We start from the raw sequence: 1,153,433 nt of genomic DNA on the forward strand, positions 1-1,153,433 counted from the left end.
AGGCAGGCTCTCCCGTCCTAAGGTAAGAATCTCACTGATGCCCAACTACATCATGTGACCCTCCTTTGGACCAGTGACTGCTGTCAGAGGATGGGATGACCTGATTGGCCAAGCCTTGATCATGTGCTCCTCCAGGAGCCAGGAAGGCGGGGTCAGCCCCACGGGAACTACAGATGATGAGAGAAAAGAAGAAAGCTGTTTTCCTCAACGAGATCCGGGGCGCCATTACCAGGAGGAACAGATGCTGAGTTGGTAAAAGCAACAGCTGTCCCCAACAGAAGCAAACTCCTATTTCCCAGGCCCCTTGGCTAAGTCTCACCACCACCCATTTTACAGCTGAGTAAACTGAGGTCTTGGAGGTGAAGTCAGTCTCCTTCTTTAGTGATGCAGTCTGCACCACAGCCCCAGTCTAGGTCTGATTCATGCTCAGGCTGTTCACATTGACCAGCGTGCATCTCTAATCCTGCCCTCCAAGAAGCCTGCACACAGTTGGTGTGCAATAAATGCACAGCACATCAAATTATTGTTAAGAGTCTGCACCTGCCCACCGGACCATAAGATGCCTGAGGGCAGAGACCATGTCTGTCCTGTTCACTGTGGCACCCCAACACCCAGAGTGTAGTAGGTGCCCCCCCAACGCTTGGTAAATGAATGAATGACTCCCTGGCGTATAGTATGCGCTCCACAAATGCTGGACAAACGTGTATCTCTGTGGATGCTCCACAAATACCTGCTAAGTGAATGCAAGTCTGTCTAGGGCCTCACGCACAGTAGGTACTCCACAAACAGTGGTAAATGAACAGATTCTTAGTGCCTGCACATAGTGGGTGCTTAGTAAATATTTAGTGAATCAATGAGTGGATCTCGATGGGAACCAAGCTGCCTGGATGCTCAAATATTTCCAGATCATTAACAAGATGGAGAGAGGAGAGAGATTAGGGGGCTGGTGGGGGAGGAATGAATGAGTGAAAGAATGAATGAAGGAAGGAAGGAATGACAGAAACCTTTGCTGGACTTTAGTGCTCAGACAAGGATCCACAGTCCTTGCGGCTCCACAGCAAGAGTCAAGGCTGCCTGGAAGGAAGACCCAGTTTTGGAAAGGGCGCTGGGTCTTTGTGAGCTAGGAGAGGGGGCGGCGGGGCTGGCAGCAGAGTCAGGAGGAAGGGAGGTCAGCCAGGGCGGGCGAGCAACGGGGCCGTGCCAGGGACACCGCGCCCCTGGCAGGGCCTGCTCCCCCTGCCCCGACCTTGCCTCCCGTTCCACAATAGAGCATCCATTGTAAGTGGGTAATTGGGTTCCGGCACATCCCCTCCCCCGGCTGGGGGTGGAAGCAAAGGGAAACACAATCTGTTTTCTATTTGTCACGGCTGCCAAGACGCCACTCCCTCCCCCAGCCTCCGCTCTGGCTGGGCCGCTGAGCCACAGCCGCTGTGACATTCCTTGGCCTGGGCTGAGCCTGCATTCAGAGCTGCCCACCCCTGCTGGCTGACCCAAGAGAAACCACGTGACAGAGACCCAGAATCAGCCTCAGGGGCCTCCTGGCCTCGTTCCCCAGCCTCCCCCATGGGAAGCCAAAACCACAGCCCTCGCTGGAGTCTTTCCACCCCAAGGAGGACTCACATCCTGGCTCCCTCTCTTTTTAGCTGTGTGACCTTGAGCCAGTCACTCAGCCACTCTGTGCCTGTTTCCTTCTCTAAAATGGGGAGGATAGTAATGATAGAGAGGCCCTCTTGCGTGTTAAACATACTCCTCCAGGCAGAGTGCAGAGCACATAGAAAGGGTTTGGTCGCCGTTAGCAGTCATTTGATTTATTCTTTTAGGGAGTGAGTGGGACCTTCCTGGTTTCAGTGTAATTCGCAGAGTTGGGTGTCTCTGTTCCCGAACAATTTGAAGTGGGGGAGACAAGGGTAAATGCTCAGCAGGCCCCATGCCTGAGCCGCAGGCTGCCTCACTGCACTGCCCACTCACACGCAAAGGGCCTGTTGGATGCCTCATGTGCGCCCAGCTCACACTGACCTGACAGGAGAGGATCAGAGAGGTGAGAGGAGGAACATACAAAGAAGTCAAAGGTCTGAGCTCTGCCTATGAGGGGCTGGCAACCCATAGTGTTGGGTTAGAAAGCAAACAGGCTCTGCTGACATGTCCCTAAGCCCCTGAGTTCTGTGGGAGTTGGGGAAATGCAGCAGGCTTGGAGGACTTCCTGGAGGAGGGGAGCCCGGTTTGAATCCTGCCTCTGCTGTGGGTCTTGGGCAATGTCTTCACCGCTCTGGACTTTGTGATTTCATCTTTTGGGGACTTCTTCAAGAAAAAGAACAGCACAAGTCAGCCAGGCCTTTAACAGGTAAGGTTAGGGCAATTTCAGAAGAAATCAAGACACCTTGAACTTGGCTTTCATTGTTGGATGAAATCCCAGGGTGGCCTTGACTTGGATGTTCAGAGTAATCCTGCTTCAGCCCCTCAAAGGGCCTGTGTGGACAGATGTGCACCTGGGGCTCCAACCCCAACCCCTCCACACCTTGGGCAATCACTGAACCTCCCAGACTCAGTCTCCACATCTATAAAAGGGGACTTCAGAGGCACCAGCATGAGGGCTTAAGCTAACAGACTTGGCACACAGCAACTGTTCAATAGATCTTAGCAACTACCCCTAATTCCCAGAGGCAGAGGCGTCTGAGAAAAGCGGAGGCAACAGACAGCAGAGGCCACAGCTTATCTGTGGACAGCAGCGGGGCCCTCACTCCCCTCTTGATGAATAAACCTGCACATGGTAGTAATGGTCCACATGAGTTCTTTCATGACCTCAGGTGCATAAAATCGGATTAATCATTGTCTTGTGACTCACTCCCATGGTTGGTGAAGCCTGACCTGTTTTTGTTTTATGGGTTTACTTCTTCATTTCTTTTTGTGGTTTTGAATTTGTTTCACAATATAAGGGACACTCATGAAGCTACCCCCAATGCAAGAACAGGACATAGGCAGGGACACATCTTTCCCCAGACTCTCCCCAGAAGTAAGCCCCACTCCTCGATTTAATAAACACGTATTTTGTCCTCACTGTGGGCTTTGGGCATGAGCATGTTTGTGCCTAAACCGGTGCTTCTCACACGACAGTGTGCTCAGTCACTTGGGAGACTGTGGCCCAGCCCAGAGCATGCAACTCAACAAGTCTGGAGTAGAGCCCGAGAATGTGCATTGCCAACACGTTTCCAGGAGCTGTTGCTGCTGCAGCTCTGGGACCACACACTTTGAGAAGCTCACCCTAAAGAATGTGTTATCAGGCCGGGCGAGGTGGCTCACACCTGTAATCCCAACTCTGTGGGAGGCCAAGGCGGGAGGATCACTTGAGGTCAGGAGTTTGAGACCAGCCTGACCAACATGGTGAAATCCCGTCTCTACTAAAAACACAAAAATTAGCTAGGTGTGGTGATGCACGCCTGTAATCACAGCTACTCAGGAGGCTGAGGCAGGAGAATTGCTTGAACCCGGGAGGCAGAGATTGCAGTGAGCCAGGATGACGCCACTGCACTCCAGCCTGGGTGACAGAGCGAGACTTTCAAAAAAAAAAAAAAAAAAGAATTGATTATCGAGTCGTAGTTGTTTTTAAACTTCCTAACACAAGGGTCATGGTGTATGTGGTCCTCTGTGACTAGGTTTTAGGTTTTGTTTTTTAACTCTCCACAGATGAGTCTCGATTTTACCTGAAGTGAGATTGACTCCGGGCACTTTGGTAGTGTCTGGAGACATTTTTGGCTGTCACAACTGGTGGAGAGGGTGCTGTGGCTCCAGGTATGCTGCGAAACGTCCCACAACGCACAGGACGGGCCCCATCACGAGGAGTTCACTGGCCTCCAATGTCCGTCGTCCCAAGAGACACGAAGACGCACGTCCGCGCAAGAACTTGTACACAAATGTGCATAGCAGCGTTATTCACAGGAGCCAAGAAGTGAAAACGGCCCGAATGTCCACCCGCTGACGACTCCATAAACCACACACGATCTGTCCATGCAATGGAATATGACCAGCCACAAAACAGATTCAGCACTGACACGCTACGAAGTGGACAAACCTCGAAACATGATGCAGAGTGAAAGACGCCAGACACAGAAGGCCACACAGCGTCCGGTCCCATTTCTATGGAAAGCCCAAACCAGGCGGACCTGTACAGCTGTACAGTAGATTGGTGTTTGCCAGGGGCCGGGGGGGCCGGGGGAGAAAGGAACAGGGGGTGACTGCGCATGGAACAGGGTTTCGTTTGTGCTTTTTTTTTTTTTTGAGATGGTGTTTCACTCTTGTTGCCCAGGTTGGGGTGCAATGGTGTGATCTCGGCTCACTGCAACCTCGGCCTCCCAGATTCAAGCGATTCTCCTGCCTCAGCCCCCAAGTAGCTGGGATTACAGGCATGCACCACCACGCTTAACTAAATTTTTTTTTTTTTTTTTTTTAGTAGAGATGGGGGTTTCACCATGTTAGTCAGGCTGGTCTCAAACTCCTGACCTCAGGTGATCCACCCACCTCAGCCTCTTCAAAGTGCTGGGATTACAGGTGTGCACCACTGCTCCCGGCCCTTTTTTTTTTTTTTTTTTTTTTTGGACAGGATTTCACTCCCATCACCCAGACTGGAGTGCAGTGGTGTGATCTCAGCTCACTGCAGCCTCTGCCTCCTGGGCTCAGGTGATCCTGTTGCCTCAGCCTCCTGAGTAGCTGAGACCACAGGCACACACCACCATGCCCAGCTAACTTGTGTAATTTTTGTATAGATGGGGTCTCCACATGTTGCCCAGGGTGGTGGTATACTCCTAAGCTCAAGTGATCCTCCCACCTAAGCCTCCTGAAATGCTGGGATTACAGGCGTGAGCCACCGCGCCTGCCTGGGTTTCCTTTGAGGCTTGAAGATGCTGCTGCTGCACACATTCTTAGTCATGTCGCCTGGGACACACGTTCAAGAGTTCTGCCTTGGCGCATACTAAAGAGAAAAATTACTGAGTCTTCAAGAACAGGAAAGCTCCACTTTACCGGAAAATGTTGGCATTATGTTGAGTACTTGCTACTTGCACCAGGCACTGGGCTAGATAGCTACCTATTTTCTCATGTAATTGTCCCTGCACTAGTATTCTTGGGTCCATTTTAGAGATGAGGAAACTGAGACTCAGAGAGGGGGATTAACTGGCCTGGCCCAAAAGTGGCAGAACAGCCTTAAGCTCTTGGCCACTCATCCTACAGCTCACTCCCATCACTCCCTTTGGAGCCTGAGAGACGGTTCCCCAAACAGGCACACTGCAGGCAGCGGGGCGGGGAGGGGGCTTGGCAGAAGCCACGGACATCCCCCCGGCAATGGCCTTTGAATAATTCACCAGCCGCTTCCAGCCCAGCCCAGTGGTAAACACTTGTTTAGAAAGTAACCAAGAGCCTCCAACAGGTTTCCCAGAATGTGGCCTGCTGAAATTTCTGGAACCCCTGGCAAGCCTACATAACAAATCCCAGCCACCTATGCCCTCAGGTACACAGAACCGTCCACCACCCCAATGCCTCCTGCCTGCCCTGTGTCCAAACTTCAAAAAGTGCCTGCACACCCACACAGAGAGGAAAAGCACAGCCACAGCGCATGCAGGTCTGCAAGCCGCCAACCTGGTTCCCAGCAGAGAGGAATAGCACAGCCACCGTGTATGTGGGGTCTGCAAACCGCCAACCTGGTTCCCAGCAGAGAGGAATAGCACAGCCACAGTGTATGCGGGTCTACAAACCGCCAACCTGGTTCCCGACGCCAGTTTTACTGTGAACTTGCTGTGTGACCACAGGGCAGTGACCTGACCTCTCTGAGCTCCAGTCTCCTCACTTAATATAAGAGGGATATCAAGGCAACATGCATACATGTCAGGCCGCAAACCCCGATCTGCAAGATATAACTGATTTTTATTTCTTTCCAATTGACTGGGGGCTGATTCCAAACCCCATCCTCCCAGGATGAAGGAAGATTCAGTCTCAGGATTGGGGCTCCTCCATGCTGGGTCGGATCAAAGACCAAATGTCCACGAGGTCCCTCCAGTCACTGGTTCCCCTGGGCACCCTGGGAGAAACCTGGGATGGGGAATGGGGACTGTGAAGTGGTCCTTTCTGGGGTGAAGGGGGCGGGCCTTGTCTGTCCTGGAACTCTTGGCTTAGGGCGCCCTCTTTCTGGTGCAGGACACAAATTCTAGACCCCTCACCTCCAGAGCACTGCGGCAGAACCAGGTCACCAGGCCTGCCTCGCTACCTGCTCCCAGCACACGAAAACCTCGCTCCCTCTCTCCCTCTCCCTCCAGAACCAGCAACAGCTTTCCTCGCAAGCTCAGTTGTGACCAATGTGTAGTTCTCCTGTTCTGTGGGAGTAAAACTGGCTGGGCACACGGCCACAAAGCCTGAGACCCGGACACCTCGCTCCCTCCTCCCTTGCTTCTGCCGTAATGTGAGTGGAAGTGTCCACACCTGCTTCACGGGCTTCTCCCTCTCCCCCTTTCTGAGAGCTGGAATGTGGGTCTGGTTTTAACACTGCTTCAACCACACCATGAGGACGATATCCAGGGGGGATGGACAACAGGATGGAAGGGGCTGGGCCCCAATTACTATAAGGCAAACCTCCTGGCCGTCCTGACAGCCCGCCTCCGTCAGCCCTCTTACAGTAGAGAGAAACAAGCTTCTCTCTTGCTTTAGCCAATGTTGCATTGGAGTTTCTCTTCTCTCTCTCTCTTTTTGTTTTGTTTTGTTTGTTTTTGAGACAAGGTCTTGCTCTGTCGCCCAGGCTGGAGTTCAGTGGCTCTATCATAGCTCACTGCCACCTTGACCTCCTGCCTCAGCCTCCCAAGTAGCTGGGACTGCTGGTGTGTGCCACCATGCCCATGTCTAGCTAAATTTTTTTTGTATTTTTTGTAGAGACAGGGTCTCACTATGTTGCCCAGGCTGGTTTCAAACTCCTGGCCTCTAGTGATCCTCCTACCTCAACCTCCCAAAGCACTGAGATTACAGACATGAGCCACCGTGCCCAGCCTGGAGTTTCTTTGTTACAGCAGCTGAATCTATACCCTGACTAATACATCGAGTTTTCACAAAAGGCCAGTATAGATGGACTATCTTCCAGAGGCTTCTCATCTCTGCCCAGAAAAACAAATATCAAGGAAAGGGCTGGATGTTGCCTTGGAATTGGGGGAGGGAAATCACAGGGTGAATAAACACAGATGAATATCTCAGTAAAGAACCTGCTCACCACAGTGCCTTCCTTGGGGGGGGGGTGGTTTGAAGGACCCCCAGGGACTGATGCACACAAGACAGCCGGCTCCTGAGGCCTGGGGCACAGCGAGTGCTGAGTGCCAGAAAACACCGTGGCCATGGGGCGGCTGCACTGAGCCTTGTCAATAGTGAGCACTTTGCCGTGAGCCCTGTCTGGCTTACAATCTGGCATGTGGGCTTGGGCAAGTCATTTCATAGTTGCAACAAATAATTACCGAGCACCTACTGTATGCCAGGCACCAAATAATTACTGAGCACCTACTGTATGCCAGGCACCAAATAATTACTGAGCACCTACTGTATGCCAGTTCTGGAAGCTGGAGACGAAGTGGGGAGTGAGAAATACCTAGTCTCTGCCCTCTCTGACTCAGCTTTGACTATCTTGAGAGGTGCCAGCCCAGGGGTTCTTTGAGTGCCAGGCTGACCAGCTTCAACGCCCTGCAGCAGGCACTCAAGTTCACAGCAGATGGAGTGATGTGGCAGAGGCACAAGGAGAATGATTAATCTGGCAGCGAAAAACAGAATGGATTCGGCTCAGATGATTAGCAGCCCCAGGAGGGACAAGAAAAAAAAAACAAACCCTGACTCTACGATGGCTCAGCAGAACTGCTCTCTCTAATAAATAATAATTCTCCAGCTTTCCTGCTAACAGTCACAGGCAGGATTTCTCATCTCTATGCCCGTCCCCCACCAGAAGTCAGGCATGGCCGTGTGGCTTGCCTGGGCCAATGAGATGTCAGCAGAAGTGATGTAAGTTGCATCTAAGAAGAAGCTCTAAGAAGCAGTGCACAGCCTGCCTCAAGCCCGATGATGCTCCACATTGCAGAGGCCCCCTCTGCATCCCAGAGTGAGAAGACATGGCACAGAGCCCATCGCCAACACACAGCAGACACATAGCACGGGTGAGAGACAAACGTTGGTTGTTAGAAAACCATGAGATTTTGGAGTTGTTTGTTACTGCAACACAACTGAGCTGATACTGACTGATACATCTCCATTTCACAGGTGAGGAAACAAAGTCTGGAAGAGATCACCGAGGTTACCCAAAGTCAAACACAGAGTAGAGGCACACACAAGACTCAAAGACAGGTCTGCCCTTTGCTGCAACCCTCCGTTCTGAACAAACCCAGCCAAGCCCCTTGCTGCTAACCACTTCAATTAAAGCCAACGTCAAGGCCTCCTGGTTTCTAAATGAACAGCCCTGATCATGTTCGTTAAAGTCCCTGTCTGCACAGACTGCTCATTTTATCCGAAGCCGCCAACAAGATAAATGGCCCTGTAACTTATTGTTCTGCTGCAAAGCACCTCACGGCAAGTGGCGGCACAGATGCCAGGAATAAATCACATCTGATCTTCCGAGAGCCAGGCAGAGCGCCCACGAGGAGTGTCGGAGGCAGGGGAGGTTGGCGCAGCCCTGGACCTTGGGGGTTGGAGCAGCCCTGGACCTTGGGGGGCTTCACTAAGGATCAGAGAGCTGCAGGGGTCTTCATTAGGGCCCCGGAGCTCTGGAGTATACGTTGTTCTTTTTTATCGGCCCAGCACCTATTTCCCCTTCTTGGGGTTTAATAGCACCCCTTTTTCTTTGGGAAAAACATCTCTCCTCCACTCTCAGTCCGTCTGGTTCCGATGGGGTCATCCCTTCTCCCAGTTACAGGGAGGAGCATGAACACGTGACCTACCCTGGTCAATCAGAGCTTCACATTCTTTTGCAGCCATGACTAGCTCAGAGCAGGCAGGTGACCCACACCAGGCTGATGGGACCCAAACCTCAGACTTCTGCTGAAACTCTAGGAAAAGAGGAGTTCTCTCTTCTAACAGGTTGCTCACAGAAGGAACTTTTCCATTGAATTACCTCAGTTTCTAGCACAATTACAGGCACATGGTAGGTGCTTGGTAAAAATGGGCTGGATGAATGAACAATCCACCTGGAGTTAGCACAGCTGGCTTCTTGTCTGGGCGCAGCCATCTCTAACTTCAAGACAGCTTCTTCACCTCTGCAGGTCTCAGTTTTCTTGCCTATAAAAAGGCATTAATAACAGCACTTAGCAGTAGCTGATTGTATCAGTTAGCTATTGCTGCCGACATGCTGCGTAACAAAAGATTCCCACGTGCAATCATTCATTGTCATTTCCATGTCTGCCAGTTGGCTGGGGGTCACCTGATCCAGGCTGGGCTGGGCTGCCCCACCTGTCTCTCTTCCTCTTTGGATCAGCGAGTTAACCCAGGGCCTGTTTGTCTCACCCAGTGACAGAGGCACAGCATAATACAAGGTCCCTGAAGGGATAGGGCCAATACTAGCACAGCCTCATTTCCATTGCCTTCTTATGGCCAAAGCAAGTCACATGGCCAGACCTAAAGTCAAGAGGTGGGGAAATGCACTCTACTTCTTTGCCACCCAGTAAAGGGCACAGATGTGGGGGGTGGTGAGGAATTGAGGCTGGCTGTGTACCCCCACAATGCCATTGTCTGTGCCTTGATGTTGACTTGATCCGTGTGCACCTCCTTCTCCACTAGAATAAACCTCGGAGCACCTGGATCTCTGTCTGCTTTGTTCACGGCTGTATCCCAGCATCTAGAACGGGGCCCAGGACAGAGTCAATGCACAGCAAATCCTTGTGGAAAGCCTGGCTAGCTGCCCCTGGCCTCCCTCTGCTGTGAGGATTGAGCCAGGTCAGAGACCCAGACATGGCATTGGAAGTTATGGAAGCCCCCCAAAGACTCACGGTGCAGACCCCTGCTCTGGCTTTTAAATATCCAGTGGGAATGAATGTCCCATCTCTGACCCTGATGATCAGCAGTGCCAGGGGTCCGGTTCGGGTAAGCATTGTCACATCTGGGGAGAGACCTTCTGGCACTGGCCGTGTTTGCACACCCATCTCTCTCTCCTCTGGCTCAGTGGTCCTGGAGAGGCCCCCTCACAGCTCAAAACCATCCCCTTGGATCAGGAAGGCACAGGTTTAACTCCATGCTGAGGCCACGGACCTCTCTGGGGTGTGCAGGAAGTGGCCCAAAAGGCCCTGGGCAGAGGAACAGTCTGCTGGGGCCGTGTGCATGGCCCAGGGCGCCCGAGGCCCAGCCCTGCCCGGGCCTCCCATCCCTGCCCTATGCGGTTTTCCTCTTGCCCTGCTTCCCATCTCTGAGAAGCAGCAAAGTCACCCTCCCCATCTGCCCTTCCCTGGGGGAGCGGTCCCCACCCCCACGTCCATCTGGACCTCAGTGCGGCCATCCCTCCCATGCACAAAGCTCCTCCCAGCCCCAGCACACAGGAAACCTCTCGAGTCTGCCCCCGTGGTGCACACTTCAGCACAAAAGCCTTCCCCCTCTCCAGGCCCAGCCTGAAAGAACCAAATGTTCCTCTATTATGCAAGCTCATTCCTCTCTTCCTGCCGCGGCCGAAATTGCAATCTGTGCGGAGGGGTGGAGGGGGAAGAGCAGGCCTAGGAAAGAGAGAGCTGAACAGCGGCAGAAGGAGCATCCCTCCCACCCTGCTAAACGCCAACTTAGCACCAGCCCAAACCCCTCGAAGGCCCCAGCCGGACACCCCAGCAGAGGGGATGTGGTGTTCAGCACCTGTAACCAAATATGAACCCAGTCGTCCCTGTGGTTTGCCCCGAGGAGATAAACTCTGGGGGTATTCCCACAGTGAAGAAGAACACTGCTGCCAGCCGGCCATCAACTACAGTGCTTTCATTCCAGGGGGGCTAAGGCGGTGTCAAAGGCACTGATCACCGGAAAACAACACGTGGGTATTGTGTGTTGAGAGCTGCCTATGCATCAGGCACTGTTGTAAGCACCTTACCCGTCTAGTCCTCACACTCTACAGATAGGTCTTAGTATCATGCCCATTGCACAGAGGAGGAAACCGAGGCTCAGAGTGGGTGGCTTCACCGAGGAAGCATAATCAGGAAGCAGAGGATCTGGGGTCCAAACCAGGCAACCCAACCTCAGATCTGCCCCGTAAACAGCTGCTCTGTTAACCCACGGATCGGCATTTGTGTTCCACAGGCCTTTCTTGCAAGCCGAAAAGCCACACCATCTAAGATCCAGCAAACCCACTTCTGGGTTTTATTTATTTATTTATTTATTTATTTGAGACAGGATCACACTCTGTCGCCCAGGCTGGAGTGCAACAGTGTGATCATGGCTCACTGCAGCCTCGACCTCCTGGGTTCAAGTGATTCTCCCACTTCTGCCTCCCAAGTAGCTGGGACCACAGGCATGTGCCACCACGCCCAGCTAATTTTTAAATTTTTATTGGAGACAAGGTCTCGAGATGTTGCCCAGACTGGTCTCAAACTGCTGGGCTCAAGCAGTCCTTCTACGTCTGTCTCCCAAAGTGCTGGGGTTACAGGCTGAGTCACCATGCTCAGCTTCCACTTCTGGGTTTATATCCAAAAGAACAGAAAAGAGAATCTCAAAGAAATATATGCACACTGAAGTTTATAGCAGCCTGATGTGTTGATTCACAAGAGCTCAAAGGTGGAGGCAACCTAAGGGTTTGTGGATGGATGGATGGATGGATGGACGGACGGACAGACGGATGGACAGATGGATGGATAAACAAACTGTGGTCCATCCATACAATGGAATATTATCCAGCCAGGAAAAGGAAGAAAACCCTGTCATGTGCTAACCCAATGGATGAACCTTGAGGACATTATGCTAAGTGAAATAAGCCAGTCACAAAAGGACAAATACTGTTTGATTCCACTTAGAGGAGGTAGCTAGAGTCATCAAATTCATAGAGACAGAAAGTAGAATGGCAATTGCCAGGGGCTAGGGAGAGAGAAATGGGAGTTCTTGTTTAATGGGGACAGAGTTTCAGTTCTGCAAGATGAAAAAGTTCTGGAGATCTGTTGCACAACAATGTGAATGTACTCAATGCCCCTGAATGGTACACTCGAAAATGGTTAAGATGGTAAATGTTATGTTAGATGTATTTTGCCACAATTTTAAAAAGCAGAACACCATCATTGTTGTCACCATCAGAAGAGTTGCCATGCTTGGACGGCACCTTTTGGACACCCACTGCACTGTTGTAAGGACTTGACTTAACCTCCCTGATAGATTGTGTTGATGGCCCCAAGTTTATACCTCACCCTGTATGCATGCCCTTTGCTGTGTGGCTTTGCAATTCCTCTCACCAAAGAGGTAAAGTTACTCCCCAACCCCTTGAATCTGAAATGGCCTTGTGACTGGTGTCAGCTGATAAAAGTAACAATGTGCTAGTGCCAAGGTGGGCCCTGAAAAGCCTGGAGCAACTGCTTGTACTCTTCCACCTCTGCCATCATCTCAGATCCTACCCAGGCTAGCCAGCTGGAGGAGAGATGTGCAGAGCAAAGCAGAGCTCTCCCAGCAATCCCAGCTAAGGCCACCCTGGAGCAACCAATAGCCAGCCACCCCCAGACATGCAAGTGAGCCCAGGTGAGACAGAAGAACCACCCAGCCGAGACAGAAGAACCGCCCAGCTGAGACAGAAGAACCGCCCAGCCAAGCCCAGCCTCAATCACTGACCTGCAGATGCATGAGCCTAATAAAGGATTATTGTTTGAGGTCACTGATATTTGAGGTGATTTGCTATGCAGCATTATTTTGTCAATAGATAACTGATACAAACTCATATAAAAGGCCCCATCTGTTTACTCGCATATTCAGGTGTTCCAACACAACCTTGTGAAACACCCACTCTGTATCCAGGGATAGAGCTTCAGGCAAAGCCTTCGTGAAGCCCACAGCTCAGAAGAGAGAGAAAGATTAAGACCCAAGTGCTCACTACAGCGTGATTAAGTGAAGAGCTCAGGCATAGCCTATGGCAAGAGCACACAGCCAAGGCTTGAGAGATCAAGGAAGTCTTCCTGGAGGAGGAGTGATCAAAATAGAGGCCCGAAGAAGAAGGGGGAGAAGACAGATTGGGGGTTGCATCCAGGCAGGAACAGAAGAAGTTCTGGGTGGAAAAAACAAGGATAAATGCCATGGCTGGGTGGTGGGGAGCGCGTGGATGTCACAGCCTGGCTGCTTGGAAGAATTGCAAGGCCTTTGGGAAATTTGTGCTGCAGCCGGATCATGCAGGGCCCTGTGCCCCCCATTTCAGAGCTGGGACTTTATTCTGAGGGCCTGGGGGATTTTAGCCGGGAGCTACATGAGCAGATTTGCACTTGAGAAAGATCACTGAGGCAGCAGTGCAGAAGAGATGTCAGCCGAGCATGCAATTAAGCAGGGCGGTGAGAGGCGAGGTCCCTCCTCCACGCTGCAGTGCAGATGCCCCCATCACCAGGAGTCGCCAGCAGGCGACCGGCTGTCTCCGCTGCCCTTTCCAAAGCTGGCTCCCTCTTGGGCAGCGATGCAGAAACGGAGGTTGACCAAGGGTACGCCGCTCCATCATTAGCCCGGCTCCCCAGGGACCCACGCGGTGGCAGGAAGGAGGACTTCTGCCAACTGTCAGCCCACTCCCTACCCAATCAGCGGGGCCGCCAGCTGCAGAAGATGCCCTGCCCAACCGGAGCCATGACGCCCCTGGGGCCACCTTCAACGCATCAGTGGAAAACAAATTTGCTGATCCCAGCCCTGGCCAAAGGCGGCCAAAATCCTCCTGCCAACCCCATCAGCATGTCGCACCTGGTCAGGCAGCCGGCGCCCCTGCCCCAGCTGGCCTCCCCGCTCCGGTGAGACCCCTCATCCATCAAGCAGGATCATCCCTTGGCATCCATCACTCCGGAGAAGAGAAATAAAGACATTGCCATATCGTTGAACCAGGATTGATGTCCCTGCTGTGAAAACAAACGTCGCGTCTTCCCGCCAACATTTATTTTTGATAAATGCTGTGACTTTGCCTTGACATTTCAGAAGCAGCAGGAGACCATTACCCGGTGACAATGTTCTATTCCACTGACATTATCTCTTAATTATAATATGCAAGTAATGCTGAAAAAAATGGCCCATAAATAGCTCATTTGGAGTTGCTGCATTCTGCCCTGTCGGGGGACGCTGAACAATTTCATTCAGCACTTGCAAATGAGGGGAGACAAATGGATATCTGGGGACCTTGTGTGTCCTGCCTCCTCAATGACAAAGCTTGCAGGGTGGCAGAGAGGTGGCAAGGAGGTGAGGATTTCAGGGCATCTGCTGGGCTTCCACCAGTCTCCAGGGTGCCCTTCCCCATCCCCCAAATCAGAGGGCACTTCACTCCCACCACCAATCAACAGCCTGCCAACTCCAGTCCTGCGAAAACAGTTTAATATTTAGTGCAGAGGGACAGGCATTGATTTTTTTTTAATCAGGAAATTAATTGCGTTAAGAGGCACGGAGGTTGAGGGAAGGGCCACCTGGAGGAAATCCCATTTGGCAACTCATTTGGGTTTTTGAGGGCGAACGAAACAGTCCCCAAAGTTCAGAGAGAACGGGCTTCTAGGAGAGGGTCTGCAGGGACGAGGCAAACGGAGGCTTTGGGATGGCTCAGGAAAGGAACAAGGACATCCCGTGTGGAACAGCAGACGTGGCTTTTAGAGACTCAGCAGAGAGAGGACAGGCGCGGTGGCTCACGTCTATAATCCCAACACTTTGAAAGGCCAAGGTGGGAGGATCTCTTGAGGCCAGGAGTTCGAGACCAGCCTGGGCAACATAGCAAGACTGTATCATCTCTATTTAAAGAAAGAGAGAAAGAGAGAAAGCAAGAGAGAGACCCACAGTACAACCAAAAGTCAGCACTAACATTTATGGGAACCTGACACTTCTGGGGACAAGAAGGGGCAAGTGAATTTATGCTTTAAAAATCATCATGGCTCCAAACACAGACCAGTATAAACAAAAGCTCCAGGCCAGGGCTTCTCAACCCTGGGCAATTCTGCCCCCCATGGCACAGCTGGCAGTATCTGTAGACACTTTGAGTTGTCATAACTGGGAGTTGGGGTGGCCCTGGCACCTCGCGGGCCAGGGATGCTGGTAAACACCCTAGAGCACACAGGGCGGCCCCACAGCCCCAGCGCCAGCAGAGCAGAGGCTGAGTGGCCCTGGTCCAAACAGCCACACAGGGAAGTGGTTGATGGGTATTTGGAGAATGTTAGGTGCCTTGACGTGGTTGAGAAAAGTCTAGAAATACCAGATAGCTGTCAGCTTTGGAAGAAGATGTGTAAATATTAAATATGAGGCTTTAACATCTGAGGATCGCTGCTAAAGGGATGGAAGACAATCTATGCTTTCCAGACTGGCAGGGGAGGGGAGGAAGTGAGGGGGCCGGCCCCGGCTCCGTTAAATGCCAAGAAGGGGAAACATCTTCCCATCAGCGCTTTGAGGAGGTTCTCCTTCTTCTTCATTTCACAGATGAGGAAACCAAGGCTCCGGGAAGACCACGTGCCCAGGCGCCATGGTGGTGAGGGCAACGAGGGGTTCAGCCTTGGAGTCAGACGGCAGCCTGGGCTCACAGGCTGGTCATCTTGGGTGAACGACCTGACTTCTCTGGGCCTTTGCTTCCTCACCTGTAATTGAGGCTGATATGCCCACCGTGGAGGCTGCTGCAGGGATGGGCTGGGCTCACACAGCTCCTCCAGCAGGGAGACAACGCAAGTCTGATGGTTCGAGGCTATCATGAGGGGAACTACCGACCACACAGGCAGGAAGGTCAGGGAGGTGCTGGGGCTCAGAGGCCAGAATGGTAGGGAGCTGCTGCCCCCACAGCCAGGAAGAGGTGGGGAAAGGAATTTCACCTGCAGGCAGGGGAGAGAGGGAGCCATGGAAGGGCCTCCCAGCAGGGGCTGAGATGTGGGAAGGGGACAGAGCTGGCCCCACGGTCATGGTCACTGGGCACCAGCTACAGCCAGACCCCCGGAAGCAGGGAGGGCTCTAGGGTCTGAATACTCCAGCCTCTCTGCTTCCTACCCAGCCTGACGCCAGAGGCGTATGGAGTCCACAGGGTCCCCTTCCCCATAGAGAGTGTGGAGCAGGCACCCAGGGGCCTCTGGGAGAATAACCAGCAGCAGGACAAGCACCGCACAGGCGCCAGGAAGGGGAAGGGCACCAGCCTATGGTTGCAAGAAGCAGCAGGAGCAATGCAGCACAGACTGAAGCCCAGCTCCCCAGGTTCAAGTCCACATCGAGCCCTCCTGGCTGTGTGACCCATGCAAGTGGCTGACCCTCTCTGTGCATCAGCTGCCTGATCCATATAATGGGGTAAGGCTGGCAATCACCTCTGTGGGCCACTGCGAGCGTGATGCGAGGGAAGGCAGGTAGAATGTATAGTAGGGCCCAGCACACAGTAGGTTCTCAACTAGGCAAAAATCATCCAAGCCTTCACTTGAGATCAGGAGTTCCAGACCATCCTGGCCAACATGGTGAAACTCTGTGTCTATTAAAAATACAAAAATTAACTGGGCGTGGTGGCGCGTGCCTATAATACCAGCTTCTTGGGAGGCTGAGGCAGGAGAATCACTTGAACCTGGGAGGCTGTGGTTGCAGTGAGCCAAGATCGCACCACTGCACTCCAGCCTGGGTGACAGAGCAAGACTCCATCTCAAAAAAAAAAAAAAATCATTCAAACCAGAAAGAAGAATAAAAGATGGCCCCAGAGGGGGTTGGGGGATGGTCTCTGGAAGGGAAGGGGGCTCAGGACGCCTCCAGTATTTTGTGTGTATTTTCCCCGTGTTCTCAAGAATGCCATGAGAGCTCAGCCAAGGGGACACTCACAAGCTCTGGGGGAGACCTGGGTTGGGATCCCAGCGGCCTCATGACATCACTGTGCAGCTTTCAACAGCTCATTCAGACTCTCTGAGCCTTGGTGTCCTCATCTGTAACAAGGGGAGAACTTCTCCTTGAAGAATTTGTGTATGGAGGGAAAGACGCAACAGAAGGCAAGCACTAAGCACATAAAAGGCACTTGGAAAATGTGAGCGCCCTTTTAGAAATTCCCAATGTCTATTTTAACCACAGCCCTGGCTGTTGCATCAAAGAGTGGAGAGCTTGGCTGGAAAATGTTACACCTTTAGGTGTTCAGAGATGTGTGGTGACTTCCTCCCCCAGCTTCGTGCATGTGTGTCTTGTACCAACTCTTTTCAACCCACTCCCCAGGCAGTCCGTGCTGGCCCAGTGCCATCACTGACATCACTGTGGGCAGCCTGGGTTGACCTGGCCTGAAACCCCGTAGTCCTCACAGTCTGTCTGCTGCCTTCTCCAAAGGGAGGGGCTCCCCACACCCTGGTTTGTCTGCCACCAGTGGGATCTGCAGATCTGACTTTCAAGGCACTGTGGCCCCAGAGCAAAAGGAACGGCTCCTTTTTCCTTGGGCATGCAGCTGAGGGCAGAGAATAGCTACTCTGTCACTGGAAGGGATTTCTATGACAGCAGAGATTTGGGTCTGTTTTGTTCAATCCTCTATCCCCAGTGCCTAGAACCGAGCCTGGCCAGGAACATGTGTTCCATAACCATCTGCTGAATGAATGAAGAGGAAGCTGCCATTTACCGAGTACTTGCTATGAGCCAGGCACTGTGCTAAGCCCGTTCAATGCATCGTTTCATCAAATCCTCCCTGCCCATGCAGAAGGTGTGTCAGTCAGGGAGGTCTAGGTCATGCTGCAGTAACAAATAATCCCCTAGATCTCCATAGCTTGAAATAACAAAAGTCTGCCTCTTGCTCATGCTGCAGAAGCCAGCTTGGGCTCTGCTCCATGTAGTCCTCATTCTGGGACTCAAGGCAATACATCCACCAATGTCTCAGACATTGCCTGTCACCATGGTGGAAGGAAAGAACTCTGAACCAGCAACTAAATGCTGCAGCCCAAGAAGTGAGCTGAGTGATTCTTCGCTGTCAGCTCATCAGCCAAAACGAGTCACAAACCCAACCCCCCATCCACAGGCAGGCCAGGAAGTGCTATCCCCCTGTGTGCCCAGAAGGTAAAAGTTAGAACTCATGGCCACCACAGTGGTGTTTTTATTATCCTCATCTTTACTGATGAGGAAGTTGAGGCTCAGAGAGGTTAAGTGACTTTCTCAAAGTCACACAGCTAGTGAATCATAAACCCAGGATTCCAACCCAGTTCTCTATGACTCTAGAAGCTAGCGTCTTAGCTGTTATCATTTGAAGCCCTTCAGTAGGATCTGTTTAGCCCTGCTCATGCAAAAAACACCACATTCAGTGAGTCAGGCTGATGAGGTATAGCCACCCACACACCTCCAGAAAGAGGTGGATAGCCACAGACGTTTAGACTCAAGTTACACACCTAAAAGGCAGAGGCAAATACCACCTCAAAACTGACAGACTGAGTCCTGGCCAAGACATGTTTCATTTGGCCCATATGGTATTTTTTTTTTTCTTGAGACATAGTCTTGCTTTGTTGCTCAGGCTGGAGTGTACTGGCGCAATCTCAGCTCACTGCAGCCTCGACCTCCTGGACTCAAGCCAACCTCCCGCCTCAGCCTCCCAAGTAGCTGGGACCACACGTGTGTACCACCACGCCCTGCTAATTTTTGTATTTTTTATAGAGACAGGGTTTTGCCATGTTGCCCAGGCTGGTCTCGAACTCCTGGGCTCAAGCAATTCACCTGCCTCAGCCTCCCAAAGTGTTGGGATTACAAGCATGAGCCACTGCACTTGGCTGGCCCATATAGTATTATAATTGGAATTTGTTGCCAATAATTAAAACTCAGGAGATTTCACATTTTAAAAAACCACATTCTCTTCTTAAAAAAAAAAAAATAGACGATCTGGCAACATTGGTCTGCATTCCCTTGAGGCAGTAATCAGTTCTGCAATCACAGGAAGGCAGCCTGGGCCGGAGTGCAGAGGGAGGGGGTGTCATTACCCCAGAACCCAACACACAGAATGCCACTCTCTTTAACCACAGGTCTAACGCCTCACTTTCACACTTTAACATGTTTTCATCATGGTCTTAACAATAATGGTGTTGGCCGGGCACCGTGTCTCACATCTGTAATCCCAACACTTTGGGAGGCCAAGGTCGGTGGATTAATTGAGGCCAGGAGTTCGAGACCAGCCTGGCCAACATGGTGAAACCCCATCTCTACTAAAAATACAAAAAATTAGCCAGGTGTGGTGGTGCACACCAGTAATCCTAGCTACTCGGGAGGCTGAGACACAAGAAGAATAGCTTGAACCTGGGAGGCAGAGGTTGCAGTGAGCCGAGATCACGACACTGCACTCCAGCCTGGGTGACAGAATGAGACTCTTTCTCAAAATAATAATAATAATAATGGTGCCAACAGTGTAACTTTAAAAGTGATGAACAGGTGCCACTTTGGGGAGGTAAGGCATCAGCTGTTCCCACACCCACCCCCTTGATCTCTAGCCATGCTTGTGGGTAGGGCATGCCTTTACCCTCTAGCCAGTCACACAAACTACCCTACCACTCAATGAACAAGCACCTGGCCTGTTGGGCCTATTTACACTGCCTGCCCAGTTCTGTAAGCATTTGAACTTGCCTCCACTGATCCACATGCATCCCTCCATTTAAAAAAACTAGTTTTACACAATGTACGATAACCACACTACTCCCATGTGCAAGAACGCTCATGATGTGTTTGACAGTGGCACCTGCTGGTGATGTGTGGTATTACAGCTCAGCTCCACTAGACCTTGTAAATACTTAGCTAAACTGGGTCATGGATGTTAGGGTTTGTTCCAAGAGTACTTTACGACACATTTGAAAATCTTCCCAAACTATTTTCAACTGAAAGTGCATAAAATGTTTTTCTTAATGATCCTCATGAGAATCTGAAATTGATGGGGCAGGAATTAGAATTCCTGTTGGACAGAAGTGGACACAGGCAGAGGGGTCAAAGTGACTTGCCTGAGGGACACAGTGAATCCAATCTTCTTCAGCACACAGCTCTAGCTTCCAAACCCTGCCATCTGCCTAATCTCCAAGGCTGACATCATGAAGGAAACTATGTCCTTCCCTCGAACAGCTGTTACTGCCACAGACAGAGAGACCACAGGGCCAAGCACACCACAGTGCATGACCAGAGATGCCAGTGTTTAATCTCAGAGTCCCTGTTCCCTGAAATGGAAGAAATTCCTGTGGCCCAGAAAAGAACAGATGAGGCTGGTCATAGAAGCAGAGGGAAAATCCCAGAGACCAGAAGGGTGTTGCACAGTTCTGAGAAACCACTGCAGGCCCGACCACAAGCCTCAGGCTTAATACCTTCCACGCCAAGCTGTTCCAATCCATCTGCAGAGATGTTTTCCCAGGGGAGTGGAAGTCCCATTTTGCAATGGAAGCTGAGGAGGTAAGTGAGATCTGGTTTGCAGAAACATGTGCATCATGGCCAATGTTGCTCAAACATCTGTTCCTGAAAGGGGGAAGAAAAAAAAAAGCTCCCTCTTAAAAGCCTCCCTCTGCCTCAGCCGAGGACTTCTAAATGCTATGAAGTTTGCTAGGGCTAAGGCTTCATGGCAAACGTGTTGTGAAATCTGGAAACGCTCATGACTCCAGAGATATTTGGCCTTCACCCTCAGACCCTCCATCCAGCCTAGCTCCCAAGACTTCAGAGAGGAAAGTCAGAGAAACAGCCCCCACCAGGGCAGTGCACCTTATTCTTCCCTCAGCCAAACCTCCAGGCTTCTCCCTCCCAGTTCTCCTGCCCTCTCTTTCCTGTTTTGTTGTGGGTTTCGGAGATCCAAGCACTATTTTTAGACATGTTTATTCTTACTCCTCTTCTTCCCCTCCCATTCTTGACCTCTCTGGAATGAGCCTGGATGCTCCCCTGCCAGGGGCTTTTCTGGAGTGATTGGACACATGCTTGGTATGCGGGGGCCTCTTTCTAGATGGAGCTGGGACTGGATTTGGGGGAAATGAGCCTTGCAACCTCCTTTCCTCTCCCAGACTCCTCAGAAGCTCTAGAGCCAGGACCTGTGTGCATTCATTGCCTTTGCCTGGAAATTATGTTTCTTGAAGCTGGGTTCCCAAGTTCAGTTTCACTTGGGATAAGGGATAAGATAAAGTGGGATGCCTCAGCCAGCACCCACAGCAAGCTCTGGTTCCCAGTCAATGAGGAGGTATGCAGAGTAGCTGATAAGCACGTATGCCCCCCAACCAGTGGCCAATATTCATATCCAGACTCTGACCCTTTCCAGCCATAAGACCTTGGACAATGACCTCGCCTCTCTGTGCCTCAGTTTCCTCATCTGTAAAATGAAGATGATGATGATAACAGCACTCACCTGGGTTATGATGAAAACTAAGTGAGCATATGCCAAGGGTTTAAAATAGTGCATGGCACTCAGAAAGATTCAATGAATGCTAGCAACAGTCTGTTCCAGGAGAGCAAGCCAGGATGCCAGAGCTGAGCTTGCCTGACTGGGCTGGGAGTGGCCGGCATTGAGATTTTCTTTTTTTTTTCTTTTCTTTTTTTTTTTTGACAGAGTCTCACTCTGTCGCACAGGCTGGAGTGCAGTGGCACAATCTCAGCTCACTGCAACCTCCACCTCCCGGGTTCCAGTGATTCTCCTGCCTCAGCCTACCCAGTATCTGGGATTACAGGTGCTCACCACCATGCCCCGCTAATTTTTGTATTTTTAGTAGAGACAAGGTTTCACCATGTTGGCCAGGCTGGTCTTGAACCCCTGGCCTCAGGTGATCTGCCCACCCTGGCCTCCCAAAGTGCCGGGATTAGGGGTGTGAGCCACCGCGCCTGGCCCAGTGTTGAGATTTTATATCTTCTGGGCATCTGAGGTTTGGATCAGGATTGCCCATCCCTGGGAGACCACAGCCAGCCATTTGGCCTGGACTCTGAGTTCACAAAAACACCACAAATCAGATTTTGGAGAAGATCTTGAATGTACTGTCCTAAAGCCCCACACCACCAAGATTAAAAGAACTGTGATAATTTCCCCTTTCTAAATCCTGCCCTCTCTGGACATGGTTCATTAAGAATTTTGCAAGCCCTGTAACTTCACAAAAATATATTGCATGACTATTTCATGTATGGAAGCTGTTAAATTTTTACATGTAAACATACAAGAGAACATAGTTCTTGCAGCCCTAGTTCATCAGTTTTTCATTTTTTATCTTCGCTATGTCCAGAGCCTCAAAGAACAGACGTTTCCCAGCCCCTGGGACCGCCAGAGAGACCCGGGCTGCTGGGGCCTCTGCACCTGAATCAGGGGCCGCCCTGAAGGCTGGACCCACAGCGCCCCCTGGCGGCCACAATCCGCACGTGCAGCCTCTGGCAGGCCCTGGGCAGGTCTGCAGAACTCCCCTCCCGAAACCACATCCCCAGCCTCGCTACACCCCAGATCATTTATTCATTAACTCAGCAAAGACTGATTTGCATGCATGCCCATGGACCACGAACCCCACAGAACTCGGTGCCTGCCTTCAGCAGCGTAAAGTCTAAAGAGGGAGACAGCGCGACCAATTGCTCACACACACAAAAAGATCCACCTTGCAAATATAGCCTCACCCCTCAGCCTCCGTCTTCCTATCTGTGAAATGGTCCCCTCAAGACTCCCTGCTGTACAGGTCACTGGATAGCTCCATGAAACATGTGCTCCCCCGAGCATCAAAAGGGGCTGCTGTTATTTGTGCTGTTGCTACGTTGGGATTCCTGGTGGTGCTTTCTCTCTCTGGCCTCTCACATTCCAGACGCTCTGGGGGTGGGTGGACTGGGATAGGGGATGAATCCGGTGTGGGTGACACAAGAACCTCAGTGTCCTGACTCCTCCCTCTGCAGCCCCCACAGGGAGTTCACAGCCATTCAATCCATGCTGAGCTAAGCCCAGGTCTGCACTGGGGGATCGGGGCCCTACTTGCTCCCAGCCCCACCTTCCTGCCTCCCTCCTCAGTTAGTGGCACCTCCCTCTGGCTCACACTTGTAATCTCAGCACTTTGGGAGGCAGAGGTGGGCCGATTGCTTGAGGCCAGGAGTTCGAGACCACCCTGGGCAACATAGTGTGACTCTCTTTCTAAAAATACAAAATACAAAATAATTTAAAAATTAGCCAGGTGTCCTGGCATGTGCCTATAGACCCAGCTACTCGGGAGGCTGAGTCAGGAGGATCACTTGAGTCCAGGAGGTCGAGGCTGCAGTGAGCTATGATCGCATCACTGCACTCCAGCCTGGGTGACAGAGACCCTGTCTCAAAAACAAATGAAAATGGCCTGTCACGGTGGCTCATGCCTGTAATCCCAACACTTTGAGAGGCCGAGGCAGGCAGATCACAAGGTCAGGAGTTCGAGACCAGCCTGGCCAACATGGTGAAATCACGTCTCTACTAAAAATACAAAAATTAGCCATGCATGATGGCGGGCGCCTGTAATCCCAGCTACTTGTGAGGCTGAGACAGGAGAATCGCTTGAACCCAGGAGGTGGAGGTTGCAGTGAGTAGAGATTGCACCGCTGCACTCCAGCCTGGGCGACAGAGCGAGACTCTGTCTCAAAAAAGAAAACAAACAACAAACAAACAAACAAAAACAAATGAAAACTAACAAACAAAAAGCAGCCCCTCCCTCCCTCTGGCCGTCAGGCTCAGACACTTGAGAGTCTCACTGGACGTGTCCTCACCCCTCACTTCCCACATCCAGTTTAGCACCATGTTCTATGAGCTCCAGCCCCTAAAAATACACCCCGCATCTGTCCCCTCTTCATCCACTGCTCCGCCCTGGCCCAGGCCACCACCACCACCACCACCATCTGTCACCAGGAGGAGGGCCACTGCCTCCAGCCGGACCTCCAGCATCCACGCCTGCCCCCGCAGCCTCTCCCACAGCAGAAACAGCAAACGCAGCCCTCCCCGATGGAAAAATCTCCAGTGGTTTCCCACTGTACTTAAAATCCTAACTGCGAGGCCCCCCGGCTCTCCACCTCCATCTCCCTCCAACCCCCTCCCACTGTGATCGTGTAAAATATTTATTTGGTCTTCTGCCTTAAAATCCTTGGAATCTCCAAAGTGTTTACTTTGCCAATGACTCACTGGTGGCCAGCAGCCCCTAGGCAGCTTCAGGATGGGGACTGGTCTCAGGAAAAACCAAGTCAGCGCTACAGGACTGGGACTTTCAGCCCAGTCCCCAACCTCCAGCAGTGAGGGGAGAGAGGCTGAAGGTCAAACTGATCACCAATGGCCTGTGGTTTAATCAATCATGCCCATGTATACCAAAACCATATATATAGAGAAAGAACGAATAAGACCTAATATCTGATCACACAACAGGGTGACTATAGTCAAGAATAACTTGATTGTATATTTTTAAATAACTGAAGGAGTGTAACTGGATTGTTTGTAACACAAAGGCTAAATGCTTGAAGGGGTGGACACGCCCTTCCCATGATGTGATTACGTCACATTGCATGCCTGTGTCAACACATCTCATGCACCCCACAAATGTATACACTTACTATGAACCTACAAAAATTAAACATTTAAAAATTTAAAATGATATAATTTTAAAAATTATGCCCACCTAATGAAGCCTCCATAAAAACTCAAGAGGACAGAGTTTTTGAGCATGGGAAGGCTCCTGGAGGGCGGTGTCCTGGAGAGCATGGCAGCTCCATGCCCCTTCCCCATGCCCCTTCCCCGTGCCCCTCCCCCATGCCTCTCCCTAGCATCTCTTCATCTGTATCCTTCTAACATCCTTTATAATAAATAAGCTCAGTGCTTCCCTGAGCCCTGTGAGCCGTTCTAACAAATTAATTGAACCCAAAGACAGGGTCGTGGGAACCCCAATTTACAGCTGGTCTCTGAGAAGCACAGGTGACACAACCCAGGGCTTGAGAGGGGCATCGGGAGTGAGGGGCCGCCCTGGGGTCTGAACCCTCGGCCTGTGGGGTCTGACACTGCCTCCAGGTAGACAGTGGCAGAATTGAGTTGAATCAGAGGGCCCCCAGCTGGCATCTGCTGTAGAATTAGGTGTTCATTTGATCTGCTGTGGGGGGAGTCCCCCATATTTGGTCACAGAAGTCTTCTGTGTTGATTGTTGTGGGGTGAACAGAGGAGGAAAAGCAGTTTGCATTTCTCCCACTCAGTCCCACCATCTGGGCTCCAGCCACAGCGCACCGTTTCTGTTCTGCGTGTTGCTACCCCAGGCCCTTTGCACATGCACTTCCCGGTTCCTGGAGTGCTCTTCTCCAGATTCCCATGAAGCCTTCAGGAGTTGGCACTTCTCAGAGGAAACTTCGGAAATGTGCTCTCATCTAAGCAGCCCCCCTGCCCAGCACCTCTTCTCCGGCGCACCCCCTGCTCTTCTTTCTATCCTGGCATCGTTGCTTCCCAGAGTGACCTTACTCATGTGTGACCTTACTCATACGTGACCTTACTCATGCATTTACTCGCCAGCTGTCTCTCCCACTAGAAGGCAAGTTTGTGAGGGCAGGGAGCTTTCTAGCTTCGTCCAGCTTTGTTGTTGTTGTTTTTCTTTTCTTTTCTCTTTTTTTTTTTTTTTGAGATGGAGTCTCACTCTGTCACCCAGGCTAGAGTGCAGTGGTGAGATCTCGGCTCACTGCAACCTCTGCTTCCAGGTTCAACCGATTCTTGTGGCTCAGCCTCCCACAGCTGGGATTACAGGCGTGTGCCACCACACCTGGCTAATTTTTGTATTTTTAGTAGAGATGGGGTTTCACTATGTTGCCCAGGCTGGTCTCAAACTCCTGACCTCAAGCAATCCGCCCACCTCGGCCTCCCAAGGGTGAGCCACTGCACCCGGTCACCTCTGTATTTCCGAAGCGGATACCCTTGGTGTTCCAAGCAGATCCAAATGAATCCTCTTTTTACTGTATTTGCACACCCCTGACTTTGGAGCCTTTTTGTATCCAAAACCCAAGACCTGTTGGTCTGCCTTTGAGAGCTGTCTGTGACCCTGGGCTGCTAGAGTCCCCTTTGCCCTCCTGGGACACTCCCTGGCCAGGAATCTTGGTCTCAGCGTCTGCTTCTGGGGAACCTAACCCAAGCTGATTCGCAATAAATATGAGGGTGACACACAGTGAGCACCCAAACAGCATTTGCTGAATGAAGGAATGAACGAATCGACACAGACTTCTCAGAGCTTGACTCCCTCTCAGAGCCCAGCAAGTGCTCTGCACACAGTAGGTGTCTGATAAATGTTTGCTGGAGGCTCAGCATTTGAGAGATTTCATAATCGTCCCAGGCTGTGTACAGAATGCTCACACATCCATTTCTTTTCTTTTCTTTTCTTTTCTTTTTTTGAGATGGAGTCTCACTCTGTCACCCAGGCTGGAGTGCAGTGGGATGATCTCGGCTCACTGCAACCTCCACCTCCTGGGTTCAAACGATTCTCGTGCCTCACCCTCCCGTGTAGCTGGGATTACAGGTGCCCGCCACTACACCCAGCTAATTTTTGTATTTTCAGTAGAGACGGTGTTTCACCATACTGCCCAGGCTGGTCTCGAACCCCTGGCCTCCCACAGTGCTGGGATTATAGGCGTGAACCACCGCGCCCAGCCCTCACACGTCCATTTCGATTCCACCCTTACAGGGGTTCTCAAAGATTCGTACACAGCAATCTTCACTCCTACCTCATGGGAGTCTCAGAGAGGTTATGAATTGCTCCAAGGCCACCCAGCAACTTGAGCAGAGCAGGGAGTAGCACGCAGGTACTGGGAGTAGCACGCTAAGGAGGAGCAGACATCGTGTGACCCTGGTCACCCTGTTATAGGGTTGTCACTCTTGTTCCCAAGGCCCCAGAGAGAAAGGGTTAAGACCCCTTTGAAAATCTGAAGACTTGAGGAAATGCTTCCCAGAATAAAACGCCCAGACACACACGTAAAATACAATTTCTAGGGGTCACGGGTTTCCGAAGCCAGGCTGTGGACCACAGCTTCCCCAGTTTAAAATCAATCCACTCCGTTCCAGGAACCGGGTGATCCGCAGCCCCTCCCAGGCAGCAGCCTCTGGACCACCTGTGTGCACAGCTCGCCCCCCAGTGGCCGAGCTCGGAATCGTCCTGAAGTCTCGCGTGCTGCAGCCAGATTGCAGGGGATCGCGGATGGAGAGCCAAGTCGGGGGGACTTTACCCCCAGGATGGGGAAAAGTCACCCACCATTCAAGCAAAGATGACCTTTGTGACAGATTAACATTTCAGGGCCGCTACCTGGAGAATGGACGGCTCGGGACACGCGTGGGAGCCGGGAGGCCAGTGGACCAGACTGGCAGAGCCTTCAGGTGAGACAGGATGGCTCCAGGGCAGTGGCTCGGACACAGGGTCCCTGGCCCTGGATCCACCCACGGGGCCGCCACCTCTTGAGCCCCACGCTGACCCCGAGAGGCACTGTTTTCAGCCGAGGACCACCGCCCTGGCCCACTCCATTCACTATCCACCTCACCCATCTCTCCTGGGTGACATCGCTGCAAAGCAGGAGACATCCCTGCAAAGCAGATCTGAGTCACCTGCTTTAAAGGAGAGAACATTAGGTCTCCAGAGAGGCTGTGTGACTTGTCCCCACAGCTAGTAAGTAGCAGAATTGTAAAGTTGTTTGAGAGGAAGGGCCGCCTCTGTCTGGTCCACAATTGCACCCCCTGTGCCTAGCGCGTAGTGGGCACTGGATAAATATGTGTTGAAAGAATGGGTGTCTGCGTGAGCCAAGGAGTGCTAAGGAATGTGAGTAACCACCCTGGCTAAAAATATTCGTTTCCAGCACAAGGGCATGTACTGGGGTTTATGTTGCAGGTCCTTGGAGTTTGGGGTTACAGCAACTGGTATTAGGACTTCTGGTATTCTAGAACATTCTAGTATCAACTGAGATACAAAGTGCCCCAGGAGTCCTGAGACAGGGAAAAACAGCAAGCAGGAGTGATGGGGGAGGGGTGCTTCCTGGAGGAGAGGGCATGGCTGGAATTGCGCCTTTGATGATGGCGAAGACTGAGAGAGGCAGAGAGGGGGGAAAAGGCCATGCAGGGGCGACACAGGCCGAGCAGGAAGAAGGGTGCATGGGACACAATCATGGGATGGTGCAGAGACCGCAGGTAGCAGGCTGCTTCGAGGTACTGGGAGGAACATCCTTAATAGTTAGGTATTTATTTTAATGGAGACTGGAAAAATATTACTTGCCCAAAGGACCCATAATTTCACAGATACAACTGCCTTCCTTTTAAAATAAAATTCTTTAAGAAAAAAAGTAAGCCAAATTAAATCAACATGGTAAGTAGTGGAGTCCCATCGTTGGCAGGGGCTGGCGCCTAAAGTGAAGGCATGAGAAGAAAGTCTCGCAGAGTCAAAGATGCTCAGAATCAGAGACACTGAAGCTCGACTGGGTGTCCCGAACCCCAGCCCTCCGGCTGTGGGGCAGGCGGTGCTTCCCTCCCTGAGCCCGAGCTAAGGTCGTTGGCTGGGCTTAAGACCAAGGATGTGTCCAAATGCACACCCTACAAAAAAATCAAACCTCACTCAGAAGCAAGATGTTCACCCAATGAGACACGCGGGAGGCTAAGTCCCTCGGGAACACACACACACACACACACACACACACACACACACACACCCCACACACAAACACAAGAATGACTTAAGGGCCAGGGCAGTGGCTCATGCCTGTTAGCCCAGCACTTTGGGAGGCCGAGGCAGGCGGATCGCTTGAGCCTGGGAGTTGGAGATCAGCCTGGGCGACATGGCGAAACCCCATCTCTACAAAAATATACAAAAAATTAGCCGGGTGTAGTGGCACAGGCCTGTAATCCCACCTACTTGGGAGGCTGGCTGAGGTGAGAGGATCGCCTGAGCCTGGGAGGTTGAGGCTGCAGTGAGCAGTGATTGTGCCAGCCTAGGTGACAAAGTGAGACCCTGTCTCCAAAAAAAAAAAAACCCGAATGCCTTCTGGGGCCTGTCTTTTTTTCTGTTTTATGAGCAGGTAGACTTGAATGCAAGAGTTAAAACTGTCTGTGATGTGTTGCGTACACAAATTAAGTCAAAATCCTCACCGTGGCTATCAAATAACCAAAGCTGGGCTCAGCTTCCCAGAGGATCAGACATGGGGAGTTTGAAGGGAACCATCCTCGGGGCCTGGACTCTCTCCTGAGCTTGTCACTCGCCTGCCATTTCCCCGGGCAGGTCACAAGACCCCCCCACCCCTCCACTCTACAGCCAACGGGCAAAGCCTCCCTGACCTCCAGCCCCAGTCAGAGGGAACTTCCCGGACACGGGTTTCGAGAACCCATCTAAAGATTTGGTAAGAAATGCTTTTGCAAGCCGGTGGTTTCCACTTTGCTGCTTTCTACAAATTTGAAGAAAGGTCAAACGGACCTGTCTGCTGGGAGATCACTGAAAATCGCTTCCAATGACAGATCGCCGTGTGACATTCGCATACTACCCAGAAGGAGTATAAGAATTCCACTCCCAGCGACTTCCTTATGAAAACAAGGCTTCTCTGCACTTGCAGGGACAAAGAATTGATGGTAAAAATTGGTTTCATTCTAGCAATACGTGACAGTCATTCACGGATACCTGAATTAATTGGGGGTGGAGAGGAAGTCCCACTCATCTCAGGACAAGAAGTATTTCTAAGCAAATAAAAGCCACAATGAGAAACCACTACGAAGGGCTGAAGTTTTTTAAAACTGAAAACACCAAGATGCTGGTGAGGTCGCAGAGCTGATGGGAATGCAGCCTGGTACAGCGACTGTGAAACTGGCAGTCCCCCAAAAGTGAAACGCAGAGCTCCAGTTTGACTCAGCAGCTCCACTCCGAGGTATACACCCCAGGGAAATGAACGTACGCCTTCACACACGAATCTGTACATGAACGTTCACAGCAGCTTTGTTCATAGTTGCTGATATGGTTTGGCTGCGTCCCTGCCCAAATCTCATCTCGAATTGTAGTTCCCATAATTCCCATGTTGTGGGAGGGATCCAGTGGGAGACGATTGAATCATACGGGCGGTTTCCCCCATACTGTTCTCCTGGTGGTGAGTAAGTCTCACAAGATCTGATGGTTTGATCGGGGGTTTCCCCTTTCACTTGGCTCTCATTCTCTCTTCTCTGGTCCCATGTAAGACATGACTTTGCTTCTCCTTTGCCTTCCACCATGATTGTGAGGCCTCCCCAGCCATGTGAACTGTGAGTTCATGAAAACGTTTTTCTTTAAAAGTTACCCAGTCTTGGGTATGTCTTTATCAGTGGCGTGAAAACCAACTAATGCAGTTGCCAAAGGCTGGAACCACTCTACGTGTCCCTCAATAAGTGAACGGCTGAAAAGCACTGGTGTGTGCACCCCATGGAGTTCTGCTCAGCAGCGAAAAGGAACTATTGCCACACGCAACAACAGGCATGCATCTAGAGACAGTGCTGAGTGAAGGAAGCCAGGTTCAGAGGGTTACAGGCTGTAGATCCCATTTAGAACATTCTGGAAAAGGTAAAAATAGCTAGTGGCCAAGGGCTAAGCATGGGGATGAGGGACTTCCCTACAAAGTGGGAGGAAGGCAGCACAGGTCGCAGGCTGGGTGCAGTGGCTCACGCCTCTAATCCCAGCACTTTGGTAGGTTGAGGTGGGACTAATGCTTGAAGCCAAAAGTTTGAGACCAGCCTGGGCAACAGAGCCAGACCCCCATCTCTACAAAAAAAAATTAGCCAGGTGTAGTGGCACACATCTGTGGTCCCAGCTACTCGGAAGGCTAAGTCAGGAGGCTCTCTTGAGCCTGGGAGGTGAAGGCTGCAGTGAGTCAAGATTGAACCACTGCACTCTAGCCTGGGCAACAGAGGGAGACTCTGTCTCAAAAAAAAAAAAAAAAAATTATAGGAGCCCACTGTAAAACAAACAAAAACAAAGGGAAGACATGAGGAAATCTTGGGGGTTGATGAAATTGAGTCTTGATTGTAGGGGTAATGACTCAACTCTATAAACATGTCAAAATTCATGGAATTGTACACACAGTCACACACAACTCTAATCTGTAAATGAAAAAGATATATAAAATGCATATCAAAAGGACATGCATTCCAATAAAATTTTGCTTTGATATGTCACATAAAACATAGTGATATAGTTTTGACCAATTGTGTCCTGAGAGTTGAAAGGCAATCCAGATGGTATAGGCTAAATGTTTGTGTTGACCCAAAATTCCTGTTGAAGCCCTAACCTCCAGTGTGGCTGTGTCTGGAGATGCAGCCTCTAAGAAAATAATTAAATGAGGCCCTGATCTGATAGCATCAGTGTCCTTATAAGAGACACCACAGAGCTCTCACTCTCCCTCTCTCTTCCCCCTTTCACACCGAGGAAAGGCCGTGTGAGGACACAGAGAAGGCGGCCGTCTGAAGCCCGGAAGAGACGCCTCACCAGAACCCAACCCTGCTGGAACCCTGGTCTCAGACTTCCAGCCTCCAGAGCTGTGAGAAATAAATGGTTTAAGCCACCTATTGATGGTATTTTTTCTTTTTGAGACAGCGTCTCGCTCTGTCTCGCAGGCTGGAGTGCAGTGGCATGATCACAGCTCACTGCAGCCTCAACCTCTTGGCTTCCAGCAATCCTACCTCAGCCTCCTGAGTAGTTGGGACCACAGGCGCCCACCACCATGCCTGGCTAATTTTTTTTTTTTTTTTTTTTTGTAGAGATGAGGGTCTCACCATATTACCCAGACTAGTCTTGAACTCCTGGCGTCAAGCAATCCTCCGGTCTTGGCCTCCCACAGGGCTGGGATTACAGGCGTGTGCCACCACGCCCGGCCTTGATGGTATTTTGTTATGGCAGCCCCAGACCTAAAAAAATTTACCCTTGATGGTCACAAGAAATAAAAAAAAAAAGTTTGCTTCAACTTATATATTTATGTTGCAGGCAAGTATAAGAGTGATTAATAAAAGGCTTAAAAGCATCAAATATATCATTTAGATAAAACTTTAGGAGGGAAGAAGAAAGGAAATACAAGTTTAAGGGGGAAAAGGGCATAACATTTCTGACCATAAAAGAGCTTGTTTGTATATTCTTTGAAATGTTCGGCAGTGAATACCCTCTCCTGTCCTAGTTAGATCCCAGCGGGCACACTTAAATACTGATGAAATGGTCTCATATTCAAACATCAACGATGATGACAATCAGAGAAAATTCCATCCTTTGCAATGATCTACACTTAAGATGAGAACTTTTAGATGGCTCCAATCTGTTCTCTTACCCGCTTCTCTTCTTCACCATTTATGTAACAAGCAGAAAGCAAAGGCCTAGAACAACACGGGGCATGTCCTACGGGCACCAGGATTTGTAGATAAATGCACAGAAACACATCCAGGGGGCCCCATGCAAAAGTGGCAAAAGCGTCTGCACTGGGGGCTGTGGGATGGGACTCAGACTCTGCTGCTTCTAAACAAGGGCGTACTCATGCAGTATTTCTATGAAACTCAACATTGCACAAGGTTGAAATTTGAAAACAACAGGAAGGTAAGCCAGCAGCCCGGCCCTGGGAGAGATGCTCTTGGCAGCCACCAGAAAGGAGCTATTGACCAAGAGAAGAAGAGCCCGGAACTTCCCAGAGGCCCCCACCCCCACGACCTCAGCAAACAAGGCTGTCACAGAAGCAGGCATCCCATTTTTTTTAAAGGTTTATTACTTCAAGAGTGAATTATTTTTCAAAGATGATAAAACTCATTTCTATTCCAGTAGAAAAGGGTCACAGGTTTGCCCCAGGGTCCAGGAGCGCCTGGAAGGCAGGGCCCCCAGGCCTCTTCACCTCAGCCTGGGCACCTATAATCTGAGGGACCCTGTGAGGGGGTGGGGGCAGCTCGGGGGCACAACCTGCGGCCACTTCGGCCAGAGAGTGGCCGGCTCAGTCCATAGGATGATGTCAGTTTAGGCTGGAGGAAAAGGGCGCCAGACAACCCGATGCAGTGCCTGTGAAGACTTCGGGGGGATCAAAGTCCGGCCGGGGTGGGCGGAGACCCTCAGGCAGCTGCACAGGGCATCTTGTGCTCACCCCATTGTTTTCCGAGGCCTGTGTAAAGGCGCTTTGCCTGGCCTGGCAGGTAGACCAAGGCCAAAGCTCGTGGCCAGGGCCTGGGCACTGAGTCCCCACTGAATTTGGCACAGGAAGCTGGCACTCCCAGCCTGGCCCGTCCTGCATGGGGAGCCACCACACTGGGACTGCAGTGTTTCACCTTGGAGGGGAGGAAGCCTGGGCCCAACAGCTGAACGGGACAGGCCAGGCTCACCCGAGGAAGGGGACGCAAGACCCACAGCCCCTGTGGTCAGGCCTGTGGGCCACGTGGAGAGAAGGTTCCAGAACAGTGCTTGTCGATGAGCCTCTCCCTACAAGTCCCTTCAGCAGCAGCTCCATCCCTGAGTGTCTGCACAAGCCTGTACGCATGTGTGTACGTGTGCCAGGGCGTGTGTGCCGGTGTGCAACAGGCACATGGCAGCTGGGAGGCTCAGGCTGTGGGGCTGGGGGGCTGTCCGCTGGGAGAGTCCGGGAGAAGCGGGGTGTACGGGCTGGGGGGCCGGTCAGGCCCAGCGGCCAGGCCTGGCTGGCTCACGGTGTCCTCAGGACCCTGTGGAGAAAGGCAAAGCTGGGTGACCACCCACGCCCTGTCACCAAATCCCACCCTCATCCCCGCCCACCCCGGCCCTGTACCCACATCCCCAGCACAGACTCCACCCCCGCCACCAGGCTGTCAGAAGTGAGAAGAGACTGGAGTCACCTATAGACTCCTGGAATGTCTCCAAGGGCCTCTTCATCTCACTCAACACCCACCTGGCCTCCCCGACCTCCTTTAGAGATGGAGAAACTGAGGCCCAAAGAGACTTAATACAGTGAGGGGCAGAGCAAAGCGGGGGGCCTGGGTGCAGCACAGTCAACATGGAACAACCGGGGCAAGCTCTGTCCCTCAGGAGGAGAACATATGTTTATGTGTTGATTTATTTTTTATTTTTTAGAGACGGTCTCTCTCTGTCGCCCAGGCTGGAGTACGGTGGTGCCATCATGGCTCACCACAGCTTTGAACTCCTGGGCTCAAGTGATCCTCCCACCTCGGCCTCCCAAGTGGCCGGGACAATGACACGTGCCACCACCACGCCTGGCTCATTTTTTCATTTTTGGAGAGATCAGGTCTATGTTGCCCAGGCTGGTCTCGAACTCCTGGGCTCAGGCGACCCTCTCACCTCAGCCTCCCAAAGCGCTGGGATTCCAGGCGTGAGCCACCACGCCTGGCCTGTGTTTTTAAACCCATGTCACAGGACGGTATTCAGCCTGAACAGCATTCGTGAACAGAAGACAGGGAGGAAAGCCAGCCACACAGCAATACACGCAGCAGGATGCAGCTTCGGTCACATTCAAAAAGTGACCTCATGCTCATGGCTGCGCACATGAAGATTCAGAAAAAACAAACCCACATGCCAAGTTCCTGGCCATGGCTGCTCAGGGTATGCGGGGCGCGGGACGTGGGGAGAGGGACGAGGGCCACCCAGGGAACGAGTGAAACCAAGGGCACGAGATGCTGACCATCTTCAACACTGACAGCTGTCAGCAATGGCTGCGTCTGGGTGAGGGGAACTGGATACTGTCATTTGTCTAGTTTGACAGTTGAAGAAAATTTCTCAACTTAAAAATTAAAAATACAGATAATGCTAATGATAAGAGTGTGGGGTGAGCCTTCATCCCACTAAGCCCCCCGCCTCCCTTGCCCTGAGCAACAGAGGCCTCCCTGCCCCGGTGGCTGGGGCTGGAAACCGCTGCCCACCTCCGCCCACCTGTGCTTGCTTCACCACGGGGTAGGAAAATCAAACTCCTGCTCAGGGCAGAGAGCGGGCACAAGGGCCAGGGTCTGCTGCACTGAGCCAGGCACGGGGGAGGTCAGCCCCGCCCCCTATACCACCCACTGAGGCAGCACAGGACACCCACAGGTGGCTAGACCTTAGCCATGTGGGCCCAAAGAGCCGTGACTTGAGAAAGTCTCACTCAGAAGTAGAAAGGGGAAACCACCCCCAGGCTGTAAAAGAACCCCTGGTCTTTCCCAAGGAAGACACGTGGAGCAAAACCCGCAGGTGCCAGAGGGTGAAGCAGGTTCCTCCTCCTTCCCCTCCTCCTCCTCCTCTTTGCCACTTGTTTGACTGAGGAACGTGGACTTGGCGTGAGAGAAAGATCGGTGAGAAGCTAAGAAAGGTCCAGGAACATATCCCTGAAGGGCCACCTGGACAGTTGTCCAGGCTGTTCACTGCACAAAAGGACCCAGCTGAAGGGTTACAGACCAGTGGACACACAGTTTACCAAGCCCCCTGCCCTACAGCAGGCCTCATCTGCCCAGAGGGGCTGCCTTTTTCTTATTTATATAAAAATATCCGTTTTCCCCCCTTCTCCCAAGCAAGGCAGCCCCTCAGGGCCATCCCCATACCCAGGTACAGGGCAAATGTGTGGGGCCTTCCCCAGGGACTCAGGCCTGAGACTCAGAACAGGACCCAAGAGGGGGCAGCAGTGGCCTGCAGGGGGACCACCAGCCACCACCCAGGTGCCCACCCCAAGCTGAAGCCAGCCACTGGAGGACACTGCATTCCCCGTTTCACATGCCTAGGGGATCCGGGGCGCTGGGCTGGGCTCCAGACCTTCCAGGAGGCAGGGCAGGAGGGTCTTTTTAAGTCAAACACTTGTCTCATCACCTAAAAATTGGATTCTGTTGGCAAAATAAAGGGGAGACCCCAGTTTTGTTTGGGGGGCAGATGACAGGACATCCTGGTTATGTCCAGGGAGGTGCAGCCATGGGGCCCTGGCCACTCTATCTATGCTAAAAGTGAAAATCTCCCTGCTCTACACTGACCAGGCCCTGACCAGCCCCTGACCAGCCCCCACCCCTGCACCCTGGGAATCCCAGGCAAGTTTCTGCAGAAGGGAGCAGTGGCTGGAAGGAGCAGGGACACCGATGGGGCCAAACTGTGCACAGCACTACGGTGTCCTGGAGGAATCCTGGGAGAGAGGAAAGGAAGGGGGTCCGGCCAGAAGGCCTTGCCCCCAAGCCTGGGGACCCTGTCCCAGGGAGGATCCTCTCCTAATATTAACACTCCGCCCCAACATGGTCAGACTCCGCCCCCTACTCCCAGATGGACAGGAAGGGCGCCCCAGAGCTTGACTGGGACACAGGGCTGGCAGCGCCTGCCAATGCCAACAGGCTCCTGCCTGCCCACCCCTTGGCATTTTCTTTTTCATCTCCTTGTCCAGCCCTGGCAAGTGAGATGAGTTAGAGACAACCAAGTGGCCCCAAAGAGGGGGGCTGCTGCCTCACATCCCCACAATGTGGCTCCCTGGAAAGCTAGTTTCACCCAAGTAGGCCTAGCCTCAGAAGCTCTTGAGGGCAGCACATTTTTCAGAAACTAAAATAACAGCTATTATCAGAGGCACCACCGTAGAGCGACTCACCCCTGCCCAACCCCAAGTTGTAGGGCCTGCGGCTCTGCCCGTCACCTCCCCTGGCAAGGACACCATCCCTGGCCACGGCTCCCCCACGACCTCAGCCCTACAGGAACCTGGCCAAGGAAACACAGAACCCCCAGGGGCATCAGCCTATGTCCCCAGCAGATAGGGCGGCCACATAAAATCAGAACGCCTAGTTAAATGTGAATTTCAGGTGAACTACAGACAGGTTTTCAGGATACGTGCGTCCTATCATTGCACAGGAACACAATAAAAATTACTTATTGCTTACCAGAAATTCATATTTAACAGGCACCCTTCTGTTGTTTCTTGTGTTTTGTTTGTTTGTTTGTGCTCAATCTGGCAATCCTACCCTCAGATCCAGTCCCAGGTATACAGTTGGTGTTCAGTTGATGCCTACATTCTTTGTTCTTGGTCAGTCATCCCAGATGTATTTATTTATTTATTTATTTTAGTTTTTTTTTTTTTTTGAGACGGAGTCTCACTCTGTCACCCAGGCTGGAGTGCAGTGGCACGATCTTGGCTCACTGCAACCTCCATCTCCCGGGTTCAAGTGATTCTCCTGTCTCAGCCTCCCGAGTAGCTGGGATTACAAGCGTGCGCCACCACACCCAGCTAATTTTTTTTTGTATTTTTAGTAGAGACAGGGTTTCACCATGTTGGCCAGGCTGGTCTTGAACTCCTGACCTCAAATGATCCACCTGCTTCAGCCTCCCAAAGTGCTGGATTACAGGTGTGAGCCATAGCACCTGGCCAGTCATCCCAGATTTAGATCAATGCTTCTCAAACATGTTTCTACATCAGAATCTCATTAGGGTCCATTAAAATACAGATTCCAGGGTCCCACCATGATCCTATTCCAGAAGGCTAGAAGGCTGCCCAGGGATCTGCATTTCTAGCAGACTTCCCCAGGGGAGTCTATTGCACAAGAGATTCCAGAAGCAGCAGGCCTAAGCCTTGCTCCTGTCTTTCTAATGTGACCTTGCAAATAGGCACCAGCCCACAGAATACAAGTTGCCCTCTGGGATCAAAAAAAACTGCTATTCACTCAGAACATAGGAAGGGCAGTTTCTCCAAAAGTAAAATACACAAATATGTATCTTCAGTCTGTAGACACTCCAGGTGAAGTTGAGGCTGAAGGAATGAGCAGGACCCCAAATGTTTTAAGCCGCCAGCATTCTACTTGATATGGGAGGGGGCAGGGAGGCGCACGGCATTACCTGGTACCCACCTACAGTTTTGCTTCCTGCAGCACAGAGCCCTTGGGAGCTGATGTCATCAGGGATTCAGAATAGGCCTGAATGGCCTCCTTATCCTTTGAGCCCTTTTTACTACTACTCCAAAATAAATAGCATTTCTCCTAGAAGATAACCAAGCTAATTTATAGTTGACGTTGAAGCCACATAAAAATGGTTTTACACGGTTCTTCGATTTGCAAAAGGCAAAGAGGAAACAGGAAAGGCACATAAGTTTAGAGTCCAACAACCCTCAACGATTGCAGGTGGCTGAGATGTGGGGAGCTGCCGCTCTTAGACATAAGTACAAGCATCTTCAGGAAACACACCTGGGAGGTGGACAAGCCAAGCTGAAAAGGGCTCGTCCACTTGAAAATTTAAGCCAGCGAGGAAGCAAGGTGGGGAGATGGGCCATGGAGACCAACAACCAGTGGACTTAGCTGGGGGGCTGTTTAAAATCAACGAGGAACAGATTGTTCTGTTAAAATACTTTTGATTTATTTTAAAAGAATGACTTCAGAAGAAAAAATTACTGCTTTTTTTAATTTTTGAGACAGGATCTCACTCTGTTGTCCAGGCTGGAGTGCAATGGTGCGATCATGGCTCACTGCAGCCTCCAACTCCTGGGCTCAAGTGATCCTCCCACTTCAACCTCCCGAGTAGCTCAGATTATAGGCAAGAGCCACCATACCTGGCTCAAGTGGAAAATTTCTCTAAAGAGAAATTAAAATATGTTGAGTTTACCCACATGTGATTTTTTTTTTTAAATCAGGACAAATTACATAAAAACTGATAAGGCCGGCCAGGCACAGTGGCTCACACCTGTAATCCCAGAACTTTGGGAGGCCAAGGCGGCAGATCACGAGGTCAGGAGTTCAAGACCAGCCTGGCCAACATGGTGAAACCCCTCCTCTACTAAATATACAAAAATTAGCCAGGCATGGTGGCAGGTGCCTATAATCCCAGCTGCTCGGGAGGCTGAGGCTGAGGCTGAGGCTGAGGCTCCCGCTTGAACCCGGGAGGTGGAGGTTGCAGTGAGCCAAGATTGTGCCACTGCACTCCAGCCTGGGCAACACAGCAAGACTCCATCTCAAAAAAGAAACCAAAAAAAAAATAAAAAATAAAAAAACAAAAAAACTGGTAAGGCCCTGCTACATCAAAACACACATAATGGGATAAATTTCACTTACGTGGCCTCCAATGAAACCTGCAGGGAGGGAGCCACACTGCCGATCGTAGCATTCTTACTGGATTTGAGGGTGGGATGCTGATTTGGGAGCTGCAGCAGGGAAGGGGACCCTAGCCACAGCCTAGACCTTCTGTGCTTCCTGACCCTCCTTCCCTGTCCCCATTCTGGTGGACAATTTGGAGACAGACAGGAGACAGAGGGATGAGGCTGTCGTGGCCTCCTCTGGCCCAGCCCCTCAGCCAGTCCCCAGGGACCCCCTCATGTGGCTGTGCGTCCTCGCCTGTGGACACTATGGTGATGCTCTGCCACGGGAAGGTATTCATGGTCTGGGAGTGTGGGTTCTGAGTCCTTCTGTCCTCCCTACATAATTCAGTCTAGAAACTGGAGGGAGTTCCCTTTTGCTCGCTGGAGTCACAGCCCTGCTGGGTCCTGGCTCCCCCTGGGGCAGTAACAGAGAAGGGGACTCCCAAAAGGGCTGGTTGGACCCATTGGTAATTGTTCATCAGGAGCTCAAACGCTAGAGCAGCAACATGACAGCTGGTATCCAGGCTACCACCTCACATTATGGAAACCTTTTCCCCCTGAGGACAGGAATTTTGAAAGGAAGTTGGGTTTCAGGTCTGAAAGCCAAGGTGAAGAACCAAGAATGCTTTATTCTAACCCAGCATGCAAGCATGGAAGCAGGCAAGCCTTCCCTGAGACAGGGGAAGAGGAAGAATCATTCACCAGTGCTAAAGGAAGCAGGTGCTGCAGAGGAGCCAAGACCAGCAGAGCAGCGGGGCGGCCCCAAGGCCCCTCAGAAGGCCTCGGCCTGTGGCCCTAGGATGATGCAGGTGGGGGCCACCTCAGAGAGTGGCTTTCTGGTCCATGCATCCAAAAACAGCCTTTCCTGATGCCCTGCCAGTGGGCAGCATGCCTTCCCCTACCATGGCAGCCACTCGCCCATCTCCACTGCCCCTTGAGCTCTGTGATCACAGCTCTCCTGTCCTTCGTGTGACTGTGTAGTAACTTGCCTAAAGGCCTGCCTTGCCCATCTTTGCTGCAGATCTCATGTTCTGGTCATTTCTGCATCCCCTGACCTGTGCAAAGGGCCTTGCAGTGAATGCATGAATGAATAAATAAATGACCCCCAAGCAAGGAGGGACACTGTTATCACCCCTCTTCCTGCTGCTTCTGGAGGTCTGAAGCCCAGGGCTGGAGCTCTTCCCCACTTCCGTTCCCTCCTGATAGCAGCTGCCCCATCCTGTTCGAGCCACCGACTTCCTCACCCACTGGGGCCTCCCCGCTGGGCCCAGGCTTCCACCCCTCCCAGCCCAGGGCCCATTCCCCAGCCAGCAGCTGACCTAGTGATTCCCCTCTTTAAAAGCCTCCAATGGCTCTGTCACTCCCAGAATCAGTTCCAAACTGCTCACTGTGCACCATGAGGCCCTGGGTGGCCCGCCCTGTCCACTCTCAGACACCACCTCCTACCTCTGTCCCTGCCCTCACTCCCCTCCAGCCACCCTGGCCCTACCTAACTGTCTGATGTGCCTTGCCTGTCCCTGCCACAAGGCCTTTGCAGTGGCCGCTCCAGGCAGCATTCCTCATGTGGCTGTGTGCTGAGTGCCTCCCTGGCCTCCACGTCAAAGCTCACTATCTACCTCTTCAGAGAGGCCTTCCTGAAGCTCCATCTGTCCTTGTCCCCACTTGCCCCAGACATGCACTCTCCAGTCTGGAAGCTGCATTCAGTTGGTGAGCCCTTGAAACGGGGCCAGTCCAAAATGAGACCTGCTGCACATGTATCGTACACACAGGATTTCAAAGACTTCATGCAAAAACACTGCAAAAATATTGATGCCATTTATACTGATTACATGTTGAAGTGATAATACTTCGCATATATTTGGGTTAAATAAGATTAAAATTAATTCCACCTGTTTCCTTTGACTGTTAAGTGGCTATTAGAAAATTTAAACTGAAAACCTCACACGTGGCTCACGCTGTATTTCTGTTTGGCTCTAACCCCTCACAGCTCCTATCATGAGTGAAATGATCTTTTCTGCTGATTTACTTGGTTTTCATCTGTCTCCCCGGCTGGAATGCCAGCCCCCCTCAATCCCCCTGAGCAGGGACCTCAGCTGTCTCCTCCACTGCTGTACGTCCCCTCGCCCCTAACAGAACCTGGCATCCCCGGGTGCTGACTTGATGAATGGATGATGCAAGTACCAGGTCTCATTACTCAAAGCCCACCTGCGCCCCCTCCAAGGGAGGGTCCCAGGCCTTCCAGAACAGGCAGAGTAGTGGCAACGCGGCATGCAAAAGACGCAAGCGTGCTGCGCAGCCCCCAGCAGTGACCGCTCCCACTCCGGCAGAGACGCAGGACTGCTGCTGGAGGTGGGCTCCAGGCTGCGGTTGGCCAGAGGGTCCGATCTGAGGCCCCTTTCCCCCAGCAGGCAAGCGAATGGCTGTCAGCCCGGGCCGCCCTCTGGCCAGCACCTACTTGGCTCCGGATTTGGCAGATGACAGGGACCAGCAGCAGGACGCAGCCCAGCGCCAGGAGGACGTACTGGGCATAGTGCATCACCTTGGGCATCAACACCAGCTGGGTGTAGAATGTGTGAAGAGTCTCCCCCTCCATGGCCCCGCTCTGAGGAGATAGAATGACAAACACATGAGCTGGAGCCGCAGGCTGCGGGCTACAGCGCAGATGCCACCCAACACCTTCCTCTGTGCCCGCCTCAGCTTTTCCCCACCTCAAGCTTCCCGGCTAAAGCATGTGTTGGAGCCTGCCAGGGACCTCCTCCCTCCAGGACACAAGGTGAGACTACAATTCCCAGACTCCCTTGCAGTTGGGCAGGGCCATATGATCGTGTCCTGACCAATAGGAGGCGGACCTGGCCTCACGTGACTCTCCATCTCGTTCCCTGCCACTGAATGGAGGCTCTCCAGGAGGGCGGGGCCACCGGGGCCCTGGAACCCTAAATGACTGCAGGGAGCAGAGCTCTGCCTCCCCATCAACCCACTTCAGATTCGGCTGAGTAGGAAGTAAACTTGACATTCAGAGGCTTGTTTGTCCTGGCCATTAGCTAGCCCTGATTTAAAACGAGGTGGGCAAGAAACAATAAATACAGTAAATAAAATAAAATAATAAAATAAAACAAGCTAGGCCAGAAGGAATTCTGAAAAGCTGCGAGAGAAGTAAGTTTAAGTGAAAAGCTGACACCTTGGAAACCAACTTCCCCACTTTCAGGAGAAGAGGTCATATGCCTCAACAAAATTATTTTACACCCAGGGCCAGGGACTTTACCTCTTCATGCAGCTTCTGTCTTCCCCATCTCTAGGGATCCCTTTCACCTTGGTGGGATAACTGACATAGGGTGCTTGGACAGTGTGAAGTTTCTGATACGCTGGTCCATGTCACAGTCCGGTTACCCTGGCTCAGCCCTCTCCCTTTCTACAAGCTGCTCCCCGCCTCCTGCCTCAAATGCCCACACTGGCTTTTAACAAAAGCCCCTGATGCTGTGCCCAACGCACCCTTACCTCTGCAAACCAGAGCAGCGGCAGGACCACAGGCTCAATCTTCCCAGTTTGTCTGGAAATAAGCAAGACATAGCTGTGTGAAACAAAGTCCTACACCCAAACTTGATCTAATTCTGCTTGAATACAACATCTAAACAGGTTTAGTATAATTTTGCACACACTAAACCCTCACCACCAAATATAAACAATGAGCTGAAACACTTTAGGAGCCATATGACAAAACTGTCCCCAGGCTGAAGGTCTCAGTCTACAGCCCTCAATAATACTTGTAAATAAGACTAACTTTAAATCTTTAAAAGGCGTTTTGTTTTGTTTTTCTTTAGTTGACAAGGTGAGATGTTTTCCCACAGGGCTGTTTGACATCACACAGCTTTGAACCTGTGATCATAAGCTCTGAGGCCAGGAGGGATTTGATTCTGCAATCTCAGTCATCCCTCCTTATCCATGGTTTTGATTTCTGCCATTTCTTACCCTCAGTACAGTACAATAAGATATTTTGAGGGAGAGACCATGTTCACATAACTTTTATTATAGTATTTGTTATAATTACCCTATTCTTAGTTATTAATTGTGGCTATGCCTAATTTATAAATTAACTTTATCGTAGATGTGTGTGTATAGGAAGAAGCATAGTATATACTATACAGGGTTCAGCACTATCCCCAGCTTCAGGCATCCACTGGGGGTCTTGGAATATACCCCCAGGGATAAGGGGTCCACGGTACTTGATTGGTGTGGGCTTAGGGAACCAGTGTTTCGACGTGCTGCCAGAAGGAATCTCCCCTGGCAAAGAGCTTGACAACTTGATAATAATCTTTCTTAACTAAAAACTCACATCTCCTACAGGGCAGAGACCACCAGTGACCCAGCCAAAATCCATTGGTCCCTTTTAGAAACAGGACCCAAATTTTACTCAGGATGGCAATGCACCCAGTTAAAGACTCCACTTCAGCCTCTCTTGTGGCAAGTGAGGCTCTGTGACCAAGTTCTGGTTAATGAGATGTTCGCAGAAGCGTTACGTGGAATGGCCGGGAGGGCTGCTTAAAAAGAAGCTTTCACAGCTGGGAGATGAACCTTTTTTCCCTCCTCCCTTTCAGATGCCTGAAATGCAGATGCAAGGGCTGGAGCTCTGCAGACACTGGGACCAGAGGTGACCTTGAGGATGGAAGCCATGTGTTGGGAAAATGGAACGGAAAGATGAGTGGAACTTGGACTATGAATGTCTCTTGCCATACTTGGACTGTCTGCCTCCAGACATCCTCTAAAAGAAGATTTTTAAAATAACAATATACCTTTGTCCCATTTGAGCCACAACTGTTGAGTTTACTGATCTATACTGCCAAACCTAATTCCACCAATATACCTCACGACCCAGCAATTACGCTCTTCAGAAACTGCCCTAGAGATGCTCACACATGCACACAGAGGCACAAAGATGTTCAGTGTTGCTTGGACTAGCAAAGACAAACAAACGACAATATGTATCTTCTCTATGGCCACATATATATGAATGTAAATAAGTAGGAAAAGGCCTGGAAGGAAGCACAGCAAATTGATGATGGTGGGTACGGCTGGGGATGGCGGGGAGTCACAGGAAACCATATTCTTCCCCTCAAGAAGATATGTTCTTATTACCTGTGAAATTAAAACTTACACGTCAAGTTAAAAAGATAATAAAATCCGAAGGGAGAATAAAAGTTAACTTGACACTGCAGAAACGTCACAGGCATGACCTCATCCAGGCTATCAAGGTCTACATCAACAGTGATACAGTATGTTGACGGAATGTACCCAAGATGCTCTGAATTGGAACTTTCTCTCTGTGGTCCTCCTCCCAAAACCCATCACCCCAGTCTAATCATGAAAAAAGCACCAGACCAATCCCAGTAGAGGGGCATGCTACAAAATACCAGACCAGTGCTTCTCAAAAGTGTCACTGTCATCAAAATGAAGGAGAGATGAGAGAGTGTCACAGCCAAAAGGTGCCTAAGGAGACCGGAAGACTAATGTGACACCTGGGAAACTGTGACCTGCCATGACGAAGGGGACCGTTCAGACGTGACTGCATCAAGGCTCTCAGATGGGGAGAGCGTCCTGGAATATCTAGGTGGCTCCATGCAGATGTGGTTACATCAAGGTTCTGAGATGGGAAGAGTATCCTGGAATACCTAGGTAGGCCCCAGAGAATCACAAAAGTCCTTAAAGAGAGAAGCGGGAAGTCCTAGCCAGAGCAATCAGGCAAGAGAAAGAAAAACGAAAAAACAAAAACAAATTTTAAAACCCTAAAAAAAAGAAAAATTAATTTTTAAAAAGAGGGGCTGGGGCGTGGTGGCTCACGCCTGTAATCCCAGCACTTTGGGAGGCCGAGGCAGGTGGATCACAAGGTCAGGAGATTGAGACCATCCTGGGCAACATGGTGAAACCCCATCTCTACTAAAAATATAAAAATTGGCCGGACTTGGTGGCACATGCCTGTAATCCCAGCTACGCGGGAGGCTGAGGCAGGAGAATCACTTGAACCAGGGAGTCAGAGGTTGCAGTGAGCGGAGATCATGCCATTGTACTCCAACCTGGCAACAGAGTGAGACTCCGTCTCAAAAAAAAAAAAAACAAAAAAGAGGGAAGCAGGAGGTTAGAGGCAGAGAGAAATTGGACAGTGCTACACTGCTGGCTTTAAAGAGGGAGAGGCCAAGTGCAGTGGTTCACGCCTGTAATCCCAGCACTTTGGGAGGCTGAGGTGGGAGGATCACTTGCACCCTGGAGTTCAAGACCAGCCTGGGCAACATAGTGAGACCCCCGTCTCTATAAAAAAACACAAAAATTAGCAGGGTATGGTGGCACATGCCTGTAGTCCCAGCTACTCAGGAGGCTCAGGTGGGAGGATCGCCTAAGCCCAGGAGGCCAAGGCTGCAGTGAACTATAGATCATGCCACTGTACTCCAGTCTAGATAGCAGAGCGAGACTGTGTCTCAACAACAACAACAACAACAAAACAGGGAGGGCTAGGATTAAGGTCATGAGCTAAGGAAAGTAGGCAGCTTCTAGAAACTGTAAACGGCAAGGCACAGATTCTCCCCTGGAGCCTCCGGAAGGAACAAGGCCTGCAGATACCTCGATCTTAGCCTTGTTGTGTTCCTTTCAGACTTCAGACTCCCAACACTGCAAGATAGTTTTTAAAAGTGAGCCATGACATTTGTGGCAAAATTGTGACAGCAGCAAAAGGAAATCAATACAGCAACTCACACTCAATATGGAGCAGCAGGGTGGGCTGGCTCACCATTTGCCCCACACAGACCCCCTCACAACAGGTGTCTAGCAGAAAAGGCAGTGTGGCGAGGTGGTTAATGGTGCACACTCAAGCGTCGCTGCCTGGGTTTGAATCCCACCTGGGCCACTGTGCAGGCACGTGCTCACGTGGCAGGCCCTAGCCCTTCCACCCCACACAGGCTGCTGGCAAGGCTGGCCTGGAGCTGGCGTCTGGGAGCCTGGATTCAGGAGGCCTCCCATTGCTCCCTAACTGACAAGGATGGCTCACTGTGCCTGAGCAATCTGTACAAGTAATGTGGTTTATACTGACCACCAGCTTGCCTTCGAAGGGTCTGGAATTTCAGTACCTGCCAGGCAGAGGGTGGCCACATGACCAGCCCCTAGTAAAAACCCTGGGCACTCAGTCTCTCTAGCGGGCTTCCCTGGCAGATGACATGTCACGTGGGTTGTCACAACTCCTTGCAGCAAGAATTGGGTGACTCCCCTGGGAGAGGGCTCTGGAAACTGGCACCTGCTTTCCTCTGGACTTGGCCCTGTGTGGCTTTTCCCTTTGCTGATTTGCTTTGACTCCTTTTACCGTAATAAATCATAGCCACGTGTACAACCATATGCTTCGTCCTGAGGCTTCCCAGCAAATCGTCGAGCCTGCGGTGGCCTTGGGACGCCTGACACAGCCACTTACAAGCTCTGTGACCTTGGGCGTGCTACTGAGCCTGTGTCCCTTCTGTATAAGCGAGATATTATAATGTAACTCTTCCTAGGACTCCAGGGAGGATTAAATGCAGTAATACATGTAAAGTGCTTAGAAAATTACCTGGCATATAAAAGTGCTTGGCACATTTATTATTGTTGTTGTTATAATTGTTAAATCCCAGCAAAGAAATGGACACACAAATATTCTGTCACTTTGCCATGCACAGCAGTAGGGAGGGGAGATGGAAGTCACTGAGGGGCGGTGACGAAAGTCAGCACAAAAGGCTCAAATACCACAATCAGAGACCGGGCACAGTGGCTCATGCCTGTAATCCCAGCACTTTGGGAGGCTGAGGCAGATGATCACCTGAGGTCAGGGGTTTGAGACCAGCCTGGCCAACACAGTGAAACCCCGTCTCTACTAAAAATACAAAAATCTGCTGGGCGTGGTGGCAGGCACCTGTAATCCCAGCTACGCGGGAGGCTGAGGCAGGAGAATCGCTTGAACCCGAGGCGGAGGTTGCAGTGAGCCGAAATCGCGCCATTGTACTCCAGCCTGGGCGACAAGAGCAAGATCCATCTTAAAAAAAAAAAAAAGGCTCAAATCCCCCAATCACAATTATTGGAGGTCTCTCGGGCCACTTGCTAAGTAGGGTATTGCACAGTGAAATGGGCTCACACTATCACCCTACAGAAGACGAAACACGATGGGAAGACAACAGACAGTACCATTTACTTTGGCTGCTTTTCTCTGAAAGACTTTGTAAGAACCAATGGGAATTGTATTCAAGTAACATGCAACCCCACTGCCTTTACCTAGCGAGCAAGGAGTACAGAAGCTTCCCCGACAGGTCACGAGACAGCTCTGCTTCCCGGCAGCTGTGTCTCTAGACTTTTCCCACGGCCATCCCTCGTGGCCCTCCACATCTGCTGTTGAGACCACTTTCCTGGAGTGCCTTGTTCCCAGTCCACAGGGAGGTCAGCAGCTGTGCGGCCCAGAGAGGTTGGGTGACCGGTCCACAGGTCACTGGCAGGCACAATCCAGCTGCCCGCGTGAACTGTTTGTTAAGAATGTGAATTAGGCCCAGTGCAGGGCTCATGCCTATAATCCCAGCACTCTGGGAGGTGGATCACCTGAGGTCACAAGTTCGAGAACAGCCTGGCCAACATGGTGAAATCCTGTCTCCACTAAAAATACAAAAATTAGCTGGGTGTACTGGTGAGCACCTGTAATCCCAGCTACTTGAGAGGCTGAGGCAGGAGAATCGCTGGAACCCGGGAGGCAGAGGTTGCAGTGAGCTGAGATCATGCCACTGCACTCTGGCCTGGGTGACACGGCAAGACTTCGTCTCAAAAAAAAAAAAAAAAAAAAAAAAGAATGTGAATTACCTCCCAATAAGTAAAAATTGACAGCGCTCCTGTTAAAATTCAGATTTGGAAGTCCTTTTGAAAAATGCAGAGGATGTGGCCACACTGAGCCCGCATTTCCATGGGGCTACAGTCAGCTGGTGCTGGGAAGGGGCTGTATCCTCGGCCCCAGGTCGCCTCTTCTATCTGGGTCACCCACTTGGCCCCAGTTGCATCCCAGTTAGCAGCCCAGGTGCCACGCGGTGGAACCAGAGGGAGGACTTGGGCTGCAAACGCCTCTTCCATGCCTGGGGCTGTTTCCCCACCCACAAATCCATCAAGAACAAATTCCCTAAGTGGCCTCAAAATATAAAAATAAAATGCAAGGGCGGGATGAAGGAAGCGAGCTCACAGTTATTACTCTCTGCCGTGCTCTGACAAAGTGTTATTCTTTCCAGCCGAGAGGCATTTGACAAAGCTGAATAGATGCTCACATTCCTGCAACCCAGGGATTTTTCTAAGAGAATTTTTTTTTAACGAAACTATTTCAGATATGCTAAGAAGTACAGACACTGACATAGCAACAAATCAGTATAATCCCTCACCAAGTTCTAGCAATGTGTAATGTTATAGCAAGTACTGGTGCGCGTGGGGAGGAACTGGAACCCTGCTGCACTGCTGCTAAGAATGGGGATGGGGCCGGGCGCGGTGGCTCACGCCTGTAATCCCAGCACTTTGGGAGCCCGAGGCGGGCAGATCACGAAGTCAGGAGATCAAGACCATCCTGGCTAACATGGTGAAACCCCGTCTCTACTAAAAATACAAAAAATTAGCCGGGCGCGGTGGCGGGCACCTGTAGTCCCAGCTACTTGGGAGGCTGAGGCAGGAGAATGGCATGAACCCAGGAGGTGGAGCTTGCAGTGAGCCGAGATTGCGCCACTGCACTCCAGCCTGGGTGACACAGCAAGACTCCGTCTCAAAAAAAAAAAAAAAGAATGGGGATGGGGCAGAGGCTGTGCAAGTCTGACCGTTCCTCAAACGGTTAAACAAAGAGTTAACATAGGAGCCAGCGATTCCACCCCTCGGTACATACCTAAGGAAAACAAGAACAGATGTCCACACTGGGACTGACACAGGAACATTTACAGCTGCATTATGCATAACGGCCAAGGCGTGGAAACTACTCAAACGTCCATCAACCGATAAATAAATGTGGTCTATCCAGACAATGGAATATTATCCAGCCATAAAATATACTGATTCATGCTACGACATGGATGAACCTTGAAAACGTGATCCTAAATGAAAGAAGGCAGTCGCAAAAGACCACATAGTGTATGATTCCATTTATATGAAATGCCCAGAATAGGTAAGTCCACAGAGACAGGAAGTGGATGAGCGGTTGCCTGGGGCTGAGGGGACAGGGAAGTGAGTGTTAATGAGTGTGGGGTTTCTTTTGGGGGTGATGAAAATGTTCCAAAATTGATTGTGGTGATAGATACACAATTCTGTGAATATACTACAAATCACTAAATTGTGCATTTTATTGGGGGGGGGGTTATTTACTTTGAATTGTGCGTTTTAAAGGGGTGAGTTTTATGGTACCTGCATTATATTTCCATAAAGCTGTTTTATTTTAAAAATCAAAAAGAGGAAATCAGTGCTTGAAAAATTCTTGTAAAATGAGTAGTGAAACGTAAGAATGCTGTTTGGTAAGTTTCCATTTTCAAACATTTGGTTTTGCCAGGCTTTCATTTCTGCCACTCTGTCGTGTAGGAAACAGCTTGGATTGAAGCTCTGGCTAATTGGCGGGGAGAGGGTGAATGTTAAAAAAGAAAAGTGGAGGCCGGGCACGGTGGCTCACGCCTGCAATCCCAGCATGCTGGGAGGCCCATGTGGGTGGATCACTTGAGGCCAGGAGTTTGAGACCAGCCTGACCAACATGGTGAAACCCCATCTCTACTAAAAATACAAAATTAGCCGGGCATGGTGGCACATGCCTGTAATCCCAGCTACTCAGGAGGCTGAGTCAGGAGAATCGCTTGAACCTGGGAGGCGGAGGTTGCAGTGAGCTAATATCCCGCCCTTGCACTCCAGCCTGGGCAACAAGAGTGAGACTCCATCTCAAAAACAAAACAAAACAAAAAAGAGAAAGAAAAGTGGTGTTCTGGGGAAGGAATATCAGGATGCAGGTCAGGACCTGGCTCAAAACCAAGACCCCTTCGGGAGAAGATCAGCAGGGACTGGATTCCACCCCCAGTAGGACCCTCTCCCCTCCCCATGCTCTGGTTCCTGGGGTATGTCACTGGAGTCTGGGACCACTGGAGCACTGAGCACCTAATCTCTCAATGAGCAATGCAGCCCCAGCTCCCAGTCCCCACTCACCCAATGCCTGCGACAGATTTCATGTAGAGGCTCAGCTGCAGTTTCACAGAGCAGTTCATGGGGATTCCCGTGACCTGCGGCAACAAACACAGTGAGGAGACTGGCCACCCCCAAGCTCCAGGGACACTGTCAACCCTCCTCTCCCTGGTCCCAGTCAAGAGGGTGGGCGTCCCAGCTAACTGCCCAGTGGAGCTTGCTTGTATCTTACCTAAAACAAGCCACAGGCTGGGGGGGTCAACAGTTCTAGAAATGCTGGGCAGGTGCACTGGGATCTCCTCTCCTGATTCTAACCCCTTATAGGGAAACAAGTGCTTCCCACATAGTTATGTTCACAGCCTCAAAGAGGTTCCTTCTATAAAGCAAGGCTGTCTCAGGGTGGAAAATACCTAATCACTTTCACCTGTCCTCCTAAGACAGCGTTTCCCAAAGTGCAGAATGGCAATTTGTCCATGCTCCCTCTCAACCCCCACATTCAATAAAACAGACAAAACTCCCTTCTCAATTCACTCCCAACTCCTCCTGATCATTTTGAAGAGTAGGTCTCAGCCAGGTGTTTGCATGGTCTTTAATACCCCTCTAATACACCTACACAAAATCTCCACTTCTAACAATGGTGCTGACAGCTGGCCCCAGGTTCACTCCTGCTGACAGACAACAATATTTTACATAGAGCCTAATATTTTTTTCCTTGTTCATTTTTATGGTTGTCTTCTTTTTTTGGAGAATTTTGTAATTTCCTATTTGAGGTAGTAAGAAAAAGCTTCCCTTGTGCAGAAATTTATTTTTTTTTCTTTTTGAGACAGAGTCTTACTCAGTCATCTAGGCTGGAGTGCAGGCAACCTCTGCCTCCTGAGTTCAAGCGATTGTCCTGCCTCAGCCTCCCCAGTAGCTGGGACTACAGGTGTGCGCCACCACACTCAGCTAATTTTTGTATTTTTAGTAAAGACAGGGTTTCACCATGTTGACCAGGCTGGTCTCAAACTCCTGGCAGCAAGTGAACTGCCCACCTTGGCCTCCCAAAGTGGGATTACAGGTGTGAGCCACCACACCCAGCCTATTTATCATTATTATTTTTGTAGAGACAGAGTTTCACTATGTTGCCCAGGCTGGCGTCAAACTCCTAGCCTCAAGTGATCTTCCTGCCTCAGCCTCCCAAAGCACTGGAATTACAGCCATGATCCACTATACCCAGCTCTTTTTAATGAGACTTTTTAAGTAAATAACAGAAGTGACACACATGTGTCATCAAAAACAACAGGAAGGTGGTTCCAGAATGAAGTCAGGAAATGATAGTGGAAATAAAACTAGATTTGAGGTCAGAGAACTGCAGTTGGTTCTTCTTAACTGAGAGTCGCTTCCTCATCTGTAAAACAGAGAGAACTCTCCCGACCTGACAGAATTTTTGCAAGAGCAAAAGTAAGGTATGCAAGATAGCCACACTCAGGGCCATAAATGCCTGGGTTATTATCACATACACTATAGGGAAAGGATGTTTTCTTCATTATGGCCCAGCATGCTGAGGCCCTTCCAGGCCCCTGTGGCAAAGAAGAGCTCATCAAAGGCCTCACTTACGCCCACGACTGGGGAGTGCTTGCCCTCGAGAGCCTGGTGGGATGGGCATGAGATCACCCGTGAGTAGAACAGAGTTCACGCCACAGGCCTGAAGCTGCTCTCCTTAGGAATTCTGCTGGCATCTGGGAACCCAGATTTCAGGAGGGTCCCCACCATCCCCTAACTGATGAGAGTAGTTCACTGGGCCGAAATTATTTGTACAAACAATATGGTTCTTGCTCAGCACCTGCTTTCCTTCCCAGAGCCTAGAATTTTGGTACCTGCCAGGCAGAGGTGCCCACATGACTGGCCCCTAGCAAAACACCATGGGCACTAAATTTCTAATGAGCTTCCCTGCTAGACAACATCTCCTACATGTTGTCACAACTCATTGCTAAAGACATTAAGTGCATCCTGTAGGAACCCCCTGGAAGAGGACTCTGGAAGCTCCAGCCTGGCCTCCCCCGACTTCACCCAAGGTGCTTTTCCCTTTGCTAATTTTGCTTTGAATTCTGTCATTATAATAAGTCTTAGCTGTGATACCACCATAAGCAGCGTCCTGTTGAGTCCCCCGTCCCCATGCCCTCCCCCAGTTTCAGGAGCAGAAAAGTGGCCACACGGAAGCAGCTTCCAACACACGTTCGTTTTTCAAGGCTAAAGGCCAACAGGCAGCAAGCTGATCTCATGATCCCCCTCCCCAACGTGCCCAGCTCAAAAAACAAAGAAATAAAGTCCACTTCCTCTCCCTGTCGGCCTCAAGCTCATCTGGAGGTAGAATTGGATGCAGCAGCTAAAGTGGCTGCAGCAAAACAGCTGTTTGCCTCTCTCTGGGCTCCCAAACTTAACCCCTTCTTTCTTGATGTGAGGGGAAGAAAGAAAATCCGTGCCCTGAAAGGAAAGTGATCACTGAGAGCACACAGGAGACTGTGTTCATGGTGGAATTCTCCGGAAGCCAGCAGAGCAAGAGAGGCTGGAGGAGGAATTAACTAAAAGAGGGAAGGCAGAGACCAGGGCTGGGGCCAGGGCCAAGAGGGTCTAGTCAGCGGCTAAGGAGGCCTGGGAGGACAAAGAAAAATGGTGCAGAACAGCATCCGCCATGGAGCTTCGGGAAGGGCCTAAGGTGCACAGCATTGTGGCAAATGTATGGAGCTTCCTCAGACAACGAAAACCAGAACTACCATCGGATCAGTGATCCCACTGCCGGGCATCCCCCCAGAGGAAATGAAATTAGTGTGTCAAAGAGACAGGGGCACTCCCATGTACGCTGTGGCCAAGATACGGAATCAAGCGAAGTGTCCGTCAGTGAATGAATGGGCACCACAAACGTGGTGCACACACAGTGGGATACTGTTCAGGGTTTAAAAAGAGGGAAATCCAGCTGGGCACGGCGGCTCACACCTGGAATCCCAGCACTTTGGGAGGCCGAGGTGGGCGGATCACTTGAGGCCAGGAGTTCCAGACCAGCTTGGTCAAGATGGTGAAATCCCGTCTCCACTAAAAATACAAAAATTAGCCAGGTGTGGTGGTGTGTGCCTTTAATCCCAGCTACTCTGGAGGCCGAGGCAGAATTGCTTGAACCCAGGAGGCGGAGGTTGCAGGGAGCCACGATCATGCCACTGCACTCCAGCCTGGGTGACACAGCAAGACTCTGTCTCAAAAAATAAATAAATAAAAACAGGGAAATCCTGTTATTTGTGACAACATGACGGACCTGGGGACACTATACGAAGTAAAATAGGCCAGGCACAGGAAAGCAAACCCTGCATGACCTCACCTGTATGTGGAATCTAAAAGAGTTGAATTCAGGCCAGGCGCAGTGGCTCACGCCTATAATCCCAGCAACCTGGGAGTCCGAGGCGGATGGATCACCTGAGGTCACGAGTTCGAGACCAACGTGGCCAACGTGGCAAAACCCTGTGTCTACTAAAAATACAAAAATTAGCCGGGTGTGGTGGTGTGTGCCTGTAATCCCAGCTACTTGAGAGGCTGAGGCAGGGAGAATTGCTTGAACCCAGGAGGTGGAGGTTGCAGTGAGCCGAGATCGTGCCACTGCACTCCAGCCTGGGTAACCAGAGTGAAACTCCATCTCAGAAAAAAAAAAAAAAAAAGTTGAATTCATGGAAGCAGAGGGTAGAATACTGGCTACCAGGGGCAGGGAGGGGGAAGTCCGTCAAAGGATACAAAATTTCAGTTAGACAGGAGGAGTAAGTTTAGGAGATCTACTGGGAAATAGAGCAACAGTCACTGTATTGTACTATACAATACAACACAGTGACTAGAGTGAATAGCAATGTATTGTAAGCTTGAAAGTTGCTGACAGTAGATTTTAAATGTTCTCACCACCAATACATCATCAGTATGTGAGGTAATACATATGTTAATTGGCTTGATTTAGGTATTCCACAAGTTATATACATACATCATAACATCATGTTGTACACCTCAAAAATAGACAGCTTTTCTTTTTCAATTTAGAAAATTAATTTTGGCTGGGCACGGTGGTTCATGCCTGTAATCCCAGTACTTTGGGAGGCCAAGACAGAAGGATCGCTTGAGCCCAAGAGTTCGAGACCAGACTGGGCAACATGGCAGAACCGCGTCTCTACAAAAAATATAAAAATTAGCCAGGCATGGTGGTACATGTCTATAGTCCTGGCTACTAGGGAGGCAGAGGTGGGAGGATCACCTGAACCCAGGGAGGTCGAAGCTGCAGTGAGCCATGATCATGCCACTGCACCCCAGCCTGGGCAACCGAGTGAGACCCTGTCTCAAAAATAATAATAATTTTGTTAAAGGCCCATGGGAGAGACCACAAGTGCCCACCCAGGAAACAGAAAACCACAGATTTCTGAATCAATGGTAGCAGCCACCAAGACCAACTGGGCATATTTTACAGAGAACGGAGGTGCCGAGAGTAGAGGCCACAAGCTGAAGGAGTGTCCTTGGGAGGGCCACATGTCCAGCTCCCTGCTTGTAGACAGAACTTCACACGGGACAAATTCCCTGTGTGATTTATCTGCAAGATACTCCAGGCTCTTCTTGGTACCTGAAGATCTTTATGGTATCTTGACACATCCAGAGGGCTGCCTCCAGCTCACATGTAGGAGACATCCCAGCTGATAAGTTCTAATTAATTTACTGTCTTAGGGCCCATTTATAGAAACCAGTACAGGGATCATAAAACCCTTGAATTACCTTGAACTATGGAGTCGGGGTGAAGTAAGGAACTTTGGTGGCTCGAGATTCTAGAAGCCAGGCTTCCCACCACCCCAGCCCACAGCAGCTCTGTGCTTGGGGAGAGAGGAGGCAGCCAGGTGTGCTCCAACCAGGAATCACCCACCCCCCACAGAGGATGGCAGGGGCTCACCGGGTGGATGTCCAGGAACAAGGAGTGTGCCTCCTGGTTAGGGTGCAGGCCAGTCACCGCTTCTGCCAGAACCGGGTCGGCGTTGAGGAAGTGAGGATGGGAGAGAAACAAGGGGGCACCTAGAAGAGGGGCAGGGAGGGGACATCAGACAAGGACAGTATATTGGCAGGTCCTGCCAGGCCGGAGGTCTGCACAGAGCTGTGGTCTGCAGAGCACCCCCGTGATGATGACAAGATAACCAGACAGAGAGGATCCCTTCCTCCATTCTGTAAAAAGCCCCAGGCCCTACGATGAGGGACAAGCTCTGCACCAGAGAAGGGGTGAGGCAGGAGCCGCTGATTCTGACAGGAGAGACCAAAAGAAGGAAGAGGCCTCTTCACAGGAGCCAGGTGAAGGATGCCCGGGAAGCGCATTCCAGGTGGAAGGGAAGGCAGAAGCAAGCGTGGGGAGGGGGAAATGCATGGTGCACAAGGGTGCTAGGGAGGCAGGGATGGAAAAGGCGACGCCAGATTTGAACTTGGGTGTGGGGAGGGGAGTCTCAAGCGCAAGCCAAGCAGCCCACACTGTCCCCTGCAGGACACGCAGCAATGATCGGAGCTCAGGTGTGTGCACCTGTGGCTAGATCTCCCTGCATCCACAGGAGTGTGTCCCTGTAGACACACCTGCTACAAATGTGAGCTCAACCTCGCCACTGACCAACCAAACCAGGCAAACACCAGCTCACCCTCAGGACAATGGACAACAGGCCTGAAGGACAAGTTAACAAGGAACAGCGAGCGGGCCTCTCTCAAAAGCTCACAAGGGCCAGGCGCCATGGCTTACACCTGTAATCCCAACACTTTGGGAGGCCTCAGCAGGCAGATGACTTGCACCCAGGAATTGGAGACCAGGCTGGACAATATGGCAAGATCCCATCTCTACAAAAATTAGCCGGGCATGGTGGCACGTGCATGTAGTCCCAGCTACTCAGGAGGCTGAGGCAGGAAAATCGCTTGAGCCTCAGAGGTTGAGGCTACAGTGAGCCGTGACCGTGCCACTGCACTCCAGCCTGGGTAACAGAGCAAGATCCTGTCTCAAAAGAAAAACAATTTTTTTAAAAAAAGCTCACAAGGATCCAGACAGTGCTAATCCACAGACAGAGCCAACGGGTGGTGACCAGGGGCTGGGGGAGGGGGCAGGGAGTGACTTCTGATGAGTCTGGGTCTCCTTTTGGGGTGACAGAAATGTTCTGGCACGAGATACAAGTGATGGCTGCACTACCTTGTGACCCTGCTAAATGCCACCGAATTGTTCACTTTAAAATGGTTCATTTTATGTTACAAGAATTTTGCCTCAGTAAGAAAGGAAAACAAAACAAAACAAAACCTGAATCAGAGGCCAGGCACGGTGGCTCATGCCTGTAATCCCAACTCTTTGGGAGGCCAAGGTGGGTGGATCACCTGAGGTCAGAAGTTCAAGACCAGCCTGGTCAACATGGTGAAACCCCGTCTCTACTAAATATACAAACATTAGCTGGGCGTGGTGGTGGGCGCCTGTAATCCCAGCTACTCAGGAGGCTGAGGCAGGAGAATCGCTTGAACCCGGGAGGCAGAGGTTGCAGTGAACCGAGATTGTGCCATTGTGCACCAGCCTGGGCAACGAGAGCAAAACTTCGTTCCAAAAAAAAAACGCCGGGCACAGTGGCTCACGTCTGTAATCTCAACACTTGGGGAGGCTGAGGCGGGCAGATCATGAGGTCAGGAATTTGAGACCAGCCTGGCCAACATGGTGAAACCCCGTCTCTACTAAAAATAAAAAATTAGATGGGCGCGGTGGCGGGCGCCTGTAATCCCAGCTATTCAGGAGGCTGAGGCAGGAGAATCGCTTGAAACCATAAGGCAGAGGATGCGGTGAGCCGAAATCACGCCACTGCACTCCAGCCTGGATGAAAGAGCAAAACTCCATCTCAAAAAAAAAAAAAAGAAAGAAAACAAAACCCTCATCAAACTCACACGGTCCCTTCCCACAAAGCATCAGCCGTCCCTCACTGCCGGCCAGGTGACTGACGATCACGCTCACATGCATCTCACAACCTCACACTTCTAAAGTATCTCTGCTTTTCTTAGCAAAGGCAAGCACTGCTTTGAAATAAAAGCTGGGATTATCGATGTTGGGCTTCCTCTTTCTCAGTCCTTGTGCATCCTTAAGGTTTCTCAAGCATCACTCGTCCCAGTAGCTTTTCAATTTCGTCACATCTGAATGCCCCCTGCACTGTTATATAATGTGCTGCTCTGAACCAACTGCCAGTGCCTTCCTTAAGTCTCTGTATTTTAAAGGGAAGCTTTACAGCTATGCAAACACTTGCCGCAATTAGAAAGTACATATTTGGGCCAGGCACTGTGGCTCACACCTGTAATCCCAGCACTTTGGGAGGCTGAGGCAGGCGGATCACTTGAGGTCAGAAGTTCAAGACCAGCCTGGGCAACACGGTGAGACCCCGTCTCTACTAAAAATACAAAAATTAGCTGAGCATGGTATGTGCCTGTAATCCCAGCTACTCGGGAGGCTGAGGCAGGAGAATTGCTTGAACCTGGGAGGCAGAGGTTGCGGAGGCTGCAGGGAGCTGCAATCGCATCACTGCACTCCAGCCTGGACAATAGTTTCCGGAGGTTGCAGTAAGCCAAGATTGCACCAATGCACTCCAGCCTCGGCAACAGAGCAAGACTGTGTCTCCAAAAAAAAAAAAAAAAAAAAAAAAAGGGCCAGGCGCGGTGGCTCACGCCTGTAATCCCAGCACTTTAGGAGGCCGAGGCGGGTGGATCAATTGAGGTTGGGAGTTCACGACCAGCCTAACCGATACGGAGAAACCCCGTCTCTACTAAAAATACAAAATTAGCTGGGCCTGGTGGTGTACACCTGTAATCCCAGCTACTCGGGAGGCTGAGGCAGGAGAATCGCTTGAACCCAGGAGGCAGAAGTTGTGGTGAGCCAAGATTGTGCCATTGCACTCCAGCCTCAGAAACAGAGCAAGACTGTGTCTCAAAAAAAAAAAAAAAAAGGACATAGTTAAAAAATACCGTGGAAAATAATGATGTTGTAAGTTCTAACTAGAACCTGTTACTGCATGAGGCTTTAACTGGGAGCCCTGCTCTCTTTCTGTTAAAAGAAAAAACAAAACAAAAAAGGCTGATGAGTGTGGAAGGCTCTTTCCTCTCAACACCAAGAGACCTTCTCCTGCACGTGATGGCAAGGAGGAAAAGAGCATGGACCCAGAAGCTCACTCTCACCTCCTTGGACCTTCTGAAGCCATCCCAAGCACCCGCAGGGACAGTGTCCTCCACAATCTGGAAAACGCTGCCTCTCATGCCTCCTCCGTGGAGGAGGCAGCCACGGAGCCAGACTGGAGGAATCTCAAACGAGCCCTGGCCTGCCCACAGCCCCAGGTGGAGACCGAGGTGGGATGGAACAACTTGCCAGCCCCCACCCTTGCTTCAGAGGCCGAGCCTGCATGGACCCACGCACGTGTTTCTTCCAATGTTATTACCAAACACGCCGAGCGAGATCTTCCCAGCTGTAAGTGGTAATTAATTTATAGCTTTATGGCATATCTAGCCAGACATAATTGCCCAGGATTGCCACCGATGATAATTAGTTGGCTCTGTGAGGCAAGTCGGATGCCCTCACGCAACAGGGAGGTTTGAGATGAGGGAGTTGTCTGAGTCCAACAGATTTCAAGGCCCAGAAAGGCAAAGGCATGGTACCTTTACTCTTTAGATAACATGCCACAGAAACACAGACATAGGTGCACCAAACGACACGTGTGCACCACGGTCATGGTCGAAAAACAGGAACTTGGATGCCTAGGAGCAATGGAAGGAGAAGATGGAGGTGGCGCCCACGATGGAACACCACACAGCAACGGAGAGGAGGAGCTGCTACCACCCACAACGTCACGGACGAATTGCACCAGGGTGCTAAGGGGTGCACAGGCCAGAAAAGGAGGAAAAGGAGTCTAGCATTATGGGTCCATTCACATGAAGATGCAAACCAGCTGAGCTCCGGGGCTGGACGTCAGGGCGGTGGGAGGACCGCGAGTGGCATCCAGGGCCTGTCCTGTCTGTTTCTCAGTCAGGGTGCTGGCCACGGGGTGCGTTGACTTTGTGAAGTTTCAAACTGCAGGTGTCAGCCAGGCGCAGCGGTTCATGCCTGTAATCCCAGCACTTTGGGCGGGAGGATCACTTGAGCCCAGGACTTCAAGACTAGCCTGGGCAATATGGTGAGACCCCATCTCTAAAAAAAATTTAAAAATTAGCTGGGCATGGTAGCAACCGCTTGTAGTCCCAGCTACTCAGGAGGCTGGGGTAAGAGGATCAATTGAGTGATGGAGGTCAGACTGCTGTGAGCCATGACGGCACCACTGCACTCCAGCCTGGGCGACAGTGATACCCTGTCTCAAAAAACAAAGCCAAAAACCCCAAAAACTGCATGAGTCGTCTGGGAACTTCTTTATATCTATGTATATTTTATTTAGAAGCAAAAACTAAGCCCGGGCAAGACGGCACAACCCCACCTCTACAAAAAAAAAAAAAAATTGAAATAAGATAAAATAAATTAGCCAGGTATGGTGGTGTGTACCTGTGCTCCCAGCTACCTGGGAGGCTGAGGTGGGAGAATCATTTGTGCCCAGGAGGTCAAGGCTGCTGTGAGCTGTGATTGCACCACTGCACTTAAGCCTGGGCAACAGAGAAACCCTGTCTCAAAAATATAAATAAATAAAAAACTTTATTTAAATAAGGATTTTAAAATTCCCTTGCGCTTTTGAAATTCTTTTGGCAGATGTGCTAAGAGAAGGTGGGGCACACCTTGTCCCACGCCCTTGGAGGGGATGGGCATGTCGTTTCTCCCCCTTCTCCTGGTACCTACACCCCTACTTAAGCCTTCCCTACTTTCAGCCTTGTGCTTGGAGTGGGACCGGCCCACCCAGGAACCAGCTGAGCATGTGACACAAGCCTGGCCAATCAGCATAGTCCACCTCGGCTACTGTGATTGGTTTACAGCTGGGCATGGGAGCCAGGCAGACCAATTAGAGCAAACCCTGGAACTTCTGCTGGAGTGAAGGAAACACAGGTGGCCCCCTTTCTGCAGGACTCGGAGCTGGGCGGAGGTGAGCCTGGAGCCTCCACAGGCAGCCAGGAGGGAGAGCCTGCTTGGCAGCAAAGCCAGTCCAGCAGAAAACTGAGCTGGGACTTGGCAGAGGCAGCTTCCAGACAACATCTAAGTTCTGGATTTGTGCCTAATGCAGAGATCTGCCCTGGAATTTTTCATTACGCAAACCAAGAAGTGCCCTTTTGGCCTAAATCAAGTGGAGTCCAGCATCTGCCACTTGCGACAGTTGCTGTAGCACACCTATTGGGTGTGTAATATCCTCAACCTTACGAGCAGAAATCCCCGCTGATACCAGCAAAGAATGAAGCAAGCAGAGGCCAATGCCCAGACAGGACCAGGAGACAGCAGCGGGCGTCCCAGGCCCCAGCTCCAAACCATTCGTTCACAGGTTGTTCCATTCTGCCTGAAATGGGGGAAAGCATCCAATCTGTTGACAGCCCCTCCTCCTGACCCCTGTTGCAGACCAGTCCTTTAGAGTCGCCATTGCCAGCTGGAGGACGGGGCTTCAACCAAAAAGGCTCCCAGAAGGCAAGACACAGTCAAATAGAGGGCCGCTTCCGGTCCTACCAACCCTGTGACCTTGGTCGCATCCAGCATCAGGCCTCAATTTCCTAAGTACAGAACGCACTCACCATCCCTATATTCAAATACTGTATGAGTACCCATTACATGCGGGGCACAGTTCTAGAAGCTAAGAATAAAACCAACAAGAGGAGCTTGGGGCCCTGCCTACAGGGATGACAGTGAATGGAAGGGGCAATGAATAAAATCCACAGTCCATGAGTTCAGGGAGCAATGAGCACCAAGACAAGAAGAGGAAGCCATAGGGAGCAGCAGGTGGGAGAGGGGGCAACTTTAGAACAGGAAATCAGAGGAGGCCTCCCGGAGGAGGTGGCATTTGCATGCAGGCCAAAAGAAGGTGAGGGATGATCCACTCAGAAGTCCAGACAAAGAGCTCTCCAAGCAGGGGAAGCAACCCATGCAAACCACAGTGCAAGGCACTGACCTTGGTATACTTTAGAAAAAGGGCGAAGGCATCAGGGCTGGAGAATAATGAACAGGGGATGTGTAGGGAGAAATGGAGTCAGAGAGGCTGGCGGGGCTGGATCCTTCAGAGAGGCCGGTAGGGGCTGGATCCTGCAGGGCCCAGGGCCATGGTGGGAGTTTGGACTTCACTATGAATGCAGACAGAGCTGCCAGACATTTTAAGAGGACGGCGGCCATCTGCATATTTTTCTAGATGGGTCTTCCTCTGTTGCCCAGGCTGGAGTGCAGTGGGGTGATCACAGCTCACTGCAGCCTTGACCTCTGGGCTTAGGCCATCCTTCCACCCTAGCTTTCCACGTAGCTAGGACTACAGGCATGCACCACCATGCCTAGCTAATTTTTTTTTTTTTTTTTTTTTTGCCAGAGAGAGGTCTTGCTATATTGCCCAGGCTGGTCTCGAACTCTTGGCCTGAAGTGATCCTCCCACCTCGGCCTCCTACAGGGTTGTGATTACAGGCGTGAACCACCACACTCGGCCTGCATTGTTAAAATATCCCTCGGCTGCTGTCGGGAGTGCTACAGAACTTCCTATGATGATGGAAATGTTCTCTATCTGTGCTATCCAAGACAGTAGCTGCTAGACACACATGGCTTATGAGCATTTAACTTCCGGCCGGTGCAACCAAGGAACTGCCTTTTAATTTGATTTCGTTTAAATCAATTTCAATTTAAACAGCCGCAAGAGGCCAGCAGTGACCGCACTGGATGGTCTAGGGGATGGATGGTAAGGCGGCAACACTGCATTGAGGGATGGGCTACTGAAAGGGCTGGATCACCAGGAAGGACGTGTCCGTGGCCTGGACAATGAGGCGGGGGTTGGGGTGGGGAGCAAGAGAGAGGAAGGAGTGAGGACTCAACCTGGAGGTAAAGCCATCTGGGCTTGTTGACGCACTGGAAGAGCCGGGTGAGGACAGGGAATCAAACTGACGCCCGAGGGTCCAAATTGAGCAACTTGAGGTGGGGGTGTCTCAGGGACTGGCACACAATTGAACACACCAACAATGTCAGGGGACCGACGCCAACAGCAGTCATCACATCTGCCTAGCCACCCACACTGCGGAACGAGAGGATGTTACGTAACACACAGACCCTCGCCAGCCTCATTTCACGTCATTTAGGACACGTACATGCCCTAAGCCCCAGAACCCATGGCTATGTCAGGTCACAGGGTAAACGGGCGCTGGGCCTGCTCAGCAGCTGCCTTGAAGGTCCAGAAATTGGGCCGGGCACAGTGACTCACACCTGTAATCCCATTGCTTTAACAGGCAGAGGCAGGTGGATCACTTGAGGCCAGGTGTTTGAGACCAGCCTGGGCAACATGGTGAAACAACATCTCTACAAAAACTTTACAAAAATAAAATTAGCTAGGTATCGTGGCCCACACCTGCAGTCCCAGCTATTCAGGAGGCTGAGGCAGGAAGATCACTTGAGCCCATGAGGTCGAGGCTGCAGTGAGCTATAATCGCACCACTATACTCCAGCTCCAGGCTACAGAGTGACACCTTGTCTCAAAAAATAAAAATAGGCTGGGCGCGGTGGCTCACACCTATAATCCCAGCACTTTGGGAGGCCAAGGCAGGCAGATCACTTGAGGTCAGGAGTTCAAGACCAGCCTGGGCAACATGGTGAAACCCCCATCTCTACCAAAAATACAAAAAATTAGCCAGGTGTGGTGGTGCACGCCTGTGGTCCCAACTACTCGGGAGGCTGAGATGGGAGGATCACTTGAACCTGGGAGGCAGAGGTTGCAGTGAGCTGAAATGGCGCCACTGCACTCCAACCTGGGTAACAGATTGAGAGTCTGTCTCAAAAAAAATAACAATAAACAAGATGGGGAGATTGTCCTGGGGTATCCAGGAGAGCACGATGTGGTCTTAAGGGTCCTTAGAACTGGAAGAGGGGGCAGAAGAGGGAGGAGAGGAAGAGATATGAGGACAGAGTGGATCAGAAGGATGCCATGTTGCTGGCCTCAAAGGTGGAGGAAGGGCCCGGGAGCCAAGAAACACAGAGGGGCCTCTAGAAGCCAGAAAAGGCAGACGCAGCTTCTCCTAGAGCCTCCAGAAGGAACACAGCCGCCTCGATCTGAGCGCGGTGAGACCCACGCAGACTTCTGAACTACAGAACTGCAAGATAACCAGTGTGTGTTGTTCTAAGCCATGAAGTTCATGGCAATTTATTGTGACAGCAACTAATAGACCTGGCATTTCTTCCTTTTCAGATTATCTTCCTGCGGCCTCGTTATCTTCAGCCTAATGGGATTATCAAGAGTACAGAGGCCAGAGATTAAGCAGACAGCACGGGGTAGATAAACCCTCAGCTGGCCCCACCCTCACACCCTCCCGCCATCCCAGCACAGGGGACGGCACGTACTGAACCTGCAGGTGCTGACGTTCTGAATTCCAGACTCCAGGCACGGGCAGAAGCCTTCGTTGGGTGGGTAGATGGACCCGTTGGCAAACAGGGTTTTGGGAGCCACGAAGCGATAGGTGGGGATGCCTTCAAACACCCCTGACTCCTTGTACATTAGCTTCATGGATCTGCAGGGGACAGACAGGGTGAGAAGGGACACCCAGACCCGGCGGCCAGAGCCGGGCCCTGCCGAAGGCTGCCCAGATCCAGCCACTTCTCCCCACGGGCGCTACCACCTCCCGGGTCCCGACCGCCCCCATCTCTCACCCGCGTAGCTGCAGCGACCTCCTAACAGGCCTCTCTGCTCCGACTCTGCCTCCCCACCCACACCAATGTATTAGCCACGGCCAGATGGAGTTTTACAAAAGAACAGAGGCCAGCCATTATGGCTCACACCTGTAATCCCAGCACTTTGGGAGGCCGAGGTGGGAGGATCACTTGAGCCCAGGAGTTTGAGACCAGCCTGGGGAACATGGTGAGACCCAGTCTCTAAAAATAAAATTGTTTTGAAAGTTATGAAATTAAAAAAAGAACAGAATATATCATGCCCCTGCTGAAAATCTGTGACCCTTTCTAGTCTAACCTACCATTAGGATTCATTGACCTTATCTAGCCCCTGCATAAGCTCTGCTCAGCCCTGCCCCAACTTCCTGTGCCCAGGGCCTCCCTGCAGTTCCTAAGCACACTCACTCCTGCCCCAGGCCCTTTGCATCACTGCTCCCTCTGCCTAAGAACAGTCTCCTCTGGCATCTTCATCCACCAGACTTCAGCCCTTCAGTCAGATCTCAGTTCAGCTGTCACTTCCTCGGGTGGCAGCACCATCCCCCACACCCACCCCATCCACCCTCCATCCGTTCATGCTCCTGTACTTTCTCAAAAGCACTTCTGAACTTGAACATGCACTGTGCTACCCACTCTGTCCACGGCAGCCACTCAGCACGCATGGCTGTCCATCCCGCCCTTGACATGGGGTGAGTCCAAATTGGGATGCAAGTATAAAATACATTCCAGATTTCTAATACTTGCTAGCAAAAAAAACAAAGAAAAAACCTCATCAATAACACTTGAAATGATCCCATTTTTGATATATGAGGTCAAATAAAATACATTATTAAAAATAATTTCACCAATTTCTTGTTACTTGTATTAATGCAGCCACTAAAAAATTTTAAATTGCATGTGTGCCTTGCATATTTTGATTTATAGGAAAGTGCCAGCTTAGATAATAGTATTATGTCAATGCCACATTTCCTCATTTTGATAACAGCATTATGGTTATGTAAGAAAATGTCCTCGTTTCTGAAAAACACCCACTGAGTATTTGGAGGTAAGGGGGCATACAGCCTCCAACCTACTCTCAGATGGTTCCGGAAAAAGACACTCGGCGAGAAGAGGAGGTGAGGGGCTTAACACGGCTAGTGAACCTGGGTGAAGGGGAGACGGGGGCCACTTGTATTTCTCATGCAACTTTTCTTTAAGTTTAAAATTCAGCTTTTAAAGTCAGCTGGGTACAGTAGCTCACACCTGCAATCCCAGCACTTTGGGAGGCTGAAGCAGGAAGATCCCTTGAGGCTAGGAGTTCAAGACTAGCCTGGGCAACATAGCGAGATCCCCATCTCTAAAAAATTAAATAAATAAATAAGTAAAAACTTAAAACAGTAAAAAGTGGCCACACAGAGCAAAAGCACTGTCACTCTCTGACACTCTAGTGTTTGTGCATTTGCCTGAGTTGCCCTGATAGGACACAGCCTCCTGGGGAACAGAGACTTGGCCCACCCTCTCACTACCGGGCACCTGGCACACAGTAGGGCTTCACAGGGTTTGCTGGGAGGGCAGATAAGTCAAGGTCCACATGAGTGAATTCCTAAGTAAAGGACTTTTCCAGAGTGACCAGAATGGAACACGACACAGCAAGGCCTCCAGAAAAGGGCTGTAGGAGCCACCCACTGTCTACTCTTACCCCACAACTGGGACCATGGGACACAGAGCTGAGCCTGAAGGGGCAAAGCAGAGCCAGCTGATGTCTCAGCACCCAGATGGTCACGGGGGCCACCAGCCAGACACCAGAGGGAGCCCACCTCTCGCCTCCATTTCATGGCCCCCTGTGACTTGACATGTCCTGCCTCCTCCTCCCAGCCCAGCACCACCTGGCTGCAAACCACCACCAGCAGCCTCTCTTTGGGCTGTGTAGAGGCATTGGCGGCTGGAGTTTGGCTTTTGGTGGTGTGACCAAAGAGAATTCAAGCTGGTGCCAAGGGCTACTGAGTCAAATCCACGATGAGTCAAAATGCTTTCCAAGTGCACAGCCAACACCACAGAATTTGGCCATGAGCTACCCAGGAAACCCAGGAGGCCCCGAGTCCCAGTGATTACCGGCAGGCCTCAGGGCTGTAGAACTCCAGCGAGGACTCAGGAGTCATGAAGGGCGGCCACATTTGCCCAGAAGTTCCATTGATCATGTTGCACTGATCGGAATGCCAGAAGTCAACCTGGGGGGAAGCATCCAGACTAGACCCCTCAGTAGGGCCAAGGCCCCTTAATAAGCCCTCTCAGGTGCTGCACACCTAACTCGCCCTGGTGCACGCATGGCCACTCAATTCCCAATACTGGCACGGTGGGAAGAGGGCAGGCTGTGTAGACACACAGAGAGAATGCCTACCACAGCTTCCCTCTCCCAGACCCCCGAATGTGTAACTTTGCTAGGGACTCAGTTCTTTCATCTGCAAAATGGGCCTATCACCCACATTTCCAGCCTGAATCTGGAAAAGAAGTGTGGTGAGCAGGTGAGGTGAGAGGTGGGGCGCGGCTGTGCTCAGCCCTCAGAGCGGAAGTCAACAGGCACCTCCCGAAAACAATCGGCACACAGGCAAACTACTTAAAATCATAATGGTGGCCACCACCGGGCAACCCCAAAACAGAACCTATCAGGTTAACTGACTCTGGGGAGCGAGACCCAGACTCGACAAAACCAACTGCTCACTTTCCAATCTTCTGTATGATGAGGATGTTTAAAATCACATGCACATGTAGAGTATATTGGAATATACAAGCCACAATGAATGTGAACTCCATCTATCGTGAATGGCTACTGCCAGTTGCAGATGGTGATTTTTGCCACTCTGGGCACTGGTTGGGGTACGATTTGTCCCTAGCCCTCAGGGTCTTTGCAGTAACTACCACGGGGAGTGGGGAGTGGGAAGTCACACAGTCATTTTCACACATATTGAGAAAAGGTCACGAAGGTGAAAAAAGCAAGTTGCAAAACAATGCACGTAGTATGATTTCATGATGTTCAAAGAAGAAACAATTCCGTATTTCTCTGTGTACATACAGGTGTGCACATGGGTAAAAATGGATGGGAAGAATATATCCCAAACTGATAACTGTGGATTTCCTCTGGGGCAAGGGGTAGGGGTGGGAGGTGATACTAAGGGCACTTATCTCCCTCTCTTGTTTTATTTTGTAATGTGAATCTCTTCTCTTTTTTTTTGGAGACCGAGTTTCACTCTTCTCACCCAGGCTGAAGTGAAATTGCGTGATCTCAGCTCACTGCAACCTTCACCTCCTGGGTTCAAGCTATTCTCCTGCCTCAGCTCATGAGTAGCTGGGATTACAGGCATGCAACACCACACCCAGCTAATTTTTTGTATTTTAGTAGAGACAGGGTTTTGCCATGTTGGCCTGGCTGGTCTCGAACTCCTGACCTCAGGTGATCCCCCCTGCCTCGGCCTCCCAAAGTGCTGGGATTACAGGCATGAACCACCACGCCCGGCCTTCAAAACATTTTTGTAAGTAAAGAATCGAAAGGAAGAAAGCACTCAGTTCCCGGCAGATGCCAGGTGCTCAGTAAGCTCAGTAAGCAATCACTAACCCCACCTGCCCCTCTGGGTGGTCAAGCTTTAACCAGAGGTAAAATCCCTCCTCCAACTTCAAGAGTGTTCATCCTCCCAGCACCCTCTTCACGACAAAGGAAGAAGGAGCTCTGTGGTCCCTGCCATTCCCGAGCAGCCACGGCCCAGCCCACCCTCCCCTCTCCCTGGCGACAGGGGCCCTCGCCTCTCACCCCTCACCTTGCTCAGCCCATTCCACTTGTCCACGAGGTGGATCCTGCTGATGTTCTGGACCCCCGTGAACACCGTGAAGAGCCCAGAGTCGGAGTTGTTGAGCTACAGACACAGCAGGGAACAGCATCGTAAGGCTTGGGCCTGCCATTGAGCCGGCCTGGTCTGAACATTCTGGGCTGAGCCCTCCTCCCCCTCCACCAGAAGGACAGGGCCCCCGGCATCTGGTTCACTGCCACATGCCCAGTGTCTGGGGACCGAGAGCAGGCTTGGGAGCTTTCTAGGAGGAATGGTCCGGGGTTCTGTGGCTGCAGTGTTCCACCCTCCCTTCCTAACTCCAGGGGAGTCTGGCTTTCCTCCCAGGTAAATGGCAGATCACCCCCACCACACCCTACTCCAGCATAAAATAAAGCATGGCCAGGTCAGCTCCCTGAGCAATGAAAAAGGAGAAGTGGCATGTCACTTGGGGGGATGCTTTAAGGACTGTGCACACGCCTTTCACTAGGCTCTGTGCCGCTGCTATAGCAGCCAAGGAGGTATGTGTCAAGACAGAGCCTCCCTCAGCCTGGATCCCCAAGTGACCACCACAAGTGCGGGTGCCCCAGTCACCCACACTGGACGTGGAGTGCAAGCAAAGGAATAAGTCTTGGTTGTTCTAAGCCATGGAGATTCCGGGGCTGCTTGTCACAGCAGCAAAACCTGGCCTGTCCTAACCCATCGAGGTTCTTGATAGTGGGGCCCAGGCTTTGGTGCTCCGAGAGCATTTCCCAGAAGCTGGTTTCTAATCCCAAAGACATGCAAAGCACAAAGTGGTATGAGTGACTGAAGGAAATATCTAGAAGTGCTTTGCAGGGTGGAGTGCACTGAGGAGCTCCAAGGTTGCCCGGCTGAGTGACTGCACCCATCACAGACCTCCAGAGCAGGACCCAGCACAAGGCCCCCGCCCAGCCTCCCGGGTGTGTCTGTCACGTGCCCATGTGGAGCCAAGAATAACCAAAGCCACTACAAAGGGGAGCATTAAAGGGACTCATGTGCAAAAACGGCCAGGTACAGTGCACCAGACACAGTAAGAGCTCAAAATGATAGTCTTTATTTTCATTATTATTGTTATTATTAATAAATGCTCACCCAATAGGATCCTTAAATGATCATTATAATGGATGGAGAGCATCAGAAACTGCCAGTTACTACCCAAAGCCCAATCTCTCCTTACTCTTTCATACAAAACCCAAACCATACTCAGAGCATCAGCACACCCAGCTAAAAGGCTACCTTTCCAGCTTCCCCTGGAGCTAGGTGTGGCCACGTGACTCAGTTCTGGCCAATAGAAAGGAAGTGGACATTGGTTTTCTTCCTCCCTAAGAGGGAGGAAACTGGGACACGCTGTTTTACCCCCAGTTCCTCCGTCTGCTCCCCAAAGCCCCACCATTTTTTCCTTCTTGCTGTGCTGCCTGGAATGTGATGTGATTGCTGACACTCTAGCAGCCAACTTGGACAATGAGGTTATCTTGAGGATGAAAACCACATGCCAAGGATGGCAGAGCACAGTAGTAGAAGGCTTCCAGATCACTTAAGACCATGAAGCCACCACACCAACACTGAACAGCCTACCGTTAGATTTTTCTTGTGAGGTTTTCATTATATGCAGTCAAACGTAGATTATACTGAACTAGGGACTTTGTAATAACTTTCATTTGCAAAGCACTTCAGGATTTACAAGATGCCTTTACAGCATCATGCCACTTAGCCCAAACTTGCTAATTTACCCACACGACAGGAGCCCGTCACCCTTGACAAAAATGTACTGAGTATCTATCACATGCAGCACCACGATATCCCCCCCAGCACTCTACCCTGATCAGCAGAGACCAAAGAGATGGCTGAGGCTGGAGCAGTCCCAAGGACTCATTGAAACCTGCGGTGAGGGAGCCAAGGTCAGGGTCAGACCCTCCATGGACGAGATGTTGGCTCCGAAGCCCAGTCAGTGACCCTACCAGGTTGCCAGGAGTCAGGATTAAGAGTCAGCTTGTGATCTTACTCCCCAGCAGCCATGCCCCCTTCCTCCAGAAAAGCCTCCAATTTGCTAAGCTAAGGCCCAGTCACATCATTTGAGCCTGGATCAAGCTGTACCTGAATCCAACCCTAGCATTTTCAGTTCTATGAGCCCCAACATTCCCCATTTCGCTCAAGCCGGTTTGAGTCAGGTTCTCAGTCACTTACAACCCACAGCCACTAGATCCCCAGCCAGCTACAAAGCAAGCTGGTGACCAGTGTCCAGGCTGTGTGAGGGGAAGACAGGACACAGGCCTGAATCTTTGGCTTCTCACCAGGCCACACGTACCTCAGCAAATAATCCGAACTTGTCCTTGAAGGGGAACATGCCTGGAAAGTACTTGTTGATGAGGTTCACAAGGGGGTCCTTGTAGCCCCACATGATCTCACCCACAGTGCGGTTCATGAAGGCACGTTCGCCGAGGGTGGTGAATGCCAAGGTCATGATGAGCTTCAGGGTCATGGGCTTATTCTCCATCATCACCGCCGCACCCTGCAAGGCGAAGGGACACTAGTGTCAGAGGCTGGACGTGGCTGGCCCATCCTCCCTTGGCCCCAGCTGGGCCTCACAGCAAAGAGCCCATGAAGGGAAATGCTGGGGTGCAGGAGGCCCCTGGAGTGGCCACGTGGGGCGTCTGGGACACCAGAACCACCCTCTGCTCCTCCAGTGCCAAGGCCACATGTGCTCCCGAGAACCCCTTCTCCCCCTTGCACCCCACTGGACTCAGGCTAAGTGAACTCCAGCCCCAGTCCCAGAGGCGGGCCTGTGGCTCAGCCCTCAACAAGACAGCCCCTTTTGGAGATCTCAGAAATGTAAATTGAAAAGGGAAAAAAAAGTACTTTGGCCAGGACTTCCAAACCAAGACAGGTGGACCCACCTGGGAAACTCAGAACCCACTGGGGGTGGTGGAGACAGCACAGGGCCGAAAGCCACCCACCAGGCGTGAGTCCCCACGCTCCGACCACCTCAGGGACTGCTCTCTGCACAAGGGGCAGGCGGGAGGAGAGACAGGGGACGAGGTCAGGGTGCGAGGCGGCGTGGGCCACAGGGCAGCCTCACCAAGACCAGGATGTTGGGCATGACGATGTAGTCGCTCTCCGAGCCGTGGGACTTGGAGGGCTGGAACTGGAAGGTGCGGTACTCGAGGAAGGACACGGTGTCATTGTTGTTGAAGGTGATGTTGCTTTTGTGCCTGAACTCCCTGTGGGGGAAGCCAGTGGGTCAGACGCCCCGCCCCACTGCATGGGACGTTTCCCTTCTACTCGCCTGCAGTGCCTGCCTGGGAACCAGGGGCCCTGGACGTCTGTGCGCACCTCCGGCCCCACAGCCAAAGCTGAGCTCGGCCCCTCCGCCAAGTCTGCCCCTCCGCCAAGTCTGTCCCTCCCGCCGCCTGCCCACTGCAGGACATGGTGTCGCCGCCCACCCGGCCTCGTTCTGCTCTCCCTCACCCAACACGGCCATCGCCTCTCCATCTACAAAAGGAAGTAATCACAAGCCCTACTTCACAGGGCAGCTGTGGGGATTAAGCAATCAGATACCCGGAAAGCAATCAACACAGCCGCCGGGTGCAGAGAAAGCACGAGGTAAACATCAGCTGCGGTGACTGTTGCTGCTTCTGTCCTTATGATCTCTCATCTCTCCAAGCCACTCTCCACCACCCAGAAGAATCTTTGAAAAGTGGAAATCAGGTCGGGAGCAGTGGCTCATGCCTGTAATCCCAGCACTTTGGGAGGCCGAGGTGGGCAGATAACCTGATGTCAGGAGTTCAAGACCATCCTGCCCAACATGGTGAAACCCCGTCTCTACTAAAAATACAAAAATTAGCTGGGCATGGTGGCAGATGCCTGTAATCCCAGCTACTCGGGAGGCTGAGGCAGGAGAATCGCTTGAACCTGGGGGGCGGAGGTTGCAGTGAGCCAAGATCGCGCCACTGCACTCCAACCTGGGTGAAAGAGAGACTCCGTCTCAAAAAAAAAAAAAAGTAGAAATCAGATCGTGCCATGCTCTGGACCACAACCCCACTTTGCATGCAGGTTAAAATCAGGCTCCTAACGCAACCTCTGAGGCCCTCAGCAAGGCTCAGGCCTCGTCTCTCTACTGTCTCCCTCCCTCGTAACCCCAGCTGCACAGGCCTCTGTTCCCAGCCTTCAGACCTTTGCACATGCTCTGCCCGGGACTCTCTCTCCCCAGGGCCTCTTCCCACCATGCGGGTCCAGTGAGTGTCCCTTTGCAGAGGTGCTCCCGACCCTCCAGTCAGACCGAGCCCCAAGGCCACCCTCCCTCCTGCACTCCGGCTTCACACTGTTTTGTCTGCACAATACTGATGGCTGCCTGATTTCCCCTTATTTGTCCACTTCTTTACTCTCTCCCCATCAGAACATCAGCTTGGTGAGGCAGGGCCTTGGTCTGCCTGCGCCCCCAGCACACAGGAGGTGCTCAGTCAGTGCTCACAGAATGAAGGAGTATAGAGAGCTTTGGCATTTTTGCCCATTCTGTCCACTGCTGGGTCCCCAGTGCTTAGAACGGCAGCCAACACCTAGCAGGTGCTCAATAAACATTTGTTAAATGAACGAGCGAATGAGTGAACGAGTGAACGGAATGCAGCAGCTGATTCATGTTTCCCGCTCCCAAACCTCAGGCACATTTGCTGGGTTTTCATCTTGGCTTTCCCAGAACCGGACTGTGGGTCTCCAACAGCGGGAACACCCTCTGCCCGCCCCATCCCTGGAACACCGTGTGCCGGGGGCAAGTCAGCTCCCCTGTCTGTGAACTGGGAAGTGGGGGTGTGGAGGAGGGGAGGTGCTGTGAAGACGCCAGGAGGTAAGGGAGTTGTAACAGGCACATCCGCCAGCCGTCTCAGAGCTCCGAGTGCATCCTGAGTGTCCCGGTGACCCCATGAAGGGGCTCCTGTGTCTCTCCAGTCTGCAGACGGGCAAACTGAGGCTCAGAGGGATGAAGTCACTTCCCCTAGGCCACAGCCAGGTACACGACAAGCAGAAAGCAAAGGCACAACTCTGTGGTCCTTGGGCCAGCATGTTCCACAAACAGCTGACCCCTTCCCGTGCTGACCCACCCGGTCCTCTGGCCCGGATAGGGTTTGGGGGGTAGGTCCCTGCTCCTGGTCATGCATGTGTGTGTGTGTGTGTGTGTATGCATGTGTATGTACGTGTGTATGTATGTGTGTGTGTATATGTACGTGTGTATGTATGTGTGTAACTCACACATGCACCCTCCACCCAGACCCACACCATTGGTCCCTCCCTGCTCCATAAAGAACCTCTCTAGGCAATGTCTGGTGATTCACACCTGTAATCCCAGCACTTTGAGAGGCTGAGGCGGAGGATCACTTGAGCTCAGGACTTCAAAACCAGCCTGGGCAACATAGCAAGATCCCATCTCTAAAAAAAAAAAAAAACCCTAAAACAAAAACTTCTCTGGGACTAGCACTTACCCCGACTATGACTTGCCTGCTTCCGGAACAATCTCTGGGGCTCAGTCAGCAGCCTCCCCATCCCGTCCACTCTGAGACCCCTCCCCTGCCCAGCCTCAGCTGGCCCCTCCACCCTCACCTGGACACAGCCTCACCTGTACACGTAGGGCCCGCGCTCCCGCACCTGCGGCTTCTCGCCCTTCAGGATCTCGCTGGGGTTCATGACGTCAAAGAAGTAGACGGAGAGATAGAAGGGGATGGGGATCTCCTTCCACATGTTGAAGGACAGGCTACTGGGGTCGATGCGCACGTTCTGCAAGGGAAGGGACAAGTACGTTTGTGAGGAGAGTGATGAGGGCCCCACGCCCCACCACACGGTGGAACAGCTGCCCGAGCCCGGCCAGGGAAGGGGCTCCTCGGTGGGGACTCGGGATAGGAGGTGGTGGGAAAGCCCTTCGCACATGAGGCTGTCACACCTGGAGCTTATGGAATTAAACAGGCAACCTATCCATGCTGTCATAATGCTTCTTAAAATATGTCCTAACAGCAACAGGTGACACCAGTCAAGGGACTGTGGTAAACAGGGGCCCATGCACCATCTAAAGGGAGCGCCTGAGCTCAGGGTAGTGGATGGGCTCAGGGCAGGGATAGCCTCATGCAGGAACATGGGCTCCGTGTGGCCAGGTGGATCATTCATTCATTCCACAAGCATGCACTGAGCACTACCACCTGCCAGGCAGGTTCTAACAGCTGGGGATTGGAGAATGACCAGGACAGACCAAAAGCCCAGCTATGTGGGGCTTTACCATAGCGGAGGAAAGGCAGGCACCAAACAACTCAGGTAAAACGCATGCCACGTGACAGAGCACAGAGAAAACACAGCAGGGATTGGGGAGAGACTGGGATTTGAGACAGTCATCACGTAAGTGAAATACAGGCCAGGCGCCGTGGCTCATGCCTGTAATCCCAGAACTTTGGGAGGCCGAGGTAGGAGGATCACCAGAGCCCAAGAGTTTGAGACCAGCCTGGGCAACATAGCAAGACCCTGTCTCTATAAAGAATAATTTTATTTATTTATTTATTTATTTTTGAGATGGAGTCTCACTCTGTTGCCCAGGCTGGAGTGCAGTGGCATGATCTTGGCTCACTGCAACCTCTGCTTCTGTGTTCAAGCGATTCTCCTGCCTTAGCCTCCTGAGTAGCTGGGACTACAGGCCCCCACCATCACGCCTGGCTAATTTTTGTATTTTTATTTATTTTTATTTTATTTTATTTTTTTGAGAGGGAGTCTCGCTCTGTGGCCCAGGTTGGACTGCAGTGGCGCGATCTCGGCTCACCGAAACCTCCATATCCCAGGTTCAAGCAGTTCTCCTCCCTCAGCCTCCCGAGTAGCTGGGACTACAGGCACCCACCACCATACCTGGTTAATTTTTGTTTTTGTTTTTTTTTTTTAGTAGAAGTGGGGTTTCACCACGTTGGCCAGGCTGGTCTCCTGACCTCAAGCGATCCGTCTGCCTTGGCCTCCCAAAGTGCCAGGATTACAGGCATGAGCCACTGTGCCTGGCCTATAAAAAATAATTTTTAAAAAAGTAGCTGGGCATGGTGCTGCACACCTGTAGTCCCAGCTACTTGGGAGGCTGAGATGGGAGGGTCACTTGAGCCAAGGAGGTCGAGGCTGCAGTGAGCTGTAATGGCGCCATTGTACTCCAGCCTGGGTGTCCAAGCAATACCCTGTCTCATAAAAAAAAAAAGAAAAGAAAAGAAAAGAAAAGAAAGAAAAAGAACACACACAAACACAACCTAGACCCAAAATCAAAACAGAAGGCAGTGAGGAAGGGAGCTCACAAATCTAGAAGGTGGGGTGCAGGGGACATTCCACAGCAACCACAGCCTGTGCAAAGGCCGTGTGGTAGGGAGACGCTGGGAGAGAGCCTCCCTGTGTGGCTGAGTGAGCCAGTCGGAAGATGAGAACACAGAAGTTTTCCATGAAAACCAGAAATAAAGAAATGTATATGAAATCTCCTGATTTAAAAATGTTGCAAAAACATGGTTTTCTTAAAGGGACTATAGGAAACACGCCTGGGGTCCACTTGGACTCCTCTGCCAGCTTTCCTCCTCTAGATCTATAATTCGCTGCCCCAGTATCACAGGGAGGTCCCCCCCAGTCCACCTGACCCCCACCCTCAACCCAGCCGGGACATATCTCGGGCCCCTCAGTGCCCACACCACGTCAGAGCCCGGCAGGAGTGACCCAGCCCATCAGACTAGAGCTGTTGTCGCAAAGCCAGGCGGCTGCGTCACCTTCCACCCTCTTTTGAACATGGCCTTCTAAGACAAGGACAGCCGCCCCCATTGTCCCCAGACAGCCAGAACCAACAGGCAGAGGCTCTACAGGAGGCAGACAGCTGAGCTGGCCAGTCAGGGCCAGCCCCATGTCCCCCGGAAGGAGCAGATTTGGAGGCAGCCAGACCCTGGGTCACACTCCACGGGGCCACTTGGGCAAGTCAGCCCCTGTGAACCTCAAGTTTCTCATCTGTACGAAGGAGCTAGTGACACTGTAGCTACAGCTGTGTCTAGTTTGACCTACGTGGCGTGTCAATGAAGAAGCTGAATTCTTTGTCAAGAAACTGGAAGATGTAATGTAAAATCTGGATTTCAGAGTTCTCTTGGAAAAATCAGGAGATCAGCGACTTGCCTTCAAGTGCCATAATTGTTTATTGATAAACGTGTCTTCCTACCCAGCTGCCAGCACCAGAAGGAGCATCTTATGGTCTGAGCAGCCCATAGGTACAAACGAAGGCGCATAAACTCAATATTAATGAGGTAACAGAAGCGAGCATTTCCGGGGTGCGCCATGAGCCTGGTGATGCTGTTCACTGTGTTCTCATCCTCTGAACAGCACCGTGACTCTTTGAGGCAGCCACCTCCATTATTATTACCCCCATGTTACAGATTAGCAAACTGAGGCACAACTAAGGCTGGAGAGAGATTCAACCAATAGTTGGAGGGCACTGAGGAGTCCGGGAGGTCTTCCTGGGGGAGGTGGTATGTGAGCTGGATCAAAGAGCAGTCCTGCCCCCTCAGTAACGCCCTCCCCACCCCATGGCGGCTCCCGCCACCCCATGCGACCACAGCCCACAGGCACCAGCTCCAGCCCCTCCCAGCTCTCAGGCCCCGATCGCCCAGCCCTTCCTTCAGTCCTGGCCTTCACCCAGCCTCAAAGCCCATGCACTGCAGGTCCCTCTGTCTGAGACAGACCCTGCAGCCCTGGGGACCCTGCTCACCACAGGCCAGACCCCTTCTCCAGCCTGGGGGACACATCCAGCTGCTGGTGCTCCCCCAATAGAAAACACAGCATCAAAACCCAGAACCCTGGAAAATGTGTTTGGGGAGTAGAGCACGAACTATATGTTCTCACCACAGAAAACAGTGGGGGGCAGGAGGGAACCGTAGAGGTGACAGGTATGTTCAGCACCTGGATCTCAGAGGCGGGTTTCTCGGTGTGCACACACCAGCCCATCAAACTGCATATATTAAATATGTGCCATTGTTTTATATCAATCACACCTTAATAAAGCTGCTTTTTTAAAAAAGCAAAACAAGGCCCAGTGCGGTGGCTCACACCTGTAATCCCAGCACTTTGAGGGGCCGAGGCAGGCAGATCACTTGAGCACAGGAGTTCAAGACCAGCCTGAGCATGGAGACTCCATCTCTACAAAAAATACAAAAATCAGCCATCCATGGTGGCAGGTGCCTATAGTCCCAGCCACTTGGGAGGCTGAGGTGGGAGGATGACTTGAGCCCAGGAAGCAGAGGTTGCAGCGATCTGTGATCACACCACTGCACTCCAGCCTGGGCAACAGAGCGAGACTCCATCTCACACACACACACACACACACACACGCACACACACGCAGCCTCAATTTCCCTTTGCAGCCTCCCTCTCCCACCTGGTTTCTCAGCAGAGGCTGCTGGGCTGGAGATACCTTTCTCCTTTGGAATCTCACCATGCTTTCCTCCTCCCCTGGCCGCTTGGCCTGGTTCTGAAGATGAATCAGGGCTAAACCAAGAAGTCATGGGATCCGGCCGCGTGTCCATGTCTCAATCTCTCTCTCTCTCTCTCTCTCTCCCCAAAGAAGAGGCTTTCGGGCCCTGGGTTTCAGCCCATTCATTCAGCACTGCCCAAAGGGAATCTTCAGAGACCCAGCGCAGCCCTGTCCAACTGGGTGATCAGGGATGGGTCACTGACCTTCTCCGAGTCTCAGTTTCCTCAACCATACAATGGGCGTAAGGAGAGTGTCGCCTCATGGGCTGCTGTGAGGTTTGAATGAGTCCATGGAGGTAAAGTGCTTAGAACAAGGTCTGAAGACCCCGGGCACCAGAGGGTCAGCCCTGCAGTCATTAAGTGACCCTTCCTCCTCTGCCCCACCTCCACCCTGGTTAAGGGATGGACTTTGCCCTGCTTTTGATCAGCAGGATGACTTTTTTCCACCACACTAGACCAAGCAGCTGATTAGATAACAGTGGTGGGGACACTGTGGCCTTTTGCCTAACATGGCTGATTCTGTGATTCTGTCCCCACCACCCCCAAGGTCAAAGACCATGGCCCTGGAACACAGAGTTGGGATAGAATGCCAAGGTGAGCCCTTGTTGGACGCCACTCCCTCCCATCCGGCGAAATAGACCCTTTGAGCCCAGGAAGGCTGCCTGGAGGAGGGGACATCTGAGCTGGGAATTTTAAAATAAGCTGGGCTTTGCTAGGAAAAGAAGATGGTGGAGGAGTGCCTGGCAGAAGACACAGCCTGTGCAAAGGCTGGGAAGCCTTTAAGAGCGTGACTTGCCTGAATGTTCACCAAAAACAAATATGGAATGATATATCCATATTTGACAGTTGGAAACAACTCAAATATCCATCAACAGATAAATGAATTGCCACATATCCACGCAATGGAATGCTACCTGGCAATCAAAAAGAACCAACCATGGATAAACACCACAACACAGGTGAGCCTCAGAAGCACTACCCCAAGTAAAAAAAAGAAAAGAAGAATCATACTACGCAACACCATTTCCGCGACATCGGGGAAAGGGAATACTCTAGAGAGAGAAGCCAGACCAGTGGCTGCCGGGGACCGGGATGGAGGGAGGGGACTGACGTGAACTGGCCCAGCTATCTTGATTTTGGTTGCCATATAGGTGAAGTGTATACACTGATGCAACTCATCAAATTAGGCCAGGCATGGTGGCTCATGCCTGTAATCCAAGGACTTTGGGAGGCCAAGCCAGGAGAATTTCTTGAAGCCAGGAGTTCAAGACCAGCCTGGGCAACATGGTGAAACCGTGTCTCTACTAAAAATACAAAAAATATTAGCCGGGCATGGTGGCGCACACCTGTGGTCCCAGCTACTCAGGAGACTGAGCTGGGAGGATCACTTGAGCCCAGGAGTTCAAGGCTGCAGTGAGCCGTGATCATGTGCCTGCACTCCAGTCTGGGCCACAAAGCAAGACCCTGTCTGAAAAAAACAACAGCAACACCACCACCCATGACATGCTATATTTACCGCTATGGAACAATCTCCAGAATATTTTAAGTAAAAAAAAATTTAAAAATGAATACTATTACTACCTTTAAAATATAATGCAATCATGTTGATCAAAAGGCAGATATGTGCATACACATATAATCCCATTTATGTGACGTTCTAGAACAGGCAAGACTAACATATCAATAGAAACCAGAACAGGGGTCACCTGGGAGGTTGGGGGATAAGGGGGTGAAAATTCTGTTTCCTGATCTGGTTGCTGGTTACCCGGGACTATGTTCACTGAAAAATGTATGGTGTTATTCCCTTTATATGTGGGCTTTTCTATACGTGTGCTACACTTCACTAAAACCCTTTTGAAACTATAATGTGAAATTTTAAAAATAAAAGATTAACTGCAAATGGGCAAAGGACTTGAAAAGACCTTTCTCCAAAGAAAATACACAAATAGCCAACAAGCTCATGAAAAGGTGCTTGACATCATCAGGGAAATGCAAATCAAAGTCACAATGGGCCACCACTTCTCACCCACCGGGATGGCTAGAATTTTTTTTCATGGAAAATAGCAAGTGTTGGCAAGGTTGTGGGAACTGGAACCTTTATGCATTGCCGGCAGAAGTGTAACGTGGAACAGCCACTGTGGAAACCAGTCTGACCGTTCCTCAAACGATCAAACACAAAGTTACCGTATGACCCTGCAACTCCACTCCCCAGAACAGACCCAAGAAGAACTGAAAATGGGTGTAAAAAACACCACGTACGAGAATGTGCACAGCAGCGCTGTTCGCAATGGGCAAAAACAATCCAAGTGTCCGTCAACAGATGAACGGCTGAGCGCAGTGTGGTCTGTCCAGACAGCGGCATCTGACTCATTCAGAAAAAGGAATGCATGGGTTGCCTGTTTACTGCGTAAAAAAGAAATGTATTTAAAGAGCCAAAAAAAATAATTTTAAAGAAAGGAATGCGGCCGGGTGTGGTGGCTCACATCTGTAATCCCAGCACTTTGGGAGGCTGAGGCAAGTGGATCACCTGAGGTCAGGAGTTCAAGACCAGCCTGGCCAACATGGTGAAACCCCGCCTCTGCTAAAAAAAAAAAAAAAAAAAAATACAAAAATTAGCTGGGCATGGTGGCAGCCAACTGTATTCCCAGCTACTCGGGAGGCTGAGGCAGGAGAATCGCTTGAACCCGGGAGGCGGAGGTTGCAGTGAGAGCCAAGATCGCGCCACTGCACTCCAGCCTGGGTAACAGACCGAGATTTCATCTCAAAAAAAAAAAAAAAAGAGAGAAAGAAAGAAAGAAAAAGAAAGGAATGCAACACTGACACATGCCACCACATGGACAAACCTCAAAAACCTGACACGGAGTGAAAGAAGCCAGTCAAAAGGCCACACTTAGTGTCTGACCACACTTATGAAATGCCCAGAATAGGCAAATCCAGAGACAGCAGATGATTGGTGGTTGCCAGGGGCTGGGGGAGGAAGGAATGGTGGGTGACTGCTTGCTTAATGGGTACACGGTAACGAGAATGCTTTGGAACTAGATCGTGGTAACGGTTGCACAACCTTGTGAACGCACTAAATGCCACTAAACTGTACATTTGTAAATGGTTTTGGTGAATTTTGTGTTAACTGGATCTTAATCACAATTTCAAAAAGAAAGATTAACTCCAAATTAAAATGAGATATCATTTCCCAGTAGATGAGCAAAAATTAGGACATCCAAGAAAACAACTACAGGCAAAGATGTTTGGAAACAGGACCGCTGTGCACAGCGGGGCTCAGGCCACTGGGGAGTCGGGACAGTTTCTAATCGGGTCAGGTGTGAGCAAAGCCCCATGGTCTGTGGGTTCCCTGTTCAGACATGGTGCAGAGCACCAGCTTCCCAGCTCCTGCCAGGCTAGGGCCACGACCTGCACACCCACCAGAAGCCTCATGAGGGAACACGCACCTTCCCAGCATGATGCAACTTACGTTATGACTTCATTATTCGCCCCTCTGGTATTCTATCCTATTCCATTCTGTTTTTAAAATGCTGATCCCAGGCCAGGTGCGGTGGCTCACGCCTGAAATCCCAGCACTTTGGGAGGCTGGGGCGGGCGAATCATGAGGTCAGGAGATTGAGATCATCCTGGCCAACACAGTGAAACCCTGTCTCTACTAACAATACAAAAAAATTAGCCAGGCGTGGTGGCAGATGCCTGTAGTCCCAGCTACTCGGGTGGCTGAGGCAGGAGAATCGCTTGAATCCAGGAGGCGGAGGTTGCAGCGAGCCAAAATTGCGCCACTGCACTCCAGCCTGGGCGACAGAGCGAGACTCCATCTCAAAAAAAAAAAAAAAAAAAAAAAGCTGATCCCCACCCACCCCACTTATTTCACGACCCACAATCTGATCACATCTGACAGTTTGAAAACTCTGCCCTAGAAAGATTCTCCTAAGTGTGCAAGAAAGCGCCAGAAGAATTGTCAGACCTCAAAAAAAGAACAGAGGGCCAGGCACGGGGGCTCACGCCTGTGATCCCAACACTTTGGGAGGCCGAGGCGGGTGGATCACTTGAGGTCAGGAGTTCCAGACCAGCCGGGCCAACATGGTGCAACCCCGTCTTTACTAAAACTACAAAAATTACCCAAGCACGGTGACATGCACCTGTAGTCCCAGCCACTCGGGAGGCTGAGGTGGGAGAATCGCTTGAGCCCGGGAGGCGGAGGTTGCAGTGAGCCGAGATCACACCATTGCACTCCAGCCCGGGTGACAGAGCGAGACCCTGCCTTGAAAAACAACAGAGAGCCCAGCCAGGTTCTCAGTCAAAGATAAGCTGGGCTTCTGCACACGGTGGCTGCACAGTGAGTAAACGCCATCGACTTGGAGATATCTCAACGGCAGAATCTTGACAGAAAGACAAATACTGCAGGACAAATACTTCCAGATTTGTCTTTTAGAGGTGAGGAATCTGAAGACATTGAATACACAGAGAGTTGAATGGTGCTTACGGGGCGGAGGCTGGGGAGGTGGGGAGATGCAGGTCACAGGGCGCAAAGCTGCAGTCATGTGGGGTGGGTGGTCGGTCTGGAGGTTGCATGCACAACACGAGGACTGTGATTAAAACTGTACTGTATACTGGAAGCAGATTTCAGGTGCTCTCACCACTAAAAACAAAGAGGTGGCCGGGCCTCATGCCTGTAATCCCAGCACTTTGGGAGGCCGAGGTGGGAGGATCTCTTGAGGTCAGGAGTTTGAGAACAACCTGGGCAACATAGGGAGCCTGTCTCTATAAAAAATACAAAAATTAGCCAGGCACATTGGCGCGCACCTGTGGTCCCAGCTACTCAGGAGGCTTAAGTGGGAGGATCACTTGAGCCTGAGTTCAAGGCTGCAGTGAACCATGATCACCCCACTGCACTCTAGCCTGGGTGACAGAGCGAGACCCTGTCTCAAAAAAAAAAAAAAAAAAAAGAGGTGACTATATGAGGAGATACATATGTTAATCTGCTTAACTGTAGTAATCATTTCACTATGTGTGTGTATATAGCAAAACAGCATTTGGATGCCTTAAATATACATAATTTTTATTATTTATTTATTTTGAAACAGAGTCTCACTCAGTTGCCCAGGCTGGAGAGCCTTGACTTCCCCATCTCCCCGGATCAAGCAATCCTCTCACCTCAGCCTCCTGAGTAGCTGGGACTACAAAGCACATACTACCACGCCCGGCTATTTTTTTATTTTTTTGCTTTTAGTAGAGACAAGGTCTCACTATGTTGCCCAGGCTGGTCTTGAATTCCTGAGCTCAAGCGATCCACTCGCTTCAGCCTCCCAAAGTGCTGGGATTATAGGTGTCAGCCACTGCACCTGGCCTCAATTTTTATTTTTAAAGAAAAAAAAATCTTGAGTGAAGAAAAGGCTAAAGAAAGAAACAATTGACATGGGCCTCTTGACGTGAATTTTCCAAACACACGAAATAATACTCTATATTCTTTCTGAAGACAAACCCATGTGGAAATGTAGAAAAACATTCAGGGAAATGATACCTGCAAACAATCTCAGGAGAGGGCTGGGGGCTGGGGATGTGGGGAAAGCTTTAACTGTCATTATGAACATGTTATTTCTTGAAAATAAATAACATACGAGCCACCGTCCGAACATTGGCCTACAAGCCCCTCTGCCTGGTCTGGCCCCTGTGTTCTCTCTGGCCCCACATCCAACTGTAGCAGGACAAGTCACAGACAAAACTCCTCAGACACCGGATTAAAGAAGGAAGAGGTTTCCATTCGGCCGAGAGCATCGGCAGACTCGCGTCTTAAGAGCCGAGCTCCCCGAAAAAGAAATTCCTAGCCCTTTTAAGGGCTTACAACTCTAAGGGGTCCATGTGAAAGGGTCATAATAGATCAAGTAAGTGTGAGGAACGTGACTGGGGGCTACATACATCAGCTAACAGAACAAAAAGTTTTACAGTGCTTTCTCATACAACGTCTGGAATTTACAGATAACACCAGTAGTTTTGGTCAGGGGTTAATATTATTATTATTATTATTTTAACCACCAGGGCCAGGTGGTGGCGCCAAGGTCGTCTAGCTATTTATCTTACTTCTGTTTCTTTCCAACTTTTTGCTTTCTCCCTTTTCTCCTGTCTTATAAACTAGGGAAAAGGGGAGGCTGGGGAGAAGCTGGGAAGGACAACAGGAGAAGCGGTGGTCTCATTCCACAACCGCTGTCTGTTACTCAGCCCAGCCCCACAGCCTCCTTGCTATCCTGTCTAAGCGGCCACGCTCCTGCCCCAGGGCCTTTGCACCCACTGCTTCCTCCTAAACACGTGGTCAAATCCCTCACCCCTTCGAATCTCTGCTTACATGCCCCCTTCTCAGAAGGCTCATCCAACCTGCCCCTAAAACTCCTGACCTCCCGACCTGCCGTGTTGTCTCCATGCTGCTTGTGGCCTTCGAGCACACAGTATAATTAGCTTATCAGGTTTATTGCTCTCCATCTGTATCACCTGCCTGGCCATAAACCCACAGGGGCAAGATCCTCAGCTGCTTTGTTTGGCGATGTGTCTGTCCTCAGGGCCTGGGACAGCTCTTGGCACCTTGCAGGAGCTCTGTAAATATTTTCTGGGTGAATGAGCAAAAGTGAGACCTGAAACCATATAATCAACGTGGAAATGTCTACCGGGTGGTAACGCTAGTCCTCCTTTGTGTGTTTTAAACAGCTCATACTTAAGAAGGGATTTTTTTTTTTTTTTAAATACACAGAGAGTACCGCCTGTTTAGGCCGGGGCAACAACTTGGTAAATGTGTGATGGATGAGATGAAGATTTCATAGACATTAATTTTTAGCATTCTCTTCCTACCACCCACAGCACTCTCCCCTGCACCTGGAGAGGCCCCTGACCTCCAAACCTAACACCCCGCTCGCCCAGGTGCCGCCTCCTCCATGAAGCCCACTGGAACGACCTCGGCCTACAGTGAGGCTGCTCTGACCTCACTGGGATTGCAGTTCATGCCCTGTACAATCACCCGCCCCACGCTAGATGCTATGCTAGGAATTTAAAGACACAGGGATGAACACGATGGGGCCCCTGCCCTGAGACGCCCCTGCCCTCAGACACCAGGGGAGCAGAATCGTCTGGACAATCTGCCCGGCCCTGTTCAGGTAGCGAAACACTTCCACCTACTTTACCTCTTAAATTCTCAATGGCTCGTCTCATCGAAGCAGACACTGAGGCTCCAAAGCCAAATGCCTGACCAAGGTCACAGGAGCAGGGAGAGACAGAGCCCCAGGCTCGGTGTCCACGTCTAGGCCTGTGCCCTCATGCTTCTCTCCTAGGCCATCCCCGCTGGGCTCCTTGCACGGGAGCTTCACAAATGAATCATTAACTTGACCTGGCCACCTAATTACAAGGTCTAATTCCTCCTCCTATGAGAAGAGAAAACAGGCTTCCAAGAAACACACCTCTGACCAAATGAGCCAAGAAGCCAATTTGCCCAGACGAAGCCTAGTTCTGGGACAAGGCCAGGCCCTGCCCACTCTGGACCAGCAGTCAGTGGCTGACTACACTCTCAATCCCAGGGCTCCAGGCATCCCCAGCTCCATGGGGCCTTAAGATGCAGGAACAACTACGACACAGGCTAATCCAATCTGGGACTTGGGAACACCACACCCTTGGCTCATGTTCCAACTTCTTTTGATTTTTAAAGGACTAAAGTAAGAAGACTAAAATAAAAGGTTTTTACAAGAAACCCACGCTTGTAAGTTGCTTAAGCGAAGAGGTTGAGTCATTCCTGAGTCCTCCATTTTCCTCCCACCTAGCACCCTCCATCAGCAAGGCTGGGCTGCTCTCGCTTTAAAGCATGCCTCAAATCCATCCACTTCTCTCCAACACCATCCTGGCCCCCATCCTGGCTTGTATGGATGGGTGCCGTAGTTTCCCCGCTGTTTTCCTGCCTCTGCTCTTGCCCCCCGCCCCGTTCTCCCCACAGAATCCAAGTTATCCTTTTAAGATTAAAGTCAAAGCATGTCATTCTGCTCAAACCTCCCCCATGCCTCCCTATTTATCTCAGAATAGAATCTAAATTCCTGACAGTGACCTATAAGGTCTTGCACAACCCAGCTCCCTGTAGTCACTCCAGTCTCCTCCCCCATTCCTATCTGCCTCGCTCACTCTGCTCCAGCCACACTGGCCTTGCTGTGCTCCTGAGCCACCAGGCAAGTTTCTGCCACAGGGCCTTTGCACTGACTCTTTGCTCCTCCAGGGGCAATCTTTCCCCTGATGCCCACAAAAGTGAGCCCCTCACTTCTCAAGTCTAAAGTCACTTTCTCCGTGAGACCTTCCCTGAGCACTTTTCAATCCCTTAACCATCTCTATTGAGCCCCACTGTATGGCAGGCTCTGCTCTAGGCCTGGGCACTTCAATAGTGAACAAAATGGATGAAAATACCATTCTTCCTAAAGCAGCCCTTCCCCCATCACATTGTATTCATCACCCTGTTTTATCTCCCTGACATTATCAATATCTGAAATTTCTATGTAGTTGTTGATAAGTCCCCCTTCCTGCTGCCCGGAATTCAGTCACAATGGATGGAGCTAGAGCAGCCATCTTGAATCATGAGGCACCCTTAAGAATGAAAGCCACACATGAAGAAGGGCGGAGCAGAATAGGAGATAGGAGAAAGGATTCCTGTGACTTCCTGGAGCCACCCACCAGCCCTGGGTGGCTTAGTCATCAGAGAAATGTCCACTGGACTCACAGTGAGATCCCATGCCATACACCAGAATGGCTACAATGAAAAAGACTGACAATAACAAGTGCTGGTGAGGATGTGGAGCAGCCAGAGTGCTCACACATTGCTGGTGGAAGTGCATTAGTGCAGTCACTGTGGAATATACTTTTTCTACCAAAGCTGGACGTTCACCCTACAATATAGCAATCCCACCCCCAGTATTTGTCCCAGAAAAATGAAAGCATGCACCCACACAAAGATTATCCACAAATGCTCATAGCAGCCGTACCCATAACAGCCCAAAACTGGAAACAACACAAATGTCTACAAGCAAGTGAATGCATGACGAATGGGGACACACTCATACCATGGAATGCTACCCAGCGACAAAAGGGAATGACCAATTGAGACACACAATGACAGGGTAAATCACACACAGGGACCACGTGCATGAGTCCATGTAAGTGACGTCCCAGGGAATGGCAAAACCAATCCATGGGGATAGAGGTGGGGGCAGCAGGACCTCAGGGGTGGATACTGACAGGGAGGGGTGCGGGGGAGCCGTTTACACTTGGTATAGGGGGTCATTACAAGCGTGCATACCTAGGTGAAAATCCATCAACCTCTAACCGAAATTGTGCACTTTTCTTAATGTATTTGATACTTCAATTTTTAAAAAGAAAAAAATTAAAGCAAAAAAAATTTTTTCTTTTTTCAGACAGAGTCTCACTCTGTCGCCCAGGCTGGAGTGCAGTGGTGTGATCTCAGTTCACTGCAACCTCCACCTCCCAGGTTCAAGCAATTCTCCTGCCTCAGCCTCCAGAATAGCTGGGACTACAGGCATACACCACCATGCCCAGCTGATTTTTTTTTTTTTTTTAGACGGAGTTTTGCTCTGTCACCCAGGCTGGAGTGCAGTGGCGCGATCTCGGCTCACTGCAACCTCTGCCTCCCGGGTTCAAGCAATTCTCCTGCCTCAGCCCCCCGAGTAGCTGGGATTACAGGTGCCCGCCACCACACCTGGCTAATTTTTGTATTTTTTTAAGTAGAGACGGGGTTTTGCCAAATTGGCCAGGCTGGTCTCAAACTCCTGACCTCAGGTGATCTGCCTGCCTCGGCCTCCCAAAGTGCTAGGATTACAGGCATGAGCCACCGCGCCTGGCCTGATTTTTGTATTTTTGACAGAAATGGGGTTTTACCATGTCGGCCAGGCTGAGGTCTCCAACTCCTGACCTCAGGTGATCGGCCCACCTTGGCCTCCCAAAGTGCTGGGATTACAGACGTGAGCCACTGCGCCTGGCCTAAAGCAAAAAATTATTGATCCAGGGGTGGGTACTCTTCAGATGTTCAATACACCCTCAAGTGGTGTCTCTAATAAGAGAGCACCTACAGCCACCAAGGCCCAATCAGGGTCCCAGTGCCCCGTCAAATCTGATTTCTGAAGCGGAGCAGCGAGGCCAGCCAGGAGACCGCCAGGGGTCCTGGAGAGACCTGAGAGGTCTGGGGTCCCCTCTTTACCAGCAAAGGGGCTCTGTCCACTCCCTGTCCCCTCAACCCCCTGCCCATCCTCCACCTACCAGCAGGCGCCTGATACAACTTCCTGTGCCTGTTTCTTTACCTGTAACAAGGAATAAAGAATAGGACCCATGCAGCAGGGACAGGTCATGTTGACATAATGTGCTGGGAACAGCCCTTCGTCACTGCGATCTTCCTTCCAAAACCCGGAAGGAACTAGGGCCTAATCAATAGAAGAACAACAGACAAATCCCAGCAGAGGGACGTCCTGCAAAATTCCTAGCCGGTGCTCAGGAACGCAATCCAGGTCATCCAAAGCCAGGAAAGTCTGAGAACCCACAGAGACCAGAGGATCCTAAGGCAACGTGAGGGACAAACGCAATGTGGGGCCCTGGATTGGGTCCTGGGACAGAAAATGATACGAAGGAGAAACGAAGGAAACGTGCATCCTGTCTGGATGTTAGTTATTACTGATGTATCAACACTGGTTCATTCATAGCAACAAATGTATCCCATTCCTTTAAGATGTTAATAGCAGGGGACACTGGCTGTGGGATATGTGGGAACTCAGCACTATCTTCCCAATTTTTCTGAAAGTTGAACTGTTCTAGGCCGGGCGCGGTGGCTCACACCTGTGGAATCCTAGCACTTTGGGAGGCCAAGGCAGGTGGATCACTTGAGGTCAGGAGTTGGAGACTAGCCTGGCCAACATAGTGAAATCCCGACTCTACTAAAAATACAAAAATTAGCCAGGTGTGGTGTCAGGCACCTGTGGTCCCAGCTACTTGGGAGGCTGAGGAAGGAGAATCACTTGAACCTGGAAGGCGGAGGTTCTAGTGAGCCGAGATTGTGCCACTGCACTCCAGCCTGGGCGACAGAGTGAGACTTGGTCTCAAAAAAAAAAAAAAAAAAAAAAAAAAACTGTTCTAAAACAGAAAGTTATTTTAAAACAAGCAGGCTCTGTCGCGGCAATACAGGGAGGGCCAAATCAGTGCCTCACCGAATCATATTACAGCTTCAAGCAAAAGGAAAAAATGTGCACCCCATATTTATACTTTTTCCAGAACATTAAAGTCTTTTTGTAAAAACACTGACAATTTCAAAAGTTCACATATTAACACAACATTATTTTAAGTTTAAATATTTTATTTAAGCCCACCCAAACCAGATTATACTATCATGTTAATGACCTGGCTTTAATGGAAGCATTTTCATTGTATTAGCTTCCCACTGCTGCTGTAAGAATTAACAATTAACACTGGCTCAGATCAATACAAAGTTATTATCTTACAGTTCTCGGGGGAGAAGTCCAAACTGGGACTGCCCCTGAGATGGGATGAAAGTCACGGTGCAGGCAGGGTGCTTCCTTCCGGAGCTCGGGGGAATCCATTGCCTTCCGTTTCCCAGCTTCTAAGAGGCCTCCGCATTCCTTGGCTCCTGTCCCCTCATCACTCCAACCCCTGCTTCTGCGGTCACATCTCCTACTCTGACCCTCCTGCCTCCCTCTGTCAAAGATCCTTGTGAAAGCATTGTGGCCCCTGGGACAATCCAAGTTCATCTTCCATCTCAAGATCCTTAACTTTTTTTTTTTTTGAGACAGGGTCTCACTCTGTTGCCAGGCTGGAATGCAGTGGTGTGATCACGGCTTACTGCAGCCTCGAACTCCCGGGCTGAAGCAATTCTCCTTCCTCAGCCTCCCACATAACTGGGACCACAAGCACACACCACCACGCCTGGCTAATTTTTAAATTTTTTATAGAGATGGGGTCTCACTATGTTGCCCAAGCTGGTCTTAAACTCCTGGGCTCAAAAATCTCCCACCTTGGCCTCCCAAAGTGCTGGGATTACAGGTGTGAGCCGTCATGCCTGGTGTAAGATCCTTAACTTAATCACGCCTACAAAGCCACTTTTGCTGAGGAAGGTCACATATTCACAGGTCCTGGGGATCAGGATGCCAGCACCTTTTGGGGACATTGTTCAGCCTGCCACACCCACCCAGAGACCCCAGAGCATCCTCCCACACAGCCCCCTCCACCCCAGGGAACACCCCTGCACCAGGGAGTGTGACATTTGCCCCGTGCACCCCTTCCTCTCCCCACAGCCCTATCTTGGCCAGAAGTCAGCCTTCGCTAGAGACAAGGTGGACCCGGCAGGAAGCCCAGTGTCCTCTTTAATGGGAAGCTCCACGCCCAGGATGCTCACACGTCCCCCGCTTTTGAACCCTGCTGTGTTTCGTCCTGAGCTGTCCTAAGAGAAACCCGGGCCGGGGAATGATCTGCAGAGCAGGACACTCTCCCGTGGCTGCTTTCAAGCAGCTCAGCGGGGGCACTTTGTTCTTGCAGCTGGGATCTGAAAAGCAAGCCCTCTGGGCTGCGGACGTGCCCGTGCTGCCCGCACTGCCTCCTCGTGACTCCCGAGACCTCCTGCCAGTGACACGAGGGTGTCCAGAAACACAAACCGAGGCCCGCCCTGAAAAGGGCTAAGCCAGCTTCATCCTCAGCCACACGGGAGGAAGAATGCAGGCAACAGCCAGCAGGGGCCTGAGGCGCCCTGCAAGGCCAGAGCCAGGGGTCTTGTCAAAAGCAGGCCTCCAGAGCCAGTGAGCTCCCACGGGACACACGGGGGGGGACAGGGAGGCAGCCAGAGGTCAGGACCACTCCAGGGTCCTCAGGTTCCCAGAAACTTCCAGGCTGGGCCGCGACCAGAAACAGACGTCACCGGTGCCAGTCCCTTGTGCTGGTCCCTGAGCCACAGCCCCTGAGGCCCCAAAAAGGGGCCCAACCAACAAGGGGCTGAGGGTCCAGGCAGAGCCTCCCACTCCAGGCATGAGGTCTCGGGCAATTTCTGAACATTGGAGCAGGTCCACCTTTCAAACTTCATTACTGCCCTACAGAATGACTTTTGGTGTGAGCATAGTACTGTGGTCATGCTTGGGGATTTTCTTTTGCTTTATCATAGTGGTGGTGTTTACTAGGTACCTGTTCGGGCAGTGGTTCTTGAAGCGTGGTCCCTGGCTGAGCGTGGTGGCTCACGCCTGTAATCCCAGCACTTTGGAAGGCAAAGATGGGAGGATCACTTGAGCCCAGGAGTTCAACAGTCTGGGCAACATACCAAGATCTCATCTCTAGAACAAAATTTTTTTACAATAGCCAGGCATGGTGGCATGTACTTGTAGTCCCAGCTACTTGGGAGGCTGAGGCAGGAGGATTGCTTGGGCCCAGGAGGTCGACGCTGCAGTGAGCTGTGATTGCACCACTACATTCCAAGCTGCACAACACAGCAAGACCCTGTCCATCCCCCCAAAAAAAAGGCGGTCTCCAAACCAGCAACATCAGCATCACTTGGGAACTCGATAAAAAAGCAGATTCCCAGGCTCCATGCCAGGTCTGCCGACTCAGACACTCAGGGGCTGGGGCCTGGTGATCCGTGTTTTAGTGAGCCCTCCAGCGTCCAGACTCCAATGCACCATGAAGTGCCGTGGCTATATTAGAGACACTGACGGATAAGGCAATGTCTGACATGAGCCCCAGAACAATGTGGAAAAGGGGAAAGTGTATGGAGGCACGTGCAGAAGGCAAGACTTGATATCTCCTCAGCAAGTTACAGGGCCCACGACCATCACGCCGGTCTATTTTTATGTAGGTTTGAATTTTTTTTTTTTTTAAGAGACAGGGTCTTGCTCTGTCACCCTGGCTGGAGTGCACTGGTGCAATCCGAGCTCACTGTAGCCTTGAACTCCTGGGCTCAAACCATCTTCCTGCCTCAGCCTCCTTGTAGCTGGGACCACAGCAGCTTCTGTCACCATACTCAGCTAATTTTTTCATTTTTTGTAGATTTTATTTTTTGTAGGGGTCTCGCTATGTTGCCCAGGCTGGTCTGAAACTCCTGGCCTAAACCAATTCTCCTGCTTCAACCTCCCCAAGAGCTGGATTACGAACGTGAGACACTGCACCCAGCCCTTGAAATTTTTCATAAATTTTTTTTAATTCACTCAAAATTTCTTATACACCGCATCCTCCCCGCCCCCACTAAAAAAAACACAAACTAGGTCTTGTCTCTTCCTGAACCAGATGCCACAAACTGGGCCCATGGGCCAGATTTGGCCAGTAGATGGGTTTTGAATCACATGATATTTCAAAATATTTGAATCTGTTGACAGTATCTTAAACCAGCAGGTAAATTCCTGCCTTCTGGCTTCTTTTGGGAACCTGGGTGATGTCCAGCTCTAGGCCTGCATGCCACGTGGCCCAGCCTGCTGGAGCAAAGCAGGAGCCGCTTCACAGTTGGGGTGTGCCCTCCAGCTTGCAACAGGCCCCACCACTCCCTATCACCTCATGCCAGGGCCCTTCCCCCATGTATGTTCCTGCACAGTTTGCAATCCCTGTCCTATAGTAACACACGATGAGAACGTGGCATTCATTCATTCATTCATTCACTCAGTCATTCATTCATTTCAACCCTGCCTGAGCATCCAAAGCGGGCGATCAGTGCTACAGGGGTAAAGTTAATCCAACAGGATTCCTGCCCTCGTGGACTGAGCAGGAAGTGGGGAAGAGGACATGCAATTCACAAGTGACTCAGGTACCCAGTAGGAAGAGCTCAGGGACATCACACGTATTCACTGGCACGCACTGGCAAGCGCCAGAGGTCTCGTGCATGTGTCACTGGCCAGAGTGTCCATCAGTACAACCACCTCGGAGAGCCACTGGGCCAAATCTACTGAGGCAGAGCACGATGTTCTGAACTGCTGAACACATCTGGAAACCACCACCTCCCATCTCTCAGGAAGCACAACAGTAAACATCTGCATTACAGAAGCCACTGGAGGCAAGTTTTATGTTGTTTCCAGCTCAAAGCATCCCATTTAAAGCAATGCTTTCATTTATTTAAACCTAACAATTAGGCTGGGTGTGGTGGCTCACACCTGTAATCCCAGCACTTTGGGACGCCGGGGCAGGAGGATCACTGGAGCCCAGGAGTTCGAGACCAGCCTGCGCAACACAGTGAGCCCCATCTCTACAAAAAATGTTTAAAAATTTGCCAAGTATGGTAGTGTATGCCTGTAGACCCAGGTACATGGAAGGCTGAGGCAGGAGGATCCCTTGAGCCCAGGAGATAGAGGCTGCAGTGAGCCATGATCGTGCCACTGTACTCCAGCCTGGGTGACAGAGCAAGACCCTGTCTCAAAATAAAGTGAAATAAAATAAAATAGAATAAAGCTAACAATTCGTCTCCATTTTACTGATGAAGAAAGTGAAGTACAGGGAGATTAAACCACTCGCTTGCCCAAGAGCACAAACCCAATGGTGGCACAGAGTCTTGACCTTGGGTCCGACACCAAAGGCTGGGCACTGCCTTGGTAAAGGCCCAGCACAGGCGTGGCAAGTAAGGAGCTCAGACCAGCGAAGAGAATGCTGGAAGGTGCACAGAGTCCTGGTCCCCGGGCACAGAGATGAATCAAGCACAACCTCTCCTTCCCCGCCAAATCAGGGCCTCATCCTGCTCCCCAGTTGCACCTGCATGACAGGAACTCCAGGCAGCCCACCTCTACTTGCTTTTTTGGACAAGAACAATTTCTACCAGGGCTGATCCCAGCCCCACTGTTTCCACACAAGTCAGACAGTGAATATGCCTTCTTTCAAACACCCCAACCTCAATAAAGCTGGCTGTTTTCAAGCAAAAACATTATTCTTCTCTGTTCTTAGAAAGGTTTCAACAAGCTACAGCCTGTGGACCAAATCCAGCCTGATGCCTATTTCTACTCACCCCACAAGCTAACGAGCATTTTGCATTTTCAAATGGAAAGAAGGGAAAGAGGGGAAGAAAGGGAAGAAAGAAAAGAAAGAAAGGAAGGAAGGAAGGAAGGGAGAAGAAAGAAAGAAAAGAAAGAAAGGAAAGAAAAAAGAAAGAAAAGAAAGAAAGAAAGAAAGGAAGAAAGGAAGGAAGAAAGAAAAGAAAAGAAAAGAAAAAAGAAAGTCAGCCAGCCGGGTGCAGTGCTGCACGCCTGTAATCCCAACACTTTGGGAGACCAAGGTGGGAGGGTCACTTGAGGCCAGTTCAAGACAAGCCTGGGCAACATAGTGAGGACCCCCCCTACACACCCACCCACCAACCTATAAAAAAAAAAAAAAATGAGCCAGGCGTGGTGGCACATGCCTGTTGTCCCAGCTACTCAGGAGAGTAAGGTGGGAGGATAACGAGCCCAGGAGGTCTAGGCTGCAGTGAGCCATGATGGTGCCCCTGCCCCCCAGCCTGGGTGACACAGTGAGACCATGTCTCCAAAAAATATGTTAAAAATAAATAAACAAACAATTGAAAGAAAAATGCCATTTCATGACATGTGAAAGTTATATGAAATTCACATTTCGGTGTTCATAAATGCAGTGGCACTGGCCCACAGCGGCCACCTCGACTTATTTCTGTGTCGTCAATGGCAGCCTCAGCATCATAGCAGCAGGGCTGAGTAGCTGAGACACAACCTGTGCAGCCTGCAGAGCTGAGCATATTGACTATCGGTCTCTGTACAGAAAAGCATGCCAACCCTAGCCTAGACCACACAGAAATTCAGGAAGGGCCGTCCCCTGCCAGCCAGCTTCACGGGTGAGGCCGGATCTGGCCATTAGGGAGAGGGCCAGGGCTGCAGATCTAGTTCTGGCCTCAGCTCAGTCAGCCCCTCCCACCCCGGTCCCCTGATATGCCACATGGAGACGTGACTGCCTCCCCATCCTCCCCGTGGCAGTGCAGAGAGAATGAGATGACCCAGGACATGTGTCTGTTGTGAAGAGGGCACCCGGCTATAAACATGCCTCAGGGAACTATTGTTACAGGAGCCTCCCTGAGCTCACCACTGGCTCCAGTTCAAGAACACGTCATGAAGCCAGCCAAGGTCTTGTAAAATAGGGCAACGGTGGTTTGGGCCTGGAGGAATCAGAAGCTCAGGGCTGCCTGCTTCAAAGGCTCAGTCTTCTGCAACAGGCTCAGCATGTTGGAATTTGACCCTGGCCAACAGGCTGGGCCGTCTGGTCTACCATCTACAAACCAACAGCCCAACCCATTCAAGCAGGAGGGGCCGGTACCATTTCTCCCTTCAGGTTAAACCCTGCCACAGTTTTTAATTTTAATTGGGGTAAACATAAAATTTACCAACTTAGCCTTTTTTTTTTTTTTTTTTTGAGATGGAGTCTCGCTCTGTCGCCCAGGCTGGAGTGCAGTGGTGTGATCTCGGCTCACTGCAACCTCTGCCTCCCAGGTTCAAGAAATTCTCTGCCTCAGCCTCCTAAGTAGCTGGGATTACAGGCGCCTGCCACCATGCCAGGCTCATTTTTGTATTTTTAGTAGAGACGGGGTTTCACCATCTTGGCCAGGCTGGTCTTGAACTCCTGACCTCGTGATCCACCCACCTTGGGCTCCAAAAGTACTGGGATTACAGGCATGAGCCACTACGCGCCCAGCCCAACTTAGCCATTTTTAAGTGTACAGTTCAGTGGCATTAAGGACATTTGCAATGTTGTGCAATTATCAACAACATCCATCTAAAGAACTCTTTCATCCTGCAAAAGTGAAACCCTGTACCCCCTGAAAAAGAGCTCCGCACCCCCTCTCCCCCAGCCCCTGGCACCCACCATTCTCTTTTCTGTCTCTGTGGATCTGGCTACTCTAGGGAGCTCATGCGAATGGAATCATACAGTATTTGTCCTGTTGCGGCTTATTTCTCTCGCATAACTTCCTCAAGGCCCATGCATGTCGCAGCGTGCGTCCGAATGTCCTTCCTTTTCCAGGCTGAATCCTATTCCAACGTGTGGATGGGCCCCAGCTTCTTACCCACCACCCATCAGCGGACACTCGGGTTGCTCCCACCGTTGGGCCATCGTGAACAGCGCTGCAATGAACGAGGTGGCCAGATTCCTCTTCAAGTTCCCACTTCCATTTCTTTGATACCCAGAAGTGGGGTTGCCCCACCATACGGTAATTCTATGTTAAATTTTGGGGGGGCCTCCACACAGCAGCTGCACCATCCTACATTCCCACCAACAGCACACATGGCCCCCGATTTCTCTGCACCCTCACCCCAACAGCACACATGGGCCCCGATTTCTCCGCATCCTCACCAATATTTGAGATTTTCTGTTTTCTCAAGTGGCCATCCTAATGGGTATGAGTGTGTCTCACTGATTCTCATTTCCTTAACGATAAGCGAGTGTCGCTGAGCACACTTCCATGTCCCCGTTGGCTATCTGCATTTTTTTTTTTTAAGACAGAGTCTTGCTCTGTTGCCCAGGCTGGAGTACAGTCTTGGCTCACTGCAACCTCCACCTCCCGGGTTCAAACAATTCTCCTGCCTCAGCCTCCTGAGTAGCTGGGATTACATACAGGCGCCTGCCACCACACCCGGCTAATTTTTGTATTTTTAGTAGAGACGGGGTTTCACCATCTTGGCCAGGCTGGCCTCGAACTCCTGACCTTGTGATCCGCCCACCTTGGCCTCCCAAAGTGCTGGGATTACAGGCGTGAGCCACCGCGCCTGGCTGCCTGCATGTCTTCTTTGCAGGTGCTTGGTCCGTGTTTTAATGGGGTTGTCTGACTCTTGTTGTTGAGTTGTCCTCGCTTGATTTTAGGACCAGAGTTAAGGCCCACACTCCCTCTGCTCTCAACCTCCCTCCCCCGATCTTCTCGTCTCGGAAAATGGCTCCACCATCTACCAAACTCCTCAAACCTTGAGGAACCACCCTTGATTCCTCTCTTTCCCTCACACCCCAGTCCACTGACCTATCTTGTTGACTCTCCCTGAAAAAAAACTCGAACATGTTCCCTTCTTTCCATTTAGAAAACTACCCCTACCCTGGCTCAAATCACCATCTTCGCTGCCTCCCCGCTTCCAGCCTGGCCCCCAACACTCCCTTCTCCAGACAGCAGCCAGAGAGCTCTTCAAGACTGAGTCAGGCCGGGCGTGGTGGCTCACACATGTAATCCCAGCCCTTTGGGAGGCCAAGGCAGGTGGATCACCTGAAGTCAGGGGTTCAAGACCAGCCTGCCCAACATGGTGAAACACCATCTTTACTAAAAATACAAAAATTAGCCGAGTGTAGTGGCACGCACGTGTAATCCCTGCTACTCAGAAGGCTGAGGCAAGAAAATTGCTTGAGGCTGGGCGCGGTGGCTCACGCCTGTAATCCCAGCACTTTGGGAGGCCGAGGCGGGCGGATCACGAGGTCAGGAGATTGAGACCATGCTGGCTAACATGGTGAAACCCCGTATCTACTAAAAATACAAAAAAATTAGCCGGGCATGGTGGCGGGCGCCTGTAGTCCCAGCTACGCGGGAGGTTGAGGCAGGAGAATGGCGTGAACCAGGGAGGCGGAGCTTGCAGTGAGCGGAGATTGCGCCACTGCACTCCCCCGCCTGGGCAACAGAGCGAGACTCCGTCTCAAAAAAAAAAAAAAAAAAAAAGAGAATTGCTTGAACTCGGGAGGCGGAGGTTGCAGTGAGCTGATACCATGCCACTGCACTCCAGCCCGGGCGACAGAGAAAGACTCTGTCTCAAAAAAAAAAAAAAAAAAAAAAAAATACGGAGTCAGATCATGGCTCTTCCCTGCTCAGAACCCTCCACGGAATTGAAAACCAAATCTGAACTCCTCCAGGTGTCCTGCAAGGCCCCCACATGCCTGTCCCCTCTCACCCCCTCCAGTCACTTCTCCCAACCCCACTGGCCTGCTCCCTCTTCCTCCAACACAGCAGGCTCCTTAGCACCTCCCGCCTTTGCACCTGCTGTGCTCTTTGCTGGCTGCTCCCCAGCTCATAGAGCCCCTCCTCTGAGAGGCCCTCCTGACTCCCACATGAGAAGGAGTCCCCTTCCCAGCAGTGGCTCCATGTCAGCTCACCTGCCTTGTCCCCTTCCTAGCTCTTCTCGCCACCCCACCTCTTCCATGTGCTTCTCCATGGCCCATCCCTCCTGCTAAAGCGTAGCTGCCGTGAGCAGGACCAGGTCTCTTTTGTCCACGGCTGTAGCTCCAACACTTGGCACGAGGCCTGGCCCACAATTTGTGAGCAGTAAACATGGGCCGAAAGGATGAGTAACCTTCCCTGCCACTTCAGCCCTGGGGGTCCCTCCTCCTCCTCCCACAGTCCTGCGTGCCCCACTCGGGTGGTTCATAAACAGCTGCCCGGAGCAGATTCTCCACTGGGGTTTGTCCCATCTGTAAAATGAGGGTTGTAAATGTGCCCAAACAGCTGGGGATGAATGCAAAGCGCCCCACGCCCCGTGTCACTCCCAGCCAGGAGCAAGAGGGCACCATGCCAGTGCTGCCTCTGGCCCAGGCAGTCACCTGTCCAGGGGAAACAGGCCTCTAAGGCTCCAATGGCCTCACACACTGGAGTTCATCAATAACACAAGCCGAGAAAGCCCCAGGAAAGCTGGAGACGCTGCCGGAAATGCAAAGCTGCTCATTCTTCCATCCGTCCCAGCTAAAGGGGTTCGAGGAAGCTCCTCCCCACACACCTCCCAGGGTGGAAGGGGACCTCATATCTCAGCGGGGCTCTGGCCCTGGCCCCAGCATCCCAGTCCCTGTCTCTTCTCCCTGCCCCCACCAAGGACACAGATGCCCAGGCCTGCTGGCAGCTTCATCACACTTATCTGCACTCCCAAGCCACAGATTACAGCTGTCAGGCCCAGAGGAAACGTGGCGGTCACATCAACCCTGACTCTGAAAAAAGCCCTGAAAGACACAGGGGTGTTTCCAGCACAGCAAGGTCTTACTGGAAAGGACCCCCGGACCCCAATGTACTAGAGGTGTGCCCCACGACCCCACATGCCCCTCTTCACTGCTCTGGCCTTTGGGAAACACAGCCCTGTCCTTTACAAGGTCCTATTTGCAAAGCCCGCTGGGAGACAGAGGCCCAGGGCTGGGATGAGGATGGGTTCTGTGCGGGAACAAGAGATGCCAAGATCCACCTAGGTGCCCCAGCCAAGAGGCAGAAAAGCATGGGAACCGTGTGCCCTTGTGGGACGTGTGCCACGGACGGGAAGGATACGGGTGTGGGTCCCCCTCTGTGGACGCAAACATGTTTATTGCAGGAAGGAAAAACAAGGAACTATTAACCCAAGTCACCTCTGGAGCAAAGACCAGCTGGGGCCAGGGGAGCAGTGTCGTGCTGTGATCTTTCCAGAAGGCTGACTCTTTTTCCGTACACTTTTAATTTGTTTGATCATATCCCTATTTTACCTTCTTTATTTTTAATGCCAGCCAGGGCTTTCTAGGTAAGAGCTGGGCACACCCAGGGAGAGGCACGTGACCATCCGCAGCTGCTCTCCTTTGCCTCCAGTTTGTTTTGTTTTTGTTTCTTACTTTCTGTGGAGATGGGTGGGGGGTCTTACTATGTTACCCAGGCTGGTCTTGAACTCCTGGCCTCAGGCGATCCTCCCACCTCTGCCTCGCTAAGTGCTGGGATTACAGGCATGAGCCACTGCGCCTGGCCTTGACTTCTGGTTTGTGAGATGGAAGAACATTGGCCCCACGTGCAGAGCTGGAAATCGGCCTTTAGGAAAAAAGTGAGTTTCCACAGGACCCGAGTAGTGGGACCTGGATTTGAACCCAGAGCTCTGCAGATGTGAGGATTGGGCACCTGCACACACAGTGCTGGTCTGAAGCATGTCCCCTGCCAAATTCATGCCCACCTAGAACCTCAGAATGTGGCCTTATTTAAAAATAGGGTCTCTACAGATGTTACCAAGTTAAGGATCCCAAGATGAGATCATCCTGGATTTATGAAGGGGCCTACATCCAAGCTGGAGGCCCTCCAAGCCCAAGCTGGTGGGGTCTAGCCCCAGTTTGCTCTGTGACCCTCCAACATGGCCCTCAAAACCTCTGAGCCTCAGACCCCCACCTGAGGACTTACGAAAGGAAGAAGACTCAAATTCACACCTCAGAAAAGCACATGAGAACAATGCTGCACCACGTACACTCACTGAGACCCCAGACATTCTCGAAGGCTAAATCGTCTCAGGTGCTGGAGAGGATGTGAGAGCTGGGAGGGTGAACAGCAGTGGCCCTTCTGGAAGGCATGTTGGGTGAAAATGGCTCCCCCTCTGCCCTACAGCAATTCCACTCCTGCGCATCCCCAGGAAATTCTGGAGAAGTACAAGGCAGCAGGGTCCAGTATATTTGCTGTTTGTGGAGGCAGGAGTCAGACATAACCAAGGTACCCCCGTCGCTAAGGGAATAATTACAACAGGATGAACATGAATTAGGGGGTCCAGGCAGCAGAAGGAAGCAATAAGCCTGATACACACATAGGAACACGGATAGATTTTAAACAGGGCAGCACGAGGAATGTTGACACGAGTTACCGTGCACGGCACGGAGAAGCCGCCCTCTCCTCAGACGTGACCGGCCACATGAAGGGGGCCTCCCTGTGCCACCCCCAGCTCAAAGCACTTCCACCTCTAGCTCCCTCAGTCCTCACTGAATCCTATAGGAAGGCATGGTTTTAGCCCATTTTATAGGTACCCTACTATTATGAGCTAAACAGTGTCCCCCCAAAATTCCCATGTTGCAGCCCTAACCCTCGGTGCATCAGAATGTGACTGTATTGGGGGGGACAGGGCCTTTAAATCGGTGATTACGTTAAAATGAGGCCAGTGGGGTGAGCCCTAATCCAATCTGACTGACGCCCTTAGAAGAGGAGATTAGGACCCGCAGAGAGTCACCGGGGATGTGCGCACACAGGGAGAAGGTGGCGTCTATGAGGCCGGGAGAGGGGTCTCCGGAGAAGCCAGCCCTGCCGACAGCCTGATCTTAGACTTCCGGCCTCCAGAACTGTACGGTAATACATGGTCTTTGGCCCATGCACCTGTTATGGACATTTTTTTTTTCTTTCTTTCTTTTTTTTTTTTGAGACAGAGTCCTGCTCTGTTGCCGAGACTGGAGTGCAGTGGCACGATCTCGGCTCACTGCAACCTCTGCCTCCCATGCAGACTCAGACACCCACCAGAGACCAGAGACTCGAAGAGCCTGTCCATGGTCACACAGCAGCAGGAGGCAGGGCCGGGATCTGGACCCACCCCTGCAGGCTCCGGAATCTGTGCTATCGCCCAGGACTGCACAAGGTCCAAGGACACACTCAGGTTTACAGACGCAGCCACACAGAGGATGGGCGCAGGGGCAGGGCGGGCTGAAGAGCGAGAGGGGTGAGTGGAGGGAGGGCATAAAAGGAGACCACTGAAAGCAGAAGCCAAGCGAGTTCCCGAACATGCGCGCTCCCAGCAGCACCGCTCCCGGCAGCCACCAGCCCAGACGCCCATCCACAGAGGCGCGGAAAAACAGCATGCAGTCCACCCGCACCGTGGAGGCCTGCTCAGCCACGAAAAGGAACGCAGCACTCCACATGCCACACCACGGATGAACCCCAAAACATGACGCTAAGCGGAAGCAGCCAGGCACTTAAGGCCACACATTGCATGATTTCATTTATAAGAAATGCGCAGAGCCGGGCACGGTGGCTCAGGCCTGTAATCCCAACACTTTGGGACCGAGGCAGGTGTTTGACCTGAGGTCAGGAGTTTGAGACCAGCCTGGCCAACATGGTGAAACCCCGTCTATATTAAAAATACAAAAAAAAAAAAAAATTAGCCGGGCGTGGTGGCGGGCGCCTATAGTCCCAGCTACTGGGGAGGCTGAGGCAGGAGAATCGCTTGAACCCAGGAGGCGGAGGTTGCAGTGAGCCGAGATCGCGCCACTGCATTCCAGCCTGGGTGACAGCGAGACTCCGTCTCAAAAAAAAAAAAAAGAAATGTCCAGGGCCGGGCACGGTGGCTCAGGCCTGTAATCCCAACACTTTGGGACCGAGGCAGGTGGATGACCTGAGGTCAGGAGTTTGAGACCAGCCTGGCCAACATGGTGAAACCCGTCTCTACTAAAATACAAAAAAAAATTAGCCGGGTGTGGTGACGGGCGCCTGTAGTCCCAGCTACTCGGGAGGCTGAGGCAGAAGAATCGCTTGAACCCGGGAGGCGGAGGTTGCAGTGAGCCAAGATTGCACCACTGCACTCCAGCCTGGGCGACAGAGCAAGTCTCTGTCTCAAAAAAAAAAAAAGAAAGAAAGAAATGTCCGTAACAGGTGCATCTGTAGAGGCAGAAAGAAAATGAGTGGTTGCCAGGGGCTGGGGAGCTGCAAAGAGTGGAGAATGGGCAATTCTACTTGGGAGGGATGGAAATGTTTTGAAACTAGGTATAAGTGGTGGTATCACTGAATTATTCGATTTACAAGGATTAATTATATGTTATGTGAATTTGACCTCAATAAATTATTAAATGAAAAACAAATGATAGGATTGTTGCAACCTTTTGGACAACACTTTGGACAACAGCTTGGCCCTTCTCCATGCAGGTGAAGACACGCACGCCATGACCAGCCCCCCTGCTCCGACTGTCGGGCCCTAGAGGGATTCAGGCACATGTCCCTTGCAGGCAGGGACACAAGTATGTCATAACCCAGAAGTGAACACAGTCACTGGCATCAGGGTTAAAACAGATGAACTGGCCGGGCGCGGTGGCTCACGCCTGTAATCCCAGCACTTTGGGAGGCCGAGGCAGGCGGATCATGAGGTCAAGAGGTCGAGACCATCCTGGCCAACATGGTGAAACCCCATCTCTACTAAAAATACAAAAATTAGCTGGGCACGGTGGTGCACTTGGGAGGCTGAGGCAGGAGAATTGCTTGAACCCGGGGGGCAGAAGTTGCAGTGAGCTGAGATCGCGCCACTGCACTCTAGCCTGGCCACAGAGCAAGACTCCATCCCAAAAAAAAAAAAAAAAAAAAAAAAGACAGATGAACTGTGACACTCGGCTTCTTCCGATTAGCATCACGAACTGTGATCTGACATGGCCGTGAAAATAGAGTGCAGCTTATCACAGCAATGTGGATGGATCCCACAAATATGATATGAAGTAACACCAGCAAGACCAAACCAAACAAAAATACTGAGAATATGCCTGCATCCAAGTTAAGTCCAAAACCGGACCAAACTAATCCCGGTGTTTAGGGATGGCTATGAGGGAGTGATACTATAAAAAGCAAAGCAAGCTGGGACCAAACACAGTGTCTTCTGCAGGGGCTTCGGGGCAGATGAGCTTTCACTCTTCTTCATGTGGGGTGATCGCATGCATGTTCATCTTAGTTACATATTTGATTGCATGTGTCTTACATTTTCCTCAAAGTGAGCAAATTTCACAAAAAACAGAAATCCAAGACTCTGGGTGGAAAGTGCAAAGCGAGGGGTTGCAGCAGATGGAGTCCAGGAGCCTGGGAACAGACAGTAGAAGGAAATCCCAAGGACAGGGGAGACTTGGCTGTTCCCAGAGCTGCCAAGGGATCCTGGCTGCAATGGGCTCTCGGCCAAGTAAGCCCAGTTTGACCTCCACCTGCCTGCCAGGAGGCCAGACAGGGCCAAGATGATCTGGCACAAGAATTTCCACAAGGCTCTGAGGCCTGGGCATCTGGGCTAGTGGCTGCCGGGAGGCCCAGGTAGGGAGAGGCAAAACAGGAAAAGCCCCCACCTGCCACTCCATCCAGCCTCCCGTTTCCACTCGACCAGCCCTGAGACCCCAGGGTTTCCACAATCTTTCTGGCCCAGGGGATGAGGCAGGGATCAGATCCGCCATTTCTTCCCATGTGATGGCACCAGGGTGGGCAGAGGCTGGCCGAGGGCCGCTGAAGGAGGGACACATCACTGCTCAAAGGCAAGGAATGAGAGCCAGGAATTTTAGAAAGCAGGTGGAGGAAGGGGCCAGGAGGAATCGCAGGCTTCTTCAACCCAAGAGGTTCAAACTTGCACTGTGACTGCCAGGCTGGGAGCTAGAGGAGGATCCAGGCACCCAACCCCGGCTCATCAGAAACACTCTGCTCCAATCTGATTCACACAATGAGGCTTTTGTGTGGGAGTCTGTGGGAAGACCACGTGCACTCCTGAGAAAGCAATCAGACAAATCCAAATCAAGGGCCGTCCTGCCAAAAGCACCCGCCTGGCCCCTTTACAGATGCCAGTGTCCTGAAAGACCCAGCAAAGAGAAAAGGGCTGGAGAACAGGTCTGGATTAAAGAGGAAAAACACATGAGGCAACCAGACACAGGATGCAATCTTGGATTCCAAAAAAAAATTTTTTTTTTGAGACGGAGACTCACTCTGTCACCCACGCTGGAGTGCAGTGGCGCGATCTCGGCTCGCTGCAACCTCCACCTCCTGGGTTCAAGCGATTCTCCTGCCTCAGCCTCCCGAGTAGCTGGGACTACAGGTGTGCGCCACCATGCCTGGCTAATTTTTTTACTTTTAGTAGACACAGGGTTTCACCATGCTGGCCAGGATGGTCTCAATCTCTTGACCTTGTGATCCACCCGCCTCGGCCTCCCAAAGTGCTGGGATTACAAGCGTGAGCCACCACGCCCGGCCAATTCAAAATTTTTTAATGAACAACTACGACAAAAAGTGTTATTGGGACCATAAGGGAATCTGAACACAGACTGTCAGATTAAAGGTGTGGATCCTCGTGGCCTTCTTGAGTGGGGCCATGGTCCACGGCCATGGAGAAGGACGTCCTTGTCCTTAGGATGCACCCAAAAGGCTCAGCAACGAGAGAGAGAGAGAGAACGCACATGCAGCAACTTGTACTTTTCTTGCCATTTTTACAAAATAAAATTTTTGAAAATAGAACCTTGGGTGATGTGGTGGTGGAAGAACACACTGGGCTGCTTTATTTTACAAGCTGGATGCCTCCCTCGTGAGAACGGCAGAATGAGCTGTGGTACATCTGCACCGTGGAGCGTTTCCAGCCATCTAGAGAATCAGAGCGTGATCATCACCAGAAAAGCCCGGCTGACTGAGGACGACATGGACAAGCGATGACAGCATGAGAAACCCACGGTGCAGCAAAGCGTGCATAGTATGGTCCCATTTCAGCAAACTGCTGACAGATGGATCCCTCTCTATGTCTGTGTCTATCAGGTTAAGATGTTGGAAACAGCCAGCCCTTACTTGACACTTGCCGAGCTGCTATTCGAAGTGTGACATGTGCCAATTCTGCCACCTTAAAAGCCCTATGTAGGAGACACTTTTATTAACTTCATTTTACAGAAAAGTAAAAAAGGCACAGAGAGGGTAAGTCACTTGCCTGAAGGCACCCAACTGGGAAGTGGCCAAGCCAGGATTTGAACCTGGGCTGCCTGCCTTCAAAGTCCATATGCTGGGGTCCACCTGAGCTGCTGGAAGCTAAAGCCCTGCCAAAGGCTGGAGAGAAGCCTGGGATGCTACTGGGACACACTGCAGGGTAAACCCAGTGGCTAGGATTCCAGATCAACTCCTCTGCGGCTGCATCTGGGCAGCTCATCCCTCCCACCCCTACCTCATCCTCTCTCTGCCCACGGCACACCCCTGCAGCCTCTCACCTTGGGTGGACAAAGCCTGAACGTTGGCACACCAGCCCTGACATCTCCCCCACTTTTTAAAAAACGCCTCATCCCAGTCCTGCCGCCAGGATGTGAACAGGCAGGGGTATCAATGGGACCCTGGGAACTTTCTGCCTGAAGGACATTCGTTAATGACTTCCTCCTGCACCCACCCAGGCCCCTTCCACCCTTGCTGCCCGGGCCCTCCTGGCCTCTATCTAGCTAGCCTGGGACAGTTGGCCCCACCCAGCACTCGCTGCTAACTATCTCCGTGGCCTTGAGTAAACCTCTGCTACCTACAGAATTTGGTTTCCAAAGGAAAAAGAAAAGATAGAACTGAGCTTCGGAACCCAAGTCAGTCCAGATCTAACAATCTGACAGCTGATGAAACTTTCCCCGTTAAAGCAATTAGGCCAGGTACAGTGATTCATGAATGTAATCCCAGCACTTTGGAAGACCGAGGTGGGAGGATTGCTTGAGGCCAGGAGTTCAAGACCAGCCTGGGCAACATAGCAAGACCCCTGCCTCTACAAAAAATCTAAAAATTAGCTGGGCATGGTGGTGCACATCTGTAGTCCCAGTTATTCAGGAGGCCAAGGTAGGAGGATCGATTGAGCCTGAGTGGTTGAAGCTGCAGTGAGCCATAATAATGCCACTGCACTCCAGCTTGGGTGACAGAGTGAGACCCTGTCTCAAAAAATCTAAATAAATAAATAATAAAGGGTGGGCACTGTGGCATATGCTTATAATCCCAGCACTTTGGGAGGCCGAGGTGGGTGGATCATTTGAGGTCAGGAGTTCCAGACCAGCCTGGCCAACCTGGTGAAACCTCGCCTCTACTAAAAATACAAAAATTAGCCGGGTGTGGTGGCAGGCACCTGTAATCCCAACTACTCAGGAGGCTGAGGCAGGAGAATCACTTGAACCTGGGAGGCGGAGGTTGCAGTGAGCCAAGATCATGCCACTGCACTCCAGCCCGGGCGACAGACTGAGACCATGTCTCAAAAAAATAAATAAATAGGCCGGGCTTGGTGGCTCACACCTGTAATCCCAGCACTTTGGGAGGTCGAGGTGGGCAGATCACCTGAGGTCAGGAGTTCGAGACCAGCCTGGCCAACATGGAGAAACCCTGTCTCTACTAAAAATACAAAATTAGCTGGGCATAGTGGCGCAGCCTGTAATCCCAGCTACTTGGGAGGCTGAGGTGAGAGAATCGCTTGAACCTGGGAGGCAAATGTTGCGGTGAGCCAAGATCACACCATTGCACTCCAGCCTGGGCAACAAGAGAGAAACTCCGTCTCAAAATAAATAGGTAAGTAAATATAAGTAAATAATAAACAGCTGGTAAGCTACTACCTCCTCAAGAGGCCTTGGTAAACAGAATAGTCAGCCAAACAAAATAATCTCTAATACTGTAACAGCCAGAGACAGTGAAAGGCAATGCGGGGATGAAGTGGGAAGCTACCTGGGGGCAAAGGGGCTTAGCCCCATTTTTGCTGCCTATGGCCGTCTCGTCCCCCTGACAACAGCCCCTCCTTTTTGCCTTTTGGGAACCACTCCACTCCTACCTGAGTCTCTGTGGGCAAGAACTATTTCCCTCCCTGGCTCCAAATGGGCAGGCGACCCAAGGCTGACCAATCACAGCAGTCCATGACTCGAGCCACAGCAATTGGTCCAAGGATGCACATGTGATCCCAGCTCAGCCAATCACAGCCAATGAGCATTGACTCCATAAGTTGTACCAGCCACTGAGAAAATTCTTTAATTCTCCTTCAATATCCCTCAGGAAGGTTCCCTTCCAAGAGCTTCTGGGAATTCCAAAGCAGTCAGTTTCTCCCTGACGTGGTGCAGATGCCATTTATTTTCTAAGCGTCAGAGGAAGCCACTGGCAAGTGAGACTGGGGCGTACATATAAAAACATAGGAATCGAATTCTAGAATCACATTCAGCCTGTCCAGATGCCCTGTCACGGGACCCAGGAAGAGCAGCAGGGTCACAAGAAACTCACTCCCTACACTGACACTAACCAAGTCTACTTACGAGGGTCACTGCTGTTTTCCTTTTTTTTCTAATTGAATGCATGTAGATGATTTTGCATAAATGACATGCTTATGGGCCACACCTCCACATTCCTGCACGGAGCAAAATCACAAGCAGAATGGACCTCGGTCTCCTGACTCAGCCTCGCACAGTCCTGCTAATGCGAACAAAGTGAAACATAAAGGATTCCATTCTTTTTTTTTTTTTTTTTTTGAGACGGAGTCTCACTGTCACCCCGGCTGAAGTGCAGTGGCGCGATCTCAGCTCACTGCAACCTCCACCTCCCGAGTTCAAGCAGTCCTCCGCCTCAGCCTCCCAAGTAGCTGGGACTACAGGTGTGTGCCACCATGCCCAGCTAATTTTTGTGTTTTTAGTAGAGATGGGGTTTCACCATGTTGGCCAGGCTGGTCTCGAACTCCTGACTTCAAGTGATCCACCCACCTCAGCCTCCTAAAGTGCTGGGATTACAGGCATGACACCTGTAATCCCAGCACTTTAGGAATAATGTAATAATGGCGCCCGGCCTATAAATGGTTCCATTCTAAATAACGAACCTTGGCTTAAATGCTCAGGGAGAGAAACACTCCCAGCCCCAGCCCCATCCAAGACACCTGATGGGACCAAGATGCCAATAGGAGGATCCCTGCTTCCTCCTGGAGGCAGGAGGTGGCCCCAGAAACAGCCTCCATGCTTCCTGTGGCCCCTCCACCATGACAGGTGCTGTCTCTTTACCCATCATCCACAGACAGCACCGATGACATCTTTATATACCCGTATCCCTTCCTTCTGGCTACTCCACCTTCATGCTGGGGCAGGAAAGGGGTCAATCAGAAGCCACCAAAGCTAAGACAGGCAAACAGCCCAGCACTGGAACCAGGCAGAAGTCATAGAAATCCAGATGGAGTGTGTTAAGACTCAGGCCTACAATCTGTGCATGCATCCCAGGGACCCAGGCTTTGGGGTACTCCCCAGGGCGTATGACCTCCCTTACCCCTCGCTACAGCCTGAGGAGGGAGGCCCGCAGAAACACCCCCGGCAGGGTTATGCAACTCACCACAGCCACAGAGACAGGAAGTGCAAGAGCCACTGCTGAACTCAGGGAGTCTGGTTCCAAAGTCCACGCTGTGGAGGACCCCCACTGGGGCCTCTCTGCCTTAGCCCAAGGTCCTACGCTAGGCGGTTCTCTGCCCTGGACAAGGGTCTCCAACTATGGAATGCAGCCACGAACGAGACAGATAAAGTCTCTGTCCTCATGGAACTCACACAAGTGGACGAGATAATTTCAGAGACTATTAAGGGCTCAGAAAGGAATAGCATGGTGTGGTTATAACACAGATGGCGCAAGCCAGGCGCGGTGGCTCATGCCTGTAATCCAAGCACTTTGGGAAGCTGAGACAGGTGGATCACCTGAGGTCAGGAGTTCGAGACCAGCCTGGCTAACATGGTGAGACCCCATCTCTACTAAAAATACCAAATTAGCTGGGCATAGTGGTGCATGCCTGTAATCCCAGCTACTCAAGAGGCAAGGCTAGAGAGTCGTTTGAACCGGGGAGGAGGAGGTTGCAGTGAGCCGAGATGGGGCCATTGCCCTCCAGCTGAAAAACCACACAGATGGCACAGACAGTGGACGTGGGGGGCAACTGTCCATTGGGTGGGGTGGGCAATCACGGGGTGTCTTCTTCAAAAGGTTACATTTAAGCTTCAAAAGATTACATTTAAACATAAAAGAGGAACCAAGCATAAGAGCCAGGGAGACAAAAAGACGGTCCAGGCAGAAAGAAAAGCACTTCCAAAGGCCCTGAGGCAGGACAGCATGTGACATGTTGGAGGAAAAGGAAGGCCTGTGAGGTTGCAGTGGGGTGAGAATGCTGAGTTGAGATGGGCGGGGCCCATGAAAATGAGGCTCACAGCTTTGATACCAAATGCAGGAAGATTTTATTCAGCTTCTTGAAATGATCCAATTTGCATAGTTTTTTTTTTTTTTTTTGGGAGATGGAGTCTCGCTCTGTCACCCAGGCTGGAGTGCAATGGTGCAATCTCGGCTCACTGCAACCTCCACCTCCCGGGTTCAAACAATTCTCCTGCCTCAACCTCCCGAGTAGCTGGAATTACAGGCACATGCCACCACGCCTGGCTAATTTTTGTATTTTTAGTAGAGACGAGGTTTCACCATGTTGGCCAGGCTGGTCTTGAACTCCTGACCTCAGGTGACCCACCCACTTCGGCCTCCCAAAGTGCTGGGATTACAGGCATGAGCCACTGTGCCCGGCCCAATTTGCATGTTTTAAAGAGCATCCTGGCTTTGATGGGGAGAAGTGACAACAGTGTGGTATAAATCAGCAGAGCAAACAGCCCCATGATGACACTCCAGCACCCACTGGGAAACAACGGTGGCGCTCGGTCTGGGGTGACGGCCACGGCAGATGGAGGAGTAGGCCCCATTGCCCTGCACAGGACCACAACCTGCCACTGGTCACGAACCATCCTGTGAAACAACCCTTGTCTTTTAAACATCCTTTCAATAAATATTTGAGAACCTGCGATTATGTGCTAGGCATTGTTCCAGGGGCTTGGGTCACGGCAACAAATAACACACAGGTCCCTGCCCTCACAGTGCGACATTCTCATGGGGAGAAATAGACAATAAACAATCAACATGATACACGGGGAAGTTCCAGGGTTTCTACAGTGGCTGACAGGGCTAAGCAGAGCGGGTAAGGAGGGCTGGGAGCACAGGGGGACAAGGGGGAACCTGCATGATGCACAAACGGAATCGGGGAGGGTCTCCGTGAGCAAGTGAGAGCTGAACAGAGACCTATGGGAGATCAGAGGGCTTGTGTCAGGAGAGCTAAGGCGATTGGGCCCATGGGGCTGAGGAATGGCAAGGAGGCCATTGTGCAAGGGAAAAGGGAATGGGGACGTCGCCAGAAAAGTGGCAGGGGTGGATGGCACAGGCCCTGGGCCAGGTTAGGACCTGGCTGTGACTCCTAGGGGATGGGTCTGGCCATGTCAGGGCTTTGAGGGGAGGAGGTGCTAAGTGCAATCTTGATGGGCTCCCGTGGCTGCTTATTGAGAAACCCCACTGGGGAACAAGGGTGAGCACAGGGAGGCCAGTGAGGAGGCGGATGCAGGAATCCGGGGGAGAGGTGATGGCGCCTTGGACCAGAGGTGATGGCGCCTCGGGCGTGGTGAGAAGTAGTTGGAATCTGGGTATATTTAGATGATGAAGCCATAAAACTTTCTGACGGGTTCTCTGCGGGAAGTGGAGAGAACAGAGTCAAGGCTGAGTGCAAGATGTTGGCCCGGGCAACTGGAAGATGGGGGGGCTACGATGGAGTGGGAAGCTGGTGGGAGCCACAGGTGTGGCCGAGGCTGATGAGGAGCCAGCCGGGGCGAGCGTGAGCTGCCTTTGACCCCGAGTTGAGATATGGACTCTGCTGTTGGACACTCGGGGGTGGGGTTCAGGGGAAAGGTCTGGGCCCAGGGTTACCAATTTGGGAGTGGTCAGGACAGAGATGCCATTCAGGCGCGAGGCTGGAGGAGCCCACCCCAGGGATGAGGGATGAGGACACACAGAAAGGATGCCTGGAGCTCCACCAGCAGGAGGCGGGAGGCCAGGGAGATGAGGAGGCATCAGCAGGCAAGAAGACAGAGCAGCCAGGAAGGTGGGAGGAAAACCCAGAGAATGGAGGTTTAAAGAGCCTCAAGGGTCCTTCTAGAAGCTTCCAGAGAAGGTGTAAGGAACTTCACCCAAAATGCCAGGAAGTGAACAAGGTCAGTCCCCTCCCATTCCTTCCCCATCCCCAGCACAGGCAATCAGTGAACAGGAAGAAACAGTGGAGTGGAGGGAAAGAAAACAAGAAAATTAAGACGGCCAGGCCTTGGGCCACGAGGCTTCCTGGAACCCGGGACCTCGGGAGCTTCTGAGCAGGCAGAGTGTCTCCATATCTCACATAGGCTTTGGGAGGAAACTCGCCCCCGACACCCACAGGGAGCCAGCCCCTGGGCCCTTTAAGGCTTCAAAGTCAAGAACGCAGCTTTTTGTGTTATTTTTGTTTCTCTTTGCAAGACAGCTCCAGCCTGGCCACTTGTGGGCCAGCAGAGCCCAAGGTCATGTCCAAACAGGGGGAGGGAGACGAGGTAAATAAAAGGGATTCTCTTTTGGTTTTGCGTTTTTGATTTTTGACCGAGCCCTAGCGTTGAATTCTCCGCACAATTAATGTGTCTGTGGTGTCGGAGCTGCCAGCGCCTCCTGGAGCAGAAGGCCTAGACCGAACTCTCCTCCACAGAATCCTCCAGGCCCAAGATTTAAACCACAAACTCTCTGGGCTCAGCCTTGGGGGGTGGGGCTTATGGCCCCAGGGGTCTCTCTTTTGCTGACCACAGACATGGAATCACCCTCTGGACACTAAGGAACCTCCATGCAGGACCCACGAATGACAGTGCCAACAAGCCTGCAGCAAATCGCCACTGGGACCAAGACTCAACCAGGAAAAACACCTTCATGGAGCAAGCCCTCCATGGGGACTCACTTCCATCGCATTTGCTAGAAACCAAAGGCCAGGGTAAGGCGATTCCAGGTGGCTGAGCTTCGCCACGTTCTAGTTAATCAGGGTGCATCTCCCGGTGGAGGCACAGCAAGTACCGGCCATTCCGGGAAGGGACAGGGAATGTTTCCTGGAAACCCCAGGTGCTGGGCCTGGCCCCAGAAAGGCCAACCACAGCGGGACACATCAACATGTATGTGCAGACACATCAACACACAATGACATGCATAAACACGTGTGTTCATGTGTGTCCATTTGCATGTACAGACACACCATGTGTGCCTGTGTCAACATATGTGGGCACACATCAACACAGGTGTCTGCATACACCTCATCATGTCGTCACACATCAAGGCAGGTGTGTGCATGCCTACCCAGGTGTGTGTGTCACTGTTTTCACCATCAGCACGTGTGTACACACACCAACACACGTGTGTGCAAACACACACACACTCACGAAGACAGGGAGAGGCAAATCTACCAGGAGCAAATAAACTAGACTCAGGCAAACTAAAAATAGCCCATGTTTTTCAGCCGTCGCCAGGGAGTAAGTTGAAGCTGTCTCTCACATGCCAGAAGGAGTAGGAAGTTCAATGGCAGGAAAGAGGAAGAAAAACAAAACAGAATTGGCACACACCTGTGATCCAAGCTGTCCTCGAGGAGCCCCCTCCCCACCTGTGACCAGTGATCAGTTCTAGGGCTTTGCCCCACATGTCCAAACAAGGGGGTCCTACAGGAAACGCCCGGTAGGTGGAGACACTGGGCCTCCCTCCCAGGTTCCGCAGGGGGGCTGATAAAGGCGCAGCGTGGGGCTGATAAAGGCGCAGAGCGGGCAGCCCCTGCAGGATGGGTGGGAGTCCAGCCCCCGGGGTCACTGGGAGCCCTGGGCTAGGAACAGGTGGCCTCCCCGGGAGCCTCACTTGGTGCCTTTGATTGAAGAACATGTCCCTGGTCTCAGACTACCCCCGGAAGGGAGAGGCCAGGGTGCACTCTGCACCAGCAAAGTTTGGCGGGGTGATGATTAGGGCAAAGCCTCGAAGGGACCCTGCTGTTCCCTGGTGATGCACAGAAAAGGAAGGGGCAGCCCAGGAAGAGAATATAAGAAGGGCACCCCCCGCCGCCCGCCTTAAGCATGCAGTCGACCTGCTCAGACACACGGAGAACCGGGAGGACGTAGTGCGCAGAGGCCACCGGGACCAGCTGTGGAGTCGGCCCCCAGACTTGAAATCCTGATTCAACCGCTTGGAGCTATGTGACATGGGGCAAGTTACTTTCCGCCTCTGTGCATCCATTTCCCTCAATAAAACAAGACACAATAGTACCTATTTTAGATACTAAAATGAATAATGCACATAAACACTTGGAACAGTATCCGGCCACAACGAGTGCCCATTGATTGTTATCTCCCATCAACCCCCATCTTTTAACTGATTGACAAAGATTTCCCAAAAGGCACAAACTCAGGGATAGCCGGTGACATCCCTGGCTGGCCGTGGTGCCTGGGCTCCCCAAGGCTCACTGTGTGGCTCTGGCTGAGGGAGGCAGGGGTGAGCTAAAGAGCCTGAGGCCAGGGCTGGGGGTCGTGCCCGCCTCATTCATTCTGTAACCTGACTGGTGTTGAAGGGGTGGCAAGGAGCTCAGGCGCTGCTATGGCCCTCGGGGACGCTGCAGTGACAGTGATGGGAAAGCCCCTGCCTCAGCAGATACAGGGGTATCAGTAAAAAAGCATGCAGGCAAAGATGACCGAAGGTTTTTGCCTCTACCCCTGGGGAAACAAATGGAGGTGCCGTTTATTGAGACAGGGATCATAGGTGGGGGAAGCCCAGCAGCAGGACAAGGCAACCGAGGTTGAGTCCATCTAGAAAACCAACTTAAAGACAGCAGAGGGGACCCAGGTTCTCTCCTGGACATGGAAGAAGGCCATGAGGCCTATCATTGAAGACAGTGGTCTTGAAGATGACCCCTTCCCTGCAGCCCAGCAGTAGTGAGGGGCCTCTCCCCACGTCCACCAGCTGGGCCTTCCTTGGAGGACCAGAGACATACGGGAACTTGGATGTGTGCCCCCCAGGACCTGAACCAGGCCTTCGTTACTCACCCACATACCTGAGCACAGCTGCATGCCAGGCTCAGATCCAGGGAATGGGAGCAAGAGTCCCCATTCTCATGGCATCTGCCTCTGGGACAGACAGACACCTTCACGCACACACACACACGTGCACGCATGCACGCACACACATACACTAGCGAGGTCACTTGGGGCAAATTACTCTCTTCAGCTTGTCTCCTTAACGGACACTGAAGACAATAAGTCATACGTCACGGCCCTCTGCAGGGACTAAACGAGACAATTTTCACAAAGGTGCTTTGAACCCTGCCTGGTGCACAGTAAGCTGCCCATGAATGGATGCCACGAAGTTCACAATCGCGGCCCTTGGTGTGCCTGTCCAAACACCTCTCTCCAATCCTACCCACTGGCAGAAGGGAAAAGAAATGAGTTGCGCTTCCCCAAAGCCTCTCCAAGCAACCTCGACCACAGGGCCCCTTTGCAGTGTGCCTCCTCGGTCTGTGTGGCGCATTCATCTGGCCAGTCTTTGAGGAAAGCTATGTATCTGTTCATTTGTAATTTTTTTTTTAAGAGATGGGATTTTGGCCGGGCGCGGTGGCTCACGCCTGTAATCCCAGCACTTTGGGAGGCCGAGACGGGCGGATCACGAGGTCAGGAGATCGAGACCATCCTGGCTAAAGCAGTGAAACCCCGTCTCCACTAAAAATACAAAGAATTAGGTGGGTGTGGTGGCGGGCGCCTGTAGTCCCAGCTACTCAGGAGGCTGAGGCAGGAGAATGGCGCGAACCCGGAAGGTGGAGCTTGCAGTGAGCCGAGATCGCACCACTGCACTCCAGCCTGGGTGACAGAGCCAGACTCCGTCTCAAAAAAAAAAAAAAAAAAGAGATGGGATTTCACTTTGTTGCCCAGGTTGGAGTACAGTGGCACAAACACAGCTCACTGCAGCCTCGAGCTCCTGGGCTCAAGATATCCCCCCACCTCAGCCTCTCAAGTAGCTAGGACTACAGGTGCATGCCACCATGCGCCAGCTTAGTTTTTTTTTGTTGTTGTTGTTTTGTTTTGTAGAGATGGGGGTCTCACTATGTTGCCTAGGCTAGTCTTAAACTCAGGGCTTCAAGTGACCCTCCCACCTCAGCCCCATACAATGCTGGGATCGCAAGTTTGAGCCACCATGCTTGGCCTTGTAATTTTTAATCAAACACGTAGCATGTGGATACATTTTCTTTGTTAAAACAAAAATAATGGCTGGGCATGGTGGCTCACGCCTGTAATTCAAGCACTTTGGGAGGCCGAGAGGGGAAGATCACAAGGTCAGGAGATCAAGACCATCCCGGCTAACACGGTGAAACCCCATCTCTACTAAAAATACAAAAAAAAAATTAGCTGGGTGTGGTGTCAGGCACCTGCAGTCCCAGCTCCTCAGGAGGCTGAGGCAGGAGAATGGTGTGAACCCAGGAGGCAGAGGCTGCAGTGAGCCCAGATCATGCCACTGCACTCCAGCCTGGGCGACAGAGCGAGACTCCATCTCAAAAAAAAAAAAAAATAGCATTACAGATAAAGTATTAGGTTTCCTTTGACCACGCCCCCAGTGTCCTGCCTTCTCTCATTAGAGTAGCCACTTCTGTTAGTCTCACCTTTTCCCAAACTTTAACATATTCTAATATTAAGCCATTGAAAATAATGGCAGGGCGCGGTGGTTCACACTTATCATCCCAGTGTTTTGGAAGGCCAAGGCAGAAGGATCACTTAAGGCCAGGAGTTCGAGACCAGCCTGGGTAACATAGTGAGACCTTGTCTCTACGAAAATAAAAATAAAAATGGAAAGAAAATATAGAATATTGTTTGGTGGGTTTTTTTTAAACATAAATAGCACCAGAGCTTTTTTCAATTAGTAATGTGTTTTTATGGCCTACCCATGCTGAGACATATTTCTAAGTTCCTTCTTTTCTTTTTTTTTTTGAGATGGAGTCTCACTCTATTACACAGGCTGGAGGGCAGTGGTGTGATCTCAGTTCACTGCAACCTCAGCCTCCCAGGTTCAAGCTATTCTCCTGCTTCAGCGTCCCGAGTAGCTGGGATTACAGGCACGCACCACCATGTCCAGCTAGTTTTTGTATTTTTTAGTAGAGACAGGGTTTAGCCATGTTGGCCAGGCTGGTGTCAAACTCCTGACCTCAGGTGATCCGGTGAATAATGAAGACATGGTTCAGATCCCTGGGGGCACACATCCAAGTTCTGTGAAGAGGACATAGACATGAAATGTGGACAAGAAGCCATTCTTAAGAAATTCAGTCTAAAGAAGCAGGCCAAGGGGAAAAAGATGTCAACTAGTGTGACAATATCCACATCTTCACCCCAACTCATCATTGAAGACGGCAGCCTCGGAAGATGAGCATCCCTTTTTTGCAGCCCAGCTGCAGTGAGGGGCCTCTCCCCCATGTCCACCAGCTGGGCCTTCCTTGGAGGACCAGAGACACACGGGAACTTGGCTACCAAAAAATGGTAATGATAAATCAGTAATTACCAGTGATGGCAGAGATAGGGGAAGTAGCACAGTCCCATACCTTGTGGGTGGATGTAGCAACAGAGCTGTGCAGAAGGGCAATTTGGCCGTAATCATCAAAACTCAAACTGAGCACACCTGCTCCCAAGGCCCCACTTCTAGAAATCCACCCTATGGAAATGTTCATGAACCACACGAAGAGGGATGTGTCGGGATATCGCTGTCATTTGTGACAGAGAAAATGATCAGTCAATGGAGAAACAGGTAAACAAGTCTATAACCATTCAAAGGAATACCAGCAGTGATGAAGGAAAACGCGGGGTAGATTTGTTGCTGAGACATGGAAAATTTTTCAGATGGTATCTTTGAATTGAAAAACAAATTGCAAGATAATTATATGGTTCAAGTTCACTTACACTTAGTTCAAGTTATGTAAAATATATATTAATATGTATACATACAGGCTCCTGGTACACAGAAAAGGGTCTAGAAAGATCCACACCAATGATGGTGATAATAGCTCAGGAGGGGAATAAAATGGGGGAAACTTTCTCTCTTTTCCTCCATTTGAACTTTTTTTTACGAGCAAGTATTCATATATTTTATATAAAGTCGTCCCTCAATGTCAGAGGGGAATTGGTTTCAGGACCCCCATAGATACCAAGATCTGCAGATGCTCAAGTCCCCGACATAAAATGCTGTGGTATTTGCATAAAATGCTGTGGTATTTGCATAAAATGCTGTGGTATTTGCATATCACCTTCGCGCATCCTCCCGTATTCTTTAAATCATCTCTAGGTTACTTATAATACCTAATACGATGTAAATGCTATGTCAATAGTTGTTATACAGTATTGTTTTTATGTCTTTTTTTAGTTGTATTGTTATTTTGGGGGGATTTTTTCTAAAAACTTTTCATCTGCAGTTGACTGAATCCACAGATGCAGAACCTGCAGACACAGAGGGCCAACTGTAGGGACTTCTGTTGTTAACCAAAAAGCATACTAAAAAAAAATAATAATAAAAGCACAAGGCCTCCCATTCAAGTTGCACACAGACTCATGTAGCCAAAGAAAACACCAGCGGGCAGTCCCTGCTTATGCGCGTGTCTCACCCGCCTGGTCCCCTGAACACAGGCTCTCTTCTTCCATGCTAAGGCACTTGGCCACTGCTCCAGCCTGGGCAGTTCCAGAAGTGGCCATCTTGGGCTGGGCGTGTCTTCCTGCCTTCACACCACTCGGCCCCAAACCAATCGCCTTTGGGATATCCACAGAAGGATGCTGGGAGGCTCCTGTTCAACTTTAAGCCAGATGCTCCTAGCTCCAGGACAATTGAGGACAATGTGGTTTTCCTCTTTAGAAGCCCAGGAGAGGAGTGGGGAAATTTGGTGGTGCATGCACGTGTGGTGCACACACACACACACACACCCCCTACTGACATACGTAACCTGATGACATCCTGAGAAAGAAAACACCTTGAAATAAGCCCCCGAATAACTGAGTTGGCAAGACTCTTTACCTGGCATAAGTCCCCACACTCCCATAGCAAGAGACCAGGTACTCACTCACAGCACAGGGTCACATGCTTGAACTGCCTGAGTGACAGCTCCTCTAGGGACCCTGCATACACACAGTGGGGTCCTGGCACTGCAGCAGCCACAAGGCTGTCTGTCACTGACACACACGTTTCAGTATGAGTAGGCCACAGAAAAATAAAGCTCCCGCAGTGTAACAGAGAAAGCCTCTGAGCTGTCATGGGGGAGAAGAGGCCATTCTGCTGATTTTCCTGCCATCCCCAGAGACAGTGTCACCATCCACCGGGACCTCTTTGCAGTCAGATTACAGGCTTTGGCGGGACAAGATTTGAAAAATCAAAAATAGACATAACGCGGCTAAGATGCCCTAGACAACTGCTCACCCAGAGACCTTGAGAGAGACCACATGTTGCTCCATCTTTAAGGCCAGCTAGCTGGGTCCCAAGAAGTGTGGCAGCCAGATCTAAGCAGATCCTTCATTCATTCACTCATTCATTCGCTCTGTGAATGAGGGAACAGACATGAAATGTGGACAAGGAACCATTCTTAAGAAACCCAGTCCAAAGAGGCAGGCCAAGGGGAAAAGACGTCCATTAGAGTGACAATGTCCACATCTTCACCCCAGCTCTGCATCTGGCTAGAACTTTGATAAGAGTGAGCCCCAGTTTCCCCTCCCCACCACTGCATGTGTGGGTTCCAGGGCTTCAAAACTCTAAATGGCTTTTAGTTCAAATGTGATACTCTGCAATCTCCCAGCCCTTCCCTAACTCCAGGCTCATTCAAACAGGCCACCCAGGCACCCAGGGCAGAGTCTGTCCGTCTGCAGACCAGCTGACCGCCTAATCTGTCTCCCTGGTTGAAAGGGCAATGGTATGCAAGGTTAGGATCAGAGGAAAGACCTAAGGCTGCGTGCACTCAGAGGACCTTGGGCTTGTGCCTGCCTCTGCATGAGTCTGGGGAGAAAAGCGGCTTATAGCTTCCAGACTGAATCATGGAGGCAGTGAGCAGGGAGAACAGAGTCGCGCATTCTGCCTCCGGGAAAGGGTTCCTATGGGGAGATTCTGGGCAGTGGAGGATGCTCAGCTGAGCACCTACCATGTGAGCTGGGCACCCACGTGGGCCTCACAGAAGGTTCCTGTCCTCCTGGGCTCACAGGATACAAGCAAAGTGCAGCTCTAATTTTACCGGACCCTGCTACCGGCTGCTGTGAAAGCAGACGTTCACACACTCCTGGGCTCCTTCGGGCGGCACCACGGAAGCAACCTGTCCACACTCCTGATCCGTCGTGGGCGCCCAGACCCTTTAGGGCGGGTCAGGCGCCCGGGTGGTCTCCCGTCCAGGCCTCCCCAACCCTGGCCTGCGCCTCCAGCAAAGCCCCTGGGTTCCCCCCTAGCCTCAGTCTGGGGCGGTAAGGGTGGTGGGGAGGCGGGCAGCAGCCCCTCCCGAAGCGCCTGGCCTCCCTCGTGCTCTGCGGCGCCAGGCCCGGGCGCCGATTCCGCTGCGGTCGCCTACCCACCGCAACGCGCGGGTCCTCCCGGCGCCCAGCGCTCAACAGTCCGGGTCCGTGCGCGGACCCCCTGGGGTCTCCCTCACCCACCTTAAGGACCTGCTGCTTGATGAGCGACGGCACCATCATGATCATGACAGCGCCCAGCACAGCGCACAGTAGCCCCGCGACGCCCAGCGCCCCGGCAGCCCAGCGCGCTTTGGCGGAGCAGCCCATGTCTGCGCGCCTGGGGCCCACCCGCGGCTCGCAGGGCTCCGCGCCTGGCAGGAGACGGGGACGGCGACAGAGACGACACAGGCGGGGACTCCGGGCACGCAGGCCGCAGAGGCACGGTGGATCCGGGACGGCAGCGCACGCAGGAGCAGCCCGGCAGGTGGCCAGTGGTTTTATGCCCCATCGCCGGCGCCGCCGGACCGCCCCCGGGCAGCCTTGGGCTTCAGGATTCCGGCGGCAGGGGCGGGGCCTGAGCGGGCCCGGGGCGGGGACGGGGCGGGGACGGGGCGGGCCCGGGGCGGGGACGGGGCGGGGCGCTGATCGGACGGGCAGGGGGCGGGGCCATGGCCTCCAAGACAAGCCCCGCCATGCTGCCGCTGCCCCCACGGCCTCGCTTCCGTTTTGGGGCGGGAGCTGAGGAGGCCTCGTGGCCGCTGAGCAAAACGTCTATGGGGTCTGGTGCCCCTCACCCTCTTGCTCCCTTCCCCTTTCTCCTACCCCTTCCCCCACCTATGTCTCCCCTCTTCCCAGCTCTCCCCTCTGAGCCCCTCACCCTTCCTTTTCCCTGCTCCTCCCTCTCCTCCTCTATCGGGACCATCATCATGGTTGGTCACTGTGAGTAGGACTTCGCCAGCCCACCTAGGAACCCCAGAGCCCTTACAACGGTCCACATGCCCCGCCACCACCTTCTAGACCCTCATCTCCGCAGTCCATCTCCAGCCTCACTGTCCCTGGAAGAAGCCCCGCAGGCTCCAGCCCCAGGGCCTCCATACACCCTGCACAGGCAATTCTGTTCTCCCAGGTATCCGCCTGGCCCTATCCTTCGTAACGCTGGTGCCACCATCACCCTATGACTGAGCACCGCCTGGCAGGTTCACGTTCATTTGCGTCCTTGCATTCTGACCATGTGCTCCAACTGGGATGCCAGCCCGTGAGGCGGAGGCCCCCCCACGCGTCCTGAGCTCTAGAACGTGGCCTGGCAGGGAATGCCTGCTCACAGTAAATATTCTAGAATGAATGACTGAGGAGCCTTCTAGGTGCTGGCCCCTGTCCTGAGTGCTTTGCACACAATGGCTCCATTTTACAGTAAGAAAACTGGGAGGTGGCTCATGCCTGTAATCCCAGCACTTTGGGAGGCCAAGGCGGGTGGACTTCATGGATCACCTGAGGTCGGGAGTTGGAGACCAGCCTGACCAACATAGCGAAACCCCGTCTCTACTAACAATACAAAATTAGCCAGGCGTAGTGGCGCATGCCTGTAATCTCAGCTACTCAGGAGGCTGAGGCAGGAGAATCGCTTGAACCCGGGAGGCGGAGGTTGTGGCGAGCCAAGATAGCGCCATTGCACTCCAGCCTGGGCAACAAGAGCGAAACTCCATCCCAAAAAAAAAAAAAAGAAAAGAAAAAGAAAAAGAAAGAAAGAAATGAAAACTGATGCACAGGGAAGCTTAGTTAACCCAAACCAAGTCCCCACTTTCTAATGAAGAGGGAAACCAATGATGAACACGTGAGCAAATGAATGAAGGATAATTGCAGGCAAGTGCTCCAAGAAAACGGAACAGGCCCGCTGCATGGTGGCCCACAACTGTAATCCCAGCACTTTGGAAGGTCCAGGTGAGGGATCACTTGAGGCCACTAGTTGGAGACCAGCCTGGGCAACATAGTGAGACCAGTCTCTACAGAAAATGAAAAGATTAACCAGCCACAGTGGCATGCGCTTGTGGCCCCAGCTACTCAGGAGGCTGAGGCAGAAGGATCCCTTGAGTCCCGGAGTTCAAGGCTGCAGTGAGCCCTGATCTTACCACCGCACTCCAGTCTGGGTGACAGCAAGACCCTGGGGGAAAAAGAAAAAAGAAAAAAAGGAGAGAAGTGGGCTGGCACTAAGTGGCAGTTGCCCTTAGATGGGTGAGTGTATCCCTGAAGCCCTCCACGCCCCCCTTAAGTCCTCCACCACACCCCACCTGGCCTGCCTTCTGGTCCCTGAAGTGCTGGCCAGTCCCCTCATTTTCTGAATGAAGTTACTGAGAAGACAAGAGACTCCTGGGTTACACAGGGACAGGAGGGTGGTGTCCCCAGCACATGGGTAAGGTAGGCTCAGTCCTTGAGTGCTCCGAGGGAGGCTTTCTAAACCTCTTATTTAACTCCAGAAGAAAGCACCCTTCTCGCAGGGCCATCCTTAAGCAACATGTCTTCGCCTGAACCAATATTTACAGAGCACCTGCTATGTTCTGGTTAGACAGCTTTGCCTGGCACTGCCTTCCTCTAAGGAGGCCGAATATGGTCCAGTGCCCCAAGGGGCAGGGCCCAACTCCTGAGGGAGGTCAGAGTGGCTGAGGTGAGACTGTGGTAGCCCAGGGGGACAGGTTCAGAGAAATCCAGGCTCCGGGGTTTCCCACATTGGAGTCCTGGGGCAAGTGGTTTGGGCCTTTCTGTGCCTCAGTCTCCTCATCTACGAAACGGGGATTAGAAGAGCCCCTTTCCAAGGGCTACCATGAGGATTAAACAAGTCAAAAAACATGCCAGTGCTTAGAACAGTCCCTGGAATGTGTCAGTGCAACTGAGCTGGGGAGTGTCGTCGTTATTTTCCGGACCCACATGAACTGGCGCCTGCCCATCTCTCTGCCTCCATCTCCTGCCCTCTCCCCCATTGTTTCAGTTCATTGAGCATCCCCAGCTTTTTCTTGTGTCAGGAACTTTGCACTTCCTGTTCCTCTGTCTAGGATACGCTTCCCCTAGATCCTTCCATGGCTCCCCACTCTCCTCTTCTGGGCTCAGCTGAAACCCACTCCTCAGAGAAGCCTTTGCTGTTGCATCTGTCGAAAACAGGAGTCCCAGCCCACTCTGTCAGGCCACCTTGCTTTGTGTGAAATGGTCTCATCTGTTTCCTTGTTCATCTCCTCCAGCTCCCGAGAGACAGAAGCTGACCCTGTTTTGCTTATCGATGTATCTCCAGCACCTGGAAAAATGCCTGGCACATAGCAGGTACTCAATAAATACTTTACTCAATCAGCTAATTAACTCATTAATTAATCAATCAAGTAACTGATCGATTGATTAATTAATTAATATCACTTCATTGAATTCCTTAAGGCCTTCAACAGCCTTCAGCTATGCAATTGCCTTTTTTTTCATGACTTTTGTAGTTCTCGGAAATTAGCCAGTTAACTAAAATCTGCGGTCTGCCTGGCCCTGACACCCTCCTCCACTTCCTTGATACTGACCTGCCTTGACCATCTCACCCAATCTAACTCTGATTCATGACCAAGTCTTCAAGGTCCAAATGTACGTGATGCTTACCCAAGAGGGCTGCAAGGCCATGGCTGGAGAGCCCTCATGTCACGCCATGCTGTCACTCGAGAGAGAAGGGCAGAGATGAAAGGGTGCTGGGACACGTGAGCCACCTTGGCCTTGCTGAGGGGAGTCACTTCCGGTGGCAGGGAGGGCAGCTTAAGAAGGGAAAAAAAGACTTCGTCATGTTTGAGAGAGAGGTCTTGCCCTGGGGAAAGTCGAAGATACAGAAGAAAAGAAAGAGTGCTGATGACAAAATATGATCAACATGGTGTCACAGGGCTCCTGGAAAATCAAGTCAGATGCTTTTCCTCCTCTGCTCAGAGTGCTTTCGTGATCAAAGATGGAGAATGACTGCAGGCAAAGACCTGGAGGAGCTGGAAGCCTCTTGAGGTGCTTGTGGGATTGTAAAATGGTGCAGCCTCAAAAGGTAAACATAGGGGTCCCCTAAGACCCAGCAGTTCCACTCCTGGGTATATGCCCAGGAGAAAGGAAAGAGCATGTCCACACGGAAGCCTGGACGCAAATGTTCACAGCAGCCAAGCAGTGAAAATAACCCACACCCCCATCAGCTGGTGAATAGGTAAATAAAATGTGGCATAACCACACACTGGAGTATGACTCAGCATAAAAAGGAATGAAGGGCTGACGCATGCTACACCATGGATGAACCTTGAAAACATTGATAAGTGAAAGAAGCCAGACACAAAGGCCACGTGTATGATTCTGCTTATATAAAATGTCCATAGTAGGCACATCTATGGAGACAAAAAGTAGACCAGTGGTTGCCAGGGGCTGGGGAGAATGAGGAGTGACTGTTACAGGTTTGGGGTTTCATTTTGGAGTGGTGAAAATGTTCTAAAAGTGACGGTAAAAGTGATGGTGATGATGGTTGCACAACTCTGTGAATATACAAAAAACCATCAAATTGCACACTTTATTTACTTTTTCTTTTTTTCAAGAGACAGGGTCTCACTCTGTCACCCAGGCTGGAGTGCAGTCTTGAAGTCTTGGGTTCAAACCATCCTCCCGCCTCGGCCTCCTGACTAGCTTGGACAACAAGTATATGCCACTATGCACACCTGATGTTTTCATTTTTGTTGAGACAGGGTCTCACTTTGTTGCCCAGTCTGCTCTCAAAATTCTGGTCATCCTCCCACCCTGGCCTCCCAAAGTGCTGGGATTACAAGTGTGAGCCATCATGCCTGGCCAAATTATATACTTTAAATGGGTGAATGTATGATACGCAAATTATATCTCAATAAAAACTGTTATTTTAAAGAAATGGCCAGGCGTGGTGGCCCATGCCTATAATCCCAGTGCTTTTGGAGGCTGAGGCAGGAGGATCCCTTGAGGCCAGGAGTTCGAGATCAGCCTGGGCAACACAGCCAGACACCATCTCTACAAAAAATAAAAAGTTAGCCAGGTAAAGTGGCACACACCTCTAGTTTCAGCTACTGAGGAGGCTGAGGTGGGAGAATCACGTGAGCCCAGGAAGTCGAGGCTGCAGTGAGTGAGCTATGATTGTGTCACTGCACTCCAGCCTGGGCAACACAGTGAGACCGTGTCTCTCAAGAAAACAAAAAGAAAGAAACCTTTCCGTGGCTCCCACCTCATTCAGCATAAAAGCCAAAGCCCTCACCATGGCCCACAAGATCACCACATCTCATACTAGAGAGACAAAGTCAAAACACACCCAGATGGGCACATCTCCCTGACCTCATCCCCCTCCCTCCCCTTGCCCACTCTGCTCCAGCCACATCCTCCTCCCCGGAGCTCCTCCACCTGCTGCCCAGCTCGTGCCCCAGAACCTTTGCACTCCCTGGTCCCCTCCTGGAATGCTCCTCTCCCTAACACCCAGGAGGCTCACCCTCCCTTCCTTCAGGTCCTTGCTCCAATGTCATCTTCTCAGCAATGACTTCCTTCCTGCCCACCCTTTGAAAGTTACAAACCACCCACAGGGCCCTCCCTATCCCCCTTGGCCGCTTCATTTCTCTCTGTGCACCGACCGCCCTCCAGGGCGGGTGTTTGCTTGTTTGATTGGCTTCCTTCCTCTTCTAGGATAAAAAAAGCTCCACGGGGCAGGAATCTGCCTGTTTCATCCATTGCTGTGCCCCCGACTCCCGAACAGCACGTGGCCCACAGTAGGCCCTTGGTCAGTGTGTGGATGAACCACATCTACCAGAGTCCAAGGTAAAAGCTTGCCTCTGCCGCCGGGACACGCAGCTGCCTGGCATGGCAGCCTGGGGCAAGTTGCTCAGCCTCTCTGTGCCTCGGCTCCCTTATCGGTGCCTTGGGATTGGTCTGAGTCATGCCTGCACCCCGGGGTGGTCATGAGGATTACATGGGCTCATCTTGGTCATATGCTTAGCAAGGTGCCCGTGTGAGGCGGAACCAACACCTCCTGCAGGCAGCCGCATGCCCTGTGCCCCACCCCAGCCTGGGAAGAATCACGCTCATCCCCAGCGGCAATAGAACACAGTGAATGGAAGCTGAAGGGCTTCCTTAAAGGAGGCACAGCTGGCTCCTGGCGAGCAGAGAGCAGAGAAGTGAACCAGTGACTTGCCACACACATGACCGCTACGCTGTTTGCTGAGGGAAAGGAAAAAGAGGAAGAAAGTGAAGGAAAGCGAAGAGACGGGTGCGAGAAAGGACAAAATAAAAAGCAAAGGAAGAGGAAACCTTATTTTTTTTTCTTTTGAGGTGGAGACTCGCTCTGTGGCCCAGGCTGGAATACAGTGGTGTGATCTCAGCTCACTGCAACCTCCGCCTCCCGGATTTAAGCAGTTCTCCCTGTCTCAGCCTCCTGAGCAGCTGGGACTACAGGTGCATGCCACATGACTGGCTAATTTTTTTTTTTTTTTTTTCTTAAGAAGAAGTCTTACTCTGTCGCCCAGGCTAGAGTGCAATGGTGTGATCTCAGCTCACTGCAACCTTCTCCTGGGTTCAAGCGATTCTCCCGCCTCAGCCTCCTGAGTAGCTGGGATTACAGGCACCTGCCATCATGCCTGGCTAATTTTTGTATTTTTGTAGAGACGGGATTTCACCGTGTTGGCCAGGCTTGTCTTGAACTCCTGACCTCAGATGGTCCGCCCACCTTGGCCTCCCAAAGTTCTGGGATTACAGGTGTGAGCCACTGCACCCGGCCAATTTTTGTATTTTTAATGGAGATGCAGTTTTACTATGTTGGCCAGGCTGGTCTCGAACTCCTGGGCTCAAGTGATCCACTCGCCGCGGCCTTCCAAAGCGCTGGGATTACAGGCGTGAGCCACCGCGCCCAGCCAGGAAAGCATTGTAGCCACATCTGCCACCTGGATTGCTGCTGGTGAGGGAGGAAAGAGAGCTCACGTGTGCCTGCTGGATTCATTCAGTTCACATTGAGCTCCTACTCTGTGCTGGCACTATGTTGGGCGTTTGGGGACCCAGCAGGAACCATAAGCAAGCCCCTAGCCTTGCGGGTCCTGTATGTTAATAGACAAGCAATAACAATTAGTGATAAACATCATCATTGGTGGATTTTATAAAATGTTAGAGCTATGGGCACGGTGGCTCACACCTGTAATCCCAGCACTTTGGCCAAGGCAGGCACTTTGCTTGAGCTCAGGAGTTTGAGACCAGCCTGGCCAACATAGCAAAACCCTGTTGCTACAATAAATACAAAAAAAAAAAAAAAATTAGCTGGGCATGGTGGCACGCACCTGTGGTCCCAGACACTCAGGAGGCTGAGGTGGGAGGATCACTTAAGCTCAGGAGGCAGAGGTTGCAGTGATCCAAGATGGCATCACTGCACTCCAGCCTGGACGACAGAGCAAGACCCCATCTCAAAAAACAAAACAAAAAGATATTAGAGCTGTGCTATCCAATACGGTAGCCACTGGCCCTATGTGGCTATGGACACTTGACACGGGGCTAGTCTGAATGAGATATGCCATGTCATATACATCCCAGACTTCAAAGGCTTCATATGAGAAGAGCGTAAAACATCTCAATATTCTTATATTGATTACACATTGAAATGACACTATTTGAATATCACCGATAAGGGAGCCGGGGCACAGAGAGTCTGAGCAACTTGCCCCAGGCCACCATGCCAGGCAGCTGCGTGTTCCGGTGGCAGAGGCAAGCTTTTACCTTGGACTCTGGTAGATGTGGTTCATCCACACACTGACCAAGGGTTGAATAATATTACAAGTTAAATTAATTTCACCTGTTTCTTTTTACTTTTTAAAATATGACCCCTAAAATTCTTTTACCTTTTTTTCTTTTTTCAGAACAGGTTCCTCTGTCATAAAATTTTTAAAATTGTGTGTGTGGTTTGTGCATGCTGCATTTCCATGGGACAGGCAGTTAGAGGACGATGCGTGCTTTAGGGGAAAAACAGAACAGTGTAAATGCTACTGGGGGAGAGGGGTTGCCATTTAAATGGGGTGTTTGAAGACAGCCTCGGTGAGAAGGTGACATTTGGGCAAACACCTGCAGGAAGTGCAGGAATGTGTTGAGATCCAGGGAAGAACATTCCAGGCAGAGGGAATAGCCAGGGCAACGACTCTGAGGCAGGAGGTGCCTGCATAGATTTTAATCAGATTGCGAATCTCTCATGTTGCTGCAAGTGACTTTTTAGGAGCTGTTTCTCCTCAGTAGGTCAAAATGCCCCCTGCAATATTGTGAATATCAGAGAAGGTCTCCAGAGCCCCCAAACGGCCCCTCCAGAAACTTAGCCTCTGCCCCTGGACTTTAGCCCCTGTGCTAGAGTCTGAATGTGTCCCCTGAAATTTGTACGTTGAAACCTAATTACCATGTGATGGTATTAGGAGGTAGGGCTTTTGGGAAGTGACGAGGTCATGGGGGTAGAGGCCTCATCGATGGGATTAGGGCCCTGACACACGAGGCTCTAGAGAGCTGCATCTCCCCTTCCACCAGGCAAGGACACAGAGAGAAGCTGCCATCTGTGAACCAGGACGCAGGGCCTCACTGCCATCAAATCTGCTGGCGCCTTGATCTTGGACTTCCCACCCTCCAGAAATGTGAGAAATAGATGTCCGCTGTCTGTAAGCTCTCCCCGTCTATGGTACTCTGTTTTAGAAGCCTGAGCAGACTGAGATGCCCTGTAAATCCTGTCTTCCTTCAGAATCACGCCTTTCTGAGTCCCTGATCACTGACTTCCCTCCAGGAGTCTTTCCTCTCTGACTCAGGGCTGGCGATCAATCCTCACCTTTGTCCCTGGCCTTTGGGGACTCTGATATGTCCTCTCTGGCAAGGGCTAACCCTCCAACACAGACGTGCTTTCCAGGACAAAGGTGCAAGTGTGTGCGGAGGACCCAGCTGGCAGCCGCGAGCTAATACGCTGCTCCATGGGCCAGGTCACTGGAGGACAGAAGTTTCTATCAGCTGCCACTCTCAACAGCAGCTGGAGAAAGGAGGATGATTCCTATCCCAGGACCCAGAAGATTCCTCTGAGACCACCTGGTCCTGTCCTACCTACCAGAGAAGGGATGGACATGCTCATTCATTCATTTATGTGGCAAATACTTGCTGAGCACTCGCTATGTATCAGGCTTACTGTGTGCTAGGGCCTGGGGGTAGATGGGGAAGAAAGCAGGCAGGTCCTCTCTGCCCTGGCCTTACTTTTTTTTGAGACAGGGTATGGTTCTGTCACCCAAGCTGGAGTGCAAAGCTCACTGCAGCCTCCACCCCCTGGGCTCAAGCGATCCCCCCGCCTCAGCCTCCTACAGACATGTGCCACCACACCAGCTAATTTTTTGTTTTGTTTTGTTTTGAGACAAGAGTCTTGCTGTCGCCCAGGCTGGAGTGCAGTGGTGTGATGTCAGCTCACTGCAGCCTCTGCCTCCCGGGTTCAAGCGATTCTCCTGCCTCAGCCTCCCTCCCGAGTAGCTGGGACTACAGGCGCCTGCCACCACTCCCAGCTAATTTTTGTATTTTTTAGTAGAAATGGGGTTTCACCATGTTGGCCAGGCTGATCTCGAACTCCTTACCTCAAATGATCCACCCACCTCGGCCTCCCGAAGTGCTAGGATTACAGGTGTGAGCCCCTGCACCCAGCCAAGCTAATTTTTTTTAATTTTTATTTTTTTTAATAGAGATGGGCATCGCACTATGTTGCCCAGGCTGGTCTCGAACTCCTGGAGTCAGGCGATCCTCCCACCTCGACCTCCCAAAGTGCTGGGATTATAGGTGTGAACCACCACGTCTGGTCTTCCCTGGCCTTTTTAGTAAGGCAAAGAGAGAGAGATATTAAAATATATATATATTTTTTATTTATCTATAAATATATGTATAAGCAAATAAATAGATAAGGATTATAGATGGTGCTACGTGCTAATGAGAGAAATAAAAAGGTAATGCCACAGGGAGATGGGGGCTGGAGGGGGGAGACCGGAAGGGTGAGAGCTGGGGAGGACCTTTCTGGCAAATGAACCAGCAAGTGCAAAGGCCCTGTGTCAGGGAGGTGCTCAGTGTGCCCAAGGAACAGATAATCAGGGACCACTGTGCCTTAGACGGTGCAGTCACCCCGGTTTATACCTCTTGCCCCAATAGTATCATTAATAGCACCTCCAAGTCACTGCATGTGGGGTGGTCTGTGATACCCCAACTGCACTGAACTGAAACACACAGGCTGGCTGCAGCTCTTGAGCAGAGGTCACGGTCCCTGGAAGGCAGCCCTCTCTCGACTCCTCTCTCCTCCCGGGTTCCAGGTGACACTCCCTGCCCTCCTCCCCTCAGCCCCAGGGTGGGGAGCAGCTTCACTCTCCCTTTCGTTTTCCCTGCGCCTTTGTATATATCCTCGAAGTCCCCAATTTTGAGTGTTCTCTCCACTTCCTGCTCAGACTACTACAGGAGCTGATTCTGTGGGGGGAAAGGAATTAGAGGAGAGAAAGAGAGGCTCAGAGGCAGTGTCCAACAGCTGCGGTAGAAGCCTGGAGGTAATGGCCGGCGCAGTGGCTCACGCCTGTAATCCCAGCACTTTGGGAGGCTGAGGCGGGAGGATGGCTTGAGGCCAGCAAGTTCAAGACCAGCCTGAGCAACATGGTGAAACCCCATCTCTACTAAAAATACACAAAATTAGCCGGGCGTGGTGGCACGTGCCTGTAGTCCCAGCTACTCGGGAGGCTGAGGCGGGAGCATTGCTTGAGCCCAGGAAGTAGAGGCTGCAGTGAGACACGATCGTGCCACTGCACTCCAGCCTGGGCAACAAGAGTGAAACCCTGACTCAAAAATAAAGAAAAAAAGAAAGTAGGCTGTCTTTAGGAAGAAAAAAAAAAAAAAGAAGAAGAAGGCTACTAGTTTTAACTGACTAATAGTTTAAAACAGCAAGTCTGGAGCCAGACAGTCCAGGTTCAAAACCCTGCTCTCCTATGGACACGTTACTTAACTGTCTGGGCCTCGATTGCCCCATCTGTAAAATGGGGCTAATAAGACCCCCCTCAGAGGTGTGGAATAAGTGAATCGCTTGAACCTGGGAGGTGCAGGTTGCAGTGAGCTGAGATCATGGCACTGCACTCCAGCCTGGGCGACAGCAAGACTCTGTCTCAAAAAACAAAAAACAACAAAAAGAAATTAACATAGAATTACCATGTGATGCATCAATCTCATTTCTGGGTATCAAAGAAATGAAACTGGGAACTTGAAGAGGAATCTGGCCGCCTCGTTCATTGCAGCGCTGTTCACGATGGCCCAACGGTGGGAGCAACCCGAGTGTCCGCTGATGGGTGGTGGGTAAGAAGCTGGGGCCCATCCACACGGTGGAATAGGATTCAGCCTGGAAAAGGAAGGACGTTCTGACGCACGCTGCGACATGCATGGGCCTTGAGGAAGTTATGCAAGTGAAATAAGCCACAACAGGACAAATACCGTACGATTCCATTTGCATGAGCTCCCTAGAGTAGCCAGATCCACAGAGACAGAAAGGAGAATGGTGGATGCCAGGGGCTGGGGGGAGAGGGAAAGGGGAATTATTGATCAATGCATATGCAGTTTCTATTTTGCAAGATGAGAAAGTGCCAGGAGGGATGGTGGTGATGGTTACACAACAATGTGGATGTCCTTAATGCCACTGAAATGTATACTTAGAAATGGTTAAGATGGTAAAAACAAACAAACTACACAACAAAAGGCTGAGCCAGACAGAGGGTAGGAGCCTCCCACAAAGTGCAAGTTTGGGGTCAAGAAATCTGTTAGGAGACTTGAGCGGACCTGAGCAATGAGGAGCAGCTGTGATCTGTCTTTGATCGAGAACCAGGGAGGCAGAGGTAAGATGTGAGTGGGGCGGGCTCAGGGAGGACAGCAGGTCCACCGGGCCCTCTGGAGTGTTCTCTGCGCCTCCAGACAGGGAAATGAGGGGACTCGGGGCCCCCAAACTGTCCCCAAGCCCACTCCTGGGGACTTTCTAACTTTTCCACCCTGTCCTGAGCCACAGAGAAAAGTGCTGGCGAGTGTGACAGGAGTCCGTGTCAGCTTCCCTGAGCAACACAGACTCAGACCCAGGGTCTGTCCCAGAAAGGAGTCCCCACCACATGGGGAGGAGGGATCGGAGCCGCCCAAGAGGGTTTTCGTTATGTTCACACTCTGGGAGACACAGACTGGATTTCTAGGCAAGTTGCTCACCTTCTCAAGGCCCTGGCTGCCCCTCTGAGCCCCAGGTATTCCCTCTGAGCTCCAGCTGCCCTTCTCAGCCCACAGTATCCCCTCTGAGTCTTGGGTGCCCCTCTGAGCCCTGGGCCCCCTCTGCACAGTGGGAATGAGAGGTGTACCAAGGTTGGAACAGCGGATACAGCCCCCAGCCTATTCAAACTCGGGTTGCTATTTCTTATCACTGTGCACCGGTAACTCTAAAAAATGTCAGCGATAAAACGTTCCTCCTGAAACAATATTTTATTGGTCTAAGTCTGAACTGGGAGTCGGCAAACTACAGCCCGAAGGCCAAACCTGACCCCCAGCCTGTGTTTGTAAATAAAGTTTTATTGACCTGACCCCCAGCCTGTTTTTGTAAATAAAGTTTTATTGACCTGACCCCCAGCCTGTTTTTGTAAATAAAGTTTTACTGGAACCCAGACACACCTATTCATATAGTTTATGGCTGTGTCCAGGCTACAATGGCAGAGTTGAGGAATTTTAACAGAGGCCCTGTAGTGCAAAAAGTTAAAATAGTTATTATCTGTTGCTTTACAGAAAGAGTTTGTCAATCCTTGGACTAAACAATTGCTGTGGTTGAGTTTTAATAATACATATGTGAGTTTCAGATTAGTACAATCATATTACTTTCCTTTTAATAAATATTGTATTCCTCATGGAGTTTAGTTCAGAGAACTCCACATGCCCCTGCACACACACAGACACACACATTGACACACACAGACACACAAACACATGCAGAGACACAAACACACACAGACACCTTGACACACACAGACACACACATTAACACACTCAGACACAAACACATGCAGAGACACATACAACACACAGACACACACATTGACACACACACACGGAGACACACACATTGGCACACACAGACACACAAACACATGCAGAGACGCACACAACACACACAGCCGCACACACAATATTTTACTGAATTTGAATAAATATCTCTTTTTTTCTTTATTTCTACACAACAGGGATATAAAAATAAATATCAGGCTGGTCAGGGTGGCTCACGCCTGTAATCTCAGCACTTTGGGAGGCTGAAGCAGGAGGATAACTTGAGCTCAGGAGTTCAAGACCAACCCTGGCAACACAGTGAGACCCTATCTCGAAAATAATTTTTTCTAATTTAAAAGAAAGGAGAAGTGGGGGGTGGTTCACGGGTACAAAAAAAATCATTTAAAAGAATGACTAAGACCTACTGTTTGCACAACGGGGTGACTAGAGTCAATAATAACTTAATTGTACGTAGTAAAATAACTAAAAAAGTAGAATTGGAGGCTGGGTGCGGTGGCTCATGCCTGTAATCCCAGCACTTTGGGAGGCCGAGGCGGGCAGATCACAAGGTCAGGAGTTCGAGACCAGCCTGGCCAACGTGGTGAAATCCCGTCTCTACTAAAAATACAAAAATTAGCTAGGCATGGTGGTGGGCGCCTGTTTTCCCAGCTACTCAGGAGGCTGAGGCAGGAGAATCACTTGAATCTGAGCGGCGGAGGTTGCAGTGAGCCGAGATTGTACCATTGCACTCCAGCCTGGGCAACAAGAGCAAAACTCCATCTCAAAAAAAAAAAAGAGTAGAATTGGATTGTTTGTAACACAAAGGATGAATGCTTGAGGGGATGAACACCCCATTCTCCATGACATGATTATTACACTTTGCTTGCCCATATCAAAACATGTATCCCATAAATAGATACACCTACCGTGTACCCACAAAAATTTTAAAAATTAAAAAGATGATCCACTCAGAGGTCAAATACGAGATACATGCTGATGGGGACAAGTAATAGCTCAGAGGGTTTTTGTGAGGATGAAATTAAACAAGTGTGATGATAGATACCATTGGTGCCTTTCTGAAATTCATTCTTTCTCACCCCTTCTTTCTTGAAGGCAGAGGGTCTATCTGCTTCCCGGCAGTCACAGATGCTCAAAGAGGGGGACCTCATTTTCCCATCTGGAAGAAATCCTGATTATTCTCAGCCATCTTGGTAATACAGTTCCTCTCACTACGATTGGCTTAGGGGTGGATATGTGAGCACATGCTGGTGAAAAACACGAGAGGGGGTGAGCTGGGGGAATTCTTGCAAAGGTTTCATTGCTGATAAAAATGGACCAAGGAAGAGATGCTTCCTGCATGTGTCCTGTTGGATGAGATGCCCAGACAGAGGCAGCCACTGTGCCCTGCAGAAAATGCCAGAGCAGAGAGATGCAGAGAACCTGGCTCTTCGGGGATCCCCTTGACATTGAAATTGAGAGCCGGCTGGGCGCAGTGGCTCACGCAGGTAATCCCAGCGCTTTGGGAGGCCGAGGCGGAAGGATTGCTTGAGGCCAGTAGCTCAAGACCAACCTAGCCAACATAGTAAGACTCTGTCTGTATTTTTAAAATAAAAATATAAATAAATAAAATTTAAAAAGAAATTGAGAATGCCAGGCCCCGTGGCTCATGCATGTAATCCCAGCACTTTGGGAGGCCAAGGTGGAAATATTGCTTGAGGCCAGTAGTTCAAGTCCAGTCTGGCCAATATAGTGAGACCCTGTCTCTATTTTAAAAATAAAAAGCCTGGACACAGTGTCTCACACCTGTAATCTTAGCACTTTGGGAGGCCAAGGCAGGTGGATCACCCAAGGTCAGGAGTTCGAGACCAGTCTAGCCAACAAGGCTAAACCCCGTCTCTACTAAAAATACAAAAATTAGCCGGGCATGGTGGCACATACGTGTAATCCCAGTTACTCGGGAGGCTGAGACAGGAGAATCGCTTGAACCTGAGAGGTGGAGGTTGCCATGAGCCAAGATCACGCCATTGCACTGCAGCCTGGGTGACAGAGTGAGACCCCATCTCAAAAAAAAAAAAAAAATGAAATCGAGAACCCCAAAGCTGCCCTATCTCAGGACTTCCCCTTATATGGAAATAATAAATATCTTTATTGTTAAACCTCTTGGGTGCTTTCTAGGACTTTCAGCCAAAAGCAGTCTCGATGGCTACAGATATAAACTCGGCTGGCAAGTAGCCAGCAGCCACAATCAACAGTTTTATTGACTTTGTCCTTCAGTGAGTATTCACGGAGTGCCCTCAGTGCACCAGGACTGGGCACTGCAGCTCATGAAAAGGGGTTTCTTTCCTAGAGGCGCACTCCAGAGGCTGCAGACAGACACCAAAGCAAGTCCAGGAATAAGGCATCAAAACAGCTTCAGATAATGTTCAATACTGGCAAGAAACAAAACCCAGCGGTTTGAGAGAGAGCGAGGGAGGGTGTGGGCTCTCTGGAAAGGTGACATCTAACAGAGAACTGGATGAAGAGCCAACCATGGGAAGACCCAGAGAGGGCATTCCAGGCGGAGGGCACGGCACACACAAAGGCCCTGAGGTAGGAGTGAACATTGTGCGTCGGAGGAACTGAACCGTGGAATGTGAGAGCATCACAATCATGGCAGCAGCTTTCAAGAAAGTATGTAAAAGCGAACAAAAGGTCCACAGTCCGAATTTCTCGCCTCCCTTTTTTTTAATTTTTTTAATTTTTTTTTTTTTTTTTTTTTTTTTTTTTGAGACAGGGTCTCTCTGTCGCCCAGGCTGGAGTGCAGTGGTGCAAACTTGGCTCACTGCAGCCTCAAACTCCTGGGCTCAGGCAATCCTCCCACACCAGCCTCCAGAATAGCTGGGACTACAGGCACCTGCCACCATGCCTGGCTAGTTTTTGTATTTTTTTTGTAGAGATGAGGGTCTCACTGTGTTGCCCAGGCTGGTTTCAAATTCCTTGGCTGAAGGGATCCACCTGCCTTGTCCTCCCAAAGTGCTGGGATTACAGGCATGAGCCACTGCGCCCAGCCTGCTCCCCTTTTCTTTGGGCTTTTGCTCCCGGGCCCAGTGTTTAAGGGCTCTGCTATGTTGGAATCGGAGATGAGTTTTTGAGGTTCACTTTCTAACTCAAGAGAACCACCTGACCTCTCACCGTGCATGGGCCTGAAGAACACAGGCTCTTTTTTTTTTTTTTTTTTTTTTTTGAGACGGAGTCTCACTCTGTCACTAGGCTGGAGTGCAATGGCGCAATCTTGCTCACTGCAACCTCCACCCCCCGGGTTCAAGCAATTCTCCTGCCTCAGCCTCCCAAGTAGCTTGGATTACAGGCGCCCGCCACCATATCTGGCTAACTTTTGTATTATTAGTAGAGACGGGGTTTCACCATGTTGGCCAGGCTGGTCTCAAACTCCTGACCTCGTGATCTGCCTACCTCGGCCACCCAAAATGCTGGGATTACAAGCATGAGCCACCATGCCCGGCCGAACACAGGCTTTTAAAATGAAAGCCGAAGTTTCATGCTTCAGCCTAACCAAACAGCTCCATGTGCAGCTAGTCCCCATCTGTTTTGCCTGTTTTCCTACTGGACCAACATTTTCCTTCCTGCCCAGAAAACTGCAGCTCTTGCCACTGGCCCCTTGTCTCCAACACCCACCCGCTCTGCCCAGGGCCCACTGAGGCCCAGGGATACCGTCCACAGCATCAGAGAGGCCAGCTGCCATGGAGCCAGGCAGGAGATGCCTCCCTGAAACCAGCGTGGGTACCAAGAACACTGGAGCTTAGGAGATGCCCTTACCCTTCAACGCAGAACCGCAAAGCTGTCAGTTTCTTTCCTGAGGGGGAACTGTTCTTAGGCTGCAGGCCGAGGCGTCTGCCAGGGATGGCTGGAGCCCATGGAGAAGCTGGTTCCAAAAATATTCTTTGGGCTGGGCGCAGTAGCTCACGCCTGTAATCCCAACACTGGGAGGCCGAGGCGGGAGGATTGCTTGAGCTCAGGAGTTCAAGACCAGCTTGGGCCACTTGGCGAAACCCCATCTCTACAAAAAACAAAAATTAGCTAGGTGTGGTGGCAAACGCATCTGTAGTCCCAGCTACTCCAGAGGCTGACTCAGGAGGATCGCTTGAGCCCCAGAGGTTAAGGCTGCAATGAGTCATGATCACGCCACTGCCGCCCAGCCTGGGTAGCAGAGCAAAACTCCGTCTCAAAAAAAAAAAAAAAAAGGTGGAGGGGGCCAGGCGTGGTGGTTCCTGCCTGTAATCCTAGCACTTTGGGAGGCCGAGGCAGGTGGATCACTTGAGGTCAGGAGTTCGAGACCAGCCTGGACAACATGGTGAAACCCATCTCTAATTAAAATACAAAAATTAGCCAGGCATGGTGGTGGGCACCTGTAATCCCAGCTACTTCGGAGGCTGAGGCAGGAGAATCACTTGAACCCAGTGAGCCGAGATCACACCACTGCACTCCAGCCTGGGAGACAGAGCAAGACTCACCCTCAAAAAAAAAAAAAAAAAAAAAAAGACAAAAGAAAAACAAAACCAAAAATATCGTTTGGAAAACAATGGGCAGAAATACCTTTCTGGACACATCTGGTGGTAGCTGAGGCTCCTGTTTGGGCAGGGATGGGCAGTGCCAAGGAGGACCACTGGATACACACTCACAGGGTCATTTGTCAAACTTCTTTTCAGAGACAAGGTTTTGCTCTGTCCCCCAGGCTGGAGCGCAGTGGGGTGATCACAGCTCACTGCAGCCTCAAACTCCTGGGCTCAGGTGATCCTCCCTAGTAGCTGAGACAACAGGCACCCACCACCACACCCAGCTCTGTCAGACTGTGCCGACTGAGCACTTCCTATGGGCAAGGGGGCACGTTAATCACCTTCTCATAAAGATCACACACCAGTGGGACAAAGAGATTCTTCTCACACCAGTGAGTCTGCCGTGACACCTGAGAAAAACGCTCTCAGGGAGAGGAATCCACCTCGGTGAGGGCGCATTCCAGGGGCACAGAGTGGACCTTTTTCAAAGCGAGTGGGATTGTGTTACTTCCTGCTTGAACTCTGTTGGTTTCCTGCTGCATAAACTCCAGGTCCTCCCCGGGCCGCCCTCCTCTGCCTCCCTCTCCGCTCTCTGGGATGCAGCCACCCTGGCTTCCTTCAGGTTCTTCTTATGGGGTCAGCCCGTGCCCACCGCAGGACCTCAGCACAGGCTCTGAGCCCCGCTTCAAATGCTCCTCTTGTTTAAAAGGGCTCCACGGAGGCTTTTTCGAGGGGCAGCTCCAACATCACCTCCTCAAAGAGGCCTTCCTCAACCAGCCCATCTAAAGTGACCCTCTTCTCTGGCACAGTGGCTCACACCTGTAATCCCAGCACTTTGGGAGGCTGAGGTGGGCCGATCACTTAAGTTCAGGAGTTCGAGACCCTCCTGGCCAATATGGTGAAACCCCATCTCTCCTAAAAATACAAAAATTAGCCAGGTGCAGTGTGCACCTGTAATCCCAGCTACTCGGGAGGCTGAGGCAAGAGAATCACCTGAACACGGGAGGCAGAGGTTGCAGTGAGCCGAGGTTGCACCACTGCACTCCAGCCTGGGCGACAGAGTGGGACTCTGTCTCAAAAACAAAAAGAAAGAAAGAAAAAATTAACGGGGCGTGATAGGTGTGTCTGTAGTTCCAGCTGCTCCGGAGGCTGAGGCGGGAGGATTGCTTGAACCTGGGAGTTCAAGGCTGCAGTGAACCATGATTGTACCACTGCACTCCAGTCTGGCCAACAGAGTGATCCCTGTCTCTAATTAATTAATGCTCTTTATGTCGTTGTCCTGTTTTATTTTCATCACACCCTGACATCATCTGTCCTGATTTTTCACCACTTGTTTCCTCCATGTTTCTGTAGAGAAACACCACGAGGGCAAAAACCTTACCTGGCCTCACAGCTGAATCCCCAGCACCAGCACAGGGCCTGGTGCATACAAGGGGCATGATGGTTTGTGGAATGAATTAATGAATGCATGAATGAGGGACCTAACCCCATTGGAGGAAGTCAGGAAAGGCTTGCTGAAGAAGTGGTATCTGAAGTGGCATTGACGGGTGAGAAGGAGTTGGGCTGTGCACCCCGACTTTGGCCAATGATTAGAACTCCCTGGGGGCCAGCACTTGTACCCCGCCCTCAGCGGTTTCCCAGGGTCTGGGTCGGGCACAGGGGTTGGTGTGTGTTGAAACTCCCTGTGTGATTCTCATATGTACACTAGGCTGAGAACCATTCATCATGGGCCTTTGTTCTCCTCCAGGTGTTCTCCAGAGCAGCAGCACCAGGCCACCTGGAAATGTGATAGAAATGCAGGTTCTCAGGCTGGGTGTGGTGGCTCACGCCTGTAATCCCAGCACTTTGGGAGGCCAAGGCTGGAAGATAACTTGAGCCCAGGAGTTTGAGGCCAGCCTGGACAACATAGTGAGATCCCATCTCTGCAAAAAAAAATTTTTTTAATTAGCCAGGCATGGTGGCAAGTGCCTCTAGCCCCAGCTACTCAGGTAACTGGGTAGAATTGTGTCCCTCCAAAAAATGATATGTCCAAGTCCTAGGCCCCTGGTCCCTGTGATTGCAGCCTTATTTGGAAATAGGGTCTTTGCAGATGCAATTAAATCAAGAGGAGGGCCTGCGGGATTCGGGCGGGGCCTAATCCAATAGGACAGGGGTCCTTGTAAGAAGAGGGACATCGGGCCGGTGGGAGGATCTCTTGAGCCTGGGAGGTCGAGGCTGCAGTGAGCCATGTTCACCCCACTGCACTCCAGCCTGAGCAACAGAGCAAGAGCCTGTCTAAGAAAGAAAGAGGAAGGAAGGAAGGCAGATTCTGAGTCAAAGAAAGGAAGATTGATTCTGAGTGAAAGGAAGGGAGGGAGGGAGGAAGGAGGAAGGAAGGAAGGAAAGAAAGAAAGAAAGAAAGAAAGAAAGAAAGAAAAGAAAGAAAAAGAAAAGAAAGAAAGAAAAGAAAAGAAAAGAAAGAAAAGAAAAGAAAAGAAAGAAAAGAAAAGAAAGAAAGAGAGAGGCTGGGCGTGGTGGCTCACGCCTGTAATCCCAGCACTTTGGAGGCTGAGGTGGGTGGATCACAAGGTCGGGAGTTCAAGACCAGCCTGGCCAAGATGGTGAAACCCCGTCTCTACTAAAAATACAAAAATTAGCCAGGCGTGGTGGCACGCGCCTATAATCCCAGCTACTCCGGAGGCTGAGGCAGAGAATTGCTTAAACCTGGAGGGGCGGAGGTTGCAGTGAGCCGAGATCATGCCACTGCACTCCAGCCTGGGTGTCAGAGCAAGACTCTGTCTCAAAAAAAAAAAAAGAAAAGAAAGAAAGAAAAGAAGAAAGAAAGGAAGGAAGGAAAAGAAAAGCAGATTCTGACAGAAAGAAAGAAAAAGAAAGAAAGAAAGGAAGAAAGAAAGAAAGAAAGAAAGAAAGAAAGAGGGAAAGAAAAGGAAGGAAGGAAGGAAGGAAGGAAGGAAGGAAGGAAGGAAGGAAGGAAGGAAGGAAAGAAGGAAAGCAGATTGAGTTCTCACCCCAGACCTGTGACTCAGACACTGGGGAGTAAGGCCCAGGAATCTGAATTTTCACAAACCCTCCAGGGGCTTCTGACTCACTCTGGAGTGATGGGTGAAGCGGAATCTTCCAGAAGAACAAATGCTTCCAGCCATGTCTGGTGTCAGAGGCAGGAGCTCCCACACTTATGTGCTGCCTGGCTCCTCACCAAGACAGGTGCTAGACTATCTCTGAGACTATCTTTTCCCTTGAGGCAGCTGAGAGCTGGAGCAGCTTCAGATGCCTCCAGATCCTGGGCCCTTGAACTTCAACTCGAACTTGGCTCTAAAGTGTCGCCCTCAGCAAGAGTCAACACAATTGGACCCTGGCTCCGTGAGTGGGTGGACAGGGGCCTTGCTCGCTCCTTCTTCCCCAGCCCTGCCCCATGGGGGAGAGAGAGAGGTCGTCAGGTGAGACGGAGTTTGTTTCAGCAATGTGTTTATGAGTCCCAAGAACTTAGGATAAAGTTTCTGAAATACTAGCCTGAGGATGTCCCTCTTTGAGAAAAAGGGAAAAAGGACACCGCGGTTACCCCAGCTTTGTTATTCATGTAACAACAGCAGGGCATTTGAGTTCTTTCTCTTTTCACCCTACTTCCACTCCCACATCTAATCACTAACATTTCTCTTGTTTTGCTGTTTGTTGCTTCCTTTCATTCTCCCCATCTGAGGTGGGTAGAATTGTGTCCCTCCAAAAAATGATATGTCCAAGTCCTAGGTCCCTGGTCCCTGTGATTGCAGCCCTATTTGGAAATAGGGTCTTTGCAGATGCAAATGCAATTAAATCAAGAGGAGGGCCTGCGGGATTCGGGTGGGCCCTAATCCAATAGGACAGGGGTCCTTATAAGAAGAGGGACATCGGGCCGGGCGCGGTAGCTCACGCCTATAATCCCAGCACTTTGAGAGGCCGAGGTGGGCGGATCACCTGAGGTCAGGAGTTCGAGACCAGCCTGCCCAACGTGGTGAAACCCCGTCTCTACTAAAAATACAACAAATTAGCTGGGCGTGGTGGCGGGCGCCTGTAATCCCAGCTGCTCAGGAGGCTGAGGCAGGAGAATCATTAGAACCCGGGAGGCGGAGGTTGCAGTGAGCCAAGATCGTGCCACTGCACTCCAGCCTGGGCAACAAGAGCGAAACTGCACCTCAAAAAAAAAACAAAAAAGAAGAAGAAGAAGAAGGACATCTTGTCACAGAGGCACATACAAAATATCATGTGCCATTGAGGCAGAGATTGCAGTGCTGTATCTGCAAGCCAAGAAATGCCGAGGGCTGCTGGCAGCCACCACAGGTCGAAGGAGGCAAAGAAGGCTTCTCCCCGCCCCAGGCTTCAGAGGGCTCTGCTGATGCCTTCGTTTCTGATTTCTGCCCTCCAGAAAGGTAAGAAATGCATTTCTGTTGTTCTGAGCCACCCAGTTGGTGGCACGTTGTCCCGCAGGCCCAAGGGACTTACGTACCCTCTCCACCCTCTTCCTTTAGCCCAGCGAGCATTCTTGCGCTTGAGCAAACAGCAGAACCACCTGGAGGTTTAGTGAAACCCAGATGGCTGGCCCCACCCCTGGAGTGCCTGATTCAGTAGGTCTGGGTGGGCCTGATAACTGCATTTTCAGCAAGTTTCCTGAACACGCTGGTGCTGCTGGTCTGGGGACCACACTTTGAGAACTGCTGATCCAGATCACACCATCTCCTGCCTGGATGACAGCTCCAATCCCCTAACTGGCCGGAACCCTCTCCCCTCCTCCCTTCCCCCTCCACCGGCAGGCAGGCTGAGCTTCCTAAAACACCTAGGAAATTGTCATTCCCCAGTGTAGAATCTCCAGGGGCCTCGCACGGTCTGCAGGACAAAGTCCAAACACCTTCGTAGGCCACTGCAATTGCCTGGTCTCAGCTGAGGTGCTCAACACAGACTCCCCACCCACCCCCAGGCACAGGAAGGAAGGGAGAAAGAGATGCTTTCAAGAATTGTTTTTGTTTTATCAAATAATTGTGAATAAACATAGTGTTAGTTTGCTAGGGTTGCCATGCAAGGCACCACAAACCGGGCCGCTTAAAGAAACAGAAAGCTGGGCGCAGTGGCTCATACCTGCAATCCCAGGTCTTGGGGAGGCCAAGGCAGAAGGATCACTTGAGTCCAGGAGTTCGAGAGCAGCCTGGGCAACATGGCGAAACCTTGTCTCTACAAAAAAATACAAAAATTACCTGGGTGTGGTGGTGCCTGGCTGTACTCCCAGCTACTTGGGAGGCTGAGGTGGGAGGATTACCTGAACCCAGGGAAGTTGAGGCTGCAGTGAGCCGAGATTGTGCCAGTGCATTCCAGCCTGGGTGACAGAGTGAGACCCTATCTCAAAAAAATACAAATATATGAATAAACAGAAAGTTTACTCTCTGGAAGTTCTGGAGGCTGGAAGTCTGAGATGGGGATGTCTGCAGGGCCACACTCCCTCTGAAGGCTCCGAGGCTCCTTCCTCACCTCTTCCAGCTTCCAAGGGGCTGGCTGGCAATCCTTGGAGCTCCTTGGCTTGCAGATGCCTCTGCAGTCATGGGGCCATCATGACACCATCTTTCCCTGTACATCTGTGTTGACAAGATGGTTCTGCTCTTACAAGGACACCAGTCCTGTTGGATTAGGGGCCCAACCTACTCCAGCAGGATGTCACCTTAACTCATCTGCAATGACCCTACTTCCAAATGAAGTCACATTCTGAAGCATCAGAGGATGGGGCTTCAGCATATCTTTTTGGGGAACACAATTCAACCCATGACAGATTTTATTTTTCTTTTGAGACAGGGTCTGGCTCTGTCACCCAGGCTGGAGTGTGGTGGCACAATCGCAGCTGACTGCAGCCTTGACCTCCTGGGCTCCAGCAATCCTCCCGCCTCAGCCTCCTGAGTAGCTGGGACCACAGGGATGCACATCGTGCCCAGCATTTTTTCTTTTTTTTTTTTTTTTTTTTGAGATGGAGTCTTGCTCTGTCGCCCAGGCTGGAGTGCAATGGCACGATCTCAGCTCACTGCAACCTCTGCCTCCTGGGTTCAAGTGATTCTGCTGTCTCGGCCTCCTGAGTAGCTGGGATTACAGGTACACACCACTGCACCCAGCTGATTTTTGGTATTTTTAGTAGAGATGGGGTTTCACCATGTTGGCCAGGCTGGTCTCAAACTCCCCACCTCAGGTGATCCACCCGCCTCAGCCTCCCAAAGTGCTGGGATTATAGGCGTGAGCCACCGTGCCTGGCCTATTTTTTTATTATTACTTGTAGAGACAGGGTCTCCCTATGTTGCCCAGGCTGGTCTCCAACTCCTGGGCTCAAGTCATCCTCCCACCTCAGCCTCCCAAAGTGGAGGGATTATAGGTATGTGCCACTGCACCCGGCCCCATGGCAGATATTGATCATAATAATAGCTGATATTCATTAAGACTGAACTTCATGCACGGCAGTGTTCTAACTGTTTTACATTTTAGCTCATTGAAGCCCACATTCACCTCTGGAGTCAAAACCAATATTATGTCTACTTTTCAGATGAGGAAACTGAGGCATAGAGAAATAAAGTAACTTGTTCAAGGTCACACAGGGACACAGCGGGGGAGTAACCAGGCCCGAATTTGAACCTGAGTTGTCAGATGCTGGAGTCTGAGCTTCACAAAATCCAAGTGAAACAGAAAGAACAGAAAGGTCTATTAGATGAAAACAAGGCCCTCCCTCACCCCCGACACCTGTACTCCTCTTGCAAAGTTTGGAAAACATTTGGTAATTAATGTTCTGCAAAAGCAAAGAGCAGAGAGTACAAGATCATCAAAGCACTGTCAGACCGTCAGACTGGCTTTTACCCACCTCACTGCGCAGTGGGAGGGTTATTTTGAATTCCAGCAGAGCGGCGGGGGCCCTTCCTTATCTTCGGGGGATAAGCTCCAGGATCCCTAGCGGATGCCTGAGACCTGAGATAGCACTGAACCCGGTATAGACTGTTTTTCCCCATGATAAAATTTAATTTATAATTCAGGCACAGTAAGAGATTAACAACAATAACTAATAATAGAATAGGCCATGCGCAGTAGCTCACGCCTGTAATCCCAACACTTTGGGAGGCCAAGGCAGGCGGATCACTTGAGGCCAGGAGTTCAAGATCAGCCTGGCCAACATAGCAAAACCCTGTCTCTACTAAAAATACAAAAATTAGCTGGGTTTAGTGACACATGTACTCGGGAATAGCTTGAACCCAGGAGGCAGAGATTACAGTGAGCTGAGATCATGCCACTGCACTCCAGCCTGGGCAATAGAGCGAGACTCTGTCTCAAAATAAATAAATAAATAAAACCAAGTAAAAAATTGAAATAGATATATATATATAGTATGTGTGTGTGTGTGTATATATATATATATAATTTTTTTTAGAGATGGGGCCTCGCTCTGCCACCCAGGCTGGAGTGCAACGGTGCGATCATAGCTCACTGCAGCCTCTACATCCTGGGTTCAAGCGATCCTCTCACTTCAGCCTTCGGAGTAGCTAGGACGGGACTACAGGTGCATGCCACCATGCCTGGCTGATTTTTTTTTTTTTTTAAAGACAGAGTCTCGCTCTGTCACCCAGGCTGGAGTGCAGTGGAGCGATCTCTGTTCACTGAAACCTCCGCCTCCTGGGTTCAAGCAATCCTTGTGCTTCAATCTCCCAAGTAGCTGGGATTACAGGTGCCTGCTACCACACTGGCTAATATTTCTTTGTATTCTTAGAGACAGGGTTTCACCATGTTGGCCAGGCTGGTCTCAAACTCCTGGCCTCAAGTGATCTACCCACCTTGGCCTCCCAAAGCGCTGAGATTACAGGTGTGAGCTATCATGCCTGCTCTGAGTTTTAAAAAATTTTTGTTGAGATGGGATTTTGCTGTGTTTACCAGGCTGGCCTTGAATTCCTGGCCTGAAGCAATCCTCCCACCTCAGCCTGCCAAAGTGCTGGGATTACTGGCAGGAGCCACAGTGCCTGGCCCCCTCGTTATTTTTTATTTCTAGAATTTTCCTGGCAATTTTCCTTCATTCACATCCTTTGATGAACTTTGGCACCATTTTCTCAAATCTCCCAAAATTTTGTGTTAGTATTTTAATTGGGATTGTATGGATTTCTAGTTAAATTTAGCAAGCTCTTGGCATCTTTCCAAAGCTGATTCTTCCTCTCAAAGAACAAAGATTGTCTTCCCATGAATGCAAGTCTCTTTTTATATTACAACAATAGTAGAATTTTTTTAAAGCTTTTTATGTTTGTATCCTCCACCTTTCTTGGGAAGTTTGCTGTTAAATATTTCATCATACAGTTGCTATTGTAAACAAGACCTTTTCTTTCATTAGAAGTAAAGTGGCTGGGCGTGCTGGCTCACGCCTGTAATCCTAGCATTTTGGGAGGCCGAGGTGAGCAGATCACGAGGTCAAGAGATTGAGACCATCCTGGCCGACGTGGCGAAACCCCGTCTCTACTAAAAATACAAAAATTAGCCGGGTGTGGTGGTGCAAACCTGTAATCCCAGCTACTTGGAGGCTGAGACAGGAGAATCACTTGAACCCGGGAGGCAGAGGTTGCGGTGAGCCGAGATCGTGCCTCTGCACTGCAGCCTGGGCAACAGAGCAAGACTCAGTCTCAAAAAAAAAAAAAAAAAAGTAAAAATCAAAGTTGTATAAAAAGGGCCAGGCGCGGTGGCTCACACCTGTAATCCCAGCACTTTGGGAGGCCGAGGTGAGTGGATCATGAGGTCAAGAGATCAAGGTTGTAGTGAGTCGACATCGCACTCCACTCCAAGCACCACTGCACTCCAGCCTGGCGACACAGCGAGATTCCGTCTCAAATAAATAAATAAATAAAGTTACATTTATAAAGTCAGGTCCAAAGATTGATTCCACAGATTTGGGATGAGCCCCTGAGAAAGCTGCATTTTCAACTAATCCATGCCCCAGCCAATCCTAAGGCAAGCTAATGTCCAAGAACCATTCTCACTGCCTACTACTGTCTGGCAGGGGCTGGGATATCATGGGAGACAAAAAGGCACAGTTCCTATTCTCAAAGAACTTCTATTTCAGTGCAAACCACTGTTTAAAAAAGTAAAAATCGGCCGGGCATGGTGGCTCATGCCTGTAATCCCAGCACTTCAAGAGGCCAAGGCGGGCAAATCACCTGAGGTCAAGAGTTCGAGACGAGCCTGGCCAACATGGCGAAACCCTGTCTCTACTAAAAATACAAAAATTAGCTGGGCATGGTGGTGGGCACCTGTAGTCCCAGCTACTTGGGAGGCTGAGACAGGAGAATCACTTGAACCTGGGAGGTGGAGGTTGCAGTGAGCTGAGATCACACCACTACACTCCAGCCTGGGTGACAGAGCAAGACTCTGTCTCAAAAAAAAAAACAAAGTTGTATAAAAAGGTGAAAGCCACCTGTGTTAGGGTATACGTTAAGCTGCTAAGAGACCTCAAAATACAGTGACTCTAACAAATTAGAAACGTATTCCTCTCTCCCTTAACATCGCAGAGGTGGCTGCTAGTCCAAGAAGGCAGGAGATTCGGCTCCACATCATCACCCAGGGACCCAGGGACCCCACCTCCTGCTGCTCCACCATCCCCAGGGACAGAGCTGGCTTCTCGAACCCTGTCCACATTCCAGCTCAAAGGGAGTGGGAAATAGAGGTGGACAACCAGCTTCCCTTCTAACCATCTGGCCTGGAAGTGTTCCCGTCACATCATCCACCTGTATCTTATAGGCCAGAACATAGTCTCGAGGTCACACCTAGCTTCAGTGGAAGCTGGAAAACATCACCTCTGGCTGGGTGACATATGCCCATCTGGAATTTTAGGGACTCTAAAACTAAAAAGAAAAGAGGAATGTGGGCTGGGCATCACGCCTGTAATCCCAGCACTTTGGGAGGCCGAGGTGGGTGGATCACAAGGTCAGGAGTTCGAGACGAGCCTGGCCAAGATGGTGAAACCCCGTCTCTACTAAAAATACAAAAATTATCTGGGCATGGTGGCAGGTGCCTGTAATCCCAGCTACTCGGGAGGCTGAGGCAGAGAATTGCTTGAACCCGGGAGGCGGAGGTTGCAGTGAGCCGAGATCGCGCCGCTGCACTCTAGCCTGGTCTACAGAGCGAGACTCTGTCTCAAAAAGAAAAAAGAAAAGAAAAGAGGAATATGGTAATTGGGGAGCAATTAAAAAATCTCCCCCACACTGTCCCACCTTCAGCCTCACCCTCATCAATAACTGTCACACTGTAGACACAAATTGCAGATGGAAAAATTTTATGATGGGCAGCAGTTCTGGATTCTTCCTGTGGTCTCCTTTCCATGTTCTTTGGAATTTCTGAAAAATAAAGAACTGAAATTAGAGTTTTTCCCAGCATCGAGCTGACAAGAGGAACTGCGTTCTTATTAAGTGGAACAAAACAAGAACTCTTGTATTCCCACAGAACAGACGTTGATGCTGTTCAGAGAAAATGGCTTTCTCCTTTAAAAAATAACCTCTTTGGGGCCAGGTTATGGTGGTGCATGCCTGTAATCCCAGCATTTTGGGAGGTCGAGGCGGGAGGATCACTTGAGCCCAGGAGTTTGAGACCAGCCTGGGCAACACAGTGAGACCCCTTCTCTACAAAAAATACAAAATACAAAAATAAGCCGGGTGTGGTGATGCATGCCTGTAGTCCCAGCTACTCAGGAGGCTGAGGTGGGAGGATCACTTGAGCCCAGGAGGTAGAGGTTGCAGCGAGCTATGATCACACCACTGCAATCCAGCCTGGGCGACAGAGCAAGACCCTCTATCAAAAGAATAACAACAACAAAAAGAAACAACCTCTCAAATCAAGACAAAGCCGGCCGCAGTGGCTCACACCTGTAATCCCAGCACTTTGGGAGGCTGAGGCGGGCGGATCACCTGAGGTCAGGAGTTCAAGACCAGCCTGACCAATATGGAGAAACCCCACCTCCACTAAAAATACAAAATTAGCCAGGCGTGGTGGTGCATGCCTGTAATCCCAGCTACCTGGGAGGCTGAGGCAGGAGAATCACTTGAAGCCGGTAGGCAGAGGTTGCAGTGAGCCAAGATCACGCCATCGCACTCCAGCCTGGGCAACAAAGAGTGAAACTCCATCTCAAAAAAAAAAAAAAAAATTTCAAGACAGAGCCTTCATAAACCTTCATGAAAGGAGGGCCAAGAAGTATGGCTGGGCTCTTTCCTGGCATGCGGGCTGTGATCCTCCCAGCAGTCTTTAGGAATTATCCACTCCAACTCCCTTGTCTAACCAATGGGGATACTGAGGCTCCGAGAGACCACTCATAGCCAAGGTTCATTTTGCATAAAAACAAACTGCACAATTGTCTATGGAAATGTTACATTAGAAAACTCAAAGAAAATCTCCGGAAAGCTGTACAAGAAACTGATAATAGAGATTGCCTCTGGGGAGGGCAGTCAAGGCAGGGCAAGACTTACTTTTTGCCAAAACCCCTTTTATATACAGTGATGGCTTTCTTTTCTCTCTCTGTCTCTCTGTCTCTCTCTCTCTCCCTCTTTTTTTTTTTTTTTTTTTTGAGACGGAGTCTTGCTCTGTCACCCAGGCTGGAGTGCAGTGGCGCGATCTCAGCTCACTGCAAGCTCCGCCTCCCGGGTTCAAGCAATTCTCCTGCCTCAGCCTCCCAAGTAGCTGGAACTACAGGTGCCCGCCACCACGCCTGGCTAATTTTTTGTATTTTTAGTACAGACAGAGTTTCACCGTGTTAGCCAGGATGGTCTCAATCTCCTGACCTCGTGATCCGCTCTCTCCCTCTTTTTTTATTTTTATTTTTATTTTTATTTTTTGAAATGGAGTCTTGCTCTGTCGCCTGGGCTGGAGTGCAGTGGCACGACCTCAGCTCACTGCAACCTCTGCCTCCCAGGTTCAAGCAATTCTCCTGCCTCAGCCTCCTGAGTAGCTGAGACTACAGGCGTATGCCACCACGCCCGGCCAATTTTTTGTATTTTTAGTAGAGACGGGGGTTTCACTATGTTGGCCAGGCTGGTCTCCAACTCCTGACCTCATGATCCACCTGCCTTAGCCTCCCAAAATGCTGAGATTACAGGCGTAAGCCACCATGCCCGGCCCTCTCTCCCTCTCTTGAGATAGGGTCTGGCTCTGTCGCACAGGCTGGAGTGCAGTGGTGTGATCTTGGGTGTCAATGCAACTTCGGCCTCCCGGGTTCAAGAGATCCTCCCACCTCAGCCTCCCAGGTAGCTGGGACCACAGGTGTTCGCTACCACACCCAGCTTATTTTTTAAAAATTTTTTATAGAGACAGGGTCTTGCCATGTTGCCCAGGCTAGATTCAAACTCCTGGACTCAAGTGATCCTCCTGCTTCAGCCTCCCCAAGTATTGGGATTACAGGCATTAGCCACCACGCCTGGTCAGGGATGGTTTTAAAGCATTTATGAATTCTGTAATCCCAGCACTTTGGGAAACTGAGGTGGGTAGATCACTGAGGTCAGGAGTTCTAGACCAGCCTGGCCAACATGGCGAAACCCTGTCTCTACCAAAACTACAAAAAATCAGCCGGGAGTGGTGGCACACACCTGTAGTCTCAGCTACTTGGGAGGCTGAGGCAGGAGAATTGCTTGAACCTCGGAGGTGGAGGCTGCAGTGAACCAAGATCACACCACTGCCCTCCAGCCTGGGCAACAGAGCAAGACTCTGTTTCAAAAAAAAAAAAAAAAAACAGTTGTGAATTCTTTAACATTTCTCCATAAAAAGGCAGAGCCTACTATGCATCAAAGGACACAATCAACAGAGTTCCTTCCACACAATGGGAGAAATTATTTGCAAATCATGTATCTAACAAAGGATGAATATGCTAAAACTCATCAACAAATAACCCAATTTTTAAAATGGGCAAAAAGTTTATTGTGATGGCTCATGCCTACAATCCCAGCACTTTGGGAGGCCAAGGTAGACATAGCACTTGATATGAGTTCAAGACCAGACTGGGCAACATAGCAAGAATCCATCTTTCCAAAAAATGAAAAAATTAGCCAGATGTGGTGGTGAGTGCTATAGTCCCAGCTACAGGCTGAGGCAGGAAGATCGCTTGAGCCCGGGAGACTGAAGCTGCAATGAGCCGTGAGCACACCACTGCACCCCAGCCTAGATGACAAAGCAAGGCCCTGTCTCAAAAAAAAAAAAAAAAAAAAGTGTCGGGGGCAGGTTGGTGGCTCACGCCTCTAATCCCAGCACTTTAGGAGGCTGAGGTGGGAGGAGCGCTTGAGCTCAGGAGTTCGAGACCAGCCTGGCCAACATAGTGAAAGCCCCATCTCTATAAAAATACAAAGAAAATTAGCTGGGTGTGGTGGTGTGTGCCTGTGGTCCCAGCTACCCAGGAGGCTGAGGTGGAAGTTGCAGTGAGCCAATATCACACCACTGCACTCTAGCCTGGGCAACAGAGCGAGACCCTGACTCACAAAAAAAAAAAAAAAAAAAAAAGAAAAGAAAAAGCAAAAGCAGGAAGGGGCAAAAGACTTGAACAGTCATTTCTCCAAAGATGATACACAAATGGCCAATAAGCAAATGAAAAGATGAACGTCACTCATAACCAGAAAAATGCAAATTGAAACCACAGTGAGATATCACCTCACACCCATCCAGAGGGCTGCTTCCAAAAAAAAAAAAAAGTAGGCCAAGTGCAGTGGTTCATGCCTGTAATCCCAGCACTTTGGGAGGCTAAGGTGGGAGGATCACTTGAGGCCAAGAGTTTGAGACCAGCCTGGGCAACATGGCAAGATGCCCTCTGTACCAAAAAAATATAAAAATTAGCCAGGCATGGTGGTATGCACCTGTATTCCCAGCTACTCGTGAGGCTGAGGCAGGAGGTTCACTTGAACCCAGGAGGTTGAAGCTGCGGTGAACCGAGATGCCGTCACTGCACTCCAGCCTGTTCAACAGAGCAAGACCCTGTCTCAAGAAAATAAAAAAAATCATAAAATTAAATTACATTAAAAAGTGGCCGAGCGCAATGGCTCACACCTATAATCCTAGCACTTTGGGAAGCCAAGGTGGGAGAATCACTTGAGCCCAGGAGTTTGACACCAGCCTGGCCAACATGGTGAAACCCATCTCTACTAAAAATACAAAAGTTAGCTGGGCGTGGTGGTGGGCGCCTGTAATCCCAGCTACTCGGAGGGCTGAGGCAGGAGAATCACTTGAACCTGGGAGGCAGAGGCTGCAGTGAGCCCAGATCATGCCACTGCACTCCAGCCTGGCCAACAGAGCAAGACTCCATCTCAAAAACAAAAAAATTAATTAAAAAGTGGCATTTACTACATTCACAGTGTTGTATAACCACCACCTCTACCTAGTTCCAGACATTTTTATCACCCCAAAATAAAACCCTGTACCCATTAAACACTCCCTCCTCACTCCCCCTCCTCCAGCCTCTGGCAGCCACTCATCTGCTTTCTGTCTCTGTACATCTGCCTGTTATGGATATTTCCCATAAAAGGAGTCATACAATATGTGGCCTTTTTGTCTCTTGTATATAAAAAATCAACTGTTGTTGACATTTGAAAACTTGTTTATGTTCCTACCTAAATACCATTCCTATTACTCTATCTTGAGAACTAATTAAGAATTGTTTGAAGTTAGGAAGGATGCTTTGGGAAGATAAGACTCAAAACTGCAACAGAAACAGCTCACCAAGATAGAAAAAAAAATTAGTATCCATTCATTATTTAGTCAACAAGTATTTATTGAGCACCTACTATTGTCAAGCCCTGTTCTGGGCACCAGGATACAGCAGTGAGACAGACGAGGCCCCTGCTCGTGGAGAATGCTGGAGACTTAAGTAAATACCAGGTAGCCAAGAGTGCTAAGTAAAGAAGTAAAACAGATGGGATCAGGCAGGACCAGATGGCAACCTTAGGTTGGGAGGTCAGGGAAGGCCTCTCTGAGTTAAACTAACCTGGAAATGACAAATTAGGCCTGCCACTCAAAGCTGGGAAAAGATTTGCAGGCAGAGGGAACAGTATGTGAAAACGTCAACAGCCCAGGAGACTGAGGCTGCACATCCTTTAACTGGTGGTCAAGGGAAGGGGAGGGAGGGAATGGTGCCCTCAGGGAGGGCAGCAGTGTTTTCTGTAGCCACGACGCCAACAGCAGAGGGAAGCAACCTCTCACTTGCTGTGGGTAAGGCTGGGAATTGGCAACATGTTTCTGGAGGACAGATTGGCAACAGAGTCAGAAAGTTTTAAAATTTGCAAACTGCTGGGTGTGGTGGCTCACGCCTGTAATCCCAACACTTTGGGAGGCTGATGTGTGGGTGAATTGCTTGAGTCCAGGAGTTTGAAACCAGCCTGGGCAACATGGTGAGACCCTCATCTCTACAAAATATTTAAAAATTAGCCAGGTGTGATGGTGTGTGCTTGTGGTCCCAGCCACTGGGGAGGCTGAGGCTGGAGAGTCACTTGAGCCCAGGGAGGTTGAGGCCGCAGTGAGCTGTGATCGCACCACTGCACTCCAGCCTGGGTGACAGAGCAGGACCCCGTCTCAAAAAAAAAAAAAAAAAATCTGTACATGCTCTGAACTAGAGCTTCCATTTGTAGGATACTCAAGCGACAATAAAATCAGGACAATAAGGGAACGGCTTAGAAAGGAGAGGCTTAAGGGCCAGGCATGGTGGCTCACGCCTGTAATCCCAGCACTTTGGGAGGCCGAGGCAGGCGGATCACGAGGTCAGGAGATTGAGACCATCGTGGCTAACACAGTGAAACCCCGTCTCTACTAAAAATACAAAAAAATTAGCCGGGCTTGGTGGCGGGTGCCTGTAGTCCCAGCTACTCGGGAGGCTGAGGCAGGAGAATGGCGTGAACCCGGGAGGCGGAGCTTGCAGTGAGCCGAGATGACGCCACTGCACTCCAGCCTCGGCGACAGGGCGAGACTCCGTCTCAAAAAAAAAAAAAAAAGAAAGGAGCGGCTTAGACTCTGTCTGGGGTGGGGCCTGGGTTGGTCAAGGACCTTTCTGTTAGCTGCTGTAACAAATCATGAACATAGTGACTTAAAACAACACAAATTGATTATCTTCTCATTATCTTTCGTTTCTTGAGGTCAGAAGTCCAAAACGGTTTCACCTGGCTAAAGTCAAGGAGTCTGCAGGGCTGCATCCCTTCTGGAAGTTCTAGGGGACAATCTGTTTCCTCACCTTTTTCAGCTTCTAGAGGTCGCCTGCACTCCTTGGCTCATGGCCCCCTCCTCCACCTGCAAAGCGCATCACTCCAGCTGCTGCCTCTGTGTCCACGTCACCTTCTCCCCCAAGACTGACTCCTGTGTGCCTCTCATAAGGACCCTTGTGGTTACATCAACCCACCAGATAAGCCCCAGATCATCTCCCCATCTCGGCACTTTTAATTTAATCCCAAAGTAACACAGTCACAGGTCCCAGGAAATTAGGATGCAGACATCTTTGGAGGAGCCATTGTTCAGCCTACCACAGAGGGCCTCTTTGATGGTTAAAATCTGAATCAAAACCAAATGACTGAGAAAAAGTCACCCATGAGAGCAGAGCATTCTGGGTAGGGGTGGGCAGCAAGTGCAAAGGGCCTGTGGCAGAAGCTGGTTCGGCAGTTGGAGCACAGACCATGAGACAGAGAGTGGCACCAGGGACGGGCCCAGGGCAGCTAGACCTTGTGGTCTGCAGTGAGGTATCATCCTTCCTTCTGCTCAGGCTGTGACGAGTATGATGAAAAACAAACTCAGGTTCATGTAGAAGACAGAGACGGTGTGGGAGGAACAACAGATAGGACAATCTTGGAGTCTCTCCAAGGAACTAACTTTGACCTCAGACCTGAGTGGTCAGGGGGCAAGGATCGGGAGGTCCCTGGTCCTGTAGGGCCTTGTAGCCTTCACAGAGGAAGTTGCATTTTTTGTGTGTGCATTGGGAAGAAGCAGTTGATGGGGTTTAAGCAGGGATGGGGCAGGAGTCGTGTACAAGTTTTAAGGGAATCCCTGGCTGCTTTGCAGAGAGATTCAAGGATGAGCTGAAAGTCTCTATATTGAGAAGTTTTGCTCATCATAATCAGAAAGGAAGGGGAAGAAAACAGTTTGGCAGTTCACCAACAAGTTAAACATACAGGGAGTCTCTCTGAACCTATTCTGGTTCAGGGTCTGCTTGATTGAAACGAAAAAACAAAAAGAAAAAGAATCAAGTTATACATAGCATCACTATATGACCCAGCAATTCCACTCCTAGGCATACATCCAAGAGAACTGAAGACAGGCACTCAAACAAACACCTGTTTATGCATGTTCATAGCAGCAGTATTCATAACAGCAAAAAGCAAAAATACACATCACATAATACTCATTCACTTTTAACCATTTAAAAAACTATTTGGGAGACAACTCAAATACCCATCAATGGATGACAAAATGTGGCCTGTCCATACCATGGAATAGGATTCAGCCATAAAAAGAAATGAAATATTGGCTAGCCATGGTGGCTTATACCTCTAATCTCAGCACTTTGGGAGTCTGAGGCAGGAGGATCACTTGAGGTCAAGAGTTAGAGACCAGCCTGGCCAACATAGACCCCATCTCAAAAAAAAAAAATTTTTTTAACACTGATACATACTACACCATGGATGAACCTTGAAAACCTGATGCTAAGTGAGAGAAGTCAGGGCCAGGCACAATGGCTCACGCCTGTAATCCCAGCACTTTGGGAGGCTGAGGTGGGCAGATCACCTGAGGTCAGGAGTTCAAGGCCATCCTGGCCAACATGGCAAAACCCCGTCTCTACTAAAAGTACAAACAAATTAACTAGGCATAGTGGCAGGCGCCTGTAGTCCCAGCTACTCGGGAGGCTGAGGCAGGAGAATCACTGGAACCCGGGAGGCGGAGGCTGCAGTGAGCTGAGATCACACCACTGCACTCCAGCCTGGGTGACAGAGCGAGACTCCGTCTCAAAAAAAAAAAAAAGTGAGAGAAGCCAGATACAAAAGGCCACACAGTGCAAGATTCCATTTATAGGAAATCTCCAGAGTAAGTATATCCATAGACAGAATACAGAGGGGCTCACGCCTGTTATCTCAGCGCTTTGGGAGGCTGAGGCAGGAGGATTGTTTGAGGCCAGAAATTTGAGGCTGCAGTGAACTATGATTGCACCACTACACTCCAGCCCAGATGGCAGATCAAGACCCTGTCTGAAAAAAAAAGAAAAAGAGACAGAAAACAGATTGGTGTTCACCAGGGACTGGGGAGAGGGGGAAATAGGAGGTGACTACTAATGGGTACAGGGGTTTCCTTTGGGAATGAAGGAATGTTCTGGAACTAGATGGAGGAGGTGGTTGCATAACATTGTGAATGTCCTAAATGCCACTGAACTGTACACTCAAAATGGTTAAAATGGTGAATTTTTTTTTAATGGTGAGTTCTGTGTTATGGGTATTTTACCACAATTTTTAAAGGATGGAGGAGACGGAGGGGTGCAGGGAGGGTGTGGGGAACGGTGGCGCCACCTGCGGGTACCACGCTCCGTGCCCACTTCCTTTAGGTGATGCCAGCACCCGGCTAGGAGCGAGTCACCTCCCCACTCCCCCTTGTGGCTGCCTTATGTTTTTTGTGGTGGCCTTGGAGAGAACTGGGGTGCCAGGACAGCCTGCATACGCTTGAGAGATGCTCTGGCTTTTGGCCATGGACTCTCAATTTAGGTTCGGTAACATTTCACCAGGGCCCTTGCCAGCCCCTAACTCAGCGTGGTGCCCGTGAGCACGCACAGAAACCTCCCCATGCTGGGAGGGGGCAGTGCTCCACCATCTGCGAACATTTTAGAAGCCCCCCAAATGGAAGACTCAACAATTGTTTCCTGTTTCTGCCTGCTTTCTAAACATTTTTCCATGTCTTACTGCCATGCACATAGTTTTTAACCATTTTATCTATTTGTGTGTGTGACACTAAGGGCATTCACATTGCTGTGCAGCCGTTGCCACCATTCATCTCCAGAACAGTTTCGTCTTCCCAAACTGAAACTCGGTCCCCATTTTCATCCTGCAAAACTACAGCTCCATACCCATTAACCCATTTCCTGTTTAGAAAAAAAAAAAGTGCAGTTTGCTGCCAGCACTCATTTAATTTTACATAAACACGCTCTTTGAGGCTGAAGCAAATGTGACTGATTTTCAATGTGAAAATAAAATATAAAAACTGTTCTTGGCTGGGCACAGTGGCTCATGCTTGTAATCCCAGCACTTTGGGAGCCCGAGGCTGGTGGATTGCTTGAGGTCAGGAGTTCAAGACCAGCCTGACCAACATGGTGAAACCCCGTCTCTACTCAAAATACAAAAATTAGCCAGTTGTGGTGGCAGGAGCCTGTAATCCCCGCTACTCAGGAGGCTAAGGCAGGAGAATCGCTTGAACCCGAGAGGTGGAGGTTGCAGTGAGCCGAGATTGTGCCACTGAATTCCAGCCTGGGTGACAGAGCAAAGAGCTGGGATTACAGGCGTGAGCCACTGTGCCTGGTCTACACTGGTGGACTTTTAGGGTTGTTTTTTAGGGTTGTTTTCTGATTTCGGCTGTGAGCATGGGCACACCATACTTCTTTTTTTTCTTTTTTTTTTTTTTTTGGAGACAGAGTCTTGCTCTGTCGCTCAGACTGGAGTACAGTGGTGCGATCTCAGCTCACTGCAACCTCCGCCTCCCGGGTTCAAGCGATCCTCCTGCCCACCACCATGCATGCCACCATGCCCAGCTAATTTTTGTATTTTTAGTAGAGACGGGGTTTCACCATGTTGGGCAGACTGGTCTCAAACTCCTGACCTCGTGATCCACCCACCTCGGCCTCCCAAAGTGCTGGGATTACAGGTGTGAACCACTGCACCCGGCTATAATTATTTTCAATGTTACACGCTTCAGCTAAGTCACCAGGGTTGTCCCTCTGTGGCTGCATGAATCTTAGATTCCAGGAGCAAATCAGTCCATCAGCCACTGAGGTTGGGGCAAGTGAAAAAGGACAGCCCTGCTGGCCGGGTGCAGTAGCTCACACCTGTAATCCCAGCACTTTGGGAGGCCAAGGCAGCAGGATCACTTGAGCCCAGGAGTTCCAGACCAGCCCAGGCAACATAGCAAGACCCCATCTCTACAGTCCCTTATTTGTTAAATGAACAAATAAACAAACTGCACAGTTAAATGAACAAACTGCACAATTACTTTATAACAAAATTACCTTTGAGAAACATTATAATTTTTTAAACTGTGACAGCCAGGCACTCTTGCAGTTTGTCATAGCTTCTGCCATTCCATATCCAATTCCGTCTTTCTCTCTGCATCCACCATAGCTAATAATTAGCAACACAAGCTCAGTGCAAACGACAGATGAGGCAATCATCACAAACATTAGATGCCCTCCTGGAGGGCAAAGTCTCCGCATCCCCAGCTGAGATCCCAAGGGCTTCAAGAAGTGTTTTCCACATGGAAAGTGACTTTGTCAAGTGAAATAATCAATGAGGTCCTTATTGTGTGAGGGAACACAGAATAATTTTTAAGGTAAAACTATCACCGGGCACAGTGGCTCATACCTGTAATCCTAGCACTTTGGGAGGCTGAGTCGGGTGGATCACCTGAGGTTAGGAGTTCGAGACCAGCCTGACCAACATGGAGAAACCCCATCGCTACTAAAAATACAAAATTAGCTGGGTGTGGTGGCACATGCCTGTAATCCCAGCTACTCGGGAGGCTGAGGCAGGAGAATCACTTGAACCCGGGAGGCAGAGGTTGCAGTGAGCCAAGATCACGCCATTGCACTCCAGCCTGGGTAACAAGAGTGAAACTCCATCTCAAAAAAAAAAAGAAAACTATCATGAGATACTGTAATTCACCTAGCAGATAAATAAGCAAAGTGTGAGAAGCTCCTTGTGTTTTTAGGGTGTGAGGAAGCAGGCACTGCTGACTGCTGTTGGTAGAAGGGTAAATTTGTGTAACCTCTTTGGAGGGGAATTTGACAAAGCCTGTCTAAATTTAAAATGCATATGGCCTTTGACCCAGCAAGTTCACTTTGAGAAGTTATCTTTCAGATATATATGCACACAAGGGCAAAAACCTATGGATAAAAATAGCCAGCCGGATGCAGTGACTCACATCTGTAATCCTAGCACTTTGGGAGGCTCAGGTGTGCCAATCACTTGAGCTCCGGAGTTTGGGACCAGCCTGGGCAACATAGTGCTACTCCATCTCTATGAAAAATACAAAAATTAGCCAGGCATGGTGGTGCATGCCTGCAGTCCCATCTACTTGGAAGGCCAAGGTAGGAGAAGCACTTGAGCGTGGGAAGTCGAGGCTACGGTGAGCTGAGATCATGCCACAGCACTCCAGCCTGGGTGACAGGGCAAGACTCTGTCTCAAAAACTAATAATAACAATAATAAATAAAATACCTGTGCTCACTTCGGCAGCACATATGCTAAAATTGGAATGATACAGAGTAGTTTAGCATGGCACCTGTTTAAATTTTAAAAAAGGAAATAGCCTTGGCTGGGTGCTGTGGTTCATGCCTATTACCCCAGCACTGTGGGAGGCCAAGGCAGGCAGATACTTGAGCCCAGGAGTTTGAGATCAGTCTGAGCAACATGGTGAAACCCCGTCTCTACACAAAACACAAAAATTAGCTGGGCATGGTGGCGCATGTCTGTAGTCCCAGCTACTTGGGAGAAAGAAGTCAGAGGAGAATCACTTGAACCCAGGAGGTGGAGGTTGCAGTGAGCTGAGATTGCACCACTGCACTCCAGCCTGGGTGACAGAGCGAGACACCATGTCAAAAAAAAAAAAAAAAAAAAAAAAAGGATATGTACATTGAGTTTATCCAGAAGACAGATCAAAAGTAGGTGCCCTTAGGTTCCATCACCACTGCTTTCAGCTGCCTACCCTCAAACCCATATGGCATTCTGATTGTTTTTTCAGGGTAGCGACATATTCAGCTTCAACTAATGGATTATAATTGGTCTAAACCAGTGGTTTACAAGGAGGGAAAATTTTGCCTCCCAGGGAACTTAGAAAATGTCTGGAGACTTTCTGGGTTGTCACAACTAAGGATGACTGGGGTCCACGGGATAGAGGCCAGGGATGCTGATAAGCATCCCACAATGCACGGGACAGCCCCAAGCAAAGAATTATCCAGGCCAATACGTCAGTCAATAGTGCTGAGTTAGAGAAACCTTGGTCTCAACCAAACATAAAAACCCTATTCCCTGCTTCACAGCCTCCTTTGCAGCTATTGACAGCCACTGGACCCAGTTCTGACCAATGAGACCTGAAGGAAGTCAGTGAACGCTTTTCTTCATAAAAGAAACTCATGTGGCTGACCCCAATCTTCCCTGCTTCTTCCTTTGAATACAGATGTGTCTGGATTTGTGGCAATAATCTTGCAACTATGAAAGAAAGAACAACAGAATCACATCCTGACATCAGAGTCCCTTATATCCAAATCCAGATGTCATCTTCTTCCTTTTTTTTTTTTTTTTTTTGAGACAGCACCTTACTCTGTCTCCCAGGCTGGAGTGCAGTGGTGCAGTTATAGCTCACTGCAGCCTTGACCTACCGGGCAACCCTCCTGCCTCAGCCTCCCAAGTAGCTGGGACTACAGGCATGCACCTCTAGGCCTGGCTCTCATTCTTTTTATTGTTGTTGAAACTATAGAATCTATTTTTAAATCAGCCCAGCTAATTTTTTATTTTTTGTAGAGAAAGGGGTCTTGTTATGTTGCCAGGGATGGTCTTAAACTCCTGGCCTCAAGTGATCTTCCCACCTCGACCTCCCAAAGTGCTGAGATTACAGGCATGAGCCACCGTCCCCAGCTATATTTCTTATGTGAGAAAATGTACACCCCCTTGTTTAAACCTCTGTAGTTTGATTTTTCCTGTAGGGTGTTTAAATACCCTCTTGTTTAAACCTCTGTAGTTTGATTTTTCTGTTTCCTAATCCGTGTACTACCACTTAGTCTAATTCTAGTTGGTGGACCAATGAGATTTCAATTTCAGTTCTGCTTATAGGCCTGATGCTTCTCTTCTGCAGAGTAAAAAGTTAGGGGCCGGGCACAGTGGCTGACACTTGTAATCCCAGCAATTTTGGAGGCTGAGGCAGGTGGATCGCTTGAGCCCAGGACTTTGGGACCAGCCTGGGCAACATGGCGAAACCCTGCCTCTACAAAAAATACAAAAATTAGCTGGGCATGGTGGTGCACGCCTATTAGTCCCAGCTACCTGGGAGGCTGAGGTGGGAGGATCACTTGAGCCTGGGGAGGTCGAGGCTGTAGTGAGCCATGATCTCGCCATTGCACTCTGGCCTGGGCAACAGAGTGAGACCCTGTCTCAGAAAATAATAGTAATAATACCAGTCTGGCCAAGATGGTAAAACCTCATCTGTACTAAAAATACAAAAATTGGTTGGGTGTGGTGGTGCACACCTGTAACCCCAGCAACTTGGGAGGTTGAAGCATGAGAATCGCTGGAACCTGGGAGGTGGAGGTTGCAGTGAGCCGAGCCACTGCACTCCAGCCTAGGTGACAGAGCGAGATTCCGTGTCAAAAAAAAAAAAAAAATTAAAAAAAAATTTTAAATAATGTTTAATTAAAAATATAAATAAAAATTCTCTTCACATTCACTTGTTTCAGGGATGGCAATCCCACCCCCAGGAGAAGATCCTGGCTAACCTTGACCCATCACTGGCCATCCCATTCCCTTTGCCAGTAAATGGTTTAAGAACAAGCATCTGCTTGGTGTCTGGAAGCATGAGAGTGCTGTTACTTCAAACTTTCAATATTTTTCTAATTCATCATTTGAGGAAAGACAACTCTTGTTCTGAGAAAAAAAAATTTAATGATTGTTTTGGCCCAAAGGAAAAGCCAAAATTCTATTTTAATATGATATTAAAAGAAAAGAACCGGCTTGGCGTAGTGGCTCACACCTGTAATCCCAGCACTTTGGAAAGCCGAGGGGGGCGGATCACCTGAGGTCAGGAGTTCGAGACCAGCCTGACCAACATGGAGAAACCCCGTCTCTACTGAAAATACAAAATTTGCCAGGTGTGGTGGCACACGCCTGTAATCCCAGCTACTCGGGAGGCTGAGGTAGGAGAATAACTTGAACCCGGGAGGCAGAGGTTGTGGTGAGCAGAGATCATGCCACTGCACTCCAACCTGGGCAACAAGAGTGAAACTCTGTTTCATATATATATATACATACATACATACATACATATGCTAAAATTCCTGCAAAGTAACATTAACTTTGTGTTCATTGAGAGCAGAATGGCAATAACATCATCTGGAGGTTATGATGATGTCATCTGGGTGGGAGGTAAATTTTTTTTTCTCCTTACACTGGGCCCCACAGAAGGGGGTGAGGTTTGGCTCCACGTTTGGGGGATATAGCTAAGGAAGGATGTCAGCTCTGGGCCAAAGACAGGAATGACCTATCAGATCCCCCAGGGATCTGGAGCATTAATATCTGGAGCATTAATATCTGCGGCACACAATTGTGATTTCTCCGCGTTGCAATTTCCTTTCACTACCCCCATGTCTAGCTGTCCTAAGGAAAGAGCCAGATCCCTGAGGCAACCCAGAGAAGCCAAGTCTAAGATGTCAGAGGTCATGGGCAGAATCTCCCAAGGCAGCCAGCTGGCTGAGTGACAAATGACAACAAGCACAGATTTGTGGAGAGTGCAAGCATTCTTCAGAAACTCCCAAAAATACCAGTGAGGAGAAATTGGTAAGTGGACTTCCTCGAGGAGTCACACACAGTGCAGAACAGACCACTGTCCCACGCACTTGCAGGGACACGCTGGCCTCTAAACACTGGCCCAAACAGCGCTGAGTCACACTTGCCCCTCCCTCTTACCTACGGTCACTCCCCAGCCACAGTTGATGCTAACGAGCTTCGCCCTTCACTCCCGGGAGTTCGGCAGCTTTTGCACATTTTAAGATCACTTGAGAATTTATAAATATGCCCTGTTTTTCTATGACCATCACTATGGGAAGAGATGAATGTGTTCTAACCTGTTTCCCATCAAAACTTGTGTTCTAACCCCAAAAGGAAAAGCAGCAATAAAAACAACCAAAACATTTTTTAAAAATAGTTTCTATAGTTTCAAAAACAATAAAAAGAATAAGAGCCAAGCCTGGAGGTGCGCGCCTGTAGTCCCAGCTACTTAGGAGGCTGAGGCAAGAGGATGGCTTCAGTGGGGGAGGTTGAGGCTGCAGTGAGCTGTGATCACACCACTGCACTCCAGCCTGGGCGACAGAGGGAGACACCGTTTGTAAAAAAAAAAAAATTTTTTTTTTGAGATGGAGTCTCCCTCTGTCACCCAGGCTGGAGTGCAGTGGTGCAATCTCGGCTCACTGCAACCTCCGCCTCCTGAGTTCAAGCGTTTCTCCTGCCTCAACCTCCCGAGTAGCTGGGATTACAGGTGCATACCACCACGCCTGGCTAATTTTTGTTTTGTTTTGTTTTGTTTTGTTTGTTTTTTTGAGACGGAGTCTCTCTCTGTCTCCCAGGCTGGAGTGCAGTGGTGCAATCTCGGCTCACTGCAAGCTCCGCCTCCCAGGTTCACGCCATTCTCCTGCCTCAGCCTCCCAGGTAGCTGGGACTATAGGCGCCCGCCACCACACCCAGCTAATTTTTTTTTTTTTTTTTTTTTTTTTTTTTTTTGTATTTTTAGTAGAGACGGGGTTTCACCGTGTTAGCCAGGATGGTCTCAATCTCCTGAGCTCATGATCCGCCTGCCTTGGCCTCCCAAAGTGCTGGGATTACAGGCATGAGCCACCGCTCCCGGCCTCCTCCAGCCCCATCTCTTCACATGCTTTTCCCACCTCAGTTATGCTGGTCTCCTTTCTGTTCCTCAAATATGCCCAAGTCTTCCAGCCCCAGGGCCCCCGTGCTATTTCCTGCCTCTCCACCTTCTGCAAAGCTAAGGCCCATCTTCCAGGTCTCACATAAATACTGTCTTTCCCGAAAGCCTCATCCAACCACCCACAAGCAGGATCCCAAACTCCTCCCGTTCAACCTGACAGCCTCACATAGCTCCTGTCACCATGTGTAATTTTTGCTTACTAGCAAATCAAAGAACAGAAGCAAGCTGTTTGATTGTTTCTTTTTGTTTTGTTTTGTTTTTAGACAGAGTCTCACGAGCCTCCTTACAAAATAGAAAAGTCAATGGGATTTCAGGGAAAATGGATAATCTTCGTTGGGGGCAGTCAAGGAAGGCTTTGTGGAACCTTTGAATTAGATCTTGACATTATATCTTGACAGTACTTTGGATAAATACAAATAATGTTATTTTTTTCTTAAGACTCATGCAACCGCATCTGTGTAAATGAATCCGTACATAGTATTCATTCAAGTGTGAAATCAGACTTTGGGATGCTTTAAAATTTAACAATCAGGAACACTTACTCTATTTTATGGACTTAAATTTGTTGAGGTGGCAGGGAACAACTTGAGTGAAGGGTGGGACATGGCAGTGTGTATGTGGGGGAAAAAGGTGGCCAGCAGATAAGGGAAGCAGGGGACAGAGTATTTTGAGGGATTAGATCTGACCAGCTATAACAGGAAATAGAGGCTGTAGATTGAAGGATAGCTACAATGGATGTTATGGAGAAATTCCAACTGGGGTGGAAACATATAGCTGCAAAATTGGAAGAGCAGCTTATTCTAGGCAGAAAAGAAGAAAGTAAAAGGCATCTGAGGGGACAGTAAATTAATGCTTACTGATAAGTAAACAAGCCTCTGGAAGTAGAAAGGTAAAAGCATAAATTGCTTGGTCAACCACAACCGCTTGGGAGTGCTGTAGGCTTCATGACTAAACCAAAGTCTGTCCCTGAAGCTCCCTCTTCCGGCAGAAATAAACACTGCACACTAAGCTGGCTGACTCCTTTAATTAAAAGGTGCTTGCCAATCTCTAAACAGTATACCTGTATGGGAGTCATAATTGTAATATCTTGATGAGGATTTTGTTGTGCTTTCAGGCAAACCATAAAAGGAACACTAATTTAAATAAATACTAACAATGTTATTTTGTTCTTAAGATTCAGGCAACCACATCTATGTAAGTGAATCCTTACATGGTATTCATTCAAGTGTGAAACCAAACTTTGGGATGCTTTAAAATTTAACAATCAGGAACAAGACTCTGTTAAAAAAAAAAAAAAAAGAAATGTTAGAACTCTGTCAAACTATAAAAATATAAAGTGAAATAGCACAGTGCAGACAGACTGTACAGACCAGTGTGCTACCTTTCATGTAAAGGGGAATTACATATATTATATATATATTTTTTATTATTTGTGTATATACAGTACTCACTGTATATGCATAAAGTCTGCAAGTACATGCTGGGGTGAAGGGGTGGATGGGAGACAAGGATGGAAGTTTTTTTGTTGTTTTTTTTTTGGAGACCGAGTCTCGCTCTGTCACTCAGGCTGGAGGGCAGTGGCACCATCTCAGCTCACTGCAACCTCCACCTCCCAGGTTCAAGAGATTCTCCTGCCTCAGCCTCCCGAGTAGCTGGGACTACAGGCATGCATCACCACGCCCAGCTAATTTTTGTATTTTATTAGAGATGAGGTTTTGCCATATATATATCATTCATATATATATGAATATATATGAATTATATATATGAATATATATATGAATTATATATATGAATATATATATATGAATTATATATATGAATATATATGAATTATATATATGAATATATATGAATTATATATATGAATATATATATGAATTATATATATGAATATATATGAATTATACATATGAATATATATGAATTATATATATGAATATATATATGAATTATATATATGAATATATATATGAATTATATATATGAATATATATATGAATTATATATATGAATATATATATGAATATATATATATTGGCCAGGCTGGTCTCGAACTCCTGACCTCAGGTGATCTGCCCACCTCAGCCTCCCAAAGTGCTGGGATTACAGGTGTGAGTGGCCTGGAAGATTTTTTATTATATACTGTTTAAAAGTTTTTAAGTAGTTGAAACACATGAAGACATCACCTCAAAAAGTTATATTAACAATTCAAAAATATGCACATTAAGGATTAATTTTTTTGAAAAATTTAAAAATTGAGAAATATCATGGGACAGTAACACAGTAATCATGAAGAATTATAAAAATAAGTGCTGGCCGGGCGCAGTGGCTCAAGCCCATAATCCCAGCACTTTGGGAGGCCGAGGCGGGCAGATCACAAGGTCAGGAGATCAAGACCATCCTGGCTAACACAGCGAAACCCTGTCTCTACTAAAAATACAAAAAAAATTAGACGGGCTTTGTAGCGGGCGCCTGGAGTCCCAGCTACTCGGGAGACTGAGGCAGGAGAATGGTGTGAACCCGGGAGGTGGAGCTTGCAGTGAGCCGAGATCACGCCACTGCACTCCAGCATGGACAACAGAGCGAGACTCCGTCTCAAAAAAAATAAATAAATAAGTGCTAAGGCTGATTATTTTATTAGCCCTAAGAATCCAATTAAAATAGAAATCTTGTATTTATGCTATTCTTTCAAAATCTTTATGTAAAGCTTTTAATAGGATGTTATAAAAATAGATTTTGCTCCTTGTGTTCAAGTTTCTCCTCTTGAAATTGCACATTTTACATTTTTAAAAAAATTAAAATTAAAAAACAAAATGGTATGAGTGTTAATTTGGCAGTTCCGACTTTAGTAACCTATCTTACAGAAATATGAATAGACAAAATAAAGATGTGTGAGGATGTACTTTGCAGCAGCATTATAATAGCAAAAACCTGGAAACAAATATTGATGGACAGGTTAAGTAAATCATAGGGCATTCATACAATGGAATACCAGCAAAAATATTAAAAAGAATGAGGTAGATCTAGATATGCTAGTATGGAAAGATGTCCATAATTATCTAGTTCCCCACCTCAAAAAAAAAAAAAAAAACCTGAGAATCATTATACTGAGAATGGTCCAATTTGTGTCTGTATGTACATACATATGTACGTAACAAATATAGTATATTTTTACACAGGGGAAAAGTCCAAAAGAATATCAACCTGTAAAAAGTAGTTATCCCAGCTGGGCGCGGTTGCTCATGCCTGTAATCCCAGCACTTTGGGAGGCCGAGGCAGGCGGATCACAAGGTCAGGAGATCGAGACCATCCTGGCTAACACAGTGAAACCCCGTCTCTACTACAAATACAAAAAATTAGCCGGGTATGGCGACGTGCGCCTGTAGTCCCTGTTGTTGGGGAGGCTGAGGCAGGAGAATAGCGTGAACCGGGGAGGCGGAGCTTGCAGTGAGCCGAGATTGCGCCACTGCACTCCAGCCTGGGCGACACAGCGAGACTCCATCTCAAAAAGAAAAAGTAGTTAGTTATCCCTGGAAAGTAAAATTGAGTAGGAACTTAAATGGGTTACTATCACCTTTGACTTTATAAACCTGCACACAAACACACAAAATGTGTATGTATTTAATTACAAACAGTAAGAGACCTGGCATGGTGCCTCACACCTGTAATCTCAGCACTTTGGGAGGCAGAGGCAGGAGAATCACTTGAGGCCAGGAGTTTGAGACCAACCTATGCAACAAGCGAAATCCCCCCCCCCCACCCTTTTTTTTTTTCCTGAGACGGAGTCTTGCTCTTGTTGCCCAGGCTGAAATGCAGTGACACAATCTCGGCTCACTGCAACCTCCACATCCCGGGTTCCAGCGATTCTCCTGCCTCAGCCTTCCGAGTAGCTGGGATTACAGGCGACTGCCAACACACCCAGCTATTTTTTTGTATATTTTGTAGAGATGGGATTTTGCCATCCCTCCAACTCCTGACCTCAGGTGATCCGTCCACCTGGGCCTCCCAAAGTGCTGGGATTACAGGCGAGAGCCACCGCACCCGGCCTGAAATCCCCTATTTTTAAAAAAGGTGAATAAACGTATTTTTTTTTCTCTGGGAGTGACCATACGTGGAAATTTCACTTTCTACATCACTAATTTTATGAATGTGCTTATGTTGCTCTATACTGCTTTTCAAAACTTTTCTAGTACCTGTGCTTGTAATTCGGAATTTCTCACTGAACTTGATAGAAGCACTTTAGTTCAAGGGGCCAAGTGTTCTTCAGTGAGTTTTCAAGTGAGCATCCTCACCTCTACAACATTCACACAGCTTTATTAAATAGACTAATGTTCGCTCACACCAAGATCCTGCCGGCTCTGCACAACGCTGTTAACACCAATGTGACCCAGTTCCATCCCACATCTTCAACAGCTTTAGCAGCCATGGCCTTTCTTGTATTTGATGCAGCTTTGAAGTTTTCAAAAAGCAACTGACACAGATTTATCAACGTTACAATGCCTGACACCAAGTGTACATCTTTAAGACACTATTCAAGGTATTTTTACCTTACGCTAAGGTCATCCAGATTTTAATGGGAACTAAAATTACACAGAAAGTTGCATACTGACTGGAAGTGATCGCCTGTCTAGTAGTGGTTGAGTTTGTTGGGTTCTTGTAACGTTTCCTGATTCACATGCTCACTCGCATGGGAGGGTCATGGAAATTATACATTGGATGCACTCATAATGAAAACTCACAATGGATTTCCTTAAGATTTATGAATTTCTCAAATTTTAGTCCAGTAACCCTAACCCTAAAGCTAAAACTGGTTTAAGCCACCCTCAGTTGCTTTACAATTGCTAGGGACATGAAACTATTCCACAGCAGCTGTTCATGAATCCCCTAAAACTTTAGGCGAGAGAAGAGGGAGTGCTTCTCCTTGGGAAAAACATTCCAAGGCCTTTAATGGGCCTCTGGATGACTGCCTGGTGTCCACCCTTGTACTAAAGCAGTTTCCCTGCAACTTCCACCTTTGGCTCTAGTCGACATTAACACCTCACCAGGACCACTCGATTGGGCAAATGCTACTATACACTTGGACACATCCAGAGGTCAATTGTTTCCCCCACTGGTTAGGTTATGTGCCAATCCTCCACCTGTAGTCACATAAAATGTGACATTTTACCAGCAAGAATTGTTTCAAGAACGCAATTGTTTCAACGAATAGCTCACTCTCTAACCACTAATTCCTTTTCCACGCCTTGGTAGCTATGCCTTTTTTTACCTTCCACATCCTCTTAAAATTTGATCCCATGACTGTCTATGCAGCTCAATGTGCATTTATATAGACCTATGTACTTAAAGCATCCTTTCAGTTACCCCATCACTCCCACCTTTTAAAATTCCTCTTTCCTGGTGTTCCAGTAATTCTCCCATTCCGTTACCTTACGCATCACCCACAAACCAGTACTTTTAAAGTTAACTTATAAGCAAATCTACATATGCAAAATACTTCCATCTCCCAATAACTTTTTTTTTGAGTCTTGCTGTCACCCCAGCTGGAGTACAGTGGCAGTTATCTCAGATCACTGCAACCTCTGCTTCGTAGATTCAAGGGATTCTCCTGCCTCAGCCTCCCACGTAAGCTGGAATCACAGGCACTCACTGCCACACCTGCCTTTTTTGTATTTTCAGTAGACATAGGGTTTCACCACGTTGGCCAAGCTGATCTTGAAGCTGGCTTTTATTTGCACCCACCTTCTACAGTTCATACTGTATTAAGGCCACCCCTTTCACTGACATTTCACCGTTACCACAGGAACATTTGTAGACCGAAAACCTTGATCCCCTTCACCCAGTCTAATGCAAAATAAACTTTAAAAAAAAAAAAAAACACCAATTGGGAATGCAACAACTTTATTGAAAGGAAAGTGCAATGAAATTTGTTGAAACCTTGAAAGGGGAAACTTAGACACCCCCCCTCAAGCGCAGGACCAAGTGCAGAGTGGACTCTTTCTGGATGTTGTAGTCAGACAGGGTGCGTCCATCTTCCAGCTGTTTCCCAGCAAAGATTAACCTCTGCTGGTCAGGAGGGATGCCTTCCTTGTCTTGGATCTTTGCCTTGACATTCTCGATGGTGTCACTGGGCTCCACCTCGAGGGTGATGGTCTTGCCAGTCAGGGTCTTCACGAAGATCTGCATCCCACCTCTGAGACGGAGCACCAGGTGCAGGGTAGACTCTTTCTGGATGTTGTAGTCAGACAGGGTGCGTCCATCTTCCAGCTGCTTTCCGGCAAAGATCAACCTCTGCTGGTCAGGAGGGATGCCTTCCTTGTCTTGGATCTTTGCCTTGACGTTCTCGATGGTGTCACTGGGCTCCACCTCGAGGGTGATGGTCTTACCAGTCAGGGTCTTCACGAAGATCTGCATCCCACCTCTGAGACGGAGCACCAGGTGCAGGGTGGACTCTTTCTGGATGTTGTAGTCAGACAGGGTGCGCCCATCCTCCAGCTGCTTTCCGGCAAAGATCAACCTCTGCTGGTCAGGAGGGATGCCTTCCTTGTCTTGGATCTTTGCCTTGACATTCTCGATGGTGTCACTGGGCTCGACCTCAAGGGTGATGGTCTTACCAGTCAGGGTCTTCACGAAGATCTGCATCCCACCTCTGAGACGGAGCACCAGGTGCAGGGTGGACTCTTTCTGGATGTTGTAGTCAGACAGGGTGCGCCCATCTTCCAGCTGCTTTCCAGCAAAGATCAACCTCTGCTGGTCAGGAGGGATGCCTTCCTTGTCTTGGATCTTTGCTTTGACGTTCTCGATGGTGTCACTGGGCTCGACCTCGAGGGTGATGGTCTTACCAGTCAGGGTCTTCACGAAGATCTGCATCCCACCTCTGAGACGGAGCACCAGGTGCAGGGTGGACTCTTTCTGGATGTTGTAGTCAGACAGGGTGCGCCCATCTTCCAGCTGCTTTCCAGCAAAGATCAACCTCTGCTGGTCAGGAGGGATGCCTTCCTTGTCTTGGATCTTTGCCTTGACATTCTCGATGGTGTCACTGGGCTCGACCTCGAGGGTGATGGTCTTACCAGTCAGGGTCTTCACGAAGATCTGCATCCCACCTCTGAGACGGAGCACCAGGTGCAGGGTGGACTCTTTCTGGATGTTGTAGTCAGACAGGGTGCGCCCATCTTCCAGCTGCTTTCCGGCAAAGATCAACCTCTGCTGGTCAGGAGGGATGCCTTCCTTGTCTTGGATCTTTGCTTTAACGTTCTCGATGGTGTCACTGGGCTCGACCTCAAGGGTGATGGTCTTACCAGTCAGGGTCTTCACGAAGATCTGCATCCCACCTCTGAGACGGAGCACCAGGTGCAGGGTGGACTCTTTCTGGATGTTGTAGTCAGACAGGGTGCGCCCATCTTCCAGCTGCTTTCCAGCAAAGATCAACCTCTGCTGGTCAGGAGGGATGCCTTCCTTGTCTTGGATCTTTGCTTTGACGTTCTCGATGGTGTCACTGGGCTCGACCTCGAGGGTGATGGTCTTACCAGTCAGGGTCTTCACGAAGATCTGCATCCCACCTCTGAGACGGAGCACCAGGTGCAGGGTGGACTCTTTCTGGATGTTGTAGTCAGACAGGGTGCGCCCATCCTCCAGCTGCTTTCCGGCAAAGATCAACCTCTGCTGGTCAGGAGGGATGCCTTCCTTGTCTTGGATCTTTGCTTTGACGTTCTCGATGGTGTCACTGGGCTCGACCTCGAGGGTGATGGTCTTACCAGTCAGGGTCTTCACGAAGATCTGCATCCCACCTCTGAGACGGAGCACCAGGTGCAGGGTAGACTCTTTCTGGATGTTGTAATCAGACAGGGTGCGCCCATCTTCCAGCTGTTTTCCAGCAAAGATCAGCCTCTGCTGGTCAGGAGGGATGCCTTCCTTATCTTGGATCTTTGCCTTGACATTCTCGATGGTGTCACTGGGCTCGACCTCGAGGGTGATGGTCTTACCAGTCAGAGTCTTCACGAAGATCTGCATTGTCTAACAAAAAAGCCAAAAACGGCCAGAATTTAGCGGACAATTTACTAGTCTAACACTGAAAGTTACATATTGACCCAAATGATTACATTTTAAAAGGTGCCTAAAAAACTTCACAAAATACACTCGCCAACCCCGAGCGCATAGTTCAAAACCGAAGCTTCAGCTACTTCAGAAGATAGGTACATAAAACCGACCAAAGAAACTGACGCCTCACTTATCCCTCCCCTCACCAGAGGTCCGGCGCCTGTCGATTCAGGAGAGCCTACCCTAGGCCCCAACCCTGCGTCCTGCGACGGAGAAAAGCCTACCGCACACCTACCGGCAGGTGGCCCCACCCTGCATTATAAGCCAACAGAACGGGTGACGTCACGACACGACGACGGCGCGCGCTCCCAAAGGTACGGGTGCACTGCCCAACGGCACCGCCATAACTGCCGCCCCCGCAACAGACGACAAACCGAGTTCTCCAGTCAGTGACAAACTTCACGTCAGGGTCCCCAGATGGTGCCCCAGCCCATCTCACCCGAATAAGAGCTTTCCCGCATTAGCGAAGGCCTCAAGGCCTTGGGTTCTTGCCGCCCACCATGCCCCCCACCTTGTTTCAACGACCTCACAGCCCGCCTCACAAGCGTCTTCCATTCAAGACTCGGGAACAGCCGCCATTTTGCTGCCCTCCCCCCAACCCCCAGCTCAGGGCCACCTTGCTCGCGGACCCAGACTACAGCCCTTGGCGGTCTCTCCACACGCCTCCGTCCCACCGAGCGGCCCGGCGGCCACGAAAGCCCCGGCCAGCCCAGCAGCCCGCTACTCACCAAGTGGCGATCACAGCGATCCACAAACAACAACTACCGCCCAAATCCCGGCTGCGACGGAACTAGCTGCGCCACACCCGGCGCATCCTTATATAGTCATCGGCGTTCACCGCCCCACGGAGATCCCTCCGCAGAATCGCCGAGAAGGGACTACTTTTCCTCGCCTGTTCCGCTCTCTGGAAAGAAAACCAGTGCCCTAGAGTCACCCAAGTCCCGTCCTAAAATGTCCTTCTGCTGATACTGGGGTTCTAAGGCCGAGTCTTATGAGCAGCGGGCCGCCGTCCTGAGCGTCCGGGCGGAAGGATCAGGACGCTCGCTGCGCCCTTCGCAGTGACGCGGCCGCGCTCGGCGTGAGGAGGGGGGCGCCCGCGGGAGGCGCCAAAACCCGGCGCGGAGTCCGCTGCACCCGGAGCGGGTGGGCGGCCCGCGTTCCTTAGCCGCGGCCCCGCGGCCCCTCCCCTCAGCCCCCGCGGTCCCCTCGGGTCGCGAACCCCGCGTTCGGCGGACGTGGGGCACGGACCGAGCGCCTTCTGCAGAGTCGGGGTCTCCCTCCCCTCCCTCCTGACCCGCCCTGGCCCACCCTGCGAGATGGACGGGTCTTTATTTTTGGGTCACATTTGAGGTAATGACGGGGCTTCCTTTGCTCAGCCCGCTTCAACCTCCCTGAGCCTCCCAGGCCGGTCGCGGGGGGCTCCCGGGGCCGCGCCCATCCCCCGCTGCGGGCCGCGGGACAAGGACAATGACTCGGCAGATCTCAGGGCGGGCGTGGCCCTAAAGCTGGGGAACGCTCGAGAACTTTCCAGGGGAGACACTGCAGAGGAGCTGGGCGTCCAGGTTAAATTTGGAAAAAAGAGGCGGAAACCCCACACAGTTTTATTTTAGCTGGAACCCAAGGCTGAGCGAACGACATCCTTCTAGACTGTTCTTTCACCTTCCTGTACATTCTGAGGGCCAGGTATGGAAATGTCCTACTTGATGCCAACAGGGAGGCATGGAAATTTCTCTGGTTTCAATGGGTACGATTATTGTAAGCAGGATCCATTCAATAATCGGACCCATTTAAACCGGAGATTTTAAAAGACAGGAATAGAATCCCAGCCCTATTTCAGTGCAGGGTAGGGTGTCAAATATGAAATGTAATTCTACAGGGCAATTCTATTTTGATAAAAGTGGGGAGAAAAGCATCACCAGCCAGCTTTTTAAATTTTTACCACAACCTATTTTGTGATCCCTACGTGTCATTTCTTCAGTATATTTTAAAAATGTTTTAAAATATACGAACATGGTGAGATTTTTAAAATGTGTCTTTTTAAAGTGTACAGTGAAAAGTCTCCCTCATGCCCTCAATTTCCCAGCCACTGTTCCTTCTGGACTCTTCTACAAATAGTCCCTGTTTCTACAAATGTATTGGAGGTAGGGAGGCTATTTTGATTTCTACCCTTGAAAGCTTCAAAAAAAGAGAAAAAGAGGCCACCAACTGAAAAATATTTTGCCATTAGGAAAAGGCTGCATTCTTGTTTTAAGTTATGAACATTACATTATTTAAACGGCACACTTAAAATATGCATCAAAGCAAAATGAACCTGCTATATATTTTCCATGGTAACCCATGTTTGTGTGTATTTATGAAAATCCAAGATCTGTGCATTGTTCAAAACAGACTTTGACATCTCTAATTTTTAACATTTTAAAGAGAATGAATTCATGTGTTACCGGGAAATTAAAACGAATAATAAAAGTGTCATTTTCCAGGATTGGCAGGATACCCCAGTGATTTCCAATACACATTTCTGCAAAGTTTTTGTTTTTTGTTTTTCCCCTAGATTTCGGGAAGGAGTTTTGAAGGGATTAAAAAGCTGAGATTCTTTCTGAGGTGACCAGGCCTGGCTTTCAACCACGCCCTGGTTGCTTTTGGCTGTTACTCTGCTGCAAGCCTCGTGATTCATGTTGTTTAAAGGCTGAGTCACCAGCTTTGTGACATAGCTTTTTTCAGAGTCCAAAAGGTACAGAGAAAAAACAGCCCTGACTGCAGAGGCAGGGGAGGGAGAGGAGGACAGGAGGAGGAAAAAGGAAGAAGAGGGGATGAGGGTAGGGTGGGTAATGGGCCAAAGGTTAGCTGCAAAGAGAAACCAATGTTGTCTCTAGCAGAAAAAAATTATTGAAAACACCCCAGCATTCCCTGACTTAAATGGTTATTGAAGCAAACAGAAATAAACCTTTCTCCAAAGTCACTGAGGTGACAGGGAAGGGAAAAGAAAATGGCCTCCCAAAACGCAGGTGTCTGATGTTTCTCTACAACAATGGTTCTCAACAAGGAGTGATTTGCTCTTTCAGGGGACATTTGGCAATATCTGGAGATATTCTTGGTTATCCCAACTCAGGGGAGGTTAGGGGGTGCTACTACTAATACTAGCACTGTTGGTAGACACCAGGGACGCCATTGAACATTCTATGAGGGACAGTCCCCCACAACAAAGAATTATCAGACCCAACATATTAATAGTGCTGAAATTAAGAAACCCTGTCCTACAAAGGATTTTTGTTGTTGCAACAACTGCTTTTCTATTTTCCGAAAGGGTTCCCAAAGTCTGAATGTCCCACTTGGACTCAGGAGTCAGGTATCAAGTCACGCTCTTAAAACCTAAACCCTGCTGACCTAGAATGCGATGTGCTAGAATGTGCAAGAATCGGGATGAGTCACTGGATCCGTTTTCAGTTCGTTCCACCCACAGATCCGTCCTTTGCAGGCGCCCCAGAAAACATTGCTTCAGAGCTGGCACCAATGGAGAGGGGACAGAGGCCCAGCAACAGGGCGGGATTGGCAGGCGGAAGGGAGCATGTGATGAGCTGAGCTCACAAAGGGCCGGGGTGCTGGGCTGCAGCTGGGGAGGGCGGGGGTGGATCAGCGCCTGCTCCTTCGCCTTCGTTTTTCCCCTCCCCCTAAGGATTCAGTTCCCCCTTCTGAAATTCACCACCTTGTATGTGACTTAATCCAGCCCCATGAAACTGTCTGAGAGCATGAGTGAGGGTCAACAAACTTGTTTCCCCCAAGAAAAAGGGTGGAATCAGAGAGGTGGTGGGAAGGGTTTGCCTTGCTTTGTCATCGCTTATATAACCATAAAAGGTTGTCAAGGACGCCTGCAGGTTAGAGGCCTGGCAAACAGGAAATAAAAAAAAAAAACCTAGGGAATGTGTTCTTCTTCCTGTTTCTGCTTGTGCTGTATAACTGTGTGGTGGAACACAAACCGCTCCAGCTTAAAAATAACCCATTCATCTCAGCAGTCAAAACCGGACTTAGCTAGTCTCCAAATTTGCCTACTTTAGGAACATTAGGAAGTTATTTAACCTATTTGGGCTTTGTTTGTGTCGCTGTTTGGTTTTGTCTTAAAATTGTGGTAAAATACATATAAAATTTACCATTCTTAAGTGTACATTTCTGTAGCATGACATACATTCAGTATTGTGCATCAGCCATCACCACCAAGCCATTTCTGGAGCTCTTTTCGTCTTGCAAAACAAACTCTGTCCCCATGAAAAACTAACTCCCCATTTCTCCCTCCCACCAGCCCCTGGCATCCACCATTCTACATTCTGTCTCTATGAATTTGATAACTCGTGTGACCTCATATAATAAGCTTTGTTTAAGGGTAAAATAAAATTTAATAGTTGAAAAAGCACTTTTTTCAAAGAGTATTTCTAGGAAGCTCCAATTCCTAACACCAACCTTTAACAATAACAACTCCCTGCGGTATTTTTTTTCCCTTGTCATGCACTAGTAGAAATATTTGGCTTTGTTTCTTTGTTTTTTGAAACAGTATCTCGCTCTGTCATGCAGTGGTATGATCACGGCTCACTCTGCAGCCTGGATGTTCCGGCTCAGGTGATCCTCCCACCTCAGCCTTCTGTGTAGGTAGGACTACAGGTATGCGCCACCACACCTAATTTTTGCATTTTTTGTAGAGAGGAGGGTTTCGCACTTTGGGAGGCTGAGGCCGGTGGATCACCTGAGGTCAGGTGTTCGAGACCAACCTGTCCAACATGCTGAAACTCCATCTCTACTAAAAATACAAAAGTTATCAGGTGTGGTAGCTCACGCCTGTAATCCCAGCTACTCCAGAGGCTGAGGCAGGAGAATCACTTGAGCCCTGAAGGCAGAGGTTGCAGTGAGTCGAGATCGTGCCACTGCACTCCAACCTGGGTGACAATGAGACTCTCCAAAAAATAAAATAAGAGATGGGGGTTTCACCATGTTGCCCAGGCTGGTCTTGAACTCCTGGGCTCAAGTGATCCTCCTGCCCTGGCCTCCCACAGGGCTGGGAATACAGACGTGAGCTAATGTGCCTGGCTGAAATATTTAATTATAAGGTACAAAGTAATGTCATATAAGTGTGGGGTCATAGTAAGAAATAAAAAATAAAAATAAAAAATATTGAAAAAAATAGCCAGGCATGGTGGCCTACACGTGTAATCCCAGCATTTTGGGAGGCCAACGTGAGAGGGTCACTTCAGCCCAGGAGTTAAACACCAGCCTGAGCTACATGGTGAAACCCTGTCTCTACCAAAATAAACAAAAATTAGCCAGGCGGTGGTGCGTGCCTGTAGTTCCAGCTGCTCAGGAGGATGAGGTGGGAGGATCACTTGAGCCCAGGAGTTTGAGGCTGCAGTGAGCTGTGATTGCACTACAGCACTCCAGCCTGGGCAACAGAAACAGACCCTGTCTCAAGCAAAATAAATAAATAAATAAACAAACAAAAGAAGAAACAAAGTAAAACAGAAGTGAAACTGCCTTTGCAAAAGTCATAACAGAAAATTATTACAGTGAAAGAGATCTGACCTCACTGACTCCATCTTGCGTCTAACCTCCAAACTGTCTTTGTTCATTCCTAGGTGTAGGCTGCACTGACTTTGGAGGAGCTTAGTTTATAGTTTAATTTTGAAACAAAGGTGATAACAGCCTTTTCCTAAAACAAGCCACCTTCCTGCCTGCGCACTAGACTGCTTTGCAGGACTAACAAATTGGCCACAAGATTACAAATTATGGTTTAGGAGTCACGCAGCTGGAGACTGCAAGATTCTGTCCATGCTGAAATTGCTCCTGAGGATAACATCACTATTGTAAAACCTAAGACCAGTGCTTGAGATATTTTGCATACTCTGCACTCAGTGGGCCAACTGACACCACCCAGATTGATAAACTGGCTCATCTGGTCTTGTGGCCCCCACCTAGGAACTGACTCAGGGCAAAGGGACAGCTTCGACTCCTTGTGATTTCATCTCCGACCCAACCAATCAGTACTCCCGATTTCCCGACCTCCCTACACACCAAATTATCCTTCAAAACTCCAGTCCCTGAGTTTTCAGGGAGACTGATTTGAGTAATAGTAAAACTCCCGTCTCCCACACTGCCAGCTGTGTGTGAATTAAACGTTCTCTATTATGGCAGGGCGAGGTGGCTTGCGCCTGTAATCCCAGCACTTCGGGAGGCTGAGGTGGGCGGATCACAGTTTCCGTCTTAATAAATGGGCTCTGTCTAGGCAGCGGGCAAGGAGAAACTGTTGGGCAGTTACAGAAGCATGTAAGTTTTGTGTTAGGCCTGATGACTTCAGAAATTATCTCCAACGATTTTCCCCTAAAACCTTGTTGACATTTAGGGAGAAATAACCTTTCCTGAAGCTCATTAGAAACAAGCTGTCACCAATGCGTCACCACCTAACTGGTGAGTCAGTTCGCAAGTTTCAGTTTCCTCATCTCAAAAATGAAAGCTCTAGATCTAGGATTAGACGCTTTTACCATTTAAAACATGAAGTCAAGTCAAATGAAAGAAAGGGGCTGACAGGTGAGGAATTCATTATAATTGCAAAGAACTGTACCACAGAATGCAGCTGAATCCCTTCTTTCATTCTTATTATTATTTAGAGAGCTGGGAACTGGTTAAACTTTAAAAAATATAATTTATTTTTATGTATTTATTTTTGCCTAAAGATCATTCATGCAAGTAAATGAATCTCCCCTCCCCTCCCCTTCCCCTTTCCCTTCCCCTTCCCCTTCCCCTTCCTTTCCTTTCCTTTCCGAGCCAAGGTCTCCCTTTGTTGCCCAGGCTGCTTTCAAACTCCTGGCCTCAAGCAATTCTCCTGCCTCATGCCTCCCAAAGTGCTGGGATTACAGGCCTGAGCCACCATCTTTTGCTTTCAGTGATAAAATACAGAAACACAGTGGAGGTGAAAGCAACTCCATCTTGGTTGCTAATCCACCAAGATAACTTCTGATTAATGCCTCTTCCAGGAAGGTCTCTAAGATTTCTACTTTACTGTTACCATAAATTCTGCCCTTAGATCAGAACAACCTAGATCATAAATCCTTCCCTTATGCGGATTCACATAACATTCTTGCCTTGCTTGAGGGGTCAACTTTAATTGTCCTACATATTCCTTCCCTATGGTATAGAAGCCCTGGGTCGGGGGTTATGGCGCAGCAAACCTTATATCCTCTGATGACCACCCTGAGACTATGGCTTCTGTTGGTAAGTCCCTAATAAATGTTTTTTCCTGAGAAACTGGGTTTGTCAACCCCTTTCTTTGGCCTCTCAGCTCCCTTGCCCTTTGGGGTAGGTTTGCATAGGCCTGCTCACCCCGGAACACAGTGTATGAATATAAATGTAAATTGCACTTGCATTACAGCCGTGGAGACGTGTTGCTGAGGAAGCAGAGAGCAAAGCCCCGCTGGGATGCGAGTTTGCTTTTGGGTTCCTCCCATGCAAATGAGGTGGTTCGTGGCAGTGCAGAGGAGGAGTGAGATGGCAAACAGGGGGGCCCAGACCTTCCAGCAACTTACACACTTGCCCCCTGATGGCCAAGAATGCGTCAACAGCCCTCGAGGCCAGTGCAGTACAATCACAGTGGCACGAGATGTGGTGTACACTCCCCAAATGATCGTCCTGCTCACTTTTGCTGTGGTTTCAGTCATCGAGTCAGGTTTTGCCTTAACACTTTTCTGCTGATTACTCCCATCAGCCTCTTCTAACTCATGTGCATTTGAAACATTAGAGATTTCAGAATGGGAAGATCACACCTGGTGTGAAAATCTAAGCTCCAAGTAGTGCCTGGAATCACAATACTTATGATAATCACATCCATGGCACTTCAATGATAAAGAACCACGGACCAAAACGAATACAGAAATCAACAAAACTGCAATGGAGATGCCGGGGATCGAACCCGGGGCCTCATACATGCAAAGCATGCGCTCTACCACTGAGCTACATCCCCCTCCCTTTCTTGCGCTTGCTTTTGGAAGTCCTTGCTGTACTCTATTCTTAAAGGTGTTTTTCCTGTTTCCACGTGTTTCATTTTTATTTTTGGTTTTTATTATTGTTTGGACACATAACAATTGTGCACATTTATGAGGTGTGGTGTGATGTTGTGATCTATGTACACAATTTGTAATGTTCAAATCAGGGCAATGACCACATCCATCCCTTCAAACATGTATCATTTCTCTGTGCTGTGAGACATTAAAAATCCACGCTTCCAGCTATTTGAAAACGTACAATAAGTTGTTGTATTCACCCTATAGGGACACTGGAACTTATTCCTCCTATTCAGCTGTACTTTTGTATCCAGTAACCCCCCTTTGGCTATCCCACCTCCCCCCACCTTCACTACCTGCAGTAACCACTATTCTCTCTGTGAGACCAACTATTTCAGCTTCCGCATGTGAGTGAGATCATGCAGTATTTATCTTTCTGTGCCCGGTTTATTTCACTTTATGTAATGTCGCCCAAACTTAGCCATGTTTTTATTTTTGTTTCGTAGAGGAAAAATGACAGGATTTCATTTTGTTTTGCATTTTTTTAAGGTCGGATAGTATTCTATTGCGTATGTACACATTTTCTCTATCCATGTATCTGTTGACGGACATATCTAGGCACTTATGAATAAAGCTGCAATACACACGGGAGTGCGAGAGGCTTTTAGTTTTTGGTTGGTTGGTTTGTTTTGAGACAGAGTTTTGCTCTGTCGCCCAGGCTGGAGTGCAGTGGCATGATCTGGGCTCACTGCAACCTCTGCCTCCTGGGTTCAAGTGATTCTCCCGCCTCAGCTTCCCGAGTAGCTGGGACTACAGGCGTGCACCACCACACCTGCTAATTTCTGTATTTTCAGTAGAGATGGGGGGGTGGGGGGGGGTTTCAGCATGTTGGCCAGGCTGGTCTCGAACTCTTGACCTCAGGTGATCCACCTGCCTCGGCCTCCCAAAGTGCTGGGATTACAGGCGTGAGCCACTGCGCCCAGCCAAGGATATTTTCTAAATTAAACTTTTGTGTGTTTAAGTGAGTGTTAGAGTTTAGCAAAACCACCACAACAACAAAAAATTGTTTTATGTTTCCCAAGTAGGTTAGCTCTTCATAACCTTGCAACTAAAATTCTAGCGGATACCAGAACCAAGGAACAAATGTAAACTGACTCATTCTTAAATGTTCCTCTTCACAGACAGAAGAGAAGGAAAATCGAGTTTCTTTCCAATAAATAAGGGCATTGGCTTGATTGTACCTTCACCCAGAAACCTCTGATTTCTCATCCTTTAAAACCATACCAACCTTCAGTGACTTTGAGGTTTGCATATTAGCTGGAAGACCTTTTTTCCTCCCAAAAGAACTATTATGGCCCTGCGCCATGGCTCATGCCTGTAATCCCAGCACTTTGAGAGGTAGAGGTCGGCGGATCACTTGAAGCCAAGAGTTTGAGACCAGCCTGGCCAACATGGCGTGAACCCCGTCTCTACCAAAAATACAAAAAATTAGCCGGATGTGGTGGCGAGCGCTTGTAGTCCCAGCTACTCGGGAGGCTAAGGCCAGAGGATTTTTGGAGCCCAGGAGGTAGTGGTTGCAGTAAGCCAAGATCACCCCACAGCACTCCAGCCTGGGAGACAGAGGGAGACCACATCTAAAAAAAAAAAAAAAAAAAAAAAAATCCGTCTGAATATAAAAATCAGCAAACTGAAAAGAAACAGATCCACTTCCCAGAATGAGGGCTTTGGCTTGGAGGAAGGAGTCTCTTTACAATTGCCCACCGAAAAGAGCCATTCTTTTTGTTTGTTTGTTTGTTTGTTTTTTTGAGACCGAGTCTCGCTATGTCGCCCAGGCTAGAGTGCAGTGGCGGGATCTTGGCTCACTGCAGCCACCGCGTCCCGGGTTCAAATGATTCTCCTGCCTCAGGCTCCTGAGTAGCTGGGATTACAGGCGTGCACCACTACGCCCAGCTAATTTTTGTATTTTTAGTAGAGACGGGGTTTCACCATGTTGGTCAAGCTAGTCTCAAACTCCTGACCTCGTGATCCGCCCCCTGCCCCCCCCCGCCCGCCCCCACCCCAAGCCTCCCAAAGTGCTGGGATTACAGGCGTGAGTCACCGTGCCCGGCCCTAAGAGCCATTCTTTAACTGTGAATTTGCATCTCTCTTCCAGAGGGTTTCTTAAGCACACCAGGGGAGAGAAGTCACAATGTTTGGTGTCCTTCAGGTCATCAAAAAGCTGTTCCTTGGGGAAAGAATGGGTGAGAAGCTAGGAGAGGGCGGAAAACTGAAGGCTATACCTCTTTCCATCAGCCTTGAGATTTCTTGGCTGGAAATAGACACTTATTGTGATAAGGAAAGCTTGCATCAAAAATGTCCTGCCACCTCGTTCTCCACAGTTCCCTGACAGCTGTTGGCACTTGAAACTCTTCCTAGCCAAAGACCATGCAAAACTGTCAGAAAAGTTAGTAGCCTGGGGGCGAGAAGTGCTGGACACAGCAGCTGTGATTGCATCACCTAACCTCTGGGCCTCATCTGTGAAAGAGATTTCAGTGTACCTACCTCATCTGGTTGTTGTGACAATTTAATGAGTTACACATAAAATATGTATAATAGTGCCTGGTAGAAAGCACAGGCTCTGGGCTGGGTGCAGTGGCTCAGGTCCATAATCCCAGTGCTTTAGGAGGCCAAGGTGGGAGGATTGCTTGAGCCCAGGCGTTCAAGACCTGCCTGGGAAACACAGTGAGACACCCCACCCCACCCCCACTCAGGAGGCTGAGGCAGGAGGATCTCTTGAGTCTGGGAGGTCAAGACTGCAGTGAGCTGAGATTGTACCACTGCACTCCAGCCTGGGCGAAAGAGCAAGACCCTCTCTCAAAATTAAATAAATAAATAAGGGCAGGTGCACTGGCTCGCAGCTGTAATCCCTGCACTTTGGAAGGCCGAGATGGGTGGATCACCTGAAGTCAGGGGTTCAAGACCACCCTGGCCAACATGAGGAAACCCCGTCTCTATTAAAAATACAAAAAATTAGCTGGTCATGGTGGCACGGGTCTGTAATCCCAGCTACTCAGGAGACTGAGGCAGGAGAATCACTTGAACCCAGGAGGCGGAGGTTGCAGTTAGCCGAGATTGCACCACTGCACTCCAGCCTAGGCAACAAGAGCAAAACTCCGTCTCAAATAAATAAATAAATAAATAAATAGAAGGCAGGAACTGTGAAATGTGGGTCTGGCTTTTATAAATGTGTTATTATCATAGGACTCTGCTGGAGGGCAGTTGCCTCTTCTATTCAGCCTGGCGTGATGCTTTGCTGACCCGTTTTGGAGAGATGGGGGAGAGCAGGAGGGCAGTGGGGAGATGAGGAATAGGGACCACCGTGTAAACCATCCTCTGACCTCATTTCCCCAGCCTAAGTGGGAGCCACGGGAGAGAGACCCTGGCAGCAGAAGAGCAGGATGGCGCCATAGGTGGCATCATTTTGGATGTGGTTGAGGAGCAAGCCCACGGGTTGTTCTCAGTCCGCAAGTGCCCCTGCTTCCTCTTGTGCCCACCCACCTGGCTGCCAGAAGGCACTGCTCAAACAAACCTGAATGTTTCTCTCTGCATGAAACTCTCAGAATCAAACCCATACCTCCTGCCCTCCATATCCCTTCAAGGTACGATGTAATCCGGCCTCTGAGGGCTGCTCTGACTTCACCTCCTTCTGCCCCACTCCTCCGTCCTCCCTCTCCTCTTCCATGGGTGCTTCTGTCACACCAGCTTCCTCACTGTTTCTTCCCAGTTCAGGGCCTTTGCACTTGCTGTTCCCTCTGCCTAGAATGCTGTTCCCAGTTCTTTTTTTTTTTTTTTTTTTTTGAGACAGAGTTTTGCTCTTGTTGCCCAGGCTGGAGTGCAATGGCGCGATCTCGGCTCACTGCAACCTCTGCCTCCTGGGTTCAAGTGATTCTCCTGCCTCAGCCTCCTAAGTAGCTGGGATTACAGGCATGTGCCATCACATCCAACTAATTTTGTATTTTTTAGTAGAGACGGTGTTTCTCCATGTTGGTCAGGCTGGTCTCAAACTCTGCCTCTCAAAGTGCTGGGATTGCAGGCGTGAGCCACCGTGCCCGGCCTCCAGCTCTTCTTATGGTTGGCTCTTTCTCATTTTCCTGGTCCTGGTTCAAATGCCACCACTGCAGAAAGGCCTCCCTGACCACCTCTCTAAAGGGGCCTGTGAATCCCACTCACTCCCTATCCCATACCTCTGGTTTGCCTGGTTTTTCTTCATGGCATTTACCCATTTTATCCTATTTTTTCAATGCCAGGTCCTTCACTAGGTGGTAATCTCAACAGGGCAGCACCTTCTCTGTTTTGCTGCCTAGAACCGTGCCTGGCACATAATAGGTACTCAGTAAATATTTGTAAAATGAATATGGAAAGTTAACAAAAGATAAGCGTCTGGGAAAGGTGATAGCTGTATTCAGGAAGCTGAGTCTGCAACTGCCTAAAGACAAGAAAACGTCTCAAATCTATCAACATTTTCCAAGGGCCCTCCCTCGGGGCTGGAGCAAATCTTAAGACGGAAGCAGAAGGAGCAGTTCCTGGCCTCGGAAGCTGATAATCTTATTCTGAGAAACCATTACATAAACCAAACAGTTTGCAGGAGGGGTGCAAGAAATGGATGAACATGGCCAGACACGGTGGCTCAGGCCTGTAATCCCAGCACTTTGGGAGGCCGAGGCAGGAGGATCACCAGAGGTCAGGAGTTCGAGACCAGCCTGGCCAAAACGGTGAAACCCCATCTCTACCAAATATACAAAAATTAGCTGGGCCTGGTGGCGCGTGCCTGTAATCCCAGCTACTCGGGAGGCTGAGGAAGGAGAATCGCTTGAACCCAGGAGGTGGAGGTTGCAGTGAGCTGAGATCACACAACTGCACTCCAGCCTGGTGACAGAGCAAAACTCCGACTTAAAAAAAGAAAGAAAGAAATGGTCTCTAGGCCGGGCGAAATGGCTCACGCCTGTAATACCAGCACTTTGGGAGGCCGAGGCGGGCAGATCACAAGGTCAGGAGTTCGAGACCAGCCTGGCCAACATGGTGAAACCCCGTCTCTACTAAAAATATAAAAATTACTCGGCGGTGGTGGTGGACGCTTGTAGTCCCAGCTGCTTGGGAGGCTGAGGCGGGAGAATCGCTTGAACCCGGAAGGCGGAGGTTACAGTGAGCTGAGATCGGGCCACTGCACTCCAGCCTGGGAGACAGAGCGAGACTCTGTCTCAGAAAAAAAAAAAAAAAAAAAGAAATGGTCTCAAAAAAAAAAGAAGGAAATGGATGAACACTTCCACATGCGAGCACTGCCTTTTTCTTGCTGTCCTGTAGCTGTGTGACACGCAGCGAGGCCAGAGACAACCACAGAACCAGAGTCCCGTTTACCTGCCGGGTTTATTCTTCATAGGAAGAGTAAGGAAAAACACGGAAGAATGGTAAAAATACACTTGGTCTCCCCGTCGGGGAATCGAACCCCGGTCTCCCGCGTGACAGGCGGGGATACTCACCACTATACTAACGAGGACCGCCCATGATGTGAGTCCTTCAAATGACTGCCTTAAGGTAAATGTAGCTTTCCCTAAACACCTTCCAAAGAATTAAATATCTTGTATTTCCCACAAAACAACAGGTCCGACTTGACTTCATGCCATTTTAAGGCGATCGTTTCCTGCTCAGTCTTTGATTTTGCCACGAGAGTTCAGAAAGCAGACGTTAAAAAACAGAAAGCAAAAATGAACAAACAGGCATCAACAACTGTGCATTTGAGACATGAAGGAGGTGGAGACGGGAAAAACTTGACCCCCCAATCGCAGAGTGGCGGGGGAGTTTCCTTTCCCTCTGGCTCCTCGCGGACACTGCTCGGGGCTTTCTTAAATATAGAAAGTAAAAGCCTTTGATCAACTGGAAGGAATCGGCTTCGTCTATGCACCTCCTTTTTCCCCCCAGGGGGAAGGAAAAAGAAGAGCTGCCGAAACCCGGGATCGAACCAGGGACCTTTAGATCTTCAGTCTAACGCTCTCCCAACTGAGCTATTTCGGCAACCGTTGTAGGCTAGATGCTCTTTTATCCTCCTGGTGGTTTTGCCGCCCCGGGTCTTTGACACAGACGCTGGGAATGCAGGTTCAGCAGGGACTGCGTGCGGTGGCCTGTTCGTCTGTCAAGGCCACGACTTCTGAGAAGCCTTCTCTGATCACATCTCCCGCCATGGCCCAGCCCTTACTATTTATTGTTAACTTTATCATTTTCCTTGTCTGTCTCCCCAGCAAGCATGACAAACACAAGACGAGCAGGAACCTTGTCTACCTCGGGCACCGCTGTGTCCCTCAGTACCTAGAACAGTGCCTAGCACATTGTGGGGGCTTGACAAATATTTGTTGACTGATTGACTGACTGACTGACTACATGAATGAATGCATGCGTGAATGAATGAATCCCACCTGGTTCAGAGCTCGGGTTTCTCAAGCCCCCTTCTCCGCGCAAAGGAAAAAGGTCATCCCCTGGGCGCAGCTCCGCAAGCAGCGCGAGGCGTGGCAAGGATGTTGACCTCGCCAGGGCCTACGGGAGGACGCGTCGGCCGGAACGCAGCGTTCCTCGGGCAGGGAGTGACTCAGATCCGGCCTCCGAGTGTGGCCTCCATGCTTGTGAGCACCTGCTCAGCTTCCAAGCGGGAAGACGTCAACAGGTTGGCATCCAGACTGGGCTCTTCGCTTTGGGAAGTGGGCGGTTGGACGGTGCGGGTGTTGTCCGGGAGAGAATCAGGAAGTGCCTCATGACCTGAAGTCATTCAAGAAGCATTCGCCGAGCACCTAATAATCGTCTGACCCATCAACAAATACAATTAACAGGCCAGGTGCGGGGGCTCAAGCTAGTAATCCCAGAGCTTTGGGAGGCCCAGGTGAAAGCAGACTCGCTTGTGGGTAGGAATTCGAGACCAGTCTGGGCAAAATAGTGAGCTCCCTATCTTATTAAAAAAAAAAAAAGCCAAATACAACAACAAAATAAGTCCACATAATAGTAAATGCTAAGAAAAATAAAATACCTGCACTGTGGGGGCAGCAAGAGAAGGGAAGATCTGAGAAGACCAGAAGACTGAAGAGCCACGGGAAGACCTGGAGGAAGAGCATCACAGACGGAGGGAACAGCTAGTACAAAGGTCCTGAGGTTGAAACCAGGTTGGCTTGTCAGAGGGACAGAAAGAAGTCATGATGGAAGAGGTGGAGGGGAAGAGGAGTGAGGGGAGGGGGCAAAGTCTGAATGTGGGGCGGAGACCAGATCTCGCCATCTTTGGAGGCCTAGGAGATGAGCCTGGGTGCCCTGGATCTTGGAAAGCCATGGGGGAGTGAGATGATTTCCATCTGCAAAGTCACCCCGGCTGCTGGGTGGAGAATGGACTGGCCAGCCAGAGTGGAAGCAGGAAGTCCAGCGAGGAGGCAGTTGGAGGTGTTGATGAAGGGACGAATTTGAGACTGGCTTCAGAAGGAGGGTGGGAGGACTTGTTGATGGATTTCATATAGGAAAGGGGAAAGAAAGGGGGGTGAAGGATGACACCCAGCGGCTGTCTGGGCTACTGGATGGATGGTGATGCTCTTGCCCGAGGGCAGGTGCCTCAGAGTGAGTAAGGAAATCAAGACTTCGGTCACAGGTATGTTACGTTTTGAGATGCCCACTACACTTCCAAATGGATGCACTGGGTCAGCCAATTTCCTGAACTTCCTGGAGCAAACCGGAGTCCCCTTAAGAGTCCTCAAACCTGGTGTCATGGGCTGAATTCTATCCCTCCAAAGTCTGTATGTTGAAGCCCTAACACCCAGTTCCTCAGAATGTCACCGTATTTGGAGATAGGGCCTTTAAAGATGTGATTAAGTTAAAATTAGGTCATTAGGGGAAGCCCTAATCCAATATGACTGTTGTCCTCGAAAGACGAGGAGATTAGGATTAGGACACAGACACACATGCAGGGGGATGACCATGTGAGGACCCGGCAGGGAGGCAGCCATTCGCAAGCCCAGAAGAGAGGCTTCAGAAGAAACCAAGCCTGCCAGCACCTAGATCTTAGACTTCCAGCCTCCAGAAAAGTGAGAAAATACGTTTCTGTATCTCAAGCCCCTCCCCAGCCTGTGGTATTTTGTTATGGCAGCCTGAGGAGACTAATACACCTTCCACCCTACTCACTGTGGCTGGATTTTCCGAAAGAGTGGAAAGATTTCACATTGTCTCTCTTCTGAAATTCTTCACTCCCTCCCTGTCAAGAATAGAGCCCCTTCTAAAGATCCTCCCACAAGAGCATGGCAAATGGCCTTTGGGGGGGCCCAGCATTGTGTATTCATTTCTGACATGGATATCAGGTCTGGCTAGATCCAGCTCCAGACAGCTAGGCCAGCAATGCAGCACATCCAGCTCTGAGCCTGTGAGAGAAGGAGTGGGCTTTGGTGTCCATCCGGCTCTTCAGTCTGCAGCAATCCCAAACCAAGGTGTGTGTTCCGAAAATGTGTGTTGCTAAAGAAATTGAGAAGGGAAAACTGGAGTCTCCTGGCAATTTCTAATATTTTTAAAAATGACTTACTCATTTTGTTTTGTTCCCCATAGTTTTTTCTCAAATGATTCAGTTCTTACAACCAATGCCCTATTTTTCTCACTTGATAATGTATCAGCTCAGTGCTTTGCATATAGGAGGCTGTAAATGAATATTTGTTGGATAAACAAGTTGCCAGGTCTTAATTACTTAATCACTTAATGGCTTCTAATGCTGCAGTAACAGATCACCACAAACTGAGTGGCTTAAAACAACAGAAATTTATTCTGTCACAGTTCTGAAGACCTGAGTCCAAAATCAAGGGCTCAGCAGTGCTTGTTCCTTCTGGAGGCTCTGGGGAAGAAACTGTCCCATGCCACCTCCCACCCCCAGCTTCTAGTGGTGGCCTTGGTGTCCTTTGTCGTGTAGTTTCATCATTGCACTCTCTGCCCACTTTTTCACATAGCCTTCCTCTCCATGCCTCTGTGTACTTTCCCCTTTTCTTTCTTTATGTTTGTTGTTGTTGTTGTTGTTATATTTTTTGTAGAAATGGGGGTCTCAATATGCTGCCCAGGCTGGTCTCCAACTCCCAGGCTCAAGCCATCCTCCCACCTCAGCCTCCAAAAGTTCTGGGATTACAGGTGTCAGCTACCATAAATGGCCTGCTTTTTCGTTTGCTGTCTCCTATAAGGACACATGTCATGGGATTTAGGATCCACCCTAATCCAGAATCGACTCATTTGAGCTCTCTCCCTTAATTACCTCTTTAAAGACACTTGGATTCCAAGTAAGGTCACCTTTTGAGGTTCTGGGCAGATATATCTTGTAAGGGGTCACTATTCATCCCACTACAATTACCAATCACATATTTTTTTATTTTTTTTTATTTTTATTTTTTGAGATGGAGTCTCGCTCTGTCTTCTGGGCTGGAGTGCAGTAGCAGGATCTTGGCTCACTGAAACCTCTGCCTTCTGGAATTCAAGTGGTTCTCCTGCCTCATCCTCCTGAGTAGCTGGGACTACAGGCGCACATCACCACATCTGGCTAATTTTTGTATTTTTAGTAGAGACGGGGTTTCACTACGTTGGCCAGGCTGGTCTCAAACTCCTGACCTCAGGTGACCGACCCGCCTCAGCCTCCCAAAGTGCTGGGATTACAGGTGTGAGCCACCATGCCCAGCACACATATTTCATTTTCATGAGTTGATTTTTTTTTTTTAAGCAAAATATGAGGCTGGGTGTGGTGGCTCACACCTGTAATCCTAGCACTTTGAGAGGCCAAGGTGGGTGGATCACTTGAGCCCAGGAGTTCAAGACCAGCCTGGGCAACATAGTGAGACCCCATCTCTAATACAAAAATTAGCCAGGTGTGGTGGCACATGCCGGTAGTCCTAGCACTTTGGGAGGCTGAGGTGGGTGGATCACGAGGTCAGGAGATCGATAACATCGTGGCCAACATGGTGAAACCCTGTCTCTACTAAAAATACAAAAAAATTAGCTGGGCGTGGTGGCCGCGCCTGTAGTCCCAGCTACTCGAGAGGCTGAGGCAGGAGAATCACTTGAACCCGGGAGGTGGAGGTTGCAGTGAGCCGAGATCACACCACTGCGCTCCAGCCTGGTGACAGAGCAAGACTCCATTTCAAAAAAAAAAAAAAGCTCAGTATCAAGAATCATAGAAAAGTATGAAAATGTGAACTAATAAGCATCCATATCCTTCTTCTTAGAAATATCCCTCATGGATAGTAATTGAACACCATTCTAAGCCTCTCTGCAGTGGATATATACAGAGAGCATGAGAGATTGACAGATTTATTGTATTAAAATGGAATCAGATTATATATTTTATTTTTAATCTTTTTTTTGGGACGGAGTCTCATGCTGTCGGCTGGGCTGGAGTGCAATGGCGTGATCTTGGCTCACTGCAACCTCCACTTCCTGGGTTCAAGTGATTCTCTTGCCTCAGCCTCCTGAGTAGCTGGGATTACAGGTGCTCGCCATCGTGCTCGGCTAATTTTTTGTATTTTTAGTACAGACGGGGTTTCACTATGTTGGCCAGGCTGGTCTCGAACTCCTGGCCTCATGATCTGCCCACCTCAGCCTCCCAAAGTGCTGGGATTATAGGCATGAGCCACTGCACCCAGCTTTATTTTTAACAAAAGGCAGCAACATCAATTTTAGTTTCACAAGAGAATAAGAAATCAAATGAAATGGAAGGAATTACTGAACTTAAGATAACTGTTTTGGGGCTGGGCGCGGTGGCTCACGCCTGTAATCCCAGCACTTTGGGAGGCTGAGACGGGGTGGATTAACTGAGGTCCAGAGTTCGAGATCAGCCTGACCAATATGGAGAAACCCCGTCTCTACTAAAAATACAAAATTAGCCAGGCGTGGTGGCGCATGCCTGTAATCCCAGCTACCGGGAGGCTGAGGCAGGAGATCACGCCATTGCACTCCAGGCTGGGCGACAAGAGTGAAACTCCATCTCAAAAAAAAAAAAAGATAAATGTTTTTTCACCCCATGAGACAAATTAGTTTGTAATCAATTCCATGTGTTAAGAAAAAAATTAAACATTTAGAGGCTTTATTTTTATTTTTATTTTTGAGATGGAGTTTCCCTCTTGTCGCCCAGGCTAGAGTGCAGTGGCACGATCTCCGCTCACTGCAACCTCCGCCTTCTGGTTTCAAGCAATTCTCCTGCCTCAGCCACCCGAGTAGCTGGGATTACAGGTGCCCGTCAGCACGCCAGGCTAATTTTTGTATTTTTAGTAGAGACGGGGTTTCATCACGTTGACCAGGCTGGTCTTGAACACCTGACCTCAGGTGATTCCCGTCCGCCCGCTGCCTACGGCTCCCAAGCTGCTGGGATTACAGGCTTGAGCCACCATGCCCAACACCATTTAGAGGCATTTTAAAAGAATTCACATTAGTTTGGCCGGGTGCGGCGGCTCAGGCCTGTAATCCCAACACTTTGGGAGGCCAAGGCGGGCAGATCACGAGGTCAGGAGATCGAGACCATCCTGGCTAACACGGTGAAACCCGTCTCTACTAAAAAACACAAAAAAATTAGCTGGACGTGGTGGCGGGTGCCTGTAGTCCCAGCTACTCGGGAGGCTGAGGCAGGAGAATGGCGTGAACCTGGGAGGCGGAGCTTGCAGTGAGCCAAGATCATGCCACTGCACTCCAGCCTGGGCGACAGAGCGAGACTCTGTCTCAAAAAAACAAAAAACAAAACAAAACAAAAAAAATTCACATCAGTTTAAATTGGCACGTGCTATTCACCACCTGACATAGAGCAATTCATTTAACTATCTTCTGATCTGTGGCTATTTAGGTTGTTTCTGCATAGGTTTTTCCTTTTGTATTTAAGAGTTGTTCACTAAAGGCAAAATTCCATATATAGATTATGAAGTCCGAGTGTGGGATCTCGAAGCAGTTTCTGAAAAGGCTGAAGCCATTTATAGCTCCATCCTTCCCATTCCATTCTTGTCTTCTCCAAACATGGCTTAGGCTTAGGCTTTTTTTTTTTTGAGACGGAGTCTCGCTCTGTCACCAGGCTGGAGTGCAGTGGCGTGATCTCGGCTCACTGCAACCTCTGCCTCCCAGGTTCAAGCGATTCTCCTGCCTCAGCCTCCTAAGTAGCTGGGACTGCAGGCCACCCAGCTAATTTCCACCTAGCTAATTGTTTAATTTGTATTTTTAGTAGAGACAGGGTTTCACGTTGGCCAGGATGGTCTCAAACTCCTGACCTCAGGTGATCTGATTGCCTCCGCCTCCCAAAGTGCTGGGATTACGGGCGTGAGCCACTACGCCCGGCCGATCATTTTTGAAAGTAAATGTTTTTGTTTGTTTGTTTTGTATTGAGGTGAAACTCACATAACATAAAACTAGCTTTAGAGATCGGGTTCTCACTATATCTCAAACTCCTGGCCTCAAGCAATCCCCTCGCCTTGGCTTCCCAAAGTGCGGCAATTACAGGCATGAATCAATGCGCCTGGCCAAAACCAATTATTTTATTTATTTTCTTTTTTTGAGATGGAGTCTTTCTGTCCCCTAGACTGGAGTGCAGTGGCATAGTCTCAGCTCACTGCAGCCTCGGCCTCCCAGGTTCAAGCGATTCTCCTGCCTCAGACTTCCGAGTAGCTGAGATTACAGGCACACGCCACCATGTCTGGCCAATTTTTTAATTTTTAGTACAGACGAGCTTTTTAGTAGAGGCCAGGCTGGTCTCGAACTCTTTACCTCAAGTGATCTGCCTGCTTCAGCCTTACCAAGTGCTGGAATTATAGGCGTGAGCCACTGCACCCGGCCCAAACCAACCATTTTATTTTATTTTTATATATTTGTGTGTTTTTTTGTTTTGTTTTTTGTTTTGTTTTTTTGGTGTTTTTTTTTTTTTTTTTGAGACGGAGTTTCGCTCTTCTTGTCTAGGCGGGAGTGCAATGGCGCGATCTCGGCTCACAGCAATCTCTGTCTCCGGGTTCAAGCGATTCTCCTGCCTCAGCCTCACAAGTAGCTGGGATTACAGGGATGCGCAACCACGCCCGGCTAATTTTGTATTTTTATTTTTAGTAGAGACGGGGTTTCTCCATGTTGGTCAGGCTGGTCTCGAGCTACTGACCTCAGGTGATCCGCCCGCCTGGGCCTCCCAAAGTGCTGGGATTACAGGTGTGAGCCACTGCCCCTGGCCAAAGCTATCTCTTTTACAGTGAGCAATTCAGTGGCATTTGGTACATTCGCACTGTTGTGCAACCCCCATCTCTATCTCATTCCAAACATTTTCTTTCTTTTCTTTTTCCTTTTTTTTTTTTTTTTTTTTTTTTGATGGAGTCTCAACTTGTTACCCAAGCTGGAGTGCAATGGCGTGATCTCGGCTCAGTGGAACCTCCGCCTCCCAGGTTCAAGCAATTCTCCTGCTTCAGCCTCCCGAGTAGCTGGGATTACAAGCGCACGCCACTACACCCGGCTAATTTTTTGTATCTTTAGTAGAGACAGGGTTGTCACCATGTTGGCCAGACTGATCTCGAACTTCTGACCTCGTGATCCACCTGCTTCGGCCTCCCAAAGTGCTGAGATTACAGGCGTGAGCCACCGCGCCCGGCCGATAAATGAAATTTAATCCTCGTTTTCCTCCTCTTCGTCCTGGTTAATTTGGAAGTAACGTAATTTGTAACTCTGTTTGCTGTTAGCAACTACGCGCAACCAATCATGTAGATTATTCTTCTTCAGATATTTTTTGGTGAGATATTTCAAATACCTTTTGGAAAAGGGCAGCTTGGATGTCACGCTGGTCTTGCTCTTGCTCCTTTCGATGGTCACTACCCCTCCACCAAAGTTCCCAGCTTTTCCGTTAATTTTGATCCTTTCTTGGAAAAACTGCTCAAAGTTGGCAGCATCCATGATTCCATCTTCTACGGGGTGGGTGCGATCAAGAGTGAACTTTGGAACCTGCTTCCTTTTTTTGGCCCCCCTTTACCACAAGCTTTTTCATGGGCGCCATGGCGATAGCGGAGGCAGAAAGAAGACAACATTTGTTTGTTTGTTTGTTTTGAGATGGAGTCTCTCCCTGTCACCCAGGCTGGTAGTGCAGTGGTGCAATCTTGGCTCACTGTAACCTCCGCCTCCTGGGTTCAAGCAATTCTCCTGCCTCAGCCTCCCTAGTAGCTGGGACTACAGGCGCCCGCCACCATGCCCAGCTAATGTTTGTATGTTTAGTTGAGACGGGGCTTCACCATGTTGGCCAGGCTGGTCTCGAACTCCTGACCTCGTGATCCTCCCGCCTCGGCCTCCTATAGTGCTGGGATTACAGGCGTGAGCCACCGCGCCCGGCAGGAAGACAAATGTTTTTAAAGGAAAAAAAGGAGGAGGATTACATAATTGTTCTGACATAATTATGGTTGGCTACAAAGATCAATAACAGAGGTGACCGTAGTCTGAGGCTGGACAGGCAGCTGCTTGACGGATGTCCTTGCAGTAGTCTTTTTTGTGTAAGGTCGTGAAGGCGTTTGTGCAAGGTTGTGGTTTTTCTAGAGTCTTTTATCAGGCCTGCAAGCACGGGAACCCTCTCTTCATGGCCTTCCCTGGTTCTATTTGTCAGGGTTTATTTATTTATTTATTTATTTACTTACTTAACATCCATGACTTCATTTTGATTCTGACAACTTTCACAACATCATGGGTTGAAAGTAGTAACTTGTGTTTTACTTCCATTTATTTAAATACTTCTAAGAGCCAAGCTTTTCTGTAAGTTTTATTAATGAATCATTTTTCCTCTTCTGTAAATTCATTACCTGTTGATTGTGATCTATTGATATTTTTTGAATTTTTCTTAGTGATTTAAAAACTTATTTCTATAATAAAGATATTAGGCTGGGCGAGGTGGCTCACACCTGTAATCCTAACACTTTGGGAGGCTAAGGCGCGGGGATTGCTTGAGCTCAGGAGTTTGAGACCACCCTGGCTCCTCCTAGATGATTGAAAGGACACAACATAATGGATATGCTGTAATTGATAAAGAGACCTTAAAAAAAGTAAAATCAGGAAGATTACCAAATAGTTGGTCTGCTCAAGCTTGCAAGTTATTCGCACTTAGGCCCTAAAATATTTACAGAACCAGGTAGGAACTATCTATACTGACTCTAAATATGCCTTCAGGGTATCTCATACATTTGGAAAAAATTAGGCTGAGCGAGAACTATTTAACAGTAAAGGTAAGGAACTTGCTCATGAAACACTAGTTGTTCATGTTCTTAATAATCTTCAATTACTGGAAGAAATAGCCATTGTCCATGTTCCAGGACACCAACCTAATTTTTCTTTTAAAAGTCAAGGAAACGGCCGGGCGCGGTGGCTCACTCCTGTAATCCCAGCACTTTGGGAGGCCGAGGCAGGCGCATCACGAGGTCACGAGATCGAGACCACACTGGCTAACACGGTGAAACCCCGGCTCTACTAAAAATACAAAAAAATTAGCCGGGCGTGGTGGCGGGCACCTGTAGTCCCAGCTACTAGGGAGGCTGAGCCAGGAGAATGGCGTGAACCTGGGAGGTGGAGCTTGTAGTGAGCTGAGATCGCGCCACTGCACTCCAGACTGGGCGACAGTGCTAGACTCCCTCTCAAAAAGAGGAAAAAAAGAAAAGAAAGAAACTTAACAGAATGCAGTGAGGTCAGCCACTTCCAAGAGCTGACCCATCAGTCAGCCCTTATTCATCCCCGAGTGGGTGTATGGTGGTATTGTGGAGAACCTTTACTGGACACTTTGCCAAATAATTGGAGCGGTACTTGTGCTCTAGTTCAGTTAGCTATCCCTTTTACCCTGGCATTTCATCAACCAGAAAAACAAACAAACAAAAAAACATGACATCGTAAAACAAGAGAAGCCTCTCTTAGGTCCTTTGACCCCCATGTTTATTTAGATACAACTGACGTTCCACGAGGTATATCAGATAAATTCAAAGCTAGAAATCAGATAGCTGTGAGGTTCAAATCCCTTCTCCCACAAATAACAATTAAGAAGAATGTAAATTGGATAAACTATATTTATTACTATCAACAACAATTTATTAACTATACTTAAAGATGCTATTAAAGGAATAGCAGAACAGTTAGGATCCACTACTAAAATGGCTTAGGAAAATAAAATGGCTTTAAATGTAGTATTAGCCGAGAAAGGTGGTGTTTGTGTTATAATTAAAACCCAATGTTGTGTACAAACTTCATCCCAAATAACACAACTCCTAACAGAAGTATAACCAGAACCTTACAAGGTCTCACTGCTTTATCTAAAGAGCTTACTAGAAATTCTAGAATTAATAACCCTATTTCAAATTGGCTAGGACGATGGTTTGGTCAACGGAAGGAAACTATAACCTCAATTCTCACTTCTATTACTACCGTAATAGGTACACTTCTCCTTCTCGGATGTTATACCATGCCTCCGGAAGCTAATGACAAAATTAATAACGACAGTTCTTACCAAAACTACTAAAACCTATCTTAACTCTCCTCCACCTTATTCTAAGAGATTTCTCCTCTTAAAAGCTCAAGTAGAACAATTAAGCCAAAACATGCTAAAACAGTTTAAAAAGGAAAAATTATAAAAATTAAAAGGGAAGGAAATGTAGAAAGCAAAAGTTCCTCTTCAAAGCTTCCCCTTTAAATCATAAATGTTATTGATATCTTTTCTCAGAACTAACTTTCTTCAAGTTTCTTATTTTATAGTAATAACTCTCTGTTAAGCCTTAGGTAGCAAATGTAACAGAATAAGCACACTCTGACTTCGGTATCTGTGTTAAACATGCTCACAGGCACGTAGTACATTCTATGTCCTTGTACCTTTGTCAAAATATTCGTGCTGGACGTGCCCAGGCATGTCCCAGCTTGCAGCCTACACTCTTCCTTATTTAGGAATATTATTACTTTTCTAAGTCCTTTCGTAAGGAACATCCTTTTTTCCTGTGTTCCTCACTGCTTTTACCTATTTAAAAATTTTTTGAACTGTTAGCTAATCGGGTTTTAGTTTAAATTGTGAGGTCTGGCTGCAGCCAATGAAGTCAAAACACAGCAATAGGGACCTCATGCATAAGGAATAAATATTCTTCTGTCTTTTTTACTTTATGTATGCTCATGGCAGAATTGGACGGGCACCACCCTTTCCGAGAAAGTCAAAATCGCCTTGCTGAGGAAACTTTTTGTCTAATTGCTAATTCTTCTCTGCGTCATCGGGGAATAAGTATTTATTTTCAACAGCAGTTGTATCTGACTTTTAAAAATTAGACGTATCATTTTGATAAAAATCGAATAAGAGAGGAAAGAAAAGAAGGGAGAAAAAAATAGAATTCCAAAAGTCCAGAAAGGTACAGAAATGGAAAGTCAAAAAGTCACTCCTCCCACCCACCACCCGAGTCCTTCTCCCCAAAGGCCCCCTATGTCTACAGTTGATCGTGACTGATGTGACCGCGGGCGGGCCACGCAGCCTCTGTCTGTGCCTGTATTTCATCAGTTTGATGTGGAGAAAACGGCTCGTTGGTAGGATCCTTGAGGATGTAATGCGTGAACACTAAAGCGCTTACCAATACCGCCCCGCACATATTAAGAACTGTATATTGTTGGCTGCTGCTCCGGCTGCTGTTGTTACCGTGATGCCAAGCAGAAACATTAATATACTCACACATTTGTGTGCATATCTATAATTTTTTGACATAAAAATGAATCTATTGTGCACACTGCCGAGCACCCTATTTTTTCTTCCCTCCAGCTCTCCTTGGAGGAGAAGGAACCCCTCGTAAGGGCCCTAATTCAGTGTTGCAGGCACACCTGCGACGTGCACATCCTCGTATACCTACTCTGTATATTTTGGAACACTGAAAAGCATCGCCAGCAAGGTCTCTCCTCTGTATTTCAAAATATTAAGGTACTTGGCCTCCCCGTCGGGGAATCGAACCCCGGTCTCCCGCGTGACAGGCGGGGATACTCACCACTATACTAACGAGAACAAGCCATACTGGGTTTTCTGCAGCTCCCTTCTTATGTCCATACCATTCTCTCGCTGTCGTTCCTAACCTTTCTGGGCCATCCAGACTCCGCGCCGGGCGCCCTGGCTGCTGGGCTTATCCAAGGCGGGTAGAGGCCCCTTTGAGTGGCTGGAGGCACTGCACGTTCCGAAGCTAAGGCACCTGAACTAGCAGAGCAAAGGGTACTTCCTGTATCACCATCCCCAGAAAACACCAACACAAGGATAAGGGGATGTAGCTCAGCGGTAGAGCGCATGCTTTGCATGTATGAGGCCCCGGGTTCAATCCCCGGCATCTCCAGGGTTTTCCGCCTTTTTCGGGCAAATTACAGTCACATGGTTAGAAAAACTTGGAGAAGGACTCAGGCAACCCTCAACAACCTGCCTGCGAAGAAAACTCCCTTGGAAGGGGCTGCGCCAGCACGTTTCCCTGCCCCTGATCACAAATGCCCTGGGCCCCTCCACCGGAGATTCGCGTTCAGTAGGTCAGTGACGGGGCCGGGAATCTGCCACTTGAAACGAATACTCCCAGTTATTTGTTTCATCAAGCAGATAGAAAAACATGGATTCCTTAGAAAGGTTCTGCAACTGACCATTCATTAACTCCTGAGGGCCTCATGTCAGGTTCCGTGCATGCACTGAGCACCTACTGTGTGCCGGGTAAAGTGTACGTCCCCTGGTATCCCTGGATAAGACAGGCCAGGCAAGCTTTCTCAGCCTTTTTGGACTTTATAGTCTAGTCCTGGAGACTTAACAATAAGCAAGTAGCGATACGTTTTATGAAGACAATAATAGCGATGAGATGGAAACTCTGGGGTGCAGGAGTGGGGGTTGCTTTAGATTAGCTGCCAGGGGAGACCTCTGCAGAAACAGTGCTTCCAGCGAAGGAAACGGCGGGTGCCAAGGCCCTAAGGCTGGAGGAAGGGCGCTCAGTGTTGAAGGGGCAGGAAGAAAGCCATGCCGTGGAGCTTAGTGAATGAGGATGAACTTTTATCTTTGAAGACACTGGAAGGCCTGACGCAGGGGAACGCGACCAGATTCAGGTTTGAAAAGGCTCCCTCTGGCTGCCATGCGGAGAACACACCCTGGGCGTGGGTGGATGTGGGGAGATCGGGAAGGAGGTGCAGCCACCGCCCAGGAAGCTGCTGGAGACTTCCTCCAGGGGTGCCGCAGAGGAAGTGCGAGCCTGATGGAGTTCAGGACAAATGCTGGACGTCGTTGCATAGTATTTCCTAACGGAGGGGTAGCACGCTTTATTACCATTCCTCCTAGTGATTCGGGTAATTTTGTTTCCTCTCACTTGAAGTCTTATAGTCAGTGATCTGCTGCATGCGTTTTCCTTGCCTTCTGGCGCCGGTACCTCGATGGGGCAGATGTCCACAGGGAGCAATGCAGGGTCAAAGGGCATGGATACTTTTAAAAACGTACTTCTCTGTCGCCCAGGCTGGAATGCAGTGGTGCGATCATAGCTCACTGCAGCCTCGAAATCCTTGGCTTAAGAGACCTCCCAGCCTCCCCAAAAGCTGAGACTACAGATATACTTCACCACCTCCAGCAAATATTTTTCTTTTCTTTTCTTTTCTTTTTTGTAGAGACAGGGGTCTCGCTATGTTGTCCAGGCTGGTCTCGAACATCTGGCCTCAAGTGATCCTCTCACCTCAGCCTTCCAAAGTGCTGGGATTACACGCATAAACACCATGCCTGGTTTATTTTAAATATTGCTAGATTTTGGGCCAGGCATGGTGGCTCACACTTGTAATCCCAGCCCTTTGGAAGGGCGAGGTGGGCAGATCACCTGAGGCCAGGAGTTTGAGACCAGCCTGGCCAACATGGTGAAACTTCATCTCTAATAAAAATACAAAAAAATTAGCTGGGTGTGGTGGCACACACTTGTAGTCTCAGCTACTCAGGAGGCTGAGGCAGGAGAATCACTTGAACCCAGGAGGCAGAGGTTGCAGTGAGCAGAGATTGCACCACTACACTCCAGCCTGGGCAACAGAGCAAGACTCTGTCTCAGAAAAAAAAATAAATAAAAACAATAAATATTGCTAGATTTTTTCTAAAGGCTGTGGCAACTTACATATTCAATAACAATGTATGAAGGTGCTCTTTTCCTTATATTCTCAGCACTGGGTGTGGCCATGATTATTAATTTTTCCAATCTGTTGGGTAGGAAGTAGAACTGAATTATTTCTTTGCTTTTTTCCTGCCTACTTTCTAGGGTGTGCATGTTTTCAGGTATCTACCAGCCATGCAGATGCAGGTTTTTGTGTTTTTTTTTTCCAGATGGGAATCTCACTCTGTCATCCAGGCTGGAGTGCAGTTGTGTGATCTCAAATCTCCACAACCTCCACTTCCTGGGTTCAAATGATTCTCATCCCTCAGGCCCTCGAGTAGCTGGTATTACCGGTGCGCGCCACCACGCCTGGCTAATTTTTGTATTTTTTCATTCAAGACGGTGTTTGGCCATGTTGGCCAGGTTGGTCTCGAACTCCTGGCCTCAGGTGATTTATTTGCCTCGGCCTCCCAAAGTGCTGGGATTATAGGTGTGAGCCACCGCACTCGACCTTAGATGCAGTTTTTTTTTTTTTTGTTTGTTTTTTTGAGATACAGTTTTGCTCTTGTTGCCCAGGCTGGAGTGCAGTGGCACAATCTCGGCTCACTGCAACCTCTGCCTTCTGGTTTCAAGTGATTCTCCTGCCTCAGCCTCCCGAGTAGCTGGGATTACAGGCGCTTGCCACCACGCCTGGCTAATTTTTGCATTTTTAGTAGAGATGGGGTTTCACCATGTTGGCCAGGCTGGTCTCGAACTCCTGATCTTGTCTGACCTTGTGATCCGCCAGCCTCGGCCTCCCAAAGTGCTGGGATTACAGGCATGCATGAACCACCACGCCCGGCCTAGATGTAGCAACTAATTTTTTCATGGCCTTTGCCCGTTGTGTTTTTCTCACCAAATTGCAATAGCTCATCCAATAGTATGACGCTGTTTATCATGTTTTGCAGTATTTTTCATCTATTCTTTCATCTTCTAACTTTGTTTATACAATTTACCATGTCAATGTAAGATTTCGATAAGGTAAAATGTCTCCCCTTTCCTTTAGTTTCTGGGAAGTTTGTTTAACTTTGTTTTTGTTTGTTTTGCTTTGTTTTTTGAGAGAGATAGGGTCTCACTCTGTCGCCCAGGCTGGAGTGCAGTGGCACGATCTTGGCTCACTGCAACATCTGTCTTCCGGGTTCAAGTGATTCTTCTGCCTCAGCCTCCCAAGTAGCTGGGATTACAGGCGCCTGCCACCACACTGGCTAATTTTTGTATTTTTAGTAGAGACAGGGTTTCACCACGTTGGCCAGGCTGGTCCTGAACTCCTGGCTTCAAGCGATCTGCCTGCCTTGGCCTCCCAAAGTGCTGGGATTATAGGCATGAGCCACCATGCCTGGCCTTGTTTAATTTTGAAAGCTTTTTCCAGTGTTCTTACAAATATTCATTGCAATTTACTTTTTAACATTTGCCCTACCATGTTTTGGGGACCCAGGATGGTAAGCAAGACAGAAGATCTGCTGTCACTGGGCTTGCTGTCCAGAGTGGGTGACAGGCAGGCCACCCTCCCTGGGGAGGCGTCTAGAGGGGCTTGCCTCTGAAGATGAGAAACCAGAGGGAGCAGGAGTTAGGCTCAGAGCACCACAGGAGAGGGAACAGCACCTGCGGAGGCCAACAGGGCTGCTTCGGGGAAGGTGGAAGGAGAGCAGGTTGGCCCTTGGGTGTGGTGTGAGTGGAGTGTCTGTGCAGGTCCAGTCTCAGAGGCCACGTTTGAGTTGGCCTTGATCCCTTGGGTAATGGGGACTCTTCATAGGGCTTTAAAGCAGGGCAGTGGCCGGGCGTGGTAGTTCACGCTTGTAATCCCAGCACTTTAGGAGGCCCAGGCGGGCATATCACCTGAGGTCAGGAGTTCGAGACAAGCCTGGCTAACATGGTGAAACCCTGTTTCTACTAAAAATACAAAAAATTAGCTGGGTGTGGTGGCGCTCACCTATAATCCTAGATACTCGAGAGGCTGAGGCAGGAGAATCACTTGAACCTGGGAGGTGGAGGTTGCAGTGAGCTGAGCTCACATCATTGCACTCCTGCTTGGGCAACAAGAGCGAAACTCTGTCTCAAAGAAAAAAAAAAAAAGAAAACGAACAAAAAATAAAGCAGGCTGGTGACGTGATCTGATCTGGGACACGATTTCCATGAAGGACAACCTAACCATTTCTCTTTTATCTTTTTTTTGAGATGGAGTTTCACTCGTCATCCAGGAAAGCAAGAAAAAGGCAGTGCTTGCCTGCGGAAGTGTTCATCCATTTCTTTTTTTTTTTTTTTTTTGAGATGGAATCTCGCTCTGTCGCCAGGCTGGATCTGCCTCAGCCTCCTGAGTAGCTGGGATTACAGGCACCCACCACCACGCCTGGCTAATTTTTGTATTTTTAGTAGAGATGGGGTTTCACCATGTTGGTCAGGCTGGCCTCGAACTTGTGACCTAAAATGATCCACCCACCTTCGCCTCCCAAAATGCTGGGATTACAGGTGTAAGCCACCACGCTCGGCCACCTAACCATTTTTCAAAGGGAAGAATCCCCAAGTCTCTCGACCTGGCAATCCCACTTCTTGGCATTTGTCTTGTGGATATACACCCAGGTATGAAATGACTTGTCTATAAAGATGCTCAACACATCTTTGCTCATTATAGCAAGGTTAGGAAGTACCCATTGCTGGGACTGATTTTAAAAACAATGGTAGCGCTACCTAGTGTGAAATGTTCTGCAGCTGATAAAAAGGACGGGCCAGGCCAGGTGCAGTGGCTCACGCCTGCAATTCCCGCACTTTGGGAGGCCAATGCAGGAGGATTGCTTGAGCTACGGAGTTCAAGACCATCCAGGGACTGGACACAATGGCTCACACCTGTAATCCTAGCACTTTGGAAGGCTGAGGCAGGTGGATTGCCTGAGCTCAGGAGTTCGAGACCACCCTGGGCAACATGGTGAAACCCTGTCTCTACCAAAAATTAGCTGGGCATGGTGGTGGGCGCCAGTAGCCCCAGCTACTCAGGAGGCTGAGGCAGGAGAATCACTTGAACCCGGGAGCTGAGATAGTGCCACTGCACTCCAGCTGGGTGAGAGTTGAGACTTTATCTCCAAAAAAGACCAGCCTGGGCAATATAGTGAAACCCTTTCTACCACAAATTTTAAAATTAGCTCGGTGTGATGGCGTGCACCTGTAGTCCCAGCTCCTCAGGAGGTTGAGATGGGAGGATTGCTTGATCCTGTGTGGTCGAGGTTGCAGTGAGCTATGATTGTGCCACTGCACTCCAGCCTGGGTGACAGATAATGTCTCTTTTAGAGACAGTAGGGAGGGTCTTTTAGGGTCGCAAGACCATTCGGCGGGGGAAAGAACCGCCTCTTTGACAAATGGCGATGGGACTGAGAGCCACATGCAAAAAGAATGTTGACCACCTGACCATACCATATACGCAGAAATTAATCAAATTGGATGAAAGTTTTTTTTTTTTGAGACTTTGTCTCAAAAAAAAAAAAAAAAGAAAAGCTAAATGACATTGGCCAGGCAATGGTGCTCTTGGTTTTTTTTTTTTTTCACTCCTAGGTATATACCCAAGAGAATGGAAAATATACATCCACACAAACAAAAACCTGTACATAAATGTTCACAGCAGCTCTATTCACAATAGCCAAAAGATGGAAACAAATAAAAATATGGTCTATCCATACAATGGGGTATTATCCAGCCATAGGAAGGAATGAAGTACTTCAGGAGCTCAAGACCAGCCTGGGCAACATAGCAAGAGCTGTCGCTACTAAAAATTTTAGCCCAGTATGGTGGAGTGTGCCTGTAGTCCCAGCTATTTGGGAGGTAGGAGGATCACTTGAACCCAGGAGATGGAGGCTGCAGTGATCTAGGATCGCACCACTGCACTCCAGCCTGAATGACAGAATAAGATCCTCTTGAAAAAACAAGCAACGAGCCAGGCGCGGTGGCTCACACCTGTAATCCCGGCACTTTGGGAGGCGGAGGCAGGTGGATCACAAGGTCAAGAGCTCGAGACCATCCTGGCCAACATGGTGAAACCCCGTCTCTACTAAAAATACAAAAATTAGCTGGGTGTGGTGGCATGTGCCTATAGTCCCAGCTACTCGGGAGGCTGAAGCAGAAGAATCGCTTGAACCCGGGAGGCAGAGGTTGCAGTGAGCCGAGATTGCGCCACTGCAGTCCAGCCTGGTAACAGAGTGAGACTCCGTCTCAAACAAACAAACAAACAAACAAAAGCAACAAAAGAGATAAATGTCCAGAACAGGCAAATCCAGAGACAGAAAGTGGATTCGTGGGGCTTGGAGCTGGGGAACTGGGAGAAATAGGGGCAGACTGCTGATGGGTACAGGGTATCTTTTTAGAGCTATAAAAATGCTCTGGAATCAGGTCATGGTAACGGTTGCACAACTGTGATATACTAAAAGCAACTGTATACCTTAAAATGGGGAATTTTATGGTGTGTTAATTATATAACATTTTTTAAGAAGAATTGCCTAATTACAACTGTGGATGCTCCGCTGTGGTTGTGGAGTGCAATGGGGAGGCAGGGACGTCCCTGAGGAGGCTGCCCTGGCGCCTGAGACACTGGTGGGAATGACGGCTTCTGCTTTCATCTCAGAATTGCCAGCCCATGTGCGGTGGGATTTTAGAAAAGCTGGAGGTCAGTACTTTCGAGTGGGAAACAGCCCAATTCTACATGTTAGTGAGGAATTCAAGTCCTCCTCAATCACTGGGCGGGTCAAGCGAAACGTGTCTGCAGGCTGCCCTGGCTCATGGCCCTGCCTTGGGCTCCTGGGGAGGAACATAGAGTGAGAAGGGCCGGGCTGCCATCTCGGCTCTGGGGCAGGTGGGGAGAGGTTGCTGCTTGGGCTTTGAGAGCAGCCAGGGAGGTAAGTAAACCCAGTGAGGAGAGGCCTCCTTAAAGCAGACAGCAGTGCTGGGAAGGCAGGTCGGCCATCAGGCCACGTCCCGGGACAGCACACTGGCCACCTGGGTGTCCTTCCCCAAGTGCATTCCACAACACAATCTGGGTGCAAGGAACATTTTATTCCATAACTGTCTCCACCGAAGCCGCAGAAGCAAAGCCAGGAGCAGAATCCATTCTGCCAGCGCTGGGCTCTGGGGAGACATCTGTGCCCTCACCATGGAGGACAGAAGGGCAGGGGCCTCCCGACTCCTTGGTCCTGCCTGGGGTGCTCCTGTCCCTCTTTCTTGCTGGGGGACCTACCCCACCCTCCCCCTCCCACCTCAGCCACAGAGGAACAAGGGAGACAAACTGAGGGCTCTGCAGTCCCCGTTCAAGGCCGACATAATAGTCGTGTGGCCCCAGCCCAGTTAGGCACATCCTCTGCGGCATGGCAGCGGTGACCAAGCACAGCCAACGTCAGCTCCGCTCCCTGCCGTCTGAGAGCTGACCACAGGCAGATGAGATGCCCACTCCCTGCTGCCGTAACACAGGAAAGGTGTTGGCGGCCACCCTCCCAAGAAGGCATGGAGCCTGGGGGCCCCCAGCCAGGCCCCTCAAGGTCAACACAGAGCTCGGTGGCTCACCTAACATCTGGGACGGCTGTGAGGCCAGGGCTGGGCAGCCCTCCCTGACTCTGGAGAGGGAAGAATTGCAGGAAGGAGGCCCTCCACGTGCCTCCTCGGCCTTCTGGCAGGGCGGGCGGGGAAGGGACTGCAGAGATCTCCAGCCCTGCTGCTCCACAGGGGACTAACGTAGTCCAAAGAGCACACTGAACAGAACAGCGTCCAGCACGTGAGATGAAATCATCATCCACCATATAATAAACAGTTCAAAAATCACCCCCGGGCCAGATGGCACGGGCAGCAGCACCCTCCATATGGGATCGAGCTCTCATGGATGAGGGTTCCCAGGGCTTGACCCACTTCCTGAGAGCAGGCCACGAAGCCCATGCCAGGTGGTCACGGTCGCAGGGTGACAGGCTGCTGCCAGCCCTCCAGTCCCCAAACCAGTCCTCGGCCCTGCAGCCAGGTTTCCGGTCAGTGGACAGTGGTGGGGGGCCAGGCTTTCTCGATATCGGGGTGCATGGCCTGTGGAAGCCACTCACAGTACTCAGCCAGCAGGTCTGCAGGGGAGGGAAGGAGGACAGTGTCAGGGTGACCCTGGGCCCAGGGACTCTCCTCAGGTGGCAAAAAGCTGGCCAGCAGCCGTGGGGCCAGATCCTTCTGCCAAGCCAGGGCTGACGGTGCACAAAGCACAAAGCCCCTGCCTCAGTGACCCCATCCTGTCCACTCCCACCCCCTGGCCCTGGTCAAACTCACATTTGGGGTTTTTCTTCCAAGCAGCCAGCAAGGCTTCATGGCAGTCAGCCTTCTCTGCAACCAGGGCTCGCAGAAGGCTCTCCGTACGGGGCTGCAGCCTGTGGGGCAGGAATGCAGGTTGGTGGCAGGCAGCCAGGGCACAGACCGGCTGCTGCTGGGGGCCCGAAAACAGGGCAGGCATCACCACCCCACCAGCCCCACCCAGGAGGGTGAAGAGCTGGCTGGGCATGGTGACACGCACCTGTAGCCCCAGTTACTCAGGAGACTGAAGTAGGAGGATCCCTTGAGCCTGGGAGTTGGAGGCTGCAGTGAGCCATGACTGCACCACTGCACTCCAGCCTGGGCAACAGGGCAAGAACTTGTCTCAAAAACAAACAAACTGGCTGAGCGTGGTGGCTCACGCCTGTAATCCCAGCACTTTGGGAAGCTGAGGCAGGTGGATCACCTGAGGCCAGGAGTTTGAGACCAGCCTGGCTAACATGGTGAAACCCTAGCTCTACTAAAAATCCAAGAATATTTGCTGGGCATGGTGGCGGTCACCTGTAATCCCAGCTACTCAGGAGGCTGAGGCAGGAGAATCACTTGAACCCAAGAGGCAGAGGCTGCAGTGAGCCAAGATCACGCCATTGCACTACAGCCTGGGCAACAAGAACAAAACTCTGTCTCAAACAAGCAAACAAACAAAACTCAAAAGCAAAAAAACATAATTCTCTAGACAGGCCTTCTAAAAAATAAATAATAATAATAAAATAAAAGAGAAGGCAAAGGGTCCCCTTCCCCTAATCATCCCGGGACAGAAGGCTCTAGATCCCACCTCCTCCCATCCACCCTGGCTGCCTCTGGTCCACATTCCTTGCCCACCAAGGCTGCTCTGTGCATGCAACTTGTCTCATCTAGAACCTTCCTCCAGATTTGTGCCCAGCTGCAGCCCTGGCTCCTTTGAATCTGCCCAGTGAGGCTCTCCCCGACCAGCCCAGTCGCACTCCACCCCCTGCCCACCGAGGCCTCACTCATGTCCTGCTCTGTCCCTCTGGGGCCGAGCAACGCCGCTGTGGGACAGAGATCGTGTCTTTATCTCAGCCCTGAGAACATGCCTGGGACAGGGCCACACTGGAAAACGTGAGCTGAGTGACTGACACAGCTCCTGACAGCCCAGCAGCGGGTGCTGTGCCCCACGCCCCATCTCGAGTCCCTGGCACCTGCCTGCACCTTCAGGCCTGCCTCCAGTGCCCCAAGCCCCTGCACCATACGCCCCACCAGCCCCAGGAAGGGGGAGGTGTCTGTGGGTCTGGACCACAGGCAGGAAGAGAGCAGAAGCAGGAGGCAGAGGGCAAGGGTGAGCCCTGAAGCAGAGGTGGTGGGCAGGATGGGGCAGGGGTCTGCTCAGCTGGGAGGAAGTCCCCAGGGCCAGGAGGGCAGGATGCCTCCCACTGACACCTGGCGGCTCTGTGGGAGCTGCCCAGCGTCTCCCCTATCCCAGATTCATGTCCACCCAGAACATCAGCGTGTGACCTTATATGGAAAGAGGGTCACTGCAAATGTCATGAGTTATGGAGAGGTCATCCTGGAGTAGGGTGGGCCCTGAATACAATAACCGGTGTCCTTATAAGGAGAACACAGGGAGGGAGACTAAAGACACACAGAGAGATGGCCACGTGAAGATGGAGGCGGAGACTGGAGTGATGTGGCCACAAGCCCAGCAGGCCGACAGAGGCAAGACGGACCCTCCCCGAGAGCCGCTGCACAGACCGTGGCCCTGCAGAGCCTTCAGACCTGAGCACAGACTTCTGATGTTTTAAGCCTCCCTGTGTGTGGTGCTTTGTCCCGGCAGCCCCGGGGAGGTCATTCAGGCCTCGGACCCCTCCTGCCCACTGCGAGGCTCCCACCGAAGGCAGTACCTGGCCCACGTCTTCAGCATGGTGCCGGGGCTGGACAGCAGACAGCTCTGGTATGAGGCCAGCTTGCGGAAGACCTGATGAGAGACCACAGGAAGGGGTGAGGCCCGGGCTGCTGCTGCCCACGGTACCCGAGATGAGGGTCTGGAGCCGCTGTGCCACCTACCTGCCCTTCCAGCAGGAACCGGGCAAAGTGCTTGTAGCGGTCAATCCCCTCTGGAAAATCTACCTCGATGGCGGGGAGCGGCCAGCCCACGCGATCTAGAGGGTGGGAGCCAGTGAGACAGGGACCCTCCTGCAGCTGCCCTCCTGAGTCCCATCCCTGCCCCACCCGAGACACACACGTCCGGGGGCAGGGGACGGGACCGTGTGTCCGAGAAGCCCACGGCTGCAGGAGGCTCAGGTTGCCCAGGACACTGCCCCAACTCACAGAACACACTGGCCCGGTGACACAGCACCCGCCCCCGCTCGGGGCAGTAGGTAGGGGCTGGCTCCTCCAGGGGCTTGTCAAACTGGCAGTAAGAGGGCAGCAGGGCCGGGATCCACTGGACCTCCACGCTAGAGATGCCTGGGGGCCGGGGGAGGAAGCTGGGGTTACAGCGGCACCCTCCGTGGGAGGGGCTGCCATGCCTCTGCCCCAGGGTCCCAGCCACACCCCCATTAGCTCCACCATCGGGGGACAAGGGGCTGTCCGCAGGCCTCGGCACCTTTCATGTACATCTTAGTGGTCTCCACGATTTCCTGGTAGACCACAAACTCGGGGAGCTCTTTGAAAAGGACGGAGCTGGGGTGGATGAAGACAGGGTCGTCGAGGAGAGGGGTCTGCAGAGAATGGAGAGTGATGTGGTCAGGGAAGAACCCACGCCCAGGGGCTCTGCATACTTTCAACCCAGGAGAAGAATCTGACTATCCACTCCAGCCACAAAAGTGGGAGAGTGCTCCATCTGCCGGGAACTGCGGCCCATCCACACGCTGGAGTCTGATCCAGCCGTGAAAAGGAAGGAAGTGCCGGGTGCGGTGGCTCACACCTGTAATCCCAACACTTTGGGAGGCCGAGGCGGGTGGATCATCTGAGGTCAAGAGTTCGAGACCAGCCTGGCTGGTTTCACCATGTTGGTGAAACCCCATTTCTACTAAAAATACAAAAAATTAACTGGGCATGGTGGCACACACCTGTAATCCCAGCTACTCGGGAGGCTGAGGCAGGAGAATTGCTTGAACCCGGGAGGTGGAGGTTGCAGTGAGCTGAGATCACGCCATTGCACTCCGGCTTGGGCAACAAGAGCAAAACTCCTTCTCAAAAAAAAAAAAAAAGGAAGCACCGACACCTGCCATGGCGTGGATGGGGCTTGAAAGCATCACACCAAGTGAAAGAGGCCAGACATGAAAAGCCATGTATGTTAAGATTCCACTCATGCCAAATGTCCAGAACAGGCAGATCCACAGATGGAAAGCAGGATCATGAAAACGGGGGTGACGGGGAACTGGGGACTCACAGCTTACAGATGTGGGGTTTCTTTGTTGGGTAATAAAAATGTTCTAAAGTTAACTATGACAATGGTTGCAAAACTCTGTGAAAATACTAAAAACCCACTGAATTGAACACTTTAAATGGGTTTAAATGCAGGCCAGATGCAGTGGGTCGCACTTGTCATCCTAACACTTTGGGAGGCCAAGGTGGAAGGATTCCTAGAGGCCAGGAGTTCAAGACTAGCCTGGGTAACACTGCCTGTAAGCCCAGCGTTTTGGGAGGCCGAAGCGGGCAGATCACTTGAGGCCAGGAGTTCAAGACCAGCCTGGCCAAAATGGTGAAACCCCTTCTCTACTAAAAATACAAAAATTAGCTGGGCATGGTGGCACACACCTGTAATCCTAGCTATTTGGGAGGCTGAGGCAGGAAAATTGCTGGAACCCAGGAGGTGGAGGTTGCAGTGAGCTGAGTTCGCACCACTGCACTCTAATCTGGGCAACAGAGTGAGGCTCTGTCTCAAAAAAGAAAACAACAACAAAATTAGTCGGAGGTGGTGGTGTGCCCCCTGCAGTGCCAACTACTCAGGAGGATGCGGCGAGAAGGTTATTTGGGCCTGGGAATTCGAGGCTGCAGTGAGCTATGATTGTGCCACTGCACTCTATCCTGGGCAACAGAGCGAGACCTTGTTTCCAGAAAACACAAAAAACCCCAAAAGAATTTAAATGCTGTGTGAATTCTATCTCCACTAAACTGTTATTAAAAAAAAAAGTTGGGAGAAACTAACCAAGGAAGATGTGATTCTACTGCAAGCCCCACTTGTTCCTCGGTAGGGACCCACAGCTGAGAGGGAACAAGCCTCCCCAGACCCTGAGGGCCCAGCCCGCCTGCCCCTCGCCAGGTGCCCCAAGCTACCCCTGGGCAGGGAGGCGGTGGGGGCCGCACCTTGTAGGCGTTCCTCCACTTGTCCTCCAGCATCTCCTCGCTCTGGACCCTGCGGGCCAGGTGGTCCCCCAGGCCGGCCGTCACGATCTGTCGCAGGTAGGTCACCTGGCTCTCGGTGGGCGGCTGCATCTTGGGATCCACGAAGAGCTCAGCCTCGGGGCACACGGCATTGACTAAGAGGAGAACCAAGAGTGAGGTCGGTGGTGGCGAGGCCCGGAGCCAGCTCTGCCCTGACCTCCTAGAAAGTCCCAACCATGCTCAGTGCTCTAGCCTCAGCCACCTGCTTGTCTCAGCCCCTCCCCAGAGGCCACCAGCAGGACCCAAAGCCCCCAGCAGGCAGGATTGCAGCCGCCCCTCCATTCCCTCCTTCTCCCTTGGGGCAAAGCCCCACGTCCTGCCTGGGCAACAGAGCATTCTGCGAGGAGACAGCCCTCCCCTAACACTCAGGTGGCCTCAGACTCAGTTCCGGTCCATGATGTGAAGAAGGAAGTTGCGGCTGAATTCCTGGGAACGTTCAATATGGGAACAGGACAGCCGGCAGGTGCCCTGGCCTCGTCCTTCCCTTCTCCTGCCTGGAAGGCAGAGGCGACTAAGCCTCCAGCTACCTCCTCAGCCCACGAGGTGACCTTAGGATGGAAGGCACAGCAAATGGCAGGAGGATGGCAGCAGAGAAACGCCCTGGGCTGCTGACTCAGTGACTTCTCTTCCTTGCAACAATAAAGGTCGAATGTCATGAAGTCACTGTAACCAGCACTGTCTGGAGGCTGACTGCAATTCTAAGCTGCTGCACCTGGAATGGGGCTGCTCTGGAAAGCCACAGCCAGAAGGACACAGAGCATGGTGACAGGGCCACCACCATGCACCTGGCGCTGGGAGAAGGATTGGCCGGAAGAGAGCCATCAATTCTGGCATCAAACCCTGGGATCTGCTTAAATGGAAGGCAAATTCCCCACTAGCCTTGGGTGCAAGAACGTGGCCTGCCCAGAAGAGACCCAGTGTCCACGCTGCCCTCTCTACGCATGGTCCTCTTGCCATATGTTGGAGGACATTTCCTTCCTCCCAAGCTTGCCTGGGTGTTGGTGGCAGGAAGTATTTGCGCTGCTGAGCTGAGGTAGAGTCCAGGGCAAGACCTCATCCTTCTGCATGAGAAGGCTCTGGGGGACATGTGGGAGGGAAGAGGGGTCCAGGCCACAGCGGTGATGGAAAATGGCAGGAGGTATCGCTAGGGAAAAGGTGAAACCGAGCGACAACCTGGTGGGGGAGGGTGCAGGCTGGCAGCTCGAATCTGTTAGTGCCCTGCTCGTGTGCACACTCCCTCGTTCCTGGAAAAGCTCCCCAAGTATTGATTTAGGGTTATAAATACATTTTGGTGCGTAGCAAGTTTGCAAACATGGACTCTATGGATCACTTTTTTAAACATTTCAAGTGCCCAGGTCAGGTTGCCCGCCGGGTGCAGCGGCGTGCCGGCGCGGGGCCGTACCTGCGGTGGTCAGCTGGCCCCGCAGGCGCCGGATCTCCATCATGGCTTTGTACCGCAGCCCGTTGGCTTCGCAAAACTGGGGTGTGCAGCCGGCATACTCGCAGGATCCCACGGCGCCTGGGAGACGAAGAGGGGGCATGCTCTCTCTCTGACCCATCCCAGACCTGGGTGACCCTCCCGCCACCCTCCACCGGGCAGGGCACAAACCCAGCAGCACCATGAGGTCGCCGAGCTTCAGAGAAGCCCCCTGCCCTGCCCAGGTCCTCTTCATCTGGGCCACCCGGGCCCGCTTGCTCTTCAGCCTGGCGCGCTCCTCGTCACTGGCCGCTGGTCTGCAAACACACATACATACTGTCTGGGCTGGGGCCTCGGCTGCGCTCAGGGCCTCAGCGGGGGGAACTCCTTTATTCATCGGGACAGGCTCAGAGGCCTTGTGGGGTCACTGATGAATGTAATTAAGGTATTAAGGTCCAGCTCAAAATTCACCATTGGCAGCCACCGCTGCACTGTTGTTCTTTTTTTTTTCTGAGACAGAGTCTCGCTCTGTCGCCCAGTGCAGTGGCGTGGTGTGATCTTGGTTCACTGCAAGTTCCGCCTTCCGGGTTCACACCATTCTCCTGCCTCAGCCTCCCGAGTAGCTGGCACTACAGGTGCCCACCACCAGGCCTGGCTAATTTTTTGTATTTTTTGTTTAGTAGAGACGGGGTTTCACCGTGTTAGCCAGAATGGTCTCGATCTCCTGACCTCGTGATCCGCCCGTCTCGGCCTCCCAAAGTGCTGGGATTACAGGCATGAGCCACCGTGCCCGGCCACTGCACCATTTTTAGGTAATAAAAAACTCTGCAAACTGCTTAAATAGCCGCCAAGGGTGGACTGGATAAATGAATGATGCCAGTGGCTTCCAAACCTGAAAATAATACTAACACTTACATATGTGTCAGGCACGGCTCAAAGCGCTTTGCTTGTGTTAACTCATTTAATTCTACCAACAATCCAATTATTATCATCATCCCCATTTTCCAGATGGAGAAAATGAAGCTCAGAGTGGTACAGTCACTTGCCTAAGGTCACACAGCTCAGACTGGCAGAGAGAGATTTGAACCATACCTGAGCTCTCAGTCACCATGCTACAGAGCCTTGACACCAGCATTGCACGGGAGTCTTAGAGATGCTGGGACCAGGAGATGCTGATCAGGAGATCTGGGCAGAGGCCAAGACACCTGGTTTTCAAGAACTTACATGTGATGGTTAATTTTGTGTCCACTTGACTGGGCAAAGGGATGCCCAGATAGCTAATTAAGCCTTATTTCTGGGTGTTTCTTTGAATTGGTGACTGGCATAAAGCTACTGCCCTCCCCCAATGTGGGTGTGGGCCACATCCGATCCACTGAGGGCCCAAGTAGGCAGAGGAGGTGTGACTTCGGGCTCTGCTGACTGCGTGAGCTGGGTCTTCCCTGCCCTCGATGCTCCTGGTTCTTGGGCCTTCAGACCCCGACTGAAACTGACACCACTTTCTGTTTCTCCAGAGAACCCTATTATTCTCCCCCAAGGGATTCTGACGAATAGCTGGGATTACAGGTGTCCATCACCATGCCCGCTTTTTGATTTTTAGTAGAGACAGGGTTTCACCATGTTGGCCAGGTCTCAAATTCCTGACCTCTCAAGTGATCTGCCTGCCTCGGCCTCCCAAGTGCTGGGATTACAGGCGTGAGCCACCATGCCTGGCTAAAGCTGCTTTTGAAGTTCAGATGCACTGACCCTGAAAAGATACAGGACCATCTGATCTCATTTCCTCAAATTAAAACTCTGTCCGTGCAGAGCACAGGGAAAGGTCTGGAACTGCACTGGCCAATACAGTGGCCACTAGCCACATGCGACTGTTTAAATTTAAACTATTAAAAATAAGTAAGGTTTTAAGTCAGTTTGTTGCCGTAACTGCCACATTTCACAGGCTGAGGCCACGTGTGGTTAGTGGCTGCAGTATGGAATGGCCCATGCAGTGACGTGGCCTAAAGCAAAGTTCCTGGTTAGGGTGGGTGGGACTGGGGAGGGGAGGTGGTGGAGGATAAAAAAGAAAAACCATCCAGATCTCAACAGATTCCCCAGTGTCCACCTAACTGCCTTCCCAACTAGTGTCTGCTCTGTCATCTGACAAGATGGTCCAAACACAGGCAGATTGACCCTAAGGGAAGCAGCAGGCTTTGCACAAGATGCAGAGGCTCACAGAGTCGATGAAGTGACATTGTGGGCCTGCCTGTACCATTCACAGTGGACGAGAGATGGTGGCAGCAGAAGCCTGGCTCACAGCTGAGGGAGGGATGGTCAAAACTGATGGCGTGAAAGGCGGTTTCAGGAGGAATGATGTGAACGCTGAAGACTTACCAAGCCCTTGAGAAACTCAGGTTGCTTCCAGAAATCTCTGCAGAAATGACCCCTTTTATCATTAAGCTGCCAAAGGCAGATCTACGCAATAGGATGCCAGGAGATTATTAAATAATTGTTCATTCTAAGAATTAGCATGTAGTCATAATCTATAAGTAAATTTTGTTAAATACACAATGCACTAAACATACTTTCAACATACTTTCACAGTCTTAGTGTCACTTTTCTTTTTCTTTTTTTAGAGAAGGGTCTCACTCTGTTGCCCAGGCTAGAGTGCAGTGGCACAATCTCAGCTCACTGCAACCTCTACCTCCTGGGTTCAAATGATTCTTCTATCTCAGCCTCCCGAGTAGCTGGGACTACAGATATGCACCACCACGCCTGGCTAATTTTTGTATTTTTTTATACAAACGGGGGTTTTACCATGTCCAGGCTAGTCTCAAACTCCTGACCTCAAGTCTCAGCCTCCCAGAGTGCTGGGATTACAGGCATGAGCCACCGCACCTCGCCTTAGTGACACTTTTCAAGGGTACTGCTTTACCCTATTTTGGTCTATGTTTTAAATGGTTTCACTCAAACTGTCCTTTTTTTGGAATCTATGACCCACTGATGATCGGGGGGATCCCCCCACCTCCTAGTCTATTTGATGGGACGCATAAGGGGCAGCAGACAGGCACCAACACGGCCACTGCAGAGATCAGAATACAGAAGGGCTCAGAGAGAACGAGGGTCTTGCAGGAGGCCACCCAACATGCCGGTGATTCCCTAGGAAGCCGGGGTGCAAGTCGGCTCTCAGCCCGGAGCCCCCGTCGGGACTGAGCTTGGCCCTGAGTGCCCAACCGCTAACCTCGCACCTGTCCAGCTCCTCAAACAGCTCCCGCACCGTCATGCTGGCCACGATGGTGATGGCATAGGGCAGGCAGCCGTGTTGTCGGCTCAGCGCCAGCATCTTGGCGTAGCGGGGTGCCACGGGGAACGTGGCCATTGTCCGGCCCAGCGCAGTGATGGGGCAGCTCAGCCGGTTCTCCTGCAGTTGCTTCACCCTGGAGATGGAGGTGGTGGGGGCAGTGCTCTGAGAGGAGCTCTGGAGCCACAGCTGGGAGGCCCCACGCTTGAGGCAGCTCAGGCCCAGCAAAAGGGAGAGAGGGCCCTGAACAGGGCAGGAACTGGGCTCTGCATCTCTTGGCCCTACCTTTCTGCTTTTCGGGGCGGTTGCAGGGCACCCAGGGCGATCAACAGCTCCTCGGCGGCAAGAAGGGCTTCCACGGAGGGGGGCGTCGGGAAGGGGAAGTTGATGACCTGGGACACAAGGAGACGTGGCAGGGACAGGGTGAATGCCAAGAACAAGTCCAGTGCTCCTGCTCCGTCTGTGGCAGGCACTCCCTCCAACCCCTCTCTCCAGGCTCAGCTCATGCCAGTGGGGACACAGGGGCCTGGGGCACTCTCAAAGGCCAGGTCCCAATGGAACCCCAAAGCCTCCTTCACTCACTCACATCATCCATTCACTCAAAAACACGTCCCAAGCACTGGCTAGACACTGAGGGCTGTGCTTTGCCCCCGCTGGGTGCTTTTTTCGGTTTTTAACAGACTATTATACTCATGAGGACCGAGCGTCATTTGACCAGGAGGGGCCACAGGTAGTCAGTGAGGCATAATATGAATAAATTGGCCTGGTGCGGTGGCTCACGCCTGTAATCCCAGCACTTTGGGAGGCTGAGGCGGGCAGATCACCTGAGGTGAGGAGTTCGAGACCAGCCTGACCAATATGGTGAAACCCCCATCTCTACTAAAAATACAAAAATTAGCCGGGTGTGGTGGCGCTCACCTGTAGTCCCAGCTACTTGGGAGGCTGAGACAGGAGAATCACTTGAACCTGGGAGGTGGGGGTTTCAGTGAGCCGAGATCACACCACTGCACTCCAGCCTGGGGGACAGAGTGAGACCCCATCTCAAAATAGTAATAATAATGTGAATAAATTTATCACAATAGCCAAAAGATGGAAGCAACCCGTGCGTCTCTGAATGGAGGAGTGCATGAACAAAACGTGGGCCACCCATAAAATGGACAATGATTCAGCCGCGAAAAGGAGTGAAGCAGCGACACGCGCTACACCACGGATGGACCTTGAGAACATCATACTCAGGGAAAGACGCCGGGCACAAAGGCCACGCGTTGTAGGATTCCATCTGCATGAAATGTCCCAAACTGGCAAATCCATGGAGAGGAGTGGGCACAGGGGCCAGGGAGCTGGGAGGTGGTGACAGATGAAGGGTACATGCTTCCTTTCTGGGGTGATGAAAATGGCCATGGTGGTTGGTGATGTTTGCACAACTTTGTGAACACACTGGAAACTACTGACCCACACACTTTCAGTGGGTGACTGTGTGGTGCCTGAACTCTATCTCAATAAAGCTAGAGGCGGGGTGGTGAGCCTGCAGCAGGCACGCAGGTAGGGAGGCAATGCTAGGAACCCAGGTCTGGGGGAAGGCAGGAGGGGGCCTGCTCTGGAGCTGACTCAAGAGCTAGGGGAAGCCACTGCAGAGTTCCTACAGAGTGGACTTGATGTCACTTGTGGGAGGCACTCCCAACAGTGCTCCCAGCCACACTGAGCTCCCAGCCCAGCCCTGACACTTTTTATCCACGTGACCCACAGTCAGGCCTGTCTCAGTGTCTCAGGCTCCTCATCTGGAAAATGGGGTGATAACACTAGTAACTCCCTCCTAGAGTGGCTGGGAGGATAACCTGAGGTCACACATGCTGAACGCCCAGCACATACTTGGCATCCATGATTCTTTTTTTTTTTTTTTTGTGAGATGGAGTCTTGCTATGTCACCCAGGCTAGAGTGCAACGGCGTGATCTCAGCTCACTGCAACCTCTGCCTCTTGGGTTCAAGAATTCTCCTGCCTCAGCCTACCGAGTAGCTGGAACCACAGGTGCCCACCATCACGCCTGGCTAATTTTTATATTTTTAGTAGAGACGGAGTTTCACCATATTGGCCAGGCTAGTCTAGAGCTCCTGATGTTGTGATCCGCCCGCCTCGGCCTCCCAAAGTGCTGTGAGCCAATGCACCCAGCTTTTTTTTTCTTTTTTTGGGACGGAGTCTTGCTCTGTCTCCCAGTCTGGAGTGCAACGGCATGATCTTGGCTCACTGCAACCTCTGCCTCCCAGGTTCAAATGATTCTCCTGCCTCAGCCTCCCAAGTAGCTGGGATTATAGGCACCTGTCACCATACCTGGCTTTTTTTTTTTTTTTTTTTTTTTTTTTGGAGACGGAGTCTTGCCCTGTCACCCAGGCTGGAGTGCAATGGCACAATCTCTGCTCATTGCAACCTCCGCCTCCCGGGTTCAAGTGATTATCCTGCCTCAACCTCCTGAGTAGCTGGGATTACAGGCGTGTGCCACCACACCCAGCTAATTTTTTGTATCTTTACTAGAGACGGGGTTTCACCTTGTTGGCCAAGCTGGTCTTGAACTCCTGACTTTGTGATCCACCTGCCTCGGCCTTCCAAAGTGCTGAGATTACAGGCGTGAGCCACCACGCCCAGCCTCCCTGGCTAATTTTTTTTTTGTATTTTTAGTAGAGACGGGGTTTTGCCATGTTAGCCAGGCTGGTCTCAAATTCCTGACCTCAACTAATCCACATGCCTTACCCTCCCAAAGTGCAGGGATTACAGGTGTGAGCCACCATGCCCGGCCAGCACCCATGATTTTTATTAGGTGAAAAAATCAAGCCCAAAGCACCGTGTAAAATATCACACAATATTCAGAAAACCACAGGAATAAAGTACAGGATGTTATGTGTTTGGAAACATAACTGGGACACAGGTCACAAATGGTGGACAGTGGGACGGGCTTCACCTTCTCCCTGATGATCTCAAGTATCTGAAGTTTTTTTTTTTTTTTTTTTTTTTGAGACGGAGTCTTGCTCTGTCCCCCAGGCTGGAGTGCAGTGGCTCGATCTCAGCTCACTGCAAGCTCCGCCTCCCGGGTTCACGCCATTCTCCTGCCTCAGCCTCTCCGAGTAGCTGGGACTACAGGCGCCCGCCACCACGCCCGGCTAATTTTTTGTATTTTTTAGTAGCGACAGGGTTTCACTGTGGTCTCGAACTCCTGACCTCGTGATCCGCCCGCCTCGGCCTCCCAAAGTGCTGGGATTACAAGCGTGAGCCACCACGCCCGGCCAAGTATCTGAAGTTTTTATGATTTTGAACATATTAACATCCAGAAAAATCAGTGAGCACAGATGTTTAAAAGGCACTAGGAGACCATGTGGGTTCTGTCACTTACTAGATGTGTGTCCCTGGACAAAAACCTTCACTTCCCTGCCTCTGTTTCCTCATCAGTTAAATGGGGATCTGAATGCCCACAGGACAGCACGGAGTGTGGCACTGGGCACTGCCTGGCTCAGCCTGCCCTGGAGCAGGGGGAGGGAGGGTGACCCTAGAGGGATCCCCCCTCCACTGGAGGACTGGGTCGGAGAAGGCTGCAGCCAGGAAGAGCCGGCAGCACGTTCTGCACGCCCCACGGATGGATAGTACATGAATAGCGTGTAGGACCCTGCTGCCTCTATTCCAGGCAGCCATCCCCTGGGTGCCCACGGGGGATGCAGCATTGGGGAGGCAGCGGTCACAGGAGCCCAGAAGCCCTGGGAGCACCTGCTGATGCACTGTTGTGTAAGCAGCTGCCGCAGGCCAGGCACCAGCAGACCCCACTCTGGGCTCCCTGACTCAGGGAAAGGGAGGTGGTTCACTGGGGTGGCTGAGAGCGGGGCTGGGGGCAGCAACTGACCTTTTCAACGTTGAGAGCCTTCATTTGAAGGATTAAGTCTTCAACAGGCCTCCGGGTGATTTCTGGAGGAGGAAACTGCTCGAAGTCACCAAAAACCGCAGATGAATACAGCCTGGACGGAGAGAAACCAGGACAACAAACACAAAACTCACACCAAAAACCACAGATGAATACAGCCTGGGCAGAGAGAAACCGGGACAACAAACAAAACTCAGTCACGCCACTGGGACTGGATCTTGACCTGACAGCAGGCACGGTGCTTTACCTCTTCCTGCCTCATTCTCCTCACCTGTGAAATGCAGCTCAAATTGCAGCTGCCTCGTAAGGAATTGGTGAAAATTAATTAGCTATTATTCCACTGGCTGGGTGTGGCGGCACACACCTGTAATCTCAGCACTTTGGAAGGCTGGGGCGGGCGGATCACTTGAGGTCAGGAGTTCGAGACCAGCGTGGCCAACATGGGGAAACCCCATCTCTACTAAAAATACAAAAATTAGCCAGGCACGGTGGCGTGCATCTGTAGTCCCAGCTACTCAGGAGGCTGAGGCAGGAGAATCACTTGAACCCAGGAGGCAAAGGTTGCGGTGAGCCAGATGGCGCCACTGTACTCCAGCCTGGGCGACAGAGCAAGACTCCATCTCAAAACCAAAAGAAAAGGTATTATTCCATGTAGAGTACTTAAAACAGGGGATGGTGCATAGCACTCTACACTTTAACTACAGTTACTTCTTACTGGTTTTCTTTGCAAATTTTCTAAATTTTCTACTTTTGTAATTAACATGTAGCCCTGACAAAAGGAACAGCAATAAAGCTATTTATTACATACACGCGTGCGCGCACACACACACACACACATACACACAATTACAGCACATGGATTAGGAGAAAATATTTGTCAATGACACATTTGATTAGGATCTAATATCCAGATTATATTATATAAAGAACTTTTTTTTTTTTTTTGAGATGAAGTCTCGCTCTGTCGCCCAAGCTGGAGTGCAGGGGCATGATCTTGGCTCACTGCAACCTCTGCCTCCCAGGTTCAAGTGATTCTCCTGCCTCAGCCTCCCAAGTAGCTGGGATTACAAGTGCATGCCACCATGCCCAGCTAATTTTTATATTTTTAGTAGACACAGGGTTTCACTATGTTGGCCAGGCTGGTCTTGAACTCCTGACCTTGTGATCTGCCCGCCTCAGCCTCCCAAAGTGCCGGGATTACAGGCGTGAGCCATGGCGCCTGGCCTAAAGAACTCTTACAGATCAACAATAAAAGGACGAATAACCTAATTAAAAAATGAGCAAAAGATCTGAATAGGCAGTTCCCTAGGAAGATGCATAAAGGGCCAATAAGTACATGAAAAGAGGCCTTCATTAGTCATTAGGGAAACATAAACCGAAGCCACAATGTGATACCACTTCACATCCACTAGGAGAGCCAGGCTCAAAAATACTGAAGCTTTCATATTAAAAAAAAAAGTGGGGGTGGGGGAGGTAGGGGCACCTGTTCTCAGGACCAGGTCAGGGCTGTGTGTGACAGGAAATAGTCACACATTAAAACAAAACAAAACAAAAAAAACACCTGAAGCCAGGCACAGTGCCACGTGCCTCTACTCCCAGCTACTTGGGAGGCTGAGGCAGGAAGACTGCTTGAGCCCAGGAGGTGGAGGCTGCAGTGAGCTATACTTGGGCCACTGAACTCCAGCCGGAGCAACAGAGTGAGACTTTGTCTCTCAAAAAAAAACCCAGCAAAACAAAAATATTAAAAATAAGTGTTGGTGCTGGCCAGGCGTGGTGGTTCATGCCTATAATCCCAGCACTTTGGGAGGCCGAGGCAGGTGTTCAAGACTAGCCTGGCCAACATGGTGAAACCCCGTCTCTACTAAAAATCTAAAAATTGGCCGGGCGCCATGGCTAATGCCTGCAATCCCAGCACTTTGGGAGGCGGAGGCAGGTGGATCACCTGAGGTCAGGAGTTCGAGACCAGCCTGGGCAACATGGTGAACCCCCATCTCTACTAAAAATACAAAAATTAGCTGGGCGTGGTGGTGGGCACCTGTAATCTCAGCTACTTGGGAGGCTGAGGCAGAAGAATTGCTGGAATCCTGGAAGCGGAGGTTGCAGTGAGCTGAGATTGAGCCATTGCATTCTGGCCCAGGCCGACAACAGTGAGACTCAGTCTCAAAAACAAAACAAACCAACCAACAAACAAAAAAATTATATGCACATGGTGGCGCATGCCTATCATTCCAGCTACTTGGGAGGCTAAGGCAGGAGAACTGCTTGAACCCAGGAGGCGGAGGTTGCAGTGAGCTGAGATTGCACCACTGCACTCCAGCCTGGGTGACATAGAGAGACTCCATAGCAAAAAAAAAAAAAATTTTAAAAGTGCTGGTGAGGACGTGAAGAAACTGAAACCCTCATTCACTGTTGGTAGGCATGTCAAATGGGGCAGCTGCTGTGGAAAACAGTTTGGTGGTTCCTTGGTAAGTTAAACCCAGAGTTACCATACGGCCCAGCGGTTCTCTTAGGTTCCACTGCAAGAGCAATGAAACCGGAGCCAGACGAATCCTTGCACCTGAGTGTTCAGAGCAGCACTATCCACAATAGCCAAGAGGTGAAAACAACCAAACGTCCACCAGCTGATGAACAGACAAACAAAACTCGGCACATCCATATGGTGTGATATCATTCAGCCACGGCCAGGAACGGGGTGCTGACACCTGCCATCTGGGGTGAGCCTTGAAAACTCACCGTGCTGAGCGGCAGAGGCCAGACACGAGGGGCCACACCTTGTATGACTTTATCGCATTTATCTGAATTGCCCACAACAGGCACATCCCTACAGACAAAAACTAGTGGACTGATGTTTGCCACAGGCTGGGGCGGGGAAGAAGGGGGGTGACTGCAGTGGTCACGGGGTTTCTTTTTGGGTTGATGGGAAGTTCTGACATTGATTGTGGTGATGGTTGCACAACTCTGTGACTGTCCTAAAAACTCCTGGATTGTACGCTTTAAAATTATGTACTTTATGGTATGTGAATTATATCCTGATCAAGCTGTTAACAAACAGCACTCAAGAGCTGGCCCTGACCTCAGTAGCAGAATAAAGAAACAGTGGCTGGGCACGGTGGCTCACGCCTGTGATCCCAACACTTTGGGAGGCTGAGGCAGGCAGATCACGAGGTCAGGAGATCGAGACCATCCTGGCTAACACGGTGAAAACCCACCTCTACTAAAAATACAAAAAAAAAAAAAAAAAAAAAAAAAAAAAAAAATTAGCCGGGCGTGGTGACAGGTGCCTGTAGTCCCAGCTACTCGGGAGGCTGAGGCAGGAGAATGGCGTGAACCCGGGAGGCGGAGCTTGCAGTGAGCCAAGATCACGCCACTGCACTCCAGCCTGGGCGACAGAGCGAGACTCGTCTCAAAAAAAAAAGAAAAAAGAAACAGTGCGAGTAGGCCAGGCATGGTGGCTCACCTGAAGTCAGGAGTTCGAGACCAGTCTGGCCAACATGCTGAAACCCCGTCTCTACTAAAAATGCAAAAATTAAAATAAATAAATACATATAATAAAAATACAAAAATTAGCTGGGCGTGGTGGCACACACCTGTAATCCCAGCTATTTGGGAGGCTAAGGCAGGAGAATTGCTTGAACGTAGGAGGTGGAGGTTGCAGTGAGTCGAGATCACGCCATTGCATTCCAGCCTGGGTGACAAGAGTGAAACTCCATCTCAAAAAAAAAAAAAAAAAAAAAAAAGAAATAGTGTGAGTATCTGAAAGCCAGCAAAAGGGCTGGGGAGCACCCCAAAGTCACAGGGGCCCGGCAGGACACGGGACATACTACAGATGGAGGTGGGGTCAGCGTCCTTCCCTTGTTCCTCAGTGGCTATTGCAAGGCGGCACCAACGTCCCTGAGGAGGAGCCTGGGTGACCCACCTGTAGCAGTGGCCGGGCTCTGTCCGTCCTGCTCTGCCCGCTCGCTGGTCAGCTGATGCCTGGGAGACCCAGGTGACACGGAAGGAGGATACGCCGGTGACGCGGTCGTAGTAGCGCTTCTTGACCTTCCCACAGTCCACCACGTACTTGATGCCAGGGATGGTAAGAGATGTCTCGGCCACATTGGTGGCCACAACACACAACCGAGTCCCCTCCGGTGGAGGCTTAAAGACCTAGGATTCGGGGAAGGGATGGCAGGAAAACACCAGAATCAGAAATCGTGGAATGGAGGCTCAAGGACGAAGCCAGCCAGGCTGGTGTGCTGGAGACGTAGCAAGGACAAGCCATCCCATCTGGGACCCAGTGCCTTGGTGGAGGGTTCCCTATTCTCCAAAACTACCCCAATATTCCTCAAAACTCTGGGGATGCTGATCAAACAGCAGAGGACCACCAAGGGCTTGACCAACCCCACTGCAATGCCCTTAAAAGTGTCCCAAAAGCTGGGCACCGGCCCAGCACGATTACCTGTGCTTGCTTCTCTGGGGCCAGCAGAGAGTACAGCGGGAGCACGTGGAGCGGGAGGGAGGCATCCGGCTGCTCACCTGGAGGGAAAGCAGAGGTCACTAGCACCCAGGCCGGGACAGATGCCCACAGGCAGGAGCTGGCCACAGCAGCCCTGCACCCCCAGGCTTCTCCACCAGAGCTCCTTTCTTTGCCCTGCTGCAGAGGCTCCCCTTGGGACCAGCCAGGCCAAGCCTGGGGGAACTGCTGAGAGGTTCCCAGGGGCTCTCGTCTCTGCTGCCCTGAACCGGATCTGAACCCCTGTGCTGCACAATCTCCTCCTCCAAACCCCTGGCATGGATCCCGGGGGCCTGACTCCGCTCCTCGTGTCCTGGCAGCATTGTGGTGGGGTCAGGCTGAGCCCGTACTGGGGTACTCTCTGCTGCCCCACTCAGCCCCTGGCTGGGCACAGCAGGGCACTGGGTCCGCCTGCATTCAGGGGGCCCCTGCGAGCACACGGAGCTGGGCAACACCCCCGGGCCCTGGAGGCCTGCGTCCCTCAGCAAAGGGGTTGGCAGCCCCCGTTACATTCAACATGGCAAATGTTTGAGCCCTCCTTGTGCCAGGCAGTTTCAAGAACTCAGGAAGCATCGGGGACAAAGCTGCTAGAACCCCGGCCCCCGGGGGGCCCACAAGGGCTCTGGGCACATCCTCAGGGCAGAGCTAATGAAAATGAGCAGGAATCGGTGCTCGGGCCACACCTCCATCTTGCCCGCCATCCCCCAGGTCCAGATCGAGGTCGGAGTCCAGGGCCCCCTCTTCCTCATCCACTTCTGCCTCCCTGTCCTCATCGCCTTCGCCTGCTGGTAACACCGAGTAATGATCCAAGCTGATCTGGGGCAGCACCTACGGCAAACAAGACATAGACACCTGGGCTGCAGGGATCCTGGGTGTGAGGACGTGGCACGTGCAGGAAGAGAGGTGCCCTCGCGTGGAAGGCCCGGTCCACACCCATGGGCCGTGCAACCCGGGGCAGGCCACATAATTCTCTCTTTGTGCCTGAATTTCCCCACCTAAACATTGGGGACTATCATAGACCTTGTCTCCCAGGCTGGTGGGAGGGTTGTGTGAACACATGTGAGGAACCTGGATCGTTGCCTGACACATCGGTAGTGCAACAGGCAAGTCAGAGATGGCTGAGTGCTTATGCTACTGTCACGGACCACAAGACCCACGGTGCCTTCACGCAGAGGCTAGAGGAAAGCCCCTCCCAGCCCAGCCATCCCAGAGTAGCTGGGAGTACAGGTGCACACCACCATGCCTGGCTAATTTTGTATTTGTAGTAGAGACAGGGTTTCGCCATGTTGGTCAGGTTGGACTTGAACTCCTGACCTCAGGTGATCCACCTGCCTCAGTCTCCCAAAGTGCTGGGATTACAGGCGTAGCCACCACGCCTGGCCTTCTTTTCCTTTTCTGAGACAGAGTCTCGCTCTGTTGCCCAGGCTAGAGTGCAGTGGGACCATCACAGCTCACTGCAGCCTTGACCTCCTGGGCTCAGATGGTTCTCCCACCTCAGCCTCTGAGCAGCTGGGACCACAGGCATGCACCACTGCACTGGATTAATCTAAAAAATTTTTTGTAGAGACATGGTCTCACCATGTTGCCCAGGCTGGTCTCCAACTCTAGGCCTCAAGCGATCCTCCCACCTTGGCCTCCCAAAGTGCTGGAATTACAGGCATGAGCCACTGTGCCTGACCAGGAACTGGATTTTTAACTTCATTTTATTCCAATTACACTTAAACCTAAGCAGTCACATGGGGCTGGCAGCCGCCATCCTGGACAATGCAGCCTTACTCTCCAGGAGTCCCTGCCAGCCCCCCACATACCTCGGCCCGCGCCTTCTTGGCCCTGGCCCTTGACTTCTTAAACTTCCGCATTTCCTCCACCGAGTCTTTCTGATCGTCGTCCTTTTCTGGGAGAGGGGCAGGTTGGGGAGAAAGGCGTCTGTGGCCGGCATGGTCGCCAGCACACTGCTCTTTGTTGTTCAAGGCACGGCCACTCAGTGGTGGCCATTTATTCGGGGGTGAGGTGGGGGACGGCAAAGGTGCTGATGCTTCCAGAGAGAAGCTCAGAGGCGGGAGCTGCACCCCAGCCAGGGAGCGCGAGGCCAAGCCCAGCTGCTCAGGGCAGAGTGCTGGTCGGGGCGTCCTCTTTACCTTGTGGCCGGGCTCTGGAGGGTGGGAAAGCCTTCCTGAGCCTGCGGCACAGCGCATGCACCTCAGCCTGTCCCGTCAGGAACACCAGGATGCCACCTGTGGAAAGAATGGGCCCCTCTGTTACCCATCAGTCACTCACAAACATTTGCTTAGCAAAAGCACCTGCCAAGCCATGCTCTGAGAGGCAAGGTTCCGGGGATAATGGGGGAGGACAGGAGTACACAGACATAGATGAGCAGGGGGCAACACGCCCAGACTGAAGCAGCTGCCGCCAGGGAGTTCAACAAACACGGCAACTGCACAGCCCAGCAGCATCACTCCCAGGAACAGACCCAAAAGCCCTGAGAAGCGTGCTCACGCGGAACACTGCACACCACACTCACGACAGTGACAGCGCTGCGGCTGCTCTGAGACCCGAGGCTGCAGAAAGTCTCACTGCCCAAGCTCCCGCCTCACCTCCCGCCAGCCCCAGTCTCCCAGAGAATGGAGGGGAGCCCCGAAAGGCCGTAAGCAGAGCAAGGACAGAGCATCATGAAGCAGCAACCTCGGTTTCCTTGAAGGACAAGGTCAAGCTTGTTGGGAAGCACCCCCATGGCTCCTTGCCTCCCTAACATGAAGAAAGCCAGCCTTGGGCCCGAATTCGGCACACAAGAGTCTCTGGCTAGGCCAGGTGCGGTGGCTCACACTTGTAATTCCAGCACTTTGGGAGGCTGAGGCTGGCAGCTCACCTGAGGTCAGGAGTTCGAGACAAGCCTGGCCAACATGATGAAACCCCATCTCTACTAAAATACAAAAAATTAGCCGGGCGTGGCAGTGTGCGACCAGTGTGGGACCTGTAATCCCAGCTACTTGGGAGGCTGAGGCAGGAGAATCGCTTGAACCCGGGAGGTGGAGGTTGCAGTGAGCCAAGATCCGCCACTGCACTCCAGACTGGGCAACAAGAGTAAAACTCCGTCTCAAAAAAAAAAGTCTGGCTAGAAGCGATCACAATCTATTTACACAGAAAGGTCACATCCATTTCAGTAACATGAGGTGGGTAACGGAGCAGGTATGATGGGGACAAGGCAGAACTGTGAAGGGTATCCGTGACTCTCGGGGGGATGTGCCTGTTCCCCTACAGTGTCTATGGTCACCTGCCAGCACTGGCCTGGGCCCTGGGGGTTTTTCTGCTTATCAGATGGGGACAGATGGCAAGCTCCACCATCTGGTAGCTGCTGAAGCCTCATAGTATTTTGAGTGGAATAAGGCCGGACAGGTGTTGTGAACACTCTGGAATAAGTGAGGAAGCTGAGGCCTGGCAGGGTCAAGGGACTTTTCTGAGCCACTCGGAGATGGGCCCTCCCACACTCGTGCCTTCAGCGAGGGTTTAGGAAGGGAGGCTTCTTTCCCCTGACCTGGCCAGGGCCTCACCTGCGGGCAGCATCCGGTGGATCTTGCAGACCTTCCGGAAGCACTCGCCACTGTAGTCTTCCAGCGGTGTCCGCTTGTTGAAATGCACAGTCACTGGGAACTGCCTGGATTCCACCTGTGGGACGCCCAGGAAGGCATGGGGAGTGGGGGGGCACGAGCTTCGGCCCAGGGCTGCCTTCCCTTTCCCCATTATTCCGAATCAAGGTTTCTAACACCCCCTCCAAGCTGCTGTCAATCCCCCACGTGACCAAGTGAGGTCTCTCAGGGGGCTCCCGACACCAGGGCGTCCTTGTGCCAGCCAAGCTCACAGAGGACATGGGACCCTGTGTTACCTTGATGACCGGGGGCGGCTTGGCGAAGAGCCGCGGATTCTGGGTGAAGTCCTCCACCCGCAGCGTGGCCGACATGATGAGCAGCTTGAGTGGCAGGTTCCTCTGCAGAAGGACAGGCTCAGTGACCGCGGCCCCAGGACTGCAGGTGGGTCTGAAGCCTGGGAAATCGGCATGGGGGTGCCCTGCTGCCCACCCCGTTTCCAGCCCCCACCCTCTGCCCCTTTCTGGATGCCAAAGTCTCCTTGGAGAAAGTGAGTCAATAGTGGGACCTGCCGCTCCCAGGGCGGTGGCTTGTTCCAGGGGGTCTTTCAGAGTCAGGCTTTGATGGTAGAATATGAGGCTGGTGGGCTGAGACTGGGGCCCACCCAACCCAGCTCCCACCTGACACCAAGATTGACTGAGTGTCTGTGCCGGGGGCCCAGGGAAGAGCTGCCTGATTCTCTGGGGTCTGTGGGGGGTGGGAGGGAGCTCCCGGGAGCTCCCTGGTCCCCAGGCCGCTCAGCAATGCCTAATGGCCTCATGGTGAGCTCTGCTTCAAGCCCTTGCTGCCTTTGCTGCTACGAAATCCCAAACCCAGAAGCTAAGGAGTGGCCAAAGCACCTCTGTGGGAGGCATGACACCCAGCACAGGCCCCTCTCTTGCCCCACAGTGACCGTCCCTGTCTGCCTCACCCCCGTGCCTTCCTGACCCCACCTCACCCTCTCTGCTTGGCCACTCTAGACTCCCTGATGGCCCCCAAAGACATAAACCAAGGCCACAGTGAGGTGTCACTGTCCACCCACAGGGATGTCTAGAATAACAGAAATGGAAAACAACAAGTGCTGGCAGGATGTGGAGAAACTGGAAGCTCTGACACTGCTGGTGGGGAAGTACCATGGAATTCTGCAGCCGCTGTGGGAAATCATTTGCAAATGGTTACACACAGAGTGACCATGGTCCAGCTTCTTGGGAGGCTGAGGCAAAAGGATTCCTTAAGCCCAGAAGGTCGGGGTTGCAGTGAGCTGTGATTGCACCGCTACACTCCAGCCTCAGTGACAATGAGACCCTGCCTCGAAAAAAAAAACAAAAACCACCACCACAAAAAACCATAAAAGGCACAGCGTTTCTTTTTGTTTTTCAGATGAAGTCTCGCTTTCTCACCCAGGATGGAATGCAGTGGCGCGATCTCGGCTCACTGCAAGCTCCACCCGCTGGGTTCAAGTGATTCTCCTGCCTCAGCCTCCCGAGTAGTTGAGATTACAGGTGTGCGCCACCAGGCCTGGCTAATTTTTTGTTTTTTTAGTAGAGACAGGGTTTCACCATGTTGGCCAGGCTGGTCTTGAACTCCTGACCTCAAGTGATCCACGCGCCTCAGCATCCCACAGTGCTGGGATTACAGGCGTGAGCCACCGTGCCCGGCCTAGGGTTTCTTTTTGGATTGATGAGTGACAAAATATAAAACTGTGGTGACAGCTGCACGCTCTGTGAATGGACTAAAAACCACTGAATTGTACATTTGAACGGATGAATGATATGAAATGTGAATCACAGCCCGATAAAGCTTGTTACCAAAAGAAAAAAGGCACCAGGCAGACGCCCGCCTCAGGACCTTTGCATTGCTCTCCTCCAGTCAGACTTCTCCTCGCTCTGCAACGCACGCCGCTCACTCCCTCCCTCATTCACCCTTCCACTTGAGCTCAGAGGTCACTTTTCAGGTGAAGCCCTCACTAGCCCTGTGTCCTCCCTCCACTGCTCCCGGCTTTGTCTGTCACTGGCTCACATACTCTGAGTCTGCGTCCTGCCTGCCACCCTTGCTGAAGTGGAGGCCCCAGGAGGGCAGGAACTGTTAGAACAAGACAGCGTCTTGTTCACTGTCGATTTTCAGGGCCTTGAATGTGGCCAGGCTCGTGGCACATGTGGAGTGCAGGCCCCTCTCCCCACCGGGAGGGTGACACAGGCCTACTGCATGGAGCCCCGCCCCAGGGTGGCACCCACCAACTCAGCAGGCCCCTGTGTCAGGCTGGCGCAGGGAGATGGAGAAAGAGGCCCTGGGGAGCCCCTCTCAGAGCTCCGGGAGCCTGGCCCTTGGCTGGGCAGGCCCACCCGCTCTGCTGACCCCAGAGGCCCAGAGGCCTCATCAACCAGGCCCATTGCACCTGGCCAGGCATCAACACTTCTCCTGAGCCTCTTGCTTTGGATGGGGAGAAGGACACCAGTTTATGAGGCTGGCACCGGGGCGGTGGGGAGGGGATCACACAGGGGCTGTTCCAAGATTCACAGCCCTGGCACTAGGCCTAGACCTAGGCCCAGGGAGACCTTGTGCTTGGGGGACCTGCTCATGGCAGCAGCCCAGGGTACAACGGGGAACAGGTGAAGGGAGCCCAAGCCTCTGACAGAGCTGGGGGAGCCCAGGGCTCGGGGCTCCCCAGCACCCGCCTCCTGCGCTACCTTAGCCCGGAGAGTCACAATGCGGGACAGGAGGCCGATGAGGATGTCCGTGTACACGCTCCTCTCGTGGGCCTCGTCGATGATCACCACCTTGTACCGCAGCAGCAGGAAGTCCTGGGGGGAGGTCCAGGGGTGAGGCCCACCCTTCCAGCCTGAGCCCCAAGGGCCACTTCACGTCCCAGAACTCCCACTTGAGGAGACAGTGTTAGAGGAAGGGCAGCTGCTCTTCATCAGAGGTGAGCTGCTCAACTCGGATGCCCGCAGAGCGGGAGGGCAGGTGGGAAATGGACATGAGATGTGGGGTGGGGCCGTGGGCAGTCGGACAGCAGCTGCCACACAGACAGGAGCCACCCAGACCCAAACTGCATCCACCGCCACCCCCAGGAGTCCCAGTGGCCTCAAAGCCAGGAGGGCTGGAATCACCTTTGCCATCCCCCTGGGAGACTGGCCCTGCCCAAGGGGATGTCACAGCCAGCACGGAGCACAGCTTCTTCACCAGACAGCAGTCCCCTACCCGGGCCCTGCATGCTCTCCGGACACGCGTGCCACCCACTTGACCGAATGGCTGGCTCCCTAGGAAGCACGGGGTGCTTCCCCAAGTCCCAAGTGGGCTGACTAGGGAGGCAGCAGCTGGGGTTCCGATTTACAAACGGAAAGTCCTTGGGACGCAGCTTCTGAGGCCAGGGACTGTGAAGACGCTCAAGGGCAAGCCCCAGCGGCCTCGCCCCTTTCCCTCAGCCTGAGGCTGGTACCCCACTCCGAGTCTGGTGCTGCCCCTCACCAAACGCAACTGGACTTGAAGGTCCCAAGAGGGGGCTGTGTCTGGACCCGCCGCGGGGCAGAGCCTGCACACCACAGTACACCCCGGGCAAGGCGTGAACTCTGTGAGTCAGTCACAATAAAAATACAAGTTCACATTTCACGAGCACCTTCTAGGTATGGGCCACTGTGCTAAGCTGTTAGCATGCACTCTACAACTTCCGCTTCAAAATGATTCTCTAAGGAATGCACCAACATACTCATCAAGAAACTGAGCTTGGAGAGGTTAAGTAACTCGCCCAAAGTCACACAGCAGCACCGTGGGAGTGCTGGATCAACAGGTGGCTTGCCGGCTGCTCATATCCCAGGTGACATCCTAGCACCCCGCCCCCATGCCCACTGGCCTTGCTCTGTGAGCCACGATCCGCAACCAACCTTCTGGATTTCTTTCAGCAGCACACCATCCGTCATGAACTTGATTCTGGTGTCCTCTGTCACGTTTCCTTCATACCGGATCTGGTAGGAGATGACCCTGTATGGGCAGAGTTCGGGTTAGGGCAGAGCCGCGCCTGGCTGGGGCTGTCGCCACAGGGCCACTACAAGGCAGGCCGTGGAGCAGGCAGGCGGCTTGAGGGCAGGGCCCGCCGGCAACCTGAAACAAGTCCCAGACATCTCCCCAGTCCACTCCCCCCCTCCAAAATCCTGGTTTCTGAAGGGAAGGGAAGGAGCTGTTAAGGGTAACTGAGGAGCCAGGCCCTGAACACCTCGGCCAGAGCCCTCCTCGGATGGCGACTATGCCAGGAGACGCCGGGCAGACCTGCACATGGGCTGGAGTGTGTTCCAGAGACTTCACAGACTTGGCAACTATCATCAGGGTACTGCAGCTGTATGTGTTTCACAAAAAGTCCTTGTCTTAATTCAAAAATTAATCTGGTGTGGTGGTGCGCACCTGTAGTCCCAGCTACTCAGGAGGCTGAGGTGGGAGAATTACTTGTGCCCAAGAGGTTGAAGCTGCACTGAGCAAAGATGGCACCACTGCACTCCAGCCTGGGCAACAGAGCCATCTCAAAAAACAAAAAATAGCTCACGCCTGTAATCCCAGCACTTTGGAAGGCTGAGGTGGGTGGATCACCTGAGGTGAGGAGTTCAAGACCAGCCTGGCCAACATGGTGAAACCCCATCTCTACTAAATACAAAAATTAGCCGGGCACCTGCAATTCCAGCTGTTCGGGAGGCTGAGGCAGGAGAATCGTTTGAACCCAGGAGGCAAAGGTTGCAGTGAGCCAAGATCGCACCACTGAACTCCAGCCTGGGTGACAAAGTGAAACTCCGTCTCAAAAAAGAAAAAAAAAAAATAGTTCTTATCTCTCAGATCTGTACAGCAAAATGTTGAGGATAAAATAAGATACCTAAGATTTGCTTCTAAACAGTGGAGGGGAGGGGGGCCAGGAGGAGAGTACAGACCCAACAGGGTAGGGCAAGAGTTGACAATTATTACAACTGGGTCTTGGGTACCTGGGGCTCATTATACTATCCTTTCTATTTATGTATATGCGCCCCCCCCCCCCCCCTTTTTTTTTTTTTTTTGAGATGGAGTCTCACTCTTGTTGCCCAGGCTGAAGTGCAATGGCGTGATCTCGGCTCATGGCAACCTCCGCCTCAGGTTCAAGCGATTCTTCTGCCTCAGCCTCCTGAATAGCTGGATTACAGGCATGTGCCACCACACCCAGCTAATTTTTTTGTATTTTTAGTAGAGATGGGTTTTCTTCATGTTTGTCAGGCTAGTCACAAACTCCCAACCTCTGGTGATCTGCCTGCCTCGGCCTCCCAAAGTCCTGGGATTACAGGCGTGAGCCACCGTGCCCAGTCCCCAAAATTTTTTTTTTTTTTCTGAGACGGAGTCTCGCTCTTTCGCCCAGGCCAGACTGCAGTGGTGCTATCTCAATCTCGGCTCACTGCAAGCTCCGCCTCCTGGGTTCACGCCATTCTCCTGCCGCAGCCTCCCGAGTAGCTGGCATTACAGGCACCCGCCACTGCGCACAGCTAATTTTTTGTATTTTTTTCAAGAGAAGGGGTTTCACCGTGTTAGCCAGGATGGTCTCGATCTCCTGACCTCGTGATCCACCTGCCTCGGCCTCCCAAAGTGCTGGGATTACAGGCGTGAGCCACCGCACCCGGCCACCCCGTCCCCAAATTTTTATAATATTTAACAAGTGAAAAAGAGGATGAGGCAGCTTTTTCTAGACGCACGCTGACTATGCACAGAATTGTCCAGGAGGACGTGCAGGAGATGGTCAGTGGTGGCTGCTCCTGGAGAGGAGGCAGGGCATTGGGTGAGAAGGGGCCCCCAGTACTCCATCCCTGCCTTAGCGTCCTCCCAGCCTAATGTACAAAGACAACAAGTCCCCCAACTGGCATGCTGACCCGGGGGCCGGTGGCTCTGTCTGGTCCACCACCATGTCCTGAGAGCCCAGAACGGGCCTGGCACACTAGACGCTGCCTAGTAACATCTGCTGAGTGGGCAGATGAGGCAGGCTCTCACTCTGTGCTCTTTTCTGCCTTCTGGATTTTAGACCATGCTGGACATGTTAGACACAGGCCTCTGCATTATAAACATATGCTCCCAGCCATTGTAAAGCAAGTGCTATATCTGCCTGTTCAAGGCTGCTTTCCAAAGCAAGTCCTACAGACTTACCGCCTGAAGATTTTTTTTTTTTTGAGACAGAGTTTCACTCTTGTTGCCCATGCTGGAGTGCAATGGTGTGATCTTGGCTTACGGCAACCTCTGCCTCCCGGGTTCAAGTGATTCTCCTGCCTTAACCTCCCGAGTAGCTGGGATTACAGGCATGTGCCACCACACCTGGCTCATTTTGTATTTTTAGTAAAGACAGGGTTTCTCCATGTTGGTCAGGTTGGTCTCGAATTCCCGACCTCAGGTGATCTGCCCGCCTTGGCCTCCCAAAGCGCTGGAATTACAGGCGTGAGCCACCACACCTGGCCAAGATTTTGTACTTTAGAACCTTGAGTTTTAGATTAACCCGGCAATGCTAGGTACTAGCTCCGTGACTGCCTGCATCTGGCCCCCTGCTCTGTTCTCGAGCCCCTGGATGGGCCACTCTATCCCCTCGGCACACTGTGCAGGATGTAAGCTTGCTTGGGGGCCCCCTGCTTGGGCAGGTCGTGGAAAGTTCTCTCCCACAATGATTCCCAGTGCTACATGCAGAGGTGACACTCCACCCAGCACCCTCGGCACAGATGCTGCTCACCTTCTCCTGGGCTTCCCACATCTGGGCAAGGCCACAGGACCACCCCATAGTCCGCCCCTGGGAAGTAGAGCCCTCACCGCTGGGACAGATTCATCTCCTTGGCCACTCGCTGGGACATGGCCACGGCGGCCACTCGGCGGGGCTCCGTGACACCGATGATGCTGTCTTCACTGGGGGAGGAAGAATATGGCCATCAACAGTGTGCGGCCCCACCTGTTCATCCCAAAGCCTCATGCAGTTCCACAGCAAGATTTGCCATACTGACCTGGCGCTCACCCAGGGGCGGTGGGAAACAGTGCCAGGCTGCACTACTTTTAACAGCAAACGGAACAGCCCAAAGGCCAACAACACATAGAAAACGGTTCGACATTCACCATGCAGCGGACACCAGGCAGCCGCTAGAAGGAACGGGGCCTGGGGGAACCAGGCTGGGAGCTCTGTTTGCCCCAGCCAAGCACAAGCTCCTCCAGACACAGGAAACTGCCAAGCCGATGGGTGGCTGGTCCCAGCTCTGTGGGAACACTAACGCCACAGACCTGTGGCTGCTCTCCCTCAAAAGGCTGCTGACGGGGCTGGCCCTCGCTGGGTGCCTGAACCTGTACAACAGGAGAGCTCCTTCCATTCCCTGTAAGTGCGGGGCCCTCTGTGCCCAGCCTGTTTGTGCAAACAGGGTGGTTTATGCCGGACACCTGCTTTCCTTTTAGGCATCTAGGATTTCGTTCCTGCCAGGCAGGGCGGGCTTAGGCGACCCCAGTAACAGCCGTGGACCCTGAATCTCTAACAAGCTTCCCTGGTGGAGGATAGTTCCTGTGTGGCCACAGATGGCTACTGGAGAATCCAGTGCGTCCTGTGTGAGTCCACCAGGAGGGGACTCTGGAAGCTGGAGCTGGGCTTCCCCAGAACACCCCAGGTACCACTGCCCTCTGCTGATCGCGTCCTTTGCTGTAATATACCATAGCCATGTGCAGGATAACATGCTGAGTCCTGTGAGTCCCCGGTCAATCACCGAACCTGAGCATGGTCTTGGGGACCCCAACACACATGGGTCAAAAGTGCCAATAGCAGGCTACACAGTGAAAATAGTAAGCACAGGCTGGGCGGGGTGGCTCACGCCTGTAATCCCAACACTTTGGGAGGTCGAGGTGGGTGGATCACATGAGGTCAGGAGTTCAAGACCAGCCTGACCAACACGGTGAAACTCTGTCTCTTGGCCGGGCACAGTGGCTCACGCCTGTAATCCCAGCACTTTGGGAGGCCGAGGCAGGCGGATCACGAGGTCAGGAGATCGAGACCATCCTGGCTAACATGGTGAAACCCCGTCTCTACTAAAAATACAAAAAAATTAGCTGGGTGTGGTGGTGGGCACCTGTAGTCCCAGCTACTTGGGAGGCTGAGGCAGGAGAATGGCGTGAACCCGGGAGGCGGAGCTTGCAGTGAGCCGAGATCGCGCCACTACACTCCAGCCTGGGCAACAGAGTGAGACTCCGTCTCAAAAAAAATAATAATAAAAAGAAAAAAGAAAAAAAAAAGAAACCCTGTCTCTACTAAAAATACAAAAATTCGCTGGGTGTGGTGGCGGGCGCCTGTAATCCCAGCTATTCAGGAGGCTGAGGCAGGAGAATCGCTTGAACCCGGGAGGCGGAGTTGCAGTGAGCCAAGATCACACCACTGTACTCCAGCCGGGGTGACACAGCGAGACGCTGTCTCAAAAAAAAAAAAAAAGGAAAAAAGAAAATAGTAAGCACATAGCTCTATGTGCCAGGAATTAAGTGTGCTACGCAAGTTCACTCACTTAATCCACACGAAAACCTTGTGAAGCAGGCGCTATTATTCCCATCTCACAGCTGGGGCCCAGAGAGGTTAAGTAGCTTGTCTGAAGTCACACAGCATGCACAGGGCAGATCCAGGATTGGATCCTGGGGAGCCCAGGCTCTTATCAACCTTTCAGGGCATCTCCAGTATCACTAAGGGACCCAGAGAGAACCCTGTGTCCAGCCCCTACCTGCTGAAGCCTGCTTCATAGAGAAACTGAGGCACTTGTGTGGTCTTCCCGCTGCCGGTCTCACCACACACGATGACAATGGGGTGCTCGGCCACAGCCTCCATGATTACTTGTTCTTCGGAGAGAATTGGGAGCTTCAGCCGTTCTTCCTGGAAGGAGAGGAAGTCAGCACTTAGGGAGCAGCAAGACTATAGACAGTGATGGGACCTCCAGGAAGGTGGCAGCTGACACATGGGTGCTGAACAGATGTGCCTGCTGGGGAACAGAGGCCCTGACAGCTGGGGAGGGGACCAGGAGCTATGGTCCAGGAGAGACAGAGACAGGGATCACATCCTTCAGGACACCAGGCCTGACATCCCCAGGCACAGCTTGGTTGGGGCAGAGCAGTCTCTCAGAGATATGGGAACCCTCGGCTGTTGCTGGCAGGAGTCTCAATTAACGGCCCAGACACTTCGATAAATAATCTGGTGCAAATTTTCTCAAAGTTAAGATGTGTGGCCCTGCAGTTCCTCTCCTAGGTACACATTCCAGAGCAGGGGCTTTCTACATTTTTTCCTATGACTCATGGAAAGAAACACATTTTATATCATGACTCAGTACACACACAGGCACGTATATGTATCGTATATGGAAGGAACAGTTCTGTGAAACATGGCTCACCCTAAGGTGTATGCAATGGCGCGATCTCGGATCACTGCAACCTCTGCCTCCCGGGTTCAAGCGATTCTCCTGCCTCAGCCTCCCGAGTAGCTGGGATTACAGGCACATGCCACCACGCCCAGCTAATTTTTGTATTTTTAGTGGAAACGTGGTTTCACCAGGTTGGCCAGGCTGGTCTTGAACTCCTGACCTCAGGTGATCTGCCCACCTCGGCCTCCCAAAGTGCTGGGATTACAGGCATGAGCCACCATGCCTGGCCAGCAAGCTCATATTCTTAATTTTTGTTCTATTTCTATTCTATTTTATTCCACTTGTTGTATTTATTTACTTTTTGAGTCAGAGTTTCACTCTTGTTGTCCAGGCTGGAGTGCAATAGTGTGATCTTGGCTCACTGCAACCTCCATCTCCTGGGTTCCAGTGATTCTCCTGCCTCAGCCTCCTGAGTAGCTGGGATTACAGGCACCCACCACCATGCCCGGCTAATTTTTGTATTTTCAGTAGAGACGGGGTTTCACCACGTTGGCCAGGCTGGTGTCAAACTCCTGACCTCAGGTGATCCACCCGCCTCGGCCTCCCAAAGTGCTAGGATTACAGGCGTGAGCCATCGTGCCTGGCCTCCATTTGTTTTTTTTAAAAATATGAGGCCAGGCATGATGGCTCATGCCTGTAATCCCAGCGACTTGAGAGGCCAAGGCAGAGGATTGCTTGAGGTCAGGAATTCAAGACCAGCCTGGGCAACATAGCCAGACTCTGTCTCTACAAAAAAATAAAAATAAAAAAGTTAGCCAGGCATGGTGGCACATATCTGTAGTGCCAGCTACTCAGGAGGCTGAGGTGGGAGGACCGCTTGAGCCCAGGAGGTAGAGGCTGCAGTGAACTGTGATCACACCACTGCACTCCAGCCTGGGTAACAGAACAAGACACTGTCTCAAAAAAAAAAAAAAAAAAAAAAGAAAAGATTAAAAGCTACTCAATTCATGACCCAAAGATGGCTATCACGTCATTTGCAAACACTGCCCAAGAGAAACTTCTGCACATGTGCTCATAGGAGAGGGACAAGAACGTTTAAAACAGCAGTGAAGCCGGTCATGTGCTCATGCCTGTAATCCCAGCACTTTAGGAGGCCAAAGTGGGCAGATTGCCTGAGTTTGTGAGTTGCCTGAGCTTGGGAGTTCAAGACCAGCCTGGGCAACATGGCAAAACCCTGTCTCTACAAAAAAAATACAAAGTTAGCCAAGCGTAGTAGTGTGTGCCCACAGTCCCAGGCTCTTTGGGAGGGTGAGCCAGGAGGGTCACTTGAGCCTTGGAGGCGGAGGTTGCAGTCAGCTGAGATCAAACCTCTGCACTTTAGCCTGGGTGACAGAGTGAGACCCTGTTTCAAACGAACAAACAACAAAAACAGCAGTGAAGATAATAGCAAAAAGCTAAAACAACCAACTATCCAGCAACAGAATACTTATCCTGCGCTATATTCACACCGTGGAATACTCGATAGCAGTGGGGAAAAAATAAATGAGCCTCAGCTGCCTGCATCAACATGGATGTATCCCAAGATATAACGCTGAGTAACAAAAAAGCAAACTGGAATAACGTAAAGGACATGATGCCACTTTTAAATACAGGCAAACCTACGGTATGTATTGCTTAGGAATATGGACAGGATACGAATAGGGAAAAATTCACAAAGAAAAGCAGGAACTGAAGTCCCAAGGGATGGCAGGGACACGGGATGGAGGAGGCCAAGCCCCTGAGTGACCACGCGGAGTAGAACCCCACACCCTCCTTGCCACCAGATAGCACTGGGTGATGACATCACCTAGAAGCAAACGTTTGTGGTGTGAAGCCACTGGCACTTTGGGGTCATTTGCTAGAGCAGTCAGCTTACCCTGATGAAGACTTATAAAAGCAGAAAAATGTACTTAGAAGCAGGATCCCAATTCCATTCAACGGCCAACATTACTCCTCTAGGGATCCAGAGTTCCTACGTGGGCTGTGGGCTTTCCATGCCCCAAATCCTTTCATTGTCATCACAACCCAGTGAGACACTCATTGTACCAGGAAGGAAACAGGCACAGAGAGGGGGAGCTCCTTCAGTAGCCGGAATATTCTCATTTTACAGATGCGCGGGAAGTGAGCTGGAGAGCAGGGGAATCAGCACTTGATTTCGGGTCAACTGATTCACAGCCCAAACTCGTCTGGATCGGAGCAGCCCAGGCCAGGCCCGCTGGTCAGAGGGCAATGGCGATGAAGCTACTGCCGCCGACCTCCAGGGCCCCGAGCCTGCCAGGCGTGCTGCCAGACACCCGCCCTGCACTGTGATCCTCCTGGCACACCAATCCCTGCCACAGCCTCAAGGGAGGCACAGTCACTCTCCCCTTTCCCAGATGGGGACACGGAGGCACAGAGAAGGGATGCCCTTGCCCCGCTTCACCAGGATGCCCTCTGCGCGCCCCTCGCCCGCTAACCTAGATTCTTAATCACAAACACGGGGTGGCGAACCTGCATTTCCGGGGAGCGGTTCACGGGGATGAAGACGGCGGGCTTAGCCAGGGCCCTGGGCAGTGGTGGGGCTGCAGCTGGAGGAGGAGGAACAGTCATCCCAGCCGGCACGGGCTGACTGCTGGGTGCTGGAGCTGGCGGCAGAGGTGCCACGGTGGTCCCCACACCAGCCTCAGCCGGCTCTGCAGCCGGGTCCTCGTCCAGCTCCGACTCCTCCTCCAGCTCCGATTCCGACTCCTCCTCCTCCTCCTCAGCTGAGGGCCAGCGGCGACGCTTCCGGTGGGCACCGCTGAGGCTGCTGATCTTCTCCTGGCCCGGGGCTACCACCTCGTCAACCTTCCTGTTGAGATAGCAGAGACTTCAGGCACAGAGGCCCCACCTCAATCTCCACAGGTCAGGACTCCAAGGCCACCCCTTTCTGCCTCAGGGACTTTGCACCTGCTGTTCCACTCCCTGAAATGCCCTTCCTGCAGATACCTCCTCTCACTCCACTTAAGCCTCTGCTTAAGCACCAGCTGTCAGGGAGACTCCCCGACCACACACAGACCCCACATCTCTCCCTTCTCCCTCCACCTCGCTCTTCCCTGCTTCATTTTCTGCTCAGTGCTTCCCAGCGCGGGACACAGATGCACTCACCTGATGACTTCCCACGATTACATCTCCCCCCATGACACTGGGAAGCTCCTTAAGAGCAAGGACTTTATTTCTGTGCACTGATCTATCCCCAGGGCCTAGCAGAGAGCCTGGGACAGTCTCTGCACTCGATAAACAGTCACTAACTGACAGTGCTCACAGGCACACAGGCACCAGTCAGGCCTCATGTAAATGAGCAGCACAGGCTGAGGAGACCACAGAGCGGGGTGGGACTGGGTGGGAGGGGCACACAGGCCATTTAAGGGTCAGCAGCTTGGTGGGGACACTGCTGGTGTGGCCGGATCGTCCAACTAGTCGAGACTAGGTGGGAACATGAATTCACCTTGTCGCCCAGGACGGAGTGCAGTGGTGCAATCATGGCTCACTGTAGCTTCAACCTCCCAGGCTCAGGTGATCCTCCCACCTCAGCCGCCAGAGTAGCTGAGACCACAGGCATGAGCCACCACGCCCAGCTAATTTTTGTATTTTTAGTGGAGACAGGGTTTCACCATGTTGGCCATGCTAGTCTCAAACTCCTGACCTCAGGTGATCCACCCGCCTCGGCCTCCCAAAGTGCTAGGATTACAGGTATGAGCCACAGCACCCTTCGGGCTCGGTTGTTCTAAGCCACCGTTGTTTGCAGTAATTTGTTATGGCAGCGCCAGGAAGCTAACATATTGGCAAACAGCACTCATGCCTTAAAAAACGACACAAACCGGTCGGGCGCAGTGGCTCACGCCTGTAATCCCAGCACTTTGGGAGGCTGAGGCGGGCAGATCACCCAAGGTTGGGAGTTCGAGACCAGCCTGACCAACGTGGAGAAACCCCGTCTCTACTAAAAATACAAAATTAGCCAGGCTTGGTGGTGCATGCCTGTAATCCCAGCTACTTGGGAGGCTGAGGCAGGAGAATCGCTTGAACCTGGGAGGTGGAGGTTGCGGTGAGCTGAGATCACGCCATTGCACTCCAGCCTGGGTGACAAAGCAAGACTCTGTCTCAAAAAAAAAAAAAAAAAAAAAAAACATGACACAAACCAAACCAAACCCACTGATGGGCCAAATCCAGCCCTTGACCACCTAATGGCAATTTCTGGCCTAATCAGCTGCACAAAAGCTGGAAGAGCTGTAACAAGGGACTCTACACCACAGGAAAACACCGACATCACTGGAGCGAGAAATTTTGCTGTCCTGTGTGTCGCAGAAGGTTCAGCAGCATCTGTGGCCTTTACCCACTAGAGGCATTTAGGATGACAATGAATTTTCTGCCACTCAGGCCACCACAAAGGTATTTTCTCAAATGTTCCACCCCCAGAGGACCCCATAACCTGTGCGCCCTCCCTAGGGTGCCCTGGAGGGAGGGCAGGGTTAGGAAAGGACTGGCCAACTCACTCTTTGGTGTGGTACATGCGGTCCCCAGTGCCTAGCTTGGAAGTGGTATAAAAGAGTCTCATCTCAGCTTCGGAAGCCTGGACTTCACTCAGCTTCTGTAGCATCTCTGCTCGCTGGGAAAGGAAACGAGTGTGTTATGCATTTGCCATCACGACCCTCTCTTAAGAAGGGAAGTGAGACTCTAATAAAATTTCAGCATCATTAACACCTGGAGTCTTTAAAATCGGCGGTCAAATTGCAATTCTACTGTTGCATGGTGTTCTTCCATCAACAGACACAGCAAGCTGGCTTTTTAAACCCCTTTTACAGAATCTGGGGTTGTATAAATGAGGTTCTCTGCAGCAGGGTATCACAGTAGAAGATTATGGCCCACCAGATGTCCATCAACAGGAGATGAATAAAGCACAGCTCAGTCATGTACAGCAGTGCTCCCTAGCTGCTCTGAGGAAGGAGGCGGCTTTGTGTATCTGATGTGAATTGGTCCCCGAGCTACCCTGAGCAATGCTGTGTGCAGGGAGTGTACCCAGTTGGCTTCTTTTAGTTGGGTGAGGGTTTCGTGAGTTTTTACTTTATTGTTCTTGTAATTGTACATATAGGTTTTATACACACTTCTTTTGAGACAGTGTCGCTCTGTCACCCAGGCTGGAGTACAGTGGTGCGATCTCGGCTCACTGCAAGCTCTGCCTCCCGGGTTCACGCCATTCTCCTGCCTCAGCCTCTCCAAGTAGCTGGGACTACAGGCGCCCGCCACCATGCCTGGCTAATTTTTTGTATTTTTATTAGAGACGGGGTTTCACCGTGGTCTCGATCTCCTGACCTCATGATCCGCCCGCCTCGGCCTCCCAAAGTGCTGGGATTACAAGCGTGAGCCACCGCGCCCAGCCTACACACTTCTATGTGTGTATTACACACACACACACACACAGAACAAGGTATAGCACAGCGGGAAAGCACCCTAAATAGGATTTAAAAAGGACACGCTGACCAGGCACAGTGGCTCACGCCTGCAATCTCAGCACTTTAGGAGGCCGAGGTGGGTGGATCACCTGAGGTCAGTTCAAGACCAACCTAACCAACATGGTGAAACCATGTCTCTACTAAAAATACAAAAATTAGCAGGGCATGGTGGCGCATGCTTGTGGTACCAGCTACCCGGGAGGCTGAGGCAGGACAATGGCTTGAACCTGGGAGGCAGAGGTTGCAGTGAGCTGAGATCATACCACTGCACTCCAGCCTGGGCAACAGAGCAAGACCTTGTCTCCAAAAAAAAAAAAAAAAAAGAACACGCTCACAGGTGAGTAAGTCTTCCCCCTACTAAGGCTCTGGGGACTGCCCATCCACGGCTGCTGGAGAGAGACCCTCAAGCCTCCTGATGTGAAGACACAGCTCCCACGTGCAGTGGCCTCACCAAAAGTCAAACTTGATTCTCATGAAGGCTCCAGGTCAGGGTTCCTCAATCTCAGCACTATTGACATTTAGGGCCAAATAAGTTTTTGTTTTTCTGTGCATTATAGGCTGTTAACAGCATCCCATGGCTCCACCCGCCAGATGCCAGCAGCACTCCCAAGTTGTCACAGCCCAAAATGTCTCAAGACACTGCCAAATGTCCCTGGGGCAGCGGGGGGCGGCGCGCAAAACTGTCCCGGATGACAGTCACTGCTACAGATCCAAATACTAATGTACAAAAAACTCAGATGGCAGAGGAGCATGTTTAAAATAAAATCTTAAGGCTGGGCGCAGTGGCTCACGCCTATAATCCCTGCACTCTGGGAGGCCGAGGCAGGTGGGTCACTTCAGGTTGGGAGTTCAAGACCAGCCTGACCAACATGGAGAAACCCTGTCTCTATTAAAAATAACAAAGTTAGCCGGACGTGGTGGTGCATGCCTATAATCCCAGCTACTCGGGAGGCTGAGGCAGGAGAATCGCTTGAACCCGGGAGGTGGAGGTTGCGGTGCACCGAGATCATGCCACTGCACTACAGCCTGGGCAACAAGAGCAAAACTCCATCTCAAAAAATAATAAAATAAAATAAAAATTTAAAAATCCAGAAGGAAGGAAACTGTAAGACAAACAACAAATAAACTACAATGGGAAAAAAAAACAAGAAAAGGGTGAGGAGTATCCATGAAACAACAGGAAATTTAACCACTTGCTAGATGTTTGATATTAAAATAAAAGATTAGGTGTGCTAATGGTATTCTGGTCATTTTTAAAAGTCTCTACTTATAGAGATACAAATTGAAATATTTATGGATATAATGCTATGTATAGTGGGTTAAATGGCAGCCTCCCTCAAAGATGTGTTCGTATCCTGGAACTTGCGAATGTGACCTTATTTGGAAAAAAGGTTTGTAGATGTAATTACGTGAAGGATCTCAAGATGAGATGATCCTGAGTATCTGAGCGCGACCTAAATCCAATGAGAAGCGCCCTTCGAAGAGACACACGGAGGAAAGGCCGAGGGAAGCGGGAGGCAGAGATTGGAGTGACGCAGCCACAAGCCAAGGGAACGCCTGGAGCCGCCAGAAGCAGGAAGAGGCCAGGAATGACCCTCCCCTGAGCCCAGTGAGGAGCACCGCCCTGCCAACACCTTGATCTCGGACCTCTGGCCTCCTAAGCTGGGAAGGAACAAATTTCTATTGTCCTAAGCCCCTCAGTTTGTGGTCATTTGTATGACATCCCCAGGAAACTAGTACAGATTCACTGTATGTGGGATTTGCTTCAAAATGACCCAGGGGTGGGAAAGTGACCAGCAGTGGAGATAATCCAAGATTGACCAGGGGCTGATCAATGTTGGAGCTGGCGATGGGCACATGGGAGTTCATCATACTGTTCTCTTTACTCTTGCAAATGTTTGAATTTCCCTTGCAAATGTTTGAATTTCCCATGACAAACTTTTTTCCTCTATGAAAAAATTAAGGTTGGCCGGGCATGGTGGTTCACGCCTATAATCCCAGCACTTTGGGAGGCCGAGGTGGGCGGATCACGAGGTCAGGATATCAAGATCATCCTGGCTAACATGATGAAACCCCGTCTCTACTAAAAATACAAAAACAAAACAAAAAAATAGCCTGACGTGGTGGCACGCACCTGTAATCCCAGCTACACAGGAGGCTGAGGCAGGAGAATCACTTGATACCAGGAGAACCCAAGATCATTTCACTGCACTCCAGCCTGGGCAACAGAGCAAGACTCCATCTCAAAAAAAAAAAAAAAAAATTTTAAGGTTTGGTAGAGCCAGAAAAGATGTCGGGGGTGGGGGAACAAAACAAAAAAGAAAAAAAAATTAAATTTAAATTAAAAAAAAAAAAGAAGAAAAAACAAGGAAAAAAGTTTGACATTCTCCGGAATAGTTCAGTTCAGTTCCTCTGCCATAGTAGCTGCATTTCAAGTGCTCAACAGCAATATGTGGTTAGTGGCTACCGCACTGGACCATGCACTGGAATTTTCCTCATTCCAGAAAGTTCTATCAGTTGCACCACAGAGACACCCTCAGGAGGAGAGAGACCCCCCATCTCTCTCTATGCTGGAGAGCCACTTGCAGACCCTGCCCGAGTGGGGTGTACCTGGCTCTTTTTCTCCTTCTGTTCTAAGATTTTCTGCAGCACTTTCTTCTCCTTCTTGGTCAGAGGCTTCTTCTCCTTCTTCGACAGGGGAGGGGCTTTGGTCTTCTTTTTCTTCTTCCCCGGTAGAACGAGCGCGTTGCTTGCATCAACTCCCTTCAACGTGTCCTTGTCTGAGAGAGCACAGTTATTAAGTCCCCATTCTCCTTGAGGTAGCTCTGGTCCCACCTCCCACAAGCCCCCTGACTTGCATGGGGGCCTCCTGAGCCTGCACACAGGAACAGGGGGATCTGTGAGCTCAAATCTATTTTCATAACAATACTATGATGTTCTCAAGGCTGGGCGCAGGGGCTCATGCCTGTAATCCCAGCACTTTGGGAGGCTGAGGCAGGTGGCTCACTTGAGGTCAGGAGTTCGAGACCAGCCTGGCCTATGTGGCGAAACCCTGTCTCTACTAAAAATACAAAAATTAGCCAGGTGTGGTGGTGGGTGCCTGCAATCCCAGCTATTTGGGAGGCTGAGACAGGAGAATCTCTTGAAACTGGGAGGCGGAGCTTGCAGTGAGCCGAGATCGTGCCACTGCACTCCAGCCTGGGTGACAGAGTGAGACTCCATCTCAAAAAAAAAAAAAAAAAAACCCCAAAAAAACAATACTATGATTTTCTCTTTTTGTTTTTCTGAGACGGTGTCTCACTTTGTCCCCCAGACTAGAGTGCAGTGGCGCAATCTCGGCTCACTTCAACCTCTGCCTCCCAGGTTCCAGCAATTCTCCTGCCTCAGCCTCCCAAGTAGCTGGGATTACAGGCATGTACCACCACGCCCCAGCTAATTTTTGTATTTTTAGTAGAGACGGGGTTTTACCATCTTAGCCAGGCGGTCTCGAACTCCTGACCCCAAGTGAGCCACCCGCCTCAGCCTCCCAAAGTGTTGGGATTACAGGCGTGAGCCACTGCGCCCAGCCTGATGTTCTCTTAAGAGTGTACGGTGGGGCCGGGCGCGGTGGCGCACGCCTGCAATCCCAGCACTTTGGGAAAATCACCTGAGGCCAGGAGTTGGGGACCAGCCTGGCCAACATGGCAAAACCCCGTCTCTACAAAAAATACAAAAACTAGCCAGGTGTGATGGCATGCACCTATAATCCCAGCTACACGGGAGGCTGAGGCACGAGAACTGCTTGAACCCGGGAGGTGGAGGGTGCAGTGAGCAGAGATCATGCCACTGCACTCCAGCCTAGGCGACAGAGCAAGGCTCCATCTCAAATAAATAAATAAATAAAAGAAGGTAATCTGAGTCATGTTCTTATGAGATTCCTCTGGCCCCTGAGAAAGGCAGGGATACATGGAAATGTCCTGTTCTGATGTGAGAAACAACTTTCCCCAAATCTCTGGGTCTGAAAGACCTCAGCCCCTCTGCTCAGGTGGTCCAGTTCCAAGTGTCAGCCCAGTGTCTACGGCTGTCTTTGAGGTGCCATCCTGAATTGTCACTGCCATCATAACGGTTGTCACCTGTCCCGGGACACACCCCACCTCTGTAACCTTTCTTTACTTTTCAAAGCAACATATTTTCCCAAATTACCATCTCCAAAACTCTGATAGGAGGTAAGACGGCTACTACAGGTTAAATATCCCTTTCCAGAAATGCTAGGAACCAGACGTGTTTTAGATTTAGGAACATCTGTATTCTATTCACTGGTTGAGCATCCCCAATCTAAAAATTTGAAATCTGGAATGCTCCAATGAGCATTTCCTTAAGTGTCATGTTGACACTCAAAAACTTTTGAATTTTGGAGTATTTTGGATTAAGGCTGCTCAACGTGTGCTACTGGTCCCATTCTGCAGATGTGAAAACGAAGGCACAGAGATGTTAGGGGATCTGCCTCAACTCCCAGCCTGTCTGTGGAACTTTTTTTTTTTTTTTTTTTTTGAGATGGAGTCTCGCTCTCTCACCCAGGCTAGAGTACAGTGGTGCGATCTTGGCTCACTGCAACCTCCGTATCCTCGGTTCAAGCCATTCTCCTGCCTCAGCCTCCCGAGTAGCTGGGATTACAGGTGCCCACCACTACGCCTCCTCTGCTCTAAACGCTCCCATGGCTGCCCTCTCCCGTAGACAAAAAGCCCCAGTCCTCGCCAAGACTGCAGTCCAGGCCCGACCTGCCCTGGCCCCCTGCTTTTTCTCTCATCTCCAGGCAGCCACTCGGGTCTCCTTCAGATCTTGACTCTAACAGAGTGATGTCTTCTCCAGCAACTCTATGGGATGCTGCAACCCACCCAATGGCCTCTTCTGTTTTATCTGCTCACTATAGCCACAGAAATTTCTATGTTTATTCTTTGCCTGTCTCCTCCTATACAGCAGGTAAACTCAGGGATTTTCTAAAAATCTCCCTTTCTGCTATGTCTCCAGTGCCTAGAATAGTGCCTGGCATGTAATAAGGGCTACTCCTAAAAAGGGGTCTGAGAGAAATGTCAGCCAGCCTGGAGCTGAGCAGACAAGACTGGGCTGAAAATACACATTTGGGGGTCGCTGGAGATTATAAAGAGATTATAATCGAAGTCATGGGAAGGGATGGAACTACTCCTGTTTTTTTTGCCAAATTCTCCATGTTACTATTTGAGGGCGAGAGAAATCCCGGGTATTCCATATACACTGTTAAAACTAGGCTGTCACTAAGCCCCTCTCCTTTGGATCATCTGGAATGGGGGGACCCATTCCTCCATTCCAGATGATCCATCCCACCCCTCTGGGATCCCCACACGAGAGTCCTGGAGGCAGGGCACAGGCCGCCCTGGGAAATCCCCGAAATCCAGCCCCGGTCCGGGGATGTCTTACCCTCCAGTTCCAGCTGCACGGGGGGCGGCTCGGGGGAGCCCTTCGAGGGGCCGGGGCCCGCCTGCTGGCGCCCCTTGATGTTGTAGCGCCGGCGCAGCTTCCCCATGGCGACTAGGCCAGGGTGGCCGCTCCAGCGGGCCGGACCAGCAGAGCAATCCGAAACCCAGACCACGTGGGTTCCCAGACCACCAACTCCGGCAGCGAGACTTCCGGGTTGCGTTATCGCGAGAGCTGTAACTGACTTTGCCGCTGAGGGGCGGGGTTGCAAGAGAAACCCAGCGAAGAGGAGAGGCGGAGCCGGGCCGGGCAGGGGGCGGGACTATTTAGATAAGTAGGCGGGGCCTGAGGTCCCAGCGCAGGCCCGAGTTTAAGTCCTGGGCTGTTCTCGCTTGGGGTAGTCTGGGTTTAAATATGAATTATATCTACTGATACTAATTTGGCTGCTTGGGAGTGGAAGTGTTTTGCCACCTTTTAAAATATACCCCGCCCCCAGTACTCCAAACTTCCTCCCCCCAACCCTGGTTTGCGCATCTGTATTTTCTGATATTCCTACAAGAAACTTATTAGTCGTGTACTTTTAAAAAGACACCAGATATTTCCATCACAGGGATAGATGGAAGATCTAAAAGGAGGCCTCTACGGGCGCGGTGGCTCACGCCTGTAATCCCAGCACTTTTGGAGGCCGAGGCGGGGGGATCACGAGGTCAGGAGTTCAAGACCAGCCTGGCCAAGATGGTGAAACCGCCGTCTCTACCAAAAATACGAAAAAAAATTAGCTAGGCCTGGTGGCAGGTGTCTGTAATCCCAGCTACTCGGGAGGCTGAGGCAGAGAATTGATTGAACCCAGGAGGTGGACGTTGCAGTGAGCCGAGACTGCACCACTGCACTTCAGCCTGGGCAACAGAGCTAGACTCTGTCTCAAAAAAAAAACATACAGTTGTCTATTAGATAACTTTAAATTCCCATTACCGCATCACATTGTAACACACTGGGAAACAATGCATTATTATTATTATTGAGACAAGGTCTGGCTTTGTTGCCCAGGCTGGAGTGTAGTGGAGCAATCTTGGCTCACTGCAACCTCTGCCTCCCGGGTTTAAACGATTCTCCTGCCTCAGCCTTCCGAGTAGCTGGGACTACAGGTGCCTGCCACCCCCCCAGCTAGTTTTTGTATTTTAGTAGAGATGGAGTTTCACCATGTTGGCCAGGCTGGTCTCAAACTCCTGACCTCAGGTGATCTGCCTGCCTCAGCCTCCCAAAGTGCTGGGATTACAGGCATGAGCCACCGCGCCTGACTTTTTTTTTTTTTTTTTTTTTAAGAGATAAGATCTCGCCCTGTGGGCCAGGCCAGAGTGCAGTGGTGCAATCACCACTCGCTGCAGCCTTGACCTGTCCTCCCACCTCAGCCTCCTGAGTAGTTAGGACTACAGGCACACACCACCACGACCGGCTAATTTTTCTATTTTTTTGTAGAGATGGTGTCTCCCTATGTTGCTTAGACTGGTCTCAAAATTCTGAGCTCAAGGGATCCGCTTGTCTCGGCCTCCCAAAGTGCCGGAATTACAGGCATAAACCACTGTGAAGGCCTTAATGAATGACGTTTAAAAAAATCATAATTAGCGTATCAAATCTATGGGGTTTTTTGTTTGTTTGCTTGTTTTTGTTTTTTTGAGACAGAAATCTCCCTCTGACGCCCAGGCTGGAGTGTAGTGGAGCAATCTCGGCTCACTGCAACCTCCACCTCTCGGGTTCAAGCGATTCTCCTGTCTCAGCCTTCCAAGTAGCTGGGATTACAGGCACCCACCAAGATGCCCATCTAATTTTTGTATTTTTAGTAGAGATGGGGTCTCACCATGTTGGCCAGGATGGTCTCAAACTCCTGACATCAAGTGATCGGCCCACCTTGGCCTCTCAAAATGATGAGATTACGGGCCTGAGCCACTGCACCCAGGCTCAAATCTGTGTTTTTATGGATTTTGTTGCTTAGGATGATAGTGATCTAAAGTTTCTTCTTTAAATATGTTTATTTAAATAAATTAAAAGTTTAAGAGACGTTTAAAAAATGTTAAGTAGGTAGTACTACACTTGCCTATATTTCCTTCTAAAATGTAATATATCAGTGAATTACCTTCCAGAAGGTATAGACCATTCTAGACAGCAAGAAGAAGGCAGATACATAACAGCATGGATGGATCTCACAAATATAAAGTTGAACAAAAGCCGGGCGTGGTGGCTCACGCCTGTAATTCCAGCACTTTGGGAGGCCGAGGCAGGCGGATCACCTGAGGTCAGGAGTTTGAGACCAGCCTGGCCAACATGGCGAAACCTGTCTCCACTAAAAATACAAACATTAGCCGGGTGTGGTGGCGCGTGCCTATAGTCCCAGCTACACGGAAGGCTGAGGCAGGAGAATCGCTTGAACCCCGGAGGTGGAGGTTGCAGTGAGCCAAGATCATGCCACTGCACTCCAGCCTGGGCAACAGAGCAAGACTCCGTCTCAAAAAATAAAAAATAAATTAAAAAAAAAAGTTGAACAAAAGAAGCCAACCCCCAGAGTACTGTGTGGTTCCATTTACATAAACTTCAAACACAGGCAAATGAATCCCCTAAATTTTAAGAGGAACATAGTGAATGGGAGGGGACAAAGGGAGGCTTTGGGGGGGAACTGGTAATGTTTCGTTTCTTGATTTGGGTGCTGGTTACCTTGGGTATTCAGTTTGTGAAAATTCATAAAAATTTATATGACTGTGTATTTTTCTGTATGTTATACCTTAATTAAAAAGTTTATTATTATTATTATTATCATTCTTTATAGAGATAGGTTTCACTATGTTGGCCAGGCTGGCCTTGAACTCCTGTGTTCAAGCAATCCTCCTGCCTTGGCCTCCCAAAACAAGCTTGTGCCACTACACCTGGCGTAAAAAAAGGTTTTTGTTTTGTTTTGTTTTTGGGACGGAGTTTCACTCTTGTTGCCCAGGCTGGAGTGCAGTGGCTTAGTCTCAGCTCACTGCAACCTCCGCCTCCCAGGTTTAGGCGGTTCTCCTGCCTCAGCCTCCCGAGTAGCTGGGATTACAAGCAGGCACCACCATAACTGGCTCATTTTTGTTCTTTTTTTTTTGAGACGGAGTCTCGCTCTGTTGCCCAGGCTGGAGTGCAGTGGCACGATCTTGGCTCACTGCAACTTCCGCCTCCCGGGTTCACGCCATTCTTCTGACTCAGGCTCTGAGTAGCTGGGACTACAGGCGCCCGCCGCCACGCCCGGCTAATTTTTTGTATTTTTAGTAGAGACGGGGTTTCACTGTGTTAGCCAGGATGGTCTCGATCTCCTGACCTCGTGATCCGCCCGCCTCGGCCTCCCAAACTGCTGGGATTACAGGCGTGAGCCACGGCCCCTGGCCTCATTTGGTATTTTTAGTAGAGACGGAGGGATTTCTCCATGTTGGTCAAGCTGGTCTCGAACTCCCGACCTCAGGTCGCCCGCCTCAGCCTCCCAAAGTGCTGGAATCACAGGCGTTAACCACCGCACCCGACCTACAAAAAAGTTTTTAAAAAGATAAACAATACAGGAAAAAATGTGCAAAGGATATGAATAGGTAATTCACAGAGAAGTAATTCAAATGGCCAATAAATCTATGAAAATCTTACTAGGAATCCAGAAAATGTAAATTCAAAAATAAGAGCATTTTGTATTCTTTGGATTGGCAAAAATTGAGTTTTATTTTCTTGGTTGTCTAAAAAAAATGTTGGTTAGACTTGATTTGTTTGATTTAGGATGCAAACAGGGTCCTTGCATTGCATGGGTTATTATGGCTCTTAAGTCTTTAAAACCAATTATCCTCCTCTTCGCTCACCTTTTATGTCGCTTGTTTATTGAACAAACTGGGTCGTTTGTTTGGTAGAATGCCCCACATGCTGGAGTTGGTTGGTTGCTTCTGCTGCTTCTAAGTTTTCCTTATCTGCCATATTTCCTGTAAACTGTAGGTTTGATCTAGAGGCCCCATCAGGTTCCTGCTCAACTTGTCTTGGCAAGAATCCATCGCAGGTGGCGCTGGTACTTCCTGGCACTAAGATCGATTGGCGGGACCGGGACTTCGCGGCTTGGCCCCTCCATTTTCAAGTTCCCCGCCAAACCCTCGCCTCTTGGTTTTACCCATTTCTGATGATCATCGCGTGAATCCATCATTCTATTGAGGGGTGCCAAATAATTTTCGGATTCTCGCATTCATCCTCATGTATTAGCTGGACTTTGCTAAAAGAAAGTCCCTCCCCAACTATTTTGGGGCTCTGAAATACAGTTCATTCAGGAAGGGCAGGAGGATGCCTGATGCTTTCTTGTTATTTAAAATTTTCAGAATGAATGAGCTGATGCCCACGAGGGCCAATTTTGGGGTACCACTATAATACATTCAGGGAGATTACATATATGTCTATTTCATGTTTTTCAATCAGTTGCAGTCACTTTCCTGGTTGAAGCTGTTGCAAGTTTTACAGGCACGGGTTGCTTTTCCACAGATAAGTTAAAAAACAGAATTTTTTTTTAAATGATGAGAAGCCGCACCGGGTCGGGGCAGGCTTCCGGGAGGCGGGCGCGGGGCCCTGGGGCCGGGTCGCGTTGGTCCCGCGCCGCGTTGGTCCCGCGCCGGGGGCGGGGCGCGGCGTGGGCTGGGCCGTGCGCCTTTGCGCGCGGGGCGGGGCGGGTGGCGCAGCAGCGGCGGCGGCGGCGGCGGCGGCGGCTGTGGGTAAAGGCGAGGCGCGCGGCCCCCGAGCGCGCCAACCTTGCCCTAGCCGGAGCCCGTGGCGGCCCAGCGCCCGGCCCTCACCCCGCATCGCGACCCCGCACCCCGCCGGCCGAGCATGGGCGCGCGCCCCTCAGGCGGGCCCCTGGCCCGGGCCGGGATCCTGCTGCTGCTGCTGCTGCTGCTGCTTGGGCTGCTGGCCCCGGGCGCGCAGGGGGCGCGGGGCCGCGGCGGCGCGGAGAAGAACAGCTACCGCCGCACAGTCAACACCTTCTCCCAGAGCGTCAGCAGCCTGTTCGGCGAGGACAACGTACGCGCCGCTCAGAAGGTGGGCGCCGGGCCCGCGCCCGCGGTCACCTTGCCCCGGTCGCCGCGCACCTGGCTACCGGGGCCGACCTGGGAGGAGCGCGGCCTCCGGGGCTGCCCGCCCGGCCGGCGCGCGGGAAGAGGGGGTCCGGCCTGCGCCTCGGGGCCTGCTGCCTGCGGCCCCCGCCGGGCCTGACCAGTGCGGGTCTGGGCGGCCGGGCCTCGGGGCGTCCTCTCCTCTGCGCCGCGCTTCTCCTTGGACCTTGCCCCCGCGGTCGGCGCAGCCAGAGTCTCTCCCGGCTGCGCTGACGCCCGCCGCGCGTCTCATTCATTCATTCACCGCGTTTGAATGGCTCCTACTGTGAGCCAGGCAGCACGCTGGCGCCCTCGGTCCCCACGCGGCTGCGCCCTCCCCAGCTACCCCGGGTTTGTCCTAGCCTCGCATCCCGACCCACTTCCCCTGGGACCTTCTGCCCCACTCCTCCTCCTGCTTTGAAGATACTTGGAGTTGTTTTTACTTTACAGGAAAAGAAGGGAGCAATGCGATTTGCTCGGTGGCTTTGGGAAACCGAGCACCTACTGTGTGCGGGGCCTTTCGCGTGGAGCCTTTTGTTTAGTTCGGGGAGGTCCCGGATCCTGCAGCCTCCTGGGAAGGGTGTTGAGTCCCAGGAGGATCGCAGGGGGTTTTCCCCAATTCCTGCTCTCTCGAGCTAGGTGCGATAGGGGTGCCATTCCGGGCCGAAGTCCGCCGACCAGCTCCTGAGAAGGAGGAAGTTACTGGGGACAGTTGTGTGTGGTATTGCGGTTCCTTTGCTGTTCCCTGGGGAGGAGGGGGCTCTTGCTTGCTGCCAGCCTTCCTGGGGTTTTGGAGTCAGAGAAGTTTGGGTTCAAGTTGGAGCTCTACCAGTTGGATGGCTTTGGGGAAGTGACTTCACTTCTTTGAGCCTGTTTCTTTATTTGTTAAATGGGGATAGTAATCATACCCCTTCATTGCGAGGTTGTAATTATGACTAGTTGGTACCTTCCTGGCCCAGAATCATGGCTAAAAAGTTAAAGTTTTCTGCTCTTTGAGAGGGAGTGGGGAATAGAAGGGAATATGAAGGCCGAAATCAGATTGACCGCATGTTCTTACTGGATAACATGAAAGGTTAATTTGTTAGGAAAACGGTAAGTTTTGACCTCCCTCTCCTGTGGGCAGGGGCACCTCTTGCACAGGTGGGTCTGTGTCTTCATACATGTAGGAGAGAGAACGCTTTGTAGGTGGCCAAAGAGGGGCAAGGAAGCAGGGCTGAACGCCTGAATGTGAAAAGGTTGCCCTGGAGTCTGGCGGGGGAAAGGATCAGGGGTGTGAGTGCAGGGAGTCTCACTTACTTCCTCTTGATGCTGTTTCGGAGCCATTTGAAGGCAGAAATCATTTGTTTTAGAGCAAAAATAAGCCTGTCTTTTTCACGCAGGGTGACCACAGGATCCCCATGTCTCAACTGACGGTGGTTCCATGTGACAATCTAAGGCTAACAAACATGAAATATGAGTGGATATTTAAGACTTTTACTTAAATAAGACAATCTGTATTCTGGCAGAGCATCTCCGAATCTGGGGGTCAGAGCTCTTCCTGGGCTAAACCGGGGTTTGTGCCTTTAATAGAGATACCAATGATTACTAAGTGCTTTTGTAGATAGAATAACGTTATGTAATCCTTAGAATGACCCTGTGCGGTAGGTACTGTTACTGTTCCCATTTGACAGATGAGGAAACTGAGACACAGAGCAGTGAAGTGGCTGGTTTCAGGTCAGATGAGTGGCAGAGCCAGGATGTGAACCTAGGCAGAGTGGACATGGAACCCACATTAGTATCTCTCGCCTGTTTTCCTGCTTCATGAGCCCTTCCCTGTTCCCCGAGTCAGTACAGCATCCAGAGGCTGACCTGACTTCTTTCCTTTTTGTTTTTTTGAGACGGGGGTCTGACTCTGTTGCTCAGGCTGGAGTGCAGTGGCGTGATCTCGTCTCACTACAACCTCCACCTCCCAGGTTCAAGCGATCTTCCCCACTCACCCTCCCAAGTAGTTGGGATTACAGGTGTCCACCACCATGCCTGGCTAAGTTTTGTATTTTTAGTAGAAAAGAGGTTTCACCATGTTGACCAGTCTGGTCTCAAACTCCTGGCCTCAAGTGATCCTCCCACCTCGGCCTTCCAAAGTGCTGGAATTACAGGTGTGAGCCATTGCACCTGGCCTGACTTATTTTATTTCCTGCTGAGTGTAGCCCACACTGGCCAGGCTTGGGGATATTGTTTTGTTAATTTTATGGGTTTTTAAAAAAATTTAATTAATTAATTTATTTTTTGAGACGGACTCTTACTCTGTCACCCAGGATGGAGTGCGTTGGCACGATCTTGGCTCACGGCAACGTCTGCCTCCTGGGCAAGCAATTCTCCTGCCTCAGCCTCCTGAGTAGCCGGGATTACAAGTGAGCACCACCACATCCAGCTAATTTTTTATGTTTTTGATAGAGATGAGGTTTCATCATGTTGGCCAGGCTGGTCTCAAACTCCTGACCTCAAGTGATCTGCCCACCTCAGCCTTCCAAAAGTGCTGGGATTACAGGCGTAAGCCACCGTGCCCAGCCTGTTTTGTGAATTTTAAATAAAGGAAAACTGGGTCTGCTAGCAACTGTAGTTTTCAGCATGCCTGGGTTTACGAATTAGAGCCAAACCTGCTTTGTGAAGTTTAATGGTATTTAAAAAAACACTCCATAGTCTTTTTTTTTTTTTTTTTCCCCGAGATGGAGTATTGCTTTGTCGCCCAGGCTGGAATGCAGTGGTGCAGTCTTGGCTCATGGCAACCTCTGCCGCCCAGGTTCAAACAATTCTCCTGACTCAGCCCCCTGAGTAGCTGGGATTACAGGCGTGTGTGCCACCATGCCCAGCTAATTTTTGTATTTTTAGTAGAGATGGGGTTTCACCATGTTGGCCAGGCTGGTTTCGAACTCCTGACCTCGTAATCCGCCCTCCTCAGCCTCCCAAAGTGCTATGATTAGAGGCGTGAGCCACCGTGCCCGGCCTCCCATATTCTAATCTAGGACTTGTCTGAAATACACCTATGACCATCCTGTTTGGAGCATGGGAACAGACATGAGTTTGAATCCTAGCTGTTTCTCACTCGCTCTGTGACCCTGAGCCAGTTGCTTTACTTCTCTTTTTTTTTTGCTTTACTTCTCTCTTTTTTTTTTTTTTTTTTTTTTTTTTTGAGATGCAGTCTCGCTTCTTCTCCCAGGCTGGAGTGCAATGGCGAGCTCTCGGCTTACTGCAACCTCCGCCTCCCGGATTCATGAAATTCTCCTGCTTCAGCCTCCCTAGTAGCTGGGATTACAGGCAGATGCCACCACGACCAGCTAATTTTTGTATTTTTAGTAGAGACAGGGTTTCACTGTGTTGGCCAGGCTGGTCTTGATCTCATGACTTCAGGTGATCTGCCTGTCTCGGCCTCCCAAAGTGCCAGATTTACAGACGTGAACCACCGTGCACCACCCAGTTGCTTTACTTATCTGTGTCCCATTTGTGCAGAGGAGATAAATTGGGGAATTAAAGGAGATTGGTTGGGCTGCACAATGCCAGGCACTGAATAAGCATTTAGTAAATGGTAGAATATTTCTATATGAAGGGAATTTGTCTGGTAGGAGGTGATAGACTTGTTAATTCCTTTAAAAATTATTAAGTGATGCCCTGGCATGGTGGCTCACACCTGTAATCCCAGCACTTAGGGAGGCCAAGGTGGGCAGCTCATCTGAAGTCAGGAGCTCGAGACCAGCCTGGTCAACATGGCGAAACCCTGTCTCTACTAAAAATACAAAAATTAGGCCAGGTGTGGTGGCTCACGCCTGTAATCCTAGCACTTTGGGAGGCCAAGGCGGATGGATCACCTGAGGTCAGGAGTTCAAGACCAGCCTGACCAACATGGTAAAACCCCGTCTCTACCAAATACAAAAAATTAGCCAGGCGTGGTGGTGCATGCCTGTAATCCCAGCTACTTGAGAGCCTGAGGCAGGAGAATCACTTGAACCCGGGAGGTGGCCGTTGCAGTGAGCCAAGATTGCACCATTGCCCGCGCCAGCCTGGGCAACAAGAGTGAAACTCCGTCTCAAAAAAAAAAATAAAAAAATTAGCTGGGCGTGGTGGTGCACGACTGTAATCCCAGCTACTTGGGAGGCTGAGGCAGGAGAATAGATTGAACCCAGGAGGCTGATGTTGCAGTGAGGTTGAGTCGCTCCACTGCACTCAAGCCGGGGGGACAGAGACTCCGTCTCAAAAAAATTATTAAGCAACTTATACACATGTGTTCATAGCAACACTTTTTACAATAGCTAAAAAGTGGAAATATCCCAAATGTCTTATCAGCTGATGAAGGGATAAAATGTGATGTGTCTGTTTAATGAAATATGATTCAGCCATAAAAAGGAATGAGGTATTGCTATATGCTACAACTTGGATGAACCTTGAATAAAAAAATGAGAGAAGCCAGACACGAAAGGGCACACATTATATGATTCCATTTACAGCATATGAAATATCTGGAATAGGAAGATCCATAGAGACAGAAAGCAGATGGGTGGTTGCCAGGGGCTGGGGGAGGGAGCAATGGGGGAATTACTGCTTAATTGATCTAGGGTTTCCTTTTGGGGTGATGACAGATTGTGGAACTAGATAATAATGGTTGCATGACATTGTGAACGTACTCACTGCCACTGAATTGTACACTTTAAAATGGTTAAAATGGCCAACTTTATGGGTATAAGACTACAATTTTTTTTAAAAATTGGCCTGGTGCAGTGGCTCACATCTGTAATCCCACCACTTTGGGAGGCCTAGGTGGGAGGATCGCTTGAGCCCAGGAGTTTGAGACCAGCCTGGGCAACATAGTGAGACCCCATCTCTATGAAAAACCGAAACCTTTGGCTAGGCATGGTGGCGCACACCTGTGGTCCCAGCTACTTGGGAGGTTGCACTGGGAGGATCGCTTGATCCTGGGAGGTTGAGACTACAGTGAGCTGTGATCACACCACTGTACTCCAGCCTCAGGGACAGCACAAAACTGTCTCCAAAAAAAACAAACAAATGAAAAATTTCAAGCACCTGCTGTATGTGGAGAAAATGATTCCTCTCAGGCAGAATATAGCTGGACTGATGTGGTGGAAACATCCTGAATGCCAGGTTGAGAAACTAGTACTTTTTTCCCTTGCTCCTTGGTCGTAGTTGCATGGAATACAATTTCATGTAGTTCTGAAGGTTAAGAAACTAACTCCACTTCCCACTACTGACCCGTCTCTCACCCCCTTCCCCGAAGCAGCCAGATATTCTGAACATGTATAAGTATATGGATCTATAGATCTGCTCCCTATTGTTGGTTTTTGTTTATTTTGCACTATGCACACTGTTTTGTATTTTTATTTTATTTTTCCCTGAAACAGAGTCTCCCTCTGTCGCCCAGGCTGGAGTGCAGTAGCTCAATCTTGGCTCACTGCAGTCTCTATCTCCCGGGTTCAAATGATCCTCCTGCATCAGCCTCTCGAGTAGCTGGGGTTACAGGTCTGCACCACCATGCCCTGCTAAGTTTTTTATTTTTTATTTTTATTTATTTATTTATTTATTTTTCTTGAGACAGAGTCTCCCTCTGTCGCCCAGGCTGGAGTGCGGTGGCGCAATTTCGGCTCACTGCAAGCTCTGCCTCCTGGGTTCACGCCATTCTTCTGCCTCAGCCTCCCAAGTAGCTGGGACTACAGGTGCCTGCCACCATGCCCGGCTAATTTTTTTTTTGTATTTTTAGTAGAGACGGGGTTTCACTGTGTTCGCCAGGATGGTCTCGATTTCCTGACCTTGTGATCCGCCCGCCTCGGCCTCCCAAAGTGCTGGGATTACAGGTGTGAGCCACCGTGCCCGGCCTTAAGTTTTTTATTTTTTGTAGAGGTGCGGTTTCACTCTATTGTCCAGGCTGGTCTCTTAACTCCTGGCCTCCAGTGATCTACCTGCCTCAGCCTCCCAAAGTGCTGGCATTACGGGCGTGAGCCACTGCGCCGGCCCCTGTTTTTAAAAATGAATAAATTTTAGGCTGGGTGCGGTGCCTCACGCCAGTAATTCCAGCACTTTGGGAGGCCGAGGCGGGCAGAACACAAGGTCAGGAGATCGAGACCATCCTGGCGAACACGGTGAAACCTTGTCTCTACTAAAAATACAAAAAATTATCTGGGTGTGGCAGTGTGCACCTGTAGTCCCAGCTACTCAGGAGGCTGAGGCAGGAGGATGGCGTGAACCCGGGAGGCAAAGCTTGTAATGAGCCAAGATCGCGCCACTGCACTCCAGCCTGGACAACAGAGCAAGACTCTGTCTCAAAAAAAAAGAATAAATTTTGGAGGGCTGGGTACAGTGGCTCACGCCTATAATCCCAGCACTTTGGGAGGTTGAGGCAGGTAGATCACCTGAGGTCAAGAGTTCGAGACCAGCCTGGCCAACATGGTGAAACCCTGTCTCTACTAAAAATACAAAAATTAGCCAGGCCTGGTGGCATGTGCCTGTAGTCCCACCTACTCGGAAGGCTGACACAGGAGAATCGCTTGAACCCCAGAGGTGAAGGTTATAGTGAGTGGAGATCACGCCACTGCACTCCAGCCTGGGCAACAGAGTGAGACTGTCTCAAAAAAAGGAAGATCAGAACTTATCAGTACATTAACTTTGCTTCCTCCTTGTGAAGGGCTGCAAAGAGCTCATTGCTGTAAGGATGTGCCATCGTTGAACCTGCCCCTGGTAGCTAACATTTGATCCTGTCTCGGGCCACTCTAAACACGGCTGCAGTGTAGGTCTTTCTGTATGTATTGTTTTGTGTGCACCTAGACAAGTTCATCTGTAAATTGTTAGAAATGGAATTGCTGAGTCAAAGGGTCTGTGCATTTAAAAAGAAGTTTTTTTTTTTTTTTTTTTTGAGATGGAGTCTCGCTGTGTCACCAGGGCTGGAGTGCGGTGGCGCGATCTCGGCTCACTGCAAGCTCTGCCTCCCGGGTTCACTCCGTTCTCCTGCCTCAGCCTCCCAAGTAGCTGGGGCTACAAGGGCCTGCCACCACGCCCTGCTAATTTTTTGTATTTTTAGTAGAGACGGGGTTTCACCGTGTTAGCCAGGATGGTCTCGATCTCCTGATCGCGTGATCTGCCCGCCTTGGCCTCCCAAAGTGCTAGGATTACAGACGTGAGCCACCGCGCCCGGCCTTTTTTTTTTTTTTTTTTTTTTTAAGAGAGGTTCGTGCTCTGTGACCCAGGCTGGAATGCAGTGGTGAAATCATAGCTCACTGAAGCCTTGAACTCCTCGCTTCAAGTAGTCCTCCTAACCTCAGCCTCCCAAAGTGCTGGGATTACAGGGGTGAGCCAGCACTCCCTGCTCTTTTACCTTTTTTTTTTTTTTTTTTTTTTGAGACGGAGTTTCATTCTTCTTGCCCAGGCTGGAGTGCAATGGCATGATCTCGGCTCACTGCAACCTCTGACTCCTGGGTTCAAGTGATTCTCGTTCCTCAGCCTCCTGAGTAGCTGGGATTACAGGCGCATGCCTCCACACCCAGCTACTTTTGTATTTTTAGTAGAGACAGGGTTTCTCCATGTTGGTCAGGCTGGTGTCGAACTCCTGACCTCAGGTGATCCACCTGCCTTGGCCTCCCAAAGTGCCGGGATTACAGGCGTGAGACACCGCGCTTGGCCTCTTTTACATTTTTCATTGAAATGTAATTGGTGTACATTTTTTGCTTACATCAATCTATAGTATCATGAATTGTCACACACAGAACACACTCCTTGACCAGCAGACCTAAAAGTGGATTGTTCCAGCCTCCAGAAGTCCCTTTCTGCTCCCACATGGTTACTGACCCCCTAAGGTCGCTACTGTGTTGATGTCTACCCATGTGAATTAACTCTGTTTGCTTGAGCCCTTGCATAGTAAGGGCTCTATATACATTGTTCATATTGCAAAGATACTACTAAATGGTCCTTCAAAGGGTGATAGCAGTTTCCACTCTCACCAGACAGGTGTGAAGGCTAGTTCCCAAGCCCTTTCCAATGAAGTGGCTCATTAAATTTTTTTTTTTTTTTTGAGATGGAGTCTTGCTCTGTCACCCAGGCTGGAGTGCAGTGGCGTGATCTCGGCTCACTGCAACCTCCTCCTCCCGTGTTGAAGTGATTCTCCTGCCTCATCCTCCCAAGTAGCTGGGATTACAGACATGTGCCACCACGCCCGGCTAATTTTTGTATTTTTAGTAGAGTTTTTCACCATGTTGGCCAGGCTGGTCTGGAACTCGCGACCTCGTGATTCGCCCGACTCAGCCTCCCAAAGTGCTGGGATTACAGGTGTGAGACACCCCACCCGGCCTCATTAAACTTTTTGGCTTTATTATGTATGACACAGATGGTCTTTTCATTTATTCAGAATCCATCGATATGTTCTGGGAACTGCCTTTTGGTTTTTTTTTTTGTTTTTTTTTTTTTTTGCCGTTCTATTGAGCTGTTGGGTTCTTTTGTTTTTGCATTTTTTTTTTGTAAAGAGGTTTGCATTTTTTGCTGTTTGCAAGGAAGTATTTTGAGCAAAATAACTTTGACACTTTCCAGTCCTTTGTCCCCTACCAACATTTTAACAGCTTTTTTGAGGTGTAATTGCACTACACCTCAATACACTGTGCATATTTAAAGTGTACAAGTTGACACCTTTTGACATACACACTTGTGAAAAATTACCACAGTTAAGATAATGTTTCCTATAATTTTTTTTTTTTTTTTTTGAGAGGGAGTCTTGCTCTGCCGCCCAGGCTGGAGTGCAGTGGCGCAATCTCGGCTCACTGCAAGCTCCGCCTCCCAGGTTCACACCTTTCCCCTGCCTCAGCCTCCCGAGTAGCTGGGACTACAGGCGCCCACCACCACGCCCGGCTAATTTTTTGTATTTTTAGTAGAGATGGGCTTTCACCATGTTAGCCAGGATGGTCTTGATCTCCTGACCTCATGATCCGTCCGCCTCGGCCTCCCAAAGTGCTGGGATTACAGGCGTGAGCCACCACGCCCAGCCTGTTTCCTATAATTTTTTATGTTGAAAATTTTTCAAAGTACTAAAATGCTGAAAGAACAGAACAAGGAATAGCTGCAAACATCTCCCCTAAAGTCACCAGTTCTTACATTTCCCCTGAAACTTTTTTCTCTACAAACACATCCCATAGACACATACACACATGCACACACATTTATTTTTATTTTTTGGCAGGATCACTTGAAAGTTAGTTGCAGACGTCTTAATACTTTTTCCTACAGAACCACAATACCATTGTCTCAGCCAAGAAACTTAAATATAGTACAGTATTTTGTAACAGATAGTCCATATTCAAATTGTCTTTATAGCTCATAAAAAATCCAACACCCAGTCAAGGACTGCTCATGCATTTGGTGTTCATGTCTCTAGTCTGTCAGAGTTTCCTCACTTTTGGTGGAGGAAGGGACTTAATTATGAATTTTTTTTTTTTTTTTTTTTCTGAGACAGAGTCTTGCTCTGTCACCCAGGCTGGAGTGCAGTGGCATGATCTCGGCCCACTGCAAGCTCCACCTCCCGTGTTCACGCCATTCTCCTGCCTCAGCCTCCCAAATAGCTGGGACCATGGGCGCCCGCCACCACGCCTGGCTAATTTTTTTGTATTTTTAGTAGAGATGGGGTTTCACCGTGTTAGCCAGGATGGTCTCGATCTCCTGACCTCGTGATCTGCCCGGCTCGGCCTCCCAAAGTGCTGGGATTACAGGCGTGAGCCACCGCACCCGGCCCCAATTATGAATTTTTTTTTTTAGACAGGCTCTCACTCTGTAGCCCAGAATGGAGTGCAGTGGTGCAGTCTCGGCTCAGTGCAACCTCTGCCTCCTGGGTTCAAGCGATCCTCCCACCTTAACCTCCTGAGTAGCTGGGATTACAAGCGTGTGCCACCATGCCTACTTATTTATTTATTTATTTATTGTATTTTTCGTAGAGACACGATTTCTCCTCGAAATCCCTGTGTTGCCCAGGCTGGTCTCTTGACTCCTGGGCTCATGCGATCCTCCCGCCTTGGCCTCCCAAACTGCTGGGATTATAGGCGTGAGCCACTGCGCCTGGCCCAGTAAGGGACTTTTACAGCATTGACATTTTTGAAGAGTACAGACTAAATGTCTTTTTTTTTTTGAGCTATAATTCATATACCATACAGTTTATTCATTGAAAGCTCAGCGGTTTTTAGTATATTCACAGCGCTGTACAGCTGTCACTACAGTCAGTTTTAGAACATTTGCATTACCCCAAAAAGAAACTCTGTACCCATTAGCAGTCACTACTTTTTTCCTTTGCCCCAACTCCCAGCCTTAAGCAACTGCTAATCTGCTTTCTGTCTCTATTTCTGAGCCTACTGTGGGCTTTTCGTAGGAGTGGAGTCCTGTACAGTCTGGCCTTTTGTGTCTGGCTTCTTTCACTTAGCCTCATGTTTTCAAGGTTCATCCATACTGCAGGATCAATACTTTATTCCTCTTTATGGCTTTTTATTTACCTGATCATCAATTGATGCACATTTCGGTTTGTGTCACTTTTTGTGTATTGTGAATGGATGCTGCTATGAACATCCATGTGCAAATACTTGTGTGGGCATTGTTTCCAGTATTTTGCGGTGCATACCTAGGAGTCCAGTTGCTGGGTCATACAAGAACTTTTTGTTTAACACTTTGGGGAACCGTCACCCTTTTCCAAGGCAGATGTACCGTTTTACCTGCCTACCAGCAAGGTAGGAGGGGCCTGGTTTCCCCACATCCTCGTCAGGACTTGCTATGGTCTACTTTTTTAATTCTAGCCATCTTGGCAGACGTGAAGTAGTATTGCTGTGGTTTTGACAGTCCAGAACTGGTTTTTTTTTTTTTTTTTTCTGAGACAGAGTCTCGCTCTGTTGCCAGGCTGGAGTGCAGTGGCCCAATCTCTGCTCACTGCAACCTCCGCCTCCCGGGTTCACGCCATTCTCCTGCCTCAGCCTCCCGAGTAGCTGGGACTACAGGCACCTGCCACCACGCCCAGCTAATTTTTTGTATTTTTAGTAGAGACAGGGTTTCACTGTGTTAGCCAGGATGGTCTTGATCTCCTGACCTCGTGATCCGCTCACCTTGGCCTCCCAAAGTGCTGGGATTACAGGCGTGAGCCTGGCCCAGAACTGTCTTTTGAAGTGTCCCACAGTGTGTATTATCTGATTATTTCCTCCGGGTTAGGCTCAGGCTTAGCTTTCATGGCAAGAATTCTGCAGAAGGCATCATGTGTCCTTGCGGAGGCAGTACCATATCGGGGCTCGTGGTGTCTGTCTGTGCCGTCGCATTCTCGTTGGTTGACGCTGAATTTGATCTCTGGGTTGAGGCTGGGCAGGCCCACTGCGCTGGGGGTGCCCTTTCCCCTCTGTGGTTCATACGTGGTTTTGTATGTTATGTTCCAGCATTTTCCGTTCATCTGGCTTTTGCATTTCTGTGTGTTCTTCAGATGCTTGGGAAACCTCTGAATGGCAGAATCTCCCGTCCCCTCTCCCTGGCTTGCTTATCAAGATGCCTTTGCCCTCATGGCCTGATTTTCCATAGGACCTGTTTGCATGTGCCTGAGGGTGATGGAGGTAAAGCGAGATTAGGATGCAGGAAGGCCATTGTCACCCAACCCCGGTGTTGGATGTCCCCGGGTGTTGGATGTCCCCCGCCTGACTGCTGCAAGAAGAGGGCTGATGAAATCCCAGGCTTGAAGCAATCTTGTTCCCTCCCACGGAGGCGATGGCTGGGCCTTGTTTGTCTGAGTCCTCAGGCATCCACAGTTTGCTCACCTGGTCCCCTTATTTCAACTTTCCATTCTGAAAATTGTCCAACATAACCAAAGGTAGATAGAGTAGAGTGAACCCTTGTTCACCCAGGTCTTCCCATGTAGCAACTTTCTGCCATTCTGGTTACTTCTTTCCTTCCTAAATTTTTTTGGGGGTGCCTGGAATAATATTTTAAAGCTAATCCAATACATTAGTTCACCTTTGCATATTTCAGTTAGCATCTTTAACAATAAAAATTTTGTGAAAATCAAAACCACAATACCGGCCGGGCATGGTGGCTCATGCCTGTAATCCCAGCACTTTGGGAGGCCGAGGCGGGTGGGTCACTAGAGGTCAGGAGTTTGAGACTAGCCTGGCCAACATGGTGAAACCCCATCTCTACTAAAAATATAAAAATTAGCTGGGCGTGGTGGCGCTCACCTATAATCCCAGCTACTCAGGAGGCTGAGGCAGGAGAATTGCTTGAGCCCAGGAGGCGGAGGTTGCAGTGAACCAAGATGGCACCACTGCACTCCAGCTTGGGCGACAGAGCAAGACTCCATCTCAAAACACACACACACACACACACACACACACACAAAACACAATACCATCATCACAGCTTATAACAATTCCTTAACGTCTAATGCAGGTCCATTTTCTGATTTCCCTGGCCCAAAATGTCTTTACAAAACTTTTTGTTTGAATTTGTATCTAAACAAAGTCTACACATGAAGTGTCTTTTAAGTCTCTTTTTTAAATTTTGAAATTTTTTTAAAATTTTTTTGAGACAAGGTCTTGCTTTGTCACCCAGACTGGAGTGCAGTGGCACGAACACAGCTCACTTGCAGCCTCAACCTCCTGGGTTCGATGATCCCCCAGCCTTCTCCCAAGTAGCTGGAACCACAGGTACATGCCACCATGCCCAGTTAATTTTTTAATTTTTTGTAGAGACGGTGTCTTGCCATGTTGCCCAGGCCGGTCTCTAACTCCCAGACTCAAAAGATCCTCTGGCCTTGGCCTCCCGAAGTGTTGGGATTACAGGCGTTAGCCACCATGCCTGGCCCCAAGCCTTTTTTTAAAAAAATTAACTTTATTCTTTTTATAAGTTGAGTTTAAAAAATAGTCTGTTCTTTTAGAGTTATAGAAAAATTGTGAAGATAATACGGGGAGTTGCCATATACCCCTCACCCCGTTTCGCCCATTATTAACGTTGTATATTCATGTTCTATTAATGAACCAATATTGGTACATCAATTATTTGCTGAAGTCTGTACTTTATTCAGACTTCTGTAGTTTTTCCTGCCACCCTTTTCTGTCCCAGGATCCCATCTGGGATCCCACCCGATATTTGGTCCTCAGGTCTCCCGAGGTCCTCTCGGCTGGGAGTTTCTCAGGCTCTACTTGTTTTTGATGACCTTGACAGTTTTCAGGAGCATTGATCAGGCCTTTTTCTTTTCTTTTCTTTTCTTTTCAAATCTCCCTCTGTCACCCAGGCTGGAGTGAAGTGGTGTGATCTCTGCTCACTGCAACCTCTGCCTCCCAGATTCAAGCAATTCTCCTGCCTCAGCCTCCTGAGTAACTGGGACCACAGTTGCATGCCATCACACCCGGCTAAGTTTTGTGTTTTTAGTAGAGTCAAGAGGTTTCACCATGTTGGCCAGGCTGGTCTTGAACTCCTGAACTCAAGTGATCTGCCTGCCATGGCCTCCCAAAATGCTGGGATTACAGGTGTGAGCCACAGCGCCCAGCCGGTCAGGGATTTTGTAGGATGCTCCCAATTGGAATTTGTCTGATGTTTTTCTCATAATGAGACTGGGCGATGGGTTTTGGGGAGGAAGACACAGAGTTAAGGACCATTTTCATCCCATCACATCCAGGGTACAGCAAATCATCATGATTTAAGTCACTTTTAATTTTAATGCCCCCACCTCATGCTTTTTCTTGGATGCCATCTTATTCTGTGGAGAAACTGGGTCTCACCCCATAGCATCTCCACCATCTGCATCTGGCCAGGTGCATCCTCATGGTGGTGTTTCCCTGTGTCCCATTTCCCAGATCCCCAAGAACCAGTGGTTAGATCTAGAGGCCTGGCCAGGGATGGTGGCTCATGCCTGTAATCCCAGCACTTTGGGAGGCCGAGGCGGGCAGATCACTTGAGGTCAGGAATTCAAGACCAGTTTGGCCAACATGGTTGAAACCCCATCTCTACTAAAAATACAAAAAATTAGCCAGACATGGTGGCTTACGCCTGTAATCCCAGCTACTCGGGAGGCTGAAGCATGAGAATTGCTTGAACCCGTGGGGTGGGGAGCGGAGGTTGCAGTGAGCCGAGATCGCGCCACTGCACTTCAGCCTGGGTGACAGAGCAAGACTGTTTAAAAAAAAAAAAAAAGATCTAGAGGCCCGATACGATTCAGGCTTGCATTTTCACCGGATTTCTGCTGGAACTGCCTCCAGGCTTTGGGCTTCGCTGTAAGCTCCTGTGTTTGTGTGCACTGCAGCCCAGTCGCCTAAACAGCGGACGTACATTTTCTCCCATTCTGGAGGCTGGAAATCTGAGCTCGAGGTGCCAGGGTTGCTTTCTCCTGAGGCCCCTCGTCTTGGCTTGCAGATGGCCACCCTCTCCCTGTGTCTTCGAGTGGTCTTTCCTCTGTTCATCGGGGTCCTACTCTCCTACTTGCATAAGGACACCAGTCACATCCGATTAGGGCCCACCCTAAATATCTCATTTCAGCTTAATCACCTCTGTAAAGACCCTGTCTCCAAATACAGTCCCATTCTGAGGTCCTGGGGTTTAGGGCTTCCACATAAGCCTTTTGGGGGACACAGTTCAGCCCATATTATTCCCCTTAGGGCTCCTGTGTCTCCATCCACACAAAGTGGGTCAGGGTGTCACACACCAGAGCAGGCAGACCCAGCCCCACAGGGAACAGCAAATTCTCCAGCCAAATGGTTCAACGGCAAGAGATGGGATCCTCCCCGAATTCACCCTCTCCTGCCCGGGGCCAGTTTTCAGGAGGGGAAAGGTGCCGTTCTTTCCACCGTGAGAAAGAACCTCTGACCTACACCTTTCTTAGCACTGCTGGGAGCTCCTCAGGCACGCCAGCTTCTCAGGCATGGCAGTTTTCAGAGCACCTGCCTGTCAGCTTGTGTTACATGGGAGGTGACTGCTCAGCTTGCAGGGAGTTCCAGGTTGCCACCCTGCAACCCATGAATCTGACAAGAACCACCTCAGCCGCTCCGACACGCTGGGCACCTGCTGTGTGCTGGGCGCCGCGCCGAGGTCTTTACAGGTTCTGCTCTTGAATCCTCTCAGTCCCATTTCTCCCACAGCGGAGAAAACTGAGGCACAGAGAGGTTCAACAGTGTGAGCAGGAAAGTCTCTTCCTCCCAGAATAATTGCTTCCACGCACCCTTTCCTGGGCACTTGGTGGCATTTTAAAGGCCTGCTACTCTTTTCTCACAAAAACCTTTCTTTTTCCCTCCATTTGAACAAATTATAGAAATTGCTATATATTATCTGGGCGCGGTGGGTCACACCTGTAATCCCAGCACTTTGGGAGGTCAAGGTGGGTGGATCATCTGAGGTCAGGAGTTTGAGATCAGCTTGGCCAACATGACAAAACCCTGTCTCTACTAAAAATATAAAAATTAGCTGGGTATGGTGGCACATGCCTGTAATCCCAGCTACTTAGGAGGCTGAGGCAGGAGAATTGCTTGAATCCACAAGGCAGAGGTTGCAGTGAGCCGAGGTTGCACCACTGTACTCTAGCCTGGGTGACAGAGTGAGACTCTGTCTCCCCCCGTCTCCCCCCCAAAAATTGTTATATATTGACAAACATGTACAAGTCACACATACTTTAAATAATTGTAGGTTGAGCGTGGTGGATCACACCTGTAATCCCAGCGCTTTGGGAGGCTGAAGCAGGCGGATCACCTGAGGTTAGAAGTTCGAAACCAGCCTGGCCAACATGGGAAAACCCTGTCTCTACTATTTTACAAAAACTAGCCAGGCTTGGTGGCATGTGTCTGTAATTCCAGTTACTCAGGAGGCTAGGGCAAGAGAATTGCTTGAACCTGGGATGGGGAGGTTGCAGTGAGCCGAGATAGCGCTAATGCACTGTAGCCCAGGTGACAAAGCAAGACTCTGTCTCAGGAAAAAAAAATGTGACAAGAAGAGCTGGGCATGTAGCAGCTGCCTGTGGTCTCAGCTACATGGGAGGCTGAGGTGGGAGGATTGCTTGAACCCAGGAGTTTGAGACTGCAGTGAGCCGTAATCACCCCCACTGTACTCCAGGCTGGGCAACAGAGCAAGACCCTGTCTCCAAAAAAAAAAAAAAGAGCGTACATTCTGTAATCTATTTATTTACTCATTATTATTATTTTCTGTTATTTCTCGATGTTGCTGGATATGTCCATCGTTTGTTTTTGTTGCTGTGGAGTTGGACTCCATTCTATAAGCAGATCACTGTCTTACGCGTCTCTTCCATTGTCCACGTGTGTCTGGCCTGCCTGCAGCTTTTTAGTGCAGTGGCGCTCTGAAGGCACATGTGCAACTGCCTCCCGCAATCAAGGTCCTCAACCTGGAGTGTGCCTCAGCATCACCAGGAGGGCTGTGGAAACAGATTGCTGGGCTCCATCCCTGGAGAGTCTGAGGCAGTGGATCTGGGTGGGGCCCCGAGAGTCTGCATTTCTGGCAAGCTCCTGGGTGATGCTGCTGCTGCTAGTCCGGGCACCACCACACTCTGAGAACCACTGAGCTGGGATGTGTACCGTGACGTGGAATCTCTGGAAGACCTCTTCATGGGTGTGGTTCTGATTCATGCTGGTCTTCTGCAGGCCCTCCTCCCAGATCCCGCCGCCTACCCCCACCCAAGGGAGGGGCAGTCACCCTCCTCTTCTTTCTTTATTTTTTTTTTTTTTAATTTTTTTGAGACAGATTCTCGCTCTGTCACCCAGGCTGGAGTGCAGTGGCGCGATCTCAGCTCACTGCAAGCTCCGCCTCCCGGGTTCACACCATTCTCCTTCTTCAGCCTCCGGAGTAGCTGGGACTACAGGCGCCCACCACCACGCCTGGCTAATTTTTTGTATTTTTAGTAGAGACGGGGTTTCACCGTGTTAGCCAGGATGGTCTCGATCTCTTGACCTTGTGATCTGCCCGCCTCGGCCTCCCAAGTGCTGGGATTACAGGTGTGAGCCACCACGCCTGGCCACCCTCCTCTTCTTTCTAATGCAGCGGTCCTCAACCTTTTTGGCAGCAGGGACCGGTTTTGTGGAAGACAGTTTTTCCACGGACTGGGTCGGGGGATGGTTTCGGGATGATTCAGGCACATTACGTTTATTGTGTACTTTATTATTTCATTACATTGTAATATAGAATGAAATAATTATACAACTCACCATAATGTAGAATCAGTGGGAGCACTGAGCTTGTTTTCCTGCAACTAGACAGTTGCATCTGTTCCATCTGGGGGTGACACGGACAGTGACAGATCATCAGGCATTAGGATCTCACAAGGAACATGTAACCTAGATCCCTCACATGCAGTTCACAATAGGGTTCACACTCCTATGAAAATTTTTTTTTTTTTTTTTGAGACAGAGTCTCGCTCTGTTGCCCAGGTTGGAGTGCAATGGCGTGATCTTGACTCACTGTAACCTCCACCTCCCAGGTTCAAGCGATTCTCCTGCCTCAGTCTCCCAAGTAGTTGGAATTACAGGCACACAACACTACACTCGGCTAATTTTTTTTGTATTTTTAGTAGAGATGGGGTTTCAGCATGTTAGTCAGGCTGGTCTCAAACTCCTGACCTCAGGTGATCCACCTGCCTCGGCCTCCAAAGTGCTGGGATTACAGGTGTGGGCCACTGCACCCAGCCATCTTTTTTTTTTTTTTTTTTTTTTTTTTTGAGATGCTGTCTCCCTCTATCACCCAGGCTGGAGTGCAATGGCATGATCTTGGCTCATTGCAACCTCTGCCTCCCAGGTTCAAGCAATTCTCCTGCCTCAGCCTCCCAAGTAGCTGGGATTACAGGCATGCACCACCACGCCCAGCTAATTTTTGTGTTTTTAGTAGAGACAAGGTTTCGCCATGTTGGCCAGGCTGGTCTTGAACTCCTGGCCTCAGGTGATCTACTCGCCTCGGCTTCCCAAAGTGCTGAGATTACAGGCGTGAGCCACCACGCACAGCCTAAAATGTTTTCTTAAGGTAAATTAGAGATGGGGGGGGTCTCATTTTGTTGCCCAGGCTGGTCTCAAACTCCTGGGCTAAAGCAGTCCTCCCACCTCAGCCTCCCAAAGTGCTGGGATTATAGGTGTGAGCCACCATGCCCAGCCTCTATACTGTTTTTTAGGGCTGAAATGTTGGTGTACCTCACAGGACATCGTGGAGTCAATGCTTCTGTTAGAATATTGGACATCGGCCGGGCATGGTGGCTCATGATTATAGTCCCAGCACTTTGGGACGCCTAGGCAGGCGGATCACTTGAGGTCAGCAGTTCGAGACCAGCCTGGCCAGCATGGTGAAACCCCATCTCTACTAAAAATACAAAAATTAGCCGGGTATGGTGGCAGGCGCCTGTAATTCCAGCTACTCAGGAGGCTGAAGCGGGAGAATCTCTTGAACCCAGGAGGCGAAGGTTGCCTTGAGTCGAGATTGCACCAGTGCACTCCAGCCTGGGTGACAGAGTGAGACCCTGTCTCAAAAAAAAAAAAAAAAGAAGAAGAATATTGGATGTGGATGTCAACAGGAGTCTTGAACACTTACCATGTGCTCAAAGCATTTCACGTGAATATCCCATGTAAAGCTCGCAATAACCAGATGAAGTAGGTACTGTTATCTCCATTGTTAGTGGAAACCCTGCAGCCCCAGAGAGCTTATGAATATATATAATATGCTCATGGACACCCAGCTAGTAAGAGGCAGAGCTGGGGTTTGAACCCAGGCAGTCGACAGCCTGGCTTCTGCTTTCTCAGCCACAGTACTACCTGTGAGGTTACTGGCATTTTCTACTCTCCTGGTCCCTGATTCAGCCCTGCTCTTATCTCTTCTGTCCTGTAGGAACCATCCAGTCAGGATATCCAGTTTAAAATGCTGTAGCCGGCCGGGCATGGTGGCTCATGCCTGTAATCCCAGCACTTTGGGAAGCTGAGATGGGTGGATCACAAGGTCAAGAGATCGAGACCATCCTGGCCTTGGTCAGGATGACCAAGGAGAAACCCCATCTCTACTGAAAATACAAAATTAGCTGGGCATGGTGGTGCATGCCTGTAGTCGCAGCTACTCGAGAGGCTGAGGCAGGAGAATCACTTGAACCTGGGAGGAGGAGGTTGCAGTGAGCCGAGATGGTGCCACTTGCACTCCAGCCTGGCGACAAAGCGAGACTCCAAATAAAATAAAATAAAATTAAAACATAAAATACTGTAGCTGCCCGGGTGTGGTGACTCACGCCTATAATCCCAGCACTTTGGGAGGCCGAGGTGGGCAGATCACCTGAGGTCAGGAGTTCAAGACCAGCCTGGCCAACATGGTGAAACCCCGTCTCTACTAAAAATATGAAAATTACCTGAGTGTGGTGGTGCGTGCCTGTAGTACCAGCTACTCGGGAGGCTGAGGTGGGAGGATTGCTTGAACTTGGGAGGTGGAGGCTGCAGTGAGCCGAGATCATACCACTGCACTCCAGCCTGAGTGACAGAGCGAGACCCTGTCTTAAAAAAAAAAAAAAAAAAAAAAAAAGCAAGCTGTAGCCAGTTCACGGAGGCATTTACCCTTCAGACGTGAGCCGAGTGGCCCGTGTAGGTGGGTTCTATTATGGCAGCACTCTGCGTGATGCAGCCCTGCAGAGTCCCAGCCCCCATAGATACCTTGGTCAGCCCTTACAAGGGAAGGGGCGTGTTTTACTCAGTTTTGCTCAGTTGTTGGGCTGTCATCAATTAGTATCAAGTTCAAGTTAATCCCCTGGGCCAGTAGACCACTTGTGGCATTCATCATGGGCTTGCTGTTTTTTCCCCTGTAATAGCAAAGGCTGGAAACCGTGTAGGTATCCATGAGTATGGGCCTGGCTCCAGGTGTACCATGTTTAAAAAGGATGAGGCAGCTCTGTGTGGTCTGAGTGTGAGTATCTCCAAGATAGAGTGTTGCATGAACAAAGCAGCTCAGCTGTACACCTGTGCTGCCATTGCAGAAAGAATATGTCCGTGCCATTATTCACCTGGCACGTCTAAGGAAGGGTTCCTCCGGAGGGGGATTCGAGTTGCCAGGAAATGAGAGGGAAGGCTTAGTCTCCACTGAATACCTGTTGGTAGGCTTGAGTTTTAGGCTACATGTATACAATATCACTTATTTTTTAAAAAAAAAGTTAAAATGAGGCTGTACCTTGTATTCATGTTTCTTTAGCCATGTGTCACCTGGAGGGCAAATAAAGACCTCAGAGGCTCAGGGTCCTTAGAGTTGGATAGAGCATGGGGCTGTATCATTACCAGCTTCCTCGGAGCAGAAACTTCCACTCTTTAAAAATGAGAAACCCGCAGGGTGCGGTGCAGTGTTTCACACCTATAATCCCAGGACTTTGGGAGGGCCAGGCAGGAGGACTGCTTGAGGCTTAGAGTTTGAGACCAGCCTGGACAACATAGCAAGAGCCCATCTCTACAAAATAATAATAAAGCCTGGTGTGGTGGCTGCACCTGTAGCCCTAGCTACTTGGGAAGCTAAGGCAGGATTGCTTGAGCCCGGGAGTTTGAGGGTGCAGTGAGCTATCATTGCACCACTGCACCCCAGCCTGGTCAACAGTGAGACCCTGTCTCTTTAGAGAAATCAGGCAGAGGAAGGCAGAGACCCTGACCCAAGAGGAAGCATGAAAGACAGCAGGAGCGATGGCAAGCGGCGTAACGCGGCCCTGCAGAGTCCCAGCCTCCATAGGTGCCTTGTTCAGCCCTTACAAGGAAGGGGTCGTTTTCACCAGTTTTTCTCAGTTAGGCTGTGATCAGTACCCAGTTCAAGTCAATCCCCTGGGCCAGTAGTCCACGTGTGTGGTATTCATCATGGGCTCACTATTTTTCCCTTCCCAGGTATAAACTCCCAAGCTCCCCGGTTCACTGCTTGACTGATGGAGGAAAACAGTGATTGGGTGATGACCGTTTTCTTGTTTCTGCAGTTCTTGGCCAGGCTGACCGAGAGATTCGTGCTGGGAGTGGATATGTTTGTGGAGACACTGTGGAAGGTCTGGACCGAGCTCTTGGATGTTCTTGGACTTGACGGTAGGTGTGGGGGTGGCATTCACGTAAGGTGTCATTCTATTTTGGTGGTTCTCATAGTGTGGAACTGGTACTCACAGTGAGTAATGCATGAGAAGGTTGCGGAGGGCTGGTCAGTGAGGATATGAGTGAACATTTTTTATTTTAATAGTCTCATATATAGGCCAGGCATGGTGGCTCATGCCTGTAATCCCAGCACTTTGGGAGACCAAGGTGGGAGGGTTGCTTGAACCCAAGAATTCAAGACCAGCCTGGGCAACATGGTGAGATCCCATCTCTACAAAAAAAAGTACAAAAAAATTGCTGGGTGCGGTGGTGTGCACCTGTAGTCTCCATCCACTTGGGAGGCTGAGGCAGGAGGATTGCCTGAGATGAGGAATTCGAGGCTGCAGTGAGCTATGATCGTGCCACTGTACTCCAGACTGGACGACAGAGCAAGACTCCTCTCAAATAATCATAAAAATAAAAAACAAATGGCCCATCAAAGCTGAGATTTCCCAGATGCCACTTAGGATACGGTGCGACTGGGTAGTGCCAATTTGTGTGTCCCTAGGCAAAACACATGGACCAGAGGTATAGTGCTCTGGCTTACTGGCATCCGTGCAAGAAATGACTAGTTATTTAGGCAGAAGGGGATTTCATGAGACAGAGACACTCACAGAACCATCAGAAAGGCTGAGGAAGAGACGCATGGCCTCAGACACTGCCGAACTGGCTGTCCAGGGTTGCAGCTGTTGAAACCGTTGAGTTCGAAGTCACACAACTGTAGTATAATTTGAGGACCAGGAGGCCACTGCTGCCACCACAACAATAGACTTTGCATGTGGGTGCAGGGACCCTTGCCATTTCTGGAACCATGCATATCGGCTGCAACACTTCACTTAATTGCCAAAGTCGTGTGTGTATGGGGGAACTGCCAGGTGGAACTTACTTTCTGTCCAGTCCCTAGCTGCGAGGGAGGCAGGCTAATGCGGTTCTTAGCTCTCCAGCTTCTGCCATCCAGGAAGGCAGCCTGGGAGCAGGTGTCACCTGATGCTGCACCAGCCCGTCCACCATACCCACCGCACGGGGCAAGAATTGCCAGGGGAGCTGGCCCCTGGTTTTGTGGGCTAGGGGAGGAGGGTAGTGCAGTTTGATAGTGCAGTGCTAGTCACACGTTTATAACCAGGAAGAGAACATTGGTAGGGCATGGCCCCTCCCTTTCTACATGTGGGAGAGGGCACTGATACTGGTCTTGGCGGATGGCAAGGCAGCAACGGTCATGGTAACTGAGCTGGGCACTCCTAATCCAGTCCTGCAGCCTGTGCTACTCCCAGCCTTACACTCCCCTTCCCAGGTGGCTGTGCCCCACCTCCACCTGCATTCCATCAGGGGGTGACAGGAGCTAACCCGGGCAGAGTGCCCAGGGTGTACAGCTTTTATACCCAGAGGAGACCTTGTCCCTTACCGCCTTAAGAGCTTCAGAGGCATCCCATGCTCTCAGGATGAAGTAACCTTCCCGTTTTCTCTACCGTGCCCCATGGTGTGCCAGGTAAGCAGGGATCTCCTAGCTGCCCCTGCTCCACTGCTTTCCTTCCGTCCACAAGGTGGAGGCCACTCTTCCCCTGGGCCTTTCCAGAGGAAATTCCCCAGCTGGGCTCTTTCCAGCCCCACCGCCCTGGTCCCTGGTCCCAGCTGCCACCTGTCTCACGGGAAGGTCTGCAGTTGCTGCATGTGGCAGGGTTCCTAAGACCATCTACAGGCTCGCCGGTTCCCTAGGAGCACTGGCAGGACTCAGCATATAGTTGTCCTCACAGCCGTGATTTATTGTGACGGAAGGACGCAAACACCATCAGCAAAGGGAAAAGGTGCGCGAATTCCCGGGCAGGCCAGGCTCAAGCTTCAGAGTCCTCTCCCTGTGGAGTCACACGGGACACACTTAATTCCCCCAGCAGAGGGTGCCCACCAAGGACTCCCTGCCCAGGCTTTTTACTGGGGGCTGGTCATGTAGTCACCCTCTGCTTGACACGTGTCAAAATTCTAGACTCCCAGAGGGAACGCAGGTGTTGTCATAAACCACATCATTTGTGTCAACAGCCTAGGCCTGGTGTCTCCGGGCTGCACTCTGGCCCCAGCTCTGCACCTGGCACAAAGAGGCCCTTTTTGTTTGTTTTTGTTTAGGATCTCACTCTGTTGCCCAGGCTGGAGTGCAGTGGCTCAATCACGGCTCACTACAGCCTCCACTTCCTGGGCTCGTGATCCTCCCACCTCAGCCTCCCAAGTAGCTGGGACCACAGGCCCATGCTACCACGCCTGGCTAATTTTTGAATTTTCTGTAGAGACAGGGTCTTACCATGTTGCCCAGGCTGGTCTCAAACTCTTGGGCTCAAACCATTCTACTGTTTCAGCCTCCCAAAGTGCTGAGATTATAGGCATGAGCCACCACACCCAGCCCACCCTTGGTTAATAAGAGCAGGAGGGCTGTGGGTCCCACTGCTTAGCCAGTCATGTGGGCTGAAATGTGCTCCCCAAGAATATGTGTTCCAGTCCTAATCCTGGACGTGTGAGTGAGCCCTTGTTTGGGAGTGGGGTCTGCAGATGTGATAAAGTTAAATGAGATCGTCTTGGATTAGGGTGGACCCTCAGTGTAATGATTGCTGTCCTTATATGAAGTGGGGAATTTGGACACAGAAACACCAAGAAACATAGGGAGAAGACGGCCATGCGAAATGAGAAACAGGGACTGGAGGGACGGAGCCACAAGCCAAGGAACACTGGGACCACCAGAAGCTGGAAGAGGCGAGGAAGGATCCTCCCTTGAACTTTCAGAGGGAGTGTGGCCCCACCAAGACCTTGATTGCAGACTTCCAGCCTCCAGAACTGCAAGTGGATGAATTTCTGTTGTAAACCACCCAGTTTGTAGTGGTTTGTTGCGGCAGTCACGGGAAACCATTATACCATAGCCCTGTTACATGCGGAATCTCTCAGTACCGCCCATCGGTCCTTGACACCCAGAGATGGGGGAGTGGGGTCCACTGGCCATGATGGGCACACTGGTTCATACCTGTTGACACCCCAGGCCATTCAGAAACGTCTCCAGCCTTAATTCATTGAGTTCAACCTTTAAGAGGCCTTAGGCCAACTCAGTCACCTCACTGCTCAGACAAAGAATCAGAGGCGTCAGCATAGCCAGAGGACACTGTGCACCTGGCAGCCCCCCGGGGCCACTCATGGCCCCTCCAGGGACTTGGCAGAGTTAACGCACCCTCCCCCAGATGCAGCCACCACGTGCAATCCTCTTAGCTTCCGTATCCACCACCTGCCCAGATTGTCAAACTCTCTATGTTTTCGTCGCCACCCATTGAACCCTGGAGAAACAAACCTGATTGCAGAAAATCGCACGCAGCTTGGAATGAAAAACTACAGAGTAGGAACAGCCTCCTAATCATATGGAAGAAGCCCAGAATAGAGGCATCGGCAGCGGATCCACGAGCCCTGAATGCCTGCATTCATCAGGGGAGCAGCTGGCGCGTTCCGGAGGCGAAACGAGCTTGCTTCCGTGTCGAAGCTTTTCTAGTTCTGTTTGATGCGTAAGCTTCAAGGCATCCGAAGGCCTTTGGAATTCGTGTCTTATGCGTAGAAGTTTGAGTGCAAAATGCTTTACAGGAAGCCATACACCAACGTTGGATATTCTGGTAAAAAAGGTTTCTGTGAGCACAATTCTATAATTTCTTTCTTCAGTGTTTTTTTTTTTGGAGTCTGGTTAAAATGGGAACTCTGTAGCCCCGAATGGTCTAATAGCAAAAAAATATGAGCCCCCTAGGTGATGTGAAGTTTTCTAGTAACCATGTCAAAAGAGTAAAAACAAATGGTGAAATTAATTTTTCTTCCTTTTTTTTTGGGGGGGGGAGGGGGTGGGGAGTGGGGGGCGGGAGGGACGAAGTCTCACTCTATTGCCCAAGCTGAAGTGCAATGGCACTATCTCGGCTCACTGCAACCTCTGCCTCCTGGGTTCAAGTGATTCTCCTGCCCCAGCCTGCCAAGTAGCTGGGATTACAGGCATGCACCACCACACCCAGCTAATTTTTCTGTATTTTTAGTAGAGACAGGGTTTCACTATGTTGGCCAGGCTGGTCTTGAGCTCCTGACCTCGTGATCCGCCCGCCTCAGCCTCCCAAAGTGCTGGGATTATGGGCATGAGCCACTGCGCCCAGCATTTTTTTTTTTTTTTTTTTTTTGAGACAGAGTCTTGCTCTGTTGCCCAGGCTGGAGTGCAGTGGTGCAATCCCAGCTCACTGCAACCTCCACCAACCCAGGCTCACTCAGGTGATCCTCCCACCTCAGCTTCCCAACTAGCTGGGACCACAAGTGTGCACCACCACATCTGGCTAATGTTTGTATTATTATTATTTTTTTTTTTTTCTGAGACCGAGTATTGCTCTGTCGCCCAGGCTAGAATGCAGTGGCCGATCTCGTCTCACCACTGCAACCTCCACCTCCTGGGTTCAAGCAATTCTCGTGCCTCAGTCTCCCGAGTAGCTGGGATTACAGGCACCTGCCACCATGCCTGGCTAATTTTTGTATTTTTTTTTAGTAAAGATGGGGTTTCACCATCTTGGCCAGGGTATTCTCGAACTCCTGACCTCATGATCCACCTGCCTCGGCCTCCCAAAGTGCTAGGATTACAGGCGTGAGCCACCGTGCCCCGCCTAGTGTTTGTATTTTTTATAGAGATGGGGTTTTGCCATGTTGCCCAGGGTGGTCTCGAACTCCTGAGCTCCAGTGATCTGCCTGCCTTGGCCTCCCAGAGTGCTGGGATTACAGGCATGTGCCACCATGCCCAGGTGAAATTAATTTTAATAAGATATTTTAGTTAACCCAATATATTAAAAGCAACTTATAATTAATAGAAAATTATCAGGTGTCTCACATTTTTTTGGGTAACTACGGCCTTTGAGACAGTCTCTATTTGACACTTAGAGCGCACATCAGTTCTGACTTGTCACATTTCAAGGGCTCAGCACACGATAGATGGCACAGCCTTTGTCCCCATTCTAGATCTGCTGGCACAGAGCATGTGTCCAGGAGTTGGAAGGATGGCTTAGAAGGATGGATTTAAGGCTCATGTCTTCATCGTGTTGCTTACCCCTCTGAAGCTGCTGAGGCCACTTCAACAAAGTTTCCAGTAAACTGGGGAAAATAGGAATCGTGCTTCAGTGATACATCGGCACAGGGCAGGGGTTGTGTGGCTCTGGAAACTGGATCCCCTGGTTCCAAATCCCAGCTCTGCCCTGTCCTAGCTGTGGGACCCTGGGCAAGGAGTCCTTGTGTGGAAAGTGCTGTTTACCCTATCAGCGAGTCACGAGGACTGGATGACTGTGTGTGTAGGGTGGTGGGATGGCGCCCAGCACATGGTCAGTATTCAGTAAACACTCAGGGGCTTACAAAGGGGCCCTCCTTCAAAATGTACATCACTGTGCAGTTCTGGGACCTGCCAATCTCACTTCTCCACACTGAGGGGCGGCTGGCCAGCTGCACCCAGAGCCAGCTTCCCCTGCTGCAGCCATCAGGGCTTGACAGGTGTGCAGGTGTAAACCCGACACACGCTGAGGAACAAGTCGGCCACCAAAACATTCACTTTGCTTGAACAGTGCCTGTTAGGAGTTGAATTGTGTCCCCCCGTATTCATCTGTTTTATCTGTTGAAGTCCTAACCCCCAGAGCCTCAGAATGGGATGCTATTTGGAGATGGGGTCATTGTGGGTGTCATTTGTTAAGATGAGGTCATACTGGAGTAGGGTGAGTCCCAAATCCAATGTGACCGGTGTCCTTATACGAAGGGGAAATTTAGACACAGACACACGTAGGGAGAAGGCCACGTGAAGGCAGAGTAAGGGAGAGGAGTGTGTCTGGCAGTCACGGAGCGCCAAGGATCACCAGCAACCCGCAGACACTAGGAGAGGCCCGGGCAGATTCACCCTCGAGCCTCTGAAGCCAGCCCTGCTGACACGTTGTTCACAGACTTCCAGCCTCCAAACAAACTGAGAGAATAAACTTCTGTTCTTTTTTTTTTTTTTTTTCTTTTCTTGAGATGGAGTCTCGCCCTGTTGCCCAGGCTGAAGTGCAGTGGCGCTATCTCGGCTCACTGCAGCCTCCGCCTCCTGAGTTCAAGCAATTCTAGTACCTCAGCCTCCCGAGTGGCTGAGATTACAGGCACATGCCACCAAATCTGGCTAATTCTGTTTTTGTTTTTGTTTTTGTTTTTTTGAGACAGAGTGTTGCTCTGTTGCCCAGGTTGGAGAGCAATGCTGCAATCTTGGCTCACTGCAACCTCCGCCTCCTGGGTTCAAGCGATTCTCCTGCCTCAGCCTCCTGAGTAGCTGGAATTACAGGCACCCACCACCACGCCTGGCTAATTTTTATATTTTCAGTAGAGACGGGATTTCACCATGTTGGCCAGGCTGGTCTCGAACTCCTGATCTCAGGTGATCCACCTGCGTTGGCCTCCCAAAGTGTTGGGATTACAGACATGAGCCACTGCGCCCGGCCTTCTACTCCTTTTTAGCTACTTGGCCATGGCAGCGCTAGGGAAGTCAGACGGTGCCCCTTTGCTGTCAGAACGTGCAGGGCCACTCGCGTTTTCTTTAGGATTTTCAGGGCCTCAGGGAGTGACGTTGCTTTGGACCACCCTTCCTTGGATTAAAGGACAGCTTTCACTGAAGTCACCGAGGGGTGGAAGGCAGGGGTGGCGTTCTCGTCTCTGGGCATCTTTCCTGGCTGATCACTATCTTGGCCCCTTGATGACATGATGCTTCTCAAAGTATGCTCAGAGGAACCCCAGGAGGTCCCTGAGACCCTTTTGGTTAGGAGGGGTGACTGTGAGTTCCTCTCTTCTCCAGTAACATGTCTCTGAGGTCAGGGATTCAGTACGTACTTTAATACTTCCATATATATTGATGCCACGTTAAGATGATGACATTTTAGATAGATTGGATTAAACAAAATATCTTATTAACGTTAATTCCACCTTTTTTTTTTTTTTTTTTTTGCCTTTTTTGCTGTGAGTACTTGAAAATTTTCAGTGACAAACATGGCTCACATTTGTGGCTGGTGTTCTGTTCCTCTGAATTCAAAACCAGATTTGGGGGCCAGGTCTCCTCTAAATAGCTAGATAGGAAAGAGACTGACAAACATTCAAAGCACTGCCACTGTTTTCAGAGTGGTTTGTTCTGCTTTAGAAACAGTTGCTTTTTGTGGAAAATATTTTATGTTAACCTATTGTCTTGGTCAGTTCAGGCTGCTATAACAAAATTCCATAGACTGTGTGGCTTATCAACAACAGACTTTTTTTTTTTTTTTGAGATGGAGTCTCTCTCTGTTGCCCAGGCTGGAGTGCAGTGGCGCAACCTCAGCCTCCCGGGTTCCAGTGATTCTCCTGCCTCAGCCTCCTGAGTAGCTGGGATTACAGGCATGCACCACTATGCCCGGCTAATTTTGTATTTTTTTTAATAGAGACGAGGTTTCGCCATATTGGTCAGGCTGGTCTCGAACTCCTGACTTCAGATGATCTGCCCACCTTGGCCTCCCAGTGAGCTGGGATTACAGGCATGAGCCACCGTGCCTGGCCTAACAGACATTTTCATTTCACACAGTTTGGAGGCAGGCAGTCCAAAATGAAGGCACTGGCAGATGCAGGCTGTGGGGAGAGCCCTTTCTTGTAGACGATGCCTCACTGTGTCTCACGTGAAGGAACAAGGCAGTTCTCTGGGACCTCTTTATAAGGGCACTAAACCCATTCATGGGGGCTCCACCCCCACGACCTGATCACCTCCCCAGGACCCCACCTCCTAAGACCATCACTTTTGGGGTTAGGATTTCAACATAGGAATTTTGTGGGGGACACAAACACTCAAAGCCTAGCATCTGTAATGGGTTGTTATTTGAAAATGAGTTAATGATAGCAATGTTTTTAAATTATTAACAATGGCTGGACACAGTGGCTCATCTGGTAATCCCAGCACTTTTGGGAGGTTGAGGCAGATGGATTGCTTAAGCCCAGGAGTTTGAGACCATCCTTGGCAACACAGTGAGACCCTGTATCTACAAAAAATCAAAACATTAGCTTGGTGGTGCATGCTTGTCGTCTCAGCTACTTGGGAGGCTGAGGTGAGAGGATCGCTTGAGCCCAGGAGGTAGAGGTTGCAATGAGCTAAGATCATGCTACTGAAGCCTAGCCTGGGCTACAGAGCAAGACTCTGTCTCAAATAAATAAATAAATAATAAATAAAATTTAAAAGATAATTAACAACTAATTAAAAACTACCTAATTTTCTGCTATGGAAAATATATCAGTTAGGTAGAACCCACATAAACAAAAGCTCTGGGGATGCTTCAATAATACAGAAGAGTGCAAACGGTCTTGAGACTGAGAGATTTGGGAAACACTGGTTTAGCCTCCAGTCTGCAGGGGACAGGTGTGAAAGTCAGCTCCCAAGTCAACCACATTTAGTCAAAATGCTCACGATGCCTCAGGAAGGCACAGTGTAGCAAACACACTCTGGCTTCTGGGGAGTCCTGGTGACCCCAAGCCTTTAGTCCCAGAGATGGCTGCTGTTTACAGGTTGGACTCTAGACACTGGCCAGCTGTGCGGAGTTTGATCATTTTGGGGAACTATGAGACGTTCACGCCGTAGGTGTCGTTATTGACCGGAGGAGCTCCAGGGTTGAGGCTTCCCATCTCAGGCCTGCTCTGGATTTGCGCTTGCCCGCTCCAGATCGTTGTGTCACACTTTGGTCCTCTTTGGCTGGGTGTGGTGCCTCACACCTATAATCCCAGCACTTAGGGAAGCCAAGGCAGGCAGGCTGCTTGAGCTCAGGAGTTCGAGACCAGCCTGGGCAACATAGCGAGATCCTATCTGTATTCGCTGGTTTCCACACTGCTATAAGGAACTACCTGAGGCTGTGTAATTTATAAATAAAAGAGATTTAATTGACTCACAGTTCCACATGGCTGGGGAGGCCTCAGGAAACTTGTAATCATGGCGGAAGGCAAAGGGGAAGCAAGGCACGTCTTACATGGTGGCAGGAGAGAGGAAGCAAGAGTGAGGGGTAAACTGCCAAACACTTTTAAACCATCAGATCTCGTGAGACTCACTCACTTTCATGAGAATAGCATGGAGGAAACCACCCCCACGATCCAATCACCTCCTACCAGGTCCCTCCCCAGACACGTGGGGATTACAATTTGAAATTAGATTTGGGTGAGAACACAGAACCAAACCACTTCACTGTCTCTACAGAAAAATACAAAAATTAGCCAGCTGTGGTGGCGCGTGCCTATAGTCCTAGCTACTCGGGAGTCTGAGGTGGGAGGATCGCTTGAGCCCAAAAGGTCAAGGCTGCAGTGAGCCGAGATCACACCATCACACTCCAGCCTGGGTGACAGAAAAAGACCCTGTCTAAAAAAAAAAAAAAAAAAAAGCCACAGATTCTTGGGCCCACCCAGGACCTACTGAATCAGATGTCCTGGGGGTGGGGCCCAGCAACCTGTCCTAAGCCCTCCAGGGGATTCCCGGAGGAATCACACAAGTTTGAGAACTGCTTGTGTGAGAAGGCTTAGGATATAACTCTCCTTGAACTCATTAAACAACACTGTCAGGAAACAAACAATTGCAGCATGTGGGACCTCCTGCAAGAAAACCATCCTGGAAAAATTAGACTTCAGAATTTCAGTGTTTCTAAAATGTCATGGGTCTCTTTTCAATTAATGGAGACTAAAGTGATAGCAAATGCTGAACGTGAACTGTCGCTGGGTCCTGGTGAGGGTTGGGAGGAAACGGCTATTTCTGGATAACTGAGAAATTCAAGTGATGTTATATGGAATTGTTAATTTATTATTTATTTTATTTATTTATTTTTTTTGATACAGAGCCTCACTGTGTCTCAGGTTGGAGTGCAGTGGTGCCATCGGCACACTGCAACCTCTGCCTCCCTGGGTTCAAGCGATTCTCGTGCCTCAGCCTCCCAAGTAGCTTGGATTACAGGTGTGCGCCATCACACCCAGCTAATTTTTGTGTTTTTAGTAGAGATGGGGTTTCGCCATGTTGGCCAGGCTGGTCTCAAACTCCTGATCTCAGGTGATCCACCCACCTTGGCCTCCCAAATGCTAGCATGAGCCACTGCGCCCAGCCTGGAATTGTTAATATTCTTAGAATGATGATAGTATCATGGTTTTGAGGTGAATGACGTCTTTATTCTTAGATGTATGATGAAGTATGATGTGTACATCTTTCAAATGGGTTAATCTAAAAAGTATGTAAATGGAGAATGCAACATTCAGAATTTTTAATAATTGTTCAGTCTAGTTGGTTTCAAAAGGAATATTCTGTTCTTTTAACTTTTTTGTTTGAATTTCTTCAAGTCAGGCACACAGAAGATGCTACTCTTACATTCCACTGCATTCTTGAGATGGAACTTCGTGTGTGGGTACCAGTTAGGATCAGGTTTGGCTGAAACAGAAATCCAACATAACATTGGCTTAACCAAGATGGACACCTATTTCCCTCTTATATGAAAGTTCTCAGGGAGGTGGTGAGGCGGGTTTGATGGCTCTGATGCATATGGTGGTCTGGACCAAAGCACCTTCCATTTTATTGTTCCTCCATGAGTGCCTTCCCTGACCTCATGTTCCAAAATGGCTGCTCCAGTTCTAGCCATTGTATCCATGTTCTAGCAGGCAGAAGAGGTAAAGGACACATTCCTGCTACTTTTAGGGAAAACATGGCCAAAGCTTAGTTACGTAGCTGCAAGAGAGGCTAGAAAATGCTTTAATCCTAGGTAGTTGTGTGCCCAGCCTGAAGGTGGGCATTTGTTACTATGGAAATTGAAGGACAATTTGCAGGCTATGCCCCACTTCCAGAGGTGTTTTAGTAAAAGGTGAAAGTTGTTTTTTGAGACAAAGTCTTACTTTGTCACACAGGCTGGAGTGCAGTGGCACATTATGGCTCACTGCAGCCTCTACCTCCCAGCCTCAAGTGATCCTCCCACCTCAGCCTCCTGAGTAGCTGGGACTACAGGTGTGTGCTACCACACCTGTCTAATTTTTTTAAAATTTGTGTTCTCTAGAGATTGGGTCTGTATTAGTCTATTTTCACACTGCTATAAAAACATACCCGAGGCCAGGCACAGTGGCTCACACTTGTAATCCCAGCACTTTGGGAGGCTGAGGAGGTGGATCACTTGAGGACACTAGTTCAAGACCAGCCTGGCCAACATGGTGAAACCTCATCTCTACTAAAAATACAAAAATCAGCTGGGTGTGGTGGCATGTGCCTATAATCCCAGCTACTTGGGAGACTGAGGCAGGAGAATTACTTGAACCTGGTTTGCAGAGGTTGCAACGAGCCAAGATTGTGCCACTGCACTCCAACCTCAAAAACACAAACAACCCAAAAAACCTGAGACTGGGTAATGCATAAATAAAAGAGGTTTAATTGACTCCCAGTTCTGCATGGCTCAGGAAACTTATAATCATGGCAGAAGGCAAAGGAGAAGCAAGCACCTTCTTCACAAGGCAGCAGGAGAGAGAGAGCAAAGGGGGCAGCTGCCAAACACTTAAACCATCAGATCTCATGAGACCCCCCCCTCCACTGTCACAAGAACAGCATGGGGAAACCACCCCAATGATCCAGTCACCACCCCCCACGAGGTTCCTTCCTCCACACCTGAGGATTACAATTCAAGATGAGATTTGTGTGGGAGCACAGAGCCAGTCCATATCAGGGTCTCACTGTGTTGCCCAGGCTAAAGGTGAAAGATGTATATGATCTGAAGAGAAACCAGTGTATGGAGAGGTTTTTAAAACTCAACATGGCAGGTCGTCTTAAAGGGCTTCCCTGGCTGGGCATGGTGGCTCATGCCTGTAATCCCAGCACTTTGGGAGGCCGAGGCAGGTGGATCACCTGAGGTCAGGAGTTCGAGACCAGCCTGATTAACATGGAGAAACCCCGTCTCTACTAAAGATACAAAATTAGCCGGGTGTCGTGGCGCATGCCTGTAATCCCAGCTACTCCGGAGGCTGAGACAGGAGAATTGCTTGAACCCAGGAGGCGGAGGTTGTGGTGAGCCGAGATCACACCATTGCACTCCAGCCTGGTCAACAGAGCAAGACTCCATCTCAAAAAAAAGAGGCTTCCCTGTGTGTCCTCATGGAGCAAAGTGTGACTATTCACAGAGGAACTTCCTTAAGTTCCTTGGGTTGTTGCAAAGGCCTTTTAAGCCCGACAGGCCAGCTCAACTATCCAATTCTAGCTTGTTAAGAAACCCCTGGCCCCTGTGTAACGAGCCCTGTTCCTCTTTTCTGTCCCGCAGTCTCCAACCTGTCCCAGTATTTCAGCCCAGCCTCGGTGTCCAGCAGCCCGGCCCGCGCACTCCTGCTGGTCGGCGTCGTCCTCCTGGCCTACTGGTTCTTGTCCCTGACCCTGGGCTTCACTTTCAGCGTCCTGCACGTGGTGTTCGGCCGCTTCTTCTGGATCGTGCGGGTCGTCCTGTTTTCCATGTCCTGCGTCTACATCCTGCACAAGTACGAGGGCGAGCCGGAGAACGCGGTGCTGCCGCTGTGCTTCGTGGTGGCCGTCTACTTCATGACCGGGCCCATGGGCTTCTACTGGCGAAGCAGTCCCAGCGGCCCCAGCAACCCCAGCAACCCCAGCGTGGAGGAGAAGCTGGAGCACCTGGAGAAGCAGGTCAGACTGCTCAACATCCGTCTCAACCGGGTGCTCGAGAGCCTGGACCGCTCCAAGGACAAGTGAAGGTCAGCCGGCCGGGCGGGTCCACAGTTACCAGCACGCTGTCTCAGAAAACGAAAACGGAGGAAAAAAACCCCAAACCCCAAACAATCTTAATAAACACGACTGAGCAAGAAAGTGGCACTGTGTAAGGCTATTTCCACCCACCCGGCAGCTCTTAGGACACATTCCCAGAAGAGCGGAAAGATCATTGACGTGGAACTACACACGAAGTGTAATTAGTGGGGAAAAAATATTTTTTAAACAAAGGATATAACCATATTTAGTTGTACAGTAAGAGAAATTTATCTGTGCATAGAGCATAAAGTTAATTTTTTCAAGCATTTAAATACATCTTTTGTAAGGTTTTTTAATAAAGGCAGATTGAGTCAAGTTTATTAAAACTTTACATGGAGGGGAAGAATATGCTAATTTGACATTTGAGAAAAGTTTAAATGCGAGCGTTTGTTTTCGCAGCTTAGGGATTGGTGGGTGAGGTCTGTGTGCGTTATTTTCATGTTCCCAAACTGTGAGCTTTATTTCATGTTATTTTTGGTGGATGTTGACTTAGTTCATGAATGTTGTCACTTCTAAATGTGGACAGTTGGGCTGCAGGATGCAACTCAACCTCTTTTGGATCCTAGAGACCCCTGCCAAGCCCCCATCAGTCCTATTTTTAAATGAAGACATCGCCATTTCTAGAAGACGTGAGATTTTCTTCCCTCTGTGCTTCGATGTATTTTAACCTCAACATTTTGAAATGGAAAATGCAAGGAGGGGCCAAGAAATGTCCTGGGGATTTGATGCCAGGAAGTACCTGGTAAGGATTGGAGATTGCTCCAGAATCTACTGCATGTCCCAATTTGCAGTTGCTCACTAGAGCTATATACAAAATCTATACCCTTGAGGGGTATTTTGTTTCTTTTTGCTTTTGATTTCCTCAGGACCTTAGAGGGAAAACAAACAGTAGCAGCTAATAACATTCTCAAGTGTATTGCTGCTTAGAAAGATCCTCAGGAACAATTAGCAGCAATAAGCAAGCCTTTGAAAAGATCTGACTTCTTTTTCCTGAAATATTTACGATACACAGGTGCTTTTTATCTGAAATCTGTTGTGTCCTCCTTTTAGGCAGTCTCTGTGGGCAGAGAGTGGGACTTGCGAGGTGGACAGCTGTGGGGATCCTGGGCAAGGGAGTTTCAGAAGGTGTGGCTCAGGGGCTGGTAGAAACCCCCCTTTGCTAGGACTTGTTTTTTAAAAAAGGAAGCCCTAGGCCAGGCGCAGTGGCTGATGCCTGTAATCCCAGCACTTTGGGAGGCCGAGGAGTATGGATCACCTGAGGTCAGGAGTTCAAGACCAGCCTGGCCAACGTGGTGAAAACCCCCGTCTCTACTAAAAATACAAAAATTAGTCAGGCATGGTGGTGTGTACCTGTAGTCCAGCTACTCAGGAGGCTAAGGCAGGAGAATTGCTTGAACCTGGGAGGTGGAGGTTGCGGTGAGCCGAGATCACGCCACTGCACTCCAGCCCAGGCAACAGAGCAAGACTTCATCTTAAAAAAAAAAAAAAAAAGCCCAGCATTTTGCAGCTTTGAAGCTGCTGGGGATCACGACTGTCTCTGTGGCCCTTACCTGGCCACAGATGTACCCTGGCAACCTGCTCACAGCGCCCGGCATGCAGGTTTATAGATACCCCTGCCAGACCTGCTACAACCAAGACCTTATGGTCCAGATCTCAGTTTGGAGAAGATTTAGCTGTCTACCACTTCTTGTGTAGTGTTCCTGTGAAGTTTTATTTTTGGTTGCAAGTATCTGGAAAACAGATGCAGATGTTTTTGTGGATGTTGATGAGACTTCTGTTTCTAAGGTACACATGATGGGACCCAAACTCTCCTGGAGAGTTCCATTCACTTCCTGAAACGTGCACCTGTTTCAGGTGCATGTTTATTCAGTGTGCATGGATATTTAAGATTTGCTGGAGCAGGCTGGGCAGGGTGGCCCACTCCTGTAATCCCAGCACTTTGGGAGGCCAAGGCAGGCGGATCACCTGAGGTCAGGAGTTTGAGACCAGCCTGGCCAACAGAGTGAAACCCCGTCTCTACTAAAAATACAAAAATTAGCCAGGCCTGGTGGTAGGCGCCTGTGATCCCAGCTACTTGGGAGGCTGAGGCTGGAGAATCGCTTGAACATGGGAGGCGGAGGTTGCAGTCAGCTGAGATCATACCACCACACTCTAGCCTCAGCAAGAGAGTGAGACTCTGTCTCAAAAAAAATTATTTGCTGCATCGAATCTTTTTTTTCTTTTTTTGAGACGGAGTCTCACTCTGTCACCCAGGCTGGAGTGCAGTGGCGCCATCTCGGCTCACTGCAAGCTCCGCCTCCCGGGTTCACGCCATTCTCCTGCCTCAGCCTCCCAAGTAGCCGGGACTACAGGCGCCCACCACCATGCCCGGCTAGTTTTTTATATTTTTAGTAGAGACGGGGTTTCACCGTGTTAGCCGGGATGGTCTCGATCTGACCTCGTGATCCGCCCGCCTCGGCCTCCCAAAGTGCTGGGATTACAGGCGTGAGCCACCGTGCTGGGCCTGGATCAAATCTTTATCCATGCACATTGGAACACAGGATTACTGGGTTGAAATCATTCTAGTTTTGTCGTTTAGATACTTGTAGATGAATCTATTTTAGCACAAGGTATAAATAACTCGGGAGGTCATCTCCATCTTCTTTCCTTTTGTGCATTTGGCTATACCACGTTTAGGTACTAAAACAGCTTTGCTTATGTTGGCCAGGGGAAAACATGGCGTTCTGTGCGCAAAGCTAATGATCGCCAGCCCTGCCTTGGCCCCTCCCTTGTTTATTATGGTCATTGTAAGATGCCCGCATGTTAAGGCTTAAGCTGTCACTGGGCTGGGTGTAATACCCGTTTCATTCCTCCTCCCACCCTCTTACCCGAAACATGAAGGGCACTGTGCTCTATTGAGATCTCGATAAGATCATCATTTTAACTTGTATTCAACTGAGGGAGGTAACATGTTATCTGGGTGCTGGTGGATTGAGACCTCAAGCATCTATTCAGAATTGCTGTCGAAAATATGCACTATTTTTTTTTCCACTTTGGCTGTGAAGTGTAGGCTCTGAAGCCAATTTTATAGCTTGATACATTCTGGTGAAAGATGTCTTCATTTTTAATGAAAGAACCTACAGTTAGTAGGTGTCACCTCAGGGTAGAAATTCTGATAGAAATTCTGATTATTTGAAATTCTGATAGAAATCCTAGATGCTAGATTTGAAAAAAAAACTGGGTTTTATTGCATAGATTTCACCTTTTCTGGGGCACATCTTACCCCAAAATAATTGGGGATTTTTTGTTCCCTCTCCATTCCATGGAGGCTTGTAGGGTATTGGGATTGGGCCTCACCTCACCACCCACCACATCTCTTTGTTTTTTTCTCTCTTTTGTATGTGGAAAAATGTATTTTTGTACCATATCTCATACCTGGAGAGAAACCTTTTTTCTATCTTCAGGGCTGTAGAATATATTAGCGTAACACTTCACTGAATGTGATGTAAAAGCATTCTGATGAAAACTGGTTCTGTTATAATTAAGACTCAGTGTTTAAAATATCTTAATCAGTGTTAATTTCCCAGTGTTTCAATATCACAGTAAATACTTGTTTTACTGAGAACAGAAAATAATCCAGAAAAAGGAAAAGGACCAGCCCTCTCTAGATTGCTGGAATTGTATGGATGTGTTGGGGTTGGTTTAGTGAGCTCTTCCTTGACACCCTAGTAAAGATGCTTTTGTGGCGCGCAAACCTTTCATAAATATACTTTCCAGGCTGGGTGCAGTGGCTCAAGCTTGTAATCCCAGCACTTTGGGAGGCCAAGGCGGGTGGATCACTTGCGGTCGGGAGTTCGAGACCAGCCTGGCCAACATAGTGAAATCCCGTCTCTACCAAAAAATACAAAAAAAAAAAAAAAAAAAATAGCCAGGTGTGGTGGTGGGTTCCTGTAGTCCCAGCTACTCAGGAGGCTGAGGTGGGAGAATTGTATGAACCTGGGAGGCAGAGGTTGCAGTGAGCTGAGATCACACCGCTGTACTCCAGTTGAGGCGACAGAGTGAGACCCTGTCTCAAAAAAAAAGTGTGTGTGTGTGTGTGTGTGTATGTATATATATATGTACACACACTATACATACACACACACACACACACACTTTCCAATACCAGTCGGCATTACCCGCCCTTTGGTTTCTTTTGCTTTGGGTTTCAACCCCCATGTCATTTCTGGTAACAGAGCACAGCAATAGAATTTCTGGGAAGCAGACCTTGTGAATCGTGCCTGTGTCTTAATTCACAAAGGGGAAGTGAATGCCATTGAAAGGTGTTTCATACACTTACCCCAGAAATGAGAGCCTGTCTCATGCAGGAGTCAGGAGGCAGCGATGTCAGGGAACTGGGACTATGTCTTTATGACTGTGATGGTGGTAACCAAGTGGGGTGGTCCCCTCTGGGGAGCTGAGTAAGAACACAAAGGTTCAGGTCAGTGATTAGGAAGACTATAATATGACTTTTTGCATGCCCGGGAGGGCTGCCTTGTAGAGAGGATGTGAGCAGCTTAGTCGCTCATCTGGCCCTGTGATTCAGCAGGCTTATGGAGCGTTAAGAATAACAGCTGTCAAATGGCCTAGACATGGTTAATGCAATTTGTTGCTAGTGGAAATCCTGAATTGCTTCCTTTCTGTGATCACTGCTACTTCTTAAGATGCTTTTGATGAATGTCATCTGCCTTACAAGTTGACACCTGATAACTTCTCCCTGATGGGTTTCTGAACTGGCTGACTTAACCAAAAAGCCAGCTCTTGCCATCTATCTTGCATTAAAAGGAATTCCTGAGGCTCCTCAGGGGTCAGCTGCCCCACTCCTGACTTTTTTATTTTTAATGGTCTATACCTTCTGCAACATTTTTGTTTATGGCCATTTGAATAGTTGGACTTTGACTCCTCACTTGTGAATAATAGGAATATATTCTGCAGAATCTAACATAATACCCTTAAAATTCATACTGGACAACCATCAGTATGATGTATAGTATCTGGTGTAAACAAATTTTATTCAGCATATGAAATTATTCTGTGTTTTGCTTTTCCTTGATATGTAGGAGGTGCACCAGTACCAGTTTTTCTCTTGTGGTGGCTTAAAATGCTGATTGCCATTTGCATTGTCTGCTGAAAAGCTGTGGCAGCGAGTGGTATTATTGACCATGTGTTCTCATGTCTTTTTGCAGATTTAAAGGTTTTATTGTAGTGTCCATTTAATATCTGCATGTGTGTTTAATCTCTGAATACCATGTAATTAAACTGATTAACTTGTGATGGTGATGGTGATTAGCACACACTAAAAACCCAATGAAGCAATTGTCTCCCTCTTCTTAACTGGAAATCACACTTGTGAGGTATGGTATCCATTATCAACAGTGGATTCATGATTGACTTCGTATTTTGTGTATCTGGTTATAAATTTTGTATAGCATTTAATTTGGCACTTAATATAAATCCATTTGATTTGAATAGTGTGTGTGTGTACATGGTGTGTGTGTGTGTGTGCACTTTAGTTTCGTGAGCCTTGGGAAACTGATTCTACAAATATCTTATATAGAGATAAATGTATCAGGCATTTTTTTGCAAAGCGATATATACATTCCTCTTATTTATTAAATCACTGGCTTTGGTGTTATGTAGATATTTGTAGATCTCAGAACAGAATTAAAATATTGTGAAAATTACAGCTTAATAAATGTTTATTGTAATTTTGTTGTATGGACTTTTAAAATATATCTCATCACTTCTAACCAAACATTTGTGGAGTTTCCCCAGTTTTGATGTGTAACCAGGATTCTATGGTTCTATTCCTCGATCTGAGAAGAGTCATAAAACCTTGAATTTATGTATTCAGTTGGAGGTAAGGTTGCAAGATAAAATACAGGATGCCCAGTTAAATTTGAATTTCAGATAAACAACCAGTAGTGTTTTAGTATACTGTAGAAGTGTTGGTTGCTTATCTGAAATTCAAATGTAAGCAAGTTTCCTGTATTTTTAGTTGCCAAATCTGACAGTCCTAGCACAGTGATGCGTGCCTCTCCACCCCACCCCGCATACCCATGCTGCTTTCTCAGGTCCTAACAATCCTTTTCTTTCTATTTTTTTTTTTTTTTTTTTTGAGGTGGAGTCTCACCCAGGCTGGAGTGCAGTGGCGAGATCTCAGCTCACTGCTGCCTCCATCTCCTGGGCTCAAGCGAGCATGTCCGGCCAATTTTTGTATTTTTAGTAGAGATGGGGTTTCACCATGTTGGCCAGGCTGGTCTCCAACTCCTGACCTCAGTGATCCGCCCGTTTCGGCCTCCCAAAGTGCTGGGATAACAGGCGTGAGCCATCATGCCCAGCCCTAAAAATCCTATTCTTAGTAAACGTTTAGGAGCAAATGTAACGGGAGTACAATTTACCTTGACCAAGTATAATTACTCTTGACCCAAGAGTACTGCTCCTGCTTTTTACGCAAAGACAATCTCACATAGGTTGATAAGGGGACAATTTGAGGCTAGTTATTGTGAAGTTATCTGGGGGCAGCCCGGGTGGCCTGTCACTGGGAAAGCAGGCAGGTGAGCGGGGGCGGTGAGGCACTGGAGGACATGCAGTAGGTAGTAGTGACAGTAACAGCGTGGGGTGAGAAGGAAACCAGAATGAGGAGGGGCAGCTCATTTGAGTAAAGTCAATACCTGCTATTAAAATAATCATTTTGGCCGGGTGCGGTGGCTCATGCCTGTAATCCCAGCACTTTGGGAGGCCGAGGCGGGCGGATCACGAGGTCAGGAGATCTAGACCATCCTGGCTAACACGGTGAAACCCCATCTCTACTAAAAATACAATTAGTCGGGCGTGGTGGCAAGCGCTTGTAGTCTCAGCTACTCGGGAGGCTGAGGCAGGAGAACTGCTTGAACCCAGGAGGTGGAAGTTGCAGTGAGCTGAAATCGCGCCACTGCACTCCAGCCTGGGCGACAGAGTGAGACTCCGTCTCAAAAACAAACAAAAAAAATGATTATTTTGTGGCCGGGTGCAGTGGCTCACACCTGTCATCCCAGCACTTTGGGAGGCCCAGGCAGGTGAATCGCTCGAGTCCAGGAGTTCGAGACCAGCCTGGGCAACATAGTGAGACCTTGCCTCTACGAAAAGTAAATAAATTAGTTGGGTGCAGTGGCGCCTGCCTGTGCCTGCAGTCCCAGCTACTCGGGAGGCTGACGTGGGAGGATCGCTTGAGCCCAGGTGGTTGAGGCTGCAGTGAGCCATGATTGCACCACTGCATTCCAGCCTGGGGAACAGAGTGAGATCCTATCTCAAAAAATAATCATTTTGTAAGAATGCATTGAAAGCAACATTCGAATTAAACACCATAGGCCGAGGAGGAGGAGGGGAGTGGGTTATCGGATGGGGATTAAGAGGAATGCCAAGTACAAGAGGAATGAGACTTCACAGGTGAAGTCACCGAGGGCAGTGTTCCTCAGACCTAGAGGGTGCCGGGAACCCTGCCCCAGCCTGACCAGCTACAGCCTCACCATCTCCCACTGCCCCTTCTGCCCGCTGCCAATCCCGCTGCAGCCCCAGAGCAGCTGGCGGCATTGCTACCAGCCCCTTTGCACCTAGGAAGGAAAAATAGAATCTCGGGATCTCAAACTCATTATGCCAAGGGCAAAGTTAAGCTTGGGAACTGAGTCACAAAACAAACAAAAAAAAACAAACACAAACTTCCTTCCTTTGCTTCCCAAACAGATAGCTGCCTACTTTATCTTGTGTAAAATGTAGATTTGGGCTGGGTGTAGTGTCTCAAGCCTGTAATCTCAGCACTTTGGGAGGCTGAGGCAGAAGGATCACTTGAGCTCAGGAGGCAGAGGTTGCAGTGGGCCGAGATGGCGCCCCTGCACTCCAACCTGAGCGACGGAGTGAGACTCTGTCTCAGAAAAATAGATAAAAATGAATACATAAATATACATAAAATGTAGATTCATGAGTGCTCATCAAAGCCGAGTGAGACTCAGCCCTGCCTCACTGCCTACCATTCCCCACATTTTTCTTCCATCCTTCCCCTCCTGCTTGCGCATTCCCCCTTTAAATACTTAAGTCCTCAGAACCCTTTTTGGAAACAGCACAGGCCACAGATCCTACTGTGACTTATGTTTCTTTTCCTTGGGCCCGGCGTCAACCTTCACAAAATAAGCCACTAATCCATTGAGACCTGCCCCAGTCACTTTTTGGTTTACACTCCTATTTCTAACCAAGGCCCCCTGTACTGTTTTGTTTTTCTGGTTTTTTTTTTTTTTTTTGAAACAGAGTCTCATTCTGTGACCCAGGCTAGTGTGCAGTGGTGAGATCTCGCCTCACTGCAACCTCCATCTCCACGGTTCAAGCAATCCTCCCACCTCAGCCTCCCTAGTAGTTGAGATTACAGGCGCACGCCACCACACCCAGCTAATTTTTGTATTTTTTAGTAGAGATGGTGTTTCACAATGTTGGCCAGGCTGGTCTTGAACCTCTGACCTCAAATGATCTGCCTGCCTCGGCCTCCCAAAGTGTTGGGATTACAGGCGTGAGCCACCGCCCAGGCTGTTTTTGTTTGGTTTTGGTTTGAGGCGGAGTTTCACTCTTGTTGCCCAGGCTGGAGTGCAATGGCGCAATCTCAGCTCACCGCAACCTCCGCTTCCTGGGTTCAAGCAATTCTACCGCCTCAGCCTCCCAAGTAGCTGGGATTTCAGGCATGTGCCACCACACCCGACTAATTTTGTATTTTTAGTAGAGACGGGGTTTCTCCATGTTGGTCAGGCTGTTCTCGAACTACCGACCTCAGGTGATCTGCCCGCCTCGGCCTCCCGAAGTGTTGGGATTACAGATGTGAGCCACTGCACCCCGCCCCTTTTTTAAAAAAAAGAAAAACAAAAACAAAAAAACAGCTTTATCAATGTAAAATTGACATACAATAAACTGCACATGTTTGAATGTAACTTGGATAACGTTTGATATATGCGTACACCATGGACATCAAACTTGCCACAATCAAAATAGCAAACACGTCCATCACCTCAGGGCCCTTTGGGGTCCCTCTCACTGCTCTCCATCCCCAGGCAACCTTTGAGCTGCTCTCTGTCACTAGACATTAGTTTGTATTTTTTGGGGGGGGGCGGGGGATGGAGTCTCACTCTGTCACCCAGGCTGGACTGCAGTGGCACAATCTTGGCTCAGTGCAACCTCTGCCTCCCAGGTTCAAGCAATTCTCCTGCCTCAGCCTCCCAAGTAGCTGGGACTACAGGCGCCTGCCACCACGCCCAGCTAATTTTTGTATTTTTAGTAGAGACGGGGTTTCACCATATTGGCCAGACTAGTCTCGAACTCCTGACCTTGTGTTATGCCCACCTTGGCCTCCCAAAGTGTTGGGATTACAGGCGTGAGCCACTGCGCCTGGCCCTAGTTTGCATTTTCTAGCATTTTATGTAAATGGGATGAAACAGCATGTGTCTCCCCATGCCCACCCCCCAGCTTCTTTCACTTAATATAATTATTTTGAAATCCATCTCAGTTGTTGCCCTTATCAATAGTTCACTCTTTTTCATTGCTGCGTAGTATTCCATTGTATGGATGTACCACAATTTGCTTATCCATTCACCTGTTGATGGACTTTTTGGTTGTTTCCTATTTGGGGCTATTACAAATAAAGCAACTATGAACACTTATGTATGGGACTTTGTATGAACATACTTTTCACTTCTCCCAGGTAAATACTTAGGACCAGAATGGCTGGATTATATTGAGGGTATAGGTTTAACTTTTTAAGACGTTGCTTTCCAAAGTGGTTGTAGCATTTTACATTCCTACCCACTGTGCATGAGAATTCCAGTTCCTCCATAGCCTCACTGACAGTTGGTATGATCAGCTGTTTTCACCCAAAACATATATTCACTTACTAATAGGTATTGTCTTTTTTTTTTTTTTTTTTTTTTTTGAGGCAGGATCTTGCTTTGTTGCCCAGGCTGGAGTGCAGTGGTGCAATCACAGCTCACTTTAGCCTTGACCTCCCAGGCTCAGGCAGTTCTCATGCTTCAGTATCCCACCTAAGTGGGACTACAGGTGTGTGCTATCACACCAGGCTAATGCTTTATTTTTTGTAGAGATGGGGTCTCACTATGTTGCCTAGGCTGGTCTTCAACTCCTGGACTCAAGTGATCCTCCCATTTTGGCCTCCCAGGGATTACAGGTGTGAGCCGCCATGCCTGGCCTCTTTTTTTCTTTTTTACTTTTTTTCCATTTTTCATTTTGGGATTACAGATGTGAGCCAGTATGCCTGGCCTGTCAGGTGTGGTCTTAACTGAAGCTAGCCATCTTTCATTAAACAAGGAAATGCTTATTTCTGACAAGTGTAAACAGAATTTCAATAAACAGCTTGTGGAAATTTTATGAATTACATACAAAAGCCAACACTTGATCTTCACAGTAGCAAAATATCCACTGAAAAATGATAACATGCTTATATCCAAAGCACCTGTTCTGAAGCCCCAAAGAAAAGCAAACCAAGTCGATAGTCGATGGTCAAATCTTTGATGATGATTAACAAAAAATTAACAAAATGAGTAATCTATAGTTTTTTTTGTTTTGTTTTTGTTTTTTGTTTTTTTTTGAGATAGAGTTTTGCTCGTCGCCAAGGCTGGAGTGCAATGGCACGATCTCTGCTCACTGCAACCTCCGCCTCCCAGGTTCAAGCGATTCTCCTGCCTCAGCCTCCGGAGTAGCTGGGATTACAGGCACGTGCCACCATGCCCAGCTATTTTTTTTTTTTTTTTTTTTTTTAGACGGAGTCTTGCTCTTTCACCCAGGGTGGAGTGCAATGGCACTATCTCGGCTCACTGCAACCTCCGCCTCCTGGGTTCAAGCGATTCTCCTGCCTCAGCCTCCTGGGTAGCTGGGATTACAGACACACTCCACTACACCTGGCTAATTTTTGTATTTTTAGTAGAGACGGGGGTTTCACCATGTTGGTCAGACTGGTCTCAAACTCCTGGCCTTCTGATCCCCCGCCTTGGCCTCCCAAAATGCTGGGATTACAGGCATGAGCCACCGCACCCGGCCTAATTTTTTTTATTTTATTTATTTATTATTATTATTTTTTTTTAGTAGACAGGGTTTCACTATGTTGGCCAGGTGATCTATATTTTTTATTTAGTAACTGCTCATCATTGATTATATTGGTGGCTTCAATGTAGATAATGCTAGGTTTAGCTCCAAATATGATCTAAATATATCTTAACCATTGCTAACCATGAAACAACAGCTAGCACAATGTTAACACAGGGCACTATTGGGAGATTTAGTACTCAACATCATGCAAGTCCCTTGTAGAATAATGAAGTTTTGTGAGCTGGTCACGGTGCTACAGAATGAATGTGTGCAGCCCCTCAAAATGTATATGTTAAATCCCTAATTCCCAATGTGATGGTATTTGGAGACAGGGTCTTTGGGAGGTGATTAGTCTAGATGAGATCCTGAAGGTGGACCCCCATAATGGGACTAGTGGCCTTATAAGAAGAGGAAAAGACCAGATACCCCTCGACTCCACCATGTGAAGACACAACAAGAAGGTGGCTGTTTTTTAACCAGGGAGAAGGCTATCACCAAATACTGAGTATGCCAGTACCTTGCTCTTGAACTTCCCAGCCTCCAGAACTGTGTGAAATAAATATTTAGTCTATAGTATTGTATTACAGCATCCTGACCTTACCAAGACAGATGGTTGTCTTCATATGAAAAAATTAAAATGACAAAAGGCTTTGTTTTGTTTTTTGAGACAAAGTTTTGCTGTTATTGCCCAGGCTGGAGTGCAATGGCACAATCTTTGCTCACTGCAACCCCTGCCTCCTGGGTTCAAATGATTCTCCAGCCTCAGCCTCCTGAGTAGCTGGGATTACAGGCATGTGCCACACGTCTAGCTAATTGTTGGTATTTAGTAGAGACGGGGTTTCACCATGTTGGTTGGGCTGGTCTTGAACTCCTGATCTCAGGTGATCCACCTGCCTTGGCCTCCCAAAGTGCTGGGATTACAGGCGTGAGCCACCACACCCTGCCAAAAAGGCTTTATTTGATCTAGTCCCTAAATCACCCCCAGATAGCAGATTGGCAACCTGTGGACACACTAATTTAGGCATAGCTATAGTAGATGAAATGTTCCCTTAATGCCCTGGAGGAGGTCCCATCTGTCAGGAAATTATCTAATTAGTGGAAAGAAACTGGTGCGTGTGGCCAGGCACGGTGCCTCACGCCTGTAATCCCGGCACTTTGGGAGGCCAAGGCGGGCAGATCACGAGGCCAGGAGTTTGAGACCAGCCTGGCCAATATGGTGAAACCCCGTCTCTACTAAAAATACAAAAAATTAGCTGGGTGTGTTACTGTGCGCCTGTAGTCCCAACTACTTGGGAGGCTGAGGCAGAAGAATCGCTTGAACCCAGGAGGCAGAGATTGCAGTGAGCTGAGATCAAGCCACTGCACTCCAGCCTGGGCAACAGAGCAAGACTCTGTCTCAAAAAAAAAAAAAAAAGAAAAGAAAAAGAAACTGGTGCGTGTATACACGTGTGTTGAGCATGCATTTATGTGAGAAAGTGTAAGTACACGTGTGTATGTGCATTTGGAATTTCTAAAAGTGCTGGTTTCTAGGCTTCTAATCAGAAGTGTGGCATCACTTCTCCCTGATCTTAAGCAGTAGAAGTTCACAATTCTAGCCAGGCACGGTGGCTCATGCGTGTAATCCCAGCACTTTGGGAGGCCAAGGCGAGTGGATCACTTGAGCTCAGGAGTTCGAGACCAGTCTGGGCAACATACCAAAAATACAAAAAATTAGCCAGGCATGGTGGTGTGCGTCTGTGTTCCTAGCTCCTTGGGAGGCTGAGGTGGGAGGATCACTTGTGCCTTGGGGGCAGAGTTTGCAGTGAGCCAAGGTTGTGCCCCTGTGCTCCAGCCATCTCAAAAAAAGAAAAAAAAAAGTTCACCGTTCTGTTCCATCAAAAAACAAGGGAAGGGGATGTGGGATGCCTTTTCTTGGTTATCTTCAAATGGCAGTAATTCTAAGCTCAAAATAAAGCATCCGATGTTTGACACTATATTAAACCTATTCTAAAAGAAATGAGTTCTCAAACTTAAAACTAAGATGCCTGTGGCTTTCAAAATACTTAATTTTGAATTAAAAATAAAATCCGCCAGGCGCGGTGGCTCATGCCTGTAATCCCAGCACTTTGGGAGGCCAAGGCAGGTGGATCACCTGAGGTCAGGAGTTCAAGACCAGCCTGAGCAACATGGAGAAACCCCGTCTCTACTAAAAATACAAAATTATCCAGGCGTGGTGGTGCGTGCCTGTAATTCCAGCTACTCAGGAAGCTGAGGCAGGAGAATTGTTTGAACCTGGGAGGCGGAGGTTGCGGTGAGCCGAGATCGTGCCGTTACACTCCAGCCTGGGTGACAAGCGCGAAACTTCATCTCAAAAAAATAAAATAAAAATAAATAGAATAGAATAAAATCCAAGGTCAGGCCTTGGCTCACGCCTGTAATCCCAGCACTTTGGGAGGCCAAGCCAGGGAAATCACCTGAGATCAGGGGTTCGAGACCAGCCTGGCCAACATGGTGAAACCCCGTCTCTACTAAAAATAGAAAAATTAGCCGGGCATGGTGGCCGGCGCCTGTAATCCCAGCTACTTGGGAGGCTGAGGCAGAAGAATCGCTTGAACCTGGGAGGGGGAGGTTGCAGTGAGCTGAGATTGTGCCACTGCACTCCAGCCTGGGCGACAGAGCACAATTCCATCTCAAAAAATAAAAAAACCCCAAAACCAAATTTCTGTTGTATAAAGCTCAGAGAGGTCAAGTGACCTGCACAAAATGGAACAGCTAATAAGGAATCATGGAAGTCAGGACTGAAACCCAGCAGCTGTGATTCCAAATTCTGTTTTCTGCTGCACTGCACAGAGAGTGCAAGGCCCATGGGTTCCCTCTGTATTGTGAAAATTTACAGAGTTATCTTTTAATAGTTTTTTTTCAAATGCATGCCTTTGGTCATTCTCAGTCAGTTAAACCAATCTCAGGGATCCTTTGCTAGGATTCATCTTTTCTGGACACTTTTTGGCCTGCAGGGGTCTGAGTTGCCCTATGCAAAGAGGCTATGTTTGACTAGGCTTTAGGAGCCTAGTCAAGGCAAGTTAAACTACCAGGCAAGGTTAAACTATTCTTGCTACTCGCCTTGGGAGGAGATAAAACAAGTGGAGTAATTCTACTCTCATCAACTTCAATTTTGAAAGACTGAAAAATTGCTCCCCTGTTTTTAGATCCTTTCTTCATATTGCACACCCTGTGTGAGTTGTGGAAAATCATTGGAATGTTATTCCAATAGGGTTTTTTTTTTAAGTATAGAAAAATCATGGAGACATGGAGGCTTAAAAGGGTTTGTTCATTCATTCATCTTTTCACTCATTTATTTGCAAAGGTGTGTGGTTCTCGAAGTGTGGTCTGGGTTCCTCCAGTTACATAAAATACTATTAATAGCAGGTTATTTATATTTTTCACTTTCATTCTCTCACGAATGTACAATGGAATTTTCTAGAGGCCACGAGATGTGTGCTCTCCAAACAGAATGAATGGAAAAGCTGCAAAAGCGGAGATGAGGGTCCAGCTGTCTTCTCTTTAGCTACATATCAGAGATTCGCAAAAATGTAGGACAATGGCTGGGTACGGTGGCTCATGCCTATAATCCCAGCACTTTGGGAGGCCAAGGCAGGCGGATCACAAGGTCAAGAGATTGAGACCATCCTGGCCAACATGGTGAAACCCCATCTCTACTGAAAATACAAAAATTAGCTGGGTGTGGTGGCGCACGCCTGTAGTTCCAGCTACTCGGGAGGCTGAGGCAGGAGAATTGCTTAAACCCAGGAGGTGGAGGTTGCAGTGAGCTGAGATCACACCATTGCACTCCAGCCTGGTGACAGAGCAAGACTCCATCTCAGAAAAAAAAAAAAAAAAAAAAAAGTAGGACCATGCCGTTCTCATTAACACTATTTTTTTTGTTTTTGTTTTTTCAAAGTATAGGTTCTTTTTGTTTGTTTTTTTGTTTTGACACAGAGTTTTGCTCTTTTTGCCCAGGCTGGAGTGCAATGGCATGATCTCGGCTCACTGCAACCTCCAACTCCTGGGTTCAAGCAATTCTCCTGCCTCAGCCTCCTGAGCAGCTGGGATTACAGGCATGCGCCACCACACCCAGCTAATTTTGTATTTTTAGTAGAGACCGGTTTCTCCATGTTGGTCAGACTGGTCTCGCACCCCTGACTTCAGGTGATCCCCCAACCTCTGCCTCCCAAAGTGCTAGTATTACAGGCGTGAGCCACTGCGCCGCACCTCAAAGTATAGTTATTTTTCATAACAAGTACATTGTTTATGGTCACATGGAATGGGTTTATCTTTGTTATTTCATTTTAGTTATTTATTTATTCATTTTTTTTTGAGACAGAGTCTCGCCGTGTTGTCCAGGCTGGAGTGCAGTGGTGTGATCTTGGCTCACTGCAACTTCTGCCTCCCAGATTCGAGTGAGTCTCCTGCCTTAGCCTCCCAAGTAGCCGGGATTACAGGCACGTGCCACCACACCCAGCTAATTTTTGTATTTTTAGTAGAGATGGGGTTTCTTCATGTTGGCCAGGCTGATCTTGAACTCCTGACCTCAGGTGATCCACCTGCCTCAGCCTCCCAAAGTGCTGGGATTACAGGCATGAGCCACCGTGCCTGGCCTATCCTTGTTATTTTTTATTTTTATTTTTTTTTGAGACGGAGTCTCGCTCTGTCGCCCAGGCTGGAGTGCAGTGGCGTGATCTCGGCTCACTGCAAGCCCTGCCTCTCGGGTTCATGCCATTCTCCTGCCTCAGCCTGCCGAGTAGCTGGGACTACAGTCACCTGCCACCACGCCTGGCTAATTTGTGTGTGTGTGTGTGTATTTTTAGTAGACAGGGTTTCACCATGTTAGCCAGAGTGGTCTCCATCTCCTGATCTCATGATCCACCTGCCTCCGCCTCCCAAAGTGCTGGGATTACAGGTGTGAGCCACCACGCCCAGCATTATTTTAAAATGAATTAACACTTACATATTTTTTGGTTTCTTAGTTTTATTTATAATTCGGTAATTATTTCTGGTTGTGTTACTAATTTTAATGGATAGATATAACCCACAGAAACAAAAGCTCTTGGGGTCCTCAGTAAGTTTCAGGACACATGTCCTGAAACCCTGCTGGCAAAGGCAATTCACCACATAGTACACAATTCAAAGCTACATCAGGGTGTTGAATGAACACTGAGCTCCTGCCTGGTCCCCAGACGCTATGTTCTGCTGCCCTAAGGCAACTCCTGTTACCAGTATCTTGTGGCTCCTGTTAGGGATATTCGATGACTACATGAGCAAATAAGTATGTATCTTTTTGTTTTGAAACAGAGTCCTGCTATGTTTGACTAGTGTGCAGTGGCATGATCACGGCTCACTGTGGCTTCGACTTCTTGGGCTCCAACAATCCTTCCCCCTTAGTCTCCTAAGTGGGACTACAGGTGTGCACTGTCACACCTGGCTAATGTTTTAACTTTTTTGTAGAGATGGGGTCTCACTATGTCGCCTAGGCTGGTCTTGAACTCCTGGGCTAAAGCGATCCTCCTGCCTTGACCTCGCAAAGTGCTGGGATTGCAGGCGTGAGCCACCACATCCGGCCCTTTTGCGTATCACTTTAAAAACACAAATAGCATCTACACTTCTCTAGACCCTAGTTTATCTGAATGGCTACATAATATCCCATTTTACAGATATGCCAGAATTTAGTTAACCATTCCCTTATTGAGGGACATTAAAGATGTTGGTAAATTTGGTTTTTTAAAACTTTTATTTTAGGTTCAGGGATGCGTGTGCAGGTTTGTTATGTAGGTAAATTGTGTGTCTTGGGGGTTTTGTGTAGAGATTATTTCATCACCTGTGTGATAAGCACAGTACCCGATAGGTAGTTTTTCAATCTTTACCCTCTTCCCACTTGGTAAATTTGTTGTGATCAACAGCTGCTCTTCCCAGATTACCTTATTTACCCTTTAGTTCCCATTGTGTTTCTACGACTGTTATGCAAGTTGTTGGACTTAGTGCAAATTGTAAAACATTAAATGTTCATTTTTGCCTCTAATTCTTTAGGAACTAGGTTGTGAATTTCATCCTTTTTTTTTTTTTTTTCAAATGGGATTTTGCTGTGTTGCCCAGGCTTAAGTGCAATAGCACTTTTTTTTTTTGAGACGGAGTCTCACTCTGTTGCACAGACTGGAGTGCAGTGGCACGATCTCGGCTCACTGCAACCTCTGCCTCCTGGGTTCAAGCGATTCTCCTGCCTCAGCCTCCCGAGTAGCTGGGATTACAGGCACCCACCACCATGCCCAGCTAATTTTTTTGTATTTTTATTAGAGATAGGGTTTCACTGTGTTGGCCAGGCTGGTTTCAAACTCCTGACCTCAAGTGATCTGCCCATCTTGGCCTCCCAAAGTGCTAGGATTACAGGTGTGAGCCACCATGCACAGCCCAATAGCACGTGAATAGCTCACTGCAGCCTTGAACTCCTGGCCTCAAGCGATGCTCCTGCCTTGGTCTCCCAAAGTTCTGGAATTGCAGATGTGAGCCACTGTGCCCTGCCTGTTAAAGATGGATTCATTTTATCCATCTTCTATTAATGCAGAAAATTTGAAATCGATTGTGTGGTGACTGAATGAAGATGCGCATTTATATCATTGGTCTGGTAGATGAGCTTGATGGGTTAAAAAAAAAAACACTTCACTTGCTCTGTGTGTTTCAGCTATGAGGCAGTGAGGGGAAGCATTATTAGCCATGGTGAAATAAGAATGTGTGGTATTATTTAATCCTGCAATTGTTTTAGGTGGGCCTAAGTTCTTTCAGGCCCAGGGATTTGGGGCTCTTCATGATGTTCATGTCAGGAAGATCGTGTGTGTTCTCCTGAGGCTGAGCGTGCAGGCTCATGTAGTGATGCTGGCTGAACGTCTGCTGCTCAATGTCTACCCCAGAATCTTGAGGTGTGCTAACAAGCCAGGCTTTGTTTTCCATTCCCACAGAACCGCTGCACAGTTCCTGCTATGACTGAGGGGCTTTAAACACTTTTTAAAGATTATTTTCTGGCCAGGCGTCGTGGCTTATGCCTATAATCCCAGCACTTTGGAAGGCCAAGGCCCAGGAATTCGAGACCAGCCTGGGCAAGATAATGAGACCTCATCTCTGCCAATTTTTTTTTTTTTTTTTTTAATTAGCCAAGCATGGCCGGATGTGGTGGCTCACCCTGTAATCCCAGCACTTTGGGAGGCCGAGGTGGGCCAATCACCTGAGGTCAGGAGTTCGAGACCAGCCTGGCCAACATGGTGAAACCCCTTCTCTACTAAAAATACAAAAATTAGCCAGTCGTGGTTGTGCGTGTCTGTAATCCCAGCTACCCAGAGGCTGAGGCAGGAGAATTGCTGGAACCCAGGAGGTGGAGGTTGCAATGAGCCAAGATCGCAACACTGCACTGCAGCCTGGGTGAAAGAGCGAGACTCCGTCTCAAAAAATAAAAAGATAAAAATTAGCCAGGCGTGATGGTGCACACCTGTGGTCCCAGCTACTTGGGAGGCTGAGGTGGGAGGATCCCTTGATCCCAGAAGGCAGAGGCTGCAGTGAGCTGTGATCACACCATTGCACTCCAGCCTAGGTGACACAGCAAGACATTTAAAAAAAAAAAAAAGGAAAGAAAGATTATTTTCTCACAACAGGCAAGTTTACAAGTCTTCAACACAAATTGACGATGTTGGGATTAGAGCTCTTTTGAGATAGGGTCTTTTTTGTTTTTGTTTTGGTTGGTTTTTTGTGTGTTTTTTGAGATGGAGTCTCTGTCTGTTGCCCAGGCTAGAGTGCAGTGGCGCGATCTTGGCTCACTGCAACCGCCGGCTCCCGGGTTCAAGCGATTCTCCTGCCTCAGCCTCCCAAGTAGCTGGGACTACAGGAGACCGCCACCATGCCCGGCTAATTTTTTGTATTTTTAGTACAAAAATACTAACTGTATTTTTAGTACAAAAATACTAACTGTATTTTTAGTAATATGGGGTTTCACCATATTAGCCAGGATGGTCTCGATCTCCTAACTTTGTGATCCACCCGCCTCCGCCTCCCAAAGTGCTGGGATTACAGGCGTGAGCCACCGCACCCGGCCTTTTTTTTTTTTTTTTCGAGACAGGGTCTTGCTGTCACTCAGGCTGGAGTGCAGTGGTGCAGTGGTGCAGTCAGTATTTTTAGTAGAGACGGGGTTTTGCCATGTTGGCCAGGCTGGTCTGGAACTCCTGACCACAGGTGATCCGCCTGCCTCGGCCTCTTTAAGTGCTGGGATTACAGGCATAAGCCACCACGCCCAGCCCGTTTTATACAGCTTTGATTTTTATTTATTTATTTTTTTGAGACTGAGTCTCGCTTTGTTGCCCAGGCTGTGGTGCAGTGGCACAATCTGGGCTCACTGCAACCTCTGCTTTCCAGGTTCAAGTGATTCTCCTGCCTCAGCCTCCCGAGTAGCTGGGATTACAGGCGCATGCCACCACATCTGGCTAATTTTTGTAGTTTTAGTAGAGATGGAGTTTCACCATGTTGGCCAGGCTGGTCTTGAACCCCTGACCTCAGGTGAACTGCACACCTCGGCCTCCCAAAGTACTGGGATTACAAGCGTGAGCTACTGTGCCCGGCCTACTTTTTTTCTTATAGTTAAAAAAAAAAAAAAGATTTTAAGTGGTCTGGCCCTCTCTTTAAACTTCTGAGTTTGGGTGGATAGTTGAGTTGGGTTGGGTGGTTAGAGAAGAAATGCTCTGGACAGATTGAAAGACTAAATTCCTACAAGGAAAAGTGGTCATTTTTCTGTGGTTTTATCCCAGGGGAGTTGGGGCACACTATAGTGAAGGGATGTAAACTCCCCAAGATGCAATGCTGCCTCGAAATGCCTGCCTGGCTCATGGGTGTCATGAGATCTGACTAGTCACCATGTATGTTCCTAAGGTTCCTCAGCTCATCAGATCTCACCCCAAGGTGGCCCAACCTAAGTAAAAGGCAAATCACAACAGACATATCCAGGCCCTGCCCTAAAGAGGCAAGCTGATAGTTACTCATATCCATTTTGTGTTTAGGAGGGGTAATAAGAAATTCGGTTTGCAAACACCGCATGTTCTCACTCATAGATGGGAATTGAACAATGAGAACACATGGACACAGGAAGGGGAACATCACACTCTGGGGACTGTTGTGGGGTGGGGGGGAGGGGGGAGGGATAGCATTAGGAGATATACCTAATGCTAAATGACGAGTTAATGGGTGCAGCACAACAGCATGGCACACGTACACATATGTAACTAACCTGCACATTGTGTACATGTACCCTAAAACTTGAAGTATAATAATAATAAAAAATAATAATTAAAAAAAAATTCGGTTTGGACCCATTGGAATAGGGAGAGGGAGGAAGACATGGCATTTAGTCCTTGCCCTACAAAAATATCTCCGTTCTAGGAGCCTGCGTTTGTGGGGATTCAGCCTGGGGTTCCCTGCCTCTGCTCACCCCATAGCCAAGTAGAGGGGATGGTGGGGAAATGCCCCTGCCACCGGCCACAAGGTATATGCAAGAGAGCCCAAATTTATTTTTATTTACTTATTTATTTTTCGAGATGGAGTTTCGGCTTTTGTTGCCTAGGCTGGAGTGCAATGGCGCGATCTCGGCTCACTGCAACCTCCACCTCCCGGGTTCAAGCGATTCTCCTCCTGCCTCAGCCTCCCGAGTGGCTGGGATTACAGGTGCCCGCCACCACGCCTCGTTAATTTTTTGTATTTTCAGTAAAGACGGGATTTCACCGTGTTCGCCAGGCTGGTCTCGAACTCCTGACCTCAGGTGGGCCACCGCGCCGGGCCAAGAGAGCCCAGATTTAACTCAGACCATCCTATCTATCAAAAGCAGCACCAGCCACTATTCTGTGGTCCTTTTATTATCTCAGGGCACTAATCACTTACTCAGCTTGCGAACGTGTTCCACTTTCTCCCACTGGGCTTAGCTTGGTTCCCTCCTATTCCCCAGCGCACTCATCCTAGGGGCTCATCTGCGTATTTGAATACGCATACGGAAGAATAAACATCCCCCAGGCACTTCAGGCACAACCCTCCTTTGGCAGCGCAGAAGTCAAGCTAGAGGTCGTGACCCCCTGGAGTCTCGGTGGTTTCGGGTTGGGGAGCAGAGCGGGTGGGGCAGGACCGACTCGGCGTGGCCAGTCAGGATGTCAAGGTGACAGCCCCCGGCACTGGCCTTGGTCGAAGGGTGACTCCGCCCCATTGCTCAGCTCCGGTTGGGCACGCCCTTTTCTGATTCTTCCTCAGGATTGGCTGAGAGGTGCGGCCTATGAACCGGAACGCGTCACGATTGGTTGGCGCTCAGGCCGATCTTCCAGACGCGGAGGCCTGGGCCGATGTGGCCCAACTCTCTGCCAGCCAATCAGCGCTCGGGCTGAGTGTGGCGCGTGAGTGTGTCCGGGATCCCTCCGCCGCCCGGGCGTTGGGGTCGCGGGAAGGGAGGGGACTGGGAGGGGATGGGGTAGGGACGCGCAGGAGGCCCGTGGGGTTGACTTGGGCGAGGCGGAGAGGACGCGTGTGCTGGCAGATGGAGGAGAACCGAGCGGAGCCGAGCAGCTTTGCCAGGAGTCGTCCACTACTGCTAAGGACCCTTCTTGCAAATTCAGACTCTTGCGTGACACACTAAAGAATTAATTAATAGGCTGGGCGCGGTGGCTCACGCCTGTAATCCCAGCACTTTGGGAGGCTGAGCCGGGCGGATCACGAGGTCACGAGATCGAGACCATCCTGGCCAACATGGCGAAACCCCGTCTCTACTAAAATACAAAAATTAGCTGGGCATGGTGGCGGGCGCCTGTAGTCCCAGCTACTCCAGAGGCTGAGGCAGGAAAATCGCTTAAACCCGGGAGGCAGAGGTTGCAGTGAGCCGAGATCACGCCACTGCCCTCCAGGTTGGGCAACAGAGCGAGACTCCGTCTCAAAAAAAAAAAAAAAAAAAAGAATAAATTAATAATCAATAAATTTAAAAATTAAAAAGGAACACCACCAAAAGAATCATGAAAACAAATAAAGGCTAATAAAAATAAAAGAAAGGCTTAAAGTGCCCAAAATGTCCAAAAGAAATGCACAATATCGACTTACAGTATAGACAGAAGAGACCTGCAAATTCTGCAGCCTTAATACCTTCAGTCTTTTTGGAAATGTTTCAGGAGCTGCTGCTCTGTGCCCTGCCTCGTGCTAGGCGTCGGGGAACCCCCAAGGGAACCACGGGGACCAGAGCCCGGCGGTCATGGCGCTTGCTCTTGGAGGCACATAAAGGGCTTCATTTCAGATGATGAAAGTGCAATGGGGTGATGGAGTGGAGAATGTGGGCGCTCTGAATTTTAACCACGTGCTATGACATGGGGTGGGGTAAGGCTCCTAATCTAGGAGCAGCCTTCTCGAGGTCTTTAACCATCTGCATAAGAGATAGTATAAAAAAGGAAAGGGACATTTGTGTGTGTGCGCAAGTAAGATTTCTTTGCATCTTATTACAACATCTATCCCCTCCCTTCACCGTATGTGCCAGCTAATACACTAGGGACTTTGTATTTTTCAGGATCCTTTTCTCCAGAAGCCTGGCTACTGAAGAGAGAACTTCACACTTACATAAGAGGAAAAAGAAGCCAGAGGATGGAGTGTCACCTCATCTGGTCACCTTTTCTTGCCCTGTTAGAATCAACACAGCAGAGCATAGCAAGCTTCAGATGGCTTGTTTGGCTGGTCTGAGTCTCTTTAGGATTAAATGAGGCCTCTGTTAATGGAGATCCTTTGTTTCACTATTAGCATTAGGCTAATAAGTTTCAGTATTTTCTAAACCCCGTTTTAGGGTATGTCACCTGGTTGTTGGTGATGTTGAATTACAGGGTGTCCTACAGAGAGTAGCAGAAATGTAGCTGTGTCTTCCAAGTATTTGCTATGAGTCCTCAGTGGCAGATATCTGTGAGCTGTAGCATAAGATGCATTCATGTAACAAATATCTATTGCGTGCCTGCCGCATGTGAATACAAGGCGAAAGGTCCCTGCTTTCATGAAATTTCATTGTATTTCATTGTATTAATTTCATTGAAAGTAATAATCAATCTCAAATAAGGATGATTTGGCCTTGCACTTGAAAGAAGCAAAACAAGATCATGTTTACAGTGCCTGGGGGTGGAGAGGGGAGGAACATTCTATAGTTGTTGACTGGCTGAGTTGGGGTCAGGTGATCCCAGCAGAAGTGGGCTGATTCATCAAAGATCAATTCATTGAAAGTCATTTTGCCAAATAATCAATTCAGTGATTTAGCAGAATTTTCCAGATTTACCAACTTACCAAAAATGGCATTTTATGGCTTAATCTTCTTGATTTAGATTCAATGAATAAGAATACAGTCATCTGAATTTTTTCGGACATATAAGAAAATACACTTATTTTTTTTGAGATGGAGTCTCACTGTCACCCAGGCTGGAATGCAGTGATTTGATCTCAGCTCTCTGCAAACTCCGCCTCCTAGGTACAAGTGATTCTTCTGCCTCAGCCTCCCGAGTAGCTGGGAATACATGTGTGCACCACCACGCCTGGCTAATTTTTGTATTTTTAGTAGAGACGGAGTTTTGCCATGTTGACCAGGCTGGTCTTGAATTCCTGACCTCCCACCTTGGCGTCCCAAAGTGCTGGGATTACAGATGTGAGCCACCGTGCCCAGCCCCTTCCAGTTCTTTTTCTACACATATACATTAATGTATAGAAAAAAATATATATGTCAGGCTGGTCGTGGTGTCCCACACCTGTAATCCCAGCACTTTGGGAGGCCGAGGCGGGCGAATCACGAGGTCAGGAGATTGAGACCATCCTGGCTAACACAGTGAAACCATGTCTCCGCTAAAAATACAAAAACTAGCCGGGCGTGGTGGCAGGCACCTGTACTTCCAGCTACACGGGAGGCTGAGGCAGGAGAATGGCGTGAACCCAGGAGGCAGAAGTTGCAGTGAGCCGAGATCGTGCCACTGCACTCCAGCCTGGGCGACAGAGCGAGACTGCGTCTCTTAAAAAAAAAAAAAATATATATATATATATAATTTATATATATATTTATTTTTATATATGTCAACAGAGAAAATTTTAAACGCAAATGTTTTCTTGTATGTATTTTTCTACAACTGTATGTGTCATTCTACAATTTATTCTATCTTCTTCAACAGTCTCTTTGAGGCTGGGTGTGGTGGCTTATACCTGTAATCCCAGCACTTTGGGAGGTTGAGACGGGAGGATCACTTGAGCCCAGGAGTTTGAGACCATTCTGGATAACATAGGGAGACCCTGTCTCTATTTATGTATTTATTTATTTTTTGAGACAGGGTCTTGCTGTGTCACCCAGGCTGGAGTGCAGTGGCATAATCATAACTCGCTACAGCCTCCACCTCCTGGGCTCAAGTGATCCTCCCACCTCAGCCTCCTGAGTAGCTAGGACCACAGGCACATGTCACTACGCCTGGCTAATTTTTTATTTTTTATTGAGACAAGGTCCCACTATGTTGCCCAGGCTGGTCTTGAACTCCTGGGCTCAAGCAATCCTCCTGCCTCAGCCTCCCAAAGTGCTGGTATTACAGGGGTGAACCACTGCACCCAGCCCCCATCTCTATTAAAAAAAAATCTCTTTGAGAACTGTGATGTTTGTAGGTGAATATGATTGTTTTTAGTGGATGTGCATAGCATTGTACAGTATGGATTATACTATACTTTGCCATTCCCATGTTGAAGGACTTTACTTTGTTTCTAGTTTTTCACCCTAGGCTTAGTGAAGTAAGACTCACCCAGAGTCTTGGGGCCCTGCTTTTATTAATTGTTTTATTTATTTTTATTTTTTTATTTTTTCCAAGGCAGAAGAATTTTTCTTAGTACAGAACAAAATGAAGTCTCCCATGTCTACTTCTTTCTACACAGACACAGCAACAATCTGATTTCTCAATCTTTTCCCCACCTTTCCCCCTTTTCTATTCCACAAAACCGCCATCGTCATCATGGCCCGTTCTCAATGAGCTGTTGGGTACACCTCCCAGACGGGGTGGTGGCCGGGCAGAGGGGCTCCTCACTTCCCAGAAGGGGCAGCCGGGCAGAGGCGCCCCCCACCTCCCGGACGGGGCGGCGGCCGGGCGGAGGCGCCCCCCACCTGCCTCCCGGACGGGGCGGCTGGCCAGGCGGGGGCTGACCCCCCACCTCCCTCCCAGACGGGGCGGCTGGCCAGGCGGGGGCTGACCCCCCACCTCCCTCCCAGACCGAGATGGCAGCAGTACAGTCCAGCTTCGGCTCGGCATCAGTAGAGATGAGGTTGTGCCATGTTGCCCAGGCTGGTCTTGAACTCCTGGGCTCAAGTGATCTGCCCGCCTCTGCCACCCAAAGCACTGGGATTACAGGCATGAGCCACTGCGCCCAGCCGGTCCTATCGTTTTCTTGTCTTTATTCCTGATGAGGATTTGAAGTTGCGTGGTCATATTTTCTCCTCTGCTTTCCCCTGGGGGCTGGAGAGGAGGTGGGGAAGCTCAACCTTGAGACATCAACTCCGGCACATCTCGTACTTAGTAACTGGCACCGACTCAATATCCACAGCCCCCTGGGCATGCGGGGAGTGTTGATGCAACCACACCATGGAGGCCAGAAAAAGAAATCCTCAAGCAACCCTTTGGCCTGATGGACTCAGGGGACCTGCCTGAGTCTGCAGTTGGAATCACCCCTTTCCCTTTCTTCTGGCCTGACCTCGGGGAGCCACTGTGTCGGCAGCTGCTGTCTGTGCAGATGCTGCAGCTTCCTGTCCCTCTGCTCCTCCTGCCTTTCCTTCCGTCTCTGCACTGTTGCTTTGGTTATGACTTGGGTAAAATCAGAGGCTCGAACTTGTTCTCATCTAGTCCGGCTCCAAGTACTCATTGAATCCAGCAGCATATCCTGATGGTTCTCCCTTCCAAAATAGTTCTATGTATATAGAAGTATTCACAGATTTATATTTATATAAAAATAAATGTATATATTTACACTATGGGATGTAGAGCTATCTGAATATAACAGGTATGTACAATTTATGAAATAATAAATGCACACCAAGTAGTCACCACCCAGCTTAATAGGGGATGACCAGTATCGTGGAAATCCCTCCCTAAATTCAGCCCCTTTATTTGTCCTATGAGAAACCAGTGCTATATCTATAGCTCTATATACCACTATGTAAGTATATACATTTATTTATTTATTTTTTGAGATAGTTTCACTCTTGTTGCCCAATGTGGAGTGCAGTGGCGTGATCTCAGCTCACTGGATTACAGGCATGTGCCACTGCACCCGGCCATAATTTTTTTTTTTTTTTTGAGATGGAGTCTTCCTCTTATTGCTCAGGCTGGAGTGCAATGGCACGATCTCAGCTCACTGCAACCTCCGCCTCCCAGGTTCAAGTGATTCTCTTGCCTCAGCTTCCCAAGTAGCTGGGATTACAGGCACCCGCCACCACGCCTGGCTAATTTTTGTATTTTTAGTAGAGACGGGGTTTTGCCATGTTGGCCAGGCTGGTCTTGAGCTCCTGACCTCGTGATCCGCCCTCCTCGGCCTCCCAACATGCTGGGATTACAGGCATGAGCCACAGTGCCTGGCCCATAAATTTATTTTTTTATTTTTTATTTTATTATTATTATTTTTGAGATGGAGTCTCACTCTGTCACTGAGGCTGGAGTGCTGTGGTGTGATCTTGGCTCACTGCAACCTCTGCCCTCCAAGTTCAAGCGATTCTCCTGCCTCAGCTTACCGAGTAGCTGGGATTACAGGTGCCTGCCACCGCGCCTGGCTAATTTTTTGTATTTTTAGTAGAGACGGGGTTTCACCATCTTGGCCAGGCTGGTCTTGAACTCCTGACCTCGTGATCCACCCACCTCGGCCTCCCAAAGTGCTGGGATTACAGGCGTGAGCCACCGCGCCCAGCTAAATTTATTGTTTATACTGTTCCATCCACCCCTCAAACCCAACCACACTCTATGACCACACAACAGACGAATAATCCTTTCAAAATGTATATCATGTCACTTCCCCAGTCAAAAGCTGCCAGGTGGCTTCTCATCACACTTTGAATAAAACCCAAAGTACTTACCCCGCGGCCTCCCAAGGCCTCACATAGCCACTGCGTTAAGACAGTGCCAAGCAGGCCTCAGGGACTTTGCACATGCTATGCCCTCTGCAAGGCTTTTCCCGAAGATCAGCACTGGGCTGGATGTGTCACTTCATTTAGGTGTATGTGTCACTTCATTTAGGTGTCAGCTCATGTTACTTCATTAGGGAGGTCCTTCCTTGATCACTTTTTTTTCCTTTTTTTTTTTTTGGTGAGACTGAATTTTGCTCTTGTTGCGCAGACTGGAGTGCAATGGTGCAATCTTGGCTTGCCGCACCCTCTGCCTCCCGGGTTCAAGCGATTCTCCTGCCTCAGCCTCCTGAATAGCTAGGATTACAGGCGCCTGACACCACGCCCAGCTAATTTTCATATTTTTAGTAGAGACGGTGTTTCACTGTGTTGGCCAGGCTGACCTTTTTTTTCCCCCATGTTTGGGGCTTGTCTTTGTCTCTCAAGTGCGAAATATAAATCATGTTTTTACAAGTTTTGTGAATCTTGACTTTTCACACCTTGTTTTTGTAAGCAAAAGTTTCTTATTAAAATAATAAAATGACTGTCTTTGTGTGCAATATTTATCTCAAATGTTTGTTAAAATAGCATTGTTATTTCTCAGGACAACAGCGAGGATCAGCCCCTGCAGAAGCTTAGGAACTATGTACAGAACTTTACAGAACAGACGCAATACTGTAGCTTAAGCCTCTCTGCTGACCAGAGAATGGAATTCTCCGTGGACTTGAGGAACAAAAGGAAACTAGGGCAGGGAAAGGGAAAAGGAAAGTGGCCATCTGAATCAAACTTCAGCTGCTATCAGGGCACATCTTGTGGTGGCCACAGATTGCAGGCTGTTCTTGGAAGATTCGGGCTCAGCACAGGATTCCATTTGTCTACCTGGCTACACTCCTGGCTGATGTGCCATGAGGTCAATGTCACTGAAGTCCCTGGCCAGCCAAACTCCCGCAGCAAAGAGTCCCAAATCGAGGATCAAGTTCCTCCAGAAGTCACTCCTATCAGTGGCAAAGCGGTAGACGCCCCGAGGCTAATCTCCCACATTGTCCAGTATTTCGGGAGTTTCATTAGCCAAGCAGGCAGCGCTCATCCGGATCCCGCTGGAAGTCATAGTAGGAAGCTTCGCACAGGCCCTTTTTTTTTTTTTGAGACGGAGTTGCGCTCTTGTTGCCCAGGCTGGAGTGCAACGGCATGATCTTGTCTCACCGCAACCTTCGCCTCCGGGGTTCAAGCGATTCTCCTGTCTCTGCCTCCCAAGTAGCTGGGACTACAGAGACGAGCCACCATGCCTGGCTAATTTTTGTATTTTCAGTAGAGACGGGGTTTCATCATATTGGTCAGGCCGGTCTCGAACTCCTGACCTCAAGTGATCTGCCTGTCTCAAAAAAAAAAAAAAAAAAAAAAAGTGGCTTCTTTCTGATGTGGTGTGCATTCCTCAATACAGTACATCAAAATTTTATTTTATTAAATCACAACACGGCATATTTATTCCAATTACAGCCAATCCACCTCTTACTTTGATATAAAGTGCTCGTTTTTTTATGACCATTTAAGCCTGTGATGAAAATGTCTAGAATTCAACTGAAGTCAGGATACAGACCCTGAGGTTGCACACAGTCCTGTCAGGAGAGACTCCAAAGTGGGGATTCTTTGGCAAGAAGACAGGGGTTTCTCACTGAGCAGGCAGCCATCAGTGTCCGCCATGTTGATTTTCTTTACCGACTCTCTCCCTAAGACAGAAATTTTGTATTTTTCCAGCTTCTTCTTAGCACTTTGGCTTTTGTTTTTATGTGTGCAAAGAGATATCAAGCATTGCAAAGAGAGGAGAAAAGTGAGATTACAATTTCCCAGAGCATATGGACTATCCTCGGGTACTTCTGGTTTCTGTCTCAACTATGGGTGCCATTCCTCTTCCAGACCATCCGTTTGGGACTTTTTGGGAAATATCTTTGCTGTTTCCAAATACTCATGCGTTTTATATGAAACCCCTTTCAACATATTCCAGTATGCGGAGCTTGCAGTGAGCCGAGATTGCGCCACTGTACTCCAGCCTGGGAGACAAAGCCAGACTCTTGTCTCAAAAAAAAAAAAAAAAAAAAAAGAGGGACGTGGGAGAGGAAGCAAGATGGGTCTTGAAAAGACACCTCCGAAGGCCCATGAGTGTCTGGAAGTATGTCACAGGGGGTGAGGGCTAAGTCTCCAGTCATTCTGGCTATGGCTCACCTCTGCCTTGGGCTACCTCACAGGTGCTGTGTCTGGTTGGGTGGGCCAAGCTGGAGGAATTAGGAGTGAACCAAGTGGCTGTCAGATATATAAATCCAGGCTTTTCCCTGCCCCATGAAAACTGGTCAACCCACTGGTCAAAGTGGATTTCCACATGCATGAGGGCTGGGTCTGTGCTTTACACAGCTGGGTCCCCATTGCCCAACTCACAGCGGGCAACCGCTGGGCACGTGCTGAGGGAATGAATGTTTCTTGAACTCCTACTGTGGGTCAGGCATTGGGGACTGCGTGGTGCACTAGTGAGACAAGGATCCTGCCCCTGTGGAATCTGCATTCTGGTGTTAAAGGAATGAACACAAATACGTAGATCTCTCAAAGATGAATCTCCCTCTAGGTGGAAATGGACTCATGCCTGGCAAATGCAGTAACAGGGAGACAAAGAGCCAGAGGTGGCCCCAGAATTTGGAGGCCAGGGAGGGGGCAACCTAGAAGTCATGTTTATATAGCAAGCACCCTGTTTTAGGTTTGAATCTCTGTTTATATGTGGTGATTGGGAGATGGAAGCTGTTTAAAATTAGGTGCTGGAAGTGGGAGTTTACTTCATAAAATTCCAATACTGGTCAGGCATGGTGGCGCGATCCTGTAATCCCAGCCACTCGAAAGGCTGAGGCAGTAAGATCACTTCAGCCCAGGAGTTTGAGGTTGCAGTGAGCTATGATTGCGCCACTGCACTCCAGCCTGGGCAATACAGCGAAACCTCGTCTGTCTCTAAAAAATAAAAATAAAAACAAATTAAGCTCCACCACTACAAAAAACTATTTTGGGGGAAGTTGATTGGGTGGCTAAGATAGTAAATGAAGACAAACAACTTGGGATGGTCTTTAACACGGAGCCCACAGTAGGGGTATGATAAATAAACCTCCAAAATATACCTGAAGTCCATTTCTTCTCTCCAACTCCACCCTGGTCCAGCCACCATCATCTTTTGCATGATTTCTCCTGCCTTTGCCTGAAGACTATTCTCAACTCAGCATCAGGGAGATTCCTATCACAGCCACAGTCACAGCGGGTCCCTCTCCGCTCAAAACCTTCCAGTGGTCTCGCCTTAACCCAGGATAAAGGCCAAAGTCTCCACTGGGCTCCAGGACCTACCTAAGCCGCCACCCCTTCCTCTGCTGATTTTATCTTCTAGCCCAGGTCTCTCACATCAAAAATCTTGTCCTCCTTACAAAGTTCCCTAAGCATCCCCGGCACTCGCCTGCCTCAAGGTCTGAGCCCTGGGTGTTCCCCCTGCCTGGAGACTGAATTGCTCACTTCTGTTGCCTTCTTCGGGTCACTGGTAGAAGTTGCCTTTTCAAGGGGGCCTTCCCTGCCACCCTATTTAAAGAGAAACACCCCTCCTCCCACATTCTGTACTCTCCCTTGCTTTCTCTCCATAGCACTTAATACCTTTTTTTTTTTTTGAGACAGTCTTGCTCTGTTGCCCAGGCTGGAGTGCAGTGGCACGATCTTGGCCCACTGCAACCTCTGCCTCCTGGGTTCAAGCAATTCTCCTGCCTTAGCCTCCCAAGTAGCTGGGATTACGGGCATGTGCCACCACATGCAGCTAACTTTTTTTGTATTTTTAATAGAGATGAGGTTTCACAATGTTGGCCAGGCTGGTTTTGAACTCCTGACCTCAAGTGATTTGCCTGCCTTGGCCTTCCAAAGGGCTAGGATTACAAGTGTGAGTCACTGCGCCCAGCATAATACCTTTTATTATACAAATATTATATACAATATGTATTTCTCTGTAATGTGTGAACCCAGAGAATCTTAGGTCTCGATTGATTTAGAAAGTTAATTTTGCGAAGGTTAAGTACGTGTGCCCATGACACAGACTCAGGGGGTCCTGACGTGCTCAAGGTGGTCAGAGCAGAGTTTGGTTTTATACCTTCTAGAGAGACGTGAGACATCAGTCAGCATATGCAAGATGAACACTGGTTCTGTCTGGAAAGGCGGGACAACTTGAAGCAAAGGTGGGAAGACTTGAAGCGGGGAGGGGGCCTTCCAGGTCACAGGTAGATAAGTGACAAATGCTTGCATTCTTTTCAGTTTCTGATGAGCCTCTCCAAAGAAGACAATCAGATATGCATTTATCTCAGTGAGCAGCGGGGCGACTTTGAATAGCATGAGAGGCAGGTTGGCCCTAAGCAGTTCCCAGCTTGACTTTTCCCTTTAGCTTCACGATTTTGGGGCCCCAAGATTTATTTTTCTATCACACTTTCCCCCTTTTCTTTTTAAAAATCTTTTGGAGAAAGCATTTTTAGAAGAAAATGAGTCTCAGGCCGGGCGCGGTGGCTCACGCTTGTAATCCCAGCACTTTGGGAGGCCGAGGCGGGTGGATCACAAGGTCAGGAGATCGAGACCATCCTAACACGGTGAAACCCCATCTCTACTAAAAATACAAAAAATTAGCCGGGTGCAGTGGCGGGCGCCTGTAGTCCCAGCTACTCGGGAGGCTGAGGCAGGAGAATGGCGTGAACCCGGGAGGCGGAGCTTGCAGTGAGCCGAGATCAGGCCACTGCACTCCAGCCTGGGCGACAGAGCGAGACTCCGTCTCAAAAAAAAAAAAAAAAAAAAAGAAGAAAATGAGTCTCTGCTCTCAGGTTTCATCTGATCTTTCATGGCTAGAATGGTTTATTCCTAGACAGGTAGGTCCCAAGTTATTAGGAAGGCTCATTTTTAGCAGGTTGTGAAGTCTCATGTCCTATGAAGAGAAAACAGGGGTAGTAAGGGAGAAAAGCAATAACAAACAAAAGAACAATCCTGGGAAATTGATATAGGCCACATTACCCTGAAGTCCATACATCAGTAGGCAGGGATGAAAATGTCTTATGTATGTAAATAGGTTGCTATTATTTTCTTCTGAAGTTTAAGTTGTCTAGCTTCAGTTTGCACGGCTTTATGAAAGCATAGCTTAGTTTTTGGTGACTCCAAATTAGAAAAAATTGGAAAAAAGAAGAAAAAAATTGAAAACGTTATTTTGCAGGCTTGTAGTCAAGAAAAATTAGAATTTGGTCCAAACTGTAGACAATAATAAAAATTGAAAAACATTAAGCAAGACTAGAATCTAACAACAGGTGTACTATAGTTTTCGAAACATAATTTTTCTCTCTCCAGTTTCCCATTTTTACTAAGGACAAATAATGGTACGACTTATTTGCTTTATTATACTTGGCCTGATTATTTGTATACAATGCTGCAAGAATAATATATATTTTTTAACATAGGCTTTTAAATTGGCTTTGATGGAACTTTGTTCCATAGAAGGAATCTCAGATGAGACATTTTAAAGCTGAGTCCAGGCATGGATTTGTACCATCAAATACCTATGAGTTGGTTGAATCCCTTTCCTCTTGAGGTTCCAAGATAAACTTGGAGTTCTTGGACCTGTCAGAAAGTGACATTGTTTACTTACCACAGGTCAGGAATCCTGTACAGGGACTGTGTAGGCAGAGGTATGAGGCCAGTTTTTCCAAGGGGCTTTTATTTGCTCCATAAGTCAAGTTTGATCCCTTAAAGGAAAGCACACCATTCCAGTCAAAGCCTTGTTTCTCCAACTGTGTCCTGTTACAAATGAAAACAGGTTCTTACCGCACTTATGAAATTAACTGTATTGTTGTAAGTTAAGAATACTCACAAATAGTTTCCAAAATTTTGTAGAAATCAGGTAGAGAGAAACAAATATGCTCCAAATTTTGTTCATAGTCGTATCCTATACTCAATTGTTAAAAGCTATAAATAGCTTAAAAGTTTTCTTTACTCAGAAAAACAAAAAGATCAGCAATGTTTTAAGCAAAAAGTTAAAAAGATTACAGATTATTTCAGACTTCTTCTTCTTCTTCTTCTTTTTTTTTTAGACAGAGTTTCCCTCTTGTTGCCCAGGCTGGAGTGTAATGGTGTGATCTTGGCTCAGTGCAACCTCTGCCTCCTGTGTTCAAGTGATTCTTCTGCCTCGGCCTCCTGAGTAGCTGGGATTATAGGCATGTGCCACCACGCCCAGCTAATTTTGTATTTTTAATAGAGACGGGGTTTCTCACTGTTGGTCAGGCTGGTCTTGAACTCCCAACCTCAGGTGATCCGCCTGCCTCGGCCTCACAAAGTGCTGGGATTACAGGCATGAGCCACCACGCCCGGCCAGGACTACCTACCTCTTAACTGGATCTCTGAGCTCTGGGCAGAGCCCACATTGAATCCTGGGTCTCCAAAAAGGGAGAATTATTTTGAAGTTAGACCATGTGATGCTTTTACAGTACACTTAAATTTTTTTTTTTTAACAAAGATATTTCTTTTTTTTTTTTTTTTTTGAGACAGAGTCTCATTCTGTTGCCCAGGCTGGAGTGCAGTGGCGCGATCTTGGCTCACTGCACGCTCCACTTCCCGGGTTCATGCCATCCTCCTGCCTCAGCCTCCTGAGTAGCTGGGATTGCAGGCACCCGCCACCACGGCTGGCTAATTTTTTGTATTTTTAGTACAGATGGGGTTTCACCATGTTAGCCAGGATGGTCTCGATCTCCTGACCTTGTGATCCATCCGCCTTGGCCTCTGAAGTGCTGGGATTACAGGCGTGAGCCACCGTGCCTGGCCAACAGACATTTCTAAGTGTCTAAACTACACTCTTCCTTAAAAACCCCAGAGTAGCATCTGTTGCAATAGCTGTTAATGAAAAAAACAGAATTCAGTCAACTGAGAAAAACAAAAACAAAAACAAAAACAAAAAAACCTTTGCTCTAAAAAAAAAGCATCAGGTCCTAGGAGAGAAAAACAAAAACAAAAACATGGTAGCCTTTTAAATACAAACACGAGCACATGTGCACACACATCTTGGATGTTAGCTTTTAATGAAGCTGACTTTTAACCATTGAGCTCCTTTAAAAAAATCTTTTTAAAATCTCATTACTATATTTCTGTTAGGACAAATTGCTGCTATTTCAGAAGTACCAAGTAGCAAACCAGAAAGGGCTTGATTTAGGAACTAAATCTAGGCTGTCGTGGTTAGAAAAAGCAGGCAGAGAGCCTTAGCTATGGAACTGCAGCTTGGGGCAACGGCCATTGCTTTCATTTTGGCCTGGCTAGCAAAAAGGTGGCCTTATTATGTAAATAAAGCCCCTTTAGTAGTTAAAATCAAACATCTTTCCTCTTTTAATTTTTTTCTTTTGCTGGTTGTTTTCTTCCCCTACCAGGCCACATGTGTGTGTGTGTGTGTGTGTGTGTGTGTGTGTGTGAGAATTTAGCCACTTTAGAGTCCTTGTTCCCCACAATTTGGAATTTTCCTTTTGATTTGATCAAGTCAGATAGAGTTGATCAAACCCAATGGGAAAAAGACCAAAGCAACAACAAAAACAGACAAACAACCAACCAAAAAAGCTTTTAAGCCAAACAAAAAATGGCACAACTTATATGATCACTGAGCGCGCTCTAATGGTAAGGATAAATTAATGTTAGAGGAAAGGGGTCCCGATCCAGACCCCAAGAGAGGGTTTTTGGATCTCACGCAATAAAGAATTCAAGGCGAGTCTACAGACTAAAGCAAATGCAAGTTCATTAGGAAAGTAGAGGAATAAAAGGATGGCTACTCCATAGACAGAGCACCCTGAGGGATGCTGGTTGCCCATTTGCATGGTTATTTCTTGATGATATGCTAAACAACGGGTGGACTATTCATGCCTCCCCTTTTTAGACCATATAGAGTAACTTCCTGACATTGCCATGGCACTTGTAAACTGTCATGGTGCTGATGGGAGTGTAGTAGTGAAGTCAAGCAGAGGTCACTCTCATCACCACCTTGGTTTTGGTAGGATTTAGCCGGCTTTTTTACTGCAACCTGTTTTATCAGCAAGGTGTTTATGACTTGTATTTTGTGCCGACCTCCTGTCTCATCCTGTGACTTAGAATGCCTCCACTGTCTGGGAATGGAGCCTAGTAGATCTCAGCCTCATTTTACCCAGCCCCTACTCAAGATGGAGTTGCTCTGGTTCAAATGCCTCTGACATTAAGACCAGCTGGTTGTTAACCTTAACTTTAGCCAAGACAAACCCCAATTCAGTTACTTACCTAGGGATGGGTCTTAGGCTGTAGACTGCTCTCTACCTTTCTAGAAGCAGGAAAAAAGACCTCATCTTCCCTGTTGGAAGCGAGCTCAAACTCCATAAAGGAGTTACCTGCCTTCCATTGTCATGGAAACAGGAAACCTTGCCTTCCTTGTTGGAAGCAAGTAAAACTGCAAAGAAAAGAGTTGTACAGCAAAATAAACTTTAGATCTCCACCAAATTTTGGGAGATCAGGGAGGCTCTGGAGGGGGTGCTCTCAGACCTGGGCTCACTCCTGTAATCCCAGCACTTTGGGAGGCCGAGGCGGGTGGATCACCTGAGGTCAGGACTTCAAGACCAGCCTGGCCAACATGGTGAAATCCCGTCTCTATAAAAATGCAAAAATGAGCCGGGCTTGGTAGCTCACGCCTGTAATTCCAGCACTTTGGGAGGCTGAGGCGGGCGGATCACCTGAGGCCGGGAGTTGGAGATCAGCCTGACCAACATGAAAAACCCTGTCTCTACTAAAAATACAAAATTAGCCAGGCGTGGTGGCACATGCCTGTAATCCCAGGTACTCGAGAGGCTGAGGCAGGAGAATTGCTTTAACCTGGGAGACGGAGGTTGCCGTGTGCCGAGATCTCGCAATTGCACTCCAGCCTGGGTAACAAGAGCGAAACTCCGTCTCAAAAAAACAAAACAAACAACAACAACAACAACAAAAAACCACGAAAAATTAGCTAGGCATCATGGCGTGCGCCTGTAATCCCAGCTACTCAGGAGGCTGAGGCAGGAGAATCGCTTGAACCTGGGAAGCAGAGGTTACAGTGAGCTGAGATTGGGACATTGCACTCCAGCCTGGGCGACTGAGTGACACTCAAAAAAAAAAAAAAAAAAAAAAAAGCAAAGCCTGGGAGGGGGCCTTCCAGGTCATAGGTAGATAAGGGACAAATGGCTGCATTCTTTTGAGTTTTCAATTAGCCTCTGCAAAGGAGGCAATCAGGTGTGCATTTAACTCAGCAGAGGGGTGACTTTGAATAGAATGGGAGGCAGGTTAGCCCTAAGCAGTTCCCAGCTTTTCTTTTCCCTTTAGCTTAGTAGTGGGGCCCCAAGATTTATTTTCCTTTCACAAATGTGTATTTTGATACCCACTGGCAAACTATGTATATTATTGTATTATACTATGACATTATCTTGTGTATGTACACGATGTACTTATTTGTTAATCGTCTCCCGTCCTCCTCACACCTGTACCCCTCCTCTCCTGTTGACAGAGGGCAAGAATTTTGTTTTGTTCGCTGCTGTATCCGCAAAGCTCCCAAAGTCCCCCGAATGCCGCAGGCTCTCAGTAAAGACCTGCAGGAAGAAATAGCGAATGAATGATGTACGCGTGTAGGAAACAGCGGGCTCGGACGCCTGGCTTCTCCGGCTGCCCTAACGCCCTCCAGCTCCAGGTGAGGTCGGGGAGCTGGGGCCAAGGCACGTGGGCGCCCCTCACCCCCACGCCCCCCGGCCGCGGGTGCTGAAGCTGGCGGCGGCGAGCACTCCTTTGAGCAGCGCTGCACTCAGCGGAGGGTTACAGGCGGGGGGGCGGGGCCTGGAAGGGGGCGGGGATTCGAGGCGGGGCCTGCGGGGCGGGGCCTGCGGGGCGGGGCCTGCGGGGCGGGGCCTGGGCCAAGTGGCCCGCAGGAGGCGACGGCGGCCGTTCAGTCCCTTGTTCCCCGCCGCCGCCGTCGCTGACCCAGCCCGCCAGGCGCTCCTGACCGTCGCTTCCTCCGGTCCCAGGTTCCCGGCCCTCGCCTCAGCCCCGGCCCCTGGTCCCCAGCCCTCGTCGCAGCCCCAGCCGCCCGCCGCCGTCATGTCCAAGGAGGAGCGCCCCGGTCGGGAGGAGATCCTGGAGTGCCAGGTGATGTGGGAGCCTGACAGTAAGAAGAACACGCAGATGGACCGCTTCCGGGCGGCTGTGGGCGCCGCCTGCGGCCTGGCGCTGGGTGAGAGTCGGGCGCGCGGCCGGGCCTGCGGGGGATGGGCGGGAGCCGTGCAGGGTGGTTGGGTGGTCTCCCCATGGCTAGTTTCATGCTTCTGGGGCTGGAGGAGCCACTTGATGGCGGGGAGGCCTTCTGACTGCGGGGTTCCCCCCAGTCTTGGGGAACATCACCCCTCCACAGCACCTCCTGGCACTTCCTGACTCTGCAGGGTCTCCTCTGCATGTGGGGGTCACCCTCTCCCCGGGAGTGTCACCCCTCGGGAGGGCCAGCTGCCTGTTGACCGTGTGACCCCCTGCTAGGCTTTCCTACCTGTGAGGTGCTCCTTGGAGTCTTGACCTCCAGCCTGTGGGGGCTTCCCCCGGACATAGGGCCTTTTTGACTTGCAGCTCTTCCTCTGTTTGTGGGGGTCCCTTGCCAATCCCCAGTGCCGTGCACTCTGTCCCCCTGACCTCCCTCATCTCCAGCTGCCCCTGCTGGAGGCCAGCACCTAGCAAGATGGTCAGGCAGGAGGCCCTGTCCACGTGTCTACACTCCCAGCCCCCAAACAGAACCTAGTAAAAGACTCTCTTTCCACCTATCACCTTGAACCTCAGAAACCGCCTCTCTGGGTGCGGGTGGGGCAAAGGCTCCTTCTCCGTGGGGTAACCGCTCTGGGTGCTCTTCCTGAGCTCTAGCTGGCTTGCCCAACTACCAGCTCCACCCCTCTACCCTGCCTCCCCTAGGTATTCCTAGGGGATTTTTTTTTTTTTTTTTTTTTTGAGACAGAGTTTCTCTCTCGTTGCCCAGGCTGGAGTGCAATGGCGAGATCTCGGCACACTGCAACCTCCGCCTCCCGGGTTCAAGTGATTCTCCTGCCTCAGCCTCCCGAGTAGCTGGGATTACAGGCATACACCACCACGCCTGGCTAATTTTGTATTTTTAGTAGAGACGGAGTTTCTCCATGTTGGTCAGGCTGGTCTCGAACTCCTGACCTCAGGTGATCCGATCGCCTTGGCCTCCCAAAGTGCTGGGATTACAGGTGTGAGCCACGGCGCCCGGCCTCCTAGGGGATTTTTAACTCATGGTCTCCCCTCCTCACCCCCTCCGCTGGCGCAGGGACTCCCTTGTTTCTGTTGATGGCGTCACTGTTGTTGCTCAGGCTCACAGGGATGGACACCCCAGTCACCTGTGGCACCAGAAGTCTTCTGCCACAGCCCCATGTCGCTCACATCTCCTTTGCAGCCCCTTGACAGGGGTTCTGGGGCCTCCTTTCCTCCTCACCAAACAGTGGTTGGTTTTCCTGCTTCCTGCTTTTCCACCCATTTGCATCCTGCTTGCTTTGCCAGAGTAATCTTGAAGCATACAGGTCTTACTTTGTCACTCCTTGGCTCAGAAGTTCTCAGTGGTTCCTTGTTGACCACAAAATTGCAGACGGCTGCCTGGCAGCTTCCAGGCCCTCCACAGCAGTGGGGAGCTTCCACAGAGTTCTTTTCCTAGGCTAACCCAGAGCTGTTCCTCTCCTTCCCTTCTTCTCCCTTGGAGACAGGTGTAGTCTGTTGCCCCAGGGGCTTCTGGACAGCAGTTGGTAAATGAGTATGTGTTGGATTAGGGCAGCCTGGAGACTCCTGGAAGAAGCAGGAGGCTGCCATGTGGGATTATGTTCTTCCTTTGTGTCATCTTGCCTTGATTCCATCTGTTTCCTCTGCCAGCAATAACAGAATGCTGGTCTGGTGCCTGTCTAGCCCTGATGTTATGAAATAATTTCAGATCGGGCAGCCCTGTTAGATGGGTGAAACCACCTTCCTCCGTGGGAAGTGTTGAAGAGAAGGGATTTGTAATCTGACTATCTGGATTTCTTTTTTTTTTTTTTTTTTTTAAGCCTCGCTTTTTTCCCCCAGACTGGAGTGCGACGGCGCAATCTCGGCTCATTGCAACCTCTGCCTCCTGGGTTCATGCAGTTCTCCTGCCTCAGCCTCCCGAGAAGCTGGGATTACAGGTGCCTGCCACTATGCCCAGCTAATTTTTGTATTTTTAGTAGAGACGGGGTTTCACCATGTTGGCCAGGCTGGTCTAGAACTCCTGACGTCAGGTGATCCACCTGCCTCGGCCTCCGAAAGTGCTGGGATTACAGGTGTGAGCCACCGTGCTTGGCCGACTACCTGGATTTTGAACTAGCTCTACCACTTACCAGCTGTGTGATCAGGAGGAAGTCATTGGATCTCTTCATGCCTCGTTTCCTCATCTGTAAAATGGGCATAACAGGACCTGAGTCATTGAGTGGGTGTGCAGGTGACAGGAGATGGTCAAGTCCAGTGCTCAGCTCTGCCCTGGGTCCCTGGGGTTGTGGTGTAAACATGAGCAAGTGCTGGGAGGGCCCGAGCATGGCTGCGGAGCTCCTTTCCCTCCTTCAAGGCTCTCAGACTGGTGGCCCATGGGCCAGGTCTCATCTGCAGACACACTGTTGCATTTAAAAGTTAGGAGAGGGGGCTGGGCGTGGTGGCTCACACCTGTAGTCCTAGCACTTGGAGAAGCTGAGATGGGTGGATCTTTTGAGCCTAGGAGTTTGAGACCAGCCTGGGCAACATGGTGAAACCCCCATCTCTACAAAAAATACAAAAAATTATCTGGGCGTGGTGGCATACACCTGTAGTCCCAGCTACTCTGGAGACTAAGGGTTGCTGGAGCCCAGGAGGTGGAGGTCGCAGTGAGCTGAGATCTCGCCACTGCACTGCAGCCTGGGCGACAGCGTAAGACTCTGTCTCAAATAAATAAAAGTTGGGAGACCACATATGAAAAGCAAGCTTTGCAACCTCTGAGATCCCCAAGGCCTGTCATGCTGGGTCTGCATTCCCAACGTGGCAGCATTGTCCGGAGCTGAGTGAGGCCCCTCCCTTTAGTTTGGAGGAGGGCATTTAGCGCTGTTTTTGTCCTTTTCTCCTCTTACCACTCTTGAAGGTGATTTCCACCTGACTCTACCCTTTCATATTCCTGGCCCTGGAGGCTTTGGGCTTTGCTTGAAGATCCAGCTCAAATGCTATCTTCTTTTTGATTATTCTCTTTGAATATTTCTGCCTTCCCTCTTCTCTCCAAGCACATGTAATTTGGGCTTTCATTCTGCCCTGCCTTTTTGTGTATTTGTGAGCATTCTTTTTTTTTTTGAGATGGAGTCTCTCTCTGTCACCCAGGCTGGAGTGTAGTGGCGCGATCTTGGCTTACTGCAACCTCCGCCTCCCGGGTTCAAGCAATTCTCCTGCCTCAGCCTCCTGATTAGCTGGGATTACAGGCATGCAACACCAAGCCCGGCTAATTTTTTTGTATTTTTAGTAGACACGGGGGTTTCACCATATTGGCCAGGCTGGTCTCGAACTCCTGACCTTGTGATCCACCCACCTCGACCTCCCAAAGTGCTGGGGTTACAGGCGTGAGCCACCGTGCCCGGCTGTGAGCATTCTTACTGCTTAAAGACAGTGCCCGCGAACTCGTATCCTCTCCTCTGTGTCCCAGCAGAGGCTCACTTGTAGCCTGTATACAGTATGGGGCCATGCTTTGGACTGTATGTCAGTAGAGAGCAAGGCACACATCCTCAGCAGCCTTGCTCCAACCCTGCAGGCTTCAGGGAGGAAGGGAGGGGCATTCCCCACTCCGGCCGCCTCTCCGTGAGCCCGTATTCCCAGACCAAGGTTGGCAGGAAGTTTCTATCCCTGCATTTTGGGAGGCTCTGGTAGGGTTGCCCACCCTCTTTTCCACTGCCAGAGCCACAGGTTGGTTGGTTCGTTCCCGTCACTGCTTCCAGCCGAAGCCACCTGTGCACTCCCTGCACATCCACGTGGGGCTCTGGGGTCCTCTGATGCAGACTTCCTTGGGGTCGGCTGCAGCTCCAGCCTGCCATATGTGCCTGTGATTCCAGGCCTCTAGCAAGCTCTGGCAGACATGCTGCATGTACTAGCCCTCTCTAATTAGGAGGCAGGGAGGTGGCACCAGTTTCAAAGGCATGCTCTTTTGGAGGACTGTGCCAAGTGTCCTTCTGTGTACCACAAGCTGCACGTCGGCTCTCCGTGCAAGCAGCTGGGATGGAGTTTGCCAACAAATAGAAGGCTTGGGCCCTGTTCTCAAATAGCTCCGGGTGGCTAGGGGAGAGAGCTCATGTGAAGATAGTGCTACAAGTTAGTGGACGCTGGGCATTCCACGAATGGGGTATTGGTGTTGACATTCTGAGTACTGCACTGTTGTATGACAGATGCACCTGACGGCTGTAACTTCAGAAGAATGTGTGTTCAGAGTTCCAAGCTAAGGAATCCAGGAGTGGCCAACCCGGATTTATTCCTTGTCTATGAGGAACATCTGAACCCCCGGCCCATCCCATGGAATGCAAGCTCTACAGGGGGATTGAGGCCCTTTCTTTTGGATTAAGTAAAGGTTACCAGGTGGAAGTTGCTAGGGGAGGGTGCTAAGTGAAGGTGCTGTATAAACTGCATGCATTTTACAAGCAGTTGTGGTTCTCCTGTCCAGCCTGCTGCCCCCAGACCATCCCTGTAGGTAAGTTTCCAATAAACCCTGTGTCTGGCTCACTGCTTCCAGATCTCTGCAATCTGGTGCCATCTATTGGAGTTAATAGGGGTCCAGCACAACAGCAGTGTGCTGGGTTTAGCAGAGAATGCGGTTTAGAAGGGCGGATAGCCTGTAATCTCAGCTACTTGGGCAGCAGGGGCAAGAGGATTGCTTGAGTCCAGGACTTAGAGGCTGCAGTGAGCTATGATCATGCCACTGCACTCCAGCCTGGGCAGAAGAGTAAGATCCTGTCTCTAAGAAAATGAATAATAAAAAAGGGGCAGATAAAATCTTCAGCTAAGATTTGAAGGTGTAGGCTGGCCAAGATTCTCGCAGGTGGAGAGGAAGAAGGGCTGAAAATTCAGAAGCCTGTAGGGACCAGACAGGTGCCCAAGATAATAATAGTTGCTATTTAGTGAGCTCTCTCTATATGTCAGGCTCCATCTGGCACCTGATATGTATCAACTAATGTAATCCTCTCAGTAATCCTACCAAGTAGGTGGTAGTAGTAGCCCCATTTCACAGCTGAACAAACCAAGGCACGAAGTCTCAGTTAAGACTTTGTAGCTGTAGGCAGTGGAGCTGTAGTCTGCGGTCTGGTTAGTTGTTGCCTCTGGCATTTGCCTGAGGGCCCGATGAGGCAGCTGTTCCCAGTTCTAGCTAATCCTCACTATGTGGTGTGGACAATGCATTTGTTAACTATTGCTGGTGACAAATCAGCCCAAAAGTTAGTGACTTAAAACAAGAATAAACCTTTATCACCTCTGAGTTTCTGTGGGTCAGGACTGGGGAGTGGCTAGTTGGGTGGTTCTGGCTCAGGGTCCCTGAGGGGCTGCAGTGGGAACGCACCCGTCCCCAAGAGCTCACTCACATGGCGGTAAGTTAGTGCTGGTGGTGGCAGCAAGGTAGTGCGGGAGACATCTGCCATATGCCACCTAGGACTGCGTGAGCATCCTCACTGGCTTCTCCTGGAGCAGGTGACCCAAGAGAGCCATGTGGCTGCAGTGACCGTTACAACCTGGCCTTGGAACTCACGTTTGGCCACTTCCACAATACCCTGTTGGTGACACAGATCAGCCCTCTCAGGTTGGGAAGGGGATCATAGAGGGCCATGAATGCCTGGAGGTGACAATTATTGGCTGATGACCACAGTCAGGTACTCACTTTTCTCAGGAGAAGCCGGAGTTTCATTTAAAAATGGATTTATGTGCTTGCTTTGGCAGCACATATACTAGGTAGAAAAATTTGCATGATCCCTGCACAAGGTGGAGATGCAAATTCACGAAGTAGCCCATAAAAAAGCAAGAACAGGCTTTTAAGTGTGAGCAGCTTGCACAGGCTGAATCAGACCTGGGCTTGCGGTTGCAGCGTCCTCCCTGGTAGAGGCGGGGAGCGTGGGAGCAGAAGAGTGTCTGAAGAGTCGCATTTGATGAGAGGGCTGAGTTGCTGACAGTGGGAAAGTTTCCACCTGAAGTCGGCCACTTTTGCTGTCGTCTCTCAGGGTCCTTGTGGTGTCAGGAGGCCATTGTGGCTGCATCCTTCCAGATTCATGGGGCTGGCCGCGTCTGCCTTCCTTAGTGATGCTGTTGGCGAATGCACTTTTGTGATAGACTTTTTTTTTGTTGTTGTTGTTGACAGAGTTTCGCTCTTGTTGCCCAGGCTGGAGTGCAGTGGCACGATCTCGGCTCACTGCAACCTCCACCTCCTGTGTTCAAGAGATTCTCCTGCCTCAGCCTGCCAGGTAGCTGGGATTACAGGCATGCACCACCACACCTAGCTAATTTTTTGTATTTAGTAGAGATGGGATTTCACCATGTTGGTCAGGCTGGTCTCAAACTCCTGACCTCAAGCAATCCACCCACCTCGGCCTCCCAAAGGGTTGGGATTACAGGCGTGAGCCACCGCTCCTGGCCTTTTTTTTTTTTTTAATGGGGTCTCACTCTGTCACCCACCCAGGCTGGAGTGCAGTGGTGGGATCATAGCTCACTGCAGACTTGAGCTTCTGGGCTAAAGCGATCCTCTCAGCTGTCCCTGCCCCAGTTCTTGTGATCCCTCCTTGTCCAACATAACTGAGGACCATTCCTGGACACCACAGTCAGAGGGGACACCGCTGAAGGGCAGGGAGCATTGTGTCTCTTCCTCTCTTCCCCACCGGGGCTGGGAACAGTGAGGTTGGGCAAGCTTGACTTCACTGATGGCAGCGAGATAATTCAGCTCAGCAGTTGTATTATGCCTTTTTCCCCATTCCTGATACCTCATTGGCCATCTTCCTGTTATGTTATTATATCCTTGCCAGTCTCTGCCTTCCTGGAGCCCCAGCAAGGCTGTGCTTTGAAACAGAAGCACTGTATGGCTTGGTCCCCGATAGAATAAAATTCTCCTATCCCTAAGGACTGATTGGCTCACTGTGGCCAATCCACTTGGATCCTAGGCAGTTGAGAGGGTAAAGAGTCTTCAGCGAGGCTGGGGTTAGTTTTTCAGTGAAGTCACATTTCCTTTAGGAGTTAAATACATCTCTTTGTATCAAGTTTCCAGCTCATGTCTTGATGGTGGGGAAAAGTTATTTTGAGTATAACTGAGTGGAATCTGCAAGGGGGAACTCCCCTGGGCATAAAAAGTTTGACTGTTGTGGAATAAAAGGAGGGAGACGTTTTACCATGTAACTTTTGTTTTTTGTTTTTTTTTTTTGAGACGGAGTTTCGCTCTGTTGCCCAGGCTAGAGTGCAGTGGCGCGATCTCGGCTCACTTCATCCTCGGCCTCCCAGGTTTAAGCAGTTCTCTGCCTCAGCCTCCCACGTAGCTGGGATTACAGGCACCCGCCACCATGCTCGGCTAATTTTTTTTGTATTTTTAGTAGAGATGGGGTTTCACTATTTTGGCCAGGCTGATCTTGAGCTCCTGATCTCGTGATCCACCTGCCTTGGCCTCCCAAAGCACTGGGATTACAGGCGTGAGCCACCGCGTCCGGCCTCCATATAACTTTTTACACTTTCGTAATTTTGAGTCTTGTGAACATATTGCTTATTCAAAAATCGAAATAAGTAGTAACACCCCCCAACATTATACTGGCCTTGAGAAGTCATCAACAGACTACCAGTTTTGAACTTCTGGGTTTTCCAGTGTATCGACTATAAATTTCCTAAGGTTGTATGGTATAATAATGGTGAACTCCTAATGCCATGGTGGTAATTTCCAAGGCCCTGTTCTAAGCACTTTCTACATGTGCTCATTTAAATCCTCACAACAGCCCTGTGGCTGGAGGGGGATTATTGATTATCCCCATTTTGCACTTGCCTGAGGTCACAAAGCTAATAAGTGGCAGAACCAGGATTTGAACCCGGGCATTCGGGCTCTAGAGTCTATGTTCTTAGGCATGGTAGTTAAGATATAAAATCACTGAAGATGACTCAAAACATCACCGCCTCAGCTTTTGTTCTTTTTGGGGACTAGTGGTGTTGGGTTTGCGTCAATACAAATTAAGCTCCTTCCTCCCCCAGACCATTTCTCCTCAGATGAATTTGGCTCGCTTGGACATGCTCAAGGCTCCTGAGGTGTGTCCATCTTATTAATGGATTGCCAAGATTTCCCTTCTAAGGTTAATCTGAGCTATTTCATTTTTAGAGAGTTATGATGACTTGTACCATTGGTCCGTTGAGTCGTATTCAGACTTCTGGGCAGAGTTCTGGAAATTCAGTGGAATTGTCTTCTCACGTGTGTATGATGAGGTAAGTAGAGATTTTCCGTGGATATCATCTCTTTTTGTGGTCGTGCTTCAAAGTGAAATGCTAATTTTGGGGAATACTGAATCGTATCTCCTTTTTACAACCTCATGCAGGTGGGAAAAAGTCATTGCCCTAGAGAACTGGCATTAAATTGTCACAGACCTCATCGAGAACTTTGCAGCCTGTTAATCCTCTGTTGTATGGGGACCCCAGGCCCTGTCCTGGGAACTTGAGTGATCCTAAATAGCAGTTTTGTTTGTTTGTTTTTAATTTTTAAATATTTGGGGCTGGGTGCAGTGGCTCACACCTATAATCCCAGCACTCTGACAGACCAAGATGGGAGGATCCCTTGAGCTCAGGAGTTTGAGTGCAGGCTAGGCAACATAGCAAGACCCCGCCTTCAAAAAAATAAATTAGCTGGTCATGGTGGTGCATGCCTGTGGTCCCACCTACTCAGGAGGCTGAGGTGGGAGGATCGGTTGAGCCCAGGAGGTTGAGGCTGCAGTGAGCTGTGACTGTGCCACTGCACTCCAGCCTGGGCAATAGAGCCAGACCGTGTCTCAAAAAAAAAGGTTTAATTATGTTAAAATACATATATCATAAACTATTATGTAACCATCTTAACTATTTTAAACTGTACACTTCAGTGATGTTAAGTACATTTACATTGTTGTAGTTTTTTTTTTTTTTTTTTGAGATGGAGTCTTGCTCTATTGCCCAGGCTGGAGCGCAGTGGGGCCATCTTAGCATACTGCAACCTCCACCTCCCAGGTTCTAGCAGTTCTCCTGCCTCAGCCTCCTGAGTAACTGGGATTACAGTCATGCACCACCACGCCTGGCTAATTTTTGTATTTTTAGTAGAGACAGGGTTTTGCCATGTTGCCCAGGCTGGCCTCAAACTCCCAACCTTGGGTGATCCACCTGCCTCAGCCTCTCAAAGTGCTGGGATTACAGGCATTAGCCACCATGCCTGGCCACATTGTCATAGTTTTTTTTTTTTTGAGATGGATTCTCGCTCTTTTGCCAGGCTGGAGTGCAGTAGTGTGATCTCGGCTCACTGCAACCTCCACCTCCTGGGTTCAGGTGATTCTCTTGCCTCAGCCTCCTGAGTAGCTGGGATTACAGGCGCCTGCCACCACGCCCGGCTAATTTTTGTATTTTTAGTAGAGATGGGGTTTCACCATGTTGGCCAGGCTGGTCTTAAACTCCTGACCTCAGGTGATCCGCCTGCCTTGGCCTCCCAAAGTGCTGGGATTACAGGCGTGAGCCACTGTGCCCGGCTGGAGTTTTTTTTTTTTTTGAGACGGAGTCTCGTTCTGTCCCCCAGGCTAGAGTGCAGTGGCGTGATCTTGGCTCACTGCAAGCTCCGCCTCCCGGATTCACACCATTCTCTTGCCTCAGCCTCCCCAGCAGCTGGGACTACAGGTGCACGCTGGCATGCCTGGCTAATTTTTGTATTTTTAATAGAGATGGAGTTTCACCATGTTAGCCAGGATGGTCTCGAGCTCCTGACCTTGTGACCCGCCTGCCTCGGCCTCCCAAAGTGCTGGGATTACAGGCGTGAGCCACTGCGCCTGGCTGGAGTTTTGTTATTTTTTTAACCTGCAGCTTAGAAAAAACTTTTCAATTCCTTACACTGTAAATCAATAAATATCGGGAAAAAGGGAGTCCTGCCATTCAAAGTCGAATTTAGTGTCTCCTTGGGGCAAACCATTTTGAAATGTTGATCTTTTGGGACTTTGACAATAAAAATCAAGGTTCCAGCACTCCAAGGAAGGAAGCAAAGGCTGAAACCCCCAAAAGTTGTGGGCAAGGGGCAGGTGGTCCTGGAGCTTGCTCTCCTGGTTTCCATGCGTCTGGGCAGAGCCTGACGTGTTGGGTGTCGTCTTTGTCTCCAGGATCTCTCACTGAGTAGGTGTTTAATGAGTATTTGTGGAACACATATGTTACTGGGGATGGTTGTTTTCCGTTGGCATTAATCCCTACTTTCAGTTTCTAGCTTTTAGGCCAGTTCAGAGTTCAGTCCATAAAATGATTTAAAAATGCTCTGGGCCAATGAGTGAGCTGGCTTCCTGGGAAGCAGAACCGCTTTTGCTGATTTGTGACATAGTCTCATGTTTTGCTGATCTGTAGCGTAGTCTCATGTGTGTGCGTCTTGGTTTGTTGTCATTCTCTATAGGTTGTGGACACATCGAAAGGAATCGCAGATGTCCCCGAGTGGTTCAAAGGCAGTCGGCTCAACTATGCAGAAAACCTCCTGCGGCACAAAGAGAATGACACAGTTGCCCTTTACGTTGCAAGTAAGTCCTGATGGCGAGACCTGGGGTTTCCTCCGTGGAAGTTCTAGATGGTGCGTGCATGCGGTGCCACATATTTGGAGAGATAGGATTTCCAAACCATATGTTGGCACCTTTCTGACGTAATTAAGATTTCTGTTGACTTTATTTTTGCTGGGGAGGGGAAAGGGCCAGTGTGTGGTCATGCTTTATGGGCAAAATGGAGATACTCAGTATTAAGTAACTAGCTTGTGTCACACAGAAAGTTAATGATGGAACTATAACTAGAATCTCTTCCCATTGGCTTTTCCTTTTAAAATAAAGTTGAGGCTGGGTGCAGAGGCCAGGTGTGGTGGCCCAGGCTGGAGTGCACTGGCATGATCATGGATGGCTCACTGCAGCCTCAATCTCCCAGGGTCAAGCAATCCTCCCACCTCAGCTTCCTGAGTAGCTGGGACTATAGGCACACACCACTATGCATGGCTGATTTTTTTTTTTTTTTTTTTTTAGTAGAGACAGGGTCTTGCTATGTTGTCCAGGCAAGTCTTGAAATCTTGGGCTCAAGCAGTCCTCTCATCTTGGTTTCCCAGAGTGTTGGGATTTCAAACATGAGCCACTGCACCCGGCCCCTGTGCAGCATTTAAAAATTTATTATTATTTTTAAATTGTGTGTTCCACTTTGGGAAGCCAAGGCGGGCGGATCACGAGGTCAGGAGATCGAGACCGTCCTGGCTAACACGGTGAAACCCCATCTCTACTGAAAATACAAAAAATTAGCCAGGCGTGGTGGTGGGCGCCTGTAGTCTCAGCTACTCAGGAGGCTGAGGCAGGAGAATGGCGTGAACCCAGGAGGTAGAGCTTGCAGTGAGCTGAGATTGCACCACTGCACTCCAGCCTGGGCGACAGAATGTTACTCTGTCCCAAAAAAAAAAAAAAAGAAAATTGTTATGTTCAGCAAGAGTTTATTGGACACTCATTGTGTCTAAGACATCTTGTAATGTAAGACTCAGAAATAAACTGAAGTCGTGTTCTGCCTCCAGAATATTACATTCTAATCACAGAAATAAGGCCAACATACACAGAAACAGTTGACAATCTATATTAAATGCCAAAATGAGTCTCTGAGTTGGCAATTTTTTTTTTTTTTTTTTTTGAGATAGAATCTTCCTCCGTTGCCAAGGCTGGAATGCAGTGATCTCAGTTTGCTGCAACCTCTGCCTCCTGAGTTCAGGTGATTCTCCTGCCTCAGCCTCCCGAGTAGCTGGGATTACAGGCGAGCACCCCCATGGCTGGCTAATTTTTGTAGTTTTAGTAGAGATGGGGTTTCCCCGTGTTGGCCAGGCTGGTCTCGAACTCCTGACCTCAGGTGACTCCCCCCGCCTCGGCCTCCTAAAGTGCTGGGATTACAGGCGTGAGCCACCATGCCCGGCCCGAGTTGGCAATTTTTATTAGAAGCCAGAGAAAGATTAATTCACTGTGGTATAAAATACTCATCAGAAACTTCACTCACTCCCTAGATCAGCACAAGAAACCAAACCACTGGAAACAGGCAGTGAGTGGCCCTGCCCAGGCTACAGAGCAGGGCCTCCCTTCTGCCGTCGTGGGAAGGACCAGCAGCCCCTGTGCAGTTGTTAAAGATCATGGCAGTCCAATTCCCACCGAGACTTACTGGGACACATCTTCCAGGGCTGGGGCCCAGGCTTCCATGTATTTTCAAAGCCCATGGGCAATTCTGATGCACATTCCTGGTGAAGAGCCATGGAGCAAAGTCTCGACGTACCATTTGGGGCTGGTCGGTGTTCCATTGCTGTTTTCCTTGGTTCTCAGCCTTGACACGGTCAGGGCAGAGTAGATGGGTGGTCTGGGGTCAGGGCTCTGACTGGCTCTCCCATGCCCTTTGCATACCCACCTGTCTGTTCATCCATTCGTTCCTCAGATCTGTATTAAATGCCTCCTTAGGGCTGGGTGCAGTGGCTCACGCCTGTAATCCCAGCACTTCGGGAGGCTGAGGTGGGAAGATCACCTGAAGTCAGGAGTTCGAGACCAGCCTGGCCAGCACAGTGAAACCCATTTCTACTAAAAATACAAAAAATTAGCCAGGCGTGGTGGTGGGCGCCCATAATCCCAGCTACTCTGGAGGCTGAGGCAGGAGAATCGCCTGAACCCAGGAGGTGGAGGTTGCAGTGAGCCGAGATTATGCCATTGCCCTCTAGCCTGGGCGACAGAGCAAGACTCCGTCTCAAAAAAAAAAAAAAAAAAAAAAATGCCTCCTCTGCAAGGAGACAAGCTGCCTGCCCTGGGAGACGCTGATGTTCCGGGGGGCAAAGTGTGGTGGTTTAACAATAAGTAAGAAAACATATGCTTGGAAGAATAAGTAAAGCATTGTGATGGGAAAGGGATGATGGGGTGGGGTGCAGGGCTGTTTTAGACAGGGCTGCCAGGGAAAGCCTGTTTGGAGGAGTCTACGGAACTTGAAGAAGCCTTCCTCTGGCTGACCCCTGTACCTGGAATCTCCTCCCCGCACCTCTGCAGAAGTCATGTTCCCAGGCACAGGGAACAGCCAGAAGGCCCTGGGCTGGAGGAGGCTCTGTGGCTGTGGGGAACAGCCAGGAAGGCTGAGCTGGGGGGCCTCGGTGGTGGGTCCAGGAGTGTGGGGAGGTGTGAGAGGGAGTGGGCCATCCTCAGGGTTCTGAGCAAGGGCTGGGTGATCCCGTGGTGACCTGGCTGCTGGGTGGAGAACGGGAAGGGATTGCATCATGGGAAAGGAGACTTAGGGGACTGCTCCGTGCTCCAGCTCTGCGTCCCCAGGGTCACCCCTCTGACAGGGTCTCACTCTATTGCCTAGGCTGGAGTGCAGTGGCACGATCGTGGCTCACTGCAGCCTCGACTTCCCAGGCTCAAGCGATCCTCCCACCTTAGCCTCCTGAGTAGCTGGGATCACAGGCATGCACCACTGTGTCTGGCTAATTTTTTTTTAAGTTTTTTTGTAGAAATGAAGTTTTGCCATGTTACTCAGGCTGGTCTCAAACTCCTGGGCTCAAGCAATCCACCCGCTTTGGCCTCCCAAAGTGCTGGGATTACAGGCATGAGCCACCGCGTCCAGCCAGCTCTTTTCTTCCAATTGGCATATAATTCATATACCACAGAAATACCCTTTTAAAGCCCGCAGCTCAGTGGTTTTTAGCATTTTTCAAGAGGTTATGCAGCCACCACCCCTAGTTCCAGAACATTTCCATTTTCCGAAAGGAAACCCCATACCAATTAGCAGTCACTCTCTGTTCCTGCCTCCCCCAGCTCCTGGCACCCACCTCTCTGCTTTCTTTCCTGGGTTTCCCTGTTCTGGACATTTTGTATAATTGGATCATACGATATATGGCCTTTTGTGATTGGCTGCTTTCGCTCAGCACAGTGTTACCAAGGTTCATCCACATTGTAGCATGGATCAGTACTTCATTCCTTTTATGTCCTAGTAATCTGCCACAGTACAGGCAGACCACATTTCGTTGATCCCTAAGAGGCTCCTATGAGACTGGCCTGCCCCAGGCACTGCAGTGCATGTGGGAACCTCCCTAGGGTGCCAACCCAGTCGCCTCTTTCGTAATCCTGAGAAGGAGAACGAGAACGCTGCGTCTCTTTTCTTTTCCTCGTCCCTTTAAATGTGTGTGCTTTAACCCAATGTCTCAGACACTTCATGAGCTCCTGGTTTCTCCTGGAAAGTGGGAACGGTCAAATGTGAATCCTTAAAAAAAACCCAAAAACCCAAAACTAAAAATCTAAACCCAAAACTAAAAAACTAAAAATATACTTGATTCCTAGTGATGAAATAAGCCAGTCTTCCCAGAACTTGTAATACGGGTGTCTGGGTGGAGACTGAACTGGGTGGGGTGTCTCTCTCTCTCTCTCTCTCAGTTATAAACAGTATTGGCTGAACCCAGCCAGTTGCCTTTTATTTTTTTAAACCCAGCCCTGTCTCGACGGTGGGTTAAGGAGGTAGGGTTATAATTCTGTGTCTGTTTCACACCCCCTACCCCTTTACCTTAGCCTGTCTTCTCTTCACTCCCACCATCTCTTTTCTTTTAAGTATTTGAGCCCCCCCTTTTTAAAATTATTATGTATTTATTATTATTAATTTTTTATTTATTTTGAGACAGAGTCTAGCTCTGTCACCCAGGCTGGAGTGCAGTGGCTTGATCTCGGCTCACTGCACTCTACCTCCCAGGCTCAAGCGACTCCCCTGCCTCAGCCTCCCGAGTAGCTGGGACTACAGGCACCCGCCACTACGCCCGGCTAATTTTTTGTATTTTTAGTAGAGATGGGGTTTCACCGTGTTAGCCAGGATGGTCTCGATCTCCTGACCTCGTGATCCACCCACCTTGGCCTCCCAAAGTGCTGGGATTACAGGCGTGAGTCACTGTGCCTGGCCTTTTTATTTTATTTTATTTTGAGATGGAGTCTCGTTCTGTCACCCAGGCTGGAGTGCAGTGTCGTGATCACGGTTCACTGCAATCTCCACCTCACCAGTTCAAGCCATCCTTCCACCTCAGCCTCCCGAGCAGCTAGGGTTGCACGCGTGCGCCACCACACTGGCTAATTTTTGTATTTTTAATAGAGATGAGGTTTCTCACCATGTTGGCCAGGTTGGTCTTGAACTCCTGACCTCAAGTGATCCACCCGCCTCAGCCTCTGAAAGTGTTGGGATTACAGGCGTGAACCACCATGCCTGGCAGAGCCCCTTCTTTTAATGAGCTTTTCCCTTCCTTATAATTGCAGTGGGAATAAGGACCCTTATGCCAGTGATCACAGTTAGTTTACAAATCGCATCCCTTACTTAAGCAGGGGCCTAAGCAGCCGATTATTGGCTTGGGGGCTTTAAGATCATTGTGGTTCGTTTTCTGCGTATTTTTCCTGACTTGTTCCTTACCCAGCTGGGTGCAGGTGCTCACGGAGCTCTGCTCCATGCTCACTCAGGCGTTCTCAGCAGAACTCATCTCTCCTATGGGTAATCCCCGTCGAGGCCATGCGATGCCCTGCTTAAAAAAATACATACATGTGCACAATTGCCTTCATGCTCCAGCGAGTAGAGCAAACAACATGCATTAGCACATCCGTGTTGAGATTGTTAGAACAGCTGCCTGCGCAGCACATTTTGCTTTTGAAGAGTAGCTATCAGCTTACGGAGTATTTTCACATGATGGAAAGTTTTCTGGGCTGGGAATGTGGGAGAGGTAATGAAAAGGCTACCCCAGGGCAGCAAGGAAAGGTGAAGGGCAGACGCATACAACTCTAGGCAAATAGGAAAAAAAAAACTAGTTTTTTTTTTTTTTGAGGTGGAGTTTCACTCTTGTTGCCCAGGCTGGAGTGGAATGGCGTCATCTTGGCTCACTGCAGCCTCCGCCTCCTGGGTTCAAGATATTCTTCCGTCTTAGCCTCCCAAGTAGCTGGGATTACAGGCACGTGCCAGCATGCCCAGCTAATTTTTGTATTTTTAGTAGAGAGGGGTTCCACCATATTGGCCAGGCTTGTCTTGAACTCCTGACCTCAAGTGATCCGCCCGCCTCCCACAGTGCTGAGATTACAGGCATGAGCCACTGCGCCCAGCCTGATTTTTTTTTTTTTTGGAGACAGGGTCTTGATTTGTTGCCCAGATTGGAGTGCAGTGGTGCAGTCACAACTCACTGTAGCCTTGACCTGGGCTCAAGCAAGTCTACCACCTCAGCCTCCCAAGTAACTGGGACCACAGGTACGTGCCACTGTGCCTGGCTATTTCATTTTTTTTTTTTTTTTTTAAGAGATGGGGTCTCCCCATGTTGCCTAGGCTGGTCTCGAACTCCTGGGCTCAAGTGATCCTCCCATCTCAGCCTCCCAAAGTGCTGGGATTACAGGTGTGAGCTGTAACACCTGGCTGGAAAAAGTCAGATTTATGCCAAAGGGAAATTAGGATGTTTATTCACTTTCTAAAAGAGATAATTCGCCAGCACGGTGGCTCACACCTGTAATCCCAGCACTTTGGGAGCCCGAAGCGGGTGGATCACAAGGTCAGGAGTTCGAGACCAGCCTGGCCAACATGGTGAAAGCCTGTCGCTACTAAAAATACAAAAATTAGCTTGGTGTGGTGGCGGATGCCTGTAGTACCGGCTACTCGGGAGGCTGAGGCAGGAGAATTGCTTGAACCTGGGAGGCGGAGGTTGCAGTGAGCTGAGATGGTGCCATTGCACTCCAGTCTGGGCGACAGAGCGAGACTCTGTCTCAAACACACACAGACACACACACACACACACAAAGAGGTAATACATGTTATAGAACTGAAAAGCGATGATCAATCAGGAGCAAAATATTTGCATCAAGGGTAATGGTCAAAAGAGTAACTTCTATACTGTAGAAATTATCTTCAAATCATTTTCCTGTACCTTCACAACACTGAGTCTTACTTGTGTTAGTTATCTTTCCATGTCATAGATTACCTGAAAGCCATAGCTTAGAACAAACATTTCTTACCTCCCAGTTTCTGTGGGTTACAAATCCAGCAGTGGCTTAGCTGGGTGATCACTCATCAAGTTGCAGGGAGGATGTTGGCAGGGGTTGCAGGCATCTGAAGACTTGACTGAGGCTAGAGGAACCACATCCAAGATGGTATGCTTACATGGCTGTTGGTGGGAGGCCTCGTTCCTCCTCCTGTGGGCTGCCTCCTCCAGAGGCTTCCTCAGTGACCTCACAGCATGGCCACTGGCATCCCCTAGAGTGAGCCAGATGGGAACTGCAGTGTCTCTTATGACCACAGCTCAGAAGTCATTGTCATTTCCACAGTAACCCATCGATTCCCCAGGTCAGGTGTGAATACCAGCGGGCAGGGGTCACTGGGGGGCCATTGTGGAGGCCAGCTACACACTGTCCCTTCCCATTTGTACAGTCTGTTAGGTGAAAATTGGTATCTTCCTGTTTTAACATACATTTCTTTGATAACTGGGGTGGTTGACCGTTTTTTTTTTTTTTATTTTTTTCTGTACTATCAAAGTTTTTGACAGTGAGCTTGTGTCACTTTTAATCTTCTAAAAAATTATACTACTGAGCAATAAAAGAAGTGAATTTGTTTGTTTGTTTGTTTGTTTGAGACAGAGTCTCACTCGGTCGCCGAGGCTGGAGTGCAGTGGCACCATGTTGACTCACTGCAACCTCCGTCTCCTGGGTTCAAGCCTCAGCCTCCTGCCTCAGCCTCCTGAGTAGCTGGGATTACAGGCGTCCACCACCACGCCCGGCTAATTTTTATATTTTTAGTAGAGACGGGGTTTCACCATGTTGGCCAGGCTGGTCTTGAACTCCTGACCTCAGGTGATCCACCTGCCTCAGCCTCCCAAAGTGCTGGGATTACAGGCGTGAGCCACCGCGCCCGGCCTAGAAGTGAATTATTGATGCATGCAATAACTTAAGTGAATTTTAGTGGCATTGCACCAAATGAAAAATGCCAATCTTAAAAGGTCACCTTCTGGCTGGGTGCGGTGGTTTGCGCCTGTAATCTCAGCACATTGGGAGTTCGAGGTGGGTGGATCACCTGAGGTCAGGAGTTTGAGATCAGCCTGACCAACATGGTGAAACCCCGTCTCTACTAAAAATACAAAAATTAGATGCAGGCGCCTGTAATCCCAGCTAACTGGGAGGCTGAGGCAGGAGAATTGCTTGAACCTGGGAGGCGGAGGGTGCAGTGAGCTGAGATCGCACCACTGCACACCAGCCTGGGCAACAGAGCAAGACTCCATCTCAGAAAAAAAAAGGATCACTTTCTATATTTCATGTAACATTTCTCCCTCCCTCCCTCACTTCCTCCCCTCCTTTCCTTCTTTCCTTTCCTTTCTTTCCTTTCCTTTCTTTCCTTTCTTTTCTTTCTTTTTGACAGGGTCTCACTCTGTTGCTCAGGCTGGAGTGCAGTGGTACGAACATAGGTCACTGCAGCCTTAAACCTCTGGGCTCAAGTGATTGTCCCATCTCAGCCTCCCAAGCATCTAGGGCTACAGGTATACACCACCACGCCTGGCTAGTTTTTAAATTTTTTTTTTTTTTTTTTCCAAGACAGAGTCTCACTCTGTCGCCCAGGCTGGAGTGCGGTGGTGTGATCTCAGCTCATGGCAGCCTCAACCTCCTGAGCTCAGGTGATCCTCCCACTTCAGTATCCCGAGTAGATAGGACTATAGGTAAGCACCACCATGCTTGGCTAATTTTTTAAAAATTTTTTTGTAGAGACGAGGTTTTACCAGTTGTCCAGGCTGGTCTCAAACTCCTGAGCTCAAGCAACCTGCCCACCTTGGCCTCCCAAAGTGCTGCCATTACAGGCATGAGCCACCCTGCCTAGCCTTAGTTTTAACATTTTTTTGTAGAGTCTCACTGTCTTACCCAGGCTGGTCTTGAACTCCTAACCTCACGTGATCTTCCTGCCTTAACCTCTCAAAGAGCAGGGATGATAGACATGAACTACTTCTCTCAGCCTATATAACATTCTTGAAATGGCAGAATTACAGAGCTAGAGTATATGTAAGTGATTGCCCAGGGTGGGGGTGGTATAGGGGTCAGGGATGACTATAAAGGAGCAACAGGAGGGAAGGGTTTGGGGTGGTGGAAATGTCCTATATCTCAATTGTGGTGGTTTCAGGAAATTCTGTAAGGTGACAGAGAACCTCGCACGTGCGTGTTTCATCCATGTCTATTTCCTGGAACCACACATACGCACATTGCATCCACGTCTGTTTCCTGGAACCACACACGTGCACATTGCATCCATGTCTATTTCGTGGAACCACACACGTGCACATTGCATCCATGTCTATTTCGTGGAACCACGCATGTACACGTTGCATCCACGTCTGTTTCGTGGAACCACACACGTGCACGTTGCATCCATGTCTGTTTCGTGGAACCACACACATGCACGTTGCATCCACGTCTGTTTCGTGGAACCACACACATGCACGTTGCATCCACGTCTGTTTTGCGGAATCACGCACGTGCACATCGCATCCACGTCTGTTTTGTGGAACCACGCACGTGCACATTGCATCCACGTCTGTTTCGTGGAACCACACACGTGCATGTTGCATCCACGTCTGTTTCGTGGAACCACACACGTGCATGTTGCATCCACGTCTGTTTCGTGGAACCATGCACGTGCACATTGCATCCACGTCTGTTTCGTGGAATCACGCACATGCACATCGCATCCACGTCTGTTTCGTGGAACCACACAGATGCATGTTGCATCCATTTCTGTTTCCTGTCTTTGCTGGTGTACTCTGTTTATGGAGGATGTAGCCACTGGGGAAGCTGGGTGAGGGGGACATGGGACCTCTCTGTACTTTCTTTGAAACTTCTTGTGAATCTGTAATTAAAAAAAAAACCCCACAATTATAATTAAAGGATTCTTCAGTTAATAAAAGCATTCCCAGTAGAAAATCGTATTTATTTATTTATTTTGAGACAGGTTCTTGCACTGTTGCTCAGGCTGGAGGTCAGTGGTGTGATCATGGCTTACGTGATCCTTTGCCTCAGCCTCCCGAGTAGCTGGGACTACAGACGTGTGCCACTATGCCTGGCTAATTTTTACGTTTTGGTAGAGATGGAGGTCTCACTCTGTTGTCAGGGCTGGTCTTGAACTCCTGGGCTCAAGCAATCCTCCCACCTCAGCCTCCTAAAGTGCTGAGATCACAGGCATGAGCCCCTGCACCCGGCCTAATAGAGAATCTTTACGCAGCACATGTTGTTAGTGTATTTGTTCGGCTGACTCTCGCAGCCTTTCTTCTGTGTGAGGTTAAGTTGACCTGTATCTTGCTTGTGTTCCCTGCGTCTGTTTTCCCTCGGTGTAGATTAATAACCTGCATTGAAACAGGTGGGATTTTTCATTGAGTGTCCGGCTTGCAACTTTTCTTTTTGCGGTGGTCTGTGTACAATTTACCCTTTTTCTCTTCCCAGGGGAAGGCAAAGAGGAAATTGTGAAGGTGACTTTTGAAGAGCTGAGGCAAGAAGTGGCTTTGTTTGCAGCAGCAATGAGGAAAATGGGTGTGAAGAAAGGAGATCGGGTTGTTGGTAAGTATTTTGGGTGCTGGTGATGGTTTGAGGGAGGAGACCAAGGTAGAATGGGTGATGTGAAGGTCAAGACGACTTTCAAATAAGGGGGAGTCATGTCATATTACATGGAACCTTGTGGGACTTGGACTCTACATGCAAGGCGAAAAAAGAGACCAAGGAAAATTGCTGAAAGAATATGCTGCTCTGCGAAGGCAGGAATTTGCTTTGCTTTGTTCCCTGCTTTGTCCCAGAGCCTAAAACAGTTCCAGGAAAATCAAGGGAGTGCATTCAGTATGGCTTGCTAGAGGGATGAAGGCGCATTCAGTATGGGCTTGCTGGAGGGATGAAGGCACATTCAATACGGGCTTGCTGGAGGGAGGAAGGCGCATTTAGGAGTTAGCCCTGCAGTGGGGCAGGGCAGGAAAGGGCAGTCTGGGCAGCAGAAACGGCCTGTGAAACGCCTGGAGGCTGCTGAAGGCAGCAAGCAGGAGGCCACAGGCCTGGAGGCAGTGAGCAGGAGGCGTCTACACGGGCATTAGGAGCTCTGTGGGGTGGAACATGGAGGGCAGGAGGTGGGGCAGGTGCCCAGGTCTGATCCCAAAGGCCTCGTCCACTTTCTTCCACTCTGCCTAGAGTTTCCTGAGGTGCTGTTCCGTTCTGACGCCCTTCCTGCCTTGAGCCATAAAGCAAGGGAGGTAGGACCTAAGAGCAGGCCCCATTTGGGGATTGTTCTGGAAGGAGCAGGGGCTGGAATCTGTAGACGTTGAGGCATGGTTTGTCTTCCCACTCTGGGCCAGGGCTCTCCTTTGTTCCCTGGGATAGCAACTGAGGATTTCCCAAGAAGAACTGCTTAGGTATTTTTCTTACAATTTTCCTTTCACCTTGACTTGTGGAAAAAATGTAAAGGCCTGTGCGTGGACCTGTTCTTTACCCCAAACATACTTGTTAGTTAATTGAGATGCAGGTAGGTGTGTACATGGGGATGAGCAGGTGCAGACGAAGGAGATTTATCTTCCAGTGCAGCCCTGGTGGTTGGGGCTCCCGACCTCCCTCCCTTTCCCCTCCATGTCATCGGACAAGGACCACAGGGGGCGGGTGGCAGGAAAAGCCACTGGGGAGGGGCTTGGGCTTTGGAGCCTTGGTGTTTGGCACGGGTGTGCCTCTCCCGAGGGAACTTACTGCAAATTGCCGTTCAGCTTGTTTGCAAAGAGGCAGGAGGAGCTGGGCGGCCTTGTCATCTATAAATGCAGTAAGTGGCTGGACCAAGAATCCTGTGCACCGGGCCCCACTACCCTGCCCCGCCTCCCCCTTGAGTAACAGGACTGGACATGGAGTTAGTGCTCAGCGTTTGGTAGCTGACTAGGAAGGAATCCAGCGATGGGCATGCCGGCTGCCTCCTGTCTCAGCCCTTGGCGGCCTGTTCTCCTTCGGCCTATCCTCAGGGTTCACCCTGGCTTGTCGGGGTTGCCTCCTCAGAGGCCGTTCCTGGTTAGCCTTCGAAAAATGCATCCCACTCTTCCTGCACCTGCTTTCATCATAGTCCTCATGGCTCACCTGAACCTGCAGGGATCTTGGTGTGTTTGTGTGCGTGTGTTCTCCGTACTAGAGGGCAGGGGCTTTGTTTTCTCCTCACTGCTGTATCTTCATAGAGAGTGCCTGGCACCTAGCAGCATTTAAGAAGTGTTTATTGAATGAATGACTATGGGTGTTGGGCTGATCATCAGAGCAGACTTTTTTTTTTTTTTTTTCTTTTTGAGACAGGGTCTCACTCTGTTGCCCAGGCTGGACTGCAGTGGCGTGATCATGGCTCAACTGCAGCCTCGAACTCCTGGGCTCAAGGGATCCTCCTACCTCAGCCTCCTGAGTAGCTGGGACTACAGGCACGTGCCACCATGCCTGGCTAATTTTTGTATTTTTGGTAGAGACAGGGTCTTGCTATGTTGTCCAGGCTGGTCTCAAACTTCTGGGCTCAAGAGATCCTCCTGCCATGGCCTCCTAAAGTGTTGGGATTACAGGCATGAGCCACTGCGTCTAGTCACAAAGCCAACCTCACTTTTTGGGTTCTTCTTGGTCATCTGATTTAATCTGTACACTTTTAAGGTCTTGCAAAGGAATGCAAAATGTTCTATTTCCGGTTTTTTTCTTCCCTCCCAATTCTCATTTAAAAAAATCTTCTTTTGAAGCAAACATTTCTGAGTGAAGGAGAGACAAAACAGGTTATATTGGGGACAGCCAAGGTCCCTCTGAGCTATGCTTTCTTTGAGGAGACACCTGGCCGCGATGCCCTGGACCCTTCAGAGGTGAGCTGGTCCCTTGTGCCCCAGCCATTTTGTGGGTCTCAGTTGGATACGGATTTGACCTGATCATAGTTACTAGGATTTGGGACTTTGAGTTTTCCAGAAAACACTAGAAAATGATTAAAATGGGGTTGGATGCTTTAGAGTCTTCAAAAGATGGAGTTAAAGCTGCGCCTAGCTCCGTTTTCCTTTGTCTGTGAAGTGGTTCCCCGGGTTGGCGTCTGATATATACCATGGGAGAAGGGCCAGCTCCTCCTCACTTGTCAGCCACATGGAGTCAGATGGTTAAGCAGCCTCCCCTGGGCACCGAGTCCTGCCCTGACCCTGGGGGTGACAGTGTTGAGATGCTTCAGTTTACACTCATAGCCAAGTCTCATCTTCGCTGCAAACTCAGCAAATGCCAACCATCTGCCGGATGTGGGTGGAACCCCATGGTGGTGTGACCCCTGCCCCTTGGATGCTTATGGCCCAGCAGGGGAGTCGCGTGTGAATCCAGACAAACAGAAACACCCACTGCAGCGGGGAGAAGGAGGGAAAAAGGGAGCCAGCTGACTGGGGACCCCTGGGGGCACACCTGGGTAGCTGCACCTTGCTCTGATGAGGCCTTGGTCGTGGCCCTTCGTCTCGTGACTGCCTTCTGCCCTACTGTACAGGTCCTTTCCTCTGGAATGTGCAGAGTGATCTGGTTAATTGATCATAGTCTCTGTGGCCATGAGGATTCCCTGCCTCTGTTGTCATGAAAGCCAGCCTGCTAGGAGATGGAGGGCCTGAGGACCTCTGCCCCTTATAGGCTTGAATATGGCTCTTGACAGTACTGCTTGTGTTCTTCATTCCCTCTCCTCTCTATCCATCCAACCAACCATCCACCAGTCCACCTGTCTGTGCAGCCATCCATCAACCCATCCATCTGTCCATCCATCTGTCCATCCATCTATCCATCCTTCTCTCCACCTACCCATCCATCCGTCATCCATCTATCCATCCATTCATCTATCCTCCACCCATCATCTACCCATTCATCCATCCATCTTCCATTTATCATCCCTCATCCATCATTTATCCATCATCCATCCATCCTGTCTATACATTCTTCTCTCCATCTACCCATTTACCCATTATCCATCTATTCATCCATTTATCTATCCTCCACCCATCATCTACCCATTCATCCATGTATCCTCCATTCATCATCCCTCATAGATCATCCATCCAACTATCCATCCATCCATCTGTCTATACATTCTTCTCTCCACCTACCCATCCATCCACTCATCTATCCTCCACCCATTATCTACCCATTGATCCATCCATCTTCCATTTATCATCCATCATTCATCCATCCATCTATCCATCCATCCGTCTATACATTCTTCTCTCTACCTACCTATTTACCCATCATCCATACATTCATCTATCTTCCACCCATCATCTACCCTCCACCCATCATCTACCCATTCATCCATCCATCCTCCATTCATCATCCCTCATCCATCATTTATCCAACTATCCATCCATCCGTCTACACATTCTTCTCCCACCTACCCATCCATCCATCCATCCGTTCATCTATCTTCTACCCATCATCTACCCATTCATCCATCCATCTTCCATTTATCATCCCTCATCCATCATTTATCCTACCATCCATCCATCCAACTGTCTGTACATTCTTCTCTCCACCTACCCATTTATCTGTCATCCATCTATCCATCCATTCATCTATCCTCCACCCATCATCTACCCATTCATCCATCTTCCATTCATCATCCTCATCCACCATCCATCCAACTATCCATCCATCCAACTGTCTATACATTATTCTCTCTACCTACCCATTCACCCATCTTCCATCTCTCCATCCACTCATCTATCCTTCACTCATTATCCATTCATCCATCCATCTTCCATTCATCATCCCTCATACATCATCCATCCAACTGTCTATACATTCTTCTCTCTACCTACCCATTCACCCATCATCCATCTCTCCATCCATTTATCTGTCCTCCATCTGTCATCCGTCCATTCATTCATCCATCCATCCTCCATTCATCATTCCTCATCCATCATCCATCCATCCATCTGCCAGCCGTCTGTCCTTTATTCTTTCCTTCCATCTATCCATCCATCCATCTGCCAGCCGGCAAATATCTGAGGACCCTTGATGTGCAGGGCATGGTAAAAGGCATTTGGTAAAGCAAAGAACAAGACAGGCAAAGTCCCAGCCCTCATGTGAGAACCAGATACTAGACGGCCAGTTACACAGGTGATTATTCATTTGCAGTTATGCTAAGTTTGGTGAAGGAGAAATACAGTGTGCTTTGCAGGTAACTAGTTGGGGGACCTGAGTTCACTGGGTTGGGGGCAAGACAGCCTTGGAGAAGGCTGCTCTGAGGAAGTTTCATTTGAGTGAAGAGCTGCAGGATGAGTGCACACTGAGTGGAGACTGCTGGTGTGCGTGGAGGAGTGTTCAGCAGATCAGACAGCTGTGCAAAGGCAGGAGGTGATTAGGACAACTGAGGAGTCGGAAGAAGGCTGCTGTGACCAGATCCCAGGGAGGGATGGGGAGCAGAGGGAGGAGAGGCCACGGGGTCATTGTCATCAGGGCATGGAGAATGGATTGGTGGGGAGTGGACAGGCTGGCAGCAGGCGATTCATCTGGGCGGGGGCTGGTGGTCAGGATCCTCAGGCAGTTCAAGGCCAGCCCCCTTCCCACTCTGACCTTGGCTCTCAGAGGAACCTTTTGGACATCTGCTACCTCCCATACACCCTGAACCCAAGGCTTCTTCCTGTGTTTTCTCCACAGGTTATTTACCCAACAGTGAGCACGCTGTCAAGGCGATGCTGGCTGCAGCAAGCATTGGTGCCATCTGGAGCTCCACGTCCCCGGACTTCGGTGTGAATGTGAGTCAGGGTCTGTGACAGAGGGGGCACCCCTTGCCCTGTGAGCATCCTAGGCAGGGGCTGCATGGGCTGAATTCCCAGGGGAGCCGGACAGCAGCGTGAGCCCAGCTGGAGGAGGTGGCGTTGCAGCTGCCTCTATGGGGAAAGAAGCCAGAAGGACTTGCATCTGGTTCTTCCTTTCAAGCAGTCCTGACGTTCCCCCACTCCTCGCCATGTTCATCGAAGACGTGGGCAGGTGGCGTATGCAGCACCCAGTGTTGTTAAGGTCTAGTAAGGTCGAGCCCTGTCTTCCTCACCTGGGATTTAGTGACCACGTGAGGTTTGCTAAGTGTGTGTCCTCTGAAGACAGTTCTCTAGATTTTTGTTCTCAAAGTCCTGCCTGCAGAAGTTCCCCAGGACCTCCTTGTGTTGGTTTCTGCTGTTACCAGCCCCTTCCTCTGGACCCGTGCCTTGTGGGTGTGCACTCCGGGAGGGTGGCCTCTCTGTCCCCAAACCACCCCAGGGTGTGTCCAGCTGCCCAGAGTGGCCCAGGCAGGGCCGGAAGCATGTGCTGATCCCCACTGGGGCCCCCCAGCCTATAGGTCTTTCCACGGGGCAAATGAAGCAGCTGCAGAGCGGGTCTTCCTGGGGCCCCCACTCCCCAGCCAGGGCCCTCTCCTGGCTGCAGAGCCTTGGGCGTCAGGGACCTTCAGGAGCCATGAGACCCTGTTACAGGACATGCAGCATCCGTGTCCCTGACCGCTCCTCCTGGTGCCAGCTGCCTCTGTTCTGGGCCAGGCCCTGTGCCATCCGTCAGTCAGCAGCACCAGCTGCAGGTGCAGCCGCTGGCCCTTTAAAACCCAGTGCCCGGAGTTGGTGTCTGTGCTTGTCCACAGGTGAGGCTTTTGGGTGTGAGCTTAGAAATCATGTCTACTTAGAGGCTTGCTTTTTCAGTAAGGTTTTGGAGGAGGAGTGTCCTTTCTCCACACCATGGGAGGAGAGATCAGACACAGGCCCGGAGGCCTGCATCAGGCCGCAGCACCAGCTGGGCTGATGATGGAGCCCTGCTGGGTTCAGGGAGGGCGTGGCCACCTTGTAGATCTGTACTGTGTGGCTGGATGGCCGTGCCCTGCCTTCTGGAACTTTACTGTGTTCTTTCCCAGGCCATCTCACCCTAGGACCTCCCCAGGTCAGCAGGGACTGACCTGAGACAGAAACTCAACCTGTGGCCTCTCCTGTCCCTAGGGCCCTCTGTGGGGGCTGCCTGGGCTGCTGGGGCCAATGGTGTCCTTGTAGGAGGGTCTGGAGGGGTGGAATTCCTGGACTGGACACTCAGACCCCTCAGCTGACCTTGAGCCAGGCTGTCCAGGGCAGAGGGAAGGGCCCCAGGGTGAGATGGCAGGATGGCAGGGTGTGCTCAAGGCCGGGCAGGCTGGCTGCCTCTGCTCCATGTGGCTTCCTTGATCAGTGTCCTTGGGCAAGTGCCCTGGTGTCCCCAGAGGGAGAATGGCAGCAGTGTTAGTGCAACTGCACAGATGGCAGGAGCCACGTTTGTGTGGAGCCAGGGACAGGGTGTGACCCTCCAGGCCAGCCCAGTAAGTGTTAGCTACTGTTTTAACTAGTCGGGAGATGAGTGAGTTTTGAGTTAAATTATGACTAACCTTTTGTAAACGGGTTGTGAAAGGCTGGGAGAGCTGTGTGTGGCAGGGGAGTGATCATGGCCTCCCAGAGCTGGAGTGTAGCCTCCTCCCCCTGGAGAGGTGATGTCAGAGCAACTGGAATCGGCCTTTGGTGGTTTGTCTGAGGCCAGGGGGTGGAGAGAGGGAGAGCCTCTGACTCTGCATGGCTGCAGTGTCAGGGCTGGACCCCAGCCTGTCTCACAGCTGCATCCAGCCTCGCTGGGTCATTGTCCTGTGCACGTCACTCCCCGCTGACTCCAGTCCGGCAGGATCTGCCCATCCTGGAAGGACCCAGGAGGGATGCATGGCTCTGTAGCAAACATGGTCGCGGGGACACTGCTTCCTGGCCGGGGTTGGTCCAGGGTTTTCTGGAATCACCGCCTCCCCGAGCCACCTCTGGAGTGGGAAGTGCTGGCCGAGCTGCTGGGCGCACTAGATGGCAGCATGGCTCTGCTCACCCCATGGCTCCCGCAGCTTCTGGGAAGTGAACAGTCCCAGGCCCTGTGGCTACGTCTCAGGTCAGAAAACAGGGCCACCTGCCCTCCTGCTGAGACGCTTCTCTCTGTCGCTCATTTTGCTAGTGTCTGAGGTATAGACTCCATCCTGCCGGAGTTGGGGGTGTGTGTGACGCACGTTACTCGCACTCGAACCGAGATCCAGCCAGTTGGCAGGGAGTCTGTTGGCATTTGGTGGCTTCATGGCAGGCATTATTGGGCAGCACTCCTGGCCGCATGCACCCAGCGTGGGAGGCCCTGCGTGGATGCCATGTTCACAGCGCTTGGTCCCACAGACACCTGGACACCCGCTGTCGGAGTTGAGTAAGGACCTGGCACAGGTCGACTGCGCCAAAGCCTCTGCTCACCTCCATTTACCATCCTTGTTCAGGGGCTAAAACTAACAGGGATGAATTCCTGGAGTTGCTGATGAGGTGGGGCTGGAACTGAGCCAAGGCTGATGGGTTCTGGGCTCGTGGACAGTTCCTGCATCGGTTCGCAGATCTCTACTTAAAAAAGAGATCCCGTTTTTAATTTCCAGCATCACCATGTTAAACTTCAGACTGTGCCCCGTTTTCAGTAAGGGGCGCTCTTCAGAAACTGCAATGAAGCGTGAATGTCTTCCCTTTGGAATCATGTTTTCTCTTGCTTTGAAATTATATTTCTTTGAATCTCAGAGAATATCGTAAAGGGAAATTGCCACTCTCCTACAAATCCTGTGTTGACTTCTGGTCTCTGTTGATGGAGTCGCACCGTTGGACTCGTGGGTTCACACGCCTGTCCACTGAGAGCTCCTCGGCTGGCTGTGCTGGGTGCTGAAGGGACCCTCTCTGCTGCAGAGCCACAGACCGCAGTGGGCTGTCCAGGGAGTGCTGGGGCATCCGTCTTTACTCGATGACACTGGGGGAACGCGTTTCTGGCCTCCGTCACTCCCCTGTGCTTTACTTCTACCCATTGCGGGCTCTCTCCCACTGCTGCCCACCTCCTTCTGCCTGCTCTCTGCTGGCTGCCTGGGCATCTCAGCTTGCCTTACTAATGCTTTTGGGCTCGGAGGGCATCGCCAGGTTGGGGAAGTGCTCTGTTCTAAGGGTTCCCAACCTTTCCAGCCCCAGCAAGATCTCTAGGTCCTGAGTCTTTTGATGGCTTTGGGTTTTTTGTTTCACTGTTTACCTTTGAGCCTTTGCCATTTTCAGAGATGTCAGGGAAGGCCACCCTCTGATCCCTGCACACCAGAGAGCCCAGCCTGTAGCCTGCAGGCCTTGTCCTCCTGAAGTGCCATCAGGTGGCCGTGTGTGTGTGTGTGTGTGTGTGTGTGTGTAAATAGGACAGCCATTCTCGCTCGCTCTGGGTGGCTGTCAGCATGATTCAACACCGGCTGTTGGTTTCAATGCTTGATTGGTTGCTAAGCACCGTATTCAGGTCAGACACATGTTCATAGGTGTGTTTGTTTTGTTGCAACATGAAAGCCGTCCTCGAGCAGCTCTCCTGGGCCAGGACAGGCTGACAGCTGGTTTTGGATGCTCGAGATCTTGATCCCTGCTGGTCCAGCCAGGAAAACTTCAGCTGTGTCAGAGGACCCCTGAGTCTTTCATGGGGCTAGGGGCCAGACCTCTGATTCAGAAACACTCGTCTTTGTAGCCTGATCACTGTCACTGTGCCTGGGGTCCTGTGGTATTTGAGCCCCAGATCACTGGCAGGCTCAGTGCTTTCACCTTGAGATCCTGGTCACCCTGTACTGGGCTGGTTCTCTGAGATCCCAGTTTCCTTGTGGAAATTCTCTGCTGCCCTCCGGGGCTCTCCCAGGCTGGCTCTCTCTGTTTCTTCCCTGGCCTCAGGCTTCCTGGCAGGTCTTCCTCTGGGCCCCACTCCACCTGCCCCTGGGTGTTGATCTCTATGTCCTCTGTTCAGAACAGCCTCTTCTCCCTCCCGCCTACCCTGTGGGACCTGCTTATTCTTGACGCTGGGCTTTGGAGATGCTGACTCCAGCGGCTTTCTGGGTTTCCTCCTCTTCCTCCTGATTCAGTCTGCTGCAGTATCTCAGCACCCGAATCTGTTCTGCTGTTTTGATTTTCTGTTCCATGTACGGTATTAGTGTTTTCTGAGTGGAGCCAGCACAGTGGTGAGGAGCAGCAGCGCCCACATCAGACAAGCCAGGCTGCAGCCCAGCCATGCCTCTGGCCAGTTGTGAGGCTTTGGGCAAGTCACTCACCCCGTTCCTGCCTTATCAGGGATAGGGAGTGGATACTATTGCCCCCCCCCCCTTTTTTTTTTTTTTTGAGATGGAGTCTCACTCTGTCTCCCAAGCTGGAGTGCAGTGGCGCGATCTCGGCTCACTGCAAGCTCCACCTCCTGGGTTCACACCATTCTCCTGCCTTAGCCTCCCAAGTAGCTGGGACTACAGGCGCCTGCCACCATATCCGGCTAATTTTTTGTATTTTTAGTAGAGACGGGGTTTCACCATGTTAGCCAGGCTGGTCTCGATCTCCTGACCTCGTGATGCAAAGTGCTGGGATTACAGGCATGAGCCACTGTGCCCGGCCTTATTGCCCCTCTCTTAAGGCTGTGAAGGGCAGTAAGTGCCTCTAATGAGCTCAGACTGGGGCCTGGCACATAGTAAGCATTCAGTAAATGCTCAATATGTTTTACTGGCAATCATTTCTTCCCCACTAAACCAAGAACTCTCGGTCCATCTTAGAATCCTGGGCACAGAGAGAGCGCCAGTGTAGACATGCCATTTGTGGTTTGTGTGTTCGCCACAGCCAAGGTCTGGACAGGCCCCTTACCTGTGGGTGAGGGAGCTTGGGTGTCAGGAGTGTTGGGACTCACTTTGCATAAGGGGTGGCTGGGGCTGGAGGGAGCCAGGTGCAGGGATACCTTGTCCAGGGCCATGCGGCCAGGAAAGGGAGGAGTAAGGACCATGGCCTTAGAGTAGGTTGAATGTGTTACCTTGATATTTGCATAGAGACAGCGTCAGAAGTAAACAGAGGGACACCCAAGTCCCAGCAGGACATGAAAGAGTCTGAGAAATCGCTGTGCATGCACTTAGTTAAGTGGACGTGGTGTCTTTCCAGGAAGGGCAGGCACTTGCTCTCGGGGGGTGCATCTGGGCACTGAGAATGGGGAAGAGGGGCTTGCCTGGCTGGGGGTGAGCTTCTGTTTAGATGCCTTGTTCTAGTGCCAGTGCCCAGGCGCTGGTCTAGGGGGTGAAGACTTCTCTCCTGGATGCTTCTGTCCCAGTCTCCTGCCCATCAGAAGTGGCTGGGGAGGAGGAAGGGGTGGCATTCTCAGTCCAGGAGGGTTTGGTGCCAGGAAGGGCCATTTCTGGACATTATCTTCTTCTGATGGATTTGGGCAGGGTGTATGTTAGCATCAGACCCAAGGAGCGCCAGCCCTGGTGGCCTGTGGAGTAAATGCTGGTGGGACCGGGGTGCCACCTGCCTGCAGACTTGGCCTGTTGCTGCAGGACTCCTGGGGGGCACCATTTTGGAGCTTTCTGCAGCCACCTCTGTGTAGCAGTTTAGAGCAGAAGAAGAAGTAGTAGGAAATAGTCTTTGTCCACCAAGGGTGTCACTGAGGAAAGGGTACCGGGGGTACCCTTGAAATGGAGGAGGGAGGAGGTGGACGGTGACCAAAGGCCTGATGTCCTGAGGCCAGGGGCCAAGTCCCTGTTACCTGTATGTCCCATGCACTTTTTTTAAACTGATGCTGAAGTTGGCCAATGTTTTACTTAATGGTTTTCTTAAAAAAAAAAAAAGTGCATTGGGGCAGCTCCAAGGGCGTCTCTGTAATAATGTCACAGTCATTCCCTTGTCCCTCACCCGCCTGCCGTGAACTTTGCTGAGGGGCAGAGGAAGTGGCGGGACTAGAGAGAAGCTTGGCTCGGTCTGCACCTCCTCCCGTGCCTTCCGCAGTGGCCAAGGTGTTCAGCTGGAGGAAGACCCCTCCTTCCTGTCATGACTGTGCATCCTGAGAGCACTTCAGCCTTCCTTCCCCCTGTCCAGTCAGCACTGGCGGGGCTGCCAGAAGTTCTCAAGACTCAGGGAGCCCCAGAGGAGCTCACAAGTCCCCAGGGGGAGCCCCATCTCAGTAACCCCCGCCACTACAACCTTGCCAAACCAGGAGCTCGGGCTGTGCCCCACACCCTTTCACTCCCTTCCCTACCGTTGGCTGTTCTTGCCGCCTCTCCACTGTCCTCCTTCATACGTTTGATTGAACGGTTCCTTGGTTCCTCTGTGACCCCGCCTAGGCACTGCCATCTCTCACGTGTGCCGTCGTAGTAGCTTCCGACCAGTCTCGTTTCTGCTTCTCTCTACTGTACACCTTTTTATCTTTTTCTTTTCTTTCTTTTTTAACTTTCATCACCTTTCTACTATCCAGTACACACCCTTTAACAAGTGGATCCGAACCAGTGTTTGTTTCTGTCTCTCTCCCAGATTAAATATTCTTTAGAGGGCTGGGCTGGGTAGCTTACACCTGTAATCCCAGCACTTTGGGAGGCTGAGGCGGATGGATCACTTGAGTCCCGGAGTTTGAGAGCAGCCTGGGCAACATGGCAAAACTCCATCTCTACAAAAAAGAAATAAATTAGCTGGGTGTGGTGGCACACAGCCTGATCCTGAGCCCGGGAGGTTGAGTCTGAGTGAACTGTGATCTGTCTACTGTACTCTAGCCTGGGTGACAGGGCAGAACCCTGTCTAAAAAAAAAAAATCCTTTAGTGACTTTCTCATTTTCTTTTGTTCTGTTTTTCTCATTACCTTTTTTTTTTTTTTTCTGAGACAGAGACTCAGTCTGTCACCCAGGCTGGAGTGCAGTGGCATGATCTCAGCTCACTGCAACCTCTGCCTCCCAGGTTCAAGTCATTCTCCTGCCTCAGCCTTCCAAGTAGCTGAGACTACAGGCGTGCGCCACCACGCCCGGCCAATTTTTGTATTTTTAGTAGAGATGGGGTTTCACCATGTTGGCCAGGCTGGTCTTGAACTCCTGATCCTCAAGTGATCCACCCGCCTTGGCCTCCCAGTGTTGGGTGTACAGGCGTGAGCCACCGCTCCTGGCCCTCATTACCTTTTCAAACTGTATTGCTGGGGTTTAACACCACTATTTATTTTGCTGGATTGAGTTATATGTGGCCACCTTGCCTAACTGATTTGTTCTAGTGGTTTTTCTGGTGACTTTCACAGATTTTGTGTGCAGCTGTTCCCATTGTGTGCAGGGGGCAAACTGTTTCTAGTTCCCACCCCGGGACGTAGGTGGGGGTGTTCAGCACAGGTGCAGGTGGGCTGGGGGTGGGCATCTTGCATGTCCTTTTCTCACTGGACATCTTATCTTTTACCAAGTGCGAAATGTGCCGTCAGGTGTCTGCCAGATACCTTTTGTCAGTGAGGAAGTATCCTTCAGTTTCCAGTTGATTAAAGCGTGGGTTTGGAAAGCATGTTGCCTTTTATCAGAAGCTTCCAAGATAATCATGCGATTTCCCCCTCCGTTAGCCTGTTGCTGTAGTCAATAACGTTGGTCTGTAATCTCTCTCTCTTTTGGTTTGTGTGTTTCCTGTCTTTCTCTGACTTCTGTAATGGCTTACACAGAAGGGATGCTGTAGCTTACAGAGACTTGGTGGTGCTCGCCTGCAGAGCTGCCCACCCTGGTGTCCCTGGAGGAGGTAGACCTTTGTCACTTCAGCTGTGGTGCTGCTTTTTGAATAAATTTTGGTAATTTATATTTTCTTGAGAAGTCATCCATTCTATCTGGATTTCAAAATCTATTAAACATTGTTTTCTGGCTCATGAATCTTTTATTCTGTAGTCAAGTGTGATTTCTAATTTTGAGAGGCCACATGCTTCAGCTTAGTCACCTGCAATATGAGGGTGATAAGGGCACCCATGTCCAAGGTCATTCTGAGCAGTAAATGAGCAAATATCGGTCCAGTGCTTAGGGCAGCACCTGACACACAGTAAGTGTTCTACAAGGGGTAACTGGAAATGTTAGGTTTCCTTTTTTGTTTGTTTGTTTGTTTGTTTGAGATGGAGTCTCGCTTTATCACCTAGGCCGCATGATCTCAGCTCACTGCAACCTCTGCCTCCCGGGCTCAAGCGATTCTCCTGCCTCAGCCTCCCGAGTAGCAGGGATTATAGGCATGGGCCACCGTGTCTGGCTAATTTTTCTATTTTTAGTAGAGATGGGGTTTCTTAATTTTGGTTAGGCTGGTCTCAAACTCCTGACCTCAAGTGATCTGCCCGCCTCGGCCTCCCGAAGTGCTGGGATTACAGGCGTGAGCCACTGTGCCCGGCTGAAATGCTAGGTTTCTTCTTGATCAGATTTTTCAGGAAGCTTACTTTTATTTTATTTTAAGACAGGGTCTTTCTCTGTTGCCCAGGCTGGAGTACAGTGGTGCGAACATAGTTCACTGCAGCCTCGAGCTCCTGGGCTCAAGCAATCCTCCCCACTCAGCCTCCCACGTAGCTGGGATTACAGGTGCCCTGCTAATTTAATAAAATAATTTTTTTGTAGCTGTCCAAGCTCGTCTCCCAAAGTGTTGGGATTACAGGCACGAGCCACCATGCCTGCTAAGAAGCTTATGTTATTGGTTGTTTTGGAAAAACAATTTTGGTTTTGCTGGTCAAGTCCATCATTAGTTTTTCCTTATGGATTTAATTCCTTCTCTCTTTTTCTTTCCCTGGCTACCTAATTTTGAGTGTAGTTTACTGAAAACATTGGAAATGGAAAACAATAACATTTGCAATTGTTTTCCTGTTGTGTTTCTGATAGATCGTATGTTCTGGGGAGTGGGAACCCTGTCTGTCTGGTTCCCTGGCACGGTGCCTGGCACCTAGCACATGGAATAAACAAATGCTTTCTACTCCCTACTCTTCTCTGTTAATTCAGCTTCTAGTTGGGGAAATTGGACAGTGTTGAGTAAACTCTGAATCTTAGAACTCTTAGCACAGAGATTCTCAAATTTTATCACACCTCAGGATCATCTGGATGGCTGGTGAGAACAGATTGCTGGGTCTCCTGCAGAGTTTCCAATTCATTAGGTCTGGGGCCCCAGGTGAGGCTGACTGGCTGCCTGGGGGACCACACTTTGAGCTGCCCAGCCTCCCTCCCACAACACTCTGCCCCTTAGACTCCCGCAGAGTCAGCGTTTCTGCTTCCCTGCTAAGAGTCACCAGGGAGCTCTGAAAACAAATGCCCGCCGCTCCTGACCCGTTAATTAGTTATCCTAATGAGCTTAATTAACTTAATAGTCCCACTGCAGGCGGTGCTACCAGGCAGCCAGGGTGGAGATCCCTGTGCTGTGAAGTCCTTACTCAGAGGTTCTGGGGCCACTGTATGTGCCCTGGGGGTAGCCCTAGGTGTTGGTCTTGAACTGCTTGCATCAGGCTCATGTGCGAGGGAATAGCAGCCATCTGGGCGATGGCTACCCATGTTTGCAGATGGCAGTCTCTTAACACAGTGTAACCTTGAGGATGGCCAGGAGGGAAGTGAATAGAAGCCTTGTCTGAGAGTGCTTTAATCTGTTACTAACATTAATAATCTGTTAATAATTAATAATCTGGACTAACACTCAGGGAGTGTCAGTGAATGTTATGAGTTCCAAGAACAAGCCCATGCCTGCATGGGAGGAATCCCCTGTTTCAGGAAAGCAATGCCCTTGGCTGGACTGCAGACTCCACGTGCAGTACAGACCAGAGACATGGGTGTGGTGATCCTGCCTTTTAAGATGCAGCTCATTAACTAGTGTATGCACGTGTAGGCTTATGCCATTGGTTGGCATAAATGCACTGCTTGGAGGATTCAGGTTCCTCTTTAATTGAAGATTCCGAGAACCAAAATATGGGGCCACTTTGCTTTGCTGTTGTGGCCTCTTTGGAAGATGAATCTTCTTTTGTATACACTAGCAGAGCTGTGCTAACAGGCTCTTTCTGTAAAGTGGGGAATCTTTTTGGTAGTGCAAACACACACTCTATACTCTTCCTATTTCAGTATATGTCTGTAAATACTTCTGGTATTTCTTGATATTGATGCCTTCCTTGGCATAGTGGTTGTTCTCAGATATAAGTTGTGCTTTGATCAACTTTTTTTTTTTTTTTTTTTTTTGAGATGGAGTCTCACTCTGTCACCCAGGGTGGAGTGCAGTGGCACTACCTTGGTTCACTGCAACCTCCGCCTCCCAGGTTCAAGCGATTCTCCTGCCTTAGCCTCATGAGTAGATGGGACTACAGGCGCGTGCCACCATGCCTGGGTAATTTTTGTATTTTTAGTAGAGATGGGGTTTCACCATGTTGGTCAGGCTGGTCTTGAACTCCTGACCTCATGATCCGCCCACCTCAGCCTCCCAAAGTGCTGGGATTACAGGTGTAAGCCACCATGCCTGCCTTTTTTTTTTTTTTTTTAAAAAAAAAAACAAACAAACAGAATCTTGCTCTGTTGCCCAGGCTGGAGTGCAATGGCACGATCTCGGCTCACTGCAGCCTCCGCCTCCTAGGTTCAAGCGATTCTCCTGCGTCAGCCTCTGAAGTAGCTGGGGCCACAGGCATGTGTCACCATGCCTGGCTAATTTTTGTATTTTTAGTAGAGATGGGGTTTCACCATATTGGCCAGCTAGTCTTGAACTCCTGACCTCAAGTGATTCACCTGCCTCGGCCTCTCAAAGTGCTTGGATTACAGGTGTGAGCCAGCGCGCCCGGCCTCATCGACTTTCTTTATTGGCTACGGGTGCTGGGGACACAGGGACCTGGTCATGCACTGATGATGTTGCCCTTTCTCTCCCGTGAAATGCAGTGGTCCTATTGGCTACTGAAGGTTTTTGCCGTTTTTTTTTTTAGAGACAGGGTCTCACTCGTGCCCAGGCTGGAATGCAGTGGTGCAAGCATAGCTCACTCCAACCTTGAACTCCTGGGCTCAAGCAATCCTCCCACCTCAGCCTCCAGAGTAGGTGGGACTACAGGCACCCACCACCATGCCTGCTGGTTTTTGCCTTTTGGATGATCAATGATGACTTTTTCCTCCTGCTTTCAGGGTGTGCTGGACCGGTTTTCTCAAATTCAGCCAAAGCTCATCTTCTCTGTGGAGGCTGTTGTCTATAATGGCAAAGAACACAACCACATGGAAAAGCTGCAGCAGGTGGTTAAAGGTGTGTGGCCCTTCCGGCTCCCAGCCGGCATGGCTGGGTGTGTGTGTGGGTACATAAGAGTCTGCCAGGAGTCAACCTGGGTAGTCTCTGCCCCAGATTGTGTTATATTCTCTGCCCCAGATTGTGTTATATTTTGTGGGAAAAAACAAAACAAAACAAAAAAACAGCCAAGCATCTTTGTCCTGTAACCTTGTGTTTTCTCCTTTCGCTCCTTCCAGGCCTACCAGACTTGAAGAAAGTGGTGGTGATTCCTTATGTGTCCTCCAGAGAGAACATAGACCTTTCAAAGATTCCAAACAGGTAATGTACCGCATTCTGACCCACAGGTCCGTGTGGACCCACTGGAGCTCCTGCGGGGAAGTAGGCCTCTGGATCTTCCACTTGGGGTCACTCAGAGAATTTTAGAAGTGGAGGAGGTTTTAGTTAAAAGCATCATTTTGTAGATAAGGCACCTGAGGCCCCAGAGCGAATCCCCCAAGAACACATAGTGAATGAATGGCGGAAGAGAGACGGTCCCAGGCACCCTCACTCTTCCAATCTGGTGTCCCTTATGTAGGGGGCTCTGATGGGGCCAAGCCCACCTTCCTAGATTGGCCACAGAAATTCTGCATTGGAAATCATGTGTATATGTATGTGCACATGGTGCATGCACTGCACACACATGCACATGACAAGGCACACACATATCTACATGTGTACACACGCATATCTACATGTGTACACATGCATATCTACACGTGTACACATGCATATCTACATGTGTACACATGCATGTGCATTTACACATGTGCATACGTGCACAGGTGCACATGCATGTGTACATGTGTATGTATGGCTATGCATACATAAACACTCGTATATGTATTTTTCACCTTTTAGGACATGTGTGTGTTCCCCATTGCTGATGACATCTTCCTTGGCTTTTCTGACATTTATAAAAGAATAAACCACATGTTTTGTGTACCCAATAGGATTGTAAGAATCTTCATTTTTGGCCAGGCATGGTGGCTCACGCCTGTAATCCCAGCACTTTGGGAGGCCGAGGCGGGCGGATCACGAGGTCAGGAGATCGAGACCATCCTGGCTAACACGGTGAAACCCTGTCTCTACTAGAAATACAAAAAATTAGCCAGGTGTGGTGGCGGGCACCTGTAGTCCCAGCTACTCGGGAGGCTGAGGCAGGAGAATGGCGTGAATCTGGGAGGAAGAGCTTGCAGTGAGCCAAGATAGCGCCACTGCACTCCGGCCTGGGCAAAAGAGCGAAACTCCGTCTCAAAAAAAAAAAAAAAAAGAATCTTCATTTTGAATAGAGATTAAGGAAATGGATTATGGATTATGGTTTAGTCAAAGTTGAATTCTTCCCAAAGTTCTTGGAGTTACCTTCCTTTAATTTTTCTTGAAACAGTTGTGGGGAGAGGGTTCTGAGCTCAGGCGTTTACCCCCGCGGGGTAAGCTTTCCCTTGAGCCTTGGGTCTGGGCCACTGGAGGGCACCTTGTATGTGGCTCCTTGAGGCCTGGTGAGGAGGGGCTATGTAAACATGGCAGGGTGTCTTCATACCAGCCACGGGGACCAGAGGTGGAAGAGAGGAGGAGATGGCGGAGGCCTTTTTGTTCCAGCAAGTGGTAGTCGGTGCATGGCTTGTTACCGTCTGTCAGGGTGTTCTCAGGGGCACCACAAGGTACAAATCATGTGTCCTGTCCTCCGGGAGTTGCAGTCTAGTTGGAGAGGCGAGACCCACCTGCAGGGAGGATGAGCTGTGACCACTAGGAGTGGGAGGGACAGGATATGCCCAGGGGTTGACAGCAGGGCCTGGGTGCTTCCCTGTAGGATCTGGGGAGGTGGCATCTGGGGGTGGCTTTGAGGTATGAGCAGGGTCTGGGGACAGCTGTGTGTGCAGGGCATATTCTGGAGCCTGGAGGGTGCTGCAGGCAAAGTGGTGGCTTGGCGAGGGCCATGGTCTCCAGATCCGACTTGTCAGGTTCAGCTCTCAGCTGTGTGACTCTGTGCAAGTAACCTCTCTGAGCCTTGTGTCTCCATCTGTAAAATGGAGATGAGGTGGTACCTGTATTAGGTCGTTCTTGCCTTGCTATAAAGAAATACCTGAGACTGGGTAATTTATAAGAAAAGAGGTTTAATTGGCTTATGGTTCTGCAGGCTGTGCGAGAGGCATGGTGCCGGCATCTGCTTCTGGGGAGGCTGTATGGAGCTTGTGATCATGGCGGAAGGGAAGTGGAGCGGGCACTTTACATGGGAAAGCAGGAGTGGAGGGGGGCGGGGGGTGGGGTGCCACACACTTTTCAATGACCAGCTCTTGTGTGAACTCAGAGTGAGAACCCACTCATCACCAAGGGGATGGTCCCTGCCATTCACGAGGAATCCACCCTCGTGATGCAAACACCTCCCACCAGGCCCCACCTGCAGATTGGGGGTTACATTTCAACACGAGATGAGGGTGGGGACAAACATCCACACTCTTATCAGCACCGTCCTCTCAGGCTGGCTGGGAGGATTAAATAAGCTGCTGCTCTGCAAAGCGTGCACAGTCAGCTCTCAGTGATCCTGCCTGTCATTGTGCGGCTGCGGTGGGCTCTGTCGCCTGAAGCACCTGAGTCAGGATGGGCAGATTCTTCACAGGCAGGCCCAGGTGCCTGTCCCGTAGACTGTGGGACCCTGCCGACCTTAATAAATTACAACCAGGTGCCAGAGCGCTGGCTTTCTTTCATGCAACCTCGGATTTTGTGCCCCAGGTGTATGGATGGAGGCCATGAGGCATGGAGGCTAGGAGGAAAACCAGACAGGGTTTACCAGCCCCCTGGTTGGCCTGGCTATTTTTTCTGAATAATATTCATCAGCAGTTGATATAAAATGAGGGCATCCAGCAGAATCATGTTAGCCACTTCATTTAGCCTGACACCCCAGGGGCTGGACTCCCACTGCAGTCCATCCTTTGATTGTGGATGCCACAGATAAAGCAGAAACGGGTACGTGCCCATCTGTGGAGAATTGACGGGGCCGGGGGAGCCACCCTGTGGGCTTTTCATTCTTAGAAGAGCTTTAACAAAGGTAATCATTATGTACTGTGATTTATGGGCCATTTGACAGAAAAGGCTTTTCTCTGTGTGAAGTATCTGATTAGATCCAGCACTTTATAATGGGATTCTTACAGGAGGTAGAGGTGGGATGGGGTTTTCATTGGCTGTAAAGTTCCACAGTGAATAGTCTTCCTGACATGCTGGAGCAGACGGCTTTGTTTGTTTCTTGCTTAGAGCTGAATTATTTTGGATGCCCTTTTTAAACCACCATGTCTTCCCCAGGAGAAACCTTTATATTTAAGGATGCCTTCTCATGCAAGACAGCAAAATTCTTCATTTTAGTCTGTATGGCATTTGTATTTCAGAATAATTATCCCTAGCAAATGGCTGCAGGCTGCGTTTAACTGATTCCCACCTCCTTCCCTGAGAGAAAGTCCATTTGTCAGTTGAGTATAGGGCCAGTGTTTTGAGATGGATGTTGCTGCTGAATTCAAAATAGAAGACCACCTTTTCCCAAGATGGCTTGTGGCTTCTGTGGCTGTTTCTAGTGCAGAAAACAAATCTCCTGTTTGTGTCGCCCCTTTGGTGGTTCTTGGCCACCTACAACAATGCTGCCTGTCAGTTTTGGGGGTAAGCCTAGGCACACTTTCTGGGTGACAGTCAATAGCTGGGATTAATTTTATTTGTTCTTGCACAGATAGTTGTATCTTGCTATTGTAAACCTCAGGAGCTAGTAAGTTAGTGACAACACATGATATTTGCTGAGCGGTTCTATGTCATTGAGCTGTAGTTTAGGAAATTGACCCCACATCTGTAGGAAGGGCTCATTAATCTAGCATCTCCTCCTCTCCCTTCTCCCCACGGGGGAAGCATCTTACTTCAGACCCACTTGGTGAGTGCTTCCTTTTGGGCAATCATTGGAAACAAAGCGTTTGCTACTCAGGTGATCAATAGCAAACAAAGGACATGGGCTCAGAAGACTTCAAGGCCATTTCCAAAGCCTCCTGCAGCCGTGTTGGTACACACATGGCTTGTTCATTGTAAGTGATCCTTCTCCGTGGTGGTTATGAAAACACTTAAAAGGTTCTCTAGAAGACAGCCCTGGCCCTGTCAGCAGTGCTGATTAAGCAACCTGAAACCTTCACTCGTTCGATGAGTTTTCCTTCAGTTAGCTTGAATCTCTGAGATCTGACTGCCTCCCCTGGTCCCAGGAAGTTTCCAAATCAGGCCACCGTCCCCCTGGAATCCTGGCTTTTCTGGGGTAGAAGCAGAGGGAAGTGCACGGGTGGAATCAGTGGGTCCGGTCCAGCATTCTGGGACGTTCATGGCGTGTTTCCCTGCATTTCGGCCCACAGCGTGTTTCTGGATGACTTTCTTGCCACCGGCACCAGCGAGCAGGCCCCGCAGCTGGAGTTCGAGCAGCTGCCCTTCAGCCACCCACTGTTCATCATGTTCTCATCGGGCACCACGGGCGCACCCAAGTGCATGGTGCATTCCGCTGGGGTAGGTCTCTGGGGAAGGCTCTGCAGGGCCTCCTGTTGTCTGTTTGCTTCAACAGGGCCTCCCAGCTGATGATGGCAGTGTTGGAGTTGTCAAACTGCACCCCATCCCCGGAGAGTCCAACGTGCAGCTTCTCTCCAAGTGGGGTGCTGCACGGAGATCCGGCACTGGGCCCAGGGCAGTGGAGTGCTGCCACTTCAAAGGCTGGGATGGCACCTACCACCATGGCGATAGGCTTGGAGGTCACTGTGCAGCGCAGTGTGCCTTGGGGGTGGGGGGTGCGCTGGCTGAATCAGCTACATTCACCTTGCAGGTCTGGACCACCTGGGCGATTGTGAACTCAATAGGTGGGCCCTGCCAGCATTTTAAAAAGAATGAATCAGAATAGACAAGAATAGATAATATTAGCGCAGTGCCAGACGCAATGGCCCACACCTATAACCCCAGCACTTTGGGAACCTGAGGAGGGCAGATTGCTTTGAGCCCAGGAGTTTGAGACCAGCCTGGCCAATATAGCAAAACCCCATTTTTACTAAAAAATACAAAAATTAACTGGACGTGGTGGCACATGCCTGTAGTCTGAGCTACTCGGGAGGCTGAAGTGGGACAATTGCCTGAACCCAGGAGGCGGAGGCTGCAGTGAACTGAGATCATGCCACTGCACTCCACGTGGCAGCAGAGCCAGACCCTGTCTCAAAAAATAAAAATAAAATAAAATATTAGCACAGAATAGGCTCATAAGAGGTATGGGTGGCGTTCTGTGAAGCTGTCATTACACGGAGCGGAATGTGTGCATGTGCTGGGGGCATTGTAAAACTTATGTCTGACCGTGGGTTGTGGTAAAATATTTGAAAGCCACTGGTTAGGTTATTAGAAGGCTAGGTTACTAGGTTATTAGGTTATTATCAGAGTCTAATTAACTGAGAAAGAGCCTGCCCGTGCTGTGAGTCTGTTAGGGCTGCCGTAACAAAACACCACAGGCTGTGTGGAACACCAAGGTGCCGCACAGTTGCTCTTGTCTGAGGCTTCTCTCCTTGGCTTGTGGACGGCCACCTTCTTGCTGTGTCCTCGTGTGATCTTTCACATGACACCCCTGGTGTCTCTGTATGTGTCCAAGCTTCTTCTCCTGAGGACCCCAGTCAGATCGGATCTGGGCCTGCTCTGACAGCCTCATTTAAACTCCGTCACCTTTTAAAGGCCCATTTAGTCACATTCTGAGATACTGGGTATCGGGCTTCAACATACGAATTTTGGGGGTACACAGTTCAGCCCGTGATGCATGCTTTTAATTTTTCTTATTTCACCGAAAGTCTAACTTTATTAAAGCACCTGAAATAATATGTTACTACTATGCAATAGAATGTATATGTATAGGTTAGTGACTTTTAACCTTCTATTTTATTTTATTTTATTTTTTTTTGAGATGGAGTCTTGATCTGTCGCCCAGACTGGAGTGCAGTGGTGTAATCTTGGCTCACTGCTGCAACCTCCGCCTCCTGGGCTTAAGCAATCCTCCCCTCTCAGTCTCCCATGTAGCTGGGATTATAGGCGTGTGCCGCTATGCCCTACTCGTTTGTTTGTTTGTTTGTTTGTTTTGTATTTTTGTGGCTTTTTTTTTTTTTTTTTTTTTTTAGAGACCGGGTTTTGCCATGTTACCCAGGCTGGACTCAAACCCCTAGGCTCATATATTACACCTGCCTTGGCCTCCCAAAGTGCTGGGATTACAGATGTGAGCCACCATGCTCAACCAAACCTTTTATTTTTGAAAAAAATAAAATACCTAGAGAACCTCTAGAAAAGCTGCAAGAATAGTAAGCTCCATGGTACCCTTCAGCTGAATTCTTCCATTGTTGACATTCTGTCTTTAACATTTTCAACGTCCTTTTGTTTTGTTTTGTTTTGTTTTGAGATAGTTTCTCACTTTGTTGTCCAGGCTGGAGTGCAGTGGCATGATCATGGCTCACTGCAACCTCTACCTCCTGGGCCCAAGCGATCCTCCCACCTCAGTCTTCCAAGTACCTTGGACTACAGGCACGTGCTACTTTTTTGTTTTTGTAGAGATGGGGTCTTGCTATGTTCCCCAGGCTGGTCATGAACTCTTGGGCTCAAGTGATCCTCTCGCCTTGGCCTCCTGAGTGCTGGAATTACAGGCATGAGCCACTGTGCCTGATGTCAACATCCATTTTTAACACGTCCTAAAAGCCTCTTTCACCTTCTTTCTCTCTCCGCGTATATACACGTTGTTATTTTGCTTTTTGTTGAACCAGTTGAGAGTACGTTGGAGCCACAATGATCTTTCACTCTTTAATATTTCAGCACGTATCTCCCAAGAACAAGAGCGTTCTCTTACAGAAGAGTGTGTAGCACGCTCATCAAATTCAGGAAGGTTGGTGTTGGTGCAGTGCCGCCCCCTCATCTATGGTCCACACTCAGGTCGCCAGTTCCCAATAGTGTCCTAGCAGCTCAGGCGGTGGCACGTCAGTCGTCAGGTCTCCTGCATGTCTGGAGCAGCTCCTTGGGCTTCTTCGTCTTTCGTGACACTGACATTTTCGAAGAGCCCAGGCTCCTGGTTTGGCAGAATGGCTCTGTTTGGGTCTGTCTGGTGTCTCCTCGTGGTTAGGTCCAGGTGATGCAGCTTTGGTGGGAACACGCTGGAAATGATGTGGTGTTCTTCTCCGTGCATCTATCAGGGGGATACAACGTTAGTGTATTTCATTTCTGTGATTTTACTAGGCCACTCTTCAGAAATGAAATGCCTGGGTCAATGTGGTGCTTTGCTTTTTTTTTTTTTTTTTTTTTTTGAGATGGAGTCCCGGCACTGTCACTTGGGCTGGAGTGCAGTGGCTCAATGTTGGCTCACTGCAACCTCTGCCTCCTGGGTTCAAGCGATTCTTGTGCCTCAGCCTCCTGAGCAGCTGGGATTATAGGCACCCACCACCACGGCCGGCTAAGTTTTTGTGTGTGTGTGTGTGTGTGTTTTTAGTAGAGACGGGGTTTCACTATGTTGGCCAGGCTGGTCTCCAACTCCTGACCTCGTGATCCGCCTTCCTTGGCCTCCCAAAGTGCTGGGATTATAGGCGTGAGCCGTCAGCGCCCAGCTGAACGTAGTGCTTTTCTAATAACTGCTATCACATCTTACTTCCTCTGATCCTTCTCTGCCCCTGGGCTTGATAAGAGAGCTTCTTCCTGACTCGGTTGAATCCTTACCTTGCACTCAGACTTCTCCTGGGCCGGTCTGTGGGAGTCAGGATGCTTGCCACGCCGTGGCTCTCACCCTCACGCTGCTCTAGGCTCTCCTCTGGGCCAGCTCTTCAGCTCTCCCCATAGCTCATTTCCCCATTTCCCTATCAGTTGGCTCAGCCTATAGGGAGGAGAAAAATCCACTGTATCTTGGTCAAACCTTCTGATCACCACTTTTCCTCCCAAACTCAGAAGAAGAAAATTCTCCAAGTGGATAAACCTTTGCTTGATAAGGCAGTGGCATTTGAAAAGGAAATATACAAGTTCCCTTATTCTAGCTCATTTAGCTTTTATAGATGTTCCCTCTACCTAGAAGCAGTTTGAATCCCTTCCATAAAAAGGAAATATTTACATTGGAATCATTTGAAAGCCCTATTAGGCTTTTTACAGAGTATTTTCATCAGAATGTGGAAAGGAGTCAATGTGGTTTCATCATCATCTAGATCTAGATTCGCTGAAGGTCTTGTTGCAGGCTGTGAAATAGATCGAAGGTCCAAGAGCCCGTCCACGCACAGCAGGTTAATTCTCAAGAAACCCAGGGGTGGGAGCGAGGGGCTGAGGTCAGGGATGGGGGGCAAAGGCCTTATTTCTAGCAGTTACACTGGCTCAACGGAGTTGCCTCTTTGCAGGCAGCGAGCTGTCCTGTCGCTCAAATCATCTGATTTTATGAAAGCCAGTCGGGGTGTGTTCACAGACTAAGGTGTAGTTGGAATCGCATTTTCCCTGTGAAAGGGCAGCCCTGTTGCACCTGGGTGCAGGTCTGTGAATGAGCCACCGAGATGAGCATTTTTAGAAATCTTGCAGACAAGGGTCGGGGCGGGGGCGGGTGTATGTGGCCAAACAAGACATTTTAGGAAAAATGGAAATGTATAACTGTACTTTTATTTTTAGTGCTCTTTGCATAGTGCATGTCATTTTTTTAAGAGGAGCATAAAAATGTATGAGATGTAATATAGCTTGCTCATAAAATGATCATGCCTGGTATATTTAGAGTGTGGAAAAATCAGGAAAAATTATATGTACTCCATCTTCACTGGGATCTTGCATCTCTGGAGAAGTGACTAAGCATCTTGCTCGTTTTCTAGAGTTATCCTGACTACAAACTTGAAAACAGTGAGGCAACATAGGCTGGAGTCCTAGGGCTGCTCATAATCTTCCCGATTGCGTGGGGTGGGGTTCTGTTACTGGTTTGTTGGTTTGCGCTTCCTAAGTCCGTGAAAGGTGTCAGAAAGCGGCTCCCCTTTCTCTTCCTTTACATGAAATTACTCTCCTGCGCTGAGACCCAGGAAACTGTTTACGCTGCCTTACCCTCAGGGAAAGCATTCAGACTTGACCATAAATATTTAAGAATTAAGGGAAAAACGATGGATGTAACTTGTTAAGAGTCACACAGAGAAATTCTTGAGAGAGGAGGAGGGCCCATCATTTGTTTTGTGCCATCTGAGAGAATGAGGCTAATGAACCACTGAACGAAGGTGGGCTCATATCTCTGCTGTGCTCTCAGCAGACCACGTGAGCGAAGCTGTAGAGTTAAGTGCTGATTTTAAGTGAAAAAGAAAGTGGGAGAGGGATTTGCCACAGGCTCCTAGAATCCGAGTTCCCTGTCCTTTAAGTGGATTCGTGGAAAGATTTAGTTCATGGAGACAGTTCCTGAAAAGTTTGTCACCCCCAAATTATTGCCTATCCACTGTGCAGAACAGATTGTCATGTAACTTTCTAAGAAGCTTTTGAGTGCCTGGGGAAGGGAAGGGGAGGCTGTCTCTTGACCCTGACTGGGGATTCTTGTTAAACTCCACCCTGCAGCTCAGCTTCCAGAGCCCGGAGGCAGCCTTGGGGGACTGCAGAAAAGGGCAGTGTATTAGTCTGTTTTCGTGCTGCTGATAAAGACATACTGAGGGCTGGGTGTGGTGGCTCATGCTTGTAATCCCAGCATTTTGGGAGGCCAAGGTGGGCAGATAACAAGGTAAAGAGATCGAGACCAGCCTGGCCAACATGGTGAAACCCTGTGTCTCCTGAAACTAAAAAAAATTAGCTGGGTGTGGTGGTGTGTGCCTGTAGTCCCAGCTACTTGGGAGGCTGAGGCAGGAGAATCGCTTGAACCCAGGAGGTGGAGGTTGCAGTGAGCCGAGATCGCACCACTGCACTCCAGCCTGGTGACAGAGTGAGACTCTGTCTCAAAAAAAAAAAAAAAAAAAAAAAAAAAAGACATACTGAGACTAGGCAATTTATAAAAGAAAGGTTTAATGGACTTAACAGTTCTACGTGGCTGGGGAGGCCTCACAATCATGGCAGAAGGCAAGGAGGAGCAAGTCACATCTTACATGGATGGCAGCAGGCAAAGAGAGAGAATTAGAACCAAATGAAATGGGCTTCCCCTTATCAAACCATCAGATCGCATGAGACTTATTTGCTACCATGAGAATAGTATGGGAGAAACTGCCCCCGTGATTCAATTATCTCCCACCTTGTCCCTCCCACAACATGTGGGAATTATGGGAATACAATTCAAGATGAGATTTGGATGCGGACTTGGAGCCAAACCATATCAGGCAGCGTCTGCCTGTCAGCCTGGCAGTCTCTGGAAGCTTCAGTTGCTGCTGTTTGTGGGCTGGGTGGTGGCTGCCTGTTTGGGATGGACTCTGGAATAGGAGTTTTGGCTCCTGAGTGGGAGCCTGTGTTGGATAGGATTGTTCCTGGTGAGCTCTTAAAGGGATCATCTCCTGCAACTGGCTTTTGGAAGCTTTTCCCTTGGGTATAATGAGGGCCTTCATGGCTGGGTTTTAATATATAAGTCCTTGCTTCAGCCTTCTAGGCCCTCCACAACCAGGAGCACCTTTGTCATGAGCCGGAGGCTCACATCTGTGGACCAGACTGAAGGGCAGTGGTCACTGAAGGGGCAGCATCCCCGTCTGTCCTCAGGATCTTGTACAAGATCCGTTGGAAAGACAGGAAAACCGAGGCTGGGAGCGTGGAGTGACGGGTGCAGGGGCCGCTGGCTCTGCTCTCTGGGTTGTGCCTGGCGATGGGAAGCTTCCTCTCCTCCCTGCGCCTGCCAGACACACAGAGTTGCTTGGAACAAGTGTGTTCTGGGCAGTGGAAGATTATATAGTTGTAAACAGACATGAGGGAGCTCCCGGCATGCCAAGGAAGAGCTCCCAGGTGTGCTGTTAGGTGGAAAAGGCAAAGTGCGGGACACTGTGTCACAATGAACAAAATGGCATTAATAAATATGTGCCGGCATCAGCAAGAAAGACGTTCACAGGAAACTGCTAGGACTGGCTGCCTCTTGGGAGAACTGGGTACAGGACAGGGAGAGAGGATGGCTTTTCATAGTATCTGCTTCAGAGTTCTGGACCGTGCAAATATATTGCCTATTAAGCACCAAAATTAAAAGGTAATAGGGCATAGTGGGTGGGAGGGAGCGGGTCTGCTTGGGTGTTTTAGCAAGGAGCAGGGTCTTGTGCTGTCCCCTCAGCTGAGGCATTCCTGAAATCCGATCTTGAACGTGAGTCCCAGCTACAGTCTTGCTCTGTTGCCAGTGCCCCACTCCCACCACATCCCCCTCACCCCCCTGTTCCCTGTCCCCCATGAGGCTGGGCTAGCACCCGTCCTGGAAGGGTTAGGCCCTGGTCTTTTGCTCGTTGACTCTCTTCTCAGGAAGGGTCACTTCTCTTCTGCCTGAAGCTGGTGGGCCTCCGTGGTGCCCTTGATGTCCTGGGCACCGAGAGCTTGAGGGCAGACAGGAGTGTCAGGGTTTTCCTCTCCAGACTACAAGCCACGCTCAGCTCTCGGGGGAGAGGGACATGGGGGCATGGCTCATCACAGGGGAGAGGGGGGACCCTCCAAAGTCTGCTTCTCCCAGGAAAGAAAATGGGGATCTGCTGGGGCTTCTTCCTGGCAGCGTCTGAGCAGCGCGTGGGCCAGGTACCAGATTCCTGGTACTGTATGCCTAACAGAGAGCACCCGCTCCCCCGTGTGTCCCCTGCAGGGCACCCTCATCCAGCATCTGAAGGAGCACCTGCTGCACGGCAACATGACCAGCAGTGACATCCTCCTGTGCTACACCACGGTAAGGGCTTGCCCGGGCGCTGGCCTGTGCTTCACCATGGTAAGGGCTTCCCCAGGTGCTGGCCTGTGCTATACCACAGTAGGGGCTTCCCTGGGTGCCAGCCTGTGACACATGGCAAGGGCTTCCCCAGGCGCCGGCCTGTGGCACATGGTAAGGGCTTCCCCGGGCGCCGGCCCGTGGTACATGGTAAGGGCTTCCCCAGGCGCCGGCCCGTGGCACATGGTAAAGGCTTCCCCGGGCGCCGGCCCGTGACACATGGTAAGGGCTTCCCCGGGCGCCGGCCCGTGCTGCGCCGTGGTAGGGGCTTCTCTGGGGCGCTGCCTGTGCTGCACTGTGGTGAGGGCTTCCCCAGCGCACGGTGTCGAGTTGGGCCCGCTCTTCCGCCCACCCTGCCTCAGCAGCGTGGAATCCACGCCATGAAACCAGAACTCTACTCAAGGTGTTGGAGGCCTTCCTGCCCTTGTTGAGCCCTGAAAGACAGAAGGTTAGGACATGTTAAAGGAAGTGTATTTTACCTCAGAGGAGGAGAACTCAAAACATCAAGAGCTTCCACAGTGATCTAGCTACAGGTCCTAGGTGATGCTTCTGTGCTGAGTTTTTTGTTTGTTTTTTTTTTTTTTTGAGATGAAGTCTAGCTGCGTCACCCAGGCTGGAGTGCAGTGACTGGATCTTGGCTCACTGCAACCTCCACCTCATGGGTTCAAGCGATTCTTCTGCCTCAGCCTCCTGAGTAGCTGGGACTACAGGCGTGCGCCACCACGCCCAGCTAATTTTTTGTGTTTTTAGTAGAGATGGGGTTTCACCATGTTGAGCAGGCTGGTCTTGAACTCCTGACCTTGTGATCCACCCACCTCAGCCTCCCAAAGTGCTGGGATTACAGGCGTGAGCCACCGCCCCTGGCCTGCCGAGTCTTTATGCCAAGTGGAATGCAGCAGGCACATGCCTGACCTGTGAGGTCAATGCCCAGGGCCCTTCTGTGCCCCTTATGAGAGACTCCCCACAGATGCAGGAGGGAGGACAGCCCCCCCCACCGCCAGTGACCTCACACAGGTGCAGGAGAGTATCAGACCCCCCACCCATGACCTCACACAGGTGCAGGAGACTGTCAGACCTCGGGACTGCACACAGATGTAGGAGGGGGACAGACCCCTGGGACTGCACACAGATGTAGGAGGGGGGACAGACCCCTGGGACTGCACACAGATGGAGGAGGGGGGACAGACCTCTGGGATTAGACAGAGATGCGAAAGGGTCAGACCCCTGAGACCTCACACATACACCCGTGCAGGGGACAGACCCCTGGGATCTCAGACAGGCTCAAGAGTGGTGACCTTGGGTGTGTTTTTGATGTGTGACTGTGGAGAGGCCCCTCCCTGCTCTCTGTGACCAGCTGTGAATTAATAAGGGGCTTGAGACAAATGATTCAGGTTTTTTTTTTTCTGCAGGGATTTGCTCTACAACCCACCCCTGTCCCCAATCCCTAACGTAGAATACCAGTGCCAGCCCCACCCCCACCATGGACCCTTGTGTGCTGGGTCCTTTCTCAAACATTTCAGGGCGGGAAGCCTGGGCGGCAGCATCAGTGCAGTGTCCTTACGGAGGTGCAGAAAGCTCCCAGCAGCTACGATGATGCAGGATTCGGCTGCCTCCCTGGGACACGGCAGTTTAAAATGGGAGGGTCTTGTACTGAGAGGAAAGATACAATGGAAAGAACTCAAAAATTTGGAGCAGTTTTCTCAGAGGCATTTCATTTTTACTGGAAGGATCCTGCCCACTAAGAATCAGGCAGTTAGATTTTTCCTGGAGCAGCTTGACCCCACCTGTGTTCTTTTATTTTTATTTTATTTTATTTTTTTATTTTTTGAGATGGAGGCTCACTCTGTCACCCAGGCTGGAGTGCAGTGGCGCGATCTTGGCTCTCTGCAAGCTCCGCCTCCCGGGTTCACGCCATTCTCCTGCCTCAGCCTCCCGAGTAGCTGGGACTACAGGCGCCCGCCCCCAAGCCTGGCTAAATTTTTTTGTATTTTTAGTAGAGATGGGGTTTCACCGTGTTGGCCAGGATGGTCTCGATGTCCTGACCTCATGATCCGCCTGCCTCGGCCTCCCAAAGTGCTGGGATTACAGGCTTGAGCCACCGCACCCGGCCTCCCGACCTGGGTTCTAACAGCAGCCTTGGTGGCAGTTGTTTCATGTCCTGCAGCCCTGGGCCCAGCCTATACTGTGACCCACCCTCCCTCCCTTCCTTCCCCTGCCTTTCCCTCCCTTCCCCTCCCTACCTCTCCCTTCCTTTCCCGTTTTCCCTTTGCCTTTTGTCCCCCTTTTTCCCTTTGCCTTTCTTGTTTTCTTTTGACAGTCTCACTCTGTTGCTCAGGCTAGAGTGCAGTGGTGATCATGGCTCACTGCAGCCTCCAACTCCTGGGCTCAAGTAATCCTCCCACCTCAGCCTCCAAGTAGCTGAGACCACAGGTGCACTCCACCATGCCTGGCTAATTAAAATAATTTTTTTTCTGGAGGCCAGGCATGGTGGCTCATGCCTGTAATCCCAACACTTTGGGAGGATGAGGTAGGTGGATCACTTGAGGTCAGGAGTTTGGGACCAGCCTGGCCAACATGGAAAAACCCTGTCTCTACTAAAAATGCAAAAAAGTTAGCCGGGTGTGGTGGTGGGCACCTGTAATCCCAGCTACTTGGGAGGCTGGGGTGAGAGGATCACTTGAACCCAGGAGGCAGAGGTTGCAGTGAGCCGAGATTGTGCCACTGCACTCCAGCCTAGGTGACACAGTGAGACTCCGTCTCAAAAAAAAAAAAAAAAATGTTTTTCCATAGAGACCAGGTCTCACTGTGTTACCCAGGCTGGTCTCAACCTCTTGAGCTCAAGTGATCTTCCCACCTTGCCCTCCAAAATGCTGGGATTACAGGTGTGAGCCACCAGACCTTGATTCAGCTTTTAGCAGCTTTGTTGGACAATGAGGTGGCCAGGAATGCTATGCTGCTCGGGGCTTCCAGGCACTGGTTTCCTCTTTGGGGAACAGTTCCTCAATAAAAGAAATTGAACAAGTACATTAAGACCTGTTCAGAAAGCAGCTCAATGGCTAGGTGTGAAGGCTTATGCCTGTAATACCAGCACTTTGTGAGGCTGAGGCAGGAGGATCCCTTGAGGCCCGGAGTTCAAGATTAGCCTGGACAACAAAGTGAGACCTCATCTACAAAAAATAAAAAAATTATCTGGGCGTGGTGGCTCACATCTATGGTCCCAGCTACATGGGAGGCTGAGGCAGGAGGATTACTTGAGGTTAGGAGGTCGAGGCTGCAGTGAGCTCTGATTGTGCCACGGCACTCCAGCCTGCGTGACAGAGTGAGACCTTGTCTCGGGGAAAAAAAAAAAAAACAAGAAGAAAGCACCTCAACTAAATGGAGACCTTTGGCTGTGTCCTTGTGCCCTCTGCCTTTGTGCGTGGGGAGTAGGTGTGGGTGGGCCTTCCAGGGGACGCTGGTTTTGGGTCACTGTAGCCCGCATGATTTGGGGACGGCACTAGGCTGTGGCGGGCGGGAGGCAGGTTCCCGACACCATTCATCATGGATGAACAATGTCTTGGGGATGGTTCCATGTCAGTCCAGACCTCATTCTGTTTCATGACTGTGCAATGGCTGCTGTCATACTGCTGGGGGTCAGGTGCTGTTCAGAACGCCTCATGTGGGTTCAGTGACTGTGTAGGAGTGTCAGTAGCAAGTGTGCACCTCCTGTGGCCTTGCTTGTGTCGATAACACCTACATTGCTTTGTCTCTGTCACCAGCAAGGGTGCAACAGACATTCTGTGACGCATCTTCATGCACATGTGTGAATATGTCTGTGTGATCCATTCATAGATGTGGAGTTGCCGGGCCAGAGTGTCCTGCATTTGAAATGGGCAGTTAGCACCAACCTGTGGCTCCATCTTAGGTGGTTTCCCAGGGACACAGGAAGCTGAGGGGGCAGCGCTGGGGGGAGCTGCCTAGCACCCGCTGAAGCCGCACCCCTCCTGTCTTTGCAGGTCGGCTGGATGATGTGGAACTGGATGGTGTCCCTTCTGGCCACAGGAGCGGCCATGGTCTTGTATGATGGCTCCCCCCTGGTGCCCACGCCTAATGTGCTCTGGGACCTGGTTGACAGGATAGGGTAGGTACCAAGAAGCTGTGCTCAAAGCAAGGGACAGGCAGCACCAAGAAGGCTCCTTGGGATCAGATGCAGAGCCGTGCCTGCCTTCTACCGTGGTCGGGGCGTCTCCGGCATGCTCTGCCTTTGTGGACGCCCCCTCTCCAAGAGGAGGGCATGGGAGGTGCCAGAAGCAGAAGGTGAAACTGTTAGGAAGGGAGGGACACCAAGGGCCAGGGCTCTTCCCTCCAGAGTGAGGGCTGAGAAAAATCCCACGGGCAGTGTGCAATCTCATTTCTTTTAAGAATCTATTTTTATTTTTAAGATTATTTTTTAGTAAAAATTGTATGTATCGTAAGGCACGTGGCATGGTATTTTGCTGTGTATACATATAGTGAAATGAGTACTGCAGTCAGGCAGATTCGCATTTGCGTCTCCTCACACAGTTACCTGTTTGTTTTTAGCAAGGACAGCACCTGAAATGGACTCTCTTAGCAAAGTTCCAGCACTTATTACATAGTACGGCATTGTCAGCTGCAGTCATCGTACTGTGCATTCATCTTATTTCTCTAGTTGTGGCATTTCCCAGCAAAAGGAGGAAAACCGAGGGTCGCCTAGAGTCCTGTTTCACACAGGTTCTGCAGACTCAGGAGTGAGATTGTATTCATCCATTTTCCTACTGCTATGAAGAAATGTCTAACAGTGGGTAATTTATAAAGAAAAAGAGGTTGAATGGACTCAGAGTTTCACATGACTGGGGAGGCCTCACAATCATAATGGAAAGTGAATGAGGAGCAAAGGCACATCTTACATGGCAACAGGCAAGAGAGCATGTGCAGGAGAACTGTCCTTTATAAAACCATCAGATCTTGTGAGACTTATTCACTATCGAGAGAACCACTCGGGAAAAACCTGCCTCCATGATTCAATTACCTCCCACTGGGTCCCTCCTACGACACATGGGGATTATAGGAGCTACAGTTAAAGATGAGATTTGGGTGGGGACAGCTAAAACATATCAGAGATGAAGTGAGGTGAAGGCTGAACGCACAGGGGAGGTGTGTGGATAAGTTCATGAGGGGTGGGTGCAGAACCTGTGACTGGGGGGCTGCGTGGCGTTTGGATTTCCTGCCACCTTTCTCTTGAGCCCATTGGCAGGAGGAGAACCCTGTTTGTTCCTAGCCGTCCCTTGGGGCTGGCGGCCACCTGTCTTCTAGGGTCTTCCTCACCTCATCATAACTGTACTGAGTGCTTCCTGGGGCCCCTGGAGGTGGTCACTTATTTCCTGTGGCCCTGGCTGGATGGTAGACAGGAATCCCATGAGCACAGGCGGGAGCCAGTTGGGTACCCTCCTGGTGCCTGAGAATTATGCAAATGGGAATAGGTGTAGTGGTCCCTGCTCCCCCCGACCTCAACTCCTTCTCATCATCATCATTAGAAGGCATCATGAGATCCAGTCTCGTCAGCACTTTGCTGATGAATTAATCACAACTGGCTGGCGTGTTCTGGCCGCTGTGGTCTTGGTCACCCTTGGCCTAATGACAGTGTTTCCAGAGATAAGAATATAGAAGTTGCCAGAGCTCCAGGGGCCCAGAAACAACCATGCTCTGTCCTAATTACATCTGAATCTGTTCATGGGGGAAACAGGAGCCACTCATGTGTTTAAATCCTTGGCCATTAAACATTTTAAATATAACTTGGCCTGGGTAATATTTAAATCCTGACATTTGGCTCACAATCTTAGTGAGGAAGGCTATTTCCTAATGAGATTGTTTCCAGCAAAAGGTTAATCAAATCCCTGGGAACTTCAGATGGCTTTAGAATCTTTACCCTTTTACCCTTAAGCCAGGCTCCAGGTGGAGGAACTTTTATTGGTGTGTCGGGGAGGCAGGCACTGGGTCGGGGGTTACTGGAGGAGGGGTGGAGAGGGAAATGTACATCAGTGAGGCCCGGTGCTAATGAGATCCAGGGATGGAGCATCCCAGGGAGACCGTGCTCTGTGTGTGCATGGGTGTGAGTCTGCGTGTGTGCACAAAAGTGTATGTGAAAGTGTGTGTGCACGTGCATGGAGCGTGATCTTGTGAAAGGGAGCGTGGGAGTGCGTATGTACATGAGTGTATGCACATACATGTGTGAGTGCAAGTGAGTGCATGGATGTGTGTGCGTGTATAGGTGTCGGGTGTGTGTGCGTGTGCATGCAGCTGTGAATGCTGTACATGTGGATGCATGTGTGCCTTGTGTATGTGTGCATGTACCTGTGTACACGCGTACATGTGCGAGTGTTCACAGCATGGTGGCTGGTTCCGTGCCGTAATCACGGGCCCTGGGTTGGCCAGAGCGCTGAGGCTGACTGAGGTGTGGTCGTGCTGTCGCAGGGCTCCCTATGGATGTGGCCATCGCCCCGCCTGGGAGAGCCTCCTGCGCCGTTTGGCGAGGCAGGTGTGACTCGGCACCCTGGCAGGGGCTGCGGGTGAGGGGCTCTCGGAAGAATGCAGGCTTTAAACCACTACACTGGTCGCCACCAGCAGTGAGAGGGAGCGGGTGCTGGGCGGGGCAGGACACTTCAGCTCAGTTCTGTCCACCTCCTGGAAACTGAATGTTGTGTAACAGTTGAAAGCAGTCATGGCAAACCCTGTTTTGTGGCAAGAGGCATGCGGGGCAGGCACAGTCCTCGTGATGCTGTCTCAGTGCCTCTGATTAAAACCCACATCTGTTAATAAATGAGGGGTGAGATCTCTGTTGATTACCAGCATGTCAGCTCTCAGCTTTATTGACACATTCGATCAAAGAGCATTTATTTTGTAGGCACAGACAAGATAATTTGAAAAGATGAATTTTATTCTTCACAGGGGTGTGTTTCTGGGTTCTAGTGAGGGGACTATTCTGGATAGAATTAGGGCCAGGACCCTGGGGACTTTGTCCCGTTTGCTAGTAGTGGGGCAGGTGTGGACGTTGCCTGAGTTGCCTGGTTTTGCCTGTCTCTGAATGGGGCCATTGTCTAAGATGGTTCTAGAGGGCAGGGGCCTCGTGGGCGAGCAGGCTTGTCCTTCTAAGGAAGTGCGTGGGTTGGGTAGCACTTTGTCGGGATCTGCACCCCGTGTGTGCTGGACTACGTGCTCTGAGCCAAGCTCCCTGCTGGGTCCTGGGGGCCACACAGCAGCGACCAGGGGCCAGCACGCTCTGTCCTCATGGGGCTGGCACTGGGAGGGGGAAGGTAAGGAAAAGACAGAGGCCAACCTCTGGCTCTGAGGAGTGCTGTCAGAGACCTGGGGTCAGGGAGTCCTCGAGAGTCCTCGAGAGGTCTTGGCATTTGGGCTGAGGCCGAAAGGTTCAGGAACTACTTTTGCAGGACTGGGGACGTGTACTTCAGGCAGAGGGAACCACGAGGAGATGGGCCTAAGATCCATGTGTCGTGGAAGCTGGAAGGGGCCTCCTGTGGACCGAGTGTGAAGGGCTGATGCGGGGCTGGGGGCAGGAGCAGGGGTCAGAGGGGTGGGGACTTTTGGGGCTGCTTGGAGGGTGAGTTTTTCCCTGAGTGGAATGGAACAGCAGTGGACACTGAATCAGGAGAACACTGATCTGGTTCATGTTATTAAAAGGGTAGTGTAGGCCAGGCATGGTGGTTCACGCCTGTAATTCCAGCACTTTGGGAGGCTGAGGTGGGTGGATCACCATGTCAGGAGTTCGAGACCAGCCTGGCCAACATGGCGAAACCCCGTCTTTACTAAAAATACAAAAAATACAAAAATTAGCCAGGTGTGGTGGTGCAGGCCTGTAATCCCAGCTACTTGGGAGGCTGAGGCAGGAGGATCACTTGAACCCTGGAGGCAGATGTTGCAGTGAGCTGAGATCACCCCACTGTACTCCAGCCTGAGTGACACAGAGAGACTCCATCTCAAAAAAAAAAAAAAAAAAAAAAAAGGCAGTGTAGCGCCTGAGTGAAGAGAGCATTGCCAGGGCTGGGGTAGGGGCAGAAGCTGAGAGACTCAGGTTGCTGGAGCCCACAGGCACAGTGGCGACCCTGGAGGGGCTGCCTTTGGGCTGATCCACACTTCCCTCTGCACAGGGCTCCGGGCAGTCTCGGGCACTGGGTCCCAACGGTTTAGGGCCCTGAGACTGTCTCATGCTTTGGTGCAGCGACCCCTACAGTACTTGCTAGAAATAAGACGTGGCATGAGTGCCCGCAGGTGGGCTCCCGTGCTTCCAAGAGCTGAGTGGTGTTGCATTTCCTAACCGTCTTACCTGCACCCTGGAGATAGATGGGGGACTTTGCCGTTTCTTCAGACAAGCAGGACTGTGACTCACAGGCCGGAGAGCATCGCCTCTGAGTGCTGGCGGAGCCTCACCAAGATCAGGGTTTGCAGAGTCTTGCCTGCACTTAGACGCTTTAGACCCACAGAGAGCCTTCGAGTTTCTGGGGGTGGGCAGTGGGGGGATTGCACAAAACCCGTGTGTTGTTTGGGCATGGCTGTTGATTGGAGAGCTTTGTACCTGTAGCTGGAGGTGGTCACTGCTGCTCAGGGCCGGGTGATCACCATTAGAGTCATGAGGTCTCCATCCTCTGTTAGTGATACTTGCAAAGGAAGTGACACCTTAGTCCTTGGCTATGATGTTGAAGTAGTTAATCAAACTCTGAGTTTATGAAAGAAGCATGGGGGATGGTGGGAGGAGCTAGTCTCCCTCCCCCAAAACTCCAGCCATCTCTAGGGTACAGTGGTGGCTTTGTTGGTGGCAGGGTGGGTCTGGGGAAGTAAGAGAACGAAGGTGTGGGAGGTGGAAGGACCATGGTAACCCGCCTCCTTGCGTGGAGGGAGACCCACCCTGCCATTGCCTTAGCCACACCCAGCCCAGCCAGCCCTGAATTCCGGGATGTTCTGTGCCATGTTGCCTCGTGGCTTCAGACAGCGAATGCTATGACGGTCTTCCGTGGGATGAGTCTCTCCACCGAATGTGTAGGACTGAGGTTCTACTGCCAGAGTGACCCAGAAGAGTCTGACTCTCACAGCCTCCTCTAGGCCCCGAAGAGAATAATATTCTTTAGTTGGGCCGACTGAGTTTACATGTGAAGGGCCGTCTGGCTGGAGGAAAAGCTGAGGAAGGAAATAGCATATTAGACAGGGCTGCCCTTGAAAGCACAGTGAGGTATATTCAGCAGCGTGTGTTGTTCTGTGAGCACAAATGCATAGAACGGTGGATTCTGAACGTTCAAGAAGAGCTGGACTTTTCTGAGTTTCATAAAAATGTGATCTTGTTTAAGAAAAGGGGATGGGTGGAGAGTTTCAAGTATGGCACATGTTTTCACAAATAAAGAATTCTCCCAGCACTTTGGGAGGCCAAAGCAGGAGGAGCACTTGAGCCCAGGAGTTCAAGACCAGCCTGGCAACATAGCAAGACCCTGTCTCTCAGCTGGGCATGGTGGCATACACCGGTAGCTCTAGCTACTTGGGAGGCTGAGGTGGGAAAATCACTTGGGCCCAGGAGTTGGAGACTGCAGTGAGCTGTGATTGCACGACTGCATTCCAGCTTGGGGCAACAGAAGGAGACCCTGTCTAAAAAAAAAATAATAATAATTCTGTAGCCTTCTCTTCATTGGTGAATGAATGTGTGAGGATAGAATTTGAGGGGACTTGATTTTTATGGCCTCCTTTGGTCCCCCAAGATACAATACTCTGCAGTTGGGAAGATAATGGGTTCGGGTGAGCGACTGTTTTATGTGACGCCTCATGGTAAAGGGAGCTGGCCCTGCGTGCTGAAATCAGTGTAAAGAGCAGTCAGGTGCACCTGTGAGGAAGTCAGGTGCCGTGACTCAGACTGGAGTAAACACGAAGTATGACTTCAACCCAGAAAACTGCTCTCTCTTGGGTTTTGCAAACTTGTCAGAAATAAATCACTAACTTTAGAAAGCTTTGGTGCAAGACCCTTGAAGAGTTTCTGGTGTTTTCTTTCCCGCCTGCACCCTAGCATCACTGTCCTGGTAACTGGGGCCAAGTGGCTGTCGGTGCTGGAAGAGAAGGCCATGAAGCCGGGTGAGTGTGCCTCTTCAGTACTCATTCCCTGTACTGCCAATCAGGGAAATTAAATCCATCCTATTTCCTGCTTGCGAGTGAGGCTTCAGGCACTGGGTTTAGTTTTAATCTTTTGGTGACTCTGCACCCCAGTGGAAACCCACAGTCTCCAGATGCTCCACACGATCCTGTCCACTGGCTCCCCACTGAAAGCCCAGAGCTACGAGTATGTCTACAGGTGCATCAAGAGCAGCATCCTCCTGGGCTCCATCTCAGGTATGGCCCCGGTGGGGACAGTCCTTCCAGCCATCCCCGCCAGCCCCATAAGTATGCACACCTCTGCCCAGTGCTTGGATTCAACCCAAGGACACGGTCCGCTGGGCAGCCAATACGCACAGTCCCTTCTCATGATCTGAGGCAGTGATGTTCCACAAAGTCACTGTGAACACGGAACCCATACGGAACCCTTGCTCCTGGGGGAAATAGATTTATGTACACACACACACCTCTCACATCAATTATAGTCTTAAAATCCAAAACAATACATCTTGGTAGGTTCTACATTTTTTATCTTGCAAAAGAGAAAATGCAGTTCAGAAGCGTTCAGTGACTTGCCCAAGGCTGCCCCACCGTCAGGTGCCAGAGCTGGGATGCCACGCCCGGGAAGAGAGCACCCTGCCCCACCCTGCCCTGGGCTCCTGTGTGTGAGAGTGAGGCAGGGAGGTTGTGTCACCTTGTGTGACCTCAGTGGGAATGTGCCTGGGTGACTTAGGGTTTTGACTGCTCTGCAATGTCTGAGAGTGACTGCAAAAGCTCCAGAGTATAGATCTGGAGGTGTAACATACATTTTAGTGAGTAGGCAAATTCCCCAAAATAGAATCTGCAAATAGTGAGAATCCACTGTATGGACGGACAAATATTGCCACATTGTTTATATAAGTAAAAAATAGACACTACCTATATGCCCAGCAGAAGGAAATTGATTGAATAATTTAGGGTACAGTCTTAATTTATGCAGCCATTAGAAGTGCATGAAATACACTGATGGACATTGAAACATGGCCATGATGAGTGAAAAAATCAGATTGCAGAATTACAAGGTGCGGTCATTTTTGCAGGTGGAAAACAGGTATATATGGATGTGTGCATGCACACTCATGTATGTATATATATGGGTGTATTATATGTGGATTCCAAGTGAAAATTTTTTTTTTTTTTTGAGATAGAGTCTTGCTCTGTCACCCAGGCTGGAGTGCAGTGGGTGCGATCTCAGCTCACTGCAACCTCTACTTTCTGGGTTCAGGCAGTTCTTGTGCCTCAGCCTCCCAAGTAGCTGGGATCACAGGCGTGTGCCACCATGCCCAGCTAATTTTTCTATATTTTTAGTAGAGATGAGATTTCACCGTGTTGGTCAGGCTGGTCTCGAGCTCCTGACCTCAGGTGATCCACCCACCTTGGCCTCCCGAAGTGCTGGGATTACAGGCGTGAGCCACTGTGTCTGGCCCCCAAGTGCATTTTTTCTCATAACTTTTTTCTTAACATAAAGTTGTGCTTTAGAAAATGGTTCATGCACGTGGTAAAAAATTCAGAGTCCACAAAGGTGTCCTCATGGCTGCCGTCCCCCTTCCCCAAGGAAGCCGACGTCGTTCCCTTCAGAGATGTTCTGTGCATAGGTGAGCGTGTGTGCTTGAGTGTGTGTGGGTGTGTGTAAATGGGGCGAGAGCACCCCATTTTTACACAGATGTAGTTTAGGGTACACACCTCAATTCCGCTTCACGTGACTTAAGAGTTGATTCCATTGCTGCCCATAGAAATCTTTGGGTCACTTTTTTTTTTTTTTTTAAAGACAGGGTTTTGCTCTGTTGCCCAGGCGGGAGTGCACAGTGACACGATCATGGCTCACTGCAGCCTTCACCTCCTGGGCTCAAGTGATCCTCCCACCTCAGCCTCCTGAGTAGCTAGGACCACAGGTGCACGCCACCACGCTCAGTTATGTTTTTTTATTTTTTGTAGAGACGGGGTTCCACCATGTTGCCCAGGCTGTTCTTGAACTCCTAAGCTCAAGTGATTCTCCCACCTTGGCCTCCCAAAATGATGGGATTACAGGCGTGAGCCACCGTGCCTGGCCTGGGCCACTTTTATTTTATTTTTACATATTTGTAGTTCTGATTTTTCTCCTTGTGATTTAAAAACATACTCTCAAAGCACCTCTTTAAGAGGTGCCATTTATACAAAATTAGCTGGGCATGGTGGCACATGCCTGTAATCCCAGCTACTAGGGAGGCTGAGGCAGGAGAATCGCTTGAACCTGGGAGGTGGAAGTTGCAGTGAGCCGAGATCGTGCCATTGCACTCCAGCCTGGGCAACAAGAGTGAAACTCCGTCTAAAAAAAAAAAAGGTGCCATTTGCCCGAAGCCTGAGGCCGACCCCTCAGCCTTCCTCCCCACCGTTGGTTCCTCGGCCTGAGGTGGGGGGTGTGAGCCATTCCCACCAGCAGAGTGAGCAGCAGGAAGGAGGTCAGGAGCCCTGCTCAACCTTGATGGTGGCAGAAACGAACGTGACTCACTCATTTTCGTGGGACACATCAGTCAGTGACATGAAATGGCAGAGAAGACATCACATTTTATTCTCTGCCTGGAGGAAGAAATAAAATCACACTCCACGATCTTGCAGCTGGGAACTTTTTGTTTTGTTTGTTTGTTTGTTTTGACAGAATCTTGCTCTGTCGCCCAGGCTGGAGTGCAGTGGCACAATCTTGGCTCACTGCAACCTCCGCCTCCCGGGTTCAAGCGATTCTTGTGCCTCAGCCTCCTGAGTAGCTGGGATTACAGGCACATGCCACCACGCCTGGCTAATTTTTTTGTATTTTTAGTAGAGATGGGGTCTCACCATGTCACCTAGGCTTGTCTCGAACTCCTGAGCTCAGGCAATCTGCCCACCTTGGCCTCCCAAAGTGCTAGGATTATAGACGTCAGCCACCGCGCCCAGCCACATTTCTGTTTTTCCAACCATTAAGTCCACATAAACCATGGCACTCGAGCCTTCCCATGTGATGGGTCCGTCTAGGCAGTGCCTGCCAGGTAGGTATCACAGGCAAAGCTTCCATTTTCTGCGATCCTGAGCCTTGAATTTCAGCATGACCACAGGAGGTCATTTACTTAGCGAATCCTCTGGCAGGAAGGCTCGGCTAAAACGTCAATCACCACATGTGGCAGGTTCATTCTAATTTCCATATCACCTCTCCCACTGCTCCCTGAAGAGAAGCCCCACCTGTCTGGGATGTTGCAGTGTTTGTCTGGGAGAGTAGATATTTGTCCTCTTGGCACCTTCTCCTTTGTTGCTCACTAATTTAACACAATTTGTCTTGGGCTTCTGAATTTTGAGTCTCCCTTTGCCATTGCTTGCAGGAGGCACCGACATCATCTCCTGCTTCATGGGCCACAATTTTTCTCTTCCTGTGTATAAAGGGGAGATTCAGGCCCGGAACCTGGGCATGGCCGTGGAAGCGTGGAACGAGGAAGGTGATGGCTCCACCAACTGTTTCTTTCTGTGATTAGGCGTGAGTTGGGAGCTTGGGAGCATTCGGATGTGTAACTTTGCTTGGTCATAGTTCTCCAAAACAGCCCTCGGAGGGGAGGCCCCTGTCACTTGCAGTGTGATGTCCTTTCCCCCCAGCTTGGTTTAACACCCACCGGGCTTCTGGTCCCCAGCCTCTGAGAGGTCAGGGTCGAGCTGGAGGACAGGTGGAGAGATGTGTGCTCGGGAACAGTGGGCAGGTGGGTGGTCGTTGCCCTGCATCTGAACACTGGTGCTGGATACACAGGCAGCAGCCAGCTCTGAGCTTCTGAGAACCTGGTCATTGAAGGGATAGTCTCCCGCTATGCTGGGCCTGGCAGCTAGAAATCCAGCTGTGCTAGGAGGGGTGAGCAGGGCTCAGTGCACCTGCTCTGCAGAGCAATGTGGGAGGAGTCGGTGAAGCTGAAGATGCATACGTGCCCTGTGATCTGGGAATGCCACTCCCAGAAGACTTACTTGTGATCCATGCAAGAATGTTTGTAGCGCCCCATGATTTGTAATGGAAAACAAAATTGGGAACAATAGAAATGTCCATCTTTGAGAGGAAGAAACTCTGTGATCACATGTGGAGAATGACCAAGTGGTGAATACGAATGAACCAGAGCGAGACCTAGTAGCCCGAATGAGCCCAGATGTCATGCTGAGTGAGCACAGGAAGATGCGGGACACATAGAAGGACAGCGTGTATGTGTTCAAAGGCATGCAGAGTGACGACATATGCTATTCAAGGATGCGTGTGGATGGAGCAGAAATGTTAACACACATGGGAATAACAAATCACTACGTCCGAGACAGCGATTTTGGGGAGCACACAGGGAGGGGACTTCATCTGGGAGGAACGCATTATTAGGCTGCCGTGACAGGTGTGTGGGCGTGGACCATCTCTGTACCTTTGTATATGTCTGGAATATTGCATAATAAGTAATAGCTTAAGAAAGAGAGAGAGACAGCCAGGGTGTGTGGCTGTGGTGTGTGTTGGGCTTATTTTTAATTCTCCCATACCAGGAAAGGCGGTCTGGGGAGAGAGCGGCGAGCTGGTGTGTACTAAGCCGATCCCTTGCCAGCCCACACACTTCTGGAACGATGAGAACGGCAACAAGTACAGGAAGGCGTATTTCTCCAAATTCCCAGGTCGGTTGGAGAGATGCAGACAGAGCTGGCCAGCCTCTGCCTTGGCTGGGCCTTCTGTGTCTAATTCTGTACCATTGTGTCCCTCCCCTCTTCCTTCCTCCACCAGGGCTTGGAGAAGCTGCTTATAGTTCATTCCGCCAGTGGGGGGATAATGAATTTTTGATCAATATCTTGTTGTCTTCAGCTTGAAGCTATCGTGTGCAACTGTAATCTGGTTTAGTTGAATCTCAGCCACCTCTGCCCAGAGCCTCTCGGCCCCAGCCCCTGCTGCTGGGAGCAGGCACGAGCCTCTGGTTTGCATGTGGGAGGGTGGAGGGTGCAGGGCTGAAACAGGGTGATGCCTGCCTGTTCACGAGGAGTGGCATGTGGAAGTGGCGCCTGGCTCGGGTCTCTTCCTTCGTGTCTCTCACCATCATCCAGTCCTCATGGAGATGCTGGAGGAAGAACGCTTTTGCGGTGGAAGCATTTACAACCCGACACGTCACTCTCACATAGACTGACACCCTTGGGTGTCGTCTTTTGAGTGGTGCCTTGCCCCAAAGCAGCGAAGTCTTTTATTTAAAGCTCTGATTCCTGCCTCCCTCTAATCTTATTTCATAAGCAGTCTCGAGTTATTGCTGCTATATAATTCATCGTTTAGCAAGCCTTCTGTTCCAGAGTTATTTATACTCAGTACTTGCTTTCTGCAGTCTCTCAAAAGGTAATCTGGTTTAGCACAGACCACGTATGGAGAATCAGAAAGCGGTAAGTGGTAGGATTTGCCAGGTATCCTTCCTGCCTTGCGTGTTTGCGTTTCACCGTTAAAGCCATTGTGCCTGGAATAGGGCCTTCCTACAGCAGCGTGGGGCATCCCCCCAGGGGTGGCTCAGCCTCCACTGCATACCTGCTGCACCTATGCCCCACCTTGGCTCCTGCCGTGAGCAGCTGTGCAGACAGACGAATGCAGAAAAGCAAGAGTGGATGTAGAGAAACACTCATCAGATGACCCTGAAGAGGAGGGTAGGGCCTCCTGCCTTGGGAGGAGAGGCCAAAAGGATTAGAATCTCAGCTTGAGGATCCATCCAAGAAATGATGGCCCTTCATCTTCTGTAACATTGCTCTTTGAAAACTCTCTTTTCTGTCACTTTATTTGTCACGTGTGCAAGGGTTCATGTGATAGATGTCTCTCAGGATTAATTTCAGAATAATCTTTTTTTGAAACTGATATTCCTTCTTGGAGAAGACAAGTACTTTGTGATGAGTTATATTTCCATTTTTGCCTTGGCTGCCAGGAAACTCAGAGCTGAAATAATTGCTTTGTTTTTGTAGTCCTCTTACCTTTAGGGTAAGATTTTGCTTCTCTTTGAATAATCCTATCATGAAGTCAGTTTTAAAGGTAGCTTCCTCCAATACTTCCTGGGTGTAGGTGAGAGATATGAATAAATATGGAAAGACAAAGGCAGATCAGATAATGAGATCTGAAGCTGTTTATCATGGACAGAGTGAACATAGGCTGCACTTAGGCCCTTCCTCAAGCACCAGTGCTGAGAGATTCTTGGGCTGTATAGGAAATGGCGTGATGGCAAAACCAAGCAACAAGAGCAAGCCTTCCTTTCCACAACTCGGAGTGGGTTTTTGGACATCGTTACCTTAAAAAATGATGCCAGGTGAAAATGTAAACAGGCCATGTGCTGGTATGGAAAGATACCCAGGATGTTAGTAAGTGAAAATGAGAGTTTAAGAACAGAGGACATAGCATCCCTTTGGTGTAAATTTTAATTTTATTTTAGAGACAAGGTCTCCGTCTGGCCCCGGGCTGGAGTGCAGTGGTGTGATCTCCACCCACTGCAGCCTTGATCTCCAGGGCTCAAAGGATCCTCCCGCCTCAGCCTCCTAAGTAGCTGGGACTACAGGTGTGTGCTACCATGCCTGGTTAATTTTTGTATTTTTTGTAGAGATGAGGTCTCTCTATGTTGACCAGGCTGGTCTCGAACTCTTGAGCTCAAGCAATCCTCCTGCCTCAGCCTCCTCAAGTGCCGGGATTACTAGCATGAGCCACCACACCCGGCCTTGTGTAAATTTTAAAAAGGAAGTACATATGTGTGATTGTGTGAATAAATGAATAGTGAGTATGAATAAGGGGTTATATGAGTGGTGAGATTATGAGCCCATTTTGGTTTTCTTTATGGCTTTTTATTTTTATTTTTTGACACGGTATCTCACTCTGTTGCCCAGGCTGGGGTGCAGTGGCACGATCTCAGCTTCTCCTGCCTCAGCCTCCTGAGTAGCTGGGATTACAGGCACGTGCCACCACGCCCAGCTAATTTTTGTATTTTTAGCGGAGACGGTGTTTCACCATGTTAGCCAGGCTGGTCTCAAACTCCTGATCTTGTGATCCACCCACCTCGGCCTCCCAAAGTGCTGGGATTACAGGCGTGAGCCACCAGGCCTGACCACTTTTTATTATTTTTAAAAACTTAAAATTTTAAAAGAAAGTAAAAGCAGACTTAAGATTTAGGTCATTGCAGATGCCACATTCCAAACAGGCCTGGTCTGCTATCGGCAGTCACCTGTTCCCACTGTATTTCCACTTTCGCCTCAGCTCCCAGGAGACTCGAAGCTTAAGTCAGTGCCTTGAAGAATGAGAATGACCTAAATCTGTTCAGTCTGCTGTAGAAAGGAAGACATCGTTTCTGCGGCTTCGTTTTGCCATCAGGCCACTTCCTCTGTGGTGCCCTGGAGCCAGCCACTAGTGGATTGCTCCTCTCAGCGTGGCTTTGCAAGGGATCAAAGTGTGTTGGGGGAAGTTTTCACAAAAAACATTTCTTCAGAGTGGATTTACATCCTCCTTTTTCTCTGCATTTCCGGGGTCTCAGTAATTAGGGCACAGTACTACAGATGGCCCAGAAAACCCAGAAATTTCTCATCCGATTAAAGGGAGATCTGACTCTAGGCAAACAAGACTGTGTGTTGTTGCTGGCACCGAAGTTCCAGAATGAGGCAGGATTCCCAGGTGAGCGGCACAGGCTTGCAGCTCTCATCGTCCAGGGCTGCCATTCATAGACTCAGTTTGCTGAGTAGCCATACAGGCGTGCTCCTGCAGAAGCCAGGCACATCCATTGCAAGCCTAGGAGTGGATTTTTTTTTTTCCTTATTTGTGTATGTGAATCTTTTAAAAGTCCAATGAGAAAAGAATTGATTTCATTCTCTAGCTTGGGGAGGCAGGAGGAAAGACCTGAAGACCTGCAGTTCTCTTTTTTTGCATTGGAATAAGTAGCTTTGGGCTCATTTCATTCTCTTCAGCTGCCTCCCAGGGACCATGCACTCTTGTACACAGTCCCCTTGGCCTTCGTCCCCATAGAAGGCTTGGTGGTGGCTTGTGGCTTGTGTCTGCTTCATGATGTCACATAAACGCATGAGTAGACTAGGTAGCTGTTGAGTCATAAGCTGTTTGGGTTAGCTCTTGCCACAGAGTGGAGAAGTGCTGGAGAAGTGTCTCGAGATTTGGGAGGGAGGAGATGCCTTCTGAGGCTGCAGCGTCAGTGAAGACACAGAAGCTGGCTTCTTTACTGTTTTCCCTTCTCGGATCGCAGGAAATCTTCGGGGCGTTATTGCAGGAGGCCAGCCTGCTGCTGAGGCAGATGACTTCTGGCATTACAAAGCAGCAGAGATGTGCTTTTGATTACGGCCAGCCAGTTCCCCTCAGTGTGGCTGATCAAGGGCTGGGGGTGGTGTCAGCAGGAGGAGGCCCCCAGCTGGTTAACTGCTCCCTTGGTGACTCTCTCGGCTGTGTGGTTTCTCTTCACTGTTTGGCGCCTGGGTGGAGGATGTGGCCAAGGAACCTCTCTCCTTAGAGGCGGCATCCAAATCTGGGATTTGATCCCTTTGGTCCGTCAGCTTCATGGTGCCACCCCAGCGTGCAGGCCTTCTCTGAACAGCTGCACATGAGGCCACTCACGTGGCATACTGACACTCTGTTGCTGTCATCCCTGGCTCTTTCCTCTTCCCCGTCTCCTCATCCCCTGGGTTTTACCTGCTAATCGGCTCTCTGTCCATGTGGCTAATGCTTTGGTTCAAGCCTACATGACTGGGACTGGTGCAGTAGCCTCCTTCCTGGTCACGAGCATGTGTATTCCATTCCAAGATCTGGCCCCAACCTCTGCACACCCTGTGCCCTCCACTGCACCTGGCCACTCTTGCTTCCCAAGATATGGATTATTCTTTCCTGTGCTACACTCAGGGTTGTCTCCAGACACTCCTGTTGACCCCCAGTGGCCTGGCCGAGCTTGGTCCTGCCCTCTGTGAATTCCCGGGTCCTTGCTGGTGCCTGAGGAGCTGTGTTCCTCCTCGCCGGCGGTGTCAGAGCTGCCCGGGCAGCAGCCCCGCTAGAGGGCATGTTCCTTGGGGCAGGAACAGTCTGGCTCTCTCTGGCCTCCAGCCCCATGCCAGACCTGCCTCTGGGCCCCAGTGATGTCTGCGGACTTACACCTAGCGTCTGTCCAGGCAGCCTGTCATGGCCCCTTCTCCTCGGGATGACCAGGCGCCTCTGCTGTCTTTGCAGGTATCTGGGCTCATGGCGACTACTGCAGAATCAACCCCAAGACCGGGGGCATCATCATGCTTGGCCGGAGGTAAGGGCTGCAGAGTCGGCTTCTCTTCCCTGGAGCCCCACCTTCCAGAGGCATGGGGGTGGGAGAGGAGGTGCTTTCTGTAAAAGTCAGTGACCCCCTTCCTGGGCACCCCACTCCACTCCAGCACCAGGGTGTCCACACCACCCACACCTCTGCTGGTGTCTGGGACCCCCCCAGCCCCCACTGGCTGGTGTGCCATGTTTCCCCACCCCTGTGCCCATGCACACACCGTCCCTGGGCCTGAAGACCCCCTCCGAGGAAGCATTGTCTGCTCAGTCTGCAACATGGCTGACTGTCCCTCATCTTGGACCCTTCCTGTGTCATTCCTGGGGTGGGGCATCCCTGTGCCAGCTTCCTTCCCGAGGGCTGGGTCTGGGCGTGATCCAAGTCTCCCTGCCCTGTGATGGGGTTCTCGGGTAGGGATTGTCAGGATGGGGGTTCCACAGCAAAGGCACAGCAGTGTCCACACCTGCAATGGGGGACACGTGTGCAGGTGGGAAGGCAGTGAGGTGACAGATGTTCCTGCCTCCCTCGATGGAGAGCTTTAACCTGAGAGGGAGAAAGAGCCGGGTGGTAGGGCAAGGAGCTGGGGAGGGGAGTGTCCGTGACTAGTCCTGGGGGATGCCATGGGGAATTGGGGGGTGACTGCCCTCCCGTGGGACCCCTGGGACTTGCCTCACTCCAGAGCTGCGGTGTGGCCCTGACCTCTTCTCTTTTTCCAGTGATGGCACCCTCAACCCCAACGGGGTGCGGTTCGGCAGCTCGGAAATCTATAACATTGGTACGTGCTTCCCCTCCCTGAGCGTTCTCCAGTCTCCAGGAAGGAGGAGGGTCCTGGCGGGAGCCCCAGGGGCCCCACCTTTGGCACAACTCTGGCCCCTTGGTCTCTGGTGTGACAGTGGACATTTGTGAGCCTGACCTCCTTTCCAGAACATACCTTGCCCACACTGCCGTCCTCATAAAACCTCAAATGGGGTCTTTAAGGTCCCTTTGCCCATCCCCTTCCTCATTATAGCTCATCCTCCCGGTGAGCTCTGCTGGGTTGGTTACTTGTGCCTATCTACTCTTTTTTTTTTTTGGAGACAGAGTCTCGCTGTGTCACCCAGGCTGGAGCGTGATCTTGGCTCACTGCAACCTCTGCCTCCTCAGTAGCTGGGATTATAGACATGCACCACCATGCCCAGCTAGTTTTTGTATTTTTAGTAGAGATGGGGTTTCACTGTGTTGGCCAGGCTGGTCTCGAACTCCTGACCTCAAGTGATCCGCCTGCCTCGGCCTCCCAAAGTGCTGGGATTACAGGCATGAGCCACCACGCCCGGCCAACTTGTGTCTACTCTTTATGGTTGAAGAAACCAGAAGCACAGAGACGGTTCAGGATTGCTGAAGGTCACACAGCATCATGCAGGACACCAAGCACAGAGAGTGTAGGCCTGTGGATCTCACAACTGTACAGTGGAGTCACCTGTGGGCCTTCAAACTTCCCAGCCCAGGGACCCAGACCCAGCCCAGGCCGCAGAGTTGGTCAGACGGCCTCTTATGCTAGTGCTTAGGTCAGAGTCCTAAACTTACGTCAAGGTCGTTTGTGTGGCCAGGGTAGAGAAATCTCGATGTCTGATTCCAGCCTTTTTCCTTACTCCAGTGGAGTCCCCACCACAGGCACCTGCTTTCTTTTTAAAAAAAATTTTTTTTTGAGACAGGGTCTTACTCTCTTCACAGGCTGGAGTGCAATAGTGTGATCTCAGCTCACTGCAACCTCCGCCTCCTGGGCTCAAGCAATCCTCTCACCTCAGCCTCCTGAGTAGCTGGGTCTACAGGCGTGCACCACCATGCCCAGCTAATTTTTGTATTTTTTGTAGAGATGAGGTTTTGCCATGTTGGCCAGGCTGGTCTCAAACTCCTGAGCTCAAGTAATCAACCCACTTCGGCCTCCCAAAGTGCTGGAATTACAGGTGTGAGCCACTGTGCCCGGCCACCTGCCTCCTTTTTTGGGAGGCCGACAGGGTCTCACTCTGTTGGCCAGGCTGGGGGGCAGTGGCGCAGTCATAGCTCACTGTAGCCTCGACCTCCTGGGCTCAGGCGATCCTCCTGCCTCAGCTTCCTGAGTAGCTGTGTCTCCAGGTGTGTGTCACCATGCCTAACTTAGTTTTTGATTTTTTGTAGAGACAAAGTCTCCCTATGTTGTCCAGGCTGGTCTCAATCTCCTGGACTTAAGTGATCCTCCCACCTCAGCCTCCCAGAGTGCTGGGATTATAGGCGTGAGCCACCATGCCCGGCCCTCTTTTTTTATCTTGAATTAATTTCTCATTAAGTAAGGCCCACACCTGGCTTCCTGGTAGAACATCACCCATCCTGCCAAACCTGAAGCTCTCTCTGCCTCCCCAGTGATGGGTTTTCTTCCGCTTGTGAAACGGCCTCCTCAGCAAATGTCCCTCCAAGGCCCTTCTCCCGGGTGGACTGGGAGAACACAGGCACCGCTGGAAGGCGTGGGGGACCCAGCCTGCCCCTCCTGCTCTGCCAGGTTGCTGTGAGGCCCGACCCCACACTGAGGGGCCCCCTGCGTGAATGTGCACCCTCTCCTGTCTCCACAGTGGAATCCTTCGAGGAGGTGGAGGACAGCCTGTGTGTCCCCCAATATAACAAGTACAGGGAGGAGAGGGTGATCCTCTTCCTGAAGATGGCCTCCGGGCACGCCTTCCAGCCTGACTTGGTTAAGAGGATCCGTGACGCCATCCGCATGGGCTTGTCTGCGCGACACGTGCCCAGCCTCATCCTGGAAACCAAGGGCATCCCGGTATGGCCATCTCCCGCCAGCGAGGAGACTGCAGCCATCGCCCCACGAGCCCACACATTGAGGGGCGCTTACATCTGAGCAGCTTGCTGGTGCTTTATATATCGTTTGTCCACGTTGCCTAGCAACGCCATCCTCTCCCTGCCATCCTTTTTCCTACCCTTCCTAAGACTGCATTTAAAGCAACTTCTGCTAAATACCCATGTTCAGAGGGTTAGCAGGCCCAGCCCTGCAGGTCCAACTGGCTTCTCCCTGCTATCCCCTGGTTTTAGTGTATTCTCAGAATTTTTAATGAGAACATTAATTTTAACTTTTTATTTTTTATTTTATTTTTTTGAGACTGAGTCTGTCACCGAGGCTGGAATGCAATGGCTCAATCTCACTGCAACCTCCGCTTCCCAGGTTCAAGCAGTTCTCCTGCCTCAGCCTCCTGAGTTAACTGGTAGCTGGGATTACAGTCACATGCCAGCATGCCTGGCTAATTTTTGTATTCTTAGTAGAGACGGGGTTTTGCCATGTTGGCCAGGCTGGTTTCAAACTCCTGACCTCAAGTGATCCGCCCACCTCAGCCTCCCAAAGTGCTGGGATTACAGGCGTGAGCCACTCTACCCAGCCAATTTTAACTTTTTAAAGTGCTGCTGGGAGCTGTTGCTCTTGCCTTTTAGTTTTAAGTTCTGCCGCTACAGACAAGACTTGACTCTTTTTAGAGGCAGGTCTTCCTAAGGCTGTGTCGTCATCCCCCAGCCCCTGGCCCCAGTATGCTCTGCTTTGATTCTAAGTGGGGGAGGAGGAGGGTCACCCAAATTGGATCACAGCTTTCATTTGCATTGCTTACAAAACGGATGCCCCGCAAGCTGACAGAAGCTGCTGTGTGTGTGAGTGTGTGTGTGTGTGTGTGTACGTGTGTGTGTGTGTGTGTGAATGTACACAACAATTTAGACAGTGGCAGGCTGTATTTGAAGCCTATGGAATGGCTGTTCGTTAAGGAGAAGATGGGAGCAGACACTCACTGGGTTCCCAGGGGAAGCTGACTTTGATGTTGCCGGGGAGCAGGGCTGATTCTGTGAGGTGTAACTAGAGACAGGATTTACCAGGAGAGGCTGCTTCTTGGAGAATGTTGAAATATCTGATGCCGTTTACTTTGAAACCCGTAGATCATTCTCTTTGCCTTAAAAGTTATTTCAACATCTTCAAAACAACCTGTCCAGGAGTGGGGGCTGGGGAGAGCACTTGCAGCACGGCCACGGCGTGCAATCCCTGATCATCCCTGGAAGACTGACTCCTACTCGGGACCCTGTTCCTCCTCCTCCTGGTGCCTGTCCACATCTGCGCTGACTCCCACTCGGGACCCCTGTTCCTCCTCCTCCCGGCGCCTGCCCGCATCTGCGGTGTTGGTTGCTTTTTGTGGTGTCTACACGTTTCCTTTGTGTTCTGGTTCTGCATGGGAAGAGCCCTGCAGCTTGGGGCTTTCCATCCATCTCTTTCTTTTTCTCTTATTTTTGGTTGGTGACTCTTGGCGGCTCTCTGTGGGGACACTGATGCTCTCCAAGAAGGTACTTCTTGAATCAGTGACACTTATTGTCTTTTTCTGATGAGGGTCTAAGGTTTTCCTTCAGTGAATCAGTGCTGTCTTATCTGGAACATTTTAGGGAACTGGAATTTGCATTTGTCCCCTTGGTTTTATATTATTGAAAAAGAACTTAGGTCTTTTGCTGCCAAAACAGTTGTTACCAAACCATATTTGATCACGAGAGTAGTGGAACAATTTATTATGAAGGGGGAAAACTCAGCACCTTTCTTTCCCTGGTTGTCCTGGCTTTTGTGGGCTTGCAGCCAGGGCACCCAGCTGGGCTCTGGGCTCTTTCTCTCCCCAGATAAGGTCTTCTCCTGGGTCCATTCGGGAAGTTATTTGGAGGGTTCTTCCAGATTTTTGAATGCCCTTACATTTTCGAGCCCTCACGGCAGGCTTAGGAGAGGATTTACCTCTTTTATTGCTGAGCTAGGGAGGGGCCCAGCCTCCACAGGGAGATGACACGGCGTGGCCCCAGCCTGCCCATTCAGGAACTGGACCCACTTCAGGGTCAGAAGAGGACAACTGAGGTCTCATCTGCAAAGTCCCGGGGCCTTGCTGAGGCAGGAGAGCCTGTTGCAGGTCTGACCCTTCACATGTTGCTTGTAGGGAGTGGGCTACCCTCCCCTCACCACCCCGAGAACAGCCTGAGCCCGGGGCGCATCTCTGTCCCTGCGTGGAGAGACACTGCCGCTTCTGTTCCCTGGGAAGCCAGTGCCATTTTCAGCATTTGGGGGTTCCTGGTGAGGGCTCAGGAGAGATCTGGGCCCAGAGCCAGCCACACTCCTTGTGTTGAGTAAGACTCATCCCGTCTCTGATCTGTGACACGAGGAGAGGAGCCCCTCACTCGCCCGCCGCAGCTCAGGGTGGTGATGCGGCACCATTGGAGTGAGCGGCCCTGGGGGACTGGGGAGGCTCTGGCCCGCGCAGTCCTTGCCGCCAGCCTTCACAGCGGGTTCTCTGAGGGTCTTTATGCACAGGGGCTCTGTCACTTAGCCCTGGCCCCCCCTCTGCCCCTGAGGCATGACTTTGGGCAACGCAGCATCCAAGCCTCAGTTTCCCCATCTCTAAGATGAGTTGACAACAGAGCCTCTCTGGTGGGTGCCGTGGGCCACGGGGTGCCCAGAACGCAGTCCCCGTGCCTCTGTTTCTGTGCTGCCTCCACTCACCGTCAGCCTTCATTCGGAGTAGGTGTGCACGCTGTGCAAAGCCCTTCCACACACCTGATCTCAGTTGCTCTCTGTGCCTAAGTCAGAGAGGCTTTCCTTGCATTTCCTGTTTGAACAGTGTCCTGGCCTCCATCTTTAGCTTTGACAGTGTTTACCATGGGGGTGCTGAGGGTGAGTTCTTGTGTATGTTCACATCTTTCTGGTGGAGTGGAGGCCTCTTGAGGACAGGAACCTTGTGGGTCTACCTCCTTTTCTTCGGAGCTCAGCTGACTGCCTGGCAAACAGCAGATGCTTTTGGTGTCTGGTGAGTGAACGGGGGGTGGGGAGCTGGTCCTGTGACCCTGGTGAGGCGGGACAAGCTTGTCTTCCTCACACCCATCTTACTTCCTCTTATGAGGAAACCCAGAGAGATGAGGGGTCTTGCCCAAGGAAGGGGTGTTCATAGTCAGCTCCGCCTTCTGCTCACCCAGAATAAAGACCTGGGGACCCCGCGAGGGTCATGGCCAAGTGGAATGGACTCCTGGCATTTGAGGGCTTCCCGACTGCAGCCCTCAGGCAGCCATGGCTGTACTAAGTCCAGCGGGCCTTTGCTCGGGTCATGGCTGGGATGTCTGGCCCTTCCTGACAGGAGGCTGCTGGGCTCCTTTCTACTTGGGGAGGCCTCATGCAGGAGCTGGTGTGGGGGTGGGCAGGGGGGCGGTGGCTTCTTCCTTTCTCTTTCCCTTTCCTCTACCTTTCCCCTCTCTCCAGAGGAAATGGTAGCAGGATTTCTTTTAAGAGGATGCTGCTGTATTTTGCCAGCGGGTGGAAGGTGGCGGTATTAGCTCCCGTGAGCTGCACGTGGACCCCTGTGTGAAGCGTAGCAGGGCACAGAGCAGGCGAGACGTTTGCATCTCACAGCGGGAGGGCTGGCGACACCACATGAAGTGACAGGCAGGCCCTTGGAAGCCAGCGCTTAGATCTTTAATTAGTTCACACGTCGACTGAATTTTCAAGTGAATGAATTTTAATTACATCTCAGGTTAAAAAAAAAAAAGGTGCCAGTGATCGAGGACTCCTTACTGGGCTCTGTTGCTCCTGAAGTTTCCTAGCCCACAACACACCAACATTGCCCAGGGCTTTTTTGGATTCAAGGTGAAACACGTGCCATGAATCTTGGAGCTCTGAATGTTTGGAAAGGGCCCGACTGTGAGAAGAAGTAACACACCGTCCCGTGCAGATGGCTGGCTCTGAGGAGGAGTTCATGGGAGCTTGGGGACACTCTTGCCTCTAGTTCTAGGAAGCTGGGCCACTTCTGAAGTAATGGCAATATCAATAAAGTAATGGTCTTTATCATAGAATAACGTGATAAAATATATAGAGAAGTAAAAAAGTATAAATAAAAGTAAAATCATCATAAAACATAGTAGCTAGGCACTTCTGAAGCTGTGTGTGCGCTGATTCATTCACCCCGTGACTCACAGCCTTACAGCCTAGGTGCTGGCACCCCCACTTTCATTCGAGGAAGTGAACTCAGGTTCAGGAATTCACCCAGTATCCCCCAGATGGGGTGGCAGGAGCCACATCTTCCCTGAAAACTTTCTTGCCCAGGGTGTCTGCTGGGATTTAGGAATGGTCTATGCCTGCATTTTTATCCTGGTCAGGCTGACCCTGAACCCTGAGAGATATTCTTTTTTATATTCCCATCTGGAATATGCACTGCCGGGGTCAGTGGGGTGTCTGGAGGGCCCTCTCGAGGCCAGCTTGGATGTGACACATGTGGTGGGTCCCAACGGGGCCCAGTGGAGTGTGCAGCGTTAGAAAAATGAACATGCTCGGCTGGGCGCGGTGGCTCACGCCTGTGATCCTAGCACTTTGGGAGGCCAAGGTGGGTGGATCATGAGGTCAGGAGATCAAGACCATCCTGGCTAACATGAGACCATCCTGGTGAAACCCCATCTCTACTAAAAATACAAAAAATTAGCCGGGCGTGGTGGCGGGTGCCTGTGGTCCCAGCTACTCAGGAGGCTGAGGTAGGAGAATGGTGTGAACCTGGGAGGCGGAGCTTGCAGTAAGCGGACATTGCGCCACTGCACTCCAGCCTGGGTGACAGAGTGTGACTCTGTCTCAAAAAAAAAAAAAAAAAAGAAAAATGAACATGCTCATGGTGACCCCTCTGGGCAACTTTGAAATTGCCTCAGTTTCTCAACAGCCGTGCCAGGGGGCGGGGGCGGGGTGTGGAGAGTGTTAGAGTTGAGTTTCAGCACCAGTCCTTGAAATTGCCTTTCAGAAGAACAGGTTTTATCCCCCAAACAGAGAGACAGTGGTCAGTTCACCGTACTTCGGTGCATGTTTGCAGACCTGGTGGGAAGAGGGGCATCTTAGAGCTGAGACCCATTCACTCCTGGCGCTCCAGGTGGAGCTGGGCCTTTGGGGCCTGGATATATCCAGGGCTGCGGATTTTCCCCCCTTCAGGTTTAAATGTTCTTGTTTTTCTACCTTTCCCTCGCAGTATACGCTCAACGGCAAGAAAGTGGAAGTTGCCGTCAAACAGATCATCGCTGGAAAAGCCGTGGAGCAAGGAGGTGCTTTCTTGAATCCCGAGACCCTGGATCTGTACCGGGACATCCCTGAGCTGCAGGGCTTCTGAGTCAGACTGGCTGGCGTGTCACTCAGCCGCACCCGTGTGCACTGTAACTTTTGTGTGCTCAAGAAATTATACAGAAACGTACAGCTGTTGTAAAAGGATGCTCGCACCAAGTGTTCTGTAGGCTTGGGGAGGGATCGTTTCTCTGTTTTGTTAAATCTGGTGGGTACCTGGATCTTCCACACACTGGAGCGGGATTCTGGCCTTCAGAGACCAGGAGGGAGTGTCTGGGCCGCACGTGTGGCACTGTGGTGAGTGTGTGTGTCTTTGCACACACAGTGCAGTGGGAACGGTGGGGCTGGCTGGTGCTGAAGACAGACACACTCCTGAGCCAAGGTCTTGTCTTCGACCTCCCCGTCCCGTTGTCCCATTTTGCTCTGTGAAGGTGCAAATCCCTTTCTTCCCTTCCCATCTCAGGCTCTCCTGTTTTCCCTCAGGGTCCAGTATGCCTTTGAGCTTTAGCTGTTACAAAGGAACCCCCGTGACTTGACACAGCTTTCACAGCTGGCTGCTAGGACCGGCGGGCTGGGTGTTCAAGTGTGTCTGTGTCATGGATGGAATGCAGGCCCTGGAGGACCGTGCGTCACCCGTCAACCAGAGCGTGCCTCCGGGCCAGCTTCCCTCCAAGGAATGAGTGGATTTCATACAGGATCTCTTTATTGCACAGACTTTGAATGGCTTTACATGTTTCTAATGTGAATTAGGCATGTGAAGCAGTGGGTGTCCACCCGTGTCCCTCATGGGTGAGCCCTCCAGCTGTGAGCCCAGGCAGTGTGGTCACCGAGTGAGGACCCTCCTCACCAGGAACCGCATCCCTGTGCTGCCTCCACCTGAGAGTTGCTAGGGGGTTCTTGTCGAGATCATGTCTTCAGCACCCCTAAGTCAAGTCACGGGTTTCCATAGCCAGGCAGTTGGTATGTACCATTCAGTTCAGCGTATGAACTTGTATCTCTAATCTGATGTTCATTTTTATATTTTTTGAAACTGAGCACAATGAAATCCTTTCTTGAATCATTTTCCTTTTGGATTATAAAAATATGGGGGAAAGTGCTATGATGAATTTTATGCAATAAATGTATACATGTGTGCACATGCACCCATGCTGTGTGTGCAGTGTGCTGGTGTGTTTTCTCTGGAGGGGGGACCGCATCTGCGTGTGTGAGGCTGGTGGTGCTTGTGCGCCTGCCAACAGCTGTGCCCTGGAGTTGTGTGGTTCGAATTGTTGGGGGCACTTCCCAGGGCCCTGGTACTTACCCACATTCCCTTGTGACCGACGAGGAGTGCTGCTCAGTGTGAAGCCAGCACCCTGTCCCCCCTCCACCCTGAGATCCCCCAAAACCCAGTGCCAGCCAGGTTTCTGGCTCCTTTCTTGTCATCGCAAGAGCTGCATGTCACTTGGGTTGTGTGTGGCTGCATGCCACGGGATCCAGGCTTGGCCCAGCAGCGTTTATGGCTCTCACGTCACAGGAAGTTGGAGGCAGTCCATTCTCCCGGGGCCGGGCAGCAACTCCACAGTGCAGCAGTCCTGGCTCCTGTCTGCTGCACTCTGCTGTCCTCAGGATGTGGCAGTCATCATCTTGGCCCTGCGTGGCTGCCCCACCTCTAGTCTTTCATCCGTGCCGTAGGCAGGAAGAAGGTGGGAGTGAGAAGGGGGCTGGGTAAAGGCAAAAAGCTGCATCTCTGGAGTGTGTCCCTTTTTATCTGCAAAATGATGGCTTTTCTGGAAAGCCGGCAGCATCTGCTGGGCCTCACCAGCCAGCCTGGGGACACGCAGCCGCCTTCGCTGCAAGGGCATCCGGGGGTCTGAGTATTTCAAAGAGGACCTGTTCCCTTTTTTTGTGAGTTTCCAACAGCTGCTGTAATATTTCCACAAAGGCAGTGGCTTAACACAGCCCCAGTTTATTACAGTCCTGGAGGTTAGAAGTCTGCTGTGGGTCTCACTGGGCTGAAATCACGGTGACAGCAGGGCTGTGTTCCTTCAGGAATCTGCAGGGGAGAATCCATTTCCTTGCCTTCTCCCGCTTCTAGAGGCCACTGTGTTTCTTGTCTGGTGCCCTGTTGTCTTCAGCAGTGGCCGGTCACACCTTCCTTCCACTGCAGCTCTCTGACGCTGACACTCCCACCCACCGTGTCCACATGTAAGAACCCCCTGTGATTGCAGCAGGCCCACTTGAATAAGGATAATCTCCCTATTGTGATGTGTGCTGATTAACAACCTTAATTCCATCTGCAGCCCTCACTCCTCCTCACGACGTCTTAGTCCATTTTGTTTTGCTGTAACAGAATACCTGAAGCTGGGTGATTTATAAGTTAATAATTTATTAAGGCGTTCATCTGGTTCATGATTCTGGTGGCTGAAAAGTCCAAGACTGGGCAGCTGCATCTGGTGAGGGCCTCATGCTGCTTCCACTCAGGGCAGAACATGGAGGGGGAGCAGGTGCATGCAGAGATCACGCAGTGAGAGAAGAAACCAGACCCTTCAACAACCACGCCCTTGGGAACTAATCTGTTCTCACGAGGCACAAGTGACGGTGAGAACTCACTCCCTACAGAGGGCATTAATGTATTCAGGAGGGATCTGACCCCTCCCAACACTGCTACATTGGGTGTCAATGCCAACATGAGTTTTGGCATATAGACAAGCCACATCCAACCCACAGCACCATGTAACCTAACGCATTCACAGGTTCCAAGGATTAGGATGTGGATATCTTTGGGGGGCTGCTACTCTGCTGACCTCACTTTGCAAACACAGTCTGGGTCCTGCTGGCCGAGGGAGAAGTGGATGGTGGTTGTTGGGAGCAGCAGGGAGTCCTGGTTGATGACACTTGGGCTGGGATTGTCCTCCCCTGTGAGTGGCCCGTGGGCCTTAGGGTTCAGGTCGGGCCTGGGGCCTGCAAGGTCCTCTCTTCTCACTGGGTGCCTGGAGATTCCCTTCATGTTGACAGTGCCTGAGGAGTCATTACAGCTTAATCAGCGTGCCCTTTAGTTCCAGCAAGACGGCCCAGGCTGAATAAGCCCACGCATCCTTATTAATAAGCCCTGCCGGACAACTTCATTAATGAGGGACAGATGGTCTGGAACAACAGCCAGTTGAGTGCACATGGTGCTGAGCCTGCTTTTGACGTTCCTTGGCCCGAGCATCACTCTAAAAAACCCACCACCTGCCGGCCAGCTGCCTTTTCATCTCTGAGATGGCCGTGGGCTGCACCGTGCCTTCTCGTCTTCTTCCAGCTCCCCACCAGGCCTGGCCCATCAGGAGCTTCTGAAGGCATCAGGATCTGCCACACAGCCTGGCTAGGGCTGCCAGGATTCTGCTATCTCCCACGGCCAGCAGGCCTCTGAGCAGCTGGTCCTCCTCCAGGCCCTTCCTGCCCACCTCCAGGAACCTTCTCCAGGCTGGAGGCCTCCTTCTCATGCTTGGGCTGCCCAGCCCCACCTTCTCGCCTGGGAGGATTCTTCTCAACTGGAGCTGAACCGATCAACTCCAGCTGCAGTCAGCCACCGACCTGTCCCCACAGGGGCATCTGAGCCCTCTAGGATAGGGCCCAGGTTGGCTCACTCATCTGTTTCCCAAACAGAAGGCCTGAAACCCACACACCTTAGAAAAGGCATATTCCTGATGTCGTACCACCCCTGTCACCATGGCTGTAGGTGAACAGAAGAGCCCCTTCCCTCGAGTCTGCAAATGCCCAGGAGAAGGGCTCACGGGGAACAAAACTCCCTTTGAGGACCCAGCCACATCCTATCCTGTGATGGGCTCAAGACTTCAGAGGGAATGTCACATGCAGATTTATGGGGGATGATCTGTCACTGGGTTCAAGCTGGGCTGCTCTAACAGGTGCCCCCAAATCTGGCTCAATCAGGAATGTGTCTTCTCTCCTGTCACCGCTCTGAGGTGAATAGGTAGGCCAGGGCGGGTAGGTAGCTTTGTTTTGCAAGGTCACTCAAGGACCTGGGTTTCCAAATGGTTGCTGCCTCCCCTGGTGTGCAGGTCTTGTCCACTTGGAAGATGTTGGCTCACCACAGTCACGGAGGAGGTGACCTAACATTCACCCTCACCCCCTTGGCCACAGCCTTGTCACCTGACTGCACTCAGCTGTGTAGGAAGCGGGGAGATGTGCTGCCCAGCAGGGTGACAGGTGCCCTCCCAGAACTCTAGTGGTGGGTGCAGATGGCTCTGTGACAAGGAAGGGTGGGGAATGGTGATGGGGGACAGTCGCAGCCCCTCCCACAGGAATGAAGGAATCTGGCTGCTTCTGTGCCCGACTCCATCTCTCCTGGACGGCTGCTGCTTTGCTTGAGCTGGGATGTGGGTTACCCCGCTGGGTCCTGCCGCCCAGGAGAGATGAAGAATCGGCTGGGGTGGAACGTGCGTGTGCACGTGTGCGGAGGCGATGCTGCTTGTGTTCGCATCTCTGTATTTTGAAGGGTAGACTGTGAGGTTTGTGAGGCAAACGCATCAGTTTTTACAACACTTTGGCCTTATGTGTGTTTGTGAATGTATGTGTCTGTGTGTGTGAACATATGTGTGTGAACATGAGTGTGTGTGTGCCCTTAAAGCTAAGATTGCATGCCTATCAAAACCCGAAAGAGCCAGGCACAGTGGCTCATGCCTGTAATCCTAGCACTTTGGGAGGAGGCCAAGGCAGGAGGATTGCTTGAGTCTAGGAGTTTGAGACCTGGTTGGGCAACATGGTGAGGACCTGACTACAAAAAAACTTTTAAAAATTAGCTGGGTGTGGTGGCATGCACCTGTGTTTCTAGCTACTCAGGAGGCTAATACAGGAGGATCGCTTGAGCCTGGGAGGTTGAGGCTACAGTGAGCTGTGATTGCACCACTGCACTCCAGCCTGGGTGACAAGAGCAAGATCCTGTCTCAAAAAAAAAAAAAACAAAAAAAACCCCCAAATCCCCAAACTCCAAAGAACAGAGCTGTGAGGATGTCAGAATGTAGTTTCTATTCTAGTTCAAGTTGAATCCTGAAAGCCCAGTGCCCATTCAGACAGGCAGGCAAGCAGGGTGATTTCCCTGTTCTCATAGAACACTGACCAACTGCGGCTGCTCATGGCCACCAGACCTCAGCCTGTGCCCTCAGTGGTTCTCAGTTCATTGACAGCTCTATGTCCCAATCAAGTGGCTTTTCTTCAGTGTTCTGCAGAGCCAGGGGACCAGGTACTAACTCATGTGTCCAATGGATACATCTGTGCTTATCCTTGGGCCCAGTGATCACCAGGGTAGTTGAGCTCTTTGCACCATAGAGGGTATGCCTCGTGGAGGGGGACAGATGGCCAACAGGAAACAAGAGGAGGTCTGATGGGACAGGATGCTCTTTAGCCACATTGGTTGGGGGGACTCCCTTAGGTGACACTGAAGCTGTAGCCTGGGAGGCCTGACGCTGCCATGTGAAGATCGTAGGATGACCAGCCAGCCAGAAGTCCTGAGAAGGGAATGAACTGAACTACAGGAACAAGAAAGGCTATTTGGAGAATATGGGGGTGTGATGGTTACTAATGAGTGTCAACTTGATTGGATTGAAGGATGCAAAGTATTGATCCTGGGTGTGTCTGTGAGGGTGCTGTCAAAGGATATTAACATTTGAGTCAGTGGGCTGGGGAAGGCAGATCCACCCTTAATCTGGTGGGCACAATCTAATCAGCTGCCAGGCAGAAAAACGTGAAAAGGCGAGACTGGCCTAGCCTCCCAGCCTACATCTTTCTCCCATGCTGGATGCTCTCTGCCCTTGAACATCACGCCCAAGTTCTTCAGTTTTGAGACTCGGACTGGCTCTCCTTGCTCCTTAAGCTTGCAGACAGCCTATTGTAGGACCTTGAGATCATGTAAGTTAACACTTAATAAACTCCCCTTTATATCTATCTATATATCTATCTTTATCTATCCTCTTAGTTCTATTCCTCTAGGGAACCCTGACTAATACAGGGGGCAAGAGAGTGGGAGAGGAGGTGGGATTGTGGTGCTGGGCACGGAACACATTCTAAGGGCGCCCAGAGCAGTGACATCATTGGATGAGCATTTGGAGGATCGCGCCGAGGGCAGTTCCTTTTGCTGGGCTCAGTAGGGGCAGCAGGTGGGTCTGCATTGGGCGCTGGCTGGTGAAAGCCCAATGGCTCCATGACGTCGGCTCACCAGCTTCCTCCTTCCCTTCTTGCTCTTCTCCTGTCACTGTGCCTGAGCACCATGTGTGCACAAAACACGAGAAGCGTTCTGACCATCCAGCAGACAGACAGTGAACACATAGCAAAGATGATCAGGAGACTGTCTGATTAGGCCTCAGAAGCCTAAGCTGGCTTTGATGAGCTGAGATTCTTTTTCTCTGAGCCATGACTGCCTTTTAGATTAGTGCAAATGATTTCTAAAAGCTTCCTGCCAATTTGTGTCCAAAGAGAGTCATAAGCAAGTAAAGGCCTGTTAAGAAGGTGTTTAATGGCCAGGCATGGCAGCTCACACCTGTAATCCCAGCACTTTGGGAGGCCAAGGCAGGCAGATCACCTGAGGTCACGAGTTTGAGACCAGCCTGGCTAACATGGTGAAACCCCATCTCTACTAAAAATACAAAAACAAACAAACAAACAAACAAACAAACAAAAAAACCCACAAAAATTAGTCAGGCATGGTGGTGCACACCTGTGGTCCCAGCTACTCAGGAGTCTGAGGCAGGAGAATCGCTTGAACCCGGGAGGCGAAGGTTGCAGTGAGCTGAGATCGCTCCACTCTACTCCAGCCTAGGCAACAGAGTGAGACTCCATGTCAAAAAATAAAAATAAAAAATAAAAAAGGAAAAATTGTTTTAAAAAAAGGTGTGTAAGGCACATTACAATTGGAACTCTGGCTTTGTTGTCATGGTTTATCCCGTTGGAGAGCACTCTTGGCCATCACAGTGGTAAATTGATGGTCTAATAATTTCATTAGATGACTTCCAGGGGAGAAACAGGTGTTAGTCAATTCATTATGCTCTGGGACTATTTCCAAACGATTTCATCTTGGGACTCCCTCCTACTTCTTTCTTTCTTTCCCTGGCTCAAACAGTGAGATCACAAGTCATGTTGGGTTGTTGGGAGAGTAAAAGGGAGTGGTTGTCAAGTGGCACCACGAGGCTTGGACCAGTTTCCATTTTGCAGGCTCTGTGCTTATCAGTCTCACCGACCCTGCTCACTATTTACCTGTGGCACCTGGTCTGCTTGTTTTTGGCATCCACTTTTTTGTTTTTTTTTTCAGTCACGACTAAGTATTTTGTTGGGTACTAGTAACAGAAACCCCAACGCCAACTGGCTCAAGCAGAAAAGGGGTAATTGGCTCACCATTTTGAAAACTCCAATGCTAGGATTAGCTTCAGGTGTGGCTGGATCCAGACGCTCTGATGACATTATCAGTGTTCTCTCTCTCCATCTCATCTCTGCCTTCCTCTGTGTTGACATTCTTAGATGGACTCTCCTCTCATGATGGCAAGATGGATTCTTTCAGCTCCAGGCTTATGTCCTCACAGTGTTAAGAGGGGAAGAAAGATCCCCTCCCCCGCCTCCCCGTAGTTTCAACGTGAGTCCCCATCTTGAAGCTTATTGGCTATTTGGATCATATGACCAAACCTGAGCCAATCACTGGCCAGGAGGAGGAAATATGTTGATTGAGTAGGCCTGGGTCATACAACCCCTTCAGGTGCGGAACCGGCTGCACACAGTAATAGGACTGAGAGCTGGGGAGGTAGGCCCTGGACGGGCAGGTGGTTTCCTTTAAAAAGCTGGAGGCAGCAACCAGCCCTGTTTCGTTTCCTCTTTTCACAGGTGCTGGCCCCTTCTCTCCTTTCCTCCCATGCCCCTTCTTTCTCTCTGTAGCCTCCCTGTGCCTGTCTCCTGCTCCCACCCCAGCACAACAGAGTCTTGGTCTGTTTTCCGCTGCTAAGTGTGTGATAATTTATTATGCAGCAATAGAGCACTAACACACTCGGCCAGTGGCCCAGGCCTCAGTGTGCGGCACACTCTACTTAGCACCTCCAGATGTGTGAGTTCTGTCTTCTCAGCCCCACTCCGGTCCTTGAGGGTGGGAATCTTCCTCCTTTATCTCCTCTGTATCTCCCACCCCTTGGTCCCAACTACAGGGTAAGGGTTCAAAAAAGTGCTCATTTGAATTCGGCATAGCACTATGTCAGTCAGAACTCTTCAGAGGCAAGTGACAGAAAGCCATCTCTCATCACTGGCTTCAGGCACAGCAGGATACAGGGCTGCGTCAATGTAATCAGGATTCAACATCTCTCATGGCATCTGTATGGGCAGTAGGGCATAGTGGTTAAGACCATGGGCTCTGGAATTGGGTTGCTGGATAAAATACAGGACACCCAGTTAAATGTAAGTTTCAGAAAAACAATGAATAATAGCTAGTTTTTCAGTGTAAGAATGTCCCAAATATTTCATAGGATGTGTTTATACCAAAAAAGTATTTATTGTTAATCTGAAATTAAAACATAACCAGGTAACCTGAAGGTTTGTTACATCTGGAACACTATTCTGGAACCAAGTGCCTGGATGTGAGTGATGGCTCTGCCTCTTCCTTTGTGACCATAGACAAGTCACTTAACCTCTCTGAACCTCCTTTCTCCCATCTAGAAATGTGGGGATTAATAATACTATGCATCGTGGCTGGGTGTGGTGGCTCATGCCTGTAATCCCAGCACTTTGGGAGGCTGAGGCGGGCAGATCACCTGAGGTCAGAAGTTCGAGACCAGCCTGGCCAACATGGTGAAACCCCATCTCTACTAAAAATACAAAAATTAGCTGGGCGTGGTGGCAGGCGCCTGTAATCCCAGCTATTCAGGAGGCTGAGGCAGGAGAATCGCTTGAACTCAGGAGGCAGAGGTTGCAGTGAGCCAAGATTGTGCCATTGTACTCCAACCTGGGTGACACAGTGAGACTCCATCTCCAAAAAAAAAAAAAAAAAAAACGAAAAATAAAAAAAAGAATACTATGTATCTCACGGGGCTGTGATGCCAGTGAAATAACCATGTTGCCAGTAAAATAGTGCTGGGCACATAGCAGGTGCTCAATAAATGCTATCTCCTATTATTTTATAATCTCTCCTTCCTTCTTCCTTCTGCGTAGGCTTCAGTCTTTGTCTTTTTGCCGAAGTTCCAACAAAAGGCCCGAAGAGGAGTCCCATTGGCCTGGCCCAGGTCATGTGCCTCTCTCTGAACCAATCATGGAGACCAGGGGAAGGGGAGGTTCTGATTGGCGGCACCTGGATCATGTGACTGCCCTGCGGCAGGAGGAGAGGCCAGTCCAACCGGAGCCACGTGACCTGAGCTTGGGGCATGGAGGTGCGTCAGGGGAGGATAAGGGCTCTGAGGCTGGAGGGGAGAGGATGAATCTCAGGCATGACAAGCACCTCCACCTAATAGCAGTCATGGGGCTTTTGTGAAGAGGCAGAATTCCAGGTGAGGAAGAAGTGCCGCGGCTGAGTTGTGAGTTTAGGTCACTGCCTCATTCGCTGTCTGACTATGGATGGCTTACCAGGGCTCCCCAAGCCCCGGGCCGTGGACCAGTACCAGTCCAGTGGCCTGCTGGGAACTGCGCCACACAGTGGGAGGTGAGTAGCAGGCAAGGGAGCGTTACCGCCTGACCTCTGCCTCCTGTCAGATCAGCCGTGGCATTCGAGTCTTTTAGGAGCGCAAACCCTATTGTGAACTGCAGGCGTGTCAGGGATCTAGGTTGTGCGCTCCTTATGAGAAGCTAATGCCTTTCATCCTGAAACAATCAGTTCTCCCCATGGAAAAATTGTCTTCCACGAAACAGGTCCCTGGTGCCAAAAAGGTTGGGGACCTTTGCCTTAGGCAATGAGGTCCCCAGTGATGGTGGATGCATGCAAATCGGTAAGACAGGCCTTGTTTCGGGCGGTCGGAGAATTGAAGAATTGCCTGGCTCTGGCCTGAAAGAGTTCCCAATCAGAATTCCAAAAAAAAAAAAAAGTTCTTCTGGGTCTGCATGTTCACGGGTCATGAAGACAAATGAGGCTTATTTGCACAGAATGCAGATGAAAGAATTGGGTTTTGAGGATCAGTGAGATTTAAGTGGGAGGCCACCTTTTGAGGAGGAGCAACCCCTTCCAAGATAAATCCATCTTATACAATTGTTGTCCTCCTGAACTTTACAGTTACCTCAGGGGTTGTGGCAGTTAAAGAAAAACGGCTGCACAATTTTTGACACTTCTTTTGGTGAGGGGCATGTCTATATCCCCTCCCCACCAATCTAGGTGGGCTGGTGACTGGTTTGTTCTATAAAGTATAGCGGAGGTGACGCTCAGTGACTTGCGGGCTGGACCAGGAAAACCAGGTAGCTCTGCCTGGTTCTTTTGGGGATGCTCACTGGCAGGAGCCTGCTACCATTTAAGAAGTCTCATACCCGGGGCACCATGCTGGAAAAGCCACGTGGAGGTACTGTGGCCAGAAGTCCCAGCAGAGCCCAGTCTTCCAGCCATCCCCACCAAGATACCAGGCATATGAATGGAGCCATCTTTCAGCCTCCGGATCGGCCATCTGCCAGCTGAATATCATTGAGTAACCTCAGTTGACACCGCGTGGAACAAAAGAATCACCCAGTCAAGCCCTGACTGAATTCCTGACCCATAGAATCTGTGAAATATAATAAGATCACTTCTGTTGTATGCTACTAAATTTTTGGATAGTTGTACAGCAGTCGTAACTGGAACAAGGGATTTGGTGATGTAAATACAAGAAGAAGGTCGGGCACAGCCACAGGGAAGCTGAGGACAGCAGAAGACTGCTCTATCTAAAGGCCATGGATGTTAATGGAAGGCACAAGTGTGAGAGGACTGACCCTGGATCCAACAGTCTGGGTTCAAGTCCTGGCTCAGCCAGCTGGGTCATACTGCAAGTTTTTCGACCACTCAGGGCCTCACCTCTTCCATCTGTAAAATGGGACTAGCCATGAATGGCAAACTTAGCAACAGGGGACAGACGTCTCAACCCAATGGCCAAGGGTTCAAATCCAGCCCTCAGCTGTATCTTGCTTGCTTCTCACAATCACTGTTTATTTGGATCCAATGCCAATTTAGAAATTGGGAGATTTCACAGCTTCTCTTGGAATAAAAGGGAAGATCAGGCAAGGCTGGGCCCACATTCCTTGGGTCCCCGATTGCCAGGTCAAAGTGGCTAACATGGAATGACCACCAGCATGGGCTGGGCCCTGTTCTAAGGGCTACATGTGCATTGATTCATCAGCCCTCAGACAGCCCTGTGGGGTCTGCATCATCGTTATCCCCAGGCTTTGCCAGAAGGGCCTCGCTGGGTCAATGATTAGATCCAGAGAGCAATGAGGCCACCTCAGTGGGCACCACGGTGGGGAGGTGATAGTGAGAATAGGTCCCCTCCGTCCCCTGCTATGGCGAGACACACTCCTGCCCAAATTTAGGCACAACGCTGGGGAAAGAAGGGAAGTCTCACCCATGGCAGATTCACCTCGTATCCCTACGAGAGTGGGAGTTCATAACAAATTAACTTGGGTTACTAAAAAATAGTTATGTTTCTGCAAAGTCTACAGTGTGGGCGGAGCAGAGTGGAAACCACTCCTTGAGCAAACCCTCAGGTTCTCTTAGGCTGTCCTGAGCACGTAAAGCGTCAACTCGTTAACTCACACAAGTATACCGAAAGAAGATGCTTTTATGATCTCTGTTTTTACAGGATGGAAACTGAGGTGCAGAGAGTTTGACCCACCCAGCGTCAGCCAGCCAACAGTAGTGGATTGGGGACTGAAGCCCGGGCAGCCTGGCTGCAGACTCCTTGAGCAGTGTGCTGTGCCACCTGTCTACGTCAATGGCCCATTTCCTCGAAAAATATCTTGGGAGAGCAGAGACGGTGCCCTTCTATGGTCCATCAGAGGCTGCAGGTAGGATGGAAACCTTGAGTGGCCTGGGGCAGGAGTCCCTGGCCTGCAGGCAAGCAGTGCTGAAGGACTGCTGGTGGGAACTGGCACTTGAAAGAAGGCATTTGAAGAGGGAGGTTGTGGGCGCTCATGTCTCACCCAGGCTGGGGCGGAGGGAAATGCAGTTTTGGTAATGACTCCTGGGTCCCCTCTGTGCCTGTTGCTAAAGTTTTTTGTCAGCCTGGGCTGTCTGGTGGCTGAAGGATATGGCTCCTGTTGTGTCATCTGCCGATCTGTCCTTTTGCAACAAGGCCCGAGACCACTGGCTTCAGGGGCTGGAGTCACAATTGTGTGGGCTTTGGGCTGGGTTCTGCTGAGCCGTTAGGGCTTAGCCATTTGGTGCCAATAATAGCTAACATTGCTCAAGTACATACCATATGCTTGGCACTGTTCCGGGGCCACGATCCTGACTATAACCCTAGGAGGTAGGTGTCATCATTATCCCTATTTTGAAGATGGGGAATAAGACTCAAGTTAAAGGAACTTGCCCAAGATCCCATGGGCTAGGGCCAGCCCTTTTGGAAAGAGCTCCCAAGAAGGATAGAGAGACTCCCTCTTTTGATAACCCTGTTTCTCGTGGTCCTTTCTTTGGGTACTTCCTGAATATCTAGATTGATTAAAAGAAATCATACCCCAGTGAAGAAGATCAATTACATGTACGTTTTCCAAGCGCTTTGATGTTGTCACAAACTCTCATATGCTTGAGCCTCTAATTTAATTAGATTTGGAGTGAGAATCATTTCATGTGTCATGAAATTTTAAAAGACAACGTTCCATGAATGGTACTTCCCATTATTCCAGCTTGATTGAAATTGTGTGTTTCTAAAAAGATGCTATTTATACTCTTAAGACAATGGAGCTTTCAAAAGGATTCTGACTCTTAAGTCTTCTTATGTGATTTCTAGGGAAGTGGAAATTTTCAAATTTTCTTAATGAATGTGTCTTTGCGGCTTTCCTTCTTTTCGTTCTTTCTTTCTTTAAATAACCTGACTTGACAGTGTTTCTCTCTCCCTTGATGGGAACCTCAGGTTCTTGCCAAAGTATGTATCACATAATTGCTTTCATGTTCAGACGCGGCAAAAGTGCGTTGTAAATGACCGTGACACAGATGTGACAATTCTATTAGGCCTGGGTTCTTACATGATTGACCTTGCAAATTGAATTCAGGGAAGGCAGCACTTCTGTCTGGCTGCTAGATTTCTTGTTCCCAGTTTGGGGAGAGGCCTGGGGAGGTGTGGGCTGGGATTTCCGTGCCCAGGCAGCCACCCCGGCTTGTCCTGTGCTGCATCCCTCCTTTCCATCTTGGCGTCTTCCTCAGCTCTCCAAACAGAAGGCAGCGGCCCATGATTGATGGGCTCCTGCCCGCTGGGGCATTATTAGCCACTCTGTCAAGGTGACAATGTCATTTTTAATGTTCCATCTTCAGACTCGAGGTTTATTTTTAGGTAGAGAGTTAGCCAGCCTTCCCAGAGATAGAACCACTAAAAGTTTAGGGCATGGTTCTTGACCCTGGCTGCTGGGGAACTTGCAACAATACTGATTCTCATGAGGGTACCTTCTGGGGTGCAGGAAATGTTAGATGTCTTTATCCACGTGGTGGTTACTCGAGTTCATATATGTGTACCAAACAGCTGGGCTTTGGTGAGGGTGTGGAGAAACTGGAACCCTGGTGTCTTGCTGGTGGGAATGTAAATTGGGGCAGCTGCTGTGGAAACACGCTGGTGGTTCCTCAAAAAGTTAAACTTATAATTACCCAGTGAGCCAGGAATTGCACTCCTAGGTATATACCCAAAAGAACTGAAAGCCAGGACACAAACAGATGTTTGTATGCTAATGTTTGTAGCAGCGTTATTCACAATCACCAAAAGGCAGAGACAGCCCAAGCTTTTGTCACTGATGAATGATAAACAAAATGTGTTCTATCCCTGCAATAGAATATTGTAGAAGATAGAAGAACTTCATTCCTTTTTAAGGCTGAATAATATTCTATTGTAGGGATATAACACATTTTATTTCATAATATTATATGAAAAGGAATGAATATTATTTCATAATATTATATGAAAAGGAATGAAGTTCTGACACTATAGTGTACATGAACCTTGAACACGTTATCATAAATGACAGACACCGGTCACAAAATGACAAATACTGTATGATTCCATTTCTATGAAGTACCTAGAATAGTCAAATTCATAGGGACAGAAAGTAGACCAGAGCTTATTCAGGGACGGGGAGGGAGAAGGAATGGGGAGAGCATGTTTAATGGGTACATAGTTTTTGTTTAGGATGATGAAAAGGTTCTAGAAATGGATGGTGGTGACTTTCGCATAACACTGTGAATGTACTTAATGCCACTGAACCGTACACTTAAACATGGGTAAAGTGGCAAGTTTTATGTTATGTATATTTTACTGTAATAAAAATATTTGAGACGTACAGTTAAAATTTTTGCTATGGACTATAAATGTATGTTATACCTGAATTGTAAAATACCGATTTCCAGGCCCTACTCCCAGGGATTCTGATTTTTTTTTATTTTTTAGGCGGAGCCTCACTTTGTCGCTCAGGCTGGAGTGCAGTGCTGCGATATTGGCTCGCTGCAACCCTCTGCCTCCCAGGTTCAAGTGATTCTTATGCCTCAGTCTCCCGAGTAGCTGGGATTACAGGCGCGCACCAACATGCCTGGCTAATTTTTGTGTTTTTAGTCAAGACGGGGTCTCACCATGTTACCCAGGCTTGTCTCGGACTCCTGACTTCAGCTGATGATTTGAATAGTTTGGGGAAAAGTCTAGGCATTAGTATCTTTAAAAACTTACCATGAGGAATTTATAGTTGAGGAAAAGGGGCAAAACTTAGGCATGCAGACCCCTCAAGAATAAGAATTGTGGAATCAAGGCTAGGCCCTGTGTTCTATGAAGGCCAATGAGTTGTGAGTGGAAGGGACGTGTCATTTCTAGGCCACAGCATTTAATTGCTGATGTAAGAGTCTCCAAAGCTCTCTTTTCCCTTTGGTAATGTTTGACATGGGAACTGCCCTGTCCACCTGGTCCTGAGTGATACAGGTTCTGACATTGGGCCTGGAATGATGAATGGGATTGAAGGATTACAGGAATTGAATGATCCTATGTAACCTCATAAGTGGGGCAACAGTATCAAGGAAACTCTTACATGGGGAAAGCTTTGTGAGTTTCTTGGCCTTTTCCTCATGGTCACAAGATGGCTGCTGCAGCTCCAGCACCACATCCTCACATACTTAAAGCAATGAGGCGGCCAGTGCAGTGAGAATTCTCTTTGAAGCCCATTCTTATTTTACCAGAGGAAAATTTATCCCCAGAAAGATCCTCAGCAGCCTTCTCCTCCATTTCATTGGTTAGAACTGTGTCTCTTGGCCACCACTAGCTCTAGGGGAAACTGGGAAGCAGGTATCTGTATTCCTTTCCTTTCCTTTTTGTGTTTTGACATAATTTCAAATTAAAGAAAAGTTTCAATAATAACATAAACAGTTCTAGATATTCTTCACTCAAACTGCCAAAGTGTTGGCATCATGTGATGTTTGTTTAATCTTTTTCTCTCCCTACATACACACATGTGCATACATACACAAGTATGTGTTTTTTTTTTCTGAATGGTTTGAGTCAACTGCAGACACAATGTCCCTTTGTCCCTAAATACTCCATTGTGAATTCCTAAAAACGAGGATATTCTCTTACATAGCCATAGCACAATCATCAGGAAATTAACATGGAAACTACTATTATCTAATCTACTAACCTTTTTCAGATCCTGCCCATTGTCTTAATAATGTCCTTTGGCCGGGCACGGTGGCTCACGCCTGTAATCCCAGCACTTTGGGAGGCCGAGGCGGGCGGATCACGAGGTCAGGAGATTGAGACCATCCTGGCTAACATGGTGAAACTCTGTCTTTACTAAAAATACAAAAAATTAGCAGGCGTGGTGGCGGGCGCCTGTAGTCCCAGCTACTTGGGAGGCTGAGGCAGGAGAATGGCGTGAACCCAGGAGGCGGGGCTTGCAGTGAGGCGAGACAGCAGCACTGCACTCCAGCCTGGGCAACAGAGAGAGACTCTGTCTCAAAAAAAAAAAAAACAAAAAAAAGGTCCTTTATAGCAGAATAAAGGCCCAGATCACACAGTGCACTCTATTGAAACATCTCCTTATTCTCCGTGAATCAGAAGAACTTCCTGGGACTTTCTTTGCCTTCCATGACTTTGATGTTTTCGAGAGGACAGGCCAGTGACTTTGCAGCATGCTCTTCACATTGGGTGGTCTGATGGCTCCTGATGTTTGGATTCAGTTATGAACTTTTGGCAGGACTGTGTGGAGGTGGTGCTGAGGCCTTCTTGGTAGGTCATATCAGAGGCCACACATCAGGGTCCCAATAATGGGACTAATGCTCATTATTAATAATGGGACTAATGCTCATTAGTCCCATTATTGGGGATGTTAACTTTGGTTGCTTGGGTAAGGTGGGGCTTCCAGGCCTCGTCACTGTGAAGTTACTATTTAGGTATTGAATTTTTTACCTTGATTGTGGGAATGGCTGTTGGGTTGCCAACTGCAGAGTCCGCTATACTCTTGCTGATCTGAGTGTGGGACCTGTGGTTCCTCTATTATTGTTCATCTTGAGTGGCAGGGAAGAAGGTCTTCAGGAAGCAGCAGATTCAATATTCTCTTTTTAGCTACACTTTCTAAGAACCTCCGGGTGTCAGTCTCCCAGACAAGGCCCCACAGAATATAGACAGTAATGGATAGCACTGTCTACCCTCAGTGAACTTCCTGCCCAACAGGAGGGAAGGAACAAGTATTTCTTGTTCACCTACTGCCTGCCAAGCCTCGAGTTAGCCACTCACATCCACCATCTCCTTCAAGTTAGTATATCAGCTCTAGGAGTCCAGTGCTGTTACCTGGGTAATGATTTGCGGGGCTTTATTCCTTTCAAACCAGAGGAACCATTCATAGCTTTCTCCAATTCCTGGGTCTGCCTCACTTCACCTCACTTGAGTACAGCTTTTTTAAAAAAAGAATCTGAAATTTTTTTTTATATCAAGTGTTTCAAGGACCTAATTATGAACTTCATTATAAGTGTTCATTAGTTATATTTTGTTCAATTACTTTAACAAGTTGCCAAATGGAACACAAAGCTGGCAATTATCATTATGTAATTGTAATGAGACACTCAAATTGGGTTATAGAACGTTGTCTTTGCTGGCGTATTTTTCCTTCAGAGGAAGACAAACCAAAGGCAGCGGCTGGGCCTAGTTCTGCTCACTGGTTCCATCCAAGCTGTGCGGGGTGGAAAGAAGCCTCCTTTGATGTACAAAGGTCAAGTCTGGAAAAACGAAAACGTTTAAGTATGGTACTCAAAATGTTTTAGATGATGAGTATTATATCTCATAATAATATAAATATAAATATAAATATAAATATAAATATAAATATAAATTTACTGGACCTCGCTGTGGTAGCTGCCGTCAGATTCATGTCAGGGGCTGAAGGCTTTTCTTCCCAGTTCTGCTTCCTCCACCTTTTATCTTTCACAGGAATCACCCCCAATATCCCTTGTCCTCCTGGCCTCCTCTCAGGGCCTGCTTCTCAGCAACCCAAGAACACTCCAGGGGCATTTTTCAAGAAGCTGGCCTTCTTGGAACCAAGGGTTCCAGCAAAACTCCCAGGCCTGACTCTCATTGGTGGAAATTAGGGTACCCAGCTTGTCCCAAACCCTCCCTGTGAATCTGATTGGCTAGGCTTGGGTCATGTGACCACTCATGGTCGGGAGCATCCCTTTTCAACAACATCCCTTTGTAGTTCACCAAAGGAGAGCTGCCTCCTCCTCTCAGCAGGGAAGGAAACGGCTGCTGTGCAGGCAGAAACTGTGGCTCCGCCTTGGCCCCCTTGGCAGGCTGTGAGTGCAGAAGGCCTGGCCCTTAGCCAGCTTGTCACATCACCTTTTGGGACTCAGTGTCCGTGTCTAGAAAATGGGGGCACATGGCAAATGGATTCCTGCCCTGTTTCTTCGTGGGGCCTTTGTGAGCAGCCTGGGAATAGCCTGCTGAGGCATGGCTCTGGGAGGGGACTCTGTCACAGCACTCTTCCTGCTCTGGGTCTGACCAGGCTGGAGGAAGGACTTGCTAACTGTCCCAGCCATGGCCGTGTGTGTGTGTGTGTTGGGGGGTGGGTAGGGATGGGGATGGGGGGAGGTGAGAGGGAAAGGGGTTCACCTCCTTGCACTAGAACCTTCTGCCTTCCTCCAAAGGTCCCCGATTCAAGGCCAGCTTCCAATGAGGGAGACGGAAACATGTGCTTCACAGATGCTCCTCTGGAAACCATGGTGACAGCCCCAAATGTGATTTAGTGACACCCTTCTGTTGTCTTAGGTCACCCGCCAGAAATGCCAAGCTGAGGAAGGAGCAGGGGAAGCTGTTGAAACAAATTGTGCATAATTAGGACTGTTGTCTCCTGCTATGGTCTGAAGATTCATATGTGGAAACCTAATCCCTACCTTGGGGGTAGTAAGAGGTGGGGCCTTTGGGAGCTGACGAGGTCATGAGGGCCCCACTGTCATGATTGGGATTAGTGCCCTCATAAAGGAGGCCCAAGGGAGCTTGTTCACCCCTTCCACCAAGCGAAGATGATGCAAGAAGGGGCCACATGTGATGCAGAGGGTGGGCCCTCATGGAATCTGCTGGCACATTGACCTTGGACTGCCCAGCCTCCAGAACTGTGAGTGATAAATTTCTGTTGCTTATAAACGACCCACTAAGGCATTTTGTTGTGGCGTCCTGAATAGACTAACACATCTCCCAAGGGAGAGTTCTTCCTTTAAACTTTTGTTTTTTTGGTTTTTTAAAAACAATATTTTAAAATTCAGTTTCTGTATAGTATTCCATTGTATGAATCTTGTGTAATTTATACCCCTCCCTTATTAATGGACATTTGTGTTGTTCCTCATTCTTGTTCACCTTTGACACCTTAATAGGAGGGCCCCACCTTCCTTTGCAAGGCTGGGCATGGTGGCTGGGAGAGAGGGAAGCACAGCCGTGGCTTTATCTGTCCCAGGAACTTTGTCCCAGGGTGCCGTGACACATCCCGTCTCTCCTTGTCACGCGGTGTCCTCGACACTGTCTGTCTCTCTTACAGTCCCTGTTACTCAGTTTCTCTCCTTACAACTCTCTCTTGCTCACTCTCAATCTCTTTCGTTGTCTTTTTGTCTCTCTCTCCCCCTTTCCTCTGTTTCTCTTTCTCACTCTTCTCTGTCTCTCTCTATCTCTCTCTCCTCTTTGATTTCCCTTTTCTTTTTCTTTTCTTTTTTTTTTTTTTTTTTTGAGACAGAGTCTTGCTCTGTCGCCCAGGCATGATCTCGGCTCACTGCAAGCTCCGCCTCCCGGGTTCACGCCATTCTCCTGCCTCAGCCTCCTGATTTCCCTTTTCTATAAGTCTGTCTCTGTTTTTCTATCGCTGTCTCTATTTCTCACTATCTCTTTGTCTTTTTCTCCCTTCCCCTCTTTCTATGTCTCTCCCTTTCTTTCCCTGTTTCTCTTTGTTTTTCTATTTCTCTCTCTCTGTCTCTCTATTTCTGTCTGTCTCTATTTCTCTCTGTGTCTGCTCTTTCTCTGTCTCTCCCTCCCTCCCTCTCTGTTGATCTCTGCTCACAGCTCTCCTAACAGCATCCATCTGGGCTCCATGCTGTTCGTGTGAGCCTCTTCCAGATGGTAGGATGGATTTGAGTTGATAGCGTGGTGTGCTAATGACACAGAGCTAATTCTTAATAATGGTGAAATGTGATAAAAAAAAGAAAACCCTCATCTGGGTCAGCTCAATACCTGGCCATAATGGCACTATCTGCAGCAGTCCTGGCCACTGTCACCTGAACAGATGTGATTGTACTAGGGCTGGGTAGACCTGCAGCCTTGTTTCCCTCCTGGTGTGGCTTCAGAGTTTGGAAAGTCAGGGTTATTCGAATCCAGGGCTGGAGAGCTGCAAAGACCAGAATCCCTCCCACAGAAGCTCGAGTCACAAGGGAGCTTATTGTAAGTGCCGCAGCCACAGATCCGGGTTCACAGACACAGGTGTGCATCAAATGGGACCCATCAGTTGGGATACCTGGGTGTGAGCAACAAAGGCGGACTCCAGCTGACTCAAGTGGAAAAGGAATTGATTGAAACAACACCTGGAGAGCTCGCAGAGTTGTTGAGAAACTGCAAAAATAGACTCCAAAGAGGACGTGCAGACAAAGGGAAGCATGCCACGGAATTCGCCTGATGAGTCCGTGGCTACCACTGCTGCCGGGCAATGGGTGACAGAGCCGGAGAACATCAGAGCCGATCATCACCGCTGCCCTGCTGTCCCTGGATATTCGACATTGTTGCTGACACCGGAATAGCTTCTCCCTGTCTCTGCTTCTTCAGATCAATTGCTCCAGATTCCAAGTCTGGTTGGCCGAGCTCTGTCACAAGCTAATACCCTCATTGGAAGGGTGGCAAGGCATTAAGTGCGTGGATGCTGGAGCCAGACTGGATTTGAATCCAGGCTCTGCCACATATCTGTGTGAGCCTGGACGCCATGCATGCCTCGGCTTGCTCATCTACAAAACGGGGATAGTGTAGTCATGCCTACCTCTGTGGGGGGAGGGGGCTATGTGAACTAAATAACAGAATATATGTGAAGCGTGTAGAAGAGGTGACTGAGTAAGCATTTTAAGTTTTAGCTATTACCATTATTATTATTATTATTATTTTGAGATGGAGTCTCGCTCTGTCGCCAGGCTGGAGTGCAGTGGCATGCTCTCGGCTCACTGCAACCTCCGCCTCCTGGGTTCAAGCGATTCTCCTGCCTCAGCCTCTGGAGTAGCTGGGACTATAGGCGGCGCCACCACGCCCAGCTAATTTTTGTATTTTTAGTAGAGACAGGGTTTCGCCATGTTGGCTAGGATGGTCTCTATCTCTTGACCTCGTGATCCGCCCGCCTTGGCCTCCCAAAGTGCTGGGATTACAGGCGTGAGCCACCGTGCCCGGCCTACCATTATTATTTTAAAATTATTTGGCATTTATTGTGCGAGGCAGCTGCTGTGTCTCATGAAGACTCAGACAGTGGGGGATTCTCCAAACGTACGGAGGGGGACACAGAAGACAGGTGTCTACCGCAGCAATTCCCGTTCCTTTTTCTACCGCTCAGATTTATTTCTATTTTGAGCCCTGATTCCTCCGTGATTTCAAAAAATCCCAGTCAGTCTGGAGTCCTATACCTGTTCCCTAGTGTTGCTTTTAAAAGATTAAATTGGAACGTCTTGAAGCAGAGCGTTCACTCTCCAGTTTACTGCAGTCTAGTCCACTCCCTATTGCCCTGCACCGGCCCCATTTCACTCACATACAGTAGTTAGCCTGATTCCCATGGACATTTCACTTTATGATTCCGGAACCTAAGAGCTAGGGTCTTTGAAAAACAAAAAGAAGAAGGCCGGGCGCGGTGGCTCACGCCTGTAATCCCAGCACTTTGCAGGGCCGAGGCGGGCAGATCATGAGGTCAGGAGATCGAGACCATCCTGGCTAACACGGTCAAACCCCGTCTCTACTAAAAATATAAAAAAAGCCGCGCATGGTGGCGGGTGCCTGTAGTCCCAGCTACTCGGGAGGCTGAGGCAGGAGAATGGCGTGAACCTGGGAGGCGGAGGTTGCAGTGAGCTGAGATCGTGCCACTTCACTCCAGCCTGGGCAACAGAGTGAGACTCCATCTCAAAAAAAAAAAAAAAAAAAAAAAGAAAAACAAAAGGAAGCTGAGCGTGGTGGCTCACACCTGTAATCCCAGCACTTTGGGGTGCCGAGGCGGGTGGATCATTTGAGGTCAGGAGTTCGAGACCAGCCTGGCCAACATGGTGAAAACCTGTCTCTACTAAAAATACAAAAATTAGCTGGGCGTGGTGGTACATGCCTGTAATCCCAGCTACTCAGGAGGCTGAGGCAGGAGAATTGCTTGAACCAGGGAGGTGGAGGTTGCAGTGAGCCGAGATCGCACCACTGCACTCCAGCCTGGGCAACACAGCAAGACTCTATTTCAAAAAAAAAAAAAAAAAAAAAAGAAAAGAAAAGAAAGAAAGAGAAACAGAAGGATGAAACTTAAAGGCTTTTGTATCTGCTTTTGTGAAAGTCACATCCCTGCCCTGAGCCAATAATCACAGATCTATTATCTGCTAGACGGGGGAAAGAATACAAAGCCCGCATGATACCACCGAGCCTCATGAGGATATCAGGGTCTCACACGGGGCCCCAGGGCAGGACACACAGCTTGGCCTCCTGGGAACTGGACAGTCAAGAGCACCTGCTGTCTCTTTGCTGCTTTCTCTGGGGCTGCTGGTTTCTTGCCTCTCCTGTCGTCTGTGCCTCTGATTCTTTTCCTTCTCCTTGAGGTTAATTCTATGGGCCTGAACCCATTGCTCCACTCCCTTTGTTATGAAATGAGTCCCCAAGCAATACTCTGGCGGGCTTCTCATCTGTTTCAGTCGCAGGGATCTTGGGACAGTTAGTCTCTGCCAAACCTCCTACAGGCCAGGGCTTGCTGACCACAGGCATGTCGTGCGGTCCTTTATGGCGGGTATGCTTGCACTGCGTCTGGAGGTTGGGCACTGCCTCTTGGCTTCTGCTCTTGGGAGCTCATATCAATGGTGGGCACACCCCCGATCCATCATACCTAGCCTACAAAGGAGAAAGCCACAGACCTTCTAAGGATGCAGGTGTTCCCCCCATGAATGTATTTCTCAGCTCCTTCATAGAGAAAGCATTTTCTGGGGTCTCCTGGGGGATGTAGTTGGTGGGTGGGTGTGCGGGTTGCCATGGTAAATCCTTTCAACACTCCAATCTCCCTAAGCCTTTGGATTCCCTCCTCCATAGCATGCCAGGGTAGCTCTGGCATCTCTGCTCACCAAACTTAGGCCACCATGGAGTCCTAGTTCCAGCCACCAACTAAGTAAGCTTTGACAGCCACCTCCAGCTAAAGAAACTAACACGTGATATCCAAAATCTTAGTGCACCTCGGTCAGTGAGTTCACTCTGCTCCTGTTCTTCTGCCTGCCTTGGTCTGACACCCTCACATACTCCTTAGGTTTCTGCCAATATATATTGGCAAAATCTTGCAGTTCTCTTGGTGTAAAAGCTATCTCATTTGAGGCCATAGTGGGTACTAAAAATCTAAGATTCTACTTATGAGTCTGGTGCCAACAGGTAGTAGTTGTGGTGGGTCTGAAGGAGAATGGGCATCTCCTCATGTGAGATTGTCATACAGTTTTCAAGGAAAGGGCAACTAGTCTCCTTAGACACAACAGAGCAAGCTCCTTCCTTTGGCAACAGAGGCTCAGAGTGACTTGTGGGTTCAAGATTCTCAGTTTCATCTGAGTCCCACCAGATGTCCCCATTCAGCATCCCTTTTAATGTCCTACCTTTTTTTTTTTTTTTTTTTGAGGTGGAGTCTTGCTCTATGGCCTAGATTAGAGTGCAATGGCACGATCTCAGCTCACTGCAACCTCTGCCTCCCAGGTTCAAGCGATTCTCCTGCCTCAGCCTCCCAAGTAGCTGGGATTACAGGCACCCACCGCCACACCTGGCTAAATTTTGTATTTTTAGTAGAGATGGGGTTTCGCCATGTTGGCCAGGCTGGTCTCAAACTCCTGACCTCAGGTGATCCGCCTGCCTCGGCCTCCCAAAGTGCTGGGTTTACAGGCCTGAGCCACTGCGCCTGGCCTTAATGTCCTACCTTTCACATGAGCAATGTGGTGAGGCTGTGAATCCACCTAGTGTAATTCCATAACCCACACAGTTCAATTGTGTTTTTTATTTTCAGTAGCACTAGCCCTGGCTAATGTAAATAAGCCAGGCTATAATAAATAAGAATTTTCACTGAGGGCATCAGGGAAGCTCTTTGGCCCTAGGACTGTGCTTTGATATGAGTTAAGGGACCTGAGATTCCATTTTATTTTCCTGTAGATGCTCCAGTGCACACAGAAGCATCCATCCCACACTGCAGCCATTGAGGGCATCGTCACGGGCATCATGTCAAGTGCCTCAGCCACCTACCTTCCCAAGGCATGTGCTTCAGTCAGCACTTTGTCAGAACCAACCACCGGTGATGGTGTGGCTGATTCTCTGTGATGGCACCGCATGCTATGGGTCACTGGTGTCCCATTTCATATGGTCAAAATCCCAGCATGACACTCAACTCCAAAGGCATGACGAGTCTCCAACTCCCACTCCTGGAGGTCTGTATGTATCTAGAACCACTTTCTTAACTAGTTCTGTATCAGCCAGGGTCCAATCGGGAGACCCTGACTGATTCTACATTGGTAATTTGAACTGGGACAGTCCAATATATAGAATTATTGCTGGGCATGGTGGCTCACACATGTAATCCCAGCACTTTGGGAGGCCAAGGAGGGAGGATCACTTGAAGCCAGGAGTTTGAGACCAGCCTGGGTCTCTACAAAAAATAAAAAAACAGTTGGGCATGGTGATGCGTGCCTGTAGTCCCAGATACTTGGGAATCTGAGGTGGGAGAATCGCTTGAGCCTAGGAGACTGAGGATGCAGTTAGTTATGATAGCACCACTGCACTCCAGCCTGGGTGACAGAGCAAGACCCTGTCTCAAAAAAAAAAAAAAAAAAAAAAAAAAAAAAGACGACAGGGCTGGGTGTGGTGGCTCACACCTGTAATCCCAGCACTTTGGGAGGCCGAAGCAGGTGAATCACCTGAGGTCAGGAGTTTGAGACCAGCCTGGCCAGCATGGCAAAACCTCGTCTCTACTAAAAATACAAAAATTAGCTGGGCGTAGTGGCACCTGTCTGTAGTCCCAGCTACTGGGGAGGCTGAGGCAGGAGAATTGCTTGAACCTGGGAGGCGGAGATTGCAGCGAGCCGAGATAGCACCATTGCACTCCAGCCTGTGTGACAAAGAGAGACTGTCACACACACATACACACACACACACACACACACAAAAGACAAGACAACAAAAAAAGAATTATTAACTAGTAAGATGTGCTTAACTTACTAATGGAGTCAAAGAGGACTGTAAGGGGTCTAGAAGTATTAGGTATAAAAAGGTTACTACTGCCAGGTGTGGTGGCTCACACCTGCAATCCCAACACTTTGGGAGGCCGAGGCAGGTGGATCACAAGGTCAGGAGTTCGAGACCAGCCTGGCCAACATGGTGAAACCCCGTCTCTACTAAAAATATGAAAACTAGCTGAGTATGGTGGCACATGCCTGTAGTCCCAGCTACTCGGGAGGTTGAGGCAGGAGAATCTCTTGAACCTGGGAGGCAGAGGTTTCAGTGAGCTGAGATTGTACCACTGCACTCTAGCCTGGGCAACAGAGGGAGACTCTGTCTCAAAAAAAAAAAAAAAAAAAAAGTTATTACTCCCTCTAGACTGAGGGGAAATGGAAAGTGAAGAATATAGAACTATTCTAGTCCCTGAGACCAAGAACCAGCCCTCTCCGAAGAGAATGTAGCTACTACAAGAGCATGCAGTTTGCTGGATGAGGACACTGTCAGACGACGAAGCCTGCAGCTGGTCCATGTACACCATCTGCTATTGCCAGAGCATGTGAGTGGCCACAGCTGTTCTCTAAGAAATGCCCACCAGGTGGGGAGAGCATGGTTCAAGGGCAGAGTCAAAGGTGGTTGGTTGAAGCTGCTTGCTGGGTGGGGCGAGGATGGCCTGAGGGGATGGCTGGAGCTCCTGCAGAAGTGGCCACTGTGTGGGGACAGTGTAGCTGAGGGTCCCTCAAGGCTACTGTGGAAATGGCCACCAAGTGAGGAGAGCATGGCCTGAGAGGGTCACAGAAGCTGGCCTGAGAGCTGCTGGTAGAAGAGCTGCTTGCAGTAGGAGAGGAGGACAGGAACCCAGAGTGGATGGGCTCTCCTGCTGTATAGCTGCACAGTGTAACCCATGCCTTCTACGGACAAAGGTGAACATTCTACCAGCTGGCAAAGGAGAAATGTTTCCAGGGGTCAGCTCCAGGATCACCAAACATGGCAAAGAAGGATGGGTTTGGAGCCGAGTGACAATAAATTGACAAGTGGAACAGGAAGAAGGACCCAAGAGGCTGGGAGCAGAGGTTTGGGGGGAGTTTGGAGAAATTAGAGGAGGTATGGAGTGTGAAGGACATGGATCAGGAAGGGGAGGAGAATTTTAAGAAATATTTCTGTGGACCATGTGTTGCCTTTATAGCATTCAAGAAATGCAAATAAGGGGCCGGGCGTGGTGGCTCACACCTGTAATCCCAGCACTTTGGGAGGCCGAGGCGGGCGGATCACGAGGTCAGGAGATCGAGACCATCCTGGCTAACACGGGGAAACCCCGTCTCTACTAAAAATACAAAAAATTAGCCGGGCGTGGTGGCAGGCGCCTTTGGTCCCAGCTACTCGGGAGGCTGAGGCAGGAGAATGGCATGAACCCAGGAGGTGGAGGTTGCAGTGAGTCAAGATTGCACCACTGCACTCTAGCCTGGGCGACAGAGCAAGACCCCATCTCAAAAAAAAAAAAAATGCAAATAAGGACCGTAAGTTACATTGGAGCTCCCTTTTGGCTGAGGGACAGTGTTCATTGACCACAACACTACTTCGAGACTGGAATACTTGGGTCCTGGGTTTCTAAGTGGGTTTTGACAGTTTTCTCTTAGCCTAAAGCAGAAATTTACAATGAAAGTTTTTCTTTTTAGGTTTATTAGAGCTGCCCCAGGGATCTTGTTTTATATTATGGGTTCTTGTCTCTCCGTAAGTTGCACTGGAAATTTGGAAGTCCAGGTTTTAGTATTTATTTATTTATTGAGACGAAATCTTGCTCTGCCACCCAGGCTGGGGTGCAGTGGCATGATATAGCTCACAGCAGCCTTAACCTCTTGGGCTCAAGTGATCCTTCTGCCTCAGCCTCATAGGTAGCTGGGACCACAAGCATGCACCATCATGCCCAGCTAATTTTTATATATTTTTTGTAAAGATGGGGTCTCACTATATTGTCCAGACTGGTCTTGAATTCCTGGGCTCAAGTTATCCTCCCACCTTGGCCTCCCAAAGTGCCGGGATAACAGGCGTGAATGCCTGTGCCTGGCCCAGGTTTTAGTTCTGAGTTTCAAGTTTCATTGCATAGTGGTGTGATGCTGGGGCAGGTCACTTAATCTCTCTGAATCTCAGATTTTTTGCCTAACGTGGGGGATATAAAGTCTGCCCGTGCAAACTCTCAGGGGATATTGCCATGATGAGGTTGGATAATGGGTATGCAATTGCTTTGGGCAAAAGACAAAGTTTCATTCACTTAAGCGAAGCTATTTGTACCCATACAGTCAGCATATTAGCAAGAAATGTTTTTGCTTGCAAACACCAGGAAACCCCACCACTGTGGAGTAGTTACGATTTATTTTTCTCATATACCAAGAATTCTAGAGGTGGTTATTTATGGGTAATGATAAAGCTGCTTAGTGACATAAGGACCAAAAATCTCTGTGATTCTCTTGCCCTTCTCCTCATGGTCACAAAATGATTGCTGTGACTCCAGCCATCAAGGCTACATTTAAGCAGGAAAAAGGGATAGGGCCTGGTCAGGCACCGCTGTTCTTTTTTTTAGGTAGCCTTGCTGGCTGTCTGCCAGGGCTGCTTTTAGCTCCTAGAGGCCCCCTACGTGTCTTCTCATTGGGCTCCTCCATCTTCAGAGCCAGCAGCAGAGATCCCCAGATGATCTCCAGACTGTTTTATTTCATCTCACGGGACAGAAGTAGAACTGCAAGAGAGTCTGGGGCAGGGGGTATTTAGCTTTCCCACCCCTTCTAGAGCGAGGAGGCAAGGGAGAAAGAAAGAAGTTGGGAACGGGTGTTGGATTAGACAGCTGACAGTGTCGGGAATAGCTGGCAAGTTCTAGATGGCAGCAGCTGAGACTGTTGGGATGGAGGGGAAGCAGCCGCTGGAGGATTTTGACTCCCACCCTTGTAACTGCCGCTCCTGTGTATCCGAGCCCTTTCATGGGGCCTGGCTGCATCTGAATAGCGAACATTTCACTTCGGAGGTGCAATTATATTAAAAATCAGATGCTTGTCATTATGCAAATGGATGTCTCACTATTGCTTAGGATTTTCATTTTTCTATGAATTATTCCTTTTTTCAGTGCTTTTTTTATTCCCCATGGAAGAAATAAAAACAACCACTGGCTGATCAAAGGAATTTTCCAGTCATTCAGTCAACAGATATTTCCTGAGTGTCTGTGCTGGGCCAGGAACTGTTCTAGTCTCAGGGAAATAGTGATGAAAAGACAGTTTCTGCAGCAGTAGAGCTTGTATTCCAGGGGAGGAAATAAGCCATCGAGTGAATTAATAAATCAAATAACTTAGGAGAATGACACATGCTATAAAGACAGTAAAACATGGTAGATCACTAGCTTCATGGGTGGGAGGTCTTCTTTAAATGGGGTGGTCAGACAAGGTCTCAGAGGAGGCAGTATTTCAGGAGAAGCCTTAAAGGTGAGAGGAAGCTAGCCATGCAGCGATCTGGGGGAAGGGTGTTCTGGGCAGAGGGAACAGCAGGTGCAAAGGCCCTGATGTGGGAACAGCATGGTGTGTTTGGGGAAGAGAAGGATATCCAGGAGGCTCCAGCACAAAGAGAGAGGACAGAACAACAGGAGATGAGGTTGGAGATGGGTGGGGCAAATCACACAGGGCTTTGGAGAGGCGACTGGGCTAAAGATTCTGTCTGCTGGGGCTGGTTTGTTGGCTTGGGCCATTGAAACTTAACCCATTGGCCAGGCATGGTGGCTCATACCTGTAATTCCAGCACTTTGGGAGGCTGAGGTGGGCAGATCACTTGAACCCAGGAGTTCCAGACCAGCCCGGGCAAGATGGCAAAACCCTGTCTCTGCAAAAAATAAAAAAAATTAGTGGGGAGTGGTGACATACACCTATAGTCCCAGCTACTTGGGAGTTTGAGGTGGAAGGATCACGTGAGCCTGGAGTTCAAGGCTGCAGGGAGCTATGATCACACCACTGCACTCCAGCCTGGGTGACAGAGCAAGACCCTAAAAGGAAAAAGAAACAGCCTGTTAGGCCATTGTCCTGGCATTACCTCCCTCTCACATTATCTTGTGAATTATTGTGTCCATTGTGTATTTCTTGCCCATTGTCCATTTTCCTAATTTGAATGTAAGCTCCATGTAGAAGGAGTCTTGTCTGTCTTGCTCATGGCTATGTCTCCAGCACCTAACACGGCCTGGCATATAGTAGGTGCTCAAAGATATTTAATGAATATGTATTTGTTTTCTGTTGCTATGTAACAAGTTATTCCAAACTTAGCAGCTGAAAACAAAACCCACTTATGAGTTCCCGGTTCTGTAGATAGGGAGTCCAGGCATGGCATTGGCAGGGTGTTCTGCTCAGGGTCTCACGAGGCTGTAATTAAGGGGTTGGCTGGGCTGTGTCCTCATCTGGAGCTTGGGACCCTCTGCTAAGCTCGTGTAGTTGTGTCATATGGGGGTTGAGTTTCTGTGGTGGTCATACTGGGGTCCCCATTTCCTTGCTGGCTGTCTGCCAGGGCTGCTTTTAGCTCCTACAGGCCCCCACATGTCTTCTCATTGGCCTCCTCCATCTTCAAAGCCAGCAGCAGAGAATCTCCCTCAATTTGAATCTCTCACACCTCAAATTGCTGACTTCAGAAAGAGTCCAGTCTCTTTTAAGGGGTCACTCAGGCTAATCTCCCTTTCTCAGGGTCAACTGCACCCTATGACAACCTAATTACAGGTGTAAAATTCATCATATTCACAGCCCCCTGGGGATTAGACAGGGCAGGAATCTTAGGGGCTGCCCTAGAACTCTGCCTACGGAGGAAAGTAGGAATGAATCAGTGCTCATTCTTCTTCCCCATGAGAGCCATTTCCATACCCCAGCCAGCCCAACCACACCTGCTTGTTGGTGGCTACTTTTGTCTTACGGTTGCTGGGAGCACTCTTCTTCTGGCCATGGGTCTTCAGTTGTGCCTCTGTAATGGGTGCGTGGTCCCACCTTAGGGCTTTTGCACTTTCTGCTCCCACTGCCCGAGAGCCTCTCCCTGTAGACCCCTGAGTGGCTCCTTCTCTCACTCTGTATTTGCTCAAATGTCATCTTTTCAGACTCCCTTCCCTGCTTAAAATCATCCCCTTCCACTCTAAAAATACTCTTTGCCTGTTTGACTTTGCAGTTGTTTTCACCCACCCTGCTCTGTAGTTTACTTATTTATTTGGTTATGGTCTGTCTCCCTGCACTAGGCTGGCAGCTTCACAAGCACGGGGAATTTTGTGTGTGAGATCCGCTGTCACATCCCCAGTGCCTGTGATAGTGCCTGGCTCACAGTCAGGGCGTAATAAGTTTCTGTCCAGGGAATGAATGAATGAGGTTTAAGGAGCACAGTTTTAACTTTCTTTATCTGATTTTTCTTTTTTATTTTGGAAAAACCTGAGCAGGCGCAAGTCTCCCTTCCCCAGGCAGCCTCGTTATATAATCAGGGCCCTGTTCTGCAAGGAGCTGTCAGCGCTGCTTCAAGCAGTTATATTTAGTGTTTACAGCCTCTCCTTTTAGCTGCATGAGATCTCCCGAAGAGCTCTGGAAATTAGGCCTTGCTTCAATAGGGAGAGGGGGCTCCTGGCCCAGTCCAAGGGGGCCCCAGGGGCTGGTGGGCACTCGGTGGTGGCAGTAGCCAAGCAGCCCTGACCTCAGGGTCAGCCTGTGGCCAGTGTCAGGTTCAGAGCATCCACATCTAGGGATGGAAGGTGAGTTTGTCCTGTAAATCACAAAGATAGGAGAAAACAAGGATGGGAGTAGAAAGACTGCTTGGCGTTCAAATCTTGGTTCTGACACTTGTTAGCTGTGTAATCTTAGTCCAGTTACTTAACCTCTCTGGGCCTCACCTTCCTCATTTGCAGAATGGGGATAGATCCAGCATATCTTGATTTGGTGAAATCATTCATGGGCAGTGTCTTGCACAGGATAGGGGCTTCACCAATCAGTTATTTTTAGTTGTGTTCTGAGAGGCCCCTTGCTTGGTTCTGAAGAAGGAACAGGTACATCTGAGATGCCACTGGTGGTGACTGGATGGCAGACCCACGTCCCTGGGGATGACTGATGGCAGACCCACACCCCTGGGGGTGACCGGATGGTAGACTCATGCCCTTGGGGGTGACTGATGGCAGACCCATACCCCAGGGGGGTGACTGGATGGCAGACCCATGCCCCAGGGGGGTGACTGGATGGCAGACCCATGCCCCAGGGTGTGACTGATGGCAGACCCACGCCCCAGGGGGTGACTGACGGCAGACCCATACCCCAGAGGGTGACTGATGGCAGACCCATACCCCAGGGCGTGACTGATGGCAGACCCATACCCCAGGGCGTGACTGATGGCAGACCCCCTGGTTTTCTTTGTCCTCCATGCTGTGCTTGCTGCTCCGTAACATCCAGGGAGCTCTCACGGATTTGCTTGGAGGTGTTATTTTGGGATGAGCAGAGCCGTTTCTTAGGCAGGGGCCAGCAGATTCCAGTTCATGGGCCAAGTCCAGCCCATCCCCAGTTTCTGTAAAGGCCCTTGAGCTAAGAATGGTTTTTGCACTTTTAAATGGAAAAAAAGAGAAGAATCTACAACAGAGATGTTGTATGGTTTGCAAAGCCTAAACTATTTCCTATTGTCTGACCCTTTACGGAAAACTTTGCTGACCCATGCCTTAGAGGACGGAGTGCAGTGGGAGTGGGGGGGGTGGGCTGGTGGGGGAAGGGTAAGGCCCAAAGCAAATTCCTGTGTGGGTATCCCTTGCCCCCCACTGTAAAACCCAGTAAGTTAATAATGGCTGCTCCTTACCCAGTACCTAGTATGTGCCAAGCACTTTATCTGTGGACATATTCCAAGCCTCAGCCCAACTCAAGACATAACAGCCATCACCAACCCCATTGTATAAATGGTGAAACTGAGGCTCAGAGAGGCTGAGCTGCCTGCCTGAGATCACACAGCCAGTGAGTGGCAGAGCTGGGATTTGAACTGTGATAGTTTCTGACATGGGAGCCTGTGCTGTTTCCCCTTCACCCCAAGGCTTCCCAAGAGGCAGTATCAAAGGACATGGAGAGGGACATCTATGTGACATCCATTGACTTTTCTGCGCCCTCCTCCCCCATCCTGTGGTCACCGCAGAAACTGTTGGAGCAGCGACCCTGTCCCCAGCATACCTGGCCCAGGGAGGCTGGAGTAATCCATGCCAGACAGGATAATTTGGTTGCAAGTGACAGAAATCAAACTGTGGATAATGGTGGCAAGCTATGGGGAGGCTCACGGAGTCAGCAGGAGACCTGCTGTAAAACTCATCTGTAAAACGGAGAGCCAGGCTGGAAGTGGGTGGTACCAGGTGAGCTTACTCCTCCTGCCCTATTCCTGCATCCCTGCTTACAATGGATGTGTTTGAAAGGGAGAGTCTCATGGGTCTGACCTGGCTGCATGCCTACCACTGGCTAGGAGCGTGCAGGGAGCCCCGAGGGAGGTGATTCTCCAAAGGGATTTAGCTCTGATACAGAGATAAGGAGGATGCCACTGGCCAGTCAGGAATGAATGTCCCCTCCAGTGGCCTCCCCAGGACCAAGGGATGGCAGCCTCAGCCTTCTCTTGACCAGAGGGGTGGCTAACTCTGGCCTCTTGCTGGCCGTTTTCTTTGCCACGTGGGTGGAGACATAAAGAATGCCCATCTGCATCCAGCGGGAAGACTGGAGAAGCAGAATGGGGCTTTCTGTGCTTCTTACAAAGCCATTCCTGGCTTCCAGCTCACTCCAGAGACCCGGCTGTGCCCATGCCCTTGGGTTTGGTGAAGCAGCCCTGGACTCATGTAATAAATTCCTGTCTTCGCACAGCCTCCCTTCACGGGGCTTCTTTTACTTGCAAACCAAAGTGTTTTAATTGATGCAATGGCCAAGAGGCAGGTTTGGGAGGGGGCAGCCCTACTTACTGGCCTTTGTGACAAAGATTGTTTTCTCCCAATCTCCCTTCTTTTTGCATACGAACAGAAACCTAATTCTAACTGGCCACCCAGAATAAAGAAAGGTACATCTCTCAGCCTTCCTTGCTGTGTAATGTGACCGTGTTCTAAGTTCTGATCTATGGGATGGAAATGAAAGTGTGTGTGTTACCCTCCCAGGAAGTGTTTTTAAATGGAGAAACCATGCTCTTCTCTACTTGCTTTCCTGGTTGCTGGCATCTGAATGTGATGGCTGGAGCTCAGCAGCCACTTTGGACTATAAAGTGACTTGGGAACTGGAGGCAACAAAATAGAAGGAATCTGGGTTCCTGACACCATGCAGCATCATACCTGCTTTATACTGGCCACCTCTGGACTTTAAGAATTTGAAAGAAACAAAGTTACATCTTGTTTAAGCCTTTTTTTTTTTTTTGGTTACTGATAGCTAAACCAACTCCTAGCTGCTGCAGCCTTGGTGGTGATTTGCAAGGGATGGGATGGATATGTTTCTGGTAGACTGCTGTTGTTCCCAGTTCTTCATCTTGCTCTGTATTCACACTCTTTGCCATGTGATGTTGCCATTTTTCCTACTAAGGGCAGAATGTCCTTCTTCACCTTGGCTTTGCACTTGCCCATGTGACATGCTTTGGCCAATGGGATATTAGCAGACATGATGCAAGCACACCCTTGAAATCTGGTTGTGTGGTTGGGTTTGCCCTATTGTATTTCCATCATTGCCTTGAGATGACCCTGCCCTGGCTCATCTGCTGGCCCAAAGAGAAGGAGAAACACTTGGACACTGGAACCAACCCACAGCTCATAGAAAAGCCCAGCTGAGCCTGGCGTGGATCAGTGGATCCTCAGCCAAACTGCAGATGTGTGAGCAAGAATAAGTCATTGTGGAAGCCACTGAATTTCCTGGTGGTCTGTTACACAGCATCACTGTGGCCATAGCTGGCAGATACAGTGTTTTCTCATCCTTTAGTAGAACTAGATGGTAGTGTCTCTCCATTTTCCCCTCCCACTGCTCCTGAGCCTCTGCCCAGCAACTCTCCCTTCTTGTCATCCCTCCTGTCCACAAACTCAAGGTTGCATAGAACAACCCTGCCTACTTTCTAGACGCCAGGGCTCCTCGGCCTGGAGTTTCTGTCTGCTGCCTCAGTTACCTCGCTCTTGTCTGAATTCTCTCAGGACTTGTGACTAGAAAGGAAAGAAGTCACATGTGATGTGACTCTGATGTTCTTCCTTTGCAATGGCCATGAAAGGAAGACAGAGGGTAGAGGAAAGCTCTAGGTGCCTTTCCATCCAGCCCAGGAACCCGGTGATGGTGCATACTAGGGAGACCCTGAGACGATGCTGACGGTTAGCAGAGGCGGGAGCTGGCCTCTGAGAGATGTCACACACTGCTGCGTCCAGGGGCATTCATGTCCTTGAGTGTCCAGAGCATCTCAATGTACCTTGGGAATTCAGGCAATGCAAGCACGTCCAGCTCAGAGACTCACTTGTGTTTCTGAAATCTGCAGCAGAAATCAGCAAAAGGCGTCACACCTAACAGCATCCACAATCTTGGTGGGAGCCCTTGCACCTGCCTGCACAACCTCCTCGATGAGGGAAGCCACTGGCCTCTCCAAGAGCCATCTCAGCAACCAGCCCAGTCCTCAAATCCCAAGGAGTCACGTGGACAAAGGCTCTTTTCATGGCCAGTTTATTTGAGGTCTACAAACTCAATCTTGTTTGTTTTATTTATTCATCTTTAATATAGACTCTCTGTTTTATGCAATTAATAAGAGATTTCCATTTCAGGTTAGTTCATTATACATTATGAATTTACAAATGTCAAGGTGATGATCACAATGAAATATAGATGGTGTGGTTTCTAGGATGCTGTACCCAGGGGGACTTCAACAGTTGTGTTTAATAAATGCAGTGTTGTCCCTCGTTCCAGAACAGATGTGAGGTCTGCCTGGGGGCTGATGCAGACCTGAGCACCTTGGCATCTTTAATGCACATGAATTTTCATGGCAGGGATCCCAGTGTTTTCAGCAGGTCCTGGCTTTCCCAGCCAATCCGATTCTGTTCCTGAGGTTCCATCATCAGCTCTAATAGCCTGGTTGTTATTCCCTGTTTGCTTTCAACATGGATGGAGGAAGTTACATAATACTCAGTGGTGAACAACGGTGTGGGCCACACCATGGATACAGCTCCTGCAAGGGCAGCTCCTGAGGGGTGACTGTCACCCAGTGACAGTGCTGTGTCCCTCTGTAGTTGGCTCTGGGTCTTGGCATCTGGAATCCCCTTCTCAAGAGACAGAGGAAGAGCACTGTGGTGGCTCAGAGAGGGCCCTGGGGACAGCTAGGTCTCAGTTCAAATCCTGACTCTGCCATTTGGATGACCTGGGGCAAACTGATTAAACCCTAGAGCCTCAGTTTTCTCATCTGTAAAACGGGGATAAAATACTTCCCTCAGTGTTCCTGGGATGGTTAATGGGTTTGTCACCTTGGAAGATCTTAATAAACAGTAGGACAAAATGATCATAGTCATTTTGTTAGGTGTTAGAGAATATTCACAGTGGGACACCTGCACTGATAATAGTGAGGTTTCCTCCTCTAAGCCAGGGAAGCATCACGACGAGATCTGGACACGCTGGAAGAAAATTCATCAGCTGGGTGAGGTGGTTCATGCCCATCATCCCAGCTACTTGGGACACTGGGGTGGGAGGATCACTTGATTCCAGTAGGTTGAGGCTGCAGTGAACTATGATTGCATCGTTGCATTCCAGCCTGGGCAACTGAGTGAGACCTTGTTGTTGTTGTTGTTGTTGCTGTTGTTTTTTACAACACTTTGGGAGGCCAAGGCAAGTTAATCACTTGAGGTCAGGAGTTTGAGACCAGCCTGGCCAACATGGCGAAACCCCGTCTCTACTAAAAATACAAAAATTAGCTGGGCATGGTGGCAGGCGCCTGTAGTCCTAGCTACTCGGGAGGCTGAGGCAGGAGAATTGCTTGAACCCAGGAGCTGGAGGTTGCAGTGAGCTGAGATCGCATCACTACACTCCAGCCTGGGCAACAGAGTGAGATCCTGTCTCAAAACAAAACAAAACAAAAAAAGAAACCCAACAACAACAAAATTAGGGTTTACTGAGCTCTAGGACTTGCATTTTGGGAGGGCCACCCTTCCCCACTCTCAGGCTGTGTGGTTCAGATGGGGCTCATCTCCCTCCCAGTCCCAAGGTTGCACATGTAACTCAGGCCTGGGCAATTACCATAGTCCGTCCCCTTGGGCACAGTGATTAGTCCAGGCATAGGCATGTGACCTCACTGTGGCCAATAATATTCCTTTCCTGCCACTTTCCTGCCACTTTCCTGCTGAGATTAAATCCTGAGTTTGTTGAGCCCCTGGAACCAGCCAAGCCTGAAGCCACGGAGACTTTGAGTATGTGAGTCAATAAATCCCTTTTGACTTAGGTTTTGTTGTCATCATAAAAATAGAACACTATTCTGAGCCCTGTGGCTCCAGACAAGAAGAAAACTCTTGGCCCCTTGTAGGCTAAATGTAGTGACTTGGCGAGCCAGGCAACTCCAAGGCAGGTCCTCTGAGAGGACGTGCAGGACCACATCCATCAAGCAGCCATCTCACCTCCCCACGACATTTCTGTAATTCCACTCCATCCTGTCCGTGCCGAAGGGATCACTTCCTGTACCTCCATGGAGCTGCAGTGCTTTGCAACCCTAATTAACATGAATCCTGGTGTGGTTCTAAATGCGCTCCAATTTTCCCACAGGAAGCTCTCCTAAAGGACTAAAGAATAAATGTAATTTGCGAGAGAAATCAAAAATATTTATAAGCATACAAAGGCAAATGTGGTCAAGAGAAAGAGCTATGCAGATGTGACAACCCACCCATTTTCTCAACAATGGCATAATTATGGCCCTTCACATCTGGACAGATCTCCAGATTTTTAACAAGGGGTAGTGGACTTAAAAGTAGTGTAATAAGGCTGGGTGCGGTGGCTCACACCTGTAATCCCAGCACCTTGGGAGGCTGAGGCAGGCAGATCACCTGAGGTCAGGAGTTCGAGACCAGCCTGGCCAACATGACGAAACACCATCTCTACTAAAAATACAAAAATTAGCCAGGTGTGGTGGTGCATGCCTGTAGTCCCAGCTACTCGGGAGGCTGAGGCAAGAGAATTGCTTGAACTCAGGAGGTGGAGGTTGCAGTGAGCCAAGATCGCACCACTGTACTACAGTCTGGGTGACAGAGCAAGACTCCGTCTCAAAAAAAAAAAAATGTAATAAGTAATGGTAAAATTACAACTAGTGATGATTTCACTGGTTTTCTAAATTTTATTGAATTATCTTGATATTTACCAATTCTTGATATAGAATGAATACCTGAAGTTTTAATCTTTTAATAGCTGCATAACACAGAGAGTGTAGGTTTAAAATGAGTCAATTAACCAGGTTGAGTTTGTAGACCTTGAATAAAGATTTGAGCAAATGGCACTGCCGTAAATTCACAGGAATTTGAATCGGCATAAGTTTTCGGAGAGCCAGTTAATGTGAAATTTCTAAACTGCGTATCTTTTCATTTTACAATGCATTTTTAGGAATACATCCCAAAGAACTCATCTTGCACATGTATAATGGTGCAGGAATAAGACTGTTGCTTTTCAACAGTGAAAAATTGTAAATGACTTCAAATGTTTGGCATCACAAAAATTGGTTAAACAAATTACAGCATATCCAATGATAGGACTGTGCAACATCATTAAAATTATCATATGGAAAAACATTTAAATGACATGGAAAGATGTTCACAATATATAATTACATATGAAGAGCAATTTAAAACAGTACATATCATGTGAACCCATTTTTAATTAAAAAAACTATGTCGAGTATGCATAGGAAAGGGACTGGAGAAATACATTAAAATATTAGAAGTGTTTATCTTTTAAAGGTGGCAGTTTTGCTTTATGAATATTTGTATCTTTGAGTTTCTGTGAGGAACAAAGAATTTCAAAAATACTGAGTTATGCCACATCAGAGAACTAATAATAACAATATAACTCTCACAAAGTCAGTTTAAAAGAAATAGAATTTTCTACTTTTTTTTTTTTTAACCATTTGACTTAAGGTCTCAGGCTATTTTGTTGATGGGATAAATGCACATAACAGTCCACTTGGGGCTTTTCCTGAACCCACAGTGATGGTTGATTTGGCTGTCAACTTGCCTGGATTAAGGGGTGCCCAGATAGCTGGGAAAGCACTATTTATCCTCAATGCTCCTGCAGGGAGTGGGGCTGTCCCTCTTCTGCTGAAAGGGAAGCCCAGGTGGTTTGGTATTTGATTAGGATGATTGGGCTGTCCCAGGTGTGCTTGTGAGGGTGTTTTTGGAGGGGACTGGATGTGAGTCTGTGACCTGAGTACGGAAGCTCGTCTGCTGGCGGGGGCCCAGATGCAGTAAAAAGGTAGAGGGAGGGTGAATGCGTGCTCTCTTCTGCATCTTGGTTGCCCTCCTTCTCCTGACCTTGATATCGAACTCCTGGTTCTCTGGCTTTTGGACTCTGGAACTCACACCAGCCCCCAACCCTGCAGGCTCTCAGGCCTTCAGCTTGGATTGAGAGTTACACCACTGGCTTCCTTGGTTCTGAGGCTTTCGGATTGGGACTGAGCCCCATCACTGGCTTCCCTCAGTCTCCCACTTGTGGATGGCCTCTTATGAGACTTTTTCACCTCCACAATCAAGTGAGCTGATACCCCTAATAAATCCCTTTGCATAGCTTTTGTTCTGTGTATCTTTTTTTTAAAAAAATATTTTTTATTTTTGGTAGAGACAGGGTTTCACCATGTTGGCCAGGGTGGTCTCGAACTCTTGACCTCAGGTGATCTGCCCACCTTGGCCTCCCAAAGTGCTGGGACTTATAGGTTCTCTGTCTTTCTGGAGACTCTGACTAAAACACCACCTTTCTTAAGTAGGCTGCTTTTTGCTGAAAGTAACGGATGTCCAAATAGCAGTGTTTAAACAATGCAGTTTATGAGCTCAATGCAGAATATCAGCTCAGCGAATGCCCCTGGCCTTGGGACCACACTTCTGGGGTGACACATTGGCTCCAGGATGTTGCCAGGATCTGTCTTTCCACTCTCCCACCAGTAGCCATCAGTGGGCACCGTGGTGCCTCATGGGCACAAGAGGCTGCCAGGGCCCTTCCCATCACACTTGTACTCAACAAGCTGCCAAGAAGGAAGAGGGTAGAGGGCAAAAAGGAACTTTGTCTCTCTTGTTTGATCAAGGAAAGTGGTCCTCCTCCAGCTCCTCTTTACATCTCATTGGTCACTCTGATCCCCTTGCCTCTTCCAGAACCGTCCCTGGCTTGAGGGAATGTGGTAGGCTGAGACCTGTTAGGATTCTGACCCCGTCCCCAGGGCTGGGCATGTTGCCACTCATACAAATAGGGAGCCTCTTGGGAAGGGAGACAGGGCTGCTTCTAGTTCCTGGGGGTCTTGGGTTGTGCTGAGGCATGGTGGGTGGAGAAGGGATGGTTGGCTTAACTCATCCATCTTGGTTAACAGACCCTGGGGTTGGACTGCTTGGGGTTAAACATGATTCTGCCATTTGCTGGCTGACAGTGCAGCCATGGAAAAATTGCTTCATCTTTCTGTGCTCCAGTTTTCTCAGCCAATAAAATGGTTATGGGATTAAATGAATCAAAACACGCAAGCCCGAAAGAATTGAAAACAGGTGTTCTAACAGAAAATTATACATGAATGTTTACAGCAGCACTATTCATAATAGTGTTTCCAAGGTAGACAGCAACCCAAATGTTCATCAACAGATGATGGACAAACAAATATGTTCTACCCACGCAGTGGAATATTAGTCAGCCATAAAAAGGAGTGAAGCTTTGACAGGATACGATGTCGATGAACCTTGAAGACACGATGCTAAGTGAAAGAAGCCAGACGCAAAAGATCACACACTGTATGATCCCACTTAAATTAGTTAGTGGAGCAGTCAAATTCATAGAGACAGAAAGTAGTCTGGTGGGTGCTAAGGGTGGAAGGGAGGGGAGAATGGGGAGTGATTGGGTCCCAGGTTTCTGGTTGGGTGATGAAAAAGTTCTGGAACTGGAGAGTGGTGATGGTTGTATAGCACTGCGAATGTACTAAGTGCCACTGAATTGTACACTTTAAAGTGATTAAAATGGTAAATTTCATGTTACGTGCATTTTACCACCATTAAAAAACAACACACGTGCAAACTGCTTTGAGCAGTGTCTGGTATGTATTCAATGATGCATTATTATTTATTATTATCATTATTATTTGTTATTAGTCTTGTTCTGCTCTAGCACACTTTACCCTTGCTCCAAAATCCCATCCTGATGGTGCCTTCACCCCTGGCTGCCACCTCACACCCTTCCCAGCCCCTGTCGGTCCAGGAATCATTTTATCCTGGGAAGCCAGGGGTCAGAGCTGTTCAAGGTGCTTTCTGCTCAAACACGCCAGAAAGCCATTTCTCCCTTGTGGCCTCCTCCCAGTTGGGAGTGGACCTGGAAGGGAAGTCAAGTCCTTCCTGGTCTGAGTGTTCATGGGCTCACCTCCCAGGGCTCAGTGCTTACTGTACTGTCCAGCCCTGAGCTCCTTTCATTCATACATTAATATAACCAGGACTGATTGGGCCACTCTCTGTACGTATGATGCTGGGTGGTAGCCACTGTTACGAAGAAGAATAAAGCAGGGGAGGGGACAGAGAGTGATATGGATGACTGCAAGTTGCCATAAAGAGGCTCCTTCCTTCCATCATGGGTCCATATGTCCAGGTGTGCAAGTAACTGATTTCTTGAAATTCTTTATTCTTAGTAAATCCTTGATTACCTGTATGAGTGAGCTTGGCTTCTATTTTGAGAGGCCCCTTTCCCCTACCACTCACCTGTGGTGCAAATGCAATCTAAGTCAATTCTGTGTTCCCTGAACATGCCAGAAACATCGATGTGTGCAATGGACAACAAACAGTCCCAGGCTTTGCAAAGAATTTCAACGGGTGGTCACCACGGCAGCAGCTGCCTGCGTGTTGGCGTTCAAGGGCAAAGGGGTCTGTTATTGCCGCTGCCAGTTGGCTGAGGTGGGGAAACCTCTCTGCCTATTCGCCTTCATCTCACCCCTACCCGCACCCGCACCCTGACCTTCCTTCTGCAGCGCCCTCCAGACCTGCAGTTCCAGTTTCAGCCACGAGATGGCAATGTTGCTCTTCGCCGGTAGCCCGGCGGGCGCGTGGGCTGAGCTGCAGCAGAACTGGGGTGCGGGGACGGACCGAGAGCAATCCGTGCTGGAGGCAGTCTCTTGCTGTGCAGGGGGTGGTGCGGCCTGAGGAAGCCTTCCACGGCTATGCTGGGGCTCGAGGCTGGCTGTTAGTCGAGTCGGCCTCCCCACACTTACAGATCCAGGAGAAGGACAATTCCTGGACTCAGTATCCCATCTATACTTAGGGGGAGATTGTAGGCTGTGTAATTCTTACGGTCCTGCCCAGGCTATGAGGCCAGCAGGCTGGGGGCGAGAGTCTAGGTAAGAGTGAGAGGAGAATTCCGCTCAGCCCTGGGGTCTCCTCGTTACTGCCGCCAGCCTCTCAGATTCCCCCCCGCCCTTCAGAATCCAGGGAGGCTTTTTCCCCCTGCTTATTTCCTCCAGAAACACCCCCTTTAGAGATACAGGCTTAGGGCCTGGTTAATATGCAGAAATCCTCATCCAACCACAAGACAGGCTGAGCCAGGCTGGAATTCTCATCCCTACCCCACGTATGAGCTCAGAGAGGATTAGGGGCTTGTCCAGAGTCACACAGCTGGGGCATGGAAAAGCTACCCTCAAAAGGAGATTCCTCTCTTCAGCGTCTGGCTCAACCATCATCAGCATATTTTAATGGGGAAGTGCCCTTCCCCACTAAAAGGTGCTTTCTTGGAGTATGACCAGGTAGTCCTGAGTGTGGGGGTGGGGGGAAGGCAACTGCCATCTGCCATCACACCTGGGACTGTGTGACCACTGGCTTGGGGACTTGCTGGACTGATTCACTGCCCTCTCCAAGCACTGGCACTAAAGCCACAGAATGACCCCTTACCCTGCCAGAAAATGACTTTTATCTTTGGCCACAGTCTCCCAGCCTCACTGACCTGCTTCCTGGTCAAACACACGGTTCACCTTGGCACCAGCACCCTGCGGTCACTCCTGCTGTGGCTCTCCCCTGCCGTCGTCCATTCATTTCTGCTTCACCATCCCCTGCAGAGGCCAGCACACAGTAGGTGCTCAGCTCTGCAGATGCTTATGAACAAGTGAACAGGAAAGAGGTGTTGGGGGCAGCCGGGCACAGAGGACCCTAAGAGAGTCCTGACCACGTCTCCAGGATCATCCTCTTATCTGGGGAAAGGGTCACAGAAAGGGGACAGATGGGCCCCTCGCAAGGCCACCCTAAGCCCGAGGAGACCCCCAATCCCGTCGTCCAGCCTGTTGTATGGCTCTCCACACATTGCAGGCCTTGCCAGGGAGCCCAAAGGGGGCTTGGCCTGGGCATGGGCCCCTTGCAGAGGAAGCCGATTAACAGCCACGGGAAAATCCCTTTACGTCTCCTAATTAACCTGGGCTGGAGACTCACCACCTGCCCCTGGCTTTCTTCCTTCTTTTATCTAGGAAGAACTGAGTGCTGCCTCTGCTAATGAGCTTGTCTGTACTAATCAAGCAGGTGCCCTGTCCCCCATCCCCTCTTGGCAGCCGGGAGTGGGGAGGATTGTTCTTCTGATGTGAGCTCTGGGCCCGCAGAGAAAAATCAGATCTATCATAATAATGGCCATGATGATGAGAATGATAATGTTGACACTGACTCCTTTAAATGAGTTCCGACTTCCTAGGTCAGGGGCTTTGTATGTGTTATTGGGGACACCAGGTGATGTGCAATGCCTTCCATCTCTCAGATGAGAAAACTGAGGCTCAGGAAGGAATAAGGGACTCGCCCCAGCTTGCACAGCTAAGGAGCGGCAGAGCTGGGATTCTCAGCCAAGACTCCATGACTCCAGAGTCTTCCCCAAATCTGTCTTTTCATCACCCCACGCTGCCTTATTGACCATTTTCAAAGAGTTTGACCCACTTTTTCATGGAAAACTGAGATGGCAGAGCAAGTGGCTGGTGTGGTGGGGGCTGGGGCGGAGCCAGGACTCCAAGCCACCCTCCCAGGTGGGCAACCCCCCGTATCCCCTGTCCTCCCAGCGTGGTGGGGAAGCTTTCAAGGCATCTGAGCGCTGCTGGAGGCGCCCCCACATGCTCCCAGCATGACTCATTCATTCGGCTTAGCCCCCCGTGGCTTTGCCCTGGTTGGGGGTGGGGCGCCCAGGAGGATCAGTGGTTTCTGGGATAATAAGTACTGGGGCTCCGTGTGACCTGTGACCTCCCTCCGCACTCTGGCTGCGTCCCTGCCCCTGGATGGAAGAATTAGACCACCTAGTACCCGGCCCTGCGCAACACCTCCGCTCCGTCACTGCCTGACCCTGCGCTGGGAACTCATTCCCGGGACCGCCAGGGAATCTGCCCTTCCCAGGAGAACTGGCTGCCTCCGCGTGCTCCTAGGGCCTGCGCGAAATGGGAAGGCGCATCCTCTAGCCTGGGTAAATAAGGGACCCTGCCTCACCCGGGTGGCCATCCCCAGGCCGCCTTCGCTGTGTTTCAGGTGACCGCACCCAGCCCGCGCGCCCCTAGCCCCCATCCCGGTACCGTGCAGAGGCTCTGCACACAGCCTCGGCCTCCCGGAGGCCGTCCCCTCTCTCCTCTCCCCTCTCCCACAGGCACTCCCTAGCTGTGCCACATTTAACCCGGGACCTCCTGTCCGCGCTCAGTCTTGCAGTCTCTGGCCCCGGCAGACACCACCCCTCCAGAGGTCGCTGCCCCATCCCGGTGACCCTCCGCTGGCCTCCTCACCCCTCGACCTTGGCAACTCCTACCGCTGCGCCCCAAGACGCCGGATCTAGCTGGGCATCCCCTCTCTGCACTGCGCACCCCTCCCGCAGCCCCTGTACCCGCGAGCGCCCGCGACCCCCGGCGGGCTCCCGGAGCCTCCCGGCCGGGCGCCCTCCCCCGAACCGCCGAGCAGTGGCGCGTCCCGCCGCCTACTGGCCGGGCTGCCGCCTGTGCCCCGGCTCCCGGGCGGCCCCTCCCCCGGCCGCGGCCCCGCCCTCCGCTCCTCTCCTCTCCTCCTCCTCCTCCTCCTCCTACTCCTCCTCCTCCTCCTCCTCCCCCCGGAGCTCGCTCGCTCGCTCACTCTCTCGCTGGCTCGAGGGGCGGCCGGCAGCTGGCGCTGGCAGAGGCGGCGGCGGCGGCGGCGGCGCGACCGGGATGGGACGGGCGCTGGGGCGCAGGAGCCGCGGCGGCGGCGGCGGCGGGGGCCGCGCAACTCGGGCCAAGTGCGGGGCAGCCGGCCAGGGCGCGGGGCGCTGAGCCTCGGCCGCCCCAGCTCCCCAGCCACGCACGGCCGAGCCCAGGAGAGCGCGCAGAGGCGCAGCCGAGGAAGCGCCGCCAGCGCCGGCGCCTGCGTCTGGGGAGGAGCGGCGCGCTGGGAGCGAGCCATGCCCGGCGCCCGGGCGTAGCCGCCGGGGGCTGCTCCGGGAGCCGCGGGCCGGGCCGGGCGCGCGAGAGGAGCAGCCCCGCGCCGCGCCCACCGCGCGCCGAGGACCATGCCGCCCCCGGGCCGGGCGCCGCCGCTCGGGCTCCTGCTGGCGTTGACTGCGCTCCAGTGCCCAGGTAACGCGTCCCCGGACCCCATCCCCGACCCCGGCCGCGGCGCACAAAGTTGGCTGAACCGGCGGCTGCCTCCTTCTCAAGTCCCTGGCAGCGCGCATCTCCCGGACTTGGACAGACCTGGGGAGACCCTGGGAACCCAGGAGCCCCCGGCGCGTTCCCCTTTGCCTAGCGCCTGGGGAGAGCCCGCCTGCCTTCTCCCCCAAACCCTTAGCTTCCTTGCGGATGCTTTCGGGACGCACGGGGGCCGCAGACCGGGGCACTCAGCCTCTCGAGGCGGGTGGGGACGCGACTGCAGGAATCGAGCCCCCTCCCCGCCCTGCCTTGGGCCAAATCCCCCCCAGGTCCCAGTTCCTCCAGGGGTTTTGCAGGGCGGGGGCGTCGACGCAGCCCTTCTCCAGTGCCTTGCTGCCCGCGGTCGCACAGTGGTGCGTTCCCGGGACACCTGCGGGCCCCGGAGATGTCTCGGCCGGCGCTGTCTGGCTTGTCCGCAGCCCCTCCCCACGCCCCGCGGCCCTCCCCTGCTTTCACACTGCCCTCCCCAAGCTACCCACCCTCGCCAAATGGCCTCCTCTTGGCCAAAGAGCAGCCCGCTGCGCGCCTCCTGCAAACGCGGGCTACTCCAGCGCCCTGACCCCAAGGCGGGCGGGAGAGGGTAGCCGCGGCCAAGCAGTCCAGGACGCGCCGGGGAGCCTGGAACGCGGTGCTGTCCAGAGCCATTGCCTGGGCACCGGGGAGCTGGACTCCCTGCTGAACCAGCTCAGCTGTCGCCCAATCCTAGTGAGTGGGAAAAGCAAAATAGTCAGGTATTGTCTGTCTTCGCTGGAGTTTGGAAAGCTTTCTACCCACCTTGGTGTGGCTACATGTTGGTTCTATAGAAAGCGTATCCTAAAATGACAATTCCTCCCCTCCCCCCACCCCATGCAAGCAGTGGAGAAAATTCTAAAGGCTCAGATGAACCCCGGGAACAGTCACGAGCAGGCTTCATGTGCTTTTGAAATCTCAGTTCTCCAAACCTTTTAAAATCAAGACCCATGATTTGGGAACAGGTAGCTTTTGCTTTAGAAAATCTCTCCCCATTTTCTTAACAAACAAATCGCACAGACAGGCAGAATGCAGTAGAAAAATACAACTATAACTTTTCGGCTTTCACTGTCTTGGTAAGGTTGCAGTTAGGAGCAAACCTGGCATGTCAACTTGATGTTCGATGTATTTTATTTGCATGGAAAAAGTCACTGTCGGCTTCCTTTGAGATGCCCTTAAGTGACCCAAAATATTTACCAACACCTTCGACTTGAAGAAAACCTTCTATTGGAGATCTCCGTCAGCGTTCGGCTTTGGTTCAGCCTAGAGAATGGCATCGGGCTTAACGTGGATGAATCTTGCCTGCTTGGCTAAGGAGCAGCTATGATAGCTGTTTTGCTTTCGGCATTCGTCTGCGGTCCACGAGAGGGGCTGCTGCTGGGGCCGAGGCTGTTTTCTCTTAGCTGAAGCCCTGGGACTTGTTTGCAAAAGTGCACAGTCCCTCGGACTTGAAAATTGCAGTTTTGTCTGTATTTTGTTTCTCCACGGGGGTCAGCATTTGCCTGGATGTGCTTATAAGTGAATATCGGAAGTCTCTCAGAGAAGCTGCCTGCATAATGCTTTGTAAGAGAATAGGATGGTCCCCCTACCACCCCCCCACCCCCGTCCCCCGCCCTCTCCCCCAGCAACAGAAGAGCCTGTGCCTGGCTCTGGAAGGCCCCATGTTGGGAGGGAAGGTGAGCTCCCACTGAAACCTGCTGCTGGCGGGCTCTTCGCCTGCTCCCCTGCTGTTCTTTGGGAGAGTCTCAGCAGGGCAGCTCGTTCCGACAAGTGCCGTCCGGGCAGAGCCCCCAGTGCCATCGCCCCGTCCCTGGAAGCACATGCAAGTCTTTAACTGGTCCCCACCAGGGACATAAAGAGACGACAGTTTGATAACTCTATATTTAGCACTAGTTAGGAGGGATGGCAAAAAAAAAAAAAAAAAAAAGAAAAAAAAAAAAGGAAATTCCTGAAAGATACTTAGCTGCCTACACTTGGTTTTGAGAGGTTCAGAGGAATTAACCAGAGCTTCCTTCAGAGCTGGTTGGGTTTTCTGGGTGATTTCTGCCATGGTTTACCGACCCCCTTTGGCTGAGGCTCTGGAAGAGGGGCTAGAAGAGTTCAGAGGCAAAGATGCGCACACTGTCTCCCATCACACACACGCAGGGACTGGCTTCTTTGTCCCCCACCCCCCTTCCTGCGTGGGTAGCTGCCATGGTAAAGAGTAGGGTGGGTGTACTTCTTTCAGCCTTGCAAGTGCTTAAACATATGGAACGGTACTTGGTAAGAGTCAGCACAAATCCCCCAGCTTAGCGACTAGGGGGCCCCTATTATTCGAGCCACTTTTGTACATGCTGTGGCTTTGCAAATTAGCGGCGCAGTTACAGTCCCTGCTGAGGAAAATGAACGAACCTTGCTTCGTTGACTCATTATGCACGGGGGTCTAGGGTCTATGAAATCAGGGTGGGTGGAGCACCCCCCACCTGCCCCACGACAGAGGGGCCACGTTGAGTGGCAGGGGGGAGCTTTGGCTTTCAGGGCAGAGGCTCTCTTCCTCCTGCCTGGCACCTTGGTGTAGCATGTGGTATATTTCTTTCTCATTACAATAGTGATGGGGGGGGGGGTGCCTGTGTGTGGCGCTGCCCTTCAGAGAGGTGGCATTGGGAAGTGGTGGGGAGTGGTATGCAAATGTCGTCGCCTTCTCCAGTGATTTAATGGCTGCACAGTGGAGGTTCCCAGAGTAAATCATTTCATCCCCTCTCCTCCCACCGGATGCAGGGAGTTGGGGAGGCGTGGGGCTTCTGCATGAGCTACTGCACTCAGAGCCAACAATGAGCACGGTGGTTGCCTTGATCCAAGGGAGCAAAAGAAAACCCTCATTTGTTGGCTGGGAGTCTGGGGTGGGGGTGGTCTCTGGGCCAGCAAAGCCCTTTCAGGGGCCTTGTTCCCAGATGCGTCTCCCAGCTCTATGCGGCTGGGTGGCTCCTTTCTTCTCTCCTGTGTCTCAGTTTGAATGGGGATGGAGGGGGTCCATTTCCCCTGAAGCCATGGGCTTCAGCAATGCATCGCCGCCCATCACTGTGGCGAGATGGAGGCACCCTGGTACCGTGGGTGACGGGGGTGCTGCCAACTCTTCAGCAGAGTAGGTGGGTTGACTTCTAGATCAAGAGGGTGCCTCAGAGCCCCTCCTTCAGCAGCCCCCGGCAGATGGGAAGGAGACTTGGGCACAGGGACCGCCTGTTCAGGGTCACACAGTGAATTGGAGGCCTGGGCTCCCCTCTCATTAACTCCTCACCTACGACTTTCTAACCCTGTACCTGGGAGCTCTTCTGGTAGAGGAGTTCTACCATACAGTCCTTTAGGGAACTATGACTCCATACAAGGATCCCAAGGTCATGAGAATGACAGCTGCCTGGCCTGGCCAAGACAGCCAGTGTCAAATCCGAAAGTTAGAGAGCAAGTCTTAGTGGTGATGGTGATGGGAAAGGGGTGGTGATGGGGATGGGAAAGGGGTGGTGATGGGAAGGGGTGGTGATGGTGATGGGAAGGGGTGGTGATGGGGATGGGAAAGGGGTGGTGGTGGGAAGAGGTGGTGATGGTGATGGGAAGGGGTGGTGATGGTGATGGGGAAGGGGTGGTGATGGTGATAGTGATGGTGATAGGGAAGGGGTGATGACGGTGATGATGGGGAAAGGGTGGTGATGGTGATGATGGGGAAGGGGTGGTGATGGTGATAGTGATGGTGATGGGAAAGCGGTGGTGATGGTGACAGGGAAGGGGTGGTGGTGGTGATAGTGATGGTGATGGGAAAGCGGTGGTGATGGTGACAGGGAAGGGGTGGTGGTGGTGATGGGGAAGGGGTGGTGATGGTGATGGAGAAGGGGTGATGATGGTGATGGTGATGGGGAAGGGATGGTGATGGTGATGGGGAAGGGGTGGTGATGTGATGGGGAAGGGGTGGTGATGGTGATGGTGATGGGGAAGGGATGGTGATGGTGACGGGGAAGGGGTGGTGGTGGTGATGGGGAAGGGGTGGTGATGGTGATAGTGACGGTGATGGGAAAGGGGTGGTGATGGTGACGGGGAAGGGGTGGTGATGGTGACGGGGAAGGGGTGGTGGTGGTGATGGTGATGATGATGGGGAAGGGATGGTGATGGTGATAGTGACGGTGATGGGAAAGGGGTGGTGATGGTGACGGGGAAGGGGTGGTGATGGTGACGGGGAAGGGGTGGTGGTGGTGATGGTGATGGTGATGGGGAAGGGATGGTGATGGGAAAGGGGTGGTGATGGTGATGGGAAAGGGGTGGTGATGGTGACGGGGAAGGGGTGGTGGTGGTGATGGGGAAGGGGTGGTGGTGGTGATGGGGAAGGGGTGGTGGTGGTGATGGGGAAGGGGTGGTGTTGGTGATGGTGATGGTGATGGGGAAGGGGTGGTGATGGTGATGGGGAAGGGGTGGTGATGGTGACGGGGAAGGGGTGGTGGTGGTGATGGTGACAGTGACCGGGAAGGGGTGGTGATGGTGATGGGGAAGGGGTGGTGATGAAAGCAGGTGCTTCTTCCTGTGCTGCAGGCACCATCCAGGCCTTTCCCTGCATGAACTTGATGGAATGCTCACCACTCTGGCAAGTGGACACTCTCATTATTCCTAGTTTACAAGGGAGGATCTGGAGGTCCAGAGATGCTAAGTAACTTGGCTGAGGTCACACAGGATTAGGATCCCAGCCAAGGCGCTGGTCTGTGTCTTACCCAGCACCTCACGCAACCAAATTTCACTCTCTAGCCTTGTGCGGAATGGTGTGGCCCGGCCTCTGAACCAGACGGGCTTATACTCCCAGGTGGTGGGTAGTCGTTAAGCTCCTTTGATGTGCTAGCCTTTGCCGGGTCTTTCACTTCCTTTCTGTTCCCTCTCTCTTTGCAACAAATAAATGTATTAATGCAAACTAAGGCTTAGAGCCGTAGAAATCAAACACATCAGAGTCAACTCTGTAGGCAACTGGGAGTCCTTTCAAATTCTGTGCCCCTGAGTGATTAGATGGCTATGTTGAAGGGCAAGACTTTGGCAGGCCGAATTTTGGTCTCATGCACTGGAATACTGGTTTATCCCCTTGGCCACTGTAAGACTCAGTTTTCCCATCTGTAAAATGGGCCCCAGAATTCTCCCTGGCTGTTCTCATTACAAGGCTGGGGACTTCAGCAAGAAAGAGGTTCATAAATAACAATGGTGTGCTGATGCGTGAGGCTGTTAGCACAGGGCATGAGTCCCAGGACCGGAAAGGAGGCAAGAAAGGAAGGGCTGATTGGGGACATGTGCTGCAGCCATCACAGCTGCAAAGAGAAGAATCATGTACCTCAGAATTAGTAGTAACACAATAACTAACCCTGCTGTAGGGCACACTGTGTGTTCTTAGCCCTTCGTAGATTTTACTTCACGGATTCTTCAACAACCCTAATGGGGTAGGGACTTCTATTTGTCCCATTTTACAGATACGCAAACTGAGGCCCAGAGAGGCAATGTGAGGTTTGCAAAGTCACACAGCCAATAAGTGATGGGGTGCAAGTGTGAACCCTGGTGTGTCTGTCCCAGAGTTGGTTCTCTTAGCTACTACATTCAGTTCACGGGCACTGAAGTTTTGGTGCAATTTATTGGATTTTGAGGCTGATTTGCACCCAAGGGATTAGGGGATGTGTCTTGAGTCAAGGGGAGAGTTGGGTTTTTTGTGAGAAACAGAGTTTGGAGAATTTTGCCCTTCCCCCAACCCCCATTTATTTTAGAAATGAGGTCTTGCTCTGTTTCCAGGCTGGAGTGCATTGGTGCAGTCATAGCACACTGCAGCCTCAGACTCCCGGGCTCAAGACATTCTCTTGCCTTGGCCTCTCAAAGTGCTGGGATTATAGGTGTTGAGCCACCATGCCTGGCTGAAACCTGTCCCTTCTAAAGTCCACCTCCTCATTCGGGAGCCCTGGCCTGCTTCGGCAGGAGGGACTTGGCGTTTGTGGAAACAGCAGATGTGGAAGGCCCCTGGAAGGCGGATGGCTGCAAACTTCTCTTGTTAGTCACCAGCATTTACAAATTCAGAGATGTCAGTGTCACAATCCAGTTTCTGTCTTTGCTCAATAAATTGGGAGATCTTGGAATACTGGTTTAGTCTCTTGGCCTCTGTGAGACTCAGTTTTCCCATCTGTAAAATGGGCACCGAAATTCTCCCTGGCTGTTCTCATTACAAGGCTGGGTGGTTCAGCAAGAAAGAGGTTTGTAAACAACAACGGCGTGCTGATGCCATTGTTGTGCTAACAACAACAGCCTAACAGCCCTGAGGCTGTTAGCACAGGGCACGAGTCCCAGGACAGGAAAGGAGGCAAGAAAGGAAGGGCTGACTAGGGACACGTGCTGCAACCATCACAGCTGCAAAGAGAAGAATCATGAACCATCAGCCGTCTGCCAAGTGGTTTCTCACTTCAGGATTTCATAGGATTCTTGGGCAACTGTTGAGTGAGGGGTAGGATGTGTCCTCAGATGGGGACACTGAGGCTCAGAGGAACCTAGGGACTGACTCAAGTTAAGTCAATCCATGAATGGTAGAGTAGGGTCTCCTCCCCAGAGCTCATGACTTCTGCCCCGATGGTGCCTTCTTGTCCTGGAGTTTTGCCTCAATTTCCCTGCCGTCAGGCCTGGGTGCCTGTGATCTCCAGGGCTTGTGTTCTAGGGCAGGTTGGGTGATGATGAGGAGACAAATAAGAAGCTCATAAATACACCCACAGGAAAATCCCAGACATTAATTTGTGTTTTTCATGGTCAATGCAAGGCGATATGATGAAGAGTGACTGTGCGATCCAGGAAGACTTCTTAGAGGAGGTGGCAGTTTTCTAATTTGAGACCTTAATGACCAGAAAGAGCCAACTGAGAGAAGGGGGTTCCAGGCAGAAGGCATGTGAATCCTTGCACGGTTCTTTGCAGAGTGCCTGGCACACAGCAAGTGCTCAAGAAATGGCAACCAGCTCATTCATTCATTCATTGAACAGAGGTATAAATTGGGGCTAAGCACTTGGGACACAGCAGGGAACAAAAGAGACAAATCCCACACTCTGTCATTCTTGCAGAGCAAGACAACAGTAAAGCAGTGGACAAAGAAATCTGAACTTCAATGTCAAGTGCCATGGGGAGAGAAATGAAGCAGAGGAGCTCAGTGGAGCTGGTCATTGCTTTCCTGCTCTACCAGCTGCGTGGCTTTCCATCTTCCCATTCAGGGCAGAATGGACTCTCAATGCCCATTCTCTGCCGGCTGGGGGCAGGAGAGAAAGAAGCCTGGGTTCTTTGGAGTTGAATTCCAGTGCCTTCCCTTGGCTAAATCAGCTGGTTCTGCAGCCAGGGTGCTCCTGTCTCCCTTTCCTGACACCCTGACTCTTAACTGATCAATACCCTCTCCTTATGCTTCGGCCCCAAAATAGTTACATAAAAAATCAATAGAGTCCAATTTGATTTGCTGTATTTTATTACTGAGGGTGATAGAGTCGCTCGGTGCTCCGAGCCTGGTCTGAATTAACCCGTTGAGGGGGGGTCTTACTCATTGTGGCCACGCCTCCAAGTCCAGGATGCAGTGCCCGGGAGGGGTGACTCAGTAAATCATGCCTCAGATGTCTGCTTTGTGTCCTGAATGCCTCCTGCCGGGGCTCTCAACACATCACTGCAAATGGACACATGAAAATACTGCCGTGGCTGCAGCCAGCACTCCTGGGGTGACTCCCCCGGGCCTTCCAAGGGGTCTTGGCTTTGTTTTTGGAACTCTGGAAGTGGGGCTGGCAGCACCTCATCTCCTGGCTCCCGGAGTCTGCGGCTCTTTGTTTGCTGGGTCCTCTCCGTGTTGTGTACTCTGCCGACGTATTTATGTCTTTGGCTTGGTATTTTTCCTTTCTGTAGTTGTGCCATCTGCTGCTGCAGGCTGCTAGCATTCCTGGCGAGCAGAGGGGGCCAGGTCAGTGGGGTTGGGGGGCACCTGGGCAGAGAGATGGCAGAGGTGGGAGGGCCGGGTGGGAGGGGAACCTGTTTTTTGCGAGTCTGTAGGTTGGGCAAGGGAAGGGAAGGGGGAGGCATGGTGTAGATGGAAAATGTTATTTTGCTAGAAAACTTGTCTCTAAGTAGCAGCGAATCAGAACTTTTCCAGGCTGGTGGAGGGCTGCTGGCTGCCTCTGGGCCATATCTGGCCTGCAGACTTTTCTTATTAGTTGCCGACATTTAAAAATTGGGAGCTGTCAATATTACTATACAGGTTTCTGGTTTTTCTCAAGAAATTGGGAATTCTGGGCAGTGTTGGCCTCGCCTCTTGACCTGAGACTCAGTTTCCCTTTCTGTAAAATGGGCTCTGAACTTGCTGTGGCCGGCCTTGTTCCTGGAGACTCCCTCCAATTTGCATCCTCCCTGCCTTCCTGCCTTTGTCTGTTCCAAGACATTTTTATTGTGCACCTGCACTGTGCCAGCCCCTGTCCGTGGTGCTGGGGATATCAGCAGGAAAAAGACAGGCAAAAAACCCTGTCTTTGTGGTTAGCATTAAGGTGGAGAGAGACGGATACTGAACACAATAAATAACTAAACACACCGTTCATTACCTGGTGGTCTGTGCTGTGGAGAAATGGAGTGGGCGAGCAGAGATGGAGCGCTGGGGAGGAGGGTTTGCGGGGTTTTTTTTTTTTTTTTTTTTTTTGAGACGGAGTTTTACTCTTGTTGCCCAGGCGGGAGTGCAGTGGAGTGATCTTGGCTCACTGCAACCTCTGCCTCCCGGGTTCAAGTGATTCTCCTGCCTCAGCCTCCCAAGTAGCAGTGATTACAGGCGCTCACCACCATGGCTGGCTAATTTTTGTATTTTTAGTAGAGACGGGGTTTCACTGTGTTGCCCAGGCTGGTCTCGAACTCCTGACCTCAGGCAGTCCACCCACCTTGGCCTCCCAAATTGCTGTATTACAGACATGAGCCACCGTGCCTGGCCAGGTTTGCAGTTTTATACAGCAGAGTCAGGAAGGTGGCATCTGAACAAAGACCTAAAGCGGTAAGGGAGGAGGCCAGGTGGCTATCTTGGGAAGAGTGTTCCAGGCGAGGGAACAGCAGGTGTAAAGGCCCTGAGGTGGGAATGTGCTTGGCAGGGTCGAGGGACGGAAGGGAGGCCAGTGAGAGCTGTTCCCTCACTCTTTGGGCTGAACGAGTGAGAGAACAGCAGGAGGAAAGGAGGCCAGGGCAGTGAAAGTTCTAACCAAACTAGTCTTTGGTTAGAACTTTGAGTTTTACTCTGAGTGAGATGGGAGCTGTTGGCAGGTTAGAGCCGAGGAGAGATCTGCTTTGACTCACAGGAGCAGAAGCCCTGAGGGGCTACTGCAGTAGTCCAGGCAAGTGACAATGGCTGCTTGGACTGAGTGGTTGCTGCAGAGGAGGTGAGAAGTAGTGAGATGTGGGGTGTATTCTGAAATTTGAGCCACAAGATTTGCTGATGAATTGGGTTCATTTAGTAGATATTTATTGAGTGTCTACTATGTGCTCATTACTGTACTTGGAATTGGGACCAAATCAATATTTCTTAGTGATGAAATTAACAAACAGAACAACAGAACTTCATCCGTGAGTTGGGCCTTTGCCTTTTGTTTGATCTTCCCAAGAGTCCCAGTGGAGAACGGCCTGCATTTTTGCATCTGTAAGATGGAGATATTTTTACATCATTAATGGCTGGGCACGGTGCCTCATGCCTGTAATCCCAGCACTTTGGGAGGCCGAGGTGGGTGGATCACATTAGGCCAGGAATTCAAGACCAACCTGGCCAACATAGCGAAACCCCATCGCTACTGAAAATACAAAAAATTAGCTGGGCATGGTGGTACATGCCTGTGGCCCCAGCTACTCAGGAGGCTGAGGCAGGGGAATCGCTTGAGCCTGGGAGGCAGAGTTGCAGTGAGCCGAGATCACGCCACTGCACTCCAGCCTGGATGACAGAGCAAGACTCCGTCACAAAAAGAAACAAAACATCATTAAGGAGAATAAAGTTAAGAGGGGTCATGAGATGATAGTTGTGGAATGTTTACTGGCACATAGTAAGTGCTCAGTAAAGAGTGGCAATGATGAATATTGTTAGTATAATGCTGATGATCTTAATAATGATGCTTGACGCGACCAGGGCTCAGTTATGCTGCTTGCCCCAGGAGAAACACAGCTGGAAAGAGCAGAGTTAGGATTTGACTTGTGGTCTGTCAGACTCAGTTTGGTATTCATTTTTCCTGCTGAAATCACTAAGATTTTTATTTTTAATTAACTTTTATTTTAAGTTCAGGGGTACATGTGCAGGTTTGTTATGTAGGTAAACTTGTGTCGTCGGGGTTTGCTGTACAGATTATTTTATCACCTAAGTATTAAACCTAGTATCCATTAGTTATTTTTCCCTGATTCTCTCCCTCCTCCCACCCTCCACCCTCCTGTAGGCCCCAGTGTGTGTTGTTCCCCTCTGTGTGTCCATGGAAATCGCTAAGATTAAAAGAAAAAAATTCTTCCTCTGTTCATGATGTGATGATTCTGGCACAGTTTATTGTTCATTTTCTGGTACAGGTGTTTTTGTTTTTAGTAGAGGTGTATGTGAAAAGGTGTGTGTCAATCAAATTTTATTTCCTCTGTCAACTTCCAGGACATTTTAGAGATGTGTAAATTCTGTTTGACCCTTAGCTGGCCTCGGCTCCTGACTTGTTGCTTGTTATTTTCTGTACCCTTTAATCCAGGCATCAGCAAGCCATAGGCCATGGACCACATTTGGCCCTCTGCTTGTTTTTTAAATAAAGTTTTATTGGAACACAGCGGTGCCTATTTGTTTACATATTGTCTACAACTACTTCTGTACAACAGTGACAGAATTAAGTAGTTGTGACAGGTATCATATGGCCTGCAAAGCCTAAATAACCTGTCTGCTCTCTGGTCTGGTCCTTTTAAAGACAAAATTTGCCTTAAATGTTCAAGTAGGGAATGCTCTGTGAATGTATGTTTATAGGACACTGACAGTGTTCAAAAAGAAGCCATCATTTTTAATATCAGAAAAAATTATCCAGCTCCTCGGTATGAGAATTGTGGGTTTGGTAACTCTCAGTGGAAAAAGAAAAACAGATTGATCGAAAGTTGCCATCAACTTAGTAATGCTTTTGAATGAGTAGGTTTTGGTAATTACAGTAGATTTATGTAACATTTAAAAAATAGTAGCACATGTGTGTGTGAGATATTTTTTACTCTGTAGGCAAAGCTCAGTGGCTCACAGCACAGAAGACCCCTTGTAGGGAGGCTGTGGAGGGAACTGATCAGTGATTTTATACTCAGCGTGATTCCAGTCCATAGATCTCTTATAACCTTGTGTTTCTTCATATTGGGTTAAAAGATGGATATAGCCTTCTTTATGTTTAATCTGTGACACCCAGGCTTATGATATTTTAAGTTTCCAATGTGATGCTGCAATGGAGATGATGTGCCAATGCAAGGGTATGTCACTATTTTAGTCTAAATTCTCATAGTTGTAAGGGACAAAAATGGGAATGTAGGCATCCTTGGAGCTGGGAAATTTAAGAGGGAAATGGCTTCAGGTATGGCTGGGTCCAGGGGCTTAACACTCTCCTAATGGGGGCTTCTGCTCTGTCTGCCACTTGGTCTCTTAGTTCTTTTTCTCTCTGTGTTGACTTAATTCTCAGACAGCCTCCCCCCTTCTGATGGCAAAGCTGGCCACAGTTGGCTCCAGCCTGTCCTCCAACCAGCGGAAATAGAATGTTTCTTTCCTAGTCATCCTAGCAAGAACCCCAGGACTGACTTTTACTGGAGTAATTTGGGTCATGTGCTGACCCCTCAGCCAGGGACTGGGACTGTGGGGATGGAATCTGATCAACCACACTTAAGTCCGAAGCTCATTTCTGGAACTGGAATTAGAACAACGTTGCCAGAGAGGAGCAGAGGTTATTTCCCAAAGGAAAATATGGATGCTTGCATCAGAAGGAAGAAAAACTACTACTGCAGCCCACCAAGTAGGGTGGGGAGAACCGGCAGGTCTGGAGAGCACTCACATGTGATTGATGCCTCTGGGGTCCCTATGCCAGGAAAGGAGCTGATGCTGCCTCCCTCCTGCCCCTGGAGGCTGCCCTTTGAGCTGCTTCCAAAGCTCCTCCAGCTTCTTTGTTGTGTGTGTGACCTCTGAAACCCCAGCCCAGTGACTTCACACATATTTTGGTTGCTTTGATTGAGGACGAATACTTGGAAGATAATCTGCCAATATGGATTAGAGTAGCATCTGGTCTTTGACCCAGCAATCCCACTTCTGGGAATTCTATATTGTATAAATAAGAGGATTGCCATGAAACAGGTGTGTGTGCTGTTTCAGAGGCAGCACACAGTGGTAGTGATGGAGTTTGGCTCTTAATCACTGCTGTTTGCTGCCCCTGAAACTGGAACATACACGGCATCGTATGCACTTTTGCATAATTTTACAAGTGTGCAGGAAGGTGTGGGGACCCACGCCAGTGGTTAACCTTACTGACCTCAATGAGGGAATGAAGGGGTGATGCTTGCAGGGCTGATGGAAAAGGAGGGGAGAGAGAGAGGGGGAGGAAACCAAGAATGCGTTGGATATCTTAGCTACGGTAATGCTGATATTTAAGTTGTGAGTCCAGCTCTTAGGGTTTCTGGGTCCCTGTTGGAGCAGGTGGAAACTCTCTGAGTTTGCTGCCATGGTTTGTAGGTTCTGGGGGGCTGTGATACAGGGAGCTCAAGTGACACATTAAGGATGATGCTTGGGGCATCTCTGGGGGAACAAGGAAGCCTAGATTTGATGTACTGTGTATATCTGTTCAGATTGGGTTCATCAGTGAGTGAAGAGACTTAAAATAGTGGTGGCTTAAAAAGCAGAAGTTTCCAATAAGATTTTGAAGTTATGTAGCCCAGGACTGTTAAGTTGAATCTGTTCCATGAAGTACTTATGGACTCTCCCTCCTTTTTACCATTTCAAGGTTGTGATTTTTGTCCTCATGGCTCAAAATGACAGCTACAGGTGCAGCCATCTCATCTCCATCCCAGGCACCAGGATGAAGGTATAGATTAAAAAAAGGGCAGAGGATACACATCAACTGTCATTTAAGGAAGAGTCCTAGAAGCAGCCCCATGGTGCTGCCTCATGTATCTCATTGGTGAAGACTGAGTCACATGGCTACATCTTGCTGCAAGAGAACCTGAGAAAATCAGTCTTTATCTTAGGTTGCTAAAAATCCGGGTTTCTGTTACCATGGAAGAAGGAAAGAATGGATACCGGGCACAAAGTTGTTAGTTTGTGGCAAATCCCTCGGCAGGAAGTAGGATTGCATTTGGAGAAAGGACTTGAACCACCAGTGTTATAACCACACTTGTCTTAATAGAGTTTGTGTGTGTGTGATTTCATTCTGCCTTCTAAGGTGGGGGCTGGGGACATGTAGTTTTTCTGGGTGCCAGGAGGAAAATAAAAGCAATTTGCTGAATGCATAAATGTATCTCTTTCAAATATATAAAAATGGTTTTAGAAGTATTATAGATAAGCCTGAAGTCCTTTTTGACCAATTTCATATTCTCTCAAGAGGTAATCAATTGTTGGTTTGCCGTGTATTTTTTCCTGTAGGAAGTCTATAGTATCCCATTGTTTTAAGTTTGTTTTTATACATATACCCCTTGTCTCTTCAGTATTCATCTCCATCTTCCAGGTACATATAGAACTACCTCATTTTTTTTGAATTGCTGGCTAGTATTCCATGGCACGCACATAGCAAGGTGTAGCTAGGGAATTTCCTCTGCCTCATGAGATGGGGGATTCCTCAGGCATAGAAAGGGAGTTCAGAAACATTTGCAAATGTCTATCCCACCCACCAGGAATACTGGGTAGGGATCAGCACCCACTGAAGATCCCTAGACATTTAAGGAAAGTGAGGGTATGATTGCGTGATGGCAGAAGAAAGAACTGACATCTGAGGAGACTGAGTTAACAGAGAAATGTCGAGCCTAGGGGCAGTCAGGAGATGGTGGAAGAAGGGGACTTGTTCTTAGAATCCAGACCTCTTGCCCAAGAGTAGCTTCTTGAGGGCAGGACCCAGCCAGTGCTTCCCAGGTTTCTGTGCCTGGTGGTTCTGGCTGTGGACAGTTCTCAGAGGTCTTGGAATGCCAGCCCATCTACTCATCGCATTTCTCCAGATTCTAGGAGCTTTGATCTTAGAATAGGAGCACCGTCTAAGTTCTCTGGTCTATGCCTCTGTAGCACTTAGCACAAACACATTTGTTTCTAATGGAAAACTGTCTAAAAAGCACTATGAATTTATGATGGAAATTTTATTTCTTTGATTTTTTTTTCTCTCTCCACCCACCACCCCCCATGCCCAGCCCAGTTAAGTGTTTCTCTCTTAAATGTATGGGCTGAGCTGCTGAGAGGGCCTGCATATTTCAGGGGGAAAAGTATTGGGGGAGGAGGTGTCGGCCTTGCTGTTTGCACTGGCATCATTTACACAGGCTCCGAAGCAGCCTCATCTTCTATTTGATCAATTTGCCTGTCATCTCAGGTCATTTCACAAGGGTGACTAAATTCTGCTTCTCTCACACTGTAGCAGAGAGGACAGTATGAGGGAGAAAGGTGCTAGAATTTCTTTCTCAATATTTCTTGTCCTTCAAGTTTTCCTTACTCCTCTTACTCCCTTTCCTTCTTCATGAAAGATTTAAATAAGTGTTTGGGTGAGGGAATGAACTACTACAGCACTTCCTGTCAGCTTTATATCGCTCACTGCTTCGTTATATACTGTTTGCCCCTCTGCTAGCTGCTTATGCTTGCTAACTGAAGTACATCACTGAAATTAAGGGCATGAACTTAGGCAGCAGGCTGCCTGGGTTTGAATCCCAGCTCCACCACTGGCTAGCTCTGTGACCCTGGGTGAATTACTTAATGTCTCTGTGCCATAGCATTTTCATCTGTGAATGGGGAGAAGAGGAACTCCTACCCCTTGAGATGTTGTGAGGACTAAGGGAGATATTGTGTAAGAAAAACTTAACGTAGTTAAGCTTGACATCACATCAGTGTTTAACAAATGTCAGCAACTGCTTTGGTCTGCTTTGCCAGTCGGTGAGTTCAGTGAACACCTACTATGTGCCCTGGTGGTCGTCTCTGTGGTGTTGCTCATCTCTTCTCCCACATTATTTCATATTCAGATTCTGTCATATGATAGTGCTTGTCTGCTTCCTCACCCTGGTGTCACACCCTCATTTTCTTTTGGGGGACCATTTCTCCCTTGCTGTAAATCCCTGTGGCTTGGGTGTTGGTAAACTTTCTCCTCCCCCTCCCATGGGCCAGTTCATGACTTGCACACAACCAATCAGAACGTCCCATCTCTCAGGCCTCAGGGATTGGATCAGGGTTGGGCACATGGCCTAAGCTGGGCCAATGAGGGCCAGCCCTGGGATATTTGTTGAAAGTGCTGGGGAAGAAGTCTTCCTTTTCTGTTGCAGATGCCAATCTGTTAGGATGTGAGCCTAGAGGTAAGTCATTACTGCTGTGAAATAAATGACTGCAGACTAACAGCTTAAAGCAGCACACATGTGTTACCTCACAGTTCCTGTGGGTCAGGAATCCAGGGACAGCCCCAGGTCCTCTGCCAGAGGTCCGTCCTCTGCCCCAGAAGCTCTCACAAGGCTGCAGTCAAGGTGTTAGCTAAGGTTTGGGTCTCATCTGAAAGCTGGACTGGGGAATGATCTGCTGCTGTGCTCACATGGTGGTTGGTAGGATTCCGTTTTTGTGGGCTTTTGCCCTGAGGGCCACAGTCCCTTGCTGACTGTTGGCCAGAGGCTGCTCTCAGTTCCTGTCCCTGGGGCCCTCTCCATATGGCAGATTGCTTCATCAGAGACAGTGAGTAACAATCTCTGATCACAGAAGTGATGTCCCTTCAATGTTGAGGCATTCTATCAGTTAGAGGGAAGTTACACAAGGAGGGCTACACAAGACTGTGAACACCATGAGGCCAGATCTTTGGAGGCTGTCCTAGAAGCTATCTACCATTATGGAACTGCCTGAGAATGAAGCAGGATGGAGAAAAACCTGGAGTGCAGGGGGAGTGAGGGAGAGTTTCCTGGTGACCATATTTGAGTGCCCCAAAGTAGCTGTTTCTGATATGAACTTGATCATGAACTTCCCAAGTACATGATCCAACACATTTTTTTTTCTTAATTGGATTTCTTTCACTTGCAACCAGAGAGTCCTGGTGAAGTCCCATGAAGGCTTCTCAGATCCCGTTGCCTGGCACTGTCTTCTCCTTTGAAAGGCTTTGGCTTAACTGAAATCTAGGTTGGAGAATGTGCAGAAGCTTACGTCTGCCTCTATACTGAGCTCATCAGGGGCAAAGTTGCATGAATATTTTTTTATTTCCTTCCCCACTTTACTTCCAGTGCCTAGAATGCTGTGAGACACAGAGTGGAAGCCATCTGCCAGTAATTACTGGTACAAGAGGCCCTTCCTTGTCCCCATCCCTTCCCCTGCGATCAAAATGTTCAAAAATTATCTCTATCGACTGCACCTGGCTTATGGTTGGAAAGCTGAATGTCAAAGACAAAAATATTGTTGATGCTACCCCCTAGAGGCAGTGCACAGCTGCACACAGAAATCTCGGTGAAAGTGTGAATTTCACAGCTTTGAGAGGATCTTCTTCATAGAAATGACACATCACAAGCAACAAAGCTGATCAGAGGTAGAGCTTACCAATATCTTTAATATTTTATATGTTAATTGGTTACTTCTGTGACCATCTTGACATATACAAACATTTACCTGACACCAGCATATTCATTTTTACTGATAGGATTTTATAATTTTTTTTCTAGAGTTAGTAGAATTTTACTGCCTATCCAGAACTCATGATCTATTGGCTGCCAATATATAAAAAATGTTTTCTCCATAAAGCACTTTAAAATATTTTTCATTAATGCATGATGTAAAGTATAATTTTTTCCTCTTCCTTTGTAAAATTGGGATGTATCATATATACTAGAATTTCTCATAGGTTGGCAGACATGGATGGAGTATACACTATCTATAGGGCAAAACCCTGGTGCATGCTGTAGCCATATCTGCTGACCTGTGAGAAATTCCAGTATATATGCTGACCTCCACAGAGTACCTTGAACAGGGAAACTTTAATATAAAGAACTATCAACTCCTGTGTATAACAGGGGATTGGAATAAAAAGGGCTGAGAAGTATAGAGAACCTTAAAGGAATAACAGATGCCCAAAGCAGCCTACCTAGGGCTGAGATGGAGCGGTTAGGTCAGTGGAGTTGCTGGATTCACTAAATGGCAGTAATCATTATCACTGCAGCCATCTTTCAATGAGGGCTCCATGTGCCAGGCACTGTGCTCAGCCCCTTATGTAGAGTATCTCGTGAATCCTTTCAATGAGGGCTCCATGTGCCAGGCAGGGTGCTCAGCCCCTTATGTGGAGTATCTCGTGAATCCTTTCAATGAGGGCTCCGTGTGCCAGGCACTGTGCTCAGCCCCTTATGTAGAGTATCTCGTGAATCCTTTCAATGAGGGCTCCATGTGCCAGGCAGGGTGCTCAGCCCTTTGTGTGGAGTATCTCATGAATCCTTTCAATGAGGGCTCCGTGTACCAGGCACTGTGCTTAGCCCTTTGTGTGGAGTATCTCATGAATCCTTTCAATGAGGGCTCCGTGTGCCAGGCAGGGTGCTCAGCCCTTTGTGTGGAATACCTTGTGAATCCTTTTGGTGAGGGCTCCATGTACCCAGGCACTCTGCTTAGCCCTTTATGTGTAGCATCTCATGAATTCTTTCAATGAGGGCTCCGTGTGTCAGGCAGGGTGCTCAGCCCTTTCTTAATATGAAATATCTCATGAATCCTTTCAATGAGGGCTCCATGTGTCAGGGACTGTCCTTAGCCCTTTATGTAGAGTATCTTGTGAATCCTTTCAGTGAGGGCACCACGTGCCAGGCAGGGTGTTCATCCCTTTATGTGGAGTATCTCATGAATCCTTTCAGCAACCCTGTAGACAAGGAGCCTGAGGCTGAGGGAGGGTGTGACTTGGCCAGAGCAGCTGGGGCGGGCATGGCCGGGGCTGCTGGGCCTCTCTGTCTGTCTCCATGTGGTCTCTCCAGCCTGGCAGCTTCAGAGCAGCCCAACTTCTGTGGGCTTCAGTGTGTGTGTCTCAAGACAGAGCCAGCTGGCAGCTGTATGGCCTTTTATGACCCAGCCTTGGAAACCATGTCCATCGCATTTTACTCATTAGCAGCCAGCCCATAATCCAGGGGAGGGGAATTTGGCTCCACCCTTTGATCAGAGGAATGTCAAAGAATTTGTAGACACGCTTTCAAGCCATCACAAATTATTTGGAGAAAGATTGCAGCAGGCGGGACCCTCAGTAAGGGTTAATCATTAAGTCACCGAAAATGCCTCTAACCCACCTGAATCTGTTCTGGGGAGTGGTGGGGTGGGGAAGAAGGAGCTTCTTAGCTCCTGGATTCTTCAGAAAGGCTGTGAGTGGTGGGATAGAGGGTGGGACTGCCCGACCCCACAGCTAGGAGACAGTGGTCCCATGGCCTTGCTCCCTTAGCTTTTTTCCCTTAGTTTTTTCTGGTGGGATGGTATTCCTTTGGTCTTCCTCAGAGGCACCAGATGCCCCTTTCCTGGTGCTGTGGCTTGGGGGCCTATGATTTTTTGTTTGTTTGTTTGTTTGTTTTGAGACAGAGTCTCACTATGTAGCGCAGGCTGGAGTGCAGTGGTGCAATCTCTGCTCACTGCAACCTCCGCCTCCCGGGTTCACATGATTCTCCTGCCTCCGCCTCCTGGGTAGCTGGATTACAGGCACGTGCCTCCATGCCTGGCTAATTTTTGTAGTTTTACTAGAGACAGGGTTTCACCATGTTGGCCAGGCTGGTCTCGAACTCTTGGTCTCAAGTGATCCACCCACCTCGGCCTCCCAAAGTGTCGGGATTACAGGAGTGAGCTACCGCGCCTGGTCTGATTGATATAAACGAGGTCCTCACAGTCTCTGGTCTGGCTCCTGGACAGCGTGCTTGGTGTGGGTGTTTAGTCTTCCTCTGCTCAGCCGCTTGGGAAGAGCCACTAGCCCATTGCTCGGTTGCCTTGTGTCTTGTCCTTGCGGTGGCTTTGGGACCCAGACTTCCCTTCCTCAGAGCCACCTGCCTCCCACTTCCACTTCATTCATTCGCTCTGCTCCTCTACAAGGGATTCATTTCGAGTTGTTAGCATTCCGAGCTGGTGGCAGCCAGCTACCTTCATCAATGTGAGAAACTTGAATTAGAATATTAATTTCACCTGGGGCTTGGACGCATTGTTTCTGTGCTGAGCACATATTTAACAGCGGGGAAAATGCAATTGGCTCGTTCCTCCCATGCTTCTCCCAGAGGCTCCTGGGGGAGGTGATCGGGGTAAGAGCCCCGCCTGTTTCTCTGTGCAGGTCTGTGAGCCCTGGCTTCTGATGCATTCGGTGGAAGGAACGTTTACCAACTCCTGTACCACTGGTTATCAACCAGCATCTCGTGGCACATACAGCCCAGGGCATATCTGTTTGGCCAGCCCAGTGATTTAATAACTTTTGAGCCAATATTTAAGAGCTAGAAGATTTAATATGAAAATCTCGATTTTTGGCTTCTCGTTGAAACAGCAGTGGGGCCGGTAGCACTGGGTCCTCTTCCCAGGGAGTGACTATAGACTGCAGGGAGTGGAGGCTGCTCCCTTTAGACACAGCCCCAGTTCACTCCACTGGCATTTAGTTGAACACCTGCTATGTGCTGGGCATGCTTGTTGGTGCTGGCATTGTAGCCCCTGCTGTCAGGGAGCTTACATTCCATTAAGAATGGTCACTAATTTCTGTTGCCTGTTGGAAGCCTCCAGACCGGTGCTATTGGATACATTCTACAGTGATGGAGATCTTCTCTAGCTGCACTGTTCAATATGGTATCCGCCAGCCACATGTTGATGTGGAGCGCTGAAATGTGACCACTGTGTCTGAGGAACTGGGTTTTTTTATTGCATTAAACATACATAACAACATTTACCATCTTAACAATTTTTAAGTGTACAGTTCTGTGGCATTGAGCACATTCTCACTGTTGTCCGACCATCGCCACCATCCATCTCTGGAACTTTTCCATTTTGCAAAATGGAAACCCCATACCCATTAATCAGTAACTCCCCTTTCTCCTTTCTCCGTTTCCCCAGGCCTCCACCATCTTTCTGTCTCTATTCATTTGAATATAAGTAGAATCATACGGTATCTGTCCTTTTGTGACGAGCTTATTTCACTTAACATTGTATCTTCGAGGTTCACTCATGTGTAGCATGTGCTAGAATTTCCTCCCTTTTTAAGACTGAATAACATCCCACTAGGGAACTGAATTTTTCATTTCATTTCAATTTAATTAATATATATTTAAAGTTAAGTAAATTTAAATGGCTGCCCGTGGCTAGCTAATGGCCACTGTGTTGGACAGTGTGGGTCTAGGTATTTGAATTTGCATTCCCCATGCCTCAGTTCATCCAACTTCTTCATTGAACCGTTGGGGAAACTGAGGTACACAGATCACACAGAGCCAGAGCTTGAACCCACATCTCCCTGGTAGCTCACCTGGCATGTCTGGTGTAACTAGTATCAGTTAGGCAGTGAATGGAGGGATGGCAGTAGACAGAGTTGGGGAAGGTGGGCAGGGCCATGTGGACTAAGGGAAAGAGTTCAACTTTAAAGAGGACAATTTATTGAGCTTAGATTTACATAACAATCATTTCAAAGTGTACATTCAAGGGCATTTAGTTCATTCAGTGTTGTGCAATCATCACCTTTAGCTAGTTACAAAACGTTTTCATCACCCCAAAAAGAAACCCTGTACCTTGCAGGTAGCCACTCCCCACCCCTATTCCTCCAGGCCCTGGAAACTACCCATCTGCTTTCTGTCTCTCCAGATTTGCCTGCTGTGGACACTTCAGGTATGTGGTATCACATAGCATGTGGCCGTCTGTGTCTGGCTTCTTTCTCGTAGCATAACATTTTGAGGTTTATTTCTGCTATTGCATGTGTCCGGACCGCAAAGTGTTTTGTAGTGGAATCATCTTCCACTGTATGGATAAGGGATTGGGATTTGATCTAAGAGCAGTGGGGACCCCCCTGCAAGGCCTTTGGTGGGGTCTGTTTCTTGCTGAGATGGCCGCGTGGTGGAAAGGAAGGCCCCTTCCACAGCCCTGTGGTAAACAGGTTTCCTCTTCCTGGGTTCCATGAAGCCCATCTCAGCTCTGTGTCCGGGGTCCAAAGGGACAGGGTTCTTGGCTGCCATAGAAGTGGCTGCCCTCGTGTGCCCCTTCATGCCGTCACCACAGGCACCCTCCTAGGTGCAGAGGATGCTCAGGCCTCGGGCAGGGGCTCTGTAGCTGTGTCCCCTCTGAGTGCTGCATCCCCTCTGAGTGCTGCGGCCACTCGAGTGTCAACTGAGCCCGGGGTTATTGATTTACAGGAGGCAGATTATGTTTGGGAAATTGATTTGACTCAGAAGGGAGCTCCCGCATGGAGGGGAAGGGATTGTACTCTGATGTGGCTCTTGCCTGGGAAGCGGGAGCCAGCAGGTGGTGGTGAGAGGCTTGGGGATTAAAGGGAAGAAAAAGAAAAGGGGAAGCCTATGGCCAGCCTGAGCCTGGGTGCACACGAGGGCCGCTCTCTTTCTGTAAATGAATGTTGGGGAGCCTGGCCTGCTGGGTGAGGCTCACATCTCTAAGTGGGGCAGAGGCTCGCGGATGGACCGCCCCAGGGGATGGTGCAGTGGGCTTGCTGGGTGCCTTTGTCCCAGCCTGGGACAGCAGACGCTAGCAGTGGCAGCAGAGTGGCTGGTCACTGGGACAGTGCTCGACTGGGGGAAGGGGTCTGGCCCCCTTTCTGTCCTGGTCACCCCAGGGGAGAAGGGTGTTGGCTCAGTTAGCCCTGCTTTGCTTGAGGGACTGACGGCAGGGACCCTGCCACCCCGTTTCCTTTGTTCCTGGCTGCTGCGGTGCTGGTCACGCTTGGGAGCATGGAGACACTCATTCCTTGTCTCTCCAACCCACTGGCCATTGGCCCAGATCACAGGCACCTCTTTGGCAGATGTGGAGTCTGAGTGGCTCAGACAGGCTGCTTTTTTTGTGTGGTGGCCCTTCTTTGTTCCATGAGTTTCCTTTGTTATCCGATGGAATGCAAGGGTTACTAACTTTATTAAAGAACACAATGACACCAGTTGCACCGGTATAGTCTCTCCTTGTGGAACATGAAATTGTTCCCCAATCCTGATTTCTTTTCTCCTTCACCGGAGATAAATACTGTTAGGATGGCCAGGGTGTCTTCCTCACCTTGTCCTGTGAGTCTCGTAGGTGCCTGCTCATTCGCTTGGTCATTCATTCATTCATTCAACAGGTATTAATGTAATGGAGTCTCCTCTGTGTCAGGCAGCATCCAGACTCTGGGGATGTATAAATGAACAAGGCCAACAAAAATCTCAGCTCTTGCGGGGTGGACAGTCAGATCGGGGAGGCAGATGAGAAGCTAGATAAGTCAGTAAAATATTCAGCATGTTCAAAGCAGTAAATGCTGTGGAGAAAAATAAAGCAAGAAGTGAGGTTGGGTGTGGGGTAGGGAGATGCTGTCATAGATTGAGTGGTCTGAGGAGACCTGGGCAGGAAGGTAATATTTGAACAGAGATCCAGGGAACTTAAAGGGGCAAATTGCAGGGCTATCTGCGGGAAGGAGCGAGTGCAAAGGTCCTGGGGCAGAAGCCATCAGGTGTGTTAGAGGAGCAGCAGAGCTGCTGTGGGGGCCAGAGCAGAGGGAGGGGATGTGGACTGCCGATGAGGGTGATCACACAGGTGCTGTGGGCCATGGCAGGGCTTTCAACTTTTGCCCTGATTAAAATGGGGATGCTTTGGAGGGTTTCAGCAGTGAAGTGACTGGACCAATTTCCATTTTAAAAGGTTCTCCCTGTTGTGGTACAGCAGGCAGACTCATGTGGGTAGTGTGAGGTGGGGGGCGGGGCAGGAAGGAAGCTACTGCTGTTGTCTGGTGAGCAGTCATGGGAGCTTGGGGTGGCAGGGGAGGTGGAGGGGACAGGGAAGATACTAGCTATATTTTGAAAATAGAGGGCTGGTGTGGTGGCTCATGCCTGTAATTCCAGCACTTTGGGAGGCCGAGGTGGGCAGATCGCTTGAGTTCAGGAGTTTGAAGCCAGCCTGGGCAACATAGTGGATCCTGTCTTTACAAAAGATAAAACAATTAGCTGGGCATGGTGGCATGTGCCTGTAGTCCCAGCTACTTGGGAGGCTGAGGCAGGAGGACCACTTGACCCCAGGAAATCAAGGCTGCAGTGAGCTGTGATGGTGCCACTGCACTCTAGCCTGGGTGACAGAACGAAACCCTGTCTCAAAAGAGAAAGTACAGGAGAATCACTTGTGCCCAGGTGACAGAGGTTGCAGTGATCTGAGCTTGTGCCATTGCACTCCAGCCTGGGCAACAGTGAGACTCCATCTCAAAAAAAAAAAAATGTGGAAACAAGGGGATTATTTTTTCATGGTTTAGATGTGGAGTATGAAAGAAAGAGGGGAGTCCAGGGATATCCCTGAGGTTTTGGCTTAAGCCAAAACCTTAAAATGGAGTTGCCACCAGCTAAGCTGGGGTGTCTCTATGGAACAGGCTCGAGTGTGATTGGAAACTCCAGGTTGGGCAGGTTCAATTTGAGATATTTGTTTCCCATGGAGTTGTTGGGTATGCAGCTGGGTTTATGGGTCTGGAGTTAAGAATTTAAACTGTCTCCTGCCCCAAATATGTGTTCCCCAGTCATCTTTCTATCATGTTGTCTTCCTCTTCCTTGCTACCTCCCCAAAGTCAGCCTCCAACCCTGTGGGCTTCCTGGGGCACAGCCCACTGAGGGGGAGCGAGGCTGCTCCGAGCAGACCAGCTGTCTGCTGCCTGTTTTCTGCACCATCTTCAGGGCATAGAATGTTGGAACAATGGCCTGGAGGCTGAGTTCTGGTGGGAGGACTCAGTGAGGAGTAGGGTGGGAAACCAGGGGATCCAAAAAATAAAGACTAAAAATAGAAGGCAGCATGCACATTGCGACCGCCCTCATTCCTTCCACCCGCTGCGCACGGTTCACCTCCTTAGCACTCAGTCTGGCTTTCTCTGTCACCAAATATAATAAATGCCTTCTCTTCCTGGCTTCTCGCTGGCAGGGACGAGTGAAGGATGCCCTCTCTTTTTCCCATGCCAGCCACCTCTGACCCTGCCTTTAACCATCTTGTCTGGGGAATTGAGCAAGCTCAGCTCCCTGTGGGCAGAGCAGGTCTCAGGGCGTGTAAACACCCTTGTGAATTGCACCAGCTGGGCATTCACTGATGGGCACTAATGGCTTGGAAGGGAGACACAAATGAACCTACAAATCATTTGTTTGTTTGAACAGGATCCAGAATGTGTGGATTTGGTCACCTTTCTTCCCTCTTCAGGGACCATGGCAGCCTTCTGCCATAGGTAGTTTTTCAGTCTGACTCCAGACAGATGTGAGGCTGATCGCCGGCAGCTTGGGTCCTGACATTTGGTGGGCTTTGCTTTGTGTTCTGCTTTCGATGGCAGGGCTTCCTGTCCCAGTGCGGAATTTCTCTACTGTGGCTCCCTGGTAGAATCATTTTTGGGCACGGAGAACCTTTAAGATACTGGTGCCCAGGCAGGATCTAGACCTACTGAACCTCTGGGGATGTGACCTCGGTACTTTTCCTGTTTAGTCGCTCACATATTAATAAATTAACTAATTAATATATATATTTTTTGTAGAGACAGGGTCTTGCTATATTGCACAGTCTGGTCTCAAATTCCTGGGCTTGGCCGGGCGTGGTGGCTCACGCTTGTAATACCAGCACTTTGGGAGGCCGAGGCGGGTGGATCATCTGAGGTCAGGAGTTTGAGACCAGCCTGGCCAGCGTGGTGAAACCCTGTCTCTACTAAAAATACAAAAAATTAGCCAGGTGTGGTGGTGGGCACCCATAATCCCAGCTACTCGGAAGGCTGAGGCAGGAGAATCACTTGAATCCGGGAGGTGGAGGTTGCAGTGAGCCGAGATTGAGCCATTGCACCCCAATCTGGGCGACAAGAGCGAAACTCCGTCTAAAAAAAAAGAAATTCCTGGGCTTAAGTGATCCTCCCACCTCGATCTCCCAAAGTGTTGGGATTATAGGTGTGAGCCACCATGCCCAGCCCTCTTTCACATACTTAGAATCCTGTTTAATGCCTCAATATTGTTTTGTACAAGCCAAAATACAAAAACAAAGGGTTATATAACCTATCATCGACAGGGTCTAACTGGTTCACTTCATTATTTTTTTTTTAAGTTTTTCTAAAAACCAAGGATAAGTTCACACAACACACAACCATTTTAAAGTGTACAAGTCCATGGCATTTGGTACATTTATAGTGTTGCACAAACACCACCTCTGTTTGGTTCCAGAGCATTTTCATCCTCCCAAATGGAAGTCCCGTACCCACTAGCGGTCACTCCCTACTGCCTTCAACCCCTGGCAAATACACTTCTACTTTCTATTCTATGGATGTGCTAGTTCTGGCTATTTAATACAAATGCAGTCTTAAAATATGTACCCTTTTGGGTCTGGCTTCTTTCACTTGCACAGTGGTTTTAAGGTTCATCCACGTTGTAGCCTGTGTCAGTGCTATGCTCCTTTTTATGGTCGAATCATCTTCCATTGTCTATCGGATATGCCACCTTTTGTTTATCCGTTCATCTGTTAGTGGGTGTTTGGGTTGCTTCCACCTTTTGGATATTGTGAATAGCACTGCTGAGAACATTTGTGTACAAGTATTTGTTTGAGCACCTGTTTTCATTCTTTCTGGTATACCTGGGTAATTTTTAAAAGCTCCATATATGGTTCTAATGGGAAGCCAACTGGAAAGCTATCAGAATTTTGAGCCCGGAGTTCTGAGCCTGTAAAAGATTCTTTCATTTTTAGTCAAATGGCTTCTAACTGGTCACTCTCTGGCTTCTGATTCAGTGATGCCTTCTCCAGCCTAGACATTCTCTATAAATTACTGTGTGATTTTTCTGTCTAGCACTTATCACTATCTGAATGAATCTCCCTTGTTGCCTGGATAGAGGGTTTACTTGTACATGATCTAGCATCCCTTGCTCTAGATAGAGTGTGATCTCTGTAAGTATAGATCATGACTACCTTGCTTATTCATCCACCTGTACTCCTAGCATCAAGGGAGGTTCCTTGTGGCCAGTGCCAGGTTAGAATCTACTTTACAAAAATGGCAGATGCTAGGTTGCCACCAAATCTGTCTTTAGGATAACTCATTCATTTATCAATCTATCCAAATGGATGGATTTAGTCATTCGAATATTTATTGATGCTTTTTGTGTGCCAGGGCACATAAGTTTGGGGGATAGAGAGAACAATAGTACCCCTTCGTCAGTGAGCTCTCAGTCTACTGGGGGGATAGACAGATACATAATTCCAATACAGTGCAAGGAGTGCTTCTGTGGAGGTCTGAATTGGGAGCAGGAGCCATTAGGGTTAGCTTCAGGAGGAGGTGTTAGGACTCCTTCAGTTGCAAATGACAAAAACCCAAGTCAAACTGGCATAGCTGAAAGAAAACATCTTTTGATTTATGCATCTGGAAAGTCCTCCTAGGCTTCTGATGTGGCTGACCCAGGGCCTTAATTGCCATCATCAAGACCCAGCCTCCCTCTGTCTCTCAGCACTAGTTTCTTCTATAGTGGCTCCATTCTCAGGGCAGCTTCTTCTAAAGCACGGCTGTTGGGTAGACCTCATATCCCACCAGCTGAGCAGCCCAGCAGGAAGAGAACACCTCTTTCCTGATGGTTCTCACAGAAATGGCAGTTCTGACTCTCACTGGCTAGCAGTAGGTCACGTGACAATCCTTGGACCAATCATTGTGACTCGGGCCAAGCCTAGGTCATGTGCCTTCTCCTGGAGCAGGGAGGGAAGGGATCCCTCTGGCTGGACCACGTTATAGAGAGTGGACAGGAGGCCTCCAAAGGAGAAAGGCAGGGCATGGTTTCCAGGGGAAGGGAGAATGGCTGCTGTCAGGCCCAGACAACACGTGCCCACTCTAGCAGTCAGGCTGGTGCCAAAAAGAAGATGAGCTGGATATTTCCCAGTTGCCCTCTCCCAGATTCATTCTCCACCCTTCCTTGCCCTTTTCTGTTCCCCGGAAGCTGACCCAGAAGGGCTGCAACATCTGGACTTCCCTGCCCTTCATCTTCCAGATGGATTTGGACAATGAGAGACCCGGCTGGAAATGAGAGGGTTGGAAAAGAGACTGAGGGCATTGCTTCCCTGCTCCTCTGTGCTCGGTCACCACATTTCTGCCTGGGGCTTCGCCTCCCTCTGAGACTTCTGTTGTAATGAGGAAGCCTCTTCTCCCAGCTGCAGCCCTCACTGGCTCCATAACACCACTCTCTCCTTGTCCCTTGAGGCTCAAGAAGTAACAGCTTCCCCCTATTGCCAGCCTCTTGGTGCTACACCTACCCTGCCACTCCCTTGATGCTCTTCCACTTCTGTAAATAGACCCGTCATTGAAATCTCTTCCTTCGAACCATCATTGAGGGCAAATTCTTTTTCCTGCCAGGATTTCTATAGATATGAAGGAGACATTTGCCACTACCTTAATTTCCTGTGGCTGCTGCAACATAGGGGCTTCAAATGACACAAATTTATTATCTGAAACTTCTGGAGGTCAAAAGTCAGAAATGGGTGTCACCCAGCTAAAATCAAGGTTGTCAGCAGGCTGCATTCCTTCTGGAGTTTCTACGGGAGAATCTCTTTTTTCTTGCTTTTACTACCTTCTAGTGGGCACCTGCATTCCTTGGTTTGTGGCCCCTTCTTCATCTTCAAAGCCAGCAGCATAGTATGTTCTCTTTGTCTCTGACCTCTGCTTCCACCCTTGCATTTTCTCTGACTCCAGCTCTCCTGCCTCTTTTCTTTTTTTTCTTTTTTTGAGATGGAGTCTCGCTCTGTTGCCCAGGCTGGAGTGCAATGGCACAATCTCAGCTCACCACAACCTCCACCTCCCAGGCTCAAGTGATTCTCCTGCCGCAGCCTCCCGAGTAGCTGGGATTACAGGCATGCGCCACCACGCCCAGAGGATTTTTGTATTTTTAGTAGAGATGGGGTTTCACCATGTTGCCCAGGCTGGTCTTGAACTCCAGACCTCAGGTGATCCACCCGCCTTGGCCTCCCAAAGTGCTGGTATTACAGGCGTGAGCCACTGCGCTGGCCCTCTTTCTTATAAAGACCCTTACACTGGGTCCACCTGGACAACAGAAGGTAATCTCCCCAGCTCGAGAGCCTTAACTTGATCACAGTCTCTATTGCCAGGAGGGCAGTGTTCTAGGGATTAGGACATGCACATCTTTGGGCACCATTATTCTGCTTACCACAGCCATCTTTATCTGCCCCTTCTTAAGAACCTCTCTGCTCTTTGGCCTCTGAACTTGGGCATCCCTGGAGGCCTTGATTCCATCTGCCTCCTGTATTAGTTTGGGCTGCCATAAGAAAATACCACACAGAGTGGTTTAAACAACAGAAATTTCTTTTCTCACAGTTCTGGAGGCTGGAAGTTCAAGGTCAGGGTGCTAGCAAGGTCAGTTTTTGGTGAGGGCTCCCTTCCTGGCTTGCAGATGGCAGCCTCCTGTCTGTGTCCTAAATGGCAGGTAGAGGGTGGGTGGGGAGGCTTGAAGCAGGGGAGAAGCTCTCTCATGTCTCCTCTTAAAAGAACACTAGTCCTGTTGGATCAGGGTCCCACCCTTATGACCTCATGTGACCTTAATTACCTCCATTAAGGCCTGACCTTCAAACGTAGTCACCTTGGGCATTGGGGCTTTCACACGTGGCTTGGGGAGGTGAACACAAAACTTCATTTTGTAACACCTCTCTTCCTCTAAGCTTTATTCTCCAGCCCTCAGCCTTGGAGGCCTTCTTTGTGTCTTTGTTGAGAAAATCAGTGCTGAGATGTCTTTTCAGCCTGGCATTGCCCTTGGAATTACTCCGTTATCGTGGCCTGATTCTCTGTGCTCTGTGAGTGTGGGCAAATTGACAGGATGTTAAAGGATGTTCAAGAAAAGGTCACTGATAACAGGCCTTTGATTAGTTCCTGAGAAAAGGAGTCAGTGATTCCTTTTCTGAGGTGGAATGGTTGGGGAGTGCAGCCGTGGGGACTCGGAGATCCTTCTTCCTGCCAGAGACTCCACAGATGTCTGGACCCAGGGGCTCGGGTGGGTCCACGGAGGCAGCAAGCTGGCCGGAGGCATCGAGCAGCTCCTCCATTATCCGCATGCCTCCTGCGTGGCTGGGCAGGATGCTGTGGCCACTGGCTGCGATCTTGGCGCTTCACAAGCTGGAGCCGTCAGGCCCTGAGCCACTCGGCCGCGCAGATGCCTTCCCTGTATGCACTGGCTTGTAATTAAAATTCAACTTGCCAGTCTGATTGGACTAAGCAGTTAAATTCATCTGGAAGAGTTTTTCATCTGCATTGTGTAATTAGCAACATACGATGCTTGTGTTAGCTCAATTAAAAGTTATGGTGATTAATATGGGTATCAAAGCAGAACCGTAAATCAACAGATTCAGGGCACTTGGAGTTCATGGGCTGGGAGGCAGAGAGCCAGCTGCAGGCCATACCTCAGTGGCAGCTAGGCGGGAGGGTGGGGAAGAGAGGCCAGGCTGGGGGCCGGGTACATGGCTGGGTCACTCACTCTCCTCTCCGAGCCTCAGTTTCCCATCTTATATATTGGGGTACCAGTACTTTTAGGTCATTCTGAGTTTCAGGGCCTGGGATGGGGTATAGATGTAGAAAGTGTTCTCTTTTGCCTATATACTCCTTCCCTTAATTCTTTGTTTGTTTGTTTTGAGACAGGGTCTTGCTCTGCTGCCCAGGCTGGAGTGCAGTGGCACAATCTCAGCTCATTGCAGCCTTGACCTTCCAGGCTTAAGCGATCCTCCCACCTCAGCCTCCCAAGTAGCTGGGACTACAGGCAGGCACCACCATGCTTGGCTAATTAAAACAATGTTTTTTTATGTAGAGATGGGGGTCTCACCATGTTGCCCAGGCTGGTCTCAAACTCCTGGCCTCAAGTGATCTTCCCTCCTTGGCCTCCCAAAGTGCTGGAATTACAGGTGTGAGCTACCACGCCTGGCCTTCCTTCCTTTAATTCTAAATGCACTGACAGGCATTATGTATCAAAATTAAAATGTCCATGCCTTGAACCCAGCAATTGCACACTGAGATATTTATCACACAAATTTCCACATGTGCAAAATGTCTTAATAATGACTGCAGCAATTGTTCGTAAGAGGAGAGATTTGAGGATAGCCTAAACTGATTAAGCAAATTATGACATATCCATGCAAGGAAATATTTTGCAGCTGTTAAAAAATGAGGCGGGCCCATTTTAAGGGAGATGGAACTGTAAGATGTGCTTTTAATGCATAAAGCAAGATGTAGGGAGTTAGTACTGCCAAGTGTGGACAAGAGAACAATACACATGTATATGTTTGCAAATAGGTGGAGTAACACCCTAAGGAGTCCTATAAGACTGGGGGAGTTGGTTACCCTCTGGGAGGGTAATGGGTTGCCTGGGGGACAAGGGATGGGAGGTGATAATGTTGTATGGTGTGCTTTTGTATTCTTCGAATTTCATGCCATGTGCATTTTTTAACTTAAATTATATGATAAAAATATTTTAGAAGAAAAGAAGGCAAGCTCTCAATCGTCCTTTCCCCTTAAAATGAGAAAAAAGGGCCTATTTTAGTATTTTCCATAGATTTTGTCTCTTTGTCCTTGTGACCGAGAGCTTCCAGAGCTATTTTTCTTTGCTGTGAAATTGTAATGTTTTGTATCTGGCTTCTAGATTTCCAGTGCAGAAATGAAATCTAAAAATCTCAAACGCCCACAACATGGCATTCTGGGGTAGGAGGGAAGAAACCCCCACCCTGGCTGTATTCTGCATTGTCGGTTGTGACTCGGATTTGGTTGTGGATCAAGATTATGAGTACAAAAAGGTCAGTGTGAACTGTTCCCATCAGCTCCTTTGATTGGGCCACCCAGGATCCCACCATGAACTTGAGGCTGATAAATTCTCTAATCTGCAAGAGAAAAGTACTTGGCATGGGTAGGAGAGAGGGAGGGACATCTTTCTTGTTGAAGCTTTTTTTTTTTTTTTTTTAAATTGGAATTACCCAGCTATTCTATTCCTAGGTTTATATTCAAAAGAACTGGAAACAGGTGCCCAAACAAAAACCTGCCCACGAATGGGAGGGAAATAGGGAGCGAGCACTTAATGGATACAGGGTGTCCTTTTGGGGTGATGAAAATGTTTTGAAACTAGATAAAGGTGGTGTTTGCACAACAATGTGAAGATGCTAAATGCCACTGACTTGTACCCTTTAAAATAGTTAATATTATGCCATGTGAATTTCACCTCAATTTTAAAAAATGAGAGCCATCTGTGGTGAGAGGTCCTGAGCCTCTGGATTAGTCATCCATTGCTCAAGATATATTGCTGGAGTGTTGCAATAAGTTGCACTTTTTCCCCCTTAAATGTATAGCCATGATGGCGAGGTTTCTGGTGGCATCTCAGGGCCACGTGGCAGAGATGCAGAAATGGCATTCCCAGGGTTTGGTTGAAGATTCTGGATGACACCGACAGCTCGTGATGGTCTCTGCAGAATTCTGTTATCTTCCTTGAAGCCCAAGGAGAGCATTTGGGGGACCTAGTGCATTCTGACTAGGAAGTCGTATCTCAATTAGATTTCTTCCTATTACTCAGAAGGTTGCTTAACGATGTGAAAATCAACTGAAGTGTGCCTGGGGTGGGCAGCTGTTTGTGCTCACCTGGCGTCTTGGGGGAACTGTCCTTCCCCTAGGCACAATGAAGGTGTGATGAGGCTGCCTGGATCCCCAGAGCTGGATCAGGGGTCCTCTTCACACCTCTGTTGTGTGTGTGGGAAGGACCTGGTCTTTCTCAAGACCTGGTCCTCCAGCCCTCCCCGCCAGGCTCTGGGCTGCCCATCTCCTTCCATCAGGTCCACTTTGGTTTCGAACAATTCAAAGAGCCCTAGCTGAGACTGGTCTGTGACAGAAGACATTAGGGGCTTATGTCCTGATTTTCCCAGCCAGCCCTGGTTTACACCTGGCATAATCAATAACAATCCCTTTCACAGGTGCCTCAGTGGCACTGGATTCATTCAGTGGGCACCCTAGGATCTGTGTATCTGAAGGAGCCACTGTTTCCCCCAGGGGTCCCCCAGCAGCCTTCCCCTGCTGGTCCCCTTTGCTGAGGGACCCCCTTTTACATCTCATCAATAGTGACAGCTAACATTTTTGGAAGCCTGCTGTGTGTCAGTATTTGCCGTAAGTATTTACACACATGGACTCATTTGATTCTCATGACAGCCCTATGAAGTAGGCATTCAACCTTTTCTGTCCCGTCCCCTGAGCTTCACAAGGTGACCTTTTAAAGTTCAGCTCTTGTGGATTCTTCTAGAGTTTGTTTATATAATATACAAGCAACTACTAATCATGTTTTTATTTTCTCCACTTTTCTTATAGCAAGAGTAGCATATTGCATGCATTGTTTTGTAGCACACTGAAAACCACATCTTGGTCAATGGAGGTATTTCTCATCAGGGTTTGGGAAGGGGCCTCCTTCCTTCCTCAAGCCACCTCGTGTCTGGGCTGAGGTTGTTCTTGCCCCAAACCACATCTGTGAGAACCAGGGGTGACCCAGCCTCACCGCCTGGAGACACGTAACAAAGTCTACGGGATTTTGTTTGGCTGCAAACCTTTAACAAGCTTTCAAGATAATGCTGTTTCTTGGAGGCTCAGCCGCTGCTTAAACAAGTGCAGATTAAATGCTTGTGTATTCTGTATTGATTTGATCTGGGCATCCTGCCAGTCTCAGAGAAAGTGACGATAGCGATTCAGGCCCTTCTCTGTCGGCATTTCCAAGAGGTCTGGAATGAGAAGCTGACCAGGCTTGGGTTTTCTAACAGTGGGAGGCAGGCACCACGGAGCTCCTGGTGTTGACATTCTGTGGTCAGGCAGTCAATCAGCAGGTCCTGGGGCTGCGGTAGCCTCTTAGGTGATCTTCCTGCCTCTACCCTCGTCCTGCTGTGTCTGTTTCCCAGATCGTAGGAGAGTGTACCTCTTAAGCTGCTAAATCAGTTCACATCCCTCCTCTGCTCCAAACCCTTCCACGGCTCCCGGCTCACTCAGAGTAAAACCCACAGTCCTGAGCTTGGCCCACAAGGCCTCTCCTGCCTTACTCGCTCTTTGTCAGCCACTGGCCTCCTGTTGTCCCAGAGAGGCCCAGCACCCATCTGCCCCAGGGCCTTTGCACGTGCAATTCTGTTTGGAGCACTCTTGCCCAATGTGTGCGTGGCTCACACCCTCAGTTCATGACTTTAGCCACATGTCATCATTTTAGAGGGGCTGTCCCTGAGCACCCCACCTACAGTAGTGCTCAGCACTCATTTACTGCTTCATTTGTTTTCATAGCATTTCTGTCCAGCTGATGTGACATATTATCTGTTCATCTGTGTTTTACAGTAGGATGTCAGCTTTATGAGAGCAGTGACCTCATCTGTCTAGTTCATAGATATATACCCAGGACCTAGAATGCTGCCTGGCAGATAGTAGGTGCTCAGTAAATACTAATGGACTAATGTTCTGTGAGCACTTACTTTGTTCTCTACTCAGTGCATGAGGATTCAGAGTGGATAACACTTGCCCCTCGTCTTCAAAAGCTTCCCGTCTAGTTGGAGAAATGAGTGGTTATTTTCTCCACTGGGTTCTGTGGGCACAGTGCCTAGGGCTCATGACTATATCCAGGCCCCCGAAAAATGTTTGAGATCTGAAAAAGTTATTGGTTCTAAGATCTGAAAAGAAAATGGTAATATCAAAACAAATGTTCAAACAACCACAGTTTTTCCCAACTCATAATTTTATGTAAGGCAGGTTGTAGGAACATTTCAAAATGTTTAGTACAGTGGAAGCCTGTAAAAGAAAGAATGCTTGGGAGCTGGGAAGGTCTTGAAATGGCCTTGGAGATAACTGGCCTACCTAAAACAAAGTGATTAAACAGAGGGTGTAATTCATCCCTGTAGGAACAGGAGACATTCAGAGAAGGGACATTCATGTGGAATTCAGGGAAGGCTTCCTGGAGGAGGTGTGACTTGCGTGGGGCCTTGAAGGTCTGGTAGAACTTGGACAACTTGTGGGAAGGGAGATTGGAAGGAGGAGTAGCTTTCCTGTATTTGTGGGCTGGAGCCCAACTAGCGTGGTTGGGGCAATCCAGTGAGGCTGGTAAGATGACGCCTGCTCATGGAGCGGTTGTGGAGCCCCAGGACTGCAGTTCAGAAATAGAGGGCTGCTGCAGTCTCCCAAGGTGATGAAACTGGCTTGCTGTAGACCCTTGTAAAATCTTCCCTTTGAGCCTTTGCATAAGAAAAACTGGATTGCTGTCAAGGCCCAAGTATTTCAGGGAGAAGGTGAGCTAACAGCCCCACATCACCTTTATTAGAAAGGGGGAAAGGGAGCAGTGGGTGTTTGACTCCCAGGGGACAATAAGTTTCTCTGCCTTATTTGCTATATAGTTTAAGCTATGTGTTTGTTGCTTATTTTTATCTCTGTTTTCTTCCCTCAAGGACTCAAGGCAGCAAACAGAAATAAATCAGTATAATAAGATTAAAATGATTAAGACAAAAGGAAAATAAGGGAGAATTGCATAGTTACTATAATGCTGGGGTGGGTCAGCACCAGAAATGTATGCCAGGAGATTGTAAATTTGGCCTTGGGTATCCTGGCAGCCAAGGCGACTAAGGAAACAATTGCACAAACCAGGCTCTCCATAAATATAGGGACTCCATACAGCAACATGGGGGATTTTCACTATCTGAACATTTGTTCTTGGAACTGCTTCAGGTATTTGCCTGGGAATTAAATGTCCAAACATGAAAATACTTGCCAATGAACTGACAATTTCTATTCTAAATTTACTTCCCACTCAACATCCCTCTAGACCAAGGGTTCTTAGCCTTGGCATTATTTACATTTTGGGCTGGATAATCTTTGGTTGTGGGGCTGTCCTGGGAATTGTAGGATGTTCAGCACCATCCCTGGCCCTTCCATCTGCTAGATGCCAGTAGTACCACCCACCCTGCAGTGTGACAACCAAAAATGTCTCTAGACATTCACAAATGTCCCCTGGGGGGCAAGATTGCCCCCATTGGAGAACTCAGTGGTCTAGGGTAAAATACTGATTGTGTCTGTTCTCACTCATCCCATTTTTTTCACTATTCTTTCTTTGAAGGATCAGGCAGGAACTGTAGATTCAATACATTACATAATGAACTGTAAATTCAGTGCAGATCATAAAGTGAAATTGCAAATCTTGCAAGAAATGTAGGATTTCAGGAAGTCAATGAAAGTGATGTTGGCAAATTGCCAGAACCACAGCAAAACCACTGGCCAATGAGGAACTCTCTCAGCTAGGGCACTTAGTGCTGGAAGAAAAGGAAATCGACGAAACTAACGGATGCTTCAAAATAAAGTGATCTGAATATCAAAAGAGTAAGAGACGACCTTGAGGAAGTTGATGATGCCTTGAGATATTTTAGCAAAAATGCACTTTTTATGATCATGTTACAGAAGTCAAATGAGAAGGGAAGGAGATTGCATCCTGCTCTTAATGATCTTTTGGACGAATTAAATGACTACCTTCAACAGTTTATTCTTGCTTTAGTCTCAGGATTGACCTGTAGTTGCAACTATAATTTACATTTTGGGAAACATAAAACAACGGAGTTATTTGTAAAATTTTTACTTGATTTTTCAAGAAAAATTTCTAGTCATGCCTTAACTTTTTTGTGGTAAAATACACATAACATAAAATCCATCATATGAAACATTTGAAAGTATATAATTCATTGGCATTTAGAATATTTAAAATATTTTGCAACCGTCACCACTAATTCCAGAACATTTTCATCAGCCCAAAATAAAATCACACCGTTTAACAGTTACTCTCTGTCCCGCTACCCCCAGCCCTCATCAGCCATTAATCTACTTTCTGTACCTGCAAATTTGCCTATTCTGAACATTTACTAGAAATTGTGCAATATGTGGTCTTTTGTGTCTGGCATCTTTCACTTGGTATAATTTTTTTTTTTTTTTCAGAGACAGAGTCTTACTCTATTGCCTAGGGTGGCATGATCTTGGTTCACTGCAATCTCTGCCTCCTGGGTTCAAGTGATTCTCCTGCCTCAGCCTCCCGAATAGCTGGAATTACAGGCGCCTGCCACCACACATAGCTAATTTTTGTATTTTTAGTAGAGAGGGGTTTCGCCATGTTGGCCAGGCTAGTCTGGAACTCCTGATCTCAGTTGATCCGCCTGTCTCAGCCTCCCAAAGTGCTGGGATTACAGGCGTGAACCACCGTGCCCGGCCTAATGTTTTAAGGTTCAACCCCATTGGAGTATGTGTCAGCACTTCATTCCCTTTTATGGCTGGATAATATTTCATCGTATGGATATACCACATTTTTTAATCCATTCATTTGTTGATAGACATTTGGGTTCATGGACATTTGGGTTGTTTTTGCTTTTTGGCTATTGTGAATAGTGCTGCCATTAACATCCCTGTATGAATTTTTGTTTGTACTCCTGTTTCCATTTCTCTTTGGTGTATACCTAGAAGTGGAATTGCCGGGTCATAGGGTAATTCTAGGTTAAAGTCATGTCTTTTTTAATCATGAAAATTCAGTCTTTGTTTTAAGCGGGTCCACTTTAAGTGGACTTCCCAGGGTGCCGAGTGTTTTCTGATATTAAGGACTTCCAGGAGACAGACAGCTCTCCTTGACCACTGTGCAGTGCTGAAGCACTCATCCCATTGTCCTTAGGTGGGCAACTGTCTTGTATGAGGCAGGACTTCTTGTGCTTCCTGAGGGATTGGAGCTGCCCAGGCAGACCCTTCCCTGCCTGTCTTGGGGCAGCACTTCTGAGGGCAGCTGCTCCAAGGGATGCTTAGAGGTGCACTTAGATGTGTTTTAAGAGGAAGGGCAGAAGAAAAACCCCAACTGAGTATCTGATGCCATTTCTTTTAGAAAGGCTTCTTCCTCTCCCTTCCCTGGCCTTTTCTGGCCGCTTAAAAAATTGTTTTATTGAATTGAAGGCAGATACATGGTAAAACTATGCCAACAGTTTAAAAGGGATATCTGTTGAAAAGCAGGTTTTCTGTTCCATTTCTGATCCCAAGACCACAATACCTAAACATGCAAACACACACACACTTGTTTGCATTCTTTCTTTCCTAACAGAGATCTTCTAAAGAATCTTCTAAAGGGGATTGCTGTATCCTAGGAGATGTAGACCTTCCTCATCCTTTCTGGTGGAGGTGTGGGATACCACATGCAGTGGTTCAGGTGGAATATGGAGTGGGGGGAGGAGGGCACAGACCTGCACACACGCGCACATTCACACACCCAGTGTGGCGAGGTCCAGTTCCCAAATCAATCAGCTGAGGATGAACAAAGTTCTGGTCAAAAGTGAAGTGGCTGCCCAGGGCAGGGGCAGATGCAGTGATTCATGGTGTAATTTCCCTGGGTTCCCAGAGTATATAGCAGGGTGAGAGGTTACTGGCCATGTAGCAGGACCAGCCGCACCATTTGTAAGGCCCAGTGAGAAATGAAAATGCAGGTTAGAAAACTGTCAAGAATTTCAAGAGGGCGATAGCAGAGCATTAAGTCAAGGATAAGGGCTTTCTGAGATCAGGTCCCTGTGTGACAGCATAGGCCACTCACACATGAAGCCAGCCTTGCACATAGGCAAGTTTTGCTAGAGGTGGGAAGTTCATTTCTGGCTGTGCTATGCCTTTTTTATATTTTGGATTTCCATCATGTTTCTGGAAGAACTTACTCTATCGCAGTGGGCTGACTGCTCTAACAAACAACTCCCACATCTCAGTGGTTTAGTCCAGTAGAATTTTGTTTCTTTTCCATGGAACAGTTCAATCAGAGTGTGAGGCAAGCCTTCCACATGGGGACTCAGGGTTCTTTCATCGTGCGGCTCACTTACCTCCGCAGGGCTTGCAATTCTGTGCTGGGTCTCTGCATATAGGAAAACAAATTTGCACATTCCCATATATGGGCCAGGTCTGGAAATAGTGCACCTCCTTCTTACTTGTGTTCTGTTAATTCAGGCTCAGTCACATGACCACTCCTAGCTGCAAGGGAGGCTGGGAAATGTAGTCCACCTGTGGGCCCAGGACAAACAGTATGGTCAAATCACCATCCTAGGGGAGCAAGCAGACAGGATCTAGGTTTTCTAGTATAATAATTCTGCTCTTAGCTTCCTATCAACCTACAAATTCCATTTTACCCTCTGATGGACATTTGCACTATTTCTAGTCTTTGCCTTATGCAAAAAAGAATACCGATAGTGTCCTTGTGTGTACCTCTTTGTCGGCTAGTTTCAAGTACACCTGTTTGGTTTTCATTTAAATGCAGCAGCAGCGTCAACTCCCCATCCATGTAGTAGCTTGCTCTCAGCTAAGGGTGTCAAATTTGCATACGACAGAGTCACACAGAGTTGTGACAGAGCAAATAAAGGGGCCTGAGTGGGAGTTAGTACCCCAGCTTCCAGCCCCAGCTCCACCTTGGCCCTGCTACTTACCCTCTTTGTTAAGGGTTTGGAGCTGATAATATTAGTTGACATTTCTTGAGCACTGGCTGTGACACTTTCCTACTTGCTAACATCTCTTGAGCAGTGTCCTAAGCTCTATATACACATTCCCACATTTAATCTTCACACAGCAATCCTTCTGAGGAAGGCACTATTGTCTGTCCCATTTTGTAGATGAGGAAACTGAGGCATAAAAATGGTCAGCAAATGCCTAAGATTTTGTGGTTCTCATGTCTACTTCCTTCCAGGCAGGGGAATCGGGAGAGTCCATTAAGAAGGCCTCACAGGCGCAGTGGTAAGAGGCTAGCTTTAGAATCAGGGATAGGCATAGATTCAAATCTGAGCATTGCTGGTTCCCTTGGGAAAGTCCACTCTTCCTAGGTCCTCAGTTTTCTCATCTGTAAAGTGGGGTAAAATCTACGTGTCAGGGTTTATTGGATTGGTCATTCCTTCATGTATTCATTCAGCCGGTGCTATGCCGGCACTGGGGGGAAAATCAATCTCACCAGGTCCCAGATGTCACATTCTAGTGGGAGAGTTCTCTAGGATTAGAGGTGATGCATGTTTAACGCCTAGCTGTGCCTAGTACTTTCTAGGCCCTCGGGGACTGGTGGTTATTATAATAGTGGATAATTACATGTGTCATAAACTGTTAAGTGCTGTAACGGTGTTAGGTAGCAATAATATTGAAAATTCCATTTTCACTTAAGGATGTTCCCAGTATGTGAGGCAGTGATGAACAAAAGTGCCAGGAATGAATGACCTCCAGGAGACCAGCTCCTTGGAGTGGGATGACTCCAAAGTGATTTTCGGCACTGTCTCCCAGCATTGCCCAGTGGGACTGCGGCCCAGTTGCCTGCAGTGTTCTGTGCCACAGCACTGTCCTGGCTTGAAAGGGGACAGCGAGAGCCAGGTTCCATGGGGATTTAATACTGGCTGCATTTGTTGAGGTCTTGTGGCAGGAAGCACTTCACATGTATTAACTCATTTAATCCTCACAAAACCCCACGAGAAAGGCACTTCATTATCCCCATTTTATAGATGGGGAAAATGAGGCACAGAGAGGTTGAGGAGCTTAGTCAAGGACACACAGCTCCAGGGTGGCAGAGCTGGGATTCAGACCCAGGTGGTCTGGTTCCATAACCTGTCATTTTAATGACTGTGCTCTGTGGGCTCTTGTGACTGGATCTGGATACTGGTTAGGGTTGGAAATACCTGCCAGGCAGCAAAGGGCAGACTCCCTTGAGTCCAAGAGGGGTGGGGTTGCTGGTGCTCTGGAGATCTATTAGGATGGTTCCCTCTTGATCTCAGTGTCTCCCCTCTCTCAGGATCACATAGAATCAGCAGCTTAGAGACCAAGGCAGATTCAGCATGCTCTCCCTCCCTGCCCTCACCCCCTTGCCATTCTTGTGCAGGTCCAGCATTCCACGATTGACACCTGTGAGTTTCAATGTGGCCATCAGAGCTGCTCTGGTTGTGTGCAGGGCTGAACAAAAGTACCAGGAATGAATGAACTCCAGGAGACCAGCTCCATGGGGTGGGATAACTCCAAAGTGAATCTCCACACTGTGTCCCAGTGTTGCCCAGCGTTGCTCAGCAGGACTGGGCACTACTTGCCTGCAGTATTCTGTGCCACAGCACTGTCCTGGCTTGATAACGTACCCTTTGTTGACTTCTTTTTTCTCTCTTTGCATTTCTCTATTCCTCACACGATGCTTCCTGGAATCATCTCCAAATGAAACACCTGTACTCTAATTATTGTCTCAGATCTGCTTCTGGGGGATCCCAAATCGAGACATCAAGAGTAGCTGGAATCTGCCACCTCATTAGCAAAGTTCCTGGGAGCCAGTGACATGGAAGACCCCTTGTTTCTGCCTCTCGGTTTCTGAGCCTCAGAAAGATGGACTGTGAGGCCTCAATGAGCTCGGACTGGCCAGAATTCTCTTGGCCTCTGGCTCTTCACCCCGCTGCCCTTGTTAGCACCCCGGGGCTCCAGGACCACGTGTGTGTGAACAATTGCAGATGGTGGGCGAGTGAGGAGGGATTTGGCCCTGGGCTCTTGATTAATGGAGAGTTGTGGAGGTCAGCACCTCTGGGGTGGGAAGGCAGCAGCAACTCTCTTGGCCCAGAAAAGATCTGGGGGAAGAGTCGAACAATTTGGGTTTTGATGCTCTCCTGACCTCAGCATTTCTGCCGTGCTTCTGTTTTGACCAGATTGATTGGAAAACACAGGGAGGATAAAACTCAATTGCTTCTGCCACAGGGCTGGTGGGCGGAGCTGGACCTGTTCAGGCTTGTTAGGATCAATTCTGTGGTTGGAACGTGTGGGGACATGGTGCATGGAGGGTTGGATCGAATGCTCTCTGCAGCAGACGTCACTGGTGCCTACCCACAGCGGCGACCCCCTGTTGGCTGCTAGAATAACATTTTGTTTAGGAGGTGATGGACCCAGCTCCAGAGAGGGATCCTGATTGGTCCAAACCGATGTATCAATCACTTCCCTCTTTTCCAGTGATTGGTTTAGAAGTGGCCACGTGACCAGGTGCTAGCCCATGAGCTGGAAGAGCCTGTGTACTGGGGCTTCTTTGACTAATTCTCTCCCTAAGAAAGGAGTGTAGGAGGAGAAAATCTTCTTCTTTTCCCATCTTTCCTGCCTGGATGCAGACCCTGAGGACCTGACCAACTAGAGCTGCATAGCTATCGTGCCGCGGGCGAGGGAGACCTTGCCAGCACGCCGAGGAGGGCAGACAGGGAGCTGGAAGGAAGCCTGGGTCCCTCATGACGCAATTGAGTCTCTTAAGCAGCCTGGCCACCGCCCACCTCCGAGTTTCTCGTTAAGTAAATAACGCATGTCCTTATGGCTTGAGCTGCTTTTAGTGGGTTTTTCTGTTATTTCAGCCAAATGCGTGCTGATGGATAAGGTCACCATTTTCTAGAAGTCTTTCTGGGGAATTCTTTAATATTTTAACACTTGATCCAGGACTTGCTTTTGAACTCTCGGCACTTTACTACATTAGAGCATACTTATATTTTGTGCCTGTGATTGGGTCAGTGCGGTGAGTCCTGGCCTCGAAGGTCCTTACCGTCACTAGGTTCATTCCTCCTCCATTACCTGCCTCTTAGAACACAACGTTTTAATCTGTACTAGTTGAAAATCTTGTGGTTGCCATTAAGAGAAACCCACTGCAACTGGCTAAATAGATAAGTAAATTCTATCTACCTACCTGTGTATCAATGTATCTATCTATCTGTCATCTATCTATAGAAAAATAGTCAAATAACTTATTGACTCGGCAATGAAAAAATCAAGGCACAAATATTCTCGTGTTGCAGCTTCAGGCATAGCTGAATCCAGGGGCTCAAACAGTAACACTGGGAATGTCCTCTGTGACTCCTGGCTTTGCTGGCTTCTGTTGGCTGTGTTTCTGCACAGGTTTTCCTCATGAGATATCAGGATGGCTGCTGATGTTCCCGGCCTTGCATGCTCCCAGTCGCCTAGCTGTGCAATCCCAGTGGAAAGAGAACAGCTATTCTCGATAGATTAATCATTCTTCTCATAATTTCGTCTAAAGGGTCTCCCTAAGGGCATGTGCCCATTCCAGAACCACTTATTATCGTGCTCAGGAGGATAGAAAATGCCGGGGCAGGAGCAGCCTTAGGTCACATGCTGGGGTGGCACCAATCTCCCTGAAGGACAAGGGCCGGGAACAGGGCGGAGGATGGTTCCTCAAAGGAAAGCTGGGCAAGATGAACAGAAGAAGGAGGACTGGAGCCCGGGCAGGCAAAAACAACAGATGTCTCCTCACAGTCTAAGGTATTTTGGGAGGAGAGGAGACACTGCAGATTTCCTCTAGTTTCTTTTTTTAATTGCTGGTTGTAGAAACTTTTGTTAAAAAACCTTACACGTGAGGCTAACATGTTAAGGAGAAGGAGGTGGTGCTTCTCAGGTTGGCGCTGCGGGGAGGGGTGTGTTGGCTTCTCCTCTGTGTGAAGCGGTCGAGCAATGCTGCTTCAAGTGTGGCTCCTGGACTGCAGCAACAGCATCTGAAGACCCGTTAGAAATGCAGGTCCTCAGGCCTCACCCTGGACCCATGCAACTGGAAGCTCTGCAGGTGGGGCCCAGGCATCTGTGGTTTTTATTTTTTTATTTTTTTATTTTTTCTGAGACGGAGTCTCGCTCTGTTGCCCAGGCTGGAGTGCAGTGGCGTAATCTCAGCTCACTGCAAGCTCCGCCTCCTGGGTTCACGCCATTCTCCTGCCTCAGCCTCCTGAGTAGCTGGGACTGCAGGCGCCTGCCACCATGCCCGTCTAATTTTTGTGGTTTTTTTTTTCAGTAGAGACGGGGTTTCATCTTGTTAGCCAGGATGGTCTCGATCTCCTGACCTCATGATCCGCCCGCCTCGGCCTTGCAAAGTGCTGGGATTACAGGCGTGAGCCACACATCTGTGTTTTATCAAGTCCTCCAGGTGATGCTGAGCACGCTAGAGTTCAATAACCCCTGCAACAGTGAAGATAAAGGTGAACCTCTCTTGGTCTGGTTGTTGGTTCGTGGCCTGTCCATACTGTTGTTTACACCACCTGTCCCTTTGGTGAGTTATACTAATTTCCTATGTCTGCCATATCAAATTGCCACAAATCTGGTGGCTTAACAAAACAGAAATTTATTATTTTGCGATTCTGGAGGCCAGAATTCAGAAACCAAGTTTTTGGTAGGGTCGTGCTCCCTCCGGAGGCTCTAGGGGAGGCTCCTTCCTTGCCTCTTCCAGCTCCTGGTGGCTTCTGGCAATCCTTGGCGTACCTTGGTTGCAGTTGCCTCGCTCCTGTCTCTGCCTCTGTCATCACGTGGCTGTCTTCCGTGTGTGTGTGTGTGTGTGTGTATATGTCTGTGTCCTGCTCCTCTTCTCATAAGGACCCCAGTCATTGAATTTAAGGCCCACCCCAATGCAGTATGACCTCATCTTAACTAATGACATCTGCCAAGGTTGTGTTTTCTGGGCGGACATGAGTTTTGAGGGGAAGGGGCCACTGTTCAACCTACTGCATGAGTGACCTTCTGTGGTCCAAGAAATGCGGGGTTTTTGGACTACACTGAGCTCTAAGAACTGGAACTCCAGAGCTTACTTTGGTCCGCACAGGAGAATTTGAGCACGTTTGTCTTAATAGAAACGATGTGAATAATCTGGCACATTTATATTGCCCATGCCCCAGTGGATTTTGAAACATATTTTTTAGTGGTGGAACTCTTTTCTCCCCCTAAGAAATATTATGCAGGAACATAGGCTAGAAAACACAGCCGCTCTGATTGGAACCAGGGTAGAAGCTTGCTAAGGCATATTTTTTAAATTCTAGGATTTCACAGAACAGAGTTTGAAAGCAATTGCTTATACATCTTTTTCTTTAAATTAAAAAAAACCCCAAAGGCTTACAATCTTTGTACCGATCCCTATTAATACTTTAAAAAAATGCATGTACTTCGTAAAAACAGTTCAAATAGTAAAGTTACAAAATAAAACTTCTTTTGTGTCCCCCTCCACCAAAACTCAGTCTTTCACTCTAAAAATACCACCTCTCCATAATTCTAGAAAAATATATGCACAAACCAGTCCGTGTATGGGTGTGTGTGTTTTTTAAAAATCTATGTGAAGGAAGGCACAGTGTACATACTTTTTTGCACTTTGATATAAAATAGTTTATATTCTAGAACTTTACACACTTACACATATATAGATCTACCTTACCCTTTGTAATAGCTGTGTAGTAGTCATCGTCTTCATATATTATAATTTATTTAAAAAAATCTCTCCATTGATGGGAGTTTATGTTGTTTCTAGTTTTTTTCCTCATTATAAACAATGCTAATGTGAACATCTTTGCCTTTCCTTTGTGTTATCACCATCTCATGGTTCTTTGCTTAGATTCTTTTGTTTAATTCTTTTTGGAGCTCTCCAGTAGAGTGTGTCCATTTGAAGAAGATAGAAGTTTGAAAGTGAGGTGGCAGTCCCATATTACAGTCAGTTGATTTCTTAAATATTCTCTTCTAAGAATATCTTCTTGAAAAAAAATAATTTTTTGCTTTTATCACTTTTCACTTACCTTTTTTTTTTTGAGACAAATATCTGTAATAGAGAATTCCTGATCATGGAATTTTCCTGATGAATTCCCAGCCAATAAACATCTCCTGATTAGTTGAATTATAAATTGGCATTAGGAGAAAGTCCTGGGCACAAATATAGAATTGACACCTGCTTGCCAGACAGACGGGGATGTGCTATAAATATTGGGACAGGGTTAAATGTACAAAGTCACATTGTGCATTTTTTCTCTCTCATAAATGTGTAAGTAGCTCTCATGTTGTTCCTAAGGACCCAAGCTTCAAGCTTGACTTGTTTGGGCAATTAATTAATTGAGGTGTTCAGTGAAATGGCTATGTTGTTCTTTTCTGTTTTTAGATCTGGCAAAAGTATTATCATGGACTCTTCTAGCTAATAAGAAGATCTTTCTGATGAAAGTTACTTTGGTATAAAAAGCTCTAGCCTGGAGAAGTTGGGAAAATCATTTTTCTCCCAAGAGTCTCAACTTCTTAATCTGTGAAATGGGTTGGTTGGATCAGATGGTCTTCAAGACCTTTCCAGTTCAGTGATTCCATACCGCTGTGAGTGTCATTGTGGCCTGTATATGTGTCTCTGATGTCCCTGACTTGGGGTGTTTGTTTCCCTAGGTAGGTCAGTGTGTTAATCTTGGCAAAAGGGACTTATCCAGGCCAGGACTAGGATTTTTAACTCACCCCAGTGTCTGAAACAAAGTGGTTACTGGTCCCTCAGCAGTCATGTAGAAGTAGGTTTGGATGTGTGTAGCAGAGAAAACCAAAATAATAAGGGATTATACAGGATAGAAGTTAATTTCCATCTCTCACCTCTAATGTGGTGGCTCCATGATGTCAAAAAGACCCAAGATCCTTCTAGTTTCTGCTCTGCCATCTTTGGCTTGTGACTTCCATCCTCATGGTCACCTCATGGTTGAAGATGGCTCCCAGAGTTCTGGCCATCATCTCCACCTTCCAGGCAGGCCCTGGAGGAAGCAGATGTCCCAATAGCCATTTTGACTGTTTTTAAGCTGTCTTCTGAGAAGTCCCACCCCATGCTTTTACTTATATCTCACTGACCAGAAGTCAATGACTCATAGTCAATGGCCACACTTAGCTGCAGGGAAGGACAGAAAAAGAAATTTTCAGCTGCCTCAAATAAACTTGGGGTTCCCTTTTTAACAAGAAAGGGGTGGAAGGATGTTGGCATAGGCAATTGAAAATATCTTCTAGGACCAGGATTTGGCCATTTAGTCTGAATCAAAACAGACTTTTCCACTAGTAGGCTTGGGGCTTCTCCCTCTGATTGGGCTCGTGGATGCAGAGCTTCTCAGCCACTGCTGAATTGATAATGCTTTATGCTAAGGACCTTCTTCCTGGGGCCTGAACCTCCAGGTCAGCGGACTCTCTCTTATTCAACTGCCTCCCCGTAGAGCCTGGCATGGTGCTGGCCCCTAGCAGCCGTTTCATGAGCGCTTGTGGTCTGATCATGGAATTTTTTGCTGATTTTGTAGGGGATAGGAATTTCTCTTACTGGCTTCTTATTATGAAGATGTGTATAAGAGTTTGTCTTTCCCACTGGACACCAAAGGATTGCTGTAGTCAGGGATGTAGATATTTTTCCTGGGAATCTCATAGCACAGCTCCTGGCAGGCACTTGGTCTTTGTAAATATTTCCTGGATTATATTCTGTTTGTGGGCAAGTGGCTGTGGCCAGGGATAGTGCTGGGCTGTGTGTGATGTGATGAAGTTCATATTTTTTGCATCCTCCTCTTGTATCTTTGCCTTTCCCCACTTCCTGACTGTTTGCTTTTCCTGATCACACAATTCTTGTTGCTCTAGTTGAAAATGTCCCATCCTGTGACTCCACTGCAAAGGACCCAACCCCCTATTTTCCATGGCGCTTCCTCCCAACCTAATGACTCAGCCCTGTGAACTAGAGAAGGTGAGGTTTTCCCCATCACCTCCCGCTGAAACCAACTCATGATAGACTGCACAGTGGTTCTCCATGTGGAGTCCTGCACTGGCCACATCAGCACTCCCTGGAAGCCCGTTAGAAATGTACATTCTCGGGCCCCACCTGCCGAGTCAGGTGGGACCCAACGATCCGTGTTGTACCAACCCCCCTCGGTCCCTTCAGGTTCTGAGCCTCGCTCAGGAATCTGTATTTTCAGCAAGCAGTACAGGTGATTCTGATGAAGGGGGTTCAGGAGCCACAATCCAAGAGATGTCCTCCGTTCAAGATGGGATCAGATAGGTCCTTGGTGCTGTTCATGAGAAGGTTCTGTGTGTCACCAGACACCAGGATGCACCTAAAATGATGACACCTCCAGATGGACTTCTCTGCTCACTGGGAGACAAGGCTCTTCCTCTATCCCCTGTCTCTTTGTTTAATATTCCAGTTGCTTTATCTTAGGGTGCAGGCTGTTGTGGGGATAAATGGGGTGTGGGGAGAGCTGAGGGGGCATTGTGAACAATGTAGTTGTGAGGAAGGGGTTGAACTGACAGATCTCTTTCCAGCGTACTCTTTGCAGCTGAACCTGCTCCTAGAGCCTGTAGCATCATGGGGTTGGTGAATATTCCTAAGCCTCTGCATGCTAGTTTGGCTTCCTTCTTAACTGTGATCCCCCAATTCCAGGGAGCTGTGCTGCAGCTGCCACTCACTGGTGGTCATGGTGGACTCTGGATGGTGGTGCCCCTGGGAGAGGCTGCATTTGCATTTCTCACCTATACAATTAGGGGCTTGTGGGAAGTTCAACCCAGGTCAGGCAGCAAATAAAGACAGAGTCCACAAACTCTCACATGATGTCCTGCCAAAGCTGGGACTAGCCTGGGAGTGCCAAATTATGATTTGGAACCTCCAAACTATATCTCAAATGTTACACTTCTCTTCACCTCCATGGATCCCACCTTTGTCCCAGCTGCTGTCATCTCTCCCTCTTCCTTCCAGCTGGCCGATTATCCACCTGTGGGCCCATGGAGGCTCTTGCTGCTGGATTTTTTTTTTTTAAGCTGAGGTGAAATTTATATAACATAAAATTAACTGCTTTAAACCGAACCATTCAGTGTTACTTAATACATTCATAACGTTGTGCAACCACCATCTCTACCTACTTCCAAAACACTTTCATCCCCCAGAAGGAAACCCCATACTCACTGAGCAGCCACTCCCCAATCCTCTGCCCCAGCCCCAGCAATCACTGATCTGCTCTCTGTCTTTATGGATTGGCCAAGTTTGGGTATTTTATGTAAATTGACTCGTACAAATATGTGACCCTTTGTGTCTGGCTTCTTTCACATAACATAACAGTTTTGAGGTCTGTCTATGTTGTAATGTTTATCAGCACTTCATTCCTTTTTTTTTTTTTTTTTTTTGGAGAGAGTCTTGCTCTGTTGCCCAGGCTGGAGTGCAGTGGCACAATCTCGGCTCACTGCAACCTCTGTCTGCTGGGTTAAAGTGATCCTCCTGCCTCAGCCTCCCGAGTAGCTGGGGCCAGAGGTGTCCACCACCATGCCCGACTAATTTTGTATTTTTAGTAGAGACAGGATTTCACCATGTTGGCCAGGCTGGTCTCGAACTCCTGACCTCAAGTGATCCGCCCACCTTAGCCTTCCAAAGTGCTGGGATTACAGGCATGAGCCACTGTGCCGGGCCAGCACTTCATTCCTTTTGATAGTTGAATTTTTTGTTTGTTTGTTTTTTTTTTTGTTTTTTGAGATGGAATCTCTCTCTGTTGCCCAGGGTGGAGTGCAGTGGTGTGATCTTGGCTCACTGCAACCCCCTCCTCCCAGGTTCAAGTGATTCTTGTGCCTCAGCCTCCTGAGTAGCTGGGATTACAGGTGCATAACACCACACCCAGCTATTTTTTTTTTTTTTAATTTGAGATGGGATTTTGCTGTGTTAGCCAGGCTGTTCTCAAACTCATGACCTCAAGTGATCCACATACCTTGGCCTCCCAAATTCTTGGGATTACAGGTGTGAGCCACCGCTCCCGGTCAATTCCTTTTTAAAGTTTAACCCTATTCCATTGTTGGGGTAGACCACATTCTTCTTATCGGGTATAAGTTTATCTGCCATCCGTTAATGGACACATGAGACCCGTGGAGTCCTTTACAGAGGCAGTTGCATCATGTCTCTTGTCTGTATACGGTGCTACCTTAGAGCCTCCCCACTGCTGCCCCTGGGACAGAGTCCTGATTCCCCAGGCCAGCTGCAGAAGCCCATCCAGCCTGGCCCCACCTGATGTATCCTGCACCACTTCAAGCTGTCTCCTGCACCCTTCCTGGTCACTTACCCTGGCTTCTCTGTCTTTTGAAAAGCCAAGCTCTTTGCCCTTAGGGCCTTAGATAGGCTCTTTCCTTTTCCATATTTTCATGGTTGTCTGAACTTGGGTCTTTCCAAAAGCAGACCCCAAGACAAAGATTTGCGTACCTGTAGTGCATTGGAGAGGTGCTTGCGGGCAGGATGGTGCGGGAGCAGGAGTGGAGCAGGAGAGGGGGGAAAGACAAGCACAGGTGTGTGAGTGAGTGAGCAGGTCACTGCTGTGGGCAGCTGGGGCTCAAGCCCCACTGAGTGTCCTAAAGAGGCATGAAGGAGCTGGGATATTGATCCATTGGCCTTCCTGCCTTCTCTATTTGGGTTCTACCCAGAGGCATCGACTTGCTGACACTGCCAGCAGCAGGCTTAGAATGCTAATGTGGCCAGAGAGAGAGCCCAGGTAGAGAGAGGTAGGTGTTCCAGGTAGGAGGTTGTTAGCACCCTGGGGCCATCACCAGTGCCGCAGGTGACCTCCAGGGGGCACCAAGGGGCTGTGGCTTTGCTGCTGCCGCTGGCTCACCCTGGATCCTTTAGCTGTGACGTCAGTGTTCTCACTTCAGACAGGCTTTCCTGCACTGCCCCAGCCCAAGCAGGCCTCCCCTGTTCTCTCTCCTACCACCCTGTTCATTTCCTTCCTAGGTGTGATAGCTTGCCAGGATAAGTTGGCAAACTTTTTTATTTTTATTTTTTGAGAAGAGCCTCACTCTGTTGCCCAGGCTGGAGTGCAGTGGCGTGATCTCTGCTCATTGCAACCTCCGCCTCCTGGGTTCAAGCAATTCTCGTGCCTCAGCCTCCCAAGTAGCTGGGATTACCAGCACCCACCACCACGCCCAGCTAATTTTTGTATTTTTAGTAGAGATGGGGTTTTACCGTGTTGGCTAGGCTTGTCTCGAACTCCTGACCTCAGGTGATCTGCCTACCTCAGCCTCCTAAAGTGCTGGGATTGCAGGTGTGAGCCACCATGCCTGGCCACGTTGGCATACTTAAAGTTGCATTTGCCTCCTGGGTGGTGAACTTCACAGCACCAGCACTGATATTTGCAGGCAGTGGCATCGCTTGTGCTTGGTGCTGTTGTGGTACATGGTGGATGCTTGGTTGATGGTGTTGAATGAACAGACCAGGGTTCCTCTGCTGTCATGGCCTCCTCCGCTGGTTCCTCAGAGGGGCCATGACTTCAGGAGCAGACTCGATGTCCCAAGACCAAGTCTTTAGTGTATGTCACCAGAGAAGGTCACAAAAGCCCAAGATCCAGGGAGCATAGAGCAGCTGCACTTATTTATTTTTCTAAACCAGACTTGGTTGTATTTGGATTTTGTAGTTCTTCCTCTTCTTCTCCTCTCTTTTTTTTCTAAAGGGCCTGACTTCTGAGGACAAAGATGTTGAGGAAATTTCTGGGAGGTTATTGCGTATTTTCTCTCAAGTGGTCGCCTCTGTTTGTCAAAACAGTCTCAGATGGTCCCAGCTACTTGGGAGGCTGAGGCAGGAGAATGGCGTGAACCTGGCAGGCGGAGCTTGCAGTGAGCCGAGATCACACCACTGCACTCCGGCCTGGGTTACAAGAGCAAGACTCCGTCTCAAAAAAACAAAACAAAACAAAAAAAACACAGTCTCAGATGTGGGCTTTGCTTTCTCTGCTGCGTGTAATTTGGTTTTCTGTCCCTGTTCCCTTTTCTTCAAGCTTTGGGCTTTTCTGCTGAAGTTAATTCCCGGGAGCACTAGGTGTTGATTTTGTATTTGCTTGTTTATTGCAGTGCATTCAGATGGCTATTTTGATAAGTCTGGTGCTTCTGTTTTCTGGGCTCAATTTTTGAGAAACATTTTGTTCGGAAAGCTCCGAAGGCCAGAGAAATGCACGGAAGTAAAGGCTGAGAAAAGTTGATCCGTGACAGGTGGGGTGGTCAGCACCGACGTTTCAACCACATGGGACGTTTTACAGACCTGTATTGATTTATTTCCTCTCAAAACCCTGGGTGTTTGTATTTAAAAGTGTTGAGAATGCTGAGAAAGAAGGGAATCAGGGTATTGTTAAGAGACAGGGGAGGTGAAGCAGATGGTAGGCCTGAGGGAGATGCATTCATTCCTTTGTTAAGAAAAGATCAGCAGAACCCCACACCAACCCAGTCTCTGACGTGGCGCCTGGAATAGAAGATGAAAGATGTCCTCAAAAGATTTACATTCTCTAGAGGGAGACTGAGTTTCAGTCTAATGTGGTAACTATTATGGTAACAATGTGTTCAGGGAGAGCATGGTGGGGGGTGGGGTGGGGCAGAATTGAGATGCCTGGTATGGGAAGGTCAGGGAAAGCTTCCTGGAGGAGGTGATGGATGGACAATTCAGTTTTGGGGTGGGGAAAGGGAGAGAGAAAGAAAGATGAGATGAAGTCCCAGGCTTGGAAACTGTTAGGGAAGAGTGTAAGATTTTGTGGTGTGGATGAGTAGCCAGGCCAGGGGGTTCTGTGATGTTCTGATTTGTTCTGGCATATGTTCCCAAGGATAGGGCTAAGGCTCTCTGGCCTTGGGGATTGAATTATAGTCAGGATCTTTTGGTTGCAGGAAACAGAAACTTAAGTCAAATGGCTTTAAGAAAAAAAAATCCCATTTGGTTTCTATAAAGGAAAAGTTTAGGGTTTCTGGCTTCAGGAATGGTTGGATCCAGGAACTTAGGGAGTTCCACTGGATCCTCGTCTCTTTCTTTCCATCTCTTGGCTCTGCATTTGCCTGTGCTGCCTTTGTTCTCAGGTGGTCTTCCCATAGCGATTAGATGGCTGTCTTTTGTTTCAGCCGACATCCTTGCCTTTCCATAGGACCAACAGGATGGCATGCATCTTCCCTGATGGCACTAGAGTCCCAGAATTGAGTGTGGCAGCCTGGGGGCACTTATGTGAATGCGGAAGGGAGAGGTAAGCCAGGGCTACCCTCTGCTCATCCTCCTGGCGAGCACTGCTGTGGAGGTGCCCGGCTTTCGCGAGATGGTGTTACCGAGGCCCCACTGCCTGCTCATGGTTTGTTGGGGGGAAGTGGAGAGCAGGCCTTGTGGTACTGGCTTCAAGGGGTGGGATGCCGCAGGCATTGGTGCAGTAGGGGTGGCCTGTGGATTATGGCTTTTTCTTGATTGTAGTGGCTGCCTTATTGCAGTGGCTTCCAGATGGTGGTGGTGGTGGCGTGATTTTGGAGCTAGCAGCTGTGGTGACAACATCCCAATTCAGCTGGTGGCATCTTCATCTTACAAGAGAAAACAGCTCCCTTGGTGCCCTGGATCTGCCATGTGGCTTGCAGGGTCGTTTCCAGAACGTTGACCTGTAGAGCTCATTCCTTCCACCTTCTGGTGATTCTGTAAGGACTTTGCCCCTGGGAAAAACAACTCTGCTTCACCGAACTGGAGTGGATTCTGTTCTCTGCAACAAAACCCTGCCTAACACGTTGAGTGTCTCTGGGCTATGGCTGTCACCCTGGGGTGAGGGAGTGAACTGGGGCTGGTTTTGGCCCAAGTCCCTGTCATTTCCATGGCATCCGTGGTAGAACAGCCCTCACAGAAGTGCTATTTGGGTTAATGGCATGTTCCCAGCTACCTACTTCCTTTTGACAGGGCTGTTATTAGAGCTGACATCTTACTGGGACTCAGTAGTGCATTTTATGGGCCCTGCTAAGCTTCCTTGCAAGTAAGCCTCATCTATGGGCAGTTTGAAAAAGCAGAAACAAAAACAAACCCACATGAGCAAAACTTCTGGCCTTAGATGGCCTGGAGTCAGAGGGTAGGAATGAGTCCCAGATACCCCAGCATTGACCTCTTGGTTCAAGCAGAAGTTTTTAAAAAGGACATGCACCTTACTCTTAGACAGGCATGCTCCTAGGGAATGGAATGCAGAGCATGTCAGCTCCAACACTACTTCCTGGACTCCCATCTCTCTTCTGGACTGCATCCAGTTTCCAGGTGTGAGCTCCCTGTGCCCCCTAAGTTTTGTGTTCACGGAGCTCACTGCAGTGTGTGATTACGGACTGTGTGGTGGGATTAGTTGATAAATGTCTGCTGCTTTTATTAGGCTGCTAGGCTGGAAGCTCCAAAATGCCGGGCCCTCGTCCCATGCCTGACGGAGAGCATGTGCTCAATGCACATTTGTTGAATGAGTGATCGCGTGAGTGAATGGGTGGGTGGGCGTGAAAGTCTCCAGTGCCCCAGAAGTGAGTGAACGGTGGTGGGTGGGGGTAGGGCGAGTACCTCCTTTAAAACAACCATTCTTAACCCATTTCGTGCCACGGGTCCTTTTAGTAGTTAGATGAAGTTGTCTGAGAAAAATGTCTTTTAAATGCGTATCGTAAAATACAGAGGATGACAAAAGAAACCAATTTTATTGAACTCCGGATATAAAAATATAAGGAAAAAGAAATTTGAGATATGGTAATTTGCTTTTCCAACATGCTTAAATACCAAGATACAGTGGGGTATAAAATAGGCATCATTCTGAGGTCATGGTGAGCGTAAATGATATTTCGAGATCTGAAAAAATGGGAATGGGATATAAAAATACCTGTGTTTCTCTTGGAGGCAAGATCACAGGTCCTGCTGACACACATAGGTTTGCTGCTTCAGTTTGTGATGCTCTATTTCAGCTGGGGTTTCATGATGTGAGTTTTTTCCATGCACATTCATGGACCCCTGAATTATGTTCACTCACCCCAGGCCCTGGACCCCCTGTTTAAAGGAGTGTTGTCTGGACTCATCTGATGTGACTCGTGACTCGAGATTCCCTCTTTCCTCTCACTCTCCTTTCTGTACGACAGTGGGTTTCCAGCATCACCTTCTGTTGAGCCTTCAGGGGAAGCATGGTTCCGCTGGCACCTTGTTGAGCCTTCAGAGGAAGCGTGGTTCTGCTGGCACCTTGGTTTTGGACTTCTGGTCTCCAGGGCCATGAGAAAATACGTTTCTGCTGCTAGAAGCCATCCAGTCCATGGCGATTTGTCATGGCACCCCTAGGAAACTAACACAGTTTCTAAAGCTCTCCTTGCTATAGATGTGTATGAATAGAGTTTGATGACCAATGTGTATAAGTTTTCTTAGCATTGGCTGCACTTGGTGTATCTGTGGTCCACCTGTTCAAGGGAGGTCTCCTTCCTGCAAATGAAATCGGACTAGAAGGCAGACCCGTGGGGAGCATGGCAAGTCCACTCAGTTCTGGTTTGAAGTTCTGTCCCAGCATGTAGCAGGTCCTCCAAAGATTTGTTGTGAATGAATAGAATAACGACGAGTATTTTCTGAGATACTTAACTATATGCCAAGTCCTGTTCTAAAATACCATAGGAGAGCTCCTTTTTAATCCTCACATCAACTCCATGAACCCAGTCCTAGTATCACCCCCATTTTTAAAAATTTTGAGGCAGGGTCTCACTTTTTTGCCCAGGCTGGAGTTCAGTGGTGTGATCATAGCTCACTGTAACCTCAACCTCCTGGGTTCAAGCAATCCTCCTGCCTCAGCCTTCTGAGTAGCTGAGACTAGAGGTATGTACCACCCTGCCTGGCTAATTTGTTTTATTTGTGGTAGAGATAATGTCTTGCTATGTTTTCCAGGCTGGTCTTGAACTCCTGAACTCAAGCAATCCTCCCACCTCAGTCTCCCAATATCATTCCCATTTTATCCTCGAGGAAACTGAGGCCCAGAGAGGTTGAGTGATTTGTTCCAAATCACATAGCCTATCAGTGGCAGAACCTGGCCTTGAGCCTAGTTGGAACCACTCCAGAACTAAGCTGACTCTAGGTGGAGATGCAAAGCCTGAGGACATCCCAGTGCTAGGATCTCTCGTGTCCCTTTCCCTCTCCACATTGAGCTGGAGGAGGAACCCCGTGCACTTGAGGTGTTTGTCCTTCTAGGGTGTCTGAGGATCACACTGGACAGTTCGGAGCCTGAGCCTGCAGGCCTCCTTTGTCCTTCAAGATCTCCTGTTCTCTGGGGCCAGGGTGCTGCCAAGCAGCAGTTGTCCCCTGGTCCAGCCCCAGAGCCTCCCACTGCCCACCGCTCCATCCTGTTAGTCCGCTTTCTTTTTTTAAATTATGTTAAACACATAACATAACATTTACCATTAGTGCCGTCTGGTGCTCACTTTGCTGTGCAGCCACCACCTCTCTCTAGTCCTAGAACATTTTCTTTTTTTCAATTTTTATTTTAGAATCGGGGTACATGTGCAGGTTTGTGCTCTTCTCTCTCTCTCTCTCTGTCTTTCTTCATATATATATATATATATATATATATATACACACACACACACACATATACACACACATACATATATACACGTACATATAATACATATATACACACATACACACACACACACACACACACACACACACACATATATATATATATATATATAATTTTTTTTGATTGGAATCTCACTCTGTCACCCAGGCTGGAGTGCAGTGGCATGATCTTGGCTCACTGCAACCTCTGCCTCCTGAGTTTCAAGGATTCTCCTGCCTCAGCCTCCTGAGTAGCTGGGACTACAGGCACCCACCACCATGGCTGGCTAATTTTTTTTTTTTTTTTTGAGACAGAGTCTCACTCTGTTGTCTGGGCTGGAGTGCAGTGGCACAATCTTGGCTCACTGCAACCTCTGCCTCCCGGGTTCCAGCAGTTCTCCTGCCTCAGCCTCCTGGGTAGCTGGGACTACAGGCGCCCGCCAACATGCCTGGCTAATTTTGCATTTTTAGTAGAGATGGGGTTTGACCATGTTGGCCAGGCTGGTCTCGAACTCCTGACCTCAAGTGATCTGCCTGCTTCGGCCTCTCAAAGTGCTGGGACTACAGGTGTGAGCCACTGTGGCCAGCCACAAAAGTATATTGGGTGATGTTGAGGTTTTGAGTACAAATGAGTCTATCACCCAGGTAGGGGGTGTAGTACCCAATAGGTAGTTTTTCCAGCCCTTTCCCCCCATCCCTCTTCCGTCATAGTCCCCAGTGTCTGTTGTTCCCATTTTTGTGTCTGTGAGTACCCCTGTTCAGCTCCCACTTGTAAGTGTAACCATGAAGTATTTGGTTTTCTGTTTCTGCAGACCTGAACGAATGCAGACCTGCAAATGTAGCCACAACATTTGCCTCACCCTGAATGGAAGCCCCATACGTATTAGCAGTCACCGCCAACGCCCCCTCTCCCCCCAGCCCCTGCCCACCACTAACCTCCTTCCTGTCTCTCTGAGTTTGCCTATTCGGGACATTTCTTGTCAATGGAATCACACACAATGCAGCCTTTGTGTCTGGCTTCTTTCACTTAGCGTGATGTTTTTGAGGTTCACCCACGTTGTAGCCTGTGTCAGAATGTCATTCTTTTTATGGCTGAATCATATTCTATTGTATGAATATGCTGCGTTTTGTGTATTCATCGGTTGATAGACATGTGGGTTGTTTCCATCTTTTGGCTATTGTAAATAATGTTGCCACGAACATGAATGTGTACATTTTTGCCCGAACACCCATTTTCAGTTCCCTTGGGTCTATGCTCAGGAGTGGAATTGCTGGGTGACGGGGCAGCTCCATCTTCAACTTATTCAACTTATTGGGGAGCCTCAGTGCTTCTGGAGTGAGAGCAGAGGTGGGTGTGAGGCATGACCGCGCTATGGGGAGAGGATGGCACAGCCCTGTGCAGTGCTGGCCCCTCAGGGAGCTGCTTCTGCCAAACCAGCTTCCGGCCTGGGGACCAAGGGCCCAGACCCCACTGATGTGGGGCCTTGCTTTCCCAGGCTGCATCTTCCCCAGTGTTCTCTGTTCAACACCTCCTCTCGGCCACCGTCCCTGGTATACATCCAAGGGAACTGAAGGTGGGTGTCTGGACAAAAATTTTACCAGCCAAGTGCCAGCAAAGTGGTTCCGACTGTGCTGGCTTATGGTTAGGAGACTTTCCTCCCCTCCCCAGAGAAGGTCAGCTCATTCACATGACAGCGAGACCCCCTTGAACAAAACCTTCAAAGCCACGCAAACGGATGATGGCTTGTCGTCATCTAAGCAGCCGTTGCAGGATGGCTTTACTATGAAAATTCCCTCCTAGGTGAGAGTGCTGGTGGCAGCTCCTGAGCCACTGAAAGAAGCATGGTGGAGTGGAAATGTCTGGCCAGGGGCCTTTAGGCCACCCCTGCCCCCACCATCTGCATGAATTCACTTCCCTCTCTCGGCTTCTCCCTCAGTTTCCCCATTTGTGCAATTGGGGCGGATGGAGCTGGGCGACTGTTTCCCAGACATCAGTCAGCACTGACCACCTCTGCTAGTTTTTCCACTTAAAAGTATTTACTCAGGACGAGAGCAATTCTGAATTACTAGCACTAGTGGAAAGCCCGTATTCCTTGAAATAATTCTAAGGCAACAACAAAAGTACCTTTGTTGGTTTCCTCTCGTTTTATTGGTTGTTATTTTTCTTTTCACTTGGTTTCTTTTCAGAATCATTTTATAAAAAAAGGGCAATGTTGAAAATGAAGAACCTTTCCTTGTTCCCAGATGCCCCCCCAGGCAGCCCCCCACTGCAGTTCAGGAGGGAGGAAAATGACTTGCTACTCTGGCCCCCACCATGCCTGCCAGGAAAAGACCCGCCGCAACCAGGCAACTCTTGCCCCTCCCGCCCACCCCTCTGCAGGTTGATCCTGGTCACAGGTGGCCGAGGTAAGAACTGTTGGGATCAGGTTGGAATTCTGACCCTGGAAGGTCACAGCCAGGGCAGTCTGTGAAGAGCACATTGCCCTCTGACTCCTGGGACAGGCAGGACCCAGGATGGGGGGCTTCGATGGGGCCTGTGCAGTTCTGTGTAGCTGGACTTGGAGGGGCAGCAGCTGCTCCCCGGCAGGAAACAGTGTCAGACCTAGCTGGTCTCATCTGTGAAATGTTTGATGGTTCCAGCACCCCAGCCCCTTGCTCATACAGAATGTCGGGGGATGGGGGGGGGGACTTAGCCCTGGGAACAGGCCTGGCAGCCTTGGTACTTCTGCCAGGTGGGCAGATAGCCCAGGCAGTGCCGGGGGAGTGCTGGGCAGATGTCCCAGACCCTTCCAGCCTCTGGCTTGTCCCACATCACATCCTTGCAGGTGTCCCAGGCTTGTCGTACTACCCCACACCCCAGCAGTCCTCCAGGGTCCAGGCTCTGAAATGGGGTCCCGAGCTCCCAGGTCAGGCCTCCCTTGGGATACCTGAGTTGATTCACCCGACATCTCTGCAGCCAGATGCAGGCTGGGCTAGTGATAATAACAAGGACCATTTTAACACAAAACGGGACCCTCGTGTGCTTCTTCCACTGGCAGGATGGGCAGAGCCATTCCACTGACCAGTGGGGATTGATCTGGGCCCTGGCAGTGACTGGCGCTGCCTCTCCAGTGATCCAGTGATCCTGCTGGCTTTCCGCTTCATGACAGTGATAGCTCTCAGTATTGACTGGACTGGAGGTCGCTCTGTGCCGAGGAGAATGTCAAGCCTGTTAGATCATAAAAACCAGCATTGCTGTCAGTGTGAGCTTAGCTGGTGGCCCCTCCTTTCCCCGCCTTCCCTGCCACAGGGAACTCAAGCCGGTTTGGAGTTAGGGAGCAAGTTGATCCGTGTAAATAATGCAAAGGATTATGAATATGAATAGGGGACTCGTTCTGTTCTGAGGAAGTCAGCTTCCTGGGCTGCGTCTCTCATCTTGTTTATTAACATGCTGTCCCCACTCAGATGCCTTGTTTCGAAACAGCGTGCCGGTGTTATGATTGTGATTACTATTATTATTTGTGCAGTGGCATTTGGAAGCCCTTATTAAGTGATTCCCGTTTGCTTCGGCATGAATGCACAACATGCGAGACTTCAGGACAAGTTCAGCGTCTCCAGCACACACAGTGCCATTTAAAGAGGAAGCCCTGGTTCCAGTGTTGGCTTCAGAGAACAAACAAATACTGATTTTTCCATTTCGGGCTCTTTTGTGAAGTGCTTTGATTCTTAAATCGGAGCCGGCTTTCAGGCACCTATCTTCTCACCCTTTGTTACTGTGCACAGAAGTGATGGATTTTGCAGTCTGGAGGCATCTGTCATTTTGAATCCATCTGCTTGTTAGGCACTTCCAGTGTCTCTGATGTGACACCATTTGGGGTTTCAGCATTTCATCACATTTCCCACCGGGAGAGCCTGGGGTTTGTGGGGGAGGTGGTGGGGGTAGGGGCACAGTCAGGATTTTCCACTTAAGTTATTACTATTTCAGGCTTGGGATAGTATTTTTAGAAGACATTAAATCAAATAAAAGGAATCTGAGAGGGGACCCTCCCCTATGCAGGAATATTTCTTCTGTGTGCTGTTTGGTTGCTTCCAGTAATGACGCACTCACTACCTATAAGGTAACCCATTCCATCAAAGTTCACATCTGACTGTTACGCCTTATTTTCTCCTTTCTTTGTGTCCATAATCACCCACCCCTTTGAACTTCTGGAGTTGTTCAGAACAATCCTAAAAGGCTTCTTACTTGTATGAGACACAAATATCACATCCTATCTTCAGGCTGAAAAAGCTCCATTCTGTCTGTTTTTAGTTTGATGGCAACTTGCATGGGACAGTTTCGTATAACAGGCTCTATCTAGTTTAAAACCTCATAGGAGATAGGTTCTGGGGGATCTTTGGAGGTTCTCCCAAGATTCTGCCTATTCACAGATGATGCGACATGAACCCATCTTTGATGCCCCTGCCAGGCCACTCCTGTCTGTACCCTGTTGAAAGGCATTCCTCGATGATTCTTCAGGCTTGATGTCCATGTTTCCATCCCAGCGATCATATTTGATTTAGGGGTGGCTGACATATCTTGGCCCCAGGGAGACAAGTGACCAATCAGAGATAACATCCTGGCCAATCAGAGCACAGCCTTCCTATTGGCCAATCAGAACATGGCCCCCTGGCTAATCAGAGCACAGCAGCCCCCTGACCAATTAGAGAACAGCATCCCCCTGGCCAATCAGAGCATAGCATTTCCCCTAGCCGATGTCACCGGCCCTGGGATAGACCTGACCTATTAGACCTCATTTCAGAACTTTTACTGGGACAGTGTGGGAACGTGCCGCCCCCACCTCCAGATGGCACTAAGTAGGGACTACTCCTTGCTGTCTCTTTTTTTTACTTTCCAGCCAATTAACTCCTTGCTGTCTCTTTTTTTTACTTTCCAGACAATTAACTCACTTTTCACTTAAGCTAGTTTGAGTTGGTTTTCTGTGATTTGCAGCTAAAAAATACCTTGAGACACTTCCTGCTTTGGGGACGCATCCTTCAGTGTGGCTTTGGATTAGCGCATGTGTTCTATGCAGCCAGGCTGCATGGCAGAAGACTTTACATAAAATCCCAGCCACCATGATTTTTATTCCCAGAAGCAGATCTTGGAGGTGGTGACCAGGAAAGAGAGTCTGAAAAGAGGCTGTAACTGTCACCTGCAGGCATTCTGATACCCACAGCTTGTAGTTTAAAGCGACGGCTCTGCAATTCTGAGGTTCCCTGATCCTGTCTTTCTTCAGGAGGAAAAATTAGGAGCTAGCAGGAGATATAGTCAAGAAAAGAGAACCTCAGAAACACCGGAAAAAGCATCTTTATGAGTGTAAACCATATTAATTCAATCTATCCTTATTTAAATATCTTAAAGCTCACAACAGGCTTTTCTCAGAGGAGAAAAAGAAAATGAAATCTCCATATGGAGACTTGAGTTATTGTAATATTTTAGATAGGTTACCAGGGGGCATCAATGATTGCATTGCCATTGGTTTTTTACTACACTAACTTTATTACCTTTATCTGGATTTATATAGCGTTTGATAGAGTTTATATCGCTAGATGTGTAGAAAACCATCTGAATGTGCCTGTAGCGTTGTGTCTGAGTGTGCCCCATGGAAGGCTAATAAATTATAAAGTAATCTATCTATTCCACTTAAAGGCAGAAGTGTAGTTGATTCTGGCTGCTTTATTTATGTGTTGGCTTATGCTTTAGGCTAGCATTTTTTGTGGGAAGGAGACTGGGTCAGGGGAGTGGGGTATGGGGAGCATGTGAGGATGTCTGCCCAGTTGTAGTCGATTTTGGGCCTGCACCACAGTTCCCCTTCTCCCTCTGCCCACTGTGGCTGCTTTTTCCCCTTCTGCAGCTGCTGGTCTGAGGGTCCACACCAACATGTCCTGCTGTCATCTCCATCAGTCTTCTTCCTGGGGAACCCAACCTGTGACACCTTCCTCTTATTAACCACCTGCCAGTCACCCAGACTGGTAACCCCTGGTTTAGGGCAAAGGTCAGGTCTAGGTGCCACTGAGCCCCTTATGAGCATGTGACCTCCAGGTGGAGTGGGGGAGGGCTTCACATACCTCTCTGGACTTGTGTTTCTCATGGTGACTTGGGATCGGTAAGACTTGTCCTAATTTTTCTGATCCTTGGACCACAGGACCTGAAACAATCTTTCAGACAAGTGACAGCTCAGAGGCTTAAATTAGCTCAGTGATTCTCACCCTTGAGTGAGCATAAGATCACCTGGAGGATTTGTTAAATGGTGTCTGCTGGGCTCCATCGCAGAGTTTCTGATCAGTAGACCTGTGGTGGGGCCCGAGGGTTTGCATTTCTAGCAGGTTCCCAGACGCTGCAGGTGCTGCCGGGTCGAGAACCACGCTCTGAGAACCACCGAGTGAAACAAAAGGAAAATTCTCACAAGGGCAGGAGCTGTTAGGTCTTTCTTTGAACCACATTGCCGAGGAATTATCTAGAAAGTTGATCTATTAGTAGTGATTAGTTTGTGGTGGGACATAGAATCCTCTCCCACAAAACCATCAGCCAGATGCCACAGTGGGTTAACTTTACTATGAGATGGCGATGAAGATGGAGATGATGTAATCATCACGGTGTCATCCAGACTTGCTTTTACAAACGCAGCTGTCTCTGACAGGGGTTCTGCATCACTGAAATTCATACCAAGATGGTAATTACTGGCAATGTCAGGCAGGTCTTGAAGCAATTTGACAGTTGTCATCAAGCTATCATCAAGCACTGGGTGACTGCTTAGATGAAGGGATCTGTAAGACCCTTTCAGAGCTCGTGGTCTGACAATGGGAAGGGTGGGACAAGTATCCTTAATCTCATGTCACAGTTAGAAGAAACAGGTTCAGAGAGTCCCCCATCGGGCCACACAGCTCATAAGAAACTCAGTGGGACCTAGACATCACCTTTGCCCTGAATTAGTGGTTACCAGTCTGGGGGACAGGCCAGTGGTTACAAGGCTGAGTTCCCAGGAGGAAGACTCTGAGGCGGAGGCCAGAGTGCAGGGTGTTTTATTGGGAGAATCCCCCATTAAGCAGACATGCCTGTGTTTTTACACCCCTGACTGAGTCAGTTGGCTCTGCGTCACCCTGGGCACGGGCAGGTCAGCTGACAGCTAAGGCCACCCACAGCAGCGTCACAGCAGCTGGGCAAAAAGGCCCACATTGTGGGGGGATCTGGGCGGCACACCCCAGTGCCCAGCACAGCAGGTGGGAAAATGTGAGTGCTGCAGACAGGGTCCCTGGTGAGCTCCTTGTGGTATTTCAGAAGCCTGTGCAAAACTGGCTCATTTACCTGCAATAAGTCCCCATTGCATAAAGAAAATGTCAAGTCACTTTGCTCTTGGCAGAAAGAGTTACCTTGCTGTTCCGTCTTGCACATATCAGGCCTTCTCCAGATTCTTTGACGCCCTCGTGTCTGTGGTCCTCTTGCCTTTGGGACCCTCGTCCTAGCCCTGCTGACCTTTCACCCTCATCGTGTCCCCTTCCCCTCTTGCTCCCACTGCCCGCAGTCCAGGATCCTGCGCAGTCTCCAGCATGGAAACTTCGCTCAGGCTTATCACCAATTCCATCCAATCTTTTGTCTAAACACAGGAGCGCGTAGTGTGCTCCAAGAGGTGCAGGCTTTTGAAACTCAAAAATTGAGCATCCCCTTTGCTTTCCTTGGCTCTCTCTGGGTTCCCCCTTCCCTGAAGCAGTGAGCCCAGAAGACCCAGTGGACTGAGTAGGAGGGGGCTGCAAGTGAGAAAGAATCACAGAGCTCAGGAAGCACAGCGATTTATGTTTCAAAAATATCCCATCCACACTCAGGAGCCTGCAGGCCCCTGCCCACAGTCTGCTGGGTAAAAGGAAGTGGCTGTCCCCATCTTTACCTCCTGGAAATCTGAGTCTTCCTCTATTCCCTTAAAAAGCCTGGCACACTGTGCACACAACTGCCAAGGTGACCTTTCAGCATTTCCTCTGCTTCAGTGCCCTGTTCTCCTTATTTGATTTTGTTGTTACATTTAATGAGGTTTCTCTAAAAAGAAGAGATCATTTCCAACTATTGCTAATTTAACAATAAGTGGAAAAGCAGTGCTCAGGAGTGAGTGGCGTCCCCTTTGATTTCTTCAGTAGGACATCATCCTTCAATAGGGCAGAGGTGTCTTCCTGGGCTGGCCTGAGAGATTGAGGATTTAATGGCATGGAGAAGGGATTTGCTTCTCCATACATGGTGCATTTAGCTCAGAAAGTGAGATTATTTTTGAAAATATCAAAAACTATCATTAATTTGGGCTGAACCAGCCAGTTTTAAACATTCAATATTAAATACCATGAAATAGCATTTTAGAAAAAAGAACTGGATGGAAATGTATTTTGTGTCTTGAGATTTTTCTTCAAGGATGGGGCTTAAGATGGAGTCATACTTAGGTTCAGCTATATGAGCCTTTAAACCAGGGATTGCAAACTGAAATACCTGCAGGGCTCACACAGGAAATGTATGAGAGGGAAGAAGTCTGGGTTTAAGAAATTCACTGCTCTCTGCCTATCTTTGAACTCTTTTGATAGGCACTTGATTATAAAGAAATCTTTCTCTACCATAAGAAAAATAACATTATAAACTCAACAAGGCAACTGATACCCAGGCTCAGGGTTGCTGAGACAATAGGGAATGGTGTGGACTGTGGCAAACTGGAGACCATGTGCCCCAGATGAAGGGGACAGTGGTAACTCAGTTCTAGTTTATTGGTTCTGTTTGGGAGTAACGAGCCCAGTGTTGCCAGAGCTGATTTTCCTAGAAAGGCCATTCGTTTGGATTTTCATGTGAAATTTCCCAAGTTTATAACGTTAATAATCATAATTTAAAAAATATCGGGTGGTCAAAACAAAGCAAAAGAACAGTACAGCACTTTAGAACACAGTTAGGTGCCACATCTGGCCTGAAGGCCTTTATGCATGATCTGAAGTTATCTAGAATTTGGAGCTGGAAGGATTTCTAGGGTGCACCAATTTCAACCTCCTACCTAACTGGGGAGAGTTGTACGTGAAGCCTTCTTACAAAGAGGTGGTCTTCCTCTAGTATACACTGACACTGGTGCACCCACTACCTAACGTGGTGGGATTGCCACTGTTTCCCAGCAAGAGTTGTAAGAAATTCTCTTGGGTGATAAATAATGACAACCAAGACAAGCCAAAAAGAAGCTCAGGGCAGAATGCAGCTAGTGGGCCTCAGGAAGGGCCCAGAGGAGGCAATGGGAAGCCACCAGAATTCCCCTTTCCTGGGCTTTGCTTCCCTCTGCAACTTGCTTTCCCTCTCCCTTCTCTCTAGTGAGTGCCTTTCTCCAGGCCTCCGGTTCCCACGGTGGCATGTGGTGGCCTCACAGCTTCTTCCATTAGGCGTGTCTGTTCCAGCCTCCCACAGAGGCCTGCACTCGCTGTCTCTGGTTCTCATTTCCAAGGGTCCAGGAGAGAGAATCTGATTGGCTCACCTACAAGCAGGTGTCGTGCGCTGGTCCAGTCAGCTATGGCCAGGGGGTGAGATCACACAGAACAAAGATGGCTTCTCAACAAACCTGGCCAACTCCATGGGTGGGAAATGTCATGTGACTCCCACAGTTCACCTGGAACCCCTAGAAGGTGTCCCTGTGATTCTGTTGCATGGACTTTTGTCTCAGAGAAGTCTTCTGCTGTGGCTCCTAATCCTGCCTCCCACAGAACCACACAGACAAGCCCAGGGTCCCTGCCCCATGACCAAGGATGACCGTCTCCCCTGAGGGTGGATCTTCTGGCTCAGTACCCACAGTTCCTCCCCGTTTCCCAGCTGATTAGGTTCCAAAGTCACTCTCCGGTCTGTGCACTCACTGGGGAAAAGCTCAAATTGGTCAACATTTTCTTGAAACAGGGTACCTGACCTGATCCCAGCCGTCTGGGACAGTTGTGAAAGTAGTGGCATTTCTAAGAACTCAAAGGGGTTAACTGTAAGACGAAAACAACTTTAAAAAATCTGTTTGCTCTGTGTCTGGAGCCCCGTGGAGCCGGGAGGGAATAGCCTTCCTCCTCGAGAGATGCTGAGATGGGAATGTGAGCTGTCTTGTTGTAAGAAATTCATCTGTCACTGCAAAGGAGCTTGGCAGAGGAAATGACCCCCTCGTGGAGGCTGCCTCTGACCCCCTCTTCCCCACACAGAATTAAACGCTCTCATCTCTGCATTTTCTCAGCACTTTATCCACCTTGTCATGAGAGCTGGGTCCCTGAGTGTTGCCGTTGGTTCCTATTTATGGAAGCTTCACCATGTGCCAGGCACTGCGTTAAGTCCGTTAATGAGGACTAGCCAGTTACTTGTCTGTGCAAAATCTGCTAGTGAAACAGTAATAATAATAAAGCCTATTTATTGAGCACAGTGCTGAGAACATTTCATACATCTCTTCATTTTCTTTTTTCTTTCCCCCCCACTTTTTTTTTTTTTTTTGAGACAGGGTCTCACTCTGTCGCCCAGGCTAGAGTGCAGTGGTGTAATCATGGCTCCCTGCCACCTCAACCTCCCAGGCTCAAGCAGTCCTCCCATGTCACCCTTCTTAGTAGCTGAGACTACAGGTGTGTACCACCACGCCCAGCTAATCTTTGTATTTTGGGCAGAGATGGGTATTCACCATATTTCCCAGGCTGGTCTCGAACTCCTGAGCTCAAGTGGTTCTCCTGCCTCAGCCTTCCCAAATGCTGGGATTACAGGCGTGAACCACTGTGCCTGGCCCATCCCTTCATTTTTTATCCTCATAATAACCCCATGAGGCTGTATTGTTATTATCCCTATTCCAGAGCCCAAGAAAGTTACAATAATGTGCTCAAGGTCACCCGGCTAAGAAGCAGAGGGTCAGGTTCTGAACCTGGGTCTGACTTTGGCATTTGCAGGGGGCATCACTCTCTTGAACAATGTTGTGTTTGTCTTTGTTTCTGTGGAGCTTGGCTTTTGCAGAGAGCTTGAAATAAATGGGCGAAGGAGGGAAGGAGCAAGAAAAGCCAAACTAGACCGGGCGCGGTGGCTCATGCCTGTAATCCCAGCATTTTGGGAGGCCGAGGTGGGAGGATTACTTGAGCCCAGGAGTTAGAGACCATCCTGGACAACATAGTGAGACCCCATCTCTACAAAAAATGCAGAAATTAGCTGGGCCTATGATGCATGTCTGTGGTCCCAGCTATTCAGAAAGCTGAGGTGGGAGGATCACCGGAGGTTGAAGCTGCAGTGAGCCACGTTTGTGCCATTGCACTCCAGCCTGGGTCACAGAGTGAGATCTTGCCTCAAAAAAAGAAAAAAAAAAAGAGCAAAACTAACTTTGAGAAGAAGAGCAAAACCAAAAAATTGTAGACAAGACTTGGCGGCATCCTGATCAGGAGAACTTAAGAAAGGAGCTTGGGCGAGGTTCTGTTTGCCTTCGTCAGCCCCCTTAGACTGCGGACTTCAGGAAGCAGCAGCAGATGTTTCCTTGAGGTTTTGTTTGTAAGTTGGTTAGTTTTCTGTCCATCAACCAAGAGAGCCACAGCTTTGCCTGGGGAGCCTCCTTACCCATCACCTACACAAAGACCCTGCGAGATTGCTTGTATCCCCTCCAGAGACACTTGGATTAGAGATGGAATTGCGTTTTTGTTTAAGTGCAAGATCCTCTCTCCTGGGACTTAGGAATGGGCCTAGGAGCCTCTTCCTACTTTTTTTTTTTTTTTTTCAGATGGAGTTTCGCTCTTGTCACCCAGGCTGGAGTGCAGTGGCACAATCTCAGCTCACTGCAACCTCCGCCTCCCGAGTTCAAGTGATTCTCCTGCCTCAGCCTCCCAAGTAGCTGGGATTACAGGTGCCTGCCACCACACCCGGCTAATACTTTGTGTTTTTAGTAGAGATGGGGTTTTGCCATGTTGGGCAGGCTGATCTCAAACTCCTGATCTCAGGCAATCCACCCGCCTCAGCCTTCCAAATTGCTGGGATTACAGGTGTGAGCCACTGCGCCCGGCCGCCTCTTCCTACTTTAAACGATGGGGACTGTGACGAGGAGGTTGACAGGGAGCTCTCATCCTCTTTGATTTGATGATATGTGTGGAAATGCGGGGAGCAGCTGAGGGAGGGCGTTGCTTTGCATTTCAGTGGGGGTTGCCGAAATCCACGTGATGTGCCCTTGCCTTTGCCACCCTCCATCCCTAGCTCAGAACCAAGGTAGGGGCTTGCGGGGAGGAGAGGGTAGCAGCTTGCGGAGCAAATTCTCTCTCTTCTCTCTCCTCTCTCTCTCCTCCTCTCTCTTTCTCTTTCTTTCTTTCTCTCTCTCTCTCTCTCACTCCCTCTCCTCTCTTCTCTCTCTCTCTCTGTATGTGGGCGCGAGGGGGTGGGGGTTGTAGAGCCACAATTGCCCACGGGGGCGGCATGGCTGTGCTGTAGGCTTTAGGCAATTATCAGTTCTGTCTTTAATTCTGTTCAAGGTGACTGTCAAAAATCCACAGAAGACTTTCCTAATGAAATGGAAAAGTGTGCAAATGTATCCTGCTGCATACAGATGCCTTTTCTTTTTATCTCCTAAAAATTGCTCCCTTGGGTTCAGCTCCACCATATTAAAGGATCTTTTCTTGTTCAACAATTAGTCAGTACAGTCCACCTAGTGCACCTGCTTGAGCCTGGTCCTTGGAGAGTGCCGGGCAGGGACTGGGGATCTTGGAGTGAGGTCTCTGCCCTTTTCCTTCCTCTCTTAAAATTTTATTTGTTTATGTATTTTGATCTCACAGGGGCAGTTGGAATACAGGTGAAGTGAGATGTTCTCGAGAGTGGATGTGTCTGAGGGAAAACGACACCTTTCAACAAGTAGAGTTGAAAGATGGCTCTGGAAGGACATGTTCTGGTTGAAGTTGTCACAGCGACCGATTGTGGGTTTGATGAAACTGGTATCTGATGCTGAGAAACAATTAGTAAATTCACCTGGGCCCTGTTTTATGCTTCTGTTGTCAACCCTAATCAGTGAGTTTTAAGTCATCTGGTTTTGTGTGTCGCTTTTTTTTTATTTTAAAAAGAAAAACATTTGAATTTCTCATCTCTTGGATTTCACAGAAGCGATTCTGGGTCAGTCAGTGCGTTCATGTCCTGGCCCCTGTCATCAAACCCTGAAGATCTTGCTGCAGCTGAAAATGATTAGCTTCTGCTGGAAAGAGACAGAGGCCAGCTTCAGGAATCTGCTGCACTTTCTTCTCTGACAGCCGTGCTGGAAAACAGGGAGGTGTTTGGAAATTGCAATACAGTCTCTAAAAAAGGGAGTGGGCCACATCACAGGATTCATATATTTTTAATACAGCCTTGCTGAGGGCAACTTAAGAACATCGGCTGTGCTGCGAGGAAAGTCAGTCATGGAGGGGTGGTCAGGGGAGCCTGTAAACTTACTTTCAGGTCTGTTGGTGGTTGTGTTGGAAGGCAAAACTTTAACTTGGAGCTGAGATTTGCAAAGTAGGGTCTTTGGGGCAAATCCAGTCCCCAGCCTGTTTGTTGTAAATAAAGTTTTATTGGAACACAGCCACACCCATTCATTTACATATTATCTGCAGCTGTTTTTGGAGCTACAAAAGCAGAGATGAATAGACGTGACCTGCAAAGCCTGAAATATTTGCCATCTGGCCCTTTACAGAAAACATTTGCCCACACTTTCATTAGAGGGTTCCTCTGCCTTTTAAGCTTTGTATTAGGTTGGTGCAAAAAGTAATAGCAGCTTTTGCAATTACTTTCAGTTGCAAAAACCGTGATTACTTTTGCACCAACCTAATATTATAAAAGTGAGACGATGAGGGAACTAAACTGTGCAGTCAGTTCAGGGGTGTTGAGGACTGTCCATTGACCTGCACTTCACCTCTTCTGGGTAACTTTTCTGTTCATCTAAGGGTGAGCAGTTGAGAGAACAGGGGGCTCTTTACACAGGGATTTCTGCTTCTCAGGAGCAATTCCAACAAGAAGGCTTTTCAGAGAGGAGTTGGAGATCCTTGTCTTCATGAGGCCTGGGATTTATTAGAAATTGCAGTTTTTGTAGGTAAAAAAGATGGTCAAGGCCAGCATGGTGGCTTATGCCTGTAATCCCAACACTTTGGGAAGCTGAGGCAGGAGGATTACTTGAGGCCAGGAGCTTGAGACCCACTGGGAAACATAGCAAGACTCCAGCTCTCAGAAACAAAAAACTCTGGTGTGGGGATGTTCGCCTATAGTCCCAGCTACTTGGGAGGTGAAGGTGGGAGGATCACTTGAGCCCAGGAGTTCAAGGCTGCTGGGAGCTATGATCATGCCACTGCACTTCAGGCCGGGCAACAGAGAAAGACTGTGTCTGAAAAAAAAAGTCAAGTAGCAATTTCACCTGGAGGCTCCCTGTTTCTACCGTTGGTCAGTGCAGGGAGAGTGAATGACCAAGCAGGCTTTTCTGCGTGCTGTTGAATCTCTGCTGTTGCTCCTCCAAACAGATTCTACGTTTCTGGTTCTGGCTTCTGTCACCAGATGTGGCACTGGCTGAACCCTGTGCATGTGTAGGTGGTGCGTGGGAGCTGCTCTGTTGCCCAGGAGCTGGACCTCCTGTCTTGGATAGTGTGGTAGGCTGAATAAACCTCCTTTCCACCAGGATGACCCCCATTCCTGGAGCCTGTGAATGTCACTTTATATGCCAAAAACTTTATAGATGTGATTATGTTAAGGATTTTGAGATGGGGAGATTATCCTGGATTTTTCTGAGTGGGCCCTAAATGTAGTCAAAGTGTCAGAGGTGGGCAGATAGAGATTTGACACAGACAGAAGAGAAGGTGATGTGGCCACAGAGGCAGAGACTGGGATGATGTGGCCACAAGCCAAGGAATGTCTGCAACCATCAGCAGCTGGAGAGACAAGGAATGAATTCTTCCCTAGGGCCTCTGGAGGGAGTGAGGCCCTGGCTATACCTTGAATTCAGTCAGCCCGTTGTTGCCGATTTTGGACTTCTGGCTTCCAGAACAAAGAGAGTAAATGTGTATTGTCTTAAGCCACCAAGTTCATTCCAGCACAATTTATTACAGCAGCTTTAAGACACTGATGCTATGGTTTTTAAACTGTGCAAGTTTTTGCCATTATTTGCCTCTATATTTGTTCAGGAAATATTTACAGGGAGCCTCTTGTGTGTAGGCACTGTTTAAGGGCTGTGCACAAAGCAGGCATGGTTCCTGCCTTGGAGAAGGCAGACAAATTAGACGATTTCATGAAGCAGTAAGTGCCGTGTTCCAGGTACTATTGCTGCATAAGAAATTACCCCAAACCTAGTGTCTTACAACTACTATTTTATTATGTTCTCAGGTTCTATGAGTTGGGAATTTGGACAGAGTACAGTGGAGGTGACTTGTTTCTGCTCCACAATGTCTGGGCTTCAGCTGGGAAGGCTCTATGCTGGTGGTGACTCAATAGCTAGGGGCAGGAAGCACCAGTGACTTCCTCATTCATATGTCTGGCTCCTGGGCTGGGATGGCTTGAAGATTAGAGCTGCCAATCTGAGTATCTTCATGTGGTTCTGTGTGTGATTGGGTTTCCTTACAACATGTTGGCCTCCAGACTCCAAGTGCAAGGCAAGCTGCATGGCCTTTAAGGATCCTGTCTCCAGAGTCACACAGCATCACTTGTATGGCACCCTGCTGGTCGAAGTCCTCACAAGCCCACCCAGATTGAATGGGAAGGGACATAGACCCCACTTCTTGGTGGGAAGAATGACAAGATGACATTGTAGAAGAGCTTGTGGCATGGGATGTGGTATGCTGCTATATTTAAAAAATGCAATGTGCCACATGCAGAAAAATGATAAAACAGGATAATGGGATCAGGAGTGACTGGGATGTGGGGGCTGTTGTAGATTGGATGATCAGCAAAGGCCTCTCTGCAAGGTGTCATTTAATCTGAATACTGAATGCGGAGAAGGAGCCATCCTTGAGAAGATCCAGAGAAAGAGTGATCCAGGCAGGGGAGAGGCATTGTATCCTTAGTAGACATACGATATGGCATTGAGCAGTCAGCAACAACACCATAGCCAGTTGGGATGGACGTCAGCTGTGAACTGTGAGGATGACTGTGCCAGTGATGTTCCAAGAAGAGGGAAAAAAATGAGGGAAAAGTCTCTGGGTGGGAATGAGTTTAGCTTTCCCAGTCAACCTATCTTATCACCCCATCACCCTGTTTTATTGTCTCTTCTGCATGTAGTTGCTTTCTGAAATTATTTGTCTACTTCTTGATGCTTTGTCTCCCCCACTAGATTAAAATCCTATGAGAACAGGAACTTTGTCTTGAAAACCAGCATTCTCAGTGTGTAACAGGATGCCCGGCATCTATAGGCATCCGATAAAATTCGTTGAATGAATGACTCATGCTTGACTAGGTCTACCTCTTAGCCACAGGGCTGCCTGGCAGAGGGTTTCTCCTTGAGTTTGATGTCTGTACTTCAGTAATTGTCACAAGATTTAAATAATTAGAGAAAAGCCCAGCAATGTCGTCAGCCTTCTGGATGCTTGAAATTTGTTACCGGGTTGAGTTGGAACCCAATAGTGACGCTACTCATAAGGGCCGTTGGGTCTTTTAAATGAAATTCTCTTTCCTGGGTTTGAAAAATGCTCCAAGAATTGGGAGGGAACCCTTCTTAAATGGTTTCTGTAATTAATCCCCCGGGACTCGTCGGCAGTGCCATCCCACTCATTACTTACGCACAGAAATAAAGATAAATGTGTCTGGATAATAGCCCTGGGAAGGTATAAATCTTGCTTGTTTATGGGGGAAGGCAGCACACGAGGACTTAATGCTGCCGTGAAGGTTTTTTTAGATTTATGAGAACGCGCATACTGGTAAGAGCTGAGATTTAGAATCAAGGTTAAAAGAGAGGATGGGTGTGGCTGCCACCCTCGTGGCTTTGGGCTGAGCTCACTGCAGAGTCTTCCAGTCAGCTCTCGGTGACCTTGTTTGCCCAGAGGGGTCTCTTCACTCATTTGTGGATTTGGCAGCCATCGTCCTAGGGAAGGGTTTCTCCCAACTGTAGAAATTATGTTTTGCATGGAATGAGCCCATGGATGCAAGCTAACTTGGTAGAAACCACTGGTATCCACACTGAAGAGATTGTGCAAGCCAGGTTGGAGCTTTGAGAGAGAGATCGAAGTGTATGTTGGTACCCAGAGACGTATTTTGTTCTGTCATTTTGCCGCCATTCACTTACATGTTTGGTCAACGTTTATGGAGCTTTGGGGCTCCTGTCTTGTGCTCGAGCTTGCAGTTTTGGCAAAATGAGTCTTGGTCTCTGGAGTACATCACTACTTGAAATAGTTCCAGGGTTTGCCAAGCTGCCGCTATTACCTAACCACCATTTAACTGTGTACAAACTCTATTATGACTTATTCATGTATGTTTTTCTATTTTTTAGAGATAGAGTCTTGCTGTGTCAACCATGGTGCGATCATAGCTTACTTTAGCCCCTAATTCCTAGGCTCAAGTGATTCTCCTGCCTCAGCCTTACAAGTAGCTGGGACCATAGGTCTGGCTAAGGTTTACTTTTTTTTTTTTTTCGTAGAAACAAGGTCTTGTTATGTTGCCCAGGCTGGTCTCAAACTCCTGGCCTTCTGCCTCAGCTTCCCAAAGTTCTGGGATTACAGATGTGAGCCACTGTGCCTGGTCAATATTTATCTTTAAATTGCCCCACTTGTTTTCAAACTTAATGCCAAGTTTAGCCTTGTCCTAAGGTATAAATATTACTGGTTTGTTGTGCTGGTTATATTTCTTTCTAACTCATATTAAAATAAATAAAGGCTGGGCATAGTGGCTCACTCCTATAACCCCAAGCACTTTAGGAGGGTGACGTTGGAAGATCACTTAAGCCCGGGAGGTCCAGGATGCCATGAGCTATGATTTCACCACTGCACTGCAGCCTGGGCATCAGAGCGAGACCCTGTCTCTACAGATTGTGTGTGTGTGTGTGTGTGTGTGTGTGTGTGATTAATACAAAATAATTTCCCTTGTCTACCACCCCAAATAACCAAATAACGTGTGTGCCATCCAGTCATCTTCTGCCTCACTGATAGGTAGGCTGTGTGCACACTGGTTGTGCTTACATTGGCTGAATAGCGTACCTGCTTTTCCAGTGCAATGAAACTTGCAACTTCCACCCACTTGTCTTCCCGGTGAGAGGTTTCTGGTCTGGGTATTTTAGGGCAAAGATACATCCTGTCTTAAATTCTGTGACTGTTTTCAGTGCCCATTTTTTCTTTCTTTTCCTGCAAAATGATGTAAGGGCACATACAAGAAAGAATCTCTCAGATCACTGTTCATTGACTGCCACAAAATTCAGAGTGAGTCTCCTCAGAGGTCACTTTTCATGGACCTGAAATGTGCTATTATATTCTCTGGCTTCTATCCTAGGGCCTGGGATGGGGCTGTGTACCAGGTGGTCTTCGTTGCTCTAATACCGTTGTCTGATTTAAAGATCCAGTGGAATTGATTTTAATGCTTAGCTGAAAGAGAGAGGAATTCTGCACACTGGTGATATTTGGTGAGAGGTGAACTCATGTATACCATGACCATATTTCCTATACCCCAAATCAGAATGTATTATCTGAAACTTATTAATATTCCATGCTCCACAAGTGCAGAAAATTCAAATTGTCATTAGTAGCTATGTGATTAACCAACGGATTTTATTGAAAGAATAACATTACATGAAAATGTAATGGTTTCAGAATATCTGGAGTGTATGGAGGCTGAATGGAAGATTTATTTAACCAGAGGAAGGCCAGAAAAAGGGGTTATGTGTGTCCCTGGACACTGGCATTTGCTTCCATAATCAATGGCCCTTATTTCCCCTAAGCAGGAGATGAAAAATGATGCCCACTTGCTCTGACAGGGTCTTGCTCTGATGCCCAGGCTGCAGTGCAGTGGTGAAATCATAGCTCACTGCATCCTCGACCTCCTGGGCTCAAGTGATCCTCCAACGTCGGCCTCCCAAAGTGCTTGGGGTTACAGGAGTGAGCCACCATGCACAGCTTATATTTATTTTAATATGAGTCAGAAAGAAATATAACCAGCACAACAAACCAGTAATACTTACACCTCAGGACAAGGCTAAACTTGGCATTAAGTTTAAAAACAAGTGGGTCAATTTAAAGATAAATATTGACTGGGCACAGTGGCTCACATCTGTAATCCCAGAACTTTGGGAAGCTGAGGCAGAAGGATTGCTTAATGGCAGGAGTTTGAGACCAGCCTGGGCAACATAACAAGACCCTGTTTCTACAAAAAAAAAAAAAAAAGGAAACCTTAGCCAGACCTGGTGGTATGCACCTTTGGTCCCAGCTTGGATTCAGTCCAAAGACTGAATCTGACCAACAGATATGTTTTGTTTTGCTTAAGAAGTGTCTGAAAAAATAGGGGCCAACATAAAAAAAAATGGACTATTGCTCATAAATAGCTGTATTTTTGGTCTGTCTTGAAACAGAGAAAGCGCTGGCAACATTGGCTATGCATCCCCACTTAGAAACAGACTTTTGGAATGGTGCTGATGAGTGTGTGCCCCCTTTAGTTAAGGCGTGGGCTTGCCACTTTGCCACAGTCACCACCACCCCCTCTTGTCTACCCTACATTGAGGCTGTCAGTTACCATTTATAATCATTCTTGAACTATAGTTTTTCTTATGGGAGACAAATATCTCTCTGGTTCCCAGAAAGATGCTGTCAAAAATTAGAGGCTTCCAGAGGGCTGTGTGTTTAGAGAACAATAGGAGAGAACATCTTTGTGGAAGTGAAGATCATTCTCATGTATTTAATATTCAAGCAAAGTGTGTTGGCTGCCTCTGTTCATTCACCGTTGCTGTCTGATCCCTGCAGGCATTTGACTTTCTGACCCTTGAATTCAGCTAAGAGGCCAGGAAGGGCCTCTTCAAGGCAGACCGACTATTGGGGAGCACCTTGCAGAGCCTGGTGCCCCCAGATGCAATAAACCAGCCTCCCAGGCCCCTTGAGCATGGAGTGGATTGGAGTCTGTTTCATCCTTAATGAGTGAATTGAATAGCTCACAGCAGGGGAAGCTTTTACCCAGCAGTTTTCCACTTAGAACTGCTCGTTCCTTCTCAAGTAATCAACTGAGTTTGCTATTGTCTATTATCCCGTGGTATTGGCAGTGGTGGTTTTACATCTGTGGGGACAATGATCTCCTGACTTTGAGGTCAGATTTTTCTTATGTAATGTGTCTGTACCCTCCACTTCACCTAACACCGGATGCAGCTCAGAGTGGAATGAACATTTGATGGGAGCAGCTGTTTTTCTGGTGGACAGTATGGAGAGGTACGTGCCTCAAAGCATCATACTGGAAGCAAGACTGCATGTGGCATTGTGCAAGCTGTCTGACCTGGCTGTGCCTCAGTTTCCTCACTTGTCGACTAGGCAGAATAATAACACATTCTCATCAGGGTACTACGATTCTTGATAAGCTCTGACGTGTAAAGTCCTTGGTGCCTGGCACTTGGCGAGGACGTTGTGTTTTTGTTCCCTTCTCTATACCTCAGACTCGGAGTAGTGCCTAGCACATATGAGGTCTTCGCGCATATTTGTTGTTTCTGGCCGTATCTTCAGCACCCAGGACAGTTCCAGTCCCTTGGTGGTCAATAAATGTATCAAGAATGAATGAAGTGTTTCAAAAATTTTTTTGAGGTTGGTGTGTATCTGAGATATGGGTATAAAAACATCTTCTCCAAACCGGAAGTCAGATGTGCAGTATAACCAAGGGTTTTGGTGCAAGAGGTGGTCTGGGAGATGTGATTGGATGTGAACTGTTAGTGTCTGTGGCCGTGTTAATGGTTTATGGGTGAAATCCAACCAGATGTAGAAAGTCACAACCATCTGAGGGAATTGTGGAGTAGGTTTGCCCCAGACATAGTCCTGGGTACTGGCTGTTTGGGAAAACTTGTGGTGTTCCATGTATTAATTTTCTATTGCTCATGTAACACATTATTGGAAATTTAGTGGCTTACACAACACAAATCTATTATCTTACTGTCTAGAGGTTGGAAGTCTGAAATGACTCTTAAGGAATGGAATCAAGGCAGGGCTGTGTCCTTCTGGAAGCTCTAGAGGAAAATATGTTTTCTTGCTTTTTCCAGCTTCTAGAGGCCACTAGCATTCTGTGGCTTGTGGCCCCTTCCTCCATCTTGAAAGCATGCATTCAACCTGTCTCCGTCGTCACATCGCCTCCTCTGCCTCTGCCTCTCCTGCCTCCCTCTGATAAGTGCCTATGAGATGATGTTGCACCCACCATGGTAATCCAGGATATCCACCCCATCTCAAGATCCTTAACCTAATCACATGTGCAGAGTCCCATTTGTCTTATAAAGTAACATATTGACAGGCTCTGGGGTTTAGGATGTGAACATTTTGGAGGCAATCACTCTACTAAGCTTTTGAGGGTCCTGGGAAGTCAGAAAAGGTAGGGTGTTCTGGGTGGGCTTTGGCAGCCTGGAGGGGCCCAAGCGAAGCAAGGTGGACCATTCTGGGCAGATAGGGCCTGGGGCCCAGGTGCTGGAGTGTTGATGGGGGATGGACTGTTTTGGGTGGGAGGAACATTACCAGTTGTTCCCAGCTCAGGTCTTTAGGGGTCTCAGAAGCAGTTGGGTCTGGGAGAGTGGAGCAGCTCACAGCTGGTGCACAACTGTTGTGTGGCAAGCATGCAGTTCCCCGCAATAAAATGACACACCTTGTTCTCAAACACAATTTAAAGTGGCCTAATTTGTTTTCTGGTCTGCTTCTCCTTCACCCCCCTGATTATAAAGTCCATCTGCATTCTTTTCCCCTTGCATGAATGCAAACACCCAAACGCATGTGCATAGACACGCTCAGCCCCTCTTTCCTTATGAAATTCATTTATTTTTTGAAATTTTCATTGAATTATAATACATAGTTATGCGTTACTTAATGACAGGGATACCTTCTGAGAAATTTGCTGTTTGGTGATTTTGTCACTGTGCGAACATCACCAAGTATATTTATACAGACCCAGGTGGTAGAGCCTGCTACACACCTAGGCTATTAACCTGTACAGCTTGTTACTGTACTGAATACTGCAGGCAATTGCAGCCCAGGGATAAGCATTTGTGTATGTAAACACCTCTAAACATGTATAGTAAAAATATGGTATTTTAATTCACAGGACCACTATTATATGCATGGTCTGTTGTCGACAGAAATGTCATTTTGTGGTGCATGACTGTATATAGATATAGTATTCCCCGCTTGTCTGCAGGGGATACATTTCAAGATCCCCAGTGGACGCCTGAAATCACAGATGGTGCTAAATCTTATATAGGCTGTTTTTTCTGTACATACATACCTATGATAAAGCTCAATTTATAAATTAGACATAGTAAGAGATGAATGACAATAACAAAATAGCACAATTATAACAATATACTGTGATAAACATTACGTGAATGTGGCCTCTCTCTCTGCCTCTCAACATATCTCTTTGCCGTACTCATCGATTTTTGGACCCCAGTTGACCATGGGCAACTGAAACCACAGAAAGTGACAGCAAGGATAAAGGGAGACTACTGTATATACAGAAAAGGGCACAAATATCACAAGTGTACAGCCTGACAACTTTTGCGAACTGAACACACTCATGAAACCAGGGGCCTCTGCAATCTGCACCTAATCACACAGCACCCTCCTTGACCCCAGGTGACCACCATCCTTCCTTCTACCAGCATAGATGACCTTTACCCTTTACCTGTTTTTTTACTTTCTATAAATAAGTCATGAGACTGGAGCTCTTGCTTGACTCATGTCTGTGCGGTTTATCCACATTGTTACAAGTAGTGACTTCTCATTCATTCTCATTGCTGTGGAACAGAGAGGTTGGCAGAGTATAACCTATGGGCCAAATTGAGCTTGTGAGCTAAGAATAGTTTTTAAGCTTAAAGGATTATATATTTAAAAAAACCCCAGGCCAGGCGTGGTGGCTCACGCCTGTAATCCCAGCACTTTGGGTGGCTGAGGCAGGTGGATCACCTGAGGTCAGGAATTCAAGACTAGCCTGGACAACATGGTGAAACCCTGTCTCTACTAAAAATACAAAAATTAGCCAGGTGTGGTGGCGGGCACCTGTGATCCCAGCTACTAGGGAGACTGAGGCAGGAGAATTGCTTGAACCCTGGAGGCGGAGGTCTGGGTGAGCTGAGATCGCGCCACTGCACTCCAGCCTGGGTGGCAAAGAGAGACCCTAAAAAGAAAAACAAACCCAAAATTAAAAAATTAAACCCCAGACAAAGAATAATGTGCAGCAAAGACTAAATGGCAAGTACAACCTAAAATATTTACTCTCTGGCCCTTTATGGAAAACATTTGCCAAGGTCTGCTGTTGAGCATTGACTTATGTGTATCTATCACTGCTTTCCCATTCTGTCGCCAGTGGGCACTGGGTATTACCTTCCCTTTAAAATCAATTTATTATAACTGAGCATAATTATAATTAAAATCTTAAGAGTAATATATGCACATGGTCAAAATGGAAACACACAGAATGGCATGGAAGCAAGTCTAGCTGCTTAGGCCAGGCCTGCTCACAGAGATCAAGTAATTGCTCACAGCATTTTCTGCTTTGGAGATTTTTCTGTTTTGGCATGGTTGGGGCTGAGGGTCAGGTTTGGGTTGGGTTAGGCCTTCTCCACACCACACTTGTAAAAAATGTTACCCAAGTTTTCTTCTGATACTTCAATGATTTCTTTTGAAAGTATTAGATATTTGGAATTTATTTTAGCATCAGGGTGAATTTGGGCTTCTTATCCAAGTCCCAGTAGCTCATGAGATTGTCTGGCTGTGAGTTATCAGTCAAGTCCGTGTTTTCTGACTGCCTTGAAGTCATTTAATTTGAAAGTGAATGTGTCCCATGGCACTCTGGGCTGGGCTGTCCAGTGAGACCACAGTGGTGAGCAAGTCATTGTATTGGACCCAGGATAGTGAGCCTTGGTGAGTTCAGGATGGTGAGCCTTGCTGGTCAAGCAGGCCAGGCATTTGAATGTAAAACACTTGGGAATATGCTTCTTGTTCACAAAGAACCATGGTTTCTGCCATTTTTGGGGACGTGGCAAGCGCTGTATCATGGAGACCTCAACGTGCAGTGGCTCAGACAAGACCGTTTTTTCCCTTCTCGTTTAACCATCCCCATGTAGGAGTTGCTCTGATCTCTGAGGTCATCCTGAGACCCAGGGGTTTCCATCTCTTTGCTCTGTTACTCCCTAGGCTGGTGTCTGTGTGTCATGATTGGGGTTGCCTCATCCCTATAGGTGTATTCCAGGCTGGGTGGGGAAAGGAGTGAGGAAGTGCAGGGCCACGAATTTCCTTTTTAAAGGGTGTGGCTTGGAAATTGCATGCATCACTTTGGCTCATGTCCCAAAGTCTGGAAATGAGCCACGCAGGCACCGTCAGCTGCAAGAAGACTGGGAAAGATAATCTCCGACCTTGTGTGTTGGGGGGTTCCATGAATAAAAGGAAGAAGGGGAGAAAGGAAACTAGAATTAGCCATTTTCTGTCACATCCTCTCTCTTTTTGGTTTGTTCTTCTGATAGGCACATTGTCACACAGAAATGTTTCTCTACTATACAGAAAGTAACACTGCAGTTGGGATGATAAGAGGTAACTGAAACTCGCACTCATGGCTGGGGCATGCAATAGGGAGTGGTGGGGACTGTGGCTCATTACAGAGCTTGAGCATGGGTTAGGGGGGCAGTGGCTCCTAATCTGTGACTGTCACTTATTATTCTGTGAGAATATCAACTTAGAGTTAACAGATTTGATTTCTCGAGGGAAGCTAGAAATCTAGATTTTTTTTTTTAGATGAGAAGTGTCTTGATTTTTTCAATCTTGGTTCGGTGTAAGAAATGCAGTGTGGACCAATCAATATTCGTGTGCAAGTTGCATTTGGCCTGTGGACCTTTGGTTGGTGCTCTCTACTCTAAAGGCTGCTATGAGCCAGGTGAGGTAGTGCCTGCACTACCTGTAATCCCTGTACTTTAGGAGGCTGAGGCAGGAGGATGGCTTGAGCCCAGGAGGTCGAGACCAGCCTGAGCAACTTAGCAAGACTCCATCTCTACAAAAAGAAAAAGAAACAACAACGAAAAATAAAGGCTGCTATGCCAAAGGGAGATGGTGTTATCCTCTGACTGGCAGAGCTCAGGGATCTATCAACTTCATAAATGAGGAAATTGGGACTCGGCTTTTATACACTATGTTAGAAGTGTTGGCTCACCTTCTCTGGAGGGGAGTTTGGCATTATCAGTTAAAATTACAAATGCACACACTTTGACTCATCCAGTTTACTTCTGAGAATTTATCATTCAGAGAGATTGTACCTGTGCAGATTAACCCATGCGTGAGGTTATTCACTGCAACCCTGCAGTAGCATAAGGCTAGAGGCAACCTGAATGTCCATCAAGAGGGGCATGGGTAAATAAATGTTGGTGCATAGCCATACAGTGGAATGCTATACAGCGTGAGAAAAATGAAGACAGTGTATATATTGGCTGTAACCATCTCCATAAAAGATTGCTAAGTGAAAAATCAAACCACGTGCAGAACAGTGCGTATAGTATGTGACTATGTTAAAAAGAAAAAGTAATACAGTATGTGTGTATATGGGCACTTTTATATACACACAATATTTTTGCAAGGTTCATGAGAAACTAATAATGTTGCTTGCTTCTGGGGAGTTGAGTGTAAGACAGAAGGGAGACATTTTATTCTAGAATCATGTATCTTTTGAAGTTTGAGACATGAAAATGTTTTACCCATTCAAAACATAAATAAAATTAAGATAAAAGACAAGACAGACTAGCAAGGCTCTGAGAGGGCGTGGGTTTCCCAGGCATCACACAGCAGCTGGGGGCTAGAATCAGCATCCCTGTTTGTACCTCCCAGCACTGCATCTTGTTACCCCAGCAATGTTACCATGCTGCTAGTTTTTGATCTTAGAGGCTGTTCAGAAGAACCTCTACCTTGTTAACTAGCAAGCTGGAATTTATTTTACCAACTGATATAGTAAATTGGGTTTCTTGCAGGAGCTGCTGTTTTTCTTGGCCTCAATAATAACTGCCCCAAGGCAACACCCTCTTCTGAAGGATCTTGGGTTCCCAGATACACCTCTGATTATATTTGCAGTTACTTTGCAGTTCATCGAGCAGACCTGGGCTAGTTTCCCTTAGGTTTACTTCATCACCTGAGCATTGCCAATGACTCAGGGGCCAGGTGCTGCCCTGAGTGTTTTTGGAATTCCAGGGACTTGGAGGGTCTCCTTGCTACTTCACCTTCCTCCTGTGGCACCAGGAAAAATAATGATTCCTTGGCTGCAGAAAGCAGGGTGACAAATGCAGGCCCTTTGTGGAGCGAGGCAGGCAGCCTTTCTGGTTCTCTGGCAGAGGTGCTGTTTAAATGACATTTTTCTTGAAGATTAGAGAGCTGTTGAGAGCTGCCTTGGGACTCGAGCCTGGTAATTAGCTCTTTACCTGTGTCCTGAGGATTCTCAGCACAGTAGCTTGTCAAGGGAGCTTGGGAGAGGATGTACTGTGTTCTCACCCAGGATGAATAAAAACCTTCTCCTTGTTTAAACAAAACGAGAAATCCCGGTGTCCGGGGATCGTCCTGTCACCTTACATCTCCCTAGTTCAGTAGGATCCAGCACGGAGCATGATTGATCACTTAAATCCTATGTGTTAGGTTGGCTGCAGGGAACTGAGACCTTACATAACAATGGTTTAAGCAAGACGGAAGTGTATTTCCCTCTCATATACAAGCGCAGAAATAAGTATCCAGAACTGGTATAGCAGCTCCTCTCGGCAAAACCCTCTTTGTTTCCAGTTCCTTCCAGCTCACCATCATTCCTAAGGTGTGGGTCTCTCTTCATGGTCCAAGATAGAGTCCCAGATGTGCCTCCCACATTCCAGGTAGCAGGAAATGGAAAAGAGCAAGGGGATCACTTGAGCCCAGGAGTTCGAGGCTGCACCATTACACTCTAGTCTGGGCAGTAGAACATGACCCTGTCTCTTAAAAAAAAAAATGCTACACTTCCCAGGTTCCTTTGCAGCTAAGCATGGCCAGAAAGCTAATGCCACATCTCACATCTTTGTTGTGTGTGTGTGTGTGTGTGTGTGTTTTAAGAGACGAGGTGTTGCTCTGTAACCCAGACTGGAGTGCAGTGGTGCAATCACAGCTCACTGCAGCCTCGAACTCCTACGCTCAAGCCATCCTCCCACCTCAGCCTCCTGAGTAGCTGGAACTCCAGGTGCACCACCATGCATCCTACCCTGCTAATTTTTATTTTCCCTCTTGTTAGCGTATGATCCTTTGCTCCCTAAGGCCACTTTCCAAGAAGTTGCGTGTAGTACCCCACAATATCCCATTTCCTGAACTTATTATGTTAAGTTGGGTTCCCTCTAAAAGTGGAAGCTGATAATAAGGGCTTGAATGCAGGTAATTTATTTTGGAAATGTATTCAAAGGAAGTGGAATGGGGCAACTGGGAAGAGGAAACAGGAGAGGAGGGAAGAATGAATCCAAGGCTGCATGACCCGGGTGGTTACCACTGTAGGCCTTGGGATTCCCTCCTGCTGAGACTGCTTCCAGGAGCAGAGTGAAACACACCTCAGGACTGTTCACCAAAGACACGGATGAGGGGAGTATTTATTCCGTCTGCCAAACCCCATTGGTCAAGAGTTGCTCTCCAGGATGTTGAATCCCTTGCACTCATGGTTTTGAGCTGAACAGGCTCCTGCAGAGACTCTGTGGGGGGGGGGGGGGGGCAGGTAGGAGGTGCAGTAGAGGTACTTGGGGGCTCCACATGTGCCCAACTTCTTATAGCAAGAGCCAGGGCAAAAAGATGGACTGATAGAAAGTGAGATGGAGCATTAGCTTTATGGCCATGCTTACCTGCAAAGGAACTTGGGAAACATAGTTTTTTTTGTTTTTTGTTTTTTTCCGAAAGAGATAGGGCCTTGCTTTATCACCCAGGCTGGAGTGCAGGGGTGCAAGCCTAGCTTACTGCAGCTTCCAACTCCTGGGCTCAAGTGATCCTCCCACCTCAGCCTCCTGAGTTGCTGGGACTATAGGTGTGCACCACCATGTACCATACCCTGCTAATTTTTAATTTTTAATCTTTATTTTTGTAGAGAAGGAGTCTCACTATGTTGCCTACGCTGGTCTCAAACTCTTGGCCTCAAGGGATCCTCCTGCCTCAGCTTCCTAAAGTACTGGGATGGAAATGTGGTTTTTATTCACAGTGGCCACGAGTTTGGCAAAAGCCAGGGGATTGATTACTGTTGCAAGGATGTTGGAGAACAAATGGCAGACTCTAGCACACCGTGATCTTCATTCCACCCATTCATTATGATTGATTGTGGGAAGGAATTCCGCAATTGTCTGACAGTGTCTGCCATGGGTATGGTGGTGGAGAGGTGGAAGGTTTTGTGTTGAGAGTCTGCTATTCTTGACCCTTGGTATTTGTAGCACTCTCAATTCATGAGGGTTGAGTAAAAAAATTTTAAAAATTAGAGTGAAATGGGATAAGACCTGTCTGAAGGTGGTACTTGGCTTATCCTGAGCTATGCTCACCTCTGGTGCTCTCTCTGGTTGTCTTTTATATTTTCCACAGTCTTGAATTGCAAACCTACTATGTGCACAGCTGGCATGTGCATAGGTAGGAAGAAAGGCTACAATGAAGAGGCCATGTTTCCCAAACTTTGGTTTTTTTAATATATTACCTTCATTACCTTTAATATATTACCTTTTTAAATATATTACCTTCATATAATATATAATATATATTTGGCCATATCTACAGTATTCTCTGGCTATTTAAAAAAATTTAATACCTATTTTTAAAAATCAACTCAGTTTTTACTTAAATATGTTTATTTTAAAAGCAGACTCTATCACTACCACAAATAGAAAGCCAGTATCACTTGCCATAAATAGCCAGAAACCTTCAAAATAAAGACAGTGAAAACAAAGCAATGATCTTAAATTCCAGCTAGATACCGCGGCTTGCCAAAGGCTCTCAGACAGAGACCTGCTGTCTCCCGTCTAACAAGGGCCATTAGCCAAATGTTAGAGACTCATTAGCAGAGATGGAGGCTTCCTCTCTTTATGAGAAGGATTGCAGGAGAATTAAGAAAGGAATAGCCTTCTAATGGTGGGATTCCACGTTCCTGAAAACCTTTTTGTAAATGGTCTTCCACATTGCTGGGAGGACTTGGGAAAAGGCTGTGGAGGGCTTTGAATGCCGAGCTAAAGGGATTGTTGCATTTGTTGCATTTGCAGAAAAGCCCTTGGGATACCTTTTGGGGGGTTATTTAGGGGTACAGGAGTAGTTTCTGCAGCAGAATATATTGATGAATAGGGCGTCCCTGTCCCCCAGTGGGTGGGAAATTCCCATTTAGGCAAAAACTCCCTCTTTGGTCCAGCGATTGGCAAGAGGCAGGCATAAGCCTCTGATCCCCTGCGCCTAGGCCTGTCTTTGAACAGGCACTGAATAGCATCCATTCCTCAGGAGATGTCCTGCACTGCTCGAGCTCCTGAGAGCTCTCGGATAAAAAAAAAAAAAAAACTCGAATTGGCACCACATCCAAGTGGCATGTGGCGCGGGCGGGTGCAGTTGGATTATTTTTATTTATGATAGCTGATTCACAATCGTCTCCATGGCAATGGGGGAGCTAAAGGCGGAGGGAAGGAGGGAGTTGTCACATTATTAAATGACCCAATGAAAGAATAAAAACCCTCCAACACATCAGGGATTAATTTAACACTGTGGCCTTGCCTGGCAGGTCATTACCCATCCCTGCTACAGATGTTGGCACTTCCACTTCCAGAGTGTTCTGCGCAGAGCATGGCTCATCTGTTTGCATTTGAATGTCATTCTTCGCTCAAACAGTCAGATGCCGGGGGTCAGGAGGGCCACTGGTGACCTCATCTGGAGATGCTCTCCACATAGAATACTCAGGAACCTATTCATGGTGCCCTTTTGAACACACAAACATCTCTATTTATATTTGTCTCTATATATGTAATTCTGTTTTTTATACTAACTTGAATAGATACAAAATCATCTTTATAAATTACACTTAAGGAATAAAACCGTACAATGAATACCCATGTACCTACTACTTAGTTAAGAAAAATAGTGCCCTTTTGAACACATATATATCTCTATCGATATTTCTCTCTCTCTATATATGTAATTCTGTTCTTTAAATACTAACTTGAATAGATACAAAATCATCTTTATAAATTACACCTAAAGAATAAAACCATACAATGAATACCCATGTACCTACTACTTAGTTAAGAAAAATATGTACCCTAAAACTTAAAGTATAATTAAAAAAAAATTAAAAAAAATAAATAAATAAAAGAAAAATAGGCCGGGTGTGGTGGTTCATGCCTGTAATCCCAGCACTTTGGGTGGCCGAGGTGGAAGGATCTCTTGAGTCCAGGAGTTCAAGACCAACCCGGGCAACACAGTGAAACCTCATCTGTACAAAAAATACAAAAATTAGCTGGGCATGGTTGCTCATGCCTGTAGTCCCAGCTACTTGGGAGGCTGAGGTGAGAGGATCTCTTGAGCCTGGGAGGTTGAGGATGCAGTGATCCGTGATCAAAACCACTGCACACAGCCTTGGTGACAGAGTGAGACCCTGTCTCAAAAACAGAAAAGAAAAGAAAATATTATTTCTTTTACATAGGGTAAAAGGGTGATGTACATACAGTAACAGCATATCTTGATTTCCCCTGACATCCCAATTTTCTCTTGTTGTCACTAAGACAACTAAGGCTAGAGTGCAGTGGTGCGATCTTGGCTCACTGCAAGCTCTGTCTCCCGAGTTCAAGTGATTCTCCCGCCTCAGCTTCCCGAATAGCCTGGATTACAGGCACACACCACCACACGGGCTAATTTTTGTATTTTTGTAGAGATGGGGTTTCACCATGTTGGTCAGGCTGGTCTTGAACTTCTGACCTCAGGTGATCCACCCACCTTGGCCTCCCAAAGTGCTGGGATTAAAGGCTTGAGCCAGTGTGCCTGGACTCTCCTCTACTTTTAAGCCCCCTCTGTGCTCTTCCCCAATCTCATTCCCTCTGCCCTCAGAAAGAACCTCTCTCCTGAATTCTGTGTTCGTCATTCCTTTGCTGCTCTGTTTGCTCCCTAAATAATACATTATTTTTTTGGGTCTCTTCGTGAGTGGTGTGTAAGTGAAGTTGTACTCTGGGTGTCCTTTGGTGCCGCCCCTCTTTCACTAAACATTGCATTTGGGAGACTCTTTCGCATTGAAATGTGTAGCAGTGATTCACCCCTTTCTACAGCTGTATGCTCTTCCATTCTAGGAATGTTCCAGGATTTATCCGTTTTACAGCTGACATTTGGGTTGTTGCCTGTCCTTTGCTCCAATCAGCAAGGCTGCTGTGAACATTTTTGTATGTGTATCCCAACACAGACAGGCATGAATCCTCCAGGTTCAGTGTCTGCAATGGCTGGGTCATATGTTCACTGCATCTTCAACTTTGCCAGATGGTGACAAACTGTTTTCCAAAGTGGTTGTCCAGGTTGATCCCCCCTCTGGCGACACAGAGGTGTTCCGACCATGGTGCATTGTTGTCAGTGCTCGTTGCCAGACTATTCAGACATTGAGTGCTGCCTGCGACTATCATTCAGTGCCCAACTTAGGTTCATATGGGGAAGAACCCCAAAGAGGAGAACAGGTTGCATTCCCCAATATTAACTTCGTGGTAATACAGCTGACATTTTGATCTACATCTGCCTTACATCTTTGTCTATTTTAGTTGGTTGAGAACTTGGGTGCCTCCTAATGGCGACCTAAAGACCACTAGCTATGCCGTCTCTGATAACTTAAATGCCCACGGCCTCTCATTCACCTGAGATGGGAAGATTACTTGAGCCCAAGAGGTCAAGGTTGCAGTGAGCTATGATGATGCTACTGCATTCCAGCCTGGGTGATGGAGTGAGATCAGACCCTGTCTCCCAAAAAATAAAAAAAATAGCCTAAGGATTCCAAGGATGCAAAATAACAAAATTACAATAATCCCCAAAGCTAGGAAGGTGGGACATGGTTAACTTACTATCTGTTCGACTCCCACTCATCTTTCAAAACCCACTTCAGAATTATCTTTTGTCTGAGCAACTTTACCCAACTTCCTCATTCAAAGCCCCGTCCCAAACCCAGCTAACCCGGAACGTGGGCTGGACTTTTCTCTCCTTCCGCAGAGCTCAGTGATCACCCCAGCTCACAGCTCACTCCAGATTCTGAATTCCTAGGATTTGTTTGTAGACTCAGCTTTTTTTGTTATTTAATCATATTCTGTTAGGCCACTGTGGAGTGTAAGTCTGGCTTTCTTAATTTGAGGTCATCTTAGGTTTTCTTCTTCATAGGAGCAGCGCAGTGTCTTGCCCTAGCTCATTCTTTCAGGAAGTTATTGGTAGCACCCATTGTGTGTCACGCCTGATGATCATGGCTGAGGAATCAAAGAAACTGAGTCCCTTGCCCTTGATGGAGACATGCTTTTCAGGAGAAATGCAAGAAATAAATGAGAGTGATGTGATGTGGCTTTGATGGGAGGAATATCCAGATTATTAAGGAGAGTTTCTTTGAATGAAGAAGTTGGGTAAAGCTGCTCAAACAAAAGATAATTCTGAAGTGGGTTTTGAAAGGTGAGTGGGAGTTGAACAGATGGTAAGTTGACTATGTCCCACCTTCCTAGCTTTGGAGATTATTGTAATTTTGTTATCTTGCATCCTTGGAAACCTTTGGCTAATGTGTTTTTTTTTGGGAGACAGGGTCTCACTCTGTTGCCCAGGCTGGAGTGTGGTGGTGTGATCACAGTTCACTGCAGCCTTGACCTCCTGGGCTCAAGTAATCTCCCCATCTCAGCCTCCTGAATAGCTGGCACTACAGGTACATGCCACCATGCCTGGCTAATTTTTTAAGTTTTTGTAGAAATGGGGTCTCCCTATGTTGTGCAGTCTGGTCTTGAACTCCTGGGCTTAAGCAATCCTCCTGCCTCAGCCTCTCAAAGTGCTGGGATTAAAGGTGTGAGCCACTGTGCCCAGCCTAAAATTATTTTTAAAGGTAAATACTAATGAAAATTGACAAACATCTTCTCAGTATCCATGGGTGTTTGACTCTGGCCACTAAAGCATTAGAAATTAGTTGGGAAATCAGTGCCAGTGGTGCCTTTTATGCATTCCTTTGTTTATTTAAATATATAGTTTACATCTGTTGGATATTTGGATATTTGAATAAAGGATAAGGAAAAACAGACAAACCCTATTCTTAGAACTGTGACTGCCCTGGCTTCTGTTCTGACCTCGAAGCGGTCAGGCGACTCCAGCTGGTGACAGCAGCTGGTCTCTGCACCACAGAGGTGCGTCTCTGAGCATTTTTCAGCCATTCAGATCAGACCGTGGGTCTGATCACAGTGACCAGAATTGCAGAGAGTTGTTTTGGGCATTTGGCTAATTAGAACAAAGCCATCAGGTGAAAGGAACTATCCGTCCCAGACTTTGTTCTAATAATCATTAGATGAGATTTCTGACGAGTAGGCCATGGGCTATGCTTGATTTCAGGCATCTCAATGCTGTCTGGGGGTGTCCGTCAAGGCTGAATGGCTGGAGTGGAGCTGGGAATGAGAGGATGCTTTTTCTCCATGGGGTAACTTTGAGAGTGCGTTTGTGTGGGTGTGAGTCCCTCGTGCCTTTGGGGGCTGCCTGTCTGTTAAGCAGTGCTTGCCTATGCCCTTGGCCTTGACCTGACCCTTGTTGGTGTGGCTGTCAGTCAAATGGCGGAAGCGCTGGCGTCTCCCCTGACAGCTGGTGCAGTAACAACTGTCAGCGCCGGTGAAGTCAGCTTGCTTTCCAAGAGGCACGTGTAATGTTTAAGTCTGAAGAGAGGAATTGATTGAGGGTTTGGACTGTTGAAAGGTAGGCAGGGAGAGGTGCAGCCCTTCCCGGCAATCCAATTTGGGCATAACTTTGGATTCTAATCAAACGGTCTTTCATCACACTGTCTTACCACATGCGATTTTAACGTAGAGGTTGCGAGTCAGAAGGCTATGAGCTGGATTTGTGGGTACCGTGGGTTGAATTGTGTCCACCAAAACATATGTCCAAGTCCTAACCACTAATACTTGTGAACATGACCTAATTTGGAAAGAGTGTCTTTGCATATGTGGTCAAGTTAAGATGTGGTCATTAGGGTGGGCCCTAATCCCATATGACTGGTGTCCTTAGATGAAGAGGGAGAACAGGCCGGGCACGATGGCTCATGCCTGTAGTCCCAGCACTTTGGGAGGCTGAGGCAGGTGGATTACAAGGTCAGGAGTTCAAGACCAGCCTGGCCAACATGGTGAAACCCTGTCTCTACTAAAAATACAAAAACTAGCTGGGCGTGGTGGTGGGCTCCTGTAATCCCAGCTACTCAGGAGGCTGAGGCTGGAGAATCGCTTGAACCCGGGAGGCGGAGGTTGCAGTGAGCCAAGATCGTGCCATTGCACTCTATGTGGGCAACAAGAGCAAGACTCTGTCTCAAAAAAAAAGATGAAAAGGGAGAACACACACACACACACGGGAAGGCCATGTGAAGATGCAGCAGAGATTGGAGTGACGTGCCTACATGCCAGGGAACACCAAGGGTTTCCAGCGACCCCAGAGGCAAAGAGAAAGGCATAGAACCTCTCCAGAGCCTTTGGAGGGAGCAGGGTCCTACCCACACCTTGGTCTTGGACTTCTGGCCCCCAGGACTATGAGAGAATAAATTTCTGTTGTTATAAGCCATCCCATTTGTGGTAATTTGTTGTGGCAGCTCTGGGGAGCTAACAACGACGTTAAAAAAAGTTGGACAAATGGCTACTGTTTAAAAACAGAAATTTTACGTAAAAGCCTGGATTTTTGGCATCTCTAGAAAAATCAGATCTATTCACAGAGGGCCAACATTCTCCGATGGGAAAAGTCTGGAACTCTGCAGTGTGCCCAAGTCACCACCACTTCCAGTTGTCCTGAAACCAGCCTGCTTCTCCCAGTTGTGTTTTGTGTCAAGACTCTCTAGGTTTCTAAGTTTGCAGCTGCTTGTTTCGTGATAGATCTGGGATGGAAGCGTTGGAAAGAGCCTATCTCTGGCTTTCTGGTTTCTAGAGCAGAGGTTAGCAAACTATAGCCGGTGGGTCAAATGTGGCACTCTATGTGTTTTGATAGACAAAGTTTTATTGAAAAGCAGCCATGCCTATTCATATACGTATTGTCTACGGTTGCTTTTGCACCATAACCCCAGGGTTGAGAAGCTTCAATGGAAACCATTTGGCCTGTAAGGTGGAAAACATGTACTTTCTAGCCCTTTACAGAAAGACTGTGCTGACCCTTATTCTGGAGAATCAAGAAATCCAGATTTTTATGTGAATTCTCCTTGTTTTCAAGTGAGGGCAACAAACTCATATTGGTTTTTAATTTCAAAAATTTAACTGTCAATCAAGGTCATCTTTCGATGTCAAAAATGGGAATCTCCATCTTTTTTTTAAAAGATAAATGGAGTAATATGAGTCATTTAACCAATTTTTTATTAATGGGTATGCAGGCAGTTATAAGTTTATATAAACTAGTGAAGGCTGGCTAGGTATTGAGCATTGAGCTTCTTTTTGGGGATGGGGTGGGAATGAGTGAGTGGGATGTTTAACCCAGAGTTTAGAAAGCCAGCAGACTATGCCATTATTTTTATCAAATGTTCATGTTTGGTTTTTAAAGGCAAGATATGAAACACTGGCCTTCCCTGTCCATGGAAGGCTCTGCAAGAAAAAACAGAACTTAAAAATGCAGCAGAAAAGAATTGTTTTGGTTGTGAGGAGGTAGCTTTTGTTGCTCAAGGTGGTGAACCCTGGAAAGAGTGACTGAGAGAAACTCTTGAATTTCCCTCTCTGAAGACCCTCTAAGAGGCAATAACTCTGCCCAGGTTGGATGTGACCCAGTGAGGGAAGATCTGTTTGGCCACCTCTGCTCCAGCACAAATGGCTCCCTCTAGCCCGGCACTGAGAAAGCTTCTGTGTCTACCTTGCCTAACAGGAAGAAGTGCCATGCTGGGTACAGACAGGGGTCATTGGTAGTGGAGGTATTTGGGCATTTAACCATACCTTTGCCATCCCTGGATTAGAGACCAGGAGCTGGGTCAGCTGATCACATGTCCTTCTGAGCTCCAGGGTCCTCATCTGTGATTGGCTGACTCCATTAGTCTATACAAGGCCATTGCCAGGTAGGTCCATCCCAGGCTATAGGGCTGTTTGAAGGGTATGCATAGAAAAATAAATGCAGCAGGCCTGAGACTGTTATCCCTAGAAAGGCCTGCTTACAGGGTTGACCTTTGGCTGGTGTTTGGGAGCTTGGCACTTGGACTATTCCCTGAATAAGTGTGTGTCATGGTTCCTAGACTGTACAAACCATGTGACTTATGGTGAACACTTGCTTTCCTTCTGGGAATCTGGAATATGGGTACATGCTAGGCAGAGGGGTCTATGTGACTAGTCCCCAATACAAACCCTGGGCACTGAGTCTCTGATGGGCTCCCCTGGACAGAAACAGCAGGCATATGTTGCTGTGTTTTTCTTGCTGGAAGAAGAGTGTGCTTTGTGTGACCCTCATGGGAGGAAGAGAGAATATAAGGAAGCTGGTGCATGGATTTCTACAAAATCTGCCTGTGTCTTTTCCCTTGTTGATCCTGTTGTATATCTTTTTGCTGTAATAAGCCTTAGTCATAAGTCCAACCAAATGCTGAGCTCCGTGAGATCTTCTAGTGAATCACTAAACATATGAGAGTGGTCTTGAGAAACCCTCTAACAGGATGGTTCATTGTAAACTCAATTCCACCATTAAAACAATTCAGAGTCCCTGCCTTGATGAAGATGATAATGATACACGTATCAGTGATTATATTAATAACTAACACTTAAATTACACAATGTGCCAGGTGCTGTTTTAACACTCTACATAGATTGACTCATTTCATTCTCACAACCATCCTTAGAGGTAGGTATTACTTTTATCCCTCAGTTTACAGATGAGAAAACTGAGACACAGAGAGAGGAAGTGACCTGTCCTTCGTCACCCAGCTCATAGGTGGTGGAGCTGAGAATGAAACTCCCAGGCTGCGAATGGCAGACACTTGGGATCCTCCAAAAACGTAGGACTCTCCGTGGATTGGTAATTGGAGCCTGTGCCTTCTTGGAAACTAGCTTTAGTCGAAAGAAGTTAAATAAGGAGGATATTGAATGTTCCCAACACAAAGAAATAAATGTTTGAGATGATGGATATGCCAATTACCCTGATCTGATCACCATGCATTATTTGTATCAAAACTTCACTATGTACCCCATAAATATGTGCAATTATTATGTGACAATTAAAAAAATAAAAAGTATTTTTTAAAAAGAGGCTAACTCAATTGGTCTTTGCCTTTTAACAGAGGGTGTATCAGTGAGAATAAGCTGGGATAACGAAGCATGTCAAAATGCCAGCGGCTTAAAATAACAAGGTTTATTCCTTGCTCAGTCTGAGTGTCCATCGCATCTGGCCATGGGCTCTGCACCGTGCCTCCCTCCCCTGGACCTAGGCTGCCGGAGGAGCAGCCCGTCTTCACTTGCTGTGGGATGTCAGGGCGCTGGGAGCAGATGCTGCTGCTCCCCTACGCCGGGACAGCTCACGTCTCATTGGCCAGAGTAGTCACATGACCCCACCCAGGCACTGGGAAGCCAGGAAGTGAGTCCTACTGTGCGTCCTCAGGGCAGATAGTACAACTCTTCGGTCAGCAGCACGGGGAATGCTCCAGCGAGGATTAGGAAGGAAACCAGACTTTTGATTTCCCTGACTCCAGGCTTTGCGGGAAGAATGCTCATTGAAGGAAGATTGGGAGTTGAGAGGAGGGGGTAGGAGTGAGCTGATTATTATCAAAGGCAGAAGTGAGAAAACGGGGGGCTGATAGTTAAGTCCTTTCAGAGCAAATGAAAGTGATTTCCATGACAACAATTCAATTAGAAAGCGACATGAAGTTCTCTGTGAGGGAACGCTGGGGAATTACCACACAATGAACCCTAAGCATTTTGGCCTTGGGGTGGAGAGGGGTGAGAAAGGCCCCAGCAGGGGACCCCCAGCGGTTCCTGGATACTGGGCATGCCTCCCTAGTGGGAAGAGTCACCCCTTCCAGCACCCAGGGGAGGGAGGAGGGAAGAGGTTGGCAGAAATAAGCAAATGCGGAGTGGGTGTGAGCAGGAATGGGCCAGGGGAGGCAGGGAAGCCCGGGGACTGGGGCGGGCGATTGAGGAACCTGTGTTTTGCTTCTGAGGTGGGTTGGCTTGGGATGTGGGTTGCTTGGTAGGGTTGGAGAATAGATGTTGAAATGTTTCCCCACAGAATTAAAATTCAGACATGGGTGGTGGCAGGAGAAAGTGGGAAGGAGGCCACAGGATGTGGTGGAAAAAAACCAGGCTTCGAAAGCCCACCCCGGTGGCTTTGAATCAGTTTTCCCCTCTTGCTTTCTGTGTTTGAGCTTAAGTTCCCTTAGCCTCAATTTTCTTGACCATAAAACAGCTCAGTTTGCCAGTTAGCAGAGCGACGGTGAGCACTGCATCACGTAGCGTAATATTGGGCACACAGAAGGTGCTCTCTACAATGTCCCTCTACTCCCCTCCCTTGGATTAGGGATGAGGGTAAAGTGATTTCATCTCAGGTGCAAACTCTGAAGCTTCAGCAATGCCTCCCTGGGACCTGTGTTAAGAAGACTTTTGAGGTCGGTCGCGGTGGCTCACGCCTGTAATCCCAGCACTTTGGGAGGCCGAGGTCGGCGGATCACGAGGTCAGGAGATCGAGACCATCCTGGCTAACACGGTGAAACCCCATCTCTACTAAATATACAAAAAATTAGCCGGGCGATGTGGCAGACGCCTGTAGTCCCAGCTACTCGGGAGGCTGAGGCAGGAGAATGGCGTGAACCCGGGAGGCGGAGCTTGCAGTGAGCCGAGATCGCGCCATTGCACTCCAGCCTGGGCAACACAGGGAGACTCCGTCTCAAAAAAAAAAAAAAAAAAAGAGACTTTTGAAGCTTGGTGAGAGTGTGCTCCAATTGCTTATTGGTGCCTGTCACGGACATGGAAGTGGTGTTGTGTGCATCACATTTGCCATCCTTGGTTTGGCCTGTCTTTCCCATCTGAGCTTTCCTTCTTACTACACCCTTCTGTAAACCCTTTGCTGCACTCACACTGCCCACCTCCCTGCCCCCTGCGATGCTGGATGCCGTGTGCTGCCTGCCTGCCTCTGTGCCCTGGTGCCCCCGCCTTCCCCGGCGTGGGACACTCTCCCTCACTCCTCAGCTCATCCAGGCTTGTCCTCTTCTGCAAGGATCAGTTCAGACTGCCCTGCAGGGAAGCTCCTCCAACCCACCCCTGCCCTAACCATTCCACAACCAAAGGATGCCATCTGTTTCTGACTTCTCGTAACACTCTCCGCATCTTCCATGGCCTGCACACACATCTCATGGCACCTCATGTGGGCACTGGTGTCCTTTCCTCATGCCTATTGCTGGCCTCTTAGTGACTGTGAGGCCCAAGGGCAGCTATGTTGTCCCCTCCCCTTTGTTGGGGACAAAGGGAATATGATTTTGTGATTTAATTGGCAGAGCTTGGATGTGGCAATCAGAGATCCTAGCTAGGGCTCCCGGTGCTGCTGCTTGGGGATGTGTGACTGTCCCTAAATCTTTTGACCTCTCTGAGCCTCAGATTCCTCTTCTAATAACACAGAGTCACTGGGAGCACGCAGGGAGATGTGTGTGCCTGGTGCATTCTGAGCTCTGGGTGCATAGCAAGCACTTGGCTTAATACCTGGTAATGTTCTCTTTCTTTCCTTCCTGGCCCTGGTTCCTTGAACAACCATTCCAATGTGGTCCTTACATCTTTCTTTGGGACGGCCCTCCAAGTATTTGTTGGGAGTCCAAGTAGTACAGCCCGAGAGCTTGGTGCAGGAGAAAGAGGATATTCTGTTCACTCATGGAAAGACCCAAAGTTCGTGGGAACTGCAGCATCAAAGGCAGCCCCACTTTAGGCAGCAGCTGTGTTCGCACACAACTGTATGCAATTTCAATTTGGTTAGCTTTAACATGAGCCCCCTTTTACAAGTCCCAGGGGACTTGCCAATTAACGATCTGTTTGGCAAATCCTTTTGTAAAATGCAGAGTCACCAAATTGTTCTGCTTTGTGGTTCTGGATTCATATATATTAGGTTTTCTTCAAGTAGGTACTATCTTAGCAGTGAAACCTCCTTATATTCTAGCCAAGTTTTTGAGCTTCAGTAGTCAAAATTGCTATTTATTTAAATCCGTTGAATATGTATTATATTCCGGAAAGCTATTTTCAACTCTTGAAAATTAAGTGAGAAAACTAGAGTTACCAGGGTCCGTCTTCTGTTCCTGCTGTGTACCCGACTCTCGCTGGCGGTCCTGGCAGATGCTCAGCTGTCCTTCATAAAGGAACAGGAGTGCTAAAAACCAGGAAGATGCTGAGAACAAGTAATCTGGCCCGGGAAACATGTAATTACCATGAGTGCGAGTCTCTGTAATGAAGCGTTGATAGGGCCAAGTCCAGAGCATAAATTACCAGGGAAGGGGGCAAGGTAAGATGTCGCGTCCAACAACTTAGCCTCTGAGTAGCTTCCGGCAGCTGTCCTGTAATGCGTCTTGTCTGGTGCAGACCAAGGCAGATGCATTCCAGTGCATTCCACCTCAAAGGGAGATAAGCATGGAAGGAGTCAAGTGAGACTGTTGGTCTGTCTGCCACTCCCTCTGGAGAGATACTAGGGGTTTGAGTAGTGTTTGCTTGTTGTCGCAGAATCCTAGATTTCCAAGACAGACTTTGAGATCAACCCTCTCATTTTACAGATAAAGGAATCGAGGTCCAGGAAGGGGAGTAGAATTACCAAAGCCTCCAAGTGAGTCAGTAGCCATGGTTGGTACTTGAACTTCCATCCTTTGACTTGGTTTACCTTTGCTACCCCACTCAGTTCTACCCCAGGATGGCCAGAGGAGACCAGGCTTGACTGACAGCCCTGTTTCCTAGGGGATGTCACTGTCTAGGTAGAGGTAAGAGATTTTTCCTTCTATGGTAGGTGATTTTTTGTCTTATTATTTGTTTAGTGAATTTTTCTGCATAGATGTGCATGTACATGGCTCAAAATTCACAAGGGATACATTGATAATTCAGTCTCTCTTCCTCCTACACCTGTTCCCCAGCCTCCCTCACCTCCCTCCTAGATGCAGCCAGTGTTACATGAATCTTTGCAGAGATTTTTCTATGCATGTATGAGCAATCACCTATTTTTGATTCATTCACTCGTTCAGCAACTATTTGTTGAGCACTGTGCATGTGCTGGGCTCTGCTGTAGGCACGGAGCTGTAGCAGTGGACAGAACAAAGACCCCGCTGCCATGGAGCAGGGGTTAGACCGCAAAGATCTCTCTTCTTCCCCCTGCTCCCTTCTCATACCCCCAGTTCTGTGCTTTTGTAAAACCTGAACTTTATATCTTCAAGGGTCTTCCATGCCAGTTTGTGTAGCATTGTCTCTTTTTAATGATGGTGTTGCATTTCATCACGTGGATATACCATAGTTTCTTTTGCCAGTATCTGGTGGATAGACATTCAAATTGCTTCTGCGTTTTTTTTATTTGCTGTTATAAACGATGCTGCAGTGTTCTTGTATACATTTCCTTTTGCACTTGTGAGAGTAGATCTGACAATTTATTGGCCAATGTAACTAAAATGTCCAGAGAAGTGGACAGGCAGGGCCATATTCAGGTGCACAAACCATGTCATTTGGACCTGGTCTGTGAGTCCTGCTTTGCTCTGTGTTGGCTTTATTTTCAGAGATAAGAAGGCTTATTAAGTCCTTATTCTATTATATTAACTACACATCTACAATGTGCCACATGTCTTAGATGCTGGAGATATAGCAGGAAGAAAACACACCCAAATCCTGGCCCGCATGGAGCTGACATTGTAAGATACCCCACACCATCAGTCAAAGGTTTGTATTCTCCCAGGTTGGAGGGAAAAAGAAAACCTCCTTCCTCCCCATAGTAACAAGTCTCAGGATTGGATCTCATTGGACCAACTTGTGTCATGTGACAATCTCTGACCCAATCGTTTTGGCTGAGGGCAGGAGTACAATAAACTGATTGGTCAGGCCAGGGCCTCTGGAACCAGAGGGTGGAGTTAACCTTCCTAAGAACCGGGTGGACTGAGGTTGAGTGAGGATTTCCTGGCTGGCACTAATGTTAGCTACAATGGTAGATAGAGTCAGAGGCAAAGACATAGCTAAAGGAACGAGCCAGAAGGGAGAGAGGAAGCCAGAGCTGCGTGGTCGTGGCTCAGCGTCCAGGCCCCAGTGAGTAGTCCTGGGCACTCCCAGCTGAAGCCTCCCTTTATTCTGCTGAGCTCTGGGCATCCATCCAGCACTGGACTGAGCCAGTGAGAGAGGGGATTCACACCATTCAAGCATGATATGGAGATTTCAAAGCACATGGTGAAATTTCTTTCCCAAAGTGAGTCAGACCCAGTGTTCACCAGGTGAGGCCACCTGGGCACAGGTGGTTCCCACAGAAGGAGTCCTAGTTCCCTTGGGGCTGCTCCCAAGTCTCCTAGCCCCCACCCATACCCCAGATCCCTGGTAGCAACATGAGGGAGACCCCAGGTCTGGCCGCTGCCCCATCATACTCCAAGGCCTGGCCTGGGGCGTCACCAAGTGGCCAGGGAGCAAAGCCTTTCCCAGCAATTGAGCAGGGCCTAGGGAGGTAGAGGAGAACCTGGGGTGGTGGGGGGCATCATTTAACATTAGAGAAGGTAAACATCCTTGACAGGGAGTTTTAAGGTGCTTTCTGCGCCTAGACACCCTGTGCAAGGGTAAGAGAGGCAAGAGCATTTCACTCAGGGCCTATTTACTGAGGACCAGCCATGGGAAACAACCATGCTCAATTCCCCATTAACTCGAAATGAATCATCCTCATATGTTTATCGAGGTCACCCTAGCGCCAGGTACTTTACATGTATACCTTTCATCCTCACCACAGCCTTCTAAGGTAGGGATTATTTTATCTTTGTTTGGCAGATGAGAAGAGAGAAGCACAGAGAAGTTAATTCACTTGCCCAAGATCACACAGCCAGTAGCGGGAGAACCAGCATGTAATCCCAGGCATTCTACCTCTGGAACTCATGCTCTTGGGTACAGCCGTCTTCTGCCTCTGTGTGTCAGGGAGAGCACTGGCACAGAACTAAGCCCTGCTGCTTGCTCTGACACCAAGTAACTGAATGATCATGGGCAACTGTCATTGAATAGTGCTGTGCCTCAGTTTCTACATATAGAGAATGGGATACCAGCCTGACTCTGGGTTCTTCAAGGATCTGGTGAAGTATTTGGCAGGAACACCTTTTGGTGGGAAAATATAATAAAATAATAAATATTAGTATAATAAAATAATAAATATTAGTTTTATATCACTATAATAAGTTACCACCAATTTAGTGGATTAAAACAACAGAGATAAATTATTTTATATAATAGTTCTGGAGGTCAGAAGCCTGCAGTCAGTTTCACTGGGCTAAAATGAAAGCGTCAGCAGGGCTGTGTTCCTTCTGAGGCTCTAGGAGAGAATTCCTTTTTTTTTTTTGTTTTGAGATGAGGTCTCACTCTGTCGCCCAGGCTGGAGTGCAGTGGGACAGTCTTGGCTCACTGCAACCTCTGCCTCCCGGGTTCAAGTGCTTCTCCTGCCTCAGCCTACTGAGTAGCTGGGACTACAGGTGTGTGCCACCACACCCAGCTAATTTTTTACTTTTAGTAGAGACGAGGTTTCACCATGTTGGCCAGACTGGTCTCGCACTCCTGACCTCAGGTGATCCACGCGCCTCGGCCTCCCTAAGTGCTGGGATTACAGGCGTGAGCCACCAGGTCTGGCCAGAATTCCTCTTTTTTTTTTTTTCAGCTTTCTGGAGGCTGCTTGCATTCCTTGGCTCATGGTTCCTTCCTCCATTGTTGAGGCCAGCAGGGTAGCATCTTCAAATCAGCCTCCCTCTCCATCTCTCTCTGTCTCTGTCTATCTCCCCGGCCTTGCCCCGACCTTTTCCTCCCTGCCTCCTCTGCTTCTGCGGTCCCGTCTCCTCTGATTTGGACCTCCCACCACCCTCTTATAAGAACCCTTGTGATGACATCATGCCCACCTGGACAATACAGGATCATCTCCCATCTCAAGATCCTTAATTTAATCATATCTGCAAAGTCCCTTTTACCATGTAAGGTAACATCTTCACAGGTTCTGGGAATTGGGACGTGGGCATCTTTTGGGGGAGGCATTTAATTCTGTCTACTACAGTACACACAGTTTAAATTATTTCATTCTCTAGCACCTATGTAACTATTTTTAAAGGTACCAAGCTTTTAAAGCACATGTAGATCAATACTCAGATGAAAACAAAAAGGGCCTTAATCTCCCTGCCCAAATAACCTCAAGGGATGAATTTTTTCTGTTTTGACATTTAAACAGAAAATGCAAGTAATATTAGTAGAAGGACAAAAAACGCAAACCACAGAATGATGCAAAACAAAAATGAAACCTCCCTGCATAGTCTCTCCCCAAAGGTAACCACTTTACAGTTCTAGAGGATCGCTTCCAGAACAAACAAATGCACATGCCAGAATAAATGTATCTATTTACACCTTCCCTTCTAAAAAATACTAGGGAACACACTACTTACACTATTATGCATCTTGCTTTTTTCACATTATTCTATACCTCTTAGATCTGTGTCCCAGCACATCACATAGAGATCCCTTTCTGTCTTTTTTTTGAGACAGTGTCTCACTCTGTCGCCCAGGTTGGAGTGCAATGGCGCGATCTCGGCTCACTGCAACCTCTGCCTCCCGGGTTCAAGCGATTCTCCTGCTTCAGTCTCCTGAGTAGCTGGGACTATAGGTGCCTGCTACCACCATGTTCAGCTAATTTTTTTGGTATTTTTAGTAGAGACGGGGTTTCACCATGTTGGCCAGGCTGGTCTTAAACTCCTGACTTCAGGTGATCCGCCCGCCTCGGCCTCCCAAAGTGCTGGGATTACAGGCGTGAGCCACCGCACCCGGCCTCTTTCTGTTTTAAAGAGCTGCCAGCTACACCTGTAATCCCAGCACTTTAGGAGGCTGAGGTGGGTGGATCACGAACTCAGGAGTTCAAGACCAGCCTAACCAACATGGTGAAACCCCGTCTCTACTAAAAATACAAAAATTAGCCGGGTGTGGTGGTGCATGCCTGTAATCCCAGCTACTCAGGAGGCTGAGGCAGGAGAATAGCTTGAATCCCTGAGGCAGAGGTTGCAGTGAGCCGACATCACGCCACTGCACTCCAGCCTGGGCGACAGAGCAAGACTCCATCTCAAAAAAAAAAAAAAAAAAAAAAAGAACTGCCAGCTTTGCAGCAGGGATGGTGCATCACTTATTCACTTATTTTTGTAACTCATCCCATATTGCTGGTTACTTTGGTTGTTTCCAGCTTTTTTGTTACTATGGGCATGCTGTGTGGGTATTCTTGGAATCACATCTAGGACCATGTTACGCTTGTATTTTTAGGTTTTTTTCTTGGCATTTGGGGTAAAATAGTTTTTTGTTGTAGGGGGCTGTTCTGCGCATCGTGGGATGTTCAGCAGCATCCTGGACTCCTCCCACTAGATGCCGGTACCACTCACTCCCCAAATTCGTGACAACCAGATATTGCCAGATGTCCCCCTGGGGGCAAAATCATCCCTGGTTGAGAACTTTTGTTTTAGGGGTATTCCTCACAGTGGGGTGCTGGGTGGGAGTTTTCTTGTAAATTTACCCCAGGCTGCTGATGGTAGTTGGCTGGTGGGCTGTGGCCAAGCTCAAAGGGCAGGTGGGGCCATGCAGATGCAGCAGGGGACTGTGGCTTGGGGTTGGCTGGTAGGCAACACTGAGTTTTCTAAACCTTATTGCAAGGAGTTAAGCAGTTACCACACCTTGCCTATTCTTAAGAGAATTTGTCCAAGCTTTGATGGGCTTGACCTGGAGTGTTTTCAGCAATGTGTGTCTTGCACTTCTGGCTCAGGGGTTCTGACCGCTTCCTGGCTGAGGTGGGTTCTGAGTCCCATACTCTCTGCCAAAGGAATCTGAAGTATTTATATACTTATAATAAGCAAACTCACACAAACACTGAACAACCTGGCCTTTCAAGAAGGTTCTTCTCTTCTTCCTAAAATGAAGATAGAATTGTTATTTCAAAAGCAGTGGCACAAGGCACCCTTCTGGTGCTTTCCTTGTGTTAACTTCTTTAATCTGCACAAGATCCCACCTGCCATGATCATCATCCCCATTTTACAGGAGAGAAAACTGAGGCTCAGGGAGTACACATGATTTGCTCCAGGTTGCATCACTCTTAAGTGGTGAAGCTGGGATTTGAAACCAGGAAGTCTAGTTCTGGCATGGGTTCTACCCACCCCTGTATTTGGAGGTCCACGCTATTTCACAATGGAACCCAGACAGAGAATAACAATAATGGCATGGATCACACACCTGCCACATGCTGGGCTGTTTCTAGCTGCATTACACGTGTTAGCACATTTACTTCTCAGAGCAGATGCGTAAGTAGATACTTTCATCAGCCACACTTTGCAGACAGAGTCTGAGGCACAGAGACATCAAGTCACTTGACTGAGGTCACACAGCTAAGAAGTGGCCAAACATGGATCTGAGCCCAAGTGGCTCCAGGGTTCATGGGCTCAACCATCGGGCCACACTGTCTCTGGACAGAGGGAAGCAGTGTTTCTAATGCTACAGCAGTCTCAAAAGTCCTCACCTTGGGAAGGTTTCCAAGGCTTTTGGACAATTTATCCCCTAGTCATGCTGCTGACATATCTGGGCGCTCTTCAATCCCCCAATTATAATCCATCATGCTCTATGTCCCCCTTAAATCAAAGATATACCATGTCAGCAAGAGGAAGCCTGGATATGCCGTGTGTGTTTTTCTAGTGGTGATTGTTTCTTCATTAGAGCCTACAAAGTCGGTATGTTTTAAAATCCAAAACTGGAACAAAATGAAAGCCGTCCGTGAATCTTGGCTGAGTTTGGGCCGTAATTCATTCGAGTAGCTCATTACGCATCGGAATTACCCAACTGCCGAAGCTTCTGAACAGCGGGCAATTCTAGAGCTTCAGTTTCAACTTTCTGCTCTTATTGATTTATGAAACCTTACTACCTTCAAAATCGTGAAATATTCCAGGCATGCAAAGAGGCACAGAGAATATTTTAATGAATATCGTGCACCCACCACCCAACTGAGGAAATAAAGCCTGACAGTTACATTCGATGCTCCTGTAGTCTCCTCCCAGATTTCCTTCCTTCTCGCTCTCCCTAGAGATTACCACTGCCTGAATTTAGCAATTTTTCTTAAGTTTGCTATCTATATATGTAATCATAAACTACATGAGGCATTGTGCGTGTTTAAAAACTTTATATAAATGGCATCTTGCTAAACATATCCTTCCGCAATGTGTTCATCTTGCCACGTTGGTGGGACTCGTCTGTGCTGATCTATATTGCTGTAGTTTATTTCACTGCTGCATAGTATTCTGGTATATGAATATATCACGGAATATTCATCTGTCCTCCTGCTGATGGGCACATTTAGGCTGCTTGCTGTTTCTTGCCACGGTAAACAATACTACAGTGAGTGCCCTGGTACATCTCCTTGTGTACAAATGCAAAACTTCCTCCAGAGTGTATACTTATGATTGGAATCACTGGAGTTCAAGGCATGTATGGTAGACGGAATTGAAGGTGCACATGCCCTGTGTAATCTCCAGGACCGTGGATATGAGGAATATCGCTCCTGAGACTGGATTGTGTTTTATGGCACAGTTGAATTTAAGATAGAGAGGGTGTTAAAGACAGGATAATTGTGTCTCCATACCACTGTAATCCTTCCCTGCCCCCCAGCCAATTCATACGTTGAAACGCTAATCCCCAATGCGGTGGCACTGGAAGGTGGGGACCTTAGGAAGTGATTAGATCATAAGGGTGAACCTCTTATGATGGGACTGGTGCCTTTATGAGAAGAGGTTTGAAGGCTAGCTAACTCTCTCTCTGCCATGTGAGGACACAGTGAGAAGGTGGCCATCTGCAACCCAGAAGAAGGCCCTCACCAGAACCCGGCCAAGCTGACACCTAACCTTAGACTTTCAACCCTCCAGAATTGTGAGAAATAAGTCCCTGTTGTTTATGAGCCTTGAGTGTGTGGTACTTTGTTATAGCAACCTGAACTAACAAAGTGAGATTGTCCAGATGGGCATGATCTAATCACCGGAGCTCTTTAGATGAAAGTCTGTTGGCCAGAGACTGAGAAGTTAGAGGGGTTTGAAGTGCTAGAGGGAGATTCTCCATGCTGGCTCTGAAGATGGACGGGGCATGTCACCAGGAATGTGGCTGGTGTCTAAGAGCTGAGAGCAGCCCCTGGCTGACAGTCAGCAAGGGCATGAGGATGTCAGTCCTCCAAGTGCAAGGACCTGTACTCTGCCAGCAACCTGAGTGATCTTGGAAGAGGATCCTGAGCTCCAGATGAGACCACACCCCAGGGCATGCCTTGACTTCATCCTTGCAAGAATCTGAGCAGAGAACCCAGACATGATGTGTCTGGACTTCTGACCTATGGGAACCACGAGACATATTTACTTTTTTAAAAAAAAAATTGTGGTGAAATATCCATAACATAAATATGCCATTTGTAGAGGTACAGTTCAGTGGCCTTAAGTCTATCCACATGATTATGCAACCATCAGCACCGTCTATCTCTAGAACCTTTTCATCTTCCCAAATTGAAACTCTGTCTGTATTAAAATTCACAGTTTTAAGTTGCTAAGTTTGTGGTAATCCATAAATAGCAACAGATAACACAATATCCAAAGCCATATTTTTTTCTAACAAATTATTTTATCAGAGTAGTCTCACTCATTTGCCTGTGGTGAGTATCACTATTCAAGAATTTCTAGGATACATTTATTACCAACATATCAGAGAAGAATTAAAATAGCTCAACCTTTGTTTCATTCTTCTGTGGAGGTTTCATGCAGGTAGTGACTTCAGAAAGAAATGGGAATAGTTTCTACCTAGATTAAACCTTCTAATTCTCCTCCCCCTCCCCCATTACATATATAATTTGTTGCTTAGAAACACCTTTATTTCCCATTTTATTTTTAAAATTGCAGTGACAGAATGGAAGGGAGGTGTTAGCTTGAAAGGTTTTACACACTGGAACAAATGTGAAATGTTTCCATTTCTCTGGTTTTGGAGCTGGTGGCCTACAGCCAGGGAAGATTTGGTTTGATTAAAAAAACATTTTGTACTGCATTGGTTGAGTTTGGTCATGAAAGTAAGGACTAGAAAGTGACTATAATGAGACAGTGTAGCAGCTACAAATCTTCTGTTTGCGAGTGACAGAAACTCAACTCAAAACTGGCTTGCACAAAGAAAGAGATTGGCTCACAAAACTGCAGTATCTGGGAGGGACAGCTTCAGGTATGGCTAAATCCAAGGACTCAAATGAAGACATTAGGACTTGGTCTCTCTCCATTCCTTGCCTGTTTCCAGTTGGCCTCTTTCTCTGGCTACCCCTTCAGGAGTGACCTGTGACAATCCAAATTTATGTCATTCGTATAGCTGGTGATGAAAAGGAGGCTTCTCTTTCTCAGTCGGTTCAGCAGAAATGACAAGACTGAACCTCACTGGATTTCCTTGGATCATGTACCTGCCTCTGAACTCATTCTGTGGCTAGAAGTTTGCACAATGCTGATTGGCCAGGTCAGGGTCACATGACCACCCAAACCATGTGGGCTCAGAGTGGTTTCTCAAAGGAAAATTGAGGTGTTAGCAAATGTATGGGGAATGGTTGCTGGATGTGCAAGAACAATGGATATTTAATTGAGCGAGGAGTTCTTAAGCCCAGGTCATGTGTAGGATTCTTTTGGGAGCTGGGGAGCTCAGTGCTATGGGGCTGGCTCCTTTCAACACGTGCCATTGACATAATGGAGACATGGGGATAAATTGATGGCCAGGGATGTGGTACAGTCTCTCCCTGAGACATTGGCACAATTTGTCAGACTCCCTGTTCACCTGTGGTTGCTCACATGGACAAGAGGACCTGCTGCCCTTGTATTACTTTTTTGAGTCAATTCTTAGTAAAGCGTATTGCAGCAGTTTTATTTAACTTTATTTTTTATTTCAACATTTAGATTCAGGGGGTACCTGTGCAGGTTTGTTACATGGGTATGTTGTGTGATGCTGAGGTTTGGAGTACGATTGATCTTGTCACCCAGGTTCTAAGCATAGTACCCAGTAGGTAGTTTTTCAGCCATTGTTCCTCTCCTTCCTCCCTTGAATAGGCCCCAGCGTCTATTGTTTTCATCTTTGTGTCCATGTCTACCCAGTGTTTAGCTCCCACTTATAAGTGAAAACATGCAGTATTTGGTTTCTGTTTCTGCATTAATTTGCTTAGGATAATGGCCTCTAGCTGCATCCATGTTGCTGCAAAGGACATGATTTTGTTCTTTTTTATGGCTATGTAATATTCCATGGTGTATATGCATCATGTTTCCTTTATCCAGTCCACCACTAATGGGCACCTAGGTTGATCCCCTGTATTTGCTATTGTGAATAGTGCTTATTGCAGCAGTTTTAAAAACCTGTCACAAAGTTTTGACATTCCACCCCTTGAGAGGTGTGGGGGTCTATGTCTCCTCCCCCTGAATTGGGGCTGGCTTGTAACTGCTCTGAACTATGGAGTGGCACTGTGTGGCTTCCAAAGCTAGGTCCCTAAAGGCCATGCAGCTTGGTTCTCTTAGAATGTTCCATCTTGAGATACTTTCTCCTGGAGCCCAGCTGCCATGCTGTGAGGAAGCCCAAGCCACCCCATTTGACAGCTGAACCCAACCTTGCAGCCAGCAAGCCTAGAGGTGACCTGTGAGTGAGAAAGCCTCCAGATGAAAGAAGTCCCAAGCCTCAGAGTCAGCCTTGTCACTGAAGTCTCTTTTGTTGAGGCCTCCATCACTGTGAGCATAGACAGCCCATCCCCTCTGTGCCTGATCTGAATTCCCATTTCCAAGCTTCTGTGAGCTATAATAAACTGGCTTTTGTTCTGTATAACTGCCTATATACCACTACATTTGGGGTGGTGTGTTAGGCAGCAGACAACTGGAATAGGCATGCTTGCATTGCTGGCAATATTGGCTAGATGCAACAAGCCAGACCTGGTAGAGATTTAAGAGTTACTCATGTACTGTTGGACCTGGTAATTCCACTGCTGGAAATCTATCAAAAGGAAATAATCTCAAATGGGAAAAGTGGATTAAACATTATGCATGGAGATGCTCATCACAGAACTATTTATAATGGTAAAAAATTTAAAACAACCTAGTTTTCCAATGATGGGGACATGGTTCCTTGATAAAATAATTATGGCTGCCACTGAAGGTCTAAATAAGTGCCAGGCACTGCACTAAGAGCTGCCTATATATCAACTACGAATCTTCCCAACAAACTTTGAGGTTATTATGACCTCAATTCCCTACCATACAAACGTGGAAATTGAAGCTTAGAAAGCTTGTCACTTGCCCAAGGTGGTAAGCAGCCAGTCTGCTGACTCCGAAGTCCTGCTGGTCACAGTATACATGATATTGATTTAAGGCAGGAGAATGATTGAGAAAATCTGTGGAAGAGCCATGCCATGGCATATTAGGTAGTCTTTATAAATAATGTGTATAAAGAATTTTTAATAATAGGAGAAAGTGTTTATGCTAAGTGGCAGAAAAAATGCAGAATGAAAGTGGTGTATACAATAAAATATCAACTTACTGAAACTATGCATAAAGAAAAATGCAGGAAGCATGTACAACCTTAATGGCGGGTGGTAGGATTGTATATGTGTGAGCCACTCTAAGCTTTTCTGTATTTTCAGTTTTTCTACTAGAGGCAAAGGCTGCAGAAGAAAAAAAGCACAAAAAGGAAGTGAACAAAAGTTAACGAGAGTCAGGCATGATTAAACAGCAAAATGACCAAAGAGAACTGAAGTTGCCAGTTAGTTAAAAAGGAAAAAAAGCTCATTAGTGTGATAATTATCTTGTGCTTCTGTTCTGACAAGTCACCTGGGAGAGCACTCAGTGGCTGGGCTGGGAGTGGGAGAACCACAGAGCTCTGGGTGGGGCCCCTTCTTCCAGCCAGGGATCTATGAGATGTTCTAGGGAAGGTCTGTGAGCGTCTCCTATGGCCACTCACACAGGGATCCAGCCTGTTGGGGCAGGAGCTGGAAGGGAACGTGGACATGAAATGATGGAACAGAAACATAGTATGTGGTGGCTTGGAGGAGAGACTCTGGGAAGGTGTGGGTCACACAGGCCGGCTGTCTCTCCTCCATGAAACCTGTGTGTGTGTGTGTATGAGAGAGAGAGAGAGAGAGAGACAGAGACAGACAGACAGACCTCGGTGTCTGGGGCAGGCTGCTTTGTTGTGATGATGTCTTATATCTCCTTAGACATCTCCTTTGAGTTCATTCTCAATAGTGTGCAAAAATCACAGATGTTGCCCAAAGCGTAGGAGGCAGACCATGTTGTGCTTAAAGCCAGGACTTGAGTCAGAGACCTGACTCTACTGTGCATTGGTGGCTGGGCCTTGGGCAAGACAGAGCCTTAGTTTTGCCTTCTGTGGAATGGGAACAAGAATGATGCCTTATTCACAGGTTCATCTCCAGGATTAAATAAAACGATGCATAACACAATCAGGCGGCACTTAGCACTGTGGCGAAATAGCTCTTGCTGATAGTAGCACTTAGAGTAACAGGTTCTGATTTTAATTGAACACTTTATATGAGTATGCTTTTTCTCCTTTCTTCACATATCAATGACGTTTCTTTTTATACTTAAAAAAAGAAAAGGTTGCCCTTGAGTTTGCACTATACATTCACAGCCACTCGAAGTCAGAGGGAGCCTTCTGATACCTGAGTCTGATCCTCTCCTTCCTCTGCTCAGAATCCATAAGCACACCTTATCTCACTCCGATAAAAGCCGAAGTCCTTATGGTGGCCCCACGGCCCAGTACTGCCTGGTCCTGGGCTTCTCCTGATCCCATCTCCTTCTGCCTATGCCCTGCTCTGGCCACACTTGTCTCCTCGCTTTTCTTCACACCCACCGGGCACCTCCCACCTCCGGGCTTTTGTTCCCGTTGTTCCCTTGCCAGGAGTGCTCTTCGCAGGTATCTGTTTGGCCAACACCCTCACATCCTTTTAAGTCTCTGCCCAGATCCCGTCTTCCCAGGATGGCCTTCCTGGACCTCTCTGCTTCACACTGTGACCTGCCAATTGGGCACCACCTGCCCTGTTCCCCACTGCTTGTATCACCTTCTGACAAACTGGATAATCTACTTGCTCTGTTTATGATTTGCTGTTGGTCTCCCCCAACAAGAACATCCACCCCATGAGGGCAAGAATGGCTTCTGTGCCGTATCTCAAATGCTCGGCATAGAACCCAGCACCTGGCAGGGGCTCCTAACTGTCCCCTGGGTGAATGAATGCTCCAGTGAGCATTGGCTGCAAAGTGTCTTTCCATCCTACTCCTTTATCACTGTGTGAAGAATCACAGAACCGGGACCAGGCTGTCTGGGCAGGAGGAGGACTCAGGCTCCTTGTGCTAAGTTAGGGATTGCAGCAAAAGGAGCCGGGGAAAGCTGTTAAACTGACAGCCGGGGCCTGGTAATCTCTTAACCGTGCACAGGAGGCCTGCAGATTCCCAGCTGCTGTGGAAGATGCATGCTTGTCCCTAACAGGTCTGCACGAGCAGCTGTGAGTGAGCTCGTCCATCCATCCTTCTGAGAGAGCAGAGCAGTGGGAAGAATGGTCTTGGTCTTGCTGGCTCTCTGTTCTCTAGGCCAAGGGGAGGGTGATGGAGCTGGAGGTTGCTGTGCTGGCCACAGGTCCAGAGACTCTGGGTTTCCTTGGGGGGGGTCCTGCCTGGGTCAGCATTGGATGGCTTTTCCTACCCAGTGAGACAACAGGGTGGATGGGAGGAGGAGGGAGCCTTCTTCCCCTTGGAAGGGGATCGTCTCATGTCCCGAGGCAGGCACACGGTGGCACATGTTTCAACCTCCCTGCTGCATGGTGTAGACCTGACAGGTGATAGGGTGACAGGTGTGGATGGGCCTCTGAGCATTGTTATTGGCCCACTGTCACCAGAAGCCCTTCTCCTGGTGTGCCCTGTGTGGAGCGTCCTGGGGAAAATGGCCAGCCTTCTGGCTTAGTGCTGTTCCCAACACCATCCATCCTCCAAGTTTTAGAAAGCAGAGCAGGATCACCCTTCAGCGGCCACCTATTGCTGGTGATTCATTCCATTAGCATTTATTGAGCACCTATGATGCGTCATGCATTACGCTCAATACTGGGGCTAAAAGGTGGACCTCACTTCCCTGCAGCTAGGTAAGTGGAAGCAAGAATTGAGATGCTCAAGGGTGAGGTCCTAAATATTCACACCCAGTTCAGTGCAGGTGCTGGCCAAGCAGACTGCTGGTGCTCTAGACCTCCACCTGTGATTTGGAGGAACATGAGCCCTGGGAGGAACAGGGACAGGATCTTCTAGGAGTGAGTGGACCCATAAATGAAGGGGGAGCCCTGGGGTGGCTCATGGGTTACATCCCATTTCCTCCTGCCTACTCCTTCACTCTGCTGTGGTTCTTCCTCCTCTCTCTTTCTCCCACATTATCCACGCTCCCTTCTCCGCTGGACCATTCCCAACAGTAAACAAGCATGCTCCCCTCCTAAGAAATACCTTTAGGCTTGGCGTGATGGCTCATGCTTGTAATCCCAGTGTTTTTGGAGCCTGAGGCAAGAGGATCACTTGAGCCCAGGAGTTCGAGACCAGTCTGGGCAACATAGTGAGGCCACCCCATCTCTACAAAAAAGTTAAAAATCAGTTGGGCATGGTGGCGCGAGCCTGTGTTCCCAGCTACTCTGGAGGCTGAGGTGGATCACTTGAGCAAGGATTCTAGGCTGCAGTGAGGCATGATTGCGCCGCTGCACTCCAGCTTGGGAGACAGAGTGAGACCCTGTCTCCAAAACACAACAAAACAAAATGAAAACAAAAAAACCCCAATACCATTGACCAGTCCATCTCCCTCCCACCCACCCAGCAGCTACTGCCAGTTTCTCTACTCCATTTTGTAGGAAACGTTCCTCAAGAGTGTTACATCGGCAGGGCATGGTGGCTTACACCTGTAATCCCAGCACTTTGGGAGGCTGAGGTTGGCGGATCACCTGAGATCAGGAGTTCGAGAGCAGCCTGGCCAACGTGGTGAGACCCCGTCTCAAACAAAAATACAAAAATTAGGTTGGTGTGGTGGCGGGTGCCTGTAATCCCAGCTGCTCGGGAGGCTGAGGCAGGAGAATCACTTGAACCTGGGAGGCAGAGTTTGCAGTGAGCTGAGATCGCGCCACTGCACTCCAGCCTGGGCGACAGAGCGAGACTGTGTCTCAAAAAAAAAAAAAAAAAGAAAAAAGTGTTACATCTACTCCCTCCCATCACTTATTTTTCTTTTTTCTTTTTTTTCTTTTTTTTTTTTTTTTTGAGACGGGGTCTCTCTCTGTCACCCAGGCTGGAGTGCAGTGGCGCGATCTCAGCTCACTGCAAGCTCTGCCTCCTGGGTTCATGCTATTCTCCTGCTTCAGCCTCCCGAGTAGCTGGGACTACAGGCGCCCGCCACCACGCACGGCTAATTTTTTGTATTTTTAGTAGAGACGGGGTTTCACTGCGTTAGCCGGGATGGTCTCAATCTCCTGACCTCGTGATCTGCCCGCCTCGGCCTCCCAAAGTGCTGGGATTACAGGCGTGAGCCACCGCGCCCGGCCCATCTCTTGTTTTTTAGAGATGAGGTCTTGCTGTGTTGCCCAGGCTGGCCTCAAACTCCGGGCTCAAGCGATCCTCCTGCATAGCTGGGACTATACAGGTGTGCACCCTGGCGCTCTGCTGCCATCCATTCTTTTACCTTGTTCTCTCTTGAACCCGCTTTTATCAGGCTGTACCCCCCACTGTACTATGCAGCAGCTCTTGTCAAAGTCACCCCACTGTCTCTCCAACACTCGGGTCTGTTCCTTTCTCCCTCCCTCCTGGATCTGCTCTTCCCTGGGCCCTGGGACTCATCACTCACTGGCTTACTTCCTGCCTCCCTGGCGGCTCCTCCCAAGCCCCACTGTGGCTCCCCATCCATCTCCCTGACCTTCGGCATCTGGAATGATCCAGGACCTGGTCCTCCAGCCCTTCCCATGTCAATACCTTGGATGGCTGCCTCCAGTCTGCGGCCTTCCAGACCGACTCTGGGCTGATGGCGCCTGCTTCACCCTTCCCTGACCTGCTCAGGAGCTCCCTAGAGCCTTCAGGAGCCACCTCTAGCCCCGTGCAGCCTGTGCATCCTTTGGTCTCCCCATCCCAGAAGCAGCACCTCGTTGCTCCAAGTGTGTAGACCCAAAGCCCTGGGGCCACCCTTGTCACCGCTTTTCCAGACGCATGTCACCACGTCAGTGTCAGTGTTCACGTCCTGTCTGATCCACCAGCAGATCCTGCTGGCTCTTCCTCCAAAGGATGCCCAGAATCCGTACTCTTCTCACCCTGGTCTAAGTGACCCCTCCCACCCTGGTTCACTCTCCTGGACCCGCCTGCATCCCCCACTTGCCCTGCTGTCTGTCCACACAGAGCTTGTGGGGTTCTGTAAATTGTGTCAATCAGATTATGCCATTTCCCTGCTCTCAACTCCCTGCTGGCTTCCTTCCTCACTCAGAGCAAGAACCCAAGTCCTGCTCATGGCCTGAGGCCCTGCAGGGTCTGGCTCCCAGCTGTTCGTCCCATGCGCCCTGCATGGGCCGCCCCGGGGGCTTTGCAGTGGCTGTTCTTGCTGCCTGCAACACCTTCCCCCAGATGCCTCCAGGCCTGCTCTCTCCCTTTCTTCACGATCACCCCACCTAAAGGAACCCCTCTCCCTATCCCAGCCATGACCCTTCCTCTTAGCCTGCCCTTTTGTTCTTTTTTTTTTTGGTACATGTAGAGATAAGGTCTCGCTATGCTGCCCAGGGTGGTCTCCAACTCCTGGCCTGAAGCAGTCCTCCCACTTCAGCCTCCCAAAGCATTGGGATTACAGGCACGTGCCACTGCACCTGGTCTCTTTTGTTCTTTATATCCCTTGTTACAGCCCGACCACCTGACACCCTGACAGAGCCAGAGGCTGTAGGGAAGCTGAGCCAGCCCCCAAGTGACATCAGATGGCACCTTGGCCCCTGTGTGTGGCCCTAGAGGAGTGACACCTACCTATCTGCCTACATCCAGAGATCATGTCACTGCAACCCTGCGCCCAGCCCTAGATAACACTAAGGCCCTGTCTGAGCAAAGGGGAACATCTTTGTCATAATAACTACCATTTATAGAGTGCCTACTGTATACCAGGACCTGTTCTGAGCACATCAGGTGACTTGACTCATTTAATCCTCATAGCAACTCCATGAGGTAGGAGGAGCCATCATTAGCTCATTTTATAGATAAGGCAACTAAGACATAGAGAGGTGGTGTAACTTGCCCAAGGCCACACAGCTGGCAAAGGGCATGGCTGGGATCTGAACCCCGGCCACTGTGCCTCCAGAGTCCACACACTTAGGTGCTGCACTGGGCGAGCCTTGTTCCTTCAGCTGCCTGCAAACAGCCTTACCTGTACTATGCCTGCACTGGGGTGCTTTTGTGATGACAGCTTTCTCGGTGATTTCTGAGGATGGGTTCCCATGGCATATAACTTACAAATAATTCAAAAGGAGAATGTTATGAGGTTGCCTCCATTGCTACGTGACTCTGGGAGATATATATATATATATATATGTTGGTATACATGTTGGTATTTATTTAAAAAATTTCTTTAGTTGAAATTTCGAGCATTTGACCTAAGTGGCTGATAATATCTCATAAAAGCTGACATTTGTTAGTGGATTATAATGTGTCAGGCTCAGTGCTACCTGCTTTCTGTGGATTATCTCAGAATCCTCACACTGATCTGTATTTTTCATTTTATAGAGGGATCTATGTGGAGGTGCTGAGTTGTCAAAGGACACTGGCAGAGCTTGGTTGCATTCAGGGCTGAATTCCTCTGCTAAAGTGGCGGTGTCTATTTCTCTACCCCTTGAATCTGAGCAGGGCTCGTGCCTTGCTTTGGCCACTAGAATTCAGGGGGATGGCCCGTGCACCAGCCCTGCACCTAGCTCTGAAGACCCTCTGTGTTTCCTCTTTGCCTCATGCTCTCTGCAGCCATGAGGAGAACACACCCAAGCTACTGGAGGATGGAAGGCAAGTGGAGAAGATCCGAGTCGTGCCACCAAGGCCAGTCTAGATGAGCCAAGAGCTAGCAGACCCCCGGATATTTAAGTGAGTCTGGCTGGGCGCGGTGGCTCATGCCTGTAATTCCAGCACTTTGGGAGGCTGAGGCAGGTGGATCACGAGGTCAGGAGATCGAGACCATCCTGGCTAACATGGTGAAACCCCATCTCTACTAAAAAATACAAAAAAGTAGCCAGGCGTGGTGGCGGGCATCTGTAGTCCCAGCTACTCGGGAGGCTGAGGCAGGAGAATGGCGTGAACCCGGGAGGTGGAGCTTGCAGTGAGCTGAGATCATGCCACTGCACTCCAGCCTGGGCGACAGAGCGAGACTCCGTCTCAAAATAAAACAAAAAAAAAAAAAAGAAAAAATTGGCTGGGTGCGGTGGCTCATGCCTGTAATCCCAGCACTTTAGGAGACCGAGGTGGATGGATCATGAGGTCAAAGAGTTCGAGACCAGCCTGACCAACATGGTGAAACCCTGTCTCTACTAAAAATAAAAAGTTAGTCAGGTGCGGTGGCATGTGCCTGTAATCCCAGCTACTCAGGAGGCTGAGGCAGGAGAATTGCTTGAACCTGGGAGGCGGAGGTTGCAGTGAGCTGAGATTGTGCCGCTGCACTCCAGCCTGGCAACAGAGGGAGACTCTGTCTCAAAAATGAATTAAAAAAAAAAATTAGGCATGGTGGTGCTCTCCTGTGGCCCCAGCTACTAGGGAGGCTGAGGTGGGAGGATCACCTGATCCCAGGAGGTGGAGGCTAGCTATAGTGAGCTGAGATCATGCCACTGCACTCCAGCCTGGGTGAAAGAATCAGATCCTGTCTAAAAAAAAAAAAAAAGTGAGCCTGGCTGAGACTAAAAGAACTGTCTAGTGAGCCCAGGTGGAATCATCAACCTGCAGAGGGATGTGTTAGACAAATGCTTACTGCTCTAAGCCACTGAATTTTGGGGTTGTTTGTTATACAGCACTATTGTGGAAAGGGATAGCCAGTACAGACACACAATCTATAACTGGCAGAGCTGGATTTTGAACCCAGGCCTGCCCGAATCTAAAGTCTGGGATGGGACTCTGGATTTTCAGTGCTTGCAAAGAGGGCAAAAGGTGTTTTCCCCCTTCTTTAAAATTTATTTTTGTAATATACATAAAATTTGCCACTTTAACCATTTTTAAGTGTAATTCAGTAGCATTAATTGCATTCACCATGAAATGCAACAATCACCTCTGTCTAGTTCCAAAATTTTTAATCATCTGAAATAGAAACTATATCCATTAAGCAGGCTGGGTGCGGTGGCTCATGCCTGTAATCCCAGCACTTTGGAAGGCCGAGGTGGGCGGATCACTTGAGGTTAGGAGTTCGAGACCAGCCTGGCCAACATGGTGAAATCCCGTCTCTACTAAAAATACAAAAATTAGCCAGGCATGATGGCAGGCACCTGTAATCCCAGCTACTCAGGAGGCTGAGGCAGCAGAATCGCTTGAACCCAGGAGGCAGAGGTTGCAGTGAGCTGAGATTGCACCACTGAACTCCAGCCTGGGGACAGAGCGAGACTCTGTATATTAAAAAAAAAAAAACAGAAGGAAATTCTGTATCTATTAAGCAAAAACTCCTCATTTCTCCCCTCCTGCCAGCCTCTGATAACCTCAAATCTACTTTTTGTCTCTATAACTTTGCCTATTCTAGATATTTCATATGTAAGTGGAGTCACACAATATTTGTCCTTTTGTGTCTGGCTTCCTATATTTAACATAATGTTTTCCAGGCTCATGCATGTTACAGCATCTATCAGAACTTCATTCCTTTTTATAATATTCCATTGTGTGGATAGATCACATTTGTTTATTCTTTCATCTGTTGATGGACATTTGGGCTGTTTCCGCTTTTTGGATACTATGAGTGATGCTGCTGTGAGCATTCATGGCCAAGTATCTTTGAATATCTGTTTTCAGATCTTTAGGGTCTATAGTTGTGAGTGGAATTGCTGGATCATATGGTAATTCTATGCTTAACTTTTTGATCAACTGCCAAACTGTTTCCTACAGCAGCTGCACCATTTTATATTTTCACCAGCGATCTGTAAGGGTTCCAATTTCTCCACGTATTTTCCCAGACATTATTTTCCCTTTAAAAAATTGTAGCTATCCTAGTGAGTGTGAAGTGGTATCTCATTGTGGCTTTGATTTGCATTTCCTTAATGAATAATGACATTGAGAATTTTTTATGTGCTTATTTGCCATTTGTAAATCTTCTGTGGAGAAATGTCTATTCAAGTCTTTTGCTCATTTTTTAATTGGGTTGTTTGTCTTTTTGTTGCTAAGTTGTAGAAGTTTCTGTTCTCTGGATAGTAAACCCTTATCACATAGGAATTTGAAGATATTTTCTCCCATTCTGTGAGCTGTCTTTTCACTCTCTTGGTATAGTGTCCTTCAATGTAGCAGTCCCCAACATTTTTGGCACCAGGGACTGGTTTCATGGAAGATAATTTTTCCATGGACAGTGATGGGGGATTGTTTTGGGATAAAACTGTTCCACCTCAAATCAGGCATTAGTTAGATTCTTATAAGGAGCACACAACCTAGATCCCTCGCATGCGCAGTTTACAATAGGGTTTGTGCTCCTATGAGAATCTAATGCCACTGATGATCTGACAGGAGGCGGAGCTCAGGTGGTAACGTGAGCGATGGGGAGCGGCGGTAAACACAGATGAAGCTTCGCTTGCTCACCGGCCGGGCTTACCTCCTGCTTTGTGGCCGAACAGGTCACGGACTGGTACTGGTCCACAGCCCAGGGTTTGAGGACCCCTGCTTTAATGCACAAAAATTTTATTTTTAAGAAGTCCAATTTATTTATTTTGGTTGCTTGTATTTTTTTGGTTATATTTATGAAATGATTGCAAAATCCATGAAGATTTGTCCTTCATGGATTTTGCAATGATTTCATAAATATAACACCCTTGAAAGATCATGAAGATTTTGCCCTTAGGTTTTCTTCTAGGAATTTATAGTTTTAGCTCTTTTAGTTAAGTCTCTAATACATCTTGAGATAGTTTTGGTGTATGGTATAAGGTATAAAGGTCCAGCTTCATTATTTTGCATGTGGATATCCAGTTTTCCAAACACCAGGAACTAGTGTTTAAAAATTTTCTTCTTTAGCAAGGCATGGTGCTGCTTGCCTGTAGTCCCAACTACTTGGGGGGCTGAGGAGGGAGAATCTCTTGAGGCAGGGAGTTCAAGGCTGTAGTGCACCATATCTGCGCCTGTGAATAGCCACTGCACTCCAGCCTGGGCAACAAAGTGAGATCCCATTTCTAAAAAAAAAAATCTTTTCTTCTTTGCTGCTGCTTCACATTCGTAGTGCAGGTACTGACACATTCTTAGCATAGCACTGGTGAGCTTTTTCCTGAGTGTTGGGAGATCATTGTTCTCTCTGGTGATCATTGTTCTCTCTGGTAATCATTGTTGGAGCCATTGTCTTGTTGGAAGTAAGACATTTGCTTTGCTGTTTCAGGATATTAGACTTGTTACTTTTTAACTCCCCCGGGGAGGTTGGGCACTCCTTGTCATGGATTGGGGAACTCCCCAGCTACTCTGAATATGTTGGTACACTTCTGAAGCCTTACAAATATCAGTTGCCTTCTTTTCAACCCATTTCCTACAACTTCTTCAGGAGTGCCATCATGGAGATCAGACGTGGGTGACAGTTTAGATTCAGGGGTTCCCATTCAGCAATAAGAGACCTGTGCGAGTAAATACTGCTGAGACCTTTTAGCTGCAAACCTTGACATACGAGATTCATGCTGGGATTTGCTGTCATGAGGAGGCATCAGCTGGAGCTCGTAACTAAAGTTCTGATGGGAAGCGGGAGTCCAATTTTAATGGCTTATCAGTGTAGTGTGAGATGGCAGCCACATGTCCAAAGCCCGGGGTATTGGGGGGAAGCCTGTCTGTTAAAAGTTAATGATCTAAGAAGTCCTGGCATAAAGTAAAGCCTTGAGTGAAATTCCATGGTGTCGCAGACAGTTAATTCTTTATTAGGTTTTCCTAAGATGGAGATAAAAAGCATTTTATCTTTTCTAAGGTTTGTATTAACATGTCATTGCGTTTTATAGATACATTGGTCTTCATTTAGCCAATCTGGGACAGGTAATGGAAATACATGCTTTGTGGGATGGCAAAGAAAACCTCCTAACACTTTGCTGTGATTTATTGTTGTTTTGTTGGAGATCTCTAAGTTTAAAAGACAAGGAAATCTTGATTTAGGGAAATGAGAGCCAGATGGACTGTTCGTGTTGCTTCCCACCTGGCTGACATTGAGTTTCCATCTTTCTCTGTTGCTGGGTGTGTTTAACAACCCTGTACTCCAGTGAAGTTAGAGATCATGCTAGGTTATTTTGTCTGCGAGATCCTTGTAATGAGCTTTTTGGGTAGAGAAGGAGGAAACGTCAGAAGTTCCAGGCTTCACTAGCTTTGTGCTACAGCTGTTGTCTAAGTGGAGATTCATTTCTTAGAGTCTTGTGCCAGGAATGTCACTGATAGGCCCCAGGGGGCCAGGCAGGTAAGGTGATAAGCTTAGCTGGCCAACTGGAAGCTTTGGTTGGCTGCCTGGTCCAAGGAGGTGGACACTGCCCATCTCCAGCCAGGAAATGGAGTCTAAAGTTGGCAGATTGTCTAATTTTCCAACCATGACTGGAAATCTGGACTCTTACGAAAAATGTGGGAAATAAATCTAAATTAAAAAATATTATGCAGGCTTAAAACAACACACCTGCCGGCCACATTTAGCTCTTGGAGCCTCAGGTTTTAGCAGATGGCAGATGAAGCTTATTCACTCTATCTCCAGCCAGGACTTCTCCCCTGGGCTCCAGACGTCTCTCTCTGACTGTCCACATGACATCTCTACCTGGACGTCTCATTGGTATCTCATACTCACCTGGCCCAAAACCATACTTCCCACCTTTGCCCTGAATCTGTTCCTCCCACAGCCTTCCCTACTGCTGATGGCAATTCCATCCTTCTAGCTTCTCAGGCTAAAAAACCTAGAGCATCCCTGATTCTTCCCCTCTAATTCCTTCCAAGCCTCAGCAAATCTTGTGGCTCTGTCTTCCAAATATATTCAGAAATTAACTCCTTCTCCTTCCCTTCACTGCTCCCAGCCATTATTGTTGCTTGCCTGGACCATTGCAGTGGCCTCCTCCTTTGTCCCTTCTCAATCCTTTCTTCCCACAACAACCAAAGCAGCTTTGCTGCATGTCAATTGCACCATGTTCCTCCCCTGCTCAAAATGCCCCAGTGGTGTCCATCTCATTCCAAGTAAAAGCCAGTGTCCTTCAAGTTGATCAGAATGCTCTAAATAATTGGTCATTCCCATTACCTCTATGACTTCCTGTCTGTTTACTTGCTCCAGTCTGGCCACACTGGCCTCCTGCTAGCCTTGGAACACCCTGGGCATGCTCCTGCCGCAGGGACTTTGTACCTATTTCCTCTTCTTGGGACCTCCTCCTTTCCCCTTCTGTGCTCCTACCTCTTTAGACCTTTATGATGGTGGCCCTTGGCCTGAGGAGGTTCTTGGCTTCCTACTTAACACTGCAACCACTTGGAGTCCACTCCAGTGTTGCTTATCCTTCTTCATTTTTCTCCATGTCATTTGCAGCTGTCTAGAATCCTATGCATGTTATTATTTATTTCATTGGTGGTCTTTCTTTTTCCCACTAAACCCATCAGCTCCACAAGACCAGGGATTCTGTCCGGCACATAGAGAGGGCTCATTTTTGAATAAGTGAATGAATGGTGTAGACACTCAGGAAGGTTTCGTGCAGTATCATGACAAACCCATGGATTTAAATACGACTAATGTGTTTCAGTCTGTATGGTTGTGATTCTTTTTGATTTAAGTGATTTTCTTAACCTCTCTGTACTTTGGGATCCTTCCTGTAAAATAGGAATAATAATAGCACTCAACTTCTTAGGACTATTGTTGGATTGAATGAATGAATGCATGGAAAGCACTTAGAACAGTGCCTGGCAAATCAGAAAAGCGAGATAGGGTGTGCTATTATCATTATTACTGTTTATCTGTGTGAAAATGAAAACATTACAAATAGGGCTAACGTCTGTTGTGATCAGCATCCCAAGCCCCACGTCTCTCTCTACTTTCTCTCCAGAGGTAACCACAGTTATTACACCTTTATTTTCTTTATTTCAGATCATGTCTATGTCTATACTTGTAATATAAGTATGTATATGTTATATAAGTATATATGTACTTGCAATATAAGTATATATACTTGTAATAAAAGTATGTATATACTTGTATTATAAGTATATATACTTGTAATATAAGTATATGTATATATATGTATATACTTACATATACTTATATTACAAGTATATATACTTATAATACAAGTATATTACAAGTATATATACTTATATTACAAGTATATATACTTATCATACAAGTATATTACAAGTATATATACTTATCATACAAGTATATTACAAGTATATATACTTATCATACAAGTATATTACAAGTATATATACTTATCATACAAGTATATTACAAGTATATATACTTATCATACAAGTATATTACAAGTATATATACTTATCATACAAGTATATTACAAGTATATATACTTATCATACAAGTATATTACAAGTATATATACTTATCATACAAGTATATTACAAGTATATATACTTATCATACAAGTATATTACAAGTATATATACTTATCATACAAGTATATTACAAGTATATATACTTATCATACAAGTATATTACAAGTATATATACTTATCATACAAGTATATTACAAGTATATATACTTATCATACAAGTATATTACAAGTATATATACTTATCATACAAGTATATTACAAGTATATATACTTATCATACAAGTATATTACAAGTATATATACTTATCATACAAGTATATTACAAGTATATATACTTATCATACAAGTATATTACAAGTATATATACTTATCATGCAAGTATATTACAAGTATATATACTTATCATGCAAGTATATTACAAGTATATATACTTATCATGCAAGTATATTACAAGTATATATACTTATCATACAAGTATATTACAAGTATATATACTTATATTAATATATACTTATATATATTTATATATACTTATATTACTTATATACTTATATTACTAAATATATATATTAAGTATATATACTTATATTACTTAATATATACTTATATTACAAGTATATATATTAAGTAATATAAGTATATTAAGTAATATAAATATATATATAAGTAATATAAGTATATATAAGTAATACAAGTATATATACTTGTAATATACGTATATATGTATAATACAAGTATATTACAAGTATATATACTTATAATACAAGTATATTACATGTATATATATACACATAAGTATATACATATACTATATATAGTATAAGTATATATATAGTTATATATATGTGTGTACATATATATTCACCTGTAGAAAAATACAGTATTTTAAAAAAGATATACTTTACATAATATTTTTGCAACTTGCCTATTTTTCCTCAACAATGCATCCTGAAGATGGTTTCACACCAATTCATAGACATCATCCACTCTGTTCTTTGCTGCTGCTGTATATTGTTCTGGAATATGGAACTGCTCTGGACACCTTAGCTATTCCCCACTTGTGGACATCTAAGCTGTCTCCAAGTGTCTTCCATTACGAGCAATGCTTGGCTAATATCCTGTTATCTGACTGAGTGCTTAGCCTTTCTCCAGGGTGAATATTAAGACATGAGATTGCTGGGCTCAAGGGGTTATGCATTTGCCATTTTAATAAATTATTGCACATTGTGCTTTAAAATGTGGTTGCCAATTACAATTCTACTAGCAGGATGTGAAAAACCTTTCTTTTTTTTAATTGTAATTTTTATTTTGAGGAATAAAAAAAGTGAAAAGTACAAAGAGTAACATAACAAATATCAGTGTATTCCACACCTAGAAATGTCAGCTGTTCACATTTTGTCACTTTTGCAGCAGGTCTTTTATTATTTTGTAAAAAAAAGGACCCAAAGATTACAGAAAACATTGAAGTTCTCTTTTGAACCATCCTCAATTCCATCCCCTCTCCCAGAGGCAAATATGATCATGAATTTAATGTTTTTATATTTTTCCTTATATGTGGAACCATGAACAATATATTATTCTTGTGCATTTAATTTTTCATTTAAATGTTATATTGATATAGTATTCTGCAACTTGCTTTTTTTCAGCCAACAATATATTCTGTAGACCTAACCATGTTAGCACATTTACACTTACCTCAATCTTTTTACCTGCTGTGTAATATTCCATCATGTCATGATTTATTTAGCTCTTCTCCACCTGATGGGCTTGTAAACTGATTCTAGTTCTCTGCTATTATGACTAATCCTAAACTGAACATTGTGGTCAGGAGACATTCAGATTCTTTATTATGTATTTTTATAATGCTTCAATTTTATATGCTATTTGGAATAAGATGCTCTTTATCTTTTCATAGACTCAGAAGCAGCCTTGAAAAGAAAAATATCACTTTATCTGCCTTCCTCTACCTGCCAGATGTTTGTTCTTTTAGGGGTAGTAAGATTAGATCTTTGCAGCTTGCTTTTATTAGTTTGGTTATTGTGGTTACTACTAGTACACATCAGGTGAAAACATTCATTCCCACACTTTAGAATCTTAATTATTTGGTTCTTTTTGTATCTGATGTTCTCATTCATTTGACCGATATTTTCTGAGCACCTACTATGTGCCAGGCTCTGTGCTAGGCAGGGAAAACTCAGATGTGGTCTTTGTCCTCTTGGAATTTCCATTCTCGGGGGAAATGGACAATACAACAGGCAAAAATCAGCACTTCTGCTTCCCCTCCAGGTTCATCACTGAAGAGCTAACGGAGATGTGCTTCCTTGGCAAAGTCTGTCCTCTGGCTGAGCCCTCAAGGAATTTTATAGTGAGCTGTTTGAGTGAGGCTCAAAATTAAAATTTCTAAGAGTTGTGTTCTTATGATCAATTGCTGCATAACAAACTACCCCAAGACCTGGTGACTTAAAAGAACAATGGCATTTATTTTGCTCACTAGTTTAGAATTGGGACAGGGTGTGGCAGGAACAGCTGTCTTTGGTCCACTTGTTGTCATCATCCTAGGCAGCTCAAAGGAGTCATCTCAGGGCTCACTCGAATGTCTGGGGGTTGATGCTGCTGTCTGCTGGGATCACAGCTTGGCTGTGGCTGGAACACCTCCATGAGCCCCTTCCTGTGGCTGCCTGGCTTCCTTGCAATATGGCAGCTGGTTGCAAGGGTGAGCGTCCCAAGAGGACCAGGCAGGAGCTGCATTTCCTTTTATGACTGCCTCACAAGGCCCATGGAGTCCCTTTCACTGTAGTCCCAGGCCCACCCAGACTCAAAGGGAAGGGACATTGGCCCATCCCTGTAGGAAGGAATGTCATGTGAGATGGATCTACTCGTGTGACCCTCTAGAAGACACCATCCACCACAAGCTGTGCAAAGCAGTTCTTCCTGCACACGTGTCCAGCCAGATCTCCTGGAGGGCAGTGGCATGGCTTGTGGGAGACCCGGACAGAGGTGGTGGTGTGGATGGTGGCTGGGAATTATAGCAGGATTGTTGAGGGCTCCTGTTTGCTAGGCACACTGCCTGTCTCCTTAGATCCCCACTACACCCATGGTCCCTCCCATTTTACAGTTGAGGAAGCTGAGGTGCAGAGCTCTTGAGTAAGCTCCAGGGTTCACACAGTTAATCAGCAGGGAAACTTGGGTTTGAACCCAGGCCTATAAGTTAGACTGCCCTCTTCAAGTCTACCTAACCACTCCCTACCGCAGGGAGGTAAGACTTCTGTACTCAGAAAGCTCCCAGCCACGGGTCCCCCGTGGGGCTGTCTCTCAGTGGCTGCTTCCTCTGGTAGGCCTCTGGTTACCATGGCAACCGTAGCCAGCCACGCAGAGAAACACTTTGACCTCCCCCCCAACAACACCCCCACGGTGGTTCTGGGTCTTACTGAACAATGAGAGGCACAGTACATTTAGAGGCTTTGGGAGGGCACCTCCCTTTCATCTGCTAACGGGTGTGTTGATGTGAGAAACAGTTTTAGGATGTCTCCTTGACTCAAGGCACAGGCTGAGCAATTATAGAAATCAAATACGATGTCACATCAAGTGGCCCATCACTGAGTACTGGTGTCCGAGGCTGTTCAATTATATGCATCTGTTCCCAGAGCTTCCCAACTCTTCAGTGAAAGACCTTTTGGGGTGGAATATTTCCTGCTTGCTCTTCTGGGCTATTTTAGGAAGATGGGCTGATACACTGTTCACATCTTCTTAGACATAATTGAGCATGACAAAAGGTGGGTGTGTACTGGGGTTTGCAGAAGAATCCTGCAGCAGTGGCCCTTTAAAGGGAGATTCTTTCTTACGGAATCCTGGCTCGCTGGCACTCAACCCGTTTGGCATCCCTGTTTGTTAGTCATAGAGAAACCGGGTCACCGTTACAAGAGCGGTGCCATTTTGATTCTGGGTTATGAGGGGAGGCAGGCAACTGCTGCTTGGGAATGGTGATTTTAAATCAAAGTTAATTGGGATTTCAATTAATTTAAATAGACATGAAAGTCATACTTTCCCAGAACACACGTGGCAGCTGACGGCAATTCCATCCTTCCAGTTTGCTCAGGTTGAAAACCCTGGCGTCATCCCAGCTTCTCTCTTCCTTTTACATCCCACATCCTATCCATCAGTGAGTCGCCACCTCTAGCTTTGAACTCCCAGGGTTCTGGCCCATCTTCTCTCTTCCACCCTGATCCAAGCCCCATCATCTCATTCCTGGAATCTGCTGAAGCTGCTTCTAGCATCTTGCTTCTCTCATGCTTATCTCTTTCCAGTCTATTCTCATTGAGGAGCCAGAATGAGCCTTTGAAAATGCAAATCATAGCCCAGTATGCCTCTGCACAGAACCCCAACCAAACAGGGCAGACAGCGGGCAGGCCAGAGGATGTGTGGCAGGGGCAGGGAGGTTGGGTGGGGAATGTGGTCCATCTTTTTTCAGTAGCATGATATTTCCTTCTGATCATGGGCCTTTTGGAAGCAGCCTAGAGAAGCTAGGCCAGATCTGACCTCCAGGAACTGCTAGATGAGGGATGTTCCAGATCAGAAGGATATTTGAGACCGAAGTAGCAGGTACATGGCATAAAGGAGTGAAGCAGGTGCTCATATACAAACAATGAGCACGCTCTCTCCAGTCCAGTAATAGGGAGTGGTGGGGACTGTGGCAAAGTGGAAAGCCTGTGCCCTGCCTACAAGGGACAGCTGCTCCCAGCTCCAGCCAACTGTCATCATATGAGAGTATAGGTCTAATGCTGTCAGATCTTCCAGTTTTTCAAGAGAAGCCGGAAATTCAGCCCGATAGACTCTCCATATGCTCCATTGTTAGCATCACTGTGAGCCCATGAATTTTAGTATATTTGATGGGTTTCAACCCATTGAGTCATTAGTTGTTTGGATGCTCTAAATCATCCCCTCGTTGCCCAGCAGGCGCTCCTTCCAGCTGCCTCGCATGTCCTTTTGATGCATCCCCATCAGTAAAAGTATTTTCCTACTTCTTGGCACAAGATCCTCCAGATTCATCTGGTACATGTCTTGCTCTGGACATGGGCTCAGCCGTTTCTTCAAGATGCCTGCGCTTGAACTCCCCATTTTTAAAGGTTAGCAAGAAATTCACATTAAGAATGAAAAGATCTGTTCCTGGGGTGGCCCTCTGAGGACCCTTGGGTAGATGTCCCAGCATCCTCTGGAGAGACCCAGGCTGAGCGCCACCATCTCGGAGGAAGTTGGCCTCTGCTTCTGGAGCCTGCTGGGCTGATGGATGGCACAGCTAATGTATCTGGATGGTTGCATTCCACTCAGGGACAGTCACTGAGAAATGTCTAAAATGTACTCACCCTGAGAGCTGTTCCTACAGGTTTCACCTTGCAGAAATCTGTCAGGATTCAGGTGTGAATTCAGAGTTGGCACAGTGGGCTCTGTATACTGTGGCCATTTCCCCATCCTGCTGTCTTCTGTGCTATTGAGGAGTTATGAAAGGACACAGGATGGGGGTGAGGGTGTCTAGAATGGGCCATCCCTAATGAATATACCCTAAACCAATGGAGAGCTCTTCCTTTAACCCTTCTGCCTCCACCGACAACTGGTGCTGGATGTATCTACCAAAGCACCTGCTTTCCTGGAAGCCTGCACATGCTCAGGATGTGGACCGTGTGCATGATTTTTATTTGACACCTCCCGTGTGAGCTGGGAGTGCGAGTGCCTGGGTTTGAATCCTGGCTTGGCTGCGTACTGAATCTGGAATCTTGGGGCAAGCTGCCTAACCTTTCTGTGCCTCAGTTTCCTCATCTTAAAAATGGGGACATAGAAATACCTAGGTCAGGGGCTCGTGATGATCAGTAAGTGAGTCAATACATGTAAATCCCTTAGAACAGTGGCTGACACCTAGCAAGGGTCAGTAAACCTTGGTTTTGAGAATGATTTGAATCTGTGTCCAGTCAGATAGAAGCAATTCCTAGATGGTTAGTTATATGATCCATATATTTCTCTTTTCCTTTTCCTTTCCTTTCTCTTTCTTGATGCCTCCTTGCTCTTTAACTCTTTTATTCCTTCTTTCCATCCTCTCTCCTCTCTTCTTCCCTTCCTTCCTCCCTTCTTTCTCTCTTCCTTTTTTCCCTTCCTCCCTTCCTCCTTCCCTTTCTCTCTCCCTTCTCTTCCTCCCTTCCTTCATTTCCCACCCTCTCCCATTTCCCCCTCCCCTCCCGTTTCCCCCTCCCCTCTCCTTTCCCCTCCCCTCCCCTTTTGCCCTCCCCTCCCCTTTCCCTCTCCCCTCTTCTTTCCCCTCCCCTCTCCTCCCCCACCTTTCCTTTCACCCCTTACCCCTCTCCCCTCCCGTTCCCTCCCCTCCCCCCATCCCTCCATTGGTTTGGGTTAATTTTCTGCCACATGCAACCCAGGGTGTCTTCACGGACATGGGACTGGAGCAGTTGCAGGGGGTGCTATGCTCAGAAGGACCCCAAGCTTTGTGTCATGCTCTTGAAATTCTTAATACTTTTTGACCAAAGGCTCCCTGCCTTTTCATTTTGCACCGGGCCCCGCATATGACCTAGCCAGTCCTGTGTGTCGCCAAAGTGTCTGGCCAGACGTCCTCTCTGTCAGGACATCTCTTTGTGTCGCTGTCTTCTGGCACATGATGGGCTTTCAGCAAATACAGATTGAACTCAAATCATCATCCCCAGGATCAGTGCATCTTTTTTGGTCTCTGTTCTTGTCATCCAGCACCTTCCTGGGCGGCGTGCGAACTCATGTATACTTGTGTGCAGAGAGCTTAGCTGAGTGTGTGCAGGGGACTTGATTACGTTTTGTTTCTGTGAAAGTCTTGCTCCAATTCGAGGTGCAGGCTGCCACGTCCCAGCCTCCAGTCCTATGCAAACCAGCCTTGACTTCTGTGTGGGCGTCTGGAAACAGTAACGAGGGCTCACCTTCTTGGAATGTGGAGATTTTGACAAAGATCAGCAGCGATGGCTCCTCCAGAGTAATTGGAGGTTTTGCCGAGATTCAGTACCAACTCTAGGCAGCAGATGGGAGGCTCTTTCTTTCCTTCTTGCTCAGAAGCCTGGTTTGGAAGGTAAAGCTGTCTCTGCCCTGAAGGCGAGGAACAGGGGAAAAGTGGTCCTGTGAGCCCCAGAGGTGGTGCTGGGCTTCCTGGGTCTCTTGTGCTGCATTGAGGAGACGCTTCCTGCACCCGGGCTCAGAGGGGCTCAGCTACTACTTCCTGGGAGAGACTGAGCCAGCAGGGCTTGAACGGGGCAAATTCTCTAAGCTGGGAACCTCACAAGAGGTCGCGAACCCCCGCGAGGGAGGCACAAAGATCTTTTCTTCCAGCTCAAATGAGTGAAGTTGCCAGAGGCTGCTGTCATTTTTCAGCTAAGTCTGAGGGGTTAGGAGCTGGGATGAGATGTTTCTTTCTTCAGTGCTAATGACTATCTAGGTTGCCTGGCCTGTTCTTTCAGAAATTAGAATAAAAATTAGCTGAGAAATGTCTTCTTTGTGCAAAGTGCCTCTGGTGGGCACTGGCTGCCGCGTGGGAGGTCTGCAGATGCCACTAGAAATGGGAGACTTGGAGCTGGAGAGGGGAGTCTGGGGGCACTGGCCTGTCTACACTTGCAGGCAGAGTTGGGGCTGGTTAACTGTTCAGGTTTATTTAGTGCTCTGCTCTGGGTTTTTCTTTCCTATGTGCTCTAGACAGACTCAAGAAGCCACCCTCCTGGGCTTGCAAACTCAACCAATGCCAGGAACCAGGCAGCTTATGCACAGAAGGAAGTAGGTTAGGGATTAGGGAATCAGCACAGCTGCAAATCCAACAGATGATACTGTGCCTACATGAAGGTGCATAATAGTAGAAATTGTTTTTTTGTTTTGTTTTGTTTTGAGACAGAGTCTCGCTCTGTCACTCAGGCTGGAGTGCAGTGGTGCAATCTCAGCTCACAGCAACCTCCGCCTCCCAGGCTCAAGTGATTCTCCTGCCTCAGCCTCCCAAGTAGCTGGGATTACAGGCGCCCACCACCACGTCTGGCTAATTTTTGTATTTTTAGTAGAGACGGGGTTTCACCATGTTGGCCAAGCTGGTCTCAAACTCCTGACCTCAAGTGATCCGCCTGCCTCGGCCTCCCAAAGTGCTGAGATTAAAGGCGTGAACCACCACGCCTGGTCAATAATAGGAATTGTTAACACTATTATTATTTTCCAGCCACTGCTCTGAATGCTTGTATGTATCTTAACTCAAGCAATCCTCATGATAGCCCCGATGCCGTGGGTACCATGATCCTTGTTTCACAGATGAGGAAACTGAGGCACAGAACAATGGAGTCACTTGGCCAAGGTCACACAACTAGAAGGCAGTAGAGCTGGGATTGGAGCCTCAGATTCTGTGTCACTTGCCTGTTGGTGGTTAAGGGGTGATGGGACTTGGAGTGAACAGGAGACCCCATTCCCCATCTAAGGATAGCAGTTGCTACTTGGCCAATTGTTGTCATGCACACCAGCAGTTTGCAGCCCTTGACGTCTGCCCAGCAGTGGCTCCAGAGACTGAGGATGCTCTGGAGGTGGTTGTAATGGAGTTACTTAGGACAACAAACAGGGGACCCTGGGTCACCACCCCCTGGATGTTGCGGAAATGGAAGATCAGCATCCCCCCTCACCTGGCTGGCTTTTCTGGGGACACAGGTGGTCTTAGAGTAGCAGAGTTTGTCCTGGATACTGAGTTCCCTGAATGTTCTCTCCAACAAGCTCTCCCTTAGCTTCAAGTTGCCCAGCTCAATGGAAGAGGGCTCATTACCTCCTCTTCTGTCTTTAGGTGTTGGAACATTCTTTCTACACAGATCCATATCTGCCTCCCCATCAAGTCCATCCTGGATTCCAGGGATTACACAGGATAAATCTAATTCCTCCTCTACAGGACAGTCCTATGGGCAATTGCTGATGTGCTTCAGAGCTGCCTGGCTTGAGACCCCTTTGAGAATAAAATCCAAGCTCCTGGTGGGGGGCGGGAGCAGTGGCTGCATGGCCTGCCCCTGCCCTGATTCTAAGCAGCATCTCTTCCCACTCTTTCTCTTTCTCTATGTCAGGCATTCTAACCTTGCTTTTCCTCAATACATCAAGCTAAAGGGTTCTTTTCTTTCCTTTCTAAAATGCTTTATTTTGAACCAATTTTAAATGTAGAGAAAAGCTGCAGAAAGAGTACAGAGAGGTCCTATGTACCTTTAACCTGGCTTCCATGAAGCTATTTTCTAGAAGGTGGTCAAAGAAGGCAGCACTGAGGAGATGATTGTCAGCTGAGGTCTGAGTAGTGGGAAGGGACTTGACTATATGAAGACCTGGGGCAGCTCATTCCGGGAGAGGGGGCAGGAAGTGCAAATGTCCTGTGGCAGAACGGTGCCAGATGTCCACGAGACACAAAGTGGGGGGCTGCAGTGACATAAGCGAGGGGGACAGAGCAGTGAGAAGGACCATCCCACAAACTGCACTACAGGCCACAGTGAGAACTTGGACTTTTACTCTGAGTCAGATGGGAGCCATGGGAGGATTGGGAGCAGGGCAGGAGGCCTGATGTGACTCGCCTAAGGTCCCCGATAAATAAGTACATCTCTTTCTCAGCCAGAGCCTTTGGCCGGGCCTTCTCTCCTTGCCTGCCCACCACAACCCACCTACCTCTTGTTCCTGGCAGGGTGGTGAGAGGGCTGGAAGCAGAATGGGGGGCTCCCCATCAAAGGATAGTGCCGCCTTCCCAACTTGGGGACAGAACCCCTTGTTATCCCGATCCTTCTCCATCATCAGCCTGGCAGAGACTCCCACCTGTTGACCTTGGGCAAGTGACTTCCCCTCTCTGTGCCTCAGTTTCCTCCTCAGATGGAGCTGATTGTAGTACCTGGGTTGTTGAGAGGATTAGCACGGGTTGGTATACTCAAAGCGATTGGAAGCACCTGGCCCGGAGTGCGCACTCTGTGACTATTAGGCACGATTGTTTAAATTCACCTGCAGCTTCACATTGCTGCAGGTGCATCTGTGTAAAAGGCTGAGTCTCCCCTGCCCATCAGTCTCTGTTGTTAAAGATCACCATGCAACTGGAGCATGGATCCACTGCTCTCACCCGACGGGCAGAACTGGGAAGTGGGGGTGCTCCCCTTCAGTCTTTTGTCCTTGCCTTTTCCTGGGCTGGGGGCAGGACTTTGGGCTTTGGTTTTGGCCAGGGGTCCTGGCTTGAGTGAGGGGGACATTGTCAAAGGATAGTGCTGCCTTCCCACCATGGGGTCATATCCCCTCATCATCTCCATCCTCCTCCGTCATCAGCTTAGTGGAGTCTCCCACCTGTTGACCTTGGGCAAGTGACCTCCAGGGCTGGGCTTTCACCTGGAGCCTTCACATTCTGGGGCTGCCAGAAGGGGTGGCCAGTGTGACTTTGAGGGGCCCCAGACCTGCCCTCCTTGCTTCATCTGGGGAGCTCTCAGTGGTTCTCTTCATCATCTTTCTCTGTAAGGGTGTTTTTTCCCCTTAAACAACTCAGAAACTCCACTCCTAGGTAAGTGGAAATGCAAATATAAACACAAAGACGTGTGTGAGAATTGTTTCTTAAAACGTTGTATGTAATCACAGAAGCTTGGAACTAACCTAAACTTCCAGCAGGAGAATGGATCCATATGGTATTTCCATACAATGGGATACCAAATAGTAGCAAAGTGAGTGGGTTACGGCAATGTGTGTCAATAAATGTAACTTTCGTAGACATAATGTTGGGTGGAAAATGCAAGTTGTAGAATCATAGAGTACAATGCTATTTATATAAAATCTAGAAATGATACAACATATCTTACCATATGTAGGCACTATATACTACAATAAAAGTAAAAAAACTCACAACATGGTGAACCCCAAGTTGAGGAAAGGGGTTACCTCTGGGGTCAGGAGGGAACTGTGGTTGGGGAGGGACCACAGAGGACTTCAGCTGTGTTTGCAGTGACCTGTTTCTTTCTTTCTTTTTTTTTTTTTTCAAACAGAGCTTTTAATGAATTTACTTTTCTTCAACTTTTATTTTTAGTTCTGGGGTACATGTGCAGGGTGTGCAGATTTGTTATGTAGGTAAATGTGTGCGATGGTGGTTTGCTGCATCTGTCAGCCCATCACCTAGGTATTAAGCCCAGAATGCATTAGCTATTTTTCCCAATGCTCTCCCTTCCCACCCCCACCCTGACAGGCACCAGTGTATGTTGTCCCTGACCCACCATGTCCATGTGTTCTCACCATTCAGCTCCCACTTATAAGTGAGAACATGTAGTGTTTGGTTTTCTGTTCCTGTGTTAGTTTGCTGAGGATAATGGCTTCCAGCTCCATCCATATCCCTGCAAAGGACATTTCATTCCTTTTAATGGCTGCATAATATTCCATGGTGTGTATGTACCACATTTTCTTTATCCAGTCTACCATTGATGGGCATTTGGGTTGATTCCATGTGCAGTGACCTGTTTCTTAACTTGGATGGTTGGTCCAGGTATGTTCACTGTATTATAAAAATCCTCTTGTAAAAATATTACATAATCAATTAAAAATATGTTGTTTGAATAACAGTTTGTATAGCTAAGGAAAAAATTAGTCTGGAAGTTGCTGGACTGGATGTCCTTGGCCTCTCTTGCTGGTATTGACCCACTGGGGTCCCCTGGTTATCCCCAGAGGCCATGATATAATCCTGGGTTTCAGGGCAGGTGGCCCAGTGGTAAGAGCATCAGGTAGAGGTGGCTCAGGTCCTGGTTTTATCCTGGTGAACCTTGGATAAGAGTTGTGTCCTCTCTGAATGTCAGTTTCCTCAATTGTAAAATGGGAAGAATTTAGTCCCTGTGACTACAGCTCCCGGGGCTGGTGGGAGGATTTGCAGAGATGGTGGCACGTGTAGCGTGTTTAGCTCAGAGCCGGTGGCAGTGTACTGTGAACAACACACAGTAGATGCTGTTGATGATGATAGTGAACAGTCATTCCATCCATACAGTGAGAGGGACAGGCAGAGGAAGAGGGGAGAAATAACGAGAACTTGGCTCTCCAGTATGGGTCCCAACGCCTCCACATTAACGAGGCTGCCGCCTTGTGTTCAAGCCCCAGGAGGACTGGTTGGTTTTGAGCCACACTGACTGGAAGCGTCTCTTCTGCTGTGGCCACACACCCTGCTGCCCTTCATGTGGCTGCAGACTAACTCTGATCCATCACACATCCACAGCTGATGGTGACCTCAGACTACCCTCCCTATCCTGCTGAGATGGGCACTGACTCTCTGGTTCTCCTCAGGGCTGCGCTGGGCTTCCTTCCTTCTTGTTGACTCAAAACTGGGGTGCAGTTACCAGGAGGGGGATGGATACTGAAGGGTTCAATTATCACATAGGTCCAGTGATCAGAAGGGAGCCACTGGCCAGGTGTAGTGGCTCACACCTGTAATCCCAGCCCTGTGGGAGGCTGAGGTGGGAGGATCACTTGAGCCCAGGAGTTCAAGATCAGCCTGGGCAATATAGTGAGACCCTGTCTCTATAAAAAAAAATAAACAAAATTAGCCAGGTGTGATGGTTTGTGCCCATAGTTCCAGCCACTTGGGAGGCTGAGGTGGGAGGATTGCTTGCACCTGGGAGGTCGAGGGCTGCAGTGAGCCCTGATTGTGCCATTGCACGCCAGCCTGGGCAATAGAGCAAGACCCTGCCTAAAAAAAAAAAAAAAAGGGAGCCACCGGTCTAGGGCAGCACAATTCACCTTTTCTATAAGGACTGGCCTCCCTTGCCTGGACTCTCCTGTGATGTCTCTGGGTCCTGCACTGAGCTTTGGGCTTTTGGGGGCTGGCTTGGAGCCTCACCGTCCTGCTGGAGCCCCTCATGTAACTGTATCAACAATGGCCCAGCTGGTGATGAGGTCTGATCCAGCAGCCTCATTCATGCAGGCACCAGAGAGAAAATAGGAGCAAATAAATTGCTGGCCTACGTTAAATTTAGTCTTATTCTGTTGGAGCTAATTGTAATCTTTATTTGGTCCCAAGTGATTCATTCTTATCGCTCTTATTATAGCTGAGGAAATTAATTTTTATTCTACCATAAAGGTGGCTGTAATAATCTGGGTTCAGGGAGGGGGATTACTTTAATAAGATTTGCCAGCAGGCTTTGAAACAGTCAGCTTTTATTAGCATGTGGAAGCAGCCTGTTGCGCTGGAGAGGACATTAGGGGTTCCTGGTGGGATTGCTGGGGTGAGCTTGGCTAGGAGAAGGGACAGGTTTGTTTGCTCTATGAAGAACTCAGGCCTGTTTCCATTCTTGTGTTTAAGTACAGGAATGGCTCCACAAGGGGGGAGCTGAGTCAACCTCAGTCTTTGGCCGACTTAAATGGAAACAAATGCATTTAAATGAATCATGAGCCTGCTCCTGAAACACCACACACCATAGGGACAAGGGAAAATGCACTGGGGTCAGGCTGGTCTTAGACATTGGGACTGTGGGGAATATGGAAAGCAACACATCGTCTAGAAGGAGCAGATGTTATGCACCCATTATCTCTCTATTTGCAATTCCAGATTCCCAAACCTCTGAGAACCAAAATGTTTTTGGTAAATTTTCAGCAGACTCATTGGGTGGTAGAACCTCACCTGAGCTCGTTTATAACTTTATTTGTTCCACTTAAGAGGAAGGCTCTTGTCTTTGATTTGGAACCACTGGTGTGTGGATTCAAAGATCCTGCCCCAGGCTTCGCTGAAGGTGCTACTGATATTCAGCGTATGCATTGGTCTTGCCTGTCTAAATCAGAAAAATTAGGAACTGAGAGTTCTGGAAAAGAGGTGCTGGATCTGGATACATGCAATGTAGACCAAAGAAGTGGTAGATTTTTCTGATTTTGGGGAAGAGAAACTGGAGGTCCTAACTGTTATGTGACATCTCTCAATTTCGATTTGTTTACTGAGTCAAACTTTTACATTTTGTGTTTTGAAGACAGAAAATATCCCCAACATTGTTAGTCATTAGGAAAAGTCAAATTAATACCATAATGAGATACCACTGCACAACCAGTGGAATGAGTAAAATAAAAAACCTGGCGGTATCAAGTTTTTGCAAGGATGTGGAGAAACTGTAATCCTCTATGTGCTGATGGGAATGTAAAATGGTGTAGTCACTTTTGAAAATGATTCTTTTTTTTTTTTTTACGGAGTTTTGTTCCTGTTGCTCAGGCTGGAGTTCAGTGGAGCAATCTCGGCTCACTGCAACTTCCACCTCCCAGGTTCAAGTGATTCCTCTGCCTCAGCCTCCCAAGTAGCTGGGATTCCAGTGTGCACCACCATGCCCGGCTAATTTTTTGTATTTTTAGTAGAGCCAGTGTTTCACTATGTTGGTCAGGCTAGTCTCAAACTCCTGACCTCAGGTGATCCACCCACCTTGGCTTCTCAAAGTGTTGGGATTACAGGTGTGAGCCACCAAGCTCGCCTGGTTCATCAGTTTGCTTAAAAGTTAAGATACACCACCATATGACCCAGCAATTCCACTGCTAGATATCTACTTAAAAAAAAAAAAGACCTGTTTATAAATGTTTATTCGTCATTGCCCCAAACTGGAAACAACCTAAATGTCCATCAACTGGTGAATGCATGAACACCCTTTAGGACGCCCATACAATGGAATAAAAAGGCACAACCTACTGATAAATATAATAACATGGGTGACTTAATTATTATGCCAAATAAAAGAAGTCGGGCACTAAGGTCTTCATACTGTATGTTGATATGGTTTGTCTGTGTCCCCACCCAAATCTGATCTTGAATTATATCTCTCATAATCCCCACGTGTCATGGGAGGGACCTGGTGGGAGGTAATTGAATCATGGGGCTGGGTTTTTCCTGTACTGTTCTTGTGATAGTGAATAAGTCTCACAAGATCTGATGGTTTTATAAAGGGCAGTTCCCCTGCACACACTCTCTTGCCTGCCGCCATGTAAGATGTGCCTTTGTTCCTCCTTCACCTTCCGCCATGATTGTGAGGCCTCCCCAGCCATGTGGAACTGTGAGTCCATTAAACCTCTTTTTCTTTATTAATTACCCAGTCTCAGATATGTCTTTATTAGTAGCATGAGAACAGACTAATACATATGTCTACACATGTATATGAATATCTAGAACATTCAAGCCTGCAGAGACAAATGCGGATTAATAGTTGCCAGGGCTGTGAGTGGGAAGAGGGATTACCTGTCAGTGAACACAGGGAGCTTTTGGGGTGTAGGAAGTATTCTAAAACTAAATTGTGGCAATGGTTGCACAACTTTGTAGCTAAACTCATCAAACCCTACACTTTAAATGGGTACGTTTTATTGGATGCCAAGTATACCTGAACAAAACTGTTAAAATATTCAAAGACATAATACATTCATATGGTTCAAATTTCAAAAAGTGTAAAAGTGATTATAATTTAAAAAATTCCATCTTACCCCTCAGCAATCCAGTTTTCTTTTGCACAGGCAGTCAACATGATTAGCATTTCCCCCCAATGTGTTCAGAGATATTTCATGCATAGAAAAGCATAGAAATGTACTTTCCTATGCATATATATATATGCTGTATATGTTTCCCTATGTATAGTTTGCTTTGCCTTCATAGACAGTAGCAAACCATGAGTACTGTTCGGTACATTGTTTTTTTCCACTTAACACACAATTTGTCTGGAGAACCTTCTCTGACATAAAGAGCTGCAATTTTTCAAGCACTGTCCTTCCACATTCCATCGTGTACCTGGCCTATAGCTTATGTTGTCACTCCTTGATTGATGGACACTGGCTTGGTTCTAGTCTTTTGCCACTACGAAAATGACTGGCCAGTGTGCACTGCCTCACACCTGTAATCCCAGCACTTTGGGAGGCCAAGGCGGGCAAATCACCTGAGTTCAGGAGTTCGAGACCAGCCTGGCCAAAATGGTGAAACCCTGTCTCTACTGAAAATACAAATATTAGCCGGGCGTGGTCGCAGGCACCTGCAGTCTCAGCTATTTGGGAGGCTGAGGCAGAAGAATTGCTTGAACCCGGGAGGCGGAGGTTACACTGAACTGAGATTGCATCATTGCCCTCCAACCTGGGCAACAAAGCGAGACTCTGCCTCAAAAAACAAAAACAAAAACAAACAAAAAACAAAAAGACTGGCCAAAGTCTCTACCCTCTTTCTGCCTCTCAGCTTCTTTGTTTGTTTGTTTGTTTGTTTGTTTTTTTGAGACAGGGTCTTGCTCGGTCACCCAGGCTGGAGTGCAGTGGCACAATCTCAGCTCACTGCAACCTCTGCCTCTGGGGTTCAAGCGATTCTCCTGCCTCAGCCTCCTGAGTAGCTGGGATTACAGGTGCACACCATGATGCCTGGCTAATTTCTGTATTTTCAGTAGAGACAGGGTTTTGCCACGTTGGCCAGGCTGGTCTCCAACTCCTGACCTCAGGTGGTCCGCCTGCCTCGGCCTTCCAAAGTGCTAGGATTACAGGCATGAGCCACCGTACTGGGCTCCTTGTTTCTTAATGAAGCAAATGGTAGTGCCTACCTACCTCATAGAGTTATAAGGACGAAAGGAGCTTGTGTATATAAAGGCATCCACAGGGCCTGGCACCCAGAAAAATCATGTGAGCATTATAGAAAGAAGCCAGTAAGCCAGAGAGCTCCGACCAAAAAGTTGGAAACAAACCCCCCAACCGTGAAATTTCCTTAGAAACACACACATACACACGCACAACGGGGGCAGGGAAAGAATGCAAGAGGTGAACACCTTCTTAACATAAAAATGAGCCAACTTCAGATCAGAAAAATGGAGGCCTCATGTTTCCAGAATTCTCTGCAAAATGTCAAATCTCTGATCAATAACTTTCAAATGCCACAATCCGTGCGTTCAAATAATAATTCTTTGAAGGTCTAGTAAATAAATATATTGACAAACAGATTAATTGCTAATCACTTCTCCAATGTTGTCATTACTTCCAAAGAGTTAGATCCAAAACAAGGTGGTCTGCACCAGAAAGGTGCTAGTAGAATTACTGCCTCCACGAAGAACCTTGCAGGTGTGTCACGTCACGCGTGTGCAGGTAGATTCATAGGATAAGTTCTGAGAAGAAGAATTAATCAAAAGGTATGTGCAGACTAATTTTGGATAGATTTTGCCAAATTATCAACTTTACTCCCTAGAGCAGGGTTCCCCAACCCCTAGGCCACGGACTGGTACTGGTCTGTGGCCTGTTAGGAACCGGACCACACAGCAGCAGGCTAGTGAGCATTACTGCCTGAGCTCTGCCTCCTGTCGGATCAGCGGCAGCATTAGAGCCTCATAGGAGCCCAAATCCTATTGTGAACTGTGCATGCGAGGGACCTAGGTTGTGTTCCCCTTATGACGTGAAACAGTTTCATCCTGAAACCATCCCTGCCCTCCACCATCCATGGAAAACTTGCCTTTCATGAAACTGGTCTCTGGTGCCAAAAAGGTTGGGGACCACTGCCCTAGAGTGACAACTGAGATTGTGTTCCCTTAGCTATCTTAGCTAGACTCCAAAAGTCTGGTCTTTGGATCTTATCAGCTTGAAAGGTGAGATGTGGACGTGGCAATCTCTTATTTTGGGGGAAAACAGTCCAACTTCAACGGGGCTCAAACAAAACTCCTTTGGGCCAAGTTCCTGCCCTGGGCCCCTTGGTGTAGACAGTGGTTACCTGCCTGCAACATAAAACAGACAGCTCTTCTGGCATTGTTTCCACTGAAATAGCTGATAACAAGGGGTAGATGTAGCCTGAGGCACCAGTTCCATTGTGTTTACAATTTTTGCAAATTGAATAAGTCATGCCAGCGATTTCTCAGGACACATCTGCCAGTTGCTTACATTTTTCACAGGCCCAGAACATATGGGTAAGGTAAAGACACAAACACACAAAACCCAGAAAAAAGCACAGCATCCCAGCCGACAGGAAACCTTTTGAATTCTCATCAAAACAGGAGCGTTTGATGCCCCTAGAATGCATGGCCGTGGGAGCAGCAGCCTCAAACCAGGCAGGAGCAGAGGACCTTCAAAGCAGCGCCCAGGGGAAATGGGAAGGCTTTCTGGTGCAAACTGCCTTGTTTTGGATCTAACTGTTTGGAAGTAATGACAATATCGGAGAAGCGATTTGCAATTAATCTGTTTGTCAATATATTTATTTACTAAGACTTCAAAGAATTATTATTTGAACGCACGGATTGTGGCATTTGAAAGTTATTGATCAGAGATTTGACATTTTTGCGGAGAATTCTGGAAACATGGGGCCTCCATTTTTCTGATCTGAAGTTGGCTCATTTTTATGTTAAGAAGGTGTTCACCTCTTGCATTCTTTCCCTGCCTCCCACCCTGTGTGTGTGTGTGTGTGTGGGTGTGGGTGTGTCTGTTTCTAAGAACTTTGTTTTGTTGTCGTTGTTGTTGTTTCCAACTTTTCAGGTGGAGCTCTCCGGCTTACTAGCTTCTAGTGAGAGTTCTTCTTTCTCTGCAGGTCATAGGATCACATGGGATGCTGTGGATTCTCTCCTCATGGAATGAGTTGTGGCTATACAATCATATCAGATGTAGTAGCTTGACCCAAGAGCTCGGACTGTGTGAGGACCGAGTTTCTTTGACTTCCTGGTTTGCTTTTCATGGTGTTGACCCCACTCCAGGGCCCTGCAGCTCTGAGCTCCCCACGTAGCACAGTGACATTTGGGGGTTTCTGGCCTCCAGCCTCCTACCACACTGTTCACAGGGAGAGGGGGACACTCCAGGGAGCCTCTGCACAAACCCAGAGTCTCTCTCTCTCCCTTAGTGGCCGGCACTAGGTCACATGCCCAGTTATGACCAAATCAAGGTTCTCCACAAAGGGAGAGAAGACTGTAGACACTGGAGAGGCGACCAACAAATGCCTAATAAGAAAAGAACTCTGAGGAGCTCAGCACTTGGCCTGTCCCCGTGCCTTTGAGCTTCAGAAGAGTCATTGTGTGATCTATTGATTGCTTTTGGGGAGGAGAATTACTCTGCTCCGAAGTGACTGGTCTCAGGCTGGACAAGCCCCGTCAGTATTCCAGACTTGGTTGAAAAAGCCACTTGCCCTCCTTGCTGACCTGTTTCCAATGAAGATGATATGAGCTCAAAATGGAGCACATGAGCTCTGACATTCCGTTGTCCTGGCAACCTGTATGGTAAACATCGGCTTAATGCTGTTTGATGGGGGGAGGTGGGAATTAGGAACTAGGGGGTGTTGAATAAAGCTGGAGATTTGGTGCCCTCACCTCAGCTCCAGACTCTACGGGAAATGTTTGGTGCAGTATCCAGAATGGACACCACTGCTGTCTGCACCGGGGGAGGTCGGAAGGGAATGGCCTGGTGCAACCAGGACAGGGATGGGACCAGACCCAAGGGGAGGTTTTCCTATGTCCTATTCAGATTCTCCCTTTGCAGCAAACTTCTTGAAAGAGTTGCCTGTTCTCCGTGCACCCCTTCCTCTTGTCTTGCTCACTCATCGTGCTTCTTGCCACTCTGTTACTATTGAAACTGTCCACCGAGGCCGCCAAAGCTATTGCCACATGCAGGGGCCACTTCTCCAGGCTTGGCTTTTTTGCAGCTCAGAGGCACTGATGGGAGTGATGCCTCCCTCATTCTCATCTCCCCAGGGTCTCCCTGCCTTCTCTAACAACACAGGCACCTGCTCTCCCTTCCCTCTCTCTCCCTGGATGCCCCCTGAGCCTTCTCTGCAGGCTTGCCCCCTGCTAGACCTTTCCACCAAAGCCTCTCTCCACCAAGGCTCTCTCCACCAAGGCTCTCTTTCCCTCCTCTTTTTCCCACTCTACATGTTCCTCTTTGGGCCACTTTTCCCAATGGCTTCTGTCACCACCTCTCTTCTGCTGACACCCAAATCTCCCTCTAGCTCACAGGTCTCTCCTGAGCTCCAGCATCAGCATCTAACTCATTTCTACATGGGGGCCCACAAATATCAAAAACTAAATACGTCCCAAGCAGAGCTCAGCACCTTCTCCCAAATACCCACCTCCCTTGTCCCAGTGACGGGTCCACCCTTGTGCCCAAGACTAAGCTCAAAATGCCTCTTTGTCTTTTCTTCCCTCTCTCAGCACCCTCTCCCCCCTCCCATCATAGCTAATTGATGTCCAAGTCCTACCAGTATCTCTTCATTTCCTCTCCATCCTGGTGGCCCTTTCTGCAGTAGAGGCTGCGGTGAGTTTGACGCTTTCAGGCCCGATCAGGAAGAGTGAGCTTTTTTACTTGGGCAGTATGTTGACAGGTTGCATGCGGGGGACGTCTCCTATAGCAGGAGACCTTCCAGAGACTGTGGCCATCACCTGGGCCACCAGCCAACCAGGAAGGAAGAAGGAACTCCTGGGGAAAAGGAGAGCTAGAGAGGGGGCTTAAGTGTCCAGGTCACACAGCAGGACCACTGGGTGCCTCTGGGCCAGGGGGCTCCAAGGGTCAGCAGCTGCCTGGGGTCTTCTATAGTCCAAGGTTTTAAAAAAAATCTGTGGCTGGCAGATGCTGGGTGCAGTTTCTCAGGATATATAAAGCAGGCGGGCTCTACATAGCTAAGAGTCTGCTTCTTTGGGCTACATTTAAAACAATGGGTTGTGTAAAATTTTGATTTTGGCACCGGGGGTCTTGGAGAATGGATGGCCCTAGCCTACTCTGAAGAAGTAAACCTGGGGCCAGTCTACAAGGACCGTCTTTGGCCCGTTTGTAAAACAAAGTCGCCCTGCCCTTGGGGCTGGGCCATCGCATTCATTTCCCTGTCTTGGCCTTTCCTGCTTTTAGTGCATTCTCCGTAATAGCAGAGTGATGTCTTAACCGTGTTATATCAAGTGATGCCATGCACCTGGGACCTCAGTCACTCAGGTGGCTTCCCATTACCCTGGGATAAAGTCCAAACACAATGCAGTGGCCTCCGCCAGCCCTGAAGGATGTGCCCTTTCCTCCCTTTCCAGCCCAGCACGGTGCCCTCACTTCTGCCCAGCCACCAGACCCTTGCAGCTGCAGCAGGGTTCTGTGTTCTGCCCACGCTGTTTCCTCTGCTGGGAGCCTTCTTCCCCACCTGGGACCTGGCTATTCCATGTGTCCTTCGTCTACTGTGTTAGTCTCCTGGGGCATCCATCATACATTTATTCTCTTTTGAAGGGCAGATGTCCAAAATCAAGGTGTTGGCAGAGCCACACTTGCTCTGAAGGCTCTAGGGGAGGGAGGATCCTTCCTGCCTCTTCAGCTTCTGGTGGCTCCAGGCATTCCTTGGCTTGTGGCCCCATCACTCCAGTCTCTCACTTCATTTTCACATGACCTTCCCTGTCTCTATTCTCTCTTCTGCTTCTAAGGTCACCAGTCATTGGATTTAAAGTCTGCCTTTATCCAATATGACCTGCTTACATCATCAAAGACCCTATTTCCAAGTAAGGTTCCAGGTGGATGTGTTTTGGGGGCACCATTCAATGAACTACAGGTGCTGTTTTCTCTGGCTCCCTCAAGACCGCACTGGGGCCTCTCCTCGGTACATGTGCCCTCATGACTCTCGCTTTTCTTTACTGGAATGGCTTGTTCATTCTTCAGCTCCAAACTAGACTAAACTCTGTGAGGACAGGGCTGCTTTGCTCTGTCCTCCCTGCAACTTCAGTGCTGGGCACAGGACTGGCTCTTAATGGGTACTGAATGAACATTGTTATGGACTGAATGTTCGCATTCTCCCCCACCCCCAAATGTATTTGCTGAAGCCCTAATCTCCAGTGTGATGGTATCAGGAGGTGGAGCCCTCGAGGGTTGATTAGATTTAGGTGAGGTTGTGAGGGTGGGGCCCCCATGAGTGCTTTTATAAGTAGAGAAAGAAGTACCAGTGCTTCCTCCCGCATGCGAGGATACGGCAAGAATGCATGTCCATAAGGAAGAAGGCATGCACCAGACGTCAAATCTGCTGGCCCCTTGATCTTGGTCTTCCAGCCTCTAGACCTGTGAGAAATGAATATCTGTTGTTGAAGCCTCCCAGCCTGTGATGGATTTGTTATAGCTGGCCAAGCTGACTTAGACAAATGAGTGTGCCTGATCCATCCCATTGAATGTGACAGAACCCCAGGAGGCAGATGGTATTCTTGTCTTGCTAAGTAGGGCTGAGTCACTCACTAGGCAGCCCAGCCAGGCAAGAGGCAGGCTGACTTTCTAGCCCAAGCCTCCTTCTCTAGAACCCAAGCTCCCTGCACCCTTGGGTCTGGGGTCCTATGAGGCACTGACTTGAGGAGGATGATAAGGTCTGAGTGGCTTTTGGCTGGAACGAGATGGGACAATGGGCTGGTTACTTTCCTGGGACGATTCCCTAACAGATGTCTCAGAGCTGTCGTGGCTTTGTCCCCAAGCCACTCATTGTCACTGACACAGGCTGTATTCATCTCTCTTGAGATTGGCCTTTTAAAGTGTTCCCCCAGCCCCGGCCCCTTGACACTCAGGTGGCCAATGAAAGGGAACAACAGGAACAGCTTTCAAGCCAGGGACTAGAGAGATTTTCCCCGTGGAGTGAATACCTCTGAACACAAAGGGAAGAAAGCCCTTTCATAAAACTACCCGATCTTCACTGGAAGGAATGCGACAGATACAGGCAAAAATCAGTTCTCCACTTTGTGATTTCTCAGGGTGACGGAAGTGGACAAACGGAAGGGGAGAGAGGGTTTCAATGCAGTAGCCCTGCTGGCAGCCTGTGGCCATTGTTCGGCGGCCGTCGCTGTGGTCCGACGATCTGTGTCACGCTGGACTGATGGAAAACCCAGGTGTTTCTCCGGGTCACGGGATGCGTGTGGTGTGGGTGCGTCCCCGCTTCCAAATAGAATTTCATGTTCTTCCGGAGCACAGAGAACCCACGGGGTGCTGGCTGCCGCCTGTGGTCTCCTCTGTCCAGGCTGGTGGTTTGGGGACAGTGACTCCCTTTCTCCCCTAAGCCTATCCTGGTTTGGGTTTGTGTGATTTGCAAACAAAGAATCTGGTCCCATAGAGTAGTCGCGCTTTGTTTAAGGGGTTTCTGTTGGAAAGCAGCAGTGCGCCTTGGTGAAAGTCCCCAGATTGCCCTAAACCGCCCAAATCGGGGTTTCATCTCTGGAAGAGGGGAGGGATGCACCACCGGCTCCTCGTGCAGCGCTGGCGGCGGCGGCCACTGGGTGGCGGTGTTGCCCGCGAGGCCCGGGGTCTGCGGAGGAGGGAGCCGGACTGGGAGCGGGGCGGGGACAGCGCCGGGGAGGGCCTGGCTCGGGTGGGCTCAGTCCGGGCTCCCGGGTCGGTCCCCTCCTCCGCGTTGCTGCCCCAGGAGTCCTCTTCGTCCTCCGCTGACTCTGAGCGACACAGGATAAGCTCTGAATTGCATTCCAGGAAAAGGGGACTGAGGCTTTGTATTTTTCCTCCGCACCAAGATTCCCAAGGCTGCTGTTAAGGGTTTTTACCCAGGGTGGGGTCCACGGCATAGCCCTGGGGTCTGTGTGAAGGGGAAGTGCTGTTTCTTTCCCGAGTTCTCCGTGGCTTTTAGTCCACGGGTTTCGAGGTCGCACTGTGGTTAAAAGCAGTACATGAGCCCTTTACTCCGGGTGAAATCTGGAACCAGCTCACATGTGGCTCACCAGGAAGGAGCTGAGTCTCTTCCCCAAGCTGAGGAAGAGGAGCAGGAGCCGTACAGATGCCAGGACCCGGCAGAGCAGGGGTTAAGCCCACACTCTGGGGCCCACTCTTGGCTGCACCCCTTACTGGCTGTGTGACCTTAGGCAAGTTTTTTGACCTCTCTGTGCCTTCATTTTTGAATTTATAAAATGGCTATATTATTACAAGTTATTTATTTGATACATTTGGAGATGCGGTGTTGCTCTGTCGCCCAGGCTGGAGTGTAGTGGCGTAATCTCAGCTCACTGCAGCCTTGACCTCCCGGGCTCAAACGATCCTCCCACCTTAGCCTCCCAAGTAGCTAGGACTACAGACACTTGCTGTCTTGCCTGGTTATTTTTTATTTACATTTTTTTTTGTAGAGCTGAGGTCTCACTTGTTGCCCAGGCTTCTCTCTAACTCCTGACCTCAAGCCATCCCAAAGTGCTGGGATTACAGACGTGAGCCACTGAGCCCTGCCCAAATTTATTTCGGTAATAATTAGATAATAGTATTAATATACCATATGAAAATAATACTCTAGCTCATAGGATTGTGTAAAGAATAAATGTCTAAAGAGCTAATACATGTTAATACATTTAAAACTTGTTAATCCATGTATCAGAACATGTTACTTAGTATGTTTATACATGTTAATGTAGTTAGAACAGTGACTGGTACTCAGTAGATATGTGACAAATTCCTAGCAATGACTATTATTGTTATTATTATTTTATGTATTGGATGCTACTGATAAGCTTGTGATGACTGCCAGCCAATTATTCATCTCTTCTTCCTCTGAGATCTGGCACCTCTTGTAGCAGGCAAGTGAACAATACGTATTTTACTTTCTTTTATTCTTCATCAATTTTTTTTCCCACAGACTTTGGTCGTCTTCTCTCAATTAAGCGCAGCTCCTCAGAAGCAGGCTGTGCCCTCCACCCACTGCATTTCTTCATAGCTCTGCACTTCCTGCGTCACGGGGACCCTTATGTCATCTGAGAAATTAATTCAGAGAGTTGGCTTTTTTTTTTTTTTTTTTTTAAGACAGTAGAGTGCTTTGGTAGGTGAAAAGGGGTTTCCAAGCACTTGGAGATTCAACAGGATTGTAAAAGGGATGTTGAAGGCGTCTGAGGTCACGCTGTTTAAACACGTTAAAAACTCGTCTTACAGATTCACTAAAGTGGCTTCTCTTTGCAACAGCCACTAAGACTGGACAATATTAGTTTTTCCTTTCTGTAGTTACTTTGTGTGTTGGAAAATAATGAACTGCCTTAAAAAACAAAAAACAAAAAACAAGAAAGAGAACAAAGGATATTCTCTGAGCGATTTCAGATTGCCCAAACTAGCCAGGATGAATGATGTTTTGTTGTTTATAATGTGCATTAGTTTCCTGTGGGTGTTGTAATAAGTTACCACTAACTCGGTGGCTTAAAACAACAGACACCGATTCTCACACATTCTGGAGGCGAAATCAAGGTGTTGCCCTGTTGTTTCCTCTGAAGACTGCGGGAGGCGCTGTCCCAGGCCGGTTTTCCAGCTTTTGGTGTTGCCAGTGATCTTTGGCGTTCCTTGGCTTGTAGACACATCCCCCCAACTCTTCCCGTCTTCATGTGGCCTTCTCCTATGTCTTTGTGTGTCTCAAGTCCCTGTCCTTTCTCTTATAAGGACGTCTGTCATTGGTTTTAGGGTGGGTGTTATTGGACTTATGTCATCCAATGAGCTCATCTTGAAAACCTTAACTTAATTGCATTAGCAAAGGCTCTATTTCCAAGTAAGGTGACATTTACAGGTAACCGTGGGTTAGAACCTGGAAATATCTTTTTGGGGGGACATTACTCAACCCACTACATAAGGCAAATAGAATTAATTACATTCATGAAGAATAAATGTCTAAGTCTGAAGCTGTTTCAACCTGGAATTCTGTCTCCCTCTCCCAGCTCTGCCCTCCTCAGTGTTGGGCTCATTTTTAGAAAGTGGACTGGAGGGCAGGCAGGGATATATGTGAGTGTGAGAGCTGGAATAGGGCGACAGGGAATGGTGGGGACTGTGGTGAGCTTTAGGATGCAGATGCTAGCTAACGAGAGCAGCAGTGACCCTGCTGATCTAGCTGGTTACCGCTGGGTAAGAATGCATGCACAGCCTAGTCAAAGCTTATTGTATCTTTAAAGAAAAGCCAGAAATCTGGATTTTTGTGCGATTAATTCAATTTTTAGAAAATCACTGAGTAGGTAAAATAAAAATATGTCTGTGACCCAGATACTGTCCCTGGAGCCTGCTTTTTTAACCTCTGGCCTAAGTGTTGGGAGAAAGTTGGGGATTGTGGCATGGTTATATTTCTGCTGGGTTAACCCACATGTCCTCAGGGCTGGCTACATAATTTGCAGTGCTCAGGGAAAAATGAAAATTCAGCCCCTTGTTCCAAAATCAGGGAAAAAATGCCATGAAAAGTATGAAAATATAAAGCCCTTTTTCTTCCTTCTGGGGCCCCTCTTTCAACTTCTCATGGTGTTTTTACTTGCTATTTAAGGCCATTCTGAAAAAGAAAGATTAAAATCTTAAATCATTATGAATTTTACCATTTATCTTTTTATTATGTGATATCAGTTTTAAATGCAAATATAAGAGCAATTAACACATATGCAGAATCGTCCGTTACTCAATCCATATTTCATAGCTTGTGCAAGCATGGGTATATCATTGCTACCAGGACAGTGGAAACGCTGCCCAGAACTACCTCAGCACTTTCTCATCTCACCTCTTGATACTCCTTCTACCAGACCTCTCCCTTCGCCTCCTGGTGGGTGAGGAAGGACTGAAAGGAGAGGAGCTAGGGGTTTTCTGATCTTTGCTGTTCCTTCTGTGTCTTCCTTTTCAGCGGTTAAGTGGCTGGAAGGAATACAGGAAGTAACAGGAGTAATAAAGGACCTGACAGGGTTCCTTGGTTCGTTGTGTTTTGTAGAACGTCTTTGCCTTTTTTCTGCCTTTGAAGCAAGTTCTGGTTTGAATGGGCAGCCTGGTTCCTCAGAGCTGTCAGTGCCCCTGTTTAGTTGTCATGGATGCAGCACGCTTACCTATACTCACTTTGAGTCTTGCTGAGCTCCACGCACAATGGATTCACTGGGACCATGATGCTTATGGGGCACTGTGAATGCTATATGCAAATAGTGCAGCAAGGAGCAAACAGCAGACAAGCATATTGCACATTTCTCCTCTGCTTCTGTGCCATGCACGACCGTCTCATTAGACTTCACTTACAAAGCAAAAGTTCAAAGACGCAACTCTTAAGAATTTCAGAGGTGAAGAGGATGGCAGCATAGCATTAAGCAGAGCACAGTTCCTTCTGAGCGTGCGGCCCTGGAATGCACAGTTTGTGTGACATAAAGCCGGCCCTCAGTCTACTTCTGTTTTGTCCCTGCCCGCTGAGATCACTTCTGAAGACTTGGGATCCTTGAGTAAACAGATTAGCCGTTCAGCGAATGTTGGTTTATTTTAGGCCCTGGGTTCAGAATCTTCAACTTGTGTTTTGAACACAGTATGTCAAATTGCAAAGGTAACATGTTTCTGCAGGGTAATTGCTCAAATGTCTGGTTTCTGATGCCGGGCATGGTCCTGACTTTTCTTTTTCGACACCTACAGTGTTGAGAGTAGTGCTGGCAGGAAGAAATCAGTACTGACTTGGTGTAAATTGTTTTATTTGAAAAATAGAGATTTTTTGTTGTTTCCTACCTAAAATTCCCTTGTTCTTTTTGTTGAAATGACCCCATGATGATTCTTTGGGGAACCACCCCCACCTCTCCTATTCCAGCTAAAGCTGATTCTACCTCCAGGCTCCTTGGGAGGGGCACATGACCCTGGCTGAGCCAATGAGAACAGGCATCCCCCTGGCCACAGTGATTTGTTCAGGGATGGGCAAATGCCCTATCATAGACAGTGAGATGCACTGAGGGTTTCTCCTGTAATTTTGATAAATAGACTTCCACTAGTTCTCATTGGATTTTAGAAGGAGAGTGTGAAACTTGGAAATGCTGATCTCACCGTGACATGGAGAATAAAGTCAGCTTTGTAGAAGACAGCAGGGTGATGGGGGAAAATGCATCTTAAAAAATTACTTTAAAATTTATTTTTGGCCAGGCACGGTGGCTCATGCCTGTAATCCCAGCACTTTGGGCAGCTGAGGTGAGAGGATCACTTGAGATCAGGAGTTCAGGACCAGCCTGACTAACATGGCAAAACCCCGTCTCTACTAAAAATACAAACATTAGCCAGGTGTGGTGGCAGATGCCTGTAATCCCAGCTACTTGGGAGGCTGAGGAAGGAGAATCGCTTGAATCTGGGAGGGAGAGGTGGCAGTGAGCCAAGATCGCGCCACTGCACTCCAGCCTGGGCGACAGAGCAAGACTCCCCCTCAAAGGAAAAAAATTATTTTCAGTACATTTCACCCTTTTTGGTATGGAGCGCTGTTAAGTTTTTGGCAAATGCATAGAGTTGTGTAAGCATCAGCACGGTCAGGACACAGAAGAGCTCCATCACCTCTCTTCCAATTCCCTTGTTTAAAACTTTTGTAGTCAAACTCTTTCCAGCCCCTTCTGTCCGGCAGTCACCGATGTGTTCTTCATCCCTCTGGTTCGATTTTTCTAGAGTGTTATGTAAGTGCACTTGGACAGCATGTGGCTTTCTGAGGTTGCCTTCTTTCACTCAGCATGATGTATTTGGGACTTATCCATGATGCTGTGTGTCCATCATTTGCTCCTCTGTACTGCCGAGTAGTGTTCCACCCAACACAGGTACCGAGGCTTCTTTAACCATTCTCTCAAATGACATTTGTGAAGATGCACAGTGATGACACTCCTTCACTGCTGGATCCAGCCAGACCTGAAGCCAGCCTATGCTAGCTATGACTGACCTTAAATTCCAATTTTGTTTAGACTTGCATGGTTTGCATTCTTTCATTTCATTCTGGGGAATGAAAGAATCATTTTTGATTTCAGTAATGAACAGATGAAGGAGAAACAAGTCTGAATCAGTGAGAAGTCTGCAGAGACACCACCTGTGACATTCCTATACCCGCAGTTGCGCGATAACAAGTCACACCACTGGATTACCTCATGGTGTGTCCCTGATGCACCTGGCAGCAGGTGACACCCCATTTGACACAGAGGGAAATCGAATGGGAGGATGAAGTGACTTGCCTTGGTACATAAATCGAACTGATGGCAGACCCGGGGCTCCAGCCCAGGTGTCTGTCTGCCTCTTGTAAGCCTCAGCTGCTTCCCAATCACACAGTGGCAAAGCTGTCAAGATTACTCAGTGAATTTTCCTCTCTTATTTAAACAGTCTCCAAGGTGTCCAATTTAGAATAAATATAAATGGAAATTAGAACAAGGTCATCAAAATTTCCTACCGTTTAACAGCTGGTGGTGCCTATAGGAGGTAAAAATTACTGTCACTAAGGTATCTATATAATCCATTTAATAATGCTCCGCCTGCATCTGGCATGGCATGGAAATCTCTCATGTTGGCTGAACAGCTCTTCACTTTTGTTTGAGTGTCTTTATCTCCTCCTTGCTCACAAAAACACAGTTTACATAAGGAAATGCTATGCCATTTGTTTCCACTTTTTAGTAGGGATGGGACCACTGCTGTCCAAATCGTAAGCCTATACCATGTTGGTTTAGTTGGTTGTCACTAGCTGCTGTGACAAATAAACTCCTAGGAGTGGCTTAACACAATAAAAGATTGCTTCCTGCTCACATCTAGTGTGGGTGTTCACATTTGGCAGGCAGCTTTCCTCGCGTGGAGGTTCCAGGGCCGGGGCTCCTTCCAGCTGATGGCTTTGTCATGCCCTAGGGCTTCAGTGTTTCCTGCTTCTCACGGTGGAAGGTAAAAGCTACCTGTTTTGGCTTTAATGTGATATGTGACACTCCTGCTTCTCTTTCAAGAAGAAGTCTTGTGGCCATACGTGGATACAGGAGAGGCTGGGAAAGTCCCTGCCTGAGCAGCCATATGCAATACGGTCGACGAGGAAGTTTTTGATTTTCCTCTCCTTGACAGGTGGCCATCTCACCCACAGGCCCAATAATGTCTTGTAATCTAGATTAAGGGTGTTCTCCCCTCATCCATATACTCAAATTTCCGGTATTCTGTTCTATGCTATCTTCCCCTGTTTGGCTAGGTTTGGGCTCCTGCACACAAAGGCTTCTCATCCTCAAAGTCATGCATGCAGATGGTGAAATTAAAATGGTACAGAATAACTTTGAAAGAATGGCCATAGTCTTCCATTCCTCTATATCCTTGATCTCCTTCCCCAAAGTCCGCCACTTCTAGCCATTTCTGGTTTTAGTTCTTCTGGTGATGACTTCTATAATTATTCATCTACCTTGACTTCTTGAGTTAATAAATGTAGACAGCAGCGCTCTCTCTGTAAAAGATGAGGATTTAGCTAATGTACACACCTTCCCTTTTTCACATTTTAATTGTTTTTACTTATTTGCATTAAAAATATCAACTTTATTCCATTTATTCATTTATTCTTTCAACACACATTTATTTCCTGCTTACTTTGGGCCAGGCACTCTGCCATGTACTTCTCTGTTCTTATTGTTTAGGATTGTGTTTGGCTGCAAGTAACAGAAACCCTGGCCACAGTGGCTTAGGCGAGTAGGATTTGATCTTATTTTTTCTTTGATCTCATGCTGTGGCCAGCTCTCTTGTCTTCTCACATTGTGTCCTCAGCGTGTACCTTTGTTCCTCCTGGTTGCACAGTGGCTGCTCTATCACCGTCCCTCTCAGGACGCAGCACCAACACCCACACTTGGATGCCTGACATTTCTCTGGAGGGTTAACTCAATGTCGAGGAGTTGCCTTTTGAAGAGCTACTGGGGAGAAATATGAAGCATTCTCCTTTTTACTGAGGATGGGGGCACTGGAAGGAGGTCTGCCTGGAGTGGGTGTCTCATCTTCAGAATCTAGTTACTCTCCTTTTTAGCAGCTCTAATTTCACACCTGTCCTTACTGTACATGCCAGCAGGTAGCCAGGAGCCCCTCTGGGCTCCAGTGGGCAGAGTAGCCCCTTGATCCTTGGCAGCACATGTAGAATGTTCTAGTCTGAGGTTTCCTCTGCTGTCCTGCCCATCAACACACTTTTATCCGCTTATTCTCTTTCTTAAATTTGTTGAAGTATTTTATTTGCAGATATCCTTCCTCCATTTCTCTTGATAATAGGTTTTTTCCTTTTTGTACTTTCATGCTTTTATTTCATTTGGGTTTCTGTGGAGATGGAGGGAATAAGTGTGCTCAGTCTGCTACTTAAAATTAAATTCCATATCTTTCTTTTTGAGGGAAGAATGTCAATATTTCTCTTAGATTGAATAAGCAGCACATGTTCATTCTAGAAAACTTGAAAATACGTAGAAAAATATGGCAGGAAGTTGAAAGGCATCCACACTCTCAATGTGCAGATCCTCACCTCCAGCTAACAGTCCATTTGAGTTTTGACATGGGCAACTTGACCGTATGATTCTAAAGTTAACTTGGAAGATGGAAAGCAGGGAAGTCTAGCTAATAGGATTTTGATAAAGAACAATAATGCCTCTGTATGAATTTGCTAGGGCTGCCATAACAAAGTACCACATATTGGGCCACTTAAAGAGCAGATATGTATTTTCTCACAATTCTGGAGGCTGGAAGTCCAAGACCAAGGTGCCAGCAGGTTTGGTTTCTTCTGAGGCCTCTCTTGGCTTGTAGATGGCCGCCTGCCTCCTATGCCACCACATGGTCTTCCCTGTGTGTGTCCATTCTAATTTCCTCATCTTATGAGGATGCCAGTCCAATTGAACTGGGGGCTCTTGACCCCATGTTGGCAAATAGAGCAAGGACAGCATGAAAAGGTCTGCAAGCAAGAGGAGTAACTAAATTCTGAAGATGGGACACCCACTCCAGGCAGACCTCCTTCCAATGCCCCCATCCTCAGTAAAAGGCAGAATGCTTGGTACTTCTCCCCAGTAGCTGTTCAAAAAGGCAACTGCTCTCTAAGGACAGTTAACCTTCCAGAGAAATGTCAGGCATCCAAGTGTGGGTGTTGGTGGTGTGTCCTGAGAGGGATGGAGATAGAGCAGCCACTGTGTAACCAGGAGGAGCAAAGTTACATGCTGAGAACACGATGCAAGAAGACAGAGGAGCTAGCTACAGCATGGGATAAAAATATTTGCACCCCCCAATGGCCTTATTTTAGCTATATTGCCTCTTGAAAGACCCTGTCCCAAAATACAGTCACATTCTGAGGTGCCAAGGGTTAGGACTTGAACATATGAATTTGGGAGGAGGTACACTTCAGTCCATAACACTCCTACATAATAAACTGTATTGTAAATCCACATTAATTTCAGCTACAATGTATTCGTATGAGTGTGGTCACACAGCAAAGAAGTTAAATAAGTAAATCACAAGTAGACTTGAGCATGTATCAGGTCTTAACAACATAATCAGGAAGCATTAGAAATCATTGGCAGAGAGAGAAATTATACAAACGCAGTTTGGAGAAAGTGGCTAGCTATTTGGGAAAGCAATTTCTAAGATCAAGGCTGAGGCACATACCAGAAATGAATGAAAAGAGTAGGTGTAAGTGGGTGTTAGTGAATTGGAGAACAGTGAAAAATGTGTGTGCACCCTGACACAAAGCATTTGAATTCAATTAAAATAAACTCAAACTGCGAAGTCAAATAAAATATTTCTATTGTCTGAATTCAGTGCGTGCTAATTTTCAGCTTTATCAGATTCTCACTTCACATTATACACCAGCAGAGATTTCAGGTAGATTCAAGAATTAAGTGTAAAAATGAAGAGACACACCCGTCTATACATACCCATGCACAGAAAGCAAGCAGAAGTGTAGGTAGTGTCTATTTGATCCTGGGATATGGAGGAGGACTTTCTCAGTGTAATGCAGTGGTGGAAATTATGACAAAAGGTTGGTATTCTTTGTTATGTTTCAAATTGTGTGCATTTGCCTTCAATTGTCTCTGTAAAATATTTGTAGCCTCAGAATGTAATCTCAAGTGCTCTGCCACCTGATTCTTTCTAAAAGCCTTGCCTGGTTTGGGAAGAAAGCACATTCAGGAGGAGAGTGTACAACGTCGGGTTTTCTAGAATCACATTCTGGATTTTCTTTTTCTGTTAAGCTAGACAATCCAAAAGCTGTCAGCAGTCTTGGCACACACCGCTGGGCCCTCTGGAAAACTGCTTTTGCTTCGTTGTCCATAGTTGTTATAGGCCCATCTTACATGGAGCCCACCAGAGGAGGCATCCTCGTAAGCTCACAATGTATTGTGGGAATGATGTCATGCCCTGCAGGGGCCAGTTGGGAGCACTCACCAGAGGAACTTCTCTTAGAGCCAGGAAAAGCTTTGCTTCTTGCTTTCATTTTATGGACAGTGTCCAAATAGTGACCTCATCTTGTGCTTTGAGAGCTGGGCAATTCAGAGCCACATATGCAGTTCCCTTTAGTCACTGATTACGCTCTTACAATGTAGATTTTGCTTGCTCGAGCTTTCCTCTGGCAGCAGAACATAATGCCTAATAGTGAGAACTCTGCCTGGAGCTAAACTGCCTGGGTCAAATTCCACCTCTGTCACTTACTAGCTGTGTGATCTTAGGCAAGTCACATAACTGCTCTGTGCCTCAGTTTTCTCATTTATGAGTGGGGGTAAAAACTAAATCCTCATAGTCAAAAGATTATCAGAATTAAAAGTTAATACGTATAAAATGCTTAGAATAGTGTTTGATCTATTACAAGGATTAAGTAACTGATGACTTAATGATGATAACGATTTTAATACCTGCAAAATGCTTAGTATATATAAATGGTGATGATAATGATAATTCTATTCTTGTTTTCCCTTTGCCCTTATTTTTAAATATTTTATCTTTTTTGTTGTTTTAATTTATAAAGTTGCCTCTAACGTTTTATGGACTTGCTGGCACATGATCCAAGTCTTGCCCTCAAGGGTGGCTCTCCTTACCCTGACTATTCATTTTTATGAGTATACACAAGCACCTACTGTTTACTCAGTAGTGTCCGTGAACTTTTTTCTACTGCTGTTCATTGGAATCATCTGGCAAACATAGAAAAATACTGGGCCTCACTTGAGACCATCTGAAGGAACTCTGAGGGGGCAGGTCCTAAGCATAATGTATACATTCACCATGCAGTCAGGGTTGAGAATCCTTGTCTTAGAGAATACAGAGGTAGTTGATGATGTAGCGTGTTGTGTAAAAGGAGCTTACTTTTGTGGGGAGATAAATTAGGGGTCCACTTCCCCTGAATCCCATGATCCCATATTTTCAGCTATCTCTCTACCAATCTTCCCTTTACCTTCACTCAAATGTGTCCAAACTAAATTCCTTCTGTTCCTCCCTCAGACCTGATGTTATGCCTATATTCTCTATTTTGTTGGTAGTTCTGCAAACTATAATACCTAGGTGTTTTTCATGATACTTAAAGCCATTCTGTGGACTCTGATAGAGACAAGCCACTCTGGATTCTGACTTTTTATCTAAGATTCCCACCTTTTAGGTTTTTACCTTATACACCGCTCTAGGATCTTCATGTATCCTTCTGGACCAAGAAGGAATTATGGATCATCCTGAAGTTCTGGGAATAAGAATTCTCCCATCAACTTCTTTAATGTGAGGCTGTACGGGGATGGTTTGCAGTGCACATCATAGAGCCAGTTTTCCAGGATTCCTGTCCTGCCACCATCATTTACTAACTGTGTAATTTAACTCCCCTCACCCCGTGCCTCAGTTTCCTCCTCTGTTAAATGGGATGTGTCGGTTATTACATTATAGGCTCTAAGTTTTAAACTTGCTCTTCTATTATCTGGTGTGTGATGGTAGGGGTGGGTCTCTGCAAACCCACTCTTAGTCAGGTGTTCCTTCTTAGGTCCTGCCTATAAGGGAAGATAGAGGCAACTGCAAGGCTGGAGCTGGGAGCAGGAACTATCTGCTTCTTCCATTTTGTTCTGTGTCTGATTCCTTTCCACTTCCTGTCTCTCCCTGTCTGCTTCCCATTTGCTCCTGCTGACTTCCTATTTGCCCTTCATCTGCTTTCTGTCTGCCTCATATCTGCTTCCTGTTCCTGTGAGCCCCAGCTTGGCCAAGCAGGGCTGCCCAGCTTGAGGGGTGAAAAGAATCTTGGGACAAAAGGCAAGTGTCACTCCTGCCTGATGACCAGCTGCCACTGGTGGCCTCTTGCTTGCCTGTCTGTAGTGTCTCTTCTTCTTTCTCAGGCCATGATGTGTTTTATGTAGTTGAGAAAAGTGGAGACTCACCTGACTTCTTGCATCTTGCTTTTATACTGGTGGCCTTGGAATTCAGTAGTCAAGTATTTGCTACCTGTCTTTTTTGATTCTATAATGAATGAATTGTGTTTCAAATGCTGAGGTGTGGAAGGGTCTGTTCTCCAGGGTACAATAAAGGGATACAGCTGGAGGTAGGAGCAAACTGGGAATTTACAGTAGCACCCCACCACAGCTGTTATTAATGAATGACCGCCTTAATCCAAGAGCATTTGGCCCAAATTGTTGCATAGGATGTTTCTCCTGAGGCTCCAGGATATGTAAGGTGGTTTATAGGTAGTAATGTTTTCCCATCTTTATTAGTGTCTTAAAGGTAGGGATCACTGGCTGTTTTGCTAGCAGCTGGGTTGAGATGCTCTGGGTCAGCTGTACCTATTTTCCTGCTCTACCTGAGAATCCAGGCTGGTAACAGGTACCTGGGATGGGAGATACAGTCACCTGTGACCATGGAGCAATGAAAACCTCATTGGGTGTACAGGGATTGTGTCCATGAACCTGGCCTTGTGAGCATTAAGCTTCGGCTCCTTCAGATGACCTCCAAATGGTTAACTCCTTGGCCTCACTGTAGAACTGCCAGGCCAGGTAGGCCCTCAGGTAATATGAGAAAGTGGAAAGCCTTTGGAATTGGATAGAGCTGGTATGAATTCTAACGTTGACCATGTTCAAATTGCTTAATTTCTCTGTGCCTCAGTTTCATAATTTTTTGAAAACGGTCTAACAGAACTTATTTTACAACTGCTGTGATAATCAACTGGCATGACTGGTAAATATGCCTAGGTGTGTTGGCCTGTAAATGGTGTGCATCTCCCTTTAAGTGATATTTTCTCCTTCTACTTGAGAATTGCAGCTCTTTGGTTGGCAAACATAGCTGCCAGCTTAGTGACCACAGTGGTGTGATATTTTAGGACCAAATGAATGGAGCAATAGTGTGATGGGCAAATGCTGTGTTAATAAAAACAGTATCTATTAACAACCCTGGGAAGAAGCCAGAGAGAAACTCAGAAGGAACACAGAGAGATTTATTATCTCAAGCATTAAACCAAGGCAGTCTTAATTGATGGACCTTCATTCAGCAAATATCTATTTAATTTCTCCTGCTAGGTACTGGAGATTGTGCTGTAAACTGGACATCAAAGCCCCTTCTCTCATGGTATCTGAATTTTAGTAGAAAGAATGGATAGTAAACAAGCGAACAAGGAAAAACACAAAGGCTAATTTCAGATGGTGATAGTGGCTTTGAGGGAATGTAGCGGGATGGAGTGATGAGTGACTGGATATAGTAGTCATGCTTTAGTCAGGAAAACAAATCACTCTAGTTATTTCTACAGAGGGAATTTAATAAAGGGAATTAGTTACTCCGGTGCTGGAAAATCTGAGAAACCAAATTGGGGATGATAAAGTACCATCTGGGGATGGTAAAGTGATTTAGAAATTAAGAAAAGCAGGAGCAGGAAGCTGTTGTCACCTTTTGGGCTAGAGGGAAAAGGGGAAGAGGTTAGGTTATCAGAACCCAGAAGCTGCTGGGTTAAGCATTAGAACCTGCTACAGGAAACTGGGACCATGGTGGGGGTTTTATATGGGGTTAGAACCACAGAGGAGATGCAGTTTCTGCCAGTGAATGCTGCAGGGAAGAGACACAGGGTGAAATACCCTGGGTTCTCCCCTCTTCCTACCCGCCAGTCTTCTACCAGAGCTTCCAATTGGCTGAACACACGCGGAAGGAGAGAGCAAGGGAGCAGGGAACTACATTGGCGTGAGTGGAATGGCTGAAGTTGCTGGTCAGCTCAGAGAAGGTGTCTCTGAGCTAAGAAATCTAGACCAGAAGGAGTCTTCTCTGCTCACATGTGGGTGATGAGCTTCCCCAGGAAGTGCAAGTAAGGGCAAGGAGAACTATGTGAAAACAGCACCAAGTGGAGCTGTGGAAATAGATGGGAGAACTCTGGGTGGAAGACAGCATGGAAGATTTTCTAGTCCATTCCGCCGCCGCCAGAGATGACATTTACTGCACCAACCTGAACTAATATTAATGCTGACAAAGGCCTCCTTCTGGCTCCTGGCCTTCACGACCATGAAATCAGTAAGGGTTGTGATTATTCCCGCGGTACCCAGGTGGTAGTGAATTGTATCAGTTGTTAGGGCCACATTTTGACAGACCAGTAAGGAGTTTCTCTTCCTGGTGTTTTTCAAAGGCCTGGTGACCTGGTCACCTGGCCACCTGGCCCACTGGAAAGAGAGCTTTCCACACCTGGCTCTCTATGCCTGAGTTGTTTTGTGTGAATTAGAGGAGACTCAGCCTCAGAAATGTTGTGGGCCTGTACCCTAAGTGGGTCACCAATAGCCACAAGACTGGTAAGTTAGCTCCCAGACATGACTGGAGCTAACAGTGAAAGGGACTGATTTCTGAGTGTGTCCCATGTTGTAGCAGGTTCACATTGTACCATCTTGGGGTTCAGGGATTCATGTCCCACCAGTGCTGACTAAGGTCCATGTCCAGGAATGTTTTTTGTGTGCTAAGCACAGCAGTGACATCCACTCACTCAGTTTGGGTCACAGGTTCCCTGCCTGGATTCCCGGCACCCTGTGAGTTGCTTCATTCTAGGAGTAATATTATTAATCTCCTCCCCTCTCTTCCTGCCGAGGCTGTCTTTAGGGCTTCCTTGGAGCCATCTGCCATTGGTATTTTGAGTCAGAGCATCCTTTAGCCACAGAGCATCTGTCTGGTGCACCTTGTGTTCTCTCTGAACCTGAACTTGACTCTCTTCTTGGCTCATAAGGAGGGCAGTGATGAGAAGTTCTTTTCAGCTGGGCCTCATTGCTCCTTCCTCATTTCCTGCTCTCAGGGCCCACCTCGTTCTGTCCAGTGGTAAATACCTCTCTAGGAAATCGGCAGACTGAATAGGGCCTCATTTCACATTCAGAACTTGGGCCACACGGTCTACCTGCCAGTGGGAAAAAGAATGGTGTTACTATGTGAGATTTTGGGATTAAAGGGAAGAGTGTTAGCTTTTCAGTGTATTTCTCAGGACACAGTCCCGTGGCTTCATAAAATGCTCCTAAATTCAGATATTGTATTTTGTTGCAATCTGGTTTGAGGACAGAATAAGGCTCTGGTAGCTGATGTTTATGGCTTTCCATATACACTTTCAGACAAAATTTGTATTGCATTTTGCTTGAGTTATGGTGGGACAGGAGTGTAAACCTTACACTGCTATTTCAAATAAAATGGAGGCTTTGGCTACAATAAAGAAGAGAAGGTGCAGCTTTACATTTCTTGTAAATCAATTTTTGAGAGGTATAAAATACCTTCTTAAAAGATAAAGAAAACAATAAACCAATCTACAGTGAAAACAGAGCATATTAAAGTTTGCATTTATTTTAATTTCCTTTTCCTTATTTGTAAATAAATCAGAATTTAAGCCTTACGTTGGACTTCCCCTAAATTTTACGAGAAGTAAAATTCAAGCCACTCACTTCCAAGTCTGGTGTGCCTGCTTAGCCCAGCTGAAAGATATTGTCATGCTGCACAAGGCAGATGTTCCCTGCTGACGGTGTTCCTGTTGCCAAGTAATTCATGAGCAAATTCACCTGAATTTCACTTCCTGGTTTGGAGAGGGGAAGTAAACCAACGACAAAAAGCACTAATTTAAATTTCATCTGGAGAGGTGCTTCCGCATTGCTCGACATTGTCAAAATACAGATTGCCCCTTGGTGGCGGCAGCAGCTAAAACTTTAGATGAGGCTAATTCTTCAAAATCATTTCTCCCTCCTCTATCTTTTGATCCAAATCCTGCCAAGCCTGTATGGACATCATTCTGGAGGAAACCCAGGTCTATACTATGGAAGGGACTATATCGTGTGTTTAAATAGATTTGAGATAATTTAAAGGAAGTTATGAGGTCGTTTTCAATTAACATATTGTAAGTGTTTTCTCTTGACACTACAGATTTGTTGAAGTCATGGTTTTGATGGCAGTTTAATGTCGCACACATAGTGTGGCTTAAATCACTTAATCATTTCCCTAATGATGGGTTTTTGGGCTGCTTCCAGTGTGTTGCTGTTATAAATCATGCTTGCGATAAACATACTTGCACATTAATCTCCTTCCTGATCTCTTATTTCCTTAGAACAAATTCCTAGGTGAATTCCTGGGATGGGCATTTTTAAGGATCTTAATGCCCAATTTCTGAATTGCTTTCTGAATGTTAGCCGTGTCCTCCAGAGCTTCCGATTGGCTGAACATAGTCTCTAGTTCCTTGGGGGCAGAATTCATGACTGCATTGTCCCTGTAATATTTTTACATGCCACAATGCTGGAAAGATAATAAGTGAATAATAAGTATATTTAGATAAGTAATTGGAGGAATGAATAAGTAATTACCCTGCTGGAGTAATGAATCTAACAAGGGACTGGCCATGTTGATGACATTTGAGGAGACTTTGCTTTCTGAACGCCTTCTTAGAAAAACGATGCATCAGCCCCTACGTGGGCTGTATCTTTTTCACAATCTAGTTACAATTTTGTCACCCTCTAGAAAAGGAAAGCTCACCAAGGACAGCCCCAAACAGGCCAAAAAGTGTTTAAATCAATAGAAGCTATATTTTGCAGAATTTGTAATGGCTGCAGAAAAACACGCCACCAGGAGCCAGAGGGAATGGAGTGGGATTTCTCTGCTGTTTCCTCCTCTGGGATGCTGCATTTTAAGCACCACGGTCAGGTGCCATTTCTTCTTGCACTGGTTGGAAAACAGGACTCCAGTGGTGGAGGTTCATTTTAGGGCAAAAGAAAAAAAAATCTCTGTCTGCCCTTGGCCTGCTTTGCTGACCCGGGTTCCTGGTGGGCTGTCTTCACTTTGAAAAAGCTTGTTGGGTCTTTGCTGTCTGTGTTTTCCCATTTGAAAGAAACATGCTAAGAAACACACACACATGTATGTACTCATGTGTACATGTTTATGTATATGTGCTGTGTGTTTTAATTAACAAAATAATACATGGTTGTAACAAATTAAAAGAAAGTAGAAACATAAATGGTAAAAAGCAAAAACTTTCTCCTTTGGGTTCTATAGACACACAAACATAAATATATACATTTACATATACATATGTAGAATTTTAAAACTTTACCAAATAGGATCAAATATGACACATTTGATTTTTGTTTTTTTTACACTTTGTTTTTTTATCCTTAATGTCATATTGTGGCCATCTTTTCAAGTATGTTTATATAGCTCTACTGCATTTTAAGAAATAGTTTCATATTATTCCACTGTAAAATGTTTAGTTTCCTGTTGATCAACCTATTGAATATGGATTAAAATAATAATTGTGGGTGAATATTGACAGCACATTTCTGTGTGCCAGCATTGTTCTATGTGCTTTATTTTATTTTATTTTGTTTTTTCTTGAGACAGGGTTTTGTTCTGTCGCCCAGATTGGAGTGCAGTGGTGCAATCCCAGCTCACTGCAATCTCCGCCTCTTGGGTTCAAGATCCTCCTGCCTCAGCCTCCCAAGTAGTTGGGACTACGGCACATGCCACCATGCCTGGATAATTTTTGTGTGTTTTTTTTTGTAGAGACAGGATCTCACTGTTTTGCTCAGGCTGGTTTTGAACTCTTGGGGTCAAGCGACCCACCTGCCTTGGCTTCCCAACGTGCTGGGATTACAGGTGTGAGCCACCACACCTGGCGGTGCTTTGTACTTATTAATCCTTGCGGCAACCCAGTAAGGTAGAATTCATGTTTGTCCTCTTTATGTGAGGACATTTGTGGCACAGAGAGGCTAAGTAACTTGGTGAAGGTTGCTCAGTTAGGAAGTGGCAAAGCCAGGATTCAAATCCAGCCATCCGGCTCAGCACTTATGTTCTTAAGTTTGTTTGTTTGCAATTCTAAATGATGGTGTGGTGAACATCCTTGTAGATAGATAAGCCTGTGTGCATTCTCATTGGTATTTCGGAAGGAGAGATTTCTAGAAGTAGGAACACTGAGCGGTAGCTTCACTCTCTTTTCAATAACAATTATAGAGATGTCATCATGTCCACATAGATTGCACTTATAGAAGTGACACAGAGCAGCATGAGTATCAAAGTAATAAGGCACTAACATGTCACATACAATGGAGCAATGCCTGATTGGTAGACTTGGTAGGTACGCAGCCTTTTTTCTGTGGGGTAGATGAACGACGATGACCATGATCTTTTGAGTTTATGATTTCGCACAAGCAGCAGAAGCAATGTTTTCCCTTTAGAGAGATAACTGTTCACCCCCAAGACTATTGGATCAGTGGTAAATGGGGTTCCTCCCCGCTCTGTGCTGTCTTTTTGGGAAGATCCTGAAGACCATACTTTATATAATTACAGGGCTTTCACTGTGATGAGACCTGGGGGAGAAACAGTGGCCAGTGGGCGGTTTGTTGGGGAGGTGGGTGGAGACTGCACTGCATTTATTTCATTACATCTCAGAACACGGTTTTATTCTTTTGCTTTCCTTTCTCGTGCAGTGACAGAGAGTCGAGGGATTGTGGATAGCCTGCAGAAGTTTTCCTCGCTCCCTGCTTACCTCCCCACGAACTTGCACATCTCCAATGCAGAGGAGTCCTTTTTCCTTAAAGAAGCCAACCAAGACCTCACAAGGAACTCCAGTCTGCAGGCCCGGGTGGAGCCATTCTTCATCTACCGAGCCAGGACACCCCCTATTATCAATGCCAGCTATGGCCCATTTTCAGTGGAGAAGATAATCCCCCAGGAGCTCCTGTTGACATCTACAGCCTTTGGAAACATGGACAAATTTCCCTTCAACTGGAAATTGAAATCCCACATCCTTGACAGCTCCATCTACTCCAACAGACCCAAAGTGCAGACCTTGTTTTATGTCACTGGCATGGGCTGGGATGACAGCGACCTTACGGAAGATCTACCCTGTGTCAAGATGTTTGCTTTCCCTGAGGCCAGGGAAGTGGCAGCCAGCTGTCGGCTGCAAGGGGCCCCAGGGCTGTGTGTGGCTGAGCTGGAGCTGCTGCCCGAGTGGTTCAGCTCAGGCCTAGACCTGGAGCCAGAGGAGGAGATCCCAGCCCTGCTCGGGGGCACCGCGATGGAGCTCTTCTTCACACTCTACCCGGCTGACAAGGCTGGCCAGTGTCCTCTGGAGGAGGAAGGCAAGTGGGAGAACAATATCCACTCGGGCCTGGAGAGCCCCCAGCAAGCGTTTCCAGCCCGAGAGAGGATTGGGAGTGTGGTGGTCTACCCAACCCAAGATGATCTGAAGTGGTCCCTGGTGAGCTTGGACGAGAATGTGGTCATCTCAGTACCTCTGAATCTAGTCCGGGAAGGGGACACGGCCACCTTTTTGGTCTCTCTGACCAGTAGCTCTGTGGCAGACCAGTTCACTCTTAGGTAAGAGGCTTTGCCAGGTGGGATGGAACAGAAGCCAACTCTTAGTAATCAATGAATTGTCAATGAATAAAATGGGTGTTGATCATTTGCTGACTATTGTCAAAAATGAATACAGCTGGTCATTAAAGTGGTGAAAACAGATTTTATTCAGTAACTACGGACAGTAGGTAAAAGAGCTGAGCTTCATTACAATTTATGATTTGTGTGTTTTAAAGGGAGAATGAGGGATGGGGAAGAGTGGAGTCTCCACAGAGCCAGAGAAGCGACATAGTACAAAGGGTTGGGCAGTGTGAGTGCAATGAGGCCAGCTGCATCTGCTGGCTGGTGGTTATCAAAGTTAGGATTATATCTTCCCACAGAGGCTGTGAGACAGAGGCATTGTCTTTGCTGATGATTCTGTTTCAGAATAATGGCTCTCAGGTGCTTGGGAGGATGCTTCTTAGTTGCAAGAGACAGATGTTTACAATTGTAAGCCCTTTCTCATAAATGCTGTAGGAAAGGGAGGTCGGGGCGTATCATCAGGTGTGCATTGGCTGGAACAAACAGGAAATTTCCCTGGCCATGCTGAGCTTTCTTAAGCAGGTACTATAAGAGGTGCAAAAGTGATCCTAGGGAGCTAGCCTTATGCTGCTAGAAGCCGTATTAGAGTTTGGTGAAGTTTTTTAGTGCGGGGGTTTGGATGGAGTTGTCATGTGCTGAGAGTTCTGCAGTTCTCAGTATCCAGTGTAGTGAGAGATTCAAAACATGAAATAGAGACCCACACAAGACAATAGACCAGGGGTCAGAAAGCTTCTGGAAAGGGCCACATGGTGAAAAGACATCATGGGCCACGTAGACTCTCTGGTGATGTCTGAACTCTGCTGTTGCAGCATGCAAGCAGCCATAAATGAATGGGCGTGGCTGGGTTCCAATAAAACTTTAGTGACAAAAACAGAAGGTTGAATTTAGCCCAGGGGTCATGGCTTGCCAACCCCTGCAATATATGATCATGTTGAAGCTTGAGTAGTAGAGACCCTAAAGTCTACAGGAATTCACAGATGAGAGTTGTGTGTGTTGCAGTGGGCAGAGAATTTTTCATTTTGAGCTAGATCTTTAAGGATGAGTGGAATATGGGGGCAGAGAAAGAAACAGTTCAAAATTGGGGGAAACAAAGTCCAGCCAAGAGACTGAGACAACATAAGTATATTAAAGGCAAGAATTTAATATAAAGAACCATAAACTATATATAAAGAAATGTTAACTAGGTAATTAAAAAGTCAAGAAGGCAATACTGAGGTACTAGGGAAGAGGCAGCTGCAGAAAGCGGCTATCATCCCTCCAGCTGGGAGAATAAGGGAAGAAGTTAAAAGTTTCAAAAACGGAGCTTGGAGCAGGGACCCTTAGAGCAGCAACTAAAACCCCTGAGAAGAGAGCACAGCCTGTGCTGGTGTCACCAGGGCTAGGAGTCGTAAAACTGGTTTTTCAATAGTTGGAAATATTGCAAACTGGATTCATCTGCTATTATGGAAGTGAATTGCAGCTGCTGTCATGAAGCAGCAAGGCTGGGTGCCACTCATCAGAACAAGAAGCAAATAGGAAGCCAATGGAAAGAGGAGAAAATTCTTTCTCCCACCTTCCACCCGCCAGTCTCCCTCTAGCACCCCCTATTGACAGAACAAAACAAGGATCCTGCTGCCATCTATATTTTCTGAAGGCTCCCCCAAGTAAATCTGTTGTGAAACCAGGATTAAATACAACTGTTCTAGAACTCTGCATTCCAGACTGTGAGGTTCAAGTGCTTCTTCTTCAGGAAGGCTTTTAAGGCTCTCACGTGATAGTCTGGCCCTATCCCTGCCCTGTTTGATGTGTCAGGCAGAATCCTACAATGTTGCATATCAGTGGAAACCTTGTAAATGAATTCCAACTTCTAAATATACGAAAGAGCTTTCTAAGACAATTTCTTTCTCTGCAGTAAATAATTCTTTGTTAAAATGAGTCAGCAGCCTCTATCTGTATGATCAAGATTTGGTTTTAGGATCGCTAAAAGTAGGGGGCTTCTATGTGCTGGGGGGACAAGGCTGTCTTTTCCTAATTTTGCTCACAAAAATGGATATCAGTAGGAGACAGTGGTGGCTTTGCCATATACCAGCTGTGTGCCCTTCGGCGAGTCACTTAACGTCTCTGGACCTTAGTTTCCCCATTGGTATGATAGGGATAGTGATGAAATCTATCTCCTGGGGTGGTGGTAAAGATTAAATAATTTAATAAAGTTCTTAGAACAATGCCTGGCAAATTGTGAGTCCTCAGTGAATGTTAGCCTATTGTTGTTTCCCTGGCATTCAGGAACTGGGGATATAAATTCCAACATAAGTGAACCTTGCTTTACAGATGCAAAGAAGGAGAAATGGAGAATTCATTGTGAGTCTAGTGTGCTCCTTCCAATCCTGACTGAGGCTGATCATGCCTTTTTGGAGTTGTGCTTATTCAGATGCCCACCAACAGGATTCCAAGGCTCTGGCAGATCCCAAGTAGGTTTTGTAGCCTGGAAGAAGCCAAGATTCTATTTGGAGCCTCTTGATTTAGCCTTTGGCTGTTACTGATTCAAAACTTGGTGTGGACTGAGCCCTGTGCTAGTCACTCCACTGGAAGGGGTGGGGTGGTCTAAAACCAGTTCTTGGCTCTGATAGAAACTAGAGAAGCCTGAAATCCAACCCCACAGAGATTCTTTTAGTATAAGGCAGTGTCATATGCTTGCTGTAGACCAAGAATGGCCAAGGGATGGCTTCACTGCCTCTGTCTCTCAGCACTCCCTCTACCATGGCAGACATTACCAATCAACTGCAGCACTTCAGCACTCCCTCTGCCATGGCAGACATTACCAATCAACTGCAGCACTTCAGCACTCCCTCTGCCATGGAGGACATTGAGCCCACCCCTTCAGGCAGCCCCTATCACTGCTGTGGGGGGTTGGCACATAAGACTAAACTTATTTGCTACTCCTGATATAGAGATAATATTTTGGATAGGAAGTTAGAGGAAAAGGAGGGCAGATGGTCTGGTGGTCAGCGAAGCCTTGGAGTCTGTCTGGGAAAGGCATTTCAGGCCGGGCAGTGGCATACACAGCATTAGCTAACATTCATTGAGACTTAGAATGGTTCAGCCCATGTGTTAAGTCCATTACATGAATTAACTGATTAAACTCTGTCAACAGACAACTGAAAGAAGCAAGTGCTATTATTATTCCCATTTTTTTTGAGGCACAGAGAAGTCAAGTAGTGTGTCCAGGGTCACACAGGTAGGGAGTGGTTGGTGTGAACCCCTGTGATCTGACCCTAGAGCTTGTGCCCTTCATCCCCCACAGCTCACTGCCTCTAACAGACAAGGAAGGGCCCAGTCAGGCCAGAGCTAAGGGTTAATTTAGGGAAGAGGAGATTCATTTAGGAATGAGACTAGAAGAGGACTCAACATCCAGACTGTAGAAAGCCTTAGAGTATTATCTTCTTGGTAAGTAGAAACCCCTCAGGTATTTTTCTTTTTTCCCTAAGAAGTTAATTTTAGAGCTGAAATGGACTTTAATTCTGACTTGGCCTTGAAAAATCAAGCAATGAACTGTCAGCCTCCTGGAAATAGCATCCTTGGGGCCTTTGGAATTTGGACTGTGAGTCTGCAGCCCTCCAGCAGCCTCTTCCTTTAGGGAACCCACCAAGATTTTAGATTCTTGGCCTTTGGAGTTAAAGCGACAGGAGAGGGAGAGGACCAGAGGAGGCAGTTCAGCCAAAGGATGTTCTCAAATTCCCAAATCTTTGTTTAAACTTTAGTTGTGGGGACTTGATGCTTACTTAAAGGAAAAACATCTACTCAACAGTTTGTAAAACTGGTGGCGGTACCAAATTCAGCCCTTAGAGGTGTGCCTTATTTAGCCCACCTGGCATTCTTTAAAATATTTAAGAGAGTTCCCAATCTCTAACAACTGGGAGATTTTATATACCATTTTCTTTGAAAAATTTGAAGATTTAGCAAATTAGAACTAGCTGGTTGTAGTTCACCCCCTTTAGCTGCATCATAAACTGTCTAATTCACCCCCATCCCCACCACTCCCTTTTGTCTCACACCTGGCCCATTTCACTCAGATATGTCACCCATCTGGCTCCTGGGGGTATTTGAATTTTGAAACCCTGATTCAGTACTGGGATAAAAAAGGATGCAATGCTAAAAAGGGAGTTTAGATTTTCATCTATAAAGGCAGGCATTGCCAATTCATTACGCGTGTTTGTGGGAGTCAGAAGTGACCAGTGGGTGCATCACAGGGAGTGAAACCACCCTCCATTATCGCTGGCATTACGGAGTGAATTAGTTACTTCATGTAAAGCACTTACAAGAGTGCCTGGCACACTGTAGGCACACCAGTTCTCTTTTATGCTATAATTAATATGTGTTCATTGATACTGTTAATTCATACTTTTAAATTATCATGTGTACTGGTCCCAGGTTCTGCATTTACCCTTTCTATACATTCCCTCACTGTGTTATCACAGCCAGCATACAAGGTAAGTACTAGTCACGTCCATGTTATGGATATGGAAACTGCGACTCTGAGAGGTGAGCGGTTACCTGTCTGAGGTCATGTGTTGGGGAAATGGTGGAATTGGGGTGCAGGCCTGCGTGTGTGAGTTGAGAGCCCCCACTTTAAAACACTATTCTGGGCTCTTCTGCTTGTCTGGTTGGGGACTGATCTTTATTCACTACTAAAGCTCTCTGGGTCAGCATTTAGATTACTTATTAAGCTTTATTTGATGGCCAGAGAAAAATGCATTGAGATTGTGGAAATAAATGAAGACCACCCAAATGAGAACAAACAGAGGAATATTTACTCAGAGCTTACTGTGTCAGTGGGGGTTGGTCACCAGCACTTGCATTAGCAGAGACTCAAAGGCAGGCAGAGGAATGAGAAAGCTTCAGGTGTGCTTGGATTGGAGGGTTTTGGCCTGGAGGAGCTGAAGGCAGGATAGCTAGAAGCAGACATTTTATGTGATGGGCTTGGGAGCACATTTGGCTTTCTCTGGTTGGCCCGGAGTTGGAAGCAGAGGCAGAAAAGAGAAGAGCTGGGAGTCATTGACCAGGCTCTGACTATTCTAGGCTGATTGTTGCAGAGGTTGTGGTTTGACTTCCTGGCTGCTGCACGGTGGAAGAGCAGAGTTGTATTGTTATATGTTGTCTGGCCACTGTCCATTTGTATATTCAGTCTCTCGAAATAAGATACTTTTCTTAGGCCTAAGGAAATGTGTTATTTCCCAGCGTAACTGATTGTCTGTTTTAATCATGTCTCTTATGAATGAAATGTGACACATTTCATTCTGGCTTAGGTGAGGACCCAGATGAAAGCGTGAATGTGCACAAGATTTGCTGAGATCTAATTTCAGAGCTGGAGACACATGGAAAAGAAACAGATGTGTACCATTCCACGTGCCATGCTGCTATTTCAGACTGCACATTGTACAGGGGCCCGTTTGAACAAAAATTAAATCGGTGATTCTCTAATACCAAGATAGATTCTGTGCAGCATTAGCACGTACATCTCACCCATGCCTTGAAAAAACTCTTCAGCAAAGGGTCATCAAGTGGGGTTTGGAGGTGGCTGGGGGCTGGTGGCAGAGAAGTGCTAGGCTGGAGTTGGGGTAGGTCTTTGCTACACTTCCAGGAAAGTTTGAAATATTATGAAATTCTGCCCCCTCCAAATATCATATCTCTGGGGCTGAGAGAGGTCCTGGGAAGCTTTATCTCTGATTTATTAAAATAGGGTTTTCTCAGCTCACACAGAGAGCCTCCTGGGCTGACCTTTTCATCTGTTAGACAGTAGAGCCGAGTGGTTAAGAGTGTGAACTCTGAAGCCAGACTGTCTGGGTTTGAATCCTGACTCTGCCACATACCAGCTGTGTGACTTTGGGAAAGTTACTTAACTTCTCTGTGCCAGTTTCCCAATCTGTAAGTGGGGACAGTTTATGCTTTAAGTGACTATTTATGAAGTGTCAACTTTGTGGTCAGGTCAGACTCTTCCTCTAACTTGGAAGCCACCTTCCTCCTGGGTGTTCAGGCCAAACACCCAGTAACCACGATTGATTCTCCCTATTCTCTGACACTCCACAGCTGAGTCATCAGTAAATTCTAGAGTTCTTCCTCTGAAATATATAGACTCTATCTACCTCCACTGCTATGACCCAGGTCTAAGCCAGCATCCCCTCCTGGCTGGACATCTACAGGAGCCCCCTTGAGGTCTCCCTGCCTCCATTTTTGCCCCTGTAGTCTGTTCTGGAGTTAAGGCTCAGGCCGCCGTGTTGCCTACAAGGCCCTGCGTGGTCTGGACCTGTTATCTCCCATGACTTTTCCTCTCCCCACTCAGCAACAGCCATGCTGGCCCACCCCCTTTTTGGCCTTTAGGCATGCTCCCACCCAGGGCCTCTGCACCGGCTTCAATAACTCACCCTCAGCTTCCTACTTAATCCTGCACCCCCTGCCCCACTGGGCCTCTTGCCCTGTCCTAATTTTTTGACCTACTATATTTGTGTTAACGACATAAGATATCATTGTTTATTGTCTGCTTTTCCTGCTAGCAAGTCATCTCCATAAGGGCAGGGACCTTTGTCTCCTGTATTTTTGATGTATCTTGAGGATCTAGAACATTGTCTACCACATAGTAAGTGCTCAATAAATACTTGTTGAATGAATGAACGTATCCTAGGTATTGTGAGGCATTGTTCCCAGATAAAGGGAACAATGGCAATGAATGAATGAATCGTCAAGATTGTATGAATTCATGATATAAATAAGTAACAATTTGATAAATATTGAAAGTTAGGACGCATAGGGGATGCAATTCTGGCAAAAGTTTCCTCCTACCTGTAATGTGATTACTGATTCGTCACCTCTAATCAAACGATGGGCTATGCCAGTGTATCCTAAACTTGAGTAATTCATACACTGGCTTTGAGTTTTTTGGGTCATATCAGATACCATCATGTGCCACCTTCATAAGTTAAATCATGTACCCGTGCCTTCTGTGCAGTTTTTGTTTACTCTTTGTCTTTAAATCAAATCACTTTTTAAAACTCATATGAATGCATTTAAAAAGGAAACCTAACATCTGGTACCATAAATGGAAACCAATATTACTTGTTAACATGAAAGGGTATTATAAAAATAAATTAACATAAAATAGCAACAACAAAAAACAATGCCATTAAGTTCTAAGTAGGCACCATCACCTGCTGAAGGCCAGGGACCTGTGGCCTGGTCTCTGTAGAAGAAGAGGAGCATGTGCTATGGAGAGGCCAGGGCCACACTGAGTCACCACTGGAAGTCATCAGAGGCTTAAAGGAGACCTTGATGGGGTTGTTTGTCTCCCTCCAGGACTTGTTGTTATTAAGGCCACACCTGTGCATCAGAACCATCTGCAGACCCAGGACTCATGTCACGCCCTGGGAAACCTGGCTGATGTTGACTGTCTTATCCATGAGAAGACAATGCAGCCTTAGTTGCACCCCAGGCATTACCTGCTGGTTAGCCTCAGTCTCCCCCATCCCTGGGTTGGAGGCAGAAATCTGTTGGGTGCGTTCTCCCGGTGCCCTGGAGGCTGCCAGCTCTATGTAGTGGTCTTTGATTGTACAACTGTTTTGTGGTCGCCTATTATATGTGGCATATCTTTGGTTTGCCTTCTAATTTCCTTGTTTTTTTTTTTAAATCAAGCACCCATGCTCCCATCCCTAATCAAATTCACACTCTCTATGGGGGGAGACAGCAAACACACAAATAAGTAGAAATACACACAATTGAAAGCCATGCTAAGAGCCATGAAGGAAACCACAGTATGTAAGACATTTTCATTTTGTTTTACTTCTTTTAAAATTTTTTAGCTTTTTATTTTGGAATCCTTTTAGACTTATGGAAAAGTCTAAAACTTCTGTTTCCCTTAATGCTAATATCTTATGTAACCACAATACAAATATCAAAACTAGGACATTAATGTTGGTATATTGTCATTTAACAGACATTCTTAAAAATCGCCAGCTGTCCCACTGGTATCCTTTTTCTGCTCCAGGAACCCCACAGCACAGGGTTGTTATATCTTGCTTGTCTCCTTCATTCTGTTTTTTTACACTTCTTTTTATATTTTTTTCTATGACTTTAACACTTTTAAAGACTGCTGGCCAGTTATTTTTGAGAAAGTTCCTCAATTTGGGTCTGTCTGGTGTTTTCTCATGATTGGATTGAGGATGTACCTGTTTGGCCAGAATACCAGTGAAGTGCTCTGTCCTCCTCAGTGCACCATATCAGGAGGTAACTGATGTGTCTTCTCAGCAGTGATGGTTAAGTTGGTGTCTGCCCCATTTCTCCACTGTAAAGTTGCTGTTTCCCCCTTTGTAGTTAGTAATAATAACACCTGGGAAGATTGTTTGAGATTACACATTCATCTTGTTTTGCATCATCCTTTTGCTTATAACTTTTGGCATCCATTGACGATTCTTGTCTCAAATGCAGTAATTTCTAAGTGAATGACTTAGAAGTGAATATTGTAGAAGAATCTTGGCTCTTCCTGATCACTTCTTATTTGAATTTATTTTGTGAGGCAAAGGAGCAAACATAAAAGCCATGTTTGCTCATTTCTACTTGCCAGCATAATTTCACAAAACTCCTGACTCCCTAATGATGTGCAGCTCTCCGGAAGGGTGCTTTAAAGACAAAACAGGATCGAGCACGTGGCCCCCACATCTCTTGCTTGAATCACTGCATTTCTTAATAGATAAATGATCCTAGTTCTTGCCTTTTCCTGCACATAAGATAATACCTGACTGGGTGAATGTTTATGCTTCTACAATCTATAACCAGATGTGCTTAGTAATCTCTAACCAGATGTGTTCCTACACCCAATACAATTAATAAAAATTATGCAAATATATATTGCGATTTTATTAGTTATGTTTTTTCCAATCTATAGTATACTTTAGCACTGTTAAATATGTACCATTATATGTAATCTATAATATTCTTATAACAATCCTGTTAAGATGTTATATTGGCTACAAAAAAGACAATGTCAAAAAAAATCCCAGATCATATTAGTAAAAAAAAAGATATGATCCAAATAGTATTTTCTGATAAATAGACAAATATACACTCTGGGCTCAGTGCTCATTCCTTATGGTTACAACTAAAGACCATGAGCTTCCTAAAAAAGTAGCCTCCCTAACTACATGAGACAATCAACACTGATTTTATAAATACCAGCCAGTTGATTTATGAACAAAAGCGAAAACTTGTAAGAAAAATAACAAATGTAAAAAGCCGTGTTTGGTCATTTCTACTTGCCAGCAGAAGTTCACGAAACTCCCGACCCTGTGATGACTTACAACTTTTGGGAAAAATACTTTAAAAACAAAACAAGGCCAGGTGCAGTGGTTCACGCCTGTAATCCCAGCACTTTGGGAGGCCGAGGCAGGCGGATCCTGAGGTCAAGAGATTGAGACCATCCTGGCCAACATGGTGAAACCCCGTCTCTACTAAAGATACAAAAATTAGCTGGGCGTGGTGGCACGTGCCTGTAGTCCCAGCTACTTGGGAGGCTGAGGCAGGAGAATCACTTGAACCCAGGAGGTGGAGGTTGCAGTGAGCTGAGATCGTGCCACTGTACACCAGCCTGGCGACAGAGCAAGTCTCCATCTCAAAACAAAACAAAACAAAATAGAACACATGGCCCCCACATCTCTTGCCTGAGTCACTACATTTTTTAACAGATAAATAATCCTAGTTCTTGTCTTTTCCTACATGTAAGATAACGTCTGACAAAGGGATTTTACTTCTGCAATCTATAACCAGACAAACTTTAATAATCTATAACCCGATTTACTCTTACACCCCAAACCTTGATGTAATTTTACACACATTGAACCTCTACAATCTATATATAAGTTATAAAGTAAAACACTGTTTCAAAACAGTCTGAAACAACCTCTCTAAGAGACTGCTCCTAGACAATGGTCTACAATAAGACTGTACATGAAACTAATTTTAATTCCTTAAAAACTTAATTTTTTTCTTTAGTCAACAATATGAAGAGGTGAACTGGTAGCAATTAGACATCACATTAGACATCGTTAGACTTTTACTGCCTGGTGCTGAAATGAAGGAAGGTGGTCTGTGTGCTCAGGGGGTCTGGAAGGCTTTGAGGAAACAGACATTCTTGACCTGGAGCATTAACTAGCAATGCAAGGTATGGCGTAAGTACCTGAGGAAGTGCTGTGGGTAGGAAGTGACATCAGGTTAAGGTCATTAGTGCAGTCCACGGGGGTAAGTCAGGGCAGGCCTCCTGGAGGAGGAGGCTGTGGATGATGGGCAGGTTTTGGATCAATTAAGGGAAAATAGGAGACGGTGTGTGGGTAGGGCAGTATGATCAAAGAATCTGGTATGCCCAGGAAGCTCTCGAGAGGCAAGTTTTCTGAGTGATTAGAATCAGTGAGGCTTGGGGTCAAATCTCAACTCCCCTCCTTACTGTCTATGTGACTTTGCACATGTCACTCCACCTCTCTGAGCCTTGCCTTCCTCTCCTGTACAGTGAGAGTAGTAATAGCACCAGTCTTTTGGGCTGTGAAGAGTAAATGAGATAAGGAAGCTACCAAGCCTAGCGCCTGGGAGCAATTTGACTGTGATGCTTGGTGCCAGTCTTAGTGGTGTCTAAGTGGATTCTGGAAGCTGCCTCAAAGACACACTACAGGGACATGCCCGCTGCCCAGCCCACCCTCAGCAGTGGCTCCCACCCCCTATGCACCTGTCACATGCAGGGCTTCCTATGAGGTTCTTATGTACGTTGTCATCACTCATCCTCAGGACAGCTCTGGAAATGACTGGTTCCTCCATTTAGAGATGAAGAAACAGGCTCAGAAATGCTAAGTCACTTGCCCAAGGGTCACACAGCCAGAAAGTGACAGAACCAGGACCCTAACCCAGATCGGCCCACTTCAAAGCTCATGTCTCTCTCATGATCCCCCATTTCAAAGGTTAATAATCTTAATGCTTAGTTTTTACATTAAAAAAACCAGCCAGCTATTTGAGGAACAGTCCCCATGTGGCAACAAAAATTCGGGCTTTATTAGTCTCTTTTCCCAAATAAAACTCAGATTTCCCTTGAGGAAAGTGTGCAGAGACACAGATGCTCTGAAATCTGCAACCTTGGAGCCCAGATCAAGTCGAGAGCTAAGAGCTTAGATTTTGGTAGAGCTTGGAAATGAGGACAGGTGAGTGTTTCCCAAGCCAACTGTCACCTGCACATTGTGCTTAGCTGACACTAGTTCCAAATGTTATCTGCTGCATTTAGGGAGCCTGTTTCCGTTAATAAGAACATGGTGCTTACCCCCCAAATCTGCCTTGTTTTCTCTCCCAATTGCATTGGAGTCTGTGAGCTCTGATGGAGGCTGGTAAGAAGTGAGTGTAAATTTCAGATGCTTGAAGAGCCTGTGCACAAAAGTAGATTTTTACCTGAGCTGATTACTTTATCTCAGATCACAACTTTGGAAAATTGTAGTATACCTAGATTATGGTGGTGGCCAATATCTTAGTGAACACTTAGTTTGTACCAAGCCACACTTAGATATGCCATGGCCTTAGCCCCTGCAGTCATGCTAGGAGGCTGGAATGATTGTTTTTAAGCCTGTTTTACAGATGAAGAAACAGAACCTCTGCCTCTGCCTGCCTGCACCTGCTCCCAGGTGTGCAGTGTTTGTTGGTAGGGCTACTTGTCTGCAAGTGGCTGGGGCATGACCTTGGCTGACCTTGACACCCAGCATCAAGACCCTTCTTTCCTTCTCCTGCTCAGTGCTTCCCTGTACCTGGGTGCTGACTCCCCGACTGACATGCTTGCAGAACAAGGCTCTATCACACCCTGATACTGAGTTCTCATTCTTCAATTATGCTCTCCTTGTACTTACATTTTGTTTCTTTTAGAAAGTCTATCCCAGTAATTTTATTTCAAATGACCTGGAATATTGTTTTTTAAAAAAGAAACCCCAAGGAGTTTTATACATGCCCTGGATAAGGTATATTTCTTAACGTGGTAAAAAAACAGTTGACATGAAATCGACCCTATTAACACATCTTCAAGTGTACAGTAGAGTAGTGTTAACTACATGCGCACTATTGGATAGTAGATTTCTAGAACTTGTTCATCTTGCAGGACTGAAACTACACTCACCACATAGCAATGTCCCATTTCTCCCTGCCCCTTGGCTCCTGGTAGCCACCATTCTACTCTGTACGTCTGTGAGTTGAGTTTGAGTCCTTTAGGTACCTCGTAGAATGGAAACCATGCAGTATTTGTCCTTCTATAATTGGCTTATTCATCTATGACTTTTTAAAACTTAACTTTAAAATACACAAGTAATACTGTGAAACAATAATCTGCAACAATACAGACAAGGCCAGCGTCCATGTTGACAACCCCCTTCCAGTCCTGATTGCTTCCAAGGGGTAACCAACCCATTTACAGTTTAGTGTTGAACCCTAAAGAGCACTTTCTCATGCCCCATTCTTTGTATCTGCTCGAAGAGCTCTATGGTAAGTTAATTAGTCATTCTCCCATCAGTGGGCATTAGTTTGCCTCCAGTTTTTCACTGGCACCTCAAGCAGTGCTGCAGGGGACATCCTTGCCTGCCATGTTGAACACAAACAAGGATTTCTCTGGGGTCGAGGCAGCAGGGTAGAGTGGCTCAGAGCTTGGAGCCTGGAGCCAGTTTGCTGGCTCAAATCCTAACTTTACCATCTATAAAGTACCAGTTTTAAACTTAAGTGTAAATAAAGTTAAAAAATGAAGTCTCAATTGAACAAGGGTCCCCAGAGTTGCCAGCCCCAGGATGTTTCACCATCCCTTACTGATCCCCGCAACCCTGCCCATACCTCTGTGAATAGTCCCTTTGTGAGACCTTCTGAAGCCCTGATGGGTACAGTGGTGTGTTAGCACAGCGGTAAAGAAGGAAGCTGCCTGGATCCAGCCTAAACCACCTTTATGGCTTTGCATGATGTTTCCCAGGCTGAGAGTGAAGGTCTAGGGGCAAGCAGTGTGGGGTCTGCCTCTCCGTTGGAAATTTAACCCTATGAGATAGAGCTGGCAGTTTTCAGTGCCTAGTAGTGTTCTTTGGGCCTGAGTGAAATAGGGTTGGTGGCAACCCTAGGACTTTCTATTCCTTGTGTTTCAGACTCAGAATATTGAGTGTGTGTGTGGCAGGCACTTTGCTATGTGCTTTTTATCCATCCATCTTATGTACTTCTTTTCAATGATCTTCAGAGGTAGCAGAATGAGCATCCTTACCTGTTACATGAGGAAACTGAGGCTTAGAAAGATAAGTGACTTCCTCAAATCCACAAAACCAAGAAGCTAGGGTTTGGACTCAGGTCTTTCCATGCCCAGAATCTGAGCATCTCACTACTATGCTAGGCTCAGAGAGGCCACATCTTGAGATGGTTTAATAGAAATATTCATTAGAGGAAAGTGGATAAATGAATAGCTACATATTTATATGGATGAATGCTCTACAGATATGAAAATAAATTCATGTCTCCATTCTTGGATAAATCCCCAAGATTTGAGGCTAAGTGGAAGAACAAAGCAAATTATTAGCTTATACCTACAGTAGCATACAGTTTAAAACATGCAATATATTAATTATTCTATTTGTTGTATATAAACACATTCCTGTTTGGTCAATGTATATATGTGGACATCATAAACACCAATCAAGGGACTGGTTATCTCTGGGGAAGGACAAAGGTTGAAGGGTATCTAGGGAACTTCAACTGTATCTGCATGTTTTATCTGTTAATCTAGTTGGTGGGAGACATGGGTTTTCATTTTATTCCTCTCCATACTCTTTTACATATTGGAAATATTTTATATTTTCCCATATTTTATTTTGAAAAATTTTAAACATGACAAAGTTAAAAGAAATGTATTGTGAGAATCCATATACCCACCACTTAGATTCTACCATTAATATTTTACTGTTCTTACTTTACTACATGTCTATCAATCCATCTCTTCATCCATCAATCCATCTTATTTTCTGATGTGTTTAAAAGTAGTTTGCAGACATTTGTTCACTTCCTTATAAATAGCTCAGTATGTACATTATTAGCTAGGATTTGATATTCATGTGATTTTGACTGGAATTATATTGACTATAGAGATCAATTTATGGAGAATTACCATTGTAACAATGTTGGGTCTTCTGATATAAGAACATGGTATATTTCCTCATTTATTTACATCTCCTTTGATTATCTTCAGCTATGGTTTGTAGTTTTCATTGTACAGATCTTGCACATCCCTTGTTAACTTTATTTCTTAGTATTTTATTTTTTAATATTATAAATTGACTTGATTTTATTTTCATTTTAAGATGTTTTGTTGATAGGATATAGTAATACAGTTGATTTTTTTGTGTGTACTGAGGTTGTATCCTGTAACCTTGCCAAATTCACTTATCTGTATCTTTATACTTAAAATGTGCCTCTTGTAGATAGCATACACTTGTGTCTTGTATTTTTTATCTGTTTTGATAATCTGTATTTTAATTAGTATGCTTATTCCATTAATATTTAATATGTAATTTCATTAATGTGCTAGTCTATTAATATTTAATGTAATTACTAATGTTACTAGATTTGGGGTTACCACTTTATTATTTGGTTTCTCTTTTTCTTTTTGTTTGGTATTCCTCTGTTCTTCTTTTCCTGCTTGTTTTTTGGGCATTATTTGCATACTTTTAAGAATTCTAGTTTAACTTTTATATAGGCTTTTTAGCTGCACTTTCTTGCATTATATTTTTAGTAGTTGCTTCAGAAATTACCATATGCATGCTTAACTTTTCACAGTCTATTTTGAGATAGACTTTCCATAAAATGTAGATAGTAGGTCCACTTAACCATCCCATGTCCTTTATGTTAAAGTTACTTTGTATAATTACATAGATATATGTTAAAAACTCTCGAAGAGAATATTATAACTTTTACTTTAAATAGTTATATGTATTATAAAGACATTAGGAAGAAAAAGCAATAGTAGCCTTTTGCATTTATCCAGATTTTGCCATTTCTCATGTTCTTCATTCCTTTCTGGGGATCTAAGTTTTCATTTGTTGTTATTTCCCTTCAGCATGTATGACTTCTCTTGGCGATTTTTTGAAGTACATATTTACTGGCAATAAATTCCTTTAGTCTCTTTTATCTGAAAATCCTTTATTTCATTTTTATTCCAGAAGAATTTTTTTTGCTATTTGTAGAGTTCTGAGTTGGCAGTTTTTTTCTTTCAGCATTTTAAAGATATTGTTCTACTTGATTTAAAAATTATATTATTGTTGTACATATTTTTGGGCACATGTGATATTTTGATACATGTATAAAATGTGTAATTATCAAATCAGGGTAATTGGCATATCCATCACCTCAAACATTTTTCCTTGTGTTGGGAACATTAGAATTCTTCTCTTCTAGCTATTTGGAAATATATAATAAATTATTGTTAACTATAATTTCCCTACTGTACTATTGAATACTAAAACTACTTCCTTCCATCTACTGTATTTTTGTATCCGTTAATCAACTTCTCCTCCCTCTCCTTCCCACTTCCCTTCCCAGCCTCTGGGAACCTTCATTCTACTCTCTACCTCCAAGAGGCCCACTTTCTTTTTTTTTAAGCTGTCACATGTTAGTGAGAACATGTGATATTTGTCTTTCTGTGCCTGGCTTATTTAACACTTAACATAATGGCTTCCAGTTCCACCCACGTTGCTGCAAATGACAGGATTTGATTCTTTTTATGGCTGAATAATATTGCTCTGTGTGTGTGTGTGTGTGTGTGTGTGTGTACACAGCACATTTTCTTTATTTGTTCATCCATTGATGGACACTTAGGTTGATTCCATATTGTGGCTACTGTGAATAGTGCTGCAGTAAACGCGGGAGTGCAGATATCTCTTTGATGTGATGATTACCCACCAACAATGTACGAGTGTTCCTCTTTCTCAGCATCCTCACCAGCATTTGTTATTTTTTTATTGTCTTTTTGATAGTGCCATTTTAACTGGGATGAGATGGTGAGATGTTTTGATTCACTTGCTTTTGACCCCTGTAATTTCTGATAAGAAGTCAGCCATTAATGAATCAGTCACCTGTAGGTGATGTGTTGCCGTTCTTTTGCTGCTTTTAAGATTTGCTCATCATCTTTGCCTTTCAACGGTTTAGCTACAATGTGCAGAGGTATGGACTTTTAAATGTTTATCCTGCCTTGGGTTTGTTGTGTAGTTAAATTTGTACATTTATGTCTTTTATCAAATTTGGGAGAGTTTCAGTCATTATTTATTAAAATATTCATTTCTGCCTAATTTCCTTACTCGTCTGCATCTGGAATGTCAATTACACATATACTAGACTATCTATTATTATCTAACAGGCCTCTGAGTCTCTGTTCATTTTCTTCAGTCTTTTTTCTCACTCATTTTACATTGACTAATTCTATTGATTTATCTTCAAATTCATTGATTCTTTCTCCTGTCATCTTTATTTGGGTATTAAGTCCACCAGTGCAATTTTACTTTTAGCTATTGTAGTTTTCGGTCTAGACTTTCCATTTTGTTCTTTTATTGTCATTTTTATTTGTTTGCTGAGTTTTCATGGCTTCTTATTCATTAAGAGCGTATTTTCTTTTACATCACTGATGACAGTTGTAATTGGCAACTTTAAAATGCTCTTCTGATAATTCTAACATCTGGGTCATCCTCAGGTTGGTTTCAGTTGATAGTCTTTTCACTCTGGAATGGGTCTCATTTTTAAAAATCTTCATATTTTGGACAATTTTTTTATTGTATCTTGAATATTATGAATGCTAAGTTGTGAAGACTCTGGATTCTTATTTTTGATTTTCCAGTAAGTGTTGTTTCTTTTGTTTCAGCAGGCAATTAATTTTGTTGTAGTCAAACTGCAGATCTCTTTCTTGGATCATAAGTACAATCTCAATATGGATCTTTTATCTTTAGCTGACATGCTTTGAGACTGATCTGCATATACAAGATTCAATATTCAACCAGAGATATTGACAGGTAGAATTTGAGCATTCTCTCTTTCTCTTCCATGACTCTCTCATCTCTCTTTAGCTGCCATCTTGGACTCAGTCCTGTGGTTCCCTACCTCCCAATCCCAACTGCATTTTTTCCAGGTTGATGCTCTCTCTGCATCCTACAATAATAACTGCATTATTCTCCAGGCTAAATGTGACAAAAATGGGGGAAATTCTTCCTCAGAGTGGGTCTTCCTCTGAGTATGGACTCCCCTCCATGATCTTCCTGTTTCTGTTTACTCTCTAGTGCCTTTGGATAGCTACTTTAAAAATTATGTCTAGAGTTTACGTAGGACCAACTCTAGTATCTCACTCAACCATTACCAGAAATAGATTTAGTTCATTTATATTTAATGTAATTATTGATGTGGTTGGAATTAGGTCTGCTATTTTTTATTTTTCTCATCTTAGTTTTTTTCCTTTATTCCTTCTTTCTTGATTAATCTATTGTGTTATCAAATATTAGTATTTGATTTTAATTAATCTGTTGGCTTTTTAGCTATATCTCTTTGCATGTTTAAGTGATTGCTCTGGGGATCATAATATATATCTTTAAATTTATCATCATCTAATTAGAATTGACATGTTATTTCTCTAGGTAAGTATAGTTACTTTACCGCAGTATAGTCCATTCTCCACATCTTTGTGCTATTTTCATATATTTGATATCTATATATGTTTTGTTTTGGCACTTTTAAGATGACAGGTATTTTGTAGATGGTCTCTTAATTTGGGTTTGTCTGCTGTCTCCTCATGATTAGATTCAGGTTATGCATCTGTTGCATTAATGCCACAGAAATGATACTGTGTTCTCGTTGCATCCTATGAGGTTGTACATAATTTTAATTTGTCTCATTACTGTTGAGGTTCACTTTAATTACATAATTAAGGTGGTATCTGCCAGTATTTTCAACGTGAAGTTACTGCTTTTCTCTTTGCCGTTAATAAGAATTTTGTGGGGAGTCACTATGTGATATTATGTACACATTCCACCCCTCATCAAATTTTTATTTATTCATTGTTTAATTTACATTTGTATGGAGTCATGATTTCCTTTTTTGCATGGATTTGCCCAGTGGGAGGCAGCAGTGGAAGACTAGGATGGGAAAAGGTAGAGAAAGTAGAGAACTTGCCTCTTGCTCTGCTTCCTGATATGTCTCTGTCAGAGGTTGCGTGTCCTCCATAGCTTTGTTCCTGTAGGACACATGCTCCTCAGGAATAGACCCTGCCAGGAATTTAGCTCCCACTGGATGGTCCTAGTTCCTGGGCTTTTAGGTAACAACATCTCTTCCCTGTGTCTTGCTTGGAAATACAATTTTTTTTTTACGTTCAATTTGTTCCATGACAGGAATAAAACGTGTGAGGTGTTGTTCCTGTCATGATTTTTTAAAATTATACTTTAAGTTCTATGGTACATGTGCACAACGTGCAGGTTTGTTACATATGTAAACATGTGCCATGTTGGTGTGCTGCATTCATTAACTCGTCATTTACATTAGGTATATCTCCTAATGCTATCCCTCCCCCCTCCCCCGACCCCATGACAGGCCCTGGTGTGTGATGTTCCCCACCCTGTGTCCAAGTGTTCTCATTGTTCAGTTCCCACCTATGAGTGAGAACATGTGGTGTTTCATTTTCTGTACTTGCGATAGTTTGCTGAGAATGATGGTTTCCAGCTTCATCTGTGTCCCTACAAAGGACATGAACTCATCCTTTTTTATGGCTGCATAGTACTCCATGGTGTACATGTGCCACATTTTCTTAATCTAGTCTATCACTGATGAACATTTGGGTTGGTTCCAAGTTTTTCCTATTGTGAATAGTGCCGCAGTAAACATACATGTGCATTTGTCTTTATAGCAGCATGATTTATAATCCTTTGGGTATATACCCAGTAATGGGATGGCTGGGTCAAATGGTAGGAAATACAAATTTAGGTGTGTTTGGCAGTTTGATAATAATAACTGAAGCCTTGGAAAGGATGAGATTTTTTTCAGTAAAAATCATGAGAAGAAAAAAGAGCTTGTGAATGAATCCTGAAGGACTCCAACATTTGATAGGTTGATAAATGACAAAGATGAGACTTAAAAATGTCAGCCAGAGAAGTGGAGAAACCAAGAGAATATGATATCACACAAGCCAGTGGAAGAGACTGAAAACCACAGAAAGTCAGCAGAGTTGAATCCTGCTGAGAGCTCAAGCAGGGGAAATGAAAATTATTCTTTGCATTTTTACCTATGGAGGTCATTGGTAACTTTAATAAGATATTTAATGGGCCGGGCGTGGTGGCTTAAGCCAGTAATCCCAGCACTTTGGAAGGCCGAGGTGGCGGATCACCTGAGGTCAGGAGTTCGAGACCAGCCTGGCCAACATGGTGAAACCCTGTCTCTACTAAAAATACAAAAATCAGCTGGGTGTGGTGGTGGGCACCTGTAATCCCAGCTACTCGGGAGTCTGAGGTAGGAAAATCACTTGAACCAGTGAGGAGGAGGTTGCAGCGAGCCAAGATTGTGCCACTGCATTCCAACCTAGGCGACAGAGTGAGACTCCATCTCAAAAATAAAAAAGATATTTAATGAACTCCTGGAAATAAAAGCCAGACTGGAGGGGCTTGGGGATGAGTGATCTGTGAAGTTAATCCTTGTTGTGGCTTAAGATCGGCTGCATGTGGTAGGAACCCCAAAGAACACTGAGGTCACCAAGACAGGCATCTATTTAAGGAAAGGCAGGAATGTCCACAGGTAGGTATTGGTTTGGTGGATCAAGAATGTTAGAGTATCAAGGATTTTATGATTATCTTGTTCTTTCCCTCACTGTCACAAGATAGCTGCTGCAGTTGTAGTCATCACATCTATATTTCACTCAGGAGGGAGAAAGGAGAGAGAGGAGCAAAACATCACGTGCATCCAAGTCTGCCCTTCTTTAAGGAACATTCCTGGAATTGTCAACCAACATCTTCTGACTGTTGCTTAATAGCCAGAACTGTTCTCACAGTCAAGACCATCCTGTAGCGAGGTAGGGAATTGTAGGTATTTAACTGGGCATCTGGGCAGTCCCTTCTCCCCCCAGCAGGGTTTTCCTTCTTTCTTTTTTAAATAGACATGGGGGTCTTGCTCTGTCACCCAGGCTGGTCTCTAACTTCTGGACTCAAGCGATCCTCCCGCCTCAGCCTCCCAAAGTGCTGGGATTATAGGCATGAGCCACCGCATCTGGCCTATTTCAGGGTTTTCTTGATAGGGAAGAAATGGGTAATGGATATTGGGCGAGTAATTAGCATTGTCTGACACATGTGACTTGATGGAAACAGGAAAGGCAATATCATTCTACATTGTTCCAATGTTTGACTGGTGTATTAGGGTTCTCTAGAGGGACAGAACTAATAGGATATATGGATATATGACAGGGAGTTTATGAAGGAGGATTGACTTGCAGATAGGCCATCTGCAAGCTGAGGAGCAAGGAAGCCAGTAGTGGCTTATTCTGAGTCCCAAAGCCTCAAAAGTAGGGAAGCTGATGGTGCAGCCTTCAGTCTGTGGCCAGAGGCCTGAGAGCTCCTGGGAAGTCACTGGGGTAAGTCCAAGAGTCCAAAAGCCAAAAATCCTGGAGTCTGATGTTCGAGGGTAGGAAGCATCCAGCACAGGAGACAGATGAAGGCCAGAAGCCTCAGCAAGTCAGCTCCTTCTACCTTCTGCATGCTTTTTCTAGCCACACTGGCAGCTGATTGGATGGTGACCACCCACATTGAGGGTGGGTCTTTCTGAGTCCATTGACTCTGACTCAAATGTTAATCTCTTCTAGCAACACCCAGAAACACCCAGATAGATGCAGAGACAATCCTTCAATCAAGTTGACGCTTAATATTAATCATCACAGCTGGGAAGAGACAGGGAGGAAGGAGGGCATCCGAGGGACCCGGGGTGTCAGGGGCTTCTTTTCCCTAAAGCTGAGAGAAGCTTGTGCATGTTTAAGTTATAAAGTGATGCTCAGAGTCCTAGTGGTAATGTGGGGCTGCTTTCCAGGGGCTTGAAAACTCTCCTCTGTGTACCTTGTGGGTTTCCAGGACACAATAATGCAACCACCTTACTTTCTACCACCCACTTAAGAGTAACAGAGAATTTTATTTAAAAGAGAAGTATGTAATTGTGTTCACAGTAGATCTGCTGTGTGTAATTAGTTTGTGTGGAGCTAGTTCAGTTTGTCTGGTTGACATTTTGTCCACCAGTGACTTGTGCAGTAAATAATTACAGGGAAATTCAAGGGGAATTCAAAGGGACAGTATTAGCACTAGTCAGAGATGCAAGCTGCACTTTGTGATCTTTTCGTCTTCACTAGCAGGGTATTGTTTGGTTAAGAATTTTGTCAGATTTTATTTTAATACCATAGAAGCATAGCATACCATTTATCTCTCTGTTAGCTCTATTAAAAATATGGCCTCTATCTCCATTATGTTTAAATTGACTGTCACTCACTTCGGTTAGACAGAATATTTCAGAAAAAATCACTAAAAACCAGGAAAGAAGCAAATGCATTGTGCCAACTGTGATTTTAAGGTTAGATATAATTTTTAATTGCATTTCTTCCTGTCTGTGTGGTCTAAATCCACAACACTTTTTGCAAGAAATTCAACATGTGCTTCTCTTTGGTTTTCGAGAATTTTATTCAAACTTGGAATCTAGCATTTATCCCAGCATATTTTAGCTAACTGAATTTGTGTCAGTCTCTTTGATTATGAGCTTCTTGCAGACAGGGATTGCTGACTTGGCGGAGCCTGTGTCCCCGGCTAGAACTGGCACTTTGCTAGAGCTCATAAAGTATCCCTTGAGTGGAATTAAACTTGAAATCCAGAATTAGCAAACTTGCCACTTACCTCCAGGATCCCCAAGTAGTGATTTTTCTTCACTTACAGCAATGCAGTTACATCTGCTACTTTAATAAATATATTGGCGGTTTTCCTCTCAATGGGAAATCAAAACCTCTTCCAGTTCTTATGCCCTATTGGGTTTAGCCAAAGGAGCTTTTTGCCTGCCCCTGGGATTGCAATGTCAGATCAATGTTAAGAGATGTTTTTCCACTGGAAAGAGGTAGAAATAAGGACACCCATTTTGCACTAGTTAGGATTGACATTGGTGATACTTTACACAAAGTATTTGAAATTCTGATTGGGTTGGAAGTAGAAAGGCAGCTGGGAGGTAAAAAGTCCCCTTTCCTGCTACAAATGTGCAGTGGTCTTGACTGTGACCGAAGGCCACAGGGCCTGATGGGAATGAAGGGAGTAAAAGGCCAAGCTGCATGTTCATGACGGACCACCAACCCCACCGATGTCATCTCCCGCAGCGTTCTGGCCACACACACCGTCTTTTCTAGGCTCCTGGAACCCACCAAGCTTACTCCAGTCTCAGGGCATTTTCTTTGTTTCCTTTCCCTGGAATGCTCTTCCCTTACATGCCTGCAGCGCTGGTTCTTCTTGCCATTCATGGCTTACCTTGGATGTCCCCCTTTTCCCCGACCATCCCTATGTGGTCCTCTTTGGCAATCCTGGCCCCATTATCCAGCTGATTTTCTTCAAAGCACTCATTGCCACCTGAAATAAACAAAGTTATTTATTTGTTCACTTATTTGTCATCTGTTTCCCCCACATTACAAGGTCAGCTCCATGCGGGCAGGGACATGTATCCCCAGTGCCAAGAACTATATGTGACATGTAGCTGGGACGCAGCAAATGGGAACCACATGCCTTTACATCTCGGATACAGCCATTCAGTCATGTGGCTTGATGCCTGCCGTGGGCTGAATCGTGTCCCCCAAAGTTCCTGTGTTGAAGCTCTAACCTCCAGGACCTCAAAATGTGACTGTATTTGGATATAGGGCCTTTAAAGAAGTCAACAAGTTAAAATGAGGTCATTAGGGTGGGCTTTAATCCGATACCTTCTGAGAAAAGGGAGATCCATGTGAAGACACAGGAAGATGATCATCTGCAAGCCAAGGAGAGAAGTCTCGGAAGAAACCAGCCATGCAAACACCTTCATCTTGGACTTCTGGCCTCCAGAACTGTGAGAAAGTAAATTTCTGCTGTTTAAGGCGCCCCCAGTCTACGGTACTTCGTATGGCAGCCCCAGCTTCCTTTAGCTTCCGTTACAAAGTACCATTGTAGTGCCCTGCAATGGAAAGTAATAAAGAGCCTTTAAAGCCATCAGCTATTCAGAAGTTTCTTAATGTCCCTTACCCTTGTCCCCTCCCCTTTCTAACCTGTGTTTTCTGTTCTGTTTCATTATCAGTTTGAGTCTTTTAAGAGCACAGTTGTTTTTTGTTTTGTTTTTGTTTTGAAACGGAGTCTCACTCTGTCTCCCAGGCAGGAGTTCAGTGGGGCGATCTTGGCTCACTGCAACCTCTGCCTCCTGGGTTCAAGTGATTCTCATGCCTCAGCCTCCCAGGTAGCTGGGATTACAGGCACGCACCACCAAGCCTGGCTAATTTTTCTATTTTTAGTAGAGACGGGCTTTCGCCATGTTAGCCAGACTGGTCTCGAACTCCTGGCCTCAAGTGATCTGTCTGCCTCAGCCTCCCAAAGTTCTGGGATTACAGGTGTGAGCCACCACATCCAGCCAAGAGCATAGGATTTTACTTTTAGGATGGATGTGTTTGTCGGTGCCACTCCTTGGCAGATGTGTGACACACAAGAATCTTGCTCTGCACTTTAGGGATGTTCCTCTTTAGGGATGTTCCTTTGGGATTGAAGCTATGAAGAACACTGTTAGTGCAAAAGGAAGGGTTATTACCAAGACCTCTGACTCTCTGAAGTCCTCTTTCTGGAGGCTCATTCTTCTTAGAGTGGAGATGGCTTTTCCATTTAAATTCTCCGGGGGCACAGGGAATTCTAAAGTATCTGGATTCTCATGGGAGTCTGTATAGTGCAGACCTCAACTCAGCTCACCCAGAAACATGTTTTTTTTTGTTTTTCCTTTGTTTAGATGTAGAAAGTGGCTGATTTTAACTAGTAATTAGGCAGTCCCTTGAGTCCTGGATGTTTCCTGCCACAGTTGAAACGGTGAGGCTCACAGAGAGGGATTTCTTAAGGGTTTCTCTGGGGGGTTTCAGCCAAGTCTTCCTAATGCATGTTTCATTGCAGAGATCCCTCTGCCCTGCCCCCCTACCCCCCTGACCCCGCCCCACCCTGGCTTCTCTATCTCTCTTGACTAAACTTATTTCTGCTTGGCAACCTTGTATGTTGATCAACTTGTATCCCTTGGTGCTCACTAGCTAATTGCAATTATGTGCTGTTAGAGGAAATAGATAGAAAAAAGAGATCATTTGTGGCTCGAATGAGAAATGAGAAAGAGTGGATATTTCCAATGCTCCATACAGAAAAAAACCCTCAATTTTGGTGGCTTCATGTTGCAGAAAAATGTTGAGAGTTAAATTTCATTTTGTAGCAGGGCTAGATTGCACAGCTGAAATCCATAAGATCAGATACAACATTTCCATCACTGAGCAGCTTAATAAAGCCCCTAATAGGATTTGCTGACCATAAGAACTGCAGACCAAGATACAGAAAGGTTTTATTTATTTGCCATCTGTATGTAAATTTTGCTATTATGGAAATTGTGTCAGAAATTGTACTGCAACTGGATAGCACACAATGTACTATAATATTTGAGCTCAGACACAAAAAACAGCCAACCCTTTCTGTGTGTGTATGCATATGAATAATCCAGCTCATTGTTGCTGTCTATAAGAAACTCAATCTCAGACTCAGAATCTAACCTGTGATCAAGGTGGATGGACTCATTTGGATATGCAACAGTCTCTAAAGACTCAGGAGATGGAGGCTGAGTTTTCAAGGGAAAAGAAGTGTCCATGCATTGCCTTTTTATTAGCTGCTTTCAGGATCTAGTGCCAATCTGTCCTTCTTCGGTGATTCCCCAGGTGACCACAAAGAGATACATTTTGTCGCTAAAGGACAAATGTTTTTGGAGTTATGTATAGCTAGTCATGGAGTGGAGGAACACCCATCTTTGCTTTTCATCTTGAAAGAAAGGAAACCAACATGAAAAAGTTACATCAGGATTCAGATATGTGATGTCAGCTACGTTACGTAATTAGTGAGTGTCCTGGATGGGCGAGCAAGTGGCTTATTCTGTGGCTGGTGGCTGCCGGCTCTCTTTGAGGTGCACACATCACACTCTGTCACACCCAGGTAGAAAGTTTGACTTACCACAGCTGCGTGTTTCCATAGTAACATGATGAGGGTTCAGAGAACGTGGTAAACCCACGTTGGTGAGACCAGCACACAAACTAAATGACCTTCTATGTTCCTGTGAATTCTTAATTTTGTTACTTCCCTTTCTCTCCAAAAGTTATCAGGTTCTGGAATGACTTTTGTCTTCAAGTCATCTTAGAGGCCACCTAAAATCAGTCTGCACTCACACCTTGGGAACTGCCAGGGAAGGGGAAAAATGGTTTCAGGTGATAACTCAGATGACTGTAGGTATTCTGGTACCACATACTCTTGGTGCTGAGGTAGCACTGAATTACCTGTTGAGAGGTGGTTCCTGCTGCATCCTCTTTGTGTCCTGGTTAAGTCAAGGAGGTAGTGTCTGTCTGAGGCTCCAGTCTCTTGCACCCCCTAACCTCTCGCTAATCTCCTTGTCTGATGGCTTGTTTTTGTTTTAAATGAGAGCCCACATCCCAGGCTGGGAGGCTTTGGCAGGCAGCAGTGTCTGGCTACAATTCAATAACATTGTTTTTTTCCGTTGTACTTATTTTAGGGTTTTCTTCTCTTTATGGAAATTGATATTGCTTTTTTTTTCCACTTCAAGTGCTGATATATTGCTTCCTCCCCAGATAAATTTGTGTAAGCCCAGTGAACAGACTTAAATAAAAATATTAAGTAATAATACAGATGGTACCCATGCTAAAGCAAAACAGAGTGACAGGGCACGGGATGCCTGAGGACTGGGAACGTTGGTTGACAGCAGGTGCCGCCTTAAGTGAGGCAGGAGACCAGCCCCGGTGGATGCTCATTTACACTCCTCCCGCCCAGCAGCTCCTCCAGTGGCTAGCTGCCTGGGCTCGGGGCTATTTAAGGTCTTCCTGTCCTTGTTTCCTCATCTCGGAATGGGATAGCACCACTTCCCCACTTCCTGGAGGGATATGAGTCTAGAGGGAGTTTCCTGCAGGGGAGAAGCTCCCAGGTTGAGGGAGGGGTACAAAGAGAGCAAGTTCCCCCTTCCCCTTACAAGGGCTGAGGCCGCCCTATGAAGCCCACTGTCTAAGGGGGAGCTGAGTGTGCCAGGCAGGGACCCTAGGATTCTGTGGCCATGGCACAGACTTTGGCACCTGAGCCAGCGCCCCCAGGCACATCACAGTGATCTGAAAGCAGATCTATGTGAAATAAATGCCTGCTCCAGTGTGGGGAGCAGGGAAGAAAACTGTGACTGGCCTTCCAGGTCATCCAGAACCCTCCCGCGGTTTCTCCAAGCACGCTCTGGGATCACTGGCAGTGGGATCCCTTAGCGGGACAGGGCAGGCTGGTAAAATGCAGATCTCTTGGCCATATCCAGACCCACTCAGAGAGGCTCGCTGAGAGTGGGGCCAGCAGCCTGCGTTTCCCCAGAGCTGCTGCTATGCAGGTCTGCAAGCTGCTGTCTGTGCACTGCCTCTGAGACACAGAACACCTGTGCAGGTGGTAGTGGGGAACATGTGGTTACTGAGGGCTGATTTACTTCAGTTGATGGGGAGCTGCTCCTAGGGACATGAAATGGAGAGAGTTCCCAGAGCTGGGCTGAGACAGCTGGGACTTATCCTGAAGGTCAAGGAGCAGCTGAACCAAGGGGAGACCCAGAGAGGAAGCCCACGTCAGAGGGCAGGGAACTTTGGATTGTGGGCTGGACTGGGGAGAAGGTGGAGGTGAAGTAGAGGTTGGATAGCAAGACCTTGAGAACAAAGAGTGAGGTTGGGTGGTTAGGTTCAGAATTCCTAAATCCTGGACACTTCTCATGCATGTCGTGTGCCTCAGTACCCCTGCTATAAAATGAGGGTAATGATGTCCCCTACTTGAGAGTGCTGTTGTGAGGAATACACAGGTTAATATGTGTTAATATGTGTAAGTAGCTCAGAACAGGGCCTGGCTCAGGGATCTAATTATTATTATTTTCCATGTTGTTACAATTTTTATTCCACTATATAGTTCTGATCTCTCTCATGGGACGTCTGAATATTTTCAAAGGATTCTCTTTGAGTTGGACAGATCCCTTGGGGAAGTGGAATGAACTGTTTTCTTTAAAGAGAATCTCTTTCTAGAGCCTGCAACTCTGGCTGCTTGCTATGGGTTCATTTAACAGCTATTCATGGAGCACCCACCCAGCTGGTGAGATTTAGGAGGCACCAAGGTGACTTGCATGGGGACCTTACTCACAAAATCTTAAGTTCTTTTGGGGATACAGCGCACACATACAGTCAGATGAGTTCATGTGAAGGGGGTTTCAAGAATGTTTTGAAAGGTAGGTATTTAGGGAGGCTGGACAAGGGGAGGTGTCACTTGATCTTGGCTGTTAGAAGTTGGTTAAACGAGGATATGGGAATGGGAGGGGAGAAGACATTCTCACTCTGGTAGAGACGGTGACACTGAGTATGGAGTGATGGGCCGCCCAGCTGGGAGGGATGCTGGTGTTGGGGTCAGGAAGTAGGTGAGACCTGTACATTGAAATACCTGTGGATATAGGGTGGATCTCTTCCTTTGGCTTGTCACTAATTTCAGGAAACCGTGTGGTATCATGGAAAAAGCATGAACAATAAATCCAGGAAGACTGGTTCAGATCCCTATTCTGCCACGGGCCAGCTGTGAGCTGATATCAGTTGGAGTGCGTTTGACTGCATGTACCATCAAATCCAATGACAGTGCCTCAATCAAGCAGGGCCTTAGTTTTCTCCCATAAGAAGAATTTACAAGTAAATAGTCAAGGGTGGAGGTAGCTGTTCTCTGGGCCATCAAAGACTCAGGCTCCGCCTGGCTTCATCTTTAACCCACAGTTTTTATCTTCATGGCTGCTACACCTCTAGGAATCATGTCTGGATTCCAAGAAGCAAGATGGCAGCAGGGCAAGGGAAATAGACACGCACAGCTGGATGTGGCCTTTGCTTTAAGAAACACTTCGTTTTCCTAGAGCTCCCACCCAGAGCTACCTACTTGCATTTCATTGGCCAGAACTGTGCCATGGTCACTTCTTGCTGCAAGGGAGTCTTTGGAGGTGAATGTGTTTAAGTGGACATTTCTGTCCCCACCCCTGCAAACAAGTTTATAGGTCAATAAGGTGAAAGGGGCAAGTTGACAATGGCCAAAGGGCAGTGTGTGCTGCTGCTGGCTTTCACTGAATCTTTAATGTCTGTGAACCTCATTTGCTCATATGGGGAGAAGGACACTAGAACTGCCTGTTATTGTTGTTGGAGATTTGAGTGAGGTCTCATGTATATAGCCCCCACCCCGCTCAGTCCCCAGCATCTGGTGGACTCTCTACAAAGCACCTATCACTGCCTTGCCTGTCTTGGGAAGAATGCAGCAGGTTGAAATGTGGATCTGCCTACCAAGCCTTCATTTTCAGGTTAAGGAACTCCCTATCAAGAATTTAATTGGAGCTTCCCTGCCTTTGGTAGGCAGAATAATAATGCTCCAAAGATGTCCAAGTCTTAATCACCAGAACCTGTGAATATGTTATGTTACATGGCAAGGGGGAATTGAGGTTGAAGATGGAATTTAGGCTTAATCAGCTGAGTTAAGGAGGGTATCCTGGGTTATCCAGGTGGAACCAGTGTAACCACAGGATCTTCAATGGGATGAGGGAAGCAGAAGTTCACAATCAAAGAGAGAGCACTGAATTCTACAGTGCTGGCTTTCAAGATGCAGGAAGGGGCCACAAGCCAAGGATGCAGCCAGCTTCTAGAAGCTGGAAAAAGCAAAAACCAACCAACCAACAAACAACAGCAGATTCCAGGACAAACAAACAGAAAACCCCCCAAAATAAAGACAAAAAATGTATATTCTCCTTGGCCCTCCTGAAGGATCGCAGCCCTGCTAACCGCTTGATTTTAGCTCATCTTGGATTTTTGAACCGTAGAATGATAAGACAATATATTTATGCTACTAAGCTTGTGGTGGTTTGTTACAGTAGCATTGGAAAATAATAGAGTCCCCTGACCAGTTAATCCAGAAAGTAGACGGATGGCTTTGCCATTGAGCAGAGCCCATCATGAAAGGGAGGCAGATTGAAAATGCATTTGAGCACCAGAATATTACATGTCCTGTGGAGTAAATGCTCCCAGCTCCAGAGCTGAGATTTTCCATCATGAATGAAGCAAGGACATTTCCAAGTGCTGCCACTACAGGTAGAGGTGTGTGGAATTGAGAGCTTTGAGAGATGAGGGTTTTTCAGATCACAACATTACATTCAGGGTAGATCTGTGAACTTCTATTTTGCTCCTGTCTCTCTGATTCAGCATTTATCTTCAATTTGGAAAGGAGAGAATACTGTGGTGCAGGAAAGAAATGGAGCTGAGGATGGATGCGTTCATTTCCTAGGACTTTCATAACAAATTACCACAAACTTGATGGCTTAAAATCATAGGGCTTTGTTCTCTCACAGTTTTGGAGATCAGAAGTCTGAAATCAAGGTGTGGGCAGGGTAGGTTCCTTCTTCTGAGGTTCTGAGGGAGAATATGTCCTGTGGTTCTCTCCTAGCTTCTGGTGGTGGCTGGCAATTCTTGGAGATCCTTGGCTTGTGGTCACATTAGTCTAGTCTCTGCCTCTGTCTTCACATTGTCTTTCCTCCTGTGTGTCTCTTATAAGTACACTGGCCATTCGATTTGGGACTCACTGTAACCCAGAATGATTTCATCTTGAGATATTTACCTTGCTTACATGCACAAATAAGTTGATATTCACAGGTTCTGGATGGACATATCTTTTGGGGGCCATCATTCAACCCACTGCAATGAGCAAGATGAGTGCATCCTTCCAGCCTCAGATGAATCACTCCCACGGCACCGAGGAGTTTATGGATAGATTCCAAGCACGTCATTGGAGTGGGGCACGTGATCCCAAGCACGTGATTGGAGCATGGCATATGTTGGTGCTCGGTTCTCACCATCAGATCCACTAGTTTCTCTTCCTTTTCCAAGGAGGCTGTCCCTGCAGGCTATGGTTTCCAGTTACCCACAACTGGCTTCAGCTGATGGGAGGCACTGGTAGAAGATTGGAAGCAAGAGGAACGCAGCCCTCCCACCCATGGTGTCCATGGTAGCAGCCACATTTCTCCTGCTTAATGAGTCCTCTGTGGTTCCATTGTCCTTTGTGTGACCCTGGTCCCTGGTTCTGAAAACATTACTTCCTTCTGTCCTTCTGGCCTAGGGGTGCTATCAGCTTCCTGCTGCACTAATCTCAGTTGGGCCTTCCAGATGCACATGAATGCACACCCTCTTCCCTGGATTAATTTTCCTGTTTTAAATGCTCAGAGTTGCTTCTGTCCTGGTCAGATGCTTAATGGTACAAGAGATACAGAGAGAGAAAGGAAGACACCAAATTTGTGTTGGCCTTGCTACTAAGCACACTATATGCATAAAACCAGCCTTAGCCCCATTCCAGTTCTGTGGAGTTACAGGCACGGTGTGTTGAGCCCCTGTGGTTGAGACATTGGGGATTTGATATTCCACACACCTTTCAACCTGCTGGGGGTCCAAGGCCCCACTCTCCCATAGACATCTCTTGCTGTACAAGTGCACGCAAGCTGTGCATGTAGACACAAAGCAGACTCCTGACCAGGACCTGGGGCCCAGGTAGTTAATCTGGGAGGTGATACCAGAAAGCAGAAGTGAGAGGATGGGGAGAGTGAGACCAAGGAGGAAGATGAAGGGTCCCTGGGACGTCATACCACTGGGGTGCTCTCTTGGAACTGTGTACAAGGACCCTCAGAATTGTCCCTCAGGAAAATGGGGAGGCTAAAGAGTTTATCTATTGGCCTCCCTTCCCAGTTGGTTAAAGGTTGATCTGGGTCAGTAACTTGGAGAAAACAGTGGAGAAGTCAAGACTGCCTTGGTGATAGCGCCTAGCTATGGCACATGGAACTGTCCATTCCAGTGGTTCTGAAATCAGGTGGGCTGAGGGGCAGCAGAGCAGTGCTTCACATGTGTCTACTACTGTGTGTGTGTGTGTGTGTATGTGTGTGTGTGAATGTATGTATGTGTGTGAATGTACATATGTGTATGCATATGTGCGTGAGTGCACATGTATGTGTGTTCACGTAAATCAGGGACTGAATGGGGGCAGAGATGAGGGTCTCTCCTGCTGGTTGCTCCACAGGTGATGTGCATAGGTTACAGGGGAAGATATTCTATGGATGCCAATGGGAAATGCAATTCTATGGGTGCCAGGTACACATGCTGTTTGGTGCCAGCTGAAGTGGAAGCTTGGAGGTGGGGTCTGGTGCTTCTGATCAGATGTTCTCTGTGGAGGTCTTGCCAATTACTTTCCCTGGATCTTAGCCCATTTCTGGGCTTGGGTTTCTAGGCCTCTCCTTCCTATTCTACGAGACGCCCAACATCCCTTTTAGAAATCTTCTCATAAGCTGGCCAGAAAGGATTTCTGTTGTTTGCATACAGGTAACTCTAACTTACATTCTCCCTTGAGTGTTTGGCATTTTAGGTTACTATCACATGATTTTATGTCAAATATAAATAATTTCCATGGTGCACCCAGTATCTCCAGGCTCCTAAAGTGCAGACAAAAGTAGGATATGGTTCATCTTTTCTTCGAAGGTAAGTGTGATTTCTCAGTGCAGTCATAGTAGTATCTCTATTTTTCTAGTAAGGGTCATGCGGTTTTATCTTTTTCATTCCAAGAGATGGTCCTAGGATACAGAATGATGATTCTGAACAGGTTGTTTGGTGTAAGAACACAAAGAAGGCATATTCTTACTGCCTTCTTAAGGAGCAGTGACAGGGGATGGTGGAAAGAGGAGAATTGTGGAGTTGGGTGTCTGAGCCTGGTTCTGACTCTTTATGACCTTGCTCGAGCCACTCCATTTCTCTGAGCCTCAGTCTCTTGATGACAGAACCGTTAGACAAACTGAGATGTAAACAAGAAACAGAGGCCTTTGAAAAAGTTTAAAAAGTTTAAAAAGAGGCCTTTAAAAAGTGTAAAAGTCTGTGAAAGATGGGTGGTTTGATTGCTGTAATAATTTGATGCCAAGAAATTACATTAAACTCAGTTCAATAACATTGCTCTTGAAATGTGTTTTAGGGTTTAACCACTCATTGAATTATTCCAGATCGGGCTAACTTTGTAAAGTTGTGGGTGTTTTGCTTCTTAAAAATCTGTTTTCTCTGCTTGAAAACTCTTTGTTAATGGCTTTCCATTCTTGGTCACTCTGAATTGCTGGTGGTGGAGACATAGGAGACATAGACAGGTAAAGGTAGGGGTCCTGTGTTCCACAGAAGAGGGTTTTTTGACAACTGCAGATAGAGTTCTTTTTTAGCAGATTGATTCCTCCTCCAGATATGTTTTCTTTTCTTTCATCTGAGCTGTTGAGCAAACCCAACCTGGAGTGGGTTTCTCAGACTGTGGTACCAGCTGCCGTCATCTTAGCTGAATTGAACTGGACGGTGAGACGGCCTCTTGTTGTAGATAATTGCCTCTTTGATTTGTTGCTCAAAGACCCCCAGGGTGCAGCTGCAGGATTGCAGTAGAGTGTGAGGCTGACTGTGGAAGTCAGTGACAGCCCCAGTCATCTCTGAAGCTGGAGTTATTCATGGACCACCTTCGTGATTTGTGCTCATAGCAACATACCACCCAAACTCTTTCCCCTTTACTATTTTAATTTTGATTGATACACATTTTTTGGGAAGTAAGTTTATCTTAAAATAAAATTTTCTGTCACTAAGGTGGAAAATCAATCTCTTGATTTTCTAGTTTTATTTTTTCCTAGTACACATTAAAATAAATGCATAGCTATTACAGTAGTGGGTTTACTATCTAAACTCATCTTACCTTGGCAACTTCTGACTTCAGGGACTGGGAAGTTGGCATTGTCACTCTTCCATCAGACCTCATTATTTCTTCTATGTGTATGCATCGTCATTACTACTGTTCAATCCCTATCTTCTTTAAGTCAGTGCATATTTTTACAAAGGCAAGTTTACCTAAAACAGAAACTTTGTCTCTTCTTTTGAAAATGGAAAGCCAGCATCACTCATGATAAATAGATGGCAACTATAAATAATAAATATATACAAAGCTAGAGTTATTACATCCAAGCTAGATGGGCGAAGGCTCTAAAATGCCTTGACTTTGAGGCTTATTAGCTCTTTCTGTTAAAAGGGCATATTTGCAAGTGTTAGAGAAGGTTGAAGACATTAACAACTGCAACTTTCTACTTGATTTAATCAAAAGGGTTGAAAAAGATTAGAAACTCTCTGTATTTCTTTCTTTCTTTTTTTTTTTTTTAGACGGAGTCTCACTCCATCACCCAGGCTGGAGTGCAGTGGTGTGACCTCAGCTCATTGCAACCTCTGCCTCCTGGGTTCAGGCGATTCTTCTGCCTCAGCTTCCCAAGTAGCTGGGATTACAGGCGTGTGCCACCATGTCTGGCTAATTTTTGTATTTTTAGTAGAAATGGGGTTTCACCATGTTGGTCAGGCTGGTCTCAAACTCCTGACCTCGGGGTGATTGCCTCGGCCTCCTCAAGTGCTGGGATTACAGGTGTGAGCCACCACGCCTGGCTGAAACTCTCTGTATTTCTTTTATTCAATATTATTTAATGTTATATCCTTGTCATGCCACCTAAAGTTTTCTCATGTACCCTTAGGGTATCTGTCCCATATTCTGAAAACACTTATTTCTATCAGTTAAATTTTTGTTTCTATGTTTCAAAATTTATTTTTTATTTAAAAATGTTTATTAAAAATCATTTGTATTTATGGGGTACAATGTGATGTTTTGCTATATGTTTAAAACATGGAATGATTAATTCAGATTAATAAATCCATCACCTCACATACTTATTTTTTGTGGTAGGAATATTTAAAATATACTTTTAGCAATTTTGAAGCATATAATGCATTATTATTTATTATAGCCATCATTCTATGCAGTAGATCACTAAAACTTATTCCTCTAGTCTAACTGAAAGTTTCTTCCTTGTTTTTTTGAGATGGAGTCTTACTCTGTCGCCCAGGCTGGAGTGCGGCAGCGTGATCTCGGCTCACTGCAACCTCTGCCTCCGAAGTTCAAGCAATTCTCCTGCCTCAGCCTCCCAAGTAGCTGGGATTACAGGAGCGTGCTACCATGTCCGGCTAATTTTGTGTGTTTTTAGTAGAAATGGGGTTTCACCGTGTTGGCCAGGCTGGTCTTGAACTCCAGACCTCAGGTGATCCACCTGCCTCGGCCTCCCAAAGTACTGGGATTACAGGCATGAGCCACCATGCCCAGCCATTTTCTACCCTTTGATCAACACCTCTCCTTTCCCCATCCTCTCAGCTCCCCCAGACCCTGATAACCATCATTCTACTCCCTACTTCTATGAATTCAACTTTGTACAATTCCACATATAAGTGAGATCATGCTGCATTTGCCTCCATGTGCCTGACTTATTTTACTTAAAAAATTTAATGCTGGGCATTTAAAACAAGTTCCTAACATTTTAAAATTAGGCAAGATTGTTTTCTTTGATGTAGATTGTTTTCTTTTGCTCTCACAGCAAAAAAAGATTAAAAAACTAGGCAAGATGAAAGTTTGGTTTTTTAATTTATTCCTGTTTCTTCTTGATAATATTTGAAGGGATAAAAAAAAACTGTGTGAGAGTTGGATATCTGGGGTTGGGGGACCTGTCTAGCATCTTTTTGCTCCTCTGATTTTGGGAGGAGGTTAGCTCCGCGGAGCCTCACCATGTCTCTTTGTTTCACATCATGCCAAGGAGCTTGGCAGCTGGAGGCTGCCTTGTGGACCCTATTGTTGGAGGTGATCAATGCACCTTGGACTTTATGGCCAGAGCGAGCCTTTTTAGTGACAGAAGAACTAAAATGTCCTAGGTCACATGAGAATAGATGCTGACAAAATTTGTGTTGGACAAAGACCTTATGTAACTCTCAGGCTTTAATTTCCCAAGGAAAATAACTTTATTATTGTCACTTTCATGTACTTTATAAGTAGGTTTGGCAACTAAAAGAAACATGATCAATTGATCTAAACAACAGTCTAGGGAATGCCAGGGGCTTAATGTATTTTTTATTGAAACCATGGGAGGTGGATCAGTGTTACATAATATTTCTCATATGGGAGATTCATTAATTTATTAGTTCAACAAATATTTGAGTGTCTTATATTTGCCAGCCATTGCTTTTGCACTGACTAGATAGCTCTCTGATCTAATGAGGCTTATATTCTAGTAGGAGAGACACAGAAATCCTTGGTGTTTCGGTGTTTATGGTGGCCATTTTTTGTGAATTAAGTAATGAAGTGCTTGTTTGCATGTTTGTTTGTTTGTTTGTTTGTTTTGAGACAGGATCTCACTCTGTTGCCCAGGTTGGAGTGCAGTGGCAAGATCAAGGCTCACTGCAACCTCTGCCTCCCGGGCTCAGGTGATTCTCCCAGCCTCCCAAGTAGCTGGGACTACAGGTGCTCACCACCACTCCTGGCTAGTTTTTGTATTTTTTATAGAGACGGGGTTTCACCATGTCAGCCAGTCTGGTCTTGAACTCTTGGGCTCAAGTGATCTGCCTGCCTCGATCTTCCAAAGTGCTAGAATTACAGGCATGAAACACTGTGCCCAGCCATTTGTTGATTTTGAATGCAGCAAGAATCTAGATGGACGCATGGTGGGAGGAAAGTAAGGTCAGATGGCTGTCAAGGAGAAAAAGTGCCTGGTTACATATGACTATGGTCTAGATGTGGGTCCACATTGGCACCATTGGTGTTTTGTGAATTAGGGAGTGGCATATTGTGATTTTGTAGCAATGCCAGCTAATGAAAAATACCTATCACACATGAGCAAATTAGTAGATTCTTTTTGCATTTGCATTTTTTGTATTTTCACTGGATTTGTTGCATTTTTTCTTCTCTACTTGTTTGTTTGTTACAGTTTAAAATGCCCATGGAGGCAAGACAAGGAGTGAGCAGGCTGAATAAAGTAAGACAGACATATCCAAAGAGCCGTGGGGAGCTAGAGAGGGAAGAGCAAGTGCAAAGGCTCTGAGATGCAAATAATTTTGGCTTTTAGGAGGAATAGAAAGGTTTTTCCTGGATCTAGTGAAATCTGATTGAGTTTCCTGGTATGCAAAGATAAGAACAGTTCACCAAATGCATGCAGCCTGCTGTTTTGATGTCTCACAAAGAAGTGTGATGATCTGGCTAACGTTGCACAAGGACCTGTCAGCTATGTTAGAAATAAATCTCACACTCTCTAAAACCCAAAGCTTCTTTACTTTGTATTCCTCTGGGTGTGTGGTACTCATAGTTAGTCTCTAAAGGCTGTTTTTGAAGTGATGACACACAGTTAAGGACACTGAGGTACAGGGGAGATGTTGTCTAAGAAAAGTGGTTCTGAAGATCCCAGGCAGCATTATCCATGATCTTGATTGACCCAGACAGAAATAAGTCTTCTATCTTAAAAGTATTTGCCTCTGCTTTTTTTTGGGGGGGGGGGGGCGGGGAGGTGGTGGTGGGGGGAGGTGGGTAGATTTGTGATCCATTGCATAGGAAGTCTGTCTTCTGAAAAAAGGGGTAAGAGTTTTTGCTTTTATTTTCCAAGTCCCTGTCAATAGCACTGGAGCTTAGTCCACAAGCACAGCTAGAAATACTGGACCCTTGAACACAGTAACTCAAATGGGTTGAGTTGTTTGTCCTCTGGTTGTTTATTAATGAAAGAATAGTTGGGTCTCTTGTCTGTGTGCAGTGGACAGACTTCGCCCTTGCAGGAAGGTGAATCAAGGCAGTGCCAACTGGAGCTTGGTCTTCTTGGTCTTTTGTGTGTCCCTACATAGACCAGAAGCCCCACTTCACATGTCACAGGTCTGTAGCCAACAAAGTCTTCCCTCCTTCTGTAGGTTGAAAAGCTATTGTGGATACCTTTTATGGGAACAGCATTGGACACAGCTTTTGAGATGTGCAACCCCAGTTTGTAAATACCACCTACCTTGTTGGTAGTCATTTATTGAGCTGCTTTACCAGGCTCCAAGTAGGATATTGGAGGTTTAAAATAAGAAATGGTGGTTAATTTTAAGAAGCTTGTTACTGAGATGGAGAAACATCTGTCTCCATCTTCCATCCTCCTGTTTATTAATTTATCTGTTATCCATCCATCCATCCTTAACTAACAGCAAAAGGCAATGTAAAGAATTCTGGATACTGAGATGAAGAGAGAGTGAATACTAAGGGAATTCAAAAGAAGGAAAAGTCTTCGGGGGTCAGTACTGTTGTGGAATGATCAGAGTCTTTGACTAGAAAGGAGGAGTCTTCTCTACAATCTGCTCTTCTGACTATGGGTTTGATGTTTGGGTTCTGAAAGGCTGGTAGTGTGGCACAGATGATAATTATACATGAGGCATGGAGGGCTGCATAACACAGGATTTGGTTGTGGGGGAGGTTGTTAAATCTCCTTTTCCAGAGGCATTTTGGAAACATAAAAACCTATTGTTGCCCGGGTGCTGTGGCTCACTCCTATAATCCCAGCACTTTAGGAGGCCAAGGTGAGTGGATCACTTGAGATGGGGAGTTCAAGACCAGCCTGACTGACATAGTGAAACCCTATCTCTACTAAAAATACACAAAAGTAGCTGGGCGTGGTGGCGCACGTCTGTAATCCCAGCTACTTGGGAGGCTGAGGCAGGAGAATTGCTTGAACCCAGGAGGCAGAGGTTGCAGTGAGCCAAGATCCCACCATTGCACTCCAGCCTGGGCAACAAGAGTGAAACTCCATCTGAAAAGAAAAAACAAAACAAAACAAAACAAAAACCTGTTGTCCAGTGTGGTTTAATTGCCAGCTTCCTTGAACCTGGGCCATAATTTGAGCTGATCACTCTAGTTGGAGCATTGTGTGTTGGTCAACAGTCTGTCCAGGAAATACTCTAGGCCAGGATGGTGAATATGCAGCAGAAAGTGCCAACCCCGGCACTTGCTTATGGCTCGTAGAACTAGTCACAGCATTCTCTTCTGTTGAACCCACAGGCGGCCTCAACATCTTTTCCAGAACAGTGTTCCAGGCACCCAGGGCTGTTTGACTGCATAGATACACAAGGTGAAATGTCTGCCATCCCTGCTCCTCTTCTGGCTCTTGCCCCAGCAGCTATTGCACACATGTGGATATTGTTTCTGAAAATCAGAACTTTTGTAGCATCCTTTTATTCATTCTTATTTTATACTTCATTGCATTTTATCCTCAAACTACAAAAGCAATTCCTACTAGTTACAAGGCAACAACACAGGAATTGAGAAAGGAAAAGCCAAGATCTCTCCCATTCCAGCCTTTGTCTTTCTGTTGCCCCTCTTTTCTTCCATATTTTCTGTACACACACACACACACACACACACACACAAACACACAAGATTGATAAATCTAGTTTTTAAAATTGGGTGTTGAGGATACAGCTATGAGCAAGACAGATAAAAGTCCTCAGGGAGCTTGTATTCTAGCTGGAGATACAGACAATAAATAAGTAAGCAAATAATTAAAAGAAGTTTAATTTCAGGGAGTACTAAGTGTTATGCAAAAATTAAAGCAGGATGTCAGGATAAAGCATAATGGGACATGAAGAGTATTTTAGATGATGTGGGCAGAGAAATTGCAGCTCCTTTCCTCCCCCTCCTCCTCCCTCCCCTCCCCTCCCCTCAACTCCCCTCCCCTTCCCTTCCTTTTCATCCTTTCCTTTGCTTTTCTCCCTTCCTTTCTTTCTTCCATCCATCCTTCCATAATTCATCACAGATATCTCTTCCTGCTCTCTAGCCCTAGAGCCACCACACTTCCTGGGCTTGAAGGCTGGCTCTGGCTCTTATTAGCTGTGTGATCTTGGGAAAATTACCTAAACTTTCTGTTCCTCATTTTCCTCATTATTAAAACTGAAGATGGAGTTGTTAGGATAATTAAGAGAGATACTATAGAGCCTAGAACAGAGCCTGATACTGGAAAGAACTCAGTAAATATTAGTGGCCGTTTTTGGTTGTTATTGTGGCATTCCATCAGTTCCATGCAGCAGCTATAAGCCAGACCTGTGGACATGTGGCAGGGTTTCTTCTAGATACATTGGCAGTCTTTTAGCACCACTGCTTTCATAAGTAGGGCACCTTTGTAAAAAGAGGCCTATGGTACCTTGCATATAATAGGTGCTTCTCAAGTATTTTAAAAGTTTAAAGAAAACTTTATATAGACATATACCCACAGACAGTAAATGCACGATTCCAATTGCATAGCTCATTGAATTTTTACAAAATGAACAAACCTGTGTAACTGTCACTCAGTTCAAGAATCAGAATGTGACCAGCACCTCATAAGCTCCATATGCTCCTTCCCAGGGACTCCTCTCCTCTCCATGGTTACTACTGTCCTCACAACTAGTACCATTTGGAATATACACAAATCCATGACCCAGCAATTCCACTCCTAGCTAAATATTCAACAGCAATTCACAAATGTGTTCACCAAAAGACACACACAAGAATGCTTATAGTGGCATTATTTATAAAGGCCCCAAACTGGAACAACTCAAGTGTCCATTTACAGTGGAATGGATGAATAAGCCACAGTATATTCATGCAGTGAGAAAACAAACTACTGCTATATGCAATAGCTAGGTTAATATTGGTAAACTTAACGTTGATCCATAGAGACACATGGTTCCTTTTCTGTGAAATTCAAGAACAGGCAAAATGAGTCCATGGTTTTAGTAGAAGTCTCTAAAACCTTTTCATTTGTAGTGGCTTAAAAATACGTCTACAAATTCTTTGATACTCCTCACTTCATGAGGTGAAGCTGAGTTCTCCACTCTGAATGTGGGCTGGATTTGGTGAGTCACTTCTAACATATAAAATACAGCAGACATGAGGTTGTGTGACATCTGAGACCAAGATGTAAAAGCATTGCATCTTTCTCGTTGTTCTGTCTCGGATCATTTTTTCTGGAGGAAGCTGGCTGCCATGTTGTGAGGATGCTCAAGTAGCATCTAAGGAGAGGGCCACATGGTGAACTGAGGCCAATAGCCATTTGAGTGAGTCACCTTGGAGGTGGATCCTCCAGCCCCAGTCAAGCCTTCAGATGACTGCAGCCCCCATACCATGACTGAAACCTCAAGAGAGAGAGAGAACCACCTGAGTCAGAGCCATCCAGCAAAAATGCTCTTGAATTCTTGAAACTTTAAGAGGAAAAATATTGTTTTGGGGTAGCTAGGTTTTGGAGTGGTTTGTCATGCAGCAGGAGGTAACTAACCTATTCCTCTTTATCCTTTTCAACTCTGAGGTCTGCACTAAAGAGTTATTTTTTTTTCACAGCAGGATTAAAACAGATTTAATAAAGAATAGTGTGTGTGTGTGTGTGTGTGTGTGTGTGTGTCTCACTATCAATAATTGAACTTTACTATGTCAAATGTGGTGTTAGGAGATTGTGTTCCTGGACGGAGAAAAATGGTCATGGAGGAGAATTGTTGGGATGGTGAAGGAGCAGAAAGTCCTCAGAGAATGCCTTCACAGAGTGCCCTCAGGCTGCAGGTCATCTGCAGTTAAGTTTGTGTCAAGGCATGTTGCCTGCTGGATAGAGCTATACAAATGGAAGCTCTTGTTAGCAGAGAGCACTTCTTTTTTAGGTTGAAAGCAGAGGTGGCTCACAGAGACTTGCCCTTAGATTGGGGCCTGTGGGTGTTAGTTACCAGCTTTCCATAGCCTCTACCTGCTCAGCTACTCACCTTTATATCACTTGCCTGGTCCTGGAGGCACTTGAGGTTACTACCATGGATCTGAGTAGATGGGACATAGGTAGCCTTTTGAAAGCTTTCCTAGCCCCAAGCCTGGCAGCAAAGTAGCAGAGACCCTCCCCTACTCCCCTGCAGAGCTGCAGGGGCCATGCGAGCCACCATGTGGGATGTCTCAGCGGCAGTCTGTGTGCGTGGACAGTGGAAGTTCTGCTTGCATTCTGCTCCCTCCCATCTTTGTCCCTACACAGAACCCCACAAGTATACCTCCTCCCAAACCCTAAAAGAGAGTACAAAACCTCAGGAGGGATTCCTTCCAGTTAAATTAAATTAAATTAATTAATTAGTTTTTTGAGACAGGGTTTCACACTGTTGCCCAGGCTGGAGTGCACAGTGACATGATCTCAACTCACTGCAGCCTCAACCTCCTGGGCTCGTCTGGTCCTGCTGCCTTAGCCTCCTGAGTAGCTGGGACTACAGGCACACACCACCACACCCAGCTAAAATTTTATTTTTTGTAGAGCTAGGGTTTCTCCGTGTTGCCCAGGCTGGTCTCTCAACTCCTGAGCTCAAGGCATCTGCCTGTCTCAGCCTCTCAAAGTGCGGGGATTACAGGCATCAGCCACTGTGCCCGGCCTTAGTTTTATTTTTAATACCAGCCTGGCCACATAGGACTGAGAATCAAAATTAACTTGGATTTTAGAAAGTAAAGAAAATAATATTTTTTTGAGTTTATAGACTGAGAAATATACCTACTACGTGCTTTCCTCTCCATCCCTGGGTTGGGAGACGAGGGGCAGAGTGGAATAACATTTCCATCTTACCTGAAGGCTGGAAGCTAGTTTAGTGGGGACAATTTAGCTGGTGTGGTTAAAAATGGGTTGGAATAGGAGATATGTATTTAGTGCTTGCCGAATGCCAGGTCAGGCACTGTGCTGTGTCATGGAAATACATTCACTCGCTTAATGCTCAAGGCTGCCATCCAAGTGGGCACTGTTATCCCCACTTTCCAGACACGGAAACTGGGTCTTAAAGAGGCTAAAATAACTAGCGCTGGGCTACGCAGGCAGAAAGTGGCAGCACTTGGCTTTGAACCTAGGCATCGGGGTCTGGAGGTTGTGCTCTTAGCCCCTTCATGATGCTGCCTTTTTGGGTACTTTCAAAGGGACCTCAGTAGGGGGAGGTTTGGGGCACTTCACCTGACCAACAGCCAAGATCATACCAAGAAAACCCACGTGGCTGAGGCCGGCTCACCTCCTGGGAGGAGTTGCAGGCTGGGACCAATAACCACAAGACCACTAGGCCAGCCCTGGCTCTGCACTACACACTTGTGTGATTGTGGATATGTGAATGATTTCTCCGTCGCAGTGTCGCAGGCTTGCATGAGGAACACCTGAGGTAATATGTGTGAAAGTACCTGGCAAGTATTCAAGTGGCAATTGGATGTGAGGTGCTGTTAGTGCTGTTCCTCCTGAGTGATGGGGGAGGGTACATCAGACTGAGCCCTGGGGGCCCCGTGATCCGATGCCAGCTTCCCTCCTGCATAGCCTGCCTCTGTGCCCACATTTGCAACATGGGCTCCAACACCAAGTTTTACTGGAGACCGTTTGCGACTAGAAGCCATGTCAGTAAAAGAGAGAGGCATAAGCACCTTCCTTCCAGGAGCATCTGCCTTAGCTTGAGAAGCCAAAGGAGCTTTGCCTTTGATATCAGTTTGTTGGTTTCTTTCTGTATTGGATAAAGCCTGGCATTTCAATCACAGGGACCTGCTGCATTTTGGGTGTTTGATTGATTAATCTGAGAAGTGCATATTGAGCATTGAGTGGGTACAAAGCATTGTATGAAGTGGGAACGATACAAAAACCGAACAAGATATGTCGTTTCTACTGTTATGGGTCTTAACTGTTTGAGACGACCACAATGTATATGAAAACTTATACAGGTGATTATTTAGTATTAGTTGTGATAAATATGAGGAAGGAAAAATAGAGATGCAATACAAGAAAACAACAACAACAACAACCTGGTTTTGTGTACCTGGGAAGGCTTCCTGGAGGAGGCATCAATTAAGATGAGAATTGAAAGATGGATAAGATTATCCAGATAATTGGGGGTAAAAGGGCTGGGGGGTGGTGTGAGGTATAAAGGTTTCAGGCATAGCAAACAGTATATGCAAACACCCACATCAATCGGGGTTCAGGCAGGAACAGCTGGCACACCTCAAAGAGAACTTAATGAAGGGGCTTTTGATGAAGATGGAGGCACAGTCAAGGAAGCCAGCCAGGAACAAGCAACAGTGGCAAACAGTGATGGCCCTGGCCCAAGGAGGCGGAGACAGGGAAGTGAATTATAGTGATATGGAACAGTGCTTCGTGCAGGAACTTCATGGGACAAACCCAGGCACTGTCACAGGAGGAAGAAGCTGGGGATAGAAATATCTCAACCTCTCTTTTCTCACTGTCTAATCTCCTACTGTCTCTCCTATTGGTTGAACCCAACTGGAAGCCAGAGAGAGGACGAAGGAGCCTCTGAGTAATGCTGTTCATAGCTTTCAGCCTCTAATGGTACAGGGCAGGGCAGAAAAGTCTAGACAGTGGATCTGGAGGAGCAAACAGAGAACAACCCATAGAGCCAGGTAGGAACTGAGAAAGACCAGTAGGAAAGCCTGGAGCCACAAGCCTAAAGAGAATTAAAACAGCACCCACTAAATGCTTAAAATTCCATTCTCAGAGGACATCAGTGAGGTGGCTACTATGATTCCATTTTACTGATGAGAAAACTGAGGCTCAGAGAGGTTAAGTAACTTGCCCAGCAGATAAACAGTAGAGCCAGGATTTGAATCCAGGCAGTCTGGTTCCAGAGTCCATGCTTGACAGATTTTGGACTTCTTCTAACAATAGAAGTGATTAGGGGAGAGCGTTAAGGTGGGCAGCGACAGCTTGGGATTTTGAGCAGACCACCTGGTTGCTGCATGGTTTGTAGCAGTGGTTGCAAATGATACACATGAGGATGATGGCAGTGACATGGAGAGACACTCGGGACTTGTTGATTGACTTGGGTGTCAAGTGGGCGACAGGGTTGATCCCTAGGTTTCTGGCTTGAGTGCTTTGATGTTGGCGGTCCTTTCTCAAGGGGGACAAGAGAAGTCATTAGTTTCCTTTTTCTTTTGGGTGGGTTGATATCTTGAGTTCAGTTTTTGGACAAAGTAAGTTTGATTTTCCTCTCAACTTCTAAGAGATGATTTCAAGTATTCATTTGGCTATGAATCTGGGACTTGGAAGAAAGTTCTGTGCTGTAAAAATAAGTTTGGGGATCATCATAATATGGAGGCCATTATCCTAAGTGAAGTAACCCAGAAACAGAAAATCAAATACCATATGTTCTCACTTCCATGTGGGAGCTACAGTGGGTCACATGGATGTAAAGATGGAAATAATAGACACTGGAGACTCCAGGAGTGGGGAGGTTGGAAGGGGGATGAGGGTTGAAAAATTATCAGTTGGGTACAATGTTCACTGTTTGAGTGATGGGCACACTAGAAGCCCAAACCTCACCGTTATGCAATGTACCCATGTGACAAACCTGCACAGGTACCTCCTGAGTCTAAATTTTAAGAAAAAAATATAGGTGGCAAATAAAGCTGTGAAAATGGATGTATGTATATGTGCATGTGTGTGCCTGTGTGTTTCTTGGTAGCTGTGAGGACCCAGGCTAGTTGAGAAGTCTTCATGGACAGGAAATATCCAGTACATCAGGGTGAACCGTTGAGTGTGTCTGGGTTGGAGAGGAAGAGGTGAAAAAAATTCATTATGGCTGACAAAATGCTTTAAATTACTGTGATGAAATGATTATTAGCCACCTGAAAGTTCATATGACCAGACGTTTTACAAATAGCATGTTTGACTTCTGTCAATGAGTTTAATTCCATAAAAGGTCAGGTTATTTTTGAGTTACGAATTGAATTTTTGTATCTTAGCTTTTTAAAATTAATATTTATTACCGAAGTGATGGATATGACAAGAGAGGATCTCTGATTATTTCCATAAATTCCCTTTATTTAATATTTGCTCTCTGTGCTCACAAGGGCAGTGGAAATATTGAACATCCTTCCACCATCTGTTCTCTTGTCCTTGGATTACAGACGGTAAAGTTATGTGTGTATCTTCTGTGAACTTTGAGAGGGTTTTATCTGGTCCTCGGAGTGGTAGAAATGTCAGAGCCTGATTGTTTTTTGTCAGTGAACTTTTGATTGCAAATAGAAGACACCCAACTCAAAGTGGCTTAAGGGTAATTTCCTGGCTCGTGTAATTGAAAAGTTCGAAGAGAGTCTCAGGTCTGGCTGGATCCAGACGCTGAGATGGAGTGGCCAGAAAGCAAGCTCTTTCCATTAATTGCCTCTGCATTTCTCTGATGGTTTTATTCTTAGGCGGGTGGTAGACTCTTGCAGTGCTTATTGCTTAGTGGAGAGACAGCTGGAATCAACAATCCCTGACAAATCCTGAGTCACATGTCTACTTGTGAGCCAATCAACTGTGGCCAGGGAATGGGAAAGTCTGATTGGCTTGGTTGGGTCAAATGGTTCCTCCTTGGACCAATCACTCTGTCAGGAGGACACAATGCTTTGGTTGGCCACACACATACCAATCCCTGAAGCCAACAGTGGAGTCAGCCCAACCTGAACTACCTGGACTGAGCGTGAGTGTGGCTCCTCAATGGGAAATACAAGCACTGTGTAGGAGTAGGGGCTGGATGCTGGGCAGATTCCATTAATCTTCCTGGTCTTGTGTGTGTGGGACAACCAGGGTTGGGAGTTTGTTGGATGATTCTCACAGTAGTTTTTCTCTAGTTCTCAGTCTTCCCCTGAAGCATTTTAGCACCAAAGGATTCTTTTGGATGTCAGCATTTCAGTCTGGGCTGGTTTATGAAGGGGACAGCACTTGGACACTCTTATCACCCACATCATCATCGTGAACACTGTATAGTACTAATTATATGCCAGGCTCTGTTCTAAGCACTTTGTATATACTGTCTCCATTTAATCCCTGCAGTGACACTGTGAGGTAGGTACTATTATTTATTTGTTTGTTTGTTTGTTTTTGAAATGGGGTCTTGCTCTGTCAACCAGGCTGGAGTGCAGTGGTGTGATCATGGCTCACTGCAGCCTTGACCTCCTGGGCTCAGGTGATCCTCCCACCTCAGCCTGCCTGAGGTAGCTGGGACTGCAGGCACGTGCCACCACACTTAGCTAATTTTCATACTTTTTCTGGAGATGGGATCTTGCTATGTTTCCCAGGCTGGTCTCAAACTCTTGGGCGCAAGTGATCCACCTGCCTTGCCCTCCCAAAGTGCTTGGATTACAGGCATGAGAGCCACCAGACCTGGCCAGTACTGTCATTAATATGCCCAATTTTACAGGTGAGGAAACAGAGGCACAAAGAGGTTACATGACTTTTCCACGTTCACACAGCTAGAGTCTTGAATTCAAGGCAGACATACAGGTTTAACATCACTGTTGTAGAAATTATGCCTACAGTGGTCTTAACTTCACTATTCTTTTTTTTTTGAGACAGAGCCTTGATCTGTTGCCCAGGCTGGAGTGCAGTGGCACGATCTCGGCTCACTGCAATCTCCCCCTCCCAGGTTCAAGCAATTCCCGTGCCTCAGCCTCCCAATTAGCTGGGACTACAGGCACCCGCCACCAGGCCCGGCTAATTTTTTTGTATTTTAGTAGAGATGGGGTTTCATCATGTTGGCCAGGATGGTCTCCATCTCCTGACCTCGTGATCCTCCCGCCTCAGCCGCCAGAAGTGCTGGGATTAGAGAAGTTGTGCCCAGCCAACTTCACTGTTCTGTGTGTCTCTTCGGACTGCCTGTTTCTTTTGCACACAGTAGGTTAACGCCTGACAGGTAGCAGATACTTGGCAAATAGACCTTAAATTAAATGGAATGCCTCCCAGACATATTTGAATCCCAAAGCCCTGAGACTCAATCTTCTTTCCAAATCCTTTTCATTTCAAAAGCATTTTTAGTTCTTAATTACTCTCCATTTACAAATCCCAGGTTCCCATGAAACACTATTACCCTACTAATTGAATCATGAGAAACCCTTTATTGGGCCCTGAGAAAATATCAACTTCCCTACCTCCTGCCAAGTGTTGGTCATGGTGTGTATATATTTGTGTATTTAATGATTTTGCTGTGAGAGAGATGCACATTGTCATTAACTTATTTTGTGGAGCATAAGGACCAGAGTCCATGGTTGAGAATGACAGAAGAGAAGACTTTCTGCATTGGGGAACCTCTGTCATGTCAGAATTTAGATGTGATCTGAAGGAGGATTGATTTTCTTGTTAGGAACCAATGCTTGGGGCACCAATGCTTGGAGCTATGAAAAGAAGTGAAGTGGATGAACAAAGCACATTCCTGATAGTGGGACAATAATGGACTTGAAATTGTGGCAGGTGTTGATTTCATGACAGCGACACAGAATACCCAGTGTTTGTAGGAAAGTTGCTTCCTGTTCTGTTTACGTGCACTGAAAAATAAGAGTGTGTCCCACATAGTGACAAGGACAGAACAGTTAGGGAGCATCAGCAGCTCAGTTCAGGGTCCAGTTTGCTTGGAAAAGATATCATTGGCATTTGCATTGGGGGCAGGCAGGGGTGGGCATTATCTAGACAGGGACTGAAAAATCTACCTAGAGTGTTCTCCATGGGAGAACTATTGGCATTGGATGTGGGATGAGACTTTTCTGTGCACTGCAGGGCATTTAGCATCCCTAACCCTAATCCTCTAAATGCTGACAGTTCTTTATAGCCTCACCTTACCTGCTTCCTGAGTTATTGGGAAATCCCAACTACCCCTACTCATTTTTATATATGTGCCTTCTAGGGGGTGGTATCTCATCGATTGAAAACCATTGCCTGTAGGGACCAGGCTGGTAGCATAAATAATCAAAAAAGACCGATGTGAGAAAACAGTTGACATAGATACAGACACAGAAGTCTTTTCATTTCCTTCTAAGTCAATGCAGAGAAAAAGCGTAGGGTAAACGCAGTAATTGGTAGCAACCAGCACTCAGCCTCAGTGTCAGGGAGGCAGTAAGGACTGGGGGTGGGGAGGATGTGGTAACTGGAGAGTGGGCCTTGGCTGATGGAGCAGCTGCTGCTCAGCTCAAGCCCATTGTTACTGGGCAGGAATGCAAGTTCAGTGTGGTCAAGTTTCAGTAAAGTCAGAAATCTGGGTTTTTATGTGAAATTGTCTGATGCTTAGGTATTGGCTATCAAATTGAAAGTTTTAAGACATGGTCTAATTGTTATCTATTGGTGAGTAGCAAAATCACCACAAACTTAAAGGCTTAAAACATCACCCATTTATTATCTCATAGTTTCTGTGGGTTGAGAGTCCAGGCATGGCTCAGCTGGGTCCTCGGCTTTGGATCTCACAGGCTGCAGCCCAGGTGTTGTCTGGGCAGTGTTCTCATCTGGAGGCCCAACTGGTGAAGAATCTGCTTCAAGCTGATTCAGTTGTTGGCAGAATTTATTTCCTTTTTGTGGTATGGCTGAGAGCCCTGGATTTTTGCTGGCTGGTGCCTGGAGGCTGCCCTCTGTTCCTAGAGCCCACTTCCCCCAGGTTATTGTCACATAGGTCTTCCAACCTGACTGCCTGTTTCTTCAAAGCCACCCAAGAAGATAGTTCTAGTCAGTCAGCTAGTGAGATGGTCTTATAAACCTAATGTGGTCATGGAGTGACATTCCAGTGCCTTTGCATTATTTAATTAGTTACAAGGAAGTCTCAGTTCCTACCCACACTCAAGGGAAACAGATTTACAAAGCTGTAATCATCAGGAGCCAGGGATCGTAGCAGATCATCCTAAAGTTTATATACACATACATATGGCATGTACTGTCACCAAATGAGTGGCTAAGTAAAACATGCTGTAGGCTGGGTCCACTCATTTTTTGCTAGGTTTAGATACTTGGGGCCAAGGCAGAGTTTTGGACTTGCTTATCTTGTTGCTGTGGAAGATGTGAAGAAGGAAGTGTGTGTGTGTGTATGTGTGTGTGTGTGTGTGTGTATGTGTGTGTTTGTGTGTGTGTGTATTGAGGGATGGGCTATAGGAGAGGCATGGAATGGATTATCTCTCAGAGACTCTAGAAGGAACCCACCCTACCAACACCTTGATTTCAGACTTCTGGCCTCCAGAACTGTGAGAGTGTAAGTTTCTCTTGTTTTGAGTCACCAGTTTGTGGTAATTTGTTACAATAGTTCTGGGAAACTAATACAGCTAGCATGGAACAGGAAAGATCCAACAGGCAGCTCTGGGGTAAACTTACTCTGTTATATTGGCTGTGGAAGGTGTTGAGGTTTGAGATTGGCTAAGCGTCTATGAAGCTGGAGTCTGGGAAGAAAATATTGCATTGTAGAAGCTATCATTTGGTTGGGGAAACAACATAATGACTGTCTCATTGAGGCACAGGTGAACAGGTTGAGGATCGGATCAGCTTCACAGGCTGGATGGAGCTTCCTGCATACATGAACCTACTGCTGTTTTCACACTCAGAGCTGCCTTGGATGGGGTGGAGCAGACATTTCTACAATTGTAGCTGCGATGATTATTCTTATCTGTAGTTCTCTCTTGCTTTGATGGGCTCCATTGCCTACAAATCACCTCTCCCAGTTGCTGATACCTAGCCATCTCTCAAAAGGTAACACATGAGATCAAGGCAGCTGTTATAGTAGAAGCACTGAAATAACTAAAACCATTCTTTTTCTTGTAAAAATGTGAAATTTCTGATTTGTCCAAAGCTAGACACATAAGTTGCTTAGTATTTGACTTTCTTAGACGAGAGATTAAACTGAGCAATGAGACGGGAGAGTGGCAATAGCTTCTAGAAATCAGCACGTGTTGCCTGGGGAAAGTTCTCACTGGCATGCAGATCCCCTTTCAGGTGTCCTGTTCTCATAGCTGAGTTTCATGATTTCCAGCACTTCTCTCTGGTGGATGTGCTTTTCCAGCACCAGTTGTCTGTTTATCCATCAAGATGGCTCCTGTTCTGACTCAGAGGCCCAAAATATCTGGGTTTCCAGCCCCCTGGACAGGAGCATGTAAGACTGGAGACCCCACCTGCTCCATGGTCATCTTGGCAGGCCAGGCTCCTGCCCTCTGTGGATCCCTTGGACTCTCTTTTCCATGCCCTGTAACCTGTTGAAAGGAGCTCTCAGCAGAGTCTGACGTTACCAGCCTCCAGGTGCTTAGTGGGAGATGCAAGCATCTCTGTCTTTGGTTAATTTATCACAGGGAAAGTGGTTTGGTGGGAGAGCCCCAATTAAAAGTATCTTTACAGTTTTCCTTAATCACAGCCTGAAAATGTTCCTGTGCCCCAGGGCTGGGCGTATCTCAGAAAGGGTGTTGAACCTCTTTTGCATGACTCTGCTCGGCAGAATGTGATGTCTGAGGTGTGTCCCAAACAGTATTGCCCACAGAGTGTTCTGAGGGCCCCCTGCTTCAGAAGGGCAACTTGTTTAAAAAAACAGCACTATGGGTCCTGCCCCCCAGACCTATAGCAGCACAGTCCCTAGAGGTTGGGTCCCAATCTCTGTGCCATGACAAGTGGCACAGGTGATTCTGATATGCTTGAAAGTTTGAGAGCCTCTGGTCCACAGGGTTCTGATGGCTTCACCCCCTTCCCTGCCCTTGGAATTTTTTGGTGATGTCTCTTACTGAGCATCTTCAGCCCTTGAAGTCTCATATTCATGGGACATCCAGAGATGGATGACACCTTAGATAAAGACCCTTCATTGGACCAATATTGATTAAGCTCCTCCCATTTGCCAGGCATGGTTCTCAGCACTATGGATAATGCAGGAAACAGAAACTGCGGAATCTTTGCTCTCCTTGGGCTTATATCTAGTGGGAGAGACAGACAAGAAACAAGGGAAGCAAAGTGTATGTTGGGTACGGTTTAGTGCTAAGGAGAAAAATAAAGCAGGAGACCGGGGATAGAAGTTGTTGAGGATAAGAGGGATTTGCCATTGTAGGTTGGGTGATCTAGGAAAACTTCACTGAGAGGTGACGTTTGTCCAGATCTGAAGGAGATTAGGGCATGAGTCATGGTGGTGTCTGTGGGAGAGGCTTCCAGGCAGAGGGAATGGCAAGTGGAAAGGTTTAGAGACGAGAAGGAATGTGCCGTTTTAGGAACCACGAGGAGCCAGTGTTCTGTTCCCCACCAACATACAATATTAGCATATTTTCACACACATAAATATACATTTTTATGAGCATTGCAATTCAAAGCTAGAAGGGTGTGATGGAGAAATTTTCTTTAAGTATTTTTGGCTAATTAAAATTAATTGACTAAAATTGGGAACCAAAATTTCGTAGAAAATAGTGAGAAAAAACTTGATTGGGATTTTTTTTCTTCCTTGAGAAATGAAATAAAGATTATAATAAAAGTTTATTTTATCTTGTAGTAAACAAAATTAGGGGTTGGCAGTTCCCGATCTGTGCACTTTGAACAAAGAATGCATGTTGATAATTTGTCATTTTTCTTCCAGTTTTCTATAACTATACAGTATTGCAGTTCTCATTTCATGTTTGACATTGCTAGTAGGATCACAAAAAGGATCCGTTTAGCGGAAATATTTGAGGGCTTCCCCAGTTTCCCCAAGAGCTTCACGATACTCGGCTATTGAAACTGCTGTCTTCTGAAGCACCCATTGTCCTCACTGATTTTCTCCTCTTCACTTGTTTACTTACTATCTATCTATCTATCTATCTATCTATCTATCTATCTGTCTGTCTGTCTATATCTATTTGAGATGGAATCTTGCTCTGTCACCCAGGCTGGAGTGCAGTGGCGTGATCTTGGCTCACTGCAACCTCCACCACCCGGGTTCAAGCAATTCTCCTGCCTCAGCCTCTGGAGTAGGTGGGATTACAGGCAACCACCACCACGCCTGGCTAATTTTTGTATTTTTAGTAGAGACAGGGGCCAGGCTGGTCTTGAACTCTTCACCTCAGGTGACCTGCCCACCTTGGGCTTTCAAAGTGTTGGGATTACCGGCATGAATCACCATGCCTGGCTGGTAAATATATCTTGAAGGGTGATTGTAGACCCTGGCTTCATTCTCTTTATCGATAGTTTTGCATGCGTTTGTCCATCCTCTACTATTACAAGATATGCAATTGCACTTTGCAATGGATTTGCATTGCTTTTGCATTGTATTTATAGTTGGCAGTCAGCAGAATCTGACCAATCAAGATGGCAGATATGTTGAGGTGGTGGGCAGGGGTAGATGCTGCTGTCATCTAAGGGCCATGTGTGGGCAGGGACTGACATCTGGAAGAGTCCATTTATCAACAAGTGGTTTCTTGTTCTGCCAATTTATCCTTCCGTATGTAATCCCATAATTTCAAGGATTCATACAGCAAATGTTTATGTAATGAAGAACCTATGGAAAATACATATAATTTTTTTTTCTGTATGTCAGAAATTGGTTATTATGTAAGTGAGATAAAAATGGTTCCTGCTCATTGGCCCCTGTGTTGTTTGTTTCTTCACAGCAGGCTGGGACCTGTTAGTTCAAAAGCCTGCTGGCACCAAATTCATATTTTTACACATCCAATTGTTTTAAACATAGCCCAAATAAACAGATTTTTAGCCATTTGGAGCCTGCCTGTTTTGCATACCCTGCAAAACTGAGTCCAGTGTCTGTTAGTTGTAAATAAGATAAACCTTTTAGCTATAAAAGAACTCAAGCTGCAACTGCCCTTTAGAGCTTTCTGACCCAGAGACTCCCCACTGAGCTGCTGAGTGACATTATCTAGACATGTGAGCCCCTGTCTTGAATCTACCTCTACTTTCAGAGTTCTTTCCCTCCTCCCCTCTGGCTGGTGGCCCCTCAGGCCACATCCTTTGGACTGTCTCATGCTGTGAGGGGCTTCTTTCATGCAAACCTGTCAAAGCGTTGCCCAAATAAAACTCGTTGTATGCTACTGCCACCTTGTGGTCATATATTTTTCTACGCTCAGAGCCCAAATCCCGCAAACTCATTACAGTGGTGAGACCATTTATCTTTTCCATGTAGTTTTAGATATTGTAGTTTTTAAATAACAAGTGCTAAGAATATCACTAAGCCTAAAGATATTTCTCTAAAACAAACTTAATGAATATTCAAGACATAGATGTTCCTGGGCTTAAATTGTTCTAACAAAGATAATCTAAAATTAGGAAGGATTTGGACTGAGGACTGGGATTTAGAAACAATTGTATAACTTGTGTTTAAGAGAGAGGAAAATGTCAATAGTTTGGTTTTAGGTTTGTGTTTTTGATGCCCAGCATTCATTTGTTCTGTTGTAACTTGAATTTCCTTTCAGGAGCCACTCCTTGCTAACCTCTCCCACGTGATTAGGAGGGGGTTAACTTCACCCTTAGTGACCAGCTTAGTTGACCAGCTAAGCCCATGAGCATTGTCCCTCTACGCTAGATGCCATAATGATTGGCTCAAGATTGAGCACTCAGTTTAATTTGGCCAATGAAAACCTGGCTCTGGGATCTTTGATCTAAGGGAAAGAATTTTGCTTTTTTGTTGTGGATGAGGATGTGAGATCTGGAGCTGCTGCAGCAACACTGTGACCATGAGAAGAATTGGTGAACAAAGCCCACATGCATGAGAGCTGAACAGGGTCCAGTGCCTAATGGAACTGGAGGTAACATTTGAACCTCTATAGTGAGTTGCATCTGAATTTGGCCCTATCTCTGGACGTTTTCATGGACATGCACCAGAACTGGATTTTTAAAAATCAATTGCAACTGCTATGACATGTCCAGAATTTGTCAGGTGTACAGCAATGTCCTTTGGGCCCAAAGGATTGAGGGCTGGATGTTCTCTAGAGCACCCCTTATGAAATAAATGGATCTACTCTGGCAAATGGAGACATTTGCCTTGCCTAGAGATGTTAGAGGAATTTTCTGCTAAGGAAGAGGAATAGGATCAGGAAATCATCTCTGGAGAAGAAGTGTTTAGAATCCTGGCTGGAGACTTAGGGTAGTTCCAAAGGACATCTCACAAGGTAGGAGGCTTAGATGCTTGTGTGTCTGATCTCTGGAGACCGTATGGTAGTTCATTGTTAGGAAATTAATAGTAGCTAATGCTGATCCACGTCTTTGTTCCAGGTGTTCTTCTAAGCACTTAATATACACCAATTCACTTAATCTTCACAATAGCAACACTGTAGGTAGATAGTGTTATTATCCACATTTTACAGATAAGGAAACTGAGTCACAGAAGTTCAGTGGTTATCCAAGGCCTCACAGCTAGTCCGTCTTGCAGCTGGAATTAAATTCTGGGAGTCTTGCTCCTAATCCTTCTCTCTCCATCACCTTCCTGACGTTCATTCCTGGGTGTATCCAGCTCTGCTAGGGAGGGAGGAATGCCCAGTGTTTCACTCCAAAGCAAAGATGTCAGAATTTATTTATTTTTATTTTGTCAGTTTATTTTGTTTATATGTAAGCCACTGTTTCCCTAGACAGACTGTCTCACTCCCTTCTTTGATTCACAGATACAGCGTAACATAATAATAATAAACACGCCTGTAGCACTCCGTTTGTGCCAGCACTTTATATTGTATTAGCTCACTTAACCCTTGCAGCAGCCTCACGAGATGGCCACTGTGTTAGCTTCCTGGGGCTGCCACAGCAAATGGCCACAAACGCGATGGTGTAAAACAACAGAAATTTATTCTCTCACAGTTCTAGGAGGCCAGAGCCCAAAATCAAGATGTCAGTAGGGTTGAGAAACCTTCTCATGCTTTTCTCCTACCTTCTGGTTGTTGCTGGCAGTCCTTCATATTCCTTGGCCCATAGAAGCATAACTCCAGCTCTCTCTCTCTCTGACTTCACATCGCTGCCTTCTCAGGTTCCCTGTCTGTCTCTTATAAAGACACCACTCATTGGATTTACAGCCCACCCTAAATCCAGGATGGTCTCATCTTGAGATACCTAAGTAATTACATCAATGAAGACCCTGTGGCTCAATAAGGTCACATTGTGAGGTTCTGGGTGGATATGAATCCCTGGGGGACACTATTCAACCCCTTATAGACACTTATTTTTTCATCATTTGAGAGAGGAGGAGTCTGTATTGCAGCAAGAGTCAATGGCAAAGCCAGGACCTGAACCTGGCAGGCTGGTGTGAATACCTGTGCTGTGCCGGTCAGGTATAGTGGCCAGACGGGCAGGCTCAGAAATGAGGACCCCTACACTCCATCCTGCCTCCACCTTCTGATTTTGTGCCTGTTCCTTAATTGTTTGGTGCCACAGATTTCGCATTTGTAAGTCTAGGATAATGAGACCTACACATAGTGCTGTAAAGAGGATTAAATATGTTGATACAGGTAAAGCACGAGAAAATTTATGCAAAGCCCTTGGGAAAGTGTCTGGCTCAGGGGAGTGGCCTCAGTAAAGCTCAGCTATTGTAATCCACAAATATTCCTGAGTGGCGCTAGGATGCACATGGCTGCTGGCATCTTGCTGCCATCAGAGTTTGGACAGGACACTTTATTATCATCAAGGCATTTGGTAGTATTGTCTTCAGATGGTTGTGAATTCAGGTTGTAGCTTTCCTTGCTTTTTTTTGGAATATTTATTAGTTCAGTTTCCTGAACTAATGAAGAACTAAGTTCTTCCATTGTGGGCTGTTTGGTTAACTCAAACGTTAGTAGACATGCTTAACTAGATCTTTTTGCTAGTGAATTTCCAGTAGACTGTGAGTACCTTTTACTGTCCAAACAGGAATCTTCTTTATCTCCTCTGGCTAAAGCAGAATGCAAAACTTCCCTTCCCTGGTCATACCCACACAATTTGCCTGTCTAGTGATGCTCATCAAGTTTCCTCATGTGGAAAATGGAAGCAGAAGCGATACTACCCCTGCGGGGTTGCACGAGGCATCTGTGTATTAGCAGTGCAAGGCGGAGGACAGTGCCTGGCTTCCAGAAGGGGCTTGAGACATTTCAGCATTTGTGAACAAGTTCTTTTTCTACTGTGAAATGGGTACTGGGGAAAGGTGAGCCACAGTCTCAGTCTGTGGCCAAAACCATCTGAGACTCACTGGTCTGGACTGAGCCATGCTCCTCTTTGCATTTCCAAGTGCTTCATGCGTAGTACCTTAAACTCAAGAAATCCTCTTTAAACGCTGGAGGACTGGGTGGATGATATGGGGTATAAAAATATTTCACAGCCTTGATGGCGTGAGTTCTAATTGAACACTTTCTTCTCCAACCCCCGCCCATGGCAGACAGTGAAAGACTTGACCCACCCACTGGAAAGCTGGGAAGGTCTCAAGACCACCCTCACTTCTGATGCCATCTGCAAGTCTGGAGGGTCCCCAAGACCACCCTCAGGTTCAGTAATTTTCTAGAAGGACTCAAAGAACTCAGAAATGCTGTCGTACTTATAAATATTGTTTATTCTAGTGAAAGGATACAAACTGAGTTCAGCCAAGGGAAGAGGTGCATAGAGTAGGATCCAGTAGAGGTCCAGGGCAAGCTCCCAGTTGACCTTTCCCAGTGGAGTCGTATGGACAGCATTTGCTTCTCCCAGAGCTGATGTGCAACCATAGGCAAGAGTGCTGCCAACTGGGGGAGCTCACCCAAGCTTGGTGTCCAGAGTTGTTTTTGGAACTTGGTCACATAGACATGGCTGACTCTCCAGTCCCTCCAGTGGTCAAGCAGATCCCATGTGGCCCAAGCCTCCCTACCATAAATCATATTGAAGCACAGATTATCTGGCATGGCCCAAGACCCCAGGTAAACAAAGACACTCTTATCAGGCAAGAAATTCCAAAGGCTTAAAAGTTAGTTCTCAGGAGGTGAAGGCAAAGGCCAGACCTCTCTTCAGGCAAAGTTAATCCTTTACTGCACACCCACTATGTAGACAACCAAACAAACCCAAAACCCTGTAGAGTTGAGTATTTAGTTCAAAAGTGTCTGGTCTAAGTAGAAGACAGAAAGATGCAGGTGTGTACTCACAGAGCAGGTTTCCTTTTGCCCAGCTAGGTGGTAGATGCTATGGGCTGGGAAAGACATATGGGGAGTGAGATGGAGAAGGTGTGACCCCGTGCCCTGTCTGTCCGTCCCTGCTGGGTAGAGGCTGGCCTGGAGTCCAGTTGGCTTTCTTTTGACTTATCTACAGCAGCTAGAATGTCTCTCTCCCTGGTCCAACCAGGAGGGATGCTCATCTGGACTCAGACTCTTTCCAGCATCCAGTCCTCCACCACAGACAAGGCCAAAGCTCAGGTCACTCTTGTCGCTCAGAGCCAAAGGGACCATGGACACCTGGTGGAGGTCTGGGGGAGAAACGCCTCTATGTATTTGGGGTGGTGGCATTTGGGTTCACCTGGAGACCACCCAGTGAACGTGGGCAGTGGTGGAGCCACCATGTCCTCCTGGCTCTGACTTACATCCCTGTTACAATGCACTTGCTTTGTTTTGAACTTCATATTGAACTGTAACCTACATGCAGAAGAGTCCACATAAGCGAGCACAGACTGATGAGTTCTCACAACCACCAAGTAATCGGCATGCAGAAGGAGAGACAGAGCATGGCAGGGTCCCCAGAAGCCCAGCAGGACACCACTCAGTGACTGCCTCCATCACAGGGCAGCCACTGTGCAGGCTTTCACCTCGGAGATCTGTGTGCCTGCTTCTGACTTTCCACGAACGGAATTGCACAGTGCGCGCTTTTGGTACCTGGCTTCTTCCACTCAGCTGTGTATTTGGAGGGTCACTGTGTTGTTATGTGGTGATAGGCTGCTTCCTCGTTACTGCTGTATAGTGTTCCACTGTGAGATGTTATGCTTTACCAGTTCCGTTGTCAATGGGTGCTAGGGTCTGAACGTCTGTATCCCCCACAAATTCGCATGTTGAAATTCTTATCTCCAAGGCAGTGTTATTAGGAGGTGGGGCCTTTTGGGAGATTAGGTCGTCTCCCTAAAGGAATGGGATTAATGCCCTTATAAAAGAGGTTTGAGGGTGCTCTGTCACCCCTTCCACCGTGCGAGGACACAGCATGACAGCCCCATCTATAAAAAAGCAAGCTCTCACCCGGCACTGAAACTGCTGACATCTTGCTCTTGGACTTCAGCCTCCAGAACTGTGAGAAATAAATTTCTGTTGTTTATAAGCCTCCAAGTTTGTGGTATTCTGTTAGACTGTCCCGAACAGATTAAGGCAATGAGCATTTTGGGTTGTTTCCATTTTGGGCTGATGGCAGGGTTGTCGTGCACTTTCTTGTATGTGTGTCTTGGGGAACAGGTGCATGTGTTTCTGTTGGGCATAAACCGAGGAGTGGCAATGCTGTTACAGGGTCTACGGAAATTCAGGCTTTGTAGTTATCACCAAATAGCTTTCCAAAGAGGTTGAACCAAATTACATTCATTCCAGCAATGTTCACGAGTCCCAGTCACTCCATGACCACGCCACCATTTGCTTTTTTCTCTCTTTTCAGTTTAGCCATTCTGCTGAGTAAGTGTTTTGACTTTTGTACTGCACAAGGGGATACACCAGAGTGGATTGTTAATAATAATAGTGATAATGATAACTAATAATAATAATAATTGAAAAGTCAAGACAAAGACAGTCCTGGAGTACATCAACCCTGTCTTGGCTTCAGCTGTTACGGAGAGAATTACCTTGGGACTTATGTGCTCACAGGTACTCTCCTCAGTATGTGTAGAAGCCTGCTGCCTTTACTGCAGTTTTGAGGGCACTTTTGCAGCTTGAAAGTCCACTCTTTGGAGAGTTGCTGGGCCCTAGAATGCCTGCCGAGCCAGCCACAAGGGAAGAGGGACTGAGATAGGCATCTGGTTTCTGGAGACTTCCTCGTGTCCTGGAAATCAACCACACTGGAATTTATGGATCCCGTTATTTTCCAAATTGCAAATGCAGCAAGGGACCCTCTTGGGTGTGGCTTCACTGTGATCCTGGAAGCTACTGGAACCCGAGGAGCCCTCTCCCGTGAGGAGGCATCCGGCAGCAGTGCTTGTGGTGTGCACAGGAGCTGATTGAGGGGGGGCAACACTCCTAAGAGGGGTGGGAAGACTGAGGCGAGCGAGAAAAATAATTGTGTCCCGAGCCTCAATGCCAAGTGGGGTGCTTGGCTGTGGACAGTGGAGTGGAGTGGTCAGGGAGTGAAACTGAGACAGGGGACAAAACAGAGATGCCCACACAAGAGCAGAAAACCAAACACCGCATGTTCTCACTCATAAGTGGGAGATGAACAATGTGAATACATGGGCACAGGGAGGGGAACATCACACATTGGGGCCTGTCAGAGGGTGGGGGGGCCTAGGGGAGGGAGAGCATTAGGAGAAATACCTAATGTAGATGACAGGTTGATGGGTGCAGCAAACCACCATGGCATGGGTATACCTATGTAACAAACCTGCACGTTCAGCACATGTACCCCAGAACTTAAAGTATAATAATAGTAAGAAAACCAAACAAAAATAAAAACTGGAGATGCCCAGTTGGCCAAACCTCTAGGGTATGCGTGAGGGGTCCCCTGCCTCTGGGAAGGAAAGTAAATGGTTGGCTGCTAGGATGGGCTGTCATCTGGGCTCCAGTTGACCGGGGGAAAGTAAAGGGTTGGTTGCTGTCTTGAGAGCTTAGCAGCAGTTAGCTAGAAACGCATTTGTGGTGTCATGGGGCCGATCATCCCACCCAGACGGCAACCCAGAGGGGCCACCTTGGTCTTTCCTCTGCTTGTCTTCAAATGTAATAACTTCACTAAGGGGAAGCAGTCCGATGGTCCTGATGTGCAGCCTGCAGGTGCTGGGAAGGCTGTGCTGGTTGACAAAATATTTCAAAATGTTGACATTTGTTGGCTAATGGTCAACTTGTCTCAAGTCCTCCCTCCCTGCCTTCCTTGGGTCCCCTGGACCTGTTTAGGACCAGCAAGCACTGTGTTTCCTCAGCCCCTGTCAGGGCAACCCCCGTGCTAGGAAATGCTCTATGGAAGATTTGGACTGTCTCCCCGCACTGGACCCTCTGCTTCTCGGACTGAGGAAGCGTTTGCCCACTGTGAGAGTCTCTGTCGGGATAAACCAGAGGCCAGAAGCCCCAATGGAAGAAGCATTGTGCACGGAGTCCCATGAATCAATTCAGAGCTGATGAATGAGGAAGCCCCTGAGGACGAGGGGACCTGTGTCTTAGTTTTGGGTCAGAATAAAAGAAGGAACAAAAATCTCACAGAAGATCCCTCAGTGGGTACGTGTTGTATCTCCAAGACTGAAGGGAGAGAGGCCTGGCAATGAGGGCTCAATTAAGGAGCTAAAGTGTGAGACATTATTGTCCCCAGACTTAACTACTGAGGCATTTGTCAGGCAATAAATGATGCAATGTGGGTCATAAAAGAAATCATCTGTTAATGGGCCAGTGCAGGAGGGAAAGGAGTGGGGTTTGGAGTGAGGGGATCTGGTTTCGAATCCTGGCTCTGCCAGAACCAGCTGTGTGACCTTCAGCCGGTCACGCGCTATCGGGTGGGAGGGTCTGATTTGTTCATCTGGATGTTGAGAACAACGGTGACAGGCCTGGCCACATGGCTGCTTGGTGAAAGAACTCTGTGGGAGAGTGAGAAAAGCTATTATGGTAGCAAGTACCGATAGGAAGGAGGCGGTGTGTGGACAGCGGAAGGGACCCTGTTTCTCTAGATATGGCTCTGGAACATTCTCTGCAGTTTGCCCCTTTGGCAACAAGATGGGATGGCTGGGGGCAGGGACAGAACAGGATGCCTCTATTTGTGGTTTGCATAAATTAATTCCTGGAACATCATGACGGCAAGAAAGAAAGCTTTGTGAAAGTAGCAGATTTGGACCCCAGAATTCAGCGGAAGAATGATCAAGTCAAGGCAAGGCATGGCATCTGAGTCTCCGGGAATTGTGGGCATTGCAGTGACTTTTTGGGGTGTGCAAGAGCAAGCAGAAGGATGTCTTGGAGTCTGTGTAAAGACCTACAGGAAGGGGAGAAAGGGAGGCAGAAACATTTCATTTTCTTTAATGAGATATGCAGACATTTGAATCTCCTAATTCTACCCTTAAGGTTCCTTACGGTGGGTGGTACAGTTGGGGCTTTCCTCAGGTTTGAGACTCTCTCTCCTGCTTGAACTCTACCATGAGAGGCTGCCTTCCTTGGGTCTTATAGGTGTTTTGATTTGATTTTGATACATTCTATTTTTTTAAAGTTTCAGTCACTCCTGGGAGGGGTCATTTTTCACCTGTGGTTTTTTTTCCCCCATTTTCTTTTTTGTACTGAGGTAAAATTTACATCACATAAAATTAGCCATTTCCCTGACATTTAGTACATTCACAGTGCTGTTGGGCCACCATCTTTGTTTACTTCCAAAACACTGTCGTCATCCCAAAAGGAAACTGAGTACCCGTTAGCTAGGCAGCTACTCCCCATTTCCCCCATCCTCACTTTTCCCCAGTCCCTGGAAACCACCAGTCTACTTTCTGTCTCTATGGATTTACCTTCTGAATGTTTCATCTGAATGCAGTCATATATTATGTGGCCTTTTGTGTCTGGCTTCTTTCACTCAGCATCACGTTATCGAGGTTCATCACGTAGCATGTGTCAGAACTTCATCCCTTTTTATGGCTGAATAATATTCCGTCATATGGATAGACCACATTTTATTTATCCCTCCATCATAGATGGGCATTTGAGTTCTTTCAGTCTTTTACGTATTGCCCACAGTGCTGCTGTGAACGTGAGTGTACAAGTATTTGTTTGAGTGCCTGTTTTCAATTCATTTAGGTATATACCTAGGAGTGGAATTGCTAGACCATATGATAATTCTATGTTTAACTTTTGGAGAAACTGGAAAACTGTTTTGCACAGTGGTTGTACCACTTTACGTTCCCTAGAGCAGTGTATGAGGGTTCCAATTTCTCTACATCCTCACCAGCACTTAGTATCTGTCTTTTTTATTTCAGCCATCCCAATGGGTATGAAGTGGTATGTCATTGTGGTTTGGATTTGCATTTCCCTGATGACTAATGATGTTGTTGAGGGTATTTTCATGTGTTTATTGGCCACTTATATAACTTTGGAGAAACGTCTAGTCAAGACCTTTGCCAAGTTTTTAATTATGTTATTTGCTTTTGTTGTTGATTTTGTAGGAATACTTTATATACGCTGAATGCTAGGCCCTTATCAGATAGACAATTTGCATATATTTTCTCCCATTCTGTAGGTTGTCTTTTTGCTTTCATTCACTTGTTTTTAAATAGTGTCGTAGACCTGCTGCTATGTGTGGATTTGATTAATTAATCTTGGAGGGAATCTTTGCTTCCCATCAATCTTTTCTTGGTGGTGCTGGGATGTCTGGCATAATGCACCTGTCTTTGCTGACACTCCTCTAACTCCTCCACATAATATTTGGCTGCCTTTGGTATCCCTTTTTTGTTCATGGGAGAGGGTGCCCAGGGCCTCACTGGGCCTTTCTTGTGGGTCCACAGGCTTCTGGGAAGCAGAGAGGAGCTGGTCACCTTCCCAGCCCAGCCTGCACTGACCTCTGCAGCATTAGTTCGCAGCATTAGTTTACATCCCCAGAAGTCCCAGTGGGCCCTTGTGGTGATACCTATGTTCAGTTAAGGCATAGTAAGCAGTGGGCACCCCACGGCCTGCCTTCATCCTGGTGACCCTCGAGATGCATACACAGCATTGGGCCAAGTCCCCAGGTTGCCCTGGGAGAACATGGATGTTGTCTGTGGACTCCCCACTGTTATAGAGGAGATGTTTTCTGGTTAGTAGCAACGTGAGGATCATTTCAGGAGCAGTGTACGAAAAGAAAGAAACCCAGACTGTGAACTCTCCTTGGCCTTTTCTCAATGGCAACACACCTGGGTCCTTGATTCTTCCTGGTGGAACCGTGTTCTGTGAACATTGTACCAGACAGCACCTGGCCCCGTTATCCTGCCTGAATGCCACGTTTGTTCTTCAAACACCTGAGGACTGGGTGCTCCCGTCCATTCCTGCTCCCAGAGTGCCCAGTGCAATGGCCTCCTCTTCCATCCCCTGGGCTGTGCGATCTTCTGGCCTTGCACAACCTGCCCCACATCTTAAAGACTCTTCTCCATCTCCAGGTGAAGAACAGGCCTTGCAGATCCATCTCTTCTGCCCCGAGGCATCTGTCTCATTTGCATCATGCTGGGATCCCTGGAGCAGCAAGTGATCTGGTTCCCAGCACACTGATTAAACAGAAAATTAACGCACATGGCAAAAGCTGGGGCTCCTACTTCCAGGCACTTGTAAAAATTACAAGACACTTAGTTTTTAAAGGAAAGCCACTTGCCACCACTCTCCCCCACATCTCCCAGAGGAAGGGGGCGATGTTACAGATGCTTTCCCAGTGATCTGCTCTCGTGCCATCTTTTACTACCTGTTTCAAACTAAAATGGTTTTATTATATATAATATCGTTGTTTTCCCACCCCACAGAATTAAGGCGGCAGCAGGTGTGAAGATAACGGCAGTGAGAGTCAGCAGTGAGGACCAATGGGCAGTACAGGAGGAAATTGATAATGGCAGCACTCAGACGTCGGCCACCCTCACCTGCATGGGCCATCGCCCGGACACACAGAGCAGGTAAGCGTGGAGATCCGCAAGGCACCTCTGTAGTGGGGAGGAGGGGAGTGGCTGCCAGAGCTGATAGCAAAATAATGTGCGTGTGGATAAAGCGATGCCTCTGCGTTTAATGAGAAATGATTTTTGAGGTCGGCAGTCTCAAAAATCACCAGAGTTCACATTTATCACAGCGTCGGGTTTGGTAACCGCGTTTTAAATTTTTATCTTTATTATTACTATAGTTATTGTTTGCAGTGACGAGTTGAAGAAGGAAATGGGGGAAATAAAAATTATTTAAGAGGCAAGGGGAAAATATACTTAGTAATGAGCAAGCCGAGGGTAGCTTTAGCTATTGGGCATTCGTCCCTTAGTGCTTAAATATAGTTATTTTGCTGATATCACACTTGGGAATTGGCACATGGCCTCAGAATCTTAATTTGAATGAACTTGGCATTGCTGGAAGGCAGCCTGTCTTCTCTCGTTCAGACACCAGCCTTGGGCTTTACAAAGCTGAATTCACCTGGGACCCAGAGAGAGGTGATCATGTGTCACCTCACATCAGGACATCTGGCAGGTAGAAAGAACTCTGACCTGTGTTGCAGCCGCCTTCCCTACACAGTCTCATTGCCTCTGTTTTCTTCTTGTTTCATTAAACACCCAGTCTTCTATGAGATTGCTTCACTGGGAGGGCTAACAAGCTTTGCTGGACATGCAGCCTCCTGTTTTAAAACCTCTGGCTCCTATTTCTCCCAGGAGGGGGCTCGGACTCCTCAGCTGAGCACACGAGCCCCTTCCGAGTTTGTTGGTTATCACCATATATTGTCACAACCAGTTCTCTTTCTTCCCTAGTCTTTAAACTCTTCAAGGCCTGCAGCATTAGGAATGGCGGAGGCCTTCTGTGAATGAATGAAGGCCTGGGTGGAGGGGAGAATGAGAAATGGAGGGTCTTTTCCAGTGAGTTGCTGGCAAGCGCTGTCTCTTCTTGGGTGATCCCAGCCAACCCCAGCTAGAACTCTCTTCTGCCTGCTTTTGAAGATCGCTTTCAGAGGGTGAGAAGTGACTCAGACAGCGTGGTCCAAAGCATTCCATTAGGAATCACTAACTAAGTAATCTGGATGCCTCTTACTCTAAACTCTACGTTCCAGTCATCATTCTCTACATCTATCAACAGAGTTTTCAGCCCACAACCCCACTTGACCCATGGTTTCCCTGCAAATTTGTGTCTGCCTGCTAGACACTCCTAAATTCTGAGTTGTCAGTTTCTAGGGAGCCTTGGATTTTTACATTGCTTAGGTGCTTTCAGTTGCAAGTAATAGAATATTTACCTCAAAGTGGCTGCTGCAGCAGGGATTTGTCATCTCACATAAAAGAAATTGAGAGGTAGATGGTGCCATGGATGGTGAATCCAGCAGCACAACGGTGTCTCCTGGGTGTTTTCTGTCTTCCCACTCCAGTATACCCAGTGCCCTGATTGTCACTCTCCAGCTTGGGTTCCTCATGGTCACAAGATGGCTGCAGCTCTTCCAGGCATCATAGACTCACCCAACGATATCCAAAGACTGGAAGGGGGAGGCGGGGGGTCTCTCCTCATGTGTCCCTTTTTACCAGGGAGGAAAACCTTTCCAACAATATCCGTGGAAGTCTTCCATTTAGATCTTATCAGTACGCAGTGGGTTTCATGCTTTTGCCCGAGAGGCAGGGTACCCTTGGAAAATGAGTCTCTGGTATTATTTCCAGGCTTTGTAGTGGGAAATGGTCTCTGTTGCCAGGGAATGAGGATGGGAGAATGGGTGCCTACTGGGTGGTCAGCTCACAGTGTTTGCCACACTCTTTGAAGCTGGTTTCTGTCAAAGGTTGTAGCTTGATTCTCTACTTTGCCTGGGGGCCCTGTGTGTTTGTATTCCCAGTGGCAGACTCACTCTTGGTTGCTGAGCTTATCAGGTGGGTTTGTATCCCTGCAGGTAGAGAAGTTTGGGGGTGGCCTGGTACCAGGAATGTAGGGTCAGGTGCTCAACCAGTATCCTTAGCAACCTGTCTCCCTGGTTTGGCTTTTTCTCAGACAGGCCCTTCCCTCCTGGAGGCAAGATGACTGCTAGCAGCTCCCAGCAAACATCTGCTAACTTGGTCACTTCAGGGAGAAAGCTGCTGTCCCCAGATAGGCCAGGCACACGTCCCGGTGCTGGTCACCACTGGCTCTGTTTGGCATAACTTAGATTGTGCACCAACCCTGAACCAATCACTGTAGCCAGTCCTGAACCAGGGGTTTTGACCAGCCCTAATGGAAGAGCTTGGGCAGAGAGTGGGGGAGGGATTGTTGGTGGGCAGCAGATGCTGATGGGGACAGGAGATGGAGTGGGCGCCACCCCAGTTACCTTAGTCTCATGCCTCCTGCTGTTGTGCTACAGGAGTCCAAATGGGATTTTCTGGCCCCTTGCCCTCAGAAATCACTGTCTGGGTACAGAATGGTGATATCCATGGTCTATGCTTAGGAAATTAATTTTGTTGATATATTTGACTGACCAAGTGGTAATGTTTTAAATTGAAGAGCAACCTGGGCCATGGCTATCACTTTTTGGTTCTGTGAGAATCAGTTTTGCATTCTCTTTAGAAAAGATAAAAAAAAGGTTACAGGGGAAAAAAGTAAAGTAGTTATATAAGCAGAGTTACATAATTATGAGACACTCTCACATCGTCTCATAAAGGAGAAAGAGTGTCCTCTTTCTCCTTCTCTTTCTTCACATTTAGTATCTGACCTCCCTTGGGCCCTAAGAAGGGCAGGGATTGTCACTTTGGCATGACAATTTATGCTTACCTAATCTCGCAAAATCCATTCCATCATCTAAATAAATAATTGCTTCTTTTTATCCCTTTTTTTGTTGAATTGTAATATCAAATGAGGTGTGAAGTACAGGCTCGTGGACCGTGCTTGCCAGCTAACAAAGTGAATATATGAATATATCCCCAACAAAACACCCTGCAAAATGCTGTAATCTCTGAATTGTGACAACCTTGAGTGGAATAGAGTTTTTGATAGCATATTATGTACAAACTGCCTGAAATTCTGTGATAAGAATTAAAAATGTGTTGTATGGGAAGACCTGACATGCTCGGTTAGAAAGGCAGTAAAAATCTCAATTTAAAATATTTTAATGAACACTCATTGTGAGGAAATGTGAGTAATAAAGATGAAAACCACAAGATAAAGAGTGGTGTTGCCAAAAGAGGAGAAGGAGATTAGAAAAATAAGCAAATTTGAAAGTGTTCAGAACAGATAACACTGAACCAAGGGAACTGAAAGCTAGATGATGGACTATTTGCATGGAAGCCACGTGCAGCTAGGTAGGTTGAGATGACGTTGTTCTTTGAATGATTCCTGTCTGGCTGTTGGGACCCAAACCTCAGAGAAAATAAACTGCAACTTTTTATGTGGACAGAAACCACAATACAGAGCCCATTCTTATCTAAAAATTTGAATAGAGGCAGAGAAAAGCTCAGAGGATAGGCAAGCAAAAGCCCTAAAATAGACTTCTTCAAAAAAACAGGCACACCCACGTTGCTGTAACCCAACTCAAGGTGAAGTCAAGATCCAATCCAGCTGTTCACTGTGAAGGGTACTGTAGTAGTCTGTTCTCACACTGCTAATTAAGACATACCCAAGACCGGATAATTTATGGAGGAAAGAGGTTTCATTGACTCACAGTTCCACATGGCTGGGGAGGCCTCACAATCATGGCTGAAGGCGAATAAGGAGCAAAGTCACATCTTACATGGTGGCAAGTAAGAGAGCTTGTGTAGGGGAACTCCCTTTTATAAAACCATCAGTTCTCATGAGACTTCTTCACTATCACAAGAATAGCATGAGAAAGACCCACCCCCATGATTCATTTACCTCCCACCGGGTCCCTTCCACATGTGGAAAATGTGGGAGCTACAATTTAAGATGAGATTTGGGCAGGGACACAGCCAAACCATATCATTCTACCCCTGGCCCTTCCCAAATCTCATGTCCTCGCATTTCAAAACCAGTCATGCCTCCCCAACAATCCCCCAAAGTCTTACCTCATTTCAGCATTAACTCAAAAGTCCACAGTTCAAAGTCCCATCTGAGACAAGGCAAGCCCCTTCTGCCTGTGAGCCTGTAAAATCAAAAGCAAGTTAGTTACTTCCTAGATACAATGAGGGTACAGGCATGTGGTAAATACAGCCATTCCAAATGGGAGAAATTGGATAAAATGAAGGGACTACAGGCCCCATGGAAGTCCGAAATCCAGTGGGGCAGTCAAAGCTCTAAAATGATCTCCTTTGACTCCATGTCTCACGTCCAGGTCACACTGATGCAAAAGGTAGGTTCCCATGGTCTTGGGCAACTCTGCCTCTGTGGCTTTGCAGGGTACAACCCCCTTCCTGGATACTTTCGTGGGCTGGTGCTGAGTGTGTCTGCAGCTTTTCCAGGCACACAGTGCAAGCCGTCAGTGGATCTAACATTCTGGGGTCTGGAGGACAGTAGCCCTCTTCTCACAGCTTCACTAGGCAGCGCCTCAGTGGGGACTCTGTGTGGGGGCTTCCATCCCACATTTCCCTTCTGTACTGCCCTAGCAGAGGTTCTCCATTAGGGCTCTGCCCCTGCAGCACACCTCTGCCTGGGCATCCAGGCATTTCCATACATCCTCTAAAATCTAGGCAGAGGTTCATAGACCTCAATTCTTAACTTCTGTGCACCTTCAGGCCCAACACCACATGTAAGCTGCCAAGGCTTGGGGCTGGCACCCTCTGAAGCCATGACCCGACCTTTACTTTGGCCCCGTTTAGTCATGGCTAGAGTGGCTGGGACACAGCGTACCAAGTCCCTATGCTGCACAGAGCAGGGGGATCCTGGGCCAGGCCCACTAAAGAAACCATTTTTTCCTCTGGGCTTCTGGGCCTCTGATGGGAGCGACTGCCAGGAAGGTCTGTGACATGCCCTGGAGACATTTTCTCCATTGTCTTGGTGATTAACATTTGACTCCTCATTACATATGCAAGTTTCTGCAGCCAGCTTGATTTTCTCCTCAGAAAATGGGTTTTTCTTTTCTTTCACATCATCACGCTGCAAATTTTCTGAACTCTTCTGTTCAGCTTCCCTTTTAAACGTTAAGTTCCAATTACAAACCATGTCTTTGTGAATACATAAAACTGAATGCTTTTAACAGCATCCAAGTCACCTCTTGAATGCTTTGCTGCTTAGAAATTTCTTCTGCCAGATACCCTAAATAATCTCTCTCAGATTCAAAGTTCCACAAATCTCTAGGGCAGGGGCAAAATGCCACCAGTCTCTGCTAAAACATAGCAAGAGTCACCTTTATTCCAGTTCCCAACAAGTTCCTCATCTCCATCTGAGACCACCTTAACTTGGACTTCATTGTCCATATCACTGTCAGTATTTTGGTCAAAGCCATTCAACAAATCTTTAGGAAGTTCCAAACTTTCCCACATCTTCCTGTCCTCTTCTAAGTCCTCCAAACTGTTCCAACCTCTGCCTGTTACCCAGTTGCGAAGTTGCTTCCATATTTTTGGGTATCTTTATAATAGCACCCCACTCTACCTGTACCAACTTACTGTATTAGTCTCTTCTCATGCTGCTAATAAAGACATACCTAAGACTGGGTAATTTATAAAGGAAAGAGGTCTAATTGACTTATAGTTCCACATGGCTGGGGAGACCTCACAATCATGGCTGAAGGTGAATGAGGAGCAAAGTCACATCTTAGATGGTGGCAGGCAAAAGAGGTTGTGTGGGGGAACTCCCCTTTATAAAACCATCAGATCTCATGAGACTTATTCACTGTCATGAGAACAGCACAGGAAAGACCCACCTCCATGATTCAGTTACCTCCCACTGGGTCCCTCTCACAACACATGGGAATTATGGGAGCTATAATTCATTATGAGATTTGGGTGAGGACACAGCAAAACCGTATCAGCTACCATATTGGAAAATCTGGAAAATCCAATCTTTCAGGAGTTTTTCATTGCCTACTATAGTCTAGAAAAATATTATAACCATTTGAGCAGAGGGAAAGGTCGTCCTTTTAATTAACTGAGCTAATTCATTGTTTTTTTATGAAACTTAACATTTGGCCATCAAACAAAAAACAATGTTGACATAAGACAGTTACCATATCAAGTGCCATCGTATGGATTTGTGAAACATGAACCAGCCTAAATTTTTCATTGTGCTGAAGGATTCTTATTCAAGTTTAAGAAAAGAAGGGAGACAGTTGAATGATTATAACAGCTGCCTCTATTTCAACGAAGTAGAAGTAGTTTTTCCTACCTGACCCCATTTGTGTTAGTTTCTTTCCTTCTATAAAATATTTTGTTGAAAGGTAAAAGAACACACAGAACATGTAATATGTCTTTGAGGACAATTTTGTTTGATTCTGTTTGTCCATTTCTTATTTTATTTAAAAAATCTGTTGAAAAACCATATGGCTCTTGTTAGGTGCCAGGCACTATGTTATGTCTTCTAGGTGAATACAGTTTTAAAAATCAGAAATATTAGAACCCTGTAAAGTGGATATGGAATGTTGTTATTATTCCCATTTAACAGTTGTGTAAATTGAGGCAGTTAAATGATTTCCTGAGGTCTCAGAGCCGGTATGTGGTCAAAGCAGTCCGACTTTAGAGTCCATGCTTAAACCGCCACCCTGGGCTCCTCAGAAGGCATGGCAAGGCGCCCGTGCTGTGAGCTGTGGTCACTTCCTCCTGCTCTTGCCCAGCCAGCTTTCAGCTCTCTTGTTCCCACAGGACTGAAAACTCATTAAAAGCAGTGCCCACAGCACCAGCAGGCCACCTGGCATGTGGAAGTAGGGAAGGTAGGCGGTCAAAGCATGCCCCCTCAAAAGACATGTCTATGTCCTCCTCCCCAGAACTTGTGAATGTGACCTTATTTGGCAGAAGGGTCTTTGCAGAGGTCATTAAGTTAAGGATCTTGAGATGAGATCATCCTGGATTAGCTGAGTGGACCCTAAATCCAATGACTGGTGTCGTTTTAAGAGACACACAGAGGAAACGGCCACGTGGTGACAGAGACAGGGATGCGAGTGATGCAGCCACGGCCCTGGAAACCAAGGAGCGCCTGGAGCCACCAGAAGCTGGGGAGGTGAGACACTGATTGTCTGCTGGAGCCCTCGGCGGGAGCACGTTTCTTTCAACACCTTGACTTTGGATCTCTGGCTGCCAGAAGTGTGAAAGAATAAGTCTCTGTTGTTTTAAGCCAACAAGTTTGAGAGGATTTATAACAGCAGCCCCAGGAAACTAGACCAGGGGCGTAAAGAATACCTGTTGAATAAGCAGGTTGAGGCGGCCCAATCCTGGATGCCCATCAGTCACCTGGGAGTCTTTACAAAGTGCAGACAGTCCTGGATGCAGATTCCCTAGCCCTTACCCCAGTAGGCTACAAGCATTGGCCTTTGAAGAAAAGTCTCCAGGTGATTTTAATGTGCAGCCTGGGCTGAGAATTCCTGGGAGACATGAATGAATGAAAATTCATTTAAGCCCCAGGAGAAGATAAAGATATTTAGTTTTAAACGATTTTAGGATTTGAAAGCAATGGATTTGAGATACACAATTCTTAGATTTACAGTCGCATTTGCCACTGGACACTTGGAGACCTCTGAGTACCAGCCACTTCAGGAGTTCAAAGCCAGGATCCCATGTAGGGGAATGCGTCATGCACAGGGCACCCGCCTGTAGGGAGAGCCACACTTAACAGAGAGGAGGGAGATTTGTTTTTGTTTGTTTTTATTCATGCTAGAAAGTGACAACAGAGTCCTATAAGAAATGGAGGACTCCTCCCTGACCCCTTCAAAAAGCCCAGGCCTGCAGGAGAAAAGAAAAGAAACATTTAAAAACACTCCACTTATTTTTTTCTAACCAGTGGGAAGCGCTTTGAATTTATGCTGCTGGCCAGTTTCATCTTAAGTATAACAAAAGGCTTCTTACTTCAAAAGTAATAGATGGTTCAATTGTAGAAAATTTAGAAAATACAATTGGGTAAAATGGAGGGAATAAAAGTCATCTCCAAATCTATGATTGAAAGGGTAATAACTGTTAATATTTTGAGTATATTGGCATTCTATGTGATCACATCTATATACAGAAATGTTATTTCTGTGCATATTAGACTTGCTCATTTAGCTTTGAAAACTTGTTTTCTGTACTAATAAAGAATAAATATATAGTAACATCTTTTCATATCATTGAATATTTAACTATAATGATTATTATCAAGCCCTTTACAAAAATTGGTCAGCGTGGTTAACCCTCTTCCCAGAAAAATGCAAATACACAGACATAAACAATTTTTTCCAACAATTTCAAGATTTGTGGAGCCCTTCAATGAATCTGTAATTTTTAAAGTATAATATTCTATTAATATTATAGCAGTATATTCTATTCATTCCCCATATTTCATTTTTTTCCTCTTTTAAACATTGCTACTGGCCATTTTTATGAGGTTGCATCTTTTTCCTGTTAAACGTTCCTTTAAAATATTTTTTCTTTTGAAGCATAAAATGTCTGTCAAATATCTTTGTAGATAAATCTTTAGGAGGGAAAGCTAGACATGAACTGGCAGGTCAAAATACATGATGCGTTTTTAAGTTCTGGATGCTTTGGTGAGCTTGTCCTGCCTGTTTACAGGGCTCTGTGTGTGTCCAGTGCTCACTTCCTTTGTCGACAGTAGGCCTTACCTTAAAAAAATTAATTTGATAGTTGAAATATGGCTATCTTCTTATGGGCATAATTTGCATCAATGTAATTTCTGGTTACATTTAATAACTTTTCCTGTGTTTGTTTGCGAATGTTTTTCCCTACTTGGTTGCCTTAATTTTGGACTATGTTGTTACTTTAGCAAGATTTTAGGTTTGTGCATTGTCAAATGTAGTCATTGTTTTCTTTAAGGCAAAGACTCTAATCTGGAGAAGGATGGAGCAGGCCTAGCGGAATGCCAGAAAGGCTGTGTCAAAATCCATCCATCAGCCTGAGCCCCTCAGTGGTTAGGGAGAACCAGTGGCTGACGCTAGTTAAAGCAGTAAAGGCAGATTTTATTCAGAGACTCTTCCTGCAACAGTGGAAAAGAGACCTCCGTATGGAGGGGGACTCAATTGTGAACACAGTGGAGACAGCTGGGGATTTATAGCCAAGGAGAGGAGGAGGGGAGGAGGGTGAATGAGGGGTAGGCGGATGACAAATTACTAAGAGGAGACAGCAAGGGTAGGGGGATTCTTGCTAAGCCTACTTAGGATTCTTGCTGAAGGCAGCCACATATCAAGGGTGGGAGATTCCCTCTAAACAGACTTAGCAGATTCTTCCTAAAATTGGGATATGCGAGTCCAGGACGGATGGGGAATGGGGTGGGGTTGAGACATGGGGAGGAGGTGGTGGAGGGCAGGTTTGAGACCAAGTCAGGGCTCAGAGGTGCCTGACTCAAGCTTGGTTAAGGAGAAGTTGCAGTGCCCCGTTGCTGGCCTGTCCAGAGCAGGTAGTGCAAGTGAGAACTAAATCTTGGTTGTTTTAAGCCATTGAAGTTATTTGTTACCACAGCATAACATGATCTATCGTGACTTGTACAAAGAATTTTCAATTATACATTTAAAAAAATGTAATAGCCTTCTTTGAGGAGAGCAGTTTTAGGTTTACAGAATTGAGTGGAAAGAAAGTATAGCAAATTGCCACATTACCCTTTACCCCTCCAGTTCCCCTATTATTAACATCTTGCATTAGTGTGGCACATTTGTTACAATTAATTAGTCAATATTGATACATTATTACTTACTAAAGTCCACACTACATATTGGGGTTCGCTCCTTGTGTTGTAGGTTTTGCTAATGTATAATGACATTTATGCACCATTACAGTATCACACAGGATAGCTTCACTACCCTAAAATCACCCCCTGTGCTCTACCTACCCTCTCCCTCCTTCTCCCTGAACTCCTGGCAACCACTGATCTTTTTACTGTCTCCATAGTTTTGCCTTTTCCAGAATGTTGTATAGTTGGACTCATACAGTATGTACTCTTTTCAGATTGGCTTCTTTCACTTGGCAATATGCATTTCAGTTTCTTCGCTGTCTTTTCTTGGCTTGATAGCTCATTTCTGTCTATCACTGAATGACATTCCATTGCCTAGATGGACCACAGTTTATACATTCATCTACTGAGGGACATCTTGGTTGCTTCCAAGTTTTAGCAATTACGATTAATGCTACTATAAACATTCATATTCAGGTTTTTCTGTAGATGTACGGTTTCAACTCATTTGGATAAGTGCCAAGGAGCGCAATTGCTGGATCGTATGATAAGAATATGTTTAGTTTTGTAAAAAACTGCTAGACTGTCTTCCAAAGCGGGTGTAGCATTTTTCATTCCAGTCAGCAGTGAATGAGACTTCCTGTGTCTTCACATCCTTGCTAACATTTAGTGTTATCAGTATTTTGGATTTTAGCCATTCTAATAGTTGTGTAGTGGTATCCTCATTTTTTAAAATTTGCAGCTCCCCAATGATACATGATGCTGAGTATCCTTTCATGTGCTTATTGCAGTCTATATATCTTCTTTGGTCAGGTGTCTGTTCAAGTCTTTTGCTCATTTTTTAAGTTGGGTTGTTCTTTCTTTTTATTACATGTTTTGCAACTATTTTTATTCTGTGGCTTGTCTTTTCATTCTCATGATTAAATATACATTTTGAGTGGTGATGCCAGTTCCATAATATGTTCATAGATTTCAAGTGACTACCTTTGGATGACTAAAAAGTTCTAAAGTTCTAATTCTCAAGATGGCTGATTTAGAGCAGAAGAAAGCATACTTGGGTGTTCTGGTGTGGTTGTTAAAAAAAAGTCTTATTTTTGGCCCCTGAGTCTTCCTGATGACCAGAAGGTTCTCACTGGCTGAGGGCTATGTCCCTGGCAACATGCAGGTTCATATAGCTCATTCCTGGAATGTCTGTTTGGCCACGTCAAGGTGTTTCTGACCGGGTCTTTCCCCACTAATCCATCCAGCTGCTAGTCTAGTCTTCTTAAAACAGCTTTCATCACGACCTAGTGGTCCTGTTGCCTATCTCAGTAAATCTAAGCAATTGGCTGGACTGTTACAGTCCTTTTGAGAATCAGAGTTTGAGATGCTGGAAACCCTAGTGCAAGAGTCAGACGCTGAGACAATGAATTGAACCAGTAGGCAGCGCTCCCCATAGTCATAGGACAAGAGACCAAGTTTGATGGAACAAAGAGAACACAATGGGTTCCGTATGGAGAGAATCTAAAAAGGCTTCTCAGAGGAGGTGACATTTAAACTGGTCCCTAAAGCACGAGCAAGAGTTTAAAAGTGTTTAGAAATACACATTTCTGGGAAGGTGACCTATTAAACCATTCTGTATGTAATATTAACACTATATTATATTCGTCTTGCAAAATGCTCTTAAATGCAAAAATTTGATGTGGCACAGGTGAGGCTTGATAGTGGGGCTGGACGATCTTAGAGTATGGGAGGGTGCATCTGGATGGGTGCCTCTTTGAGCAGTCTATGCAAAGAGGCTAGTGTGGGAGGACTTTTCAGGATTCATTGGAAGCAGACCTTCCTGATGCAACATTTATTGGGCACTACTGTGTGCCAGGTCCTATGCTCTATATTATCCCCTTTAATTATCAAAATAGCCAGTGAAGAAGATACCACTCTTGGCTCCATTATAGATGGGGAAACTGAGGGTCAGAGATGTTAAGAGCCCATAGCCATGTAGCTAGGACTGGTGGACCTGGGATTTGAACCCAGGCTTCAAGACTCCAGAGCAGTGCCTGGCACAGAGTAGGCTCTCAACAAGTATGTGTTGAATGTTTTAAGTCCAACGCTCTTTTCGCAGTATCAGAGTAATCTAAAAACAAGAAGTGGATGGGGCCAAAGAGAAACTTTGCCAAAGGTCAGCACTTTGGTAGGATTTTGATAGCCTCCCCAGATTCCTGATTTCAGTTACATTGCTCAAGGTTACAGGATGCTGGGCCTTAATCACCACATTGCCAGGTTCATGCACTGTAGGTCCTTTGTGAAATGGAAATAGAGGATAGAGTTTCTCTTAGAACTCCAGGTGGCATTGAGATTCCAACACGACCTTTCTTACCAAGTGCAGATGCTATTTCTACTGTAGGATTTAACTTTTGTGATTTCCTTATGCAGGCAAAAATTGAACCAGAGGGAACTGGAGCCTTTCTTTCTATAGGTCTGCTGGCATGATGACTTAAAACCGGAGCCTTTACATCAGATTTCTGATGGGGTGTTGAAGAAACAAACGAAGGGTAACTTGCCAAGTACATGCTAATGGAAAGTACTTTTTTTTTTTTCTGAGGAAGAAGGTCTCTCTGTGTTACCCAGATTGGAATACAGTGGCATGACCATGGCTCACTGAGTTTCTATCTTCTGGGCTCAGCGATCCACCTCAGCCTCCCAGGTAGCTGGGACTACAGGCATGTACCGTCATACCTGGCTAATTTTTCAATTATTTTTGTGGATACAGGGTCTTGCTATGTTGCCTAGGCTGGTCTCGAACTGCTGGGTTCAAGTGATCCTCCTGCCTCAGCCTCCCAAAGTACTAGGATTACAGGTGTAAGCCACTGCACCCAGCTGTAAATGACTCTTTATTTGGCCTTTTTATGTTGGTATTTTTTAGAAACCCGGGCCTCTCCATGAAATCATTTTATTCTTATGTCATTATTTTTTATGCATTTATCAATTTATTCATTCATTTATTGTTTTGACCTGTTTATTGCCATTATGTCACTATATTATGACATTATATCATATTATATCATTATTATATATGTCATTATGAAGCCTTCCTCAGATCTGCTGCAAATCTTTTACAAAAGCAATCAAATGAACCTTTGAGTGGTTGCCTCTGCCCCCAACCCTCCATCTTCCTTTTTCTCCGTTTCCTAGAGAAAATTCTCCATGATTTGAAAGTATTCATTTAACTCAGCCTGCCCCAACCAAGCTCACCTCCTGCACCATGCCTTTACATCTAGATAAAAGCTAGTGTGCCCAGTTATTGTTCTCTTTTTGGGTGAGAAGAAACCTTCTGTGTCTTTTGAAATGACATTTTATTTGATTTTATCCAATTATGTGGCCAACATCCTATGTTGCTTTTCATAGGTACAGGCACACATGGTCCCATGCTATGTTGACCGTGAGCAGTTTGCAGCCTGTAACTGAGTGTGGCTAGTTGGGTAACCTGATGGTGTTTGCAGAAGGGGTGTGCAGTCTTCACCCCTGAAGATATGCCCCTGTCTTATCACATGATCCTCTTTTAAAAATAATAATAGACTTTATTTTTCAGAATGGTTATAGATTTACAGAAAAATTGGGCATATACTACAGGGATTTATTGTATTAGCTTCCCACTCACTCTATACCCAGTTTTCCCTACCATTCGTATGGTATATTTGTTACAATTAATGAACCAATACTGATATGTTGTCATTAACTACAGTCCATAGTTTATTCAAATTTCCTTAATTTTTTCCTAATGTCCTCTTTCTTTTTTTTTTTTTTCGAGAGGGAGTCTCACTCTGTCACCCAGGCTGGAATGCAGTGGCATGATCTTGGCTCACTGCAACCTCTGCCTCCTAGGCTCAAGTAATCCTCCTGCGTCAGCCTCCTAAGTCGCTGGGACTACAGGCATGCACCACCATGCCTGGATAATTTTTTTTTTTTGTATTTTTTGTAGAGATGGGGTTTTACCATGTTGGCCAGGCTGGTTTCAAACCCCTGACCTCAGGTGATCCGCCTGCCTTGGCCTCCCAAAGTGCTGGGATTACAGGTGTGAGCCACCGTGCCCTACCCTAATGTCCTCTTTCTGTTCTAGGATCCCACATGACATTTAGTCATCGTGTCTCCTGAGGCTCCTCTTGGCTGTGACAGTTTCTCAGCCATTCCTGTTTTAGATGACCTTGACAGACGGTCTTGAGGAACACTGGTCAGGGGTTGTATTGAAGGCCCCTTTATTGAAACTTGTCCGATTATTTTTAACTTAACTAAACTGAGGTTATAGGTTTTTGGGAGGTAGGCCACAGAGGTAAGGTGCCATTTTCATCATGTCATATCAGGGTACATGCTACTCACATGATTTATGACTGTCGACCTTGATGGCCTGCCTGATGTTGTGTTGCAAGGTTTCTCCACTGTAAAGTTACTTTTCCCTGCTTCCCCCCTTTCCACATTGTACTCTTTGCAAGGAGGGCACAGTGCGTGCAGCCCACGCTGAAGGGGTGGGGAGTTATGCTCCCTCCTTAAGGGTGAAGTATATACAGATGTATTTGGAATTCTTCTTGCAGCTCCACTTTAATTTCTGATGCTAATTGCAACTAGTCCTTGAGCTCTGGGAGTGAAGGGACTGTGTTTCCTTCCACAATGAATCACTGTTACCCAGCACTGTACCGTGCCTGACACCATGCCTGACCGTGCCTGACACATATCCTTAATAAAATATTACTAAATGAATGAATAATGCAGGATGATTTGTTTAGGCACACCTGCCCTCTTGTAAATTTCCCTTCCACCCCTTAACAGATTGGACCGTAGCTGTGGGGTTGTCGGGTAAGCGCACTGGCCAGGGCTGTCTGCACACTGGAGAGCTAGATGTCACATCATTGATCAGAATTTCATGGTAGCTCATGTAGATAATGATGTGAAATGTGCAGGGAGCTAAAACAGGGTCATGTGATAGAGGGGCCTGGGGCTACCGGAGATAGTGTGGGCAGGAAACCCGGTCTAGGGAAATGCTGTTGGCTCTGAGATGGGAGGAATGAGGAGAAGCCAGCCACTCAGTGACTTGGGGAAGGACTTTCTAGGCAGAGGGAAGAGCATCTGCAAAGGCTCCCAGGGAAGGTGGAGCTGGGTTGGTAGGTTGATGGCCTGGGCAGCACAGAAGTCACAGAATCCAGCCGAGCTTGAACCAGGTCTTCACGACGGTCATCTCTGCAACCAGCGTCCTGTGCTTCAGTTCAGCAGATGTCTATCAAGTGCCGCCCACCTTCTGAGTCCTGTTTTGGGTTCTGGGAAATCAGCTGGGAACAAAACCAGTGAGTCGGTCCTGGCTCTCCTGGAACTTACATCTATAGAAAGGAATATGCAATTGTATGTCAGGTGGTGATAAAAGCTAACAAGAAAAATAAGGCAGGTAAATGGGCAGAGTAACTGGTAGGTTCTGCTTCAGATAGGGTGGTCAGGGAGGGCCTCTCTGACGAGCAGAGCCCTGAAGGGAGTGTGGGGAGGAGTCAGGGAGAGATGTGGGAGGAGAGCATCTCCCTAGAGTCCCTGAGGTGGCTGGCCCCGGTATGGTCAGGGGTTGAGCTGGCATGGAGTGAAGGAGGGGGCAGCGGGGACCAGGTCAGCAAGGTGGCCAAGGGCTGAATTATATAGGACTTCATAGGCTCTGAAAAGACTTTGGATTTTATTCTGCATGGGATGAGCAGCTACTGCAGGGCTTTGAGGGAAGTGATGTGATCTACTTTACCTTTTTTGAAAGATCTGCTTGGAGGAGCAAGGGTGGAGCCTGGGAGCCCAGGTGAGGGCTATCGCCATCATCCAGGGGCTGTAATTGAAATGGAACTTGCCTTTGTGCTTGTTGCCTTGGTAATGGGGGGTCCCCTTCATGTTAATGATGACATGATGAGAAACGCTGCATGTAAGCAAATGATGGTAAACAGACAGAGAAGCAAATGGTCTGGCTAACTCTACTTCGGTGGAAAGACACCAGCCCCCTGGGAAGGATTTATGGAAGGCTTTGAGCATGGGCAGAAGGTGAGAGTGTCAGGAGAGTCTGGGATAAGGACCAAGAAATCGTACTGAGCGACGTGCTTAGGACTAGATTGCTTTGTGTGGATGTCTCAGTATAAATAAATCAGGTCTTCCTGTCGGCCATGGCTGCTTTTCTTCCCCCTGACTCTACTGCTCTGGGCAGGAAAACCCACGATTGGGAGGACGCTGTGCTCAGCCTTCCAGGACGGTGGCTTTTGGGTGCTAGACATGGTGGCAGCCAGCTGCATTGTCCTTGGTGCTCCCAGGTATGTGGAGGGGATCACAGTGAATAGACAGGGAGTCAGTGAATGGCGAGGTGGGACAAGGGGGTGTTGGCTTGAGATACAATCTGCAATGCAGAAGGCTCGTGGTGGGTGGACAGCCATTGGTCATGGGATTCTTAGGGCTTGCAGTCTGAAGCCTGGGGACTCTTGAGACCTGGATTCTGCTCTGGAAACCTCTGGTGACTTCACTGCAGTGTCCACTTCCTTTCTCTGGCTCTCGCTTTTGCCATGTGTGAAATAGGGGGCCGTGTTTTTAAACGCTCTTTTTCCTGTGCTAGGGAGACAGTTCTGATCCTGGGACATGGATCATGGGTGCTCTGCTGCCACGTTGCCGGGGTGTTGGTGGGGTGTGACAGGGGCTTGATTTTGTATGTGCTGTTTGGGGAATTACTCTTGCAAATCCTGTAAGCAAAAGCAAGGTTGGGCAGACACCATGGTCAGCCAGGTCTGCATGGTCTGCCAGGCTGGTTATAGCTCTGGCATTCAGTCAGGTGCATCTATAGTTTTATTTTAATTGGAACATAACCACTGTAATCACACAAGCTTGGGAAATTGGAACCTGGCGGAAGCATTCTTTTGTTGAAAGACAATAGTGAATGGGCCAAGGGAATTCCTTGAATATATATATATATATGTGTATATATATATATGTATGTGTATATATATATGTATGTGTATATATGTATATATATATATATATAGAGAGAGAGAGAGAGAGAGAGAGAAAGAGAGTGTTAGACTGTGGCCTGCAATGCCCATGGCTTGCTGCCTAGCCAAGGGATTGGGCCTGTTGTTTATAAGCATTACTTTTGCTGGTTGGGAGCATTTTTAGAATTTCATTTCTGATATATCAACTTGCTTACTTAACAAGCAGTGCATTAAAAAGCATGAAAACTGACAAGCACTGGCTCGTCCGTCCCTTTGATGGGCCGGCCGTGGTGGAATTGGCATCTGGTATCTGTTGGTGCGATGCTTGGTGCACACATGTCGACACTGATTGTACTCAGATTAATCTGCTATGTGAGAATGTTTTCCCTTCCCAAGAGTGTTCTAGGCTCCACAGACACACTTCGTAATTCACTCATTTGGTCTATAAGCAGTGGACAAAAGCACCTCAGAGTGAAATGCCAATTTGGCCAAGAAAATTGGGAACGAGAAGGAGGCCTTTCCTTAAGCAGCACTTGCATCTTACTTTAAGCAAGTGTCGGAGCAGACACTTTATGTCTTCTAAGAATGCCGCGTGCCCCACGCTGTGCATGGTGAGTCCTGCCAGTAACTTCTGAGTCAGCCCCACAGCCAGGGTCCTTGAGGTGTGCTTATTTTTAAATGTTTTTAATAACTGCAGGTTTACAGGATTTAGACCTGGCCACCATATCCTTCATTAGATCATATATCCTTCATTAGTTTTAAAGGACTGGAATGAGTGAAGCTTCCCTAGATGCTTGTAAAGGTATTGGCTGTGGAACATCATGGTCATCACGGCAATGCTGGAAGCCTTTAGGAAGGAGGTGTCCCCCGACTTGAACTCCAAATGGCTTTATTTCTGGAATGACCCTCTGGTCATTCCTCTTTCAAACACTCTCCGGCTCATCTGGGATTTCTGTGCCACGAGTCTCAGCTGACTGCCCTCCCTAGAACGCTACCCTCAGTCTAGACAATGATATTTTGTATTTTCTATCTTCTGCCTGCGCCGAAGCCTTTTTCTTAAAGTTCGCAAGGTAATGCCATGTAATTATCTCTTTTCCTTTCGTATGTGTTATTTCGCCTTGGAAGGGGGCTCTCCAAATTGAGTATTACATATGAGATATTTGTGGGTGTATTAGTTTCCTATTGCTGACATAACAGATTATCAAAAACTTTGTGGTTTCAAAGGATATATGTTTATTCTTTCTTAGTTCTGAAAGTCAGAATTCTAAAGTAAATTTCGCTGGGTGTTAAGTCAAGGCATTGCAGAGTTGCCTCCCTCCTGGCAGCTCTCTGGGAGGGTCTGTGTTTCCACCTTTTCCCGCTTGTAGGGGCTGCCCACATTCCTTGGCAGGTGGCCCTGTATCACTCTGACGTCTGCAGCCACGGTCACGTCTCCTTCTCTGACCCTGATGCTCCTGTCCCCCTCTAGTAAGGACCAGTGTGGTCACATCAGGCTTACCTGCTAATCCAGATAATCTCCCCACCCCAGGAACCTTAATCTAACCACACCTGCAAAGTCCCTTTGACCATGTAGGGCACCGTGTTCACAGGTTCTGGGGATTAGGACGTGGCTGTCTTATGGGGCCACCATTCTGCCTATTCACAGTCTGTAATGTGTGTGTCCCTGGCCTGTCCGGGGTCAGCTGGCTTCCATCTGGGTTTGGCCCTTGGGAGGACATGGTGGGAGATTAGAGGGTGGGAGGGTGGGGGAAGCCGGGGCCTCCCTCCCCATCCCAGCCTCAGTGGCCGCCCTGGCAGTGGCTCCCCACAACCCCTGATTCCAGCCCCTACAGGAGGCGCCGGCTGTGGTCAGACGTCACGTTCCATCGAGGGGTCTCCAGGCTCTGGCCACTGCGAGTTCTCCCTTGCCCTTTCAGCCTAGAGGTGGTTGCGACTTCTTGCTGTTCTAATCTCTGTGTTTTTTCACCATCCTGTCTGCCTTCTCAGATTTTCCTTCGCTTGGGTAACCAATTCCCTGCACCGAATTCCTTTTATTGTAAACCCCTGAAGTGGTGTCTGTTTCTCGCGCACACTGGTCTGATGCAGCGGGGTCCGGAGCGAAGAGCCCCTCCTCATGCTGAAACTTCTTTTTCGTGTAAAACTCAGAGTGCACGAGGAGAGAAGTCTGGGCCTCCTGAACCAGCCCTGTACTCTTTCTTACTAAGTGTTTGGGGAAACCCTCGGGAAAATCCCCTTGGTGGGGTCTCAGGTGTCCTCTCACCCTCTGCACCTCTGCTTTGTAGAGATTGTCTCTTCTTAAGGGGAGCAGGGGGAGGAGAAGATTGTGACCACTGTCTCTTGTTCCCTGACAAATCTTGCTCAAGGTGTTCCTTCCAAAATGAAACTGAGGACTGAAATGTGTGGCCGTGAAACCCCCATCTCACACCCCTGGCTGGAAAACCCCAGTTGCTCTTCTGAATTATGTCTGTATGAATAAACAAGGCAGACCTTTGATCCCTTGATGTCCAAAGAAGGCAGATGAGAGCTGTGGTCAGTTGCCACGAAGGGCCTAGAATTTCTGTCACAGGGACCATAATTAAAGAGAGACTGGGGTGCGGAAGGGGTGGAGCCCTCAGACCTACCCACCCGGGGCTGGGACGGCCCCCAAGTTTTCTGCAGGGGGAGGGGTTAGACACATCCTCCCTGGTCGCCAAGCAAGGACATACCAGCCCCAGCATCCAGGACTGCTTGGAAACATTTATTCATTCAGCGCGTATTACGGAGCCCTCCCAAGAGCCAGGCACTAGTATAGGTGCTGAATTTACCGCACTGAACAAAATGGTCAGTGTCCTCCATGAAGTTTATATTCTAGTGGGAGGAAACAGACAATGGTAAAGATTTACTAACAGATGGAAGAAAGTCTCAGGGAGAAAAATAAAGCAGGAGATAAGAATGGAGAATGCTGGTGTAGGGAAATCCCTGATTTGGGGGCAGGAAGTCAGGGATGAGCTCACTGTGAAGAGGTGCTGGACTGGAGGCCTGAGAGATGGGAGGGAAGGGACAAGTGGACTCCCTGGGGCAGGAGGAGCTAAATGGAGGGGACCTCTCCTAACCAGGGCAGCAGGGAGGCCTGTGGAGCTAGAGCAGATGGAGCAGAGGTAGTGTCAGAGGGTCTCGGTGCTCATGTCTGCCTCTCCGTCCTGCCCCTCAGTGCCCCACAGGGAGGTCCTCTGCTTCCCTAACAACAGTCTCCTATGAGCTTTGAAGACATCCTTTCCTCCCTTCTGTTCCGAGGCAAAGCATCTGGTGGGCGTTGCGGTCTTTGCCTCTTTCCATCCGGTCCCTGTGCACGGTCATGTTCCAGTGGAAAGTAGAAAGGGCTCTGGAGTCCAACTGTCTGAACTGCATTCTCAGCTAACTGTGTGAGCATGAGCACATTGTATGAAGCTCATTGTTAAAATTAGGATCCTAATGGCTGCACCACAGGTGTCTTGGGCATCCCAAGGGAGTGAGTGTGGAAGCTACAAGCCCAGCACACCAGGTGCTCAGTCCATCCCAGCCTCACTGTTTGCCACGCTCTCTTCCTGTTAGGGAATCGTACCTCCTCCCCTGTACCACACATACAGCCTTATTTGGAAATAGGCTCATGGGAGTTGTAATTATTTAAGAAGAGGTTACACTGGAGTTGGGTGGGACCTAATCCAAGATGACCGGTGTCTTAAAAAAGGGAGAAATTTGGACACAGACATGCACACAGGTAGAACGTCGCGTGAAGAAGGCAGAGGGCGTGATGCATCTACAAACCAAGGAACATCAAAGATTGCCAGCAACCACCAGAAGCAAAGGGAGACGCACAGGACAGGTTCTCCCTCACAGCTCTCGGAATGGGGAGACCTTGCTAACACCTTCATCTTGGACTTCCAGGCTCCAGAACTTCAAGGGAATAAATTTCTGTGGTTAAAGCCACTCAATTGGTGGTACTTTGTTACAGCAGCCCCAAGAGGCCAATCCACTTGCCTTCATCTTTTTTGGTCCACCTCCCTGGAACATAGACCTATGGCTGAACTATTTATAGTCAAGTGGCTGGCATGGTTCCAGCCCATCTTCTCCAAGTCTCAGAAGCATCTCCCCAGAATACGCAAGTCCCTTCTGCCACCTGCAAGTGTCCTCTCTGGATGCCAGGTGACTTTTGACCCTCAAGCCAGGTCATCTCTAGAGCACAGGTGTGTTCAGGTCTATAATTCTGGTGGATGCAGTTTTCAAGGGCCATACCACACCCTTGTTTAGCTGATAGGATTTGGCTATGAGCTTCTACAAAAGAGAGAGACTCAGATAACACCTAAAATTCAATACAGATGTCTTTGCACCCACCATCCACTCAGGAGGGGCTGCCTGGGAGGGAGCATGGGATTGGGGCAGAGTGACCCCGCTCCTCCCAGGTTTGGATCCGCTTTCCCTGGCCTGCTCGTGGTGTGAACATTCCGATGCGCTGACTATGATTCTGATGCTGGCGGATCTGAAATCTTAATGTAACATGACTTCAACACAAGGGAGCTACTTTAAACAAAAGGGATAGACTTTTGGGTTGTTTTCATCTGTGATTATTGTGCATAGTGCTGCTATAAACAATCCTGTATAAGTTTTTGTTTGAACACCTGTTTTCAGTGCTTTTGGGTAGGTGCCTAGCAGTGGAATTGCTGGTTCATATGGTAATTCTATGTGTAATTTATTGAGGAACTGCCAAACTGTTTTTCACAGTGGCTGCACCATTTTGCATTCCTACCAGCGATGTAAGAGGGTTTCCATTTCTCCACATGCTCATGTGGATAAAGAAAAACGTAGTGTCTCCATATATTGGGATGTTATTCAGCCAAGAAAAGGAATGAAGCAGCAACACAGGCTACAACATGGAAGAACCTTGAAAACATGACGCTGAGTGAAAGAAGCCAGACATCAAGGGCCACATGGTGTGTGATTCCATATATACGAAATGTCCAGAATAAGCAAATCTATAGAGACGGACAGCAGAGTGCCGGGAGCAGGGCTAAGGGGGAGTGGCTGCTTAATGAATATGGGTTTTCCTCTTGGGATGACGAAAACGTTCTGGAGGTGGGTGGTGATGACTGCACAGCATTGTGAATGCACTTAATGCCCTTGACTTGCTTGCTTTACAATGGTCAATTTTGTGTTCTATTTATTTTACCACAACAAAAAATAAAACAACATAAAGGGGGAGAAGATTTTTCTCTGCAAAAGTCTCTTGTAATGTGCTTTATGGCCACTTTAAGGGATATTCAAAGGCTGTTTCTAATGTAGTTTTTCACCTACCATGTAGTCTTTAAAACTAAACTCCTACATGAGTCAACTGCATTCTTCTCCCTTTATTGAGACTTTCCAAGAATTAAACATATTTTTAAGAATTCAAAGGTAATATCTAATACCATCAGGGCTGATATATCCATCTGGGCAGTAACTCTGTAAGGAAGGAGGTTTTTGGAGATTGGCGACGGCTCTGCATTTAATTCCAGAGAAGTGTAACTCTTAAGGACTAAGACTCTTAAAGACTAGGGAAGCAAAGCTAAAGCACCCACTTCTAAGAACCAAAGCAAAACTGGCAACAATAAGCTGGTGCCCACGATCTGCTATACATGCAGGTGCGTGGTATGGCCAGGTCAGCAAATAAGCTAATTGTTTTCTCTTCTTTAAGGGGACAAGTTGTTTTTCTTTTCTTTTAAAAAAGTTAAGAGCTATTTCAAGCATACTTAAAACTGTAGAGGATATTGTAACAAACATCCACCTATCTACCACACAGCTGTGTCACAGTTTAATATTTCCCAAAATATGCTGCAGAGCTGGAAAAAAGAAAGCAAGAAACAAAACTCTCTATTGCATTCTCCTTCCTTCTTCTTCCTTCCTTAAGTTTAACCATTATCCTGATTTAGGTGTTTATTAATCTTATGAATGTTTATATAATTTTACTACAGAGGTACCTTTCCACAGGCAGTGCTTTTTGGTGTATTTTCAAACTTTATATGAATGGCATTGTGCTAAAAGAATCATTCTGCAATTTGCCTATTTTGCTGAATGTAGCATTTCCCAAGTTAATCCCTATTGATACATGTAGTTCTAGTTCTTTTATCCCTTTGCTGTGTAATATTCCATGATACAGACATTCCATAATTTATTTTCCCATTCTTCTGTTGAGTAACATTATTTAAAATTTTTGCTATTATAGATCTTAGTGCCTATTCTTACACACAAAATCTTAAATAATTGTTTTGGTTACCGTAGCCCTGTAGTATATCGTTTGAAGTCAGGTAACGTGATGTCTACAGCTTTGTTCTTTTTGCTTTGGATTGTCTTGGCTGTTCAGGCTCTTTTTTTTTTTGGTTTTATATTAATTTTAAAATAGTTTTTTCTAGTTCCGTGAAGAATGTGGTTTGATAGGAATAGCATTGAATAGCATTGAATCTGCACATTGCTCTGGGCAAGGTGGCCATTTTAATGATGGCGACTATTCCTATCCATGAGTGTGGAATGTTTTTCCCTTTGTTTGTGTCAGCTCTGATTTCTTTGAGCAGTGTTTTGTAATTCTCATTGTAGACCTCTTTCACCTCCATAGTTAGCTGTATTCTTAGGTATTTCATTCTTTTTGTGGCAATTGTGAATAGGACTGTGTTCCTGATTTGGCTCTTGGCTTGGCTACTGTTGGTATGTAGGAATGCTTGTGATTTTTGCACATTGATTTTGTATCCTGAGACTTTGCTAAAGTTGTTTATCAACTGAAGGAGCTTTTGGGCTGAGACTATGTTGTTTTCTAGGTATAGAATCATGTCATCTGCAAACAGGGATAGTTTGACTTCCTCTCTTCCTATTTGAATGCCCTTTATTTTTTGTCTTGCCTGATTGCTCTGGCCCAGACTTCCAATTCTGTGTTGAATAGGAGTGGTGAAAGAGGGCATCCTTGTCTTGTGCCAGTTTTCATGGGGAATGCTTCCAGCTTTTCCCCATTCAGTATGATGTTGGCTATGGGTTTGTCATAGATGGCTGTTATTATTTTGAGGTATGTTCCTTCAATACCTAGTTTATTGACAGTTTTGAACATGAATGGATGTTGAATTTTATTGAAAGCCTTTTCCGCATCTATTGAGATAATCATGTGGCTTTTGTCTTTAGTTCTATTTATGTGATGAATCACATTTATTGATTTGTGTATGTTGAACCAACCTTGCATCCTGGGGTTGCAGTCTACTTGATCATGGTGGATTAGCTTTTTGATGTGCTGCTGGATTCAGTTTGCAAGTATTTTGTTGAGGATTTTTGCAAAAATCCTTTCATCAAGGATATTGGCCTGAAGTTTTCTTTTTTTGTTGTGTCTCCTCCAGGTTTTAGTATCAGGATATGAAAATGAAAAGATTTTTCTGGAAGCTAGTTGTTGTATTTCTTGTTCTGGATTGGCATTCTTCTGGCTTGATTTCATGGATATGCTGTTGGTGTTTTGTCGGATAAACACTCACACCATTTAATGTCTCTGCTGTCAAGAGGCAGAATTAAATTATTCCTCTTTTTAAAAGAATGATTTAAGTAGGACATAATGAATGCAAAATGCTGTTGTTAAACATTGGCAGATAAGCTGATGGATTGGTTATCACTTGGATCTTGCTATAAAGGGAAAGAAAGTGATGTTTAATCATTTTCAGAGACTGAAACAGATGGTGAATTTGATGCATTTTGATGCTGAGTGACTCATTAGGACCCGCGATTATTTTCCCGTTAATAAATGAACTAGTACCTTGCATCTCCCCCCTGATTAAACAGTTGCTAAGCAAAGAAGTCTTTGCTTCCAAGGAGACACCAGATTTCTTGAACTGTTTAAACATGTGAACTATTGCTACTCAGTGTTGGTTCAGTTTCAATCTCCAATATGTAGGCAACAAATCAGTGGCCCATAAACCTGTTTCATTTGTTTTGCTAAGTGCTTTTTTCTTTCAGTTTATTTATTTTTATTAAAAATATCAGGAGATCTGACTAAAAATACATATTTCAGGTGTCTCTGGAGAAAACAGAAACTCAGGTCAACCTTGAATGGGCACAACTGCTAGAGCTGACTGTGGCTGCTCAGTGTAGAAGGGGCTATGCTCTCTCGTTTCCCACAATCCCCTCTGCTCCCTGCTGTTCCCCAAAAACTGAAGCTGGGTATTAGTTGGCGTTTATGAAATGCACAGTGGTGTTTTTCTTCTGGCAGAGAAGCATTTCTTGATATCACCACTTATTAGCCATGTGACCTTGAACAAGTTATTTAAAATCCTTTGGCTTTAGTTTCTTCAACCTTAAGATAGGGAGAATTTTGTCTCTACCTGATAGGGTTGTTATGGGATTAAATGATTTCATCAATGTAAAGTGCTTGCAACATTGTCTGGCACAGAATAAATAACCTGTAATATTGATTGAATTAATATTATTAACATCCATGTCTAGATCAAAAGTTGGGGGGAGATAGACAAAGAGTGATGTGTTTTCAGATAAGTAAAAAAGCACATTTCTTTGTAACAAAGAAGAGTATTTCTATATGATTAATATGCAAACAAAAGGTTTCCAAGTTGAAAGAAACAATGTAAAACACCCATTATAAATAAACCTTAGTACCTCCGTGATAAATACACAGAAAGGATGTATGATGAAACACTTAATGAACCAGTGAAAGGGCTTAGATTTCACCAGGGTTTCTTTCTAAATGCAAATATGGCGAGTTTTGCTTTGGATGCACTTTTGTGTTAAACCTGTGTTGGTCTCACTTTGAAGTTATCTGCTGGCCCCTCCAGGCCCTTAGGTCCCTCCCACCCTATTGGGGTCTGACAGAGTAGCCCAATGTGTTACAGAAAGAAGTGACTCAGATCCAGGGGAAAGAGGCTTTTTAAAAGGCTGGTGTAGCCTGGGATTTGAAGGCAGAGAGCTGGAATCAGTGGTGGCTCTTCCATCTCCGATCACTCGTGTGAATTTAGTCAGATAACAAACTCTTTCTGAATCTCTTCTGTAAAATGGGGATTTTGTTGCAGGCTTATGGTGGAGATTAAATGAAATAGAAAATGAAAAGCAACCCAGCCTTTGTAAATGTTCTTTTTGATGGTTTCTTCCCTCAGCAGATATGCTCCCTAAAGACTTAAATCCAAATGCAGTATTTTTGAAAGCTTTTTTTCCTCTAAAATTTATATTCTTTTAAAACCCAAAATACACTATTAGGGGAATGAAAATGGATCCGTCAAGAGAATTGCAAGGTACATTCTGTTTTTCTACCCTCTTTTGGATTCCACTTTTACCTGTTTCAAAGGCAACAACAAATACAGCAACAGCTTTGCCAGAGGCCTAGGCCATGATTTATTGAGGAGGAGAAAAGGCAGGAGGTTTAGAAGGTGTTCAGGAGAGAACATTGCTGTGAAATCTGCTGTCTGTGTGCTGTTACTGCCTTTGAGGAAATAGAGGCAGGAAATATATGAAATAGGGAACCAACAGATAGTTTAAATTTTATGTCAGCTAGTGACCATAGGATCAAGAATTTGAATATTATCTACTCATTGGGGGATGTTTTGTGATCTCCTGGAATTTGCTAGAGGGAGGCAAATACTACAATTATTTAAAATTACCATTTTGGGGGTCAGAGCTGAGCTCAAATCCATGCCCTGTCATTTACTAGCTGTGTGGCCTCAGGCAGGTGACTCAGCCCCTGTGACTCAGTTTCTCATCTGTGACACAAGGAAGAGAATAATACCTCCTTGGAGGTTTGCTATGGGGATTAAGTAAATAATTTATGTAAAGTAGTACTTAGTATAGTTTACGGGAACAGAACAAGCCCTTATTAAATTACATCCTCAAAAAGATAAGAGAAGATGCTCTGTTCAGGACGATGATCAGGTATCAGATAAGGGACTCTACTGCCCTGAGCCAGGATGACGGCAGGTGTGTTTTTCTGTGGCACCTTTTGATCTTGTATAAAATAATAGTCTGTCCTGGAAGTGGAGTTGAGTTTCAGGCACATAGAAATGCATATCTTTGTGTGGCATATCTGAGACTTATTTTAGTTTTGACAAATACTGAGCAGGTTAAATGAAGTTGATGTGGTGGTCAGGGTTGCCCCTGGTCGCTAGTGGACAGTTCTAAGATACTAGCCCATCCCCTCTGAGTGTGAGAAAGTGGGCTAAACGATGGATGTGGTTCTCCAGTTTCTCCTTATCCCAGGACACATGCAGACTTTCATGTAGAATTATGATTCCCTTACAGCATCTCAGATCTTGAGGGACCTCCCTTGCTGAGAGAGTCATGCTGAGAGCACGGAGTCTCTGAGCAGCATTTCGGGGAGCTGTGTCTGCCTTGGGTGATGCAGCCTGGGGTGCTGCTATTTTTCTTCTCAATTGTAGAAAGTGGCCTTCTGTTGGCTACGCTTTTACTTACACATAGCAGGAGACCCAGGTGTGAGGTGGAGGACTGTTTCTTGTGGTTCAGGAGAAGATCACCATCGTAAACTATTGAGGGGAGAAGAGGGCCAGTTGTAATTTTCAGGTCCTTAAATGAAACATTTATGAAGCTTTCTTTGATGTAAACTTTGGTGCATGGAGGGATTGTAGGATGGCCCCTTTCTCTGTGAACTCCAGCAGAGTCAGAAAACTTCATGAAGATGGGAGTGGGGAGGGCCTTGATTTGGTCTCTCCTGTGATTATGTGTTAGTCTCTCAAAGACTCTTAAGTTGCAGCTCTGAGATGCCTGCTGGGAAGAATTGACGGGATTCTGTGCTTTAAGAGGGTTTTAGGGAGCTGGGTAACAGTCACTGCTGTGGGATTTGTTTTCAGTCTGTTTTCTTGGTAACAGTTTCTTCTTAAGATAGAAAGTGAATTTATCTTAAATTGAAATGGAAACATTATAATTAAACATTTACAAGGAAAGCAGATTTATAGCTATGGTAGTTACATTTTTTTCAGTGTCAACAGATGCCATTGAAGCTAAATAACTCATTGAAACTGCAAGAAAAATGTTTTTTTTTTAAAATATAAAATCTGTTAACAATGGTAGTCTTTATTCTACTTGTTTTCTCTGGTGCCTTAGTGACAATAAAATAGAAAGCAGTCGTGCACCGTGAAATTGAGCTGAATTGGGAAGGGCAGGGGTGATGAAAGTGTATTTTTTTTTTCCTGTGGTAATTTATTAAAGTTGCCTTCACAATGGTGGGGAAACATTATATCTATTTGGGAGTGACTACTGGGTTGAAGGAAGTGTAGTTTCTTAACTATCAGTCCTTTCCTCCTTTCTCTTAAAGGTGAAGTTAGGTCATTGCTCTCATATACATACAAAGAACTGGAATCTGTAACAGGCTAAAAGACTCCTAAATATTGGCACGACATCTCACTTTGTAAATTCATGTTTTATAGTTTGCATGGAACATTCTTTATGTTACTTTGTGCAATTTTTAAAGTAATTCAAGGTCATTTTTGAAAAATTGAAAAACATGAAGTTCAAAGAACCATTGTTAACATTTTCCCCCTACTTCCATAGTGTTCTTATTTTCTGAATTTTTTATGTTCTATATAAACAGTTTTCTCTCCTGTCTTTCTTTTGGCTTAATATTTTATTATAGCTGTTTATAACTGTAATTGTAAACTTTTTGTAAATCTTTCAATAGCCTCTTACTACTCTTTCATATAAATGTTACATAATTTAATTTCCCTAATGGAACCAGTAAGGTTATTTCTAAATATTTTGCTATTATCAATAATCTTTGAATCTTTGTCTTTCAAAGTATTCCCTTAGATGCATTCCGAGAAGTGATGGTACTGGGTATTGATACTTTTAAGATTTATTACATGCTCTGGAAAACTGCTTCCCAGGAAGTATCAGTGAATTCTTGAGATGGTCGGTTTTATGTGTTAACCTGGCTGGGCTGTAGTCCTCAGTTATGCAGTGAAACACTAATCTAGGTGTTGCAATGAGGAATATTGCAGATGTGATTAATGTTCATAATCAGTTGACTCTAAGTAAATGAGATTATCCTAGATAATCTGGTGGGCCTGATAGATTAATTGAAAGGCCTTAAGAGCAGAACTGACCTTCTCCAGAAGAAATTCCACTTGTGGAATGCAGCCTTAGCTGCTGCCCGAGAATTTCCACCCAGCTGCCTGCCCCCACAACCACGGAAGGCAATTCTTTGCAACAAATCCACTTAACATATATCCCCTACTAGTTCTACATCTCCAGTTGAACCCTTACTGAAACACTGCTCCAAGAAGTATATGAACTGCTCAACTCATCTCATCCTCAGAGTATGGGTCTGAGGACATTAACATTTTTGCTTATTTGATAAGTGTAAAGATACAGTCAATTATTTTCTACATTGATTTTCCTCTCCAATGGAAAAAAAAACTTTTCAGATATTTATTAATCATTTGTATTTCCACTTTTGGTAATTGTCTTTTCCCACTGATGGAAGTGAAGCTTTGTGGTTGACGAGGTGGGCTCTGGATCTGTGTCCTGACCCTATCACTAGAGACCTTAGGCATAGAACCCCTTGCTGCCCCAGTCTCTTCATTTGTAAATTGGCTATACTAATGTACCTATCTTTCCCAGTTATAAATGTATTACTCCTCAATCTCAAATGCACCCTTCACCACCTGCTGTGAGACAATGGGCCAAAGTCTAAGCCTTTCTTCTCTGCAGTGAGTACGGTATTTAAGCTTTGTCAGCAGAGGACACTGGAGGAACATGGCAGGAGGAGGGATCTGCATCTGGAGTGCTGCTCTTTTTTTCTTCTTTTTCCTGCCGACATCTGGCTGCAGTGGTGCATGGGCAGGACATCCAGTGTTAGTTACTCCACCCCAGCTGTGAACCCTGAGTGTGTGATCCCTTGGCAAGCTCACAAGCTGGCCAGGCCTGGGTACCATCTTGTTGGGGCCTTCCAGTGTGGACACTGTGCACCCCAGGCCTTGTGCTGCCCTGACACCCTCTGCTTACCCCACCAGCCTGCACTGCGGAGAGTTGGCTCCTTTGACTTGGAGACAGACATCTCACACCTCAGGCCATGTGCTACCCTCCTGGGGAGTGGCTCTCAACACTGTGACTCACCCCTGCCCACCCACCCACCAGCCTCAATCCTTCATCCCAGGATAGAGTTCCCTCCTTGCCTTGCAGGGAGACAGCTCTGGGGTGGGCATCCCAGTGGAATTCTCTGCTATCCTGGGGTCTGCAACCTTGCTTTCTCCAACAAAGTCTGAATCCCAGTCTTGGGGAGGTCTCTCCAGGCCCCCGCCAAGTTATTCCTTTCTTGGATACTTTTCATCAGCTCCACAGTATTCTTCTGAGTTCTCTTTTTATCTTGATAAGTTCTTCCCCATTATAGTTAATAGTTATTTGTTTTAAATTTTTTTTTTTTGTTCAAATTACTGACTGGACTCCAGCTGATGCTTGGCCTCACAGAACTGTTGTGAGGTGACTCATACAATGCACTTGCATGACAGACTGCAAATAGTAGGTGCTCAATGAATGCTAGTTATTATTACCTTTGGCATCTTAACATTTTCTTATTGATTTGTATGAGCTATTTATATATTAAGGATGTGAACTTAAAATAGAGCTTTAGAAAGTAATATAATAAAATGGCCTACAGAATATTTAGTTAGAAGACCTAACTTAATGTTCATTAAGAAGTAACCAGGATTAGGCATAACTTTAGAGTAGAAAAAAAACTTGGATTTGAATTCTGGCTCTGTAATTTGCTTATTTTGGGGAAGTCCTTTAGTCTCTTCTAGACTCCTTTTTTCTCATTTGTATAGATGCAAATAAAAATAAATGTATTTTAGGGTTGCTGGGAAGACTACAAGAGATGAAGAATAATAAAGCTTTTTAGGGCAGTTTCTCCTACATAGTAGGCACTCCATAAATGTTTCTTTGTCCTCTCCAGTTCAAGTCATATTCACTTTCACACATAATGAAGTACCTCATTTGGCATTCTTAACAACCTCAGGAAGCCACCAAGACTGGTATTGCAGCCGAATAAAAACCAAGGCACAAAGTCATTTAACTACTTAGCGTCACATGCTAGCTAGCAACCATGAAAGGACCAGAGTATTGCATTTTGGATTTGCTTTTACTCTACTTAAGAACTAATGAGTTACCATGACTCAATGAATCCTTGATTAATTTGACCTTTTGTCACTTTGAAGTGACCCTCTTTATCTATATCTGTGCTTTCTGTCTTAAAATCTACTGCATATTACTATTTTATACCAGTTTTCTTTTGATTACTATTTATGTGGCATATATATTTTTTCAAACTTTTAATTCCAACCTGTGTTTCAGATATTTTGGATATGTCTCTTGTGTTTTAATTATATTTTTGCCAGTCTGTCAGCCTTTGTCTATTAATTGGCATATGTTGTTTATTTACACTTAATGTGAAGACTAATATATATGTTTTAATCTGTGGTCTTACTATGTATTTTCCCTTGTTTACTCCTATTCTATTCTATATTTATTTCTGTTTTTTTTGAATTAAATGGAAGGATGAAATAATTAAATAATTAAAAAATTCTCAATTAGCTTCAAAGTTATATACCCTTTTATTGCCTTAGTAGCTACCCTAGAGAATTTGTCACTTTTATTTATGAAAATCTAATATTATTTGATAACTTTACCACATATCCAGACAATTCCTTATAATATGTTAATTCCATTTATCATGCTCTGTATACACCATTATTGTTGTGTAGGTTAATATTCTTTTTCTATGAATGGTAAGACATAAGTATTATTTTAATAGTCAACACCCACATATATTACACATGTATTTGCTTCTTTTTTGCCTCTTTCTTTCTTCCTACATCTGTAATCATCTGGGTTCACTTTTCTTCTGCCTTTATAGGTATTCTATTTAGTAGTCTCTGCTACAGGTAAATGGTGTCAGTTTTTATTTGTCTGAAAATGACTTTATTTCATTTTTATTCTGGAATAATATTTTCCCTGGCAGTAGAAATCTAAGTTGGCAGTTATTTTCTCTCAGCACTTTGAATATATCATTATATTGTCTTCTGGCTTACATTATCTCTGTTGAGAAGTTGCTGTCAGTCTATTTTTACTTTCATGGTAATATTTCTTCTTTCTGTGGCTGCCTTTTTAAGAATCAAAATATTTTGAGGTATAATTTAGATACAATACAACATATCCATTTAAAATGTACATTTTGGCCAGTTGCAGTGTAATCCCAGCACTTTGGAAGGCCAAGGCGCGTGGGTCACCTGAGGTCAGGAGTTTGAGACCAGCCTGGTAAAAGGTGAAACCCCATCTCTACTAAAAATACAAAAATTAGCTGGGCATGATGGTGGGTTCCTGTAATCTCAGCTACTTAGGAGGCTGAGACAGGAGAATTGCTTGAACCCAGGAGGTGAAGGTTGCAACCATTGCACTCCAGCCTGGGCAACAAGAGCAAAACTCTGTCTCAAAAAAAAAAATTCATTTTGATGAGTTTTGACAAATTTATTCACCCAACTTATCACCATCAACTAGATGCAGAATAGTGCCATACTGTCTGATCTTAAGTATTCTTGTGCTTTATCCCAATCAGACGTTCCTACTCCTCTTCCCAGGCAACCACAGACCTACTTTTCATTTTTATAGATTGAATAGATCTTTCCTACAGTTTAGTAAATATGAAAAGATGTGTCTGGCATCTTTTGCTCAGCAGAATGCTTTAAGGTTTATCCATGATGCTGTGTATATCAGTATTCAACTTCCCCATCCCAGTAGTATTCCATTGTATAGATATAATTTATTGTCTATTCACCTGTTCATTGACATTTAGTTTGTTTCCAGTTGCAAGCTATTATGAATAAGGCTGCTATGAACATTCACATACAAATATTTTGGTAAATACTCAGGAATGGGAATTCTGAGTCATATGGTAAGTATATATTTAATTTTATAGGAAACTCCCAAATTGTTTTTCAAAGTGATTGTATGATTTTATGCTTCCTACAGTAATGTATGAGAGTTTCAGTTGCTCCTCATTCTTGTCAACATTTGATATTGTCTGTCTTCAATTTTAGCCATCCTAGTAAGTATATAGGGGTATCTTACTGTGATTTTATTTACATTTCCATAATAACTAAAATTTTGAGCATCTTTTATTGTGCTTATTTGGCATTCATGTATCTTTTTTTTTTTTTTTTGAGATGGAGTCTCGCTTTGTGCCCCAGGCTGGAGTGCAGTGGCACAATCTCGGCTCACTGCAAGCTCTGCCTCCTGGGCTCACGCCATTCTCCTGCCTCAGCCTCCCGAGTAGCTGGGACTACAGGCGCCCACCATCATGCCCGGCTAAATTTTTTGTATTTTTAGTTGAGATGGGGTTTCACTGTGTTAGCCAGGATGGTCTTGATCCCCTGACCTGGTGATCTGCCTGTCTCGGCCTCCCAAAGTGCTGGGATTACAGGCGTGAGCCACCGCGCCTGGCCCATTCATATATCTTTGAGGAAATATCTGGTCAGTTTATCTATTTTGTCTGGTGTGAGCTTTGGTATTTGTCTTTCAAGGAATTTGCTGAATTAATTTATTTGCATAAAATTGCTTATAACATTCTCTTATTGCCCTTTTAATGTTTGCAGGATCTGTAATACTATTTTATTCCTGATATTCATAACTTTTCTATTTTCTGTTTTATTCTTGACTAGTCTGGCTGGAGATTTATCAATTTTTTTAATGTTTCCCAAGAATTAGTTTTTCATTTTATTGCTTTTCTCTATTGTCTATTTTCCATTTCATTGATTTTACTTTTATCTTTAAGGTTTCCTCCTTTCTGTTTAATTTGCTCATCTTTCTCTAATATCTTGGGGAGTATGGTATGACATGGAAGTGTATCAAATTGTGGGTTTTTTTTTTTGCTTAAACAATAGAAATTTACTTCTCACAGTTCCAGGCACTAGAAGTCAAAGATTAAAGTATCAGTAGGTTAGAGTGGGCCTTAATTCAAAAATCCTGGTGTCCTTGTAAGTAAATATGTTTTATGCATTGGTAGGGGCATAACAATTCTGAAATAATTTTAGAAGTTTTCAAGAGTAAGCAAATGAGTCAACATTTTAGTGTAGTTGGGAGCCAAGCAAAGAAAAGACATTTGAATATTAAATGTAGAAAGAGTCTTGTGGCATTGAATTGTAACTGGAGGTAGTGGTATGACTTATGATTTCAAAACTGTGTATTCATATTTGTACCTGTATATGTGGGTACGCATGTATGTTTAACTGTATGTGTATGTGGATTTGTACATGTTATATGTACATATATATTTTTAGCTCTGTCCAGTAGAAGGGCTAAGAATCAATTGCATTTCAGTAGCTATGAGGATAACTTGCAGTCAAATTTTACCATTTTATATTCTTTTGTATTCTTCCCTTTTAAAAGTAGAGAAGAAGTGATACCTTGGAGAAATGGCTGACTTCAGTTCTGGTCAGAGTAGATACAAGGTGAACCTGTTGTGTCTTGTTAGTTATGCCAAAAAATTAGGAAGATAAAAAAAATGATGATGGCATGTCTTAATTACATAGAACAAAGTTTGAAGAGGTTTCCACTGGTTAAATATGGAAGAATTTGAGCACCAAAATAGGCACAGTAATGAATCTAAACTATTGGAAATATAGGAATTACAAACCCTTGTAGATAATAAAACAAAAATAAAGAAGCACATAAATAAATCGTGATAGGAGAGTGACTTTTTGGCTTTCTCTTGTGTACAGTAAGATACTGAGGCCCAATTAAATAGGGAGGGAATGCTGGCATTGAAAAAAACCCAGAATTTTAACATCAGCATAAATAAAGATTGTGTCAGGCACAAGTTATTGGCAGATGCTAACCTAGAGGAAAATTTTGATGATTGGCACATTATTTACATGGTCTCAAAATGTGTCCTAACAGATCACTTATTAATTATAAGGGGAAAAAATAGTAATTTTACACTGGTGAAACTGAACAATACCTTGACTATGTAGCTGAAATTAATATCACCAATGAGGGACACATGGACACCCATTGCCCCCAGGTTTGATTCTCTGACAAGGACACAACATCACTTGTGTAAGTATTCCAGCTAGCAATGTGTGATTTAACTGGATTGAATCATGAGGAAACATTAGACAAACCCCAAATCAGGAGAGATCTATTTTTTAAAAGGCAGTGAAGGTGTGTATGTGTGTGTGTGTGTGTGTGTGTGTGTGTATATGTTGTACTCTTCAAAAGTGTCAATGTCTTAAAAAACAAAGACAGACTGTAGAAGTGTTCCAAATTAAAGGAGACTAAAGGGATATGCAATAACAGACACCATATGAGATCCTGTCCTGGGGAAAAAATTGCTATAAAGGACATTATTAGGTCAATTGATAAAACTGGAATATGAGCAGTTAATTAGATATAAGTATTGTATAAATGCTAAATTTACTGAAATTGATGACTGTACTATGGTTCTGTTCTAGAATATTCCTATTCTTAGGGAATGCACACCGAAGTATTTAGGGGTAAATGGCCATGGCATAAGTAAATTACTTCTAGATGGTTCAGAAAAAGTACAAAAAGTGTATACATACATATGTATATATTGGGGGAGACAGAGAGACAGAGAATGAAGAGAGTGAGTGCATGTAGATGTACAAGAATAAGAAAACAACAATGAAAATGATAAATAGCATAAAATATTGACAATAAATGAATCTGGGTATTCTTGGTAATATTCTTGCAACTTTTTTGTAAGTTTGAAGTTATTTCTAAATAAGATGTTAAAACATTAAGATTATGCCTGAGAGCTCCAGTATTACATTCCCCTGTGGGTCCAGTTCTGTGGTCTACTGTTTTTTTTTTTTTTTTTTTTTTTTTTACTATTCATGCTTTGGCAGTTACCTCGTCTCCTCGTGTGTGTAGGTATTTTTCATTATGTGTCAGACATTGTGTTTTCAGAAATGTTTGTGGAAATAATTAATTTGAGTCCTTAGATGAAGGCACTTTTCTCCAGAGAGAATTTATGAATAGTGTGAATACTTAGTTTACTTTTGCATGTGCCCAGAGGCACTAGCATTCCAGGATATCAGGAAAAAACTCAGATCACTTTAATTCATGTTCAGGGACTGACTGTCCACATCTGATTCACTCTTATTCCCATGGTGTGGTTCTTTGGGGTTCCCAAACAAATTAAAGTGTGTTGGGGGAAGGATGTTGAAAGATTTGTGAGGCTTCTTCCACTTTGTGGACTCTGGATTCTGGTGTCTGTTTTAGGTTTGTGAGGTTGTTGAAAGTTCTTAGCCTCTTAGCTGACCCCCTTCTGGTATTGGCAAATGCTCACAGAAGAAAAGAGGCCACCAGTTCTGGGCTCATCTTCATGCACCTATCTCATCCCCTGGATTCCAGCTGTGTAATTTCTTACCTTTAAAATTTTTTTGATGTCTGCTGTAAGTCATATTTATATTTTGACTAGTTTCTCTTATCCCCAGCAGGAGAATTTCTTGGGGTCACTGAGACTGCAATTACTGAAAGCAAAAGTCTCCCAACTTGATTCTTTTAACTTCTATAAAGTATTTGATAGTGGGGCTATATCATGGTTTACTTAGCCATTCTTGCATTGACAGACATTTAGTTTATTTCCAAATTCGTACTGTTTCTAATAATGTTGGGTTAATCATACTTGCATGTGTCTCCCTGTGTACATGTAAAAGTACTTTTCTAGCTATCAGGAAATGGAAATGCTAGGTTATAGGTATTGAACATTTTAAATGGTAGTGGAGCAGCCACAGTTTTCCAAAATGACAGTAGTAGTATATACTCTACCAGTGATGCATAGGAGTTCCCATTTTTCCACAGTCTCCTCAGTGCTTGACATTATAAAATCTTTGAAATGTAGCCAATGTGATGAGTGACAAAAATATCCCCTTATTGTTCTAATTTTCATTTTGGTGACTGACAACAACATTGAACATCTTTTCATATGTTTATTGGCCATTTGTATTTCCTTTTCTGTGAAATCCCTTTTCATGTCATTTGCCTACTAGTTGATTTTTCATTATTGATTTATATGTATTCATTACATATTTTGGATATTCATTCTTTTAAATTTATGTATCAAATATTATCTTTAGTTTGTCACTTCCCTTCACATTTTCATGGAGTCTTTTGCCTTACGTTGTAAGTATTGCGGTAGTTTAATTATCAATCTTATATTCTGTGGCTTTGCACTTTATCTCTTACACTAAAATCTCAAGCCTTGTCTCCTGTAATTTAAAAATAATCCTGTTTGTTTTTTGCATTTCAGCAAAACACAGATACACACACACACACACACACACACACACACACACACACACAATCCAACACTTAAATTTTTTTAATTCACTCACATTTTGTGGGCTTTCATTCCTTGTATTTTACTTTCAAATTTTATAATATGAATTTTAAATGAGAGCATTTGGTGACCTTTTTGTAGACTGCAAAAGGAGTTGCCTTTTTCCATCATATCTCTTCTTTTTCCTTCTAGTTTTTTTCTCTAATGAGAAAAATGATGATAAGAAGTGTCAGCATGGAATGGTGACGGATGCTGGGGCAAGTATCAGAGGAAAATGGATCGCAGTGTGTCTGTCCATGCACAAACATTTTGTCTCTTTGGGCCTTACTTTTGTCGACCTCAAAGCAAGAGCATTAATCTACAATTATTAAATTCTCTTCTAGGTCTCATACATTTATAATATTATCATGATGAAATGTAATCATTGAAAAGATTTGTATCAGTATTGCCTAAGGCCTTTGACTTGAAAGTAAATTATACATTGAAAACCAAGTGCAAAAAAATCACTGAAAACCTTCTTTAGCATAGTTATTTCCTAAATGCCAATTACAGTAGGTTAGTCTGTTTAGAGATGCTCCATGAAACACCAGTGTAAAGGATAGGTGATCCAGTCAGTGTGAGAGCTGCTTCATAGTGCATTTTCTATTCCTATTCCTCTCTTGGAGATTTCCAAACACACATTAGCTTATTAAACCCTGCCATTTTGTAGGGGCAGATGCCTGTCACCAAACCCCAGAGCATGCAGGATGCTCAGCCTGGTGTGTACCGACTCTGCTTGTCACCATGCCACAGCCAATCACAGTGCCTTTTTGGATTGTCCTGCCTTGTTAATTACTGTTTGGGCAGCTTGTCCTAATCCCCTATCCTAGGAACAGGGCCAGACTCAACAGAAGACATCTCTTGTCCTTGCTGAATTTACTATTGTTTTGCTTCTGCACATGGCTCTGGAGAGCTGAATGGAGCTTTCAAGTAGGGCCCGTTTTAACAGAGATTTCTGGGCTCTGGCTTAGACCCACCTATGTAGATGATGCCCTGTGATGAATGCCACGTTTCTGTTTTAAGAAAGAGGCAGCAAAGTTATCATTATGACAACTTTACAGTGAAAAAGCACTGTAGCCTGGCTTCAGTCTGGCATCTAAAATGAAATAATAACCAAATAAGGACACTGGCTTTGAATTTATTCCACCTTTTCTCCCTGGCTCAGTTTTCCATTGTGAACCTATACATGGCAACAGTTACGCAGAAAGATGGCAAAAGGAAGTGCCTGCCCACAGCCAGCTGTGTGTGTGTGTGTGTGTGTGACATTTCTGGCAATTCCTAGCATTTCTCTGCATATGAAGGTGATGAGAATGAACACCCCCTCTATAATGAAACCAAGTGCTAGCGGATAGCTTGGCCTCTTCAGTAATTTAAGGTCTTCATATAGGCATTTGCAAAGACAGAGCTGTGATAGCAAACATCTTGCTTAGCGCTCAAAAGAGAAAACATTTCTGTCATCCAGAAATCTGCTTATTTATCTCTTAGGAAAGGATTTATAAATATAGCTTTAGGAAGATAGAAACCATTCCATTCTGGATGATCCTGTTAGGTTCCTCCATTTGTTTGCTTTGCATCTGAGGACTTTCCTAGTTCATTGGCTGTTTTTCTCTTTAACAAGTGGATATGATGCCTCGCTTGATGTTTATTTTCAATCATGATAGAAACTGTGAACTATCTCTAGGTTAAGAAGTGAAATTTTAAGTGCTATGCACTGATACTTTTTTGGTCCCTGAGAAGCTAATAAGAGAACTTTAAATGTAGAACTTAAAATTCCTGCACTGAATTGGACTCATTAAAAACTTAAAATACACCTCACCATCCAAGGCCCTCAAGCAATCTGAACAGAAGGTGCTCTATGTCTTAAAAGAAGAAATACGCAGTTTGAGTTTACTAGAGTGCAACAAACAACCATTGACGATTCAAGGGAATTCTGGAGTGATTCCTAATTGGGGGGTAAGAGAGGGGAGTCTGGAGTGGAGGAGAGGCAACTGCACATTTCAGGAGGGGGAACAATGGGGTGGAGGAAATGAAAGGTGGAAGGAGTAAGAATAAAGACCCGACTAGGGGGAGAGAGAGGAGAGGGAAGGAGAAGAATGCAGGAAACCGTAAAGTACTAGTGGTGAATGCTATCTTGGGAACCGAGGGGCTTAGTTCGAGGCAAGAACAAAGTGCTGATGAGGATAAAGCCTGGCATTTGGGGACATTTGTGGGAATCACAGCCTGTGCTTAGTGATTAAAGTAAATCAGATTTGAAATTCTGCCCAGCCCAGGAAGGCACAGAGGACTTTCCTAAAGAGCTCAAGAGAAATTTGCAAGGAGATGTTGGTGACGGGAGGTTTAAATAAGAAGAAATACTAGTAAGAGAAAGGAACTGTGTGTGATTTGTGTGATTTTGGTGGGGGCAGTGTCTTTATTCTTTCTTTACTATTTTCTGAGTTCCCTGAAAAGGTTGTTGGACCAGATCATTTCTACACGTCGTTGTCCAGGGATGGATTATCTTCAAGGGTTGGATTTTTTTTTTTTTAAGTAATCTGAAGGTATGTGTAGTCACTTGTATGTTTCACTAATGATTTGATCATGCCTCCAGCCCCCTTGTGGTTGGGTGGAGCCATGTGATGATTTCTGGCCAGGGAGTTGTAAGTGGAAGTTGTTGCATTTGCTGCTTTTATGCCACAGCGTTTACTTACTGTTGTGGAACTTTCCACATCTCTTCCTCAGGGTGATTCTGGAGTAAAGAGACGTGGAGTAGACCAGGGACTGGTGCACTTTTTCTGTAAAGGGCCAGAGAGTAAATATTTCTGGCTTTGGAAGCCATGCTCTGTTGCAACTACTCCGTTCCACTGTTATGGCACAGAAGCAGTAAATGAATGAGCGTGGCTGTGTTTAATAACATTTTAGTTACAAAAACAAGTGGCAGGCCGAATTTGGCCCATGGGCTGCAGTTTGTGATCCTTAGAGTGGAGCACCCATCCAATTCCCGCTGGACATGTATCAGCATATCCATGAGAAATAAGGTTTTATTTTTAAAGCCACCCAAATATTGCGTTTGCTACCATAGCACCCCCGAGCCTATTTGACTGACACAAGGTGAAAAGGAGCCAACTGTGCTTCTGGTTTTATAAAGGAAGCAGCTTTCCTGGGAAGATGGCCAGGACGAATCCCCAGACCATTACAGTTAAACCTGCATTTATTGACCACCAGCTGTGTGCTGATAACTGTGCATTTTCCCAAAGTTTCCAAAACAGGTCCCAGGAAACAGTCTAAAAACGCCTCCTTGCATGAAGGATTCAAGAGGCTGCCAGGGCACTCACTGTCGGGGCCCTGCTTCTGGGAGCCGGGGTCTAGGGGGGTCATCCTGCCTCCGCCCTCTGTGGGGCTTTGCCTGCTGAGGAGCCTTCAGCCCTAAAGGAAAGAGGGAGGTGCAGGGTTTTCGTTGCTTTAAATCTGCCTCGTTACTCTCTTACAGGTTTCTTCTGAGACCTGGGCTGCTCCTGCCTGGCCACCCATGAGGCTGCATCAGGTTCTGCTTATTCCCAGGCCTTCCCTCTGCAGTCTCTCTGTGCTCCCTGGAGGCAAAGACTGTGTCTTGTTCGTCTCTGTGTCCTCAGAGGCTGGCACATGGCAGGGGCTTCAGAAAGACCTGTGGACCCCCAAACCTTACATCTGAACTTTGTGAATTTTATTTGTTTTTCTGTAGCAAAATGTATGTTTTCTATTTTTTATGAAAAATCCCCATTCTCTTTTGGCTGGGAACCCCTCTCTGGAGCTCTCCTGTCCCATTTCCTTCGTGATCTTCTCTTTCCCAGCCCTGGAGGCACACATGCTGCCCAAATCCCGAGGCTCTCCCCTCCCTGCTGCAGGCAGGTCTGGCTGGAGACGGTCCTGGGTGGGCTCTGCTGCCTGCAACCTGCCCACCTGCCCTTCGAAAGCTCAGGCTCATTCTGTGGCTCAGGGGGGCTGTTTATTCACTCGCTCTGATGATAAAGCTGCATGTACAGCAAGTGACAGGAAGCTGATGGACAGGGAGTGACCCAGGAAACATGTCTCAGCTCTTTCCTTCTCTCCACCTCCTTCTCAGGGATTCCTAGTTTCTCCCCTAAGACTGTCTTTTTTTCTCCTGATTTTGCTTAGTTTGAGGATTTTCTTTCCAACTCATGTTTGCCAATTTAATTCCACCATTTTAGCTCCTAATTGGGGTGGAGGGTGAATCGGTCTCCTGTGCTCAGAGTTGGAATTGGGATCTGCATTCTGGGGTTCCTTAATCTCTTTATTAATCACGGCCAGCTCTTACAGCTCACCTGGGCATAATTAACGTCAGCCAGAATGTGAGCGTTGAGTTTGGATGGGACCCTTGCAGGGGCCTCTAGGGAAACAGACAAAATAAAATGCAATTCCTGTTCTCCATGTGTTTACAACTCTGAGGGGAGAGGCCACTATACACATCCCACTGGGAGGCTGGGGCAGGGGAATAGTTGATTTGGCTGGTGACAGGATCCTACAGGTGACGGTGAAGCTGCCTGGGGCTCTGCAAGGGAAGGGCTGGAAGGAGAGCATCCTGGGGCAGAGGAGACAATGGTGTGCTCGTCTAGCTGAGCATGAAGCATAGGCCTGTGGGTGTGCACATTCAGGTGAGCATGACGCAAAGGCCACAGGTGTACCCGTCTAGGTGAACATGATGCAGAAGGCCACAGGTGTACATGTCCAGGTGAGTGTGATGGGAGCAGCAGGAGCTGGGTCTGGACAGGCAGGTGGAGATGAGGTGACCCAAGTGTCTTCCTAATGGAAAGCAAGGCCTGCTGTGGTCACAATGTGCGGTAGGGATTACACAGAGCTGCATCAGGATGGGGTGTACGTCTCAGGTGATCCCTGGAGAGGTTTGAAGAAGGAGGCAGAGGGTGGTCATGAGGCAAGGTGAGTAAGGTGTGACGAGTGGGAGGAGAAGGCAGATTCCAGAGACAGGTCTGGCTAGAACCAGCAGGACTCAGGGACAGAATCTGTGTGGGGGATGGAGTTGAGTGGGAGGCAGTGGCGTCCCTGAGGCCAAAAACAAGGGCCTTGGACAAGGCCCTTGTCCAAGGACAAGGGATGGAGCCTGGGACACAAGTCCTAGTCGTGTGCGTTTATTATAAAGTACAGCTCAGGATCTTGTGTCCATGACAGAGTAATTGGCCAGACTGGTCCCCTACCTCTGCCATAAACAACTTGGAGCTTGAATAGAAATCAGGAAACAGCAGTTTTCAGACACTAAGCAGGCAGCACAGGTCTGTGATTCTAGAGAGAAGGAAACAAACCAGACTGGGACCCCAGGTGGCCAGCAGGGGTCATTTGGTTTGAGTGGGGCCTTGCAGGTCCTAGGGAGCTGAGGGCTGCACAATTCTCAGAGCTCCCTCAGGGCTGGGGGATGGTCATGTTGAGAGCAGCCAGGTGGAGATCAGATCACACGTGGAGCTGGCTCAGGACCCCTGGAAATGAGACTCACGTCCATGCGGCCAGCGTCCCTGTCCCCTGCCTCTGAGAATGGCCGGGACTGGGAAGCCAATGGAGATGGTCCCGCCTGCACTGCTGTCACACTGGGCGGCATTGTCAGGGTGACCCACGTGGACACTCAGCATCTGAGGACAAATGAGAGTAGATGTTGGGGTCCTGTACACAAAAGGCACCACAACAGGAGAATGAGTCCTGTCATCACTTGACCTGGCTGTCTTTATTTTGGTTCCATGCTGTGACACTCCTGACAGCACAGATGTGGCAGTGTGGAATCATGAATGTTATCTGCCCTGTCCAAGTCCATCAGGAAAGACAAAATAGGTGTGTGGTCATGGAGCTCAGATTCCCTGTGGTCCCCCCATGTGCAATTAGCATCTTCGGGTGACATCACCGTTTGTCCACAGCAAAGCCCCTTTCAGAACACCCCTGTCTATCTTATGCCTGAGTGGAGCCAACGAGGCCCCTGAGGCTCCCTGCTAATTGCTGTTTTTCATGTGTCCATGCCTGTATGGTTTGAACACGAGGAGGGGCGGAAACTGGGGCAGCTGGGCAGGCTGCCTCACCTTTCAAATAGCAGGACCCTCTTCTACATGTGGGGAACCGCCAGCATGTCCTTGGCTCAAGTCACTCTGGAGGTCCCAGGAGTATGAACGCTGCTGCCTCCCGCTGTTATCCTGTCTGCTTGTCTAGGGTCTTGCTGACGAGGGCACGTTTTCTAAAACTACCAAGAGAACTGGAGATCATCATGCTAAATGAAATAAGCCAGACACAGAAAGACAAACATTGCTTGTTCTCACTTATCTGTGGGATGTAAAAATCAAAACAATTGAACTCATGGACATAGAGAGTAAAAGGATGGTTACCAGAAGCTGGAAGGGTAGTAGTGGGGGGTGGTGGGGATGTCTAATGGGTACAAAAAATATAGTTACAAAGAATGAATAAGACCTACTATTTGATAGCACAACAGGGTGACTGTAGTCAATAATAATTTAATTGTATGTTTTAAAATAACTAGAAGAGTATAATTGGATTGTTTGTAACACAAAGGATAAATGCTTGAGAGGATGGATACCCCATGGTATGGTCTGGATGTGTCCCCACCCAAATCTCATCCTGAACTGTAGCTCCCATAATTCCCATGTGTTATGGGAGGGACCTGGTGGGAGATAATTGAATCATGGGAGCAGTTTCCCCCATACTGTTTTCACGGTAGTGAATAAGTCTCATGAGATCTGATGATTTTATAAGGGGTTTCCCCTTTCTCTTGGCTCTCATTTCCCTCTCTTGCCTACTGCCATGTAAGACGTGCCTTTCACCTTCCACCATGATTGTGAGGCCTTCCCAGCCATGTGGGAGTGTCAGCCCATGAAACCTCTTTTTCTTTATAAATTACACAGTCTCAGGTATGCCTTTATCAGCAGTGTGCGAACAGACTAATATAACCCATTTTTACCTGATGTGATTATTATGCATTGCATGCCTGTGTCAAAACATCTCATGTACTCCATAAACACATACACCCACTATGTACCCACAAAAGTTAACATAAAAAAATAAAGCTGGCAGGGCACGGTGGCTCACGCCTGTAATCCCAGCACTTTGGGAGGCCGAGGTGGGTGGATCACCTGAGGTCAGGAGTTTGAGACCAGCCTGACCAACATGGTGAAACCCCATCTCTACTGAAAAATACAAGAATTAGCTGGGCATGGTGGTGGGCGCCTGTAATCCCAGCTACTCAGGAGGCTGAGGCAGGACAATTGCTTGAACCCAGGAGGTGGAGGTTGCAGTGAGCCGAGATCATGCCATTGCACTCCAGCCTGGGTGACAGAGCAAGACTCCATCTCAAAAAAATAAAAAGTAAAAAATAAAAAAAAAAGCTACCAAGAATACATCTTAATTTTCGTTCTTAAGCTAAATAAATCATCCCTCCTTCAGTCCAACACATTTTACTCTTCAACAGTACTGCTCAACTGTTTGAGTATCTGCGGCCTTTTCATTGTTCTCAGCCCATAGACCAGAGTCAAAGGATGAAATAAAACAGTTGATTCCAGACCACTGGGGCCAGTGTCATCAGCGTGTGTATGTCATTGGCAGCCACTTCTTTTGAGCACCCACTATTAGCTGCTCATCTACAGGGAAGGTCCTGGAAAATTCTCACAAAATCAAATCTTGGCCTTTCCTTACAATCTTTTACTTCTGCTCTTTTGAAGACAATGAAACATATTGTTTGTTGTCATCATGAAAGTTTTAAAAGAGATCTTTACAATTTTGCTCCTCTCAGAAAGTTATTTTTGTCTTCATATTCCCACATGTCCTGTATTCATTAATGAAACAAAGGAAAGGTGCGTGGCTCTCCCCAGTGGGATAATCTGAGTTATGAGAATGTTTGTTGCAAAGGGCTTTCTGATGTATTTGAATAATAAAGATGTTCAGGAAGGTGATCTCAGTGAGAAATAATAGCAAAGTTAGATTGGAATACTCAGCAGGGGAGGCACTGGCAGTACCCAGGAGAGCCAGAGCTGGGAGCTTATGGACCTTCTTTAGGCGGGGCTATGAGTCCTCCCTGAATTCAGGGAGATGCATTTGGAGCCTGTGAGTCTGATGGAAGGAGGAGATTCTCAGAGTCAGGGTCAGACCCACACATGCTCACTGTGGCCAGGCTGATCACAGGTACTGAGACTGAAGGGCTGGTGCTGGCCTGGGAGGAGGAGTTCCTCTCAATCAGGGTCAAACCCACACATGCTCACTGTCACCAGGCTGATCACAGGTAATGAGACTGGAGGGCTGGTACTGGCCCCGGGAGCCCCTGCCCCTCTAACCAGGAGATGCCCTCAGCTTTAGCTGATAGTTGCTGCAGAGGGATGTGGGGCCGGGACCACACCAACTTCTGTTGATTGTTTCAAGAGAAGTCAGACATCTGGATTTGAGGTAGAATCTCTCAATTTTTGAATGTTGACACTTTAGAAACACCATGCAGGGCAACAGAAAACACATCTTCATTCCAGTTTGCAAACTTCATCCTCGAACTGGTTGTAAGCGGCTCTTTCTCATCATCTGCCAAAGGCACTTTGGACTCTGTTGTTTTCTTCTCTCATGAACCTCAAATCTCATCCCAGTCCTTACGTCCAGGGCGTTTCCTCCCGGCGCTGCCAGGCCACCCTTGCCTTCTTCCTTTGCATCCCGCTGGTCTCCTCACCTTGAGTTAGGAAAGCTGCTCCCTGCCTCGTCCACAAGCCTGGTTCTCGACCTGGCTGTGCTGTTCAATCTTCATAGAAAGCAAACTTTATTTCCCAATGATTTCAGGAAAGTCTCAGCTTGGATCTCATTGGCCCAGGCTGAGTCATGTGCTCATATTTGAACCAGTCACTGTGATTCATGGAATATGCTGATTGGCTGGGCTGGCTCACATGACAGCCCCTGGGATTGCGATGGCAGTCAACTCCATCTGAAGCACGTGGACTAAAAGTGTGGAATGGTATTTTTGCCAAAGGAAATGTGGTGTACTGTTAATCAGAATAAAGGGAATAGATCGCAGGTTGACTAAAATCATATATGTCCCCTACACTTGGATTTCAAACTGATTGACCATTTAGCCTTTAGAATGTATGAACCAGGACTCTTAGCCAATTTGATTCCTGAGTAGATATTATATTATCTCTTTATTCAAATGAATAATTTTGTTTGTATTCATAGAGGACCAGCTATGTGTGCTATGCCTGGTTGTGCTGAACAGAAAGAACAAGACTGTTTCTGTCTTCATGGAGGGGCGAGTCTGGCAGTGAAGCTAGACCATAAATAAGTACCCAAATAATTAATTATAATTATGAGAAATGCCATGAAAAAGAGACATATTAGGAGGTTAGAGTGTGTAAAACACAGATATCTGGTATAGCCTGGCAAGTCAAAGGTTGCTTTTCTGAATAGGTGACGTCAAATTGAGCCCTGCACGATAAATAGGTGTCCCCGAAGTGAGGCATGGGTGAGCTGAGGTGTGCCTGGACTATGGGCTGGTTGAACTCGGAGTAGATGTTGACATATCTATCAGCCTGCATTCAGTTTCCATAAGGCTTCTAATTAAAAATATTTCTATGACCTTCTTGAGGATGATTACTACCAATAAAATTTGGTTCTTCTCTCTGGAAGAAAACTTGACTAATCCACAAGCAGCAACCTGTGAACTTTTGGTCGTGCTCTATACAATTATGTTGGCATATTTGTTTGTTTGTTTGAGCATGCACAAAGCCTCATGACCCAGACCCAAGGGCCCCTGTTAATTTGCTGAGTAGCTAAGCTTAGGATAGAGTTTGGGACCCAAGAATGGAGGTTTCCTCTAGAAAGCTAACTGGTCTCTATGATGTTAAAGCTTTTAACCTTGGCATCATGTTCCAAATGTTCCAATTGTGTGAAAGTTTGCAGGGTAATAATTTATCTCTCAAATATTAAGTAAACTAAAAGCAATTGCAGTACTTCTCTTGAGCTGAATGAAGCCTCCACTAGATACTTCTGATCCTCTCCTGACAGACTGCTTTGCTCAAATTCTACTTGTGAAGCAAATGGGTTTTCATCAGTGGCAGGATATTTTAAAAGTGCAATATTCATAGTCCTCTGTTAGCTGACCATCGCTTGAGACTGAGTAGGAACTCGCATTGTGGTCTGAATTGCTACATCCTTTTATTGTCACAATAGGGATGGATGGCAATGGGGTGTGCTGTCAGTGTGATGTGCATTTCAGAGTAGAATTTCTTCTCCCTAAGCTCTCTGTTAGTTGTTTATAGCTTTCCCCCTCTTTGTGCTGATAACTATTCACATTTTTCATTTATAAAATCAATTTTATTTCTATTGCATTGTCTCTATTTACGATTGTGATTGCCTGGACTGATTGTCTTTGGGACTCCATGACCGTGCATTTGGAGAGAGATTAACAGAAGCAATATGTAGTCACCCACTGCAGAGTCCTTGGAATCTCAGCTCTCCCTGGTTTGACAGCAAGCTCTGGGTCATGACCTACCTCCAGCTTCTCATTGCTGGGAGGAATAGAATTAGAGGGATGGTGAATGAAGGGCAAGGTATTCTTTTTCTCCTTGTTCCAGGAAAGGCTCTGTTAACATTCATCGCTATTAGCCCGTTTTCACACTGCTATAAAGATACTACTTGAGACTGGGTAATTTATAAACAAAAGAGGTTTAATTGACTCACAGTTCTGCATGGCTGGAGAGGCCTCAGGAAACTTAGAATCATGGCGGAAGGTGAAGGAGAAGCAGGCACTGTCTTCACAAGGTGGCAGGAGAGAGAGAGAGCAAGAGCAAGGAAGTGCTATACTTTAAAACCATCAGCTCTCATGAGAATTCCCTCGCTATCATGAGAACAGCATGGGAGAAACCACCCCCATGATTCAGTCCCCCCTCTCCAGATCCCTCCCTTGACCCATGGGAATTATGATTTGCGATGAGATTTTGGTGGGGACACAGAGCCAAATCATATCACCATCCATTTAAAAGGTGACCCTAAAACTAATGGTAAATAATATTAACCTGATAGCAACTGAACTCCCTCTCAGCCAGGGGTCATGTCTTCTTGGAGCAGGATATCAGTGAGCCTTGGGCAGCTGTGGGACAAGAGATGACTGGACTCTGTGGGATTTGCTCTGACTCGGTCTAGAATGCCACATGTCTTCTTGGGGCAGGCCATCTCCCTCTTTAGCTTTTGGGTTGGCAATTGGCAGGAAGTAGCCACGGCTTCCTCTGGGTGTGCCTATATCTGGTTTAAATGTTGGATGGGTCGAAACTGCTTTAGGCCCTCTCTGATACAGACTGTTGCTTGTCATTTCCCCAAGTAGATTCTGTGTTTCTTAGCAAATGTCCTTGATGGGCTTGTGGGCTTCTCAGGGTTGGGGAGCTGTCACCCTGGTACACACAGCATCTACTGCAGGGCCTGGCCCTGAGCAGGTGCTCAGTGACTGAAGTATTAATAGTAACTTTCTTGTCTTCGTGATTAAAGTCAATCTCTGCATACACTGGCGTCATTTGCATTGTGTGGTGTGGGGTGCACCAGGCAACTTTGGTGTCCCATTGTAATTTCTTGAAGTTACTCAATTGCCCTGAGCATGAGTTCTGAAATTGATTTCCAGACCAGACTGTAAGAATGTGAATTCAGTGCTCAAATTAGCAATCAGCATCAAGGGCATGGGGTAATCATTTATTTTGCTAAATAACACAGACATGCTCTGGCTTAATTACAGTAGTTTTGCTGTGGAAAAGAATTGTGTTGTTTTCCATGTCATTGTATCTCATTAATGAGACTTTGCACACTTTTATTGGCAATACTCTGCAGTGCCCTTTGGTCTGAAATGATTCTCCAATTTGCCAATGTCACTTGTGAAAGAGGAACATTTCCAAACTATTTTTTGGAGGTATGATAATTGTGTTTTGGAAAATCCTCAAATGTTAATCCCTCAAAATCCTAGCTCTGCTACTAGGTAGCTGGATGGTATTGGACATGTTATTTAACATTTCTGGACCTGAATTTACTCTGTAAAATAAGTGGGTTCATTCTTTTGTCCTCTCAATGATCAGAAATTACCTAGAAAATATACGGAATTTAAGGCTGTAATTTGCCTATTATTTTCAGTAAGGTCCAATGATGAAAAGTGCTGACACTTCTAACTAGTGTTGATATTATTCTAATTGATGAGATTGATAAGGAGAACAAGACAGTTACTAAATAATTAATGCCTTCCTCAGGTAAGGCAATAACTCTTCTTATTAATGCATTATGACTTTGTGTGTCTACCTGGTATCTAGAAATGAACTGCTCAGTGACAGTGTCCTATCCAACTCAATCCACTGCTAAAGAGTTAACAGGAAAGTATCTTAGAGTCTGGTTTACATTATTGCAGGCAAGCCTGGACCTGGCTTCCTACTCCCTTGAGAGACACTGGCCTAGGGTGTCCCCCCTGGATGGACAGCCTCTGGCTCTTAGCTGCATCTCCAGTGGATACAATCTTACATACTTTATTGCAATTTTATTGGGCTAATTGCTTAATAGGCCATCTGGTCAATACAGTTTTGTGGAGGGATATCTGGGCAACCCATCAATCAAGACACTTGGTCAGTCATTTTATAAACAATTCTTTATCTTAATTACTGAGTTTCATGAGATTTGGCTGTTTAAAATTCTGGGGCCCCCTGCCTCGCTCTCTCTTGCTCCTGCTCTTGCCATATAACATTCTGGCTCCTCTTCCCCTTCTGCTGTGACTGGAAGCTTCCTGAGTCCCTCACTAGAAGCAGCTGCTGGCACCATGCTTCCTGTATGGCATGCAGAACCATGAGCCAAAATAAATCTATTTTCTTTATAAATTACCCAGTCTCAGGTATTCCTTTATAGCAACACAAAATTGGCCTAAGACGCCAGGGTTCAGAAGAGAGGTCTGGCCTGGAGCTACAGCTTCGGGAACCACCAGTGTATAGAGGATATTTAAAGCATGTCATTTCAAGATCATTAGATTTTTAGCATCATCTCCCCAGATTCTCCTTTCCCCACAGTAGCAGGACCGCTTCTGGCTATTCCCTCTTTTTTCCCATTCCTTGTCAGATAGGAGATGGAACAAGGGTGCAGCTGCCTAAGGATGGGTGGCCACTGGCATATAATAAAATGCCTGCTGTGAGAAGGCAGCTCAGAGCATGGTGGAAATCACTCTGTTCCCTGATATTGGAGGGGAAGGGAAAATGAAATACAGTCCTTTTCAGGTAGTTCTCACCAGGACAACCAAAGCACTAATTGAAGGCTTGAGTGATGGATTTCTATGTGCCCCTGTGTGAGGCTTTCATTCCTGTTGTGAGCATCACTGTTCTGCTATGCAGAGCAACTGACGTGATTCACAGACTGTAGATACCTCCATGGCCAGGCTGGCGTTTCTGAATTATGAATGTTTCACAGGAGAATGACTGGAAGTAGAAAAAGAGGTTCTTTGTAGTTGAGGAGAAAGGAAGAAAATGCTGGAATATCAAAACCTGAGCAATGGAGGGCTCTTATCACTTGGAATGGCAGATGGTCCAGATCCTGGGCCTGTGCTGGGGCTCTGCCTTCTGCAGACACCTGTAGGTTTCCACCAAGTGTCCAGTTGTTTATGTATTTCTGTGACAATGAGTCATTGAGGGCTTAGTCTGGACCTGGTGTTGGATATCGAGGGGTTTCCACCTTTAGGAGCTCAGAGTCAGGTGGAAGACACATATGTGAACAAACAAATGAAGTTTAAGGCTAATGTAAAGGCACAGTGATGCTCTAAGGAGGATTGGCACACTGTTCGCGATGGATCAAAGAAGACATCTCGGGACTGTCCCTGCACCCATCACAGCAGTTGATGCTGGCATGGGCATATGGTCCAACTGCCAGTGAACATCCCAAGGCTTTTGTTGTACTGCTGGGGAGAAGAACTTCTCCTTCTTTCCCTCTGTCAACCACTACCCTCCCTCTCCTTTATGGATTCAAATAGTCGTGGTAGCCATCCTGCCTCCATGTAGAACCTCAGAATGGAGACAACAAGGAAGAGAATAGAGCTGAGAAACTGAGACACAGATAGACAGATGGAGAGAGATGGTGGGGTTGGGGATGGGGAAGTGGTGAAGCAAAGGTTCTGGGAATATTATTGAAGTTCCTGGGTCCAGCCCTGTTTGAAGCCCTATTAGATACATCATCTCCTTGTCTCCCCTCTCCTCCTCCTCTTTCTCCTCCTTTTTCTCCTCTTCCTCACTTTTCCCCTTCTCCTCCCCCACCCTCTTCTTCTTCTCCTTTGGAAAAAGAGCAGCACTGAGTCTTTGAACCATTCCTGTGGGCAGAGAAATGAGATATGCTTATTGGCTTAGATCCAGGTAATGTGGTTCATGAGTCCTCCTACACATCAGTGAAGAAATGCTTTTGTTTTGTGTAATTTTTAAATTCAGGTAAATGTCACATAACATAGTTAAACATTTTAAAGTGTACAGTTCAGTGGTATTTAGTATATTCACAATGTTGTAGAACCATTTATTCACTCTAATTACAAAACTATTTCGTTACCCTGTAAAAAACACCTATATCCAGTAAGTAATCATTCCCCATTCTCCTTTCTCATATTCTCATAACCTCTAATCTGCTTTCTGTCTCTACATATTTGCCTATTCTGGACATTTCATGTAAATGGAATTATAAACTGTGTGAACTTTTGCATCTGGCTTCTTTTGCTTAGCATAATATTTTCAAGGTTCATAATATTTTCTCATAGCATGTATCAGAACTTCATTCCTTTTTATGACCTAATATTATTCATTTTATGGACAGACCACATTTTCTTTATCCATTCTTTTGTTGATGGACATTTGGGTTGTTTCCATCTTTTGGCTATTGTGAATAATGCTGCTGTAAACATTCATGTACAGATTTCTGTGTAGATGTATTCTTTCATTTCTCTTGCATATGCATCTAGGAGTACAATTGCTGGGTCATATGGTAACTCTATGTTTAACTTTTTGAGGAACCACCAAATTGTTTTCTGCAGGGCTGCACCATTTTACATTTCCACCAGCTATGTAGGAAGGTTCCAATTTCTCTACATCCTTGTCAACATTTTTTCTTTTCTGTTTTTCTGATCAGACCCATTTAGTGGGTGTGAATGTCTGTTTGTGCTTAAGCCAGTTTGGCTGTATTTTCTGTCACTTGCATTGAATAATTTTATTTGTTGTGTTTTTGAAGGATGAACAGATTTTGACGTGTGGTAATGGTAGGGGAAATAATGTCAGACTGAGGGAACAGCATGAATGAAAACATGGAGGTGGGGAAGCCCAATGTATGTTCCAGGAATTTCACCTTTGGTGAAGAGACTCTTCTTTCCCCATAGTGTATGTGGCTTTGTTTAAGATCATTTGACCAATACGTGAGGGCTTATTTGTGGGCTGTCTAATCTGTTCCATTTGTGCATATGTTTGTGTTTATGGCAGTATCATACTGTTTTGATTACATATTTTGAACTTGTAGATTGTTTGAGCAGTATGGACATTTTAACAATATTAAGTCTTTCAATTCATGAACATGGGATGTCTTTCCATTTAGCCTTCTTTAATTTATTTATTCAATGGTTTTTTAAAAAATTTTCTGCATACAATCCTCTAACCTTCTTGGTTAAGTTTATACCTAAGTATTTTATTATTTTTGATTCTATTGTAAATGGGATTGTTTTAATTTCATTTTCAGATTGTTCATTGTTAGTATATAGAAACACAACTGATTTTTATACATTGATTTTGCTGAATTAGTTTATTGGTTCCCACAATTTTGTGTGGAATCCTTGGGGTTTTCTACCTATCAAATCATATTACCTGTGAACAGAGATAATTTTATTTTTTCCTTTCCAATTTGGATGCCTTTTATTTCTTTTTCTTGCCTAATTGCTCTGTCTTGGACTCCCAGTACTTTGTTGAATAGAAGTGGTGAGAATGGGCATCTTTACCTTGTTCCAGATCTTGGAGGAAAAGCTTTTAGTTTTTCACCATTGAGTATGATGTTAGCTGTGGGCTTTTCACATATGGGCTATTTTAGATTGAGGTAATGTCCCTCTACTCCTAGTTCTCAAGGCATGTTAAGTTTCGTTTCTGCCATTGTAACCAAAACACTCTTTACAAATATAAGATTATAATTGTTCAAAGTTATAAGTGATGTTATTTTTTCTACCTTAAAAGATCTCATTCTCATTCATACAATTGGTCAATACATATTTAGGGCTTAGCATGTGCCAGCCAACAAACAAATATTATTTATGGTGATTTTGACAAGTATCTCCATTTACAAATGCATGAACATTTGTGTTGTGCTGCCTTGGGAGGGGAGTAGGTGTGCCTGGGTCTTTGATGATGAGGCCAGTGAGAAGTAGAGGACAAGATCACATGAGATCACATGAGGTCACACGAGGCAGGGAAGAATCCACTGGAGCTCAGGTCACTCAGTTTCCAGCCCGGTGTCTTCTCCCGTCAAAATGAAGAGCTTTTAGGTTTCATTTTGTGCCATTTCAGGAAAATTCCTTTAACTGAAACTGCTTGTTGAAACAGTTGCCTGGTAGTTGTTGTGTGTGTTCAGCTGTAACATAAAAGTATTCTTTCTCTGATTTTCATGAGAGGGTTGTGTGCAGAGTGCTGCAATCATGATGAAAGCATTGTTCCCCATGCCTCACAGCACAAGCCTCGTCCATACACCAGATGGTTCTCTGGTGTGTTGTGAAGACAGATTTGCTCTAGGAAATGCTGTTTAGCAGTGGGTCATCACCAAGGCAGGGAGGCTGCATCACTCCCAATATTAAAATACAATTTATTTTGCTTTCTAGTGACCATTTTTGAAAGGCACATGCGGGTTGAAAGTCCCATTTGCTGGTTATAGCTGGGGACATCCATGGCTGAGCTGGACTTCTATGCTGAGGATTGTACAGATAATTCTGAGCCAGCCATGATGGGCCTGCTTACATCTCCTTTCAAGAGAGAGCTTGTCCTTTGCTGGGAGGAGTGAGCTGCACCAACAGTCTCCAGTGTTCCCACCTCAGCTGCTGAGCTAAGCTAAGGCCCACTCTTTCTCAAGCCCCAACCATCAACTGCAGACAGTGGGGATTCTGGGCCTGGCCGTCTCTGGCCCAGGAAAGACTTGTCTACTACAGAGTGGTCTTTGCTACAGAGTCCTGAGCCTGGCTAGGGGAGAATTTTTCAGCTCTGCATTGCGGTTGGAGTCTCTCCCTGCCCTCTCCTGCTACCTCTCCTTTTATTTCTTGCTCTTGATACAACTTTTTACTCCACATTTGTGTCTGTCTTGTGGAGGATCTAAGTGACACATGATCCAAAGTGCAGTCTGTCTTTGTTTAACCGATGCTTTCCACTCTGGAAACCCACTTTCTTTCCACTAAACCCAGTTTCTTTATTAGCTGTATCCCAGTGGTATATCTAGTGGGTATTCAAGATTGGGCAAGAAGAAATAGCAAAGAAAATTGTAAAGAAAAGTCCCAAGTTAATGTCACTTTGAAAATGAGGCTGGGGACCCAATCCAGACACCAGGGGTCACTCCTGGGGGCTTCGCCTCACTCCTGGGCTCACTGATATGCTCATGGGTCAGAATAAGGACATGGTTTGGCTCCTTTGACACTTTCTAAGTGAACATTCTTCTCTGGGAGTCATTTTTCCCTCCTTCAGCAATCTTGTCTCCCCTGCACTGCCACAAGCGCTCATCCTCACAGAGATCAGGCTCAGGGGAGAAAGACCCCCTTGGCCGGCTGCACCGAAATTACCTCGACCTGACCAGCCCTGGTTAAGCCTGAGGTCGCACCTCAACAACTTCCCTTGCAGCCCTGGGACAGCCGGGAGCTGGCCGGCGCCCACGTGGGGCTGTGCCTCAGCAACTGTGTTGATGTCCCCTGCTTGCAGCAAGGATGGAGCCTCTCCTGGTGTCCCATGAGCTCAATCATTCCAGCCTGTCTGCTGCATTCACTTCAGGGGATTTGCCGAGTGGAATATCTCTCTGTGTGATCTCTCTATGTTTTCAGTCCCATGCGGGACAGAGTCCTTTCTGGTGTGAGGGCCATGGGCTGCTGTGGTCCGGGGGTATGGTCATATGTGTGGGGGACAGGATGTGTCCTGTTAGAGACGAAATAAAAATGAAACTACGAACACAGACTTTGGCCTTTCACAGAGGTAATTACCAGAGTTGTCATTAAATCTTCCAGCCACACCAGTTCAGGGCCATAACATGTGACCATACCCTTGCTTCCTTCTGGCAGTGAGCATTTGGCTGACTTCTTGTTGTGATAATCACAGATGATTTTAAAGTTAGAATGGCCTCTGCATTTTCAGCTCCCACTGTAGTGATGATTCAGACATCCTGTCCCCAGTGGACGTCGGGTTGGTCTTTGCAGGGAGCCGCTGACTGAATGTGCTTTGCCTGGGAAGAGCTCTCAGGAGTACAGCGCCCTGCTCAGTCAGGGTTAAACAGTGAGTCTGACATATTGGAGATCTTAGCCTTGCCTTTTAATGAACTGCCTGGAGATGGACCTGAGAGTTGACATTTCCAGAGGACTATCAGAGCTAAGGGCTTTGCATATGTGGTCTCATTCATCCTCAAAATGTCCTGCTGAAGCTGGCATTATTATGATCCTCTTGTCACTGATGGGAAGGTTAAGTGACTTGTCCAAGTCACACAAGGGGTACAGGGTAAAGGCACGATTCATTTCTTGGTCTGATTCCAGATCTTATGCTCTTAACAGCAGCTCTACAGTGCCTTTTGAGAGGGAGGTTCCCTGGGATAGAGTTCAACCTTGTGGTCTTAATACCTGGCAGAGTCTGAGATACATAGTGGGTGCTCAGTAAGCACTCATTGACTTAAGGAATGAATGGCTATTCCAACATCCTAGCCTCAGGTCCCCAAGGGAGAGAGGAGACTCAGGGAAGCAATTCTAGTAAACTCTTGGGAAGCAAATTGAGGCTGAATCAGTGTCTTGAGATGGGGTGAATAATCCAGATGATTGGAGAAACTCCATGGTTTATATTCTGTGTAGACACAGCCACAGCAGTGCAGGGGGGTACAGCGATCACCCAGCATCTGAGGATGTGTGGTTGGCAAGCTCCTGACTTTGGCTGACTTCTTGTTGTGATAATCACAGATGATTTTAAAGTTAGAACGGCCTCTGCATTTTCAGCTCCCACTGTAGTGATAATTCAGGCATCCTGTCCCCAGTGGACGTGGGGTTGGTCTTTGCAGGGAGCCACGGGTCTGACCTTAATACTTAGGTGTCCTCACAGCCCATTGTCTGTGGGGGCTGGAACAGTTTCTTTAGAACCTTGTTCCAGGAGCTGCAGTAGAAGGACCTGCTGCTCTATGAGGAGAATGTGTGCTGTGGTCTGAATATCTGTGTTCCCTTCTCCAACTTTCATATGTTGAAAGTTAATTCTTAACGTGATGGTCTTCAGAGGAGGTGATTAGATAATAAGGGCCCCACCCTCATGCATAGTACCAGCACCTTATAAAAGAGGCCTAAGGGAGCTTGTTCACCCCTTCTGCCATGTAAGGAGGCACTGAGAAGGCACCACCTGTGAGGAACGGGCCCTCTGGAGACACCAAGTCTACTGGTGCCTTGATCTTGGACTTCCCAGCCTCCAGAACTATGAGTGATAAGTTTCTGTTGTTTAGAAATCACCCAGTCTAAAGTGTTTTGTTGCAGTCATGCAAACAAAGTATAGAAATGCAGTGTTTGTGAGTCCAGTTATGTTTTCAGTTCCACGTGTGAGCCTTGACATTCAGCTAAAAGAATACTACCTTGGCTGCTGAGATAAAGTGAATAATACCCATCATCTGTCTTCAGAGTGAATGCCAACTGCTCCACCATGGTTGGTGGTGGCTTGTGTCTGTCCCAGGCTGGAGCCACAGGTTTATCTGGCACCCTCCTCCTTACTCTCTGTGCCCCAGACACACTGGCTTTCCTTACATTTGCCTCCATGGTCAGCTCATTTCCACCTCAGGGCCTTTGCACTTGCTGTTCCCCCTTCCAAGGATGCATTCCCTGCCCTCTTCACCTGGTGGGTCCCCCTCCTTCTATAGGCCTCTGCTCCAACGCCACTTTTCCAAAAGGCCCACCCCCCACCATTAATTTTTCCCAAGTATCTTCTTATAGTCCCGCAGCATTTGTTCCTATTTGTAACTGTATATTATTTACTTTCTTTTTTTCTTTCTGCAAAGTTTGTCTCCCCAGTTATTCTGTTAGCTCCATGAAGGTAGATGATATGCTTGTTTTGTTTGCCACTGACTTCCCAGCAGCTATCAAAGTGTGTGGCTTATGATAGTGTCTAATACATGTTCAGTGACTTAATTAATGAATCAAACTTTGTGTGTTGTAATTGTATAAGTTGAAGTATATTTTCATTCTGTATTGGGCCAGTCAACACCTCTTTCATGGGACTCTCCTATGGAGTTTCCATTTCCACAGTCCACACCGGCTGCTGCTTCACACATTCCACAAGTAATCTGGGAGGATAGCACTGCCCCACATTCTTTGAGAGATGCCAAGATGGCTTAGAGGTCTTTCCAGCTCTCAAGGGTCCCACAGTTGACTAAAAAGACACAGACACACAATATGGGGTTTATCCAAAAACTTCCTGTTGAAGGAGTTTTTTTTCTTTAAGTTCCCTAAAAGATTTCTTTGCCTTAGCAAAGCCAGGGGATTCAGTCAAGTTTTTTTTTTTCTTCTTTTTGTTAGCTTCAGGGAATAGCGATCCAAGTTTCTTTATCTTGATAGTAGAGAAAAAATAGCAATGTGTTTTTTTTAAAACTAATTCCAAGATTGAGCTCACCTTTCCTTCCTTCCTTCCTTCCTTCTTTCTTTTTCCTTTCCTTTCCTTCCTTTCTTCCGTCTTTCTGTCATTTTCTTTCCTCTCTCTCTCGCCTTCCTGCCTTCTTTTTCTCTTTCTCTCTTCCTCTCTGCCTGCTTTCCTGCCTTCCTGCCTTCCTTCTTTACTTTTTTCTTTTCTTTTCTCTCTCCCTTCCTTCTCCCCTCCCCTTCCCTCCCTCCCCTCCCCTCCCCTTCCCTTCCCTCTTCCCTTTCCTTTTTCCACAGGATCTTGTTCTGTTGCCCAGGCTGAACTGCAGTGGCACAATCATAACTCACTGCAGCCTTAAAACCCTGGGCTCCAGTGATTCTCACACCTCAGCCTTTGGAGTAGCTGGGACTACAGGTGTGCCAGCACACCTGGCAAATTTTTTATTTGTACAGAGGGGGTCTCCCAAGTTTCCCAGACTGGTCTAGAACTTCTGGGCTCAGGTAATCCTCCTGCTTCAGTCTCCCAAAGTGCTGGGATTGCAGTCATGAGCCATCATGCCTGGCAGAGCATTTTCTTTATGTCATTATTTTATTTGCTAATCTCTAGTGTTCCAGGCCAGATTCTCTTGATGGCAACAGAAAAATCAGTTGAAACTGACCTTAGCACAAAGGGAAATGATTGGCTGATTTAACTGACAAGCGCAGGATGGGCTTTAGGCACAGCTGGATCCAGGGGGACCTGACCTGCTGTCAGGATACATCCTCTGTCCGTCTCTGGGCTCTGCCTGCTGTGGATTGGTGTTATGCTGAAGTGGGCTCTCCCCTGCGCCTGGCAGAGGGCTGCCATCAGCTCCAGCTCACTTCTGGTCTTGCAACAATCCCTCTGGGAATGTGCCTATTTTCATGGACTCTAAAGAAAGCCCCAGAAATGGGTGTCATGGGTGCTGATTGTTCATACCTGGGCAGAGATGGGGCCGAGTTAGCCCCACCTGAACCATGTAGACAGAGTGTGGGAAGAAGTGGAGCCCTTAAGGAGAATCAGGTGCTGTAACTAGAAGTGGGAGGTGGATTATAGGTAGATATCACCTTACCCAGGTGACATGTTTAGAGGAAAATTTGAATAAATTAGAAGTGTGTGTGTGTGTGTTGGGGGGAAGAGGACCCAGCACAGTGCCTGACTCGCAAACAATCAATGAACATTGTAATTTAGGTTAGTATCATTAGCATTGTTATTGTCAACATTATTATAATATTTTATTTATAGTAAAACTTAGCAATATGCATGTTTTTTCCAAATAGCTGCTGGCCTAAGGAGAGAGATGGAGAAAATAGGCTTGTGATGGTTAATACTGAGTGTCAACTTGATTGGATTGAAGGATGCAAAGTATTGATCCTGGGTGTGTCTGTGAGGGTGTTGTCAAAGGAGATTAACATTTGAGTCAGTGGGTTGGCCAAGGCAGACCCAGCCTTAATCTGGGTGGGCACCATCTAATCAGGTGCCAGCACAGCCAGAATATAAAGCAGGCAGAAGAACGTGAAAAGGCTAGACTGGCTTAACCTCCCAGCCTATATCTTTCTCCCATGCTGGATGTTTCCTGCCCTCGAACATCGGACTCCAAGTTCTTCAGCTTTGGGACTCAAACTGGCTTCCTTGCTCCTCAGTTTGCAGATGGCCTGTTGTGGGACCTTGTGATCGTGTGAGTTAATACTCCTTAATAAACTCCCCTTTATATATATCTATCCTATTAGTTCCCCTCTAAAGAAATCTGACTAATACAAGGCCAATTCTTCCTATACCTTTCTTTGTGATGGTGAGGAGTAAATGATCTTGTTTCCTGTCTCTAGACCATTATGGAATCATTTGAGACATCAGTTAAACTTTTCTCAGTATTGCTGATATAATTCTTGAGATTCTTGAGCATAAGAGTGTGAAATTTAGCTTTTTTTTTTTACATTGGTATTAGTTGGATGTGTAACCCTGCTTTCTGCTTTTGCTCCTTGTAATTAAAACATGATGTGTTTGAGTTAATGTTTGGGGAAGCCGGGTGGCCAAAAAGTGTTAAAAGAAGAAAAATTGGATGTATGAGTCTGTTTGTTCTAAAAATGGAAAGAACTGGCCATTTTGGTAAGGAAAATTATATTTTTCTATTGAGATGAATTAATATAACATGAAATTAACCATTTTAAAGTGAACAATTCAGTGGCATTTAGTACATTTGCAGTGTCGTCCCTCTACCACCTCTATTGAGTTCCAGGACATTTTAAGCAGGTAGGGATTGGCTTTCCATTCCCTGCCCTGCTCTTGATAACCACCAACCTGCATTCTGTGTCTGTGGATTTGCTGATTTTAGATATTTCATGTAAATGAGACCATGCAATATGCTTTTGTGTCTGGCTTTTTTTCACTGAGTGTAATGCTTTTGGTTTCATCCCTGTAGCAGGGATCGGAACTTCATTCCTTTTTATGTCTGAATAACATCCATTGTATGGATAAATCACAATTTGTTTATCCATTACTGTATCCATGGACACTTGGGTTGTCTCTACCTCTTAGCTACTGTGAATAGTGCTGAACACTTGTGTTCAAGTATCTGAGTGCTAATATGTTTTGGTGGGGTTGAGTTGCTAATATGAGTTGCTAATATGAGTTGGGGAAGAGTACAAACCTAGGCGAAGAATTGCCAGGTCATATGGTAATTCTGTGTTTAACTTTTTGAGGAGCTGCCAAACTGTTTCCAGGACTGACTTTTGAAAATCATAGCCACAGATACCTTAGTGCTCAGGCCTGAATGCCAGTTGGATGGCTCTCCTGGGAAGTAGGACTGTGTAAAGCTGGCATTTCTTGGGATGCAGCTCTGTGGGAGATGGGAATGGAATCTGAGCTTTATTCTCATTGATAAGGCTTCAGTGGTGGGCAGTGATTTTTGTGAAACAACACAAAAAATCTTCCTCTCCACCCAGATTGGTAGTTGTTGGTGGACAGCCAACTGTAATATATGGAGTGCTGAGTATACTTTAGTAGAGGATGCTTAGATGCTTATAATCAGGCTCAGGAAAACATTACTGCAATTCTGATTTAATACCAGTTCTATTAGAACCAGGCTCTCATCAGCCCCATGCAAATGATAATTGATGTCTTTATCAACTGCGCATTTTACTTCTCACTGGGTTTTGGATCAAATGTGAATATATATATATATTCCCTTTTTTAAGAGTACAATATATTTTACTTTCACTTAAAGGTGTCTGAATGGATTATGAAAAGATTCAAACTCAAAACTGACCTTATCATAATTTAAAAAATTTATCAGGAGAAAAAGGAATGATACAGACAGCCAAGTAATGTAATTATTCTGATTTACTGTGCATATTCTCTCTCTCTGGCTCAATCCACCCCTTTCCTTATGAGATAATTCTGAAGAGTCCTTTAGCAAAGATAGTTAACTATTTCTTCAACAGATTTTACTTTCTCAAAGAAAAAATTCCGTAATTTTTTTCCCCAAGAACCTAAATTTTTTTTTTCCTACTCTGTGGCACAGTTGTTACATTTTTGGTCTTGAGACTCTTACATTTTTTCAACTTTAGTTAATATTGATCAACTTTTGAGGTCTTGGGGTAAAGTTCAAACATACTTATCTGGGTATTTTGGATTTTTAATTTGCTTCCTTTTAAAGTGTAGATAGAAAAAGTCCCTGTCTGACAGCTCTGAAGAGAACAGTGGTTCTCCCAGCACTGTGTTTGAGCTCTGAGAATGGATGGACTGCCCCCTCAAGTGGGTCCCTGACCCCCGTGTAACCTAACTGGGAGACACCTCCCAGTAGGGGCCAACTGACACCTCATACAGCCGGGTGCCCCTCTGAGATGAAGCTTCCAGAGGAAGGATCAGGCAGCAATATTTGCTGTTCTGCAATATTTGCTGTTCTGCAATATTTGCTGTTCTGCAGCCTCCACTGTTGGTACCCAGGCAAACAGGGTCTGAAGTGGACCTCCAGCAAACTCCAACAGACCTGCAGCTGAGGGACCTGACTGTTAGAAGGGAAACTAACAAACGGAAAGGAATAGCATCAACATCAACAAAAAGGACATCCACACCAAAGCCCCATCTGTAGGTCACCATCATCAAAGACCAAAGGTAGATAAAACCACAAAGATGGGGAGAAACCAGAGCAGAAAAGCTGAAAATTCTAAAAACCAGAGCACCCCTTCTCCTCCAAAGGATCATAGCTTCTTGCCAGCAATGGAACAAAGCAGGATGGAGAATGACTGACGATTTGACAGAAGTAGGCTTCAGAAAGTCGGTAATAACAAACTTCTCTGAGCTATAGGAGGATGTTCAAACCCATCACAAGGAAGCTAAAAACCTTGAAAAAAGATTAGGCGAATGGCTAACTAGAATAAACAGTGTAGAGAAGACCTTAAATGACCTGATGGAGCTGAAAACCATGGCATGAGAACTACGTGATGCATGCACAAGCTTCAGTAGCTGATTTGATCAAGTGGAAGAAAGGGTATCAGTGATTGAAGATCAAATTAATGAAGCAAGAAGAGAAGTTTAGAGAAAAAAGAGTAAAAACAAATGAACAAAGCCTCCAAGAAATATGGGACTATGTGAAAAGACCAAATCTGCGTCTGATTGGTGTATCTGAAAGTGACAGGTAGAATGGAACCAAGCTGGAAAACACTCTTCAGGATATTATCGAGGAGAACTTCCCCAACCTAGCAAGGCAGGCCAACATTCAAATTCAGGAAATACAGAGAACACCACAAAGATACTCCTTGAGAAGAGCAACCCCAAGACACATAATTGTCAGATTCACCAAAGTTGAAATGAAGGAAAAAATGCTGAGGGCAGCCAGAGAGAAAGGTTGGGTTACCCATAAAGGGAAGCCCATCAGACTAAGAGCAGATCTCTCGGCAGAAACCGTACAAGCCAGAAGAGAGTGGGGGCCAATATTCAACATTCTTAAAGAAAAGAATTTTCAACCCAGAATTTCATATCCAGCCAAACTAAGCTTCATAAGCAAAGGAGAAATAAAATCCTTTATAGACAAACAAATGCTGAGAGATTTTGTCACCACCAGGCCTGCTTTACAAGAGCTCCTGAGGGAAGTACTAAACATGGAAAGGAACAACCGGTACCAGCCACTGCAAAAACATGCCAAATTGTAAAGATCATTGATGCTAGGAAGAAACTGCATCAACTAATGGGAAAAATAACCAGTTAATGTCACAATGACAGGATCAAATTCACACATAACAGTATTCACCTTATATGTAAATGGGCTAAATGCCCCAATTAAAAGACACAGACTGGCAAATTGGATAAAGAGTCAAGACCCATCAGTGTGCTGTATTCAGGAGACCCATCTCACGTGCAGAGACACACATAGGCTCAAAATAAAGGGATGGAGGAAGATCTACTAAGCAAGTGGAAAGCCAAGAAAAGCAGAGGCTGCAATCCTAGTCTCTGATAAAACAGACTTTAAGCCAACAAAGATCAAAAGAGACAAAGAAGGCTATTACATAATGGTAAAGGGATCAATTCAACAAGAAGAGCTAACTGTCCTAAATATATATGCACCCAATACAGGAGCACCCAGATTCATAAAGCAAGTCCTGAGAGACCTAAAAAGAGACTTAGACTCCCACACAATAATAATGGGAGACTTTAACACCCCACTGTCAATATTAGATTAATGAGACAGGAGGTTAACAAGGATATCCAGGACTTGAACTCAGCTCTGCACCAAGCCGACCTAACAGACATCTACAGAACTCTCCACCCCAAATCAACAGAATATACATTCTTCTCAGCACCACATCTCACTTATTCCAAAACTGACCACATAGTTGGAAGTAAAACACTCCTCAGCAAATGTAAAAGAACAGAAATCATGACAAACTGTCTCTCAGACCACAGTGCAATCAAATTAGAACTCAGGGTTAAGAAATTCACTCAAAACCGCACAACTACATGGAAACTGAACAACCTGCTCCTGATTGACTACTGGGTAAATAATGAAATGAAGACAGAAATAAAGATGTTCTTTGAAACTAATGAGAATGAAGACACAACGTACCAGAATCTCTGGGACACATTTAAAGCAGTGTGTAGAGGGAAATTTATAGCACTAAATGCCCACAAGAGAAAGCAGGAAAGATCTAAAATTGACACCCTAACATCACAATTAAAAGAGCTAGAGAAGCAAGAGCAAACAAATTCAAAAGGTAGCAGAAGGCAAGAAATAATTAAGATCGGAGCAGAACTGAAGGAGATAGAGACACAAAAAACCCTTCAAAAAATCAATGAATCCAGGAGCTGGTTTTTTGAAAGGATCAACAAAATTGATAGACCGCTAGCAAGACTAATAAAGAAAAAAAGAGAGAAGAATCAAATAGACACAATAAAAAATGATAAAGAGGATATCACCACCGATCCCACAGAAATACAAACTACTGTCAGAGAATACTATAAACACCTCTACGCAAATAAACTAGAAAATCTAGAAGAAATGGATAAATTCCTGGCCACATACACCCTCCCAAGACTAAACCAGGAAGAAGTTGAATTGCCGAATAGACCAATAACAGGCTCTGAAATTGAGGCAATAATTAATAGCCTACCAACCACAAAAAGTTCAGGACCAGACGGATTCACAGCTGAATTCTGCCAGAGGTACAAAGAAGAGCTAGTACCATTCCTTCTGAAACTATTCCAATCAATAGAAAAAGAGGGAATCCTCCCTAACTCATTTTATGAGGCCAGCATCATCCTGATACCAAAGCCTGGCAGATACACAACAAAAAAAGAGAATTTTAGACCAATATCCTTGATGAACATCAGTGCGAATATCCTCAATAAAATACTGGCAAACCGAATCCAGCAGCACATCAAGAAGCTAATCCACCAAGATCAAGTGGGCTTCATCCCTGGGATGCAAGGCTGGTTCAACATATGCAAATCAATAAAAATAATCCATCACATAAACAGAACCAAAGACAAAAACCACATGATTATCTCAATAGACACAGAAAAGGCCTTCGATAAAATCTGATAGCCCTTCATGCTAAAAGCTCAATAAACTAGGTATTGATGGAATGTATCTCAAAATGATAAGAGCTATTTATGACAAACCCACTGCCAGTATCATACTGAATAGGCAAAACTGGAAGCATTCCCTTTGAAAACTGGCACAAGACAGGATGCCCTCTTTCACCACTCCTATTCAACACAGTGTTGGAAGTTCTGGCCAGGGCAATCAGGCAAGAGAAAGAAATAAAGGGTATTCAATTAGGAAAAGAGGAAATCAAATTGTCCCTATTTGCAGATGGCATGACTGTATATTAGAAAACCCCATCATCTCAGCCCAAAATCTCCTTAAGCTGATAAGCTACTTCAGCAAAGTCTCGGGATACAAAATCGATGTGCAAAAATCACAAGCATTCTTATACACCAATAACAGACAGAGAGCCAAATCATGAGTGAACTCCCATTCACAATTGCTACAAAGAGAATAAAATACCTAGGAATCCAACTTACAAGGGACGTGAAGGACCTCTTCAAGGAGAACTACAAACCACTGCTCAATGAAATAAAAGAGGATACAAACAAATGGAAGAACATTCCATGCTCATGCATAGGAAGAATCAATATCGTGAAAATGGCCATACTGCCCAAGGTAATTTATAGATTCAGTGCCATCCCCATCAAGCTACCAATGACTTTCTTCACAGAATTGGAAAAAACTACTTTAAAGTTCATATGGAACCAAAGAAGAGTCCCCATAGCCAAGACAATCCTAAGCCAAAAGAACAAAGCTGGAGGCATCACGCTACCTGACTTCAAACTATACTACAAGGCTACAGTAACCAAAACAGCATGATACTAGTACCAAAACAGAGATATAGACCAATGGAACAGAACAGAGGCCTCAGAAATAACACCACACATCTACAACCATCCGATCTTTGACAAACCTGACAAAAACAACTAACAGTGAAAGGATTCCCTATTTAATAAATGGTGCTGGGAAAACTGGCTAGCCATATGTAGAAAGCTGAAACTGGATCCCTTCCTTACACACTTATACAAAAATTAATTCAAGATGGATTAAAGACTTAAATGTTAGACCTAAAACCATAAAAGCCCTAGAAGAAAACCTAGGCAATACCATTCAGGACATAGGCATGGACAAGGACTTCATGACTAAAACACCAAAAGCAATGGCAACAAAAGCCAAAATAGACAAATGGGATCTAATTAAACTAAAGAGCTTCTGCACAGCAAAAGAAACTACCATCAGAGTGAACAGGCAACCTACAGAATGGGAGAAAATTTTTGCAATCTACCCATCTGACAAAGGGCTAATATCCAGAATCTACAAAGAAAAACTAATTTACAAGAAAAAATCAAAGAACCCCATCAAAAAGTGGGCCAAGGATGTGAACAGACACTTTTAAAAAGAAGACATTTATGTAGCCAACAGACACATGAAAAAATGCTCATCATCAGAGAAATGCAAATCAAAACCACAATGAGATACCATCTCACACCAGTTAGAATGGCGATCATTAAAAAGTCGGGAAACAATAGGTGCTGGAGAGGATGTGGAGAAACAGGAACACTTTTACACTGTTGGTGGGAGTGTAAACTAGTTCAACCATTGTGGAAGACAGTGTGGTGATTCCTCAAGGATCTAGAACTAGAAATACCATTTGTCCCAGTGATCTCATTACTAGGTATATACCCAAAGGATTGTAAATCATGCTAGTATGAAGACACATGCACACGTATGTTTATTGCGGCACAATTCACAATAGCAAAGACTTGGAACCCACCCAAATGTCCATCAATGATAGACTGGATTAAGAAAATGTGGCACATATACACCATGGAATACTATGCAGCCATAAAAAAGGATGAGTTCATGTCCTTTGTAGCAACATGGATGAAGCTGGAAACCATCATTCTGAGCAAACTATCGCAAGGACAGAAAACCAAACACCACATGTTCTCACTCATAGGTGGGAATTGAACAATGAGAACACTTGGACACAGGGCAGGGAACATCACACACTGGGGCCTGTCGTGGGGTGGGGGGAGGGAGGAGGGATAGCATTAGGAGATACACCTAATGTAAATGATGAATTAATGGGTGCAGCAAACCAACATGGCACATGTATACATATGTAACAAACCTGCACGTTGTGCGCGTGTACCCTAGAACTTAAAGTGTAATAAAAAAAAACATTAACAGTGAATAGTGAAATATGTGAGAAAAATTAGTGATTGGAAAATATTCTAATAAGATTTATTAGTATTATGCTGTGTTTTAGTGGTTTACAGTCTGTATGTGTGTACAGTCAGCCCATCATATCTGTGTGTTCTGAATATGCGGATTAACCAACTGTGGGTCAAAAACATTAAAGAAAAAAACAATGTAACTAAAAAAAAAATAAGGTATAGATAAAAGCAATTTGGTCTTGTTAATTGGTTGAGTTATTTTTTTGCAAAGAGAAACACCAGGTAATTTGGTATCTGTCTTCCTGTTAGCTGAGGATGGGGTGAACTTTTTATCTTCAACTAGACAGGGACTATTGCTTTGAGAAGAATAGAAACAGAGGCATGAGCAAGAAGAGAATTTATTAGGAGGATGCTGGATTTGCTCATGAAATCCAGAGATTCAATGAATGAATGGGTATCAGGAAGGAAAAACACCAAGGGTAATTTTAAAGACCTCAGAGGAAGGAATTCCTGGAAACTCACTTTAGGGTTCTGCCTTTAATATTGACTCATTTCTCAGTCTTATTCTTTGTGTCTTGAAACTCAGTCTATCAAAAGAAAAATATGATTGGCTTGTTTCCAGCCAATGGATTGGCTTCCTATGGGTCAGAGGTTGATCGGGTCCAATCAGGTATGGCCTGGTTTGGGAGAGAGGAAGGATTAACCAAACATGAACATAATTGCTGGAGTCTAAACCTGTGGGGAGCCTTTCTCAGAGAAGTGGGCTATAAGCTGAGCAGACACCCCTAAGAAAGTGTTCTTTCACAACTTACCCCTCTTTTTTTGTATTTTTTTTAGAGACAGGGTTTCATCATGTTGGCAAGGTTGGTCTCGAACTCCTGGCCTCAAGTGATCTGCCTGCCTTGGCCCCCCAAAGTGCTGGGATTACAGGCATGAGCCACTGTGCCTTGGCTTACACCTTACCCCTCTTGTTGGGTATTATCTGCATAATCTAATGTTCTCCAACTTCAGTGTACACACAATATGTATGAACACATGGATGGTGAGGACATTGTTGGGCCTGGGCCTCTTGGCAACCATATCTGCTTCCTTTAGTAGCGGCTCCTTGATTTCCTTCTAGGGGCTTCTCTTGTCATGAGGGTTGTGGCTGGGGCTGTAAATCAAGGCGTCCTACTCTGCACTGATCGAGGGGTGAGGAGCTGACTGATGGTCAGCCGATCAGATGCTCCCTCCTGGGACTTTGAGTCTTGAGTAGATTGCTGCAGGCTTGGACAAGACAGTATGAGCATATCATTGTATCTCTGGAACTGGTGAGGCTGTTAATTTGTTATGTAACCCAGACTCCGGAGCTGTCCTGGTCTCTGTGTTGTTTCTGAGACTCATTATTATTTTTGCGACACGGTCTTGCTTTGTCACCCAGGCTGGAGTGCAGCGGTGGGATCATAGCTCACTGCAGCCTTGATCTCCCAGGCTCAAGCGATCTTCCCCCCTCAGCCTCCATGCCCAGCTAATTTTTAAAACAATTTTTTTAGTAGAGATAGGGTCTCACCACATTGCCCAGGCTGATCTCAAACTCTTTTGCTCAGGCAATCCTTCTACCTTGGGTTCCCAAAGTGATTACCTGGGATTACAGGTGTGAGCCACTGCACCCTATTTAGACCTATTTTTTTTCCACCTTTTCTCTTAAACTGGTAGGCTGGTGTCCTCCAAAAACTCAACTTCTGCTCAAGTTAGAATCAGTGCCTGTTGCTTACAACCAAAGATCACTAATGGATTTACTATGGAAAGTCAGGATAATGGCTCTGAAACATGGGATGACAGGGTCCCTTATCACAAGACTGTTTTTACTAAGGCCAAAAGATAGTCTCAGGGCAATGTCTGAAGTTCATGAAAGAAGACACCAAAGACTTCTTTTCTGATTTCCACCTAATGAGAAAATCAGTCTGGTGTCTCTTGCTTGAGCAACTGACTAATTGTGGTTCTATAAATGGCCTTCTATTTTAACTGTATGTTCATATTTTTGACTTCCGCAAAGTGTGATGGTGAAATGAGTCCCATTTGCATGTTGTTTCTTCCCCCTTTCCCCTTGGCAAAGTTCTACTTGTCCTTCACTTTCATTCCGCCACCACAACTCCCTGCCAGCAGCATTAATTACTGAGTTTTTGGTGCTACCTACACAGTATCACCACTATTAGAAATATTAGCACACTGTCATGTAATTAGATGGGACAAATTCTCCTCACGTCCTTATGACCTTCCTTAGTGCCGGAACTAGGTCTAATTCCTCCTCTAACCTGTTATGCCAAGTCCAGGACTTGGCAATTAGTGATACCCAACACCTCTTTATCAAATTGAATTGTTTCCCTCTTCTTTGTGCCAAAACCCATACCAGGTATCTCATTTTAGAGCTCTTTGAAGTTACTGTAGTTCCATCCATTAAGTTAACAGTTCTGGGTATATTCTCCAGAAGCTTTGGAATCTGAATGTTAAGTGCTCACTGTGGTGGGTTAGGCAGGATGGACTGAAAGTAAATACTCTTCACAGCTACCATTGGCACCTTGACTTATTCTGCTCACTAGAAATGACATTAAGCTTTTGTTTCTCCCCATCTTTGATTCGAAGAACCAATTAGAGTCCACCTTGATGTCTTTTTCTTTTTATTCCTATTAGCTTTCAACTACAGAATCCACTTACCGTGCAGTCTAACTACTGGCAAGAACGTTGGAATTGCCTGAGAAAATAATGCATCTCTCTCTCTCTGTATGTGTGTGTGTATTAGGACAGTTGTGGGCAGAGTAGAGGTGGTATAGAGACTCATAAGATTACCTCTGGAAAAAATATCTCTTATGGCTTCGTTATGCTGCATTCCTCTAAGTCCTAGACCTGTCCAGTTAAAATAAATGTATTTGAGCAACAAGATCTTGGTGAAGAGACAGCCAGGATGATTTCTAAGTGAAGAGGGCATGGGTATGAAGGCTGGCATGATCTCTGATTTATTATGGCATATTATCATTTTGTATCATATTATTAGTGTGTTATAGTATTAGTGCCCCATATTGTTAGTGTCTTATTACATGGTGTTATAGTGTATTGGCTATGAGTAAGGTCTATGGTGTTAAATTGCCTGGGATTAAATCTTGGACCTGCCATTTGTTGGCTGTGTCACCTTGGGTAAGTCAGGATAGTTTGACCAAGAGACATATTTTTGAGATTTTATTAGAACAAGGTGGTTGGTCTTACACATTTCTGCTGCAGATGGGAAGTTGTCTGGGTCTAAGGAACAGGGGCTCTCAGTGCATTTTAGTATTGTGTTTAAAAGCTTTGAGAATTTATATTAAAGGCCTGAAGGGCTGTGACAATTACTTCTGGCCCACCCCCCGGAACATTATTTTGCCATTGAATGATATTGACTTCTAAATATCAAGTTTCCAGGCACTGCTAGGACCCTCTGAGGGTTTGGTCACTGTAAAATCCTATTTCCCAGTGTCAGGAGACAAATGTGTATGATTGCTGGCTGTCCTAATTATTTTTGACTGACTTAATATCTTCATTGGATTTAATTACCATCTTCCTTTTGGTAGAGCCATTGTTGATAGATGTTAAGCTTATGTTATTCTCTTAGCTGAAGTTAAGGAGATTGAGTGGGAACTGAACAGTCTGAAGACCTCAAAGAATGTATGCAGACCTGAGTAGCATTGTTCTCTTTCACATTACTGGATTGTTGTTCTTTTAAAATTTGTTCCGAAACCATAAGGAACCTGAAATCTGCTACCTTTGACTGTGGAAGCTCTCATCTGCTTGAGAACAGAAGGTCTCAGTCTGTTCTGCACTTTTTACTTTGAAATACTATTTAGCACATCCTTCATGAACCCATTATTCGATAGCCTTGATAGATGTTTGTTTATTGTAACAGGTACATCTCCTTTCACAGGAAGTGCAAAAAGGTTATTTCTTCCTTAGCTCCCAAAATGAAGGCTGTCTTGGAAAATGGGAAGCAGAATGCCAGAATTCCAGTCCAATGGGTATAACACAGTGTGGCTTGTCACTAAGAAATTTACTAGGATGCTATTGAACTCTTTGACCTCTACTATTATAGCTTGTTGTACTAGTTAGGGTAATTAATGTTAGCTGCTGTAACAAATAACCCTCTATCTCAGTGGTTTAACACAGTGTAATGAGGCTTGGATGGAGTTTCTGAGCCACATCCAAGTAGCTACAAACAAGTCCAAGTAGTAATCAGCGATGCTGGCCACTTCTGTCCTATGTCTATGTCATCTGGAAACTATGCTTGTTGCTATGCCATCCTTGAAGTTTCCATGGAAACCCTGGAAGATCTCACAAGATGTTTTCAAAGGCCAGGACTGGATGTGGCTTATATCACCTCCACCCACATTTCATCCGTCAGGCTGCAGATACATGGCTTTAAGAGAGGCTTGGAAATGTATCCTTCCTATGTACCCAGGAAGCAGAAATGGCGAGGTGAACATAGAGGAGTGTCAAACATGTTTTTGCCATTTTCTACACCATTTTCTACACCATTTGCCATTTTCTACACCATTGCCATTTGCTATTTGTCTCTTGCTGTGCTGTCATCAAAATGCTTTTCACCTACATTTTTTTCAAGGCCAGTCTCACATTCTCCTCTGAACTTCTATTGGACTTGAGTTCATATCTTTAATATATATCATGTGATCATATTATGTCCTGTATTATGATTAAATGTTTCCTGTGTCTTGGTTTTGTCTCTTCCATTGTAAACTAGTCCTGATATTCCCAAGGTGGTCTGGTTGAAGAAGTTTTCCGTTTGTCTGGAAAAGGCTGTTCCATGCTTAAAGAATGAAAACAGCTTCTATTTTAGCTCTTAATTTATGCAAAAGCTCTTAGCACAGTAGAAATAGAAGGAAACTTCTTAATTTGATGGACAGTATCTTCTAGAACTTTAAAATAAACATTATATTTAATAGGAAATCAAAGTTAGGGAAAAGACAAGGAAGGCTATTGTTATCATTGTTCTGACATTGTACTGAATGTCTAGCCGAGGCAATAAGACATGGAAAAGAAATGGGTCATATAGTCTATAAATCAATTTTTGATACAAATCACCCTAAAATGAAGTTTTCTAAGATAACAACCATTTACTTAGCATATGGTATGGTTTTGCTGTGTCCCTACCCAAACCTCATCTTGAATTATAACCCTCACAATTCTCATGTGTCGTTTGAGGAACCTGGTGGGAGGTGATTGGATTATGGGGGCGGGTCTTTCCTATGCTGTTCTCGTGATAGTGAATGAGTCTCATGAGATCTGATGGTTTTAAAAATGGGAATTGCCCTGCACAAGCTCTCTCTTTGCCTGCCACCATCCATGTAAGACATGACTTGCTCCTCTTTGCCTTCTGCCATGATTGTGAGGCCTCCCCAGCCACGTGGAACTGTGAGTCCATTAAACCTCTTTTTCTTCCCAGTCTTAGGTATGTCTTTATCAGCAGCATGAAAACAGACTAATACAGCATCTAATTATCTGGGTCTGCCATTTGGGCTGAGCTGGGCTGGGAAGGTTTTTCTGGACTTGGCTTAGCCCACTCGTGTACCTATGGCAAACTGCCGGATGGTTGACTGTGGTTTTCAGCCACTGAATTTTGAGGTGCTTCATGACAAAGAGAAACCTAACTGATGCAGATTAGAAAATAAGGGACAAAACTCAACATTCGTAGATGAAATTCTAGCCTATTTTAAAGATCTTAGGAATAAGGCTGAATTGGAAAAATTGGTTTTTATCACATGTAAGTGTATATTTATTTATACCAATCAGCATTTTGTTTTTACCAGATACTGGTCCTGAGAGGCTTTTTCCCTAAAGCAATACATTTGCAATTAGCAGTACATTTGCATATGCAATGATCTCTCTAATTTTCTCTGGGTTTGCCTACATAAGCTTTTTAGTTATCCAATCTCAGATATCACCAGCAGATAAATTCAGAGAATTAAGATAGTTAGAGACTGACAAAATATAAGAAATCAGGTATTTAGCACCTTCATTTATGGTTGAGAAAACTGAGGCTGAGAGAAGTTAAGTGATTTGTCCAAGGTCACACAACTCACATATAGCAAAAACCTGTGTTGTTAGTATAAATATTTTTTAATTATTATTTAAAAATTTTTACTTATTTATTTTAGTTTTTTTTTTTTAAATTTACTTATTTATTTAGAGATGGGTGTCTCACTCTTTTGCCCAGGTTGGAGTGCAGTGGCACAATCATAGCTCACTGCAGCCTTGAATAGTCCCAAGTGATCCTCCTGCCTTAGCCTCCAAGCAGGTGGGACTACAGACATATGCCACCAAACCCAGCTAATTTTAATTTTTTTCTTTTTGTAGAGATGGGGTCTCACTATGTTGTCTAGGCTGATCTTGAACTCCTAGGCTCAAGTCATTCACCCACCTCAGCCTCCCAAAGTACTGGAATTACAGTCATGATCTGCCATGCCAGGCCATTAGTTTAAGTATTATTATCACATTAGAAGCTGGGAGTTTTGATATCTGGATCAATTCTCCTGTAATATCACATTAAATATTTTCTGACTTATTTCCATTCAAAGGGAGAGGTAGCCAGTTTGAATGGTCCAAGATGGAAGAGGCCTGCAGTATAATTCTCAGTTGGTTCTGGAACCTTCAGAGGCAGAATATACATAAAAACTTCTAAGAATTTTGGACGTTGAATGTGTTGGGACTATCAATGACCTTATATGATGTTGTCATTTGTAGGACACTCTTCAAACTTATCAGTTATCAATTAAAAATAATTATCTATTGTTTAGCTACATAAATTCCACCTATGATGTTTTAGTTATGTTGGGGGGAGTTACTCCAGAGATTAACTCTGTAAAGAATGCTAAATGGTTTTCCTTGCCTCTTAATAGTAACTAAAATACTAACGACGTTAAGTTGAATTCTTACTGTGTGCCAGGTACTGTGTTGAATACTTTACATATATTACTAATTAAATTCTCATATAACTTGACAATGTAGATGTTATCGTCATTTACAGATGAGGAAACTGAAGCGTGAAGAGACTAAACCCAAGGTAACTAAAGACAGAAGGGGAATTCATACCTGTATCTGCCCAGCCTCAAAGTTCAACTCTTGTTGATGTTTTTTCAGTAGGCCTGTAGTAGTATTCAAACATATATACAAGTTCTTTGGATACTCCCCTTTAAGAGGTGAAACTTAATTTCTTTTCTTTTATTTATTTATTTATTTATTTATTTATTTTTTGAGACAGAGCCTTGCTCTGTCACCCAGGCTGGAGTGCAGTGGCATGATCTCAGCTCACTGCAAGCTCTGCCTCCCGGGTTCACACCATTCTCCTGCCTTAGCCTCCCGAGTAGCTGGGACTACAGGCACCCGCCACCACGCCTGGCTAATTTTGTGTGTGTGTTTTTAGTAGAGATGGGGTTTCACTGTGTTAGCTAGGATGGTCTCGATCTCCTGACCTCGTGATCTGCCCGTCTTGGCCTCCCAAAGTGCTGGGATTACAGGCGTGAGCCACCGCGCCTGGCCAATTTCTTTCCTTTTGAGTGTAGGCAGGACTTAGTGACTTACTTCTGTAAAGTACTCTATGGTGAAAGCAATGTGCGACTTCAAAGACTAGGTCACAAAAAGCATTGCACTTTCTTCCTTGCTGTTTCTTGGATCATTCATTCTGGAGGAAGTTAGCTACCATGGTGTAAGGACACTCAAGCAGCTTTATGGAGAGGCCCATGTGGTGAAAGACTGAGGCCTCCTGACAATAGCCATGTGGGTGTGCCATCTTGGAAGTGGATCCTCCAGCACCAGTCAAGCCTTTGGATGACTGCAGCCCTGGATGACAGCTTGACTGCAAGTTCATGAAAGACCTGAACGAGAACCTCTCGGTTAAGCTGCTCCCAAATTTCCAATCCACCAGAACTGTGAAATAATACATGTTTATTGTTTTAATCTCCTAAATTTTGGGATAATTTGCTATTAGCAAAAGCCTGTGTTATTAATATAAATATTTTTAAATTATTATTTTTAAAATTTTACTTATTTATTTTAATTATTTTTTAATTTTAAAAATTTATTTATTTAGAGATGGGGTCTCACTCTGTTGCCCAGGCTTACTAATCCAAAGCTTTGGATTACTAATTACTAATACAAAGCTTTTTCAAGGTAAAGATAAACCCAAGTGAACCTATCTGAGTGGTCACAGACCCTGAGCTGTTAGGGCCATCATTAAGCAAACTTCCTTCAAAGCCACAGCTCACCAAGGGTTTCCTCCGTGGCCATGATGTTCACTGCATCTGCAGACAATGCTGCCTGTGTGCCATTGGCATATTCAATTCAAATTACTTCTGCAAGAGCTGAGAACCCTCTACCTACCTTCACTGTCTCAGATATGGCTTCCTGTACACCAGAGAACCCACTGTGGAGTGGAATATTCTGCTATGATTTGCCGCTGGCCCATGTGAGCCTAATTGAGCTTGGTCCATTAGTCAGGTATGGGCCAACCCACTGGCTCGATGGATCGATAGGCATTTGTTTGTTTGATTCCACCCAGCCGTGCACCCTGGCAAGGGCAGAAAACAGCATCAAAGTGCATCACGTGCTCCAGAGACTGAGGAATTTCTTTTGTGCTTTTTACCTGAGGCCACTTTGGATGAAATAAACACAATATTTAAACTGACCAGCTTTAATGAGCAGAAATGGAAATGCCGATATCCTTCTCTGGGAAACACAGTTAGGATAAAGGGAGTTTGCAAAGCCAGCTACTGAGATGGCAATTAAGCCAAGTTCATAAATTGGATTTTCAGGGTATTACTGGAAAAGGGGAAAATTTAATCAAGGAGGATCAATACTGCTTATGTGGAGTGAAAGTGGCCCATGTCATGGGGATCTGGGTTTCTGGGGAAGGGTGAGAGTGCCCTGCTGCCCGCCCCCACCGCTCCTCACCTTGCAGAAATGGGGGACTGGGGCGCATAAGGGGCTCGCTGGCCACTTGTGCAAATGTTTCCTGTGCAAGTTACACCTGCCGTGGCAGCTCAGCCTTCCTCGTCTGTCTCTTGAAGTGACTGCTGCTCACCTTTCCTTAGCGGGCTCTCGCGTGTCCTCCAAACACTGCTGCATGCCATGACACAGCTAATCACATGCATCTGTTGTCTGCAGCTTGGGTGTGAATTTCCCTCTTGAAACCCGAGGGTAAGGGAAGGGGACTGCACGGCTGCTTTGCAGGGGCCCCGGCTGCTCCTTCCTGGGATGTGCCGCCACTTCCCCAGGGCCTTTCCCTACCGGCCTCCCCTGGTGTCCCCAGCCAGCTTCCTGCACAGGGCGGACAGGAGCCAGGACTCCTGGAGGCAGGTGCGTCCAGGGGCCCTGGGTGAGGAGGCTACGGCAGCCTCAGGTCCCAGCAGGGCAGGCATGGGGTCTGAGAGGGGCAGGAAGGCAGTGGTGGCACGGCCTGCACTCTGTCCCTGGGCTCAGGAGGGCGCACCCTTGGGAGGGTCTGTCCTGTGAAGAACCCTGCATGTTGTCCGCTCAGCCACTCAGCCACGCCCGCAGATCTCACTTGGCTCCAAAATGGGCTGGGCCCTGTGTCAGGCTCCAGGGATAGACACAGTGCCAACCAAAGGCTCAGTTCCACCCTCAAGAGCTTGCAGTCCAGGAAGGGAGATTAAAATAAACCCGTGAAGATAGATAACTATCTAAGGACGAATGGCAAAGAGCCTTGTGAATGAGAAATACCAGGCACTCTGAGAAAGGGAGGTGACACTCCATATCAGGACTAGTGGAGTTACGGAGTTCCACCCCTGCAGGTGGCACATCACCTGCGACCTGGAAACCTTTGATAATAAATAATGAGCACCTGCAGGGCAGCGGCCTGGTGCTCCACACCTTAGCTCATGCAGTCCTCAAAACCACACTGGGAGGTCTCACTCCACAATGCTGCTTGCTGGAGCCATGGCCAGACTGCTGGGAGCACTTTGAGGAGGGCATTCCCAGCTAGTGATTGCTCAAGCTAAGGCCAAAAAACATCTATGGGAAGACATCTTCAATGTGCAAAACCTGCACTGGATTAATATCTCAACATGCCCCCTTCTGCCCTCCAGAATTTCCCAGGAATCTTCTTGTGGCCAATCCTAACGAGAAACACACATGAAAGGGGATATGGGGAAATGTAGTTCAGAGGAGCCAAGTGGTTCCCTGCAGAGTGGAGACAGAGGATGCGGGGGGTGAATCTGGAAGGTAGCTTGGGGTCACACCAGAGGGAACGTCGACTACCCAGCGTGTTAGTTTTTCTCCACTGGCCCTCACTTCCATTCACCTTCCTCTCTTTTCTTCCCTGCTGTGTGCTTGGGGTGGGGGTGGTTCATACCAATCCATGGCTTCACCTGGGTTCTTTTGCTGCTGGCTTCTGGCTGGGCGCTGCCAGTGCACTGGCATTGATGGGAGACCAGAGGGCAGGCAGGAGGAGGGGGAGGTAGAGTGAGCCCCTCCTTCTGCTTCTCTGCATGCACATGAGCACAGAAGAGAGGCAGCAGGAAGGATGTACCCTACCTCCCCCTCCTCCCTGGAAATGGCCACATCCCTCCTCCCCCTCCTCCCTGGAAATGGATGCATCCCTCCTCCCCCTCCTCCCTGGAAATGGCCATGTCCCTCCTCCCCCTCTTTCCTGGAAATGGCCACATCCCTCCTCCCTCTTCTCCCAGGAAATGGATGCGTCCCTCCTCCCCCTTCTCCCTGAAAATGGATGTGTCCCTCCTCCCCCTCCTCCCTGAAAATGGCCGTGTCCCTCCTCCCCCTCCTCCCTGGAAATGGATGCATCCCCTCCTCTCCTTCCTCCCTGGAAATGGCTGCATCCCTCCTCCCCCTCCTCCCTGGAAATGGCCACGCCCCTCCTCCCCCTCCTCCCTGGAAAAGGATGCGTCCTTCCGCCCCCTCCTCCCTGGAAATGGGCACCTCCCTCCTTCCCCTCCTCCCCGAAAATGGATGCATCCCTCCTCCCCCTCCTCCATGAAAATGGCCGGGTCCTTCTTCCCCCTCCTCCCTGGCAATGGCCGCATCCCTCCTCCCCTTCCTCCCTGAAAATGGCCGTGTCCGTCCTCCCCCTCCTCCCTGTAAATGGCTGCATCCTTCCTCCCCCTCCTCTCTGTAAATGGCTGCGTCCCTCCTCCCCCTCCTCCCTGGAAATGGCCGTGTCCCTCCTCCCCCTCCTCCCTGAAAATGGCCGTGTCCTTCTTCCCCCTCCTCCCTGGAAATGGCTGTGTCCCTCCTCCCTCTCCTCCCTGGAAGAAATGGATGCGTCCCTCCTCCCCCTCCTCCCTGAAAATGGCCCCATCCCTCCTCCCCCTCCTCCCTGAAAATGGCCATGTCCCTCCTCCTCCCTGGAAACGGATGCATCCCTCCTCCCCTTCCTCCCCAAAAATGGCCGGGTCCCTCCTCCCCCTCCTTCCTGGAAATGGATGCATCCCCTCCTCTCCCTCCTCCATGGAAATGGCCGCATCCCTCCTCCCCCTCCTCCCTGGAAATGGCTGCATCCCTCCTCCCCCTCCTCCCTGGAAATGGCTGCATCCCTCCTCCCCCTCCTCCCTGGAAATGGCCACGCCCCTCCTCCCCCTCCTCCCTGGAAAAGGATGCGTCCCTCTGCCCCCTCCTCCCTGGAAATGGGTGCGTCCCTCCTCCCCCTCCTCCCTGAAAATGGATGCATCCCTCCTCCCCCTCCTCCCTGGAAATGGCTGTGTCCCTCCTCCCTCTCCTCCCTGGAAGAAATGGATGCGTCCCTCCTCCCCCTCCTCCCTGAAAATGGCCGTGTCCCTCCTCCCCCTCCTCCCTGAAAATGGCCGTGTCCTTCTTCCCCCTCCTCCCTGGCAATGGCCGCGTCCCTCCTCCCTGAAAATGGCCGTGTCCGTCCTCCCCCTCCTCCCTGTAAATGGCTGCATCCCTCCTCCCTGTAAATGGCTGCGTCCCTCCTCCCCCTCCTCCCTGGAAATGGCTGTGTCCCTCCTCCCCCTGGAAATGGCCGTGTTCCTCCAAGGCTGTAGCTCCTGTTGGATGGCCCCTCCTCCATGGCTCCAGGCCTCAAAGGACTTTTGTGACCCTATTTCTTCCCCTTGACCCTTCCAACTCAGGGTGATAGCAGCTTTTTGTTGTTGCTTGTCTCTGAGTTCTTTGACATCCCTTATTATTTCTCTTATTCATTGACATCCCTTATTATTTCTCTTATTCACATGTGCACCTATGCAACAATTACCTTCATCCATTTCTATTCCATTAAACCAGTACAAGTGGAATCCTGGTTCCTGCTGGGATCACTGCAGATTTTCCAGGTTACAGTGCTCAGATTTCTTTGTGTAAACAGTGGACAGAAATTCCTGGGCCTGCTCATCCCTTCATGGCACTAAACCCCTGCTGAGGACACAGGGCAGAATGGATAGACCATCCCTGTGATATCACAAATGCACTGGGATTAGTACATTTGGAATGATGTTGAGGCTGGTAGGACATTGAGCATTCCTTTGGTGGTAGTTCATGAATATGTTTTGGTCTTTTAATATTAAGATCCTTTTAAAAAATTCAGTACTTTACTGCAGTTGTTTAAAGGATATCTGTGAACATTTAATGTGCAAGGTGTTTGAGAGGCTGCTAAAGGAGCTTAATTCATTGAGATTTGCTGAAGTTGTAACACAACACAATGTCATGACCTCCTGGAATCGCATTATCATCAATCCTGTGGGCTTTTCACTTGGTTGAATCACAGTGGGATGCCAGCTACTTAACTCCAGTTTTTGAAACAGAAAAAACTGGAAAATAGACTCCCTGGATTTCAAAATAAGCTTATAAAATGGGGCTGAGAGATGTGTAATTGTAAGACTTGGTAATTTAGCCATTTCAGGGAGGTTTTATACTGGCATTCCAGTACATTTTCTGGAAAGATTAGGCTACCAATGGAAGAAAGTACTAGGCTTTAAGAAAGGAGGTTTGCCTGGCACTTGACACAATTTATTGCTCTGGCTTTCCCTATGCATCAGTTGAAATATGGTTAAATGCCAGTTAAGTCACCACAGTTGAAATTATGAGGCAAGTAAAATAATGCCACTTATGTATCATAAAATACCCCATCTCTATCTCATGATAGGCTTTAATGCTCAGATATTAGTATGCCAATTTTTGTTGTTGTTGCAAGCAGTAGAAGCTTAAATCAGCTTAACCAAATATTAGAGAGAATACATTGGCTCAAGGACGGGGGCAACCCAGGAGGCAAATGAGGCGCGTTGGCTAGACCTAGGGCTTGATGTGATGGAATCCTCCCTGTCACTCCCTGCCTTTGCCAGCACTGCTGCATTCTCTCTGGCCTTCATTCTCAGGTGCACTTCACGTGCTGGGAGCTTACCTCCTGCTAGTTCAGAATCCCCTCCAGAAGGAGGTCAAGTGTTCAGTTTCCTCTACCCCCACTTCTTTCTGTAGGCCTTGCGAGGACCACTCTCTGTTAGTGCAGACTTTCTTTAGGCTGTGAACGGTATCATTGATTAGGTTTCAGTGCTTTTCATAATGAGCATATTCTAGTCATGCCTCCCTCATTAGCTTGATGGAACTTGCTGTTGCCCGCATTTTTAAACCATGCATTTAGGCAGTCTTGTAGGTCTCTAACATGGTTGATGAAATGCACTGATTAATTTAGAGTCTTACCGGCTTCCTCTTTAAAGGATGGTTACCTTTATTTCAAAGCTCCAGGAGAGGTGGGGTCCCCCTATTACCCAGCCTGGGCTGCCCTAAATCTGCTCTCCTCCAAGGAGACTGAAGCACTTTCCTTCCTCATTCCCCTGCTGTTGACCTACGTGGAAGCACTTGCCAAGCAGTACTTTAAGTGTCTAGGTAAGAAGCACTTCAAATCTCAGCTTGGATGTTCTGCCCAAGTTGGAGAGTGATGCTCTCAATTATTTTCAACTGAAGGATGCCATTCAATGTTATAGCAATCTGGGATTTTCCTTTCACGGCCTGTGCTGGGTGTGGGGTTGGCAGTTTGAGGAATATTTGAGGCCGATTTCATTTAGTGTGGTCTTGACAAGGTATGGGGGCTTTCCTGTCTATATCATTTCATCCTTACAGGCTTCCAAGGTTCCATACTTTATTCCAGGAGATTTATAAAAGTTGTGGACTGTTGAAAAGTGAGTTGGGTGGTGACTGAGTAGAGTCTTGAGCCACAGATACTTATTGTTCCTTTTGAACCCTCGGTAAGTGTTGACTGTGGACTGTCCAGACTGTTTTTATCTGTATCTCTTTCTTTGTGAAGTCATTCGGGTCCTCTCCTTCTGAACCAGGGGTTTCTTCCTCTCTTTACCTAAGCATAAATTGAGCTGCATTATTACTTTAATTGATTTCTGAGATGTTATTGATCAAGCTAGGAGTTTGACTTTGTCTGAAAAACTCATTTATTGATGAAGCTTTAGGTAATCATTTCAAGTAAGAGTTCCCACTCAGCAGGTGGCCAGGAGTTGGGGTTGAGCAGCCGGTGGCTAACAGGAACATGCCTAAGGCAGGCATGACTGACAGGTGCAATGGTGAACAGGAGACCCGTTTACATCTTAGCCATGCTTGGTCATGAGTTGGCAAAGGACTCTGCTCGTTGTTGTGAGTTTAGACAAAGCAACCACCATCCTGACTGTCATCCTTCAGCACGCCAAAGGGGAAGAGAGCTCTGAAATTCTCCCACCAGCAATTAAATGATCAGTCCAGACCTGACACACGCTGCTTTATTTACCACTCACTGGCCAAAATTGATACACATGACCCTACAAGCCAGTGCGTTTTAAACTAGAGGCATCCTCTGGTTCTCTCAGGGTGTATATTTCTATGTCCTGGTCAGAAGGCTGGGAGGATAATGAGAAGAACAGTAAAGGATGATTTAATTTACATGGGAATGCTGAGTTGATGGCTAGGTGTTTTTTCTGTTTAGCATTAGTAGGAATTGCACTGAATATGTGCAATAAATCACTGTGTGTATGTGGATGGTGGGTGAGGGTGTGGAGAAAATCACACACAGCATCCTTTGCTGCCCCCTTCACTTGCAAATCAGTCAGTTAAGCAAATAGCTTTTGTTGGCTGGAGACATCTAACCATGTTGTTAGCATGTTTCAGAGACAATATCTGACTTCCTAGCAGAGAAATGTCTGTGATTACATAATAGGACATTGCAGTCCATGTGCCACGTCTTGTTAGTCTGTGTTTTATAAACCAGCCAGGCTGGTCCCCTGGTGGAGGGACTCAGAAAACATAACTCAGGAGACAGGTAAAGAGGATACCCACTGATTCTAGTTGGAAAGACCAGCTTACACTCCAGGCTGCGGGGTCCTTGGAACACGTTTATTTACTTTGAGTTACTAGGGTCCCATGGGGCTTGTTCTAATGTCCTTACAGAGGGCACTGGTTAACGGTGTCTCTGGAGGTGACTTCCTAAGAGCTTCTGGCACAGTCTTCCATTGGTTTCATTTCTAGTAAATCAGGTCTCCTGCCCAAAGGGCATGCAGGTTTCCTGTGGGTTATCTTTGGGGAAAGTGACCTGGACCTGTTGGTGATAAGCTTGGGAATGCTCAGTTAGCAAAATAATAATAATCTCTATAGGATTGTCCTTTGCTTTTGAGATTGCTTTTGAGTAAGTCCCACAACATTAATTGAGCCAATTCATTTGGGAGAAGCAAGGCCTCTACTAGGCCTTTGGTGTGGTTATCATGTTTAATTAAAATACCAGCTGCAAATAAGAAGCTCCTAAAGCTTACCAAAATCACAGACCATCCCCAAAGCATATCTGCTGTCTGTGTAGACATTTGATCTTGTATCTCTAGACATTTGATCTTATATCTCTAGCTAATTGACAGGCCCTAGTAAATTCTAAAATTTTGATAATTTGTTGACCAAATTTAGTATTTCGGCCTTTCAGAGGAGATTGGATTTGAGCAAGACTGATTGAGTTGAGAGCTATAGGGAGACCCCCTGAGACTATTGCTACGGAATAAAAGATGAAATGCTCCTGATTATTGTAAATACAAAATTGCATACAGGATTGTGTAAAGACAATGCCAGGTTGGACTGCCAGAATGAGCCAACAGCGTGTGATGTGCTTCCCCCTGCAGAGAGCCTGTGAATGGACGTGCAGTCAGGGAGGTTTCACATCACCAAGATTCCTATCCCAGAAAAGCAGATGTTCATAGCTCTGGGAATGGAATGCGACCCTTGTGGAGAGCCTATAAACGGATGCATGGGGGGTGCCTGTCCATATGGATAAGGTAGGGCTATAAACGCCTTCATCTTGTCACGGCTCTTCTAGGCCTCTTTAGGGTTAAGGCATACTCCCTTCTGAGAATTTCTGGTCTAACCGGCTGTCTAGCTTCATGTCCTGTTTCTGTGGATTGTTTGTAACCAGCTTTTGCTGCAACTGTTACTGCTGATAATATTTTACTAATCATAGGTTATGGAAAGATTGTGTTTCTGTTTTAAGGCTCTGTTAGAAATTACTGATGCACACACTATATTGTAAATTCTTATCTTTGTATACTGTACTTCTGCATACAAATGTTATGTTAAAGAATTACTTCATCCCTATGTGACCATCTCACCTCATAATCAAATGACCCTAAATCCCTCACTAACCTACCCCCGCCCTCACTAAACTTAATAATAAATGCTGGTATATCCAGTGCATTGTTGGCACTGTGGGACCAGAAGGCGGTGATCCCCCGGGACCCAGCTTTCACTATCTTGTGTGTGTCTATTATTTCTCAACCTGCCAGTCCGCCTGGGAACAAAGAGAGAGCCCCGTTGCATTGCAGGCTGCTGGCCAGATCCCGCAATAGAGAGCCTCTTTGGTTCTCAAATAGGACTCACTTACAAACACTTGTAAGTTTGAATTATCTAAGCAGAATGTCTCAGCTTTTGACACAGTTGGCATTTCAGGCTGGGGGAATCTCTGGTGGGGAATCTCTACAAATCTCTGGGCATTGTAGGATGTGCAGCAGCCTCCTGGCTTCTGGATGCTGCTAGTAGGACCTCCCCTAACCCTGTGGTGACAACTGAAAATGTTTGCAGACATTGCTAACTGTTCCCTGGGGGACAAAGTTGGTGCCATTTGAGGACCACTAGTTTCAAGGTGTTTCAAGGAAGCTAGAGGGAGGCAAGAAACATTCCCATTTGAGGACATGACAATCTGAGGTTCCTCTGGCAGGGGGTGAGGCGTGGAGAGGTTTATTTGGAATGTCATAAGAATGGATAAAAACATGTGAAATGGAAGGGGAAGGATTTTGTAGGACGTGAATCTAGAAATAGAAAAATACTGGGTACTATCAGGGAAGAGTAAGGTCTGAATGGCTTGAGGGGCTGTGAGGTTACGTGGATGTCCTAACACCAGGTAGCAGGCTTAGGTCAACTTGGTTGCAGCAAATGAGGAGAGTAGATTTTTGTTCTATGGGGTCAAGCGAGAGACTAATAAATGGTGGGTCTCTGATCTCCCTTGTGCTATTGAGTTAGGATCTCCAATGCTTGTCCCTATCTTTGATGTACAAGTAGAGAGGAGTTGTATAGTAATTGGGAGGGCCTAAGGATAGGAAGGTTTTGAAGGAAGTCCTCAAAGAAACAGAAGACAGGCGAAGACAGTTCAGAACAAGGGTTTTATGTCAGGTTTTGTCAGATCGAATAAAGGGAGAGCCAGTTCAGAAAAGTTAGGAATCCAGTCTCTTGTAAGGTTGAGAAATCCTTCAACTTGTCTTTTGGTAATTGGATGGGAAAGTTCACAAACAGCTTCCTATCTTTGAGAGGAAAGAGACTTTCCATTTTGTGGAGAATTGCCAGATAAAATACAAGATACCTATGTAAATATGAATTTCAGATAAATGAGGAATAATATTTTAGTATACGTATGTTCTATGCAATACTGTTCTCTGTTCCATACAATATTTGGGACATACTTATATTAAAAATTATGTTGTTTACTTGAAATTCAAAATTAACTGGGTATCCCATATATATTTTAATTTTAATTTTAAGTTTCAAGGTACATGTGCAGAATGTGTGGGTTACATAGGTAAACATGTGCCATGGTGGTTTGCTGCATGTATCAACCCATCACCTAGATATTAATCCCAGCATGCATTAGCTGTTTTTCCTGATGGTCTCCCTTTCCCCACCCCACCCCCGACAGGCCCCAGTGTGTGTTGTTCCCCTCCCTGTGCCCATGTGTTCTCATTGTTCAGCTCCCACTCGTAAGTGAGAACAGGACATCTCATATTTTTATTTGTTAAATTAGGTCCCAATTTTATGGGATGCCATGGCTGAATAATATACTGGGGTCTGACATTTTTGGAGCTCATCTTTGGAGATTTTGTGTCCTTTGTATGCTAATATTGACAGGTGGAGGGGACCATTTTGCAAGACCCTCAGTCTGGAAAGCATGACAGATTATTCATGTACTGTATAGGGCAGAGTGCAGGTGGATGTCTCTAAGGCTAAGTATTTGCAAGATGTAAGAGGACACTTCTGCAAACCCATGAGGAATAACTGTTCAGGTGTAGCATTGATTTTCCAGTTGCGTGAAAATAGGATACTGTTGTAGTTCATTTTGTGCATTTATGTGCACGTGTGTGTGCATCTGCATGAGTGTGCGTGTGCACATATGCACGCACGAATGCATGTGTGTGCCCATGTGCACATGTGTAGGACCTGTGTGGTTGAGTGGAGCAAACTTAACTACACTTTGGGATCTTTGCCTTTGCTGTTCCCCTTGCCTGGAACCCTGATCCTTGTCCTCTGCCACTGAAATCTCAGCTCTCAAATCTCTCCTCTTCGGAAAGTCCTCCTTTCACTACTTTATCTAAATGATCTCTCTCCCCATCACTTTATCTTGTTTTATCTTTATCTCTGCATCCAGTAGAATGGGCTATTTTATGATGTGATAACAAACCACCCCTAATTCTCAGTGGTTTAAAACTACAAAGGTTTATTTCTCACTCAAAATATGAGCTGTTCAAGGTTCAGCAGGAGGAATCTTACAACTACAGTGCCTCAGATGGCTGAAGGAGCACCTCATCTTGAAAGTTGCTGGTGGCTGTGGCAGAGGGAAACAGAGACTCATGCTAGTAACTAAGTACGTATTCTGGACTGAAGGAAGATACAAAATGGATTGGTTGAAACTAGTCACCCGGGCCCGCCCAATCCCAAGTGGAGCAGATGTGCAGTACTCTCGCGTGTTCAGAAAATGGGGAGCTGGAAGTATTTGGGAAAGGTCACTGATTATACCAAATTCATGATTGAATAGTTGCCTTATCTATTTTTTATTTGTGTGTTAACTGTTTCTTTCTACTAGAATATAAACTCCAGAAGAGCTCACGGTTGATCCCAGTGCTGAGAACAGAGCTTGGCACAGAGTAGATGCTCAAAAATATTTCATTGAATGTTTGAATGAATATGTCATAATCCATAACTTGGAGACCCAGACAAAGAGTATAAGTTTGTGAAACTCTGGTAGAATTAGGGATTGAGAATGGACAACTTTGTGGCTCCAACTTCTTTTTATGTTTCCTGGCTTCTTTTTGATATTCTGGGACTTTAAATATTCGGTTCCCATTAGAAGCTCACAGATCTCAGACCATGTGTTCTCACTCTGAGTTCAGCAGGTGCGGTCCCAGACTCCTGGGATCTCTCATTAGGGTGCATCGGCTGTCCAACATCAGTGAGAGCAGACAAATTATTGCCTTAAGACGGAGAAGAGTTTTCAGAGAAACTGGCTCTGCAGGTGCTGACCTTGGAGGTTCATATCTGAGAGAGGATTTACTCTTTGCTTAGTTGTGAGGCCCAAGCCCAGCCCCCTCCCCTCCCCGGGCTGTGCTTTGTCTCCTGGCACCCTGGGGGCCCTCTGTGGTGGTGGTGAGTGTACGGGGGACATAGACATGATGTCAAAGGTCAGCTAGCCGGATGGCCATCACACAGCCACACAGCCTCTCATTAGTGCAGCCTGGCTCAGCCACAAGAACAGGTTTTTGCTTTTTCATCCTATTGTTTCAGGCCAATTAGTGGTCTTTTTTCTCAGAGGGCCTGACATGGTGCTGACTCACCGCTGGATCTCATCGTTATTTGAAATAGTTTTCATTCCTTGAGAACATACCCCAGTGGACCCATTTCTGAAAATAAGATTGATGTGCAGTGAGCATTGGGCAAATTCAAGGAGGTGGTACCCGAATCCTGTGTGAACTCGATGTCCCTTTCCCTGGAATCCAGATAATCAGCTACTTGAGTCACGTACACGAGGCCTTCTCCTGTCCTGGACCATCTTATTATATTTTTGCATCCTGCAACTGGGTAGATGAGCAGTCTTGTGAGATGAAAGGAAAGAATCCAGCTTCTTACCACCATGTGCTGTAATTGATGTATCAGTCTGGTTCACACTTGCTCCTCAGGCCCAAATTACTTTCTCTTAATCAAAATATGGCAGGGTAAGAATGGGCTCAGTTCCGTGTAAAGAATTTCAGGAGTGCTTTAAGAGACACAATCAGCAAAGGAGAAGCTAGAGAAGTTACATGCACATAATTTTTTCTATTTGTAGTTGGCTTAGGGGCTAATTTCTTTAGAGTAATTGGCCTATAAGAAAGATTTCGAGGCTGTTGTAATTAATACAGTGGGCCAAGTCATAGACGTGATACAATCATTGGGTATTAATTAATTGGTGACAGGAGAATTTCTGTTTCCTGGAGGAGAGCTCTTCACTTAGGGAGATTTACACACTTTGGGATTACAGGAACCTGCAAATCCCTTCCATTGACTTTCTGCTTAGCTGACATTTATTGAAAATCTGCCAGGTGAGTGGAAGGTTACAAGAATTCTAATCTGATTGTTGACCCAGATGGCCTTCAGAGTGTCAATCTATTTGTGGGCTTCTCCCAACTCTGCTAATTTCAAGGTTAATGAGGTTGAAGATTCTGTTTGGATTTGTTTTTTTAATATCTCAAGGTGTTTGTCTGTCTCTCTCCCTCTCTTTCATTTTTTTCCTTTGCTCTGGTGGTGTTGAAATAATTCTTTGTGATTCAGAGGTGCCATGTGTTTTGGGAGTGACTGAATCAAAGGTAGTTACTTTAATTTTAGAGAAAGCTGGTTGTCATTTGTGATACTCCTTGGAAAAGTTGTCTTCATCTTTTACCTGTTACTGAATCTGTTGTAACGGCACCTGCCTGCAAAACATTAGCACTGGTGATTCCTTGTCTAATAATGGTGGAGGAACTGCTACAATGCTAATATTCACACCGATGACAACTATAAACTCAGGAGAAAATGCAAAAAACAGCTATTTAAAGGATACAGAGAGTAACCAAAAGCAGCAGACACTTGCAAGCAGGGAATGGCATTGGATGAGTTTCTCATTTTATGACTTAGACACTGATGGAAGTACCCATGCAGGGAAGCTGAATTGCAGAAAGCTCAGTCTTACCAGCTTGAAGAACCAGAGGCAGTGTTTGGGGCAACCACAACCACTGGAAAATGAGGGGAGAATGCTGGAAAAAAAAAGATCTAGAGAAAGAGAGGCCTCACATTCTGTATACAATCTCTGCCCAAATCTATGGCTGCCCCTGGAACCGCACATGCATTATGAAGACTCCAGGAAGCTCAGCTTAACTCCCTATTTAATAAAAAAGTAACAACATGATTCTTCAGACATGTGTAATAGAATCCAGAGTCTCTACAATGCATTGTTCCACAGTGTCCAGGACGTGATCCAAAATTACTTGACATAAGAAGGAACAAGAAAATGAGACTCACACACCAGAGGGAAAAAAAACAAACAAACAGTAAGTGGGGACTTGTGCAAAGGTGACCCAGATAATGGAATTATCAGGCTAGGATTAAAAGGTAGTTATTATTATTATTACATTATAGACATTAAGGAAAATATGCTCCTACTGAAAGGAAAGACATGAAATGGAGAAAAATAGAAACTACAAAGAGAATAAAGTTGAAGTTGTAGAACTGAAACATATAATATCTGAAATAAAAAAGTTTACTGGGGCCGGGCGCGGGGGCTCTTGCCTGTAATCCCAGCACTTTGGGAGGCCAAGGAGGGCGGATCACTTGAGGTCAGGAGTTTGAGACCAGCCTGGTCAGTATGGTGAAATCCCGTCTCTACTAAAAATACAAAAATTAGCTGGGCCTGGTGGTGCGTGCCTGTAATCCCAGCTACTCGGGAGGCTGAGGCAGGAGAATCGCTTGAACCGGGAGGCAGAGGTTGCAGTGAACTGAGATCACACCACTGTGCTCAAGCTTGGGTGACAAGAGCGAAACTCCATCTCAGAAAAAAAAAAAAAAAATTACTGGGTGGCTTACCAGAGGATTGGAGATGATGGAAGAAAGAGTCAGTGAACTTTAAGACAGACCAATGGAACTTATTCAGTCTGAAGAACACAGAAGAAAAACATTGACAATGTTAATTAAAAGGGCCTCAGGGCCCTGTGTGACAATAGGAAGTTGTCTATGTGGAATTGAGTCCAAAAAGAAGAAAAAGGAAAAGGGGCAGAAAATGTATTTGAAGAAGTAATGCTTATAAATTTCACAATTTTGTGAAAGACCTATACTTGTCGTATGACCAAGCAAACTTACTTCTAGGTATTGCATTAAGATAAATGAAAACATATGTTCATACAAAGAGATATATATGAATGTTTACAACAGCATATTCATTTTCAGTCTAGCCAAGAACTGGAAAGAACTCAAGTGTGCATTAACTGATGAATAGATAAACAAATTGTAAACTTCTGAACAACAGAATCCTACACAGTTATGGAAAGGAGCTTGCTACTGATGGGCACACAAACATGGATTAACCATCAAAGCCTCATGTTAAATGAAAGAAGCCGGATACAAATTATATTCTGTGTGATTCCAATTTATATGAAATTCTAGAAATGGAAAAACTGGAGTGAGAAAAAGTAGATCAGTGGTTGTCAGAGTTGGGGAGTGTGGCAAGCGAGTTGTCTGAAAAGGGTCATAAGAGCACTTTTTCAGGGTGGTGGGAAGATTCTATATCTTGAGTGTGGTGATAGTTACATGACTATGCATTTGTCAGAACTCATGGTATATTCTTAAAATAGTGGATTTTATCCCATGTAAATTATAGTTATTTTTAATATTAAATTTTATAATGGAGTTAAAAGTAAAAAAATTATATTTCTATGTAACTTATGGCTCTTTCCATGCAACTGTCTTAAGTGGAATATAATTTTTGAAAAAAATACTTTATCAAAATACTTTATCAAATACTAACCAGCTTAATGCACAAAAAAGGATTGAGAGATAGAAGTCATCTCTGACATCAGCATGATGAACATATAGCTTCAATACCCTTCTGGGTCTCATGCCAGCCTAAACTTGATAAGCTAAGGTATAACTGTTTGTAAGGACAGGGATTGGGTCTTATATCTTTCTTGTATGCTAGTACTTCATATTTTAAGGTGTTCAATAAAGAGAAGATTGTTGCCTCAGAAGCACTGAGTGTCCAATAAGTTAGGATTCAAATATTATGTTTGTGTTTTTGAGATTCCAGCATATTACGGCTTTGCCATTCCAAACTTCTGCAGGGCAGAGGGAAACTCCTTTGCAGGAAAATTGCCAAACAGAAATTTCCTCATGCTCTTATGGAAGGTAATGCAGAAGCCCATAGATGAATATTAAAATTGGAAGACTGGAAGATGAGTGGTGCCTGTGTAGACCTAGGCAGGGTTGGACACGAATAAGACCTCAGACACAAGGATGAAAACATTACAATCTAGGAAAGCCAAAGGGGTGTCATGTTGAAGTGTCTTTACTTTGAGGTTCACAGATTATGCATGCATGCATTCATTCATCCATCCATGATATGTTTATGAAGTGCCTACTATGGTACTTTCCTAGGCACTGGGGGGTAATATAGGAACGTGCAGACAAAACCCTTGCCCTCACTGGGCTTACAATCTAGTGGACAGAAATAGCCCAAAGAAAGGTAAATAAATAAAATAGAGTATGTTTGATGGTGCTGTTGAGAAACAGCAGGGAGGGTGATAGGGATCGCTGTAGTGTAGGAGATGGGTCTTTCAGCAGGCTTATCTGAAAAGACACCACTGAGAAGACAGCTGTTGAGTTTAGTCCTGAAGGCGAGGCCGAGAATGGTATAGCTGTCATAGGGAGGAGTGGCCCAGGTAGAGGCATGAGCTAGTGCAAAGGCCCTGAGGCAGCAGCATGGCTTCAGCTGGGGGAACAGTAAAGGTGCCGTTGTGGCTCAGGCAGAGTGAGCAGGGAGAGAGTGGGGGACAAGTGTTTAGGGAGGTATCTGGCCATAGAGCTAAGGGGCCGGGTATAGATTCTTGTAAGGACTTTGCCTTTTATGTGAATGAGATGAGAATTCCTCAAGGTTTTGAAAAGAAGAGAGAAGAGTATCTGACTTAAGTTCTAACAGAAGCACTCTGGCTGCTGTGTGGAGAGAAGAGAGTGTGGGAGTGGTGGTGAGAGTGGACACAGAGAGATCAGGTAGGAGGTTATTGCAGTCACCCCGTCAAGAGACGATGGTGACTTGGCCTAGGGCAGAAGCTGTAGATGCAGTTAGAGTGAGGTATTTAAAAAATACATATTTTTAAGGTAGAGCCAGCAGGCTTTCTGGACACATTACATGTGCACTATTAAGGAAAGAGAAGAGTTAAGGACGACCAAGATTTTGACCAGAGTAACTGGAAGGATGGATGGAGCTGCCTTTAATGGGGAAGACTGCAATAAACTTCATGATCTTTGCACCTTCTAACTCCATCCTTTAGAGTAGTCAATTCTCCTAGTAAGTACAATCAAATATCTGTGGCCTTTACATTTTGCTCTAGGTGAATGTGAGCACTCTTCTGATCTAGTGTTCTGCAGGAAGTTCGTCTTGGGCCTGATCTTTGTAGGTCAGCCACAAACAAAGCCCTGGTCATCTCATTGTTACAGTTCCCTTAATGGAGAGCCCAGTGTAATCCTTTGTGCGTGATGCTGCTCCTGTACCTCAGCAGGGAAGACACCAGGTCTGGGAAAAAATTGGCACTGATTGCAGTGGCAGCTGCCAACTAGCCCCTGGTAACCAGAGTGGCTTTCAGGGTGTTGGACTTATAGGAGCCCTCCATGGCCACCTGGGAAAATCTAGCTAACCAGCGTGCGTATGGCATGACTCCAGGACCATGGTCTCATTAGCAGATGCTTCCACTTGATGGAGTCAACTTGCCTATTAGGCATGTAAAGGATCCCCACTTAATGAGGCCCTTCCCAGTAGAGATGCAGAGCAATCCTGTGCAACACGACAGGAGAAAAGTTTCCACTCAGAAGCAGACTCTTTGAAAAGTAATTAGAGTTTTCTTTTCTTTTCTTTCTTTCTTTTTTTTTTTTGTCTTGAGACAGAGTCTCACTCTGTCGCCCAGCCTGGAGTGCAGTGGTATGATCTTGGCTCACTGCAACCTCTACCACCCAGGTTCAGTTCAAGTGATTCTCCTGCCTCAGCCTCCGGAGTAGCTGGGATTACAGGTGTGCACCACCATGCCTGGCTAATTTTTGTAGTTTTGGTAGAGACAGGGTTTCACCATGTTGCCCAGGCTGGTCTGGAACTCCTGGCCTTAAGTGACCCTCCTGCCTTGGCCTCTCAACATGCTGGGATTACAGGTGTGAGCCATCACACCCAGCCAGTAATTAGAGTTTTCTGTGTGTGACTCTGCTCTTCACTTTCCCCCTGTGGATATATAACAGGCACAGGGCTGGGGACCTAGTGGTCACTCAGTAAATGTGCATGTATGAGTGCACAAGTGTTACATTCAGTCTTTCTCCGGCATGAACTGTGGCATCAGAGGTGTGGTGGGTTCTGGACGCTCCACTTCATAGCTGTGTAACCTCCTGGGCCGGGGCTTCCTGGCGCTCTAGTTATGGGTACCGTTCACCACTTCTCTGCACATGCAGGAGGATTATCCTTGCTGGTCCTGTGGTCAAATGGGGCCATGGGACTGGTCATCGCTTCCAGGCCAGGGCATTCCATAGTTAATGAGGAGAACAACTAGGCCTCTCTTTTCCCTTTGGGCTGGAGATCAAATGTTGTAGATGCAGAATGGAGTGTATAATGTGCACGTTTGTGTAAAAGTGGGGCAGAGCATCACACTTTTTCATGCCTGTAGGTGCATCGAATATCTCTGCAGGGCTAATACGGAAAAGAATAACTTGGGTTGGCTGCGGGGAGTGGATTTGGGAGTCTCGGGAGGTAGCAGTAGAAGGAAGACTATTCTCTTCTTTTATACTTTTTGAATTTTACATCTTAGGAATGGATTATCTATTCAAAAGTTAACATTATGTTATGAATCAAAATCAGACCCCCAGTTCCACTCTGAGGTGAAGCTGCGAATGTTTGCCTCGGGAATCAGAGGACAGTAACAAGGTTCAGTCCTGCATCCTCCGTGTCTGGAGTCTGGAGTCTGTCATTCGATTTCTCATGTCTGTCAGCATGGGTTTGCCTCTTCTCTTTAAGGAGACCTGAATAGAAATGGTTTTCACTGAGAAATCCATTGTCCATTTTTTATGTAACAAGCGTTTTCCTCCAGGTTGGTAATAGAAAGAAACAGAGATGATTCTGAAAAGTTGTGTTTAAGAACGTGGTGTAAGATGATTTCTGAGTCATCATTTGCTAGAAGGGTTTTGGATGTTGTCAGAAAGATAGAGGCAGTGGGGAAAAAATTGTGGCAATTGTCTTAGCTGTCTCTGGGCTTGTCACGGTGATGCTGATAAAATCAGATAAGCTGGAAGTAAGGGTGAGCTGTAGTGTGAGAAATTGTCATGGGTTTGGCAGCCGAGAAAGTGGAGGTGCCTCAAGTGTTTGCTCATTATTAAGATTTACTGTTTTCAGCTCTGGGAAAATGTTGGTAAGCAAAAATAGGACCACTCATGCCAGTCCGCAAAGTACTTTACACATTTTAAAAACAGAAAAATAAGAAGACTCTTAACATCCTTTTCCTGTGTTTGGGAAGTGGGGCAATGGGTTGGCCGACTGATTATGTGCTGACTTAGGAGGCAGATGGAGAGGTTTTGGAGTATTTACAAGGGAAAAATATATTTGAGATTTAAACAAAAGCAGAAGAAACCAAACAAGAGAGAGTTGAAGATGGTGATCTTCTATGTTTATGTAAAATATTTCTTGATTAGAGAAACGTATAGAAAATAATATAACAAATACTCATTCACCTACCCCCAGCTTTATTAACTCTTGCTATTTGGCTTTATTTTCTTCAAATTTTAAAAGAAATATATTTTACAGATATAATTGGAGCCCTCAGTACCTCATTATTTCTCTCCCTTCTCTGAGGTAGGCATTATCATTACCACGCATTTTTTTTGCAGTTTTTAATATAAACTGTAGAAATAATTATTACATATGTTTCTAATTTTTATAAAAAGTATTATACCATTCATATACTTGTGCAACTTGATTTTTACTCTCATTTCCTTCTATTTAAAAACAATTGAGTTATAATGAGCATGCCATGTAATTCATCTTTTTAAAGTGAACAATTCAGTTGTTTTTAGTATATTCAGAAAGCCATGGAATCATTGCATTATGTAATTTCAGAATATTTTTGTCACACTCAAAGAAACTCTGCATCCAGTAGCAGTCACTTCCCATTCCCCCACTTACCCCAGTCCTTGGCAACCATGATTCTACTTTTTGTCTTTATGGATTGACCTGCTTTGGACATTTCCTGTCAATGGAGTCATATATTATATGGTCTCTTGTGACTGGCTTCTTTCACTTAGCATTATGCTTTTGAGGTTCATTTGTATCGCAGCATTTCTCAGTAATTCTTTTTATGGCAAAATAATATTCTATTGTATAGAAATACCACATTTTGTTGATCCGTTCATTGCTTGATAGAAAATTGGGTTGCTTTCACCTTTTGTGGGGGATGAACCATAAGGATGTGAAGGTGTTTCATGGAACCCAAGGAAAGCATTGTAGTCGGTTCCAGGAACTGCAACCAGGAAGTAGAAATTTACCAGAAACTCTGGAAATATTTATTCTAACTTCTACCCTGTCATTTTCACTCTCATCTCTTTTTTCAGTTCTTAGTCTGCTTGGTAGAAGAGATAACTGCACAGCTGGTTAGAGTTCACATCTCTGCTTGAAAAAGCATCCCAGGCCGGGCACGGTGGCTCACGCCTGTAATCCCAGCACTTCTTGGGAGGCTGAGGTGGGCGGATCACGAGGTTAGGAGATCGAGAGCATCCTGGCTAACATGGTGAAACCCCGTCTCTACTAAAAATACAAAAAATTAGCCGGGCGTGGTGGCGGGCACCTGTAGTCCCAGCTACTCGGGAGGCTGAGGCAGGAGAATGGCGTGAACCCGGGAGGCGGAGCTTGCAGTGAGCCGAGATCGCACCACTGCACTCCAGCCTGGGCGACAGAGCGAGACTCTATCTCAAAAAAAAAAAAAAAAAAAAAAAAAAAAAGAAAAAGCATCCCAAATTCCAAATTTCCTAGCTGGAAATCACATTCCTAGGAAGTGTCCCTCATCCAGTTGAGGTGAGGGTTCACCACCAAGTCCAGCCCATGGCTAGAGATTGGGTCTCATAAGGTCATGCCATGTCCCGCCCTATGGTCAAGGGTAAGAGTGGAAATAGGTATGTGAATTCTCAGCAGAATGAGGAATCACTGATGAGCTGGAAACACAGTGCAAAAGGTGCCTACTAGGGAGCTCAAAACCAAGTGTGTTTTCTCAGAGATCACAAATGTCCGCAGAGACTTGGGGGACATAATAAGTGAGTAAAGTGGCTCAGGCCTATTGGAAAGTTTCAACCCTAATAAAGGGGACAGTGTTCTGCCCCAGCTGGTTATTACCACATGGGAATGTGGAATAGTGTTGCCTAACCTTCTCCAGAGAAGCCAGAATTACTATTTTGGGGGGTATAGATTCTCCATATTTAAAAATATCGCCAGCTGATTCGAATTTTGTAAAACATGATAGTGGGAATGATTAAGCAAAGTATGGCTCTGGCTGTGAGCAGCTCAGTCATATGAAGCTGCAACCTCTGGGATTTCTATTTAATTTTCCCCATCAGCCAGAAATGCCGTAAAGGAACCCAATTTCTTAGAGTATGCCCAGTTGGCACAGTCCTAGATTTTTTTTAAAGTTCTGTGTAGCAATTTGATGATGGGAAGTCAGAAAATCTAACGAGTAATGAGAGAATGTTTCGAGTCCTAAAAGATAAGTCCCTGATTTAGACTAGTGGACCTTAAGTATTTGTAGCCTGTAGACCTTTGACTGCCAACCGCTGCCTGCCTGGTCTTTTCAGAGCATACTCAGAGAAAGCAGAACTGCCCTTGACAAAACGGAAATGAGGAGGTGGTGCCTGGATCCTATGAAACTGCAGAAGTAGATGGTTTGTTTATGCCCCATTCTGAGAGCCAGCCATTAGATCCTGATGAAAAAAAGGTTGTATGAGAGGCAGAGAGACGAACTAAAGACCTCTAGTCTGTTGAAGGGATCCGTGAGCAGGAATGTGCCCTCTCCTCTCCAGGACATCGGTGTTGGTGGGGACTCAGGGAGTGGGAAGGATGTCAGGAGGGGAAACAGGGGTGATGAGGGGACCCCACACAGTGGTGCTGTGGCAGCTGCCTGTCATCAAGCCCAGTCCTCAAAGCTCAGCCACAGCCCAGCCACAGCCCAGCCTCCCCGGGAGCCTTCCCTGGCCTGCCCGCCTATGCAGATCTGTCTCCTCCACTCACCTGCAGCTCAGGGGCTCTGCTGCACTCAGCACATGCTCCTCTGAGACCCACTCAAACTGTGTTTAACACTCATTCATTCATTCATTCATTCATTCAACAGATGTCTAATAAGCATCTCCTATGTCCCAGACAGCCTTCTAAGTGTGGGGGATACATTCGTGAGCAAAACAGGCACTTACATACTTGTATGTGCGTGTGCCTGTGTGCGTGTGTGTGTGTGAGAGAGAGCGAGAGCGTGCGCATGCGAGAGAATATCAACATTATCAATAAATAACAGTATGTTAGAAGATAAAAGCCATGGAAAACCTAGAGCCGGATAAGGGGGTTGGAATTGTGGAGATGAGAACAGAATTTTAACTGGGGTGGTCAGAGGAGGCTTTACTGAGCTGGCAGCCTTCAAACAAAGACTTGAAGGATGCTCTTTTTTGTTTAGCACCTTGTGTTCATGCTGACAGTTTGGGATATAGTTTTCCTATGAATTTTTTAGTTTAAAATAGACTTATTCATTCAACAAACACTTGTTGAGGATCTGCTTGGTTTCTACTTGCCCTTCAGGTCTCAGCTCAGATGCCAGCTTCTTACTCCAGAACGCCCTTCCACTGTCTTCTGTTGTAATTTATATTCTATTTTGAAATTTAAGGTGACCATTTTTAAATTGTATTTTTTTAATTTTTAAAAATTGAAGAATTTTGTTTAATTCTTAAAACAACTTTCATTCTTCCATTTCGTGTTCATGATAGCATTTGTCATTATGTGGTCGTTTATTTTCCTGACTAGTAAGACAGGAGTCTCATCTGTTTTGTCTACAATGAATCTCAGTGCTCAACACACCACAGGGGGTGCCAAATAAATATTAGTGAATAATGTGCCAGGAACTGCAGTGACTATGGTGTTATAATAGGTTTTGGCTTTTGAGGAACTTACTGTGGTCCAGTAGTGAAGACAGACGTGTCTTCTCTAAGCAGAGTATATAAACAGACTTACAGTCTGGAAGGAGAATACGGCTCAAGGCTCTGCTGGCTGGTCGCTTCTTGTCTCCCAGAATGCAAACGCCACGTGCTCCCCCACCCCCACCGAGTTTTACAGGGTATCCTATTGGGTCTTTTAAGTATGTTCAAAGAATTAAACAAATGCTCATTGAACTCCTACAGTTTTTCAGGCACTGTGTCAGCACTACAGTCAGGGCAGCAGTAGTACAGGCACATCTGTGTCCTCATGGAGGTCATGGTCGAGAGGAGGAGTCAGAGGTCCCCGTCTCCCATTGTATTTCCTGAGAGGCACCAGCAAATCCTATCTTGGGACATTTGTTCAGTGTAATCATCACTCAGTAGTTTACCTTGCTTTTTGGTCATCTTAAAAATTAATGCCTAGAAAAAGTCTCATAAGAAAAAACAGAGACCTGAGACCAGAGACAGCTTCTCTTGTCCCATTTTTAGAATTCCCATGTGGGGAAAGTGTTACCATCTCTGCCTGGTAGCTCAGAACCATCCAGACGTTTGCAAAAAATAATCTATGTAAATGACACAACTTGCTGGAGAACAGTTCAAGCTTTCAAACTTTCTCACTCTTCTTTATTTCTTCCTCCCTCCCACCTTTCTGATCCCTCCTTCCCTTCCCTGGTCCTGTGAAGCAGTCACTCTTGTGATCATGAGCGATGCACTGAGAAACAGCCGGATGTGGTCCTGGGGACACACTGCTGGGTTGGGTGCCCTCTCCCTCTCTGCTGCCCTGTGGCTTCTCCTCCTCCTCCTCCTGGCTGGCACGACTGAGCTGCAGCCACACTGCACTAAAAGGTGCCTCAGCCCCTCCTCAGGGGTCCCAGGGCTCCAGAGAGGAGGCTCAGCTTTTATGGAAGGGGAGGTTTCCATGACAAACAGGGCTTCTGGGAGGCAAATCCTTTTGGAAGGAAGGTGTGTGCTCTAGCTTGAGGGAGAAACAGCCAAGCAGTGTCGCCACTCCATGGCGGATTCCTCCTAACACACGCAGACACACACAAACACATATATTCACACATTCTCTCCCACACTCACACACACATTCTCTCTCATGCACACTCAAATACACACGTTCACACATTCTCTCCCACACACATGCATTCTCACACACACACATTCATACATTCACTCACACACAAATTCTCTCACACACACTATTCACATGTTCTCTTACAGAAACACATTAACACATTCTGTCACACACACATTGACATTCACTCACACCTCTTTCACACATTCTCTCACACACAAACACATTCAAACATTTGCTCACACATTCTCTCACACACTCATACACACATTCACACATTCCCTCACAGAAACACATTCACACATTTTGTCACACTCACACACACACATTGACACATTCGCTCATACCCCTTCACACATTCTCACGCTCACACACATTCATTCATAGTCTGTCTCCCACACTCACACACACATTCCCTCTCACACACACTCATACATGTATTCCACACATTTACTCACACACACATTGACACATTCACACCCCTTCACACATTCTTTCTCACACACACACATTCCTTCCCACACTCACACAACACATATTCACACGTTCTCACACACATTCACACACACATTCTCACACATATTCACACATTCTCACACACATTCACACACATTCACACATTCTCACACACATTCACACATTCTCACACATTCACACATCTCTTTCACATTCACACAAATACACATTCTATCAACACATATTCACACATTCTGTCACACACACACCTCCACACGTTCTCCCTCACACACACTCATAGACATTCTCACGCACACATTTACACACACAAACACATGTACATATCTTATTTCTCTGTCACACACAGAGCTGCACATTCTCTCTTGTGCTGACACACACACACAGGCACACATTCTCCTTCTTTCTCCCACACTCCTATGCACTCCCACACACTCCCACACCCCCACGTTCACGCATTCTCTCACATATACTCACACAATCACACTCTCACGCACGCTATCTCACACACACGCTAACACACACTCTATCGCAATCTCACACACACACACTCACACACACTATCACATTCTCACACACAGACTGACATACACTATCGTACTCTCACATGCCTCCTTCCCCACTGCAGGAAAAATTGCCTAATGAATGTCTCATGGCTGAAACACCGATCCTAATTCCTGAAAGGCGGTTGTAATTATTAAACTGAGAGAATCATGAAACACTTCTTGATATTTGAAAGGCTTATCAAGACTAGATCAGGAGCAGGTCAAATTACCAGTTATGAACTCATTTTTGTAGAAATGGACTCATTAGCAAGCATGCCCATTGCCTAAAAGTATAAGACCTCTTTCCTCTGGATTGAGAGAAATGACTTTAAAAAAGACTTTTACATAAAAGCGGCTGTGCCTTAATTGTTATTCCATTCATTGCTGGACTTGGGCAGGTTCCTGCAGCTGGTCCAGCTCTCAAGCTGGGAAGTTGGAGAGAAGCAGGACGTGCCCACAGTCAGAAGGGCTGATCATCTTATGCAGACCTACCCTCTTTGCCCAAAGACTGGCCACTTCTCTTTCTTTACCCCAGGACCAGAGTGTGAATCTAGCGGGATGAAATGGCTGGTGGAAGAGCTCATTTCTCCTCTCACTGGATCTTCGCTTCCCTGGCATTAGCTTCTCTGAGGTCTACGGAATGCTAAGAACCCGGGAGGTTTTGGAAGCAGCTTCCTAGTTCTGGTTACAAAGCACAGTGCGGCCCAAAGAGAAATTGAAAATTTGGTCTGACAGGACCAAGCATCTCTTGTAGGAGGTGACTTAACAATGGATTCGTGGAGAATTTCTGTGACTAGTGAAGAGAAATTAGGCTGGAATATGGTTGATGGGAAATGGCAGGGGTGCAGGTGGGGTGACTCTAGCTGAAAACTGAGCTAAAAGCTCAGCCCTTCATCTCTACTTTCTTTGCCTTTCACTAAAGATACCCAGGTAAATAGGGGTCCCCTGATGGGAAGGGGGGTCCCATGTGTGCACACTTCCAGTCCTCTCGTGAGTTCAGAAACTGCTATTCAACACACATTTTCTCTCTCTGTTTTTTTTTTTTTTTGAGACAGAGTCTCGCACTTTCACCCAGGCTGGAGTGCAGTGGCGCGATCTCAGCTCACTGCAAGCTCCACCTCCCGGGTTCACCCCATTCTCCTGCCTCAGCCTCCCGAGTAGTTGGGACTACAGGCGCCCGCCACAACGCGGGGCTGATTTTTTTTTTTTTTTTTTTTGCATTTTTAGTAGAGACGGGATTTCACCGTGTTAGCCAGGATGGTCTTGATCTCCTGACCTCATGATCCACTCGCCTTGGCCTCCCAAAGTGCTGGGATTACAGGCGTGAGCCACCATGCCTGGCCCAACACATATTTTCTTGCAGAACAACTTGTACCGGTGGATATTTGAAGATTTATAGATCCCAAGTACCTACGCGCAGCTTAGGCTCAGCTGGGACCACCTGGCTATGTTTGCCCATGGGAGCCCCTAAACTTTTCCACAGCTGTGTGTCTCCCATGATTTTGAGATCATCACAGTATGAATTCATATTACTGGATGGTACATGAAGTGAGTACACACCCATTCCCTCATTCCATCCCCATAATTCTGCTAAAAGTAGAAAGACCGATATTATTGTTATTCACTTATTTTTCAGACAAGGAAGCTGATGGTGGAAGGGGCATGAATGTCTTTCCCAGGGTACAAAGCAGGTCAGCAGTTGTCTACCTGCCCTGTGCAACATGTCACCAACGGCCACATGTGGCTGGTGAGCATTTGAAATTAGGATACTGTGACTGAAGAACTGAATTTAAATTTGATTTATTTTTAAATTATTTTAATTTGCATGTAAATGGCCATTTGTGGCTGGTGGCCACAATATTGGGCACTGTGGTATCAGAGAGTTCCTTAAAATCTTGGCTAAATGGGAAAAAGGTTGCCCATGACCTATTCTATGTGGAGTCCAATGTGGTTTCCCTTTGGGTAGAATTTCTTACCAATCAGGTCAGTGTGATTTAGTGTTGTCAGTGCTGTGGCTATATTCCAGTGTTCCTCTGATACCTCGTGGCATATACAAGGAAGCAGATGTGGTTTCCCCGCCACTGTTCTTATAGGAGCTCCAGTGCAGGGGAGCTGTCCGTGGTAGGAGAGTCCATTACACAAGCAAGCAGGCAGCAGGTTCTTTTTCAAAACTCCGCACAGGTTGTGAGTTTGGGAGCCCAGACTGCAGACCTTGCCTAGGCCCCCAGAGGCAGGAAGGAGACTTCTCAGCCTACACTGGTCCTAGGAGGCTCATTGGCAGAGAAGGAGCTGCTGGTGTGTGTGGCTCAGGCCTTGGGGGAGCTTGTGGATCAGCTGCTCTGCTGTTGCCTTCCTTGTAACTGGGTGGAGCTGGATTCACTGGGACAGAAAGAGGCTGATGGATCAGGATCATTCACAATCCTGTGCTGCATGGCTTTCTGTTTTAACTCTGTTCAGTGACTTCCCTGACAAGGTGATAGCCTGCAATTTACAAGTCCATGTCAATGACAAGGGGCTCCCTGCACATATAAATACCATAATCACACTAGTCTTTTTCAGTTATGAAGAATTCACCAACTTCATAGCCCCCCCACCAGCAAACACACATATGATCTTGTCATTCCATGAATTAAGGCAGGTGGGATTTTTTTTACATTACTTCTAATCCCATTTGGTGAAATGAGAAGTCCAGTATAGTATCTTCTTATGGTGCTCATAGTTTATGTAGTAAACCACATAGTGTGTGAAGTTCTTTCTCACTCTCAGTCTCCTGATGCTTCCACACACCCATGAGGTCCCCACTATTCTCTGCAAATTCTGAAGCTTGGAGAGTTTTAACAACTGGTCTACAGACCTCAGCTAAGTAGAAGCAGGAATGGCCAAGGTCCAGGGTGTGCTTTGTGATTGGAGGAGCAGTGAAGCTACATGAAATGGCTTGGGGGCCTTTCCTGAGTGTGGAACTTGGACTGTGGCATGCCCGTGCCTGGGCTGGGGAGGGGAGAGCTGTGCGTGGCATGCGAAGAGGTGAAATGCTGACCGAGTTACTCATCCAGTGAAAGACAGCCTGCTTTCTGCAACACGGAGCCCTAGAGATGGATCGTCAGCCCATTCTGAGGTGTGGGCTGCTGATGGGCAGCTGTGAATTAGGCTCCGACAACACTGCCGTGTGAGTTGTTGAACTTGGCAGTCATTCTTTTGGTTGACAAATAAGAATGTGGCAATTTATTACATTCTTGACATTCTGCTGAGTCTGAGGTTTTAAATGGAACCTTAATATGTGTTTGTTTTCCAGGGTAAATGGATCCTTCTATGAGATCTTGCAAGTGGACTTTGGAATTGATAATAGCAGTGACCTGGCTGGGGCCCAGCAGATTACCTGGCAGGTGGAGTACCCGATTGAGGACTCCATGAGTGAGCTGGTCGTCTCTGAGATCTTCGTCAGCCAGACAACCTTCGTGGGCATCGTCCCTCTTGCCATGGTGAGGAATCTGGTGGTTTCAGAGAAAGTGTCACAAAGAAGTTTTCTTTAAACATGATGCACTGTATAATCTGTTATTTTCCACATACCTGATACACTGTTTAAACAAGGAAAATATACTTAAATTGCATTTGATCTACCTGCTTTTCATAATGGCTCCTTGGGAACTATTTAAGGTCTACCATGTAAATCCCTTTTCATTTGTGGATATTGCAGAATGTTTCCTGGGGAGCCCTTATTCTTTATTTTCTCAATCTGCGTGCGTATCAGGACTGAGTGCTGCGCTGAGTGAAAACAGTTTTGTTGAAATGCGTCAGGGTTACATGTTGGGAACAGTGGCTCTGTATGCCAAGCAACTGACCCCTTGTCAATTGGCTTTGCCCTTAAGTCTCCCAGGTAACTTATGGATTGGAAAACTCTAAAATGCAGATGGACTGAAAGAGCCTTGCTGGGAACTGACCACTTTAAGCTGGGTAGAGCCCCAGAGTCCACAAAGCTGTCTGTGTTTCTGCTTCACTGGCCTGGAGGTGATTGGATTTCTTCTCCTGGGCTTGGTTGAAGTTACGTTCATAGTCAAGCTCAGGGGCTACATGTGAGATCAGGGGCTATATCTGAGATCAGGGTCATGGGTGAGATTCCAGAGCCTGAATTCCAGAGATTCCACGGAGACAATAAGTCCATGGGTACTACCTGCTTAATACCCTTTTCCACACTGGAAATGTTCAACCATTTTCTGCACTGCCTTGACTTTCCTGTCTGGTACCAAAGTGTGGGATCCATGTCCAGATACTCTAGAAAAATCTGTGGGTGCTTTTGATCATTCATCATGCAAGTTAAACAACAAAGTTGAGACTCCTTTGAACCCTATATCTTAGAATTAATTCTGCCATCCCCGAATCTCGAGTGTCTCAAGTGTGTTGAGTGTGTCTCTCTGCTGGGAACACACTTTCCCTACATCTCCCACGTCTGGGTCCTTTTCCCCACCTCAACTCTTAGGGAGTCACCTTCTCTGACCTTGTTGTCTAAAATTGGCCCTCCCTCCCCTGCCAGCTCATCGCCCTCTACCTGTCATCATCCTGTTTTATCTTCTTCCTAGACGTTTTCACTGGTTGATATTTAGGGTTCATTTTCTGTCTTCCTCCCCAGAAGGTGGGATTCATGACAGTAGGGTTATCCTGGTCAGTTGTGTCCACGTCTTTCACCCCTGCACCTAGCACAATGGCTGGCACAGTTAATGTTTGTTGAATGAATGAATGGATCTGTACTTTAGTCCAAGCTTCCAGGGTCATTTCGTTTTTGAAGATTAGACTGACGGAGATCATTCCTGTCATCATTGACCCACATCGTGGTTTGAAGGCAGCCACATCTAGATGGGGAAGTACCTGTTAGGGAACAGAGATGGATGGGTATGGGTTTTAAGGTGGAATGAAACTGCATCCCTTGTGCCTGGGAACCCATCTGTAAATTCTCCAGCTCAGCTAGGTCAGGCTGAGGTTGGGGAATCTCTACTCAAAGTGCTTACCACTTTGCTCTATGCTTTATCTGTAGCACTGCATTCACTGTGGGTTTGGAAGCTACCACTGCTGCCACCTCCTCTACTTCCACCTTCTCCTTCCTCCTTCTCTTCCTCTTCCTTCACTTCCACTCCTTCTCTTTCTCCTTCTCCTTCTCCCTCCTTCTCCTTCTTCTCCTCCTTCCTCTTCACCTTCCCCTTCTCCTTTTCCTTATTCCAAACAAGTCATGGAAAGATCAGTGGCAATTAATGCTGGACTGCCCCTGCATGAAGTAAGGGCACTAGGGTACATAGCTACACAATGTACAAAATATGGGCTCACTATTGTGAGAGTCTGATGTGAAGCAGAAATCCCTCTGTAGTTAGAACAGAGCAGCTTTAAATGCAAGGACTTAAGTACACAGGGAATGAAACAGATGAGAAGCGGATGTAGAACAGAAGAGAGCTGGGCACCCTAGTAAGAGTGGGAATCTGCTACTACCCCCAGGCCAGAGGGTGAGGGTGGAGGGGTTATTACCAGAGCCCAGGACCTGGGGGTCACTGCTGCAGCTAGAATCACATTTGAGCAGCCTGGTTAGGGCTGGAGTGTGGGAGAGATTCAACTGTTGCGAAGGATGCTACCTGAGGCAGGGCTGGGAGCGGGGTGAGGAATTACCTGGCTTCTGCCTCCCTCCTCCTGCCAGATCCTGCGAAGTCTTTCACTTAATCTCATTCTGCTGGCTCAGGCATAAGCTTAGGAAGCAGCGTCTTCAGGGCTCAACACTGCTATGATCCAGAACTGATCAGAGGAGGGCCAGGAACTGGATTTGAGGGTGACGGGCTCCAGCCAGTGCCATTATCTTGCTTGTTTTATTGCATGATGTGACTCCTGTGAACCAAATCCAGCCTGTCCCTCAGAAGCTTGCATATTCAGAACGTGGCCATGCCAAGTCTCGTTCCTCTCAGGTCTCCTTTTGGCTCCCTCGGCCCAGAATGCTCCATTATGGCTGATTTCTTGTCACTTTTCATTTGAAGGTCAACTCGTGGAGAGGCCTCTCCTGGTTACCCTGGCTAAATTAGTCTCCCCCTTTCTATTTTCACTTATTTGTCCTTGTCTTGTGCAGATCCCATCACTGTCTGTGATCCATGCTTATTTATATGAGTGTTTGTGTCCTGTCTGTCTCAGTCTAGGTCCAGCCATCAGAAAGAATGTGAACACGGAAAGTTTAACATAGAGAATTGTTAACTATCACAGAGGACTGGGATAGTGAGGGATTGGTTAGTTAGAAGTGAAGAGAACTCTAAAGAGTATAGGAATGGCAGATACAGGGAGCAGCTGCTAGCCTGAGGGCTGAACTATAATGCTGAAAGAAGAGGTTTCCCTGCCGATCCCCCCAAAGCAACATTTCTTGAGAGGTTATGGTCACAGCTTACTGAACGGCAGACAAGTTGCTGATGCAGCACTCGAGTAGAGCTTGATGGAAATCTGTCCTGTGTAGTGCTAGGGACAGCTGTTCACAAGTGATGCACTTGCTACCAAACTACTGAATGTGGACCTTGGGGAAAGCTGCCAGCTGTGAGGTGCTGCTGGCCACCATGAACTGTAGGAGTGGGACACCGAGGAAGCCACCGATGCTGGAGAAGGTCCATGCATGGCAGGAGCTGCAGAGAGAGGGCCTCAGCATCAGAAAGCCAACCATTTCCTCCCCAACTGTCTCTCCAGCATGTTCTACTGTCAAAGCCTAATATCGTGCCCATTGGAAAAGCAAAAATATTAAAATAGGGCTCAGATCTATTTTCACAGAGCAGGTAATGAGGGGCGAACTTGGAGCTGAGAGGCCATGAATCGATAACAAGCATACTGCAGGTCTTCCACACTGGATTTCAAGCTCCCTGATGAGAGGAGCCATGCTTGTTTTGTTCGCTGGATGTTTTTTCAGCATGGTGCCGAATATATAGTATTTGCTCAGCAAATGAACAAACGGTTATGCCTAACATCAGAGCCTGAGTCCATTGGCTAGAGAGCTCTTGCTTGCCGTATTATTAATTTTCCTGTGCTGTGCTAACAAATTACCATAAACTCAATGACTTTAAAAACCTACAGATTTATTCTTTTAGAGTTCTGGAGGTCAGAAGTCTTAAGTAGGTTCCCTGGGCTAAAGCAAAGTTGTCAGGAGGGCTGGTCCCTTCTGGAAGCTCTAGGGGAGAATTTATTCTGTACCGTTTCCAGCTTCTAGAGGCCATCAGCTTTCCTTGGCTCGTGGGTCCACATGACTCTCGTCTCTGCTTCCATCATTATATCACCTTCTCTGAGTCTCCTGCTTTCTCTTCCCTTTTAAGGACCCTTGTGATGACATGGGGCCTACCGAGATAATTCAGGATAATCTCCCCATCTCAAGATCCCTAACTTAATCACACTTGCAGAGATTCCTTTGGCCATGCCAACTAACATATTCACAGGTTCTGGGATTAGGACGTGGACATCTCTGGAGGGGGCTGTTATTTTCCTACCACACTTGCTTATGCAGGATTCCAGCTCTCTCTAGTTGGAGCTTCCTCAAGCTGGGTGCTCAGGGCTCTCCATCTCTTCTCCCATGATCTGCTCTGTCATTGTGTTGTAGCCCCAGGCTGCTGCCTACACCAGCTTACAGCTTAATGCCTCCCAGGCTGCTGCCTTGGGATCTCTCTTGGCCTCCATGTCACTCTGGCACCTCTGACAGCTCCAAGATCCTAGGGATACTACTCTCTCCTCATCGGGGATGCACTTTCATTTTGCTTGGCTCTTCCAGAGGACCCCAGAGCAGAGCTTCCAGAGCACCAAGGAACATGAGTCTCTCAGTTTTCACAGGCATCCTCATCCCCAGGGGGGATGTGGACAGCCACAGGACATGGGCTGGGTGGGCTCTGGTCACAATTTCACATCACTGTCCTCTAATCCTGGGACTGGGAGGAGGAGACCCGAAGTCAAAGCCCAGCTGGCCTCTCATTCTCCACGTAGCCTCAGGCTAGTCACCTAACCTCCCTTTGCTTTAGTAGCTCATGTGTGAGTTTCCAAGTGAGAGTACCTCTTCTGTCTACTTCACAGTGGTGTCAGATGGATAAACTGAGCCATAAAAATATGAACATGCTTAAACTATCAAAGCAAATATAAAAGTCATGTATGTAAAGGGAAAGTGTCCCAGATAGGGCACTGGATCAGATTCAGCTGGCGTGTGGGATTAACAATCCTCTCTATCCAGCCAGTTTCATTATCCTATTGATTTGCCTGGGAAAATTTCAATTATGACTACCTTCGAGGTAGGTGGCAGTGAGATATTTTGGTCAAGAGTGAGGGCTGTTGGGTCAACCTGCCTAGTTTGAAATTTGAGCTCCAGTTACTAGCTTCATGATATTGGGCAAGTCACTCAATCTTTCTGAAGCTCCAATTCTTTATCTGTAAACTGTAAAAATCACATTGCCTGCCTGATAGTTTTGTGAGGATGAAATGATATACTAAGGTAAAGTGTTTGCCCATTGGCCTGGCATGCTGCATGCACTCAATAATGTTGAGCTGTTATAATTTTCATCATTGTCATTGTGTTATCTAGCCATCTATAGGTGTAGTTGTCAAACTTTGGGAGAAGGTAAAACAGAAGTTCAACCTCAGGATGGATGATGGTGGGTTCTCTTGGAGAAAAGGAGGAGGAAAGGAGTCTGATTTGCTGAGTCAGACACAGCCAAAGGGTTTAGGGTGGGCACAATATGGGTGCAGAGAGAGAGAGAGAATCACAGAGGGTCTGGGAGCTCATGGAGAGCTCCTACTGTTTGAGAGGGTCAGGGAAGAAAGGGGAGGAAGGAATGTGCTGTCTAATTCTTGAAGGTGAATGGACATTAGCCAAATGGAAAGAAGGAAGGTGTTCTAGGCAGATGGAATGATGTGTGTAATGAGTAGGAGCAAGAGCATGGGCGCTTAGAGGGCTGCAGATGGCTTGGTGGGGCTGGTGTTTGGGCTGAGGGGAGGTGATAAGGGGAACAGAGAAGGGGGCAGCAGAACACTCTAGTAGGCTTGCATACTAGGCTAGGGTGTCTGATCTTTGTTCTGGAGTTACCCTTTATTCATTGGTTTGGATCATTTATTACGGATCACAAAGAATGTATGAATCCACAAGTATTCATTGCAGTTCTGTATGTTGTGGTTTGAATGTGTCCTCTCCAAAATTCACAAGGAAACTCAATCCCCCTTGTGGTGCTGTTACCAGGTGAGGCCTTTTGGAAAGTGATTAGCCATGAGGGCTCTGCCCTCACAAATGGATGGCTTCCTTATAAAAGGGTTGGAGGAAGCTGGCTTAGGCCCCTGTGCCTGTCCCTTCCGCCATGCGAGGACACGGTGTTTCGTCCTCCCTGGAAGACGCAGCAACAAGGCACCATCTTGGAAGCAAAGAGACCAGATCTTCATCAGACACTGACCTTGCTAGGGTCTCTTTCTTGGCCTTCCAGCATCCAGAACTGTGAGGAAGTAAATTTCTGTTCTTTATAAATGACCCAATCTCAGGTATTTTGTTGTAGCTGCACAGAAGAAGGACCTGTGGTATACTCGGCAGGTGGGGTGGTGGCCAGTGGTGTTCTCTTAGCCAACGGCCACTCCTGCCTCCTGCTTCCTTCCCAGCTTTCTTGCTAAAAGGGCCTCGGTTATGATCTTTGACCCCTGAGTGGCCACATCCTTTGGTCCACTGGGTAAGGTTGGACCCCTCCACAGTCCCAGGGTGGCATCTGGATTGGCCTAAACCATCACGATTTGTTCATCCCCTTCCCTTGTGATTATTGCGCCCTGGGGGAAGTTGCCTAGTTGGGCGAGGGATCTGGAGAAATAATAACTTGTCGTTAAAAAGGATTGAAGCACAGGGCTATTCCTGCTTTCTGTCCCTGAGCGTGACTGTGTAAGGAGTGGGAGGTGTCACTGTGAGAGGAGCTGCACACACTCTGGGATGGCAGAGCAGAGACGGGGTGGGAGGCTGTGTCCTCACCAGTGTCACAGGCTGCCCAGCTACCCCATTACCAGCCTCCCTCCTCTGGGCCTCCTGCCTTGTGACACAGTAAACCTGCCCACTGTAAATCCCCTCTGGCTAGCCCTTAGCTGCAGCTTGGAGGGTTTCAACTGAAGGCTCTTCTTAGCCTCCCATCACCTTCCTAGGCCTGCTGGGCTCCTCGCACAGGGGTTGTCACTATCAGGAAGGAAGGGGCAGGGTTGCCATCCACTGTGCCATCCCTCATTTCTCCCTGGAGAGGAGACTTATTCCTACAGGCCCCAGTTGGCCGTGGCACCTTCCTTCCCATTGGTTAAAACTGGGTGGCATACACAGATGCTGGGGGAATGAGGGTCTGGCCTTGTAATCTTACCTGTGACAGCCATGGACTGGGCAGTTGAAGCATCTGCACTCATGGAATTGCCCACGCAGTGCCGCTAGTGCCCTCTGAGAAGGTGCTGCTGTCCTGGGATTCAACCCCAGACTTATGATTTAGGACTTTGCTGCCACAGGTGTGTGATCCTGGATTGTGTTGGTTGCTGTTGACATTTTGGGTAGCAAGTCAGCCTCTACTTCATGAAGATAAATACACAGCTTTTGGGAGAATGCCTGATAGGAAGTGGGAGAGACCCAGTCATGGACACCAGGGTGGGGCTGATGTAGTAGCCAAACAGGCAGGCTGGCAGAGGGAGGTGGCTGTGGGGAGGTGCTCAGTCATTCATTCTTCCTTCCTTCCATTCATCCAGCCATCCACCCATCCAACCACCCATCCACCCTTCCATCCACCCATTTACCCTTCCATCCACCCATCCACCACCCTTCTATCCACCCATTTACCCTTCCAACCACCCATCCGCCCTTCTATCCAGTCATTTACCCTTCCATCCACCCATCCACCCTTCCATCCACCCATCCATCCTTCTATCCAATCATTTACCCTTCCATCCACCCATCCACCCTTCCACCCACCCATTTACCCTTCCATCCACCCATCCACCCATCCACCCTTCCACCCACCCATCCACCCTTCCACCCACCCATTTACCCTTCTATCCACCCATCCACCCTTCCACCCACCCATCCACCCATCCACCCTTCCATCCACCCATCCACCCTTCCATCCACCCATTCACCCTTCCATCCACCCGTTTACCCTTCTATCCACCCATCCACCCTTCCATCCACCCATCCACCCTTCCATCCACCCTCCACTCTTCCATCCACCCATCTACCCATCCAGCCTTCCATCCACCCATCCACCCATTTACCTTTCCATGCACCCATCCACCCTTCCAACCACCCAGCCACCCTTCCATCCACCCATCCACCCTTCCATCCACCCATCCACCCTTCCATCCACCCATCCACCCATTTACCTTTCCATGCACCCATCCACCCTTCCAACCACCCAGCCACCCTTCCATCCACCCATCCACCCTTCCATCCACCCATCCACCCTTCCATCCACAAATCCACCTTCCATCTATGTATCTACTTTTCCATCCACCCATCCAACCCAGCCACCCATCTAGTCAAACAGTGAACAGCAAACATTTACTTAGCATCACTATGTGCTGGATTCATAATTTTTTAGTGAATGAAAAGAGAGAAAATGGAATGGATGGAAGTTTTGAAGTTGAAACTATTAGGCCTTGGAAACCATTTGTGTCTAAGATTTCCATTTCTAGCAGAGCAGCACAGATGGTCAAAAGCTTCAAAAACCCCTTCTTGAAAAGGGAGGTCTAAGGAGAGGGATGCTGCCACCCAGGGTGACAGTGGTGCTTTCTGCATTATCTTCTACATCTGTATCGTCTTTTTGCCCCTCTCCGTGGCTAAGAAATGCTAACAAATGTGTCTATTTCTTTTTTTTTTTTTTCCTCTGAAGGCACAAATTTTCCTTTTTCCTTCAATGGTGTCCCTTCTTTAGGTTTTCTGCCCAATTACTGAGCTTTGAGCTTAGAGCTTTATTTCCGTGGGTGGCTTGGTGTTGAGGGCTGCAGTCCACCCTTCAACGACTGTTCTTAAAACTAAAAAGCCTGGCTCTGCACATGCAGATAAAAACCACATTATCTTTCAAAAAGATTGGAATAAAAAAATGAGCACACTTGTGAGTTTCTAGGCAACTGGGCACATGGGCTCAGCACAGGCTACAACGAGAGATCATCAGATTCCTTTTTAGTCGTATTGGCCTGAAACCTTACAACAAGGCCTGGACACAAATACTTCTTTATTCCAGACAGCGTTTGTATGCCTCTTCTGTGCCGAGCACTGTTCTGGTGAATGGCGATGAATTAGGCAGACAAGGCCTCAACTCTCATGCTGTCATGCTAGGGGAGGGGACTGATGAATGCAAGAAACATAAACAGTTGACCTTTGAACAATGCAGTCATTAGGGGCACTGACCCCTCTACAGTCAAAAATCTCAGTATAACTTTTGACTGACTGAAAACTTAACTACTAATAGACTACTGTTGACTAGAAGCCTTACTGACAACATAGTTTATCAACACATGTTTTGCATGTTATATGTGCTATATATCAGCAGTCTCCAACCATTTTTGGCACCAGGGATTGGATTCATGGAAAACAATTTTTCCATGGACCAGGATGAGGGGATGGTTTCAGGATGATTCAGGTGTATTACATTAATTGTGTACTTTATTTCTGTTATTATTCCTCCTTTCTTCCTCCCCCTCTTTCTTTCTTCCTCCCCCTCCTCCTTTCTCCTTCTTTCTTCCTCCTCCTCCTTCCTCCCTCCTCCTTCCTTTTTCCTCCTTGTTTCTTCTTCCTTCTCCTCCTTCCTCTTCCTTCTTCTTTTGAGATAAAGTCTCACTCTGTTGCCCAGTTTGGAGTGCAGTGGCACAATCACAGCTCACTGCAGCCTCAGTCTCCCAGGCTCAAGTGATCCTCCTGCCTTAGCCTCCCAAGCAGCTGGGACCACAGGCATGCCACCATGCCTGGTTAAGTTTTTACTTTTTGCTTTTTAATTTTTTGTAGAGATGAGGTCTCACCATGTTGCTCAGGCTGGTCTCAAACTCCTGGGCTCAAGCAATCCTTCCACTTTAGCCTCCAAAATTGTTAGGATTGCAGGCATGAGCCACTGTGCCCAGCCTGAAACTTATTAAGTACCCAGGAGGCCTTTTATTTTCTTTGAATGATTCTGCCTGGTGGCCCCAAAGGCCAACAGGGACTTGACTCTTGCAAAGCTCTCCTTCCTGTCAAGAGAGCCTTTCTCTGCCTTCCCACCTCTGTGTGTCCTGTGCTCACTCACTTTGCTGGTCGCTGGGATTCAGACGGGGGCAGCCTCTGTCTGTGGAGTCTCCAGTGCTGAGTAGGGGTGCTTTACCCCAAGGAAGGGCCAGCAGGTGCCACATGGGCCCTTGGGGTCTGTCCCAGCTTTGGGAAGCCATAAGTAGGAGGGCATTTTAGAAAGGTTTGAAGGCTTCTGGAGCAGTCTATGTCTTGTCTTTCGTCTTTTGTTTTGTGTAAAACTTTAAAATCTAAACAGTGCTTGAATACATCTTCCTAAACCATCACAGATAAGTGCCTGTTGGCTGCTCACTAATTCCTGCTGCCTCACCCAAATGAATGATTGTGTATCATTTTATTTCTTTTAGCCAGAACGTTATCTTTCTATGTGTCTACATTCTCATATATATATGGGGCCGCAGGAGTTCAAGGCTGCAGTGAGCTGTGATTGTGCCACCACACTGCAGCCTGGGCCACAGAGCGAGACCCTGTCTGTAACAAAACCAAACAAATGTATATGGGGCTGCAGAAAATCCATGGTACGGCTTTATGTGTGGTTGCATTTTAAAACAAATGGCATTATGTTGAGTGTAATATTCTTTACAGTCAACAACATGCTTTGGAGGCCTTTTGTGCTAATATGAATAGAGCTTAATTATTTTCTAAAAACTGTTATGTTCTGCAGTAGGTTATTCCATAGTTTTTTTTTTAAACCATTTCCCTATTGATGAATATTTAGGTTGCTTCCATTTCTTTTCTTTTCTCCTCTCTCTCTCTTTCTCTCTCTCTCTCCTCCACTCCCCGACCCCCAGCTAGGATGCATCCTGTAAAGCTCCATCTGGTTTGGGGGTGGGAAGTGGGTTTTACATCATGTGCCCAATGGTCGTCTGCTGCAGCGCTATGTTAGGCAGGAAAAACGATGCCAATCGGTAAACAATGTCTGTTTTGGGTGCTATATTAGTTTTCTAGGGCTGCAGTAACAAATTACCACAAACTAGGTGGCTTAAAACAGTAGGAATTTATTTTCTCACGGCTCTGGAGGCCAGAAGTCTGAAATCAAGGTGTTAGCAGGGAGGTGCTCCCTCTGACGCCTCCAGGGAAGGAGTCTTCCCTGCCTCATCCAGCTTCCGCTGGCTCCAGGCGTTCCTTAGCCTGTGGCCACCTTGCCCTCATCTCTCCCTTTGTCATCACATAAGCTGTGTGTGTGTGTCTGTGTCTCTTGTGTCCTCCCCTTGTAAGGACACCAGTCCTTGCATTGAGGGCTCACCCTAATCCAGTATGACCTCATTTAAACTAATGACATTTAAACTAATGATGTGCAAGAATTCTATTTCCAAATCAGGTCACATTCTGAGGTTGTCAGTGAACGTGAATTTTAGGGGGACACTAGCTCACTATAGGTATAGGAGGCAGGCGGGGGGCTACATGAGTGCCATTAACCACTTAGATCCGGGGCAGCCCAGTCACTGCACCTTCGTGTATGCAGTGAGAACTGGAGTTCCAGATAATGACTCTGCCAGGCTGCTAAATCTCCAGCCATTCACTCAGCTACACAATACTCACACTCAGTCGTGTTGACTGGACTCTGCTAATCAGGACAGGACAGAACTTTTACTGTCTTTGAATGTTATTTTATTTTTGTTTTTGTTTTTGAGACAGAGTCTTGCTCTGCCACTCAGGCTGGAGTGCAGTGGTATGTTCATAGCTCACTGCAGCCTTAACCTCCAAGGCTCAAGTGATCTTCCCACTTCAGGTTCCTGAGGAGCTGGGGCTATTGGCACATGCCACAACACCCGGCTGATTTTTATTTATTTTTTTTGTAGAGACAAAGTCTCACTATGTTGCCCAGGCTGTTCTCCAACTCCTGGGCTCGAGTGATCCTCGCACTTTGGCCTTCCAAAGTGCTGGGATTACAGGAGCGAGCCACTGTGCCTGGCCTGAGAGTTATTTTTGTGGCACCCTGATGTCATAGCCTACCTAGAAGGTCTGTGTTTCTCCCCCTTCCCACAAAACTACAAGTTTGTCAGTATAATTACTGTTGAGGAAGACACAAAACATTTGGCAGTTGGTATCTAGAATAGACTGAAGGTCTCTGTCTCAGGTTCTCTAATATACCAGAATGAGCAAGGTGTTCTGCAAAACAGTCGTAACCTCAGTTATATACACACCATTTCACCTGATTGATCCTACCCTCTCATAGCTGAAAGGAGTAATTTTAAATTGTCAAGGAGAATGCCTGTCCACTGGGTGCACTTTACAAATGGCCACAAGTAACCGTCTTTGTTGGCTGAGCTGAAAGCCATGTGCTTTGTAAATGCCGCCGTAGCACTTGGTGCAGAGTGGGCACCCTACTTGTGGCTTTCCTGGCGCTGCAAGCCAACTACCCACACTGTTATTCCAGCACGTGGTGCCAGGGAGGCCATTTAGTAAACCCATCGCCGCAGTGGCCCCATAACTGGATTTAGCTGTTATGCCATTTCCTAACTTACATTAAAAACATAACAATATTACAGGGACTGCTCTTGGAGAGTGAACTGGAGTCAGCTCAGTGGAAAGGAAGGGAAAAGCCTATTAAGATGTTTGGTTCAGTTGACCTGCCTCTATTTGGGAAAACCTTTGCTGATGTATAATTTCTGAAGGCGAAAGGGAAAATAGACCCAGCTAAGCAAGTTCCGGAAAGAAATGGGTGGTTGTCAGTCAGAGCAACAAAGTAGTGGAATTCCAGGTGCTTCAACGGCAGGGATGAGACATGACAAATTTTTAAAGACTCTGTCAATATCATTAATATCTATGACCTGTCTCACAGGGGTGGCTGTCATGCAGCACATCCATCAGAAAATACTGCCCTGGAATTGTCCTGCTTGTCGGGTGAGCCCCAAATCCCCAAATTGAGAGTGATTATGCAAGGGATTTTATGTCCTATTTTACAACCCCTTAAAGGTAGTAAAATAATCAGGAGGCTGTATTTTTTTTTTTTTTGAGACAGAGTCTCACTCTGTTGCCCAGGCTGGAGTGCAATGGTGCGATCTTGGCTCACCACAACTTCCGCCTCCTGAGTTCAAGCAATTCTCCTGCCCCAGCCTCTTGAGTAGCTGGGATTATAGGTGTGTGCCACCATGCCCAGCTAATTTTTGTATTTTTAGTAGAGACAGGGTTTCACCATGTTGGCCAGGCTGGTCTTGAACTCCTGACCTCAGGTGATCTGCCCCCCTCAGCTTCCCAAAGTGCTGGGATTACAGGAGTGAACCACCACACCCGGCCTTAGGAACCTGTATTCTGAGACAATAATTTTCTTTTAAAAAAACAACTCACTGTTGACAGCGAACTAGATTATGTATCACAGTTTGGGGGTTGTGAATATGCAGGCTATCTCTGAGCACTTTGATGTTGGGTTGCCCGCCGCAAGCCTGATATTTATGTTTGGCATACCAGAGTTCTTGCCAGCGAGTCACTTTGCCAGCCTCTGTACTGATCAGGAAAGGGCCCCTTCTCCACAGCTGGGGAGATGTGAGATGCATGTGCCTAAGAAAATCAAGCTGCTGTCGTTCAATTCCAGCCTGGCTTAAAGCTGTGTGACCTTCAACACAGTCCCCCTTACCTATCCTGTCTGTAAAACATGTAATATATTTCCTACCAGAAGCCAGAATAACCTTGTTATCATGAGGATGAAGTGAAGCAGTATTTGCACACTGCTTGTCACATAATACATGTATGATAAATGTTAAGAGTTTGTTTCTTATTTTTGTTTGAAGGTGAAATACTTAAGATAGTGGTGAAATTCAACATATTTAATAGCAGGGTGGTGTGGCCACTGGCCAATCGGAATAGATGCACCTTGTAAATAATTATTGCAGCCACGCCCCTTCCCAGGGCCCTCCAGCTGCACATCAGCCCCGCCTGAGACAAACAGCGAGGGAATGTTCCTAAACGCTTGTTTTCCCTTTGCATAGCTGATTGCAGAGCCCAGCAAGTCTTTCTCTAAATGGCTTTACTTTGACAAGGGGTCGCGGTGGCATTTTGAGTGGCATTTTGATTGGCATCCGCCTCTCCTCCGCGGAAGGACCTGGTGGGCGATGGGTCCGGCGTATCCGCTAGATGGCGCCGCAGACCGGGTTGTACAGGCCGCGCGCCCTCCCCTCCCCCGCGGAGGCTCCTGGAGCCCCTGCCCGGCCCGACTGGCTGCGTCCTCAGGACCTGCGATTTCCAGGGATTCCCGATTTCCCTGAGTGTGAGCAAATAAAGGCTCCTTCCTGCAGCCCGAGCCAGCGCTCAGAGCAGCCCGTGACCCCTGGCATCTGACAACCTGCTTCAGCCAAAATCTTAAGAGGCTTTATTATTTTTATTTAAGATGATGCATGCTCATTATAACATTTTTAAACAATATATGGAAAAATCAGAATCTCAGCACCCCCGATAGAGCCAGCAGTAATACTGGAAAATTATTGTTCCACGTATGGAGTCAAAGTCCACGTATGGGCAGAGAGATGACTGTGGCTGGACACGCAAGTGGCCGGCGAACTTCATACTTCACGAAAATGGGAGCATATTCTGTGTGCTGGGTTTTTTCTTTATTAAGGGCTAGGTCCTTCCTTTTACTTACATTTAAGAGAAGACAAATAATCTAATATGAAGTTTCTGAACTTCAAAAAAGCATTAATCACTACAAGGAATACTGGTTTTTTAAAAATCACCTTGCTGGCTGGGCACAGTGGCTCACGCCTGTAATCCCAACACTTTGGGAGGCTGAGGCAGGAGGACTGCTTGAGCCCAGGAATTTGAGACCAGCCTGGGAAACATAGTGAGACTCCTATCTCTACAAACATTTAAAAATTGGCCATGCATGGTGACACATGCCTGTAATCCCAGCTACTCGAGAGGCTGAGGTGGGAGGATAGCTTGCACCCAGGAGGTCGAGGCTGCAGTGAGCCACTATCATGCCATTGCACTCCAGGTTGGGTGACAAAGCAAGACCCTGTCTCAAACTTTCCACCCCACAACCAAAACCAAACCAAACCCAGACAACAATAGCAACAACAAAACAGTAAACAAAAATCATCTTACTATGATTAAAGGGAAAAGGTTTATGGTAAAAACAAGTCAGTGATTAGAATCATTATTTTTATTATTACTGTTACTACCATCATTACCACCATTACAGTTACATCCACTCTTTCTATTTTTATTATTACTATTACTACCATCACTACTACCATTATAGTTACATCCGCTCTTTCAGATGCCACAATTTAATTTTAGTTTAGAACCTGAAGCTATCCAATATGGTAGCCATTAGCTTCATGTGGCTATTAAAATTAATATTAAATAAAATTAAAAATTCAGTTTCTCAATTGCACGTGCTACATTTCAAGTGCTCAGTGTCCACATGGAGCTAGTGGTTACCACATCTGGCAGCACAGATATAGAATCTTCTAGCAGTGAGGAAAGATCTGTTGGACAGCGCTGCTATTGATTAATTCTCTTCCCTGACAGATGAATAAACAGCACCATGAGACTTCTGCCTAGGTATTTATTAAGTGTTTATAACCTATATATCTAATATATGTATTTATACCAAGTTTTATCACATTTATATTTGCTCATAGAATCCAATGCTTCTACTTAATATTAATTTGTTGTTCATATTCTATAACAGGCATCCCTACTCACTTCATCAGTTACCACCATTGTTCCAGAAAAGACTGGTCTCTTTTGTCACTGATGGCCCCTTTGTGTTGAGAATTTTTGACTTTTTCATTCTGTTAGTCTCATTTTAATGAGATCCTGAGCGGGGGAAAAGATGAATCAAGTTTCCAGCCCACTGTGTTTAACTGGGAGTCCCACAGGGCTTGGTAACCTGTGAAATGCTGCTGAGATTTAAAGGGTTGTTTGCCAGTCATTCCTCCCATACCTTGACCAAGGGCCTGTGTGCCAGCACCTGATGAAGAAGGCTCAGTTCTTGCCATCAGGGATTTCAGGAAAGCTTTTTTGCCAGGAACACAATTCTCCTACTTTTTTGTGAAATTTTTTTAATGAAGGAGGAAAGATTCTCTGCCACGATTAAAGACCAAGCTGAACTCCTAGGGTGAAGGTATTGTGTCTTTCTATAATTAGACTCAGCTGAAGAAGCTGCTGGATTCTTTTCTGAGACAGACAAGGCAAGAGAGTATTTAGAAAAGACCAAGAGAGGGGTTGGGGCAGACTTGCCCACCTTTGCATTTTCTCCAGAACCACCTTTGATTCTGGAAAATGTCCACTTTGCACAGGTGATGGTTGTAAGGTCCCACACTCTTTGCAGGAGAGGGGAGCTTGCAGATAGAGTAAATTTCTACCTGTCCAGGCAGCAAGAAACCAAAGGCGGCTGAACACAGTCTACTTTCCTTGGGGGACTATGCCCCTACTCTGTGATTTTACAACCACATCAGACTTCTGTGACTGTGTCTTGTGGGCTGTTAAGAATTCCCACATGAAAAGCAGCCACAACAAGCCAGGATTGCTTCTGCAGGGAGGTGGGTTGCATCTGGGCATGGTGGAGCTGCCCCTGTTTTCCACATGCCGTGTGTCAGCTGGCCCCAACCTTGCTGTTCCTCTGACCTTTAAGAATGAAGGACAGGGTGTCAGGTCTTTGCTCTGCAACGTGTGGCTGAATCCGCACATAGTTTCCTTGCAAGGTGGTGACAGACTGCTGCACAGAGTGGTTGCATGTCAGAGTTAAACAGAGGCTGCTTTCCTTGAGAGGCGCCATCTCCCCGGGACGATGCCATCCATCTGAATTTCCCAAACGTAAAGCATCAGGAAGCTTCAGTAGGAAGCAACACTGGCTGGCAGGTTCTGTTGGCTCCAGGGGTGATCATTTGGTTTTTTGTACCATAAACCTCCTGGGGGGCCACAGAGTCTGCTGGCAGATAGCTAGGACTCAAATCCAGCACTTCCATGAACTCACTCGCCAACACTGCACCATCCACTGAATTCAGGTGCATCTCATCTGTAATATGGAGTCAATGATGGTGCCCACCTCACACATTGGTTGTGAGGATTAAACAAGTTAATATAAGTAAGTGCTTAAAACATTACCGGGCACATGGTAGATATTCAGTGAATGTTGTTTATTCATCATTATCTAAAGACACCTTCTTTACCAGATGGATCATTTGAAAATAACCAAATCACGCTGTGGGCAAAACCTTATATCCATTGCGGTAGGGAGAACAGTGGCCCTCCAAAGATGCCCACATGTGAATTCCTAGAACCTGTGGATATGTTTCCTCACATGGCAAATAGGGCTTTGCAGCTGTCATTAGGTTAAGGATGTGAATCTGGGGAGATTATCCCGAAAAAAAAAATACCAGTAAATAAATATGCATGCCATACCTTTAAAACCTAGCTAAGAGATATGATATTATCAATACGAGCCTTACTGTTTACTCTTTTTGAGATCTTTTTTTACTCTTTTTGAGATTTTTTAAAAAAAATCAGCGTGTATCTGATTTGGATGGAAACATTGTTGATCATCTAATTAATGGGATATATGTCCAGCTGTCCCTGGTATCCTTGAGGGATTGATCCCAGGACACCTCCATGATACCAAAATCTGTGCATACTCAAGTCCCAAAGTAGACCCTGGGGAACCCACATATACAAAGAGTCGGCCTTCCTCATACATGAGCTTTGCATCCCGCAAATCCATGTATAAGTGGAACTGCACAGTCCAAACCCATGAACCCAGTTCAAGGGTCCAAACCCATGAACCCAGTCCAAACCCTTGAACCCAGTTCAAGGGTATTACCTTTCAAAAACTGTTTAAGCATTAAAAACATTTCCCATAAAACACTGCAATAGGATAAATTTCCAAAAGCAAAACAAACCAACACACAAAACACAAATGCTTTCGAAGACTCCAGACGGCAGAAAGACTCATTAAAGCCACCTGCTGGCACCTCTTCTGGCTACTTCTGCTGTTCCAGGGGCCTTCCTGGGAACTTTGGGTGCCTTGTTGTTGGTCTGTGGCCTTCTAAGTCACCTGGGGCGGACATCCATTCTTGACAATGGCTGCAGTGAGGGGCATCACTGGGAGAAGAAGGAGGACGTGTGTTCGAGAGATATTGATTGATGCCATCCCTGGCTGTTTCCACATGAAAAAGGCAGAAGGGAGCAGAGGTAGAAGCTGAGTCAGCTTCTTCCTGGATGGGGACGTCAGGTCCTGTTCTTGTCTTGGCCAGGCTGAGCAGGGAAATCTAGGAGGTGGCATATCAGGGACCACAGATGGCAAAGCTCCTCTAAAGCACAGAGTTAGGAGCATTGGGTCCTAGAGCCAGGCCAACCTGGCTTCAAATATCTGCTCTGCCACTTATTGGCTGTGGGACCTGGGGCAAGTCCCTGGATGTCTCTGAGCCTCAGTGTCCCCACTTGCAACATGGGGATAACAGCACCTCCCCAGAGGCCACTTGATTCCAGAGTCCACACACTCATCCACCACCCCGAAACTCTGCAGATCTCCACACTGTGCCCATCCCCAGCCAGGCCTGCTTCCCCCACGTGCACTCTCGGCTCCTATTGGTGTCAGCATTGCCATCCCCATCTCAAGTCTCCATCCGCTGTGCTTCGGCAGCTGAAAGCTCACAGAGTGCATCTGATTTGGATGGAAACATTGTTGATCATCTAATTAAGGTCACCCTCCCAGGGAAACTGAGGCATGGGGTGACTCTTCCCAGGTTATTTATATTGTTCTTACCCTGGTTTGGGAGAGTTTATTTATGATATCCAGCTAGGCAGGGCTGAACTGACGTAAGAATTCACATCTCCCAAGTCTCAGCTTTCTGTGGTGAGGAACAACCGTGTGAGGAATTAGGGTCAGGGTTAGGGTGCAGGTAACTCTGGTCTCTGTTGGGCGGCCATCACCAATTTTAGGGATACTGCTGTTGGCTGTCACATCTCAGACAAGACACACAGACCTTCCTCAGTGGCACTCTAGCAAGCACATCTCAAGTGATCAGCTGTTAGACAGTCACTTGGCCAGGGACCACTTGCATTTTCAGCAGGAATTCATTCTTGTTCTGTTGCCAATCAATGAAACTTTCTATTCCTCATCCGTGGGCTGAATGCTTAATGATTCTGATGTGAGTCCAAGTTCAAAGGGCATCATTTGTAACTCTGAGAACAAGCCTCTTATTCAGTGGAATTCCTGTTAATTAACTCTGCCAGAGGCATTCGTTTTTGAAAACCTAATTTGTAAAGGGTTTACTAAGATTTTGGTAATTCCAGGGTTCAGGAGGTTCTTCAAGTCCCATTCTTTGTGTTGGCAGAATCTTCCGCCAGTCTTTCCTGTATCAGCAAATGGCACCATCATCACCCTGCTGCTCGGAATAAAAATAGAGGAGTTACCCCGGATGCCTCTCCATTTTCAAGCATCATATTCAGCCCATCAGCAAGTCCTAGGATCTGTAATCTCCAAAATATACCCAGAGTTCAACCATTCACTCCGTCTCCACTGCCAGCACCCGAGCCCAGCCACCACCATCTCCTGCCAGACCGCCTGTCCTGGCCTCCTGCCTGGTCTCCCTGTTCCACTCCCGTGTCATTGTCATCTATTCTCCACACCACAGCCAGGCCCTCTATTTAATTCATTAAACAGATTGTATGAGTCCCCTGATGAAAATCTCTGTTGGCTTCCCATTGCATTGTGAATGACGCCATGACACACACATTCTTAAGTGGCCGAAAGAGGTCTGTGTGCCTTCTCTTGCCCACCCTCTTCCCTCACTTCTCATCCCTTTCCTATACTTTCTGGCCATGCTGGCCTCCTTTCTTTTCTGGAATGGGCCAATCTTGTTCTCACTGCAAGGTCTTGGAACACGTCCTTCTCTCTGACAGGCTCTCTCTGACCCCAAGAGCAGCTCCATCTTCTCCCCGCCCAGGTCTTAGGTCAGATATGTTCCCCTCGATGAGGTAATGGTGCTGTCTCTCAGTGACCCGTTATGACACCCATCTGGTTTCTTTCCTTCACAGAATGAGCACTCTCCAAAATCCTCTGGTTACACATGTGTTTGGCAACTTATTAGCTCTCTCTTCCTGGGAATGTAAGCTCCGTGAGGGCAGGCCCTTGTTCATCTTCACAATTCTTTGATGAGTGGTTGGCTGTCATTTTGAGTGAACTTTGACATGCAGTCATTCATAATATTCCCCTATTATGCTTTTGATATGTCTAGACTCTGTAGTGATGTCACCCTTCTTATTCTGGCATTGATTCTTTGTCTTCTTTCTTTTGTTCCTGATCAGTCTGGCTAGAGTTTTATCAATTTTAATAATGATCTCAAATAATCAACTTTTGATTTCATAGATTTTGCATTATATTTTCTTATTTCATTAGCTTTCGCTGTCATATTTGTGATTTCTTTTTGTCTGCTTACTTTGGTTTTAATTTTCTCTTTTTTAGTATATTAAGGTGAAAGCAGAAGTCACTGATGTAGACCTTTCTTTTCTCCCCATAGACATTTAGTGCTATAAATTTTCCCCTAAATTCTCATATGTTGTATTTTCATTTTTCATTCAGTTCACAATATTCTCTAATTTTGCTTTTGATTTTTTTCTTTGATCCATATGTTTTAGAAATGTGTTACAGATTTTCCAATGTTTGGGGGCATTTTCCAGATATCTTTCTATTACTGATTTCTAACTTTTATCCCACTGTGGCTGATAACATACTTTATATGACTTAATTCCTTTTATATTTTAAGACTTGCTTTATGGTGTAGAGATAATTTCTCTTGATAAATGCTCTGTGCACACTGAGAAATGTATTCTGCTGTTGTTGAGTGGATTATTCTATAAATGTCAGTTGGTCAAGGTGGTTGATTGTTTTGTTCAAGTCTGCTAAGTCCTTGCTGATTCTTTTCCCACTTTTTGGTATCAATTATTGAGAGGGGGTTTTGACATATCCTACTATTGTTGGAGATTTGTCTGTTTTTTGTTGTAGTTCTATCAGATTTTGCTCTATCCATTTTGAAGCTCTGTTATTAGATATATAAAATTTAAGATGGTTATATTACATTGATTAATTGAACCTTCTATCACTATGAGACTAACTTCTTTGTCCATGGTAATATTATGTGCTATGGAATCTACTTTATCTGATACTGTTACAGCCACTGTGGCTATCCAGTCCCTAATCCAGACTTTTCAGGACCTCTACAGTGACTACTCAAGTCCACCAGCATCTCTTGCCTGGTTTGTGGTGTAATCTTTCCTAGTTCTACCCTGGCTCATTACAGTCTGCTTTCCACGCAGCAGCCAGACCTATCATGTCTGACCTCTGATCCATTGTTCCACTGTTATCTTCTCTCACTTAGAAAAACGTCTGAAATCTTTATCATGACCTAGTAGAGCTCACCAGATCTGGCCCCTGGCCACCTTTCTGACTTCACCTCCTAATCACTCTCTGTTTCCTTGGTATCTCCCCTCCAGCCATATTGGCCTTGTTGCTGTTTCTCAGATGTGCCATACATGGTCTTGCTTTAGGGCCTTTGTACTTCCCGTTCCCTCTGCCTGGCCTTCTCTTCCTCCAGATGTCTACAAGACTCATGCTTTCAGTTCAATCTGGTCTCTGCTCAAATATCACCTGGTAAGAGCGGCCTTCCCTGATCACCCTGGAGAGAACGACCAACTCCTTTTATGCTGCTTCAGTTTTCTTGCTTTGTTTTTCTTCATAATAATCATTGTCACGACACATTTTGTTATATCTTTCGCACCTGGAACAGCAGCTGACACATATAGAGAGTCCTCAACTAATATTTGTTATTGAGCAGGAAACTTGAGTTTCAGAAGGAGCCAGGCAGCCTCTTATGCGGGAGCTAGGACTTGACCCTGGCACCCCTGATTCTGTCTGTCCTGACACTGTCTCTTCTGATATAGCCTCTTGGGGTTTTGCATCACTGGACAGATGCTCATTGAAACAGCCTTCTCTCTCATGTATTTCTTGGCACACAGGATGTGACTGCATGGGCCTTGAAAAATGAGAGGTTGGAGTGTCAAATAAATATGGAAGAAATTTAATTAAATAAAGGTAGGTAGATTTCATTACCATAGGACTTCTTAAGAGCCTTTAATATGCCAAAGTGCTTTATAAATCTCACCCTAAAAGGTGAGAGTGTTCAGCATTCCTCAGCTTCCATAGTGCTATCCTGCCTAAATGACTTCCTCAAATCAAGGGAGGAGACATAGACAGATGCAACCCTGTGAGTCCACCGAGACCTGGTGTTTTAAAGAAGTGAACACCTTCACGCCTGTAATCCCAGCACTTTGGGAGGCCGAGGAGGATGGATCATGAGGTCAGGAGACCAAGACCATCCTGGCTAACACGGTGAAACCCCATCTCTACTAAAAAAAAATATACAAAAAATTAGCCGGGCGTGGTGGCGGGCACCTGTAGTCCCAGCTACTTGGGAGGCTGAGGCAGGAGAATGGTGTGAACCCGGTAGGTGGAGCTTGCAGTGAGCTGAGATCGCACCACTACACTTCAGCCTGGGCGACAGAGCAAAACCCCCGTCTCAAAAAAAAAAAAGTGAACACCTGCTTCCTCAAAGTGGACTTCACCAAAGGTGGTGCAAAGCCACTCTGGGAAGCATAAAATCATGTATGAGTTAGAAAAGTTAGCATGAATTTGATTTGCTCTTTGACCTGTACATTAGTGCGTACCTCTAACCCAGAGAGAAAACAGCTTGCGTCCATGTTGCTGCTCAACAATGTCTTGCTTCAAGGGTCTGCTAGGGTAGAGGTCAGGATTGTTGGAGGAAAATAATGTCTTTAGATGGTAGATTTGTTTTTTCCTGAAGTTTTTACTGTGGTAAAATATAACAAAACTTACTATCGTCACCATTTTCAAGTGTACAGTTCAGTGTTATTAAATATATTCATACTGTTATGCAGCCATCACTACCATCCATCTCCAGGACTGTTTTCATCTTACAAAACTCCAACTCTGTACCCATTCAACACTAACTCCCTATTCGCTTTCCTTTCAGTCCCAGGCACCCACCATGGTGCTTTCTGCCTCTGCGATTTTCCTCATCTCGGTAGATTCATAGAGTATTTATTATTTTGTGGCTGGCTTACTTTGCATAGCATGTTGTCCTCAAGGCTCATCCATGTAGCATGTGTCAGAATTTCCTTCCTTTTGAAGATTGAATACTATTCCATTATACGTGAGTAGACCACATCTTGCTTATCCATTCGTTCATCTGTTGATGGACACTTGGGTTGCTGCCATGTTATAGCTTCTATGAATAACACTGCTGTGAACATGGGTGTTCACACATCTCTTCAAAGCCTTGCTTTCTGTTCTTTTGAGTATATTGGAGAGCAGGCTTTTAATTATTTTGGTGTCTTATTATACAGCGTGCTAGACGAGCGTCAGCAATGGGGCAGCTGTTGGACTGTGTGATGGCCTCCATTCTGATGATGCTGTTTGCTTTCTCAGGAAATGAGAAATGCACATGTCACATCTAGGAAGGTGATCCCAGAATATGACCCTTATTCAGTCACTTATTTAAGTTGCATGTAACGGAAAGTCTAACAGTCCAGGGATACTTGGGGTTTTAGAAACAGCTGAATCCAGGGACCCATATATGTCTTTATTCATTTCTAGGCTCTACTTTTCTCAGAAGTCCAGACAGTCTCTGTCAATGTGGTGACCCCTATCATACTTATAGCTTAGAAATTCAGTTATATGATAATGCAGTCATTCCTCCCTATCCCTAGGTTCTGCATTTGTGGATTCAATCAACTATGAATGGAAAATATTAGAAAACTTAACAATAAAAAATAATACAACCATAAACAACAATACAACAATAAACAATGCAAATTTAAAAAACCAATGTTGTCTAACAACTATTTACATAAAATTTACATTGTTTTAGGTCTTATAAGTAGTCTAGAGATTATTTAAACTACACAGCAGGATATGAACAGGTATATGCAAATACTGTATCATTTTATATAAGAGATTTGAGCATCCTTCAAGTTCTAGATCCTGGAGCCAATCTTATGCAGATACCTAGGGATGACTGTAGTGCTTTTTAAATACCTTCTGCATATGGGTAGCCAGTTCTCCCAGCACCATTTATTAAATAGGGAATCCTTTCCCGTTGCTTGTTTTTGTCTCACACCAGTTAGAATGGCGATTATTAAGAAGATTATAAACATCAGATGCTGGCAAGGTTGCGGAGAAATAGGAAAGCTTTTACACTCTTTGTGGGAATGTCAATTAGTTCAACCATTGTAGAAGACAGTGCGGTGATTTCTCAAAGGTTTAGAACCAGAAATACTATTTGATCCAGCAATCCCATTACTGGGAATATACCCAAAGGAATATAAATCATTCTGTTATAAAGATACATGCATGCTTATGTTCACTGCAGCACTATTTGCAATAGCAAAGACATGGAATCAACCCAAATGCCCATCAATGATAGACTGGATTTAAAAAACTGTGTACATATACACCATGGAATACTATACAGCCATAAAAAGGAACAAGATCATGTTCCTTGCAGGGACATGGATGAAGCTGGAAGCTATTATCCTCGGCAAACTATCACAGAAACAGAAAACCAAACACTGCATGTTCTCACTCATAGGTGGGAGTTGAACAGTGAGAACACATGGAGGGGAACAACAGACACTGGGCCCTGTTGCAGGAGGGTGGTGGGTAGGGAGAGCATCAGGAAAAATACCTAATGCATGCCAGGCTTAAGGTGATGGGTTGATAGGTGCAACAAACCACCATGACACACATTTACCTATGTAACAAACCTGCACATCCTGCCCATGTACCCCGGAACTTAAAAAAACTTGCAAGTATAGTCACAGATTTAAATTTCATATTTTAACTTGGAATAATCACTGTGTCCAGGGAGATTAAAGAGGTTTATTAGGTGGCCTGGGTCTGGCTCTTCCTCCATGGAACTGTGGGATGAGTTCAGCTCCCAACTCTCCATGTACCACATTCACTTAGGGTCTAGAAAAGGAGGCTTCCTCCAAGAGATACTAATGAAGGTGCTGATATCAGTAGAAGGGAAAATGGGTAAAGAGTAGACCCCAAAAAACAGATGTTCATGATAAGCTCCCAATTCTCTGTATTTCAGACTTTATTCCACTCATCTCCATGCCATCTTCTACACCTGTCCCGCAGTCAATGCATGATGGCAAGAAGCCATATAGGATCAGAGTAAAGTGAGCGAAGGGGAGAGTGGTAGGGCTGAGGTCAGAGGAGCAGTGGGTATCGGGTGTGGGCAGATTATGCAGGGCCAAAAAAGTGACCCTGAATGAATGAATGGATGACTTTGCAGACATCTTGGTGTTGCTGTGAATATGAAATAATACAGTAAGTGTTGAATATCTAGCAGTATTCTTGTCTTTCCAGAAAACAATAGTAATCAAAGCCATGACACTGGGTGAGCAGAACCTATTGTTTAATTGATTGCTCCTATGGGTCAAATGGCTGTGTGATTCAGAGAATATAAACTGTAGGCTTGTTTCATGGGGGAAAGAGAGATTACCCAATACTGAGTAAGCGTGACCTCCAGGTCTGTGGGGGCAACCATAATCACGAGGGGAGGAGGCTCAATGTTAGTGGAAATCAAGTGACCCCAGGCTGCTGAACTGGGTCGAGGACTACACAAGCGGCTTGCTCTCCAAGGTTAATGTTTGTATAAATAAAGTGAGTCAGAGACTGCTGAATGTTGTGCTTGCTGCCTGTAAATTAGTTAAGAAGTGCCTTATAGGAACTGTTTGTAATTTGTGGCTGCGATAAACCTTTCTGGTATTCTGTACAGTAGGAATGGCCACACAAACCATAGATCATTTAGGATACATCCTTAGAATAGGGCAGGTGGTTATGAAGGCTCAGATTGCTCTTCGTTTCCCAACCAGAACACACCAGTGTGGATGTCCACTGTCTCCTGCTGAAGATGAATTCTGTCTTCTTCTGTTCATGGCACTATGGTATTCCTTTGGGGAAATACCTTTCCCTGCCACACAGACATGAGATTTGGTGCTGACACCGTCCTGTTTTAGCCGACCAGCATATTGCATCTCCCTGACCACTGTGTGTCACTGTGTACAGTGTGACTGTGATTAAGACGGTTCAATGATAATCAGTCCTTGGTCCTTTCCTGGAACGTTTGAAGGAGCTTCCAGCTGCCATCTTGCCACCATGAAGGGAGAGGCTGCCTAGGAGTGAAATCCTCAAAAATGAAGAAGAGACAAGAGATAATGAGAACAGATTCCTGGTGGGTTCTTTGAATCTCTGGATCCAGTCATACCCAAGCTACATTTGGAATTTTCACTTGCAGGAGTCCATGGGTGACTTTTTTGATTAAGCCAATAAATGTAAGTTTCCTTCACTTGCAGTTCGAAGAGTTCTGGCTTCTAAAGCCTTCAGGAGATTGGGAAAAGGGCATATGTTTTTGGTAGAAGCTTTTGTAAGGCATAACTTATATATAATACAATTAATCCTTCTTAAGTATATCATTCAGGGAATTTTAGCAAATGAATGCAATTGTGTAATCACCACTACAATAAAGAAACAGAACATACCCATCACCTCCCAAGTTCCCACATATATATAATGTATACATCTTTTGCAATAAATTTCCATCCCCAATCCCAGCTCCAGGCAAGTATTGTCTTTCTTTTCTTTTCTTTTTTTTTTTTTTTTTGAGACAGAGTCTTGCTCTGTCACCCAGGCTGGAGTACAGTGGCACGATCTCAGCTCACTGCAAGCTCCGCATCCTGGGTTCATGCCATTCTCCTGCCTTAGCCTCCCAAGTAGCTGGGACTACAGGCACCCGCCACCACGTCCAGCTAATTTTTTGTATTTTTAGTAGAGACGGGGTTTCACCATGTTAGCTAGGATGATCTCCATCTCCTGACCTAGTGATCCACCTGTCTTGGCCTCCCAAAGTGCTGGGATTACAGGCATGAGCCACCACGCCCGGCTGCAAATATTGTCTTTCTGATGCTATTGTTTTGCCTTTTCTAGAACTTTATATAAATGGAATCATATTGTATGTAATTTTTGGTCTGGCTTCTTTCACTTAATGATGCTTTTGAAATTCACTTATGTTTTTGTGTGTCAGTAATTTGTTCCTCTTTATGGATGAGTAGTATTCCATTGTATGGATATATGAATTTATTCACTAGTTGAAGGACATTTGGGTTGCTTCCAGTTTTTATTACTAAAGCCATATTAAGATTTGTATAGAGATTCTGAGAATGTAAGTTTGTATTTCTCTTGGGTATGTACCTAGGAGTGGAATTGATGGGTACTGTATTAATCTGTTCTCACACTGCTATGAAGAAATACCCAAGACTGGGTAATTTATAAAGGAAAGAGGCTTAATTGACTCACAGTTCTGCATGGCTGGGGAAGCCTCAGGAAACTTAACAATCATGTTGGAAGGCACCTCTTCACAGGGCAGCAGCGGAGAGAATGAGTGCCCAATAAAGGGGGAAGCCGCTTATGAAACCATCAGATCTCGTGAGAACTAATTCACTATCATGAGAACAGGACAGGGGAAACTGCCCCCATGATTCAATGACCTCTACCTGGTCCCTCCCATGACACTTGGGGATTATGGGAACTACAATTCTAGATGAGATTTGGGTGAGGACACAGCCAAACCATATCAGGTACTATGGTAAACATATGCTTAATTTTGTAAGAAACTGCCCAACTTTCCCAGAGTAGCTGCACCATTTCCCATTCCCACAGCAATCTATGAGAGTTCTAGGTGCTATACATCTTTGTCAGCACATGATATTGTCATTCTTTTTAATTTTAGCCATTTTTTTGTGGCTGCATAAAAGTAGAGTTATCTTGTGATTTTAATTTGTATTTCTCTGATGACTGAGTATGTTAAGTGTCTTTTCATGTGCTTTTGGGCTATTTGTGTATTGTCTTTTTTAATATGTCTGTTCAGATCTTTTGCTCATTATTTTCATAGGTTGTTTTGAAAACTGAGCTTTGTTGATAATATATTGTAGATATTTTGGAATCTGTTTTGTTCCTCTGAGGATTTTTGCCTTTTGTTGTTGTTCTGGTAGGTAGTTAACTTGTCTAGACTTAAACCGCAACATTTGCCTCCCTGGTTTTGCTGCTTTTTAAGCCTGGCTCTTTGCAGGTTTCCCTTGATCCTGAGTAGTTTAGTGAGGAACTGAAGCCCCAAAGGGCCTTCCCCAGGGTTACTCAGTACGAGGCAGGATGGATTCAGCTCAGGAATTCTCATCCCCAGGCCAGTGGTTCCTGGCTCCAGGTGCTCAGCAGTGTTTCTGGACCCTGATGTCCAGGAATGCCAAGAAACAGCCAACTCTGTGATCTGTCTGCCTGCTGCCCCATGTGCAGCCCCGAGTTAGCACATGGCCAAGAAGCAATATTTAAAGAAACCGAGCTATGCTTTCCTGCTGCTTTTGAGATTCCTTTTTATCTGGTATTATCTGGATGATTCCTGGTATTGAGAGCCCTTCAAGAATGAGAGTTACTGTCTATATACTTTCAGCCCATCCTCTGAGCCCACTGTGTCTCCTGGGGCCACAGAGAAGGGAAGGCAGAGAGGTCTGCCCCCACCAAAGGCTCCAGCAATCCCAACTGTCTATGTGGAGTGAATGGGTCACACCTGGAAAAAGAGTTCTGGAGGGTCTTGCCTGGCAATTGAGTGCTCTGGGCTGACAGTCCCACATGTCACTTCTTTTCACAACTCATTGGTGTTAACAGTCACAGGCCTCCCCTTCCCAAGCCATTGGAGGGTCAGGAAATACCTCCTATCATGTTGCAGATGTAGGCAGATATCTCAGAATATTTGTTGGCCAAAAATTGATATTAATGACTATAGTGATGACCACAACTCTACTTTTTTTATTAAAAAATGATTGAGTCTACTAAGTTGATTTCCTGACCCATTAATAGATTGTGACTCACAGTTTGAAAAACATACCCTATGAGAAAGTGACCTTTAAGCTAAGGATTGAAGGATAAGACGACAGTCCCTGGTATGAAAAGTGTGTGAAGGCTGAGAGACAGGGAAGGCTCACAGTGTTCCAGGAACAGGCGAAAGGCTGGTGGTCTGGATGTCGTGAGTCCAGGGGACATGGTAAAGATGAGGACAGAGATGTTGGTAGCCTTGCAGGGCCATAGAAGAGAGGGAATGTTTTTCTATGAATGTGGGAAGTCACGGGAGGGTTTGAGCAGAGGAGTTGACATGGTTTATGTTTGAGAAACTATCTGGAAGTCTGGCTGCTGTGTGGGAAATGGGCTGAGGGTTACAAAATTGGAGGTTATTGCAAAGGTCCAGGCAAGACACGATGGTGGCTTATGCTAGGAAGGAGGTGCAGAGTTATTAAAAAGTGGAAGTACATAGGCCCTTTTTGATGGGGAGCCCCTGAGCCAGTTTCCTGTGTTACCCTGTGAGAAAATAACTTGGGAGATCTGGGTTGCATCATGAATTAGAAATAAAGTTTTGATACTTAGTCCTATTTACTGTCATCAGAGATCCTCTCTAAAGTTGCCTTTAGCAAGGGAAATGATTGGTCCTAAGGAAGTTCCTAAGAATAAATGATTTGATATAAGCTACATCTGAAAATGTCACCTCATAGGGCAGACTTTGTCAGCTGTTGTGATGTATTGTTTATCATTGTGGAGATAAATTATGCTTGTGATAACAAGCAGTGTGTTGAAACAGCCACTAAGCATTTATCAGGTTAATCTCCTTTGTTAATGAAGAAGGCTAATGACTTTCAGTGAGTCCGCCTCCTCGGCTCTGTTGAACCCACCCATGCTCCGAGGTCTCTAGAAAACAGCCTCCCTTTCAGATCCTGCTGTGTGAGCTTAAGGGGATCTTTGAGAAGTTGCTAATTCATGGCATCATAGGTAGGAGGTAATGGTGCTTGTTCCTGCTCTATTGAAGAAAGAAGGTAGAAAACATGCACACAGTTCACTCCTCGAAAATGAATTTCAGGTCTCTCTGCTCACTGGGAACACAGCACAAAGCATTTTATAATCTTTCAGGCTTACTCAGTCACCGCTCTCTTGATTTAAAGAACTCATGGGAAACACATGTGATGGAAGCTCTTAAGAGCACTGGCCTGGGAGACAAATTTTATTTTTTGTTTTATCCCTACTTTGTTGTGTGATGTTAAGCACATTACTTAACTTCTGTTTTCATTTTCTCCCCTGAAAATTTACATTCTGCAGAAATTAAGAATTGCAACCCTTTATCAAGCCTTTCAAGTATGTTAGTTGTTCACCGATCACAGATTTTGAACACCCAGTAGAGAGAAGAAATTAACACCAGACATTGTGCTGTGAGGTATGATAGGACTCTGCACACAGATGCCCTTGAACCTTCTAGAACGAGCATGTGCCAGTTGTCATTTTGTTGGTGGTCATCTCCTACACCATCCTTCTCTCCCTGCTTTGTGGTCTTGGAGCTGGACCCTGTAAACATTTCTCCTTTGTCAGCTGGTGCAGTACTGGGCCTTTCCAGCAGAGGACGCTAGAGGGACAGTGTGGGGCACATCAGGGGAAGGGCTTTTCATCCTGATTTTGGTATCTTCTTCTTTCTGTTCCTGCCGCACAGCCCCCAGAGCCTGCAAGGGCCATCCAGTGAGTTTGACTCTGCTTACTAGCTGGGGACCAGCTCTCGCTCAAGACACCCAGCACACTTCCCCACCATCCAGTGGGCTGCAGCCATACCCGCTTATGAGGGCTGAACCTCATGCTGGGGGGCGGGCACACCTTCTGTTTGTTCCTTGGGTACTCTCCCTCAGCCCTAGAGGTGTTAGCTGCTCCTTCCATGGGCTATTTCTATATTCTTTTTTTTTAAACTCATTTATAGTTATCCATCTTTTATTAGTTAGTAATTTTTATTTTGAAAATTTCCTGATCAAATTACTGCATTTCTGTGCAGTTACTGGTGCGGTTTCTGTCTCCTGGCTGGACTCTGACTGATACATTACCATAGATAGTTAGGTACTAACATATGTATTAACATAGCCCTAAAGGGATATTAATTTTCCCATTACCAATTCATATTTTTCTTTCTGTTTAAACAAGTTTCCCCAGGACACCTTCAGACTACTTTTTGGTGAATGAAAGAATATTCTTTTTTAAGCTGATTAGGGTATTACATATATCTAAGAGTAACAGCACAGCATTTCTTTTAAAAACTCTTGGTAATTTAGGCTGGTGGTTCTTCTTCCCTAGTGGGCTTCAAAATCACTAGGGAAGCTAGTTTATTTATTTATTTTTTTGAGACGGAGTTTCACTCTTGTTGCCCAGGATGTAGTGCAATGGTGCGATCTTGGCTCACTGCAACCTCCACCTCCCAGGTTCAAGTGAGTCTCCCCCTTCAGCCTCCCAATTAGCTGGGATTACAGTTATGTGCCAGCATGCCTAGCTAATTTTTGTATTTTTAGTAGAGACAGAATTTCACCATGTTGGCCAGGCTGGTCTTAAACTCCTGACCTCAGGTGATCCGCCCGCCTCGGCCTCCCGAAGTGTTGGGATTACAGGCGTGAGCCACTGTGTCTGGCCCTGGAGCTGGTTTAACGTGTGTATTCTTGGGCCTCGTTGCCAGATGTTGAGTTACTCTGGTTTAATTAATCATTAAATAGCTTTTCTTGGGCCTCGTTGCCAGATGTTGAGTTACTCTGGTTTAATTAATCATTAAATAGCTTTTCTGTATATATTTTTCATACTTAATTCTTACAACAATCCTGTTAGGAGCCTTAACTTCATTTTACTGGTTGGTGGCTTGGAGAAGTACTTGTAGACAGATCAGCAGTGAGTGTGACAGAAACCAAGCTCTGGGCTTTTGATCCCAGATCCTATTTCCTTTCCATTAAATTCCACTTTCTAGCTCTAGCTTACAATAAAAACCTTTTGTTCTGTTTCTTTTGTACCAATGATGTGGAAATTGAGGCTAATAATTTCATTTTTCAAAATTTTTTTCTTAGTCTAGAAAATCTGTGAAACATAGACATTCATAAAGAAGAATAAAATAAAAATAATCTATTGCCCAGAGATGAGTTTTGACACATCTATTTCTGGTTTATTTTCTCCACATCTATCTTTTTTTTTTTTTTTTTTAAACAAGATGATGCTCATTTTAACCTTTTAACCTTTTGCTGTTTTCATTTTATCGTTGTATTGGTTTGCTACTTTTGTATAATAAAATACCCTCAAGTTCAGTGGCTTGGAACAACAGTCTTTTATTCTCTCTTATGCAAGGGCTGGTCAGCTGGGGGCAGTTGAGCCAGGAGGGTTCATCTGGGGTGGCTCAGCTGGGGAACTTCTGTGCCATGGGTCTGTCATTCTTCTTCTAGGATCAAGGATCTAACCTGGCACATTGTTTTCATGGTCCTGGTGGCAACACAAGAGGAGGAGAAGCAGAAACACATGTGATCTCTTATGGTCTAGGCTGAGGACAGTCTCTTCTGCCTATTTGCCATGAGATGACAAATGGTTTCTTTTCGTGTCTCTTACCACAGCCTCCTCCAAGCAAAGAAGAAATAACCTCTCAGTTCCTCCTGAGTTTCTCTCAGTAATAGCTCCTACCATTGTGCATTATATATGAATACTCAAGCTCATTTAAAACACCATCTGATAAAATAACCTGTGTAATTTTCTTCACAGATGAACATGAGGAAAAAATAATGATTATGTTATTAGATCGTGGCCCTGTATTTGTAGCTGGCTCTAAGCTCCTAAGGAAAATGTTGAATAGCTTATGCTTCCCACAGGATTGCAAATGAGAAAGAGAACCAAGCTTGTGTTCTTCTGCAGGGTTAATACAGGCTAATGGGTTCCTGAAGGTGTACTGGTCTCCGCCAGTGGCCGCACGTTTTCTAGGCAGAGACAGAGGGGGGTGCCCTGGTGTCTGAGGCATTGGAAGGGCAGGAGCAGAGCTGCCTTAGCCTTGCTCCATTGTCTAACCGTGTAATGGGGGCACCATGATTTGGAGCTGTCATCTAGACAAAGCAGAGTCCCCAGTCCCCAGAGAGTCACTGTATGATGCAATCCCATTGAAAGAATCCCAAAAGTCGCCTTGCAAAAGCTACCTCATCACGCTCCCAGGCCCCTCCCCATGCCTTCCTCAACCAGAAGGGGCTACTTCTGTTTTCTCAGCTAGCTTTTCCAGAATGTCACTGTTTGATTTCTCTGTAAGATTCGTTGTATCAGCTTTTAGCATGATGGTTTGACCGCATGATGTGGACAACTTTCTACATCTGTAGCTTCATTGCTTAATATTTTATTTGAAATCCATTTTTGTGGTTTTAGAATCTGTAATGTGTCAGTAGATGAAGCCACTCTGCAATGCATGGGGAATAACAGACACGTCCCTGCACAGGGAGTCGGGAGAGCGGCAGAGGGCCATCAGGCCTGGCTGCAGCAGGATCAGCTTCTGTTCTCATTGAGTGGCCTCCCAGCCTGAGCATGTCTAAACACACTTAGGACTGCTGAGTAAGGTTGTGCAGGTTGCACACTGCTCATAGCATGTTTAAGGCAATTTTATTCACATTCTAGACATTGTAGATTTAGGATTTTACTAGGATAGTTGTACAGCACATGGCAACAAGGTGCCTTGTACCCAAATCGGTATATTATGACAATTTTGTGAGGGATGGAAGAGGGACCATTTTCTAATTTGCATGGGTTCTTTAGGGACTAATAGCTTCTCTGTACTGAATACCCTTTAGGGAATGTACTATTTCCTGCAGTGGCCCAGAACAGTCATTCATTCAGCAGCATTTAATGAATGTTAAATGAACACCTGGTAGATGCCAGTCCCAGGGCTGGGCTGCAAGATGCAATGGAGAGGAAAAGGAACAAAGAGCTCCGTCCTTGTGATCTGACAGGGAAGGCTGATGTGAAGCAACCAAGAACATACTTGATGATGTGATTGCAGTTGTGGCAAGTGCACTACCAGGCCTGTCTGGGGTGTTAGGAGAGCACAGAGTAGGGTTATGAGCAGGTCCGCTGGGGCTCAGGAGAGGCTCTGAAGTTCGATGAGGATCATGGCCCTGGAAGTTGGATAGTTCACATTGGGTGAGGTCTGAAGGAGGAAAGTCATGAAGACTGAGTGTAGTGAAGACTCATCCCAGAAGCTATGATGAGTTTACATAGTGCATGAGCTTTGTGTTAAATGAAATGAATCACATAGGGAGAATATTTTAATTCTCTTTCAACATTTCTGATTAGGTCAAGAACAGCTTCTACTGTGTTTTTAACAGCTTTCTAATTTGCTAATCTCCCTTTGTAATAGAGAATAACAAGTCCTTTGCCAAAGCCTTGGACAGGCAACAGTATCCAAATGTAATTTAATACAGTTGCTTTGTTTTAAGTACAGGTGTCCTTGGCTTTGCATGGTAGTGTGGGACCATGAAAATGACTGTGCAAGCTCAAACTGTTCAATATTAATAATGAATGAAAAAAACTGTGACTGTTCTGTGACCTTTAAAAAGTCTTGTCAGAACATTACAAACTCTCTTCCTGTTGATTATAAATGTACAGGGAAATGAAAAAAATAGTAAAATTGTAATATTTATTTAGCATATTGTAATTTAAAAGATTAGCAACATTGAGAATTAAAATGTTTTCTTTCTTTGTATAAGATTTATCAACAGTAGGCCGGGCGCAGTGGCTCACGCCTGTAATCCCAGCACTTTGGGAGGCTGAGGTGGGCGGATCACGAGGTCAGGAGATTGAGACCATGCTGGCTAACATGGTGAAACCCTGTCTCTACTAAAAATACAAAAAAAATTAGCCTGGCCTGGTGGTGGGCGCCTGTAGTCCCAGCTACTTGGGAGGCTGAGGCAGGAGAATGGCGTGAACCTGGGAGGTGGAACTTACAGTGAGCCGAGATAGTGCCACTGCACTCTAGCCTGGGCGACAAAGTGAGACTCCATTTCATTAAAAAAAAAAAAAAAAAGATTTATCAACAGTAGCCTAATACTGCTTGAGTTCTTCTAATTGTGTGGCTTATAATATGGAGTGGGCTTTTCTCTGCGTTGGTGGATCGTCATGCTCTTTTATAATGTTCAATCAGCCTCCAACATTTTGTTCTTTGCACTTCGAATGCTGTGAAATATCTCCAAGAATCCCTTTAATGTGAGGTTTCTTGGCTGGTGTCACATCCTCTGGAACTTTTCTTCCTCTCAGTTACAACCACTTTTCTCATTTATGTTGCTGAGTTCACTGTCCTCACATTCTCTTGGCTGCATGTCTATAGTGCCCTGAATGGTGGGAGTGTCAACATTTCCTCAGTCAGCTATTTCTTCTACGACTACATTTATGGTTAATTTTAATGTTATTTTCACCATTTAATTTTACTTTGTATTTCTTTGCTGCACTTTCATCTTTGTTGGCGAGTTTCATCTTTTGATTATCAATTTTTCAGTGTGTGTCAGGTGGTTTTATCGCTGGGGGACAAGGAGGCAACACAATTATATACTTTGCTGTCTGCGTGTGAATTGAATAATGGACGCACGACAACCAGTCACCAAGAGAATGTGAAATGATTGATGTGACTGGTCGCTCATCATGATGTGCATCTGTTATTTATGTAGTGATTCGTGGGCTGAAGGGCTAGCAATGAGGTTTGCACTTTATATGCTTATAGTTAAGGAAACTTGGAAACTGAAAATTGAACTGTTTTGTTGGGAGGTTGATGTTACTTAACCATCTCGTGGTAACTGAAATTCATGCATACTGGAACCTTGCAAAATGAGGGCTGCCTGTGGATGTAAACTTTAAATAGGTACATTTTATTGGTTGCAAATTAAACCTCATTGAAGTTAATATAAAAACAAGTGATGTAATATTTTGGTTGAAGGCAGGAGGATGTTAAAATGTGGCCCAGGATATCAGCAATAGTAAGATTCTTGAGAATCAGTCTGGAAAAAAAAAGAGTGCACAATATTGAAACCGTTTCCTTTCAGGTTTAGAGAAAGGAAAGAAAAACAAAAACAAGTGCCCAGTACAGTGTTTTGGAGAGGTTAAGTGCAGGAATAATACCAGCTGAGATAAAGGGCCTGTTGTGGGGTGGGGGGTTGGGGGAGGGATAGCATTAGGAGATATACCTAATGTAAATGACGAGTTAATGGGTGCAGCACACCAACATGGCACGTGTATACATATGTAACAAACCTGCATGTTGTGCACATGTACCCTAGAACTTAAAGTATAATAAAAAAAAATATATATATAAAAAGAAAAGAGTCATTTCACAGACCGTTACCCCAACTGAGATGTCGAGTTTGCATAAGAAACAGAAAGTAAGACAGTTTCTCCGTTGATGTTTATATGTCTAAAATAAGGAATGCTTTTGAGAATACGTATGTGTATTTTGGGGTGGTGTTAGAATGGATGGGGGACCCAAGGATAAGATAAGCTGTCATGCAACTTTGAAAATCAGAGAGATCTATAAAAATAACAGCAACCTGCTGTCTTGGGTGTCTGCTGTCAAATGCACATCTGTATCTTTGGAGAAGAGGTCTAACACATATTCTAGTTCATTAAAGAAATCCTATTTTAACTTGGAATAAAAGGCTGCCAATTCAGAAATTTTATTCGAGCTGTCAGAATTGGTATCAGTTGTTGCTCATGTCTTACAGTGTTTTCCTGTACCTTCTTTTTGCCACTCATCTCCTCAGTTAACTGATTTTTCATGTTCTTTATCTTTTGTTGCATTTCACAGAATGCTAATGTCCAATTGGTCCCAAGTTCTTTTGTTATCCTGACCTGAACTTCACAAAGCCTGTAACTAGTATATATCATTTATAAATGCTTTTGGCTGCATGTCAAAGACTATGATTAGAACCCACTGCTTCTGCCCTTGTTCTAAGGCAGAGGGCAAACAAACTAAACATAGTTCATGGGAAGAGCTAAGAGAACAAATACATCAGTTAGACTAACTTCAGACGGTGGCATATGATTGGAAGAAAAAACCGGGGGATGTGGAAGAGTGTCTTCCACTTGAAGAGTGTGCTAAGAATATAAGAATTATCCCATTTTTAGATGATAAAGTTGAGTCTTTGAGAAAACCAGTTCCGTATGAATAAGAGCTCAAACTAATCGGAGTTTATATTCCCATGTGACAAGATATCTGGAGGTTGTTTCAGCAGCTGTATAGCATCATGGCGAGCTTCTTCGAGGTTTTCTTGGCCTTTGCCTCATATGTGTAGCCTCATGATAAAAATTAGCCATTGTCACTATAGACATTACATCTGTGTTCCTTTTTTTTTTTTTTGAGACACAGTCTCGCTCTGTCACCCAGGCTGGAGTGCAGTGGCACGATCTCGGCTCGCTGCAACCTCTGCCTCCCAGGTTCATGCCATTCTCCTGCCTCAGCCTCCCGAGTAGCTGGGACTACAGGCGCCCGCCACCACGCCTGGCTAATTTTTTGTATTTTTAGTAGAGACAGAGTTTCACCGTGTTAGCCAGGACATCTCTGTTCTTGACTGGAAGAAAGACGAAGGAAAAACGACCCTCTCTTTAACAATATTTGACTTACGTGCCTTGTGTGTGGCAGGTTCTTAGAACGGTGCCTGACACACAGCACTTTGTTACCATATACACACTTACTCCCATATTTAGACATATTTATCTTTATATGCATGCTAATATATACACATATGTTCATATACATATGTGTATATATAGTTATTTTTGTATATTTCCATCCCTTTACCTTAGAAGACTTTCTAAGTAGCCTCCCTTGCACTTATTACCCAGAGTTGAACTACATGCCGGCCCCTGGATGTATCCTTTACCTAGAAGACTGGGGTCTCTGTGACCAATTTACCCCAATCATGATTCATCTTTTGGGGTTGCTATAGGGTCTGCCTCCCCTGAGATCGGGGCTTCCTGCAATCTGAACAAATGGGTTCTGATAGCATGGAAAGGGGAATGAATGTTGGATGTATAGCATCTATTACATATCATCTGGGTCAATTATCTAATCTATCTTATCAATCTATCTTATTTATCTATCTATTATCACTAATCTATCTACTATCCATATTAAGTAAAATGCCAATTCAACTGTGCTTTTGTTTAGTAGGATGCATTTAAGGAAGGACTGGACACCTTGCTTCAGGATAGCTTAAATTCATTCATTTATTCACTGGGTATTTACTGAGCTCCTATTATGTCCAGGAACTAAGGACATGGCAGAGATAAAAAAAAATAGATAAGTAAATAAGATAATCTCAGAGACTGATTAGTGGTGTCAAGGGGAGAAAACAGGGTGATGGGTTAGACAGTGACTGGCTGTCCGAGTGGCTAATTTAGGTTGTTGGTCAAAGGAGACAGTCTTTTCTTTCGGGATGATGTTTGAGTAGATGCTGAGGGGCACCTGGCTTAAGAAGGGCTGGAGATGGTTAGAGTTAGAGAAGGATTACTGGAAAGGGGGAGGGTCACTGATAAAAGGCCCTCCTGTGAGTAGCTTATGGGGCAGATGTATTCTGTGGACTCTGGTTTGCGAGATAACCAGGACTGTTCATGAGCAGGCTTGCTTTCAGACAATTGATTTTACCTGGTATCAGGATCCAATCATCCGTCCTTCCTTTCCTTTTGAGAGGAAAGGCACTGGAAGACAGGCTGAATGTGTCCTCTTGGTGCCTTTCTCAGTGCTCTGAAGTTGGCATCAGAGGTTGTCACTGGATGAGTGAATCTGCTAGGTGACTTGGGGGATTGTCTTTGATGTCTGTTTGCTCTGCCCTGCCATCTGTAACTCAGTGGCCAGTGTGTTCTCTTCTCCCACCTAGAGAAGGGATAAACAGTTCTACTTTGAAGAACTTACGGGTTTCTTAGGTGAACTCTGTAAAGTTGTAAAAGTTTGACCCAAGGCAGAATTCACATTGACATCATCAATTCAATGATTTGGGGAGAAACATAGGTAGAAGCATCTTCGTTCAATGTCTGGAGAATTCTCTATGATCTGTGGCTAGTCTGAATTCATGGTATAGGTGAATTCCTTAAATTTAGACTTTTGTGGAAGTGAAAATGCAAGATACATATACCAAATAACTAGGAAACCTTTATATCACTTCACAATGCAGACTTTATTCATTGATTTGACAAAGGGCTTCAAAAATTGACTGAAGTACTTACAGAAACAGTACTTAGGAGAGCCAGCACTTTCTTGTATCAGAGAACATCAGCGTTAGAAACAAATGTTGTTAGTTCCAAGGCATTATAGATCAAGAAGATGAGTCTAATCAATTGATGTATTAATTAAGCTATCAATTGATCCACCCACTCATCCACCAATCCTTTCTCCAGCAATTACTGTTTCTAGCCATGTTCTAAGGCAAAGGGCAAATGAACTTGACAAACAAGGTTCCTGTCTCACCAACCTCCCCTGCAGAAGGAGCTAAGATGACAAGTATATTAGTAGGTTAATTTGAGATGATGGTATATGATTGGAAGAAAAAACAGGGTGATGTGGTTTAGAGCATCAGGTTTTTGGAGAATGTACTAAGAATATAAATAAAATTAATCCTGTTTTTAGATGATAAAGTTGAGTCTTTGAGAAAATCAGTTCCTTATGCAAGTCCACTCAGTTAGTGGAAGGCCCAGGATTCCAGGTCAAGAAAGACTGGCCCAAGAAGGAGGATGGCTTGAGGCCAGGAGCTCAAGACCAGCCTGGACAACATGGTGAGACCCCCTCTCTACAAAAAATTAAAACATTAGCGGGGTGTGGTGGCTCACACCTGTAGTCCTACCACTCAGGAGGCTGAAGTGAGAGGACTGCTTGAACCCAGGAACTCGAGGCTGCAGTGAGTCATGTTTGTGCCATTGCACTCCAGCCTGGGTGACAGAGTGAGACCTCGTCTTCCCCTCCCCCACAGAAAAAGACCCAAGTTCTTCCCTTTATCACAAAGCCATACTGCAGGTACAGGGTCTGAAAACAACCCTTACTGAGATAAGTAATAAGAAAAATATCCCAGGAGAAATATTTACTGAGAATAGAGAAGATGCGAGTTCTTGCCCTGGGAAGATTTTGTAACCTTGAGCCAGCCAGACGCCCTCCTGGTCTCAGCTTCCTCCTCTGTGTGATGGGGATGGTGGGAGCTTTCCTGCTGACCTCCCGGGGATGCTGTGACCCTCCTGACATGAAAGTGGTGTGAGCGGCATGGTGGCTGTGGAAGCTGAGTCCTATTACTTTCAGGGTAGGGAGGAGAGTGGCAGGTGTAGTTAGGAGAGGAAATTGCTGAAGTCAGTTATGCAGACTGGGGCTCCAGCTCTGCCATGTGCAGGAAGGCTGGCTTTGTCTCCGATTGACACATGCGTCCTGAATGACAGCTCCATGTTAAATGAGGCGGTGGCTGAATTCAGCCTGTCCTTGTTTCGAGTCCACCTGGAAATTAGATGAGACAGGAACCTGTGGGCAGCTCCACGTATGATAAGGAAGCCACTGGAAAAGACTGGGAACCCATGGCCCTAAGTTCGAATCCAGCGCTGCCAGCCTCTCTGGGCTCCTGCTTCTTGATGCAAGGAAGTCACTACCAAGCCAGAGGCTGCTGCCAGCGTCAGACCTGGTGTCCACTGAGGGCTTGGGGTCAGGGAGGCTGTGCTTTCCCAGCTACAGAAAGCCCCATCTGATTGGTCCAGCTGCAGTCATGTGCTGGAACATGAGCCAATCACTGGGGCCCAAGGAATGCCAGGTGCTGATTGGCTGCTGGCCTGGGTCACCAAAAGCACCTTGGGAGCTGCGGGTGGGCTCAACTCCAGAATGAAGTGGTCCTAGGAGGTCAGGGCTGACCTGGACCCAAGAGAGAGCAGATCTGGGGCCAGTGTTTATCTGACCTTAGGTGTCTGGGCATAGTCAGTGTATATCTTCCTGAAATAATGAGTCATTCTGTCCTGTTCTCAAAAGAAGACATTTATGCAGCCAACAAACATATGAAAGAAAGCTCTTCATCACTGGTCATTAGAGAAATGCAAATCAAAACTACAATCAGATAGCATCTCACACCAGTTAGAATAGTGATCATTAAAAAGTCAGGAAACAACAGATGCTGGAGAGGATGTGGAGAAATAGGAATGCTTTTGCACTGTTGGTGAGAGTGTAAATTAGTTCAACCATTGTGGAAGACAGTGTGGCAATTCCTCAAGGATCTAGAACTAGAAATATCATTTGGACCCAGTGATCGCATTACCAGTTATATACCCAAAGGATTATAAATCATTCTACTATAAAGACACATGCACACATATGTTTATTGCGGCACTAATCACAATAGCAAAGGCTTGGAACCAACCCAAATGTCCATCAATGATAAACTGGATAAAGAAAATGTGGCACATATACACCATGGAATACTATGCAGCCATGAAAAAGGATGAGTTCATATGCTTTGCAGGGACATGGATGAAGCTAGAAACCATCATTCTCAGCAAACTAACACAAGAACAGAAAACCAAACACTGCATGTTCTCACTTGTAAGTGGGAGCTGAACAATGAGAACACATGGACATAGGGAGGGGAACATCACACACCGGGGCCTGTCAGGGGGTGGGGGGCTAGGGGAGGGAAAGCATTAGGATAAATACCTAACGTAGATAATGGGTTGATGGCTACAGCAAACCACCATGGCACGTGTATACCTTTGTAACAAACCTGCACGTTCTGCACATGTATCCCAGAACTTAAGGTATAATAAAAAAATTAAAAAAAGAAATGCATTTCTTAAATAATAAGACCTGAAAGCCAAAATTACTCCTTGATCAATGGGATGCTGAATGGATGTTGTGTTTTCAGGCATGAAAACAATCTCCTTATATCTCCATCTGAGCTCTTAAGTGACTGTGCATTATCAATAAGCAGTAATAGTTTTAGAGGAATCTTTTTTTTTTTTTTTTCTGAGCAGTAGGTCTCAACTGTGTGGTTGAAATATTCAGTAAACCATGCTATAAACAGAGGGGCTATCATCCGGGCTTTGTTGTTTCATTTCTAGAGTACAGGTAAAGTAGATTTAGCATCATTCTTAAGGGCTCTAGGATTTGGGGAATGGTAAATGAGCACTGGCTTCAACTTAAAGTCACCAGCAGCATTAAACAAGAGAGTCAGCCTATCCTGTGAAGCTTCAAAGCCAGGCGTTGGCTCCTCTTCTCTAGCGATTCTAGATAGTATCTTCTTCCAATATAAGAAGATGGAAGTGTTTCATCTACATGGAAGATCTGTTGTTTAAGTATAGCCATCTTCATCAAAGATCTTAGCTAGATCTTCTGAATAACTTGCTACAGCTTCTCCATCACCACTCACTGCTTCACCTTGTACTTTTATGTTACCAAGACAGTTTATTGACTTAAGCCTTATGAACCAACCTCTGATAGCCTCCAGCTTTTTTTCTGCAGCTTCCTCACCTCTCTAAGCTGTCATAGAATTGAAGAGAGATAGGACCTTGGAATTAGGCTTTGGCTGAAGGGAATGTTGTGGCTGGTTCAAACTTCTATCCAGACCACTAACATTTTCTCCACATAAGAGAATATGGGGATTAAGGATGTTTTGTTTTCTTACCATTTGCGTGTATACTGGAGTTAGCACTTCTGATTCCCTTCAGAAACTTTTCCTTGGCATTCACAACTTGGCTGTTTGGTGCCAAAGGCCTCTCTTTTGGCCTCTCTGCTTTTGACATGCATTCCTCATGAAGCTTAATCGTTTCTAGCTTTTGATTTAAAGTGAGAGATGTGGGACTCTTCTGTTCACTTAAACACTTAGAGGCCATTGTAGGTGATACGGTTTGGCTGTGTCCCCACCCAAATCTCATCTTGAATTGTAGCTCTCATAACCCCCACATGTTGTGGGAGGGATCTGGTGGGAGGTAATTGAATCACTACCCCATACTATTCTCATGGTAGTGAATAAGTCTCATGAGATCTGATGGTTCTATAAGGGGAAACCCCTTTTCTTAGTTCTCATTTTCCCTCTTTTCCTGCTGCCATGTAAGACATGCCTTTCACCTTATGCCATGGTGGTGAGGTCTCTCCAGCCACATGAAACTGTGAGTTTCGTTATAAATTACCCAGTCTTGGGTATGTCTTTATCAGCAGCATGATGCCAGACTAATATATTAGGGTTACAAACAGACTTAATTTCAATATTGCATGTCTCTTATCAGGGAATAGGGAGGCCGAAGGAGAGGGACAGAGACAGGGGAATGGCTGGTCAGTGGAGCAGTCAGAACACACACACTGTTTGTTAAGTTTGCATCTCACATAGGCATCGTTTGTGGCACCCTCAAGAGAATTACAATAGGAACATCAAAGATCAGTGATCACAGGTCACCATAATGCGTAATAATAATAATAATAATAATAATAAAAGTTTGAAATAATTTTGGGAATTACCAAAATGTGACAGAGACTCTAAGTGAGCACATGCTGCTGGAAAAATGGTGCTAATAGACTTGCTTGATGAAGAGTTGCCAGAAACCTTCAATTTGTAAAGAATGCAGTATCTGGCCAGGCGCGGTGGCTCACGCCTGTAATCCCAGCACTTTGGGAGGCTGAGGTGGGTGGATCACGAGGTCAAGAGATCGAGACTATCCTGGCCAACATAGTGAAACCCTGTCTCTACTAAAAATACAAAAATTAACTGGGCGTGGTGGCATGCACCTGTAGTCCCAGCTACTTGGGAGGCTGAGGCAGGAGAATTGCTTGAATCCGGGAGGCAGAGGTTGCAGTGAGCTGAGATCGCACCACTGCACTCCAGCCTGGCATCAGAGCGAGACTCTGTCTCAAAAACAAACAAACAAACAAAAAAACCCACAGTATCTGTGAGGCGCAATAAGGTGAAGCCAAGTGAGGTGTTCCCATAGGCCCTTTGAAAAGTGAATAAGAATCCCGAGAAGAGGTCATCCTGCATTTATGGTGGTGCCTAAATCCAATAATTGATGTTCTTATCAGAAAAAAGGAGAGGGGGCTTAAGACACACAGACAAAGGAGATATACAGAGAAGAAGGCCATGTGAAGATGCAGGCACCTCGAGATGAAAGTTATGCTACCAGAAGCCAAGGAACTCCTGGAGCCACTAGAAGCTGAAAGAGGCAAGAGAGCTTTCCTCCCTGGAGCCGTTGGAGGAAGTGTGGCCCTGCTGACACCCTGATTTCAGACTTCTGGCCTGCAAAACTGTGAGAGAATAAATTTCCATTGTTTTAAGCCACCAAGTTTGCAGTAATGTGTTAAGGCATCCCTGGGAAACTAATACAAGCCCACTCACGTGTTTGAAGACTTAGGCAAAGAAAGGGTACGGCTAGATTTGATATAATACAGCTGTGAAGACAAAAATAGATTTGCAGCCAGCAGTTTCATTAATTTGAGTCCTGAAACACTATTCATGAGAGCGAGGGCAACACAGCGGTTACTTTGAATGATAATAAAATAGCAAACTGCTTATTTTATATATTAATCAATGCTTATGTATATTAAGGAAACGATGTTGAATAATTTATCACGCAGATTGGAAGAATGGCTTCAATACTGACATAACACATTTGCTCTTGGTGCGTTCAGTGTGAAAAAATAGAGAATAGGATGCAATTTTCATAGAGTTCTGCTTCTTGCTTCCTCCTTTCAGCATTTTCTTGAGATAGAAATTCTAAGATGCACTGAGTGGGAAAAGGGTTGTTTTCTGTTCGGTTTTCTCAGAAGGATGTGCAGCCTTCTCTTCTGTCCATAAGACAGATTGTTCGTGAAAGCTTCTTAATTAGACAAGCTCTTCCGTGGTGAGTTTTGTATTTAAGGGGAATAGGATAGGCCCAGGATTGAAGGGCTTAAGGAACTATTTCGATCTTTTCTTTTCAAGGATGTGACCTCTTGTTTTTTCCTCCTCCTAATTCACCAGCACTTACCACTTTCCTGTGTAGGTTTAGCGGGTTCTATAATATGTTGGTCTTTACTAATTTGTTCAAATGTTCTTCATATTCCCAGACTTGTGCTAGAACCCAGGCGTTCAAAAGCACAAACACAAACATATCTGAGAGACAGCCACGCAAACCCTGCTAGCATATGCTAAGAGGGGGCGTTTACAGAGTGTTATGGGGCATATTTGAGGAAGCGGTTGATTCTGACTGTGAAACAATGTTGTGTGGGAGGTGTGAAGGATGAGTAGGGGTTTTCCATGAAAAACTGAGGTGGGAGGAGGAGGAATACAACCAGTAACTAACCTTTTTTGAGCACGTTCTTTGGGGCCAGGCATTGTTCCAAGCGTTTTAAGTGCATTGCCTTAATTAATACTCCTGACTTCCTGAGGCATGGGTACAGTTGTGATCACCCTCTACAGATAAAGAAAGTGAGTCATAGGGAGCTTAAATGACTTCTGAAGTGACCGAGCAGGGTTTGCACCTGAGGCTTTACCCCCACCCCAAGTCCAGCTGAAACAGGAGAGTTCCCTGACCCACCTTGCAGGATGCGAGACAGAATCGTGGCTTGTCTGTTGAGCTGCGATGCATGCTCAAACCCTGTGTGGGGGGGATACATGCAGATGGGCAGGTGCAGGAGCTGGGGCAAGTGCCTCTGGGCTCCGGCCCCACAGCAGCATCCAGGGGTGGGACCTGTGACTCCTGAAGCCCAAGTGTGCGTGTGCTATAATGTGCTCTTTAGGCTTGCCATCTGTGATGGCTTAAGTGTTAACCAGCTCAATGTCCCCTTGGTACCCAGGTGCTTGTCCAGCATCCAGGAAGAATCAGGTCACACATGGACTTTAAGGGTGAATGTGAGGGTTTTATTGAGTGGTGGAAGTGGCTCTCAGGAGGATGGATGGGGAGCTGGAAGGGGGATGGAGTGGGAAGAAGAACTTCCCATGGAGTTTGGCTGTCCAGTGGCCGATGTCCTCTCCGACTGCCCCCAGCTGAACTCCTCTCGGCACACAGATGCTTCTTCTCTTTTCTCTGCTGCACTATTGTGCTATTCTTCTCCTCTTTTGTTCATCTCTTCCTGGATCCAGGGGTTTAGGGTTTATATGAGTACAGGACAGGGGGTCATGGAAGGCTAAAAGGCAACTTTTGGGTGTGAAAAAAGGAATGCCTGTTCTTATTTAGGGCTGTGTGTTTCCAGGCTTGAGGGTGGGGCCTTTGCCAGGGATCTGCCCTCTTCTACCCAGTATTTCCCTGTTTCTTGTTCATATCACAGCCATGAGCCATTGCACCATGTTGTTGGCTCTTCTAGGCAGCAGGAGTGCTGTGAGGAAGGTTTGAAACTTATGGCTAGTTAGGGAAATTGTGTAAGTTTTATCTACCCCAAAATAATATATGCTACTTACCAGTTCTGCACCATGAGAAAATGACCAAAACCTTTAGTACCTGTGTTTCTTCACTAAATAGGATTAGTGGTAGTGGTACAATGCTTGCATTGGTAAATGAACCCACATAAATTCCCTTCTCCTTCGCTTCCCTTTTGTTTCCTCTGAACAAATATTTATTGAATTGCAGATATTGGGGGTATAGTCCCGCACAATTGGAAAATGAGGTCTAATTTCTTATTCTGTTTCCTGTAAAATGCAGATAGTAAGAGTTTCCTCCTCATAGATTTGTTATGAGTATTGAATGAATAAAAATACGTAAGACATAAATAGTGCTCACACATCTTAAATGTTTTCTGATGTTTGTTGATTTTCACTCGTATACCCAACAACATTTCGAGCATTTGCTGGAAAAATCTTCTTAGATGTACCAAGTCTCACCAGGAAGCCTCAGTGGACATGGCGGGGTTGAGAGTTCCCTGTGGGGATCTGTTCTGAGGGGCATTCTGTTCAGCGTTTAGCACCAAATGTGATGCTTTGTGCAGGGGCTGGCTCAATCAGTTTTAGAGAAACAGTTGCCAGATGCCACAGTTGATAGGGCTGGATTGGAACGGCAGGTCCCACTGTGGGCACAGAGAGGCACTTTGGTTTGTTTTAATGGAAATCTCTGTGGCATGCAAGATCTAAGTCTTTTTACATTCTCTCTTTCTCGATTCCTCCTCCTCCTCCTCCTCCTTCTTCCTCTTCTTCCTCTTCTTCTTCTTCTTTTTCTTTTTTTTTTAGATGGAGTCTTGCACTGTCGCCCACGCTGGAGTGCAGTGGTGCGGTCTCAGCTCACTGCAACCTCCACCTTCTGGGCTCAAGCAATTCTCCTGCCTCAGCCTCCAGAATAGCTGGGATTACAGGTGCCCACCACCACACTGGCTAATTTTTGTATTTTTTAGTAGAGATGGGGTTTCACCATGTAGGCCAGGCTGGTCTTGAGTGACTAACCTCAGGTGATCTGCCCGCCTTGGCCTCCCAAAGTGCTGGGATTACAGGCATGAGCTACTGCACCCGGCTGTCTTTTTGGCTGACAACCACAGCCTACTTTCACTTGGCTGACTTGCTAGTTCTCATTGTTTGTCTCCCTCCATTTGTCCATGGCCCTCTGCCCTTTTCTCAATTTGTCTCACCCCACCTGTCTTTCTCTATATCTCTCTCTCGCTGTCATTCTCTGTCTATAGAGCTGTCTAATGTCTCTATCTGTATATCTGTGTCTCTTTCTCTCTCTTTAGGACCCTATGCTCTCTCCCCTCTTTCCCTTTTCCTGTCTCCCTTCCTTTCTCCTTCCTCATCTCCTTCTTGCTCTGACCCCTGCCCCACGCATCTCTTTCCCTCCCCGCTTCATCCATCGGTCCATGGGGCCTAACCAAAGGACTGGGGACCAGCGGAGCCTCCAGCCCAGGTTCTTCCTGCTCACTGCAGTCACCAAGGCACCAGTCAGCTCACAGGAATGATACAGGAAGGCTTATTCATATTTAAATAAAGTTATGAGTTCGGGCTTGGGTTTTGATAGAGCTAAGTGCTTCCTTGACCATTTCTCTCCGTAATGCCATCCACTCAGTTTTAGGTTTTAACTGAACAGGTGCCATTTGCTTGCCGGTCCTGTGACAGCCAGAAGCTGTGTGAAATTTTAATGTAGCTCAAGCTGGATGAGAAGACTTTTTTTTCCCCCCAGGCAACAAAGAAATGTTTTTAACAGGTTACAGTTCTAATTGAAGGAGTGCTAGTATAATAGGTGGTGCAGGGAATTAGAGAATACACACGTAATTATTACTCAGAGCTGGAGCTGGGATGTGTGAATGAACAGGGCCCACCTGGGTTGGTAGAGGCAAAGGGAGGAAGGACACCTCGGAGCCAGCCCAGGCTCTAACCTTGCGTGCGTCTGTCTCTCTCCCTGACCCTCTCATTGTGTCTATAACTCTGGCTTTCTCTGTCTCTAAGCTCCAGCACCCCATCTTTCTAACTCATCTCATTCTCTCTGTCTAGCTTTGTTTAAACATGTGTGTTTTGTCTTCTGTCTCGGTCTGTTTCTCTGTGTTGCATGTAAGCTGTGGGCTCTCTGCTTTTGTCTGTGTATCTGTCTCTCTGTCTCATTCTCCCTCTTCCCTTTTCTTTTTTTACTTTTAATTTTTGTGAGCACATAGTAGGCATATATATTTATGGGGTACATGAGATGTTTTGATACAGGCATACAATGCATAATAATCACATCAAGGTAAATGGGGTATCCATCCCCTCCAGCACTTCTTCCTTGTCTTCTTCTCACTGGGAGGAGGGAGTCTCTCCATGAATCTTCAGCCACTCCCCTTTGGCCCAGAGCCAGAGGTTTTCCCCCATGCAATGCCTGATAGATTCCCGCTCTCAAGGTCAGCCCTTATCAGCCTCGTCAGATGGAGACTGGGGTGCTGAGTGCTAACAGATCATCACAGCCTCACTCTGCCTCCTTATATTCTATCAGATACAGAGACTGAGCCATGGATAGAATTTCCTCAAGTGTCGCATACCTTTTTTTCCCCGCTCTGGCTCTTTTGATGGTTCTTGTTTAAATATCCAATACTAATTTCAGAGCTTTTACTGCTTACTTTGTAGGTCACCATGGCTTCCATTTGTTGCGTATCCTAAAGAAGCGGGTGTGTAGCTGGTCATGATTTGAGTGACCACATTTACTTTGATTAATTATTTGCCCTTTATGTGGGTCTCTTGCTAAATGCAAAATTTACTATGACATGGTACAATTCTACTCTGGTACCAGCAGAGTAAAAACAATCACACTTTATCTCTGACCTCGATGACCACAGCAATTGTATCCTTTTGCAGTGTTATTCCCACCCAGTTCTCTGGGGCAGTGGTCAAGAGCATGTGTTTTGGAGTTGGGCGAGTCCCAACTCAGCAGCTAACTTGGTGGGTGACCTCAAGAGCCTCAGTTTCCTCTTCTGTAAAGTGGGGTAATGACAGTAGCTGCTCTGGGCATTGCTCTTTCTGTCTCAGTGTCTGTCTGGGCTGCTCTGCTCATGTCCGTTGCCTGCTTGGCTTTTGTGGGCATTTGTGTTATGCCCCAGCTCTACTGGGGGTTCCCAAGCTGGCATTTCCCCCAGTCACTCAGCAGTATCACCACTGCTTCCCCAAAGCATCTTCCTATCCCCAGGAAGCTGGTATGCTGGATATTATCGCCCCACCTTACAGAAAAGATTATTGCTGGCCCAGGGTCACCTAGGAAATTGGTAGCAGCATCCAGGTCTTTTGACTCTGAGTTTAGTGCCCGTCACAGTGGCCTCGGACGCCCTCTTAGCACTTAGTTGCAGGTTCCTTGAGGGATGGGCTTAAGATCTGGTGTCCATCCGCAGCTGGTAAGGTGAAACATTTGTGCAGCTGAGGATGTCCTTTTTACCATGGGCTACTTTTATCAATGTCCCACTTACCTTCCCTATGGGACTTAGGATGCAGGGGCATGGATATTTTTAGAGCTCTTGGTTAAGACTCTTCTGATGGTAACAGAAACCAACTAGGGCTAATGAAAGCATAAAGGAGAATTAATGTTGAGGACACATCCTGGAATCCAAGGGCAGGGAAGGAGCGGGGCACAAGGAATGAACTGGAACCAGCACGGGAGCTCTTAGGAAGCTTGACGAACCCCCCCATCTCTCTGCTTGCCACTCTCCTGGCAGAAAATGGCCAACAACTGCTTCTTAGTTTATATTCCTTACTTTCTGGAGAGGCGTCAGAGGCTGGAATCTCTTCATTTTCATTCCAAATTCTTTACAGAAAGGGCTCATTGGTTCAGCATGGTTCATTACTCATATCTGGACCAATCCATGGTGACTTGAAGGGGGAGTCCATTTTGCATAAAGCAGTGACATGGAGCCTTGTCACTATTATGATAGTGTTGGGGGGGAAGGGAAGGAAGGTTTCCAGAAGATGCTCCTTATGTCACTATTGAATGGTTTTACCTGCATTCAGCCACGTTTGAGATCCTACTCCACCCCAGGCAGTATGCGAGGCAATGGGAAAAAAGAAACCTGGTCCTTGTCCCCAAGAAGTTTGCAGTCTAGTGACTTTAATGGGTTGAGTTTCCATTTCTTGTAGAACCTCCATATGTACTGAGAGCTGTATGGCCTTACATATTTGTAGTCCGTTGTTTCAGCAGTGGAGAACTGTTGTTCCTCCTTCCCTGTGAGGTAAACTTGCCTGTAAGGCCTACTGCATGACCATCTTCCCTGTGAGTGACCCCCAATCATGTCAGTTAAGCAGCACTTACCACCTCACTGCTCTTAGTTACTGGTTAATGAACTTACCTGGGCACTGGATAAAGCTCATCCCCAACAGCCTTTGCTTCTTCCATCTGTTGTCACCACCTGGGAGACACAGGTCAGTCCTTAACAGAGCCGCATTTTATTGCTCTCTCTCTCTGAGTGCTATCCTATTTGAAATAATTTTCTTTGTGTTATTCAGAGACTCAGAAAGAGCTGAATTTTGAAATCACTTTCTGCCTCGTAGATAATAAATGATCTGAGTCTAAAAATAGCCATCAAGTTGGGGGAGCTGGCTGATTTCAGCGTTATATAATACACAACAGTGGGATTGAAAAATCAGTATTTAAATTGGAGCCAACATCCTTGCTTATCTCTGAGTGAAATTTACATCTGCCTTGCAGTTTTAAAAATCAGAAGTCAAGGTGTCTGAGGGCCCAATGTGGTCAGAATTAGATTCCTACTCAGAGGCTGACATTTCTGTGCTAGGGATCAAAGAGTGTAGGTGGCCAGGCCTTGGGGTTGTGGGCCAGAACCTCACAGGCTGGAAGAGCAGCTGGAGTGGAACACACTGGAAGTCACACGTGGTTGTGACTTGGGCCTTTGTGGCTACTTAGCTGTTTCTACTAAAAACTTTTGTATCTATAAAATATATTTTTAAACATTTCAAATTAAAAAATCTGTATAAAGCTATCTTTTAGGCTGAAAGCTTTCTTTTGAGTTGGGAAAAGAAATGGGATTGTTAGGTTTGTTTTCTAAGTGAGGAGCTGAGAGGAGACCCAGCGCAGCAGCCGGGATCGGGGACTCTGGTGTCAAATGTTTTTGCTCCCATCCTGGCTCTGCAGCTTAGCAGTGGAGTGATTCTGGCCAAATCATGGAACCTTTCAGCTTCAGTTCCCTCATTTGTAAAATGGGATAAAAATAGTAATGCTTCAGTAGGGATGCTTGAGGATTAAATAAGATGTTAATAAGACCAGTTAGTGTTTATCAGGTACTTACAATATACCAGGCACTGTTGTTGGGCACTTTGTTGGTTATCTGATGTTGATACCTATTGTAGTTTATTGTTATAAATATGCATTATTATTAACAGATAATGCATGTAAATAACTTGGCACAGTGCCTGGAACTTATCTAAGTGTTTAAGAAAAATTAGTTGTCACTAATTATGTTTGTTAGGCACTTACCACATCCTGCATCTTTATGCATTTATTTATTGATTCATCTCTGTTGCCTGTTCTCTTGGTTATATCTTTGAGTCTGAACAAATGTGTTTCCCAAATACCTTCACTAAAATCCCCCAAATGTGCATATTCTCTCTTTCAACACAAAGACACATTGTTGTTATTTTAATGAACTGCTTGAGAGTAAGTTACACACATGATGATCCTTTTTCTGTAAATATGTTTGTGTAAATTTCCTCAAAACTCTTACGTAAGTAGAGTGAAATGTCAGTATCAGGAAATGAATGTCAATGCAAAGTGTTATCTTGTTCCCAGACCATATTCAAATTTTATCTATTATTGTACTAATATCCTTTATAGCAAAAGAAAAATACATTTTTCTGTTTGAGGATTCAATTCAGGATCACACATTGCATTTGTTGTGTCCTTTAATCTGGAACAGTTTCCTAGTCTTTGTCTTTTAGGCTGTGACATATTTGAAATGGACAAAATGTGCCATATTGGGGTTTGTCTGATATTTCCTTATTATTAGATTCAGTTTACATGATTTTTGTTGAAAACAGTCCAGAAGTGATGCTATCTCCTTTTCAGGACATACAATGCATATTTATCCCATTGCTAGTGATGTTGTCTTTGATCACATGGAAAAGGGGGTGCTATGGTCTGTGTGTGTCTCCCAAAATCCATGCGTTGGAAACTTAATCCTGAATGCAACAGCATTGGGAGCTGAAGCCTTTTGGGAGGTGTTTATGTCATTAGGGCTCTGCCCTCATGAATGGATTAATGCTGTTATAAAAGGGATTGACCAAGAAGTTCATTCCTTTTTGCCCTCTGCCTTCTGCAATCCTCTCCAGAGGCTACGCCGTTCAAGGCACCATCTTGGAAGCAGAGGGCAGCCCTCACCAGATGCTGATGCCTTGATCTTAGACTTCCCAGCTTCTATCACAGTGAGAAAAAAATTTTGTTCTTTATAAATTACCCAGTCTGTGGCATTCTGTTATAGCAGCACAAAATGGACCAAGGCAGGTGGTATATGCTAGGTTTAGACACCATAAAGTTACTGTTTTCCCTTTGAAATTAATGTTTCTTTCTCAGAGATACTTTGGCACTATGAAAATGTCCTGTTTCTTATCATCCTTTCAATCAATAGTAGAGCCCATTAATGATTCTTGCCTGAAACAATTATAGTAATAAATAGTCATTGCCAGGTGGTAATATTTTAGCTTCATCATTCCTTTTGATATTTATTAGCTGGAATTCTACTCTAAGGATCAATCTTCCTTTCTTCACTGTTTGTTTATAACAATATGGACTCAGAAGCTTATTTTATTCTACAGATTATAATTGACTACTGTGATTATTTACTGTGATGCTAAAATTGTCCCAAACTGGAAGTGGGTGCCCCTTCACTCTGCCTCTTGTGTCCTTTTGACATTTTTTTTGAGCACTTTGTTACTTTCTGCCTCTACAGGATATTTCAGGCTCATGTTCTTGTACTTTCTTTGTCTTGGCACTTAAATCAGCCATTTCTGTAAGGAGCTCTGTTTTCTTTTATTGGAGACTGGTTTTTAGAGCTCCATTCTGGGTACTAGGTGTGCTGATTGCTAAAGGGGTGTTATATCTAAGCCCTCTCAGTGAACAGAACTAGGAAAAAACTATATACATGTGTACATATATACACACCTACGTTTATACATAGGTAGACACATGTATGTCCCTGCTCCTGTGATTTTGTGCTGGTACTTCCCATCCCAGTTCATGATTGCAGAGTTCACTCTAACTCCTTCTCCTTTCCATTTTTAAACTCAATTTTCTAGCAGTGAGAATCCTGGCTCTCGTTACCCAACACATATTGTTTGCTCAATCCTAGAATACTAAAGCAGTTTTAGAATTGCTAACCCATACTGCTGTGGAAAACAAACCTAACTAGAATTCAATCTGTGTTTACAGTTATTTTTATCTTTAGCCTGAGAGTACATAGTCAAAATAATGTGCCGAAAGTTACTTGCGACTCCTAAATTTTAATAGCTTAAAGCAACAGAGGTTTATTTGTGCTCACACTGCCTGTCTGACACAGATCAGTTGGATAATTTTGCTCTGGGTCACTTTGGGAGCCAGGATGATGGAGCAGCCACCATCACCATGGCATAGAAAGGGAGAGTGTGAAGTCTTGTGTTCTTAGAGCTTCTGATTCAAACGAGCACATAATTCCACCCGTGTTTCATTGGCAAATTCAAATGGACAGTAAAATACAATCAAACTGTGTGCTCAAAAGGAGCGCTTGTGAGGAAATTTTATTTATTTAATGCCATCCTTATGAATTCTTTGGAAAAAAAATTTTTTATAGCTAAGAAAATGGAAGTACTCCAACTTATTTTTAACCAATATAGGGGCCAATTCATCATGTTATCTGTTACATAATATTTTATACTGTGGACCTGTACGAAGTTCATTGGGCCATTTCCCAACTAATGGATGTTTAGATAGTTTTTATCTTTTCCTATTAGAAACAATGCTTTGATGAATATCCTTCATGAACTGATGACCTTGTTTGGGCATCTCTCTCAGTAAAGATACCCATAGGTGGAGTTACTGAGCAGTCAGTTTTTTTTTTTTTAATCAATCAGAGATTCCTTATTTCCTACATTCTTCTCTGTAAAGTGAAAGTAATAATAGAAGCAACCTCATTAATTAATATGAAGCCCTTGTCACAATCCCTAGCACATAGCAGATGCTCTCTTGTATGAGAGCTATTATTATTCTTTTCTCTCAAATGTGGTACCAGATTGTGATGTTCTCTTTTGCCTTTGTATTCTCTGTGGGTAGTTCATCTCGTCCAATGGGGTTTCAGATTCCCAACGTGGAAGGAGTTGCTGCTATCTTTTCTTTGTAAAACAAGGTACTTTAAGGCAATGTGTTCTTCAGTTCTTTCTAGATCTAAGATATCCATAAGATTCAACTGACTCTACGGATTAGAAGCTAACAGAACTATTGTCATGTAAGGAATCATGACCATTTGAGAAACAAGAAGAGGAAAGGAGAGACTGTCAATATTTAGGGCTGCTCGCTCGCTGATGTAAGAATCCTTCTCATGGCCATAGAATATGAGGCTGTTGCTCACCCTGGTAAAACTTCAGCGGGTCAAAAAGGGTGTTGAAGATGCCCTGTATTATATCTACTTCTTGGAGTTTATATTCTGCCAAATTTTTTCTCATTGGCAAAATTGTTGTCCATCTTTCACAAAACACTGAATCATCACTGACATTGAGGAGTGGTATGAGCCTTTCTACTGATATCTGTACTGATGTTCCCAACACATGAAATGCCAGGACATATGGCATTACCTCACTATTCAGAATAACATGCAATCTTTTGTTTGTTTGTTTTCACTATGCAGTGGCTTTCAGTTGATCCACAAGGGTTGGCAACCATCAACACTAATTCTAGAATATTTCCATCACTCCTCCAATGAAATCCCAAACCTATTAGCTGTCATTTATATATATATATATATATATATATATATATATATATATATATATATATATATATATATATATTCAGGAGTAGAATTGCTAGGTCATATGGTAATTCTCTGTTTAACCTTTTGAGGAAGCACCAAACTTTTCCACAGCAGTCACACAATTTTACACCCCACAGCCAATGTATGAGAGTTCCGATTTCCACACATTCTTGCCAGTCAACACTTGTTATTTTATGTCTTTTTATTTAAAGCTGTCCTAGTCAGTATGAAGTGGTATCTCTTTTTGGTTTACATTTCCTCAATGAAGTTGAGCATCTTTTCATGTATTTATTGGCCACTTGTATTAATATATCTTCTTTTGGAAAATGTCTATTCAAATCCTATCCCCTCATTTTTAATTTGGGTATTTGTCTATTTTGTGTGGTATAATACTTCTGTATATATTCCAAACATTAGACCCTTATCAAATATATTATTTGCAAATATTTTCTCCCATTTGTGGATTGTCCTTTTACTTTCTTGGTGGTATCCCTTGAAGCACAAATGTTTTTAATTTCTATAAAGTACAATTTATCTATTTTTCTTTGTTGGTTGTGCTTTAGGTGTCATATCTAAGCAATATTTGCTGAGTCTGAAGTCATGAAGATTTATACCTAAGTTTTCTTTAAAGAGTTTAATAGTTTGAGTGCTTAAATTTATGTCTTTGATATATTTTGAATTAAATTTTGAATGTGGTGTGAGGTATGGATCCAACTTTGTTCTTTTTTATGTGGATATCCAGTGATCCCAGCATCATTTGTTGAAAAAACTATTCTTTCACCATTGAATTATCTTGACATCCTTGTTGAAAATCAATCTGCTGAAAATGAGAGAATTTATTTCTGGAAAGTCAATTCTAATCAGGAAGTGTGAGCCTTCCAACTGTTATTTATCAAGATTGCTATGGCTATTCTGCCTCTTTCATCTCCATATGAATTTTAACACTAGCTTGTGTACTTCTGGAAAAAAGGCAGCTGGAATTTTGATAGCAATTACATTGAATCTGTATTATTTATTTGGGGAGTGTTGACATCTTAACAATATTAAGTTTTCCGATCTATGAACATAGGATACATTTTATTTATTTATTTAGGTATTTTTAAAATTTTTTCAACAATACTTTGTAAGATATTTAAGTTTAACCAACTACTTTCATTAAACTTATTTCCAAGTAATGTATTAATTTTGATGCTGTTATAAAGATAATTAGTTTCTTAATTTCATTTATGTATTGTTCATTACAGATAAAATTGAGTTTTAGGTTTTCATCTTGTATCCTGAAATTTGCTGAACTCCTTTATTAGCTTTAATGGTTTGCTTGTGGATTTCTGGAATTTTCTAGGTATGGGATCATGTCATCTGCAAATAGATATAGTTTTACTTCTTCATTTCCAATTTGGATCCATTTTAATTAATCCCCCCCACCCTGCCCCAATTACCTTGGCTAGAACCTCCGGTACAACACTGGATAGAAGTGGTGAGAGTCATCTTTGTCTTGTTCCTGATCTTAAGAAAGCTTACAGTCTTTTACCACTGTGATATTAGCTGTGTGTTCTCCATAGATGGCCTTTATTATGTTGAGGAAGTTCCCATCAATTCCTAATTTATTGAGTAGTTTTATCATTAAAAGGTATTGGATTTTGTCAAATGCTTTTTTTCACGTCTTGAGATGATCCAGGCATACATTTTGGTCCTTTGTTCTATAATTAAGGTATATTACATTGATTAATTTTCATATGTTGAACCAATCCTGCATCCCTGGGATAATTCCCACTTGTTATGGTGTTTAGTCCTTTAAAAAAATGTTGCTTGCATTTGTTCGCTAGTATTTTGCATGTGTGTGTGGCAGGGGGGTGGGGTTGGCATCTATAATCATTAGGGATATTGGCCTGTAGTTTTCTTTTCCTGTGATGTCTTTTTTTTTTTTTAATTAGGGTAATACTGGCCTCATAGAATTAGCTGGGAACTGTTTCATCTTCTAATTTTGTGAAGAATTTCTAAAAATTAATATTACTCTTTCTTCTGTCTTTTGTTAGACTTTATTAATGAAGCCATCTGGTCCTGAGCTTTTCTTTGTGGAAAGTTTATTTTTAAATTATTAGTTCAATCTCTTTATCAGTTATAGATATTGAAATTCCAATTTCCTCTTGAGCCAGTTTTGGTAGTTTTTGTCTTTTTATGAATTTGCTCTTTTCATCTAGGTCATCTAGTTTTCGGCATATGCTCTAGTATTCCTCTATAATTTTTTTTCCTGTAAGACTGAGCCCCTTTTTAATTCCTTATTTTAGAAATCTGAATCTCCTCTGCACTGCTCCACTCATCAGTCTGGCTAAACTTTTGTCAGCTTTAACATTTTTCCAAGTAACTTACTTTTGGTTTCATTGCATTGATTTTCTGTATTAGATATCATTTATTATTTTGTATTAATGTACAAATATTATGAAATATAATATGTAATAATACTCAACATAACATTATTTAATAGTAAATACCAATATTTAATATAAATAATGTGATATAATATTTATATTATTATTAAACTATACTTAACATTTTTTCTACGCTATTATTATTGTCTTCCTTGCTCTTGTTCTAGGTTTAGTTTGCTCTTTTTTCTCTAGTTCTCTAAGGTAGAAGGCTAGGTTATTAATTTGAGATATTTAAATTTTCCCATATAGGCATTTACTGCTATACATTTCCCTCTAAATACTACTTTTAATACATCTCATAAGTTTTGGCATGTTGTGTTTTCATTTTTACTCATCTCATAGTATTTTCCGATTTCTCTTGTGATTTATTTTTTGAAACATTTGTTGTTTAAAAGAGGATTGTTTGATTTCCGAATGTTTACAGATATTCTTAATTTCCACCCTATCTTTTTCTAATTTCATTCTATTGATATCAGGTAATTTACTTTGTACAATTTCAGTCCTTTCACATTTGTTGAGACTTGTTTAATGGCCTGACCTGTGGTATGTCCTAGAGAATGCTCCATGTAAATGCAGTAACAACGTGTATTCTGCTGTTGCTGGCTACTGTGTTCTATAGATGTCTGTTAGGTCTTGTTTCTTTATAGTATTGTTAAAGTCTTCCTTTTCCTTGTTGATCTTATGACTAGTTGTTCTGTTAATTACTGAAAGTGGAACATTGAAGTCTCCAACTCTTATTGTTGAATTTTTTATTTCTTCCTTCAACTGTGTCAGTTTTGACCTCATGTATTTTGGGGATTTGTTGTTAGGTGCATCTGTTTTATAATTGTTATATTTTCTTGTTGATTGACTCATTTTATACAACATTCATGTTTGTCTCTGTTTTTGTCATACAAATTGCATCTTTCTGCAAGATGTGTGTCCATGAACAATCATCTGTAATTATTCCTTTATGCAGTTCTCCTTTAAATAAGATAGAAGAAATGTAATGTCCCGAACAAAAATATGTTTGTACTGTCTTTTGTATTTATCAATGTAGTTACATTTACTGGTGCTCTCTATACCTTCATGTGTAATTGAGTTACTGTCTAGTGTCCCTTCATTTGAGCCTAGAGGTCTTCTTTTGGTATTTCTTGTAAGATGAGTCTGTTAGTGAAGAACTCTCTCACTTTCTGTTTTTCTTGGTTTGTGACAATTTCTTCATTTTATTTTGAAAGACAGGTTTTCTGGATATAAAATTCTTGGTTGACAGTCTTTTTTCTTCCACCACATTGAATGTGTCATCCTTCTACCTTTTTGCCTCCAGTTTCTGATAATACAACAGGTCTTAGTCTTATTGAAGATTGCTTGTATATAATGAGGTATTTTTGTCTTGCTGTTTTCAATATTATATGGTATTTTGGTATTTGACAGTTTGATTATGATGTATCTAGGTGTGGATCTCTCTGAGTTTATTCTATTTTGAGTTCGCTGAACTCTTGGACGTGCAGATTAATGTTTTTAATAAAATCTGGGACACCTTTGCCATTAATTATTCAAATATTGTTTCTTCCTTTTTCTCTGTCTCCTTTTCTTCTGGGACTGCAATTGTGCTTATGCTGGTATGCTTAATGGCATCACAGAAATCTCTGATGCTGTATTTATACTATTTTTGTTCATTCTATTTTCTTTATACTCCTCTCATTTTAATTTTAATTAGCCTATCTTTATGTTCACTGATTCTTTTTTTCTGTCTGCTCAAATCTGCTGTTGAGCTCCATGAGTGAATTTTCCATTTCGGTTATTGCACTTTTCAACTTTAGAATTTCTAATTGATTATTTAAGAAAATAATTTATATCTATTGATATTCTCTCTTTGGTGAGACAGCTTTCTCATACTTGCTTTTTTTTTTTTTCCTTTGAGATAGAGTCTCGCTCTGTGGCCCAGGCTGGAGTGCAATAGCATGATTTCGGCTCACTGCAATCTCTGCCTCCTGGGTTCAAGCAATTCTCCTGCCTTAGCCTCCAAAGTAGCTGGGATTACAGGTGTGGTGGCACCACACCTGGCTAATTTTTTATATTTTTAGTAAAGGTGGGGTTACACCATGTTGGCCAGGCTTGTCTCAAACTCCTGACCTCATGATCTGCCTGCGTCAGCCTCCAAAAGTGCTGGGATTACAGGTGTGAGCCACTGCACCTGGCCTCTCATACTTTCTTTTAGTACTTTAGATGTGATTTTATTTCTTTGAATATATTCAAAACATTTAATTAAAAATAATTGTCATCTTTGTGTAGTAGGTCCAATACCTTAGCTTTCTCAGGGAAAATTTGCTTGATTGCTTTTTGTCCTGTGTATGGACCATATTTTCTTGCTTTTTTGCATGTCTCATAAGTTTTTGTTCAAAGCTGGACATTTAAAATAATATAATGTGGCAACTCTTGGAATCAGATTCTCCTTCCCTCCCCAAGTTTGTTTTTGTTGTTTGTTGTAGTAGCTGTTGATTGCTTAGTGACTTTTATAAACTAATTCTGTGAAGTCTATAAAGTCTCTGCTTGGTTAGCTTGGTGGTCAGCCAATGATTAGGCAGAGTTTTCTTTAAATACCTGACACCTGCCTTAGCTTTCACTTCCTTCTTCCACAGAGCCTCAAAATCAACCAGAGGTGAGAGCTTAGGTCTATTCTCTGATCTTTCCTGTGTATGAGCACAGCTCTAGGCATGCACACAGCCCTAAGTATGATTATGATCTTATAGATTCCCAGGAATATGCCATAGCCTTTGAAAGACCCTATGGACATCTCATTCTTCATCTTTTCCTTTGAAGCTTTTTGATTAAACTGTTATCCACTGCTTCAGGCAGCTAAAAGTCAAACAGTTGCCTGGCAAGTATCTCTAGGGAAAGAGCTTTCCATACTGGGTGAACTGAGAGTGAAGCCAAATACCGACAGCCTTGCAAGTGGGTTTTTTCAGGGAACCATTAGACAAGTCGATAAATGACTATTATTTGGGAATGAGGTTTTGAAAGATCTCCAGCCCTGACCTGACCCCTCCAGTGGCTTCTAGACTGCTGGTTTTTACTGTGAATGTAGGCTGTTATTTTTTAAAGATACTACAGCACTAGAAAGTGTGAGATTTAAGCAGGTCAGGTTAAAATGGCACAAAGTTCTGTTTTTACCAAGAATTAGCCATTTTTTCTTGAATAAATGATCTCCTGGTTGCCTATAAACCTTTGGTTTATTTCCAGAGTTATAAAAAAGTTGATCTTGACACTGTTTGACAGTTTCCTCATTGCTTTTATGGAGAAGGGAATTTTCTGATGTTTTGACTGCCATTTTCACTGACATCACCCTAACATGCAACATTAATGGAAGCACATAGTCATAAAGGACTATAAATATGCTTCAAGGCATGAAACCTAGAACTCACACAAATAACAGCAGAATAAAATACTTGGTTTTTTGATAGGTTAGGAATTTTTAGCATCTCTGGGATCAGGGGACGATTTCAATGTAATATTTACCATGCTAAATTGCTTTCGCATTGTGCTACGTAAGTAGGAATTGCCTTTGGGATTTTTGAGAGACTGTTGATGGAAACAGGATAAAACAGGTACAAAAATCTCAGCTACCCATGAAAAAGCTGAAGGAGGAAACATGGTTGCAAAGTTATGTGTAATAGAATCATAAGTTTGCATCAGTTATGATTTATTATAAAAATTAAAGTCACCTTTCTTGAAACTCAGTTTGGGAAATATATTGTAATGTCTTCTTTGAAGGCTGTGAGCTTCTACAAGGTAGAGATTGATGTTTAACCTTTTCTCTTTCCCTAGTGTCTAGCCTGTTACCTGTCCTCGTGTGTTAAGAATTTTAGTTGCAACTGACAACCCAACTCAAACTAACTTTAGTAAAACAGTTAATTTTGTATACCTACATTTCCAAAGATAACAGACTTCAGGTATAGTTGGATTCAGGAACCTGGAAATCTTTCCCAGGAATATTTCTAGCTCGTACTCTTGTCTGATTTTCTTTGTTTGGGCTTCACTTGAATCTGTCTTTGTGGGCCAAGGGCTGGAATACCTGGATTGACTGTATTGTGGTCATGTGCTCTTCTGCGAAGTCTGACTGGGTGTTCTGGGGTCAGCGCCACCCAGGCCACATTCACTGATGGCAGGAATCGGGTGATACAGAGAGAAAAAAAATGAAACATTGTCACTAAAGAGGAAGGAAGAGGGATGCTCATTAGACAAAATCAATGCCTGCCCACCACACACAAAAAATACCTGTACTGATTTTTTTTTTTCAGCTGCATGATTGAGTTGAACTTAGCAGTTTGTTCTGGGACTATGATACAATCTCTGTTCCTTGTATTCATGAGATTACTCCCACTTCCATATCATTACCCCACCTAGGTGAGCTCTCATCTCAGCTTCCTCAGTGCTTCCAGTCCTATGTGCTTTAATATAAATATATGTAAGTGTGCACAGAATTAAGCTCCCCGGGCAGAGGGGAGTGCTCAGGAATATGGAGTACAGTTCTGTTCTTTTGGATTTATCTCTCTAAAATTTCATCCAGAAGAGGGGACACATGTAAAAAACAAACTTAATTTTTCACATTTCTTAGATTGGGTTGTTATTGTTTTTAGGTATTCATTACAAAGTTGATGTTTTCTGTTAACAAGTACCTATTATTTGCAGGTTTAATATCAACAAAAAATAAATCATCTATAAAATGGGAATAATATCCGTAACTACCTTGGGAGAGCTGAGAAAACTGAATGAGGATGTAATGACATATAAAACACATAGAACATTTCCTGTTCCATACATAATAGCTAAGTTTTAGCAATTATTATTATTATTATTATTAAAGGTTGACTCCATCTCTTACTCTATTAAGCCTTCACAATCAAGTTTGGAATAGAGAGTGTGGGGCTGACTGTAGAATCCACTTAGTGCCTGAGCTAAGGTTAGGGACTCCAAATGTGAAAGCAATACTGAAGTAATGATCTCACTGATACAGTCTGGGAGACACTGAAATAATTATCTAGTTGGATCATTCTAGTGAGGCCAATTGTGGAATGTTTGGTGAACTCTCATTGCTGGGCTGTGTTGCCCAGGTGTCTACCATCTTCTCTGGTTGACTCTCTTTCTCTTCAGGCAAGTGCGAAGTGGCATCTCTGCCACAGTCCCCTTGTGAATCTACTCAGTGGTTCTTTAATTCACTCATGGAGCAAATATTGTAGAGAACTTACTCTAACAGCTGGATTTATTGCATGCTTGTTGCCCATTATGTACCAGTTCTGTTCTAAGCTTTGTACATTGATTGATTTATTAAATTTTCATAAGGTCCCCATACAGGAGCTGTTTTTATTATCCCCATTTTCCAGATCAGAGAACCCAGGCACAGGGGAAGTACCCTGTGGTAGATGCTGTCGATGGGATGTAAATGGGCTCAACTGTGGTGAGGGACAGAAAGACAGGAGCAGGAGAGAGAGTAAAAGGTGAGAAGGTCAGATCACTCCATGTCCATGAGTTTGGATTTTATCTTAAGAATAGCAGGACACTTGCAAAGAGTTATAATCTAGGAAAGAAATAATCTGCATTATATTGAAACAAAAAGATAATCTTTGTTGTAAAGAGAATGGACACAGGGAAACCAGTTGGGGAGGGCATTGTGGTTGTCCAGTTGAGAGAAGATGGCTTGAGTAGGGAAGCTGGCAGTGGGGATGGCAAATATTTGACAGACTGAGATAAACTATGAACATATATTAGAACCTACAGAACTCTGAGGGGATCAATCAACAGAAGTGAGAAACGCACATGTCAGCATTTAAAAATACCTGGGTTTGGAGGGAGATCTCTGGAGATTCTGGAGGTGTCAAGGAGATGGGGTGTGGCGGTCAGCTTGGGTGTGCAGAGGTTTGTAATGTTCAACTTGTGCTCTTCTGTTGTTTCTGCTGTTGTCTTTCCTAATTTAAAATCACAATGAAGTCTATGTTCACTATGTTAATAAGCCCAGAATACAGGCATTCACTTCCCAAATGATCCTTGAGCCAAGATTTGAAAAATACTGAAAGGAACTCGTGTGCTATGTGTGAGTCTGTGGGACTGCGGGTGGCGGGGATGGAGTAAGGGAGAGGGAGTGGAGGTCAGGGAGAGGGAGAATGACCCTGCGCCTGGGGACTGGGAAGACATTCCAACCAACCATCAGGTTTGATTATCTCAGTCTGGGATGAAACACCGATTGGAAACTTCCATTTTGTGTGAGCTTTGTGGCTTTGTCCCTTCAGACAACTGTCTAAATCGCAGAATGAGAATGAAGGCAGTAGGGAGCTTGGTGGACACCCCTCTCCCGCTCGCCCCTGTGGTGTGCACGTTTGCTGATCTGAGCCCTCTCCTCTCCTGTTTAGGACACTGAGGTTTTGAACACCGCCATTCTCACTGGAAAGCCTGTTTCAGTTCCTGTCAAAGTCGTGGGGGTCCAGGAGGATGGTTCTGTGGTCGATGTGTCTGAGTCTGTGGAATGCAAGTCTGCCGATGAAGACGTCATTAAGGTAAGGGGGGATTTATCTACAGCTGTCCTAAGTGCTCAGAGCTTTTTGTTGTTCCTTCTTTTGTCTCCAAGGTCTTGTTCTGACTGAGCATCCCATGCTCTAAAGGGCTGGAGGCCAGAATGACCTCACGAAGGAGGAAACAGCTGACCGCAGAGACTCCCTGGAATCAGCAGGCGGCTGCAGCAGGTGATGCTGCTTCCCTCTCCCTGGAAAGGGGAATCCCTGGCCCTTAATCTCCAGCAGAAAGAATTTATTCTCCTCCCCTTTCTTGTCTCCCCTATTCTTCTCTCTATCTTTCCTCGTAAGACAATATTTTCCTAACTTTAGCAATCCAAATAAGACCTTCTCATTTTTTGCAAACTCACTGTGCCTAATAATATTATTTACTCAATATATTTTCTTTAAATGCCTTGCTTCTTTGGGGTGGCCAGTTAGCTCAGTGGGATAGAGTGTGGTGCTAATAAATGCATTACTTTTTCAAACTTAAAAACTAATTTAGCTTCATTATAAGACAATAAAGTCCATGAGCTTGGTGTATTACATTTTTTGTTAATATGCATTAAAATAAATAACTATTCAAATAAAATTAAGTTCACCCATGTGCCATCTAACTGAACTTGAATATAACCAGTGGGATACAGTTTAGGAAATGGGACATTTCTGCTAGATTCTTCACTCAAATTAGCTATGTTTCTGACTCCAAATTCTGCTAGGAACCAGACAATATTTTTTTCATGCTCTCTGAAGGGGTCTTTTTGAACCACCAAATTTAATATTTCTGCCTATTTTTTCTTAGCACATTGGTTGCCATTGCCTTTGCAGCAGAGACCTCAGGGAGAAAGGATTTGAATTTTAGAATGATTGATCCTTCCTCCTTTAAATTGTTAAGAGAGCCCCAAAGTCCAATCTATTCAGCTATTTTAGAAAAATACAATAACTTAGAGTTCTGCCCTTCCTCACATTCTACCAGCTCTTGTTTAGAGGTTACATGAAACTTGGTCTCAGTATTGAGAACTTCGTGGCAGACAGGAAAACCTTTAGGGGTTTCCCTATGGTAGAAAAGGTCTGGGAAGGGTTGATTTCTTCTTGTTGTGACCTACAGGATGCTGTGTCTTAAGCAAGAGACAGTTTCAGAAAAAAAGACTGATGTATTCGTGAGGTCTAATTAACAAAGAAATTAATTCCTAGGAAACTCAAGTTTGGCATAGACTCTTTCCTGGACTTGGAATGCTCATTGTCCTTAGATATGGAAGGTGGACTGGCTTAAAACCTGCAACATAGCCTTGCCTGGGGTTCCTGGTGGTCCTTGTATTCCGTAGGCAGGTTTGATTAAATATATGGCCTTAAATATTCAGAGTTTAGAAAGAGTTGAGCCAAGTCACAGGAGATTATCTGCACCAATGACAAATATGGATGATGAACTGCTGTTGGTTGCTATTGACAATGCGCAAGTTTTACACTATTTTTACTATTCCCATGTCATTCTAGAAAGGAGACACTGATAAGAGATGGTATCTGTATGCTTACGTCATAATGGGCTCAAACAAATGATTCAGTCTGTAGTTTCCTAAGCCTTTTGTTCTGACCTAAGAGCCTGCTATGAAGCCCCATGGGGTGGAATCCTCCTTCTCTTGCCCTGAAGAGCTCTACTCTAGAGGGACAGGTTCAAGTTCACAGATCCCATTATTGCCATATACTTGGTTTTCTCCACTCCACACAAATGTACTAAAAGTATCCTCTGCTCATCCTCATAGACGTTGTTTTGGAAGATGATACCTTTTTGCTCAGCTGTCACCTATATAGCCTCAGGAGGATGGGGATTCGTCGAACAAGTTATTGCCCAGTCTTCAGAGGAACAAAGTGAAACCTGCAGATCGCAAGCTCAGGGCTGTATTCACACTTTTTAAGGGGATTCCACGACTGTTGCAAATTTGGGGGCTTGTGTCAATTGAGGGGACTTAATTAAATGGCTGTGATGCATTTACTATGGCTTCAGTGTCAATGTTTGTAGTAAATTTTACTATAACTCCAAGGTAAATGGAGTTGTCCACAGAGCTATGACTTTGGCATCATCCCAGGGACATCCTCAAATACATGGCACATTCATTAACACCCTTTGGAGAGATCCTCTGAGTTTGTGGAGTTGTCACGCAGTCATACTTCAGAGTACAGAAAACACTGAATGATTTTTAGGGAGAGTCTTGCAGGGCTCACCAAAGATCTTTGTGCCTTGGAACCATGAGTTAGATAAGGGAAAAACGTGAATTTAGAAAGATGTAAGTTATGGTAATATCCAAACAAATGAACTTGTTTGGCCTGTGATTGTATGACTTTTGGGGGACAGAATCAGAGGACATACATGATTTTGAAAAGCTGGAACCTTGGCCTAATCTGGCAAGATTAAAAGAGATAAATGTAAAATTTCAAGTTGACAACTATAGTAGTCCTTCCTTATCTGTGGTTTCACTTTCCGTGGTTTCATTTCACTGTGGTCAATCACAGTCCAAAAATGTTAAATGAAAATTTTCAGAAAGAAGCAATTCATGTTTTAAATTGTGTACTGTTCTGAGTATCGTGAAGAAATCTTGAGTCTTCCTGCTCCATCCCACCTGGGTTGTAACTCATGACTTTGTCTGGCATATCCATGCTGTAGACACTGCCCACCTCTGAGTCATTTAGTAGCTGCCTGGGTGATCAAATAGACTGTCACGGTATCACAGTGCTTGTGTTCAAGTCGCCCTTATGTTATTTACAAATGACCCCAAAGTACAAGAGTAGTGATGCTGGCAATTCGGCTAGACCAACAAGAAGTTATAAAGTGCTTTTTTTAAGTGAAAAGGTGAGAATTCTTGACTTAATAAGGAAGGAAAAAGATCATATGCTGGAGTTACTAAGATCTACAGTCAGAGTGAATCTTCTATCCATGAAATCGTGATGAAGGAAAAAACATTCATGGTAGTTTTGCTGTCACATCTCAAATACAAAAGTTAAGGCCACAGTGTGTGATAAATTCTTCATTAAGATGTGAAAAGACATTAAATTTAGGTGGAAGATACGAACAGAAACTTGTTCTGCTGGATGACAATCTGATTCAGTTCTATCTGTGGTTTCAGGCATCCACTGGGGGTCTTAGAATATATTACCCATGGATGGGAGGAGACTGGGAGACTGCTGTACTTTTAGGTTAAAAAAAAAACAAGTAGAGGATTGTGTGTGTGTGTGTGTGTGTGTGTGCACACACACAAGAAGCCTTAGCGTTTTTATCAGTATTGGGATCCAGTGAGTTAACTGTTTGATAAGGCTGCTACAGGTTGATTTTTATTAGCATGAATGGGTGTGTGACTCAGAGCAGAGGTCACAGGCAGGCAGTCTGCAGACCAGATCTGACCCAGAAGTGTGTGGGGGGTGCAGGGAGGGTCTGCATAGTTTAAAAATTCTTACTTAATTTGTTGCCCCCATGTAAAAATTGGCAAGTTCGCACAGAAATCTGGATTTACAGTTTCTTATGAAAAATCACAGGACCAGGTGGTCCTGGGTCTCCATGATTTCCTGTGAACCTCGTCTGGAGTTGAAGAGAGGATGCTCCTCTGCATAAAACCTGTGCCCTCCAGCTCACTGTAGTCTCCACCACTCCCTTTTGTCTTTCACGTGGAGGTTGAAGGATATTTGTCATTTCTGGTCACACTTGTGCTCCTAGTTTTTGATAGTGGATTTCAGAGAAAGGTGAGATATTTTTTGTACTCCAGTCTCTAAAAATAAATAAGCAACAAATGATAGACTTCACTCTCTCACTCTGATGGAGAATTCTGTATCTTTCTAGGCCATAAGAAGAACAATAAAAAATTGGATTGTGCTCTGCCAAAAAGTGTCTGAGAGGCTGAGGACTCTTGAAATCAAATCACAGGAGAAATGGTTGAAGGAAGTGTGAGTGTTAAGCCTATTGATGAGAAGAAAAGGCTCAGGGGTGAGGTGGAGAGGGAGACATGACAGCTTTTTGTAAGTCTTTCAAGGGCCATCATGTGGAAGATGGAGTAGCTTTGTGCTTTTTATATTCCAAGAATGGAAGTTGAAAGGTACCATTTTTAGCTCAATATAAAGAAAAAGACTGCAGAGGTAGTGAGTTCTTTGGTTGAGCTTCCAGACATGGGATGTTGGTAAAGATCCTGACTCCACCTTCCTCACCGTTTGACCTTGGGCAAATTACTTACCATCTCTGAGCCTAGTTTCCTTGTCTATAAAATGGGGATGATAATGATACAGTGGAAATGTACTTTTCTAGAGATTTGTTCTAAAGTCACAGCAAATGGCAGAACTAACAATAACCAAACTACTCCCTAATCCTTGAAAATCCCCAGTCTCACTGGGTCATCCAGGCTGGAGTGCAGTGGTGTGATCTCGGCTCACTGCAGCCTTGACCTCCCAGGCTCAAGTGATCCTCCCACCTCAGCCTCCCAAGCAGCTGGGACTACAGGCTCCCACCACCGCGCCAGGCTAATTTTTGTATTTTTTATAGAGACAGTTTTTCCGTGTTGCCTAGGCTGGTCTCCAGCTACTAGACTCAAGTGATCCGCCTGCCTCAGCCTCCCAAAGTGCCGAGATTACAGGCATGAGCCACCACGCCCCTCTACACCTGGGTTTTTAGAAATACAAAAGACAGTTGATTTTTTTAAAAAAAGTTTTCCTGGCATTTGAGCTAAGGGCACATTTTCGGGAGCAGTCGAGGGCAAGGTTTTAAAGGGAGTTTTGGGGGAAGTCTAGATGAGTAACCTTTGGGCGCATTTGAAGATAAATTTCCCGCTCATTCTCTTCTATTCTTTTGTGTCTTCTGGTGGAAATCTTGTCAGATGGTAACCTTAAGTTATTCTATGTACTTGTAATTGAATTGTTAAATCTATGCGTGATAAAAAGCCCAATGTGGAGTTTAGAGGATGATTAAATAAGAATGTATATCTAGAAAAAGTCACATAGTGCTTGACCTGTAATATATTAATACATATTATATCCATACCTATTCACCTGCATATTTATATGCATATGCACATGTGGATATAAATATGCAGGTGAATGGGTATAGATATAATATTTATTGACATATTGAAATATCCAAAATATTATTTGGATATTTGTCTCCAAGCTATATTTAGATATTTGGGCCTCTGTATTATTTTGTTCTCACATTGCTATAAAGAAATACCTGAGGCCGGGCACGGTGGCTCACGCCTGTAATCCCAGCACTTTGGGAGGCCGAGGTGGGCAGATCACGAGGTCAGGAGATCGAGACCATCCTGGCTAACACGGTGAAACCCTGTCTCTACTAAAAATGCAAAAAATTAGCCGGGCGTAGTGGCGGGGGCCTGTAGTCCCAGCTACTTGGGAGGCTGAGGCAGGAGAATGGCGTGAACCCGGGACACGGAGCTTGCAGTGAGCCAAGATTGCGCCACTGCACCCCAGCCCGGGTGACAGAGCGAGACTCTGTCTCAAAAAAAAAAAAAAAAAGAAAGAAAGAAATACCTGAGACCGGGTAATTTATAAAGAAAAGAGGTTTAATTGGCTCATGGTTTCACAAGCTATACAGGAAGCGTGGTTCTGATCTGCTCAGCTTCTGGGGAGGCCTTAGGAAACTTACAGCCATATCAGAAGATGAAGGAGGAGCAGACACATCTTACATGGCAGGAGCAGGAGTAAGCAGGGCAGAGGAAGGTGCCACACACTTTTAAATGACCAGATCTCATTAGAAGTCACCATCTATTGCGAGGACAGTACTAAGTGGGATGGTGCTGAATCATTCATGAGAAATCTGCCCCCATGATCCAATCACCTTCCACCAGGCCCCACCTCCAACATTAGGGATTACAATTAAACATGAGATTTGGTGGGAACACAGATCCAAACCATATCAGCCTCCAAATCTCATGTTGAGATGTAATCCCCAGTGGTGGAGGTGGCACCTGGTGGGAGGTGTTTGGGTCATAGGTGCGGATCCCTCATGAATGGCTTAGTGCTGTCCCCTTGGTGATGAGTGAGTTCACATGTGACCTGGTTGTTTAAAAGTATGTGGCACCTCCTCACTCCCTCTCTGACCCTGTGGGCCATCTGCTCTCCCTTTGCCTTCTGCCATGATTGTAAGCTTCCTGAGGTCCTCGCCAGAAGCAGATGAGGGTACTGTGAGCCAGTTAAATCACTTTTCTATCTAAATTATCCAGCCTCAGGGATTTCCTTATAGCAATGTAAGAATGGCCTAACACAACGTCCACATTCATATGCATGAATATTAACTACTACTTGATTGTAAGGTCCACAATATCTATGATTAAGTCTATTTTACTAACTATTCTTTTCCCAGTCCTAAGCACTGTATCTGGAACACAGTAAATATTTGTTGAATATATGAATGAATGAATGCTAGAGCTTCCCAGAGATGGAACAAGATACTATGCACAAATGGCTGTTACGCCTTTATCGGAACATTGTCAGTGAATTTTCTGTTACTGAAAATCTTCAAAAAGGTAGAAGGTTCCCTGTAGTCAAAGGGATTTGGCATCTGGTAAAGACTTGGACCTGCTCCTATCCAAATCGTCTTCTGTTCTCATGGGACTTCACAAGTACTTCCTAATCATCCACTTGTGGAGGGCAATATATAAACAGCTTTGGGAGATATAAAGGTGTAATGCATATGACTTCTATCCATAGCAGCTTACTACAGCTAATGAGTATTAATAGGTAACATTTATTGAGCATTTATTAAGTACCAGGTACCATTATAATAAGAGCATTAGAAGTGTTGACCCATTTCATCTTCACAACAAGCTTTTAAGACAGGTAATACTACTATTCGAAGTTTATACATGAGGAAATGGCATCTAGAAGGTGCTGTAGCTCAAGTTCTAGTGGATACAGGGGTCAGAGTTCCCACCTAGGAGGTCAGCCCCAGATCCTATGACCTCAACCTCTGTACATCTAAAATTGTCACTCTTGAAGGTTATGTAGGGCATTGTGTGTACGCATGCACGCCTGTGTGTGTGTGTGTGTGTGTGTGTGTGTGTGTGTGTGTGTGTTGGGGTGGGGAGTGGCACGCTGGTGTTTCTATGAGCTAGTAGCCAAATATTGTTCCTATGATTTTTCCATCAGGGAATGAATTGATAGTGGACTTTTTTTGAATTTGCAAAAGATGTATTTTCATTTTTTAATCCGTATCACCTGGAACAACATGTATCTTACAGTTCTGGAGGTCAGAAGTCTAAAATAGGTCAGTAGGGCTGCATTCCTTCTGGAAGCTCTAGGGGAGAATCTGTTTCTTTGCCTTTTCCAACTTCTAGAGGCCGTGTGTGTTTCTTGGCTGTGAAGCTGTGAACCCTTCCTCAATTTTCAAAGCCAGCAGCGTAGCATCTCCAACTCTGTCTCTCTTCCCCACATGGCTAATTCCATCATCACATCGCCTTCTCTGACTCTGACCCTGCTGCCTCCCTCTTACAAGGACCCTTGTGATTACTTTGGGGGCCACAAGATAATCCATATCAAGATCCTTAACTTAATGACATCTGTGATGTCCTTTTGACAAAGGTATTAGTTTCCTAGAACTGTTACCACAAACTTGATGGCTTAAACCAATAGAAATTTGTCCTTTCGCAGTTCTGGAGGCCAGAAATCTGAAATCAAGGTGTCAGCAGGACTCCAGTCCCTCTAAAGGCTCTAGAGGAGAATCGTTCCTTGCCTCTTCCAGCTTCTGGTGGCCCTGGGTGTTCCTTGGCTTGTGGCAGCATCACTGTAATCTCTGCCTCTGTGGTTGCATGGTCTCACCCCTGTGTCTCTGTATGACCCTCTTTTCTTATAAGGGTACCTGTCATTGGATTTAGGGGCCGTCCTAATTCAGGATGGTCTCTTCTTGAGATCATTGAAATTGCATCTGCAAATACCCTTTTTCTAAATAAGATCACATTCACAGGTGCTGGGGGTTTCGACTTGGCCATATCTTTTTTTGGGGCCACAATTCAACCCACCCTACTGTGTAAGGTAGATATTTTCAAGTTCTGGGGTTTAGGGCAGAGATATCTTCTGGGAGGAGGTGACCTTATGCTGCCTGCCACAGTGTGTATTCTTTTCTTTGCTGAGTCTTTTTTAAGGTCTTTGGAAAAAGAAAGAAAATGCAATGTTCATATTGTAATTATGATTTAATCTTTATGTGTCCATCTTTTTTACTTCAGGATGGCTTCATGTTTTCATGCATTTGCAGTTGTATTGTTTGTAAATGAATTGTGGTTTTCAGAACCACAGAAGCCAGTCATGCCTCTTCAGTGGGGGATGAACTCTTTCACGCTTGCAGATAAGTAAGTATAAGCTCACATGGATCTTGAAGATGGTGCTTTCCAACTTATGGCTGCAATAATTAAGTTTCCGGCCTTCCAGTATCACTGGACTTGAAATAATGAGATGTTAAGTGGCTAATAAAGGGACATTAATATTTTAAAGTCTTCCCTGTCCCAGGGAAGGACTTTGTTTCCAAACTTGGTCTGTGAGGGGTAAGGTAAGGCAGTGGATGTCAGAAAAAAAAAAACTAAAGTTTTTGCTGTTTGCTGAGCAGTGTGTGGGGAGCTGGTCACTAGATAAAGCCTGATGGAAAACATCAGCAGTCTGGAAAACATCAGCATCTTCCAGAGAGTGGCTGCATTTCTTGGGGTAATGTGCAGCAGCACCTACAAAACTCTATATGACCAAAGTTTCCTTAAGTTGTTGTGTTTACAGAGAGGGTGAGATGGAATGTGGATGTGTGCTGAATGTGGTCCTTAGAGAGGCGCACCTGAGCTGATGTCACTGAGCAACATACATGACTATTCAGGTAGAGGAGACTGAACAAGTGTGGTAGGTAGTGGGATCTAAGGCAGAAACAAGTGGAATTTGTGCATTGGTGCGTATTGGTTTTGTTTTTGTTGTAGCAAGTCACAGAAACCCAAATCCAGCTGCCTAAGACTAATCCGAATTTTACTTAGAAGAACATACAGAAAAATTCAAAAGAGATTTAAGGCTATTTCTTTCCCCTTTAGCAATGCTTGACAAAAATTTATGTAAAAACACCATTATTCTATTTCTGGGCATGAATTTCCTTTCCTTTGCCCATCACTGGGAGCTGCGCAGCTAAGAATAAGTTGTCAGGCAGTTTGGATGTTATTGCCTAATTTTGTCCTTCTTTATGCTGGTAATTTGGACTTTTATTGTTCTGTTCTAATTGGAGATGTGTCATATATTTCCTGTTGGCCTGGGATAGATATTGCTGCATTCTCAACCTTTTGTTCCTGTCAGCCTCATTATGATTGCAGTATTAATTAGATCATTTGTTCATTTCTGTCTTTGGCATCTCTAATTAAGAACCAACACTCTGGAATTGTTTCTGCATAATTCAGGGAAATCTTGGAATGAGCCAGTGTAAACCTGCAAGCCTCCCAGCTCCACCTGCCCAGTAAACATGGCCATGTGCTTCCTTCTCTTCTCTTCTAGAAGCCTTTCATCTAGTCTTCTCCATCCAGGCCCTGCTTAGGTCTGAGGTTAGGGGATTACTAGAGAATTGGCCTGTGAAAGTGTCTGGGATATCAGGCCTGATCCAATATGGCTCTAGGGTCCTCTATTTCCCAGAGACATACTTATTTTGTGTTAACTAGGAGGGAAGGGGACTCTCATTCATGTTTGGGTACTTGGTTCGCAATGTAAACTCCTGCCATGCAGCTTTGGTGGTTGAAAACATGTCAGCTTCATATTCAAGTTCATTTGGTTTCCTGAAGAAACTCAAACAAACTTTGTAAATTAACTAGATCACATAATTATAAGATGTAGACACCGGTATGAATGGATCTAGGTACAAAGGCAATGTGTGAGGCTACTGCCACCTCTACTATTTTTCTTTGTAACAGCTTTATAGAGGTGTAACAGTCAGTAAACTTCACATATTAAAGTCTACAATTTGATTAGTTTTGACGATTTCACAAGTGTGAAATTATCACCAAAATCAAAATAGTGAACATATCCTTAACTTCTGAACTTTCTTCATGTCCCTTTATAATCTCCTCTCTTCTGCCCCTCTCCACTTGTTCCCAGATAACCACTCATCTTCTCTTTCTCACTGAAGATTTTCATTTTATAAAGTCTGAGGCAAATAGAATCATAATGTATGCTCCCTGTCTTTCCTTATTTGCTCTTGCTTCTTCCATCCAGTTAATTTGACATTCACCCATGTTATGTGTAACAATAATTCATTCCTTTTTATTACTGAGTAGTATTCCACTGTTTGAATATATCACTGTTTATCAATCTATTGATGGACATCTGGGTTGTTTCTAATTTGGGGATCTTACAACTAATGCTGTGATAAACATTGAAGCCAGCCTTTGTCTGGACATAGCTTTCACTTCTTAGGAACAGAAAGGTTGTATCATATTAAGTGTATTTTTAACTTTTTAAGAAGCTGCCAAACTGTTTTCTAAAGTGGTTACACCATTTTGCTTTCCCACTATCAGGATTTGAGAGTCCTGTTACCTCCACATCTTGGCCAGCACTTAGTATGATCAGTCTTTTTAATATTAGCCTTCCTATTGGGTTTATAGAGGTTTGTAATTTTGGTTTTAATTTGCATATCCCTAGCGATTACTGATGTTGAGCATCTTTTCAGTGTGCCATTTTGCCATCTACTGATTTTGGTGAAGTTGCTGTTTAAATCTTTTAAATTGGGTTATTGTAAAAACATTATTGAGTCTTGAGAGTTGTTTTTATATTCGGATACAAGTTCATTATCCAATATGTGATTTGAAAATACGTTATATTTGAAAATATGTTATTCCAGATTGTGGTTTGTGTTTTCATACTCTAATAGGGACTTTAGAGGAGCAGAAGTTTTTCATTTTGATGAGGTTGAATTTATCAATTATTTTTCAACCTCATCAGCTCCCACCCTGCCTGTTGAGCTCAGTGTTCTCAGGAAATGTCAGCTAGAAGAATGAATGGATGCCATTCCCATGGACAAACAAAAGGCATGACGGGAACTCAGTGTAGATCAGCCTTTCCTTAGAGTCAACCTCTTTTTACTCAGTTCTCTCCCACATGCATGTATTGAGCAAGTGCTATTGAGAGGCAGTTTTGATGTCATGGCAGATGTATTGTAATGTGCTGGTTTATTGCCCTGTTGAGCTTTCTTTGCCCTTAGCTGGCAGCTCCATGAAGGGGGAGGGACCTATTGCTCTTCCTCATTAGTACTTCCCGTCACTAGCACTGCACCTGGCATGAGTTAGGTGCTCTATGAATAGACTTGAATGTAGGCTAATGGTGGAGCTTATTGGTGCCAGCAATTAATGTCGCTGCTCATGGAAAGGGGGCTTCAGAGTCCAGTGGATGTGGGATTTAAACCTACCTCAGCCATCACTTTCCGGGGGATTTGGGGAAATTTGCTTTTCAAAATGAACCTCAGAGACAGGCTTTGTATGTGATAATAACTAGCATTTATTGAGCACTTGCTATGTGCTCAGCACCTAAGCTCTTCACATGTATCAATTCATATATTAGGTTGGTGCAAAAATAACTGTGGTTTCTGCTATCAAAAAAAGGCAAAAATCACAATTACGTTTGCACCAACCAATGATACTCAAAATAATCCTGTGAGGCCTGACTGTGAGGATCCACATTTTACAGACAAGATACCTGATGCACAGGGAAGTTAATCACTATCACCTAAATGGAGATCACCTAGCTGGCAAGTGCTAGGGCTGGGATTTGAGCCTTGGTAGCTCTTACAAAAGAGTCCAGCAGGTTCTAGACCACTGCATTAAAGAGAGTGAAATTTCACATTGAACCCAGCCCCATTGGAGCAATTTCATGCTTATTTCTCAGGGCGGCATTTTTTTTTTTTCTCCCTACTCTTGGACTATCCACAAACTAACTTTACCCTGAGTGGTTAAGATTACTTTTCACAGACAAACACATGTCCTCTTTTTTCTCTTAAATATTTCAAATGTCCACAGAGAAACTCACTCATGTCAGGAACTAATGAGCATGAAAAGAATGAAACAGGAGGTAGAACTCCTTTTCCAGCCAAGAGTTACTTGTACTAACAGAGATGTGATGGGCATAGATAAGAGACTCTTAGAGTCTCCCATGTTCTCCCCAGATACTCAGGGGGTTCAGAATGAGCAGTTTATTAGTGTTTTATTGATTTATATCACTAAACGGATATGGACTTTCAGAAGTTCACACTGCCTTTTGCAGCTGGTGGCAATACAGATTCTGTCTCAGCTGAAAACAATGGGATGAGCCTTCTCAGGGGGTAGACGAAGTGGATTACACAGCCTCCTATTAAACAAATGTGTGCTTCTCTTTTCCATTCCATTGTCAAGAGGCGTGGGCTTCCAGAAGCAAAAGATCATTTCTACTCATATACCCAATTTATTCCTTTTGTTCTGACTACATTTTCTAAACTGCTCTTTATTTGCCATCCAGACATTCAACATTTAACTTGAAATGTTGAGAGAAAAATCTTAGCTCTTAAATCACTTTGTCTGATTTTCTGTTCCTCCTTGCAATGTTGGATTAGCCTTAAAGGGCCCCTCCTCAAAATGTTTCCTGTGTTTATTACCACTTCTAAAGTCCAGTTTAACAAGCCTTTTTTTTAAAGAGTAAAGGCCTCAGCCCCAAGTGATTGCCGTGATAAAATAATCTTTTGATGCCCTGAACTACTGAACACTTTCTGTCCTCAAGAATGTCAACCGTGTCACTCCCAAGAGTATATGTTTCCGAGAACAGAGAGATGAATAAGTATTTCACACAATTTCTTGACATCCTTTGTGTCTAACAAATGACAAAAATTTGAGTTACAGTCTGACTTCTTTTCATAGAAGCACAGTTGTAGGCAGAGCCCTAGATGGCTATGTGCTGAGACGTCTATGTCTGAAGGCCACATGTAGGGACAGTGACTTCTCATGTGCTTTTATTGAAAGTGTCCCTAGGTGACAAAATAACACTGAAGACCCTGCAGCAGTTGCCAGGTCTGATACTAGAGCATGCACCATGGCTCTGGCTGGGAGAGATGGGACTTTGGCCAGGTACATGGAGTGAAAGAATTTTGGTTTCATAAATAAGTCATGTATAATAAAGAAGACAGCATATTTAAAGTTCCTGGTAGAGTTTCTGGCACAGAATATGCAATCAATAGTTGTTAATATTCATCGTTACAATTATTACTTGGTCTTAAAGTATCTTCTAATTGTTTTCATGTTAAATATATTGTGTTCCCAAAAGAAAATTGATAAAAAACCCACCGGCTGGGCATCTGAAGGCTGGGTTTCAGCTCCTGCCTTGCCATTTTCGTGCTGTGTTACATAGCTGAGTGCTTAATGTGCCTGGTTTCAGGTTGTTCATCTCTTGGATAGGTGTGGAGGCACTTGGCCTGCCTCCCTCAAAAAGACTTGTAATTTCTAACTCTCCTAGAACTGCAAGGAGAATTCCTCTTCAAACCTATCAATGCATGTTGTGTAACAATAAATCAGCATGAGCAAGCAGGCACTGTATCTATCTTTGTATGTTACAGCACTGGGCTCATTGTATGTATTCAAAAATACTAAATTCATGAGTGATTTTTTCATTTTTAAAGAAATCACTCAATGAGAGCTCTCAAAGTTTTACAGATTGTTCTTTCTTTTCAGCAGCTTCATAAGAGACAGAGATGGAGAATTCAGATTTGTCCAGTGCCTGCCGGGTGCCTGTCATTCCCCTCCAGTGTCCTTTGCACTGGCCATTTCAAGTAGATGTCACAGTGGCCTCTTCAGATAACAGAAATATTTTCTCCATTGCTAAGGTTTAGAGAGTTAGGTGTCCAGGGTCATGCAGGTATGAATCAAGGCACATGGAGCTTGAGTCCAGGTTCACTTTATTCCACAATCTGTATTTTCCTGTGTGCTGCCACCACAAATGTGATCTGTAGAGTTTAGTAAAGACTTAATGAATCCTAAGGATTCAGAATTGGCAATGGGAGCATTTGTGGTGTGTAGGATGTGGGAAGATTATGGAGATTAAGGCTGACATGAATTGTACAAGTAAAGCTAGAGAACTGCTATGATGAAGGAAGCTGTGGTTGATCAGAACCCTAGAAGGAAACCCTGGCCCTCTGGAAATGTCAATAGCACTGCATAAACAAACTGAAATCATTGCCTTGACACAGCAATCACACGACATTATTTTAATGAAGGTGAAGTGAACACACAGAACAATACAGATGGGATACATTGAGGAAAGGAAGTCTTTCACTGCTAATAAAGATTTCCCTTCAGACTGATCTGTAAGAGGTGACACATGTTCATTGAACATGGAATGTGGAATCACTGAAAAATTAACCTGCCCCAATCCACAAAAGTTCAGGGACCATGGCCTGTGAGACAATCGAGGCAGCAACAAAGTCATGATACTATCACTGAGGAAGGGTCTTTCAGGGTAAATCAATATGCCATCTGCAACTTGCCTAAAACATGAATTCTTTACAGAGTTGTCTCAGTAAGTTGGGGCTAACAGCCCCAAGAGTGCCAAGAGTTAATCAAAGATGGGACTGGGACACCTAGAAGAATAGAAACAAATCAATATAGAAAAGGTGCCAATGAAAACTAATGTGCAAATGAAAATCATTTCTTTCAGATGAAAACTTTCCTTTAGTAGGATGGATGTTTTGTGGGGTTGACATGCAAACCTTACATGATCCATTGCTACATGCAAAGGGGCTGAGCATTGCGCCTCAGAGTCTGAGGCAAAGGTGTGTTAATCATGACTCCTGGTTATAAGTGCTGAGGTTGAACTACCTCAAATTCCCCTAATAGAGGGGGTGTGCTGGTTCTTAGAAGCAACTTAGGGGAAGGCTGGGGTCTTGGGGATGGCAGGAACCAGAAAATGGATCTATGTCAGGATACTTTGTGTTTCTTGTTTCCATGCATCAATTTCCTTCTTGCAGACCAGCTTATCCTCAAAGCAGTGATCACAGTCATAATCAGCTTCAAGTCACATCTGTAGATCTTTGTAGTGAGGGAGCAACATAGTTTGGCTGTGTCCCCACCCAAATCTCATCTTGAATTATAGCTCCCATAATCCTCATGTGTCATAAGAGGGACCTAGTGGGAGGTAACTGAATCAGGGGTGTGGGTTTTTCCCATGTTCTTCTGGTGATACTGAATAAGTCTCATGAGATCTGATTGTTTTATAAAGGGCAGTTCCCCTGCACACTTCTCTTGCTTGCTGCCATGTAAGATGTGCCTTTGCTCCTTCTTCACCTTCTGCCATGATTGTGAGGCCTCCCCAGCCATGTGGAACTGTGAGTCCATTAAATCTCTTTTTCTTTATAAACTACCCAGTCTCAGGTATGTCTTTGTTAGCAGTGTGAGAATGGATTAATACAGGGAGGAAAAAATCTTTCCAACCATCTTTGTTGAAAAACTTTTGGGGAAGGGCCCTAGCCAGCTTAACATAAATCTGAATCTTACGCTCTCTGTGTGGCCTGTGGTGAGAATTGAGGGTGGGGATGGGCTGGTGAGTGTCGTGGGGTGTGTGGGAGCTGAACGATCATGCTTGGGTCCCGTGCTCATTCTGTGGCAGGGATTCAGGACAAAATAAAGAAGTAGTAGAAGTTGCTTGGGAAATCAATGAAGCAAGATCCCTTCTGCAGGAGTTTTTGTTTTAGATGTTAAAGGTTCGAATGTGTTCTCAAACTTAACCATTGAGTCTGGGAAATCTGGAAAAAGAGACATGGTCTGAGTTACCTGGGCCTTTTTTTCAGAATTCAGCTGTGGAAGGGAAGTAAGCTTAGCGCCAGGAATGACTATACTCTATTTGGTGAGTGGGGAAAACTTACTGTTGGTCTTGGTGATTACATAGCAGTTCATCAGGTAGTCAATTAAAAGAAATGTCCTCTTGGCAGAAGTCAACAAAAGCACAGCTCTCTGGCGGAGGTGCATAGGTAATAAGGGATGAGTTAGGAGGTGACAATGGGTGGACAGGCGGGGGCTAGACTGTGATGGCTATTTCAGCCAAGGCAAGGAGTTTGGGTTTTATGCTATCATCATTGGAGGATTTTATTTTGTAGAGTGAGAATTTTAGAAAATTAACTGAAAATAAATGTGATTTTGGCAACAGTGTGAGGGATGAATTGGAGGGAGGAAAGAGCCCTTGAAGAATTCTCTTCTGTCTATCCAAGACACAAAAAACACTGGACTAATTAAGGGAGCCCAATAAGAAACATGAGACAATGTAGTTGAAAAGACTCAGCAGAAATAGAAGCATATCATCATCCATCACAAGTCCACTCTTTCCTTCACCTCTGGCCAGTCCCTGCTTTGACTCTCTCCATTCCACTTTTCCATTTCTTTTGTACCACCTGCCACTGGCTGACATTACTATACTGTGTTTATTTATTGACTTGTTTACATGTTGCTCCATTTGCTTGTCAACTTGTTATTTGTTTATCTGTCTCTCACAGTAGAAAGTGAGACCCATGAGGGCAGGGTCCCTTGTTTATATCTGCATCCACAGCATCTAATCCTGGGCATATTAACTGAGTAAATGAATAAATGTGAATCTTTTTGCCTGTTGATTGATTCATTCAATTTTTCAAGGCAGCATTTAATGAATGCCCACTTTGTTCAATGTAATAAATCGAGCTTTCATATTTGGTGTTTGGGCATTTTCTGTCCCATGTTCCACATCATTATGTGAAATGACATCGTGTCTAAATTGATGAGGAACAAAATAAAGGGATGGAGGAAAATTTACCAAGCAAATGGAAAGAAATAAAAGCAGGGGTTGCAATCCTAGTCTCCGACAAAACAGACTTCAAACCAACAAAGATAAAAAAAAGACAAAGAAGGGCATTACATCATGGTAAAGGGATCAATTCGACAAGAAGAGCCAACTATCCTAAATAGATATGCACCCAATACAGGAGCACCCAGATTCATAAAACAAGTTCTTAAGACCTACAAAGAGATTTAGATTCCCACACAATAATAGTGGGAGACTTTAACACCCCACTGTCAATAATAAACAGATCAACGAGACAGAAAGTTAAAAAGGATATGCAGGACTTGAACTCAGCTCTGGATCAAGTGGAGCTAATAAACATCTACAGAACTCTCCACCCCAAATCAACAGAATATACATTCTTCTCAGTGCTACATAGCACTTATTATAAAATCAACCACGTAATTGGAAGTAAAACACTCCTCAGCAAATGCAAATGAACTGAAATCTTAACAGTCTCTCAGACCACAGTGAAATCAAATTAGAACTCAGGATTAAGAAACTCACTCAAAACCACACACAACTACATGGAAATTGAACAACCTGCTCCTGAATGACTCCTGGGAAATAATGAAATAAAGATAGAAATCAAGAAGTTTTTTGAAACCAATTAGAACAAAGAGACAATGTACCAGGATCTCTGGGACACAGCTAAAGCAGTGTTAAGAGGGAAATTCATAGCACTAAATGCCCACATTAGAAACCTAGAAAGATCTCAAATCAACACCCTAACATCACACTTAAAAGAGCTAGAGAAGTAAGAGCAAACAAATCCAAAAGCTAGCAGAAGACAAGAAATAACAGATCAGAGCAGAACTGAAGGAGATAGAGACATGAAAAACCCTTCAAAAAATCAATGAATCCAGGAGCTCGATTTTTGAAAAATTAAATTAGACCGCTAGCTAGACTAATAAAGAGGAAAAGAGAGAAGAATCAAATAGACACAATAAAAAATGATAAAGGGGATATCACCACTGACCCCACAGAAATACAAACTGCCATCAGAGAATACTATAAACACCTCTATGCAAATAAACTAGAAAATCTTGGAGAAATGGATAAATTCCTGGACACATACACCCTCCCAAGACTAAACCAGAAAGAAGTCGAATCCCTGAATAGACCAATAACAAGTTCTGAAATTGAGGCAGTAATTAATAGCCTATCAACCAATAAAAGCCCAGAACCAGACAGATTCACAGCCAAATTCTATCAGAGATACAAAGAGGAGCTGGTCTCATTCCTTCTGAAACTATTCCAAACAATTGAAAAGGAGGGACTCCTCCCTAACTCATTTAGTGAGGCCAGGATCGTCCTGATACCCAAACCTGGCAGAGACACAACAATAAAAGAAAATTTCAGGCTAATATCCCTGATGAATATCGATGCGAAAAATCCTCAAGAAAATACTGGCAAACCAAATCTAGCAGCAGATCAAAAAGCTTATCTACCGTGATCAAGTCGGCTTCATCCTTGGGATGCAAGGCTGGTTCAACATATGCAAATCAATAAACATAATACATTACATAAACAGAACCAGTGACAAAAACTACATGATCATCTCAATAGATGCAGAAAAGGCCTTTGATAAAACTCAGCACTCCTTCGTGTTAAAAACTCTCAATAAACTAGGTATTGATGAAACATATCTCAAAATAATAAGAGCTATTTATGACAAACCCACAGCCAGTATCATACTGAATGGGCAAAAGCTGGAAGCATTCCCTTTGAAAACCAGCACAAGACAAGAATGCCCTCTCTCACCACTCCTGTTTAACATAGTGTTGGAAGTTCTGGCCAGGGCAATCAGGCAAAAGAAAGAAATAAAGCGTATTCAAATAGGAAGAGAGGAAGTCAAATTGTCTCTGTTTGTAGATGACATGATTCTATATTTTTAGAAAACCCCAGCATCTCAGCCCAAAAACTCCTTAAGCTGATAAGCAACTTCAGCAAAGTCTCAGGATACAAAATCAATATGCAAAAATCACAGGCATTCCTATATACCAACAATAGACAAACAGAGAGCCAAATCATGAATGAACTCCCATTCACAGTTACTACAAAGAGAATAAAATACATAGGAATACAGCTGAAAAGGGATGTGAAGGACCTCTTCAAGGAGAACTACAAACCACTGCTCAAGGAAATAAGAGTACACAAAGGGAAAAACATTCCATCCTCATGGATAGAGAGAAACAATATCGTGAAAATGGCCATACTGCCCAAAGTAATTTATCGATTTAATTCTATTTGCATCAAACTACCATTTACATTCTTCACAGAATTAGCAAAAACTACTTTAAATTTCATATGGAACCAAAAAAGAGCCTGTATAGCCAAGAAAATCTTAAGTGAAGAGAACAAAGCTGGAGGCATCATGCTACCTGACTTCAAACTATACTACAAGGCTACAGTAACTGAAACAGCATGGTACTGGTACCAAAACAGTCATATAGACCAATGGAGTAGAATAGAGACCTCAGAAATAACACCACATCTACAACCATCTGATCTTTGACAAACCTGACAAAAGCAATGGGGAAAGGATTCCCTATTTAATAAATGGTGCTGTGAAAACTGGCTAGCCATATGCAGAAAACTAAAACTGGATCCCTTCCTTACACCTTATACCAAAATTAACTCAAGATGGATTAAAGACTTACATGTGAAACCCCAAACCATAAAAACCCCACAAGAAAACCTAGGCAATACCATTCAGGACATAGGCATGGGCAAAGACTTCATGATGAAAACACCAAAAGCAATTGCAACAAAAACAAAAATTGACAAATGGGATCTAATTAAACTAAAGAGCTTCTTCACAGCGAAAGAAACTATCATCAGAGTGAACAGGCAACCTACAGAATGGGATAAACTTTTTGCAATCTACCCATCTGACAAAGATCTAATATCCAGAATCTTCAAGGAACTTAATCAAATTTACAAGAAAAAAACAACCCTATTGAAAAGTGGGCAAAGGATATGAACAGACACTTCTCGAAAGGGGACATTTATGCAGCCAACAAATATATGAAGAAAAGCTCAACATCACTGATCATTAGAGAAATGCAAATCAAAACCACAATGAGATACCATCTCATGCTAGTCAGAATGGCAATTCTTAAAAAGTCAAGAAACAATGGACACTGGCGAGGCTGTGAAGAATTAAGAACAATTTTACACTGTTGGTGGGAATGTAAATTAGTTCAATCATTGTGGAAGACAGTGCTGTGATTCCTCAAGGATCTAGAACCAGAAATACCATTTGACCCAGCAATCCCATTACTGGGTATATACCCAAAGGAATGTAAATCATTCTACTGTAAAGACACATGCACACATATGTTTATTGCAGTACTATTTACAATAGCAAAGAGATGGAACCAACCAAAAATGCCCATCAATGATAGACTGGATAAAGAAAATGTGGCACATATACACCATGGAATACTATGCAGCCATAAAAGGGAAGGAGACTGTGTCCTTTTCAGGGACATGGATGAAGCTGGAAGCCATCATCTTCAGTAAACAAACACAGGAACAGAAAACCAAACACCACATGTTTTCACTCATAAGTGGGAGTTGAACAGTGAGAACACATGGATACAGGGAGGGGAACAACACACACCGGGGCCAGTTGGGGGGTTGTGGGGGAGGGGAGGGAGAGCATTGGGACGAATAGCTAATGCATGCAGGGCTTAAAACCTAGATGACAGGTTGATAGGTGCAGCAAAGCACCATGGCACACATAAACCTATGTAACAAACCTGCACGTTCTGCACTTGTATCCCGGAACTTAAAGTAAAATAAAAAAAATAAATAAATTGATGAGCAAATGTTTGAACATGTTTCCACAAGGTGCAATATGAATCATGCCAGGAGCTCCTTGGATGTGGTGGAGCATATTCATTCCCCTGTAGAGGATTTTTTCGTTTTTGCAGGCAACCAAAGGAAGGAACACTTTCTGAAATCTTTGTTTGTGAATAGGGAAGATAACTCTGGAATGTAGTGCCTGGCGCTTTGTGGCGGACAATTTGTTTCAAAATCATGGCTGATTAAGTTCTCATAGGCATGTAGCCAGGTTCCATGAGGGAGATTCTATGACAGACAACCAAAGAATTTCAAGCCATCTGACCCGCTTTAGTGCACAAGGAAAGAAAGTTTGTGCACAAAACTGTTTGGGGGTGACAGAAGAGGTGGTGGTTATTAAAGAGTGGAAGTTTGGACTAAGAAACACAAAAGGAAAAACTGTTGTTTGGGTGATTCTTGGCCCATATGAATGTGAATATGGCATCAATCATCACTAATGAGAAAGCAGCCAGTTTGAAAATCGTGTTCACTTAATTATATCAACACAGCAGACACCTTCTGGGCAGTCTTCCTAGGTTGAGATAATTATCTTTCTTTTTTCCCTTTCTTCCTGATAATTGCTTCCTCTCATCTCTGCTCACACATGTGAGTGGGTGGTTAGCAATCATCTTTATATCGGGTCACATTCCCTTGGTACTGATTGGACAGTTAACCGACTGAGCTGGACCAATCAGACTCTATGACTTGAAATAAGTTAGTGTTGGTGGCAACTGCAACAAGTCTCTATATTGTGTCTGCCATGTGCGTGGAAGAGCAGAATTAATCATTCCACAGAGTGAGAAAAAGAAAGCAAAGAGAGGAGCAGAGCCGAGAGGCAGAGAGACAGGCCTGGTTACCTGTTTCCTGGTTCCAGTCATTGGTGAGGTTCTAGCACTGTCAGCATGTCAGCTGAGCAGAATTCCCTATATTAGTATGAAAAATCTCTCCTCTTAATTTTCAGTGGGCGTCTGTACTCTGTAAGTAGAGTCATTACTAACAATTTCAACATACTACTTAATTGTTATTGAGCCCTACACTTTCTTAAGTACTTTTCATGCAAGACAAGCTTATATGTTAGGGGTTCTGATCTTCACATTACAGATATGGCAGCTGAGGCAAAGAGAATAAGGATGTTGGTTCACCATCCCCCAGGTTTTAGGTTTCAGATCCAAGCAGACTGACTGAAGAAGATGAGAGAGGAAATTATTTTGTATTGAGAAGATGAACCAAAGAAATTCGAAGAATTAGATATGGGCAGCAAAGACTGATGATGTGTGATACATTGTGAAAGCTGGCATCAGAAACAAGAGGGCAAAAATGATGGCAGTATTTTGGTGGAAATGGATAACGTGTGACAGTAAATTTGAACATTGAGGGAGAGATATGAAAAGCTGAAGGGAACAATATATTGTATGTCGTATATTTTGCTGAAATACAATTAAAGGGTAGAAAGTGGGTGGGGATAGAAAGGGTTGGTGACCCGAGAGATATTGTGTCCTTTATGTGGAATCTAACATAGGGAAAATATGAACAGTTCAGATTTCAGTCAATGGAGAACATGACTCTCCATGAGTTAAAATATGAATGAAAAGGTGAAGACTCTTTTTATTGTAGATGACAGGAATTCAACTAAAATTAGCAGGGCAAGGACTGATTTCTTTCCTTTTTTTTTTTTTTTCTCATGCGACAGGGAAAGATGATGTGTGCATATGTGTGTACACGTATTAGTGTGATTATAGGTATGAATGTATGTGTGAATATGTGTGCACACATGAGCGTACAGCTGTGTGCATGCTAGCTACTATGTAGATAATGTGGGTGCATGTATATGTGTGGGCCAGAATGCACGTGTGCATGTGTGCCAGCACATGTGAGTGTATGCATGTTTGTATGTGTGCTTATATATGTGAGCATGCACACGTTGTGTGCTAGTGTGTGCATCTGTGCACATACAGGTATACTCCAGCATCAGGCATTTCGGTATCTGGGGCTTCCATAACCAATGTTGTCAGAGCTCTTATCCCTCCCCTGCTACCCATCAGAAGTGGGTCTTCTCTTTGACTCCCTGCCTCCTCCTCAGGCAGCAACAGCTCCAGTCCCGGTGACCTGGGACCACTGAGCCCAGAGCAGCACTGAACTTAGAGCGGCAGGTGCTACTCGGCCTTAAATTCTGCAGGAGGGCAGGGAGGAGCTTCTGTCCCAGAAGACCTGAGCAAATATCCTCACAGCTCATTGGCCAGAACTGAATCACTTGATTATCCCTGAACCAATCAGTGTGGTGTGGGAGATGGGATGTGCTGATTGGCTTGTAAAGGCCCACCCAGTCGGCTTCCTGGAAGTCCCTGGACTATTGCTAGGAGTAGTGTTGGACACCCGGGAGTCCCACTGCAGAGGTTTATTCCTAGTCTCTTGCAGGGTGAGCTCCGGTACAGCCTGCGTATGCTCTGATTCTGTCCATAGAGGGTTGACCTGGATCCAGTCAGGTGGTATAGCATACAGAGAACACAATTATGGAAAGTGTAGAGACAAACATTTTTAGTGTAATACCCTTCAATGTGTTTAACTTATGTTAAAATAAAAATTTTAGATGATTAAATGTCACATAGTTTAATTGAGCAAAGAATAGTTTGTGAATTGAGCAGCTCACAGAACGAAAAGAGGTTTAGAGACCTCTGCTCCGAAATGTGGGCAGATAGCATTTATGGACAGAAAATGGAACGAGGTATAGAAACAGTTTATTGATTAGTTTGCTTTATCTGAACCTAGACTGATCAGTTGGCTGCCTGTGATTGACTGAAGCTCGGTTGCTGTGGTTGGTTGAGACACAGCTATTTGTTACTAAAATACCTGAAGTTAGGGTTTCAGTTAGTTTAATTACAGTTGTTCATGTGGGGACTCAAAGCATAGAGGTATCCTCAGACCAAATTTAGTTTAACACTCATAACAATACAAAATTAGCATATAAAATATGGACTGTCATCAAGAGTTTGGTTGAGAAAAATGTAGAAATCAATGTAAAGTCAGCTCTATTACCACAAACACTTTAAGAATATTTTCATCACCCCCATATTAAATCCCATACCCATTAGCAGTTATTCTTCATTTTCTCCAACCCTTCCCAGCTCTAGGCAACCACTAACCTACTTTTGAGCTCCATTTATTTGTCTATTCTGGACATTTCATATAAATGGAATCATACAATATTTTGGTCTTTAAAGTCTGACGTTTCACATAGCATAATAGTTTCAAGGTTCATTTACACAGTAGCAAGTATCAGTTTATTCCTTTTTATAACCCAATAATATTTCATTTGAAATTTTACTCATCCATCAATAGGTGGGCAATTGGGTTGATTTCACTTTTTGAGTTTTATGAATAAAGTCACTATGGACATCTGTAAACATGTTTTTGTGTGGGCATATGCTTTCATTTCTTTTGAGCGTATACTTAGGAGTGGAATTTCTGGGTCATTTGGTAAATCCAATATTTTACATTTTGAAAAACTGTTGAACTGTTTTCCACAGTGGTTGCACCATTTTACATAGCCATGAGCCATGAATGAAGGTTCCAGTTTCTTCATATCCTCTCCAAAATTTATTATCTTTTTAATTATAGCCATTCCAGTCTGTGTCAAGGGGCATCAAATTGTAATTTTGACTTGTATTTCTCTAATGGCTAATGATATTAAGCATTTGTGGATTTTTATGAAAAATATAACTTGGAAAAATGTCTATTGAGGTCCTTGCCCATTTTAAAATTGAATTATCTTTTGATTTCTCAGTTTTGAGGTCTCTTTATATATTCTAGATATAAATCTTTATCAGGTATATGATTAGCAAATATTTTCTCCCATCCCGTGGGTTGTCCTTTCATTTTTCTGATAGTATTCCTTGAAGAACAAAGGTTTTCGGTTTTGATCAAGTCTAAATTTAACCAATTAACTTTTTATTCAATTGTACTTTTGATGTAATATCTATGAAACCATTGGTTAATCAAAAGTCATAAAGTTTTACACATTTTCTTCTAATATTTTATAGTTTTAGCTCTTATATTTAGATCTTTAATCATTTAGAATTAGTTTTTATGTATGGTTTGAATAAAGATAACTTCATTTTCTTTGCCAGTGGCTACATAATTGTCCCATCACCACTTGTTGAAAAGGCAGTTCTTTTCTCCCATTGCATTGCTGTGGCACCTTTGAAAAAAAAAAATCAATGGACCATGAATTAGTCTGGTCTCATGCTGCTATGAAGAAATACTAGAGACTGGGTAATTTATACAGAAAAGATATTTAATTGACTCACAGTTCCTCATGGCTGAGGAGGCCTCAGGCAACTTACAATCATGGTGGAAGGCACCTTTTCACAGAGCAGCAGGGGAGAAAAATGAGAGCCAGCAGGGGAAATGCCAGATGCTTATAAAACCATCAGTCTCCTGAGACTCACTCATTGTCTCGAGAACATCATGGGGGAAACCACCCCCATCATTCAATTACTTCCACTTGGTCCCGCCCTTGACTCGTGAGGATTTTGGGGATTACAATTCAAGGTGATATTTGGGTGGGGACAGAGTGAAACCATATCAGACCAAAAATGTGTTTGTTTATTTAATTTCTATTCCATTGAATCATATGTCTATCTTATGTCAACATCACACTCTCTTGATTTAGAAAGTTTTGAAATCAGAAAGTATGAGTTTCATCTTTGTTCTTTTTCAAGGTTATTTGGCTATTCTGGGTCCGCTGCATTTCCTTATGAATAATAGAATTAGCTTACCAATTTCTGTTAGAAAAGCTGGAATTTTGATAGAAATTGCATTGAATTTGTAGGTAATTTTTTTGGGGGGTGGTATTGCCACCTTAAGAATATTGGATCTCTTGGGCCGGGCGTGGTAGCTCATGCTTGTAATCCCAGCACTTTGGGAGGCTGAGGCGGGCAGATCATGAGGTCAGGAGATCCAGACCATCCTGGCCAACACGGTGAAACCCTGTCTCTACTAAAAAAATATAAAAAATTAGCCGGGCATGGTGGCGGGCGCCTGTAGTCCCAGCTACTTGGGAGGCTGAGGCAGGAGAAGGGCGTGAACCTGGGAGGCGGAGGTTGCAGTGAGCCGAGATTGCACCACTGCACTCCAGCCTGGGCGACAGAGTGAGACTCTGTCTCAAAAAAAAAAAAAAAAAAAAGAATATTGGATCTTTTGAACTTTGATTCTGAGGTGTATTTTCATTTGCTTATGTATTCTTTCATTTATTTCAACAATGGTTTGGTTTTCAGAGCATGTTTTGTACCTCTTTCTTAGTTCATTCCTAAGTATTTTTTTCTCTTTTCGTGCTTTTGTAAATGCAATTATTTTCTTAATTTAATTTTATAACTCTCATTGCTATTCTATAGAAATACTATTTATATTTGTATATTGATCTTGTATCTTGCATGCTTGCTGAATTTGTTCATTGGTTCTAATGGTTATTAGTGGGTTCCATAGGATTTTCTATATATATAATAGCATGTCATATGTAATGAGAGATAATTCACTTTTTCCTTTCTAATCTAGGTACCTTTTATTTCCTTTTCTTCCCTAATTTTCTTGGCTAGAACTTCCTGTACAATGTTGAATAGAAATGGTGAGAGAAGATATCCTATCTTCTTGCTAATCTTATGGTGGCATAAGATCGTCGTTAGTGACAAACTTTCACTGTTAAGCTTGATGTTAGCTGTGGGCTTTGGTAGATGCCGTTTATCAGAATGAGGAGTTTCTCTTCTATTCCTAGTTTGTTGATAGTTTTTAACATGGATTGGTTGTATATTTTGTCACGTGCTTTTTCTGTGTCCATTGAGTTGATCATGTGTTTTTGTTCTTTATTGATATGCTCATTTTGCTAATTGATTTTCTGATGTCAGACTAACCCTACATTCCTGGGATACTGGGATAAATCTCATTAGGTTATGGTGTAAAATCTCTCTCTCTCTCTCTGTGTATGTGTGTGTGTATATATGTTTTATTTAACCATTGTTGGTTTTATTATATAAACCAATGACAATGCAATGGGAGAAAAGAATTGCCTTCTCAACAAATGGTTAAAAAAATAAATATATGAAGCTACATGTCGTTGGATTGGTTTTCTATTATTTTCTTGAAGAATTTCGCATCTATATTCATAGGATATACTGATCTGGAATTTTCCTTTTATGTGACTTCTTTGGTTTTGATACCAGGATAAAATTGGCCTTATAGAATGATCCAGGAAGATTTCCCTTCTCTGTTATTATTTGGAAGAGTTTATCAAGGGTTGGTGTTAATTCTTCTTTAAATATTTTGTGGAATTTACCAGTGAAGATATCTAGACCTTGGCTTTTCTTTGTAGGTTTTTCTTCTTCTTATTTTTGGTTACTAATCTAATCTGTTTACTTGTCATAGGCCTATTCAGACTTTGTATTTCTTTCTCAGTCAGTTTCACCAATTTTTATTTGTCTTTTTAGGGATTTGACCATTTCCTTTTAGGTTACGCAATCTGTTTGCACACAAGTATTCATAACATTTATCTACAACTCGTTTTTATTTCTGTAAAGTTAGTTGGAATGTCCCTTCTTTCATTACTGACTTTTATAACTACTTGGGTTTTTTTCTCCCTTTTCCTTGGTGAGTCCAGGTAAAGGTGTATCAATTTTGTTGATATTTTAAAAAAACCAATTTTTGGTTTTGCTGATTTTTCTCTTATTTTTTTTATGATATATTTCATTAATTCAGCTCTAAAGTTTATTTTATCCTTTCTTATGATGCTTTAGGTTTAATTTGCTTTTCTTTTCCACTGTCTTAAGGTAGAGCATTAGGTTATTAATTTGAGAACTTATATTTCTATATAAGCATTAACTACTTATATTCTTACTGTTTCCATGTAAACACTATATTAGCTACATCCCATAATTTTGGTGTACTGTGTCTTCATTTTCATTAACCTCATAATGTTTTCTAATTTCTCTTGTTATTTATTGGCTGACTGATTCGTTATTTAGTAGTGTATTAATTTCAAAATATTTGTTAATTTCTCGTTTATTTACATTTTCTAAATTTCTGATTTAAGTATATCATGATCTGACAACATTATTGGTATGATTTTAACTTATTTAAATTAACTGTGGCTTGATTTATGGCCTAGAATATGGTCTATAGTGGAGCATTTTCCTTGTACACTTAAGGAGAATATGTATTTTGTTGTTGTTTTGTGGAGTATTTTATAGATATGTTAGGTCAAATTGGTTTATAATGTGGTTTGAGTCTTCTATTTCCATATTGATCTTCTTTCTAGTTGTCCTACTCATCGTGAAAGTTGGGAATTTAAGACTCCCACTAGTATTGTTGAATTTTCTATTTATTCTCTCAGTTCTGTCCATTTTTGCTTCATAGATCTGGGGCTCTATTTTTTGGTGAACATATATTTATAATTGTTATTTCTTCCTAATATATTGACCACTTTATCATTAAAAAAGGTCCCTTTTAATTTTAATTTTTTAAAAAATGACCAATAAGGTCAGGCACGGTGGCTCACGCCTATAATCCCAGCACTTTGGGAGGCCAAGGCAGGTGGATCGCAAGGTCAGGAGTTTGAGACGAGCCTGACCAACTTGGTGAAACCCTGCCTCTACTAGAAATACAAAAATTAGCCAGGCGTGGTGGTGCATGCCTGTAATCCTAGCTACTCAGGAGGCTGAAGCAGGAGAATCGCTTGAACTCGGGAGGTGGAGGTTGCAGTGAGCTGAGATCGCTTGCCACTGCACTCCTGCCTGGGCACCAGAGCGAGACTCCATATCAAAAATAAATAAATAAACAATAAAATAAAAATAAAAAAATTACCAATACAATTGTGTGTATTTATTTTGTACAACATGATGTTTTGAAGTATATATATATAATATATATATAAAATATATTATATATATATACTTCAAACAGTATATATTTTTAATGTTACTAGACAACAGTTTTATATATATATATATATATACTGTTGTCATACTGTTGTCTAGTAACATTAAAAAATCCATCTTATGTTTATGTAGCCACTCTGGCTTTCTTATGGTTGTTATTTGGATGATACATGTCCCTCTGTCCTTTTCCTTTCAATCTAATTTATCTTTAAAAATATATTTTTTAATTTTTAATTTTTGTTTATATATATATAGTGGGTGTTTATATATAATATATTATATATAATATATAATATATTATATATAAATATATATATAATATATAATATATAATATATTATATATATTTATATATAATATATATTATATATATACTATACACCCACTATATTATATATATATAATATAGTGGGTGTTTATATTTATGGGGTACATGAGATACTTTCATATGGGCATACATGTGTAGTAATCACATCAGAGTAAATGGGATATCCACAACTGAATTTATCTTTAATTCAAAATGTTTCTCCTGTAGACAACATAGTTGGATCTTCCATTTTAATCCAGTCTGTTAATCTGCCTATTTGTTGAATTGTTAAATTAGTTAACATGAATGTTATTATTGCTATGTTTGAATTTACATTTTCTACTTTACTCTGTTTCCTATATGTCTCATATCACTTAAATTTTCTAGTGTAACATTTTAATTTCTTTAATGATATCTTCACTATTTTTGAGTTATTTTCTTAATAGTTGTTAAGAGGTTTACCATATATCTTATCAGATAAACTTCAGATTTTATAACTTAAGTCCAGTGAGATACAGAAGCATTAATTTTATATAACTCCTTCCTATTACCCCTTTTTGTGATATATTTGTTATAGATATTACATGTCTATATGTTATAAAGACAATAATGCATTATTATAATTAGACTTTATATAATGTTATGTCTCAGAAGCATAGAGAAAAGGTAGAGCCAGTACATATTTATATAGTTTGTTTATTAACTTCCTCAGGTACCATTTCTGGCTTGCTCATTTTATTTGATTCTGTGAATCAGAGTTTCCATTTGATGTCATTTTCTTACTCTCATCCAGTTTTGCTCCCACCTACATTCTTTTTGCTGTTATTGTTAAATATATTACATTTATTCATGTTATTGGCCCAATATAATTGTATACATACTGTTTTATATTATTGATTTTAAAGCAGTTAAGAAAGGAAGAAAAAGAAATATACTTTCATACTGTCTCTTATAATTATGTAATTTCTTTTACTGATACTCTTCTAATTTCAACATTTATTTTAGAAATGTGAGTACATGTGCATATTTTTTACATGGGAATATTTCATGGTGCTGAGACATGGAGTGTGGATCCTGTCACCCAGGTAGTGAGAATAGTGCCTGATAGTTTTTTAACCCATCCTCTCACCCTCTACTCCATAGTAGTCCACAGTGTCTGTTCTCTTACTTATGTCCACGTGTGCTCAGTGTTTAGTTCCCACTTATAAGTGAGAACATGCAGTGTTTACTTTTTGGTTCTTGTGTTAATTTTCTTAGGATTATGGCCTCCAGCTCCATCCATGTTGCTGCAAAGGACATGATTTCATTCTTTTTTTATGGCTGCATAGTACTCCATGGTGTATATATCCCACATTTCTTTATCCAGTCTACCACTGATGGGCACCTGGGTAGATTCCATGTCTTTGCTATTGTGAACAGTACAGCAGTGAACATATGAGTTCATGTGTCTTTTTGGTATAATTATTTATTAAAAATTTGAAAAACAACAAACGCTGGCAAAGCTGTAGAAAAAAGACAACACTTTTAGTGGGAATGTAAATTAGTCCAGCCCTTGTGGAAAGCAGTCTGAAATTTTCTGAAAGAACTTAAAACACAGCTACCATTAGACCCAGCAATCCCATTATGGATATATGCTTTTTAAAAAATGTGGATTCAGATTACTGTCTAGGTAACTTGCTTTCAGTTTGAAGAACTTCCTTTACCATTTCTTGTAAGGTGGGGCTGCTAGCAACTCTTTCTCTTAGTTTCTGTTTATCAAGAATATATTAATTTCCCCTCATTTTTGAAAGATAGTTTTGCCAGTTGTAGGATTCTTGGTTGACAGTTTACTTTTTGAACCTTTTGAATGTTATCCTGCTGTCCTCAGGTTTTATTATTTCTGATGAGAAGTCAGCTATTAATTTTATTGAGTTTCTCTTATACAAGATGAGTCATTTTTCTTTTGCTGTTGTATTTTCTCTGTGTCTTTGTCTTTCATAATTTTTACTGTGATGTGTCTGAGTGTGAATCTCTGTCTCTATTCTACTTGAAGTCTGAACTTCTTAGATGTGTAGACTAAAATTTTTATTAAATTTGGGGATGTTTTCAATCATTATTTCTTCAAATATTTTTTCTACTCCTTTCTCTTTCTACTCTTCCTAGAATTCTCATCATTCATATATATATATATATATATGATATCTATCTATATATCTAGATGCTTAATGATGACCACATTTCTCTTAAGCTCTGTTCACTTTTATTGATTCTTTTTTCTCCTTTGTTCCTTGGATTGCATAATCTCTATCAGTCTATCCTCAGTTTTGCTGCTTATTTCTTCTTCCACCTCAAATCTATTTTGAGCTAATCTAGCAAATTTTTCATTAGAGTTTTTCTACTTTTCAACTCTGCAATTTTCATTTGGTATTTTTTAAAATTTCTTTTTCTGATATTGTCTATTTATTGGTACATTGTCATAGTGCCTTCTTTTACTTCTTTATGCTAATTCTGAACATATTTATGTCTTTAAAGATATTTCTACATTGTTTAGAAATATTTATAATGGCTGCTTTCAACTCTTTGTTACGTTGAACATCTGTGCTCTCTCATAGGCAGTATCTGGTACCTGTTTTGTTTTTTACCACTGTGAGTGGTGTAGGGGCCAAGGCTAAACTTCCACTTTGCCTTCTGAAGACTTGCTGAAAAATCAACTGACAAAAGGCAGATTAATAGGAGAAAAGTCATACACATTTATTAATGTGCAAAGAAGTCACATAAGGAATTCAAAGAAATAGCTTAATGGTTGACACTTTTTTTTATTATACTTTAAGTTTTAGGGTACATGTGCACAACATGCAGGTTACATATGTATACATGTGCCATGCTGGTGTGCTGCACCCATTAACTCGTCATTTAACATTAGGTATATCTCATAATGCTATCCCTCCCCCCTCCCCCCACCCCACAATAGGCCCCGGTGTGTGATGTTCCCCTTCCTGTGTCCACGTGTTCTCATTGTTCAATTCCCACCTATGAGTGAGAACATGCGGTGTTTGGTTTTTTGTCCTTGCAGTAGTTTGCTGAGAATGATGGTTTCCAGCTTCATCCATGTCCCTACAAAGGACATGAACTCATCATTTTTTATGGCTGCATAGTATTCCATGGTGTATATGACACTTTTATACCGTCTCGAGGTTACAGAAAAAATGGAGGCTTGGACTGTGGCAAAAGAGGTTATAGGAGAGGCAGAAGAGGAAGCCTGGCTGGCAAAGGTGGTCTTGCCATGTAGCTGAAACCCCACAAGGAGCAGCCCTCAGAGAAGAGATAGTAAATGTTTCTTTCAGGCCTTTAAAGTTGTCAGGCTTATTTCCTCCATCTGCGCAAGGGAGGGTCCTCAGCGAAAGCTTAGCCATATCAATGCAGAGTATCTACAGATGCAAATTTGCTCCACAAAAGACAGCTTTGCAAAACTACTTCTGTTTTCAGGTCCTCTGAACAGCCGTCTAAAAATATATCGAAATATATTTTAAGAATGAAATATTTAGTTTCCTTCAGTGGGTAATACTTTTCTGTTATGAACTTAATCTTGTGTTCCCCCACCCAATTCACGTGTTGCAGCCCTAACGACCAACATGATGGTTTTTGGAGATGTGGCCTTTGGGAGGTGGTTAAGTTGAGATTAGTCATGAGGATGGAACTCTGTGATGGGATTAGTGCCCTTATAAGAAGAGAAAGACAGAGACATCATTTCTCCATGTGCTTTAAGAATGGCCATGTGAGCACACAGTGAGAAAGCTGCTGTCTACAAGCCAGAAAGTGGTCATCCACTAATAACCAAGTCTGCTAGCATCTTTATCGTAGACTTCCCATCTTCCAGAACCATGAGAAATAAATTTCTGTTGTTTAAACCACCCAGTGTATGGTATTTTGTTGTAACAGACCAAGCTGACTAAGACAACATTTCTTTTCATGTTTGTGATTTTTTATTGTTTTTGAAAGCTTTTACCACTCTGGGTACTGATCTCTACGCCCATGGCTTTTTGTTGTTTGCTTATTTGTTCGTTTAGCAACCTGACTGATAAATTTAATTAAAGTCTATTTCCCTTCCAATGTGAGCACCTTATGTCACTTCTCAGAAGGCACATCCTTGGGCATGCTGATAGTCACCTTGCTATGACAGTGATTTTAGTAGGGCTCTTTCACTGCCCTTTTTTTTTTTTTTTTTGAGACGGAATTTCACTCTTATTGCCCAGGCTGGAGTGCAGTGGCACCATCTCGGCTCACCACAACCTCCACCTCCTGGGTTCGAGCAATTCTCCTGCCTCAGCCTCCCAAGTAGCTGGGATTACAGGCATGCGCCACCACACCTGGCCAATTTTGTATTTTTGGTGGAGACGGGGTTTCTCCATGTTGATCAGGCTGGTCTCAAACTCCCGACCTCAGGTGATCCGCCCCCCCCTCGGCCTCCCAAAGTGCTGGGATTACAGGTGTGAGCCACCATGCCTGGCCTTCACTGCCTCTTACATGATATTTCTGTTAAATTGTTCACTTCTGTTGGTATCATACCAAGGTGTTAGGCTCCACTACTTTCCAGCTTATCACTCTATTGTTTCTAATAATGCCCCGGGGCATAAGTTGTTCCACAGTCTGATACATTAAATTCAGGCCTCTTTGAGGGGTAGTGTTTGAGGCGTCTCTGAGGTTTGTCCAGACCCCAGGAGAGCTCTTCATCTGATTCTTTCTGGGAAACTGACTTTGAGTTTATATATTAATAGTTGCTCACCTGCAGCTGCCAGTCCCCTTTTAATTGCTTACTACAAAAAAAATCTCCATTATTTTTGAGAATACCCTTAGGTTTGAACTTCCTCACACTCTGGTCCATAAAGACTGAGTTCCTTTAGGGAGAGCTTGGGAGCTCTTTGTTCTTATGACCTGCTCCTCTTCCTTCTTAAAAATCTGAGACACCAGGTGCAGTGGTCCACTTTTCTCTGGGTGACATCTTTATTTTAAAAGCAGGGTGCTGGGTGGGGACAGTAGCCTCTAGTATTCTCAGCCTGCCTCTCCCAAATTGGAACTTACGGCCTATGAGTGAGCTGACGTGAGGGTTATTCGGCCATAGTAGTCTCAGCTTGCCATGCATGGAGTGGGGCATCTGACCTGCAAGTAGGGCTGGGTGGAGGAAGGGAGCCTGTGTCTCTCTTAGTCACACTGACCTGGTATTTAGACTCTGCCACATGGAGCTAGAGTGGAGATGAGGAATGTTGGTAGCCTGCCTCCCCTTGGGAAATAACACAGCTACACCTGGCGTATGGGGGTGGTAAGAGCCCCATCTTTGACCACATCTGTCTGAAATAGAGATTCTGCTATTCTTAGCTGAGTAGTGTGGAAGAAGGAAGTGGGTTCTGGCTCATGTGCCACTTGCTCTTCTTTCTGAGATTTCAGAGATTTTCTTAAATCGATGCCTCCTTATTTGATGTCTGCCCTTAGGATGGTTTCCATTTAAATGGTTAAACCAGTATCCTTTAAATGTTTTTTTTTAAAGAATACAAATTTTCTCCAATTATGATTGTTTTGGTGGAGAGTGGGTCCACAGAGCTCCTTACAGAGCCAAGTCATCTCCAAAGTCAGCACTTCAGAATATTATGTTAATAATGTTATAGGTGATATGTAAATACCATACAAATCTTAAAGGTAGTATGCAATTGACTCCAGTTTGGTAACCACTGAAGAAACATACTTGAAGTACCCTAAACTGTCAAGTTTATCAATATTAGTTATTATTTTTAAATTTATGGTAATTTCTGAGATTACTGAAATCTATAAGGAAGTAAGGCAGTTGGAAGTGCAGTGCTGGGCAGCAAGCATTCTGCCCCTGGCTGACCTTGAAAATTTGGTAGTGGTAGAGGCAGTGGGAAGTGAGTTTTTGATTGAGTTATCTCTGCAAAGGTATCAAATGGCTATGTTTATGTTGCCCCAGTGATTTTCTTCTGGCTGTTTTTGAAACAGCTAAATGTGTACTTGCTGGATAAAGGGAGCAGCACTTGGATTGGCACTCGGAATCTCTGTACCCAAAAATCCAGGCAAAGAGTCAGCACCTGGCTTCCCAAGAAGCTCTGCTCATCTGTGTTTTGCAGGCTATTCTGGGCCTTGAAAGTGCCCCGGACCACCTGCCTGCTGTGGCATTTATTTATATTTATTTATTTATTTATTGAGACAGAGTCTCACTCTGTCACCCAGGCTGGCATGCACTGACACGATCTCGGCTCACTGCAACTTCTGCCTCCCGGGTTCAAGCAATTCTTTTGCCTCAGCCTCCCAAGTAACAGGGATTACAGGTGTGTGCCACCACGCCTGGCTAATTTTTATACTTTCAGTAGAGACAGGGTTTCACCATGTTAGCCCGGCTGGTCTTGAACTCCTGACCTCAGGTGATCCACCCACCTTAGCCTCCCAAAGTGCTGGGATTACAGGCGTGAGCCACCATGCCTGGCCCTGCTGTGGCATTTAACTGGGCATGTGGTCTCTGTGGCAGGCAGGATTTATAGTCTGTTCTGAAGAGCCTGACCACAGGCTGCTGGACGGGGGGATCCATATCCTTAAAAATACACAATTATTAGAATATTGTAAGCATTGCATCTTCCTGCAAGACAAGAGAGAGTCAGGTGACTCATCCCATTTTGTGAAAGGAAAGGGAGGCTTCTGTGGCCATAAATCTGTTTTGAAACAAGCACCCTCTGTATGAGGAGTTGCCAACAGTGATTTAGGGAAGACAATGGAGCATCAGACTCTTCAACTGAGTTATAATATCCATCTTGAGTGAGCAGGAGGTGCTGTCATTCTGGGACTTCTGTTTAGTCATCAGTAAGATGGGCATCTTAATGGCATCTTCAAATGAGATTTATAAATCATACTTGCGATGTGTCAGCAGAGCCTTTCAATTGTGCCTACTGTGTGCTTTCAGGAAATACATCTCTTACTTCAGCATTTCTTCAAACACGGCACATGTGCCACTGGGGATGTATCAAATGAGGCTTGGTGGCATGTAGACATACCTTTCAAGATTTTTAATATCTATACATTTATTTTAATGTACTTTAGACAATAATGTCATTATCACAAAGAATTACAGATATATTCTTGCTTGGGACAAAGCTGAGTAGGCAGAGCTGAATTGGCCTTTCCCAAACTGTGTGAATTTGAAGGACAGTGGCCAGTCATGCCTATGAAAGTTATAAATCTTTAGCAAGTGAGCCTCCTTCCACAAGTTAATGGAAGGATGGAGAGATCAGATGTTATAGATCACCAATAAAATATGCATATTATCACTTCAAACCAGCTTAATGTGCTGTCTTTCTCCAATGATAAAACAAACTAGTTTAAGATCTGAAGACATGACAAAAGCTGTAAGAGTCCCACACTATAATAGTCCGTTCTCACACTGCTAATAAAGACACACCTGAGACTGGGTAATTTATAAAGGAAAGAGTTTTAATTGACACACAGTTCAGCATGCCTGGGGAGGCCTCAGGAAACTTACAATAATGGTGGAAGGGGAAGCAAACAAATCCTTCTTCACATGGTGGCAGGAAGGAGAAGTAACAAGCAAAAAGGGAAAAAAGCCCTTTATAAAACCATCAGATCTTGTGAGAACTCACTTACTATCACAAGAATAGCAGCATGAGAGTAACTGCCCCAATGATTCCATTGCCTCCCACTGAGTCCCTCCAATGACATGTGGGGATTATGGGAACTACAATTCAAGTTGAGATTTGGTTGGGGACACAGCCAAACCATATCACACAGACAACTGAACTTTGGGAGACTCGGCCCAAGATATGCCATTGATTCAAACCTCATAAGAAGTTAAATCACCATTAATAAATAAATTTCATTAATCCATAAAAACATTTTGAGTCTGTTGTGGTGCCAGGTGTGCCAGAGACACATAGATAATTAAGACCTGATTTATGACCTTGAATGGGTCATGTTTATAAATCCTCCTGTAAATGTGGGTAAAATGTAAAAGTAAAATGGGGGCACATGAGTGTTATGATTGGAGAGACAGGGAAGAGTTTATGGAGAAGGTGATGTTTGAGCTGTGTCTTGAGGGGTGCACAGGAGGCAAACAAGAATGATGAGGGCATTTCAGACAGAGAAGAACATAAGAGCAAGAATTTTAAAAGCAAGGTGAATGTAAGGAATGATGATCTCTTTGAGTAGAGGGAAGGGGGAGTTTGAGAGTTAGGTGCATGTTGGTGGGAGTATGGGAGCAGGGCTTGAGGTTAGAAAGACAGATGGAGATTTGAAGACCATCAAAACTCTGCTAAGGTATGTGGACCAAATTTATGGATCTCAGTGGCAGATATAAGACATGCATGTGGTAAGACACTGCTCCCTAGCATGTGGCTGTAGTAGACATCATTAATCAATCCCAGCACTCCTTCATGCTGGAGCCCAGATTCCTTCTCAAGCAGAATTCCCTTGAGTAACAACTATGACTTGATTTGCACTGGCCAGCAAGATGAAGCTATTTCTTATCTCTGGTAGAGTCTGTGGGGAACCAGCCAAAGTTTTTAATAAGGAATGGAGAGCATGATGTTAATGAGGACAAGATATGGACCTCGAAGGGTGACATACTTTCCTACCTTTCCTCTGGCATCATGCTATACATATAAGGATGATGTGATCATAAAATGACAGGCCTTGAGACAAATATTTCCCAAAGACACGCTCTATTTGTCTAGAAAAGTACTTTAAAACTATACATAACTTAGATGCCAATATTGTATCACTGAGAATCTAGATTTCCCATTTCTCTTGAAGAATCAGAAGCTCTCTGAACACAGTCCTTGCATTCCCACATGGCAGCAGTGGGCTCAGCTGAGGTCCCTTTCAGCAGGGCTTGGGGTGTGCTCCCTGCAGTCCCATGTCCTGTCATTCACAGCAGACCCACCTTCCTCATTTAGGTCACCTCCCTGTTCTCAACAGGGATTTAGTCGTTGAGTTAACTCCCACCAGACCTCCTTAAAGTTCCATCCCAGGCCAATTGTGCTGAAAAATATGGCTTAATTACATGTTTAAACTCAATTCTATTACAAATATGTTAGATGAAATTACCTGCATTAGATAAGTTACACTGGAATAGTATGTTAGATGTGATTATCTTAATTTATTGCTAATGTAAATCAAAGGTTTCCAGAAAGCAGAGTCTTTTAAAGTAAGAATCACAATAAGTCACCATGGGAGCCAGGTCTGAGGCCACACAGAAGTAGAACTTTCATAGCCAGGTTTCCAACCAGCCTTTCCTGTGCTGGAAAGGACTCACAGTCAAGAAAGGTGTAGATCCTGCAGACTGCGTGGAGGCCATGCTTTCACATCAAGCCTTCCTCGGTGACTTGCTCAGCCTGACTGTGTTCTTATTTGCTGGGTCTCTCTGTGGAAATCTCCACTTTGAGTGTGAGTTTAGGTGTCCAGCCTTCTCTTGGTAGCACTGAACAGATCTGAACCTCTGCCATGTCTTTTCAGCTTGGGCCTTTCCAGAAACCTTTTTTCTCCTCTCATTCTGGAGCAAGTGGTGGGGAGGACATCATTTGTATTTACTTTTCCCTTTTCTCAAAGTCTCAGAGACAAAAATGCTCAGCTAACAATTTTTATACCTTGAGTTCACAATTCAGAGCATTCATTTTATAAACATTTCTTTTCTAAAATAAATTTTTATAGTTTCAAAACAAGTTTAGAAAACACAAGCCCTGCAGTTCTCTCTTTCTCCCCTGAGAATATGCTTATTCTGCCAAAATGTTTATCTTTTGTTTGACTAATTTATGTGCAGACCCTGAACACCTAAGCTTGTGGCTTGAGCACCTGTGCCAATGGCACCTAATTAACAGCACTTTTCTCCAGTAGGTTCGGGGAGTGCAGTCAGAACTGGGGCTGGGCAGCATGATACGCTGGGATTTCACCAGATCATCAACGCCCAATCCCTTCTCAGGCACCATTTGATGAATTGTAAGCCTAGATATTTTCCTAGGCTTACAAATGTTGGTGGTGCTTTTTAAATCTCCCTATGCCATGAAATAAATGCCAAAATGAAAACATCCTACAGATAAACATATGCTAAACTTTGTAATCAAATCATAATCTTGGGCCTGCATTGCTTGTATAGTCTTGATAAGGGGCAACATTTTGGTAACACTTGACTATAAAGGTAGAATCAAACCTTGTTCCATGTGGTTTGGACAGGGCTTTTTCTCCTTGGGTAAGAATATTTTGTAGTCTTCATATGGGAGTCCTACCAAGCAGATTCCAGAGATTGTCTGTGCTCTATGCTGGTGCCATCTAATAGGGAGTGAGATAAGGTCAGGTTGTGGGGGTCATTGAGGCCTGTTGGAACAGAGATGTCCCGGGAATCTCAAATTAAGATGGGTATCAGTCCCTTCTTGTAGTTGGGTTGGGCTGAACACAGCCACTGAGTCCTGGCATCTTATAAGCACTGTGCAAACCCTACTGTCCTAATCATTGTATTTTACAATATTTTGCAGATGAGTCAGTCTCCTTCACTTAGTTGGGCTTCCTGCAGGGCATCGCCTCTCTGACTCACTTTGTGTCCCCAGAGTCCTGCCCAGAGCCCACCATATAACATCGCTGGCCCCAAGGCAGGTCTGAATTTTAACCTCACATTCAGTGTGAACTCTATGCCTTTAAGACAGTGACTTGTCCTCTCTGGGTTACATCTCCACTAAGTGGGCACAGATCAGACCTCTGAGTTCTCATTCAGTGCCAAGATGTTAAGATTCTACGATGGAAGTGTGTTGAATGAGATGGAAAGAGAAAGCAGTGCAGTGATCCCCATTCTGCCCACCCTGCCCCAAGGCCCACACTGGCTGGGAGGCCTGGACATTCAGTCAGTTACAGGCTGAACGCTGAGCAAACCAACAGAGAGAGATAAAGAAATGGCACATCCCAGCCAAGGTCCAATCATGGAGGCCAGATGGACCTGCTTGAAATGAATTGATAAAAAGAAATATAGCCAAGTGCAAAGCATCATGATCAGATCTTGAAGGGCTGAGCTAGGGAGATCTTTTGGAAGTAGGGGCTGAGAGTGACTTCCAGTGCTAGTGAGGGGCAGAGAGGGGCTCCCAGGACCTGCCAGTTGCCAGCTGTATGATCCTGGACAGCCCACTTCATCTCATTTACTCTGCACCATTCTTGCATGTCTACAATGTTCCAGGCCCCATCCATGATCTTAGGGTGCAGAAAATCAAATAAGGCAACAACCTTGTCTTCAGAGGACTTATATCACCATCCAATAAGGGCAGAGAAGTGTTAACAGGGTAGGTCTTAGCGTGAGAAGATACAAAGGTGACTGGGGATTCCTCAAGCCCCAAGGTTCGTGGACTTATTGTCCTCGAGCTCACTGTGATAATTATTTGACTTTGCATATTCATTTCTAAAATAATCTTTAAAAACATCATCCTATACCATTGACAGTAGACTGAAAAATTGCTACTTAAATTTAGTTATGATGCTTGCATTTGTGTTCACGATCTTACTAGAGTCCAGGGTTTGTGTGCAGTCCTTTTTGTCTTCAGCCATATCTGGTCAGAGCAATGTTTTCCAGAGTTACTTAGGTCAGTGCCTTTCTCCCCCACCCACTTCAGTGAGATCCTCCAAACATCGTGGTCGATGTTTTGATTAATATATACAGAGTAAAATGTGCTTTTTGTGTAGAACTCTATGCAGTTCTATGGGTTTTCATGCATGGTCATATACTCACTACCACAGTAACCCGAAGAACAGTTCTGTCGCACCCTCACCAAATTCTGTTATGCTGTCCCTTTTAGTTAACATCACTCTCACCTCTCTCAACCACTGATTCATTTTGTGTTCTTACAGTTTGGTTTCTTCCAGGACAGGACATAAGTGGAATAATGTAATATGTAGTCTTTTGGATTTGACTTCTTTTTTTTTTTTGAGATGGAGTCTCGCTCTGTCGCCCAGGCTGGAGTCCAGTGGCTCGATCTCGGCCCACTGCAAGCTCTGCCTCCCAGGTTCATGCTATTCTCCTGCCTCGGCTTCCTGAGTAGCTGGGACTACAGGCGCCCGCCACCACGCCCAGCTAATTTTTTTATATTTTTAGTAGAGACGGGGTTTCACCGTGTTAGCCAGAATGGTCTCTATCTCGTGACCTCATGATCCGCCCACCTCGGCCTCCCAAAGTGCTGGGATTACAGGTGTGAGCCACCGCGCCCAGTCGGATTTGACTTCTTTCCCTAAAAAATGCATTGAAAGTTCATCTATGTTATTGTGTGAATTGATAGTGGGTTTCTTTTTATTGCTGTGTAGGATTCCATTGTGTGGATTTACCACAGTTTATCTGTTTGCCTGTTGAAGGACATCTGGCTGTTTCTAATTTTTGACACTTCTGAACACATCTGCTATAAACATTCACATAAGAATTTTTGTGCAAATGTGTTCTCAGTTCACCTAGGTGTGAGATTAATGGATCATATAGTAAACTGAATGTTTAACTTTATAATAAATTGCCAGACTGTTTTCAAAGGCAGTTGTACAACTTTTCATTTCTACCAAAAATGAATGAGAATTCCTGTTGCTGTTCCACACTCTCAACAACATATGGTATTGAAATGTTTTTCTTTTGCCATTCTAATGAGCTTGTAGTGTTATCTCTTAGTGGTTTTAATTGGTATTTCTGTGATAATTCTTGCTGTTAATGCATTTTTTTCTGTGCTTATTTGCTATCTGTAAATCCTCTTCCCTAATGGAATGTTTTCAAGTCTTTTGCCAGTAAAATATGGTTGTGCTATTTTGGTATATTTTATTTTTACTTTTGTTACTAATATTAACACACAATGCATTGTTACTAGTTTTGCTTTAGATAATTAGCTATTTTTTCAGAACAATTGTAACTCTGAAAAAATGAATTTTATTCTTCCTTAAATTATTCCATTCTTAAGTGTAGATCTAGATTTCCAACTGACACCTTCTTTTTTTCTGCCTGAAGGACTTTCTTTAATATGTCTTATATATTCCTTTTGGTTTTCACCAGTTTAAGTATTACATGCCTAGGTGTTCGTTTCCATTCATCTGTTGATGGACACTGAGGTTGATTCCAAGTCTTGGCTACTGTGAACAGTGCTTCAACAAACATGGGAGTGCAGATATCTCTTCAATATACTGATTTCCTTTCCTTTGGGAATATACCTAGCAGTGGGATTGCTGGATCATATGGTAGCTCAATTCTTAGGTTTTTGAGAGACTCCCAAGCTTTTCTCTGTAGTGGTTGTACTAAGGTAGTTAGCAATTCTCTTAAGCTTTTCTCTAAAAAAATTATTTCACCTTCATTTTTGATAGATTTTTTTTGGCTGGGTATAGAACTATAGGGCAATAGTTATTTATTTCGGAATCTTCATGATGCCATCCTATTGTCTTATTGCTTGCCTGATTTCCAACAAGAAGTCTGCCATAATTGTTATCCATCTTGTTCTGTAGCTAATGTCTTATTTCTCTGGCTCCCTACAGGATTTTCTCTTTGCTTTTGGTTTTCAGCAGTTTGCATATTACATGCCTAAGTGTTTGTTTTGTTTATAGTTGTCCTCTTTGGTTTCATATGACCTTCTTGGATCTGTGGTTTGGTGACTGCCAGTAATTCTGGAAAAATCTTGGTTATATAGTTTTTTCAAATATTTTTTGAGCCCTGTTTTATCTCTCTTTTTGGGATTCCAATTACATGTACATTAGACCATTTGACCCTCTCACAGCTCTTGGATGCCCTTTTCCTTTTCTTTGTCACTCTTATTCCCTTTGTGTTTCAGTTGGGTAATTCCTATTGATTACCTTCAAATTTGCTGCTTCTTTCCTTGGCTCTGCCTAGTCTACTGATGAGTAAATCAGGACATCAAGATCTTTGCTACTATGTGTTTTTATTTCTAGAATTTCCATTTTATTATTCCTTATTGTTTTAACCTCTTCTGAAATTACTCATCTTCTCCTTTATGTTGCCTATCATTTCCACTAGAGCCTTTAACATATTCATCACAATTATTTGAAATTTCCTGTCTGATAGTCCAAACAACTGAATCATATCTGAGTCTAGTTCTAATTATTGATTTTTTTCTCCCTGGGGGTGTGTTTTGTCTTGACTTTTGGTATACTTTGTACTTTTCATTTAAAGATGGACATTTTGTATGTCATATTTCATCTCAGGAGATACTGAGATGAATCCTTTTTATGATTAGAGTTGTGTATACCTTTCTTTCTAATAGGCCTATAATGTTGGGGTTTCTGTTAATATATTCAGAAGTTGGGCTAAGTTTGAGGGGTTTTTAACTTTTTTTAATTTTTAATTTTTATGGTACATATTTATAGGGTACATGAGATGTTTTGATACAGGTATGTGATGTGTAATAGTCACATCATGGAGAATGGGATGCCCATCCCCTCAAGCATTTATCCTTTGTGTTACAATCCAGTTATACTCTTCTAGTTATTTTAAAATGTACAATTAAATTACTATTGACTATAATCATAGTCACCCTGCTGTGCTATTAAATACTAGGTTTTATTCTTTCTATCATTTTGTATCCATTAACCGTCCCCACCTCCCCCACAACACCCACTGCCCTTCCTAGCCTCTGGTAACCATCCTTCCACTATCTTCGTGAGTTCAATTGTTTTGATTTTTAGATCCCACAAATAAGTAAGAACACGCAATGTTTGTCTTTCTGTGCCTAGCTTATTCACTTAAGATAAAGATCTCCAGTTCCATCCATGTTGTTGCAAATGACAAGAGCTCATTCTTTTTTATAGCTGAATAGTACTCCATTGTGTATATGTACCACATTTTCTTTATCCATTCATCTGTTGATGGGCACTTGGGTTTGCTTCCAAATCTTGGCTATTGTCAACAGTGCTGCAACAAACGTGAGAGTGCAGATATCTCTTTGAAGCAATGATTTCCTTTCTTTTGGGTATATATCTAGCAGTGGGATTGCTGGATTATATGATAGCTCAACTTTTAGGATTTAGAGGAACTTCCAAATTTTCTCCACAGCGGTTGTACTAATTTACATTCCTATCAGGAGTGTACAAGGGTTCCCTTTTCTCTATCCTTGCTAGCATTTGTTATTGCCTGTCTTGGATAAAAGCCATTTTAACTGGGGTGAGATAATATCTCATTGTGGTTTTGATTTGCATTTCTCTGATGATCAGTGATGTTGAGCACCTTTTCATATGCCTGTTTGCCGTTTCTGTCTTTTGAGAAATGGCTATTCAAATATTTTGTCCATGTTTTGATTGAATTATTCAATTTTTTCCAATTAAGTTGTTTGAGCTCCTTATATATTCTGGCTATTAATCCCTTGTCAGATGAATAGTCTGCAAGTACTTTTATCCCGTTCTGTGGGTTGTCTCTTTACTTTGTGGATTGTTTCCTTTGACACGCAGAAGCCTCTTAACTTGATATGATCCCATTTGCCCATTTTTGCTTTGGTTGCCTATGCTTGTAGGATAATATTCAAGAAGTTTTTGCCCAGACCAGTGTTCTGGAGAGATTCCCTAATGTTTTCTTGCAGTAGTTTCATAGTTTGAGGGCTTAGATTTAAGTCTTTAATCCATTTTGATTTGATTTTTGTATATGGTAAGATATAGAGGTTTAGTTTCATTTCTCTACATATGGATATCCAGTTTTCCCAGCACCATTTATTGAAGAGACTGTTTTTTCCCCAGTGTATGTTCTTGGCACGTTTGTTGGAAGTGAGTTCACTGTAGGTGTGTGGATTTGTTTCTGGGTCCTCTATTCTGTTCCATTGGTCTATGTGTCTGTTTTTATGCCAGTACCATGCTGTCTTGGCTGCTATAGTCTGTAGTATAATTTAAAGTCAGGTAATGTGATTCCTCCAGTTTTGCTTTCTTTGCTTAGGTTAGCTTTGGCTATTCTGGGTCTTTTGTGGTTCCATAGAAATTCTAGGATTTTTTTTTTCATTTCTGTGAAGAATGTCATTGGTATTTTGATAGGGATTGCATTTAATCTGTAGATTGCTTTGGGTAGTATGCACATTTTAACAATACTTCCAGCACATGAACGTAGAATATCTTTCCATTTTTTGCTGTCCCCTTTAATTTCTTTCATCAGTGTTTCATAGTTTTCAGTACAGAGATCGTTTACTTCTTTGGTTAATTCCTAGGAATTTAATGTTATTTATTGCTATTGTAAATGGGATTATTTTTTAAATTTCTTTTTCTGATTGTTCATTGTTGGCATATAGAAATGCTACTGATTTTTGTATGTTGATTTTGTATCCTGCAATGTTACTGGATTTGTTCATCAGTTCTAATAGTTTTTTGGTGGAGTCTTTAAGTTTTTCCAAATATAAGATCATATAATCTGCAACCAAGGATAATTTGACTTCTTCCTTTCCAATTTGGATACTCTTTATTTCTTTCCCTTGTCTGATTGCTTTAGCTGGGACATCCAGTACTATGCTGAATAACAGTGGTAAAAGTGGGCATCCCTGTCATGTTCCAGATCTCAGAGGAAGGGCTTTCAGTTTTTCCCTAATCAGTATAATACTAACTGTGGGTCTGTGGTATATGGCTTTTATTATGTTGAGGTATGTTCCTTCTATACTCAGTTTTTTGAAGGTTTTTATCATGAAGAGACGTTGAACTTTATCAAATTCTTTTTCAGCATCAGTTGAAATGATTATATGGTTTTTGTCCTTCATTCTGTTGACATGATGTATCATATTAATTCATTTGCATATGTTGAACCATCCTTGCATCCCAGGGATAAATCCCACTTGATCATGATGAATCATCTTTCTAATGTATTGTTGAATTCAGTTTGCTAGTATTTTGTTGAGGATTTTTGGATTAGTATGCACCAGAGGTATTGGCCTGTAGTTTTCTTTTTCTGATGTCTTTGCCTGGTTTTGGTATCAGGGAAATACTAGCCTTGTAAAATGAATTTGGAAGTATTCCCTCCTCCTCTGTTTTTTGGAATAGTTTGAATAAGATTGGTATTAATTCTTCTTTAAATAGTTGGTATAATTTAGCAATAAAGCGCTCAGGTCCCAGGCTTTTCTTTATTGGGAGACTTTTTGTTATGGCTTGGATCTCATTACTTGTTATTGGTCTCTTCAGGTTTTGGATTTCTTCATGATTCAGTCATGGTGGGTTAAATGTGTCTAGGAATTTGTCCATTTCTTCTAGAGTTTCCTATTTATTTATGTATAGTTGCTTATGGTAGCCACTAATAATCCTTTGAATTTCTGCAGTATCAGTTGTAATGTCTCCTTTTTCATCCCTGTTTTTGTTTATTTGAATCTTATCTCTTTTTTTCTTAGTTATTCTAGCTAAAAGTTTGTCAATTTTGTTTAACTTTTCAAAAAACCAATTTTAGAAAAATTTTATTTTAGGTTCAGGGGTGTATGTGCAGGTTTGTTATATAGGTAAACTCATGTCATGGGTGCTTATTGTATAGATTATTTTGTCACCCAGGTACTAAGCCTAGTACCCAATATTTTTTCTGCTCCTCTTCCTCCTCCCATCCTCCATCCTCAATTAGGCCCTACTGTCTGTTGTTCCCTTCTTTGTGTACATGAGTTCTCATCATTTAGCTGCCACTTATAAGTGAGAACATGTGGTATTTGGCTTTCTCTTCCTGCATTAGTTTGGTAAGGATAATGGCCTGCAGATTCGTCCATGTTCACACAAAAGACATGATCTGATTCTTAGAAAAAAACAACTTTTTGTTTCATTGATCTTTTGTATTGTTTTATTTAATTTAAATTCATTTATTTCTGCTCCAATCTTTATTTCTATTCTCTACTAACTTTGGGTTTGGTTTGCTGTTGCTTTTCTAGTTCTTTAAGATGAATCATTAAATTGTTTATTTGAAGTTTTTCTTCTTTTTTTGATGTAGGCATTTACAGCTATATACTTCCCTTAGGATTTCTTTTGCTGTATGCCATAGGTTTTCTTATGTTGTGTTTCCATTAACATTAGTTTTAAGAAATTTTTCAATTTTTTTTTCTTAATTTGTTCATTGATCCAGTGGTCATTCAGGAGCATGTTGTTTAATTTCCATGTATTTGCATAGTTTCCAAAACTCCTCTTGTTATTGATATCTAGTTTTATTCCATTGTGGTCTGAGAAGATAATTAATATTGTTTCAAATTTTTTAAAGTGTTTTAAGACTTGTTTTGTGACCTAACATATTGTCTGTCTTTGAGAATAATTCACATGCTCAGGAGAAGAATGTATATTCTGCAGGCTTTGGATAAAATGTTCTGTAAATATCTATTAAATCCATTTGGTCTATAGTGCAGATTAAGTCCACTGTTTCTTTGTTGATTTTCTGTCTGAAAGATCTGTCCAGTGTTGAAAGTGGGATGTTGAAGTGTCCAGCTATTATTGTATTGGAGTCTGTCTCTTTAGTTCTAATAATATTTGCTTTATGTATCTGAGTGCTCCAGTGTTGGGAGCATATTTAGTTAAAATTGTTATATCCTTTTGCTGAATTAACTCATTTATCATTATATAGTGTCCTTCTTTGTCTCTTCTTAGGGTTTTGTCTTGAAGTCAATTTGTCGGATATAAGCACAGCTACTCCTGTTCTTTTTTGGCTTCTGTTGGCATGGAATATCTTTTTCCATCTGTTTATTTTCAGTCTATATGTGTCTTTATAGGTGAAATGTGTTTCTTGTAGGCAACACATCAATGGGTCTTTTTAAAAAATCCATTTAGCCACTCTGTTTTTTTATTGAAGAGTTTAATCAGTTTACATTCACTGTTATTATTAAGTAAGGACTTATTCCTTCCATTTTGTTACTAGTTTTCTGGTTGTTTTGTACTCTTCTCTTCCTTCTTGCTTTCCTTCTTATTTTCTTTCTTGTGAAGGTGATTTTTTTGGTGATACAATTTACTTTCTTGCTTTTTTATATTTTATATGTTTGTTACATGTTTTTTAGTTTGAGATTACTGTGCGGCTTGCGAATACTATCTTATAACCCATTATTTTAAACTGATAACAACTTAACATGGTTTGCATAAACAAATAAGCAAAAAGAAAACTAATAAAAACTCTACACATTAACATCATCCCCCCACTTTTACACTTTTTGTTGTTTCTGTTTATATTTTTTTGTACTATGTCCTGAAGAGTTGTTACAGTTATTATTTTTGATTGGTGCATCATTAAGTCTCTCTACTTAGGATAAGAGTAGTTTACCCATCCCACTTATAGTGTTATAATATTCTGTATTTTTCTGTGTCCTTACTATTACTAGTGAGTTTTGCACCTTCAGGTGATTACTTATTGCTCATTAATGTCCTTTTCTTTCTGATTGAAATACTCCCTTTAGCATTTCTTACAGGACAGGCCTGATGATGAAATCCCTCAGCTTTTGCTTGTCTGGGAAAGTCTTTATTTTTCCTTTATGTTTGAAGGATATTTTGGCCAAGATATACTATTCTAGTGTCAAAGTTTTTTTTTTCCTCCTTCAGCACTTTAAATATGTCATGCCACTCTCTTCTGGCCTTTAAGGTTTTTACTGAAAATTCTGTTGCTAGATGTATTGAGGCTCCATTGTATGTTATTTGTTTCTTTTCTCTTGCTATTTTTAGGATCTATTCTTTATCTTTGATATTGGAGAGTTTATTAAATGCCTTGTGGTAATCTTCTTTGGGTTAAATCTTCTTGGTGTTTTATAACCTTCTTGTACTTGGATAGTGACTTTTTTTTGTAGGTTTGAGAAGTTCTCTGTTATTATCCCTCTAAATAAAGTTTCTGCCTGTCTCTTACTCTACCTCCTCTTCGAAGCCAATAACTCTCAGATTTGTCCTTTTGAGGCTGTTTTCTTGTAGGTGTGCTACAAGAAAATAGATTTTGTAGGTGTGCTTGCTTGATTTTTATTCTTTTTTAAAATTTTGTCTCCTCTGGAGATATATTTTCAAATAACTTGTCTTCAAGCTCACTGATTCTTTCTTGAATCTCCTTGTTCAATTCTGCTAGTAAGTGACTGGTGCATTCTTCAGTATGTCAATTGCATTTTTCAGCTTGAGAATTTCTGCTTGTTTTTAATTATTTCAATCTCTTTGTTAAATTGATCTGATGGAATTCTGAATTCCTGCTCTGTGTTATCTTGAATTTCTTTGAGTTTCCTCAAGACAGCATTTTGAATTCTGTGTCTGAATGGTCACATATCTCTCTTTCTCCAGGAATGGTCTCTTGAGCTTTATTTAGTTTATTTGGTGAGGACATGTTTTCATGGATTGCCTTGATACTTGTAGATGTTTAAATGTGTCTGGGCATTGAAGAGTTAGGTATTTATTATAGTCTTTACTGCCTGGGCATGTTTGTACCTGTTCTTTTTGGGAAGGCTTTCCAGGTATTCAAAAGGACTTAGGTGTTGTGATCTAAGCTGTATCTGCTTTAGGGGGCACCCCAAGCCCAGTAATGCTGTGTTTCTTGCAGACGCATAGTGGTACCCCCTTGATGGTTTTAGTCAAGATCTGGGAGAATTCTCTGGTTTATTAGACAGAGATTCTTATTCTCTTCCCTTACTTTCTTCCAAACAAATGGAGTCTCTCTCTCTGTCTGTTCTGAGCCACCTGAAGCTGAGAGTGGAGTGACATAAGCACCCCTGTGGCCACTCCCATTATGACTGTGCTGGGTCAGACCTGAAGCCAGCACAGCACTGGGTCTCATCCAAGGCTTGCTGTAACCATTCCCTAGCTACCAGTTATGTTTGCTCAAGGCCCTGGGGCTCTACAATCAGCAGGTGGCAAAGTCAGCCAGGTTGGTGCCCTTCCCTTCAGGGTGGTGAGTTTCCTCAGGATCTGGGTAGGTCCAGAGGTGCTGTCTGGGAGCCAGGGACTAGATTCAGAAACCTTGGAAGTCTACCTGGTGTTCTATTGCATTGTAGCTAAGATGGCACTCAAACCACTAGACGCAGTCCTTCCCCCTCTTCCTTCGCCTTTCCAAATGCAGAGAAGCCTCACCCTGGGGCCACCACCACCACAGGCCCACAGAGTACTGCCAGACTACTGCCAATGTTCCCTTAAGGTACAAGATCTCTTCAGTCAGCTTGTAGTGAAGGCTACCTGGCCTGAGACTCACCCTGCAGGGCAGTGGGCTCCCCTCTGGCCCAAAGCAGGCCCAAAAATGCCATCCAAGAGCAAGTCTTCTAATTGAGGGCCCCAAGAGCCCACTTGGTGCTCTACCCATGTGTGGTCAAGCTGGTACCTAAGGTGCAAGAGAAATTCTTTACTTTTCCCTCTGCTTTTCTTAAGCAGGAGTCTTGTCCTGTAACCATCACAGTTGGGAATGTGCTGAGTTTCACCTGAAGCCAGCAAATCTCAGAGGCTCAGCCATGGCCCTTGATGTAGTACCAGGATATTGCTGCTGGTTTTTCAGGACCCAAGGATTCTTCAGCTAGTAGGTAATAAATGCTGCCAGGACTGGCTCCTTTCCTTCAAGGCAGTGGGTTCCCTTCTGGCCTAGGGTATGTCTAGTAATGTTATCTGGGAGCTAGAGCATGGAAAGGAGGCCTCAGGACTCTGATCAGTGCCCTATTCTGTTGTGTCTGAGTTGCTATCCAAGATGCAAGACAAAGTTCTCCCCATTCTTCCTTCTCTCCTCAAGTGGAGGGAAGGGGTCTTTTGTGGTACTGTAAGCTGTACAGCCTGGGGGTGGGGAAGAGTGATGCCAGCACTCCTTTAGCTGCCCCAACTGGTGTCTCAGTAGGTCACGTGCCCCCAGGTCCACTGGCCCTGGGCCCAGTTCAGCACTAGGACTTGCCTAGGTGTTGTAATCCTTGTGGACTAGACTGCCTTTCAAGTTTATTTAGGAACACAGAGCACTTTAGCCCACAGTGGTAAGGATTGCAGAAATTCAAGTTTGGACTGCTGGGATTGGAGATTCCTCTCCGCCTAGGGCTGGATTTATTTATTTAATTTATTTATTTATACTTTAAACTCTGGGGTACATGTGCAGAATGTGCAAGTTTGTTACATAGGTATACATGTGCCATGTTGGCTTGCTGCACCCATCAACCCGTCATCTACATGAGGTATTTCTCCTAATGCTATCCCTCCCCTAGCCCCCACCCCCAACAGGCCCAGTGTGTGATGTTCTCCTCCCTGTGTCCACGTATGCTCATTGTTCAACTCCCACTTATGAGTGAGAACATGCAGTGTTTGGTTTTCTGTTCCTGTGTTAGTTTGCTGAGAATGATGGTTTCTAGCTTCATCCATATCCCTTCAATGGACACAAACTCATCCTTTTTTATGCCTTCATAGTATTCCATGGTGTATATGTGCCACATTTTCTTTATCCAGTCTATCATTGATGGGCATTTGGGTTGGTTCCAAGTCTTTGCTATTGTGAACAGTGCCACAGTAAACACAGGTGTGCATGTGTCTTTATAGCAGCATGATTTATAATCCTTTGGGTATGTACTCAGTAATGGGATTGCTGGGTCAAATGGCATTTCTGGTTCTAGATCCTTGAGAAATCGCCATACTGTCTTCCACAATGGTTGAACTAATTTACACTCCCACCAACAGTGTAAAAGCATTCCTATTTCTCCACATCCTCTCCAGCATCTGTTGCTTCCTGAGATACCATCTCATGCCAGTTAGAATGGCGATCGTTAAAAAGTTAGGGCTGCTTTAAATGCTCCCTCTGTAGGTGGGTGTCAGCAAATTTGGTATGGTTTCTCTTTCTGCTATAATAGGGTGGCACTGAGTTCAATGCCTCACAATTGCGGTGCTCTCCCTCCCCCAGTGCACTGAAATGCTCTCTGCAGCACACTGCCACTGCTGGGACTGGGTGTGGGTGGTGGTGGTGATTCGAGACTCCCTTTTCTACCTCTTCAGTGCCTCTTTCAGTGATATTAAGTTAAAGCCAGGTACTGTTAGTGCTCCCCTGAGTTTTGGTTCCCATGAAGGTGCTTTTTTGGTGTGTAGATAGTTGTTAAATTGGTGTCCTTGTGGTGGGGACGGTCGATGGACCCTTCTATTTTACCATCTTGCTTTCCTCCTCCCCAGGTTTGATTGCTATATGGTTACACTCAGTACACCATCGGCTTGAAATTCCTTTAGTGATTCCTTGCACTTAGAATGTGAGCTAATTTTCCAGAGGTTATTTTCTCAGTGTCCACTTCCTTCTTGGCTTTGAATATTTCCAATGTGCTCAAGAGAGAATCTGTTTCTTGTAGCTCTCCTAATTGTATTTCCTATTATTTTTACCTGGTGCTTCCTAGCCTAGTGGAGCACCAGGGCCAAATTCTCTGATGTTCTGATTAAGCATTAGGCTTAGTAGACACTGTATCACTTAGCCTCTAGTGTATGGCTTTCAAAGGTGCTCCTACCTCTCTTCAAGCTGTAGTGTGTCTAGCATGTATTCTCATCCCTCCCTCCTGGTAGAGCTTTCTGTTTCCTTCCCTTTAGATGCAATGAGTTTCCACAGTATCCTGATTGACAGTTTTTGTTATACTTCTGCCTGAAGACTAAGACTTTTGTCCCATAGGGGAAATAGAAGAGATGAAACTGCAGAAATTTAGCACTGACTGCCGTTTCTCTCTGCAGCCAGGATCATGAAGGAAGCTGTGTTGAGATTATCTCACATCTTCTCTCTAAGTGTCTGGTGAGATTCTTAGAACCTGCAAGAGGGTGCAAACTCCCCTGTATTTACAGTCCCCAGGGTCTTTACACTCTCACAATAGTCCACATTTGTTCTGTAGAAATGTATCTAAAAGTTTTGCTTGAATCCTTCTTATCAGCTTATATGGCTTTCAGCAATGTCTACCCCAGGGAAGCAAATGCTTAATATATATTTCTCCCTGAAGGATCATGTCTTTCTCTAGATTGCAGGTTAGTTTGTTACCCTGCAGCCACAGTTCTCAGACAAACTTAATAAAAATTATTAATTTGTAGTTTGATAAGGGTGGAAGAAATGCTTTTCAGTGCTCTACATTTCTGAGTTGAAACTGGGGACCTGGCTGTCTTGATTTTGTCTCCGATTTTTATCAGAGAATAATCCAGGCTGCTTTAAATACACAAAAACTAAGAAGGAACTCAGCATATAGCGGGGATCAGAGGATACTCAACATAGAGAGGGGATCGGAGATCTGAACTTATTTCTTTAGCTTTGTGAACCCTGAATATCTGAGACAAATCCCAGTCAACTTAGAAAGTTTATTTTGCCAAGGTTAAGGACATGCGCCCGTGTCACAGGCTCAGGAGGTCCTGATGACATGTGCCCAAGGTGGTAGGGCACAGCTTGGTTTTATACATTTTAGGGAGGCATGAGACATCAATCAATATATGTAAGATGAACATTGGTTCCATCCGGAAAGGTGGGACAACTGGAAGCAAAGTGGGGGGACAACTTGAAGCGGGTAGGAGACTTCCAAGTCATAGGTAAATAAGAGAAAAAATGTTGCATTTCCATCATTGTGGCTGAAAGCAACTAGGGAAAAGAGCCAGGGGTAACCACTGACACAAGTGACAATAAGGATGACTCTCAGAATCATCATACTTGTGAAAAAAGCCAGACATAAAGAGTGCAGATTGTGATTCCATTTATATAAAATTCTAGAAAATGAAAACCAATCTGTGGTGATGAAAAGCACATCAGTGGTTGCCTGGGGCCAGGAGAAGAGGGAGCCATGGACTGAAAAGACGCATTAGGATCTGTTTTTGGGGTGACAGAATGTTCTGTCTGTGTAGTGTTTTCATGGGTGGACACTGCCAAACTCATTGAACTTTGTCCTTTAAATGGATACACTGTATTCCACATAAATTATAACTCAATCTGGTTGATAAAAAGTACTGATGTGTGTATTTAGGTCTTGCCTTTCCCAATCAGCCTGTGGTTCTCTGGAGGAAGGGCCATGTTGTCCTTGCCTGGGCTGCACTGAAGCAGTAACACAGTGCTGAGGAGGCCTCTGGCACAGAGAGACTGAGTGGGAAACATGCTCTGCCTTTCACCAGCTGTGATTCCTTAACTAGCAGCCTCTCCTTGGCCTCAGTCTACCCTCCATAATATAGAGACAAAAATGTAATGTACAGAGTATTTGGAGAGGTTAACGGGTATAATTCTACATAAAATTTTGAAAACAACGCAGGGTTCATAGTAAGAACTTAATACATGATAGATATTATTATTCCTTTTGGCATTTATTATTAGTTAAAAACTCAAGGTAAAAGAAATATTTCTGAGTACCTACTGCGCCTCAGACACAGTACACTTCACTAAACTCAGTAATACATACAAAGTGTTTGATTCAGATGATAAGTGAATATCTAAGGTTTTTCTCTACATAGTTTTGATTCTTTTTGCCTCTTTTAATATAGAATTTCAGCACTGTTTGTATGTTTGTGAGAAACATACTACCTGATTCTGTAGCATTTCTGTTTTCTTCTAACATAGCAGCACATGTCTCGGGTTGGCAGAGGGGTCATGAGGGAAGCCCAGCGTGCAGTCAGCCTCCCATCAGGGCAGGCAGGTGGGTCAACAGCGTGGCAAACACAGAGGGTGGCTGATGCACAGATTAAATTCTTGCTTCTTTTTAAAATAGAACATGAAGTAAATGATGTATCTTACAAGATACCCAAAGGAAACATATTCACATCTGGAGAGCCCCTTTTAGCCTCTTTTATTATAAAGCAATGTAGTTGCAAAAGTGTAATTTGACAGTAAAAATATTAACCTCTAAAGGCAACTTTCCCAGGATGACATTTAGAAGCCACCTCACAGATGCTCACAGATTAACATGACACAAATCATCTGTTTTCAATCTCCATGTTCCTGCCCTCAGCTCTTCTTATATTAGGATTGACAGCATTTGGTTTTCGATGTTCCTCCTGAGGCTCAGAGAGCCCTGAAGGTATCATTTAGATGAATGATGGGAATCTGGCTCTGATCTTTATTTTGCTAAGTCTTCCTGTCATCTCCCCACATCCCTCCTTCCCCTGCCAATAAAACACACATGTACCTCATACATAGAGATCTTAATTCCGAGTTAAAAGGCCAAATTGACCACTGGGAATCCAGGGCCTCACATTTATCAGCTTCGTTCCTTCTGGTCTGTCTTCTCTCATAATATATGAAATCACTTTCACTTTTCTTAATGTCATTACCATGATAACCTTGTGTAAGTCACCTTCTTTGCCTTCTTACAGATACACACACTGCTGATGGTGGTGTACAGAAATGAATGGGTCTCAGAGGAAACAGTTGTGACATATTCATTCACACACTCAGCATCTATTTATTGAATAACTTCTATGTGCCCAGCACTGGGCTATTAGCAGAGACAGCAGGGAAAAGGAGAAAGGTCCATGTTCTGAAGCAGATTACCATCAGGTGGGGAAGATAGATAAGAAACAACCAGGAGCATTAGGAGAGTGGTAATTATTGTGAAGAAGTACATTATATAACAGAGCAACCTGGTGCAATTAATACAGTGTAAGTGACATGATATAAGCAATAGGAAGAGTCTAAGTAATGGAGCAATGTTGTAAATTCAGTGTACACGGTAGCACACACAGCAAATTAGATACAGGAAAATAGTGACCAGAGGTGGGTGCCAAGTTTAAATTAGGAGTGGCTCCGGGAATGCATTCTGAGGGGTGGCATTTGAGATGCAGTCCTATGTCATTTATAATCCTTTTGGTGGCAAGTAAGAAAACCACATAGACCAAGATGGCTTTAGCCACAAGAACGACAATCACCTGATAAAACGCCTCAAAGTCGGGGGGTCCAGGTGGGCTGGTCCAGTGGCTCCTCTAGGTCATCAAGGGCCCGGGTTCCTTAGCTTCCAGGGTCAGTCTGGGCCACGGCTGGCTCCCTCAGGGCTCTGAGATCCCTGCAGCAGTTCCTGTCGTCAGTTCCCACAGGACAACATGCAGTGGGAGGAGGAGGCGCCACTTTCGGTGAGTCTCTTTGATCAAGGAGATGTTTCCCAGAAGCCCCAGTAGCCTTCTCACAGCTCACTGGCCAGAGTAATAGCACATGCTTTCCCCTAAACCAATCATTGGCAAAGCGGATGCAGGTTTAATGATGGAGTTAGGGAGGCCTGTGGTGAATGGAGGGCAGTGGATTTCCTGAAGAAAACCTTATTAGTATTAGAAAAGAGGAAAGTGTATGTGTGTCGGGCAGAGGTGCTGGTGCATAGTTGACTGGCCAGTAGAAAACCACTTATGAAGGACATCAGATCATATCCTCAGAAGACCATGGCATGGCCTTGGGATGGGGCTAAGCCTAGGAGAGCTCAGGGGAGCAGTGAAGACACATGAAGAGGGGCCTGTGCCGGGTAGGGAGGGTGTGCAAGGTGATGCCAGAGAAGGAGGCAGGTCCAGGGCATTAGGGCCTGGTAGGCCCCTGTAAGGTGTTTGGATTGTATCTGGTATAGCAGAAGTTCCTGGAGAGGACAGAGGTGATCCAAGCAGAGGAGACAGCCCTGGGCCAGCAGTCAGCAGTCAGGTGCCGGCTCACAGTGTTAGACACACGCAAAATGCTGTGCAAGAGGCGGTCCCTTTCTCTATGCTGGATTCAGTACAGGTAAAATGAGGCTCATGGCACCCACCTCGTGGCATTACCGTGGGACTTACTGCATTGAAAGGAGAGTGTTGCGGCAATGAGGTCCTGTACAAGTATGAGCTGTCTTGTTCTCATTATTTGAGATAGTTATAAAATCCCTGTGAACACTGAATTAGTGAGTACTGAACCTTTGCTTGTAGGAGAAATAGACACACACACACACACACACACACACACACACACACATTTCTAATAGTCTATAATCTTCTATTACAAAAGAAATATTGAAGTTTGGAAGTGTTAGGTGACTTGTCTGAGGCTGCCTCACTAACAGGTGCCAGAGTAGGGATTCAGATTCTGTCCTACTGGATCCAGCGCCCAAGCTGAAGCTTCCCACACAGTGCTCCACTGCCCCCTATATTGTCCATGCTCTGATCTTTGTATGAGAGCTGAGACAAGAAGGCAGAGCGAGTACTTGCTTGACCTCAACTGGGGATGCGTGCATGGCAGGTGGTTCAAAATTTTCCTCTCTCTGTGCAATTCCACAAATGACCAAAAAGGTACTGCAAGTACTGACTTTGGGGTTACAAATAACTTTTAGGGAGTAGATGGGTTTGCAAATATGGAATCCACAAATAATGAGGGTCATCTGTAATTGGTGAGACCATGAAGTGAGAAACTCTGGTTTCTGTATATCTAATATATCCTTTGTACGTTGTTAGATACCTCAAGTCTTAGTACTCAATATGATTAGCCTTATTTGTGCTGTTTTAATTGAATTACTTAAAATGGAGGCATACACTTTTTTAAGGGTATGCATGTCCCAGGAGAAAAAACTCAAAAGATAGTCAACATAAAGAATTGCTAAGCCCTCTTACTTTGTTATGTTTTTAATTAACTTATTTTTCCCATATGAGCTATACATAAGTTCCTAAAAGATGGGGCAGGTTTAAGACTGTAGTGCTCCAAAAGGATGCAGACAGTTACATTATTTCATTCCTTATGAACATAGAAAGGGCCTCACAGTTTCCAAAACTGGTGTGTTCTCTCCAGTGGGATGTGATTCAGAGTGATTTGAAGTGTGATTGGGGGTGGTTGGGTAGCAGTAAACAAGGGAGAACCATAATTTTCCACAAATGCAAGAGGGTTGAGGTCTGCACTACAGAACACTGGACTGAGAAAGTTCTGGCAATAGGTGATAACCACCTGAGCTAGGGAGAAGTGAGAGCAGAACTCCCCAATGTATCCACTGCAGGTTTCTAAATCATAGGGGACCTCAATCTCTTTTTTTCTGAGCAGGGTTGGGGGGACTTCCTTCTCTCGAGGTAGTCTGCATGCCACAGGCAGAACAAGCAGTGAGTTCAGGGGAAATCAGAGGTCTTACTGAGCCTTCACCTTCCCCTAGTGCAATGCTTCCTTGGGAAGGCAGATATTTCTCTATAATAGGGCTTCCACACCTTGAGTACCTAAATGGATGGCAGTCAGGCTCAGCATTGTGTCAGCATCAATTAAAAATAAGAACATGACCCTCCACTCCGTTTTCTTCTCTGAATGGAGATCTTGTTCTGATTATTCTCTTTGCAGTCCTGGGCACAATGAAGCAGATTTAACTGCCTCAAACATGCTCTAAAATACAGCTAATTTGCTTGCTTCATTGTTGTTCTTCTCTCTCTTTTTATAAAATAAAGCAAAGAGAGGGATAGAAGTAGATTTTTTTCTTTTTTTAATTTGAAAAGTTAAAGAAATGCCATATTCAGCTCCCTGTGGAATTTTGGGGATGAGAGACACATTAGCTATCAGGCCTAATGGTAGCTCTATCTACTACCATCTTAGGCCTGGAAGGAAAAAGACTTTAGACTGCTAAGTTCTGACAGGATAGGAAAGGGGCTCCAAAAGTGAACTTAGCCAGACTCCAGTAACTCTTCAGCAATCCTTGTTCATTGCTTTGTGGACTGGGATTATCAAGTCAAAGTCTCAATGATTTCAGCAGATCTCCCAATGAGTAGCCTATGTTAATTATACTTAAGGATTCCTAAAGACGTCATTGGTGTTGAGAAGTGGAAGTGACAAGGATCCATCCCTATGACTGGGGATGCAGGGTGAGTCTTAAATGTCCCATTAGCTATTTTCTCCTTGGTTTCCATGTCGAGGTACAGTGTAGAGCTGTTGGGTGGCAAAAGGCTGATTTCATTTCCAAGGAAGCACATTCATATTAGTGCCATTTTTTTTGGCGGGGTGGGTGGGGAGGTGGTAATTTATCTCAAACCACTTGGAAGTTTACTCTTTAAGTTTGGAAGTGGGCACTTCTGACATTGTTCTTGAGCCATTCACTTGACCATGTCAAATAGGCAGTTGGGCACGTGTGTCTGGGGCTTAGAAGGGAGGCCTGAGTTGTAGTTACAGATTCAAGTGAGGAAGAGAAGCAACAAGAATAAGTCCTAGTTTCTGGCTTGCAAAAGTGGGGCTGTGGTGGCTCCACTGGTTGAGGTGGGGGCCCTGCCAGCAGCACAGGCTTGACACTGCCCCTCAGCAGTATGAATGCAAAGGTTGCAGAATACTTTTTATTTTCTGTCCTCTGCTCATGAAACGATTTGCGATCCCTCTTTCTTCTCTCTACCTAGATACATAAATACATTTTCCTGATTGTCCAGGAGAGAAAGTCAGCAACAATTTATTTGCTTATCCTGAAAATGTGAAGTAAAATGGGAACTTAAATGGTCTAATGCTCAACCTACTGAAGCATGCACATTAGAGAGGCCACCCCCAAGTGCTGAGTCAAAAGACCATGGTGAAATGCCACATTCGTTCTGCAAAATTATAGCTGAATGGGGCAAAAATAATTATATCCATGTTTCTAATGCATTTCACAACTATTTTGCCTACCAGGATTTTAATCTAGTGCAAAGCTCTCCTGATTTTTCAGAGAACCTCAGTATGACTTGAATAATGTGCTTTTTCAGTAACATAAAAACCTTTTATGCATCTTCAGATATGGTGCAAGAGTGAACTATGAGGCACCTGGGGTTTGATTAGTGATCGTTTGAGTACCTAAAAAAGGTAAGATAAAGAAAAACACACATACACACAAAAGGCAACAGAGGTTATATAACTCCATTAAATTATGTTAATGGTTTTACTTGTCAGTATTTTGTAATACAAAATAGTTTTCCTGGAGTCTATTTGTCAGTGTTTGTCACTAATTAGTGCCTACAAATTACCTTTTGTACAAGTTCTGTTCATTGGGTTGTTTTGGTGTCTAATAAATCAGAGCTGCTGCAGTTCATGAACTTTCACTGTTGTTGTTTTTTCCTTGTGCTTTTCCTACTGATGCATCTCAAGGTTCTACCTCCTTCCCAAAGGTTTCCAACAACTGTGATTCCATTTTTGTGAACGGAAAGGAAATGAAGAGCAAAGTGGACACGATTGTGAACTTCACCCACCAGCACTTCACCTCCCAGTTCGAGGTCACTGTCTGGGCACCCAGGCTCCCCCTGCAGATTGAGATCTCAGACACCGAGCTGAGCCAGATCAAGGGCTGGAGGATCCCGGTTGCTGCCAACAGAAGGTGAGGAATCAAAGAGAAGGCTGTGGATCCAATTGCCCTGGAGCCCAGATCTTTGTGGGAGGCAAACTGGCCCTCAGGGACTCAAGCCGTTGGGAAGCAACATCCACAGTGGGAAGCGTGGTCTGGACTTTGGGTTCAGATGGATCTGACTTGAGTACTTACTAGCACCTTGACATGAGGAAATTATAATGAAGATGATAATAATAATAATAGTAACAACCTCATGGAATAGTTGCTAGGATTCAGTAAAACGAATGCAATACATAACAAGCACCTAGCACAAGATGTGGCATTTAGGACATAGCTATTTTCTATTCCTTACTCACTTCTTTATTGTTCATTCCTATGTTATTCACTCTCAGTTCCCCTGCTTGTAAATGTCAGCCTTCCTCCATGGAGCACAGTACAGTGGTTAAGACCGTGGGCTGTGGGATAAGGCTGCCTGAGTTGTTCCCCGCCACCATCCCGCGCCGGGCAAGACTCTTCCTTTTTTTGCCTGAATTTTAACCCCAGCTTTACAACTTGTACCTGTGTGACATTGGACATGTGATTTAACCTATCTCTTTCTCAGTTTCCTCATCTGTCAATTAGGGATGATAACATTACTGAAGGGTTGTCCCCAGAACTCAGTGAATGGATACATACTATAGTAGACAGTTCTAAAGACGACTCTCACCTGTAATCCCAGCACTTTGGGAGGCCAAGGCAGGCGGATCACGAGGTCAGGAGATCGACACCATCCTGGCTAACGTGGTGAAACCCCGTCTCTACTAAAAATCCAAAAAAAAAATAGCTGGGCCTGGTGGTGGGCGCCTATAGTCCCAGCTACTTGGGAAGCTGAGGCAGGAGAATGGCCTGAACCCGGGAGGCGGAGCTTGCAGTGAGCCGAGATTGTGCCACTGCACTCCAGCCTGGGTGACAGAGTGAGACTCCATCTCAAAAAAAAAAAAAAAAAAAAAAAAAAGATAACTCTCCCTCCCCATGATCCCCATCTCCTGCTTCTTCAAACACTAATCTGGTAGTGCTGGGAGGGGATTTTACAGATGTAACTACAATCCCAAATCAATGGACCTTAAAATACAGAGATTAGCCAGGTGGTGGGACCCAACAGATAAGCCCTCTGCAAGCAGAGAGTTCCTGCCAACTGGTAGCAGAAGGGGAAGTTGGGAAGATTTGAGGATGAGAACAACTTGATGATGTACTGCTGGCTTTGAAGGTGGATTGAGCCACTTGCTGAGGAATGTGGATTAAGCCACTTGCTGAGGAATGTGGATTAAGCCACTTGCTGAGGAATGTGGGTAATCTTTAGTAGCTGAGAGCAGCCTCCAAATGACAACCAGCCAGGAAACAGGGCCTCAGTTCTATAACCTTAGAAACAGAATTCTGTCAACAACCTGGCTGATCTTAGAAGTGGATTCTTCCTTAGCACTTCCAGATAAGAGACCAGCCGAGCTGACACCTTAATATTGAACTTGTGAATCTCTGTGTAGAGACTTAAGTTGAGCCTGCCTGGATTACTGGCTTGCAGAACTGTGAGTGTGTTGGTGTGGGCATTGCTTTAAACCATGAAGTTTGTGGTCATTTGTTATGCAGCAATAGAAAACTAATACAGAGCCTGTTGCCCAGTGTTGGAATGTAGCCGTAACTCATACCTCAAATGTGAGCGTGCCTTTGGCATCAGGCAGTGAGTGGAGGCTGGAAGATTTTGAGGAGCATAATGGAAAAAGCCTCAATTGCCTTGAACAGATTGTTAGTAGAAACGTGGGTGTTAAAGACATTGTACATGATGCATGAGGATCATTGTAGAGAAATCCCAAGTCACCTTACAGAAAGCCGAGATCATTGTGGACAAATGGGAAGTAGAAATCTGAACTTCAAAAACGCTGCCAGTGAGGGTTCAGGGGGAGGTGAGGAGCATGGATTCTGGTTAGGTGGTGACAGAGTGCTTAGCAAGGTTGTTCCCTGCAGGTGTGTGGAAAGCAAGTGAGGTCAGATAGTTAGCTGAGGAGAGTTCCAGGGAAACTACTGAATGTGCACTTGGATTCATCTTGCTGCTAATAGCAGAATGCAAGAGGATAGAGAAAATTTTGGAAGGGCTATGAGACAAAAAGAAACAGGGACCTGATGATGTTGAAATTTTCAGTATTTCCAGACAGCAAATGATGAAGAAATTTTAAGAGATTCATTGTCAGAAAAGTGTGCTTTAAACAAAAGGCCAAGGTGGAACTCGAAAACCCTTGCTGAAACTTGAAGGGCCGCTGGGGGAAGTGATACTGCCCTGCCTGCCTGACATCTTCCAGCCTCCACCCAGCCCAGGGAAGTGCCCTCGTCTCCTATGGGCAAACCCAGAGGGATTCAAGTGGGATTCCTGCTTCACTGTGGGAATCCACAGTGCCAGGGGAACAAAACAGACCAGAATAGCACCTGAGGGCTCTCAAGCCAAATTTTCATTAGAACCTAAGTGCACAAAAGTAGGCTAGGACATATGCACTAAAACAAAGCAAATTTAACTACAATAGATTTCAGCTGCACCCAGGGTTTCCTGTCATAATGTACAGAACGTCCAGAATATAACTGAAAAAATTCATTTGTCATACCAAGAATTAGATAAACCACAACTTGAATGAGAAAAGATGATCAACTGATGGCAGTGCCCAGATAAATCAGATGTTAGAATATCTGACAAGGATTTTAAAGCAGCCATACCAAAGGAAAAAAGAAAAACTTTCAGTAGGAAATTACAAATAGCCTTGGAACCAATTAAAATGGAAAATATCTCAGCAAGGAAATATAACTTATAAAAAAGAACCAGATGTAAATTATAGAAAACACAGGAAAGAGGGAGAACAAAAGCCCTCAATAGGCTTGGCAGTACAGTGGAGATGACAGAGGATAAAATCAATGAACCTGAGGACAGACAATGCAATTTGCTTAATCTCAGTAACAGAGAAAATAGGCTTGGGGGAAAAAGGGAACGGAGCATCAGGGACTTGTGGGACCATAACAAAAGATCTAGGATTCCTGTAATTAGAATTCGAGAACAAGAGGAGAAAAGGTGTCGGGCTCAAACAGTATTTGCAGAAATAATGGCTGAAAACCTCTCCAATTTGTCAAGAGACATAAACACATAGTTTCAAAAAGCTTGGGAAACCACAAACATGATAAACCCAAAGAAATCCATGTGAAGACACATTGTAATTAAACTTCTGAAAATTAAAGACAAAGAAAGTCTTAAAAACATCCAGAGAGAGGTTATACCAATTTGAATGGCAATGAATTTCTTGCCTGAAACCACGGAGGCCAGAAGGATTTGGCACATTTTTCAGGCGCTAAAAGAAAGGAACTGTCAGCCTCAAATTCTTTACCTGGCAAAAGTATCCTTTAGGAATGAAACGAGAATAAAGACATTCTTAAATGAACAAAAGTTGGAGAGTTTGTTTCAGGAGACCTACCTTTAAAGCGTGGCTAATGGAACAGAAAAAATTATAATGGAAAAGGATTTGGAACTTCAGAAAGGAAAGAAGAATGATAGAATGAGTAAAAACACTGTTAAATAGGATAGACTTTCCTTCGCATCAATTTTTTACATCATGTTTGGTATTCAAAGGGAAAATTATGACATTATCTGATGTGGTACTTAGGATAGACAGAAAAGCATACTTAAAACAATTGTATTCTTAAAAGCGGTCAGGGTAATGGGACTTACAGGGAACTAAGGTATCTACACTCAAAGTCGCAAAGCTTTGGTATCATTAGACTGTAATAAGTTATGCTTGTATGTTAATAAGCTCTATGTATACCATTGCCAATTTCCTGGTTTTGATATTTTCCTATAGTTAGGAAGATGCTAACTTCAGGGAATTGTGTAAAGAGTGTATAAGATCTCCTGTTTTTTTTGTTTTTTTTTTCTGTTGTTGTTGTTTTAGCTTTTAGTGAATTTCTAATTATTTTGAAATTAAAAGTTTAGATAAATGAATAGGATACAATCTGTCCTAAAATAACAGGATTGTTTTGTTTCATTACTACAAGATTTATAACGTCTGATATATTCATTGACCATTGTTATGATACTGCCACATTTTAGTGAAACACAAGCCTAGTGGTGTTCTTCTTAAATTTTACCCATTAATTTAAAGGAAACTTCCCATTGCTAGCACAAATGGTCAACTAGTGTCATTTATCATAAAATAAATTTAACCTAAAATTATTGCAAAGAAAATTAAACAATGTTGTTAAATTCTGAGTAGACACTATTGCCTGCCTATGTGAGCTTGTCTTTATTAACTAAAGGAAAGTCGTTAGTTCCGAGAAGCTTTAAAGACATCCTAGCACAGAACAGAGACATTCCCTGTGACATATTCAGAAGGACTGGAAAATGAAATGGGAATAACTTTTCAGTATGTTATTCAATTTTTTTAATTGAATGCTATGTTTCTTTGCCACCTAACACCATCTCTCTTACTCACGGAGATACTCATTTCTTACTTTGGGAAACCAAAATTGTTACGCTATTGTGCTGGTGAAAATGTTTCTATCATTTTCTAAATGGTTCTCAGACCTTTCAGGGAGGCGGAATGTCATATAGTAAAGAAGGTGGGTTTCAGAAGTCAAATGGAGCTGTATCCAGACCTGCTAATTGCCAGCTATCTGGGCTACATATTCACCACTCTGAGCCTGGTTTCTTAATGCAAAAATAAGAACATGTTTCACAGCTGTTGAGAAGATGAATGGACTTAGCTATAGAAAGGAAGAGGACACACATGATGGGGCAGCTGGTCTGGCTGTGTGGGCCCTGCCTCGGGAGACAACCATCTGTGTGGCCCTGGCTGAGTGGCCGCACAAACCATGTCTTGGTTTCCTCTTTGGTAAGATCAGGGAAATAATTCAACCTGGCTCTTCGGGTGTGTGTGAAGATTACACGAATTAAATATGCACGGCTGTCGTGTGCTGCGTGGGTGACGGATGTCCGCTCTCGTCCTTATGTAAGCACGTGGAAGAAGACACACAGTAGGTCTAATTCAGCATGCATGAGTCACTCCCCTTCTCCCCTTCTCCCCCGACAGAATCCCCAGGCACTGAGGGCACAGACTGGTCAGTAGTCACCAAACAAAGCACTCTCATAAAGGGACACAGGACTGCTGCTTCTTGAGGGGAACGTTCTGGAATTGCAGAGCCAGAGAGACTTTCTCAGGGTGGATTGTGGACAGGTGGAGGTGAGAGGATAACAGGTGCCAGGGAGAGAGGAAGGGCCAGAGCCATAAGGAAGGAAGGGAGAAGCCAGGATGGGCAACAGGAGAGACACATTTCAGATGTTTTAGCAGTAGCTTGAGCAGGTTTGCTCACAGAGCAGTGATTTTAGATTAGGGTAGGACGGTGGAAGGAGAGGATCCTTTGGCAAACTTTAGGGCCATAAGCTCAGGAAGTTGCTTCTTTCTGTACAGACTCAAGGGCCTCAGCTGATGAGGAGGTTGGGTGTTAGAACCGTCCACTGCTGATGGTTCCTGGTTGGTCTGGGGTTCCTAAAGGGCCATTTCTGAGGTGTCATCATATCTTGACCTACTTGGTCCTCATGTGGAACTATGAGAGAGGAAAGGGGCCAGCTGTTCCTATGTTCATTTCCAAGGCGAGGTAGCTGAGCCTGTGAGAGGGTAGAGAACTTGGCATGAGATCCAATGGGAGGGGTCAAAATGAATCCAAACAGCAGTTCTGACTCATATCTTAGGTTCCTCCATCCCACAGGGGAATGATTTTAAAATTACCAGTTTCCAGGACACCAAGACCAGAGCCTCAGCCTCTGTCTGGGTCAGGAAGGCAGGAGCTGCCCTTGCCATTCTTGTTGCAAGCAGAAAGCACATCATCCTCATCAAAGTGTGCTTGCGGAATGAGTGAATGAACAGGGAGTGGATAGATGGCTGAGCAGGTCCTGCAGGAGAAGGACCATTTCATTTCGTTCTGTGGGCTCACCTAGAATCTGAAAAACAAGGCATGCAGAATTTCTTAACAATGAGGACTTTGTTCTGTTTTGATTCCTTGTGCTCCAGGCCTACCCGGGAAAGCGAGGATGAGGACGATGAGGAGAAGAAGGGACGAGGCTGCTCCCTGCAGTACCAGCACGCCACGGTGCGTGTCCTCACCCAGTTTGTGGCCGAGTCACCTGACTTAGGGCAGCTGACCTACATGCTGGGCCCCGACTGGCAGTTTGACATCACTGACTTTGTGACCGAGTTCATGAAGGTGGAGGAGCCGAAAATCGCTCAGTTACAGGACGGCAGGACCCTGGCTGGTCGGGAGCCGGGAATAACCACGGTGCAGGTACACGCCGCCACGCCTTGCCCAACAGCAGTCTGTGTTGATGAGTGGCCAGGTAGATGCTGTTGTGCAGATGTGTGTCTGTGTGCACATGTGCATGTGGACATGTATATCAACGTGTGTCACTGTGCAGGTATTGCATCTGTTTGTTTGTAAGAGAATCCTGGGAAGCAATAGAGCATTCACCAATTTTAATAACCTAAACTCAGGTTAATTTTTGTATTTTAGAGGCTTTAGAAAAATATCTAATCCCTTTTACCAAGAAGGCTAAATGAAACATGTAGTGTAAATAATCTTTTCCCCAACATCATATTCTCCATTTTGTATATCACCAATAGAAGGTGGTTGTACTGCTGAAAGCTAGTTTTTTTCCTCCTAACCTTGAAGTTTAACCTTTTAGTTCTATCATACCTTGTACAGTAGACAAAAGTTTTTAAAAATATAATAATCCGTAGCTATTCTTTATCACAGTGATAGTTAGATTATTTTCTAGCCAATTTGACAGGATAATTATGCAGAAATGGTGCAGAATATTTCTTTATACAAACTTAAAATGTTTCCGCTCAGAGTTAACTAAGTCAGATTTTATTGTAGCCAAAGCTATATTTTTGGCAAAGCTGGATGAAACATGGTATGTTCTGTGTTTTCTATTTTTGTGTGACAAATTACCACAAACTAGCAGCTTAAAAAACACCCATTAGTCAGCTAATATTTCTGCAGGTCAGGCATCTGTGTGGGCCTGCTGTATTCTGTGCTCATGGCACCATGAGGCTGAACTCCAGGTCTCGGCTGGCCTGGGCTCTTATCTGGGAGTTTGGGGAAAGGCTTGGCTTCCAAGCTCCTTCAGGCTGTTGGCAGAACTTAGTTCTCTGTGATGTTAGGACTGACCGAAGTCCCTGTTTCCTTGCACTCTGTCAGCCAGGGGTCACCAGGGGTCACTCTGCTCCAAGGCCACCTGTATTCCTTGTCACGTGGTCCCTTCCGCCTTCAGTAATGGCTGGATGGAGTCCTTCTCACACTGTGAATCTCTGACTTCCCCTTCTGCCCCCAGCCAGGAAAAGGTCTCTGCTTTTAAGGACTCATGTGATTACATTGGGTCCACCTAAGTAATACAGTATGCCTGCCCTGTTTTAAGGCCAGCTGTGCCATTCTAAATATTAGTTGTTGGGAAAATGTTGCTCTTTGAGTACCTAATATCAATGGACAGTTTTTTATTATTGCCTGTAAGTTAAATCAAGATTCTTTCAGAAAATACACTGCTGTTATCATGACATAAATCAGAGGAAAGTAAATAGACCAAGATGATCTTTATAAAACTCCTGTAATTGTGAAGTGTGATTGAACAATAGCATAACACTTCCCTAACCGATTCCCACAAATGCATGCATTGAGCCAAGGGCTGGGAGAGCACTTTCTTGGGAGCCCCAGTTAAGGGATTCATGGTGCTCATGAGGAGCAGAGATGCATGAGTCTCCTCGCTGACTTTTCAGGTCCTCTCCCCGTTGTCTGACTCCATCCTGGCTGAGAAGACAGTGATTGTCCTGGATGACCGAGTCACCATCGCGGAGCTGGGAGTGCAGCTCGTAGCTGGCATGTCTCTCTCCCTGCAGCCACACCGAGCAGACAAAAGGGCCATCGTCTCCACAGCTGCTGCCCTGGATGTTCTTCAGTCCCCACAGCAGGTGAGCGTTCCAGGGGCCCTGCGTCCCTGGTCAGTGGAGATGACTTCTCTCTCAGTTAGCACATCCTGCGAAGGAGAGCAGGAGAGCCCTCACGCCTAGGACTGGGGATTCTTGAAGCTTCTTGCTTCTTATCCAGGCCACCCTGTCTCTGAGAAAAGTATTCAGTGGCTTAGACACATTTCCTCTTATGTGCTTTTCCACGCCGACCACATCCTTACACGCCATTTGCTTTCCCCTGGGCTTATCTGTGACAGGCACAGCCTGCTGCTAGACCGTGACCAAAGGATCACGTGTTTTCACTTTTGCCAAAGCAGGTGGTTTTTGATACTTGGAAATTCTATTTCAACTACTTAAGCATGGCTAACAGGCACCAAATTGCTACTGTTTACAATAAGTATGGTCAACTCTAAAACGTCCTCCCATCTCTAAACTTCTATAAATTATTTCTAAAGATACCAGAGCCACTGTGCCATTCAGGCCAGCCAGCCTCACAATGCACCTTCCCGAGTCCTTCCAGCCAGTGCATGTTTTGCTCCATCACCACTGGCTTCTTAATGAAGAGTGTTCAAAGTGATATTATTTTGAGCAGGAGCCTGATTTGTTGCACCTGAAATTGATTCAGATAAATTGCCTGATCTTTCAAAATGTTTTTAAAAAGGTCAAAGTCAAATTCTATTGTATGTATGCAATAAATTAATTTATAGTTTAATGCAGTCGTTAAAGTATATTATTTATTCCTTGTACCAGTGAGGCTACAGCACATTATTGATGCCGGTTCAACCAGTTCAAGGCATAACAAGAACTGTTCAAGATTATAAAACTATAGAAATCTCCTTATATTTAAACAATTTATATAGGAAATTATACTTATGTTTTCAAATTTGAAGGAATCTGATTATAACATAATGCTTTGGTTTCATTTTCCTCAGGAAGCAATAGTAAGTTCTTGGATTTTGTTCAGTGATGGTTCGGTGACACCTTTAGACATTTACGATCCTAAGGATTATTCTGTTACTGTCTCATCATTGGATGAAATGGTGGTGTCTGTCCAGGCAAACCTTGAGTCCAAATGGCCAATTGTGGTTGCAGAGGGTGAAGGACAAGGGCCTTTGATTAAGTTAGAAATGATGATAAGTGAACCTTGTCAGAAGACCAAGAGGAAGAGTGTTCTTGCCGTGGGTAAAGGAAATGTCAAGGTCAAATTCGAACCAAGTAGTGATGAGCACCAAGGAGGCAGCAATGATATTGAGGGCATAAATCGGGAATATAAAGACCACCTCAGTAATTCCATAGAGCGCGAAGGAAACCAGGAGAGAGCAGTCCAGGAATGGTTCCACCGTGGCACACCTGTTGGCCAAGAGGAAAGTACCAACAAAAGCACAACCCCCCAGTCTCCCATGGAAGGGAAGAATAAGTTACTCAAAAGTGGTGGTCCAGATGCCTTTACAAGCTTCCCCACTCAAGGGAAGTCACCTGACCCCAATAATCCTAGTGACCTCACAGTGACCTCAAGGGGGCTAACGGACTTGGAGATTGGCATGTATGCCTTGCTCTGCGTCTTCTGTCTGGCCATTCTGGTCTTCTTGATCAACTGCGTGGCATTTGCCTGGAAATACAGACACAAAAGGTTTGCTGTGAGTGAGCAGGGCAACATCCCCCATTCCCACGACTGGGTCTGGCTTGGGAATGAAGTGGAACTTTTGGAGAACCCTGTTGACATTACACTCCCATCTGAGGAGTGCACAACCATGATAGACAGGGGCCTGCAGTTCGAGGAGAGGAACTTCCTTCTGAATGGCAGTTCCCAGAAGACTTTTCATAGTCAACTACTCAGACCTTCTGACTATGTCTATGAGAAAGAAATTAAAAATGAACCTATGAATTCTTCGGGCCCAAAGAGGAAGAGAGTCAAGTTCACTTCCTACACCACCATCCTCCCAGAGGACGGCGGCCCGTACACCAACTCCATCCTGTTTGACAGCGATGATAACATCAAGTGGGTCTGCCAAGATATGGGGCTGGGGGATTCACAGGACTTTAGAGACTATATGGAAAGACTGCAAGACCAGATGTAAACTCCTTTCTTATGTTTGTATTCACCTTTATGCCTTCTGTTTTTTGAATGCTGGAGCAGTGAGTTTGATCAGCAATAGGGGATGATTTAACAAAGTTTGATTTGTGGAGGTCTGGTGGGATTCATTTCTAAGCAGGTAAAAGAGGTCTGGAGAGCTATAGAAGCTGGGTTTTAAGTCTGGAAATGCCTCTAAAACAGCCACATGTGGGGACTGGAGAAATTCTAAGACAACAGTTTTATGGACTGCCTGGTACGAGCTCAGTGCAAATGTATTAAACCTGACCCCACAGACATTGTTAGTCATCTCGTGACAAATGGCCATGTGGAATTAGAAAAGATTTGGGTGTTGATTTTTCTATTCCTAGACCTTTTAAAGCACAGTGGACACTTATTGCCCCTTGGCCTGAGTTTAGACATACATGAAAGATGACTGAATGTAGCTATCCTGATTTGTCATGAGCGCTGCTCATTATTTTTATATACATTTGCACCTGCACCTGTTCCTTTGACCTCTGGAATTCTTTTTGAAACATGAAGAGAAGAAATTTCAGTCTTTTCCTTGAGCTCTGTTTGATTTACACATGAGTTTTCTTCCCTGGGATTTGCCATGCCATGTTATTTCCTGGGTCTCCATGCAGGATGTCAGGTTTTTCCAGTTTTCCGCACTTCATCATCTAGGGATGGTATCCAAGAAGCTTATTCTCACTTTGTTTTTTCCTTCCTTTTGTTGTTGAACTTTCTTGTATAACACTGGGACAAAGGGTTTTACTTAAAATGTTAATATACAGTGAGGGAGGGCCATCTCTTTACAGTTTTCTATGTGAAGTTTCAAACATTTGGAGAAAAGTTGTCAATCACAAACATTTATTTTTATTCTCTGCTTGTTGAAAACTCATGGGGAACTCCTGGAGTGCATTTCTGAGGGTAAAAAGGCCCCAACATAGCTGTATTTATACAAGTGCTTTGTGGCCAACACAATTTACTATCCAAACTGAAGTCTTAAAGTAGAATTGACCTACACAGAAAGGAAATTGCCTAGGAAATAGATGCAGATTACACTTTCCATTTTACCAGAACAAAAGTTTTTTTTTTTAAATAAGTAGAATGACAGTTCAAGTTAGCAATGTATAGAAATCCATCCATACAATGACCAAAAAAAATAAATAAATAAAACTCAATCATGACTTTGGCAGAGATAAAACATTGACAAAGGTGTGCATTTGTGGAGAGAAGCAGTGGGTTTTCCCCCAAAATCCATACAAATAAATGACTATTCCAGAACTCAAGAAGCAGCTATTATAGAAAAAAAATTAAAAACCACAGCTATTGAAAAATCAAAATGGCAAGAGAAAAAAAGAAACAACTCCTGCATAATGTTTAAATAAAAATGTTATTTTAATAGCATCATGAATGGTCTTAAGGCAAAAATTTCAGATTAGCAAAATGTGATGACATATTTATTAAGATTGTATTATTGGAAATGTAGACACTGGACTAGTATGCCTCATTATGAGCTTTACTGAGCCATTTGCATCTCTAAGAAATATGATTTTAAAGGCCCAAAGTAGGAAGGATCTGCAGGGGGTCACCTGAAGCAGTGCCCTAACTCCAAATGGCTGATAACTGAGCTAATCCAAGGAGAGGCGTTCAGTTGTTCTCTTATTATAGATTTCCTTGGGTGGGAACATGACAACCCTGCCTCCTCTAGCCATGACGTGGCAGCCAAAAAGTTCTTCCTGTATCTCTGGCCCACAGGACTGTAGTGTGTTTGTGAGCAGTGCTGAAATTGCAAGTGATGTAGGCCTGACCTCCAGAGCCCAGCGTTCAGTTAGTTGTATAAAATGGGGCTTAGGAACCGAAGCTGACGAAGTTCCAAAAACAGTTCAGTTTGATGGGACAAGGAAGCAAGGAGAGCCAGGCATTAGCTGCAAAAGGAGCTTGCAGAGAGATGGCTGACACTTTATGGGAAGATTCCTCAGTCAGCCAAAAGCTTTTCAAAGAGTTTGGTGCAGAGGTAGCTCAGAGCCAACCATCCAGGACCGAAGAAAGCTCATGTGCTGATTGACACATAGCTATCCAGGTGAGTCGGCTCCTTCTATGAGGCTTTTCAATCGTCTCTCCCTTTGGATCTCTGGCATTCCAGAAAGACTGGGAATTCATTTCTGAAAATGATGAACCTCCGCTGAAACGGGGAGGAAATCTCTTACACACATACAGCAGGGTCCTGCCCACTGGTAAAGTGAGACGTTGGGTAGGGGGTATAACTGGGGAGGAGGTGAAGGAAATTATCCCTGCCATGGCGAGTGTTATTCAGGAACATACAAATTAGAGCATTCCCTCTGATGGCAGTGCTTGACGGGGTGCAGGGAACAAACTGGGGAGCGTTCAAACATGCCAGTGGTTTCTCAGCAGGGCTAGAAACTGGCCGCAGTCCTGAAGATGCTTCTTGTGATAACTTAGAGTCACCGGGAGTGATACAGCTCCTGTGTAGCCACCTTTGCTCCTTTGTGTTAAAACCCAGTCAGTTCAAAATAACAATCAAATGGAAGGCCATGGGGGAAGGGTTCCTTCCACCATATAACCCACACCCAGATGTATATAAACACATATACATACATATACCCGTGTGTGTGTGTGTGTGTGTGAATACTGAAGAGCCAGACAACAAACTATTTAGTAAGAATCAACAGTGACTGTCAATTGTTCTCAGATTTGGCATGGATACTATTTCTCATGAAAGAATGTCCTTAAAGTATTTCCTCCTCTAAATATTTCCTGAAGATTATAAACCATGGGTTATAGCACCTTGTTTTCCAGCTAGTCAATATACAACTATTAGGTGCTGTGCCCCAAAATTTCTAAAATGGGGGTAAAGATATAAACTATTAAACCATGAAATCTAATTTTCTGGGGACCATGCATTTGCCTGGATTTTCCAGGATTTTATGGCTGATAGACCCAAATTATTAGTCTTGATAAACAACCTGAACCAAACATTTATAAAGTCCCTTCCTCTCCCATGGGAATGGAATGCTCAGACTCCTGCTGAGGGAGACACCAGCAAGCCTCTTGAGAAGGCACCAGACAGTGAACTCTGTGGTCACATGAAGGGAGGTTCAGACGCTAGATGACCAGCGTATGACCTGGAACCATTGAGGATTGCAACCGCTGCCTCCAGGGTCCAGATGTGCTGCGGTAGAGGGCAGAGCACAGGAATCAAGAAGCAGCTGCCACACCAAAGAACTGATGCTTAAACACACAGGTGTGTTGCATTTGAGAGAAGGCAAGAAGAAAAGACAATAGAAGGTTACCCTGGAAAAACAACACCTAGCAAACCTCAGAATACTCCATGTGTCCCAAGAGAAGGAATAATTGTCTTCCTAGCTGTTGTATATTGCACACTGGCCAGGATAAATTCCTAGACTATAATAATCCTGACTATGTAGACGGAAGTTTCTATTTATAAAGTCATGCAGGGGGAAAGTTGATTAATTTTTGTCCCATTGCCACATCTGTAGACTAAGTAATTTGTAACTTGCTAACTTTTAAGTTTTAGAATGTCCACCTTTGTGCATTTTGGTAGCATTCTTGTTTCATTATTTTAGAAAGGGGTCTTCCCATTACTGGGATGTCGGGGCCCTGTCAGAGAACTATTAAGGCTCTGGGAGGGAACTATTCAGTCTCACAGCAAGGACCACAGAGCATGGTTTCATCTGAACCCTACAAGTCAGGGACACCAATGTGTTTTCTACTCGAGTTACCTAAAAATGGTCTCAATTTTCCATTTCATTCTCTGTAAATGACACAATAGATGGTTTATAGACTCAGCAACCCTCACCTTTTATTAAAATTATATATGTGTGATGTAATGCATATCACCTGTCATGTAAAGGGACGGTATGGATGGTGGAAAAGTTATGCTAAAATATGGATTGCAGGTATTTTTGTATGTAATATAGGCAATATAATGAAACACCGAGTTTTTTAAAGTGAAAGCATGCAAAATCGTAGCTTTTAAATGTACAGACATCCCACTCAAAAATATCTAAACTGATAGTGGGAAAAACATTTGAGACCTAATAACATCATGAAATGCACTGAATTTGGAATTCTGGCCTAGAAAGCCTGTGGCTTATGTTGGGATTGATGATGGAATCTGCCAGAACATTTTCATCTTATTCTTCTTGACTTTTGGATTTTTTCCTTTTCTTTTTTTCTGGAAATATTTCGGAAATAAAGTGACTTCATTTTTCAGCATAAAAGTATATTCTAACCACAGGGTAACACATCGTTTTTAACATGAAAATAAACATTTAAACATTCTTCAGTTGTTTCATTATTTTATCTGCATGTTCCATAAAGCAGCTGTATGCTTGGCTATAATATAGATTTATTTTTTCTTTTCAGCCAGAGATTTTAATACCCTTGATGCAGTAATAAATGGACATCAAAAGAAAACATTTCTTAAAAGTTGCCAACGTATTTTACCTTGAAAACATTTCTTATTTGTTATCCTAGTAGGCTGGGGAAAGCTTCTCTCCAGATGTCTCAGAAAAAGATCTCCTGTTTCTCATGGCCCCGTCCAGGGTCAAACCATGTTGAAAGTCAGTGCCGAAATGCATGATGCTGCGGGTGTTTGAGAGCCTTTGACCTCTGTCCACCCTTTGGTCTTTGCTCGTCAATGGCTTGGTCTTGTATATGTATTTGGGGCAGGGGCTTTGTACTGGGCCCAGGGTGCTGAGCTTTCCAGAACAGGCAGAGCTCTAGAGATCTAAGAAAACCACAGGACAGGCGGGGATTCTTTTTGAGAGGCTGAAGTAGATGTTTCAGCTGAAAGACGGGTGGTACACTTGCCAAGTGCCTAGAGGGGCTAGAGGCTCTCTGTTGGTGTGTGTGTATTTCTTGAAACTGCAGAGTCATTTTTGGCATGCTGGCAAATGCTGCTCCTTGCTTTTAGGATGAATAGGGATGCCTCTTTGGCGATAATTTGACATGTCATAATAAATGACCAATACCAAACCTAGTCTTTCTCCAGGCCCTTCAGACATCATTCAGGTAACTGGGTGTAAACACAGGAGTTGGCTTTGTGAAACTGAGGCAGGATTTCCTGCCTCTAAACTATTGGCAGCAAAAGAGCCAAAAATGTGCTCCCAGGTGCAAAACCCCAGCCTCATCAGAATTGCTTCTCAGCACTTTGGGTAACTGTTTTGCACTAACAGCTTCCTCCTTGTCTTTTCCCTGGGAACATGGGAGCACTGACACAGAACTCAACTGGTCCAGCCCTTTGGGAGGCCCAGGTGGGCAGATCACCAGAAGTCAGGAGTTTGAGACCAGCCTGGGCAACATGGTGAAACCCTGTCTCTACTAAAAATACAAAAATTATCCAGTCGTGGTGGCGCATGCCTGTAGTCCCAGCTACTCTGGAGGCTGAGGCAGGAGAATCACTTGAACCTGAGAGGTGAAGGTTGTAGTGAGCCAAGATCATACCACTGCACTCCGGCCTGGGCAACAAGAGCGAGACTTTGTCTCAAACAGAAACAAAACAAGAAAAACAAAAAGAACTTAACCAGTTCTCCCCAGATCTCAGCGTGCATGCATATATAGAGTTTAGTAAAATATGTTTCAAAAAAAGAAGGATAAAAGAAAGTTTGAAATAAGATTTGTAAAAGAATGAACACTTTAGGTTTTGTGTGTGAGTGCAAAATGTAAACACGGCATTTGAAATTTTTTGGTATTGAAATCCTTAATGCCTGTTAGTTTCTTTATGGTTTTATACAATTGAGATAGGTTCTGAAGTTTTTTTGTTGTTTGCTTTTAGAAATTTTTAAAAATACAAAAAAAAAGCGCAGAAACATTTTCATCTGGGTTACTGTGTTTATAGACTATTCTATGACTCAAGACAACTAGGACACTATCATTTTCCAGATAAGAAATAACAGTTCAAGTTCATTAGGGAAATTATCTTCCCAGTCCAAGCAAGCAATAATGTTATCAACTTACAATATTGGACAATCTTCATATTCTATGAGATGCCTTTAAAATTTCTTTGGATTTAATGCTGCTCTTGGTCAGTTGTTCATATGAAACATTGTAATTTCATGTTAACGACAAGAGTCTCACGGGAGTCTCTTTAGATGCTGCAGGAACTGAGAGGATAGAAGACCTCTCTATACATCTACATTGCCCATTGGAGTAAAGCATTTTACAGAGAGATGGATGCCGCTTTGGGATTTGGGGTCTATGTAATGCTGATTTTTTTCAAACCTGTTTGGAAATATTACTTCTTTGGGATGGCTGAAATAACTTTTGACCTGACACATCCTTCTGTACTTCCTGTGGCCAAAAAAGCAAGTGAGACTTTCTGTTTCCCATTATAAGGCTGGAGCTGAAATAGTCTGCCACGTTACTGTTATCTCCTTTGTAAGAATTTGACTTTCTGAATGAAATAACAGAATGCCAGTGTCAACACTGACCATATGATATAGTTATTTCACTTAGAGATGCTTCCTCAAAGAGCGTGCCTTTTTCCTCCATCATAACCGCTTTAGGATCTCTGTTTTATCCATGTATTTCCCACATAGTAGAAGCATTTTCCATTTCCATGAATATTACAGGCTGAGAAGGAGCACACATCTGGCACTGATAAGCACACTGGCCCAGGCACTCAGCCTTCTCATTTCATTAATCTGGTTGGTGACCGTTTCCATCGGGCACACCTGGAAATGTCCATCGGACCTATTGCCGTCTCAGTTGCTGCAGTGCAGTGAATTACCCCAGAGCCACCAGTTCACGTGGCCAAAGATGAACTGGCCCATGGAGGGACTTGATCGCCAAGTGACTTCCTTTCTGTAGTTATCCTCTGCTGTGACCCTTATTTTGGACTTCTAGCAAGGGCATTCAGTGTGGATTCCAAGAACAAAAGCAATTGTCCAACCTCCATTACAGGGATCTTCTAGGTATTCCCCACACATTACTGTGGGCATAAGCAAACACCATAACTATGAAAGGCTGAGAGTGGAGAATTAAGTCATAAGGAAATGATCAAATCTAGGGAAAAATAAGTGGCTATAAAACACTGAAAGATAGTCACATCCACATAGCGTGTATCATGCAACAGACCCATGCTCTTAGAGGGAGGTAGTGTGTGTCTTCCCATGGCAAATAATTTTTACAATACTGCTCATGTTTAATGTGTGTCTACAGGGCATGCTGTTGTCTCAAAATTGAAATGTGCATCTTAGGTATCAGTTCCCAGCCTCAGACTCTTCTCAGGCAGGTGGACCGGATCTCAGCTGCAGAACATAGTGAGTGGCCAAACCTACACAGCCCAGCCAGTAGTGCGCTTTGGGGTGATTGCAAGGCAGCAAACAGTGGGGACAAGTTTTGTCTGGCATTTGAAAAGGTGTTATCCCTTACTTTCCACATTTCTGAATTGGATTCTTGTTCCCTGGTAAACACCAGATATTATAAACAGAGCATGCTGTTATGACATTGTGCTTCTATATACCTTTTTGTATAATGTATCTATCTCATTATATTACCTATGGTTTCAGTATGATCTGTTGTGTATGTTCCACCGTATATTTAATGTCTCTGTAAAGGCACTTCCAAACATTTTGAAAACGAAGAAATAAAACATGTTGGATGATTCCTTGTTATAGTAAAACAATTAATTGGTAGGTTCCAGGAAATAATCTTTTCTTCAAATAGGTGTTCAGAGGTAGATATTTAGATGTCCTTAAGTCTGGCATAGAGGAAGCTATGTCTTCAGGTTATTGATGGCAGTTATGGGCTGAGACCTTGAGAATAAAGGAAAACAATGGCTTATTTAAGCATAACGGCAAGATTCCCAGAGAAATGGGCTGGCTCTTGAGCCCCAAAGAAAATACTTTGGCAAAACACCATGTTGGGCCCTTGTCTACATTAGGAAGGGACCATCCAGAAAGAAGACAGTGGTGCCCCATGAATGTCTATAGCTAAGACATGCAAACTCAACTCTTCGAAAAGGGGAAGAAAAGTCAATTTTTCTTTAAAGCTGATGAAGTTGAGTTTTAATGAGAGAAAAAGCTTTATTCAGATATGTCTCTGCCTGTAGGGAGAAGTTTGAAGTGGCAGGAAAGTATTTATGAGGTCTGAGTGGCAGGAAAGCTCATTCAGGCACCAAAAATTCCAGTTCATGTTCATAGTCTTGGGATGTGTTACATTTAACTCCATAACGACTAAAGTATTTCAATGTGTTGAGTCTCCACTGCTCTGCAAATATTAACCAGGCAAAGGACCTCTACCATGCCATACCTCTACCCTCTCCAGACAATTGGCTTTAATGGCTATGTTGCCTGAACTAAAGTCTGCCATTGCTAACTAAAATCTCTTAGAATTCAGCTTGAGAAATGCAAATACCCGCCCATGACAGTGTCACGTTGGCTTTCTCAGATAACCATGGCAGTCTTAAGCCAACATCCGTGCTCCCTGTGATAGTTACATGGGTCTGTGGCAGTTTCTTAACCAATAGCATGGTCAGCACTACTCTAGACATAAAGAGTTGTTTACAGAAATCCCTTCCCTTCATGCAAAGGGCAATAACTTTATAAACAGAATATGGCTGAGCTACAACCATTTCTTCGATGCCTTGACACTTCCTTTAAACAACGATGTAAAACAGAACTCAAGAAGGCAGCATCTCCAAGACCTCTGACGCCACCTTGGTGCACAGTTAATCTACAGGTGAGTTTCCATGGTGGATTGGACACAAACTTGGCTTGAGCTACACATAATAGAGAACCTTGCTTGGTGCTACAGATTATTATGGGTCAATGCTGTTGAAAATTGATCTTTTAGTATTCTAAATATTTAAATAATACTTGTCCTAAAAATTGTTAGCATGAACTTGTACATTGTATATTCAAGTATTCTTGTTTTAAACCTGTAAGACTAATGACAATACTGACATTGACATTACCTAATATTAATAGTTTTTTTTCATACAAAGCAGGGGGGAGCTTATATTTCCAATTTCAGTGTTTTTTACTTTATTTCACAAAATCTCAAAGACCTTCTATGACCTAGGAGCCTTCCAGTGCCCTTTTCAGCAGGAATAAGAATGCATATTAGGGCCGGGCGTGATGGCTCATGCCTGTAATCCCAGCATTTTGGGAGGCCAAGGCAGGAAGATGACTTGAGGTCAGGAGTTCGAGAGCAGCCTGGCCAACATGTTTAGTGAAACCCTGTCTGTACTAAAAACGCAGAAATTAGCCAGGTGTGGTGGAGCACGCCTGTAGTCCCAGCTACTCAGGAGGCTGAGGCAGGAGAATCACTGGAACCCGGTAGGCAGAGGTTGCAGTGAGCCGAGATCACGCCATTGTACTCCAGCCTGGGGGACAGAGTGAGGAAAAAAAAGAATGTATATTTGGATTTTTATACATTATGGTGTCTGTTAACTGGATGACTAGTGTCCCTTTCTGTGTCTATTGAGAAGGTGATCAGAGATGAAGGAGGAAAAATTGGGAAAGCGATGTTAACCAAGAGCCAATTCAGGGAGCATATTATTGTTCATCATTGTCACTTTATATGAGTCACATCTGTCCTTGGGTTGGGAGGGTTCCTTCCTATTTAATTAGGAAATGTTAGCCCTTAAAGCTCATCTAGGGAGCACGATGAAATAACTGCTGCAAGTCTGAAGCTGCTGTACCTGGAGGACCTATAAACTAAAGAGCTCTTTGGTCCTAACCTTTCTCTTCTTCTCAAGGAGCCTCTAAACTTCCTGTCTTTCCTTACATGATCTGAAATCGAGTTCTGATGTTTGGAGACCTCTGTCAGCCCTGTGGCAGTTCCAACTCCATATCCAGACTCTCAAATGCAAAGGGGAAACTACCAAACCTAAAATGACTGCAGATGATGTTTAAATGCCTACAAGACTTAATATTATGCCAACTTCATCACTGCTAAGTTTAGAACCCATGACATTTTCATGACGTTTGAAAACAATCCATGGTGGGACTTCCTAACTTTCCAAGAATTTTCAAATGCTTACAGTGAATACCAATAAATTGTAGCCTATTGAAAATGATAAAGAGTATTTAAAACCAGATAATTTCATAGGCAAAACAATAATTTTACCAAAGAAATGCATTTCATATTTACATGTGGTTTTACCATAAACGTTAGATATGCCTTGTAGTGGAACGTTCAGATGGAAGAGCATATGTGGGGTCTGCAGCGGCCCTGAGAGATCGCTCTGGTTCCAGGAATCACCTGATGTTGTCTTCATCCTGGTGATGAGAAGTGTGTTTGGAGAAGGCACAGGAAATAGGAGACCTATTGGTAAATTATGGAACCAAGGGCGCTGTTCACTTTATTTTATCTATTTATAACAACGAGTATGTGGTTGAAATAAGAGTATGAGAAGTGAAATACTTTTTAAAAACCTCACATTACCCAAGTCTTCAATATTCTAGATTTTAAAACCACCAATATGCTTTACTTAACATAAAATTATAGGGCAAAACAGGAAAACAGCTTGTTTTTCATGTTGAGAGGAACACTTTCATATGAAATGGCAAATAATGATCCAAAATAACCACTAATTTGATTAATGTGACAATAAAAGGTAAAAAACATCTACCTTGTTACAAGGTTTATGGATCTGGCAAAGGGGCAATGAAAACCCATGACTGCAGTGAGCTGATACTTTGAGGAAGAGAGAATTCTGGCAGTAGTGATTGGATATAAATTCTTTATGGTCAGATAAAAGTCAAAATCATATCCCAGGCTAAGGAAGCAGCACACACAGAGGTATGGAGTTCCATGTTCTTGAAATGTAAGGGACAGGAGCTCATTAGAGCCTGGCTGAGTCAGGGAACCTCGCTGTGGAGCTCAGACTTTGTATTGTGATTCCTCTGGGAAGGGGGTGAGCAGGCCACCAGCAGGAAGGAGAGGTGACCTGAGTTATATTTGAAAAACAAACCTACAGCATATCAGCCATGTACAGGGCTCTAGATTTAGGTCTGAGGTGTTAAGGTGTTTCTTACTCCAAAGAGTGTATGATCATCTAGGAGATGGGTGCCTGGGAACATGTCCTGAATTCTGTTCAGTTCTTAAATGGGGGGAAAAAAGAGTTTAAAGGTGTTGATGGAGCACGTGAGCTGAGTAGGCAGATTTGAAGTAAAATATGTTTGGGTCATACTGTAGTGAACTCTTTAGCATGATATTTCTCCAAGGGTGTTATAATTAAGCTTGGCCAGATTAGATGATGAAAAAAAAGAAACAAATCACTAAAAATATAATTCTGTGAACACATTCTGTTTTTGGGAATGCTTTTTAATCTTCTCCCATGAAGATTTTCAGGCCATATTTAAGACTTTGAGAAATATGGCTGTGAAAAAAAAATTTTAAGCATTCCTTAGCTCTGAATTTTCTATACATTACCCACTTTTATTTTCTTTTTCATTTTCCCCATTTAAATTAATTATTTATTAATTAGATTTGTTATTTGCTTATTTTCGTCTAAACCTATTTAAATCCTCGTGGACTGCATTGCACACTTTGGGGAATGCTCCTGTAGAGTGTTCTGTCAATATTGCTAAAAATTCAAATTCTACTTTATTTTTAGTTTCAGCAGTGTTTTTAGGAAATGAAAGTACCCATGGAGAGAGAGGATGGGAGAATGGAGAGGAGGTGGATATTGAGTGATTTTAGAACAACTGTTTGATCCTACGGATTATTTGCTGTGCTTAAATACATACCTGGAATCAGTAAAGCTTTGGGATTCAACACAAACCACAAAACCCATCCAAGAGTGACGAGTGGGGCAGGAAGGCAGGTACCTGCTCAGTTCGAGAAACTGTGAGCCCTTTTGAGGCTAAGCAAGGTAAATAAGCTAAATGCTTTTATAAAAATACATTTTTTACAAGAACTAATCTGTCTCGTATCAGCCCAAACACTAATGAGACATTCACACTAGAAAATCAAAATCAGCTACTTTTGCTTGGGTTTACTTTGTTTTTCTAATTAGACCTTATTTTTTAGAGCACTTTTTGATTTATAGCAAAATTGAGCTGGCGGTTCAGAGATTTCCCACATACGTCCTGCACCTACACCCACACGTGTGTAGGAGATTGAGTTCACCTTTCATTTGTTAACAGGCATATTGAGATATACTTCGCATACAAAACAATTTAAAGTATAGAGTTCTGTAGCTTTTAGTATATTCATACCTTTACCACAATCAATTTTAGAATATGTTCATTTTGCCTAAAAGAAACCCTGTACTTAATAGCAGTCAGTCCATTTTCCTCAACCCACTAGGTCTAGAAAGCCACAAATTTGTTTTCTGTATCTGTAGATTTGCATTTTTTCCCGAACATCTCATATGAATAGAATCACAAAATTTGTGTATTTTGTGCCAAACTTCTTTCACTTAGCATACTGCTTTCAAAGTTGATCCAACTTATAGCATATATCAGTACTTTATTCCTTTTTAGGGCAAAGAAATCTTCCATTACACGGATACCCCACATTTTATTTCTCTACCCATCACTTGCTGGGCATGAGTTGTTTGTGACAAATATCCATATACATATTCTTGTGTGGACACATGTTTTCGCTTCTCTCGGGTATATATCTAGGAGTAGGATTGCTGGGTCATATGGTAAGTCTCTATTTAATGGTTTAGACTCAGTACTTTGTTTTCTGCCTTTCCACAGCTCAGTTTCATAAAGAGGCAGGAGCCTTTTGTTCAGGGCTCCTTGGCAGTAAGGTAATTTCTTCTTCTGCATTGTATCCAGCTGACCCTTGCTCAGTGCTGTTCTTTGGGGGAAAGATGGAATGCTGGGAAGCCAGCACCTCTTATTCCTTCTAGCTAACACTTTTACAGTGACGGATATAATAGATATCTTCAACTAGTATTGTTGAATTATCTCCCTGATGCTGTCCAATTTTGCTTCATATATTTTGGGGCTCTGTTATTAGGTATGCATATATAGTCATTATTGTTATATCTTTGTGGTGGTGTGGCCTTTTTATTATTTTAGCACTTTTATATCTTTACCTCTAATAACGTTTTTAAAAATTGAACGTTGATTTTGTCTGACGTTAGTACAACCACTTCAGCTTCTTTGTAGTTGCTGTTTGCATGACATATCTTTCTCCATTCTTTTACTTTCAATCTATTTGTATCTCTGGGTCTAAAATGTGTATATAGCACATAGTTGAATCTTTTAAAAAATACATTTTACAATCTCTGATTTTTATTGGAATGTTTAATCCATCCACATTTAATGTTATGATTGATGTAGCTGGACTTATTTCTGCCATTTTACATTGTGTTTTTAAAATATCTCATGACATTTTTATTCCTGTATTTCTATTGTACTTTTTTGCATTAAGAAACATTTTCCAATGTAACATTTTAATTCAATTGATAGATTTTTCACTATTTGTTATTTTTGAGTGGTTGTGCTTGAGCTTGCCATCTATGTCTTAACTTCAGATTTGTACTAACTTAATTCCAGGGAGATATAGAAGCATTATTCCTACGTAGCTCTATATCAACTCCCTTTTCCTGTGGTATTATTGTTATACAAGTTACACCATATATATTACAAATACAATTATTTATAGTTATAATTATTACTTTAAATATATCATTTATGTCTATTAAAGAAGCTGAGAGCAGAGAGGAGATAAAGTATATATTTATAGAATTTGTTATATTAAGCTTCTTATTTGTCATTCTGATTCTCTTTGTTCTGGTGGACTTGAGTAAATATGTGATGTTATTTCATTATGCACACACAGCTTTGCTCCTTGTCATTTTATTTGTGCTGTCTTTCTCAAGTATATTGCATTTAAATACATTATAGGACCAGCAATTCAAATATATTTATGTTGTGTTATACAATTGCTTTTTAAAATCAGTTAAGATAGATGGGATATGCACTGATAGTATGGTTTTTAAAATTATACTTTAAGTTCTGGGTTACATATGCAGAACGTGCTGTTTTGTTACATAGGTATACACGTGCCATGGTGGTTTGCTGCACCCATCAACCCACCACCTACATTAGGTATTTCTCCTAATGTTATCCATCCTCTAGCCTCCAACCCCCCCGACATGCCCCAGTGTGTGATGTTCCCCTCCCTGTGTCCATGTGTTCTCATTGTTCAGCTCCCACTTATGAGTGAGAACATGTGGTGTTTGGTTTTCTGATCTTGTGATAGTTTCCTGAGAATGATGGTTTCCAGCTTCATCCATGTCCCTGAAAAAGACATGAACTCATCCTAGACAATAATTCAAACACACACACACACACACACACACACACACGGCACTAGTATCTCTACAATGTTTTATAATTACATTACTGTCTTTGCCAGTGCCATTTGTGTGTATGTGTCGTGTGTGTGTGTATTTGAATTACCGTCTGGGGTCACTTACTTTCAGCCTGAAGAACTTCTTTTAGTATTTCTTATAAGAAAAGTCTGCTAGCAACGAATTCTCTCAGTGTTAGTTTATCTGGGAATATCTTTAGTTTTCCTTTTTGAAAAATAATTTTTCTAGCTATAGGACTTTTGGTTGATAGTTTTGATCTTCCATCATTTTGAATATGTTATTCCACTGCCTTCTGGCCTCCATTGTTTCTGATGCAAGGCAACTATTAATCTTGATATGATTTCCTTGTGTGTGATGAGTTGTTTTTCTTTTTCTACTTTCAGAATTTTCTCTGTCTTCCAACATTGTTATTATTATGTCTTAATGTATATCTCTTTGAATTTACTCAATTTGGACTGTGTTGAGCTTCCTGGATGAATAGATAATGTTTTTCATCAAGTTTAGGACATTTTTAGCCATTACTTAAAAAAATTTATTCTGTTTCTTTCTGTCTTTTCCCTCCTTTTTGTACCCCCCTTTTCCATATATTGGTGTATTGAATGGTTTCCCACAATTCTCAGGGACTTGTTCATTTTTCTTTGTTCTTTTTTTCCTCCATGTTCTTTATATTCTTTGGATGCATAATCTCTATCAATCTTTCTTGTTCACTGATTCTTTCTTCTGTCAATTCAAGCTTACTATTAGGCCCCTTTCATGGATACACACACACACAGGCAGACATACACACACACATATATGTGTGTGTATATATATTTTTATTCATATATACATACACATATATGTAAAGTAATAACGCAAAGCACAAGAAGGATTAAATTGAGGTACACTGCTAAGGTTTTACATTATACCTGAAGTGATCAATATTAATTCATGGTAGAAAGTGATAAATAGTTATCTAGGAAAAGACTAAAAGTGCAGAGATATAGCTAATAAGGCAGTAGAGGAGATAAATTGCAGTGTCACGTTATACTTGCTATAAAGGTATTCAGGAAGGAATAAAAAAGTGAAAAAGAACAGATGACAAATAGAAAGAAAAAACAAGATGGTAGACTCAAATTCAACATATCAGTACTGTCAGACTAGACCAAAAGGAAGACCCAATCATATGTAATCTACAAGAGACACACTTTATATATAAAGAGGTTAAAAGTAAAAATTTGGGTAAAGGTATATGCAAAACAAATCACAAAAGACCCAGAATGGCTAGGTTAAGTATCAGATAAAGCATACTAAAACAGAATATGATCAAAGATGAATTACATCATCATCAGCATCATCACAACAACAATAACACTGCAGTCAATTTATCAAGAAGACATGAAAATCCTAAATGGCAGTGCACCTAAAAGTAGAGCCTCAAAATAATAAGCAAAAAATAACAGAACTAAATGAAAATTTAGAAAAATCTATCTCTATGGTGGAAGATTTCAGTACTCTTCTTTCAGAACTGATACAAGTATAAAAACAAAAAAGATATAGTTAATTGGAACTATAATGTCAATCAATTTAAATACATAAAACACTACATTCAATAACTGAACATGTTTTTCAAATACCCATAGAACATTCACCAAGATAGAACCTATATTGGGCCATGAAACTACTCTTAATAAACTTTAAAAGATTGAATTCCTATAGTACATGTACTCTGATCACAACAAAATTAAATTAGAAATCAACTGGAAAAATGTTATCTTGAAAAATCTCCGAATATTAGAAATTAAGCAACATAATTCTATAGAACTCATGGTTAAGAAAGAAATCACAATAATCAGGAACATTTTGAACTGAATGATAATTTGAATAGCTCTAACAGAGATTGTATTGTCCACAAAATCTCAAATATTTTATAATCTGGCCTTTTTTAGAGTTTGCCACCCCTTGATCTAAATGATCACCTAAGGAGTATGTAAAAAAACAAATTAATACCAAAATAGGTAGGAAGAAGGCATAAATAATAATCAGACATAAATAAAATAGAAAAACAATAGAAAAAATGAGGTAACAATTTGTTTCCTTAAAAGTAATAAAATCAATAAATTCCTAGTAAGATGAATGAAATAAAAAATGCAAATTACCAATATCAGCCAAAAAAGAGGAAATTACTACAACTGTACAGATATTAAATGGTTAATAATGAAATATTATGAATAACTTTGCCAATAAAATAGACAATTTAGATAAAATGGTCCTTGAAAGGCAAAACTGAGATGAGAAAGAATCAAAATATGTATGGATTCATGTCAAATGAATACATTCAAAGATTTTCCACAAAGAAAACTTAAGGTCTAGGTGGCTTTACTCATGAATTATGTCAAATATGTAAGAAAGAAATAATATTATTTTTAAAGAAAAGCTGTCAAAATACAGAGGAGGAGCAAACAGCCCAACTTATGAATCTATCATTAATGTTGGTACCAAAAACAGACAACAAACAATATTAAAAGCAAGGTCATGGCCAGGAGCAGTGGCTCATGCCTGTAATCCCAGCAATTTGGGAGGCCGAGGTGGGCAGATCACAAGGGCAGGAGTTTGAGACCAGCCTGGCCAACATGGTGAAACCCCATCTCTACTAAAAATACAAAAATTAGCTGGGTGTGATGGCGCATGCCTCTGATCCTAGCTACTCAGGAGGCTGAGGCAGAATTGACTGAACCCAGGAGGCAGAGGTTGCATTGAGCCAAGATCGTGCCATTGCACTCCAACCTGGGCGACAGAGTGAGACTTCATCTCAGAAAGGAAAAAAAAAAGCAAGGTCATGGGATACAAGGCCTGTACATAATAATTCACTGTTATTTCTATATCCTAGAAATTAAAATTTATACAATAAAATTAAAGAATAATACAATTTATAATATCCAGAAATATAAAATACTTAAGAATAAATATAACAAGTGTTTGCAAGTCCTCTATAGTAAAAATACAAAATATTGCTGAAAGAAGTTGAAGACACAATAAATGGAGAGATGTTTCTGGATTGAAAGACTCAACATTGTTAAGATGTTGATTTTCCCAATGTGATCTATTGATTGAAAACAATCCCAATAAAAATCCCAGCCTTCCTTGTCATGGAAATTGACAAGCTGATTCTAAAATTTTAATTGGAAATGCAAAGTACTTAGAATAGCCAAAACAATCTTGAAAACAAACAATCTTTGAAGACTTAGATTACCCAATTTCAAGACATATTAAAAGCTACAGTAATTAAATATAATTTAGTATTGATGTAAGGATATGTAAATAAATCATTGAAACAGAATATTGTCCTGAAATAAATTCATTCTTTTATAATTGTTTGATTTTGAACACAGGAGTCTGAGGAATTCAATGGAGTAAAGAAAGTCTTTTCATGAAATAGTGAGAAAACTTGATATATATATGTAAAGAAAAATGAAATTCGGTCCTACCTCATACCACACAAAAGTCTAGATTCAGTTACAGACCTAAATGTAAAAACTAAAATTTATAACATTAGTTGAAAATTCAACTAAATTGAAATTACAACTTTAGTTGTTTGAAGAAAACATGGGAGAACATTTTTCTTTCAATCCTGGGGTAAGAAAAGATTTCTTAAGGCCCCAAATCACTTTGCCTCAAAAAGCAAATTAATAAATTATACTTTATAAAAATAAAAAACCTATGTTTTTCAAAAGACATCATTATTCAAATAACTAAGCAATCCACAGAGTAGAGGAAAGTATTCTCAACCTAAGAGTTGTGTCTAGAATATGTGAGGAGCAACTGACTCAATAAAAAGACAAACATCACAATTTAAAATGGGGAGTATATTTGAATAGAAACTTCTGAAAAGAAGATCTATGAATGGCACAAGAAAGAATACCTTATACCATTTGCCATCAAGGAAATGCAAATTTAAACCGTAATAAAATACTACTAAACACCATCTGTCATGGCTGGTATTCACAATAGCAAAGACATGGAATCAACCTAAATGTCCATCAATGATAGACTGGATAAAGAAAATGTGGTACAGATACACTATGGAATACTATGCAGCCATAAAAAAGAATGAGATCATGTCTTTTGCAAGTACATGGATGGAGCTGGAGGCCATTATACTTAGCAAAGTGACACCGGGAACAGAAAACCAAATGCTGCATGTTCTCACTTACAAGTGGGAACTAGTTGATGACAACACATGGACAGATAGAGGGGAACAACAGACACTGGTGCCTATGGGAAGGTGGAGGGTGGGAGGAGGGAGAGGATCAGGAAAAATAACAAATGAGTAATAGGCTTAATACCTGGGTGATGAAATAATCTGCCCAACGAACCTCCATGGCACAAGTTTACCTATGTAACAAACCTGCATAAGTATTTCTGAACTTAAAATAAATGTTTAAAAAAAAAGATGGAAACACCCATTGTTGGCAAAGATGTGGAGGAAACATAATTTTTAGACTTTGTTGGCAGGGCTGTAAAATACTATCATCATTTTGGATAATATTTTGCCAATGGCTTGTTAAGTTGACCATACACTTAACCATATTGCCTAAGAATCACATTCTTTGGTATTTATTCAGAATGAATAAGAATATGATTCCACATGAAGACACGAATAAGAATGTTCATAGCAACTTTATTCATAATAGACAAAAACCGGAATCAACCAAAATAGCCATCAACAGGGGACTGGGTGAACAGTTATCTCTTCATCCAACAGTGGCGTGCTCCTCAGAACTAAAAAGGAACAAGCTACTGATTATGCAACTCCATGAACCAAGTGAGTGAAATAAGAGAAGGTAAACCCAAAAAAGCATATACTATATTATTCTATTTACGTGACATTCAACTGTAGGCAGATTTATTTATGGGGCTGGACAGCAGAGCAGTGTTTGCCTTCACACGGGGAGCATATTGACCAGAAAAGGACTTAACTAGGGTGATGGAAATGTTCTTTATCTTGATCAAGGACTGGATTACATTGGTAAAAGCCTTTTTAAAAATTCACCGAACTGGCCAGGTGCGGTGGCTCATGCCTGTAATCCCAGCACTTTGGGAGGCTGAGGCAGGTGGGTCACGAGGTCAGGAGTTTGAGACCAGCCTGACCAACATGGTGAAACCCCCCATCTCTACTAAAAATACAAAAATTAGCGTGTGTGGTGGTGCATGCCTGTAATCCCAGCTACTCAGGAGGCTGAGGCAGGAGAATCGCTTGAACCCGGGTGGCAGAGGTTGCAGTGAGCCAAGATCACGCCACTGCACTCCAGCCGGGGCAACAGAGTGAGACTCCATCTCAAAAAAAAAATCACAGAACCGTATGCTTAAGATCTGTCTGTTGCACTTTATTCAGTTCTACATAAAATAGGTAATGTCATGAGAAAAGCTGTTATCTTCCAAAACAAAGAAGGCAAGTAAAAACTGACTCTTCTTGGTAAGGCCCTTATTGCTTCTGTTCCTGCACTTGTGGCCAGATTCCCTGCAATCTCAGAATCGTTCTCTTCCTCCACCTCCTGCCCCTGCAGAAAAGAAAACAAAACTAGGCAGGAAGACATGGAGAGGAAGATTCCTGTGACCTTTGTAGACAGGGCCAGGCTGCTGGGCTGCCAGAGAAAAGTTTAAATGGAGAGGAAGGAGCAGCAGAGGATGACAAGGCAGGCACCCCTCCCACTGCAGGAGGCCCAGCCTTGATGCCAGAAACCACAGGCACGGAGAACAGGCAACCAGCTTAACTTTGATTCTCTTAGTGTTTTGTGGGACCTGCTGGGGTCTAGAATAGCTAGAGTCATAGGCCGTCTACCTGCAGCTTCAAGCACACATATCCAACTCCACCTTATCTACACAAATGTTCTCATTATCTGTGTTCCTTGACAGAATGGTTTGACAATTCTTCCTTATTAAACCTGGCCCCCATGTCGTCAGCTCTACGGATGCTCTTCCCTGGTTGTCAGGCTGCTGCTTGGGTTCCCAGTGGAGCACTCTGCAGGGTTCTGTATGGCCTGTTGTGATCTGCGGGGTCCTGCAGTGCTGAATCCTACACCGTGCCACTTCCAGCTCAACCGGAGAAGCTGGGCAGGACTTTGGTGGTGGTGTCTGAAGGTTTGAGATAAGGCCCAGGTTGCTACGGGCTTTCCTTGAGAGAGGGTGGCAACTACTTCTGTGTTTGTTTTTATAGTAAATATTCAACTGACTCTAAGGAGGGGACAATGGTGGTCCAAAGATTTTTCTGCACATGTTAAAACATTTCATGGTGTTCGTGACAAGCCTCGCCTGCTTACAAAGCTTATGGAGACCTTGAGTCACCTTCAGTTGAGGCACGCACTTTGGACAAGTTACAGATACTTATTTTGGCACCAAGGAATACAAATCTGAGCAAATATATCTTTGGCTGAGAACAAAGTTCTCCTCAAAGAACTGGAAAAAGAGCCCCTAACCTTTCATTTCAACTGTTTATGGCTCATATTCAAAGGTAGATTTTTTTAAAAAAATAAAAAGCACTCCAATCCCAAGTGGTTTAAGCCAAAAAGTGCCTTAGGGTTCTCTCAGATGAACTTCAACTTCAGATATCACCAATAGGTAGCTTTGGCAAAAATACTCATCTTCTTTTGAAGTCTAGCTTGCTTTCATAGGAAACAGAAAAGGGAAGGAAGAGAGAAGGACCTGAATGAGTAGAAAACATCTTACGCATGCAGGGATCATATTCGAAGAGTCAGGGTCAGCTTATGACTCTGATAGAAACCAGCTGAAGGTGACAGCTTTTCCAGCTGTCCTTTGAGAAGGTGCAGGAGGATGGCAACTTGGAATTGGATATAAAGAGTGAATCAGAAAGTGGAGACCACCTGGACTGTTAGGTAAAAGCTGCTTTGTAGAAACTGATTTGCACAACAAAGTTAAATGCAAGGAGAATGTTAGAATATAGGCAAGCTATCTGGAGAAAATAAAATAAAGCACTCAACATTTCAAATAAATTCTCCAAAATGGGTTTGCATCTCTGTGGTTAGAAAATTCTGTCAGAAAAGGACAACGTAAAACTTAAGTAGAAACTTAAAATATGGCCTGAATTATACACCAGCTATATCTAACAAAACACAGAAAATGACCTTCAATAGTTAAGGAGGCGATTAACCACTTGTGGATAAAAAAGAGCTTTCCAAAGTGTGTAAAATAATCAGTCACACCTCTCAGAAGATGCAAAGGAAGCATTAGGAAGGGAGCACTTTCTTTTATTAAAGCCAGATTAGTTAAGAGAAAAGTTTCAAGTATTTGGCCTGTCGACTGCACTGAGAGAAAGCTCAGTGGCACAGGAAAAGCAAGTATTCTCAACAGACATGAATAAGCTGGAGCAGTTTAAATATGAGATTTTGTCAAAAGATTCTTACACCTCTTTACTGTTCCCTGTACAGACCTCAGCAGAAGGCTAGGGGAGCTGGGGAGGGCTGGATTATCAGATACAACGAAGGAGGAGGGATGAGCAAGGCTGAAAAGCTGAGCTGACTAGATTAGTTTCCTTTCTTCACTGCCCAAACTTAGAACAATATAACCATTCATGAGAAGAATTTGTAGACATGCTATTTTATGCCTTTTAAACAAGTTTGATGTTGGGGTGGGGGCAGGGTAAAGTAACATTTTAAAAGCATGGCACTTTTTCTGTGTTTGCTAAGATAAACACTTTGTCTGTGTTTATCTAAGCAATTTTTGTAGCCCTCTCCCTAACCAGGTTCCAAGAAACTGAAGCTGTCAGGTAGCTTGTGGAGGACGAACACAGCTACTGCCCAAGCAATCCACAACATATCCAGATTCTCAAGAATACAGAATTAATCACTTCCAGATGACTACTTGGAGTTTTCTCTTTCTTTGGGTTGTGAGCGCCAAGAAACAGAGACCAGTGCCCTGTACAGAAGAGTTCTTGAGAACTATTTGATGAATGAACATTTGAATGGATGAATTGTGTACTTGTCAGGATTCTTTTGATTGACAACTGAAATCCATTAAACAAATACAAAACCAAGGAATTTATTGGCACTTGTAAGTGAAAAGTCAACATTGTCAGTTCAGGTATAGCTTGATACAGCTGCTCAATCTATACACTTAGCAATTCTCTCTCCATGTCTCACATATATTATCCTCTGTGTTGACTTCATTTTCAGATAATCTTTTCTCACATAGTAACACATAAGGATAGAAGTTCATCTATACCTACAACCTACCAGCTCAAACTCCATAAACACACATATACTTGGAAAAAAGATACATGAATGAGGAAGCTTGCAGAGTCTCACCTTACGAACTATTTCATCATGGCATTTCTTTATGGGGATTTGCTGGGCAAAGCTAGCTTCTTAAAGGCCAGGGAGAAGAGACGCTTTAAGCTGACTTGTCAGGTGCCTCCAACAATTGAAGGCCAAGGAGGTATAAAAATAAGATAGCTTAAAAGTCAAAGTGATATCTTCTCAAAAATGTAGCCCATTTTGGAAATTTCCTTGGTAAGTTGCTTTGGAGAATATTTCTGTTTTGTAAAGTGAGTTCATTTCTGCATTTTGGGTCGGCATTTTAATCTATAAAAATCTGAGGTCCCATCATCCCTTCCCCTGACAGCCCCCCTTGTCACATTGCTGGGCACCTCATCTAAGCTAGCTACATGTGAGTCATAACATCCTTGAGATAAAATGTGAGACACCAAATAGACCAGAAACAACAAATAAAAGAAGAAATGAATATTCTACAGTGGGCGCATTCATGTGGCTATCACAGACTGTTTCAATCATTTTGGGCTCATGATATGATGATGATGATGATGATGTGATGGTGATGATACTGATGGTGATGATGATGTAATGATGATGATGATAAGGATGATGATGTGATGACAATAGTGATGATGATGATGGAGATAACGATGATATTATGATGGTGGTGATGATGATAATGTGATGATGGCAATAATGTGATGATGATGGTGATAATATGATGATGATGCTGATGTGATGATGATGGTGATGGTGTGATAATGATGATGTGATGATGATGGTGATAATATGATGATGATGCTGATGTGATGATGGTGATGGTGTGATAATGATGATTTGATGATAATGGTGATGTGATGATGTGGTGATGATGATAATGATATGATGATGATGATATGATGATGGTGATAATCATGATGTGATGATGATGATAATGTGATAATGATAATGGTGATGATGATGTAATGATGATGGTGATGATGTGATGATGATGTGATGATGGTGATAATGCAATAGTGATGGTGATGATGGTGATGAGGATGAGGTGATGATGGTGATAATGCGATGATGATGGTGATGATGATGATCATGATGTAATGATAATGGTGATGATGTGATGATGATGTAATGATAATGGTGATGATGATGATGATGATGTAATGATAATGGTGATGATGTGATGATGATATGATGACGTAATGATGGTGATAAGGTGATGGTGATGGTGATGATGATTTGATTATAATGGTGATGATGATGATTTGATAATGATGATGATGATTTGATGATAATGGTGATGATGATGATGATGATGTAGTGATAATGGTGATGATGTGATGATGATGGTGATGATGACAGTGATGATGATGTTGATGTGGTGATGATGATGATGTGATGATGATGGTGGTGATGATGTGATGATGTCAGTAATGATGGTATCAGTAATGGTGATATGGTGATGTCAGTAATGATGATGTGATGATGGTGAAAGTGTGATGATGATGGTGATGATGATGATGTGATGATGTGATAAGATGACATGATGATGATGATGGTTGCTGCTAGCTTCTGAGGTGGATTGGATTATTTGCTCTCTCTCATCAGGTGGTGTATAGCCCCTCTCTATTGTTTTTGGATTTGGTCATGTGGCTTACTTCAACCAGCTGAAGGAGAACAGAAAGGACAGAAGATTCTTCAGGAAATATAGTGGGTTTCCACTGGCACTCCTTTGTGTGCTGTCCACCATGAGAACAGCAGATCTCAGACTGAATCTTCAGCGTATGTCCTGAAATGAGAAGACATGTGGAGCTCACCTGAGCCCAGGAATGGCCAGCAAAGTTGCAGACAACCCACAGCTGACCCACAGCTGATCCCCAGAGAAGGGAATGTTAATGTTAGCACAAGCAATTGAGATCTGGTGTTATTTGTTGCCAGAGCAAAAGCTACTGGTATGGCTGACAGTATTCACTGGGGCCCTATGCTGGATCGCGCTGCTCTATATACTAGATAAGGATTATGTTGTTCAATCCTCACAGAAGCCTTTTGGAATGGAAGCTATTAGTATCCCCATCTTACTGAGGCACAGAGAGGCCACATAATTGGTCCAGGGTCCCTAACTAGCATGTGGTAGCACCGGGACTTGAATCCTCATAGCATAAAATGATGGGAAGAACTGGCTTTTACAGTGGAGCATGTTATACTCACATCAGTCTCAGGATGTGGGTGGGACAGAGGCTCCCCACTCAATGTTGTTGAAAAGGAAACAGGTTCAGAGAATATTACATCATGAACTTTAACATCAGTGTGTGGTGTCGTTTGGGGTCTCCTCTCCTCCTTTTCTTCTCAATCTCTTTTCAACGTTGCAGTAATGAGTCTGTTAAAACCTAAGTCAGATCACATCTGCTCCTAACCATACACACTCCCGTTTCACTCAGAGTAAAAGACAAAGTTCTCACCACAACCCATAAAGATGTCTGTGATATTCCTTCTTCCTTACTCTGACCTCACTTGCTCCTTCTCACTTGGTCTGCTCCAGCCACTGACTACCATACGTTCCTCAAACCTCACACTCTCCTGTCTCAGGGCCTTTGCACTTCTTGTTCCTTCTGCCTTCAACATTATATCCTCAGGTAACTGCATGTCTCCCTCCCTCTCCTCCTGGAGGTAATGCATATCTCCCTCTCTCACCTCCCAGAGGTAGCGCCTGGCTTCTGCCTTACCTCCCAGAGGTAGCACCTGGCTTCTGTCTCACCTCCCAGAGGTAGTGCCTGGCTCCTCTCTTACCTCCCAGAGGTACTTCCATGGCTTCTCTCTCACCTCCCAGAGGTAGTGCCTGGCTCCTCCTTCACCTCCCAGAGGTACTTCCATGGCTCCTCTCTCACCCCCCAGAGGCAGCGCCTGGCTTCTCTCTCACCTCCCAGAGGAATGTCTATGGCTCCTCCCTCACGCCCCAAAGGGAGCGCCTGGCTTCTCTCTCACCTCCCAGAGGTACTTCTATGGCTCCTCTCTCACCTCCCAGAGGTAGTGCCTGGCTCCTCCCTCACCTCCTGGAGCTCATTGCTCTTCCCTTGGCCACAGTGTCATTCCTCATACCCCTAGCACTCCTTGTCTCCCTTCTCTGGTCTACTTTTCTTCAGGGCACTCATCTCAGGCACCATTCCATTTCCTGCTTTACATGTTTTTCTCAGTGTCCCCTTTCTGGAATGTCAGCCTCTGGAATACCTGTCTCAGTCATGGCTGTGTCCTAAGCTCCTAGATGCACCTGACACACAGGAGGGTGGACTGGAGATGAAAATCCATGTGCCCAGACTCCTGGCTTGGTTCTCTTTCTATTCTATATGATAAATGGCTGACAATAGTGCATGGCCCAAGGGTAAGATCTGTGCACAGAAAACACCTACCAATAGATTGATACCCCATTGTCAATTAATGCTTAGGGAGCTAAGATTGGTACTAAGATGCAAAAATAATAAGCCATACAAACCTCATCTATCAGTCATTATAACAGACATGAGAAATTTGCAATTTTAGTTTTGGCAGTCTTAACAATCATCTGCAAACTGGGATCACCATCCCTGTTCAGAGATGAGATAATGGAAGTTCAAAGAGGTGACATCTCTTTGTAATGCCACACAGAGGTGAAACCAGCTCAGAAGATGTCTCGTGTAGGTCAGGACCCCTGCAGAGGCCAAGACCCTGTGAGCTGTCATTGTGATCACCATGAACAATCCTGTTTATGGAAGAATTTCTCTGAGATGGGCTCTGAGATGGGATGTGCAAGGGGAAATGGTGGGGTCAGATTCAGTCTGCACAGACTTTATTTGACCCTTGTGGCATTTATTCATAAACTTTAGGATTAATGGCTAATATTTGAAAAGTCAGGCTTTACATGTGAAAAATCCAGTACACTGGTTTCTCTTGAAAACATGCGCATTAAATCCCAAATCTCCAAAAACAAGTTTGGATAGAGAAAGGGAGGCCAAGTCATCAAGCTGACGTGTGTGGAGTTTGTATGTTTGATGTTTATTCATTCTTTGTTCCAACAAATATTTATTGGGCACCTAATATATGATGGTCTTTGTTTTAGGCATTGGAGAGAGACGATAAACAGAACTTGTATTTTTGAAAGAGGAGACAGGCAGTAAACAAGCACATCAGTAAATACAGAGTCGGTCATGTTGGGTAAAGAGCTATGGAGAAAAATAAAGCAGGAGAGATGCACAGTGTGGTTGGTGGTGGAGACAAAAGTTGAAAAGGGAATAGTCAGCAAAGCCCACTGACAAGCTGACATCCAAGCATGGACCTAAAAGGAGTGGGTGGGAAGGGCAGGGGATATCTGGGGGAAGGGAGTGCTCCAGAGACTGAAGGGGAACAGTGAAACTTAAGTGGGGAGCATGGCTGATGCATTGGAGGTCTGACAAGGCCACCCAGGGTCAGTAGTGGGTGATGACATCAGGAAAGTCCAGGCAGGGGCTTCAGGTCATGCAAGGGTTGGCTTGGACCTTGCTGAACAGAGTACAGGTGACATGAACAGCTGGGTTTTCCCCTGTCCCCCATGGATTTCCTTTCCCAACCACACTCACTTCTTCTGCTCATAGCCCATTGGAATCACAGGGCCTGTCATCTGACCCACCAAAAGAGAAGTGGTTGAGAGTGATAATCCTATCATGTTCTTGGTCAAACAGTAACCTGAAAATATGTGGTAGGCAGGATAACAGCTACTGTAATAATTGTTATTTTGTGGACGTGTGTCTAAACACATAGGGATAAAGGTGCACAATAAAAACTCTTTGGAGAACACTACCCTAGATAAATCGTATAGTCATTCCAGCACTAGAATTTTGCAGGCAGGTAATAATTTCCAGCATTCCTTCTGTGATTGGTGTTGAACTTTGGGGAATTCTGAAGTGACTTTTAATCTATTGATGGACTTGGCAGCAGGAAGGGTGGTTGTCATTAAGCCTCACTGAAATGAGAATGCATCATAAGTGATGGATGTGGTATTCCCACTTGTGCGGTTAACCTTTGGTTCTCTACATTGTATCTTTCTCTAACACTGAACAGGCTTTCATGCAGAAACTCATTATATCATCTCTTTCCCAATGACTAGAGGCTCAACTTAAGTCCAGAAGTCAAACCAACAGTCATTTCGGCCACAGAGAAACAATAATGATGAATTCTTTATATACACAAATATATTCCAAATGATACTTTGGAGTTATAAGATGCTGGAAGAAAACAAAATTAATATTTTAAATATCATGCCCTATTTAAATGACAGTTAAGCTTTTGGCTGGATCAGGAATCAGCACATCGTTTCATTCAGTTAGGTAAATGCCAGGCTGCAATGACATACTGTAATTACTTAGGGCTTGGGAGAAAAGTACAATTTCCTTTGCTACCTGTAGCTTTAGGTCATGATGTTCTTGTGGCCAACTAGGAGAAACCCTCTGATCACAGAAAGTCCCTTTACTACCAGGTGGGTTGTTGGAGCAGCTGAAAACAGCTTTTCTTAGCTCAGGGTTAGAATCTAATTCTAGACTTGGGTAATTGGATCAACAGCCAGATCTAATTGCCAACAAATAACAGAGTAAAGTTTAGGCTGATTAGCTGTGCAAAGCTATTATTTGGTTTAATGAAAAGTGCAAAATTTGTTCACAGAGCCCTGCGTGGGTGCTCACCATGTCTCTACCAGGCACTCTGTGTGCTACCTGCAGGTGCAGAATCTCATTTAATCCTCACTCCAACCCTATGACTTAGGCGCGCTCATTATCCCCATTTTAGGGGTAGAGGGAACTGAGGTTCAGAGCGTGAATTCCCTTGTCCAGGATTGCACAGTGAAGGGCAGAGCTGAGATTCAAATTCAGGGATTCCTGTCTCTAAGACATCCTGAGAAATGATTTTGCAACGATTACTGAACCCTTTGCAACACTGCCTCCCAAACTGCCTTAAAAAAAGAAAAGTACCCTCAGGATTTGTAAGAGGTGAAATGTCTTCCGCCTGTGCACAGAGCAATCCTCCCTCCCGCCTCTCCCACTGCCCCAGGGGTTGGCAGAGTGGCTCCACCTGCACCTGCACAGGTGGCCCCGCGCCTCTCACACAGGTTCAGCTCCCGCCGGTCCCTGTGCAGAGCGCCCCCTGCCGGCCCCTCTTGGAAGCTGGGCCAGCGTTGCGAGTCTTGCCAGGGACGCGCGCTCTAGCGCCGGAGGCTGGGAACGCACCGCGGTGCTACCGCGTCCTGCAGGGGCGGGGCGTGCACCTGGGGATGCACCTGCCCTAGACCGCCTGCGCCTATTCCTCGCCCGCCCCATCCTTCCCCTTTTCACTTTCCCTGTTCTGCCCTTTCCCTCTATTTATAATAATTTAATTCAATTAGCAGACCCTCTCGCCAAAACATGTACGCGACCACAGAATTCAGCTCGAAGTTTCAAAATTCAGTACATCACAGGCACTTTTTGCAGGTCATCCACCAGCGTTCTGGCCTATTTGGGCCTCAGCAGGGCTTTTCTGATTTAAAGAGAGGAACAGACCACTTCATTTTTTCCCATTTTTTTTTTACTTAATATAAATGAATAAATAAAGCCAAAATGTAGTTTCCAAATATGTGATATAGTTTAAATGTTCACATTTGAAGATGTAAATGCTTTTAAGTTGCAGAAGGTATAATGCATAACTCACAAGATGCCTACAAGATTTGGGAACATCATTCCCAGTGCAGTAAAGAAATGCGGTCAGAAGTTTTCAGTGGTGTGTAGAGGATCTGCTTTGCACAATGGTGACAGCTTGGCTGTCATTGGTCATGTAGCTTTCTTTGAACATGACACCAAAGGGCCCAAGTTGATTGCTGTCAAGAACGTGGGGCCTGAAAACTCAGTTTGCTCTCCTTTGCCTGCTAAGACCACCTGATGGAAGCTTTTGGCTTCTGTCTCCTGTTTCCAGTACGTGGGGATGCCTGTGTGCATTTGTGTGCATGTGTGTGTGCAGTGTCTGTCTTAGTGAGTGTCCTTGGTGGTCTGGACTTTCTCTCATAGCAGCCTTTGAAGGAGATTCAATGCTTAACTCCCTTCTTGGAGGAGGGGAGGGAGGAGCACAGAGATGCAGGTACAAGCATTGGAGGGTAAGAACCTGAGCCCAGGGATGTCTGAGTCAGGAGTAATCACTAGGCTGTTCCAATGCTGCATGAGTGATACAAGAGAAAACTAGGAATTGCAGTGAGGAACAGAACAGCTAAACAGTAGGGGAGCAACTAAAGACTGGTCGGGCACAGATCCACCACTTCTGGAGCCCAAGTTCTGGCAGTTGTTTTATAAGATTCAAACATCCTGTTTTTGGTGAGACAGAACACAGTGACACTCAGAAAGAAAAAAGGCAGAACTCTGTTGCTTACAGTTCCAAAAGAGAGGGAACTTCCAGGCGGGACTATGCAGACGGCTGCGTTGTGGGTGAAGGCTGCGTCATGGTCAGGGAAGGCTGCGTCATGGGCAGTGAGGGCTGCGTCATGGTCAGGGAAGGCTGCGTCATGGGCAGTGAGGGCTGCGTCGTGGTCAGGGAAGGCTGTGTCATGGGCAGTGAGGGCTGCGTCACGGGCAGTGAGGGCTGTATCATGGTCAGGGAAGGCTGCAGCATGGGCAGTGAAGGCTGCAGCATGGGCAGTGAAGGCTGCGTCATGGTCAGGGAAGGCTGCGTCATGATCAGGGAAGGCTGCGTCATGGTCAGGAAAGGCTGCGTCATGGTCAGGGAAGGCTGCGTCATGGTCAGGGAAGGCTGCATCATGGGCAGTGAGGGCTGCATCATGGGCAGTGAAGGTTGCAGGGCACATAATGTGTGGTGAGTGCAGTGGCTTGGTTAAGTTTCCAGGGCTCCCTGTGGACTGGCAATTTGAGGACTTTCTTGGGCTCTTGGGCTCAGAGCTGTCTCTAGTTGTTTGATACCCAGCCCTAGAGCACTAAGGGAGATGCATAGTGGCTTGGAGTGTGGAAACCCATAAGGGAAGTGGTGGGGGACATGGACTTAATCAGATACTGAAGAAGGGGAACTGCCCCTGCCTCTTGCCAGAAGCCTCAAAAGTGGATCAGGACAGCATCAGACAAAGAAACGAACAAACTATATTATATAGCCAATAACTTCATGGAATGGTGGACTGTTTACAATGAGAAATGCCTCCCCTCTTTCCCAGGCCAGTTCTCCCAGGACATCTGTGTCTTGCAGAATCAACTGAAACAGTGAACTAGAGAAATTCCTCTTTTTCTCAGTAGAGGAAACGGAGCCACTGAAAGTTGGAATGATGGTTGCAAAACATGCCGACAAGCAGGGCCAGCCCTAGGCCTGTGTGTCTTTTCTCCCAGCTTACTTTGCTGGCAGTTTTATTGGTAAAACCATCAGTCTTGTTAGCACTCGTGATTCAGTACTGATGACCAGGTATTTTTTTTCTGTGTTGTGATTATTCTAACATAATTACTATGGGAAACATGTGTTGTTGAACAAAGCACTGTAGGCATAGCCATGCCTGATTGGTTTCTATTAATTCCATTCATAAATCATGGATTAAAGTGGATGCAGAAGTGGAGAGGGAGGTGAAAGGAGCTGTGGAATGGTGAGCCAGCCCCTGCAAATTTCCCTCCTGGGGAAGGTGCTGGAAGTTTGTCCATCTCCCTGTTGGCTGCTTTCTCTTCTCCCCAAGCCCTCCCTTTACGTGCATTTCCCCTTCAGATCCCCAGCTGTTAAAAATCGCAGACAATTGATCCAGGTATGTTCCTGGAGGATGTTTTTCCAGCCATCACTGTGATCTGCCGAGATGTGTCCAAATGCTGTATTCTGAGCTCTGCTGGGAGGGACCCCCTTCATACAAGCCTTCCTCGTCTGTATTTAGCTTCGTGATGCAACGTCACACCCAGTGTCCCAGTTCATCCTCGCAACCCTGCTGAGAGGGTACCATAGCATGGAAAAAAGCTTGCAGCAGAGAATTTAATGTCTTTTGAGGAGCATCTCTGGCATGCCGTTGGGCCCTGGCAGAAATGGAAACCTTGATGTGGGTGAGGTACTGAGTGACCAGTGATTGTGCCTCTGGAACCGTCTTTCATGAGCTGGATTCTTTAGGATCCTCCAAGTCATAACGTTTGGTCGGCTGAGTATGGTCCACTGGAAGACGGAAATGGTAAGTCCAGCCCTGAGCCTGAGCAGGATCAGAGGGCACGAGGAAGCTGCATGGGCAGAATCCAGGCCCCAGGTTACCCACCACTGTTGAAGCCATCATCCCTCAGTGTACACCTGTGGCCGAATGACCCCATGTTGCCCACCACTGTTGCAACCCACCATCCCTCAGTACATACCTGTGGCCATATTGAGGGTCTCTGACACCTGGAGGAGGGGGAACACACTGGAGCTTAGTCTAAAGATGAACCCACCAACATGTGGATGCGAGACCAAAATGGTCAGCTGCTGTATCATAGCCATATCCAGGCATGGCCTTGAAAGGCAGTGGAGAGGAAAGATCTTTACATTGGGCAGAACCTTGAATAGAGCCCTGTACAACCACTTTGTGTGGAAGGGGACATGGCTTGAAGTGAGAATTTATATGATCTCATGGGCAGTAATGGGTGGCCTGGTGGGCTAATCATGGATCTGAGAGATTGAGGACAAGGAGTTCTGGGGATGAAACACTGGATGATCACCTGGGATTGGACACAAAGTGAAAATCCTTCTATTGAATGTTAATGTGTTAGCACTCACCCAGACACATCCATCACAGGCGAGGCATTCAACAATGAGTAGACAAGGAGGCCCAGCCCATTGACGTTAGCTGATCTGTCATTGGCCAACCCAAACTGGAGCAATGATCACATGCCCAGAGGGTCCATGGCAGCAGAGACTGAGGAGACACAGCCCCAGCAGTGTGGACTTCACTGCTCAAGGCTGGTTCAGCAGCAGCCACCTCTGAGTGTCCAGCCTGCCAGCTGCAAGAGCAATGCTGTGCCCTGTGATGGCAATGTCCTCGTGGAGGCTGTGCCAGTGCGGGGTCTCTGGGAAGCAGACACCAGGGCGGAGCTGGAAGTACAGGAGATGCCCACTCAGGGAAGGGGAGAGAGGGTGCAGAGGAAGGCAAGGGGAGCCCTCGGACGATGATGCATGTCTGGCACCTGTGAAAATGAGGAGGAAGGAAAGGGTTTAGCAAAGAAGGAGCCCAGATCATAGGGCAGCTTGGAGAAGGCCTCAGCCCACCCACGGGGGAGCTCCCATGCAAGGATGGCCATGGAGGAGCCTCACACCAGCAATGTGGAGCTGTTGTACCCCCATGGTGCTCACTGGCTGGGAGCATCCCAGGAAAAGCATGTCCTTGGCTCAGATGCTGAGGCCGAGCCTGAGGTGCCCACAGCTAGAGGCTGTCAGCTCTCTGCACTCTGTGGGGTGGGCTCCCTCTAGGAGAGGGACCTCAGAGGGCACATCACTGACTGCCTCAGAGACCAGCCCATCTCTCGAGGCCAGCCAGGCTTCCTGGGGCCCTTCTGCACTGGAAGGGCCAGGAGCTTGTTCCCACTGAAACGTGCACCTGCGCTGGAAGGGGTTTGCCCCTCTTGGCTGCAAGGTCCCAGCCAGCACCTCTCCCCAGGGGGTTCTGGAGTGACTAATGCACAGGCGTTGAATCCCACGCAGCATAGCATCAGGGGAGCCACTGCACAGGAAGGAGGTGCTGGTGTGGGCTGGAGCATGATGCACGTTGGTCATCTCATGTGCTGGACCTTATGGAGCTGCCTGCCTGACAATGCAGGGGAGTGGCGTGGAACCATGCTGCTGAAACACCAGCTCCATAACAGCTTCTGTGAGAAGGGGATGCTGACCCCCAACCTAGGGAGAATCAGACCTCTATGTGGTGCTGTGTCCCCAACAGGAAGACCACACAGGACCAGCACTCAAGGTGCAGAAGCAGGAGTGGCCCCACTTCCCATAGTCCCCAGGTCCTCAGGGGGAGTTTGTGTTGACATGGTCACAACTCTGGGCTCTGTGTGCTGGAGGTTATGGCTGAATGTGGGGTGCATGCTTTCTGGGGGACAGAGAAAGGGTCTTGTTGAAGTGCAAGCTATGGGCACTGCCTGGGCTCCTGGACTCCTGCATGTGAGGACCAGCAGCAATGGAGTCATGTGGCCATTTATCCAGGGCACCTAAAACTATGGTCACACATGAAGGGAAGGAGGAATGAGCGTGGAGCTCAGGTAACCCCCATGGGTGCCTCTTGCCCCATTGTGACTGTGAGTGGACATGGGCGGCACTCCAGCCTCTGGAGGGCATGGCCACTAGGGCTTGGGGGCCCCAGGGAGGGAGGTTTGGTCCTACTAGCATGTGAGCCACCAGGACCAGTGGAGGGGAGGGTTGGTGGGAGAATCTGGAATGGACATTGGCAAGGAAACCATGAACAGCAGAGGTGGCCTTGAGATCAACTGCACGGTTGGGGCCTCCATAGCCGGGCGCGGTGGTGTGTATCTGTAATCCCAGCTACTCGGGAGGCTGAGCTGAGAGGATCACTTGAACCCAGGAGCTCAAGGATGCAGTGAGCTGATAGCTGTGATTCTGCCTGTGAATAGCTAGTGTGCTTCAGCCTGGGCAATGCAGAGACTCGTCTCCTAAAAACAACAAAAAAAGGCTGGATGTGGTGGTGCTCACATCTGTAATCCCAGAGCTCTGGGAAGCTGAGGTGAGAGGATTGCTTGAGCCCAGGAGTTTGAGAGTAGCCTGGGCAACATAGTGAGACCTCGTTTCTACTAAAAATTAAAAAAATTAGCCAGGGATGGTGGTGTGCACTTGTAGAGCAACCAACTCAGGAGGCTGAGGCGGGAGGATCGCTTGAGCCCAGGAGTTTTAGACTACAGTGAGCCATGATCGCACCACTGCACCCCTGCACCCCAGCCTGGGCAACAGAAGGAGATCCTGTCTCAAAAAAAAAAAAAAAAAAAAAGAGAAGAAAAAAAGAAAATCCCCAAAGCTCCCTGACTGCCTCAGAGACCAGCCCATCTCTCGAGGGAGCTGCTTGTTGCTCCTGCCTGGGGCTGGGGCTGGCTGGGTGGAAGTTGCAGTGGTCCTGAAGGTGTGCTGCTTGGATGTCCCCTCAGGCAAGAGCTCAACCTCCCGCATCAAGTATGTGGCCTCTGGAGTCTTTCCAGATCTGCCCGTGGTCTGAGCTCTCGCAGCGCGACCCTGCTTCCTCCCCTTCACAGGCTTTCCCCTCATGGAACTCTTACTCCTCCAACCTTGTTTCAGCATCCACTTCCCTAAGGACCCATCCCACGCAGGAAGGGGCCACTATTATCCTCAGCCTGCATACGAGGGAGTTGAGGCCAGAGTCAGAGAACACGCCCAGGGGTGCTTGGAGGCCGAACCAGGACTGATCCCAGAGCTGCGGATCCAGAGTCCCATCTGTGGTTGAGGGTGGCCACGAGGAAACAGGACTGAGGGTGCTGGGGAGAGGATCAGGCCTCTTGGTGAGTTCTCCCAAACTCCTTGGCCCAGGGACTGTGGTTATTGTTTGGGAGCGTGGGTCGGGAGAGAAGTCATCATCTCTGATACCTTTCAGACCATTCACTGCATCCCTGGCCTCCTGTGGTTCCCACTCACATTTCCTAAAGAATGAATGGCGTCAGCTTCAGAGAGCGGCTTCCTCCTGTTTATTCAGTGCAGCACGGGCAGGTCCCAGGCAGACACTGTGGCACTTTCGGAGCGGTCATCCCTTTTGCCTCCCTTTCCCCACCCCCAATAGGTGAGTTCAGAAGTTGAGTCTTTGCCAGCCCAGAGGCAGCTGGCACTGCAGACAGGCACCTGGAAGGCACCACACAGCTCTGGGTGAGGGAGGGAAACTCAGGCTTCTGAGGACCCTTAGCGGGCAGGGATCCCAGGAAGCCCCTGGCCATGATGGGGTTGGTGCCCTGTGAGTGAGTGTTTTCTCCACCGCATGTCCGCTGCTACATGGCCAGCATGTACCAGGAGGCAAATATTTTCCTCTAATATTTAGATTTGGGAACAATTTTTTCCTCCAGTTGCTCTTGAAACATGTAACCTTGGCAGGAGAAAAATGTACTTTTTTTTCTCACTTAATTCAGATTCTACCAGTCTCATTTTTAGCTCACGGGATTGAATGCTGTGTAAATGGTTTTTCACCCAATGGCCCTGCTCAGGAGCATTTTTCCATAAGGAGGCATTTAATGATAAGCACAATAGCAATTGCGGTGTTTTTCTCTGACTGCGGTATCTGTCAGTAAATAATCAGAATGATACTAATGAGCATTTTATTCAGCAGTCCCAGGGTCCGCCCTGGCCGTGAAGACGTGCTGAACCCATCCGTGGGGCTCAGTGACGACCTCCCCTCTCTGCAGGATGGAGGGAGCTGAAATGTTCCTGGTCTGGGTGCTGCTGCTGGTTTGCTTTGCGACATTGCACTGGTCATGATGCTCTCTGAACTTTGGTTTCACAACTGTAATAGGAGGGGATTAGCTCAAATCAGGGCTGCAAATCCATTTTCATGAGCTGAATGCATTTTTTGGAATCATCATTTTCCCCTTTCTTTCTTCGGGATGTTTCCAACTCACATAAAGCAGAAAGACTAGTATGGTGAAATTCCACATTCCCATACTCCAGACTCTACAATTATGAACACACAGCTGGTTTTATTTCAACCCTATTTCTACCCTCTACCCACCTTCCTCTTGGATTATTATATCAAAGCAAAATGCAGACGTCTTAAAATTTTGTGTGCATTTCTAAAAAAAAAAAAAAAAGACACGGCCAGGCATGGTGGCTTATGCCTGTAATCCAAGCTCTTTGGAAGGCCAAGGCAGGTGGATCACGAGGTCAAGAGATCGAGACCACCCTGGCTAACATAGTGAAACCCTGTCTCTACTAAAAATACAAAAATTAGCTGGGTGTGGTGGCGCACGCCTGAAGTCCCAGGTACTTGGGAGGCTGAGGCAGGAGAATTGCTTGAACCCGGGAGGCAGAGGTTGCAGTGAGCCAAGATCACACCACTGCACACCAGCCTGGCAACAGAGCGAGACTCTGTCTCAAAACAAAACAAAACAAAACAAATAAAACCTCATTTTTAATATTGTCATAACACCGTAAACTGATTAAAATTTAACACTATCCTCAAACATCCAGTCTGTGTTCAAATTTCCCCAATTGCCTCATAAGTGTCTTCTTTTCCTCCTCCTTCCTTTAATATTTTGCATTCCTATGGGCAATGTGTGAGAGCACCGGCTTCCCCACAGCCTGGCCAACAGGGCATGCTGTTAAACTTTTGGATTTTGCCAATTTAATGAGCAAGAAATGATACTTTATGCAGGTTTAATTTATATATTATTATGGGTGAGGATAAACATCTTATATATTTATTATCCATTTGCATTTATTTTTGGCAAAATTATTGTTCATATCTCTTGCCCATTTTTCTGTGATTTTGAGTCATATTGAGGAACTTTTACCTTTTCTTAAGTTGTAAAGGAATTCATCCGTGTTTTGCTCTAATATCCACATAGTTGCATTCTTGCCTTCTTTCTTTCCTTTTTGTGTTTATTCCTATAAGAAAACATCTTACCTGTTTGGAATTCATCTTGGTATAGCAGATTTAGGTTTTGTAACCTTCCCATATTGCTCACCAGTTACTCCAAAACCATTTAGTCGGCTGGGCACAGTGGCTCACGCCTGTAATCCCAGCACTTTGGGAGGCTGACGCAGGCAGATCACTTGAGGTCCGGAGTTCAAGAGCAGCCTGGCCAACATTGGTGAAACCCTGTCTCTACTAAAAATACAAAAATTAGCCGGGCGTGGTGGAGCATGCCTGTAATCTCAGCTACCTCAGAGGATGAGGCAGGAGAATCGCTGGAACTGGGGAGGTGGAGGCTGCAATGAGCTGAGATCTCGCCACTGCACTCCAGCCTGGGTGACAGAGCAAGACTCCATCTCAAAATAAATAAATAAATGAATAAATATAATAAAACCATTTAGTCTACTCCATTGGTCTACCTATCTAAACAGTCATACACTCTGTTTAATGTTAGAGGCTTGGATCTACTGACATCCTTCCCACTACCTGGCATTTTTGGAGATACTTGGTTATCTTTCCAAATTAAATTTCTAAAATTAAGATGTTTTAGCTTCAGGGAAAATTATTTTTATTGGAATCATATTACATTTATAAATTAAATTATGAAGACATGACATTTTTCTGAGGCTGCATTTTTTTTCATACAAGAACAGGATATTTTTCCATTTTTTTGAGTCTACTTTCATATTTACCAGGATCATTTAACAACTTTCTTCATATAATTGTGGACAAATTTTGCTAACATTTTCACCTAGGTGTTCTATTATCATTAATTACTCTTCTATTATGTCATCTAACTCCTTTTGATTGTATATGGGAAGTTTATTAAGTTTTTATGTTGACATTTTACATGCTAATTCCCCAACTTCTCTTCATATTTGTAGTTTTTTCATTCTTTGGGATTTTCTAGGTATGTAATTACATCATCTACAAATATTTTTTATTTGTAATTTTATCTCTAGAGGTAGATATAAGAATAGTTTCATCTCTACCTTTTCAATTTTTATTCCCCATTTATATTCTCTTTTTTAATTACATTGACTTCCAACACAATCCCAAATCAAATAGTAATGGGGAGATTGGGCAATGCAGAGATTCTAGGATTTCCATTAAGTAAAGTGCTGGTGTTCAGCTGAGATACGTGTGTGTGTGTCTGTGTGTACGTGTGTGTATACATACCCATATACACATAAAAATATATGCATCAATCCATTTTTTAATACGTGTGTAGAATTTCATTAAATGCAATGCATTTTTGGGCATAATCTAATGATTTTTCTCCTTTGCTCTTTTAATATAAGGTTTGCATTACATTAATGCATTTTAAAATGTTCAACCACTCCGCATTTGAAGAATAAATCCCAACTAGCCGTTCTGTGATTTTTAAAAACATGCTAGTGGGTTTTCTTTGTTAATTTTCACTGTACAATTTTTGCATCAATATCATTGAATTCATCAAGTTTCCATTTTTGGCAAGTCATTTGTCAGCTCTTGGGATTGATTTTATATTTGATTCATTAAAAAAAACAAAACTGGAGGCTGGGCATGGTGGCTCGCACCCGTAATCCCAACATTTTGGGAGGCCAAGGAGGGCAGATCACTTGAGGCCAGGAGTTTGAGACTAGCCTGGGAAACATGGTGAAACTCACCTCTACCAAAAATACAAAAATTAGCCAGGCATGGTGATGTGCACCTGTAATCCCCCTACTTGGGAAGCTCAGGCACAAGAATCACTTTAGCCCTGGATGTGGAGGTTGCCATGAACCAAGATTGTGCCACTATATTCCAGCCTGGAAAACAGAGTGGGACTCCACCAAAAAACAAAAACAAACAAACAACCCCAAAGCCAAAACCAAAAACAAACAAACTGGAATTTTTAAAAATCCATGCTGGGGCATGGTTTTAAGTAGCTTTGGGGGTCATGTGATTTTTTTCATGTTTAATGAAATTATGCTTTTTGCTTTGAAATAGGGAATTATTTGCTAGAAAAGATTTCTCATAAAATCTAAATGTTATAGAAAACAATAAAAAATCGGAAAAATTATTGACCCCTGTCTCATGTTCATACCATAGCTAACACATTCATGCTTTCATTTATTTGTGCAGCAACTAACTGACTGAAGCTGAGTTCTTATTGCTCCAAAGCCTTCTCTAGGTTGCTAGAATTCCCATCTAGCCTGCCTCAGCCCTTTGTAACATTCCCTGGACAACTGCCATAGTGACCATCCTATTTCCTGGCAAAACACCCACCCTGCTCTTCACTCCTGGGCACCCACATCCTGCTGCTGACCTGGCAACGTCCATCCTTGCTGACTGTTCTCACTGACAGCCAGGTGGGTTCTTGTGCGGCCTGACGATCCACTCACCTGCTTTCCTGGTGACTATTCCATACCGATATGGTTTGGCTCTGTGTCCCCACCCAAATCTCATCTCGAATTATAATCCCCATAATTCCCACGTATCAAGGGAGGGACCCAGTGGGAGGTGATTGGATCCTGGGGGCAGTTTCCCCCATGCTTTTCCGCCATAGCGAGTGAGTTCTCACGAGATCTCATGGTTTCATAAGTGTTTGGAAGTTCATCCTTTGCTCTTCTCTCTCCTGTCGCCTTGTGAAGAAAGTGCCTGCCTTGAAGAAGGTTTCATGAAGCCTTCCCAGCCATGTGGAACTGTGAGTCAATTAAACCTCTTCCCTTTACAAATTGCCCAGTCTGGTGTATTTCCTTATAGCAGTGTTAAAATGACTAACACGTGTACTTTGGCCTTTTATCCTCACACCTACAACACTCTTCCTCCCATTCTCATGCTCAGCTGATGTCCAAGCTTCCAATTTCACAAAGGAAATAAAAGCAAGCAGAAGAAACCTTCAACAACCTCTCCTCCCAACCCAGTCTGGGTCTATGGCATTAAAATCTGCCCTCCTTCCTCTGCTATGGACAGACCACCTAAGTCAGCCCCTCCTGGCTGCACTAAGTCCCATCTGCTCTTGCCTTCTGGGGACATAGCTCCAGCCATTCTCCCCTCTCCCAGCTCATCCTTGACTATGTCCCACAAGCTCCTTGCTCAGGGCCTCTCCACAGCTGTCCTCTTTTGCCTGAACCTCTTTCCTACAGGAACCTGCATGCATCCTTCCTCAGCTCCTTCAGCTCTTTGCTATGCTGTCCCCTTCTCAGTAAGGTCTCTTGCCCATCCTATTGATAATGACACCCCACAGAGTTTCTATCCTCCTCCTGCTTTCTAGGCCCCTGGATTTCCATATGACCGCTTACTTGTTATCTCATTTTCCATGTGTCAGCTCCATGAGGGCAGGAGTTCTGCTCTTCTGTTTTCTGCTCTATTTTCATTTTTAACAACAGCTCCTGGATCACAGGGGATGCTCAATAAATCCTCAGCATGAGAGGAAATTGGTTGTCATTATTCATTGGTTTTGTTAAGGCTACAGTCTTTTGCTTTTGCACCATCTTAGTGACGTACTAAGGAGCCACAGCCGAGAAGCTGCAATATCACAAACATTGGTATCTTAGTATACTTGGGCTGCTGGAATGGAATACCCAGACTGGGTGACTTAAACAACAGGCATTTACTTTTCACAGTTCTGGAGGCTGGGAAATCCAAGATTAAGGTGCTGACAGATCTGGTGTCTAGGGAGGGCACTCTTTCTGGCATGCAGATGGCTGTTTTCTAGTTGTATCTTCACATGGTGAAGAAAGAAAAGAAGAAAACTCTTTCCTGTCTCTTCTTATGAGGACACTAATCTCATCATGACAACTCTACCCTGGGGGCCTCCTCTAAACCTAATCACCTCCCAAGATCCAACCTCCTAATACCATCACATTGAGGTTAGGATCTCAACATATGAAGTTTAGGGGAAAACAAAGATGTAGTTCATGGCAACTGGATGAAGAGTGACAAAGTAGTCAGCCAATCCAGATTACTGGCCAGATCAGTCTCAAGTTTCAGTCTATGACGGAAAACACTTGGATGTCCTGGGTGTTCCTAGCGAACTTCCAGCTGTCTTTGTCTCTGCATCTGCCCCAATGTGTCACCTCTCACAGGCCTGGTTCTTAGGAGCCAGACTATCCTGCCTATTGTCATGGAAAGATATTGATGGGCCTCCTCCTCTGTACCTTTTGTTCTTAGACGGGTTCATTCTCTCTCTCTCTCTCTCTCCTTCTCGCTCTCTCTCTAGAGGACAGTGACCAGAAATGTATGTTCAGCTTTTTCTTGAAAACCCAGTTTTTTCCTTATGATACTAACTTTCAAATCCTTTGTTTATTAATTAAACATCTACCATGTGCAGGGTATAGCTGCTAGCTGAGAAGGGGAGCTAACAGCTATATTAAACATTTACCATGTGCAGGTATAGCTGCTAGCTGAGAAGGAGAGGCAGCGTGGTTGCTTTGAGGAAAGAAGACAAAAGCTACTGCAGTGAACAGGAGAGGAAAATTCTTGCCCTCAGGTAGGGCACCCTAGTGGAGGGAGATCATCTGTAAACAAGGCCATAGTGTAAAATGATTTCAATACCAATGGCTGCTAATAGTAAAATAACATGGGATGATAGTGTAGAGAGTGACTGGAATAGGGACTTTGATCTAGGAGACCAGGGGAAGCCTCACTGTGGGACGTGAACTGCAAGGAGGTGAAGAGTGTCAGCCATATGAAGAGTGTCAGCTTGGAGGGGCATGGGCTTGGGGTGTTTCAGGGACAGAGGAGGGAAGAATTGCAGGAGGATTGATCTCTATCTTGGACAGAATATTTTGATGACAATATTAACTGGATTCACGGCCTTACTTAACCAAGTAATATGGTTTCTCTCTGTGCCCTCACCCAATCTCATGTCGACCTGTAATCTCCCAGTGTTGGAGGTGGGGCTTGGTGGGAGGTAATTGGATCATGGATGCAGTTTCTAATGGTGTAGCACCATCCCCCTACAGCTGTCTCATGGTAGAGTTCTCAAGAGATCTGGTTCTTTAAAAGTGTGTAGCATCTCCCCCTTCACTCTCTCTTCTGCCGCCATGTGAAGATGTGTTTCCCCTTTGCCCTTCTTCCATGATTGTAAGTTTCCTGAGGCCTCCCCAGCCATGCTTCTTGTGGAACTGTGAGCCAACTAAACCTCTTTTCTTTATAAATTATCCAGTTTCACGTTGTTCTTTATAGCAATGTAAGAATGGATTAATACACCATGGGATAGGCCATTATTTAACAGTGAGCAGAAAAGCCATAGGATCTGCTAGAATTTTCATACAGGGATGAGGGAAATGCCAATTCATAAATTTGAAAGGGGCAGGAAGAGACTAAGTAACATTATGTTTTGATCCCATTGTGACAATTATATATTCAATGCATCAGATGGACTTAGACTTAGGAAGAACTAGAAGATATTGTATTATGGACTAAGTCACAATTGCAAAATTATGGTATGATCAGTGTTTCTTCCTCTGTACCATCTGCTCTCAGAGTCCCTCCCCACCTTCCCCAGTGAGGCTGCAGCCATGTTGAGCTGGGCGCTGCCTTCTCTGTGGACTCCACAGTCCCAGACTCATGACCATGAGGAGGGGAGGACGTGGTGAGGGTTGGGAATGTGGAGTCACCACGCCATGTACTTCTAACTGTTCACAGTGGTCACTCGCCTCACTTCAGGTGCTTTATGCAGCAGGTAGGTCAGGTGTCCTTTATTTTACAGGAGGGGAAATGAAGCAGGTAGAATCTGTGCAATGGCATTGTGAGCTGGAGGAAGATTTGGGGTCAAGTTCTGTCCTCTGACCCCAGGGGCATTATTTCTCACCCTAGTTCTCACAAGGGGATGACTCCTGGCTACCCTTGGGGCAAGAGAGCAATGCTGTGATGTGTGAGGTTGAGGACTACAGACAATTCAGCATCACTGGCTGTGCCATTCATGAAATGCTTTGGCTGGAGTAAGGGCTGGAGTCATTTTCAAGTATGCAAATTAAAGAAAACGCTCCCTGTGACTGGGTCTCTTCCCATGCAGCTCTGATACTCTTATAAAAACCATCAATTTCACTCCAACAAGGAAGGAGGGGAAGTGGCCCTGGAATTGGGACGGAGGGTTGTGATATTTCAGCAGGTTCTGAAACCACAGAGTCAACCACCGCCCTGCACTCATGCATTTTCATCCCATAGACGCTGTTAGATGCAGTCCATTTAGCGTGACATCATAAGCTGGAGGAAGAAGAGCCCAGAGAGCTCATTATCAGAAGCTGTCCAGGAAGGTGTGGGAACAAGTTCTGAATTAATTAAACTTTCATTTGAATAATGAGTGCATGCTATTTATTTTATTGTTGAGCTGCTCCAAGATAAGCAAGGAGGCTCCCTCCTGTGGAATGCCTGGCATTGGGGGGCCTGCCGTTCTTTGCTTGGGGGAAGTGAGAGAGTTCTTTTTAACTCCCTGTTATTGGAAGAAATGCACATAACTGGAACATTGTGGGAGTGAATATCAACTGTTCACCTGAGAAATGGCCTGGGGTCAGCCATCCATTATTTTCTATCCATTTTGACACTGCTCATTGCTGTATACACCTTGGGCATCTACAATAAGGTCCATTTAATCTCCCTAAACTGTATTATCTCAGTCTGTCATGGAATCATGGTTTAATGCAATCTCCGCTTTTACCAGGCAGTAAAACTGAGATGGATGGCATTCTAATGGGTGCAGTAGCCTATGGTGGGTGCAGTAGGAGACCCAGCAGAAGGAAGGGAGTTCTAACCCACAAAATGTCTAGACATGTTTGATGTCAGCCTGGGCTCTGAGAAAGGATGGACATTTCTGAACCGGAAAACAATTTGTATTCACAGTTGGCTAATGGGTCTTGGAGCTTTATAAGGGTTTGCTAACCAGGCTGACAATAGAAAATTTAACTTGTATATTTTCCTTATGAACGGCTGGCAGGTGGTGGTATAGAGTAATTGCACTTCTCATGCAGGAGGAAAGAAATCAGCCAGATTCCCACACCCCGATAATTAAATTCCACACACCCATGGTTTTGGCTGTACCTCTGGTAGTCTTTCTTCATTGAAACTGCCCACTTCATAAATTCAGGTCAGAACTCTGAACTCATCAAAAACATCAGAGGTGATGGCCTACTTTTGTGAGTTTGTGTCATGAGAACACACACCAGCACTCACAAAGATTCACAGAAGCAGGAAAGGGCATTTAGAAACTGCACCAGGAAAGATAACACTATGGTGCTCAGATCAATTTTATACTTCTGTGACTTGAATCGTGCTCTATATTTTATATTTTTAGGGCATTGGGGAAGGATACTCCCAACACCAGAAGATCTTCATGTGTTTATAATGGGTCTTGGAACTTCACAATTAGAATCGTAAGTTTCTTTAGAATCTTTAATGCTACCTGGTATTAGTGCCATGTAGCAGAATGTTGAACTAGAAAGACTTTAAACAAGAGAGGCGATTATCTCAGACACCAGGAAGCCTAAAGCTGAGCGGTTTTAGGGTTGTCTCTGGAGCTCTTCCACGTCCTCCTCAGTGTACTGACTGGTTCTCAGTGTTGTTCCCTCATGGTCACAGAATGGCTGTCAGGACTCTGAGCATCACATCCTAACCCATTCACATACACAAGTAGGAAGAAGGGGTGTGTGTGTGTGTGTGTGTGTGTGTGTGTTGATTTCTTATGTAATGTAAAACCCAGCAATTAGCATTTCAGGATGGGTGCAGCCAGATGATACCATGGTCTCTCAGCTGTGTCCTCAGCCTGGGACTTTCATTGCCTTGGCCTATTTTATAGGAAAGAAGGGATGAGGCAGAGGGCAAAAGGTGAAGAGAAAATGCCCAATGGTGTCTCTCTTTCTGTGGTGTCTCTTAGAAGCCACACCTGGGGACCTCTGTCTAATTTTATTTGGCTGGAACGGTAGGACTTGTCTACTCAAGGAAAGCTGGGAGGAGTCTATACATTTTTTCCCAACTGCCAACTTGAGCAAAATTCAGGTTTCTTAAGAAGGAATAGCTATTGGGACAGTAACCAGCTGTATCTGCCTGTATCCCCATTATATAGATGAGAAGACTGAGGTATGCAAAAACTTAGCTGTTTTTCCAAAGCCACATAGGAGCAGTGAATCCTGATCTTTTGTGGTCCTTGAGGATGGACTTCTCCCAATAGGTGTAAGTGGGATGTCAGGGCTAATGACACTCCAGACACTAAGAGAATTGGAGAGAAAGTGTATTACTCACTCGAGGGAGCCCTGTGGAGGGCAGGTAGCACAAGCAGGGTCAGACTGGCTTAAGCAAGACAGAGAAAATGGTTTGGGCCCTTCTGGTGGGTAGAGGTGGGGCTGGGGAGAAGTTCCCATGCAGCTGGGGGATTGCATGGTTTGAATTTGCCCCTGGTGCCAAAGGAGGCAGCAGCACTGGCTTTCTTGTGTCTTGCCTGGATGGGAGGCAGAAGAGGAGGAGGGAGTCGGGGAAGGTGGGGTTTGAAAGTCTCATGGGGCTAATGTGAACAATGGAGTCAGACTCTTGATCACACCTGTGCCTGTTTGCCCCTTAGCTTCTGAGCCCTGGCTGAGAAACCTGGTATTAGAGAGAGATTTGAAACACCAGCTTCAGCCTCTGGGCTCTCAAGTTGAATGTGGTCTGATGCTAGGTAGGATATCTCAGGGCCCTGATAGTTCTTCTTGGGAGAGGAAAGGGGCATCAGTGGGTCTGGGAAGAGGGAGACTGGAGGATGAGGGGCCATGGCACCCTTGTGCCCAATATAATGCCTCCTGTCTATGGGGTTGGGGGGGAGGTGGCGGGCATCTGTGAAGGGTCATGGTTGTCTGCCTCATGGTGGTTGTGATGACAAATTGGAGATGTAGCAACCTTCTCAGCACAGTGTGGGAGGCGTGGTCAGTGCTCAGAACAGCAGCCATGAGTTGGCTGTGGTTTTCTTCAACTATAACAGAGAAAATCCTTTTTCTGTGATTTACTGTCCATGTCCAATTCCACAAACGCCGCTAGTTCAGATGTCCTTAATTTGAAAGTCATGATAATTGGGACAAGGCAAATTGACAGGTCATTATGAAAATATTCGGTGAGCCAAGAAAAAGTGCCCAAGTTAACATCACAAATACGAGTAATGAGCGGGATTATTGCAGCCTCTTAAAGGAAAACAACTACAACAAGAGCAACAACAAAACTCTCTGGCCACATTTATACCGGCCTGACAATGTAATAGCAATACATTATTACGTATTCATTTAAAATGGTTGAGCCTTGATGTTTGCCACTGCTACTTAAATTATCTTTGATCTGAGTTGGATGGTAATACCATTATATTTATTTTTCTCATTTCTCAAACTTCAGACTTTTAAACCAGCATAGACTGAGTGTTCTCCTACTAATTCAAGATGGAAGAGGTTTGATGCATTTCTACCCTTGGTGCTCAACAGAGTTTGCTTTGAAAAAGAGAAAATAAACATTCACCAGAAAAGGAAATTAGAACGTGCTTTCATTAGTGGGCACTTACCACATTCTGCTTTCTAAAGGCCTGCCAGCTCTTCTGAAGAATCCATCATTACTCTTTTGCTTTAAACCTTAGGTCCAAACTTAAGAAAGTCATAACGCGATGATGGCTAATCTAAGAGGGGAACGCTTGTGCTGTAAGCTGTTCTGGCTACAAAAAGTGAGCACTCTTGTTTTGTTTAATGTGCTTATTTTTTGATGTACTTCACAAGTTATTTCACCCCCTCTGTTACACACTATAATACCCAGGATCCTCTGTCTTAGTCTGTTCAGTGCTCAGGGTTGGTGCTAAAACAAAAATTCCATAGACTGGGTGGCTTATGAGCAACAGAAATTTATTTCTCACAGACTGGGGGCCGGAAGTCCAAGATCAAGGTGCCGGCAGATTTGGTGTCTGGTGAGGAGCTGCTTCCAGTTCATAGATGGCGGCTTCCCCCTGTGTCCCCACCAGGTGGAGGGAATGAAGGAGCTCTCTGGGATTTCTTTTTCTTTTCTTTCTTTCTTTTTTCTTTTCTTTTTTTTCTTTTTGAGACAGAGTCTCGCTCTGTCATTCAGGCTGGAGTGCAGTGGCACGATCTCGGCTCACTGTAAGCTCCGCTTCCCGGGTTCACACCATTCTCCTGCCTCAGCCTCCCGAGTAGCTGGGACTACAGGCGCCCACCACCACGCCTGGCTATTTTTTTTGTATTTTTAGTAGAGACGGGGTTTCACCGTGTTCGCCAGGATGGTCTTGATCTCCTGACCTCGTGATCTGCCCCCCTCAGCCTCCCAAAGTGCTGGGATTACAGGCGTGAGCCACTGCGCTCGGTCTGGGATTTCTTTTATAAGGGCACTAATTCCATTCATGAGGGCTCCACACTCACGACCTAATCACTTCCCCAAATCTCCACCATCTAATTCCATTGTCATAGGAATTAGGCGTTCAACATATGAATCTTGAGGACACCAACTTTCAAACCATAGCAGGCTCTAAATATCAAAGAGGTTCTTCCCTAGCTAGGACGGATTCAGTAGGTTTCTGTGTGGAGACAGGAGAATGGGTAAGATAGATAACAAGTTCCTCACACATGTCTCCTCAGCCCTGGGATTCTGCTCAAACAGGGTCTGGACCCCTGCACAGATTGCCTTGCCATGCACTAGAGCTCAGATTTTCCTACATGTCAGTCATTTAGGAGTCATCCTTATGACTTAAAAATCTGCTTGTCACCACACACCGTCTCATACCGACTTTGTACAAGTTAGCATTTTTCTTTAACTCCACTTACTGCTTTAAGAAACATCATCTAAAGATAAATCACATATCACTGACATAAACGTATTAGCTCATGGCTTTCTCTGTCATTATAATTCTAAATTTTAGGACAAAAATCAATGTATTTTGAATCATGACCTTGCATATTTCAGGTTGTTTTCAGAAACCATTGTAACTGTGGCAGTGATCAATGGGGAATGCCAATGTGTTATTCAGTGAATGATACAGCAGCCCACTATCTGGCCATACGTGAATCCGCACCAGCTGGGAAACTGTTTGGGGATTTATCTGGAGTGGCAAGATGGCATCAGAAGGAAATAAGCTTAGATTTCTTAACTATGAAATAAGCTGACATAAGTCTAGATTTCTGTTGATTTTGCCTTAAATTAATGAGGATGCAATTTTCAGTTTTCCCTAATACATAATGGGTTATCTTGAAGGACCTTGAGAGATCTCTAGACTTTCTCTTCCAGGACTCTCTACCCAGAGTTTCCCAACTTTCAATCTCTTTTTTTTTTTTTTTTTTTTTTAGACAGAGTCTTGCTCTGTCACCCAGCCTGGAGTGCAGTGGTGCAATCTTGGCTCACTGCAACCTCTGCCTCCTGGGTTCAGGTGATACTCGTGCCTCAGCCTCCTGAGTAGCTGAGATTACAGGTGTGTGCCACCATGCCCAGCTAATGTTTTTGTATTTTTAGTAGAGATGGGGTTTCGCCACATTGGCCAGGCTGGTCTCAAACTCCTGACCTCAAGTGATCCGCCTGCCTCGGCCTCCCAAAGTGCTGGGATTACAGGGGTGAGCCACCATGCCCGGCCCAACTTTCAGTCTTTGTGCAACACTCTTACTGCTTTTTAAATAATATTTTTCATACTATTTGCATTGTTAATTACTTCATATTTTTATTTTAAAATATGTTACTTATATGCAAATGTTTAACATGGAAACCACATGAACAGTATGAATAGAAAACCAATATAATTTGTTTATAATAGAAAATAATTATGAAAATAGAGACAAAAAGAAGACAGAAATGAGCCTGATGCCTCCTTCCTATTCATTGTAAAGGGAGAACAGTGTCTGTTAAGGAGGAGAGGAATTAAAGGTTGCTGGGTATTCCCCCAGCAGCCATCACCAGTTTTGTTCAGATATTAGGTGGCAGCGTTTGCCTATCCTCTGGTCCAGGGCATAGATCATGATTGTTCTATCATGCCAGTTATGGTGGTTCTATTACTTTGTGGCTGTCAATGGTGTTGGATGCATCGTTTGACCCACTGAGACATACTTAGAAGCAGTCTTCTGGCATCTTCCAAAAAAATTTCTCTCTGATAAAAGTAAAAGTAATGCAAAAAAACAAAACAAAACAAAGCAAAACCAAAAAACCCATTCCTATTCCTTTTACTCCCTTTTACTTTTGGGGGCTGCACTATGAGGGTGTGATGTCTGGATATGTGGCAGCCATATTGTTACCATGAGGTACAACCCTGCACATTAAAGTCAGTCAGCTGATGGTGAGAGATGAGCCTGGAGCCCTGATGACATAGCTGAGCTGTTGAACCCTTTCTCCATGCATTTCAATGCTTCTTGCTAATCATATCTCTGTGGTTTAACAAAGTATTAATGTGCTCTCTATTACTGTGGCTGCACTCGTTCCTAACAGACATTCATCCTATATTACTCCTAGTTAGGCCATAGTTATTTCCAGCCTTTGGGTTTTACTCATCCAGCCCCTGCCATTCTACATCCTTCCTGCCCTTGACCTGTCCGTATCGCAGCCATTTCTCTAGTCCCTGCTTAATATTTAGCTCCAAGGTATTGGAATCAGTGTAGTTGTCAAAGAATCACAGTCTTTTTGGAGGTGTCTCTGAAAATAATTAATTATTAAATAATTAGTAATTAAGTTAATGTAGATTAGTATTAATAATTAGATTAATAATAGTAAGCATTAATAATTAGATAAATAACTAATAATTATTTAATAATTAAATAATTAAAACAAATATTTTATATGGAACAGTAACAACAAAGTTATTTAGGATGTGTATGGACAAAAAGAGAGAGCAAACAAAATAAATTTTAAGTGACCTTTCTTTTTTCATTCATCTGTTAAATATTTAATAATTATCTACTAAATGCCTGGCACTTTCCTGCACCAAACAAGACAGACATTTCTCTTGTTTTTATTGTTGTTATTGATGGTGGTGTTTCTTCATTATGCCTGGCTGGCTGCCTAAAGGTATCTTTGCTTCCTCTGAGGCATAAAATGCACAGACTTTCTGAAAGCTGCTTTGTACTTTTAAATGCAAATTACTGTCTCGATGAGCCGAATGAGGCCTTGGAACAGATGAAACAATGAAAAGGAAGAAAATGAACTTACCTTTCTTTCTTATTTTTGGTTAGTCCATTTATGACCTATTGACTCTTTCCTAGAAGTTAGACTCCAGTGGATCCAACGTCTTTCTTTCATCAGAAATGCCTCCTCAAGATGGTGCCCAACAAGGGGAGTTATGGAAAAATGGTCATCAGAAGTGAAGAGGTGGCCTCCTATTTGAATTTTTCTTTCTTGGGGCTGTCACTTCACACTCTTAGTTAGCACAGTGACCCCAGCCAGCTTGTCCTGTTGAGAAAGCCCAGGCCCTACACTTTGATGATGATTTTCCAGGAGCAAATGCATCATCAGTCTAGGTGTTAGTTCGGATTCGACTGTGGCAGAGGATGGCAGGGAAAAGTGCAGTGAGAACAACACTTCTCCAAGTGCGAATGGAGGAGGAGGGTGAATACCATGCTCAGGCAGGATTTTCAAGTTTTCTGCGATGGTTTTATAGTTTTGACTTATTCACTTTAGCTGCAAAGATTTACATTTTAATTAAACTGAGTAATCAGCAGCTCACCTGCTATAAACTGAAGTTTAAACCTGATGAATTGGGACTGTTAAAGGTTTTTTATTTTAAAAGGATCATGATACACAGGGAATTGGAGGGAAGAACATAACGAAAAAGAATAATCCTGAATGAAAATTGCTGAAGACGAGTGGCCCTTGTCATGCGCGGGGCTAGTTATTGAACTTAACTGGAACCTGTAATGCTTATTCTGTATTGAGGTATGTCAGAAATCTCTACAGTTGCTCCTTTCTTCCTTCTTCTGGAAGTGCCAGGAGAATCCTGCCACTCAGAACCAGAAATTAATATCATATATGTATTATAAGAGAAGAGAAACAAAGCCTGGGGGGGAGATGAAGACAGTGAAGACATTTGGTCTCAGAATAATACCTCTTCGATGGAGTTAAGAGTATCTGACTTGAGACTCCTAGCACAAAATGGAAGCATATACAATAGCTGAATGCGGAAGAGAGAGAGAGGGGGGAAAAGAGAGAGAGGAGGGAAAGAGAGAGAGAGGGAGAGAGAGAGAGAGACCAGGTGGACCAGATTCAGATGCCCAGGTTCTTGGGTTAGGTTGTAAAGACCCCAGACATGTGTATGGATTTTGATACACTGAAATAGATATATATTATATATATTTCTGGCTTACAGGAGGGGATTTCCATAGGCTGCAACTGAATTTATAACCAAAGCTAAAATTTCTTTAAGGTTGACATGCCAACTTATGTATTCCTAAATACCTATTTTGAAATAGTTACAGATTCCTAGGAAGTTGCAAAGAAACATGCAGGAAGATGCCGTGAATGCTTGAGCAGCCTCATACAAAGTTAATATCTCACATGACTGTAGTTCAATATCAAACTAAGAAATTGATGTTGGTACAATCCACAGTGCTCATTCATGTTTTGCCAGTTATGCATGCACTCTTGGGTGTGTGTGCGTGTGTGTTTGTATGTGCTTACTTTATAGCTCCATGCAATTTTATCACATGGATAGTTTTTTTGTTTTTGTTTGTTTGTTTTGTTTTTTTTTGAGTTGGAGATTCAGTCTTGTGGCCCAGGCTGGAATGCGGTGGCACGATCTCAGCTCACTGCAACCTCTGCCTCCCAGGTTCAAGCGATTCTCCTGCCTCAGCCTCCCAAGTAGCTAGGATTACAGGTGTGTGCCACGATACCCTGCTAATTTTGTATTTTTGGTAGAGACGAGGTTTCACCGTGTTGGCCAGGCTGGTCTTGAACTCCTGACCTGAGGTGATCCACCCGCCTTGGCCTCCCAAAGTGCTGGGATTAAAGGTGTGCACCACCACACCTGGCCACATAGACAGTTTTGTGTAACCACCACAATCAAGGTACGTAACTGTACCCTCACCCTACAACTCCTTAGTGCTACCCTTCTAGAGCCTCAGTCTCTTCTCCCCAAGCCCCTACTTCCTAGTAACCACTAGTCTGTTCTCATCTGTATCACTATGTTATTTCACAAACTTTATTCAAATGGAGTCATGTCACATGTACTTTTTTGAGACTGGCTTTTCTTTCCCTCAGTACAACGCCCCTGATATTTATCCAGGTTGCTGTGTGTATCACTAGTTTACTCACTGCTAGCAGAGTAGGATTCCATGATCTGCCTACACCACAGTTGTTTAACCATTGACCCATTAAAGGGCAGGTTGGTAGTTTCCTGGGGGCCATTTTGGGCCTTACAGATAAATCGTGTAATGTCTCTCTCCATAGCATTTAAAGAAGTATCTGGGATTGAGCCATCTCACGTCCATCCAACCACACTCACACAAATGGGATGGGTCCACAGCCTTTGGACATGATTGCCTAACTCTGGCAATAGAGAGATGAAGAAGATAGAGAGATGAAGATAGAGAGATGAAGAAGAAACACATACAGGTAATTGCCAGACAGAGAGATGAAGAAGAAACACATACAGGTAATTAGCTTAAAAGCACATTCTGTGTTTGTGAGGTGGAAAGAGTGGAAACTGGGGCAAGTCCATTACAGAAAAATAGGTAAACATTCACGTGAACCCCATGATGCACCAAAGAGAGACTTCTTCTCCCCAACATCAGAACCAATTAAAAATGGCAGCTGGGGTGTCCCCAGTCTAAACTCTGCAGAGTTTCCCCGAGTGGAAACTTGTGAAATGGCATTGTTTGCCTGAAGTCTTTATTCCATAAAATATGTTATAAACATTAAACAGAAAAATAAAATTAAAGTTGTGAGAAAGATGAAAGCCATCTTGTACTAATGAGAGACATCTGTTTGTTCCTGTTTTGTAAATGTGCATTTACCCAATAGACAGGAGTTTTTTTTTTTAAAAAGTTAATAAAAGTTAAAAAAAGTAAAACAAGCTAGAGATGGTTGCTGGTCCTCTGGGGAAATTGACAGAATCAAGGCCACATTTGGAAAAGTTGTGTTTAGAGAAAGGCTCTGCAGCATGATTTCACAGTTTCTGATAAACATATTTGAATTTTAATCTTGCAAATGCTCAGTATCATATGAATCCAACTGTTCCTCATTTTTCTGTTTGGCAGGTGTTAACTGAGCATCTTCTATAAGCTGGCACCTGCTAGTGCCGAGAACACATTGGCAACTAAATCAAATATGGTCACTGTCCTTAGGGAGACTGTGCTAGAGGTGAGACAGGTGTGAATCAATAACATTTCGTGGCTAATGCTCACCTATCTTCTGTGATGCAACCGGCAGTCTTCTAAGGGCTTTGCAAATATATTAGGTTTTCAAATTCTTCTGATAATTCTAAGACAGAGTAAGTCTTATTTTTGTGCTGTCCATTTCTGTTGCTTTCTGCAGGTGGTGTTGACGTGGACTTAGGATTGCTACGAGCATTTTCATTAGTGGCTCATTCTTCCTCATAGCTCATTGCTCTTCCCAGCTCTGCCTTTTCTCTGGGAAGCTGGTGTCTGGGTTTGCCCTTCATCCTCACTCCTTGTCTTTAGTCCAGGACAGGAGGCAGGGGAGAGAGTGTCTCTGGCTGGAGCAGGAAGGTGAAATCACAGGTGAGTTGACTGTGGACCTGCCTCCTCCCCAGATATAAAGCCTCCCAGGCCTCGCCCTTTCCTCACAAGGCCGCCTCCCCGCAACCATTTCTTTGCCTGCTTCTAGAGGTTACGGCCCCTCTTGCCAAGCCTGAGTGAAGTCACGGATTAAATATCCAGAACCCAGGTGGGATCCCTTCTTTTGTTTCCAAACAGCTTACAGGTGGGCTCAGATTTGGACGCTAACTGCTTAGAGAAGTTCACCAGGAAATCCTCTCTGCCTGGCACATGATCTCCATTTAAACCTTTTTCAGTTCAAGCAATCAGAAGAAACTTACTGGAGAGAATGAGCTTTTGCAATGACTGAATTATAGGAAATGTAAAAAAGAAATGCACACTTGGGGCTTTCAGATGTCCACCTTAAACTACAGACACGTCGATACGGCTGGGTGTTTTCAAAGGTGTGCAAGGGGCCGGGCGCGGTGGCTTATGCCTGTAATCCCAGCAGTTTGGGAGGCTGAGGTGGGCGGATCATGAGGTCAAGAGATCGAGACCATCTTGGCCAATATCTTGAAACCCTGTCTCTACTAAAAATACAAAAATTAGCTGGGCATGGTGGCATGCGCCTGTTGTCCCAGCTACTCGGGAGGCTGAGGCAGGAGCATTGCTTGAACCTGGGAGGCAGAGGTTGCAGTGAGCCAAGATCGTGCCACTGCACTCCAGCCTGGTAACAGACCAAGGCTCTGTCTCAAGGAAAGAAGAAGTGTGCAAAAAGGTGTGCAAGGACCTGGCCTGTGGTGGCCAGAAGTGCACTCTTGAGAGGGTGAGCACACTGTCACCTTTCTAGCTTTCCTCATTGTGTAACTCATGAGCAGTATTTCCATGTCCACCAAGCACTGAATAGTTCTTTGAACGTCCTCCTTTGAGCTTTCAGTGTGAAAGCATGACGCCCTCCTCCCACTCAGGCCTTTGCTGTGTGCTGCAGATTTTAAGAAAGAGACAAGGAGGAGGGCTGCTTTGCTGACTCAGGAGTGAGCATGAGCTCTGAGCAATCTTGGGGGCTTTCTCATATCTTTGCTGTCGGCACCACACACCTGCCCTGGCCGACTCTCCATCCTTACCAAAGCCCCCCAGGAAATAATGCTTGTGGTAGGCAGAACAAGGGTCCAAAAGATGTCCACATCCTAATCCCTGGACCCGTGAATATGTGACCTTACATGGCAAAAGGGACTTTGCAGATGGGATTAAGTTAAGAGCTTGAGATAGGTAGATTATCTTGGACGACCCAGGTGTGCACAATGTAATCACAGGGGTTTTTATAGAAAGGGAGGAAGGATGGTGGGAGTCAGAGAAGGCGGCGTGGTGATGGAAGCAAAGGTCAGAGGCATGGGTGGTCACAGGCCCAGGGAGGCAGGTGGCCTCTAGAAGCAGGAAAAGGCAAGGAAACGATTTTTTCTCTTGAAATGTCCAAAGGAACACAGCCTGCAGACCCACTCCAGACTTCTGACCTCTGTAACTGTAAGAAAATAAATGTGTTGTTTTAAGCACTTGGCTTATGGCAATTGTCATAGCAGTGACAGGAAACGAATAGACTGCCCATTAATCAGTGGGGAAAAAGGGCTGCATCTTTCCAGGACATCTGCCTTCAGGTGGCAATGTGGGCCCTGGATGCTTAGATTCTGGCTTTTCTCCATTGCTCAGCAGGGAGGACCTGCCTGGACCTCCCTGCTGTAAGTGAACCCCAACACTCTTGTGCTGTGCTGCCCCCAGGACTTCGGAGTAGCCAAGGAAGGGCGGTTTTTCAACAGTTGTCTGAGACCGTCACGTGTGTGGGCTGTGGTGTTTGCCTTTCTGCATGTGAGAGGCCCTTTTGCTCTGGGCTGGGCAGAGAAGGAAAAAGCGGGGGCAGAGGACAGAAAAAGGAAAAGGGAAAGAGCCTGGGAACCACAGGCTGGTCTTGCCCATATTTTCTGGTGTAAAACTCAGTGAAGTTTGAGAAGTTTAATCCAAACTGGGCTTTTAAAAAAGTGGTTATAAAGGTTAAAATTAAAGTAGAGGGACAGAACGTGCTTTAAGGATTGTTTATTGGATTTTAACTTTGAGCTTTGAGGTGTAGGGTACATGGTGCTCCGTTTTCCTTATTCGCTAGACTCTGTAGATGTTAGAGGTTGGCCTGCAGGAGAGACATTGCCTTTGCAAACATTTAATTCAGGCTTGGAGGAAATGGATCTAGGTCTACACACGTGAGAGTGGAATACTGGAACAGTTCTCTAGCAGTTCCAGCAGGGAGTGTGTGGATCCCGAGGTGTGTGACTCAGTGTACCCAGTGGCCCCATGGCACACCCTGAGGCCACCCAGAAGGAGGTGGGGATACAACTCCAGGGCTGAGTAGGGTCCTTCCTCTGGCACCTGCCCTTCTTGCTAGTGAGAGACACAGCTCATTACCTGAATAGGGTCCTGAGCATGGCAGGAACAATCCCTGGGGCTGTTTATGTGGAAACTGGAGTTTTAAGAGAAAAAAACTGGGTGGGATGGAGTGAGATGAGGCATTGATGAATATTAAATGGTAGAACCCTACCAGGCAGCTTCTAGCCACTTTAGATTTCCAGATCTTGGCCTTGAGGTTTTTGGTTTTTTGTTGTTTATTTTTTCTACGTGCAATTTGATGATTTGTTTTCATTTGGTGCAATTCAATTGAATTCAATTGGAAACAATAATGAGAGTCTACCTACACTTCACCTTGTTTTGTGCTGGGTGCTGGGAACACAGTGGGTGGTAAGATCCTCTTGTGGGTTCAGTTGCGTTCCCATAAGATGATATGTTAAATCCCAACCCTGGGCACCTACCAGTGTGACCTTATTTGGAAATAGGGTCCTTGCAGATGTAATAGAATTAAGATAAGGTCATACTGGATTAGGGTAGGCTAATGACTAGTCTGGGTTAGTCACTGAGCTAAATCCAATGACTAGTGTGCTTATACGAAATCCATGTGAAGACTCTGAAAGAGAGAGGAGAGAGCCTTGTGAAGACGGATGCAGAGACTGGAGTGACGCATCCTCAAGCCAAGCAATACCTAAGATTGTGGCAATCAAAGGAAGCTAGGGGAGAGACAGAGAAGAATTCTTACCTAGAAAATCCAGAGGGAGAATGGCCCTGCCAACACCTTGATTTCTGACTTGTGACCAGAACTGAGAGACAATGGATTTCTGTTGCAAGATACCGTTTGTGGATATTTATTAGGACAACCCAAGGAAACTAACATAAGCTTCCTCTCTGCCCTTAAGTTGCCCAAAGTCCAGGAGGAGAAGTGGCCACGTAGGTAGGGAAGTACCTTGTCTTGAAAAGCCCACAGATTGGGAGTTGTCAATGGCTTTCCAGCTTTGGTATTTCCTTGGGAACACATTTAGGGAAGAGGAAAGCCGCCACATGTGAGCGAGCCTTGATGTGAATTGATCCTGATGTGAATTGAGCATTCCTCAATTCACAGCAGGCTGTCAAGTGCTGGGGCCACTGCTGTGGGCTTCTCCTTGGACATTGGCATAGTTTATAATTAATTACAGCCCCTTTACCCAAAGAATCCACTTTAGAAATAAAATAAAATAAGCTGTTTATATTGCATTCTCTGTTTACTGTGAATTTTTCTTTCTTCCCTTCTCTCTGTTTCTAGCCTTCTGAGAACTTGGTGTGGATCTTTGTGTGCAAAATTCTAATTACTGTTCCCAAGACTGGCACATCTCTTTTTCCTCTTGTATCTCCTCAAAAGTTTCATTTCTGGGTTATTGTCTATTATTTCAGCACAGAAAATAAAAAGAATGCTCTTGGCATGTGCTGTGCATTAATTATCATTTGGGAGCTTGCCAGAGCTGCTTGAAGGGGGCGTTTAGAGAGTTGGTTGTCTTTTAAGTTCAAAGGTGCAAACATACAGAAGAGAAGAATGAAGAAAGCACTGCCTGGGTCTTAGAGCAGCCGACTCTATGGAATGGCTTTTTAAACAGATTGCTTTCTGTTTGGGGTTAAGGATAAATCGGGATGTACTTTGCCTGGGAATTATGATTTTGACTAATTGCAGAAATAGTCCTGAGCAGAGAGTGGCTCTCTGAAGACTCAGCTGTGGATCCTTTGGGAGAATTAGTTCATGGGTTAAAATAAAACCAAGCTACTTCTTTTGAAAAGTGATGACGGTAAGTCTGTGACTGCCTGTGTGAGGGCTTGGAAATGATTTTTCCTCTCTGGGCCTCCAATTTCTCTTCCTGCAAAATGAGATGGTTGTGCAAGGTTCATGATTCTGTTTTTCACGGAACATCCTTAAGAGAAGTGCTTCTGGGAAAACAAAAGCTGTTTCAGAGTCAAATAATACTGAGGAACCTTGAAAACTGTATCTTATTTTTAAGTGATTCACAAGGTACCACAGAATATAAAAGATTGAGATGTCCAACAATAAAAAAGCCTGTTAAATTTTGCCACACTCTTTCGTTTATTCATCCATTTCTTCTCAATTATTCAATAGGACTATAACTTAAAAGGATCATAAAATAATGTATGAAATGTACTTATTTAAGTGACATTCATATCTCTATGTATTTTTCAAGATATCTTCTGTGTCTCTACATTTCATTCCATTTTCCCCAGTCCTATTTTATTTTGCCATTTTATCCTGTTTATCCTATTTTGTTTTATTTTGCCCACTTTTACTGGAGTTGTCACTCTTAACACCTCTTGCATGAACTGTGCCTTCTAACTGGACTTCCCACGTCCCCTCTTGCACCCTCAAATCCATTCTCTACATTACAACCAGTGGGATCATTTAAAATGGGAATCTCCTTCTATTTCCTTTTTCTATAAAATCCTCCTCTTTCCCACAGGCTTTAACCCTTTCCCCGTTTCCAATAAAGCCAGGCTTCTTCTGGACTCCTTCTGATTTTCCATCTTGGTCACACTAGGGTTCTCCATGCTCCTCCATGGCCCATTCCTGCTGGCCTTTCCCTTAGTTCACAATTTCCCCTCTGCTAGGATCAGTCTTTACCTGTCGTTACCTGGTTAGCCAGTCACCTTCCAGGTTATCAGTTCAAACATCACACTCCTAGGGAAGCCGTCTTTGATTCTGCAAGAGCAGGTCAAATCACATGATTTTATATTCTGTTGGATTTTGTCTGTAGCTCTTACCCCATCACGCTCTTTCCACACTAGCACGACCATGTAGATTGGCCCTGTAGCTCTCCGCTGGTGGTCATTTGACATACGTTTGTGTGAAGACTTGATTGTTTTCCCACTGGAACTGAGACCTCACGGGGCTGGGGCAGGTCTGGTTTTGCCCGCCTGATATGGCTTAGATCTGTGTCCCCTCCAAGTCTCATATTAAAATGTGATCCCCAATGTTGGAGGTGGGGCCTTGTGGGAGGTATTTGGGTCATGGGCGCAGATCCCTCATGAATGGCTTAGCACTGTCCTTTTACTGATGAGTGAATTCTTGCTCAGTGAGTTCACACAGGATCTGGTCATTTTAAAAGAGGGTGGCACCTCCCCAACCTTGCTCCTTGTCTCGCCATGTCATGCACTGGCTACCAGTTCACCTTCTGCCATGATTGTAAGCTTCCTGAGGACCTCACCAGAAGCAGATGCTAGCACCATGCTGCTTCTGCAGCCTGCAGAACTGTGTGCCAATTAAATGTCTTTTCTTCATAAATTACCCAGCCTTAGGTATTCCTTTATGGCAACAAAGACAGACTAACACATCACCCTTATGTTCCCAGCTGTTACCTTGGGAGCAGATACTGTGGGCATGGAATTGCGTTTGTTAAATGGATGAATGAATGAATATCCCAGGCCCTATACTACATACTCGAGATAGAGGGATGGATAAGTTATGATCCCTACCCTCAAGAAAATTAATAAGTAATTAAAATAAAGTGTGTATTGGCAGGTATGTGTGAAAAATATGAGTATATAAAATAGAAATGGTGAGACTTCATGAGAATGAGGAAATAACGAGGAAAATCTTCCCAGTGGATGTTTCATCTGAGCTCAGCAGAAATAAATAAGCAGGAGTTACTGTCAGCATATTTGTTTGTTTCCACGGGCAGTATTTCTTCCTGATTCTTCTGGTAACCCCTCAGTGTTTATTTTTAGTTCATGTAGTTATGATAGGGCAGACCTAGGATACCAGATAAGTGATCAACCAAGCCCAGAAGCTTTTATGAGTAAGATGAACACCAGATTTTTTGCAGGAATAAAGGACTGTGCAGGCAAAGCAGAATGTGCTGTGCTCTAGGGAGGGCCAAGGGACCAAGATCTGAGTGATCAGAGCCCTCCCTCACTGAGGCTACAGGGAATTCATGGCTAGGCATGTCACTCTGTTTTTGGCCAATAAAAATAATTTAAAAGGGTTTCAAAAGATGCAGGTGTGTGTGTGTGTGTGTGTGTGTGTGTTGGGGGGTGTGCTTGAAGTTGGTCGGATGTTAACCAACATAACAAGTAAGGAGAGCAAAAGAGAGTCTGATTATTCCTGGATCCAGCCACATCTGAAGTTAGTCAACTGTCAAAGACAAAAACAAGGCTGGCTCATGCCTGTAATCTCAGCAATTTGGGAGGGCGAGGTTGGAGGATTGCTTGCTTGAGGCCAGGAGCTGGAGACCAACCTTGGCAACATGGTGAAATTTCTGTCTCTTGCAAAAAAAAAAAAAAAAAAAAAGCTGTGCATGGCGTGGCACGCCTATAGTCCCAACTACTCAGGTGGCTGAGGTGGGACGATCACGTAAGCCCAGGGGTTGAAGGCTGCAGTGAGCTATGATCACTTCACTGCACTACAGCCTGGATGACAGAGCAAGACTCGGTCTCAAAAAAAAAAAAAAAAAAAGACAAAAACCAGACAAGTTAAGAAGATTGATTTTATCCAACCAATTGCAATAGGAATAACGCTGAAAATCTAAAACTGAGGGTGTCTCTGTAGAGTGGTTTTGTCTTAAACATTTACAGGGAGGGTACGCAAGTTTCAGATGGGAATATTTACAGTTGAGTAATTCTACAAGCAGGGGAAGTCTCCATCAGCTGAACAGGAAATGTTCTGTGGTTAGCTCATTTCAGAGGGGCAAGCAGTTCTAATCTCAGCTAATCATTCATGAGACACAGAATGAGAAACTGGTTGGGAATGAGGCAGGTTCAGATGAAGGGAAGGGTCTGTGAAGGATAGTGAAGTGGTGGGAGGTGCCACACACTTTTAAACGACCAGATCTTATGAGAACTCACTCACTATCGCACAGTTGGCACCCAGCCATGAGGGGTCCACTCCCATGATCCAAACACCTCCCATCAAGCCCGCCTCCAGCACTGGGGATTATAATTCAACATGAGATGTGGGCAGGGACAAATATGCAAACCATATCACTTGGGTGAGCCAATAAACTTTCTCTTTTGTTTAAGGCAGTTTGGATTGGGTTGATGATATGGTTTGGCTGTGTCCCCACCCAAATCTCATCTTGAATTGTAGCTCCCATAATTCCCAAATGTCATGGGAGGGACCCAGTGGGAAGTAATTGAATCATGGGAGTGGGTCTTTCTCTTGCTGTTCTCCTAATAGTAAATAAGTCTCATGAGGCCTGAGGGTTTTATAAAGGCGAGTTCCCCTGCACACGCTCTCTTGCCTGCCACCCTGTAAGATATGACTTTGCTCCTCCTTTGCCTGCTGCCATGATTGTGAGGTCTCCCCAGCCATGTGAATGTGAGTCCATTAAACCTCTTTCCTTTATAAATAACCCAGTCTCAGGTGTGTCTTTATTTGCAGTGTGAGAACTGATGAATACAGTTGGATTTCTATCACAAAAACCCCCATTCTTATTGGTGCCAGAGCCTTCTGGGCAGAAAATTTGGGAATGGACTTTTATAGGATCATTCCAAGCTGAGGCATGGGGCACAGCAGAGCAAAGGCCAGGAGGCCCCTGTGGCTGGGGCGCAGGCAGAGGGAAAGCAAGTGCACTGATTTGCTGGGGCTGCCTTAAGAAATCATCACAAGCAGCCGGGCGCGGTGGCTCATGCCTGTAATCCCAGCACTTTGGGAGGCTGGGGCGGGTGGATCACAAGGTCAGGAGATCGAGACTGTCCTGGCCAACATGGTGAAACCCCGTCTCTATTAAAACTACAAAAATTAGCTGGGCATCGTGGCTCATGCCTGTAATCCCAACTACTCAGGAGGCTGAGGCAGGAGAATCACTTGAACCAGGGAGTCAGAGGTTGCAGTGAACCGAGATCATGGCACTGCACTCCAGCCTGGTGACAGAACAAAACTCTGTCTCAAAAAAAAAAAAAAAAATCATCACAAGCTGAATGGCTCAAACGACGTAAGTATATTGTCTCATAGTTCCAGAGCTCAGAAGTCTGAGGTCAAGGTGTGGGCGGGGCAGGCGCTTTCTGGAGGCTGTGAGGGAGAGTCTGTTCCGTGTCTCTCTTGCTACTGGTGGTTTGCTGGCAATCTTTGGCATTTCTTGGCTAGTAGAAGGAACTAATCTCTTCCTTTATCTTCATGTGATGTTCTACCTGCGTGTGTGTCTACCTTCAAATTTCCCCTCTTCATCAGCACACCTGTCCTGTTGGTTTAGAGGCCCACCCTTCTCCAGTATGGCTTCTTCTTAACTAATTCCACCTGCAGTGACCCTGTTTCCAAATACAGTTATGTCTGTTGTACTGGGGGTTATGACTCCAGCATATGAATGGGGATGGGTACAATTGACAGGAAGGTTAATAGGAGGCTTTGGCAGTCTTCTGAGTAGTTCATGTTTTATGCTGCAGAAAACATAGTCCCTGAATTTTCAGGTCTATCAAATCACCTAAAACCACTCTGTATTTCCTCTAAGAAAACAGGCAGTTTGATGTCCTTACTTTGTCCTGCTCCCACCCCCAACATCCACAAAACCTTAAGACTGGTGTCCTGCGTGAACCCTTAGCATTGCTGCTTTTAGATGGAAATGTCCTCACTCTTGACGCAACTCGGCAGGTGGAAGTGACTCTAGACTGGATTTTTCTGGGCTGCTGAGCTGCAACGGACCTGCCATTGGCTGCCATTGCCACACACCCCTTCACTCTTCCCTCCAGACCCCTTGAAGTCCCATTTTCTTCCTGGGATTCAGATTGTGATGGGGGCAGTACAATGGCTCCCATTTGTCTGGGGAATCTTCACCATAAGGCAAGGGCAGAGCTCACCAGAGCTCCTGGAAGTGGTCATTGCAAGGCTCAAGTCCCAACCTGGTGTCCAGCAGCCAACATGGACCTCTAGGTATGCTTCAATCTTCCCAGAGTGTTGTGTTTCCTTTAAGAAATGGAAACAGATGCTCACATTAAAGATGAGCAGATTTTATATGAAAATGCAGATTCTTCATTTCTTTTTAAAAATCAGAAGCTTTGGCATCATTGGGAGTGGATTTCTGCATGCACTGTCCTGCAGGATCTGAGGCAATGCTTCCCACTTTATCTCACATGTCACTTCACTCCTGCCCTTTATGCCATCAGACTGGCCCCTGTGGGCTTTTTAAAAAAAATTTTATTATTATTATACTTTAAGTTTTAGGGTACATGTGCACAATGTGCAGGTTTTGTTACATATGTATACATGTGCCCTGTGGGCTTTTGAGTTTGAGACCTGGGTTACCTGTTTAAGGGAGAGAGCCTTGGATTCAGACAGAATTGGTAGAGTCCTAACTCTGATACTTAATACCTATGGATGCTAGGGCAAGCTGTTTGATCTCTTTGAGCCTCAGTTTTCTCATCTATAAAGGGGGAGGACAAGGATAAATACCAACCCATTGGGCAGTAGTGGAGAATACATTAGGCAAATTCTGCTACCGGCTCAGCAGGGGCCTGGATCACTATGATTGCCTCTTCAATGGTAGAAGTCAGTGTCTTAGGAGTGGCAGCAATAGTAGAGTTGGCAGTCATATTAATAGCATCTTTGTACCCCTGGTGCTTTGCTCACTGAAGCAACCCTGGCTCGGAAAACTGGCAGGTACAAGAGAGGCAGGCTGATAGGCTGCAGCCAAGATCTTATCAGAAGCCCAACATGGCAACCTGGTTTTAGGTCATTCCATCAATCCAGAACCTGCTGGACACTTGTGCAAGGTGGGGAGCTTTGGTTGGAAGTAACAGAAACCACATGAGTGTTGATGCTGCAAACAATAGACCTCACCACCTTGCTACTAGTCTTGTCTCTGCATGGCTTTCTCTGAGTTCAGGTCCAGAAGAGGAAATCCATGCACCAAGGCTAGGTTTCCTCTGTGTGCCTGAGTTAGAGGAAGGCTGGACTAGAAAGTCTAATCCTCTTAGTAGTGAAGCCATGAAAAGTCACACAATGGCCTTACCACTAGTCAGGGTACCTGACTATTGGACAACTCTTGCCCCCACACTAATGATGTTGCTTTGCTTCAAGACTAGAAGCAATATTTTGTGGCTGGCATAGTCTTCATGCAACCAATAAAATCATTCCATATAGCATGGCTTTCTAGAGTGACATATGATTGGACCAAAATTAAGACATGTAAATGTGGCTATTACAGGAAATCGTCTTCTGTCTTCTACATAGAGAAAGCCAATCTTACCTCCCAAAGGAAAGACTTCTTGCATACAAGACAATCCTACCCATAAAAAGAGAGGTAAAATGTTTCCTAGCATCGGAAATGTTACTCAAAGGGGTTCTGCTCTGGGTGAATTGAATTAGAAGATTAAAAAAATAATTTCTCTAGTTCTAAGATTCTTTATGTTAAAACATGTTTGGAACAAGAATCTATAGGGTACTATATTCCAAGCAATTAAAATTTTCAGAGAGACCATTTAGGCATCTTGGCAAATTCATTTTTGCTCTGGTTTTAACTTCATTGACTGGATTAATCTGGTTTGAAGTTCACAGGACTGCTGGATATTTTTGTAAGGCGGGACCTTTGGTTACGAGTGACAAGAATCACCATGAGCTAGCTGAATCAGAAGTGGGTATCTATTAAAAGAAACAGAGTTGTCTCGTGGAATGCAAGAGAAAAGCTGAAATTGGGTGTCAGAAACTAGGACCTGGAAAGACATTGGAGTCTGAGGCGTCCTCTTTTTCCTGGCTTCTTATGTCTTCTGCAACCTCGCTGGTCCACAGATTGGTTTTCTCTGTGGCAGACAGAAGATGGTTTCCTATAATAACTACATTTACACATCTTAATTTTGGCCAGATCATACTTCACTCTGCATCTATATGGAATGATTTTATTGGTTGCATGAAGACTATACCAACCACAAAATATTGCTTCTAGTTTTGAAGTAAGAAAAAAAATCTTCAGTATTGGAGCAAGAGTTGTCCAATATTTAGGTACCTTGACTAGTGCTTAGGACTTCTTAGGAACCACAGTTCCTATTTCAAAGCTTATCAAGGTTTGCACCAAATTATAGTCATTAATTGTTAAAACCGCATTTTCACAATAACAAAAGTGATTTCTTGTTTTCTACCAAATTGAAACTAACACCTCCATTGTGTATCGCATTTAAAATTATTTGATATACAGTTCCAACCTGTGAAGGAAAGTGGAGGATTTTGAAATCTGTTTTCATATCTCTGCCAAAATGTTAGGTTTGTCTCCCGTGGGGAAGTCATGAGCACGCTCTTTTAAAAATAGATGGCGTTTTGGTTTGGAAAAAACTTCAGGTTTGTTCTATAGTACATTCACTTAAATATCACACTTAAATTTTTTTTTTAAAGCATAGGGATCTTACTTTGTCACCCAGGCTGGAGCGCAGTGATGTGATCATAGCTCATTGCAGCCTCAAACTCCTGGTCTCAAGTGATCCTCTCACCTTAGCCTCCCAAATAGCTGGGATTACTGGCATGAGCCCCTACATCCAGCTTACATCTCACACTTTTAAAGGAAAAGCTTTAGGGATGGCCTTTAGGTTAAAGCTCCTTACAATGTGCCCTAGATGGCTTGCAATATTTCTATGCTGAATATTGAAAGGAGTCAAATGCTGGGTTGAAAAAAAATGCCACACAGGTTGAGGTTTTTGTGCGTGTGTGCGCATATGTGTGTGACTGTGTGTATGTGTGTGCATGTGTGTATATGTGTGTGCACATGTGTGTATGTGCATATATGTGTGTGCACATGTGTGCATGTGTGTATATGTGCATATGTGTGTGCGCGTGTGTATGTGTGTGCCTGTATGTATATGTGTGTGCCTGTATGTATATGTGTGCATGAGTCTATGTGTATATGCATGTGCACGTGTGTGCATGTGTGTACGTGTGTGCATATGCATGTGTGTGCATGTGTGTATATATGTATGCATGTGTGTATGTGTGTGCACGTGTGTGTATGTGTGTGCGTGTGTGTGTGTGTACTAGTGAGTCTTGATCCACCCTAGGTGCCTAGCTTTGCTTTTCCTATATTATACTAGATGGAGCTCAGCGGCTTCTGATACTGGGAGGAAATGGTGAGCAGAAAGTGTATATGATTGCAGAGCAGTGATCCCAGTAAAGGGCACATATTTGTATGATGTTTTAGGAACAGTTACAAAGACCTTCAATTCAGAGTTTGATAAAATGAGGCAGAAAGGAGAGTATGATATGAAGTTTCAAGAGGAAAAAAAAAGGTGGAAAGGGGTAAGAAAAGGAAGGAGGAAAGAAGAGTAGGGTGTTGTCAGCATATTAAATTAATTAGAGGCAAATTAAGTAAGTTGACTGTGCAATAGTTCTGAGAGAGAAGGGTTGTGTTTCTAGTAGGCTCTTTGCACAGGTTCAGGTGCCAGAGAGAAGACAAAGCTGCCAATACTTTTCACACCTGAATCCAGGAAAGTCAGGCCGCTATCAGCATGCAACCCTCCCTGAAAGGCAGCCTCACGCCTCTTCTGGGGCCCTGGGTATTCTGGGGAGTCCTCAAGATAGGAAGCTGTGACAGTGCCATTGGTGGGGTGGTTCTTGTTTAATCTGAAAGCAGAGCACCCTTTGATTTCTACCGTGATCCCTTATTTAGGTGCCAGGGTAGGAAAACCCTTTAGTTTTTCTCTTGTCCCTTGGTGCTCTCATGTTGAGGTCCCTGACTGTGCTCCTTGGAGACACTGGTGTGCCATATATTAGTGTCAAAAGAGATGAACCTGCTCCTGGACAAGCTGATGGGCAGAAACCTGACTCTGTAGGTCCTGTAATTCAGATAAACATCTGAACTTTTGAATGCTTATTATATAGACCTTTACCATTGATTTCGGCATGGGGAGGCATAATCTATCGCTACACTAAATTTATAAAGCAGAGGCCATTATCTTTCTGCTCCAGGTTTCAAATAATGGTTGTACAATGATTTTCATTCCTGCACTGCACTTGGAGAGAAAAACTTTTCAGCAGATTTTATTAAAAGGCTTTTAATCCATGAAAGCTTAACCAGCTCAAGTGGGTTTAAAGCACCGCTGCTACTTCACAGAGGATACATGAAGCCTAGCTGTCTAATAACCACCACTTGCTATAATAAAGATTTTGGATCAGAGCTGATGATTTACAATGTTTCTTAAATCCGTTTCTGCCGATATCTCTAGACATTCATAACCTCTTTTATTGCCTTCTCCTCCTTTGGGAGCTGAAGGGAGGGATGTTCTGTTACCTCCTAAGTCCCTACAGCACCTGAATTGAGTTCCATTTTTTCCTCCATATATAAAGATACTTTCAGCCTAATCCCACAGGAATGGTTTAGGGTTTGTGGGAAACAAAATCTCATGGTTTTAAGCTCTATTGTATGTTCAGAGAGGTCTGAGCTTTTACATAACACATTTTCTTATCCATGTTTCTCCAAAAAATAGTATTGAACAATTTTGCACCCATTTTTCTTTCCAGGAGGAACACTTACCTCCCAGGCTCTTGGCCTTTACCAAAAGGGGCTCATAGACAACTTCTCTGAAATGACAACACAATATTAGTGATAATAATGGGCACTTGACCTTGTTTGCAAATATTTTTAGATCTAACTCACACATCTAATAGAAAAATTACCAATACTTATTAATCATAAGCCAGGCATAGGGCTCAGCGCTGCGCTTGCATTCTCTCATTCAGTTGCGCCAACAATATTCAAGGGTGGGTGATGTTACTGTGGCTGAGACTGGCTGGCTGGTTTCCAAACATTGCCTTGCCTCTGGGGCTTTACCTGAACGGCATTTTCCAGCATCCATCAGTTGTATTCTGGCTCATGGAATGGGATGTGCACGTTTGTAGCTCTCCCCATGTAGTCTCCTGCTCAGTCCTTCACACACTCCCTTCCCTAGTCTCTTGGCCAGATGCAGAGGATCTGAGTAAAGGTCCTGAGGCGCTACATCCTTGCCTAGCTACAGGATGGCAAGGCTTGAGCGGGAGGAAGCCTGAGTCCCTGAATGACTGCATGAAGCCTCCCTAGGAAGATGAGCAGAGACATCGTCCGCCTGTGAGCCCAGCTGATTCGTTGGCTCAGGCTGCCATAACAAAGTGCCACAGACCCTGGATCCCAGCTTTACAACCTCATTTAACCTTAACCAGTTCTTTAAAGGCCCTGTCTCCAAAGTCAGTCCTGTTTGGGGTTAGGACTTCAACATTTGAATTTGAGGAGAAAACATTTCACCTTAACAACCAGTGCAGTCCAGCCTTGGATAATGACTCTTCTGGATATTAACAGAGAATAGTCACACAGGAGAGAAATTGATTATCAAATTTACTGGAAATATATTAGGACTTGTGAATTTGTCATTGTCTTGTGTTCACTAAAACTGCTGAATTCTATGTATTTGAGCATTTGAGAGAGATACAGATATACACACATATATATACACATATATACATACATACTTGTGTGCATATATATCTCTCTATATATCTATATATCTATATCTATATCTATATCTGTATAGAATGCATAGAATTCAGCCCCCTGGAGTGGGTTCTCTTGAAGGGAGATGTGAGAAGAACATCTATGTGGTAACCCAACGTGTGACCATGTTTGTCCATGAAACACGTTTATTTTATATTTTGATAGTTTTATAACAAACGAGTCATTTTCAAGGAGTCATGCCTCACTAATTTATAGATTCCAGATGCATTTAACACACACAATCCTAGACAGTCCAGGTTTATCCTGTTAATAGGTAAGGCTTCTCCTGCTAGAAAATAACTTCACTGTGTTTGCTGGAAGGTCTCCCAATAAAGGTGCCAGATTGAACAAAGAAAACCATAAGATGCCTAACTAAATTTGAATTTCTATGTAGAATTATTTTAATATAAGTATGCCCCATGCAGTAATGGGTACATACAGCTACTAAAAAAAGCACCGTAGTTTATCTGAAAGTCAGATTTAACTGGATATTCTGTATTTCATCTGGCAACACTATCTTCTAATAGCTAGTTTATTAGGACATGTGAGTGGGGTGGGGGGTGTTTTTTCTTCCTCCCAGGGGTGGACCTAGTAAAGGAAGAGGATGAATTGCAAGCTTGCAGCTAACCTTTTGCTTCGTAATGGATATTCGAGTTTGGAAAAGATGCTTTCTCTTTACCCATTATCCATGCCTTTCTCACCCAGCCATTAATACGTATAGACTGGGCAGGCTTTATAACCAAAGAATGCTTAGGGAGGGTTTTGAGTGTGGGAAGGGGCTCTCTGGGCAGAAATAAAATAAGAAACTAGGCAAGAAGCCCAGGGAAGTGGCCAATCTGTGAGATAGCATTTTCTTTTCTTTCCTTCCCTTCTTTCTTTTTCTTTTCTTTCTTTCTTTTTTTTTTGAGACAGGTCTTGCTCAGTCACTCAGGCTGGAGTGCAGTGGGATGATCATGGCTCACTGCAGCCTCAACCTCCTAGGCTCAAGCAATCTTCCCATCTCAGCCTCCTGAGTAGCTGGGACTACAGGTATATGCCACAATTCCTGGCTAATTAAAAAAAAAAAATTGTAGAAATGGGGGTCTCACTATGTTGCCCAGGCTGGTCTCAAACTCGTAGGCCCAAGTGATCCTCCTGCCTTAGCCTCCCAAAATACTGGGATTACAGGTATGAGCCACCACACCTGGCCAGCATTTTCTTATGTTGTGTGTTTGCAACCTTTGGGCTTACAACTTACACTATTTTTTTTTTTAGCAAGTCTTTTTCTTTTTTTATTGGGGAAAAGCTGAGTGTTGGGGAAAAAGCTGAGGCAGGGTTTGTATATCTGACATAATGTAAAAGAGTCTTAGAACATGTCCAAGGTCCAGGGTCTAAAACCCCTCATGGCCTTTGGAACACCAAGCTCTGTGCCAAAGGGTGGAAGGCTGCCCTGCCGCACCACAATCTAAGCCCAGGGCATAAAACCCCTCATGGCTTGGAAGGAATCCAGGGCTTAGGGCATAAAACCACTTGTGGCCCCTGGATTGTGTCTAGACTTGCTGGCTTCTTGCTTCTAGCACTCCCAGGCTCATAGATCGATTGTATCTTAAACTAGAAGAACATGTTTCCCATTATCTCAAGTAGCAGAACATGTTCCATATGCTTCAAAGAAAATGCCAAACCGTCACAGCTGTAGATCATGCTCTTGATACACTGCTTTCTTTCAACCCCCACATCCTCACCACCTTCTTCTTTGTTTGATCACCAATAAATAATGCAGGCTTCCAGAGCTCGGGGCCTTCACAGCCTCCATACTAGCGTTGGCCCCCTGGTCCCACTTTATGCACTCTTGTCTTGTCTCATTCCTTTAACTCTGCCGGACTTTGTAGCTCCCATGGCCTGATGTTGGGGCTGATCACCCCAACAGTTTTTCACTTTTTTTCTTGTTCCTCCTCTCTCTGTAATAAGCAAGGCCTAAAGTTCAGCACATTGCATCATGTGACATGAACAGAAAATGCATGCTGCATTTTGCAGCAAGACCCATGGCCATTCATCTGAAGAGTCTAAATCTGGAAGAAAGGCCAAATGCTGTTGGATGTTGTATTAGGCTGTTTTCACACCGCTGATAAAGGCATACCTGAGACTGTGTAATTTGTAAAGAAAAAGAGGTTTAACAGACTCACAGTTCCATGTGGCTGGGGAGGCCTCACGATCATGGCAGAAGGTGAGGGAAGAACAAAGGCATGTCTTACATGGCACCAGGGAAAGAAAGAATGACAGCCAAGTGAAAAAGGGAAACCCCTTATACAATTATCAGATCTCATGAGACTTATTCACTATCACGAGAAAATTATGGGGGGAAACTGCCTCCATTGTTCATTTATTTCCCACGGGGTCCCTCACATGACATGTGAGAATTATGGGAGCTACAATTCAAGATGAGATTTCAGTGGGTACACAGCCAAACCATATCAGATGTGGACTTAGTAGGTTAGGACTTAGTAGGTTACTTTTGGTGACACACAACATTATTATCAGTCTGTCCTAAACAACAGAGAGAATTTATTGGTTCACGTAAATGTAAAAGAACAGTAGCAGCGGGCCTTCAGGCAAAGCTGCATCAGAGTTCTTATTTAATTTCTCCACAAAACTACAAGCTGAATTTCTCTTAACTTTACCCTTCTCACATGGCCTTCAACCTCACAGCCACTGCAATTATACTGCAGTAAATTTCCTAAGGTAACAACCCAAGTGTGTAAGATGTGGAGCCTAGATTTACACCCATGCCATCTAAATCCAGAACCTGCGCTCATGGCAGGTATGTTGCATCCAGGCTGGGTATGACTGTATTCTACAGGCATGCCTCGTTTCATTGAACTTCTCTTGACTGCTTCACAGACACTGTGTTTTTTAAAAATTGATGGTTTCTGGCAAATTTGTGTTGAACATCTGTCAGTGCCATTTTTCCAGCATCATGTGCTCACTTTGTGCTTCTGTATCACAATTTGGTAATTCCTGCAATACTTCAAGCTTTTTCTTTTCTTTTGAGACAGAGTCTCGCTCTGTTGCCAGGCTGGAGTGCAGTGGCATGATCTCTGTTCACTGCAACCTCTGCCTCCAGGGTTCAAGTGATTCTCTTGCCTCAGCCGCCTGAGTAGCTGTAACTACAGGCCTGCACCACCACACCTGGCTAATTTTTGTGTTTTTGGTAGAGATGGGGTTTCACCATGTTGGCCAGGATGGTCTCGATCTCCTGACCTCGTGATCCTTCTTCCTCGGCCTCCCAAAGTACTGGGATTACAGGCGTGAGCCACTGCACCCAGCCCAAGCTTTTTCATCATTATTGTATCTGTTATGGTTATCTGTGATGAGCCATCTTTGATGTTACTAGTGTAATTATTTTGGGTTGCCATGAACCATGCCCATATAAGATGACAAACTTAATTTGATACATGTGGTATGTGCCCTGACTGCTCTACCAACTAGCTGTTCACCTATCTCTCTCCCTCTCCTAGGGCCTCTTTATCCCCTGAGACACATCAGTATTGAAATTAGGCCAATTAGTAACTCTGCAATGGCCTCTAAGTGTTCAAATGAAAGAAAGGGTCACACATCTCTCACTTTAAATAAAATACAAGAAATAATTAAGCTTAGTGAGGAAGATGTGTTGAAGGTGGAGACAGGCTGAAAGCTAGTTAGGCCTTTTGTGCCGAACAGTTAACCAAGTTGTGATTTCAAAGGAAAAATTCCTCGTTTCATTGAACTTCTCTTTACTGTGCTTTATAGACACTGTGGTTTTTACAAATTGAAGGTTTGTGGAAACTCTATGTTGAGCAAGTTTATTGGTGCCATTTTTCCAACAAGTTGTGATTGCAAGGGAAACATTCTTTAAGGAAAATTAAAAGTGCTACTCCAGTGTACATATGAATGATAAGAAAGCAAAACAGCCTTAGTGCTGATATGGAGGAAGTTTAAGCAGTCTGGAAAGAAGATCAAATGAGCCTCAATATTTCCTTAAGGCAAAGCCTAATTCAGAGCAAGGCCCTAACTCCCTTCAATTCTATGAAGGCTGAGATCGTCAAGAAAGCTACAGAAGAGAAGTCTGAAGCTAGAAGAGGTTGGTTCATGATGTATAAGGAAAGACCTTGTCTCTAACATAAAAATGCAAGATGGGCCGGGCGTGGTGGTTCACATCTGTAATCCCAGCACTTTGGGAGGCCCAGGCGGGCAGATTACGAGGTCAGGAGTTCGAGACCAGCCTGGCCAATATAGTGAAACCCCATCTCTACTAAAAATACAAAAAAAATTAGCTGGGTGTGGTAGTGGGCACCTGTAACCCCAGCTACTCAGGAGGCTGAGGCAGGAGAACCACTTGAACCCAGGAGGCAGAGGTTGCTGTGAGCTGAGATCATGCCATTGCACTCCAGCCAGGGCAACAGTGCAAAACTCCATCTAAAAAAAAAGTGCAAGGTGAAACAGCAAGTGCTGATGGAGAAGCTGCAGCAAGTTACACAGAAGATCTAGCTAACATCATCAATGAGGCTGACTCCACTAGACAACAGATTTTCAATGTAGAAGAAACAGCCTTCTGCTGGAAGAAGATGTCATCTAGGACATTCACAGCAGGAGGGGAGAAGTCAATGCCTTCCAAACAGGCTTCCAAACAGGGGACAGGCTAACTATCTTGTTAAGGGCTAATGCAGCTGGTGGATTTAAGTTGGAGCCAATGCTCATTTATCATTTGGAAAATCCTAGGGCCCTTAAGAATTGTGCTAACTCTTCTCTGCCTGTGCTCTATAAATGAAACAAGAAGCCCAGATGACAGCACACCTGTATACAGTATGGTTTGCAGAATATTTTAAGCCCACTGTTGAGACCTACCTGTCAGAAAAAAATATTCCTTTCAAAGCATTGTTGCTCCTTGACAATGCACCTGGTCATCCAAGAGCTCTGATGGAGATGTACAAGGAGATTAATACTGTTTCATGCCTGCTAACACAACGTCCATTCTGTAGCCCATGGTTCAAGGAGTAATTTTGACTGTCATGTTTTATAATTTAAGAAATACATTTCAAAATGTTAGCTGCCGTACATAATGATTCCTCTGAAGGATTTGGGCAAAGTAAATCGAACATGTTTGGGAATGAATGCACCATTTTAGGTGTCATTAAGAACATTGGTGATTCATAGGTGAGGTCAAAGTGTCAACATTAACAGGAGTTCCAACACTTATGGCTGACTTTGAGAAGTTCAAGACTTCAGTGGAGGAAGGCACTGCGGATGTGGAGATGGCAAAAGAATTACAATTAGAAGTAGAGCCTGAAGATGTGACTGAATTGCTGCCATCTTATGATCAAACTAAAATGGATAAAGAGTTGTTGCTTATGGATGAGCCACAAAAGTGGTTGATTGAGATATAATCTACTCATGGAGAAAATGCTGTGAACATTGTTGAAAAAACAACAAAGGATTTATAATATTTTATAAATTCAGCTGATAAAGCAGGAGCAGGGTTTGAGAGAATGTATTCCAATTTGGAAAGAAGTTCGACTATGGGAATCCTCCCTAACTCATTTTATAAGGCCAGCATCATCCTGATACCAAAGCTGGGCAGAGACATAACCAAAAAAGAGAATTTTAGACCAATATCCTTGATGAACATTGATGCAAAAATCCTCAATAAAATACTGGCAAACCAAATCCAGCAGCACATCAAAAAGCTTATCCAGCATGATCAAGTGGGCTTCATCCCTGGGATGCAAAGCTGGTTCAATATACACAAATCAATAAATGTAATCTGGCATATAAACAGAACCAAAGACAAAAACCACATGATTATCTCAATAGATGCAGAAAAGGCCTTTGACAAAATTCAACAACCCTTCATGCTAAAAACTCTCAATGAATTAGGTATTGATGGGACATATCTCAAAATAATAAGAGCTATCTATGACAAACCCACAGCCAATATCATACTGAATGGGCAAAAACTGGAAGCATTCCCTTTGAAAACTGGCACAAGACAGGGATGCCCTCTCACCACTCCTATTCAACATAGTGTTGGAAGTTCTGGCCAGGGCAATTAGGCAGGAGAAGGAAATAAAGGGTATTCAATTAGGAAAAGAGGAAGTCAACTTGTCCCTGTTTGCAGATGACATGATTCTATATCCAGAAAACCCCATTGTCTCAGCCCAAAATCTCCTTAAGCTGATAAGCAACTTCAGCAAAGTCTCAGGATACAAAATCAATGTACAAAAGTCACAAGCATTCTTATACACCAGTAACAGACAAACAGAGCCAAATCATGAGTGAACTCCCATTCACAATAGCTTCAAAGAGAAAAAAAAACCTAGGAATCCAACTTACAAGGGACGTGAAGGACCTCTTCAAGGAGAACTACAAACCACTGCTCAATGAAATAAAAGAGGATACAAACAAATGGAAGAACATTCCATGCTCATGGGTAGGAAGAATCAATATCATGAAAATGACCATACTGCCCAAGGTAATTTATAGATTCAATGACATCCCCATCAAGCTACCCATGACTTTCTTCACAGAATTGGAAAAAAACTACTTTAAAGTTCATATGGCACCAAAAAAGAGCCCGCATCACCAAGTCAATCCTAAGCCAAAAGAACAAAGCTGGAGGCATCACGCTACCTGACTTCAAACTATACTACAAGGCTACAGTAACCAAAACAGCATGGTACTGGTACCGAAACAGAGATATAGATCAATGGAACAGAACAGAGCCCTCAGAAATAACACCATATATCTACAACTATCTGATCTTTCACAAACCTGAGAAAAACAAGCAATGGGGAAAGGATTCCCTATTTAATAAATGGTGCTGGGAAAACTGGCTAGCCATATGTAGAAAGCTGAAGCTGGATCCCTTCCTTATACCTTATACAAAAATTAATTCAAGATGGATTAAAGACTTAAACGTTAGACCTAAAACCATAAAAACCCTAGAAGAAAACCTAGGCATTACCATTCAGGACATAGGCATTGGAAAGGACTTCATGTCTAAAACACCAAAAGCAATGGCAACAAAAGCCAAAATAGACAAATGGGATCTAATTAAGCTAAAGACCTTCTGCACAGCAAAAGAAACTACCATCTGAGTGAACAGGCAACCTACAAAATGGGAGAAAATTTTCACAACCTACTCATTTGACAAAGGGCTAATATCCAGAATCTACAATGAACTCAAACAAATTTACAAGAAAAAAACAAACAACCCCATCAAAAAGTGGGCGAAGGAAATGAACAGACACTTCTCAAAAGAAGACATTTATGAAGCCAAAAAACATATGAAAAAATGCTCACCATCACTGGCTATCAGAGAAATGCAAATCAAAACCACAGTGAGATACCATCTCACACCAGTTAGAATGGCAATCATTAAAAAGTCAGGAAACAACAGGTGCTGGAGAGGATGTGGAGAAATAGGAACACTTTTACACTGTTGGTGGGACTGTAAACTAGTTCAACCATTGTGGAAGTCAGTGTGGCGATTCCTCAGGGATCTAGAACTAGAAATACCATTTGACCCAGCCATCCCACTACTGGGTATATACCCAGAGGATTATAAATCATGCTGCTATAAAGACACATGCACACGTAGGTTTATTGCGGCACTATTCACAATAGCAAAGACTTGGAACCAACCCAAATGTCCAACAATGATAGACTGGATTAAGAAAATGTGGCACATATACACCATGGAATACTATGCAGCCATAAAAAATGATGAGTTCATGTCCTTTGTAGGGACATGGATGAAATTGGAAATCATCATTCTCAGTAAACTATTGCAAGAACAAAAAACCAAACACCGCATATGCTCGCTCATAGGTGGGAATTGAACAATGAGAGCACATGGACACAGGAAGGGGAACATCACACTTTGGGGACTGTTGTGGGGTGGGGGGAGGGTGGAGGGATAGCTTTAGGAGATATACCTAATGATAAATGACGAGTTAATGGGTGCAGCACACCAGCATGGCACATGAATACATATGTAACTAACCTGCACATTGTGCACATGTACCCTAAAACTTAAAGTATAATAATAATAAAATAAAATAAAAAATTAAAAAAAGAAGTTCGGCTATGGGTAAAATATTATCAAACAGCATCTCATGCAACAGAAAATATTTTCATGAAAGGAAGAGTCCATTGATGCAGCAAACTTCATTGTTGTCTTATTTTAATAAATTGCCACAGCCACCCTAAACTTCAGCAGCTGCCACCTTGATCAGTCAGCAGCCAACAACATTGAGGCAAGATACTCCGCCAGCAAAAAATTTACTGAATTATTTTGAAAACTGACTGAAGGCTCAGATGATCATCAGCATTTTTTAAGCAATAAAGGATTTTTAAATTAAGGTATGTACGTTGTTATTTTAGACATAATGCTATTGCAGGCTCAATAGACTGCAGTATAGTGTAAACATAACTTTTATATGCACTTGGAAACCAAAACATTCAGGTGGCTTGCTTTATTGCAATATTTGCTTTATTGCAGTGGTCTGGAAGGGAACCTGCAATAGCTCTAAGGTTTGCCTGTATTCTTTTATGTGATACTCAGGTATGGGCACAAGAGGAGACCAGGAAGAAGCTCAGGAAAATGTTTGCACACTTGTATGTCCTAAAGACAGGAGGCAGGTTATGCCCTTTGTCACAGGGACATGTGGGAAAGACATCAAGGTGGTCAGGAGGCAGAAGACAGGAGTGGGGGGAAAGCATTAGGTTAGAGCCTTTATTGGAGTTTCTGCGGGAAAAGCAAGTCAGGGCAGGATTGGCTAGTTTGAATGATTTCAGCAGGCTCTGAGCTATAGGTGGTCCCTAGTTGTGGGGTCCTGGGTCTTGGAATGATAATGGCAGAGTAATACTGCCTCCTGAGGTGTCTGGGCTGGATGGAGGATGTCTGGCTCTGGATTGGGTTATTTGCATATCAAATGCTCCTGGCTGAGTTCCTTGGCTATTTTTAAGAACTGGCTAGCCCCTGGAGAGGCAGCATGTCTTCAGTCATAAAGGGTTTTATTAAAAAATATACATCATTAAGATAACATCATAATATAAATATATATATACATACAATTATGTATTGTACACTTAAACTGTCACCTCCCTCAACACAAAGGGTCAGTGATTAGAAGAGTAAAGAAAATTAAATGTAGTAATTCTCTAGGTTATACAAGATCCCATTCTTATAAATGTTAATATTAATTGCAAAGATAATTTTAGCCAATTTTTCAATCTTCCAGTATTTTTATTTTGGATACTAAAATATAGTAAGAGATTAGTATATGGATTATAATGACAGTAACTGAATTAGAAATTTCATCCACAGAGAAGGATAAATTATAAAGCTATATTAAGAAACTTCCCTGTAGCCTGTAGGAGAGAAACACTTTCGCTTGTGGTTATAGGAAAAAAATATATATCTAAGACTCATGCATGTGTATATTAAATCACATATTAGAATAAATGTCAGATCAATTTTTCTCTTGTTGGCTTAATACATAATAAAGTAAATGGCCCATAACAAAGAAAGAAAAGGTTTTCTTTAACAAGAAAGGGTTTAAATATGCAAACATTTTGATAGTTAATAGAGCAGGTAATAAAATGAGTGTGATGCATATCTCAACAGAGTGTTTACAAGGCTTTTATAAGAATTTTGGTTAGTTATTGTGTTTAATATTTTATTCCTTTTGTCACCAGTTTGACTATTCTTACTATGTTAGTATTAACATTCTTATAAATATTAGAGGTTGCTGCAATCAAGACTGAATGCCAGGAACTTTAAAAACACAATGACTAGAAGTTATAGATAATGGAATTATCCTTTTAATGATGTCTTGAGTTAAAAAATATATATATTTTAAGTCAGGCCCAGTGGCTCATGCCTGTAATCCCAGCACTTTGGGAGGCCAAGGTAGGCAGATCACCTGAGATCACCTAAGGTTGAGACCAGCCTGGCCAACATGGTGAAACCCTGTCTGTACTAAAAATAGAAAAAATTAGCTAGGCGTGGTGGTGGGCACCTGTAATCCCAGCTACTTGAGAGGCTGAGGCAGGAGAATCACTTGAACCTGGGAGGCGGAGGTTGCAGTGAGCCAAGATCGCGCCACTGCACTCCAACCTGGGCGACAGAGTGAGACTCCATCTCCAAATAAATAAATAAGATAAAAAATATATTTTTAGAGTAGAAACTGAATTTTGTTTTGAAGACATCCTGTTTCTGCAGAGATATCTATCAATTATTCACGGCTGCCCTGTGTCTGTTAAAATAATACTAGCTGCAGCAACAGACAACCTCAAAATCTCAGTGGCTTGACTTAATAGAAGTTTATTCCAGTGAAGTTTATTTATCACTTAAGTTTAATGCAATCAGCTGGTGGTGGGAGGGGTGTCAGGCAGTCACTCAGAGACCCAGGTTTCTTCCACCTTGTGGCTCTGTCTTCCCTCAAGAGCTTAGAGTCTTCTGATGGCTTTGGCCAGTAGATGGGGTAAGAGAACCAATGCAGGGGAAAAGGTAGGTTTTTATGGGTCTTCTAGTTGACTCTGTGGCAGAATCTGCTAGTGTTCACCAATATCTGCTTTCCTCTCTTCTTCCTGGGCACACTGCTCACCTCTTTTGCAAATCCACTGAGACCATGAGACTATTTCTTGCACATGGTGTAAAAGCAGACATGATGTGTGTAACCTTTCAGAGGATGCGGTTGAGGGCAAGCCTGCCTTATCCTCACTCTTTCTCTTACTCTTCCGTTGGTTGATTGTAGAGACGTTTGAGGCTTAAGAGGGTGGCAGGGCCACAGTATGCAAGGAGCTCAGGTCCCTGAATGACTGCATGGAGCACAAATCCCCTACCATTGTATCTTTGTAGGTGACTTGTTCTCTAGGTTTCAGAGGTCCACAGATGAGTAGAATTTTATTTACCCCAGGGTGGACCTTACCCTAAGTCTAACCCATAACTAATATAGATGAAATTTTTGATGCTGGAATGGATTAAAGCTTTGAGGGATATTGCAATATGGTACATGACTCTGGGAAGAGCATACATTTTGGAGGGCTAGAGGGTAGGCTTTTAGGAATTGAATTATGTCCTTCCCCAAAAGATACGTTGATGTCCTAAGAATGTCCTTAGAATGTGAATTTATTTGGAAATAGTTATTGCAGAGGTAATTAGTTATGTTCACATGAGGTCATACTAAAGTAGTGTGGGCCCCTAATTCAATATAGCTGGTGTCCTTGTAAGAAGATGACCATGTGGGCCGGGCATGGTGGCTCATGCCTGTAATCCTAGCACTTTGGGAGGCCAAGGTTGGCGGATCACCTGAGGTCAGGAGTTTGAGACCAGCCTGGCCAACATGGTGAAACCCGTCTCTACTAAAAATACAAAAATTAGCTGGGCGTAGTGGTGGGCGATTGTAATCCCAGCCACTTGGGAGGCTGAGGCACGAGAATGGCTTGAACTGATGAGGTGGAGATTGCAGTGAGCTGAGATCATGCCACTGCACTCTAGCCTGGGTGACAGAGCTAGACTCTGTTGTGCAGCTACAAGCAAAAGAATGACAAAGACTGCTGGCAACTCCTGGAAGCTAGGAAGATACAAGGAAGGATTTCCCTACAAATATGTAGAAACAGTGTGGTCCTGCTGATGCCTTGATTTTAGACTTCTGGCCTCCGGAGCTGTAAGATAATAAATTGCTGTTGTTTTAGGCTGCAGCGTTTGTGGTAAAGTAGTCTCCTCTTATTCACAGTTTTGCTTTCTGTGGTTTCAGTTATCCAAGGTCAACCAGGATCTGAAAATATTAAATGGAAAATTCCAGAAATTCACATGTTTTAAAATTACATGACTTTGTATTCATGGATGGAGCTGGAGGCCATTATCCTTAGCAGACTAACACAGAAATAGAAAACCAAATGCCACAGGTTCTCACTTGTAAGTGGGAGTTAAATGATGAGAACACATGGACACATAGAGGGAAACAACACACATTGGGTCCTATTAAAGGGTGGAGGGTGGGAGGAGGGAGAGGATCAGGATAAATAATGATGAGTACTAGGCTTAATACCTGGGTAATGAAATAACCTGTATGGCAACCCCCCATGACACAGGTTTACCTATGTAACAAACCTGCACATGTATGCCTGAACTTAAAAGTTAACGTAAAATTGCACACTATTCTGAGTAGTGTGATGAAGTCTCATACCATCCTGCTCTGTCCCGCCTGGGATGTGAATCATTCCTTTTTCCAGCAGATCCAGGCTGTGTACACTGCCTGCCAGGTAGTCACGTACTAACTGACTCAGTTGTCAGATGGAAAACACATAGTTTGTGTAGGGTTCAGCTCTATCTACAGTTTCAAACAACCACTGGGGGTCTTGGAATGTATCCCCCGAGGATAATGAGGGGCAGCTTCTGTATTAGTCTGTTCTCAAGCTGCTGATAAAGACATACCTGAGACTGGGTAATTTATAAAGAAAAAGAGGTTTAATGGACTCACAGTTCCATGTGACTGGAGAGGCCTCACAATCATGGTGGAAGGCAAAAGGCACTTCTTACATGGCAGCTGGCAAAGAGAGAGAATTCGAGCCAAGTGAAAGGGGTTCCCGTTTATGAAACCGTCAGAGCTCGTGAGACTTACTACCACGAGAATGGTATGGGGGAAACTGGTCCCATGATTCAATTACCTCCCACCAGGTCCCTCTCACAACACGTGGGAATTATGGGAGCTACAATTCAAGGTGGGATTTGGGTGGGGACACAGCCAAACCATATCAGCCACTTTGTTATGGTAGCCACAGGAATCTAATACAGAATTTTCATTCACTGGTGCCAAGGGGTGTTCGGAAGCAGAAATGCAGCCTGGATTTCTGAAGGGTTCCCTTTGGCAAGAAGTCTCATAAAATACATTCTGAATCATAATAGTAGCCCACATGCAAAACCAACTATTTCACATAAAAATTTGAATTTTTATATTTCCTGAAAAAATTGGCAAACATGGAGATCCATTTTCACCTGGCTCAAAAATAATCAGTGTCTTAGTAGAAGCTGTTTAACATTCTGAAATTATTATATGGCATGCTTGTAAAGACTGCCTTCAGCTAGACTTCCTGCCTACATCTTCCAGCAGTTGCTTTCTACATAGCAGTGCTGTCTTGCCCCGTAGTTAATGCAACAATGACCAGAAATTTGCAAAAAGGTTTTGTACAGAGATTACGTAGCTACAATGAGCTCATCCCAACGTGAGGCGGGCCCAATCCAATATGACTGTGATCATGTTTCTTCATTGTCCCTTTCGTTAGAATGTAGACCCTCCGCCCTGGTGTAATTGTGTTTATTTCAGTATATTTCCAAATAGGAATCTATGGAAAGGTTGTTGGGGTTTGATACGATTGGTTTTCACTTTGTTTTTATCCTTTAATAGGAAGCTGAAGATTGTTTATGTTTGGTAAACGTTTCTTTGATCTCTTTTCCATATCTGCATGTCTGAATATTGGCCTCTTCAGAGGCAAAGCATGGCTAAACATTTCAGATCTTTAAAAATAAGTTTTGTCTTTATGCATCCTATGTTCTGTTTTACTTTTCCCTGTGTAACTAAAATATTCCCCCACAACCTACAAAACACGATTCCAGAACTATGGGAGATTCCTTCACTTTTAATGGCTGGTTTTTCCTCTATGAAAATGGAAGGTTTCATTCTTTGAATTGAGCTGTTTTTTCTCTTTTTTTTTGCGCAGGGGGGTTGTTTGTCCCTGCACATGCAGTAATTGTACATTTCCCAGAAAAAGCAAGATCTGTCAGCTTCACTATTGTGGCTTTTCTGGATATCCAAACCCTCAAAAAGCCCAGGTTTCAGAGATAAACTGGAACAATAACCCTCATCTCCCGGGGACAACTTCCTATGAGGTGGGGGAATTGTCTGTTCTGGAGTATAAATATCCTTTGTAGTGGATTGCAAATGAGGCCTGAGCATGGAATCTAATTCAGTATTAATTATTTTAGAAATGGTTTTTCTAGTGTATCCATTTAGAACAGACTTGTTTATCAAAATCCACTGGTCTGTCTAATTCACCATCCAATTAAAATTAGTTAAATTACTTTCTTTGAAAATAGTAAGATTTTTAAAGGTGGTTATTTAATTACAAAAGTACCTACCCATGGGAGACACGGATAAGCCTAATAGACTATTTTATTTCTGGGTGATACCACGTGGGGCACAAGAAGGCTTTTTTTTTTTTTTTTTTTTTGGTGAAGATTATAAGGCCATCCATTTATAGCCTTCCTCTTTCTCAGGTCGGCTGTTCAACTTAAACTTTCACTCTAACTCCCACCTCTCCCTCCCCCTCCCCCTCCCCCTCCCTCCCTCCCTCCCTCCCTTCCTTCCTTCCTTCCTTCCTCCCTTCCTTCCTTCCTCTTCAGTGTCTGCTTTACTTTAGATGCTATTCTACAAAGCAGGAAGGCCAAAATTAACAACACATGGTCCTGAATTTATGAACTATAACTGTTTGGCCTCTTACATTTGCAAGTGACAGAAAATCTAATTCAAATTGGCTTAAGCAACAAAAAAGGTACAGTTTGTGTAGGTAAAGTACTTGGGGCAGAATGGGCTTCAGGTCTAGCTGAATCCAGGGGTTCCTCAGGATATAGTTTATATGGAACTTCATTTCTTGCCTTATGCTGTATGCGTTCCATTGCCATACAAGATCTTTGTAGGTGGAGGCAGCATGGGCTGCTGCGGTTCCAGCCTCATGTCCTTCCAGGTTTACATCTAGCAGAAAATAATGTGTCTTTTCTCAGCAGCTTTCACCAAGTCCTGGATGCATTCTGATTGCAGCCTGGGTAGGTGTGGAGGTTCTGGGCTGAGACTTCTGGAACTCAGCCCCTCTTAGACATTGAGATGATGGTTTCTGTTCACAGAAAAAACACTGTGCATAGTTGCAAAGCAGCTGGGCCAGGGTAGCATCCAGTCCTCTCTGAGTTATCTGTAGACAACATAGTAAGATGGCACTGCTAGTGCACTTTCTATACTGGCAGCGCCATCTTACTGTGTAGATCCAGGCAATGTGTCTAGCTGATGGCAGCTTGTTTTTTTATTTTTATTTATTTTATTTTATTATTTTATTTTTTTTTGAGATGGAGTCTCACTCTGTTGCCCAGGCTGGAGTGCAGTGGTGTGATCTCGGCTCACTGCAACCTTTGCCTCCCGGGTTCAAGCTATTCTCCTGCCTCAGCCTCCTGAGTAGCCGGGATTATAGGTGCATGCCAGCATGCTTGGCTAACTTTTGTATTTTTAGTAGAGATGGAATTTCACCATGTTGGTCAGGCTGGTCTCGAACTCCTGACCTCTTGATCCATCTCAGCCTCCCAAAGTGCTGGGATTACAGGTGTGAGCCACCATGCCTGGCTGGCAGCTTTTATAAATGTATCAGGTAATCATTTCAGAGTATTAGAATATCACTGGGGAAATAAGAAATGCAGTAAGCCCTTACTTACCAATCTGACAGGGACTCAACATGAACAGGCAGATGTCATCACCAAACACCTCTAGGCTGGTGTCTCCTGAAACGTGTATTTTGTGCTTCTTGCAGTTATTTTTAAATTCTGTAAAAATTATGCATTGAGTTTCCACTCCCTGCAGGCTACTAACCTTGTTCTCTGTGAGACTATGAAGGTCACCTGTCAATCCCCAAATGACTGCCATTGTTGGAAGCATGTGAATGACTCACCAGCTCAGCCCTCTTTTTGGTTTCCACAACGCATACTCACATAAAGAATCTACAAATGTAGAATGGTGCAGCCACTATAGAAACAGTATGGAGATTCCTCAGAAAATTAAAAATAGAACTACTATTAATAAAATCTAGCAACCCCACTTCTGGTATATATTCAAAGGAAATGAAATCAGTATGTCAAAGAGATATCTATACTCCTATGTTCATTGCAGTGCTATCTGCCAGAGCCAAGATATGGAAACAATGTAATTATCCATTGGTGGATGAATTGATAAAGCAAATATGTATCTACATATGCATACTATGGAATATTATTCAACGTGAAAAAGGAATAAAATCTTGCCATTTGTGACAGCATGGATGAACCTAGAGGACATTATGCTAAGTGAACAAGCCAGTTACAGAATGACAAATACTGCATGATTTCACTTATATACAGAATTTTTGAAAGTCAACTGCATAGAAGAAGAGAATAGATCAATGGTTTTCAGAGACTGGGGGAAGAGAAAATGGGGAGAGGTGAGTCAATGAGTATAACATTTCATTTATACAAGATAAATAAGATCTAGAGATTTGCTGTACCTGTAGTACCTGAAGTTAGTGATATGGTGTCATGCACTTTAAAATATACTAAGAGGACAGAGCTCATGTTAAGTGGTCTTAAAACAAAATGAAGGAAGAAAGCACACAAAAGAACACAAGGAAGTTCTTGGGGGTGATGCATATGTCTAGTGCCTCAGTTGTGGTGATGATATCAAGGTGTATGCATATGTCCACCTCATCAAGACGTATACATTAAATATGTGCAATTGCTTGTATATCAATTATACCTCAATAAAGCTTAAAAAAGAATTCATATGTTCAAGAGACTATTGAATGTGCCAAGTACTTGGAGCAACAAAAGCAGGGATTATAACTTCAATGGAGCAATGTAGACAACTTCACAGAGAACATAAGCATCCTGCTTCTAAGCCTGTGCTTCAGTGAACTTGGCTCCTTGGGCATGGGGTCATGTCCCCAGAGCCCATCTCTCTCTATCAGTTAGAGGCCTCCCTCTTGACCTTGACCATAGCCTATAGATGTACAAGGTGTGCAGCTCACAGAGACTCCTGGTAAAGGGGTGTGGGGGCCTGGCACGTAGCCCTCGCTCTGCCCACCAAGCCTTGCATCCTGGCAGGAGCAGAGGAAGGGACTCCTCTGAATGCACACAAAGGTGTCCTGTGGACCAGCTGCCCCCTGCCCCTCTCTTGCCCATCTCTGCCCCTTTGCTCAGTTTTTGTCATTTTTATAATTAGTAGATTAGTCACAAATTTCTCTCATTTTTTTCACGAAGAAGAGCTTAAAAATCTTTTTGATTGTTTTCCCTTTTTGCTTATACTTTCACTCTCAAGAGCTCTGTTTTTACCCGAAATTGCCTATCGCTGTATTTTCTAAAGCATGAGGTTTCCTTCCTAAAAGATTTTAGGCTGCCTGATGTTAAGACAATAGACATTTTAGTTTGTTGATCTTGCTTCTCCTATGCCTATATTTTTCCTTTCTTTCCTGCATTATTTGAGTTGGGTTATCCTTCTTTTTCTCTGTTAACTGGTTTGGGCATTTTCCATTCTGTTGCATTTTTTCAAGTGGCTGAAATTTCAATTAGTTATGCCTATTTGTAAACATATTTTCTGAAAATACTTCATTGGTTGTTATACCTTCCATGAGGTCCCTGAAATCCTTCTGGAGCAGAGACAATTGCAGGGGATTTCCCCATGTTCCCAGCAACAGGAAACCCTCCTATTTTCCAAGGCATCCTCTGCTTCATTTCTAGTCCTCTCCTTGGCCATCCCAGCTGGCAACATGTGGGCTCTGCCACACACCTTCTTTAGCGTCATCAGCATGATTTTTGGTTTCAGGGATATTTTTGAAAAGTCCCTGTGAAGAAACTTCCTTTGTTTCCCCCGAGACAGATGCTTCAATTTATGCCTTTAAATAAACTATGAAAAGCTTAAGACTAGACTGTATGGTTATTTTTATAATAGCTTCTTGACAGCACCTTACAGAGAGGGAAGAAACAATTCTACTTTGGCTTCAATTTGAATAATTTCTGGTAATAATATTTTTTAAAGTTTTGATGCTTTAGAATGTTGTATCCAGAGCAACTTCCATTATAATTAAATATTTTGTTTGTACAAAGTATCATACTGCTTTGAGAATTGGCATTAATATTTAAGTTTTTGTATAATTAATTTTATATCTTGATGTAACACACTGATGTTTCGTCATTTGAAATTATTTTGCACTTGGTTTTTTGCATTTCATACAGGTAGTGAGAGCACACTGTCTCGCTGTCTGTAGAGGTTTTACGATTTCCCTTTCTAATCTTTGGACTATCTTCTGATGATCCTTGGCTTGCATGAGTCCAAATTAGCTACCTAAGGGTGGGAATTGATAACAGGAAGAGAGATAGCTCAAGCTATTGTGTCTCATACCCAGGCCTTGCCCAGGGGGTCTGCAGGTCATGCAGGTCACGCCTACACTGCTCCATTCTATAAGACACTTTTTATACCATAGTTTATGTTAATGAAATTTACTGATTTGAGCAGTGTGCAACTTGTGAAACTGTACTGGTATCCCACTAAAACCCCAATCCCAAGCCTTTGATTTAGAGGCTCATCTTACCCCTCAGTTGAGTTGTCTTCCCCCCGTCCCAAAAAAATGGTTACTGAGAAGCTGCTCTGCCTTCTTCTCTGTGCTGGATCCTAGCGTTCTAACCAGGAATACAACATTGTCTCTGCCTTCAAATATTCACTGTCCGGGGAGAGAGGCAGACTTGTAAATATGCACCTCAGAATGATGAATTGGAAGTGAAGATGGAAGAGCGAAAAAGGCATTGAAACCAAATACCAGTGCGAGGTGTGAGGGAGACCACTATGAGACATTTCAAAGCTGATTAGATGATTCATCTCCATTGAGGGTATTTATGGATCGGATTCTTGGGGGAGGGATGTCTGTGGAGCTTGACCTGAATCCTTGCAGTTAGGTGGGCGTGAACGGCTGGTGCTGATTCACATCAGAGACAGCTAAACCCATGTGTGACAGCAGAGTAGAGGGCCGCATGGGGAGAACAGGAGGAAAAAAATATACTTTTCTGTTTGTTTGCTTGTTTGTTTGTTTGTTTTTGAGACGGAGACTCACTCTGTTGCCTAGGCTGGAGTGCAGCCTCCTGGGTTCAAGCAATTCTCCTGTCTCAGCTTCCTGAGTAGCTGGGACTACAGGTGCATGCAACCATGCCTGGTTAATTTTTATATTTTTAGTAGAGACAGGGTTTCACCATATTAGTCAGGCTGGTCTCGAACTCCTGACCTCACGTGATCTACCCACCTCGGCCTCCCAAAGTGCTGGGATTACAGGAGTGAGCCATCGTGCCCGGCCTAAAAAAAAAAATTATGCTTTTTCTCTGCTAATGGGATACAATTGTGTGAATCCTAGTGACCTATTATAGAACCCACAGTGGATATATTGGTCTGGAGATGTTTTAAAAGGGTAGCCAGCCATGGCACTACGTTAAACAATATGGCATTGTATACTTTACAAACCGCAAAGCTCTACAACTTAATCGTCTGCATAACTGAAACTTTACACCTATTAGAACACAATATTTAAAAAATAGTTTTAGGTTTCTAAAAAATTGAACAGAAAAAAACAGAGTACTCATATAACACTCCTCCCCCAACATGCAACTTCCCCTATTGGTAACATCTTGCATTTGTGCAGTTCATGTATTCCAACTAATGAATCAAGATGCATGCATTATTATTAACTAAAGTATAAATTCTTTCAGATTTCCTTAGATTTTTACCTAATGTCCTTTTTCTACTCCAGGATCCCATCCAGAATACTGCATTTTGTTGTCGCATCTAATCAAGGTAATTTTTAATTTTGTTTTTGAAATCCAGTCTTGCTCTGTCGTTCAGGCTGGAATGCAGTGACATGATCTCAGCTCACTGCAACCTCCGCCTCCTGGGTTCAAGCAATTCTCCTGGCTCAGCCTCCCAAGTAACTGGGATTACAGGCTCCTGCCACAACGCCTGGCTAATTTTTGCATTTTTAGTAGAGACAGGATTTCACTATGTTGGCCAGGCTGGTCTTGAACTCCTGACCTTAAGTGATCCACCCACCACGGCCTCCCAAAGTGCTGGGATTACAGGCATGAGCCACCATGCCTGGCCAAATTAATGTAATTTTTAATTTCAAATTGAGACTAGGTTTATCATAAGGTTATATAGTCATGTGCCACATATCCATGTTCCAGTCAACAATGACTGCATATACGATGGTGGTCCCCTAAGATTATAGTGGGAACTGTCTATACACATGTGTCATTTTTACTGTTATACCTTATTTTCACTGTACTTTTCTATGTTTAGATACACAAATACCACTGTTCTATAATTGCCTAGAGTATTTAGTATAATAACCTGCTGTACGGATTTGTAGCCTAGGAGTCATAGGCCCTACCATATAGCCTAGGTGTGTAGGAGGCTATATCGTCTAGTTTGTGTAAGTACTCTCTATGATGGTCACACAATGACAGCATACCCTAATGATGCATTTCTTAGAATGTGTCCCCATTAAGAGACACATGCCCATATATTATCTGTGTGACAGTTAAGGTAACAGTAGCTGTTATCACAAAGAAATCCCAAACCTTAATGGATGAACACAAGGTAATAATTGTCCATTTTTTCCACCTAGCAGATGTAGGACCTGGAAGACCTTGGCATCCAGCCAACAAACAGGGGCGGGAGAGGGACAGAGATGGCAAACCCACTTCTTAAGCACCTTGGCCCAGGAATGACATCCCTCATTTCCACTCTCATTCCATGGGAGCACCAGCTGCGTGGCTGAACCTGGAGGGCAGCGGGGCTGGGAGACGTTACCCCAGGCTCTTCAGTGGCCATTCTCCACTGTGAGAAGGGGGAACTGGAATAAGGGAAGCCCTCTCTGCTGCAGAGTGTGAGCCAAAGGTCTGTGGAATTGACCGAGTTTTTACCCAGGGGAAAGGATGAGGAAGGGATAAGGGACTTCCAGGCAGGGGTGCCCTCCTGTGAAAGGCTTAGAGGTGAGAGAGTGTGGTGTGTTATGGGGGCCTGGGGAGTGAATTACAGGGTTTAACAGTATTGGAGCGAGGGCCCTGGTAGGGCTTCGGTATTAGGCAGATACCAAATTGTGATGGGTTTTGTATCCTTGGAGTTTGGGATTTATCCTCAGGGTGACAAGGCAACATTAGAGGGTTTTAAATTGGGAATGATGTAATTAGTTTTTTACTTAAGAAATATACTGGTCAAAGGGTACAAACCTTCACTTATAAGGTGAACAAATACTGGAATCCTGGGGTTCAGCATGGTGACTCTAGTTATTAACAATGTATTCTCTGTTTTAAATTTACCAAGAGTAGATCTCAAGTGTTCTCAACACACACACACAAAAAGTAACCATGTGAGGTGATGGATATGTTAACAAAGTTGATTGCGGTAATGACTTTGCAATGTATATGCATATCAAAACATCATGTTTTGCACGGCCTAATAGATATACCATTTTTTATTTGATGATTATGCCTCAATAAAGCTGGAAGAAAGATAAACATAGAACATCGGGACCACAGTGAGAGAACCGACTGGACAGGATGCAAAGAGAAGAGAGTAGCTCAATCGGGATAGTCCACATAGGAGAGAATGGTGGCTTGAACAAAATCAGATGCTGCCCTGAGGGTGAAGGGAAGTGGATGGCTCGACGAGAGTGTCAGGAGATATCTCTGCTTTCCCTTTGCCCAAGCACTGAAGAGGCACAAGTCCAAGTCCCGCCTCCTCCAGGAGCTCCACCCTCCTTGGTTCCTACAGGTCTTAGGATCAGGATCGAATAATTTAACCTTTCATTAGCATATTTTCTTTAAGTTAAAACTCCCTCAATTGTACAATGCACCAATATTATTTTGTACCACTAAGAAAGAATGAAGGATGCTAACTGAAAATTTAAGGTGTTGTTAGATAGAAAATGCATTTCACTTTTAGGAATATTAAAATGTGAAAGAATGTTCATTAAATAACTTATTATAATAATTCATTAAATAACTAATTATAATATAGTTCATTAAATAACTAATTATAATACAGAATGTAAATTCTGTAGTTTTTTTTATGTCTGTCTTAAACTAGTCTGAGTTCTTTGAGGACATGGACTGTAGTTTACATTTCTGCAAAATCCTTGGGACCCATATTTAATCCAGGAAGATAACAGTTGGCCGGGCATAGTGGCTCATGCTTGTAATCCCAGCACTTTGGGAGGATGAGACAGGCGGATCACCTGAGGTCAGGAGTTCAAGACCAGCCTGGCCAACTTCGTGAAACCCTGCCTCTACTAAAAATACAGAAATTAGCCTGGTGTGGTGGTGCGCACCTGTAATCCTAGCTACTCAGGAGGCTGAGGCAGGAGAATCACTTGAACCCAGGAGGCAGAGGTTGCAGTGAGCCAAGATCGCACCACTGCACTGTGGAGGAGGTGGGAGTTTTATCTATAAGCCCCTGAATGGGGCTGCTGCCTTTCTTTTAGAGATGCCCTGCCGAGAGGAGGAATCTAAAGAGGCGGTCTGGCTACAGTGGCTTTGGCAAGCTGTGGTGGGCTTCTCTCAGTTTGAACTTCCCAGTGGCTTTGTTTCCACTGTGTGGGGTAAAACCGCCTATTCAAGTCTCAGTAGTGGCGGACGCCGCTCCTCGCACCAAGCTTGAGCATTCCAGGCTGACTTCAGACTGCTGTGCTGGCAGCAAGAATTTCAAGCCAGTGTGTCTTAGCTTGCTGGGCTCCGTGGGGGTGGGATCAACTGAGCTAGACCACTTGGCTCCCTGGCTTCAGCCCCCTTTCCAGGCGAGTGAGCAGCTCTGTCTTGCTGGTGTTCTAGGCCCACTGGGGTATGAAAAAAAGACTCCTGCAGCTGCCTCGGTGTTTGCCCAAACAGCTGCCCAGTTTTGCGCTTGAAACCTAGGGTCCTAGTGGTGTAGGCACCAGAGGGAATCTCCTGGTTTGCAGGTTGTGAAGACCATGGAAAAAGCGTAGTATCTGGGCCGGAGTGAACTGTCCCTCACGACACAGTCCCTCACACCTTCCCTTGGCTACAGGAGGGAGTTCCCCGACCCCCTGTGCTTCCCGGGTGAGGGTGACGCCCCACCCTGCTTCAGCTTGCCTTCATTGGGCTGCACCCACTGTCTAGCCAGTCCCAGTGAGATGAGCCGGGTACCTCAGTTAGGAATGCAGAAATCGCCCACCTTCTGCATCGATCTTGCTGGGAGCTGCTGACCAGAGCTGTTCCTATTTGGCCATCTTGCCAGCCACTCTGGCATTTATCTTAAATCTGCATATATTTTAATTTTTTAGGGCCTTTTCTCATCTTTCATGACTTTGATTCTTTTGAACCATTCTGGTCAGTGATTTTGAAGACTGCCTCTCAATTTGGATGTGTATTGCATTTTCTCGTGGTTTAACTGAAGTCACGATTGTTGGATAGCATATCACAGAAGTGGGGGAGCCTCCTTATCACACTGTAATCAGGGGGTGTAAATGTCAACATGACATCACTGGTGTTGTTAACCTAGATCATTTGGCTGGAGTCCTGTCAGCCAGGATTATCCACTGTAAGGTTACTATTTTTCTTTTTATAATAACTATAAATTTTGAGAGATATTCTTTAAGACTCTGCAAATATCCTGCATCTGCTTAAATTTTCAAACATTAATATTAACATCTCTGGGTAAATGTTGTCTGTAGTGATTATAATTTAGGTATTCTAGCAGTGGTTTTCCATTTCCCTCATTCTTTTTACAATCACTAATTGGAATTTTCTGTAGGGAAGGGTATCTGAGACAATATCATCTCCCACATTGAGTTTTTTCAGTTATTTGGTTCTATATAAGCATGAACTTAAGGAAATTGACGTTATTCTCTTGTTTACTATTCAATAGAATTTTTATTTATGTTGTTGCTAAAATTGTCTCAACTTTTGCTCCTAGCATCTCTTTCAGGTTGGTCTCCTGTCACTTTGATGTGTGTGTGTGTGTGTGTGTGTAGTATTTCCTTACTGGTGTTACAAGATGCTCCAGCTCATCTTGTATTTTCTCTGTCCAGCCCTAGAATTTACAAGTTCTCCGAGGAGTCCTGGTGTCTTTTATTGATGAATGGTTGATATGGTTTGGCTATGTGTCCCCACCCAAATCTCATCTCCAATTGTAATTCCCACATGTTGAGGGAGGGTCCCAGTGGGAGGTGATTGGATCATATAGTAAGGAGATTCTCATGAAATCTCATTGTTTGATAAGTGTCTGACACTTCCCCGTTCTCTCTATATCTCTTTTGCCACCTTGTGAAGAGGGTGTTTGTTTCCCCTTCACCTTCTGTCATGATGTAAGTTTCCTGAGGCCTCCCCAGCCATGTGGAACTGTGAGTCAATTATGCCTCTTTTATTTATAAGTTACCCAGTCTCAGGTATTCCTTATAGCAGTGTGAAAATGGACTAATACAGGAAATTGGTACTGAGATAGTGGGGCATTACTATAACATACCTGAGAATGTGGAAATGACTTCAAAACTAGGTAACAGGGAAAGGTTGGAACAGATTGGAGGGCTCAGAAGACAGAAAGATATGGGAAAGTTTAGACCTTCTTAGGGACTTGGTGAATGGTTTTGACAAAAATGCTGATAGTGATAGGGACAATTATGTCCAGGCTGAGGTGGTTTCAGATGGAGATGAGGAACTTATTGGGAACTGGAGTAAAGATCACTCACGCTAAGCTTTAGCAAAGAGACTGGTGGCATTTTCCCCTGCCCTAGAGATCTGTGGAACCTTGAACTTGAGAGAGATGATTTAGGGTATCTGGTGGAAGAAATTTCTAAGCAGCAAAGCATTTAAGATGTGACCTGAAAGTGTTCCATTATATGCGTTCACAAAGGGATGGTTTGAAATTGGAACTTATGTTTAAAAGGGAAGCAGAGCATAAAGGTTTGGAAAATTTGTAACCTGACCATGTGATAAAGAAAAACCCATTTTCTGGGGAGGAATTCAAGCCCACTGCAGAAATTTGCATAAGTAACAAGGAACAGAATGTTAATAGCCAAGACAATGGGGAAAATGTCTCCAGGGCATATCAGCAATCTTGGCAGCAGCATCTTCCATCACAGGTCCAGAGGCCAAGGAGGGGAAAATGGTTTCATGGGCCAGACCCAGGGCCCCACTGCTCTGTGCAGCCCTGGGACATGGCACCCTGTATTCCAGCCACTCTAGCTGTGGTTAAAAGGGACCAAGATGCAGCTAAGGCCATTGCTTCAGAGGGTGCAAGCCCCAAGCCTTGGTGGCTTCTGCATGGTGTTGGGCCTGTGGGTACACAGAAGACAAGAGTTGAGTCTTGGGAGCCTCCACTTAGACTTCAGAGGATGTATGGAAATGCCTGGATGTCCAGGCAGAAGTCTGTTGCAAGGGCAGAGCTCTCATAGAGAACCTCTACTAGGTCAATGCAGAGTGGAAATGAGGGATTGGAGCCTTCACACAGAGTCCCCAATGGGGCACTGCCTAGTGGAGCTGTGAAAAGAGGGCCACCGTCTTCCAGACCCCAGAATGGTAGATCCACCAACAGCTTGCACCACACACTTGGAAAAGTGATTGGCACTCAATGCCAGCCCAGGAAAGCAGCTTTGGGGGCTGTACCCTGCAGAGGCACAGGGGTAGAGCTGCTCAAGGCCTTGGGAGCCCACCCCTTGCATTGGTGTGCCCTGGATGTGAGACTTGGAGTCAAAGGAGATTATTGTGGTGCTTTAAGATTTAATGAGTACCCTGCCAGTTTGTGGACTTGTATGGGGTCTGTGGCCCCTTTCTCTTGGCCAATTTCTCCTATTGGAATGGGAACATTTACCCAATACCAGTACCCCCATTTTATCCTGGAAGTAACTAATTTGTTTTTTATTTTACAGGCTCACAGGCGAAAGGGACTTGTCTCAGACGACACTTTGGATTGGACTTTTCAGTTAATGCTGGAATGAGTTAAGACTTCAGGGCACTGTGAGAAAGGCATGATTGGTTTTGAAATGTGAAAAGAACATGAGATTTGGGAGGCGCCAGGGTGGAATAATATGGTTTGGTTCTGTGTCCCCACCCAAATTTCATCTCAAATTGTAATCCCCACATGTTGAGGGAGGAATCTGGTGGGAGGTGATTGGATCATGGGGGTAGTTTCCCCCTTGTTCTCATGATAGCAAGGGAGTTCTCACAGGATCTGTTATTTGATAAGGGTCTGGTGCTTCCCCTTTCTCTGTCTCTCTCTCTCTCTCCTGCCGCCTTGTGAAGATGATGCTTGCTTCTCCTTCTGCTATGACTGTAAGTTTCCTGAGGCCTCCTCAACCATGGGGAACTGTGAATCAATTAAATCTCTTTTATTTATAAATGACCCAGCCTCAGGTATTCTTTATAGCAGTGTGAAAATGGACTAACACAATTGAATTTAGAAATCAAGACCTGGGTGCTAGCTGTACTCATTCCTGCTGGGGTGTCACTGCTTCTAACCCATCTTAGTGGAGGGAGCTAGGAGATATGTATACATACTAACATTCTTTGCATGTTAATAGCAAATATATGCATTTACATTACAAAGATTCACATGGTTCACCAAGGCTTTTTACAAAAAGTAGCAGTTCTCATTTCCCTCCTTCCAGAGGCAATCCCTGCCATTTTATTATTTTCCACCATTTATTATTTTTATATTTATTGCCATTTTATTATTTTCTATTTTAAACAAAATAAATATTTCTATTTTATTATTTATCTCTATGTATTTCAATAACAAACCTATATTGCTATTTTTGTCCTTATTTGGAGACTTTTGTTTCTTCCCATAGCATCTCCATTTCCTCCAAGTTGCTATTTGTTTTGGAATCTATTTTTTTTTTTTTTTTTTTGAGATGGAGTCTCGCTCTGTCGCCCAGGCTGGAGTGCAGTGGTGTGATCTTGGCTCATTGCAACCTCTGCCTCCTGGGTTCACCCCATTCTTCTGCCTCAGCCTCCTGAGTAGCTGGGACTACAGGTGCCCACCACCATGCCCAGCTAGTTTTTCTTTTTAGTATTTTTATTAGTATTTTATATATATTATATATATATTTATTTTAGTATTTAATTTGTAGTTTTAGTAGAGATGGGGTTTCACCGTGTTAGCCAGGATGGTATCCATCTCCTGACCTCGTGATCCACCCGCCTCAGCCTCCCAAAGTGCTGGGATTACAGGCGTGAGCTACCGCGCCCGGCCTTGGAATCTATTTTTTTGCAAGAAGGTCTCTCTGTCCCAGTCTCTCTCTCTCTCTCTCTCTGTGTGTGTGCGTGTGTGTGTGTGTGTGTGTTTATTTCCTATGTCCTTAGTTTTCTGCTCAGATCAAAGAGCGTGGAACATCACAGTTCAGCATGTCATGGGGCTTGTCTTTGGTGGGCTTCACTGTAGATGATCAGGTGGGCTACTTCAATTAGGAAGCCCTAATGCCAATACACTTAGACTTATCCACATGGGCTGGTCAAATTTTCTAGACAGTTTTCAACCTCCTTTCTGGAGGGTGGAGCCCTAGTTGTAAGAATGTAGACCCCAACTGGAGAACGGTTTTATGTCTCTGTGTTCTGGATATTTACATGTAAACTGGGCCTGGTTTACACGTAGATATCCAGATACCCATGCTCAGTCCAGAGGTTGTTTACTTAAAAGGATGAATATCAGTGTTTTTTAGAAGGGCTAAAAATGTCTTAACTCTGTTTCTACTCATGTTTAGAGGCACCTGGTGCTAAATTTTCCTGAGTATTTGGGGGTTTCTGTAGTATGAATTGAATTGACTCCTAATTTCCCAGACTGTGAATAATTCATCATTCTTGATCTACTGCTGGAACTAAGCATCCAAAAGTTTATGTCCATGGTTTCTGCTCCTAAATTCTTTGTCACTGTGGTTTAAACAAGAAGATATCTCTCTGTCCCAGTCTCTGCCTCTGCCTCAGTGTCTCTCTCTCTCTATTTCCTATCTCCTTAGTTTTAAAGGCTTTATGCCTTTAAAAATTGATTTATGCTTCCTTTAGTGCTGTCTTGAAAACAAGTAAAAGTAACTGCTTATGTTAATCTATAATATTTAACACATGCAGATTCACTGAATTTTTAATTATTCATTTAATTACTTCATTATATACGGACAAAATTATAATGTGGTATGAAATTCAAACTTTTGAAACTAAGGAATTCAATTTTAAGTCACATTTAGTCCCTTAAATTATTCTTTGGTTTTTGGTGCCTTCTAGTTAGTTAAAAACAAATAAACGATCATGGATTGGTGATGATAAATATGTTTCTTTTTTCTTTTCTTATTTGAGTAGTTTTGAGTGAAAGCTAAGAATTTTGTGGAATTAGAGAAAGGTGGAATAAAGGAAACAAGAAAGTAAAGACCTATAAACAGTTTTTGTTTTTTCTGTTATGATTTCCTTTTACCATTCAATTTTTCAGATTAAAAATAAAATCTCAATCAAAACACCTACATAACTGCTCTTTGCAGTTCCATAGAGCAGAGACAAAAGGTAATAAGATATTCATAACTTAAGTTTTCCCTTTAAAAGCTACCTTGATTGGGTCAATAGATTTTTGTGCCAAATAATGACGAGTGATCCCTAGGTTTCAGCTCTGTAACACCACATGATTCATGATACCTGTGATCAATAGGTTTTTTTTTTTTTTTTTTTTTTTTTTGAGTCAGAGTCTTGCTCTGTCGCCCAGGCTGGAGTGCAGTGGCGCGATCTCAGCTCACTGCAAGCTCTGCCTCCCAGGTTCACGCCATTCTCCTGCCTCAGCCTCCCGAGTAGCTGGGACTACAGGCGCCCGCCACCATGCCCGGCTAAATTTTTTGTGTTTTTAGTAGAGACGGGGTTTCACCGTGTTAGCCAGAATGGTCTCGATCTCCTGATCTCGTGATCTGCCTGCCTGGGCCTCCCAAAGTGCTGGGATTACAGGCGTGAGCCACCGCGCCCGGCCGATCAATAGGGATTATTAGCTTTTTTTTCCTACAAAATCAACCCAGTAAGGGAGTAATAGAGAGTATCTCATCTTTATTTTAGCCAGTGAATAAAGAATCTTTTTACATTTACAATTCAAATTATTACTATATACCTGAATCCTCTTTGCATTTTATCTTTATTTCCATGATGATCATATTAACTGTCATTCACTTCATAGACAATGGCATATTCTCTGCATCATACAGTAATTGGGGTATAATTTGCAAGTCAAAGACTAAATCAATTCATCCTATAGGATGCTATCCTTTCTTTTATCAAGATTGAAATTAAAATATTTTTAGAAAGTATTTATATATTTTTTCTTGCTTGGTTTAACTTACACTTCAGTATTTGCGTTCTTTTGTGATGGTGGTGGGAGAGACCTTGAAGGAATAAATATACCATTAGGTGCAATAAACTTATCCCTTGATTCATAAAGCAACTATTCGCTCTAATTTTATATTTAGTATTTGAATTCATTAAAGTCATAAAGGGTTTCATTTCATATACTTTATCTTTTTCCTAAAGCTAATAATCTTAACTTTATTTTCTTAAAAGTCACATTTGATGTTTTATTAGAAAGTCAAAACTTTTTCTTACTTTTTTTTGTTTTTGAGACAGAGTCTTGCTTTGTCACCCAGGCTGGAGTGCAGTGGCGTGATCTTGGCTCACTGCACACTCTGCCTCCCGGGTTTACGCCATTCTCCTGCCTCAGCCTCCCAAGTAGCCGGGACTACAGGCGCCTGCCAGCTCACCTGGCTAATTTTTTTTATTTTTAGTAGAGACGGGGTTTCACTGTGTTAGCCAGGATGGTCTTGATCTCCTGACCTCGTGATCCGCCTGCCTCAGTCTCCCAAAGTGCTGGGATTACAGGCATGAGCCACCGCGCCTGGCCCAACTTTTTCTTACTTTTAAAATGATTGTTCATAAAGTTAAAGAAATGAAGAAAAATATCAGCTGACTAAGAAAAGATGTTGAAATGACACACAAGGAAGACAGATTTGCCACTAGGCTGGAGAACGTGGGTGAAGCGTGAGATGACCCACCCTCCAGAATGAGGAGGCACCAGGGACAGTGGTTCTGTCATGTTGAATGTCTTGCTATTTATTAACACTATCGTTCCTAGGACTGGTGAAATGTGCGCTTTTTATATGGATATTTAAGTGTATTCCAGGGGCAGCTTCATCCTTTCTCAATTTCATGATTTTTAGAAGTAGCAAGAAGGTTGGGCGCGGTGGCTCATGCCTGTAATCCCAGCACTTTAGGAGGCCGAGGCGGGTGGATCACTTGAGGTCAGGAGTTCAAGACCAGCCTGGCCAACATGGTGAAACCCCATCTCTACAAAAATACAAAAAAATTAGCTGAGCGTGGTGGCACACACCTTTAATCCCAGTTACTTGGGAGGCTGAGACAGGAGAATCCCTTGAACCCAGGAGGCAGAGGTTGCAGTGAGCTGAGATCATGCCATTGCACTCCAGCCTGGGCTACAAAGCGAGACTTCATCTCAGAAAAAAAAATGCAAGAAATGCTGCAGAAAGTTAAGTGTTATTTTGCAAATTGCAGTGGTGGGTCTCTTCCATATCATAGTTGTCTATGGATTTTAATTCCAGAACTCCTTCATAGATAAACTTTGGTGTTTAACTCATCCTAGGACTTAAAGGGTTCTTTCCCCATCTAAAGATTCCATACAGAAATGATTTTCTTTTTGAGACCGAGTCTCACTCTGTCGCCCAGGCTGGAGTGGAGTGGCACGATCTCAGCTCACTGCAACATTTGCCTCCCGGGTTCAAGTGATTCACTTGCCTCAGCCTCCTGAGTAGCGGGGTTACAGGCATGTGCCACCACGCCTGGCTAATTTTTATATTTTTAGTGGAGATGGGGTTTCACCATCTTGGCCAGGCTGATCTTGAACTCCTGACCTCGAGTGATCCACCTGCCTTGACCTCCCAAAGTGCTGGGATTACAGGTGTGAGCCACTGCACTCAGCCTGATTTGTTCTTAGAAATAAATCTAGTGACTTTAATTTCTGGACGGAATCTTATTTGCCACAGTTTGCTAATAAAATTTCCAATTCCCCTCCTTTGGACATCTGTCCTTGGAAATGTATCCTTTAGCACACCAAAATTTTCTTCTATTTATAAACTTATTTTGAAGTGTCATCAGAACCTCAATGACTTCTTCACCTTTAGGAAGAGGCCTCTTCCAAATGTATCTTGTTCTTTTCTCAAAAGAGTCCGGGTGACCCCAGTGGCATGACGGATGGAGTCAGAACTAGTGATTCCCATTGGCTCTGGCTCTCAGCCCGCTGGATTTGTGTGCAAGCCGGAGGGTGCGTCTTAGACCCTTGACCCTATGTTCTTCTTCATAAACTAAGTGTTGTTTCTGATCTCACAGTGGGCCTTCTACAGTCTCCTTGTTGATTTTTACAGTTTCTCTCCTCACACTTCCTACCAGTCACTCTCACATTTCACACCTCTTAGAGTATTCTCCTATAGTGGGGTCCCAAGATTTCAAATTTGCTTCTTGGGAAAAAATATTTTTCGCCTTAGAAACCATCTCACCTGTAGACCTGTGCTGTCCAATACGGTAGCCTAGCCATCTGTGTCTATTTAAATTAATGAAAATTAAATAAAATTCAAAAACTAGTTTCTCATTTGCACTAGCTACGTTTCAAGTGCTTAGTAGGCACGCATAGCTAGTGGTGACTCCATTGGGTGGTGCTGATATGAGCCATTTCCAGCACTGTGCTCTATTGGGCAGTGCTGATATCAGCCATTTTCCAGCACTGTGTTCTATTGGGCAGTGTTTATGTAAGTCATTTCCAGCTCTGTGTTCTATTGGGTGGTGCTGATATAAGCCATTTTCCAGCACTGTGTTCTATTGGGCAGTGTTTATATAAGTCACTTCTAGCACTGTGTTCTATTGGGCGGTGCTGATATAAGCCATTTTCCAGCACTGTGTTTCTGGGTAGAATTGATATAAGTCATTTCCAGTATTATATTGGACAGTGCTGATATAAGCCATTTCCAGCAAGGTGGACAGTTCCATTGGGTGGCGCTGTTATCTAGAGCTCAAGCTTCAGGAAGGAAGACTCTTGTTTCGTTTGCTCACCCAGCACCTAGCAACACTGCTGGTCTACGACAACTGTTCATTTGTTTATTTAGTTATCAAGCTATATGTAGGTATTTGCAAATTGGCTACTTCTTTTATGTTTCCCCCAAAGTGCATGAGCTTAAATTCATAGACCCATTGGGTGTATCTCAGCCTTTATGAAGTTTTATAAATGCCTTCCTAGTTACTAAAAGTAGAACTACTATATGATTCAGCAACCCCGCTACTGGGTATCATCCAAAGGAAAAGAAATCAGTATATCAAAGAGATACCTGGACTCGCATGTTTTTTTGCAGCACTATTCACAATAACAAAGATGTGGAGTCAACCTAAGCCCCTATCAGTGGACGAATGGATAAAGAAAAATGTGGTTTACATACACGATGGAACACTATCTGGCCACAATAAAGAGTGGAATGTCATTTGCAGCAATATGGATGAAACTGGAGGTCATGATGTTAAGTGAAATAAGCTAGGCACAAAAGGGCAAATATCTCATGTTCTCACTGATATGGGGGAGCTATAATGGCTGATCTCAGGAAGGCAGAGAGCAGAATAACAGATACCAGAGGCTGGGAAGGGGGAACGCATGAATGGTGGGTGTGAAGAGAGGTCAGTTAATGGGTACAAACATACAGTTAGATGGAAGATACAAGTTCTAATGTTCTATAGCAGAGTAGGGTAACTATAGTTAGCAATAATGTATTGGATATTTTTAAAGTAGCTAGAAGAGAGGGCTTGAAATATTCCCAACCAACACGTAGAAATGATAGATACTTAAGGTGATGAACACCCCAAATACCCTAACTTGATCATTTCATGTTCTATGCATGTAATAAAATATCACATGTACTTCATAAATATGCAACATGTTATGTATCAACAAAAAAAGTCCTCAGTTCTCAGCTGAGTCGCTGATGGATGCGTTACACCATGTCATTACTCTGTGATTACTCTGTTACATTGATTTTCCATCTGTCCTGGCTGTATATTCTGGAGAACTTCCTTCTACAACCAGTAGTTTCAGAAGTTGTCAAGGGTTAGCACTGGGAGACACTGAGTCAGGTGCTTTACTTGAGTTTTACTGTGTGGCCAGGCCCAGTGGACAAACTCATCAAAAAGAACCACAATCACTTCTCCCATTGCTTTTTCTTGCCCTTGCTTACTTCTCACTTCTTGAAATTCTTTGAGTGCTATCCTGTTGCATTGGCAGCTGTTCGTATCCATTTAAATCTCTCCAAATCAGCAAGTTCAACTTGCCTTTTCCTTGGTAATTAACTGACACAGATGTTATCATGTGTGGTACTTGTTTGGAGAATCAATATAAGCATTGGCATTTTTTCCCATCTACCCTGAGCACCACTTTTTAAAAAACTTTACATTAAAGGGAGGAAGTTGACAGAGATATGTTCTCATTTTGTTCATCTTAGTGAGAAGAGTCGACCTTTTATGTTCTTCATACGATGACGGGAGTGGCCCCACTAATTCACACTCTGACCACAGTGATGCAAACGGCCACATTTCTGTTGCCACAAGGAAGGGCACCCTAAAATATTTTTGCCTAACAGAAATCACATTATTTCTTTTGTTCAATATAATTTTGCAACTTTGGAAATCTTTTAAAACTAATACGGTGTTGAGGATTCCCCAGATGTTCCTTATCCTCCACACATCTTTGCCCTTTTGAAAACAGAGTGTCTCTATAAGCATTGTTAGCAAATGATTTTGGTTATACATTTCCACAAAAGAATGCTACCTTTTGCAATTTTGTACCAGCATTTTATTTCTTGAGACTGGAAATATCAAATACTGCATAAAATATTAGTACTTCAAAAATACATTACCTCCTCCTAAATTTGAATGTTCAACACTGGTACATATTAAAGAAAGTGAATATGACTTTTGCATTGGCATTTGGATTATGCATGTCATTTACTGTTTGAGGGATTTTTCCCCTTTGTGACCTGAGGTTCAAGTAATCAATGTAGAAAGGCATTGTCTAACATATTTCCCTCTGATCTCATTATTTATCAGCTGAGATTTCTAAAGATGAAGAAGAGCATAAAATAAAATGGGAATAACTGCAGACACTGAACCCACATCTCACAGGAAAAGAAGGAGGAAGAAGTGTGTTTTGGGAGTAGAATTATCATTATACCAAGTAACAATGCAGGATCCACGGTTAAATTTGAAGTTCAGATAAATGATGAACAGTTTTTAGTATCCGTATATTCAGAGCGATATTTGGGATATACTATAAATTTATAATTTATCTGAAACTAAAATGTAGTTGGATGTTCTATACATTACCAGACAACCCTATGTATGAAGGAGTTGATGGAGAGGAAATTGTGTGGAAAATAAAATAATAGCTTAATATATTTTACATATATAGGGGCTCAACCAGATAGTTAAGAAGCATAAAATTGCTCTGTGAGAACAAGGAATATTTTTAAAAATCATGGTAGAGAAAGAGTCAATGTCCCAAGTTGACGACTGTGCTTTTTTATTTTTTATTTTTTATTTTTATTTTTGACAACAGTCTTACTCTGTCGCCCAGGCTGGAATGCAGTGGCATGATCTCAAGTGATTCTCCTGTCTCAGCCTCATGAGTAGCTGGAATTATAGGCACGCGTCACCATGCCCAGCTAATTTTTGTATTTTTAGTAGAGATGGGGCTTTGCCATGTTGGCCAGGCTAATCTTGAACTCCTGACCTCAGTGGTCCGCCCGCCTCTGCCTCCCAAAGTGCGGGGATAACAGGCATGAGCCACCGCGCCCGGCTGATGATTGTGTTTTTATTATTGCATAACATTTTCTTCCCTTAGGATCTGGGCATCCTGACATTATACATATTGTGTTGCTAGTGTGTTGCTTACCTTGATGGGATATACACTAGGAGGTAGTGAGGTATGGTAGGAAGAGCATTCATTCAGATTCAGGAACAGCAGGCTTTGGTCTTGTCCGAGCCCAGTACTGGCCATGTGTCCTAACTTGCTGGGCTTCAGCTGTCACACCTAGAAATCGAGAAAATGGCCTTTGTTTTGTCTACTTTCCAGGAATGTTGTAGGAATCAAATGACTAGATGAATGTGAGTGAAGACTGTGAGTGGATATACTTATTTATATCTTTTAAACTGTAAGTTCTAGATCATCGGTTGGATCTGTCTTGTTCACTATTTCATCCATAGCTCCGAGCAAGTACCTAACCCACAGTCAGATTTAAGAACAAAAAAAATGTGTTGAGGGAATGAATGAATACCAGTACATACACTGATAACTAGTCATGCAGAATACAGAAATACCCATTGTGTGTGTGTGTGTGTGTTTGTGTGTGGTTGTGTCCCATTAATGTAATGATGGCTGGTGTTACAAATTCCAGAATACATACAGGCTCAAACATAATTGATGATTAATTCTTTTTCGACAAATCCCAAATGCTTGTTCCAGATCACATGGTGGCTCTCTTGCGAGCAGCAATTAGAGGGACTCGGGCCCTTATGTCTTGTGGCTTTTGCATTTTCACCAGGTGGCTTCCTAGATGGATGGAAGAATCTGTGACAAGGTGGCAAGAAAGGCACGGACAAGTGGAGAAAGCTCACCTGCACCATAGGCTCCCTGGGCCCCGTGTACTACATGCCACTCCTGCTGGCCTTGCATTGGCAAGATTCACTTACATGGCCCTTACATGGCCCCACATAGAGGCAAAGGCCTCTGGGAAATGTGATCTTGGGCTGGGAAGTTTCTTTCTAGCTAGAACCCCGCACCTTGGAAGGAGATGCCATCTTTGAAGGAGACTTGGTCATGTCTACCCTAGTGTGTGTCTATTTACCAAACCCAGTGTGGTGGGCAGCTTTCTGCAGGGCTCCCAATCACCCCTGCCTCTTGATACTCATGCTTGCAGGTAACCCTTCCTCTTGAATGTGGGTTCAGTCTAATGTGTTCCTTCTAATGTATAGAATGTCACGAAAGTGCTTAAATGTCACTTCTTGATTGGTTATGAAAGGCTGTGACTTCCGATGGCTGGGTGTTCTCCCTCTGCTTCTTGACCCATGTTTGTTCTGATGGAGAGGGCAACACAGCAAGGATCTGATCTTTGACCAACAGCCAGCAAAGAGCTCAAGCCTCAGTCCAACAGCCTAGGAGGTACTGAGTCATTTTCCAGAAACCACTGGTTGAGTTTGGAAGCAGATCCTGCCTCAGCTCAACCTTGAGATGGCGGCAACCTCCGCTGTTGCCTTTGTTGGAGCCTTGTGAGGAACCGTGGGCTGCAACCTTGATTACAGCCTTCGGAGACAGCATGAAGCAGAGCGCTTGGCCAAGCTAAGCTGGGATGTCAGAGCCACAGAAATTGTGAGATAAGTGTGTGCTGTTTTACATCTCTACGTTTTGGGGTAATTTGTTACACAGCAATAGATAACTAATTGCATACAGATTCTAGCTTAGGAATGTGCAGTCCAAGACAGCTCAAGAAGGTAGGAAGTTGGAACCTCATCATCAGTCTCTTAGCATAAAAGTATATAGGCCAGGCACCATGGCTCATGCCTGTAATCCCAGTACTTTGGGAGGCCGAGGTGGGGAAATCACTTGAGGTAGGGAGTTAGAGACCAGCCTGGCCAATATGGTGAAAACCCGTCTTTACTACAAATACAAAAATTAGCCAGGTGTGGTGGTGGGCACCAGTACTCCCAGCTATTAGAGAGGCTGAGGCGGGAGAATCGCTTGAACCCGGGAGGCAGAGGTTACAGGGAGCCGAGATTGTGCCACTGCACTCCAGCCTGGGTGACACATCGAGACCCCGTCTCAAAAAAAAAAAAAAAAAGGTATACAGAAAGCAAAACTTTATTGTATGTTACAGAACTTGAACCATTTTTAGGTTCTTTCTTCCTCTAAGCACAAAGGATTTCTCATTGGTCTGCCTTGGGTTATGTGATTACTCCTCACAGAAGAGAATGGGGCATTCTTGCAGCTTCACATACTGTTGCTTTAATCAACTCCTATTCACCTCATTGGTGAGGGAAGAATTGCTGCCCTAATGTGAGGAGGATAACCAAACACACAACACCTGACACTGGACAAATGAGATTTATTAATCACGTATACTCAGCCCAGGGGAGCCCAGGGGAGAAGAACACAGGACACCCTGGAAGGCCACTGTGGGTTGCACTCATTAGTAGCTGACACTTCATGTGGATGATTTTACATAAGAAAAATGATGCAGCCCCTGAAACAGGGGCGGTGGGAGGCAGGCTTTGTAGTATAAAGAGGCCAGGGTGACCCTCATTCTCACAGGAAGATACGATTGGCTTGTTGGAATAATTCCACTGGTTGGCAAAAAACTAAAGGCTGCTTCTCAGGACCAAGAGCTGTGCCTGGTCTGTTTGATAAGGAGGGTTTTTGAGCCAGGGGATCTTATCTGTGAGAGCAGGTGGGTAGTGGAACTTGGGCTTAATCAATTTGAGTTTCTCCTGATTCCTCCAGATGTCAAGGGAGCACATAATATTGGGCCTTCATTTTAGAACTTACTCCAAAACAGTTCAATGAATAAAAAATAATTTTAGCCTAATAAATAGGATGATATTAAGAAAAGAAACTGGAAAGGTACATAAAAAATAAATCAAATAGGGAATATCCACCTCATTTGGTAGTGCAGTTTTTTTTCTTATCTTTCATCTCTCAGTGGTGAACATTATTTGCATAACAAGGCTCCAATCAACCATCAGTCCTGTGCAAACCAAAGGAATTTTAACCCATTTTTTTTCTAGTTGATTATTCATACTGGCATTACTTGTCTATATGTAAGCACGTTCCTACATCTTGATTTAGTTCAAAGCATAAGAACTATTGATGTGCAATTAATTACTATTCATCATGGGATAAAATAGAAGCCAACATGATTGAGCCAATTGTTAGCAGGAGCTGAAGATTTCCATTTAATAAAAAAGTGGTAAATTTAAGCCTAATAAAAGCCTAAAATACCAAATTAAGCCTTTATTTTTCATTTTCTCAGCATTTTTAGATGCGTGTTCTCTGTTACAAAGAACTTAGAGAGGGAGAGGGCTACGTGGGGACCGATGATCAATTATGAATCCAACCAAGGCTTCTTCTGCACATTTAGCTGAAAGCCTGTGCAGGAAAAATATGTATTATTTTGTGCAATACCTTTGTAATAAAGAATAAAGCCCATAATCTATTCAGTTTTTCCTTCTCCACACTGAGATCGCTTTACTCTGCATTGGCATTCTTATCCAGATTGCTTTTTAAACCAGATTCCAATGTACTCACTTTAAAAAAAGTGCCCACATTGCTTTCTCCTATCCCAATGTAAACTTTTAGGTTATTTTAGGTCATTTTTATCTTTTGGAGTCTTCTGTTTCTCCCGTGCCTGTTTCATGCTCAGGGGATTGTTTGGTCTGTGCAAACAGTCTCCAGGTTCTGGTATAATCTGTATGTCTCAGACTCTCTTCTATACCTGGGGTGCACGTGTTCCAGGTATCAGATCATATCTCCTCTGTTCACAACACGTTTTAACACATGAGGGCATGACACAGTCATTTGTAATATCACTGGCTTCCTTGACCCCATATCTGGTCCCTTTTCTTACCTTTTTTTTTTTTTTGTTTTGAGACAGGGTCTCACTCTGCTGTCCAGGCTAGAGTGCAGTGGTGTGATCGTGGCTCACTGCAACCTCTGCCTCCTGGGTTCAAGCGATTCTCCTGCCTCAGTCTCCTGAGTAGCTGGGATTACAGGCGTGTGTGACCATGCCTGGCTCACTTTTTTGTATTTTTAGTAGAGACCAGGTTTCACCATGTTGTCCAGGCTGGTCTCAAACTCCTGACCTCAAGTGATCTGCCCACCTCGGCCTCCCAAAGTGCTGGGATTACAGACGTGAGCCACCACGCCTGGTCCCTTATTTTATCCTTTGAATTAGCTCCCTAATCTTTCTGGGGTCAGTTGCTTCCTTTCTTTTTGTGACATGAATAATTATCTGGAACTGGGCTTTCTGATGATCTTCTCATAGATCCCCTCACCTTCATTTTTATCTGCTGCAGTTCACCCTATTCACTTCCAAGTAAATTAATTTCTCTTCCTAGGATAGATCTCTTTTAGTTCTGTGTGTATGTATGAATACAAATAAAACTGGGTGACTCTGTATATAAATAGATTTACATATGGATGGGGGATTGAAACAGCCTCTCTCCTCACCCACTAGGGTACAACCAGATGCCTGACATGCAAAAGGGCTATGGACAAGTAAAGTTTTTTTTTTTAATTGCTTGTGAGCTATACTTTAGTAAAGCTGACATAAAACATAAATCTGCATGTATATAGATTTACCCAGATTTATTTGTACTCGTATATATAGTTGGTTAGAAGCTACTCACAGGTCCTGCCTATACTCTATACATAATAGAAACTTAAATTTTTTTTTAATTATACTTTAAGTTCTGGGATACAAGTGCAGAACATTAAGGTTTGTTACATAGGTATACACGTGCCATGATGGTTTGCTGCATCCATCAACCCATCATCTACATTAGGTATTTCTCTTAATGCTATCCCTCCCACTCCCTGACAGGCCCCGGTGTGTGTGATGTTCCTCTCCCTGTGTCCATTTGTTCTCATTGTTCAACTCCCACTTATGAGTGAGAACATGCAGTGTTTGGTTTTCCGTGCTTTTGTTAGTTTGCTGAGAATGATGGTTCCCAGCTGCATCCATGTCCCTGCAAAGGACATGAACTCCTCCTTTTTTATGGCTGCATAGTATTCCATGATGTATATGTGACACATTCTCTATCCAGTCTATCACTGATGGGCATTTGGGTTGGTTCCAAGTCTTTGCTATTGTGAACAGTGCCACAGTAAACATACATGTGCATGTGTCTTTGCACATTGCATGATTTATAATACTTTGGGTATATACCCTGTAAGATTCATAATAGAAACTTAAAACAACAATATACATACAGATTTACCCAGTTTTGTTTGTAGTCATGTGTGTGTGTTCCTGGTTTTCTTTTTCTGTTGTGATAAAATAAGCAAAACCAGAGTTAACCATTTTAACCATTTTCAAGTGTAAAGTTCAGCGGCATTGAGAATATTCACAATGTTGTGTAACCATCATCAATCATCTAGCTCCAGAACTTTTTCATCATCCCATACTAAAACTCCTTGCCCATTAAACAATACCTCCCCAGTCACTGAGATCCACATTCATGAAGATGGAGAGTGATTTTTATAATCTCCAGGGAAGATCCACAATCTCCTGTGGATGAGCGAGTTGAGACACGCGTTCTTTAAATTATCCATCAGATAATATCAGCCAGCCCTGCTGGCTCCCAAATGGCTTCCTGTGGTTGGCTTAAAATGCCTGGCTGCAGCCAGGTGCGGCGGCTCACGGCTGTAATCCCAGCACTTTGGGAGGCCAAGGCGGGTGGATCACAGGGTCAGGAGATCGAGACCATCCTGGCCAACATGGTGAAACCCCATCTTTACTAAAAATACAAAAAACTAGCTGGGCATGGTGGTGCATGCCTTTAGCCCCAGCTACTCGGGAGGCTGAAGCAGGAGAATCGCTTGAGTCCAGGAGGCAGAGGTTGCAGTGAGCCAAGATCTCACCACTGCACTCCAGCCTAGCGACAGAGTGAGACTCCGTTAAAAAAAAAAAAAAAAAAAAAAGGCCTGGTTGCTGGGAATCAGTATTTTTAGCCTTTTTCGTGTGTATTTTACTTGCCGTTCACCCTTTCGCATTTCAGGAATCTGGTTGTGCCCTAGTGGGTGAGGAAGAAGAGGCTGTTCCGATCCCCTATCCACAGGTGGGAAGACTGAGGCCAAGGGCTCACACATCAGCATCACCATCATCACTTACAGGGCTTGGAAACCACACATCAACGGTCCCCATCCTTCTGCACACCTGAGGATCCTTACAAATTAATGCTATCTTGTTCCACCCCAAACAGGTGCTTTAATTGGCGCTAGGCATGACGTGGGCACTGGGGACGGGGAATTTAAGTCTTCCCAGTTAATGCTAATATGCAGCAAAGTCGTATCGTGCAGACTTAGAGTGTCATCCCCACCCCAGAGTTGCTGGGCTGAAGCCTGGGAATTTGCAGTTGTAACATGTTGCCAGGTGGCGCTGACGTTGCTGGTCTGGAGGCCATACGTTGATAGCCTCTGGGCAAGGGCGCCCTGGCAGAGGTTGGAGGGAATCTGGTCTCCTGGTCTCATGTGAGGGGTGTGGTCATCAGTGATGCAGCTTGAACTGGGGCAGGTCTGGAACTTTGATGTAGGAAAAACCACAATTCACTTTTCAAGCCTTCTCCTGGAAGGTGCAATCTTTAGAATAGACTCTAATGTTTCAAAATGATCACAAGAGACAGGTTTGGCAAGCACGTTTGTTTTCTTGGTGGAGAGACAGATTTCTGGTGCTTCCTACTTTGCTCTTTTCCCTAACATCACTTCTATATTTTTAATATACTTAAATATTATATTAATCGATGGAGAAGGAGTATAAAAAGGAGGGAAGCTAGAAATCTGCTAAAATCATTTAGTTATACACTTCAATGGACTGGATATTTTGGTATGTAAATTGCACCTCAGTAAAACTGTTAAGAAACTTTGCCAACTGTGATGATAGTCACATGACAGTGTACATTTGTCAAAACACTTCTAATGGTAAATTTTAAATGGGTGAATTCTATTGCTTGCGAGCTATACTTTAGTACAACTGACATAAAACAATGAAAGAATAATCCCAGCACTTCAGGAGGCCAAGGTGGGTGGGTCACTTGAGGTCAGGAGTTTGAGACCAGCCTGGCCAACATGGTGAAACCTCATCTCTACAGAACATACAAAAATTAGCCCGGCGTGGTGGTGTGCACCAGTAATCCCAGCTACTCAGGAGACAGAGGCAGGAGAATCACTTGAACCCCAGAGGCGGAAGTTGCAGTGAGCTGAGATTGCTCCACTGTACTCCAGCCTGGGCAAAAGAGCAAGCCTTCATCTTAAAACCAAAGCCAAACCAAAACAAACAAACAAACAAACCAAAACAATGAAACAAAGGCTTATTTCCCTGAAAACTAAGTTAAATGCATTGGACATCTTTATGTGAGTTCCTTTAAAAGTACTTTCATACTTGGTGTATCACTTATCAATTGCTGCATAGCACATTACCACACATGAGGAAGATGAAAACAACACATATTTATTATCTCACAGATTCGGTCAGGAGTCTGGGCATAGCTTAGCTTGGTCCTCTGTATTATGGTCTCTCACAGGGCTGCAATCAAAGTGCCAGCCAAGGCTGAGATCTCATGGGAAGGTGTGACCAGGGAAAGATCAGTTTCCAAGCTCGTGGGATTGCTGGCAGAAGTCAGTTTCTTTCAGACTCTTGGCTGAAAGCTACTCTCCAGTCTTGACACGTGAGCCTCTCCAGCATGGTCACTTGCTACATCAACATGTGCAAACCAAAAAGGTAACAGAGTCAGCCAGCAAGATGACAGCCAGAGCTTAGGCAATTTCATCAGACAAATGGCATTCCATCACTTCTGCTAAATCCGGTCGGTTAGAAGCCATTCACAGGTCCTGCCTATACTCAAAGGGAAAGGATTACATAATGGTGTGAAATTCCAAAACATGTCGGTGGGTCAGCGTCTTAGAGGCTTCCTGCCGTATTAGGTATAAACAAGATATTCTAAAAATTAGATAAAATTTTAAAAATTGAGGCTTATTCACACAGATTGCTTCCCAGGTACTTTATGTTCTTCCTTCATGATAAGAAAATTGGCTGGGTGCAGTGGCTCACACCTGTAAGCCCAGCACTTTTGGAGGCCAAGGCGGGTTGATTGGTTCAGTCTCAGAGTTTGAGACCAGCCTGGTCAAGATAGTGAGACCCTGTCTCTAAAAACAAACAAACAAATATATATATATATCTGTGCCTGGCATGGTGGTGTGTGCCTGTAGTCCTGGCTACTTAGGAGGCTGAGTTGGGGGGATTGCTTGGGCCCAGGAGGTTGAGGCTACAGTGAGCCATGATCCCCACACTGAATTCCAGCCTGGGTGACAGAGTGAGATTCTGTCTCAGAAAAAAAAGAAAATTAAAGATGGACACTATAGTAGGTGATAACATGATGGGAGTGGTTTACATAAAGATGATGCAGAGCTTCAGTCTGCAAAATGAAAACTAGAGAAAAGTTCTTATTCTTTGTCTTAGTTTAGGTTCCTCTGAAATCAGAGCCTGGGAAAGAGTTTGGGATAATGTAGCTTATTAGAAAGTAATTCCAGGAAACCGAAGTCAGGGAGTAGGAAAGGTGAGACAAGGATGGGAGAAAAGTGAATAAGGGGTGTATTAATATGCTAAATACCACTGTATCAGTGAGTGTGTTCTAAGGAACTTCTCCCACAATAGAAACTTAAAGCACTAATTATTTATCTCAAGGTTTTGTGGGTCAGCAATTTTGGTTGGGTTTTGGATGAACTACTCGCATGTCAAAGGTGACTCTGTTGGACTGAAGGGGGTGTGCTAGTCCTGGGTAGCTCTTGTCATGTGTCTGTCACTCGGGTGATTATTGGCAGTGGACAAAGACATGTAGGGCATGTGACTGTCCTCATCCATTAGCCTAGCTTGAGTTTATTCATACGGAACTGGTAGGACTCCAAATACTGCAATTGCAGAAGCTGCAAAAGTTCATGAACCTGAGGCTTAGAACTCATACAAAGATGTGAGTTCCACATTCTGTTGGTCATAGCAAATTATAAGATCAGCTGGACTGGAAAGGTTTGGAAAGTAACTACTTTCCAAATTATATTCAGACACTTAATATAAATACAAAATGTCCAGCATTAAATAAAAACCTACTAGGCATGTAATACTACTGGAAAAAAAGTGTGACCTATACACAGAAGAAAATTCAGCCAGTAACAGCATACCCAGAAATGACCAAGGGTGAAAATAGCAGACAAGAATGTGAAACAGCTCCTATAAATATGTACAAGGAAAATATGAAGCTAACAGAGAAATGAAATGTTAAAAATACAAATAAAACTTTTGGACATGAAAATACAGTATCTGAGCTGAAATACTGCTGATGTAATACATACTAGTTTAGACATCAAAGAAGAAAGGATCAGTGAATTTGCAATATCACCAGCAATGTATGAGAGTTACAGTTGCTCGACATCCTCACTAGCCGTTGTTACAGTCAGTTGTTTTCGGTTTAGCCATTCTAATAGATGTAATTGTATGGTTTTATTCTTTTTTTATCTTTATGTATTTATTTTTTTCGAGACAAGGTCTCACTCTGTCACCCATGCTGGAGTGCAGTGGTGTGATCACAGCTCACTGCAGCCTCAAACTTCTGGGCTCAAGCCATCCTCCTGCCTCAGCCTCCCAAAGTACTGGGATTACAGGTGTGAACCACCAAGCCTGGTCCACAAATAATATTTAGAAGATTTTCATGGACTTATTAGACACTCATATTATTTATTTGTGAAATGTCTGCTCAAATCTTTTTCACATTTGTCATGCTTGTCTTCTTATGATTGAGCTATAAGAGCTATTAAATTACTATTATGATAAGAGTAATTATTATTGAGTTCCAGTATATTCTGGATACACGTTCTTTGTTGGGTACATATTTTATAAATATTTTATTGAAGTCTGTAGTTTGCCTTTTCCATTTTTAGATGATGTCTTTCATAGGGCAGAAGTTTTAATTTTCATAAAAATGAATTATTTTTATTTTTTTGTTCATGCTTTTCTGGGGAGATGTTCCATATAAGAAATATTTTCCCACATGAAGTTTTTAAATATTTCTCCTAAGTTTTCTTATGGATGTTTTATAATTTTGTCTCTTGCATTAAGGTCTAGGTACCATTTCAAGTAATTTTATTTATGGTATAAGGAAATAAAGTTCATTTTTCTCTTTTAGAAAATCTAGTTCTTCCAGCAATATTTGTTGAAATATTATCCTTTTCCTCACTGAATTGCATTGGCACCTTGGTTGAAAATCAATGAGTCATATGTGTTGATCTGTTTTTAAACTCTATGCTGTTCCATTGGTGCTCATCTCTGTGTATACCAAAAATACACTGAATTGATTACTGCATTGATTACTGTAACTTTACAGTAAGCTTTGAACTTACTATTCAGTAAACTGTTTGGCCATTATAAATACATATGCAGTGTTCAGTGTCAATATACAGTTCTTCCATGTGGGCTTACCTGGTCTCCTCGGACATCCCCAACCTGGAGTCCTCCGACTCAGCTGTCTTGATGTGGCTACTGCTTCTCTGTCTACGCATGACTTGCCCTTCAGCCTCTTGGGTTACCATGACTCAACCTGTGCAGCCTCTGTTTGCTGTAGTTCCTTTGCCCTCCCTTGGACAATTTTCATGGTAAAATCCTTAAAAATGTTCCCAAGCCAATTCTCTCTCTCACAAAGAAGAAGAGCGGCGTCACATGTCATCCCCAGAAAACACACACCGTCGCCATTGGTAGGAGTGACACTCACCCTCCATGCCTCCTCCTTCTGTCTTCGCCTGTCGTCAGATTGTCAGCTACAACCAAAATTCTTCACTTTTAAATTTCTTCTGGTGGGGCTTATATTCTTCTCTTCATTTTCGCAACTCCCAAGTATCTTATGTTACATTTTGTTTTTCTCTTGAAAACTCCAACTTAGTTTGATGCAAGGAAGGCACCCCACACTGTCCCCCATGAATATCAGAAAATACAGTCTGCCTCAGCAACCCTATTAAAAGACTTCATTGCTTTTGGCCTTTGACTTAACCCCTCATTCTTGAAAGAGGCAAGCGATGGGTAGTGTCTGAGAGCCCCTCTAAGGCTCTCTTGGAGTATCCTGCCCGTGCAGATTCAGCAGATGATCAGCAGATGACCAGCGATGCTGAAGCCCTGGCACTCTGACTCAGCATATACTGCCTGGATGGCTCAGCTGATCACTGAAGCTGCAGGATGAGGAGGCAGTTGACCTGCCTGTTTTAACCTTGGCATTTTGGGACCAGCCAAACCAAGATAGAGTCCCATTTCAACATCCTGTTACTTGTGTGCTTTCCTTATAAGAGGTTCACAGCTTTCGTCATATTATCCAAAAAGCTTATGTCATCGAAAAGAGGTTAAGAACTACTATATACCCTAAAACTTAAAGTATAGTAATAATAATAATAATAATAATAATAATAAAAAGAAATCAAGAAACCAAGATTTTCATATAAAAAAAAGAACTACTATATAGACAATATTTGCTCACCTGAATTTTAATAAATGCATTTATCACAGTTGTGCAGCAATTTTTTTTCCTGCTCAATACTGGGACTCAAAAAAAAAATCCATCTAAAGTCTGTGTGACTGCCATAGTCCAAAACTAAAGTCTGGATTAAATACCTGTGATCAAGGGACATTTTGTGCTGGAATTAATCTTATTTTTTGAGCTTTACTTCATGGTACTACCACTAGCAAAAAATTGTTTTTGAAGTCTTGTGGTGTTCTGGATTTGGCTTTCAAGGGCTGATTGTATGCATCTCTCTCTAATTCTAGGTTTGAGTTTCCCTGAAATTGGCCACTGTGGGTGTATTTACACCAAGGAAATTGGCAAACACTAAAAATTCAGGGTTTATTTTCAGAGATCCAGTTGTTAAATCTTTATCATGTATCATTAGACAAGACTCTCATCTGGAAAGATGTTGCTTGATCCAGAGAAACAAACATTAATTTTTTTAAAAAAAATTTGAGACACATATCTATCCTGCAGAAAAGTATAGAGAATAATATAACAAACATTTGTGTTCCCATCACTAGACATTTTTAAATCTTTATTTTGCCATTTGGTTTTAGGAGGGAGGGAAAAAGATGACAGAGAGTGTGTGTGTGAGAGAGAGAGAGAGAGAGAGAGAAAATGCATGAGAGTGTGCTTTTTGTTTTGATAATGGAAAAAAATATAATTTTTCAATTCTGCTGTAAGCTAAAACTATTGCATTAATTTAGTTTGGGGTGGAACTAAACTAAAATTTTGTATATAATCTGGTTAGATAATTATAGGTATGTTGCTGTGCCAGCTAACTATTTTTAAAGGCAGAATATGAAATGTCTGCTATTACTTTTGGTTCTCTGAGCCCATGTTTCCAATACTCACTAAACCTCATCTTCATAAATAGTGCTGTGCTAGGACCGGTGACTGGAAAAATATCAGTCCTTCATCTTCAGAAATTCATAGCAAAATTGCAGAGTAAAACTTATTATTAATAAATATTTCTATTTGGAAAAAGAATAATAATGTTATTTTATAATTAATAATGACAGTTATTATTAACTGAGAAGTAGACTTAAAAGGTAGTAGTGGTGTTGATTACTTCACATCTAGTATCTCATTTTCTCCCTAACCACCCAATGAACCAGGTACTCTAATTTTTCACATTTTATGGATTTGAAAATTGGATTTACCTAAAATATAACTTTTATACATAGCAAGTATCAGTTTCAGGAATGGAACCCATTCCTCTCTGACTCTAAATCCATGTTCCTCACCACTGAAGACTGAGCAACTCAAGTGGATGTTTCACAGTGGGGGGTGGGGGTGTGACTGGAGGATGCTTGTCGGGCCATTTGCGTGGGCCCTTTGTGTTAGGCTGTTCTCATATTGCTGTAAAGAAATACCTGAGACTGGGTCATTTACAAAGAAAAGAGGTTTAATTGGCTTACAGTTCTGCAGGCTGTACAAGCATGGTGCCAGCATCTGCTCTGTTTCTGGGGAGACCTCAGGGAGCTTTAACTCATGGCAGAAGGTGAAATGGGAGCAGGCACCATACATGGAAAGAGTGGGAGCAGGAGAGAGTGGGGCTGGAGGTGCCACACACTTAAACAACCAGATCTTGCAGCTACTCACTCACTATTGCAAGGACAGCACCAGGCCATGAGGGATCCATTCCCATGACCCAAACACCTGCCATCAGGCTCCACCTCCAACGATGGGGATTACATTCCGACAAGAGATTTGAGTGTGGACAAGTATCCAAACTATATTACACTGAATTCCTCATTGACCTCAGGTGAATTCTTTAGAGTTATCTGCAAGGAAAGCTGTGGCACTAAGAGAGTGCCATTGAAGGATGGGAAGAAGACAGTCCTTGAACAACTTGAAGCTTACATCTTATTTCCCCAATACGAATTTGCAGTTGCTGTAAATTAACATTTTAACAAATGCCATAATTACAAGTGACTACTACAATTATGTTACAATGCTTTTGCATGTGTTGACAGTATTTATTTAGAAAATGTCAATATTAATATATGCCACAGTTTCTGTCAACTTGTGTTGACATTGCTCTTTAAAAGAAAAAGAGGAATTTGCTGGGCTTCTCTTGTCTTTAGATGGACCCATATCTTGTAAATAAATTGTTGCTGGTTTTTAAAAAAAAATCCATGTGTATAAGTGATAAGAGATGTTCCTGACACGGGAAGGGTTCCATACAGTGGAGGGAGTGAATATGATAATGACCAGTGTTTGTTTATCCAAATACAATTTTTCTTGATCAAACAAAAACACACAAACCCAGGAAAATTAGCACTTTCCTCGAAAGCCAAATGTCCTCATCTTTTCTTGGAGATGTGTTTTCTATGCTGAGGCAGCCTTGACCTCAGGTGAAAGGGAAAAGCCTCCCTGCACCTGATTAGAGAAAATGATGGGTAAGGAAGCCATCACACCTGCCCATGCAGCTGAGCAGCAGCACAGGGGGAGCATAGCAAATGAGCAAGGAGAGTGGCCATGGCCTCAACTTCATGATTCTGCAGCCACGGCCTCAGAAGGCTGCACTCCCAGGGGTGGGGAAAAGCACAGCTGCCCAGCTGTTGTGGTTTTCTGGCTCTGAGACACCTGTTGAGCCAGCATGAACACAGCTCACTCTGGCCATTGGTCCTCAGCAGGTGCCACTGATGCAGCCCTGTATTCATTTTCCATGGAACCTTTCAGTGTCTCTTATCACAGAAATCAATACACATTGTGAGCCCCATTTTAACAAGAAAGGCAATTGTCAGGGCAATGATCACTACTGCAAAATAAAGTATTTTCTAGAGCATGTTTCCACAGTACCAATTTAACCTGGATAAAGAAGAATTTGCTGAAAATTTGACATTTTCGTGGTATTACATTGGTTATATTTTTAGGATATTATTTCCTAATTGAGTGAACTGTCTAGATTTTCCAATAGCTCCCAAATACTAAAAGCGTTACAAAACTTTAGTGTGGATTCTGATATTTTCTCAGTAAAACCTTTCTGTCTGGGACTATATAGCTCCAAAGTCGTTAATAAACGTAATTTTCCCAAATAAAATATCCCAGCAGCCCAAATTCTTTCTCTGGAAGGGGAGCTTTAGCTTTGGTGTCAAATGCTTGTTGCATGATCTTTGGCTTAAATGGGCTGACTTGGCACCCACGTGTTTTAAAGGCGTTTCCATTGACCTTCGAGGACACTCAGTGCCCCCTAGTGGATCACACGTGCAGCCTCCACCAACACCCAGCACGTCGGTGACGTCAATTCCCGCCCCGCAGCCAGGCTGAGGAGTAACTCCTTCAGAAAAGGAAGGGCAGGGAGCCCTTACACCCCATTTTTTCCAAAGTCACACCCAGAGACTGACAGCAGACAAATAGTTTCCCATAGCTTCCAACATCCCTGTCTGGAGACCAAAAATAAACTTAAATGCCTCACCAAGATGTTTTGATTACTTGAATCACACACTGTCACAATCAAAGAACCCAAACGTCTATATTTTTGCTGAAACAGGCGGCTTAGAGCTTTCTGTGTCCCCAACACATATTTTGGTTATTTTTCTAACTCTGCTCTTCCCCTGAGTCCTTTCTTGAGTCCTTCTCCATATTAAAAGTGGTGCTAGCAATGCAGAGACCATGGACTGAATAGTATGCCGAAATTAGCTTGATGAAAACCTCTAATTAAAGGGGAATCATTTTTTATTCAAACAAACCCTGTGCTTCACAGGATTAAATATCTTATATTTAAGTCAATGATAATTGTGAATTACGGATCCTTTGCAAGAAACAATGCAAAATTGGCTACTGGGCCTGTTTCCAAAGTTAGGGTAAATTTATGACAAACTTGATATTGACCAATAATATTTTAACAGCTTTTAAAATTACTAGCATTGCTGCTTACAAGGAATTTATTAGATGAGACGAAGTAAAATATATTGAAATAGATATCTTTTTGAAATATTAGTAGACCGTATACTAAATCACAGCAAATATAAAACTTCTCCTTTATGTGTATTCCTACTCGAAATTATAAACAGTGCTTTTAAGTTTTCATGCCAAGAAGTACCCAAAGTTAAAAGAATATCCCCACAAATAGTGGTTTCCATGGAGGGATTAAAATTAGGGATTTATAATTTAGAGATTTCATAAATTATATTCACAATTTTCATCCCTAAAGTACTGAGCACATGATTATTTGCTATATTATGCTTTATACCTGCAACAACATATTGCAAAAGTATTCTTTTTGTCTTAACGAAGGATAATTGCCTGGAGTTCACAAGTTCTACAATGAGGTGCGGACCACAATGGGAAAAGGGCACCTGGAGATCTTGAGATAGATGTTGCAAGCAATATAATTGCCTCATCCCCATAATTGTCCAGATCTTAATTCTCATGCTATGGTTTGGATATGTTCCCCAAAGATTATGTGTTAGAAACTTAACCCTGAATGCAGCAGTGTTGAGAGGTGGGGCCTATAAAAAATGATTAGGTCATGAAGGCTCTGCCCTCATGAATACATTAATGCCATTATTATGAGGGTGGGTTTCTTATAAAATGAAAAGTTCGGCCAAATTTCCTTTCTCTCTCACCCATGTGATGCTTTCCGCCATCTTATGACGGAGCAAAAAGGTTGTCACCAGATACGATTCCTCAATCCTGGACTTTCTAGCCTCTGGAATTGTGAGACAAATACATTTCTGTTCATTATAAATTACCCAGACTGTGGTATTCCTTATAGCAACACAAAACAGACTAAGACACCCCAGAACCAGTAAATATGATAGGTTACATGGCAAGGGGAAATTTAGGTAGCCAATAGAATTAACGTTGCTAAGAAGCTGATCTTGAGATGGGAAGATTAGCCTGGGTTATGTGAATGAGCTCAATGCTATTACCAGGGTTCTTAGAAGTGACACAGGAGGCAGAAGATGGAGACTGTTAGGTTGGAGTTACATAGCATGAGAAAGTCTTAACCAGCCATTGCTGGCCTTGGAGATTAAAGACGGCCACAAGGTGAGCCTCTAGAGTTTGCAAAGGATGAGAAAATGGGTTCTACCCTACGGGATCTAGGAAGGGACCCTTAATTCTAGCCTGGAGACACCCATTTCAGACTTCTCTCTTTCCAAAATAGAAAATAAACTTGTACTGTTTTAAGCCACTAAGTTTGTGATAATTTGTTACAGAAGCAATAGTAAACTAACATGGTATAAAAGTGTTGACATTTGGGTGAGGGGCCCAAGAAGCAGCACAGTCTAGGAAGCCTCTTTGTCCTTGTGGGCTGGAGACTCCTTTCTTCTGCCCAGAGACATTAGGCTAATTGAAGGACTCTGGTAAGGGGATCCCACCGCCAAACCCCCTCCCTTCTGAAAGACACCTACCAGTCTGGCCTGGAGAAATCCCTTTTAGCCCCTTAGGCAAAGCCAGCAGGGATCCATGAGAGCTCTAATGCCACTAGATAAACCAAGCAGACCAAAATAATATCACATGGGCTCTGAAAATTAAGCTCTCTTTGGAACCATAGTCCACAAAACTGACCAGGACCCACATGCTAAACATCAACAGGATAACTGCCTAGTTAAAAAAAAAAACAACTGAATGAAAGCAAGTTTTCACACTTCAGCTGTTGTGATAAAATGTTGACACCAGTAGATTGCAATGCATCACACAAGCATATTGCGACACACCCGGAACAACCACAACCAAACATACACAAAAGTATGTGCCGTAAAACACTAAATAAATCAGAATGGAATCCTAACAAAGTTCAAATAACCTGCGGCATTGTAAGAGAAGAAAAATAGGAATGAGAATCATAAAAGTAGTCTCCTAAGATAATGGACAAATTTTAGAGAATAAGATAGGAATTACCATATCAGGATGCCAAAAAATCACAACTTGAATGAAAAAAAAAAACAACTGATGCCAATGCTAAGATGAATAAGATATTGGAATTATCTAAAAGAAACTTAAAGCGGGCATCAGAAAATGGTATCTCAACAATCAATTACAAAATCTTTCTAAACAAAGGAAAATATAAAATCTCAGTGAAATAGTAAATGCTATTTAAAAAACCAAGTGGAAATTTTATAACTAAAAAATACAGTAACAACATGAGCTCAATAATAGAATGGAGATAACAGAGGACAGAAGCACTGAATTTAAGTAAAGAAAAAGAAAATTTACCCAGTTTGAATAGCAGAGAGAGAATAGACTGAAATAAATAAATAAATAGAGCTTCAGTGACTTGTGAGACAATACGAAAAGACTCAATGTTTGTATCATTGCATTTCCAAAAGGAGAGAAGAAAGCAGCTGAAAGATTGTTTTAAGAAAGAATAGCTTAAAACATCCTAAATTTGGTGAAAGATACAAACCTACATATCCCAGAAGCTGAGAAAACTCCAAACAGGACACGTGCAAAAAATGCATGCCAGATTGTTTCATAATTAAACTTTTGAAAAGTGACCAAAAAGTAAAAAATGTGAAAGCACCAAAGCGAAATGATAAATTGTCTTTAGGGAAACACAGTTTAAAGAACAGTGGATTTCTCCTCTGAACCACAGAAGATAGGAAGAAGTGATATAATATTTTCAAGTGCTGAAAGAAAAGAGCCATGAATTCTATATCTGGTGAAACTATTCATCAGAAATAAAGGAAAACTAAAAGAATTTGCTGTAGACCTACCATTAAAAATTGTTAAAATAAGAAACAGAAAGAAAATGAAAGAGCTTAGATGCATCAGGAATTACGAAGGACAAATAAAAAGAACAGAAATGATATGTCCAAAGGACTACTTTTTGCTTCATGAGTTTTGAAAATCATATTTGATTATTGAAACAAAAAGTACCATCTAAAACTCAAGACAATGACATTTAAAAGCAGGAAAGCAAAAATAACCTAAATGGCAGTGAAGTTTTCACACTTGTAAAATGTTGACACTAGTGATTGTAATACATCATATAAGCATATTTGGGACACATCCAGAGCAACCACTACCAAACCTACACAAAAGTATACACTCTAAATTGCCATAAACCAATCAAAATGAATCCTAAAAAAAGTTCAAATAACCTGCAGGAATGTAAGAGAAGAGAAACAGGAATGGAAAACCATAGAAAGGAAATTGTAAAGTGACAGATTTAAAAACAAAAAAATCTATATTTACCTTATATGAATATATAAATAATGTAAATACACCAATCAAAAGACAGAGATTAGCAGAGAGGATAAAAATAGTGTGATTCTACTGTATTTTACTTAAAAGAGACTCACTTCAAATTCAATGACATCAGTAGGTTGAATGCAAAAGGATGGAAAAAGATATGAAATGCCATCATTAAAAAAATGAGCTGGAGTAGCTGTATTAGTATATGGTAAAGTAGACATCAGAGCAAAGCAAATTACTAAAGAGAAATGAGAACACTGCATAATGATAAAAGGATAAATCAACCAGAAAGACAATAATCCTTTATATGTGCACACCAAACACCAGAGCCTCAAAACGCATGAAATAAAAACTAATAGAGCTGAAAAGGAGAAACAGAAAATACACAGTTAAAGTTGGAGACATCAATAAACTCAGCAACTGATAGAACAACTACTCAGAAAATTAACAAGGATATAGAAAATGTGAACAACACAATCAATTGACAGGATCTAATTGACATTCATTCCAAAAACAGAGGAATGCTCATTTTTTTTAAGTACCCATGCAATATTCAACCAAGTTAGACCATATTAAGGACCATAAAACTAAGCTCAACAAATCTAGAAAAATTAAAATCATGCAGAATGTGTTTTCTCACTATAATAAAATCAAAGTAGAAATTAATAACAGAAAGACAACAGGACACCCCCCAAATATGTGGAAATTAAACCACATGCTTATGAACAATTTATGTGTAAAAAAGGAGGTCTTGAAGGCACTAAAGTACATAACACTGAATGAAAATGAAAACACCATATATCAAAATGTATGGGATGCAACTAAGTGGTGCTAAGATGAAACTTTACAGCACTAAATCTTTTTATTAGAAACAAAGAAACAAAGACCTCAAATCAACAACCTAAGTTTCTACCTGAAGATACCAGAAAATAAGGAGAAAAATAAAACCAAAACAAGTAAAAGGTGGGAAATGATGAAAATATGAGTAGGAAACAATCAAATTGGAGATAGAGGCTAGGCCCGGTGGCTCACACCTGTAATCCCAACACTTTGGGAGGCTGAAGCGGGTGGATCTGTTGAGGTCAGGCGTTCGAGACCAGCCTGGCCAATGTGGTGAAACCCCCATCTCTACTAAAAATACAAAAATTAGCTGGGTTTTTTGGCACACACCTGTAATCCCAGCTACTCAAGAGGCTGAGGCACAAGAATCGCTTGAACCCAGAAGGCGGAGGTTGCAGTGAGCCAAGATCACGTCACTGCATACTAGCCTGGGTGGCAGAGTGAGTGAGACTCCATTTCAAAAAAAAAAAAAAGAAAAATAACAATAACAACAAAACCCCCAAATTGAAGGTACGAAACTAATACAGAAAATCAATAAAATAAAATTTGATTCTTAATCAAGGAACATTACTTGTGTGACCTTAAACAGATCAGGATCTCAGAAAAAGTAGACCCTTTCAGCTTTTGGAGTGTTTGAAACAGTTCCATATTTTAGAGTTTTTGCATAATACCAAGCCTATTACTACAGAGAAAAAAGCAATTTAAAAATTATTCATAATTAAAACTTTCACGTTAGTGACATTTTTCAAATTTGACATGTCACTTTTATAATGTATTTAACATCAGAAAAGATTTTAGGCATTGCCATATGGGAATTAGGTAATGCTGAAATGGAAATAAAATATTGTGTTTTTGGCCGGGCACGGTGGCTCACGCCTGTAATCCCAGCACTTTGGGAGGCCGAGGTGGGCGGGTCACGAGGTCAGGAGATCGAGACCATCCTGGCTAACATGGTGAAACCCTGTCTCTACTAAAAATACAAAAAATTAGCCTGTCGAGGTGGCGGGCGCCTGTAGTCCCAGCTACTCGGGAGGCTGAGGCAGGAGAATGGTGTGAACCCAGGAGGCGGAGCCTGCAGTGAGCCGAGATCGCACCACTGCACTCCAGCCTGGGCGACAGAGAGACCCCGCGCAAAAAAAAAAAAAAAAAAATTGTGTTCTCAAGACAGAATCAAGTGGAAAATATTGTTTATAAGAAAACTAGCTTGCATCATAAGTAAGATTCACAGTATTTTAAATTCTCTGGAGGCATTTTTCTCATCTTTGAACTAACTCTTTAGACAGTTACATCAACTGTGTTCAATTTTTTCTATGAAAATAAAAGCAGAACTGCCTATCACACTTCAGGGATGGCCAAGAAACACGGAGGGCCTGGCTGGCTAACAAATTGAGACTCTAAGTCAATATTCTAATAAATATAATTCAACATTAATTTAGAGGAAAGGAAGAAGTGTGTAAGAAAAAAGAGGACAAAAATAAACATTATTCAGTCTTAGTCTTATTATAAGCAACTCAACAACGGCCCTCGTTTGCATACTTCATTCAACAACACAACAATAGCAACAAAGAAATGCACTAAGATGTTAATCAGGAACATCCTCCTTAGCAGATCTACTCCTCTACAGAGTAAAGATTTAGCAAAGATTCTTCTATCTCCTTATGACCCCACAAGTGTTGACTTTTGAATGGTTGTCCATCTTGATCACGTCTTCATCTGGATCTGGAAAAAGTTGGTTATGTATAAAAACGGAAAGAAAGATGGGACTGATAGTATCAAGATTTGGACTTGGGAGAGACTTGGAGGCACTCTTTTCAGTGTAATTTGCATATGGTAGGAAGTGAATGTTTTCTTCCAAGGGAAGGCCAATATATTTATTAAACTTACACCCATCTCCCCTTAATTTACATTGTCTGCCCTACAATTTCTCAAATATCCACATGTATTTAGTTTAGTTTCTTGGTATCCCAATTTATTCCATTGGTCTATTTTGTTAGCCTGGAGTTTTGGCCTGGCCAAGTAGATCCCTGTGTCCAGTCCTGGTCCCAGGCAACTATTGTTTTCTTCTAACATGCATTGCACATTGGAACCTCTGCTAAGTATTTTGCAGTATACCCAGCATTGAGGCCATGCCATGAAGGTGGCTGGAAGTGTGAGCTTGGTAACTTTGCCACTTATCAGCTAAGTGTTTTGGGAAAATTACCTACCCTCTAAGCATCCTTTTCTTCATGTGTAAATTAGTGTACAGATAGTGCCCACTCACCTGTTTTCTGTAAGATTAAAATTAGAAAAGTATATCTAAGTCCTCAGCCCATTAATTGTAACATAAAAAGTGCTTAATCAGTGACATTATTTACATTAGCCATTGCACTATAAATTATAGTACCTGGAACACAATAGCTTTATAATGATTACAATAGTTAGTGTAAGTAAAACACCTAGTACAAAGTAATGCCTTCCACATATTATATGGCTAATAAATGTTAATCGCTTCCCTAATACCTCTCCACTTATTTCGTTCCCTAATGCATCTCCTTCTCTGCACACGCATTTGGTATCATTAGGATCGAATTTGGGGAGAAATGTGTAAAAATAATATGAAACAGCGCAGGAATATATTTTTAAAAATTCTTTAATGGACATCTTTCCAAAGCGTCAATAAATAACATATCCTGGGGTAGGTGTTTAGGGTCTTATTTTATTTTTAAGCATTTTCTGCCATGGACAAATTGTTGGACACGGAGATTTAGAATAAGTCAGTGTGTTGCAGTGTTCTACATGTGTGAAAATATAAAAAAAATTAACAGAGAACTTCTATTTAGATACAAGAAGTGACTTTTCTCTAGTAATTTTCCCTTTATTTCACTCCATCCAGATCCCTTTTTAAAATCTCTGTCTGAATTAAGCATCTGCTACTAATTATGACAGCATTTCAAATCAGAAGGAGTGAAAAAATACTACAAAAAGGGAAAGATCTATTTTTGAAAAAAAAATAATTCTTTTTTATTCTGCAATTAGGGCTCCATTTTAATGCTCCAGAAATTCCGCAAGCGTTAAGTAAAACTGAAAAAGGAGGGTGTGAGTTGGGAATGACTGCTTGGCTTCGTGCTAAGAGAGGGATGTGTGTGTGGCCATGATGAATGTGCTGCTATATGTACTTAGGCTGGTCTCAGTTACATGAATGTTTGTCTCTATATGGAAACACCAACAAGGTGATACAATGAAGAATGTTTGCAGAGTACACAATTCTGATGGGCTGTGCAAATCCCTACATATATGAAAACATCCATGTCACACTGGCTGCGTATATTCTGTGTGCACATAAGTAAGACTTTACATCTTACATATATGCAAACATACATAGCACACTAACTACACATGTTCTATGTATGTATAAAATATTATATATCTTGTCTATGTACAAGCTTCAATTTACACTAACTGCATATATATGTTTATAAAGTTGTACATATCAAATGTACAAAATACCAATGTAACACTATCTCCATATAATATGAATGCATATAAAATCATTGTACATTTATACAACCCTATACTAAAGGGTTGTATAAGTCCCTTTAATAAATTAGATCACCCAACTGAAAGAATAAATGCAACTGTTTTGAAAGTGGTTTGGGGGTTTATACTCCCTACTGAAACCCAAGTGCCACTTCTAGTATTACTGTCTTCTCTGCCATGTATAGCCTGAGATTAAGACATGCATTGGTTATAAGGCCAGTTAGTCAAGGACTAAATATAATAGCAACCGAACTCCTTGATTGTATCTAAAGCTTATGTGTTTTATATGCATTCTATGAAAGCCTGTGATCTCTGGGTTCTTAAAATTGCTCCAATCTTATGTAGCAGGAGGTGTATTGCAAGACTACATTTTGAACTTTTGTAGTAAAAATCCTTAACGAATTCAGACAAGCATGTGTTGCACAGTACACTCTAGTGGCAAAATGCTCACTATCTCTGATTATCAGGTTTAATCAGACTTATAATGATTAAATTATTATTAATGATTATTGTGAAGTTGTTATTATTAATTGACTCCATTAAGTCTGCCATAGTCTTGACTAAATATCTCTAATATATGTATATGTCTATGTGTGGGTATATTAGTACATTTTGCATGTTTAAATTTGCTAAAGCTTGCTAATGCTTATTCTGCCTTTTTATTTTTTAAGTTTCTTAATGGGGTAAGTACCAGAACACCATATCAAAACAGTTTACATCTAAAAAAGGAATTTACTAGCCCATGTAGTCAGGAATTTAAGGCTTGGCTGGATCTAGAGGCCATTGCATCTCTTTACTTTTCTTTCATTTGGTGAACTCAGCTTCTGCTCTGCTGTTGACATTTTAATTTTCTTTTTTCTTTTTTTGAGACAGAGTCTCACTCTGTTGCCCAAGCTGGAGTGCAGTGGCACGATCTCTGCTCACTGCAACCTCTGCTTCCCGGGTTCAAGCAATTCTCCTGCCTCAGCCTCACATGTAGCTGGGACTATAGGCGCATGCCACCACACCTGGCTAATTTAGTAGAGACAGGGTTTCACCATGTTGCCCAGGGTGGTCGCAAACGCCTGAGCTCAGGCAATCCACCTGCCTCGGCCTCCCAAAGTGCTGGGATTACAGACGTGAGCCACCGCGCCTGGCCTGCTGTTGACATTTATCTCAGGCAGCTTCTCTCCACGAGCTGAAAAGATACTCCCCAGCAGTTCCAGTCTTATGTCTCCCTTATAAGTAGCAGTCTCAGAGTAAATAGAGTGATGTTCTCTCCCCGAGTAGCGGGTCATTCCTTGCAATAGAAACTATCTGGAGCTGCAAACTTATATTCCAACTCCAGCTGAGTGCTCGTTTCTAGGGGCTGGGGAAACATAACTGGCCAGGCCGAATTATAGCTTACATGCTAGACATGGACTTGCATGGTATAGATAAGTAGTTATAGATAAATAGTTATGTTCAGATCTAGAGTTGGATGCCTGTTCTCAAATCCCTACTCAGCCGCTTAATAACTATGTAAATTTCAGCAAGTCTTATTACCTTCTCTGTAAGTTTCCTTACCTGTAAAATAAATACAATCATACCTAATATATAGGGTTGTTCTGAGGATTAAATGAATTATTGTCTGTAGAGGATTTAAAACAGTGACTAGCATGTAGTAGGCACTACATACTACATACGTGTTACTGATTAATGAAGCTGCAGATTTGAAAACCCCAACAGGAGCCCATGGAATTGGATAGAGGAAGTTCTTAAAAGGAAAGATACAGGGCGCACACACACATGTACAAGGGATTGTTGACCGCTCCTTAATTTTGCTTATTCCTGATTTAATTAGCATAGCAGCTATACGAAGAAGACGCTGTTATTATGTCTGTTTTAGAGACGAGAAAGCTGAGGCTCAGGAAGTTTAAGCAAATTGACCAAAGTCACCTTGTTACCAAGTGGCAAGGCAGGTACCTGAATCCAGATCCACCGTAAATCAAGTCCGTGCTCCAAATCCCACTTCAAACTGCTCATCCCTGCTTACACCCATGCCTCAGAGGGCTTTTATATGGATTTATAAAGAAAAACCTCAATTAAAATGACAAACTGAAAACAAGCACCTCCCCTCTCCTTATTGGTGCCATATTAATAGGATAAGTATCTCCGTGAGCAAAGCTAGTTATCTTGGCTCCACAGAGCCCAGGAGCAGCACAGACCCTCAAAGGGTACACAGCCCTGGGGTCACTGTCAGCACAAACTGTGTCATTATTTCTCCTTTGGGAAAACCAAGCTTCATAGCACCAGTGGAGAAACCAATAAGGATCCAAAATGACAGTTGGTAACTTTTTATATGGTCCACCCATTCTACAGTCCAATACAAGAATGTGCAGAGAACATGAAAACTATGAATTCTAAGGAATATCTTAAACACAAATTTTCACATTATAAGATCTTAACATTAGAAGATTTTTCAGGCTGGGTGTGGTGGCTCATGCCTGTAATCCCAGCACTTTGGGAGGGTAAGGCGGGTGGATCACCTAAGGTCAGGAGTTGGAGACCAGCTTGGCCAACACAGTGAAACCCTGTCTCTACTAAAAAAATACAAAAAATTAGCTGGGCGTGGTGGTGGGCACCTGTAATCCCCACTACTCGGGAGGCTGAGGCAGGAGAATCTCTGGAACCTGGGAGATGAAGGTTGCAGTGAGCCGAGATTGTGCCACTGCACTCCAGCCTGGGCAGCAGAGTGAGACTCTGTCTGAAAAAAATAAATACATCAAACAAATAAAACAAAATAAAATAAATAGAAGAGTTTTCAAATGTTCCTAGCTCAAATTTGTAGCTTCCCTCACCTCTAGCATAGCTATTCTTTAAGCGAGAGTTTTTTTTTTTTTTTTTTCTTGAGATGGAGTCTCACTCTGTCTCCCAGGCTGGAGTGCAGTGGTGTGATCTCAGCTCACTACAGCCTCTGCCTCCTAGGTTCAAGCAATTCTCCTACCTCAGCCTTCTGAATAGCTGGAATTACAGGTGTGTGGCATCACATCCAGATAATTTTTGTGTTTTTAGTAGAGAAGGTGTTTCGCCATGTTGGCCAGGCTGGTCTCGAACTCCTGACCTCAGGTGATCCGCCCACCTGGCCCTCCCAAAGTGCTGGGATTACAGGTGTGAGCCATTGTGCCCAGCCTAAGTGAGAGTACTTCTAAAGTAAGATGAAATAGTAGACACTGGATAAAAATTAGCTTATATTATGAAAAACATACCTAAGATGTATGCTTTCAAATACACTGTTAAAAATAAATTTCTGGAACAACAGAAAAAGGAGAATCAGATGGTGAATTAAAGAAAATCTTAATACCTTCAGTCCTTGTCTTAATGAAGCTATGCAGTTGGCTTATTCAAGAATGATTCCACGCATGAAATTAGAGATAGTAAATGATGCCATGAACTGTTTTATTTACATGAAATGTGGGTTTATTGGCATCCAGATTGGTGTAATTTTTTTTTAAGTGTTAGAAACGGTTTGGGGAAATTATCTTTGTTTTTCTTTAAGTCCAAGAGTTAAAGACCCAATGTCAAATAGTGGGTCTTCTTTCCCCCAAATTAGTAATGTTCTTGATGGTGTCTATTCTGTTCATTATTTTGGCCATTTCCTTGTCCTGTAGTCAGACATTCATTACTGTACTAGAAATGGTTGCAAACTTCCTTTTACAAAGGACAAGCTGAGGAAGATGTCCATTAACATCAGAGGTCCCAAGAGCATGACTCTTCGAAACCTCCTCTACCTCTCTTTCTGTCTCCTTAAATACAGAATTATAGGAGGGACATCTGTCGTCCTGAATGAACAAATTCTAACAGAAATTCCTGATATATTATTATGGTTATTATTTTCTATTTTGCTTCCCAGAAACCAACATTTTAGCTTAACACAAACCGGCAACAGAATAGGTATAAAGATCTATTTATATGGGATTTTGTCTCATCTGTCTTAATAAATATATTGGGGCTTATAGCCTGTGAAGCTGCAAACCTTGGTCATTTTAGACTTTTCCCTCTTCCTCATGGTTTGAAAAAATTTTCTTCAGCTCAAATCCCAGAAAACAAAAAGTTCTTGATGTCAAGACAATTGAGAGGTGGTGCTCTCAAAGTGGTAATAACTGTGTGTGTGTGTGAGCTTCTCACCTGAAAAAAAAAGAACTAACATTTTTCCTCTCACTTGAATCAGAAGCAAACATATGTGGGTCACAGCATCTCTTTCACATATGAGTAAAGTTGCCTCTTCATATGAGGGAGAGTTGAAACCAACCATGTGCCCTTGGGCAAAGCAAGAACAAGGACTCCTGTGGCTCTCCACTACTCTTATTTCTGCCACCTGGACCTTTGACAAGATGTGGCCAACTCTCTAGGCCTTAATATCTCCAGTTACAAAAGAGATACAATAATAATGCTGCCTGAGTAGGATGCACTGTGAGGATGCCCAGGAGACGGGAAGGAGATTTACTGCTGGTGGTATCCTTTGACCTTGAAATCACTGCTTCCTGCTCAGAAATTTAAGTCTGTCTTCTGCAGTGAAGGAGGCACGAATCATCTTCTAAGCCAGACCTTTTGCTAGTGAGAAGGAAATATTGGCTTTCCCAGAAATGTTACCTTCTCTGCTTCCAAAATCTAATATTTCCCTGAGGCTCTACCATATAAACAGTTCTGGTTGGAAAATCTGAGTTTCAATACTAATGTTACCATCAGTCTTCTGTGTGATTCATCTTCAGTAACTTCTAACCTCAATTGTTTTCACAAGAGATTATTAATATGTTCTTCATCTAGTGTGGAAATAGATAATCAATTTTCGTTTATTTGAATCCCTGGAAGCATTAAGCATTCATTAAGAAATGAGCATGTAAGGACATTTTATAAAACGATTGTGAAAGTTCTAATCTATCTCCAGGGACAGTCTTCTCTAATTTTTTCTCTTTCTTTCTTTTCTTTTTTTCTTTTTTCTTTTTTTTTAAGGAAGTCAGTATCCAAGAGAAGGCAAATGCCTTCCCTGAGTACAGACCTCCCACCCCTGAAGTCTTAACCCCTAGTACCCCTTAATTGAAAATAGGGTTGTTGCAGATGTAGTTAGCTAAGATGGGGTCATATTGGAGTATGGCGGACCCCTAATCAAATACGACTGGTGACCTTGTCACAAAGAAAACTTGGACACAGGGACAGGCATGTATGCAGGGAGAATGCCAGGTGAAGGTTGGAGTTATGCTGCTGCAAACTAAGGAGTACCTAGAATTGGGAGATAGGCCTGGGACAGACCCTTCCCTGGAAACTTCAGAGGGAACGTGGCCCTGCCTATGCCTTAATATCAGACTCCTAAACTCCAGAAGTGTGAGACATACATTTCTGTAGTATTAAGCCACCCAGTTTGTGGTGCTTTTTATGGAAGCCCCAGGAAATGAATACAGCTGGTCTAGTCAATGATCGCACGCTTCCTGGCCCGTCTGCCTGCTTTCATTTGTGACCAAGAATTCTTTCCAACACACTTCTCTAGGGAACCAATTTGAGCTGACCTGTGAGAGATCAATCTGCCGCAGTCTTTGCATCGGGGAGCTGTATTATATAAGAGCGTGGACTTTGGAGTGGAGGAACTTGGATTTGGGCTGTGGTCACTACTTACCATTATCACATGACTTGGAGAAAATAATTGATCATCTCCAAGCCTCAGTTTCCTCTTCTGAAAAATGGGAGTAATAGACCTACGTCACTGGATTGTTGTAAGCATTGAATGGAATGACGCTGAGAAGCACTAGGGCAGAGGGCCTGGTTCAAGTAAAAAGCAGCTGTTATGATTACACTTTAAGCTCCTCGAGATCTGGAGAGTATCACTTTTTTTCTTCACTATTACTCATTGGAATAATTAGGACACTTGTTTGTTCCCTCTCCAGTAAAACTGAGTTGGTTTGGCAGCTGCCATTAATCGTCAACTAAGTGGCCTCATTAATCCAAAGTCACAAGGGACCCGGACTCTTTCTCTTTTGTTGCTTGGCCGTTCCTGGGATGTTATCCACTTGGTCCCAGGTGGTTCAACACATCCCAGTACAACCAGCAGGAAGGAGATAAGGGGAAACAGAATCATGCCTTGGAAAAGGCCCATCATTCCATTGGCCTGGGCACAGTAACGTTGCTACATCTTCCTACAAGGGGTGCTGGAAAGTGTGGCCCTGATCCTGAGAAGCTGGTGAAACGTGGATATTCTATTCCTCGCTGAAAGAAGAGGAGGATGGGTTTGAGGGCAACTGCTTGTCTCCATCCCAACTATACATCAGCACATAGATGGCAGTCAAACAATATATGGTTAATGCATTATTATATTTGTTACTGTTTTGATGATGAATATCTGACATCAAAGAATGTCTCTTGTCTTAAACAACTAGAGAACAATTTTTATTCCATCAATTAAAGATCGTCTAGGACCACTGTATTTTTAAAAAGTTAATCAACTTGCATTATAATTTATTTTACAAATATGAGGAAATTGTTATCCTTGGTTTCTAGATATTTGTGTGATGATTTCTTTTTTTTCCTTTCCTTTTCTTTTTTTTTTTTTTTTTTTTTGAGATGGAGTCTCGCTCTCTGTCGCCCAGGCTGGAGTGCAGTGGCACGATCTCGGCTCACTGCAAGCTCTGCCTCCCGGGTTCATGCCATTCTCCTGCCTCAGCCTCCCGAGTAGTTGGGACTAAAGGCACCCGCCACCTCGCCCGGCTAATTTTTTGTATTTTTAGTAGAGACGGGGCTTCACTCTGTTAGCCAGGATGGTCTCAATCTCCTGACCTAGTGATCCGCCCGGCTCGGCCTCCCAAAGTGCTGGGATTACAGGCGTGAGCCACCGCGCCCGGCCCAGAGTAACATTTTTGATAGGCTGAATGGTGCTAAAGGAAAAAGAAAGTTGGAAGTATTTGGGCATTTTTAGCTTTGGGTGAGCTGGTGAATTTAATTTCCCTATTTGTTGCTGAGAAACACAGTTTTTCTGTATGGGTAATTACATAGTTGTATTGTTAAATTGCATTCAGAGTTGACAATAGTTAAACAACAACAACACTTTAACACAATAGTTAAAGAATAACAACACAAAGAGCCTATAGCAGCAGAGATGGAGAGGGGGAAAAATTCTCCGCTGCTCTTGGAGGGTGGATCTAAGTGTTATGAATCTTGGAGACATATTACAACACAGTCAACAGTCAAAATATTAGTATGGGGATATTTTAAAAGATGGCAGTGGGCTGCAGCAAGGAACCCCATACTGAAAGGGGCTGTGCTATTCTGCATGGAACAGAAGCTCAGGGGTCATGAGGACTCAGAAACATCTAGGGGGAAAGATGGGACTCGTCTGTACCAAGGAAATTTTGCTTGGGTAGATTCAGCAGATATAGCAGCTTCTCCAGAGGAGGGTCTTGGGAGGACCCACGGATGTATATGTATAAGAAAAAGGGTCAAATTTTAACACCTTAGGGCCAGGCATGGTGGTGCACACCTGTAATCCCAGAACTTCGGGAGGCTGAGGCAGGCAGATTGCCTGAGCTCAGGAGTTCGAGACCACCCTGGGCAATACGGTGAAACCCTGTCTCGACTAAAATATAAAAAATTAGCCAGGCATGGTGGCAGGCACCTGTAGTTCCAGCTACTTGGGAGGCTGAGGCAGGAGAATCTCTTGAACCTGGGAGGCGGAGGTTGCAGTGAGCTGAGATTGTACCACTGCACTCCAGCCTGGGTAACAGAAGGAGAACTTGTCTCCAAAAAAAAAAAAAAAAAAAACTTAACACCTTCCATGTCTGGAGGATGCAAAGCCACCTTACTTAGTACTAATCAAAGAAGAATAGGTTTGCTTGATTTACATGCCACCCTTGGGATCAAAAATCTTAGCTAGTGCTATAGATGGAATGTTGTGTCCCCCTCCCTAATTCATAAGTTGAAATCTTAACACCCAGTGTGATGGTATGAAGAACTGGGGCCTTTGTGAGGTGATTAGATCATTAGGATGGAGCCCACATTAATGGGATTAGTGCCTGATATGGTTTGGCTGTGTCCCCAACCAAATTTTATCTTGAATTGTAATAATCCTCATGTGTCATGGGAGGGGCCCAGTGGGAGGTAATTGAATCATGGGGGCAGGTCTTTCCCATGCTGTTCTCATGATAGTGAATAAGTCTCATGAGATCTGATGGTTTTATATAGGGGAGCTCCCCTGCACATGCTCTCCTGCCTGCCACCATGTAAGATGTGACTTTGCTCCTCCTTCACCTTCCTCCATTATTGTGAGGCCACCCCAGCTATGTGGAACTGTGAACACGTTAAACCTCTTTCCTTTATAGATTACCTAGTCTAGGATATGTCTTCATTAGCAGCGTGAAAACAGACTAATACAGTATCCTTAAAAAAGTGATCCCAGAGAGCTCCCTCATCCCTTCTACTGCATGAAGACGAGGAGGCAGCGGGTCCTCACCAGACACTGAATCTTTAGAGCCTTCACTTTGGACTTTTTAGCCTGCAGAACTGTGAGAGATAAACTGTTGTCAATAAGCCACCCAGGCTACTGCACTTTGTTGCAGAAGCCCCAATAGACAAAGGCAGCTAGCAGATATGGGGGAGAAGGAACAATGTTCAGTGGGGAGGGAGCCGACTTAAACAGGGAGGACATTTTACTTATAGCAAGATTATAAAATTATGATTTATGTAATTAATATAATTTTCAAATAACACATTGAGACTATATGATCTTAAGGATATTATAAGACTGATTATAGGGGAATACAATAGAATAGCAGTAACCAGAATACCAAATAAATCCCCAAATCTCAATGGACAGACACAAGAGAATTATGTCCCCCTTAAATCTGGCTAGTGGAAGTCCTTCTGAAACCAGCCTAAGAGTCCCATAGAGAGTTGCTTTTGGTTAAACATAGAAATGGACCCTTGTGCTGTTAAAGCTTGAAGTGTATATTTGTTTTATCTGAGTTCCTTTCTCAGGAAACGACCTCATGCTTCTCACAAAAAATACCAAAGAAGGGAAACTAGATCACCACACCAGATGCTGGACCCCTCATTCACCATGATGGCTTCCTTGTCCTTCCCAAGTTCCTGTTTCCTTACACATTGTTACATTTCTTGCCTGCTATGTAAAGCCCTGGTTTTAGTCAGTCAGGGATATGGATTTGAGACTGAGCTCCCATCTCCTCAGCTGCAGCAACCAATTAAAGCCTTCTTCCTTGGCAATACTCGGCGTCTCAGTGATTTGCTTTCTGTGCAGTAAGCAGTAGGACTCAGACCAAACCCCTGGTGTTTCAGTAACAACTTCCAGGTGCTGCTGAGAACCCGGCTATTTCCATTTTGCATATTTGTATTTGGATAGGGGAAGAGAAAGTACAAAGCTGACACTCTCTATTCCTACTCACCTTGGCTCAGAAGCAACACATCACCACTGCTCACACCCTATTGGTGACAACTAGCCACACACCCCCAACTAAATGTCATGGTGGCAAATGTTATTCTCAGCTGGACAGCTGTTTCCCTGTGACAGCTCTGCATGCTGGAAGAGGGAGTGACACATTGTTGGATAACAACCTTTCTGTGTCAGAACTTATGAGCTGTAAACCCTCCTAGTCATTATCCAGAGGGAAGACAAAGGGTCATCCCTCTAAGTGGTAGAAAGGGAAGGAAAAGACAAAACCAGAATTGTTTCTAGATTATTTGCCTTGCATCCTGAGGGTTCAGTGCAACAGCTATTTATGGCATAGGGCTCCAGTGGGGACACAAGATACCACAGGAAGCCACAGCAGAGATGTTGAACCCACACTTGAGAGGATCGAGCAAATTAAATGTTTAAACAGGAAACTTAGAGTTGAGGAGGAGCTAGCCAAACACCATCGGGGGTTAGGGAACGTCCAGGCAAGCATGGCACCCAGAAAAGCCTCAGAAGGGGGAGAGCATGATGCATTCTTGGGACTGAATGGTCCAGTGGGGTGTGAAGGGTAAAAGGGATGGGGCTGAAGGGTTGGCAGCCACCAAATGGGGACACATATTGTTACCCACCAGGCATTTGGGGAGCCCTTGGAAAGTCTTCAGGAGGAAGTGGGGTAATTCGATTTACATTTCAGGAAGATCCCTGGGGCTGCAGGGGGAAAAGCCTGAGGGAGCAGAATTGAAGGGGTCAGCCCAGATGGCACTGGTGATCTGGGGGTAAGAAAACTGTGGCTTAAAGGAAGGCAGAAGCCCTGGGTGTGAAGCAAGTGGGCAAATTTGAGAGCTGGTTAGGAGGCAAGACCTCACTTCTCTGTATCTAAACATGATGCTCAAATCCCGCTTCCTCTAAAGAGTTTTCCCCGCATGCTCCATCTTTGCACTCACACAACAATTAGAGTCTGTTTTGAATAACCTAATCTTTAGTTACATATTCCATAAACAGACAACCTCGAAACTGTATAGATTAAAAGATATTATTTTATATAGCACTAAGAAGCAAACATCATATATTGTAAGACACAATCGATGGTAAGATGGTTTCTAAATTAAGTGATATGAAACTGAAAAAATGTCATGTAAGAATTTATGAAATACTCAAAGTCACTTTACTCTTTTATGTCTTCCCAATTTCTTTCTCCAGTGAGCTTGTGGATTCTTTAAGTATAAACTATGATTTATACTTCCGTAAAGTAAAAGACCTATCTTTGAATCACTTATACAGTGAGTGGTAAATGCATGCATAGAAATGAACTACAAAATGCCAGACCATTTGAAGAAGAAATCAAAAGTTCCAACGGGTTATGAGATAGTCTCATCTTTAAGTGAAGAAATTGGACATTTGGGAGAAAAACTACATAGAAAACTTACAAAAATTCACTGCACTTTTAATAAAACAAAGTTATACATTACATAATTTAAAGATTCAATTATTTCAACCGGATTTGTTAAAAATCCAAACCCAACCAAACCAAAACAGTCCCCTACTATTTGCCTAATTCCCCTGAGCGACAGGCAACCACTTTAAACTGTTTTGATAATTTTTGTGGCACTTTGCTGTATAATTCCAGGTGATATATTTTCAGCTTTTGTTCTTCCTGACTTCCTGCTGTTGAGCCTGAGAATTCAGTTTCAATGCAGCTCTAATTCTCTTTTTGACACACTGAAATATACTCGGCTTTTGTGCCCCATCACCTACGAGTTACATTGTTATCTAGATTAGGTCATATAATTTTTACATATTTAGGATGGTGAAACATGATTCACATGTAAACCATGTGGATTACTAGATTACATTTTATTTTATGTTACCTTTTGTTTTACCTGGAGTTAGTAATTGTGTTAGGCCCTTTTTGCATTGCTCTAAAGAAATACCTGAGACTGGGTAATTTATAAGAAAAGAGGTTTCATTGGTTCATGATTCTGTAGGGTGTACAGGAAGCATAGCAACATTTGTTTCTGGCGAGACCTCAGGAAGCTTCCAAGCATGGCGGAAGGCAAGGGGGGAGCAGGCACACCACATGGCGAAAGCAGGAGCAAGAGAGAGAGTAGGAGGGGAGGTGCCACACACTTTTAAATGACCAGATCTTGTGTGAACTCAGAGCCGGAGCTCACTTATCACCAAGGGGATGGCCCAAGCCATTCACGAGGGATCCGCTCCCAAGATCCAAACACTTCCCACCAGGACACACCTCCAGCACTGGGCATTACATTTCAACATAATGGGTGGGGACAAATATCCAAACTATATCAGTAATTGTCGTGGTACTTTATTTTATTTTATATTTTTAAGAAACTCATCATTAACAACCCCATATTCTCCACTAGTTGTCTAAACCTCCTATCAATATATTCCATCAATTTTGTTTTTTTGATGGTCATCTCTCCTAGAGTCTTTTGACCTACTCCAGCATGGGCAAGTTGCTGTCTACACCTAGTAAGCAGCTCCCATCTTTGATCTTCCTTTAGCAACCTCCCAAGGATTCTGTTTGCTTCTTTTATGTGTTAGTCTTCCTTCTTCTTGACTCGCTTCCTAATCTTTGTGGTTTATGTCATTACTGGCTCTCCAAAAGACCTAGAATATATGGGAATGTTTTTGTTTTCCTGTCATACTTTAATTTGTGTAGGTATGGAATTCTTGGTTAAAAATGTTTTTTTTCTTTAGAATATTGAAAGCGTTTCTCTATAGTCTTCTAATTTCCTGGGTTGTTGTTGAGAGGTTTGAAGCTCTCCTGGGATAAACCAAAGATTAGGAAACAGAAGCTCTCAGCCAATGTTTTTCAATCTCAGCATCATTGGCATTTTGGATTTTATAATTCTGTGTTGTAGAAAGTGTCCTGTGCATGGTAAGGTGCTGATCAGCATTCCAGGACTCTGCCCACCAGCTGCCAGTAGCATCCCCTGTCCAAGTGTGACAATCAACAATAAATGTCTCCAGACACTGCCCCTGGGGAAGGTGGAGAGCAAAATCACCTCCAGTTGAGAACCACTGCTCTCAACTTCAGTTCAGACGTAGCCTTGCTAGATGTTTGACCATGGGAATGTTGTTGAGAGTCTGGTTTCATAGTTGGAAATGGAGTTAATGATCTCTGCCTTGCCTACGCTAAAGAAATGTGAGAACCACATGAGTTAGTAGATGTGAAAAGTGACTTTATATATTAATGTGTTACATAAATGGAAAGCCATATTATTACTTGATTAAATATTTTAAGCTATGTATTCTAGGATGTTGGAAACTCGACAGACCTGGTTTGAATTATATTTGCAAGTCCTAACAGAATACTTAGCAAATGATAGGATTTCAGCTAATATTTGTTCGCTGAATAAAATTGTCTAAAACAAAGCAGTCATGTAAAATATAGAAATTTCTATTGTGTGTGTATCTGAGTGTGCTGTTTAGGATAATACTGGTTGCTATGACAAATAAATCTAAAAATGCAAAATGGCTCAAACACAATAGATGTTTATTTCTTACTGCTAGAACCCTCCGAATGGTTGCTCTGAGTCATTAGATGAATCACTTTTCAGCAGTGATTAGTTCTATACATGACTCTGCCAACTTCAACACATGGCTTCCAAAATGGATGTGATAACCCATGACAAGATGGCAACAAAGGAAAAAAAAAAACAAGTAGAGAAAACACAGCTGCATCTTAAGACACATCAACACACACTGCTTCTGTTCATATTTCGTGAGTGGATTCTAGTCATATGATCCCATCTAGGTTCTGGGAAAGGGGATACTAGGGAATGTAGCTGTGGGACAAGCCTTAGTTGCCTTCCAGCAAGTGCACAGGGAAAGTGTATTTGATGAACAGGTGGCCACGCCCATTACCAGGTATTAATATGTATCCTCACCAGCCCAGGTATTCTAGCTCAGTTCCTATGCTAGAAGTCATTGAATTGCTAGAAATCAGATCAATGCAGATCCAAAGCTCCAATGTTTAGAGTTTTCTGTGCCTTTATTAAAGTCTCTCTGTGTGTGTGTGCTTATAATGCAAACATGAATCTTTGTTTCAAAGTGTAAAGATATATCCAGCATTTTCCACATTGTGGAAATTTCTTCCTCCCTCTTTTTCTTTCTTTTTTTTTGTCTTTTTTTTTTTTGAGATGGAGTCTCGCTCTATCACCCAGGCTGGAGTGCAGTGGTGCGATCTTGGCTCACTGCAACCTCTGCCTCCTGGGTTCAAGCGACTCTCCTGCCTCAGCCTCCCGAGTAGCTGGGGCTACAGGCGCATGCCACTATGCCTCGCTAATTCTTGTATTTTTTTAGTAGAGATGGGGTTTCACCATGTTGGCCAGGATGGTCTCGATCTCTTGACCTCATGATCCACCCGCCTCAGCCTCCCAAAGTGCTGGGATTAGAGTTGTGAGCCACCGCGCCCGGCCCCCTCCTTCTTTTTCTTTACTGAAACCTTCCCAGTTCATATGCATGGACTATCGGGGGATTTCTTGAGGTTTTGGGGGCAGGGATTGTACAGATCTTTCAGAGTGCTAGGCTAAACTCTGGGCACTTAATTGCTACTCAATAGATATATTAGTAAATCAATAATATTTTTAAAATATGTAGATATATGGTCTAGAATTCTTTCTTTGCAAGCAAAAAGAAATCAACTTGGGTTAATGTAAGCACAAGGTGATTTATTGAACAGAGATAAGGGTGGTGGAGAGTGTGTGCCCCTGGAACTAGCGGGAATCTCAGTATTGGCCTGGGTGGCCCAAGGCAGCCCCGGAAGACACTGGGAACCTCATCAGTGCTCCCTAGATACAAAGGGATTAGAGGACAAGCCGTCTTTCAAATGAAATTGAACATAAGTTTCTTTCAATTATTTGTCCCTCTGTTTAAAAAGGGATGCCTAGTTGACCTACCTTGGCAGAAGTAACCACCAGAATAGATCATGTCTAACATGAAAGAGGTAATTCCAATTTAAATAGAGTGTTGTTAGGAAAGAGAATAAATAAATAAACAAGAAATGTTCACCACATTTGGTGCTATTCTTTTTTTATTCTCAAAGCACATGGTCCTCTGAGTGGTGAGGATTCATTTGCATCACGAGAGTCCAATCACCCATTATTTGAGAAGAAGCCGAAGGAATTTTGACCTCTCTTTGCTATTTAGTTTTCAATATTGACATACTTGAGGTTGGGTAAACATGTTACTACATCTCAATTTTAGTTCAAAGCTCAGAAACAGTTAACTGGCCATTAGTACTGATTTGCCATAAATTGCTTTTCATTATGGGCTCAAGTAGAAACCATCCAGATTGAGTCAATTGCAGCAAGACCTGAGATTAAGTTTCAAGCATTTATGGCCTCATTATAGAAATGAAATTCAATTACAGAAAACTCTCTCGGTCTCTTTCTTTCTGTAACACATTTAAAACAATACCCTTATATGTAGAGAGAGAAGGTGACGTGAAGGGATGATATAGCATGAATGTGCAAATTTACATCTATAAAGTAAGAAGAGATTTAATTTTGCTTTTGTTGGTCCTGCAGCGTCTTTTTAAAAAACGCCTTGACATAATAGCAAGAGACCTTCATTTATTCTCCATTAGTGCAGTGGCTGCTCACACAATCAGTCACAGGATGCGTGAAATCATCAATAACCAAAGCAGGATAGTAATTGAATATATCTGTTCATGGAAGCCAAATTCATCTGTAACGCCACTCAAGGTCTTACATCCCACCGGAGTGCCCGTATTAACTGCAAAAGGCAACAAGAGCATGACTCTGCACTTTCCTTTTCCAGCTGGAATCCCAGGCTCTTGAGTTTGTGGGACAAGCTGTTTCCTTCATCTCAGTCTTACTCCATCAAGTGTCCTTCGACCACATCTAGTGACAGCAGAAATGTTTCACAGGAGCCTTGGTTGTCTTGGCCATTGAGTGCAGTAGAGAGCAGCAGGGCAGGTCAGCCCTGCTCTACTGCTGGCTTCTCACATGAAGCAACTGAATGGCTCATCTTTGTGAGAATGGGGAATGTGTACTGAAGGAAGGCATGGCAGTCACTGCTGCTGAAGGATTTGAAGGACAAATGTTGAACCCTAATGACTGGCGGTGGCAAAAGGAACATACGGCAATTGTCATGTGATTGTCAAATTAGTGTGGCCAAGGCATATTCATATTGGGGTCTTGAGATGTTATTGTTGGTATTGTGCATGTTAACTTTGGCATATTTTATATAATTAGAAAATAAAGACCTGTTATTACACACACACACACACACACACATCCACATCCACATGCTGTAGTTTACACATTTGTATTTAGGGTAAAATTAAGCTAATTTTGACTTGAGGAATTTGTGGTATGTGTAATATTCATAACCATGGTTGATAGGCTACAAAGCTAAACTTAGTGATAAGTAAAATAAAATAACTTTCAAATTCCTATGTGCAAGAAGGAAAAGATTGGCCCATCGGGTTAGTCATTGAGCAAATACTTAAAACTATGACCATGGGGAGTCCACGTACTGGAAACCCCTTAGGTCAACTTAGTTTTTTGTAAGCGATAATGGAGAGAATCCTGTGAAATTCTCTCTAGACTGTATTCCCAAAGTGATTCATTCTCTGAAAATGACCACCATCCAATGTATTTTACTCTGCTTCCTCTGATCCTGTGGTCTCGCCAACTGAGCCCATTTTCTGATTCTCTTAGGGCATGCTAGGCAGTCACAGCTTAATTATAAAATAACTCTTAATCATTAACTCAAGAAATCTTTGCTGGGCACTAAATATGTTTAGGCCTTATTTCCAGGACTGAAGAGACACAGATGAATAACATTGTCCCTTCTCTCAAGAAGCTTTTAGTTCACTGGAAAAGATCTGAGTTTGTGCTATACTGACCTTGAGGGTTATCATGTAGTTAGATCATAAGAATGCAGATTCCAATACCAAATTTCAGCCCCATCCTGCTCTGGCTGTGTGGTCTCAGGCCAGTTACATGCCTTCTCTGGGCATCCATTGCCTTATGCGTGAGTTGGGTGCACTAACCACATCCCACGTCCTAGGGTTGTGGTGGGGATTAAATGAGGTGATATACGCACAGCACAGTTGAGCTCCTATTGAGTGCTCAGGGACGCTAGTTATGATTCCCATTCCTCCAGGGTACTCTGAGACTCAGTGATTGACAAGGGGGTGGGAACAGATCAAGATCTCTGAGGGAGAGTCATCTATGTCTTAGCAATTCACGATTACAATTTTTTTTTTTTTTTCTGAGACAGGGTCTCACTTGGTTGCCCAGGCTGCAGTGCAGTGGCACCACCTCAGCTTACTGCAACCTCCACCTCCAGGGCTCAAGCGACTCCCCCGACCTCAGCTTCCTGAGTAGCTGGAACTACAGGAACATGCCTGCATGGCCAGTGCACCATGCCTGGCTAATTTTTTTTTTTTTTTTGTAGAGACAGGGTTTCTCTGTGTTACCCAGGCTGGTCTTGAACATCTGGGCTCAGGTGATCTGCCCACCTCAGCCTCTCAAAGTGGTGGGATTATAGACATGAACCACCATGCCCAGCTTACAAAATCTTTAAATAATAAGATATATTTAACAAAAAACCTGGTGTTGTTTTTAGCCTAAATGTTAGAGTTTATTTCCTGAAGTGTTTTTTTCATTGTTACTATCAATTTTCACATATAAATTGGGTTATATTTTCATGAGCAACTCTACTTGATATGCCGATAACATAAATCAACGGAGAGTAGCATTATTGTGTTTGTGTTCCATAATGGAAAAAAATATAAATTGTGTGAGTTCTGCTTTCTTATTTAAATCTTTATGCAGTTATAGACACTTAATAATAAATTTTGCAATATATTGGTAATCTTGGTCCCAAATAAATAGCAAATAGCTTAATGTAAAGAGAATGAATATAATCATTTAAGAGAAATCATTAATAAGAATGTGTTGACTATCTTATGTCAGGCACTGTCTTCACACAATTTGTTTCATCTTGCATCTTTTTGCTTTGTAGTTTCAGAAATTAACAAGATAAATCTGTGAAATAAAATTTTACGATTTGATGAAAACAAAACAAATTTGACTCTCTCAATGAGGGCTGTTTGGAAAAAAAATAGAAAATGCGCTAGTATGCTGAGGAAATATCAAGACCCAAAATAATCTGCCCAGAGTTTATTTTTATAATTTTTTTGTTGTACATCTTTCTGGTGCACAATATGATGTTTTGATATATTCATCCATGGTGAAGTGGTTACTGCAGTCAAGCAAATGAACATACCCGTCATCTCACATAGTTAGGTTTTTATGTGTGGCAAGAGCCCCTAAAATCTGCTCTCAACAAAAATCTCTAATACAGTAAAACAAAAACCTTGTTTCTGTAATACAATCCGGAGAAGGCAGCACTCAGCACATACTTGGTGGGCAAATGAAGAATGCAGCAATGGTTTTTGATGGAAAGGGTAGAAAAAGAGGAAGATTCTCCAGCTCTGCCCCAGCTCCATGGTGGAGGCAGAATGGACTATCAAAACATGTAAATTTTTTTGGAAAAGAAGGAATGAGTTAAATAAAAAAATTTTGAAAACTCCAGCCTAAATCCACTTGGATCAAGAAAGTCCTTAGGAATAAACTTGGTGGTGGTGGTTTTTGACAATGTCACTGAACAAAGAAACCAGATTTAGGGGAAAACATTTTGGAAACTCCAGTCTAAATCCGCTTGGATCAAGAAAGTCCTTAGGAATGGAGTTAGTGGTGGCAATTTTTGACAATGCTGCTGAACAAAGAAACCAGATTAGAGTTACTTGAACAGCTCTGTCCTATGGCAGGGGGTCTTCTGCAGGGGGATAAGGCTGCTCTTGAGAGCTGGGGGACACGGTTATCAGGATAAATGAAACAGGAGTACCTCCTTCCACCACAGACAAAGCCTCTGGCAATAGGTGGCCAAGCCTGGGCTGATCATATCCAGGTTGTACCATTTGCTACACTGTGTGGGGTCCAGTGAAGGTCTGTAGGTTGAGCCTGAAGAACTCATGTTGGCCAAACCAAAATGACATTTAATACTTGGACCTGCTGGTGCTTGCTGTGTAAAGAGTCCTTACAGAAGGTGGCACACACAGAGATGAAACAGAGAAAGAGGAGCCTGGTGCTACCAAGTCAGGCAGTCTTGTTCCTTGTCTTCCTGTACTCTGTACCTCTTGGAGGTGATGAAGGCCAAAGAGACCCTTGGGAGTAGCCTCACTTTCCATGCTAATCTGCATTCATGAGAATGACGTCAGTGAGTACTGCTGACATTAACAAAACAAAATAATAAAGTCTTGAAATATGCATCCCCCTTATGAACTGGACCCACATAATGCCCAAATATGCTTTGTGTTGATTTTGCTTTTGGTCCAATTAGTGTTTCTCAAGCCTGGCTGCACAATGGAATAAATAATCTTAGGAGCATTAAAACATAATCATGCCCAGGATTCATCCCCAAAGATTCAGATTCAATTGTTTTGAGATGAGACCCAATCGATGTTATTATTTTAATTAATTGATTTTGAGACAGAGTCTTGCTCTATCGCCCAGGCTGGAGTGCAGTGGTGTGATCTCGGCTCACTGCAACCTCTGCCTCCCGGGTTCAAGCAATTCTCCTGCCTCAGAATCTCAAGTAGCTGGGACTACAGGCGCTTGCTACCAAGCCTGGCTAATTTTTGTATTTTTAGTAGAGATGGGGTTTCACCATGTTGGCCAGGGTGGTCTCAATCTCTTGACCTCGTGATCTGCCTGTCTCAGCCTCCCAAAGTGCTGGGATTACAGGCGTGGGCCACCGTGCCCGGTCTGGATGATACTACTAAAAAGCTTCTCCAGTGATTATAGTGTGAAGCTGGAGCTGAGAATCCCTAGCTCAGGGCTGAAATCTTTGCAAGGAAGATTTATCGTGTGGATTGGAATGTATGTTAGGGCAGCTTCATGTCCTGACAGACTGTGGGGGATTTCTTTCACGTTAAAGGATGACAATGACAAAGACTTGAGATGCATTCTGTGACAACCGTTTGTCATGAACATCACCACACATATCACCTCTTATGACTGGAGGTAGAAGATCCTTCAGAATTAGGATCTAGGAGGATGCATTTCTTTTCTTTTTCTTTTTTTAGAGACAGAGTCTCACTCTATTGCCCAGGCTGGAGTACAGTGGTGCCATCATAGCTTACTGCAGCCTCATACTCCTGAGCTCAGGTGGTCCTCTCACCCAAGTCTCCCGAATAGCTGGGATTACAGGCGTGTGCCACCTCACCCTACTAATTTTGTATTTTTTGGACAGATGAGGTCTTGCTCTGTTGCCCAGGCTGGTCTCAAACTCCTGGCCTCAAGCAATCCTCCTGCCTGGGCCTCCCAAAGTGATGGGATTACAGGCATGAACCACTGTGCTCAAAGAGTGGGGGTGTATTTCTATTTATAAAATAAATGTTCTAATGTCAACGCCATTTCATGGCATAGGTTAGTGAGTTGCATCTCTGGTTTAAGTTTAACAAAGGGTAAAATAAGGCAGAAGGTTTGTGGAGCATAATTTTCCCAATTTGCTGGCCTGGAGTTGCTGTGGGAAACCATGGAGAAATCATAAGTACTTCCTAACTTAGAGTACTGCCTGTCTTAGGGTTCCTCTGATCTCTTGCAGCCAAGATGTGCAGTAACTTAGAAACTCACAACAGAGGAGTTGTCACAACTTTTAAGAAAAATGATGGTAGATATAAAAATATCGATTAGACCTGCTTTTAAGTGTTTTTGTAATGTGGCTTTATTGAGCTATAATTCACATAACATAAAACGTATCCTTTAAAAGTATACAATTCAGCTGCTTTTCGTGCATTCACAGAATTGAACAGCCATCACCACTACCTGATTCTGGAACATTTTCATCACTCCATTAGCAGCCACTCCTCATTCCCTCAAACACTGGCCCCCGGCAACCACCACTCTGTCTTCATGGATTTTGTCATTACAGATATTTCATATAAATGGAATCATATGATATATGACCTTTTGTGTCTGACTTCTTTCACTTTGTATAGTGTGTTTAAGATTTATCTATGTTAGTTCATGTATCAGTACTTCCTTTCTTTTTATAGCATGGATAAACACATTTTGTTTATCAATACATCAGTTGAGAGATATTTGGTTTGAATTCTTGGTATTACGAATAATGCCAATGTGGGCATTTGTGTACATATCTTTGCATGAACATTTGTTTTCAATTCTATTGGGAAGACATTTGAAGCGGAACCTCTGGATCATATAGTAACTTTATGTTTAACTTTTTTTTTTTTTTTTGAGACGGAGTCTCACTCTGTCTCCCAGGCTGGAGTGCAGTGGCATGATCTCGGTTCACTGCAAGCTCTGCCTCCTGGGTTCACAGCCATTCTCCTGCCTTAGCCTCCGGAGTAGCTGGGACTACAGGCGCCTGCCACCATGCCCGGCTAATTTTTTGTGTTTTTAGTAGAGAGGGGTTTCACCGTGTTAGCCAGGATGGTCTTGATCTCCTGACCTCGTGATCCCCCGCCTCGGCCTCCCAAAATGCTGGGATTACAGGCGTGAGCTACCGTGCCTGGCCTGTTTAACTTTTTGGGGAATTGCTAAAATGTTTTCCGAAGGGACTGTGCAATTTTACATTTCTACCGGCAATTTTCTAGTTTTTAAAAATATCTTCACCAATTCATGGGCGTTAGGCCATTCTTGCATTGCTATAAAGGAGTACCTGAGGGTGGTTACTTTGTGAAGGAAAGAGGTTTAACTGGCACGCAGCTCTGTGGGCTGTACAGACATGGCACCAACATCTGCTTGGCTTCTGGTGAGGGCCTCAGGAAGCTTGCAATCATGGTGGAAGGCAAAGTGGGAGCAGGTGCGTCACATGGCGAGAGCAGAAGCAAGAGAGAGAGAGAAGGAAGGCCCCATATTCTTTTAAACAACCAGATCTTGTGTGAATTAACTGAGTGAGAACCCATTCACCACCAAGGGAATGGTCACCACCAAGGGAATGGTGCTAAGCCATTCGGAGGGACCCACACACATGATCCAATCACCTCCCACCAGGCTCCACCTCCAACACTGGGGGCCACATTTCAAAATGAGATTTTGTGGGGACACACATCCAACCCATATCAACATGGTACTGTCTAACTTTTGGGTTCTAGTCATCCTAGTGGGCTTGAAATGATATCTCATTGTGGTTTTGATTTGCATTTCCCTAAGGACTATGGTGTTGAATACACGTTTTAGTCTCTTTGTAAGAGAAATGTCTATTAATTCTTTCTGCCTGTTTTTTGGTCGGGTTGTGTGTATTTCGATTGTTGAGTTGTAAGAGTACTTTATATAGGCCGGGGGCGGTGGCTCACGTCTGTAATCTCAGCACTTTGGGAGGCCAAGGTGGGCAGATCACGAGGTCAGGAGATCAAGACCATCCTGGCCAACATGGTGAAACCCTGTTTCTGCTAAAAATACAAAAATTAGCTGGGTGTGATGGCACATGCCTGTAGTCCCAGCTACTCGGGAGGCTGAGGCACAAGAATTTCTTGAACCTGGTAGGTGGAGGTTGCAGTGAAACCAGATCCCACCTCTGCACTCCAGCCTGGTGACAGAACAAGACTCTGTCAAAAAAAAAAAAAAAAAAAAGTACTTTATATATTCTGGATATAAATTCCATGTCGGATATATGGTTTTCAAATATTTTCTTCCTGTAGCAAAATCTCCACTCACATTTACGGAATTCCTGAACAGCTTTATGGTGCATTACTACTAATATAAAGAGACCTTCAAGAATTACCTGAGAGTGCCCGGGCGCGGTGGCTCACGCCTGTAATCCCAGCACTTTGGGAGGCCGAGGCGGGCGGACCACAAGATCAGGAAATCGAGATCATCCTGGCTAACACGGTGAAACCCCATCTCTACTAAAAAACACAAAAAATTAGCCGGGCGTGGTGGCAGGTGCCTGTAGTCCCAGCTACTCGGGAGTCTGAGGCAGGAGAATGGTGTGAACCCGGGAGGAGGCGGAGCTTGCAGTGAGCCAAGATTGCGCCACTGCACTCCAGGCTGGGCGACAGAGCGAGACTTCGTCTCAAAAAAAAAAAAAAAAAAAAAAAAAAAAGAATTACCTGAGAGTTCAGGAAAGCCAACATTAAAACATAGAGGCTATACTAAACCAACAGACAAAAGGAACTTGGCGGAAACAGAGAATACAGGGAGAGGACACTTAAAAAAAAAAGATATGGACTCTCTAAAATAAGAAGCTGTAAAAGAGAAATGTTAGAGGAAAAGATAACTTTTAGAAATAGTGGATGATCTTTGATTCTTGGCATAGCATCTGATTCTAGAAGTAGAATTTCAAGATGCCCTTTGCCTTGATTTTCCAAGAAATAAGTTTGTGTAATGAAGCTACCTATTCACACCTTTCTTTAACACTGATCTTGATTAATTCATTAAGCAAATACTAAGCACCTACTATGTATCAAGCATAGTTCTAGCTGGCTGGAATAGGGCACTGGAACAAAATCTGTGAAAGTTCTCATCTTGATGGTATTGACGATCTAGCTGGGTGAGGCAGACAATATAATTAAAAATGGTAAGTGCTAGAGAAATTTAATATAGCCGGGTAAAAATCACTGAGGCAGCCTGCTAGTGGTGGCAGTAGTGGGGACAAATAGTTTAAATTACATCAGTGTTGGCCATTCTGATAAGCGAACATTGGAAAGAACTTGAATGAGGTGAAGGACTGAGCCTGGATTTTATTTTATTTATTATTATTATTTTTTGAGATGGACTCTTGTCGCCCAGGCTGGAGTGTAATTGCACGATCTCGGCTCACTACCACCTCTGGCTCTCGGGTTCAAGAGATTCTCCTGCCTCAGCCTCCTGAGTAGCTGGGATTACAGGCATGCGCCATGCCTGGTTAATTTTTTATTTTTAGTAGAGACGAGACAGGGTTTCTGCATGTTGGTCAGGCTGGTCTCGAACTCCCAGCCTCAGGTGATCTGTTTCAAAGTGCTGGGATTACAGGTATGAGCCACTGCACCTGGCCTGAGCCTGGATATTGATGTGAGGTTCCTCCTGGCTGAAACTCCAGCCAGTGCAAATGCACAGAAGACAGAGTTACATTGATGGAACAGTGGGAAGTCGAGTGTGGCTGTAGAGGAGTGAGCAAGGGTACCCCATGGGGGAGAATAGCCCATAGGGCTTTGCAATACTGGTGCATACTCGGATTCTCAACCTCAAGTGGAATGGAAGCCATGGGAGGGTTTTGAACAGAAGAGAAGCTCAGTGTGACCTACGCTTTAACGACGTTACTCTGGTTGCTGATGGAGAACAAATTGCAGGAGGCAGCACAGGTGCAAAGCAAAAAGAGCCATTAGGAGACACAGCGATAACACAGAAGAGGGATGGTGGCACAGGGCAGGCTGGCGGCAATCCAGGCAGGTCCGGCAGGAGTTTTGAAATATTGGATGTGGGGCATGAAGATAAAAAGAGGAGTCAAGGATGGTTCTAAGACTTCTGCCCTGAGCAACTCACAGGTGGAGGGATACTTAATGGGATGGAGAAGGCGAACTCTGTGTGTGTGTGTGTGTGTGTGTGTGTGTGTGTGTGTGTGTGTGTGTAGAACTGCAGTTCAGCTTTTGACATATTCAGTTTGAGATATTTATGAGACATCCGATACTGATCAAAGGGTAGGCAATGGGGTAACAACTCATCCTTACGAACTAACTCAGTGTTGCCGGACTTATCACTGGGAAGAAGAAACGGGAGCCCTTCATGGTTGCCAGGAGGGTCTCAAGTACAAGAACTGCTCACCTCCAGCTGGACACTACAGAATCCTTCTCTGAGAGTCGATAATCTTGCACTTAGATGTGGGACATGAGGATAAAAAGAGGAGTCATAGATAGTTCTAAGACTTCTGCATTGGCAGCAGGTGAGGGGACCACAGCCTTAAATATAAGTCTCTCAAATGACTTTAGGCAGTTCCTTGTCCCTTCCTCTTTCCTTTCCTTTCCTTTCCTTCGGCTTTCTTTCTGTCCCTCCTTTCTTCCTTAGTCTGTGCATTCTCCTCATTCATTCTGTAAATATTTCCTGAGTGCACAACAAATGCCTGCTACTTCCACAGGAAAACAGCACAGAACCAGTCCCTCCTCTCTGAGTTTTTTTTATTTTTATTTTTATTTGAGACGGAGTCCTGCTCTGTCGCCCAGGCTGGAGTGCAGTGATGCAAGCTCTGCTCACTGCAAGCTCCGCCTCCCGGGTTCACGCCATTCTCCTGCCTCAGCCTCCCGAGTAGCTGGGACTACAGGCGCCCACCACCACGCCCGGCTAATTTTTTGTATTTTTAGTAGAGACGGGGTTTCACCGTGTTAGCCAGGATGGTCTACGATCTCCTGACCTCGTGATCCACCCACTTCGGCCTCCCAAAGTGCTGGGATTACAGGTGTGAGCCACCGCGCCTGGCCCTCTCTTAGTTCTTTTGGCCCAATGCAAGAGTCAGATACTAAACACATAATTACACATAATTACACATGGGGCTATAATCACAAAATAAACACATAATTACACATGGGGCTAAGGTATGGTAGGACCATCCAAGGTACTGTAAGAAAGATGTAAGAGATGAGTTAGCTTTGATTCAGGCTAGGAATTCTTTGACTGAACAAGTCAATATCAAATTAAAATGTGAAGAATTAGAAACTGGCAACCAGGTTAAGAATGAACAAAGAGCATTTCAGGCAGAGGGAACCACGTATGTGTGGGGGCACAAGCACAGGGAGAAGATTGGCAGGTCCCTAAGAATCTCATTCAACTTTCTTTCAGGGTTTGTCCCAGATATTTTAAGTAGTTTATGTACCTTCAGAGAAAAAAGTGGGATTCAAGACATAGTGGAATTCAATTGGGAAAAATAATTATTTGTAAAATCTGGATTATTGACCTCTTTTTTTTTCCCTTAAATTTTAAATTCTGATTCATCTGCAAATTTACATGGAAGTTTCAAGGGCAGTACAAAGAATTCCTGAATAAGATCACTCAGATTTATTAACATTTTTTCTCATATGTTTTATCTCTCTCTTTCTCCATATAGGTAGGTGTGTGCACATGTGTATGTTTATATATGTATATTCTGACCCATTTAGTAGCAAGTTGCAAAAAGCATACTTCAGTATGTGTTTTCTAAGCACAAGGGTATAATTTTCCCTAACCACACTGTAACAATCAAAATCAGGAAGAATATGCATATTACCAAATTAGACACTGACTTTAGGCTGATAGGATGGTGTTACCATGGATAAGTGTTTTGTAAATGTCTCACCTCACTTTTCTTCTCTCTACGGACAGTGGGGAGCCTGCTGGTGGGAGAGGTGGCAATTCTTAGGGCCTCAGATTCCATCTGCACATCCTCTGCAGCCTGAGCCTGCCTCTTATGCTTGTCTGCAATGGGCTGTTACCAGGTGGAATACTTCCCTTCCCCATGAACTATCTCCTTTTCCTTCTACAGGATAAAGGATGGAAGCATTTAAATAAATCTTTTGGGTACCAGCGGGACTGAGGAAACTGTGTTGACAGGCTTGGTGGATGCTGAGCTGCTCCTGACCAATTGGGATTTTGCTTTTAACTTAACCAAGGGGATAAGGCCAATTAAGTTCCTTTCTGTCCCTGTCTGCGTCTCTGTCTCTGTCTCTACTACTCTGTGTGTGTGTGTGTGTGTGTGTGTGTTTGTATGTGTGTTTGTGTGTCCTGTCTTCTTTGTTTACCCTTAATTTGGGAAAGAAAGTATTATTACATTGCCCATTTTTCTCTCTCTACATCCCACAAAAATTAAGTTGCATGAAGACTGGGGTTCCATGCACTTTGCTCACTGCATATTCCCAGGGCCTGTAACCTAATACAAGCCCAATAAATGATTGTTGAATGACTATATAAATGAATAAGCACATAGCATTCTATTCGAAGAGTTGCTTTTGCTCTTTATAGAGGGTGCAGGGGTTGAAGGAATAAGGGCAAGACAGTTGGTGCCCATTGTCCAGGTACTCTCCTGGCTGGTGAACCCCATGACACAGGAAATGACGGGTGATGGAGGCTGTTCCTGGACATTGCATGAGTCAGAGGACTCCTGCCAAGTGCTCCTCTCTATCTTAGGTGCACTGCTTATGTTTTTATTTAATTATTACTAGCTTTTTTGAGATGGAGTCTCGCTCTGTCACCCAGGTTGGAGTGCAGTGGCATGATCTCTTCTCACTTCAACCTCCGCCTCCCAGGTTCAAGTGATTCTCCTGCCTCAGCCTCTGGAGTAGCTGGGATTACAGGTGTGCACTACCACATCAGGCTAATTTTTGTATTTTTTGTAGAAACAGGGTTTCACTATGTTGGCCAGGCTGGTCTCGAACTCCTAACCTCAAGTCATTCACCCACCTCAGCCTCCCAAAGTGCTGGGATTACAGGTGTGAGCCACTGCTCCAGGCCTGCTCATGGCTTTTAAAGCAACTCCACATGATGCAATGCTTCCTTCCCAGATGAATGTTATTTTAAAAGCTTCTTTCCTGCTTCATGTGGATAGAGATTTGCATTCATCCCTCCTCATATTAATTTTGCATTATGGGTGGGAATGAAGAAGAGCATTGTCCCTAAAGCAAGTGTCTTCAATCTGTTTATAATTCATCTCTCAGCCAGGGAGCAGAGTCCGTGTCACCTGAGGAGGCAGATGCTCCCCTGCCCTGGTGTCTGGAGGGAAGACGGCGCCAAGGCGGAGGCACGGGAGCATCTTTCATTCTTCCCCCCGCGCTTGCTGCTTCATCAACATCAACATCCTGCTGCCAGGGCTGATGAATGGCTCAGGAGCGTCACAGCTCAGTGGCTCTTATGCCACATGCGCTGGCAGCTGTCACTGCCGTCCTACCTGTGACCCACATGTGTCTTCCTGAAATGACAGAAAACAAGCTTTCCCCTCATATTTTGCTATCTTCTCAGAGTCAATCAGCAATGCTAATCAAATCTGTGTGCTAAGCTAGGATTTTGGACCTTCTTACGTGAAGGCGTCTGAAAGGAGGTCCCCTTTCCTGAAGGCTGACTGTTGTTTTGTCTCCAATGAGCAACCCCAAGACTGTGCACAGTGAGCAAGAGGAAGGGGCAGAAGATGGAGGGTGGAGGTGGCATGTGAGCTGGGGTCCATCACACACTCAGGATTCTCTGTATGCAAATTTCATTCCCAATGCAATGGGTGTTGTTGAAGACTTTGAAGTTCAGGGGCAAAGTCTGATTTACTCTGTAAGGGGATCACTCTGGCAGAGGCTTGGGAGGATCTGGGGGCAATTGGGAGCTCTTGGAATTGTCAAGATAGGAGGAGATAGATGGTGGTGTGGACCAGGTTAACAGACATGGGGGGATGTGGACAAACCTGCTGATTATGAGTCTACAGTCTGCATTAGTAGCTGTGGGATTTGTCCCCCTTGCTGTTCATGGCTCTGCTGATCCTTTGGGTAGTAGAGCTGGTGGGAATTTTGTGGTTCAATCTCCTTGAGGAGCCCTTAGTAATTATTTGGCTTATAGTAAGTTAACTCCAAATATTCCCAGATTATTCACACAACTGGATATAGCCAGAGAAAAATGGCTTCTGCTGATGAAAACTGGAGTGTGAGCAGATTGAAGAAAACCTGCCCATTATCGAGTATTGATGACTGGAAAATAATGGAAACAGAAGCCTTGGGGATGCTGAAAGGAGACAACAGTTCTTAAATCCCCCAAACTAGCTTTCTTAAAAGCAAAAGTATTCTAAAATTTTTGATAATAGTTATAGCTAGCATTTATAGATTGCCTCCTGTCTACTAGGCACACTGCTTGTTTTTTCAGGTGGAAGAAAGTGATTATTAGGTCATTGTCTTAAGGCAACTTACTGTCTTACTCCTTTGTCTTTGATTGCCTTTAGTTGTAGTGGCCAATTTCTAGCAAATGAGAAAGAAGTAGAATTATTCTGTGGTGATTTGGGAAAGCATTTGATTTGCTGGTAATGCTATCCTTTTCTGTCTTCCCCCTTCTTCTTGCCTTGAATACAGCAATGATGGCTGGGTTACAGCAGCCATCTTGTGACCACGAGTCAAAGGGCCAAAAATCGAAAGTCTTGGTCCAGACATCACTGAGCCCCTGAGCCAACGCTAAAGTCTTTTGTTCCTAGACATCTTACTATATAAGGAAACTAGGCCGGGTGCGATTGCTCACGCCTGTAATCCCTGCACTTTGGGAGGCCGAGGTGGGCAGATCACAAGGACAAGAGATCAAGAGCAGCCTGGCCAACACAGTGAAACCCCATCTGTACTATAAATACAAAAATTAGCTGGGCATGGTGGTGCGCACCTGTAGTCCCAGCTACTTGGGAGGCTGAGGCAGGAGAATTGCTTGAACCGGGAGGTGGAGGTTGCAGTGAGCCGAGATCATGCCATTGCACTCCAGCCTGGGCGACAGAGCAAGACTCTGTCTCAAAAAAAAAAAAAAAAAAGGAAATTAACCTGTTTGTTGTTTAAGCTGTTGCTGTCAGGTTTTATTACCCATAGCCAAAAGTATTCTTAACTGATGCACAAATGTTATCCCATTTAATCCACAAGTAAAACTTCCTTTGTTACAGAGGTGGGAATTGATGGTATTTACCATGGTTCAGCTTGTGAGTGGTAGAGCCACAATCTGTGCCCAGGTAAGACTAATCATTTTCATTTTACCATGTGGCCTCTCAAAAAAATGTCAGTCTCAGAGAAGAAGTCCTTAATATAGCATGTTGTGGATTATTTAGAAAACTAGTCTAAAATGAAATAGAAATTAGCCATAATCCCACCTCCCAGAATTATGGACTATAATTTTTTTGGGGGTAGACATAATCTTTTATATTTTTCTTATGTCAAGCTTAATATGGTGAGCTTATAGCACACACACAGACACATGCACATACCCACACGAACACACGCACACACTTAGCCCTCATAATTCTCTTGCAAGAGACAGCAATCGTATTTATATGCATCCCCAAATTGCAACGAGTCCTAGTCCCTACGTAGTCACATAAGAATTTAGCCACTTTATACTTTAAGTTCTAGGGTACACGTGCACAACGTGCAGGTTTGTTACATATAGTATAATAATAACAAAAAAAGAACTTATCCACTTTAGATTTCCAGGGTTTTCTTTCTACAAAATCTCAGTGGGGCATCTCACCTGAGCCCACAAACTAGCCTTTATCTCTTACCAGCCACCATCCAGGAAGAGCCCATCACAGTCCCTGCTGACAGTGCCCATTATGAAAATACCAATGACTATGCTTTTCCCCAAAGCTGTCAAGCCGCCTGTACATAGGATGCCCAAAGGGTGTCTGGGTCCTTCATAGAGACAGAGTCCTGAGCCCCCTCTCCAGCTTTCTACCACACTTGGACATCTCTTAGCAGATAGAGTCTCCATCCTTTCAGTTGCTCAGGTTATGAGCCTCCTGGTCACCTGAGACTCACTGCTTTTCCTTAGCCCACATCCATCCTGTCACAATAACCTTTGGCTCTGCCTTCAAAGTATGTGTAGACTCTGACCATGCCTGTCGTAGGCCAAAAATGACCCTCCAAAAATGTCCCTCCAAAAATGTCTGTCATAACCCCCAGAACGTGTGAATATATTACCTTCTATGAAAAAAGGAGATTTGCAGATGTGATGAAGATCCTTGATATGGGCACAGTATCCTGTATTATCCAGGTGATCCAATGTAATCCCTAGTGTCCTTAGAGGAGGAAGGCAGGAGGGCCAAAGTCAGAGAAGGTGATGTGATGGTAGAAACATAAGAGAGAGAGATGAGGGCAAGAATTAGAAGATGCTATCCTGCTGGCTTTGACGATGGAGGAGGGAGCCATAAACCAAGGGATACAGGCAGTCTCTTGTCTCTAGAAACTGGAAAAGGACAGAAAACAGATATTTCTTTAGAGCCTCCAGAGGGAATACAACCCTCCCAGCACCTTGCCTTTAGGACTTTTTACCTCCAGAAATTTAATAGGAAACATTTGCATTGTTTTCAGCCACTGCTGGTGGTATTTCTTATAGCAGCAATAGGTCACTAATACAACATCTTACCCCTGCAACCACCACCACCTGGTCTGAATCCATCATCTCTCACTCGGATTCTGCGGCAGCCTCATAACTGATCTACTTTCTTCTACTTTTCCCCTTTCAGGGACAACGCAGCAGCCAGAATGATGCTTTGGAAATGGAAGTCTGATTATATCTTGCCTCTCTTCTGCTCAAACCTAATGGCTCCCCATTTTACTCTGAGTAAAAGGCAGCATCCTTATCTTTGCTTCATAGGTGTTGCATCTCCTGTGGGCTGTACCTGCCTTACCTCTGACTTCCCTTCCACCTGCCCTTGCCCTAAATGATTACACTCCAGCCTTGCCAGCCTTGCCAGCCTCCCAGCACTTTCTGGAATACACTAGGGTTTCTTCCATAGCATAGTCTTGAAATTTAACTTTCCCTTTGCAAGACCAATAAATTCCCTCCGCAAAATCAAGTCTTAGCTAAATGTCATCTTTTCAATTAGGTTTTTCTCTACCCTGTTATTTAAAAATCACCCAAATGCTATCAACACCGCTTCTCCCTGCCTTACTTCCTATTTTTATAGCACTTGTCACTTTCTAATATCCCTTAGAATTTAGTTGCTTATGCTGTATCATTTTCCTTCCATCAGAATATTCACAAGAGAGATCTTTGTTTTTTTAACTAGCACATTCACATAAATGTATTTGATAAATAGCAGCCCTGTTTGTTCCCACAGCCACACAAAGTGTTTGATGAAAACTGGCCTATTTGCTTTCTTGAAATAATTGGATTCCTGAGTAAATGGAATGTAATTAATATATGCACATATCTTAGAACATATGTCCAGCACATGGTTACTGCACAATAAAAGTTAACTGTCATCTCTGTATTATTATAAAACGGGTCCTCTCTCTTCTAAATAGAGAAACTAAATTTAGTCCAGAGTCAGATGGGAAACGCATGCCAGCCCAGCCCCTCTCTATCATTGCACTGCCTCTGCCTGTCTTCCCTGCATCCAACAAAACAGCATCCTCCAGGTGCAAAAGGAAATCCACAAAACGTGCATGTTCACGGGTGCAAGTGTTGCCACTTCCGTGCAGCATTTGCAGAGCAAGGCTGCCTATGCCTACCCCAGCTGGAGCAAGCTTCCAAGGAGAATCTTATTCCAGCTTTATTATTTGTAGTATTATATAAAACCCATTTTACCTCAGCTATTAAAACAATCTGTGTAAACATAATTTTTACAGCTGAATGATACTCTAGCATATGGCTACACCATCATTTACTTATTTGTTTGTTGTTGAACATTTAGGATGTTCCTCGTTTTTTTGTTATTATGAGCAGGGTGATGATATTCCTCCTTGAACATAAAATAGAAAGTCCTCCTGAGGGGAACTTTGATGATGACATAAAAAGACTAAACTCGGCCATAACCATCTGTAGTAAAATGATTTGGCATAGCTGCGATGACAGGTACCTTTTTAGGGGAAGGGCTTCACCAGGGTGCTGGGAATGAAGTCCTGGCCCCTCAAGGCCAGGTTTGACTGCACTTAGATCCGTGGAAAAGATGGCTTGGGAGATGGCATGTGGTGCAAGAGGGCAATCATCTCTTGGGTATGTCCACAGAGGCTTATTAATAATCAGGAGACACCATAAAGCCTTCATTCATGTATCTGTTTTACAAATATTTATTAAGCACCTACTATGGCCAACAGTAGTTCAGGTGGTGGTTCTAGAAGTGTGATCCCTAGACCAGAAGCATCGATATCACCAGGGAACTTGCTAGAAATGAAAATTCTTGGGTACCACCTCAGACCTACCACATCAGAAACCCTAGGGATGGGGGCCTGACAATCTCTATTTTAACAAAGCTTCCAGGGGATTCTGATACGTGCTGAGGGTTTGAGGATAGTGGTTGTAAAACGTCCCGGGATTGGGCATGGTGGCTCGCGCCTGCAATCCCAGCACTTTGGGAGGCCTGGTTGGGTGGATAACCTGAGGTCAGGGCGTTTGAGCCCAGCCTGGCCAACAGGGTGAAACCCTGTCTCTACTAAAAATACAAAACTTAGCCAGGTGTGGTGGCGGGCACTTGTAATCCCAGCTACTTGGGAGACTGAGGCAGGAGAATCACTTCAAACCGGGAGGTGGAGGTTGCAGTGAGCCGAGATTGCACCACTGCACTCCAGCCTGGGGGACAAGAGCAAAACTCCATCTCCAAAAAAAAAAAAAGTTCCAGGATTACAGCAGTGGATAAGATCCCTGCTTTCTTTGAACTTACATTCTAAGGAAAGGAGATAGAGAATAAGCATGTATTTAAGTACATTCTAGTATATTGAGTGGTAAGTTTGAAGGAACAAAATAAAGCAGGGGTGTTTGAATGGATACATGGAGGAGAGGAAGGAGCAAGCCATTGGGAGAGAGGCCACAGCAAGCACCGAGGCATGCACAGATGGGATGGGTTGGCCAAATTCTGTGTCTCCACGTGGGACAATGGACTAGAGAGCTGGTTTGTCACCTCAGTGCTGCTGGTGGAGCAACCTGCAATGGAGGGTGGGGACCCAGAGGTGGAGGGGGACCATGAGTAGGGTAGGTCCTGGAGGAAGTCCCAGGAGGAGGGCACGAAACGGGTGTGTGCATGTGTGTGTATGTGTGTGTGTGTGCTTAATATTATTCTAACATTCCCAGGGAACTATGCATTAGTTCTCAGATCTGAAAACATTCTGAAAATATAAGCAGCATTATGAGTAGATGAGCTTCTTCCCATGCTCCTCTTTTCTCTTCTTACTCAGCAACCTCGCTCAGGAAGAGAATGAAGAAGGGTGAGAAAACTCTGAAAAGCTCTGCTTAGCAGGATTAAAATAATTGATGATGTTTGAAATAGAGTCCAATTTACATCGTCATCAAAGAACCCAAGAGGACCACTGTCTCTGCCTGCAGTTGTCAGGCGATGCAAGGACATTTTGTGACTGTTCCTAATATTGCCTCTTTCAGAGATCCTTTTTTTAAACGCCAAGAAGATGCTCATTAACATGAGAATCTTCCCTCAGCATTCGGTCAATCCATTAACACTTACTGAACATATTACCCCCAAACTTCTTCTCTATTACCAAGCTGTCATCTTGGGAATGGAAGAGAGGGGACATGAGGGTACAAGCCACTGCATGGAAATGTTTTGATGTGTGAAGGAGTTGCAACAAAAGTCTGAATGATATCAACTCATTTCTTTGGAAGGCACTATTATTTTGGCTTTCTGTTGGAGTCTTCCTTTGATTGGCAGGGAAGTGTGCATGTCATTAAGTAGCATTTTGGAAAGGAAGGGAGATAATTGAGTACTTGAGGGTCATCCCCTGTGACTTCTCAAGTGTGAAGTGGTGAATTCTAACCTGGGACTGTGAAAGCATCTGCATTTGGTGGTGGGAGGAACCACCTACCTGGTTTCCATTAGACCAGAACACTGTAGCAAGTAAGGGTCTTATCCTGTAAGCTTACAGCTAAAACTATATGGAAATAATTGATATTTCAGTTTTCCATGCAGAGACACTCTATGTGTGATCATATCTTTATATTTGGAAAAGGGAAAACAAAATCCCTTTCATTTTGATGTTGAATTTGGTCACTTTACACGGGCCTTGCACAGAATTTAAAAGGTGCTAGATGTTGGCCGGGTGCGGTGGCTTACGCCTGTAATCCCAGCACTTTGGGAGGCCGAGGCGGGTGGATTATGAGGTCAAGAGATCGAGACCTGGCTAACACAGTGAAATCCCGTCTCTACTAAAAATACAAAAAATTAGCCGGGCGTGGTGGCGGGTGCCTGTAGTCCCAGCTACTCGGGAGGCTGAGGCAAGAGAATGGTGTGAACCTGGGAGGCAGAGCTTTCAGTGAGCTGAGATCATGCCACTGCACTGCAGACTGGGCGACAGAGTAAGACTCTGTCTCAAAAAAAAAAAAAATGTGCTAGATGTCTCCCATGAAACTATCTGGAAAACACTTTGTGACACCTGTTAACATAAATGCTTCACTGTTAACTGATTCCAGGAGTGTCCCTGAAACCGCCATGCCAAATAGGAGGATGGTGTAATGGAAAGTGATAATATGATGATTATTTGTCCCATCCCACCCTGTAGGTTACAACAAAAAGAGAGGGCCCAGTCTCCTGATTTGTCTATGAGTTAGTCACAGACAGATGTTTACAAAAACGGTGTGTTCTGTGGCCTTCATACTCTAGGGAAAGATGCTATAATTTTAATTTAATGATAATTTATTTTTTAAGATTCTGATTTCAATCAGCGTTTTTGAGATGGCATATATTTGACTGGAATGACTCAACATGAGTCTTGGCTAGGCAACTGAATTTTCCAGAGTGTACTATTAGGGTAGGAGAGAAGGAAGGTGGGGAAGACATGTTTAAGCAGGTGTAAAACTCAAATAAGGCCTCACATATAGTCACTTAACTTTATGTCAAAAGGCCATCATTATATTTTGGAGCATATGCTTTTAAAAATGCAATAATTAATTAAGCATATTAATTTGTTAAATGTAAGCACTCAAAATATTACACATTTTTTTGTTAGCTTTCTCAGATTTAATGGATACAGAGAGTTATAATAAAGCCCTGGTCGGGTTGTTCTGAGATGAGGCCCAGCCCTCTTTTCTGGAACTCTCACCTTTCCCAGCCTCTCTCCTATACCTCGCTCCACATTGGCCCCATTAACCCAAAATATTTCAATTAACCTTATCCTTCCTGGAGCTGAACTAACAAACTCAATGCTGGTGGAATGGCAGGGCTCCTTTACAGGTCACTAATAGTTTAATGCCCATTTCTGCCTTTAGGTTGTGAGCTCATTCTGTTCGGGGATCACATGTCAATTTTTTCATTATTGTGTCTCAGCATCTCTTATAAGACTGGGTCTGACATACGGTCATCTTTGAAAGTGGATTCATAAGATCGAAGCACAGTTAAATTGAAAATTTTGGCATGATGCATCTTTGCAATCAATACAAATGAAAACGCAAGTAGAAAAAATGACCATGCACAACATGGTATGTTGTTAAGTCAATTTATTCTGTTCATTTGTGGCCAGCAGGCAACAGAAAAATAAGTGAGCTTCAACAGTAGCAGTTCCAGTTCCTTACAAAGATTTCTGAATAAAAATCTAAGCTTTGTTTGCTGGCTAAAAAAATGGAATCTTCTGTACTTGAAGGATGTTTTTAAGGAATTCTCCCTGTGCTCCCCTCATTTTTCCCTCTTGCAGGAACTCGTCCCTGCTGCTTCAGACCATGTTGACTGCTTCTCTATCTTAGCTCCTCTGCCAGCACTCAGATGGTAAAAGCTCTGGATTATCTCAAGGTGTTAACTCCAGGGTCTCAAGGGTCTCCGGGGGCCCAGCAGATGATGTGAAATGTAACTGGGGACAGCTGCTCCTCATCCAGCTGAGAGCTGCCTTGTGGAGGTGCAGGGCTGGTGTCAGAGATCTCCAATTTTTTTTCTTTGAGATGGAGTCTTGCTCTGTCACCGGGCTGGAGTGCAGTGGCATGATCTCGGCTGCAACCTCTGCCTCCTGGGTTCAAGCAATTCCCCTGCCTCAGCCTCCTGAGTAGTTGGGACTACAAGCATGCACCACCACATCCGGCTAATTTTTTGTATTTTTTTAGTAGAGACGGGGTTTTACCATGTTGGCCAGGATGGTCTCAATCTTCTGACCTCGTGATCCTCCCGCCTTGGCCTCCCAAAGTGCTGGGATTACAGGCATAAGCCACCGCACCCAGCCCACAGATCTCCAGTTTTTGAAGAGAAGTTAGAAATAAGGGTTAACTCAAGCAGGCCTTTGTTGTCCAAACCCTGAACATTTCAAAGTGGGGTTTGGTCCTTGACCTGCCTTGGGCCACACCAGATAGTCTATGTTAATAATGTGATTTATGGCATCAGTTTGATCTTTGGAGGGGCTAAAGACTGAGTAACTAGGGTCAGCCACATGCATGCTTATGTGGCCAACCTCCAGTAAAAACTCTGAACACCAAGGATCAGCTGTGCTTCCTTGGTTGGCAATATTTCATGTGCATTGCCTTACATCATTGCTGAGCATGGTTGAAGCTGGTGTGTGGTCTCTTCTAGACTCTATCCTATATGCCTTTCACTTTTCCTGATTTTAATCAGCATCATTTTGCTATAGTAAACCATAGTTATGAATACAATAGCTTTTTTTTGAGTTTTGTGCATCCTTCTAGCAAATTATTGAACCTGAGGGTAATCTTGAGGACCACTGACCACAATTTTTAAAAATTCTATATCAGATCGATACAACTTGTCCCTTCATAGGCATCAGCCCTTGAGCCACCTTTTCATTATCTCATTTATAGCCTTAATTTGTTTTCCATTTCTTTATGGTGAATCCAAGCAGAGTGAGCTCATTAAAGGCTGAAGCAGGCTTCCATTGCCTCTGAGCATTTTGTACCTTTCCTCCCTCTCCACACAACTGCATCTCGACCTGGGCCAAGCACAGGAGGTTAATAGGTACTGATTAGTTGGTTGATTGTTTCATTAAAAAGATAGTGCAGATGCTGCAACCTGGCAGCCCTTGAGCTGCCCTCAAATCATAGTCATGTTTCATCTGGTCTGCACACAGCACAGGTGGCCCCTTGAATAGATTTGCAGTTTATTAGTCCATGACAGTTTCCATTTTCATTCACTTATTTGTTCATTCATTTTTTCCACCAATATTCATTAGTTATCTCCCAAGTTTCAGGAACTGGTCTAATCTCTGAGACAGAGCAGTGAACATAAAAGATCCTTGCCCCCAGAAGCTTCCATTCTAGAAGGGAGAAAACAGATGATAAATGCTTAAATAAATGCTATGTTTCAGGTGTTCATAAGTCCCAAGGCAAAAAAAAAAAATAGTAAGTTTACTACTAAACTTACTATCTCTCCCCAAGGAGAGATAGAAACACCTGAGCATAACTCATATTTCATAAGGATGTGTCTCTCTGGGTGGACAAGGGCTCCAGATGAAAGAAAGAACAAATGTAACAGCCCTCAGTAGGAACAATTCTGGCTCATTCTAGGGATGGTGAGGGGCTAATGACTGGAGGTAGAAATAAGGGTTAACTCAGCAGGCCTGTGTTGTCCAAACCCTGCACATTTCAAAGTTTGGCCCTTGACCTACCTTGGACCACACCAGATAGTCTATGTTAATAATATAATTTATGGCAATGGTTTGATCTTTGGAGGGGCTAAAGACTGAGTAAGTAGAGTACAGTGGGTAGGGCTGAAAGGTGGGGGGAAGTGGAAGGAAATCGGACAAGTTAGAAGTTAGGATGGGGAGGGGATCAGAGCAGGTCAGGTCTAATTTTTGGCCCTTATAAATAATTTGATTGCTTTTACCCTAAATGATATGAGAGGCCATGGAGGGTTTTGAGCAGAGCATAACACAATCTGCATCAAACTTTCATAGGAATTCTCTTCCAACAGTGCCCATGACATCAGGGTCAGGTATGCAACTGGCCCTGCACCATCACGCTCTGCTGTTGTTTCTAAACCAGGCTTACATCTGTCATGGACATCACCTGCCTGGCCCATGCAGTCATTCTGTTGCACAACCCCCAGTTGATAGCAAAAGTACAGGATTGAAAGAGGCAAAGGTATTTGGAGGTGAAAAAGAAGGCCCATATATTTTAGGTTACACTCTGTCTTAGTTTGTGCCCCTATAACAAAATAACTGAGACTGTGTAATTTGCAAAGAACAGAAATGTATCTCTCATAGTTCTGGAGGCTGGGAAGTCCAACATCAAAGTGCCAGCAGGTTTGGTGTCTGGTGAGGACCCCAGTCTCTGCTTCTAAGATGGTACCTTGAACACTGTGTCCTCCAGAGGGGATGAATGTTGTGTTCTCACATGTGAGAAAAACAGAAAGGCAAAGGGGCTGAATGCTGTGTGAAACCTTTTTAAAATAAGGGCGCTTTGGGAAGCTGAGGTGGGTGGATCACTAGGTCAGGAGTTCAAGACCAGCCTGGCCAACATGGTGAAACTCCATCTCTACTAAAAATATAAAAATTGGCCGGGCATGGTGGCACACACCTGTAATCTCAGCTACTCAGGAGGTTGAGGCAGGAGAATTGCTTGAACCTGAGAGGTGGAGGTTGCAGTGAGCCAAGATCGTGCCACTGCATTCCAGCCTGGGCGACAGTGCGAGACACCATCTCAAAAACAAAACAAAACAAAAAAAATACAGCCTTAATCCCACTCATGAGAGAGAAGCCCTCATGAACTAATGACCTCCTAAGAGAGCCACATCTTAATATTATTGCACTGGGGATCAAGTTTCAACATGAGTTTTGGAGATAAACTATAGCACACTCTTAGAGCTTATAATGGTTAATTTTGCAGGTCAGCTTGACTGGGCGATCAGGTGCTCAGGTATTTGGTGAAACATCATTCTGGGTGTGCTCAGGAGGGTGTTTCTGGATGCGATTAAAATTTGAACTGATGGCCGGGCGCAGTGGCTCAAGCGTGTAGTCCCAGCACTTTGGGAGGCCGAGGTGGGAGGATCACAAGGTCAGGAAATCCAGACCATCCTGACTAACGTGGTGAAACCCCGTCTCTACTGAAAATACAAAAAAAATTTGCTGGACATGGTGGTGGGCCCCTGTAATCCCAGCTACTTAGGAGGCTGAGGCAGGAGAATGGCATGAACCCAGGAGGCGGAGCTTGCAGTGAGCCGAGATTGCGCCACTGCACTCCAGCCTGGGCGCCAGAGTGCGACTCCATCTCAAAACAAAACAAAACAAAACAAAACAAAAAAACGAAGGGGCACGCATAAAACACTATTATTATTTTAAACTCAGGCCTTGAGAATTTTAACTTAAAGGCTGATAAGCAAACCATTAGGGTCAAACCAATCATTGGAAAGTTTCTAACGTCTCCAATGTTATTTAGGTAAATACATCTGATAATCCTTTAAAGGTCAGAAAAGGTTACGGGTCAGGTGCCCTTACCTTGGCTTTCCAGTAATATGGAACTAAACTGTGCAAACGTTTGTGATCACGTTTATTAGAGTTTACTAGAACTACAGTTGATCATCTGTTGGGACCATTTACTGAGCACGCCGTGTGCATGAAACTGCTCTCCTGGTACTTATTGGGTCTTCAGGGGTAAGAATCTGACTTCCCCTGGCATTCTGTACTGTTCCCACCCAACAGCCCTTGTAGAGCAATGATGGTACTGTCTAGGTTAATTCTGAGACCCTGATGCGGACTGGGCTTTCTCTAAGCTAATGAACCAGGTTGGAAATTGCAGTCTGTATGACTGTGTCTAGATGTGCCTTTTCATTTCCCTTTGCCCCAAGATTGGCTAAAGTAATCCCTGGCTTTTGTGCACCAATCACACTGGTTTCTTCCCATCTCTGCAGCCTCAGGGCCTTTGCACCTGCTCTAATTCTTTGGGTATGGAACCTTCTTTCCCCAGATCTTGGCATGGCTGACTCTTCTCAGCATCAGGCTTCCGCTCAGACACATGATCCTCTCTAAGCAGCCTTCCAGTCATGATCCTCTCTAAGCAGCCTTCCACACAGTCATTTCCTGCTACATCACTCTTTAACTTCCTTCATAGCATGTGCCTTGATTGGAAATTATTGTGTCTATTTCTTTGTTGATTGCTTATTGCCCTTTCCATCCCATTATGAGATAAGCTCCAAGAGAGAAGAAATCATATCGGTTTTGTTCAGAGTAGTAACTCTGATGACAGGAACTATTCCTGATTCCTAATAGGCCCCCAGTAAAAATCTTTTAAATGAATGAATAAGGCCATCGTTACCACACAAGTCAATATTCATCATTTCTGCTGAACGGCTAATGTTGCTTTATGCAAAGACCTGCTCCAACTGTATTTCCTTAAACTAATGCAGCAATGAATATCCTTGGGCCTATAGTGTTGGTTGCTATTGAAAAATATAAATTGGATATGTCCTTGAAGGTGGATTAGTATACACTTTAAAGTTATAAATATTGTTAAAAGGTTTTCATAAAGTTAGGTCAATTTCCCACCAGAGGGGTGAGATAGAATCTGTTTTCCTATCCCCTAAGCAAAATTGGATAGTACCAATATCTTGACCGTTAGAATGGAGTTTGAAAGTGTGAAAAGGGCCGGGCGCGGTGGCTCACGCCTGTAATCCCAGCACTTTGGGAGGCCGAGGCGGGCGGATCACGAGGTCAGGAGATCGAGACCATCCTGGCTAACACGGTGAAACCCCGTCTCTACTAAAAATACAAAAAATTAGCCGGGCGTGGTAGTGGGCGCCTGTAGTCCCAGCTACTCGGGAGGCTGAGGCAGGAGAATGGTGTGAACCCGGGAGGTGGAGCTTGCAGTGAGCCGAGATCGCGCCACTGCACTCCAGCCTGGGCGACAAAGCAAGACTCCGTCTCAAAAAAAAAAAAAAAAAAAAAGAAAGTGTGAAAAGATGTTCTCCTTCTAGAGACCTCCCTCAGATATAAGACTCAGTGACCCATCAGCAACTGAAGAGGATTACACTTGTCAAAATGCATGGGCATGTGTTTGTAGGTGTGTGTGTTGGAAGAGGCTAAGCTACTGCTCAGGGACCTCAGAAGCTGTAGGGAGTGCCATGTTGATGCTAAGCGAACTTTCTTCAGGTAAGATGAGAGGGATTATGTAGGTTCTAAAATTGTCCTGAACTCTCCCAAAATTCAGATTTGTTTCCAGGCCCCCATTTCAAGGGCCTCACCCTCTGGAACATGGTTCCATGACTGCCTATGCAAGAAGAAAAGTTCTTCCAAGTTTAGGGGCAGCTTGGAAAACATTTTAGAAGCTTAACGTATGCTTCTTTGAAATTTAAATAAAAGCCTCTGGAAAAGTTAGGCAGAAACTCAGATTTAATACAGAATTTGATATTTGGTGTAAAGCTGAATTTTGATAATAATAATATATACAAATATATTAATAAAATATCACTTGTGCCCACTTTACAAATAGCAGTTATTCAAGATATAATGACTCATTACAAGTGTAGAGCTTTAAAATGTACAGATTCAGTTGTTATAGTGGTTATGTTAGTTTGACTAATAAAAGGCTACACCTGCTACTCTTTATGAGGAATAAACTAGGATTATGCAATTTTTAAATTATTTTTGATTTTCTGGAATTTATTCTTTTCAGAAAATAAGCTTACTCTCTATTAAAAGCATATCACAAACACAAAAGCCTTGGTATTCCCTGCCTTGCATAAGCACTGAATGGTTTTAAAATGGCATTGGTTCATTGCAAAACAGATGAAGGGGCTAGAAGTAAATGAACATTTTAAAACCCACATAATATAATATATTTTTACTGAATACTAATACTAAAGATGTAAGTACTCCGTGTGTCAAGGGAATATTTTAAATGCTTTACAGGCTTTTATCTGATTTAATACTCACGAGAGTCCTAGAGGTAGACACTATTACTTTTCCCCATTTTAGTGGTGAAGACACCAAGGCTTACAGAGGTTAAGTACTTTCCCTACATTTGTACTATCAGTGAGTCATAGGGCTAGTTCTTGAATCATCCCCAAGCAAAGACCTGCTCTATTCCTTTCCCCCAAAAGAACAACAAGGACAAGGGAAGAATAGAAAAGAAAAGAAAAGAAAAGAAAAGAAAAGAAAAGAAAAGAAAATCCTCTGTGGGAAGGGAAGAAAAGTCTATTATAGGCCAGGTGCGTGCGGTAGCTCCTAGCACTTTGGGAGGCCAAGGCATGCAGATCGCCTGAGCTCAGGAGTTCAAGACCAGCCTGGGCAACACAGTGAAACCCTGTCTCTACTAAAATACAAAAAATGAGTCAGGCATGGCGGCGGGCACCTGTAATCCCAGCTACTCAGGAGGCTGAGAAAGGACAATCTCTTGAGCCCGGGAGGCAGAAGTTGCAGTGAGCCGAGATTGTACCACTGCACTCCAGCCCGGGAGACAGAGTGAGACCCCATCTCAAAAAAAAAAAAAGTCTATTATACCCAGGACACAGGTAAAGAACTTTTGTGCTTGGGAAATATCAATGAAAAGATTCTCTAGCCTTGAGGGAGAGAAGGAAACCACCCTGGGTCGAAACATTAGACATCTCTAACACTGAGAGTATTAGTTAGCTCAGGATGATATAACAAAACCCCATAGGCTGTTGGTTTAAATAAAAGAAATTTATTTTCTTGCAGTTCTAGAGGCTGGAAAGTCTAGGTTCAAGATCCAGCATGGTTATTGTGTGGGGAGGGTTCTCTTCCTGTCTTTCAGGCAGCCACCTTCTCACTGTGTTGTCACATGGCATAGAGAGAGAGGGAGCTCTGATCTCTCTTTTTTTTTCTCACAGTGACAATAATCTCATCATGGGAGTTCCAACCTCATGACCTCATCTAACCCTAATTATCTTCCAGATGTCCCATCTCCTAATGCCATGTTATTAGGAGTGAAGACATCAATATATGAATTTGGGGAGGGGGGACAAAAACATTCAATCCATAACACAGAAAGAAAAAGCAAATGACTGAGGAAGCTCCTCTTTCAAACTTGAGAATGAAGAGAACGTGTAAGTCTGAGGCTAGATCAGAAGGACAAGGACTCTCTCACCTCCAACTACCAGCAGTAATAGCAATAATTACTCTCCCTTACTGTTGGGGAAGAGACAAACTAAGTGGTTGGGTGCACAGGGAATGACTAAAGCTTAGGGCGGAGAGGGAATGCTGAGAAAAATCCTTTGGCAAACAAATCCCCACAATAAGTACTGGCTAACACCTTAAAAATTTGAAGCCAGTGATAACTACAGCAACAGGATAACCCAAACCCAGCCTAACTCCTGATTAGATTTACTCAACCTGACCCTAAGCAGCAGAAGAAATGCCCTCATTTGTAAGTATAGATAATAATTACTCAATCTCTACAGTCCCACAAACGATGTCCAGCTTTTAACCAAAAATGATGAGACATATAGAAAACCAGTGCAAACAAAAACAGCCCACTATAAAGAGACAAACCAGTCAACAAAACCAGACTCAGAATTAACTTATGTGCTGAAATTATTTAAAAATTAAAAATAAATATGATTAATGTGCTGAAGTCTGTAATAATAGAAGTGGACAACAAACATGAACATATAGAGAGTTTCAGCATAATATGGAAACTATAAAAGTCAGATATACATCCTAGAGATATTTTTAAAAAGGTAACAGATGAAGACTGCCTTTAACAGTTCTATCATTAGACTTATACAGCCAAAAAAAGAATCAGTGAACTCAAAGCTAGATCAATAGAAATTGCTCATACTAAAACACAAATAGGAAAAAGAGAGGGGTGAGTATTAGAGTAACTAAGAAGTGTGTGACAAAAATCATATTTAAGAGTTGCTTAAAACAAAAATAAAGATAATCAGAGGAAAAGACAGATTACATATGAAACAATGTTCGGTATCAAAGCAGACTGCTCATCATAAACTATACAAACAAGTAACAATGGCTTGATATCTTTAAAATTTGGGGGTAGGAGAGGGGAGGGGAGAAGCTGTCAGTTCCAGAATTTTATGTGCAGATAAAACATCTTTTAAAACAAACTAATAACTTTTTAAAAGAAAACTATAGAATTATTAGCATATCTGCAATACAAGAAACGTTGAAGGAAATTATTCAGATAAAAGGAATAAGATATCAGACAGAAATGTATGCAAAGAAATGGATACCCCTGATAATAGTTAATAAAGGCTAATACACAAGACCTTTTCTTTAATTTGAATTGTGCTAAACAATAAGCTACTGTCTAGAGCGAAATACTAGTAAGGAATTGCTGGTATACTGCTAGCACATATAAAGGTAAATTGAATGACAATGATATGAAAGGTGAGAGAAAGCAACTAAGAGTGTGCTGTTGTGAGGCTCTTACACAACATGGGAAGTGGTATATTATTTAAAGATGGTCTGCAATTAATTACATATCTGTATTGTAGATCTTATGGAAAACACAAACATAAATTTCAAAAGAGATATAATAACATGCATTTTAAAACATAAATTTTGAAAGAGCCAATAGTGAACATGAAAAGTATATAAAAAATGGTATTTTACCCAAAAGCAGACTCAAGAAAATGAGGAATGAAGAAACAAATTAAAGATAGAATATACATAGCAAGATGGTAGATATTAAGCTAACCATATTAATAATTATACAAAACGTAAATGGTCTAAAAATACAAATTAAAAGACAGATTTTCAGATTGGATAAAAAGGCAATTACATGTTATCTACAAGAAAGCCACTTTAAACATACAGATTTAGGTAGATTAAAGGTAGAAGGACAAAAAGAAAAAATATACAATTAAAATACAAGTGAAATGAAAGCCAGAACCACAGTGGTAATGTCAGACAAACTGAAATTCACAAGAAATATTTCCAGGGGTAGAATAACGTAGACAGTTATAAAGGTGTGTATTCACCAAGAGGATGTAACGATCTTAAATGAGCATGTTCCTAAAAACTGACTTTCCAAACATATAAAACACCAGTAATAGAACTGAAAAGAGCAATAATTGGAGAAATGCAAAGTCCACAGCTATACTTGCAATTTAATACTCCTCTTTCAGTTATTGAAAGAAAAAGCAGATAGGAAATTAGTAATGATTTACAATCATTAATAATTATTGAGCAATGCTATCAACCACCTTGATGCAATTGATATTTATCTAACATTTCACTCAACAACAGCTATTCGTTTTTTTTCAGGTGCAAGTGAAGTATTCAGCATGATAAACCATATTTTGGGAAATTATGCAAACCTCATCGTCCCTCATGAACACAGAAGCAAAAAACCCTCACCAAAATTGTGATCCATAGAATTCAGGAATATACAAAAATGGTAATACATCATGACCACGTTGGCTATACCCAAGAGTAAAGGGTTGTTTTAGTACTCAAAAATCAATCATTGTAATTTATCACACCAAAAAAGAAAAAAGCATTTGATTACCCAAACAGATTGAAAAAACAATCTGTTCATGATAAAAAAAAATTACAACCTAGGAATAGAAAAAAGTCCCATAGTCTTATAAAAGTCATGTAAAATAACCTACAGCTAACATGGACCTTAAAGGTGAAAGCCTGAATACTCTCCTCATAAAATCCAGAACAAAGCAAGTGTTCACTGTAATCAGTGTCCAACATCACATTGGAGAACTTGGTGCAATGAGGCAAGAAAGAGAAATATATCACACACTTATCGGAAAGGAAGAAAAAAACCCCACTGTTCACAAATAACATGATTGTTTACATAGAAAATATCAGAGAATCTCCAAAAAGCAACTGAACTTGTAAATGAGTTTAATTTGGTCACAGTATACAAGGAAAATACACAAAGATTGCAAAGATTAAGTATATTCCTTTATTCTAACAATGAATATTGAAAATAGAAATTAACCAAACAATTCCTTTTACAATAGCAAAGGATAGCGAAATTCCTAGGTATAAACCTAGAAAATATGAGCAGGCTCTACAAGCTGAAAGCTTTAAAACATTAATGAAAAAGTAAAACCAAAAAATTGAACTATATACCATGTTCACAAACTTTTGAAATGTTAATTCTCCCTTATATAATCTGTATATATAAGGCAATCAGAATCAATATACTGGCATTTTTTTGCAATATCTACAAGATGGATCTGAAATTTATATTAAAAGGCAAGAAATGGAATAGCCAAAACAATTTTTAAAAGAAGAACAAAGTTGGAGCAGTCACACTATCTGATTTTAAGACTCACTGTGTAGCTCTAATAATTAAGGCAGAGTAGCATTTGCAAAATAATGCACATATTTGTCAATAGAATGAAATGGAGTTCAGAAATGACTTACACATGTATGATAAATTGATTTTTGTCAAAGCTTCAAATGCAATTCAAAGTATAAAGAGTGGTCTTTTCAACAAATGGTTGTAGAATAAATAAACATTCATAGAAAGAAATGTACCTTAACCCTTATTTTACACCTTATAAAAATTCAAAATGGATCCTAGACCTAAGTTTACAATGTAGAAATATAAAACTTCCAGAAGGAAACATAAGAAAATGTCTTTAGGTTAGGCAAAGATTTTTTTTACATATGACACCAAAATATAAAAAATACAGATTGGACTTCATTAAATTTTAAAACTTCTCCTTTTCTAAAGATTCTATTGAAAGAATGTTGAAATGATACTGACTAGGACAAAATATTTATTAAACAGGTATATGATAAAGGACTTGATTGAAAATATATATGAAACTTCCCACCCTACAATAAGAAAATAAATAACCCAATTTAAAAATGGGAAGAATATTTGAATAGACATTTCACCAAAGAAGATATACCGACTGATGATGGTAAATAAACAAATGAAAAGTTGTTCAACGTCACTGGTCACTACAGAAATGGAAATAATTTCACAGTGAGCTACCACCACGTACCTATTCGAATGGCTATTAGTTTTTAATGTGTGAATGGCCAGGGCTGTCAGTGGAAATATCATGGGTTGCTAGTGGGGTTTAAATGGAACAGCCACCTAGGGAAGCAGTTGGGCAATTTCTTAGAAAGTTAAACACAATCTTGGCCAGGCGCGGTGGCTCACGCCTGTAATCCCAGCACTCTGGGAGGCCAAGCCAGGCGGATCACGAGGTCAGGAGATCGAGACTATCCTGCCTAACACGGTGAAACCCTGTCTCTACTAAAAGTACAAAAAATTAGCCAAGCATGGTGGCAGGCACCTGTAGTCCCAGCTACTCGGGAGGCTGAGACAAGAGAATGGGGTGAACCCAGGAGGCGGAGCTTGCAGTGAGCCAAGATCAGGCCACTGCACTCGAGCCTGGGCTACAGAGCGAGACTCCGTCTCAAAACAAAACAAAAGAAAGAAAAGAAAGTTAAACATATTCTCACCATATGACCCATCACCACCATTCCTAGGTATTTACCTACAAGAAATAAAAGAAATACAAGCTGAAGTTCACATTAAAATTAATAATTACCAAAAAATGAAAGTGCCACAAATGAGTGTGTGTGTGAGTGTGTGTGTGCATGGGCGTGTATATGCACATATATGCATGTGTACATGTATACACGTTTGTGTCCATCTGCATGTGCATATGCATGTATATGTATATATGTGCATGTGTGTGTGTATGTGTGTGAGTTTTCATGTGTGCATGTGTATGGCAGTTGCTGCTTTTCATTACTTGCCTGTCTGAAAGGTTCAGTTTTTGCCTGGAGGAATAATCCTTTAACTCTCCCATGTAGTTGGAGTTCCCTTGTAAAAATCTCTGGCCTGCAGCCTCAGAAGTAATTCAGCTGCCTTGTGATTATGGTATATCCTAAGAGACTTAAGCTATTTTATTTTTTTATTACTCTGAAATCCACTTGGTCTCAGTTTTCCTTGCAAATGAAAGCTTCTGGGCATATGGGTAATTTCTCAGGCTGAATTTGGTGTCCAGAGGCCAGTTTTGGCACTAAGAAGCTGTCATTTTTCTTCATTTTCTTCAAAACAGGTTACATTTTATTGCTACATTGTTGGAGTAATCAATGTTACCTCATACCTCAAAGTCCTAAACAAGACCAAATTGGATTGGGTAAATCAGGGAGTGTTGGGTGAAGCAGAAGACTGTGGATGTAATTTCCTAATTATTGTTTCAATCTTGTCCTAAGTATTTACATTTAGTTTCAGGGCTTATTTTTCAGCTCCCTATGCTGTAGGTTACAAATTACTGAATAGAAGGAGAAAAAAATAAATGTATCAGGTAAGTGGGAATGTTCCTAATGCGAAGATTGGAAGATTCAGGGAAGCTGGCTACACACACGCTGCTTCAGCTCATTGATGGAGACGTAGGGGTGGGCTTATTCCCATTCTCATAATTGTCTGCAGAGAATCACAAGCTTGGGCATGATGGTCCTCTCAGGCGGCTACTTGGCTGCATAGTTCCACATTTCCTGTCATGACCTCTGAGCAGAATTTGGGGCACTTACCACTTTTCCTTCTTTAAAATCTTCCCCAGATTTCTGTGACATTAGTCACTTTTGATTCTCACCCTAGCTCCTTGTATTCTCGTGGTTAGCCTCTGAATAAAGAGCTCAGAAAATCTCAAGAAGAACAGTATATATGGTAGTCTGGGAGAAACCAGAGGCTGGAAAACAATTTTGATTCTTGAGACTCTCCAATTAAGATTCAAATTCTAAGAATCCAATGGGTTTGGCCTGAGTCATATTCTTGTCTTCAAGGATGGTTCTACGAAGGCTAAACGCAATTGGGTGGGAGGGAAGCGGGAGGTGGTTCCTCCAGAGAAAATTAGAGGATCTAGTTCTAAAGGAAGTAGCTAAAGATATGGGTGGAAAGAAGAAAAAAATAAAGCAATTGATGGCGTCTATTCTACCTTGGAGTATAAAAAATTGAGATTTACCTTTTCATACAAAGCAGAATAAATTAATCTATAAAAAAATTCCCTGGAATATTTTTTAGAGGAAGAAAGAAAAACATGGAATTGTGGTTGAAGAGTCTGGGAATTCACTGAGTATGGCCCTGTTGCAATCAACAATTATTACTAATGGATTATTAGCAGTGGCGCTAATATTGAATTACTGCAGTATTTTGTTTTCCTCATAAGTTTCTTTGGGGTTTGGTTAAAAAAAAGATATGTGTCATTTAGTATTTGTGGTATGGCCAAATAAATAAATAAACATTAAAAGAACCTCTCATTTGTTTAAACACTAGAAACAAAACCTAAAGATCACAGAAAATCTTTGATCTTTGTTATTGGGCAGATTTAAGTTTACTGAGTCATTGCAACAGCAGAGAACACACCTGATGGGGGTCCTTCGGGCTTCTCAATATGAAAATGCTGAAAGGGGCAAATTACAGGATTTGAGGTCGTGTGAAGTACTTTTGGGGAATGTTAAAAGAATTGAGGCCTTGGTTTGGATTAGATGCCTTCAGAAAGTGGAGGTAACGCTATGAGAAGACATCTCAATTTTGCCTTTATTTGAAGAAGTCATCACATATTCCAGGCCAACAGGAAAAGAAATATCTCAGGAAGCCAGTAACATACTTTAATAAAATAGAAACCATTTTGCCCTTTCTCCAGGTTGGAATGCACACAGACTGTTAAATATTATTTCTTACTAAGTGCAAACACACTTTTTCACTTTTGTCAAAATTAGAATGCATATTTTTGATGATATTGTTTCACAATCACCTTCCTGAACAGCATATTCTGCTAAAAAAATTCTTAAAAAATACTTTTATATTTGTCACTTTTTCCTGAACGGTGCAGTGGCCAAGTGACACATTCTGAAATATCTTGTATTTTCATCACCTGGGCTGAAAGAAGCTATCAGCCACATGAGTGCGTTTCTATTTCATGTTGTATGCTTCCTGTTTCTTAAATATGGATGATAAGCATGAAGCTGGAGCTGTAAGATGTTTCTCTAATTCATTTCTCTGGAACCAATAGAAATCGATGTGTACTTTACGTATGAAGTCACCTTCTACTTTGTATTAGTTATCTATTGCATTGCAAAACTTAATGCTTTAAAATAACAGGCATTTATTATCTCACAGTTATTATGGATCAGGGAACTGGCACAGCTTAACTAGGAGCCTCTGACACAGAATCTCTAATGAGGCTGCACTTAAGTTGTCAGTTGGGCTGCAGCAATCTGAAGGCTCAACTGGAGAAGAGGCAGTGTAACCTCACTCATGTGGCTGTGGACAGAACTCAGGTCCTCGCTGGTTGTGGGACAGAAGCATCAATTCCTTGCTGGATTTTTCCACAAGTCAGATCACAACGCAGCAGCTGGCCTTTGTCAGAGCAGATGAGAGAAAGCAAGAGAGGCTGGGCGCAGTGGCTCATGCCTGTGATCCCACCACTTTGGGAGGCTAAGGCAGGCGGATCATGAGGTCAGGAGATCGAGACAATCCTGGCTAACACATGAAACCCTGTCTCTACTAAAAATACAAAAGATTAGCCAGGTCTGGTGGCGGGCACCTGTGGTCCCAGCTGCTCAGGAGGCTGAGGCAGGAGAATCAGCTTGAATCCAGGAGGCAGAGGTTGCAGTGAGCCAAGATCGCACCACTGCACTCCAGCCTGGGCAACAGAGTGAGAGTCCGTCTCAAAAAAAAAAAAAAAAAAAAAAAAAAGAAAAAAAGAAAAAGAAAGCAAGAGAAGGCAAGTAAGGAAAGCTATACATTCTTTTTGTAACCTAGCCTTGGAAGTGACATCTCATTGCTTTTGCTGTGTCCTACTTGTTAAGAGTCAGTCCCTAGATCAAATCTACACTGAAGGAGATGAGATTACCTAAGGACTGCATAACAGAAGAGAGGAGTCTTTGGGATCTTCTTAGAGATTGTCAACCATACCCTTTAAGAAGGAGAATGTGAGAATCTCAGTGACCTTGTAATTTTGCTTTTGTATAAGTAAGAGTTCATATTTGATTCCTTGGTTGACATGAGAGAGAACATCTTTTCAACTGAAACAAAACAAAACAAAACCATGATGGCCATTTGAGAGCCCCCTGGGAAATGATTCTTTTCATGCATATACAGAATGGCAAAGACTCTTGGATGTTCTCAGCATCTGGGCAAAACCATATACCATTTACTCACTGAACATTATGCCAGTCAAATTGGAATGGACATCTTTTCTTTGGGGGTCTATTGATGTTCTTGCGTTTCTCGTATTAGATTCAGAATCCTCCAAGTTCCCAAACATCATCCCTTAGAGACATAGCAGATGCATTTTCAATTTTGTCTTGTGAATTATTCTGGGATGTACTTTTCCAGAAATATCAGTAAAGGAACTGTGAAAGATGATGTCATAATACTGATCCTCAGTTAATCATCCACTTGCCAGAAAGGTGCCAGAGAGATGTGACGGATGTGCAAGCTTTGATCTTCATGACATTATAAAGTTCACAGATCAATGAGAATTTTTTAAAAATTTTATTATTATTATACTTTACCTAAAGCTAAATGACGAGTCAATGAGAATTTTAAGAGGCAATTCAGAAGCAACACCATATCTTGGGGCACTGGTAAGTAGGAGGTGCTTAGCCCATTACAGTGAAGGTTCTCCAAAGCTGTGGGGATCAACAGGAAACTTTAATTTAGGTCATATTGGTACAGAATCATATTTCACCCAAATACCCTCTTACTCCTTACCAAATAAATAAGTAGATTAATATCATACTCATTTCTTGCCAGTACATTTTAGACACTGCAGGGACTGCATGAAACCTATAAAGTGCAGTGTTTGAGCTCTAGGAGCTCACAGCCTAATTAGGGAAATGAAAGATTAGAATTAAGATAGTATTCCACTGTGATTAGTAGACAATCTGGCAAACAGAACATTCGACAAGTCTGAATGTGCCAAAATCCATCAGAGGTACAAAGTGGTCAAGGTAGGTATGATGGTTCCAGGATGCCACAAGGGGTACAGGATCCTTCCAGCTTTCTTCTTTGTCATCTGTAGCTTATCCTATTGTTTGCTTATGCTACTGTGAGCTTATCCCATTGTTTGTTTTCTCAGTCACAGGATGGTCACTCCACTCTAGCATCACAACCACAGTCCAAAAGAGGGAAGGATAAAGAAAGAGCAGAACAAAGTCAGTTGATAGGCTCACCCTTTAAAAAGCTTCCCTGGTAAGCCCCTCCAAGCAACACCTGCTTATATCCACTTGGCCATAACTGTGTTGTGGATGTTATTGGCTGCAGAGAGGCTAGGGAGTGTGATTTTTTAAACCTGAAATAAACTTAGAAGGTATACTTTGGATATTTGTCTCCTCCAAATCTCATGTTGAAATTTGGTCCCCAGTGTTAGAGGTGGGGCCTGGTAGGAGGAGTTTGGGTCATGGGGCAGATTCTTCATGAAAGGCTTGGTGCTGTCCTCAAGGTAATGACTGACTTCTCACTCTATTAGTTCCTGTGAGCTCTGTTGTTAGTAAGAGTCTGGTTGCTCTTTCCCCTCTCTCTTTCCTCCTCTCTGCTTCCTGCTCTTGTCATGTGGCTGCTTCCCCTGCCCTTACCACCATGATTGGAAGCTTTAAGCAGCCCTCATCAGAAACATGCCAGCTCCATGCTTCTTGTACAGCCTGAAGAACCATGAGACAAATAAACTTCTTTTCTTTATAAATTTCCCAGGCTCAGGTATTCCTTTATAGCAACTGAAAATAGACTAAAACATTAGAGTTATTAAGCAGGAAATACTAAATATGGGAAGACCACTAAAAGTGTTTGGTAGGAGCATAAAACAAAAACAGCCATGTTACAATTAGTGAAAGGCAGCAAATACAGTTATCCACAAAATGTTTGGATGGTAATGCCTACAAAAATTAAAACCCAGTATTCAAAGACAGAATATTGGGTATGATATAGCCTATAAGAAATTTTCCCTGTTAGAAATTTCTGAAACTAATGCTAGAGAATAGAAACTGTTTTGTTTTGGGTTGTTGGAACTGGTGGTCATTAGCTTTTTGCCTTGAGTAATGAAGAGGACGTGAAGTGGTGGTATTCCATTTTTAGTAAACTCAGTGTCCCAATTCTATTTCCTTTTTGTCTATAAGAACACCTCCTTAATTAACTTTCAGTTACTTATCTTGTAACCCATCCATAAAATCCTCTTGGATCCTTATGGATAAGTGGGATTCTTCCTTGCTATGCTCTAGAATCTTAGGAGTTTTTAGAAATTTTACATCCAGGGGCCAGGCGTGGTAGCTTATGCCTGTAATCCCAGCACTTTGGGAGGCTGAGGCAGGCAGATCACAAGATCAAGAGATCAAAACCATCCTGGCCAAAATGGTGAAACTCCATCTCTACTAAAAATACAAAAAAATTTGCCAGGCGCAGTGGCACGTGCCTGTAGTCCCAGCTACTTGGGAGGCTAAGTCAGGAGAATCACCTGAACCCAGGAGGTAGAGGATGGAGTGAGCCGAGATCCCACCACTGCACTTCAGCCTGGGAGACAGAGCCAGAATCTGTCTCAAAAAAAAAAAAAAATTTACATCCAGACTACACTCCAGAGAAATTAAATAGCAGTGTATTGAGAGCATTGCCATTGTTTAAAAGCAAGTATTGAGAACCACTAGTCTAGAACAAGGATCAGAAAACTATGAACTGCAGACCAAATATGGTCCACCTTCTATTTTTGTCAGTACAGTCACAGGTTGCTTAAGGACAGGGACACATTTGGAGAAATGAGTTGTTACGTGATTTTTGTCATTGTGTGATCATAGAGTGTTCTTACACAGACATAGATGGCACGGCCTACTACACACCTAGGCCATATGGCATAGCCTATTGCTCTTATCACTTTCATATTTGCAGTTCATTTGACCAAAACATGGTTATGGGTGCATGACTGTAGTAAGGTTTTATTGGAACGCAGCCATATATCATCACTGGCTGTTTTCACACTTCAAGGGTAAAGTTGAGTGATTGTGACCAAGAACTAATGGCTATTAATTCCTAAAATACTTACTCTCTGGTTCTCTCCATAAATAGCTTTCCAACCCTTGCTCTAGGTCATAGAATTATATATAGTTCATTAGAATTTATCGGAAAATACCTCAAGATACTCAATGTAATCCTCTCATTTTACAAATAAGAGAGGGGTTATGATTGACCCAAGGTCACATGGGAAGGTTATGACCTCCAGGCCAGACATCTACTCATGACATCAGGCATGCAGAAGGTACCTGTATGCAATGCATGTGGTTTCCCCTATTATTATTATTATTATTGTTATTTGAGCAGACTCTGGCTCTGTCGCCCAGGCTGGAGTGCAGTGGTGCGATCTTGGCTCACTGCAGCCTCCGCCTCCTGGGTTTCAGTGATTCTGCTGCCTCAGTCTCTCGAGTAGCTGGGATTACAGGCCTGCACCCCCACACCAGGCTAATTTTTGTATTTTTCGTAGAGATGGGGTTTCGCTGTGTTGGCCAGGCTGGTCTCCAACTCCTGACCTCAGGTGATCCACATCCGCCTCAGCCTCCCAAAGTGCTGTGATTACAAAGTGTGAGCCACCACGCCTGGACGGTTTTCCCTATTAATATTGTATGTCAGTATGGTACATTTGACGGAATGAATGAAGCAACACTGACATGTCGTTATTAACTAAAGTCCATTCTTTATTTGGACTTCTTTGGTTTTTACCTAATGTCCTTTTTCTGTTCTGGGATCTCATTCAGGACACATTACATCTGGTCATGAGGTCTCCTTAGGCTCCTTTTGGCTGTGATGGTTTCTCAGACTTCATTTTTGATGACCTTGGCAGTTTTGAGAGTTATTGGTCAGGAATTTTATGGAATATCCCTTAATTTGAGTTTCCTAGATGTTTTCCTCATCATTTGTTTGGGGCTATAAGTGGGTTTGGGGAAGTAAAATAACACTTTCATCACACTGAATGAAGGCTGTATACTATGAACATGACTCATCACTGTTGATGTTGACCTTGATTACTTGTCTAATGTAGTGTTTGTCACATCTGTCCACCATAAAGTTACTGTTTTTCTTCCTTTGCATCCTTTCCTCTTTGGAAGAAATTTGCTATGCACAGCCCACACTTAAGGAGTTTGGAGTTATACTCTTTCTTGAGGATGCTGTATTTACATAAATTATTCCTCTGAAAGAGAGATATGTCTCTTCTCCCTCATTTATTTATTCAATCATTTATTTATTTCAGTATAAACTCATGGATGCTTGTATTTCAACATTCATCAAGTCATCAAACATTTATGGAGCATGATCTCTGCGCCATGCACTGTGCCCAGAGGCAGAGAGTTACAGCAGCAACACAGAAAATAGCACCTGGCCTCAAATAACTCAGGTTAGTGGTCCCAGGGTCAAACAATCAAATCTATGACACAGAGTGAAAGTCGTAGTGTGCACAAGGTGCTGTGTGCAGGTGCTACTGAAACCAAACTGTGTGATTAACTCACTTATTCTTCACAATTGTCCTACCAAATGGATATTATTGAAATCTTATGGATTAGGAAGTGATACACAGAGAGGTTAAGTAACTTACCCAAGATTGCATAGCCATGTACAGAGAGGTTAAGTAACTTACCCAAGGTTGCACAGCCATTAAATGGCAGAAACACTTGGATCAGGATCAAGTTAGGGCTTTTAATCATGGCATTAAATTATTTCTTATGTGTAGTGGTGTACGTAAGTAAAGGGACCCACAAAACACTCGTGCAACCCAGTCTTAGGGGTTTGAGGGTAGGGACAGGAACTCTTCTAGGAAGTACTGACAATGCAGCTGAAAGAAATAATGACCCCCAAATTGTAATACGTCTGAAGCAAGCTCTCCTGAGAATTCTGGTGGGCTAGGGTCAGGAACCTTCTCTTAAGGTACAGAAGAAGTGTAGGAAGCTTGGGTTCTTTGACTAAAATGTTTAGGACTTTCTTTCCCACTCATCTGTCCCAAATGACTTCCTTTTGAATAAGAATTACTGCCTCTTTCTGTGAGTGAGTGACACTCCTGGGTCCCCTTTTCTCTCTCTTCCTAACAGCATGTTTGGATATTGATGCTAAGTGCAGAAGAGCTGGTGCTCCTAGGCTGGCAGTAATGAAAATATTTTTAAAAGGATGTCTGCTCCTCTATGTTTCCCTCAGTCTTGACTGCCTTCAAAGGCTGAGGAAGGTCACAAGAAGGCTCCTATAACTATAGTATGGTGTTGTCCAAAAAGGAAAAAAGAAAAAGGTAAGAGCTTTAACAATCTTTCCTCTCTTGCTGCTGTTGCCAAGATGCTGAACATCCTGCCACCCATCCTCTAACAGGTTTTTACAGGAGAGTGGCAGACTCCGCCCACTTCATGGTGAAGGTCAGGAAGATAAAGGGTAAGGCAAGAAGCTGGGGGCGTGAGGGAAAAGGAGGGAGGAGGATGTTTCGTGGACAGGGCCCTGGAAGAAAGCAGAGGGTGTAAAGAAAGTTACACGGCAATTTCTGTGCTATTTAGCAACTATATATTGAGTCTAGGATTGTAGGGGCTGCAGATACAAAGATGACTGGATGACTCTGACAGCTGCCACACCTTAAGTGACTCGCTGCCCATTGGAACTGCACAAGGTCTTGGGATCCCTGGGGAGGGGTCCACTGGCCCATCCAGGAGGAGCCATGGAAGAGCTAGCATTCAGCTTGAAGAAAGGCTGAGAATTCACCCAACTGAACAAGGGAAAGGGCATTCTATGAATAGGGTACAGCATATTTAAAGGCATAAGAGCAAGACAGAGTGTGAGCTGGGAGAAAATGATGAGGGGGATGGGAGGCAGAGTGTGTGTTGAGTGCAGTTATCAAGACTCTTTTGGTTGCAAGTGACAGAGACCCAACTCATGTTGGGTTGCATTTTTTAAAAATTAATTATTATTATTATTACTTTTGAGATGGAGTCTTGCTCTGTCGTCCAGGCTGGAGTGCAGCGGTGTGATCTCAGCTCACTGCAAGCTCCGCCTCCCAAGTTCAAGCAATTCTCTGCCTCAGCCTCCCGAGTAGCTGGGATTACAGGCGCACACCATCACACCCAGCTAATTTTTGTATTTTTAGTAGAGATGGGGGTTTCACCATCTTGGCCAGGCTAGTCTTGAACTCCTGACCTTGTGATCCACTCACCTTGGCCTCCCAAAGTGCTGAGATTACAGGTGTGAGCCACTGCACCTGGCCAGGTTGCATTTTATTGAAAAGGATTAAATTATACTGGCTAGGTCTAGGACTCAAACAGTGCCCCTCATCTTCAATATCTGTCTCTCCTTTCTTCTGAATTGGCGTTTCTCTCAGACAGAACTTCCTCAAGTGGGGACAAAGAAGGCCTCCAACTCCCATCCTGGAAGCTAAGAAACCTAAGTGAAGGAAAACTGTTTCCCCAGTAGGCCACTGAGAGTCCCAGGTAGGGCTCATTGGCTTGTGCCCTTGTCTCTGAAATGATTCTAGGGTCCACGCACTGAGATGCTTTGATTGGCCAGGTCTAGAACTAGGGCCTTCCCTGCAGTCTGGGGGTGAGTCCACCCAAATGGAACCAGATATGTGAAGAGTAGGGGAGGGCTATTACCCCTAAAGAAACCATGTGTTGTTACAAAAAGGGATTTCCCCTTTTCTCTCTGCTGAACCAGAGAGAAGAATCAAATGTCCATTATAACGAGGGGTTGGAAGATGAAATTGGAAACTAATTTCAGGCTGCCTTGTGATCTGAGTTGAAAGCTGAAGAAACGTGGCTTTAGAGGGGAGAAACAAGATGTCCAAGGGTCAGAGAAATAGTTCTCTTGGTGTTTTGCTGTAGTAGGAAAATAAATAAACTGTTGAAGCAATTTAAGAAACCGTATTTTTTTTTCTCTTTGGAACAGAACTCTAGCTTGGCTCAGAGATATCATTTTTATTGTCTTCCCACTGTTTTCAGTACTGCAAGAACAGGAACATAAAACAGTGTTATTAAAATGAAATAGAAAGTTTTTATTTTTCCCGACATTCATAGAAGGGAGAAGACTTTGGGTGGATGGATGGATGAGGAGACTTGAGGATGAAGTTTAAAAGAGAAAGAGAGAGGGAAAAAACCCCACTTCTTCCTCCATCCATTCAGACCTATCGTCTTTGAAGGGGTGAAGGCGTGGGTGCACTGAGGTGGTGTTCTGCCCGTCTTTTGAATAGCCAGGATGGAACAGTCCGTGTGGGAGGTGGGAGAATGCCACTCCTTGGATAAGTTGGTCCTGGTCTTGGGTTTGTGTCAAGTTCCAGGAAAGTATTATTTCATTAAAGAAAAAACAGGAAAGCAAGCCAGTGAGCCGTTGGTTTGAAATATATTTGTGGGTCCTCTCGACACATCCCATCCTTCCTGCTCTGGATGGGAAGGGAGTGTAGAATCACTTTCTCTTGTGTAGCTGCATCTCAGGCGTGAGAAAGTATGAAGGATGTCAGGTGCCCTGTGCCTGCTGATCAGTGCTGTATTTCACACAAAGCTGAAATAATCCTATCCTTGGTGTGAAAAGGGGACGCTGGAAAATGTCATTTTCTCATTAGTCAACATCACAATTGCTTAATTCTGATGAATACTAATGAAAAGGGGAAGTTTTCACATAACCAATTTATCAGAAATTCAACTGCTTTATCCCACTAAGGATTTATAATACTTTGCCAATTTTTTTTTCTTAGGGCCAATGTTTAGAGAGTTTCCTCAGTCCATTTCTCTCCCCAGAATTGATAATTCCACCTACTATGACCTAAGATTTATTTTAAAAAGAGCGATGTTTTCTTCCGTCATAAGTTTTCCTTGGCTCTGTGTCCACTGCTTGTGAATAGTGTGGTCTTCATGGGGATAAGATGGTTCTGTAAGTAGATCGTCAGTTGCTAGCATTTCAAACGGTTGAGTCCAAAGTCCGCTCACTTCAAATAGTGGTTACTTCATTAAAACTGCATATTTTTATTCATTTTGATAACACAATATAGTGTTTAGTAAAAACCAGTCTACAATGAACTACTGTTATGCTAACTGAAGTACCCTTATCCTTTAAATATTATTAGGATGAGCATCTGATGTAACACTCAAAATTTCTGTATCAGGGATTTAAAAAAAATTTAAGTATTATGGACTCATAATACTTCTATATTTATGGAAGTACATGTGATGCTTTGGTACAGGCATAAAAATAGGGTGGCTATAGTTAACAATAATTTGTTTCAGAATTTTTTTGGGGGTCTGATATATTTAGTCTCCACCCACAGTTTTAGCAAACATTCCTGGATGAAATCTTTTTGGCTCAGCTTTGGTCACATGACCATCCCTGAACCAATCACCATGTTCAGGGAGATGGGGTGCTCTGATTGGCCAGTGAGACTCACTCCTGAGCTGGAGCCAGAGACTGGAGTCCAGGGCCACACTCATGAGGAGCTGCCAGAGTTGGGTGGTAACTGCGTCTGTCTCCAAAACTGCCCTTTTTTTTTTTTTTTTTTTTTTTGAGACAGAGTCTTGCACAGTCACCCAGGCTGGAGTGCAGTGGCATGATCTCAGCTCACTGCAAACTCAGCCTCCTGGGTTCAAATGATTCTCCTGCCTCAGCCTCCTGAGTAGCTGGGATTACAGGTGCACACCACCACTCCCGGATAATTTTTGTATTTTCCATAGAGACGGGGTTTCACCATGTTGGTCAGGCTGGTCTCAAACCCCTGACCTCATGATTCACCCACCTCAGCCTCCCAAAGAGCTGAGATTACAGGCATAGCCACTGTGCCTGGCCAGATAGAGGTATTAGGAGGGCAATGAGCTAATGCTGCAGAATAAAATTCACAATCTTTTGACATGTCCTACTGTTACCAAAACATCAGATGTTCAGTCTAGGTCCTGCTACTCACTGCACAGAAAGACAATCACTGACACCATGCATATTGTCAGGAAAGAAGGCTTTATTCAGATGTTGCAGTGGAGGAGATGGGAGCTCAGTCTCAATTCCCTCTCCCTGACCAACTAAAATCAGGGGTTTATGTAGCAGGGAAGAGATGTAACCATATGTGGTAAACAGGAATGAGGGAGGGGGAAGGAAGGGGAGTTGATCAACTGGAAGCAGGTGTCTGGTTAGACATTCATGATGGGTGAGGGGTCTGGTGTGTCATTGTCCAAGTGCAGTGACCTGGTGAGTTTCACTGCCTTGAGACTCCCTGGGAGGCCTGATGGTTGGTTTCCTGAGAAAGGAACTCAGATAAGACAAATGGAACTTTCTCAAGTTTCAAGACTGAGAGGATCAGTTTCTATCTTTATTCAAAGAAACCATTAGGCCAGGCACATCGGCTCAAGCCTGCAATCTCAGCACTTTGGGAGGCCTAGGCGGGTGAATTGCTTGAGGTCAGGAGTTTGAGACCAGCCTAACCAACATGGTGAAACGCTGTTTCTACTAAAAATATAAAAATTAGCTGGGCGTTGTGGTGCGTGCCTCTGATCCCAGCTACTTGGGAGGCTGAGGCAAAGAATCACTTGAACCTGGGAGGTAGAAGTTGTAGTGAGCTGAGATCATGCCACTACACTCCATCCTGGGCAACAGAGCAAGACTCTGTTTCAAAAAAAATTAAAATAAAACCCCAAACCAAAAAAACCAAAGAAACCATTAAACACCAGTTCTATGGACAGGTGGGTGGGTTTCACTATCTAGGGGTCAAGCAGCTCATTTTATAATCTCAGGAACGCTTGCCGCCTATTTCATGGTTCGCACTAAGAATTGACTAAAAAGGAACCCATGGTTATACGTTTTACACCCAGTGTCTCCAGGTGGCTTCTTCCATCCTCTCACACTCTCCCTCCTCGGAACTCCTAAGTCCTTTCCACATGATCCATGCCAGTCATGAGTATTATAGCTTCTGGAGCTTGTCTCCTTAGGGACTTTGGTATAACAGACCCCAATTTCTGTTTTTAATAGGGGTAGGTCAGTACAGGCAATTCCTTTCCTCAAACTCATTCTGGAGCCTGGAGAATTCTCAGGTATTCCATGAAGCTCAGAATCAAAGCTGGCCACCCCAGCTTTAGGACCCACCTGGCAACTGTCTTCTCTTCTGAGTAGAGCCCTCAGGTCCCCTGTCTCCATCAAGGCCTCAGGGGCTGCAGCACAGGGAGAACTTACAAGCTAACAACAGCTCCATGCATGCGGCTGATGGAAGCCGTGGGGAACAGTGGGGATGGTGATGTGTTGGAAGCAGCACAGCTTTCCTGCGGGAATGGGTGTCCAGTTGCAAGAAGGGACATCCTCCCGGGACAGCTGGTCTTGCAGCTGTTGTGTCCACCTCTTTCCGTCGAACCCTTCTTGGAAGATGCTTCGTCCTAAAGCATTGTCCTTGTCATGGACAGCTGTGTGACTATGCTGGCCTCACTTCTTTCCCCTACAGCTCACAACCACTGTGCCCTGCCGATCTGTTGCAGCAGCAGCACTTGATGCCAGGCCGAAATGCTCATTTCCTGTCATTAGGGTCACTCAGGGACACTGCCAGGTAGGGACATGCCAGTCATGGAAAAGTCCTCTGGTTAAATAAGACCTGCCTTTCCCATTTCTTCTTCAGCCTCTACCGTGTTGATGGCAATGTCCTGTCCACATATTTGATACCCAGTCCCTTAAAAAATACAGAATATGTGAGACTGTGGGCCCATTTTCAGCATTGTATCATGATTTAAAATAGTTTACCATTTGACTGACAAATGTAGAGGGAGAGACAAGGAAGCTATAATAGGTACCTAGATGGGAGAGGGGCCTCTCTAATGCCTACTTGAAGTCATCATCGTCATCATTCTTATTATTATTTGGATACAGGGGTTGTCACCCAGGCTAGAGTGTGGTAGTACCACCATAGCCCATGAAGCCTCAAACTCCTAGGCTCAAGCAATCTTCCTGCCTCAGCCTCTGGAGTAACAGGGACTACAGGCGTGTGTCACCATGCCTGGCTAATTCTTGTAATTTTTTGTAGAAATGGGGTCTCACTATGTTGTCCAGGCTGGTCTGGAACTCCTGGCTTCAAGCAACCCTCCCACATTGGCCTCCCAAAGTATTGGAGTTACAGATGACAGTCATTAAAAATCATTATGATTAATTATGGTAAGGCCCATAGGAGAGCAGTGGCTAATGTACAGACTGTTTCATAATTTTGTCTTCAGGAGACCTCTACATTATTTCTGCTTTCTGAGAAGGACAATGAACCTGTGTCTATAGTTTTGCTCCAGCCCCCAGCCTACCTAGGCTGCTATGAAATTTGCAGCTACTGAGCTCCCTGTAGAAGATAATGTCCCATAGTACACAGCTATGCAGCATCTTATATTCCAGGGCCAGACTCACGGCAATTCTCACAGCTCTGCTTGGCAACAAAACTAAACAAATGCACACCAGCATTCTTTCTGCTAAAGTTCAAAGTATTGACATATTTTAGCATATTTTAGTCTCTGTCAAACCAGAGGGTCATTTTTCTCTTTGGAACATTAGAAACAAAGATGAACTTGAGCTATTTGGAGAGAATATTTAGATTTTTCTGTTAACTTTATTTCACCCCAAGGAGCATTTTCATGGTTCTATGAAAGTGCTTAGATTGATCTCTGAAAAGGAAGACACAGCATGTCTTAAATTTGACTGTTTTAAAACCAATTAAGGTCTCTGCTCTTAGCCAACAGTGCAACGGGGGAGCCTGAAAAAGCACACTTTGTTCCATTATGCGTGACTTAAGTGTGCAGGTGGATGCATGCAGTACCCTTTCAGAAAATGCAGACCCCCCAGAGAGTTGCAGCGAGTACCCCAAACATATAAACTCAGGGTCACCTGTGAGAGGATTATTAGAATTTTGATAGATATTTTTACAAAGTAGGGAAGCTGTAAAGACTGAATCCCAAACCCTGTGTTTGTGGATTTCTTTTCCTTTATTTTTTGTTTCTTTTTTAAAGGATATTTACTCTCAGAAGCAAAGCAGAGGCCATAACAATGGATATTTGGGGACACAGAAATAGGATAGAACCTCAAAATAAAGTGGTGAGGAAAGGATCGATTGCTCAGGCAGAATTATCAGGATTTCCATTGAGATCAAGTAATGAAGAATGGTTGGGCAGGTTTCCCTCCTCTGACTCACACAGCATAGATGGTATCCAGGCTACTTTGCAGTCAGCTAAGAGTAATAGCTGTGATATACAATATTTTAACAAGAACAATGGCCACTGCAGTTTAGAGTCAGGAGAAAAAACCTTTCCGTGATAAACACTCTTGATGAGCTAAAGTCAATAATGCGTTGAGATGCAATCACTTTGGAGGTAGAGCTGCTTTGGTCAGGATCTGTGGAAGCTAAACCTACACTTACCTTATAATCCAGTAATTACAATCCTAGGTATACACTCAAGAGAAATGAACATATATGCCCAGCACAAGACATGTTCATTTATCTCCATAGCAGATTTATTAATAATAGCCCAGACTAGAAACAATGTGATGGAATATTATACAACTAAAATAACTGACTTAACTTGCATTTTTGAATGAGATAATGGGGACTGGATTTATCTTCTCATCTGAAACAACAAGTAAAATAAAATGGACAAAAGTATGAAGCAATGTATTTTCAAAACATTGTACACCAGGCAACAGAACAGAGTGATCCCTGAGAGGCAGAAACAAACATGAAACCTACAGTTGCACTCTAAGTGCTTTGAGAGAGTTTTCAGGACAGACGCAGGATGAAGCCTAAGATTTCCTGGCTGGAGGAGGTGGAGCTGAAAGTCCCAGGAGACTAGGTAGCTGGAGTTTGCAACACTAGGTGCCCATGAGAGGAGAGCTGAGAGAGGGAAGCTGGGAGATCTGCAGGCGCTTCCCTTGGAGTGCTCCTCAGTGCATGCCTGTGGACAACTCAAGAGGGCTGAGGGTAACAACCACCCCAAAGCTTAAGGAGCAGTGCCTGCTACTCACAGCGGGCCTCCCCACCTAGATCCCTCTGCACTTTGTTTTTTCTCAGATCCTTCCAGTTGCAGAGTCCAGCCCTCCCAGATTACACTGGAAACTGACTTAAGCAGGCACATATTCAAGATTTAGGTAGTTGACTGTATTTTACTGAATTGTGTAGAGTTTCTCATTTTTAGCTTGGTTTTCTTCGCCTCCTCCATCTCTACCTCTGAGCTCCAACCTTAGAGATGCTCCCCTCCCACCACCCCAGGCATTCTAAATTCTCTAGTTATCCTCTCCTCCAGAAGGAAGCTTTGCCATTAGATATCCGTCCTACACCAAGCTGTTCATTAATGTAATCCTTTCACATGGAATCCCATATACACCACACTCAGTTCCCCTATTATTAACATCTTGCTGTAGTATGGTATACTTATTACAATTAATGAACCAATATTGACACATTGTTATCAAGTCCAGAATTTGTTCCAGTTTTCTAGGTTTTCACCTGATGTCCCTTTCCCAGTCCATGATCCCATTTTAGATGTTACGTGGCACGTGCTTAGGTCTCCTTAGGTTCCACTTGGCTATGGCAGTTCTCCAGCTTTCCTTATTTTTGATGACTTTGACAGTTTGAGGAATTCTTCAAAAAGGTATTTTGTAGGATGCCAACCCCCTTACTGCTGAAATTCGTCTGATGTTTTTCTCATGATTACATGAGGGGGGATGATGGTGTTTTGATTACATGAGGGGGGATGATGGTGTTTTGGGAGAGAGACCATAGATACTGACTTTGATTACCTGGGTGAGGTAGTGTTTGCCAGGTTTTCTCCACTGTAAAGTTACTCTTTTTTCTCCTGCTTTCACTCGTTGAAGGCAGAATATCCATGCAAATTATTTGGGATTCTTGTTGCATGGAAGATTTGTCCCTTCTCCCTCATTTATGAATTTATTCAATCATTTATTTCTATCAGTATAAACTCATAAACATTTATTATCAGCATTTCTCCAAAGAATCTTGGCTCCTATTATTGGAGAATGACATTAGAAACCAAAATCTGACTAGGCGTGCTCATTGCTACTGGGTAACATTTTTTATTTTTATTTTTTAGAGACAGGGTCTTGCTATGTTGCCAGGGCTAGAGTGCAGTGGTCATTAACAGATGTGATCATAGTGTACTGCAGACTGAAACTCCTGGGCTCAAGTGATCTACCAACATCAATACAGGGACGCACCACTGTGCCTGCTTTAAAAAATTTTATATATATATATATATATATATATATATATATATATATATATGAATAATTTATTTTAGGCCCTTTTAGCTAACTGAGCAAGGAAATATATGTGTGTATACTAACCCATGCATATACATGTATCTATAGCTATTTCCATATGTAGTCATCTCTGTTAAGGTAAACAAATTCATGTTGATGTTCCCAACTCTAATTCATTATCACATGGATAGTTCTAGGTTCCTCTTGGTTACCTATAAATGTCTACTCTGATCGCAAGAAATATACATCCCACCATGCACCATCCATTTACTGAATAATGGAGTTCAATCATACATGGGTGCTATTTCATTTTACTTTATTGTGAAATAATTTTAGACTCACCTAAAAGTAAAAATAGCCCTGAGAGTTCCTGGGTACACTTCCCTCTGCTTCCTCCAGTGATAACATCTTACATCACCATAATACAATTATCAAAACAAACCAGAAAATTAATGTTGGTACAACACCACTAACTTATTCAGATTTTACCAGTTTTTACATGCATTTATTGTTTTTTTTTTTGGTGAATAGTTGTAAGAAATTTTATCACCCGTATAGATTCACTTAACCACTGCCCCCAAACAGGAAACAAAAATATCCCATCCTCCTAAAAAAACCCCCCTTACGCTACCTCCTCACAGTTTCATCTTCTCCCCAGCTCTGCCTCCTACGCTTCATCATGATAACTTGTTCATTCACATGAGATGGTACATGACCTCTCAATTGCTTTTCTTCATTCACCGTCATACTCTTGTGATCCATTCAATTTCTTTATCAACAGTTCATTTCTTTTTCTTGCTAAGTGAGTATTCCACCCTAAGGATGTACCACAGCTTACATGTCCTTTTGAAACCAGCCCAATTGTCCCATAGAACTGATGGTTTATTTATGATTTCTTTTGAATAAATGTAGAAATGGAATCTTCCAGTCTTGAAATGTGAGAAAGTTACATTTTTCCTATCTGATTGTTTTTTTTTCAGGAAACTGACCATCAGGCCTCCCAGAGAGTATCAAGGAGCTGAAACTCACCAGGTCACTGCACCTGCACAATGAGATGCCAAGCCCCTCACTCGTCATGACTTCCTCACTGACTGCCTGCTTCCTGTTGACCAACTCCTCTTCCTTACCCCTCCCTAATTCCTGTTTTCCTGTACATGGTGACATACCTTCCTTGCTATATGAACCCTTAATTTTAGTTGGTTGAGGAGATAGATTTGAGAATGATCTCCCATTTCCTTGGAGCACCCGATTAAAGCCTTCTAGCACCCAATTAAAGCCTTCTTCCATGGAAATACTCCTGGTCTCAGTGATTGGCTTTCTGTGCAGCCAGCAACAGGACCTAGATGGAACCCCTGGTGTGTTGGTAACATTTTCACCTTTTGAAAGGCATTTGGGTTATTTCTGGCTTCTGGCTATTATAATTAAAACTGCTATGAACATTTGTGCACAGGTTTATGTGTGAACAGAAGTTTTACTTTCTCTAGGATAAATACCCAGGAGTTGTTGGAATGCAGATGTGGTAACTGAGACACAAAGTGATTAGGAGACATGTCCAAACTCACCCAGTTTGTAAGAGGAAACTCAAGATTTAAGCATGAGAACTCTAACTCCAGACCCTGTTTTTATAACCACTATGCTATGGTGCTCCTTAATAACAAAAATTATAATAATGTTAACATTACATTATCACTTAACATATCTGGGCCAACATGAAGTTCTGCATTATAATCATCTTTAATATTCACAGCCTGCCCCTGTGAGGGAGGGTCTGGCATGGGTCTTCATTACAGATGAAGGACTGAGGCTTAAGGAAGTTATGTAATTTGCTGAGGAACAGACTAATATTTGATGGTGACAGACAAGACCCAGGGTCAAGGCAACTGCTCTCTCTGGAAGGGGAGGGGGCGGAGACTTTGTCCTTGGCTGCGTGGTGTTTACCATATGCATAATGGTGGCTACTCCTGGCTCCATGATGAGATAGAGCCAGTCAGTGAGAACTGGGACCGTGAACATTCTAGGACAGTACATCCCTCTAAGACTCCGACAGGGCCAGCTCATTCCTGTGGGTGGCATATTAGATTGCAATGGCTTCTGTGCTGATTCTGTGTTTGCTTTTCAGGGTTTTAGGGCTAGTTTATTAGCATGTTGATAATTCAATTTGCCATACTTCCATGAGATATTTGAACCATGAAAAGTCTAATAAAGATTTAGGACTGGGGATATTTTTATTTTAAGCAAATGATAGAAGTATTTGCTCTAAGCAATAAGCTTCTTTGGTCCAAGCAACAGAAATCATCTCTGGCTATCTTAAGCAATAAGAAAAGTAACCAGGAGAGCATCAGGTGGCTCCAAGAATCAACCAGAAGTCTGGAGAACAGGCCTCAGAAGAGGAAGCTCCAGGGACCCAGGTACAAGAAAATATCCCACATTTTCTTTAGTCAGTTGTTGCCAAAGGAAGCTCCAAACATTTCCAGCTTCCTGCATTTATGAGACCTGCTCTGGGTTTCCACTCCCACTTACTTATAAGTGAATGTAGAGTCACATTCTCTTCCCAGGAGCTATTTACAGCTTTACCCTAGCTTCCAGATATAGTTCGAAAACGTCTACTTTTCCCAGACTCAAGGAGGCTTTTTTCCCCTTTCCATTTGTGAACAAATGGGAATTGCTTTTCTAGGCAGGGGGCCTCCTTCCACATTTAAAATCTTGCTACTTAGGCCCCCTCCCCAGGTGCTGGTATTGAATTACAATATTAGTTTCCCACATAAGTGAGAATGTTTTTTCCCCAGGAAAAGGTGAAAGGTAAAGTCCCTGCAGAATCAAAGCAAACACAGGCTTTCGTCACCAATGACAACCTTGGCTAAGGCCATCCTTACCACTTCAGGAAGATGATCCCTCTGTTGTGTTTCACAGGTTCAAACATACCCTCCTCCTCAAATGAGACGAAGCCATTGTTCACTCAGAGATCAAAGTGAGCTACTGTGCTGGACTCTGACTCAAAGCCTGGGTGGTGAATGGCACTGCATGAGAGTGGCAAAAGAGTATCCGAGTTTATTATAAGAACCAAAGCCTTAATTCTTCGACTTTTAAGCCCATTTTGCCCACCCATTGTATATAGTGAAGGCCTATCTGATATGGTTTGGATTTGTATTGCCACCCAGATCTCATGTTGAATTGTAATCTGCAATGTTGGAGGAAGGGCTTGTTGGGAGGTGATTAGATCATGGGGGTGGATTTCTCCCTGGCTATTCTTGTGGTAGTGAGTGAGTTCTCATGAGATCTGGTTGTTTAAAAGTGTTTGATAGCAAGTGAGTTCTCATGAAATCTGGTTGTTTAAAAGTGTGTAGCACCTCTGCACTCTCCCTCTTTCTCCTGCTCCAGCCATATACGACATACCTGCTTCCTCTTTGCCTTCCACAGATGATCGTAAGTTTCCTGAGGCCTCCCCAGCCATGCTTCCTATAAAGCCTGCAGAACCATGAGCCAATTAAACCTCTTTCTTCATAAATTACCCAGTCTCAGGTAGTTCTTTATAGCAATGCAAGAATGGACTAATACACTATCCCTGCACCGACAGCCTCAAGGCTACCTCATTCCACCGCTGTTCTCTGCATTCAAGTCATGGAGCCTGATCTTTTCACCAAGAAAAAATAAATTTTCCAGAAGGCTTGTGTTTTCACCTGCCTTTCAGCTGTGGGAAAATTCATCCCAAAGGAGCCAGCACTTTGCCTGGTGAGCTCTGTGTACTTACTTTCCTCCCACTAATATTTCCATTTTTTGCCTGAAGAATGTTGTTGGGCACTTCTAAAAAGAGTAGGAAAAGCTATACTATAATAGAGTTTGTGTCTGCTTATTGAAGTGCTATGTGCCAAACTGACCTATAATGGGAAAAATAGAAAATTGTTTTATTTATTTATTTTATCAACTGGATTAGAGTGTAGGAATTGGGTTTTATATAAAATCATACATGGTGTCTGGTTAGTAACAGACACTTATCAGTGTAAAGAGACAATGGAATATCTACCTTCTTTTTGTTGCCCTAGCATATATTTCAAGCTTCATTTCATTGGGTTCTAGATTTTCTGAAGCTAAAACCTTGACCCCCATACCTGTCTTTCAGGGAGACCGTATGAGATAGAGGTGAAAAGATCTGGTTTGTAATAATAGCTGACATTAATTTTGCACTTGATGTATAACTGACATTAATTATGCACTTGATGTATTTCAAGAACCTTTCTAAGTCCCCATTTGTTTTCATAAAATCTTCACAGTAGCTCTCCAAATGAATGAAATATTTGTTTCTATTTTGCAAATAAAAAGTCTTCTTTAATGTTTGTAGTTTTGTAGTTTTCAGTGTACAAGTTTTTCACCACTTTGGCTAAATTTATTCCTGTGTATTTCATTCTTTTTTGATGCTATTGTAAATAGTATTCTTTCTCTAATTTCCTTTTTGGATAGTTCCTTGTTAGTGGATAGAAGTGGAACTGATAGTTGTATGTTCATTTTGTAATTTGCAATTTTATTGAAGGAATTTACTTATTCATTCTAACAGAATTTTTTTGTGTAGTCATTTGAGTTCTTGCCATGTGTCATCTGCCAACAGAGATCATTTTACTTCTTCCTTTGTGATTTGCATGTCTTTGTTTATTTTTCTTGACTAATTGCTGTGGCTAAAGCTTCCAATACTATGTTTAATACAAGCGGTAAGAGTGGGCATCCTTGGTTTGTTCTGGATGTTAGAGGAAAAGCTTTCAGGTTTTCACCAACGAGTACGATGTTAGTTGTTAGTTGCTATTCATATATAGCCTTTATTATGTTAAGTAAATTCCTTTTTTCGGGTGAGAGCAGAGTATCACTTTGTCATCCAGGCTGGAATGCAGTGGCTGGATCTCAGCTTACTGCAACCTCTGCCTCCTGGGTTCAAACAATTCTCCTGCCTCGGTTTCCCAAGTAGTTGGGATTACAGGTGTGTGCCACCAGACCCAGCTAGTTTTTGTATTTTTACTAGAGATGGGGTTTTGCCATGTTGGCCAGGCTGGTCCCAAACTCCTGACCTCAAATGATCCAGCAGCCTCAGCCTCCCAAAATGTTGGGATTACAGGTGTGAGCTACTTCGCCTGGCCTAAATTCCTTCTGTACCTATTTTGTTGAGAGTTTTTATTATAAAAGAGTTGAATTTTGTCAATTTTTTTTCTGCACTGAGGTGATCATGTGATTTTTATCTTTCATTCTGTTAATACAGTATATCACATTAATTGGTTTGCATATGTTGAAAAACCTTTGCATCTCAGTAACAAATTTCACTTGGTCATGGTGAATGATCCTTTTAATATGCCATTGAATATCGTTTGCTAGCATTTTGTTGAGGATTTTTTTCTCTCTGTTTCTGAGGGATATTGGCCTGTAATTTTGTTTTCTTGTAGTATCATTGTCCGTCTTTGGTATTGGACTAAAGTTAGCCTCATAAGAACAGTTTGGAAGTGTTGCTTCTTCAATTTTTGAATCCCCAAAGTAAAAAGCAAAAGCAAAAATACAACTGTTGTTTTTCTTTTTCCATCATGCCTTATCTTCCCTGAAGCAATAAACATGCAATACTCTGGCTGTTTCCTAAATGGGAAGAAAAATTACAGGATAAAAGTTTAATACATGAGCTCCCATTAAAAAATATTATTCCACCACATATGCCATGTTTTAAAAGGCATATTATGTTCCCAAGTGGAATGGAGGTGTATGCAAAGGAAGCTGGTATATGAGGCTGAGATCTTATCACTTGTTTGTTCCTTTCTGTGCTGTTATTTTGTTATCTCTCAGTGACTCAATAGTTCCCAGAAAGTATGATTATATGCTTGAGACACTGTTCCCAAGCCCAGTGCTTTTGCTCTGTTCCATCGGCTGATGGCACAAACGTTCATGCACATCATGACTATGGTGATGCGTCACACTCAAACCATCTGCCTCATCTCATCAGCCCCACCCTTGTGGAATATTTTTTCCTGTTGGATCCCTCCTCATGCCTCTTTAGTAGTTTTTCTTTATTTCCCCAAGTATCAATGCCAGAGAGCGCCCAGGCTCAGTCTTGGACCTCTTCTCCATCTACATTCTCATGGAGTCTTGTGGCTTTAAACATCATCTATATACCAATGTTTCTCAAATGTATATATCCAGCCGGAGGCATCCCTCTGACTCTAGAGTCATATATCCAAATTTCTTCTAGATATTTCCTATTGGATGTATGAAATATTTCTCAAATTGAGCACATCCAAAATTAATCCTCATCTTCCTAGTGCATTTATTACAGTTTTATCTCATTAAATGGCACCATCATTCATGCAGTTGCTCAGGCCAAAATCATTGCAATTGTTCTTGAATCTTCTCTTTTTCTTATAACTGACAGCAAGTCTATCAGTAAATCCCATCAGCTCTACTTTTAAATAACCGGAATCTGATCAATTCTGGTGACGTCAATGCTACCTGGTCCAAACCACCATTATGTCTCTTGACTGAATTACACAACAGCCTCCTGACTGATCCCCCTATTTCTGCTTGAGGGTAGAACCTAGAGTTTATGCACTTCTGAATCCCCAGTGTCTACAAGATTGTGAACATGTATCATAAGCTCAAAAAAATATTTGATGGGATGGTCATGGTGGCTCACGCTTCTAACCCCAGCACTTTGGGAGGTTGAGGTGAGTGGATCACTTGAGCCCAGGAGTTGGAGACCAGCCTAGATGACTTGACGAAATGCTGTCTCTGCAGAAAATACAAAAATTAGCAGGCATGATGATGCATGCCTGTAGTCCCAACTAAGTGGGAGGCTGAGGTGGGAGGGTTGTTTGAACTCAGGCGGCAGAGGTTGCAATAAGCTGAGATCCTGCTACTGCACTCCTGCCTGGGTGACAAAGCCAGACCCTGTATGAAAAAAAAACCCATATATATATATATATATATATATAAAACTACATAATGGAATATATATATATATATATATATATAAAATGAATGAATCCTTTATGTAGCCTTTCACTTTAAATATTTTCTTCTAAAAATTTTTCGAAGAAATAAGGATATTGAAACATTATTGTTTTAAATCAAAATTCCTGCTTGAAGATTCAAGAGAATTTGTGTGTTTGGGGAAAAGGAGTGTCTGACATTTTGAGCTTCCATTACCCTGGTTCTCAGGCACTAAAAGGCTTGGAAAGCTGATGCAGGATAAATTCTGGGGAAAGAGACATTTGAGTGGATAATTTATATCATAACCTTGTTTACAAGCACAAAGAGAAGCCTGAACTTAGGACATGCTCTTTACAAAACTTTCCAATTGGAATCAAATCTAGATCCTAAGTTTTCTGTTGTCTTAAGGGGCAGCACAGTATGCTCAACCAAAAATACACTGTTCCCTTGAAAGCTGTTGTCATCATAAAACACTGTTTAAGAACACAGGTGCCACCTCATATTTTTAGCTCTTGGTTTTGGATGAGAGCAGCGATGAGAGATTTATGTGCCTGTCAAACAAGGACAAGATAAAGCATATTCTCCTGGTGCCTCATATATTTTCCTCATATATTTTTAGTTACATATTTTGCTCATGGTGCTGGTGATATCTCCTTTTTTTGGTGTCTGTCTTCTCACTCTGCTTTGATTCATATTAATTACTAGGAGACAAAGATGTCATTGCTGTGAGCAAGACTGAAAGAAATTTAGAAGTGAAAGAGAACATCATTTCCTAGGATGCGGACTTCTCTTTCTTATACCATCAATTATCAAAATGTAGCCTATGTATGACAGACATAGAGATATGCAATGCAGGTGAAATTACTGTGCACAATCTCTGGCTTTTTAACACCTGGAAAGTTTAAACAAAATGGCTTTTGTTATTTATTATTGACTATTCCTAATGATTCAATAGCAGTCAGAGTTGATGAATACCTGGACTCCAAGTCTCTCAGCAGCTAAATGTTTGATTTGCATTGTGCCTGAGCTTTGGAGAGCTGGAAAAGATTTCAGCACCTAGAGGATAAGTTGGGCTATGAATTTATGTGTTTGTTGCTATGGTAATTTATATTGGCATCATTTCAATACCCTCCTCAAACTTGGGCATTTCATAACAATGCGACACCTTTACATAATTTAACAACAAGCTGTGTGCATGAGAACTTAAAAATCCATTTGAAATATTCCAGAAAATATTAAATCAAGTGGGAATAAATCATTTCAAGCTTGAGATGTATAACCATTTGAACTATGAGAGTGGACATTCCCTGAAAGTGATTTTATAAATGTAGGCATTACTTTTTTTTTTTTTTTTTTGAGATGGTGTCTCACTCTGTCACCCAGGCTGGATGGAGTGCAGTGGTGTGATCTCCACTCACTGCAAGCTCCGCTTCCCGGGTTCACGCCATTCTCCTGCCTCAGACTCCCAAGTAGCTGGGACTACAGGCGCCCACAACCACGCCCGGCTAATTTTTTGTGTTTTTAGTAGAGATGGGGTTTCACCATGTTAGCCGGGATGGTCTCAATCTGACCTTGTGATTCACCCGCCTCGGCCTCCCAAGGTGCTGGGATTACAGACGTGAGCCACCGCGCCCAGCCGCATTACTTCTGATAAATGATGTAAAACTGTGATTTTTCTGTAAAGGGAATACCTTTGCATCCAGACCAGATTGCCTCCTCCCCACTTTCAAGTAGGCAAAAGAAAACACGTATTTGCTAATGATTAGGACATGTGGCAGGAAGAACTTTTTCACAGGCTTCAGTGATATATTCATAATCACTGACCACAAGACCACGGGACACTAGTTTTTGGCATGGATACTGCTTATTTAAAGATGAAAGATGTAATTACTACAGACTGAATTTGTGTCCAAAATGCTACCAATAGGTTAAACTGACAATGGTGTTAGTCCTGATCATGATTAAATTATTTACATTCCTGTATATTCTTTTTTTCCTCTTTTTAACTCAAACGTTTTTTGTTAAGAAAACAACATCAGTATTATTCCCTGGTGTGTCATTTTTCACTGGGATGAATGGCATAGTTTACATTTGTCATTATTCTGATTTTATTCTAATGCTATTAGTATTTTCTTGCATCAAAGAGAAATATGTTTATATAACCAAGATAAACCTTGATTAACGCAGAGTTGAAATTAATTTCAGAGTTAGGAGAAAATGTCAGCTGCGCACCATGCTGTAAACAGGTTTCCCCAAGTGTCATGCTCCCATTCAGGACCATACAACCAGGCCATCAGTGATGTCCTTCATGCAAGCATCATATTTTGTTTTCAGAGCTGAGCCTAAAAGATGATTTGAAATAATGAATACATCAATAAAGCCTTTATAGATACAAGTCAGAATTGTTCTCTCCTTAATTTCTGCATACTGTTTAACCTTTTGACTCTACCACACATTAAGCTGTGCCTTGTGTTAAAGTGAGCATTTCTATCCTTTTCAGTCCTGAACACCTGGAAAAATAGTTTATTGCTCAACTCTTGTGTCCCAGTAACCTAGCCCAACTCTTCACTGTACATAGTAGGTTCACAGTCAACATTTTTGAAATTGCCTCTTGGAATTCTAAGCCTCTTGGCGTTTTAAGGATGAGATTTGTATGCCTTTTCTTCAGGAGATGTGAATAAGCATGACAGGAGAACAATAAATACTTATCATCTTGTTTTAAAATCTTGAGTAAGTGAGTACTTCCATACTTATCAAATTACTGGGGTCTATGAGAGATATATTAAATATCAACCCAGTAAATTATTTTCTGTTTCCTTTTCATTAAGAACAGGAAAAATACAAACACACATTTCTAGGAGTTACTGGCTAGTTTCTTCCTTGATATACATGATGTCATCTTCAGATGACTGGCTGGCAGCCATGCTGGAGGATACACAATGGTGTCATCTTCAGATGACTGACTGGCAGCCATGCTGGAGGATACACAATGGTGTCAGGACTTTTGGCTGCCTCTTCAGGTAAGTGAGACCCCATGGACTAGTTTTAAGCTTAACTAGCCCTGTGTGGCATTTCATGTTAATCCTGGGTCTCGAGACACCCTTGCAAAGTTAGAAATGCTAAGTGCACGGTGCCGTGTATTTGTACTGCACTATTTTTTATTATTCCCTTTGCCTCTCTAGCCTGGCTGCTTCCATAGAGTCTCCTGCCTCATGCTTTGCTGAGTGGATGACAGGTGTAGGTGAGGCTGGCTGGCATTAAGATGATTAGACCAAAGTGAAGGCTTAGGCCGCAGCTGGAGCTATCAGAATCTGTTTCCTGCAAATATAAACTTAGAGATTTACTATTCAGTCTCTGTTTGACATTTGCAAGAAAAAGCCAGGGTCAAGGTGGCCAGGTTTGAGTCATATGCAATGGGATCAGAGAAAGCTTGTCTGCACAGAGAGAAAAGAATGAGGAGGAGAATCAGAGAGAAACAGAGGAAGAAAGAGATCAGGAATCTCTAGAGACAAGGATGGACAAAGGAACTGTCTTGTTTATTGGGAGTTATTACTTTCTAAATCCTAGCTCTTGTGAGGTCCAGTCACACTTTTTTTTTTAGGAAGTGTAATACACATATTTCTAATAAACCCCCTTTCTATGCAGCAAGCCAAAGCAGGTTCTATTCCTCGAAAACAAGTCAACTCCTGGCCAAGTCAAATCGATTTCTAAGCTAAACCTCTGCAGTGTGTCTCTTCCCTCCTCAGTAAGCCTCAAATGAACTCTGATGCCCTCTCATGGATTATCTCTGCAGGAGACGTGTCTCCAGGTGTCTGCCTGTCTGCTTTGATATCTGGTGCTATGAGATCCTGGTTTTGGAGATCTTCAATCCAGAGAAATTGAATACTTTCTGTTTGGTTGATGGCTAATGGCAGAACATTTTAACAAATATATAGACAGTCCCCAGCTTACAACGTCTCCGCTTAATGATTTTTCGACTTTATGATGATGTGAAAGCAATATGTATTCAGTAGAAATTGTACTTTGAGTACCTGTACAACCATTTTATTTTTCACTTTCAGTACAGTATTCAATAAATTTCATGAGATATTCAACACTTTATTATAAAATATGCTTTTAGATGGTTTTACCCAACTGTAGGCTAAAGTAAGTGTTCTGAGCATGTTTTAGGTCAACTAGGCTAAGATAATTGGTAAGTTAGGCATATTAAATGCATTTTCTACTTACAATGGGTTTATTGGGACATAGCCCCATTGTAAGTCATGAAGCTCGGTACTGATCTAATCATCAGGTGATCCATCTTCTAGAACATTAATGAATGAGCCACATATGTGCTTACTTATTGGAAAGCAGGACACATATTGATTAATGCACACGAGTCCGTTTCATGATTAGGGGTTGTATGGTTTGGATCTGTGTCCCCACCAAATCTCATGTCAAATTGTGATCCTGTGTTGAAGGTGGGGCATGGTGGGAGGTGACTGGATCCTGGGAGTGGAGTTCTCATGAATAGTTTAGCATCATCCCCTTGGTGCTGTTCTTGTGAGAGTGAGTGAGTTATCATGAGATCTGGTTGTTTAAAAGTGTATAGCACCTCCCCTCTCTCGCTTTTCCTCCTGCTCCAGCCATGTAAGATGTGCCTGCTTTCCTTTTGCCTTCTGTCATGTTTGTAAGTTTCTTGAGGCCTCCCCGGAAGCAAAAGCTGCTATGCTTCCTGTAGAGCCTGCAGATCCATGAGCCAATTAAACCTGTTTTCTTTATAAATTACTCAGTCTCAGGCATTTCTTTTTTTTTTTTTTTTTTAGACGGAGTCTCACTCTGTCGCCCAGGCTGGAGTGCAGCGGCATGATCTCCACTCACTGCAAGCTCCGCCTCCCGAGTTCACGCCATTCTCCTGCCTCAGCCTCCTGAGTAGCTGGGACTACAGGCACCCACCACCACACCCGGCTAATTTTTTTGTATTTTTAGTAGAGACGGGGTTTCACCGTGTTAGCCAGGATGGTCTTGATCTCCTGACTTCGTGATCTGCCCACCTCGGCCTCCCAATGTGCTGGGATTACAGGCATGAGACACCGCACCTGGCCAGTCTCAGGCATTTCTTTATAGTAGTGTGAGAACTAATACATGGGGTTAATCATGTAAACATCACATACAGTAGAATACTCATTATTTATCCATATTTAATATTCCTTTAATGATAATGTATTTTGTTATTTTACAGATATGGCTGTATAGAATTTTTCACTAAGAGTTATGGATGCTGGAACCTACCCAGGTTTGATTTACTGCTCTGCCATTCGTTAATTGTCTGACTTGGGCAAGGCAAGTCACTTAACCCATGCCTGTTTCCTAATGTGTAAATTAGGACAATAACATCTAGTTCATAGGGTTTTTTTGTTGTCCATTGCTTCTTTTTTACCTTTAAATGAGTTATTATGTTTAAAGCACACTAAACACTGCCTGGCACATAGTGTTTGATAACTATTAACTATATTGTTGTCAGGTTAAATGATTAAGTCACAAAACTAGTAAATGGCAGATTTAAATAAACAGTTTAACCATAATAATCTTTTGCACTTTTATTGTATTTTAGAAATATCCAAGGACTCTCATATTAATTAATCCCTTGTAGCCCCAAACAGTTTTTGGCTATAGAGACTAAGCCCCATATTACAGTTGAGGATACGGAAGTTGAGAGAAATAAAAAGATGGCTCAAGTTTATATAAGTAGTATATATCAGAAACCTTCATGTTTTTTTCCAGTCTCGTAGTGCAATGTTGATTCTGCTTTATCACATATGTATTTTAGAAAGATGTCATCTTTGTTGCTTAATTACAATATATAAAAGGTAGGGGTCCTCTTTTATTTAAGCATTCCAGTGAACTTTAATAACAGAAATGCTGAGAGAAGGGTTTGTTCTAGCGAACTGAGAATTAAGAAGAAAAGTCCTGCATTGTTAGACCTTAACGAAGTAAAATTTAAATGAGATAGGTCCATTTCCTGTGGTAGAGAGTACAGGATAACTCATCATAACTCGCTCTCTTTGATACCCCATGATCATCATTTTGAAGACTGCAGTTCTCATCTCATAGGCCTGCAGATAGTAATGTAGAAAGAAACAAGAGATGAAATAATTGTGCCCTGAACCACTTGTTCCCCAAATTCTGTTATAAACAAGTCACCTTATGTCACCCTATATACTTTATAAATGTCTCCTCTTCTAAAAACGGAATTAATGGCCTTGGTTAGTCATGACTTCACTCTGCTGTCCTGTGAGGCCCAGACCTGTATAACACCAGGCTTGTCCACACCCAGCACGAAGTGAGTTATATGTGTAGATATCTGCCCCTCACTCACAGCTATAGGAGGAGTTCCTATTTATAGAGTAGGAAGTGGTTTGGAAGAAGCAGAGCACAGACTTATTAATTTCAATAAATATTGAATCATCCCATCTGTCCATCATCCCATATAGCCCAGCACATGGTAATGATAATTCTTTCAACAAATACTTACAAGAATGTACTCTATTTTAAGAGTTGTGCTAGCAATGGATGCTGGGAATAGAGCAAGTAACTTGTTTGAAATGTGAAGGATGTACAGGAGTCAGCTATATACAAGAGAAAAGAGGTAGAGCTTATAATTCAAGTGATATTTAAACTGAAACTAGTTGACTGATATGATCCCATAGTTAAGTGTGCTTTATGGTTTGAGTCCTAGTTGAGTTTAATGATTTTGCCCTTTTTTCCAGAGCTGGATAAAAAGAGGAGAGCTAGAAATATCTTGACATTGGGAGAGATTCATAAATTCTGTGAATGTAGAATAATAAATTCTCTTTTATCCACAACCCTATTTTAAGCATCACAACTCTCTTTCATTGCTGGATAATTATGGCACAGGCTAATACAGCAAAGGCAACACATGGGCACTTCCTTTCTGCCCATTGCAAGTCTGAGTGTTCCCCATTCTTTACAGCAGGCCAGTGACTGCAAAATTATGCATAAGTAAACCCCTTTGAAAGTTCCTGAAGGACTTCATTGTTTTATTGAGAAAACAAAAGCATTGGCTATTTCTGGTATTTTTGCTCAATAATGTCTATACATGCAAATGTGAGATATTTGATATAAACATGTACATATGTTAAGTATGTATATGTTTATGGGCGTGTGTGTATATAATTGAAAACGTTAGTTTTGTTTTCAATGTATCAACGAAACTTTAAGATCTCTAAGTACAGGAAAGAGTTCATTTTTGCAAGTCATATGAAGAGAAATACTGAAAATTTTCATGTTTCAGATTTCCCATCTTCTAGGAGTACTACACGCAGAGTTATTTCTATAAAGTAAATTAAAAGCTCCACTTCCCTAAGAAAGCTCCGCTTCCCTAAGAAAGCTCAGTTCAAACAGGCGACCAGGTCCTCTTCCGTAAGGGTTCTTGGATGACGTCAATCGTCAAATACTGGGGAGAAACATCAGGAACAAACGGGTAACAGAAATGTGGCAGAAGCAATTTTCTCCCTATCATTAGAACCCGCCATTGTTATCACAGCAGGAGTATTTTCAGAAGATGAATCTCGTTTGGGGTTTTCTAAGTGTCTGAGCTTGAGGAGTTTTTCCATACATCTATGGATGTGTTTCCCAGCAGTGGTGTCAGGTATGCTTGTGCTTAAATATGCTAATGGGAGCACCCCAGCTGGGAGGGGATGCTGCAGGTGCAGAGGAGCGGAGGGTGACCCGCTGGAGCTGGTCCTGGAGCAAATGGAGGTGTGAGGTCGCATCTCAGGTAGAGAGGAGGCTGCACACGGAGCTTGGTGCTGGAGGAGGAAACGCCGAGCAGGAGAGCACAGATGCAGTGGGCGAGGCTTCTGGAAAACCTTGGCTACCTCAATATTCTCTGAAATGAGAGGCAATTGGCGTGGATCCAGAACCGGGTCAGCGAATCCCTAGGGTCCCACCTTGGCTTGACGTTCACGGAATTCCCAGGTAGGCCTCAAGAGGAACGGATCCTGCATCCTGAGCTCTGGGACTCGCGGGCTCTGGAGCTCCCGTTGCGTTCAGGCCCCGGGTGCTGGGGCGGGCGCACTCCTAGGCAGGGAGAAGGGTGGCCGCCGTCTCCGAAGCCCGTTTCTTGCCGGGATGCCTGGAGGAAGTGGTTTCTGGGTCTGAATCCGGTGAGCGCGGCCTCGTCCTCTTCCCGCCAACTCCCCGCCCTCGAGGAGCGCCCGCCTCCCACCAGGGGCCAGGTCTCCCACGGGACGCCCCGCGACTCCGGGCCGCGGGTTTCTGGAATCCATGGGGGCACGGCCCACTCCCGGACGCTCCTTCCCCGCCCCCAGCCCCAACCCCGGCGTCCCCGCAGCGGCTGCAAGTGCAGTTGGAGGGAGCGGGTCAAAGCCTGGCAGGACGCGCTCCCAATCCCGCCATTCTCTGCATCACTCGCGATAGGACCAAGAGGCTCCTGCGCAGGCGCAGAGCGGAGGCCGAGGTGGCGGTGAGGCAGGGCCCAGCGCTCCCTGAAGGGCCAAAGCTCAATCCGAGCGCAGGCGCAGAGCGGAGGCCGAGGTGGCCGCGGGGCGGGGCAGAAGGGCTCCTGTGGGGCCCAGATAGTTTCCTCGCGCAGGTGCAGAAGCCAGGCTGCGGTGCTGGAGTGGCGGGTTGCGGGCCCAGGAATCTTCTGGGAGCAGCTGCGGTGGATTGTTACGGTTTTTTAAAAGTGGCTTTGAACGTTTTTACAGATGTTGGCCTTAAGAAACAGCAGTTTGTGCAAACAAAGGATTCCCTTTTCACAGTAGCCGAGCCGGGTATTAACTAGGCCGGAAGGCTGGGGAGGGAGTTGTAGATACCTGGGCAAATTGACTTTCTGCTTTATTTTTATGTTAATTTCAAGTAATTCTTGATTGGGTCTCAGCTTAAACTGCTCCACCATTTTTTTACGTTTTGGTAACATTTAAGTACTCATTTCCAACATGGAAGGTTTCCAGTTTTGGGGAGAGTGTTAGAATTGAAAACAAAATCGCCTCCCTACTCAGATAACCTCTCTACAAAAATAGTGGAGAAAGAAAACAGAATAGAGAAAAAACAGAACAAACAAAAAACAGGAAAAAATAGAGAAAACAATTTTATTATAGAATAAGCATTCAATCAGCATGTGATGTGCACCACGTGCAATTTGTTACCAGAAAGGAGTCCTGATCCAGATCCCAAGAGAAGGTTCTTGGCCCTCATGGAAGAGTCAGAAAGTGAAGGAATGTGTGGTGGCTCACGCCTGTAATCCCAGCACATTGGGAGGCCAAGGTAGGCAGATCGCTTGAGCTCAAGAGTTCAAGACCAGTCTGGGCAACACGGTGAGACTCCATCTCTACAAAAAATATAAAAATTAGCCAGGTGTGGTCGTGTGCATCTGTAGTCCCAGCTCCTCAGAAAGCTGAGGCAAGAGAATCACTTTAGCCTGAGAGGTGGAGGTTGCAGTGAGTTGACACCCTGCGGCTGCTCTCCAGCCTGAGTGATAGAACTAGACCTTGCCCCTTCACCAAAAAAGTAAAGGAATAAAGAATGGCCACTCCATGGCAGAGCAGCAGCATGGGCTGCTGGACTAAGGATACTTGTAGTTATTTCTTGATAATATACTAAACAAGGGGTAGATAAGTTTTCCAGGAAAGGAGTGGGCAATTCCCCAAACTGAAGGTTCCTCCCCCTTTTAGACCCATATAGGGTAACTTCCTGACATTGCCATGGCATTTGTGAACTGTCATGACGCTGGAGGGAGTGCCTCTTAGCATGCTAATGTTACAGGACCCCACCACTTAGCCTTTGGGTCGGGGATTTCTGCACTCTAGTCCCTTCTGTGGTTGCCAAGAAGATAGTACAGGAAAGGGGTCCCAATCTGGAGCCCAAGAGAGGGTTCTTGGATCCAAGAAAGAATTCAAGGCAAGTCCATACAGTAAAGTGAAAGCAAGTTAAGAAAGCAGTGGAATCAAAGAATGGCTACTCCATAGACAGAGCAGCCCCAAGGGCTCCTGGTTGCCCATTTTTTACAGTTATTTCTTGATGATGTGCTATATAAAGGGTGGATTCTTCATGCTTCCCCTTTTTAGACCATATAGAGTAACTTCCTGCCATTGCCATGGCATTTGTAAACTGTCATGGTACTGATGGGAGTGTGGTAAGTGAGGATGACCAGAGGTGACTCTCGTCATCATCTTGTTTTTGGTGGATTTTCTCTGGCTTCTTTACTGCGACCTGTTTTATCAGTAAGGTCTTTATGACCTGTGTCTTGTCCTGACCTTCTGTCTCATCCTGTGACTTAGAATGCCTTAACAGTCTGGGAATGCAGCCCAGTAGGTTTCAGCCTCATTTTACCTAGCCCCATTCAAGATGGAGTTGCTCTGGTTCACATGCCTCTGACACTAATGTATCCTAATTAGTGTATAATGAGCAGTGAGGTTGACCAGAGGCCGTTTTTGTCAATATCTTGATTTTGGTGAGTTTTGGTGGGCTTCTTTACCACAACCTGTTTTATCAGCAAGGGTTTTGTGACCTGTATCTTGTGCTGACCTCTGTCTCATTCTGTGACTAAGAATGCCTGTTCTCCTGGGAATGCAGCCTAGTAGGTCTCAGCCTATTTTACCCAGCGTCTGTTCAAGATGGAGTCGCTCTGGTTCAAATGCCTCTGACACAGTCAGCTAAGAGGCTGCAAAGGTAATCTTATTCTTTTGTACAGCCAAGAAGGTACAACCATATGCATGTGTTCAAGACACGTAATTACTAGTGAGAGGGTGTTCCAGCTCCATTTGCTTATAGTTCATCTTAAATTCACCAGGCGATTGGGGTGGCCATCTGTGTTAGCTCATCAGCCTTATCTAGAGAAGAAACACACTTTTCATATCTTTTTGAATCCACTTTTGCAAAAATTATAACAGTGAGAAATTTATGGCAGTGAAAGGGATCTGATTTAAACCAACCCCCCAATCTTGCCTTTCCCTTAATTATTCCTGGGCTTGTGGGCTGAGCTAACTTTGGAAGACATTTAGTTTATGGTTTAAATGATAATAGCCTTCTCCCAAAACTCAACTGCTTTTGTAAAACTAATGAAAGGCCATCAGGTTGGGTGAGGAGAGGAATCTGAATTCTACTAAGGTGTAGACATAAATGATTGCCAGTCATTCCTGCAAATAACGTCAGTATTGCAGATTAGCCTTTTGAGATATCTTTTCAGGTTTTTTTTTTTTAAATTTTCTGTCTGACACCCATGGCTCCACCTGAACCTGACCATCTGGCTTCTGGGAACCCACCCAGAAGCAATTCAGCTCAAGAGGACAGTTTCCATCCCCTGCCTCCATGATTTCATCTCCGCCCTAAGCAATCAGCAGCAAGCACCCATTACCTGGCCTTCCTCACCCCTTCCCCCAAGCTGCTTTTGAAAAACCCCTAACAATGGGCCTTTGGGGAGACTGATTTGAGTACTAACTCTGTCTCCTGCGTATTGTAGCTAGCCTTGTGTCCGTTAAACTCTTTCTCTTCTGCAATGCCATGGTCTTTATTTGTGGAGTGGCAGAAAGAACCCATGGGCCAATTACTTTTTTTTGGAGGCGGGGACAAAGTCTCACTCTGTCACCCAGGCTGGAAAGCAGTTGCACAATCTCAGCTCACTGCAACCTCCACCTCCCAGGTTCAAGCAATTCTCCTGCCTCAGCCTCCGAAGTTATCGGGGGAACCAGCCCCCAATATTTCAACGTAGGTTCTTTTCTGTTTTCCCTAAGTGTTGGCTGGTCTGAGAAATAAAGAGTACAAGAGAGAAATTTTACAGCTGGGCCTCTGGGGGTGTCATCACATATAGGTAGGACCGTGATGGCGACCTCGAGCCACAAAACCAGCAAGTTTTTATTAGGGATTTTGAAAGGGGAAGGGATGTACGAACAGGGAGTAAGTCACAAAGATCACATGCTTCAAAGGGCAATAAAAGATCACAAGGCAAGGGCAAAATTAGAATTACTGATGAGGGTCTGTGTCCTGCTGTGCACGCATTGTCTTGATGAACATCTTAACAGGAAACAGGGTTTGAGAGCAGACAACCGGTCTGACTAGAATCTACCAGGCTGGAATTTCTCAATCCTAGTAAGCCTGAAGGCACTGCAGGAGAGCAGGGTGTATTTCAGTCCTTTTCTCAACTGCATAAGACAGACACTCCCAGAGCGGCCATCTATAGACCTACCCCTGGGAATGCATTCCTTTCCAAGGGTATTAATTATTAATATTGCTTTCTGGGAAAAGAATTCAGCGATATTCTGTTACTCACATGTCCGTCGATAGGCTGTCTGCAAGAAGAAAAATATGGCTCTATTTTGCTGAACCCTGCAGGCAGTCAGACCTTAGGGTTTTCTTCCCTCATTCCCTGAAAATCACTGTTATGCTGTTCTTTTTCAGGGTACCCTGATTTCATATCATATTGTTCAAACACACATGTTTTACAAACAATTTGTACAGTTAATGCAATCATCACAGGGTCTTGAGGCGACATACATCCTCAGCTTACAAAGATGGTGGGATTAAAAGATTAAAGTAAAGACAGGCATAAAAAATTATAAGAGTATTGATTGGGGAAGTGATAAATGTCCATGAAATCTTCACAATTTATGTTCAGAGATTGCGGTAAAAACAGGCATAAGAAATTATAAAAATATTAATTTTGGGAACTGATAAATGTCCATGAAATCTTCACAATTTATGTTCTTCTATCGCAGTTTCAGCTGGTCCCTCCGTTCAGAGTCCCTGATTTCCCACAATACTGAGTAGCTAGGATTACAGGTGTCTGCTAGTGTGCCTGGCTAATTTTTGAATTTTTAGTAGAGACAGGGATTCACCATGTTGGCCAGGCTGGTCTCAAACTCCTGATCTCAGGTGATCCACCTGCCTCAGCCTGGCAGTTACATTTTTGACAGGAGGCAGTTCTGCAACTGGAGGGAGAGGCCTGTGGAAGTTAGGCTCTCACCTTTCCTCAGAAGCTGGGAGAGGGGTGCTATTCTTCCTGATGATTACATTTCAAAGAGATGGGTCCCATGTCCTTGAGAAACACATTCCTAAGTCATAAAGCTGACAAATGGCCTCTTTAGTCTTTAGGAGGATTAATGTACAATTCAAAAGTTCTCTGAGAAAAAGAAGGAGAGGGCAGTCTCTTCCCTTATTTTCAACACGGAGAATTAAGCCTCTTATTTCTAATAGGTATTTGTCCTTTCAGGGACAATGGACAGGGAGCTGGGGGAATTCCCCATGTTACAAATATATCTTAAATTGTACTTGGTATTTTAACTTGAATGCAGACAGCCAAGGTAAAGCTTCACCCTATTCTAGCTGTTATGGAAAACAATTTTGTTACAGGAAAGGGGTCCCGATCCAGACCCCAAGAGAGGGTTGTTGGATATCAAGCAAGAAAGAATTCATGGCGAGTCCACAGTGCAAAGTGAAAGCAAGTTTATTAAGAAAGTAAAGTGGTGAAAGGACAGCTACTCCATAGACAGAGTAGGATGTTCCTGAAAGTAAGAAGAGGAAGGCCTCCACCCTAGGTACAATGCTTGTATATATGAGGAGATGCATTCTGCTATAAGGGTTTGTGATAAAGAATTAATTTTCTTAATTACTATATTTTGCAAGAATCAGTATTATTATCTTTAAAGCAAAATTAGGAATGCCTTTGTTATCCAGATAGCAGGATTATCTGGACACTTCCAAGTCTGGGTCTGTTTTAGTAAACATTATTAATTTGTTCCCTTAACCATAAACATCTAGAGGCTAGGAATGCCTAACTTTCTGAGAACGCAGCCCAGCAAGTGTCAGCCTCATATTCTTAGCCCTCACTCAAGATGGAGTTGCTCTGGTTCGAGCACTTCTGAAAATTTCACATTTAAATATTTATCAGTCGACGCTTAGCAAATATTTTTCAAGCACCAGCTGCACTCCTGGAGCTGGGGATAAGGTGGTAGAAGAGACAAAGTGGGGGCCTCCTGGAACTCACATTCTAAAGCAGAGCTGTCCAATGTAAGCCACGTCTGTAAGTTTAAGGTACATACTTAAAACAAGTTAAATTAATCTTATAATATAATTTATTTAACTTATATTGTAACTGTCCAAGGCATTCACCTTGCCCACTGCCTCGACAGAGCTGATTCATCAAGACGGGGGAATTGCAATAGAGAAAGAGTAATTCATACAAACCTGGCTATGCAGGAGACTGGAGTTTTACTATTATTCAAATCAGCCTTTTGGAGCATTCAGGAAGCAGAGTTTTTAAGGGCAACTTGGTGAGTGGGGGGAAAGCCAGTGAACCAGTAATTCTGATTGGTCAGGGATGAAATCATAGGGATTTGAAGCTGTCTTCTTGTACGGAGTCAGTTCCTGGGTGGGGGTCTCAAGATCATATGAGCCAGTTTATCCATCTGAGTGGTGCCAGTTGATCCATCAAGGGCAGTCTGCAAAATGTCTCAAGCACTGATCTTAGGAGCAGTTTAGGGAAGGTCAGAATCTTGTGTCCTCCAGTTGCATGACTGCTAAACCATAATTTCTAATCTTATGGCTAATATTATTAGTCCTACAAAGGCAATCTAGTCCTCAGGCAAGAAGGAGGTCTGCTTTGGAAAGGGGTTGTTATCGTCTTTGTTTTAAACTATAAACTACAAACTAAGTTTCTTCCAAAGTTAGTTCAGTGTACACCCAGGAATGAACAAGGACAACTTGGAGGTTAGAAGCAAGATGGAGTCAATTAACTTAGATCTCTTTCACTGTGGCAGTCATAATTTTGCAAAGGCGGTTTCAATATATCTAAAATATTTTCATTTAAACCTGTAATTATATAAATTATTAATAATATATTTTAATTTTTTTCTTTTTCATACTAAACTTGGAAAGGTGGTGTGTGTATTTTATACATACAGCAACTCCCAATTTGGACTAGACCCATTTGAAGTGCTCGATAGCCCCATGTGGTTTATGGTGACCATGTTATACAATGATGCTCTAGAGTGTGAGGCAGAGTACAAACCAGAAAACAAAGAAATATTTGATTAAATTTCAGATGGTGGCATATGTAGCACTTGTTGTTGAGGGATAGTGTCTGAGAAGGGAATTCTCTTTAAGACAGGCTACTGCAGAGACACTCTAAGAAGAAGTAATATTTTGGCCGGGTGTGATGACTCACTCCTGTAATACCAGCACTTTGGGAGGCCGAGGTGAGCAGATCACAAGGTCAAGAGATCGAGACCATCCTGGCCATCCAACATGGTAAAACCTTGTCTCTACTAAAAATACAAAAATTAGCTGGGTGTAGTGGCACATGCCTGTAGTCCCAGCTAATCCGGAGGCTGAAGCACAAGAATCGCTTGAACCCAGGAGGTGGAAGTTGCAGTGAGCTGAGATCCTGTCAGTGAACTCCAGTCCAGGCAACAGAGTGAGACTCTGTCTCAAAAAAAAAAAAAAAAAGAAGAAGAAGAAGTAATATTTTGAGATAGCTGCAAGTGAAATGGGAGAGTCACCAGCTCCGGAGACCTGTGCCTTACAGGCCAAATATCTTCCCCACATGATGTGAGCTGTTAGAGGTCTCAATAAACAGATGGAGCTCTTCCCCAGCGCCTTGACAATCAGATTCTGCAACTGTGGCAAAAATCTTTCATTGGGGTTTTCTTAGTTTGTTTGGACTGCTGTAACAAAATATCCAAACTGAGTAGCTTATAAAGAGAAACATTTACTATATTTTTTCTGGTTCTGGAGGCTGGGAAATCCAAGATCAAGGCACTGGCAGATTCAGTGTCTGGTGAGGGCCTATTCCTTATAGGCGGCAACTTCTCAATGGGTCCTCATGAGGTAGATAGGGAACGCAGGGCAAGGAACCCTCCCCACTTTTTTTGCATGCTGTGCTGACTACAGCTGCACCCAGATCCATAGCCATCAGCCACTGACACTCCCTCTCATAAAATCAATTAATCAGACTTAAAAGAAATAGAGCACTTTAACCACAAACATCTTGGCCATCAGCATAGGGACTTTCCAATAGACCCTCCCCAAATACACATGTGCTGTAGGGTTTTAGCTTGCCCTACCCTAACCTTCGCATCATTTTAATAATAAAAATTATACCCCTGGGTGGATATTTCAGATGCTAATAAGACATGGGGTGTATGAAGAAGCATGAAGACAGACTGCACAGGTGCAGCCAAGGGGCCACCTCAAATATTTGATGACGTTACCTGGATGAGGCCCAAAGAAGAATAAAAACTGACACTAGCTTGCTTTCAGTGAGCCAGCTGCAGGTTTTCCTCCTTTGCTGTTTTTCTTTCTGCTGAAGTTGAAAATCCCAATAAACTGCCTTTCTCAAGCTCTTATTAGATTCTTGGTCAGTTTAGTTTCTGAGGCTCAAGAAGCCACTTGGCCATTCATGGTGGAAGACACGAGCAAGCTGTTTAGGGGCTCTTTAATAAGGGAACTGATTCCATTCATGAGGATTTTGTGACCTAATCACCTTCTAAACTCTCCATTATTGCATTGGTGATTAGGTTTCAACATACAAATTTCTCAGAACACAAAATTTCAGACCATAGCATGGGTGGACTCCCCCCAAAAAGTCAGAAGTTAAAATTCCTGGTATGGTTTGGCTGTGTTCCCACTCCAATCTGATCTTAAATTGTAGTTCCCCTAATCCCCATGTGTTGAAGGAGGGACCCAGTGGGAGGTAATTTAATTGTAGGGGCAGTTACCTTCATGCTGTTCTTGTGACATTGAGTGAGTTCTCACGAGATCTGACGGCTTTATAAAGGCTTTTCCCTCCTTTTGCTTGACACTTCTCCTTGCTGCCACCACGTGAAGAAGGATGTGTTTGCTTCCCTTTCTGCCATGATTGTAAGTTTCCTGAGGCCTCTCCAGCCATGCTGATCTGTGAGTCAATTGTACCTATTTCTTTTATAAATTATTACAAATTACCCAGTCTCTGGGTATGTCTTTATTAGCTGCTTGAGAACGGACTAATACAATTCCCAACATGTGAAGCAATGACATGAGGTCCCATCTACTACTGGTAGAAACATAAATTGGTACAACTTCTTAAGAAATCAGCTTGGAATTGCCATGCATAGTTGAAAATGTGCATATATCATGACTCAGTATTTTCATTTGTAGGTATATAACCTAGAGTAATACCTTGCACATGTAGAAGAGGAAGCATGCATAGGGAAGTTACAGCAGCCTAATGCTGGAAAGAGTGTTAGTGACTAAGGAGGAAGAATAAGTAAGTGTAAATAAGAGTCAATGAAAGAATGAACTAAGAAGTGTAAATAAGAATTCAGCAGTAAATAGGAATGAACTAGAGCTACACTTATCAATATAGGTAAAGCAAAATAAAACAAGCAGAGCAGGATAACTAATCAAGAACAAAATGGTTCATTTATATATCAGACAAACTAAATATACAAGTATACACATATGCATACGTATCCCATAGGAGATAAGTAATAGGAAGTAAAGGAAGTTTAAAAATAATGAATGAAAATGGTTACTACTGGGAGGGAGATGAAGATGCAGTCTGTGAGGAATACGTAGCAGTCATCTACCTAGTCATGCTCTAGTTGTAACTTGATGGTGGGGGTCAATGTGAGGAATTCATGACTATTTGCTGCTCTTGGAATAAGTGATATATTTTATCAGTTCAGAAAATCTCACCAGCCCAACCAGGAGAGGGATTTTGAATTTTAGCAATGAAAAAAATATAGTTCTTCATCTTGACCATTTGAGAAAATGTGATCAGTGATTCCTACCTGCTACATGAAAATGTGCAAAACAACAACAAAAAGAAAACAAAACAACAAACAAAGCCATCACTCGATCCCTAGTGTTTAGTCCTATGTTCAGAATTTATCCTGTCCTGGAGTGGCGGTCTAATTTTACTGTGAGTCTGATGCATTCTGGACCTCTGGGTTCATCTTGACACTCACTCTGTCAATATCCTGGTGGGTTAGTCTCAGAGAAAAACTGAGGGTCTAGGATACATGATTTAGAGATGTGCTGAATATCCAGGTTGGGGTGGGAGGGAGAGGTTCTTGGGGTGTTGGGTAGGACAGGATGAAGTGAAGCAAGAAGTGCACAGAGGCAGCAAGGCAGCAGGTCAGAGGGGAGGGACGGAGGCTGAGAGAGTGTTGAGTAGCTGTCCCAAGTGGGAAAGATGGGAGAGAAGGAGAGACTGAATAAATATTGTACGTTTTATCCTGTCATATAAACTTTTACACACGCACATGCACACACACATGCACACACACAAACTACACAAACTGCATTGCTTTCTAAGGCTTTGCTGAGTGGATCTCTGTCTCTTTGCGACTCTGATTTAAGGCTGGCTTAAAACTTACACAGTGGTTGCCTCATGTTGATGGAATTGTTCCTTTTCCCAGAGGAATCTAAGGCACACAATGGACCTTCTGAATGCCGGGAAAAGCCAACTATCAATTGATGAAGGTGTACCTAGTGCCAGGCACTGCGAAATGGTTGCTTTTAGTTCCTGCTCTCAAGAAACATTTGAAGTAAGTATGATTGGTACCCCATTTTGCAGATGAGGACACAAGAGATTAAGTAACTTGTCTGAGTTGCACAGGTGGCACATGAGACAGCCAGGGCTTGGTCTCCAGACCTTGTATTTTATCCTTGCTACCAAGCTGCCCCATGAGCCCTCAAAGAGTTGACATGAGCTCCCTGGCTCAGGGCGAGGCCATGGAGCCCTGGATGGGGCACACCATGAGTGAGTGCCAGGAACAAAACAGATATGCTATGGTCAGCCTCTTGGCACTGTCACTCAGTGCCGCTGTCTCTGGCAGCAATTCCACTAATATTAATAGTTCCAGGAATTCCTGTGACCAGAGTCTGTTTGTGAAGAAGGAAGTCAGCATGATTACCAAGATGAGCTTAATCACTCAGGCCTTATGACTGTGTACACTTTAGTCTTCCATAGGTGATAAAATTGAAGCCTGGGGTGATGCTATGGTCTGAATGTTTGTGTCCTTTCAACATTCATATGTTGAAATTCTGACCCCCAGTGTGTCAGGGGGTGGGGCCTCTGGGAGGTGATTAGGTCTTGAGAACAGATCCTGCATGGATGGGATGAGTGCGCTTATAAAAGAGGGCCCAGGCCGGGCGTGGTGGCTCACGCCTGTAATCCCAACACTTTGGGAGGCCGAGATGGGCAGATCGCCTGAGGTCTGGAGTTCGAGACCATCCTGGCCAACATGGAGAAACCCCATCTCTACTAAAAATACAAAAATTAGCTGGGCGTGGTGGCACACACCTGTAATCCCAGCTACTTGGGAGGCTGAGGCAGGAGAATCTCTTGAACTGGGAAGGCAGAGGTTGCAGTGAGCCAAGATTGCACCATTGTACTCCAGCCTGGGCAGAAAGAGTGAAACTCTGTCTCAAAAAATAAATAAATAAATAAAAGAAAAAAATGAGAGCCCAAAGAGCTGCTTTGCCCCTTCCACCATGTGAGGACACAGTGAGAAGACACCATCTGTAAGCCAGGAAGCAGGCCCTCAAACCCGACAAAACATCTTAGATCCTGGACTTTCCAATCTCTATAGCTGTGAGAAATAAATTTCTGCTGTGTATAGGTTATTCATTTTATGTCACTTTGTTATATTAGCCTTAATGAAGTAAGAAAGATGGTCACCGACTTGAATGTCCAGAAGGTGTTTTGAGTGACTTCAGCTCCCTGGGTGGAGGGAGGAGAGAGTAAAGAGATTAGGTCACTGACTTCTGCAGTAGCAAGATCTGAGTGGGATTCCAGGCTCTGCCACTTACAGGCATTGTGGCGTTGGGCAATGACTTCATTTCCCTGAATTTTCATTTCCTGGTCTGCAAAATGAAGGTAATACGAATTCCTGCCACAGAAGGCTACTGTAAACATTAAATGAAATAAATGGGACTGTTGGCCAGAGGGACTCCAAAGGCCACAAGTGAGTCACTATGCTAGACCCATCATCATCCTTAGCTGGGAGAAGCAGCGCTGATTAAGTTTCTGAAATCACTGTGTGCATTCTGCTGCAACTACCTCAATGTATCATAATAATTTATAATTTTCATGCTCATTATGTAATATTTGATACATCCAAAGGAATACATGTAAAGTATTTTAGTTTGAAAATGTATGAAAAGTAGCATGGGGCTTTTGTTTGTCTTTCTTTCACTCTGGGTCCTGGGCTGAGGGATGAACCATCATGGGGGACATGGCTGGTGATATGGTTTGGCTGTGTCCCCACCCAAATCTCATCTTGAATTGTAGCTCCCATAATTCCCAAGTGTTGTGGGAGGGACCCGGTGGGAGATAATTAACCTATGGGGGTGGTTTCCCCCATACTGTGTAGTGGTCGTGAATAAGTCTCACAAGATCTGATAGTTTTATAAGGGGAAACCCTTTTCATTTGGTCTTCATTCTCTCTCTTTGCCTGCTGCCATGTGAGAAGTCCCTTTGCTGTTCCTTCATCTTTCGCCATGATTGTGAGGCCTCCCCAGCCATGTGGACCTGAGAGTGAATTAAACCTCTTTCCTTTATAAATGACCCAGTCTTGGGTATGTCTTTATCAGCAGTGTGAAGATGGACTAATACAGCCAGTCATTGTGACAAGGTAGAAGAGGGAACATGGTGGAGCACTGTCTGTCTCTAAATGCTCCCTCCCACAGGTGAGATGCTGCTTGTGCTCGCATTTCACAGGCTATATAGCAAATCATATGACCACACTTACCTTCAGGCTGGTGGGTGTCTTAGCTTAGGCTGCTATAACAAAATACCATATAGTGGATGGTTATTCATTTTATGTTACTTTGTTATATTAGCCTTAAAGAACTAAGACATTTATGTCTCACAGTTCTGGGGGCTGAGAAGTCTAAGATCAAGGTTCCGCTGATTCAGTTCCAGGTGTGGGCCTGCTTCCTGGCATGCAGATGTATGCCTTCGCACTGTGTCCTCACATGGTGGAGAGACAGTGAGAGAAGGAGCAAGCTCTCTGGTGCCTCTTCTTATAAGGGCACTAATGCCATTAGAAGGGTTCCACCCTCATGAACATTTATGAACATAAGTACCTCCATAAAGGCCCTGTCTCCAAATACTGTCACACTGGGGTTGAGTCACCAATATATGAATTTTGGGGAATACAAATATTCAGTCCATGACAGTGGGCTTAGGCTCAGAAGACAAAATATGTGTGAAATGTCCTGGTGACTGTCATACTTGTTTAAATGGTCTATCCACCAAGGATGGTCAATTGCTCCCCAGAGAAGACTCTCCGTATCTGACTCTTCCCCGGTCCTGGCAGGTGAGACTGTTACCAATGATGACTGATTGCTCACAATGGAGGGGCTGCAGTGAGAAACTGAAGCAAGAGGGGGCATTTCCAGGGTTGATTCTCAGGGTCCCTGGACCCTGCCACCCATGTAGCTGCTGTTTGTGATCACATATGATCACACCAACCCTATATTCAATAGAAGACACTGAAAATAGCCTCCCACAAATAATAGTCCACAAAGCCAGCAGCTGTAAGGTCAGCAAAAGAGGCTGCTATGGAACTTGGGATGGAGAAAGGAATCCAGGCCCTCATGTTGGCAAATGATGGACAAAGTTTGGGGACTGTCACTGTGGAGCATGAGATACTAATTAGGGAGAGCATCTGGCATCTGTGCATTACAGAGACAAACCTTTGAGCTGCATTTGATGAGGAAAGAAAGGAAATGCTCCATCAGCGAAATAGAGCCATTGCTCATGAAGTGAGTGCAAATGTGATATTATCCCCTTTCATCATCATCCGATGCCTTGCTAATCAGTAATAAAAAAGATTCTGATAAATTAGGCCTGATGTTCTGCTCTAAAATTAAGTGGGAAGAAAAATAAATTGGGAATGTGTTAATTTTGTCTGTGGCACCTTAGGAATAAGAATGTGTCCTATTGCATCCAAATCCTGAATATCCTGTCATGCCACTTGTGTTGCGTGAAAAGTGTCCTAGCACAGGTCTATACTGTGGCTGACATGCAGACGGCCAATTGAAAGTGCCAGTTACATTTCTGCATAGTCAGATATCACTAGGTCAAGAAATTTTATTTGCTATTGAAGGCAACATAATTATTTTATTTTTATTTTATTTTTTATTTTTTTGAGATGGAGTCTCGCTCTGTCACCCAGGCTGGAGTGCAGTGGTGCAATCCCAGCTCACTGCAACCTTCACCTCCTGGGTTCAAGCAATTCTCCTGCCTCGGCCTCCTGAGTAGCTGGGATTACAGGCCTGTGCCACCACGCCTGGCGAATTTTTGTATTTTTAATAGAGACAGGGTTTCACCATGTTGACCAGGCTGGTCTCGAACTCTTGACTTCGTGATCCACCCGCCTCGGCCTCCGAAAGTGCTGGATTACAGGCGTGAGCCACCGGGCCCGCCCCTGAAGGCATCATAATTATAAAAGCCTATTGCTTATTATAGGAATAAAAAAGACACTAAAGAAAAACAAAAAGAAGAAAAGAAATATTACCTCTACTCCCAGTAGAAATAACCATGATTAGTATTTTGATTTATTTACTGTTAGTGCTTAGTTTAGGCATAAAAGAAAGAAAGAAATACATATATTCATAAATAATATTCATGAACTTTTAGAAATGGATTTTATTTTTCTGAGGTTTTAATAATTAGACTCATTCTGCTTTTCAAACTTGGCATATTTTAAGCATCTCCCCATGTTATTAAATATTTTTAGAAAACACGAGGTTTTAAAATTATCTCAATAACTTTAAAATGCAACTTGCTCTTCTTCTCTTTTGTATATTTTAATAGTTGGTTTTTGGCATATGTACCACTAATCCCAGAATTATTACACTTAGGATTATCCTTAGCAAACTATTTCAGGAACAGAAAACCATATACTGCCTGTTCTCACTTGTAAGTGGGAGCTGAATGATGGGAACACATGGACACATAGAGGAGAACAACACACACTGGGGTCTTTCAGAGGGTGGAGGGTGGGAGGAGGGAGAGGATCAGGAAAAATAACTAATGGGTACTAGTCTTAACACCTAGGTGTTGAAATAATCTGTGCGACAAACCCCCATGATACAAGTTTACCAGTGTAACAAACCTGCACGTGTACCCTTGAATTTAGAATAAAAGTTAAAAAAAATAAAAATCTACAGATCGCCAGGGTGGGTAGAACCTTAGAAGTGGCTTTGATAGATCTCTGTTCAACACGCCCTCTACAAAAGGGTTAGAAAGAGTTGGGTTCAAAAACTTAATAACAGTAACAGCAATAATAGTTGTATTTGAGCCCATAATGTATACAGGCTTTGTTCTGAGTTATTTGCATGTATTTAAAAATATATATATATTTTTTATTATACTTTAAGTTCTAGGGTACATGTGCACAATGTGCAGGTTTATTACATATGTATACATGTGCCAAGTTGGTGTGCTGCACCCATTAACTCGTCATTTACATTAGGTGTATCTTCTAAGGTTATCCCTCCCACCTCCCCCCACCCCACAACAGGCCCCAGTGTGTGATGTTCCCCTGCCTGTTTCCAAGTGTTCTCGTTGTTCAATTCCCACCTATGAATGAGAACATGCAGTTTGGTTTTTTTGTCCTTGCGATAGTTTGTTGAGAATGATGGTTTCCAGCTTCATCCATGTCCCCACAAAGGACATGAACTCATCATTTTTTATGGCTGCATAGCATTCCATGGTGTATATGTGCCACATTTTCTTAATCCAGTCTATCGTTGTTGGACATTTGGGTTGGTTCCAAGTCTTTGCTATTGTGAGTAGTGCCACAATAAACCTATGTGTGCATGTGTCTTTATAGCAGCATGATTTATATTCCTTTGGGTATATACCCAGTAATGAGATGGCTGGATCAAATGGTATTTCTAGCTCTAGATCCCTGAGGAATCACCACACTGTCTTCCACAATGGTTGAACTAGTTTACAGTCCCACCAATAGTGTAAAAGTGTTCCTATTTCTCCACATCCTCTCCAGCACCTGTTGTTTCCTGACTTTTTAATGATCGCCATTCTAACTGGTGTGAGATGATATCTCATTGTAGTTTTGATTTGCATTTCTCTGATGGCCAGTGATGATGAGCATTTTTTCATTTGTCTGTTGGCTACAACTATCTGATCTTTGACAAACCTGACAAAAACAAGAAATGGGGAAAGGATTCCCTATTTAACAAATGGTGCTGGGAAAACTGGCTAGCCATATGTAGAAAGCTGAAACTGGATCCCTTCCTTACACCTTATACTAAAATTAATTTGAGATGGATTAAAGACTTAAATGTTAGACCTAAAACCATAAAAACCCTAGAAGAAAACCTAGACAATACCATTCGGGACTTAGGCATGGGCAAGGACTTCATGTCTAAAACACCAAAAACCATGGCAACAAAAGCCAAAATAGACAAATGGGATCTAATTAAACTAAAGAGCTTCTGCACAGCAAAAGAAACTGCCATCAGAGTGAACAGCAACCTACAGAATGGGAGAAAATTTTTGCAATCTAGTCATCTGACAAAGGGCTAATATCCAGAATCTACAAAGAACTCAAACAAATTTGCAAGAAAAAAACAAACAACCCCATCAAAAAGTGGGCAAAGGATATGAACAGCCACTTCTCAAAAGGAGACAGTTATTTGCATGTATTATCTCACCTAATCATAACCAGCCCTATGAAAGATGGGTATTATTATCCCTTTTTTGTAAAATGATTAGCGTAGGGCACGGGGAGCTTTAATTGGCCATCATTGACACAGCTAACTAGGATGGAGAAGAATAGGGGTATGAACCTCACTTGACTGATTTCAGAAGGAACCCTCTTTAATTACTCCTTCACTTACTGTCTCTCGGCAGTTGAGTGACTGTCAATAATTGGTTAAGTTGTGAATAGCATGCGTATAATGTTCCTTTGAAGAAAGGAACACTCATACAGCCCGACAGACATGTTTCATGTTAGGTTGTGTCTGAAAGATACACAGACATGTCTCCAAGCCCCACTGAGCATCACTGGGAGGACACTGCCTTTTCCATATAACTCCGCAATGAACATTCAGAATAAAAGTTACAAGGTTAAAAACAACAAAACTTTTCCCTATCTTCTCACCGGGGTCTTCATGCATACGTGTTCACATTTATTCAACAAATATTTATCGAGCACTCTCTGGGAGCCAGTTGTAGGTTAACAGCTCTGCCATGGTGCCTTGCTCATGTCCACATAGTCTCTGCAGGCAAGGCTTGAACCCCAGCAAAGCTGAGTCTCAGCAGAAAGCCTTCTGATCCTCCTGTTTAAAAACAAACAAACAAAATCTCCCACTAACGTCTCTGTCTCCAGTAGAGGCTGCCAGAATCCATCATCTCCTGGTTTCTGATAAGGCATGAGGCTTTTCTCCCTGTCACACTCAGAACAGATGTGATAAGACTACAAACTCGCCTAGCTGCCATCTATACCTGGCTCTTTGGCAGTGGTGGATCCCACAATTCACATTGCAGCTTTGGTGTTCTTTTTGAGGTGTGTGACAAGAACCATGGGGAGCAAGCACCTTTGGCTGCTCTTTCTTTCTCTATGTAAGAAATAAACTGTCTGCATTTAAAAGTGGCAAACTATATCTTTACTGCTCAAACTAGCCCTGCCTTGTGTGTGCTTAATACCATTTTCTTTACAGGTGCAGAATCAACACACTGAATAAAGCAGACATGCTTCTTACACTCAGATTGTGTGTGTGAAATTACAAATTGTTATAAAATAAAGTAACTGAATTCTAAGCAGTTGAAAACACAATCCTTAGCAAACTATCACAGCAACAGAAAACCAAATCCTGCATGTTCTCACTTATAAGTGGGAGCTAATTGATGAGAACACATGGACCCACATAGAGGGGAACCACAGACTGTGGGGCCTATTGGAGGGTGGAGGGTGGGAGGAGTGAGAGGATTAGGAAAAATAACTAATTGGCACTAGGCTTAATAGTGATGAAATAATCTGTACAACAAACCCCTAAACACAAGCGCACCTTTGTAGGAAACCTGCACACTGTACCTGTACCTCTGAACTTAAAATAACACTTAAATTAAAAAAAATGAGAGCCCAGGCCAGGCGCAGTGGCTCACGCCTGTAATCCCAGCACTTTGGGGGACCGAGGTGGGCCGATCACCTGAGGTCAGGAGTTCAAGACCAGCCTGGCCAACATGGTGAAACCCTGTCTCTACTAAAAAATACAAAAAGTAGCCAGGTGTGGTGTCACATGCCTGTAATCCCAGCTACTTGGGAGGCTGACTCAGGAGAATCGCTTGAACCCAGGAGGTGGAGGTTGCAGTGAGCCAAGATTGTGCCTTTGCACTCCAGCCTGGGGACTCCATCTCAAAAAAAAAAAAAAAAAAAAAAAAAAAGAGAGCTGAAGAGCAAAAAATCCCATCCATGCAAACAGCTTGAGAGATACTGTCTCCCCATAAGCATTTTTTTTTTAAGTGCAAGGAAAGGCAGAGTGTTTTTTTCCTTTAAGTTTCTGTAGTTATGTAAAAACAACAGAAGTCATTTTTTTCTAGCCAAAAAAAAATATAAAAAAAGGAAAACACAATCTGAAGACAACTTGAAATGTCTGGAATAGATAAGTTAGAAATGGGATAACACAATTTGCCCTACTCTTCCTGGGTATCTACCATTTAAACCACACGCACCATTGAAGTGTGGGAAACTGTGAAACTCTTCATTCTAACACAGGTCCTTCCCAATACCCACTGGAGTAAGAAAACCTCACTTTGCTGCTTTCAGGGGAGAAACAAGACTCCTTGGAGCTACTAGGGATCTTGAATCAGCAGTTAGGCTCCTCTGTGAGGGATAATTAAGATCTAGAAAAGTCTTCATCACTTCGTGAACTCAACTATTGAGCTGTTTGGGGGCAGAGTGTATCTTATCTCTGACACAGAATGGCACAAGAACCAAAAGCCAGGTGAGGAAAGCCCAAATGCACTAATGAGATACTAATTATTGGAATAAAACAAAAGACAAGGTGAGGTCAGGAAAGCCCACAGATTAATTAGCTTTCTTCTAGGAAATTCAGGAAGCAGTTAGAGGCACCAACTCTGAACTTTCAGTTGCAGCGGTTACTAAAGTCTCATTAGAAGAACAGCTCCAGGCAATAGGCATAAAAGTAAGCTATTAGAAGGAAGAATAAGGTTGATCCATTGCATTCTCTGAAACTATTCTTTTCATGTGTGCTTTCTTGCTTTACTCTGCTCAGAATAACTAATACAATAGGATAATGTGAATCCCAAACAGAACAGACTGGAAGACTGAGAAGTACAGTTCCTAATGGAAAGAAGAAAGGTCCTCTCCAGACATTGACTGTTCCAACTGAGAAATGGGAGCTAAGCTATGAGGATGGAAAGGCACAAGAACGATACAATGGACTTTGAGAAATTGGGGAAAGGGTGAAAGGGGTGAGAGGGATAAGAGACTACAAATTGGATTCAGTGTATATTGCCCTGGTGATGGGTGCACGAAAATCTCACAAATCACCACTAAATAACTTACTCATGTAACCAAATACCACCTGTTCCCCCAAAATCTATGGAAATAAAAAGTTTTTTTTTTTAAAAAAGAATGCATTTCAATGAGACCCAAAACATCTGGGGGTGTGTAGCAGAGGAATTTGTACAGATCAAACGTCTCATGTTCTTCCCTTACATTTCCCAGCTTTCCTTGCAGTAATGTTGAGGTCATGTGACCAATTCTGGCTAATGAGCTGTAAATGCAAGTAATATGCATCACTTCTGGGCTGGAGTAGTTAAGAGCTGATGGGGCCTCTCCTTAAGTTCCTCATCCTGCTTCAATGTTCTTTGAGGCCACATGCTCCAGATGATGCAGCTGTAAGACACACGAGAGATGACCGACCCACATCATGCTTACCTACATTTCAATAAAATGTATTAAGCTTCTGAGATTTGGGGATTTGTCTCTGTTGTAAGGTATCCTGATAAATACAGACTTCCCCGTTCCCTAAAACTTCTCAGAGCCAATGCAGGCATGACAATTTTCAGTTAGAGGCATCCTAGAATAGGATATCTGTGCTTGAGCCAGAAGATGCCATGGACTTAGGAGGTCTGTACGTTCCCAGACCCTAAAAAGTATTTACACCTTCTGAGTGGCGTTACACCCAGCTCCAAGAGAAAACTGGGCTCCTTGGGTTAGTGGTGATAAATTATATTCACATGGAGTAAGAAGATTTAATTAATCTTACAATAAATTTTCCAATGGTGACTGCACTATGAGTTGAACTGGAACCAGAAGTCTGATATTCTATTTTAAATCAAGCATACTATGTGATATTGTTTGGATGTTTCTCTGCTCCAAATGTCATGTTGAAATGTAATCCTCAGTGTTGGAGGTGGGGCCTGGTGGGAGGTGTTGGGACCATGGGAATGGATCTCTTGTGAATGGCTTAGTGCCATCCTCTTGGTGCTGAGTTCTCATTTTGAGTTCATGTGAGGTCTGTTTGTTTGAAAGTGTGGGGCACCTCTCCCTTCACTCTCTTGCTCCCACTCTCACCATGAGAGCTGCCTCCTCCCCCTTTGCCTTCCACCATGAAGGCAAAGGCCTTCCTGAGTCCTCCCCAGAAGCAGATCCTGGCATCATGCTGGTTCCAGTGCAGTCTGCAGAGCCAGGAGCCAGATAAACTTATTTTCTTTATAAATCACCCAGTCTCAGGAGTTTCCTTATAGCAATGCAAGGACAGACAAATACACTAAGTACAGCCTAATATACGAAGGTTTTGGTCTTTTATGCAGTAAATTAAACAAAATATTAGAACCAAAGGATATTTTAGAAACAACTGGTTTACGTCTTTCAGTTTAGCTCACATATTGAATGATGGCTGCTAGGTTCCTAGCATTCTTCAGTTCACTGGGAAGTCAGAGATAATGCAACTCAATTCCTCTGTGGTGCATTCTCGACTGGGCATCTGCAGTGGAGCTCATTCTCCTGCCAAGCACACAAGTGAGTCTGGTTTGCTGGAAACCATGGCAACAGCTACCTCAATAGCTTTGCCTCATCCCTGCTGTTCAGTTGCCTGAGGACAAACTGTCCAGAAGGAGGAGGTGAGAGATGAAGAGGTCAATGACAAGGCTTCAACAGGTGGACATATCACAACCAGCGATGCACTGCTGAGGAACATGGAATTTATACTTATGTGGTTTGGAAGCAGCCTTAGAAAGAGGAGATTTATTTAAGGTCACATTATTAGATTTGCCTAGACCAAGACTAGAAATACATTATGTCTTCCTGATTGAGGGCAATTTATTCCCTTTCATACCTTCCTTCCTACTTTTCACCCTCATAAGCTATCCTTTTATTCTTTTATTGATATCCTCTTATAGAAAATCCAAATACTAGTATGTTTCTCATCTTCTGAAAACAGAAAATTATGAAAAGATTATGAAGGGCATAAAAAACAGGTTGAAAGGGAAAAGACTTTCCTGAACATAGAAGGCAAGGTGGTCTGAGAAGCCAATAATATGTCCCTTATAGGAGGGAAAATTTTCAGGATGGCTGAGTGAGTTTTGAAAAGGAGGGTTGTATGCATCAAAAATTCAGTTCAGATTAGGTATGGCTTTCTAAGTGTACTTTTCAGCTCACAATATGTATGAACTGAGATTTTCCCAAACATTCTTAATAAAATACTGACTACTGCCCATCTCTGTAGATAATTAGTAGGTTATGAAGGAGACTGAAACCAGATCCAAAATCCAGAAGACGTGATCTATGTTGGGTTGGGACTTGGAAAGGCACAGCACATAGGAAAAATGTACCAAGGAATAATAGATGTTCCCACGTTTAGGATGACGCAGATAACTTCCTCACAAACTCTTGGAATAAAGAAGAATCGTGACTGGTTTAATAGTCATATAACATAATCTTAAATAGTCTAGGCTTTGGAGTGAGATTTTTGTCCTCCTATCGCCAGTTTCTATCTTGGCAACCTTGGGCATATTCCTTCGTGTCTCTAAGTCTCAGGTCAATATTTAAAATGAGGATTATACATGGGGTTTTGCCTTAGAGTTTTATGAGGGTTAAATGGGAAGATTATGGAGAGAAGCAGAGTCCATCCTGAGCAAAAGCTGAGATACTCTATGAAGACCAGAGACCGCCCCTTGCCATTCAAGGGGGCACACATCTGTGGCTGAGACTATTTGGTGGGTGGTTCCCCAAACCTGCATCCCCTCCTTTCTGAACACATAGCTAGGTGACATTTCCCAGCCTCCCTAACCAGTTAGTTGTGGCTGGGCATCTGAGTATTAGCCAATGCAATGAGAGCAGAATTAAAGTGTGTGACATCCAGTTGTAGCTTTTAAAAACTCTCACGTGCAATCCTGTGCTGCTACTCCTTGCACTGTTTGTCTCAGCTGAGCACAGCACACTTGAAGCTACTTATTGAAGATGTGGAGCTTTAAGCTGGAAGGAGACTGCATCAGCTCCCTGATTCAGTACTTGGAAGAGAGAACTCACTGAACAAAAACACCTATTCTGATTCTACATGAAATGATAAATATATTTCTTTGTATTATAGTTACTATATATGTTTCAAAGTGTTTGCAACAACAGTTAGCTCAGCACCTCAGCAATGCAGCACCATGTTGCCCTGACTGAGAAGCATAGGTGATTATTTTTCTCATTGTTGGGTGAGGCCTTCATCATGCGTCCACTAGTGTCTGTGGATGATCAGGCCTGTACCCTTACACTTTGCTAGTTCCAATGCAAAATTCAATTTCAACTGCTCAGGATAAGTCTAAGCCACAGCACCCCCCAAAAGTTGAGATTCTCGGTTCCTTAAAGATTAGTAGTGTAGAAGCCAAAGCAGCAGCCCTATGATATGGTTTGGCTTTGTGTCCCCACCCAAATCTCATCTTGAACTGTAATCCCATAATCCCCACATATTGTGGGAGGGACCTGATGGGAGGTAAATGAATCATGGGGGGTGGTTTCCCCATGCTGTTTTCGTGATAGTGAGTGATGGTTTTATAAGTGTCTGGCATTTCCCCAGCTGGCACTCATTCTCTCTCCTGCCACCCTGTGAAGAGGTCCCTTCCACCATGATTGTAAGTTTCCTGAGGCCTCCCCAGCCATGTGGAACTACATGTCAATTAAACCTCTTTTCTTTATAAATTACCCAGTCTTGGGTATTAATAGCAATGTAAGAACAGACTAATACACTATGACTGAACTTTGAGAATGGACAGCAATGTGACCTACCCCAGTTAAACTTACTGTAAATCATCAACCCCATCATCTTACCATCACTATCACCATCATCGCCATTACCATCATCACCATTATCTTACCATTGTCACCATCACCATTATCATCACCACCACCATCACCATCACCATCATAATCCACATCATCACCATCATTACCACAACCATTATGACCATCACTATCATCAACCATTATCACCATCACTATTATCAGCAGTACCATTGTGTTATTTTTATTTTTATTTTGGTATAGATGAGGTCTCATTATGTTGCCCAGGCTGGTCTTCAACTACTGAACTCAAGTGGTTTTCCCACTTTGGCCTCCCAAAGTTCTGGGATTACAGGTGTGAACCATCATGCCCTGCCTAGCACCGTTATCATCCTTATCACCATCATCATTTTTTGTTGTTGTTTTAGAGACAAGGTTTACCCTGTCACCTAGGCTGGAGTACAGTGGCTTGATCACAGCTCACTACAACCTTGAATCCTGGGCTCAAGCAATCCTCCTTCCTCAGCTTCCTGTCACCATTATTATCATTACTGTCATCATCATTATTGTCATTGTAAGTAAATCTGTGCACTCATGTGTTTACTCACTACATAGGTATTGAGCAGCTACCAGCTGCAAAGACTGGGTCTGTTTTCTGGTGGAGCCTACATTATGAAGTGAAAGAAGACAATAAACACAGAATCAAGTGAATGTAGAATGCAATCTTTTATTGTAATAAGTGCTATAAAGAAAGAACAATAAGGATACTGTGGAGGAGGCTATTATTTTAAAAAAGGTGATTAGGTAAGTTATCTATGAGTGGAGATCTGGGACAGAGTAAAGTAAATTATAGTATAAAATTGCAACCAGTATATTAAAATTAATACAGTCAAGATGCAGAAAATTTTATCACCACAAGTTGAGCATTTTAATTATGTGTTGAATTTTCCAAATGTCTTTCCCCCCCTTTTAAACAGATTTTAATTTTCAGGACCATTTTAAGTTTACAGCAAAATTGAACAGAAAATACAGAGATGTCCCATATACTCCCTGCATTCCCCGCCAAACATACACAGCATTCCCCGACAGTGCTGTAGGTTTGTTACAACTAATGAACCAACATTTACATGTTATCGTCACCCAAAGTCCACAGTTTACATAAAGATTAACTCTTCGGGCTGGGCATGGTGGCTCAGGCCTGTAATCCCAGCACTTTGGGAGGCCGAGGCAGGTGGATCACGAGGTCAAGAGATCGAGACCATCCTGGCCAACCAACATGGTGAAACCCCATCTCTACTAAAAATACAAAAATTAGCTGGGCGTGGTGGTGCACGCCTGTAGACCCAGCTACTTGGGAGGCTGAGGCAGTAGAATTGCTTGAACCCAGGAAGCGGAGGTTGCAGTGAGCCAAGATTGCACCACTGCCCTCAAGCCCAGGTGACAGAGCGAGATTCTCAGAGAAAAAAAAAAAAAAAAAAGATTAACTCTTCATGTTGTATATTCTGTGGGTTTTGACAAATGTATAATGACATGTATCTACCATTATAGTGTCTTATAGAATATAATACGGTATGATACTACACATACAGTATATGTGGAGGCTACAATACTATAGTTTCAGTGCCCTGAAAGTCCTTCGTGCTTCACCTAGTCATCCCTCCCTCCCCTCAACTCCTAGAAATCACTGATCATTTTACTATTTCCATAGTTTTGTCTTCTCCAGGATGTCATAGGGTTGAAATCATACAGTATGTGGCATTTTCAGATTGGCTTCTTTCTTTCTTTTTTTTTTTTTTTTTTTTTTGAGATGGAGTCTCGTTCTGTCTCCCAGGCTAGAGTGCAGTGGTGCGATCTCGGCTCACTGCAAGCTCTGCCTCCCGGGTTCAGGCCGTTCTCCTGCCTCAGCCTCCTGAGTAGCTGGGACTACCGGCGCCCGCCACCATGCCCAGCTAATTTTTTTTTGGTATTTTTAGTAGAGACGGGGTTTCACCGTGTTAGCCAGGATGGTCTCGATCTCCTGACTTCGTGATCCACCCGCCTCGGCCTCCCAAAAGTGCTGGGATTACAGGCGTGAGCCACTGCGACCGGCCAGCTTCTTTCACTTACTAATATGCATTTAAGTTTCCTCCATGTCCTTCCATGGCTTGATAGTTCATTTCTTTTTATTGCTGAATAAAATTTCATTGTCTAAATATAACATTGTTTATCCATTTACCTTTCATGTTTTGGAAATTGTGTTTCTATAAATATCTGTGTATGGGATTTTGGGTGGGCTTAAGTTTTGAACTCATTTGGGTAAAAACCAAGGAACGTGATTGCTGGATTTTGTGATAAGACTATGTTTGGTTTTGTAGGAAACTGTCAAACTGTCCTCCAGGGTGGCTGCACCATTATATGTCACCAGCAATAAATGACGTGCTGGTGTTCCTGTTGCTCCACATGCTCACCAGCATTTGGTGGTGTCAGTGTTCTGGATTTGGGCCATTTTAATTGGTGTATGGTGATATCTCATCGATATTTTAATTTCCTAATGCCGTGTGATGTGGAGCATCTTTTCATATGCTTATTTGCCATCTGTATATGTTTTTTGATGAGGCATCTTTTCTTGTCTTTTGCCCAATTTTTAATTGGATTGTTCCTCTTCTTATTGTTGAATTTTGAGCTGTCTGTTTTGAGTAACAGTGTTTTATTAGGTATACATATTTTTTCAAATATTTTCTCCCAGGCTATACCTTTTATTCTCATTCTACTGGCAGTGCCTTTTGTAGAGCAGAAGATTTAAATTTTAATGAAGTCCAGTTTATCAATTGTTTCTTTCATGAATAATGCCTATGGTGTTGTATCTAAAAAGTCATCACCATGCCCAAAGTAGTCTAGAATTTTTTGCTGTTCTCTCCTAGTAGTTTTATAGTTTCTCATTTTATATTTAGGTTTATAATCCATTTTGAGTTAATTTTTATAAAGGGTATAAGGCCTGTTTGTCGACCTTTAAAAATATGCATATCCTGTTATTCCAGCACCATTTATTGAAAAGATTTTCCCCATCGTACTGCCTTTGCTCCTTTTTTTTTTTTTTTTTTTTTTTTTTTGAAACGGAGTCTGGCTGTGTCACCCAGGCTGGAGTGCAGTGGCATGATCTCAGCTCACTGCAAGCTTTGCCTCCCGGGTTCACACCATTCTCCTGCCTCAGCCTCCTGAGTAGCTGGGACTGCGCCCGCCACCATGCCAGGCTAATTTTTTTGTATGTTTAGTAGAGATGGGGTTTCACCGTGTTAGCCAGGATGGTATCAATCTCCTGACCTCGTGATTCACCCGCCTTGGCCTCCCAAAGTGCTGGGATTACAGGAGTGAGCCACTGGGCCCAGCCCACCTTTGCTCCTTTTCAAAGATTGACTATATCTACATGGGTCTATATTCATGCTCTTTCACCTAGTCCATTCATCTCTTGTCTATTCTTTTAACAGTGCTATACTGTTTTGATTACTCTAGCTTTATGGTAAATCTTGAAGTTGGGTAGTGTCGGTCCTCTGACTTTGCTCTTCTTTTTTTATTTATCTTTTATTATGTTGGCTATTCTAGGTCTTTTGTCTCTCCATATAAACCTTAGCATAAGTTTGTCAATATCCACAAAATAACTTGTTGGGATTTTGATTTGAATTGTGTTGAATCTATAGGTCTAACTGAAAATAACCAACGTCTTGACAGTATTGAATCTTTCTACTCATGAACATGGAATATCTCTCCATTTATATAGTTATATGATTTTTTAAATCAGAATTTTGTAGTTGTTCTTATATAAATCTTGTGCATACATTGTTAGATTTATAGTTAAGTATTTCAGTTTTGGGGATGCTAATGTAAATGATATTGTGTTTTTAAGTTTCACTTGTCCTTTGCTGGTATATAGGAAAGTGATTGAATTTTGTACATTAACCTTATATCTGGCAACTGTTGAATGGTAAAGACCTTTCCTTGGTTATACAGCTAATGTGTGGTGTTGGTAGGAATGTGAATCCAGGTTAGTCTGACATCCAGGTTCTCTAAACCATTATTAGCTTTCTTTTCTGGAATTCCCTTCACCCATTTATCCCCATTTGTGATCCCTGTTTAACATTCTGTGCACTAAAAGGACTCAGCTATGCCCCTACTGACTCTAAAGAGCTTCTGCAGCTGCCTTTTGCCCCACCCCAAAGAAGGTTGAGGGCCACTATTACTTATTTGTAGTTTTTTCATTCTAACCCTTCGTTCCTTTAGGGAAGAATCTAGCTAATTTATCCCTGTAATCCCAGAGCTTAGAACAAGGGTTGACCCAGAGATAGCAGTGAGTAGATATTGTTTTAAATGAATTACTATATGTTAATGTCTGGTCCATGTGGGGTGGGAAAGGTCTGGAGAAAATTAGGTTGTTTAGAATTAAAATCCTATGCTTAGGCAGACTACCAGGTCTGCATGTTTACTGAGGCATCAGGGATCTTGTGGTTTCCTTCAAGAAAATCCCAAGCATGTAGATTTTTTCCTCTCCTCACATTGTGGCTTGAGAAAATTGAGATGGAGCCTGTAAACATAATTTAAGAGAGTAAGTAGTGAACCAAAACCAAGAACAGAGGCATGCTTTCCTTGATTTACATGAGTGTCAAAGTATTTCTCATGCAAACATTACTTCATCCAAATTCACTTATTAACTAAAAAGATGGCTGAGCAGAGACAATGGTTAGGAAAAAACACTAGTGGAAAATTAAATGCTCTTTGATTTACTTTTTTCCCTTTTTTATTTGAAGTAACATCAGTTGCAAAAGCAAACTAAAAATTCCTCTACTTCTTCCATGAAATCAAATAAAATTAAATCTGGACTATAACATATAAATAGAACATAACCCTAAAGTAAGATTAGGAACACAACTATTTGCTTAAAAAATGTCGTTTGCTTTCCCTTCTGATTGCTAAATAAGAATGCATTTCAAAGCCTTTGGGACGGTAAAACAGGCTTTCTGAAGATTGTTAGAATTTCCAAGTTGAGATGGTGTTTTCTCAAACCGATTAGGAAGCAATGAAAGCCTCAACCTCCCTGACTACGGTAAAATGAGGCATCTCCCAAAGCTATGAAGAGCCCATTAGAGTAGTGCTTCAGGTTCCTCTCGAGAAAGCTAGGCGAGAGTTCCCACTAAGGCGAAGATCATTCACAGGTGAAGGGAGACAGAGCAGGCGATGGGCAAATTGGCAGAGAATGCTGCCCTGGGATTTTGCCCACTGTTTTAGCCTCAGAGCTCTCCACACAAACCCTGGAAGCGTCTAATGCTGGGATAGCTCACAGTGGGACACTAGAACAAAGTCTGCCTTTAAATGTGGGAATTATTCCTAAAATGTCTTTGTTGACAGCTGGTGAGGCACAAAATAAACACAGGCCTATTTGCAAGTAAGCGAGAATTAGCATAATCAGCAGCTGCAGCCTTACCCACGGACACAGAACCATAAAGAACCTCATGCCTTCTGAAACAAAGTTAGGGAAGGGGCCTGCTTGGAATAATAGTCACCACCTGCCAATGTCCCCAAACCAGAGCAAGGAAGAGCTGTTTGCTACTGGCCTAAACATCCTCTAGAGTTTTCTAATTAAAACAGAAACTAATCTTCTGTTAATAATATGACACTTGAGTATTTAGAAATAAGTTTCCTTTGCAGATGAGGCTTTAAAAAAATAGCTTTTATTCTCCACCATCCAAAATGTAACAGATAATCTTCAGAGTCATCTATGAAGATGGTTTATGTAAAATCTCTTCCATTTTGTCATCCTAGAGGATGATCAAAATACAAGAGAAAACAAGGAGGAATCTGAGAAAAGAATGGTTTTATGTTTTGCTGGATGAATGCCACCAATGTGCCCATGGAGACTTCGTTTTCCAAACCTGTGGAAAGTTAGTCTCAGTGTCCATAATTAGAAATCGAACATTGGGTTACATCATGGTCAGATTTTCTGCACAGCCCCAGCTCCTACTTTCTTCCGGTGCTTGAGTGGCTGAAATGAAGTTATTTGCACACTCAAGACAAATATGTACTCTCTTCTTAACAGCGGTGGAAGAATTCTTAAGCAAATAGCTTTTTATTGATCAAAATCTGTGATAGCGAATGGCATATAGAGGGTGGACAGAACTGTAATCAATCAGTCATGCACGTGCCCTACGTCCCTCTCTCTCCTTCTCCTTCAAAAACGTCATTTCTTAATGCACAAACTGGTATGTATACCTTTGGGCTGCATATTTCTGAGTTTTGAAGCTTATCATTGTCACTTTATTCAGGACAAACTTTGGTGAGGTCCAATTTGTTATATCAGATTTCATTAAAATAAAAGAGCTTCCCTAAAATCTCTCTCTCAACTCATTTCTACTAAAACTGTGTTGTGACTGTGTTTCCTCGGCCACGGCCTGCTGCGATTTACCTTTGTGCACATCACAAAGCTTCCAGAGCTGCTGGGATCACAGTCCCCGAGGCCTGACCTTTCCTTGTGCCCATGTCTTCCGCAGCTCTGCTGCCTTTCTCCCTGACGCTGCAAAGGCAACTTGCCCTTATAGATTCCTTCCCACTTTAGTCATGGAATGTAGGTCAGTTTTAAAAATAAACACAAGTGGGTAGCCCTGATCCCAGGAAGTGCTGGATGTGGAGAGCAGCCCTAGGCATAGCTCTGGAGTAAGGAAGCAGACAGGTAGTAGTGTTACTTAGTGATTTTATTTCCAAATGTGTAGCTCTTTTCAGGTGCAAGAGACTTAAAAAATAAAGATAAAAACCCAACGACTCAAAGTTGCTTAGTTTTTTAAAAGGGAAAATTTATCAGCCGATGTGTAAGTCCAGGGTATCAGGCTTGACTAGTTCTTGGGCCTCAAATAATGTAAACAGGGTGATATGGTTAGGCTTTTTGTCCCCACTCAAATCTCATCTTGAATTGTAATCCCCGTAATCCCCAGGTGTCAAGAGAGAGACCAGGTGGAGGTAATTGAATCTTGGGGGCGGTTTCCCACATGCTGTTCTCGTGATAGTGAGTGAGTTCTCATGAGATCTGATGGTTTCATAAAAGAGCTCTTCCAGCTGGGCGCAGTGGCTCACGCCTGTAATCCCAGCACTTTGGGAAGCCGAGGTGGGCGGATCACCTGAGGTCGGGAGTTCGAGAGGAGCCTGACCAACATAGAGAAATCCTTCTCTACTAAAAATACAATACTAGCCGGGCGTAGTGGCGTATGCCTGTAATCCCAGCTACTTGGGAGGCTGAGGCAGGAGAATTGCTTGAACCCAGGAGATGGAGGTTGCAGTGAGCCGAGATTGCACCTTTGCACTCCAGCCTGGGCAACAAGAGAGAAACTCTGTCTCAAAACGAAAAACAGAACAAAATAAATAAATAGATAAATAAAAGAGGCTCTTCCCTGCTTGGCTCAGCACTTCTCCTTCTTGCCACCGTTTGAAGAAGTGCCTTGCTTCCCCTTCACCTTCTGCCATGATTGTAAGTTTCCTAAGGCGTCCCTACCGATGCTGAACTGTGAGTCAATTAAACCTCTTTCCTTTATAAATTACCCAGTCTCGGGCAGTTCTTTATGGTATTGTGAGAACAGACTAATACCCAGGGCTTCATTGTCTTACTTTGTCTTTATTTTGTCCTGTTACAAAAGTAACACTTCTTAACATAGGAGATTGGAAAATATGGGTAAGTGCAGAGAAGAAAATAAAATTTGTAAGTTATTTCAAATTCAGAGGAAACAAGGGTCATAATTTTGGCACATTTTTGATGTTTCATTTGATTTTTAGACTTTTGTTCTTTGCAAAATGCATTTAGACTGTGGTAGCCAGAATTCTAGCTACAGAATTCTAGGTTGGACTCTGAATCATACCCCTTGGTATGTTTGTTCTTCTTGAGTGTGGGTGGAACCTATGGATATGTTACACTCTATGATAAAAGAAAAGGAATTTTGTAGATGTAACTAAGTTTTCTAATCAGTTGACTTTGAGTTAATTAAAAAAAAAGAATGTCGGCTGGGCATGGTGGCTCACACCTGTTTTCCCAGCACTTTGGGAGGCTGAGGCAGGCAGATCACTTGAGGTCAGGAGTTCGAGACCAGTCTGGCCAAAATGGTGAAACCCTGTCTCTACTAAAAATACAAAGATTGGCTGGATGTGGTGGTTCATGTCTGTAATCCCAGCACTTTGGGAGGCCGAGGTGGGCAGATCACGAGGTCAGGAGATCGAGACTGTCCTGGCTAACATGGTGAAACCCTGTCTCTACTAAAAATACAAAAAATTAGCTGGGCGTGGTGGTGGGTGCCTATAGTCCCAGCTAATTGGGAGGCCGAGGAAGGAGAATGGCGTGAACCTGGGAGGCGGAGCTTGCAGGGAGCCGAGATCCCACCACTGCCCTCTAGCCTGGGTGACAGAGTGAGACTCCGTCTCAAAAAAATAAATAGTCCATGGTGGGCCTGACTTAATCAGGCAAGCTCTTCATAAGGGGACTTCAGGCTTTCCTGTGGTAAGAGACCTGAAGCAGCAATGAGACACATTCTTGCTGGCCTTGAAGAATCAAGTAATCATGAGCTCTACAGCTGCAAGAGAGGAATTCTGCCCATAATCAGATGAGCTTGGAAGAGAACCCCAGCTTTTAAATGAGACTGCTGCCCTGGCTGACACTGTGCAGCCTTCTGAGACTCTGAGCAGAGTGCTTCATGAAGCTGTGCCTGGACTCCTGACCCTCTGTGAGATAAACTTGTGCTGTCTCAAGCCATTTACTTTGTGATTTGTTAAGCAACATTAAACAAAACAAAAACCTAACGCAGGTCAGGCATGATGGCTCACACCTGTAATTCCAGTGCTTTGGGAGGCTGAGGCAGAGTCACTTGAGCCCAGGAGTTCAAGACCAGCCTGAGCAATATAGTGAGGCCTTGTCTTTGCAAAAAAAAATTAGTCAGGCATGGTGCCTCACATCTGTAGTCCCAGCTACCTGGGAGGCTGTGGCAGGAAGATCACTGGAGCCTAGGAGCTGGAGGATACAGTGAGCTGTGTTCATGCTACTGCACTCCAGCCTGGGCAACAGAGCAAGATCCTGTCTCAAAACACACACACACACACACACACACACACACACAGACACACACACACAAGGAGACATGCAAATAAAGGAATCATGTACATATTACATAACTTGTAACATATTTATTACATGGTTTAATGAATGACTAGTGTTCCATCATATGGATGCATTGTTGGCTACTTCATTCCAGTGTCATAAACACAATGCTTATAGGATTCTGACAGGAATCTATACAATTTTACCTTCTTACAGTCATGATGTAATAAGTGTTAGAGAACCAGACAATGCATGGCCAGGCTAAAGGGGACATTTATTACTTAGCTGCAGCCAAAGGATTTTTTTTAATTTTTAAATTTAGTTATTCTTATTGTTTCACACTGGAATAGACTATTCCAGGTCTTTCTATGTTTTTTTAAGAGAAGCTAGAACTCTGGAATTCTATATGGGAAATGATTTTTACAAATACTGTCATCTAATTCAATTTTTTTTTTTTTTTTTTTTGAGATGGAGTCTCGCTCTGTCACCCAGGCTGGAGTGCAGTGGTGCAATCTCAGCTCACTGCAAGCTCCGCCTCCCCGGTTCACGCCATTCTCCTGCCTCAGCCTCCCGAGTAGCTGGGACTACAGGCACCTGCCACCATGCCTGGCTAATTTTTCGTATTTTTAGTAGAGACGGGGTTTCACCGTGTTAGCCAGGAAACTAATTCAAATTTAATTTAGCTCAGTGGGTGGGCCAAATGAAAATTGTTGACTTCTGATATTTAACTCATAGGTTTCTAATTTACAGCTTATGATAGAACCAATTCAGTATTGTTAGACACAGACTGTCCCCAACCTTTCATTATTATAAACAACGTATAAGTGAACATATTTGAACTAAATCATTGCTTGCATTCTGTGATTTATTCTACAGGGTAAATATCATGGTGTGGAAAATATGGGTTAAATTGTATGTATATACTTAAGGTTCTTAATGCATACTGTAAACCCCAATAAGTTTGCAAAAATTCCTCAGAAGCAAACACAATTATCAGTCCCTTGATACTTTTTTTTTTTTTTTGAGGCAGAGTCTTAGTATGTCACCCAGGCTGGAGTGCAATGGCGCAGTCTCCACTCACTGCAACCTCTGCCTCCTGGGTTCAAGTGGTTGTCATGCCTCAGGTTCCTGAATAACTGGGACTACAGGCATGTACCATCATGCCTGGCTAATTTTTGTAATTTTTGGAGAGACAGGGTTTCACCATGTTGACCAGGCTGGTCTCAAACTCCTGACCTCAAGTGATCCACCCGCCTCGGCTTCCCAAAGTGCTGGGATTACAGGTGTGAGCCACCACACCAGGCCAGTCTCTTGATACTTATTTGACATTTAGATACTATTTTTTTTACATATATATTTTAAATTTCATCAGTGTAGTTAACATCGTGTAATTCGTAAGTTTATTATTGGTGAGATTGAACATTCTCCATCTATTTATTGCTCATTTATATTTTTTATTTGATGGATCATCTTTTCATATTCTTTTTTTAATTTTAGAGGTCTTATATATTAGGAAATGTGCATAGAGTTTCAATTCTGTATCATATTGAAGCTGTGAAAAAACTTTATCCTAACAAAAATTAATATTTAACCATGTGGAAATAATACATCTTAGAATGATTTTCTCCTGATTGAAGTATTCCAGTATTTGAAACAAGAAATTCTTAGACTCAAGTTTATTGCATGACAACGGGGCCATCCTTCTAAGATCTGATTCACACTGTGGTCTATGCATAGGTTTTGCCATTGGAGCAAGGTAATATATCATGTTTCAACAATAAGAGGAAGCAAGAGCAGAAGCATTAAAAAGCAAAGAACTAAGAAAAAATAGGTTCAACTTTCCCTCCGGCTTAAGCTTTAGAAAGTAGTAAAGAACATCACTCTTGTTCTAGTAACAAGAGAAACCTGGGTCACCTACAAAATCACACATTTTCTTGTGCGCATGAGAGAGCTGAGATTTCAAGGCCACCAAATAAACAATTCCACAGAAGGACCAGACCTTCCAGAGAGAGGACACTCTCAAGGCCACCAAATAAACAATTCCAGAGAAGGACCAGACCTTCCAGAGAGAGGACACTCCGACTGTTTTACCCTTGCCAGAGTATGGGACAGGAGACGGTTGCCACACCAGCGAGTAAGAAGAAATTAGATAAAGTTTTCATGAATTGTTTCGGACCACATATGAGTCAGGCTGGAGTCTGGAGTAGCTGGGGGCCCCAGACACAAGGAGAGTTCAATGCATGTGGAAGGTCTTTTCCTGGACTTTGCTCAGGAGAAAGATTGGAGGTAGGGCAGGTCTTACCTAAGAGAGACTCCAGGGTGCCTTGGCTATGCAGATGGTGATCTGTGGCTTCCGAGGGAAGGACGCAAAGCCCCATCTGCTTCCCAGATGTCTTTCTTCAACTAACCAAAGAGTTTTGTTGCTGGGGGAGAGGAAGCACGCCGTTTAGCCCACAGGACAGTGGCAAAAACCTATTGCTTCTCCAGAAGCAGTAGGAGCTAAACCTTCATACCTTTCTAAGAGAGACAACAATCTCTGTAAATTCCCAAGACACGGGTTAAGATGCTTTGCTGCTGGTAGAGGCATAGAAACAAGAATTCTCTACCTCTGGGGAGGACAGGAAACCATGTGGGAGAAAGAGTCCACAGACACAAGGCAGAGTTTGACTGTCAATGTAGGGTAATTTCGAAAACCCATAACACTAACATCCTATGCCGGAATGAATCCCAGGTACTGAATTCCATTTCTGAATCCTCAGTCCCTGAGTAGGGCTGAGATAGAATCAAAACGACAGTGAAATATCCCTGTTCTTACAGCCAGCCAATGATAAAGTGACAGCATGTGTACAGATTTTTTTAAATGACATATACATACAAAGGAATAATACTCAATAATAGCAAGAAACAAACTAATTATAAATGTAGCATCACTCATGAATCTCAATATCATTATGCTGAAGGAAAACCAGACATAAAATAATCCTTATTCTCTGACTCCATTTATTTTAGTTTTCTGGAAATGGAAAACTAATTTATTGTGTCAAAAAGGATATTATGGTAGCCTAAGGGCCAGGGGTAGAAGGAAGGATGGACTGTAAAGGGATACAGTCCCTTTTGATGAAGAATCTTTTGGGGATGATGACATTGTTCTGTATCTTAATTGTGGGAGTGGTTTCCAGAATATATACCAATATCAAAGCTCATAGAATTTTACACTTTGAATGGATGCAGTCTGTGTGTTTTTTAACACATACATCATACTTTATATGGGTTGACAAGGAAAAAAGTCAGCTTGATTCGGAATGGAAGATGCCTGTTCTAAAACTGGACCATGAATAGGATCAAATGCGCATGCGTGTGGTTCTATTGATGCATAAAATCGGACTTGGGTGAGATCCCATCTCTGTCTCTTTCTCCACATGTGATTGTGACTGCCACACTTCGGCGCCCTGTGTTTCCATGGTTTCACATTGGGAAGCCATGTAACACCCAGTGCATGAAGTTGACATGAGGGGTCGATCAGTAGTTTAGTCAATATTCACTGAGCTCATAATATGTTTTATGCACAACACTGAGTCCTAGAGATATACAGGGGAAAGGCAGACAGTCCCTGCACACACGGAGATTAAATTCCAGCAGCGAGACAAAGAAAATGAACCAATAAATAATAAGAAAATGCCAGCCGGTTATATGTGCCGTGAAGAATTCAAAATACGCATGCTATGTTGTGAACTATAACTGGGGTGCTACTTCGGATTGGTGTTTAGGGAAGACCTGTCTGAGAATGAGTCTTAACCAGAGAGACCTGAATGGCAGAGAGAAACCAGCAATGCAAAGACCAGACATGGAGATTTCCAGGTGGGGGAGAACGTTCTTGAAAAAAATCTAAGGCAGAAAGGAAGGTGATGCTTTAATGGAGAGGATGGGGCCTGCATCTGGTGGGTAGTGAGAGGGGGAAGCGGGAGAAGATTGGACATGGAATTTGGGTGGGGCTCCATCCCAGATGTGTACTAAGATCGTGGTATGCTCAATGGTACAAGAAATGTTTGTGTTTATTCTTGTCCTGACAACTCCCTGTCAAGAACCAGGCATCATAAGATTCTAATCCTTAGTGAGAAGGGAAAGCATTCACAGTCACAGTTCTCTTCCCACAGTGTCATCGAATTTCCCTGGCTAAATGCTCGTCTTGCTGGTTAAAAGGATGCTTCCTTTTTATTAAATTGCTCTTCCCATGTTGAATGTCCAGACCAGATGTGACACTGTCCTCAGCAGGAGTGTGGAGTCACTGGGGCCTGTAGGCAAAGATTTTGTGATGGCCAAAGGACTCAGCCGCCCACGGGAAATGCTGAACTGGTGGATGAGGATGGGAAACAGACATGGCCTTCCCGAGAAACTCCAGGCGGTACTGAAGACTATTCCTCAGATGATTGTTTATGGTATGAGATAATAGCTTGGTAACGAACTATGTGACTGCTGTGATCAGGGAAGAGGGAGTTCCCTGTGGCTGCAGAAGCCTGGAGCTTGGGTCCAATCAACACTTAGGAAGGATCATTAACACTCAGGAGCAGAGGGGACTCTTTGGCTGATGAATTTGGTTTTAGTAAGAAAATCTGGGCTGGGCACGGTGGCTCACGCCTGTGGTCCCAGCACTTTGGGAGGCTGAGGTGGGCAGATCACTTGAGGTCAGGAATTCGAGACCAGCCTGGCCAACATGGTGAAACCCTGTCTCTACTAAAAATACAAAAAATTAGCTGGACGTGGTGGCATGTGCTTGTAATCCCAGCTACTTGGGAGGCTGAGGCAGGAGAATCTCTTGAACCCAGGAGGTGGAAGTTGCAGTGAGCTGAGATCATGCCGTTGTGCTCCAGCCTTGGTGACAAGAGTGAGACTCCATCTCAAAGAAAAAAAAGAAAAAGAAAATCCGGGCTCCACAGACAGGGCTTCTCAGAAAACTTCCAAGGGAAATTACTCCAGTGTGACTTGGTGGAGGGCCCAAAGAAGACCTCACCTTAGGCAGAGTAAGAGGGGACTCCCTCTTTTCCCACAGTGCTTGTCTTGGGGATGCCTTTCACTAACACTAAGGAGGGGGTTACAATTCAGAGGCCCATGCAGTGTTCCTGGACAGGGGAGAAGCCCAGATTTTTCCAGAGGCCCTGGGAAGACTTCAGTGGTGGTGATACCACGGCATGCTTGTTTGAGCAGTGATATTAATTTAAATCTCATCCACCACTCTGGATGCTCTTTTTCAGGGAATCCCACTCTCACCTCCAAACCATTTATTTTTCTGAAGCTTTTCTCTGCCTGGCATTTATTCTGGGGTTTTTTTTTTTTCTAGTAATCACACCTTAATTTTTGATTGGGAAATCCTGATTCTATTATCTTTATTTTTTATTTTTTATTATTATTTTATTGAGACAGGGTCTGGCTCTAGTGCCCAGGCTGGAGTACAGCGGCACAATCTTGGCTCACTGCAACCTCCGCTTCCCAGGTTCAAGAAATTCTCCTGCCTCAGCCTCCCGAGTAACTGGGATTACAGGTGCCCACCACCATGCCCAGCTAATTTTTGTATTTTTGGTAGAGACAGGGTTTCACCATCTTGGCCAGGCTGGTCTCAAACTCCCAACTTCAGGTGATCCATCCACCTCGGCCTCCCAAAGTGCTGGGATTAGATGTGTGAGCTGCTGCACCTGGCCTATTATCTTTTATTTTGTGGTCCACACTGGTGTCAACTCATCCCATCACATTGGCCTGGATCATCAGCATGTCCTTTGCCCCTGACCACAGTGATTGTTTCAGTGACAGCCATGTGACTAAACATAAATCAGTAAGAGCCAGCCACAGATTTGGCCTGGAACTGCTGGAAAAACAGTCTCTCTCTGAGTGTACGGGTGCTTGTGAGGTCTGAGCACCTAATACCAATCTGCTACATTGTAAGCCTGGAGCAGCCCAATTTGCTATGATACATGGAGAGGCCTACGTGTAAATATATAAGTCCAACCCAGACACATATATGAGAAATGGAGCTATTTCTATGGACACAAATTGAGCACCTAGATCAAGCTACATCTGAAGTCACTGTTCATTCATTCATTCTTCAGACAGCTAGTAGGCACTGCCCTATACCAGGTTCTCTGCTGGGAGCTGAGCCCTGCCTCCTTAGAGCTTGCCACCCAGAGGAAGAGGGTGCTCCCAGTGACTCTCTGA

General features: G+C 45.8%; 6 protein-coding genes, 3 long non-coding RNA genes, 4 other non-coding genes and 3 pseudogenes across 40 annotated transcripts; 6 read left to right on the forward strand and 10 right to left on the reverse strand.

Moving 5' to 3' along the window:
* Window positions 1-31,946: 31,946 nt before the first annotated feature.
* SCARB1 (scavenger receptor class B member 1) lies at window positions 31,947-163,808 on the reverse strand. Of its 10 annotated transcripts, XM_063694467.1 has the most exons (18): window positions 163,740-163,808; window positions 146,879-146,989; window positions 141,741-141,833; window positions 130,234-130,420; window positions 122,653-122,801; window positions 121,158-121,189; window positions 73,400-73,557; window positions 70,874-71,015; window positions 70,103-70,306; window positions 67,771-67,866; window positions 66,074-66,189; window positions 63,662-63,828; window positions 55,100-55,218; window positions 50,182-50,255; window positions 42,490-42,541; window positions 41,450-41,596; window positions 37,778-37,906; window positions 33,662-33,676 (listed from the first exon to the last, which is right to left on the reverse strand). In XM_063694467.1, the coding sequence occupies exons 7-17, from the start codon at window positions 73,519-73,521 to the stop codon at window positions 37,778-37,780; spliced, it is 1,368 nt and encodes a 455-aa protein (XP_063550537.1). In that variant the 5' UTR covers window positions 73,522-73,557; window positions 121,158-121,189; window positions 122,653-122,801; window positions 130,234-130,420; window positions 141,741-141,833; window positions 146,879-146,989; window positions 163,740-163,808; the 3' UTR covers window positions 33,662-33,676. The 10 variants fall into 10 exon arrangements, with proteins under 10 accessions (XP_063550535.1, XP_063550536.1, XP_004054180.2 ...); XM_063694465.1 differs by lacking the exons at window positions 37,778-37,906; window positions 121,158-121,189 and having other exon boundaries at window positions 31,947-33,676; XM_063694466.1 differs by lacking the exons at window positions 37,778-37,906; window positions 121,158-121,189; window positions 141,741-141,833 and having other exon boundaries at window positions 31,947-33,676.
* Window positions 158,064-158,160, forward strand: LOC115930298 (uncharacterized; annotated as a pseudogene).
* Window positions 163,809-168,413: 4,605 nt separating the features above from the next.
* UBC (ubiquitin C) lies at window positions 168,414-172,049 on the reverse strand. 4 transcript variants are annotated; one of them, XM_019037947.4, is made up of 3 exons: window positions 171,935-172,049; window positions 171,355-171,530; window positions 168,414-170,542 (listed from the first exon to the last, which is right to left on the reverse strand). In XM_019037947.4, exon 3 carries the CDS (start codon window positions 170,537-170,539, stop codon window positions 168,482-168,484), a length of 2,058 nt encoding a protein of 685 aa, XP_018893492.2. In that variant the 5' UTR covers window positions 170,540-170,542; window positions 171,355-171,530; window positions 171,935-172,049; the 3' UTR covers window positions 168,414-168,481. The 4 variants fall into 4 exon arrangements, with proteins under 4 accessions (XP_018893492.2, XP_063550540.1, XP_030872412.1 ...); XM_063694470.1 differs by having other exon boundaries at window positions 168,414-170,318; window positions 171,355-172,014; XM_031016552.3 differs by lacking the exon at window positions 171,935-172,049 and having other exon boundaries at window positions 171,355-171,805.
* Window positions 172,050-178,547: 6,498 nt separating this feature from the next.
* Window positions 178,548-178,619, reverse strand: TRNAA-UGC (transfer RNA alanine (anticodon UGC)). The gene has a single exon. It is a non-coding gene; the product is annotated as a tRNA-Ala (tRNA).
* Window positions 178,620-184,120: 5,501 nt separating this feature from the next.
* TRNAD-GUC (transfer RNA aspartic acid (anticodon GUC)) lies at window positions 184,121-184,192 on the reverse strand. Its single transcript has one exon. It is a non-coding gene; the product is annotated as a tRNA-Asp (tRNA).
* A 442-nt stretch (window positions 184,193-184,634) lies between these two features.
* TRNAF-GAA (transfer RNA phenylalanine (anticodon GAA)) lies at window positions 184,635-184,707 on the reverse strand. The gene has a single exon. It is a non-coding gene; the product is annotated as a tRNA-Phe (tRNA).
* Window positions 184,708-191,074: 6,367 nt separating this feature from the next.
* LOC129525915 (large ribosomal subunit protein eL22-like) lies at window positions 191,075-194,000 on the reverse strand (annotated as a pseudogene).
* A 2,916-nt stretch (window positions 194,001-196,916) lies between these two features.
* TRNAA-UGC (transfer RNA alanine (anticodon UGC)) lies at window positions 196,917-196,988 on the forward strand. Its single transcript has one exon. It is a non-coding gene; the product is annotated as a tRNA-Ala (tRNA).
* A 6,804-nt stretch (window positions 196,989-203,792) lies between these two features.
* On the reverse strand, window positions 203,793-249,919 carry DHX37 (DEAH-box helicase 37). 4 transcript variants are annotated; one of them, XM_004054143.4, is made up of 27 exons: window positions 246,429-246,657; window positions 243,606-243,775; window positions 240,039-240,151; window positions 238,018-238,357; window positions 234,859-235,007; window positions 232,934-233,026; window positions 230,026-230,122; window positions 228,832-228,945; window positions 226,405-226,506; window positions 226,073-226,187; window positions 224,663-224,758; window positions 224,333-224,418; window positions 223,208-223,352; window positions 222,471-222,547; window positions 221,946-222,178; window positions 218,012-218,123; window positions 214,415-214,521; window positions 214,077-214,265; window positions 211,048-211,172; window positions 210,841-210,957; window positions 209,361-209,533; window positions 207,655-207,769; window positions 207,378-207,515; window positions 207,114-207,208; window positions 206,951-207,024; window positions 205,053-205,150; window positions 203,793-204,856 (listed from the first exon to the last, which is right to left on the reverse strand). In XM_004054143.4, exons 1-27 carry the CDS (start codon window positions 246,532-246,534, stop codon window positions 204,771-204,773), a joined length of 3,465 nt encoding a protein of 1,154 aa, XP_004054191.2. In that variant the 5' UTR covers window positions 246,535-246,657; the 3' UTR covers window positions 203,793-204,770. The 4 variants fall into 4 exon arrangements, with proteins under 4 accessions (XP_004054191.2, XP_055214359.1, XP_018894618.2 ...); XM_055358384.2 differs by lacking the exons at window positions 203,793-204,856; window positions 246,429-246,657 and adding an exon at window positions 249,760-249,919 and having other exon boundaries at window positions 204,898-205,150; XM_019039073.3 differs by lacking the exon at window positions 203,793-204,856 and having other exon boundaries at window positions 204,898-205,150.
* Window positions 249,920-251,120: 1,201 nt separating this feature from the next.
* BRI3BP (BRI3 binding protein) lies at window positions 251,121-291,132 on the forward strand. The gene is made up of 3 exons (XM_004054144.5): window positions 251,121-251,492; window positions 272,466-272,568; window positions 284,913-291,132. Exons 1-3 carry the CDS (start codon window positions 251,283-251,285, stop codon window positions 285,350-285,352), a joined length of 753 nt encoding a protein of 250 aa, XP_004054192.3. The 5' UTR covers window positions 251,121-251,282; the 3' UTR covers window positions 285,353-291,132.
* Window positions 291,133-313,418: 22,286 nt separating this feature from the next.
* LOC101124165 (mitochondrial import receptor subunit TOM6 homolog) lies at window positions 313,419-313,806 on the reverse strand (annotated as a pseudogene).
* An 8,798-nt stretch (window positions 313,807-322,604) lies between these two features.
* Window positions 322,605-400,575, forward strand: AACS (acetoacetyl-CoA synthetase). Of its 3 annotated transcripts, XM_031000692.3 has the most exons (18): window positions 322,605-322,980; window positions 331,126-331,229; window positions 333,406-333,526; window positions 343,454-343,567; window positions 348,653-348,750; window positions 359,916-360,030; window positions 360,249-360,330; window positions 364,419-364,566; window positions 371,792-371,872; window positions 375,904-376,028; window positions 381,966-382,030; window positions 382,163-382,285; window positions 385,417-385,530; window positions 386,591-386,716; window positions 391,257-391,326; window positions 392,049-392,107; window positions 393,915-394,117; window positions 399,345-400,575. In XM_031000692.3, the coding sequence occupies exons 1-18, from the start codon at window positions 322,848-322,850 to the stop codon at window positions 399,480-399,482; spliced, it is 2,019 nt and encodes a 672-aa protein (XP_030856552.2). In that variant the 5' UTR covers window positions 322,605-322,847; the 3' UTR covers window positions 399,483-400,575. The 3 variants fall into 3 exon arrangements, with proteins under 3 accessions (XP_030856552.2, XP_030856553.2, XP_063550558.1); XM_031000693.3 differs by lacking the exon at window positions 393,915-394,117 and having other exon boundaries at window positions 322,642-322,980; XM_063694488.1 differs by lacking the exons at window positions 375,904-376,028; window positions 381,966-382,030; window positions 382,163-382,285; window positions 393,915-394,117 and having other exon boundaries at window positions 322,663-322,980.
* LOC129525916 (uncharacterized) lies at window positions 337,127-340,225 on the reverse strand. The gene is made up of 3 exons (XR_008670463.2): window positions 339,998-340,225; window positions 338,424-338,529; window positions 337,127-337,211 (listed from the first exon to the last, which is right to left on the reverse strand). It is a non-coding gene; the product is annotated as an uncharacterized lncRNA (long non-coding RNA).
* Window positions 400,576-408,712: 8,137 nt separating the features above from the next.
* TMEM132B (transmembrane protein 132B) lies at window positions 408,713-916,074 on the forward strand. Of its 7 annotated transcripts, none has more exons than XM_055358386.1 (10): window positions 408,713-408,804; window positions 411,184-411,388; window positions 606,319-607,210; window positions 670,773-670,919; window positions 774,181-774,367; window positions 838,222-838,365; window positions 898,153-898,358; window positions 904,400-904,670; window positions 906,158-906,349; window positions 907,279-916,074. In XM_055358386.1, the coding sequence occupies exons 2-10, from the start codon at window positions 411,316-411,318 to the stop codon at window positions 908,422-908,424; spliced, it is 3,258 nt and encodes a 1,085-aa protein (XP_055214361.1). In that variant the 5' UTR covers window positions 408,713-408,804; window positions 411,184-411,315; the 3' UTR covers window positions 908,425-916,074. The 7 variants fall into 7 exon arrangements, with proteins under 7 accessions (XP_055214361.1, XP_063550559.1, XP_018894877.1 ...); XM_063694489.1 differs by having other exon boundaries at window positions 408,737-409,073; XM_019039332.2 differs by having other exon boundaries at window positions 408,794-408,921.
* LOC109029236 (uncharacterized) lies at window positions 533,270-543,366 on the forward strand. Of its 5 annotated transcripts, none has more exons than XR_010129451.1 (5): window positions 533,270-537,987; window positions 538,484-538,641; window positions 540,683-540,883; window positions 541,735-541,823; window positions 542,904-543,366. It is a non-coding gene; the product is annotated as an uncharacterized lncRNA (long non-coding RNA). The 5 variants fall into 5 exon arrangements; XR_008670466.1 differs by having other exon boundaries at window positions 538,484-538,609; XR_008670465.2 differs by lacking the exon at window positions 533,270-537,987 and adding an exon at window positions 537,993-538,099.
* On the reverse strand, window positions 684,990-686,512 carry LOC134756597 (uncharacterized). The gene is made up of 2 exons (XR_010129452.1): window positions 686,438-686,512; window positions 684,990-686,036 (listed from the first exon to the last, which is right to left on the reverse strand). It is a non-coding gene; the product is annotated as an uncharacterized lncRNA (long non-coding RNA).
* Window positions 916,075-1,153,433: the final 237,359 nt, after the last annotated feature.

The sequence above is a fragment of the Gorilla gorilla genome, chromosome 10 (genome assembly GCF_029281585.2).
Source record: "Gorilla gorilla gorilla isolate KB3781 chromosome 10, NHGRI_mGorGor1-v2.1_pri, whole genome shotgun sequence".
NCBI lineage: Eukaryota > Metazoa > Chordata > Mammalia > Primates > Hominidae > Gorilla > Gorilla gorilla.

Coding starts and splice junctions, on each gene's coding strand:
- SCARB1 (XM_019037944.4), bottom strand. CDS start 119,358: ATGGGCTGCTCCGCCAAAGCGCGCTGGGCTGCCGGGGCGCTGGGCGTC. Junction 73,558..119,232: donor TCAAGCAGCAGGTCCTTAAG/GTGGGTGAGGGA, acceptor CTTCCCTTGCAG/AACGTGCGCATCGACCCCAG. Junction 50,256..55,099: donor TGTTCCTGGACATCCACCCG/GTGAGCCCCTGC, acceptor TTGTTGCCGCAG/GTCACGGGAATCCCCATGAA.
- UBC (XM_019037947.4), bottom strand. CDS start 170,539: ATGCAGATCTTCGTGAAGACTCTGACTGGTAAGACCATCACCCTCGAG.
- DHX37 (XM_019039073.3), bottom strand. CDS start 246,534: ATGGGGAAGCTGCGCCGGCGCTACAACATCAAGGGGCGCCAGCAGGCG. Junction 218,124..221,945: donor GAGCCCGGCCACTGCTACAG/GTGGGTCACCCA, acceptor CTCTCCGTCCAG/GCTGTATTCATCTGCGGTTT. Junction 205,151..206,950: donor ATGCTGAAGACGTGGGCCAG/GTACTGCCTTCG, acceptor CCTGCCCCACAG/GCTGCAGCCCCGTACGGAGA.
- BRI3BP (XM_004054144.5), top strand. CDS start 251,283: ATGGGCGCGCGCCCCTCAGGCGGGCCCCTGGCCCGGGCCGGGATCCTG. Junction 251,493..272,465: donor ACGTACGCGCCGCTCAGAAG/GTGGGCGCCGGG, acceptor TTGTTTCTGCAG/TTCTTGGCCAGGCTGACCGA. Junction 272,569..284,912: donor GGATGTTCTTGGACTTGACG/GTAGGTGTGGGG, acceptor TCTGTCCCGCAG/TCTCCAACCTGTCCCAGTAT.
- AACS (XM_031000692.3), top strand. CDS start 322,848: ATGTCCAAGGAGGAGCGCCCCGGTCGGGAGGAGATCCTGGAGTGCCAG. Junction 385,531..386,590: donor GGAAGCGTGGAACGAGGAAG/GTGATGGCTCCA, acceptor CTCCCATACCAG/GAAAGGCGGTCTGGGGAGAG. Junction 394,118..399,344: donor TGGAAACCAAGGGCATCCCG/GTATGGCCATCT, acceptor TTTCCCTCGCAG/TATACGCTCAACGGCAAGAA.
- TMEM132B (XM_055358386.1), top strand. CDS start 411,316: ATGGCCCATTTCCTCGAAAAATATCTTGGGAGAGCAGAGACGGTGCCC. Junction 670,920..774,180: donor CGCCCGGACACACAGAGCAG/GTAAGCGTGGAG, acceptor TTTGTTTTCCAG/GGTAAATGGATCCTTCTATG. Junction 898,359..904,399: donor CCGGTTGCTGCCAACAGAAG/GTGAGGAATCAA, acceptor CTTGTGCTCCAG/GCCTACCCGGGAAAGCGAGG.